We start from the raw sequence: 1,090,694 nt of genomic DNA, 5'->3' as shown, positions 1-1,090,694 counted from the left end.
TCTTGACTGGGGACATTCAGCTCTTTGGGATCATGGTCTCCAAGTGTCGGGGACCACAGCACTGAGACACCGATGACGTGGGCACTAGGAGGCTTCAAAGCCGCTCCTCGGATGAAGCAGGCACATTCCTTGGAAGTTTCTTTTTAAAATAAATCTCACAATTTCTTTGCTCGTGTTTGCCTTTTTCTCTAGTGAGGGATGGAGGTTAAAGGAAAAAATGAGGTTTTAGTTTTATTTCCTTGTCACAGCCTTTGTGGGGGTGAGAAGTGATTTTCGACTCAGGTCCCTCCTAAGATCATTTAGCTTTGTGAGTTGTTGTTGCAGCGTAATACATGTCACTGCTAAGAGCCAGAACTTTGTCACAAAACATGTAAGTCTCCAGTGGCCGCCGTAGATGACACCTTTGTAGATGTGGCCCCGTTGTCCCCAGTGCACAATACGCACGGTCATGACGGCTTCTGGGTAGGTAAGCTTTAGGAAGAATCGCCAGCAGTGTGGAGGACGAGCGCAGGGCCCTCGCTCTTCACCAGTAGAGCTGAGTCAGAAAGAACGGCTCCACTCTGGGCCCTGATGAATTAGCTCTGTGACCTGGGGCAAGTCACTTCGTCTCTGCAGACTGTGGTTTCTTTGTCTGTAAAATGACTGAATTAGACTGGATCGCTAGACTGCAGTCCAGAGTTTTGTTACGAGATGCCTGAAAGGCTAAAGACCAAAAATACTTTTTAAATGGGGGAGAAATATCTTTTTTCCCCCCATTAAATGGCTCGTTTCCAAAGGAAATCATACAATGTTGATTTCAGATTTCTGGTACTGCTTCAAGGCAGAATTCTCTAGAAAAGAAGCAAATCTTGGGAAGATAAGTTTTTCATAGCTCTAGTTATAGACTCTTTGATTTGATATACTACAGGGCCCCTGGCACAAACCTGGAAAGGAATTGTGAAAATAAAAACATCCGAGTAGCTCAGAGTATGAAAATAACTTTGTAAAAAAAAAAAAAAAGGCTACTTTATTTCAGTACTTCTGTTAGATCTAGGGTTGGGACTCCTACATTATGTTTGGTATAATATCTACTGCATTTTTTTGGCATCAACTATTAAACAGTTACTTGTGGTGCAGGGAACCTTTATAATTTCAACACTAATGAATGAAAAGAAAAAGGAATAACTCAAGGAATTATGCAGAAAAGAAAAATACACATACTAATTATGAAGTGAGTATGTTCCCTGAATTTAGAAATATGGATAATAAAGGGCGTGGGCTGATTTATTCTAGGAAGACAGGACTTATCTTTCTCAGTGTTTAGTAACTTTGCAGTGGAACCTGGTGGTTAAGAGCACATGTTCAGAAACCGTATTGGCACAGTTCAAACCCTAACTCTTAACTCTGTGTCCTCAAACAAGCTGCTGAATCTCGCTGTGCTTCGTATTCCTTATAACTGAAATGGGGAAGCATAGTAGTGCTTTGTGGGGTAGGAAGATTAAGTGAGTTACTATAGAAGTAATATGTGTAAAAGCACTTAGAACGTACATAGCACATAGAAAGTAGATATATGTGTTTGCTATCATTATTGTGATCTTCCTGGTATTATCTTTCACAGTGTTAGATCAGTTTTTAATCTCAGCCTTTATTCACTCAAAATAAAAGTTATTTTTCTGCTACTAAACACATTTAAACTATTTTCCCTTATATTCAATTTGGGTACATAGAGTAGTAACAAAAGAATTTAATGTTGACTTAAAATGGGAATTCTGCCTACACTGCCGTAAATCCTATTTAATTAAAATATTTAAAGACAGACATACAAAGAAAATTATGAAAATATTTTCGAAAGCTACTGATTGCCTTTAAGGGTGGTAACAATATTACATTAACTATTAAGAAATTAAAGTAGTACTATATGCCAGTTAAAACAGAGATTTTTACGCTATGACCTTTCCAGCTCAAACCAACCGGGGCGTCAGGTTTTGCAGTTGGAGGCTCTAAGTCACTTTTTACATTAAGATACAATTCAAAGAAGAACCAACCAACCAAACAAGATCTTCCCATTAGGGTCTCAGAGATGTCACTTTCAGTTCTATTTATAACATCACTTGCCATGGATCTTTGGATAGGTCACTTGATCCTTCCGTGCCAATATCTGCCAGCAGTGTTGAGAATAGGGTGTACCCACACCTGGTACATAGAGTATATGCAGCACTGTCCAATGGGACTTTCTGTGGTGATGGAAATGTTCTAAGTCTGTGCTGTCCTGGACAACCAACAGTCACACACAGCTACCGAGTATCTAAAATAGAGCTGGTGTGACCGAATCTTTTATTTCCTTTGAATTCAGTTAAATTCAAATAGTCTCATATGCCTACTTCCTGTAGAACTGGACAGGGCAAGAGTGAGAAGAGAAGTGAAGAAATGAGACCCACTATTACCTTAGGACCTGAATAACTCTTTAAGTTTCTGGACAAGGCATCTACCTTGGGGTTATTTGACATACCAATAGTTTCACATGGAAGATTGTGTAGATAACAAGGTATTTTGGGTGTGTGTGTGTGTGTGTGTGTGTGTGTGTGTGTGTGTGTTGCATCTGGTGATACAACACCATGTTGCTCAACCAAACACCCAGCTCTGTTCTTTCTGTAATGTGCCCTTGCATTCACCTTTATCAGTCACCAACATTAAAAGTGCGATGGGATGTAGTGAGGAGTCAAAAAGTCTGGAGAATTGGCTTAGATTTCCTACCAATAGTACTCCATTTCTTGCCCAAGAGCACAAAGACCTTTTAACATCATGGACCGTGTATTTAATGGCTTAGCAGGAGCCTAGTCCATTATCCTGTGGTATGGAGTCTGAAGTACTCATTCATGAGCAATTTAATTTTTAATTATAATTGGAATTCAAACAGAGTGAGTCGTGTTATTTTCCTTCAATGACACACCACAACCTAGAGCCATTGATTTCCACATTCCAATGAAAAATGCAGAATGTTGTAACTTTTTTCAAACCTACTGCAGGTAGAAAACACTTCTCAGTCTGTACTTTTCCCATGCCCTCTGCTTGCTTGGTAATCTCTCCCAGAGCCGTTCTCTCCTGCACGGCCAAGGGTGTTGTGCGGTTGCCCTTTTCGGTTATTGTTTAGGTTCGGTTAAAGATTGAAGGTTGGTGAACTGAGTTTGGGGATTGTCTTCCTTACAAGTCACGTCTACTGGTGTAGCTGTGGTTTAGTGACACCTAGCTGGAAAAGTGAGACTAAAAATATTTTTATTGTGGTTTCCAGATTTTTTTTTTAGTGAAATTATGGAGGTGATACAATATTAAGTGAATTAGAACAATCAGGAAAATGAGCCTCTACCCAGTATCCTCAAAAGCCAGGATGCATTCAAGAAAAAGAGATTGTATGCAGAGAAGAAATAATTCTGTTTACCTTTTGGCTTTCCTGGAAAATTTTATTTGTGGATTTTAGTGAAGCTTATTTGTGGCTATGAATCAAAAATACTTAAAATAGAGGACCAGGACAAGTAAAATAGGGCTGAATTAGACTGAGGAATTATGAGAAGATACAAATGTCTAGCCTGTTTCACAACACCACGGAAGGGGAAAGTGGGCTGTGTTGCCCCAAGAGTTCATCCCACCGTTGGAAATAGTGAGGCTAATGGTGCTTCTTGTCTTTGTGTGCCTTCTCATGTTGAGGAGATGAGCAAAGAGATGGTGAATTGTTAATGTTCATATCCCCCACCTTGCTTTCCCTTCCCCACCCCCACCCACCAGCACAGGCAGACAGCGTGTGATCAGGGGAGTCAGCTCCGGAAGTTCTCCCCACATGCCAAGACATGCAGGTGTAAAACCTATAGAAATGCCAGTGGGGGGCAGGGCCTTTCCTGGGGTATGCTGTCACCACGCCAGGCCCTGAGCTGGTGGTGCAATTGCACGTGGGGACTGACGGGAGAGCCCTCAATTGACAGAAAAAGACCTATTTTCATTTTCTTATTAAAGATTTTATTTATCTTCAGAGAGAGTAGAGGGGAAAAAGAGAGAGAGAGAAACATCGATGTATGAGAGAAACTTTGCTGGGTTGCCTCTTGACTCGCAGTCCAGGAATGTGCCCTAACTGGGAATCAAACAAGCGACCTTTTGGTTGGCAGGCCGGCGCTCAATCACACTGAGCCACACCAGCCACGGCAAGACCTCTATTTTCGGAGTGTGAAGTGGGCTTTATAAAACCTGTAGACAGAGCGCAAAAGATGCCATTTCTGAAATCCTGGTAGTATCTCCCCTTGAATGTAGCCATCAGGAGGGGCTCCTAGATCATTAGAAGGCCAGCCATCATGTGGCATCTTCTCCTTTTGCAGCACTGGGAATGCAGGTGTGCTTCCTGCTCAGAAACCCTCTCCTTGACAAAATCAGAGACAATTGAGTACCTACTACTTGGAAGCCGGAGAGGAACAGAAGAGCATGTGGAAAAAAGGTACACCCCTAAAGTGTAAAGTCAATATTTAGCCTCAAGGAGGTAGGAGCTTGCACTCAAAAAGAAGTAAACATTGCCTCACGTTACAGAAGCTGCTGCTGCTTCTGGACGGGCTGTTTGATGACATGAACCCCTCAATGTCACATGTTAAGTTATCAGGGCATTAGAGAGAAGTGACTGTAAGCACAGAATCACTTAAGCGACATCAGATCTATCCCACTTAGTGTTACAGTGTCCCCAGGGATGCTCAAAAAGCATACTAGCTGTGGCTAGAATTGTCTCAGAGTGAGGGTATCTGGAACCTCCTTAAGGTCCCTTGACACCAGAGAGGACCAGTGAGTCTGTCCTAAGCACTCCCGCCCCCTCCCTGCACCCCCACGTGGCTGACCAAGAGTAGCTGATGGGAAGCATTTTCCCTTCATCCTGAGCACTGAAGGTAACTCTGCTGAGATCACAGGGCATTGTAGCTCAGTCAGCAACATTTGTCTGAGCAGGAATTTGTGAACTCAAGCAGATTTCCCAGATCTGTGCCAAAGGCCCAGCCAACAAGGACACAAACAATTCTCAAAACAGGTGACCTTTTATTCAGTAAATGTTTCTCAAATATGTCCAGGGTAGCAGGAAGTGGGAATACAGAGATGGACAAGCTCCTTGGGTTCACAGCCGTACCACTCGTTGTTTTTGCACAGACCATGGGAGGGAAGGCTTTGATTATGCTGGGTGGGCCTGAGCTTCCCCAGTGGGTGATCATTTCCTCCTGGGAAAGGGGAAAGGAGTGAGTTTGCACGGGTCTGTCCAGGTCTGAGTCCCTGCCGTCTCCTGGTAGCCCTTCAGGAAAGCTCTCAGCCTGAACGGCTGCCCCTCCAGTAATCTAACCATCTTTGCAGTTTGCAAAGTTTTGTCTTATTCCCAACCTAACCCCTTCACAGCAATCCTAATTAACCACGGGGACGGCAAACTCCCCAAACTTGGCCGCAAGGAAACAGTGCTAATCAGAATGCATTCTCCCCTGACCCCAACTACCTCCCTCCTTCCCCCCCAGACCCAGGCAGAAACACACTCCCTGACTCCTCCAACCAGATCTGACTCTTTGTACCGGTCCCTTTGTGATCAGCACGACATCCAGTCCTATGTGCGAGGCACTGCCTGACCCTTGGGTTGGCCTAAATGTGGACAGATGGAGCTAAAGTTACCCTGTCCTGGTGATGGGAACGAGCAGCTCCCTCCAGCACTCCACGCTGCACACCAGTTCCCTGGCTGTTGAGTCTTGGTTTCCTTTCATTTTTGTGAGCCTTGGCTTCTTCATCTGTGAAATGGGGCTGATAGCTGCCCTGTTGTGAAAATGAAATGTAATAATGTGTTCCCCAAGCCTGCACCTTGGCAGGGGCCCACCAAATGTTGTTTGCTTTCTGCCTCTGGTGGAGTGGTCGGCACGCTGGCCTAGAGATTCTGGGTCATTTACAACCTTAAGGGGACTAAAATTTCTTTGCTCAAGAGGAGTTTATTCTTTTCTCTTGGGAGGGAGGCATTTATATCCACCCCGCTTTCCTGACAGCACGAGCCCTGGGGCGAGACGATAAAAAGGAAGTGTCACCAACTCAATGAGCCAACCCAGGCTTCTCTGTCATTCTTCCTGAGTTATTTAGTAACTGCAAAATAAATGGGCTTGTGTCCAAAGTTCTTGCCATCAAATCTATTGGGCACAAGCCCCATGATTCAATGGGCACTTTCTACCTGACTGATCAGAACTGTTTACCTCCTGAAAGGTTTTGGAGAGTTAGCCATGTCTCCCAAAGAGAACATGAGACAAAATTGCAGGAAGAAATTTAGGTTGGGCCTCAGGAAGGACTTCGTGAACTGGGAAAATAATTAAATACTAAAGGAAGGAGGCATTTGGACCGTGAGCTGTTCTGTCCAACCGCACAGATGCCTTTGCCAACAGCCTCTCAGGAGGCAGAGGAGTGGACTCCGCGCTCCTATCTGCACATCAGCAGGACCTTGTGGGGCAGACTCCCCAGCCAAGGGCTCTGCCTGGGTGAAGAGGTGTAGTCCTACCACCCACTCAGCACATGCCCTCCAGACATAGGGCTCCACAGTACAGCTGCAGATATAAATAACCCCCTCGTGACTCTTTCTGTCCTTAGAGTAAATGCCTCTGGCCATTGCCCAGAATGGGATGGAGGGACGGGGAGAAGTGGGAGGGAGGACCCTAGGAGGGAGGGCCTCTGGGCTTGACAGCCTCGGAAAGAGGGAGAGTGAAGAGGTTACGTTTTCTCTCACCTCCCAAGGGTGTGTCTATGTGTTTATATGAGATATGTGTCTAGGCAGGGAGAGGAGCTGTCCTACTTTTGAGGAAGGGGGCTGATTATCACAGTTTCTTCCCTTCTGTTCCCATCATCCTAGTTCACAACCTCATTGTATCTTTCTGGACTGTCATTTTCACTTCCTGTTTTCCTTGCTTGCTAGTCCCTGTCTCTGAGTAATCTATACTTCCCATTGCTTCCTAATTCACTCACCTCACCCAATGGGAACCCTATTCCCCTTGGGTTCCCCATACATCCTGAATTCTTCAGTCTTTCTTTTTTTTTCCCTCCCACCCCTTTTTCCCCCAGGGGTGTAGAACTTCTCAATTCACTTTGAGAGGCAGAGGCACAGCCCCTAAAGGCAATGAGATCTGCTTGCTGTCGGCACCTTTGTTTAAACTGCTGCTACCACAAACAGTAGTTCTTGGGTTTAGGTGCCTGGTTCAGTATATCTTTTAAGACCCTCCAAAAAAATAGAAAAATAAAAACATAAAAAAATAAAAAAAATTTAAAAAGACCTTCCATAATGCAACTCCACCCTAGCACCAAGCCCTGGTTCACATCCCTGCATGGGGCAGCCCTGACTGATTTATTCGCCTTCGAGACAAGAGGGGTAGAGCAAGCTGTCTACGAGTTCTGAGCTCCAAGCAGTGGAAAGACAGGAGCACAGCCCATAGGCATCGCAGAGGCCGAGTGGTGGTGGAGAGTGCAGCTCAGGCTCTGATCTGACGTCTGAGGCTAGAAGGAATGGAGCAGTGCCTAGAGCTCACAAGAAAGTAAAAAATAAGGACCGTTCCTCTGTCTCCATCCTTAGAATCACCTCCACTCTCCTCCAGCAGTAGCCTTCTCCTGGTCAGAATTTAGAATATGTTGTTGCTTTGAGTGATTTGGGATTCACTCATCTGTCAGGCTCTTCCCTGTCCATCCTTTCTCTCTCCTTCCCTTTTTCCCTCTCTGCCTTTCTTTTTCCTGGACTGATGGTACCTCTTATCCGTAAGGCCCTGCAGCAGGTAGAGTCCTTGCTCTAGGAGGCTTTGGTCAGTGACTGTCCATGTGTAAGGGTAACCAGTGTTTGACTATAGTGCCAAGAGCACACAGAGGTACCAGAATCGCAGAGCAGAGTCCTGAGAAGTGGAGGGTTAAAGCAACAGTGCAAAGACAAAACAACAAAAAAAACAAGCTCAGTCTTTTCACTATCCAAGATAAGATATGTAGGATAAAAAGGGACAGAGTTTCAGCTATAAAAATAGAACAGAGAAAGAACAGTGGGATAACCATGGCCACTTGAGACATGTTGACGTTTTCATTTTTCCCTGAATCCCAGAGCATTTCACACCTCCAGGCCTTTGTAGGCCCTTGACCTTCAGCATGCAATGCTCTCCACCCCATAGCTCTGCATAGCAGGCTTAGTCCATCTGTAAAGATTTGCCCAAGTTAAAGTCCTCCTCACCAAGAAGCTTTCCTGAAAGCCCCTAGAGCTTGGTGCAACCTTAACCTTCTGGTCTGCTCTCTACTAAAGCACTCAGCTTCTTATAATTCCTTGCTTCCATATGTGTCTTCTCTTTCATCTAGGATGTGAAAAGCCACAGGGGGCATTGGGAGTTCATCTTTGTGCATAGTAGGCAGTCAATCAAGTTCAATTACTTAATGCAGAATTCCATTTCAAGTGACCTAGCCTTACGCCATCCTAGAAGCTTAGTCACTGAGCACTGGTTATAAACTCAAGAGCTATTATTGCTCAACCAATGCTGGCAAATTCTTTCTTTTTTTTAAATATATTTTATTGATTATGCTATTACAGTTGTCCCATTTCCCCCCCTTCACTTCACTCCATCCTGCACACCCCCTCCCTCCCATATTCCCCCCCTTTAGTTCATGTCCATGGGTCATACATATAAGTTCTTTGGCTACTACATTTCCTATGTCTACCTCCCCCCGTCTATTTTCTATCTACCATTGATGCTACTTATTCTCTGTACCTTTCCCCTCTCTCTCCCTCACCCACTCCCCTGTTGATAACCCTCCATGTGATCTCCATTTCTGTGGTTCTGTTCCTGTTCTAGTTGTTGGCTTAGTTTGCTTTTGTTTTTGTTTTAGGTATAGTTGTTAATAACTGAGTTTGCTGTCATTTTTGCTGTTCATATTTTTGATCTTCTTTTTTGTTAGATAAACCCCTTTAACATATCATATAATAAGGGCTTGATGATGATGAACTCCTTTAACTTGACCTTATCTGGGAAGCACTTTATCTGCCCTTCCATTCTAAATGAAGGCTTTGCTGGATAGAGCAATCTTGGATGCAGGTCCTTGCCTTTCACGACTTGGAATACTTCTTTCCAGCTCCTTCTTGCCTGTAAGGTCTCTTTTGAGAAATCAGCTGACAGTCTTATGGGAACTCCTTTGTAGGTAAGTGTGTCCTTTTCTCTTGCTGCTTCAAAGATTCTCTCCTTATCTTTAATCTTGGGTAGTGTAATTATGATGTGCCTTGGTGTGTTCCTCCTTGGGTCCAGCTTCTTTGGGACTCTCTGAGCTTCCCATACTTCCTGGAAGTCTATTTCCTTTGCCAGATTAGGGAAGTTCTCCTTCATTATTTGTTCAAATAAGTTTTCAATTTTTTGTTCTTCCTCTTCTCCTTCTGGTACCCTATAATTCGGATGTTGGAATGTTTAAAGATGTCCTGGAGCTCCCTAAGTCTCTCCTCATTTTTTTGAATTCTTGTTTCTTCATTCTTTTCTGGTTGGATGTTTCTTCCTTGCTTCTGGTCCACACCCTTGATTTGAGTTCCAGTTTCCTTCCCATCACTATTGGTTCCCTGTACATTTTCCTTTGTTTCTCTTAGCATAGCCTTCATTTTTTCATCGAATTTGTGGCCAAATTCAACCAGTTCTGTGAGCTTCCTGATTGCCAATGTTTTGAACTGAGCATCTGATAGGTTGGCTGTCTCTTCGTTGCTTAGTTGTATTTTTTCTGGCGCTTTGTTCTGTTCTTTCATTTGGGCCATTTTTTTTGTCTCCGTGCCTGTTTAAAGGGGCGGAGCCTTAGGTATTCACCAGGGCGGGGCACCGCTCCTCGCTGCATGTGGGGGAGGGGTTGGAGAGGGAGCAATGGCTCTTGCTCCACTCTCTGCTGGTTTTCAGTCACTCCCTCTGCTACCTCAAATTGGGCCCCTCTGGTGCTGCTTCCCGAGTGGGTGGGTTTGTGCACACTCTAGGCCCCTGTGGGTCTCTCTGGCGAACTCTCCTGTGAGGCTGGGAGTTTCTCCTGCTGCCACCTCAACCCCCACGGGTGTTTTCTTTTTCTTTTTCTTTTTTTTTTAAATTTATTTTTTATTGTTATTCAATTACAGTTGTATGCCTTTTCTCCCCTTACCTCCCCCCACCCCAGCTGAACCCACCTCCCTCCCCCATCCCCACCATCCCCCCCGATTTTGTCCATGTGTCCTTTATAATAGTGGGAAGAGGGGATTGCAGGGTGTTTTCAATCAGTGGTTTGAGGCTTTATTTCCCCACGCTGGAGCCCTGGGTTGCACCAGTCTGTCACCCAGTCCACCAGCTGCTGCCTCGCCAGCCAGCTGCACCTTTGCCCACCCTGCTCTACAATCTGCCACCTCGCTGGGTCCACCAGCCGCAGCCTTGCCAGGAGTCCTCTCCTCCCTGGCTGCCCGTCTCTGCCCCTTCTACCAGTCTGGATGAATGTTTCTTCTTTATCTCCTTGGTTGTCAGACTTCCATACAGTTCGATTTTCTGTCAGTTCTGGCTGGTTTTTGTTTTTAAATTGTTGCTGTCCTTCTTTTGGTTGTGCAAAGAGGCACAGTGTGTCTCCCTATGCCTCCATCTTGGCCAGAAGTCTCTCCTGTGCTGGCAATTTCTTTCTTTCTTTCTTTCTTTCTTTCTTTCTTTTTTAAGATTTTATTTATTTATTTTTAGAGAGAGGGGAAGGGAGGGAGAGAGGGAGAGAAACATCAATGTGTGATTGCCTCTCACGTACCCCCTACTGAGGTCCTGGCCTGCAATGCAGGCATGTGCCCTGACTGGGAATTGAACCAGCGAAGACTCTTTGCTCCGCAGTCCAGCACTCAATCCACTGAGCCATACCAGCCAGGACCAGTGCTGGGAATTTCTGGTTTTCGGTCCTCAACTTGATAGCTTAGCTGCTTAGATAAGTCTAAGCAGTACTGCCAGGGCCCAGCACTCCCTGCGGTGTGCTGGGGCAGCCTAACAACACGGCAGACACCGCTGTAGGGATCCACTCCCAGATAGTGGTGCAGCCAGACCCTGCAACCTCCTGGGAGGAGTCAGACCTGGGCTTGGCTCCTTTGTGACCAAGGTGAAGCTTTGTCATTTGTCTCTAGGCTGCGGTTTTCTACATCTGTCATGTGGTTGTGGGTCCTAATTAGAAAGCTGTTAGAGATTCCTGAAAGGACTGTTATTGTACAGCTGCACAAAGGGCATTATGTCACAGTGGTATAAGAGCACAGCAAACAATGTGAACTAGGAATAATAAGGGCACTTATTCCCAGAAGCACATTGATTTAAACCACAAAAGCTCCTTGGAACAGGGCTCGAGAACTGTAAAAGCCTAAGCAATCAACAGCCCCTGTGGGAGGGGAGCCCATGCCAGGCCGCTGTTGGAGGGCTCATTTCTTCCCTGTTGGCAGGCCAGTCTTGTCCCTCAGGTATTCTCCCTCTGGTGAAATTTCCCTGCTGTAATGACTCCAGCCTGTTTGCTGGGTTCTGGGGAGAAGATACCATTACTTCTACCTCCTTGCATAAGAAGCAAAGAATTGGCCTTAGCACAGCTCAGTTCACTTTTCATTCTCCGTATGATGAAGACAGGTCTCCAGATAATAGAAACTTCATCACCACTTTCGCTTCTAAAATCTGCGGAGCAGAAATAGCATCTGGGTCCCACCTTGACCCGGCCATGACTACCTCTGCTGAGTAACTTTGGAAAGCCACCAGATGCAATGTGTCTATGGAAAATAAAGCCACCTTACCAAACAGGTCATCCTGGAGTGGAAAAATATGTTTCAGCCCGGCCCTGACAGCAGAAAGGGCAGGATCTGCAAAGAAAAAGAATGTGGCTCTGATTGCGTAAACATTTCAAACTTCCAAATGACAAAAAGCACCACGAACCAAACTGTAAGAACTACATGATGAAAAGAACATTATGCTAAGGATTATGTTCATGGAAATAAGTCAGGGCAAGGCAAGTGCTGTGTGATCTCACTCACTCGTATATGTGGAACATAAGAAAACAGTAGGTACAGAAAATAGATCAGAGGATGCCAGAAGTGGGTGAAATTGGTGAAGAGGGTCAAAAAGTACGAACTTCTGGTTATATTGTGTTGACCAAAAAGTCCAGTTAGTTCTTTCTATAAAATAAAAGACATTTTTCATTTTCACCAATAACTTTAATGTTTTGGATATTTTGAGTATGTCACCTATGTCGAGTGTTGTATCATGTTAATTGTTCTCAATTAATGTCTTGATTTGATCGCTATCAAGTTCAACTGGTCTACCTGACTGTGTAGCATCATCCAGAGAGACATCTCCAGCACGAAACCTCACAAACCACTTTTGACACGTTCGGTCAGTCACAGCATCTTTGCCGTATACTGCACAAATCGTTTCTTGCATTTCAGTTGCATTTTTATCTTTCCTGAAATAATAAAGCATAATATGCTGAAAATGTCACATATTTTCTTCCATCTTCAATATTAAGATGGCTGCACAAAAATTCACCAATTTTGGGGTTTTTTTTAATGCACGCTGATATGGCAGCTGTCACAATTCCATCTAACAAAATTGTTTCAAATGAAGTTAAAGACAACTAAGTGCTACTAGAGCCATTTTATAGAAAAAAAACCAAACTATTTGGCCAACCCAATAAAAGAAGTCCTGGTAATTTGATGTACAGTATCGTGACTGTAGTTAACTGTACTGTATTGTGTATTGGAATGTTGCAAACAGAGTACATCTTAAATGTTCTCACTTCAAGAAAAAAAGTGTGTGTAACTATGTGCAGTCACGGATGTTAACTAGACTTTGTGCTGATCACTTAGCAACATACACAAATATCAAATTGTGTTGTATACCCGAAAGTAATGTTCTATGTCAATTATATCTCAATTTATAAATTGAGGAGATGTATTTGTAACAAGTACTACCCTTAATATATAAAGGTTTTTAAGAGCTCTTAAGAAAACTACCAGCAACCCAACAGAAAAATGGGTTGAGGATATAGAAAACCCATAAAAGAAAAACTAGGAATGGCTAGTGAACAGCTTTTGAAAATATAATAATGAAATAAATGTAGGGAAAGAAATGCAAATTTAAACAATGAGATTTAAATTTTTACCTATTAGATTGGCAAAGATTTTTATTTTTAGTGGTGAGTGCTGATTTCACATTTGGAATCACCTAATAAAGCTAACAATAACTATATTCTATGACCCTGAAATTCCCTCCCTAATTTCTCCTAAAGAAACCTTTGCATTTGGGCTTAAGAAGACACATTTGGGCATGTTTATAACGTCCCTGTTTGTAATAGCACACATTGGAAAGAACCCAAATATCCATCAATAGACAAATAAATATGTAAAGTGTAATATAGTCATACAATAGAACACTACACAGCATTAGCAAATGATTATAGCTACATGCAGCAACGTGGATGAGCATAAAGCTGAGTGTATAAAATTAGACACTGATTCCATTTATATAATTTTTATGATGTTTTATGATGTTCGAAGTCAGACTGTCCGCTCCCTTTGTGGGGACATAGTAACTGGGAGGGCCGAGGAGGGCTGCCTGAGTGCTAACAGTGTTCAGCACGGAGAAAATTCACCATGTGTGTTCGCTCTGAGAAAATTCACCATGCCCGACACTTAAGATAAATGCACGTTTTTGTATATATGATATAACTGATTGATACATCTGCTTTAAAAGCAAGTCATAAAAGAGCACATACATAAGGTACAATCTTATTTATATAAAAAAGCGTGTGGAACTAAGTTGTGTGTGTTAAGGGACACAAGCATATGCGGTAAAAGTAAAGAAAAGCAAGGGACTCGTGGAGACTCAATTCTGGCAGCTAGATTCTTCTGCAGAGGAGGGCAGGGATGGGATTGGACAGCGGGGCTTCTGGGTAATTGTGACGTTCTAGCTCTTAAGCCAGGTGGTAGAGTCACAGGTGTTTTATCAGTCTTTAGGTCCTTCGTATGTAGGAAATATTGTTTTCATATTTAATATGTAATAGAAACAAATTTTTTAAACACTGCTGACTGATCCCCCCCATCAAAAATTCACATATAACTTTTGACTCTCCAGAAACGTAACTACAGCTGTCTCTAGGGATCAACGGGGTGTTGGTTCGAGGACCCCCTGTGGATTTCCAGTGGGGGATCAAAACCACTGTTGGTCTCTATCCACAGTTGGTGGGATCCACAGATGCAAAACCTGGGGAAACAGAAAGAAATTCCCATATAAGTGGACCCATGTAGCTCAAACCCATATTCAAGGGCCAACTGTATTTTTATGTGTGGGAGCATAAGTAAGAGTCTGGGGCGTCTGTCAAAATATTAATAAGGTGATTCTTTTTCTTAAAGATTTATTTATTTTTAGAGAGAGGGGAAGGGAGGGAGACAGGGAGAGAAACATCAATGTGTGGCTACCTCTCGCCTGCCCCCTTCTGGGAACCTGGCATACAACCCAGGCATGTGCCCTGACTGGGAATCAGACTGGCGACCCTTAGGTTTGCAGGCCGGCACTCAATCCACTGAGCTACACCAGCCAGGGCTAAGGTGACTCTTTCTAAATTGTAATTACTTAAAATAATCAGAAGGTTTGTCTTAATTTTTTTAATGGTCCTTCAGTGGGAAAAAATAATTCGCCTCAGCTTCTAACTTTCCAAGATATGTTATAGGCATAGAAAAAGAATTTAAGAATATATTTCCTTATCACTGAAATCTTGACACATAAATGGAAACCCTGCAAAATGCAAGGTCATTTACATTGTAAACAAAAGGTTTACAAAAAAAAATTTTAAGCTCTCTGGGCCCATTTCCTCCCTTACTCCATCCGACTACTTCTGAAATTACTCTGGCAGGAAAGGTGCTTTAATGTCCAGGATCTTCAGCTGCATCCACATTCACATCTCTGTCAACATTCCACAGCTGTTTACCAAGGCAAGACCCCTGATGGGGCAGGAAGGGGGTGCTCTGGCTGGGAGCGCAGGGGTGTTTTGTTCACCCTGAGCACTGTGAGCCTCTGGGACTGCCGGTCTTGACTTTGCACCTTTCTCTACCCCACCAAGTCCATTATTACCCAGTCCTTACGGATGTTTTTAGATGGCCAGTGCAATAAACTTACAAACCCTTCAGATAGGAGGCTACTCCCCCATAAACGGTCACCAAAGAACTCTGTGAGTTTTTTCCTCAGGGTCAAGCCATCGTCCCGTCTGGTCCTCCACGCTCACTCACCACCTCCTCTTCAGGTTTCTAACCACAGCTCATTCTCAGCCCTCCCGGAGCCTCTCAGCTCTGCGTCCAACATGCTGGTTCTGCAGCTCAGCACCTCAGCCAGGGCCCTGCAGAGACTCTGCTCGAGGCTGTGTCCACGACTGGCAGGCCCCGCGATTACCCCTACACACTTCCCTAACTGGGTCTTAAAACACAGCTCACTGTGTCCACTGTGGGGTCCCAGAAAGGGCACAGACCTGGGGCTGGAGACCCAAGGCAGTGTGGGAAGGCTGAGGGTAGAGAAAGGGCACATGCTAGATGCCCAGTCTCGGTAGCTAGTTGCTTTATTCTTCTTTGAAATAAATTATTCTTCCTCTTGCATGGTCCCAGTTCTTTCCATTCTTACCTGGTTATACTCTGCTGTTTGTCTCATGTCAAACTGGGCAACAGGGTCCTTTTTAAAATTTAGGATTTCTAATTCTATGTGAAGAAAATTCAACTCTTGGACAGAGTCGCAACAGAGACTAAGTCACCACCCTCAACCTCTGCCTGCAGTGATGGGCCAGGGGAAGACAGCCTCAGGCCCCGCTGAGGGAAGGGTCAAGCAAAGCCAGAGGGGTTGGATGGAGATAAGCAAAGGCCAGCTACCCAAATTAGAGATAACCCCTAAGGTTGCTTCCAGGCCTGAGATACCACAATTTTGTAATCTTTCTCTGTTTACTTCATTGATCCAGATAGACTAGCCAAAGCCAAGAGAGGCCAGCTGGCTCAACCAAGGTCGCATTGAGCAATGACTGGCTGGTATTAATAGCCCTGGCCTTTGAGCTTTTATCACAGAGCTGGAAGAGACCTTGAGCCCATCTCAGTGGAAATTTCAAACCGTGCATGCAGCGTTCAGTGGGCTAACAGCATGCCATATATGTTCATTTTTAAAATATTCCTTGATAATTTCCAACTCAAAAAGTTTGTAGTTTTGTCTTAGTGTTAGTTTGAATTCATTTTAGAAATATTTCTTTGCCATCTACTGTAGACAACACTCAGTGCCCATTAAGTTCTTTCGGGGGACATTTATTCTTTAGTGACTTTACCATTTGGAAATCAGGAGTGGGAGGCTGCGGGCAGGGCATCCCAGCGTTTGACAGTCTGAGTTAAACGTCCAGGCTGCCTGCTAGACATAGTCTTGTGATTAGAATGAAGAGAAGGAGTGTGTGTGAGTGAATCAGGCGGGGTCAGAGAGGAGTAGCTTGAGACAGGACAGCCAATAGCACAATGGTAAGGTGAGCAGGAACAGGCTCAGATCTTCCCATGAACCCATGGAGGATATGTGAATAAATGAAGGCAACGTGGTGAGCAGAGAGGAGGAAAACTCTCGAGATAGGAGGGCTGGGTGTGAGCATGAAGCACAGAAAGGAAGCAGGAAGCTGCTTTCGCAGGGTCCACCCAATCCTATGTGTATTAGTCAGAGTTAGAGTATGGAGGCATACCATTATGAGTGTCATGGGAGAAAGAACTTATTATAAGAATTAGATCTTACACAATTGTGGGAGGAGTGGGAGGAGTAAAGATCTGAATGTCTGAAAGGAGGTGCTGAAGGCGCATAGAATAGTCACTAACCAACCCCAGTGCAGGTGAACAATGTGGAGCTTGCAGAAAGCGAGGCGGGGCTGGCTGCTGGCATGGGCTCATTCACACAGCATCTTCAGAAGGATGTTGGTTCTTGTAGATACTGCCTGAGTGAGTGTGTAGCAGAACATCTGATAGTGGGCGTGGAGTCGCCGTTGGTCAACAGGCCAACAGCAGGGAGCAAGGAAGGGTGAGAACACACAGGGGCCAGCCTACATTTTTGTGCCCACCCCCCCACCAGCTCCAGCCAATAGTGGCCGTCAGAGCAGGATGGCTGCTGCTTCCCTGCTGCCTCCCACATCTGATGCAACTTCAATTTTGGCCAACTCTAGCCAGAGTCATACAGAGAAGGGGGTGCTGGGAAATACAGTTCCCAGTATAACCAAGGTGACTCAACAATCCAACACTTTGATCAAGTAAACATAGAACATACTCAGTTCTTACACACACACAGCCCCAAATTCTTGAAGTTTCAAAAAAATGTAAGGTAGCCCTGGCTGGGTGGCTCAGTTGGTTGGAGCATTGTACTGTATACCAAAAGACTGTTTGATCCCCAGTCAGGGCACATACCTAGGTTTTGGGTTCAATCCCCGGTCAGGGCATGTACAGAAGGCAGCTGATTGATGATTCTCTCTCTCTCTGTCTGTGTCTCCTCCTCCCTCCTCTCCTTCTAAAATCAATAAACAGGGCCTTAGGTAAGGATTAAAAAACATAAATGGTAAAGAGGAAAGCTTGTCAGAGTGTTTCTGTTTATCAAGACTCTGGGTTGCAAGTAACAGAAATCCTAAAACAAACTGACTTAAGTGAAAGAGAAGCTTTTGCAAAAGAGTCATAGGGTAGCCCAAAGAGTCCAAAGACCAGCTGCTAGACAATGCCAGGACAGTCCAGTGGAACTTGACACCGTAAAAACTTACTCTTTCCATGTTTGCTTCTCCGTTTCTCATAGCCTCACCTCTGGATGGGGGCCTCATCCTCCCGGTGTTCTCACGTGGCAGCTCTGATGTCACAGTTCTATAGCGGCTTGACCAGAAAGAATACATAGTTTTAACCCATTGACTTTATTTTAAAAAATTCCTTTTTTCTAAAAGGTTTTTAGAAAAAGGGTTTTGGGTTTGTTTTTTTTTTTTAATTGATCTTTGAATGAATCCTCAGACCAATTGCTAAGGTGAGGGCAGTAGGATGTCATTATGGGTAAGCCAGGGTCACATGTCCACCCCTGTGGCCCCAGAGGTACAGATCAAGGTTCTTTGATCAGCAGCCCAGAACCATATGGAGAAAGAAAAGAGCAGTTCCTTCAAGAAAGGAAGTTCCGTTCCCAAAAGAGGGGAAAGAGATGCTAGGCAGACACAAGTAACCGCTGTCTACCTTGACGTCTCAGGGACTGAATGGGATATTCCTTGGATTCACTCTTCTCAGTCTTCTACATTTTCTTTCATGCTGTGGCCGCTGAGCGAGTTTCTGATGACACTCAACTGGTATCCCAAAGAGAACTGTTCCACGGATGGAAATACCCTGTGAAGGGCGATTATCAGGCGATGATCATCTCAGAGACACAGATTAAGCAACTTGCTCAAGGCCACTTAATTATTTTAAAAAGGGGAACTAGGACACTAACAGGATGTCCCCAGGGAATCCATGAACAGTCTGGTTTATAGATCACCCTGTGGAGATGTGGGTTTGGGCTCTGAATCCGTTTTCCAAGGCCTGAGCAGCTTTTTTTTCTGAACGGGGAAGAACACAGCGATGACTCAGAGGCCACGGGCACACCTCAGTACTCGTCAGCTTCAGAACTTGTCAAACCCTGTACTCGGCACATTCTGACGAAAAAAAAAAATGTTCCAGCTCTTGGTGCCTGCTCGGAATACATTGATTTCACCACTTGTCATGAGTTCCGGAACAAATTCATGTCGAGTACCAAGGTACCAATGTAGTCGGAATCTGACTTCAGCCTGTAGGGAGGTGGAGATGGTTCGTGGGGTGTGTGTGTGTGTGTGTGTGTGTGTGTGTGTTCTACAAGGTAAGAGAAATGTCATTGAAGTAATAACATAGATCTTTTCTAGAGGAAGGAAAGGGACCTGAGATTAGGGTTTTGGGTGCTCTGAAAAGGGTAGGCAATTTTATTGTTCTTCAGGTTTCACCCTGGGTTATCCACTCTGAACAGAGTTTAAGACTTCCTTCCAGTTAACAGTGTAATTTATTTCTCTCTCATTTGTCTCATCAGTGGTTTCCACTGTGCACCTGTGGAAATTACTTGTGCAGCTTTAAAAAATGTTCCCAGATATCAGGCCCCATCCCCAAGCCCTCCCTTTCCCCCACCTCTTATCTCCCCCCTGCCCCCAATGTCAAGCTTCATGGATGATTCCAGTGCACAGAGAAGATGGAAAATAACTCCTCACGAGGCATGGTGCTCTCTATTGTTCAGAGAGATTTTGTGTGCTTTGTCTCATCCGATGCCCCACAACTGTGGGAGGAAGGCCAGGCTGGGGGACTAAGAAAACGACAGGTAAATGATGTTTCGAAGGTCAAAAACTTGTAAGTGGTGTAACTGTGTGGACTGGAACCTAGTTCTTTGTTTCTCATCCATCAGAAAAGGCACCTAGGGCTTGGTCTTGCTCACTAGGGAGGAGTGACAGGTGACAGAGGCCTGACTAATAAGAATAGTGCCACTTCTATACATCATGGATCAAAGTAATACTCTCGAGTAGTACCCAGAAATGAGCACCGGTCACAGGCAGAACCCACACTAGCATATATCACCCATGTATTCTCTCCTTGCCCAATGAAGGTGCCTGCTTTCCCGGCCCTGGCAATTACTGCTGTGTGACCTTTGGAACACTGCTTGACTTCACTGTCTCTTGGTTTGTCATCTGTAGCATGAGAGTGCTGGGCTTGGGTTTCTTTTGTCCTTTGCTATATTGTTGTATCTATTCAATGAAGAGCGCTTGGTCATGATGTGATTGCAAAAGAGCTGAAAAGAGCCCTCTGTTTTCTTCACGTCTGTCAATGCCTTGTCCTTGTCTGTCGGGCAAAGCCTTTTCTGTGGCAATCTGGTATTTTAAAGAAGCTTAAAAAGTGATGCTCCCTGGAAAGGGTGCATTATGACTCAGACTCGTTCAAGTAAAAAATGAAAATGATTGACAGGAAGGGATGAGGAAGTAGACAGCACAGAAAGCAGGGTGACCATGCTGCAGAGTGCCCTCAGGGACTGGCATTGATAAAAGAGAGGAGTGCCAGCAGTAAATGTGGTTGGTTTCTTCCAGTTCCACCCTAGGTGGGTAGGTTACTGGGTAGGTCACTGGATGAAAATTTGCACCCTGATGCCTTCTGCTCTAGCCCTTCTGGAAGGTTCTAAGAACGTTTCCTCCAGATTTTTCACTGCCCTGAGCCAAGAAAGCATGAAATAGGCACTAGAGTCCTAAGTGAATGAAACATTTATGTTGGCTCTTGCCAAGCCTGGCAAGAGGGAGCTGGAAGGAGGAACCCAGAAGCTAAGAAGTGAATGCAAAGAGAGACACAAACCCATAAGAATAGTGTCAAGAAGGTTAAAGTCCCTACAAAGAGGAGCCTTGCCAATCATGACAAGGGCAATAAGAAAGCCCATTGGGTCACATTCAGAGCAAGAAGACGGGCTAGTCCTACAGCCTAGTCAGTGTTATTAAATGACAAAGAGACAGAGGAGACATTCAGCTCCCAATTGCTTGCTCTCTCTTCACTATTGAAGACATGGGTGAGTCTCCGAATCCCCAGGCTGAGCTCAGGGCCTGGCACGTAGTAGGAGTACAATAGAAGTTTCTTCAGTGAATGCAGAATGAATGGGAGGAGAATGCCTTTCAAGCCGAACAAAGAACCCAGGATGGTCGAAAAGCTCCTGAAAGGAGAGTCTGTGGGGTTGATTCAACTCAAATCAGGAGCAAAAGCTCATTGTTGTAATGAGTTCCTGAGGAAAGAGACAGAGATGGAGCGTGTGTGCAGGAAGTTTGCTGAGCATGCCCTTGGGATCCACACCTGTGGTCAAGTGAAGGGAGTAGAAGTGGGCAGAGGGATGCACTGAACTGTGATGCAGGTGCAACAAAGGTCTGTAGCCAGTCCCAGGGGATGGTCCTTCAGAGCTTGGCTCACTTTGAGGTGGCTGGGTCTTCATCAGCCAGTCACTGGGTACAGGCTACATTCCTGGAGGGGAGGTGACCGGGCACTACCTATGATCAGTCAGCAGTCAGCACTCCGATCCGTTGAGGGAATGAGTGACTCGCTCTTGAACCAGGGATGTGTGGGCATACCACAGCATTCACTACAACAATTAATCCAATCTGGGAAGAGGCATCAGCTGTGGTCCTTCAGAATTTGGAACATTTCATGGAAGTGACACAGAGGCAAGTTTGAGATTCTTCATACAAAGAACACCCTAAATTATAAAAGAATAAAGCTGGAGTGAGCCTCCTAGGAAGGCAACAAGCCCCCTATTCAGGTAGAAAGCAGCTGCCCACGTCTCAGGGCAGGAGCCCAGAGCAGGAGGTACCTGATCTAGAAGGTCCCTGCCAAACCCCAGGTGGTATGACTGTCGGCGGACGTTAGGGTAGAAATCAAACACGAGGCCATTTATTTATGAAGCTTCAACCTTACCCTGGTTAAAGGCAGTGGCCCGAAGTAAATGAGTTCTTGAGATTCCTTTTATGACTCTATAAAGAGATATTGCCTTTGCTGTGGAAGCACGATGAATCGACAAATATTATCAAGTGAACACTAGGTGGATGGCAGGCCCTTTGTATCAAGATGTGGTCTCTCAGCCCTTAGGTTTAAAGTTTAATAAAGGAGGAGGACATGTAATCACTATATAACATTAACACTCCAAAATACAGTCATGAGGGGTGGCAAGGGCCCAAAGAGTAAATAATTGATTTGTAATAGTGAAGAAAGCCTGGGGGGATATAGGGGTGGGAGTTTTAAGTTATAACTAAGAGCTGAGAGATGAGGTGAAGGAAGAGAGGCCTTGCCCCACATCTTTATGGTGGAGGAAAGAAGGCTGCATGCCAGTCTCCTGGATTGGGCTTTCTTAAAAATAGATCATATTCTGTCTCTATTGAATAATGTAATAATTATAATCACTTCCATTCTCTAAGGACCTGCTCTGCATAGCAGTTGTTTTAGATATATTAACTCATCGGATCTGTTCAAGAACCAGGGAAAGCAGTGACTTGTCTCCAGGGGTGAGGGACCAGTGATAGGAAGAACTATGGTTGACCTCCTTTGAGATGCCTGCCTGATTCACAGGAACCAGTGGGAGCTCCCAGCAGCCATCTGTTCAGCTTGAACCCTGCTCTCCTGCCCTCAGCAGACTCAGAGTCTCCCGGGCATCTCGAACTGTGTCCAAAGAGAGTTCAGGCTTTCCAAGGGCTGGGGGCAAAAGGGAAACAAGGACCGCGGGGGTAGCTGTATGCCTCCAGGCTGAGACAGAGATTGGGAGAGAAATGGAGAAAGCCGATTCCTAGACATAAGCAGAGACAGGGAGAGCTTACTACATGGTTCTCGGTAGGGAGCCATCCAACTCCCTGGCGTGGTCCTGGCACCTGCATGCCTTCCTGGACTCCAGTCGAGAGACAGCCCCGTATCTTTATGTTAAAGCAACCCTTTTCACGTATGCTGGTTTAAGTGTCTATTACTTAAAACCAGTATGTTCTTACTAATAAAGGTATTTTTGTCCATCTGTTAAATAAAGAGCTGGGTTTCCAGCTCAGGTTTGTCTACTTCCAGAGTCCACCCACAGGACCTCCTGGCTCCTTTCTGCCTACTCCAGAGCAGCAATTTTAGGGCAATACTTCCTAGAAGAAGGTTTGGTAGGGTAGCTTGCTCTTTTTTTCATCAAGGTGGCCCCTGTGCTGATAGGGCGTCACCCATCTGATGACCAGCTGCCCTGACAAGGGCAGAGGCCTGCCCAACAAGAGTCCAACTAGTTCATACAGTTCAGTGGTTCCCCATCATTGCCTTCTCCCTGGATCACGCACCTTTCCTGTAAAGGGCAGCTCTGCAGGTTTTAAAGGCACGCCACAGAAACAGTTGCTCTGGAGCTTGGGTTTCTAGGATTATAAAGGACCGCAGACCCTACGCCTGCCCTTTACACAGTGCTGCTCCCTTGCTCATCAGAGCTGTCACCCTTGCCCTCGACAGCATCCTCTTGGCCTCTGCCCACAGTCTCCTCACCTGGCTGGAATCGCCCTGAACCTTGTCCCAGTCTGTGATAGCTCTGATGACTTATTTGCGCTTCGTTTGCTTAGCTGCCTGTCTCCGGCTTCTAGCTGTGACGGGGGCCCCTGAGTCCTATTTTTTTGTGTGTCTCTAATCCCTATTGTAGTGAATGGCACATAGTCAGAGTGAATGATTGAATGAATAAGTGAATAATTAAACAAACTCATTTATTTCCCAGGTTCATTTCATTTACCTGTCTCTTCACTCTGACATATTGACTGTGCTATGTTTTATTTCATTACTAATGTTTCTTTTAGGATAATTTTGTCTTCCCCACTTTCTTCCTCATCCACCTGGAGGACAGTAAAACAAAGGCCTTCCTCCCACTCTCCTTTTCATACCTAGCACAAGTCTTCACAAACAATTGGTGCCGATCTGTGGGGTGAGTGTGTGTGTGTGTTTTGTTATCCTGTCACAGGGCATTTCTCAAATGGCGTTCTTTACTGTCCCGTCCTTTTTTAACCCTCTTCCTGTGGCTGGCCACCTCCTGACAGTGGACATAAAGCAACACAGGGCTTTAGATTCAACACCAGTGACCTTTGGCTTAGGCAACCCAGACAGGAATTTACTCAGATATTCAGAAATAGGGGCATCTATTTAATTGATCTGATTGAACTTTGGAAAATCTATCACATCACACTCCTGAACTTTCCAACCTGCCTGAACTGAACAAATCAGAACTTGAGTGGCTGCTGGGAGATGGCCACTGTCCCTGCCTGTCAACAGCAGGTGTGCGCAGTGCATTGGGTGAACTCCCCACCTTACCCCTACACCTTACCTGGCCGTGCAGATCTCACCTTTGCCCCCACCTGCTGCAGCTGTTACAGGCTGCGTTTCCTTTCCACTCCAGGACAGAGAGAGTGCTTCAAGAAGATGGACTTGGGCCAGACAGTCCATGAGGCTAGAGAGGACAATGGTTAGAAGAGGCTTGCTGGCCAGGAGAGGCCTTGATGGGTAAGAAGTGGCTCTCTGGGTATTAAACTGGCCATCGCCGCCTTATGGTGTTCAGGTTACCACTCCCCACTGGGCAACCCGGGATGCTACCTTGGTGCTGCTCTTTGAGTTTGTGGGCTCTCTGGGCAGCAGCAGCTCCCTCTGCTATCCTAGATCATTATCACTTTCCTGTAAGTGAGCAAGGACAGTCCCTGGAGAGGTATACATATATTAAAAGTGAGGGGAGCCCTGACCAGCATGGCTCAGTGGGTTGGGTGTCATCCCACAAGGCAAAGGGTCACCTGTTCAATTCCCAGTTAGGACATATGCCCAGGTTGTGGGCCAGGTCCCCGGTTGGGGGCATGTGAGAGGCAACCAATCAATGTTTCTCTTCCTCTCTTTCTCCCTTCCTCTCTCTCTAAAAATAAAAATTTTTTAAATCTAAAAAAGAAAGTGAGGGGAATATGGTTCATTAGCCATTTGGATTTTCCTTTTTAGGCCCATTCAAAAGTTTTGGATAGAGTGATATATCTCTTTCATACTAATTTTTAGGAATTCTTTTATGTAACAATTAATCATTTATGTACTGTTGCAAATAATTTCTCCCACTTTCTGGGCTTATATTTTCACTCTTAATTGGTCTTCTGATGAATAGAAATACTGAAATTTAATGTGGTTAAGCTTAATTTTTTCATTCCTCAGTCGGTAACTCTCCCTGTCTATAGTTGGCATTCAAAATCTCTGAGAGGTGATCCAAGTAACTGGCAGACACAGTATAGTGCAATGTGGTTGAATGGTGCCCCCGTGCAAGACCATTTCCTGGGTCCTAGGCAGCTTATCGGACCTTTGGGGTCAGTGCCAACTCTGGCCTTGCTTGCCATCCCTGAGATAGATGAGTACCATTCAAAACAAATGATGGAGGTAAGAGGAAATTAGACAAAGGATAAGATATTTATTCAAGAAATATTACTCACTGACAATAAGCTCTTAATAATCCACATTAAGAGACAAAGGAAACAAACAAAGCTTCTCAGAAGTTTTATCATTCTACATTATGGGACTTTGTACCTCAAATAGTCAGTGATGAAATGTTTGATAACAATAATCCCTTCTGACGTGTGTTTTGTGGACAGATTTTTATTGATTAGATGATGGTGACTCCAAAGTTATCACCAGGAAGTAATAAACTTCATGAAAGTATGTTGGAATGATAAGTACAATTGCAATCCCAGATGTGGCAGTCCAAAGTCTAGAGAAAGGAGAGTCAGTGTGCTCAGATTTGCTAGTTCTCATTGAGAAATTTTCAAGGAAGAGTGACTGGATAGGCACGAACATTCCTGGCACTACAGGAAGCTCTATTTCAGTCTTAGAAAGTAATCTACTCCCACCAGAAGCTCAAATGAGGAGGAAGCTGGCAGGGACCTGTGAGGGAGAAATTGCTCCAGAGAGCCAGAGGGGAGCCATACTAGAATCATGGGCTCATCAAACCCAGGAGGCATTTATTGAATGTCTGCCATGTGACTGATACTGTGGATACAAAGTTGAAGATAGAGCCCCTGTATCAGTTAGCACTCTTCACGTTACAAGTTACAGAGAACTAGGCTCCCATTTAATAAGCAATTTTTTTGACTCATGTAACTGGAATTTCAGAGGTAAGGCATGCTTCAGGGTTGGATTAATTTAGTGGCTTCTGAGTCATCTCCCTTCTGTGCACTGGCTTCGTCGTCATGCTGTCTTCCCAGACTGTGGCCAATGGCATTTCTAAACACTGCAATTTATAAAAGAGAGGAGAGCTTTTATGAACATTCCCTTTCAAGATTTTATTTATTTATTTTTAGAGAAAGGGGAAGGAAAGGAGAAAGAGAGGGAGAGTAACAGCAATGTGTGGTTGCCTCTTGTGTGCCCCGTACTGGGGACCCAGCCAGCAACCCAGGCATGTGCCCCAGACTGGGAATCAAACCACCGACCCCTTGGTTCACAGTCTGGTGCTCAATCCACTGAGCCACGCCAGCCAGGGCTATGGACGTTCACTTTTAAAAGTAGAGGCACTTCTTTCCCAGAAGCACCTAGCAAAGTTCATCTCATTTTTCATTGGTCCACCTGGCTCCTTTCAAAACCAATCTCTATGTTGAAAGAAATGTCAAGCATCTATTGGTTAAGAAACCCAGGCCTATGCCAGTAGCCTTGGTGAGCACCATGAGAATACCACTAAGTGATAAAACCCCACCTCTTTAGCAGTGGCATGGGGTCATCTCTCCCAGAGCTAATAAGCCAGAGAGTAAACACCTGACTGAACATTAGGGTACTGTCAGAAAGTGCTAGATAGTATTCTTGTGCTGTCTTCCTGTTACAGTCTCAGTCTGCAAGAAGCTCACAGTTGAGGGGGCTTCATCTTACATGTGGCATCCCACTGACTGAAATGGACAGTTGCTATTTTGTCTTCTCAAGTTCAGCTCTCTCCTACCCCAAATTCTAACTGTTGGTAACAGTATTTACAAATACCCTTTCCTCTCCTGTCTCCACTCCACCAGAAGATTCTGGTGGGACCGCCAATCACAAAACCCTACTCCCTCCTAAGGGTGTGCGTGCCACCCAGATCTGGCCAATCAGAGACTTCCTTGGGCTTGTATATACTGACATGAGAAAGAGAGGTCCTCCTTCCCTCTGGGCTACTAAGCAGAAATTAAATGAAACTATTTACAACCATTGCCACCACTTCCAGGGAGGAAGTTCACTTACAGTAGGAGAAAATGAGGGTAATCACAGAAAGAAACAGAGTTGATGTGTGTGCATATGTGTGTATGTAGAGAGAGAGAGAAATTGAGATACATATCTCTGTATCTCTATGTAACTATCTACCTACCAACCAACCTCCCCATCCATTCATCTATTTATGAGAGAGTGATAGAGAGGAGAAAAATAGCTGAAACTATTTTAGTTTCCAGATTAAGTCATAATGTAAACCAATAGTACTTCTGTGTACCAATATACTTTTTTTTGGTATAAGCTTGAGTTCTGTTTTCAATGCCTGGAGTGAAGAGAGTTCTAGTAGACTCCATTCATAGTCAGAGCAATCTTATGAAGTAGTCAAGGCTCAGAGAATTAACTTGTCCAAAAGGCATTTATGTAATCAATCATGGGTGAGCAAGACTCACTCCAGTTCTCTCTGAGGCCCCAGCTCTGCTGCTCAGCCAAGCTGTCTCTTAAGGGTGGGTAAAGCCTGCCCTTGCCCCCAAGAAACAAAGTCTGTGAGGAGAGCAGACCTTTATAAGCCGGGATAAAGTGAGCAGGACACAGTGCGATAACAGAGATTCATATAAAATTCAGTAGGGTCCACAGAGGAGGGAGTACTGGAGACTACAGTTGTGCCTCGAGTGGGCTGAGACCCAGCTTTGGGGGATTCCTGAACACTTGGATGCCCAAAGAAACCCCAAAGTGACCAGTCTCCCAAAGTCACCCTGGGCTTTCCTGGGTACTGGCTATTTACTGATGGGCAAACCAGCAGTGATCACAACCCTGAATAGAAATTGTTTGCTGGGAGCTGTGGCCACTGTTTGCAGAGCTTGGCGTTGTTTGTGTCTCTGCCACTCATGTTTACAGTTGCCCTGAAACCTTTGCCCTGAAGAGCCCCGCCCCACCCCCAGTCCCGAGGACTGCTTGCTGCCTGCTCCATCAGACTCCAACACTTCCTGGGGCAACCACAGTGAGCCTGCAGCCGAGTGGGGGTGGAAGAGGTAAGTGTGGAGAATTCTCTTCCGGGCATCTACCAAGGGAAGTGACTGCACGTGCCGTTTACAAGCTACATGCAAAATGGGCAGTATATTCCCAGAGTCAAAAACATTGATTTTCAAACTCCTCTTTTTCTTCTTGAGCCCACTTTAAGCCGGGCTAAAGAGCCCACAGCCAGGTACCTCCACCCGTTCTTGTGTACCAGTGGAATGATAACTCAGGGGTACTACTAAGGGGCCGTTGCAAAGTATATTTGGGGGGATTAAGTGTACATGTGCTTTAGCAATTAGGGCATAAATGATTCATACTGAAACTGTAATGCATAATTGTCTTTAGGTACAGTTACTGGAAAATTAAAGGCCAAAAACTACAGTTGAAGCAAATATGCAACACCAGTCACTTTAAGGTTAACCGAACAAATCACAACTAACTTGTTCATGATGAAGGTAAATTAACAGTACGTTATAATTAAAAACAAGAATGGCAGCAGTAGAAGACCTTGACCCTCACATAGCCACACTGACGGTAGATAATGACAGTTTCAGTCCAGAGAATGTCCATGTGTGGGTGAGGCTCCATCAGAACTTTCTCTGGAAGCTGGACTTCCTGATGGAATATTAAACTCGAATCCTTAATAAAATTTTGGTAGAGCATTGATTTTGGTTCTTGAATTCCAAATTAGATTAACCTTTAATAATTCACTTAGTGAGCTATTTGTAAGTCTGAGATGTACATAAAAATGGGAGTGTATGCATTTGTAAACAGTTTGTCCCAAAGGACTTGCTTTCTTGGGTCAGTTGGAGGCCCTTCGGGTGGGCCGTGGGTAGCTTTTGAGAATCACTGGTTGGAAGGCTCTGGAACACAGCTGGATTGTTATTTGCAGGGGTTTTAGACAAAGGCAGGAGTGAGAGATGAGACCTGAGAGCCAGGGACATTTGTCCAAGCCCTCCTGCCTTCTAGAGTAAGAGTCTGCCTGGACGCCAGGAGAAAGTGCAGCATTCCAGCCTGACACTCCCAGTAAGGTTAGCCTTGAGGTCTGCGTGACTTGGAAACTTTTCACACTTGCTAATTAAAAAAAGCAATGAAGATGGATGTTGTTGAGTCACAGAAGAATTATGATATTTTATCTGTGGCTAGAAAATTGAATGAGGGAAGGACTAAGAAGCAGCCTGCCCAGAGACCTAGCAATTCTGGTCTCCAAAAGGTACAATGCCTTGTATTTCTACTACTTCAGAAAATAACACTTCACAATTGTGTGGCGCTTTTAACTTTTCAAAACACACCTGCATATGTTACTTTAATCTGGAAGGGAAGGTGTGATTGCTGAGCTGATCAGAGGCAGTTTGCAGCTCTCTGACCTCCTTTTTCACCTTTCTTGCCTCGGCATTCTCTTTCATTCTCCTGGGGTTCGTGTCCCTCCTCATTTACCCTTTCTCTCTTGTTCTTTCTATTCACTTTCTCAGTTATTGCTTTAATAGTTGGTCCAGGCCTTGATTATTCTTAAACTGAAACTACGGGAATTTTCAGGCTTACTCAGAGGTGGCTGATCCTGAGATCAAAGTCTAATTCAATTTAGATCTTTTGGGTCTTTTTTTAAAAAATAAATCCTCACCCAAGGACATGCCTATTGATTTTAGAGAGAGGAAAAAGGAGGGAGAGAGACATTGATGTGAGAGAGAAACATCTATCAGTTGCCTCTCCTATGCACCCCAACCAGTTGCCCCTCCTATGCATACCTGCAACCTTGGCATGTGCCCTGACTAGGAATAGAACCTGCGACCTTTCAGTTTAAGGGACGACATTCCAATCAACTGAGCCGTGCTGGCCAGGGCTAGATCTTTTAGGTCCTTTTGAAAAAAAGAAAGAAGTATTTGACTCTTCAATGAGTCAGGTAGCAGCCTTCATGTTAAGCCCCTTCACTCCCGAATTATGCTCGGTAAGTGGGTTTACGAATCGCGAGTGACTCATGCAGAGCGCAGGCTCTCTCCTGTTTCCAGCCTCACTGTGTCAGCCGGCACCAGCTCACCTGGGCCTTGGTTGTCTAAAGTTCAGTGTCAACTGGGAGAGTGCTATGGGTTGAACTGTGGCCTTCTACCTCCCCACCTTCCCAGTTCCTCTGTGGAAGTACTGACCCCCAGGACCTCAGAATGTGACCTTATTTGGAGAGGGGGTCTTTAAAGAGGTAATCAAGTTAAAAGGAAGTCAGTAGATGGGCTCTAATCAAACATGACCGGGGTCATAAAAAGGGGGAAATTTGAACACAGAGGCAGACAAATAGAGAAAAGACGTGTGAAGAGACACTGGGGAAGATGGCCACCTACAAGCCAAGGAGAGAGTTTTGGAAAAGATGCTTCCCTCACTAGCCCTCAGAAGGAGCCAACCAACCCACTCAACAGCTTGATCTGGGACTTTTGGAGTACAGGATGATGCTCCAACCAACCGAGTAACCCCGCCAGGGCCATTCACACATTTTTGGACCAGATCCTGTGCTAAATCTTGGACACACAAAAATAAATATCAACAACCAGTCCACAAAGAACCTTAACCTCCTGGACCTGTGTTCAAGCAGACCTCATTTTACTGTGCTTTGCTTTATTGCACTTTGCAGGTACTGCTTTTTTTTCTTTCTTTCTTTTTTTTTTTTACAAATTGAAGGTAAGAACCTCACCACCAGCAAAAAGGCTCAGATTGTGGTTAGCATTTTTAGCAATAAAGTATTTTTTTAATTAAGATATGTACATTTTTCAGGCACAGTGCTACTATATACTTAATAGACTGTAGTATAGCATAAATATAACTTTTATATGCACTGGAAAACCAAAAAATTCATGTGACTCACTTTATTGTGGTGATCTGGAACCAAAGAGCCCAAATATCTCTGAGGTGTTCCCGTAATCTCTCATCCAGTTCAAACAGGTGTCTTCTGGCATCCCCCTGGGGGGCTAGGAAGGGCAGCTCCAACACAGGGGACCACAAGACTAATCAAGCAGAGCAGAAAGCCATCAGGAGTAAAATGCCAACCCACCGGGGGACCTGGGACCAAAGCCTCACAACCTCTTGCTGGAACGTTGACTGGGACCCACCCATTAGAACAGAAATACAGCCCCAGCTGGGCTACAGGCACTACCACTGAAAAGTCACGTAGCCACAATAACCACCGAGCCACACAAGGGAAGATTTTAGTTAAGCGGATCTTTCTAGAATGCCTGCAGAGTCATTGGGATGGGCTGTTGACTTTCTTCCTCAACATGAACATTTTACCAGGTTCCTGAGACAAAACAGATTTATACGCTGCCTCTGACTCCTGCGAAACCGCCTCGCCTGAAGCAGAAAGATTAACCGAGCATGGGCCACACTTCCCCACTTTACAAACACATTCTCCAGGTTTTGAAAAGTGAATTTCCCCAGGAAACACTTCTTCTCATTAGTAACTCCCCAGACTGTATATTTGGTATTCTCTGTAAATTCTGTAGATGGTTTGCATGTTAGAGACAAGAGGACATTCAGTGTTTACTTGGAACGTAAAGGGAAAAGGAGAAGAGACAGTCTTTGTTCAAGGCATTGCCCGTTTCCCATCCATCAGAAATCTGTTGAGGGTTTACTCTGTTCAGGACTGTGCTGAGCCCTAGGGTGACGGAGCTGGACAAGAGGGGAAGGTACATGCTACATGCAAAGAATGTGACAGCTAGTCCTCAGTACGCTTCCAGCCTCGTGGGGTGTTGTAGGTCAGGTTCCCTGGGTCTGAGATAGAGATTTGGGAGCAAGCAGTTTACCGGGCAGTGTTCTCAAGAACAATACCTGTATGGGACTAAGAAAACTGGGACTGGGCAGAGGTGGGGGTTGAACTGTAATGCAACAGAAGCCTCAGCTGATCCCACAGGGAGCTCTGAAGCTGAGATGGCCCTTCAGAAATGTCCCAAATTGAGGCAAGGGAGATGTGCCTTTGTGCTCTCCATCCCATGTCGTTGGATGCAGGCTTCTCCCTTAGAAGGCAAAGTAAACTTGGACAAAGCAGCTCCCTTCTGTGGACAGAAATTCACGGGAGGGACTCACCTATGAGCTTGCAGCAGGCAACACACCCAGAAGTTGGGAGAATTTGTGCTTTGTCCCTGCAGGTGTGAGTGGCACACCATAGCATCCACCACAGGGGAGTATCACACGACAACACATAGCATGAGATGACGCCATGGTGCTGCAACAAAGGTGCAGATGTAGCAGGAGGAGCGTTCAGGAGAGGGAGACATCACATCTGGTAAGGAAATGGGAACACTTCCTGAGGAAGCTGAGGTCCCTGGAGAAGAGCAAAGGGTAGGGGGGAGGAGAAGGGAGCAGTGAGAATCTGCAGTCACCTGCTTGCCCAGCTCTTTCGGAGTCAGCAGTCCCAATGACCAATCATGTCTACCCGCAATATTTCATGGTCTTCTTGGGCTCAGGAAGCCCCTGATTGCTCTGGTAGAGAGCCGCCCACAGGGATCTTTCAGGTGTGTTCACTGACTGCTTCACTCGCGGACCGGCTTACCCGACTGAGCAATTTTTGTTTGGTCCAGGAGCAAACCCATCCAAGGCGACCCTAGCATTCTGAGTCTAGGTGACACTTTGTTAAGACAGTGCCTCTCATTTTCAGAACTTTTTGTTCCTATCAAGCCTGGTTGTTCACCCGTTTTTGGAGCGTGGGTGTCAAGGATGGTGAACCCAGAGCTACCTTTCTGCAATCAGAGTGGATGAGAAAGTGAGACCCCACTCTCTGGCAAGGCCAAGGGTATTTTCATCAGTTTGGGGATTTATCTTTCTGCTTGAGATGCCTCCAGGCTAAGGGAAACATTATTTTCATGGATTTACAACTGCCCCCCCCAAAAGCAGTAGGTCTCCTTTCCCACTTGATAATTCTGCTCAGCTACACACCTTAAAATTCTCCATCTTCAGGCAAAGCAAAAGGCTGCTGTTCAGAAGCTGAATAATGGTTTCCCTCCCAGTGCTTTGCATAAATTTGTATACTCCAACACACAATGTTCTATGCCATGGTTCCAAAGCATGACTTCAAGTAGGGGAAATTAAATAAACAAAGCAAAGCACTTTAGCCCTGTTGCAGATAGGGCCTCATTTTCCTCTCAGTCACATACAAAGGTGAGTCTTACGTGATCGTCTTTATTTGCTAGGCCCTCCCATGCCAAGAACCACTGAATTATACTGACCTTAAACAGCTGATTGAGACCCTTTGGAAAGTGTAATAGCTTGTAATAGCTACCTATTGTTGCTTAACAAATGACCACCAAACTGAGTGGCTTAAAACATGTATTATCTCAGTTTCTTTCCGGCAGGAATTCTAGAGCAGCTGAACAGGACCGTTCTGCTCAGAGCCTCTCGTGAGGTTGCGGCCAGGATGTTGACGGGGCTGCAGTCGTTTTAAGGCTTGAGTGGGGTTGGTAGATCCATTTCTAACATACTTAAACTCACAGTCTCAGTTCCACACCACACAGACCCGTCCTCATGACGCGGTACCTGGTTTCTCCCCAGAGAAGGTAATCCATGGGAGTGACCAAGTTGGAAGCTACAATGTCTTTAATGCCTCAGAAGGGGGCACAGTTACTTCTGCCATATTCTGTCCATCAGAATTGGTCAGTAAGTCCAGCCCACAACCAAGGGGAGGAGACTCAGCCGCTTTCACCAACTGAAGGGAAGTAGGTCAAAGAATTAGGGGACATAATTCAAAACCACTTCAGAAGAGAATGTAAAGGAATGTTACATTGTGCTTCAGGTGCGCCCTGAGCAAAACTGTGACTTGGAGTCTCGCCCTGTTGCCAGCATCACCCCAGGGCTCTCACCTCCCACACCCATCGCAGCCTCTTCAGACTGTGTTCTTGCCTCTCCTCCTCCATCCATCCCAGCCCATTATTTTATTCTTCCCTAGGGGTACCTGTGCCCCTAAGGAGATAGTCAGGTAAGTTGATGTACTTACCCACGCCCAGCTAATGCCCCCATTTCATTATTGGAGACTGCCTCCGTTGTGGAAGCAAAGGCTCTCCTCTTGGAGAGAGAATGTATTGAGAGGGCAGTTCCCTGGAGGACATTGTCGGGTGACTGCCCAGAGTACTCACAAATACGGGGTCTCCCAGGGAGCTTGCATGCAGCAAATGATCAAGAATATTGTCCAACATGCTACAAGGAACATGCTGCTCTCTTCCCTTCTACCTCTGGGGTAGGCTTAGCTTCAGGCCTGCTGATGGCTTCCTTCGGGGAAGTCCTTCCTATCAGCTTCTGCTTCTGATCCTGCATTGGCACCACAAGCCCAAGAGAGATGCTTCAAGTCCGTGAGGGAACAAGCACAGTGCTGCTGCCCGAGCCCTCTGTCCCCTCTCCCATGCTTCATCTGCTGTTGTCCCCTCTTACCTGCAGTTTTGTTTTCCACAGTTTCAGTAACCCAGGATCAACTGTGGTCTGAAAATGAGAAATTCCAGAAATAAAGAATTCATAGGTTTTAAATTGCGTGACGCTCTGAGTGATCAAATCCCGGGCCGTCCCACTCTGTCCCTCCTGTGATACGGGCCATCCCTTTGTCCAGCATCTCCACACGGTGTGGGCCACCCACCACCCGTTAGTCACTTAGTAGCCCTCTCAGGTATCAGATTGACACATCACAGTGCTTGCGTTCTAGTAACCCGTATCTTAGCAATGCCACATTCACACAACTTCTATTACAATGTATTATAATTGTTCTGCTTTACTATCAGTTGTAGTTGTTCATCTGTTACTGTGCCTAATTTATAAATAGAGCTTTATTATAGGTAGTACATTTAGAAAAAAACTAGTGTGAGTAGGGTTCAATTCAATCCACTGAGAGTCTTGGAGCATATGCCCCGCAGATGGGATGTGTTAAGCTGAACCACTTTCCACCCTAGAGTGGACAGCAGACTCAAACCGGTTTCTCCGAGTCCTTATGGGTTGGGCCTCCAGGGCCACTGTTAAAACTGTAATAACTGTGCTCTCTGGGGCCAACCAGCCAGGCCTGCATCCAGCAGGAACACAGGGAGCTGGACCTACGGCTAATCAATAGCTCTCAGATCTGCCTTCATTGGCTGGTTCCAGTCACCAGATGATGGAATAAGCTCTGCTGGTGTCTTTACATGTCTAAGGAGGGAGTAGAGCCCATCGAACATCCAGGCTGAGTGCTCAGGGCTAGACCTCCATTTCTGTTTCTTGCTTTCTCTCCTCTCCCTTACCATGGCCAGGTTCAAGCGCTAGTGGTCTAACCAGACAACTGAAGTGCCTCTGAGCTCTGCTTGGTGCACTTCAAACCACGAAGTGCTTCCCGCTTGCTCGCTCGTGGGCTATGCCCCTCAACACCTTTCAGTGGCTCTGGAATGTGTCTCCCAAGTGAAGGATGCATTCTATTCCACTCTCCAGCTTTCCAACCACATTCCCCACCGCTGACTTCCTATGCAATGCTCTGGGAACTGTAGGGGAGGAGGAAATGGGGAGGAGGGTCAAGGCTACCAAACAGCTTTCTTGATCCTGTGGGTGGAAAATGGGGCTAGGTGGACCTTTCAGCTCCTCACGACATTGTCAAGGTTGCCCGTGGAAACATCAGGGAAACTGCTAACATAAAACTGAAATGTGGGGTTTCCCAGACCCACAGAATCCAAAGAATTGACTCTTGAAGTCACCCCTACAATTTGGGTTGGCCAGGACTACTTGACGATGAACGATGCTCCTGAGGGTTAGGGGGGTGTCCACCAAGGGTCGCGTAGACTATTTCCGTGAATCGCCACCCTTAGCACACTTAATAGAGAGTGTCTGCTTTATCAACATTATTACTGCTGTCATTTCAGTAACCACGATTCCTGGCAAGTACCGTGCCTTCTTTCTAAGGACAGATTCCTTTTCATTCAGAATTCCCCTGGGGCAGAGGTAGGGTAAGGTTTCCAGGGAGATCGATTGCAGCATATGTGACAGCATGAGGGACGGGGATGGAAGAGGGAGTTTTTCGGTCTGACTCCCCTGGATAACTGTCGTCCTCGCCCGACCCCACCCGTGTGCCACTTACCCACGAGTGTGGCTGCACGTGCTCTCATCTTTATATTATAAACCATAAGGGCAGAGGCATCAAAGTTATCCTAGTGAGCCAAGGGCTTCTCCATTCTGCCTCCAAGTGTTCTTCCAACCACGGGTGTGGCAGTCACTCAGCTGACATAGGAAACTAACTTGGACCAGTGATTTCATCCTCTTCCCCATTCTTTTACTAACATTTCTCCTGGGACAGGAGCCCATCTTCCTCTCCCTTCCTTTCCTTCTCATTGGTAACCCTGTAAATGGATAATAAAGCGGTCCAAAGAAGGCAATGGTAAGAGAGAAAACAACACGTTTGGATAATTTTGAAATTAGAATTTCCAACAATCCCTTGAGCAATGAGGACAAGTTGCATAACATTAGAAGTATGTCTTCTTCTCCCAAAATAACCAAAGTCTTTCATGCCATATTCTATAATGCTAGGAACTCCTATTTCCTATGGGAAGTTGCTGTCTTATTCTTTGGGGGGTTTAGGTTTGTTATTTGCAAAGAACAACATTCAGGTTTTAGAATTACGTTAATGCTATAACACTACCTTTTTAAAAAATATATTTAATTTATTTTTTGACAGGGGAAGGGAGGGAGAAAGACAGGTAGAGAAACATCAATGTGTGGTTGCCACTCACACACCCCCTACTGGGGACCTGGCCCCCAACCCAGGCATGTGCCCTGACTGGAAATCAAACTGGCAACTCTTTGGTTCGCAGGCCAGAGCTCAATCCACTGAGCCACGCCAGCCAGGGCAAATGTGAATCGCCTTTTTAACCTTCACCTTCTAAGCTTTTTAAGCTACTACCTTTTTAAGCTTCACCTTTTAACCTCTCCAGTAGATTTCACCCCACTCCCCCACAAACAAGCTGCCCCATCCACAGTGCATGAAAAGAAAGGTAACAGAGGAGTTGGGGCATGAGTTGTGTCTCTCAGATCTTTTAAATTTATTTTCCCAACTATGCTGGGATCTGATTCCAAGTCTGTCAGAGCCAGGCCCTTCTGGCTTCAACACGCATACTCTGTCCTCTCTTCCCCCCTGCCCATTCTCACTGGAGGGGGAGGGAGAGGAGGAGGAGAAGCAGGAGGAGGAGGAGGAGCAGAAGGAGGAGAAACAGATACGCTAAAGGTGGTTTGCTTTTGAGAGAAGTCAATATCAGCTTTTTATACTTTTGAGTGTAACTCTCCATCGAGGTATTGTTAATAATTAATAAGGCAATATCCTATAAATATCTGTATTAGCTACTTCACAGGATTGTTGTAAGGCTATCAATATTTAATATGGTCATGTTACCTTATTTAAGGTTTTTAAGGTATTATTTAAATCTACCTCACAGGTTTATAGTGAGAAATAAAGGTAAGTATACAAAGTGCCTGACACATCAATGGTAGTTATGGAACAGTGAATATTACTGATACTGTGAATTGGGTAGAAACGCATTCTCTAACAATGGAGTCAGACAGACCTGAGACTGTAGACCATGAGCAAGTCATGGAGAGTCACAAAGCCTCAGTTTCCTCATTTTTACACGGTAGGAAATAGGTCTTACTTCGTAGTGTTGTTATAAGGATTAAAAATGCCAATGCTATGACATTTAGCATTATGCTTGTCATGTAGAAAATGCTGAATGAACACCGTTGTTGTGTCAATGTTACTATGAAGTCCTTACCATTCTGTCTTTGTTTAGTGTGTCCTTGCTGTCATCACACCCCCGTTTCCTTGTTAGTGACCCTGCATGCCTTTCCCCGCTCTGGAACGTCTATGCTTTTGAAATTACAAAATCAGTGTGGAAGAATTCCATTGGACTCCTTTCTTCTAATCCTCATTGAGTCTACTGTTATTACATGTCCCCCTTAAGTTCTCTGGGTCCTTTCTCTTTGCCATTATTATTTTACTTTAGAGCACCCTTGACGCACAACCCATCATTCAACCCAGCACATCTTGTGACTTGGAGACTCTTTTTGCTCAGCGACATTCATACTCTTGATTAAAACCATGGCACTTGATTCAAGGGGGCAGTTGTTTTCTACGGTCGTGCATGCCCTCGAGCCCTCTGTTATACTACGAGTGAGAACCCCACGGGGAGAACCGCTGCTCCCGAAACTGGAGAGGCAGACAGGTGAACACAGAGACTCATAACTTGCCAGAGCAGAAACTCCTGAGTAGAAACCTTTAGAGGAGCCAGTACTGGGGTAAGAAAACCTGAACTCTCATCGATGAATTCTTTGAGGCTCAGTATGGACAATTTGAGAGACCTGAGAGGGCCTAGTCACAAGGAGCTCCCACACTTTTGAGAGTTGTACCTCTAGGAAATCTTCTAGGTTGTTACAGTGACTATCAGAAAAAAAAATGCCCTTAGGTTTCTGGCAGGGTGAGGAGAAAAGAAACCATTTTGAAATATCCCGCCACATTCTGGTCTTCTTAATGAGCCTACAGACTTTAAAAGGATAATAAAGAAATACTTTGAACGACTTTATGCCCACAAGTATGATAACCTAGATGAAGACAATCTGCCAACACACACACACGAGACAATCTGAATAGGCTTATAACTATTAAAGAAATCAAATCAATCATTAACCTTCTAAAGCAGGAAGCCCTAGGCCCAGATGAGTTCACTGGGGAATTTTACCAAACATTTAAATAAGAAATCATACCAGTTCAGTAGGAACTGCCACTCATTACTGGTGAGAATGTAGAATGGGACAGCCCCTTTAGAAGACAGTTTGCCAGTTTCTTCCAAAACAAAACACACTCCTACCATACAATCCAGCAATCATGCTCTTTGGTATTTACTCAAAGGACTTGAGAACTTACATCCACATAGACGCCTAAACACAGATGTTTATAGCAACTTTATTCATAATTGCCCAAACTCGGAAGCAACCAAGTTGTCCTTCAGTGGGTGAATCAATAAACTTGTACATCTTGACAACAGAATATATTCAGCACTAAAAAGAAATAAGCTATCAAGCCATTAAAAGACATGGAGAAAATTTAAATGCAGTTACTAAGTGAAAGATGCCAATCCGAAAAGGCTACATACTCTATGATTCCAACTATATGACATTTTGGAAAAGGCAGAACTATGGAAACAGTTAAAAGGTCAGTGGTTTGCCAGGGTTGGGAAGAGGGAGGAATGAAAAGGCAGAGTACAGAGGATTTTTAGGGCAGTGAAGCCATTCTGTATAATGCTGCAGTGGTGGGTACCTGTCATGATACGTTTGTCAAAACCCACAGAGTACGCGGCACCAAGAGTGAACCCCAGTGCGCGCTGTGGACCCTGAGTGATAATGCGGTGCTGGCTAGAGTTGTCAGTTCTAGCGAACGCACACCCTGATGCAGGGTGTTGATAGTGCCCGGTTCTGCATGAGTGGGGGGAGGGGTTATGTGGGAACGCTGTATCTTCTGCTCAGTTTTGGTGTGAACCTAAACCTGCTCTGAAAAATAAAGCTTGTTGAAGAAGTGATAAAGATAATGTGTACATGCAAGAATACATAGAACACTAATTAACCTTTAATACCATTCACTTTGACATTTGTCTCTTTTTCCTCACACATGGTTGACTTAAATAGTGTCTAGTTTTGAGACCCTTTCTGAGATCTCAAGGTTCAATCCAAAGGGTCTTCCTAACACCACATGCCAACTCTGGGCAACCTTTATCCTCTTTGGCTTTTGTGGCTTTATTTATAATATTCATCTCAAAAGTTAAAGACATTTCTCAATCAGTCCTAGCTTCCCTACAAACCCATTATAAACCTAAATATTTTTCATTTTAAGAATACATAATAAATAAATTGTGGAAATTTATATCACTTGGTATATTTATATGTGATCATTAAAATAAGTGTACTAGAAATATGTATATACACATTGATATTAGACAAATGTTTATTAGAAATGCTAGATCTTGAAAACCCACTGAGTAAAAATTCCAAGTTGCACAATATTACACATACATATTATTTTTGCATTTATTTGTATTTATTTATATTTTAATGACATTATTTCTGCAAAGCATAAAACACAATAGTATTTAATAGTAAACGATCGGAAAAGAAGAAGGAGGATGGGTGGAGTAAAGGAGAGAACACAGGGACTTCAACATTATTTTCAAAGTTTTCAAAACAATCTCTTATGAAACTTCTGTTTTTCTTCTGAAGGGCCATGAGGGGCAAATGTTTCTTAAGTTTCCTGGCCATTTTGTAAGGCGATGCTCGCCCGTGTCCCCACGTCTCGCTTTCAGTTTGGAGAGGCATGCCTAAGTGGGGCACTCTGAGATTCGTGAACTCAATTTGGTTCCCTCTGTCTCCACCATCACAGTTTTATAGGCAGTACCATGAAGAGTCTATTTAGAGGTAATTAGGCCTGGGGTTAATTGCAGTTCTACCACTTGGCGGTGGTTTCATGTCAAGTAGGTTATTTAATTCTGTTTTTCTTACCTGTAAAAATAGTCCTCTCTGGTTGTTATGAGGTAATGTATGTAATAATGACTGACACAAAGCTGGTACTCACTAAATGCTAGTTTCTATAAGATAAATAATATTCTCTCTTAGTCTTGGAACTATCTGTGTTTTGCAAAAGTGAATGAATGGATGCCAGGAGAATTATATAGTCAACAATGGAGTAGCTATAATGATAGCAGGCTAGAGATTTTACCTGGAAATGTAAGTAATTAGGTAAAGCGCCCGTTAACAGTTCCTGAATACGTGTGTTTTAGCTGATGAGGACTGTAAAGCACACCATTGACGAGGAGGCTGATACATCACGGTAAGACGTGTGATGCAAGAAATGCATCGAGTTGTCACTTCTAGCCCGATCATACGTGGATGGGTCTAGTTATGTCACATGACATATCACGTAGATTACCTGTATTAACAATAGAATGGAAGTCAGGGTCCAGAATGACTCAGAATAAAATGGAGGGTGAAGGCGGGGAGTTTTCAAAGTTAAACAGAAAGCCATGGCCACGTGGCTCAGTTGACTGGAGTGTCATTGGTGCTCCACAAGGTTGGGGGTTCTGTCCCCAGTAGAGGCGCATGCCTAGATGCAGGGCTCAAGGGGCAAGGGTTGTGGGGTGGCCCATCAGTGTTTCTCTGTCACATCGATGTTTCCCTCTCATATCCTTGGTGAAAATTTAAAAATAATAATAAAATAAAAGTTAAGAAGGTGTGTTGTGGTTTTGAATGTAGGAGCAGCTGTGGTTAATATGTGATCTTCTGAAGTACCTAGGCGATAGACAGCTAAGCCCCTTAACAAACTCAGAAACATTCGGAAAACTCAGAAGGGTAAAAGTCTTGTTTCCCTTTTTGACTGCTTGAGGTTATGAGGCCTCTTGGAACAGAAAGTGCCTAGTGAAATATTTTTCAAAGTAGTCAAGTATTTCTCAAAGTATGGTCTAGCTCACCGATAAGAAGCCGATAGGTATGATATGTCTCCAGAGAGCATATTCAGAAAAGGACACATCAATTATGTAGGATGCTAGCCAAAAATGCATAACCCAAGTCTAATCACTAGAAGACACTAGCTAAGCTTACAATAAGGGATATTCTATAAGAAATTTATTTGTATTCTTTTAAAAATGTCAATGGCATGAAAAAATAAAAATAGGCTAGGACGCTGTTCCAGAGTAATAGAGACAAAAGGAATGTCACATTAAATGCAACACGTGGTCCCTGGCTTGGGTCCTGTGGGGGGAGGGGGAGGAAAAGGCTGCTGTAAAAGGCATTAATGAGGCAATTCACAGAATTGCAATATAGATTGTGTATTCGATAAGAGTATCTTAGCAATGTTAAGTTTTCTGAATTTGGTAAGTGAAGAGTGGTTATGTAGAGAGAATATCCTTATTCTTAGGAAATACACACTAACTGTTAAGGAATAAAGAGGCATGATGTGCAACTTGCTCTCAAATGATTCAGAAAAAGAATTATAAATAAAGACAGAGACAGAGAAAAAGCAAATGCAGCAAAATATTAAAAACTGATGAATCTTGATAAAGCATACATGAGGATTCTTTATATTGTTTCTGCAACTTTTCTGAAATTTGAAATCATATCAAAATAAAAGTTACCTTTTAAAAATTGCCCACGGATTCCACACCTGAATCAGAATACTCGCGTGAGCACAAGCTAAAGATGCAGAGTCACAGGACTGCCACTGAATCAGCAATCCTGGGGCTAGAGCCTGGGAACGTGCGCTCAGAAAACTATTCTTGGAGACTGTTATGCCTACTAAAGTTTGACAACCACTGGGGTGAACTTCAAATAACTTTCTTAGTTTCACCAACTAGATGCCTCAAAGGAGAATGCTACTACTCCGCAACCACTCCTCGTAGCTGAAATGTGCCATGTGCTCATCACCTGGTAAAGACTCTCTATGTTGTACTCAATTCTCACAATTATTTATATGAATTACTATATATTCTTTTTACAGATGGGGGGGCATTGAGAGGTTAAGTAAAATGCCAAGGTCACATACAATTAAGAGCAGGAGCCAGGTTTTGAATCCAAGGACAGTCTGACTCTAGGGCCACACTCTTGCAACCGTACTATCGAGCCCAGCTGGGAAACCACATGTTAGGATTATAGGCTGTGACTATCATAAAAGAGACAAGTTGTTTGTCTCTTCTGAAGTCAGTCCTTGATTGCGTATTAAAGAAGGAAGCAGTGGTGCAGCTAAAACAATGAGCTTTATGATAATTATGATAAGGCATGGACTTCCCCCTGCCCATCCTCCATCCTGGTGACAAAGCCTTGGCTGTGACTAAGATAAGACCACAGCCTATTTTCTTCTTGATCACTACCCTTATTTTCCCATCCTTGTTTTTTTTTTAATCCTCACCTGAGGATATATTTATTGATTTTAGAGAGAGGGGCGGGGAGAGAGAGAAACATCAGTGTGAGAGAGAAACATTGATTGGTTGCCTCCCAAAGGCGCCCCAACCAGGAATCAAACCCACAACCTAGGTATGTGCCATGAGTGGGGATCGAACCCACAACATTTTTCATGTATGGGAGGATACTCCAGCCAACAGAGCCACCTGTCCAGGACTTCCGGTCCATCTTATAGATCCTCTTCAGTCTGCAGGTACCAGGGTGGATGAGGTCTGGATATACGTTCATCAAAAATAGATCATTACTTACTTTCTTACTTACTTACTTACTTACTTACTTACCTTACTTACTGAACATTCGATGAGGTCGAATTTCAAAATAGTTTTATACTAGGAGAAGAATTATCCATGATGAAACCAAGTGAATGACTTGATGTAAAAGAGGTAGGCACTTCCCAAGGAAACAACTCAGCTGGTCCTGCCTCCTTTGGTCCTGCCACCCCCCTGCAGAGCAAACAGCCATCCCACAGAAGGAAGCCTGACGAATAGTTCACTGGACCCTCCACAATAACCTTATGAAGAGAGTTAGGCAGGCATGAGTCTACTGCTAATACGGACAGAGCTGAACTGGAAACCTGCCTTCCAATTCCAAAAGCTGAGGAGGTCTTTCCATGAAACCATGCTGTCTTGTGAAGAAAGAGGTCCCTAATTTTGGAATCATGATCTCATGTATTTTTATGTAGACTGATAAGTGCAACCCTGGAGGTAAAAAGCCAAACTATTTTTTTCAGCTGCATCTAGTTGAAATGCAATGTATAAATAATTGATAATGAATTTTGTTATTGAGAGAGTTATCTTTGCTAACCAGAAAAATGAAAAGCTTTCAGCAAAACACATCACTGCTGTGAAGGGACTGAAGAAGCACCCCCAGCTCAGCCCACTGCTGTGCAATTGCTATAGTCCTTAAGAACCTTCAGGTGGCACATGACATGAGCTTATATATTGAAAATCCTAAGTACACTACTATAAAGGACACATAGACAAAACCAAGGGGGAGGGTGGAAGCAGGGGAGGGAGGTGGGTTTGGCTGGGGTAGAGGGGTGGGGAGAAAATGCAGACAACTGTAATTGAACAATAATAAAATAATTAAGAATAAAAAAACCAGGAAAAAAAAAAAGAAAATCCTAAGCAATCCATGTAAACTATTACATCTAATAAATGAGTTCAGTGAGGTCACAGGATACAAGATTAATATACAAAAATCATTTTCCATGTACTTCCGATGAAAAATCTGAAAATAAAATTAGGAAACCAGTTCTATTTATAATAACCTCAAGAGGAATAAATTTAGTAAAAGAATGGCAAATCTGTGCTCTGAAAACTACAAAATATTGCTGAGAGAAATTAAAGGCGATTTAACAGTATTGTTAAGATGGCGCTACTCCCCAGGGCACCATGGATGCAATGCGATCCTTATCAAAATCCCAGCTGGCTTCTGTGCAGAAATCAACAAGCTGATCCTAAAATTCACATGAAACTTTAAGGGACCCAGACTAGGCGAAGCAATCTTGAAACAGAAGAGTAAAGATGAAGGATCCACACTTCCTAATTTCAAAACGTACTACAAAGCTGCAGTAATCAAGACAGCATGGAACTAGTGTAAGTAGAGATCAATAGATAGAACTGAGAATCCAGAAATATACCCTCATGTTTATGTCAATTGATGTCGACAAGGGTGCCAAGAACACCCCATGGAGAAAAAACAGTCAGGGACAACTGGGTAACCACATGCAAAAGAATGAAGTTGGACCCCTACTGTCCACCACATACAAAAATTAATTCTAAATGCGGGAGCTAAAACTTAAACTCTTAGAAGAAAACATAGGTGTAAATCTTTAAGATCTTGGATTAAGCAAGTTTCTTAGAAATGACACCAAAAGCAGAAGGAACAACAAGAAAATAGATAAATTGACCATCAAAATTAGAAATTTTTATGCTTTACCAAGTGAAGAGAAAACCCACAGAATGAGAGAAAATATTTGCAAATCATATATCTGGTAAGGCACTTGTATTTAGAATGTATAAGGTACTCTTACAACTCAACAATAAAAAGACAAATAACCCAACTTTAAAAGGTGAAAGCATCTGAATAGGCATTATTCCAAAGAAAATAAACAAATGGCCAATAGCACGTGAAAAGATACTCAATCTCATTAACCATCAGGAAAATGCAAATCAAAACCACAGTGAGATACTGCTTCACACTCATTAGGGTGGCCATCATCAAAAAAGAGGAAAAATAGCAAGTGTTACAGAGAATGTGGAGAAATTGGAACCTTTATACATTTTTTGTTGGTGGGAAGGTAAATTGGTGCAGCCATTTGGGGTGACAGTCTGGCAGTCTCTTCAAATGTTTGACGTACAGTCACCACCGTATGACCCAGCGATTCCACTCCTTGGTTTATACCAAGAGAATTGAAACCCCCTGTCTGCACAAAAACTTGCGCTTGAGTGCTCACAGCTGCATTATTCATAGTAGCCCCAAAGCAGAAACAGCCCAAACATCCATCAACTAATATTACAATATACTAGTGATTAAGTTCAAAGAAAATAATTCTGTACTTTATGGATGCAAAAACACTAACAAAGAAGTTCCTGCAGGCTTACTAGAGACTTTAGATTAAATATAAGTTGAGGGAAACAAAGCAGAATGGTGCTTACGTGTAAAGTTTGATTCTGTAACACTAAGCTTGTTTCATGGTTGTTTGCTTGGCTCACAGTCCGAACCGAACCTCTTATTTCTAAAGGCACCAATTAGTTTTATGATGCATAAAGAGTGTGACAATTATGAAGTAATATATACTGTTTGCTATTCCTACTAAGAAAGTGGAACATCTTGCGAAGGATGTTAAAATTATCATAAAACCCAATGGTAATCATAAGTAAATAATCATTTCCGTAGCTATCTTCATTTAGAAATATGAGTTAGGAAATAAGACAGAAGCACATGATTATTTGGAAATAGCGCCAGAAGCACAGTTCTTGTACCTAGATAAGCAGCTCATAGTACTACTGGAACACTTTCTAGCGGGAGAAAAATCATCTTGGAGCACACCCAGGTGAAAGGGCCCCGGGCTCCATTTCCCCGTGTGTGTGAGGTTCTGTGTGACGTTTAGGCTAGGATGAAGACTTTTCCTGGTGGAACGTAATGATCTGAGGGGGTTTAAATGGCCCTTGCCTAAAGGCGGCAAGTTAAAGGAGCCATCATTTTTTTCTTTGCAGCCTTTGATCCCTGAAACTAAGGCCTAGACCTAATAGTTTACACTTCGGCTAAGATACTGTCCTCGTGGGTCTACCTTAGCGTTTCAGGGCTTAAAGAATATAAGGAAAGTTTTCCTACATGGAATTTGAAGTACAGATTTCACTCTTACACTTGAGTTAATCCATGTGGTCTTGGAAATAGCAGTCCTAACCTCCCACCATGTCCTGCCAATTTTAACCTCCTAGACTTCTCTCAAGTTCACCCTCTTCTCAACTCTATTGTCACCACCCTAGCCCAAGCTCCCGCATTCTCTTGCCTGGATACTCCACCAATCTAACTGGTCTGGTCAATTCCAATCCTGTTGCCCTACAGTAGGCAGAGTGTGATCTTTAGGGGAAATCAGATCATGTAAAACTACCAGGATGGCCAATCCCTTGACTTGCCCAGGACCTCTCATTTTAGCACTGACAGCCCCACATCCCTCAGAGAATGGGATGGTTGGTCACCCTAGGATTCTGCTCAAAAGCTGCCATCATCAAAGCCAAGATGAGTTGGTCACTGTAAGACCACACCAGCTCTATTTCTGATACACTCCAATCATCTTTGGAATCAACTCTTTACAACAGTCTACAAGGTCTTATAGGACCTGTCTCTTGCCTTCTTCTCCAGCTCCTCTCATGTGAAGCTCCCCCTTGGGCACACCACTCCAGGTATACTGGCTTTATCTTAATTACAAGAACTCACTATCTTCCTTTCCACCTCAGGGCCTTTGCCTTTCATTTCCCTGCAGGAAATGTACCTTCTGTCTCATTTCACTTAGTTAACTTAGGTATCCTTCATATTTTAGCTTAGTCCTACCTCACTAGGTTAGGTCCTCTAATGCAAGCCCTCAGAACATTCTGTTCCTTCCCTTCATAGCACTTAGCACAATTTGCCATATTAGGAGTAGTTTCATGTCTGATTCCCATACCAGGCCGTAAACTCAATGAATGTAAGTAGCAATTTGTTTATCACTGTGGCTTTAACTCCTAGAATATGCCTGGGATATAAAAGGATCTCAGCAAACACCTGTTTTAGTTCCACTGCCAATGCCATGAGCTAGACTTGGGATTTTTGAAGCATCTCCTTGCTTCTAACTTATTCACCTTCCAAACCATAATGTGCCCTATTGCCATGCTAATCTTCTAGATGCAGATACCCTCTGATTTTCCACAGCCATCGCTGTGTTCCATATTGCTCTGTTGATGTGCCCCGTATATAATTAGAGTGCATTTACTAAGAATGTACTGTGCACCAGCACTACGCTAAATACTTTGTATTCTTAATCTAATTTGCTCCTCACAAGGACCCTTGAGGAATGTTCTACCTACTTTACACATGAGAAGAGAAAGGCTTAAAGAGATTATGTAAGTAATCTATTGGGGTCTTAGGGTTTTTATGTGATGTCACCAAGTTGGTGCCTGATACAAAACCCTTGCAGTTTTTACTTGCAATTATGTTTTATTAGTTAGAATTAGGTTTGACTGGATATGACAGAAAAGTCCAAAGTATAGTGGTAGTGGCTTAAGCAAGACAGAAAATTGCATCTTTGTCATGTTAAAGAGAACAGGGGAAAGCAGCCTGGAGCTAGGAAGGTCTGATCACCAGGAACACAGACCCTCCCTGTTTTGCTCATCCAAGTTTGTAACTTCCACCTTCTGGTCCAAAATGGCTACTTCAGCTCCAGTTACCCTCATCCCTACTTACTTAACAGGGAGGTGGAAGATTAATGAAGACTGTGCCCTTGTCCTTTAAAGATAGTTTAGAGAAGTCATAGCTGATACTTCTGTTTATATCTCATTGTCCAGAATACAGTCATATGATCATACCTTCTTGCAGAGGAGGCTGGGAAATGTAGTCTATGTTTTGGTCATCTATGAGCCCAGCTTTTTAAAAAATCCTCTTACAAGGAGAAAGAATGAATGGATATTGGGGCAAATAATCAGCATCTTCCAAATACATGCGATAACAAGTTCTACTTCTGCCTTTCTAGTTATCTACAGTTTAGTTCCATCTTATATAACCTTGTTTTTCCACCCTTCGCTCACCTTAAACCTTTCCCACGATAGGGCTATTCAGCCATTCACTTCTCTGTCTCCCAGTGCAATCGAACTCATTTTAAGTCGTACATCCCTTGCTCTCTCCTCCTTGGGAAGGCCTCCTGTCAGCTTACACAATGCCTACCCACACTTCACCAACCAGCTCTCCTCCTTCCTCCTGACTCTCCTAGTCAGCGTGCTTCCCCCTTCTTTGAACTCCAATGGCAAACATCAAATGCCCACACAGCACAGAGGCATGTTAATGTCCTCTAAAAGTCTCCTCTACATTAGCTTTCTTTCCCTGAAATAGAATGGGAGAAGCAAAATTCTGGGCACGTAACAAACACCCAATAAATAAATACCTGTTGATTAACACATAAAAGAGTTTTGTTTATATGCTCCAACACTTATCTAGACCTCTGGTTTATTCAGCATTTTGTCAATGCAAGTTAGTTTGCACAATGGGACTTTCATCATCCTTCTTCCATGGCAATATATCCATCTCATGAATATTTATCGAGCACATATTAAAAGCTTCCATGCAAGAAGGGCTAGGTTATCCCTTAATAGCTCTCACTTGGTTTCAAGTTTTGAGTTGATGTGATGCTGTTTGTTGTACTGTAGTGTACTACTTATCAAACCTTATTTGCACCCAAATCACCTGGGGAATCTTATTTAAATGCAGATACTGCATTTTAGAAGCTATGGAATGGATCCTGAGAATCTGCATTTCTAACCCATCACAGGTGACATGATGTTGGCAGAGCACACACATTAAACGGCAAGGCTGTAGAGACCTTCACGGCATCTACCTCAGGTCACCTGAAGGTACTTTTTAACAGTGAAGACCCCTGAGCCCCACCCCAGACCCACTGAATCAGGATCTCCATGATGGGGCCCAGGAATATGCATTTTTAAAAGCTCTCCGGGAGATTCTTATATACACTAAAGTCTGAAGTTAAAAAGAACCCAAGATAATTTTTATCAGTAGGCATGTTAAGAAAAAAATGAACTAAACCGTGAAATTTTTGGAAGAATGTCATTCAAGTCAATGTAACAGAGAGTTACTGAAACGTTACCAAACTTTCATATAAGAACTTAAACTATATTTATATATTACTCACCCAAAGACATGCTTATTGATTTTAGAGAGAGGAAAAGGGAAGGGGGAAGAGAGAGAGAAACATAGATCAGTTGCTGCTTTTTCGCCCCCCACCTGGGGACTGAACCTGCAACCTAGGTACGTGCCCTGATGGGAATCAAGCCCACAATGTTTTAGTTTGCAGGATGTCACTCCAACCAACAGAGCTACACTGCCAAGGGCAGAACTTCAACTATATAAATAGTATAACTTGCATGACTCTAAACTTTAAAAAATCCAATACTTTAAGAGGCAGCATGTTAGCTTTACCCTTTTGCCCATAGTTTTGTTCGATTCACAGTACTTAAAAGAGAAGTTTGTGTCTAGAAGATTATACAATAGGAAACCAAGGGGTGAGGTGTTCTTTATTGAGAGTTCCCAATTTACGATCAAGTTATATTTGAAGAGAATGTTTGTTTGAATTTCCTCATAGAAATAATATTCTGGGTGAGAAAGGGTAGAGAGGAGGGCCTGCCAGCCTTTGGAGTGACAACGATTGGGGTCCTCACTCCAGGGCCTGCCTGTGGCTGTGTTGGGAAGGAGGATCTGGTCCAGGATCCACTACCCAGCCCCACTCTGGAGATTTTCAACACTGTGGTTGTCAAAGCTGAGTCCAAATAATGTCGATCTCCACTTCACTTTATGCTTTGAAGCCAAAGTTTAACAGAAACAAAGAAAGTATATTTTATAAAATGTTTCTTGAAGACATTTTAAGAGAAAACCACTTGTAAAGAAATTCTTTCTTTACTCTTCTTACTTTTTTCAACCAATAAGTACCTGCCTACCTCAGGGGGCTGCTGTTAGCATCCAACAAGGTGTGTGTGTATGTGTGAGTGGGGGAGAGAGAGAGAGCGCGCACTTTGGTTGACTGCAAGGTGTAGGAGAAATGCAAGGTGGCAAGATTTTCATTACAACCGAGTCTTAGGCACCAGGCTCAGTCTCCAATATGACCAATTAACCACAAAGACAGTTGAAATAGGAGCAGAATGAAAATTTCTACTCAAACCTCTTATGATTTAAGCCAAGGAGAACCACAAAAAGAGCCACATTGCACTGCAGAAGGCTTGCATAAGTGAGAGAAATTTAACCCAGGTAAGGACAAGTAATATGCTTTAGAGGAGACATTAAACATACTATCTGCCCTGAATGGCTTGTTAACTGTGATGTATCAGGTGACCAGTGAGCAGGTGTAGCAGAGAAAAGGTGTGGTGGGCAGAGAAGCTGGACCTCTGTAACCTGGCTAAGGGACTGACTGCATGGGGCCCCACATGGGGTCACTACCCAGTTGCCAGGATGAGGAGTTTCCTGAGATGTGGAGCTTTGAATGTTAAACGATGGAAGTCTTGGGTAAACCAGGAGGAATTGGTCACCGCAAGGCCACACTGGCTCTAATTCTGACACAACCTGTGACGGACAAGCCACATAACTTCTCCACACCTTATTTTCTTTGTTCGTAAGTGGAATTATCCTGTGTTTCGTTCTTACAGGGGAATTCTTCTCCCTTATCAAACAGCATTAAATCCACACCCCAACACCAGAGCAAAGATCCTCCGGTGCTTTTTTTTTTTTTAATTTGTGGGAAAAGCCAGAAATATAGGACCCGCATGAGATAAAAGGTTCCCCAGTAAGTCAGGAGCTTGTTGTCTATGGCAGGACTCAGAGGTGTGAAAGAAAGCTTGAGTTATCAAATTCAATGGGGTTTCCTGGGGATGGAGGTGATGGCAGAGGAAAGGGAGAAGCAGCCAATTCAAAGCTGCTTATCAGGGTACTATTTCCAGAAAGAAGGCAATGCTGGGAAATTGTATGGACAGAGTCCAAAGAAATTGCCAAGTTGGAATTCAGACAACTGAGGGCAATGGTTTTGTCCAGAAACTAAGGGGAACCTAGGAACTTAAAAGACCTAGCTTTTCCAAGGGGCTATAGAGAGGCTGCAGAAAGTGGATTTGGCTCTAAACTGGAGGAGGAGCTTGGAAGGACAGGAAAATGGAAAGGGTCAAGCTACTGAAGGACCAGCAGGCAAAGAAGTGAGATGGAGGAGCTGGAACTTGCTTGCATTCTGAGTGGCGCACCATGGAATGGTGCACGTGGGACTTCTCAAATCTGTAGTTTATATGCTGAGATCTCCTCGAAATGCACGTTTCTTATTGGGCAGTTAATTGTCCAATTAGCCCATTGGATATGGCCCACTGGAATAGCCCATTGCAGCTATTCACCGCAACAAGCATGCAGAAGAAGTCTGGGAAAGAATGAAGTCTAACCTTAATTTGAGAGTGCAGTGTTCTCTATAAATGCAGTAATTACCCAGAGAAGGTACTCGGAGTCCTGTAGAAATGGACAGGGTTCCCCCAGCCGTTGAGAGACAGTCAACAGAGAAAGAAGGATGGCATTCTAGGGAAGCCAACATGAAGCTATGGAATGTGCTCATTTAAAAAGAAGTAGAGAAGGCCAACTGGGAAGTCAGTGAGAACTGAAGTAGAATTTGACAATGTTTCCCAACCTTTAACTTCGTGGCACTTATTGAAAATGGTAATGATAGTGGGGGGCAAATGGAAGCAACCACTTTGCTGCCCTAGAACCACCAGGTTCTGCCACAGGAACTTCATTGACACACCTCAGTGTATCTGGCCCATTGGTTGAAAAACTAGAATAACGAGTGAGGAATCTGGTGTTGAAGGCCCCGACTAACGAGTGAGGAATCTGGTGTTGAAGGCCCCGACTGAATGAAATGAATCAAATAGAGACATTCAGGCCTAATTAGTTAGGGCATGGAAAACCAATGTCAAAACTTGAACAGAAAAATGAAGTGTCCAAAGTGGTACTTTAAGAAAAATATTGTACAATAACCACATTATCTAGGATGGATTGGGAGTTAGGGGATAGCTTGAGAATGGAGGAAGGAAAATATCTTAATAATAAAAGGTGTAATAGTTTTTTTTGTGCAATTAGTGATTCCACTGAGGTACTTCTAACCACTGAATACTACTGAAACAATCATTTTTAAAAGATTGAAGTACATTTTAAAATAAACTATTAGCAACATTATTTCTTCTGGGTATGGATTGACTGATGATAACGTCACCATTCAAGGTGCCCTATTGTCAACTTAAAAAAATGGAAAGAAATCACTTCGTCTGAATGAGTTAAACATTGAATTAAAAATTTGTTTCCTACCACAAATAAGGCACTAAGCTAGCCACTGGGAAAACAATAATGAAAAGACAGGTGATGTGGAACCTCTAATCTCGGCAGACAACCTGGAATATAAAGCATCCAGCCTTGTTCCAGTGTAGTAAGCCCTGTGACAGAAGCGTGCATATGGAGGAAGACCAGTGAATTCTAAAGTGGGGATAGGAGTGGGGGTATGACCTTTGATATCTTACCTGGATGAGGGATGGATGTGATCAAATAGATACAGCGAAGGGAAAAGCATAACAAAAAAAGCATGTGCTTGTATGTGTGAAATAGCACAGGTGCATTCTGTCAAGAAGGTGAATACATTAGTGTGACTAGTAAAATAGCTGAGAGGGGAGGCGCATGGAGTCCGGGAGGGGCCAGGAAGGAGTGATAAGAGGTGAGAATGGAAAAGAGCAGCATCCTCTGAAATTTCCTATCTCTCGAAGTGGAGAAGAGCTTTTCTATCAGTCTCTCCTAGAGAGGCACCGTGTGTGGTCCGTAACCTGGGCTCTGGAGCCTCTGAACTGGGAATCAAGTCCCCCACCTGCCACTTGTAGCTGAGTAACCTAAGGCAGAGTGTTTAATCTCTCCGTCTGTGAAATATGGGTAACAGCGCGGTCTTTGTAAGGTCTTTGCAATGGCTGAATGAGTTAATAGTGCACATAAAGCACCGAGAGAGGGTCTAGAAGTTGAAAGTCAGATATTATTATGATTAACATAACCAGCAATACTGTGATTATTTTAGTTCTTATGTTAGGAAAATGCAATCTTAAGTGTGAATGTTTCTTATCCATAGGTGTGCTACATGACTTCGTAGGTTCTGTCAGTGGAGAAACTTGCTGAAATAGCCTGTAAAATATCTTCCAAGAATGCTCACCCATTACAGCACCTGAGAACCTACCACTAGGAGGTTCTTTATGAAATGTTCATACTTTAGCAAGAGGGAACACGGTCTTTTCGCCATAAGCATCTCAGCATGAATTAATTTACCACAGTATGTAGGAAGGACAGGGCTGAGCTAAGGAAATGTAATGTGGGACAGGTGACAAAGAAGATTCTAGCTTAGAGTGCAGTCTCTTGGGAGAGTGGGGATCTTCCCTTTGGGAACTAGGGATCATTTTGGTATTAAGAGGGGACAAGGGAAATTAATTGAAGAGGAGAGCAGCCCAGAGAAGAGAGGACTGTTTAGTTAAAATTGCTTAGGGCTGTCCATGTTCACGAAAAGTTGCTGAAATGGCTTAAATAAAACTGCAGTCAGCCATAATGGTTTGATCCAACTTGTCTAAAAACTGTTAAGGTTACAAGCCCCAATGCATTTATATAAAATGATTACTGATACTAACATAGAAGAAAAAATATGTTTACATATTTACATATACATTTCCCTTTTTGTTTGAAGTTGAAGGTGACAGCAGGCGGAAAGCATGATTCTCGGGTGCTAGTTTCTGGGCTGCAACTGTTTCTAGCGATGTGGGTAGCTATGCCAAGTCACTGTACAGCTACAACACTGCTGACGGGGTTTCCCCTGGAGAGGAAACTGTTCATTGGAGCTTTAGTGAAGACGCCGGCACAGGCAGGTGAAATGTTTTTATAATTGCCACAAGGAAAAAGAGAGGGCCCAGGGGGCGTTTTCTGCCCAAGGGAGCCCCTCCCTGGTTATAACCTAATTTGAGTGTATGTGGACCAGATGGGTGGAATTAAACCTTCTAAGGTACTGTGGTTAGATTGTTTTAAAATGTCTGGAGACTCCAGGAAATGTGAGAAGTCATATTTCTTTTACAAAGGACCATCCTTTTGTGGTTCCAATGTGGGCTTTTGAAACTGAAACTGTACTGCCTGTGGCTATAGGGTGGGGCCTATTTTCCTTTTCCCCTATTGGGGCATATATGAAGGCTCTGAATTTCCTGACTTAATTCATGTCGGGGTTTAGATAAACAAGGCTCTAAGGCAGCAAGATAGGGAACTAGAAGCTTACTAGTCTTTGAAGAAGGTCCTTGCTTTCTGAATCTGTTTCCCCTGAAGAATGGGCTTTCCCCATCACAGTCATTCAGAGCCTTCATACATCTGTCTGACTGCCGTGTTGTGGAAATGAGCTATAGAAAAATCTCGGGAGGCCGCTTAAGAGGGTTGAGGGCAAAAAAAAAAGTATAGGCAGGAGGAAACTACTATATATAAGGTGAAAGAATACAAAATATTTATATAAAATGAAACCTGGCTCTGGCCAGGTAGCTCAGTTGGTTGGAATGTCATCCTGTACACCAAAAGGTTGAGGGTTCGATCTCTAGTCTGCCCACCCTCTGGCTCTTGTCTGGGCCTAGCTGGCTGGTACTCATTGCATCTCAGCAAGTGCTGGTATATCCGGTGTTCTGGCAGTTGCTCTGTGGGCCAGGAACCAGGTGTACATCCCATTGTAGGTTATATCTATCCAGGTGTCAGCCAAGTGTTTACCAGCCTGTGACGAATGCTGAATGGGATGGACCAAATGGAATCTTAGGGGAGTTTACTCTTGATTCTTGGAAGAAATATGTGCCTCACCTATCTTACTTAAACTATAATGACACATTTTGAATAGAAATCTACAGTATATACATTATTTCTCTCATGAGATTTATTTAAAGATGCTATTACCTTGGCACCTAAATTCTCAGAGGGAATACAGGGAATAGAAAGAACATACATACCCTGGCTGGTGTAGCTCAGTGGATTGAGTACAGGCCTGCGAACCAAGAGATCACCGGTTTGATTCCCAGTCAGGGCACATGCCTGGGTTGCAGGCCAGGTCCCCAGTTGGGGGCACACGAGGGGCAACCACACATTGATGTTTCTCTCCCTCTCTTTCTCCTTCCTTTTCCCTCTCTCTAAAATAAATAAATAAATGACAAAAAAGAGCATATCTAACTTTTGCTATACATCAGTTGAACTTATATGGAAAGTTCTCTGACAGACCCTGGTGCCTTTTTAAGTCCTGTACAGTTAAAATATAATATTAGTGAAATTAGAGAAGAAACACATATAGATAAAAACAAATAATAATACATGGAAAGAAATCTACTAAATTATTTCAGCCAGGCACTGTCCTGTCATGGATTTCTTCATTATCAAAGGGAATGGGAGCAGAAAGTATTCTTTCATATAGCATGAGATGAATTTTATTTCCCTAATCTGTGAACCAAAGAGAAACTGGAGCTACAGAGAAAGAGAAATAGTCGAGAGTCCAAAGCAAACACAGCAACAAGCATTTTCACAGTAGGCAGAATAGGTGGCATTCTGATTTAAAGATGGTAGTTCACTAGAAGTATGTAAAGACTGCCCCCATCTTCATTTACAAATGTGATTAAAGGCTATAACAAGCTTTTATAAGTTTATTTTATTTTTTAATTTTTATTTATTGATTTTCGAGAGAGAGGGCTGGGGAAGAGAGAAACATGGATTTGTTGTTCCACGTATTTATGCACTCACTGGTTGATTCTTGTCTGTGCCCTGACCCCAACTTTGCCGTATGGGGGCCACGCTCCCACCAACTGAGCAACCCGGCCAGGGCCTGTAAGTATTTTTTTAAACTGAAATGTAGACAGGCCATATCAGAATGTGCAGGAAGGCAGGTCATTAGGCTATTTCTTAATTGTCCATCCTTGAAATAGGAAGCAGCTAGTGTCCCAGGAGTGACTAGGCCTGTCCAGGTGCCTATGGCCACCATTTTTGTTCACTTGTTCAATGACAGGCGCTGCAAGTGGTCTTCCGTCCTTGGCTCACTAATTTTAGTGTCTCTGTGTAGACCGCTCATTCCCACTGGATTCTTTTTTTTTTTGAGGGAGTGGGGATGGGAGGATGTACGGGGAATTGCAGTTGTCAGTATTTCAGGTGCTTTCCAAAAACAAGAATTCTGGCACTTTAGTGAATTGACCAAACTCTAGAGTGACTCTAGGCTAGACCTTCATACTCTGGCGAGGATCAGAAGAAAAGCCTGGAGAGCCACTGAGTTTCATTAGGAAAGAAAAGAGGACATATTCAGTCTTCAAGGAGACAGCTTCCCAGTTTGGGCAGTGATCGGCTTGTCAGAGGAGAGAGCCTTAACAATGAAAAACGGCTCTTTTGGCTGAAAGGGGCTTTCGATTTGGATCAAAGCGCTCCTCGCGTGGTGTAAGGATTGGTGCTCCTTTCTAGACTTTTCCGAGCGGCCTTTTCCCTCCCTACTGACCTCAACGAGGTCCCGGCTTGGGGGACCCCGCAGCCCCGAGGGCCTGGACCCGCGCGCCAGTGGGGTCCGCGGGTGGCGGCGGCCGCGCCTTCATTAGAGGGCGCTCTGGGGGCGACTCCGCTGCAGTCCCGACTCCCGCCGCTTCCTCCTCGCCGCCCCTCCCCACCAGCCCGGCGACCGCGGCCGGCCCGTGGGGGCAGAGTGTCCGCGCCGCAGCCGGAGACGGGCGCGGGCCGCGCCGCAGCCGGAGCGGGGCCGGGTCCCGCCGCTGCCTCCTTCCGCCGGCCGCGCCGCCGGCCATGCATTCTTCCGGCTCCTCTGGCTCCCGCAGCCCGGGCCGGGGCCCGGCCAGCCCGAGGTAATTCCCGGCTCGGCGGGCGCAGGCCCCGGGGCTGCGGCGGCGCCGCGCCCGGGGAAGCGCTGGGAGGCGGGCGTGGGGTGTCGTCGTCCTGCGGCCGGGGGGAGGTGGCGGCGGGGGCACCGGGGACCAGGGCGCGGTAGGCCCCGAGGAGGAGGGGGAAGCGTGGGGCGTCCGCCCGCCTCCCCGGGACCCGCCCCGGTGACAGGTCCGGCCTCTGAGTCCTCGCCGTCCCTCAGTCCGCAGGCAGCCGCGAGGGCACTAGGGCTCCCGCTCGCGCCGCCCCTCGGCCGCCGCCGCCGCCGCGTCCATGACCGCGACCCCTCGGCCGGGGACACCCGCCGCCGCATTCGCGCGCCCTGGGCCGCCGATCCCTGGCCCCGCTCGGCCCCGCGCTCCACCTCCCGCCGTCCGAGCCCGCCGAGGTGAGCCCGGCGCGCGGGCCGGGACCGCCGCCCGGACCCCGTCCTCACCGGCGGGGACGGCTGCGGGCTCCACCCGTCTGCTGAGCGCAGTCGTCGCCTCGGCGTCCCCGCTTCTTTCATCATCCCCCGCTCCCCGGCCTTCTGGTCGGAGACCTCATTCCCTCCATCCCTGGCCCCTCTCCTTTGCCTCCTTCTGGCTTTTTCTCCCCTCCCCCTATTCCTGTCCTTCCTCCTTTTCTCCTTATTACCCGCCCCCCCCCCTACACACACTTCCTTTCACCTTTCTGCCCTTTTTCTAGGCCTCTCTCCTTTTATTCTTAAAAAAAAAAAAAAAAAGGAAACAAAACCCCCCTTTGCCGCAAATGAACATTTTTAGCGAACTCTTTTTGCTAATGCGAGAGACCTTTGGCAGGAATGAATCGGTGTGCAGGAATGGAGTTGCATAGGGTACCAATTTCCTGGAATCTGGGAAATCCGATAGAGACGTTTCAGTCTTGTCCCTCGTGTCCTTAGTTTGGAGATATTGAGGGTGTCTGAAGAAGGAAGTGGGTCTATTTGTCTTCCCTAAAGTCCAACGGAAGACTGCAGTGGGACTTGGTGCAGGGACGGCCGCCGATTAGTTAGTGGGAAAAGCATTATCATTTGCTAAATATATTATGACATACCCTGTGCCTCTGTGAACAGCTCCCTTGACCTTGTGCGGCTCCTCCTCCCTCGCTCTCTGTCCCCCTCTGGAATTTCCCGGAGAGATCGCCGAGGTACTACACCGGGAAGGCTCAGACCCTCGATTTTCTTCTATTTTTGTGCTAGAGATGATTTCTATGTTGGTGACTATTTAGATGTGTTTAAGCCCTTTTCCTTTGTAAATGCATTTTCCTTTCACCTCAGAAAGGCAGGACGGACTCCAATGTGAGAATGGCTGTGACTTTGGAAGAAGCTCCGTGGTTGGGCTGGATCTTGGTGAAAGCCCTGATGAGGTTTGCCTTCATGGTCGTCAACAACCTGGTTGCAATTCCATCCTACATCTGCTATGTGATTATACTTCAGCCCCTTCGCTTGCTGGACAATAAGTGCTTCTGGTACATTGAAGGAATCATGTATAAATGGCTTTTAGGCATGGTGGCTTCTTGGGGATGGTATGCTGGATATACAGGTAAGAGTTTAATGTATATAAAGAAACATATAATGTTATGCTTAATTCAGGAGCCATGATTACATATATAGTACACTTTGGGTTGTCAGTGCTTTTATGCTTTGACTATGAAGAAAGAAATATAAAACAATTTTATTGAGTTTTTTCTTTAGAATTCCAATGAACAAGGATTTTTCAGGAGTATAATGTCATAATTATATATTGATAAATTTCTTCAATAATATCTTATGTGATTGACATTTAGTGAAACCAGGCTCTTAAAGCTGGTCCAGAGAAATAGGAGTGGATTATATAGAGCCTGAAGGCTTATAAAATGAAGAGGTAAGATATTTAGCTCATAAACACTGGGAATTTAGAAAAAGGACTGAACCATATTTGTGCTAAGATAGTTAATTATGTTTTTTCATTTAATGTATTATTGTACTGTTAACATTTTAAGGCAAACAAAAAATAGCTTTTTTTCTATTAATGTACAATTCTCTTTCCTACTAGAATCTGTTTTATCTCGTAAATTTGTATTAGAATATTAAATATAAAATTTAAGTTTAATCTGTGGCAAGCTACTTTATCTTCTGAGTGTCTTTAAGTACATTTTTATTTCTGCCTTTAAACTGCATTTTGGGATGCAGGGACATTGCTATTCTAAAGTGGACTTTTAGAGAACAAGATGAGAAATAGTGTTTATTTTTTGTTTTGAAGCCTTGGAGAACTTGGGCCCCTGCTATGAAAATTCTGGGTTGTGTGTTGTATTTGACTTCTTTTCCTTTAACATTAGGATGATTGAAAAAGCATTGAGGTTTCTAGCACTTGTCTTAGACATTGAGACTTTTATCCTAGAATTTTATGATGAATAGTGTCCTCACATATCATGCAGAAGACGCCGCACTCAGTGGAGACCGTAGAGGAAGGTACTCTCAGGGTCGAACAGCACAGCAGTTCCCCATTTCAAATTCTCTGTCTCCCTCTTTCCTGCCCAGGCTGCACCTGCAGATTTTATCCAGACACATGAGAAAAAGGCTGACAGCACCCAGCTTTTTTGGAGTGTGACAGTCTCTTGCTAGGTCACAGTGCTCTCAGTTGCCCAAGATGAAGCCTTTTCTCCTTCTGGCAGTGTCATTTATTGTTCTGGAAGATCTGAAGCCTCTGGGTAGTGTATGCTTTGCTTCCTTGTCATGCGTCTTGTTCAGGGCCCAAAGCTTTTGGGATGTGTAGGGTGAGCTTCTAGTCCATTTATAGGACCTCGTGGTAGCTGTAGGAGTGCTAGAGAAAAATGAAGTTCTCATCTATGGTGTTGAATACCTACCTGAATTGCACTGCTGTTTTAGAATTGCTTTGCTCCGTATAGTTTGAGCTTCCCCAGATATCCTACGTGGTGCCAGTTAGTGGTTTTGTTCTTTGTGTGGTATACTTAAGTTGCTTGTTTTAAATGAGCTGATGGTGTTGTTAGAAATAAGTTCTAGAAGTTTATTTTACTTAAACACAATGAAATTACTGAAATCTGTGTGCTTGTGTGTGTGGTGTATTTGTGTATAAGTGTTAACATGATGAGAGGCTAACAAAATTAATTTGGCATTGACCTTGGGATTGTAAGGCGTGCAATTGTAAGTGCTGCTTGAAGTTAAAGTTAGTCGTCCTATGACCACAGTGTGGCTGCTGTGTATTTTAAAGCATATTTTCTTGGGGTGTCTCTTCTCTGCTGATTATAGAATTGCAGTTTCTTTTGCCACCTGCTTGGAAAGTGGTCTTGACATAATCTGCATATTTTAGTCTCTTGGAAGCATCTTCTCTCTTCAGGCTACTGCATTTGACCGTTTGATCAGTTTGTCAAATCATTGAAGAGTAGAATTTTGAGTGTTTATTTTACATGGTTTTTCTACAGGTAGAATACTTTTATAGGGTCTGGTCATGGTTTGAGCATAACAGAACAGTTAAGAGGTCAAACAAATGTAAGAATGACTTTTGTTGAAAGCTGCAACTGGGTCTAAAGAAGCAAACATAAATGGGGGTTGATGAGCAGACGCACCCCTAAAAGCATCTAGGACAGTGATTTTGAACTCTTTTCATCTCATAGCTCACCAACTAATTACTAAAATCCTACAGCACACCAAAAAATGTATTATATTTTTTGCCGATCTGACAAAAAATAAGTGTAAATTTGATTTGTTCACCCTGGATAGGTCTTGTTGTGTTGGCTGCTGTCATTTTTTTATTTGGAAGTCTAGGGGAAAAGAGGTCAGTGTCCCTGACTAAACAGTCCAGTATTGCATGTTTTAAAAATTCTTGCAGCGCACCAGTTGAAAATCGCTGGTCTGGGAGGTTATGTTAACCTTTGTATGAGTTTATACGTTTCATTTCTTCCCTTTGTATCAAGAGGGGGGATGGGCTTAGGATTTTTTTCTCCTTTCCCCATGCTTAAGTTTCCCAGATGGAAAATGGAACGTTGCCGAAGGAATTCTGCTCAGCAGGTCTAGTCTGTTCATGTTTTAGAATGAAAATCGCCAAACTTTGTTGAAAAGCCACTTCCGAGGAAATCTTAAATATGAATGAATTAATTATTAATTAGGGAGCCGAAAAGGGAATATTGGTTTCGGAGATCATTTTTTCAAAATGTGGCATCCAGTCTAAGACAAGTCAATGACACAGCCCTGCCGCTGAGGACTTACATTGATTGTCAGTCCTGCAGTGCCCCGAATGGGAGCCTCCGGCCTGCATGGCTATTGCAATTAATTAAAGTGAAATGGAATTGAAAATTCAGTTTCTCAGTCTCACCAAGCACATTTCAAGTGCTTCATACTAGGTGGCTAGTGGCTTTCTCTTTTTTCTTAGGAAAAATGCATTTTATCTTTATAGAAGGAATGCTTTTCTAAACATAGTTCTAAACAGGTTTCTTTCTGGAAAAGATACGATTTATTCAAAATTTATAAGATAAGTCTTTTAATTTGAGACAAATGTCACAAAAATGAGTCCTTTAAACTCAGACACACTTCTTGGATGGGGAATGGGAGGCTAGTATAAGCCCAAGAACTTGAATGAACATTTTTGTACTTAATTTGCATCCTCGGAGCTGGGGCACTGCCTGTGGGCGTAGAAGATGGAAAGGGGTTTTCTGGTCTTTCTGCAGATTTCTGACTTTACATCTTGTGAGGGGAACACAGTTCTTAAAAGAACTCTGAGGACATCGGGGTTTGTTCATCTCTAGCTTAAGAATAAGTAGTGATGCCGTTGGTACCACATTTCCTTCAGTGGGAAGTGCTGTAGAAACATCTCATGTTGAGGAAAACCTGTATACTTCCTTTGCTCTAAGATTTCACGGGCACACCAAAAGAGATATTAGCTTAATGAATGTTCCACTTGTACCTGCTTTATTCAGATCTGTGACTCAGTAGATTCCACCCGCCCCCAACTTAAGCGAAGATTGGCAAATTTCAGAGAGAGATTTTAAAAAACTAAAATGTGTTTATTTAAAATAGTTTATTTTGATTCTCATTCACTTATTGAATAAATTCATTGCTCCCCATCCAAACACAACCAAAAAGTACATTTGTTTTTTTTCGTAAGATGGCTCTAGTAGCGCTTAGTTGTCTTTAACTTCACGCAAAACAATTTTGTTAGATTATATTGTGACAGCCTTCATATCAGTGTGCATTTCAAAAACTTATCAAATTTGGTGAATTTTTGTGTAGCCATTTTAGTAGTGAAGGAAGAAAATATGCAACATATTTTCAGCATATAATGCTTTATCATATCAAGAAAGGTAAAAACGCAACTAAAACACACAAAAAGATTTGTGCAGTGTATGGAGAAGGTGCTGTGACTGACCGTGTTAAAAGTGGTTTGCGGTTTTGTGCTGGAGATGTCTCTCTGGATGATGCTCCACAGTCAGGTAGAACAGTTGAAGTTGATAGAAGTTGATAGCGATCAAATCGAGACATTAATTGAGAACAATCAACGTTATACCTCGTGGGAGATAGCCGACATACTCAAAATATCCAAATCAGTAAAGTTATTGGTGAAAATGAAAAACATGTCTTATTTTAAGGAAAAAAAAACCCTAACCATACTTTTTGGCCAACCCAATAATTCAAGCCTCTTACACAAAATCGTTAAAAAAGAAAATATTCATTGTAAATAGAAGCACCAGAATTTGTATGGGACTCTTTTGGGCCACAGTTTCACAAAAGGGGAGCTGGGGTGTTGAGGCACATGCCCGTCAAGCTGTTTTTGCTTAGCAAATGCTGAGCGGGCATTTGCTTGAGTGCTTTTAGGGAAAGCTGATGGAGATGAGATTTAGCTTCCTCCCGCTCCGCAGGTGATGGCTGTCGTGGCTTTGTGTTGGTCTTTGTGGGTTGATTATTTGATAGTGTTTTTTTACTGAGATACAAATTCATTTGTGTGAGAAATAAAAAATCAGGAATTATATCTGACCTTGAAATTGTAGAGAAATTTTTTAAAAAACATATCTTCTTGAGCAGTGTTTTTCCACCTTTGGTTGAGTCATAAACCAATTTAGTGTGTCAAGCTGAACGTTTTAAAGAAGTGAAATACAATGGAATTAACTAGAAAGGATCAGAAACGTGAGTGTCTGTACTAGGTAGTGCTACTGAATTAATTTTTTTTTTAACCGTGAGCCCTGTCAGCATTTGAAAGGCATTGTTCTAGCGGAAAGAGCATTGCAATTTAGAACTCTGGGAGTCAGATGTCTTGATCCAGCTTTAACGTATTCACTCATTGGTGGGGGCAAAATCCCCACTTGCTCTGTGCCCACTGGTCTGTCAGCGCTTTACAGATAGAGATGCGGTCTTCTGTATAACCCTAGAGCCCCATTGGTTGCCTGGTGATCGCAAAGTGCTCCACACTGTCGAAGTATCTCTTGAATGATCCCTTTTTTCTTTCTTGGTCCCAGCTGAGGTGCTTTCGCTACCTACCTTCCTGAAAGGTCTTATATCAAGGTCACTGCAATGCACAAATAAGAAATCTGAAACTGAATCATGTTTTGCACACACATACATATAAATACATATCCTATAGTACCACATTTGTTAATTTAATACATCTTTATTGAGCTTCTATTTTGTGTGGGAACAGGTGCCCTGGAGGTGCCGAGATGCACAAGACGTAATCCCTGACTTTAAGGAGTTCACAGCAGCCTTGGTGGGGGAAGACAGCACCGAGGAGTACCTCCTGGTATAATGGTCTCAAGGAGATAAGGGCTCCTGATCTCCCATCAGTGGTAGGTGGTAGCAGAGAGGGCATAGGGAATTTAGGGAAGAAGCGGCTTTAAATTTCCTTTTTTTTTTTCATTAGGGAAATATTTGTCTGTGGGGCTAACTCTAGCATAATTATAATAAATTTAAGACTTCAGTAATGTCAGTTTGAAATTAATATCTTTTTGATAATATTAGCTAACATGTATTGAAATATAAGCCAAGTAGTGTTCTGAGGGTTTTGGTCCTTTAATGCTCAGAACAATCTTATCTGGCTGGTTCTATTATTATCCCCCTCTTTCTGTTATTGATGTTGAAATTCAGACTTCCCCTTAAGCATTAACTGAGTTGATGTTGTCACAGGTTTATTTTTGTATTTAAAGAGCCATTATCGATTTTTATGTGATATTCCTAGAGTTTTTCTTGGTTTTTACCACCCATGTGTTCTTTTGTTTCTGGGGCATGAAATCCCTTTCCAAAGCTGTAACTCTTTAACACCCGAAAGCAGTATCATAGTTAGGGATTTCCACAAGAGGTTAAGAAAATCATTGCTTCAACGGAAGTATTTTTAGTATAGTGTATGTGATAAAAATCCTACTTCCTTAAATCTCCACTTTTACAACTGGAATTTTAATTTTTGAGTGCTTGACAATAGATTCATCAGAGTGAGGAGTTACTGTATGATGTTAGGTTGGAAACTGATCTTGAAATAAATTCAGCTGAGGAGTTTTCAGTACAGTGTTTTGATTTTTTTATATGGAAAATTATCCAGTAAAGATAAATACATCGGTACCTTGGTACTAGTCATTAAATCATTTTGGTACTCAGCTCGAGTGCAGAAACCAACGAGTACTGAACTGTTGGCAAGCTACTGTGAGACTGATGAGTTGACCTCTGTTTCGTGGTGAGAGAGGGGCGCCAAGGGTCGAGCAAGCGCCGAGTGCTGAAACTTTTTTCTTATCAAAATGCAATGACTGTGGGGTTTGACAAGTCCTGAAGCTGACGAGTACCGAGGTATGACTGTATTACCACATGCTTTAAACTCAGCAGTCTGGTGGTTCATCAGATTTGATAGGTGGTCTTGTTTCACAGATTAAATGTAATTGAATAATTTATTTTGGAAAGCTTTTCTTTTGGAAATATGTTTATTTATGCACACATACCCATGGGCACTGTTACAGAAGCACATGAAGCAGTGTTTGTATTGCTTAAGACCTCAGATTCTGGATTTACAAAGAACTGGGTAAAACAGTTCCTGCTTTCTTTGTGTTGACATTTGCCTGGTATCTTTGCACATTCTTTTGGTTTTGAACTATTTAAATGACTGATATAGATGTCTCTAATAATCAACATGGAGATAGGTTTTGCTTTATGAGTCAATGCTGTCATTGTATTTTATTTTGTTTTCTGTTTTTATATATATAAATTTTGTCTTTTGCTGTGTAGTCTGTTTTTCTTTGCTTTTTTATTGTTCTGATATGTAGTAAGGCTTGTATATTTGTCTTCTTAGTTACTTTATGTGATATCCTTAGTTCTCTATTGATACTAACTGTTTAGTTGTCTTTTGATGAACAGAGGTAAAATAATAATAATTTTTTTAAAGATCTTATTTATTTTTAGAGAGAGGGGAAGGGAGGGAGAAAAAGGGAGAGAAACCTCAGTGTATGGTTGCCTCTTGTGCACCACCTACTGGGGACCTGGCCTGCAACCCAGGTATGTGCCCTGACTGGGAATAGAACTGGCAACCCTTTGGTTCACAGGCTGGTGCTTAATCCACTGAGCCACACCAGTCAGGGTGTAAAATTCTTTTTAAATCCTCTCTTCTCTCTTCCCCTTTCCCTTCTCCATCACCCAATTTTAGTCAATAGTCAGTCATGGTTATTCACAATAATATTTGCCCTTGTACTATTATGTATGCGTGTACGTCTCCTGCTTGCTCTGTGAGCGTTACAGCTGTCCATTCACTCTCAGCTGTTACATCAAGGTAGTCAGTAAGCTTATTATACTTCTTGCTTACTTTCTCCCTTCTTCCAGTTTTTGTTATTTGCATTTATATTTTGCTGTGGCCTATAATATTTATGTTTTATTTTATTACACTACCTCCTTTTGTTTTAGTCATAACTCTTCAGCTAAATATATATATATATAGTGGTCACCCAAGCATATTTGCTGAAGTTCTTCCCAGCCATCCTTTGGTTAGTCAAAGTTCATTCTCTAGTAAATTTCTCAGTAAGAAATCATGGGAACAACATAGGAATATTATTCTTACCACATTTGCAGAACTTCTTTTAATTGCTCTACACGTGAGAGACAGTTTAGCAGGTAATAAAATCCTTGGCTCACTCCTTCTTTCTTACAGGTGTTGTACTGTCTCCCGGCATTAAATGTTTGCGTGGAGATGTGTGAAGCCAGCTTGAATTCTTTTCTTTGTTATTGATTTGATCTTTTTTGCCTTTCTACCCAAAGGATTTTCTCTTTCTTTCTAATATTTAGTAACTTTCCTAGGATATACTTGTGTTGGATATGCTGGCACATGTGTGCCCTTTTAATATGTTGCTTCAAATCTATTTGCATTTCAGGAAAGTTTTCTTTAATTTTTATCTTTAGATATTTATTTTGGTTTTCTGTTTGGGTGACCCTAAATGTATGTCTGTTGGATATCCCTTTGTGTATCTTTTTTGTCTATTGTTTTCTCTTTAAGCCTTTAAACACGTTTCATTTTTGTGTCTTTAATGTCTCTTACATCTTCTGCAGTGTCTCTTCTGTTCTCCTTTTCGTCTCTTCATTTCTCTTATCATTTCATTTATTCTTCTGTTTCTTCTTGGGTTCTCTCAGTTCATGTCTTCCCTCTTCCTGTTGTCTAGACAGTTCTTCCTTGAATTCTTACACTTAGGCTTTGTGATCGTCATAGTGGTGGTGACTTCACTCACTTTCTTAGGTTCTTGCAAGAATAGTTACACTTTTTATGTTCTTCACGGTAATATTTTTCTAGTGAGCATTCTTTGACACTTGGTACATCATGCAGCTCATTTCTACCATATTTCTTATTTCTCTTAGCCAGTGCTGTGCCCGCTACCTTTTTATTCCCTGTAATTTAATGGATTGGACTTTCCTCCGTTATTTGTAGGAGGTGTGGGTAGGGCCAGGGTAGCTTTCCAGATTTTTGCCTCAGAGAGTCTTTTTTTACATATGGTGCCTGGGTGTGCTTCTCCGTGTTGCCACAAGTCTTCTGCCTCTCCAAACTGGGTCCAGGGTGCTCTCTGCCATCAATTCTGTACTTCCCAGTCCTTTCCTTGCAGTGGAGGCTGGAGGGAGAGAGACCCAGCATGCCAACTGACCTCTCTCCTAAGGAAGTGCCTTTTCGCTGCTGCTCTGAGATTTGTCACTACTGGGCCCTCCTGCTTTCATGGCACACCTTCCGCCTCTCCCTGCTCCGCACTCCCGACGTAGGTTCTGTCTGATAGCAACCTTGTTGGAGGTTTTATGTTTTTGTTTTCATCCTGGGTCTGCTGAAAAGAGTTTTTTGAGGTTTTTCTCTCTTTCTCTTGTTGCTACATGTATTTTTCAGGAAGATTCATGACTGAAACGCTACCGTGGTCATAGCAGGAAGTGAAACACAAGATTTTTATTCAGCTATGTAATTATAATTCAGACAGCTGTGTCACCGTTCTGCTGTACTACTAGTGGATTGTTATGAAATGGAGAACAGTTTTACCGGCTAATTAATTTTTTAAGATCTGTCAAAAAGCAAGAAGTAACCTCCCAATTTTTTTCCTCCCAGTGGTTCCCTAACTGTCTCGATTTTTGGACTGCTTATAGTTAAGACATCCACTCTAATTTCCACTTGGGTACAGTAAGAAAATGGCACCTTTGATATTTCAGTAAGGAATATGGATGAAATGTGACATTAATACTGTTATTCTCACCCTGGCCAGGTGGCTCAGCTGGTTAGAGTATCGTCCCATACACCAAAAAAAAAAAGATTGTGGGTTTGATTTCTGGTCAGGACACATACCTAGGTTGTGGGTTCGAGCCCCAGTCGGGGTGCATACAGGAAGCAACCAATCACTGTTTCTATCTCTCTCTCCCTACCTTCCTTTCTCTCTAAAATCAGTAAACGTATCCTCAGGTGAGGATCAAAAAGAAAATACTACACTCTAGGGTCTGGTCTGTGGACCACCTTGAAAACTTTAAGGGTGAGCAGCATCTCCCTAAACTTCAATAAATATCTTTATTGTGTATTATATATTAAGTATATAAATATATTTATTATATATAAAGTATATGTAATATATTAAATATAGTCTATTTATAGTTTCATCTAAACTAGTTTCAGGAGTTTCTTTTTAGAGTTTGGAAACTCGTGGCCATATTCGCCAGCTGATGTGCTTCATCTGACCTTTGTACTATCCCGACTTTTTTAAAAATTAGTGGCCAACATTTCGAAATTAGAGAGACTTCACAAAACATAAAAAATAAAGCCAAGATTTCCAGCTCTTGAGAAATTAGAAATCTGGCCACACTGGCCCCTCATTTCTGCCTGCAGCAGTTTGCTGGGGCCTGTGCTCGCTGGTTCACCCAAGATCCTGCTCCCCCCTTGTCTCACTCTGCTCATTTGTATTACCTGCCTGGACCCCAGAGGCTCAGGTGATGTTCATTAAAAAAAAAAAAAGCTGAAGTATAATTACTAGTCTATTTCCATTAGACATATGGTAGCTTTGCATTTATAAGCCTTACGATCTATACACTAATGAGTTCTACCATTGAAAACTGACAGTGTGTTAATGACCTCCACTGCTGATTTCACGTAGCAAAGGCATGTCACAGGAACTGAAAATGAAGTGCCACTAGTGAGAACTGTGGTCACAGGGCTTTTCAAGTTTCATGTAACATATTACTACCCTAGTGAAATGGTTCCTGCTTTTGGTGTACTCATTAATTAGTAGAATGTCTCATTTCTTCCTCTTTTCTTTTTCAGTCCTCACCAAAGGATACATTCATTGATTTTAGAGAGAGAGGAAGGGAGAGAGAGAGAAACATAAATCAGTTGCCTCCCATATGCACCAGGGGTGGAGGCACCAGGGGTGGAGGAACCAGGGGCGGAACCCACAATATGTGCCCTAAGCAGGGATGGAACCCGCAACCGTTTTTTCAGTGTATGGGGTGACGCTGCTCCAACCAGCTGAGCCTCCCAGCCGGGGCTCTCATTTCTCCTTATGAATATAATCACATAAAATCTAGGTTACTAAAAATTAATATTTAAAAATTAGTATTTTAAAATATTAAAAACAAAGCAAGTCTGGTTAATTTGTTCCTTTATAGTACAGGTAATTTAAAAATAGTATTGTAAAAAGCATGCCTAAATTTTAGTTACCAGTTACATTTTTTTCTTAAGATGTAACAGATCTGATCGAGTTTTGCTAGCGAAACACCCTTCCCAAACATTTTTTTACCATTAAACTTTTAGAGCCATTATGACTCATATTTAAGACACTTTGCATATGCTGTTAATTCAAATTTTGCATTATTTGACACTTTAAGGGAAAAAAGTCTGTAAATTTAAATACATCAAGAAGTTTCTGAATCATCACAAGACTAAACTATGATCAATGTAGCTTTAGTATTAAGAACATATATATAAAAAACCTCTGTGCTGTACACCTGAAACTAATACAAAATGATTTAATGTAAACTGTAATTGAAAATAAAATTTTAAAAAATAAAATATATTTAAATTAAGATATAATTCACATATCTAGAATTCGCCATGTCGAAATGAACAATTTAGTGGTATTTATTACAGTTGCAAGATTGTACAGCCATCCGCAGTCACTGGTCCAGAACATTTCATCGCCACCCGAAGAAACCATAGACCATTAGCAGTGACTCTCCGTTTCTTCCCCCTCTCACCCCCTGGCCACCGCTGATCTGAGCTCTATCTCTCTGGTTCGCCTGTTTTGACATGTCATATAAATGGAGTTGTGCAATACGTGGTCATTTGAGTCTGGCTTCTTGCGCTCAGGATCGTGTTTCCAAGGTTTGTGCGTATTGTGACGTGTCAGTGTTTCGTTGTTTCACATGGCTGGATGATACCTCACTGTATGTGCAGACCACACTTCGTTTATCCACTCATCCATTGGTGAACGCTTGGCTTGTTTACACATTTTGGCTATCGTGAATAATGCTGCTACATTAATACATGGACATTCATGTATAAGTTTCTGTGTGAACATGTTTTAAGTCCTTCGGACCTAGAAGTCACAGTGCTGGGTCATATGATAATTCTATGTTTAACTTCTGAGGAGCTGCCAAGCTGTTTTCCATAGCAGCTGTTCCATTATACATTCCCGGCAGCAACGTGGAGGAGTTCCGCTTTCTCTACATCCTCGCTAGTACTTAGTTTCTAGGGTTTTGTTGTTGTTGTTTTGTTCTAATGTGGCCACCCTATGGATGTGAAGTGGTAGCTCACTGTGGTTTAGATTTGCATTTCCCAAATGACGAATGATGCTGAGCATCTTTTCATGTACTTATTAGCCATTTATATATCTTTGGAGAAATGTCTATCTAAATCCTTTGCTCATTTTTAAATTGGATTATGTGTCTTTTTATTACTGAGTTCTAAGGTTTTTTCTATATTCTGTGTACCAGTGGTCCCCAACCTTTTTGGCACCAGGGACTCGTTTCATGGAAGGCAGTTTTTCCATGGACCGGGGTGGAGGGGATGGCTTTATAGCCTGCCACCAGATGCAGCCCAATTGTCACTTGCCACTCAGTGAGAGGATTTTGATAGGAGTCTGCAAGCGATTGATTTATGATGGTCTCCGTGCAGTCACACCTCTCTGCTGATGATGATCTGTGTTTGTAGCTGCTCCTCAGCAGTAGCATCACCGCCTCAGCTCCACCTCAGATCATCAGATCCACCTCCTGAGGAGCCTGCAGCCTGGATCCCCCACACGCACAGTGCACAGTAGTATCCATGCTCCTATGAGAATCTAATGCCACCTCTGATCGGCAGAAGGTGGAGCTCAGGCGGTAATGCGGGCGATGGGGAGTGGCTGTAAATACAAATCAAGTTCCCTCACTTGCCCCGGGGCTGCTCACCTCCAGCTCTGCAGCCAGGTTCCTAACCGTTGACCAGTAAGGGTACTTGGCCCCGGGGTTGGGGCCCCTGCTGTGTACTGTGCCCTCTCTGTTTTTTCATTGGTTGCTTGCACTTTCAGTGTCATAGTTGAGAAACATTACCTAATCCAAGGTCATGAAGGTTTACACCTATGTTTTCTTTTAAGAGTTTCTTTTATATTTAGGTCTTTGATCCATTTTGCATTAATTTTTCCCTCTGGTGTAAGGTAGAGGTCCAAACTTCATTCTTTTGCATGTGAATATCCAATTTTCCTAGCATAGTTTGTTGAAAAAACTGTTCTTTCCACATGGAATGATCTTGGCACCTTTGTTGAAAATCAGTTGGCTTATGGGTTTATTTTTGGACTCTCAGTTCTATTTCATTGTTTGTACGTGTCTCTCCTTATGCCAATACCTCACTATCTTTATTACTGTAGTGCCGTAGTAAGTTTTGAGAGTTAAGTATATTTCATTGTAGTTTAATTTTTTAAAAATCATGATCCTTTTTGCTATGCATTATGACTTCAATAATAATTAGTTCATGAAGCAGAAATCCTAATTCAATTTCATCTTGGATTTAAAAATGCTCACTAAGAACAGTGTTTTTCAATAATTAATATTCATAATTGGATTAAATGACCCCTTCCTACCTCTATGTTGTGGAAATGTTTTCTAGTTATGTGTTTCACTTGCCTCAGCAATATTATTAATGATAACAATATTTACTATTTGCTTTCTCAAGAAAACAGGACATTAGTTGTAGGAGTATCTTGCGTGATTGAGAAACCAAATGTTTATTGACTGCCTATGCCAGTTAGCAAAGTTGTTAATTTGTAAAATATTGTGCTAGAGAGTGTGATTTAGACTAATTCCTACCAAAAGGAAATTTGGCATCGTTTTTATTTTGATGGATGATTTTAGAAATAGTTGAGTTTACTATGAAATATGTGTTCAATGGATCTGCAAGAAGTTTTCTGGAAAAATGGAAATCAATGTGCACATTTTCCCTTAATATAAATGGCTCCATTTTTCAAAGTTAATTGAAGTCCTTACAGAGATGAAAATTACCTAGAGGCTAAATTTGTTTTGTAGAATAAAGTATAGATTACATGGAAAAGGAACGAGAGTGTCATTTTTAATGAGTCACAGGCTGTTTTTTGTGGGTGGGATAGGATTGGTTTTGTACATGAGAGACTGAATTGGACAGTTATCTAAATAATCATTTAAAGCCAGGTTAAGCCTGGGATCCTTATATAAAGATGTATTTTTAATGAGGAATAGATACTGCTAAGTAAAATAAGTATGATGTTAGAGACAGCATGATATAGTAACAAAGCTGACTTTTGAGTTAGTATTAGTTGGGGTCCTGCCACCACCACTTGCTAGTTGTATGACTCTGAGCTAGTTACTTCTCTGAGCCTCGGCCTTTTAAGCTGTAAAAATTGAGGTCATTACATTTATTGCTTGTGAAGCTTTAATGTAAAGTGAGTAGCATGGTAGTTGGTACTCGATAAATAACTTTTGTTAATATTATTATATTAGTGCCTAGGAAAACTATGTTAACCTTTTGGGGAAAGGAATGTTTAAATGAATAAGAGCTACCTTAAGGGATAGTTTTAGAAATATATTTGAAGGTACTCAAGCTTAGCTAATAGTATAGCTCAATACAGTTTTTGCTTTAATTAATAAATAATGTGATTGTTATTAATTTAAGCCATAGTCCAACTAAAATATTAACTAAATTTTATGTTTACAAGTTACGAAGTGCTTCACAGCAACTTTGTTGAACTGTCTTCTGATTGATGCAGCCACCCATTCTGATAACAAGTGTTTGAGGCCCTGGCGGTAGTGGGGGGCCGGCGGCATAGCTCCTGTGCTGCTGCGATTGACTGTTGTGTGTGCGAGGCAACAGGAGGCACACGTAACCACAGTGTCACAACCGCGAGAAGGGCTCAAAAGAACAAGTGTAGGGGCTACAAGAGTGAGAACGGAGGGCGTAATCTGGAGGTGAGTGGTGTCCGGGAGGAATGGCCTCCAGGAGAAAGTGGTGCGGAGACTGAGAACTGAGGAGTAGGTGGAGCTTGGCCAGGTGAGGCCGAGTGAGGAGCAGCCAGAACAGAGGAGGAGAGGGGTCTGTCTTGTTCGGGGAGCAAAGGGAAAGCTAGACTGGCTGCCCTGGGCAGTGAATGAGGAAGTAGGGGCAGTTGTGGTGGGGAAGCGATATGGCCAAATCCACTGAGGCCTTTTAAGTGCATGTGAAGGGTTTTGAAATTCATCCTAAGAGGAAACCATTCAAGGATTTTAAGTAAGGCGATGGTGAGATCAGGTTCATATTTGTAATTCTATATGTGCCAGCTTTGCGGAAATGGATTAGAGGGAATTGAGAGTGTGCAAAGGATACCGTTCGGAAGATGGTCAGGTGAGGTGAGAGTTGCTTGGTCTCCGCGTGATGGCAGTGGGGATGGAAAGAAGAGAACTTAACTCATTGGAGAGTTTTGTAGGGGGAAATTGTCAGGGTTGGCTGAGGGACTGCACATACAGGATGCAATGGAAGTGTTATCAGACCAAAGTCAAAACTCGAAGCGTCAGCGTTGGAGTAGGGAAAGAAAGGTTCGTTGACCCAGAAGGCACCAACTGAGAAGATGGGAGACCAAGTGGAGCCGCAAACCCATCCGAAGAAAGTGCAGAGTTTAGGCTTCTTTTATGTCAAGGGAGGGGGAAATGCGAGGGGCAAGGGGAGCTAGCCGGCTCTTTGCGGCCAGGCACCAGCAGGGCTCTGAGGAAATGGTGGAACGTGTTTGTTCTTAGTCTGTAGGCTCTAGTTGATGTGAGCCTGGTCACAAGGTTCCTACAAATCTTTGGTAAACAGTCATGGTTTTTGTACATACTTCCCTCATCTCCTCGGGAGAGGCACCTTGGGTAAGGGGCTGCTGTTGGAAAACTCAGGCTGCAAGCAGAATTCCCCTGATGATTAGCATGTCCGTCTGCAAGAAGCCCTTAACCTGAAGGCCATGGGAACAAAGCAGGCGTGGGGAGGACGGCGTCAGAGAGGCCCTGTGTTTCACTGTTACGGGACAGGTGACAGGGATGACCATGAGGTTTCTAGTGTGAGCTGCTCGGTGGTTAGGGAAGCCTGAGAAGTCATAACATAGAGAGGAGAGAGAAAAATTAGCACAGGGTAGGTAAGAAGCATCTAAGTGGAGCTCTGAAGTAAACACGGGGATGTGAAGTCTGGAACTCAGAAGAGAAACTTGAGCTAGAAAGGCAGGTTGGGAAATGACCAAAGGTGTTTAAAGCCATGGAGATGGAGGAGATCACCTAGGGAAATCATAAATACTGAGTGATGAGAAGTCTGGGATCAATGTCGAAGGGGTCCAACAGTGGGAGGCTCGGGAGAGGGGAATGGTGGAATCTAAGGAGGAGCAGCAGGGACGCCTCCCTAGACGTGGGAGGTCAGAATTCAGCAGTGTGTCTGTGTTGGGGCGGGGGTGGTGGTCTGATGGTGCTGCTGGGAGTTTGTTTTGGAAGAGGAGAGCTGATGTACCCGTTTGTTGCATTTGGCAAGAGCAGCTTCACTGAGGTGGTAGCAGTGGAAACTGGATTGGAGTAGGTTGGGATGAATGAGGAATGGGAGATGGTAAAATGCAAACATGAACATAGGACTTTCCAGAAGTTTGGCTCTGAAGGAGTAGAGGGTGATAGTTGCAGGAGAGAAATTGGGTCAAGAGAAGGCTTTTAATATTTATTAACTAATGAATTTATTTATAATTATTTTAAAAAAATTCTCACCTGAATTTATGTTTACTGATTTGAGAGAGGAAGGAGGGGGTGGGGAGAGAGAGAGAGAGAGAGAGAGAGAGAGAAGAAACATTGATGTGAGAGAGAAACACTGATTGGTTGCCCCCCCCCCCCCCATGCACTCCATCCCGCCTCGAACCTGCAACCTAGGTATGTGCCCTAAATGGGGATCCAACCTGCATCCTGTTTGGTGTACAGGATGGTGTTCCAACCGAGCCACCTGACCAGGGCCATCTTTTGATTTTTAAGATGAAAAAGTCAAGATGCTGACCTACTTAAAAAGCTGTGCCTGATGAAACCAGGGCCGCTTACTTGCATGGCTAACGTGTTAGGAAAGCGTTCTTAGTGAAGATGGGAGGGATGATGCATGGAAAGCCCTTAAACGGCGGCTCTGGTGGCCGGGCAGGCAGGCAGCGCCTCCATAATCTGCTCCTGTTCTGAACTAGTATTTAGTGAGACTGCTCTCCTCATCCTTTCTACATTTCCTCACTATATTCCTCTCCCTGAGATCTTTCCTGCAGTTTCTCTGAAAAGTTCTGCCTACTCATCTAACCCCATGACCCAGCTCCCCTCCTTCAGTTTCTGCTCTCTCCTTTCTGAACCTCTCTGTCGTCTGCTCCCTAATTGTGGTTCCTAATCTTTGGGCTGAGATTTCCTGTAGTGCTCCAGGGTTTTCTCAGGGTCCTCTCAGGGTCAAGAATCTATGTACATACTAAGTATCATCTGTGGATAAATAATGTCTTATAAATGTATGTTAGTATTTTTCAAATATATATAGCTGCTGTTTTGATTAATAAGAAATCCCTTAAAAGCCTTACAGACTTTATAGTTGCTTTTTGTAGTGGATATTTTCACTCAGTGCTAAAAGAACTATCACAGATATCTGCTACATATTTGGACATTAAAAAGGCTGTTCACAGGAACAGAACCACAGAAATGGAGATCACATGGGGGGTTATCAACAGGGGAGTGGGAGGGGGAGTGAGGGGGAAAAGGTACAGAGATTAAGTAGCATAAATGGTAGGTAGATTATAGACAGGGGGAGGGTAAGGCTAGTATAGGAAATATGGAAGCCAAAGAACTTATATGTACGACCCATGGACATGAACTAAAGGGGGGAATGTGGGTGGGAGGGGGTATGCAGGGTGGAGGGGAGTGAAGGAGGGGGAATGGGACAACTGTAATAGCATAATCAATAAAATAAATTTTTTAAAAAAGGCTGTTCATACTTGAAATGGTAAGGACTCACTGCTTTACGACATAAAATATTCAAAATTGCTTCCTGTTTTTCACTCTTGTTTTTACTGTTGCTGTCCTGTTTTTCACTTTTGTTTTTACTGTTGCTGTTCTTGTCTCTGTAGCTACCTTGTCAATTGCTTACGAGCAGGAGTTGTGGTTCTTTGTTCTTCTTCCTTTTTTTATTTAATACCTTTCTGCAGTGGTTGGTAAGCAGCCAAATCCAGCCCACTGCCTGTTTGTTTTGCAAATCCTTTCCAGCTCTGGAGGTTTTCACAGATCACCATTTGCCATCCATCTGATGGTAGGAAACACTAACTTTGAACCCCAATTAAGTGAAATGTTATCCCTCCCCAAAGGAAGTCCATGCTTCTCATTAGTAGACCTGTGCTGCAGAAAGTTGTAGTCGTCCACCCTTCTCTGCAGTTTCACATTCTGTGATTCGCTTTCCACGGTTTCAGTTAAGCACAGTCTGAAGATATTAAATGGAAAGTTACAGAAATAAATAATTGTAAGTTTTATATTGCACTGTATTCCGAGTAGCATGGGGGATCTTGCACTGTCCTGCTCCATCCCCAGCGGATGTGAATCATCCCTTTGTCTAGCGCATCCACACTGTAAATGAGCCACCTGCCAGTTAGTCGCTTGGTAGCCATCTCGGATGTCAGATTGGCTGTGGACCTGTCTCAGTGCTTGTTTTCAGGTCCCCTTATTTTGCTCAATAATGATACCAAAGACATTCACATCCCTTTTATAACAGTATATTGTTATAACTGTTCTGTTTTATTATTAGTTATTGTTGATAACCACTTACTGTGCCTACCTTATAAATTAAGCTATATCATAATTATGTATGTGTGGAAAACAACATATTTATAGGGTTCAGTACTACCCGTGGTTTCAGGCGTCCACAGCGGGTCTTAGAGTGTATCCCCCATAGATAAAGGGGAGACTACTATATTCAGTTATTTTTATATTTTGAATTTTGTCAATAAAATTTTTAGAAATTTGTTGGAAAATAGACTTGTTATGCAAATACATACCTGTATAATATCCTTCATTTTGCTGCTTAACTTGCATGGCCTAACATACTTACAGTCTGATGCTGTATAGAAAATCAAGTTTACTGACCCCTGCCTTACAGGAGCGGTTTCCACTTTTGCCTGCACATCTGGGTTAGCAGAGGATGTCCATCCTCTGCCCTGCAGATTCTGAATCAGTGTATTGGGATGGAGTCTGGGAACCTATATTTCAAACAAGCTGTTTAGTTGTTTGGGAATCATTGCCTTTTAATGCATTCACAGAGTTGAACTCCAGGAGACAGTACAGTGAATTTTGGATTAGATGTCAGAGGACAGCTTACTAGTTTTTTTATTTCAACATTTATGAACTATGGGATCTTATCAAAGTAATGACTTGTTCTGCAGGTTTTTAATTTTTTTTTCTATGTTTGTAGTTCCTTTGTTTGTAGACAGTTTTGTTTTATCCTCTACAATGGTAGTTTTACCTTCTGGAATTCACAAAAACCTCTTTTCAGAATCTGATGAAAGTAATGGGCCTTCCCCTAACCCCCCCGAAAGGTGTACCTGTATTAATTGCCGATGACTGCCATAGCAAATTACCACAGAAGCACTTAAAACAGCAGAAATTTATTCTCACATTTCTAGAGGCCAAAAGTTCAATTCGAGGTGTCAGCAGTCCTGCCAGAGGCTCTCTGGGGAGATCTCGCCTCTTCGGCTTCCGGCAGCCACAGCATCCCTGGTCTTGTGGCCGCACCACTCCATCTGCCTCCTCCTCGTCTCTGTATCTGTTCTGTGTGCCTCTTACAAGGACGCGTCTCCTTGGGTTTGGGCCCATCCAGATAGTCCAGAATAAGCTCCTGCTCTCAAGACCCTTAATTTAATCATAGCTTTTACAATATAATGTAACATTCACAGGTTCCGGGGATTTGACATGGACATCTTATGAGTTGGAGGTACATTTTTTGGCTTACCACAGCACCTTTGCACATGCCGACAATTTTACAAACAGCTTCAAGGGGCTTATAACTCTGAAGTTCATATATGGACCCCATAGACTCTGACTTTGAACCTTATACCTATAGTGGATTCTAATTATGTAGCCTATTTATTCTCTCCCCTGTGTCAAGTTCTTACATTCATTATCCTGTTAATACCCATCTTGAAATGATGTTTTCTTCTTACCTTAGATTCTTAGATTCTAAGAGCTTAGATTCTTTACTTTACAGTTGGCTTTCTGAGTCAGTTTTTCTGATGACTTCAGAAGCTGTCTATCTTTGGTAAGGTGTTAAAAGAAAAGAAGAGCCTGCCCCATGCCTTTTACCTCATTCTGTAGCAAGGAGACCATGTTCTGTGCAAACCACAGGTAACTGATGACACCTCCAGTGAGAAGAGCAACCTACCCCGAGTGCCTGACATGCCAGGCCTTTCACAAGTGCTTACGCATGGGTCCCTGTTAAATCCTATAAAGTATAAACAGTCCTCAGAGGAAGGGAACATCCACCCCATTATATAAGTGAGATGGTGAAGCCTGGTGGAAGTTAATTTGGGGGACAGAGCTTTGCTGTGTGACAGAGCTAACAAGGGATGAAGCTGGCCTTTGAATGAAGGTCTCCTACTCTAAAACCCATGGTATTTTCGTGATGCCATGAAAACATAGCACAATTCCCTTCTAGTTGAGCGGTTAGTAATCTTACACAAGGTGTGCTTTGGTGTGTGCTTTGGTGTCAGGAGTCAACAGACCAGGGTTTCAATTAGATTTACAGTGCTCACTTAAAGTATTACCTAGTACCGTGTCTCCTCTGATCCTCAGCTTTACGTGAGACTGACACCTGGCTTCTGTGCCTTGCAGTATATGGTAGCAATGGAGAGAATCGGAATGAAAGCTCTTCAAAATAGGAAACTGTACCAATATGTAACACAACTCACTAGTTTCTCATTTGATTATATTCTTAGTATTTCTTTCCTTTACTAGCCTAGATTTCAAAGTTTGGGAATATGGTCAAGCGTCAACCAGAGGCTATATATTAGCTCCAACTATGGATTTCTTGGCCTAAGACCTCTTGGGCATTTGGCTGGTGTGAATGCTCAGGCCTGCTCTCCGCCCTTTCATTTTAGGGGCAATCCCAACTTTGCCTAGCTCAGCTCCCCCTGGGATATCTATGTTCCCTTTTCTGACCATTTCTCTTTCCTAGGTCAGTTTCTACTCTCCTCATTGCCCACTGTGCCTTGGGTTTGGTTGGTGGCCTGGGGCTGTGGTCTGGAGACTCTTCCCGTTTCTCTTCCCCCCTCCCCCAATCTCACATCACTTAATTACTGTCTCCTTTTATCTTTGCTCTTGACTTCCAGAATATAAAGATCCTAAAGACGTTCTTATCTTTTACAAAAATAGCCCCCCACCTTTTACAAAAAAACTACTCTCCGTCATTCCCATAGCCCATCCCATCTGTCCATACCACGTAACACCAGTTCCCTTCACCTGCTGGCTTTGGTGGTTTGTACGGTGATGTGCAGAACTCTGGTGCCTAGTGGTAAGGTAATCTGATTGGAATATTTCATTGGAGAACCGTAGATGTGAGTATCTTTAGATCTTTTCTCTAGAGCTGGTTAGGTTTTCTAGAGGAGACTTCCACACTCTTGGCTGCCACGTCCTGGGGCTGAGCAGGTGAAGGGCAGGCATCAGAGGACTGGATCTGCGCCCGGTGAGCACAGTGCACTTAGGCCTCGCGTTGGCTCTGCTACCCTCATTTGTTACTTACCTTTGCTCTGATTTTACCACAGGCCTATATTGACCTAACTCATTTTGAACTTTCTACCTTAGCGGTTCTTAAATGGGATGGGGGTAGGGGTCAGATGTTTGGAAACGTGTAGGATTTGGGGGCTGTAATAGAGGCTGTTGGCAGGGATGCTAAAAGTTTTGCAGTTCTAATGGCTGCAGGAACAATTGCTTTTTCCCAAGCTATCAGTAGCTTCCTTTTTGAAAACAGTGTAAGTTTATTTAATTAATTAATTAACTAACTAACTAGTATTGTATACATTGTTCAGGTGCACATTATAATTGAACATCTGTATATATCACAAACTGATCACCCCCCAAAATCTAGTTACTATCCATTACCATAGAGTTGACCCCCTTACCAACCTTGGTTCAACCCAAACCCCTGTCCCCTCTGATACCCACCAATCTGTTCTCTGTGTCTATGAGTTTGTTGTAATACGTTGGTTCTTTTTTAAAAAATACCAGTTAGTTACTTACCAATTATTACCTTTGACTTTCCTCCTCTTTTTAAGTTCATGCTTACCAGTGATGATTTTGATTTTATTGGTATTTAGAATTGGACTCTATTCTGAAGCTTTCTTTTAAGCAGGTGGCTAGAGTGGCAGCAAGAAGACTAATTAGGAGGACGCTGAGAAGTCCAGGGAGGAGTTAGTGGTTGCTTGAGAGCAAAGACGGACAGAAGTAGAGGATGCAGGGTGTGTTCTGGAGGTGGAGACCGCGTGATTTAGAGATGGCCTGAGTGTGGAGAACTAAGGAAAAGGAGGAATCAAAGGTGGTGGTAGTTTTTGGCTTGAGTTGACTGGTGACCGATGGTGTCCTTTGTCGAGATGGAGGAGCCTAAGGGGAAGAGCTGGTTCTGTGATGAGCATTCAAGATGGCTGCATCCTGGGCCCAACGACAATGCTGACTTTTTCCCTTGATATCCATTGCCTTTTTAGACTTGGTTATTATTCAACTGTCAAGCAAAAGACAAACAAACAAACAAACAAACAACACCCCACTTAATTCTTTGGCTGTGTGCTTCTATACCTCCTTAATGCTGCTGTCCACCAGCCTAATTTGTTGAGGACTTTGGGACTTAGCTGTCCATCCCACTTCCTGGCACAATAACGAGCAACTTCAGGGGATCTCCGAGCAACTTACCCAAGTACTGTCCTCAAGGTTCTCTGACCTGTAGTGGGCCAGCAGTGACAGCGTGGACTGTGGTTTTGAATCCGAGTTCCCCTGCTTCCTAACTGCGCCACTTGGAAATTCTGCTTAGCCTTCTGTGTCTCATCTTCCTTCATTGTAAATCGGGGATAATGATATCTGTACACGTGGGATTTTGTTACTAATTATAAATGCCTGGCACATAGTAAGCATTCTATAAATGTTATCTATTAAGACTATTAGTATTTAATTATTATATATCTATTTAATCATATATGCTGCTGTTATTCTTTTAGTTAAGCAACCAGTTCAAAAGCTACGCCTTCAGCCTTGCCTCAAGTTAAACCTCTTAAATTTTAAGTGCCAAAAAAAGGTTCACTGACCACAATTGCCTAATATGTTCAGTATACTTGGTTAAAAAAAATAAAACAAAGCCCACCAATGCTTCAATTCCAGCAGTTCTTGTTTACAAGTATACATCTGATTTATCCAGGGGGCTTTTTCAAAATATCCGGGCCTTCTGGGAGTTGGAATAGGATGGGTAAGTGTGAAGATGAGGGATAGCATCAAATACCTCTCCCCCCTCCGTTTTCTTTCAGTTAATAACCCCCTTGCTGGGTTCCTTTCCTCACCAGTCTCCCCTCCATTAATTAGTACCTTAAGCTACTTTCTCAGGGCCGCCCTTAATTATGTTCTCATTCTCTTTTCATCTTGCCCCATTTGCTCAGCTAACCTCTAACTTGGGGTGAATCCAATCCAATCTGCCTCCGATGTGAGCTGCTGAAAGCCACAGTTTTTGAGCAACGTGAGAATCTTTCATGTGGCATGTTGCTCTTCAGTCTTTACTGTTCACATTAGAACACCTGACCTTATGCAACACAGGGGGCATATGACTCTTTTTATTAATCCTGATTTCAAAAGTAACTTCAACTCTCATGTAATCCAATTACCCAAGATCTCTGTGAGTCTATCAATTATGTCTCATTTATTTTTACAATGTGTTTTGAGTAGCATTAATGAATTAATGTTTTGTAAAGGAGAAAACCAAGGCACAAGACGGTGAAATAGGTTGGGGCATCAGCTTGCAGGCACAGTGCTTCTGACTTTGGAAGACAAGTTGTCACGGTCGTGTATTAAGCAACCTTTCTTCTCCACATTCACTGTCTTGTCGGTCAGTGTAATGGCTGTAGCATCACTGTTTTTAAGGAATTTGCGATGAATTATTCTTTTTAAATTTTCTTTTGAGATGGAAAATGTCCTGATCAATTCTAGTCTATAACTTTGGGGAGAGGTTTGTTGGTGTGTGTGTGCGTGTGGGCGCGTGTAGTAAGTGATAATCTTTGGCTTTGGTTTTTAACAAGAATTTTGAAAATTCTGTAATAACTAGAAAACTCCTTTTCCAGTTTTTATTCAGTTTCCTGTATTCCCTTTGGAAACAGTGGCCCTGACCCAATTATTTTTTGAGAATTCATTTCACAGAACAGTATGTTAAAATATTTTCGTTCTTCTAATCAAGTTCAATGTAAAAACTGGCAGGCATCCATAGCTTCTGTTCTTTAACATGCCAATAATTCTATTCCTTGGTTAATATACTGGCTCCATCATTGTACTTAACCGGTTCAGGGATAGCAAGGTATGATCTGAGGAACGTAGCTGCTTCGTACATGAAATCGTGCTTTTTCTCTTCAAGCATTATTTATCTTGATTTTGTTAGTCAGATAGCTCTCTAACAGTGATCTTTGAAGTGTATGACAATATGGTATAAGTATGGTAGAAAAAGAATACTATAGATATGGGAAATTAAATGTATTGTTGAATAAAATACAGATTTTTACAAAATTCAACATGACTTTATTGCTACATCAGAATAATTTTTTAAAGGGAACTGGGGAAGTTGAGCAAGACTGGGGAATTCAGTGTGGCCCAAGATAAGTGAATACTAATGTATAATCAGCCCCTGGTAATCCATGTCAGACATTTGAGGAACCCTAGAAGCTTCTTTGTAGAATACTAATGTTTGAAACCGGTGTTCAACTTTATGTTTTTCTGTGAAGCGAATTGACCACAAAATGAAGCCCAACCTCGTGGAGATTCCACTGTTCCCCGCAGAGTGTACACATAGGCTCTGATGCAATGACTGTTCTTCTGGAGATTTGTAATAAATGTAACATCTTTATTTTCTTCTTTTGAAATGAAGATACTTAATGTATTTTTATAATATTTGCATGTTTTATTACAAAGCAGAATTTGAAGCATTCTGGGAATCACTTCCTAGTGATGATCAATATTAATAGTTGGGAATTCATCACCCCAGATGTTTTCCAATGTACTAACACAAATTTTATTTTTTCTTTAAAAACATGTTATCATGCTGTATACACTGTTTGTGACTTGCTCTGTTTAGGTAACAAGTCCTTTTGGGGGTTTGGGTATAGAAATGTCCTCCGTTCTTTTAACGGATTCATACTCTTCCATTACATCATAATTTTCTTACCCATTCCCCTGTTGGTGGACATTTAAGTTGCAGTAAACATCCTTTATATGCATATATCTTTGCCTATTTGGGTAAGTGTTTCTACAGGATAAATTTTAAAAAGTAGAACTCGTACGTCAAAGGGTATGACCATTTTTTATTTTAATGGATGTGTTTGGGCTTTGCAAAATGTTATATCAACGTTCTTATTTTTATAAGAAATAAAGTTCGAAACTTGCAGAAGTTTTAGCTAAGTGATGTATCATCATTAATGTATACCAGTATTTCTCATATACGGTTTCTAGTGACATAAAAATCTTTAAAATGACAGCTTCTTTATTCTTACAGTGATGGAATGGGGGGACGACATTAAAGCAATTTCAAAAGATGAAGCGGTAATGTTGGTGAACCATCAGGCAACTGGAGACGTGTGCACTCTGATGATGTGCCTCCAGGACAAAGGACAGGTGAGCCCTAGTCCGACAGCAGGACGGGGAGGGCCGCGTAGAACCCACCCAAGTGTCTTCCTACGGTTGGAACGTAGACTTCAATGTGTGCTCGCGTGCTCTTCCTGAGACTTGAGAAAAACTTTCAGAAGTGCCTATTTCTAAGTCACTCCAGGAGAGGAATTTAGAGACTTCAAAAGAATTAATAACTGGGATAATGTGAATTGCATCTCTAAAAAGCTGTTTTAAAAATAAGAACTGGGGTGAAAGCCAAGATAATATGGCTTAAATTGGGGGCTATCTTAAGGTGAAGGGGCAGATTGCCAGTTTGAGAGCTACAGAGACAAAGAACAGTATTAAGATAGGAGAGTGAAATCCGTCTGTGAATTTGGTGATCTGGGGGGTCTTTAGCCAAAGGAAAATAAGGTCAATATTACTTTGGATTTCACTTACAAAGCGCATTGGAAGGAAAATATCAGGCCCATTTTAGTTAGTGTTATTAAGGCTCTGGTTGAACTGGTGATTTACATCACTTACATTAATAACTAAGACGTATCTATGTGTTGGATGGGTTTAAAAGAAATTATCTTAAGCCTTAAAGGAATTATCACCTTAGGAGAAGTTAAACAGGTTCTATTCATAGAAAACTAAATAAACAGTATATAAAATGAATGCAGCAAATACTTGGCCTAATAGTAAGCAAACAAATCAGCGGATGTTTATTAAGTGCTTCATATTCACGGTCAGCGACTGTAAACAGATCACCACCCGATGACACACTTTTCTCCTCTCAAAGCAGCTAACAAGCCCGTGGTAGGTGGAGGGAAGATATAGCAGATGACACATAATTGTAAAGTGAGAAGTATTTGGGGGCCGGTGAGCTCACAATGTACTTGATGGGTATAGAAAACTTGGTGGAGGGAAGAGGACATAAACTTCACCTTGAAGAAGTAGAATTGAGTAAGGCAGAGTAGTGAAGGGCCTATTCTTTAATGAAATAATCGTGGCCAGAGTAACCAAGGCAAGGAGAAACCTGGTGTGCTTAGGTCCTGGAGATTTTGATTCTATAGCTCAAGGGTCAGAAAATGAGGTGATAGGTGAGGAAAATGTGTTTAATTATTATACTTTCTGTTTTTCCTGTTTATCTGGAAAGCAGAGGCATAATCTTGCAGGAATGTAGAATAGTCACCTTTCTTCTATTAAGAGTCTTGAATTATTAAGACTATTTCTGTGTAGATGTATTTATACTTCTAGTGATATTTATCACCTTTACCCTAAATTCATGATGTTAAAATTTTGTAAAAACTAGTTTATTTGGCTTTGTATCAAGAGAATCCCCAATTAACATTTTTATTCTTACTGACATAATTATATTATCATAATTAGTGATTATGCAGTGTCCTTGGTTTTGAATCTCAAAGAATGATTAAAATGGTCAATATTAATATGCCTAACATTATTACTGTAACTCAAAGGTGATGACTATATTAACCAGAATATAGGTAACCTGAAATTTGCCAGTCATGTGGACAAAAGAAATGTTTATTTGCTTTTTGTAAAAAGGTTTCAGTTAGTTTGTCTTAGGTACATTTTTTTTGTTCAAAGTAATTTTGTTTTTGTTTTCAGGTCAGTTTTACTAAACATTTTTATGATCTGATATTGCTGAATGATTTGAAATCTTGAATTTTAAAATCTTCCTTCATAAAGGAGTAATTGAGAAGTATAAAACCAGAAGTATTGAAATCTTTACCTCTTACCTAATAAGTTAGGGCAGTATTAATGGATGGTTACAAGTAGGAATGTTTACTTGATTTTTTGTACGCTCCATGCTACATTCAAAGAAGGTACTCTCAACACTTAGAAAGTTCTAGACTACAGTCAGGTTCCTTCTATCCAACATTTAATTATTTCTTGTTTTTTAAACACTTTTAGGCTGTTGCTCAAATGATGTGGTTGATGGATCATATTTTTAAGTATACAAACTTTGGAATTGTTTCTCTAATTCACGGAGACTTCTTTATAAGACAGGTAAGTAATGAGCATGTTTTTTTTCTCAGTGATAACCTGATCAAACGGATTCTTTCTTTGTATAAAGAGGCATAACAAAACCAGTTATAATGGGTAACATTAGGGAGCTCTTCCTCTAACTCCGTGTTCCCGAAGTCATCTATTGCAGTCTGAATTAGAGTCTGCATAAGCATTAATATACTGATGATGTGAATATTCTAATGTCTACTCCCATCTAAACAGTACCCCCGTTCACTAAACATTTACCGAGCACCTGCCACATTCTCAGCTCTTCTACTTCGTACCTGTGTGAACTGGGCACGTTATTTAAACTCTGAAAGTCTGCTCATTGTTCAAGTGAGAACGATAGGTGCTCCCCTCGTAGGTCGGTGGGGATGCAGTAGTACCTGTGAAGCACTCAGGAGGGTGCCCGCCACCTTTGTCATCGTCGTTGTCATGCTTACCTCTGTCATCATCTCTATTATCTCCATGATTTTATTTGCAGGTCACTGTTAAGTGAAGTGTGTAAATTAGCAGTAGGGGGATCAGTAAATAAATAAGAGGAATTATTCTGAGAATCGGTAGTCAGAACAGTGAGTATATCAGATTTCTGTGGGTTCAGAAAAAAAACTTTTGAGAGGAGAAGCTGACATTTGGCATAAATATAAAGAATGAGTATGGGTTTGATAGAAGAAGGCGGATTGGGAATGGGTCCCAAGCATTAGGAATAAGTTAGTGTGTAGGAAAAGGATCACAGGGTCTTACCAGGTCAGCACTGCGTCACATAGTATTCCCTGATGTGCTACTGGAATCACAAGCGTTACTTTCTCAGAAATGGACAGCTGAAACACGGTGTGCAGGCATTTCATGTACGGTAGTGCCACACGGAGATGGTGCTTATGTATTTGGCGTTATAAATCTGGACTGTGCAGTGCCTTACACATAATAAGTACTTAATGAATAACTAGTGAATCTAATTAGGCTCCTTCTGAGGACCACACATTCAGAAATAGGCTGGAAGTGTGTGGATAAATTCTAAGCTCTCTGAAAATAGGTGTCACAAAACACACATTCTTTACTCCAGACAGTGTTATTATGTACAGAACACATTTCGTTTTTCACATGCTGTGCAATTATCTAGTTTCTTCTGGAGACACCCTTGGTTCTTCTGAGCAGAGAGATGAACAGATGCGTGCTCTGGAACCTCAGGAAGAAGTGGAAGTGGGGACTGGCCACACGGTTGAGACAAAATAAATAGTGATCAGAACACCAAAGAAACTAGCCGAGTAGCTCAGAGTAGCCTCGCAATTGAAGCTTAGCAGTAGGGGCATCCGTGGGAGAAAGCAGGCGAGTCCTTTGCATCGTGGGGGTCTAAGGAAATTACTGAGTTCGTAGTGTAGTGTCCTGTACCAAGTGACCCTAACGTGATTCTCACTTATTAAGAAAAGGCAAACTATACTAACTTACCATGTACTTTCAGGGTATAAAAATAGAAAAGGCACTCTAAAACAGTTTCCTTTTTATTACAATGTAAGGCTTTACATATTTAAAGACTATTTCAAATACCAGATGGATTTGCAAATTCTTCTCTAAGAAGCAACATTTCCCCCCTAATAGTAACAAAAATTTATAACACGGAAGGAGAGGAGAGAAAAAATATGAATGGTAAAGAAAATCTCTTGGGACTTTGCTACTAGACAGTTTTGAGAAGTTACTTCCAAGAATATTGAAAATATTTTACATGTAGAGTTGGGAACTTACATGCATAGAGCTTAATCATAATTCAGTTCAGTAAATTAGCTAAGACAATGTCTTAGTTGTTTTGCATTTGGAATAACTTAAAGCCTGAAAGCATGCAGATTATTTAAGGAGCATCTCAATTGCATTGGCTGAAAAATTATTAGTGAATTGATCATACTGGAAGGAAGAGCCTTTGTACTAAGTTATGGGTTTGGGGCCTTTCTACAATGTGTTCTGGATTCCTTTTCAGTCTCCAAGTCATCCTTTCCTCTCCTTCCCTCACAACTAAGATCCAGTGCACCCGAGTTCCCCCATTAGCTTGACTTTCAGCTTTTTCCTGAATGTATTCACTTCTCATCGATATGCCAGAGTCGAATCTCATCAGACTCCTTTGTCTGCACAACTGCAGTAGTCTCCTAACTTACCTATTTGTCACTGGAGCCAGCAGATTTTTTTCATGTAGACAAGACCATGACACTCCCTTGTCAAAACTGTCCAGTGACTTTCTACCCCAAACCACTCACCAAGTCCAAGCTGCTTATCTGTTCTCCAGTTTCTCTGCAGTTTCCTCTCCTGAGCTCTCTGCCTCATTCGTCACCCTTCAGCAGTGCTGGCCTTGGTGGCCTTGGTGCGGTTCTTTGAATTGCCACAGCTCAAGCTCAGCCCTGTTGTCTTTTTCACTGTCCTCACCTGGAGTACTCTGCCTGGGGTCTTCGTCACATGGCTGGGGTGTCCTTACGTTATCAGCTCTGTGCTCCAATTTCACCTCCTTGGAGCTGCTTTCCCTGACCCTCTTGACCCTCTCTGTCCTCTTAACTCTTTTTTTTTTTCTAACACTTTTGACCAGTTGAATTTTTACTCCTTACTTACTATCTTCCCCACTCCAGGAAGCTCCGTGAGCGTGTCTTTCTTTCTTTTTTATGTCTTGTGTGTGGGACAGTGCCTGGCAGGTAGGAGGCACTCAGTCAGTAAACAGACACGGAATTGATGATTGAATGAACTCTGAGGGCCAGTTAGAGCAAATTTTTCTTCAGAAAGAAGGGTTTATTTATATGAGTACTAACAGCTTCTTTTTACCACTAGTCAAGATGGGCAATAAGTGGGGGGAAATGACCATTCTAGCTTATGATTGGATTTTACTTTAGAAGCTGTACTACTATTTCATTGCATAGCAGTTTAATTTCAAGTGTACCTGTACTTATTATATGTGTGTCTGCCTTCCAGGGAAAATCTCATCGTGACCAACAACTTCTTCTTCTCAAGAAGCACCTAGAAAACAATTACAGGAGCAGAGATCGAAAATGGATTGTCTTATTTCCAGAAGGGGGCTTCCTCAGGAAGAGAAGAGAAACAAGTCAGGCATTTGCCAAGAAAAATAACTTGCCGTTTCTTCAACATGTCACTCTCCCACGGATTGGAGCAACGAAAGTTATTTTGAACGCACTCGTGGCACAACAGGAAAATGGAAGTCCAGCAGGGGGAGATGCTAGGAAATTAGGTATGATGGTTTTTAGCATTGTTTTTCCTTTGTTGGAATTAAAGGATTTTCTGGAGTACCAGAAGATAACATTGTTATTTTCTATGTTTATAATTTTTGTCAAATAGAAATAATACTCAGGGAGGAGATGAAATACAATTTTAAATGTATCTATTTAAAAAAAATAGGTAATGCTTACTATAATTCATTCAGATAATGCAAAAATGCATGAAGTCAAAGCTATCTTTCCTCTGCCTTATCTATTCTCACTCCTGGCGATTCTCACTGATGTAGTAAACGTTCCTGTAAATATATTTACATTTTTGTGGGAGTGTCTCCGTGGTGTAGATTCCTAGAAGTGGAGGAGCTAGCGTAAAAGACGGAGGGAAAGAAGTGACTAATTTGTGAAAGTGGTAATAAAAAATGTGTTTATCAAATTTAGGAAGCTTTTTTGTTTTTAATACAGAGAATGAATTTGATACAGTTTGGCCATATTGAAGGGCCTTAAAATGTTGATAAATGAGTTATTCTACTGGAAAAAAATACTTGTCAGAAGGAAATAATCTGAAATACTGGCAAAGAAGTTTATCACAGCTTTATTAATAATAGTAAAAAAAAATGGAAATAGCTGGGAGACGGGATAGATAATTAATAAAATACCCACACAACAGAACACAACATAGCCATTACAAATGATGTTTATAGAGGATTTTTATTGGATTGGAAAAATACTTCTGCTCTCTAATGATATTGGAGGGAGAGGAACAAACACCTCTGGAGAAAAGAATCTGAGCCCAAAGATAGAAAGATACCACAATGTTAGTGAGCCATGATTGCTTCTCTGAGTCGTAACATTATGAATGATTTTTTCTCATTTCTTAATGCTTTTCTGTATGTTTTTAAAATACTGAGAATATATTACTTTTATGGCCAGGAAAAAGTAAGCCACACTCAGAGATAGAACTGCCTGTCTTGGAGACGTCCTGGTGAATTGGGAAGATTCGCAGACAATATTGTGCCAACAGCACGAAGACTTATGAGCAAGTTTAAGACACTATAAAAATGTGGTGATAGAAGCTGAAAGAACCTCACCGGGCCTGTTTCTTTAGTAGCATTTTGCTATTTTTTAAAAAAATATTCTTTAGACAAAATAAAAATAGAGATGATAGGCCCTCAGAAATATGTATTTTCAAATGACAATAAGAACCAGACAGAGATAATGCCGGTGAGATTACACCGGGTTTTCCTTTCATTTGTTTTTTTCTAAGCAGCTGCTTGGCAGTCAGCTCTCTTAATCTTTCACCATCTAGTGCAAAGACAAATTGAAAAGTCTTTTAATAGAAAAGGAAAGTTCAGAATAGCTTTGCCACTGGAGAGATATGGTGCAATGTCAGCCAAGCCAAAGCTTGAAAGCAGAAGACTTCCAAATAGGATGTGCTTCCCCATTTCCGCTCCCCACAGCAGTTACCTGCTGTCCCGGCCAAGGGCAGACAGTGGGCTGATTCCTTCATTTGTATATACCTCTGGCGACAATGGGAGGAGTTTTTTGTTTTGGTTTAAACAAGATCAGCCACAGATGATCATGTGTGGCAATAAAGTGCTTGCTTTATTGCCTTATTCCAATATTTATTACTGTCTCCCAGGTATCACATTACCTGGGTGTTCATGTTATCTTGTTATATGTTATATGTTGTGAATGATTTTGTTTGGTTTTGAGGTCTGCTTTTAATTTTTGTGATATGATGCTTTCGCTTCTGACCTTTGCCAGTTATTGAGCGATAAAATATAAATTAGACCTTGACAGTGCATAATTGTATTGAATACTTGAATGATACATGTTCAGTAAATAATAGTGCTGTTATTTGTGCACTTGTGTGAAATTCATATATTTTATAATATAATGGGAAATGCTTAATTTCATCCTAAGTGTGTCAGGTAGAACAGTAACACCAAGTTCATCCTGTTTTCTTAAAGCAAAAGGTATATTAATATGCTTTATACTCAAGTAACTTGTACTATGTAATTGGTTGTAAATAATATTAAAATTGGCCCAATTTTAAGTCTTTTTCTTTTTCTTTGTCCTCAGACAGCAAATCAAAAGGCCTCCAGTGGATAATAGACACAACCATAGCTTATCCTAAAGCCAAACCCATAGATATTCAAACCTGGATCCTTGGATACAGGAAGCCAACAGTCACACATGTACATTACAGGTAAGAGTTCTGCGTTAGTACTCAACATATATCCAACATAAAGTGCTATCTTAGGACAGTGTGAATGTTTCGATATCAAATTTTTAATCGAAAATGAAAATGGTAGGTTCAAAATTATTGTTATATTTTTATTGTGAAAATGTCATTTGAAGTAGTTCTTTTCACTGCCTGATCAAAGTCTCTAAAAATGACATTCTAGTAGCAATATGATTACTTCATTGTCTGAAACGCTTCTGTAAAAATAATTAAAGGGCATACATCATGGTAAATATACACTAATTTGGGTTAAGTAGATTTGTATTAATAGAAATAGAATTTGTTTTTAAATCATTAAATCCTGTAAGATTTCCTAAATGATTAAATGGATAACAACTATGAGTTACATTTTAAAATATTTAATATTTTAATACTATGTCATTTGCATGAACAACAGCAAAACATTTATTGGGTATTCTGCACTAGCTTTTTGAGATTTTTGTAAATGTAGGTTTCTTTTTTAAAAGAGTTTCATGTGGCCCTAGCTGGTGTGGCTCAGTGGATTGAGTGCCAGCCTAAGAACCAAAGGGTCGTTGGTTTGAATCCCAGTCAGGACACATGCCCGGGTTGCAGGCCAGGTCCCCGGTTGGGGGCACTCAAGAAGCAACCACACATTGATGTTTTTCTCCCTCTCTTTCTACTTCCCTTCCCCTTTCTCTAAAAATAAATAAATAAAATTTAAAAAAAGAATTTTTTTTTATTTAAAAAGTTTCTTGCAAATGTTTGTAGGTACTTATATGAAAGCGTGGTGCTGATGAGTTCTGAATAGATTTGATCACTTTATAATCATTTATCTTTATTTCCTGGTCAAAGATCTCAACCTATGGCAACTAAGTTACAAAATGAGCAATTAGTCCCAAGGAAGATCAGAACTGCCACAAAGCCCTCAATTCAAGAGGAAAACTACTCAAATTACATACTCTTAGAGAGTAGATAGGTAGCATATTTGTAAGCCATCATATGTATAAACCATCATAGTTTTACAAATATAAGTACAGAATTGGAATAATTTGAAACATGAATTTGAAAACTTAAAATTAGATATTGTACTTTGGGTTTTTGACATGTGAGGGATGACTATAAAATTAAAATTGATTCTGCTATATGACTTCCATTGCTGAATTATGAAGCTCATGTATAAAGTAAGAAAGTAATTATTTTTGATTTTAAACAATTTTTTTATTTTTCATTTATAGTTAGCATACAGCATTCTATTAGTTTCAAGTGTACAACCCAATGACTAGACATTATGCAACTTCTAAGTGATCATCCCAGTATCTCATGGGATTTTACCCATCTGACACCACACATAGTTACTACAATATTACTGACTTTATTCCCTCTACTGTACTTTACATCCCCATGATATATGGTAACTACAAATTTGTACTTCTCAATCCCTTCATCTTTTTTACCCATCCCTCCCAAATCCTTCCCTTCTGGTCCCCATCAAAATGTTTTTTTTAATCTACAAATCTATTTCTATTCTGCTTGTTTGTTTATTTTGTTTTTTAGATTCAGTTGTTGATAGATATGTATTTATTGCCATTATATTATTCATATTTTTTTTCTTCTTAAAGCAGACCCTTTAACATTTTTTGTAATACTGGTTTGTTGGTCATGAACTCCTTTAGCTTTTTCTTGTCTGGGAAGCACTTTATCTGTCCTTTGATTATAAATGATAGCTTTGCTGAGTAAAGTGATGTTTGCTTTTCATCATTTTGAATATTTCTTGCCAATCCCATCTGGCCTGCAAAGTTTCTATTGAGAAATCAGCTGACAGTCTTATGGGAGCTCCCTTGTAGATAACAAACTGCTTTTCCCTTGCTGCTTTTAAGATTCTTTGTTTTTAACCTTTGATATTTTAATTATGCTGTGTCTTGATGTGGGTTTCTTTGCATTCCTCTTGTTTGGGACTCTCTGCACGTCCTGGACTTGTATGTCTATGTCCTTCACCATGGTAGGGATGTTTTCTGTCATTATATGTATATTTTTTATTATGTTTTTCCCCATTACCATTTATCCCCCCCACTCCCCCAAAAGGACTCCATGTCTGAGTCCTTTCTCCTTTTTGTTCGTTCCCTCCAAACCCCATCTCAATTTTCACCCTGCTCTCTATCTATGAGTCTGTCTCTATTTTGCTTGTTTGTTCATTAGATTCCACACATGAATGAAATCATAACGTATTTGTCTTTCTCTGACTGCCTTATTTCACTTAGCATAATGTTCTCCAGGTCCATCCATGCTGTCACAAAGGTTAAATTTTCTTTGTTACTGCTGAGTTGTATTCCCCTGTGTAAATGTAGCCATAGTTGTTTTATCCACTCATCTATTGATGGATGCTTGGGCTGCTTCCATATCTTGGCGATTGTAAATAACACTGCAATGAACATAGGGGTGCTTGTGTTTTTTCAAATTAGTGCTTTGGGTTTCTTCGGATATATTCTGAGAAGTGGGATTGCTGGGTCAAAAGGCAGATCCATTTTTAATTTTTTGAGGTATCTCCATACTGCTTTCCACAGTAGCTGCACCAGTCTGCATTCCCACCAACAGTGTAAAAGGGTTCCCCTTTTTCCACATCCTCACCAGCACTTGTTTGTTGATTTATTGATGATGGCCATTCTGACAGGTGGGAGGCAATAACTCATTGTGGATTTAATTTGTGGTTCTCTGATGATTAGTGACATTGAGCATCTTTTCATATGCCTACTGGCCATCAGTATGTCCTCTTTGGAGAAGGGTCTATTCAGGTCCTTTGCCCATTTTTTAATTGGTTTGGTTTTTTGGTGTTGAATTTTGTTAAGTTCTTTATAAATTTTAGATATTAACCCCTTTTCAGATGTATCAGTGAATATGTTCTGCCATTCCATGGGTTGTCTTTTTATTTTGTTGGTGTTTTCTTTTGCTGTGCAAGCCGTTTTTAGTTTGATGTAGTCCCATTTGTTTATTTTTTCTTTTGTTTCCCTTGCCTGTGTCATTATTTTTTACATAGGTTTTCAATTCCTTGCTCTCTTCTCCTTTTGGCACCCTCGTGATGCGAATGTTACACATGAAATTGTCCCGGAGGCTCCTTACACTGTCATCATTTTTTTTTAATTCATTTTTCCTTTTGCTGTTCTGATTGGGTGTTTTCTGCTTCCTTATCTTTCAGATCTCTGTTTGATCCTCTGCTTCATCTATTGCATTGATTCCCTGCTATGTATTCATTTCAGTTAATATATTCTTCTTTTCTGATTGGTTCTTTTTTATGTTTTCTAGTTCCATTTTTATGCTTCCTGTCTCTTTGTTGAAGTTCTCACTAAATTCATCTACTCTCTCCTAAGTTCCTTGAACATCCTTATAGCCTGTGTTTTGAACTCTGCACCCAGTAGCTTGCTTGTCTCCATTGTGTTTAGTTCTTTTTATGGAATTTTGTTCTGTTGTTTTGTTACCTGACAGGGACCAGGCTGGAGTGGGTCTGCCTCAGGCTGGCTGATGGTGTGTTGGTTCTGACTTTGTGCAGGAAAGATTTCACAACATGAGTCCAGGTGGTTTTGAGAGTACATTAATTAAAGCTAGGGATAGTGAAACAAGGACTTAGGATAGAAGAAGCAACAGGAGAGAGCCTATGGGGGGCTGCTTTGGCTCACTGAAAAGTCAGAGAAAAGGTGCTTGAGACAAGTTCAGGGGTTTTGCTGCCCACTCTTCCCCTAGTTGCAAGTCCCATGGGTGTCCCCAGAGTTTTAAAAAAAAGTATGTGCCCAAGAGAAGAGTGAGGGAGCACTCCAAGAAAGGCATGCCCATGTCTTTTGTTTCAAGGGCTTTTGTCTTCTGTGCATGGGAATCCTAGAGCAGGTCTTGGGGGAGGGTCTCAGCAGAATATTCATCGGCTTTCCAGGTGACTTCTTTAATATGTTGGCGTACCAAAATCAGCATGTAGTGGGGCTAGGGTCATTTTCTGGTCAGTTTCACCTTCAGAGAATGTCACTGAAAAGGGACACCCCCGCAGGGTCTGGAATGTGTAATCTCTTTGCTCCTAAGTGTCCTTGTTTAGGAGAGCTAAGACCTTGGGCTTGTTATCTGGCTGTAAATTGCTCAACCAGTTTGTTCTGTCTCAGTTTCCCCACTCCACCCGCCATGGAATTTTCCTAGCTTCTTACTAACTTGCCTCACTTTCATTTGGGACACACTTCTTTTTCTCCTCGATTTGGCAGCCTCCCTATGTTTGTTTCTATGTATTTTGCAGAGCCGCTACATCTCCCAGGGTTGGTAGAGTGGCCTCATGTAGTTGGACCCTTGTGTGGGCTGTGTTCACCCTCCTGTTGTAGTTGAGCCTTGATTGCTGTTGGCACATCGATGGGAGGGATTGATCCCCAGGCATATCAGCTGCAAGGACTGGCTGCAACCACTGTGGAAGATCTGCTGTGCTGGTGCCCAGCTCACAGAGTAGGACGTACTTCAGCAGGGCCCTGGTGCCTGCTGAGTGTGCCCCTTGAGTGTGTTACTTGTGGAGGTGGTTGGGTAGTGCTTCGATGTGGCCCAAAGCTGTCCACCGGGTGCACTGGCTCTGGGGCCTCCCAGGAGGTGCAGGCCAAGGTCTCCCGCTGCCTGTGTTCTGTCCAGGGCTATCCGGCATGAACTACAAAATGATCTGCAGATGGCTGCTACTTGTGTTGGATGTGGAGGTCCCTGGGGGAGGCCACGCTGTGAACCAAGGCCAGCTGCTACTAGTGCCAGGGCTGGGACCACTTAGCAAAAGGTACAGGGCACAACGAGGCCAGATGCTGCTTGTTTGAGAGATTTTAGAAAAGGCCAAAGCATGAGCCAAGAGAAGTCATTTATGTGGAAAACCCACTGGAAACAGGTTGGGTTAAGGCCAGCAATTTCTGTGTGTTTGCAGTTCTCTGCAGAGAAGTTTCTCAAAATATAGTAGGATTAAAAAAAAAAATTTTAAGGACCCCTGATTTAGAGATCGGTACCAAACAGTAGATAGAAGATGAGGGATGGTTAGTTTGATACCAAAAACTACTTCTATTAATAAAATAGAAGCTTCTCAGAAATATATTTATTATAGAAACTTTATTATCAGACAGAGAAATAAAATAAATTCTAATGTGTTTGATTAGCAGATATTAAATTATGATTTAGAATCATATCCCAAAATATTATTTAGTTAGTACAATGTACAAATTATGCTACATTATGTACTTATGAACATACACACACATCCTAGGAGTCTCAGGAGAAGTGAACGGGTAGATTTTTCTTCCCAGAAACTTAGTAGAGTTCATTGTCTGACCAACGTGAGGCATAGAGAAAGACCTGTGCTCAAGTGGGAAAGGGAGGGCAAACGGAAGGGGCAAGAGAGAACAGAGATGCCGTGGTGTCCAGTTAGTTATGCGGATTTGCAAGAAGCTAGTGAGGAGGTAGGTGGGCCATGCCCTCTGCAACCCCCAGGAGTGTCTCTATCCGCCATGGAAGGACTGGGTCTCATCATCCACTGTTCTAGGCCCTCAGGTCCCCCTGGGGGGTAGGGAAGAAGATCGGTTTTGTTTGGGGATTTTTTGCTGTTTTTTTAAAAATATTTCCTAGCTTTCTTAGTTCCAAAATAATCTGTTTATTACTTATCCTGGGTTTCTCCTGGCAGGAATAACACTAGTAAAATTAAAATAAATTTAAACAAACGTGTTACTCCTTATTCACTTTTTTCTGTTCTCAGAAAGATTGGTTGCTGTTTTTTTTTTAATTTTTATTGTTATTCAATTATAGTTGTCTGCATTTTCTCCCCATCCCTCCACCCCACCCCAGCCAAACCCACCTAGAAAGATTGGTTTTTATTCAGGTTCTTGTTGTTTGGTTATATATTAAAATTTTAAACACAGGTGAGATCTTTTCAATTATAAGAGATTTTAAAATGCAACATTAGAAATCTTATATACACAAATGTGAATAATATAAATAACTGGGGTTAGATCTCTTTCTCTTTAAATGTGGGAAGGTTAGCAGTACTCTGACCATATTCTAGGGAAATCTCGTGGCGGGCAGTGACTGTCCTTTCTGCGTGGTACAACTTGGCACCTGCTGAGAGCCAAGGACCTGCCCCCGGATGGCTGGTGCACTGCCTTACGATGGGGTAGTGTTCCTAACCATTAGAATCCACTTGGGAAACATTAAAATTGGCATAATTTACCTAACATTAGTCAGTGGTTTGGCCGGTTTTTATTTCCTTAATACGTGTCTTTTTTATTCTTGGAAAGTATTGTCAAGGCTACCAAGTAGGTCTGCTACCTGTACCTCGTTGGAGCACGCTGTGACAGGTGTCGGGGAGGTCTCTGAACGAGAAAGGCTTTTCCCTGGAGAGTCAGACTGTGGTGGTGAGATTAAGTGCTTAGGAACCATCTGGTCTTTATTTAAATAGGAAAAAATCATCTAGATTACCAGGGTGTTCTAGATTTTTAAATTTCTGTACTGATGCTTAGGAAAGAGCCTAAAAATGTGATAATTTATTTTAAATCTTTTCAAATACACTATTTTTTCTTCTAATAGCAGTTTTCTACATTGTCAATTCACTTCTTCTTAGACCTGTGTAGATTTTTAGGATTTTCAGAAGAGATGAACCCTAAATATACATATTATTGTGTGCTGTGAAATACTACCCTAAAATACCACATAAATGAGAAAGTAAAAATTTGTGACAAGGTTATACACTACATCCTGTCTCACAAATAAGTAGTGTTGTTACCTTTCAAAAGTCAAATTTTTAGTCAAGTATTGGGAGCTTGTTTTTTAGGAAATTTGTTGTAAATGGTGATTAAGTACCCAGGACACTTTACTAATTAAATTGAACGTATACGTGACTGCCTGGGCTTCCGTGAGTGTGCATCGTTTGCGCACTAGGTGATACACTGATACAGAGCATCCCACAAGTATAACATTCTATTATGGAGACACAAAGTGTGCGTGGACGATTACTAAATCCAGCATTAGTAATTAGCATTCCCCTTAGAGTGGATGTAAGCCACTTACTACTTTAAGAGAATATCTCTTCTTGTTCCTAACTTGCCAATATTATGTATTGTTTAGGGAAATATTTTTGATTAATTTGCTTAAAACTTCATTATTGATCTTTTTCAAAAGTAAAGCATGTTTCAAAAGAGCAACTAAAGGTTTAACTCTGAGAAGCATTTGAAGGGAACAACTTTTTTCTCCCGCTCTCCCCTTCTCACACTGGAAGGCAGCTTTCTCCTGTTAAAGAAGTAATGGGTGTGGTGTGCTGCTGTTAAGGAGTTAATTGGAAAATTAAACATGATTAGATTTTAATCACAGGGATACAGTGTTCACAGGGATAAAAGCAAATTAACCCCTGTCCTTCATATAAACGTCTGCTTCGCTCCAAATTAGGACAGTGAATTAGAGAAGCTGATCATATTATGCAGACAGAGCTTATATTTTCATTCTTAAAATCTTGAAAAAATATGTAACCATGCGTATATGGCATAGGGAGATTACCAGAAGCAGAGGTGTTGCTTTCATGTCTAATTTGATTGGGACTCTGGTTACTTTGGAGAAGGCATTGAACTAGAGACTACAGGAAATAATTTATTTTAAATTTCAAAGAGAAATTAATTCAGAGAAGTAGTATTTAATGTTTTTTTAAGCAAACATGCCCATTAGCAAGAATGGGCAAATGTTGCTCTGGCCGTTGTGGTCCAGTTGGTTGGAGCATCATCCCGTAAACCCAGAAGTTGAGGGTTAGATCCTGGTCCGGGCACATGCATGGGTTGCAGGCTCAGTCCCTGGTTGGGGCATGGACGAAAGGCAACCGATCTCTGTTTCTCTCTCACATCAGTGTTTCCCTCTCTCTTCCTCCATTCCCCCCTCGCTAAAATCAATAATCATGTCCTCAGGCAAGGATTAAAAAAATAGAATGGGCAAATGTTAATATTTTGATATATTTGCCCCTGGACTTTTTTTTATTAATAGAAGAAATAAAACATTTCTAGTAAAGTTCCCATTTTTCCCCTTCCCAGTTCCTTACCCCTTTGCTTCTACCCTTGAAGCTGCTACCATCATGAATTTGGTGTGTATTCTTCCTTTCCTTGTACTTTTATTATATAGATATATTTATAATACTGTTTTTATGTTTTTAATTTTTTTTTTAATTTATTGATTTGAGAGAGTGAGAGAGAAAGAAACATCGATTTGTTGTTCCACCTGTTTAAGCATTCACTGGCTGATTCTTTGTGCCCTGGCGGGAGCTCGAGCCCACAAGCTTGGCGTATCAGGGTGACGCTCAAATCAACTGAGCTGCCCAGCCAGGGCCTGTTTTGTAAGTTTTTAAAAATGTGTATAACCACACATGGCATATAATCTTGCAACAGTTTTCCACTCTGTTATTTTCTACATCTTTTCATTTTTACATGTATGGCTCCCTTTCGTTCACTTGAACTATAACCACTGCTTACCTATTCTATTCCTATTACATGACTGTCTGTTCATATGAGTGCCAAAGTTCCTGCTGTCTAGGCATGCACTGTCCAGTGGTGAAAGCCACTAGTCACATGTGGCTGTCGAGCACTTGATATGTGGCCAGTCTGATAGGAGATGTGCAGTGTGAAATACACTGCATGTCAGAGACTAGTAAGAAATAGAGATGTAAAATAAGCCATGAATAATTTTTGTTGGTGACGTGATATTTGGAGTGTGGTTAAAGGATTAAATATCTTTAATGGTATTAGAGAACTAACAGAAGGCCGAGCAGTTCCATGATCTGCCGTCTGCAAGCTGGAGAACCAGGAAAGCCAGTGGTGTAATTTAGTGTGAGAGGAGGGCGGGGGAAGAGGAGGCGATGGAGTTAAGTCTCCATCTGAGTCTGAAAGCCCAAGAACCAGGAAAGCTGCCCTGGCTGGCGTGGCTCAGTCGGTTGGGCACTGTCCTGCAGAGCGAAAGGTCGCCAGTTCCATCCCGGGTCAGAGCACATGCGTCGTCGTAGATTTGGTCGTCCAACAGGGTGCTTGCGTTTCTTTCCCTTTCTTTCTCCCTCCCTTCCCCTCTCTCTAAAAGTAAATAAATAAAATCTTTTTTAAAAATGTAAAAAAAAACCCCAGCACCAGGAAAGCCAGTGTCCTGGGGCATAAGATGGATGTCTTAGCTTAATGGTAGGGGTAAACCCGTAAGAGAGAGTGGGTTCACCCTTCTCCATCTTTTCGTTCTGTTCAGGCCCTCCATGGATTGGATAATGCCCACCTGCATTGGTAAGGTTCGAATGCTAGTCTTCCAGAGATGCCCTCGCAGACACCCAGAAACCATGTGTGACCAGCTACCGGGTGTCCCCTAGCCCATCAGGTTGACACATAAAATTAACCATGACAGTAGTCTACACAGGTGTACTGTGTGTGTTCACAGAGAGGAAGACTTAAAATCATAAAGATGTCACTTCTCCCAAATTAATCTAGAAAATTAACATAATTCCAATTATATTACACCCAGGAGGACTGAGAGTCAGAGTCTGGGAGGGTTTTTCTGGAAACTTGACAAAATGGTTTGCAAATTTATTTGTGGTTATAAATGAATAGCTAAGATTATTTTGAAGATGACTGAAACAGAGGAGTTCTTCCTACCAGATACCAAGGCTTAATGTAATTAGGACAGTGTAGTATGAAGGCAGGGCCAGACCAATGAAAAGATTAGAAAATCCAGATTTATTTGGGAACTTGCGTATGATTGAGTAGGTATCACATATCAGTAAAGAAAGAATGAATTGTTCAATAAAATGGTTTGGGACCATTGCTTCTACATATGGAACATAAAATTGGAATTTTACGCCTACCGTATCCCCACATAAATTCCAGATAGATTTTTATCTCAACATCAGTAATGAGACTCTAAATTATTGAAACAAAGTACAGGAAACTCTTAATGTTCTCACAGTAGGGTAGACCTTCCTTATAAGACACAAAAATTGTAAGTCATAAATCATGAAGGAAAAATACAAATTAGATGGCATCAAAATTAAAAACTGGAGTATGCCAAAGACACTGTAAATGAAGTTAAGGTGTTTGAAATGCAAGTAGCAAGGATTCATATTGAGTAGATATGTAAAGAGTCTACAGATCAGTAGTTACTGAAACCAAGTATTGGTGAGGTTTTAGGAAAAATGAAACAAATTGGTGCAGCCAATTTGAAGAACAATTTGGCAGTTTCTTAAACAGCTCCTCTATGACATAACAGTTCTCCTTGGAGCTACACATTCCAGATGTTAGCACAGCATTTTTTTCTAAGAGTAAAAAATTGGAAACAACTTAAATATCCATCAGTAGAGGAATGACTAAATAAAAAAATATATATACCAAACAGAATTTTGTATCTGACTTCCGACATCTTCAGTGGTGTGTCTCATGGTCCTCTCTAAACTTTAACTGGGTTTTCCTAAAAACATCCACTCCGCATAGCTTTCCCCATCTAATTATAGATAGCCACTTCTATCCTTCTAGTTACTCCGATAAAGAACCTTGGAGGCGTCCTTGGCGTCTCTCTCTGTCTCACATCTCAGTCAGGAAGTCCTTTTGGTTCTGTCTTCAAGTATGTTTCCTGGATCTGACTACTTCTTTTCACCTTGGTCCTGGCCACCACCCCCTCTACCCAGCTCCACGATCACTGCGTGACCTCCTAGCTGCTGACCCTGTTTTTACCTTTGTCTCTCTTAGAGTCTATTTCCAGAGTGGCCTTTTTAAAGTCCGTCAGAACATGTCAGTCTTAGGTTCAGAATCCCATCATGTCTTCACCTATGTTAACAGCCAGGAACCTTGCAGTGGTGCCTAAGGCTCTGCTTGGCCTGCTCCTTCCCTCTGACCTCATCTCCCGCTACTTTTACTCATTACTCTTTGGCTATATGGGCTCTCGTACTGTCTTTGAACATGCCAACTATGTTCCTACCTCAGGGTCTTTGTATTGGCTTTTTCCTCCTCGAAGAGTCTCCCCTTGGAAACTGCAGTGTGTGGCAGTGGGTTCAGTGTGATTTTCTAATTATATATCTTACAGTTGGTAGTTGTAAAGGTGATATTCAAAGTTCACCCTGTAGAAGTAGAGTCATTATTTAGCTACCAGAATTAAGTTCTGAGAAACACAGTAAATGAGAGAGAATACTAAGATACATATTTTTTACATGTTAACATCTCTGAAATAAGGAGGCATCTTCAAGTCAGTATAGGGCAGCATTAGTTACAATTTAACTGGATGTTTGGCATGCGGCACCTCAAACCAACCAAAGTCCAAAAAGTGAGCGCTCCCTCTCTCCTGCCCCTTCCAGAAGGCTGGACTGTGAACGCCCCCAGGGCGGGGGTCTTTCTTCTCACGTACTGTGTGGTTTTTGAATCATGTGTGAATGTATTAATTCTTCAATTTAAAAAAATTAACTGAAAAAAGAAAGTGCCCACAGAATTGAGAATTTTGGTTTAATAATCATTTGACTCGTCACAACAAAAGCATCTTCATCAGATAGTTAAAAGAATTCAGTCGGTTCATACTTAAAATGCACACCACGTAATAGTCACTACATAGATTTTACCCCTTTAAATCAAGGATATTGAAATACTCAAATTATATAGCCTAAGAGATTTTCATCTTCTAGTGTTTTATCCATAATTTATTTTTAAGTTTATTTTTTATTAAAGTATGCATACAGTATGTTAGTTTCAGGTGTTCAACATAGCGATTTGGCATTCGTATACCTTACAACGTGATCACCACGGTAAGTCTAGTGCCCACCTGTCACCGTACAAAGTTATTGCAATATTATTGACTGGTTTTCTTACGCTGTACTTTATATCCCCATGACTGACTTATTTGGTAGCTGGAAGTTACAGCTCCTATTCTCCTTCACTTTTTCATCCACCCTCCGGCCGTCTGGCAACCATCAATTGGTCCTCTGTATCAGTGAGTCTGTTTCGGTTCTGTTTGGTTTTTTATAGGTAAAATCATTTTTCTGCTTAGCATAATACCTTCTAGGTCCATCCTGTTTTAGCTATAATTTAAAAGTAAATTTAACAGGCTTAAATTTCTATAATAATACTTTTTTGGTATAAAAGTTAGAATAACATAGAAGGAAATGAATACAGTAAAAATCAGTTACACAACAGAATGGGGACCAGGTTTCGGGTCACCTTTTCCCGGTAGCCGTGACTCAAGTTGTTCCGAGCTAAGTGGTGCGCACTTAGAGTGTGCACCTAATGACACGTGTGTAGAGGCTTACCCCTCCCAGGCCCAGCCCCCAAGTTACTCACCTGGGAGTGAGGGCACAGGATTCCCTCTTGAACTGAAGGTAGCTCGCTTTCTTCCCCCAGCATAAGGAAACAGTGTCCTGTCTTTAGTGTTTCTTATGCTAGGACTTTTCTCTGTCATTGCTTATAATTATTGCTCATTTCACCCCTACTCCTGCTGTGTAATAATTCGCTTCTTCCTGTCTGCTTTTCTGATCATCTTTTGTTTTCTATTCCTTTGCCTCTGTGTCCTCGTTTTGTTTTTTTCCAGAAAAGGCTGAACATTTTAGTTATCTGTCACTATTCAGAGCTTCCAGTTGGAAAATGCAAAGTGACACATTAAATTTAATCTTCAAGGTTTTAGTTCTGCTTGGCTGTTTTTATTAGTGTTCACCACCCACAAGTTCTTTTTTCTTCACTGCACCAGCAGGTTTCCCCCCGTTCCTTTGAGAAAACATAACGGTTTAGTTTGGCGCCGTTCAGGGTGCTGGGGACATTCAGTACGTGGTCTCAGTTGAGGGTGGCTCTGTGTGGACTGAATGCTGCATTTTTGTCCTGAAGGTGAAGATTTGAAAGAGGGGATTTATCATTTCAAGTGAGATAAAAAATCTCCATCTTCTAGTTAGAGGATATGCTTAATTTCTTCTCAAATATTTATCAAAATTTAAACATGGAAGAAATTTTTTACTATTAGCATAGTAAAGAACCAAGACTATAACATATAAATTAATTTGCTAGGTTATTTTCACTATATGAACCTGGACATAATGTGCTTTGGAGAACGATAATGAACTTTGGAAACGAAGAGCTCTCTCCCCACCTCCTTGGCCCCCTGGGGGTTCACTGTGTCTTCTTCACTTATCAGTCTCTTTAAGATCAAGTGCAATATCATGACCACCACTGGTGTTCAAAATACACTTTTTTCTAATTTAATTTCATTTTGTTGGAAATGTCAAATTTTTAGAGTTTAAATTTTAATTGAGTAAGGGTTAAAAATAATTCTCACTGATGATCACTATTAAGAATAGAATTGAATCTGAGAAGTGGAAGGACTAGATTTTTGTTTAATCCTCCATTGAATATAAGGTCATATACACACACATACACGTGTGTGTCTGTGTGTACACACACACAGTCTCCGAGAGACTGACAGATTATATAAATATAGACCTTCTCCAAGATCCTGTTTTTAGTCCTTTCTTTTTTTCCTATGGCGGTTGAGTTCATCATAGCAGAGCTTACAGAAATGGCTTCTGTATAAATGAACGTCCAGCTCTTAGTCTTTCCCCTAAGTTCCGACCCCTCATTTATGTTCTTTTCCTCCACATTGGATACCCTGTTGCTTCTTCAAACCTGTTACTTCTGAAACTGAACTCATTTTCCTTCACCCAAACTTGCTTCTCCCAGCTTTCTAATTGGGGTTTATGTTGAGGTCATTCTGTGCACACCCAGAATGAAAGTTTTAGAGTTTCATTGACTCTTCAACTTTTTAAGTTTTTGTTTATTGATTTTAGAGAGGAAGGGGGGGAGAGAGAGAGAGACATTGATTTGTTGTTCCACTTGTTTATGCATTCATTGGTTGATTCTTTTATGTACCCTGTCTGAGGATCGAACCCATAACTTTGGTATATTGAGATGATACTTTAACCAACTGAGCTGCCTGATCTGGGCTATTTTCTTTTCTTCCTTTATCGCTTTCTCTTGTTATAAACATTAGCTGGACCGTTGGCAAAATTTGAATGAAGGAGGTAGATTGTAGATCAGATAACAGTGTTGTATCAGTGTTAATTTCCTGATTTTGCTCCTTGCCCTATGGTGATATCAGAGACTGTCCTTGTACTTAGAAAATAAACACACAAGTATTTAAGGGACACAATATCTGTAACTTACTCTCAAAAATGGAGGAAAATCATATATAATATCAGAAAAATATATGTGTGTATAGAGAAAGAATAAGATAAAGCACATATGGGAAATAGTAATATTTGGGGAATCTGTAACTTTTCTCTGAGTCTGAAATTATTTCCAAATAAAGAGTTTTGGGTCATCAGGGAGATGTAGGGAAGTCTCTGTACCTTTTCCACAATTTTGCTATGAACCTTAACTGGTCTAAAAAAATTAAGTCAGTAAAAAGCCAATAGACTCACAGAAAGCATCATAGGACTATCAAGCAGCTATGTCATTGTCATGTGTTGCTTACTGGACAGTTCAGTTCATTCAGCAAGAATATGCTAAGATTCTTACTCTGTCTCAAAGGGTGTAACAGGAATAAGAATACAACAAAAACATTTAAGGTCTAGACAATACCATCTCTTTGTTCATACCCTCCTGTGGCATGTCGGTCTGCTACTGTTTGGACTATTACAAGGAGCAGGGCTCAAGAGGAAGGGGTACCAGGCTCAGTTACCCCTGACTGTGAAGGGATTTGGGGGCCTGGGTGCATAGTATTTGCCATCTCCTTTTCTACACAGTGTTAAAGTTCCTCAGAGTTCTCTCCTAGACCCTGTGGTTGCTACTCTACAGCCTTGGTTTATCCCAGCATTGAAACAGCTAAAAGTTTGTATCTGAGTTGCCGAATTCTATTTTCAGATAACTGAGTGGAGATTTTTTTTAAACCTTCCTAGTGGATCCAGGGGGAAGCTATAAATATTATATTTTAGTATGTTGAGAATTCCTGAGCACCTTATTTTGGGACAGTGGCTCAAAGCAAATTTCTGGGAATTGAATGGTGGGAGAAATTTTCACATGTTAATTTGACAGTGTCTGTTCTTGTCCATAGATCTATTTTTGGTGGCAAGTAGTTTCTGTGTTTCTGAGTTATTCTTGTCACACTAACCCCAGTGGTGTCAGTTAACTACGCCCATGGCATTGATGGCTGTCTGCAGATGGCACCTCATAAAGTTTTACACTGGCAGATTGCTTTCAGTTTAATTCAGTTTATCAAACTTGAGTTCCCACGAAGGAGTAGGCACTGATTCACACATTGGATATGCTAGGATGAGTATGGCAGGGTCTGATACAGGAAACAGACACATAAGAAAATAAAGAGAACACACATGAGTAAGCATAGTTACAAAGTTCAGAATTGGCCCTGGCCAGGTAGCTCAGTTGGTCAGAGCATTGTCCTGATACACAAAGGTTGTGGGTTCGATCCCCTGTCAGGGCACATATAAGAATCAACCAATGAATGCAAGAATAAGTGAACAACAAATTGACATGTCTCTCTCTCTCTCTCTCCCTCCCTTCCTCCTTCCCTTCCTTTCTCTCTCTGAATATCAATAAGTAAAAAAAAAATTTTTTTGAAGGACAAAGTTGGCACTGAGAAGGAATTATTAACCATGTAGGGAGGAAGAGGAGAAAAGGACAAAGGAGTAAGAGCCACATCCTTGTCTTCCTTAGGAGAAGTCAATGAACGCATTTTAAATCGGATGATCCAAAATAGTGGCATTAGCATATTTATCTATAACCAATATGGAGGTGAATAGCAAAAAAGTTTGCTGGGGAACAGGTATCTGAGGAGGGAGAAAATAGGGCTGTTTTTTTTCATCGTGAACCTTGTAGTACTCCGACTTTTAAAAACCACATGCCTATTGTTACTTGGTTAAAAGAACTTTATTTAGTGTTAAATTCTGTTTACTCTTTTAGACCATCTCAAGTGATGCCTTTTCCATGTGTCCTGTGCCACAAGCAGACATGCACGCCCCTTCACGTAAACTTCCACAGAAATTCTTTAAGCTGCTCCTACTACATTTATCATACTGCGGTTTTAGATTATTTGTTTACTTTTTGTATCCCTCTGCTGGATTATTATTTTTTAATTATATTTTGGTTATGCTACTACAGTTGTGCCAGTTTTCCCCCCTTTGCTCCCCTCGACCCAGCCCTGCCAGTTCCTCAGGCAGTCCCCACACTGTCGTCCGTGTCCATGGGTCATGCATGTACGGCCTTCGGCTACTCTATGACCTCTGTTGTCCTTTACATCCCCATGACTATTCGGTAACAGTGAATTTGTACTTCTTAATCCCTTCATCTTCTCCCCCCTCCCCATCTGGCAACCATCAAAATGTTCTCTGTGTCTTCGATTCTGTTTCTGTTACGCTTGTTTATTTTGTTTTTTAGAAAACAATTGTTGATAGATATGTATTTATTGCCATTTTATTGTTCATATTTTTTATCTCCTTCTTCTTAAAGGAGACCCTTTAACATTTTATATAATATTGGTTTGGTGGTGCGGTTACTATGTTTTTGAAGGTAGGAAGAAATTTACCTTAAAACCTTAGGTGCTTATTAGCTCCCTACGTGTAGTTGGAGGAATGTAGGGGTTAGCCATGTTGTCTGGTAACACACAATATGGAATCTTCGTGGCATGAAAATTCAGATGTTCTAGCTCAGATTTAGGTGCCAGCTGCTACAATTATTCTATATCCTTTTGTGAAAGTATAATTTATCTAGTGCTCTGAAATCTGATGCTGTGGATTTTGCTAGAATGTGTGGTGTTTAAGAGTTCATTCTGGACTATGGATAAGAAGAATTTTTATTTCTGGAAAATTAGGAGCTAGTTTTTAATTTGGATAGCTATTGGTATCTGGAAGATTTGTTCACTTCTGTTATTTGTCTGTCTGTTTATACCCTAGAAGAACTCCCTGTATTTTCTAACAGGACTGCTATTCAGTGTATTTGATACTTTGCCATACTACAGGATGATTACTCACTTTAATATTTTAATCCCATGGTGACCAAACAATTAGATTGCTTTGGAGGGAGCATTTGGTCTGTCCTACTGGCTGTTTAAGAGAATGCCCAAGCTATTCTAGGCAGGTGGTGGGGTGGGGTTTCTATTAAAACACAGCCCCACTCCCACACTCTCCCCCTTTTAAAGCCGTAGTTACTTCACCAGCCTCACCACGTTCTTTCTGGAGTTCACTTGGTAAACCCGAGTAAACTACTTCTGTCCATTACAGCCTTACTTTTCATGTCATTGTCTCCTTATAAAGATGTTTTAAATACTATTTCAAGATATTCTCTAGCCCTATGGCTCTTGCTAAGTTATCCTTAGGTTGATTAGGCCTGATTTTATATTTACAGAAATAGTATATTTTTAGAGGTCAAAAAAACAATACTAATAACTCCCTAAACCATTTTACTGGGATAGAGATGAACAGTTTAAAAAGTGCTACTTACATTGCAAAACTGTGTTAAAACATATTAAATAATCTAAAAGTAAAAGGTAATTTATAATTCCATTTACTTTAAAAAATAAACTGATTCTTAAATTTTTAATTTTAAAACATTTCTCTAGATGAAAGTTAACTGACTTACCTAAAAATCTGAATATCTAAGGACATTTAATTTGGAGAAAATAAAACAAATGACTTAATTTCCTGAGTAGGTAAATTTCCTGCATAACTCGGGGCACCTCCCTCATGTGGGGCCTAAGACCATGAGGCTTTATTCTGCTTGAGCTCTGCCCCCCACCTGCAAAATTCAGGGTCATCCAGAGGTTCGGGCGGGTTTTATGCTCAGAAGTCGTGGCTCCCACTCTGCTTTCTTCTCTCTGGGATTCCTCACTTTCCCACTGTTACGGTCACCCGTGTCTGTCCTCTGATTCTTCCACCGGTGAGACTACTTGTTTCTACCATATAACTTTTAGCTTCCTTGCATCGCACTAACTGGGAACAATTCTTAGGTAAAACAGCTATAAAAACTGGAACTCTTGCCCAGTGCCATTCCCGTCTTCCAGGCGTCGACTTTCCTCTAATATCTGCCTGCTATCAGTCACTCTCCAGCATCTTCCACTAATACCATTTCTATTTTGTCCAGAGTTTATAACTGTTCCCTGTTACCTGTTCTGCAGTTACAGGGAGCAGAACTCCTCTTGTTTTATTTTAATGGATATTAAAAGTCGCAAGGAAAGCCATAGTTAAATCTCAGATTTTAAGAGGTGAAAGAATAGATTTTGCTCTTTAGTAGATCCTGTTCACTTTTCTGGCCTCGTACTTTTAAAGTGTTATTGAATTGTGCCCAAAGGACTATAAACATAAGCACGGAAAGCACATGGTGGTACTTGGTTATTAACGTGTTATCTGTATGATTCAGAACATTTTTACCAAGATGACTATTTAAGTGAAAACACAAGATACCTAGTCTTACAGAGTCCTAGTTGGATCCCAAGAATATGTGCCTCACCTGGCATATCTCAGGTGTGGAACACTGCTGGCCGTCGTCTGCTGCACCCAGATCAGAGACTGCTGACTGCTGCTCTGCAATTTAAATACCGTTTTGCAAGAGGCATTCTCACAAATTGCTGGTGGGAATATGAATTGGTGTAATCTTTCTGAACACAATGTAGCAACGTCTTTCAAAATTGTTAATGCATTTAACCTTTGACTTAACAGTTGTACTTCTGGAATTTTATCCTATAGATATATCTACTTGTGCCCATATGAATGGACATTTGCAGTGTCGTTCATTGCTACGTAGCTCATAAAACAAAGATGAGGAACTGTATCAGTAGGGAATAAGAAGAACTGAATGTTTACCATGTATTAAGAAATTACAATGAAATTAGAAAATATTTTTAACAGAATGATAATGAAAACATGATCTATAAAATTATGGGCTAGAGTTTAATCTATGTTTAGAGGAAAATTTATAGCCTTCCAAAGCTTCTATTAGAAAAGAAGAAAACCAAAAAAATCTGTGATCTAAATATCTGTCTCTAGAATTTAGAAAAAGAAAATCATATGAAATCTAAAGATAGTAGAAGACAGGGAACAATAAAGGAGAATTTACTGACATAGAAAAAATAGGATAGAATAAAAACACCAAAAAAAAAGGGTTTTTTAACACTATAAAATAGATCAACTCCTGGCAAGACTGATAAGAAAAAAAAAAGGAGGCCCATGTCACCAGTACCAGGAGTGAAAAGGGGTCATCACTGCAAATCACATATCAGTAAAAATACAGTAAAAGGACATTAAATGCAGTTCTTTCAGAGAGAGAATAGAGGGGATGCTTCCTAGCTTGTTTTATAAGACCAGCATAACTTTGATACCAAAATGTGAACCAGGGATATTATAAAAAAGGAGACTTTACAGGCAAATCTCTTACATGATTTTAGACACAAGATTAACCCAGCAATGTATAAAAAAGTACATTATTTTATTTCCTGAGAGCATATGTTCCAAGAATGAGTTTGGGTGAACATTCAGAATCAGTCTGTTCAATTCATGGCATTAACAGAATCAAGGGAAAAATTATATGTGTTTTAATAGATAGAAAAGAACTGATAAAACATGTTTCCTTTTAAGTGGCAAAATAGGCTTAGAGACTGAGCATAATTATTTGCCAATAATTTAACTCAGCTTTACTGTGGAAATTATAATAATTTCACAAGTCAATAGCATACGGGAAAATGTCTCTTAATAAGCCAATAAAAAATAACATATTCCAAACCAGTGATTTATTAATTACACTGTTGTTCCAGACAAGGGGGAAATGAATGAAATAATGTTCAAACCTAGTCTGAGGTACACCTTTCTATGAGTTGGTTCTTGGGAGGAGTCGGCTCAGCCAACCCATAGCTGACATCCATCTGCTAGCACAAAACAAAAGTTCTTTGTTCTTAGAGTACGTTGCTAGGAAACAAAGGTGCTGGTATCGATGAGCAGAATAATATTCTGGGTTTTTTACTCTATTACAGTTGTCCCAGTTTTTCCCCGTTGCTCTCCCCTGCCCTCCCACCCCCCACCTCCCACAGTCAGTCCCCACCCCTATTGTCCAGTCCATGGGTCATCCATACATGTTCCTTGACAAGATCCTTCTCTTTCCCCTCTTATCCCCCTCCCACTGGTCGCTGTCAGTCTGCCCCTTGTTTCCATGTCTCTGGTTCTCTTTTACTCGTTTGTTTGTTTTGTTCATTCAGTTCTTATAAGTGAGAACATGTGGTATTTGTCTTTTGATGATCAAAATAATACTCTTCACGTGCTTCTGCATTTCCCAGTAAAGAGTTGCTTTACTACAGCAGAGTACCCCAAGGAGCTCTTTAGGTCAGCAGAGTCACCTGCCCACACTGAACACTCTCGGATGGTCCTCATACACTCTGGGCATTTCTAGTCTAACTGTCCTCTAGCCATAGCTGCCGTAGCTGCTTCTCCACTTGTCACTGATCAGCCCTCAGCAGCGCCCCTCAGCAGCTGCAAATGTCCATGACGACATCCTGACACTTCACTCTTATGTCAAAACAACGTTACTTATAAATAAGTATACAACCTCATTTTTGTCACTAACAGGCGGATTTGAAGTCATATTAAACCAATACACAACAAAATGCAACTCTTGTTCAGGATAAAAAGGAAAGTACTCTTAGCAAACTGGGAATAGAAGGGGATTTCTTTAATCTGATTAATGGGATCTACAGAAAATATTACAGCAAATATCACACTGAGTGATATCAACAAACTACTGAATGTTTCCCCCTGAAAGATCAGGAATGAGAGTGGGTTTTATTTACACAGAAAATAACTTCCCCATTCTTAGCCACCTCTCTTCAACATTGTACTAGAGTTCCTAATCAGGCAATAGAGAAAAAGAAATCAAAAGTGTAAATATTGAGAAAGGTAAGAACAAAATCGTCATTGTTTGCCTTCATTTCCCTTCCTACCTGCAGTTAAGATGATGAGACTGCTTGGTGGATGTAGACACTCAGGCTTTACCTATAATTGGTTGTTTCAGACAACCAGCTACTTAAAGAGACTTCTTAGAGAAGGAAAGATGTTAGGAAAAACTACTCACAACTGACTTTTTTAAAAAAATCAACTCCCTTTCAAACCCGCTCTAAGTGGAGATGGCTTGGGACGAGGGGCTTGGCTCTCTGCAGCCGAGGAGTAAGCCAGCAGGGTGAGGAATTGTGAACGGCATGTGCGGTGCACACCGAGAACGTCAGTCCATAGACGCACGCTGGCCGACTGAGTCCCGTAGGGCTTCGTGTGCTGGGGTGAAGCAGTCTGTCGAAGCAGCCGCAGGGTCTTGTGTGTCCTGGGGAACGCTCCCCCACAGGAATCTGCATTCTTAGTTAAAATAGGGAGAGGAGGAAGAGGAAACTATAAAATGCATGAAATATCTCTAATTTGAGAGTTTCGTATAATTCAAGGGATAAAAGTTACTTTTGAAGAGGTGAAAAGACAAACCTGTTAAAATAGCCCAAGATTCCTCCTTTGAAATTTTATTTCCTATTGATATAATTGGAGTCTGTACTCCGATTACATCAATATTAGTATTAAAAGAGTGTGTAGAACCTCTGTCAGTAATGTATCTTTTGAATACTTGATCACAACTCTTTACATTTTTACTTTTCTGTGACTAGCTCGAGCCTGGCTTCATTACTGCCAGTGGTATAGAAAGTGTGTATGTATACAACAAGTGCGCATATACGTGTATATATACGTACACTCACACACACACTCTGTGTATAAAGCATTGCACTGCGGAGACAGTGGTGGAGTGCCAAACCGCTATAACAGCTTCTGGTCCAGTCTAGTCACTGCATCTGAGGCTGTGCCCAAGGAACTTGAAAGAACAATAATGCTTATCGTGACCGATCTGGGATTCAACAACCCGCAGCACCACCTCTACTGATGCCAAGGGATGCCACTGCCCTGCGCCGAATACTTTGCACATATAACAGCTTTGTAGCATAAACAATATGGTTAGCCCCATTTTACAGGTGAGGAAACTAAGTCATACAGAGGTAAAACAATTTTCCAAGGTCACACAGCTGGCAAGTGGTACAGCAGAATTCATCCCCAGGCCGCCTATTCCAGAGTCTGCACTCATAAACACTGTGCCACGCTGTCTTCTGGGGTTGTTTTAATTGTGCCTAAAAAGCAGACTCCACGTATAACAGAAAACAAAAACCCCACGATTGTGGAAGAGACCATCAGCCAGGGAGTCCCACTCACTCACTCAGTGAGGCATATGAGAACGTGAGTGTGTGGAGAGGTAAAAAATTTTTAATTTTTTTTAAAGATTTTATTTATTTATTTTTAGACAGAGGGGAAGGGAGGGAGAAAGAGAGGGAGAGAAACATCAATGTGCGGTTGCGCCTTACGCGCTCCCAACGGGGGACCTGGCCCGCAACCCAGGCATGTGCCCTGACTGGGAGAGAGCTAAAATTTTTAGTGTGAAAGAGACCTATCAATTACTTAGGAGAATAGGCATTAAAAGGGCTAAGAAATACTGGCCTGTGGGATAATTTTATGTAGTATAAGAATTTCCAGTATTTTTTCTCTTATTAAAAGGGGTGCCCTGGCTGGTGTGGCTCAGTGGATTGAGTGCCGGGCTATGAACTGAAAGGTCACCGGTTCGATTCCCAGTCAGGGCACATGCCTGGGTTGTAGGCCAGGTCCCCAGCCGGGCACATGCGAGAGGCAACCAATCAATGTATCTCTCCCTTTCTTTCTCCTTCTTCCCTGTCTAAAAATAAATATTTTTTTTTAAAAAAAGTGGTGACATTTCTTTAATTTATCTCTTTGTTTGTTAGCTCTTTCCTAGCAAGGGAAATTTTCATTCTGATAGGGGACTTTATAGTAGCAAGCTGAAACTTGAGGTTTCTGGACTTCAGCATCTCCTTCCCCCCATTAAAATATCTGATAGGCCAAAACACCTATATTCCTGCTTTATGAGAATGTAGTACTATATCTGGGGGGGATGGAAAGGTGACTAAGAATGGGAAAGTTATTTTCTGTGTAAATAAAACTATATTTTGGTTACCTTTCTTTTTTTTTTTTCTAATCAAAATTGTGTGACCGCCCTGATGGGTGTGGCTCAGTTGGTTGGGCATCATCTCACAAAACAAAACGTTGGTGGATCGAATCCTGGTCCGGGCACATGCCTGGGTTGTGGGTTCAGTCCCCGATTGGGGTGCATATGAAAGGCAACCAATCAATGTTTCTGTCACTTTCTTTCTCCCTCCCTTCCCCTGTCTTTAAAAAAAAAGAAAACAACCACCAAAAACCCTGTGATTTTTTTTTTGAAATTGATTTTTAATATATTTTTCATACTGTCTATTGATACTTAAATTTGGTTGTTAAAATACCCCCAATGTGATATTTAAATGTTTAAATAAGAGAAGAGAATCTGATTCATCAATAACTTCCCCTCTGATTTTTTCTGAAATTGTGTACAAATGATCATGTTCCATGAGTAATTGTTTGAAAAGCCTTTGAAGGAGTCAGCGCATGTCACTTTGGTCATTTGGAGCCCCTCGTATTATTTGACTGGTCTGGAACTGTCCTACTGATACACTGTAGAAGTTGTTCGGTGTTTTTATGGTGGCGTGCACTGTCCACCGTTATATTTTTAAACCCTTGCTAAGTAACTTGCACACATTTTGCCTAAGCTCAGAAGAGCAGTATGCACTCCTTTGTAGAATAGCAGGTGGTAGGTACTGACCAAAGGTAGAAAATCATCTTAGACCTTTAAGAAATAACAAGACAGCTTCTCAGAAGAGATGGTGGGTTTAGGTCTACTTTCATTCCCTTCCAAAACCCCAGTAAAAGAACACGAAGGAGGTCTTTAAAGGTGTAGACCGTCAAGGGTGGGGACAACAGTAGCAACAAAACTTGGGCAGTTGGAGACGGAGCCCTCAGCCAGCTGAGGGGAAAGCCAAGAGCCAAACTTATTTATGCCACAGAACCTCCGCAAGGCTGAAAAACTGGCAGCGTCAGTACCTGGGGCCATGAGATTGAAAGGATTGCTAAACTTGGGGAGACTGGTTAAATCTGTTTAGGGAGAGCTCCGATCCTCAGAACCTCTTCCCTGCATCCCACAGGTGGGTGATCACTCTTTGCCTGCCCTGGCCAGTGCTGGAGGTTGACTCTGGAGGGGGAAGTGCGGCTCTCTGGACTCCCACACACGAGGCAGGGGTCCCGTCATGAAAGTAGCATGCTTAAGTGACGGAAGTGTGCCGAGTGCTGAGACTCCTAGCCCTGGTCCCTCCCTCTGCTGCCAGAGAGCTCGCAGTCAGGCCTTCAGTAGCCGATCTTTCTCAGGGGAAATGGTGAGAGCAACTTAACTAGCCCAGCCAGACAACCCTCAGTGAAGTTCACAGTCAACCAACTTCACTGACATGCTGAGAGTATTTGTTCAGCTGGTAAGGCCCACATCTGTAAATGTGAGCGAGCAACAGGGAATTACCAGGTAACCGGTAAGCTGATCAGCCTCTACTGTGAAAGACAGAGACCGCAGCAAACAGGAGACCGTGACTTGGGAGAACAGAGACCGCACAGGTAAAGAACAGCTTCCGAAAGTCCTCATAGTACAAGGGTGTTCATGAACCCTCTTCCCTACTTTTGTGCACGTTTCAAACTTCCCACTGTAATTCTCCTAGAGATGTGATATTGCAACAATAAAACAATAATAGCATACGGTAAAAGATAACAGCGCATAGAAATTAAAAATATGATACAAGATGAAAAAACTCAGTAAGAAGTTTAGAAGTTAAATAATAAATCTCCCAGAAAGAGGACAAAAATACAGAGATGGAAGAAAATTAATTCCAACCCTGAATTCGTTATCTAGTCAAATTGTCAAAGTGATGTGCAGACAGAAAGAAGACATTGGCAGAAATGCAAGGTTTCAGGTACCCTTTGTCAAGAAAGTATTAAAGGATGTGCTACGTGAAAATGTGGAGTACACACAGAGAGAGGAAGGCGTAAGATGTAAGAAACATTAAGTCCACTTTAGGAGGGCAGAGAATCACCAGGACGATAGTGAAGGGCCTTAGCAAGGTGAAAACTACAGGCAGCAAACGCAGAATCTGGGTGGAATCCTTCGGGAAGGTGAGGTTGGAGGAATGTCTGATGTACAGGAATGCCTTGTGGGAAGGTCTAGACCACAGGTCTATCTGGCTCCTACCTGTTTTTTAGATAAAATTTTATTTGAACACAGTTACACATTTATTTACACATTGTAGATGGCTGTTTCCACACTACAAGCAGAGTTGGATTGTTGCAACAAAGATCACGTGGCCTGCAAAGTCTAAATATCATGAATCTGGCCCTTTAAGAAGAAGTTTGCAGACTTGATCTGGAAAATTGATTCTGGACAATTGGCCAAGAGCGTGTGGCTGAGTTAGTTATGTGTACATAGGAAACTATAATTGCTCGATTCAGGGAGAACAAAAATTGGTCAGGAAAGGAAAAGTAGCCATGATTTCCTACATGGCTAGCTTCAAACATATTTACATGATTATAGTGATGGAAATGTCTCATATTGTGCTGATTAAAATTACCACACAGTCGCATGGGAAGCTGGGAAGGTTGTGCCTGTGTGGAGGGAATGGGAGGAAGGAGGAGCTTAGTACTCGCATTCCATAGTGGGAACTCAGCAGATGAGCCCCCAGCTGAAGAAGAAGCATGGTGAAAAATGTCAAGGTCATCAACTAAAAGAAGTAAAATCAGTTCCTCTCAGGAGGGAGAAATGAAGGGCAGGGGACAGGGTCTGCTGTTTTCTTACACAAATAAACCTTTTGTAGACTTTTTAACTCTGTGCCTTTATACCTTTGATAAAGGGAGGAAAAATTAATACCCTCTTCCCCCAAATTTGGAAAACAAACAAGAAAAAGTCTTTCTCAAGGTCAGCAAATACTGACCTGGTAGTATTACTCATGCTGTCCCCTCTGTGCTTACCTCCAGGGGATACTTATCACTAGCCATCCGGTCTACTTCAGAGCTGTGTCCCAGCAGCCACTCCCAATCAGTCTGAGCTGACATCGCTCGTGAAACCGGTATCTCTGATATAGTTGGTGAAAAGGTACAGTTAGGGGGATTCTGTCTAGTTCACGGCCATTCCCAGCAAAGAACCTTGCTAATAAGCTGCACTATTCAGCCTAGTTCTTACTTGACTGTTCCAGTGTCCTAAAGTACTTGCCTTTTAAAATTTCATCTGTTCTGAATACCATCTCTACTTTACCCACAGGCATGGGAAGACAGTTGTTTCTCAATGATTATTTCTAGATGGAGGATAACTAATAATACGTTTTTACCATCTAGTACTAGACCTAACATAATAGGCTTATAAATGTTTGAATGAATGAGTAAGTGAACTCCGTTGTGTAATCAACATTTTTTTTAATCAGAATAACTTGAGAAGCTGAAGAAACCCACCCTTGCAAAAGAGGATTTTATAGCTTCCTTCAGCTTTTCCGTCACCAAAGCTAAACTGTGGCTCTGAATGATTCTGACTTCTGAACTAAAGTAATTCTTGCCCTTATTTTCTTAACTAGGATCTTTCCAATTAAAGATGTACCCCTGGAGACTGATGACCTTTCTGATTGGCTCTATCAACGCTTTATTGAAAAAGAAGACCTCTTATCGAATTTTTATAAAACAGGTACACAGAACCCTATTACATACCTTCCTGAAGTTACCAGTAGTTCCAAAGATGCACTTTGGGGGAGATAACCATTTTTTTGATTCTTCAGACACCCTAAAGGAATCAAAGTATTTTTATATTTAAGGATTCGGCTTAGAATCTTCATAAGACAAATTTATGTTAAATTTATTCTGGCGCTTGCTTCATCAGCCAGTGTGCGAAGATCAGATGATAAGTCAAATGTTGTACAAATGGATCTCACTCGAGAGTGAGTGCAGTCTGCAGAAGACTAGCCATGTGTATACAGTGATACAAGCTGTTTCGTGCAGTAGCAAATGGCATTTGTTTTCTGGCATTGCACTTGATTGTGTAAATGATACCATCATCTAGCAGGCACTTGCGATCGTTCGTAACTGCTTTTTTATATGCTTATTCTTTTTTATAGGGATAAAGTTCAGTTTTCTCCATGGGAGAAGCAAGTCTATTTACCCTAACGTCCCTTTTCTGTACTTTAGTCTCCATGTTCTGTGAAAAGTACAGCACAGTGAAAAAGACTTGGTGGGGAAGGAGGAGAGAGGGAGGAAGAGAGGAAGTGATGAGAGAAGGAAGTCAGCATTGGGAGAGCCCCAGGCACACCACAGTGCTTTCCTGAATACCTACCTGTAGGCCGATTTGCTAGAGGCCTCGGGGGAGGAAAAAAGGTGGAGAGAAAGTTGTCCCAAGTCTGAGGACAGCCGTGGGATTTTTGATGAACAGAAGGCACTGTTTTCTTCCCACTTGGACGTTTTTTGGTACAGAATTAAAGTTCTTGTTCAATCAGACTATCAAAGGCCTGATGTTGAGCTAAGGCCAACACTATTAATTACCTGTAGTGCTTTTGATTTTGTGTGTAGGAGTGTTTCACTCTGCCGTCCTGATCTGAACTTTCTGATTCTGGGGCTGTGGGGCAGTGCGTGTGAACACGACGGGAGCTGGTCCCTATGTATGTCTTTAGAATCCCTAAGAAGACTAGTAAAATGGCCTTCTCCGAGTTTGCCATCCTTGGGCTTACTCTCAGATTTTCCTTAAAGGTGAGACAGGATGGATGTGTAAGAAGGCATGAGGCAATTAAGAGGCCAGCAGGGTCTGTCTCTTTATGATATTTGGCCTAAATTGTAGCAACAGTAATGGAAGCCTCTTTTTTAAAAACCTATTTGCATAACAGAGCTTAAAACTTGAAAGTGTTCTCTGTACATTGCTTGGGAGAAGCAAATCCCCTCATGAATCAGCTTAGGCCGGGGGATTATCAGCAAGGACAAAGACTATTTGAAATGCTGGAGAGTGTTATCAAGATGACCTTAGGTAATATTGCCCTGGAATAGCCCAGCTTTCCTTTGCAGAGACCTGTTTACTGTGTGTTTCTCGTCCTCATTATTAAGATATAGTTCATAAATCATACTGCCTTTTAAAAATATCAGTGATTTACAACCACCTTTTTTTTTATTTTAAAAAGTTGTATTTATTTCTAGAAAGAGAGGAAGAGAGGGAGAAAGAAGGAGAGAAACATCTATGTGCAGGAGAAGCACTGTTCGGTTGCCTCTCCCAGGCACCCCAACTGGGGACCTGGCCCGCAACCCAGGCATGTGCCCTGACTGAGAATCGAACACGACCCTTCAGTTCGCAGGCCAACGCTCAATCCACTGAGCCACACCAGCCAGGACACAACCACTTTTTTTGTGGCAAAGACATTTAACTTGTAAATAGAGGAATCAGTATAAATGAATGCTTATTGGGGAAGTATTCAGTATTGATTTCACACATCTGTGTGCTGGCCCCTGAGGAGCTCTGTGGGGTGCAGCGGGAGACCAGGGAGCTCCCATGCGGTTTCTGTTCCAGCAGCAGGCAGTCTGCAGAGCACAGTGGCAAACCCAAGGCCCGAGGGCCGGATCTGGGCCTCCACCTTGTTTCTACCTGGCGGCAGCACCGAGCTCTCGCTTAACAGTTAAGGAGCAGTTACATTTATACAGTCCTAAAATTACACTCCACCCTTGGAAAGCTGATGTGGCCCCCGGTGAAAATGAGCTTGACACCCCTGCTGTAGAGAAAAGATAGATCGAGATCATCACAGACTGTGGAACGTGCTAAGACGGAAGTAAACATGGAGATGAGAGTGACTGACTGGGGGTTCGGCGGGGGGAACAGGTGGTATTTTCTGATACTGGAAGAATGCAGGTGCCACAGCCATTCACTGGGACGAGGGGGAGTGCTCCAGGCCAAGAGAATGAAGCAAAGGCTCAGAGGCAGGAGAGGGCTCAGCAGGCTGAAAGTTCTATTTCAGAGGAGATCTCTCTCTCTTCAAGAGCCATGGGAAGTCACAGAAGATGCTTTAAAAAACAAAAATTCTAGTGAAACTAATACTCAGCTTTTATTCCAGGAGACCTCCCACTACAGTAAAACGAAGTAACATTTCCATCTTGTTTTTTAGGGGCTTTTCCACCTCCCCAAGGCCACGAGGAAGCTGACTCCAGGGCGATGACCCTCAGCAACATGTGGATCTTTCTCATACAGTCTTTCGCGTTTTTGTCAGGCTACATGTGGTACAGCATCTTTCGGTGTTTGTACCATTGCCTGTTTTAGGACGTGGACTTGTCAGAGTCACCATAGGAATTCAGACTTCCATGAGTGTGTATTATTTGACATGTGCAAATCAGAATATGACACACAAGCAAAGGAAATTCCGTGGATGGACGAATATTTATCCCCTTTGGGATATTTTAAAACTCTGTGAAAAGGAGGATCAGTAATATAAAGACCTGCTAATATGTTGTAAGGACTTTTCATGTTTTAAAAACATACACTCTGCCACACATTTAAGTGAACATCACCTTTGGAGAAGAGGAAATCATAGGATCATCCTAGAAGACTGAGAGAAACTGTTGCCAGCAGATTCTCGATCATCCAGGCCAAGCTCGGAGAGCTGGGTCGTCCTCCTAGCTAGTGCCTCCATTAGGGCGGGCAGTGCTGCGGAGCGGCCTCACTCCCCCGACGTCTGCTGAGTTACTAGTAACCTCGAGGGGCGCTGGCTGGCACCTTCTGAAGAACTGCAGCCCCATCATTTGCCGTGACACTCCAGTCCTCACCAGCTCCGGGAGGTTCAGGGTCAGGCATGCTGCGGGGCGGGGAGCGGTGTCCAGCGGACACATCCCGGTACTGGAATGTGCTCTTTCGAAAGGCTCGCTCAGTCCGTGTTTACATGCGCTAGTGCTTTCCCGTGGGGGGGGGGCGGTGGGCCCTTGGCTTCTCCTTTTGTACAGAAGGTGTATTGTAGATTGACCATCGTTTCCTACAAAATGCACTTTTATCAGATTGCATCTATAGCAAAGGACTGGTGATACAGCCTGAACACAAATGTCAGCGTGATCAGTGAGTGGGGTTCTCGAGAGGCCGTCTCGTCCGCGTGTCTCATCTGTGCGCCCGTGCCTCCCACAGCGGGTGCTGCGCCCAGCTGAGACTTCTGTCTGGCCCAGAGGCTTTGTTTGTTTTATTTTAATTTTGCTATATTAGCACCAACTGCATTGGGGATGGTTGAAACAAATTAACGCAAAATATTTAAATGATCAATATGTGGTGAAATAGGCTAGTTTATGGGAAAAATAAGAGCTACAGCCAGGCTTAAAGTGGTGACAGGCTGTCACGTGGCACCCCCAGAGCCTGCCACATCAAGGAGCTGCCCGTGCCGGGTGGTGCCACCAGGAGGCAGACCAGCGTGCGAGGCTTCGCAGTCTCTTCCAGCCGCTTTTGGAGAAGGTGAAGTCAGGTGTCTGTTTCTAGAAGGCATTTCTTTTCATTTGTCACTATGTTCACACAGTTTACCTCACAGTAGAACCAAACTCTTCTCAAAAGTGCTGGCGCCGCCTGGGCCGTCACCTGCGCACCTGGCGCGGCGGCGGAGCACGTTCTCGGTCTGGGACTGTAAGACTGAGATCCTGGTGAGTCGGCGGTAGTTTCCTGTGACATGAGCAGCATAGGTTCCCCCTTTGTCACTAATCATCCAAATGACAGTTCTGAGAAGGAGGCTGAAAAGTAAAAGTAAAGGCTGATGTCTTTTGTTTTTAAGTAAACCAAAAAAACCCTGGGGGGATAGAAGTTTTTCTCCGTTGTGCGGGAAAGGTAAAGCAACACCAAATACAGGCCCACCACAGCTTCTCCCTGGGTCCACGCACTGCACGCGTGCAGAGGGCGGCGAGTCCGCTGAAATACCTCATTGGCCGCAGGACTGCTGCTCGGGGGCAGGAGCCCGCGCCTGTGTTTGGTTAGGGAGCGGGTGTCGCAGCTGCCACTTCTTTGCGATCTGAGCATTTCATTGTGTGTTTTGCAGTGACGGTGAGCAGGTGAAACCAACCTCAACTTAGAAGTACAGATAATGATAGGAAGCCAAATAAAAGCTTAAAAATGCTTCTGTTTGAGGCCCAGCAAATGCTGCTGGATTCCAGGATGAATTGGAATTGTTCTTTTGAGAAGTTAGTCAGCCATCTGGGGGAGAGTTGCTCCCTGTCGAGCACGGCAGACACAGTCCTAGCTGTCACACCTCCTCCTCCTTGCTAAAGCCAGCCACAGGTAGGGTGGCCAGGCCCCCTATCAGAAGGGACGAGCAATGCACGTGTGCACACAGGCGGTGTAGGGCCACTCGGCCACCACTGCTCCAAAGGAACGCGATGTTTAATACACTGTGCACATTAAACAGACGGTTCGTTAAGACGCTTACTCTTCACGTGCAGTCATTTCAGCAGCCTCTAGAGTGACAAATACCAGTAGATGTGCGAGTCAGTTTTCGAACGTAGATCTGCGAGTTGTAAATAGATGTGTGTGTGATCTGCCCTACCCGCTTTGATTCTTTACTGGCACGTTCCCCCTTCTGCCTGAGAGCATTGCCAGCGCTTTCCTTCCTAGAAACGGGGGTCCTCTGGCTTGCACTGGGGAATGTGAAGAGAGAATCAGTGTTCTTACGTGGCCGTCAGGGAGCAGCAGCAGGATGCCACTGTACGGAGCTGAGCAAAAATTCCTGCCCTGTCCCTCCTTTGCAAAATGAGATGAGAGGAGTCTAGTGAATATCCATTTTGTCAAGTGGAAAGAAAATAACACTGTGCCAGTTTTATACCCGTAGCTTTCAGAACCCCCGCCGTCCTGCCTAGATTCCCACAGCAGACGGGGTTGCACACTCCCTGCTGGCTCCTGGAGTCCCATTGGCGGCACATCTGCCTGGCCTCGGCGGGTGGAGTGACTACAGAAGTGACCGTCCCAAAGTTCACACTTAACTTCAGAAACTCTTACTGGTGTTCAAATACACAATATTGTAGAGCAGCCTGTAGGCCAGTGGAAGGTAAAGAGAAATTACAGAGTGGAAATGATGTCTCGGATAGTCATGCCAACTAGTTGAGAATCTAAAATGTAGAGGTTTTTTTTTTTTAAAGATAACTGTGATTTCAGATCTGTCTTGTTATCTGTCATATTTTAAAATTACAACCGACCCTTAATTTTCTACAGTAAAGGAACTAGAGATTACTGAGTAATTATTCCAGCAATAAGTCATAGGAAGCCAAAATTCTAATTGTGTTTAGGAGTTTGAATATTTATTCTATCACACTTTTTTCCTTCCTGGATGCTTACTAATTTTAAAAAGTGATTTGAGTTGTTTATTAATTTCTTTTGCTTTTTTTTTTTTTTTGACTGTGAATGAATAGTGGAAAGATTTGGAAAGACAGCTTCAGGAAGAAGAAACACAAAAACCTAAATAATGTATAGATTTAAAAAGGTATTCTTAATAATCAAGAGTTTGCAGTATTGCGGCTGTTCTCAAGTGTTTTTATGAAAATGAAACATAAATCACCAAATGTAAACCTCAGAACATCACTAGTGCTCATAATGTGTGGGTCGGTGTTAAGAATGCCTCTTCATTCTTTGCTCACGTTCCTCTCACTTCTAGTGAATTCATCTTAGTGATGTTTTTTGACAATCACTTCCCTAAAGACTCTTCCGAACTAGTGGGACCTGGTTATAATCATAGAACGTAGCCTTTAATCATGGATAGTCTTATTGGATTCTTTTTGTATTTAAGAACATTTTATTGGCACTACTGCATGGGAAGAAGAGTTAGTTCTCTTCTCCATTACACAGGACTCACTTCAGAGTTACCATTATTGGCAAACCAGCACTGGTCCACAAAGGACGGATGAGAAAGGTTAGTCTCCTTCATTGCCATGTAGGGCTGTGAGCCTTGCTTCTGGTAACATGACAAGAAAGGTCAAAAGCAGCACGGGCAGCAGGAATCCTGGTTCACTGTATGAGGGGGAATAAACTAACAGTTTGGGACCAAAACCGCCTAAATCGGACATTTCTGGATCATGCGAGGCCAGGCATCCCCTGGAGCAGTCTCTGGACGGTGCTTTGTTGTACTTACTCATTTTGCATTGATCCCCAGCACGTAGGAACTGGACCCTGGGAGTGAGCTGCGGGTGCGAACTGTTGGGGAAGCGTGGCTGTGGCCAATGGAAGATAAAATGTGTTTTTCTGCAAAATTTCCATTTGAGGATTTTTACATTTAATATTTTTTTAAAACAGTTTAAAGAGCAAAAAAATAAAAATGTAAGTGTATTCTAGTTGCAAAATATGCACACATATTTTGAATGGCTTTATTTTTATTGTGTAAAACTGTCGAACACATGCCTGTGATGCACACATCCTTTACATGGAAGGGGTCTGCGTTTCACAGGGACTTATGTTATGACCGGGTAATGAAACAGTGGTCCATCGGACCGCCATTGTCGTGTTAAGTGCTCTCTTTTTCTTTACAGTTATCACAAAGTTGTATTTATTTTATGCAGATGGATTTCTGTTTTCCTGATGCCATAATGTTTACTTCAGCTCGGTGACCTGTCTCGCTCTGTGTCTCTGCATGTGGTGACGTGTGATGAGAATGAGTGTAAGGGCTGCGGCAACTGTGATTTTTGTAAAGGGCTGGTCACTTGTGGATCTGGTTTGTGAATGCATCGGGGTTATTTTAGTAACCAGATTACCTTTTCAGAAATTGAGATGTGAACACCAAAAGAAGCATTTTCTCAACAAAAAAAATTAATAGCTGGTTCTATTTTTTTTACCCTAGAAAAAATAAAGTTGATTTTTTTCAAGTAAAGTGCTTTTAATTCTTAGTGGGGGTGGGGTGTCTGTGTTTCACTGAGCTGTTTCGGCATGAACACCTGTAGGCGTGCACGTAGAATACGCCGTGGCAGTTGGATGCTGAGGGCAGACTGGAAAACCAAATGAAAATCCTACTTCTTCTTCCTTTGGTTTCAAACTCTTTCCCCCAACTCCTTCCCTGTTCTTCCCATCCAGTGGTACACTGGTAAATGCTTCACAATCTGCTCTCCTGGAAAACAAAAATTTGTATACAAGTGTACATGTCATAAATTTTGATGATAGCGAGGATTTTATAACACAATTAACAGATTATAGTAAAATGTACTTTATTGTAAATTCCATATAGCCAATTGATTCTCCCAGGGTGCTCTAATTGATTTTTGCTGAACTCTTTGGCCAACTTACGAATGTTATCCAACTTGATTTGAAACATGGAATTATATCCTAATCCACTCATTTCTCAAATTTGTCATTCAATCTAATATGTGATCTACTGTTAAGCTATTTCTTAGCCTGTACAAATTATACTCTTTTAAGTGAACCAGTTTTAGCTTCAGCACCAATGGGAAGCGTATATAATTTAATCTTAATAACAGCCGTTTAACAACTACTGGCAAAATTCTAAAAAAACAATTGGCTCTCTTGCTTGAGCTGGTAGGAGATGTCTTCAGCACACCACTGCCCGATTCTGTTTTATTATTTTTGTTTTGTTTTGTTTTTTAAGCTGTTAAGTGTTGAATAAACTTCTCACAGTTACTTTACTCACTGCTCTCGGGAAATTCCTATCTGTGACCTGGCAGGGGCTCTTAAGGGTAGGAAAACATTAACATCAGTTCTGCAGAGTGGGCTTTGGATTTTTGAAGAATGTGACAAAAAGCAACTTTTCCTGAAGCGCATGTAAAGTTTGCATATTTTTAAAGTTGGTTCTGTGCTTTCATTTTTCAAAGTAAACTGTGATACAGACATCTCTTAAGATTTTGTTTGGAGCATTTAAAATGTTTTTTTTGTTTCTATATTTGTAGAATATATTCCATCCCACTGAAAATTTTTAAATGTATTAAAATATCTTACACAATAAGTTCAGTAGTAACAGTTCAGTCTACCTCTTCTCTTTCCTCTCTGGGTTTAGGCCGCTGATCTGGTGAAGCTGTAATTTTTTCCCCTAGAAATGGTTTCTGTGGAAGATGAAGAATGAACAGGGCAGAGGCCTGAAAGCTAGTTTGAATCAGAGATCTATTGCTGACCAGCCGTATTCCTCATGAGTTGAGGGGGAAAAAAGCCATTGTTTTTAATTTTTACTTGATGTGAAAGTGTCTGTTTTAAAAATGTTTCTTCCTGCTGGGAAAAAAAATGTATTTTTAAAAGGGAAAAAATTTCTCTTTTGGCTATAAGAAAAAGTCAGCTGTATGAGCAGGTGTGACCATATCATAACATGCTGATATGATATAAATCAATAAATTTTTACCTCTCAGGATTTGGACAACCTTGTTCTTAACTCTTAGAGGCTTGAGAAACGCAAACAATCTAACTATCAATAATCCGGATAACAAATGGAACCCGGGAGGAGGGTCGGCCAACCACTGGAAACAAGGCAGGCTTTTTTCATAATCTGAAAACACTCTGAATTAGCTATGATTAAACCCATCTTTACAGAGGAAGATGTTGGAATCATGGGTTTGGTTCAGTTTTGTTGCTAGAAAGCATGAGCATCTCGCAGAGCTCATTCCTGAGTTCTTCCCTGGAGGGTTTCCATTGCCTCTTCTTGGAATGCTACCTGCCTTTTAGGTGTGACTCTAGAGGTGGTGGCAGAGTTCTCTTTACTTACCTTAGGCAAGAGAGAACACGGGCCACCCATGTGACCACCGCACCTGTCTCAGTGGTGTCACTGAGAAGTGGCCAGGCTGGGGTATAAACTCTCAAATAGCAATTGCTGCATCTTCATTCCTTGGTTTTATTTTTGATGAAAAAACTGCCTGCAAAGGGGCTTGCCCTGTTTTTCACCAGTTAACTAACACTGATTCAGGATCAGCTGATGGACAGTTGTGGGAAGAGAAAAGAGGTACCTAGAAGTGGAGAAATCAGAGGAGCTTGGGGTCATAGGATGAGGAGCCCAGGAACGTTGGAAGGCAAGGGAACTCCGGAGGCCGCTGTCTACAATCAGGTGGACACATCCTGACACCGGGAGGCCCAGGGAAGTATTCAGAGGCAAAAGTCTCAAGGAAATCACCTTCCCTGGGACTCTGTCCTAAGACTGCCATCCATCCCTGAGGGCTCTCTCGTAGGGGCTTCCACCTGCCGGTTCAAATCCTCTACCCTCTTGGCAAAAGAGCATGCCTCTCAGCCATGGAGCATCTCCAGGATGCCAAACAAAGGGATACTTCAAAGTACTGGTGATGAGTCTCTTAATCAGGGCATCTGGAGCCCACAACAGGGCTTTTTACCTTTCCTGACATGCGCACATTTCAACAAGGGCAAAGAGTGGCGTTGGAAACCAGGCACCTGGGCTGCCTTGGAGACACTGAACTCTGCTGAACCCTGTGTGGGACAGTGGGGGCAATGGCCGCTCAGGGCTCCCGGAAAGCACAGAGGTAGAGGCAACCAAGACTTCTTGGCTTAAACCCAAGCCTGGCACAGTGTCACTGGTTATACTGAGTCTCAGGGACAGTCCAGCCTCAGTATGGGAGGGTCTCTGAAAGGGTGTGAGTACTGGGAGGCAGGGCTCACTGGGAACCATCTGTGAAGACCAGCTATCATGGAAAAAAAAAAATCCCTCAGCTGTTTGAATAATTAAAGAGCACTAGACGGGCCCAGAAGAGTTCTTGCACTTTGACGGGTTTGCCCGAAACTTCAGTAGTTGGAAGTTTGTTTTAAATCTTCACCCAGGGATATGCTCATTGATTTGAGAGAGAGAAGCATTGGTTGTCTCCTGCACGTTCCCCAATTAGGGATCGAACCCTCAACCTTAGGCATGCGCCCTGACTGGGAATCAAACCTGTAACCTTTTTGGTGTACAGGGTGATGCTCCAACCGACTGAGCCACCCGGCCAGGGAAGTAGTTGGACATTTTTTGTTTCTAAATATTTTAAAGAAGATTAGATCTGTTGACCCATCAGTCGTTCATTTAAATCCCCTCAATCAAAGGAACCTATCTGAAAGAATGGGGGTTTTAAACTGCTTTTGGCACTGAATGCATCGGCCCTGAGAATTTCAGAGCCAGTAGGAAGTTTACAGATCACCCTGATTTGAGATGGTGGCTTTCATTCTGGTGTAATTTGGGTCCGTGGCTGGAAGCATGAAATGTCTACTTAGTAGAACTACAAAGACCAGAACCAAGTGTCCTTATTTCCACTCAAATGTTTCCCCCCAAACAGGAGATAGCTTCTGCTTGAGTTTCTGTGTTGAGTAAGTAAGAGTTAAATCCAGAGGATGGAGTACAGTTGTTAAAGGGGTGGTGGATCCAAAAGCTTCTATAGTGTCCACTGATTGTAAAGAAAAACTTAACAGTTCCCAAATGCTATAAGACTGTTGTTATGCATTCCCCTCAGCTTTTGCAGAGATACAATGAGCCACTAAAAGACTCCAAAACGCTTGTTTTTACCTTTTTGGACATGAAAGTGAAACATACTTTGTTTTTATTTTGCCCTAGAGAGAACAGAAAGAGAACGCCTTTGTTTCAGACCAGAAGGGATAGTGATTTCAATCTCCTGTTGGTTGTTTCCATTTCTGAATTCCAGGTGTGAAACTGGCAGCAGGTAATAAGTTCTGGGCCATGTCTGCCTCCAGTGCCCAACGTCCCTCTGTTGTGGTGGCCTCTGGGTTCCAGGGCTCGTCCAAGTGGGAGCCAGCAGAAGGGGAGTGGAACTGAGGACCCAGCCCCGGAGCTCAAATTCTGGCCCTTCTGACAAGTTCTCACCTCTCACCCTCACTCTGACCGTGTGTTAAATGGGACGTTTTCAGGGGTCCTTTCAGTATTAAATGAGATGGTGCATGTGAAGCACTTCATACCGACTGCTCAGTAAGGGGAGCTGTTTTATCCCACCCCAGCTGGGTTTCACAGAACGCAAACTATCCCACACCTAGCTATGCATGAGGTCCAGATGACCTGTTTGGTTCAGTCCATAGTGCCCACCATCCCATTTTCCAGAGCCCTGGGTCCTTTGGGTTTCTAAGGTAAACTGAAATGCAATCAGCATAGCCAAGCTTCTAACCTCACCTCATCAGACTATGTCTAGTTATCTAAGGCTCCAGGCAGCAGCAAGAAAAAGCTTTGAGGTTGCAGAACCACTTAGGAAGGCGAGGAGACGAAGGCATGAGGAGGAAATAGGACATACTAGATGGAAGACATTACATCGTCTCATTAGGGACCTATTTTTGCTTCTGAGACATGATGTCACTTATGGAGAAGACCTTGAAATAATTATCAGAAGGGAGGGAAATATAATTTCTAGTAGTTGGAAGCTATCCACCAGCCCTTAATTCTCTATGTATAATTCATATGATCCTAAATGTAAAAGCCTTGATGTCACTGATGGCATCCTAAAGATTCAGGAAGCAGTGACTTTTAAAACCTTTTCCTTTCTAGTTGCAGAAAACTCTGAAGTTTCTATTATATATTGAGGATTCATATTTCGTCTTTCAGTTGTAACTGCAATGTACTCAATTCTTAGAAATTTAGGTACCAGAAAGAAATGAGCAGGTTAGAATCAGATATTGTGCCCTGGCCCAGTGGCTCAGTTGGTTGGAGCATCATCCTATACACCAAAAGGTTGTAGGTTCGATTCCAGTCAGGACACAGGACTAGGTTGCAGGTTCGATCCCCAGTTGGAGGGCATATGGGAGGCAACCAATCAGTATTCCTCCGATGTTTTTCTGTCTCCCTCCCTCTCTCTCCATTCCTCTCTAAAATCAATAAAAACATATCCTTGGGTGAGGATTAAAAATATATATATTGTTTATGGTTATCGAGGTAGAGTACAGAGGAACTTTAGGTGGAGCTGGGACAGCAGGCATGGATCGGGAGCTCAGCTCTACTGGGGCTGGGAGCAGGGAGGTGATAAGAAGGTGATGCTTCAAAGCCTGATCTGGCCCTAAGAGCCTTGATTCTCCAGCCTGATACCCAACATGCTGTCCAGCCCGCCATTCACAGAACCTGTTTCAAGTACAGACACCAGAAGGTGGAAATCCCAGGAGAGAGGATGAAGGACAAAGGAAGATTATGAACCAGGTCTCTTAGAGGAGATTTGGAAATAGTTAGAAGCCATCGCCTGGTGGGAAGCTTGGCATGAACAACTCATGTGCCAGGCCAGGCATGACCATGTTCAGAGCAGCCCTGCCCTGGCTTACAGTGAAGAGCACCTGGCTTTGTTTTCCTAAAGGATGATTACAGCAGGCAAGGGACGGAATGAATTAATGAATGTGGAATTTATAAAGCAGTTTCATTAACTGCTTTTATGAAGGGGGAGACAGAGAAGTAACATCGTTGACTGCTCACCCTTCAGAATCCACCTCACTGAAGGTAAGGAATAGCAATTGGAATCAACAGGAGGCATGACTGAGTGATGGGAGGCCTGGTGTCCCTCGAGGAGCACTGACTCAGAGTACTTACTGTTTTTTGAAAGAGAAAGGAAAGGACTGACAGGAGGGCCACCGCCCCAGCGCCAGTGGCAACGACCTGTCCAACCACAGGGGTAGATTCTGGCACGAGAGACCAGTCCCAGCGGAGTGCCGCGTGGGTTTCTCATTCGGAAGGTATTTATTGCTGGGGGTGGGGGTAGGGAGGCGTGGTGGTGGTGGGCATAGAATATAAGCACAGAGAATCTGACAGCTGCAGGCAGGAAGGAAGTGAAAGTAAAGGCTGGAGCCACTGAGGGCTTGCCATAAGCTGCGGCAGCGGCAGAGCATTCAGCTTACCAAGCCAGTGGGAAGCAAGGAGCCCCCTCCTGCCACATGCTCAGCCCCAGACATTTTGGTGGTGCAGGTGTGTGCTTACCAGCAAGTCTGCGCAATGAGCACCTGGCCACTCCTGCCGGGGGCTCCAGCTCTCCCCGTCAACCTGCACCCCACCAGCAAGACAGCAGGCCGAGGAAACCCTTCCTGCTGGCTCAGGTCCTAAGTCTCAGGGACCTCCACTCAGTTCCTTGCCCTATGCATTCCCTCAGGCAGCTGCGGTCCAGATTGGAGGGGACTTGTGAAGTGCTCGGAATTTTGTGGATGAGCGTTTTTCCCTAGTCTAAGGTGGGACGAAAACCACATGGTTCCAGGAGCTTCCATTTCTTTCCTTAACTGGCACTTTGACAAGTGGGTGGTTTACCTGCTTTCCTTGTGTGACTGTCTTTCTGGCTGTTTGAGGCTGTTGTGTTTTTGTGGCTTTTACATTTCTGTGTTATTTCTTTGGCCGGTGGGATGGGAAGTTCTGTGATCCTGCTTTATTCCACCATCTTGAACAGAAGTCTAATACATTTAACACAGTCCGTTCGTTAAAGGGTGGCTCAGCTCATGCCATTTTCATGGCTGTTATTGCATCACTACAGCTCAGGGGGGAAAGATTTAGTGTAAATAATTAAGGAGTTATTTTGATAGGCTGAAAGCCTTCCTAGGCGAAGTGAGATTTCAGTTGCTGAAAGGAAAAAGGGGAAAGGCCGAGTGGGGCAGCAAGGATAGCTAATCTGCGATGCCAGTTCCCTCACCTTCTACCCTTTAGACAGTGCCCGCCACACCGGTGGGGAGGGGGTGGGGGGATGCAGTGAGACAGTCCTGGAGTAAGGGTTTGGAGAACCCTACAACACTCGGCAAGAGTGAGGGGCGGTTACATTTAGAATCAACAATGAGACAGATCCTTGTCACTAGAAGAATTGTCAAAGAAGCTGGGCAAGCCTGTGCCAGGGGTACTAAGTAAGTAGGAGAACCCAGCTCTGGGTGGGGCTGGGCCAGCTGACCCCTGAGGCTTGCCCTGCCTTTTGAGCCATTGTCTGTCACTGGGGCTGTGATAAAAGCTCCCACTCTGCCTGCACTTTCTGCAGTTCTCCAAGGGAAGAAACAATGAGCTCAGGGAACAGGGCTCATTTGCTCTCATCCCTTGTAAGAGGCCTCTCCCAGAGCATCAAGCCACCAGGCAGGACTGCAACGTAGGTTGTGGGGCCAAGTGCAAAATGAAAATGGAAAATGCAAAGCTCCTGCCAGGTAAAATAAATAAGTAAGTAAGTAAGTAAGTAAGTAAATATTAATTAACTAAGAACTTCATGATGGTGAGGGCAGAGCATTAAAACAAGTGCAGGTGACATGTTTATGAAGTCAGCCATGACCACCAAGGAGGAAATGAGGATTAGGAAGGACCCTGGGGGTCCCCAGTGTCCCTCCATGCAAGGCGCTGCACAAGGAACTCTTGCGGAGGAGGGGACAGAGGAGCAGACACCAAGCGTGCCCCGTGTGTCCCACGAGGCTCCCAGCCCTTCGCACGTTGGTACTAACGGCGCCGATGAAGGAGGCACTGTTAGTGCCACTATTGTACCCATGTATGAAATGGCACACAGGGTTCGAGTGGCTTGCCCAAGGTCACCCGACTAGTGGTGGCAAAGCCAGGTTCAGATGCAGGCAGTCTGGCCTCAGTCTGGCGTCTTAGCCACCGTGATTTCCTCTTTTCCGGGGGGTTCTGTGCAGTTGCTTAGACAGCGGGCAGTTTGCAGGGGAACTGCTACAGGAATGTAAATGGTTCGCTGGGCCTCGGCCTCTTCTCCTTTATTGCCCTTAGTAAAACCGCACCAAACGCACCTGGGAGGTGGGCAAGGCAGCCAGCAGCCACAGCTGCCCAGACAGGCAGAGATGACCATGTGCTCAACCAGGTGAGGGGTGTCTTTGCTTGGGTTCCCTTAGCGAAGCCTGAGGTAAGGGTATGGGTGCAGCTAGTTTATTTGAGAAGTGATCCCTGGAATGAGTCGAAGAGAAGAGAGAGTGAAAAAGTGAGGTGAGGAAGGAAAGGGAAGGGGAGGGGAGGGAAAGGGAGGGAAGGGGAAGGAAAGAGGGACAGCCAATATTAGGAGGCATTGCTGTGGCCTCCACCATAGGCAGGAGCTCAGCTCTGCAGGCTGTGCACCCCCCACCACCTGCCAGGCCCCCTGGTTAGGGGCTTCCCCTGAGGCCATTAACTTCCCCAAACTGCTGGGCTGCCCCTGCAGTGGTGAGAAAGGCTCCCCTGGCACTAGAGAAGCCCCAGGGTCAAAAGCAGAAAGACTCAGGACGTGTGCTTGAGGTGGGATGTGCCCAAGGTGAGTGTGAGTCCCCAGGAACCTGAGGCGTTCACCACAATGGCAGCTCCAGACCATGGGCCAAGGGCACGTAGTGAAGGACACCGGAGCCACCTATACAGAGGCCACCGGATTTCCCCAGGGACCAGGCTCCCTTGGGAGGGAATATAGGGGTGGCAAGGACATCCGTGGACAAAATGTCATTTGCATTGTTCTCTCGATTTCTTTACTCCACACTGACCGAAGTTGGCCCTTCTTTGAGCGACTCTCGTACCTACCCTCTGCCTGTGGGAGGGACACCAGAGCACAGGAGAGTGGGGCAGAGGCCCAGCGTCCATTCCTCTGTCAGTTGTTGTTTTCTGTGGACTGGAAAGGGGTGATGGAGGGGAGAGGACACAAGCTCTGTCCCCCTTACAGCGGCACATCGACACCCCCCCCCATGGCATCACAGAGATTAGCTGGGGCCCGTGCAGAAGAGCTTCAGGTGAGGGGTTAATCCCCAGAGTCTTCCTCGAGATGGAGCCAAGAAGCCCAAGGGAGGCTTCAGAGTGAAGCTTCGCTGCTGGCAGGAGAACATGGAGACCCCGCCACCCTGCTTCTCAGTCCCCTCATCCCGCACGTGGGGCTGCAACTTCCAACTGGCTGCTGGCCTGAGGCTGGCCTGTGCTCAGCCAGGGTTCCTGGCTCAGCGGCCAGCTCAGAGCCTCTTAGCCAAGTCCTCCCCTCCCCCATGCCCTCTTCCCTTGGCCACATTTCCTCAAAACCATTCTCTGGGCCCGAATCAGCTCCCTTGCTCTTCTGAGAAACCGGTTGTCAACTTGACCGGCCCAGAGCCCCTGAACCTGTGGCTCTGTGGCAATAACAGTTTGCCACTGTTATTGAGCTGTGAGAGGCCTGAGAACTAGAAATCTCTGAGTCAGGTCCCAGCTCAGCCTCTTTCTAGCCAGCTAGGTCACACTCCCTCAGTTTCCGCATCTGCAGATGGCAGTCGGCCCGGCCACGTCCAGCTCGCAGCGCTGCTGTGAGCTTGAGTGAGACAACATCTGCAAGCGCAGTTTTCAAGCCGATGGAGCTGTAAGTCAGTAGAACATAACAGCCATTGTCTGCTGCCCTTGTGCCTGGCATCGCATTGGTTCCTCCACTCCCTTCCTGGCACACACAGTGGACTTTGTTGTTCGGAGCCTGTTAGCTTGGCACGCTCCTGCTTGTCTGGAATCTAAACTGGATGCTCAGACAGGCCACTGGTGGGTTGTCTTGGGTTGTGGCTCAATGGAAGGGGCACTCCTAGGGTCGGTGCCAAGAGTCCCCCCTCCAGACCCAACAGCTAGGGGCTCCATGGCCTTTGGCAAACCCCTTGATTTCCTAGAGCCCTGCATGATTCGTCTGACAAAAGGGGCTATTATGCCCGCCTGTCAGCCTCCTGGGCTCTCCAGAGGGTCAAGCTGGACTGCGTGGGTGTAGGCAGTGTGCGCTAGGTACTCAGTAGCGAGTAAGCACAGGGATTATATCGGATGTGACTCCACAGCATGAATGCTCCCTTCAGGCCTGGTGTGCATTTGGAGGCGCAGTTTTCTGGATCTTCCGAGAAAGGCAGTGAATGAAGAGAAAGGCTCATTCCCTTCGGAGCCAGGGGTACAGGTAAGTCATCGTCATTGGGATGGTGATGGTTGTACGAGATATGTGTCAGAAAAAAGAAATGAGAGTAAGAGTGGAATTTGAGTCCCAGAAAAGGAAGAAGAAAATGGCACGATGTCTTGGGAGCACCGGCAGGGACCAGGAGGACGGAGCAAGGCTGGGCCTGAGGGCAGAGCCTGGAACGAAGCTGTGTCAGGTGATGTTGGCCCCCCCCCCCCCCCCCCCCCCCCGCATGCCCTGCTGGCAGAACCTGGATTTTCTCACGGCCCTCTCCCTGCCCACGAACCGTGGATGAGCCGTGACTGACTTAGCGCCTCCTTCTATGCCGCTGATCAGCTTCTCAGTGTGACCCAGGCCTGGCCAATGGAGAGGTAGTCTACTGGGGGCTTCTGGGAAAGATTTTCCTCCTCCTTGGTGAGAAAATGAGAGGGATAGGGGGCCTCTTCCCTCCTCTGCATCAACGCCCCTCCAGGGCCTGCCCCTCCCACCTGACATCAAGCACCTGAGCTGGATAATTGCTGGTTCTGGTTTCTAATCAGCTCCCTCCCCACTGCCCACACCTTCCTGTTTTGACTGCCTGATATGAGAGGGTGAGGCTTGGAGCCTTCCAGGGAGAAGAAATCCAGGAGTTGTTGTGAGGTTAACCAAGCACCTGGACATTGTTAAGTTGCTGAATAATGGAATCCCCTCCAGGCCTCTTGGTGGGGGCCTGAGAGAAGGAATGCTCTCCTGGTGTAAATCACTGTCACCTAGTGTCCACTGACAAGAGAACCAGGGATAAAATGACACCGGAGTGGGCGTCTTTGAAGGGTTCGCACGGCACTTTTATATATGCTTATTTTATTTATCACAAAAGACGAGAGGATAAGTGACCTTTTTGAAGATTTATTTATTTATTTATTTATTTATTTATTTATTGAGAAGGGAAATGAGGGAGGGAGGGAGACAAACATTGATGTGAGAGAGAAACATCGATCCATTGCCTCTCCTACACATCTCGATCGGGGACTGGACCTGCAACCCAGGCATGTGCCCTGACCAGGAATTGACCCCATGACCTTTGGCTTTGCAGAACCAAGCCCAAGCAACTGAGCCACACCAGTCAGGGCTGATCTTATCTCCTTTCTAAAATAAATGAGGAGCTGAGGCCAGGGAGGGTAACTGACTCCCAAGGTCACGCACTAATTGGTGGTGGGTCTGATGTTCTGAGCCAGGTTTCCTGACTCTCGGCACAGTACACTTCCTACTCCACCTGGGAGCGTAGGAAGAGACCCAGATCCAAGGTGAACAGGAGCTGTGAATGCTCCAGACAGTCACAGTGAAAGGTCGGACAGCTCCCTACTCCCAGCTCCCAGGAAACTCGCAGGGGAAAATGAGAGAGAATCTGATCACCAGCTATTGGTCAGCTATTAGGTGGGGGAACTGGGGACCAGACAGAGAGGGAGTGGGGAGGTGGACAGATGAGAAAGGTGGCATATTCCTCCACCACCACCTGTTGGCCTCATGGGTTCTCCTGAGGGTCAAGCAAATATTGAGCCCTGGGGGAAGCCCAAATATTGAGCCCATCAGGAAGCTCCTAGATGGAGGAGGGAATGATGAGAAAGTATAAAACGAGCACTGCAGTCTTTCCAAGCACGAGGCCAGCTGAATTCCCAAATGGCAAGCACTGTGCATCCAGCAGCAGAGAGACAGGCCGTGTGGATGGATGGGCTAGAGAGATGAGTGTCAGGAGCAGGCTCTGTCTGAGAAGCTTCCAGAAGAGGTGAGGTCTGAGCAAAGGAAGGAACCAAAGAACCTCGGGGAGGACCAGGAAGGGACAAGGAGGGTTGTGGCCCTGTGGTCTCTCTGGAGCCTGAGTTCCCTGCAGTCATGGGGTGGAGAGGGACATGGACTTGATTCTTTTGTCCTCCCTCCCTTCCTTTCTTGCTTCCACTTTTTCTTTCAATCAACAAATTCGTACTAAGAACTTACCATGGGCTAGACACTGGGGATAGAGCAATTAAAGACAAGGTCTCCTGGACCTTGCATTCTAGTCGGGAGAAATGGAAAACAGCTAGGTTAAATACAGCCGACCTCCTTATTCTCAGATGTCAGATTTGCAAACTCACCTACTTGCTAGAACTTTCGGAGTCAAGTGGGGATAGTGCCAAGTTGTGAAAAATGTGAGTCACCTGATATGCGCATTCCCAGATGAGATGGAACCTTCTTGCTCAGCTCTCACACTATAAACAAGCCTCCTTTCTGGGGCCTGTTTGCTGCCACTTTTTACAACTTTTCTGAAGTGCTGTCTGTCCAGTAAACACAGGAAGGCTCTGAAGTGTCTTACAGAGAGGAGACAAGCGTTAGATAAACTCCACTCAGGCATGAGTGCTGTTGGCTGTGGGGTCAAGGTCAATGAATCAACAAAATACATTAAATAAGTTGTCTTTACACGGAAACACACATAAGGCCAGGTTGGGTATTGCTGGGCTGCTGAAATGCTGTGGCCAGGGGCTCATAGGTACCTACACTGGTGTTTTCCCCAGGGCTCCATACTTGCTAATTCAGTGTTTACAGCAACTTTCTAGAACATAACTACCTTAATTAGTGAGATAGGACTATATTTTTATTGATTATAAGAGCTGGACATAGGGGGGGCTCTGTTTTAGTGGCACAGATGGAATAGGCAGGTGGGCTGGGGACAGTGGGTGGTGAGGAAGGGCATAATGCCTCAGTTTCTTCCCAGTGCCTCATTTAAGAGGGAAGGTGAGAAGTAGGGTGGTGACTAGGGACAAAGGTGGGTTTAAGATCCCAAGACCCAAATATGTTTATATGTTGAAGGAATGGGTAAGTGGAGAGAGATGGGTGAGAGTCAGGAGAACTGAGTCATGGGACAAGGGAGGGGGATGAACCTGGAGCACAGGGAAGGTCAAGGAACAAGGACGATCAGCAGGCACTCCAGTTTAGATGACAGAGATGGGGCAGGGAATGGGGCGTCCAAACCAACATTACCTCATTCAGCTGCCCCACAGGCCAGTGAGGTCACACACACACACACAAACCCAAAAACAACACCCCCGCACACACACACACACACACACACACACACACACACACACACACAAAACCTCCATCTTTGTCATAAGTTAGTTCCCAGAGCATTCCCTTTTCTCAATTACCCTTTCACCTCCCAGCAAGTGGAAGGCCATTGCTGAACTTCACCGGCACCCTATCAGGTCACAGGCCACCAGCTGGGTCTAGATCTCCAGGTAACACTGGCCAGAGCTCAGGTTAGTCCCGCATTGTTCCCCTTGTGGTTGTTACCTGACCTAGGAGATCCGGTTACCCCAGGATAGTGTTTACCACTTTGTCCTGGGCCATGTGATGCTGTCGAGGGAGGAGCCTGGATGTAAATTATTAAGGAAACCTCAGGTTCTCAACAACTCCCTGGTGATTAAGAGATGCCAAGAAACCTGAGAGGGGCCCCGCCCTTAGGCTGCACCGGCTGGGATTGAGCCTGCCAGTGATTGAAACCTGAAGTCTGGGGGCTCACCAGTCTAGGGGAGAGAAGAGTAGCCCACTAACAGAAACCCAACTTAGAAACTCCTTCTTCAAGGGCCCCTGGCATGGGTGAAGAGGCTGAGGCAAAATCAATGCCTCTTCCTCTGGAGCAGTTCCTGTGAGGCATGGCCTCCCCTAAAGAGAGGCCCAACCTCCTTCTGGAAGGCAAGATCCCTGTCCTTGGGGGAGGTCCTGGCCAGACAGAGGACACACACATACACTGGGACTGTAACTGATGCAACTAGAACCAGGCACAGGCAAGGGATAAGCTCTACGTAGAGGCCAGAACTAGCCAGACCACTGTAGAGGAGAGGCCCAGAGCAGAGGACTAGGAGGAAGTCGTCCCCTTCCCGGATGCCTCCCCCCATCCAGTGCAGAGCTGTGAGTAGAAGGGTCCCAGCTCGTTAAATGCTTGCGGGTTCCGCTGCAGAGCATCCGGATGCTGCAGTTCCTTACAGGCACAAAGCCGCAAGGATCTTACTTGCCTATTGCATGAAGTCGCAGACTACTTTCTGGAAAACAGGAAGGGGAGGCAGGGAGGAGTTCAGTGTTCATCCTCTTCTAGCTTCCTTTGGCTTTTATTATCAAGAGTGATAGCCCCTGGGTTTGCTTAGGGCTCTAACTTCCCTGCTCTTGAACTTTATCACATTCACTGTGTGTGTCTTGGGCTCTCCAAGATTGCTGAGCCTGTGTGCGTGTGCATACCCTGCCATCCAAGGGCACAAGTGCATATCTACATCTGTTGTGATCTCTGCGTGATAATTCCCGTGTTTGCCTAAGTTGTCCCTGTGCACACGAGTGCATGCGGGTGTGTGCGCTGGGGGTCCTCTTCTGCAAACACACAGTGTTCCTCTGCCAGGTTTTAATGTTCTCCAACATAATGATATCAGCACAGTGACATCAGCACAGGAGGCTGAACGTCGAACTGGGTCTCACCACTCCCCTGGCTTTGTCCAGAGCTGATGCAGGGACCCTAACGTCCCAAATGCTCCTTCTTCCTTCTCAGCCTGCCACGCATCCCTGAAGAACTCTCGTATTCTACACCCAAGACTTTCCAAGAAGGGCTGAGGATGTGTGACCTTTGGAGCTTCTACGAAATCTCAGTTCATTTGTTTACTTACTCCTCAATCACTGAGTATCTGCCAGGCCAGCCGCCCTGTGTTAAGAGTCAGGGATGCAGCTGAAATAATCCCTGTCTTCTTGAAATGCACACTGTAGTCAGGGAGAAAGGCCTGGCCAAAACTACTCATGTTCAAAGGCAGCTCTGCTGAGCACATGGGAGTACAGAGAAAGGAGACACGAATGCCCCTGAGGGACCCCGGGTGGTTTCACTGAGGTCAGGTTTGGCTAGTACTTGAGTCGAGTTTTGATGGCAGAATGTGCAGAACAGCATTCTAGACACCAGTGCAGGTGGGGATCTAGGAGCGAGAAAGCCCATGGAGGGTCTACTTTCAAACCCTTCGCTGGGGCTGGATGTTGCTTGACTCCAGGGCAGTGTCTGTCACATAGAACGCAACGTGCCCCCGAAAGTCGTGTGATGCTGTGGTCCTGCCTTTCTTTGTCTGTATTCTTATCGGTCTGTGCCCCAGGCTTTCTTACGTTACATTAGACCCATTGCAAGTGGGACCAAATGAGCTAAAGCGGGGGCCAGAGAGCATGGGGCAGGAGGAGGCAACTGTGCTGTGCGTGCTGTGGTTTCAGACTTCTGCCTCCTGAGCTGTGAGGGAATACATTTCTCTTGTTTGAAGCCACCGAGTTTGTGGTGCTTGTTAGCCAGTTCTGGGAAACAAATCCCATGCAAACTGATTTTCTACAAAGGAGTAAAGGCAACTCAGTGGAGCAAAAATAGTCTTTTCCACAGACGGTGCTGGAACAACTGGGTATACATACGGAAATAAACTTGCATTCCTCCCTTTTAGCATAAATAAAAATGAACTCAAAATGGATCATAAACCTAAATGTAAAACCAAATCTATAAAGTGTCTGGAAGAACTCAGAAAACTTTTGTGACTACCTGTTAAAGATTTCCTAGGATACCAAAACATGCTTCATAAAAAAAAAAAAAAAAACCAAGACTTTTAAAAAATCAAAATCTTGTGCTTTTCAAAAGACACTGTTAAGAGAATGAAAAGGCAAGTCACAGACTGCGGTGCATGTATGTCATAAAGGACTCATGTTTAGATTTTATTTTGAAAACTCTCAAAACTCAATAATAAAGAAACAGGCAACCCCATTTTACAAATAGACAAAGCTTCAACTAGACACTCCCCCAAAGAAGACGCACAGGTGGGCCAATGAGCACATGAAAAGATGCTTACAAACATTTGTTAGGGAGATGCACACCAAAACCACAGACACTGTTACACACCTATCAGAATGTCTAAAATTAAAGACCTTCAGTAGCAAATGATGGTAAGAATGCAGAGCAACTGGAAATTTCATGCACTACTGGTGGGAACATAAGGAGGTACAACCAGTTCATAAGACAATGAAGTAGTTTTTTAAATAAACACGTGCCTTTCTTACAGTCCAGCTATTCCGCTCCTCGGAATGTACCCAACAGAAATGATAGCATATGTCTACACGAAGACTGGGACACAAATGCCCATCAGCAGTTAAATGAATCACACAAATTACAGTATTTATGCAACAGATACCAGTCAACTACAAAAAGGAATAAACTAGCTATATATGCAACAACAAATATCTATGCTGAGTGGAACAATCTGGAACAAAAAAAGTACCTAATGTATGTTCCGCTTATAGAAAATGTTATAGAATGAAATGAATCTACGGTGATGAAAAGCAGATCGCTGGTTGCCTGGGGCAGAGTGGGTGGGGAGGGGAGAGAGGGAACTCGGGGAGGATGGAGGTGTTCACTGTATCACGTGGTGATGGTGTGGGGGAGGGTATGCATGTCAGAGCTTATCGAAGTGCCTCCTTTAAATATGCACAGTTTATTGTATGTCAGTTAAACCTCAGTCAAGCTACAAAACAAAGAAGAAGGGAAACAGCCGGCCCCAGCATCCTCAGCACTAGCACTGCAGCTGATGGCTAACAATGGGGAGTGGAGGGAAGGGGTGAGGCACAGCGGGGTCCCACATCCCCTACTCCCGGGCAGCCACGCCAGCCCGCCCCCCCCCCCCCCCACACACACACTGAGGACTGGATGTGATGACAGCGGACCACTGTCCCCACTCCTCAGCCCCTCCTCAGGAGTCTTAACAGCAGACCGCCCATGCTTGCCTGCTGGCTGCCCAGAGGGGAAAGTTGGGGAAAGGAGGTCATAAGAATCCTTGGAGCAAGATCCCAAGAGTCAGTACACACGTCAGTAATCATTTGGCCCAGGAGATGCTGTGAGCCCTAGGAGAAATCACTTGCTCTGCTTCGTTAGTCTTTGCTACCATTTGCAGATGGATCTCTCCACAGAGCTGGGCTTCTGCCCAGTTGCAGCCCTGAAGTCATGGATGGATCCCCAGGAGGAGGGAAGAGTCCAGGTCCCAGGCTTCACTGTGGTAAGACCCCAATAAACTGGGGATACACTCTCCAGATTTTCAAGGATGTGACTTTTCTCCTTTTAATAAAATTCCTTATTAAATGTAATTACATTTTATAGTGTCATAAGGTTCTTTCATGAAGACATTTAGGAAAAATTCCTGTGAGGGTTCACTTGACTGGAAGATGAGAGAATTTATAACCAGATTCCCAGAAACCCCTGCGGGAGGACTTTGAGGTAGCTTATTCTGTAAGGACATCCAGAAAGCTCTCCTGCACTTGACCTAGCTGAGTTGTGCCAAACCGGAGTTCAGCTCACACTTTTGCTAGGTGGAAGACTCAGAAGTCCAGCCTCCTGTGTATAAATGATCGTGAGTTCAAAATGACCAGAGTCTACATAATTGGGTGGTCTTGAAGTTCTGCTGGGACGCAGATGTTCAGGTCAACAGCCTTGAGGAATTCCTTCATAGTGTGTGTTCGAGTCCCAAAGTCCCGGAATGGACTCCCCTCCCCGCACACCCCCACCATGTCGTCCTGCAGCCCTGTCCCCTTTCTCTGCAAAGCGGATCTGCTAACCCACCCCCTCGCTGCCCTGCTCACAGTGAAATGGTAGTAGGAGCGGACGTGAGGGCACTTAGATGGCCAAGCAGCGATGTGAACATTTTCTATTCTGCTGTATGTATTACCCCGGAAACCCTTCCGACAACCCAGTGAGACGGGCAGTGTGATTATTACTACTTCACAAAAAGAGATGAGGTGAGGGCACAGAGTTTCTGGTTTTCTTGGGGGCGGGGGTAGATTTTTACCTGTGATAAATTACACATAACATAAAAATTAGCATCTTAGCCATTTTAACTGTGCAGTTCACTAAAGTTAAGTACAGTCACACTGTTGTGCACCCACTCTTGAAAACACTTTCATCTTGCAAAACTGAGACTCTGTGCCCATCAGACAATGACTCCCCACCCCTCTCTGCCCAGCCTCTGGCAGCCGCCGTTCCACTTCTGTCTCCCTGCATTTGACCACTCTAGGACTTCACGTGCGTGGGATCACGTAGTATTTGTCCTTGAATGGCTGGCTGATTTCACCCAGTGCAACGTCCTCAAGGTTCATCCATGTGTAACATGTGTCACAGTTTCCTAGAGTTTCAGTTTTGCAAGATGAAAAGAATTCTGGAGCCCTGCCTGGTGTGGCTCAGTGGATTGAGCACAGGCCTGCGAACCAAAGGGTCACTGGTTCGATTCCCAGTCAGGGCACATGCCTGGGTTGCAGGCCAAGTCCCCAGTAGGGGGCGTGTGAGAGGCAACCACACATTGATGTTTCTCTCCCTTTCTCCCAACCTTCTCCTCTGTCTAAAACTAAATTTAAAAAAAATTAAAAACGAATTTTGGAGATGAGTGGTTGTTATCTGCACAACGATAAGAATGTATTGTGCTTTGTGCTACCGAACTGTATACTTAAAATGGTTAAAATGGAAAACCCAGGTGCGGCAGCCGTGAAGGGAGGACCCGCGCAGCTTTGGTGAGAGAGGGAGAACCACAAGACTTTGGGGTTCCCTTTGCCACGCAGCTTAGGAAGCCGGAAAGCAAGATGTAGCAACGGTACAGAGCTCTCTCTTAGCCGTTTGGAAGAATGCAAGAGAGACTCCGCAGAAAGGAAAGGGGTGAAAGGGTTCTTGCCTGTGGGCCATGAGAAAGGTTTGGACTAAGAACTGGAGATTGCGGTGGCAGCACAGCTGACGGTGTTGGGAACCCTGGGAGGCTGGCCAGCTGAGCACAGGTTGCTGGGAAGAACCAGGCACTACCTGAGCCACGGACTGCTATTTCTTTTCCTGAGACATATGGTACCCCAGGCTGGGCAAAGGGGGGAAGGAAGGACCGTGTGTGTTTGTGGGTATTCTAAGGGATCTCAATGAAGACATACAGTCATTACTCTTAAGTCTGTGTAACTTTTGAATAAATACTTCCTTTCCTTAAAAAAAAAGTTAAAAATGGTAAAATTTATGTCATGTGTATCTTATCACAATTAAAACAACAACCACAGGAACAGGGGAGGTTTTCCCAAGGCCACACACACAGGAAGTGGCCGATCCCAGCCCGAGTGGGCGGGCTCCTGTGTCCAGGCTCCTCAGCGCTGCACTGTACTGCCACTTGGAACAGAAGTCACGCAGGGAGAGCCTGGAGCCCTGAGTCCCTCTGTGTGCACGGCTGTGGATTCAGCAGGAAGGGGCAGTCCACCCATGGCTTTCAATGGGAGACAGTGTCAGATGCGACAGGATGCTGGGGTGCTTGGGTAGAACCAAAGATGAAAGCATCCATGTGTGTGTGGGGATGGGTGAGAGCCTGAGGGCCTGGGGGCCACTGAGCCTCGGGTGAGCTTAGGAGAATCGGTGACAGAGGTCGTGTGAGGGTGGGTGTGCCAAGATGCCACATTTAATGAGAGGCCTGGGGGGCCAACAGAAAGAAGGGCACCTGCCTCTCTGACCTCTGTGGGGGCTCCCAGAGGAGCCGAGGAGCAGGGGGAGAGACCTGCCCCTCCTTGAGTGGCTTCAGACCGTCTTCTGGGGCAGGGAATGGGGGAGAGGGTGGTAGGGACAGAAGAGGGGGAGGCACGAGAAGCTGGGTGGGCACACGGCCCACTTAAACCTCCCTCCCCATCCCCTTTCACGTGTCTTAGACATGACCGTGCCCTGACCGGGGACAAGGGGTAATTTTCTTTCAACCCTCTTGGAGATAAGGAGTAGGTTACCACTAAAATATGCCTTCTTAATAAACAATTTCAGGTGGCTCTCAAGAATCCAGATAACAAAGAAATCTAGATTATAAAGGAAAAATCAGGATGATGAGAGAAAACACACGACTGAATGTAAGGTCAGCAGGAATATACAACCTTTCCCGCTCTCTTTCTGATTGGCCCCTGGCCTAGCTTATCTCTTGCTGGGGTGTTAGCGCTCTCACCCTATTTTGTGAGCAGTGGGAAAGCCAGGAGAACGCAGCAGAGAATATGCTGGAGGCCTGCTGGTTATCTGTGCAGGGGTGAGGTGGGTAGGGGTGAGGGAGGGGCTCAGAGACCACTATAGAGGGAAACCTGAGTCAGGAACCCATGGCCAGAAGCCTTCAGCCTCAGGTGAGGTCACTACATCCTCAGCCTCCCAGGGCTTCGTCCTAACAAGCAGGGGCTTCGGACTGGGCTGTGCCTCTTCCTCCGGGACAGGATCACCCTGGCCTGTTGACTCAGCAACTGGATTACCTCCCGAGAATCCCTGGAAGGAGCTGAGGAAAAGCTCTGTTCTGCCTCTGCCCCCTGATGAGGTGTGTGGGCCCCGCCTGTCCCCTGTGGGAGAGGAGGCCAGCCTGTGCAGCCAGGCGTGGGAGTTTTAATGCCGTGGGGGGCCCTGCAGCAGTCAGTTAAAACTTCCAGCAGGGGATTGGGTGGGGCAGGAAGCGCACATCCTGGGAATCAGCTCAGTGCGCGTGCAAGGCTGTCCCTGGCAGTGGAAGAGCTGGTTCCAGCACAGAGCTTTCTCATAGCCTCTCACAGCCTCGCACAGCCTCCTACTCCCCAGGGAGACAGACAGAGATGCTTAAGGAGTCAACATAAACACTATGCCTGCTCTTTCCTCTCCCTGGTACCTGTAGCCCTCAAGTGCCGGCTCCTCCTTGGAGATCTTTAAGACTCCCTCCCTCCCTTTCATACACCCCTACTTATCACCTGGCCCTCTGGTTCCCCTCTCCTCCCTCCAGTGCCAACAACCTTGTTTAGATCCTGCAGGAGATGCTGATTTTGCCCTACCTGGTGTTGTGATGACAGCGTGCATGCATAACCTTGTCTCAGGCCGTACTTCCTGGAGCAAGCTGCGGCCCAGATTCCTGACAACTCTTGACATATCAACCCTCAGGGGCACAAGGCCCTGAGCCACGTGGCCTCACCAGTTCCTCCAGGCAGCCAAGTTGAGAAAGGTCCCTAGTCACACTAAGGTTTTTTGACAACCTTCTAAGGCTCCAGTGCTTGATGAAAGAATAACTAGCTAATGTTTATTGTCCTGGAACTAGGCCCCAGGAACTTACATGCATTATCTAACATACTTTTCACAACTTTAGGAGCGGGCACTAGGAGTTAGGTGATGTTTTTAACCCTTATGAAAAATCAGACAACTAAATCTCAGTAAGCAGAAGGCCAGTTCTCACACTGGACTGTGTTTGCCCCCAAAGTCGTGAGTGTACCCAATACCAGTGTTTCTCAACATCCAGGAGCATCAGCAGCTCCTGGGGTGGGGGGTGGGGGTCCACCGTAGACTTCCTGATTCAGTAGGTCTGGGGTGGAGCCTGAATTTGTACTTCTCAAACGCTCACAGGTGGCACTGGTGGTCCCAGGAGCCCCCCTTCCAGTCGCATTTCCCTGAACTGTACCTGTGGCCCCCAAACTCCTGCAGAGAACACCTGAGTCACTCATAACCCTCTTCTGTGGTCACCCCAAGGTCTTCATCTAGGAAACCCAGCCACTGTGGGTGTTGCATACCCACACAACCTCAGCCAGAGCACCTGTTGGTTCTCTCCCAAAATCAGGGCTGCAGAGGGGACAGACACAAACTAACATCCCCATCTGTGCTCAAGATGCTTGTTTTTGGTTTCTGGTCAAGATAGTGGAGCAGGTAAATGCTGTAGCCTGTCTCCTCCCACAACTACATCTAAATTACAATGAAACCACAGAACAACCATCACTGAGGACGGCCTTAACCCTAGCTGAACAGAAGTTCTATAACTAATGACATACAAAAGAAGCCAAAGATGAGAGACAAACTGGTCCCACACCCACAAGTGGCAGTTAAAAATCAGGAGGGGTATTTTGGCTTGAGAGGAGCCAGGAGCCCCAGCCCTAGTTTCCCCATCCCAGTGTTTCTGTGCTAGGAAGAGAAGTCCCCATAACTTCTGGCTATGAAAACCAGCAGAGATTGTAGCTGAATGAGACAGGGGGCTTCTGGAGTCCATGACAGTCCTCTTAAAGGGCCCGCACATGAACTTAGACTCACTGTCTCACTGAACTTCAGTGCTGGGGCAGCAGCTCAAAGGATGCCAGAGATGTACAGGGAGGAACTGAATTGTCTAGCTTCAGGTCAAGGGCTGGAGGGACAGGTTTTTCCCAGACAGAAGTGCTGGCAGAAGCCACTGTTCCTTTACTGAGCTCTTCCCTCACAGGCCCAGGTGGGCACCACACCTGAGTTTCCATTAACCTGGCAAACTCTGTTCACCCTGCCCTGGTGATTCCCTGAGACCCTGCCCTACACAACTTTCAGGCCCACCCAAGCTACTTCCAGTGGCTTTTCCATACAAATAGCCTGTTTTGGCTCATGCTGCGGACTTTCCTAAAATCTCTCAAAGGTTCACAAACCCCAAACAGGCAACATCCGGCCTCAGTGTGCTCCCTACCTCTTGCTAAGCAGCCCCAAGCTGGCACTAGCAGCAGCCAGCTTCAGGTCACTACTTAGCTTCTCCCAGGCATCTCCAAGCTCAGCACAAGGGGCAACCTGCAGATCATTTTGTAGCTCATGGCAAGTGGCCTCGGGCAAGGAACAGACAGTGGCTGACATTGGCCTGCTCCTCCCAAGAGTCTCCTGAACCAACACACCCAGCGGCCAGCTTCAGGCTACACCAGAGTACCACCCAACCACTTCCACAAAAGACACACTCAAAAGGAAGACTCAGCTGGTGCCAAAGTCCCACTAAAGCAATTCTGCTCTGTAGGATCAGCCTCTACACAGCACCTTCTTTATTGTAGTCATACTCAGTCCTCACAACCAATCAACCTGAGGGTCGGTCCCTCCCATTGATGTGACAATCGATGCTCAACTACACCAGGTGGGCACACAAAGTCCACACAAGGGACACACCTGGAGAATCTGACTCAGGTGACCAGGGAAACTGCATTACTGGGTTCACAGACATCTACTTCTTTAAGCCACCTTACCAAGACCAGGAGACATAGCACCTCCACCTAATACATAGAAACCAGCACAGGGAGGCTGCCAAAATGAGGAGACAAAGGAACATGTCTCAGGTGAGAGAACAGACCAAACGTCCAGAGAAAGAACTAAGCAAAATAGAAACAATCATCCAGATGCACAGTTCAAAATACTGGTTATAGGGATGCTCAGTGATCTCTGTGAGAACTTCAACAAAGAGATAAGTAACATAAAATGGAGATAGAAAACATAAAAAAGAATCAGTCAGAAATGAAGAATTCAGTAAATGAAATGAAGAATAGTTAGAGAAATAACAGTAGATTAGATGAAGCAGAGGATCAAATCAGTGACTTGGAATTCAAGGTAGCAGGAAACACCCAATCAGAACAGCAAAAAAAAAAAAAAAAATTTTTTTTTAATGAGGATAGTTTAAGGGCCTCTGGGAAAATGTTAAGCATATGAAAATTCATATCATAAGGAGTCCCAGAGGAGAAGAGAGAAAACAAGGAATTGAAAATCTATCTGAAAAAACAATGGTGGGAAACTTCCCTAACCTGGAAAAGGAAATAGATATGCAAGCCCAGGAAGCACAGAAAGTCCCAAACACAATGAATTCAAACAGGACTCAGCAAGACACATCATAATTAAAGTGGCAAAGGTTGAGACAAAGAGAGAATCTTAAAAGCAGCAAGAGAAAGCAGTTACCGTATTTTTTGGACTATATGATGCGTCAGGCCATAAGATACACCTAGGTTTTAGAGGAGGAAAATAGGGAAAAAAATTTTGAAGCAAAAAATGTGGTCCTGCTCCTGCCTCCTGTGACCCTGCTCCACCGCCACCCCCCCCACCCCGCACCCCCCCCCCCCCGTACTGTGCTCAGTGAAATAAGTCGGACCGAGGAAGACAAACACCATATATTTCACTTATATATGGAATCTAAAAAACAAAATAAATGAACAAACAAAATGGGAAAAACTCACAGAGAGCTTTTTGATGGTTACCAGCTGTGAAGGGAGTGAGGGAACCGGTGAAAAGGGGGAAGGGATTAAGAAGTACAAAATAGTTTACAAAGTAGTCTTGGGGCTATAGAGTACAGTATAGGGAATACAGTCAATAATATTGTAACAACTATGTATGGGGTCAGGTGGGCACTAGATTTATCGGGGTGACCACTTTGTAAGTTACATAAATGTCGAATCACTGTGTTGTACACCTGAAACTAATCTAATAGTGTATGTTAACTGGATTGGAAAATAAAAAAATTTTAAAAAGAAAAGATACACATTTTCATCACCAGCAAAACACAGCAGCACACCAAGACGGCTCTATTTGTAACGGAGCTGACCTTGTCCTCATACGGAAGCAGGCGGGAGGGCGGGGGCAAGGCTAACTGGGAAGTCCAGATCCCCAGCTCTTTGCTCTTGGACACCCTGTTGCCATCAGTGGCAGCACTTGCGTCATCGTGACTGACACCGGCTTCAGGGATGTTTGGTGGGTACCCTGCCCCACACCCCCCTGCTGTAATGACAGGGCCATGAGGAGAGACCTCCTGTCTGCCTCGTCCTTCCCCACTGTTTGCCCAGCGTCTACTACACCGGATGTGGGTAAGATAAATGAGTTGAATGAACAAATAAACAAAGAGACAGTAGATAAACAAATTAATAAGTGAGCAAACAAATGGGGAAATAGTCATGGACACACCATGGGTTGACTTGTTGAGAAGCTGGAATATTAACTTGGTTGGATAGAGAAACTGGAAGACTTCGGGGGCACTTGGCTTCCCCTCCTCCCTCCTTGAAAGAGTGCACCTTTTCACAGGTGTGAAAGGTGTGGCTTAGGGGCGTGGCTCACCTGCGCAGTAATCTGGAGAGGCAGGTTTCCGTATGGTAGAGCTGCTGTCACAAAGTGCCACAAACTGGGTGGCTTAAACAACAGGAATCTACTGGCGCATAGTTCTGGAGGCCTGATGTCGAGATCCAGGTGTTAACAAGGTTGGCTTCTGTGAGGGAGAGTCTGCCCACTTCTCTCTCCTCGCTTCTGGTGGCCGACTGGCAACCTTGTGGAAGCAAAACCCTGACCTCTGCCTTCATGTTCACAAGGCGTTCTCCTTGTGTGTGTGTGTGTGTGTGTGTGTGTCGCAACGTCCAAATTTCCCCTTTTATGGGACCCCCGTCATAGTGGGTTAGGGCCCACCAAAATGACCCCACCCTAACTAATTTAATCTTCAATGACCTTATTTCCAATTCAGGCCCCATTCTGAGGTCCTGGGGGTTAGGACTCCAACGTGTCTTTCCTGGGAACACCATTCAACACGAGGCAGACGTATAGTTAGCAGCTGTGTTTCCAGGCACAATTTCCAAAAGTAGTTCTTTTTCATTCATTTCCAGAGGTAATCTGTTGACATGACTTTTAAAGTGTACGGAGAAAATGTGTCCCAAGCAGTGTGAAACCTGCTGAGAAGGCGGCCAGAGGTGTGTGCCCCGAGGTGGTGGACTGAGGACCACACCCAGGGATGCCTGTGCGGCTGTGTCCGCTGGGCGATACGGGGCTGAGGGCTGAGGCTGCCAGGTGCGGGCCTCATCCCAGGTGCTGCGGGTCCCAGACAGACCTCTCTTCTCCAGGGGCTTCCTCAGTGGACCTGGCTGCCATAAAAGTGGCCAGAGAAAAATGTGGTTTATGCTCGCATTGCAAACTTCCCTTTCTGGGGCTTTCTGCTCTGGGTGCAAATTACAACACTGCCGCCTCCCTGGTGTGGCACAGTCCAGGCCCCTCCTTCCTCCACCGCAGCCTCTTGCTTCGCTTCTTCCCAAAGCTCATCAGCCTCTGTGCTTGGTGTTTCTACCAGGGGAGGAGGGGACACCGCTAACTCCTCCCATATGTTAATTTTTTCATTCAGTCAGTCTCTGGTAAACTCGGTTGTCACACTTTTACCAACAGCCCCTAATGAAGCAGCTGCCAATAATTATATAAAACAATGAATTTATGGGAGAGCTACATTTGATCCCAGATACCACTTGTAATTTGGTGATCGCAGGCAGAAGTTACGTGGTTTTGGATTCTTCAGAGCGGGAGCTTGACAAAGTCATGAAGACAGAGAGCTCTTTCCCACACAGCCTGTGGAGCTGGTGGCTGCCTGCCTGTGACCCTCTGCTCACCTCACTCTTCCCTGCAGCCCTGCAGCTCCCGTCACTCCACCCACTCTCTGGGCCACCTCCCACACCCACATCTGTGGCTTCCATTGTCATTTACCTGGTGATAACCTCAGATCTCTGTGTATCTCCTTCCGAGATTATCTCTCCACTGCACAGAGGAATCCAGTGGGAGGGCCCCACGTTTCAAAGGTTCCGAGCTGGGAACAAACCTGACATCCTCCTCCCCAGACCTGCTGCTCCTTCCCCCTTATCTCCGTGGGTGGCGCCATCATTCTGCAGGTTGCATACCTGGAAACCTGGGTGCGGGCCTCAACTCCTCCCTCCAGTCGGTTGCCTTCAAAACATGACTGGAGGGTGCCTCTCCTCTCTACGCCCACTAGGCCTCCTCGGTTCAGGGATTTCACGGTAACTTCTTACCTAGTTGCCCTGCCTCCAGGCATAACATCTATCTTTCTCCCTGACTCAGAAGTGGTCTTTGTAAAAGTGTATCTGATTATGCCCCCACCCTCTGCTGAGATCCCTCAGGGGCTCCCGGTCAGTGGCAGAATGAAGCACAACCTCCTCTGTGAAATGTAAAGACTTCTGAGGTCTGGTTCAACCTCTTGCTCTTGTAGCATCTTAATGCACACGCAGGACCACCCCCTGTTCTCTCTGCCTCTAACACTGCACCCCACCCAGCCCTCATCTCCCTGTCTAACTCCTCCTTAGCCTTCAAAACCCATCTCAAAAGTCACCTCCCGGGGAGTCTTCCCCCATCCCCAATGTGGAAGGTAGGTGATACCCTTCCACCCTCCCAGAGTGCGTGTACTTAACTCTTTCAACGTACTTAACACCGTGTATGGCCACGATTGACTTTGTTCTTTTCTCAGCCCAACCAGACTCTGAGTCTTAGAGAGCAGGGCTGTGTTTTAGGCATCGTGAGACCTCCGGCACCAAGAACACAGTCTGGCATGTCATGAACAGGTGGCTTTGGTGGGTCCGTTAGTCAGGCTCTGCTGTATAGAACCTTGGCCCGGAGCGGGGTGAGAAGAGGCGTTCCCATACCAACCTCATCACTGAGACGGCAGCAAGTGGTCGCACTAACATGGGCTTGGAGATCAGCCAGACTCGTTCAAATCTTGGCTTTACCACACACCAGCTATGTGACCCTGGACAAGTGTCTTAATTCCTCTGAGTTACAGTTGCCTAATGGGTAAAATGAGAATAAATGGGTAGGTGGGTAGGGATGGGGTTTGGAATATAGGTCAATGGTGCTCCAGCAGCTTAGGTAAAATCCTGTGCTGATTAGGCTCCAGAATTTTTGAGAAAACAACCCCCCCCCCAAAAAAAGGCTCAGGACTTCACTGTTTTGGGAGGCACCACAACTCATACTCAATCGTGCCTGTTCCAGTGTTCTAGAAGAGTTCAAACTCACTCTCAAGGTAACCAGTTATGTGGTAAAGAGGCATTAAATACCTTGTGATGATTTAAAAAAGCCAATCTCAATTTCATGCCACCTGGATTCTCAATGGACAAATGCTTGGTGCTTTATCACCAACTGATGACACAATTGGCCTATTTCTAATTCAACAGGGAAAAGACCCAAAATTGTACCAGTTCAGCAGACCTGGTACATTCAACACAGTTTATACTGACATAAAAGTGTCTTCTTTGAAAACCAGATGGGGATGGTAATGCTTCCTCCTCGAGCTGTGGCGAGCGATGTGCAAAGCAGGCACACAGAGGACATTGTGGCGAAACTCCTGGTTCCCTGGGGGCGAGGACCTCGCTGGAGCAGGTGGTGGCCTGCAACTCCAGCAGGGAAGAAGGCAAAACGAGCCCTCCCAAACATGCTCCTCAGAGCTCATGTCCTAAGAGCATGCCTGCTGAATGGGTCCTGCAGATGATGTACCCCGCCGGTCCATTTGGTGGGCAGGGACCCTCACCCCTAAAAGCAGTCACAGAATCAGGGCTCCATAAAGCTGGAGCAGAGCTCAGAGATCCACTGGCCCCCCTCACGCCACATGGAGAGCAGAGCTGAGGTCCAGAGAGAAGACACGGCCCCACCCATGCCACTCGCTGCTGTCTGGGGCCTCCCCAAACCCTGACTGCCCCTTAGTGGTCCTCCCCACATCCGCATCCCTCTCTCCTTGTCCCCGAGGCCATCTCGGGTGCAGCTCCCTCTGTCAGGATCCGGCCTAAAAAGGGGAGGTGTATGGCTCACAGCCCCCAAAGCCCTGAGGGTGCAGTGGGAGAGGCCTTGTCTGCAAAGGCTTCTGGGAGGAAATTTCATGGTGCTTCCAGAAAAAAAAAAAAAAGCCTCCCAGCCATGGACTGACTGGGTTCTTCTGAAAGCCACGTCATGGTAGATGGGAAGAAAATTGGAAGTGAAAAGATTGAAGGGCTCAGAGAAAACCACGCCCAGGCTTGGGCGACTGGGCCCTGAGGCACCTTCAGGGATGCGTCTGCCCCTGAGGAGCAGTGGTTGGCTGTTACTATTTCAGTAACAAGGTCAGCATTCCCACAAGCAGACCCTGTGCAGTCTGCAAGCATCCCAAGGGTCTTGAGTTCTCTAGGGTCCCGTCTCTCATGATCCACTCACCCCATCCCCCAGAAAAAGAGTGTGCCCAGTTGTTGGGGGGGGTGACCCTGTCATCCTCCTTTAGTGTCAGAAGAGAAGAGCCCCTTTATCCGATGACAGGCAGGATGGCAGAGAGAGGGCGGAGCTGAGCAGTGTGCACGCTCTTCTCCTGGGGGTTCTGATCCCTGGATGCCCCTCCGAACCACTTGGGGGACTCCACGAATCACAGAAGCCTGGCCCCTCACCAGGGACCCTGAGTCCGGAGGTCCAAGGCATGGCCCTGGCATTTCGTTTTTTAGAAAACAACCCCCAGGGCACATGTGCTGAACCCCGAAGTTAAGAGCAACAGGATGTCGAGATCAGATATGAGGTGTTACAAAATAACTTCCTGTCATCATAGCGAAGCTGCCAACACTTGTGATGGACTCTTTCATCTTTTTAAATATGTAAGTTAGAGCAGACCTGAGGCTGCTCCTCTGTCTCTATTCTCAGAGAGGAAAGACTGGCAGCGGGCTCTGCTCGCAGGTGGTGTGGCCTCAGTGCGGTCCAGTGCGCTGCTGGCCTCCCCAAGGCTGTGGGCTCAGTTCCAGTCTGGGACTCCGGTGGAACTGTGGTTCCAAGGCAGACGTCCACATTGTGTTTCTCACTGGAGAAGGGCTGAAGTCCCCACCACTCCAGAGCAGCTGTTCTTGACTAACCTGCCCCGGAATCACCTGGGGACAGGGTGAAAGAGCAGGTGCCAAATCAGCAGGGCTGGGCGTGGCCTGAGAGTCTGCATTCTGAGCTAGTTTCCAGGGCATGGCATTGCCGCTGTCCAGGGACTACAGTCAAGGGTCTACACCTCTTCTGAACAACAGCACTCCAGCTATTCATGGGTTGGGGTGCTTGCAAAGGGGGCTTCCGTAGGCAAAGTGACCAACTATCCCGGTTTGCCTGGGACCGAGGGGTTTCCCAGGATGTAGGACATTCAGTGCTAGAACCCAGGACAGTGCCAGGAAAACTGCGTGTTTAGTCACCCTGCCCCCAGCCTATGTCCCAGTACAACCAGTTTAGGGGAAGTCTTGAAATAGACATCTGGGGAAAGGCTCAAGGATGCTTTCAAAGCAACAAACAAGATGTTAGACACTGATTTCAGTGCACAAAAAGAACTTCTAAATCACCATGGGAAGGTAAATTCAACTTATTGTCACGGTGATGTGGGGTTGGTTGGTCAGGAAAAGTGGAGCTCCAGTCAGGCGGGAATCCTGGACAAGGGGTCAGGGAGCAACCCAGGGCCAGGATGAAGGAAGTGCTCCCATTCCTGCACAAGCCGGCTTTGGTGGGCTTTGATGTTTCGATTGCACATGAATCCATGCCATCTTGGTTGTCAGAAGCTACAAGACCATTAAAAATCATGTTTAGCCCTGGCACATGTGGCTCAGGTTGTTTGGAGCATCGTCCCCTAAACTGAAAGATCTTGGGTTCGATTCCCGGTCATGGCACATGCCCGGGTTGCGGGTTCAGTCTCTGGTCCAGGTGTGTAGAAAAGGCAACCGATCGCTGTTTCTCTCTCATATCACTGTTTCTTTCCCTGTCTCTCTCCCTCCCTTTCTCTCTCTCTAAAATCAATAAGCATGTCCTCGGATGAGGATTAAAAAAAATTCATGTTCAAGTGTGAGCCAGTGCATTGGTATTAAATGACTATTTCCAGTTCTCAGAAGCCACTTTCCCCTCATGCCGCTGGCACTTGGCCTTGGCCTGTGCATAAGTTGCCCCGGCAGCTTGGATCTGGACTTGGTCCTGTCTCCCCCCTGCTGTGCGCCCTGGGATCTGGGTAGAAAAGGGTCAGAATCTACCTGTCCATGCTTTTCTTCTTCTCCTTGTAGGAATGACTGAGAGAGGAGGGCCCTGAAAGCCCCCTGGAGACTGAGGACCTTGCCGATATTTAACAGCTGGGGAAAACCTGGAGGCTCGTCACTGCAAAGACTGAACACAGAATTTGTGGGAGCGCAGCCCTACTCTGCCGTGTGGGTTTTGATCCCTAGAACTCAGAGTATGTGGGTTTGGAATGCAGTAGCTTCTGGGCTGGAATACAAGGAGGCTTCCTAAGCATAAAATGTATTAAAATAAGTGCAGTTTTCTTTCTTTAGCAGCAGGGAAGATAATGACCTTTGGAGTCGGAGGGCAAGGCCAGCGCTGGCACATCCTTGTGGTGTGACCTTGGCCAGCTACTTAACCATTGAAGCTTTGGTTTCACGTGCGAGACAGATGTAGTGACAGCTCTTGGTCTTCTCGGCTGCAGTGTCCAGGCAGGCACAAGGTCAACGCCCCAGAAGAGCAGCTACCCTAGGGTCACCGGGTTGCTGTCCCGGTTTCACAGGCAGCTGCAGAAGACTCCAGGCGGGCCCCTCCCTGCTGCACCTCTTTCAAGGAAACTGCTCATTAGCTCACTTCCAGGAACCGAAAGCTCCAAGATGCTGCAGAAGGACTTGAAAAGGTGGTGGAAATCCACATTAGGTAGAGAAGAATAGCATTCTTAGCTCACCAAACTTACAGAGCAGGTCTTTTTCAAAAAATAACTGTCTTATTTTATTTTAAGAGTTTTATTCATTTATTTTTGGAGAGAGGGGAAGGGAAAGAGAAAGAGAGGGAGAGAACCATCAATGTGCAAGAGATACATCAATCAGTTGCCTCTTGCATATCCCCAGGTGGGGACCTGGCCCTCATTCCAGGCATGTGCTCTGACTGGGGACCAAACCAGTGACCCTGTAGTTCACAGGCCGGCGCTCAATCCACTGAGCCACAGCAGCCAGGGCCACTGTCTTATTTTTGAAGAGTTTTCAATGTACAGAAAAGTTGGGAAGCTAACACAGGGGTCCCTGTGGACCCCACGCCCAGGCTTCCCTAGTGTCAACATCTTACATCAGTGCGGTGCCTCAGTCCCGGCGAGCAGGTCAGTATTGTTACATTATTGACTCGAGTCTCTACTTGATTCCGATTTCCTCTTTGTTTTACCTAATGGTATTTTTCTGTCCCCGAATGGATGTCATAGGACACTTAGTTGTCATTGTCATGACTCCTGAGTGTCCTCTAGACTGGCAGATTCTTAGTCGTGCCTCGCTTTTGGTGCCCTTGCCCATTTGAGTACTGCGACCCTCTTTTTACAAATGAGGAGACGTAGGCCTAGGAAGTTGCAGAGCAGCTAAGGGGTTCACAGAACCTCTTCCCCATAATCGTACTGCCCTGGTGATGGGCACAGCAAACCCTTCTTTCACCATTAGCGTGGGGGTAAAATTCTGGTCAGCCCTGAAATGGCCCAGGTTCTGCTTTAATGTGTGTGATGCTGGGGATTCCTGGGTCTTGCCCGATGCCCTGGGCTCCTCGGCCTCTGGGCACCCTGATGTGCTCCTCAGTGCTGCCCTGCCTTCCTGCCTGCCTGCTCCTGTGAGTCCCCAGCCCAGGCTGGGGCCCCGTCAGGCACACTGCCTGGCCTCTCACATCAGGACGGCTAGGGGCCAAAGGCCACCGAGAGGAAACAACAGGATGCGGAGTTGCCTCGAGCCTGGGTCCCTGGGCGAAAGGGTGATGCTGAGCAGCCTGGCGTGCCCAGAGCAGGCCGACTCCTCTCTCACAGGGAGCTCTGCGCCAGCCCTCTGCTGGGGCAGACTTGCCGTGGTCCACTGTCCAGTTTTTGTCTGGCTTCCCTTTTTCCTGTGGACAGCAGCAGCTTTTCTTTCCACAGAAATGACCCCTGTCCCCTCCTTCTGTGTGAACAATGCACATGCCTACCTGTGGTGGGCAGCCACCCAGTGTGATGGGCACACCCTCTGAACCAGGCTCATGACCCCTGACTTGTCTCCCCTGCAGGCCCCAGCTCGGCCCGAGTCCTTAAGGAGTCCCCTGGCTTCTGGGTGGTATGGGGAGGTATGGGGGGCTTTCTCAGAGGTCAGTGAGCCAGCCTTCAAGGACCTATCCGGTGGGTGGGCACATCTCTGCTTTCTCTCCGATGTTCTGAGACCTTGGGCTTAAACCTTCTGAGCCTTAGTTTCCTTTCCTGGAAAATGGGAATAAACCAATGTTATGATTATGTGATGAAGAACGAAGGAGAATGCGTAGCGTGGAGCTGGGCGTGGATGAGTGGCTTCTATCATCCCCAGCTCTGTGGGCTACAGCAATCACGCCAGGTGTAACTGCGGCCTTGGGTCACCAGGTGCTGCAGGACAGCCCTACACGCTGCCCGGGGTGGCGGGCAGTGTGAGGGCAGCGCATGCCGATGCTCCGGCCCTCAAGTGTTTGAACGTCTCCACGACCTCCTCAAATTAGGTCTTCTCTCTGTGCACCATGAAATTGAGACAGAAAAAAGTAGGACAGAGAATAGCTTTCAATGTGAACCACATCTTAAGAGCGCTCTGGAAGACTGGTGTTTAAAATAATGAGCAGCAAGTGCTGTTCTAACATGACGACTGGTTTGTGTCAAAAAACACAGAGAGTCCCAGACTTCCAATGGTTCAACTTACGATTTTTGGACTTCACAATGTTGTGAAAGTGATATGCATAGTAAATTACATGAGATATTCGACACTCTATTATACAGTTAGATACTTTTGCCCAACCGAGGGCTGACGTAAGTGTTCTGAGCACGTTGAAGGTAGGCGAGAAGGCTGAGCTATGATGTTTGGTAGGCTAGGCGTGTTAAATGCATTGTGACTTACGATACTTTCAACTTATGATGGGTTTATTGGGATGGTACCCCACCCGAAGTCGAGGAGCATCTGTACTCCTCTTCCCCAATTACTCTGTGTGGCGAATTCTGATTTCATGTGTTGGGTCCTCTGAGAGCAGGATTGAACTAAGAACACTGTGCCTTGGGTTCAAGTTATGTGCTTGAGAGAAGATATTATGTTATTTCTCATAATGCAACAAATGAAGAACTTTGGAAGAATACACAGGAGTCTGACGTTCATTGGAAGCCCTGTGGCAGATCTCCCCAGAGGAGTTTCCAGGTGTTTCCTGAAGAAGAAGAGAGGAGAGTGAGGTCTCTGCATTGCGTCTCAGGTCAGAGTGAGGCCCGTTCTGGAACTTGAGGCCTGTGAGGATAGAATTGGGTCTGAAGGGCCATGGCCAGGGCCTCCCCTCTCCTCAGCTCTCCTCAGCTGCTCACCTGCACAGCAGGGAGAGAGGAGGGCAGGGCAGGACGAGACGGAGGGCAGGCACTCCAGAGTCATTTGCACCTGCTGTCGATGGGGAAGTGGGTCTGAAACCGCCCCGAGACCAGCCCAGCACCCAGCATACCCTGAATGCAGGCTTGAAAACCTGCTGAGGACAGGGGGCCATGTGGAGGCAGGCAAAGCAGAAGCCAGGTGAAGGAGCCGGGAGAGTGGGGAAGGGCTGGCCCTGGAAAACGCTGGCCAGGGTGACCGGGCTGGCGGCTGTGTAAAGCGCCCCTCAGGGAGCCTCAGCAATCGGCAGAGAGCAGGCTGCTGTGTTTCCCTCCATGGCTCCCCCAGTGAGAGCATCATACTAAATTCCATGTGAATTATACTAAATGAGAATTTTACTGAATGGTGCTATTGAGAGAATTATACTAAAAACATAATAGCTATCATGTCTGGGGCATCTACAGTGGGTCAGACCCTACGTGCATTTCATTCATCCTGCAGCGAAGCCTTGTGAGGCAGGCGCAGTCCACCCACTATGCAGGGCAGGCACCTGGGAGTTGGGGGTAACTGCTTGTGGTCTCACCCAGCTTGTATGTGCAGGGCCGGGCGTCAGCCCCGGGGTTTGCGTGATTCTGGGCGGTGAAGTCTGGTCGGCGGGCAGATGCCAGGCCTTGTGGCACAGCTGTTAAAACAGAACCTCCAGGAGACACTGGGTCGTGGCTGTTGATTTTTTAAATCCCCTCCACCTTAAATGAAACTAGGGAAGCCACACACACTAGCTGCCAAGACCCTGGGTCCCATGGTCTCTGCCACTTGCCACCCTGAGTCAGTCATTGAACATCTTGTAAATTCCCCTCGGGCCATAGTGAGGGGGAGCCAGACCATGCTTACCCAGCATCCACCTGACCTCAGAGACCAGTCGCCGTGCTGAGGACTGGAGGGAGCAGGTTTCGCTGTAGACTCTCCTTTCTGCCTCTGCCCTGGCACGTCCTCCCTGTCACGAGCAAGGGCCCTGAGGTTACCCCCTGCCAGGCTTTGGGAAAGGACTGGCGCTGAGAAAAACAAAGAGAGTGAGGGCTCTTCCTTCTGGGCCAAACCCAGACTCAAGGGGGTTGCCAACCAGGGGTACCTGGGAGCTCCTGATGCACCTTGACTGTGAAACAGACCTGTGCTGGTGGCTCCACCTTTCAGTTCTGTCCCCGAAAGTCAAAACGAGTTCCTCCTCTGACTGCTTCTGAACCTTCCACACTGAACAAATGCCGGCCAGCGCAGCCTCTCCCCAGGTCTCTGTGGGCTGCACCAGGTCACCAGGGTCACGACATTTGCATTTCTATGAGATGACATGTCTTAAGCTTGTAACGTGAAATCAGCTGCAGGCTGATGTCACGAGAGTGGTGACAACCAGGGTGGAAAAGCCCCTGGGACAGGCCACCCATCCTCTTGGGGCAAAGGACTAAGGCGCAAACAGGCAGAAAGACGTGCCTGCAGCCACCGCAGTAGGCTGCCCAGACGGCCCACCTGTGACATACACACACTCTCTGCCAGCCCTCCTTCCCCCCCACCCTGCTGCTCCTCCGGCAGCGTCTGTGTGCCGAGGTCGCCCCACTTGACTTGAAAATGCCATTAGGCAGGCAGGTCGTCCAGACTCTCCGAGCGACCAAATCCAGGGTTCTCATTTCTGTCCTTACAAGTGAAGTAAGTCACTTGCTCTGTCTTCAACATCTGGCCCTGTGGACCACTACCATGTTCTCTTCTTCTCCTTCTTCTTCCCCTTCTTCTTTTTTAGATTTATTTTAAGAGAGAGGGAAAGGGAGAGAGGAAGAGAGGGAGAGAAACATTGACAAGTTGCCTCTCACTCACCCACCAACCAGGGACCGAACCCACAACCCAGGCACATGCCCCAAGCGGGAATGGAACCAGTGACCTTTCGCTCTGCAGAACAATACCCAACCAGCTGAGCCACACAAGTCAGAGTCCCACGTTCTTACAAGCATTTCCTCTCCTGAAACCTGGGTTACAAATGATTTCCACATCGCCTGCTACCTCACTGGTCACTTTCCTTGGTCTTTGCTGACTTCTCTCCCCCCTACTGTCCGGGATAACCTAACCTCCAGGCTCCCTCCCCACCTCCCTCCTCACTCTGCCACTCTCGGGCATGTTCACCCCCACACCAGCTCTTGGCCTCCAGCCCAGACTGCTCTGTTGAGACCCTGTTTCCAGCTGATCATTGGCTAGCTCCCGCACAGGCCCTCTGGCTCAACAGGAGCTCAATGTCCCCCGAGCCCAACCTGCCCCTCCTCCAGCATTTCCCCAGGCAGCGAAGCACCCCACCATCCACCTGGTCACGCAGGCAGGCGTTGTCCTCCCCGCCGCCCCATACACTGATGAGCGCTGCATCTCAGCTAAGTGCCCTCCCAGGCTGTTGGGACTCCCTCCCTCGTCTTCATTCCCACAGCCATTCCTTTCGTTCCGTCAGTCTCACAGCCCCTGAGTTGCTGCCATAACCTCCCACACTGTGTTCCTGTCCCCACATTCATCCTCTACAGCACAGTCTGGGGGTGTTTGTCTGCTCAAAGCTTCCACGCGGACTCCAGCGCCCTCGGAAGATTGCCTCAAGCCCCGGGTTGTCCTGCTCACCTGTGTCACAAGGTGAAGTGCATCCTTCTGGTCCACCAACCTGCGGGCCCCTGAATGCTTCCACGCTTTTACCCACCGTTCTCTTGCTCTCGATTCCAACTCATCTTTTACATATAGTTCAAGTGTCACCTCTCCTGGGGATACTTGTCCCAAACCGCACTCCCTGCTACCCTTAGCAGAGCCTGGCTCCTCCTTCTGGGTTCCGTTGACCTTTGGGCAAAGCTCTCTCACCTCATAGGGAGAGCTGTTTCTGCCGTCTCACCTTTCCAGGGGGACCTCTTTGAGGCCAAGGGCTAATCTTTTGTCTTCTATCTCTAGCAGTTAGGCCTGGCGGTCACTCAGTAAGGGCTGCTGGTGAAAGCAGAGAATGAATAGAAGGGATGGTGAGAAGGCTAATGCAGACACAGCTACTAATAAAAACTGCCACCTGGGGCAAACGAAGCCTCAAACGGAGCAGCACCTTGGCTCTGACAGCAGTTGCCACGAATTTTCAGGAAGAGGGGAGAGAACCATAACATGTAAGGCTTGAAGGGTCCTGTAAGGTCATTTAATTTAACACTCTCATTTTATAGGGCCCAGAGAGGTCGCGTGGATTCCCTAGGTCACACAGCTCATCAAAACAGAACTAGATGAACCTGGGTTCCTAAGCCTCGCACCCACCGTTCCTACAATTTCGTTGTGCTGCCCCCAAAGGAAAATTTAGGACTGTTCTCTTAAAGCTCCTGTAGTCCCTTAGAAACACATATGGACTCAGCACCCATGATTACTTTTAACAGTCTTCTTAACCGATTTATTTTATCGATATGCTTAGAGGTAACAAATGCCCTGAATTTGCAAATACCGTGACACACCACACACAGTCTGTGAATGGCTCTCTTTGTCCGGAAGTTTTCCCTGCTGTTGAACAGAGGTCGGCCTTCCCCTGACTGGTACCCTTGGGTGCAAGTTGGACGCTGTCTCTCTGTAAAATGGGGTGGAGCTCAGAACGAAACACTATCTGGTTTCACAGATAAATTTCTTCTCATATGTTCTCCCACCAGCTGCCTGCCAGGAAATCCAACGCTGTCTCTTCGTTTACATCTTGTCATTTTCTTTATATCAAGTGGTTTGTCCCTGTTGAGGCCAGTCTCCACAACACTGCATTCTTTCTTCTAGAATGTGGTTATTTATTGAGCACGTACCGTATCATACACCTTTTAAAAATATCTTTCAGCATCCGATTGCTATAAACAAAGAATCTCTCCTTTTTTTTTCCTAGAAATCTTTTTTAAGTGCCCTAAAGAATTTTCATAATCCCTGACTTCAAATTGCTCCAAGATGCACAAAATGTCTTATCTGACATTTGAAATGCTTGATATGAACATCTCGAAGTTTCCTGTAAGGACAGGCCTCTGCCGGTGGACTGGTGTGGATGCACCGCCTCCTTGTTCGTTATGAAGTTATTTACGGACCTCTGGTGGGTCTTTAATGTAACAGGAGAAGGGAAGCTGAGGGCAATGAGGTTTGGCTTCGTTCATTCAATGGACAAATGCTAACCGAGTGCCTACTATGTTCCAGGCATGTTGTAGGTGCTGGAAATACAGCAGTGAGCAAAACAAACGACAAAATCATATGCACTGGTTAAAGATGAGGAAGGCAGTAGAACAAATCTTGGGCAAAGATCAGGAGTTTGGTTTTGCACGTGCTAAGTTAGCGATGCCCCTAGACCTTCAGGTGACTGCTGCTGCTGCTTTTTTCTGTTTTTAATCCTCAAGTGAGGACATGCTTATTGATTTTAGAGAGAGGGAAAGAGAGGGAGAAAGAAAGGGAAACATCGATTGGTTGCCTCTTGTATGCTCCCCGACCAGCGACTCAACCCACAACTTAGGCATGTGCCCTGATGGAGAATCAAACCCGTGACCTTTAGGTTTACAGAACAATGCTCCGATCAGCTGAGCCACACCAGCCATGGCTCAGGTAGCTTCTTTTAAAAATGAGTCGGTGTCTCTAGGAACACCTTTAGAGCACTTGTGAGCAGAAAGCATAGGTGTCATGCAAATAACCTCTGAGATTTCACCAAGTTTGAACTAAAATTGCCAACATGAGCACATTTCCCGCGACAGTTGTGAAGACAGGAATTAGACCCTGGGTGAGAACTCCAAGCCTTGGCCTTGCCTTCATGGAGCCAGTCATCCCTTAGTTCTGTTTAAATGTAAAATCCTCAGTGTCTGTCTCAGTTCCTGGTTTGTTTTCTTCATTTTCACCACAGTTTGTAACAGCTGGATTCTCCGTGACCTTGTGTGCATCTCCCTCCTCCGCCTCCAGGACCGCACATCAGTCCTACTCACCCAGCTGTCTTCAGCACCCGTCAGGGAAGGATGAGTTTTCAAATTACTAGGTCAGAGAAGGCAGATATACAGAAGAAGCTGGTATAGACTTGGATATGGCACATTCGAAATGAGCAAAGAACAGAGGTATTTGCTCTCGGAGGCGATCCCAGAGTGTTGAAGGCAGTCAGGAAATATTTTAGGGAAGAAACTGGGAGTGAGCTGAGTCTTAGAGAATGGGATGCATATGAAGAAAGGAGGGTATAAGTGAGGGGGAAGGGGCATTTCCTGTCAGAGTGTTTCTGATGAACCCCTACATGCTCTTCGGCCACCAACGTCTCTTTCCACTCTGGTGTCTAGTGGCCTCTGCTGAGTTGTCCTGCCCCTCACTCCCACCCAGCGTCATGGGCTAACTTTGGCCAATCTTCGACCAGGGGTGTCCAACCTTTTGGCGTCTCTGCACCACACTGGAAGAAGAAGAGTTGTCTTGGGCTACATGTTAAATACATTATGACATGTAACCACACACACACAAAAAAATCTCATAATGTTTTAAGTAAATTTACCATTTTGTGTTGGGTCACATTCACAGCCACTCTGGGCTGCACGTGGCCGGTGGGCCGCAGGTTGGACAACTCTGCTAAGGTTTTGTCATGCCATGCCTATGTCACTCTTTCCTTTATCATTGTCACCATGGCCCCACTGTCCCTTTTTAAATGAATACCCTGCACATTCATGCCTGTGGCAACACCTGGGATATAGTAAGTGCTCAGTAAACATTTGTTAAATGAACATGTGACCCTAGGAGCCACTCTCCATACTCCTGGGATGGCCCTTTCCCCAATATTTAGTTTCTGCCATAGGACTGGGGACACTGAACACAGGAGTACTTGAGGACTTCCTCTAAGTCCTGCATGGTCGATAAACTGCTTTTCATATTTTTATTTAACAAAGATTTATTGCATGCCTCACTTTTTGTAGGACTTATGCTGGCTACAGGAAGCTTAGAGTCGAGCTCCTGTGAGACCCATGTGAACAAATAACGGTAAGTAACAAGTTAAGGGCTGACTTAGGCACAAAGCGGTCTGTGAACACTGTAGATGAAGAAGCTGCTCGTTGTAGTGTGCTGGCTAGAAGAGGCTTCCTGGAGTCCAAGTTGGCAATGAACCCTGAAGATAAGGTGTGTCCTCTAGACACACATGATAACCAGGTGGAGAAGCGAATTAGGGAGTCAGGTGGGCAGTATCCCAGACGAACAGAATAACAGGTGCAAAGTGATGGTGGGGGGAGGGGGGCTGAGAAAGTGTGCCAGGTTTGGGGAATCGGGGCAAAACACAGGAGCAGAAGAGGGGCCAGAAAGAAGGTAAAGGGCTGGATCTGGGGCAGGCCAGCCAAAGAGCTCTGTGGATGTCAATTTCTAAGAGGTACGAAAATAAAAAATATAATGCCAATTAATGCAGCCAGTCGTAGCTCCTTACATAACTTTTAAAACCTAAATTGGCCCTATTCCCTTGAGGTTAAGACAGTGAGTGCCCTTGAATGCTACTTCAAAAATTCTCCTGGCTGGCAATTCCAATTATGTTATATTCAGTGCATGTAATAAATATCTCATTTTTAATGTAAAGAGGTTTGTAATTCTTATTAATAGTTCCTTTCAATCCCATGTCGAACAGATATTTAAAGAAAATTGGCCTATTTATGCCTTACCAAATTCCTAGCCTTCTGGGAATGTGTGGATTTCTCCCTTTAACCCTGGATGGAGGCCTCCAGGTACCCCCTCCCAGGTAAAAATGGGACTGTTCCATCTGGCTGGGTGAGCTGGAAATGCTGGTTTCTGTGTGTCCCCACGAGGGGCGACATCCAATGAAGTACTGTCAGTTATGTGTGTGGTGCCCTGGATAGCAGCCTATTTAGCAGGGGTTTTGTTTTTGTTTGTTTGTTAGGCGTCTTAAAAGTGAACCTGATTATCTCTGCCTTAGAGCCACCACATTCCCCTGGGGACCCCCAAACACCAAAGACTTCCCTATCCTCTCTGCATGTTGGACAGGTCTCTAAATCTGGTGTTCAGAAATACAGTTTCTCTATGATGACAGCATCCCGCACGAAGTCATGTGTAAACTTTATTATTTTTTTTAAAGGCTTTATTTTTTTAGATAAGGGAGGGAGAGAGGGAGATAAACCTCAATCGTTTGCCTCTCCTCCGCACCCGGGCCCTTATTGAGCTGGTGACCCTTCGCTTCTCGGGACAACGCCCAACCAACTGAGCCATAGCGGTCAGGGACCTGTGTAAACTTTAAGTCCCTGTACTTCTCAGCCAGGGACTGTACTTTTCACCTCTGTACTGGGCTCTCACTAAGTCTTCGGCGTGATCCCGCCCAGGCTCAGGGTGAAGGACCCTGAGAGATGGGTCACAGTGCAAAGGTCAGAAGGCAGCTGACTGAACCAGTGTGCAAAAAAGTCTGAGAAGAGGTCACTGGACTTCGGTTACCTCGGCGACTTCAGCCAGAGGGCCAAGATTTGCAGAGACCTGCCCGAGGCCGCTTTCTATCCCCCGCCCTCCCTTTGATTTACCTCCGCCTCCGTCTCCCTAGCGGTAGAAAGCGGACATCGACACAGACGCCGACGCGGTTCCTATGGATACGACTTCCCAAGAGGCCTAGGATGTTGTGGTCCTCTTAACCAATCAGAGAGGCGAAGCTGCCTCACTGTGCGCCAATAGACTGCGAGGCCAGGGCCCGCGACGGTTAAACGGGGCTGGCACTCCGGCTGCAGGCCCTGTGACTTAGAGGGGTCTCCGGGTCGGGGGGGTGCAGCTCCGCGGCTGCGGCGCGATCTGCAGGAGTCCTGCGGCGGGCCCTGCCATGCCGACCCGGGTGGAAGACTATGAGGTACTGCACAGCATAGGCACGGGCTCCTACGGCCGCTGCCAGAAGATCCGGAGGAAGAGCGACGGCAAGGTGAGCGCGGGCACCTTCCCGGTCCCCGCCCCTGCTGCGGTTTCGCGGGCCGATGGCGGCGATCTGTGTCACAGTACTGGGTCTTTCCAGGGAAGGGAGACCGCGTCCTCTGGTATATGTATGTTTCTGTCTTTTTCGCTTTCTCTTCCATTTCCTTCCTCTTCTTCCTGCTTTGACATACTAAGGACTTTCCGTTAGTGCCAGGTAGGTGACTCCAGAGCTGTTTTTATTTTTATTCATTTATTTTTTAATTAAAACATTGTAATTGATTTATTGATTTGAGAGAGAGAGAGAGGGGGGAAACCTCTGTTTGTTCCACTTGTTTATGCATTCATTGGTTGCGTCGTGTACGTGCCCTGACGTAGATCAAACCTGCAACCTTGGTGTACCGGGAGGACGCTCCAACCAGCCAACTGAGCGACCGGCCAGGGTTCCTGAGCTATTTTTTGAAGAGTAGAACTCTGGGACAGGAGAAAGGGCTGGACCACAAGAAGAACCTGGAACTTTTTCTTGCAGTCAGAGCTCATTTAAGATACCCTTTCTTCTGATCATTGGCTTCCTCTTTCCCCTGTGTGGCGGTAGACTTTATTCAGAAAGAAACATCGGAGAGGAAACTGCCCGTCCGATGGTGAAGGGATCTTGGCTCAGGTCTTTCACCTGGAAGAGCTTGGCTGGTTGAATGGTCAGAGACTTTGCCTCTCTCCCTCCTTTGACCAAGTGCCATTGCCAGCCTCCCCCAAAGCACTGAGGGTAGGGGACGCCTAAGGTGCCTCATCTCCCTCTCTCCCATCACATTATTTCCTGCTTAAAAATTAGAGGACGATGTGGAAACAAACTTAGGGGTCCTTAAGTTCACTGCACTAATTTAGATGATAAATGACTGTGTGATCTCTTTAATAGAAAAGTAATTTCCTACAATTTTTACAGTTTGGAGCTCGCATTCTTTGTTTTTGCTGTAATGAATCCATTCATACCTGGGAAATTCATATTTCAGATATTAGTTTGGAAAGAACTTGACTATGGCTCCATGACAGAAGCTGAGAAACAAATGCTGGTTTCTGAAGTGAATTTGCTTCGTGAACTGAAACATCCGAACATCGTCCGTTACTATGATCGAATCATTGACCGAACCAACACAACACTGTACATTGTGATGGAATATTGTGAAGGAGGGGACCTGGCTAGTGTAATTACAAAGGGAACCAAGGAGAGGTAAGTTAATTAAAAAAACATTTTTTTAAAGATTTTATTTATTTATTTTTAGAGAGAGGGAAAGGGAGGGGAAAGAGAGAGAGAAAAAAATGATGTGCGAGAGAAACATCTATTAGTTGCCTCTCCTCTTCCCCTAACCCGGTACCTGGCCCTCAACCCAGGACATGTGCTAACCCAGAATCAACCCGGCCTCCTTTTGTTCTGGGGGTGGATGCCCAACACACTGAGCTGCGCCAGCCAGGGCAGATAAGTTAACCTTTTAAATGTAAGCTGAAAATGGGCCTGGTTTTGCTTTAGTTAAGCATCCTGTTTTGGCATCAGGGTCAAAGTACTTAGCAATGTGGAAGAGTGTTCCTGTATTTGGTGGGTCCACAGAACTTTAGGAAATGCCTTGTCAATCAACACCCATATTTCATATCAACATATGATATCTCCCTATTTGTACACTTTGAAAACCAGGTAATTCATTGCCCCAACTTTGCAATGGTTAGGTTCAGAAGTCATGTGCTGTGTAACTGCTTTGATTTCAGACAGTACTTAGATGAGGAGTTTGTTCTTCGAGTGATGACTCAGCTGACGCTAGCCCTGAAGGAATGTCACAGACGAAGTGATGGCGGTCACACTGTGCTACATCGGGATCTGAAACCAGCCAATGTTTTCCTGGATGGCAAGCAAAACGTTAAGCTTGGAGACTTTGGGCTAGCTAGAATATTAAACCATGATACGAGTTTTGCGAAAACATTTGTTGGCACACCTTATTACATGTCTCCTGTAAGTATTTCAGAATTGAGATACTCTTTAAACCTTTGAACGCTAAGCACTCAAATGCAGGGAAAGTGAGTTTTTGTTTATTTTTGTGTTCAGGAATATCTAATAGCCAAGAATTAATAACACTTTCATTTTAGATTTATGTTTTTTCCAAATGGACCGCCAGACCATTAAACTCCACTAGATCAGCAATTCGAGCCAGGCTTGGGTTGAATGACTGCCCTGTGCTAAATTCTGGGATTACAAAAATGGAATCGGTTCTGTCTCTGGCCTCAACACCTGTGCTTCCCAAAGTGCCGTAGGTCCTGTGTACCGGCTTGGACTCATTTGGAGTGTTTGTTCAAAATGCACAGTCCTGGGCCCTAAGCCCCAGGCTGGCAAATTCGGACCTCTGGGCTAGTCCTTGCGCTCTGTTTTCCTCCCATTTTTCAGTTTGGACGCTGCATTTTAACAGACTCTCAAGAGAGGATTCTTATGCATGGAGATTCAGGGCTCAGGAGGTTCACTCACTTCAGATAACATGTTTTTACAGTGCTAACTTTTTGTACTCTTTCTTTGTCGTTGCCTTTTCCTACAAGGGAGCTGCGGAGTCTATCTACGTTTCTGTTTCCTCTACTGCTGGATAATATTTTGTTCCCAAAATTTGAAGGAGCACTGCGATGCATGTGAATTATTCTTCCTTCCTTTTTGGTTATTTCCTTGGCAGCCTAGATCTCAAAACGAAACTGCTGGGTCAAAGGGCATGGACCATTTATGGCTCCCTAGATATTGCCCGAGGATGGCTTTGAGGAGTTGGAATCAATAAGTGATAGCACCAGCGGGTTGCCTATGAAATCCGAGCAAATGGAGGTGGAGAGGGGTTGATTTTTTTTTTTTTTAGCAGTTCGTAAACATTTCCAGGCTTCTCTAATCGTCTTTGGTTCTGTTAGTCAATCTGAATACAGTATACAACTCTTTGTTGATTTTGTTTTTCCCTCAGACTAGACCTGGCCAGAGGAGTGTCGTTTTCTCCCTGCATCAAATTCCAAGGGGAACACCTCTAACATAAAGGAAAACTGTCCCAGCAGTGGTGCTGGGAAAATGTGAAACCTGCACAATTCTTTGTTCCTCTTCCCTCCCGCCCTTGTAATTAGATCTGTTCAGCCTCCCCTGAGGCGCCAGGAAAGGGTGTCAGACTCACCTGTTGGACTTGAAAACACTAAGGAGCCCCCTGAAGATTTTGGTCCTTTCCTCTGTGCCCTCTGTTGAGAATAAGAGCTTTGGCAGGCTGTTGTTAGCGCAAGTGTGGAAGAAAGGCAAACAATGAAAATAAAATAGGAAATGAGAATATTAGATAGTATAGTTTATACAGTAGACTAAGGGAAAAATATAAATGAATAGTTCAATGAGCCATTTATATCTACATCCATTTAAATGTGGGCTAGATGTATGTATGGGTTGTTCTGGAATTTTCCCTGGTCCTTTTATAAAGGGGTTTCTAGATTACAAAGGTCAGGAGGGTAGAGGCCTCTCACATTCACCTTTGAACTGTCAGTGCCTCGCCCACAGCGAGGATGCACATTTGTGATGGAAGAATACGTGACTGGATTGTTTATGACCAAGTATAGAAGGATAAGGTCATCCTCTTTTTCATTATAAATTTGAAGATAAAGTATAAAGTGTGTCTTTTAAGACAAAATAACCTTTTAACTCCTCCTCCTTTCTTCCTTCTCACCCTGAAGGAGCAGATGAGTCGCATGTCCTACAATGAGAAATCGGATATCTGGTCACTGGGCTGTTTGCTGTATGAACTGTGTGCATTAATGTGAGTACCACAGAGACAGTGCCGGCTGAGGGTGAGACGGAGGTTTGTCACCCTTCGCTGGCTCTGTTGTTGGCCATCCAAGCCAACAAGTCCGAAAGAATTGTACCTTGGGTTTCAGTGAGTGTATGTGGACTGGTAACAAAATTATTAACAATATAACCCCTGGGGCTGGATCTTGACTTGTTCGAGCTTCTACCCAGTGAGATGCTTCCTTGTCAGGCTGATGCTCAGCTCCAGGGGACAGCGAATAGGCCAGGCCGTGGGAGGGATGGAATGAAGACCCGGGGAGACCTGGAGATCTGGAGACTAAGAGAGCCTCCAGTTTTCTCTCTTTTCTTCTCGTTTTTCTCCCTCCTAAGCTATTCTGTAGAGCAGTGATTCTCAGCTAGGGAGCGTGAAGCAATTTTGCCCCCAATGGGGCATTTGACAAAGTCTGAGGACATTTTTGGTTGTTACGACCAGGGAGAGCTGCTGGCATCTGGTGGAGGGAAGCCAGAGATGCCGAAAAACGGTGATACTGAGATGCACAGGATAGCCCCCACAACAAAGAGTCACATGACCCCAAATGTCAGTGGTGCCAAGGCTGCGAAACTTAGCTGTAGAAGAAAATCCCCCAAAGTGGGAACACAAATACACATTGGAGTTTAAGTTGTGCTCTTGATTTGTTTCCTAATATATTTTCATTTTTACATTATTTTTTTTTTCTTCCAGGCCTCCATTTACAGCTTTCAACCAGAAAGAATTAGCTGGGAAGATCCGAGAAGGCAAATTCAGGCGAATTCCATATCGTTACTCTGATGAATTGAATGACATTATTACAAGGATGTTGAATTTAAAGGTAAGGGTTATAAGATTATTTTGTCTGTTTCTCTCTCTCAGTTAAGTTTTGGAGTATGTGTTCTCTCTCGTAGAGCAATGAGACTGAAGAAACATTAAATACATTTCCTTAGCTAGATCTACTCTGTTAACACAAGTGAAAACATGTATACATGTGGCAAACTGCTCGTCCTCGCTGGCCTACCCTCTGTGCTGTCTTCATCTTCTCCCACTCGCTGCCATGCTACCAGTTGTTGGGAGCAAGAGAGTACTGCAGAAAGCATCCAGATCCTCGGTTCCCCTTGTCCCTCCCTGCCTCAACGTGGCAGATGGTACGGAAGGGGCCACAAACGAGACTTCATTATTCTGCCTCTAGCTCCAACTGAGAGATTTGAGACCAGAGATAGGGCTGTATGTGGAGGGACGGGATGGGGGTGTCTAAAAAGAGTAGAGGGGAAATAACTCTGAGAGATTATGGAGGCAAAATCTGGCCGTGGGGTGGCGAGGGAGACATCCGAGTGGCCAGGCTGATGTGAAAGTTAGATGCTGTGGGATTGCAAGGAAGGGCGCAGGCGAAGTGCTGGGCCTAGGTCTGTGCGAGTGTCCTGCTTACTGCAGTTCAGAGAAGCCCTAAACAGACCCCAGCAATCCTACCGAGCACCCGCATGGGATGGGACCTTCTAGGCCACAGGCGGCAAACACAAGGCCCGCGGGGCCGAATCCGGCCTTCCGCCTTATTTTATCTGGCCCGGCACTTTGTTTCTACCCGGCCGCAGCGCTGAGCTCCTTGCCCCTGGTTAAGGACCAGTTACATTGATACAGGCCTAAAATTACATTCGGCCCTTTGAAGACAACCACGAGGCTGACATGGCCCACGGTGAAAATGAGTTTGACACCCCTGCTCTAGGCTGAAGCGGGGGACAAAGGTAAGTAAAAATCTGCATTACCACTTGGACCCAGAACCTCGTAGTTAAAGCCACAGGTGAACTCATTCTTCCAGGTGTTTAAGGCCCATCCGTAAACGAGTCCTTTCTTTTGCCTTGGAAATATATGCCCTTTTAATGTGACCGCTCTTTTAGGATGAGTATTCCGTTATGAAATCTGACTGTGACACTGAATGTTTTCTCCCCAGGATTACCATCGGCCTTCTGTTGAAGAGATTCTGGAGAGCCCTTTGATAGCAGACTTGGTTGCAGAAGAGCAGAGAAGAAATCCTGAGAGAAGGGGGCGACGGCTAGGAGAACCCGAAAAGCTGCAGGAGTCCAGCCCTGTGTTAAGTGAGCTGAAGCTGAAGGAAATACAGTTGCAGGAGCGAGAGCGAGCCCTCCAGGCCAGAGAGGAGAGACTGGAGCGTAAGTCTGAATGAGGGGCGGAGCGAAGGAGAGCTGCGGGCGGGTGATTGTGATGTGTGTGAAATCTGTTTCAGTGACTTACTAGCACATTCTTATAAATACTTGAGAAGCAAAAATATGTTGTATAGAATATGTTAATCACACTTCCTGGTATCTTCCTGTTGCGCTGACTCTTTCTCTGAGCTCAGCCGCTATCACTGCGTTGCCGGGTTCTTCATGGTGAAGGCCTAACGCAATAGTCGTTATACCTTACTATATAGACTTGCGTGTGCCAATGAATACATTATACTTTGATGTAGCCATTATACTTTACTATTACTTTTCTTTCTGTTTCTTAATATATGTATACCCTACAGGTTTTCCATTGTGAGGGTAGATCTTAGAATTTACTACCTTCCATAATAACCATTACTTCTACCTTCCCATATGGCTGATCTACCACAGTCCAGGTCTAAAATCCCACAGTGTATAGAACTGAATATGCCCAGGCAATTCAATAATGTGGATACAAGATATTCTAGGTTTATAAATACTCCGATGGCTATTAACTGATTAGGTGCCAGCTAGTTTTTGGTGTTGAAAGTCTGTCTATTCTACTAAGGTGACAGCTGCTACCAGGTTTTAGATTATGCGAGGTAGCACAGCAGCGAGGGGCTGTCCCCTGCGCCGCAGAGGGCTCACCTGATTTCGCTTCTGCAGCTTTAAGCCCAATGCAGACTTCGCGTTTTTTTCTGTTTGCATGTGCTTACAAAGCGCCCGATGCATTCAGTGATGGTTTACGTCCTTCCGATAACTGTGTGGTGACAGATGCTCTCTCTAGGGTTACCGCCCGTGCTTACCCAGAGACCTTTTTTGGCTCTTCTGTCAAAAGAATTCTGTAAAACAAAAATGGAGACGAAAACTTTTTATTGAGATTTCCCCTAATGTTTATAATTTCATTTAGTAACCAAAATCTGAACTTTCTGAATTGTGGGCCATGAATAAGTAACAGGCTGTGTTATTGATGTAGAGAAGTTCCTCCTAATTGAGTTGTGGTTTTTGCCTCACTATTTGGTTGCTGTCATTCACCCAGAAGAAGGAGGGATTGTACTGTGAGGCCAGGTAACGCCCTGAAAACTGGAAAGTGAACTGTTGCTCATTTTCAGTGAAGAGCATTCGTTTTTTGTTCCCCCAAGTGAGCTCCTCCCACACAACCTGACTCCTCCCTCACAGCCTGATTCCACCCACACAACCTGACCAAAGGCTGAAGCTAACTCTGTACATGCGCTTACACCGTCTTTACAAATATGCCTCAGACAACTGACAGCGAACCGAAACACTGCACCACAAGCCCGTGCAGCCAAACTGACCTGGGTGAGCGGTAAGAAACCTTGCACAACGCGTCACCGCCCGGGCCAGGCAGGCTTAGTGATTAGGAAAATGGCAAGATTGCCAAATGGAAATCGTTTTACACCCAAAGCCAGCTGTTCATTTTTTCTTTCTGGTTCCATTCCTTTTCTACAGAGAAGGAACGTGAGCTTTGTGTCCGTGAGAGGCTGGCGGAGGACAAAGTGGCGAGAGCGGAAAGCCTGCTGAAGAATTACAGCCTGCTGAAGGAGCAGAGGCTCCTGTCTTTGGCGAGTGGGCCAGGTATGAGAATCAGCTCCGCAGACAGAGGCTGCTGCCACCTGAGGAAATGGGCGCCAGCATTGCCTTCAGGGCCTTTGGTAGCCCTTTTGCTTTACAAAGTGTCCAATGTTAAGATGGAGCTAATTGAGTATACAGGGTCCAGCAGGAGTAACACCTGCCTAGTATGGTTGGTAGGGTAATAATATGGGTGTAATAATTTATAGTTTTAATTTGAACATTTCCCCTGAAATGTCATATGGTGTGCTTAAGTGTGATATTGTTGTATTACAGAATTACATGCTTATGATTTTGTAGTAAAAGATCTTGTAATAAAAAGGGGCGTTATTTTTGCTGGACCCTGTATGCATTGCAATGGAAATAGCATAATTATAGCAATGGTTTACTTACTGGGTTCATAGGCCTGAAGCAATGAGTCCTACTGATTTCATCTTCAAATTTATTTACCTTATCAAACAATTTGTTTAGTATTTGATGTTTACTTTTTAAAATTAGGACATGTCTTGAAATGCTGTGCAATTTAGATTTTTCTCTGGGTATATTATGAAAAGTCTACATTTCTCTCCTTTCTGAGGAAAATTCTTAACATTTTCCTGTTGCCACATGCCCAGATAATATGTGCCACACCCTTCCTAGAAAGTACGGCTTGTAATGTTTGATAAGCCAACTACAGAATAGGCCACCACTTTTGGATCTTCACTAAGACCTGTTCAAACTGAAACATGTATCTGTCCAAATTCCATTGCTTAGTACCTACCTCTGCTCTGTGTGTGTGTGGACAGCGTCTCACACATACCTCCCTGGGGCCCTGTCTCCGGCGGGCGCTGTCCCACTGGCTCTGCTCCAGCAACGCATGGTTGGTGCGTGTGCCAGTGGGCCGACTCGAACAGGGTTCTCCGTTTCACAGCGGCCCTAAAACTCATTGAATCTACTCTTTATGAAGAATGCAAGGTGTTCCCTCTTTCCTTTTGATTTCTTTATCACACAAATTATTTTGAAAAATTTTTTGTTTTCAGAATCCAGTACTGAATTTTCCGATGAAACTTATTCAGAGCTCTTATGCCTCCCTCCCACCGTGCAGGGCAGCATGTGTGAAGGCTCCTGTTTCCATCTGGAATAAACTAAGAGAATCTGGTCACTTCAGTGGGAACGACGGCATCCTGTAAATAGAACAGACAAAAAGTACTTAAGTTAGCGTGAGGATTACAATAGTGATAAGTGACGGGAATCAAACTAGCAATAAAAGTGAAGGAAACAAAGATACTGTAAAACTTGAGCTTCATCTCTGTTGAAAGATTTTCTTTCCTTTTTTTCAATATTACTATCTACCATTCCAGTATTTTTTAAATATTTATTTCAGCTTTTCTTAGATTCCACATTGCCCATCCGTAAAGACAAAATAGACCTAAATCATGACTACAGCAATAGAGGAAGGAGCAATTTTTATTTTTATCTGGATGAGCTTCATGCATGGAACCCATTGCTGGGAATTACTGAAGGCCCCGCTGGGGTGGCCCTTCCGGGAACAGACTTTGTTTACACCTTGCGCTGAGAATCTAGGAGCAAAGGATGAAGACACTAGTGAGGGATCCTGTGCACAGTTAGGTACAGGATCTACCTGTATGCACATCACGGCAAATACTTAAAATGAGCCATAGGAATGGGATGGAGTATCCACTGGGACTTGGAGACAGTGTGACGTACTGGACACAGAAAGTACTGAGTGTTCGGGGCCCTAAAATAAGCAACAGAGCGGTGGGAGTGGGCGCCGTGGTGCAGTCAGAGCAGCCGAAATCTCTCCCCATCCTTGGGCTGTAAAATTCAGACAAGAGGAAAGCATCCTAACTGTATCAAGGTCTGCCCGATAAGCATCAGCATCTCCCCTTTTATAGCTTTTGTTAATCTATGTCATGAAATATGAGGTTTTTTCTTCTACTTAATGAAATACTGATTCCTTTTCTAAACACTTTCCGTCCTTATAGAGTTACCCCATTAGGGGTAAAGATGGGTTCCAGATTTCAAATGTGAACTGAAAGAGTGAACATTATCGATAAGTATGATAAACATGGAGGAGACGAACTGTTCAAATAATTCATATCCCTTTTCTTTTTCTTCCCAAAGCACTTTTCGATCTTCCATCCTCGACAATTAAGAAGAAAGTCCATTTTGGAGGAGAGAGTAAGGAGAATGTCATGAGGGATGAGAGCTCCGAGAGTCAGCTCGCCTCCAAAGCCAAATGCAAAGACCTGAAAAAAAGGCTTCACGCTGCCCAGCTGCGTGCGCAAGCCCTGTCAGACATCGAAAAAAACTACCAGCTGAAGAGCAGACAGATTCTGGGCATGCGCTAGCCCAGCAAGGGACACAGAGCTGTGTGTGGTGCTTCGTATTGCCAGCCCCTTAAAGATTGATATTCAACTGCTGTGGCTTGCTATACCTGGCTTCCGTGAGCCATGCCTTTTTGTACAGTAAGCATGCCATTTTGGAATTGCCTTTGCTGATCTTCAGCAGTAATTGTACAAAATGTTCATACCTTTTTATTTTATTTTATTTTGTAAAGGAACACTCTATAGAAAGAATGACACTTTCTTGGTCGGGCTTTTAATCCTGTGTGTGATTACTGCTGGAACGTGAGATACTACATTCTAAATGCCAGGAAAAAAGTCTCTCCCTGGGAGTAGCATTCACCGAGAAGTTTTAAATGACTGAGTGCTTGCGATGGTCATGTCTGGATTTAAAATGTAAAGCCTGAGGTTTTAAATATTGTAGAGCTTAGAAAACCTAAATGGATACGCACTGGTCACTAATGCAATCACATCTTGCTTATAGATATCGCTTATCGACGTCCCATTGCTCTGGAATGCAAATCTGTCACCTGTTGTGAAAATCCATCCGTGTGATGTCTGTGTTCTTTTTTTTTTTTTCTTTTTATTCTATCTATGTATGAGCTGGCTGTCATTTCCTCATCTCTTTCTCACTAAATAAAAGAATTCTTTAGTTTTCCTATAGTAGTGTCTCTTGCATTTTTGACCTCTCCGTTGGAGGGAGTCTGCCCAGGTATTGAAGGGTGGGGAGGAGAACCGGCTCCATGCTCACAGGAGCTGTGTGGTGGCGCTTTACTACCCGTCTCATCAATCCAGCAGCCATGCTCGTGCTTCCCTGGGGGCTCTTTTGCCCCCCAGGGGACATTTGCAATGTCTGCAGACATTTTAAGCTGTAATGCTTGGGGGAGGGTACTACAGAATGTAGTAGGTGGAGGCCAGAGATGCTGCTAAACATCACACAAGGCACAGGGCTGCCCCCACCACAAAATGTCGATAGTGCCACGCTTGGGAAACCCGATGAACCTAACGTTTGTGGAATAGAACCCCCACCCTTGAAGGCCCCTCACTTTGGTTTTGATGGATTATTTTTCAAGTCCGACTTTTCGTAGGAATTAGCAGTCCTTACCATGCCTATCCCATACTTCGTGTGATGTTTTCCTAGCAGCGCTAATCCTTTTAACTTAATAAGACTCAGTTATGAAGGGTTAGTCACAGGAAGAAAGCTCCATTATTAGTTATTCCAGATCTACTACCCAGTGGGTAATGTAGTTTCATAAAAACAACCGATATTATCGAAACAATCAGAAACTGATTACCATGCCTTTACGGTACATCCACAGAGTACCCCTCGTGACCACTTCGATGCAAGTGTTGAGTATAGTTTGCAGGACCCAGTGCAAAATGAAAATATGGGGCTCCTTGTTCAAAAAGCGGGGAACAAGTAGCATTAAAGGAAGGTAGAAAGCCTTGTCCTTTCTTCCAAAGTCTCTGTTTATTGTGGTGGTGTTTGCTATTTAATGTTCTGGCTGAAGAACAAATAAAATTTGAATTATTAGCATGGATTTTACTATTCACCTTTTATGTTGTGCGATGCCAGTTTTAAATGCAAAAAGCACATTTAGAGCATGTGTATAATCACTGAAATTATATACTTCGCATTCTGTGGCTCACTGGGGAGGGTGCCTCAAGCTGGCCGGAACAGACATTCCCAGATCCCTGTGACAGGTGCCTGGAACCCTGACGTGCTTACATGGGTCCCCCTCGCTCCGGCCACTATGCTTACACACTGCCAGGCTGGAACAGTTGAGCCAGGCATCTCCCCTTCCCTCAGGTCCACCGTCCCATCCCATGGCCTACAGGGTACCCACAAGGATCTTTCCACCTCCAAGTTATTCTTGGATCAGAGTACTGGATCATCCCTGCCAGGATAGGGCCTCCAGCTAGCCCCCCACCAGCCATGCCACAGGACTGTCACCCCCAGAAGTAGGGAAAGGCATCGGTGTGACAGGGGCGGGGGGAGGGGGACAGGGATTGGGCGTGCGGCTGCTGCCATGTGCTGCCCTGCCCCGAGATGCTTCAGGGCACAGGGGCTCAACCCTGAGCACTGCCGCCCCACCAGGCCTCCACTGGAAGCTGAGTGTGGCAGTGGTCATGGGGTACAGACAGGAAGGTGCACCAAGGGGTGGGGAGGCGCTGATGGCCCTGAACTGAGGCCCTAAGCCCCCACTCATGCACCATTATTGTCCATTGAACTTGACTTACAAAACACAAAGTCAAAGATGCAATTGTTTAGAATTTCCAGACTGCAACTGTGGAGCAATCAGCTCCAAGTGCTCAGCCCCACTGAACGCCAGGTCCTTGTACATGTGGGGCCTGTGTGACGGCACTGCCCACTCCCCCCGACTTGCGACACCAGCCCTGTCTGCAGGAAGCTCCTTCTCTAGCAATGAAATAGGTTTTCAGGTGAAATCTGTGGCATGCCGAGAGAGCTTCTCCAGTGTTCCCCTCTCAGACTCTACTTCATTTTTCAGTCTTTCCTCCATTTAATCAACAAACAACTGAGCAGGTACTAAGAGCTGGCTGGGCACTGTTCAATGTGCTGGAGGTATAGCAATAAAAAGACACTGAAATCCCTGTCTTCGTGGAGATTCCATTCAAATGAGACAAAAGTAGTCAATGATTGACATATGGAGCATGGTAGTGCTGAGGCGCAGAATGAGATTTACAATTTACCTAAGTGTTTATACAGGAATTTGTGGTGGTAAGGAAAGGGGGACAGGAAATGGCAGTGCCATTGTGGAAGAGCGGGTGATTAGGGGTGCAACAGGAAACTGAGGAAGCAGAGGCTTCGAAACTGAGTTTTTCTTCTGATTGTGCTTCCCTCCCCCTGCTCTGAAGCCAACAAAACCTTGTTTCCTGTTCACCCCTAAAGGTGGGAACATCTAGGGTATGTGGGCAGTGATGGTAGATTACTTTGTTGGGAGCGTCCTCCTAAATGATTATTCTCTAGCAGCTCTTTCTAAGATTTATCAAGTTGCTCTGCTAGACACCAACACGTGTTTACCATTATAGACTTGACATAACAGTTTTACGGAGCGCCACCTGCTTCTAGGCATTCGGAAAAGCGGCATTGGGTTGGAGTAGGATTTACCGGCTGTTCTGAGAGACGGCAACCACAAGGTGGCGCCAAGGTTCTGTTAGAACTGAAGTCACACCCCGGCAATTGGTTGCTACGGAGAGAATACGCGGCCGGCAGTGGTTAAAAGCCTCACTCCTGTGATTTCATTCAGTCCTCACAACACCCGCTGATCCATAGGCAACGTTAGTGCACTTTGTCCATGGGGAAACCGAAGGGGTAGCTGGTCTCTGACCTGACATTTTTGACTCCAAAGCGTGTGCTCTTAACTAGAACCCTCCAAAAGACAGCAAAAGCTAGCTTTGTTCCCGAGCTATATCTACTGTCCCACAATGATCGATGGGTTAGGGGCGATGGTCATCCGTGGCTTTCCCCAGGACATTTGAATGACTAAGGAAGGGTGGACGCGGAGCTGGCATGGTTCGTGCCCAGGGGAGATGCGTTATTGGGGGGCAGGCGGAGAAAGGTGGTCTTCAAGTGACCTCAGGCCTTCCCCGCTTTCCTCAGCATCTTCCGTCCTTCCACCTGTGGCTCTCGGTTCCCTCAAAGGCCCCGCCCAGATGCCCAGCACCCTCGGGCTGCCCACCTTCCTCCCCAGGGACCGCTTCACTCAGGCCAGGTCTCCCCGGGGGTTCTGCATGTTTCCAGGCGACCCTCCCAGGTCCAGGGCAAAGCAGGCTCCCTCCGACACTCGAGGCTGCCCCCAGAGTAAACCGAGGGTGCCAGCAAACGTGACACAAGGCAGCCGTTTAAAAAGGAATGGAGAGAATTCACATGTACCAGCAAGAAAGGGTGATCGTTCACTGCGACCTGGTGGCTGGGGACATAGGGATCCACGTCGGGTGGATGGATTTCAGGGCGAGGGGGATGAGGCAAGCAGCCTTCCCCGAGGCTCCAGGGCGCGCAGTGGATAGCCAGCGGCTGGCCTCCGTAGGTGTGTGAGGGCCCGCCCTCCCCATTACCTGGTGCGCTTGGCCCCTCCCCCACCCCCGCTGGAGAGCAGAGGTCAGCTGCCTGAGAGCCTCTGCTCCGGAAAGTTTGGGTCCAGCACCACATTCTGGGGTAGGTGGGGGCACGCTCGCTTACCCCCACCGAGGCTCTGCTCCCACACTGCTGACACCACGACCACAGACATCTACGGGGGCTGCACCTGTGACTCCCTGGGACCACCCTCCAGGAAGAGAGTCCCAGCTCCTCCTGTCCCGCGTCCAAGACCCTGGCCCTCCTGATGCAGCAGGGTGCTCTGCGGTCTCAGCCGCACACTCCGGGGGGACGTTCACTGCGTCTGATCGTATCCACTACGTTTTAAAAAGTCAGTTTTTCCTTAGGCTATGAAATGATACCATCAGCGTAAAAAATTCTAATGATATGGAAATATATTAAAGGGGTAGGCAAAAGTAGGTTTACCGTTGTAATACAAATAATACAATAATTAATAAATAATAATACAAGAATAAGCTCTGTGCTTCATGTACTCACAACTACAAACCTACTTTTGCCCAGCCCTGTATAGTAAATATTAAAAAGTAAGTGTTCCTCACCGTAAGCTCATTTTCTCTCTCTCTTTCCAGAAGTAGCAGTTAGCGATCTGGTGCGTGGTGTTTCCTGCCAGGTTGGGTTCAACAGCAAATTCAGAGGGGCCAGTGGGGAGTGGGGGATGGGGAGGGGCAGGGGGTGTCCTATCTCTGTATATGGAGTCTGTGGTATGTGTGTCTACTTATATGTCTGACTATGTGTATTTAAAATCATACTCACAAATAGGATCTTAATTCATATGCTTTTTTTTTTTTTAATCCTCAGCTTAGGATATATTTATTGATTGGGGGGGTAGAGAGAAACATTGATGTGAGAGAGAAACATTGATTGGTTGCCTCCTGTGTGATACCCAACTGGTGATCGAACCTGCAACCCAGGTATATGCCCTGACCAGGGATAGAACCCCCAACTTTTTGGTGATGCTCAAGCAGCTGACCCACCTGGCCAGGGCCATATACTGTTCTTAATTTGCTTGTTAAAATTAACACTAATCTTATTGTTACATATAAATTCCCTTCATTTTTAACAAAAAAGCTGTCTGTGTCATCTTTTGCATTCACCCTCACTTGTTCTAGGAGTGGAACCAGTTTGCCTGGAGTACTGAGCAATGTGGGCGGCCTCATGGGCAAGGCAGGCACATGCCTTTAAAGCACCCCCACACTCCCTCAACGCAGTTTGCCTGCTCCAGTCACAGAGTCCCTGGCCCCAGCTCTGCTCTCAAGAACCCTCGCGGTCAGTTAACTAGGGAAACAGTGGACAGAGCATGCAGAAGCCTCCCCACCAGGGTTTGGCCGCCCAGAGCAGGCTGGGCAAATCCGCATGATGCCTGGCAGAGAGGCCGGGGCTCCGTGCCAGTCAGATAAGGAGTCTCCCCTCTGCTCCCTCTCAGCACAGTGTTGGCCCACCTGCCGCGAGAACCGCGTCCAAGTGCTTCAGATGGGGGGCCAGACTCTGAACGCAGGGAGCCAAGATGCCTGATTTACACGCTCAGCAGCTGCCCTGACCTTGGCTTGTTTGTTTATCTCTCTGAGCTTCAGTTTCCTCATCTGGAAGAAAGGACAGCAACCCCTGTGAAGATTAAGTGGGGTGAACTGTAGTCAGGGACCTAGAACTGTACGTATCCAGGAGTTCATTCCACCTGCCCTCTGCCCTGGGGAGTCTGGGGTTGTGGATGCGGCGGGAGGGAAGACCAATGCTGTATGTCTCTGTCCCCACTCAGATTTAGCCTGGGGAGAAGGGAGCAGTGCTTAGAAAGAGGTTCCCAGTGACTGCTGTTGCCCTTCTCCCCTACCCCACCCCAACACACACAGATTGATGTGTTGGCCGTCCCACCTTTGGGCATCTGGGGGCCACACTGGAAAAAAGAGAGCTGTCTTGGGCCACACAATAAACACACAAACACAAACAAAAACAAAAAAACTCTCATAATGTTTTAAGGAAATTGACGATTTTGCGTTGGGCCACATTCACAGCCACCCTGGACTGCATGTGACCCATGTGCCTCGGGTTGGACACCCCTGGTACTAGAGCCTGAAGGTCAAGCTGGAGTGCAAGTTCAAGTGACATCAGCTGCTGGGAGCAGGAGGACTACTTGGAAGCCCTTCAGGTCTCTCATCAGGCATGCATTTGATTTATTATTTTGCGGAGTTTTCCACCTACAAATTCACTTTCATGGAGCAGAGCCCCTCACTGTACGGCGTGGACCCCGGGCATCAGAGAGGAGGGTGGGCCTGTGGCCATGCGGAGTCAGCTTTCAGCGTTGCCTGACGGCCCGACCTGCCACGGTCACTCTGTCCAAAGCGGTCTCAGCTCCTGGCTGCTCTCCAGCACTCAGGAAAGAGTTAATTACTAATATTTTTAACAACCCAGAAACTGATAGCTGCGAACCACGAGCCCTGACACTTTTTTTCCGACACCCAGCCACTTAATTACAGTTTTAGCTGGCTCAGCACGGCAGTCTCGTAGCCTCAGAAGTGTAGGCCCATAAAGGCCTTTATCTGCCATTCCTGGGGGCAAAGGCCAAGTTCACAGCGGGCAGTGCTAGCACGGGAGCTGATAATGTTCTCTAAGAAACTCAGATGCCTTCGCTGCCTCTCAGGACTGGGCCTCATAGTATTCCCTTACCTTTGGGTCACTTCGCTTCCAAGCACTTTCACCAACACTATCTCAGTTGATCTCCAAACGATGCTATAACTGGACTGGGTGCATAACTGTTCTCCAGGAAAAACGTAAGGATTCAGAGAGGGAAGTGACTCACCCAAGCTCCTATGGACCCAAGGACTCTGTCCTTGGCCCCGTCCACCTGGAGGGATCTGGAGCCAGACCATTCTTTTAACCCAGGGATATGAATTACAGTCCTTGGCTGTACTTTGCCGCTGCCTGTGAATCCTCTGGAAGCGTCGGCAGCGTTTGGGGCATTTTTCTGAGAGTCCATAGTTTTCACCAGCCTCTCTCTGACCCCAAACAGTAAGAACCACTGCTTTAAAACAGTAGACCAACCCCCCCTCTGTGCTTCTGCCTGCAGCTGTTCCCACGGATGGAGCCTTCTCTTGTTGAGTTCTGGAGTTTGCTGGGCTCAGGCATGGCCAGGAGCTGGGCTGGCCAGGACTTTGCTGAGCTCAGGTGTTTGGCTGCCCTTGAATCTGGGACTATCCGGGCAACAGACACCAGGCCAGGAGACCTGTAGTACAAAGGTCTCACTTACAATGGCAACACCAAGGAATAGAATTTACAGGAAATGCACACTACTCGTAATAAAAATCTGCCAAAGTACATGGAGGGACATTAAATAAATGAGAAAATATGCCACGACGAGAAACCTTAATACTGTAAAATGCCGTTTGCCCAAATGCATGTTCTATGCAATCTTGATAAAAATATCTAAGGCTTTTTTTTTCATCTGATGCAATGAATTTACAGGGAACAACTCACCTGGAGAACTAAATGCACCGATAGAGTCGTGCCATTTCGGGGAAGAAAAGAACAGGGTGGATCTGCACCCCCAGACATTAACGCACATGAAAGCTCCAGGGAGGAAGCCAAGAGGAATGGAAGGGGGACAGGCCACTCAGTGGAAACGAAGAGAAAGCCCGGGGAAGAGTCCATGTATTAAAGGAAACCAGTGGTACATGATGAGCATGATGCTCAAATCAACTGGGCGGAAGATTAGCTATTTAGTCCATGAGGTTGGAATAATATGGGCTAGATCCCGCCCTCATCCCATCTACCAAATTAAATTCAAAATCTCTATTTCTTTATAATTCCCGCCTCATAGCATAATTGTTGGGGTTATGTGAGCTAATCTGTGTGAAGTTCTTAGCCCGTGTCCAGCTTCCAGTCCTCACCTGGTTAATATTAGCTGGCATTATTATTAGTGTTATGATTAGTCCAAATGTATTACAGCTCAAACATATAATGACAAAGTTGTAACATTACGGAAAGTTCAGGGAAATATTTCCCCAAGGGAGGCACGGCTTTCAAGGAAGCCGAGGAGGAAACCAGCCCAGGCAGGATGTGCCAGGAACCTGAGAACGTCCTCGCCTGTGACCCAGCAATCCCAGTTCGGGGGGCTTGTCCTAAGTATGTTCTCAGAGAAAGGTGCAAAGATGGCTATCAAACAGTTTTTATAACAGCAAAAAGGGGAAACACTCTAAATATCAAAAGGGAAATAGCTTTTTAAAAAACCTTCTGTTTGACCATATGATAGGTTACTATGCAGTCATTAAAAATTAAAAACCATCTCAACGAGCGTTAATTGATTGATCTGGGGAAATGCTAAGGTTAGAATGCTAACCACGACCCAAAGTGCCATATATAGTATAATGTTTTGGATTCATCAAGATATATAGCAAATCGGTTATCTCTGTGTGGTAGGAAAAACTTGATTTGTTTTTCCTTTAATTTTTCCAGATTCACTATATTAAAACCTGCCTCTTTCGTGATTCTACTAGATTTACTAAGAGTTTTTAACATCTATTTTACAATTTGAAAACACCGGGCCTTTCCAGATCATTTGTGCTTTTAAAAGTTATTTACTGAACAGACATTTTAAAAAAATATTTTATTTATTTATTTTTAGAGAGAGGGAAAGGGAGGGAGAAAGAGAAGGAGAGAAACATCGATGTGTGGTTGCTTCTAGCATGCCCCCCACTGGGGACCTGGCCGGCAGCCCGGCAACCCACGTACGTGTCCTGACTGGGAATCTAACCGGCGACCCTTTAGTTTGCAGGCTGGCACTCAATCCACTGAGCCACACCAGCCGGGGGGACCGAGCAGACATTTTTCCCAAAAGGTGCTTCTCCATCCTTGCTTCTCAAACTGGGGATACTTGGGATTTCTGCTAATAGGTCGACAAGACCACATCCACAATTCACTTGAATAATCTTCCCGTAGACATCACTTTTCTAGTCAAACAAATTCAAACCAATTATGGGGGAAATAGAAAGTGCTTGTTATTGCTCATTTCAGACAGAGCAGGAGTCCCCCGCAGCCCTGGCCCCCAGGTGGCGGCTGCTTGGGCAGGTCTGTCTTGGGAGAGCTTCTCTCCTTTGGAAGAGGTGGCTGCTGTGGCCTTGCATTCGAGGAGCCTGCTCCAAGGCCATAGCACGGAGGGGAAGTTTGTCCTCACCCCAGGCTGAGGTGGCCACTGTGTGCTGGGCTTTCCTGAGAGTTCAAAGTCTCAGGTGTCACAAGTCCCCAGAGTTAAAGATTTCCCTCAGGTGGAGACTCTCACTTCCCAGAAGCCACCAAAACAAACATTGATAAGCGAATGTGACCTAGAAGCTGGCAGGCAGCAGCTTGGGGCCGAATGCCAGGCCCAGGTGGGGTCAGCCCAGGAGAGACTGAGGGCTCCCACCACTCCGCCTGTTGGGGCAGCTCCATCCCAAGTGTCCCTTTCTCCCCTCAGCAGCCTCTGGACGGGAGAGGGCACAGAAGATGGGAACACAGCCTGGCCAGGTGAAAGTTGGCTGGGGTTAGGGGTGGGGGATGGGGAAGCCAGGGTTACGTCATCTGCCTACACAATGCTGGGGCCTAGGGCGGTGACTGTGGGGGCAACTTACCAGGGCAACCTGGCTCTCAGTCTGCCTGAGGGTGCTGGGGCGTGGACACCCAGGTATCAAGCCTTGGCATATCCCATACTTTCTGGGCCACGGACATCAGCCCACGCGTTGGCCTCTCAGGTACATGTGGGGCAGTGAACTTGCAGAAATTCCAGCCTACTCTGACTGTGAGATGTAGCCTTGACCTTGGCTTGGTTTATGAGAGACTTGGAGTGTGAACACAGCCTTCAGCCCCGGGGAAGGGGAGGGGGCGCGGGACAATTAGCATTTATTTACAGAGCTTGTCCTCTCCATCAGCTCCTGTATTAGCTGTATATACCTTGTAGCTCACATTTCTCATCACAATCACTGGATAGTCTCCATCTCTCAGATGAGGAAACTGAGGCTCAGACGTGATCAGTGCAGACAGGAAGGTCGCACAACTGGTGAACTTCTAGCTGGAAATGAAGAGATTCACTCACATATCTGTTTCCTGAGCCAGGCTGTTTCCTCTGTCCTCGGCTCTATGTTATGAAACCCACACCCAGGCCTGTCCCTGCCACCTTGCAGGCCTCTTCTCAGGCCCACAGGCTCCCCTGGTAACCTCTGCCTTCCTTCCTCGGTCAAGTCCCAGGCACCCTGCCGAGTGTCCTCTCTCAGGGCAAGCTGTCACTCCCCTCTCTGGCCCCAGACATGGCTGGGAGTGGACTGCTGACTTCCCCTCTTTCTGCCTCCAACCCCGGCTCACAGACCCTCCTTCCTTGAGCTAGTGTCCCCTTGGGATTCAGACGAACGACCATCAGAAGAGCGAACATGAGGTTACACAGGTTCTAGAGCAGAAATGGACTCTCATATCCCCCTGCCCAGGTTGGTGGTCCCCGACCCTTGAGAAGGTCATTGGAAACCGAGGCGGATCCTCAACTCTGCTTTTATTTCTGAAAGTTAAGTTCATGGAGACCCTCACCCCGCTCCTGCCTCTTTCCCCTGTCCTTTTCCCTGTCCCCCAGGCACGGGGGCCAGCGAAGGCAGGAGGAGGGGGGCCTCCTTTTCTCTGGTAGGCTGTTTGCTGCTTCTCTAGGATTTTTCCATTCCCTCCCGCTCCCCACCCCTTTTCTCGGAGACCAAAATTGGGACAATTTCTTCTCCAGCGCACTTCTGACTTGCAGAAAATGGAGATCAATTTGGTGTTTTTAGCCTTTCTTTTCCCAGTCACAGCAAAATGCCTTATCACAGTGCCTGGGCTTCTAGGAGGTGCTGCCGTCAGCTGACCCCCAGGCATGTGGGCTGGCAAATGCTGCAGATGTTTGTAGGCTAAGCTCACCTCTGCCTTCTCAGAAGGGAGGGGAGAGAAGCCCCACAGGCCCATCATGTGGGATCCCAAAGACGGGAGGTTGTCATCTGAAGCAGGCTTCACGGGGTCCCCAATGTCCAGCCATACACCCCTCCCCATGGAGATTCTCTCCGTGTGTGGTCTCCCTAAGGCAGCAAGGTTGGCTGGGTTTGCCCTGGTCCATAGTCTTTTTTATCTTCGTGTCAACAGTGCCCTGATTTTACTTGACCTTGAAGCGAGGCTGTCCCAGGATCCACCTACCTGCTTAAAAACAGAAGATTGGAGTCTACTGTTTTCATTGTCTAAGCTCAATCGAAGCTTTGGAATGATATATAGGTCCTACCCAGCGAGGAGCAGTGTGGTTAGCACATGGCTGGTTAGCAGTGTGGTGGTCGGTGAACAGGTGCCGAAACACACAGATGTCACGCACGAGCTGGGCGAGGTCGGGCAGTGTGGCTTCCATCGCCTCATCTGTAGAAGTGGGGTGGGATGAGGCTCTCTCCTTCCCGGAGGTGTTGGGGAAATAAAAAAGCAGCGCTGGCTCAGCTCTTGGAATGCAGACAGCACTGAATGCATGTTGCCTTTGATAAGACTTTAGAATCACAAACCTTGTGGGGTGGGGTGGGGGGCACCTAGTTGCTCACAGATCAACATTCTGTTGTTCAGAAGCTCTGTGGACCAGGCGTGGTGCACGCACAGGGGAGCCAGTGATGACAAGAAGTGCTCAGGGAGGGCACTCAATACATGTTTGTAGAACAAATTAAAACAGGTATGTGATGAGTTTATGATGGGGGTGTGCAAGGTGCTGAATAATGGGCAGCATCGGGGTCTGCCCCAGACCAGGCCTCCCTGGGGAGGTGATGGTCAAGTGCAGTCTCAAGGATAAGTAAGATCTGGCTAGGTCCTTCTGGGCGACGTTGAATGGGTATTTTCTAGGAGCTTCATCAGGCTAGAGCTTCACTCTTGGTTAGGAGGGTAAAGCATTTTAAAAGTTCAAGGTTCAAGTGCAGATCAGGCCCAGAGATCACTTCAGTTCACCCAGTTTGGTGAATTCCTTTCTTTCGCCAGTGACTGTCAGGGGAACAGAGCTAGAGGGCGGTCTTCTGTGCCCTTCCCTCCATTCCCCTCGGCCCCCTCTGCCCACTCACAACCCCAAGAATCCTGACAGAAGGAACAGTCAGGCATTGTCTCCCAGAACACTTGCTTTCTACAAAGGCCTCTTGGCACATACACATCCAAATTACTTTACATAAACCTTTAAAGCTAGTAGCAATTGGAGGTGTAAAACTTGGGAGACAAGTGCTAACATTTGTTGAGCAAAATCTCCTCTGAAGTTCCTAACTACTCTGAGAGAAAGACACTATAGTTATCAGCCCAATTTGAAGCACAGAAATTTAAGTAATTTGCCTAAAATCACATAGTTCGCAAGCGGTAAGGCTGGGATTCAAATCCACACATTTGACTCCTGGCTGGTCTGTCACCTAAAGCTGGCCCGAAGAATCTCTCCCCGTCGCCTCTGAGCCTGTATCCAACCCAGCCCTTCAAGTCTTCATCACAACAGGACGACTCGGGATTCAGGGCGTCTCAGGCTGTACTGATGGGCCAGGATTTTCCCCAGAAGAGAGTGTAGAGCCTTGCTTGTGGGAACCCCGGGGGACCAGCAGGTGTCTCTGCTCTGATGCTGCAGGCCCTGGTCGGCAGTAGCCAGGGGTGGGCAGGCAGAAACCCGCTGAGAGGAGCATCCCAAACTGTGTCCAGAGACATATTAAGAGGCGGGTGTCTAATCTCCAAAGGGCTCAAAACCTCCCTGAAATAAGTGTGGGGCCACTTAACTCAGGTTTCCATTCACATTTCTTTTTAAGATTTTATTTATTTATTTTTAAAGAGCGGGGAAGTGAGGGAGAAAGAGAGGTAGAAAAACATCGATGTGTGAGAGATACATAGATTGGTGGCCCCTTGCACGCCCCCATCGGGGAGGCCTGGCCCACAACGCAGGCACGTGTCCTGACTGGGAATCAAACCCAGGAACAGTCGGATTGCCGGGGAGCACTCTGTCCACTGAGCCACACCAGCCAGGGCATCCACTCACATTTCTTCTTATAATTATCATGTGAATGGCTGGGTTGGTCCTGCTTCTGCCAAAGAAAACAAAGCTATAGAGTAGGAGTAAAATATACAGTGTCCCAGGTCTACTGACTTCTGCTGAAAAATTTCCCCCAGGCTGCCTCGTGCAATGTTGCCTGCATTGACGTAAGAAACGTTCAAACCTGTAGAAAATTTTTATGAGTTTATTGGAGCCAAAACTGACGACAGTTGCCAGGAAACGAGATCGCAAATGCTCCGGAGAATAACAGTTTTCTGATTTCATTTATGCAATTGAGATTAAGGGAGGTTGTTGACACGAAGGTGGGAGAAGGCGAGGTGGGGATTAGATTACAGGGTAGTTAACAAGGTCACGTGCTCTCTTCATGGGGGTTCGCCCTTGAGGAGCACTACTTCGGGCATTTCAAAGGTGTGTTAACCGTGATGCTGGAGGACAATGGGCACGGCTTGCTTAAAACCTTTCACTCAGCAAGTTAGAGACCTGGGGCGCGACTATCCACCACTTTATGCCTGGGTGCTGGGAAGTAATGATTTATTACTTCCTTTTAGCACCCCTTTTTCGTCCACACCTGGCCCACCAACCCAACCCCGAGACTGACAGTCACTTGAAGTGGGTGGTACCACATGACAGTGCTGTTTACAATAAAACTTTATTTACAGACACAGGCAGTGCACCGCCATGTGCCCACCCCTGCTGCAGCTCGAAGATGATAGATGCGTCTTTCTCTTGCGTGTAAAACTGGTGACGTCAGTGGCCTTAGTGCCGGGCGCAGCTGTTTAGGGACCCGGGTTCCTTCCGCTTACTGGCTGTGCGGTCTCCCAGACGCCGCGCTGTCCTTCGCGTGGTTGAAGCTGTGGGGAGAGGTAAGAAGAGCATGGAGGAGACAGGCCCGCTCCCTTAAGGCTTAGGCCTAGTGCTGAAACCAGAACTATCCACATTCCACGGGCTTGGACGCGTCCTCTGGCCACAGGTAACTGCAGAGGGGGCTGTCCAGGAACAAGGGAGAATGGATGCGGGAGGGTGGGCCACCGTCTCCCCCACACACTCTAACCTCCATTTTCCTGCCCCGCGTTCCCGAGGCCTCCACCCAGATGCTCCTGCGTCCATCTTCCCCTCCTCCCCTCCTCCCCCCTCCCCCTCCTCCCCTCCTCCCCCCTCCCCCCTCCTCCCCTCCTCCCCCCCTCCCCCTCCTCCCCTCCTCCCCCCTCCCCCTCCTCCCCTCCTCCCCCCTCCCCCTCCTCCCCTCCTCCCCCCTCCCCCTCCTCCCCCCCTCCCCCTCCCCCCCTCCTCCCCCTCCCCCCCTCCTCCCCCTCCCCCTCCTCCCCCCTGCCCCTCCTCCCCCCTGCCCCCCTCCCCCTCCTCCCTCCTCCCCCCCTCTCCTCCCCCCCGCGGCCCCTCCCCCATGCGGTTGGGGGCGGGGACGACTCACCCCCTACGTCAGGAGGTTGACGTAATGGCAAGCGTGTCGTCACAGTGGGAGTGGGTGGGGGATGTAGACAGTCTGAGGCGACCGTTCCTGGGGGCGGGGACGGTTTGAGAGTGAGGGATGTGGCCCGAAGGAGGCGAGGCGGTTCATTTATGAGGGATGTCTGGAAGAGAGACATTCTTTCCTTTGAAGAGTCCTCTTCAGAATGGTGGGCATCCTGAGGGTAATGTGGCCATTTTGTAAAAACGTGTGGTAAAACGTGCCTACCAAAAGTTACCGTTGGTACAGGCCTGTAAGTGTGCACACAGTCCGGCGACCTGAACTGCGTCCACAGTGCGGTGCGTCCGCCGCCGCCCGTCTCCACACGTGTTCGGCCTCTGCAACCGAAACCGTACCGCAAAACCCTAACCCCGCACTCCCTCCCCGCAGCCCCTGGTGACGGCCACTGCACTTTCTGCTTCTAAGAAGTCGACCATTTGGGTGATGGAGAATTTGCCTTTTAGTGACTGGCTCGTTTCACTTAGCAGGTTTTCAAGGTTCGTCCATGTTGTAGCATGTGCCAGAATGTTCTTTCATAAGGCGGAATGATACGCCACTGTAGGCATACCCCACATGTAATGTACCCAGCCCTTGCCAGTGGACCCGGCATCGCTCCCCCCTTTGGGCTGGTCACTGTTGCCGTCCCGCTTCTGTGAGATGAAGCAGCTCCTCCGCAACGCCAAGGAGTGGAGGAGAGCACGGCCAGAGGGATCGCCGAGAACGGACCCTCGTCCTGGACCGAGCTCACCCTGAAGCCCACCCTGCCGCTGGGTCAGCAGATCTGGGGAACAAGCAAATTCTTCACCGGTGGTTCAACAGTGAGTTTTAGTCTTCTTACTGCTGTCAGCCACCTGACTGACACATCTCTGAAAAAGCTGCTTAGTTTCACAATTGCAGAAGAAAATGAAAATGAGCAGAACCACAGAAAAGTGGGAAATCTTTTGCTGACATGAATGCTGGAAAAAAAATTTAAGCACATTTTGAAGAAGATTTTGTAACTATATCTAAGCTGGTTACTTCCCTCCTGATGAGCAAGGGTGACTAATGCTGTGACGGATGGAAAAACTGCAAAGAAAGACAGATTTGATTAGTTTCGAGTGTTTGGTTACACACAGTATCTGTCATAAAACCTTATTTTGATCTTTAAAGATAGACTTTTATAAAAAGGAAAAAATCGGGTGTTCTTATACTTTGACCGAACAGATGCCGGGTGGCTAGAGAAGGGAAGAGCCAAATCATAAGCCTGCCCAGAGCCCTCGCGCACCATCTGCCCCCCTGTGAGTGAAGCTGCCCGCGGGGACTTGGAGGTCCCCTCTGAGCGGTGGCGCCTTCTGGTGGGAAATGCCCTGAACTCTCTGGCAGCCCAGAACCTCTCCCAGCTGTCACTCTGGGAAAAAATCTAACTTCTTTGGGTCCATGTCCTCATCTGTGAAATGGGTTTCTTAATACCTTTCCCACCCACCCCACGGGATCGGCAGTGAAACTGAGAAGCGCTGCGCAGATTCAAGGCTCCTGGGGGAAATATTTACCCTCCTCCTGTTCAAAGTTCGGGGCTTGAGGGCGGGGCGGCAATCCCTTTGACAAACAGCCGGGCCTGCCCTTCAGAGACGGTCGGGAGGCCCAGCCTCCTGCCTGCCGGTGGCAGTGGCTGATTACAGGTGTGTCTCCCAGGGAGAGGATGGGCCGCGTTCCCCAGATTGCCCTCCCAAACTGGTGGATCCTGCCCCAGGGGCTGGTCGCATTCACATACGTTGTCCAGTTCCAGCTTCTACAGCTGCCTCCTTCCCTGGAGGCAGAGTAATCGAGGCTCAGAGGGTTTGCATTCAAGCCCAGGCCTGAACCGAGAACCAGTCTTGGTTTCTGGATTTCTCCTTGCTCTTTCGAGCTGCCTTGGTCTCCAAACCCTGGGCCCTTTCTCTGCCTTGCCCCTGAGTCTCTGAGGGGTCTCTCTCTGCTTGCCAGTCTGTGGTCCTGGGCACTTAGTGGGAGAGGCGTGGGGGTGACTGGGAGGAGAGCAGATCCTCACGGGTAGAGGCAAGGGGTTCCAGGATCATGCATCGGCTCACGAGGCGATGGCCCCTTGATCAATGCCGGGTTCCTTGTCCTTGCTCTGCCTTTGGAGCTGCCTGCAGGAATGAGCCTTGGCACTGGAAAGGTCGGGATTACGATAGCCTTTCAGTAGAGTGATTCTCCATGCATTGGTTCTGAAGGAAGACGAGGCCCCTGGAGGTAGGACCGCGAGTGTGGGTGGGGGAAGAGAACCAGAAGTGTGAGCTGCCTGCCGATGGACTTGCGGAGCCCTGGATCTAAGGGCAGGGGCACCACCTCGACCACTGTGGTGTGCAGAGCCCACCACGGGATCTGGTGGGTTCTTGGTACGTGTTTAGTACGTGAGTGACTGGATGAAGGAATGTGCCTCCCTTCCTGTGTCCTCTGCGCATCCCAGCTCTCACTCTCCTATGTTTCCTCCTAGTGTCCTGCCCACTGCCCTCCTGACTTCATTGGGTTCATCTCTCTCTTCCTGCCCTGCCCTAGGCTCCCTTCCTTACCCCTGCGGGCCTGCCCCATAAGAGTTGTTTAGCTGCCCCTGTCCAGGTAATTCTCCTCTCTGGCCCCTGCTTCTGCTGAATTCCCCTGCCCTGTGACTTGACCAGGCTGGCCAATCTGACTCAACCTTTGTCCTCCTTGCAAAAAACATTAACTCTTTTAAATTCAAGCCCTTCATTCAAAGTGGCTTCTAGAGAGAGACTTTGGTTGTAAGCCGTCCAAAGAGAGTAGGAATGAAATTCGCTATCCACACAGTGACCCCTGAGCCTTGCCCAGGCAAGGAGAGGCCATGTGTCCCTCCTTCGGAGGTTGGGAGACAGCCTGTCGGGCAGTCTGTTCTCTGTGGGACATCTGATGGAGAGTGGAGAGGGTTCAAATTGCTCCTTGGGAGGTAGAATTCTGCACTGTAACAACTCCTGTCGCTCTGGCTGTTGTCCTCTTGCCTGGTCAGACCCCTGGCTCTGTAAAGTTCCTGTGACCATCCCCAAAAGTGCCAGAGGTGGCTCATCTGTATCCCCAACAAGTCCCTTCTGCAGAGTTGGCTGCCAGTCCCTCCTCCTACTGCTGTCCCTTTCCAGGACTTTGCCCTGAATGGCCCCTGTCCCCTATTAATGGGACCCATCACGTCTTGCCTCCATTGCTGCTGGGCCTGGCCCCACCAGAGGCCTTGCAGATGCCTCGTGCTTGGATTCGGCGTGAGCGGAGCTAGGGCTCAGCCTGGGTCTCCCTCTCTCCTTCATTTGTGATATACTTCACCACTTTCATACGCGTTTTCTCATCGAGTCTTCACCAAATCCTCAAAACCACCCGGTGGCATTCTTAGTGTCTTATGGAAGGAACAGGAACCCACTCAGACCAGCTCCAGTAAGAGGAGAGGCTTGTGGAGAGGATTCATCTCAGACTCAAAGGGTAACATGAAGTGGGGCAGATGGCCTGTGAACATTTCGGAGGGGAGCTGCGAGCAGGGCTGCAATAACTGGCTCCTGCCGTGGTCATCATCAGCACAGCCCCCTCCTGCCTGCTGCCTGTGAGCGCCTATGAATTTGCCTCCTCATGCATTGGCAGCTGCACCCCTGGTAGACAGAATAATGTCACCTCCCCAAAGATGTCCACATCCCATCTGGCAATTCCATTCCTTGGTGTATATCTAAGAGAAATGTGTACAAGTTCACACAGAAACTTGCACACAGTTTTTTATAGCAGCATTACTCATAATAGGCAGAAGATGGAAACAAACCAAATGCCTATCAACTGGTGAATGAATGGATGAATAAAAATTAGCGTATCCATGCAATTTGACCATAAAAAGGAATGAAGTACTGACATGAATAAATCTTGAAACTATTATGTTTAGTCAAAGCTAGACACAAAAGACCACACATTGTATAATCCCAACCATATGAAAGTCCAGAATAAGGAAATCTACAGGAGACAGGAAGTAGATTAGTGGTGGCTTAGAGTGGGGGTCACGGGTGGGGGAGTGTAGATGGGCCAGAGCTAAAGGGTATAGGGTTTATCCTTGAGGTGATAAGAACATTCTAAAACTGACTGTACATATCTGGTACATAGCTGGTTGCACATATCTGTGAACATACCAAAAAAATCATTGAATTGTGCACTTTAAGTGGGTGAATTGTATGGTGTGAATTACATGTCACTAAACCTTAAAAAAAAACAAACAAGATGTCCACATCCTAATTACCAGAACCAGTGCATATGTTACTTTACAGGGGATTTTGCAGAATTAAATTAAGGATTCTGAGATGGGGAGTTTATCCTGGATTATCAGGGGGGTTTAATAAAATCACAGGGGTCCTTCTAGGAGAGAGGCAAGGGGGAGAGAGAAAGGGTGGTGGGGGAGAGAAGAGAGAGAGAGGGAGGGAGAGAGGGACGAGGGAAGAGGGGAGGGGGGAGAGGGGAGATTTGAAGACCTGCCACTCTGAAGATGGAATAAGCCGCCGTGAGCCAAGGAACGAGGGCCCTAGAAGCTGGAAAAGACAAGGAAACAAATGATCTCCTGGAGCCTCCAGAAGGAATGTAGCTCTGCTGACACCTTAATTTTAGCCTGGCAAAAGCCATTTCAGACTTTTAATCTCCAGAGCTGTAAGATAATAACGTGTTGTTTTAAGTCAGTAAATTTGTGGTAATTTGTTACAGTAGCAAAAAAAACTAATATAAGATGTTACGGAGAGAATGTCAAGTGGTAGTGGGCTTTGGAGCTATGAGATCAAGTTGAGCCAGTAAATGGAAGTAACATGCCTCCTCCAGGAAGCCTTCCCTGACTTCCTTCCTTCTCCCGCCTCTGGAGGCCTCCTGTACCACCAGAGTTACTACCACTACTGCACCGCAGCCCTTGATTACTTGTCAGTTCCCTCATTCAGATAGAGATTCCTAGAGAGGACAAGATCCTGAAGACTCATTTTTGCACCCCCAGTGCTTAGAATTGTGCCTGGCAGATTGTAAGTGTTCACCTATTTGGTGACTGAATGACTAGGGTCTCTGAAGCTTAGATATTATAAAGAATAAATGATAATAGCTGGTCTTTATTGAGTTCTTACTGTACTAAGTGCTTTCTATTCATTTCCTTATTTAATCCTCAAACCAACTCTATGAGCCTCGTGCCATATAATCTTCTCTATACAAGAGAGAGGGAAGAAGCTCAGGGAAGGCAAGTGTCAGGCCCAGCCTGCCACAGATCTGCCCAGCTCAGGGCCTGTTCTCTAAACCTGTGCCATCCAAAGCCATGGCTGTGGACTCCACGTGACTGCTTACATTTAAATTAATGAAGATGACTTAAAATAAAAAATTCACTTCCCCGATCCCACTAGCCACATCTCAGTTGCCCAGCAACCACACGTGGCTAGTGGTGACCACACCGGGCAGTGCAGATACAGAACATCGTTGTCATCACAGGAAGTTCTGTTGCACAGCACTGGTCTCGGCCTCCGGGCTGTAGCCTGTAACTCTCTCAAATAAAGCCTGTCCTTTCAAATACATGATGGCCTTGAAAAAGGTGTAAGCAGACCCAGCTGCTCACCCTCCCCAGGCAGGCATGCGGGTTCTCAGGAAAGCCTGCCTCTCCCGGCTCTCAGGCTCTCACTGGAAGGTGCAGGAAAGATACGGGCCAGCTTTCCCCCCTCCCGAGGAGATCTCATAAACCTGGTGCTGCCCACGGGGAGGGCTGTGTGGCTGGATTAAAGTGAGCCCTCTGCCGGTGGCAGCTGTCTCCCTTTGGGGCCCTGCAAGGATGGGCGGGGGCCTCGTTCTCCCCGCCTCTGAGGAAGCTGTCCTCAGACATACCTTGTATGTCGACACAGGTTCTATACGTTTTTGTGCTGTAACCAGCCCAGCAGAAACTTCCAGAAGCACAATAGGAAGGCAATAACAACAATAAAACAACATTTAGGGAGCTCCTACTATTTACCAGGCACTGCTAAGAAGTGCTTTATACACATCATTTTAATTAATCCTTGCAAGTAGATATGATTATCCCCAATTCACAGGTGACAAAGCTGAGACCTGGCAAAGCCAGATTGGCCTGCCCAAGGTCACCCACAGGAAGTGGCAGCCAGGACATGAACTTTAAGGTGGCTGAAAAAATAAGCCATTTGTGCGTAATGGCCGCAGAGTTTGGGGAGCTCATCTTCCAGATCCAGGCTCACTGGGACATTCCTTGAGATGGAAGTGAACTTGGCAAGCCTGCTGTCAGCACTGGGTGCTCTCCAGCCATGTGCAGGTCTGTGGTCTTGGCTGCTTTCCCCACGTTGGGGGAGAGGAGCTACTGGGGCAGAGCAGACTGCCCACAGGGATTGCCCTGCTTGCCTGGCTGCAAAGACGGGCCCACTCCTCCATCCCAGCCCTGTGACAGCAGCCACCCCTCGCTGTCTTCCTCGGAGACCAGGGCATGGGGTTCCACCTGCAGGGATAGAATCGAGGGGTTTCATGGGACCCCCCTCAGACCCAAGAAGAGGTGGCAGAAGGAGAAATCTAAGCCAGAAACACAGCCTGTGGTTTCTTGGGGAAAACCACAGAAGAGTCAGTTTGGGATGGCAAAACCCACAGTCCCACCACACAAGGCACAGCCCAGGCGCACCTTGGCCGCCAAGACCCGTGTTGGCACGAGACTCCACTGGCAGCATCTTGGGGCCATCAGCTGTCCTGTCCAGCAGTAACCCTGGGAGGGGTGGCTCTGTTGCTGGCGGCCCTGTGTGAGGGGCACACTGGGGGAGGGGCAGTGGTGAACACAGAGAAAGAAGGCCTCCAGCTTTGCCCTAAGCCAACTCCCCAGCATGGTGCAGGGACGCAGTTATTTGCCCCGAGAAGCTCTCAGTCTGATGGGAGAGGCAGAGCCCACAGGTGGCAAACACAAGGCCGAGGGCGGAATCCAGCCCTCCACCTTGTTTTATCCACCTGGCACCTTGTTTCTACCTGGCGGCAGTGCCGAGCTCTTGATTAACTGTTAAGGAGTAGTTACATTTATACAGTCCTAAAATTACATTCGGTCCTTTGAAGGCATCTGGGAGGCTGATGTGGCCCCCCAGTGAAAATGAGTGTGACGCCCCTGGCTTAGCCATTTCCCTCAGGGCTCACAATCTCTGGGAAGAACTAAGGGAAGAACTAATAAGGGAAGTAGGGAACATGTAGGTAGAAGCAAAACTTAGGAGTCCAATGGTAGAAGAGTCATCTCAGGGGTCCTCTCTCAGGGCCCCACCTCCTTTGCTGTTTTGATCAGTGGGACTCAACCCGCCCCACCCCCCTGCCAAACACAGGACAAGGAGTAACGCCCAGCTCTGAGTGAGCAACAAGGCCGGGTCTCCCACGTGTGTCGGATGCAAAACAGGTGATGCAATTTTATGTGTAACCTTGATTTTGCTCTAATTGATTTCAAAAAGTAAATAATTCATGAATGTCAATTCTATATTTTTGGTAATGCCTTCATGTATAAGTTTTTGTGGCTGTAAGTTTTCATTTCTCTTGGGTGTATACCTAGGAGTGGAGTAGCTGGGTCATGGGGGAACTTTCTGTCGGACCGTTTGAGGAGTGGCCACATTGTTTTCCGCCGCAGCGACACCATCTTACACTCCCACAAGCAGGGAAGGGGCGTGCTCATCTCTCCACACTCTTGGACACGCCAGTTGGCGATGCCTATGGGATGTCCGGTTGATGATGTCAAACCAGTTCAGGGAGAGATGGGGCTGGAGAGCCGCAGGTCAAAAATGAAGCTTAAAGATCCGTCACCGCGTGATTGTGCTAAGCAGTGGGTGTGCTGTGGGTCCAACTGCCCCACAGAGGTTGGCAAGAGGAGGAGAAACCAGCCAAGGAAGGCGAGGAAGAGGAGCCCAGGTGACCTGCTGTCCTGGGAGCCAAGGAAGGAGAGTCCTTTTGGGAGGAGAGAGAAAACAGGCCATGTCTAACACTGCTGGTGAGGAAGACGAGGGGGGAACTGACCACTGCACTGGGCCCCGTGGAAGTTTCTGGTGACCGGAAAACAGAAGTTTCATGACTGTAGTGGGCAAAGTTAACTTTCTCCAAGGGCACACAGCGAGTAAGTCATTACGCCAGTAATTCAAACTCGGGCCTTTGGACACCAAGGCCAGAGCCTTTGTGTTACACCGCGGAGGCCCTCGGAGTTCCCTGTGGCTGAGGTGGGGGCGGGGTGGGGGTGGACATGTTCTTCGGGGTCTGAGGAGGTTTTCTGAAGCCTGACGACTGATCTGGAGCAGGGTTGGGAAGGGGAGATGAAACTGGAAGCCTGTCCATGAAGCTCCACTCGCCTCTTTCCTGACACACCTGGCAATGTTTCGGCAGCATTCTTAAGACTCTATTTACTTGTCTTGACTACCCCTAAGTGCCTTCGTGGGGTCGGGGTGGGGGCGGGGGGATGCAGGGATGATGCATCCCAGATCTTCTCATCACATGCCGAGACCCCTGCTTGCTTCATGCTTCCTGGCTCCACAGCTTCAGGACCTTTGGGGAGCGAGGAGGATGTGTTGCTCCCTGAGACCGACGTCCTGGAAACCTGCCACACTCTGTCTCCCCCTCCAGCTGGCTCCAGGCTGTTTCCTGTGCCAATGTGTGGGTGTTTGGCCACAGCAGCGGGTGAGTAAGGCCAGCAGCCCCCAGCCTCATTCTGGAAGGGGCTGCACCATGCCAGCCTGCTGTGGTCAGCCCCCTCCCCTTCCCTGGGCTTCCAGGCCCTCCTCTTGGCTACTTGCCTCTCATGCAGGGTTGTGGGTGTGGACTCTGAGCCAGAAGGCACATGGGGATATCTGGTATGGCTCTTGCTGAGGGAATGCCATGGGAGGTGGGGCAGGGAGGCACGTCAGGCAGCCTACTCTGCCTTCTCCTGACCAGTGCCAGGTGGGAAGGAGAGCTCTGGCAGCCTTGGTCCTGAGGCAGCCTCGAATAACTTATCCAACCTTCCTCTCTCAATGCCTGCCTACTCACAGCCTTCCCACACTGGTCTGGGGGGCCCTGCCCCATTCCACAGGCTCTGCAAGGGTCCACCCTCCAGAATATAATTCCAGTTTTTTTCTGGGGGGGGTCCCCCCTTATAAAATACCTAGGAATAAATTTAACCAAGATGGTAAAAGACCTGTGCTTGGAAAATTATAAGACACTGAAGAAAGAAATCAAAGAAGACACAAATAAATGGAAGCATATATCATGTTCATGTATTGGAAGAATTAACATCATTAAAATCTATACTACCCAAAGCAATCTATAGATTCAATACAATTTTTATCAAAATAACAATGGCATTTTTCACAGAACTAGAACAAACAATCCAAAAATGTGTATGGAAACACAAATGACCCTGTGTAGCACCAGCATCTTGAAAAAGAACAACAAAGTTGGAGGAATCACACTACCTGATACCAAACAACACTACAAGCCTATAATAACCAAAACAGGATGGTACTAGCACAAAACCAGACATATGGATCAACAGAACAGAATGGAGAGCTCAGAAAGAAGCTCAGGTCTACGTGGGCAATCAATCCATGACAAAGGAGGTTAAGAACATACAATGGGGCAAGGACAGTCTGTTCAATAAACGGGGTAGGGAAAAGTAGACGGATACTTGCAAAAAAATGAAACTAGACCATGCCTTCTTATGTCATATGCAAGAATAAACTCAAAGGGATTAAAGAGACAAATGGAAGCTCAAAACCATAAAACTCCTAGGAGAAAACATAGGCAATAAAACCTTAAACTTTGCTCCTAGCAATATTTTTTCTGACATATCTCCTTAGTGAGGGAAACAAAAGAAAAAATAAACAAATGGAACTACATCAAACTAAAAAGTGTTTGCACAGCAAAGGAGACCATCAACAAAACAAAAAGGCAACCTACAGAATAGAAGATATTTGACAATGATACACCTGATAAGGGGTTAATGTCCAAAATTTATAAAGAACTTGTACAACTCAACACCAAAAAACCAAACAATCCAAATAAAAAATGGGCAAAGGACCTGAACAGACACTTCTCCAAAGAGGGACATACAAGTGGCCGATAGACATGAAAACATGCTTGACATCACTAACCGTCACAGAAACGCAAATTAAAACTACAATGAGACATCCCCTCACACCTGTCAGAATGGCTGCCATCAAAGAAACAACAAACACCAAATGCTGGCGAGGATGCGGAGAAAAGGGGACCCGAGTGCACTGTTGGTGGGAATGCAGACTGGTGCAACTACTGAAGAAAGCAGTATGAAGTGTCCTTAAAAAATTAAAAATGGAACTGCCTTATTATGACCCAGCAATCCCACTTCTAGATATGTATCTGAAGAAATCCAAAACACTGATTCAAAAGAATATGTGTGCCCCTGTGTTCACTGCAGCGTTATTTGCAGTGGCCAAGATGTGGAAGCAGCCCACGTATCTAACTGTCTAACCACCGTGCTGTCCACCTGCACCTAATACAAAATGATGACTGCAAACCGTAACTGGAAGATAAAATTTAAAAATAGTATATGGGGTTGGATGCATGGCCTGGCAATGGTCCCTCTGAGACCCTGGGGTGGGGGGGGTGACTGGATTGTGGGACAGGGGTGGTCTTGGAGGCTTATATTTCGGCACCACTGTTTGTTTCTGCGGCAGGTCCTCCCAGAAACCTCCCTTCATGCCTTCCCCCTGAAATGCTCTTGGGGTCCGTTCCCCAGCTCTTAGGCACTGGGTAGTTTCCAGGGCCTGTACTGTGCTGCTTCCTCCCATAACACACAGTTATAAGCTGATTCTGCCCTCCTCCTGCCAAAGGCCCCACCACCGCAGCCATTGGGCACGCCTCTCAAGGCTGAGGTCAGAAATCACCAATGAGCTCGGCAGAGGAAGCTCAGGGGTCTTCAACCAGCTATCTTCTCCATCTCCACAGCCTGGGGGAAGAATGGGGGAGGGGATGAGCCCAAAGAGAGAGAAGCAATGAAGGGTGTTGGAAACCATTCTTCTCACTTTCAAATGGGGAAATTGAGGCTGAGCAGTGGAATGCCTTGCTGAAGTGTTAAGTCGCAAGCCTGTATGGGGTGCTAGGTTATATACACTGGCTCCTGTACTTTCATGTCGCTAAAGCGTTTGACAAGTGAGGAAACTGAGGCTCTGAGGTTTAGGTGATTTCCTAGAGTCACACAGCATGAAAGGGGTGACGTGGATTCTACCTCTGGCCATTGGCGCCCCTCTCCTCTTCCCCTACCACTACCCCTGGGGCCATCGTCCAAGTGCAGGAGAAGGAGCCTGCTGCCCTGAGGGCCCAGGGGCCACAGAACGCCCAGAAGCACAGAGCCTCTTGGTCAGGGCTGCCATCACCACAAGGGGACTGGGCCCAGACGCCCAGAGGGTAAACTTGGAGCCAGTCCGCTCTTGGTTGGTTCACCTTGGGCCCCTTGCTTCCTGCCCTCAGCCTCACTGTCTTCGTCTCTAAAGCATTGATGCCACAGGTTGGAAAGGTGACTGCGATCACAGAGGGAAGGGCTTGGCACAGGCACTGGTTTCAGGCTCGCGGCATGGGAGCTGTCCTTGCGGTTGTCACCCCTGACCCAAGACTCAGGCATCACCCCTCTCCTATTCATCCATGCTGTTCCTCCCCAGGGGGGACATTTCAGTTACAAGGAGGCTGGGACACGGGAGATGGGTCGAGCATCAAGGGCTTGACACTGACCTCCATTTTACAAGTGTGAGTCATCTGATCTCATGAGTGGCACCAAGCCAGGTCCCAGCTCCCCTGCTGTCCCCTGCCCCAACTCAGGAGTAAGGACAGTCGCTAATGTATTAGGGCAAGGTCTGACCACCCTCCCTCTGTCTCCTTCTCTCCACTTCTCTTCTTGGCAGCTGCTAACGGTTATGGGTGAGGGGGCACGAGGCTGTCCTGGGGGTGGCTGAGGTCTCCAGGCACACATGCAGTAGTTCCCGCTGCTCCGACTTGGAGCCACAGACCTCAGCCATGAGCCCAGCCAGGTCCCAGAAGAGACCAGGACAGAGTGTGGAGAGCTCCAGGCTCACAGTTCCCTCTACTGATGGGGCCAAGGTCCCAGCCTTCCCTCCCCTTGCTCCTGACAGTAAGCGTTGGTGGCCCACAGTCAGGGAACTTCCTCTCTCCCCACCAGACTCTCCTCTGTTGCAGTGGGGGAAGCTGTGTGAAAAAGCTGGGTCTGACCTGGCCGGGGATGACTATCTGGGAGCGTGAGAGGCTGGAGGGGAAAAGAGTGCTGCTTTCTCTCTCTTCCCACCCTTTCAGCAGCCCTGCTCTAGTGGCAACATGTAGAAGAAAATTATTATTATAATTATTTCCATTTGAGATATAATTATAGCAGCTTTCAAAGCAAAGCCTCACACTCTTGGCACCGCTGGGCAGATTGGGTGTGCAATTATGTCATGGAGTCATCCCGTCTCACCTCCCTCCATTCTCTCTCCTCCCCGACTCCAGCCCAGCGGGCCATGCCCCATCCCCACCGGCGTTTATGGGACTTCTCTGGCTCTGGGCCAGCGAGGTCATTTGTCTCCCTCCCCACTGCCCGGTGCCTCTGGAAGACTCCCCATGTAGCTGCAACTTCCACTGGGTCTTGGACTCAGCAAGCCTTGTGCTTGGAGCCCCAGAGCTGAGGTCACTGGTCTGGAAGGGCTTTGCTCTGGATTCTCAGGCTGAGTGGGGTGTTTTGCAGAGCCACAGCCACGGAGCCTTAGTCGGTGCAGCACAGGGTAGTGAAGGTACAGGGACCTGGACGTGCAGGGAACCATGGAGTCAGTTCTCTGACTCAGCATTCTTTCCGGAGACCCCCTCAGGCTCCCAAATCTTTTAGGGAGCCCAAGGAAGACAAGCTCAGGGGAGCTGGCCAGGCGCTGGGGAGGCTGCTGTCCAGGGCTGCTACTGGCTGGGAAGTTCACAGGCTGCAGGTTCTTCCCTCCGTCAGGGCTGTGGAGATAAGGCAGCAGCCTCCGCACCCGAGGGCCCCAAGTAGAGATACCAGTTGCCTTGTTCTCCTTCTAGAGGTGATGACTCATGAGAGAGGCAGGGTGGGGAGGGTGCCTGCAGCCCTGTCTGTCTGCAGGAGCACATCCCAGGAATCCCTGGGAAAGGCAGCCACGGGCAGTCCAGAAGGCCATGTGACCCCAAGCAGGATTCTGATATGTGAAGATGGGGGCAGCCTGCTGCCCCGCCCTTCAGGTGTTCCACGATTGGCCCAAATTCTCTTGTAACAAAACCGTCTGTGATCTCTGTCCTTGGCCCTCCTTTCCAAGTGCATTTCTGTTCCATCAAGTCACACAGGGGATTTAGATCATCTGTAGGGTAGAGAAGGCCTGTGGGGAGAACCTTGAATACTGGTCTGAGTTGCTAGGAGAGAAGTCATTGCCGGTTTCCAGCAAACTATCTTGTCTTCTTCACCATTCAGAGAATGTACAAAGAATCGGGCAAGGGCACAGAGCTGTGCTGCAGCCCGTCAGAGCAGCGGCCTGTCCACGGTCAGGGGCTTGTTCTTTCCTGCGCCTGCTGCCTGTGTTTCTGACTTTCCCCATCCCCCTTCTCAACTCTCATCATTCTACGTTCTGGGCACCCCTGCTGCTGGGGGTGTTAGGTGACAGGCTGACCCACCAGCTGGGGATGCAGCAGGGGACAGAGGAGGGAGATGGCCAACCTGTCCCTGGTGGTCTGAGTGAGATGGGACCACGTGGCTAGAACAATGGAAACTGCCTGGGGTAGAGGGGGGCTTCAGAGAAGCTTCTGGAAGATGTCTGGATGGGGCCCTGAAGGATAAGTTCCCCACGCGGATGAGCCGAAGAGAGCACTTGGGCCCAGGCAGGGTTGCCAGATAAACCACAGAACATCCAGTCAAATTTAAACCAGATGGACAGTAAAACAATCTTAGTACATGTCCCTGGTATTGCTGAGGCATGCTTATACTAGAAAGGTGTTTGTTACTCATCTGAAATTTAAATTTAACTGACCATCCTGAATTCCCATTTGCTGAGTGTGGCAACCCTAGGTCTAGGAACCAGCTGGAGCAAAGACAGAAGCAGCATTTGGGGGAAGGAGGGGGGATCAGGCCCGTTAAGTGTCATAGAACCTTGGGGCGGTCAGCAAGCGTGAATTTTACTGGGTAGGTCCAGACGTAGGACCACAGGCCACCTGTCAGCAAATGCCAACACTCAGGCCGTTGCTCTCAGCTGCCGCGCCAGCCCCTTCTTCCAGGATCGCCTCATCACCACCTACAGAAATCCAGTTTCAGGTACTCACTGTTCCGTCTTTTCTTCCCCGAGTTCTGCATCCAGCCCTTCCCTTGGGTCACTATTCATTCAAGCTGTTCAGCCTCCATTTACTGAACGGCAGCCGTGTGCCAGACACTGCACTTGGCACTGGGGACACAAGTGGCACATGGAACAGTCGTTGTCCTTGGCCACGTGGAATTTACAACACTCCCCTTTAAAAACCTCTTTTGACAGCATATGTGATGTGTGGGAATAGATAATAAAACACTCATAAACAGAAACTAAATTTTTCCTGTCCTCTTTTCTTTTTTTTTTTTTTAACAGCTATTTCAGGATGAGGAAATTTCTGAGCCAGAGGCCCCCTCTGGAATTCCTAACTCCTGTCCAGCATGGAGTTGGAAAACTGAGTTCTTAGAGTTCTCTCTGCCATTCTGTCTATGCACGAATTGAGAAGTCCCTGGGAACAGAGCCCTGGCAGGAGGTATAGGAGGAAGGTGACTGTCCGAGACCCCACATGCTAGACTGGTAAGAGAGCGCATGCTAAAAGCCAACACCCCCCTCTCCCCAATCCAAACTGCCTCTCATGCAGATACTTAGTTAGAAACACAAAGTGGTGACGAGAGTACTTTCATTTCTGTCGAGGCCAAGCATGGCCCCCAAGTGTCCGGCACGTTCCATGCGCCGTGCACGTTTGAAGCACTGTTCCACTTAGTGTGGGCCCCAGGACAGCCCTGTGATGTGGACACTCGTGTTAGCCCTGAATGGCAGTTGAAGAGATGACAGCCCAGAGGGTGTGGGTACTTTGCCCAGGGTCTGACAGCTGGAAAGTGTCCCTCCAGGTCTGAGGCCAGGGCTTCAGGACTGCAGAGCTCACAAAGTTAACCACACGCTGAAGAAGTGGAGGGCGGTCTGTGCTGCCGAAGTCTAAAGTGCAAATGCGTGTGCGTCTCCACAAGTGTGTTTGCAGACACACCGTGGGACTGGTCCCAGTGGCCCTTCCCGGAAGGGCTCCGGGCTGTACCCGAGCCTGGAGACTTTAACTAGGCCAAGTATCTCAAGGGTGGAAATGCCTCATTCTCCCATTGTCCTTTCCTGCCCTGGAGAATCAATGTCTGGTGTGGAATCTCTAGAGCAGTAATTTCTGAAGTGTGGTCTCCAAACCAGCAGCAGCTGCATCCCTGCACTTGGGAGCCTGCTCGGAATGCAAATTTTCTGGTCCTTCCGTGACTGCCACTGAATCAGAAACTCCAGGCCCAGCCACCTGGTGAGTCTGATGCTCCCTCGAGTCTGAGAACCACTCATCTAAAAGGACTTACACTTTCCAGCTGCCGCCAAGTTTCTCGGGCCTTTGCTCCACTGATGAGGCAGGAGGCAGCCCCACGGGGCTTGTTCTGGGACCAGGGCTCCCTGGCCCATGCCTGGCACATAGTAGGTACACAACACATGGATTTTGGATAGATGAGTAAGTGGCGCCCAGGGTTCACATCTCTGTTACCAAGTCAGGAGGGGACTGTCACTAGGACACACCTTGGTTGGACGGGAGCGTCGGGATCCTCAGGGACTCAGGCAGGCCACAGACACTCTGATGAGCAGAAGCGTGACATTTTACGGCCTGTGAGTGTCAGGACGAACACAGACCACAGGAAGGACTCACCATGCTTGTGACTTTAGAGTTTTCAGCAGGAGGTATGAAAAGTGTTACAAGTTACCACAGAGATAACTGGCTTATCTAGGGGTGTGCCGATAGACGTGGTCTGAGTAAAAAGCTCTGGCTTGCAGCATTTGCTGACTGCCAAGGTGTGAATACTTCCACCTCTGCCCTTGGAGATGCACACCTGGCTCTGCAGTTGTCAGCACGCCTCTGGCCCTAGCGGCTCATTTGAAACTGCAGGACTACTTGTTCTGATAGTAGACAAATCATGTGTCTGTATGGGGGAAATGAGACAGCACAGAGGCCTGCAGATGAGAAACCTCCTCATCCCCTTCAGTCCTCAGAGGGAACTGTCTGTGACAGTTTCTGGTTTTAGTTCTTCTGATGGCCCGTTCCCGGTCCCTTCCATAGCTCCAAATGGTAGCTTAGACTGGCACGTATTGGTCTCCCGTCCCCAGTGTCCACCGAAGCCCTGGCCTGAGAGACTAGGAACCTAGCTCATCTTGGACACATTTTACTCCCTGCCACCCCTCCCCCCCCACAGCCACCCCTCCCCCCACACAGGCTTTATTATTTTTTTAATCCCCACCCAAGGATATGTGTTTTGTTTTTTTTTTAATTGATTTTAGAGAGAGAGTAAGGGGTGGGGGTGGGAGAGGGAGTGATAGAGAGAGAAACATCGATCAGTTCCCTCTCCTATGCGCCCTAACGGGGGACCAAACCCACAACCCAGGCATGTGCCTCCACCAGGAATCGAACCCATGATCTTTCAAGTTACTGGACAATGTTCCAACCAATTGAGCCACACTGGCCGGGGCACACCTGGTTATTTTGATGAAACTTTGCAATTCTTGTATTGGTTACCTTTATGTCTTTAAGTAATAGTAGCAGGCAGTCCTCCGGTGTTTGTTCTTACTCAAGGTGCTATTATGCACACTTTGGACACATTAATGACTGAATGCTCACGGCAGCGCTCTGAGGGAGGTTGTATTTTCATTCCCATTTTATAGACGAAAAAACTGAGGCACAGAAAGGTTAAGTAACTTGCCCAAGCTCGTAAGAGGCAGAGAGAGGATTCGGACTCAGACAGGGTGGCTCCAGAGGCCACGCTTTTGAGCCTCTCAGAGAAAGGTCATATGAAATGTGAAGTTACTTTCCGTGAGGGGACAGTTGCAGGGGGGATGGCCATAGGAATAGAAATATATATTTATTTACATATTTGTAAGTAGGCTCTAGCCTATTTGCTTTTATTGCCCTTTAAAATAAGCAAGCCAGGGGGCGGAGAATGTTCACGCAGGCTCTGCCCTATCGAGCAGCCTGGGCTGGAATGGCTCAGGGCCCTGCCCGCCGCTAGAAATCCGGCAGGTGGGAGCCGCTGAAGGTCGGTGGTCAAACTTTTCCTTCTTGTATAAAGGCTTCGGGTAACTTGTGTCTACTGATGGGGGTTGCTTTTCATACTCATTCACCCTGTGTGGCACCCGGTGGGCCCTTTCAATCTGGAAGGTGAGAATCTTCAGATTTTGGACACTGTCTTCTCTTATTTCTTTAACAATTTCTCCTTATTTTCCCTCTTGAATATTGGGCTTCTTAGATTGATTCTCTCCCTCCCTCTCTCTCTCCTCTCTCTCTCTCTCTCCTCTCTCTCTCTCTCTCTGGCTTATATTCTGCAAGATTGTTTCATCTTTTCTCATAGCCCTTGTACTAAATATTTTGTTTTAGCAATCACAGTTTTAATTTCCAAAAACCTTTCTTCTTTACTTGCTCCTTTGCCTGCCTCATCCACCTGTTTGTGCTGTACAGATGCCATCCGTATCTTCCTGGATCACTCTGAAACGACACCTCAGAGTCCCGGAGTTGACTCCGGGACTATTTTGAGGCCAGTTGTTCTGGTTTCTTATCCTGATTTTTCCATCCCCTGGTTTCTTGGTTCCTAAAGTCAGCCAGTGTTCACTGGCCCCTACTCTGTCTCTGTAGGAGGGACTCTGCCTGGGACAGGGAATAGGATGTCACGTCTTGTCCCCATGGAGCTTTCCACTTCACAGTAGACTCTGTTGTGCTGGATCAGATTCCCTAAGCGCTGGACCACCCGTGCTTGCATGCTCCTCCTGCATTTAACACGTTGTTTCTTGTCTGCCAGCCCCACTGGACTCTGCGCAGGGGTTCATATTTTATATATTTAGTCCAAGGAGGCCCTTGGTAAAAGTTTGGTCCACGTTGGTTCAATGGAACTGAACTGAGTTCTGTAGCTGTTGATATATTCACACACGTGCGCGCGCACACACACACACACACAGGCACGCATGCACACATGCTGATGCTGTAGATTTGTTCCTGGAGCTTCTAGAAGGATGGGAGGGACCAGAACCAAACATCATTCCTCTGGAAGGTTTTGCAGAGACTTGTGGATCAGAGTAACCCCTAGGGCACTGCCATTCCCGTCCACCATCCACTCAGTTTCTAAACAAACACCAAGGCCACCATTGCCTCTTCTCTCTCTAGTGGCTGCGAACTATCACTTCTGCCTGCAGCATCTCAGCAGCCAACCTTCCTCCCAGTTCTGTAATTGCAATCATTAAAAAGAAGGGGGGCTGGGGGGGAATGCACTTACCAGGCGCTCTCAGGTGTCTGCCTTCCTCCTCCTGCTCTCTCAGCTCTGGAGACCCCCTTCCAGAGGACAACGGGCCAGGGGTCCAGACCCTCAATGCATTCATTTATTCAGGCATTCATTCCTTCAGCCACTAATGGTTCATTAAGGAAACCGTATGTATTAGACTTAGTGCCAGGCTCTAGAAACTTTTTAAAAACCCAAATATATATATATATATATATATATATATATATATATATATATATATATACACATACACACACATACACACATATGTGTATATACACATGTGCACACACACACATATGGTGCCCTCTTTATAGGTTTCAGGAGCTTACAGTCAGGAGACTAAAGCATTTGACATTTTTCCAGGGGTGCGGCAGACCCACTTCACTCTCCTTGCCTGCCCCAAACTGCTTCTATTGAATTTGACCTCTGCTCCCGGGCCCCCACACAGGGCTCCTGCCTCCGTAAGTAGGTACTTAATAGCTATGTGTTGGTTGAATGAATGAGTGAATGAACAAATGAGTAGCACTGCCTGGCGTAGTGGGGATACGCCCAGCTTCTTCACCCTGAGGGACCCATTGCCAACTCCCAAAGGATTCTGAAGCCCAATGACAGTTCGAGACCCATGACGAGCAGAGAGACCAAACCTCCCTGCAGCCCCCTGCTGACTAGCAGCACCCACCTTGGGAAGGAGCGGACTCTCCTGGCCCACCCGGCTGGGAGCTCATTAAAACCCGGATCAAAGAGAGCTTGAGAAATGCAGGGTGTCATTAACTCAGGGCCCAGACAGCCAGGCCAGGGAGTGAGGGTGGTAAGCGGCAGAGGGGTGTAGGGAGACTCTGGGGTGCAAGATGTTGCTGCTAATAAGTTTCAAGAAAGAGAACCATGTGTTAACATTAGGCCCAGGCTCGGGGATGCCTGTTTTAAAGCTGTAGCTGTGGTAAGCACAGAGGAGGAGGCCCCGGCTTCCTCAGGGCCTTCTGCCAGGTGTGGTCACCGAGCCAAACCAAGCTGTAAAGTCACTCGCCGATATGAGGGGCCCTGGAATTCCCCATTTTCCTGGCTTCCCTGGTCAGAAGCAACTGGCCTGCCCCTCCCGGCAGAGAAGAGGCTCTTTCCTTTGCCTTCAGGGGTTGGGGGAGGCCCTTGCTTTGAGCTGCCACCGGTCCTCTCATATCCGTGCTCTCATGAGAGGGCTCAGGCTGGATCTGCGGACTCCTGAGTTCTGTGAGGTGATCATGGAGCAGGCTGGGAGCTCCGGCCCGGAATCCAGGAGAGGATTCTCTCTCTAGGATGTGTGAAAAGGCCGCAGGAAACCAAGGACCGCAGGGGGCTCTGTGAGTGGAGGGCTGAACCTGAGGGTCAAGTGAGCCTGCTTAGCAGCCTCCCCTCCAGCCCCCAGGGCGGCCCTTGGCAAGGTCACAGGCAGACAGGGACAATGGGGGGACCAGAAAATGTGTAGGGCCAGAGGTCGGGGAGTCCAGGCTAGGACTTCAGCCCTGCAGGTATCCAGGGACCACTTAAGATTCAGAGGTCCTGTTTGTAGGGCCAAGGCTGCTGGGCCTGTGCAGAGTGAGGCCTGGGTCAGAGGGCCTGTCAGGAAGGAGGCTCAGCCCTGGGGTGGACGAGGGGCCTGGGGCAGGCAAGGGTCAGGAGATGGAGGCCAGGACCCGGACACCCAGCTGTGACAAAGGTTACAAAGCAATGTTTATGAGAACTTCTCGGGAGGCCCTAGGTGGGCAGGTTTCTTGGGGCTGGCTGAGAGGGTTGGAGCAGGCTGCTTGCACAACTGCAGGGTGTCTGGCTAATCAGGCTGGAAAATGTTCCACCTGGCTCCCGGTCAGGGGCGTGGGCTGCATGGCCGCTGTGGAGCTACGGGGAGCTGCTCTCCTGACCCCCAAACCCTTGTCCTCGTGGTGAGAAGACAATTATCTTCTGGAAAAGAGCAGTGAATTGGAGTTCTTTCTGTTTGCTTTGCCTGATCCCCCGAGAAATCAGGGTTTCCCCTTCCCATCCTCTCTCTGCCTCCCCAGCAGTCCCACCAGCCCCGACCAGTGTGGACATGTGGCGGCTGTGTCCGCCCCTTGAAGTGAGTGAGTCCCAGGGGCACCCCAGGGACAGCAAGGGAGGCAAGGGAAGAAATGGCAGCTCCGGAGATGTCTGTGGTGGTAGCCCAGGCCAGCCTTCCCGGGTGGCACCTCCCTGCCCTGCTGGGGTAGGAAAGCCTCCTGGCCAGTCCTCTGCCTCCTTGGTCTCCAAGGGCAGGAGGGGCAGAGCCTCCCTCCTCCTCGCTCTGGGGAACAATGGACAAGATCCTGCCTCAGCTCTAGACAGCTGCCCCTGTGCTCATTGCTCAGCCTGTGTGTGTGAGGGAGTGAGTCTGTGTACTGTGTGGTGTGTGAGTGGGTGTGTGTAGGCGTGTGAGCATGACGGCACCGGAATGAGTATGTGAGGGTGTGAGCCTGTGGATACACGTGCATGTGCCGAGCGTGTGTGAGGAGTGTGAATGGGACGTGTAGGTGGCAAGTGTGAGTGTGTGAGGAGGCTCCCCTGCCCGTTGGGCCCTGCACTCCCCACAGGGGACACTTTGAGTTGGTCTGGATGCTCTCCCGTGGCGATGGCAGGTGTTGGGGACAGATCACGTCTCCAGAAGGTCCAGCTGCTGCAGCTCTTCCCCCAGCTCCCCAGGAAGAGCATCCCTTCTGGTTAAAAGACCTGGTGGCTTCCGGTCTTTGTCTCCCTCTCCTAGCACCACACATGAGTGTGCTGTGCCTGCAAGTGCGCACAGCACTTTGTGTGCCCACTGCACAGGGGACTCCGGGGACCCCACAGACACGACCCCAGGAGCACACGGCTCTCACTGCGGGTGTGGGCGGGGTCTGCTTCTGTGCATAAAGGAGACAGTCTCATCCACTGAGGGTGCTGGACATGGCCTTTGAGCCTTTGCCAGGAGCTCGGCTCCGACAGGGACACTGGCCAATGGGACCCAGGGGACACTGTGGGACCCCACTCAGGAATCGAGCCCACTGCCCTGGTCACCAAGGCCTCTGCTTCCCTCAGCCCCACAGGGGTGGGCATGTTTGGAGTGAGGAGGGCTGGTCCACAGACCCGCACCAGGTGTCCTTTCTCGTCTGTATTTTCAAGCCAGAGGCTCCCACACATGAGAATCTTAATGGGCCGCCATAGCCCAGGAAGGTCTTGAGCCCTGATGGGCCCAAGCATGGGCCTATGACACGGGAATGGAACTCCTTCTGGATTCAGGTGGACTGGGAAGATCCTGCTGGGAGTGGGTGTGCCTTGGTGGCAAAACGAACTTTCAGCCCAGCGGGTCCCTGGGGCCTCTGCTCGACTCTGGTGACCACATATGCAGAAGTGACGAGCTCAGCCTCTGGAGTCACACAGATCTGAGTTCAGTTCCTGGCTCTACCCCTCACCATGCTGTGAGACCTTGGACAAGTTACTTCATGCCCCTGGACCTCAGTTTCTTCATCTACAAAATGGGTGTAATGCTGCTCACATCATAGAAGCATCAGGAGGAGTGGCCTGTCTTCAGCAGAACCCACCCTGGAGAAGACCAGTCCGTTGTGAGAACGGCGGCAGGAGGCCCTGGGTGGGTGGACTCCGATGCTCTGCATCTGGGAGGCTACAGAGAGCCTTGGGTTCCCACATTTTCTCCGGGCCCCCACCCCAAACATACCGGCCAGAGATGTCAGAGCGGATAGGGCCCTGGAGACCACTAGAGGCCTAGGGAGGAGTCAGCCTGGGACTGGGGGCCTGCCCTCCTGACTTGACGGGGCTCCTTCTGGCAAGTACTCCGGTGACTAGAGCACAGCCATCAGGCGTGGAGTCCACCTGCCTTGGAATCCCGGCTCTCCCCCTCGGTCACCGCACCTCTCCTATCCTGCGCTCTCATCCCCAGGAGGACGTAACACGAGCCCACGCCTTGGAGTAGCGCTGGCCGACACAATCCACCTGGCAGGTGTGGCTGTTTAACTTGAATGAAAATAAATACATTGATCCCTCAGTTGCACCAGCCACATTTCAGGCGCTCAGTAGCCACATGTGCCAGTGGCCCCTGAATCTTGGGGCAGTGCAGACACAGGACATTCCCATCGCTGCAGAAAGCTCTGTGGGTAAGCGCCGCCTCAAGGGGTTGCTGTGAAGAATATGTGAGGCAACGGGCATGATGCTCAGCTCAGAGCCTGGCACGGTCATTATCAGAGCCTCCTGAGACGCCCTCCTCCCAGCTAAGCGGGGTCCCAAGGCCAGGACATTCCCTGAGACCGTGGCCATGGCTGTGGTCTGAAAGTCCCACAGGACTTGGGGATGGAGAAGTGACCAGCTATGTATCCCCTTGAGTCACACTCTGAGGAAGGGGGAAAATGGCTCCTGCTCTGTGCTTTACTGACAAGGAAAATGAGGCCCAGAGAAGTGAAGTGAGGTCCCCAAAGTCCCCTGACAGAGCTGAGGCCATAGACCTGTTTCCTGACCCCTCCCCCATGACCCTGTCTGCCTCTCCCCATCCAGGTGCGCCTGGAGCAGGGTGCACCAGGGTTATCTGGGGGCTGCGTATAGACCCAGGGTCCAGGTCGCACCTCGGATGTGTTCTGCCAGAACTGGCAGGGTGGGGCCTGAGGTATGCTTCCTTACCTGCAGTTCCAGGTGCTTTTGCTCTGTAGCCAGCTGGGAGCACTAGGCCAGGAGACCAGGGTCTGACAGGCTCTGGCCTCTGGTGGCTTGAACGTGGCTCCAGAAGCCTGGGCCCCTCACCCCTCACACTCTCCTGAGCTCATTTCCCCAGAGTGCCCTTCTTCCCCTTGGACACACCTCGGAGATTCTCGGGCTACCTGGAGAAAGGCAGTGAGGAGGACCCACAGCCTGAGGCATTAGGTGTGCCAAGGCAGCTGTCACTGAGTTGGCTGAGGTTGGAGCTGAGGGGCCTGAGAAAGCACCAGGGCTGCAGCATGGAGCTCATGGAGGGACTCTCTTGGCCTGGGCGTCCTGGCTCTGCCTCAGGCTGGCTGGCAGAGGACAGAGCCAGTCACTCCATCCCTGGCTGCCAAGAGCAGCCTCCGTGTCGTTTGGCTCAGGGGGACTGCTCTCTCCGACAGGAAGCCTTTAATCTCCACAGCGGTGATCAGGAGTTGAGAGGGACAGGCTTCCCGTTCCAGGGAGCTCAGTGGGATGCTGCAGCCTGGCCATTGCAAGGAGAGCCCCTTCCGTCTGAGCGTGCCAAGTGTCTTGTCCATGTGGCTGGGGAATAGAGGCACCACTTGCCACATCTGCCCCCTGAGTACGTGCAGTTTAGCTGGGAGGGGGGCTTAGGCGGCCGCTGTGCAGCTGGATGGCGCACAGTCATCTGGAGTGGGCGCTTTCCAGAAAGTTCCCCTGCTCTCCACAACTGGCTTCAGATAGTCACATTCCAGTGGGGAAACTCTCAAGAATGGGGACCCCTTGGGATGTGGTGGGAACTGTATCTCCTACATCCTCTGTTCAGGGCTTAATAGGTCACGACAGGGGGCTCTTCTCAAGCACCAGCCCCCTCTTCCTTCCCCCAAAGAGCAGAGCCTGGGAGATTCCCCACCTGGCTGACACTGCGGAAGGGGGTTGGGTTCAGAGGACTCTGACCCCTCCTCCCCAGAGAAACTGACGAGGAGGACATCTATATGTAGGTAAATGACCCCTCAAGGTATACTCACTCATTCCTCCTTTTCTCATTCATTCACTCAACATACCTTTACTGAGGGTTTCTTGCATGTTCTAGCCTCTGGGGAACAGTAGCAAACAAAAAACAGAACCCTTTTTCTCGGGGAGCTACCATTCTTATAGGGCAGAGGGGAGAGAGAAAATAAACAAGTCAGCGCATACTGTAATGTGAGCTGGAGAAGGGCTGTTTCCGATAGGATGTTGGGAACATAGGCTCACGAAGTATTGCCTCAGTGCAGCTCTTCCCTGGCGTTAAAAACATCCTGACTCGGTTCCCACCACCTGCAGTGTCTTAGAAATCAGAGGTTAAAATACCCATTGAGACCCCTTGTTTATCTCTTCACTACCCCCCATGCACAACTTGCCTGAGAGTGAAATATTCCTACATCTAAAGTTACCCACCGTGAACACAGAACTCTTATGATATAAGTAATAAACATTGTCAAGTTGACATTGTACTTGGAGTGGACTATAAGTTCTGCTTACATCACCTTGGGCTTGATCCCAGGAAAATGTTCCCTTTGGGCCACTCTCTTAACTTCTGCTGCCCTGAACCCACACCTTGGGATGCCCCTGCCTTATCTCCCCTCTCCCCTGTTTTAAAAGGATGGAGGTGCCAAGGTGTAAATGATGATAAGGAAAGCCTGCCTGGAGGCCTGTCTGCTAGTACTGATACCGGTCTCTCAGGCTGATAGCATTCAATCAGGGCCTGCAGGCCAGTCCTTTTCTGGATAGGCAGTGGGTGTGGTGGATTTAGAGGCAGAGGCTAGGGTCGAGTCCCTGCTGCTCTGTGTCCTGGAGGGAGCGCTGGCTTGGGGGTCCAGCAGCTTCAGAATCAGAGAATGGTGCTGCTACTTCCTGGTTGCCTGTGTCCTTCTGAGCTTCAGTTTCTTCATCTGTACAATGAGGATCTTCACCTACCTTTAAAAAACTATACACCAATCCCTGGCATATGGTACACACTTGATAAATGACATTGGCTTTTGGGCAAATGGCTTATTCTCTCACCGTTTTGATTTTTCATCTGTGAAAGTGAGATATCAATATATCGATCTCATGGAGTTATTGTGAGGATGACATACGTAGTGTCGCTAGTCACAGGGCCTGGGGTTCGATAGCGTGTGTCCACTCTACACAGGGACCTCGTGCCAGAGCGAGCCAGCAGGTAGATAGGTGTGTAGCAGGGCACGGGCGCTGCTCAAGCAGCCTTCCCCGTTTCAGGCTGGGCCCTCTCCTCTGGCCACTGGCTTCGCCAATGAAGAGAGAGTAAGGGGAGGAAGTGGGAGGAAGGACTTTCTGGATCTAAATTCTGGTTTCAGAATCAGAACTGACAACAGTGGTAAGGCACCAGCTGAGCAGATCACATCATTTAAAGAGGGTGGAGTGGTATGAGGCCAGGGGGTGGTAAAAAGTGCAGTCTCATAGTTCCACTTCCCCTGCCGGAGACACAGTTCTGCTTCTCCAGGTTCACCATTGGCCTTCCCATCTGCTGACTCATCATCATGCAGCTTCGGCTCCGGAAAGCTGAGCATGTGGCAGGAGACCTATTAATAGCCTCTGCCTGGGACACTCGTCCTGACTTTTCCTAAGATAGTTTGAAGCCAGCCTTGGTGCCCTACCCCCGTTCTCTCCCCCTCCTCCCCCACCGTGCACTCTCCTCCCAGAGACTGAGGACTAACAGTTTGGCCACCAAGTGGTGCCCAGAAGTCTCTGGAGCTGCCATCCCATCATTTCTAGATTGGTTGGGAATTTCAAAATGGCAGCCTGTCCATTTTGGTCAGAGGGCGAGGCATGGGGAGATTTCTGCAGTGTTCCAGAGGGTTCCCCACCCAGCTACTAAACAGGAAGCTATAGCAGGTAAGGAGGGGAACATGAAACAAACCCTTGAAAGTGTCCCCTGGCCCAGCAGAGTTCAGAAAGCAGCAGTGCCAGCCGGCCAGACCAGGTTTGTGGGGGAAGTGGCTGCGGACCCCGCCTTCCTGCCCACTCTTGGGTCACACACCTGGACTGTGTGTGGTGGGGGCCGTGGTACCAGCTGCTACCTCTCTGAACACAGCGCCACACGGAACAGTTTGCTTTGGGAAGAATGGGGACTGGGTGGATAGAATCTGTGACAGAATAGATTGAAGCCCCCGGTGAAGAGATAAGTGGCCCAGGTTCTTGGACCCTGTATGGGGGAACCGGCTGGCACATTCCCTGTGGGGGTGGGGGAGCTTTGTATGGGTGGGTGAATCAGTGGCAGCCTCGTGGTAAAAGATAGAACACCTCTGTGGGCCTCAGTTTCCTCAACTATAAAAAGATGGTGCTGGACAAGATGAGGTCTAAGGTCTCTTCCAGATGGGACGTTCCTAGTTACTGTTGCGTGCCTATTCAGAAAGTGTGGCTCTGTTCAGGAGAGAGGGGAACAACAGCTAAGGGGGTCAGGTGCTGGGCTGGGGTGAGGGGTAAGCAAGGGACAAAGAGGGGGAGGGTTGGGGGCTCTCTCTCCCTCAGAATCTCTCCCTATCCCTTGCTGGAAGGTCCGTGGCTACAATGGAAAACAGAGTCTAGTGTGGGGTTTGTCTGGGCCCGAGGTGGGCCTTCCACCTTAGACAAGGTCAGCTGACTCTCTGCTTCCTCTTCCATCCTCCTTCCGGCCCACATGCCTTGCCTTTTCCTACAGCACCTCTGCATTCAAGTCCAGATTCAGAGGGCTCCCCAGGGACGTGAGGACTCTGTGAAGGAATGGAAGTGATGTGAAGCGGGGCTGGTAATGAACAGAAAGCGTGGCCTGTTGGCATGGGGGTGGTGGGAAGAGAGGCAGATGGGGGCCAGAAGCCCTAGAGCCAGAGGAGACCTTGGCACAGAACATGAGGGCTCCCAAATTCTGCGTTCACTTTTCCACCTTTAAAGTGGACAAACCTGCCCCTTTCTGTCTCAGAAGGAGGTTTGCGAGCATTCACGTAGCTCTTAGACAGCCTGTTGCTCACCAGCCCTGGCAGAGAGTTGTGGGGGGTGGGGGCAGAGACGCAGTCACCTGTGGCAGGGAAGTGTCACTGGGAACCTGGAGGCACTAGGGGTTAATGGATTAACTGCTGGGGTGGGAATACTTCAGGCTACTTGGACATCGTCACAGGGGTATTTGGGCTAAGACACCGCTCTGCCCCCTGAACTTGGCATGAATGGAAGATGGGAGCAGCTGAAAGGACTTCCTGGCTGGCACTCAGAACTCGTGCCTGCAGAAGCCACCTTGCACTCGGCCCCTGCATCCTGATTTCTGCAAAGCAGTGCCAGGAAAGCATGGGGGGAGGAAGGGGCACCTGGCTGATGAATTCAAATGGAGCCAAGAGGGAGCTTTCGGTTTGAAAATGGATTGTCTCTTGCTCGGTCGATATTTCTCTGGCATTAGCTGACTGGGAAAGGCAGGCTTTTGGCCCCAAAAGTAAGTCTTCCTGGAACAGACAGGCCAGTGAGAACTAACCCAGCACAGAGAGACAGGGTGTTTTTCCTTTTCAGTGTGGGACCTGCAATTGCAATAAACAAGCGGAGCCCACCAGCTGGAGGAGGGGCCGTGTGCTAAGAGCACACATTCTGGAATCGAATTGGCTGGGTTCACATCAGCACCTTTTGACTGATTGTGTGATGTGGCTTCAGCTTCCTTATCTATGAAGCAGGGACAGCAATAGGTGAAGCTTAGACGGAGGGGTTTTTTAATAAAACAGTTAGAACTATACCTGGTACATGGTAAGTGCTTGGTAACTATTACTTAGTTATCATTTTATTACAGACATTTAAGGGCACCATTTCTATCATTAAGGACATTTATAATCCAGTTGAAGGGATAAGAAATAAATGTGTGCAAATTTAGATAATAAATGATAACTTTAAATGACTCAGTGTAGCAGCACACGAATGGAGCGTGTGATTGATTGCCAGATGGTGGCACAGCTCCTGCTGGGCCCACAGTCCATTTCTAAATGGCCAGACCACCCCTCCTTCAGCCCCATGGAAAGCGCAGCCCAGTGGGACTGTACACCCATCACTTGCCCACAAGAGTTCAGACTGAGGGTGAACACTTGACCTGGTAACTGGCCCACTGCAGGCTACAGAGACCCAGCGTGGTCTGATGGAAAAGGATTCATTATTCCAGATTCTTTCTGGGAAACCTGTGTTGCCTGCAGGGAGAAAATGAAATACGTGGAGGGAGCAGAAGCTGAAAGGACCCCCTGGGGTGGAAGCAGGTCGTGAGGGGGCAGACGTATACCCACACTGCAAGGCGACAACAGCGCTGATGAAGAGGCTGCCCATCTACAGAGATGGGACCAGAGCAGATACGAGCGCCAAACGCAGTGTGAGAAGGAAGGGGACCAGCTGGCTCTCAAAGAGAGACAAGGATGACTCGGGGAGCTGCCTCTGTTCCTCCTGAAGAAACTTAATTGAGTTTTTGATTCTCGGGACCAAGGAAGCTGGAGTGCACGGAGCATGGAGGGCTGCAGCAGCCTGAGGGGGACAGGAGGCTCCTGTGTGGGAGGCCAGGAGGACATGGCCCTGGCAGAGGGGCTGCTGCAGGGAGGCGTGCTAGGAGAACAGGCACGGCTATGGAGAAGTGCAAAGAGTACCTGGGCTGACGTGAGTACACTGTTGGTTGGAGCTGAGGATCAGACAGGAATTTGCAAATATTCAGAAGGGCACATTGTTGTACCAGTTGGATGCTTTCAGTTGTACCTAACAAAACTAAACAAATCCAGGCTCGACTCTTACAGCAACAGACTGACTTGTGTCTGGGAAAAGTCAGCAGGTGGGGCAGCCTTCAGTCAAGGTCCAATCCAGAGTTCAAAGGCCACAGCAAGGACCTCACATTTATGCCTGTCCACTCTTCTTCCGAAGAAATCATCACCCTAAACCTTCCGGCCTGGCTCAAAAGTCAGTCTGCTGAATGACCAATTTGCCAAAAACATAATTTAAGGAATATTGTTTTTAAAAAACAGTCAATGAAAAGGCACATATTTTTTATTTGATTCAGAAATGTTGGCTTTCAGAAAATTGTTTTTAGGCAAATTGCCCTGCTTCCAGCTATTCTTGAGAACAAAGAGGGCTGGTAGCAGCCCCCAGGAATGTGAGCTCCTTTATTCACGTACAGGAGGAGACAGGGCCTCCACGTCCCAGCCTGACCAGCAGAAGTCCCGAGGTTCACTCTGGTGGGTCATCTGGGCTCACGTGCCAACCCTGAGCCAATGACACTTGCACGGAGAATGTGCTGGCTGGAGGGGACCTAACTCAGTGCCTTTTCCTGACCAGTCACTAGGGGCAGGGTGGTGGGGCAATGTTGGGGGACTTAAGCTATTCAAGCCCTACTCCTGAGGCTGGGTGTAGGTGTAACCACACCCTGGGCACATGGCTGGAAGACTCCATGGAAAGACCTTGGAGGTCACAGACAGAGGAGGCAATTTGTGATGCTGATTACAGCTGGGGACAGTCTTGAATAGCCAGCCAAAAGGTGTGGACTTTATTCTACAGGCAGCCGAGGGACCTGACCCTGGAGGTTTTTAGATCTGGGATGCAACCTCTTCCAGGCGGAATGTTGACTTGTCTGACTGTAGAATGCAGAGGACAAGGGGCAGGTCTGGCCAACTAGTAGAGTTATTGGAGAACACGGGAGCTTAGGCAGTGAGGACCGAAACTGAGGAGCTACAGTGAGAAAGGAAAGAGAGGGGCAGCCAGAAAATATGTTGAAAGAAGTCATAGAAATGAGCATCTTATTAGACATTGGGGGCAGTGGGTGGATGGTGGCAGTGGGGGAGTCAAAAATGACCCCAGGGTCTCTAACCTGGACGAAATTTTGGAGTGTCTGCCCACATCCGTAACCCTCTTCTCTAGCAGCTATCCTCACTCACAGGGAGGATCCTTGTCCTGGAACCCCATTGTTTTGGAGGCCTGGCACTCCTCGTATGTCTGCAAATGGACTCTTCCTTCCTTCTGGAAACTGCCCACTCCCCACGCTCCCTCCATGGTTATCATGGAGGCCACTGTGCTAACACACGACCCCTTCCTAGGGGCACCTGGCCTGAGGTGGGAGAATCCAAACTCTTCAACTCGGCAGTAGAACTGGGAAAGTGACGTCTGTCTCTCCCTGGGAGGTTGAAGATGGGACTGGCACAGTTGGGGACCTGCTACTGACGTCTTTCTTCCACATAAGCGAGGAGCAGAGAGGAAGCCCATCTGGAACATGGAGAAGAACGAAGCAGAGGCAGATATGGCTTCTGGGAGTAAGCTGCCTGGATCCCTGCAGGCCGTCCGCTTTGTGCTGCCCTTCCTGTTCTTGGGTCTGGGAAACTCCTTTCGGCTTCTTCAAATACATCTGAAGCAACTATTTCTGAAGTGGGGAAATCAGGAGTAGCTGCTGATTCTAAAAAGAAACTATATTCACCCTTGAACAACTTGAGGGGCTGGGGCACCAACCCTCCTTAAAGTTGAAAATCTGCATATATCTTTTGACTCCCCCAAAACCTAAGTGCAGTTGTTCCTCCGTGCCTGTGACGTATTGGCTACGGAACTCCTGTGGATCCCCGGCTTGCCCTTACTCAGTCCCCACTCAGTCCCTTACATAACATGGTGTTGCGCAATGCCCAGTGGGCATTTGCATCTGGGGATTCCCAACTGGATGGAAAATATTGCTTTCTGTCTTCACTTGGTTGAATCCAAGCTACACAACCCAGGGATGTGGATGGTGACACTATATTTACTGGAAAAAAAACCCAAACCAAAACTCACGTATACGTAGATCTGTGCAGTTCAAACCTGCATTGTTCAAGGATTAACTGTACGTTAATTTGGGACTTGTTTGCATCACCGCTGAGTTCACTGGAGGTACTCAAGCTGGGCCATCACATAGAGGTGATGTCACAAGGAAATGCCAACACCTGGTGAGCAGAGCCACAGTAAAGAAGGAAGGGGTGGGCATGCACGAGATCCCCCAGAAAATGTGGAGAGAAGTTCAGAGGAACCTTGCAAGGCAACCGTATTTAGAGATTGGAAAGAGGTAGAGGGATTTACCAGAGATTGGGGGAGCTCGATGGTAGTGTCCAAAGAATGAAAAGGAGCAATTCAAGGACCTTAACCAACAAGGAAACAACGGTGACTTCCGGTAGGCTCTGGGGTTGGTTGATTCAGCAGCTCAAAAATGTCACCTAGAGCCCAGGTTCCATCCATCCCTCTGCTCGGCTGCACTCAGCTCTGGCTTTACCTAAGCGCAGATTCCTGCCTTGGCAGATTGACTGGAACGGTGGAAAGGAGGCAGAGAACGTTTTCCCAGCCACGGAATCTAAACTTCTCTCTGCAAACTGATTGAGCCACTTTAGAACAAGTGCACACTCCTAGTTCAGTAAGATGCCACAAAGAAATGCCATTTATCGATGGCTTCGACCAATCAGGAGCCAGTCCTTGAGTTGGGGGTGGGATCAGTGTCCCCTGAAGCACTGGGCCAAGCAGAGGGTGGAGGCTCCACAGAACACTCTCAGGATTTTGTTGGGGAGGAAGGAAGGGAAGTGGAAGCAGCAGAGGCGATAAACAGTTTCCCACGTGGACCCCAAGAGCCGCATGAGCTGGCCCAGCCTCTCCTGGTTCTCGTTGCCTGTGCTTTGTACACAAAGTTCCCAGATTGTTTGCACCCGGTTCCTTTCCCCCTCACGATCTTCTCCTGTGCTGATCCCTCCGTGGGTAATAGCTTTCATGATATTTGCCTGACTAATTCCTGTTCTTACATCAAGTCTCACTTAAATGTCATTCCTTAAAGAGAACTTTCCAATCCTCCTACACTAAATAGCCACCCCTCCACTTGTGTCCCTATCGGAATCTAATTTCAAGTTGTAATTAAGCTTGTATTGCGTGCATCTGTGGCTCCATGGGGCAGAGGCCACGCTTGCTCTGCTCACCAGTGACTCCTCAGAGGCTGGCACACAGCAGAAGCTCAAGAAATATTTGATGAATGGGCGAATTACAATAGATTATTCACGCACTTCTTTTTCTAATGCATATTTATCGTCTATTTTAAGCACCTGAAACATCTTTTGAAGTAACTTGAATATAAATATTCCTACAAAACAATATCTCTTCCGAAAGACTGATGACTTTAAATGAACCAAAATAATAAGGAAAGCTTATAGAGTCCAAGCAATGGGAATTATTTTTGTCATGTGTCTTTATTCTGTTCAAGTAATTTATGCTTCATGTCAGTTACACAGATAAAGACAAGACTAGGGGAAATTGCTGAGCTAACTGTTTAGACACTGCCTTTGTTCCATAGCCTACCTCATTAGTTAATTATATTATCAAACACTTACAGAATACCTCCTCTGCATCAGCCCTTGGGCTGGGCTACAAGACTTGGCCCTGTTTCATGAGAGTTCACCTTAGTTAGGGTCATTCTATCTACCAAGATGAGAAATAAATGAATACATCTTAAGAATGGTTTTCTAGTACAAGGATTGAAACAAATACGCTTTTCTGGTTAACCTTTCGATAATTCAATTAACTTCTATTACCAGAACGTTCTAGTCTGCTTTGCCAGCCAGAGTTTTCACACAGGAGGGGATTAAGTGCCAGCAATCTGTGGGGGGTGGGGGCTGGAAGCTTGTTTGAAACCATGTTCACACAGCAAGCACACTGTCTGCTCAGATTGTAAGGCCATTTGGGGGTGGCTAGAGGTGGCTATGGGGAAATTATGGGATAACCAAATCATTGTCTTCTCCTAACCACTCCTTGCAGCTACTGATCCTAGTTAGCTGAAGCGTAATTGTATTTTGTTTATCAGACTTTGGATACCTCAGGCTTCAGGATCCACTAAGATTTCCAAAAGAAAATGTCAAAGGGAGGAAGCAGCAGTGGTCTGCTGTGCTCACTTGTTTATCGATACATTTTCCAATTGCCCTGTCGTCTTCTCTCAGAGGGAGACGTGGGCCAGCACCTAACTGTCCCGGCTGATGTCCATGGCAGGCTATGAGACAGAGACGATTTAACTCTTCTTTTTTTTTGGGGGGTGGGTTTTTTTTCCTTTGGCCTTGAACAAAAGAGGAAAATGTAGTTAGAATGCCAAGTTGAAAATCTGTAAACTAGCAATACGGAAGCATATATTTACCTGCCTTGCAGAGACGACATGGCGCCCAAATCAGAGGAGTGTGCTGTGCAAGTAACAAAGGATGTAATTTAATAGTTTCCCAATGGCCTTTCTTGTTTTATTATCACCCATCCACTTCTGACACACTGAGAAAAAGAAAGGCTAGTTTATGTTTATCCTTCTCGTTTATGCTGAACGAACAAATTTCACTGAAGGAAAGCAAAACTAGACAGGTCTGGTTTAATTGCACAGTCGGATATTAATACACTGCTTTTGAAGATAAGTGCTTTGTGACCTCAGCATGAATCAGCTGTCAGAGAAGGAGACCTGTAATGCCTGCCACCCGCTGTATGTGGTGTGGTTGTAGCGTGGTGGGGCCGGGCTTCATGCTCCCGTGACATGCGTACCACAGAGCAGCTGGACTAGCAAGAATGTGTGAACTTGGACTTCTCCCTCTTTCTCTTTCCTAAATTCTGCTCAGGAAGCTAGGTTTCGTGGTGATGCAGTCCTACTAGATGAAGTCTCGTAATGATAACTATATTCCCCTTAACAGCTAACCTTTACTGTGCACCTATCACGGGCCAGACGCCCAGCTAAATGCTTTGCATCCTCATCTTTGGAGCCCTCCTGCCACACGATGGAGTCTATTTTATCATCTATTGTTTTTCTCGTGTTGCAGATGAGGAACCTGAGCAGAGAGCCCTTCAGTCACTTGGCCGAGATCACACAGTTGAGGGTTAAACCTAAGTGTGGCTGGCTGAGGAGAGATCTCAGAAACCAAGAGCTGAGGTTTTAGGGCCCTTCACTTAACACACCCCCCTGCAAGGCCCTGCGCCTGATTTTGTATTTGTAATTTTGTGTTCCTTTTTCTTAAAGCGGCCCCAAACTGTCTCAGCTGTAGTCCCCACAAAAGCTGGATCCATCCCTAGTTTGACCTCAGAGTCTTCATTCTTAATCTCCAAACCACAGTTTTTAACCGATTCTAAGTTAACCCAATGTCAGGGACTATCATATTTCCAACACAAAGCAGGTGCACAATTTCAACTCAAGGTGTGAATGAAAGCAGGGATGACTCAATAAATATCCTATCTGAAAACTGCTGGGGATTGATCGCTACTCTTGGCTGGAAACCACGGATGGATTAAAAAGCTGGGAAGCCAGAGTGCCCCGGGAGCCCTTAAAATAAAAACTGACGTAGGGCACAGAGCTGTAAGAGAGCGACAAGAAGGGTAGATTCTTCTCTGTGTCCCTTTACTATTGGCAAATTGGGGAGACTGCCCCATTGGTGAATTTGCAGTGACTTCCTCTTTGCAGGCACTTCCATAAGAGACACCTCATTTCACTTAGAGTCTCCAATTAAAGGGAGACAAACAAATTAAAAGGAAGTCCCCGAGGTGGTGGCGGCTCAGTGTGCCTAAGTGGATAAACAACATAATTGAATCCCGACCCTGCTGAAAGCAAGTGCTCAGGGCTGCCTTTGAACAAGTAGTTCTAGTTCCACAAGAGTTTGCTGGTGTCATTTCAAGGAAAGGCTAGGAGGAAATGTGTTTGAAACAAGAGTTTTTGTAAGACACACAGATGGTGAGGACTGATACACATTGGAAGTAACCATTGAAGGAGGTTGGAAAGTGTACGTGTTTCTTAGGCTTAATCTTGTCTCCAAGTGAGGAGCCAGGGGAGTTCTGGAGGTGAGGTCTCTTCCAACCTGGAAATTCCAGCGTCCTAATGGGATGCATTCTCCCCGTGATTCACGCTGAGCTATGAGTCAGAGTGAGGGCATTCTAAAGAGGGTGACTGCCCTTGAGAACAGTGAGCGGTGGCTCCCGGGATTACTTATGCTTTTCTGGTGACCTGACTCCCTGTCCTCTGCCCACTAGTTTCATGTAGCTGCCCTCACCCCACCCAGAGGAATTTGTCCCATCCGGATTTGGGTGCCTTGTGTACAAAACAAATGACTTGGTATTACATAAATTAAGGCTACAGGTACTTGCTCTTGTCTGTAACAGTGGAACAATTAGCAAAATCACAAATTGTCTGTCAGGTACTGGGGCTGCTCATAGTCTAGTTTTAGGAACTTACTGCCTTGGTAGGGGGTATCAGGACTTACAATTGTTGGTTTTCTACACAAATCAATCAACAACTTCAGTCAATATCCTAATGGGGTACAAAGAAGGAGAAAGAAGAGAAAGAACGCAGAGCGATAAGATGACGAGGCAGCCACTTTCCCTGTCCTACAGGAACACACATTACAAGTGCTCAGGTGTATGTGTGGTAATCAGAAGGATGACCCACAGACCTGGCTCCTACGTATATCTCCAAGTGAAATGAAGACATGTATTCACACACCCCCATATTTACAGCAGCTTTATTCATCATCACCAGTCACATCTCGCTCCGCCGGGGAATGGGTTAACAGACCGCGGTACATTCGCACAGCGGAACACTGCTCGGCAATAAGGAGGAAGGAGGATTGTGATACGTGTGACAACGCGGATGGATCATCCGGACACTGTGCCGAGTGAGAGAAGCCAGGCTCGCGGTGACGCACTGTAAGATTCCATTTGCATAACATCCTGGAAAAGGCAGATCACCGGGCTCAGGAAAGAGATCAGTGGTTGCCTGGAGTTAAAGGAGAGGGGGAGGGAGGGTTGTTCGGCCAAAGGGCAGCGTGGGGGACCTGCAGAGAACACAGAGCTGTTCTCCACCTTACACACTCTGTGCATTTGGCAAAACTCAGAAGCGCACCCCCTGAACAGTGAGTTTCACTGTATGCACACTAAAAACAGAAAATAAAAACCGGTATTACGCTAGTACAGCTGTAGACAGATCAACAAAACATCATAGAGAGCTAGAAATAAAGTGAAGTATAGTTAATTAATTTTGCTGAAGTTGTCATTTCAATTCCGCGTGGATAAGTTACACTTTTAAGTAAATGGTGCTGGGAAAACTTGTTCTCATCATTAAAAAAGATACCTACATTACCCCTAAGCTCTGTGGCTCAGTTGGTTGGGCATCATCCTGCAAAGCAGCGAGTCGCCAGTTCGATTCCCTGGTCAGGGCACATGCCTGGGTTGGGGCGTTGGTCCGTGGTTGGGCTGTGTGTGAGAAGCTGCTGATTGATGTTTCTCTCTCACATGTTTCTGTCTTTCTCCCTCCCTTGCCCTCTCTCTAAAAATAAATAGATAAAACCTTAAAAAGAAGATACCTACATTATACCTTAAATCAAAATAAAGTTCAGAAGGATTAATTAGATTTAAATGGGAATAAAAATGAGAATACTAGCGGAATATACAGATTTTTAAATAATCTTGGAGAAGAGAAGAATGATATAAAAATCAGAAACCATAAAGAAAAAAAGAACCGATGTGACTATATAAAACGCTTGAAAAACTCAGCAAAATAAACAAACAATAACTGTTAACAAGTCGACAGACGAATGACAAAGTGGGGAAAATACCTACAACGCATCTGGTAGTCAGAGATATCTGTAGCGAACGCTGGGGTGTGCGGCCCAGCTCCCACTGCAGTATTGGGGAGTTAATCCCCTAGCTGTTTGGGACATTGGTGCCACCACTGGGTTTCTCTCCTGCAACTGTCAACAGCAGAAGACATCCACTCTGCCTGGGGTCAGCCCCCCAACCCCTGACCAAGGGCAGCCAAGGATTGGTCAGTTAAGGGGTGTAAAGGCTTGGCCCTCTTGCCACAGTGCAGAACTGCGAAGGGTCACCCAGCCCAAGAGCTCCCCACGGGGCCAGCTGTGTGTGGCCTTCTGCCCAGCCCTGCTCTATTCATCGTCCCTTAGCTGCTGACCCCAGGGCACTCCCTGAACAAACTCCTGCGTGGGAGCCTGAGGAACTCAACCCCATAGCCTTTATACATAAAGAACTTTCACAAATCCACAGGAAAATAGAAAAATGGGCAAAAGACAGAAACAGCCAGTGTTTACATACACCATAATTAAAATTACCCGTACCTTCTGTCACAGCAAGTTCACTTCTAGAGATGTATCACACTCGAATCTCACAAGCGTGTAAAGCTCTACGGTCAAGGCTGCTCCCGGGAGCATGTTTATGGGAGTCAAAGACCGGAAACAATCTTCACGTTCACCACTTAGTTAAATAGTGAGATTCCATGTAGTTACCAAAACAGTTTAGATGTTTATAAACATGGAACAGTGTTCAACGTTTAAATATATTCCTTAAAACACATTCTGTAAAATAGACTGTATGCTACATAATACATACAATGGGATAACAGTTTGGAAGCTTATAGAAAAAAGTTTAATTTAATTTAATTAATTTTTTTAGGATTATAAGGGATGGTTATTTTCTTCCTCATACTTTGTTGTATTTTCTGAAAGATTTTTTATGACAACTATTACTTATATAACTAGAAGGAAATTAAAGGATTTTAATTTTAAAGGATTTTATTGGATAAGGCTTTAGCATGAAATTCAAGCCTGTTTTTATTTTCTTATTTCCCATTGTTTCAATTAAAGCAAAATAATTAACTTCAAGATTAACGTTAACAGAAATATATAAACAAAATCTTAGTTTATGGCTTTGCTATTCATGTTAATCCATGAAAGTCACATAACACCTGTGCTGGACACCTGTAGTTTCTGTGTTTGATTTGTCGGAGTAGCGTCTAGTCTCCTTCTTCAGGTAAGGGGTCCTGGTTTGCCGTTGGGGAACCATTCCTCCTCCCGAGGCCATAAAGCTCCTGTAAGACTCCCCCTCCAGCCCCTTGGGAAGGCACATAACCCACCCACACCTCCCACCCCTCTGGCCACAAGGGCATTCAGAAAGTGCACACATTGTCCCACGTGAATCCAGTGAGAATCAACCGCAGGACTTTTGCTGTAGCTACTGGGAAAGCGATGCTCGCTTTCAACGTGGGTTGCTAAGCTGGTCAAAGATCAGCTTGGAGAAATACTCCCAAGTCTAAAGCCAACACAGAACAAAGCAGAGAGAGAGAGAGAGGGAGAAAAACATTCCGGAAGACAATGTTGGTGCCTTTCGATCACGCTGTGGCCAAAGATTAATACCCAGACTTTTCGGTTACATAGCCCAGTAAGGTCTGTTTTTGCTTAAACGTGTTTGAGTTGGGCATCCTTTGCATCTCAAAGGACATTACAGTGTGATACACATCCTAATATACCTCCATGGGAAGTTTTTCAGCTGCTCAATCTTTCAATCATCCAATTAAAATGTACCGAGCACTGTCTTTGTTCAGGCTGCCATGATAAAACACCAAAGACTGAATGGCTTCAACCACAGACACTTATTTCTCACAATTCTGGAGGCTGGGAAGTCCCAGATCAAGGTGCTGGCAAGATTGGTTTCATTCTGAGGCCTCTTCTCTTGGCTTGCAGGTGACTGCCACTTTGCTGTCTGTTCCTGGGGCCTCTCTTTGTGCATGCTGAGACAGACGGCAAGCTCTCTTCTTGTAAAGGAACTCATCCCGTCATAACGCCCCACCCTCATGACTTTGTGGCAACCTAGTGACCTCCCAAAGGCCCTCTCTCCAAATACCATCACAGTGAGGGTTAAGGCTTCAACATATACATTTTGGGGGAGGGGCGGGGGACACAGACATTCAGTCCATAACAAGCACCTGGCACCCACCATGTGTCAGGAAGTACATGCATCCTAGGAATACAAGGGGAAGGACACTTACGAGAAGGGTGTACTTGGTGGGAACTCAGCCCCAGAAAGTGGTCCTTGTGGGGGCTAGGCTCTCTTCCCAGGAACCTTCCCAGCTGCTCTGAGTAGAAGGTGGTCCATCATTCTCTTCTCTCTTTGGCCAATCCTGTGGGAGAAGGTGCACCTGACTTCTCTTCGGCTCTCTCTAGCATTCTTTCATTGGATATTTCTATTTGTCTGTCAAGCCACTGCCCCACCTGAGAGACCTGGCCTGTGCAGTCAGGACCAGCTCTGCTCCCGGTAGGGATGCAAAGGCTCTTTGCCCTGGTGCCTGGCTTCTTGTGCTCTTGTCTTGTTGCCAGGACTTCCTGCTCTGCGCAGTGTAGTGCGACCCAGGACTTCCCATGTGGACTTATGGAAAAATGACAATGGGAAAAGCTGCCTCATGCCTAAGTCAAGGGGTTTCTGCATGAGCTCCATTCGGAGGTTGGGGCCCATGTCCCACGAGCCACAGCCTTTGCTGTCACTCATTTTCCCCTGAGCAGGGGATTCCCTCGAGGACCTCATGGAGAGGGGTTGTGGCCAGAGGACAGGGGCTGGGCTTTCCTGGGCTCCCTGGCCAAATGCTACCTCGCTCTCTCCACCATTCTCAATTCACGTATGTGTATAAAGCCTTCTAGGGAAAGTGCTCAGAATGAGAAGAGAGTTGTGAGTGTAACACTTCTTAACGTCTCCCGCTCAGCCAGAGGGTTGTCTCCGAGGCCCTCTCAGAGAATGTTTGAGGTTGTAGATCGCATCTGTACAAGGGGAAAAGAAGCGTCCTCAGCAGATGCCATGAGAATAATGGTAACCAATGAGGTCATGTCTGGTAATTACAGAATTATCTTAATTATTTATTAACGTATGCAAGGTTTGAGAACGCTGGCGTTCTCATTATACAATATAAACGTTCCAAACCGAGTCCAAAGACTCTTCCCGGACAAACCGCACTAATGAGTGGTGAGCCCTGACCACGCTTTGAGACCCAGTGCCCTCAGCTGGGTTAAGTGATAAACTGTGGATTTTGTGGCGCTACCTACTGATTTTTTTCCCTTTCCTTTCAATCCTGGAGAATCACAGAATTTGCAACCTCTGGGTCCAGTGGTGGTTCTTTAGGTGTGTGCATCAGAATCTCCTTGGGAGCTTTGTAAACTTCACCTGTCCAGTCCCCCCCACCTCTGGAGACGCCGATTCATGGGGTCTGGGAGGGGCTCCCAGCATCTGAATAACCACTGATTGGTCTCTAAATTAGCAGATGGGGAACTGAGACCCAGAGAGAGAAAGCAATTTGTCTAAGGTGACAGTGACCATTTGTCAAAGAGGCAGGACTATCACCCAGGTCCCCTCACTTTGGACCAGTGGTCTTTTTACAAGTGGAAGTGCACAGAAATAGCTCTTCTTACCCAAAGTGCCTAGTCATCTTCAATGTCGCAAGTGTCCACCTGAAGCATGGAGTGTGGCCCCAGCCTGTGCTGGGGAGACATGCAGTTCAGTTATTTAGATCACAGCCAAACAAACATTTGGGTGACAGTTGTCAGACATACCTGTCCTTCGTTTTCAAAGACAGGGCCGCTGCCCTTCATGTGCCACTGTAGAGATGAGACAGGGACATGTGTGACGTGTGTCTCCCTGTTTCCCGTACGTGCACGCTTAAAGCCCGGTGGTTTGTGTCTGTGGTCTCTGGCTTACAAAACCTGGCTCTCAAAGTCGTGGTCGGCCCAAAGCCTTCGTTGAAGAAGACCCCTTTTATGCTGTCGCTTCCGAGAGCTGCTGTCCTTTCCTAGCCCTTTTTCTTGAAGCCACTGAGTTTGAATGTGAGCATTTTCGTTGGATGTAGGAGACACAGCCTGCGCTGTTAGTCAAGCATGCTCAGCATCGCGTGTAAGTTTAACTCGTGCCGTAGTTAGAAAGCACTTCAGGGTGTCGGGGAAAAGGAATGTAAGCTGCCTTAGAACTCCCTTTTGGAAAAAGAAGCCTCCCTTATTCACAGCACACCTAAAAGAACATTAAAATGCACTCCTCCTGGAGGAAAACATCCTTCAGATACTCTGGAAAACTTCTATCCAACCTCTCCACTGGGCCTGTCTGCAGGAGCTTAATCACACAGTCACACACCATCACCAACCGCCGCAGAAGCACCGCCTTACTTAGCAGAAATCTGGCAACGATGAGTTGTACAGCTACCTGGACGCTTGGACTTGTCACCCATTACAACCACCTGTGTTTTCCCGTTGAGACCAAGTGATTAAAGCCCAGCCAAGGTGACCTGCCTAGAGTTCAGAGTACAACCAGAGCAGATGGGAACACTGCTGGGTTTCTAGAATCAAAGGACACTAGAGCTGGAAGGGATTCCAAGAGGTCATTTGGTTCACTTGCTTCACTGCAGGTGAGCAATGAAACCGTCCAAGACTAATGATTGGGGGCAAAGGCTTCATAATGCCTCCAACCTATTGGTTCAAGTTTTTACATCCTTACAGTGCTTCCTTATGTCTAACTAAACTCTCTCTTAGTGTTACTCTTTCTACCTTTAATGGAGAGGACAGTGTTCCTCTATTTGTGAGGCCTCACTAGTTCTGTTGAAGAGTCAGCTCCAGAGAAGTCTTGAAAGGCCCCCTTGGATAGGCTCTGTGGGGAGCGTCAGCGAGCAAAGGAAGACTGTTCTGTATTTTGGCTCTTTTCTGCCCTGCCTGAATGTCAGACAATTGCACTTCCCTCACCCATCGTCTCCAGGGGCTGTTTTTTTCTGGAGACGTCTGACAGACCAATCAATGGAATGCAAACACAGGCATACCGGAGATGTTGCGGGTTTCGTTCCAGACCACTGCAATAAAGCGAGTATCACAAGAAAGCAAGCTTCTAGAATGTTGTGGCCTCCCAGTGCATATAGAAGTTATGCTTACACTGTACTCTATTAGGTGTGCAATAGCATGATGTCTAAAATACAATGTACATAATTTAATTTAAAAATACTTTATTGTTAAAAAATGCTAGCCATCCACTGAGCCTGTTGGAAAAATGGTGCCTACAGACTTGCTCGAGGCAGGGTTGCCGCAAACCTTCAATTTGTGTAAAAAAAAAAAAAAGGCTATATCTGCAAAACACAATAAAGTCAAGTGCATTGAAGCAAGGCATGCCCGTACAGAAGACATGGAGCAGCAGTATCCGTGACCATAGGAACCTGCAGGCTGAAGGCTGTCAGGTTAGGCTGATGGAAGGGATTTTTCTGATTCTGAGGGCTATTGTTAAAGTAAAATCTGATTCAGAGGGAGGTTATGGTATTCCTTCCCAGGAGGACTTAGGGATGGGAGACAGCCTTACCGTAGGGGTGATCCCCCTGTGCTTCCTAGTGGGAGAAAAAAGACGGAGAAACTTTTCTGGGACTCTTCCCACCTTTGCAGTGTCTATTCCCCGGGTCTGCAAAAAAAGCACCAGTTCTGAAAAATCAGTGCGCATGCGGAAACTCCTAAGCAAACTGCAACCCAATGAGATTCCTTTTGAATTTGGCTCTCACCCCTGCATTAAACCAGCATGGACAAGCCTAAAACGAGATGATTCTTATATGGCTCCCCAGGCAAATTTTTGAGAGCTAACAACTGACATTTTCTTCCTGATACTTTCCCACCCTACCTCCTCCTTTAATTAGACTGTGCAATGAATGGGAGGAGATGTAGAGTTCTAAGATTATCTCCATGCTTAAGATTTTATTGCATTAAGTCTCCTTTGGGGTAAACGATCCACAGGTATTTGCATCAGTTGCTCCTGAATCACTATCCAACGAGAAATGCTTCAACCGGGAGAAAACATTTATCTTAAGGCAGTTCTTCCTTAAGGTGAAATAAGATACTGTGAACTCTGTGCAGAAGAGCTTTAAAGAAAAATATATGACAAAGATACAGCCTGTTCTTTACATTGACACTTTTCACCTGTCTCTCCCAAGTTACCAACACCCACTGTCCATCAGTTAGGGAGCACTGCCTGAGTCCAGCTGCAGGCCAGGCAGAGCGGGGTTTACCCCAAAGTATGAGGTGTAGTCTCTTCCCTTAACCAGTGTCCAGACTAATGGGGCTACAAGACTAACATAGGTTAATGCGAGGAAACTCACACTTAGGGGCTAAATGGTGTTAGTATTTTAGGTGATTAAAGTAATCAGGAAGCTTTTATTAAAGGGTGCCCAGCCTTAGCTGGCTTTCCAGAAAGGGCAGATTTGGAAGAAGTAGAGTAAAAGAGAAACAAGTGGGGAAGGCAAGTAGAAAGCAAATTATGAAAATTTAAACTAGCATTTAAAAACTTTTAACTATAGAAAAAGGTACAGAAGCCCCTCCTCTCCTCCGAATTTCATCAATTAATAGCCGATCTTGCTTCATCTACGTCCCACATGCGCACTTTCCCACCCCATGCAGGATTATTTTGAAGCAAATCCCACTCATCATATCATTCCATCTGTAAATATTTCAGTATTTTACTAGCACTTTGAGGTAAGCAGGCTCAAATTATACAGGTCAAAGCGTGTTTCAAAAAATAACTCACAACCTAAGATCTTGGCACGATAAAAAGATCCCCCAAGTTGCAGCCAGTGGCACGTTCATTTCCAGGTCTATTTTGTTCAACAAAATCCCAGCACATCAGAAGAATCCCTATCTTTTTTTTTTTTTTTTGAGGAGGAGGAGGTTGAAATAAAATACATACGTTCAGAAATACATACACGTTGCTCTAATACTTGGACCTTAATGGAGGATCGGAAGCCTATGGACAAACACTTGTTCCTGTACATCTGCTCCTTGTTACTTAAGTATTCCTCTTTCTTCTATTTTCAACATAGATCAGAGGGATATTTCAGGAAGACATGCCTTTCTTGAACCAAAGTCCAACAAAAGGGTTCATTGGAATCTGAGGACAGTGGGACAGTCTGGGGCCAGGAGGAAAAGTGCAGATTGGGAGGGGCGAGGGCAGCGGGGAGGGGGGAGGGGGAGAGGGGAGGTGCATAGGGCGAAGAGACTCTCAGGGCTCGGGCTGGATGTGAAACTGAGGGGGAGGCAAAGAATAAAAGTGGAGCATGTTAATCTCGGAATGAAGATGAGTCATGCACAAAATGAGATGCTCTCCCACTGATGCTTTGAATAATGCCCCTGACTGGGCAGAGAAATGGAATGAATGTTGCTCTTGATCGTGCTAGAGATGGCATTTGTCACACAGAGTGTGTGGTTGAAGACTGGACACCCTTCCTGGCCCTTCCACTCCTCCTGGGTGACCCGGAGCAAGATAGCGAACCTCTCAGGGCACGGACTTCTCGTCTTCAACAGAAGGATAGCAGGGCTACGATGACCTGTGGATCCCTGCAAGCCCACAGTCAAAACTCAGTTAACTGAAATACATTGGAAAAGGGCAGAGAGATATAAATTTGGGGTGACTTTTGAATAGCAGCTGCTATTAGTAGGGAGCAGAGGTAGCAATTGAGACAACCTAGACCACGCACAAGCTGTCACATGGGGGAATAAAATGATGCCACTAGCCCACATGTATCAGGTATTTATGTATCACTCAGTTACGCTACTGAGAAGTTGATATATATGATCTCACTTAATTCTCACTACATCCCCATGAGGTAAGTCCTAATATTATCCCGCATCATGAGGAAACTGAGGCATGGAAAGGGAAGTAATCTACCCAAGAAACATTGCCAATAAATAGAAAAGCCAGAATCAACCTTAGATCTATTTCAGTTCCCAACCCTTAACCATTGCACAACATGCTCCCCTATTGTGCCCGAGAGCATAGAATAACCATGAAAGTATAGAGTTTTATCTTTCAGTCAAAATCCAGAAACTTTCGTTAATTATCTGACATAGGAGGCAGCTTGAAGGGGGTGCCATGGGTTAAATTAGGACAAAGTCAGCACCCAAATTAAGTACGGTGATGAATTATAAACCACTGAAAAAAATAAGATGTAGTAGTCCTTTGCTTATGGTAGATAGATAGATAAATAAATAATAACACTGAGTGTTGACAGGTCAATGTGGAGGGACTGCCAGACCTGGAAAGTCACCATTTGGCAGTCATCAGAGTAAAGACAGGACCATCAGTGGATGCTAAATCCAAGGGAGAAATGTTAATGATCAAGATACTTTCAAGGTTTTAAAGTATCTCTCCAGAGACTGCTTATTACTTCAAGGGAGGGAAAAAAATTATACAGTGGAGAAATTAAGCAATACCTTGATGGGGGGAGACATGCACATGACCAGTAACAGGCAGATGGATGTTGGGTGCCCCCAGCTGTGATACCCTCAAAAAGACAAAATGTTAATTTTGCCATATTCCAGCCAAGAATGCATAAAGAAAACATCAGATAAATGCAACATGGGAATGTTAGTCATTTTTTTAAAGGCAAGGTGAACTGTATTCTTTAAAAAAGATCAACATTATAAAGTTCAAAGAACGGTTGTAGTAACGTTCCAAATTCAAAGGCAACTAAATGCAAGCTGTTCCCTAGACTTCGCGTTGTATAGGAGGTGGTGGTACAGACGATGATACAAAATACATTAGATCAACTGACAAAACTGGAATATGGATAAGTACCAATATAGTTTGTTTGTTTGTTTGTTTGTTTTTAGGCAGAGGGGAAGAAAGGAGAGAGGGAAACATTAATGTGTGGTTGCCTCTCACGTGCCCCCCCTACTGGGGACCTGGCCAGCAACCAGGCATGTGCCCAGGCATGTGCCCTGACCGGGGGTTGAACCAGTGAAGCTTTGGTTCACAGTCTGGTGCTCAATCCACTGAGCCACACCAGCAGGGCTACCATAAATGTATAAAGTTGGTAAATGTACTGTGGCTATGTGGGTAATATTCCTACCTGCAGGAAACGCACACAATGTTTCAGGGGTAAAGGACCCTGGTGCATGCATGTATACCCTCACGTGGTTCAGATGAGAGCGGAGAGCGCAAGGCTAAAGCGAATGGATAAAACATTAAGAATATGTAAATCTAAGTCAAGGGTGTATGGGGTTCCTGGAGACTTTTTCTAAGTTTAAAAATGTGTCCAAATAAAGGGACCTTTATTTTTTTTTAAAGTTAATCTGGTATTACATTAGCAAGTGGTAGTCAATCTCTGAGTACCTGAACTGTGTGAAGGAAAAAAAAAGACCTTCCATGAGAGTAATTGTCAGTAGAAGCTTAAGACTGTGTCAATTCCCTGAGGCATAGGGGCTCCCCCACTAACGTGAGGAGTTACGTGGGTCACACAGAAAACAGGCTCACAAGTGAACAGACATCAGAGTAATTCCACTGTGAGAAACATCGGGAGAACCAGCATCTCTGTATCTGTAAAGAAAAGATTGTCAGGCCTAGGCCTATAGCTTACTCATCTCAGTACAAGTCTACCCAACAGAAGAAGGAGCCTGGTCAAGCTCATCTTTCATTGGCTGCTCCTTAAAATATATTGGGCCTGCCCGGAAGGTTCTGTGTCAGTACAGAAAGACAGTTAACCTAAGAGCAAGCTGCTAGCATCAACAAGAACACAGTACACGCAAAGGCCTGGGAGACTCTAGAATGACTAAAAAATCAGTGGACAGCTTTTGACGATGGGATTATTATTATTGCCACAAGCTGGAGTTACTTACTATGTGCTAGGACCTGAGAACACAGAAAGCAGCTCTGTGGAGAGAGGGGCACACCGAGGTACATCCGGGGCAGCCGATGGAAAGCCCGGAATGAATGTTCTTGTCACTGAATGCTAGAGTTTATGGAAGAGGACAGGCGGAAATGCTATTGTGGGTATGCCGCACCAAGTAAGCGGTAAGGGTAGACACTTTTCCTTCCTTCCTTCATTCCAATAAATATTTATTCCGCTTTTCTAATTGCCAAGGACTGTGCGAGACACTTGAAGAGAACTGAGATGAAAAGTGTCGCTGAGAGGACAAGGAAAAGGCACACGGGGGGATTAATTAACAGTAATAGCTAAAATGTAATGGGCCCTGTGTTCGTGTCCTGTGGCTGCCATAACAAATACCCACAACTTAGTGGCTTAGAACCACCGAAATTTGCTTTCTCACAGTTCCGGAGGCAGAAGTCTAAAATCTAGATGTCGGCAGGGCTGTGCTCCCTCCAGAGGTCCTAGGGGAGACTCCTCTCCTTGCCTCTTTAAGCGTCTGGTGACTGTGGGCGTTCCTTGAAAATCTCTGTCTCCACCTTCACGTGGTCTTTTCTTCTATCTAGTCATCACTGTGAGTCTCTTATCAGTACACCTGTCATTGGATGGAGGGCCCACCTGGATAACCCAGGAGGATCTCTTTTCAAGCTTCGTAATTATATCTGCAAAGAACCCTTTTTCTAAATAAGGTAACATTCATCGATTCCAGGAATTAGGGCATGCGCATGTTTTTTGGGGGGAAGGGCATCATTCAATTCATTCCAAGCCCCTTCCATGTTCTGGGCATTGTCCTAAACATCCAAAGTGTACAAACTCATCTATTTTACAGCAACCCAGTAAGAAACGTTACTTTGGTCCATTTGAGGAAACAGAGGCACCGAGACATTAGGTCACTTGGAATCGTTACTTGGCATAATTTGAGTGGAGAGCCTGTGTTGAGGAATGAGCGATAAGTTTGGACAGACAAGTTAAAGTCACGTGCAGGACACCTGAAATACCTAGATAAAAATGTGCCTCCTACTGTGGGTAAGGGGCAGCCACTGAGGATTTTGCACAAGAACACCATGTGAGCACTAACGTGTAAGAATATGGATCAGAAAGCACTGTGTTAAATGGGTTGGAGGAGGGCAGGAATGGGAGACCTGTTAGCAGTGCTCACATAACTGCTGTGAGACATGTAGGCCTAGACTGGAGGTCAGGCCACTGGAACAGAGGAAAACTGACCGGCTCATTCTCCTTTTTGTCCCAACACGTGCAGCCAGACTCTCTCCCATTAGACTTAGCTCTTCCACCTTCCTAGGTTCCCTACCAGGAGGCAGACCATCTCCATTTGCCCTGATTTAGCACACACTGGTTTTTCCATTAAGGCACTGCTCTCGAATTTGAAGGCAGCTGAACAGCACCTAGAAACGCAGGCCCCATAGTTTTGCCTGTGGTCACTTTTAAGAAAATGGCACAACGGCACTGAATAATGTCCGTCTTGAATTTACAAGATGGTCAACTCTGACCTGTGATGGAATAATCCTAAAGCCAATTCAAGCATAACGTCGATAAGCAGGACTCATGGGAAGAAAGGTCTGCAGACGCAGCCACCATGAAGCTGGGTCTTTGCTCTCTTCCTCTACAGTCAGCAGACAGGCGGAGGGAAGCGTCTCTACTCCCACCTCCCACCTACTCTTCTTGGTGACTAGTGCTGCGCCTGGTGCAACCCGAATATTAAACACCTCCTACTCATGTCCAGTCTTTCAGGCTTTTCGAGAGGATTTGATCAGTAATGCCTGATGGGAAAGGCATTTCCCATTGGGAAATGAAAGAATTGAATGCAAGAGACCCCCATTCATACTCTGAGTCCTCAGCCCAACCTATTGTTCAGACTTCAGAAGCCATTAATGCCAGAGTAACCACATGTTTCCAAAAGCTGTAAAGTAATTATTTTTATCTGATATAGTGAAAGCAAAAACTGGAATGCTTGCTTATTCACTCCTAGAGTTTGATTAATTTCAAGGAGGGCTTTCCTACCAGGATAAGATATTTGATTTCATTTTAAAATTTTAATATATAAGTGATATTGTTCATTACAACATAAAATTCAAATATGACAGATGAATATAAAATAAAAAGTAAAATTAAAACCTTTTTATGTTTGAGGATACTTTTTTTGATGGGACTATCTTAACCCCATGTAATATCCCCCTTCCAGGGTTAAAAAAAAAGAAGTTTCTAATACCGTGGTCCTCAAAGTGTGGTCTGGAGGCCACCAACATGGGCATCCCCCAGGAGCTTATGGGAAATGCAGGATCTCAGGCTACACTGCAGACCTTGCTGAACCAGAACCTGCATTTGAACAAGACACTCCAGGTGAGGGGGCAGTATTTTCCCTAATTTAGTTCTTTGGAAGGCATCCCGGTTGTTAAAGAAATTGGAAGAAATGAATAAAAGCTGTAGGCAGGAAAATTAAGCTAATTCATTCTACAGACTTATGTGTGAACAGAACCCAATTTTGGAACACACCACTAGAGAATCAGACGTGGGAGTGACCTGTTAAAGAGGTGTCACTCACAAGTAGGCCACCTCCCCTTAGTCCTTATAGTAATTACAAATTAGGAAGAAAATCATAGAACCAGAAACTTTTATAACCGAGACGAACAACAGAATTTATAGTAGTGCATGTGAGGTCTCACCCTTGGCTTGTTGCCCCAAAACTTGGATGTGAAATTAAAAGTAAAAATGTTCCTGGTGCAACTAGGGCCTCACAAGCCATGGAGCCTTGAGTACATTTCTTCATTTCTTCGGGTCTCAGCCCCCCATCTGTTGAATCCACCTTGCAATGTCATTGGACCATCATGCACCTTCAATAAGGGATATGGAAGGACTTTGAAAAGTGTATTAGAACCTAGAATGTCACCACGGCAGATTTCAAATGCAGGTCCCAGTTCCATCCAATTAATTGCATCTCGTGTGTGATAACATCCCAGCAAAAGGGTGGTAGCCTGCTTGTGGTAAAGAAGAAGGTGAGCTAATTGAGGAGGAGATGTCACGGTATCTAGACTCCAGACGGAAAGGGTCTTCATGAGAATCAGAGGATTCTCCTGTTCCAGTACAGATAGGCAACCCCTGATGTTCGGTAAGGATCTGTTGGATGAATGCATGAACTGCTAATCCTCAGAAAGGTAATGAACATTCATTCATTGAACAAATATTTTCTGAGCCAGGCTGGCTAGAGATACAATAGGGGGTAACAGCACACACTGCCTTTCTCCACGTGGAGCTTCCAAATTATTCAAATACTCATGTGGATGAATGTAAATTGCATCATTGCTCTGTGCCATAAAAGACAAAGGCAAGGAGCCAAGAGAACTTGTACCAGAGCGGTTTAACCTGGTCAGATGGGTTAGAGAAGACTTCCCTGAGGAAGTGGTCCTTGCGATAAGAGCTGAAGAGTGAGCAAGAACTACGGTAGGGAAGAGGGGTGGGAAGAGTGTCCCAGGCAGAGGGAACGGTGTGGGCACAGGCCTTTCGGCAGGAGGGAGCATGTGCGTGCGTGGTGGTCGGAAAGGCCAGTGCTGTTAGGTGGAGAGACGGGATGAGGCTGGGGACCATGCCGAGCTGTGTGCACTTGAGTTTGGTTCTTCTCAGAGCGCTGGGAGACCACTGAAGGATCGCAGCTCTGATGGTAGCGGTGGTGAAGGAGGATGTGTATTTCGCGATGACCAGATCAGGGTTTTGAACAGATCACTCTGGCAGCAAAAAGGAGTATAACTCAGGAACAGGAGGGCAGAGCATATATATGGAGACAGGCAGGAGACTTTTACAGTCTAGGAGAGAGGAAATGCTCCCCTCCACAGCACATCCAGCTTCTCGAGGGTCCGGTTCTCCTCTGTCCCTGCAGCCTCCCTTCTGAGAGGCCCTGCCCAGCAAGAGGGAGGCAGGCAGGCTCTGTGCAATGAACTCTCTCCTCTAGACAGAGAAAGTGAACCAACTGGGAATCTGGCCAGCAAATTAGTCCATTCTGAGTCCACGTGAATCAGTTCCTCCCAGGTGAAATGGTAAAAATGCAGTTCCTGAATCCGAAAGTTGAAAAGTCAGCCCTGGATTCAGGTGAACCTGAAATCCATGCCTGAAAGGCCCCTCTGAGAGTATCACCCAGGCAGCATCCTCCCCTTGACTCACATCTAAACTCCAGTTAAGACACCATCTCTTACACTCCTCACTGAAAAGATGTGACAGGTGAGGCCTAGAGAGATTTAATGACTTGTCCAAAGTCACACAGTAACTTTTAAGGATCAGTTAGTTCCCTGAACCTTCTAAAACTTAGTAGGTGTGTGATACTTTCAAAATGCCGTACTGGGCAGCATCATCTTTATGTACATGTGATGGACAGAGTCACAGACACATGCTTGAAAATTGAACTTCATTATTTTTTTTACGACTTCTGTACTTTGTACTTCTATTACAATCTCCAGCCTCCAGAGTAGAAGGGCTAAACAATGGGCATTCAGTCTAAACCTTACAACTGACATTCAGCTTGAACCTTACACCTGACCGCCTGAGCCTTCAGCAATTTCTTGTATTCATGTAACACTGCACCCAAGAAATTCACAAATGCTGTTAATGAGCCTTTCTGTATAGGTGTCAGTGTCTCTATTTCTAGATGACCTGGAGAACGTAAATCCAGTTTTCAGTCTTTGAGAGAAATAAGTTGTTCTTGGCTGTTCACACTCACCTGCTCTTCTTTAGCTTAACCAACAAACACAAAAAGCCCAGTGACTGTTCCAGGCCTCTCAGTACACGTTCTGCTCCCTGCGCTGTTCCTGTTTCCCCTTTGCTGCCTTGTGGCCTTTCCTGTTCTGACCCTTTTATAGGATTTCCCTTATACCTCTGAGCCCGTTCGTGATATTTCTGAGTTTTATTACTGCATTGTTCCTTGTTTATTCTTTGTTCTACTGCCCGTTCCCTCAGGAAGCAGCTAAAAATTCAAACCTTGGCCCTCGTGTTGTTGCTAGAGATTTTAGTTTATATTTGTAATAATTATTTAAGTGCATTCCAAAACAAAACAGACCTGATTTCCCCATCATTTTTGTTTTAAGGCGGAACATTAGAAGTGATTTACTGTCAATCACCACAATCCAATGCAACCTGGTTTTCACATGGTTTTCACATGGTCTTTCCATGGTTACGGCTTCAGACACTCGTCATTTCTGATAACCAAGATTCAGAGGTGCGTCTGAGTTCAGCACCTTTTTATAAGAATCCTCTTAAACCTATGTTTTGGACTGATAATCTGCAGGCTAGCTTTTGGAGCCTAGAAGCTCCAGGTTGGAGGAGCTAGGCATAGAGAGCTGGGAGAGGTCCTACTCAGAGGGCTCTGAGATGGCAGAGTTTGGGTTAAACATTTGACTTTCTCTCGAACCGGCAGTCTCTTTCCAAAGTGAGCATTATTCTCTCATCTTTAAAGTATGCGGAGTTCAGTTGGTTTGGGTAGTAAGCAAATGATCAGGAGAGTTCTCAAGAATTAGGAAGAAAAGCAGAGCCGTTTGACTCAACCTGGGACCACACTCTCCAGGGGTGCTGGTGACTAATTGTACGGCTTACTTTGTTTTAACCCACTCCCGGCTGAGCCGACACTGCGCTAGGACAACCAGCTGTGATAGGACCAATCAGAATCAAGCTACCAAAATATTTTTTCCTACACACTGCGAGGAAAAAACCAAGTTTATGCGACTGAACTGTTTTGCCATTATGTAAATGATATTACTCTTTAAGAAGTTCGTGACTGTAACTTTTTACAACCTGGAAAATGTACCCCCTACCTCCACTTCCCACCCCTGGCTATGAGGGAATAAAGCACATTGTCTGGGTACAATGTATGGCTTACAAGAGAAAAAAAAATGCTTGCACAAACTATTTTCTCATAGGTGACTGTTGAGCTGAACTGAACCTAACAGCCTGTTTTTACAAGGGCCTAACATCTCCCAATTCAGGCTGCTTAGTTACTGAAGGGATAGCTACCCTGTTTGCAGCGTATCCCCACCTTCTACACCTCCCCATTGCTTCCTCTTTGGCATTAAACTCTCACATTTGGAGGAATCCTTTTTTTTTTTTTTTTTTTTTTAAAGAGACACAGCAGGTCCCAAAGGGAGGCAAAATGATCTTCCAACAGCCTCCTGACCATTTCCGTAAGATATCTTGACCCATAAGTTGATCTCCAATTTCTGTATGAGGTTTGGTTGAAAGATTTGAAGCTGTGTTTGCACATACGTTCAGATAAACGCCAACTGTCCACTCCTGTCCATAAGGAGAGGACATTATAAAAGTCCCCAAACCCATCTCCCTACTCCTCAGCACCAACATCATCCACACTTCAAATTCAGCACATTAAAAAGGGGCTCCGTAAGGGCTAGTTGCCCTTAATTCAGTTCCTTGCTTCTGCACCCTTCCCCAGCTTCCCCAGCTTAAGGCAGTATCTTCCTTGTCAAGTTAAACAACATTGGACTATCTTTGTTAAATTCTCCTCCTGAGGGTCCACCCTCCCACTACCCAACTAATCATCAAATCATAGCCATTCTTCCTTTGTCATGTTTTGGAAACTCTCCTCCATTCTTTTCTATTCCTGCAGGACAGAAATAGAAGATGAGCTCTCCAGTCTGGGGGGACAGATCAGAAACACCATGACCGAGTGCAAAAAAATTATAGAAATATTAAAAAATGCAAAATAACATAGCTTCAAGCATGCTTACACACGGATCCTGGGGCACTAGCACTGCACTTGGTCTTGTGACATCCAGAGCAGTTGGGGGGCCTTCCTGCAGTTCAGGGGCAGTGGGGAGGCTTTTGGTGGTCCAGCTCAGGCTACTGAGATTCCAGTCACCCCCCCACCCCCCCACTTAGGCTCAGAAAACCTTCATTTCCAGATTAACCAATCTCCAGAGCATGGCACATATATATCTAATCTAAAATAGTGTTGGCATAATTTATTAAGAGTATTTCATGGTAACTTAAAATTTTTATCTTCGTATTTTACCTCCACCTGGACAGAAGCTCATTTTTCTGTATTCTTACTGCCCCTCCTCTTCCCCATAGCAACCAACACAGGGTTCCGCTGTTTGTAGTCTATAAATAAAATGTTTGTTAAATCACAGAGCCTTAGAATTTAAGAGTCAGAAGGGATCTTACGCGTTCCTCTTGTCTCATCTTTACAGATGAAGAAGCGAGTCTAGAGAGATTAGTTGATTTACCCCAATTCACACAGCTGCCTAACGGGAAAGGACCAGAACCCCGGTTTCGCCCGCTTTGAAGTCCCTACCCTAAACTGTCCTTAGATAATCAGTGACAGATATCTGCTTTTACCCAAGGTTTCCTAGGGATGACGGCGATATGGGTGATTTGCTTCACTGAAACACAAGGATTTGGTCCCAGGACCGCCCTGAAGTGCTGCTAACTCCTCAGATCCGTGTTGGGCAGAGTCCTAAGTTACGTGCGGCACTTGTTTATGAGTCTGTCGCCTAATCTAGGTTCTTTTGACAGGAAGGCGCACACAAGAGGGTCCCTCCCGACCCCTCCCTGGCTGCAGTCCATCACACAGCGGCCGCGCGGCCGGCCCCACGTGGACTCGGCTCCCAGGATCAAAGTCTGTTTGCTGCCGGTCCCCCGCAGGTGTGTGGTGGGCTGAGAAGCCCCGCTGCGTTAGAGTGAAGGCCCTGCTAAATACGGGAACGCCGCCTGCCCCTCCCCCTCCCGCTGCACGCGGCCCGCGCCCCCGACCCTCCCCCACGACGCCCGCCGCTGCACCCGGCCGCGGCCCCCCAGCCCACGCCCGGCTCCGAGGGAAAGGCCCCGCCCCCATCTGTTGAAGCCGCGGCAACGCCCCCTACCGCTCCGCGGAGACCTCATCCAATAGCGAACATGGGTGGGCGGGATGAGGCGGCTGTCGTGAAGGTGTTCTGGCCAATGGGGAAGCGTGCCGGGCCCGATGGGCGGGGCGTCGAAGCCTTGTCACACTCGGGTCCGTGTGAAAACGGGGGTTCCGAGTGCAAAGCAAAGTTTTTTTGTAAACCGTCTGCAAAGGCGGGGGGGCGAAGAAGGCGCCCGACACCGGGCCGAGTGCAGATGCTGTGGCCGCCGCCTTTTTAGCTGCCCCGGCGTCGGCTACTCCAGCCGAGCCACAACCGGCGGCCAGCGGAGGGGAGACCTGCGCTGAAAGACTGCAGATGCTCGGAGCCTTCGCAGCGCGGAGCTGCCCGTCGCCCGCCCCCGCTGACCGCCAGCTCTTGCCCCTGGTCGAGCTCTTGGTCCCCAGGCTCCGGTAACCCCAGCTCCCCAACGCCGCCACCTCCGCCAGCCCGCTGCGGGTGTGGAGGCTGCTGGGACTGAGCCGGGCCTCCGCCCCGGCTCCGAGGACGAACGCCTGAGAAGCTGCGCGCCGCTGGCCCGCCGGGAACCCACGGGCGCAAAGGCTCGGCGGCTTGACCCGGGGCTCACCTCCATCCGGCCCCGGAGGCTCCGCAGCAGCCAGGCTCGTGTGGTGAGAGTCCCGCGCTGTCCTCCCTCCTTTGCGGGGCCGTAGAACGACCCTCGGCGCCTAGCAGCCACCGCCTCCCAAGTGTCCGGGCCGCGCTTGGCGGGCCCCTGAGCCGCAGCCATGGGGTGCTGGGGTCGGAACCGCGGCCGGCTTCTGTGCATGCTGATGCTGACCTTCATGTTCATGGTGCTGGAGGTGGTGGTGAGCAGGGTGACCTCGTCGCTGGCGATGCTCTCCGACTCCTTCCACATGCTGTCGGACGTGCTGGCGCTAGTGGTGGCACTGGTGGCCGAGCGCTTCGCCCGGCGGACCCACGCCACCCAGAAGAACACGTTCGGCTGGATCCGGGCCGAAGTGATGGGGGCTCTGGTGAACGCCATCTTCCTGACTGGCCTCTGCTTCGCCATCCTGCTGGAGGCCATCGAGCGCTTCATCGAGCCGCACGAGATGCAGCAGCCGCTGGTGGTCCTCGGGGTCGGCGTGGCGGGGCTGGTGGTCAACGTGCTGGGGCTTTGCCTCTTCCACCATCACAGTGGCTTCGGCAACAACTCCGGCCACGGCCACTCGCACGGGGGTCACGGCCACAGCCACGGCCTCTCCAAGGGGGTCCGCGGCAAGAGCAACCGCTCCGGGGACAGCGATAACAACGTGAGCCCAGGCAGCCGGAGACCAGACCAGGAGGAGACCAACACCCTAGTGACCAATAGTAGCAACTCCAACGGGCTGAAACTGGACGGGACAGGTGAGGAGAGAAAGTCGCCGCCTCAGGTGGTTGGGTTTGGGGAACCCAGACCCCAGCCGGGCCCCGGGCAGGTTGGCCCGCACGCCCCCTGGTGCCCAAGTCGGCCTGCGCTACGCGCTGTGCCGTCGCCTTCCCGCTCCGCGCAGGTCCCGCCCCCGCCGGGGCTGGCGTGCGAGTGGGACCCCTTTCAGCCCGGGTGTTAGCAGCCTGGGGGCACGTGCGCGGTGTAGGTAGGGACTGTGCTTGTAAGGGTGGGAGAAGACTCGAGGTGACAGCCTGCTGCAGTGCGCTGCCGCCCTTGGCTGTCCTAACGGGCTATCTTTTCAAGAGACTGTTTTGGGTTTTTTAAGGATCAAAAACGCTTCCTAATTCAGTTTCTTGGCCCCGTTGGGAAATGGAGAAAATAACCAATTCGTTCTTAGTTGTTGACTGTTTGAAATCCAAGTGGGGCTTATGCCCTTTTAAACAAGTGCCTTAATATTGTATTCAGGGCTAGCTAGCCATTGACTTTTCCTGAGCTCAAAAATGTTTCTTTTATGAACTGCAATGCTGTTTTTCAGTTAATTGTCTAAAATCTAAACCTGAATCCTGAAAATCCTAGTCTTAGGACCTGTCTAGGCACGTTCAACATTTCAGTTAGGATTTTTCAATCAATAAGAGTGATGGTAATTTATTCATCGTAAATTTTAATGGATGCTGTTCATTCTAAGTATAATCTTGAAGGACGTTTGGAAAATACATGTTGAGAGAAAGGCGATGGAAAAAGGAGTCAACCAATGCCCTGCTACCCAAGCTCAGTGGGGTTAACAGTTTGTATTTCCTCCCAGTTTTTTCCATTTATATTTCTTTACCTAGTTGTATGATACCACCTAGACGGTTTTCCTTTTTTTTTTTTTTTTTTTTTTGCCAAGATGCAGGATATTAGTTTAATGAAATTCAAGTTGTATATTGAAAAGGTTTAGTAAATAATTGAATTTTCTCTCCCATGCGGCAGGGTGGTACTCCAAAGAAAATGAGGCTGCTCTGGTGTGCCTGTTTCCTTTAACGGATCTGTACATTGGGTTGAAGAGTGATAGGGTGTGGGCGAATAGGGAGAGGCTGGTAAAAAGGTACAGACTTTCAGCTATAAGATAATAAGGTTTGAGGAGCTATGTAATACAAGGGGACTATAGTTGATAGTACTGTATGGTATACCTGAAATTTGCTAAGAGAGTAGAACTTAAATGTTCTCACCAAAAAGAAAAACCTCACAAAAAACCCTGATAAATATGTGCGGTGATGGATGTGTTAATTAAATAGAGGGGAGGGGGATTCTTGTCAAATACATACAAATCACAAGTCACCATGGTGTACACTCTCAAAATCTTACAATTGTATGTCAGTTATATCTCAAAACTGAAATTTGAAAAACATTCTAGAAAAGTAGGGTAGATAATGATCATTTAGTTGCAACTTTTACCGAGGTTACCCTGTGATTGTTGATAAGTTTATATTGTTGATTTGCCAGCTTCTAAATCCTCTCTACCAAGAAACTCTATGGTTTATGTTCATAATAAACGTTTAAAAGTTAACCTTAACACCTTAAAGACAAAAAGTAACTAGAGCTCTGTGTCAGATCAGGCCTTTGTATTAGAGTTATCCGTATTTGCATTTAATGTGGGTTGTTAGCATACAATTTTGTTCTCTTTTTGGTACTTGCCAGAAAGTCCAGCAGAATGTTCATAGGCCCTCACCTCCGCAGAAGATGAACTTTTATGAGAGTGAGGGAGGTCAGGTGGTGAGGAGAATAAGGAAACTATCATCTTAATTACTTTATCCCTGGCCATTGTGCCCTGGCTTAGTCCCAGTATGTCAATTTATATTAAATTGCCCCAAGCAAATTTTACAATTAAGAATATTTGATGCAGAATTTGTATTTCTTTGCAGATCCAGAAAAGTCCAGAAATGATGGAACGGAAGTACAAGTGAATGGGAATCTAATCAGAGAAGCAGATCATATGGAATTGGAAGATGATGATAACACCGCACAACTTAACATGCGTGGAGTTTTTCTGCATGTCTTTGGAGATGCTTTGGGTTCAGTGATTGTAGTTATTAATGCCTTGGTCTTTTACTTTTCTTGGCGAGGTTGTCCTGAAGGGGAGTTCTGTGTGAACCCATGTACACCTGACCCCTGCAAAGCGTTTGTAGAAATGATGAATAGTACTCATTCGCCGGTTAATGTGGCTGGTCCTTGCTGGGTGCTGTATTTAGATCCAACTCTTTGTATTGTAATGGTTTGTATACTTCTTTACACAACTTACCCATTGCTTAAGGAATCTGCTCTTATTCTTCTACAAACTGTTCCTAAACAAATTGATATCAGAAATTTGGTAAAAGAACTTCGAGATGTCGAAGGAGTTGAGGAAGTTCATGAATTACATGTTTGGCAACTTGCTGGAAGCAGAATCATTGCCACTGCTCACATAAAATGTGAAGATCCAACATCATACATGCAGGTGGCTAAAATCATTAAAGACGTTTTCCATAATCACGGAATTCATGCTACTACTATTCAGCCTGAATTTGCTAGTGTAGGCTCTAAATCAGGTGTAGTCCCTTGTGAACTTGCCTGCAGAACTCAGTGTGCTTTGAAGCAATGTTGTGGGACTCGGCCACAAGCCCCTTCTGGAAAGGATGCAGAAAAGGCCCCAACAGTTAGCATTTCTTGTTTAGAACTTAGTGACAATCTAGAGAAGCCCAGGAGGACTAAAGTTGAAAACATCCCTGCTGTTGTGATAGAGATAAAAAAAATGCCAAACAAACAACCTGAATCATCTCTGTGAGTCTTGAAAAAGATGTGATATTTGACTTTTGCTTTAAACTGCAAGAGGAAAAAGACTCCATTGAAATTCTAAGTTTGCCAAGTAGTGTAATTGAAGTCCTTGTCTGGTCACACAGCTTAATTCTATTTTTGTAAGAACATAATGGGACTGCTTAACAGAGTTCTATATTACACCTTTGTGATTCTTAGCGCAGAGTACAGCTATGCTGTAACATTTTTTGGAAAGCCAGTTTTAACACTATGTTACATTTTTGTTTAAAGTAAGTATAAACCTTATATAACAATGACATTTGATTTCCAGTTTTTCCATGGAGAAAAAATAAATCAGGGGGATTAATAAATTAAAATTGTTACTGGAATTTCTCTGCTTTTCTTTTCCCCCAATGTTACGCTTTGTTTGTTAGAATTATAATTGCTAGACTTAAAAACCACCAACAACTTTTTTCCTTTGATACTTTAGGTAATATTTACTTGTTCTTTAAGATCATCACATAGCATAATGACAGCCTATTTTAAGAGTGACTTGTGGATATTAATAGGAAGTTTCATTTTTTCTTCATATGGGGTATTTATAATATATCAGTTATTACCCTGTATTCTATATTGCTGAGTAGTATTCTAATAAACAGTGAGAAATCATTAACAAATTGAACTATAGTTTGCACATAGTAGGGCATATGGGGAGTAAAAGCAGGGAGGAAGGTTTACCAAATTAAATATTTACATTTTTGTAAAGTGATATTGAGACTACATTTCTAAATTATTCTGAGAATTTGGACATGCTTTCTCTTACCGAAATTAGTCTAAACCATGGACATGCTCACCAGCATTACTGTCTTTGAAAGATTAGCATCACGAACACTGAACTGAAAGGTTACTCACCAAATATATACAGTGAATGTTTTTAAGGACGTTCAACCCAGTCTAATAATTGCATGTTAAATACAGGCTTATGAATGGAATCGTCCAAACTGTTGGTGTGTAAAAAAACTTTTCAAAGTGAAGTCATCTCATAGTGACCCATATGAATGGGTTCAAACGCAGCTTTTCAAACAACCAGCAATGTTTGTGTTTCACCAAGAGACACTGACTTGGGAGGAAAAAGAAATCTGAAGGCTAATGCAGTTTGTATATTCAATTCTTAAAAAGCCAAATGAATTAAGGCAAAATTAATAATTAAGATTCTGTAAGTCACCCTGTCTTGATGTTGCTCAGCCCTTCAATAATGGCGTACTTTGCAAGAGGCCGCAATACCCACCCAGGAAACCGTTTTTGGCTTTTTGTTGTTGCTATGGATTTTGAATCCATACACAAATATTATTTAAGGGTATTTAAGTTATATTTTTTTTTATAGAGAGGGATTATGCTTTGTGAAGAAACTAGATTTTTGTCCTCAGAAGAATGAATGTTAATATCAGTTATCACGTATAGCTCTATTTTTCTAGAAACGAGGTATCCTGACTACTTCGGTGACTTTTATAGCTGACTACTTTTGGGATGGCAGCCTTTTAGAATTTGAAATAATTCACTGTTTAATGGGTCTTAAGATGAAATTGCTGGCCTTTGACAGTTAACTTTTTAAAGGGATGATCTTTTGTGGTAGGCGGTAGGTGGTAGGTTTTTTTTTTTTCCTAGGATGAGCCTATTGCTGGCAATGGGCCTATTTAAGAGCAGCTGATTTTTCCAATGAGAATGAGGTAGTTTTAGGAACACAGTTTGTAAGTTCACATTCACTATAATGGGCCAAAACCCTAACCTGCCAATTTGCAATGCATCTTGATGTTTTAATACTCTTATCTGATATTGTGGGATTTAGTTCCTAAGCTGGTAGTTACTTTGAATTTGCAACAATTTTTTTAAACGTGAAATTGAGTGAATAAGAGAGAAAGCTTCAAATTATACTATATCAAGTACATTCCTGATTTAACACTTAAAATACTAAGATCTCAGAACAGTTTGTTATAGAAACATTTCAGCAATGATACAAAAGGATAACTGGTAAAATACACTCAATGAGGATTACTTTACAAATGCTTTTTTGGAGTCTTTATTAAGTTTGTATAGTGTATAAGGCATAACGAGGATTTTTTTTAAGATGGTGTATAAGCTTGGAACAAGGGCTATTTTTGTTTTCAACAGTACTTTGAAGGGAACGGCCTTTAGATTTCAGTTATTCACTTTTCATCATTTTTAAGTAGCTTGTATATCACCAAGTGGTACCATAGGAGGCTTCGCTTTTCAAAGGATGCCATTTAATCAGTGGCCACTGGCTCACCTTTTGAGTTTTAGCAGAGAATTATTTATTTCTTTACAATGCACTTTCTAACCCATTTTTAGCTATATGAGCATTACCTTTTAAAAATGCTTTTATATTTAAATATTGTGGGATTTAAGTGTCTCTTTCCAAAATAGTTTATTCTGTCCTCGAAGAAAATGAGGGAACTATCCCAGATTAGGAGACTTAAACCCAATATTTAAATATGCTGTCTGATAACACTGCATCGGTTTTAGGAGGTGCGCCTCTCCTGCTGTCTCTTTTGTATTGGAGCGCGATCAGTGTATGCAGAGTGTTGAGCAGCCTGTCTGTTGTCTTGGTTTACCGAGAAGGTGCTGCACGTACCTGCATTCAAACCAACCCAGAAATTTTTCCAAGCCAAATGCAGCCTTAGTGATGAGAGAGATTTAATTCTCCATTGTCACCTTGTAGCTTATGTGATTGTTTAATTAGTTTTGGGGGCGGGGGGGGTGGGGAGGAGTGTGAAAGGGCATTGTAAAAGTATGGACTACAACTTACAAAAAAAAAAAGGTCAAAAAACTCAGAAACTTCGCTGTATGCATTTTGACATTTTAGAAAACAATGTTTGACTAACTAAGGTATGTAGTTGGAATAGGAAACATTTCCATCCAGAGCACCTTTGGAAAATCACAATAGGTAGGAGACTATGTTAACATTTTGTGTCTTATGAACATCCTTACTTTACTTTTGAACTTTTGAAAGGTTTGAGGGAAAAGGCCTATGGAACCTAATGTGAAGTATTTAGTAGTAGTGAGTTGGTTGAAGATTTTTACTGTTTCTAAGCAGATATCATTGGAATGATATGATGTCACTTACCTGCTGTCTTAAGATGTTCACATACATAAATATGGAGAGTAATTCTACAATATAGAAATATTTATTTTAATAGAGTTTCAGTTAAGTCATGAAACAGTGTTAAAACTCTTGGGAAGGTGGAGGGGTTTTTTTTTGTTTGCTGTTTTTTAAATTGAAACTGTCAAATACAGTGTTTGACCCTCTGATACGGAAATTGTAAAAGCACTATTTTGATGTCACCCTACCAGTACTGTGTGGCAATGCTGTTTTCTTTTACTAACAAGCTCTGGAATACTTAGCAGTCATTTCCACTGGCACAGGAACTTTTTGTATGTCATTCAGTATCAACTTTTAAACCAAAAACTTTATGGTCCAGTGTCTTTGGCAAAAAGATGCTGAAGAGAATGTAACATAAAATGAATATGTGGTTATATAGAAAAAGACACAAATTCCCACGTCATGGTTCTGCCTTGAAACAGCACAATGAAGTGTATCCATGTGTTCTGTGATTCTTTATGGAACGTCCATGCTCTGTGGTGTGTTGTGTTGGCGATAGCCTGTCCCTCGGGCCGGATGTGGCCCAGTTAAATGCAGCCGTCATCTCACTAAATGCAGATGCGCATCAAATGTCCTTAGTGCTGCAACATTTTACCTAATTTTTTGTATGTTGTATGACTGTGCATTGTTTTCCAAAGCTGTTCCTACCTCGCCATGAGGCTGTATGGATTGTTATGTATTATAAATGTTCTTTATGAGACAGACTACTGTTCCTTCTCATTTATTAAAAGTTAAGTAGAAAAATAAATTAATTTTTAAATATCTATTTGGTTATTTCGTGCATATGGCCCCCCCTCCTGTGCTAGGCCAGGCTGGGTGTGTAGAAGAGAGCTGGACTTTAGGTATTGAAAGGGAGATTGCAGCTCAACACGAGTGCTGTCAGTGTGCGGAATGGCCAGGTTATAGGACAGCCATGTAGAGGGAAACAATCGTGGGCAACAATTCTAATGGAGATTGAAAGGGTAATAGTGCAAAAGTTTACCAACACGGAATAGTGGCTGTGAAAATTTTTATAGGCCTATTAAGCTTATAAATTAATGTAGCTGTAGGTTAATCTGCTTTTGGGTACTTGCTATTTATTTGTAAGCATAGTTACTGTCAAGGATTATTAAGTATTTCACACATAATCCTCTGGAACTATTAACCTAAGAGTATGTTAGTTTGGTTCTGTGAGTTCAGGACTATCACAAATGTAGTCTCATAAAAAGGATTTTAAAAAAGACTTGTACTTTTAGCTGGGAAAGAGTTGAAAAATCCATTGACAATAAATGGCAATAAATATACTAGAATTGCAAACACAGTGGATACTCCAAAGAAGGCATAAAAATCTGTGGAAAGGGTTTCTCTTCCTCAAAAAGGAAAAGACGTGGGGGTGAGAGGCATGGGGTGTGGACGAGCACAGGTGGTCGAGGGCCGAGAGGTAGGAGACTAAAGGAGGTTGACAGCTGGCGTTTACAGGAGTGGAGGAAGCCATTGTACGGGGTAGATCTGGAATGGGTGAAGACAGTGAGACAGGAGGACAGTCACTTTGCTGGGTGTTGGCTGCTGGGAGACCAAACTAGTTCCCGAGTACGCATGCCCCCTGCACACATACACAGTCCTGCTGATGCCACGCGCTCAGTTTTCATACTTCACCATTTCTCAGATCAGAACGCAAAGATACAATCAGTGGTATAACCGCTGGTGGCTGACTTTCTTTTCTTAATCTGGATGTGTGTTTCCTAGTAAGGGTTCAGGAAAGAATGCTGAGGCCATAGGGTCTTTCAAGAAGTACTCGCCAACATTCCCTGAAATATAATCACATCTACTATGTATCACACATGTGGATAAGACCTATTACTTTAGAACTAGATGAACATAAGAAAAGTTAGTGACAATATTGTTTTCAAAGACATTTCATAGAGATTTCTGAGCCTTCACAACTGACCATCATTTTTGCCACCAACTATAGCCTAGAAAGCCAAATTTGAATATTTTTTCCTTTTAAATTGAGTGACGACCCTGTTGCACGTGCTTATTTACAAACCTGTTTCCCTTTTACAGTATAAATTCCGAGGTGAGGGCTGTCATTATTCTCTTTAGGATCAAGCTCAGACACTAGCACACTGTAGTCATTCAAAGGTGTTTGAATATTCAGGAACGGCAGGAAGATACCGTAGGTACAGTAATACTATCAACAGCTAAAGTATACTGAGCACTTAACTACGCACCAGGCACATACATTTTTACCTAATCCTTACAAACTGTTAGGCCTATTAATTACCATTCTGCAGACAAAGGTTAAGAACCTTACCCCAAGTCACGTGGCTGGTAAGCAGTGGAGCCAGACTGGATGGGGTTCGGCGAGAGAGCTAGGACACGACGAGTAGCTTGTTCCCTATTGCTTTGAACTGTGAACACCCTATGCCACACGTGAATTGAAACGAAGAGTTCTTTTTCATTTTCATCCAGTGAGCAACAATAAAGAGACAAACTAAATGAGGAAAATACATTTTGAAGAATTTAATTAAAAAAAATCAGAGTAGTCACCAGATGAAAAATCAGTACGTTACTTACCTAAGTTAGATTTTCTTAGATTTGTAGGATTTGTGGGGCAATAGTGCAAAAGTTCACCAACATGGAATAGTGGCTGTGAAAATTTTCATAGGCATATTAAGCTTATAAATTAATGTAGCTATAGGTTAATCTGCAGCCTCTCTTGGTTTTAATCCAGCCTCGTGGGCAACTGCCAATTTTACAAACTAGTACTGTTTTCACATACGCTAATATGTAGTAGTTTCAAAAGCTGTGGGTTACATATCCTTTTGGGCTGAAAACAGTGGGTCCTTGGGGGAACGGGGAGCAGAGGTGAGTGAGGTACACGTGGACAAGGAGACGCAGCACCAGGGGTGCTATTAGCATTCCGGTGAGACGGTTCACCACAGTGCAGTGTCCTGTGCGTTGAGTCTAGCAACCCTGGCCTCCTTCCACACTAATGCCTGTGCTATTCCCTCCCCTGCCCATCATCATGGCACCCCAACTGTCCCCCAGGGAGGCTCTGGCCCTATGGGGAACCATAAAAGGCTAACCCAGTGGGAACTCCTCCAGTCTCTCCCATTCGACCGAACGCTACGTCGAGTGCCCCCCTTTTACATAGACTGGTAAGAGATCCTTAGTGTTTCATCCTTAAGTGCAGGAACCATGCTTCATGCCGCCATTGTCAAATAGAGAGTCTGAGGGTTTCGTTTCTGGGACGTGTGACTACTCACAGGACCGGGTAGACAGGAGCCCCTCTCGTAGGTTAAGAAGATTGCTCTGCACAAGTAAGCAGTCAGATAGGGCCATCTGAACAGGTTATGGAAACCCTCAGCTCTCTCTTTTGAAGTGTAAAGTAAAAAAATGGGTTTCTGGCAATATAAAAGGGGTTCAAAATTGGTGCCTTTTGTTAAAATACAAATTTGAATATTCAAATAGAAATTTAGAAGGATTGACCCTAGTTTTTCTTCCTAATGGTGACAATGTCAAGGAAAATATGGGACAAAATTTAGCAGGACTGTTAATAGCGTGGAACAAGAGTGACCATCAAGGACACCTGCCCTGGGCTCTTGCCTCAAGTTTTAGCTTCCTCTGGAAGGAGATGTTCATGAGACAGTATTTGTTGGTAAAGCTATTGGGTCTTGAGTTTCTACATATTATTGAAAGCCAATGAGCTGAAAAAACTAAACAGTATTTTATGGCAGAATGATGACCCCCCTAAGGATGTTCATGTCCTAATCCCCAGAACCGCTGCCTTCCGTGGGAGCTTTGCAAGTATAACTAAGGATCTGGAGATGCAGGATTATCTTGAGTAATCTGGATGGGCTCAATATAGTCCTAAGGGTCCTCACAGGAGAAGGCAGGAGGGTCAGAGAAAGAAGATGCAGCAACAGCAATGTGGATGACAGAAGTAGGGATTGTGGTTAGAGAGATATCTGAGGATGCTATGCCACTGTTGTTGATGGAGGAAGAGGCCACAACCCAGGGAATGCAGGCGGTCTCTCGTAGCTCGAAAAGTCAAAGGAATGAGCAGAGCACAGCCAAGAACTCCACCACTGGATGGTCCATCACTAGATGGTACATCCCTAGGTGGTACACTGGATGGCATGAAGGTCCAAGAGATGGGGTGGGGCAGGGTGCTTGGCCCTGGGTGAGGGCTGCCCCATCTTTTGGCAATAAATACATTCTTGGGAAACTTGAAAAAAATGTTAAAGAAACAGATTCTCTCCTACAGCCTCCACAGAGAATGCAGCTCTGCTGACAACTGAGTTTATTCCATAAGAACCATTTTGGACTTCTGCCCTCCAGGATTGTAGGTAATACATTGGTTTTGTTTTCAACCAGAGTTGTGGTAATTGGTTATAGCAGCCATAAGAAACTAATGATTTATACATTAGTGCATAAAGATAACTTACACACAATTTTTGCATTTATTATTACAAAGTCTTTGCTCTCATTGGAGTTAAATTGCAGGCTAGGTTATAAATAACTAATTCCATCAGAAAAGGACTAGATAAATAAATGGTGGTATAAGTTCTTGTTTCATGCTTATGTGCTAATTTACATTGGATAAGTAAGTTAATGAAACATTAACCTGTGGTTCTGAGATAGAAAGGAGATGCTACGCTTGGATATGTGAAATATAACGAGGGGTTTTCTTTAACTATGCATGTGCTTTGAGTTTGTATGTTGAGGTACCAAGCGTAAGGGATAAATAACTCCTTAAGGAATCTGGTGGGAATCCAGACCTGCTCATGTGTTACAACAAGACCCAATGGGAACGAAAGGAGAGCTGGTGCTGAGTGCATCAACCTTGTTTGGATTAGAGGTGTCATCTCAGAAACCCCTGAGGCCTCCTGAGGTAACCACAGAGTGGCATTCAGCAGGGCAGGCTGCAATTTCTTCTTACATTTCCTCCTGCGTCCCACAGAGAGCTTGCTCCCTCCTCCTTTCCTCCATCTTCCTCTCTCTTTTTGTCCTGTTCTTCCCCACCCCCACCGCAACCCCTGATGAGGCACAGGCCCTTGGCATGTTGGATGCCTCTTGCAGTCTCAGGTTTCAGATATTTATAGGGTCCTTGTGAGGATAAAACAAGACAAAAACAAATTGATCGCACTCTATGTCCTGGCACTGCGTTCTGTTTTAGGCCATGTAGTGCTTACAATCACTCCATGAACTAAAAGCTCTTACTATCTCCAATTGGAAGAGGAGGACGTTGTGAGAGAATTGAGGGACTTCTATAAATCTAGTAAGTAGGGGAACTAAAATGCAGCCCCAGTTCAACCCAGAGGGTCTGTGCTCTTTTTAAAATTTTTAAATTATTTTATTATTATTTGTAATCCTCACCCAAGCATATGTTTATTGATGAGAGAGAGAGAGAGACATCAGTGTGAGAGAGAAACGTCGATTGGTTGTCTCCCGTCTGTCTGTATGTGCCCTGAGCAGGAATCAAACCCACAACCTTTAGGTATATGGGACAATACTCCAACCAACTGAGCTACCCGACCAGGACATTTTATTTTTTAATTACAGTTGACATACAGTATCATATTGGTTTTAGGTATACAACATAGTTACTCAGGGTCTATACTCTTAACTATGACATCAGCTCCACAGGGTATCCAGCAGTCTGATAGCTTCAAATCCAGCGATACTGCAAAGCGGTCAGCTCTGGAGTCAGACTGTCTGGCTTCAAATCCCAGATTCATTAACTCTGTGACTTGTGTAAGACGCTTACCTTGCTGCTTTAGTTGCCTCATCTGAAAAATTAGGATAACAGTATTTCTCTTAGAGGATTGTCATAACGATTATATCAATCAATATAAGTGAAACACTTTGAACGGTGCCTGCTGCTTAGTACATGCTCAATAAATATTAGCCGTGCATTTTATTCCCTTCCTATTTTGTACCTTTCCCATTCTTTCCTTCTTTCTCTTTTCTCCTCTCTCATTTCTCCCTCTTTTCTTTTCCCCTCTCTCTTCCAAAGCCAATTAGTAGCCCTCAGTAAGACATTGATTAATCCCATTCTTGAATCTTGAGTTTATAATGTTCTTTTCAGTGGGACCACAATTCTGTCTCTTTTACAAAATTTTAGGCTTTTTTTTTTTCCTGTAGCAAGCACCACCTGTGGGAGACAGGAGTATCCTATCTTACGGACAAGCAGATGTTTGCCTAGTGATCTGTGGTACGACACACTTCTACAGGAAAGAGCTTGTGGGGGGAGGAGAAGGGGAGGAGGCTCAAAACAAGACAGACAACTCCAACAATTCGTGTAGGCCGTGGAGGGAATAAGTGTGAGGTGTTTCCGCCCACAACTGGGTTTGGGTGTGTGCTGTGCGCCCTCTTGTTGCTGGGGAGCCTGGTGGTGATTTCCGCTAAGGGCAGAGTTTGGGCCAATATCTCTGAGACCTTTCTAGCTCAGGGATTTTAGGAGAAGCCCTTTGACGGGGCCGTGGTGTGGCACAGTGGAAAGAGACCCAGATGTGTGTGATTTTCTACTGCACTGACCCAGCAGGCCTGGCCCCATCACTTGCGGTTTAAGGAGGGAAATCCAAGGGAGACAATGATATCCATTGCCCTTCTTCTTCCCCCTCTTCTTCTACTTCTTCTCCCTTTTCTTCTTTTTCTCCTCCTTCGCTTTCTTCTCCTCCTTCTTGGTTTTCTTCCTCTCCTTTTTTAAAAAAATTAATGGGTGATGTAATTTTTACCTCCTTTTAAAAAACGGAACCATTGAGAACCTCTGCATGCGCAGACAGCGGGTACGCTCCCATAGGTCCGTGAGCAGTGTCCTGAGTCAGCCGCTCAAGTGTTTTTACCAACCACCACCAGGCTGTGGAGGCTTTGGCTGCCTTTGAGTTTTGTTTTTTGTTTTTTCTCTTTCTCCTCACCGGAGGACATGCCCAGTGATTTCAGGGAGAGAGGAAGTGAGGGAGTGAGAGAGAGAATCATCTATGTGAGAGAGAAACATCCACTAGTTGCCTCTTGTACGTGCTGCGAACAGGGACCAAAACCGCAACCTAGGTACGTGGTTCTCTTAATTATAATTGAGAGACAAGTCACTTAGGGAGCATCTATTTGAAACATGTTAATGATCAGCAAATAATAATATTAATTTTGCAGATTTGCTTCAACATCTGCTTCCCCAAGTCACATTCATGTGATAATTATTCTTTTATAGGGTATTAGAGGGTCTCTATTCCTCCAAAATCCAAAGTACACAAGAGAAGAGATGGTGCTGATTCTATCCCATGCGGTTTCTCATTGACTGGAAGTCGAGGCTGCTCTTGCCCCCAGGGTGGGATTTGTGCAGAGGGGTTTGCAAAGAGCTACCTGAAACCTTCTCTCTTAACCTCATTATTTCAAGCAAAATGCTACCATTTTGTGTGTATTTTCATAAAACCTGTTAATTTTGTTAAGTGTATAAATTGCACCTTCTATCTATTGTTAATGCTGGAACACATGGTAATGTAACAACTTACATTTTAAAACTACGAGGTATGTCCAGAAAAAATCCAGCCATTGTTAATATAATGAGAACGGTTTGCACGACGTCAACGTAACCTGGCAGCCAAGGAGAGTGGACTGGAATGTGCATGTGTGAACTATGATGACTGCACTGTACTCATCAGAGGGACGGTAGACGCCATTGAGAGAGCATGTGTACTGCGTGGCCGTCGCGTTCAAAATGACGGAGCAAGTAGAGCAACGAATCTGCATCAATTTTGTGTTAAGCTTGAACATTTCTCCATGGAAACTATTCGGGTGATTCAGAAGGCTTTCAAGGATGATGCAATGAGTGCAGTGCAAATAAAACTGTGGCACAAATGCATCAAAGATGGTTGAGAATCTGTTGAAAGTGACCCATATTCTGGAAGGCCTGCAACAAGCGAACACTTGAGAATGTTGAACGTATATGGGCTGCAATCAACAAAGATCGGTGACTGACAGTGCGAGAACTAGAAGCTGATCTGGGGGTTCCAAACACTACTGTGTCTGAGATTTTGATGCACGATCTTGGCGTGAAATGTGTTGTGGCAAAATTTGTTCCGCAGCTTCTGCTACCAGAGCGAACGATCCTCATGCTGCCATTGCTAATGGCTTGATTCAAACTGCTACCAAAGAACCAGATTTGGTGCCATGCAACTTCCGGCTTTTCCCAAAACTAAAATCACCTTTGACAGGGAAGAGATCTCAGACCATCAATGAGATTCAGGAAAACACAATGGGGCGGCTGATGGTGATTCCAACAAAGGATTTCGTAGAGTGTTTTAGACAGTGGAAGCAATGCTGGGAGAACTGTGTGAGGTCCCAAGGTGCCTACTTTGAAGGGGACTGAGACATCATTGTCCTATGTACAATATTTCTGGCATCTTGTACCTTTTTCAATAAATGTCTCTGTTTTTCATACAAACCTATTGTGGCCGGATACTTTCTGGACAGCTCTCATATATGTGTGTCTATGCAAATGTGTTTCTATAACTATTTGTTTCTTAAATGCATGAAAGTCAGTTGAATAACTTATGCTACCTTTTAAACAGTGACAAGTTAAACTATGAGATCACATTTAAAAGAAGTTTATAGAACAATTTTTGTGATATATTCATCTAAAGGAACAATATTGTTTCCTTATAAATCACTTACTCTGAGCAAAAGTGACAAAGTACCAGGACCTGGCGCCAGATAAGATCCTGGTGGTGCTGGGAGTGATGAGCTGACACTTGGACGTGAAAGGCTGTGGCAAGTCGCCAGGCTGGGAAGGTGTGGGTCATCTCTCGGGTTCTTCGCTGTCACTGCTCTTTCCCAGTGGCAGGAGCAGGGCACTGGCATTAGGGTCGGGAGCCCCGCGTTTCGTGGACACGAACACGTCTGTGTCTGGTGTGGTTTAGGGCATGGGTCTGGAGACAGACAGGCGGGGGCTGGAGTCCTGTTCCCTGTCTTTCTCACCCCGGCCACTTCGGTGTCTTCGCAGGATTGTTGTGACGAATAATGCACTTCTAGTCTTTGCCACAGGCCTGGTGCTAAATAAATGCTCAGTAAAACGTTATCGGTCCCCACTGTAATCCCAGGAGGCAAATACTCTCCCTTGACCAGCCACAGAATGAAGCTCGGCTTGAATATTAATCTAGATTATTTACCTAGATTGACTACACACTAGATTAAGCATTCATCTAGGCTAGGACTGGATTCCAATCCAGGCCTCCAAAGCTCTCGATTTGTCCTTTAATGCCACACTTAAACCTTGTGGGGTTTTCCAGAATTTCCCTGTTCTTTTCTGAAACACAGATTGATTTATTCACTCAATAAAAATTTATTAAGTGCTTATTGTGTGTTGATATTTAGATATAAAGACCTGAAAAGCCTGAGTGAATGAAAAAGAGATATTTGAGCAGAGAGTTAAAGGGAAGGAGGTGGGAAAGCAAGCCACTCAGGTTTTGGGGGTAAGAGCCTTCCAAGGCCAAGGTCCCTGAGGAGGAAGCTGGCAGGTTCCTACAGGACAGAAGTGAATGTCGTTGGGGAAGGTCTGTGTTTCATCAACAAAATGAAAAGACAGCCTACTGGACGGAAGAAGTTCTTTGCAAATGCTGTATCTGGCAAAGGCCTAATAGCCAAAATGAATAAAGAACTCCCACAACTCAACATCGGAACACAACAACAACAGCAACCCAATTACAAACTGGGCAGAGGACCCGAACAGACGTTTCTCCAAAGAAGACATACGGATGGCCAACGGGTACTTAAAAAGATGCTCAACATCACAAATCATCAGGGAAATGCAAACCAAAACCACAATGAGATATTACTTCACACCTGTCGGAATGGCTGTCATCAAAAATACAACAAGTAGCAAGTGCAGGTGAGGACGTGGTAATAAGTATCCCTCGCGCACTGCTGGGCAGGGTTGGGGGGTGGGTTGTAAATTGGTGCAGCCACTGTGGAAAACAGTGTGGAGGTTTCTCAAAAAAGTGAAAATAGAATTACCATATGACCCAGCCATTCAGCTTCTGGTATCTGTCTGAAGAAAGAGAAAGACAAATACCATATGATTTTGCTCATGTGGAATCTAAAAACACCAAACAAAACAAAGCAGAAACAGACTTACAGACACAGAGGACAAACTGATGGTTGCCAGAGGGGAGGAGGGAGGAGGAATGGAGGACAGGGTGAAGGGAATGAGAGGTACAAGCCTCCGGTTACCATACAAAAAAGTTGGGGGTATGTAATGTACAGCATAGGGAAAATAGTCAATATTTTCACAACAACTTGCATGTAATACACAGCATAGGGAAATCAGTATTATAGTAACAACTTTGCATGGTGAATGGAGGTTACTAGACTTACTGTGGTCATCACTTCATAAGGAATATAAAGTTTGAGTCATAATGTGGTACACCTGGCACTAATACACTATCGTATGTCAAATATACCTTAAATAAAAACAGAGAGCGGGCGAGGGGAGAACCAACTTTCTCCTCCCTGGCAGGTGTTTCTAACGTTTGGACTTCCTTCTAATCAGTCTGCAGCCCTCGGTTGGGTCACCGAAGTCCGGAGATGAAGCAACTCCGAGGAGTAGGGCTGGCTCAGGTGTGTTCTGGTTTGTTGCGTAACAGCCATGACTACCTTGGTGACTCAGCAGTGTTCTGTGCATGAAAGTCAACCCGGGGGTCGATGGGCTCCAAGCCCTAGGGCCTCCCAATTCCTGGGATCCTCCACAAGGTGAAGGAAAGGGTCATTTCTCTGAGCCTGAACTTGATGTCTGGACTCCTGGAGCTTTGGGCAAACGCTTTATCCAGGAAGTAGAGGTGGTCCAGCTTGATTTTGCCTCCCTGGAAAAAAGAGAGCCTGCTGAATGCAATGGGCGAGAACATGGACTTTGCAACTGGAGAATTGGTTTAAGTGCACATTCTGGCACTTACGAGTTATGTAACCTTGAGCAAATTATTGACCTGCAAAACGAGGACAGTAGTATTTATGTCTTAGGTGACTGAGTTCAAGTGTGGCAACGCAGGGAGCGTGCCCAGCACAGTGTCAGCACTTAGGGGATGCTCAATAGGTGGTTTTGATGATTATTTTTTCCCATCTTGACAGCCGCCCCACTACTCTCTCCAATTCTTAATCCTCATAAACATTGATGACATTGTGTGGTTCCTATACATCCAGAATCGCAACTGAATATGGGGTGCATTATCTCCACATGCACAGCAAACACGCATCGGAGGAACTAGGCTGGGAGTGGGGGTGGAGCCATATCAGATAAACTAGTTCAATTTAATAAACTTACGGTTACCTGCCCTTATAGAGACTGGGTTGGGTGTCCTTTCCCTTTGACCCTGGAATGTGCATTTCTTGTGCAATTCCCTAAGCTCATCATTTGCAGATGGATTCTGTGAATGGAAACCTGTTTTGAATACGGCAAGAGAGATCACCATTTCAAGAAAATTTGCACTGTGGGTCTTTTCAGAATGTAGATGCACTATCCCCTAATGGTTTGGGTCGCTAATCCAAATGTCTCATATTTTGTGGTATGGGTATTTTTGTGTTTTCAGGATCATTTTTTTCTCTATCAAATACTTCTGTGGCTATCCATGGTGTCATAGATTCAAAGGCTTTTCACTTGAGTTTTACTTCCCCCATACACATGGGATTGGTAGGAGGTGGAGGAAAGGTCACTGGCAGAGATTAAACTTCTCTTGGGGAAATCCCACTTGGGGCAGTGGAGGGCACTGAGTGCTAGTCATACGCAAGGAAGGCCCGTGCAGAGAAGAACCTGCACGCCCGCTGCCTTCTCCCCGTCCTAGGCAGCTCTGGTCAAAAGCAATCCACTCAGCTCTGGGCCTTTCGGAAATAAACTAATTTTTAATTCCACAATTTATACCCACATGCAGTTCCCTAGTAAACAATTGAAATATTACTGATAAGGCTCAAGGAAGTTTCCTTCTATTTGTTTTCTGGCTTTTAAAATATAATGGATTTTGAATCTATCAAAATTCCTTTCTTTTTCTATTGTTATGATCATAAGTCTTCTCCTTTAGTCACGGCCTCCCCTATGATCTTCCATTGGGTGTGTAGCATTCAAACCCTTTTCCTCTGTGTGTGTGTACACACACATGTATATATACATGTATGTCTCTGTAGCTATTACATTACTATGGGTGTTATATTAATGCCAGTATTTAAACCATATACATATGTACGTATTAATATATAATGAATACCTGTGTTAATGTATGCAGGGTTTCCTGTGGAGGGTGTCAACTGAATCACTTCATTTTGCAACTTGCTCTTTTACTCAATAATACGTAGTTCACAGAGGTCTGTTTTTTCACTTACACCGGATGGGTAGTGTTCCCTAGTGATGAGTTTGCTTGGCCAGGCTCCTACTGATGGGTATTTAGGGTGGTCCAGCCTCTCACTCTTGGAGACAGGGCTGCGACAAACATTGTTAACCTCCTTTCCCAGTGCACGTGGGTCTGTCTTTTTAGGAGGCTGATTTTAAGAATTATCAGGAGGTTTATGCAATTTAAATTTATTTTATTTTTTAAAAAAGATTTTACTTATTTATTTTCAGAGAGAGAGGAAGAGGGGGAAAGACAGGGAGAAAAATATCAATGCGAGAGAGAAACATCCATCGGTTGCCTCTCACATGCCCCCCAACTGGGGACGTGGCCTGTAACCCAGGCATGTGCCCTGACTGGGAATTGAACCTATCACTTTTTGGTTTCTGGTACCACTTTCTAACCAACTGAGCCACACTGGCCAGGGCTAGGCAATTTAAATTTAAAAGATACTGCCCTGGCTGGTATAGTTCAGTGGGTTGAGCCTGGGCCTGTGAACCAAGGGGTCACCCGTTCAATTCCCAATCAGGACACATGCCTGCGTTGTGGGCCAGGTCCCCAGTAAGGGGCACGCAAGAAGCAAGCACACATTGATGTTTCTCTCCCTCTCTTCCTCCCTCCTTTCCCCTCTCTCTAAAAATAACATAAATAAAATATTTTTAAAAATAAAATAAATTTAAAAGATACTGCCAATTGCCCTTCAAAGTGCCAATTTAAATTCCCACTAACAGTACATGACAGTACTTGAAAACATTTCATATTATTAAACTAAGATTTTTGTCAAAAGTTTGTGGTACTTTAATTGTTGCTTTAACTGGCATTTATCTGAATAGGAGTAAAGTAGAGTATATTTTTATGTCTGTATTGACCACTGATATTTCCTCTTCAGAGAATTCCTTATTCAATTCTTTCTGTACATTTGCCATTTAGGTTGGTTGTCTCTCGTACAAATTTATAAGAGTTTTTAAAATATATTGAAACTGGTTATTTGATTCTCCTAAGCTGTTGCTTTTTTTTCTTTTTTAATCCTTACCCAAGGATATGATGTTATTGATGAGAGAGAGAAGGAGAGAGAGAGAGAGAAAGAAACATCGATGTGAGAAACGTTGATTGGTTGATTGCCTCCTGCACGTGCCCTGACCGGTATTGAACCCACAACCTTCTGGTGCATGGGACCACACTCCAACCAACTGAGCCACCTGGGCCAGGGCTAGGCTGTTACCTTCTGTTTAACTTTGTTTACGGTGTTTTTTATACCCAGAGAACAGGCCATGTAAGGATACAGCAAGAAGATGGCCACTTGCAGGCCAAGGAGAGGGGCAGCAGGAAAAATCAAAACAAATTTAATACCATTACATCTTCCAATCTGTGAGCATGGGATTGCATGTCATCCATGTTGCTATTACCAAGAGTGATTACCAAATTTATCAACAAAAGTTTAGTTCTAAAAATGTTTGGTTTTGCTTACTTGTTTTTGTAGTGAACATTTTTATACACCTAAATATGGAGACAACACAGAAAAACACATATGAATGGATATCCATACCTATGTACACACCGACATAATACACTTGTGCATGCGCACCCACAGACACACATATACATGTGTGTATTTTGGCTTACTACTTCTTGAAACCTGCTTATTCCTCATAAATTCATTTTCTCTTTATTAGAATACATCTTTATTTCAGAGAGGTCTAATTTGCCTAGATAAGGAATTCTAGATTCTATTATTTCTACTATTTCTCCTTAACATCTTATTTAATCTTTGCAAAAACCCTGAAAGGAATCCCTAGTTTACAGATGTAGTAATGGAGGCTTGGGGAAGCTAAGAAGCTTGCCAAAAGCCACACAGTTAACACAAGGCAAACTGGGATTCGAACCCAGTTCCTGCTTGTTTCAAGCTCAGATACTGAGGCACTTTCCAAAATACCAAGCTCACATAGGAAAGTTGATAGAAGGCACTCAATCATTCCATCCCATCTCCCTCTTCTTCCCTTTTCCAAAAGTGGATGAAATTTCTCTCCCCGTGAGCAAATCTGTTAGCCAGTGAATCACGTTATACTTCGATTTTCCTGAGGAGGAACCGAGCAAAGAGGAACTTTCCCGATCCAGAGGCAGTGGGAATGGTGGGTGGGCGTGACTGCTGAGCTGGGAGACTGGGAGATGGAGGTGCTGCGGAGGGCTCTCTGTCTGGACTACCCAATCTCTTATCTGGCCTGTGATCTTTCAGGGGGGCTCCCTCCTGTCTGTGCTCCTCTGTCACCAGTAGCCCTGACCTTGTCACCAGTAGCCTGACCTGGGATTGGCCTGTAACCTGTGGTTTGTGACAGAGCAACCTGGCTGCCCCTGGCTCGGCCTGGCACTCCCCATGAGGCCCTGTAGCCTCATAAATTGGTGTGTGCCTGGCAAGGCCACTAGAGCAGGGCCTGGAAGGTCAGCCGCTGGCAAGAATCCTGCCACCCAGCACGTGAGACGGTAGGAAAGAATCCTGAACTCCTGAGTGCCCAGCGATGGAACATTCTGCCTTACTAGCTGTGATTTCCCTCCCCCTTCCTTGGCAAAGCCAAATGATTCGGTGCATTTGGGCAGCAAAGTCAAAATTAATTTTGCTCCCCTCTGCAATGAAAGTGCAGCTGACTTGGGAAGGGAGGGGCCCTTGAAAGGTATTTCCACCTCGGATTGACTTACTAGGTTAGTAGAAACAGACTTTTTGTTCTTCCTGGTAGGTTATTAAAACCCTCAAGGAATGTGCAGAAGGCAAATTTCCTTTGAGGAGCCCAGTAGGCCGAGGAGACTGAATAACAGTCTAGTTGTTGGGGTGGCTGGAGGATTGGTAAGAGGGAGCTTTTGATTGAGGGCTGCCCCTGGGACGAGCACCATGGCCCTGGGGGGCTCCATCCTGACAGGGTCTGCAGGCAGGGTCTGCTCCCACTCAAACCCAGTGCCTTCCTCTGCCCACCGGGCTCCTCCCCCACTGTCTGACAGACTGAGGGGCTCAAACGGCCTCTCACCACTTGGACTTGATCTCCACTGAAATCCCTTCAGGTTGAGGAGCGCAGGAGGAGAAGGAGGTGAGGCTGGGTGACAGGGAGGTGGGAGAATGCCACCTCTGGTGTGTTCTGTTCTGACGCTCTGTGCAGGGTGAGGTTTGGAGGAAGGAGGCAGGACTGTGACCTGTCGCTGTTGAGGGTTGATTGAGCGGCTGAGTCAGAAGCACAGGGCTGATGATGACCCCTAATTCCAGTCCCCGGTGGTGTTGAGTATTGTCAAGTGCACAGCCCTCCTTAGTCCTAGAGCTCCTGGCCCCTTCTAAGTGGGAGACGCCTTTCTGGAGAACAATCCTCATGCCTTCCCACACTCAGTCCCACAAAGGCAGGAACTCCCTTTCTACAAGAGGTGTTCTCCCTGCTGGAGCGCGGGGAGCTTTTCCAGACACAGGCAGGACCGTGTCAGCCCTCCTCCAGATCTTTGGCAAGGCCTACACGCCTGCTGACCTGGCTCCTGCCCACCCTTCAGCCTCACCTAACACCCGTGACCTTTACACCTAGTCATTAAATTAATGCAACTTATAGATGGAATGCCTACCGTGTGCTGGGCATTGTTCTAGGCATTGAGGGTACTCTTGTGAACCAAATAAGGTCCCTTCCCTCGTGGCATCTACATTCTAGTAGGGGAAGACAGGTAAAGTTTATAGCAAGTCAGCTGGCAATAAGTGTTAAGGAGAAAAACAAAATAGGGAAGGGAGAACGGGATCCTATTTTATAAGGATGATCAAGGAAAGCCTCGCTGACAATGTGCCATTTCAGCAAATGCCTAAAAGAAGACAAAAGGCAAGTCGGACATCTGGGTCAGGGCATGCCAGGTGGAGAGATCAGCACGTGCAAAGGTCCTGAGGAGGAAACGTGTTTTCCATGCTCAAGAACCGCCACATGGCCAGTGTGGCTGAAACAGTGAGTGACAGAAGGTGGGGTCAGAGAAACGCCTGGGTGTTTCCACTTTGGCTTGCGTCCTGAGCTGGACAGCTCTCAGCTGAGAAATGATAGCATCCGACTTATGTTTTAGCTGGATCCTCTGACCTCTTTTTTTGTGAATACGATCAGGGAGATGAGTTAGAAAGCTGTTGTAATGATCCAGGAGAGGGGTGATGGAGGCTTGGACACAGGCCCAGCGGTGAAGGTGGTGAACTGTGGCCAGGCTCCAGACATATTTGGCAGAGCTGTTGGGGTTGCACGACAGATTGGATAGGAGACAAATTGAGGAGCTGAGATGACTTCAACCTTTTGGCTCGAACAGCTGGGAGGAGGGACCGGCCATGTACAGAAATGAGAAGACCGCAGGAGAAGGAGATTCTGGGGGAAAGAAAAAGAATTTGATGTTAGACCTGTTAAATGTGAGGTGACTATTGAATAGTCCAGAGAAGGTGTCAAATAGGCATTTGGATGTTCAGGTCTGCAATTCAGGGAAATGATCTGGCTGGAGATAAAAGTTTAAAAGTCGTCAGCTATACGAGGCACTTAAAGCCATAAGCCTGGCTGAGAATTGGCTTCGTTTAAATTCATGACCACCAGTCTCAATGCGCTCATAGAGGAGAAAAGTCCAAGGCAGGCCTGGGGCTCCGCTTTGGGGTCAGGAAGATAGAAAAGAGCCAACCAAGGCCTCAGAGTAGCAGCACCCAGCGAGGCAGGAAGAAAACCAAGAGAGGGTGGCATCTTGGAAGCCGGGGAGGAAAGCGTCCCAAGTCATGAGTGCTTACCTGGGTCAAACAGTCCTGATGGTCCAAGTGATACGGGAACTGAGAATCGATGGTTTGGCAAGTAACCTTGACAAGGTGAGGGAAGAAGGCTGATGGAAGGGGGATCAAGGAAGGAGGGTGGAAATTGAAAACAGCGAGTACAGGTAATTCTTTTGATGAGTTTTGCAGTAAAGTGAAGCAGAGAAGTGGGGCAGTAGCTGGTGAGGGGCATGGGATTAGGAGAGGGCTATTTTTGAAAGATAAGAAAAATAGCAATATATTTGTAGGACCTGATAAAGGGTAAAAAATTGATTATGGAGGATAGAAGGCACTATCAGGAGGAAAAGCAAAATATACGGGCCCAGACTTAAGTTGGTAGATGTGATGGGAACCTGCGAAAGTTCTCTTGCAATTACTTGCATTTATCAGTAAAATGGAAAGTAAAGTCGGCAGCTGAGGGTATATGATAGAGAAGGAGGTGTTGGTGTTTGGGGAAGAGAGAGGAGTTTATGAAATAGCCCTTTGGGAGAGTGGGAGTGTGAACGGATGTGGGAAGAGAGGTCTGATTGCTGGAGAGCACTGTTTCCCCTTGACCGTGACTGGCCATGAATTTAAAGTAAGTCGAATAGTGGGGCTGATGTTTTCTAGACATGTTCAGCTCTCGTGGCACAGGCGTTAAGTAGGTAGACGGCTAGATTTAATCAACGTTGGTGTTTTTCCAGAAGAGTACAGTGCATGAAGACAGGGGCAAGGAAGTTGAGAGTATGCCAATGAGGGATTATGATAATTGATTAGGTCATCTAAACTGGCTAAGAAGAACACTAGGAGGTGGAGGGAAAGGGAACGGTGGGCAGAATTATTGGAGTTCAGATACTGGAGGGCATGAACTGGGAAGACAGGAGGCATGACTGTAAGATAATGGAGTTACAGGTAATAACATACCTGACCTATGACCCTGGGAGTGAACAGCTGCAGTGAGGTGTCGGATAAGACCACTGCAAGTGAGGGGATCCGGGAATGGAGACGCCAGCTGTGCCAGCTGAGCCAGATGGCCAGGTTGCCTGTCGATACCAGGCTGCCTTCCTCTCTGTACCCTCCCCAGTACTGCAGTGCTAGAAGCCTGAGAACTGTATTTCCCAGAATCCCCTGCCAGTAAGTTTCTGGATTGAGGCACTTATGATAAACTTGGATATAAAAGAGAAGCAGAGGACCATCTACTGCCATGGCTGGGCCAGGGGCTGCTTTCTGTCACTCAAGTGCTTTGTCTGCAGCCGGGGCCTCAGGCTTGGCCTCCACCGGGGCTCGAGGCACCCCATTTCCAGGTGCCTATGGGAAGGAGCTCTTTGACAAGACCTACAAACACCACTTCTTATACAACCTGGCCCCGTTAGCAGGTGCCCCATTGCAGAAAGCCCCTCTGGGCCGGGTTATTGCAAGCCTCCGGAACCACCTTATTCTTCACCAGCTTTTACTACCAGGCTCTGAGTGGGGACCCCAGCATCCAGACTTCGGCCCCTGTGGGAGGAGCCTTCTACTCTTGGGCTGGCATGCCTTGGCTCTTGGAGCTTCCTTGTTTAATTTTTGGGTACTGTTTTGAGAACTGGAGCAGTGAGGGGATTAAAAGAGAAAGGCAAGTAAAAAAAAAGAGAGAAGCAGAAATATTATTCTGTCTCTTTCAATATCAAGATGGTGGACACACACGTGAGCTTTGGCATCATAGATCTTCAGAGGCTCTTGGGTGCTGTTTGTCACGTCACGTGACTTCCAAATGGCGTCAGCTTGCTGTGGGAAGTTTCTTGAAGATTCCAGACACCTGGAAAGCTGTCAGCAAATTTGAATTCTAGCAGCAGCTTCCCTCACTTGTTCTTTCAGCTCTTCCAATATTTTTACACATTAAATTCCCTGTGTTGAATACCTTTATGCTTGAAAGACCCGGAGGGGATTCGGGTTACTTTCTTTCTTTTTAAAAAGAATTATTTTTATTTTTCAATTACAGTTTACATACAATATTATGTTAGTTCCAGGTGTACAACATAGTGATTAGACATTTCTGTAACATGGGAAGTGATCATCTTGGGAGATCTAGTACCCCTCTGACCGCATTCACAGTTACTACAATATTGTTGCCTATATTCTCTCTGCTGTTCATTTCATCCCCGTGATTGTGTCCATAACTGGCAATGTGCACATCTTATTCCCTTCCCCCTTTTCACCTATCCCTCCAAACTTCCTCCCAACTGGCAACAATTAATTTATTCTCTGTATCTATGAGCTTGTTTCTGTCTTGTTTGTCTGTTTACTTTGTTTTTATACATTCCATATAAGTGAATCATATGGTATTTGTCTTTCCCTGTCTGACTTATTTCATTTAGCACAATACCCTCTAGATCCATCCATGTTGTCACAAGATTTCCCTCTTTTTTTGGCTGAGTCCATACATACTACCTCTTCTTTGTATACACGTACCACCTCCTCTTTACCTCTTCATTTACTGATGTACACTTAGGCTACTTCCATATCCTGGCTATTGTAAAAAATGTTGCAATGAATATAGGGATGCATATGTCTTTCTGAGTTAATGTTTTGGGTTTCTTAGGATAAATAACCAGAAATGGAATTGTTGGGTCCTTCTTTGTGTTTTGTTATAGCCTTTGCTTTAAAGTCTATTTTGTCTAGTATGAGTATTGGTATTCCAGCTTTTTTCTTCATTTCCATTAGCATGGACCATCTTTTTCTATCCTTTTACTTTCAGTGTGGATGTGTCTTTTAATCTAAAGTGAGTCTCTCCTACATAGGATGTATAGTGTCTTGTTTTCTTATCCATTCATCTACCTTACATCTTTTGATTGGAGCAATTAATCTACTTACATTTAAAGTAATTATTGATAGGTATGTAGTTATTGCCATTATTTTATTTTATTATTCATATTTATTTCATTATTCATATTTTCAATCTTCTCTTTCTTCTTAGAGAATTCCCTTTGACATTGCATGTAATACTGGTGGTCATGAACTCCTGTAGCTTCATCTTGTCTGGAAAGCTCTTTATCTTTCCTTTGATTCTAAATGAAAGCCTTGGTGGGTAGAGTAATCTTGGTTTTAGGCACTTGCTTTTCATCACTTTGAATATTTTATGCCAATCCCTTCTGGCCTGCACAGTTTCTGTTGAGAAATCAGCTGACGGTCAATTGGAGCTCCCTTGTAGGTAACCAACTGCTTTTCTTTTGCTGCCTTTAAGAGTCTCTCTTTGTCTTTAACCTTTGCCATCTCAATAATGATGTGTCTTGGTGTGGGCCTTTTTAGGTTCATCTTGTTTGGGACTCTGCACGTCCTGGACTTGTATGTCTATTTCCTTTGCCAAATTAGGAAAGTTTTCTGCCATCATTTCTTCAAATAAGTTTTCTATTCCTTGCTCTCTCTCTCCTCCTTCTAGTACCCCTATGATGTGAATGTTGGTACTCTTGATGTTGTCCAAAAGTTGTCCTTAAACTATTCTAATTATTTTCTTTTCTTTTCTTATTTTTGCTGTTCTGTTTGGGTGTTTTCTGCTACTTTGTCTTCCAAATCACTGATTCAATCCTCTGCTTCATCTAATCTGTTAATTCTCTTTATTGATGTTTTCATTTCAGTTATCAGACTCTTTGTTTCCACCGGGTTCTTATTAATGTTTTTTTAATCTTCATTTTTATGTTTCCTATCTCTTTATTAAAGTTCTCACTGAGTTCACATACCCTACTTCTAAGTTCATTGAGCATCCTTGTAAACAGTGTTTTGACCTCTGCATCTGGAGGATTGCTTGTCTCCATTTTGTTTAGTTCTTTTTCTAAAGTTCTGTTCTATTCTTTTATTTGGAACATATTTTTTTGGTCTCCTCATTTAGGCTGCCTCCCTGTGTTTATTTCCATGTCTCAGGTAGATCTCCTATGTCTCCTAGTCTTGGTAAAGTGGCCTTATGTAAAAAATGGTGTCCTGTGGGACCCAGTGGCACAGCTTCCCTGGTCACCTGAGCTGGTGCTCCAGGTGTGTCCCTTGTGTGGGTTGTGTATGCCCCCCTGAGCCTTGATTGCTGTTTGCACATCAGTGGGAGAGATTGGCCCTCAGGCTAATTGACTGGAATGACTGTGACTGCACCAGAGAAGCTGTTGTGCAGGAGCCATCCCCACGGGGCAGGACTCACTTTAGCATGGCTCTGGTGCCTGCCGAGTCTACCCTTTGGGTGTGTTGTCTGTTCAGGTGGTTGAGTGGTGCTTTGGTGTGGTCTGAATCTGGCCAGTAGGTGTGTTGGTTCTTGGGCCTCTTGGGAGGGGCTCTGGTGTAGGCTCTGGTGTAGGCTATGGTCAGTCACTGCCTGTGCCCAGCCCGGGGCTACCTGGTATAACCTGCAAAGTGATTTGTAGATCACTTTGTGCTGCTACTTGTGCTGGGCTTGGAGGTGCTGGGAGAGCCTAAGCTGCAAACTGAGGCTAAGCTGCAATCCAAGACCAGCTGCCAAGACTAGTGCTGAGCTTGGGGCCACTTAGTAAGAGGTACGGGGCATGCCAAAGCCAGATGCTGCTTGTTTGAGGTTTGTGAACCTTTCAGAGATTTTAGGAAAGTCCACAGCTCAAACCAAGACAGGCTGTTTTAGGGAAAGGCCCCTGGAAGCTGGAAGCTGCATAGGAGGGCCTAAAAGTTGGGTGGGGTGAGGTCTTAGGGAATCTCCAGGATGGGACAAAAAGTGTTAACCAGCTAGATGGAGACTGAGACTTGGCACCTGCCTGAGCCAGCAGGCTGTGTAGGGGGTGGGCTCAACAAAAGAGCAATGGCCTCTGCCAGCATTTATGTCTGGAAGAAAGCTGCCCCTCTGACCCTTGCCCTGAGGCCAGACAATTCAGTTCCTCCCTGTATGTCCCTCACAGTTTTAGAGCTGCTGCCTTAGCCCTGGAGCCCAGAGTGAGTGAGTCCTCCACAAATAAGTCCATACATGGGCCATTTAAGAGATTCGCCTGGGACTCTGGAAGCCCTCTCTCTCACTCAGCCACAATGCCCACTGATTTCAACAGCCAGAAGTTATGCGGACTTCTGTTTGCTGCACTGGGACCCTGGGCTGGGAGCACAGTGTGGAGCTAGGACCCCTGGCTCCTCAGCGGGGGACTGCAAGGCCAAGATATCTCTCCTATTTCTTAACTGCCACACCGTTACTGTAGGACCAGCCCGTTCCACATCTCTGCCACTCCTACCAGTGTTGGTGTGGCTTCTTCTGTATGTCCTTAGTTACAGGACTTCTGTTTAGGTAGTCTTCAGGGGGTTCTCAGTGATGGGTGTTCTGTAGTGTAGTTGTAATTTTGATGCTATTGTGGCAGGAGACATTTATCTACTCCACCACCTTGACCAGAATTCTTTTGTTGTTTTTTAATGACCAGATTCCTCTCTTAAAGAGAAAACCACAGACCCCAAATGGTGTCATTTATGCTAAAAGCCCATGACAAACCTAGATTTAAGCCTGATCTAATTGCGGCTTTACCCTTAAATGTAATCTTAATCAGCCAGTCTGGAGTTTTCTGGTCAAGCACCAGGGAGTTAATCTGTCACCTGCGCCCTCTCCATCACCCATAGAAAGAAGTGACAATTGGCACAACAACAACAAAAAACCCATTCCTATTCTCTTCCTCCAAAAAAAAGATATCCCAGCCCCCCAAATAATCCTTATTTTTGTTGTTTTAGTAGCTCTCTTGTCCCATCCTTCTTCCTATAGAAACCTTCCATTCTGTATAGCCCCTTGGAACGCCCTTCTAGCGGCCAGAGGGCGGGCTGCCTGATTGGTGACTCACTCAACAAAGCCAATTAGGTCTTCAAATTCACTTGGTTGAATTTTGTTTTTTAGCACCTCCCACCAGAGGGTTTTGTGCTTGCTGTGCCCTGTTTGAAAGGCTGTGCTCCAATGCCCTAGTCTTTACCTAGCTCAAGTGATCTTTCCTAATGAACACTGTTCCAACTATCTTTGTTGCATAACCTACTGCGAGATTTGATGTGAACAACAACCATTTTAGTACGGTAAAGAATTTTAATTGTTTAAATATTTTATGTATTTATTTTTTAGAGAGGGGAACAGAGGAAGAAAGAGAGGGAGAGCAACACTAATGTGTGGTTGCCTCTTGCAGGCCCCTCCCTGGGGACCTGGCCTGCAACCCAGGCATGTGCCCTGACTGGGAATCGAACCGGTGACCCCCTGATTCACAGGCCAACACTCATCCCCTAAGCCACACCAGCCAAGGCAGTACAGTAAAGAATTTGGACGGAGCACAATAGAGGTGGCTTGTCTCTTGTCCACAGGTTTGGCGTCTTAGTCTGGAAGACTGAACAGTGCGGGGTGGGGAGGGTGACATGGATGGTTGAGAACTGGCATCACCTGGAGACATATTAACTCACACAGATGAAAAAGGGGCTCTGCAATAAAGCTGCCAAGTCCAGTGAGTGAAAGTAACCTCACAGCGTAATCAGATCATAAATTCCTAACTGGGCAAAGTGGGTAGTCATGCCCTAGGCATATTACTTCTTTAAGAAAAGTTGCATCTTTGCCTTAAGCAATCCTTATCGATTGTTCTCATGTATCTAGGTTAACACAGCTCTGAAATGCCAAAGTAATCTTTTAAAAAGGATTTTACTTATTTTTAGAGAGAGATGAAGGGAGGGAGAAAGACGGAGAGAAACATCCGTGTGAGAGAGAAACATTGACCTGCAACCCAAGCATGCAACCCAGGCATGTGTCCTGACTGGGAATCAAACTGGCGACCTTGAGTTTTGTGGAACAACACCCAACCCACTGAACCACACCAGTCAGGGCAAAGTAATCTTTTTCAGATCCTTCAGAGGCATAACTATCCTCAGGGGAGCACATAATGTTGTTAACCCTCCTATACCCTGCTTTCTCCCACCTTTGTGCAATCTACATCCTCTCTTCAATTGCAAATGTATAAAAGAAGCTGCAAAACTTATTCTCTGAAGCATCTGAGACCTTGCTTCCTAGCATGTCATCAATTTGCCCAAATAAAGTCTTATAAAAACTGTCTACAGGTTTCGATGTTCTTACATCAACACTCACACGTTTAGTGCCTGGACTGGGATGGCTCGAAGGCTGGCCTCAGCTGGGACTGCCCACTAGAGCGCCTTCACGCAAGGTGGCACCGGGGCAGCTGTACTTCCATGGCCGCTCGGGGCTCCCGAAGTGAGTGTCCCGTGAACAAAGCGGAAGCACACAGCCTTTTATAGTCTAACCTCTGAAGTCACATATCAGTGCTTGCATGGACTCTGTTGGCTGAAGCAGACACAAGCCAGCCAGATGCAAGGGGAGGGACACAGACTCTGCTCCTCTATAGGAGGAATGTCCAAAACTTGACGTCAGTCTTCAAAGTCAGGCTGCTTCAGGATATAGTTTTGTTTCTATCAATATACTTATCTCCGTTCACATGTGTTCACTATGGTGACAGCTTGGGTCAGGGCTTGCAAACTCCAATACATGACTAGCACAGCCAGGCAGGGAAATGAACTGACGAAGTGTGAGGGACAATAGGGCTTGTGACCGAGAGGCTGCTCATGCTCTGTGAAGGAGGCAGCCACCCCTTGGCACCAGCCAATTGTTGTTCCAAGGGAAGGTGTGCCCACTGTTGCTAGAGCTTCCGATTTTTCAAGAAAGGTCCAGAACTAATGGTGTTCATGGGAAAATGTCCAGTATTAAAAAGACTCTGCAGACCAAGTGCCTGGCACATAGTAGGCTCAATAAATAATTGTGGAAGAAATAGAAAAGTACCCTGAGGCCCTCTCACACTCACCGGGTCTGAGGCCTGTGGGTGGGGACCCCCCACCCCGTGGCTGGGGAGCCGTAGGAAATGACGGGAAAGACAAGGAAACCAGACTCCTGCAGCAGGCCTGCCGTTTCGTGCGATCCACGTGGCAGCTCCAAGGGCAGGTCATTCTGCCCCTACTTTGCTTTGTTTTTCTTCTAAATGCTTAAAATGATCTGAGATATGGCCCTGGCTGCTGTAGCTCAGGGGATTGAGTGTGGGCTGTGAACCAAAGGGTGGCCGGTTTGATTCCTAGTCAGAGCACATGCCTGGGTTGGGGACCAGGTCCCCAGTGGGGGGCGAGCGAGAAGCAACATTGATGTTTCTCTCTCTCCCTCCCTTCCCCTCTCTCTAAAAGTAAATAAATAAAAAGCTTTAAATGATCTGAGATGTGTAATTGGCTGGCCCGCCCACACACCTGGTGAAGACACACACCTGGTGAAGACTCATTGATTTGTTTGCTTTGTACCCAGGGCGCACCCTAGCAGGTGTGTGGTGGATTCTTACGGAAGGGTGGAAGGATGGTCAAATGGGTGTTACAGGTGAGGTTCAGGGGCCAAACACCTTGTGCTAGGTGCCAAGGTAAGTAAGGAAGCTGGGGTTAAAACTCAGACAATTCGGTGCCAAACTATGACCACAGCTGATGCTTTGGTATAAACGGCGCTCACTGACATGCTCTAGAGCCATGATTTAGCACACGCGTGTGCAACTTAAAAGTGCACCTCTCAAAATCAGTTTCCATACATAGTATTATAGGAAAGAAAGGGGCTGAGGAATTTTGGTAATCCTTGGGAGACATTACAAGCTTTGAGATTCCTGTCTATTTCAGGCAAAACTGTGGATATTTAGCCCTGGCTGGGTGGCTCAGTTGGTAGAAGTGTCACCCCTTGCACTAAAAGGTCTAGGGTTCGATTCCCAGTTAGGGCGCAAACATTGGTTAGGGTTTTAACCCCCCAGTGAGGCATGTATGGGAGGCAACTGATTGATGTTTCTCTCTCATATCAGTGTTTTTCTCTGTCCCTCTCTCCCCCTCCCTCTTCTCTCTCTAAAATCAGTGAACATATCTGCAGGAGAAGATTTTTTAAAAAGCGGTGGATATTTAAACGTGTGATTTAAATGCAGAACCATAGGACGGGGATAGTGAGAAGGGAGTTCTGGACCCCGGGCAGGGCTGGGGAGGGAGGCTCAGCCTCCCTAACTTTGCTTGGAGTTTCGTAGCAGCAGAGACTGTTCTGGTTTTCCTGTTTTTGCTTTGAAAACACTTGAGCATCACCCTTCTCTGGATGGAGCTCACCTAGCTCTGCTGGCTGGGAGGCCCGAAATTTTCCAGGGAAATAGCAGTGTGGGGTGCGGTGCCGGTAAGCATGGACACAGCACGCAAAGGCTCCTCCCGGGACTATGGCCTCAATATGCAGCTGCTCACAGGTGACCAGCCGTCCTCCCACACTGCCCACTGATGTCAGACCTGCTGGGGACCCAGAGGTGGCAGCCTGTGGTGACACCATCGCCAACAGTATGCTGATGATGGCCTGGGGAGAGAAAGCAAGCCCTATGCAGAGAAGTGCACATCCGGCCTTTTTTTTCTATGGAACTAGGTTTTGACCCCAGAGTTCCCTGTCCCCCCAAAACCTTTCTCCTTCCGTGGGTTTTGCTGATTAATCCTGTTGTTTTATAATACCAGTTGACATTTCTCTCTAATGAAGGTCACCCATTTCTCAGGCAGCAAGCAGTCAGGACAGTTTCTGGGGTGCCCCCTCAAGTCACACATACCACCTTTTCGCTCTGCTTGCCACCCAAGGCAGAGTCCCTGCAGCAGCTCTGGATGGCAGCCCCTCGGCTTGATGCTGTCTGTTGAGAGGGACCACGTGTCCGCTGGCCACCCTGACCCCTGCACCTTTGACAGCGCTTGGCACACAGTGGGTGCTCAAGAAGCGGGAGTAGAAGTGGAAGTTTGAGAGTGTTGAGCATCGTTTAGCACTCACTGGGTGCCGGGTTCAGTGCTGGATTTCTGCGAACATGATCTCTTTAACCTTTACAACAGCCCCGAAAGGCGTCAGAAGTCTCCTCCATGTAGATGAAGAAAGGAAGGTTCTGGGGGCCCAGTGGGCGGGTTTGCACTCACAGCCCTAGGTGGTAGTGGAGCTAGGATTTGAAGGATTCAAGCGGCCCCCAGAGCAGCTCCTGTGGTATAAAACTCGCGGGGTGCCCGTGTGGGGCTGGGCATGGTACTTAAGTTGCCTGTACCCAGTGCTGAGGGCGCCCAGATCGAAGCAGGCAGCCTCTGCTCTGTGTGTGAGACGGGAGCTCAAGACGGAGGTGTTTGGAGAAGCTGTGGGGAGGAGTGAATGAGAGGAAACAGGTTGGGGCGGTAGGTGGGGCACACCACAGGTGAGGTGACCTGGCAGATGAGGTGACATGTCAGCTGGGCCCCTCCAGTTGGGAAGAAGAGGGTGAGGAGGGAGGAGCCCTGCACAGAGGTCATAGCTGGGCCCATCAGAGCTCAGCCTGACCTGCGTGGTGGTTGTTTTTGTAGATGAACCAGTCAGACTCGCCCCAGCAGCTTCCTGGCTTTCTAAGGCTGCCTTTCCTTGTTCCTAAGTCGCTGTGCTAAGAAAATACTGCATGTCCACCTGGCCAGCTTCCCAGATAGACCCTCGTGGAGTCCCAGCATCACACAGAGAAGTGAAAGAGGAGAAAGGAATAATCTGTTCATTCTGCCATCCAGTATTTATTGAGCATCTACTATGTGCGAGGTACCATCAGAGGTGCTTGGGATAACAGCAGTGTACCAAAAAGACCCCTGCCCCTGGATTGCTTCTCATAGGGGATGGGGGACCAGCACCTAAGAACCATAAGAAGTAAGTAAACAAGGTAACAAAGGCTGTGAAATAAAGACAAAGTGGAGCAGAAAAGGGGGACCAGGAGTGGGTATATGGCTGGGGCTGGGGTTCATTCTGGCTGCAACCTCAACAGAGCTGTCAGGGGAGTGAAGGAGTTACCGGTGCAGTTCCAGGAGAAGAGGGTTCCAGGTGGGGATGGGGGGGCGGTGACAAGATCAAAGGGCTGAGGTCGGAGGGCACAAGTCTGTGTGTTTGAGCAATAGTAGGAGAGCAGGGGCTAGGGGGGCGGGCAGGGTGATGGAGGAGGAATAGAAAGGAATGAGGATGGGGGCATCCAGGAGCCGGAGGACGGAGCTGAGACGTGGCACTGTCTGGCTTTGGTGTGTAAAGGACTCTCCTGCTTCAGAAAGAAGGTGGAAATGGAGAGCAGCTGGAGTCTGGTAGGATATGCAGGTGAGAGAAGGTGGGATGGGGGGGGGCGGTGGCCTGGGACAAGGCAGATGCAGTGGAGATGAAGGGAGGCTGGATTCTGGATATAGTGGAGGGAGGGGCCAGTAGGATCCCCCATGATTGGCTTTGGGGGATGAGGGGAAAAGCGGAAGCAATGAAGACCTTGAGTGTTCGGAACTGGGCAACTGATGGAGCTTCCGTTGATAATGGGAAGACAGGAAACAGGTTTTTTTGGGGGGCAGGGAAGAACAGGGGTGCTGTCTTGGATCTACTGCATCTGACACGTTGGTCACTCCAGCTGGACATACCAGGTAGGCCCGTGAGTCCAGAGGACTGTTAGAGAACTTGAACTCTGTGCAAGGTGTCACCCTACAGGTGGTGTTTAAAGCGACGAGCCTGCCCGAGAGCACAGGAGGGAGCGCTGAGAAAGTACAAGGGCTGGGCCTTGGGACTTCTGAGCTGAAAAGCCCCAAAGAGGAGGAGCCAGCAGGGAAGCGGGTGAAAGCTGGCAGCCTGGTGGCCTTGAAGCCAGGGAAGACAGAGCTTCAGGGAAGAGGGAGGGAACAATTGTATCAGTGGTGCTGAATTGAGTCCTGCTGCTTTTGCTGGGCCCCGTAAATAGGGGTGACAATGTCCACTCCCTCGGAGGGGTGTGCTGGAGATGAAGCGGGATAACGTACGGGAAACATAGGACACTTTGAAAGCTCTTGCCATATGGGAATTTTTGTGGGAGAATTCATACAAATAATAATAAAAAAATACAATTATAACCACGATGTGATGTTTATGTCTCAGAAAAAAGTGTCTAAGGCAGGCCCTTGTCGCTGGGCAGCGCAGCAGGAGCCGGGAGGACCCATGGGGAACCATGGGCGGCCATCAGCACCTGCGGAGCACAGGCTGGGGCTGAGCTGCCAGGGGACCAGGAGGGCGGGCGTCCCACGGTCGGGGGACTTCATAGAGAGTGGGTGCTGGCTGTGGCGGTGTGCTGGGTGGGGGAGGAAAGGCATCTATGTGAGGAAGGATGTCACAGAGGTGCAGGGTGGGGACGGGTGGGGGCCTGCTTGATTAGAGTGGGGTGTATTGGCATATGTGTTTAAGGAGCAGGGAGAGCGGGCAAGAGGTTGGCAAGGGAGGTAAGGTGGGATCACATTGCACAGGGACCGAAGCCTGGCAGGTTAGTGCCCGGCCCCTGTACAAGCACCGCACCCCCTCCTTCCCCAGCACAGTCTCCCCCTCACTCTCCTTGGCTATGACCCTGTTTGCTATCCTCAGCTTAGTGCCCGTTTGAAGGAGGCACGAGTGGGCATGTGGAGGCTGAGGGAGAAGGTCCCCTGGGGCCAATCAGAGGGCAAGTCCCCCCCTCGAAGGCACCTAGTAACTGGGAAGGAACAAATACACGAACCCAAGTCTGACTGGTGAGCTAGCTTAGAGTCTTTGGGGCCCACCATCTGTTCTTGGGAAGCCTCTGGGAGGAGTCTGGAGTCCAGTGCCTAGGAGGACCCACTGCCTGTCACCATTCCCACGCCCAGCCCAGCACAGATCCCAGATGCAGGAAGGCTGGGGACTCCCTGCAGAGACCCACTCAGGTACAGGCACCAGCACAGGTGGCAGTGTTTTCATCCTTCTCTCTGGTGTCGAGGCCCTTCCTGTCCCTCCCTGCCCTGGCCTCTCTCGAGCTCAGATAAGGAGCTATTTTTGCTATGCACCCCTCCCCCACCTGCCCTTCCTGTCCCCTAGGCCTGTGTGTGGCTCTCTCCGAAAAGATTCCTGAAAGGCCCTGCCCTTCACAGACAAGGAGGGAGTCACCAGCTGCTGGGCTGGGCCAGGAGAGGACAGCAAGGAAACCAGTGACTCACAAGGAGCCAGGAAGAGGGAGAGGGAGAGGCAGGAGGAACAGGTGTGGGGAGGGGTAGGAGTGAGGGTGGGGGAGGGAAACCAGACCTGCAGGGTCAGAGGGACCTGGGCAGAGATGAGGAGAAATGGAGGAGGCCTGGGACCAGGAGAGAAGCTCAGAGACAGAACCTCTAGCAGGGCCCAGGGGTGGGGGAGTTGGGCTGCTCTAGCTCTGGGTTGGGGGTGTTGATGGGTTGAGGGGACTTCACTTGCAACAAGCAGAATTTCTGGGCTGAGCAGGGAGATGGGGCACTGAAGGATCACAGGAGTCTCAAAGAAGGGGATTTATAGGGTCAGTGCTGATTTTGAAATAGGGTGAAATTAGGGATTTTTAAAAATTCAGTGCCCCCCACCAATTTGGGCTCCTAAGCAAAAGCAACTCTTACTTTATAAATACAGAGGTGGGTGAGGAAGGCAGAGAAAGTAGGCTGCTCTGGCTTTTGCTTGGTTCAGCACAGAACACAAAGGCTCTCCCCCCTCCCTCACCTTCTCTTCCCTGTCCTGGCTCCAACCTGTATCTTGAAAGTCCAGGAGGGCCTGTGTGGACACCCCATCCCACACCTTCACACCCCCAAACAGCAACCCTGGCCACTCCCTGGGCCCACGGAAGGGTTGCATACTTAAACTAAAAAAAATTATTCCTGTGTTTCTGAAATTCACACATACTGGGCGTCCTGTAATTTTACCCATCGACCCTTGCCAAGGGCAGCCCCACCAGCCATAGGGTGCCCTGGGATAGAAACCCTCACAGGCCCACTGGGCAGAAATGTCCAGGGTCCCGGTACTAGAATGTGGCCCTGGGTGGGCACATCTTGGCCCAGCAGACTTTTCCGGCCACAGAAGTGTCAGATCTGGGTCCCCTGAAGCTCAGCAAAGCCCTTTGTCTGGTCCCTGGTGGCATGGGTGAGCCCCAGCTGCTTCCTTAGTGAAAGCTCACCTCAAGCAAGGGGCATGCTGGGACCTTCATCGCCCCCTCAGTGCCTCACGCCAGCCTCTCCAATGTGCCCTGGTACAGCGGCCGCCAGTGCGGGGAGACGCGTGGTAGAGTGGCTAAGACCTGGGCTCCTGGATGCCCAGTGCGTTTGAATTTCCCATGAGTCATGAATAATTTTTTACTATAAACACGTCCCAGGCAATATTTGGGTCAAATTACACTAAAGAATGATTTCCTGTTGATATGAAATTCAATTTCACATCAGGTCTTGTTTTTTACTTTGCTTTTATTTATTTTGGGTAAATCTGGCAGCCCTACTGATGGCTGCGGCGGTGGAGTCCCACAGACAAGGCTCCGACCGCAGCTTCCCCACCTTCTAGCCGGGGGACCCTCTCCGAAGTTCGCTTTCCTCGTCTGCCTCAAGACTGGTGGAAGGATGAGATAACAAAATGCCCAGCACAAGGGACAACTGTTACTATTGTCCCTGGCTGAGATCCCGCAGCTAGAAGGCTACAGGGCCGGTATTCACCCTCCAGACTCCAGGTTCATGTTCCTCGGTCTCCTCAAGGACACTCAGCAGCCTGCGGCACGTGCCTTGGATCTGAGCCCCGCCAGCCCTCGAGGGCCCTGGGCAGCGGCTCTGGGAAGGCTTAAAGAGGCACGTTCTGTCTGCATATCCTGAACTCTCCAATGACCAGAGAGGAGCTCTGCAGGAGGAGCCAACATTTCCCCTGTGCCTAGTATATGCCTGGCAATTTGTTCTCTAATTTAATCCACAAAATCTGCTCATTTCCCTTTTGCAGCTAAAGATACATTCACAGCAACCTAGGAGAAGGCCCTTGCTGCTCCCCTGTTGGAACCACGGTTCCTGCAGCTGACTCCGTGGCTCACTCTTACCTCCTTCAGGGCTCTGCTCACCCTCCCTTCCCAGAAAGGCCTGAGGGTGTAAGCTCCACGAGAGCAGGTTTTTCCAACCTGCTGTGTTTCTAGACGTGTTCCCCATGCAGCCTTGTCTGTATTTGTTGAATGAACTGAAGCTAATGTTAATAATAACAGCAGCTAACACTTCTTTACACCTTCTTTGCCTCAGAACTAGTCTAAGCACTTTATACATATTTATTTACATATCTTCCTCACAATGACACTCTAAAGCACAGAGCAGGCACAGAGAGGGGAAGTAACCTGCCCAAGGTCACACAGCTAGTGGGCAATAGTTTCAATCTGACTGGCCCGAGTTCCCAGCCTACACTTTTACACAGTCCGCAGGTGTCCAGGAGCCTGGCACTGCTCCTTTCGTGTGCCCCATGGCCCCCTTGGTGGCAGCCCAGCCATTCTTCCATCTCCCTGTAGTGAGTGCCTATTTGCTTCTTGAAGGCCAATTCGTCTCTTTGAGGGCGGGGAGCGTCTCCTCCATCTTTACTCCCTCAGGGTCCGGTACGGTGGCCAGCCCATGGCAAGGCCTCCTTTCCACTTTCCTGGTTGGCTAGTAAGCAGCCCTGGGAGGGGGAAGCACAGGTATCATCACTCTGGCCCCCATTTTACTGGCTCAGAGATGTGGGGCAGCAGGGAAGAGCAGTCACCCAGACCCAGAGCCTCCTTAGTCAGCACTTTCCTGGCCACAGCCTGCTAGGGTGGGGAGGAGCCCTGCACAGCCCATGGGTTCTGGCTGCTGCCCGAGGTTTGGGAGGTGGGGGGACCACCAACTGTTAGAAGTGGGCAAAGGCAAAGTACAGCATGAAGCGGGGGAGGGGGGCAGGGGGGCAGACTCAAGGATCCAGCCCAGCTCTTTCAAAGGAGGCCTGTGGGGGCTGCTCCTTGGAGCCCGAGAGGGTGAGCAGTGAGGCGAGGTTCCCAGCCTGTGATGCACGTCTGCCAGGTGTGCTTCAGAGCAAACGGAATGCAAAGCAGGGTATATTTAGCCTGTGGTTGCTGCGGTACCAGCATGCTGCCCAGTCTCTCCCCCGTTGGGGGGGAGCCCCGTGGAGTGTTTCCCCCTGACTGGGAATGAGTTCTTTGGAGGTGGTGGGAGGGGGGTGGTTTGCAATGAACAGAAAGCCTGGAGACTCGGGGCTCAGCCAAGGAAAGGCCACAAGTTTCCAGGAAGAAATTTATCTCAGCTGGAAGCAGAAGGTCTTTCTGTCTGTCCTCATTGGCTGCTGAGCGAGTCCTGTAGACAGACTCATGCTGGAACCTGAGAGTAGTGGGGAGAGGCTGTATTCCTTCCTTCCTTCGTTCAGTCATTCATTCAACAAGCATTCATTACACTTCTACTAATCACTAAGCACTGAACTAAGTGCTGAGAATGCACTGGGACAACGTAGCTGTCCACTCTGAACTTTTGGTTTAATGGGGGGCAGCCATTAAAAGAGCCTTGCTGTTTCTTGATTATTTTTAGCTGTCAGTGCTCTGAAGGAGAATTATTGGATATCGTGAGAGGATAAAATAAGGAATTTTAGTCTGGGAGTCAAGGAAGGCTTCCTGGAGGAAGTGATGTTTAAGCTGAGTCCTGAAGAGTGTCTAAGAGTGCATTTGGCGACTTGCTACAAATAGAATGTCAGAGGGGCTGAACACCAAGCATTCCAGGCCCAGGGAGTAGCCCACACCAAGACCTTGAAACAAAGGGGTGTGGCTTCTGAATGAAGGGCTCCTGAGTGGCTGGTATCTGATTTTAATCTGATCGGGAGACAAAGCCCCTGCCCAAGCACCCCTATCTAATGGGGAAAACAATGGAGTTCAGCTGTGAGAGGAGCAGACATCCCACTAGCAGCAGACCAGTGGAGGTCTGAAGTGGGGCTATCTGCCATGAAGGAGCAAGTTAGTTGGGAAAGGCTTGCTGAAAAAGGCGTGTCTTGAGTTTTGAAGGCTGGAAGTGTCCTGATTTGGCGGAGGGCGTGGGAGTCTGAAGAGCTGTGTGCAAGGCCGCGGAAGTATAAAAGAGCATGCTTGAAGGGGAGGGGGGTGAGTGACTGACTCCCTTTGGAGGTATGTGTCTGTCTCTCCAGTCAATCCGGGTAGCTGCTCTTGGCTTCACAGCCACGTTGCACCAAGAACACCGATCCGTCCCGTTCATTCAAACAAGCCCTTTGAGGTAGGTATGGCCATCCCACGTGCCAATGAGAAAAAGGAGGTTCAGAGGGTTAAGTGACACGGAGAAGGGGCGATAGGACCAAGAATCCAACAAAGCATGTCCCTTCTGGAGCTCATGAGCCTTGCCTCTTACTCACCTTCCTTATGACCTGACACGGTAGGGACTGTCCCTACCTGCTCTGGGGAGATGAGATATGAGCTAAAACCATGTTTTGCCGTTGGCAGTGCTATCGTAACTACGGTAACAGACCTGTTGATGTACATCTTACCCTGCTTTCCAGCCTACAGAGGAACCACAGCGCAAGGCTCTTTCCTGGAAAAGGTGAAGCTCGCTGAGGACGTCAGATGTACCTGAGATCTTTCCTCCAGCCTGTGTCCACTGTCCACAAGTTCGATGGATGTCGCTGGAGCTGGGGGTTGTGTCCGTTTTATCGCAATATCCCTACTCACCAGAATAGCATGCGGTACGTAGGAGGCACACCATACATTTGGTTGGAATAAATCTCTCTGTGAATGGTGCAGTGTTAAGAGGAATTTTATACATACATTCCCTGCCCTCCGGCAGGCTGTCATCTAACTGAACACAGTGTAACACACACGTGCACAGGCAAACACTCACATGCACACACTCACAGGAAGCCCGTCTCTGAGTTAGCTGAGACATGGGGTAACAGCTATTCCCCACCTGGACCAGACATGATGAGATAGTGTTTATGTGTATAATGTGGACTTGGCCTAGGCTTCAGCCCGCCAGCTGTTCTTCCCCAGCAGTGGAATACCCAGAAACAAAAAACAAATCAAACCAAAACAAAACCATCTAACACTTTATTGCCTTTTTTTGGAGTTTTTTTTTGGGGGGGGTGGTGGTGAAGGATATAACTTACATAGTAAAATTTACAAATCTCGAGTATACAGCCAGATGGATTTTTTTTTTTAGATTTTATTTATTCATTTCTAGAGAGAGAGGAAGGGAGGGAAAAAGAGAGGGAGAGAAACATCGATGTGTGAGAGAAACATCAGTTAGTTGCCTCTCGAACACCCCTAACTGGGGACCTGGCCTGGAATCAAGGCATGTGCCCTCACTGGGACTTGAACCGGAGACCTTTCGATTTGCAGGCCAGTATTCAACCCACTGGGCCAGGGCAGCCACACCAGCCAGGGCCAGGTGGACTTTTACATATGTAACATATGTATATATACACTGGTGAAACCTCTACCCAGACAAATATACAGAACAGCGATTTTCAACTGGTGTGCCACAAAAAATTTTAAAACATACAACACCTGACTATTTAGTCAGGGGCACTGACCTCTTTTCCCTTAGACTGTCAAATAAAAATATGACAACAGCCAACACAATAATAGCTGTCCAGTGTGAATGAATCAAAATTATCCCTTTTTTGTAGATTGGCAAAAAAGTATAATATGTTTTTGGTGTGCCACGGAATTTTAGTAATTACTTCATGTGTGCCATGAGAGGCAAAGGGTTAAGAATCGATGATACGGAGCGTTGCCAGCACCCTGGAAGACACTCTGCCAGGAAGTAGCCTTCTCCCAGGCAGAGGCTACTGCTGTCTTTTTGTTTGCTTGTTCTTGACCTTCACAGCAATGAAATCATATCGGAAGTACTCTTTTGTGTCTGAATTGTGTTGCTCAACAGCATGTCTGTGAGGTTAGCAATTGTTGCTCGAGGTAGAGTTCTTTCTTCTGCACTACCGTGTAGTATGTAAATATTTCTACTTATTTATCCATTCTCCTATTGATAGGCATTAAGTCACCTCCAGCGTGGAGCTATTACGAATAAAGCTACAATGAACACTCTCGTGCATGTCTTTTGGTGAGCACAAGCACTAATTTCTATTGGTTATACGTGAAATGTGACCTTGCTAGCAGGCTTATCATTTAGCTTTGGCAGGTTTGCCAAAAAGTGTCGTAGGTTGTAACAGTTTGCACCAGTGTGCACTTCCATCAGCAATACATGAGAGATTGGAGGGGTTGCAAAGTCGAGAACGTGACACTGTATCTCACTCCAAATTTCCTGGCCGTTTCCCACAGGACTGGATGGAAACACTGGAGCCAGAACTCCATGTCGTGGTGCAGCTCTCTCCGGCCCACGTGGAATCAAGGATGTGGAGGTGGAAGGCTGGGTGGAGGGCGGCATCTGTGGGGCAGGGCCCCCACGGCTGGCCCATGGGCCAGTGCAGGCGATCTGCGAGCTGCTCTGTGACACCCGCATCGTCTTCGGTCTGGTGTCAGGGTGACGGCTCCAATCTGACCACGAATAAGAGGTAGACGGCACTATTTATTCTAGAATGAATTTATGGGTGGAAATCCAACTACTGCATGAGAACTGGGTCTTGTTCAGTTTCCCAACTCTCTACTCAGCTCCCTCCTCCCTCCCTTCTATCAGAATTAATACCTCCTTTGAAGAAACGGGTCCAGCACTCTGATCGCAGGGAGTGGAGACAGGTCGGAGAGATAACCCACGATGTTTGTCGTTCCATGGAAGAGGCTTTAGGACGAGAATTGTTGGGACCCTAGGAGAGGAAGCAGGAGCAAGGAAGAGCTGTGAAGAGGATGGAACAGCAGAGGCGACAGCCCCAGGTCACTTTCATAAGTGTCTTCCAGGGACCCTTGCCCTACTGTTGCCACTGATGTGATGTTGCCAAAGTGAGAAGAAAATAAAAAAGATCCACGTAGTCCTCACTTAGTGGGCTCACCTCTGCCGCCATGACCTCGGAGCACCCAGGGAGAAGGAAGTAAAAGGGAGTCCAGAGGGGTCAGTAAGGGCTCAGCCAAACCAGCCCTGGCTCTGTCCTTTACTAGCAGCGAGACCCTGAGCAAAGTGTGGGGGCTTTCCAAGCCTTAGTTTCCCTCTCCGTAGGGTGTGGCTGGCAGAGGCCCCCACCTCCCTTCGACGTGCTGCAGATTAAACAGGTAAGGCACGTAAAGACATCAACAAATGCTGCTTCTTCTCCAGGAGTGAGCTGAGGTCAGGCACGGGGAGGCCAGAGTTCCCTGGGACCCCCTGCCTGGGCTGACCCAGGGGGCAAAGGTGTGGGGTGAGGGAGACCGTCTGCCTGACCCTATCAAGGCCTGTTTCTGACTCCGCGTTCTCTTTCCTGAGAAAAAGTGGAAGGAAGGGACTCGGCTGCAGCTGAAAGGACTACAGTGATGTAAACCAAAGAGTGGGTACAGAAGTGGGCTGCAGAGTCCCTGGTCATGAAAGTCTTTGGAAGGAAAGGAAACTTTCACCCTTGGGGGTTTGGGGTTAGAGTTCTCCTTGGTGTCACAGGAGGTATACTGAGTCACCGGTCTCCCACTCCTGGAGGCCAGGCCGTGAAGAAGCTGTGGTTAGTGTGGAAGCCACAGGCTCAGTCGCATGCTGGCTTTCGCTGGGGAAGATCTCGGTCCTGCTCGAGGCTCCTCTGGACTCTATGGTGGGCAGGGAGGGACCCTCTCCCTGAGGCTCCAGGTCTGGCATTCTGGGTTATCCCTCCCTCTGGAAGGCCTTTGACTGCCCTGGGGACCCACCCCAGGTGGCTTCCTTCCCGTGGCTGCAAAGCCTTTGAAATTGGCTCATGCATTTCCTATCCCAGGCTAAAGATTTTGCGAGGCTTCCTCCCTACCACGGGGCTGCTGGCAGGCCCAGTTAAGCCTGGGCCATGCTCGGTGAGGCAGTGGGTGTAGGGCCTTTCTTCTAGTTCAGGAAAGGGGCTGGGGAGGAGGCAGGATGCCGATGAGCTGGCACCATGGCACTCAGTCATGGAACAGGTATGGGGCCAGAGGCACCCAGCCTGGTACGGTGAGAACAAGGGACAGAGCTCCATTTCCATGCCTCCTAGGTGGCCAGAGGCAGCTCCCTATGGGAGCATGGCGCAGCTCACTGAAAGAATCTGTGTACAGGAGGCGGCTCCAGGTAGCTGTGGGCAATTCCTTTCCATTTAACTCTACAAATGCTCAATTTTAAACGCGGTTGATTATCTCAGTTCAGGGCTGATATCTACACCTTCTTTTATTTTGGACAAATTAAAATTGTATATATTTAAGGGGTGCCGTGTGATGTATTGATATATGTATACGGTGTGCAGTGATTACTGTATCAAACTCTGTTAGATCTGGGCCAGCCTAGGAGGAATGAAAATCACCAGGTGAGAAAATGACACCGTGGGAAGCTGCCTGCAGACCCTACCCAGGAAAAACAGATAAAGATTAGAGTCTGGGGTCAGCCTATTCGACAGGAGAGGATGCAGCTTTCACCCAGCAACCAGCTCTAGCCAATCAGAGTCTGATACCCCAACTGCCGGTTTTTGCGCTTAAAAACCCTGATCTAAGAACAACTGAGCGAGTTCCAACCTCCCTTGGTTGGCCCCACTTTCCTCTTAACCTCCCTTGGTTGGCTCCACTTTCCCTCTTATTCCCGCTAATAAACCCTGCTCTCCTTAGCTCACTGCGTCCCTCTGGTTTCTTGAGCAACTCTGACCTAACAAACTCTACTCTGCTTCTTTATCAGGAATCCCACTCCCTGGCCTCCAGGGCCTCCTTCCCTGAGGGTAAAACAGCGATGATAGTAATCATAATAATGGAATACATACATGCTACTCGCTCCCTGGAGAGTCGCTGCCTGGAGAGTCTGTGGCCCTCCCCAAAGCGCCAAGGGGTCTAAAGCTTGTAATAAACTTTCAGGGGAGGCCCCTCCCATTCTGCTCCTCCCCATCATGGTTTTAGCATCTGAATACAAGGAGAGGCCTCTCTTGAAGGTGCCACAGCTAAAGCAACAAACACAGGGTTTCTCAAACTTCCAAAGGTCAGGCAATGGGCGGGGTGCGGTGAGAATAAGTGGGGGTGGGGGTGAAGGCAGAGTAAAGGCACCCCCAGGCTGTTAGGTGGGGAGAATAAGAAGGTTGAGCCCCACCCTTGGGCTAAAGGTCGTGAGACCCTGGTGGGGAAGGACACAGGATGAAGAGGTGAAAGGTTTGCAGGCTATTTTTGCACGGCATTTGCATGGTTTTCATGTAATGTCTAGAGTACAGCCCAGGGAGAGTCCCTCAGGCCCCATTCTTTCCCTCCTTTTCTGGGGTGCAGCCTTGGGGGGGTGAGAAGTAAGCTGGGCCCCCCTCCACCACAGCCCTGTCTGCATGGGGGCTGCCGAGGTGGGGGCCACGTGCCTGGAGTCTGAGCAGAAAGATGGAGCCCCCACAGTAAGGAAGCCAGGGGTGGGGAGGGTGTAAGGGAGAAGGGCCCCCCTGCCTGGACGATGAGGGTGGGGGTACAAGGTGTCCAAGGATGAGAAGCTTTCTGGCTCCAGGCTTTTTTCCAGACCAGGCCAGAAGGAAGGAAGCCAGAGGAGGTTTTGTTTCCTGCTGCAAAGCAGGCGTTGACATCAAACACCTTTCTTCTCCAGTGGCCCTGCTTTAGCCACAGCCTTTACACATGGGAGGGGGGCGGGGTGTGTGTGTGTGTGTGTGTGTGTGTGTGTGAAAGGGAGTGGGGTGGGGTTGGGGCACCAGGGAGGGGGCCATTAGGGACAGGGCCCTGTGTCCCTCCCTTGTGCATTCACAGTGGCTGGCTGGGCTCAGGGGCAAACAAGAGTGGGGCTTCTAAGGGGGCTCTTGGGTGAGTCTGGGGGTGGTGGTGTGCCCAAACCCTGGCTAACTTCTGATTGGTCAAGGACGGCTAATCCCAGAATGCCCTGGGGCAGGCCTCCAATAACCTGGAGAGATTTCATTCTCACCCTGGTCTGTGGAGGTGTTCCCTGTGAGCATTTTCTCTCTCTCAGTTTTCCTTGCTCACTCTGCTTTCATCTACGTGATTTTTAAAAAAAGTCATGAACATATAATTGTGGCCCTATATCTCTGTTAGCCTTTCCAGGACACTTCCTCACTGACATCGCAGCCTCCCCACTGCTGCTGCAAGCTCACTCTGTTCTGCCTTGTGCACCTGCAAGCAGGACTCCGCTGCCTGCGGTGCAGATGGGGGCGGGGAGGGGAGGGGGGAGCGCCGGGCCGCGGGGCCGCTGGAGGGCAGCAGGAGAAAGCCTGCCGGGCTGGGGAAGGCCTGGAACTCCAGATGCAGGAATGGCCGGCCAGCCTGGTGAGAATGCCCCCCATGGGCTGTCAATTCAACTCGCAGGGAACAGGTGAGTGCACCTCTCCCAAGGAGAGGCCAGCCCAGAAGAGGCAGGAGACAATTTCCAGAGCCAAAAAACAACCCACCTAGCTGCCTGACACAGCTACGGGCTTGGCGCACCCGGGTGCTCTGCGCAGTCAGAGACTGGAAAGCGCTCCGGCTGCGTGCGCAGTGCGCAGTCAGGGCACTGGGAGGAGTGGTGGCATCGGCAACCGCTCACCAAGGCTCCGGGCACGTCCGCAGATTAGGAAACGCTGGTAGGCTCCAGCTAGGCTTATGCTCCAGAGTTGTTTGCCTTTAGGCGAAGCTCCATCTCGTCCTAACAGTTGCAGTTACGCCACCACTGTGGACCTTGGAGTCAGGTAGGCCATCCCTCCCCTGTTTTACACTTGAAAAAACTGAGACCAAGTGGGGTCAAGTGACTTATCTATGGTCACACAGCTAATAAGCCATTTCTTTTGAATCACAGAGTTTGGAATTTGGAGTTGACAGGGATTTGGGTGATTTGAAGCTCAGGAGATAGTGGGAAAGCCAGATAAGTTTTCAAAGGCCTGAGACAAGTTACTGAGCCTCTCTGAGCTCTAGCTCCCTTCTCTATAAAGTAGGAGTGATCACATCTACTCTGCTAGATGGTCTCAGGGCTTAGGTGCTATCCTGGAGAGACCCGAATCAGGGCTCCCCCACCCTGAGCTTGTTTCTCAGTTCTTGCCTCCCTCGCAAGAAACGAATTAAAGCAAGAGACAAACAGGTACAGTGAGAATGAGATAGCAAGTTTATTTATGTTGCAAGCAGGCACCTGGCCAGTCTGAATGCCCACGAATGGAGGAAATAAAGTTGTTAGTAAGTTTATTAGCAAGTTTGTTCTCCACACTTGAGCAGAGGCTACAAGTGGGCACCCAGCTAATCCAAGTGCGCAGACTATTGGGGTTCAGGGTTTATATACCTTAGTCGGCTTCCAGGTTCCCCCTCCTCCTTCCCCTCCCAAACTTAGGGATGATGTACATTAGAGGCCTGGCACACAGTAGGTGGCTCAATAAATGGTTCTACAACTATTTGATAAGGCGGTAAAACAATCGACCACAAGGCTGTATTATGATCCCTACTGTGGACTGGGCTCTGTGCTCATCGCTGGGGAGACGAGGACACACGCAGTGTCTGGATAGGTGCGACGTGGGATAAAGATGAGAAAACGCTGCTGAGTTACGTTACTGGTGTCACGGGAATAACGTAAGAGACGCACTGACCCTAGATGGTGTGTGAGGAGTGTGTGTATGGTAGGGGAGGCGGGGGCAGTGGTGACATTGAAGACTTCCTAGAATTTGAAGGATGGATAAAATTTAACTGGACAAAGAGGAAAGGAAAGGAGAGTCAAGCTGAGAGGACTGCAAAGTCAGAGACCCAGAGGCTAGAGAAAGCCTGGCGGGGTGGTCCTGGCATCCGTCAGAGCCTCTGCCTGTGCTGACCACGGCTGTCTCCTCAGTCCTAGCTGGGAAGTGCATGGCCCCGCCCCTTCTCCCTTCCTCTCCTTCAGTCCTCTTACCCCTGCACCTTTCCCGCTCATTCAGGTGTCTTTCCGTCACCCCCAAAGTAAGGCCTTGGTCTGCATGTCTAAGCTACTTACTGCCTGAGAGCATTTCTGCGACGGCTTCAGACAGGAAATGAGACCGCTGCTTTATGACTGTGTGTCTGTCCTGCGTGTCAGTAATAAAAACAGACTCTAGATAACTTACAGAGAAGGATATTGGAGGATAGGAAGAACTAGGCTAAGGAATGGGTGGAAATTAGAGGAGATTCTTGTGCTGGGAGGGCAGCAGTGAGGAGAACGAACAGATCTGGCTTTGTGTGTGGACGGGGATGATAATTTGAGGCGTGCAGATGGGCATGTCATGTCAAGGGTAGACAGGAAGGGGACCGGTGTGTATGAAGGAGGGCGGGCTTGACCCGAGAGCCTGGGGAGACTTTGAATACAGCCATACCAACACCCCAAGTTTGCAACAGAAAAGCAAAATTAGAAAATAATGAACTTTGCTTCAATTTACCCTTTTCTTCTCAAAAGTGTTGTTTCATTGTTTGTTAAAAAAAAAAATACCTTTTGCCTTTATTAAAGGTCACTGGCAAATAAAAGTTTTGGCACAGAACTAGGCTCCTTGGTATTAAAAGAAATTCAAATTCAAACCTAACTGAGAAATCCAAGTACCTGTCTATTTGCTAATGGCTTAATAAACTACTGCTTTGGGCCTTTAACCTGGAGGGTGCCCAGAACTCTCCAGTGAGAGATTCACTCTCATTGTGTTATTAATGAACTCAACACATTGCTGTTGATTGTTTTCAAAGCTGTGCTTGATAATAGTGGGTGGGAGGGGGTTTTCAAAGGGTTTCATGCATTCAAATTGATTTAGCAAATACTTGCGAGGCATTCATGTCCTAGATGCTTGGGGGTAAGGGCTGACTAAGACGAGGTTTCTGCATTTCTATGGCTAACAGCAAGTTCTCAGGCAGGAAGCACTCCACCAGCCCAACAAAGATGGCAGAATAGAGTGTGGAGCCTGGCATTTTCAAGTCAGACCAAACCTGGGTTTGAATTGCTGCTGTTTGAACTCCGGCAAGTGACTTCGTCTCTTTCAGGCCCTCCAGAGTAGAGTGGACGAAACGGAACCTACTTCATAGGTTGTTCTGAAGATCCAATGAGAATAAAAAAATCTCATCGTGCCTGAGACATCAGGACTGGTGTGTAATAAGTCCTTAGTAGGTGATTACCGCCAGTACCAATGATCTTTGGGACAATCTCAAAGGCTAAGAAACTGAGCAGGAAAGAGGCTTTTCTGTGGAGTAGAGGCTGGTAATGACTTTAGGGGAAAGTAGTCCAGCTCACACTTCAAAACCATTGGGAGGAAGGGTTCTCCAGGGTTCAGACTGAGTTGCATCCATTTTACATGTTCATTGTCTAGCACATAATAGACAAGGTTCTAAGCCCTTGGCCAGGCTTCGGGAGAGGAGTTGGGTGTCACTTCCATGAAGACACTATTCCATGGGCTGGCTACTGTAGCCAGAAAAGGTCGCTAGAACCTGGGACATCATTGGGAACTGGGTCGTTTGTGAAATAAGCAAACATGGCATGGAAACCCGGCAACACATTTTTGGGAAGAGGGCAGAGAGCAGAAAGTTCAGAAGAGAGCAGGCTGGGGGCAAGGAAGGGTTGGAAAACCTTGAGGAATGGCCTGGAGGGTCCATGGTTAGAAGCATCCTTGTTCTACAATTCACACCTTTGATCTTAACCTTGCTCAGACAATCTGCCTCACCTGTGCCACAGCAGCTTCTGCATCAATAGTTCATTCTTCCATTTAAACAAGGATGAGGGGCCTGGGCTTCCCACTCAAGAACAGGAATCTTGGATGCTAAGGGTGGTCTATGATTGCCCAGGGAAGGCACAGCTGGGATCACAGTGAGAATACCCCATGGCCAGTGTAACAGAGCCAGAACATCCCCCAAATTGGGGGATGGATTCAGGCATTGCTTCATCCTCACCCTCACAGATTCAGGGCATGGTAGAGCTGGACGGAGCTCCAGTCCACCCCTCCTTGAACAACACCCGAGTCCCAGAGAGGGCAGTGATTTGATCAGTGAAGAGCAGTGAACTTGGATCAGAAGCTACACCAGCTGGTTGTTTTCTTGACTCGGTGCACACACTTTGCAAATGACTCACATATGATCCCTGCGCTCCCGACCGAGACATCCAACTGCCTACTTGACATCTCTTTTTGGATGTCTCAGAGTTCCCTCTAACTCAATGTGTCTCAGACTGGACACTTCATCTCTCCTCAGCCTGGTTGTCTTACAGCATTTCCTGCCGGCGAGACTGGCACCACCTGCCCACGTGAGCAGGCGGAGAAGAAATCCAGTAATCTCCCTGGACACACAAACTCTCTCACACCCTCCTATCCAACTGGTTACCAAGTTCTGCCAATTTTGTCTTCTAAATACTTCTCCAGTCCCCCTTGTCTACTTCCTATTATCATTACCTTAATGCAAGCGACCCTAACCTTTCCTGTAAGAGCTGTGTCTGTACCACACCTGAGACCACTTTGGTCCTACCCAACCCCTCCCTCACAGTGCAGTCACATGACCTTCAAAGAACACAGGTCTGTGAACATCAACATACACACCTGTTGGGGAAACACCAGGGGCTTCCCCTGTGTTCTTAGGATAAAGGCGAAACTCATTAATGAGACTTCCAGGGCCGTGCGTCACCTGGGTCCCACTTCTAACTGCTGCCTGCTCTCCTGTCACATGACACATGCTCCCTGCTCTCCCTTCCAGCCACCCTGACCTTCGAATCCTCTCGCCATGCCCTCCAGCTGGAGTGTCTCTGAGGTGCTGTGCCTCTCCGGGGCTGCGCCTCTGTGTGAAATGGTCACCTCCCTCCCTTGGCCTGGCTAACACCTTTCCATCCTTCAGATTCCAGTCCAAACCCCATTCCCTCAGAAAAGCCTTCCCGACTGGGCCCAGTCCTCCCATGGTGTGTTCTCGTAGCACCTGTCACGCTCACATTCTACACTTGTTTGGGGGAATATTTGGTGAGTGACTTTTCCTCACCATCCTATAAGCTCTTTGAGAGGAGAGACTGTCCAGCTTTGCTTCTCATACCCTGAGCGCGTAGTCCAGCGCCTGGCACAGGGGAGGTGCCTGAGTATTCACTCGCTGAACGAGTGAAGAGATGATCGCTCTGTGTTTTAGACTTCCTTTGAAGGGGACATGATGGAGAAAAATCACCACTTCTCTGTCCGCAGATGGCCTCGTGTGCCTCCTTCTGAAACAAGATGAGGAGCTAGGTGGTGAGATGCATGTGACTTCGGTCTTGCCAAGAACCTTATCTCCTATTGGTTTCCCTTAAATGTTCTAAAGAAGGCCACCACGCACAGCAGGGAGAAAAACAGACTAAAGTGATATGTACAGTGTGACCCTACTGTCATTTTCCAGCACACTGAAAAGGAATAGCAGTAGATGGGATCCAAAGGACCTTCCTTCCTTTTTTGTTTTTGGTAAATCTTCCGGTTTGAATACGTATTACTTGGAAGGAAACTAAAGAGTGAAGAACTTTTCTGACCGTATATGTGTCTCACACAGACACAGCTTTAAAAAATGGAAGAGCAGACACTCAAGAATGCAAACCGTATCTCCACTCACCTCAATTTAATTTAGGCAAGGAAGGAAGTGTAGATGCTCACACAGCTTGACGATTCCAGGCATGGAAGCCCTCAGAGTTCAAGGGATGCCCTCAGGAATTGAGGGCGTCTTTCTCTGTTCCTTGCCTTGGCTCTCCTCCCGTGGTGGCAAGATGCCCACCAGCGGGCTCAGGTGCATATGTCCTACCAGAGAAAGCTTTATCCCCCCACTCGTTCCAGCAACGGTCTTGACACAGATTCCTACTCTGATTGCTGTGGCCAGGGTTGGGGGGGCAGGGTGAATCTTTTACTGGCCAGGCCTAGTCCAGGTGCTTACTTCTGGTGATGGGACCTATAGGAACCTTTCAGACTCCAGGTAGGTGGACTGGAAGAAGGAGGAAGGAGTGATGATCAGGCAAAACAGAAGGTGACAACCACACACTGAGCACGCAGCCCTGCCCATAGTAGGCGTTCACTCCACAGTGCTGACTGGTTGATCTTTGGCTGGAACCAACAGGCTCATTTGAGCATCCAGAGAGAGATTCGGGGCCCATGCATGTCCAGAAGGTGATGAGGAGGTAAAAGCGTGATGTTCACCTACTTGCATGGAAATTGACCTTGAGCTTCTGCAAACAGTGTACGCCCAGGAGCTCGATAACTGGTAGAATTGGGCCCAGACTGACTGAGCGAGCTGCCCAGGGTGCCTGGGAGTACCTGGGCTCTGCTCCCTCCCCCCTTCACCCCTCCCACTACAGGCCTGGCCCACGGGCTGCAGGTGCTCAGGGAATGCCGATCAAGCTGTGAGGGATCAAACTTCTCACCAGGCAGTTGAGAGTATAAGATAAAGAGGAAACATGACCATGTGTTTGGGAAGCTCCCAGCCTGATGGGAGAAACGTTAAAAGGTTGAGTCTGTACTTTGGAGCCTCTTTGGGCTGATGTGCCAGCTTCTGCCATGGATGACATGTACCAGGGACTAGGCTTGCCAAATACCATCTCCACTTCCCTTTCCATTCTGTTACCTCTGCCTTTCATGGCCCCAGCTTGTTTTTTTATTTTACTTGTTTGTTTTGCGAGTATGTTTATTAAAGCTGGGGACAGTGAAACAAGGAAGGGCTTAGGACAGAAGAAGCAAGAGGAGAGAACCTGGGCAGGGCTGCTTTGGCTCACTGGAAAGTCAGAGAAAAGGGGCCTTGGAGACAGGTTCAGGGGGTTAGCCCGGGACAAGCTGCTGCCGCTGCCTATTGGTCCCCTGGTTGCAAGTCTTGTGGGGACCCTTAGAGGTTAGGAGATGCATGCCTGAGAGGGAAGAAAGGTGGGCGCGCTCCTGGGAGGGACAGCACCCCAGCTGGTGTTGACCACATAGCCAGTTCACTACCCACTGCATCCAAGAGTCCCGGCACAATGCCTGCCCTGATGAGAGACCCCAGGTTCTCACCGCGGCTCAGCCCCCCAGCTGCCTCATCAGGCAAGGCTGGCATAGGCTCTCTTGGCCAAACCTCTGCCAGAAGGAAAGTCCCCGGGAAGCCTGGGCCCAAAATGAGGAGCAAGGCTGGTTCCTACAGGAGCCTCTTAGGTGGGTTTTCCGCAGGCGTCTCCATGTCCAACCCTCATCAGTGAGGCTGGAAGGCAGTAAGGCAGTGAGGCCAGGGTGAGGACGTGAGCGGAGATAGAGGCAAGAACTTGAGAAGCCAGCGCTGAGAGGCCCATGAGCTGGCTGGGCAGATCTGGGGCTATCAAGTCACACCCAGCTCAGAAATTCCCCAGGAGCTTCCAGGAGAAACTGGCTGGGCGGTGTCTGGGCCAGCAGCTGGCAGTGAGCTCACAGGACCAGGGGAGGCCACCTGCGCGAGCCAGCCTCCTCTTCCCTCTCGGCCTCTTCCTCCTTCCTCCTCTCCTGCAGCGCATCTCTGCCTCACTCTGTCCAGTTCCATTCCTCCCCACCCCGCTTCTCCTCCCTGTCACAGTTTAAGAAGGGCTGTGCAGAGCCTGTGTGCCAACTATCAGTGTCTGGTGTCTAAGAGGCCACGGGCCGGGCTCCCACAGGGGTCCTTCTTGACCTTTCTGCTGCCATTGCGGAGCTGCAAGGTCCTGTTCTAGGCAAGTTCTCAATACACCTCTAATGAATGAATGGATTAATGAATGGACGTACGTTATCTGATTTGGACTCTACAGCAGCCCTTCGAGGCAGTTCAGACAGTTACTATTGGTGTCATTTACAGCCAGGGAAGCTGGGATGAGATACAGGGAAAAGATACGCCATCACACTGGTATGCAGTGACCAGTGGAGGTCAGAACCCTGTCCTCCTGGCACCCATGACACCAGTTCCTACACTGATGCCCACTGCCTGTCCCTGTTACCCACCTGCACACTCTCAGCCACTCCTTGGGGTTCAGAGGGTCAGGCTCGGGGAAGGTGCAGGGGTCATGGGAGCAGCTTTGCACCCCACTGGCCCTGGGCTGTGGGGACAGTCGGTCTGGGCTGCCATCTCTGGTTGCTGTCATGGCCTCATCTCTGGGGCCACGGCAGCTGGAGGTCCGCTCCCACTTCACTGCATTCTATTTGGAGTGGGGACAGCACCTGGGGTCAGGCTTCTCAGTGCAGTCACGTGGGTGTCTCCACTGCAGTGAACGTGAAACCTGGCTGGGCGTGGGCAGTGACCTCTGACCTGCTGACAGGTGCTGGATTAAATATCACCTGATCTCCTCGACCTCAGGACTTTGGGGAATCAGAGAAAGTAAACTTCCCCGGGATCTGGAGGTGGATGGCGCTGGAATTCTTGAGCATCTCCACGGGTGGCCAGATGACCCTCACGGCAGAACTAGGGCAGCTCTTCTGGCACCCAAGAAGGCTTTAGCCTCGGGACCGGCCCCTCCAAAACCTGCTTCCAGTTCCTTTGCCTTGATGTCCTGAGCCTGAGGAAGGAAGGGGAACGATGTTTTACGTTGCATTAGTTGTATGTTTTACTGTCAACTAATTCTCTGATCTTTTCCAGAACAAATGTATTGGGGGGTGGGGCAGTGAGGAAGTGATGGGCATGACAATAGCCACTAACTACATGTGGTGATTTAGAGATTTTAGTTCATAAAAATGAAATCAAAAATTCCTCATTTGCTCTCTGAGCGTTTGGAGTGCTCCATAGCCACTGTGTTGGACAGCACAGATAAAGAACATTCCCATCATTCCAGAAAGTTCCACTGGACAAGGCTGGACAAAAGGCTGACCTTCCCCACCTCTTGGCCTCGGCTCCCTGGATAACCTCACAGGCCACTTTTTGAAATCAGGTCTGGCCAGGGCAGGGGGTGGGGCGTCGGGGGATAAAGCTAAGCAGGCCTGGTTGTCTTAGCGGGGAGGGTTTGTGGGAAGGTGCCACCTCCTCACTCACTGTCACACTACCTCATATGCCTCACCCCTGTGCGGACACCCCCTGCTGACTGGGAGCAGCAGGGTGCCGAGCAGCAGTGTGAGAGGTTGGGTGGGTGCAGAAGGTGCTGGTGGGTGAGCATGGTGAGCCGGTTCATTGGGGGAGTTTGGGCCTGGAGGAGCTCCCCCAGAATTCCAGCGCAGTTGGAGCCCCATGGAGGGCAGCCTGGACCCCTGTTCCCTCCTGAAAGACCCCGATTCCATGCCCCACCATCTGCGTTAACCTGGTGGTTACTTTCGCATAAATGGCTGATTTCAGGTTCCCCTTTTTCCAGATAAACAAACTCAGAGAGCTGGGAGGAGGAACCCAAGATCTCAGCTGAGAAGCAGAGCAGGGAACAGAACCCAGGCCATCAGACCTAGGCCCCGTGATGCTGGACCGCCACACAGCTTCCTGGCTCCAGTCTACCAAGGTCGAGTGAAGAACGAAGGGTTGGCATTGCCGGGGTTCACAAACCATTACTACCCCAGTCGGGAAATCCTGCCAAGGATCGATGGCACACTACCAGGGATAGTAATTCATGTCTCCAAATCTCCTTTGGGCTGAAAGCAACTGTTAAGTGAGACTCCCCCCACCCCACCCACCCCCGTTCAGGAAGCCAATCTTCTGACTTCCGAGAGCCCCATCTGTGGCTGAGACTTCAAGGTGCTGGTTCCCCGGCCCTTGCCTTTTGGGAGTGAAAAGACTGGGTCAGGAACTTATTCACAAAAATGAAGATAAGTATTCTGAAAAGAAGCAGGAAGTTCTAGGAAACTCTATTAGGTTCTCCTGTTTCTGGGGTAAAACGAGGCACGCGGGTGCCTGCACACTCGGATCAAACACAGGACCTATTAGATTACAGCTGGGTGGCGCTGTCCAGGCGTCACCCTGGACCCGTGGGCACCGCGGAGGCCAAGGGTCACAGGCAGCCGAAGGTTCGTTCCCCTTCTCACCACGAGATGTCGCTGCTGCTCTCAATTAGGGGGCACTGGGCTGGGCCAACTCCTAGTCAGACTCACAGAATCGGAAACTGGGGGCTGGGCCCAGGGATCCGGCTTTTTAGCGAGCCCTGCTGGAAGTCCTGCCGCTCGCTCACCTTTGAGAACCGCTGATCAAGGTCATCCTGCAGGCCCTCCTGCCTCACGGTCCTGGTCAGAGTAACTGCTGCTCCCCCGCCTGAAATTCCCACGCTGCTACCTAACCTGGGCAGGACCTCCATTCGCCTTGGAGAAGGGGGGGTCACAGACTGCACGGTCTGCCCTGGTCTGGCCTGACTGCTCACCTCCCGGCAGCCCCTGGCTTCTTCCTGTCCAGTGAGGAGCAATTCTGCTTTCTGTCCTTTGGTCCGGAAAGGTTGTGTGGGGCAGCCTCCTGAGGAAAGGGGTCCTTGAGAGAGCTGAGCCTTGGCCCCCCTTGTGAGCTCTGCTGGCAATCCTCGTGTGGGATGGGGGGACAATGGGGGGAGGGGCAGAGCACCTTCCCGCCCCATGGCCTCTGGCTGACATGGAAGTCCCCGACTGTAGTAGTGTTCTTTGCCATGTAACAATACTGCCACAAACGTGGCCACTTCAAACAATACACGTTTATTTCACAGTTTCTGCAGGTAAGGAGTCTGGACACAGCTTAGCTGGGTCCTCTGCCAGGTGTCGGCTGTGATGTGCCGTCATCTGGAAGCTCGACTTAGGGAAGACTGCTCGCTCAAGCTGCTGACAGACTTCATTGCTTTGAGGTTAGGGGACCGAGGGCCCTGGCTTCCTGCTGCGGAGAGGCCCCCCGTCAGCCCCACACGATGGCGAGGGTGCCCATGGGGCCTTGTTATGTGCACCTCCCCAGCACGGCCGAGTAGCTCATCAAACCAGACTGACTCGGCGCTGATGCAACATTGCCATCCAGTCTGCAGGCCCTTCCCCTATTCGGTGGTTTCCCTGCCATGAAATGTGAGAAGCTCTAGGTGCATCTTGTACATGCCCAGGCCTGGCCTCAGCCCCTCCTCCAAGAATCCCTCATTAATTCTGGGGGTAAATGGCATTTCAAGACCACAGTCTGGTCCTTAGCAGCCATTTCTTAAAACTTAATTTGATCTTTTTTGGCATGTAGTTAAAAAATATGTATGAAAAATTTCATTAACTAACGTATTGTAGTACCTACTATGCATCAGGCAGTTTCCAGGAAGAGGTGGGTTATGAATGAGCGTAACTGATACCACCCAATTTCAGGACCCTAAAGAAGTGAATGAGGCCACTCCTTGGGGACAGAGTGGCTCTGCAAGTGACAGGTGGAATAACCTGGTCTCCCAGCTGGATCCCAAAGCTTGAATGTCTCGGTGTCTATTTGGCTGATGAGGAAGAGGTGTGTGAGTGCAGGATGATGCCAGGTAACGAGGGCAGGTGACTCCAGTTGCCATGTCTACCAGCTCAGGTGGCCCCGGGGGACTGAGGGCAGGCAGGAGGAACGCAGCTGAGCTGTCTGAGCAGCCTCCATGACTGCCCCCTTAGGTGTGGCACCTGACTTCTGTATCAACATATGGGAGTCTCAGGGGCCGACAGAGAATGCTGGGCACTGCGATTGTCCCTATTCTGCCCCCTGCCCACCAGGCAAAGGGGCCGGGACCGTTGAGTTTACCCCAGTGAACAAGGACTGAGGAATTGTGTGGAGGCAGGGCGTTAAGCACCAGAAGAGCCTTGGGGCAGCTCACCGGGCAGTTCTGTGGACCACAGGGCTCAGGTCAGAGAACATGGGGTAGGGTATATGTCCAGGGTTGACTCCATTTCTCAGAAGCTGTGGGAGTGTGGCCCCAACCACAGGCCCAGGCTCCTTCTGGTTCCATCAGCCTCTGACCCCGCCACCAGCACCGGGGCCACGGGCAGTAGTAGCTCTGGCCCTGGTGTAATATGAAGGGCTGGCCTTTAGAGCCTGTCAGTGTGGGCCCTGAAACTTTCAGCAGTTACTCCCTGGGCCTCTGGGCATGACAAGAACACCAAGAACGCTGTCGTGGGACTGCTGTGAGAATCAGATGGGCTGATGTGTCGGCGACCTTGCAGAGAGCTCAGCACAGGGTCCCACAAAGGACAAGGCTCCTTCTCCTGCCCTAGAGAAACACCTGTGCGACTGGCATGGCTGTCTGTGTGAGGCTTGTAAACTCAAACACCTCTAGAGCCAGACAGGTACCTCACCTGTGTGAAGCAGCAGCTTTGAGACGATAGGAAGGGGACAAAGTGCGGGGAGCATGCCAACGGTATGCAGGTGGCCGCCAGCCTTACCCCATGCTGCCTGTTTACACTTGGGTTTGCACAAGCAAACAAGGCCAGAGTGATGGTCTCTCCAAGATTCAGGAGGACCCTGAGGGGGAGTCAGAGCCTCCCCTGCTTCACAGAGTGCCCAAGTCAGGCCCTTAAAACGGCATTTCTCCAGCCAGAGAGCAAAGCCTCTCTCCACACACACTGAGGGTTTGGTCTGGGAGTTCAATCGGAGGCCAGGATTCCTGGCAGGACGGGACGGGACGGGACCCTGGCTGGGCTCCTCTCCACTGCCGCAAGCCTGCCCCTGGGTCGGGTCTGGTCTGCTTCTGTGGCACCTTGCCTTGAGGGCTCCAGCAGAGTCCCATGGAGGGTGGAAGAATGAGGCAGCCTCTTCCCTGCTTCCTACCCTGGAGGTGGGGTCTGTGCTGTTGGGGTGTCTTTGGGGGTGTCTCTCCTTAGAGAGAGCTAAGGAGACTGGGGCTATGAGCTCTGCCTCTGGATGTGCCAGTGCAGAGACACAGAGAGACTGGGGACACCCAGATCTGAGACTGGCTGCTATTTATTGAGGGGCTGTACTGAGCAGGACGCTGGACAAGATGCTCTGCACACCTGTCTACTTTAACCCTCACCGCTCTACCGGGAAGGTACTAGTAGCTCCAAATCACAGCTGAGGCTCAGAGAGGTTGGGACACAAAGCGGGGATCACACAGCAAACAAGGGTTAAGTCTGTTTTTGAAGGTCGAGAGATGAGTGTCTGGAAAGCCCCCATTCTTCATGGGGAAGGGCCTCTGCCTCTCTAGGCCCAGCCCCTGTGACCATGAGAACAGGTCTGTGCAGCTCATCCCGGACACCAGGGAGTGGCAGTTCCTGGGCTCCCTGAACTCAGGGGATGAACCCTAACATCTCTTCACCACCCTGGCACACAAAAATCCACCTCCCTGCCTCCCTGGTGAGGTAGGGTTGGTGTTTGTTCACACAAGGAGACAAAGTTTTGTGTATTGTCAGGTGCTAAGCAAAGGCAATATGATTGCAACTTATTTTCCCTCATGGACATAATGACTCTGCTAATGAATTATGAGATTGGAGTCTATATTTAGTATTTCTTTAGTAACATCAAACTCCCGGGGCAGAATCTACAAGAGTCGGTGGTGAGCAAATTCTATGGAAAAGGGGCACCAAGGTGCAGCAGTCCAGCACAGAGCAGATGGTCGATGAACCCTTCGTGAATGAATGATTGGGCAATGCATTATGTCTCTTTCCTTGGTTCTCTTTAGTTTAGTGTGTGTGTGTGTGGGTGTGTATTTTTAAACAGAATAAGGCTAAGTGGGGAAGAGGAGAAAGAAGAGAGCAAGGGAGCAGGGGCTTTAGCAAGCCAACCGGGAGGAAGGTGAGCGTTCTCATCTTTCCTGCCGTGAGACACACTGCTCCTTCACCTGGAGAAGGATGCGTGCCACCGGAGTGGAAAGGGGCCGCCTGGAGAGAGGAAGTATGACGAGATGCAGGTCTGGGCTGTACCTGTGAATATCACGTCGGCTTAAGGCCATCTCACTAGGGATTTGGGCTGCACAGGACTTCTGCAGGACTCCAAAAACCCAGTGCGTGACCGAGTGGTTAGAAACTGACTGGTCCCCACCGTCTGGAAGGAAGCCAGGGAGGAGGAAGCAGGGGGAGCACCCCCACAGTGCAGCCTGACATCTGGGGTCAGGGCTCCTCTCCAATCTCCCCACCGTGTTCCATCCAGCCTTGCACCAGCAGCTTCATAATTCCACATCTTCAATTTATTAATCAAATGCCATCTGTGAGGCGCCGCCATGGGCTCCCCTGGTTTCTCTCCATCTGAATGGTTGCTGCATATTTAACTACGCTTCACGGCTTCTATTGATGCCAAGTGAGAGCAAAACAACCACCACCTTCTCTCTCTGTAACAAGTTCACACTCAGCATGGATAATCACAAAGCCACCGCAGGCCAACAAATCAAAACAAATTAGCAATCAACACAAACAGCCAGCCCTCTTTGAATGATGTGTCAGGGCAGTGGGCAGGGGAGGGATGGACCGGACTGTGGGGGCCATTCCCTCTCCCGGTCAGAGGCCTCACTGGAAAGTGCAGGGAAGTGGCCAGTTGTGTCGGGAGGATGCAAACACCCGGTCATCTGTGGGTGTGTTCCCCAGAGTCACAGCTCAGGAGTCTGAAGCTCACGTCCTGCCTCGGCATTTTGTTGCAATGGAGTCTTCTTTTTGCTGGCTTAGAACGGCGGTGGCCGGAAGATCTCATTTGCATAACTGTGTTTGTGTTTGAGGGAGAGATAGTGAGACTAATGCACAGCTGTAGAAAAGGGATGACGTTGTTCATTCCAACAGCATGGTCTGTAGAAGACCCGAGTGTATAGCCTTTAGCTCTGAACATCTGACTCAGCCTCCCTGGGGAAGTTGGGCTGGGAAGCGCAGAGAGGAGGGAGAAGTACACCACCTCCCCTCAGCTGCTCCTAGCATTGTGCCCGCACCGAAGAGTGCTCCAGGCGTCCCTGTTGCCTGATGGACTGTGTGACTTGGTCACTGGCTCCTTCTCTTACCACTTTGAGCAACTTTCCCAAAGGGAGGGCAGAGCCTTCTAGCCCTGCTCCTCCCTTCCCACCAGCATGGAAACGTCTTGGAATTTCTGCCCTTGGGGAAGAGCCAGGATGGCAGTGGGATGTTCAGAGGTGAGGACTCACTGTCACCTGCCCCAAGTGGCTCCGACCTTACCTGGCCCTGGGGATGGAAGCCGCTTGGGAACTCTGGGCCTGAGGAGGTCAGCATCAGCTCCTCAAAATGTGGGAGTCTCGCATCCCCAGTGGCCCTCCCAATCTTTGGGACTATCATGCTGTTAACTGGTCAGGAGGAGTGTGTGACCCGGCTGCTGACACAAGACCCCTGCTCGAGAAGATGGATGCGGAAGGCGGGCAGAGAGCCTAACGGAACCAACCACAGAGCGAGCACGGAGTGGGCTGTCAACCAGGGAAACTTCGGGACACACAGCCAGGCAGGTGGGCAAGCTGAGCCAGTTTCATCTCTTCTTGGCTATGCTTCCAGGACTAAATGTGCCCACAAATTACTCCATCACCTGAGATCCCTTATAATGCAGCTTAGTGGCCAGTACAGAGCCTCGGTGTCCCTTGTGGCCATAGACAGAATAGTCTGAAGTGACACGGTGTCCAGAGCACAGAGACAGGCAGGAGCCCAGGTGTGCGTGTGGATGCCAGGCAGCCACAGGAGGTTCCTGCCCGCTCCACAGGTCGCCTCGAATACCTCCGTCAACAGCCACGGCCCACATTTCCTCTTTGCCCTGGACGGCTTCCCCAGGCTCGCCCCTCCTTCAGATTGTCCGAACAACTTTCTGCACTTGCACTTGTCTTGAGGGAAGCAGAGAATCTCGGTTGGCAAAGAGGAGGACCGGTAAGGATGTGGGAGGTGAGGGTGAAGACGCATCTTTCCAGGCCATCTCCCTTGGCACCCAGAATCACCCCTCTCTCTCCTGGTGGAGGGATGAGGTGGGAGGAGGGCGTCAGCCAGGAATCATCCACCAAGCGGCTAGAAACACCTGCCCACAGCAGGTCCCGGAGGGCTCTGCAGAGGGTGCGGTGAACGTGGTCTTGCTCCCCCTTTGTGCCACCCTGAGGTCAGCTGAGGGAGGAAGGGGCTGAGAACCCCATCTGGACGAGGGCCTCTGTGGCCACCTGGGTCTTTTCAGGTGTCTGCCTCTAGTCCGGCAGCTCCCCCTACAGATAATGCAGCTGGAGGTGAAAGAGGCTTAGGTGGGTCTCTATGGCAACAGCAGATCAGGAGCTGGCCCCGCCCTGTTCATCAGAGGAGCTGCGGTTCCAGCCTGCTGGGAGACAGGCACACACACTCTGCCGACAGCAGGCTGGATGCCTCCCCTGGTCAGCGCTGTTTTCTCTCAGCACAAACTCTGAGAGATGGAAAGAAAGGGGAGAGCATGAGGCCGCAGCCAACCACAAGACAGAAATAGGAGGGAGACGCTTGGGATGTAGGATGTAGTGTCTCTACCCTGCCCTCCCTCAGCTGCTGAACTTTCTGCTTTTCCTTGAAAAGATCCAGACACTCTCTCCTCCCAGACTAGGCAGCAGAAAGCAGGACTCTGCTGGACCTTTCACCTCAGCAGGGGCTGACCTCAGGAGGCCAGGTAAGAGGGTCAGCTCCCCAGGAGGCAGTGGCTTGCACACCCTGAGAGCTGCTGTGCTTTTAGAAGTTAGAGCAGGGGCCTGGCCAGACTGGAGCTGGGAGGGGTGGCAGGCTGGGGACAGCCTAGTGAGCAGTCTGAGTCCAGGGCCCAGATGGACTCAGGGCCTCCAGGTGGCCCCAGGGAGGCCCCGCCAGCTCTCAGCCAGTTCACGAGAGTGCGTGGGCTCGCAGCATCCTCAGGCTGCGGCCTGTCCTTGCTTCATAAACCTTTGGGGAGCCCCAGCCTTCATGTGCTCTGGAGCCAGTGTGTGTGTCTGGGAGGACCCAGCCCCAGCATTTCCCCTTCTGCTTCTATGGGGAGGAGGCAGGCAGGGGAAGGGAGGTCAACCCAAATCAGAGATTCCCTCATCGATCTGAGAGCTGTGACTTGAACACCTACAAAGCATGTGGTGCCGAGTTTTGGGACCAGGACCCATGGGTGATGGGTGGACTCGGTCGCCCAGCCACAGAGCTTTCTGTGAGTCCCCAGTGACATGCCCTGCACAGTGGGCCGGGCCCCGTGGAGAGGACCGAGCTGGGAGGAAAGACCGAGCTGGGAGGAAAGCCCGAGCTGTGACTGCGGGGCCAGGGCGGAGTGTCCTGGGTACCAGCCCCTCCAGTTGTGCTCTGTGGGAGCTGGGCACTTGCCCCTCCTGGTTATGCCTCTGCCTCAGAATGAGGAGGAATGCCATTCGTTCATTCATTCATTCATTCATTTAGGATCCACTTCTCAAGTGCCTACCACGTGCCAGCAGATTCAACAAATTCAGCGCTTGCCTTCTCAGAGCTCATAGCCAGGTGGGGAGAGAGGAAAACAATACAAAAAGTGAGGAACATGTTTGTTTCCGATGCCACAATGACAGGCCCTGGTGCCAGGCACCGGCTGGCCCACGGTTCTACGTCAGTGGGGGGCAGTGAGTGCCAGGCTGCAGGGAGTTGCTGATGTTCAAGGTGGGTCCTAAAAGATGAGCAGGTGCTGATCAGGTGGGCTAAAGCCCACACATCTGGCTGAGTCACACCTGGCTTGGTGAATGACTTTCATTATTTTTCTGTGATGCCAAAGAAAAATAAGGTCAATTTGCAATCTGTGAACTTGGTTGCCCTTGGACCTTGGCAAAAACAGGGCTGGGAGGAAGGTCTGTCAGAGAGGGAGCCCCCACTCTCTGCACCTGCTTCAAGGCCTCTGTCCACACCCAGGGTCCAACTTCAGCAGAGCACCCTGCCTGCTTGGGGGAGCAGCGGGCTCCCTGGGGCAGCAGGGCACAGGGCAGCCCCTTGCCCTGGCCTGCAACTCCCTGGCTGGGCTATTAGAGCCCAGCTCAGAGCAGAGTGGTGGGCCCTCTTTGTGCCAAGAAAGCAGTGTCCTGGCCCAGACTGCGAAGTCTGCCCTCAGCTGGCCAGGCTGGTGGCTGCAGTACGCCCCGGAGTGCTGCTCCTCCTGCGAGGCAGTCGGGGCTTTGCTTCCAGCTCTGAGGGCCCAGCCCACACTGTTCCCACCGCGGAGACATGTTGGTCCCGGTCCCCGGTTCCCTTCCCACTGTGAACCATCTGGGACTAGGCTCTTCTTGCCCTTGAGCCATGGAGCTGGCTTTTCTAGCATTTCCAAGTATCTAACGAGCCGCAGCTGGCGGTAACTTCTCCCAGGGAGCCACAGAAAAGACATTATCCTCAGGGATGTTCAAAAATAGGCTGAAGGGAAGGCTGGGAGAGCGTGAGGGTGGAGGGGGTACCGAGGGGGAGCGGAAGGAGGAGGGGGAAGAGCAGAGAATGGAAGAGAAAGGGCTCCGGTTAGAGACGCCACGGGGCAGAGACTGGACAAGCGAGGGCTTTCCTCCTGGTGTTGGGTAAATGGAGGCTTTGCCCCAGAGTCTCCCGTTCACGAGGAGCAGAAGGGATGCTCAGCTCCCCCAGAAGCCAGGGTTGGGACAAGGCCAGGCACAGGGTTGGAGTCAAGCTTGTGCCAAGCCAGGGGGTCCCTTACTTTTTGAAAGCCTGTGGACTCCTTCTCAGCAAAATGTTTCTAAATGCGTAAAGTTTATAGGATTACAAAAGAAACCAGCTGTATTGGAATGCAACTGTTGACGTATTGTTTAAAAACAACTTGAGATACAGTAATATATGTGCCTCTCCATCAACACGTAAAATACTAAAATCTAGTCTCAGGTCTAATCTAACACATACCATGATTTCATAGTAATGATGAGCTTGCGTGATATTTCAAGAAAGGTGGCGTTAAGGTGTTATAAAAATATCTGTGATCTTGCTGGAGAGAAAGGCACGGGAGTGATGATACTGTTGCAGTCTGCGGACCACACTTATCACTAACGGAAATACTGCATTTCAGTTAAAGTCAGCGGAAATAAAGACAGGTTTTTTCCCCGATCTGAGATCACAAACGTGTGAATTATCCTTGCGGGCCCCAGGGCAAGAATCCCTGCATGGAAGGGGACAGACAGTCACAGGCCTTGGTAGTTTATTTGGCACTTACACAAACATTGCTTTATCTGATCTTCACAGTAATGAGGAGTAGGTGACCTATCCCCTCATCTGACAGATGGGGAGACTGAGGCTTGGAGCAATGAAGGTGACTCGGATACAGGCAGGGTATGGCAGAGAAGGGAAGGCTGTGGGAATGGAACTTAGGTTTTCCCTGCTAAAGCCTGCACTTACCCCCACCCCCCAATACTGGGTGCCTCGTCTGAGCTGGAGATCTACCAAGGGCAGGGTGGGCACGCCTTCATTGTTGTTGTAGCCAGTTCACAGCTGTGCCCCTGCAGACAGGGGGACTGCACCCCTGGGCACGCCGCTCAACAGTGTGGTGGTTGCTTGACTACTTGTTCCCATTGGTCTCTTGGATGCAGGCTCCTGGAGGGAGCCCAGCATGGAGCGCGGTGACAGGTGCGCCCCGCTCTCCCGCCTGTGTTTGCTGAGTCGTGAGGGTCAGAACTCAGGCCTGGGCTTCAGGCCTCAGACCCCGCCCCCCCCACCACTGTGTGCTCCCTCAACACCCGCACCCGTGGTGAGAAAGGCCACCGCGCCCTGACCGCGCATGACAGAAACCGTGGGCAGGGCACCAAGGAACAAGTCAGGCCCGTCGGATGGAGTGAATGGAGAAGGAATCCTGTAAAGAGTGAGTTTTGAGCTGGACTCCTTCCAACCTTTAAATTATGAATATGCTCCAACATGCAGAAAAGTTGGAAGAAGAGTGCAGTGAACACCCATAAGTTACCGCTGGATGAACAACTGTTAGCATTCTGCCACATTTGCCCTGTGTGTGTGCACGCGACTTGAATGTAGGGCATCGCAGGTGTCACGACCCTCCTCCGGCCACAGCCACGGCCACATCAGCGTGGCCTCCTGGGGCGGCGGGGGGCCTCTGTCTGTACCCCCTGTAACCACAGTGCTGTTTGTAAGCCTAAGGGAATCCGCACTCAGTCCCTCACCTCCAGCTCATCTTCACATTTCCCCAAATGTCCTACTTGTTTCTTAAACAAGGATTGCATCAATGTTCATGCCTCAGAGGCAGGTTGTGGGTGCTGTTGACTGAATGGGAAGCAGGAATTCGTCATGGGAAGGTTCCAGAGTCACCATGGTGCGTGCTCCCATGGCCAGCACGAGCAGGAGTGGGAGGGGCCTTGAAGCGCACACTGGGGAGTTTGGCTCTGCCTTGGGGCGGGGCGGGGGTGGGGGTTACCCAGAACAGGCGAGGGCAGAATCCCAAGGGTGCAGAGCACACAGCGAAACCCACACTGTTCTGATGGAGCTTCTGCGTGTCTTTATCAGACCACACCTGCTCTCACCTTCCTCCCCAGACACTCACTCACAGTCAGGCTCACATGGGTCTCAGCTGTGGGTCAGGCCCCGGGGAGGCCCGGATAAACCAGCTATGGCTGAGGTCTGGCCAGCCCCTCCTCTCCGCCCCAGTCTCCCTCCCCCCACCGCTCCCTCCCTCCTTTGCCCTTAAGAACTTAATTAGACCTGCTGAAGAGCCTCCTGGGAGAACAGCTGGCCCCAGAGACAGAAATAGCCAGGCAGAAATCCTGTCTCTGTCGAAGCCCCCAGTGCTGGCCAGGGCTGGAGGCGGAGAGAATGGAGGGTTGGAAAGGGAAAACTCAGAACATGCCCCTGGCCCCGTGAGACCCCACCATCTGGGCCGAGAGGCTGAGAACCCACGGAACCCAGGGCTCACGCGATCTCCCCTCCCAGTCCCTGCCATCTGGAGTGGGTTGAGCACCTGTCTCTAGAGGCCAGCTCAGGTCCGGGCACAGGCTTCAGACCCTGGGAAGGGGCCCCTGCCCCAGGCTACCCTCGGGCTTTCTTCTTGCTGAGCCCCACCTGTGGTGAGGGGTCTGGGAGATTAAGGACACATCCTGAGGTCACTTTCCCTCTAGATCAGGCCTGAGGTACTGAGACCTGGAAATCCCTTTCCAGACAGCCACCTGCCCACATCCAGGCCTGAGTGGGCGTCCCCCACGGGCCCAGCCTCCAGAGGGTGGAGGCCATCACCGGTGTGGACAAGCCTGAGGGGACCGAAGAGGCAGCAGGTGGTGGGATTGTAGACGCGCCTTGGCCGTCAAGGCTTTGGTGTCTCGTGCATGTTTGCAAGGCCCCTCATTGTTGGGAAGAGAAGGGGGGACAGGCTGAGGGCCAGGAGCTGGTTCAACTCTTGCTGCCACGTGCCAGCAAAGAACTTTAAGGAGGCCATGAATCCTCAGTTTAAACCTGACCCTCCACATGGTTATAAAAGTATATTAACAAGGAAGGAAGTCGCACATATTTTACTTAATAGTTTTTAGCTCGATTTTAAACTACACACATTTAGAGGCACGGTGTGGGCGTGAGCAACCACGCGCCGGCCAGGCTGGAAGTAGCTCTGATGCGACTATTGGGAGGCCGGTTTGTCGTGGAGACAAATGTGTCTCCAGTGGCCCCCACCTCCCCTTTCCTCTCTCTTTCTCCCAGCCCCAGGAGGATCCTCTGTTGCCAAGTCATTCCCTCGCTGCCTCCTTCCAGCTCAAATGCAAATCTAGACTAAGAAGAAAAAAGGCCTTTTAAGGGGATAATGCTTGACCTAAATATGTGTCTCTCAAAATGCTTGACCTAAATATGGGTCCTGGGAAGGGGGAGAAATGTTGGCGTGTGAAGGGACTCTCTAGGTAGGCTTCCAGCCCAGCCACACACACACACACACACACACACACACACGCACGCACGCACGCACGCTGGGGGACAGACCCTCTGTTGGGTGCTGGGTCGTGGGTAGGGCGATGCACAGCCCTGGCTTCTCAGTCTGGAGAGGGATGAGGGCACCCAGGTGACCCCAGTTCGCTGAGACTGCGCTCTGACGGGGTGAGCATGGAGCAGCCTGGGAACAGAGAGAGGAGCTGCCAGAGGCTGACCAGGGAGCCTCCGAAAGTCTGCTGAAGGGACCAGATTGTGAGTTAGAGGCTGAGGTAGGACTTACTCAGGAACTGAGATCGCTAGTGTTCTAGGGAGATGCAAAGGCCTTAAGGCAAGAGAAGGCGGAGCTCATTAGGGGGAGGGAGTTACGAGTAAGGACTTGCAGGGAACTGTTGGGGGAGGACTAGGACAAAGCGGGTGTTTGGTGGCTCTTGTTTAGTCTTCAGCTTCACCACTGAAGACAACAAGAGCCACATGATGAGTGGCCCTGAGTCCACATGAAGGGATCTTGAGGAGAGTCTTGAAGCATCTCAGGGCCTAAGTACAGGAAGCCTTCAAGACCCACGCAGGCCTCAGACACTTGCGCCGGCCCCACTCCACATCGCGTGACGCATCCTAAAATGAATCCACATCACAATTATTTTTAAATAAGACACTGGAAAGGAGTTTCGTGACTCTGATGAGAATTATTATTCATTTTGGTTTCGCAAATTTTTATTTCTATTCGGAAACCAATGAAACATTTTCCCCATATGTATTTGCTCTAACAAGATAACACGCACCAGAACGGAGCTGCAGTTATTGCCGAGTGGGCTTCAGTTTAGAAAAGCTCCGGACCTCTGTCGCACCACAGAGCGCGCTTAGTCAGCACTGCTGTGCTGCACGCTCAGAACGCTTACGGTGGGAAATTTTATATTACTTTTTATCACAATAAAAACTGAAGATCGGATGACCTGTGACAGGAACCTAATGAACAAAACAAACAAACGAGCAAAACAGAACCAGAGGCATGGAAACAAAGAACAAACCGACAGCGACCAGAGGGGAGGGGGATAAGGGAGGAAAGAAGGGGAAGGGCCTAGGTAAAGAACAAGAATAAATGACCCACGGACATGAACAACAGGGTGGGGGTTGACTGTGGGACGGGGTGGTGGGGCCGGGGAGAGCAATGGCGGAACATTGGGACAACTGTAACAGAACAACAATAAAATTTTTTTTAAAAAAAAGGTCAGATGAGAGGATTAGTCCTGAGCTGCCAGTTAGGAGGCAGCAGCTATAATATTTTTGGCAGATGGTCAAGACTTGAACTAACGGAAGGAGAGAAGAGAGGGAACAGATGTGGGAGGCTCATAATATTTAAATTTGGGAGAAAAAACAGGAATTGGAACTAGAATTTGCCAGTGAGGCAGAGAGACAAGACTAGGTGGGTACATCAGTTTGGACAACTAGGTTATGCCCACCACCGAGGGAGCACCGGGGAGAAACTGCAGGCAATGGGGAGAGAGATGGGGAGCCTGCAGTGAAGGTGCAAGTGGAACCTGCAAGGGAGAACGCAGGAGGCCTCCGGACACCCTGGTCTGGAGCTCAGCAGACAACTGGATTAAGGACTTTGCCTTGGTGACTGTCAGCATTGAGGGTGTAATTGGAAATGTGTGAAAGGGGGAGAATGATTAAAATGAGGGGACAGCTTTAGACAGGGCCCCAGGGAACAGCCACAGCCCACGGAAGGCCAGGGAAAGGGTGCCCCCACGGGTGCTGGGAGGGTTTCCAGGGGTTAAACCAAGGCAGGAGGCAAACCCGGGGAGGAGGGAGACCAAGGAGGATGGTCTGGTGGCAACCATGGAGGCAGTAGGTTCGCAGGGAAGAGTGGGCAGTGTGGTTGCGTGGGGAGGCCTCACAGGCCGGGACTTAGGCTAAGGAGTGAGGGTGCTCCTGCCCCCTGGTATACCGCAGGCTGCAATAAGAGTTCGTTCAAGAGCATCGCATCTTTCTGCTTTGGGCCTCACCCGTCTCCTCCTCCTTCAGTCATCTTCCAGGCTGGTGAAGCTCCGGGTTGGGAGCCCAGCATTCAAGTGCCAGTGGCAGTGTGTCCTGGTGGTACTGCGGGGCACCCTGGGGTGTCGAGGTCGAGAGAAGTCAATCAAAGAAGCATTCCTGGGAACGAGGGTCAAGGCCAAGTTGGGAGGCATCTTAGGGTGAGGCTCAGTGGGGAGGAGAGGTGGGAATCACTCTGGCAGGGGGATCCCACGTGTCCTTTGGCCCACAGCTCTCAGACCAGTATCTCGTCCTCAGGTAATATTTTCAGAAAAGTTATAATTATGACTCCCCTCAAGTCCACCATAAGAACAGAAACAGAAACTGCTCTGCTACGGGTGCACAGACCGAGGGGTCCCCCATGGTCACCAGGTCACCATGGGCTCTTGGGGGGATATCTGAGTGAGGGGAAAGTGCAAAGCCAGGGGCCCAGAGGACAGAGTGTCTTTCCCGTGACCTGTGACACACGCCCTCCTATTCAGGGTAGGTCAGCTCTGTGGGACTCGCTCCTTGAAGCATCCACAATGACTTAAGCATCATTGATTCATGCCCTTTGTTCAGTTATTCGTTCCTTCATGTACGCATTCATTCGCCCGTTCAGTTGTCTGGCATTTACTAAGCACCTCTGCACTCTGTACCCGGCACCAGGGGTGTGGGGGTGCAAGAGGCATCGTCCCTGCACACGGATGACACGGCACCAAGGGAGGGAGATAGTCCCTCCGTAAAGTGTCCCCGGTACTATGAAAAACGTCTGTGCAGAGCGCAGTCAGGGGACAGGTTAGGGAGTGGTCACATCTCCCTGTAAGGTAGGAGGGTCGGAAAAGGCTTCAGAGGGGAGCTGACCCTAGAAGTGAGTGTCTAGGCAGAGGGAGGGACACTGATGAAAGCCTGAGCTGTGAAATGGGCCAGCACAGTCACTCGCCCCTGCGGGCACTATTGACCCGTAGATATCTGGAGTGCCCTGCAGTGGGGCTGAATGAACGCCCGGAATGCGACCTTTCAGTGTTAGGCATCCACCTGACCCACGTACTTTTAAAAACACAAACACTCCAGGAAAGGCAGTACATTCAGTTACAGGGCCTCGCTTTGCCTGAAGTGATCAGATCCCCTGGCCTTGGGCTGAGGCTCCTGGTACTCAGGATGGAAGCCAGCCCACCTCCATACCCCCCTTCCCCATGCTGCTGCCCAGCCTCAGCCCTCTGAACACATGAAGCGGTTAAGGACTGTGAAGAGAAGGTCCTAGCTGCCCTGACACCAAGGGCAGGGCTCGAGGGTAGATTTTCCCCTCCCAACCTCCCAAGAAGGACTCAGGGTGGAATCTGAGGCCCTGATGGTGATGGGCTCAGGCTGAGTGGAGGATCAGGGTTTTGGAGTTCCTAATTTTGATGATTGCTATGGCAATGGGTTACTCAAGTCTCCGTGGGTAAGAGGAAAGTTTGGTTTGCGCCACTCCGGAAGGCCGCTCCCACCCATAATGATTCCCCATTTGTGTCTGATTCCGCAGCACTAACAGGCCATTTCTCGGCTATGCATTGCCGCTGCAGGGTGGTGGGAGGGCCGCCTAAAGGTGTGCATGTCCTCGGGAGGTGACACAGGCCCCACCAACCACCACGCGGTTGAGACTGTGCTCCTTGGGTCTGTGCACTCTGTGTGGGGAGAGTCTAGGCAGGAAAACGACCAATGGTTTGTGGAAGGGGGAGCCCCCTGCAGGGGAAAAGGAGTAGAAAGGGGAGGTGGGCCACCTCGAAGATCCACTTCAGATTTGAGTCCAGGAATGCAATTGTTTGTTGCCAGAGGCACAAACCCTGACAGGCAGTGGGGCACGCCCGAAACAGCAGTTCATCCACTCATTCACCTGCTCATCCATCTTCCATTCATTCACCTAGTCAGTCAGTCAGTCACCAAGCCTGTATCGAGCAGGACTCCGTGGGAATATGCTGATGAGCTCGGTCCCTGCACTCACCCCTGATGCTCCCTGCACCCCAGGTGTGGGTCCTCCGCCTGGGACACCTTCTCCATCAGTCCATGTGTCTGATGCCTGCACTCAGCCTTCACCCTGTGCTCACCCACAAAGCCTTCTGTGGCCCCTTCCGCCGTCTAGTCGTTCCTTCCCTCCCCCAATCTGTACCAACTCTGTGCTTCACCAGTCACATTTACTTCTTTTCACGGATGTTAGGGTTTTTAGTTCTCACATCCGGTGCCACGGGAGAGCTGGGCCCCTAACATGCTTTCCCACGTGTGTTCCTCCGCAGAGGTCTACCCCGTGCTTGATCAATGCTTCTGAGTGACTGAGTGGTGAATAAGGGAATCGGTAAATGGAGGGCAAGTTGTGCCTCTGTCAGGGTGAGGTCAACCCCGTATAATTCTAAGCTTCCTTCAGCAACGGGCCAGGGCATTGAGAAACGTAGGGTGTTTTCCTGCTAGGTTGACATAGGATGTAGGCATCTGTCCCGTGAATGTGTATTCCCACCCCCCCACCCCCTTGCCCCTTAAATCATAGGGGTAAGATTGTGCTCAGCCACACACGGTAGGTTTTCTTCGTTGTTTGGAGTTAGCAGGGGTTTGGGAGGCAGTTTCTCTGGGCTCAGTCATCTGGGTGTTTTAGGGATTGTTAAAACCATGAGTCTATCTCCCTTTTATGTGGTGCTTAGAACATCCCAAGTTTATTCACATCTGTTTCTCACAACAGCCCTGTGTTGTCTTACAGAATTAGAAATGATGGCTCAGAGAGGTTAAGCGACTTACTCAAGGCCACCCAGCTGTGAGGACGGAGCAGGTCTTCTTACTTGGGTCCCAGCTCTCCCTGCTCCTTGTTCTCCCCACCCTGACTGACAGAGGGGCCCAAGGAAGACACCTGTGCTCTGCCTTGTCTCATCAGGGCCTGGAGGACCATGTCCCTCATCCCGTGGCTCCGGTGGAACGAGGCCCTGCCCCGGCCATCGTCCCGGAGCCCAGAAGAGATGGTGCTGGAGACGCTCATGATGGAGCTGGTGGGGCAGATGCGAGAGGCTGAGAGGCAGCAGCGGGAGCGCAGCAACGCGGTCAGGAAGATCTGCACCGGAGTGGACTACAGCTGGCTGGCCAGCACGCCCCGGGCCACCTACGACCTCAGCCCCAGTGAGCGGCTGCAGCTCGAGGATGTCTGCGCCAAGATCCACCCATCCTACTGTGGGCCCGCCATCCTCAGGTAACCCCTGGCCCTGGCGTGGGGCCCAGCTGTGGGGCCGCAGACTCCAGGGAGGGTGGGTGTGGGAGCAGGACCTGCGGTTACCAGACTGGAGTCGGGGGGCCTGGGTGACCCAGTTGTGTTAGAAGGAGCCTGGCAGGAGGAGGAATCTGAAAGAGGTGTGGGACATCAGGCAGGGGCGGCTCCTGGATCCAGGCTCATGAGCTCTGATAGGAGAGAACCCCCAGCCTTTGAACTTTCTGCTCTCCCTGCCCTGATTGTAGTTATCCTGGGCTTTAGCAAGCTGGCTCCTTCCCTGTTAGTTCCTCTTTCATATCACCTTCTCAGGGAGGTTTTCCCAAGTAACAATTATCCTATTTCACACCAGCTCTCCTAAAGTGTGTGTGTGTGTGTGTGTGTGTGTGTGTGTGTGTGTGTGTGTGAAGGGTGCAGAGCCCTCGGGCACTGAACATTAAGAGCTTGGCTACAATAATGTCCTGAACATAAGTGTAACTTGATAAAGCTGTGGCCTGCATAGGCCAGTGTCAGATGGATTTGGGGCTGAAGAAGCAGAGTCCAACAACCAAAACTACTTCAAAAGTAACGCAGGTTCTTTACTTGCATTTCTCAGACATGCGTAAAGACAGATCCACAATAAAGCATCTTAAAATTCCCCTTAGTCCCCCAAATCTTCTCTCACCCGTCTTTAACCAACATATGTGTCTGCCGTACACCTTTTCTTGGAAAAGTTCCTTAAAAACTCCTCTCCAATCTGTCTACACACTTTCAGATTCTGTCTCCTTTTTACTCCCTCCTGCTTCTTCCTCTGGGCTGAGAATCTTACCCATTCCTACTTTTCTTGTTCTGCATCATGGAATTCCCCCTACCCCCCACCCCATGTATCTAGTTCCAGAAGCACCCTGGGGACAGGGGTGGGAGGTTGAGTCATGGCAGACCACACCTCAAAAGTGCCGGGAAGCTGGGGACGCACATGTGGTAATGATTGTCTGGCCACATTTCGGGCCTCCTGTCGCTGCTGAAAAGCTGAAGCGGAGCCGACTCTCAGCATGTGGAAGAACCTGGCAGTAAAGGGGCGTGGCAACTACCAGCCACTCTTGAGCTCCAGGAAAGACATTTTAGGCAGAGGAAACCCCTTGGGAAACCGCAGGGAGCCAGAGAACCCGATGCTGGGGGATGGCTCGTGATTCCTCCTGGCTGGAGCACAGACAGCGGACTCGGGGGGGACCTGTTGTGCATGGCCAAACAGCTCTGGGAGCTATGGAAGGAAAGTCTCAGCGCAGTGACCTAATCAGAGAGCCCACCCCGGCCAGTGGGCGGAGCTTGGAGGGAGAGGGTGAGCCAGAAACCTCACACCCCTGGGAGGAGAGGGCAGTGGGCTCCCCTTACTACATTGATGCGGTACCCCGAGGTGAGAGCCAGGAGTTTTTCATATGACGGCACATTAAACCTCGCAAGAAGGTGGCTGTGACCCCACTGCACAGATGAGGAAGCTGAGGCTCATGGAGGCCAGACTGGCAGAGCTGGGATTTGAACTCAGGATGGACTGAGGCAATGAGGAGGCAGGGTGGCTCCTGACTCGCTTCAGGAGAAGTGAAGAAGTGGGACTTGACCTCAGGGGTGCACCTGGAAGCCCCTGGGGCCACGTGCCACAGCCAAGTGACCGCCCCACCCGCGCAGGTTCCGGCAGCTGATGGCCGAGCGGGAGCCCGAGGTGCAGGAGGTGTCCCCGCTCTTCCGCTCGGTGCTGCAAGAGGTGCTGGAGAGGATGAAGCAGGAGGAGGAGGCCCACAAGCTGACTCGTCAGTGGAGCCTGCGGCCCCGCAGCAGCCAGGCGCTGGCCGCCTTCAGGACCCGTGCGCGCATCTTTCCCTTCGCCAGCGACATCCGCACCATCTCTGAGGACGTAGAGCGGGACGCGCGGCCCCCGCCACGGACTTGGAGCATGCCCGAGTTCCGGGCGCCCAAAGACGACTGACCCGCCTGCCCCTGCCCCGGCTCGGGAGCAGAGCCAGCTGTGGTAGGGCATGGAAGACCTTGATCATCCGGGTCCTGGTACCTCCCCACCTGCCCCTGACCAGGGGTCCAGAGGCAGCCCCTCCCTACCTCAACCCCGCCCCCCCCACTAGGCGTGGGCCACAGAGCCCAGACCAGCACTTGGAGCCCCTCTCCACCCCAGTCAGTCACCAGTCGCTGGAGCAGCCCCTCCCAGCCTTGCGGAGACTCAGGGGCTTGGCAGACAGACCACAGCCCATCCCGTCTCTGCTTCTGTCTGGGAAGGGGCAGAGTTGCCCTGCCTTTTTGCCAAGACCTGCGTCCTCATCCCAGCTTCGGAGTTGTCCCATTCACCCCATCTCCCTGGGTAACCATGAGGGACCTGTTGGGGGGTGTCCATTTTCTGCTGGTGACTGGCTGGTCTCACCACTGCAGGTGGGTCACAGCCTCGTGAGTCAGCAGAGCTGGAAGGGGCCACAGCGGTCACAGGTCCACTCTGCTGGCTAGTGAAGGAGGCAGCTGAGGCTCAGAGAGGGCCAGGCTCCTTCCTCCTTAAACGGCACCCAGATCCCCACAGGCAGTGAGAATGTTCCTGTATGCAGTCTGTCCCTGAGTCCTTGAGTCCTGGGCTATGATGGGTCAGGTCCAAAGACTACGTCTGCACCTGCCTGTGTCTGACCTTTATCTTACCTTGGCATTGGTGTCTAAGCTGCTCCCCAAGAAAGGTAGCTGGGGCGGAGGTAGATTGCCCCACCCCATGGTGCCATCACCTGGGAGGTGGCCAGTCCCCAGCAGCTTCTTCCAGATGCCTCCCAGCTCACTGCTTTGGAGATTCTGGGTCTTTGATTCTGGGCCTTCTGAACCCGAGCACGCCCGCTCTTGGCTTTCTCCAGGGAAGGCAGTGCCCAAACCCCTCTCTGACATCCAGGCACCTGAAGTGTTTCAGAAGAGCCTCCTGCAGGTTAGACCTTGACGATGGGCACGTGGGTTCTCCATTGGGTGGACCGCCCGCAGTGAATGCGGAAGGCCAGGGGGCCTCCCCACACTCTGGGCTGAAATGGTGTGTGTGTGGGGGGGATGGGTGGGGAAAGTGTCCCCAATTATTCATGCCTACTCAGAAAATGCAAGTGGATCCTAAAAGTAATGTAAATAAAATGCCAGATGATAAGTCAGCAGGGGGAAAGTCCATATACTCCCTCCCCAGGCTCAGTGGAAAATTTTTTTTAATGATCTGATTTTGAATTATTTTCACTCAGATCTAGACAGAGAATCATAGGATGGAGAAAAACCTCTCGTCTGACACCGTCAAGATGCAGTTGATTAGCTCACTCACGTAATTGGTAAAAGTTGAGAATCATTTCAATAAAAAAAATCCTCATCTTACATATTTTATGTGAAGACACTAAAAAGCTCATTTAACTGTGAAATTTTCAACGTAGGTTCCAACTGTGTTTGCTCTGTGTGTGTGTGTGCGTGTGTGTGTGTGTGATGTGTGTGGGCTGTCTGACAGGACCCTGCACTTAGGTTTACTGGGCAGTGTGTCCTTGAATCACAACAATAAGAACTGGTGCAAACAAGTTTTGGATCAAACAGAGACCCTTGGCAAGCAGACCACTCAGCTGGTGGGAGCAGAAGTTTTGGGAAAGAAACAGGAAAGGATGCACCGGCCAGGGGCTCTCTGGGTGCCCTGGCTGTGGGCCCGCAGGAGGAGATGGAGTGCCAGGGTCCACCTGGCGGTGGGGGGCTGGGGAAGTTCAGAGGAGGTCAGTTAAGAGAGTGTCTGATGTTTTCCACCCTCCCCGCCACCCTGCATGTACCTGTTCTCCCCCAGGAAAAGACCCGCAGCTCTCAACGTTGTGTTGTTTTTTAAGTTGAAGTAGCCGGCCATCCGTGAAAGCCTTCCCGCCCACCGCAGTCCAGACAGAGGGAACCCACCAGCCCTGTCGGACCCTGGTCCTACTGCGGCGAATCCCAGCTGGGAATCCCACCTGGGAGATTCAGGCCGTTAAAGGGAGTAATGATGTCTGCCTCAGCTGCTAGTTTGCAAAGTCAACACATGAAAGAACAAAACAGTCGGAGAGGCTCCTTGTGAGTGCGTGATAGCAGTGATTGGCAGTTGAAGGGGTGAGGTTGGGGACGCCCAAGACTCCCGGAAGGACTAGTCCATTTTCACGCAACTCAACACGAGCAGCCACTAGAGGGAGCCAGTGGGGTTGGACCCTTGAGTGGTTACACTATTTCACTTTGGTGGTTGTTACCAACATTTTCAAAACCAGAAAAGTAGAGGGAAAGTGTGAGGAGTCCCCATATTCCCACCACCAGAGTTTAAGAGTTATTAACATTTTCCATATTTGCTTTGTTTATTGTTTTGTGAGGTGTTTTAAAATAAATCCCGACGCCATGACATGGCAGCCCTGAATAGTCTCAGCATGCCGGGCAGCGGAATCAGGACATTTCCCGTCAGCAAAAGTGCCATCACTCCCAACACAGGTGTTAGTAATTCCTTAATATCGTCTACTGCCCAGTCCATATTCAAATTTCTCTAGCTATTCCCAACAAATGATTTCGCAGTTTATTTCTTTGATTGAGGATCTAATCAAGCCCCACACATTCACATGAAAAGTTGCAATCTGTTTTATTTTGGGTCACATTGTGTTAACTCCACGATGAAGGATTGTTTAAACTTAGAGTGCTTATGAAACATTGGTACTAATATGCAGTAAATTAATGACTGCAAAAGAATGGTAATAATTCTGAAAATTAGACTCAGGACACTCTTTACTCAGATCCTTGTTATGTTCATTTGATTAAAATTCTTTCAACAGAAATCAAGATCCTTCAATACCTTGAAGTAACATTAAAAATCAATAGTGACCCTGTATCTACCTTGACTTTTCATTTGATTAGAATTCTCTCCACCTTCATGTGTTTTATTCTCTCAAACATGCTTCCAAATAGCCACCTAAAACCTTTTTTCTTGCAATTTAGGAACAAAACACTAAAATTTATCCAAAAACCTCAGGGGAAATCTCAAGAATTCTAAGAGTAGGTCATGAAATTTCAGTCTGTCTTAGTGTTCACGGGGCTCCCTAACAAAACACAATGTTATTGCAAAATTCATCCATCAACAAATAGCTTCCAGACAGTTATTTTAAATTAATTTAATACCTTGCATCATTTGTTAAAGTAGGAAATTAGCAGTTGTTTCTTTTTTGTGAATATTATTACATATTGTATTACATTTGCAAATTAGATTTAATAAGGTGCTAATCTAAAAGTAAAAACATCGACTAAAAATTGTGACTTTATCATAGCCAAAGGGAAAATAAGAAAATAATTTTTCAAGTTTCTGGAAATGTCCAAGAGGCTTGGTGTTACTGAGAAAGACATTCAGAAGCCAACAGAGGTCGCAGAGCTTTCGGGCTTGTCGGCTGCATGAGGAACATTCAACCCTGTAGAGATTCTTTACGAGTTTACTTGAGCCAAACTGCTGACAACTGCCGGGAAGCAGAATCTCAAGGGACTGAGAAACCCTCCAGAGAATGGCCGTTCAGCACCTTCTTTATACATTAGAATCAAAGGAGGAGCCACAAGGGGGTTACGTGAAGTCCACTGGTGATGGATCAGGGAGGCTGGAGAAAGCAAAATGGGAAACCTCTGGGATTGGATGAAAGGGAAAATGATAGACACATACTTCTTTTACATAGGTGGGTACAGGGCAGTGAACAGTCAACAATTAACATGATAACAAATAACATCGAGGGGATCTGGGGTCTCAGTTTGTGCCCTAGGGGTTTGGGGGAAAAGGAAGTCAGCTTGACCTGCCAAAGGTGTGTTATCTTAGATGGAAAAAGACAGGCTCAGTTAAGGTGAAGACTGACCTTCGTTAGGGAAAAATACTGGCCTAGGACACGAAATGCTTTTAGTTAGTTTTAGTGTTAGACCATCTTTGTGGTTACTGTCGGTCTGAGTTTGTAAGGCTGCCTGGCAGGCCTCCCCTGGGCTTGTCAGGGTAACATGAGGCCCCTTTTCCCACAGGCACAGCTGCGTGTACTGCATTCCAGTCAGGAACAAATGCAGCATTCCCCAAGCCTGCACTCAAACGGGGGGCTCTGCAGCCCATTCTCCCCTCCTGGCCAGGGTTTGGTGCTGGTAGAATTCCAGGAGCAAGCCATTCCCTCCACTGGGAGCTGAGTCCTGAGGCTAACAGCTTAGAACCTGCTTCCGGCAGCTCCTCGGGGCTGTGGGCCTCTCTCTGTTCAGGCTCTTGGTAACAGTCCAGGCTCCAGAACACAGGACGAAGGAGACACTGTTGAGGTTAGCGCTCCTTAGTAGAAAGGAAATTAAGCCACTATGCAAAGAAGCTGCTACAAAAGTTATGGGAGAAATACAACTTTTATCCATATAAGCCTGTCCAACAGTATTGCTATGGACAGAAATGGCTTTGTCATCAAGAAAATTCCTTTAATTTCCATAACAGATGCAAGAAGAAAGTGTCCTTGCCCCTGTCTGTCTGACTATGGCAGATAAGACTGAATGGGGAATACAGAAAAAGAAAATAAAATAATTTCTTTGTTAACCTTTGAATGTCCTTTACATCTTACAGAGTGCTTCCACCTACAATCATCTCATTTGATTTGACCATGAGGTGAGATGGGTTGTTTTGCCTCAGGTTACAAGCAAGTGGCCTGGCTGAACTTGGAAGCCAGGGTTCTTCCCACAAGCTGCACTGCTTCTCAGAGTTAGAACAAGGAGGCAGTTATGATGTATCTATATCATTCATTAGACTGTAAACTCTATGAGGCCAGGGTCCATGTCTGATTTCAGTTGGTATTTCCCAAGATATGCCTGGCACAGAGTAAGTGCTCAATACACTTCTTAGGAATTCATTCATTCATTCATTCACTTATCAAATATTTACTGAGTGCCTCTATGTGTAGTAACCATACAAGGGAGGAGGGCAGGGTATGGTTATCTGTTAAGTGTTCCAGACGGATAGGACAAAGCTGAGCTTTTAGCTCTTCTCTGAATTACTCTGGAAGCCTTCCTGGAAGAGGTGGGATTTCCCAAGGGCACTTCTGGTCAAAATGATGCTGGTGTGTGGGATCACAAAATGAATCCAGATTTAATTGAATTATAATTGACATACAATATTAGTTTGGGGTTGGAGGACATTCAGTCTTTCACCACTAAGTATGAAGTTAGCTCTAGGCTTTGTAGATGCCTTTTATCAGGGTCCCCTCTTTTCCTAATTTGTTGAGTTATTCATTCATTTGTTTGTTTTTGGAACACTGATATGAAGTCAGCTACATACTTTGTGTAACTTATGTACACATTCTATATGTTTGCTCTCTACAAATATACACATTTTTTAAGATAGAAAGAAAAGCTCAGAGGCCAGTGCTCTTGGAGAGACTACCAAGACCGTATCCAATGCTCCCACCCCCTCCTTACTGCCATTTCAGCAATGTAGCCTCTTGGATGGGGATGGGGGTGGGGCGCTGAATTGCAGCAGTAAGCAGTTTTGTTTGGAAAGCCTAAATCGGGCCAGGCAAAATTCAGCTGGCCACGGGCCCCAGCCACTGAGTCCTCTTGTGAAGGAAGTCACACCGCCAGTCTTCCTGATCACAGGCAGTGGTCATTTCCACAGCTGTTAAAGAACCAATGACCTCTAGATGGTTACACTCTGTTTGGGGTTAAAGAAACAATTTTTCCACCTCTTGGTTAAGCTGATATTTTTCTTTTTCTTTCTTTCTTTCATTTATTTATTTATTTAAGAAAACAGATGAAACTGCTTCATCTGAGTTCACAGGTGCATAAGTTCTTGCAATCATGGATGTTGGATTTCTGCCAAGTGCTATTTTTTTTTTTGTGGTGGGTCATCTATTGATAAGAACATGTAGTTTTTCTTGTGTAGTCTGTTAATATGGTGAGTAATACTAAGGAATTTTCAAATGTTGAACCCAGCCTTCAATTCCTGGGATAAATGAAAGTCAGTCACAATTTTTTTTTTATACACTGCTGGATTCAATTTGCTATTTTTTTTTGAGGTTTTTTTTGCATCTGTGTTCATGAGGGACATTGATTTGTTTTTCTCTTTTGTATTTTATCTGGTTTTGGTATCAGGTAACGTTGGCATCATAAAATGAGTTGGGAAGTTTTCTTTCCTCTTCCATTTTCTGGAGGAGCTTGTGTAGAATGACAGTGATTTTGTTCTTAAATGTTTAGTAAAATTCACTAGTGAAACTACATGGCACTGGAGAGTTTTCCTTTTTGTTATATAACTATTCACCTCATCTGTTCCCTCTTGAGTGAATTTTGGTAGTTTTAACAGTGGTACATTTTATTTGAGATGTTCAATTTGTAAGTATAGAGTTGTTTTTAGAATCCTCTTATTATGCTTTTTAATCTCAATATCGTCATCATTAGAGTATGTATGTTACAGAAATGACCTAGTACAATTAAACACAAGACAAAGTAGAGAAAGAACATAACTGAAGCTGTACAAACCTCAAATCTTGTTATCACTAACTCCTTCCTGTCTTTCAGTCCCATATCCAGTGAGGTACCAAGTCCTTTTCATTTGTCCTTGCCAATATTTCTTGCAATTTCTCCCTATTCCCAAACTGCTTGGCATGGCCCTTTAACATTTCCTAACCTACCTACCTAAACTATTGCACCTATCACCTAACGCGTCTCACTGCCTTTCCCCACAGCCTTCACCTTCACCTTGCTGCCACTGATCTCCTCAGACTCCAGTGGTTCCACACTGCCTACAAGGTAAAGGCAAAGGCCCTCTTAGCCTTGCCTTTTTAGGGATTTTTAAAAGATTTGATTTATTTATTTTTAGAGGGGAAGGGAAGGAGAAAGGGAGAGAATCATCAATGTGTGGCTGCCTCCCGCCCTCCCCACTGGAGACCTGGCCTGCAACCCAGGCATGTGCCCTGACTGGGAATTGAACTGGTGACCCTTTGCTTTGCAGGCCCGCGCCCAATCCACTGAGCTACACCAGCCAGGGCTAGTCTTGCCTTTTAAACTGCAGTTCATTTTATTTCTCTAAATCAGGGGTTCTTAACATGTAGGCTTCGAAGGGGAGGAATGGGTCATGAATTGCCCAAAAATTGACTATAAAATGCTGTGTAAATGTGAATTTTACTTCCAGAGCAAGGTCTATAGCCATTATGAGATATTCGAAGTGCTAAGAGAAGCCTAAACCTAACCCTCCTTCTATAATGTATCAAGAACACACGAGAAGCCCTCCCAACAGCCCTCACCTCAGTCCAGAGTGATCACTCCTTTCTCTGAACTTTGATTCACAACATTGTAATGATCTCACCAAACCTCAACATTTTACAGATGAGGAAACAAATCTAGCACTTAGCTATTTTGTCCAAAGTCACTCCTATAGAATTTATTTCCTGTGCAATGGAGTTAAGTGTTTATCAGCCATTTTTTTGGCTTTTTATAAATAAATGTCATATTTCTCCTTGAGGTCAGGAATTACATTTCAGAGTTCTTTGTAACTAACTTATACAAACTGCTCAAACGTTTTCCAAGAACGGTGACAATGATGACAGTCACACTGACGCAGGGGAAGAAGGCTGATTATTAATGAGTACTGATATGAAATATTGCCAAACTCCGAGCTTAGACACCTGATGAAACGGAACAACGGTCTGTGTGGAGAGCTCTGAAAAAAGTTCTTGGACAAAGGCCAAATTTCCAGAAACCGGGACATTCTAGAAAGCATTCAGAAAAAACTCCTCGGGAGAAGCAGCTAACAGAGAGGGCTGCCCAGATATTTGGGACTGAGCAAGGGGTAAGGGCACCAGCTTTGGAACTACACAGTAGATTCAAACTTCAAATCTACACAGTAGATTCAAATTTCAAATTTGCTGTTACAGCAAGCAAATTATTTGGCTTTTCTGGGCCTCAAGTGTTCTCACTGGTATCTACCTAAGGAGAGACGCGACAATTAAATAAAATACCGCGTGTAAAACGCTTAGGTCAGTGTCTTACTCCGAAGGCATTCTTTCCTTAATGGTTTCTATCATTTAATGAGAGGAGGGATTTAGGAGGGGAGGAGGGGCGCTGCGCCCAGATGGATGATGCCTAGGAGAGCTTTTCCTTAAGAGTGAAGATTCCGAAGCAGCCACAAAAGGCGTATTCCCGAAGGGCGCTGGGGAAGGATGCGGCGGTGGGAACATCTCCACGGGTGTGTCTGCGGGCCGTCCGAGTGGGAGGAAGAGGTAGGGCTAAAAGGAACGTCAGACCAAAAACTCACCTTCTAGAGTACAGCAGGACCTCAAATAACGTGTTTTGTCCAGCCTGGTTTGGTTGATGAGGTGTGCTGGGAACTTGGCTTGTTTCTATCAACTAGCCTAGGATAAAATTAGTTCCCTTACACTAGTTTTGCTTAAAGCCGCAGAAACTATCCACGACATTGAGGATTTACTGTACACATGAGAAGCCAGTGATTGCTCATGATTAAGAAACGCTTATCAGAAAGGGCTCATCTTCTGGGGAAACCCTGAACGCGGGGCGCGGCTGGATTTGGGGATTCCTGGAGACCGTCCGGGAGTGACCGAGTCCCTACTCGGGGGAAGGGTAGAAAGTAAACGCCGGAGCTGCCTCTTTCTAGCCACAGCTCCGACTGGGGCGGACACGTACTGGAAACTGCAAGGGAGACGACCTTTCTGGGGGCGGGGGTCAACCCCCAGCCCGAAGACGCCGCGGGAATTCGGCTGCGAACCGCGGAGGTTGAAGGCCGACCGCGAAGTGCCGCGCGCAGCGGGCAGGGCGGGGCTTTCAGGCGCGCGCTTACGTCAGCGGCCGGATGTGTCCCGCCCACATCGCTGGGGGCGGGGCTCACATGGGCTCTTCCGGCCGCGCAGCTGTCGGTTTAACGCCTCGGGTTTGACACTTCTCACGTTTCCGTGTACTCCGTTTAAACCTCAAACCGTGAAGCCCAATTCTGTAGCAGATTACCAACAAACTGCAGCGTTTTCCTGGAATTCGTTTGGGGTTCCATTTCAAAATCTGTAATAGATTGTCGTCATATGGCCGTTTTCCCGGGATTTTTCTTTTTTTGGTAGATTAATTTGCCCGGATTTGACACCAGTACAATGTTGAGACCATCCAGCAATGTGGTTATTTCTCCATGAATTCAAGTCTTCCCTTGTTATTCATGTGAAGTCTTGCACATTTCTTACTGTTTTGCACATTTCTTTTTAGGTTTTTCCTTAGCAGCTTTTGTTGCTGTCTTCCTAATGGACCCTAGGATAATTTATTTGGGTTTTGGTATTTTTGATCTGATCACTCCTCTGAACATTTGTATTCTAATAATACTTTTGGATTTTGTAGGTAAGAATTCATCTGTAAAGAACAATTTTGGCTTTCTCCAAGAATCCAGTAAACACTGTACAGTAGTAGCCTCAGGGGTAGTTCTTTCCACAAGTTCCTTGGATTGCATATTGTTTCCTTCATGTTTTCTGAAGGTTTCTGGTAGATAACTTTTTTTAAAAATTAAAGGCACTTCATACTTCTCCTAGTTTGCTGTCGTCTTACAGTTTTTTAAAAGTCAGAAATGTATATTGAGTATTACCAAATACGTTCTTTATTAGTCTGATAGATTAAAGACGATCATCACCCTACAAAAATAGAACTACAGTAATAGATTTTCTAATGTTGAAATATCCTTACAATCGTGGTATGCATTCTTCCATACATTGCTGGATGTAAGTTGCTGTGTATTTCATTTAGGATTTTTGTGCCTGTGTTCATAAGTGAAACTGGCTTATGGTTCTTTAGTTCTAAAGAACTTGTCTAGTTTTCATATCAGTTTATACTCGGTCTCAAAATGGATGAAGCAGACGAACTTCTTTTTATGTGACCCGGAATACACATAGCATGTGAATAATCTGTTCCTTTTGGTTTTGAAGCACTCATCTTTAAAGTCACCTGGATGTGGTGCCTTTTGAAGGGATAAATATTTTTTTTCCTAGAAAAGTATCCATTTCATCTGCATTTTCAAATTGATTGGTATAAAATTTTCTAGAATATTATTGAAATTTTTGATCTTATATTGTTCTTATTCATTTTTATACATTCTGTTGAAGTCAGTTGTTTTCTTTTTCTTGATCTGACTTATTGAACCAGCTTTTGATTTTACTGATAACCTCTATCTTAGAAGTTTTTTTAAATTTATTTCTTTATTAAGATCTTATTTCTTTGGATTTATTTGTACTTTTTGTAGATTCTTGAGTTGAGAACTTTTTAAAAATGTTTAATGGGAAATATTATAAACGTTTGTGAAGTTACAGAGAACACTTATATACTGACTTAGTATTTTAATATTTTAATATTTTAATATTTTTCACATTTTACTACTTTTTCCATACTTGCTTCAGATGTTAATCTTACTTATGCAGGTAGAGCCTCTTGCGAATGCTTCTGGAATCGCACTCTCCCTTTTTCCTCCCCAGAGTTAACTGCTGCCCTGAACGTGGTGTCTACCATCCCCGTGAAAGCTCTCATACATGCTTTTGTCATCCGAAATTATGCTTGTGAAGCCATCCACGTTGATCCGTGTGGCCTCTAGCTTTTTCCTTGTAACTGCCGAATAGAATTCCATTTGTAGGACTACACAGCAATTTATCCATCCTCTTGTTGCTAGTAATTTAACAATTTTCTGATTTTTGCCCTTCCAACATGAGTTAATGGGCATGCTTGTACATATCATTTCGGCACAGGCAAGAGTTTTTAGGTACATGTCTACAAATGGAATTGCAAGGGTTAAGGGTTTTCATGCTTCCACTTTCTGTGATATAGCTTGTACCAGTTTGCCCTTCCACCAGTGGTGTGGGAGAGTTTCTGTTGCTCCACATCTATGCCATCTTTTATCGTTTATTTGTTTGTTTTTATTATCGGCAGTGCTGGCAGTAAACCCTCTTGTATGTGTCTTCTGGTCCGCATATGCAAGAGTATCTCTGAATATATACCCAGGAATGGAATTGGCAGCTCAGTTTTATTTTAGATACCTATGTAAAAACATACACCTGTGGCCCCCCCACATTATCAGTATTTTCTCATTTAATAGTAATTGTATGTTTGGATTTAATTCTAAATTGTTTTTTTTCTATCATGCTTCCTATTGTTTTCTTTGGTTTGATAAAGTGCCTTTTTCCAGTTTTTTTTTTCTCTAGTGGTTTGAAAGTTATATGTTCAATTTTTATTCTACTGATTCCTCTTACTATATTTTAACTCATTTAAATTGGTATTTTTACATAAACATCTATAGAATAGATCAGTACCCATAGGAGATATTCTCATATGGGGGTTAAGAGTGGAGCCTTTGAAGCCAGACTGCCTGGATTCACATTCTGACTTTCCCACTTACTAGCTGTGTAACCCAGAGCTTATTACACGACCCCTGTGCCCCAGTCGCCTCATCTGTAAATAGGGATAGGACCGTATATAACTCGTAAGATTGTTGTGAGGACATTCGTGTATAATTAGTGTGTAACCTTCTCAGGACTTGTATGTGCTTAGTATGTAGCGCATAGATTTCTCAAATGACCAGTTTTTCATCTATGACATGGGCATAGTACCTGCCTAGCAGATTTGTTATATTCTGCCTAGCAGATTTGTTATATGCAGTGAGTTATTGTATACATAGTTCGTTTTGATACACTGAGTACCTTCTATGCACTTGACTGAGACATGAGGAGTTTATGATCTAGTAAGGGCACAAACATGTCACCACAACTGCTACGGGATGTAACCGTAATACTCTTCCCATGTCCTCTCTTGTTGCCTTTGGATCTGTACTCCACGCAGAGCAGGTTTTGTGGACACAGGTCCTGCATTGCCCTGCCAAGGTCATGTCAACTTCCGTTACACTTTGAACTCCTCGCCATGACTTCAGCTCTAGAATCTGGGCCCTGCCTTCCTTTCTAACCTCGTGAAATGCCACGCTCCTCTCTTCTAGCAGCCTCTTGCCACACTGGCCTCCCCTCCGTTCCTAAACCAATTCTCTCACTGCCATGCACTGCTTAAGGGCCAGGATGCATTCTCAGACAAGAGTCCTTAGGCAGTTTCATCACTGGGCGACCATCACAGAGCGCACTTACCCAAACCGAGATGGCGCGGCCTACCGCGCACCCAGCTCGTATGGCACAGCCTGCTGCTCCTAGGCTGCACACCTGCACTGCGCGGTGCCGCACTAGCAACATGAGATTGAGTCAAGCATGAGGAAAACGGATGCAGTAATAGAGAGATGCTGTAAACACAAGATGCGAGAGGCTGCTGCAGGCGTGATGTGGCATACCGTTTCACAGCAGGCTTTCTGTACAAGAGTTCAGGAAGACTCCTAGACCACTTTCTAGAGAGAGTGCACTCTAAAATAAAGGAAAGACGGATAGCGTGGTAGATGCATAAACCAGTAACAGTTATTACCATCATTACCAGGTGTTACGTACTGTACCTAAGTGCACGTCCTTTCGTACAACTGGCAGCGCAGTGGGCTTGTTCCCACCACTGTCCCCACAAACACATGTGTCATGCGTGTGCCACGACGTCATGACATCACTAGGTGACAGGAGTTTCTCAGCTCCCTTATAATCATACGGGTCCACCATCACGTGTGTGGTCTGTGGTTGGTGGAAACGTCCTTGTGTGGCACCTAACTGTATCCTCAGGGCCCTCTGCCCAAAATGCTCATCCCCCCTGCTCGTTCTATGGCTGACTCACCTTTCGGGTCCAGCCTGATTCCGTTAGGTTCTTAGTTACAAACAGCAGGATCTGCTCTGCCTGGTGAAGGATTTACGGAGCCCACAGAACCTCCAGGAAGACCAGAGGCCAGATGTGGGGGCAGCCTCACCAGTGCTCCGGGGAAAATCCACTGCTGTCGCCACCACTCGACACCCACAAACACAGTCTGCGGAAATAAGGCCCGGGGGCCAGGAGCTCTGCCTCTGGTCCCTCACCCCCTCCCCACTGCAGAGCCAGGGTTGGGTGTGTTTCCTTCTTTTATCTTGCCAATCTTTCTTGCAAATATGGTGAATCTTTCCCACTTCATCTTTCCAGCTGAAGATTTGCATGGCTGTGCCTGATTGGAGCGGCCTCGGGCACACGCAAAGGCAAGTTTCCCACAGGAAGTTCCTCAGGTGTTATAGGGGTGTTCAGAAGTGAACACTAAGTATCTTGTACCTCACTGTAAAGGCCTTCCCTGACAACCCTAAGTCTGTGCGTCTTCTCACCACCAAGGCCCTATCGTTCTTTCCCTGTCGTCTCTTATTTTCTTCAAGGCACCTGTCACAACTTACATACTGTTTTGTGCAAGTGCCTTACAGGTAGGTCCTGGAGCCAGAGTCTGGTCTCCCTGTGGAGTTTCATTCCAACGAGTGTAATTCAGCCAAAACTACTTTTTTAAAATCCTCAGCCAAGGATATGTTTATTGCTTTTAGAGAGAGAGGAAGGGAGAGAGGGGAGGGAGAGAGAAACATCGATGTGAGAAACTTTGTTTGTTTGCCTTCTGTACACGCCCGACTGGGGACTGAACCAGTAACCTAGGTATGTGCCCTGACCGGGGATCGAACCCACAACCCTTCAGTGAACAGGACACCACTCCAATCAACTAAGCCACCTGGCCAGGGCCAAAAAAATGTTTTGAATGTGCTTTAGTCTTTAACAGTCTCTTGGAAGAAAAAAAGCATCAAAGGGGCTCCAAGTCACAGTTCCGGCAGCTCCCATAGGTTCATATTCCCTTTTTTCTTTCATTCTTTCCAATCCTTGTGTGAATCGGTAGAGCTTTTTTCTTCATGAATTTTGCTCCTATGACCCTCCTTTGAAGTGTTTCCTGCCTGTTCTCTCCTTTTGCATCACGAACATTCAGAACTGATTTGAAAGATACATTTTCAGGGGAGGCGGGGGAGTCGAGGGCAACATCTTCATCAGACAGAGGAGACTGGGAACATTTACACATTGATGGTTTCGGTTCACCACCTGTGGTTGACCTCCAGATTGTGTTTCCTGAGGACAGGGAAAATATCTGTTCCATTGGCATGTAACACAAAAATCTGACAAGTACATAGTCAATTCACACTTGTTTTCTGGGAAAAAAGAAGGAAAGTCCACCAACTGGGGAAAAGACGAGGAAATACACAGCACAAAGCAGGGACTCTCGGCACAGTGAAGGGCAGGGCCGGGTGTGCAGCGAGTAGTGCTGGTTTGGGAAGGCCTCCTGGAGAAGGGGAGGACAACACAGAATCTTAAAGGGCAAGAATTCACCAAAGGAGGAGGTGAGGGCAGAGAGGGGTATTCCGTGTAGAAGTATGGTACAAGCTCAGACAAATGGCAGACGGCTCGGGGTGCTACTGCTAAGTGAGAAGTAGCAGAACTGTCAGGAGCTGAGCCTGGAGGGCCAGAGATGGGCATGCAAAGCCTTGTACACCATCCCAAGGAGGCGGACTCTGTCCTGGGGGGTGGGTGGAGCCAATAGATGTGGCAGGGAATCATTCTCAGATTTTCATTTAGAGGTTACTGTGTGGCAGTGTGAAGTTGGATTTGAAAGAGGTAAAGGAAAAAAGAATAATTGCAAAGCAAAATGTAGGCTGCAATAGTGGTGAGTAGTTAGGAGTAATTTAAAATATTTATCTGGAGGTCATATTGGCAGAATGGGTGGGTGCGGATGGGATCCGTGAGGGAGGCATCTGGACTCGTGTGCAAACTTCTCAGGATGATGATGTCATTAACTGGGGCAGAATAAACTGGAGGAGTCAGAGGTTGGCAATGGGGGGGAAGTGGAAGATTTCCGGTTCACTTCTGGTGCAGCTGACTTTAAAGTACCTGTAGGACATCTAAGTTCAGGGGGTCAGCAGGAACTCGGGCGTAAGTCTGCACCTTAAGCGAACGCAGGGCCAGAGATACAGACTGAGGAGGGAGCAGCCTGCGGGTGGATAATGGGCTCCAGAGTCAGCTGTGTGGGCTCTGGCCAGAGAGCTCAGTGGGTTGGAGCGTTGTCCCAGTATGCCAGCTCTGGTCAGGGCACATACTGGGACAGAAGCAACCAGTGAAGGCGTAGGTGAGTGGAACAAGTTGATGTTTGTTTCTCTCTCTCTAAAAGTCAACTTTAAAAGTTTTTTTTTTTTTTTTTAAAGAGTCAACTGTGGGGTGTGCTGGGAACAACAGCTATTCTCAGGGTGGCATTTGGCCATGTGTACTTCCCCTTCCCACCTCACTCGTATGTCTCTTACCGATGACCATTCCTTCTCCAAATGCTCTGCAGCCTCCTCTCACTCCTCCCCTAAAATGTGGTGGTCTCGGGTGATGGCCCTACCTGAGTCCCCTACTGTGCATCTATCAAAACTCTATCTCCAGCCCAGAATTCTTGTGTAAGATGAAGACCCGTGTGTCCAAACACTTTCTAAGAGTAACCGGCACAGCAGAGTCATTGTCCGAGGGGCCACACAAAGGGCTGGTGGCTCCCTGTCCTGACTACACCACCCATCTACTGATCTGGAACAGACTACCCCAAAAGAAGGCTGCCTTGACTTGTCTGTGACTATTTCTCGCTTCTCTGAAAATATCACATTTGGAGACCGGGGCTAGAAGTCAGATCTGTCGATATGCGTTAGTGTGCGCTCCACCTCCCCACCCCGCTCTAGCCCTGAGCATACCAGTGATTTCACGCCTAGTGTATTGCTTTTCACCAGGAATCAAAGTCAAACCAAAATAGAAATAAAATTTAACTCTTATTAATATGCAGAGTCTGGCACAAATAACACCCCTTTTTTATTACAAAACCTTTTTTACAAAATCATAAGCAGGTAATTTTGTAACATAACAATATCACACTCAAGCACACCATATGACATTTTAGGTGACATGTTCAAGTGAAAACTATAAATTATTATACTCATATTATTACCCTACCAACCACACTCAAGCAGGCCTTACTTCTGCTGGACCCTGTAGAATAAAAATAATTTCATATTATAAAAGAGGAAAAATAGTTTATATGGATCTGCTTCCTGAAAACAAAAATTACCTCTTATTTTGTAGTAAAGGAGTGCTTTTTGCTCTAGAGTACCTTGTTCTGCTCTGTTTCAGTGATGAAAGGACACTGAACTCATAAGCAAACTATGCCAACACTTCTACTTTTTATGTCGAGAAGTTGGTTGAAACACAAAACCAGTATTTTGATAAATTCACTTGAAAATGTTTTCCACATCCACTACTTATAGCTTGTTACACCAACATGGACTTCCACTCCCGAGGAGTACAGTGGTGGTCTTGGACTTGATTAGAGATACTGAAAACAAACACACAAAACCACCTGTGTGGTCTAGAGAACGGCGTCCTGAGTTCGACGGGACGGGCTGACCATCACCCGCACCAGAGTTCACCAGCGGCTACAGTGTAGTTCTTCACTATGCTCCTGCTGTGAACTTCCTTCTTTGAACATAACCCTTTGGGATGGTTTCTGCACTACGAAATTATCGTGCAAGTTGCACAGAAAAAATTAAGAGAGTTTCAATTATTCCATCTTGAAAATTGAGCGTCCTGAAATTTTCACAGAAGATGTTAAGAAAGTTTCAGTTATTCCAGGAGCCACTGGCAGAGATCGTGTCTCTTCTAACAGGCTGACTGCTCAGGAGTTGTAGGGTGCTTGGTCATCACCTGAGTGAGCCGCACTAAGTGGCCCTCGGCCCGTGGCACTTGTCACTGCAGAATCAAGGGAGCCAGGCCGAAGGGTGAGAAATGCTCAGCTGCATAGCAGAGGATTGGGGTTCAGGCCAACTGGGTACTTTTTGTTGACCTCTGGCTCATCAAGAGTCAGCAGGACTCACCTCGACTTGCTTATACACCCTCAGTGTGAGTACAAATAGATGTACAAGCACATAATCATTTCTGTTCTTCACAGAGTACGCGGGACTTGGACAAGAAAAGTCACACGTTTATATAAAGGCCCATTTTCATACTAATTTATGAACTCAAAATTTCTCCAGAATAGGAAATACTAATTTTAATAATCAGTTTTGGATGGGAGTACTTCTGGTACCCACTGGAAATTGTAATGGTATCTTCCCTAGGTTTTAAATCCCTCTTATGGATTTATGACATTTTTCCGTCATATACTAAACTCTGCCCATCCTCACATTACTATTGCCAAAATACCTTTAAATTATTTGTATACATATACATATATACATTAAGTCAAACCTTATTAAACTCTTACTATTTGCTTCTGATCTTTGAAAACAGTTTTCACATGGTTGAACCTAATGAAGTCTGAACTCGAGTCGGAGGTTTGTATCTCCTTACACACATGCTTCGTGGCTCCTTCAGCTTTACCCCGGCAGGGGCAATGAAGACGCCCACTCCAGTCACCAGTTCTTATGGCGAAACTGTGCTCGTTGACGCCTGGTGAATTTCATGGGAATATCTGGAGGTGTAGTGATTCAGTATCTAACCACAAAACATCTTTTCCACCTGGACATACTGTCTCTGTCAGTACACGGCCCATGTACCGATCTGGACCAACCGGCCCCAAAAGAAGGCTTTTGCAGCCTCATGGTCAAGTCTAGAATCAGCAGACCAAACACCCAAGCATTTTCAATCGGGAATTCCATACCTGTGTTGTCAATAACATTTACCATAGAGCGTCTCCCCTGAAACCCTGTGCCACGCCCCCGCAGACGAGCTATGCCCCAGACCTTGCTTTCAAGAAACTCTCCTATCTTTCAAGAGATAGAGAAATATAAATAACAAGAGGATATCCTAAGTGTTTTGTTTCAAACGGGAACAGGGGAAAATGTAAAAGGAAGACAGCACTTAGGAAGTTCTTAACTGACTTCAAACACTAAGGGCAAAACCCCAAATATTTACAAGTGTGCGCTGAGTTTAAATTCAGTCACTGGGCTAACCAAAAGTTTCCTCCATGGTTCCGGACCCAGGAAGTCCTTTTTTCACCCCAGAAGCCGTGACTAGAGATCCTCCAGGTCAGTTAAGTCCACGGCCACTTTCAAGAACATGGTGTCATCTTTAATGTAGGTGTTCTTGGCATTCTCCAAAGTGGAGTGAGGCACGAAGCGGGGACAGCCCGACGCAATGTTCATCTCCCCGTCGGGTCTTTTAAAGCTGCTGCTATTGGGGTCAGCCTTGAAGGTCTCCACAATGTGGTTCTTTTTGCCACTCTGGTCCAAAAGCATCAAGGTTACCCTCTGCTTGAAAGGCCACTGCAACAGTGAGTCAAACTCCCCTCGCATCACCACGAAGTACAGAGACAGGTGCGTCCCCTTCCCGGACCCGTCCCCGTTCAGGTACGCTCTGGCGCAGAGCCGGTAGCCACAGCGGCTGGTGTAGAAGGGCTGGCTGAAGATGGACACCGTGTGCCCGTCCAGTGCCTCTCGCTTCTTCACTCTGTACTCGGTCACCTTCCAGATGAGCTTTCCGGTATAGCAGGCCCCTTCCAGCAGTTTAAATCGCTCTTCATTTCTATTCAGCTGTGCTTTATGGCTGTTAATGTGGACATCGTGCTTGTGCGTCTCCCCTTCCAAAACAACTGCGAAGGACAAAGAGAGAGATTCCGTAGGCCTGAGTTGTGTATAGCATTTGCCCAAAGTGGACCTGTGTTATCTGAAAAGAACCACTACAATTCTGACATCCTAAAGATGAAGTGAATCCATGTCCACCAGTGGACCATTTGCAGTAGTAATAGCAACTCAGTGAATCTCATGGCTCGGCAAGAGCGGCACCAAGTAAACTCAAATGTGCCCTCTTGAGCTGAAGCTCGCCCACGTGTAGAGAAGACACACCCCACCTTCAACTAACGTGTGTTTGCATGGTGAGCCCTACAGTTTTCAAACTGGGATACTTTCCAACAGCCAAGCCCTTTCATATTTTTCTGTATAGGTACACCCGGTTTTATTCCACTTTGGCGGGCTTTGTAGGACATTGCTTTTGTTGCAAATGAAAGGTTTGTGGCAACGCTGCCTCAAGCAAGTCTGTCATCGGTGCCCTGTATTCATCAGCGCTGGCTCACTTCCTGTCCTGTGTCACATTTTGAGAATTGTCACAATATTTCACACTTTTTCCCTTATACTTGTTGTGGTGATCTTAATCAGTGATCTTTGATGTTGCTAGGGCAAGGCCCTTCAGCAGCACAAAGAGTTACAGCTCACTGAAGGCTCAGATGATGGTTAGCATTTCTTAGTGATAAAGTACTCTTTAATTAAGGCATGTACATTGGTTTTTTTTTAGACAATTCTATTGCACACTGAATGGTGTAGTATAAATATAACTTTTATATGCCCTGGGAAACTAAGAAATCTGTGACCCACTTTATTGTGCTATTTGCTTCCTCGCAGTGGCCTAGAACCAAATCCACAACATCTCTGAGGTGTGCCTCCACAGAAAACCGTGCGCCCACCACACCTCTTTCTCGGCTTTAATGTTATTTTCCACTCTGGATGAAAAACCGTCATTCCTTTGTTCTTGGAACCTCCTGGCCCTTTTCTACCCTTTGTCAATTCCAGCCCCCACTCAGGGCTCTTCATAATTCTTGCCTGAGTAGCCAGGATACCACTGCTGTTCTGTTTCACAAATACCAGATTCAGCCAGTCTGTATCCTGGACAGCTGTGACTCTCCGTTTGGCTAGGTGCTTGCTCGTTTTATGTCACACGCAGACAGACGAGTCAGCAAAAGAGAAGTATAAAATAGTAGACATACCTAATCTTTGGTCATTACTTTCTAGCAGGGTAATTTTCTGTTGCACTGTGTCAATCGCTTCCATCAAAGGCCTCAGATCAAATTTATCTTGCTGCTGGCTTGCCATTTGTAATAACTGACGCACTTGCGCTTCAAGCCAAGCCGACTTGTCGATGTGACTGGCAAGAACCTTTCAGTACAAAACGGATACCAGTATCTCAGTAGTTCACTGAGATCACATTTTTTTCAACTCAAACATTTCACATTTATTTAATCAATTAATGAAATGAAAACTACATAGTCCAGAAGAGAAACAGTCAATGAAGATTGCAGAGATTAACCATCTGTATTTTCCCCCTCCTCCTCTCTGTCCCAGGTCCCGATCCAAATCTTTGAACTTCTCTTTATCAGATTTCTACTCCTCCCTCAATTTTTCTCCACTTGGTCCTCTAACCTATCTTTAGATCTCTATTCTCACGTTGTGTCGCCTCTTGACTTACCACTGCCTTCTCTTCTGAGAAGCTGCTCTCCTGATTCGCTTCTGCTCTGCTAGAAGGCAGAGAGAGAGCTGGAAGTCAGCCCGCCTGTTCTGGCCCGGGCGCTACAGGTGGGACACGGTGCCCTGAGAGGAAGCCTGGACTTCTGATTGCTCCCTTTGGATGGAAGAGATGAAATACAGCTGCCACTACATCTCTCCTCCACCCTCACCCTCCCTGCCTCAACTCTGATTGCTCTCTCACTGAGTTAGAAAAAGATCAGAATTAAGATAGCAACATGTAATGCATTTCCTTTTCTCTTGACGCCTGCGTGCAAGCGTGCACACTCACACACACACACAGTGTGCTGACACAGCATGCAAACTGTATGGCCTGCATCTTCTTGGACCCAAATTTCAAAAACATTGCCCGTATCACGTTTTGAAATCTTTTTCACTATAAATTATATAATCACAATAAAGACACGATTCATTAGGAATCTGTTTACGGTTATTTCGCATTCATGATTTATAAATAATTTTTGCTCTACTTGAGTGATGTTTAAAGCATTTTCTTCCCAAAGGAATTAATAGTTTCACTTAGTTGACTACAAAATGCAGAATTACAAATGCTCTCAATGAATCCGAACTCAAGTGACTAATATTGGCCCAATGTTAATTAAAACCCTACATGCCATAAAGGATATAAAAGTATTGTATCAATGTTAAATTTACTAATATTGCTAAAGGTACTGGGGTTATGTAAAAGAAGACCTTTATTCTCACAAAATACATACCGAAGTATGTAGAGGTAAAATGCCATAACATAGGCAGCCTATTCTCAAGTGATTCAAAAAGAACACAAGGAGAGAGACAGAACGAATGAATGGATATGAGTGATGAGGCCAACAGGACAAAACATTGACCGTGGGTGAGTGTGGGTGGAGAGTATCCACGCATTTTCTGCACTACCTTATTCTTGCAGCTTTTCTACACATTTGAAATTATTTCCATTGAAAACATTGTAAGAGAAACCGTGACTACCAATTGAAGGCTAAATCTTGGCTATGGACAGAAAGGTCGTTTCTCACCTGGATGTTTGAGAGGAAGCTTCCGTTTTTGCCAAAGAGCTGTGCAAACTGCTTGAACTCCTTTTCAAATGTATTTACAGTTTCTGCTAGCTGCTCGATTTTACTTTCCTTCTGTTCTAGGCTCTTATGTAAGTCAGAAATCTAAAAACAGAAACGTGAATCAGGTCAGTTAAATGCATGCATGCAAATGAAAACAGATGTAGTTCTAGAAGAATATTGCAGGTAGAAAGTGTTTCTAGGAAAGCTATATACACACACACATTATATATGTAATATATACATATATGTAGACTTATTTATCTATATATAGAATTATATATATATATTTAGTTTATATTTAGACAAATATTTGCAGGTGGATTCCTATATAATTCTAGGAAAATACTTGCAGGTGCTTTAAAAAAGACCCGATCCACAGATTTCTCAGCAGCCCTTTCTATGGAACAAACCCACTACGATGGTTCAGCTGACGACAGCGACGCTGCCTGACCGAATTGACCGAACTGGTTCCCTTCAGGCACTTAGGATGCACTTACTGAACAACCAGAGTCCTGACTGCCACACCACATTACATCTCTGTGCACAGTATCAACAGAATAGCTGAAGTTTGCTGAATATCTATCGTACCCTTATATTCATTAGCTCTTTTATCCTCAGAGAACCCTGTGAGTTGGGTTTGAATATCAGTCCCATTTTACAGATCGCGAGACAGAGGCAGACAGTTTAAGTAATCTTCCCAGTGGTAGGCAAAACACACTACTCTCTTGGGATTTGTAGTCTATTTGAAAGAAATGACCAAAAACCTAAGAGGGACCCTCGACAGCTCCTCTCTCATCCCCACATCCACTCACTGGGCAACACTTCTCCGACTTTAACTCCAGACACTCAGCAAAACAAACAAAGCAACTCCTCCATCCATTTCCCATTCCATCTCGTCTTGTTTCGGCACTTGGTTTGGCCTTCATAACGGCTCACCTGGACTGCTGTAATAGTGACCTGGCAGTCCTACACTGTCCCTCACACACACGCCAGAAGGGCAGCTCTCTGGGAGCCCGGACCGGCATGGATCGCACAGGCTACTGGTGCCTGGCATCAACAAGTGCTTGACAAATACTTGTTGAATGAATGAATGAATGAATGAATGAATGCTCTCCCTGTCTTTAGTCTTGTTTCCCTCCAATGCATACTTCATACGGTGTCCACAATACTATGAAGAGACAGATCTGCTCTTGTCATCCCCCACTCACCTGTCTCTAGTGGCCTTTTACAGGCCACCCAGAGCCCTGCACGGTCTGCCCCTGGCTGCCTTTTCAGCCTCATGCCCATTCACGCCCACATGCGCCCTGCCCAGCACACCCACACGACTTCTATTTCCCTTCAGGTCTTGCTCTCTCAGGCACTTCCTCCTTCATCTACAGAGTACTGCTCTCTAAGCCTCCACTCAAGAGCACATCCTCTGAGAACCATTTCCTTACTAGGAACACCTACCCAGGCCACCTCTCAAGTTCCATGACACCCTGACCATACTCTAGTGCAGGGGTGTCAATCTCATTTTCACCAGGGGCCACGTCAGCCCCGCAGTTGCCTTCAAAGGGCCAAATGTAATTTTAGGACTGTATAAATGTAACCACTCCTTAACTGTTAAGGAGTTGAGGCTACATCTCACTTATTTCTTTATCCCCAAAGCCTCGCACAGTGCCTGGCACACAGAGGGCATCTGATACATGTTTTATGAATGAATGCACAAACAGCCGCAATGACCGTCTGCTCTCTGGCCCAGAATCCTCTGTTAAGACCCCTCCAGCTGACGTCCACCTACATGCCAGACATCTCTCCCTGAACAAAAGCAAACTCAGGACTCGCCCAACCCTCACGTCTAACCTGCTCCCAAACATCGCCGTGTCCCTTGCCTTCGAAGCTTACAGCCTCCCAGTGCATCCACCGAATGTTTCCCAATGGCCTCTTCCACGCCCACTGACGCAGCCTTGGTTGGGCCCTCACCGTCACCATCACCTCCTCCAGCATCTTGCCTCCTCCTGATAACGAAATGCTTGTGCTCCAGGCACGGTGCTAAGAGCTTAAAGATATCTCCTCATTTAACCCTCACCACAACCCATTTAACAAATGAGGCAATTGGGGCAGAGAGAGGTTAAGTAGCAGCCCCAAACTCACATGACTAGTGTGGAGCTTCCGCCCAGTCCCTCTGTCCTCCTACTTTTCTCTCCCTCTACCCCCCTTCCATGCTACTGCCAGCTGTCTTACTTTTCAAATCCAAACAAACAACTGGCTGGCCAAGTATTTTTCCAATTTAAAGCCTTCGTTAGCTCCCTATTATTGACAAACGTTAGTTGGAACTTTTGGCCCTTACATCCTTTCTGAAACAAGGCAGAATATTAATGAGTAAAAAGAAAAACTGAAGGCACAGTGTTCAAAAATGTCTTAGCTTACATGGAAGGCCACTGCCACCTGTATCCAACAGACCAGACTCCGGCCATTCCCTGTCTCACACTTGAGTGCCTCTCCACCCCAAAAACACATTTCCCTGAACTGTCAGCCTCTCTCACACCTCTCTGCCTTGGCACAAACCTTCCATCTGGAATGTCCTCTTCCCACAACATTTTAACAGACAGGCCATCTCTTCCTTCAAGACGTAGACCCCAACGCCCCTGGAATAAACTGATACAGACTCTGAACCCAGACACGGGGACCCTCATAGCGTGTCCTGTGAGGCACAGCAACTCAGCTCTGTACATTTTTGTGTGTTCTTCAAGGGTAGAGACTGTGTCTTCCTCAACTCAGTGTCCCTAGCAACTAACATGGTACCCGACATATGTGAGGCATTTGTCAAATGAATGGATGAGTGCATGAGGCAATGAAACAGAAAGACCTTGGGAATGGTTACTAGGCAGCATGGCTTCGACCAAAGTTATAGTTTAATCAGCCTTCCTCATTTTCTCCAGGATCTGACCCCAGAACTCACACCCCTACTTTAATCTGGAGGCAGACACTGTAGAATAATCTGCAGCAGAAAAGTCAGCTCGCTCTCTGCACATGGATGGTTTTCTTCCTTCTGTGGGCTTGAAAAGTCTGATCCTCTGAGACGTTCTAAAACATAATTAACTTTTACGATAATGACTCAGCACTTGCACATATTCTTCCACTCGATAATTGTAACTCAGTGAAATAAATGTGTACGTAGGCATTTATCAGGTTGCAAAGCTTCTCAAAGGCAGGAGGGAGCACTTACTACAAAATACGTAAAGCCCACAGGCCTAGAATAGACTGTCCGCTGTTGCTTTATGGTCATGTTGATTTAATTTAAAACATCAGACACCGGCTAGGCACCTACTAGGTGCCAGGTATTATTATGAACCCAAAGGTGTGTGGAGAGGCTGCAGACAGGTGGCTCACGGAGGGCGCTGGGCCGTGAATCAGGGGAGGTGGATTTGAGAGGGAACCCTGACGCAAGTGACAAACACAGCGGGATTCCTTGGACTTCAGTCACTTCATCTGTGGACGGACCATCTCCAAGCCTCCTTCCACTTCTAATATCCTGTAATCCCATCACTCTGTCTGGCCACTTAGTAGAAAAACACCCACTTCCAGGTGACTTATACGGAAACCAAGAATATAGGAATACCGAAAATTGCAAGTCCCAGCAATTCTGCTGCCTCCCTTTGCATTTGAACCCCGGACTATTTATTTACCTGTTCTTCTAACTGGACGTTCTTTTCTAAAACGAGCAGCAAGTGGTCTCGTAAGGCTGAGTGCTCGTGTTGCTGCAGGCTCCCCCGTTTACCCTTCGGGATGGAGACGACAGTAAGTCAGACAGTAAGTCAGAACGAGGATGGTGGCGGGATACTCTGCCAAAGCAGAACTGTAACAACTTTGCTTACTTATCTCGAGGTGGGTTGCAGAAAAAAATGGCCCTTCCAGTTCCCTTTTCCAGCATTACGATTCAACAGTACCCACTGGACAATTTTAAACTCACAGAGACAGAAAATTGGGCCACTCTCAAAATTCTCAACACTGATTTCCTTCCTTGCCCTGGGAATACAGGGTGGAGCAAAAGTAGGTTTACAGTTGTTTATATGGAAAAGAACACAATAGTTAATAAATAATAATACAAGAATGAACCCTGCTTTGCATACTCAGAGAAACCTACTTTTCCCCCACCCTGTATATGACCGTAGGTTAAGTGTAGCTATCATCTTTCAACTAGCCCCACATAAAACCTATCTCCTGGACGAGTTAGCTCCAGATGGGTTCTGTTGGTTCTCCCCCTACCAAGCACACTTCTCTTCTATCACCGTCCTACTGGTACAGGCCAAAGGCAAGCACCCTAAATGTGAGTCCAGCCCATGCACGCGTGTTGCCCTCCCAGCATTGCAAAGTGCCTATATTAGCAATAACAGCAAATCCTAGGGGTTCTGGGCTCTCCATGGACTTTAAGCAAACGGTCGTTGTCACTTTGTCTCCTGCTTAAGGTTGGCCCCTCATCGACAGAGCAGCTCTGGTACTGATGTAAGTTCTAAAACACAACCCAGTTGGAAGTTGGGCCTAACTGTGAGAAGATTCCTTTCAGAGCTGGAAAGCAATTCTGTATTCCATGTACTAGAAAGGCGAATCCTACCCTTTCAATAGCAAGGACAAATATATAGCAAATATATATATTTACAAATATATATACTTATATTTTATATGTTACTTATGTTCTATATTTCCTGTTGGTTCTGTTTCTCTGAAGAGCCCTGACGAATTCAACTGCCAGCCTTACAGTTCTCGTAGGTGAGTGTCCTTTTGTACCCCAAAGAGTATCAATGGAATCAAAGAGCATAAGCAACTCGCCCAATGAACTTATCCGGCAGAGCGTAGAGGCAGAAACAAAAAGGCACTCCCTACCTTCACGGGACAGCCATAGTGCTGAAAAGGACAGCCCTTTTCCGCTTCAGGACACACGGCAAGGTGTTCATCCACCTACAAAATGGACAGCCTCACGCTACAGAAATTCGTCAGCGATTCTCCACTGCCTGGTGTAACTGCAGCAAGCAGGGGGCCGACGTGGGGGTTGGAAAGAATGGCAGGAACAAGGGAAGGAAAAGGCCACACTAGGGCCTGGCAGAGGGAGTGCTATGGTGCAAACCGAGGAGAATTCTCAGGAAAAGGGAAGGGAGGACAGAAGCGCGGTTATCATGGGTGTCATTTAATAAGTCTCGAGTTGCCTAGGCGGCTCGCCGTGATGCTCACTCAAAGTTTATCTTACATACAATCTCCCGAGAGCATTATGTACAGTTACCTCAGTTCTGGGAATAATCTGCAGACACTTGTTGGGACACGACACTGGGTACTTGGGACACAAGTTTTCCTCGTGATTCTGAAACAGAGAAAAGTCTGGTGAAACAGAGCCGCCCTTGCTTCCCAGGGGCCCCTTTACGCCCTCGGAGTGTTTGTACACAGGCCTCTCGGGAGATCTACTTATGCGGCTTACCATCTACAGGAAGGTTCCAGCAAGGCTTATGGACAGCTGGCTGCTTTCTTGGTATGAGGGAATTCAATTCCGCTCAATTTCCCCATGATTCCAAAAGAAGGTCAGAGGGCACAGGGCGCATAGAGGGAAGGCTGTGGGAGTCGTCGTATGGCTCCTTTGGCACAGGCACCCACGACGCTGCGTTTCATGCCTGCACCCTACCTCTCCAGTCGGGTCACCGCACCCCGACGACGGGCAGTATGGTCACCTCCCTGTGACCCAGCACCAGCACCAGCACCGCTCCGGGCACACGCGCCCTCAGCAGGTACTCAACAGTATTTTTGCCGATGGCAAAAGAACAGAGTCCCACCAACAAGAAGGCTTTTTGTTTTTTACAGAACTTCTCTCATATAAAGTTATTCTTTAGATCTATTTCTGTACAAAAATAAAATCCAGAAAGGTGCTTCTGGTAGCCCATCCGAGGAACTGTGATCACTGAGGCAGATTTTAGCCCCATAAAAGTGACAAGGTTTTTTTTTTTTTTTTACCTGTAGATTGATTACCACCACGTCCTTTTTGCAGTAAAGGCATCTTTCCTCTCGAAACTGGCAGTATGCGCTCAAATGCTCTTTCAGGTGTTTCCGAAGCACTGGCTGCCCACAGTTCTCGTTAGAACACGGCACAACTTGAAACAAGCACTGCTGAAGGTGGTCCTGCAACAGATAACAGGGTGGGAGGGAGGCGGCGGCAAGGCCCGGGGAGAGCGCTGGGGGCTGCTGGGAGGGAGGGCGGGCAGCTAGGGCTGCTTGGACCAAGGCTGTGAAAGCCAGCCTTGCTCGGTGGGAGTTAGGAGGACGGCGGAAGATGGGTGAAGGAGGAGGTATAGTGAGTTTATTTTAGATCACCTAGGAACGTGCTCACATTCCCCGGTTAGTTCTTGAATATTTTCCTTAGGCTTGCCCATGAATTTACCAGATCTTCAAAGGTATTTTCTACTTCTTTTGTGCACTCATCACCACCAGCACCAAGGACTAATCTCTGCACAGCAGATGGTAAAAGCCAGGACAGAGGGGAAGAAGGAAGGGAAGGGATTAAAGGAAGAAAAGAGAGGGAGAGGAAGCTGGTCCAGAAGGGGTGGAGAAAAGGAGGAAGAGGAGACGCAGGATCACAGTCCACGAGAAGGTGCGAATGGTCAGTCTTACAGGGTCAGGAAGTGTTTATAACTAGAATATAAGAGAATAATGACATAAATAGTGTTCACTCTAGTTGTATTCACATTAGAGATTTATGAAAAGAGGCATTTATGAAGATGAGCACTATAAATAGTGTTCATTCTAGCTGTATTCATATTAGAGATTTATGAAAAGATATTTTAATAAAACCTTTGACTGTAAGTTACTGTGATTCTGACAACTTATGAAACTTCTAATGAACTTGTCTCCCTGAAAAGTCCTTTAAAACAGGGTTGGTAAGCTATGGCCTTTGGGCTAACCTGTCCTGCTACTTGTTTTTGTAAATAAAGTTTTATTGGAGAATATCCACTTACCTATTTGTTCACATAAGATCTATGGCTGCCTTCCTTCTAAAATGGGAACACTGAGCCATTGTGACAGAGATTGTATGTCCTGCTAAACCTAAAGTATTTGCTATCTAGCTCTTGACAGAAACAGTTTGCTGACCCCTTCTTTGAAGGAAAAAAAATGGCAAAGAGTTTTTCCGTAGGAGGTAAATATAGCTGTTTTCCTTTGCCTCTGTTAGTAAGAAACAAACGGTGATGACAAATGAAATCTACATCTTATTCACTTCCGGTCAAGATGGAGGCATAGGTACACATGTTTGGCCCCCTCATGCAACCACAGAAAGAATTACAGCTAGACCTCAAAACAACATGCAGAACTATCAGAAAATCGAGCTGTATGGAAGTCTGACAACCAAAGATTTAAAGAAGCCACATTCATCAGATGGGTAGGAGGGGCAGAGATGCAGAGAGAGGTGGAGAGGAGCTGGCAGAAAAAGTGGTCCCACATTCATGTGTGGTGGATAAAAATTGGGAGGGATACTTTGGGAGTGAACGATTCCAGCCCCAGGCCAGATCGCACAGCCCAGGATTCCAGTGCCAGGAAGATAAATCCCTATAACTTCTGGCCATAAAAACCAGTGGGAGTTGGGGCAACATCAGAACTGCAAGATTTTCAGGATACTTGGCTTAAAGGGCCTGCACGTACTCAAAACATATGCAGACCCACCCCCTCTGGGATTCAGCACCAGGGCAACAGCTGGAAGGGCACCAGGTGCACCGGGCCAATGCCAGGCAAACCTCCAGAAGCCAGGCAGTAGCACTGTCCCCTCTCCGAGCCCTCCCCCCACACAGAGCCACAAGCAGTGAAGCAGGTTGCCCCACCCTGCCGATTACCTAAGGCTCCACTCCACACAATTTACAGGTGCTTTTTCTACAATAGGTCACACTACTAAGACAGGGAGTCAAAGCAGCTCTACCTAATACACAGACACAAATACAGGGAGGTCGCCAAATTGAGAAGACAAAGAAATATGGCCCAAATGAAAGAATAAAAGAAAACCCCAGAAAAAGAACTAAACAAAACGCAGATAACCAACCTCCCAGATGCAAAGGTCACAACACTGATGATCAGGATGCTCAGAGAACTCACTGAGTACTGCAATAAAATAAAAAACATCCAGGAAGAAATGCAGGTTACACTAAGTGAAATTATGGAAAATCTATAGGGAACCAGCAGCGGAGGGGATGAAGCTGGGATTCAAATCAACAATTTGGAACATAGAGAAGAAATTAGCATTCAATCAGTACAGCAAGAAGAAAAAAGAATTTAAACGACAAGAGGATAGTATAAGGTGCCTCTGGGACATCTCTAAACATACCAACATCTGAATCATAGGGATGCCAGAAGGAGAAGAGGAGGAGCAAGAGACTGAACACTTACTTGAAAAAATAATGAAAGAAAACTTCCCTAATTTGCTGAAGGAAATAGACATACAAGTCAAGAAGCACAGAGAGTCCCAAACAAGTTGGACCCAAAGAGGACCACACCAAGACACATCATAATTAAAATGCCAAGGTTAAAGATGAAGAGAGAATCTTAAAAGCAGCAAGAGAAAAGCAGAGAGTTACCAACAAAGGAGTTCCCATAAGACTGTCAGCTGATTTCTCAACCGACACTTTACAGGCAAAAAGGGACTGGCAAGAAATACTCAAAGTGATGAAAAACAAGGACCTACAACCTAGATTACTCTATCCTGCAAAGCTATCATTTAGAATTGAAAGTAAAGCTAAAGCATTTCATCATCACCAAGCCATTATTACATGAAATGTTAAAGCGACTTATTTAAGAAAAAGATCAAAACTATGAACATTAAAATGGCAACAAATTTGCAACAATCAACAACTGAATCTAAAAAAAAACAAACTAAGCAATCAACCAGAACAGAAACGGAATCATAGATATGGAGATCATTTGGAGGGTTATCTGCTGGGAGGGGGAAAGGGAAGAATGGGAGAATGGGGGGAAAGGTGCTGGGATTAAGAAGCATAATTGGTAGTTACAAAATAGGCACGGCAGTTAAGAATAGCATAGGAAATGAAGAAGCCAAAGAACTTATATGCACCACCCATGGACATGAACTAAGGGGGTACTGCTGGAGGGGAGGAGGGCACCAGGTGGAGGTAGGCAAAGGGGGAAATTAGGACAACTGTAATAGAATAATCAATAAAATATATTTTAAAAAAATCTACATCTTACTCAAAACTTACTCAACTCACCAAAATAGTCTGCATTCATCAAGACTGCTTGCTACCTGTGAGATACCACCCCTTATTAGGAGAGCTGGAAAAAACAGCAAATGAGGGGCGATGTAAAAGGAACAGGTGGAAAGAAACCAGCCCCTGTTCTCTAGAGGCTGATGACCTGGTCACCAAAGCTGATCAGTGGTCCATTTCAGCCTCATTTCCTTTTCAGGCTTAGTGGCAACACAAGGAAGTCTGAAAAGAGGCCCTACTCTAGGAGCTGACTAACAGAACAAATGGCCAGGGGCTATTATAGGCGAACACAACAAAGTACCATGTAACTCCAGAAGAACTCCTTGGGTTAACAAGGAAATCACTTACACATTTATAAGCTCAGTGCCTGGGGGGTTTGGCGGCAGGATGGAGAAAAGACTGAATCATCTGAAATTTGTTCCCAAGTGTGTGGGTGGGAGCGGAAAGTCTTAACAGCCTCCAAGCAATTCCCTAAGAGCTTGACATGCCTGAGTCTTATTCATTCATAGTGTGATCAAACCTGATAGGGGCCTGCCGTGGCACAGCCACGGTTCCAGGCTTGAATGTCGCAAGCTTCCCCCCGCTGGATGGAAGAGCCAGGTGGGACAGTCCCATCTGAGAGAAAGCTGACTCCCTTCACTTCCCCACACCTTGTTTGTGTGGATCTCCTAAAACTGCTTCACCCTTAAACTCCATCCTCTCTCTGCCTGGTCTGTTACCTGCCTTAGATCACAAACTCTAATAAGAGGCCGGGGGCCCACAGATTCTGGGAAACAACCCGCCCCCCTTCTCGGCTCCAAGTATCTGCAAATGCTTTCGGGCAGTCATACCTTGACTCCAACCCTAGAGACCCAAAACCCTTTACAGTTCCCCCCAAATGACATGCCCTTGCTAAAGCGTTCCTTCTGCCCAGGATGCCTCACATCTTCACTTCTGGATCAATGCTGCTAACCCCCAATTCGAGGTCTAGCACAGGCAGTACGTCCTCCATGCCTTCCAGACAGAGCAAACCTCTGCACTCACGCCTCAGCCCTTGGCAGGCTGTGCTGCTGGACGTCTAGACGGGAATTCTCTGAGGGTAACCCAGTGAGCTCGCATCCTTAGTCCAGTAAGTGTCACAAAAAGAAGTTCAACGCCCGACACTGGAAATTGGCAAAGGCAAATATTGTTCGTGAGTAATACCAACCTGGAATCGTCCCAGGATAATCTTGGCATTACATCCAGGAGCATTTTTGCAATATACATATAAATTGAGGACTTCCCTTTTGCAGCAATTGTCTTTAAACACCTGAAAGATAAACATGATAGGTCTCACACCAAAACTTTAGAGCAACATGACTAAAGATATTATTAATACCTGGTCTTCAGGTACATCTCAGCAGTCGGGTGAAAACCTCTAGACAGTGGTTGAGATGGAAATACCAGATTCATCACATTAAAAGAAAGAACTGTTTCAGAAACATACTTCTAACAGGTTACTAACATACAAACCAGGTAATTCAATGTCCAGAGCAGTCAACTGCAGCTGTAACAGGGTGCAGCCAAGGGAGCCCCAAATAGGGATTTGTAATGGGGGTCCAGAACTCAGGGTGTCCAGGAAATATTAGAAAAAATATATAGGATGTCCTCACCCCCACAAGCCTGAGCTGGGGGAAGGGACACATGGAGCAGGGCCATTGAGAGCTGTTTTTAATAGCAACAGCTTTGCAGCTACCCTCTGGCATGGTCATTTAATATATATATAACATTTAACTGGTTTCACAGATATGTTAAATAGCTGTGGCCAAGCTTTGAGCCAGGGGAATGGAAGCGACTGGGAGGCAACTGCCCCGGTTACAGCACCTGTGTGAGAGCTTGGAGGTGATTGGCTCCATGCCATGGGGCCACATCTGCCCGGACTTACTATGGCAGCCCAGTAAAGCTGGAAGAATACGGGGATGCTGGCAGGTGTAACTGATTGTGGAAGGAGTTGGAAATGGGGCTTCAGAGGAAGACTGGTGCTGGGATTTAAACCCAGGCGTGGCAGCAGAGCCGAGGGGGGACCTTGAGGATTGTGCGAGATCCTAGACCACGTAGCTTTGGGTTGCTCCCTTTTGCCCTTTTAGGAAGCAGGAGAGACTTTGCCTGGAAGAAAAGGGGTGAAGGGACTCTTGCTGGTGGGCCATGAGAAGGTGCCACATGGCTTTGGATTAACTGGAGATTGTGGCGGCAACACAGCTGATGGTGCCAGGAGCCTGAATCACGGACTTCTACTTCTTTTCCTGAGATATGGTAGCCCAGACTGGGCAGAGGGAGAGGGAAGGAGTGTGCATGCCTGTGGGTATTCTAAAGGATTTTAGTATTTTAATGAAGACATTAAGTCATTACTCTAAGTCTGTGTAACTTTTAAATAAATAATTCTTTTCCTTTTCACCATTCTCTGGCATTGAGAGATGTCTTTCCCCTGATGGCGGGCAAAGCAAACCTAGTATGGAGGGGAGGGACCCCCGGAGAAAAAGGGAGGTTCCTTTTGGTAACAGTATATCGTTTACCACCCCCCCTCCCCCCGGGTCTGTTCTGTAACACAGCTAGCAGAATCTCATGGTGAACTTGACCCCATATGATCAATGGTCAGGAAGTGGAGCTGTGGCTAAGGGTGATGCACTTGATTTCTGTCCCAGCAGAAAGATTTGTATCAGGTAATGCCACTGAAGCTGTGCCGACTCGCTGTTTCAGCACGAATCAGGGGTTGGCAACCTTTCTCCATAAAGGGTCGGAGAGTAAACGTCTTTAGCTTGCGGGCCGCGTTGCAATGGTCCCCGTCGCACCTATTCAACCCTGCCGTACAGGATACCTCAGTGAATGGGCGTGGCCGTGTTCCAATATCACGTTACTTACGAACACTGAAATATAATTTTCACATGGTGCAAAATATTACTCTTAGTTTAATTAAAAAATTTTATTTCGAAATAGTTTAAAACTCATAAGAAGTTGTGAAAATAGTGCAGAGTTTCTGTGTGCCCTCCTTTTCATTGTTTCAAACGATTTAAAAATGTAAAAACCATTCTGAGCTCTCAGGCCATACAAAAACAGGTGGCAGGCAGGGTTTGTCCCAACAAATCCCGTGCTGCAGTATGCCAGCTCTGGGCCTTGTGGGTGAGGCAGAGCAAGTTCAGCATCACCCTCTGCTAGCACATTTCAGGACGCATCACAGGAGCATAGAGCGTCCCGGTGGAGGTGATGCTAGAATGTCCTATGACAGAACGTTAAAGGAAGAAAACGGTTTAAACGGGTGTTTAAACGGAGAAAATCTTCATGACCATGGCTTAGGTAACGGTTTCTTGGCTATAAGACTAGAAGAACAAGCGACCAAACAAACAAAATATAAGAAAGACTTCGTCAAAATGAAAGACTTGTGTGTCAAAGGAAACCATTGAGAAAGTGGAAAGACAACCCACAAAATGGAAGAAAAATATTTGTAGATCATATGTGTGATAAGAGACTTGTATCCAGAATATATAAAGAACTCGTAGAAGTCAACAATAAGAGACAAATAATCCACTGAAAAAATGAGCAAGAGAATTGAATAGGCATTGTTTACAAAGAATACAGACAAATGGCCAAGCACACGAAAAATGCTCAACATCATGAATCGTTAGAGGAACGCAAATCAAAACCAGGAGATACCTCTTGATACCCATGAGGAAGGCTATCATCGAAAAGGTGGACAATAACAAATTCCGGCAAGGATTAGGAGAAACGAGAACCCCCACACATTGTTGGTGGGAATGTAAAATGGTGCAGCCGCTTTGGAAAACAGTCGGGCGGGTCCTGAGAATGTTAAATGCAGAGTCACCACACGACCCCATAATTCCACCCCTAGGTATATATGTACACTTTAAAAGTCATTTTATGACATACGAATTATATCTCAATAGGCTATTATTAGACATAATAATAACAAAAGGAAGTTTGAGAGATTAATCAGATGAGAAAATGAATTCCAGGAAACAGGATGTTTCATTTCTCCAAGGGACTCAATCGTAGTATAGGACAGGGGTAAGGAGGACGAAGGGCAAGAAACTTGGGGAGTCAGCAAAGACCCAAACCAGCCTCTCTCAACAGTGGCAGGAGTGGGGGCTGACCTGACCCCCTGTCAGAGGACCATGGACTCCAGGGAAGGCCCCCCCGGCCATGCTCCTGCTCCAACCCCGATGTCCAGTCAGGACTCTGGTTCCTCTATCACCTAGAGAGCTGCTAACCCAAAGCAGTGATTTTCTTACCTCCTGAGATTTGATAACCTCCTTATCTACAGGGCAGAGCGGCACTGCACTTAATTCTCTGGGGAGAAAAATAAAAATAGAGCCAGAATTAAGAGTTGACCTCCACGGCTCTTCCAAGAGCAGCCCCAGCACCCCAGCCACGCTCGGTCCCTGAAGTCCCCCTCCCCAGAGCAGGCCAGACCCTGTCTTTACTCATGCCATGTTCTTCTCCCAGAAGGTCCCCTCACACCCCACTTTCAGCACCTCTCCTGTCTGCCTGAAAAACTCCTGTTCATCACCCAGGATGCAAGTCAAGTAGGAGTCGCCCAGACAGAGTTAAAGGCCCCCTGCCTGTGTTTCCTCGGCAGTCCTTTGCTTATGGTACTGTAGCACAACCTGTCTGCTCCACTGGTCAGGAACGTTCTAGAAGGCAGAGACTGGGTCCTGTTCCACAATGGACCTCTAGTTATTCAACTCTGGACAGCGGGGTTTAATTTACCCAGGTGCCTGGAGCGCACAGGTACTGAATGATCGAACCCGTGAATGAATGGGAATGTGCTGTGATAACCTCCTTTCTAAACTCGGCAGGACACGACTTCCTTACTGGCCCTAGATAAGCCCCAAGTGCCTGCTTTTCGGTCTGTCCTGGTCTCCGCCCTCAGCGCGGCATGACCCAGGTTTTACGGCCGCCCTGGGGTGAACAGCACGCACGGCAGCGAGTGTCCTTCTGGATGCAACACCACCTCTGCCTGAAGGCAGGGAAAGGTCCGGGGCACTACAGCAAAGACCCTCAGGAGACATGGGTCCTTCCCCACACAGACTGCTCCTAGGTTTGCCCCAACACGCAAAACAGGCGTGGTCTGAATCTGAACAAAAGGTGAAAATCAGCAAGGGGATGGCAAAAAATGAAGATTGCTCCTCAGGGTCTCAGAGAAGGGCCCTGGGCGAGCCCTCCTCCTCCTCTGTGTGGTTCTGTGGCCAATCACAGCGATTCCAAAAGCGCGATCACAGTTGAGTGGCCACAGGCGACAGACATTTGGGCCCAGGACACAGCCGCTGGTCCTGGCCTGCTGTGGCCGGGGCTGACCTGCCCGCTCACCTCAGGGATAGGATGCAGTGCTGGCAGAAGCGGTGCCCGCAGCCTGTCTGGTGGGGGTTGTGAAGCACGGAGTGGCACAGGGCGCATCTGTACCGCTCTTCCAGCGGCTCCACGAACTGGTACTCTGTGTTGGGCTCAAAGTCCAAGGAAATGGAGTTGCCGGAATTCTGGCGGATGAAACCGCAGGGGGTGCCTCCTTGCTCCTCAGAATAAGCCATTCTGCGGGAGGGGGCAGGAGGGAGACCAGAAGGAAAATTAAGTGTGCACATACCCAAGCGACCACAAGCAGCGGGTGTTTTCGTCACTGAACATCACTCACATGGTCGCTCTGTATGACCCCGTGGCAACAGTGACAACATCCTGCCACTGGAGGGCTCCCGCAGAGGGGACACACCTGCGGTGCTCAGGTGGGAGGCTGGACCCCATGCCTTCTAGCGAGATTCTAGGAGACTTCAACCTTTGTCCATCAACCTTTTTCCAGGGCGCTGCGTTATTCTGTCAGTTGGGCTACATGCTTGGACAAAATCTAGCCAGGTGTTAACTACATTCTAAGCAACCTGTAGTTATGAATATTCTTCCACTCAGGTGAGGGCAGTGAAGCAAACGTTTTGTTAACATTTTTCAGAAGCAAGAACCACGCACACCAATACATTGCTTACAGTATACAGTAAGTCCTCGTTTAATGTCATTGAAAAGTTCTTGAAATTGCCGCAAAACAACGCATAACGAAAGCAATTTTACCAAAGACCAATTGATACGAACAAGAGTTTAAGTTCTCAGGGCACCTCATCGACGTTATAACGAAATAGCGTTACACCGAAGTCATTCAAGGACCCGCTGTATACAGATAAAGCACCACCACCCACCCACATCGGTTCTCACCTGAGCTACACAAGAACCCATTAACCGCTTTCTCCTCCACTCCCTTCTCCATACAATGGCCAGGGTGATATTTTCAAAATGCAAGTGTGATCGATGGTTATTTCCCGTCCCCTTCAGTGGTTTCCCAGGGCTCCTAGGGGAAAAGTTAGAACGCTGAGCAGGCTACAGGAGTGCATCCTCCCCACCCAACTACATCCTGGGCTTCTCCCTCCCTTGCTGTCTGCCCTCCAGCCTCTCAGGCTTTTGGTGCTTCTAACACACCATGCGGTCTCCTGCCGTGGGGCCTTGGCACAAGCTGTTGCCTCTGTCCAGAGTGCTTCCCCTAGCTCTTACCAGTCTTCTTCACTTAGTTAACTCACATTCATGCTTCAGATTTTATTTCAAGCTTCCTGTTCTCAGGTGGGCTTGCTCTTCTCCCCCTGGTCTAATAGCAGGAGGTCTAACAGGCTGGAGGACATGCATGGCCTCCAGGGAGTGGCTGGGGAATAAGGCAGGTGAGGGCGGGGGTTTTCACTGTACAATCCTTTTGAATTCAACATGAATGCATTACCTATTGAAAAATAAGCAAACATACAAAAACTAAACGTCCACTGTGAAATCTGTCATAAAACCAGGTTCCTCTCCTTCACAGCAAGCCTTGATTTGAAATGACACACGTGTTTGTGTGAGTGTCTGATTTCTGTTTCCTCAATGACACACAGATGCGTCTGGGCTCTCTCACTGTTGCGTCCCCAGCCCTTAGCACTGAGCCAGGCGTGGGGAACAACTCAGCTGTTTGTTGAATGGATGTTATTAAGTGGACTTCTTGAAAACCCTCAACAGAGCAGCTACAATGACTGTTGACCTCTAACATAGTGATTCTTAGCCTGTTTATGAGAAAGAACTTCCTCCTGCCTTTGGAAATTGGATGAGAACTCTAGACCTTCTCCCTGTACAATAGCACTCATGCCTGACGTCTGGACATTTAGGGACCCTCTGAACCCACCAGCATTCCCCAGGTTAACAAAAGCCCTGCCTCCCCAGCAGGAGTGCTGTTGTTTCTGGCACAGTGCAGGAGCGGTGTCTGGGGGTGTGTCTGACAAATGGCTCACAGATGGGAAGCCATCTGGGGTGGTCCCTGAGGGTGATGGACTTCCCCATGGCTTGGGTACAGGAGAGCTTGGCCTCAGGCTGGCTTGCTTGCTTGCTTTGGCTTGCTCTTGGGATCCCTCACAATTCTCTTGCAGCTGATGAGGTCAACTGGCCCCATTCAATCCTCAGCTCAGCTCAGCTCAGCTCAAGTCAGCCGCTGGCCTCTCTCACTGCTGGAGTGGGGTGAGGCTGGGGTGTGGCCTGGGTGAAGGAAGCAGAGGAAGCAAATAAGCTGGCCTCTTAAGAGCAAATAAAGCTTCCTCTCTGGAGAAGTCGAGCAGACCGGGGAGATACATATATATATTCATTCTTTTGTCCTGGGGTTTGAGACTAAAGCTCCACCTTTTCTTTGCATGTGTTTCCTGCAGAACTTCAAGGATGGCAGGTGATCACTGCAAGATGTGCTTGTTCCCCTTTGTAACATGGCTTACTCTTGAGAGTTAACAGTTTTAGTTATGAAGATCAACAAGCACAGCACTTGAGTTACATGCCTAGCCCTAACAACCAAGACTCACCTTTTCCTCACGGAAGTAGAAGACCAATACCAAAAGGCCCTAATGTGCCCTGTGTTCTCTGGTCCCAAGGGAGGTTGACAGTTCACGCCCTGTGCTTCTCTGGGATTCTCTCCCGAGACCAGGCTCGTGTCTGTGTCACACGACATCTAAATTTGGACTCAGAGATGTACCCTAAAGCAACAGGCTGGCTCGGCCCCCAGAACAAGGCAGTAGGATGTACAAAACTCAGTTCGGCTTTCCTTCTGCTGCACTCTACCTCTTTCCTCGCAAAGGAATTTAACGTGCTCACGTATGTGTCTGTCCATCCCTCTCTACAATAGCAGTTCTCAAACTGTTTGATCTCAGGACCCCACCTTTGGACTTTTGGTAATTGAGGATCCAAAGGCCCAGAATAGGCAGCTCAACAGCAAAGAAGTCGAACAAACCCTGGCCAGTGTGGCTCAGTTGTTTGGAGCGTTGTCTTATAAACTGGAAGTTTGTGGGTTTGGTTCCCGGTCAGGGTACATGCCTGGGTTGTGGGTTTGGTCCCCAACTGGGGCACATACAAGAGGCAACCAACCAGATAGGGGTTTCTCTCCCTCTCTGTCTTCCTCCCTTCCTCCTCTCTAAAATCAATAAGCATGCCCTCAGGGGAGGATAAAAATATATAAATAATTTTTTAAAAAAAAGTAGAACTAAATCAGAGGACCAACACTACCCAACCTTAAGACTTTCTATAAAGTTACAATAATGAAGACAGTGTGGTATTGGTCAAAGAGCAGACAAGTAAGTCAACAGAACAGAACACAGAGCCCAGAAATAGACTCACATGAATCCAGTCAACTGATTCCCGACAAAGGAGCAAAGGCAATGCAGTAAGCAAAGACAGTCTTTCCACAAATGGTGCTGGAACAACTGTGAATCCACAAAAAAAAAAGAGAGAGAAAGAAAAGAAAAGAATCTAGGCACAGATTTTACACCCTTCACAAAAATTAATTCAAAATGGATCGTAGACCTAAATGTAAAACACAAAATATTAAACTCCTAGAAAACAACACAGGAGGAAAAACTAGATAAACCTGGGTTTGGCGATGACTCTCCAGAGATAATACCAAGGGCAAAATACACAAAAGAAAGAACTGATAAACTGAACTTCATTACAATTAAACATTTCTGCTCTGTGAAAGATACCATCAAGAGAATGAGAAGATATGCCAGAGATTAGGAGAAATTATTTGCAAAAAATATATCTGATAAAGGAATATTATCCCAAATATACGTCGCTAAAGAAGATACACACGTGGAAACAAGCATATGAAAAGGGGCCGACCTCGTGTGTCATCAGGGAAACGAAAATTAAAATGACGGCAAGGTACGCCTATACCCCTATCAGCGTGGCCCACATCCAGAACGCAGGTGAGGACGTGTCACCGCAGGCTCGTGCTCTCTCTCTCCCTCTCCTTCTCTCTCTTTTTTGGTAAACATAGGCACACCTTGTTTTATTGAATTTCACTTTTTGCACCTCACAGATACTGCATTGTCAGCAACATTGAGACGAGACATCCACCAGCAAAAAGACCAAGACTTACTGAGGGCACAGACGATATTGGTGCTTTTTAGCAATGGAGTGTTTTTAATTAGAGCATGTGGGGCAGGTGCTCGTCTACCTGGCTGGTAGGAATGCAGCACTGGGGAGGACAGCGAGGCCGTTTCCTGCAAAACTCCCCGTGCTCTTATTGTCGGGCCCGGCGCTCACACTCCTTGGTGTTCGTCTAGGACAGTGGGAAACTTATGTCCACATAAAACTGCACACAAGTATTTATAGGAGCTTTATTCATAATGGCCAAAACTTACATGTAATCGAGATGTGAAGGGATAAAGTGTACTGCCTCCAGACAATGCAATATTATTCGGCGCTAAAAAGAAGTGAGCTATGAACCTATGAAAAAACATGGAGGAATCTTCAATGTATACCTATTACTAAGCGAAAGAAGCCAGTCTGAAAACACCATATGCTTACTCTATGACTCCAATGATATGACGTTCTGGAAAAGGCAAAACTATGGAGGCAGTGAAAAGGGCAGTGGTAGCCAGGGGTCAGGATAGAGGGAGGAAGAGGTGAACGGGTGGATCACCGAGGATTTTTAGGGCAGAAACTACTGTGTCTGATACTATTGGTGGACACGTCATTACACACTTGTCCAAACCCACAGAACAGCGATTTTCAACCTTTTTCATCTCGTGGCACACATAAACTAACTACTCGAATTCTGTGGCACACTGAAAAAAAATATTTTTGCCAAGCTGACAAAAAAATAGGTACAATGTTGATTTGTTCACACTGGATGGCTACTGATGTATTGGCTGTTATTTTTTAATTTGACAACCTAATGGAAAAGAGGTCAGTGCCCTGACGAGATAGTCAGGTCCTACAGGTTTTAAAAATCCTTGTGACACACGAGTGTGCCTCTTGTAGCACACTGGCTGAAAATTGCTGCCATAGGATGCAAGAGGGAAACCTAATGTAAACTATGGACTTAGATGATAATGATGTGTTGAAAGAAGGGGGGCAGCATATGCCACCCCAAAATATAACTGTAGGAGCCCAGGACACACCACGTCAAAATATGCTGCATCGGCATATTAATTATTTTGAATTGTAGACACTTGAAAAATAGCAAATGCAGGAAGTGGCTTTCTCTGAGCACCTTACCTGCCTAAAGACAGGTTCTCCAAAAGGAACTCAATGATTACAAAGCTCCTTTCTGGGAGCTTCATCAACCAGGGAAGATTGCCTCGCCACAGAAGAAGGAACGAGAAGTTGGCACCCAGATAAACTTTGCTACAAACTCTCGTCTTCCATCTATTCTTCTAAGGACCCATTCATCTGTCCTAAAAATCATTTACTCTCCTGTAAAAGGCCTACACACACACACCCCCCTTCCTTATTAAAACAGTGTTCAAGTCTGAGCTCTATGCCACCTTGGAGAGCTCCTCCACTTGGCCTGGGTATCTCCCAAGCGTACGTGAGGTACATATGTTAATAAACTTCCGTTTGGCTTTCTCTTGTTAACTTGTCTTTTATTACACAGGGCATCAGTTAAGAACTCAGAAGGGTAGAGGGAAAATTATTTTCCTCCCTTACACAATGTACGTTCATCAACTGTAACAAATGTACCACGCTGGTAGAAATGTGGATAATGGGGAGGCTGTGCAGGGAGTGGGAGGCAGGGAGTGCATGGGAAATCTCTGTATCTTCCACTCAAGTTTGCTGTGTGCCTAAAATCATTCTAAAATATAAGGCTTCTGGAAAAAGTTGAGAATCCCAAAGAGTTTTTATGTGGGTTATATCTATCGATATTTATCAAATTTGAGATTAAAGTTGAAAATTTAAAAATATTTTGTTAACTCCCTTTAAGAGAATAATGAGCCAGTTATATGTTAACATACATAAAATCTTAATGAAAATTAACCATTTTCCAAAGCAATAAAAATTAGTGAGAAGAGTGGCATTGTTTTCTATTTGTGCACATTTCTGGGCTTAATATAAGATGGCTGGATTTTCGTATCTGCTCCTGCATTCAGCCTGGTGCAGTATCGCTGTCAGGTAGCTTCTGGAAGACACCACTGTCCACTCATGAAAGTAGCAAACCACAGCCAACAGCTTAGTATTATTAGGAAGATAGTTTTGCCCTCACAGCTCCCCTGAAAGGGTTTCAGAAAGCCCCAGGTAGTAGCATGGTGGTAAATGGTTAACAATCTGCTCTCCTGGGGGAAAGCTCCAGCTTGCAACATGTGCCAGTTTCTGTGCCTCAACTATGCTGGTGGGCCCGGGCCTCGTCAGTCTCTGTCCCAGCAGCGCCCAGCGTGTGTGGCCCTCGCAGACAGACTCCTGCTCCTGGTAAAGGACCAGCAGAACCTGAGGATGGACGCCCCGTCCTCCCTCTCCCTTCTGCTGTGTGCCCGGCCTGGCCCCAGTCTGCATGCCTAAGTCATCCACTGGCCTTGTCCTCACTCCAGTCTGTTGCCTTGTTCAGCGTTTGTTTTTATGAAACTCAGTTTTTATCTTGTTAGACATTTTAAAAAAGCACTTCTGTTCTGCTACTCAGTACGGACTTCAGGAGTTTCAGGGGGGTGTTCTTTTACATCAACCCAGCTGTGCAGGGCTGTCTCTTTCCTCGGAAGCTCTTCAGGCCTCAGACCCACCTCCAACAATGGAATCAGTTCACGTGCCCACTGACGGGAGAGAGCCCCTGTAATAGAACGAGGAAGGCTGACGGTTCTTGGACTCACAAATACATTTCTCTAATTAAGTCAGCATTCGAAGCTGGGACACTGTCATCCCCAGGCAGTTATTTAGTGGAAATGAGTAAGAGTTCCATTTTATTTCTCTTTCGGGCCTAAGAGCTTATATAACAGGAACAGCAGGAGTTCAGGTTTTGCAAATAAGAAGACAAAGCCGTCATAATTACCAATAGAGCTTGTATATCTCCTTACTGCCATTAATACCATCTATTTCTGCCACCGACGGAATGTACCATGTGGCCCTCCGGATGAAAGTTATTAACTCAAACCAAAACGGAGGAGATCACATCTCATCTGCTCCCTAAGAACTCTTCTTGAGTTTTCTTTTTAAACACCCTTTTTTTGCTTCAAAAATTGATGCGTTTTTCCCCGAGAACTTTTTTAGGGACCCCAAAGAAAAGCTGTGGATATCATGGCTTTAATTCGTTACTTAAATGTTTATTCTGATTCATTTTGGGGGAAACACATAATAAACAGTCTAACACTCTGAGGCAGCGTGAGTTTGGCTTTTGGTTACAATAAAAACGACACATCGCTTAGCAGAATTCAGTCTTGGGTTTAACATAGAACGTAGATCCTCGTCGGTGTGTCCAAACTATGTCCACAGTGCCCCCCAACATCTTGTTCAGATTAATGAAGGGCTGGAAAACTCCAGAATAAGATAGAAGCCCAGGAACTAGGTCGCCAGGGTTTTCAATGTCTAATTCTTGGGAGTTCTGGCGACTACTGACCAAATCCCAGAGCCGAAAGGGCACGAATCGGAGGCTGGGCCTCAGTCCCTGCTCTGTCTCTCACCGGCTACGAAGCCTTGGGCAAGACACCCCCACCGTGTGGACATATCCTGAGTTGGGGTCCAACACTACTACCTCAGAGACCTGTGACATCCCATCTGTCCTTGAGGGTTTCGAAGTGGAGTGGAGGAACTCAGACACGGGGCCACATGTTCCAAAACCCTGGTGACAGGTCCCACAAAGAGAGATTTAACAAAGAACTGCTGGAGCCCACAGGAGGCATAGCTAATACATTCTGAGGTGTCTGCTCATTTCACAAAGAAGAAAACATCTCAGGGAGGCATTTTCTAAATGACTGTGATAAAAGAATTTCCCAGAGGGTATCATATGCATTCTGGAACGGTTAATAATTAAGTGGAGGTGAAGTGGAATTAAGGGAACGCGCCAGTCATTTGCCAGTCCGCTCTCAGATCTACTCTCCTCTTCCTCTCGCTCGTCTGCACCAGGGGGTGCAGTGAGGGTTGACCCCCCTAGACTCTATGTCCCAGGCTCCCTGGCTTCCGGCTGGGTTCAGCCAATGAGAGGCACGGTTAGGACACTAAAGGGTGGGAGGAAGGGAGAAACCAGGGCATTCTCCCTGATTCCTTGGTGCTGGGCAGCATCTCAGCAGTGACTGGGTCCCCTCCACGGCTCTAATCACCACCAGATGGCCCTTCTCTGTGAGCTAGTTCCCGCCAGGCAGCCAGGATGGTCCCCAGCTCCTAAGTTCTGGAAACACCATCTCCTCCCTTTGTTCTTTCAGCTCCCAGAGTGGGGTGGGCAGCTTCCTGCTGTGACTCATCTTGGACTTGCCTCACTCTGAGTCTCCTGTTTGGCTTCCTTAGGGTCTCTGTGAGAGGTAAGCGTGGAGACAGCAGGGAGGGACACGCAGGAGGAGTACTGAGTGTGTCCCGCAGTCGGGAATTCCACTTTTCCCCAGGGTGTTGATCTATACTTGGGGATGACCAACAGACAATACCAGGCTGGGAGTTTGGGGCAACAGGCTACCACAACGGAACAAAGGGGCACGACAGTGGCGGCCTGATCTAAGGTGGCATCCAGGAGCCCATGTTTAGGAGGCGTTGCCAAGGTAAAATGCATAGCTTTAGAAATGACTCTGATGGAAGGGCTGAGTGAGGGATGGCTCCCAGGTTCCAGTCCAGAAGCCTGGATCAAAGATGGCACCAAGGAAGAGGATGAGGGAGAGAAGCGGAGGACGCAAAGGATGTGGGAAGAATGCCATGACTGGTGTGGTCCAGTGGGTTGGGCCTCATCCTGCAAGCGGAAAGGTTGCTGGTTCGATGCCTGGTCAGGGCATATGCCTGGGTTTTGGGCCAGGTGCTCAGTTGGGAGCGTGCAAGAGGCAACTGATGGATGTTTCTCTCGAACATTGATATTTCTCTCCCTCTCTTTCCCTCTCTCAATAAATAAATAAATAGATAAATAAATCAATCTAAAAACAAAACAAAAAAAGGATGCGGGTAGGAGACACGTCCATGTGGTGTGCCCTAGGGACAGTCTAGGGGAGAGGGGGCAAGTGAGGCCAGCTGACATGTAACTTCTTCCAGAATAAATGATTCATTGCTAGGAATGGCCACGTTTCCTTTGTGGTATCGATGTTTACTAAAACTACCCAGGGCATTAAATTTTCTTTCCACTTCACAAATCATCTGGTGGTTGTTTTAGTGATGCCATTTGACATAATCAGCTTAGTTCTGTGTCAGGAAAACAAGAGCGGGAGCGATAAGACATCCTGGAGAGACAGCACCGGAAAAACTTGTCGAAGCCAGTACTGGGGCTGCGCTGCTGGCAGTGCGGCCCTGTGTGACCCCCTCTCTGGGAATTCCTCGGTGCTGCTCCCCCATAGTAAACCCTGTTCAGCCTGCTGTGACCCACCTAAGGGCCAACGGAGGGGCCTGGGCTACATTAAAGGAGGAGAGATTGTGGTTAGCGATGGGGAGGAGTGAGAATGTCAAATCCTGAGATGCAGTGACCCAAGGGGACACTGGATTCCGTGCCCTGCGCAGTAATGGAAAACAGAACAGCCCGCGTGGGGACCAGGAGGACAGGGAGTGCCCCCCGCCAGGGCTGCTTCTGGCCCTTGGAATCTGAGATCCTGCTCTTCCAGGGAGACCGCACGGGACCAGGAAAGAAGAAGAAGAGGACGCAACAGGGACGCAAAAGAGGAAGGAGGAAAGCACTGTTGTGAGTTATCTTCGCGGCACAAGAGAGAACTGAGATGGGCTGGCAGTTGTTACCAAAGCCTCTGCCTGCACCGGCCCCACGAGATCTGCCCTCTGAAGCAGAAGCCCCTCAGACAGCAGCCAGGCCTCTGCTCCACCCCCTGGCCTGCTCTTCCTCCCCGCTGCTCCCAGATCTTAACACCACCACGGCGACACAATCACTGTGTGACCTCTGGGAGAAACTGGTTTTATTTTCATTAACTTTCAACCACGAGGCAGACAAAGAGGAAGGGCCTTGGAGAAATGCAGATGACCATTCAGGGACTGGGTGACACCACAACAGCCAGTCAACATGTGACAACAGCCCACCAACCCACGGTCCCGTCCACAGAACAGCCGGCTCTGGTGTCTCAAAGGCAAGATGCTGGCAGTTCCCTTTTCTTTTCCTTATACATTCACAGAAGGGGGTTTTCTTGGACACAGGACCAAGAATGATGTGGATGCGATCCTAATTCCTTTGAAGAGAAGTGTATTTTCTCTCCGAGTTGTCAGGAAACCTCTGGTTCCTCATTTTAGTGAGAGTGCAGCAAAGCACTGTTGGTGAAGGGGCGGGCATTTAAGGGCTGATGGGCTTGCCCACTCGCTCAGTGCCCTGTGGCTGCAGCTGCCCGGTCTCTCTTGGAGGGGAGTCCTGAATGGAACTCTCTCTCTTGTTTAGAACCATCCAGGGTCCCCCTGGCTCCAAGTACAGTTGCAGGAGACCGTTAAGATTTGTTCTCAACACTCAGACCAAGAGGAAAAAAAATAAAACACTACTGATCTTCCCACGCAAGAACTTCTTCCTCTTTAGGAAGCTTTGACTCCAGACGCTCAGCCCCCTCTAAGGCTCCAATTCTGTCACAGTCCCCACTGCCTTCTAAGGTCAGCTCAGTGAGCGCCTGCAGGGAGAGGCTGTCCTCATTCGTCCCCAGATCCTCAGAGCCAGCCCTCCGCCTGGCACAGAGTGCTCAATCAATATTTGGTAAATAAGAAGGGAAATTTAGAATTAATGTGAGGCCTCTGCACAAAAGAACTCTTGGAAGCAGAGCCAGGAAAACAGCTGAGGATAAATCTGAACGAGGCAGACAGAGGGCGACGGGGGTGAATGGAAACGAAGGGCTGGAATTGGATGTGGGTCAGGACTACAGTTACCGAGTCTGTGTCCAGGCTCAGGGCCAGCTTGTTTACATGCGTTGTCTCATTTTCATCCTTGACAGCAGAGAGTTTGGTATTGTCATCCCCATTTTTTGAGGGAGGAAACGTAGAAATGCCCTGTGGCCAGGATGCAGTGAAGGCCTTCAGGGGATAAGGAGGAGCCGGGGCTCTTCCCGGCCGAGAGCTGTGTGGTGCTGTAGTCACCACCATGGGCTCCGGAGTGGACCTGCCTGGGCTCAAACCCTGCTCCCATCGCTGAACAGCCACGTGACCTCAGGCAAGCTGCTTACTCTCCACGCTTCTCGGTTTCTTCATCTGTAAGTTGGTGACAATGGTGATGGCAGTTACCTTCCAGAGTTTTTGAAGATTACATCAGTCAATCCCGTACATCAGGGATTGGCCGGCCCGCCACTTGTTTTTCAAATGCAGTTTTGTCAGAACACAGCCCTGCTCACTCTTTTGTAAATCGTCTGTGGTGGGTTTTGCGTTGTCGTGGCAGAGTCGGGCAGTTGCACCGCAGGCCTCATGGCCCATAAAGCCTTAACTATTTATTAGCTGGTTTTCTACAGAAAAGGATTGTTGACCTCCCCACCCCCCGCCCCACGCAGGGAGGGCTTCTGATGGTGGTGCCCACTAAGTGCTATGAGGGCTATTTCTATGTATAAGCACTGGCCCCGAGCCCCTCCAGGAGCACCCCCACTCTGAGGCTAACCCGAGGGCTGACACGCCAGGCGCTGTATCAGGTAGGCTCTAGGGGCCCAAGCCTGCTCTGGTGGGGCTTACAACCTAGCTGGGGAGACAAAAGAGAAACAAGTAAAAGAAGCTGTTAAAGAACCGTCATGAGGTCTTTGCTTTAAATGAACACAAAGGAGGCCAGTGTTGCCGAGGTGTCAGCAACAGGAGGCAGAGCAGGAGGAGACGGGGCGGAAGCTCGGGCTTCTTCTGAGAGCACAGCCGTGGGAAGCAGCACGCGTGTCATGAGGAGCCAAGGGCACTGTCCACTGCGGAATCTAAAAGACCCTTCTGGATGCCGAACGAGAACAGGCAGCGGGCAGAGCGGTAGGAGGCCGCCACCACCCTGGCGGAGACGATGCGGCAGTCGGGAAGAGATGGTGTGGGCCTGGACTGTGGTGTCGGCAGGGACATGGAGCCGCCCGGGGAATTCAGAATGCATTTCACAGTAGAATCGAGAGGACTCGGTGACTGAATGTGAGGCTTGCGGGTGGGGAGGAATCAAGAAACCCTATCCCTCTTCCTGATGGCACTCCTTCAGGGGACCTTGCTTCTTCCATATCCCCATACTGCTGCCCCAGCCCCCCGTCCGGTCCGGGCCCAGAAGTGGAAGTGGAGACTAGATGAGGTCTGATCACAGAGCAGAGTCCTGTGAGCCCACCCTCCCCACCCCATGTCCCCTCCCCTATAGTCAGGACTCCTGTTAAGGCTCAGGTCACACCTGAAACCCTGTGGGTGAGCAGAGCTCATCACTGACTTAGCCTCACGTGTACGCACAAGCTGTACATCTTTCCATGGTTTTCTAGATCCGCCCCCGCCCCCCTCAACACAGAGTGCTGCTCGTCCTCATCTGGGGCCCTTAACTGAGCTAACTGCTCTTGCTCTATCCACAGCTGCCTTTCTGTTGCCATCTTTCTCATTTCCCTATTGCATCCTGAAAATGCATTTTATTCCTCACTGCACCCAATGCATTATTCTGAGTTCGTGGTTCTACTGGACTATCTCCCATCAAACACGTATTCCTTCAGTTATTCACTAATTCCTTTGCTGAGAACCTACCACATGCAGATGCAGAACCTAACAGGAATCCAGCCCAGGGGGCCGGATTCCTCACCATCCTCAGCGCAGCAACATCCCACCAGCCACTTTCTCCCCTCCCCTCCCTTCTCTGCTGGCTCCAGAGCAGTGCCTGCAGACCTGTGTCCCTGATCAGATCCCACTGGCCCCTCCCTGCAGCCTTCCCGCCTCTCCCAAGTTCATCTGCACCCTGCCCTTGAACAAGCTGGGGGGCCCGAATCATCTGGGGGGGGGGTTTCCAATAGTTTGGAAAAGCATATTTTTTAGTTTGATGATCTTAACCGTAGTCATAAAATGACACTTACCAATTAGTCTCTCTTGAATTGTCGCCTCCCCCCATGCCCTTTGTGTGGCATTTGGTACTTCCTTCTTGAAACTCCCTGATTGTTTGGCTCTTGGTTCTCCTCCCACCCCTGACCACACCTGTAGGCTCTCTGTGGGGCTCCCCCGAGGCTGGGTCAGCCCTCTGCCCTTCATTCTTGCCACAACGCCCACCTCTCCTCCTGTGAAAGGCTCCCTCATTCCCAGCTAGACCGTTTCTGAACTCGAGTGTCCCCCGTCATCACCATCATCTCAGACTCACAGTCCCCTCCCCCTGTCCCTTCCGGACCACCCACTGTTCTCACTCAGACAGGCAGAGAGAGCACACACTCTCAGAAGGTGGTGGAGACTCCAGTGGCCCCGCAAACAGATGGACTTGGGAGCTTGGATACTTGGCTCAAGACCAGTTTGGATTTAGCTTAGAATCTGGAAGCATTTCTAAGGAGGACTGGGCAGGACCTCTGCCCAACCTTACCCGCCACGGCCTTAGGGTGCTCTGAGGAAAGGGGAGAGACCTGAGACCATCCTAGATAGGCTACAGAACATACACGTCAAGGAGGATTCAGAAACCTTGACTTGACCTTTTGGTGACTTTTAACTCCCAAAGGCCAGCACCATTATAGCGGTGCCTCACCTTCTCACAGATGTGCATACCTTCATGTTCGATTCGTATCTCCCAAGCTGGCCACAGACATCTGACATAGCATCTACTGCCAGCTGCCCCAGAGCTGGAAGAGTCCGTGGCTAGGGCAGTCCCCTCCTGACCAGTGGGGAGGCCAGCTCTGGCCTGAGCCCAGGGAGGAGGCAGACAGGGTTGCCTCTGGGAGCCAGGCCTGAGGAGAGAAGCTTCCAGAACTCAGCCACCTCAGGCACACCCCAAATGCCTAGCGCATACACGGGCAGCCATCCTGGAGTTCAGCTCACAGGACGTTGTAGGGCCTCCTGACCACGCTGGACGCTGGGCTCCTGGGGCTGACGGGCTTGATCAGGACAAGGGAAGAGGGAGGGCAGGAGGGGAGCCTGGAGAGGAGCCCCGAGAGAAGCAGAAACCGGGTGAAAGAGTGGCTTTCCCCCCACAACCGAGAGAGTCAACTATGGGAAGACTTAAAGAATCAACTAGCCAAGAGTTTCAGTTTTTTAAAAACAGTGAAACTCTGCAAACCACATATCACGCAGAAACATCAGTAAATAAAAGTGTACAGAGGAACTTCTGGGTTTCCTCCGCTCTCACCCCTCAGGCCGCCCGTCTGGGTCATCTTAGGGGCTCCACAGTTTGATTTTTCAAGATGATGGCGATGACAGGGATAACGAGGAGGAGGAGGAGGACAGTAATATCACTTTACACATCCTGGTACTTTGCAGTTTGTGTTTTTCCATACATCATACCCAGCCCTCACGCTAACCCTGTGGTGGTATTACCATCGTCATATTTTTGATGAGGCATGTGAGGCCCCGAGTTGTCAAGCACCACGCCCCGAGTCACACAGCGAGCACGTGGTAGGCCAGGAACTTGAATCCAGGCTTTCTGATTCCAAGTCCAGTGCTCTTTGGTCTGTGCCATGGCTAGGGGAGACCGGTACCAAAAGGGGATCTGATGAGAGGCAGCAGAGCCGAGGGACCGGCTCAGGAGCCAGAACGCTTTCGGTCCCTTCTTCGGTCACCTTTTCCTCATCTAGACAATGGAAAGACACTAGTGCCTGCCCATCAGGCTTGGAGTTAAAACTAAATGTGTTAATCCATGCAAATGACTAGCACCCAGCGCCTGAAGTATAACTAAGCACTTAACATCTGTGCACACCCATCCTTCGGTCCTGGCCAGCATTTACTCTGCGCCCACTGCCGGCAGAGGTCTGCGTCTCGTTCTATGGTGGGACAGGGCAGACGTGGAACAGGACCCAAATTACCCGACAGTTCCCGTTCCCAAGGGGTTTCCAGTCCAGGTGGGGACCATGCCTCTGCACAAAGAACAGCAGCAGTTTCCAGAGTGCTTGCGTTGGGTAGGATGGATAGGAAACCAAGACAGACAGGAGGAGGGAGGCGTGTCTCACCCACTGACTCAGCAGTCCCGAGCCTGGTATGATTAGATTGCCAGGTGTTTCAACATCACAAGAAACACCATGCTAGCCCAGGGGGAGGGGAGCCCTTGAAGTTCTAAGTATCGTTTCCACTATCTGGGAAAGAAACTGTGTATTCACCCCAAGGTCTACAGGTGGGGAGAGGGGGGGTCCACAGTGCCCAAAGAAAAAGCCCATAAAACAACTTTGGTTAGTTGCTTGCCTCTAGTCACTATTTGTTTTACAAGGGGGTCCCTAGTGCTTACAGAAAGAGCCCCCAAATAACTCTGGGTAGTTGCCTCAACTTTAACTAACTGCCTCCTGTCACATATCTGTTTTACAACAAGATGAACAAATGTGGTCTGGAGCAAGAAAAGAATTTTGGGGAACAGACTCCCACACATGCCTAGTTAGGCAGTCACATCCTCTAGGGGACGCTGGCTCCACATGTACCCGCTAATCAATACGTAGCTCCCTCACCCCCACCCTGCCAGGACAAAGGACCCGAGCTTCTGCCGCATTTGCCTTGCCCCTACCTATGCCCTATGCCTTTGTCTCCCACCTCAGCAAGGCCTGTTCTCTTCCATGAGAACATGTCACTAATAAACTCTGCCTGCATACTAACTGACTTGCCGAGCGGTTAAGTCTTTACTGCGTTGGCAAGAAGAACCGAGTCTTTTCCAGGACAGTCGGTCCTAAGAATGTGCCCTGGAGCATGATACCAGCATTGGCTTGGGCCCCTTACCCCAGAAAAACACGCCTCTGTTTTGGGAGCCTATTTGTTCCCATAGCTTGGCCAACCCTAGTTAATAGATTGCATACTCAGATTTCTCAGTAGCAGTTAGAAGTCTGCTTTCTGGTAAGCTCCCAGCTAGATTCTGTGACCCGTTACGATGGGAGAAGCACCGAGCTAGCCCATCATGCCAGCTTCCAGGTCACCTTCTTCTCCTTACTGGCCACTCCTTCTTTCTCCATCTCTCAGAGCACCCAGGCTGCTGCTGGACCTCTTTACTCTTCTACCTACCCTCACCATCTGGTGAATTCATCTCGGCTCCCGCCTCCAGTGGCATCTAAGGCTGACAATGCCCCGATTTCTATCTGCAGTCAGGGCGTCTACCCCGAACTCTAGCCATTCCGGCTGCATAGCCCACACTCCATGGTTGTTTACTGGGCATCTCAAGGCAACACCTCCAACCCCGCCCTGCCTGCTCCTCCCACAGCTTCCTCCCCCCAGTAAAATGGTGCCACCAAGCTCCCTGTTGCCTGGACCCAAAACTCTGGAGTCCTCCTTGGCTTCCTCTCCATCAAACACCACCAAATCCTAAGGGTTCTTCTCTAAGCACGTCTAAGCGCTGCTCACCACCTCCAGCATAACCTCCCTGGTCGAAGCGCCATAATCGCCCCACTGGTTACAGCATCAGTCTGTCTTCTTGCTGGTCTCCTGTCCCCGCCTCTGCCCCTGCAGCCTATGTGAACCCCAGCAGCCGGAGTGACCCTCTCTAACACAGAAGTCAGACGTGTCACTCCTCTGCTCCTGTGGCCCCATCTCATTCAAGGTAAATGCAGTGTCTTCAGAGTTGCCTGTGACCTGGCCTCTGTCCTCTGTGTCCTCATTGCCTAGCACTTTCCCAGTTCACGTGTTCTGGTCACACGGTCCATGCTCCGGCCACACGGGCCGTGCTCTTTGTTGACTAGTAGAAGAGCCCTCTGCTTGCTGTCCCTCTGCCCGCAATGCTCTTCTCCCTGACACCTGAATGGCTTGTTCCCTCACTTCACCTACCTGCTCCAATGTTACCTCCCCAGCGAGGCCTTCGCTGACCCGCAGAAGCCCCAAAATTCCACCAGTCTTGGCTAGAGAGGGCAAAGCTGGTCGTGACCGCTGACTCTGGGGTGGGCAATCTGTGGCAGGACGGGGAGGCCCTCGCCCTCTGGGGCCGGAAGAGTGCGGCCCGAGCAGTGTCCTTGTTCCTGTGAACTAGCCCCTGGTGAGGTGGCACAGTGGGGGGCCAGGTGCCTGGAAGGAGGGAGAAATGCTGAGAAGGACTCGGAAAGGTCGACAGGCCAACAATTCAGTTCCACGAGCACGTATGGGGCCCCCCTGCAGGGGCCTCAGAAGGTGCTAGAGATCTCAAATCCCACCTGCTGGGGGCCTTTTCTGGAGACTTGGTCATGCCAATGGGTAAGAGGGGCAGGGCCAGGTGTTCCCTGTCAGCTCACTCTCATGTTTTTAATATCTGTTTTAAATGTTTTTAATATCTATTTCAAGGTTTGTCTCCATAAACCTTGACCACTCCCTGCAGTCTTATCAGCAAACCTCACTTCCTACTGCGCAGAAAAAAACAGAAGTCTGCAGACTAGAACCACCTCTACTTCCTGCCAGCAAACCTCCGTGTCTACCTGCACAGGGCCCCTGCTCCATCCTTTCCCTCCCAGAGCCACGCTGGGGGTCACCTTTGAATTAAGCCAGACTGTCCACCTGTCCTGGGTTCTTGCCTCCTCAGGGGTCTTTTGATGACAATTATCACCCACTTACACCCACCAAGCCACCCAAACCGCTTAAGGTTCCGATGACCCCTGGGTCACTAACACCACCCATCAATTTTCAGTCTTCATCTTCCCCAGCCTCTAGCAGCATCCGATATTGCTGACTGCCCCCCACCCAGAAAACACAGCATGCTTTAAAATACTCGTTCCCTCCCTTTCCCCGGAACCACACTGTCCTGGCGTGAAAGCCCACGCAAGAACAAACAATTCCCAATGTCTCTCTCCTTTTCATCTAAACCCACACAGGCGTCTGCCTACCTAGTGTCTCCCTCTGACTCCAAAGCCAGCACATCCAAACCTGAACCGATTGGCTCTCCTAAGTTGCTCTCTCTCTCTCTCTCTCCACAACTAGCTCTTGAAGGCCTACTCTCTATCTTGCTGCTGTCACCAGACAACCGGCCTCACTCCAAACAGTGCCTTCTCTTTCCTCCCCCACATCCAGGTTGTCACTGAGCTCCCCGGAATGCACATCCCACCTACTTCTCCACCCCCAACCCCAAACCAACACCCGCCCCCCATTCAAGCCACCGTCCCCCCCACTGGGCCACCACAACAGCTTTCTGTAACTGGGCTCTCTTCCTATAGCTGATCCTCCTTCATCTCCCTTCCGATAACTGGTCTCCCCTCCCCCACTTGCTCCTCCAAAGCATTCTCTACACAGCAGCCTGATTTAGCTTTTGAAAATGCCAAGCTGTTGCCACTCACACCACCTCACACTGCTCTAACAGTTCCAAATCCCAGCGTGCCCACGTGTGAGCGTCATCTGTGAGCTCCTCCATGCCCCACCCCTGGTGCTGCAGCCTCTCTGGCCTCCCCCTCCCCCTCTGTCTTCCAGTGAGTGTGAAACTCCCCTCCTTACAGCCCTCGCCCTGAGGCTGTAGTCTCCCTTTGCTCAAGCTGTTTCTCTGCAGCAAACTTCCTCTCCTCCATCTCCCCACTTCTCCCCAAGCTGAACTCATGCAAGCTCGGCTGAAGCATCACATACGTATTCAGCTAAGCCTCACACAGGCCTCCTCGGCCAGCTTAGGTCCCCCCTTCCTCATCACATGCCCTTTGTCACCCTGTACATCTCCTTCCTACCACTCATGATTACAGTTCATTTTTTATGTAATAATTTGTTTGACATTAGTCTGCACCAGCAAATAGAAGGGGACTGTGTCTCTCTTTTTCGAGGTGCTGGCACAGAGCAAGCACTCGGTGAGTTAATAGCTGCCTACCATGGGCCAGACCTTGTGGCCAGGAGCTTTGCATGGGCCATGCCCCTCACTCTGCACAGCAGCCCAGTGAGGTTTGGGGACTAGTTTCATTATTCATGCTCACGCGTTACTGATCGGGCCCTGAAGCTCAGGGGATTATATAACATGCGCGAGTGACAGAGCTGACAAGCGCTGGGTAAGGGCCCCATCTCAGGCTCGTCTCACATCAAAGCCACTGCCATGCTCTCCGCTCTGCACTGCCCACAGTGCTCACTCACTCGCTGCCTTAGATTCAGGAGTGCTCAACCAGGAGGGTGGGCAGGCAGGTACTGTCGCGGCTTGTTTGGTCCTCACGGCCACCTTTGAGGTCCACAAACAAGAAGTACAATCCCTCTTTTCTAAATGAGGGAGAAAAATGGAGTTTAAGGGGTTCAAAGTATTACCTAGCATTCAGTAACCACGCTGAGCTGGAACCCATGTCTTCTGACTCCTTCTCTGGGGTGATTTTCTCTGCAACATAACCACAGTTGGGCTCTGACAGGTGGGATTCTGCAGGGAAGCTGCGCTGTGAAGAGTTAGGTGGCAGGCCTGAGACCACTACCCTTAGAGATGTCTGCTTACAAGGATGGCCCTCCGCTGAGGTCAGAGAAGGTGGATTTGGGGCATGGTCCCCTAACTGGTACGGGGCTCCCTCTACCTAAACTGTTTGCAAACAATGTGGTTTATGCCAAACACCTTTCTTCTGGAAGTCTGGAATTTTGGTGTAAGCTAGGCAGAGGGTGCCCATGTGACCAGACCTGGAGAAAACCCCTGAGTACTGAGTCTCTAACGACATTTTCACACATGGTGTCATATTCCAGAGTAGGAGAAGTTAAGCATGTCCTATGTGACTTCCGGGGGGAGACCCTTGAAAGTTTCTGCTTGGTCTCCCCCAGAATTTGACTCATGTGCCTTTTCGCTTTGTTGATTCTGCTTTGAATCTTTTCACTATAACTGATCTCTGTGTGACAACACGCTGGGTCCTGTCCTGGGGAGTGCTCCCCGCAAACCCCCAACCCTGGGTCCGGTCTTGGGGACCCCCAACACAGAAGCTTTCTAAACAGATAAATGTTGATTTTTTTTTTTTTTGAAAAGGATGAGGTAGGTATGAATTTGTAGCTGAAAACAAGAGGCATTCTAGGCAGAGGAAACGATCTGGAGAAAGTTCAGAAGAGGTAAGTCAGGTGTGGGAGGCCCTACAGCACTTGAACGTGACCTAAGCCGAGCTGATGCTGAGGAAATGGAGCATTGCCATTATGACACAGAAGCGAGGGGGGCCAGGGAGGTCACACTTGTTAGAAAGATCCAGTGTCAGTGAAGTGACCTGCTGGAAGTCATACACAGGGGTTAGTGCCAAGGAGCGACTGAAGGAATTTGGCGTGGCCGTCCACAGCTAATGCGTGGATTGCACATTTCTAAGAAAGGCCTGGTGAGTGCTGTGGAGAGGTGGAAGAAACATCCCAAATTATTGGTTTTTCAAAGAAACCACCTCAACATAAGGATGCCAGTCTGCTCCAAAATAACCTACTTTCCATTTGCTAAGGGCAATCACTGACTCCTTCCTTTACCCCTTTGAATGCCTCTGCCCCCAGTCCAATATCCCCCCTGTCCCTCCCGGCTACCCCTCTTCACTCCTCAGGAAGACTTCCTGGAATAACCCCCCACACTTGTTTAATCCCTTCTTTTATTCTGCAGCTACTGAACACACAGCCTTCACTTTGCATTACGTCATCTGCCTTTCACCTGGGGAAGCACAGAAAGTTTTCCCGGATTGCGTCACAGGTATGCCCAGCCGCTTGCCCAGATTCCTCACAGCACAGCGGCAGAGGAGGGACTTTCATGACCTGCGTGGCCTCACCCCACCCACCCACCTGCCTCCGTCCTCCAGCATCAAGACCCGGGCTCAGGCCACAGCCTGCTGTTCCAAGCCATCTCCCTTAGTCAGGGCGCGGGGGAAGGGCTCTGGCTGGCCGCTTCTCCGCAAGCCAGCCTCACTCCCTACCCTGCTCTGACTTCGCGGTTGGATGCCACTGAAGTAACGAACTGCTCTGCTCCCGGTGATCAAGGCAGTGCCTGTATTTTGTGACCCAAGTGCATTTTATTTCTTCTGCTGGGTCCCTGTGTTGCCTCCCTGCCTGCTGCTCTCCTTCCTCCAAGGCAGCACCTGCTCAGCCCACAGGTCCTTTGAGACTGGAATCCTGCCCCTGCCACCTGCCCCCTGGGACTGGGCTCCCATGTCTGATGCTGCCTGCCCTTCTCTCTGTCCTCTGCCTGCTGAAGGCTTGCCCCAGCATATCCCTACCATGTCCTGTGCCATCCCCGCTCACCCACCCTGGCCCCTGAGGTCTGCTTGCTCTAGAGATTGCAAAGTGGCATCGACGGGCTAGTTAAATGATGGTCTACCCTGGCAGGGGGCAGTTCTGCTTGTCTGTTTTTAACTTAAATTTGAAGGCCTTTAGGCTAGACACTCATTTTCGGCCTCCCCAGAGGCCCCACAGCTCCCTGTCCTGTCGAACACAGGAGGAGAAAACCCGTGCTACTGAGCCCCTCCCAGATGCTAGGCTCTGTGTACATACTGGCTCATTTAACCCTTCCAGCAACCCCAGGGGGTGCCATTACTGTCTGCCTACCAGTGGGAATACAGAAGCTCGCTGAAGGCAGGCAACTTGCTCAGATCATGCAACTACAGTCAGCAAGTCATAAATCCAGAGTCAAACCCAGGCCTGCCACATCCTGAAGGCCACACATTTCCATGATGCCTTGAGTGAAGGCAGTAGGTCTTGATTAGGCCACACATGAAGGAGGCCCCTCTGTAGCAGTGCGGGAGAGAACTTAGAAAGGCAGGAAGGGGAGTGGATGCACAGTGAAGGTAGTGCAGGGAAGAGGTCTGCGGACCTGAACTCAGGTAGCAGCCCTGGTGACAGACAGTAGATGAGGACCAGCTGGGAGGACACAGGACCGGGTGGGGAGGGGGTGTGGGGACTGAGGGCGAGCATTGGTCTCTGCACAGATTAGAGGGAACACAGAGGAAGAGGGGGCTTGGGACAAGCATCTCTAAGGCTTGTCAGTGGGGATGGCGTGGCACCCTCCAGGGAGAGGGGCAGCAGCTGCAGAGCAGGCTGGCGACAGAGGATTACCAGGCCCTGGAAGCCTTCAGAGGGAGATCCCAGCCACGCAGCAGATGCGTGCGCTGAGTGAGGAGGAGAGCACAGGCGCACGTACGCACTGCTGTTCTAGAAGCCAGTCAGTGACGCGAGAGGAGGGGGCCTGGAGAAGCATGGGGCCTATTATTTAATAGGGACAGGGCATGGGCGGAGGGGAAGGAGTCTGTCTTGAGAGAATAATAGAGGGAAACCTCTTGTTCTGGAGGGAGGAGAGTGCTGAATGGGGACTATAGGTGGAGCAGGCGCGCTCGTGGCTGGTGGTCACCAGCGTATCTTCCTGGAGAAGCTGTAGGGGACACTCAGGGACACTCTGCACTGGTGAGAGAAGGCGATGGGGCGCAGGGCAGAAAACAAGGCCTGCGGACCTGCAGACACTAAGTAAGGTAGGTTCCTTCCCACACACCCCAGGAGGGATGCCCGCTGGCTGTCATTTACCACTGGGCCCAAAAGCGGCGTGCGGGAAGGTAGAAGAAGGTAAAGGGGGTGACAAATGGTGATGGAAGGAGACTTAACCGGGGTGGGTGAAGACACAATACAGGATACAGATGATGTATTATAGAATTGTACACCCGAAACCTATATAATTTTATTAACCAATGTCACCCCAATAAATTCAATTAAAAAAACACTGGGCCCACAGCCCCTGCAGGCACATCCAGGGGCACGCGCTTTTGCTCCAGGGACGTCCCAGCCCCACCCCCTGCCCCCAGATAGCAGCACGCACAGTGTGCCCATCACTGCCGCTGCAAGTCAGCTGTGAATTTTCCTGTCAGCAGGGATGAGTGTTTTCACTTCTATTTCTTCCCTGGTCCTCCAGCCCACTTCCTCACTAAACAGGGCTTGCAGGGGTCATACGAGTCTACTGCTGTCAGACCCTCCAAATAAATCTGTCCTCTGGGCAAAGTGACAAATTCACCAGGATCCAACCCTGGCCTTGGCAGTGGCAGGAACCCACGGTCCCTGGGGACGTCTTCTGTCCTGTGGCATGTTCCCCTCCACCCCCGACCACACAGAGACCCACCCGCTACACTCCGCTGGAGTGAGAGCTCCTGCCCCAAAGAAACCACAGAAGAAGTTACCACCTGGGCAGGAAAAGCTCCTCAGACTGGGTCGGCCACTGCCCCCTTCCCCCCCCCACTTCCCCTGGTCTATCAGCTCTTAAAGAATCCATCAGTGACAAACGTGTTAGGTGGCCTTTGACGAAGGCCTTTCTGGTTCCCTCAGCCTCCTCTTGCCCAGAATCCTGTCTCCCTCCAGCCAAAATACTATGAGAAAAGCACAGGATTTGGAATCAGCAGATGTAGGCTGGGGTCCTGGCTGGTCCAGCATGCTACGACATCTTTCAAGTCACTTGTGAGCCCCAGCTTGCAACTAGGTAAAGTGAGAAACAGCACCTCCCTTCTCTCAGGGAGGCGGTGAAAAGTTCAGAGAGACAGGCCACTGGTAAGTTGCACAGTGCTATTCTGATCTCTGGGATCTAAGCAAGTCCTGCTGGCCGCTGAACCTCTCTCCGCAGGGCCCCACCCAGCACATGTTCCCAGCCATCAGTCCCTGGCAGCTCTGAGCCCACGGGAGACACATTTCAAGTGAATTCAATGTCAGCGTTTGCTTAGGCCTGCTCTGTGCCAGGTTCCAGGACACAAACAGAAACAGACACAGAACTTGCTCCCACTGCACTCAGCTGGGCAGAGCTAACAGATTGGGGGGGGGGGTCTGTTCATGTGGTGGCCATGGCACCTACAGGAGAAGCTGCTCCATGTTGGGGCAACAGACGACACAGGCATTACTACAGTCTGGGTCCCCTGGCTGACCCCTGGGATGAGGAGAGGTGGGCAGGTCAGCTGTCTCAGACACCAGGGTAAGGCGCCTGCAGCAGGGGAACCAGACACCTTGCAGAGCCAGGCCGGCCCAGCAGGGGTGCCTGCCAGGCTTACTGCACTCTCCGTGCTGCGCCCCGGCCATCTGGAAGATGTGGAGAACAGACCTGCTTTGGCCTGGCTCACAAGGACATCATGGAGGACAGAATGAGAACAGAATGACAAGAGCAATGAGAAAGTGTGTTCAAGGGAAGCTGAGATAATCACGGAAGGTCTGTCTCAATGCTGACAAGCCTTTCCCGTGGATAGCCAAACTGGACTGACGCGGAGGCTTCCATTCTGCTTCTCTCGCTCTGACACTCATCTCCACCAGAATATCCCAGTCGCTACAGTTAGTCCTTCCAGGGATGGGGCCCCATCTCCTTTCCATATTCTTCCCGCCACCCTGCCACCCACAGCCAGGACGCTCAGGTGATGCTTGCTGACAGACGGAAGCCCTGCCCATCCAATCCCCACCGCCCTGGACCTCTGGGCCTGAGGTCAGGCCAGAGAACCTGAGAAAGTCACCTCCTCCGCCACCTCCCCTCCAGCAGGACTTCCAGAAGTTGGCTCAAAACAGGAAACTTTGTCCCACCTGTGTCCCAGACCCAGAGAAGGGGAGTCCAGGATCCCACAGCCAAACCATTCCACAGAGTTCCAAACCAAACCATAACGAAAGCAACAAAAAGCCTTCAGAGAGCCTCGACACTTGCTGCTTTCAACACAGTCATCTTTCCTGCATCGCTCTCTGTCTCTTGCCTTCTGATTAGAGAGTAGAGGTGGGGATGGGAGTGTTTAGATGATAAGGTTTTCACCCAAACCGTTAACTGTGCTAACACCCTTGTCTTGGGCTGTGCGTATAAGGCACAGCAGGCAGCTGCACTCCGGATGTGAGAAGTCCAACCCAGCCTTTCCCTGCTTAAAATTATTTCACACACACCCAGGAGTGCTATTCTATTCCCAGGAGTGCTTCAACCCATTTCTTTGCATGTTATGTCTTTCACAGCCCTTTAAAAATGTAAATAATCTCTGAAGGAAGAGATCATATTCCACCGGCCCTAGAGCAGTTCCCATACAGCACCTGTGCCCAAATGCTTACTGAAGTAAATCAGTTGCTAGATGCCAGTCCCCACAGGACACGGGTCACAGCCCAGGGCTGTGGAGGGTGGGGGACGCAGAGGGGAAACCTGGCCAGGGAGCCATGCCTCGTTTCCCCAACCTCAGGCTGGCCCAGAGCAGGCCTGCCTGCCACAGCGAGATAACGGAGTTCCGATGAAAGTAAATCTGAAATAGCCAAATATGGAAACTCTGCAGGAGGGGCCGGACCGGCTGAGAAAGTCTGCAGGAACAGTGGGGTTAGCAGTCAAGAACGTGCTCAGAATGGACCAAGCCCCGCAGAGCGGCAACAAGGGAGAGGTACTGTGGTGTGCGGAGCCCAAAGGTCACCAAACCCCTGCGTGTCCCTGGCGCTCATTCTGCCCCTGAGTCCTGGCTTCCTGCAAGGGCCCTTGGAGCTCGCCTTGTGCGCGTGTGCGTTGCGCTTCTAAATGAGCACGCTCACCGGAATGGTTTGAAGAGGTTTCCATTCCTTCTACTATTAAAGTTTCATTCTGGAGTGCTCTGGTTGGAAAGTTTTGCAAAAACGGAGGGGGTACCCTGGTTGGTGTGGCTCAGCTGGTTGGAGCGCCCTCCCCATACACCAAAAGTTTGCGGTTTGATGCCCCGTCGAGGCACATACCTAGGATGCCCGTTCATCCCCAGTCCGGAGCATGGCAACCAATGTTTCTCCTTCCCTTCCCCTTTCTCTAAAGCAATGAAAAAATGTCCTCAGGTGAGGATTAAAACAAAAAGTCGAGGTATGCCTAAGGGTACGGAGGGGGCCCCAAGAGGTTGGGGTGCGGTTGTGCAGGGGTCACCTGAGAGTCCTCCTCCGCCTGTGAACCCCAAACTGAACTTGGCCCCTTTAGTCCACAACCACGCCCTGGAGCAGCTCCCCAGCCCGGGACCCTAGTCTCGGTCCTCGCCACACCCCTCCTCTGCAAAGCAAGTCCGCTCTGGGGCTCCAGAGCCCATCTGCCCCCACACCGAACCCGCTGGGCATCAGCGGCCACTGCCTGGGCCCCGATCTCGGCCTGGCTGCCGCCTCGCGCCCTCCGCCCGCGCCCTCCGCTCTCCAGTCGGGGATGCGCCGGAGACCCCAGCAACCCGGCGCGGAGCACCGAGAGGGGGCTGCGAAGCTCTTGCCGCCGCTGCGCTTTCGATTTCAAAGTATTTGGGACGAGCCGAAAAGAGCCCCTGAGTCCCCTCACTCCAGCCCTACGGCCGCGGGGGCTTCATCCGCCGGCGGCGACCTGCCAGGACTCACCTGTGGCTGGGCGCGCAGGGCTCCGCCTGCGCCAGTCCGCAGGCGCTGGACTGCTCCGGGCAGCAGCTGGCCACCGCGCGGCGGGGCGAGGATCTCGGCACCCTAGGCCAGCGCACGTCCCCGCCCCCGGAGGGGGAGGGGTGGGGCCGAGACTGGGGGCGGGGCCTGGGGCGGGGACCACGGGAGGGGTCGAGGTGAGGCTCGCAGGACCCGCGGCCGCGCTGGAAGGTGTTGGGCAGGAGGCCAGAGAGTTACCCGGGCAATCAGGACTTTAACCCACCCTCGCTAGAATCATTAATATCTGCATATAAAAATTATCTCCGATTTTTCTCAAGTGGGTTTGAACAGTATACATCTTGTGCAGTTAACACGAATTTGCCAGCCCTCCTTGCTGCAGGCCTGTGTATTCCCTTAGTGTTGGAGAGTTTGTCGTTGTACCAAGGGCTTCCCAAACACTTCTTTCCACCTCCAGAACGACCTTGTGAAGTAGACCTGGTCATCCGTTTTACAGCTTAGCTCTCTGAAGCCCAGAGAAGTCACATGCAGTTACTGCTGAAAGCTAGACTCTCAGCAGCGGCCAGGCTACAACGTGAATGCAGGTCTCCAGGCTCCTAAATAAAGGGTTCTTCCTTACGCTACTTCTCTCCATGAGCCTATGTTCTGGATGTCTGTGTTCTCTATAAATCTCTGTGGAAATGAACGGCACATAAAGAGCATGGACTTCAGATGGAAATGCCCCCGAATTTCAATTCTAGCTTCTCCAGTTTCAGCTTGACAACTGTGGGAAAGTTACTTAGCTGTCCTGAGCTTCAATTACTCACCAGTAAAAGGGGAGAATAACGATAGGGAGCCAGGGAGGAAACGTAGAGCAGGGAGGCGGGGTGTAGTCCTGGGGAAGGGGAGGAACTTCGGTGCACTCAAGGGCACTTACCAGGGTCTCAGGGAGCAGCCAGGCTCAGTGCCAACGGGTCCTTACCTGGTCTCTTATTTTTTCAACGAGAGCCAGAAATTCAGATTCAAACCTTTTGGTTGGTGAGCCAGATTAACCACTCCCTGTGGAAATGAGGCCTGGGGCACCACTTCGGGACTCTAGATCCACCTCACCGTCTTGTTGTGAGAACCAAATGCCATGACGTCCCGGCACTCCCGGCACAGAGCAACGTTCTGTGGACCTTAGTACCTCTCCCTGCTCCCCGCACAGTGTACCTTCCCTTATGGTTACCTACTTCCTCCTCCCCTCTTCTTACCCACCCTCCCGCCCAGCACACTGTAAGCCAACATATGTTGTAAAGGTGTATCTCCTTTTGGTGGCTAGAAACGCATAGTCTACTATGCGTATATGCGGGTGTGCAGAGGGTCTTTGGTACTGGCACTGACTGTGATTCACTTGTCTCTCCCCCCACCTTCTCCATCAACTGAGTAAAACAGCCAATTTGTTTCAAGAAAGATACCCAAGCTTTAAATGGGATGGAATCAGATGCTGGGATGCACAGTGAATCACAGTGGCGGCAAGTATGCTGGGGTGCACAGTGAATCACAGTGGTGCCACATGACCCAGGGCTCTGTGTCTCCATGGAAAGGTAGGAGAGTTTCAGATGGCTGGTTGTTGGCAGTCAAGACCCTTTTCCCAGGGCCGCTTGCAAGTCGCAGAATCCTAGGCAGAGCATCTGGCAGAGTAGAGAAGACAAACCCCGGGACCTAGGCCGGTCTGATGGAGGAGACGTGATGCCTTTCGTCAAGGATCTTGAAGATAGATGGGAAGAACAGTACACAATGTACACATAATACAAACATTAAATACTTGTGGTTATAGCTATGATTTATTGTCTTATTGCATACCAGGTAATACATTCAGTGCTTTATCCATATTAACCCATTTAATCATCAGCACTATTTTATAGATGAGAAAACTCACCTCTTGAACCATTTGCTCCAAATTGCCAAATTCTTAGTTTGGAAGAGGTGAGATTTGATCCAGGAAGTCTGATTCTGTTGCTCTTAGCCGCTATATCACCCTGCCCCTCAAAGAAATGGTTGATGTGAATTCGAACAGGATAACTTTAAGGAGACAAATTTTAGCAGTTTTGTTGTTCTCAAAATATTTGCAGAAAACAGAACCCAGTCTTGAAACTAGAATCATCTATAAATATAAGGGCAGGATTGAACTGTATACTAATTTTTTACACAGAAGAAAAGGGCTAAAATTTTTATGTTTCTTCTAAACACCCTAAGATCACCCTGACTTCGCAAAGACATGGCTTTCAGCTGCTTGCTTGCCCGGATACATTGAAGGAGGTGAGAGACTGCAGCCCGGGCTGTCAGAGAAGAGATGGTGCTGATGGAGAGAGGAGGGCGCCACCTACTGGAATAGTATATGGATACATTATCTTCCTTAGGCTGCCCTTGCGTGACAAGACTGATCAATGTAGTGCGTTCGTTAAAGCAGGGTTAAAAGGTCCTATCTCCCATCATTTAGAGATTAGTGAGATCAGACAAGGAGGGAAAATCCTCTCCTTGGGGTTTAGATTGCACCTCTAACTTCCATCGCAAGTTACAGTGGAAAGTCTTTGTTTGTAATGGAAAATGTGACAGAGCAGAAACCGCTCTCAGGCAAAACCTCAGGGGCCTGAGCCCATAGCATGCTCCCTTGCTCACTAAGTAGGTCCTGCATTGAGCAACACACACATGAGTATCTGTGAATTTTCTGTACTTAATTTCTTGACCTAGAGATACGCAGTCCCTGGGCTTTCATTACATAACCTCTGCCACAGCTCTGCCTGTCAGAGTGCTGAGCTCACCACAAGAAGAGAGGCAGGGAGTGCGGGCGGCGTGTGTGTGTGTGTGTGTGTGTGTGTGTGTGTGTGTGTGTGTGTGTGTGTGTGTGTGTGTGTTTCTCCCAGGACGGATGTAATTTAAAACAAAAAGACTTCTTTTTCACACACTCTTTCTCCGAAGATACATCTATAAACATACCCCAGGTTATTCACCAGTTCATCTACTGAAGAGCATCGTGGTTGCTTCCGTGCTTTGGCAGTTATCCATAAAAGCTGCTGTAAACATTCGTGTGCAGGTCTTGGTGTGGACACGCATCCCCCATACATGTGCACGCAGCACCTGCCCTTTTAGTTTAGGAGCTCGAGACAGACCGTGTGTTTTGTTCTTTGTCCTACTTGCTTCCCTCTGTTCTTATTTATGGATGTATAGGCTCAGCACCCATTTGAAAAAAAATCAGACTGTTCCTGACTGGTATTCCTGAGGCTATATACTGTATCCTGTATTTGTTCTGGGGTTTCCCCACTCATCACATACACTCACCCCTCCCACTCTCTCTTCATGGTTTGATTGTCCGATCATCAGCCTTTTTGTTGGACAAATGAGATGTTTATTGTTTCAGGATTGGACCTGCTGTCTTCATTTGTACCGCTTGGCTAAATGTGGAGTCTGTCCGTTTTGAATTCCTTTATTAAGATTCACACATCAATTGCCATTAATGCTTGGAAAACATTTTAACATATTAATTCTGCATAGTCACTGGAAGGCGTTAAAATACAGATTTTAAGGTTATTATTTGGCCTTACAAACCATGAAGTAAGATTTGATTGGCACAGTTTGGTTTTGTTAGACTTTGTAACACATGGGTAACAAGGAAGGCCGTTTTTTGGTATTTCTTCTTTTTGAGAATGGTGCCTACTCCATATGGACAGATATTAAACAATGATCTTGTAACTCTGGTTAGCTACACCCTCCGTTTCACAGAAAACAAGACAGAAGGAAAAGCATAAGCTCGAGAAGAGCTTAGCCTGGAAAACCGAAAACTGACAGAGTTCAAATGTTTTTTGACTCCAACACACCTCCATATCCCACAGCCTTGCCCCTCTACCCTGAAAACCCCCCATGTGATCGCCTACAGGCGCAGTGAGGGTCTCTCGTGGGGTACATCCGCTGGGCTGTTGCATCCACTGCACATGCTTTGCTTCGTACTTTTTCCTTTTTAAACAACTTTACTGTTCTACTTTCAATACCACAAAATTCACCCGGTCAATGAATTTCAGTGCATGTACCGTTATGTAACTATGGCCCCAGTGAAACGCTAGAACAAGTCCACCTCCCCTTCTGCTCTTCTGCAGCCAACCCCAACTCCCAGCGCTTCACACAGGCGAGAGGGGATCCGCAGTTTTGCACTTCTGAAATTTTTATGTAAATAAATACATATTTTGTGTCAGTATAATGTTTCTGAGGTTCATTCATTTTGTTGCATATATCAGTATTCTTCTTTGTATTGTTGCATAGTACGCCATCGTGTGGATGCGCCACATTTTGTTTATCCACTTACCACCTAAGAGACATTTGGATTATTTCCAGTCTCAAGCTATTATCAACAATGTTGCTATGAACGTTTGAACACGAGGTTTTGTATGGGCATACATGCTCATTTTTATTTAGGTGGATACCTGGGAGCAAAATCGCTGGGTCTTATTGTACATGTACATTTTAATCTGTTAGAAGTTGTCAGTTTTCCAGAGGGGCTGCATCACTGTATCATGTTACATTTCTACCAGCCTTGGGAGAGGGTTCCAGTTTCTTCAAAGCCCTGACAACAGTTGGTATTGTCAGTCTTTCAAAATATTAGACATTCTTGCCCTGGCTGGCTGGTTCAGTTGATTGGGGTGTCGTCCCATGAACCGAAAAGTTGTAGGTTCAACCCCCGATTGGGGTGTGTACGGAGGAACTGATCAATGTTTCCCCTCACACTGATGTTTCTCTCTGAAATCAATTTTTAAAAAATCCTTGGGTGAAGATTAAAAAGCGTTTAAAATATTAGTCAGTCTAGTGGATAAGTACTTCATTGCAGTTTTACTGTGCATTTCCCTTATTAGTAACAATGTGACATTTTTCCATTCGTTCATTTGCCATTTGCCTATCTTCTTTGGCAAATGTGTATCCAAATCTTCTGTTTACTTAATTTTTTTGTCCTCTTATTATTGACTTAAGAGTTCTTGAGTTCTCAGAGTTCATTCTATATTCTGGATACAAATTGTGTATCAGATATATGTTCTGCAAATATTTTCTCCTGGTCAATGACTTGCCTTTTTATTTTTTTAGTTGAATCTTTTGAAAGGTTTGCTTAAAATTTTGATGAAATCCAATTTATCATTTTATGGGTCATCCTTTTTATGGGTCATCTATTACGGGTCATCCTTTTGGTGACTTTTTTTCACATTTTCTTCTAGAAGTTTGTAGTTTTAGTTCTTACATCTAGGCCTGTGAACCATTTCAAGTTAATTTTTGTGCATAGTATGAAGCAGGGATTTTAAAAAATACCAATATGTTCTTTCTGCTATTCAATTACTCTGTCACCTTCCCTGAAAGTCAATTGACCGTGTATGTGTGAATATATTTCTGCACTCTATTCAGTTCCAATGAGCTGTATGTCCATCCTTAAGCCAATACCACACTGCCTTCATTACTGCTGCTTTGTAACTCGTATGCAAATGTTGGTGTAAGTCACACAGTTTTGCAAAAGAACAAAATTGGGTTCTTCTTTTGCAAAATTGTTCTGTTTAGTCTGCTTCGGGTTGGTGCTTGTCTTTGTAGACAAAGGTTTATTGCCACGGCCATGCCTGTTCACGAACGGCAATGGTAAAATGAATGGTTGCGGGAGACTGTGTGGACTGCGAAGACTGAAACAGCGACTGTCCTGCTGTTTACAGGAAAAGCTCGCCGGCTCCTGGGCTGAGTCCTTTGCATTACCGTGTAGGTTTTGGAATTAGCTTGTCAATTTGTACAAAACAAGCTGGTTCAGATTTTGGGAGGGATCAGGGTGAATCTATAAATCAATCGGAGAACTGCCATCCTAGCGAGATGAAGTCTTCCAATCTGGGAACAAGTACAGCCCTTCATTGATTTAGGCCCTACTTCGGTTTGTCTCAGTAATATCTTATACACTTCAATGAACACGCCTTTCACATTTTTGTTAAAGGTATTCCCAGATATTTTATTCTTTTTGGTACGATTGCAATGAAGTTGTTTTTTTAATTTTATTTTCAGATCATTCATCACTGCTACATAAAAATACAATTGAGTTTATATTGATCTTGTATACTGTGGCCTTCTTAAACTCACATTATTTCTAGTATTTTTTTACATGCAAGATCATGTCATCTAAAATAAAGACAATTGTTGTTCTTCCTTTCCAATCTGTACATCTTTTTTTCTTTCCTGTGGCTTTGGCTGAGTCTCCAGTAAAATGCTAAATAAAAGTAGTGAGAGCCTTACGTTGGTCCCAGTCCAGGGGGGAAAGCACTCAATTAAGTACGACATTACTTACAGGTTTCGTGTGGATGCCCTTTATCAGGTTGAGGAAGTTCCTTATTCTAGTTCCCTGAGAGTTTTATCATGAATGGGTGTTGGATTTTGTCAAATGTCTTTTCTGTGTTATTGACACGATCATATGGATTTTCGCCGTTATTTTATTAACGTGATTTATTGCAATGATTCTCAACTGGGGGTGTTACTCCATGAGTGGCATTTGGTAACTAATGGCTGGAGACATTTTTGATTGTCACACTGGTGGTGGGGAAGAGGGTGCTACTCGTGTCTGCTATACAGCTTATAATGAGCAACACAGCGCATCTAGCCCAACGTGTCAATAGTGGTGGGGCTGAGAAACCCCTGGTGTTACTTACCTTCATTGATTTTTGAATGTTAAACCAAACTTGCATTCCTGGGATAAACACCACTAGGTTATGTTGTGCAATCCTTTTTTGGATGTTGCTGGATTTTATTTGTTAGTATTTTGTTAAGGATTATTTTTACCTCTGTTTATTAGGGATATGTCTGAAATTTTCTTGTCTTCAATGATAATGCTCTTAAAGAATGAGGAGGGAAGTGTTCTTTCCTCCTGTTTTTTTCTGAAAGACTTTGTATAGGTTTTGTATTATTTCTTGAAGAGTTGAAAGAATTTTCACCAGTAAAGCTATCTGGGCTAATGCTTTTCTGTGTGTGAAGATTTTAAGTTACAAGTTCAATTTCTTTACTTGATTTAAACTCTCTCTTTCCTTTTGGGACAGTTTTGGTAAGAATTTGTTCATTTCATAAACTTGTTGGCATGTCTGTAATATTCCTTTACAAATTCTTTTAATTCCTGTAGGTTACCTAGTGATGACCCCTATTCCAGTCTAGATTTTAATAATTTACCCACTTTTTCTTGATCTAACAAATTTTCTATGTAGTGAAATTTCAATTTTGTTAATCTTTTCAAGAAGTACTGGCTTCAGGGCTTTTTCTCCATTGTTTTCTTATCTTTTTCGCTATTTCAATTCTATTCTTGATTCCCTCTTTTCTGTTTACCTTAAGTTGCATTTACTTCTTTCTCGCTTTTAAAGAAAGCTTAGCTGATTTTTAGATTGTTCTTCCAATTTAATGCCTAAAGCTATAAATTTCCTTCTAACTATAGCTTTGTTGCATCCAATGGCTTTTTCATGTTTTCACTTGTACATTCAGTTCAAGATATTTTTTAATTTCTCTTGTAATTTATTTTTTGACCCACAGCATATTTATAAATGTGTTAATTTCCTAGTATTTGAGAGTTTTCCAGACTTCTGTTGATTTCTAATCCCATTGTACTCAAGAGAACATACTTTGGATGACTCGAATCCTTTTCCACTTATTAAAACTTGTTTCTGGAACAGACCGTGGTCTAGCTTGGAAATATTTCACATGTACATAAAAAGATGTCTATTCTGCTGTTGGTAGGTGGAATGATTTCAACTTTTCAATTAGGTAAATGTAGTAGAATAGTGTTCAAGTCTTCTGTATTCCTACTTATGATTTTCATGTTCTATCAAATGCTTAGAGATGGGTATTGACATCACAGATTTTAATGGCAGATTTGTCTCCTCTTTTTGCAGTTCTATCAGGGATCCTTGTGAATTGGAACTTCATCATGATCAAATCACCATCTTTGACATTAATAGTTACTCCAGATTCGTTAAGATGGTATATATTATTCCGTATATTAGTTTTCTATTGCTGCATATCATACTACCCCCAAACTTATTCCAAATACCACTCATTTCACAGTTTCTATTATATTAAGAAATTTGAGCATAGCTTAGCTTAGTTTTTTGGCACACGGTCTCTCATAGGCTGCAATCAAGGTGTTGACTGGGCTCTAGTCAGCTTAAGGCCCAAATGGGGAAGGATTCATTTCCAATCACACATAGTTGCTGTCAGGACTGAGTTCCTGGCAGGTTGTTATTCTAAGGACATGGGTGCTTCACTGGTTTGGTAGGGGGCTGGCCTCAGACCTTTGCTACACGGACCTCTCCAACACGGCAGCTTGCTTCATCACGCATGCAAGCAAAGAACGCAGCACAAAGTCTACCAACAAGACAGAAGTCACAGTATTTTAACCTAATCAGACATCCCATCACCTTGGCTGTATCCTATTGGGCAGAAGCAAGTCACTAAGACCAGTCCACACGCAAGGGAATGAATACCGCAGAAAGCGGGAATCCTTGGGGGCTGCCCCATACAGCCACCTCCAATCTGCCCTTATTATGGGATCCTTCTGAGAACGTCAGTGTTTTTCTACTCTTTTGCCTTTATGAAGTTGGGAGGTTCCTTAATTCTGTGAGGTTTTTTCCTAATTGTTTCCATCTGCTGGTGGCACAATCCCAGTTTTCTAGCGCTGGTAAGGACTATTTTGTTCCTTGCATTTGTCATTTTTGTTAAGATTTTGGTAGGGTAGAAAAACTGAGGTGCAGAAGTAACTCTCTCAGTGGAGCTGGGAGTCATTGTAGCAGAGGGGGCACTCTTGTGTATGTCAGCCAAGTGAGAAGCCCCTCAACAATTCTGATTACTTTCGAGCTTTTGGATGGGGCACAGCAAGCATGTGAACGAAATGGCTTTGGGGATACAGCCCTCTTGAAGCCAAATTCTGCTAATTACAGCTGTTCTGGGCAGCAAGCTAGATATTTTGTGCTGTGGTACTACTCAAGATCTTATTGGCAATTGTACCTTATCTGTTTAAGAGTCAGTAGCACAGGGTAACAATTTAACCTTTCTTAAAAAGAACCCAGAGGAATATAAAGCATCCGGGGAGACTGACGTTTATGCTGTTTACACTGTGAAACTGCTCCTAGACCGCTCCCTTTACCTTCCCAGCATCTTTTCCTCACTCTGCTCACCCAAATTCCAGCTTCCGGATTTTAAAATTTAAGTCACCACATTGTAAAGACACATCCCCTTAACAACAGACAATAGTTTGCTTTAAATCTGATCACTTGCAAACATCTCAATCCAAAACTAAATCCTGACCTTCACTGTTTTTCTTGTAAGTATACAGGACTTCTCAGAGAGAAAAAAAAGGCAAGTAAGGCCTCATGGTTTTTTAGATACACACTCATGCATCCAGATCACTCCTTCTGAAGTTTTACTCCTAGACTCTATTGTTAGTGCCGCAGACTAGCCCACTAACGCCGCTATAAAGTTATGATAAAGATTAAAGTTGGTAGGGTAGCATGTGGTCTATTTTTCCTAAGAGGAAGCTGCTTATGTATTCCCACAAACGCTGTCAGAAAATGAGGTAGTTTCTTGTAGACATTTTATAACACAGTATGGTTCCCCAAACTTCATTCTTGGATTTGTTCTGTATTGATACCTTCTGATGATTATCTACATTAGATGTCTAAATTAAAGAAAAAACAGGCATACATTTCTTTTTCCTCCATCTCCTGCAATCAGAATGTGTTCATTCATTTGGGGGAAGCACAAAGAGAAAGACCCCCGCTTTGAGTTCTAAGTCTGATTATTCTTCTCTCTGAGGAGACCCTGATAAGTGAGAAGACCCCAGTGTTAAGTGATTGGCAGTTATCAACATTTACGGGTAACAGACCCTTTTGATAGTAGGAAAAAACATTAAAATACAACATATTTAATAACTAAGCAAGTATCTGCAACATTTTTAATATTCTTGAAAATCCTTACATATTTTTGCTTGTTACCTACAAGTATTCCTATTAAGACAAAATTTTATATTTTCATCTTTGTTTTACCTTATAGTTTGTTCACTTAATTGTAGGATTAAGAAAAAGGCTCGATTATAACTTACCTTTAACCTCCATCCATAATACATTGGGATTAAACTAGAGAAAAGTATTTTTTCATTAATATTACCAGATGTATATCAACAGTGCGATTTATTTTTAGTTATGTAATGAAAAAAAAATACTTAGGTGTAGATTTTTCAAAAACGAAAATTAACCTTGAATTAATAAAATGGTCATTAAAAGATTTCTAGGTTTGGCTTTTTCTCTTTTTATAAAAAATTCAATATTTAGTATTTCACAGTGAAGAGGTCCTAAATTCCGCATACAACATGAAATTATGTAAAAATAGAAGACATAGACATCTTTAACTCTTTAATCCTTTGATTAAGCAGCAAGCATATCACTCTTCCAGGCCAAACACTGCTTAAAGAAAAAAGAAAATTAATGACGTGCAAAATATTTACAAAATATGCAAAGCACACAATAAAGACATCTCACTATATACATGTGTCATATTCCTACTGAAGCTAAGATTTTTCTACTGTGTGCTCTAGTGTACGTAAATCAAATTACAGCACATCCCTCAGATACAGCACCTTGTCCCACGGCTGGGAGAGAACAGATTTTAAATGAATCACAATATACGTAACAGCTGGACAGACGCTGGTGCTGACCAACTTGACTGACATATGCCACAGACCGTATACTGAAGGCCTACTGACAAGAGACAAGACAGGAAAAGCTGTAGAGTGTGCACATATGCAAGACAACCTCAGCACTTACAAAAAAGGCTTTAGATACTTTCTTTAGATACTTTGTCCCCCATGACTCTTAAAAGTAAAAATAAGTATAAATTCTTGAATATTAAGTATTTTAAGTTAGATTTTATCTGGTTACAATCCAGGGGCAGGAACTACTTAAGACGATTCAATGAGAATGACAGACACATCCTGGGAAAAGTTTTAGATCGTGCCAGAAGTCAACGTTCTTAATGGAAAGAAGTGTCGAAATTAAAATTAGTCAATGGATTTAAGTTTATAGCTCTTTAAGGCTTTAGAGCCAATGGTAGGGACTATTTTCCCAATAATTTGGGAATATGTACCTCTCAAAATATAAATCAGGCCATTCGATGTTGGCTCTTTTGTGAAGTGGTCCTGTGTGTGGTAAGAATGTGAATGTGCAAACGTTCAGCCCTAAGTTCCACTGGTACAGCAATCTGAGCGATCCGTCCCTTTGCACAGGTCATGATTCCATTATGAAATCACTGTATCAAAAATATTAGTAACACATTGTTGAAATACAATCACTTGTAAAATATTCTTTGTAGGTGCTTAATGATTGTGTGTTGAATTAAGACTTGAAATTTTTTTTGTTTCTTTATAAAAAGGGATCTCAGAGTTTTAAGTTAACAGCACAGTTGTGACAATATACTGATACATCTTTAGATAACACAGAACAAATTCTTAAATTTATTTTATAAAATAATGTTGATGATTTTACCCTAAACCAAACTCAGCCATATAGGTTGGCTGCAAGAAATACACAAATGTACCCAAATAGTACAATAGATTATTCAAGAAATCATCATTTATATTTAATGCAGACCATATTAGTAAGGGCAATTTTAAATTCAGAGCCTAAACACAAAAAGGGTATTGTAATAAATGCTTCCATTACCACTATCTTCACATAACTGACAAAATATAATTCTCTTCTAAAGTCCCTAGATGTAGGTAACTACTAGTTAAAAGCAGACAGCATTTAGAAACATTAAAAAAAATCAAAATTAATTTCATTTTCAAGGAACTTAAAAGACTGTACTGTACTTTAACAAATTAAGTCCTCATTCATATGGAAAATTATTATTCTGATCCTCTTATTACTGATAGATGACGGGTCAATGACCTTTAAGCAAGGACTTTGCACTAGGACCCTAAGCTCTATTTTAAATGGTTAGTAGGTTCAGTACATTCTTTGTGGTATCATATAATTGCTTTGCAATTGATTAAATTGCTTTCTTTGAAAGGAATATATTAACATTCCTTTAGAAAAAAAGCAACATTTCTTTTTGAAAAAAGGGATATGCAGCTATAATTTCTTAAATATGCATTAAATGAACATATGCCAAAATCTGAAATGCAGGCTATTTATTCTTGCACTCCTAACATAGGAAAATGTTAAAATTAAATTAAAGAAAAAAGAAAAAATGTCAAACATCCTTAACTTAAGAAACTTAAGGAGTTTCCACAATTCCTAAGTCGATATTCCTTTACTAAGAGCCTTGACTGTGAAGAGGCAAGAATATAAAGAAATCTCAATAAATACAGTAAAAACAAAAGAACCCTTGGTATATAGAGCATTTAATCTTTTCTTTCTTCCTTTTATGAGATCATGTTGCTGAACATATATCCTAGGAAGGTGGCTAACTGTAGGCTCTTCCTTATGCAGCACCTCAGTTGCGTGAACTGAGAAATCTCTTAGACACCACCCACTATGCTAGCCCGCCGCCACAGAACTAGTTCGCAGCCTCAGCATCTAGGATTAGTCTTTCCTCTTTTGCATCGGTCAGATGAGCACTGGTATAATGGTGCGGGTGAGAGTTACTGCAGCTCTGTCCAATTTAATTTTAGTGCAGTGAGGACTGTGAATCTGTCTGAATTCCGATAAGTGATGGAGGCTGCTGACCACCAACCGTGGACAACACTGGTCTTGGATTTAGACGGGGTGGCATAGAATTAGCAGGGCGAATGAGAGGTGGTGGAGGCTGATTTAGAGTTGGCCGGGGCTGGATGAACCGAGCCTGCTGCTGGAGTGGAGGAGGCTGCCGGTGAAGAGCAGGGGCAGCAGGCAGTGTTGGACGAAGAAGTGGTGGAGGCTGGTTCAGAGTGGCAATGGGGGCTGTTGGTGTTGGAGTGGATGATGGGGCAGGAGGTGATGGACCCAGAGTCCGAGGAGCCTGTGGGGTCTGTGCCTAGAGGTGAGGAAACAGAAATACATGTATGAGACTGATAGTTCCTAATGAACTTTATACAATATAGTTTGGGCTGTCACAGGAAAAACAAAACAAATCAAAATAAAACAAAAACATAACACCGGTATTTTTTGGAAGCACAAGCTTCTTTTATTTTAAACAAAACAAAACAAAAAAACGAAAAAGCAACGAAGCTACCAAACAGGCATCTTTATTAGTAAACAGCTTTACACTGGAAATAAAAATAAGACTATGAAAGAACAATACACTCTCCATTCTTCCAGGATCAGAACTGAGCATGTCATTATGACGTAAGGGTCACGAGAGATGCACCACTGAGTAAGTGTATTGCCAACCTTTCATGCTCATTTAGCTAGTCCTCTGACAAGTTAACCTTACAGGACACCACAGAAAATGGTGACCCCTCGACTCATATCAGCTCAAATTCCATACACAAACACACCTCCTCTTCTTCATCAGTGCTCTTCCCTGATGGCACATTAGAAGCACTTTTTGTCTCCTCCCCTAAAGTAGAAGCATCACCATTAGAAGCCTGGGTTCCTTGTTCTGCTTCCCACTCCTGCAATACCTCCTCTAAGTTAAACCGACGCCTGTAGTTTACAAAGAAGTTCTTCACTTGGCCAACAGTCTTGTTGCCAATTACATCTGCAATAGCTTGAAAATCTTTACCATATTTGCGGACACCTGGAAGGCAAAGTAAATAATACACCTGGTGAAGGATCAATAAGGATTGCTGTGTGTACTATACATCATGCACACACAAAAGATACCAGCAATGAAAATCCTTTCTGATAAACTCTGCTCATTTCTCAATTCTGAGATAGAGGCTAAGATATCAGGGTCCCAGATGAAAACACTCAATTATGTCATTTCATCGAGCCAGCTACTTGCCTTCAACTGAACAATCAGAAACTTACCATTTTTTACATACTCAGTTATTTTCTCCAATCCTCTCTTGAACTCTCAAATACAGTCCATTTATTGTAAAGCATTGAATTCTTTGTTCCATCCTCAATTCCACATTCATTTATTTCCCTAGTAGCCAGTCACCTAAATTTGAGCAACACCGTTTGTAAACAAAACAGGATGGGAAGAGCCATCTCTTTTATCCCCTCAATGGACTGAGTGAGTAGTCTTAGGGTTCCCCCATTAAAAAAAAAGCATGATTTTGGTCTTAATACCAACTTCAATATGATTACTTGCTATCTCACCAGGGTACCAAAAAGTAGAAATCAGGTAAGAATTAAAGAGAGTTATCACATTCTGATGAACAAAAAAGGGAGAGTATTTTTCACAGTCAGTTAAATTTTAACTCATCTAAGGACTATGGGTATGAAGGAGGCCTGAGAGTGAAGTTACGGTAGTGACTACTTACAGGGCATTTGTGCTTCTCATCACTACCTTACATTTAAGGACTGTACCTTCAGTTATTTGAGAACCTAAATTTAATTATGCAAATTTTATGACAATAAATATTTGATTTATAAACTTGAGATAGTCAATTTGCTACAGAATTTAAAAATGACGTTATAGCATCAGATGGCTAATCATTTGCTCTTAAGGGAAATCTAAAAGAAGTTCACGGATACAATCACAGATGAGAGAATAATATAAGAATATTTTAAGACCCCGGCAGAAATGCTAGATTTGGTGTTACCCAATTACCTTAAAGCACCATCATGATGTAACATAATTTTTGTTTTTAAACTCTGCCCTTATTTGATTATCTAATAGAACTTAGGAATATGAATCTCTTGCTACATTCAACTAGATAGGCTTGACTTAGAGCATTTGGCAGGGGGAAGGGGGGTGGACTGACATTACTAAGCTATGACCACATCCCATTTTTAATACAGAGTTCACATATGGGTATGTAAACTGTGCTCCTCTACTTCATTCTCAAAGGAACAGGACAGACACGTGCATGGCAGCATATTAAGACTATGTAAACACTGCTTATAATATTTTAGCAATGCAAATTAATTTATATTAAAATCCATGAGCTAATTTCCAGTTTTAACTTCACACTGACTATAAATTCTAATGGTGACTAGGTTCCACTGAAGGTTTATTTGGCAATAAAAATTCAAGGTTATTTAATATTAGGAATTATTGCTATATATTTAAGTACTTCTCTACTACACATACTTTGGAAAATAGCAACTCATTTGAGATCACTGCACTGAAAAATAACTACGGATTAGAAGTTAAATGTAACCTAATTTTCATAAAAGATACTTAATTTACATTCTAGAAGTGACCAAACTTACTGAATACATGAGTTTAGGAATGAAAACCTTAAATAAATCTGGGATTAGATCTTCTGTAGCAAGAAACCTTCATTAAGACTAACTCTGACTCCAAGTCTGAAGGTATCACAACCCTAAGAACACCTATTTGCTTAGCAAAATGTATTCCAAAGCCCACCAATAAGTTGTTTCCACATAGGTTCCCTTATATAACTGTCCTTGCTTCTTCTGACCCTATTCTTTTTCATCTTCCACTCTATTTTCTCTTGCTCAGTGGACTTTACCTTCTCACGATAGTGCTGCATTTCCAGAATACAGACCACCAAACCAAAGTTACTTCCCACAGGAGCTTTAGTTTTCCTAGACACTTTGGATGTCAAGAACTTTTTCCAAGTCACCTAGGTATGTTTATTATTAACTCATGAATGATGGCCTTATATTAACTACCTTGCAAAAAGTTAAGGCTCAGACCACACTGCAGACTTCTGCAGTCTAGCTAATGACCCCAATCATGTGCTGAGAACAAATGGGCCCAGATATCAATGCTGCTCAGCCTGCAGGACACTTGGGCAGGGTCTGGGCATGAGCCAGCATTCCTTGGCAGTGTTCCCTGAACAGCAGCAGCCTCATCTGTTTGTCCTAGTATGCTGTAGTGAATTTCATAGTTTTCTGTTTGCCACAGTGTGAAAGGTTGGGAAGTAAGGTCCTATGGAATGAATACACAGCAGCACCAGCATTGATACAATGCTGAGTATGCAGGAAGTGCTCAGGAACTGTGATGGACTTTTCTTCCCTGTAAGGCTTCTTTCTATTTTTCTTCCCCAAACCACAAGAGTCGCACATAGCTGACTTTATCACCTTCACACTCCCAATACCACTGCTCCACAGCATGTTTTGGTTATAAGGTGGAATTCTTAAGCTCTACAGTCTACACAACGGCTGATAACTAGGCACACTCTAGTAGAACACCAATTAAAGACTTCATGGAACTGCTCCTTTCGAAAAATCCCCAGCTAGGCTTCTGGAGGACAACCTACAGCAGGGATACCAACTCTGAGCAACTAACTTTAGTAGCAACATATGGCATCAGAGCTCCTTTAACTGTGATTTGTACCTGGAGGAAAGATGGTCTACTTTTTTTGCAGTTTATAATAAAGAAGGCCACTTGACTGCTTTATCAGCAAGGAAATGAAATACAGTGATTAAGTCTTCCTCTCTCTCTGAAGATGTAAAAGGCTTAGGTCCATGAGAACCATAGTTTAAATTAAACTTCTCACCTTTAGGGCCAGAGGCCAGTTGTCAAAGGTTAGTGGAATAAAACTTTAAAGAATCCTGGAAGAGGTAAATTATAAATTCCAAAGGAAGATTAAAAAAAATTGTTTTCAGTCAAATTTCTGAATTTCATTTAATGAAACAACTTGGCCTCCTATCTGGCAGTTGATACCTTATAATCTTTAATATATACTTTTAAAATTTGTTCTGGGAATTAACATAAAAATAAAACTCATTAGGATTCTGAATTATCATTACACTTTCTGAAAGCCCACATGTTCTAATCAGTATTCTATACTATCCAACAATAAAACATACACTGGTATTTTTTGAGCTTTGGCTAGTAAGATAGCAACTTCAGGAGCATCTGTAATATGCTGTTGCCCACCTCTGGACATGGAATTATAGACTCTTTTTTCCCCTTATATAGAAAGGATAACATGAACCTGTTTTCGGTATATTTAAAAGTTATTTTTAAAACTTGATTTTGGCCTACAAAGACAAAAGAGTTAAAACATTACAGTGCAAGCTGCTTCTGGGTAGTGAAATTTTGGAAGATATTTTTTTCTGTTTCTTATAGCAAAATTTCTTGAATTGAGTAAGTACTTAGTACAATTAGGAAACATTAATTTTTAAAAAATGTTATTTTGAAATAAAAGCATAGTAACATCTAGAAACTCCAAGGGTGTGGTTCTTTCCTATCAGTTAAGAGATTAATTTTTAAACTCAAGCTAATAAAAACATTACTTTCTATGTCATATAAATGTCTTCAAGAATTTGTATTAAAGAAGGTAAAAAAGATATCAATAGCAATAGGGCAGGGATTGGTCCATCTAGGCCAGCACTGAAAGTCCAAATCGTATATCCTCTTTCCACTGTCTAGCCTCTTTCTTCTGAGCCTTATGTCCTCATCTTTCTTAGCTGTAAGTTAAAGTCCATTGTAATAATGCTCAGACTTTTGAATCACTAATTACCTGAAGCAAATGCTCAGAGGGCTGCCAACTGTACTTCTGGACCTCCATTCTTAAGGCATCCATTATAACAGAAGAAACTCTAAAGCACATGGTTGCCTGTCAGATGGGAAGACAGGAATCTCCTATCTCCACTTCCTGTTGACACTCCTGTACTGGGCTACAAGCCTTGTGTCTTAACCAACTGCCAAATCTCTTTTTCCCTCCTTTAGGAACCATTCTAACTTTTTTTTAAGTATAAGACTGAATTGGAAAGAAGACTAGTTCTGGCTTTGTAACTTCATTTCTCCTGAAACAAAATGAATGAACTACAGGGAGAGAAGGTAACATTTAACTGTAAGTATAAGCACCTTAAACATAGTTCTGTCACTTCTTGTTTTATATGGGAAGGCTGACAATACAAAAAAAAAAACCCTGAAAATTAAAATTGACATCTTGATAAAAATGAAAAATTTTTTGTTGTTTATTCTAAAATAGAACAAGCATTTTAGTTGGGGAGCAAATTTGTCTTTAGCACTAATGACTACAAAATAAATGTACACTTGTGAGAGACTAAAATAAAAATGGCAAACGCTGTATACTGTATACCATGCTTCTGCCTATATGACGTCAAAGAGCAAATGTTTTATACTATCATTTAAATGTTGTTTTTAAACACAGCTAACAGTTGGTTTATTTTACAGGGAAAAAACCCACCTAGAATCTAATTCCTTTCTTAATTTTTGCAAAATAAGAAATTTTTATCATATGAATATCAAGATTGATTTTAGAATAATTTCTAAAAGGACTATAGATTAGAAAAAATACTTATATGACATAAACTACGAATGGGGATATTTCACCATTAACACAAATATGTGAAGACTCATTGGTATCACTGTTAACTAATCTATTAATAACAGAAAATTTAGATACTTAAGGCTGGAACAGATTATAGAAGTTGTAGAAATAGCTTTTTTTTTTTTTTTAAGTGAGTGAGGAAGAGAAGGAGAGAAACATTGATTGGTTGCCTTTCGTAGACACCCCAAACAGGGACAGACCCTATAACCTAGGCACGTGCCCTGACTAGGAGTAGAACCCATGACCTTTTGGTTTGCAGGACAACACCCAACCAACTGAGCCATTCTGACCAGGGCTACAAAAGCATTCTTGGCAAGTATTTTAAGAGGATTAAATTGTCAGCATTTATAAAATACCTGGGGGACTCCTGAAGGAAGTTACTGAAGTTATAATATAACTAGAACTAAAACTGACATAATAAAGTGATAGATTACACAAAGATAAACAGCATTCCTATCTAGTCTGAAGATGACTTTTCCCCCTTCTAAATAAGGGAGAAAAGGGGAGTATGATTTATTAATTTAAATATTATTAAAATAATATTCATTTAAATGTTTGTTATTTAAATCATTAGTATTTAGTTAACAACAATATGACTGATGGCAAGTCAAGTGGGAAATACATATTTAGGCTCTAGGATATTATCTTAATATACTGACTTGGCTTTAAAAGAGTCATAACAAAAGTTTATTTAGTAGTAGAGTTATAAATCTCACTAGTGACACTAGAGTCAGTATTTCTTCAGGTCACTGTAATAGTCAACTATGAGCAAGATAAAATAAAGTATTTAACAAATGAGTGGCCAATCAGAATATATATGTAAAATGTCTTAAATATAAAGTGCTATATAAATTAAAATATGTTACTATCAAAATATAAATGATTTATTGCTTTGCAAAACTAAAATGGCCATAAGAATAATATCATATAAAGGTTTATTATAAAGATTAAAAAAAAATAAAAGACAAAAAACAATTGCCTGCTAAGATAAATATTTCTTGATAGCCAACCATACATGTTAAAATAAAAACTGCAATTATGTACCTTAACCACACTGAGACTCAGGTACAGATGACGTTACTATATAATATTATTTATAAGACACACTTCTGAGCATTACATAAATGTGTGTGCACGTGAACAAAAATGGCACTTAGTAATTCTTCAAATAACTCTTTTGGACACAAATAGCTTTATATTGTTTTATTCAATATAACAATAATAATAACAAAAACCCAACAACAAAAAAAGTAAAAACAAAAATTCCACTAAAGAGTAAAATAAATAAAAACAAAGACATTAACACATTAAGTACTTTTGAAATCCCCAAAACACACATTTCTGTATAAATTGCTGCATTAGTGTAATTCATTTAACATGACTTTTAAGACATGAATAAGAATACTGAAGATATCTCAGTAGAGAGGAAATGTTTGATATCTATAAATGCTCCACTCTTAATATTTATAAGCTCAGATAATGCCCACATATGTACCCCACACTATGTATGTAAATCTTGCGACTGTCCCTTCCCTGGAATGCAGCTTTGCCTAACACACAACCCAGCTGTAAGATTCAATGGACCCTATCACTTCAGGGAGTGCTGTTAGGAACAGCAGCAAATCCTGAGTGCTGTCTAGAAAAATATTAGTCCAGACTTTCCTAGATGACTCTCTTCAGAAAATCCTTTCACTGGGATGTTTCTTACACTAGAGTATAGAATTAATATACTAACCTTTAAGCAACTGAATACTGGAAACCAGGGTTAAATTCTATAGGCTACAGACTGCGATGGAGGGAAACACAGGCTTTATGTCAATAAAAGCATGCCTACTCAAAAAACTGTTATAGCTATGAGTCATACTTCTAAAAGAATCTGAAGCCATTAAAAATACTAACTTTCTTATCAAAAATTAAAATCGCCCGTTTGTAATTTTAAAACAGCTATTACTAACTAAACTTCGTTCCAACTCATTCAGAAACTTAGCTCTACAATTACGCATGTGCTTGATGCATATCCAGTGCCCTGTGCCCACAGGATCAAGTATTAGTATTTATGAAATGACTGTGTTGTGCTTTGCAGGCCGAAGAGAAGGCTGACATCATTCTGTGAGCACTATCCTGTGACATTTTCAAATCACCCTGGCTGGGTAATTCTTACCCACTCAAATCCAAATTGCAGAGCCATGTATTAATCAATCTTTTATTACATTATTCTCACATCCGAGAGGTGCTTGCACAGCATTTCTGAGTTAGGTATGTTCTGTTTGAATACTTGGAGATATTCTTGAAGGCATACTTATATATCTCACTGGGGCCCCATTCTCTTACAGCAGGTAACCCAGATGAAGGAGCTATCAGTGCTCGACAACAGAGGGCTCAGCCGGGAAAGTGCAAATCCTAGACCAGATTCAAAGTTGTACGATCAGCCCTGCAGACAGTTTATCTTGAAGGGAGAGAATAAACTACAACATTGAATGAAAATACACAATTTGCCCTTCTTTAAGTCATTCAAGCATGAGAAAATCCAAGTTTATAATGCTCCCAATTTGCCCCAAAGTATTTCTCAAACAAAATATGTTCTTCCATGTAATTCAACAAAGCATTCTCATAAATGGTGCATTTAAAATACTATATGTATATTTTTGGATATCTCTCTTAAGCCTCTCTTTCGTAATATCTCTATATTTTAAAGTCAGGTTTCTAAGCATTCAGGGGCACATACCTTAAGTTATAATACACTGAAAATTAAGCACACCATTAGTATTTTCAATACCTGACATTTACCAAATAGAGAAACACTATTATATAGCGCGACGAGAAACACATACTGGTTTATTCAAGCTTTTACCGTGCGCTATCAAAGACTGACACGGTGAGAATGAACCCCACCGCAGGGACACCGGAACAGGGGCAGAGAGACCATGTAACTTGTGCAAGCTTGTCATCAGCGTCACTTAATTTAGTTCTGAGAATGAGTTAACGTGCTGTATAGACTCAAAATGCACATAGGCTCAGTATCTCAAATTCACAAGTAGAAAACAGAATTCCTAGTCACGAGGACTTTGTGGTGAACACAAGAGCCCTTTCTCGACCCATTTCTAAAGGCAGGGAAGAACTATGGTAGTCGCCTTTCATGACAAGTTAAATAATGATTAACAACAAGAACTGCTTATCTTTAATATACCTTGCACTGCTAGAAGCTGCTCCTCTGTGGTCCAACGGGCATTAATTTTCTGATTTGACTACAAAATTAAAGAGAAGTTTCCTAATGAGGATATGAAGACAGACATTTTTCCAAAGTGCTTATTTTTTTAACTTTTCACCAAATCACAGACATGAGATTACTAAAACTCTGATTTCAAAGATTCAATTTTTATAAGGATTAAATAATATATTAGTTACCTTTTACTCCCACACAAAAAAAGAGAAATGCACCAATTTGGGAGAATGAACAACATTCACAGATACTATCTAGTCACAGACGTTAAAACTGAGAAAATCTATTAATCATCCATTTTCCAACTACAGTGTTCCTGTCATCTACTGTACAGGTTAGCTTTAGCGTCATTTTAAACATATGTGAGACTTTACTTTCTTTAGGGCCTAGGACTCTTTTTAAAATCTCTTCTCTTCACATTTAGATTATGCCTAACTTTACCCTACCGAAAATAGTGGTGTATAAATTAACACAGAACTGTAATTTCATCAGACATCAGACCTAAACCCTAAAATATGTCTTCAAATCTCTGAAGCAGAAAGTTACCCACTACAAGAATATTTCTCCCTCAAGGCCTCCCATATTCCTCTCAATATTTTTGTTTCAAAAAAAATCCTAAGCTTAGGATTTTTATTATGGCAATATTACAATATTAAACATCTGATCAAATTTCATTAGTGTACACCCACTGATGAGTAATCAAGGACCTTGGCAGTAAATGAAGGAACAGAAATAAGTACAGCAGCCGACAGAGGTTTGCAGTAGAAAATGCCCAGATGAAGTGGCCTCATGTTATAGTTGGATATGCTGGGCAGGACAGAAAGAAAGGCATCGTTTGAGAAGGGGTGTTAAGGTCTTATTTTACTAATTCAAAATTTTTAAACATTATTAGAGAAGAAAGAAGTCAGACAGGACTTCGAGTAAGGGAAGGAAAATCCTAAAACACAAAGCACTGATTTCCAGACGATGAGACTGAAACAGGACAGCAAGGCAGGCTAGGCAAAGACGGTGGGTGATCTTCAAGGTTAGGATATTGGTGATGAGGTAAGGGAACAACAGTAAAAAGGCAAAGAGAAAGAGAAGGAACAGGACATACAGAAGCAGTAATGAGGAAAGGGTAAACTAAGGCTAAAAAAGTGAAAAGAAACAAATAAAAAGATGATAGAGGAAAAACTAGAAAATTTAAACATATATTCCCTCAAAGAGTGAAAGAGAGCAGAGTAGGAACTAATATTTGAGGTAACACCTGGGCAATCTGACTATTACCTTGGCTGTGAAAGGCACAATAGACAGGAGGAGGTCCCTGGTACCCAGAATAATTGGAACTAGAACATATTTAAAACAGACCCAAGTATTTCAAAGTAAATGGTTAAAGAAATAAAGGATTGATTGCAATTTAATGTAAAGTGTGAAACTAAACCTTAAGAAAATTAGTTCATTAAAAAAATAGTAATGACTTCACTTACACAAATAGTAATGATTTCATTTACATGTTTCGTTTTATTTTTTTGGCGTATCTTCTGTGATTATACAATGGCATATAACATTTCCCAGCTTTGAAATTTATAACACGAGCATAGAATGGGTCATCTTTGTTTTGAAGACTTCAATAATTTTCTCAAGGGCCTCTCAGTTTTTGGTAATCAAACTATTCTTTTTTGAAGTACTTATCTGTGAGTCATTATCCTTTCTTCAATTGTTAATTTTGATAGATACCCATCTGTCAACAATGTTTCAAGTCATTAAAGCCATTCTCTTGTACTGTGACAGACTTCATGAAGTTCTGCATCTTTTGCAAGGTTTATAATTTCATTTTGTTTTGGTCTGCACTTGCACTGCATTAGCGAGAGTGATCGGTAGGATGTTGGGAGTGATGGACAGGACAGATAGTAGCAGAGCCCAATTTTGTAAGTGCTGTTTATTAGTGAGTATTTTCTTGTATGGCAACTTTTGCTTCTCCATGCATGCTTCAGATCAACGAACATTTGGATACTGAGGAGCTCCTGTAATACGCTGCAAATTGTTCTGAGGATTAAATTTAGAATATATGTAAAACACATCTAGAACAGTGCCTGAGCAAACCAAAGTTGAAGTTGATCAATTAATGTTTGTTAAACCTCAAAGGCAGAAACTGGAAGAATTATCATTAATGAAAAGGGAACAAAATATGAAAGAGAAATAATGTATACTATGAAAATTTATTCCCGGCATACAAGCAACTCAGGAGATGGGGACTCAAAAGAGAAGACAGAGGAAGTCACAATGAATGGAAATGGAAAATAAGGAAAGTTGGAAGGGCTGGAGGTGACAGAGGTTTCTGAAAGGCAATGAACGAGGAGGAGGAGGCACACCCTGAACAGGGAACACTAGGATCTGCACCAGGAAGAAGCGATAAATATGCCTGGAAAGTTGGTGGTATTTAACTAAACTAAACTAAACTAAACTAAACTAAACTAAACTAAACTAAACTATGGTAAGGACCACTTTTGGAAGGGCAGTCAATACCAAGATTGATGAATTCACACTAACTTTAGTAAGCCATATTTTGGGGGTGAGGAGGGAGCAGTGAGGGAGGGGTAGGATTTTAACCAGAAGAAGACTTTGAACCCAGAAAGCTGGGAGAAGGGTGATGCCATTAAGCATTTAAGGAGTTAAGAAATGCTGATCTGCGAGAGGTTGGAAGGTGAGGCTAAGACGACGGATTTAACTTTGGAAACACTGAAAATGAGGTACTGGGCAGGACATTCAGGTGGAGCTCAGGTTCCACTTGGGGCTACATATATTCACCCATTCAAACATATTTTTACGGGTCTGGAAAATGTTCATAAGGGAAAATAATGGAGCCATATCTTACTCAGATGTGAGGGTCTAAAATTGGCCTATGAATTTAAAAAAGTTTTGTTTTGTCAAGTTTACTTTTGAAATGTTCTTACAAAGGCAGCCCTGGAGACGGGCACACAAGCCCACATAGCTGGGTGTTCCCCCAGCACTGGAATGGACCGCAGGACTAGTTCAATCCCAGATGAAACCTTTGGCTTGGAGTTAGGGGAGTACTGAATGAAAAATATAAATATGCATTTATATACTAGAATCTCACTCAGTTCAAGGAGATACTCACACAGAAGGCATGGTGAAGCTATAACTGAGTAAAGGAATAGCGGATTCACACTTCTGAGCCTCGTCACTGCTCACTCAGGGCCATATCCTCGGTGAATGGAGCTCAGGCGGAACTGCCAGCATTGTTGCATTTGCTATGACTAGACATTCTCTTTTTTATTTGGCTGAATATTTATCTTTGAATTTGTGTCATTTAAATGTACATATGATGTGACTTTAATATAGTCAAGTGACACGATTGTATGATATTTCCAAATAAAAGAGAAAGAAATGAATTCTCAGGATAAAAACTTGGAGAATGCCTATATTTACGTATAGAAAGGACATTTAAAGCTGAGAAGGGGGCATAATATGTTACAAAAAAGAACATAACCTCTCAAAAGTTAAAAGAAAAGAGAGGTATTTCATTTATGTCCAGGACTCAGAAAAAAGCAAAGGAAGTGAGGAGTTAGAGCTGTGGAATTGGCCATTAGCACCAATGTTAACCTTCTCAAAGATCTTCAGTGGAAAAATGGGAAGTGGGGGCTGAAACTGTATGGAACTCAACAGTCTGTGTGTGACAAAATGGAAGCAGAGGAAGAGGGGTCAGACTGAAAAAGAAAAAGGGTCAAATATTTTAAATACATAGGATTCTTTTAAGTTACTGATTTTTATATTCTCTTTTAAACCAAAGAAACTTCAGTAGAGATTTGTTTAACTTACGGAAAGGACAACTAAAATGTATCCAGGAATCTAAAACTGTGTGGTATTCTTCTACAGCAAACCCCAGTCTGAAATACCATTGTTTTAAAAATAATAAAATGTTAATATAAAACAATCCAATACAAAGGTGGGCCCAAAGCAGGTTTACATTTGTGAGTACACAAAACACAGTTTATTTTTGTATTCAGCATCATTACTGTATTCTTTCCCTGATAAATTAATTTGTCTTTATATTTTTCCCATTTTTGTCAGTAGTAGGTTTACATTATCTCTGAGTGGGAAGAGTTAGAAAAGGTCACCAAGTCAAACCTTCTACTCAGTGTCAAAGATTCCATCCAACATCCATAATGAAAGAATGTCACTCAACCTATGCATAAAAACACCCATAGACGGAGAAATTTCTAGCTTCAAAGAGCACTCCTTCCTAAATTTCTTCCTTCCTGGATTCAGTAATCTCCTGCCCCCGCCTACGTACCTCCGCCCCAAACAAATGAGAGCATGACCAAACATGGCACCACTCCCAACACTGGCACGCACTTTCAAGGAGATACACTGGTTCCTACTTTGCAATGTTCTTCGGAGTTATCACTTGCTGTCCATCCCTACAACTAATGCCTGGCCTTACCTGGCACCCCTTTACCATTTACTTTATCGATCATATGATTGGTATTTCAGCAGCTGTAAAGTTTCTAAATTATCCTGTATACCACTGACAGGATAACTTCCCTAAAATTAAAAATTTTCATTACATCCTTCCTATATTGAAGAAACTATAGGGTCTTTCCATGTGACTCAATTTAAAAGACAGACTTTCTTCTTAGTTCTCACAGAGACTTTTATACTTTGGCTCTTGCCCACTGCTCTCCACCATAAAGAAGTCCCTGTTCAACTCTACCTTGTTAATCTCTCTCTCATACATAGTGTTCACTGGTCCTGTGAATCCAAGTTTGCCTTCCTAAGTAAACAACAGACTACTTGAGCAAAGACTGATTTATACTACCATTGTATTCTCAACAGTAATTAGCACAATAATGAGCACATAATAAGTGTTCAGGGAATACCTGGTGACTGGTTCTTAAAAATGCTTTTATTTTCTCCCAGTGGATTAAATTTTGAATGTACTACTCAACCCCAAACCACTGTTCATGATTCCCTCTGCCTGTCCTTTTTGTATGTGCAAATCCTACTTATCGTTCAGCCTCAGCTGAAACATCCCCTCTAGGAAGCATTCCCTCATGATCCTAGCCAGAATGAATAATGACCACTTGCTTTCCTTAACACTTCACTTATAAATCTATCATGTAACTTTAATCAGTTTCTCTTATACCATCTAGCCTGCAAGTTCTTTTTTTTTTTTAAAGCAGATGGAAAACTCCATCTCTTCCTCATTTTTGCATGTCCCCCTTTCCTAAACATACACTTCCCACCGTACCTAACACAGCACCTTAAATGAGGCAAGCGATCTATATATATTTATCAAAGTATGAACTTTCTTCATCAAGTTTTTCCCTGAATGAAAATAACAAACACAACCAAATGAATAAGTAAAGCATCTTAGTAACTGTTTACTTCCAGTTGAGTTACATCATTTAGTAGCCTATTGTTCCAAAAGTTAATGAAATTCCTTAGGTTAGAAATTCTTTAGGTTAGGTAATACCTAACCTAACGGTTAAGGAGATAGATTACATGATTTTTTCAAGGTCTTTTACTATGACTGTTAATCTAGTATTTTGGAATATGTATATCTATCCAGGTTGTTCTCCCCGAAAAACAATAGGAATATGATAAATACATGTTGGGCATTTTCTAGATGGTAAAACATATATGCATTTTCAAGTCATATGAGCTCAATAAATCAACCTCAAAGTAATATTCAAACTTCAATGTCCAAATGATAGAATGTTAAGATTGTGGTTGTTTCATTTTGATTTGTTTTTACAATAAACCAAAAGATGTAATGAATGTCCAGTAACTTCTAACCTAATAACTGCATTAAAATGGGAGAATCTACTGTACAATTTTCCTGCTACATGAAAACCTCTAAAAGAGGCAGCACGATATTAATCTAAGACTTCAACTGGACTCCAAGAATCTGAAACACAGCCAGAGACTCACTACTTACGAGACAGGCGCCTTGATCAAGTCAGTGAACCTCTGAGCCCCCGTTTCCTCATGGGAAATAGCAGTACGGGCATCTGTTTCACTAGCCAAAATCATTAGCCAAGCCTCTGCATCTGCATTTCTGGGAGCATCGAATGATGTAGCACATAGGCAAGTTATAAGTGCTGTTACACTTTCAAGTCTTATTTTATATAATGTTAATGAGTGAGGCTATCCTGCAATTTTCTGGAAAATTTGAGATTAGGATTATCATTTCCCTGAAAATTTGGGAGACTTTTCTTATAAAATTGTTTGGCCCTGGTGTTTTCCTCTGAGAAAAATGTTAATTTTTCTTTATTTTTATTTAATGATTATAAATTATTCAGGTTTTCTTTCTTTTAAAGATAATTTTGGAAAGACAGATTTTCCTAGGAATTTCTAAGTTTTTGAATTTTCAAACATTGGCATATCTGCATGGTATCCCATAAGGTTTTCAATACCAGGTGTATTTTTAAATTTAATTATTAAATATATTTTTAAATTATAAGCATTTTAAGTTTTTTGAATGCATAATTAAATATGAAATTAAAATAATCTAAATACAAAATGTACAATAAATTTTTGATGTAATAATATAAAAAATACAACAGTATTCTTGGTATTACACTATTTTTAAATAAGTATCAACAATATTTGTCAGTATACCTGTGGGTTTGCAATGATATTGGTCTAGGAATATTTCATTTTTTCCCATTCCCTAGCCCTGAAAGAGATTATTCAAAACAACAACAACTTCCCTCACGGCCCCTTCTTCTGGAAGACTACAGTGAGTAAGACGGCACAGGGCGCATCAGTCCCGAAGCACTACTCTTCCACCTCTCCCCGGCCCTTCTCACATATGTCATTTATAGATATTTCAGTCAACCTGTGACTTCAGGGCAATGTCCCATTTGGACCAAATAAAATTATTTGACTACTACATAAATAGAAAGGCAAGTCCAGGATATGAAACATAACATAGGAATTTTAAAAAGAGAGAGAGAGAGAAAAGATATTATAATAGAAGTTTCTATAAAAAGACTTGATTGGAGCTTATGGGTGTTTAACTCCTATAATTACCACAAATATTAAAAAACATTAAGTTCCAGTTGAAATATAAGCAAGACTTGAAGAAATGGTCAATGTATATCTTGTTTTTTAGATTTCATATTCTCGGGGATGTAAGTAAGTACAAGAATGTAAGTTCACGTACTAAAATCCTAATTGGAAATCTGAGCCCAAAGACAAATGTCATAAATTAAAATTAAAATTTGTTAAAGAGAGCTCCTTTTTGGTGATCTTTTTCTTGCTGTGTCACCAATTCATACAAGTAGAAAAGGGCTTTGAGCAAACACTACTGTAGACCCAGAACTGTACTGGCTTGCTCATCAGTGACCTCCCAGTCTCCCATGCACTGGGCTTACTCATATAGCTATATTTCCTAATTAGGCTGCTTGACAGGAATTGCTAAGGGCAGGAAAGAAATGATTTAATTTAAATCATTAGCCAAGCCTCAAAAGACTGCCTAAATGACAAAAAATAGATGTAACAAATTATCCATATTATAAAACCTTAAACCTTCAAAGATGTTAACATATGAGCAAAGAACAAGGTTTCACCGTATTTAATCACATATATCTTTCAGTAACGTACCTCAGGAGGTTTGAATTCTTCAATTCCACCTTCCATTTTCTGTTTAAGTGCACTGTTTACTTGCTTAGCATTCTGAACCTTCAGCAAAAATAACCCAAAATATGAATCAGAACATGTACTTGGGTAAAATTTCTAAGTACTCAATAAATGAAAAGGATATATGTACCAAACTCTCTTCAATTTTATTTCAGGAGGATAAACACCTACCACACTTTAATCACACTTTTGGTGTGATATTCCACTCATCCAAATAATATACACACCAATTCATATCCATATAATTTATTAGATTAATAGACACAGTTCACAAATCACAGTATTTGAATATCTTTTAACAATGTCTTTTATAACCAAAGATAAATATTAAACACAGGAATTAAAATCCATCAATATTTTCATTCCCATAATGTATTGGTCAAATAAGAATTATTCCAATAAGAATTGCCCTGGCCAGTGTGGCTCAGTTGGTTGGGCATCATCCTGCAAACCAAAAAGTCATGGGTTCAATTCCCAGTCAGGCCACATGCCTAGGTTGCAGGTTTGGTTTCTGGTTGGGGTGCATACAAGAAGCAACCAATCGATGTTTTTTTTCTCTCCCTTTTCCTCTCCCTTCCCCCACTCTAAAAAAAAAAAATAATGATGATGAAGGTGAATGAAAAATGTTTATTAGGTGTTTATTCTTGGTGTGGATTCCATGTTACACACTGAGTAAGGGGAATCAACACAACAGTTATTGTCAGGCAAGATATGATAAGGGCCTGCACAGAGGAGTAGTGATGGGATTAAGAATTTAAAGAAAACTTCAGAGACCAAACTCACAGAACTTGGTTACCATGTGGATTGTGTGTGTTGGGGCAGTGATAATGGCAAGGAATAAATCAAAGATGATTCTGATGTTTCAACAGAAAGCAAACAGAGAAAAAAAAATCTTTTGGGCGTTAGGTGAAATGTCTAGCAGGTAGTTGGAAATATAGCTATAGAGCTTGGGAGAAAAGTCACAGCTTGAGAAGTAGATTCAGCAATCCCTGGCATATAGTGTAATGTTGGCTGATATAGACCAAGAAAGTACAGCCTTAGAAGAGTAACTAGATCTAAGGGTTAAACAACAACAGAAACAATCAAAAAAGGGGAAAAACACACTGAGAAAGGCCAGAGACCTAACAACAACCATTCACTGAGTACTTACCATGTAGTAGGCACTATTCCAAGCACTTACAATATATACCTTGTTTAATTCTTCCCTACCATCATATTATTACCCACATTTCAGGATGAGGGAACTGAAGTTAACAGAAGTCGAGCAGCTCCCCTAAGGTTACACAGGAAGTAGATGGTATAACCAGGGTTAGAACCTAGGTTTACTGACTCCAATCCTGATTCGACCACTACCTGATTATGATGATGATGCACTACTGCTGCTACTACTACTGGTGATAATGACAATGAAGAGAGTGGGCACTAATCACTGACCCTTCTAATATGCCAAATACTGCTTAACAATCTGTGTGTCACCTCAAATAATTCCCAACAACCTGTAGGAAAAGTATTATTATCGTCCCCAATTTCACAGATACACAAGGGGGGACCACAAAAACCCCTAAATTTATTTACAAAAAATGGTGTATTTATCCTTGCAAGTTTAAACTTCAGTCACCTTCCAAGTACTCTCCATCTGAGGCAATACACCTATTGGGAAGATTTTTCCATTGCTCAAAACAGTTTTTGAACTCATAGCTTTTGATGCCTTTTAGTGCTCCTGCTTTTTGTTGTTGTTTGGTTTCACCTCTTCCATGTTGGCAAAACATTTCCCTCTAAGGACGTTTTTCATCCAGGGAAACAAACAAAAAATCAGTCTGGGTGAGACCGTACGAACTGGAAGTATGGGGTATGGGGTTCATGCCCCTTTTGGACAAAAACTGCTGAACCCTTAGCATGATGTGGGCAGGTGAGCTCGTGAATCACCCATCATGAAATGCGCGAGCGCGCTGAAAGAGTCTTCAAAGAAAACTCACTGAAGTTGAACACAGTCCCTCGCAACAATGCCCACTGGTACGCTGATACAGATGGGTTCCTAGAAGGCAAAGCCTGTACAAGGGGCCTGCGCTTCAGAAGATAATTCTGGTTTTTTCAATCCCCCCTCGTAAAATTGAAGCGTAGAGAGATTCTATTATTTCCCAACCCAGAGCTAGCAGGTAGTAATGCTAGGATTCAAATCTAGAATAGGCAGAGTTATCTCATAATTTGTAAACATGGTAAATTTTAAAGAATGAAGTTTATGTAAATGTGTCACTGAGAAATCTGCAAAAAATTGAGATTATTGAGGTAAAGTAGATAAGCAGAATGGACAGAATCATTAAAAATATGATTTTTATAAAATACCTGGCGTTTTAAAGAGATCAACTCCATGTCCAGTTGCCTCAGGATGGTGTTGGCGGCATTGGGACTACAGGACACAGCTACCACATCTTCCTGGGTTAAATACATGCCCTTAGGGGGACGGCACTTAGAACGCTGAGAATGATGGCGGTGTTGTAAACTCTGATACTCTCTCCTTCCAAGTCCAATCTTGCTAGTCTGGACAGGTTGTTCAGTATTACCCTAGGAGAATACAGACAGAATAATAGGTCACTTGGTTTTTAACATGAACAAGTTGAAAACTGTCTATTACTAGTAGAAGTATCTGCTACACTAAGTATATCTAGAAACATACTGCTAACCAGTTAGATTATGTATGCGCACACACACACGTTCATCAATTAGGGAAAAATAAGCATACAACATAATGTATTCTTGATTAATCCACTCAATAAAATGTTTGATTTCTATACCCAGAGAACTCTGAAAAAAGAAAAAATAAGTTGGACTCTAAACTATTCCTGTTTTTCTAGAAGGAATACGTTTTTCCTAAGCAATGAAGAGTAAAAAAACAAATAAACAAACAAAATTGCTATAACATTAACCACAAAGTTTTTTTAAGAAAGTAAAAAAAGAGCAAATTAGGAATTATGAGAAGTGGCAGATTAGACAGCCGGTTAAAAAAAAAAGAGATAACTTTTCACTCTCACTTTATAGTTGTTTAAAGAGGAGTATGACTCTAACCAAAAGTTAAAAAAAGATATAGAATTATCTTAATCATGACATTTCTAAACTTCAAGTCTATTTATCAATAAATAAAACAAAATGTAAATTTTGCATTTTGAAAGACATTAAGAAATTTCCAATAATGATGACCATGAACTTCATTGGTCCAAGTAAACAGAATTTCATTATTACTTTCAATATTCCTAAAATGTGATATAAAAATATAATGTTATTTTGTGGCTCTGAGACAGGAATCCATTAGAACCTATGTCCATTAAGTTGAAAACTATTTCACAGAATAGATTTAATAATCCAATTCTTTAGAAAAGGAACTCTGAGGAAAAGTTATAAAATATTATACAATGAAGTATAATACACTTTGTTGCTTAAAAACCAACTGAAAGCCACACACAGCAGGCTTGATGTTCAGGGAAACTCCTCCCAGTTCAGCACTCCTAAAATTGCTAGAGCAAGTATTTTTGGAAAAAAAATCTTTTAAAATTCAATTCTGAGTTGGGAGGGAAGTGAGGAAATTCCTCTGAGACCAGAAATGCTGAGAAAGCAGGAATCCAGAGGGAAAAGCTAGTATGCAGGAGTTGGCATTTGCCTAAAACCCAGGCTTCAATGGGCTGCAGGTACAGGGCACAGGACATACAGCCAGAACTCTGAAAGGGACTTCACCATTGTGCACGTAGAAAAAAATGCCCTTGTCCTACAGAGGGGGAAAATGATTAAAGGAAGTCATGCCTACCTTATCCTTGGCCGAATGGAAAAGAAACCAAAACAAATTTCCCTTATGAATCCCCAACTATAGGCCTACATTCAGGCAGGTTTGAGGATTAAATTGTTATCACCTGTCTCGCCTGAAAAACCCAAAACCAAAAATTTAAAGTGTCCCAGTACAGTAGGGCTTTCAGACGCTTAGCAGAAGCAAATGCAAACTGTCTCTAGAAAAATGCACTTTAAACACAGGTCTCAACTTTTTTCTCAAGTATGCTCCAAGGAAAATAAGCTCACAACCACAAGTTGCTGTACAAGTCCTGTGAGTGAGAGACAATGAAGCAAACAACAGAATTATACTTGCAAAGACTGCAAATATTAACATTACAAAGATAACAATAAATGTGTTATATGTGTATAAAGAAATAAAATAACTGAGAAATACGGAATATTCTTATAAGGAAAAAGAGCCTATCAACACTGACAAAGCAGATATGGAAAGGAACTAAACAGAACATTTAGAAATAAAAAACACTGGAAACAAAATAAGAAATTCAGTGGATGGGTTACTTAGCAGACTAGACGGGGTTCAAAAGAAAACTGTTGACTAAGAATGCACGTATGAGAAAAATGGCCACAATGTAGCATAGAAATATGGAAAGATAAAAAGATGGAAAATATGAAGTGTTAAGAGACGAGTTAAAGTCCATTATATTTCTAAAGGGATTCCCAAAGGAAAGGAGGGAGAGAATTAGGGGATAGTGATATTCAAAGGCAACAAATGAGAATTTTACAAACTTAAGAAGACACAGGATTCAGAAAATTACAATGAATCCAAAGCAAGTTAAAAAAAAAAAATCCATACTCAGATATGTCAAAGTGAAACTACAGAACATTAAAGACAAAGGAGATATCATAAAAATCGACAGACAGAAAAAACTAATTATCTCCAAAGGGATGATAATTAGCCTGACAGCAGACTTCTCTACAGCAATGACAGAAATCATCTGAATAATATCTTCAAATAATACTGTCAACCTAGGGGTCTAACCCCCAAAAAACTAAGATTCCAAGAACAATGGAAAAACAGACATTCTGAACATCACAAAACTGACTATTTATAAAGAGACCCTCAGTAAATTAACTTGTAAAGGATATACTTCAGGAAAAGGAAAATTATTTTTGAAGAAATGTCTAAGACTTAGGAAAGAATGGTAGGCAAAATAAACTTTAAACATGAGGGTAAATCTAAATAAACACTGACTATATGTTTAATTTGAGAAATTTAAACCCAGACATAATTAGAACTGGACAAAAATGGCATATAAGTCAGGATGGCAGTGAAGTCAAAGCACTGTAAGGACCTTGTATTAATCAGAAATTCATTAAAAACATCAATATTAGAGTTTAAGTTAAATATGCAGGACAAAATTTCCAGAATATGCATAAAAATAGAAATAAAGAAACTTCTCAAACTAGTAAAGTTTAAAAAAAATGGAACAGGAGATGGGTTCTTAACTAAAAAAGAAAGGCCATGAGGAGGGTAAAGAAAACAGAAAAAGCATTTCAAAAAGAAGATAAATATATAGAAGAACAAAAATGCAAATAGGTCAGTGATCATGACCAATATAAAGGAATTAAACTTCCAGATCAAATATAAAGTCCCACCTGTATGCTCCTTATAAGACATACCTAAAACATGAGGACACAGAGATGTTGAAAATAAATCATAAACATGTCCAGGCAAATCTTAACAAAAGAAAAATGGTACAGTTATTTATAACCAGACAAAATAATCTTTAAAGCAGAAGATATTGCCAAGAGAGGAAAGATCAGTGCATACTGATAAAAGTTTTAATTCAACCACAAGATTAAAATAATTCCAGACTTCTATGCACCTATTAACACTAGCTTCAAAATATAGAAAGCACCAGTTCTCAATTAAGCAGATAAACAACAACAAAACCCATGTTAACAAGTAGGTAAGCAGAGAGAAAATACAGATTTCAATCACAAAACTGAGAAGTTGCAATTAATAGACACAAACAAAACCTTGTAACCAATGAGAGTATACAGGGGTGGGCAAAACTAGGTTTACAGTTGTTCATACGGAAAATATAATAATTAACAAATAATAATACAAGAATAAACTCTGTTTAGCAAACTTACAACTGTAAACCTACTTTTGCCCGCTCATGTATATTCTTCTCAAGCACATACAGGAAAACATTTATGAAAATTCCATATTCTAGGCTTGAAGATTTTAAAACGTGATCAAAATTTCTCAACATCCCAGCCATTGAGAGGTGGGTGAGGGGGTCTATGTCTCCTCTCCTTGATACTGGACCAACTCTGGTAACTCACTTATAACCAACTGAATGCGACAGAAGTGATGCTGAGTAACGTCCAAGGCTAGGACAGAAATGGCTGGGTAGTTTCCACTTAGTGCTTTGGGGATGCTTCCTTTGGAGGAACCAGCCCATGGTAAGAAGTCAGATTATTCAGAGACCACCAGACTAGAAAGGAATGCTAGCTGACAGCTAGTATATCAACTACCAGTCATGCAAGCGAGTCAAAAATACTCAATAACATCTTCTTTGTTGTTAAAACATAAAAATCATTCTCTCTAAAATCAGAAATAAGATACAAATATTTGCTATCATAACAAAATCATAATGGTGATTCTAACCAGTTCAGTAAAGGAGGAAGCAAAGGGTATCTAAGAATTGAAAAGAAATAAAACTGCTATTATTTTCTGATGATATAAATCTCTACCTAAGAAATACCATATCACCTATAAATAAATTACACAAAGATTTCATTCCTCCCCAGTTTATATGTAGATTCGATGGAACATCTAGTAGGGCTTTTCTAGGAATTTCACAAGCTTGAAGAAGGGCAAATGCGCAAGAATAGCCAAGTACTTACTCCTTAAGAACCACCAAGTAGTGGGACCTGCCCTAGGACCTATCAAAGCTACAGTAATTAAGACACTGTGGGACTGACCAGGGATATTTAAAGGACAAAACAAGCAGAATAGAGAGCTAGGTATACAGAGTGGGGCAAAAATAGGTTTACAGTTGTGAGTACATTAAACACAGAGTTTATTCTGGTATTATTTATTAATTATTGTTATTATTTCCCATACAAATAACTATAAACCTACTTTTGGCCCACCTTGTATATAGAAACCTCATATATGATAAAACTGACATTGTATATTAGTTGAAAGAGATCAACTCACTTCCATATTAGAAAACAAATAAATAAAAATGAGTATCTCACAACATGAACAAAATACTGATAGATCAAGTACTTAAATGTAAAAGGCAAAACTTAAAATATAAAAATATTGAAACTTGAATATATGCTTTTGATGAAATAGCTGTTCTGTCCATCAAGAGCATGTAGAGAATTAATAAACCACAAACTGCTTTAAGATCTTTTAACACATTTAAACAAAAGATTAGTATCAATACTATAAAGGGAAGTCAATAACAACACTTTTGTATGTCCTGACATTAAGAAAAAGACAGAAATAGCCTCATTGAAAAACAAGTAAAAAATATATAAACAAACATTAGGGAAAAAAAAAAGAAAATAGATGGGCAGCCAGCCAAGATGGAGGCTTATGTAGAAACACTTCGCTTCCTCGCACAACCAAAAGAAGGATAACAACTAATTTAAAAACAAAAAGCAACCTGAACTGCCAGAAAATCAAACTTCACGAAAGTCTGGCAACCAAGGAGTTAAAGAAGAAACCTTTATCTAACTGGTAAAAGAGGCAGAGGACACCCGGGAAGGTAGCTGACTGGGTGGGCAAGGCGGTGGCTGGTGGACAGGATTTCCCACATCGGTGTGTGGACAAGCCAGGAGGAATAACTAGGGAGTGAGACAGACAATGCAACCTGGGGTCCCAGAACGCAGGAAACGAAAGTCTCAAAATCTCTGGCTGTAAAAACCTGTGGGGGTTGCAGTGGCAGGAGAAACTCCCAGCCTCACAGAAGATACACAAGCCCACTCACCCAGGAATCAGCCCCTGAAATGGCACAATCCACTTGTGGGTCATGAGGGAAGTGACGGAAAGTGGGGTGGGAGATGAGCAAGTGAGCAAGTGGCACTGTTCCCTTTGACCCCTCCCCCACATAGAGTGCAGCAGAGTAGCAAAAATGGTTGCCCCACCCTGGCGAATACCTAAGGCTCCACCTCTTACCACATAACAGGCCTACCAAGACAAAGAAATATGGCCCAAATGAAAGAACAGATCAAAACTCCAGGAAAAGAACTAAGCAACGAGGAGACAGACAACCTATCAGATGCAGAGTTCAAAACACTGGTATAATCAGGATGCTCACAGAATTGATTGAGTTTGGTCACAAAATGAAGGAAGAAATGAAGGTTATACAAAGTGAAATAAAAGAAAATATACAGGGAACCAACAGTGAAGGGAAGGAAAGAAGGTTTGGAACAAAAGAAAGAAAGAAATATCCAACCAGAACAGAATGAAGAAACGAGAATTCAAAAAAACAAGGAGAGGTTGAGGAACCTCTGTGACAACCTTAAACGTTCCAACATCCGAACCATCAGGGTGCCAGAAGGAGAAGAAAAACAGCATATACTGAAAACTTATTTGAACAAATAATGAAAACCCCCCCAGTCTGGTGAAGGAACTACACATACAAGCCCAGGACACACAGAGAGTCTCAAAGAAGTTGGATCCAAGAAGAAACCCACCAAGACACATCATAACGACATTACCCAAAATTAAAGATAAGGAGAGAATCTTAAAAGCTGCAAGAGGAAAGGAGACAGTAACCTACAAAGGAGTTCCCATAAGACTGTCAGCTGATTTCTCAAAAGAAACCTTACAGGCAAGAAGTGGGTGGAAAGAAGTATTCAAAGTCATGAAAGGCAAGGACCTACATCCAAGATTACTGTATCTAGCAAAGCTATCATTTAGAATGGAAGGGAAGATAAAGTACTTCCCAAACAAGGTGAAGCTAAAGGAGTTCATCATCACCAAGCCACTATTACAGGAAGTGTTAAAGGGACTTATCAAAATAAAGATCAAAAACTATGAACAGTAAAATGACAAACTCACAATTATCAACCAGTGAACCTAAAAACAAAAACTAACAAAAAGAACAGGAACAGAATCACAGAAATGGAGATCACAGGGAGGGTTATTGGTGGGGAGGGAGAAAGGAAGAGAAGGGGAGAAAAGGTACAGGGAATAAGAAGCATAATAGGTAGGCACAAAATAGGGGACAGGGGTAGGTTAAGAATAGTACAGGAAATGGAGAAGTCAAAGAACTTGTATGTGCAACCCATGGACATGAACTAAGGGGTGGGGTGGAATGCTGGAAAGTGGGGAGTACAGGGACAAGGGAGATAAAAGGGAGAAAAAATTGGGACAACTGTAATAGCATAATCAATAAAATATACTTTTTAAAAAGAAATAAACAGATGGAAAAATAATCAGCCTCATTAGAAATCTGATGAATAAAACTGAGAACACAATGAGATACCATTTCATATTACCAGATTTGTAACATTTTAAAAGTCTAATTATATCAAGCATTGGCAAGGAAGTAATCAGTACTCTGGGAACCCAGTGGAAGCACATCGAATGTGGAAAATAACGTGCTGTTATCTAGGAAAGTCGAGCAGGGTTAAATAGTAGTCCACCCAGGTCTGCAATTTCATTTTCTGCAGTTTGCTACCTGCAGTCAACTGTGTTCCAAAACTAAGTGGAAAACTCCAGAAACAAACGATTCATAAAATTTAAACTTCATGACACTCTGAGTAGGGTGATGAAATCTCACAGGGCCCTGCTCTGTCCCATCAGGCACACGAACCATGTCTTCGCCCAGCGTGTCCATGATGTACATGTTCCCTGCAGGTTAGTCATTTAGTAGTGGTCTCAGATGTCACAGAGACTGTCATGGTACCACAGTGCTTTTTGTCCAAGTAAACTTTATTTTACTTAATAATGGCCCAAAAGCACAAGAATAATGATGCTGGCAATTCAGATATGCCAAAGAGAGGCCATAAAGTACTTCCTTTAAGTAAAAAGGCTAAAGTTCTCCAATTAATAAGGAAAGAAAAAAAAATTATACACTGAGTTTGCTAAGACCTACAGTAAGAACAAATCTTCTATCAATGAAATTGTGAAAAAGGGAGAAATTCACACTAGTTTTGCTGTCACACCTCAAACTATAAAAGTTATGGCCACCATGGGTGATAAATACTTAGTTAAGATGGAAAACATGAAATTTGTAGGTGGAAGACCAACAGAAAGCATGTTCTTATGGATGGTGTGTTGAGCCAGAAAGCACTGAGCCTTCAGTGCTTTGGATCCCCTGAAAGGAATGACACCAAGCCATTTACTGCAAGTAAAAGATGGTCACACATATTCAGGAATAGGTGTGAACTGAAAAACATAAGGATTACTGGAGATGTAGCTGCCAATGAAGAAGCTGCTGCCACACTTCCAACAGAGTTGAATCCTGGGGAGCTGATGAAGGAAAAAGGTAAGCATGTGCAGGAGAAAACATACTGTATTCACATATATAGGGTTCAGTACTAGCCATGCTTTCAGGCATCTACTGGGGTCTGGGAATGTATCCCTGTACATAAGGGGAGAGGACTACTATACCCTAAACAGAATAATGTGACTCTAAACGATTGTAGGGTATTGTTACTGAAAAAGTCAATGTTGGCATTTTTGTGGGACAATCTGTGCTGTGCATTTCCGGAGAGCTGGCATCCCTTTCCTACTACATGCCAGCGGTACCTCACAATCACTGTACAATAACAATGGGAAATTCTCCATAATTTCTAAATGCCCTTTACCTGCAGGGGCAATACTACACCTAGCTGAGAGCCACTGTCCAATGGGGACTCATACACAAACACACACACATATACAGGGTATTTCCTTATCAGCATTGTTCATTATGATAAAAAACTGGAAATGTCGTCCAATAGTAAAAGAACGGATAAGCTACGGCATATGAATACAATAGAATACTATAATACAGCAATAAAATGAATTGCAAAACCATATTGGACAACAACAAAATACAGGTAACTGAAGAATACACACAATATGATTCCATTTAAATAAAATTTGAAATGAACAAAACTAAGTAAGAATTACTCAGAGATACATATATATGTGATAAAACTATTAAAATAAGGGAAGTGAATAATTGCTAAGTTTCAAGATAGGGTTCCCTTTTCAGGAGAGAGGTTCCCTTTGGAGAGAAGGGAGAGGAGATGAAATTAAGGAAACACACACAGGACTTCTGTTTCTTAAGTTCTGTGATGAGCACACTAGTGTTTGTCTTATTACTATTCTTTACACTGTACATGCTCTAAGGCACAGGTGGCAAATACAAGGCCTGAGGGTTGAACCCAGCCCTCCACCTTGTTTCTACTCTGGGCAGCAGTGCCGAGCTCATTGCCCCTAGTTAAAGAGTAGTTATGTTTATACAGTCCTAAAATTACATTCGGCCCTTTGAAGGCAACCACGAGGCTGATGTGGCCCCCGGTGAAAATGAGTTTGACACCCCTGCTCTAAGGTATGTGTAGTTCACAACTAATAGAAGTCAGATCTGTGGTAAAGGCAGTAATAAAGTATCATTTCCTGCCTGATGTGCCTATCATTTGTGAAAGAGCAGAGAAGTGAATGAAGCTGCTGACGTGCAGTGTCAGCCCTGGACCAAACCCTGTTATATTCTTTTACTTTAACTTACTCTCCCTTCACCTTATTTGTTAATAGGATGAACTCATAGGCAAAGACAAAATTTGTATGTATCACCTTACATAGTTAGACAAAATAGTATTCCACACACATACCTATTTTCTAGATGAGCCAAATCCTTCATCTCTCAGAGTTGTACAGTAATTAAGAGTGTATAATTATAATAAACTTGACTGAATGCTTACTATGTACCAGGACCTGTAGATAAGGTACAATGTTTGCTCTTAAAGAGTTTACCACCAGGGATAGGCAGGTAGGAGAGGGGAACTGTAAGCAGTAAACAAGCACCACTCTGCTGCGTAAGTACTGCGATAGATTTAAAGAAGAATAAGGAAATGGTCAATTTAAGATAAAGCACAGGAGGTTTTTACAGAGAAGCTCTATCTTACAGAGTTATCAGGAAGTTCCTTGGTAGATTTGGGAAAAAAGAAAACTCCAGAATAAAGGGACCGATATAACCATAGGACAACATGCATAGAACTTAAAATCTTATCTACAACACTGTTAGTAATTAGAAACACAAGACGGGGTGAAGAAAGCCTAGCTAGAGAGTTTGCGGGCTCTTTAAAAAAAACAGACAAAGTCATGGAAGGGTTATAAGCAATAAATTTGGTTTTAAAATACTGCTTTGGCAACAGGGTAAAGAATGGATTGGAAGGTATGGTGTGCAGAGCTGGGTGGCATGGGGATGAGAGAAGATAATTCAGATAATAACACCTAAAAATAAGGCAGTCAAACAGAAGAACAAAGAAGAAGGACAAAATTTATAGTTCTATGAGAGAATTTAAAAAGTAACAACAAAATGAATTGAGTAATTAAAAATGAGAGTCACTAAAATTGAAACAATTAAAAAGGTAGACAGAAATGAGACTGGTGTTATAAAAGACAAAGGGGTCAATAATTTGAAAGGACATAGAAAGCACAAGTAGAATACAACGGGTGATCTTAAATCCCTGGATCTGGCAGCTAGGAGGTCACCGGTGACCTCTGCAGCAGTTTCAGGGAAGTGAGGGGACGGAAGAAGCCCGACTGAGGCAAACTCTGGAGCGACGCAGTGCTAAGGAGCGGATTTTTGTGTAGACTGGTTGAGAGAGAGTTATGTTTGCTTGCTTGCTTGTTTAAGCCTCACCCGAGGACATGCTCACCAATTTTAGAGAGAGGGGAAGGGAGAGAAAGAAGAGGAGAAACATCAAAGTGACAGAGAAACACCATTCGGTTGCCTCTCCTGCGTGCCCCATCGGGTACTGAACCCGAAACCTGAGCCTGCATGTCCTGACCGGGAATCCAACCTGTGAACTTTTGGTTTACTGGATGATGCTCCAATCAACTGAGCCACAACGGCCAGGGTGATAGTTACGCTTTTAAATGGAAGACTTGTGCTTATTTTTAGCTGTAATGAAAAGGATGAAAATACAGCACAGAAAACGGAGGACTGATAGAAAAAGTCGTAGAGGCAATATGAAGGGATGAATAGGCTCAAACAATCAGTGAAATAAGCAGAATATGGGAAGGAACTTTTCTTACAGTGAGAGAGAGGCATTCAGGCACAGACTGTTCATTCAGCAGACGGCACTAAATATCATTTCATATTACCAGAGTTGTAACATTTTAAAAGTCTGATCATATCAAGTATTGGTAAGAAAGTGAACAACGAGTACTGTGTCAAGTGCTAAGGCACAGGTGGCAAACACAAGGTCCGTGGGCTGAATCTGGCCCTCCACCTTGTTTTATCCGGCCCAGCACCTTGTTTCTACCCGGCGTCAGCGCCGAGCTCTCACTTAACTGTTAAGGAGCAATTACATTTATACAGTCCTAAAATTACATTCAGCCCTTTGAAGGCAACTGCAAGGCTGATGTGGCCCCTGGTAAAGATGAATTTGACACCCCTGTGCTAAGGGGTACAAGATGTACAATGTAACTCAGACTCTGCATTCAAAGAGTTCACTGCTTAGTGGGGAAAAAGAACAATTTTAATATAATATTTTAAGTTTAGATACACTCAGATGAAAAGGGTAGTATGGGATAGCACAAAGGTTAGGGAAAGACTGGAACTGAAAGGAGTTCCTACTTGTTATTTCCTCTGTGAAGCAGAAGGTGAAGTTATCTGCCAAGATTTTGCGGGGAGTGAGAGGTACTCCCCACAAAATTTTACCTGCACCTACATGATGTACAGAAAAGGATGAGTGTTTAAAACAGTTGATGAAAAAAAGTTTCCCAGATAACAGAACCACAGCAACTTTTATTCACGATTTACTATGTTCTGGGTACTAAGTGCTTTTATACATATTACCTCTTTGATTCTCAAAACAATCCTATTATTTTTATTTCACCAATGGAAAAAACTTAGGGTTACCAATGGTTAAAAAGTAAGAGGTGCTAAGGACTACACTGAGATTGAAAACTGCTTTTTGTAAGTAGCAGGAATTTCCATGATTATGCCGTATCTCCTGCTGTGCCTCTCAGACCAAGAAGAGTGGTGTGGGTTTATGAGATTAAGGAAGATAGAGTGGAAGGATGAGGGAAATGGTAGGTGAAAGATCCTGGAAAGAGAACAATTTATGTAGCTGATTACTAGGCTCAGGGAAATCAGGCAGACTTGGGGAAAACAAGGAATGAATGAATAAATTTGAGACCACTTAGCAATATTAACACAATTAGTAAAATACCAAGTTGAGGTAAGAATAGAATTTTTAAAATTTCACTGATGAAAGAGTTTAAGAGAATTACAATGGCTAGAATAGGGCATGGCACTGAGTTCCTTAAAAGGAGTAAGAGTCATTAAATTGGATGAGGTCACAATCTATCTCCAATTTCTATGTTATTTTCTTTATTCCACAGCTGCCTATAGCTCATAAGCCTTTACCTATCAACATTTGGTCTAAATAAGCATGTATATCAATTTACCCCATTCTTAATGATTTTAAGTCATCATTATTATCATCACATTAAGAAATTCTTCCATTTCTTCCTTTGAGGCAGCTTTCCATTTTCATTGCTGTCCGTGTACCTGCTACTCATTTCCAATTTGGTATAATATGAAACAAAAAAAATGTTTTCAGTAAAAATTGGCTAACAGCCAGAAAGCTTATTAATTTTACACTGAATACATCTGAGGGTATTTTACTTCCTTTCTATGGAATAAAGATTAGAGATCGTGACAGGGCTTTTGATACTTCTGAGTGGATGGGATAACCCCCAAATTACTTAAACCACTGGTTAACTGGAATTCTAGATATTAATGTTTTTCCAAAAACTCCAGTTAATACTGGAATTTATAACCTCCTAAATCATTATGTAAAAACATTTTTCTTAATATGAAGTAGTCTTCATTTCTTCTGAGTGGATTTGTTGGACAAGTGCAAGTCCTCTACTGATCAACATTACCTCTTTCTTGGCTTCTTTTTTGGGATCATAATCACTATCATTTCCATCCATTGGGTGTGTTTCTTCCACATCATCATCACTGAGAAGAGACAGAGACAGTAAACTTAATTCCTTTCTTTTTACTGTATTCCAGTGCTCTTATCAAAGGGTCATATACCTTGTAATAAGTTTACTAAGTATTTCCCAACAGAACAAGGGCTGTCCTTGGGAAGATGTGCTTTTATAATACCGATTTCTGTAGTGTTGAGAAACACTTAAAGCATAGAGATTCATTTTACAAACATTTCTAGCTGGAAAAGAAACTCAACAGGAAAGATATTTAGAAAGAAATATCATTTGGGGAAAAGAACACATATATTAATTTGATATAATACTTATTATTTCAGTTCTCCAGTTGGACAATAAAGACAGACAAAAACCAGTTAACAAAATTATTTTATACTACCATAATAATACAGGTACAATAATGTGAACTTCAATTACCGAGGTAATTGTGGAAAGAGCATCTTCTATAGAATATATTTATTAGATATATTTAATAGATTCTAAATATATGTATTAAATATATTAATACTAAAAGGAAGCATTTGGGGTTATAGTCAAACAGATCAAAAGTAACTCAGCTGCAATGTTTGCTGGCTATGATTAACAGCAAACGAGTTAAAGAGAGTTCTTACTAATAAGATTTTTGATCACTCACCTTTTCCTGTCAAAGCAGAAACATGAATGTAAGGATAAGAAGTACTTACAGTGTGTTGTGATAATTTTTGTGCCTTAGAAAATGTAATCAGTCCAACAGTGTCCCCAATAACGTAACTATATAAAGGTGTCCAACCTACCTGTCACCCTGATTATGTCTATTGGCTAGTTTACGAGCCTGGCGATCCATCAAACTTGTCCTAGATCGAGTTTTTTTCCAGGAATAGTAATATTTTACAAGGCTAGCAATTGTCTTATCTGGAAGCTTGAAAAAAAAATCATGTTAATATCAGCAAGTTTAATTCGTAAACTCCAATTAACAGAATAACTATTTCTGATATTATTATTTGGTACTTAGCAAACAAAGGCATAGATAAAACCATTTTCACGGGGACTTTTATAAATTACAAAGATAAAATGTGTGTTACAGTCATAGCACCCTACCCACACCTCTGTCACTGACATTATGCCTATTTGTTCTCAGGGAGGGAAGAAAGTTGTCACAAGCACAGTGAGAATGGTCCCAGAAGTCCCCAGCACAGTCAGTGCTACTCAATTTTTTTCCCCTATATAAATAAGAATTCTTTATTGGTATATAGTTCACATATCATAAAATTCTCCAGTTTAAGTGTACAAGTCAGTGGTTTTTAGTATATTCGTTACTATATGCAACCATCACTAAATTCCCAACATTTTCATTGCCTCAAAAAGAAACCCTATCACCCATCAGCAGTCACTCCTTATTCTCTCCTTAACCTAATCCTATGGATTTGCCTACTCTGAACATTTCATATAAATGAAATCATACTTGTGACCTTTTATATATGGCTTCTTTCACTTTATATAATGTTTTCAAGAAAAGCTATTCAATTCTTAGCAATGATTTTTTAAAATCATTTTGTTTTAAATCCATGTTTTGAAATGATAAGTAATGCAAATACATTTTAGCTACCAAATCAAGTCTTTGGGTATTAAAATGACTAATGATCATGTATTGATATGTCACACAGGCAAACAAGGATGCACACTCCCAATCAAAAATGTTTGTTGAGATTAGGACGACACTTAAGATATATTTTCAAACATTAACTAGTTTTTATCCATTCAGGTTAAAAGTGTTCAATGCAGCAACTTCTCAGGCTTATATTATTTTGACACTGAAAATTTAAGAACTAGAAATAAGGAGCAATTTTCTTCTAAAAAAAGAAAGCAACAGCACCTGAAAAATACTGAATTACAGAATATTCAAAAATTGATCTTCACATCTAAAAGAATATAAATTAGAAAATAAAAGTCTTATGTTAAAAGATAAAACATATAAAAATAAAATTATGATTTTTTTCCTGGAATGACAACCTTTTTTAAACAATACTATTACACATATATTTGTCATAATAAAAGTTAATTTATTACAATAAAATAGCAAGTAATTGTCATGCACTAGAGTGGAATGTAGACAATAGGACTATATGCAAATATACTTATTGCAAATATGTTTAAAAATTAAAATTTGATTGGAAAACTTTTTTTCTATTTAATAGTTAGAAAGTGCTCAATATCAGCATAAGATATCATTCAGGTATGAATCACAGTTAGGACCAAAATTACCATACCATTTGTTGAATCCTGTGAAAGCTCTTCCCATGAAAACTAAAGGCTTGTTCAAATAGGACTTTATCTTCCACTGTCCACTCATCCGGAAAGGGAGTAAAATTAGGGAGATCAGCAAGGGACTTCTCAATGTTATGTTTATGCCAGAACAACATGCCAAGTGCCTTTGAAGAGAAATCAATCCCCTTTGGTTTTTAATGGACTTAGCAAACTTAGGAGAGTTAAACACAAATCACATTGCAATCTTAAGCCTATGACTTCAACTGAAGATACACACTCATAGTTTGAGGCTTTTAATCAGGGTTGCCCAAGTAACAGACCTCACCTATTTATTTCTTTTAAACCAGGGCGTCAGAATAGTGGATGTTCTTACACACCATATTTGCTAGAGAACCTGTGAAACACAGTGAGCTGAGGAGAATGATTATAATTACTAAAGAAGGTTTGAAGGCTTTTACCCACATTAATTCATTGGTCAATGTTAGAGAAAAATATGCTAAAAGGAAAAATACCCAGTAAACCAATAATTGAATGAAACCTATTGAGTATAACAAAACTAGAAGTGCTCAGTTGAGACTTAGCAGAGAAATAGTTGTTTTAACCTTTTTCGAAATACGTCATGGACTAAACACTTCCAAGAAGAGTACCTCAGCTACGACTGTAACAATCTTTTATCATATGTATTTTTAAAGTTCTTTATTATCATAATGTACACAAAGAATTATCATGAGGCATACTAGTAACTTCAATGATTTTATTAGCAAATCATAGGAAAGCCTTAAATGAACAATTTCCAACATTCTACAATTTTCTTTTATTATAGACAAGCAGTAGGCTTTTATCTTTACAGTAAGATATGGATGTCATTTAGGGGATAAAGTTTTATTTCTTAAGAGACTTAGCAACTTTTAAATATTGAGTTTTAATGTTAAATTCTGTACTTTGGTAATACTTAAAAGTAAACATGAAAATGAACATATGTACAGTCATATTTTAAAGAATTAACTTTCTCAAATATTAAACCGAAAGTCAAGGCTTAAAAACCAAATATATAATCAAAGGCTTCAAATTTATAAAAAAAGATAACTACATTTAGATAAACACCTCAATTTCACAAAAAAGATTTTTTTATTATATAATCATGTTACTGATTATAAAGTTAGCTCTTAATAATCCAGGTTACAGATAACTGACTTATTTTACTAGCAATTCTGACAAAGGTTAATCTAGTACTTAGTTGAAATGAGATCTAAATGATTCCGTGTTCTCCATCCCCACATCAGTATGGGATAAATAAACCACAAGCCATATGTATCTCCTTTTAAAGTTATCCAATTTTTAAAAATCTCTTTGTGAATGATTTCATTCATAATTTAAAAGTCTTAAATATTGCTTTAAATAAAAAGTTTAACTTAAGTCTTTTGGATTAAAGTCAAAGAGAATTACCTGTATTCAAAAAATTTTCCCTTTTTGGTAAGTATTTTGCCAGAGTAATCCTGAAGGCCTTCATTTCAGATACTTTTAAAACGCAAAGTAGAATAAGAAACAGAGGTATTTAGAGAAAAATGTTCAAGCCCTTGAGAAAAATAAGGTTCATAAAAGCAAAATTGTTAACGTTGAAAGGTCAGATTTTGCTAGGACTTTTGGTGTCTCTAAAGTTGGTTGAACTGTTGCCGTTTTCAGACAGAAATGATCATGAGATGTTCTTTGGATTCGTATATATTGAGGCAAGCCTTAATATTAAAATGTTTCTTTACATACCTGTTCCACATTGTAGCCATGTTTCTCCTTTGCAATTGCAATATATTCATCCACTGTAATGAAACAATGATATATAATTAATTATATTTACTTCATCTGCCAGGTCTACACTGTTTTTTAACAAAACAGAATAATTTATATTCCAGGGGTAAAAAACAGCCAAAGTCATTTTTCATTAAATATTACAAAAGACTTTTACTTGCATGAACAGGGTCAGAAGTTCACTTGGTTTAAAATTTTACTTAGTATGACTTCTCTCTATGACCATATACCATATACTTATTAAACTCAATTACTATAATTATTTTTGTATACAAAAAAGATCAATCTGAGGGTAGCCAATAGACCCTAATTACAGTGTAAAATATTAGACAATTTACTGATTTTTCTGCTGCAGTCTTCATTTGAAGTTATTTAGCTATTTAAGACCCTATCTCATATTTAGAGTTGACCCAAAGCCTTTATCGTCCCATTTTTGTCACCTATACATAGTAACAACATATTTAGGTATGCTTCAGTATCCCTAAAATTTTCTTCAGCTCTTCCCTCTAGGTACACAAAAGGTGTTTGAATATTCCAGTTTCATATCCGCCATATGAAATCGAGCCAACAGAATTATTTAGATAAGCACAGCTTCTGATGATATACTGGCTATTTTATAGCTTCATTGCTGAGAAGTCTGCATTTTACATTCAGCAAGACTCAGTTTTATGTGAAGTCTACAGTCATTCTTGATCCATATTTATTATTAGTATTATATATGTATGCATGTGTATGCCTATATACATGTGTATACCTATATACACATATATACATATACTTTAGGCAAATTTTTGAGAAGCAGTGGTTAAGAGTTCTGATCCTAGAATAGCTAGTCTACCTGAGCTTGATTTTCAGCCTTGTTAGAGTTTTAACTTCAGGCAATTAACTTGGCTTTTTTGTACCTTAGTTTCTTCACTCTAAACGGTGATAAAAACAACACCTTTCTCCTAGGAATAAATGAGCTAATACATGTAAAGTGCTTAGAATAGCACCTGGCACATTTTAAGTACTTTATAAGAATTTGTTATCATTATTAGTAGAGTACAGATTAATATACAAATGCTATTAGAAAAATAATGCTATTAGAATAACTATCTTTTACAGATGTTATTTTATCTCCCTAAGACTATAAGGTTTTAGTATGGAAAATCCAAATATTATATTTTGTTTAGAACCCATAGTACTTAAACATATGGAAGGTCTAAATCTATGCTGATTAAACTTTAATGAAAATGTCTTCTAGTCCTATAAATAGAAAGCTAAACAGTACCTATCAAGCTGTGGTTCTTAACCCTGGCTATGCATTAGAATCAGCAGAGGAGCGTTTAAAAAGTCCAGGCTCCATGTCTGAAAACCCTGATTGAATTGGTTTGAGACAGAAACCAGGTATCAGTAGTGTTTGCTTTTTAAATGTTACCCCAAGTGATTCCAATGCAGAGCCCTAAACCTCCAGGATATTCCTCCCACATGGAGACCATTCTACCAGGAAATGGTGGCTTTCTGAATGTGTTTACCACTTTGCTAAGAAAGGCACCATTGTATAAAACAGTGTTGAAACAGCAAAAGCCAGTGACACCCTGATACTCAGTTTGTGAATGAAAGCCTGGGCCTATAATGACGACTGAACCAAAGAGACTTGATAGTCTTTTTCAGGTTTCTCTGTATACAGTCCCAGGCCAAATATAATTTCATGTTTTTAAGAATGCTTCAAGAACACTTAATTCCTAGATTATCAGCTAGGCCTTTTGCTGGTATTTTAAAGCCCTTAAACAAGAAGATTATCAGGTAAGCAGAATATTACTCAGTTTCCAATTTTTAGTTCTCTTACTGCATCAATAAGTATAGGCTTACTATGCACATGGTCATTACTTTTCATGGGACTATATAAACCATCATGGGACAGCTATAAGATTAGTAAATATTTTTAAAAGATAAGTTTATTTTACAGCTGCTAGCATAGCTGTCCAGTGGGGTTTTTTGTTTGTTTGTTTGTTTTTAGTAAATTCAATGGTAACTAAATGGAGGGATGGGGATCTTAGTTTTGTTACCTGCACGTTTCCTATTCATGTGCCGCAAAGGATCAGGTCCGCTACATCACATTGAAGTCTAAAGCCACACCATGATTCAAGAGGTGCATGGTCAATGATCCAGAAGGTCTCAGTCCAGAAATGGAGAGCACAAAGATGACCTGATTGATGGCTGCTGAAGTCAGTTCTTTCCCCTTTCCTCTTTAAAATGGTAATGATAGTGGGCTCTTTGAAGTTTGAAGGCATTTCTTTACATCTCCATACACTGAGGAAAAGCCTGTGCAGATGTCTACATAGTAACTCCCTCCCCTGCTTGAGGATTTAAGCAGCAATGCCATCAGATCCTAGGTTTCCTCTGTCTTCCTGGGCCTGACACAAATTGGAATGATCAACCCACTGCCTTTCAAAAGGAAAAACATTCTAATGTAACAACCTCCATCAAAAAACAAAACAAAACAAAGACAAACTGGTTTTTCTTATGAGCATCTAAGGGACCCAAAGACAAATATAAATTGCATTTTTAATTGGTTGATAGATCCTTATTGACATAAGCATTGAATTTCAGAAAACTTACATTTGGTGTCTGGGATACTGTGATATGGAGACCATACAAGCATTCCTCCATTGTCTTTATCTGTGTACTTTGTAGCACCTGTGGGAAAAATTAATTAATTTGAATATGATGGATTTTTATTTACATTCATAATGTGTGTAAGCAATGTTAGTGTACTTCTATTTGGTACACTGCCTGCAAAAGAGGGCAAAGAAACAAAGTACAAAAAAATAAAGAGAAGGAAAACAGACTGACTTACCCTCTTTCAATTAAAAAGACTTTCTTAAGTACGTTACACACCTCTACTACTTAACAGATAACTCTGACTCAACCTTGTATACATTACTTAGAAGTCATTAAAAACTCTCCTAAAACCATAGAGAATACCTCAGGTGATAAGTAACTGTTTGGCCCTGTATCTAACTGGGCCAAGATTACTGTAATTTTTAAATAACTGTATCTGTTTTTCATGGTTTTTACTTAATCTTATTACTTGCTAGTAGTCTGCCAGCTATTCCTTTTTAGACTTCATTTATTACATTTTATATTTATGAAAGTATGTGTTCTGTGTAAGAAGAAAAAGTAAAAGTAGAAGTTAATGCTATTTTTTCTTAAAGTAACCTGAAAGTCTGCCTCTAATCTAGAAGCATACTATTGCTATTTCTAGCTTACTTCTAACCTGTTACAATCTAAAAAGTCAGAAAAATCAAGCTCTACCAAAACTGCATGTAAATTAAAAGACAGAATGAATGAATGCTGGACATAGCTACTCCAGAGCCAAGTACCTGCCTGTGGGGTCTGGTCCTCTGCCTTCTTCCTAATTCTTCCGTAGGTGTATTCAAGCTAATTACAACTATTGACAGATGAAACACTGTTGTAACCTATTTTAAGAAGACTTATTATAAATACGCCATAACTGACTTTTATGAAGTGTTGATAGCTACCAGCAACTAATGGCCAGAATTTCAAAATTATTCACATTAGAATTCTGAAGTTAAACTGTAATCATTTATAAAGTTATAAGACATCTGGAATACAGAACATTCATTTCCAGTGATAAAGGAACAACTACTATAATCTCAATCTAGAGAAGTTATCTACTGAGCAATAATACCAATTTTTTTTATTTTTAGAGAATCATCATTATGTCACTACTGTATATTCAACAAATGTTTGAGAATGATATATTGTTAGTGAAATATGCAGCCAAAATTGTTTTTAAAATTTGTATCTTTTACTATATAGAAAAATTAAGGATAGAGAAAAAAGAGATGAAAGAACACTATCAAAATACAGTATTAGAAAAAACATTAAAAACATAATTACACAATAAATCTAAAAGTAAAACCTACCACATTTTGTCATAAGTATCTTTAATAAAAGAAGACAAAAACAGGAGATAAGAATTTAGGAAAATGCAAGTTAGAAGTACATTATCTAAAATTTATATTCAATGAAAATAAATTTTAATGTCTTCTAAAAACTTCAATATTAAACTATACATTTAATGAAAATGGCTGAACGATGACTGTAAATTAAATCGTCAGGGCTACAGAGAACCCAAGACAACTAACTGCTTTGGTCTCTGGCTCCCTGGCATATTTTTAGGTTTTTGCATTCCTTCAGCAACCATAGTACACTTCAGCGGAACTTCATTCAACTGGTACTTAATCTGGGTTTTCAATATGTTCTTGGTATTGTATGTACATATTCTGGATGAGCTGAAGCTTCTTCCTGCCATAAGGCTGATGCAGTGGCAAGAAAAACTGTTAGAAAATGTTTCTGACCTAGGGTGTAACTTCCAAAATCTCTAGTGATTGGAGCACCCACTTCATTGAGCAAATCCTATGACCTTTAATGGACAGACTTGCAAACTGCTTGGAATTATGCCTGACCCTATTACCTTCAATTATGAGGCAAGGTGGAGAGAACAAACAGAAAAACTGGTTTCAAGCAGAACAAATTTAATTACACAGGACTGAGTGAAACAGATGAGAAGGATTACAATTTTATGACTTTTTATTTGAAATGCTGATTTTTAAAATCTTTTGTTTTCTACATATATATTTTTTTCTTTCTCTTAAAGTACCTATGATCTAGAGCAATTTGGTAAATTACACTTTTGTAAGCATCTGAAACATTTTTTTCTCTCTTTCATCCCCTCAGACTTTGGAAACTTTCAATGAGTAATTTTCAAGGCAATATGTTTGTATAAAGTTCAATACGAATCAGTTCTCTTTATAACAGGTCACAAGGCTTAGGCTGGAATGTCATATTTGAGAAATATGCATAGGTTCAGTATGACCAGAAAGCTTTAAGGAATCAAAATTGATTTTGGAAGCCAATAAAACGTTCCTTGGAAAAACTGCCTGGTACCTTGCTTATATGACTCACAATAGTCCTTCCAGGCAAGGAACAAAGGTTGCTTCCTGGGAGATTCATGGAAAGAATCTCAGGATACAATGGGTACCTCGAAGAGAGAGGAATTCACCCCAATTCTATAGGTATTGCAGGCAAAGTCTGATGGTGAGTATGACACTTGGCTTCTTAGCCTTGAGAAGATTTTTCAAGTTCAGTCAGAAAAGTCCCTATGGAAAATTACAGTAAAACAGAGTTAAAAGAACCCATGTGGCTGATTACTTTTCTTGGTGGACTTATACAAATAATCAGGCCAAGTTTACTGAAATTAGACTCATTTTACAAATGTATTATGTCTTAATTTCATTATCTTTGGTAAAGGTAGGGGTGATTTTAGAGAGAAAAATTGTTTCAATAGAAACCATACACCTTAGATTCTAGTGCTGTTCATTGTCTTTTGAATTTTTAAAGTTTTTATTTTTACCTATAAACTGCACTGGATCCTGAATTTTTCTAGTTTTCTTGAGTATTTGGCTACAATTCTCCAAATTAACATTTTCACTTTCCCATCCTTTGACTTGGAGTCACTGAGAACTAAAACTGCCCTCTTTCCAAGGCCACAAAAGCTAAAATGGGACAACTTGATGTAGGCTTCAGAAAAATCACAACCATAGCTCATCTATGGCCAATCTTTGTGCCTGCTGCAGAAGGATCACCAGACACTCAAACTGCAAACCTGGGGACTCTAAGAGACTGTAACTGCCTGCAGGTAATCCACGTAAAGATGATCAGAGACGGACACCTAGGAATCTTCTCGACTGCTTTCAAAACTCAGAAACTGAGGGTATAGTCAGCTCCAATGATTAACTTTTTTGTTTCCATAGAGATGCTTCTCATTAAATACCTGATTGTTTGCACCACAGGCTTAACTTTGGGAGCCCACCTGAATCACCACCTCCTGAAATGATATACAACTGTTTACCTAAACTGAACTTTTCGCAATACTGAGACTGGTTTAATGAGATACAGAACAATCTACTGGGCCAAATTCTGGAATGTGAAACTTCCAGGGAAGTTTCAGAGGAGGGAACTCTAGGGGTCCAGAGTGAGTCACTCCAAGATGTGCCTCCATGGGATGCAGACTGTTTGAGCTAAAGGCTACTTTAGCCACAGGCTCAGAAGAAGCTTCTTCCCCCTACCCTTAACTGCCTAGAAGTCTGAATTAGAGGGTTTGCCCATAGGAGATTATCAGTGATAAACTTTTTGACTCACCTACACAGCAAATTTTTATTTACTGAGTCTCTGCCTTTCTTATCATCCTGCAATGACCCTTTAAAGCCCCCAAGGCTCATTACCACCTCATCCCTAGATTACAATGTCTTATAAGGCTATCCCTGTCTATCTCTAACGCTCTCATGGCGGGGTTCCTATACATATATATGTAATAAGTTTTATCTCGCTAAAAACATAGAATATATATTTATTTTTAACGACATAAGATAAAAGCACAAGAGCAAAGGAGCTGAATCATTCAATAGAAATAATATAGACAGCCTATCTAAGTTGATCAGAAGGCTTTTATTATTATTATTTTTATCCTCACTGGAGGATGTAATTATTGATGATATTAGAGAGAGTGGAATGGAGGGAGAAACACTGATGTGAGAAATACTGACTGGTTGCCTCTCGAACACGCCCTGACAGGGGACTGAACCTGCAATCTAGGCATATGCCCTGACGGGGAATCAAACCTGTGACCTTTCGGTTTACTGGATGACGCTCCAACCAAGCCACACCGTCCAGGGCAGAAGCCTTAATTTCATTAATAAACACTATTGCTATTTCAAGTGAGTATCCTTAACTTCAATCCTTTAACTTGGCACTGATTCTTCTTCACAATGGATTGTGACAATAAGATAATTTAAATCCTACTTAATTAAACAGACTGCAACAAAGGTTTCCATTAAGTCTCAAGTCTTAATAGCATAACATGCTTTAATATGTAAACATATTTCCTTGCTTTACAGATTCTCGCATTATAGGTCTGAATCAAAACATCTTCATTAATTATCTCTTCTTAAACAAATATAAACTGTAAAGAAAATATTTTTCCTGCCCTGGCTGAGTGGCTCAGTTGGTAGAAGCACTGTTTTTTTGGTGAAAAGGTTGCGGGTTTGATTTCCATTAAGGGCACACACCTAGGCTGCAGGTTCACATACAAGAGGCAACCAATCTGTTTGTCTCACATGATGTGTCTCTCTCCCTAACTCTCTCAAAAAAATCAATGAACATATCTTCCAGTGAGGATTTTAAAAAAGTAAATAAAAAATATTTTTCCCATGAAAAATAATAGTTAAATTTTCACCCAAAGTCTTAGCATTGTAATTAAGGGCTTGATCTGATAGGAACTGGCACCCAAGCTGTGGGGACTAAAAGCTCTACTAATATGGGTGTATGGGTATGTGCACAGCAATCGTGTCTGATAGCAGAGAATGCCTTATTAGGCACTGCACAATGTTCTTTCCCTAGCCCTTGAACTGGACTCCACCATCTTCAATCATGAGGCCCAAGAGATGACTGAAGAATGCAATGATTAAGTGTAATGATTCAGTGTAATGATTAAGAGTATAACCATTATAGAGACAGACTCCAAGTTTGAATCCCAGCCCTGCCACTTCCTAGCTGTGTCACCTTGAGCCAATTTATTTAACCTATCTGTGCCTCAGTTCCACTCATCTTTAAAAATAGGGATCATGAGAGTACCTATTTCACAGAGTTGTTCAAAAATTAAATGAATATAGTAAAGTAGTTGGCAAATGGTGAACATTGTATAAGACTTATCATCACTAGCGTCTGCTTACTGAAAACAGTTTTTTCTTAAGTTCCCTTCTTTCTCTACTCTGGAAGAACTCCTCAAGTCAATCAAATAAAAATATGAGTGCATAAAATCTCAAGGGGCTCTGACACAAACGGCTAAAGCCCCTTCTTGCCAGTCCTTTGAAAATGAGATTGAATAGCTGAAATGACCTTTCAGTTTTTCCGACAAATTAAACCCGATTCCTCTGCTATAAAAGAATATTAGAAAGCAACTTGTATTATTAAAAACCATTTACCCCCCCAGGGTACTCTGCACCCAATCAAGTGTCACTGTTTCCATTCAAAAGTTAAAATGAACTAAAATATTTAAAGGATACAAACCCAATGTGTATTTCCTTTTTATCTGCAACAATACTGAAGATTGTCTCTTAAAACTGTTTGATACTCATGAATAGTACTGAGACTCAAACTCTACTCACAAACAAAATAACCTAGCCTTAGAAGGATCATAATTTCTGAATGGATTAAAAAAACCAACCAACCAACCAAAACCTAGGTAGCAAGCTACCACAATTTTAAAAGAGTATAGTAGTGTGCCAGTTCTGGAAATTATTGAACAGTTTTTAAAAAATATTAAGTGAAACTTGTGTCCACTTAATCCCTTTGAAAAGGGGAAACACAAGTTTCACTTAATCCCTTTGAAATTTTTTTAGATCTCTTTAACTACAGTTGGTAAAGTACATTTATGAGATCAATTGGGGAAAACCAACAACTATAAAACAGAAGTACAGGTGGCCTTCTGTATCCATGGTACCACATTCACAGATTGACCAATCATGGGATCAAAAATATTTGGAAAAAAATGGTACATTGTTGAGGATGTGTACTATGTAGTTAGGCCTACGATGGTTGTGTCTATAATGAACATGTAGTTTTTTTTCATCATTACTCCCTAAACAATATTGTATAACAACTACTTACATTGTATCAGGTATTCTAAGTAATCTAGAGATAAAGTATACAGGAGGATATGAGTAGGTTATATACAAATACTATGCCATTTTATACAAGGGACTTGAACATTCATGGATATTAGTATCCTCAGGGCTCCTGTAACCAATCTTCATTGGATACCGAGCAATGACTGTAATTCTGATAAACTAGGATTTCTACACCAAGAGCAAATTTCAAAGTACAAAAATAAAAACCTGCTCCCTTTTAAATTTCCTTTAAAATTTTTAATATAAAAAACTCATGGAACAAATATCCCATGTAACTTAGTATTAAAAATATTAAGACACCTCAAGTATTTTTTCAAATCCTACCATTTATAAACTAGGTTCTGAATGACATACTTAATTAACCAACTTCACACTGCGGTAAACCGAGACTTTCCAAGGGGATACCTAAGTGTGAGTAAGTTTCACGGAAATCAGATTCAGACCTTCCACTGCCCTATGTTCTCCTTCCCAAGACAATCTACCTGGGAACTCACCTGTACTCTAAGGTGTCTACTCATTCTACGTCTGATCTCTTTCTTCATAAATGCATTTCTCTCCCTAAAATAAAAAGGCAGGTCTCTCACCCATCCCAAGTCTTGTAAGAGTACACTGCTTAAAATGTAAAAATCTCTGTGTTACCAAAAGGCTGTCAGCAATGCCCTCCTTTATTTGAGGCCCCGTGACTATGAGAATATTAACCAGTTATGCATTAATTGTAGTAACTCAAGCCAAAAGAGACTTAACACTTAGAACCTTCTGTTCACAAGAATACATATTATGGTGGTAGAGAAATTAGGTAATCAAAAAAGCACTCTCGAGCATAAAAATACATTATAAAATTCTGTGGGGAAAAATGCATGGAAATAACTTCAAAGGCAAAGAGGTACAATGTAAACTTTCAGACCGTTAAGAGCCTCTTCATGTATTTTATAAACTAGATACCATCACATTACTCTAGTATTTATAGGTAATTGCATGCATTTAAAATAAGGACATAACAGCTATTTCAAAGTGTTAATGTTTTCAATAGACTTAAAATTACATTTCTCAACTATTTAAATAGTGACAAATGATAGATGTCAACTTGAAAATGTGTGAGAATCTGTTTTTTTCAAAATTCTTTTATGTGCAGTATGCAGGTAAATTATTTCGAAGGACACTTCTTTATATACACTATTTTTCACTTATTCTTGTGATATAGTTAACATTGTTTCCTTTTTAGAAATGAAAAAACCAGGGCCTGGATACATCAGGGAGTTCATCTCGGGTCACTATGCCACGTTAGCCAAAAGGCATACTGTAAGATGTGAGACTCTTAATCATCACACAAAACAGTTCCTCATGCTATACACAGTCAGTAGGTACTAAATAGAAGTTTGGAAGGCCTAGTAAAGAATCAAAAGAAAAGGAACCTAAGAAAATAATCAAAAATCCAGTTAGTACATTTTTGTAAAGGCATTTTTAACAATGGTCCATTAATTAATGTAAACTATTCCTATTCTCTAACTTCAGTAATTCTAACTTAAATCTCAATTCTCATAGTTTCTAAAAGTCATTTAATAATTTATTTTTTGTTTTTAATTTCTATCATCATCATCTCCTCCAATTAAATGATCTACCACCAAAAAAATCTCCTTACTTTTTCTACAGTCTGATCATAACCTTGGTACCTAAGAAATTCTGCTTCCAAATGACTTACATGGTTATGGGTAAATAATCTTTATGAAGATAGACTAAGACTTAGGATCAAAATAAGCAAAATATGATGATCAAGTAAATTGGATAATCCACATAGTGGCCATGTAAAAATCACCTGAAGTCATCTGTATCTTTTTTTAAAATCCTCATCCAAGAACATACTTGTTGATTTTAGAGAGAGGGGATGGGAGGGAGAAAGAGAAACGTTGATCAGTTGCCTCTCCTAAGGACAGGTGTCCTCTGGGGACCAGGACCAAACCCGCAACCTAGGCATGTGCCCTCACTGGGAATTAAATGCACAAACTTTCCGTTTACCGGACCATGCTCCAACCATTTGAGCCACACCGGCCAAGGCAGTCTTGTGCATTTTTAATAAATTATTTTTCAAACTTTGAAATTTGTCTTGGGATTTAGTCTACTGTGAAACAAAAAATGCTTTACTGTGATCAGGCCATTACATGTGAATTTGTTCCAACATAAAGTCTGACTCTTAAACACAAGACCCCTAAATAACCTGTGTATAGTTGTCTATGAAATATAAACCTAAGAGCAAAAAGAAAGGCATGTTTATTAACCTATGAATTAATTCTGGCTGCCCAGCTCTATAAATATTTTATTTTATTGATTTTAGACAGAGGGAGAGAGAAAAAAACCCATTGATTTGTTGTACCACTTATTATGCATTCGCTGGTTGTATGTGCCCTGACCAATCGAACTGGCAACCTTGGGTATGGCGAGGACACTCTAATCAAGTGAGCTACCCGGCCAGGCCTGGCTGCAGAGTTCTATTTTGGAAATAAGTTCATCAGTTCCCCCCAAAGCAGAGTCCATATGAAAGCCCCAAATCAACAAGGTATAAATATATGCAGAATCATTCTTAATTACAAAAATTAATCTTTACTGAATAACTGCCCGGCCATGTAATCCTGGCAAGAATTCCATGAAATATTTTATTTCCATTTTATAATTAGGAAAATGGAGGGTCAGGGAAGACCAGTGACTTGGTCAGAGCATATAAAGAAGAGCTGGGACCCAAACTCCACCTACCTGAAGCCGAAGCATGCTGTTTCCAAATGTCTAGCTAAAACCTGAGACAGCACAGTAATGTGAAAGTGCCATTCACCTACTAGCTACATCAGAGAAAATTAATTTCACATTTAAAATTATCTGAAGCCCACTAGTACCCACATCGATTACTTTTGAATAAAATATATGAGCCCTGACATTTAGAGAGGAATCCAGATCCAGTGAGCACTCCAATATTGTTTTTACCTTTTGAAAAATAGCCTGCACTGACAATTCTTTTAACATCCATTATTTTACCCTCTTCCTTGCAACAGTAAGAGCTGCTGCCTAATTCTTTAAATGGTTGGTGAATTTTGCACTGCCGTAACGGGTAGGGGAGGAATGGAGATACTCAGCTATACCCTACAATCAAACATGCTATTTCAACACTCCAAAAAAATACAACTAAGACCTATTTATCTAATACAGATTTCAAGAGTCCCACACAGACACAACGTTTTATAACGAGCAGGCAATGGGCAAAAAACTGACCCAGCCCCTTCAAAGTCTGTCCAAAGCCTGAACTGAAGAGGGTCTGGGGTGGGGTGGGGAGGGGAGAAGGAAACACGCTCCACGCTCCACAACGAGAGGCTCCAGCAAGGGCGCCTCCATATGCGGAACTCTCGCCCAATCCCCGTCCAGGCTGAAATCCCGTGACCGCCAGAGAGCCTGTTTGGAGAAAAGTAGACAGGGAGCCCGCAAGCTGGCTTGGCAGAGGACGCTGGAACCTGGCTGCTCGGGGAGAAAATGTCTCCTTGGCAGCTGCCGCCACTGTCCTGTGGTCTGACTTCCTAGGGCTGGCTCGCGAGAGAGGTGTGTGCCTCTGGCGTCTCCCCACCCCCTTCCTCCATCCCTTTCTCTCCCCGGCTCCTACACTCCGCAGAGCTGGCGCGAGCAAAGCTACACCACCTAGCCAAAAAGAAAGGAGAGAGAAAATCCCTGGTGCTCTCGGGTCGAGGAAGGCTCGCCCTGGGCTTCAACCGGTGACAGAAGCCTGGGCAGCCGCCGCCCTCGCGCAGCGAGGCCCTCGGCTCCCCAAGACCGGGGGTCTAGCCATTGACATTGGCTTGATTCTTAACACACGGCCCCGCTGTCCCTTCTCCCCGGACCCCCAATCCGCCGAGGGCTGGCTCCCTCTGCTCTCCTCGGCCTCGCCCCGAGCTCAGGGGGCAGAAGGGCGATGCCACCAGCGGGCAAGTGGCCTCCAAAGAAACCATGTTAACCTTGCAATGCACACATCTGCCCACACGCCCTGTGTCACAGCCCTGCCAAGCCTGACAGCCTCCCCGCCAGAGATGCCTGCCCATCCCAGCCCCGCATCCCCTCCTAATCGCACACCGGGACCCCTACCCCGCCCGCCCGCCCTCTACCCCTTCCACCCTAAAGCAATCCCAGGAAAGGGGAGACTAGGTTTCGCCTAAGCAAATATATCTACCTGGATCAAATTCAGGGATCCGGGCTTGGTATTCAGCTCCGACTCTCATCCCAACATCTGCAAAGCAATGCCAAGAGAGAGAGAGAGAGAGAGAGAGAGACAGAAAGAGACAGAGAGAGAGAGAAGGAGAAAGAAAGAAAAGAAAGAAAAAGAAAGGAGAAAAAGGAAGAGACACTTAATAAAATATAAAAATTGCTGGAGGGAGGCAAGAAGCGGAGGGTGGCTGGGAAGATATTAACTCCGGGCACTCCGGGAGATGGCAGAGGATGGGGGCGGGGAGCGGGGGGGGGTGAGGGCGGGGGATTGGTCGAGGGCGGAGGGACGGGGGTCGCGGGGGTGCTGCTGCACTGCACCGGGAGTTCGAGGCGACCGCAGCGCCCGGGCTCCGAGGGGAGGGAGCGCGGGAGCGCGGCGGAGGGAGGGGGCTGGGGGAGGGGAGGAGGGAGGGGGCAGGCGGGCTGGCGGGGAGGAGTTCGAGGCTACCACCGTGCTCGTCGTCGCTGCTGCAGCCGCTCTCGGGCTCCGAGAAGTGCAGCCCGCCGTTCGTGGACGAGGCGCCGCTGCCACCGCCGCCCGCCGGGTTCTTGGCGCTGCCGTTGGCCGATCGGTTCTTCCCCAGTAACTCGGGCCCTTTCTCCATCATGCCGGGCATGGTAGAAGAGGGGAGGGGGAAAGGTGAGGGGAAGAGGTAGGCGGCTGGGTGAAGGGGGAGATCGCTCACGAGGGCGGGCGGGAGGGAAAGGAGGAGGAGGAGACGGCGGCGGTGAAGGAGGAGGAGGAGGAGGAGGAGGGTGTTAATATGGAGCCGCCATAACCGCCCCGGTCCGGCAGTAGCGCAGTCTCCTCACAACAACCCGCCCCGGCCCCGCCTCTCTCTCCTCCCCCCCCTCCACTCGCCTCCCGCCCCGCGAAGTCCCGGGTTCCCCGCTCGGCCGCGCCGCGCTCTACCCCGCCGCCAGTATCACTCCGCCCCGCAGGGAGGTTCCGGCCGCCGGGGAGGGGTGGCGGGGGACCGCCGGGGGGGGGGGGCGCGGGGAAGCCCCGCTAGCCGGCAGACGGGGCTGCCTTCCCGGCGATCACTAATAAAGTCGCCGCAGAGGCGCCGCCGCCTCTCGGACTTCCTTCCTAGGGGGCGCTCTGCAGCCGGGGCGGAGGCGCACGCGGACGAGCGGGACTCTTTGCCCTCTCGGGGCGGAAGGAACGCGGCTAGCGTGAGAAAGGCAGGCGCGACCCGTGGCGCCCGAGTCCTGGGAGCCGCCCCTCCTTTTTCCGAGGGGGTTGCGGGCCGGATGCTCCCCGGGGGGAGCGCGGCCCTCTTCGGGAACTGCGCTGGACTGGCTGTTCGGGACCAGGGCCCCTGCGCCGGCGTCCAGCGGCTGTCGCGCGCTTGCTCGCCGTGGAGCCCGGCAGTGGAGCAGGCGGCCTTGGCCTTCCCAGGCCCATCCGGCCGGAGAACTAGACTCGGTCGTACTCGCTGCCGTTTTAGTTTCTGACTCTCTGAACTGGGGCCTGATTCCCTAGAGAGCCCGAAGGTGCCGAGCTGAGTTTCCAGTACTGAGCAATGCAGCTGCATTTTGCTAAAAGGTTTTTTGTTTTTAACCTTACTCCTCACCCTCGTTTTCCTCTTCTCACCTTCTCTTTTTTCGTTTCTTTTCTTCTTTCTTTCTTTTGGTTGGTATTTCATGAGTTTGGGAGTGGCTGCTGTCAGTGGCGGAATGAGGACGGAGTTCTTGCCCGTTTGGCGCCTACCCAGTCGGTGTCAGCCTGCGGTCGAGGCTTGGAGGAGAGCTGGGGCGAGGGCGGGGTCCCAGAGCGGAGGTGAAGACGGAGCTGCGTTCTGGCAGCCTTTCCAGCCTGGTCGGAGATGTGCTCTGTAATGCTTTTCTGAACTGCATTAGGCGGCAGGAGGAATAGGGGACTGCGTTTGTCGTTCACCAGATTTGAGGACTTCGGCTATGTACCAGCTTGCCTGGCTATGGGGGATATTAATGATTTTCTTTTTTTTTTTCCCCTCTCTCATGAGTAGTGTGAGAACTGACTGCACGTCTAGTATGCAGATACATGCAAAATAGTATTTGGGGTCAACAATAAGGTATCTTCCAAACACTTAAGAAGATTGCTTTGGAAGGATTTTCTAGTTTAGGTCAATGCAGACTGGATCAATCCAGAAATAAGACTCTCTGACCAGAGCAAGCCTTCACTTAAATCAGGAAATGAGCCAAAAAAAAAAAAAAAAAAAAAAAGCTTGGGAAGTAAGTATTTGGCAGGGCCCTTGTCTAAAGGAAAGTCTCTTGGGCAGGTGCAAAATCTATCTGGTTCTGGTGGTGGAGATAGTTTCACCCCTCTCAAAGCTTGATATAATTCCATTCAATATCTAAGCCATACTACTAAACCTTTTATTCTCTTCCTTTTATCAACACACAAAGTTCTGAATACTATTTTAACTCCCATGTAGTTTCTCTATAAGGAGAGAACGTCCTGACCAAATGAAATGAATAGCTATTTTCTTTGACAGTAATATTTTCCATTGTTTTATATACACAAGCTTCTGATGAACATGATTCAGCATCTCCGGTCCTATACTGAGTGAATTCACCAAAAAATGTCAGTGTGAGGCCTCTTGGCCAGCCAGCTTTCTGACACTCAGCTTTGTAACACCTTCCACCCACTTTTCTGCATACAGATCAAGGACCAAAACATTGAAGATTAGGGGACTTTTGTACCATTTTTATTATTGTAAAACCCTTACAGTAAAAAAGATTCCACACTCTGAGTACAGCAAGGAAGGCAGAACAAGGCAGACTGCAGTTTACTCTTGGGAGAAGAACCTCAGGGAGGGAGGTGGGTTATGGCATTTTTTAAAAAGAAAGGAAAGCAAGTTTCTGTTTTGGTGCTGAAAAAAAGGAGTGTGGCCTGCATCAGAAAAATACTAATGGGCCTTAAAATGATTTCCCAACATTTAACAGGGCAGTCTTGAAAGAGAAATGACGTAAGGAGAAAATCTTGAGTATGGGGCTAAAGGAAGAAAAGAATCTGAACAAGAAAGCTTTAAGAAGGGGTTAATAAACAATGTCCAATGATGCAGAGTCATGGGAATAAATTAGAAAAGGCCTTTGCATTTGTTGATAAGAAGGATGTTATTTTGTTTGGCTGTTTTCTTACTGTAATTATTATTAATTTTTTACTATTTTCTTTGTACTTTAAGTTTGGAACAGACAATACATTCTCATAGTTCCAAAATCAAAAGATGTAAGAGTATATATTTCTTTATTGTACTGGACATCCTAGTGATTGCAAAAGGCGAAGGTAAAATGTATAAGGATTAGAAAGAAATACATAAGTCTGTTATTTGGAAAAATCATAGTCTACATATAAAATTATAAACTTAGTATTAATAAGTGAATTTAGCAAGTTACTGGATATAGTCAGCATATAAAGATTAATTATATTTTTATATACTGGTGTAAACAATTAGAAAATGAATTTTTTAAAAAAATGATATACAGCCCTGGCTGGCGTGGCTCAGTGGATTGAGCGCGGGCTGTGAACCAGAGGGTCTCTGGTTCAATTCCCAGTCAGGGCACATGCCTGGGTTGCAGGCCAGGTCCCCAGTGGGGGCCACATGAGAGGCAACCACACATTGATATTTCTCTCTCTCCCTCCCTTCCCCTCTCTCTAAAAATAAATAAATAATATCTTTTAAAAAATGATATACAAATGCATCAAAAACATCAAATACCTAGTATATTAGTTTCCTATGGCTGCTAAAATAGATTACCACAAATTTAGTGGCTTGAAACAATTTATTCTCTCAAAAGTCCTGGAGACCAGAAGTCCAAAATCAAGGTGTCAGGGCCATATTCCTTCCTTAGGCTCTAGAAGACAATCTGTTTCTCGCCTTTTCCAGTTTCTTCTGTCTGCTGGCATTGCGTGGCTTGAAGCCACATCACCAGTCTGGCTATTCATATTACCTTCTCCTCTTTGTGTGTCTCAAATTTCCCTCTTCCTTTGTCTTGTAACGACACTAATGGCGGTGCCATGGCTGGTGTGGCTCAGTGGATCGAGTGCTGGCCTGCAAATCAAAAGGTTGTTGGTTCAGTTCCCAGTCAGGACATGTGCCTGGGTTGTGGGCCAGGTCCCCAGTTGGGGTCAGGCAAGAGGCAACCAATCAGTGTATCTCTCACACATCGATGTTTCTCTCCCTCTCTTTATCCCTCCCTTCCCCTCTCTAAAAATAAATAAATAAAATCTTTAAAAAGAACAACCCACTTGTTTCAAGATCCATAGTTTTAGTCACATCTGCAAAGACCTGTTTTTTCCAAATAACATTTACAGATTCCAGAGATTAGGACCTGACGTCTTTGGGGCACCATCCATGAATTTGCCCTAGGAATAAATTTTAATAAAGGATTTGTGCAGTCTTAAGAGCTCTGTACTGAATATTTATTATTGGGAGAAATGAGAGAAGACGCATGTAACTGGACAGGTATACGATGGTCATAGATCAGAAGACTCCGTTGATCTGTAGATTTAGTCTAATCCCTGTTAGAATCATAGCACATTGTGTGTGTGTAAATTGAGCTGATTCTAAAATTTATATGGAAATTTGAGAAGACCAAGAATAGCTAAGATGCTCTGGAAGAACAAAGCTGGAGAATTTATACTACCAGGTATTAGAAAGTAGGCAAATGGAACTGAATAGAGTTCTCAAACAGATGCTTATTGAACATTTTACTTATGCAAAGGTGACACTAGTAATGTGGAGAAAAAAATGGGCGTTTCAATAGATGGTGTTGGGTCAATTGAATATCCATATAGAAAACAAGAAACCTTGGTATCTACTCATGTTACCTTTATGACTTTGGGTAGTTAAATAATGCTTAAACAGGACATAAAAATCAAGTTATAAAGGAAAATATTGAACATGCCAGGTACAGAAAACAGTATGAGAGATACAAAGAATCTTGAATTATGTCAGAAAGCTACAAATGGTCTTATATTCCTGGAGCATGAAGTCAACTCAGAATGAGGCTGGAGAGATAGGCAAGGGCCGAATTACATAAAGCCCTTGACAGCATTCAAAGGGTTAAGCAATTTACAGATAATGGAAAAGGACCAGAGGGAGCTAAGCAAGAGGGTGATTTGGTTCAAATAGTATTTTTTTTCTTTTTTTTTTGATAGGCAAGAGGCTGTATTTATTTATTTTGGTTCTTTAACATTTTTTAAAAATGTTTTATTGTTTATGCTGTTACAGTTGTCCCATTTTTTCCCTCTTTGCTCCCTCTCCACTCAGCTTACCACCTGTCCCCCACCCCACTTCTTTAGTCACTCCCCATACCATTGTTTTAGATGGAAATTGAATTGGGCAGAGAAATCAATGAGGAGGCTGTTGAACAAGCAGTCAAGAAATGATAAAGCTTAAATTATGGCAGTGGTAGCAACGATAGAAGTGGGGACAGAGGTAAATGGTAGGTAAAATTAACAAAATTCGGCGATTGATTGAGTATGGAATGCAAATGGGAAGGGAAGAGTCTAGACTAATGCCAGGATTTTGCCTTGGGTGTCTGGGTGGATGATTGTATCAACAACTTGAGGTGGTAAATACGGAAGACTTACCAAGTTGAGGGACAAGGAGAATTCATCTCTAGATACATTAGGATCTCCATGAGAAGATGTCCAGCATTCAGTTGGCTATATAATTAAGATCAGAACTGGAGCCCTGGCTGGGTACCTCAGTTGGTTAGAACTTCATCCTGATCCGCCAAGGTTGCAGATTTTCTCCCCAGTTAGAGCATATACAAGAAGCAACCCATGAGTGCATAAATAAGTGGAACAACACATCAATGTTTCTCTCTCTAAAATCAGTAAATTAAAAAAAAATCAGGTCTGGAGAAAGGGATTTGTTACCAATTGATTGTAGCTAACTAAGGTCATGAGACCTAACTAGATCACACAGGAAAAACATGTAAAATGAGAAATATAATGAAGAGCAGAGGAACACCAACATTAAAGGCCCACAAAGAGGAAAAGAAATCCATAAAAGACACAGGAAAACTAGAAAAGTAAGAGCACTAGGTGAGTGTAACTTACTGAAATGAGAGGTATAGAGAGATCCAAAGAGAAACAATCACCCGGGAAGCAGAGAAGTCTGGTGAGATAAGTGTGTACAGTGCTTAGGCAAGTAAGATGTCATGAATGATCTTGCCAAGAGCAGTGTTACTGGGACTATGGACTGAAGAACAAAACTGCAGTGGGCTGAGAAGTGAAGTAAGGAAATGGGAATAACCAATATGAACCTATTCCAGAAAAGTACCCAAATGGATGAGAACAGTGAATAAAACAAGGGACTACACTTAGTGTCTTGAGACAAAATAAGTTTTAGGCAAGAGTATATATATGTATAACATTTTAAAAATTGAAGTACCAAATGCTCTTATTTCCCCCCTATTAACAGATGGACATTTAAAGTTGTAACCTTATTGTAAGGAAAAGAGACAGTAAGTTATTTGAGTCTTGGTAGAGTCTTGGTACTTGTCTGAGTCTTGTACTTGGTAGATGCTGTGGACCCTGAAATAGAAGTTACCTAGTGAAAAGGGCATCCTGGTGGCTTAACTGGGCTCAGGTTTAAAAAACAACAAACAAACAAAAACAGCATATAGCCATTTCTGCACAGGGGCCTCATACATACTGCACCTGGGAGAAGAAGCCTGCCCTGAACTACCCTCCTCTGCACTGACCTGCCTGCCAGCAACTGGGTTTCTGCAATCGGAGCCAGCCCTCATTAATGAGTTCCTGGAATCTTTCAACCAATAGCATTAAGGCTTTCTCCAGCCAATCAGAGATGTGCAGCTGTATTTCATCCCCACCTCCCATCAGTTTCTTCACCAACCAATCAGAGCAGCTCTGTTCTGAATAACCAGGGCAGTGCCTTTTGGACCAACCAAACTGCAGGAACTTGGAGTCATTTGTATGAAGAAGGACCAATCGGGCCAGGGGCGGGGACTTAGGTAAGTATGTTAGATTTCTTCTGGCCCTGGGTTTGCACTTTTTACCTCTACACAGAATATGCCCTTTCCCTGTCTGGAGCAGAAACACTGAAGATGTCTCCCCAGAGCAGAGCAGACCAGATGAGAGCAAATCAGCAAGGAGCAGAGCAGAGCTGCCTAGCTGGAGAATTGACCTGGCCATAGGGCCTCTTAAAAGCAGTGCTATATCACAACTGAGCTGTTCCACAGATGTGCTGTTTTCACAGCTGTGCTGTACCACAGTTGAGCTATTCCATGGCAGTGCTGTGTCACAAATGAGCTGTTTGCACTGAATAAAGTTTCCTTCACTGCTGCCCAAATTGGGGATTCCTTTTAGTGTTGGGTTGATTCCAATGACCTTCTGTTTGACAATGCTTAACTATTTGAACAAAACTTTCTGAGTTCTGTATTAAAGATTTCAAGAATTTTTTTCTGTACTAAAATATTTTTCATCTTTTAAAAATATTACTATTGTAATTAATGTTTAGTCTTTAACACCAACATACACCCACACAATGAACTGTAAGTGACATTTTCAGAAAGAATGAAATATATCTACTTATGCCAATATGGAAAAATCTTGACATTTTAAGGGAAGAAGTCAATGTGCCAATAGTTAATACAGCATTCATGTGTATTTGTGTGTGTCCTATTCTGCTCAGGCTTCTATAACAAAGTACTGCAGACCGGGTGGCTAATAGCAGAAATCTGTAGCTCACAGTCCTAGAGACTGGAAGTCTAAGATCTGGGTGCTGGAAGGGTTGGATGAGAGCCCTCTTCCAGGTTGCAGACTTTTCTTGTAACTTCATGTGGTGGAAGGGGCTAGGTATCTCTTGGAACCTATTTTATAAGGCACTAGTCCTATTCACGAAACTTCTACCCTCATGATTTAAGTACCTCCCAAAAGCCCACCTATAAAAACCATTACCTTTGAGAGTTAGGATTTCAATATATGAATTTGGGTGGAACACAAACATTCAAACCATAATAGTATGGCTGTATTACCTTTCTAACATCACATAAAATACACGCATAGCTGCCTACACATGCTCAGACTATTTCTGAAAGGGTTTGTAGAAACCATTTACCTCTGGGAAGAGGGTGTCTGGGAAGGGAGAGTTTATCTTATGTATACTTTTACACAGTTAGGCTCTTTTGTCATGTGTATGTATTATTGTTTTGAGGAAATAAATGTTTAAAGAATTCAGTAATAGACAAATACTTTAATGCTAAAAATTTAAATAGACAAGACAATGTTAAAAGTAACATTAAAATAATGTAAAAGTAAAGTTACAGCTAATAGAAGCTGGAAAGACAACAGTGGGGAGGATTGTATGTGGGAGGTGGGGGTGGGTGGGGTGGGGGAGAGTAATGGGGAGAAATGGGGACAACTGTGAACAATAAATAAAATCACTTCAATTAAAAAAAAGTTGGCAAGTAGAATGGAAGAGGAAATAAAGAGGGTGGAGCATTATCCTTATTTTACAATAGGAAAACATTTAAGCAGGGCAGTAACTGGACTACACCTCAGTCCACCAACTATGCTAGGCACACAGGGAGGACCTCAACAGAAATCCTGTTTCATTCATATTATCCAGACTCATTCATAATCAATTTCTTCATGATACCAATTTTTCACTGAAGAGTTAATTGATTTGCACTTTGGTCCTCCTCCATTATTACTTCAGAAGTACTGTCTCAGAATAAATTTAATTCTGAAAGGGAGTCGGGTGATGTCGTGCAGCATGGCCAGGAGGTTGCCCAACAATGAGCTACTTGTGTTGGGCTCGGTCTGGTGGGGACAGCCCAAACATTTACAACAGGGAAAGAAGGTTTTTTTGTTTTATTTTAGAGCCACTGATCCTCAAGGGGGGAAGTGATAGGATCTTAAGAGATGAAAAGAACTTTAGAGGTCTGGTAACCCCCTTTTTCTGCACCCTTTAGAATACTACCATTTGTGAAGCTAGTTTTACAACTTCCATCTCTCCTCACTTACACTCCTGTAGGTTTCTTGTTTACCTTTTTGCCCCCTCCTGAGTAAATGAGTATACATGTATAACCATTTCACTTCACGGGGCTTGCTTTAGCTTACCTGAATCTTTTTAGAACTTCTGGAATTCTAACTTTCTTACTCAACATGTTACATGACTGAGCTGTAGGCATTTGCACGTGTGATCAACTGAATTTCTCTTTAGGGCAGGAACATCACCTTAGCTTATAGCCTCAGTATTGTGTACAATGCCTAGTGCATAATAGATCCTCATTCGTTTGTTAATGAATGAATTCTGCTGCTGCATGTCAAGATCACTTCCTAGAAGGAAAAGTTTTTAATTCTGGAATTTCCCTGTCTTTTAAAATAAGTAGACTTTTTTCTGTCTGGAAGAACTATAATGTGTATGCAGTTTTCTAAAAGCAGTTTTGCTAAATTTCTAAATTATATGAGACTTTGTAATGATTTATTTGGCTAAAATTTTTTCTCGGTCTAGGTAATGAAAGGTCTAAAGTTTACATCTTAACTCTGTTCCTGATACACAGTATTCTTTACTAACTCATTCACTTTTCTTTGTTTAAAAGATACTTATTTAAAAATTATAGTTGACATTCAATATTATATTAGTTCCAGGTGTACAGTATATTGGTTAGACTTTTTTATTTAAATCCTCACCTGAGGACATTTCTTTTTCATTGCTTTTAGAGAGAGAGGAAGAAAAAGAGCAAGGGGGAGAGAGAAACATCAGTGTGAGAAAGAAGCATCAATTGGTTGCCTCCTGTATGCCCCTGGACCGGGGACTGTACGCACCCAGACTGGGGCTCTAACTGAAACCTACGTATGTGCCCTGATGGGAAACCGAACCCACAACTCTTTGGCTGCGGGGTGACACTACAGTTAACTGAGCCACCCTGGGCAGAGCCAGACATTTATATAACTTACGTAGTGATCTCCCAGTAAGTCTTGAACCCACCTGACACCATATAGTTAATAAGATATTATTGACTATATTTCCTATGCTGTGCTTTACATCCCCGTGACTATTTTGTAACTGCCAATTTGTACTTCTTAACCCCTGCACCTTTTTCACCCAGCCCCCAACCCTCCTCCCATCCGACAACCATCAGTTTGTTCTCTGTATCTTTAAGTCTGTTTCTGTTTTGTTTGTTTATTTTGGTTTTTAGATTCCACATATAAGTGAAATCATATGGTATTTGCCTTTCTCTGACTTATTTCACTTAGGTTATACCCTCTAGGTCCATCCATGCTGTCACAAATAGTAAGATTTCATTCTTTTAATGGCCGAGTAATATTCCATTGTGTGTGTGTACCACATCTTTATCCATTCAGTTTCGGATTGGAGCATTTAATCTATGTACATTTAAAGTAATGATTGGTAAGTATGCAGTTACTGCCATTCACTATTTTCTGGTTTTGTAGTGCTTCTCTGTTCCTTTCTTATTCTCTTGGTCTCTTGTATGTTGATGAATTTCTATAGTGTTGTGTTTGAATTTCTTTCTCTTTATTTCTTGTATATCTCTTGTAGATTTTTTATTTGTGGTTACCATGTACTTCATATACACCAAACTATGTTAACAGCAGCCTTTATTTAAGTTGATGGTCATTTAAGTTTGAACACATTCTAAAATCACTACTATTTTTACTTAGCCAGTCCACATTTATGTTTTTGTCTTTTTTTTTTACTTCTTTTGTGTGTGTATGTATCCCTTAATTTACTGTTGTAATTACTATCTTTCTACTTCTGCCATTTGACCTTTGTACTGGCTTTAGTGTTGGTTGATCCACTGCTTTAATTGTGTTTGCCTATATTGGTGAGAAATTGTGTGTGTGTGGGTGCGATACTTTCTTATTCATGTTTTTTATTGTTTTTCTTGTTAAAGAAGTCCTCTTAACATTTCTTGTAATGCTGGTTTGGTTGTGATGAACTCCTTCAGCTTTTCCTGTCTGGGGTTTCACTTCTTTTCCCTCAGAGTTATAAATTATAAACTAGAATTCACAAATTAATTTTTTCCTTTTTAAAAAGGTGTTTAAAGGACATATTCATTAAAATCAGCATATAGGGAACTCTAGGATCCAGATTATGAGGTAATCTGAAGATTTGGGGCTAAGATTAGATGCATTAACTTCTGGAATGGAAACTAACATTACATTGATTTGTGGAAATTATCCTACAAAGCAATTTACACATGTTTCAGAAACATGCTGCTCATGAGATTAGAGGCTCCTAAAGTATTTTCTTGGAGATTGGAGTTAATAATCTAAATATAATGTGTATAATAATCTATAATGACAAAAATGCAGTTGCTGGCACATAACTATTCAGATAATTATTATTATTAAATGTATGGATTTGGATAAAATCAAAGAGCTTCCCCAGACTGACCAAGGAGATAGAACCGTGAAAGGTCCCTTACTTAAACAGAAATATTCCTAGAGATAACAGGACAAAAAAAAAGGTTCCCTGGAGAATCGCAACTTATTAGAATATAAATAGGATTTTAAAAAAGTAGCTGTTACCTACTGTGCTGTGTTTAGCCCCTCTTTCCCTTTGGACACAGGGTCTCTTAGCCACATCTTGATCTAATTCCATTACTTTGGGTTATCAGAATAATGCCATTGTATTTAGCATAGGCCAAATTTATGCCTCTCCAGGCTTGCAGGTATGAAACACCTAAATGTCCAAACCCTTTTCTACAAATTTATTTGCAAGTATCCCCTTTTTACTTTCTCCTAGTCTCGGAGGATAAGGTGTTCTACTTCCTGTTCAAAACTGATTCAGCTACCTTGTCCCTACCCTCCTTCATTCTCCAGCATCTTGTTCTATCAGTTAGTTAACCGCTGGTCTGTGTTATTCTTTGTTATTTAGTGAAGCTTAAAGGAAGTCCCTGTCTAGGAGTAGCTGCTTGCATTAATAGAGAATGAAGGTAAACAGAAAGAAAATAGAGCTGAGAGATGAGAAATGAGGTGTAGGGGGCAGGGCGGGGAGAAACACTTAATAGCAGCAAGCTTCTGTTTTTTACCCTGAGGTCCCTGAAATTAACTGTTTTCTATAACTTTTTCTTTAATTCTTTGAGCTATCCCAGAATCCTCCAGTAATTTCTCTTCTTTTCTTAATCTATTTCAAGGTAGATTTCTGTCACTTGCAACTTTAGCAGCAACTTCCTACTAATACAATAGTATTTAGAAATAGTACTAAACTCTGATTTTTACACTGGCATATATTCAATCTCTTTATAACCCATCTCCTTGCAGTATTCCTAACTTAAATAGTAAATAAAATTAAATATTGGAAGCAAAGGTAAGAATTTTCTCCATGACATAATTCAACTTTATAACTTCTTATCCCAGCCATTACTCTGATCCTGACCCACATGAACTGTTAGATAAATGTTAATTAAATAATATATTGCCCAAAAGAAACATTAATTCTCTGGGACAGGAAATCTGAAGCCATCCAGAGAAAGGGCATTTTCTGACTACATGGGATTTGGAATGGGCTGCTTTCCACAATGCAACCTACTTGGAGTCAATCATTTTAAATTGTAGAGTAGTTAGTTCCTCTTTATATTTTCTCTTTGGGCCTTCAGATGTAATAAAGGGTTCTTACCTTAGTTAAGCCAAAACCACTGAAATGATAGTTTTACGTGTTTTCCTTCAAGAAAAGGAAAAGTCCATCCTATTATTATGGTTACATGACCACCTCTCCCTCCCTGTAAAGCCTTTATTCAGCAAATGTTATTTGAGAAACTACTAATTTGTGTCCCAAGCCCTCTGCCTGAGGTTGGGCTTACAAGGATTAACTAGACGTGGTCTGTAGGCAGGGAGTCTGACAAGTCCGCAAGGCTATTAAATACAGCCTGGAAGGGCTGAGCCTCCGTAGGTAGGGAAACACCGAAGGGGGATTCTGTAACACTTTCCGTAGAACCTGATTTCTGAATGGAACCCTAAAGAACAAATGGTACATGGCCCAGATGTAGTAAATGGCCCAGATGGCCCAGAAGGGAGTCTCTGGCAGGAGATGAATAGCATGAACAAAAGCCTGGAGCCTTAATCTTTGGATTATTCCATTCCATCGTTTCTGTATTTTTAATGTCTCCCTTTCCATTTGGCTTCTTCTCCATGGTCTATAAACATCTTAATGTTTCTTACATTCAAAACAATGCAGAAAGTAATTCTTCCTTCAATGTTGTGCCCTCCTCAAACTACTAGTCCTCTCTTCTTTCCTCTCATTGTAATCATGTTCCTTGAAAGAATAGGGGATCTACCTCAAGTTCCTTACCTCCCATTTCATCTTTAACCTGAGGACCCAGGGGACTTTCATGAGAAAAAGAAGAATGTTACAAGGAGAAGAACCAATGGTAATTCTGGAGGGGGAAAGGTAATGGGAAAACAAGAATTCATAACACATGGGTTCAAGTTAAACTTATGGAAACTTTGGTGTTGAACAAAGAAGAAAGACTTTTGAGTGGCTTCCAGATGTGTTCCAGGCAATAGGGATAAAGAAAGGGGATTTTTATGAAGTTTTAAGTAACTATTTCTCCTTGGAGATTTTGATCAGAGGGTATAGCAAAGATTTGAATTTCTACTTTAATTACTTTAGGTTGTGGATTTGTGATTTTTTTTTTTTTAATGCTGGGACTGAATTGCAAGTCTTCAGTAGTAGTATATGGATTATATTTAACTTTTAAGCTACTAAATGCAATAGTGGTTTTAAAAACCTCTAGTGTTTTATATACTGTGATATTTTAAGGTACTGGAAGACCAGTATTTTTTATTGGAATAAAATCATTACTCTAAAAATTTCTGAAATTTGAATCATTGATATATTATGCTGCATTACAATTTCTAATCAAATTATGTTTTGTGTAGATAAACTTCTTCTATGTCTCTATAATTCCTAAAAGGAAGTGTAAATGACAATTGAAAAGGAAAGTTACTGTTGGGAGAATAATACTTGAGTTCCAGAAACTTCTGAACCAAAAAAATAGCCAGTATTGAAATTAACTCAAGAAACTTTGTGTATTGCCATCCCATCTTGAAAGTAAAGAAACCGAAGGAGAACTGGGAATATTTCTGTTGAAAGAATAAGAACAACAGCTTGCTATTAGTAAGAGATTGCAACGCTTGGAAAAACAGTTATTAGAAATATATTCTTAAAGTTAGTATGCAGGCATGCATGTGAAAAAGCAGCAGTGATCATTCGTAGAGGAAGTAAGGAGAAAATATCTCGTGTTGTCTAATAACCATGATGCCCTCTTCCAACTATTGTAGGATTAGAAAGAGCTTTGTCAGCAGCTGGAAAAATGTGCACAGAAATAAGTTCACTAATCACCAATGGACAGAGTTAAAGAAACATCTTTCTGAAAAGAAATCACATATTTCATCTTCTATTTGTCATAATTAATTACATTTTCTTCATGTAGTATTTAGCTAAGTTTGTTTGTTAATTTATTTATTTTATCTGCCAACAACTGATAGGAGACTGATGATTTATATTTAATGTTTAAATTTTTATAATTTTCCATTTTATTTAATGTATAATTTTTAATTTAAAATGTATCAAATACTTAGTCTCACATTTTTATTTTATGAGTTAAAAAGCTTCAAGAAAGAAAATACTAATGTTTTAGTTATTATTTGAATCAAATCCCCCAATTCTGAAAATACCCATATTCTCTGGTATTGCAATGATTTTGTTTTTAAAAGATGCAGTTCTCTCATGAAATTGTCTCTGATTCTATCCCTGAGAAACATGGGTTTACTCTCCGGAGAAGATTGTGCAGAGCCAATGATAAGCAATAGCACTTCACCGAAATTGTTTATTTACCTGCCACCTTCTGTTGCATCACAGGGTCTTTGAATGTTTATGAAATTGGAAGTAATTTTATTAATTACAATGGGGAATACTCCTTTTAGCCTTATTGAATGTTTAGTAGAAAGAAGGACCTGAGAGCTGGACTAACTCTGGGTATAAGTGGAACCATAGTTCTCGAACTGAATTCATTCCCGAAGGCTGTTCAAGAAGCAATTTGTTTGAAAACTGAATCATTGTTTTACAATTAGAAATACTGTATCAGCATGAGAGAGTTGTCTGGTCGAGAATCGAAGTTTTGTTTGGCAATTGAGACATTGTTTCTGGGAATGACTTGGCAGAGAACCGAATTGTTCAAGATGAGAGGCATTCGAGAACTGAGGTTTGACTGTACAACAAAATTAAGTTGTGGACATTTCTAGAGACAGACTGTGCTTCACCGGGGCAGCCAGCTCTGTCTCACTTTTCTTTAACTTAAACCATGTCTAAAACCGAGGACCGTCTGTGCTACTGTGCTATGTAGTATAAAGGTATAGTCTCTATACTCTAGTAATAATTTTGAATTGGTATAATTTAATATATTGTAATACAATACTTACAAAAATCATTAAACGAAAATGTGTTTAAATCTCATTTAAAATGGAAAAACCCATTTTTATTATTTTCTTATTATCTCACCTGCTTGGGGAAGAGCTTAGTCACGATCAAAATGAGATAATGTATATAGAAGCGGTGTGTGAATTGTAAAGCGCTCTAAAAAGGAGGCTGTCTAAGAGCTACAGTTCAAGACAAGACATTCCCTCTTGTCTTCCCCACAGGGATTAGTCCTAAATCTGTTAACCTTCCTAATAGGTTTTCATTGCCAACCACATAAATGCTTCATAATATTTTTTGAAATCCCAATAAATTGCAGGCAGAAATATCATCCCAAATTGATCCTTTTGCTCAAACATGTCCTCCTACGAGACAGGACAGACTTGTTAGGCCTGCCGTAGACCTGACTTTAATTTCTAGTTTTTAGAGAGGTGGGAGTATTCTTTGCTCATTTGCATTCTTCTCACTGTAGCATTAGGCCCAAACGTACAACATTTCTTTGTAGCTTTTCTTTGAAAGCACCGAAGAAGTTAGCTTCAAAATTTATTTTCAATAAGAAAATATTTAGTTTCTCCCTCTCACGACCAAGAAAAATATGGCAAGTTTTAAGGTTGGTGATAATGAAGTTGGCTGTGAAGATGTCAGGGAAAACAGCATTCCTGGCAGAGGAAACAGCCTGTGCAAAAGCCCTGAGATGAGAGCAAGCAAGGCATCTGCACGGGCAGGCAAGGAAGCCAGGATGGCTACAGTGCAGTGAGTGCTAGAGTCGGGGAGGAGGTTAGAGAACAGTGTGGGGTGGTGGTGGTGGTGGAACAAAATTCTGTAGAAACTTGGGTTTTTTACTCAGTGAAATGGGAACGCATTGGAAGGTTTTGATCACAGTGACATAATCTGGTCTGTTTTAAAGGAGACCTAGTGGCTTCTATGTCTAAAACATGAGGCCTGTAAGAAGCTGTTGCAGTGATCCAGGAAAAAGTTGATGGCCCAGAAGAAGACAGCAGCAACGTAGGTGGTGAGAAACAGTCGGGTGCTGAGTGTGTTTTGAAGACAGAGGCAACATGAGAGGCTGATGGATTCATTGTGGGACATGTGAAAGGAAGCAAAATCAAAAGTGACCCCCGGGTGTTTAGACTGAGCAAGTGGAAACACGAAGATGTTATCAACTGAGATGGGGAGCTAGAGCTAGAGGAGGTCTGAGGAAGTTTTGGTCTTACAGAGTTTGAGATATCTGTTAGGCATTCAAATTGAGATATGGAGTAGGCAGTTACATATACAAGTCTGGAGAGATGGTTAGCCTGGAGATACAAACTTGGGAGAAGGTTATATTGCACATGTACTTCACAGGACCCAGTGCAAAATGACAATAAGGGTCCTTACTAAAAATTATTAAGAATTTCAAGATTGTGACAAAGCATTAAATCAAGCCTGAGGTCCTTTTGAAGGTGGGGACCTATGTGAATGCACAGGTCACACACCCATGACGTTGGCCTTGTTTGGGATTCATTGGCAAATACTTGATACGTAAAGCTACATGATTTGACTAGGTCATCAAAGGAGAGAATGTAGATGGAGAAGAGGACCAAATTCTGACCCCTGGGGTACTCTGATATGTAGAGCTTGAGAAGGAGCCGTTAAGGGAGACTGGGAGGTAGGAGGAACCAAGAGCGTGGTGACCTGGAAGCCAGGAGAGAACATGCCGTAGAAGTGATCAGCTACATCAGATACTGCTGGGTAGCTCAACAAGGTGAGGACAGAGAATTGATCAGTAGCTTTAGCAACTTATAAACTGTAATCAGCAATGGATTTTAATTGTTTTAATAAGAGGCTAGGCAAAACTACTTGAGGGAGCATTACATACCACAAAATTATAATCATTGAAAATGATTTCTTGATATTACGTGGCAGCAAAGACATTGGGCCATATTTCACATTTGTACAAACTCCTCTCAGTGTAGCACATGTCTATAATCACTTTTATATAAGTAAATTTATATTAATATCTTGGTATATTTATTTATTTTTCTGTTTGAATTGCTATCCTTTTTATTCGAATGGTTTGGTAAGGATGCCGTTTACTGTGGTTAGAGTACTTTTTATGTTTTATTACAAGCACAACAGAAACGGGAGGAGGACAGCTATAGTTTTGTCCTCAGAAATGGCAATGAGTAGAATTGATGTTTTTCTCTCCCTCTCTCTTCCCCTCTCTCTAAAATCAATCAACGTATCCTCCAGGGAGGACTAAAAAAAAGGCTAAAAGTTGTTTTCCACTTCAGGTACACTTGTTAAGCCCAAAGAACCTTTTAACTCATGTTGTTTTCACCTTCATTAAGTTGTTTTAATGCCACTGATGTCTCATTTTGCACTCAGCAGCTCAGCAGAAATGTTGCTCAAATGCTCAAGAGAGGATGGGCTCTGCATCTGAAGAAAAGTCATTCTCCCCTTGGTCCTTACCTGGCTCTTTCCTCCTGCATCTGTGGTTTGGTCCGTTGAGCCTTATCTCCCATCCTTGTGCCCTTCAGCTTCCCAACCAGGGATAGCTCCTCTCCTGTGGCTTCATCCTGGAGGGTCCGGCCAATGAGAGACCTGTCAGCCTGGAGGACAAGATTCTAGTTCGCTTTGTACTCATACCTCAGGCTTCTGGCGGTCACATCTGCCATGGCCATGCCTGCTCTGGGATCTCAGCGATCTGCTCCCCTAACCCTCATCTACGATTGCCCACCGCTCAGCGTTCCTGCAAGGCCAGAACCAAAATCTTGGTATATTCAAAGCATAGAAGATAGCATTATAAATGAGGTCATAAAAGGATTTTCTGAAGTTCTTCCAGATTTTTTTTGGAGAGTAACTTTTGGCCAATATCAAGTATTTATGAGGCCCTGATAATTTATCTTAACATAACATTTTATTTTAAAAATGTAGGGTCCTTACAAAGAGAAACTGCTTTCGAAATACTAAATATCCCCCCTTCCTTAGTTTCTGTTGCATTTGTTATATTATCTGAAGGCATGTCAGTAAGAGGTTGACATAGAAGGGTTTTGAAGCAAGAAGAAGAGTCTTCCTAACCTTGAACTTCGGATAATTTTAAGTATCAAATCTGTAGGCATTCAGGGGGTTGTTCAAGAACAAAGCTTCACCTGTTGCCTTGTCCTCTGCATTTTAATGCACTATACACTAAGAAGGAAAAAAAAAAGGCTTAACCAGCTTCTGACTTTTCATTAAAATTCTTTTGCATAGTTCTCACAAAAACATTTTATAACCCAGACAGTTAAGTAAGGTTTTTGTTGTTGCTATTTTTTAGAAGAATGAGCCGGGCTTTGAAAAGCATTCTTCTAGAAAGTTTTGCTAACTTCCAGGTCTGGATATATTTCTTTGACTATCACAGTAGGGAGCGTTAGAAAGAAGGTAAGTTTTCACCTAGAAAATAATTCTATTTTTGTACTGAAAATTGAATTTGCCTTTATAGACCGAATAAATTTACATTTCAACTAGCAGTGGAAATTCTGCAAACGACCTCTACCACATTTAGACACAAGTTATCTATAGTCTACCACCTTCAGTGACCTCTTTTCCAATTATCCTGGATTTGCAGAGAAATTTTTTTTATATGGGCATTTTAAGCATCATGAGGAATGCATGACTAACCTTTGGAGACAGGCAGCCTAGAGTACAAGAACTATAGGTTATACGTAAGGTTTAACTATAGGTTATACGTAAAATATCTTTTTCCGAAGAGCACAGCTGTTGTCACTGGGATGGACAGAAACCAAGTAAACAGATGCAGGAGTTGCTGGGAGTGACAGGGGCTCACACTGTGTGAGATGTGCCCACAGCCCAGGATGCTAGATACTGGCCTGGAGCTGCCACCCCCAAGGGTGAGCCAGGTGTCTGTCTTCTTTCAAAAGACTGTCAGGATCAAATTCACATTGCTGCTCATCCCTATTTTCATTAATCAGTGCCTAGCTTTCCTGTTCTTGACCTAGTCTTAACCTTTATACCCCTCCACAAATCATTTTACTGCATCTTAATGAACTGTCAGCCCACAGATCAAACAAACTTTCCCTTTGTCTCAAGCTCTGACCAGGAACTCACCTCCAAGTCCTGCCTTAACTGGGACCTGGCGCTCTCCTGGAGCTGCCCTCCTCTGTGGGCACTCCCAGTGCTGGCTATTCTTATGCCCAGCTGCAGAGAAAGACATTTTGTCAGCTCATAAATTGGACTGCCTGCCTCCACCTAGGGATTCACAGGTCCCCTCTTTGCGTTCTGATTCTTGTACCATGACCCCGCTCAGCGCTATCTTTGAGGCTTGGCCAGCCTGCCAGAGGGTGTGTTCTCTTCTTTGTACCTTGGTGGCCGAAAGACATGAAGTTCTTAGTAAGTATATCGAATCGATGAAGTTTATAGTAAGTTTAAGAGCAAAGATTCACATTTTGGTTTCCATATCACCTTTTATCTTTGGCAATGTAAACAAGTTCTTTATATTAGACTTTCTGAGTATGTAGAAGACAGCAACCGATGTAAAAATTTTGTATCATAACTACCTTACAGATTTTGTTTCTTCCTATATTATTTACCTGGAGTTGCTTAATTATTTTCTGAAGTATTATTCAGTGAAGCCAAATATGTTTATTGGTGGATTTAGGCTGTCTTTTCCAAGTTTTATTCCACAACAGACTTTTGATGCCTCTTGAGGTGACACACTGCTATGTTTATGGGAGCGTTGAAGAAGCAGTCAGGTCCTTGGAGGCGCTCTGGTCAATGCTTTCTCCGAAATCTTATAAAAGTATTCTGCGTCTTTACATATCATTGTTTCTAATATTGTTGAAAAGTTTTCTTGAATGGAGGCTGCCTATTCTCACATTTCCATAGGGAAGAGCCAGGGGGCAGTCAACATTCTGCTAGTGCCATATTCTAGGCCATTGCTTCTCCATCTTTATGTGATAATCCTTCTTTCTTTGGAGTTCACACCATCTGACTGTCCTCCTTGCTGACATCTTCACATCTTGAAGTTACTCCCCTCATCCATTGAAGACGTTGACTCCTGTCTCACAATATTCTTATCCCAATACTTGCCACCATCCTAGATGCTCCACCCAACATCAGTCTCAAGTGCTTTCACAGCTGCGACCCCATTAGCCCATCTCTACCCTCTATTTTCGCAAATTACTTTCATTTGAAATGATCCCACATTCATCACAGTTGGTGGGGGAAGGAAAGTTGGCTCCAATTAACCATGTTAGTATTTATGCTGTTGTGTATCTCCTTATCTTGAATCCGAGCTGGCTGTGTGACGCACATGGAGCAGATGCTATATCAGTTCCAGTCCTAAAGCTTAAGAAGTTCTGCAAGTTTCTCCTTTGCAACCTTGGAGAAGCCATGCCATACTCTAAAGTAGCTCCAACTACCAGTGCAGCTTCACTGCTAGTACCAGCTGAATATCAACCCTGCTTGTGAAACTGAAGTAATGAGGTGTGTGTGGGAGAGAGGTATGAAGTACATTACTCTCCCTTTGGACAAGGTCTTCACAGTTTAAAGTAACAGCACATCTGAAAAGTTAGAGGTAGTGACATTGGCTAGAGTGATGTAATAAGAAATATCAATGGTTTTTCTTCCCAACAAAACCCTTGGAATTTCCTAAGTGATTGGAGTGTCTTTTGTCATTCATTGGACATCCATTTTGAGCACAGGTGGGATTATGCTAATCAGATGACTTAGGGTGGGGCCCCAGGCAGCCCCGGATGGGGCTGGTCACCAGAAAGACCAAGTTGATTAGAGGGTTGGAACTTGCAGACCCATCCACCGACCTCTGGGAAGAGGAAGGGAAAGGTGGCTACAGATTAAGCTCTATAAAAACTCTTCCAAAAGAGTTGATGATATCTGTCTCACTGAGCATAATGCTCTCCAGTTCCATCCATGCTGTCACAAAGCTCCTTTTTTTTTTTCTCTCTGCTGAGTAGTATTCCATTGTTTAAATGTACCATAGTTTTTTGATCCACTCATTTGCCGATGGGCACTTAGGTTGCTTCCAGCACTTGGCTATTGTAAATTTTGCTGCTGTGAACATTGGGGTGCATAGGTTCTTTTGGATTGGTGTTTCAGGGCTCTTAGAGTATATGATCTCACTTTTAACTGGAACATAATCAACAAAAGAAAAAAGCAAAAAAAAATACAACCAGAGACATCAAAATTAAGACAACATAACAATAGCCAGAGGGGAGGGGGGACAGGACAGTGGGGAGAAGGGTTTTCAGGAACTACTATAAAGGACACATGGACAAAACCAAGGAGGAGGGTGGGAAGCAAGGGAGGGGGGTGGGTTTGGATGGGGTGGGGAGGGGAGAAAATGGACACAACTGTAATTGAACAACAATAAAGTAGTTAAAAAAGAGTTGATGAGCTTCTGGGTTGTAAATAGGTGGAGATGAGGGAGGGGGAGAGTGGTGTGGCAGGAGAGCATGGAAGCTCTGTGCCCCATCCCACATGTCTTGCCCTGTGTGTCTCTTCTATCTGGCTGTTCCTGAGATGCCCTGTTACAGTAAATTGGTAATTGTCAACAAAAAGCCACTGCCACGAACCTAATGTCAATAGGAGATTCCAGGAGCTCCTTCATAAGGCACAGCTGGTAGGAACACAGCGCAGGGGGCTTGGCAGCTCAGTCTGCTGCTATTCTGCAAAATGCAGTGTGCGTGAGAGGCCTCTGTAAACAATGGCCGTTGGACTCTGGTTATGAATTTGGGCCCAATTAACCATGGGGAGTCCTTCTTGGCAGATGTATTCCTTCCTGGGGTCCACAAAATCTAGGAAGTGGAATGTTCCTCTGAGTTCTGTGAGCTGCTCTAGTAAAATAAACCCAAAGGGGATGTATGGGATCCTTTGATCTAGAGCCAGTTGGTCAGAAGTATAAGTGACCTGGACTTTCAGTTGGTATTGGACAAGGGGTCAGTCTTGTGGGACTGAGTCCTTAACCTGTGGGATTGGATGTTGTCTCCTGGTAGATACTATCAGAACAGAGTTAAATTTGTGGAACATCCAGTCAGTATCTGCTAAGAATTGGAGAATTGATTTGGGTTATACAGCCAAACATTTGTTTATACAAACAAACAAACAAACAAACAACCCCCCCAACATTTCTGCTAGTAACAAATGCAGTGGGAGGGGGAATGAAGGTGTTACAAACCCTTTTACGCACTCCAATTCCAGTGGTGGGTCCCAGTCTTTCTTGACCAGGGCCCTTTCTTGCACACCAGCCAGATAGTAAGGCAGGAGGCTCAATGACCCATAATTCAGTAAGTTTGGGGGGCAAACTTTGCATTTATTTTCAAGCTGTTTCAATCCTGTGGTTTCAGAAAAGTAGATATGTTGGCAATATGCTAGAAAGTCCGTGGGTTTCAAACTGTGATGTAAGTCAAAAATTAAGGAATCGGGGCAGTCATGGTCTCACTTTAAGCTTTCCAGGGCTATTAGAAAAGCTACCCCATGCCAGAGTCCTGGAATTCCTCATGACCTTCATGGTTGTCTCCGGGAATGGCCATTTAGTTGCCAATGCTTTCAACAAGTGCCTTATTCCAGACCGGTCACAAGTGGTAATGTAATTAATGCTTCGGAGACTATGTGCCATGTACTCCCAGGTCGTGTCACTTAACACTAATTGGATTTTCTGTACCTTCAGCTCCAATCAGACCATGTATCTATGCAAATATCCATTCCCTCTGCATTTCTCTCAGGGTCTATTGTCTACAACCACATCTTCCCAGTATCTGTCTCATGGTCCTCAACTGTGAATTTCAGAAACTGGCAGGCCTAAGAAGAAAAAGAATATGCTGAAAATATGTCAAGTGATTTACCACATCTCCAGGACTGCTAGGAACCAGGCTAAAAAGAATGAAGCAAGGTGTCCCAGGCAGATACATCCAGGACCACCTCTGCCATCACTGACCCCTGGGCACTTCAGCTCCGTTGCCACTGAGCTTCCATCTCGTGGTCCACGATGGCTCCTCCACCTCTTATCACATATGCGTTTAGACCAGCAGGAAGGAATCTGGAAGTGGAAGCGCAAGGCTGCCCCCTTTCCTTTAGGGCAAGATCTGGAAATGGAGCACATTACTTCCAGTCATATTGATTTATCAGAATGTCATGTGGCCACACCCAGCTATAAAGAGGCTGGGATAAGCGATTTCTTCTGGGAAGCCATGTGTCCAGCTAAAATTTTGAAGTGTTATTACTCCAGAAAGAAGGGGAGAATAGAGAGGTAGGAACAATTTTCTCAACCACAGCTATCTTCTGTGGAAACAAAATTATTCAAGAAAGTATTATAGCCAAATGAATTTCGAGTCAGAATAAAATCTCAACATGGAGAAGACACAAAATATAGGAAATAAAATTTAGTATTTAAATCAATAAAATGTGTATAAGTAAAAGTAATGCTGGTTTTATAGTTAAGAACTATATCGCAATAGTTAAGAGAGGACTCTTTAAGTAGAAAAACCATGATTATCCTTTATTTAGGTTCATCAATTGTTAATATAAAATATAAAGTTTTTTGAAACTTGTAAAATGTCGTAAAGGTCTCATTTCAGAGTATAGGCGAAAGACATAATACTTGTTGTATTTTGGTCTTAACAGGGAATGCAAATACTTCTGCTTATATAAATTTAAAAGAAACTATTAGAGAATTCTTTGTGGAATTTATTGCCAGAAGGAGTAATGAGAACAATGAAAAAGGCAATCCAACAACACTAAGGAAAGAGTCAGGGAGGAAACTAATAAGATACCAAGGGATATCACAAGAGAACCATCTTCTTCCTCCTTGCATATTTGCCAGGGTCTAACACATATTTACTTATTTGAGATTACCATATTTTGCTGTGTAGAATATATACCCACATTTTTGGCCCAAACTTTCAGGAAAAAAAATCTTTTGTTTTAATTTTGTAATTTATTTATTTATATTTAGAGACTTTTTGTTTTTTTTGTATTATAAAGGCATTTTAGCATTTATTTTTGAACATATTATGGTACCAGAAATTTTATGTTACAAATAATTACAAAACACAAGAATAGGTACAGGGTATCTCAGGTACTACCCATGTATAGTGCCCATCCTTATTTTTCCCTAAAAAATTTGGGCAAAATGGTGTGCATTATACACGGCAAAATATGATATTGCCCATGTTTCCTTAAGCAGAAGGGGTCTTTCCTGTACTGTTTGCTAAAAACATTATTTCCAAGTTTAGAGTCTAGTTAGGGATAGGGGATCTCTGATCATTTCATGGAAGTCTTAATAATTAACACAGCTTAGTGTAGCAGCAGACTTCTTAGGTTATATTGTTAGCTGGTTTCACAGACCATGGGGAAAATTTAAAAGGATAAACTGGCAATTGTTACTCTTCCTGAATTCTCTTCAGGTAAACTCATTTGGAATGGGGAGGGGAGTAAAAGCCTGCTTAAAGATAATCCACATCCTGGTTTATGGTCCCTAAGTACGTAAGCTTTTGGTGACAGATGTCAATAGAACTGATGTGTTTTTATTGATCCTGGACCAAACTGGAAGGGAGGTTGCCTGAATTCTCTTTCAGCCCGTCCTGTAGTCCGTGTGCAATCTTGACAAGTTTACCAATTTTTTTTTGTAATTTAATTTTATTGTCTATACTCATGGATCTATAGAAAATACTACATTTGGACCTTATCATTTTACATACATAGAATTTTATCATTAACAGAAGTGAAAATTAAAAAACCCAGCGTTTAGGCCTGATCGATGTGGCTCAGTGTGCTGGGCCTCACCCCGAAAATGGAAAAGTTGCTGATTCAGGGCACAGGCCTGAGTTTCGGGGCAGGTTGCCAGTTGGGGGCAGGCAAGAGGCAACCGGTCCATGTTTCTCACATCGGTGTTTGTCCCCCTTGCTTTCTCCCTAACCCTCTCTCTACAAGTAAATAAATAGAAATGTTTAACACACCCAGCATTTATAGTTTATTCTGATCACAAAAATAACACACATACAAGAACAGAACATTTTAAAGAGACAAAAAGCATAAGGAAAAAATAGAAATTAGAGTGCTTTAACTTGGAACTACCCTGTTCCCATTTTCGTTGTTGGTTCTACCTTTCTACCTTGCTTTCACTTATTTATTTAAATTTTTATTTATATTTATTGATTTTTTGAGAGAGAGAAAGAGGGGGAAATATATGTATGTATAAATATATATGTGTGTGTGTGTATATATATATATATATATATATATAAAGAGAGGAGAGAGAGAGAGAGATTGATTGATTGATTGATTGTTCCACTTATTGATGCAGTCATTGGTTGATTCTTGTCTGTGCCCTAACTGGGGATTTAACCTAGAACCCTGGTGTATTGGGATGATGTTCTAGCCAACTGAGCTACCTGGCCAGGGCCATCCATCTACCTTACTTTTAAACCTTCTCAACTATTATTATTATTGTCCCTCCCTGCCCCTCCTTCTCCTTCTCTCCCTCCCAGCTTTTCTGATTTTTATTTATTTATTTTTAGACAGAGGGGAGGGAGAAAGAGAGGGAGAGAAACATCGATGTGTGAGAGATACATCAATTGGTTGCCTCTTCCATGCCCCCAACTGGGGGCCTGGCCCACAACCCAGGCATGTGCCCTGACGGGGAATCGAACTGGTGATCTTTCAGTCTGCAGGCCAGCACTCAATCCACTGAGCCACAGCAGCCAGGGCTTTTCATTTCTTCTCAATAGTCAGTACTTGTTTAGTTACAAAAATATTTATTAATATATTTGCCTCCATTACTTTTGGGGCTTATTTAATTTTGCAAAGAATGTCCTTGAGTTATTTTTTTTTATTCACCAATAATTTATCTGGTTTGTTCCAATTTATTTCACTTTCCTCTAGGATCTTAACTTCTCTGGCCGGCTGCCTTGATTGCTCTTCAATATTTTATTTTTTCTAGTGTTATAGTAGCTCTTGATGTGAGTGTTAATTTGAAAAGCACTTTTCTTAAAAAGCTTAACTTTAGACCTAAAAAGTACAAGTCTAAAAGCCTGTGCAGCCTTTTCATGTTAAAAGACTCACACCTTTTCCAGTTAGACTTTCTTAAATTTTTAGCATCCTCTGGTTCCACCAAATGGGAGCTGGTTTTCAAAATTGTTTTTAAAGCATCTTTTCTGCCCTATGTGCTTGTGAGAGTATCATATAACTGTTCATTATGAATCTGTTTCTTCCATTACAGCCATCCCAACTGAGGAGTCTTTGAATTGCAACAAAAGCCGCCAAACAGACTAGCTGGGTGGGGGAAATACAGCTCTTCCTTAAGTAAATATGTTAAAACCAAAGTCTCACTTTTTGCCCACTGAGAGTCAGGATAATGGTCTGCATCAGTACATTTTTGTTCCCGAAGTGAATCACTCTCTCTAGTCCCAGTTTCCACAGCCCTCGGACAGTGGCTTATCATTATAACTTTTCACAATGTAATTGCTACATCTCTGCATTTGCCACTTTTGTGATTTGGCATCAGTACGGTTGTCCGTGATTCACAACCGAGTGCCTGTCTTGCTCCAGGCACTGAGCATGCAGAGGTAAACAGACACATGAGTTTTGTAGTTTGTGATAAAAATGATGTGCCAAAGGGGGCAATGCTGGTAAAACTTAACCACTCTTTTTCCTGAAATCTGCCAGGGTGCTGCACTGTCTTATTTGACAATTGGGCTGTCTTCCCCCTCACTGATGCTTCAGAATTGTGTGGTTTGTGGCTTGTAGGTCTGAGGGCTTCTACATTGCATGCTGTTATTCTGTTTTTGGTGATGATAACGTGTTCTTTCTTGCTGCATCTCTCCTCTTCGTAGTAACTTCTTTTTAAATTATTTTCTCGTTTATTGATGAGAGAGAGAGAGAGAGAGAGAGAGAGAGAGAGAGAGAAACATTGATTTATTTTTCCACTCTATGTATTCATTCACTGGTTGTTTCTTGGATATGCCCTGACCAGGGATTGAACCCTGCAACCTTGGACCTTTGGGATGATGCTCCAACCAGTCGAACTACCTGGCCAGGACTTCCATGGTAACTTCTTCAACTTGCCAAAATGATGTAATTTTTTCTTTTCCTTTTTGCTCAGCCACTCTTGCATAGTTGCCAAGGGAAACCAGATAAGTAATTACTAAGTGTAATATTATTTTAAATATTCTCTCTCTGGATAGAGATAAAGCACATGACTTTAATGACATCTATTTCAAACTAGCTTCAGGCTCTTGCATTTACGTTAGGCTTTTACCAGGCTCACAGGCGTTCTAGAGTGAAGTTTCTGGAAGTCTATGTGCCAGATAAGTAGGGTAATATCTAGGAAGAGAAAGTCCAGACAATGTTGTTGGGGAAATTGGAGGGATGGCATGCATTATGGCATATTCAAGATGGTCCTAATTTTAAAAACTATACTGAGAAAGGCCAGTTAGCCAGGACAAGTGGAATAGGGGAGCAGACAAATAGCTGAACAAACTGGCTAAGCAATGTACAGCCAGATACAGAAGGCTACCTTCCTAGAGATAACATCTAGGCCTCAGTGTATTTTAGCTCTGGGCCCAGAAAAGCAGCAAAACCAGATGGGCAAAGCCAAGACCAGTGTCAATAACCAAAGACCTCCCGCTCTGTCACTGACCAATTAGTGGAGACCACCACCCTGGAAAACTGATGAATAGTCTGCTGAAACTCTCCCCTTCTGCCTCCCCTAAAATTCTTGCCTGTGAGAGAGAGAGACAGAAAGAGAAAGAGAGAGACAGAGAGAAACTCAAGACAAAGGACCCAATTTGTGCTCTCCCTCTGGGGGGCAGCCCTCCCCTAACCCTGTTCCCCTTCCTCTATTCTTCCTTCACTTCTTCCCCCAAAGGCACACATCTCCTAAACTCTAAGAGACCCCATGCGGCTTATAACTAGAGCAGCAATGGGCAACAGCAGTTTGTCCCCAGCTAATCCCCTGGACCTGGTCCCAAGACCACTGTTTCTCTAACTTCCCAGTGAGCTAAGGCAGCCCAGCCTAGGCTCTCCTGTTGCTGCTTCTAAGCCAGTCTCTTCCTTGTTTCACTGCCTCCAGCTGTAATAAACATACCCGCCTAGTCACTTGAACTTGTGAAGTCTTTCCTACACCAAGACTCAGAGACATAAGACAAGTTGACCAGTGTTCTTCCTCAAAAGACTCAGTCGCAGCTCCATGCGGCTCCTCCTCCAAGCCTCCACATTTCAATGATCCCAATGTCTTCCCTTTTTTCTCTTGGCCCTAAGAGAGGTACATGCTTCCTGCAGTTACTATCTTTGTGGTACCTTAGCTTCCATGTTTGCATTTTCAGTTCCATATAAATGGCTAAAAATTACTTAGGTTAAATTCTCTCTGTTGAAATAATTTGTGTAGTTTATATTTTTTGTACTGGACGCTGACTGATGAGCATGTGCCATTTTATTTTTTCTGTGAGAAGTACTGTAGGTTTATGGCCCACTAGGAGCTTGGAGAGGATGGCCAGCGTGCATGTGAGTGGGCCCACGGCTCCTGGATTCCAGGCTAGGAGCGTATGCCGTGTAGCATAAAGGCCTTTCTGTTCAGACAAGCGTATGGTGGTGTGTGAACATTTCTGGTGATAAATTCCCCCCAGAGCAGAAAACTGATGAAAGCATGGGGAATGAGGTTCGTTACTACTCCCTGACCTTCCTTTTTGGCTCTCCAAGGTCATTGAGTACTACCCGTCGATGAGGCTTGGGCCCTCTGCTGAAGTCATCTGGAGTCTGTCTCTTAGCGCAACTTACACTTAACACTTGTCATAATGGTCATTAGATAATTATTCGAGTGTTTTAAAAATGTTTATTTACCTAATTGGACCACTTCTTGAGGGCAGAGGCTATGTCTGTTTTGCTTCTTTCCATGTTTCTAGTTCATAGCATCGCATCTGACAGGATATTTGCCAGGTGAGAAACGGGAAGAAAAAAGATAATTTAAAGTCTAAAGACCGCAGAGGACATGCTATGCAACTCTTTTGGGAGTCACCAGATGGGCTAGATGCCCAGGAAATCATGGTCCTCTAAACTTCCTCTCCTTTGACCGCCAAAGGCTGTACACTATCCAGGGATAGAATTTAGGGAAGGAGTTGGTGTGTATCAGTTGTCATTCTACTTCCCTGGAATCTCACAGTAAAATAGAATGTCAGAATTTCTGGTCTAGAAAAAACCGCAGGCTTGAAAATCTTTCTGCTAAAAGCACTGAGAAATGCTAAATAAAAATCAACAAGCATTGTTTTAAATACATTTTTGAGTTGGGTCCTGCTTTTCAAAATCTATTCTGCTATTCCCCATCCTCTTTTTTGGAGTGTAGTTCATTAACATTTAATGTAATGATTGATGTTTTCATTTAAGTCTAGTGTCTATTATTTATCCTGGGTTTGTCTCTTCTGCTTTTGTTTTGTTTTGCTATTTCCTCACTTTCTACCCTCTTTGGATTATTTTTACTTATGTATTGGCTTTTTTGGAAAAATAGAAGGCAAGAAGAAGAGAGGAGGACCAAACATGAGATGGACTGACTCCATAAAAAAATCCATAGCATGAGTTTAAAGGAGCTGAGCAGGGCTGTTGAGGACGGGACATTGTGGACATCACGTGTTTATAGAGTTGTCAGGAGTGGGAGCTGACTCAACAACATGTAACAAGTGGTTTAGCTACACTTTTTTGCATTAATTTCTATGTGTTCACTCCAGAAGTTACAATATACATCATTAACTTTTCACTGTCTATTTGGATTTAATGTATTATGTCACATAAAATGTATAAATCTTCATTTGTACAGGTCCATTTGACTCTATTTGGTATCCTCTGTGCTCTAGTAACTTTATGTATCAAAACTATATACAGGGTGGGGAAAAAGTAGGTTTACAGTTGTGATTATGTGAAATGTAGAGTTTGTTCTTGTATGTAAGAAAGTTAGTTATTGTATTGTTTCCCATATGAACAACTGTAAACCTACTTTTGCTCCACAATGTACATTATAAACTCCAAAAAAATGCTATAATTTTTGCTTTAAATGATCATGTTTATTTTTAAAAAGTCAACAGTCAAATATATTTACTAGATATTAATTATTTACCATTCTTAATGCTCCTAATTTATTACCCCAAATCCGAGCTTCCCACTGGTGTCCTTTCCTTTCAGTCTAACGAACTCCCTTAGCATTTCTTGTAGTGCACTTCTGGTGGGCAGGGTGTCTCCTGGTTTGCCTTTACGTGAAAACTTTTTGTTTTCTTTCATATTCTTAGGACATATAAATATATTTTTTGCTAATACAGCATGCTGAATTGACAGTTTCATTCTTTAAGCACTTGAAAATATTTCTTCCACAGTTTTTGATGAAAAGTTTAAAGTTATTGAATAACTTTTCCTCTTGTATGTAATGTATTGTTTTTACAATCACCTCTCTATTTTTGGTTTCAGCAGTGCATTTGTTATCTATTTATGTATAAAAATTATTTTAAAACTTAGCAACTAAAACAGTGTACACTTATTACAGTTTCTGTGGGTCAAAAATTCAGAATGAGAGAAGGAGGGAGGGAATTTACTATAATATGTCTAGATGTGGTTTTCTCTCTATTTATCTTGATTGGGATTTGCTAAGCTTCTTGAGAATATAAATTTATGTCTTTTACCAAATATGGAACGTTTTGTTGCCAACATTTCCTTACATATTTTTTTTTGCCCCATTCTCTCTCTTCTCTCCTTTTGGGATTCTAGTTTCCTGTATGTCAGCCCTTTTGATATTGTTTCTTAGATTCCTAAGGGTCTGTTAATTTTTTCAATTATTTTCTTCTTACTTTTCAGACTGGACAATTTCTGTTGCTGTAACTTGAAATTAACAGACTCTTTCTCCTCTCAACTTTGTTCTGCTATTAGGTCCATCCAATGAATTTTTTTTTTTAATTTCAGATATTGAAATTCCCATTAAAATATGCAACAATATTGTAACCATTATTAGTCATTTCTTCACATTTTTAGTATAATAATAGCCTCAAAAATTGCAAGTGGTCAGACCTCCCACAACCTTTGAAAATATTGTTACTTATAAGATATTCAACAAATGTTTGCTGACTTGGGTTTCATTGTAACAAAGCCAGTGAAAGCAACATCAAGCCATAGAAAGTCTAGGAAGGGATCAAGAGAAGGGACCAAGATACACCGGGTGTCTTTACCGACTTGTTTTGGGCAGTCAGACACCCTGAGCTGTCTGATTAGTAGGGTGCTAAGGGAAAGGAGTCTGTCCTAACTCACAGGCAAGGAGGGTTTTAAATCTGTAAGGCAGACAGACTGTGAGGTGGCTTCCATGATCTCTGTCACACCTTTGTGTAATTCTCTCCCCTTGGGTATAGGCAGGACATGTGACTTGCTTGTAACCAATAGAACATGAGAAAGGTGATGGGACGCCACGCCTGTGATTATGTTATGTAAGACGGTCTTGCTCGTGGCCTCAGTTTACAGGCCATCTTTGCTGGCTTGATGGAGTAAATGGCAATATTGAGGAAACCTACATGGCAAGGTACTATAGGTGGCCTCCAGTCTCTAGCCAGTGAGAAGCCAGGGCCCTCAGTCTTACAACCACAGTGAACTGAATTCTGCCAGTAGCCCACATGAGCTTAGAAGCTGATTTTCTCCCAAGTGAGCCTCCAGATGAGCACACAGCCGAAGGCTTGATTGCAGCCTTGCTGAGGATCCGGCTAAGCCACTCCTGGATCCTGACCCACAGCAATGGTGGAATAATAAATGCGTGTTTTTTTAAGCCACTAAGTTGCGGTAATCTGTTTTGCAGCAATAGGAAAGGAATACAATCTGCACTGTGACAGAATTTTGCTAGCTTTTATTTTGTTGACAGTGATTTTTCTGATTTTCATACTTAATATGCTGCTTGAGTTTTAGGAAATGAAATATTTTGAAAGCAGCAATTTTATGGCGTAATTGCAGGAACAATAGGACTCTGGGGAACCCACAAGAAAAACATATTTTTATAACCTGGTGCCAGCAATTCCACTCTTGGGAATTTGTCCCTGGAAATAAAAGTCCAATTCAGTAAGTGAGGATAAATGTGTGTGTGTGTGTTTAATTCCATTGTTGTAGTGGCAAAATTTTTAACAGCTCTTGCTAAATTGCTTTCCAAAAAGGCTATTAAAATTCATATTTCCACCAGCAATGTATGAGTACCCTTTTCCCTATGTCTCTGTAGTTGATGACTTTATCCATCTATAGTAGTTCGCTAGGGCTGCCCTAACAAAGTACCACAGACTGGGTAGCTTAGCAACCGAAATTACTTTCTCACAGTTCGGGAGGTTATATGTCTGAGATCAAGGTGAAGACAGGATCGGCTTCTTCTAAGGCCTCTTTCTGTGGCTAGTAGATGGCCGCCTTCTCCCTTTGTTTTCACGTGATCGTCTCTCTGCACGTGTCCCAATTGCCTCCTCGCGTAAGGATAGCAGTTACATCACATAGGGAGCCGTCCCAAAGACTTCACTTTAACAAACCGTGCCTTTAATAGAGACCCTGTCTCCAAATATAGTCACATTCTGGGGTGCCAAGGTTTTAATGTATAAAACCTTGGGCTTTAATGTATAAATTCAGGGTGGGGGGGGCGTAATTTAGCCCATACTACTACTCTTATGACTTAGCTTAAATACTTCTTCCTCAGAAGTAGTATTTTCCCGACCTTGAGAGAGGTTTGCATTCCTTTGTCGCTTCTCCTTCATGACATTTTATAGTTGTAAGGTTACCCCTTTGCGTAAAACAGACCATGAAGATCACCCTTCATGCACGTTTGTACATGTGAGTGCAGTGACAACCAACAAGATCACCCTTCATGCACATGTTCGTACATGTGAGCGCAGTGACAACCAACAAGATCACCCTTCATGCACATGTTCGTACATGTGAGCGCAGTGACAACCATGAAGATCACCCTTTATGCACATGTTCATACATGTGAGTGCAGTGACAACCATGAAGATCACCCTTCATGCACATGTTCGTATATGTGAGTGCAGTGACATGGAAATGTAGAAACATACAGGGAGACACAGTCTGGACTGGCAATGCTGGTGACATGGGGGTTGGAGGAGAGGCTGCCGTGAGTAGAGTGGGAGAGATGGAGTAAGCAAGCAAGCAAAAATCAACAACAACAACAAAACTGAAAAAAGTGTGGTGTTTGTGCATGTATAAGTAGTAGTATGCAATCTACTATTATTAAAAAGTGTTTTTTAGGCCATGGCTGGGTAGCTCAGTTGGTTAGAGCATTGGCCCGATACACCAAGGTCGCAGGTTCAATCTCCAGTCAAGGCACAGGTGAGAATCAACCAATGAATGCATTAATAAGTGGAATGACAAAACAATGTCTCTCCCTCCTCCCCTTCTCTCTCTCTCTCAAATCAATCAATAAAAAAATTTTAAAACGTGTTTTTTATTGACTATATGTTGTAGTATAACAAAGAATTGCAAACTCTCAGTGATATAGAGTAGTAAGCATTTGTTTATCATTCATATCTGCGGCTTGCCTGGGTTGGTTGAGAAGCTTTGCTCAATGTGGTACTTACCCTTTGGGATGAGCAGGTAGACTGAGGCAGGCTGTGAGCTCCAGCACTGTGGCAGCGGCTAGAAAGGCATCAGCTACAAAGGCATCAGAGATATACAGGCAGGAACTGAATTGTCTGGCATCAGGGTGAGAGCTGGAGATACAGCTTTCTCCCAGACAGAAATGCTGGCAGAGGCCATTGCCCTTTTCTGGACCCTCCCCCCAAAAATATGCCAGGTGAGCACCGTATCTGAGTGCCCATCAACTTGGCTAACACTGTTTGCCCTGCCCTAGTGATTCCCCGAGACCCTGCCCCACCCAGCTTGTGGGCCCACCCAAGCTGTTTCCAGTGGCTTTTCCATACGAACAGCCTGTCTTGGCTTATGCTTCAGACTTTCCTAAAACTTTTCAAACAAGAAGCATCTGGCCTTGGTGTGCCCCCCTACCCTCGCTAAGTGGTTGCAGACCCTTCACTAGCAGCAGCTGGCCTTGGTTTGCAGCTTGGCCTCTCCTGGGGAACCTCCAAGCCCAGCACAAGTAGCAGCTATCTGCACATCTCTTTGTAGCTAATGCAGGGTGGCCCTGGGAGGACACAAGTGGCGACTGACCTTGGTGTGCTCCTGCCTCGAGGCTCCAGAGCCACCTCCACAAGTGACACACTCAATGTGCAGATTCAATAGTCACCAATGCCATGGTGAAGCAAATCCTGCTCTTCAGGATGGGCCCCGTACAGCTGATCTTCCACTGTGGTCACAGCCAGCTCTTGTAGCCTATTGGTCTGGAGGTAGGTTGCTCCCGTTAATGTGCCAATAGCAATTGAGGCTCAACTACAACAGAAGGGTGTACGAAGCCCACACAGGGTGGGGGAGTGCACCTGGAGTACCCAGCTCAGGTGATCAGAAAGACCGTGCCACTGGGCCCTGCAGAACACCTACTACATAAGGCCACCCTACCAAGACTGGGAGACATAGCAGTTCTACCTAATACATACAAACCAACACAGGGAGGCTGCCAAAATGAGAAGACAAAGAAACACGTCCCAAATGAAAGAACAGAACAAAAAACCAGAAAAAGAGCCAACCAAAATAGAGACAAGCAATCTGCTAGATGGAGAGCTCAAAACACGGGTTTTAAGGCTGTTTAATGAACTTAGGGGAAGAGTAGAATAAATTAGAACTTCAATAAAGTCATAGGAAACATAAAAATGAAGACAGAATCTTAAAAAAAATGATGAACACATTACTTGAAATGAAAAACACATTACAAGTAATCAATAGTGGAGTAGATGAAGCAGAGGATCAAATCAGATTTGGAAGATAAGAAAGCAGAAAACACCCAAGCAGAACAGCAAAAAGAAAAAGAACCATAAAAAATGAGGGCAGTATAAAGAACCTCCAGGACAGCCTCAAGTGTACCAACATTTGCATCATGGAGTTCAGGAAACACAGAGGGACCCAAACAAGATGAACTCAGAGACGACCACACCAAGACACATCATAATTAAAATGCAAAATGTTAAAGAGAGAATCTTAAAAGCAGCAAAAGAAAAGCAGTTAGTTATTTACAAGGGAGCTCCCATAAGACTGTCAGCTGATTTCTCAACAGAAACTTTGCAGACCAGAAGGGATTGGCAAGAAATATTTAACATGATGAAAAGCAAGGACTTACAACCAAAATTACTCTACCCAGCAAAGCTATCATTTAGAATCAAAGGACAGATAAAGAGCTTTGCAGACAAGAAAAAGCTAAAGGTGTTCATCACCACCAAATCAGTATTATAAGAAATGTTAAATGGGCTTCTTTAAAATGTGAAGGGATTTAGGGGGGATAGTGAAAAAGGTAAAGGGATTAAGAAGTACAAGTTGGTAGTTACAGAATAGTCATGGTGAATATAGGGAATATAGTAAAAAAAATTGTAATAACTATGTATGGTGTCAGATGGGTACTAGATTTATCAGGGTGATAACTTAGTAAATTATATAATGTTTAATCACTGGGTTTTATACCTGAAACTGTTATAACATTGTATGTCAAATGTAACTGAAAAGTAAAAAAATTATTTAAAGAAAAAAATCGAATCTATAATAGTTATATAAATGTATATTTAGATTTAGGTATTTCTATGTATACATAATGAGTTTTATGAAAGGATGGACCCCAAATTAATGGTAGTTATGTGCATATGGTAGAGTGTGAAATCATTTTTAGTTATTGCTCTTTTTACTTTGTGTGGTGTGGTTTACATTTTTGGCCATGGATACACTGCGTTGTGAAATCTAACAACAATAAACATATATAATTGGGGAAATAAAAGTAATTTTTTTCAGATGAGGGGATGGTGGGGAGAGGGATGAGGAGCCTCAGCAGGGAGAGCCCTCCAGAGTCAGGCTAGCTCTATACACAGCCGTGATCCATAAACAGCTTAAGCAAAATATTTTCTGCCTTCGGCAACACTATTTTGGTCATTGTGCAAAATCACTGAGTTGAGTCATGTAGTTACTCAGCTATAACTTGCTATATATTATCATTCTAATTTAATTTGATAATTATTTCATACTTTATGAGAAAAGAAATTAAAGCAATAAATCCCCCAAACCTAATTGAATACTAATCACTTAGGGAGCTTTCCAAATTATGTCAATCAAAGCCCTACTGCTAGCTCAAGTCTATGAGTTGGGGCATAGAAATCAGCACATTCACAAAGCTCCTAGATAATTTTTATGATTACCCCCATTTGGAAACTGTTGGGGTAAAGCCAGGTTTGTAGACTTTTCCCTGCATCCTCTGTGCCACACAGATGAAGAAGAATTAAAGGAGCCCCCATCACAACCACAGACAACACACCATGGCGTGTCCTTCATATTGCTTGACTGTGTAGACTCGGATGTTGTAAGGAGCCGTGAAACATGGGGATATGACCTAAGGGTAATCTATGGACTCGTTGGGGAGACTGGTTTACTTTGTAAGAGAAGTTTAACAGTTTACAGACATTTTTGACTAGGCTGACCTCCAAGCAGGGGGTTTTCTAACAGGTTGAAAAACTTCCATATACCAAGAAGCACTTCCTTTATCTAAAAATGCAAGTTTTCCCTCACACTTGCAGGCTTGCTCAGTGAACCTAGGGGCACATGCCTTAGAGTGGTATAGAATACTTTCTTGAGGTTAATTTTAAAAAAGTTATTTGGTTCCTTTAATGCTTTATAATGAATAACCAGGCTTCAAGTTCAGACTCTTTGGAACAAGAGGAGATAAGCCAATTTTTTGTACTCTGGCTAAGAAAACTGGGGAAAAGGGTAATGTCCAGAACTTGGGGGGTTAGGGGAGGTGGAAGGTTTGGGACCTTTAGATATGCAGGAAAGATTCCGTGAGAGAGAACGCGAAGGGAAATAGAGCCGGCGCGACATGTCCTTTGGCTCATCTTGTCAAGTTTGTCTCGATGTGAAGAAAGAAAACAAGATAATAGACAGTCGACAATCTGGACCAGTTTTTAAAATGTTTCCATATTTCAGTCAAAGGAATTTGGAATTTATAGAGATTCAGGTAATTTCCTCCTCATATTTTACATGGGTGAAATGTGCTGATAAAAGTAAATGAACCTAAACCCATACGAAGGGCTGGAAAATCCCGTTCCCACCTATTACATCTTCAACATCTCACTTGCTCAATTTTAGATGGTGTCTCATATTCTAGGCTATAAAAGATAAAGACAGTCCTGTTAGGTACAAGGCATCCCAAGCTTAGCTACAAATGTGATCGATTTGTCCCTTGTGTCAATAATTAGCAATGCCAAGAAAAAAATGCAGAACAAATAAAAACATGATTAGAATTACAAATGAAAACACAAGTCACCGAATTCAAAGTAGTCTGGTTCTGTGGGAATGTGCTGAGTCTGGCCTGGCAGAGTGCCATCACAGCGCGGCTAGACCGAAGGAGTTCCAGTGTGGCGTCTTCTCTCCCTCAGCTTCCTCCATGCATTATTCCTCCTTCATACTATACCACTTATCATTATATGAAAGGTGGAGATGATTTCAAAAAAAAAAAACCCCAGAACAAAACTAGTTCTTCCAGAGCTATTCCATATAACGCTCTAGGTAAAAACCGCCTTCACTTCTCAAAAGGCAGAAGCTTAACCAAGTGAATGTGAGTTTGCTTTAGGTTGCGTTGGAGAGCATTTTGGCTGTCCCAATTATTTTCATTAAAACAGCTACACATTCACTTCCAATTTGAACTGGTAAAGTGCTTTTAAGATCCTTTAAATTTATCTGAAGTGCAGCTAAAATGCCGAACTCAATTTCAGTAAATGTGTGCAATAGTTTTTCAGATTTAATTGTTTCAGTTTTGTTCTGGTGTCAGCCTAGGCTACCACAATTCAGTCAATCTTGGGGAAAAAAGGATGAATCCAGTTAAATAAATTTTTTTGTATTATATTTGGCTTTCACTAAGAGAAGAGGTTTTTCTTCTCAGCAAATGGAAAACAGATTGGGAAGTGCCATGTTAATGATGCTTATGAGTTAATATAATAGAAAATTTACAAGCAATGGAGAGTAATTAGCAATTAAAAGCTGGTTTTTGGAACAAGTGATAAAATTGACTGACCAAGAAAAAAAGGACAGAAAACAAATTATTGAAATCAGGAATGAAAGAGAAGTTATCACTATATATTCTATGTTAATAAACTATTTTGGGTGATGGAAATATTCTCTCATAATTGATATATTGTTATATTTGTTAAATCTCATTGAATTGTACACTTAAGTTTGACGTATTTCACTGTAAATAAATTTCACCTGGTTTTTTAAAAAGATTTTATTTATTTATTTTTAGAGAGAGGGGAAGGGAGGGAGACAGAGAGGGAGAGAAACATCAATGTGTTGTTGCCTTTCACACGCCCCCTTCCGGAGACCTGGCGCACAACCCAGGCACGTGCCCTGACCAGGAATTGAACTGGGGACTCTGTGGTTCACAGGCTGGCACTCAATTCATTGAGCCACATGAGCCGGGTCTAATTTTTCCTTAATTTTAAAAAATTGAATTGAATGTCTCATGATCTCAGTTGGCTTTTCTTTCTTTTTGTGTATGCTTGTATGCCAACCATGTTTAGGTAAGATTTGAATTTATTCTACTTGCAAATGAAATTTGTAACCTACTCATTTTGTAGTTACTATAATTCTGTGTTCTTATTTCCTTTCTTCTTAGATTATAAACTCCTTAAAAAGAGGGCTGCCTCATTGGTATACTGTGTTCTGAGACCTCATATGACACCATGAACATTGTGGGTGTTTGACAAATATCTGGATTATTTCTCAACTCTCAGCTTTTGATCATAATTAAAGTGAGCAGAGCTCAACCAGGGCAGGATCGAATGGCAGGCATTGGAGAGGACAAATTAGAGCCTGCCTGTGAGTGTTTGTGTATCCTTGTGAATTTAAAGGTATATGTTCCAAAACAGATGACAAACAATTTGGGTTCATTTCACACGAACTATTTCTTTCCTCTTCATCGCTGGGCGTGATTAAGACTTTCTGCTTTTAATGGGTTTAGAAAGTCACCTCAAAAATGTTACTTTGTAAAAACATCTTTAATAAAGTTAAAGATTATGTTGACTCCCTTCGCTGGCAGAAACTTCATGAACAAAAATGAAATCACACAGGATGCATAAGAAAAAGTTCCCTAATGTCCATTAAATAGTTAAATGACTATACAAGTGTGTACACCACCCTCATGGTCAGCGTTAATTAAAAGAAAATAAAATAGAAGGAAGGATATTAAATATGCATGGGAATCTTGAACATAAGAGAGTGGAGAAGGTTAACTTCTAAGGGTATTGCTTTTAGGTAGGATAAGAAGTATTAAAAGGGCAGATGGGAGAAAGATAAAGAAGTAGAGGACAAATTGGGGTGAGGGGAACTTATTTTAAAGCATCTGAAGCTTGAGTTCACCGATTTAAGACCAAATGCTCCTTTCTTTCATCCGCAACATTTACTGTGCGCTGACTTTGTACCAGGTGCTCTGCAAGTATCCATGGCTACTGAGACAGTCCCTGCCCTTGGGCACAGTCTGGGACTCGCGGGGACAATGTGGGTAATACGTACAAAATGCCTCACATTTCTGGACATTTAGGGAACTTTCTGTCTCATCGTGTTTTCTCACTTTTTGACTCCTAGTGCTCACTCTATCCTCCTCCCCATTAGATTTCAAACTCTCATGGAGAAACATGCTGTGTCTTACAATATGTTTTCTTTTAATTTTTTTTAAATCCTCACCCAAGGAAATGTTTATTGATTTTAGACAGAGAGGAAGGGAGGGAGAAAGAGAGAGAAACATCGATGTGAGAGAGAAACATTGGTCAGTTGTTTCCCGTACGCACCCCAACCAGGGATCAGACCTGAAACCTAGGTACGTGCCCTGACTGGGACTCGAACCCGTGACCTTTGTTGTACCGGATGACGCTCCAACCAGCTGAGCCTGGCTAGGGCTCCTCTTTTATTTTACACAGCACTTAACAATTGTAGGCAGCATAACACCACTGCCCTTGGACTCAAGCAAAGAGACCTTTGCCTCAGAAGTTTCCATTTATCATACATACAACTATGGATGCATGAAGGGACCCACAGGCTGTGTGTCCCTTGTGGGATGATCTCAGCTGTCATCCTCCTGTCATCCTCCTATCATCCTACACAGCCCCTCTGGAGACTAACAGCATTCACCTCTTCACCCTTTGCTCCACGTCCTCAAAACCTAAGGTGACCGTGTCTCATGGTGAAGGTTGTAGGCCGAGCCACTACCAACAGCAAAAGCGAACAGTATTTCTGGGGGAAGGACTTGAGCAGCAGAAGTGTTTGGGTAAGGGAAAAAACAAATTAGTGAACTTGGCAATTCCTTTCTCCCTCAGAGGCATACAATAGATTTTTGTCCAATAGGTGAATACCATATATTTTTGCGTGACGAATTAGCATATACCAGTACTGCCCAGCATCCATTTTCTTGCTTGCTCACAGTTGAACGTGACACCTGGGAAACATTTTGAAAGATTAAGTGATTCATATTACTCGTATATTGATAATATATATAGGTCTAGATAGAGCATGTATGAAGGGTGATACTGATTCTTTACATAAAAGCTTGGATACTGATATTGATTTAAGAGATGGTAAAAGTCATTGTACAGTAATGACTTATATGATTAGATTAAAAATATTTTGTAACACTTAGCAATCATAAGACCTTGTCATATGTGGCTTTATTAATGTTTGGACATGATACATAAAATTCATGAGTTGTTTCTGAATCTAAGTAAAATCGTCAGAGATTTTTTTACTTCATTTCTGTTGTTTCAGCAAAGGCTTCTCCAAATTAAAGTTAGCAGAATAAACAAGGAAACAAAACTTACACAGGAGCTTCTGTGGTTGTAGAAAGGCCATCTGATTTGTAATTATTTAGAGGAGAAGCAAATTATTTGGAATTATTGGTTATGATCATATATTTAGTGATTTTGCTAGACTTGAGGCAGGGAAGTTGAACAGGGAACAAAGGCCTCAAGCTCTACCCCTACCCTTTTCCATCCTGGCTGGAACATCCTTGGATGAAACTTTTACTGACCACCTGCTCCCCTCCCCCATTTTTTGTAGTTGAGACAAACAAAACCTGGTCTCAACCAGATTTGGCAGCCATGTTGACTGAAAAGTGACCAACAGCGCCATTGTAATATCTTTATAATAAATTTGTATTGCAGTTTTGGGGACCATTCTGTCCTCCCCCTCCCCCATTTCTAGGACAATTCCTGGAGGACCAAAGAAGAAATGCCATCTGGAGAGGAGGGACAAGGATGAGCCCTCTTGGCAGTCACCACCATCAGAGGCCACCCTATCACCCCCTTTCCTACGTTTAATAAAAACCTTTCACCCAGACCCCATGGTGGGGGCATCTTGTTCCCCAAGGCCACCCATTCTCACTTTTTTCTTATGGCAAGTCCTTTATTATATTATTACACCTAGTTTTCGTATCAACCTTAAAAGTAGGTGTTGTTTTTATTGTTGTTCATTTACAATTGTCTGCATTTTCTCCCCACCCCAGCCAAACCCACCTCCCTCCCCTGCCTCCACCCCCCCCCCTTTGGTTTTGTCCATGTGTCCTTTATAGCAGTTTCTGAAAACCCCTCTCCCCACTATCCCCTCCCCACTCACCTCTGGCTACTGTTAGAAGAACATTCTCACTTCTTGAGTGTGTACTTTTGCTTTAATAAATTTACTGTTTTGCTTAATTTTTCCATTTTGCTCTGAAATCCTTTCTTGTGCAGCGACAAAAACCTGGACCTCGGGTGGTATCAGGGTTAGGCCTCCCTCGGCCTCCCAGGGTGCTGCCCGGCATCACACTGAATGGCAGAGAAGTAAATTTCATGGAATAACTGAAATTAATGAACTACATATGCTTGTGTTTCGTTGCTCATCAGGTATCACTGGCTCATCAAATGAGCACCCACCTATGAGTCTTTGTCTTTGATATTTTGCTGACTTTTGACCATATTAAAAACATAGTTTTGTACATTTAATTTTGTTGTTGTTATGAAAGGTGATTGGTCAAGGTAAGAGGATATGGCATATTTTATTTATTATTGCGATTTACAACTTTCAAATCTTTTCTCTATTGATATGTGAGTCTCCATTTTTACTTGTGTCCTATGCAAATGTTGGGGGAGCTCCACAAAGTAGTATATGATGGATTTACTGGTTGATATAAGATCTTCATGGGAAATAAACATTTTCTCATGGTTAGAATGGTTTTCATTTTAAGAAATAAATAGTGCTTTGATTTATGAAAATATTTTGTAACAGTGTTAAACCAAAGTTTGTGGTTATTTCTTTTTCTTCTGAACTATTCCCATGTTTTAAAAAAGCATTTGAAAAAATGTCGATCAGTTTCCCTTCCCTCTTCTGAAAAGCTCAGATGGAACATCATGAGGTACACAGAACAAGGTGGGCACCCCGCAGGGCCCAACCCAGTGCAGAGTCGGAGCCCCAGTGGAAAGAGGAGGCTGTCCATGTTTGGGGACAGTTTGATGTGGGTGTTGGCGCCCAGCTGGGTAAGGAGGGCATTCCCGTGGAGGGGCGCCCCAGAGGGGAGTGTTGGAGCCCAGGCGTGGTGACAAGGGTGCGCCTGTGTAGGGCAACCTGGCACGCGGTGTCAGAGCCCGAGCAGAATAAAGACAGCATCTACACAGGGAGACATGGCAGCGGTAACGGGAGATGGATTACAAATGGGGGGATTGATCAAAAAGTGAAGACATCAAGACAAACGGGAGTCAGGATTTGCACTGTTCAAAGCAAAGGGACAAAGCTAGAATGAGTGCTGTGGTGTTAGATTGGAATTGGTTGTATCTGGTGAAATCATGGATTTCAACAAATATAGTAAATCAAATTAATAAAAATCAATACATATGGAATAGTGTGTGATGCATGTGTGTGTGTGATGGCCTCCAAGCAGCACCTGCTTCCCCTTCACCAAAGGCCATGAACACACCTTTCATCCAGGTTGCTAGATGTCATTTATACAAAGAAGAATCAGGGTTTTTGGAGATGACTGATTCCAGGGCTCCGTCAAAACTTCGGGATGCCCTATTGGGCCAGACAGTGATAGTGCCTGGGAATGATGGGACCATGTCCAGAGGACACAGAGGCCTGCTTAGAGGAGATCCCATTGGTCCATTTGAGCACCAAAAAGATAATCGTATCTACTATTGAAGGGACAGTAGCCCATTGAATATAATAGGAAGTTATGAGCCCATGTTAGTACAAATTCATAAATGCAAGGCTGATGAAGAATGGGGTTTTCATAGTGTTTCAAAGTGCCTCTACACAACGCATTTGTTCATTCCAAAAGGAAGAGTGAGTTCATAGTGGAGAAGTCTGGCAGACACCCACTTAATCAAATGATTAAGGCTGACATTCTTAGTAAATGAATAAACCAAACTCCTGCCCCAGTTGATAGAAAGCAATGAGATCACAACATTGGTTCTGTAATATTCCCGCCGAAGATGCAGCCCCTGAATTGAATCTTGAGAAGACATTGAGCAACTGCACATCGGGAGGCATTCTGTAGAATAACCGGTCTGTAACCCTCCAACACGTCAAGGCCGTGGAAGTCAAGGGAAGACCGAAGGACGAACCAGGCTAAAGCAGACTAGAGACAGGACGGTGAAGTGCAATTTTTGAACTAGGTCTGCAGAGGACGTTAATGGGACAGTCGGGGTCCGAGGATTAGATTGCGTAGAGTCGGTGCTAACTTTCTGACCGGGGTGGTTGTACCGAGCGTCTGTAGCAGGATGAGCCTGTAGGAAATACGCACTGAAGTAGCTAGTGCATCAGGTTGGCAACTTATTCTCAAATGGTCCAGGAAGGAAAGATCTTTGAATTCTACCTGCAACTTTTCTGTAAGTTTGAGGTTGTTCCAAGACAAAAAATAATTATACTAAATATAGCAAATCCTCCAAATTGGCAAATTATGATTCTGCAAATGAATAGAAAATAACAAATTGGTTTTAGCCAACTAACCTAAAGACACTTGAAGAGCCCAATTTCGGGAAGAGGGCCTAGGGGGTTCTAATGAAATGGCAGTTGCAGTGCCAGAAACTTTGAGCCTTATGTGTGATAGGTAAGCGCAGAATACCAGACAGCAAGAGATTGCATCCCTCTGAATACCAAGTACTCAGTACCACGGCTGAAGTAGGCTGCTGAGTGCAGAGATATTTCTACATTTTAGAGTAGAAAATGGTATCCGTTTCTCCGCTAAGACAGAGCATCACCAGGGGCTGCACGGTTAATTAATTGACTGATTGATTCATCCTGGCTCTGCCCTTTACTGGCGGTAAGACATGGACAAGTCACTTACTATTCTCTCTGTGCCTCAATTTCCTCCTATGTAAAATAAGAATAAGTGCAGTGTCTACCTCATAAGCACTCACGGGGGGGAATTTTAAATGACTTAGTTTATGCACAGAGCTGAGGACACTGCCAGAGCCACATGACATAGGGTTAGCCTTGTTGTTGGCATTTGTCATCGTTACCAATTTATCCATCGACGGTACAGTTTGCATTCTTCAGTACTAGTGATGGTGACATCATGGTGCCCACCAGCAATTGAGAGAAAGTTTCCCTGGGGCAGAAATTTTTTATACCATCCCACAGCCTGTGTCCCTCTGGGCCCCCTTAATGGTAGTCTCAGTACCCACCGTGGCCTGACCCCAGCTCTCCATCCTGACCCTAGAACCCCACTGGATGACCTGGGAACCCTTGGTCCGTATATCTAGAATGTGCCTTATATTTCTGGAACATAGTTCACTGTTTCCTTCATGTGACTCTGCCTTTGGGATTTTACCTCTTCTTTACCTGTTTTTTGAAGTAATCAAGTTGTCTGGGACAACTGACCGAACTCCGCCTCCTCTGTGCTCCACGGAGCTTGTCTGCTCACCTGGGTCCATTCTGAAGTTGACACAGTATCTTTGATGCTTTTGAAACTGAAATACTGTTACGTTTTCATTTGATGTTTTATATTTTCAATATCCATTCCCAGCTCAGGGCCCCGTGTCTATGATTATATGTACACTGAGCACTGACAGTGGAGGGCGTATGTCATTTTCTTAGGGTCATGTGCAAAATTCTAAGCTTTATACTGTTATCAGTCAATAGTTAGACTTCAGTTCTTGTTTGTTCCCATCTGTTTATGGATCTCACTCAGGCAACTCTTTGATGGCCTGTGAGTCATTTATTTATGCATTTTATTGCTGTGTCACTGTGAAGAACAGATGGCAGTAAATACTTTTTGACTTGGTCGAAGGTCTTGAATTTCCCTTGCATTTATGGATTACCCTTTTTAATGCTGCCATCTTTTTAAAAGGTGCTTGCTCATAAACACATGAGAATATACAGTAAAAACCTGTGTCCTTTATCTCGTCTAGCATTTGTGCCTAAAATATACACCAGTAGATAGAATATAACTTCAGAGTCAGTCACAGCTGCATTTAACAGTTGGCTCTTCAAGAAAGCAGTTCATAATAGCCATATGAGTTTGGGCAAATCTCTTCATCAAAGAATGAGGATGATGAATGTTGACTCCCCCAAAAAGCAACAGAAAACCCCCCATCTCTACTGATCAAACAAACCTATGAGTATTGGATTCATTGTAGTGAGGGTGAATTTTTTTTTTAAGGTTTTGTTTATTTATTTTTAGACAGAAGGGAAGGGAGGGAGAAAGCGAGGGAGAGAAACATCAATCTGTGGTTGCCTTTCGCCCACCCTCTACTAGGGACCTGACCCACAACCCAGGCATGTGCCCTGACTGCGAATCGAACTGGCGACCCTTTGGTTCGCAGGCCAGCGTTCAATCCACTGAGCTACACCAGCCAGGGATGGGGAGAATGTCCTGACAGAGACTTAGTAATATTTTAGAAAGGAGAAGTCAAGGGAGAATATTTACAGGATTTAGGTCTGGCTGGATGATTTTCAAAGTGAAGAACTGGTTGAGACTGGGCTTTTTAGTCCTGGCTAACACAGGGGCAGGATGGTATACTCACCTTCAGGACTATGTAACATAGGTTTAGGAAATGTGTTAGTTTCCGGTCTCAGAGATCAGTCATGTGACGGGAGTGCTGTGAGTATTAAATAGGCTACTGTATGTAAAGGAGGCTGCTACTAAGTGCTCATTAAAATGTCAGTTTCTTTTCTCTCCCAGCCCAGCTGCTCCCTAACCCTCCCACCTCTGCCTGTTTATAGGGTTGTCTCATCTTCCTATTAGTAGCAACTAAATCAGTGGTATACCATAGTAGCAGCACTCAAAAAAGTTTGTTGAATGAGTAAATGAACATTAAAAGATGAAACTTAAAACCACAAAATTAAAGCACTTTGCATAGTTTTAATACCAGCGTAAACCCATGAAACTCGATTTCTTCCAAACATAATAAATTAATTCATTGCTTTAATAAAAGCAATTTTCTCATTAACTCATTAAAGTTTTGGAAGCTTGAAAACCTAAGGGAAAGCACTTAGATTTGGGTCCCAAATATTTAAGTAAATCATTTGACTTTCTAAGTCTCATGGAAAAAAATGATCCAGATTAGTTTTGAGCCATTATCTGAAGATATTCTAAGGATGCTACAGTATCAGAATAAAGTGGGAGATCTGAAGATCAGGTTCCTTTCAGCCCTTTTTCCCTCTTTGAACTGGTAGTCTTTGTGATCACTTTCATGAAAAACAATCTCAGTAACTGCTCATTCAGTTTGCATCTACTTTCATTGATAAAGCCTATTACATCCCATAATGCTGTATTTTCTCGCAGTGCTCACAGATGGGCTCTCTCTCTCTCTCTCTCTCTCTCACACACACACACACACACACACACACACACAGAGGATTTGAAACATTGGATGACGTGAGATCAGCATGGGAGTTTTGACCTGCTCCATTTCCAACCTGGGCCGGTTCACCCCTCCTTAGGCAACCTGGTGGCCCCCCAGCTCCCGGGAAGTCACCATATTGATGCCGAACTTAGTGCAGACACCCGATCGGCATAGCGCACTACAACCCAGAACTCCTGGGCTGAAGCGATCCTCCTGCCTCAGCCTCCCGAGTAGCTGGGACTACAGGCGCACGCCACCGTGCGGGGAGACAAATACCATATGCTCTCACCTTTAATTGGAACATAATCAACAAAAGAAAAAAGCAAACAAAATATAACCAGAGACATTGAAGCTAAGAACAATGTAACAATAGCCAGAGGGGAGTGGGGAGGGGATAGTGGGGAGAGGGGTCTATAGGAACTCCTATAAAGGACACAAGGACAAAAATCAAGGAGGAGGGTAGAGGTGAGGGAGGGAGGTGGGATTGGCTGGGGTGGGGTGGAGGGATGGGGAGAAAATGAAGACAATTGTAACTGAATAAAAAAAATAAAAAAAATATATACAAAGATCAGCGGTTCCCTGATCATTAAAGCATCTCAGAACTTTAAAAGAACATGCCAGAATCCCTTTCTTATCTCTCCAACTTCTGGGAGATTGCGATTCAGTTAAGTCTAAATTAATCTGTTCTTTTCAAAAGCTCCTCCAGAGATTCTGCTGATGAAACAGGTTTGGGAACCACCTTCTGAAGAACACGCTCTTACAGGCACTCCCATCCCAGGCTGCGGTTTCAGGGGAGCCCTGCAACCTCTGAGAGTCATTTGTACACACGGGGTGCAAGTGCTTGGATGCCTTTTGTTTCTGCCGCCTTCCCCGTTTCAGTGGAGGCAAGCAGGCGTGTCTGACGACAGGCATGCTTCTCTGGGTGCGAGGTCAATACAACTGTGACTTTTTTAAAAGGACAGCAGGAGGGGAAGATGAACAGGAAAAGAAATACAGTGAAATTCTATTCTTCTAAGATCTGGAAGTCCCTTTATTCATTCATGTGTATTAAGTATAAGGGGTTGGGATGTCTGCTGACATCTGACCATGGAAACCTCAACAAGAAATGTCTGAATTTCTGTAGAATCTGAAGGCCCTGACTGATCTATTTTAGTTTCAAGGCAGGTGCTAATTCTTATGGCTACTGCAGGGCGTCTCTCACTCTTTCATGTGGAATTGGACTAATAATAGCTACCATGTATTGGCCGCTGCTCTGTTCTGAGAACAAGTTCAGCCCTTTCTCTGCTTTGTCTCATTTAATCCCCTAGACAACACCCAGACCTGTTATCCTCTTGTTACAGAAGAAACTGAGGCTTGGAGAGATTGAATAACGTACCGAAGGTTTGATGCCATGTATATTGCACAGCCAGCATCGAGGTCCAGGTTTGTTTGTTTGTTTGTTTATTTGTTTTTTGTTTTCTTCTGCTCCAAAACCTGTATCCTGAAGGCATTACAGAACAGTGATTAGGACAGTGGGCTTTGAACCCCACTGCCTGGGCTCAGCCTCAGCTGTGTGAACTCGGGCAATTTGTTGAAGCCCTCCGTGCCTCAGTTCTCTCATCTGAAAGTGGGCTTCTCACCCCAGTTAATAAATAGGCAGAGGACCTGCACAGGTGGCAAATAATACAAAAAGATGCTCCATGTTACGTGTCATTAGGGAATGTGAATCAAAACAACAATGACATACCTCTACACACCTACTAGAACCACAAACATCCAAAACATCGAAAACACGAGGCACTGGGGTGCACGTGGAGGGATGGGAGCTCTCATTCACTGCTGGTGGAGATGCAGAATGGGACAGCCACTTTGAGAGACAGGCACTCCCTTACAGAGCTACACATACTCTTACTATATGATCTAGCCATTGTAGTCTTTGATGTTGATGCAAGTGAGTTGAAAACTTATGTTCACACAGAATCTTGCATATGGTTGTTTATAGAAGCTTTATTTATAATTGCCCAAACTTGGAAACAACCAAGATGTCCTTCAGTAGGCGAATGGAAAAACAAATCGGCACATCCATACAATGGAATATTATTCAGCAATATAAAGAAGTGATCTCTCAAGCCACGAAAGACATGGAAGAACCTTAAAGGCATCTCCTGAGTGAAAGAGCCCACAATGAAAAGGCTGCACGTTGTATGACATCCTGGAAGGGACAAAGTGAAGAAGGTGAAAATCTCCGTGCTGTCCAGAGTTTTAGGGGTATGTGAATATTCCTTGATGTGATTACACGTCATTCATGTTTGTTAAAACCCACAGAACTGTACAGCACAAAGAGCCCTAACTTTTGTTACAACCGATGAGCCAATGTTTATCCATTATTGTAAACTATTATTATACATTATTATAATGTGTCGATATTGCCTCACCAATCGTAACAAAAGTACTAAGCTAAGGCAAGATGCTAGTAGCAGGGAACTCTCTGTGTGTGGTTGGCCGTGGTGGGTGGAGAGGAAGGAGGGTATGTGGGAACTTTCTGTATCTTCCACACAATCCTTCTGTGGACCTTAAACTGCTCTAAAAAGTAAATTATATTAATTAAAAAAGAAAGTCTACCTCAGAAAAAGAGGGTCTTTGCAAGGAGTCAATGAGAATATAAATAAAACACTGAGCACAAATGCCTGGCACATACAAGTACTGAATAAATGTTGTGGATACTGATGGTGATGAAGATGATGATGATGATGACGATGATGATGGTGGTGACGACAATCTCTATTGCTTCCTTAGAGGTGATCCACACATTAGTCTGGAAGCAGCCTGAACTTTGGGTGAGAAATGTAGTATGACTTTGGATAAATAACATAAACACCCTGAACCTTTGCTCCATGATAAAATGGGAAAATAATTGTACTTACTTCTTAGGTTGTGAAAATTTAATGAATTGATGCACATAGAAGGTTAAGAGCAATGCTTGGCATGTAAGTGCTCACTAAATATAACTACTTTTACTACTATTTCTGTACTATCTCCCAGTGCTTACTACTCCATGGTACTCTGATCAAATGCACCACCTAATTTTTTTCCTTTGCTTTCTCCCATTTTAGCCCAAGAGACCTTGAGTGTCTTTTAACTTATTATCTCCAGCCTTAGTACGGGGCACGGACACATTATGATGCTCGATCTTGCTGAATAAACAGATGGACAGAGCTATAGAAGTGAAACCTGGGCACCTGCAAGAAGGTGCTCAGCATTCAATTTTGTGAGAGTACTTTAAGTAGAGGCCTTCCACCCAGTATGAGTGAAAAGTGACATATTTGCTTTACTGGGGGCCCCCTCCTTTACTGTCTCATGTGTTTGGGCTCTTCTTGGGCTAGTCTAACACTTGGGCACTTTTCCTAGAATATCTACCGCCCAGCTCTCCAGGTTTCCCTGCACTCTTAGCTGCAATGCATTTCAGCTGCTTGATCGTCCCAGCGATCACACATTCATAGCCCTAAGGTTGCTGACTTTGAATTTGAAAGGTATCCTTTCCTTTCTGGTGTATTATCCTCCCTTCATCAAAAAGTTTATCTACAGCTTAACTTCACAGTCTGATATGAATTCTAGATTTCAAATGGCCTTTAATATTTTTAGAGGCAGAATTACCAATATTCCACCAAAGATAATTTCTTTTTCTAGAATGGGTGTATGTAAACCTGTGTGTGTGTGTACATGTATGGTGTTTGAGTGTACGAAAGTAGGTATTGTTTCATGTTTCCTTATGACTTCTGCACATATTTAATTAAAATATAAAGACCCTGTTCTCCAAACACAATCACTTTTTATGAGTGCATAAAAAATTGAAGTGCTTAGGTATAGCTCTTCTAGAGAAAGGTAGAACCAACAAAGACTTTTTTTTAACAATGAGGGAATCTATTGCCTTACATTTTTAGATGTGATCATTGTGATTAACATTAATGCAGGATGATTGGGATTGAATTATCCCAAATCAAAAAAATCTAGGGAAAACGTATATACTAGACACGATACCATTAGTGATTATTCTAATAGTAGGCTAAAAAACACATCCAAGTATTTTACAAATAAACTCTAAATCATACTTGTTAACTGGTCCTCTTGATTTATGGATCCTTGGAGTCCTCACACATGAATCTTAATCTTTCGAAGTGGCCTGGAGGATGCATTGGGTTTAACCATGTTGATAGTGTGGAGAATCCTTGTCAGAGAGAACCCCCCTCTTTGGGTAGTTTGTCAGAATGTCAGTGAATGCTTGACATCGTTATTGAATCAGTTGACTATGCTTGCTGATTCTTCCAGCTTCACAGAGAACCAACAGGCTTGGAAGAAAATGTCATTAAAGTGGTTTTTAATAACATTTAATAACAATAACTTAGAAGTGAGGCACTTCACAAAAGTGAAATGGATATACCTTTAATAATTTAAGTTCTTTTCCGAATACTGGAAGTTTACTCTACCCTGAGTACCTTGTACATAATGTGCTCTGAACCATGAGGAGGGAGGGAGGACTGTGCAGGGTCAGGTATGATGTCATTCTGTAAGACGAGAAGATTGAGATCCCAGGTAATCAAGTGACTTTTCAACAGTCCAATGAAACTTGTCTTTCCGTCTGGTTTACCTGCTCCCATCCCCGCTGGCAGACCTGCAAAGGTCTACATATCCCATAACTTCTGTAATTTTTCATTGCCATTGGGTTACTGCCAACTGGCCTCAGGTCATTCCAATATTTTCTCAATGTTGCAGCTGAAATGATCTTTCTCAAAAGCAAACCTAACTTTATGACTTCTTTCTTTAAAAATCCTCCAGTGGCTTTCTGTTGCTCTTTGATGGAACAAACCTTTAACAGAGCTAGCGAGGCCTGATATAAACCACTAAATGTTTCCAAACATGTCCTACCCACCTCTCGGACGGTTCTTTCCCCAATCTGGATAACTTCCTCACGCTCCTGTGCCCATCAGTACTTTGCTGAGTTCTCAAGGGGACCTTCCTCAGGCACTAGCCACATTTTATGTGACCAAAGCACACGTGGTTAATGGCCTAATGTTCTAGGATACTTGCAAACGGTTTGATCTGACTGGTGACCCTTTTGGGTCTTGCATTCAAGGCAGGACCAGAGCAGCATTTAGTCTGGAGTTCATTGTTCCCCACTCTGGAGACAGGACTTTTCTGAGCTCTGTACCTGATGCCCTATGGATTGCGAGCATTTCCAATCTGGATTACAGAAATGGCGCCACCCCCGACCCTGCTAGTGATGGAGACTCCAGTAGGAGATGCCTTTTTCTCTTTTGCTCTTCAGTACTGAGCTGTCTCTAAATCAACTGGATCTGTCAGAGTGTCCCAGGTTACAGTGACCTTCAAGAGGTGTTTGTGGTTGTGAAGAAAGGTAGTCCCTCCATGAACCTTTTCTGGGAAATGCTGATCCCCCCAGGAAATGATTCACACACCGCTTCCCATTTCCCCTGCACTCGTGCGCGAATGAGTTCTCAAACACTGGCAATATGTGAGAAGCTCATTTTAGACTTTCCTTCTCTGCTAGAAACTAGAAATATGAAACAATGAATTGATGATCTGGGCAGATGGCTGACCTTGTCCCCGTTACTTTGACAATTGCAGCATTGCTCTCTGCCTTGAGTTTTATGAGTTTATTTCCAATGTCCCATGGAAAGGAATTTCCCCCATTTACAAGCCATCTAAGATGCTCTGTAATTTGCAGCCCTTCTCCCTGTGCCTCCCACCCCTGGCTGAGCACCTGATCACCCTTTTTCGTGTCATTTCCTAACTCCTAGGCACAGCTGTCTTGCCATGCCGGCCGCCTCGGTGGCTCTCTGTCATCTTCAAGATCCAGTAGAAACTCTTTATTTTTGGCTTATGTAACCACATGTCAGCTGGAGATGTATTACCAATTAGGCCTAAATAACGTCACCTTAAACCCTAGATTTCCAAGATTTCTGTGTCTCTGAATCTTTGCCACAAGCACTCCAACTTCTGGGCTCAGGTTTTATCAGTGGGTAGTGCCTCTGATATGTGATTCTACTTTTCTCTTAACTTTTTTTTTTTTTTTAGGGAGAGGAGAAGGAGAAAGAGAGGGAGAGAAACATCGATGTGCGAGAGATACATTGATCTTTTGCCTCTCACATGCTTCCAGCTGGAGACCTGGTCCGCAACCCAGACATGTGCCCTGACTGGGAATGGGACCAGCGACCTTTTGGTTCACAGGCCAGCACTCGATCCTCTGAGCCACACCAGCCAGGGCTGTAATTCTACTTCTTTTTAAGTTCTAAAAAACACTTAACCAGCCTGCTAGAACTTTGCTATAAAATTAGTTGACACAAAGCTAATTTTGGAAAGGTTTACGTTGTGTTAAAGCAAATGACTTCAAGTTGAACATTAGGTATCCCCTGTTTGAAATGCTTTTAGTTACTCCGACATCAACAATTTTTACTGGACCTTCACACCACGTGGTCTCCAACTGCACATCATATCCTTGATTATCTTCTTACTCTCTTTTCAAGTGCTAAAACACCTTTCCTTCTTGCTCTAGCCACCTCCTAAAATGTTTACCTTGGCCCCTGCTGACATTCACGCTCTTGCGGTCTATCACCAAGCAACAGTCCAAATATTGGCTCAAAAATTATAGTAACTTCCCTGATAGGAATTCTGGTGCCAACTGTTAGATAATACATTTTTCAATTTCATTACGTCACCAAGCTCTTTTTGCCCTAACTTTTGCTTACTCTTCCCACTTCATCTCCCCACTGTTCCATGTGCCTTTTCTGTTTTCAACATGCCATGTTCCTCCTCATTCCTGTATTTTATTTTTTTTAAGAGTTTACTTATTTTTAGAGAGAGGGGAAGGGAGGGAGAAAGAGAGGGAGGGAAACATCAATGTGTGATTGCCTCTTGCACGCCCCTTACTGGGGACCTGGCCCACAACCCAGGCAAGTGCCCTGACTGGGAATCCAACCTTTGGTTCGCAGGCCAGCACTCAGTCCACTGAGCCACACCAGCCAGGGCCCCATTCCTGTATTTTAAAAATATGTCACTACTTTGCCTGAAAGCCCCTTCCATCCTCCCATAAAAAGATAAATATTTTCAAAAAGGAAAATCATGCTTCTTGTACAAATATAAAATAAAAACCCATCAAAGATTTTATTTAGCTCGTTAGTTAATGAGGGAAGTAGTAAGATGCTACAAGTGGTTCAAAGGAGAATTCAAAGAGTAAAAACATACGTAGGCCTAGAGGCCATCAGCATTAATTTGGCAAATTTGTTTCAAAAATGCAAAACTGGCTTATTCCACATGGAGGGGAGGAAAATCAATTGATTCTCTATGAGAAAACAGTTCATCTCTGGACAAGAACAATTTGCATTGCTATAAGTTGTCTACAAATTTCAGAGTTGTGAATCACTCAAAGACCATGAAATGCAGAAAGCGCCACGAGCCAGGTATCTTGGAAGACTGTGGTAGACGCCACCCAATTCTTGTTGCAGGAATCCAGTAATGTTTCTGGTCCACTTCCAATGCTTTCACACTGTCCTGTATATTGTCTTTCTCTCTCTCTTTCATCTTCTGCTCCTCCCTCTTTCCCCTTTGGTTTACCCATCCTGGTTCTCAGTGGTTAACTCTTTCCTTTCTAGATACTCGCAAGCGGTCTGTTTAATAATTTGTCAGCAATTTGTTTAGAATAACCCTCAAAGCACACAGTGGTTTTCAAAATAATTTTTCTGCTTTTGAACAAAATCATGGAAACATGTTTTTGTGCTGAGGCTTCTGGTGCCTCTAGTGTTTCATGCAGCTGAGCTTGGAGGCTCAAACTAACTTTTAACTAGCTATGAAAGTTCTTTTTTCCATATCTTAGAATTCAATTTCTTCCTTATCATGTTGGAAAGTTGAATACAGTTTAAATATTCTTCTCTTTAAAGAAGAAGGTAAGAGCAAACGGGATCTTGAGAAATTCCGTATTCTCTGTTGTTTGTATATATAGGCATGGAGAGTCTCCAAATGATGGCCCCCTGTTTACACATTCATTTACTAGCTCTAAGAACAAGGTTTTGGTTGCTTGCAACATCTGCCACAGTTCTCAGGATATTAAGGGAGTTAGTCTCCGGCATTTGGTTCACGGGTTGACGCAACCCAGGCATTTATCTCTTGCCGTTTCTGTATTGAAGTTCTCCTAAACATGAACTACTTGGAGAGCTGAAGGTACTCTGGTTTTATCTTCCTCTTCACTTTCTTCCTTACTGGGATGATTTATAATAGCAGTTTTAGGACCGTGTTGTAATAATCAATAGCTAACTTTAGGAGTGAATCAAATTAAGATTCCTGATTATTCATTCTTTGCAGTTCTTACTAAAAGATAGTTTACTAAATGACTTGCTAGACAGCCACGGAGGGTGCATACTAATGCTGAGGCAGTGTTTTCAGAAAAGGATGGCCACGGTGAGTAAACAACGAGGCATTTGAAGAGCAGAGGTAAGCAGATCCCATGCTGGTGAAGAGGGAAATCTTGTGATAATGTAAACGAACCAAAGCTATCCAAATAGGTTCACGATGATTCTCCAGTGACTTCAAAGCACAAATAGGATTTATATGCAGTTGGGTGTTCAATTCTGAATCTTGCTCGATGTTGAGCATAGAGGGGGAGATCTGGCGCTGCTCTTCTGGGTGCTCTGGGTGCAGCTGGACAATCACTTGTGTGGTTCAGGCTCTAAAAGCTTGCTCGCAAGGCTGTGGGGAGTTGAAGATCCCTGGCCTGGGGGCGGGGGAGGCAGGCACTGTCTCAGGCAGGCACTGTAGTGCGTGGAGACCAGGCTGGGGCGTGTATATCTAGCCTTATACATGTTGTCATGCAACAGTTACCTTCAAGGCCTCTGTCCACTGCTTTTTTTATGAGACCTCTGTTGCAACTTCCTAGAAAGATTAGGGGGGAAGGGGAGACTTTAGCATCAAACATTTATGGGCCTTTTGTTCTCTTCTCAGGTAGTGTCTCTCCCCTCTTAGCCCCTGAACTGCAGGCAGTTTAGTGGTTGCAAAAACTATTTTTAGATCAGTAAAAGGGAATCAAAGGGCATATAGTATATAACTAAAAAGAAAAATAGCAAACAAGGGTACACCAGACATTGCTCTCATATTTCACATTTATTAACTTATTTAAGCCTCATCACAACCAAGTAAAGCAGGTAATATATTATCCTTATTTTATATAAGCATCACACATATATTACTCAGTTATTTTGCCTTGCAAAACAGTAATCTACTTTTTTTCTTAAAAATAAAACTCTCACACAATTTCAGTCACGGCTAATCCCAAACCTTGGTGGGTTTAGGGAGAGGTGAGGGAGGAGAGCCTTTGTGGTTAATGGAGTTAGCTTCTGCCCTCTAGTCCAAAGCATTCCTGCCCCTGCTCCTCTATTGATTCCCAAGGGAATAAATTCCATTTTTGAATGTTGGCCATGTCCCTCCTCAGCTGACCATGCCCAGAAACACTGAGTTAGCATTGATACCACTATTGAAATCACAGGGACTCTTCCAACTTACTGTAGATCATGCTAAATGTCTTGATCTGTTTTTTATTTGTCGATCCACCCATGATCTCCACCAGCAATAAAGCCACAGTAAACGTCCTCTGCTGGCTCTGTGGGTCTTATATTTGATTAAGGTCTTGTCCAATCAAATGAGCCACACCAGTCGGGGTTCCATCTTATTTTTTGGTGCAATTAAACACAAGTTGTAGATATCCATGTAGTCACCCCTGAGCACTTAGCTTGGACGAATATCATTAATCAGGGTTCAATATGTGTTTACAGTGCCTTTTTGCAATAAAATACACACTATGCATAAAACTCAAATGTATTATTTTATCACACTTGACAAATATACATACTTGCATACCCACACTGTCATCAAGACATTGGACATTGCCAACACTCCAGAAAGTTCTATCGTGCCCTTTCCCAGGCAATCCCTGGCATCCTCCCTGAGAGACAAACATTGTCCTGATTGCTTTTTCATCATAACTTGGTCTGCTTGCTCTAGAATTCTGTAGGAAAGGAATCATACACCACATATATTTTTTGTCTAAAGCTTTTTTAAGCTTTACACACTTTTCCAAGCACTATAATTTGTTTAATCCTCACCCAAGGATATGTTTATTGATTTTAGAGAGAGGAAGGTGGGAGAGAGAGAGAGAGACAGAGACACTGAAAACATCCATGTGAGAGAGAAACATTGATCAATTGCCTCCTATACTCACCTTGACCGGTATAGAAGCCACAACCTAGGTGTGTGCCTTTTGGCATTAGGAATCGAACCCACAACCTTTTGGTGTACAGGGAGATGCTCCAACCAGCGGAGTCCTCTGTCCCGGGCTCAGCACTATGTTTTGAGATTCATCAATGTTGTTTGCTTTTATCTGTAGTCGGCTTCATTTTGTCACTGAATTGTGTTCTGTTGTGTGAGTATCCCCCAGTGTGTGCATTCTGCTGGTGATGGACACGTGCTGTTTCTCTGTTTGAGTGTTACAGGTAAAGCTGATACAAACAAATCTTTTTGTGGACATACGTGGAATTCCTGTATTGTAGGGTAGGTGAGTGTTTAGTTTTACAAGAAACTGCCAGGCTATTTTCCAAAGTGGTTTTTCTCATTTTACATCCCCACAACAGTGCATGAGAGTTCTGAGGGTTCCATGCCTTAGTCAACATTTTGTCTTGTCAGTCTTAATTCTAGCCATTCTGTTGGGTAAATAGCCATTCTGACCATTGGGAACTCATTGGGTATTCCATTGTTTTCCTCATTCATGTTGAGATCACTAATGTACCATTTTAATTTTTAAATTTTATTATTTTAAAAAAATTTATTTATTTTTTTATGGGGACCTGGCCTGCAACCCAGGCATGTGCCCTGACTGGGAATCAAACCCACGACCCTTTGGTTCGCAGCCTGTCCTCAATTCATTGAGCTACACCAGCCAGGGCTGCTAATGTATCATTTTTAATTCTTTTCATGTTCAGATCACTAATATATCATTTTTAATTCTTTGTAGCTAGTGTAATTTTCCCTATGGTAGCATTTAAGAGTTTCTCTTTTCCTTTCATGCTCTGAAGTTTCACTGTGATCTATCCAGGTCTGGATTTGTTTGTTTTCATTTATCCTGCCTTTTCAATTTGAGAATTTCTTTAATTCTGGGAAACTCAAGTTTTTAAATTTAGGAAATTCTTTCTTATCATCCCTTTGAATGATTCCTTCTCCCCTATTACATTTTTTTTATTCCTTAGGGGACTCCTTTTAGACATATGGTGGACCCTCTTACTCTATCAGCTTATTATTTGCATTTCCCATCTATTTATTTTTCTAAGCTATGTTCTGTGTAATTTCCTTTACTGTTAATTGGGTCTAGACCACTATTTAGAATACCTGGGGAATTTTTGCTTCCAAGAATATTTAAAAAATTCTTAATTAGTTTTTCAATATCTGCCTGATTTTTTTTTTGTCATAATGTCTTATTTTCATCTTAAGGATTAAATTTCCTTCTTATTCTCTGAATATTTAAAAATATGCCTTAAAATCTTGTTCAAATTGTTCCAGTATGTATTATTTGCCAGTTGTCATTTTCCCAATTTGTTATTTAGCTTCATTTATGGTGTTGAGCTATTTTTGGTATACCTTGTAATCAGGTCTTTATGCTTAGCTTTGGGGGCAATTGTTTTCCAGTCAGAACCTAATGTGTCCTGGTTGGTGTAGGTATTTCCTACTGGGACAGTTTCTCTTTGGTTTCTGAAAGGACTAGATGAGATTCTACTACATTTCTTGGCACAGGGGCCCCACACTCAGAGGGTAGTTGGGAGAATTTCTTCCCTCCTATGTAGAACGCTTGGTCTAGGAGTTCTGATTTCTGAAAGTTAATTGTTTCCACCCATGTTCTGGACAAGCTAAGGGCTGGGGCTGGTAGGTCCTATTTTTTCAAGTTCCCAGCACTTTCAGGGGCCCAGTTCTGGTTTCCCTGCCACAAGTGGGCCTGTGTCCTCAGCTCATATTGTCACATGAATACTGAAATGCAGCCCCTAACTTGCATTTCTTTGGGGGTTATACTCCCCCATCATACTCCCACTAACTACTGTGGGTTCCTTCCTATTTTTGACATCTGAAATTTCCTTCTTTTTGCTTTTGAGCTTGGAATGTATTAAAGATATGTTTAAAAACAATTTATCTGGCATTTGCTTTCATTGGACTACTTTTTAACTCAGTCTGCCATCTTGATTTTAAGTTTCTACTTACTCTTTAAATCATTGTGATTTGGCTTATTCACCACTATTCCACTGAAAATGTTTGTATCTGTTAGCTCCATTGGACACTTTCCAGTGTTTATAGCGTACAGCATGTGAAGCAATTCTTCACTCTTCCCCTTTATAGACTCCTCCTTTCTGGGCACCTACAGAACCACTTCACTGCCTCTCCAGGCTGCCCCTGCTTCCAAACTGCTCCTTCTCAGTCTCCTAGGAGGCTGCAAACTGGTGATTTCCAACCTCTGACTCCACCCAGATGTTTCTCTTGGGCTCTACACCTGCATATTCAACTTCCGACTCAATATTTCTTTACAGTGTCCTTCAGGCATCTTGATTTTTTAAAAACTGAATTCCATTTCCCCTAAATATATTTTTTAAAAAGTAAAGAGGAGTAGAGCGTTCTTTGTATTGATCATGAACTCCAAAGGGGATATTTTACATAGAGGTAGAAGAGCGGTGGTTCGGATATGGCAGTGAGGAACTGGATGGATTCTCACTTCAATTTCTGGCTTCCAGGAGCAGGGTCTATGGGACTCCAAGACCTGAGGGGGAGCCAAGCCTCAGCTGAGAGGAGGCGGGAGAGTCTTCAGTGAAGAGATCAAGCTGAACTGCAGTTTACTGACAAAGAAAGCAAGATTTAGAGGGCACAACTGGGAGAGGAAAGTAGCCGAAGGGAGAGAAGCCATAAAGAAGCTAAGCACTCATGTTTATTGAGCTTCCTGAGGGCAGGTGCCAATCATAACCATCTTTCCACCATTAGAATCTACCCCAGTGTCTGGCATACGCTAAACTCTGAGCAAATGTTTGTTATAATAAAATTAGACTGTTATAAATGGTGTTCAATTGTTTTCCACATGTGGGGATGTGGTAAAAGATTCTGTTCCCTCTAGATAAGAGAAAATAAGAAAGAAGGATAATAGCTTCGGGGATATGGAAGGATATAACTCAGTTTTACAAACATTTAAAAATACCTATTGGTTAGTCACAGTTGAGTGTAGCCTTATATCAGGCGTCATTTTCCCCACCAGTTAGATCCTTGGATTCTGTTTCTCATTGAGGAGGACCTCTTCCTCCTCCCAGCACCTGTGGGAGACAGCTGTCACACAGAACACATTTTGCCAATAGATATGACTGGCTCAACTCTCTTCCTATAAATCTGCTAGAAAAGTTTTGTTGCCCTGGCTGCATGGTTGAGTTGATTAGAACATTGTTCTGTGCACTGAAAGGTTTCCGGTTCAATTCCTGGTGACGGCACATGCCTAGGTTGTAGGTTCGATCCCCAGTTGGGACATGCATGGGAGGCAACTGATCAATGTTTCTCTCTCTCCCTCTCTTCCTTCCTCTCTCTAAAATACATGAAAAAACATGTCTTCAGGAGAGGATTAAAAAACAAAAATTTTGTTAAAAGAAATTACATATAATCAATAAGTCAGTGATTGGGTTGTAAAACCCGACATTTTCCATGCAGCAGGCGCCCCCTCCTTTCGGTGTTTCACTTACAGTGGCTGAGTAGGTGAAGTCACCTCCAGGTTCAGTTTCTCCTGATGATGCTAATGGTTTGCTAATGATGAAGCCTCCTTGCTTGTCCGTTTCTGCTTCCACCCAGAACTCACAGGCAACTCTCTTCTGTGCAATGGGTTTTGGGTTTCTGAAATCTGTCATCTCTACCTAATACAAGGTAAAAAGGAATAAAAGGAAAATGTAATGCTTGTCTTTGCACGATGACATTCACTCCCTCTGGTGTGTGGCATTGCTTTCTCTGTTTGATAGTTTTGTGGGTGGTGGTGTTGAGCAGTGTATTCGACCATCTTCTGGATTTTTTTCCCCAGCCAGTCTGCAGACCTGCAGTCTGTCTCCAAACTCTCTCTGTAGCATTATGCTTCCATCACTATGGATTCCATTTGTGAACCTGCTAATTACAGCATGGCTTAATTACATTTAGGAGAACAGAGATTGGCAAAGCTTACCTTTGTTTCAAGGAGCTCGCTACCTATTGTGTGATGGAGACGTCAGCATGTGTGATGATTTGAGGGGTAGATGTGATACTGAGGGAGGGCGGGAGGAGAGCCACTGAGAAGGAAGGAAAGCAAGAAACATCAGAATAAAGTTGCATAAGATTTTATTTGAGATACTGTATCTTTCTTGATAGAAGTTCTAGGTGGTTTTAGGGACTTTCTGCAGACAGGGACGGAGGCAGTTTAACTGGAAACTCTGGTCACAGTTACTTAAAGTTACCCGTTTCAATGAAAAGTGGCTTTGTCGGGTATGTAAAAAACACGAGGGCTCTCAATTGGTTTGCCACAGCACATTGGTGTAATGTAAGTCCTTCACCAATGCGTTATTCAATTTTTACAAATTTGTAAGATTAAATTTTGGTCTAACTGAGATTCCCACATCACAGCACTAGATCTCAGACAGAACTTTGAATGGAGCAGGTCCTGGAACTGAAGGTGGAGTAGGGAACAGAAGGCGGTAGGTAGCATAGGGCATTGTCAAAACAGCCCCAAGAGAGGTGGTATGTTTACTGAACACATGCCTCCCTGGCTTGTGAATATCAAAGAGGAGGTGGGCAGGGCAGAACGCAACTCTATTTCCTCAACCGTTTAAGGCTGAGGATCCGCCAAGGGAACGGGGGAATGGCTGGACGTGCTTTCTTAGGCAGTGAGATGCTATCACACTGAGTGGTGATGGTGGTTAAAGGTTACTGGCTTTTTAGTGTTGTTTGAGGTTTTTTTAATCTCTTCCAGTGTGCCACTAATATTATAGTATTCTAAATGGTGCACACACTCACACACACGGTGTGTGCTGAGAACCATCGTAGGGGTACATTTAAGATTAAAATAGAAGATATCTCTTTGTTTCTTTTTCTTATCAGCCCACCAAGGCTTTAGCAGCCTCAAATGAATAGCAACTGTTTCCTTTTTATTTAAGCCACAGAACATGAGAGCTCATTAAAATCTGAGAAGTTTTATTAACTTTCGATGACAGCTTTTCCCCCATTATTTTATCTGCCTTTCACAAGCAGGATTGTGAGGTTGCTTGGCGGGTTTTTAATATTGTCTTGAAAAATCTCCCCTTGGGCATGTTTGTGCAGTAGATAACATAAAAGATTTATTTAAGTGAGCTTATTCAAATGAAGTGGGCAGACACCATAGAACCAGCTTGGCACCAAATACATTTCAGAGTAAATTCTCTTCAACCAGTTTGTTAGCTCATTTGTAATAGGACGATGAACCACTAGACGGAGCTAGGGATTAAGAAATCACAGCTCCAAGCTGGGTGACAGCCTGCTGGGCAGAATGCTATCCCTTGGAAGAAGTGTATCATTACCTCCAATGCTTATGCACGTCTTACTTAACTCTGCCAAAGCAGTTTACTTTGTGTCTATACAAGATGAGACAAAGGGTGTTTGTAATGGCCCAATTATTCAGTCACTGTAATGATGTTTGACCTTGGTATAAGCACTTTACAATTTAGAGTACACTTTACATTTTAGGATTCATAACTACATTTGATCTTCACAGCGACTTGGCGATTGGAGGGCAAGAATTAGTTCTATTTTGGATACTAATAAGCTTAGGGTCTCTGCGATACACTAACAATACAATACAATGTGCCAGGACCGTACAACTGAGGTTGCAGGCTCAGTTTTTTCCTCTTTCATTTTAATGTTGACTGTTGACCTAGCCTGGAGCAAACTAGACAACTATCAACTCACTCCTTTTGTGGGAAGAGACTTAGTCTCTGGCCATATGCATGAGGGACATACAGTAAAGGGAGAGGCAAAAGAATATGTACAGGTAGAAATGTCCCCAAATCAGTGAACAAAGGAGGGTCGTCTGAGCTCCTACCCAAAGCCCTTCAGAGTATATAAGTCTTTATTATACCAGGGGCAGGTGTGAAGACCAGCACCTCATCCTTGCAGTGTGGACAGCCCTTCAAGTCAACATTGAGGTTATTCATTGTTAAATGTTTGGGAAGCTGCCCGCCCCACCCTACCCTTTGCCCCAAGCATTTGCCCTCCGACAAGCCCGTCGTTACGTTTGTCACACACTTTGCTCCTGTGTCCTAACCTTACTGATCATAACAGCGTGTGCTTCAGCTAAAAACGTTATGTATATATTCATATATTTTCTTGGCTTTCTGGGAAAATACTCATTGGATAAGAATGGAAATCAGGTCAGTTAGCCAGCAAAATGTATCAAACGTCCAGAGCTTTTGGCTTTTGGTTATCTTTAAAAACAACTCAAGGCAGCTCTTCTGGAGCTCAATCAGTTAGTCACCCTGCAAGTCTGAACTCCTGCAACACAACCTCATTAATTACTGGTACAACGGTGGCTTCAGAATCAAGGTGGGGCACCTTCGCAAACGAGGCTAAGAAACCCTAGGGGGAGGGAGAAGGAGGGTGTTCCAAGAGCGTCAGAAGTCCCAGGGACTGCGGCCTGAAACAGAAGAAAGAAAGAGAGTTACATCATCATGCTACCCCAAGACTCGCGGTGAGTTTGTTGCGAGTGAATCCACCACCAAAGCTGCTCGCGCTGCCCCGCTCTCCACCCAGCTCAAGGCGTACTGAACGCCAAGTACCGAATGTGCCCAGAGGGTGGCGTTGCCAATCCAGCCTTGGCCCACCGCAGGTCTCCGCCTCCGGGACGCCGCGGGACCCCGGCTTGGTCTCCAGCAGGCCCGCGGGGGTAGGGGGGTGGGGGAGGGTTGGGGGGAACGCGCCCGATAGGGGGCGCCGCGGACCCAGGCTCTGCGGCTCTCTCCGCCCACCCGGAGTCGGCTGCGGCTAGGCGAGCCCCGCGCGAGTGCACTGCGAGGCGGGCCGCAAGGAGGGAGGCGCGAAGAGGGCTCGAGGGTGGCAGCGCGAGGGATCCGCCGCCCCTGCCTGCCCGGATCCCGTGGGGCGCATGAGGCGCTTCAAGCCGCGATTGCGCGCGTGTCCCGTGCCCCGCTTTCTGCTGCCTTGAGAAGCCGCGCCGGGACAGCCCCCAGACCCTGAGCTGCCGGGAGGATGACCATGGCCGGGGGCAGGAGAGGACTGGTGGCCCCGCAGAACACGTTTCTGGAGAATATTGTCCGGCGGTCCAATGGTAAGAGGTGCAATCGGGTTTCAGTTACCCAGGCTTTTCATCCATGTCTTTAGTGCAGATGCCTCCCGCGCCAAGCAGATGCAGCAGAACCCGGAGCTCTGCCGGGAGCCGCGGCGCGGGCGCCGGGGCTGCCTCCCGGAGGCTGGGAAAGGTGGGCAGGGCGGGGCGGGGTCTGATGGACCCCCATCCTAAGAGGAGAGGTCTCCTGGGAACGCCTGGTGGGCCCTTCTCCCGCCTTCTGGGTCTCCTCTCCAGAGAGCGTGACAGGGGATAAGCAAAGTACTGGGAAAGTGATGGGAAGCTGGACGCCGCGCGTTCCCCATCGGTACAGCCCACCCCTCCGCGAAGGCTCTCAGGGCGCTCGGGCTGCTGCCGCTTGCGGTGTCGCCTCCCCACGGGGAGCCAGCTGTGGAGACCCGCAGCTCCGGCCGCCCGCCTCCACCTTCCATCCCTGCTGCCAAAAAGTCCGAGGTGTAGGAACGCAGGGACCGAGGGGTGTGCTGCAGGCTTCCCGATTCCACCTCTTCACCCTTCGAGGTTAAGTTAAGGCCATGAGGTGCAGAATTTCCTAGACTCAGGTGGGAAGTGGAGGGCACAAGTGCAGATCTGTCTAAGTGGTCACAGGTACGAATTTGTCATAGCTCCTCTCTTCCAAGCACAACTGTGTTTTATGCCCATGAATCTTGCTCACCTATAAATTCCCAAACTCGCCAAGCCTGTAAATCTCCATTACCCAATAAACCAATGCTCCCCGCCCTTCTCTTTCCCCTTGGCATTAAGATGGACAGTAGCACGGAGGGTGGGGGTGGGGCGAGAGTCCTAGGAGCCGGGCTGGAACAGGATACATTTCAGATGCCTTCAGGACTCTCAGCGGAGCGCCCTGGCAGAACACTTGCAAAGCGAATAGGAGCAGGGCAATGGGAAGGCTCAGTGCACGCCCGTTCGTCAGACGACTAACACGAAAGGCGGCCAGCTCTAGAGAAGCGGGCTCCTGGACCCCTCTCCTTCCAGAGACAGATGACGTTCATTAGGAAGACGTGAAGCGCTAACTCAGGAAATGGGTTTTAAAAATGTGTCAATATCTTGGCTTCACTGCCTTAGGGGCTTGTGTTAGAACTATGGGCTTCTGTTTGGATTTCTCTAGGGAGTTAGGGGAAGGGCATGAAAAGTGACTTATTCTACTTTAATTAAAAAATGATTTAAATTTATCTTGTAATAAAGAACTTAACTGGGATAGAAAATCACCATGCATTAAATACTCCTTAGAAATGATCATTTATCATGTGCTTCTTACGAATCAGACTAATGAAGAGTTTCTAGTCAGTCACCTTTCCTTTCAAGTCTGCCTCGCTCCAACTCAGGTGGCTTTTAGAGCAAGGTCATAGCCATTACCTGAGGTTGCAAGGGGATGATAATTACTACATGAACAGCCACAGTGAACTCTTCTGCTATAAAAAAAGCCGGAGGTGTTTATAGATTTTTAAATAAAATCACTCTTTAAGAGTTAATGTGCTGTGATTGCTATTGTAGTTGGCCTTTTAGGTGGTACAGAGGCAGTGTTGCAGATTTGGGGAACCCTTGCCAGCAACACCAACTTTCTCATAAATATCAAATATCATAAATGACACTTGCATTTTTTGGTGAAGAGGCAGAGTCCTTTAAGTGAGAGGGGGAACCTGTATCTTGTGCCTACCATGTTATGTGTTTGAATGGAGGGAGCAGTAAGAGAATCTTACAGGCAACAGTCACAACGTTCCTTGGGCTTGGTAGGAGTTAATACCACAATAAAATGAAGATAAAAATATCCTGAAGCTGACACCATAATTAAAAGAAATTCTGGAGCTTAGAAGGCAGGTTACCTTCTAGTTGAGTTGATCTGAGAGCCACTTCCCCTCAGTAGGCGTATGTAGAACGTCAGTAGAATAACTAGCTGGGAACATTTTTGGTGCTGGCACTTTAATTTCCGCACCACTTCCACCAGCCTCACTCCCATTCACCAACCATCCAGACAGCACCAACAACACAAACAAAACACGCTGGGAGAAGTGGATACACTTTTAAAATTACGTATTATTTCAGAAGAAAAGATTCTGATCTCGAAATGTAGATGTAAGCTTTTAGTTATCTGTTTCATGATATTTCTCGAAAACAAATGGAAAAAATGTGGACTCTTAGAAACATCACAATATCTACATGCGTTGTATTATTTGACTGGGATGGAAAAAGTCTATTTAAAAATATTGATTGTCTCCTCCTAAAAATCCACCAACTTTTTTTTTTTTGGACATTACAGTATTTTAAATAGCATTTTGCCTGTAAATAGCACTACATTTTAATCACTTTATTAGGTACTTTCTCCCAGTGGTTTTATGCAGTATTTTTGTTTCTCATTTAAAGATCAGAAAATCGAGTCCTGAGTTTATTAAGTGACATCCAGACAGGCAGGCATGTGTGCCCGAGGCCGGTATTCTTCAGAGGATAACATTCATCTTTCTTGTGGCATCATCGTCTCTCAGACATTATGACTGAGCCTGTGGAACTGTTTTCATCATTCTTAAAAAAAAAGCAACTTCAAACTATTCTCACTTTATGCAAATGGATAAGAGAACTGACTTTGTTTTGGCGCATTTGAATATCTGGTGTCTGGAATACCGTAGAACCGTAGGACACAACAGACCTTAGATCAAGTCTGTCCTCCTTCTCCGTCATTGTATAGATGAAAAAATTGAAGTCCTGGCTTTCCTCAATTAGTCGAGGGCAGAGCTGATGAGGCCGTATGCCCCTTGACCCCATGAAATGACCTTCCTTGGGTTACTATTCTTTTCTCTAGAGAAGCATAATTTCCCAGTGGAGATGAAATAAAATGTTATAACAACAAGAACAACATCCATTTTGGCCAACAGCCACACTACCACATCCAAACAGAATACGAGGGCAAAGGAGAAGCTAATTCTGTTTCAAGGGAGGACAACAGTTTTACCTTTGCCAGTGGTTTGGTTGAAGGCATAGGCAGGATAACATTTGCGTGCCCGTTATAAAATATTAAGTCACCTTTTCATAAAATATCCCCTTTGATCCTCATGAGCCAGCAAAGGAGGTGCAGTTTTTCCAATTCAGTGTTTTGAGAATTAAGAACCTTCCAGTTAAATAATTTACCTCCTGTTAGGGAAAGTTAGAAATACTTAGGCAGGGTTAAAGGCAGCCCAGGGACTAGTCAGCAGTTGTGACTGGTTCATTCATTTCACAAAGATTTATTGAACAACTTATTGAACACTGGGGATAGAGTGAGAAAAAAGAAACCTCTTTACCCCGAGGAAGTTACGTTCTAGTGAATCTCAGTCCAAGGATCTTGCTCCTACTTTACAATGTTTCCCAGCTGCGATTCTTGCTTAGGCCTGACACTGGATTTGAGAAAAACACTAAAGTGTTTTCTGGTCTTGATGGAACTAAAATCCAGCTTAACGTTCTTTGATACATTCTGAATACTATTTCAAGGAAGTATTGGATCATTATCTCTTATCTTCATAGCTGTAAGTAGTCAGCGGGAATCATTAATGGGCCAGATTTTATTTGATTTTGCTTATGGTCATATTGGCCGTCGTGTCAAACCCTTCTCTTGACTTTGTCACCACACAGGCAGAGTCAGCTTGCTTCTCTTCATATTCACGGCTGCAAAGTGTTGCTCCAGAATATTTTCTGATGGTTGCTTAAATCTGCAGGCACTCCCAGAAGGCTCGCTGAATGAAGCAAATAGGAGATCTGCCGTAGGAAGGCTGGCAGACCTTAGAGCCAGGAAACTACAAAGATGTGACCCTAAATGGTCCCATTCAAGCAGAACATAGGTTTTAGTGTTCAGACATCTATATCAAACAATCGTAGGCGCCAGGAAGAATTCCATGCACGTTAGGAGGAGCGAAGCGCAGCACATTTGGGTCCGGATTTGTGTACATGTGTAATTTACAGATTGCTAAATCAGCTGTGTTTTGCATAGTGTTAAGTTGGTTCAGGTTGTTGATATAATTAGTTAGCAAACAGGATGAGAGCCCCCGGTGGGAGTGTTGTGTCTCCTCGCAGATGTGTCGAGCCACAGGAATGCTTATAAACCGGAAACGTGGTTAAAATCCATTCTTGCTTTGAAAGAGGAATAGATGATAATCTGGATTATGACCCACTCCACGGAGCTTGTTTTTTCTTGTAATATGTTTCAGGATAACTTTCAGCCCAGGCTCAGCTGTCTTTCTCCGAAAGTGTCAAAATGTTTAATCTATTGGCTAATATTAGCTGGGGGATTGAGAGGATGAAGCCTTGTGATTTAGCATAAGTCAATAAACTCCAAACTCCATGATTTTTATGAAATCCATCGATTTCATTAATATGTCATTAAAAATAGATGCATTTGAGGAAAGTGTGGGTAAACTGAATTTCTAGTGTAGGTGCTTCATTTTTTCCCTCAACACCGGCTCATCATTTATGATGGGGATTCAGTTAGTGTTACTTTGAAGTCCCTCCTTCTTTCCTCCCTTTTATTTTTGGTGAGATAGCTCATGGCTTGGAAAGAAACATTTAAAATATCCTTTAGTTTCTTTATTGATATGAACCCTTTTTGAAAAGTGAATGTCTGCTTTATACATTTAGGATATTTGCACCACGTTTCCCTTTTGTGTTTTTCTCTCTTAAAGTGGCCACGCCTGTAATTGGTGAGAAAGGGAGTCACAGAACCTTAGGTCTGAAGGGACATTCTTTACAATTCCTTTTCCAGTGTTTGAATCTTTTCCAGAACATTCCTCCTGGCAGTTATGCTTGAATAGCTTCCATGATGGGACCCTCGCCTCATTCTCTTACAAGGAATGTTCTGTTTTCAAGAAATCACAGTTGTGAAATAGTTTTTCTTTTTTCTTCTCTTTCCTTTTCTTTTCTCTTCTCTTCTCTTTCCTCTTCCCCATCGTTTTCTTACTGTTGTTGTTATGGTTTGGTCTTACCAAAATCTGCCCTCTTACAGATTTTCAGGTATACCTTGTGAAACGAAACCAACCTAACCTACTCCCTTTTCTGCCTGGAAATCTTTTCTTTCTTTCTTTTTTTTTTTTGGTAATCTGATGAGTTATCTTGTCTTGATTCTTCTCCCCCTTTTTAACCTTTTAAAAATTGTTTAATACCCATAATAGAAAAGCACATAACATAATTTAATACAGCTTATACTTTGTATAAAGTAAATACTGTGCCATCACCACCTATGTCAAGAAATTGAATCTTGCCAGCTCTCCAGAAACTCCCTGGGACTCTTCCTGATTCTAGTCCCTTGCTCTCCAAAGGGAACCTTCTCCTGATTTTATGGTGATTACTTCTTGCGTTTCTTCATGGTTTCACCACTTTGTTTTGCCTGTTTTTTGTTTATTTCTGTCTGTTTTTGAGCGTTATATATGTGGGACCCTGCAGCATGTATTCCATGTCAGTTGGAGATTCATCCATGTTGTTGCGTTGTTGTGTCGTTTCATCGCCCCTGCTGTGTAAGGCTTTATGGTGTGATCATGAGGCAAATTTCATTGATCCATTCCGAATGCTGTTGATGGACACCTGTTCGTGTGCAAACTGGCCCCTGGACACCAAATGCAAGGAGAGACCAAAGAAAGAGGCAGACCACTCCAGAATGATAGGTGGCAGGTTTAATATACAAAGGAGCTTACGTACGAGGCTTGCCTTGGGCGGCTGAAAAATCAGTAGATCTCTGTGCCCCCAATCAGAATTTTTAAAGTTTGTGTAGAGGCCTTATCTTGGTTCACTGATGTATCAGTCAAGATGGCCTCAAGAACACCTTACTTTCTCAAGGCTGTGTCCTTGAAATTGCTCTCACTGTGGGAATGGTGGGCAGAGCGTGCATCCCAAGGACAAGGCAGGGGCTGAGGAGCCTCTGATTAGCTGGGTCCAGCTTGAGGCTCAGCCAACAGATGGCATCCTCTCAATGACCTCCTCCAACAACATGTGGGCTGTTTCAACAACCTGCGAGTTGCTTCAGGTTTTTGCTTTTTGGGTTGCTGTTGATGCTGCTACAAACATTCTTGCTTTTGTTTTTTGGGGACGTGGGCATATATCATATACACCTAACTGTGTATGTTTAATTGCAGTAGAGGCTGCCAAACAGTTTTCTAAAGGATTTTATCAATTTACACTCCCACCAGCAGTGTTATGAGAGTTCTTATCATTCCACATTCTTGCCAACACTTGTTATTTTCTCCTCCTTTTTTTTTCTTTTGAGTAATGACATAGCCCAAACAATCTAGTAATATAACAGGGTTATTTAAGGTTATGTTAGTAGTGAGCACATGATCAAAATGAAATGAAAATAAAACTTGCTCTTGTCCTTTGGGAGGCATTAGTATCTACTGTGCGTTGGAATGTTCTCAGTGTGAACTCACTCACACATGATGGTAAATGACATGAAAGACTTGCACAATTAGAAGTGTGTACAAAGAGCATATGCAAAGGGAGTGTGTGTGTGTGTATAACAGACTCATTTTCTTAAATTGAGAAGCAGTAAACCCTGAGGACGGAGATTATGTAAGAATTAGAGCTGGAAGTGGGAAGGAACTAGGAAGTCAATGATTTATGTTTATTTTAGTGAAAGAAATAAAACAAAATGACTGAAGGAAAGGCACGGGTTTCATGGAGGAATGAAAAAATCAAGGACAAATTAAAACGCTGAGCAAAGGCTAGCTCACGGTTAAGTTTCATAAGTGCAGTGGGCCTTTTATGTGCCCGATACTGTGCCAGGGACGGGGAATTCCTAAGCAAGTGAGACCTTTGTGATTCCTCATGGAGGAATCCACACTGAAGACGAACATGCTTTGTAAACCTCCCCAGAGATTTAAGAGATGATACGGAGACTCAACATGTGCTACTCATTTTCCCTTTATGAAGTCCTTACTCAAAATTATTCATAGATTTTATAGCTATTTGCTTTTTTGTGAGGTTGGATGTGGGATGACCAGATCCCTTTGGTCAATTTAAAGAAGATAGTTACAGAATGTGTGAAGCTTTGTTCTGAGATTTTAAACAAGTCTCATTCCTCTGGGATATCTTGTCTCCCTGTCTTCTTCGGCATGCTGTTTTGGGTTGCTCACCTGTGGTGAGGTTCAGCATAGATGCTGGAATTCGTTTGATGCTCTGGTTCTCTACGCAAGCGCAGTCTCGCTGAACAGTGTGCACCCTGGCCAGCTTCAGCAACTCCCTCGGTTTCACGGTCTCTGTCCTAACAGCCCTGCTCTCCTGGTAGTGACTAAACTACTTAAAATTCTTTTGATTGGGTATTATGGAGTTATGCCAATAATCAGAATCAATTTGCTTACTCATCCTGAGTAAGTTCATTGTGTGAATTAAAATGACAACTTTTCCATTAGTCCTATGTTGTATAAAACTGAGGTTTTGAACTTAACTGAGTCAATCCTATTATCGTTAATGTAATTATTAATTTAGAGTGCCTCAAAACCATTGTTTCTCATAGCTTTTGAAACGCTCTGCAGTGACATAGATGCTTCTGTAAAGAGGAAGAACGACCTCTCACTACCTCCTTTTTCTCTTAAAGCAACAGTGTAGGCATCCTCCACGAGCACTCTGAGTGCACCGGAATCAGCGTTCACAAGATGACTCTACATTGGCAGGTTGACCCATATTTATTTCCTGCTTAACTTTCATTTCTATGAAAAGTGAATTTGGAAAGCGTATTTAGACTAGAACTTCATGACCTTGGAAGGAAATGGAATTAATTTGAATGATAAGACTACATTTATTTCATCTAAATGGATTTTTAAGTTTTTATTTTCTTTGTTTTTGTTTCCTCTCAGCATTATGGGGATTGAGTGGATTAGAGTTCTATGCTGCTATTATTAAGGTTGTGTTTTGAGCTTCTACATGGCCCGATGTATAATACATATCATTTGTTTGCCTCCTTAGAGCCATTTTCCTCTTTTTAAAAATTATTAAATTTATTGGGGTAACATTAGTTAATAACATTATACTACATCATTTGTATATTCCTTTGTGTCCTCACTACCCAAAGTCTGGTCTTTGGTCACCATATATTTGACCCCCTTTATCCTCTTCATCCTCGCCCCACTCCCCTTCTCCTCCGGTAGCCACCATACTGTTATCTGTGTCTATGAGTTTGTTTTATTTGTTCATTTGTTGTTTTATATCCCACATATGAGGAAAATCACATTGTTATTATCCTTTTCTGTCTGCCTTATTTCCCTTAGTATGATATTCTCAAGATTCATCTTTTTTATGGCCGAGTAGTATTCTGTTGTATATAGGTACCACATCTTCTTTATCCAGCCATCCTTCCAAGGACACTTAGGTTATTTCCATGTCTTGGCTATTGTGAATAGTGCTGCAATGGACATAGGGGTCAATATATCTTTATGAATAAGTGTTTTCAAATCAGGTAAATACCCAGAAGAAGGATTGCCAGGGCATATGGTAGCTCTACTCTTTTTTAAAAAATCTTCACTTGAGGATCTATCTGCTGACTTTAGAGAAATAAGAAGGGAAAGCGGGGGTGGGGGGAGATGAAGGAGAGAGAGAGAGAGAGAAACATTGATTGGTTGCTTCTGATGCATGCCCTGACTGGGGATCAAACCTGCAACATTTTGATGTAAAGAATGATGCTCTAACTAACTGAGCCACTCGCCAGGGTTGCAGCTCTGTTCTTAATTCTTGGAGGAACATCTGTACTGTTTGCCATAGAGGCTGTGCCAGTTCGCATTCCCACCAGCAGTGTACAAGACTTCCTTTTTTCCACTCTAACACTTGTCATTTTTGTCTCATTGGTAATAGTCATTCTAACAGGTGTAATGGTACCTCATTGTGGTTTTGATATGCATTTCCACTATAGCTACTGAAGTTGAGCATCCCTTTGGTTTTCCAACCTACTCTGCATCCTGGGTGGCTGACCTATATATTAACAGATTATGTCAATGGGCTCCCATGCTTTCTGGCTCCCGGCTGGCTTCAGCTTGTGGGGCATACCACCGTGAGGTGGGAGGGAGGAGGTGGAGGTCATGGTGTTTATTCTCTTAGCTTCCTCCCTGCAATGCCATCGTAGCCTAGCCATTTTTCCTTGAATACAGTTCACATCTCCAGCCCCCTCTCTTTGGGTTTGGGTTAGGGTTAGGTGGCTTAAAATTTCCAACTGTTACTAATCCTGGGTTACTGTGCTGTCCCTGAGGTTTCCCTCAGTGGTGTGCTGGGGCCAGGGAGTTGTCTGGTACTACCTTTCAAGATCTGATCATGCACATCTCTTCCAGAGTCCTGGTTTGGAGATTTCACCTTGGTAACTTGAAATCTGCCATGGTGGGAGTATTTACACCTCAGAAATTGGCCAGTGCTCTAAGTCGGAGCTCCCACCGCCCCTGTCAGTTTACCAGCACACCACTGCCAATGCCTCACCCACGCCATTGTCAATAACACTCCACTGATTATCCATCTGAGTGTGCCATTACCTTCTCACCAGGCCTCTGTCGGTAGAACCAGTTACTTGTTCTCTGGATGAAGTACTTTCTCAACCTTTTGTCCAGACCAGTCATGAGGGTGAACTTGGTGACGGGGTGTGCATTCAGGTACTTCGTGACCTCAGAAGTCAGGTAAGCCCATAAGTAAACTGGGAGTTTATCAGAGACTATGGAAGCCAGCTAATACTAGTTCTAAGCACCAATTATAGTTATTGGTTATAATCATGACCATGGACGAATTACCTAGGCTTTCTCACCTGCACGCCTAGCAGCATGCCAAAGGTTTTCCGTGTATCATCTCCTTTAATCTTCACTATGACTCCATTCGGAGGGTACTTTTATTACTCCCATTCTACAAGTATAGAATCTGAGGCTTAAGGAGATTAGGTAAATTGCCTTTGGTTAATTTCTAGCAATAAAATCTCTAGGAACTTGTTAGGAATGCCCATTCTCAGGGCCCTACCTCATACTTCCTGAACCTGAAACCCTGGGGCCGGGGCCCAGTTATCTGCGTTTTGCCAGCCCTCCAGGCAATTGTGATTGACATGGCAGTTTGGGGACAATGGCTTTCGGGACAACCCCATGCATGTTTTCACTCGAGGGGTCAATGTTTGGCTGCCTGGTGTGTGGATGGAGGACGGTGTGTGTCAGAGAATGAATGGACTTTTTCTCTATAGACTTTCAATTAGTTTCCCAGTTTTTGCTCACATCTCATTCCTGCCTCAGGTAGGAGCTAGCATTTCATGTCCTAAGTCTCTCCAGAGACCTGCTGGCTTCAAGACCCCACCCCCCTCCCTTGCTCAGATCCCTCTGGAAATTTTAAATCGAGGCTTCTTCTGCCACACTTTATCTCCTATCTACTTTTCACTTCCAGATAGAAAGCTCATGCCTGCTCATAACTCCCTTCTCTTTGTTGCTGTGGGTATATGCCACTTAATTTTTTAGCCATCATTCAAGGACAGGAAATAAATGTGTGTGCTCAATCCATCTTTTTGAAATGTCCACTGGTACTTTTTAAAGACAGAGGAAGTCCTAAATTCTAGTCATTCTCCTTCAGTCAGATGAAATTCCACTTTATACTTCTGTCACCTACTTAGAAGGTCCAGGGATCGTGCTCTGGCCAACTTCATTGAGTGGCTGCGTTTCTCTGTAATTGCTGTCAAATGACAAAAGTGAAACAATTTAGTACAAGTCTGATGACCTCTATTTAAGGGAAAACAATCCAAGGCGTGGGTGAGTATAGTGGAGCACTCTTCCCGCGGGATTTCGGGGAAGAGCGAGATTTACAGAACATTAAAAGCAGTAACACAGCAACGGGGGTGCTTGGTTTGGAGGCTGGCCAGCAGGTCCTGTTTTCCTGGGTAAGGTAAGCTGGCTAACCCTGAGTTGGAGCATTGTGATTGGTGTTAGGTCTCCTTGACAATGAAGCATTTCCTGTGCAGGCTAACTTAGGTTTAGAGTTGCGACGTGGCCGGGCCATTTTGTGGGTCCCCGTGTGTGAATGAGCTCTATCACTCTCTCCCCCAGCTTTCCAATCCCGATCTCTCATTTGTCTCTAGTGATGCCTTCTCTCTGAATTTTCTGGTTTTCTTTCTCAGTGTCTCCCTCTGGCTCTTGGTCTTAGTCTCTCTCCTTACTGTCTCCTGTACTATCTTGGTCTCTCATTCACTCTAGGTCTGCCTGTCAGTCTCTTTCTTGCTCTCTGGTACCCATTTTCAGCTCTGGCTCACACCCTTGTATTTGCACTCTCTGTTGGCCTGTCCCCTCTCCCCATATTCCATGTCCCTCCATCCCGCCCCCTCCTTTCCCCAACTAGCTGTCTTCCTACCTGCCTATTTCTGTTGATTTCCTCCTGCTATTGAAGGTCTCTGTTGTCTGTCTGTTGCCGTCTGCCTTTTGTCTGTATCCCCATCTGTCCGTGTCTCTGTCTGCTGTCTTTGTCACTATCTGTCATCTCTCTCTCCATCTGTCCCTGTTTGCTGTCTTTGTATGTAGTCTCTGCCTCCATCTAACCAACTCTGCCCCTCTTTCTGTCTCTGTCCTTTCTTCCCTCCCATGCCTCGATAGCTGCTCTTCTGTGTACCTCTCCCCGTTCCCTTCTCAAGACCACTTTTCCCCATTTACTCACCAGCATGTACATGGTCAGCTTCAAAGAACTTTCAGCCTTAGTGTCTTGGTTTTCATTCTGGACAGAATCGAATTGGCCCGGCCCTGACTACGGGCTGTTTGGGCAGTTGTCCACTCCTGGGTTGGGGAGCGGGGTTCTGTCCCAAGTAGAGTGGGACAGATCCAGCTAGATGGAGAAGATGGCCATAGCTTTCAAATGGACGCATGTGGCCCCTGCATTCCCACCATGTCTGGGACAAAGTAGATCCTCAAATATTTGTTGTATTAAACTGGTCTGCTCTGAGACCCCCTTCCTTCCACCCTGGCGCTATACCCTGTCCTTACTGAGCCATTTACCATGCAAGTTTTAGTAACGGAGGAGGCAAATGTAAAACTAACTAAAAAAAATTCTTTTCCTAGTACCACTTAACATTTTTATATTTCTTACTTTGAGTCACCTTTTTATAAAGTTCTGGGAATAAATTTTTTGGTTGTTATTCATTCAATAATGGTTTACGAGTTTTGTTCAAAGTGCCTGTATATGTACAGATATACATTAAGAAGGTATTATGACTATACCATTGAGAATAATGGTTGATTAATTTATTGTACCACTTTTTAGCAAGTGATCACACAAAATAAATATTTCTTATCAGTAATTCAGGATATCACTGACCTCTTAGTTATGTCAAATGTCATTGACTGGTAAAAAATTCTCTGCATTTCTAACACAATTTCAGGTATATTCTCATTCTCTTCCATACTGCTTGTGAAACAGATTCATATGTTTTTATTGTTTTAAAATCCTTTAATTTGATGCATCTTGAAGATTGAGGTCATGCTTTAGAAACCACGTACTTAAGGATAACGACCCAGTAAATGCAGTGTTTGAGTTTGCTTTGAAATTGAAATCTCTCTCCCCTTTGTAATTTACTGACTTAATCAAAAACGTATTTTTGTAAGATATTAAAATCATAGACAAAGCAGATAACTACTGAATCTCCAGAGAGTTCAGTTTGTAGTGTGCAAAGATTGGGCCCTTAACAATTTAGAAAAGTGATTTTCATGGAATTTTACTGTTGAAAAACACAATAGAGCTACAAAGAGACTTGCTGATATTAAGATTTTAGATATTTTATTTAAGTGTATCATGATGACTATGCTTCTTATTTTGCATCCTATCCTCTCCTTTCTCCCCAATATTACCAAATCTTGATCTCTCCTTTTTGATTTTTAAAAAATTTCTTTTTGGTATAGATTTTATTTGGGTTCAGGCAAATAAAACTATTATTTCCTGGTCTTTCTCTTAAATTATATTTTATTGATTATACTATTAGAGTTGTCCTGATTTTTCCCCCTTGCCCCTCTTCACCCAGTATCCCCCACTCCCTCAGGCAATCCCACCATTGTTCATGTTGATGGGTCATGCCTGTAAGTTCTTTGGCTACTCCATTTCCTATACTGTACTTTACATCCCCATGGCTATTCTGTAAGTACCTATTTGTACTTCTTAATCCCCTCACCTCTTCACCCATTCTCCCCCACTCCCCTCACATCCGGCAACCCTCAAAACGCTCTCTGTATCCTTGATTCTCTCTGTTCTTCTTGTTTGCTTAGTTTTTTTTTTTAGATTCAATTGTTGATAGATATGCATTTATTGACATTTTATTGTTCATCATTTTGATCTTTAAAAAAAGTCCATTTATTTATTTTTTTCAATTTTTAAATTAATTTATTGTTGTTCAATTCCAGTTGTCTGCATTTCCTCCCCACCCCTCTGCCCCACCCCAGCTAAACCCACCTCCCTCTCCTGCTTCCACCCTCCCCTTGGTTTTGTCCATGTGTCCTTTATAGAAAAATAAGTTCCTTTAATATTTCATATAATAATGGTGTGGTGATGATGAACTCCTTTAGTTTTCTCTTGTCTGGGAAGTTCTTTATCTGCCCTTTGGTTCTATATGATCGCTTTGCTGGGTAGAGCAGTCTTGGCTGTAAGTCCCTGCTTTTCATGACTTAGAATATTTCTTGCCAATCCCTTCTAGCCTGCAAAGTTTCTTTTGAGAAATCAGCTGACAGTCTTATGGGAACTCCCCTGTAGATAACTAACTTGTTTTCTCTTGATGCTTTTAAGATTCTCTCTTTATCTTTAAGCTTTGGCATTATAATTATGATGTGTCTTGGAGTGGGCCTCTTTGCATCCATCTTGTCTGGGACTCTCTGTTTCCTGGACTTGCATGTCTAGGAAACTTCACCAAATGAGGGAAGTTTTCTTTCATTATTATTTCAAATAAGTTTCCAATTTCTTGCTCTTTCTTCTCCTTCTGGCACCCCTATGATATGAATGTTGGATCTCTTGAAGTTGTCCCAGAGGCTGCTTATACTATACTCATTTTTTTAAATTCTTTTTTCTTCTCATTGTTCTGATTGGTTGTGTTTTGCTTCCCTATGCTCCAAATCGTTGATTTCATTCTTGGCTTTATCCACTCTGTTGGTGTTTTCCTGTAAATTGTTCTTTATTTCAATTAGTGGATCCTTCGTTTCTGACTGGATCTTTTTTATGCTGTCGAGGTCCTCAGTAAGTTCCTTGAGCATCCTTACAAACAGTGTTTTGAACTCTACACCGCATGGATTGCTTGTCTCCATTTTGTTTAGTTCTTTTTCTGGAGTTTTGATCTGTTCTCTCATTTGGGCTATATTTCTTTGTCTCTTCATTCTGCAGCCTCCCTGTATTTGTTTCTATGTATTCAGTAGAGCTTCTTTGACTCTGTGTCTTGGTAGTGTGACCTAATGTAGTAGGCGCCCTGTAGGATCAGGTGGCACAACCTCCCCTATCAAAGTGAGCCCTCTGTGTGGGCTGAGTACACCCTCTTCTTGTAGTTGAGCCTTGGTTGCTGTTGGCAGGTCAATGAGAGGGATTTATCCAGGCCAGTCAGCTGCAAGGATTGGCTTTGATCACTCACCACCACCCTCCACCCTCCCTGAAGGATCAACTGTGCAGGGGCAGGGTGGTGGTGCTCTGATGTGGTCTGTAGCTCTCCACTGGGTGCTCTGGCCCTGGGGTTTCCTGGGTGGTACAGGCCAAGGTCAGCCTGCGCCCATGTCTTGCCTGGGGCCTGAACTATAAAGCCTTTTGAGATAGCTGCTACTTCTGCTGGGCTTGGAGATGCCCAAGAGAAGCCAAGTTGTGAATCTAGGCTGGTTCCTGCTAGTGCCCAGCCTGGTGCTTACAGAGGCCAGCTGCTGCTTGTTTGAGAGGATATAGGAAGTCGCAAAGCTTGAGCCAAGACCAGCCATTCATATAGAAAAGCAGCTTGGGTGGGCCCAGTAGCTGGGTAGGGCAGAGTCTCTGGAGATCTCCAAGGCAGGTCATTGTTAGACAGGTTGATGGAGTCTTGGATACGGCACCTGCTTGCCAGCTCTGTGGGAGGATGTTTTAGAAAAGGGACAATGGCCTTTGCTCACCTTGATGCCAGACATTTCAGTTCTTGCCTGTATGCCGCTGCTGACTTTCAGGCTGCTACCCTGGTGCTGTAGCTCAGAGGGATTGAATTTGAGTAGGTGAGTCTGTGTGTGTGTTCTTTAAGAGGAACTGCTTGGGGCTCCAGAAGTTTCTTCCATGGACTCAATCCCCCCTGATTTTGCAGCCAGAAATTGTGGGGACATATCTTCCTGGCACTGGAACCCTGTGCTGGGGGACCTGATGTGGAGCTGGGTCCCTCCTGAATTTTTATCCACCACATGTGGGCGAGAGACCAGCCTGTTCTGTGTCTGTGCCCCTCCTACCAGTCTGGATAGATGGGACTTCTTTAATTCTGTAGTTGTCAGACTTCCATTCAACTCGATTTCTGATGGTTCTGAGTGATGGTTGTTCTGTATTTTAGCTGTGATTTTGATGTGGTTTTGTGAAGAGATGAGCCGTGTCTGTCTACACTGCCATTTTCTCCTGGCCTTTGTTTAGTGCTTAGAGAAACCTCTTGTTCTCATCATTTATCTCAATTAATTTTCTATTGTTTTAAAATAAAGGAAAAATATTTTTACTGCAACTTATTTTTGTAAAGCACTAATATCCTTAGTAATCTATAACGTTGCAAAGTGTCATGAAGATGTGTTGCCTTCTAAGTAAAATATCTGAAGTCATTAGAAGCTTATTGTGAAATTTTTACAGTAGCCTTCTAAGTAACAAGTGTTGGCAGGGAATAATAAATTGGTGTGAACTACTTGCTGATTGTAGCTTTTATCTGTGTAATTGCCCAAGCTGACTCACCTTTCTAAGTCATTGCTTTAGTTCATTTCTTTGTTGTTATTTGTGGTAATTATGATGAAAAATTATTTTCTAATAATTTCCTTTTGGAATATGCCTGTGTTATGTTTTCTGGGCACATGGTAGGTGCGGAATGATCTTGGCACATCTAACTTTTGCAGTGTATGTAGCTTGGCTCATGCCCCATCAGCTGAAGAAACTTTACATGGTGGGGATGGGAGCCATTCCAACTTTTAGAACAATGTTTGTTTTATTCTACAAGGAGGAAAGCTGAGTGTGGGCTGAGGAAGGTTGAATTTGGGAACCTTACGATTACTGGCGTGTACTCCTGCAGCTAAAGACGCTCAGGGGGTTAAAAAGGCATCACAGGGAGGCAGTAGAATCTGGCTCATTTGCTTCAGAGACCTGGACAACTCTCAGAGGGGAGCCAATGAATAAATCATGGCAAGGGCAGCCCAGCTGAACCCACACATCTTTCTGAACAATGTGGGAAGGGCTTGATCACTTTAGAAAATATGAATTTGGTGGCAGGCTTGCTGCCTCACAATAGGCCGCTGGCTAATTGGAAGTTACGCATTCTACCTGCAAAAGCCACGTATGTATCAAGAGCCTCTGTGTTTCCTGCCTGGGATTCACTGGTTCCAAAGACACAGTTAGGTGTCGCCCGTGTACGTAAACGGACACACCCATGTGTGATTTATCTCGACTGCAGAATCCCTTGACATTACAGTACAGTTTTACTTTATGTTGCACCTCACGTCATGGCTCTAAACCCAAGCTATTCTACTGAGCAAAAGCTCAATCCAACATGGTTCACCTGATATGTGTCACTTCCCACTTAGTTCTAAGTTTAGAAGGTGTTTCTGCTTTAATTAATTAATTAATTAATTAATTTCGGTTTTATTTTGAATTGGTTTTGCATGTACAACTTAGTGGTTAGACCATCAATCATATACTTTACCCAGTATTCCCCTCCATATTTCCAGTACCCCCCTGGTACCATACATAGTTACTGTAATATTACTGACTATATTTCCTAGGCTTTATTTTCTTCCCTGTGATTACTTTGTAACTACCAGTTTGTGTTTCTTAGTTCTGCTATTTTTAAAGTGACCCAGGCTCTCCAGAGTCCAGCATTAAAGAAGTGGTATTTCAGAGTAATGACTGGTCGATTACGCCTCATGGGTGAGTGAGTTGCAGGTTGCAGAGATGCATCTGGTTTGTTGTTAGGAATCTAGTTCCTTAGAAAGTTGGCTTTTATTGCAGCCAGAAGCATGGAGGTCTTGTAATTTGTCCCCCAGTGAGGCCTGCAGACCTGAAGGAACCACAGCTCATCAGGGCCAACACTACCACTGGAACCTGATTAGTCCCATTCTCCTTTCAGATGGTGCTCTCGGAACCATAGGGCTTTCGGGGGAAAGGGAAGAGGAAGAGTGAATTAACAGGGTGTTTTTTACTCCTCATTCTTCCATTGGTTTTATTTTGACTGGGTTCCTCAGAGCTGCTTCATGTGCTCTCAGGGCCTCTTTCTCACTAGGCAGCCTCTGCTTGTAGAGTGTCCACCTGGCCTCTCCTGTGCTAGGGCTGGACTTCTCACGTGGCAGCTCAGGGCTCCCGGGAGCCCAGAAGCAGAAGCTGCAGACCTGAATGCCTAGACCTAGGATTGACTGGCATCCATTCTATTGCCTTTTATTGGTAAAACAAATCACAGAGCCCCCTGTCCCGTGATTCAAGGGGAGAGGACTAAACAAGGGCATGACTGCAGGGAGGCACAGGTTTTTATTTGGTGGGGGGGCTACTAGTGTTTATAAACACTCAACTGTTTAGAGTGATCTTTGACTAGAGCTGAGGACTGAGACATATAAGGAGCTGGCCTCTTCTAATATATATATACACATACACACATGCATATATACTCACATACATGTATATATATATACATATATATATATATAGCATATGTGTTTTACTTTTTAAAAAGGAGAGAGAACATGAAAAGGACTTGCAGAGTACCGGCAGCACTCTAAAGGGGTTGTCTTGACTCTTCCTCTGTGGGTACTGCGGGAAGATTCTCACCTGGGTGATTTGGCAGTGCCAGGAGGCAGGAACGTGGACGACATCCTAGTACTCTGGGATCTTGGAGCTTTGATCTTTGTTAATGTGTTGGAGCCTATTTTACGCCTATTCCCCCAGGTTTTTGCTCAGCTGAAGACGGTCTGAAAGAGTCCAGTGAGGACCTAACTGCAGCATCAGCTTTATAGCTGTTAAGGTGGATTGGAAAACATGGCAGTGCCTTTTGTCTCCCGCCCTAAACCTCCACTCTGGCTTTTGGATCAGGAGCTGCTGACCTACTCCTGGGCTGGAGCTGACAGAGCACAGGGCTGGTGGGCCTGTCACAACTGGGTTCTGAGTATCACAAGGAGGCAAGTAGCTCAAGCCCTGTCTTCCCCCACTATGCTGGGGCACAGGCACATCTGCGAAGCCAAGACACACAGAGTGGGTTTCTTGTGCTCTTGGGATACCTACTGATAGCCGGTCAGTCCACCAAGGGAGGTATAAGCCAGGGGGATGATGAAAGGGGTCAAAAGTATTCATTATAGCACTTCTTTCTGGGGGTGGGTGGACCCTGCTTCCTCTAAGTGGAAACTTCAGGTGTGGAAGGGCAAGTGTTGACCTCGTAAAAATTCTTTATTGAAATAGAGCTTTGGAGAGGTACTCTATTACGTCAAACCTAGAGTTCTGCAGCACTATCCATGACTTTGAGGGAGTTGCAGAGTTTGTGAGCTCTGGTTACACTGATTCCGTTAAACAGTATCACAGAATGTCATACAGTTAGGCGTATTGGCTTTGGTGTTTGTGATGGTTAATTTTATGTGTCCACTTGACTGGGTGTGGAATGCCCAGGTATTTGGTCAGGCTTTACTCTGGGTGTTTCTGGGAGTGCATTTTTGGATGAGTTTAACATTTAAATTGGTAAGCTGAGTAAAGCAGAGCTCCGTCCCTAATGTGGGCGGGCCTCATCCCATCAGTTAGTTAAGTCCTGAACAGAATGAAGGGCTGTTTTTCCCCGGACTAAGAGGGAATTTCTCCTGCCTGACTGCTGTTGAGCTGAGACATTGATTTTTCCCTGCCTTTGGGTTTGAACTGAAACAGTGGCTCTTCCTGGTCTCGTGAGCCTGCCCACCTTTAGACAAGACCTTGAATCATCAGCTCTCTTGGCTTACAGGCTTTCAGACTCAGACGGTTCTCAAATTCTACTTTGAGTCAAAGTAGGACTATACCCCTGGCTCTCCTGGGTCTCCAGATTGCTGACTGCAGTTCTTGGGACTTGTCAGCATTCGTAATCACATGAGCCAATCCCTTATAGTAAACCTCTTTACATATATACCTCTTCTCAGTTATGTTTCTCTGGAAAACCCTGACTAAATCGACAGTAGACAGTCCCAGCTCTATTCATTGCATGATCTAAGAAAATTTTCTCTATAAAATATCTTCTTTCAATATCTATAAAAATGGGTTCATACTAGTGCCTGTCTACTGCATGGGTTAATGACCAAGTGACTGTTAGTACTTGCTGTCTTGATGACGATCACAATGTGATGAAGACGGTGATCTCTTCATCAGTGGAGAACAGCAGATGTCCTAACACATCTCAGTGTAAACTCTCCAATGTCTCGTATCCAGATTAGGCCAATGTTTAGTGTGGACTTGGGAGATTACGCTTTTTGATGTTTTGTTCATGCAGTGGTTTACTTTCTTAATTAAGTTTTGCTTGGCCTCAAAATACGTTTTCATTTACTGAGTTTGGACACAGTAATAATCCCGGAGTTGTTTGTTTGGAAGTGGAAGCCTGTGGCTCCATTTGGCTAGAAAGCCAGTTTCACTTCCCTAGAGCCCTCTTATTTGGCATCCTTAACCAGCAGGAATATAGCCAACCACCTGGAGGCGTTAAGGAGCCTTGACTAAGCAAAGTTGCTGTCATGGAGACCTTGTGCCAGCATCTAGGCACTTTTTAAAAGGAGAGTCCCACTTTCCGAGCTTTTCTGTTCTTTTGGCAGCCATACTTCTGGAGTTATGACAGCAAATTGACCGAGACCCGCCTAGGTCCACTTCTTTATTTTGTTTAGTGGATCTTCTCTCCCTTAGAGGCTCCTCTGAACTTCCCAGTTAGTGGTATCTAGAGCTCTTCCAGTTTTAAGTAGTCTTTTGGGGCCTCTCCTGGGTTCAGATGCCAATTCTACCCATCCTATCACTTCTCTCTAAGATGGCAGGCATGTGGGGGAGAGGCAAGCCCTCTCATAGTTTATGGGGCCTCAGATCCCCAGATGCAAGGCCTTATTTTCTCCCCTCTAGTTTCTTGGGTCTCTAGCAATAGCCCTGGTGTGCTGGTCCCTGGGTGACCAACTGATCTGTGGGGTCAAGTTTGCAGCTGGTGCACCTATGTTCCATTCTTTGGGCGGAAAAGAACTTGGTGCCCTGTCTCAACCCTACACATTCTCTCTCTCTCTCTCTCTCTCTCTCTCTCTCTCTCTCTCTCTCTCTCTCTTTCTCTCCCACCCCCATCCCCACTTGTAACTGGATAATATAGGCTCTCACTGGCCCTGTAACTCACTTCTGATATTTGCCTGAACCCCCAAGTTGACCTCTGGCTTGGGTAGTTTTAGAAAACATAATCTTCGGTCACCTTCCTCCACTGTGGTATCTGTTCATGCAACTTCAGCAGCAGCAAAAGCAGCAACAGCAGCAGGGCAGTTGGGAACTTCTGGTTTCTTTGCAGACTCCATGGGAGCTGGGGGAGGCTCAGTAGAGCTAACACAGCCAGGTTTGCTGTGCAGCACCTCTGAATCACCAGTGTGGTGTTCTCTCTCAACCCTGAGTCTCAGATGGGGGTCCAGGTACATATCCTCCCCTCTTCTCCTCCTGTCCTGTCACTGTGTGGAAGTAGGACTGTTCTAGAAATACACCAGCACACCAAATTTTAAGAAGAGGCAATAGTTTGTAAGTGAGAGAAGAGACAAAACATTGCACAGACTGACAGGAGAGCCCAAGCATTCAGAGGTGGAACCACTGCTTCTACCCATGTCCATATTTCCTGATGGCATCAGTGTGTATCACAAGGTAGAATCATAATATGTGACGACAGTGATGGCAATGTCGACTCACCAATGAAAGGTCTTAGTGTACTTAGTGTTGTTATAGGAAGGCACAAAAATATTAGCTGTTATACAGATTTTCATAGGAATGGTCTGATTTTAGTATTTGAAATGTAATAAGAAGGAGACTATGTAACAGAATGATTAAAAGTATGGATTTTGAAGCCAGATAGACCCGGGTTCAATCCTAACTCTAGTCTGCTATAATTGACTATGTCCTCAGAAGCTCATTTTCTTCACGAGTAAAGTGAAATCCATGGCACTTCATTCCGTAAAGTAATACCTTCTCATAAAGATTGTTGTAAAGGTTAAAATCTTAATATGTAATAAAGTACTTAATACAGAGCCTGGCATAGAATAAATATCAATAAATGCTACACATTCTCATTAGTATGTGCAATATAGCTTGTACAGTTCCCTTAGCTCCTGCTGATAGATGTGATGCTATGGTGTTTGTATGGGTAACTCCAAACTTGTAACAGATTGTGTTCTGGAAGGTAATTTTCAGGTCAATTGTTTGTAGTTTATAAATGGAAGATAATCCAAAATATGCTCCTTTTCCAGCCAAGCAGAGCGGGGTTCACATGTGTGTGCTGGGGCAGGTGAGGGAGGCAGATGGCTTTCTGACTGGGACCAGAATTCCTTCCTCCATTCACTCAGGTGCTTGGATAACGAGGGAATGCCTAACCTTCTGTCACACCGTGGGGCTCTTGCTCCCTGCGAGCTCTTGTTTCTTGCTTAGGTTAGCGGTAGAGGAAACTATTTTGGAATTTTAAAATTATGATGAGAAATCCTCTGAGTAGATGGTCAATAGACTGATGATTCTATTCTTATGGCACTCCCTATTTTTCTGTTTCCTTTCTAAAGTCAAAGAAGATGCTAGTGGACTTACCCGGTTTCCCCCCCACAAGGCTGTAGGTGAATATGCATGCTGGGACAGTAGGAACGCTTGAGATGTGATGAACACCTTTAAAGAATGCCCAGAATACTTTTATGAGAAATTGGAGTAATATCTGGAGCTTGAAATATCTCCTGTTCTCCTTTTTTAGTAACTGAAACATTTGATCAATAACTTAATCTTTTCTGATTAAATTCATTAAAAATTAAGAATATACTTATTTTTATCAAAGTAATATATGCTCATGGTTAAAAATTCAAACTGAAGGGCTTATAAAGAAAAACACCCATCCTGTACCTTGTCTCTTTGCTCATCCTGCTCACCAAAGGCCACATGTTCTAATTTTAGCTGCTTCTTTTTATAGTTTCTTCCATGTCTCTAAATAACATGCATCACAACTATTTCTAGTTTTTTTCTTTTAAATTTATTTTATTGATTATGCTATTACAGTTGTTCTAATTTTCCCCTCTGTAACCTTATACCCAGTACCCCCATTCCCTCCAGCAATCCTCCCTCTTAGTTCATATCCATGGGTCATGCATATAAGTTCTTTGGCTACTTCATTACATATACTGTTTTTAACATCCCCCTATTTTGTACCTACCAATCTGTGTTTCTTAATCCCTGCACCTTCCCCAATATTTTCCTTTTCCCCCCTCCCAACTGATAACTCTCCAAATGATCTCCATATACATGATTCTGTTCCTGTTCTGCTTGTTTGCTTAGTTTGTTATTTGGATTCAGTTACTGATAGTTGTGAATTTATTGTCATTTTAATGTTCGTTATTTTGATCTTATTTTTCTTATATAATTCCCTTTAGCATTTCATATAATAATGGCTTGATGATGATGAACTCCTTTAATTTTACCTTGTCTGGGAAGCAGTTTATCTGCCCTTCAATTCTAAATGATAGCTTTGATCAGAGTAATCTAGGTTGTAGGTCCTTGCTTTTCATCACTTTGAATACTTCTCGCCAGTCCCTTCTAGTCTGAAAAGTTTCTTTTGAGAAATCAGCTGACAGTCTTATGGGAACTCCTTTGTAGGTAACTATCTACTTTTCTCTTGCTGCTTTTGAGATTCTCTCTTTACCTTTAACCTTTAGCATTTTAATTATGATAAGTCTTGGTGTGGTCCTCTTTGGGTCCATCTTGTTTGGAACTCTCTGTGCTTCTTGGACTTGTATGTATATTTCTTTCACCAAATTAAGGAAGTTTTTGTACATTATTTTTTCAAATAAGTTTTCAATTTCTTGCTCTTTCTCTTCTCCTCCTGGCACCCCTATGACTTGGATGTTGGTATGTTTAAAGATGTCCCAGAGGTTCCTAAGCCTATCCCCATTTTTTTGAATTCTTTTCCTTCTTTTCCTTTTGTGTTCCAAATTGTTGATTTGATTCTCAGCTTTATCCCCTCCACTATGATTCTCTGTAGATTTTTCCTTATTTTACTTAATTCAATCTTCATTTCTGTCTGGGGTTTTTTTGTTTTGTTTTGTTTTTTTTTTAATGCTTTTGAAGTACCCAATGAATTCCTGGAGCATCCTAATGACCATTGTTTTGAACTGTGCATCTGGTAGATTGCTTACCTCCATTTCATTTAGTTCTTTTTCTGAAGTTTTGTTCTATTCTTTCATTTGGGCCATATTTCTTTGTCTCCTCATTTTGGCAGCCTCTTTGCGTTTGCTTCTGTATATTAGATAGAGCTGCTTTGACTGCCTGTCCTAGTAGTGTGGCCTATTGTAGAAAAGCACACCTGTTATGTTGTATGGGGAGAAGCCTTAGATAGTTGCCAGGGCAGGGCAACCCATGTCACCACTCTGTTTCTCTGTGTGGGAGAGGGCTCACAGAGGGGACAATGCTGCTGCCTGGCCTCTGGAATTTTGCCCAGGAGGAAGCTGTCTCCTAGCACTCGAACTTCACTTTCTCCCCGAATGCCACTAGTGCCCTTCCAGCTGTTGCCCTCATTGTGAATCCCAGAGGGGGTGGGTCTGTGTGAGTCTTAAGTCTGTTTTGGGCCCTTTAAGAGGAATCTGTTGAGAATCCCGCAGTTTCTTCTGCTGCCCCAATGCCCTCTGTTTTTTTACCGCCAGAAGTAATGGGGACTTTTCTTCCTGGTGCTGGAACTCTGGTCTGTGTTGTCTGGACTGGGGTGGGATCCCTCTCTCCTGAGGTATCCCTCCTGTTTTTATCCACCATATGTGGATGTGGGCCACTCATTCCCGTTCCTGCACCTCTCCGTGTCTCCATAACACTCTGTGTCTCCATACCTCTCTACGCCTTTCCACCTCTCTGCTTTCTCCCTGCCTCTTCACATCTCTGACCCTCCTACCCATCTGGATGATGTGGATTCTTTAAATCCTTGGTTGTTGGACTTCCAGTTTGATTTTCTGACAATTCTGGGTTATGTTTGTTTTTAGTCTAATTGTGTTTTTTGCTATAGTTGTGTGTGGAGGCAAAGCATGTTTACTTCTATTTCCAGTTTTATTAATTTTAAATATCTAGTGGCTTCTGTTAATTTGGCTGCGTTTTAGCTCACTTTATTTACTTTCTACTTCCTAAGATTGTATTGCTCCCTTATTGGTTATTTTTGCAATTTTAACTAAAATTTTAATACCTTTCTTTTTTATTAAAGCAGTTCTTGACACCATCTCATGATTGTTCTCTTATTTTTCTAAGCTTATCATTTGTATTTTTACAGTGTCAGAATTAAGGTTAGATTCAGATACTTATAATTAAATATTTCATGTTTAACTGTGTGTTTGTTTTACAAACTGGAAATTAATAAAATGGTTACATTATTATGACAATGATGTGACAAAGTATATTTTGGTTTCCTTTCTTGCACAGCTTTTTAAAATACTTCTAATTTACTTTTTTGCCAAATTATATAGCTTTATTGAATTTTTATGTTTTTTATCCCTAGATAAGTCTCTTCTGAAACTTCTGTTCTCTGGGCCATTATGCATTTATTGAAAGCTTTCTACTAGCTTTCCCCTTGCCTTCTACATTTGGAGCTATCTTTCCCTAGTTCCCATATTCTTTCTTGCTTTCCTCTCACATTTTTGCTGTTAGACTTTATCAAGTAACTCCTTAGGAAAAGATATATGGGAAATAAGTTGCCCAGATCTTTGCATACCTGAAAATATCATTATTCTACCCTTACATTTGATTATTTAAAAATTTTAAGACGTCTTCTGGCCTTTTCTTTTGTGCTTCTTTCTGTTGCTTTTATTAGGAGGCATATTGTTCCTCCAGGATTGATCCTCTACGTCTTACTTGGTTTTTACATTTCTTGTCTCTTTCTCTTTCTGTACCACACTTTGTGAAATTTCATTTTATCAGCTAACATTTATGTTGAATTTTAAACTTTTACTCACTTTTAATTTTTAGGAGCTCTCATTTGTTTTCAAATGCTCCCCCCCACCTCACCCCCCCACACCATAGCATCCTGTTTTTGTCTTATGGATGTAATATCTCTTGAATCTGTCTGAATATTTAAAAAACTAGGGATTAAAAAAATTCTTCTTTGTCTCCTATATTTTTCAGCTTCTATAGTCATTTTTTCTTTTGATATTTTTATTCTGTTCTTTTTTTAGTGGATTTTTACCTTTTAAATGTATTTACTTTTATTATAGTGAGGCACAGGATAGGAAAGAAGATAAACACATGTAGTCAAACCATTAGCAGTGTAACTGGCTGTAATTCCCTCTTAGCACATAATCTTAGTGAGGCATTAGGCACAGAAGAGGTCACTCAGTGTTTCCCTCCTCCTCTAGGTCTTCTGAGGAAAATTGATTACACTTTCAGGAGTCAAGAGAAATAGTTAAACTGACTAGGCTTCATATCCACTTAGCAGTAAGTTAGTGAATTTTGTACTTCTCTCAAGGCTTAGTTGCTCAGTTGAAGAAATGTGAATTTATTCAGGGAGAGAAAGCCCTCGTGAAGGGTCAAAGATCTTGAGCCTGAAGACCCTTCCCAGGAAGGTCCTTCAGACTCATCCCTTTCTGGCTGCCTGCCCTTTGTCTGCATCAGTCTGTTATGCATCCCTTGCTGCCAGACCTTTACTTATGCTGAATCCTCTGTATAGGATGTTCTCTTCCTTCTACAACCTCTTACGTTTACCAAAGGGAGGCACCATATTTTCATTTTTATAAATATCATTTTGCATCATCTGTACTGGTTACATAATAGGTATTCAAAATGTTGAAATGAATCTTACTCAGCCTTCTGGCCTAGAGCAAGTTCAAGTGTGTCCCTCTGAATCATAGTCCTTTATGTCCCTCAGACAGAATTAATCATTTTCTCACCTATTTCTTTAGTTAGTCATGCACATGTCTATTTGTTCTAGTAAGTTCTTGGAGTGCATGGGCCATGTCTTACCAAGGTAGATAAGATATATGCAAGGTAGATATGTCTTGCATTGTGCTTGGGACCTAGTGGGCACTCAGGAGGTACAAGCATACCTCGTTTCATTGCACTTCACTTTATTAGACTTTGCAGACACTGCTTTTTTTCTTATACAGATTGAAGGTTTGTGGCAACCCTTTATTAAGCAAGTCTATGGTGCTATTTTCAGTAACATTTGCTCACGTTGTATCTCTGCATCACAATTTGACAATTCTTTCAATATTTAACATTTTTCATTACTGTTATATTTGGATCTTTGATGTTACTATTGCAATTGTTTTAGGGTACCATGGAAAGCACCCATGTAGCATAGTGAAATTAATCAATAAATATTGCATGTGTCCTGACTGCTCCACATCCGGCCACTCCCCATCTCTCTCCCCCTCCCCTCAGGCCTCCCAATTCCCTGAGACATAATAATATTGAAATTAGCCCAATTAATAACCCTACAATGACTTTTAAGTGTTCAAGTGAAAGGAAGAGTTACATGTTTTTTGCCTTAAATCAAAAATTAAAAATGATTAAGCTAACTGAAGAAGGCATGTTGAAAGCCAAAATAAGCAGAAAGCTAGGCCTCTTCTACCAAACAAGTAGCCAAGTTGTGAATGCAAAGGAAAAGTTCTTGAAGGATATTAAAAGTGCTACTCCAGTGAACACAGGAATTATAAGGAAGTACAACAGCCTTATTGCTGATATGGAGAAAGTTTTCACAGTCTAGATAGAAGATCATACCAGACACAGCATTTCCTTCAGCCAAAGCCTAATCCAGAGCAAAGTGCTAACTCTCTGTAACTCTAGGAAGGTTGAGAAAAGTGAGGAAGCTGCAGAAGAAGTCTGAAGACAGCAGAGATTACTTCATGAGATTTAAGGAAAGAAGCTATTTTCATAACATAAGAGTAGAAGGTGAAGCAGGAAGTGCTGATGTAAAAACTGCAGCAAGTTATCCAGAAGATCTAGCTAAGGTACTTAATGAAGATGGTTACATTAAACAACAGATTCCCCATGTAGACAAAAAAGCTGTCTATTGGAAGAAGATGCCATCTAGGGATTTCATAGCTGGAGAGGAGAAATCAATGCCTAGCTTCAACGCTTCAAAGGACAGGCTGACTCTCTTCTTAGGTGGCTAATGCAGCTGGTGACTTTAAGTTGAAGCTAGTAATCATGTACCATTTTGAAAATCCTCTGCTTGTGCTCTATAAATGGAAGAACAAAGCCTGGCTGATAGGATACCTGTTTATAGCATGTCTTGCTGAATATTTTAAGCATACTATTGAGACCTCCTGCTCATAAAAAAAATTCCTTTTCAAAATATTATTGCTCACTGACAATGCACCTGGTCACCTAAGAGCTGGGATGGAGATGTACAATGAGATGGATGTTGTTTTCATGGCTGCTAACGGCGCATCCATTCAGTAGCCTGTGGATTAAGGAGTAATTTTGATTTTCAAGTCTTATTATTTTAAAACATATTTTTTCTAAGACTATACCTGCCATAGATAGTAATTTCTATGGACAGAGTAAATTGACAGCTTTCTGGAAAGGACTTACCATTCTAGATGCCCTTGAGAACATTTGCGATGCATGTGAAGAGGTCAAAATAGCAACATTAACAAGAGTTTGAAGAAGTTGATGTAACTGCAGATGCGATGGAAATAGCATGAGAACTAGAAATAGAATTGAGCCTGAAGATGTGAGTGAGTTACTGAAATCTCATGATGAAATTTGAACAGATGAAAATTTGCTTCTTATGGATGAACAAAGAAAATGGCTCCTTGAATCTACTGGTGAAGATTCTGTAAAGATTGTTGAAATGTCAAGAAAGAGTGTAGAATATTTCATAATTGTAGATAAAGCAGTGGGAGTGTCTGAGAGGATTGACTGAAAGTTTGAAAGTTCTACTGTGAGTAAAATGTTATTAATCAGCATCATGTATTACAAAAAATTATTGATGAAGAGTCAATCAATGCAGTAAACTACTGCATTGTTGCCTTATTTTAAGAAATTGCCATAGTCACCCAACCTTTAGCAGCCACCACCTGGATGGGTCAGCAGCCATCAACATTGAGATAAGACCCTCCACCAGGCAAAAAGATTATGACTTGCTGAAGACTCAGATGATGGTAGCATTTGTAAGAAATAAAGTATCTTTTAATTAAGATGTGTGCATTATTTTTTTAGACATACGCTTTGGCATACTGAATAGATTATAGTTTAGTATAAACATAACTTTTATATACACTGGGAAACCAAACAATTGTGACTTGCTTTATTGTGATATTCACTTTATTGTGGTGGTCTGGAACCAAATCTGCAATATCTCCGAGGTCTGCCTGTGTTTAAGAATATATGGGAGAGATGGAAGGAAGGACTGGTTATAGATTTTCATTAAAATCATGTTTATGAAATTGCCAGGTTTTCAGGTGAACTTCATGAAAGTTGTATTTTATGTTTGTTTTAAATAGGCATTTCCAAGAATGGATTACTGTATTTAGTTATTCCTCCTTCTTCTCCCTCCTCCTCCCCACTAGATAGGAAGGAATTGGTACCTATTGTGAATAAATTATGAATGTCGTACTAAAACAAAATTAACCACCCAATTAAATGAGGATATTATACTCGTATGTCATTGTTATTTTACTCTAAGCAGTATGCATATGTAAACAAAATCCCATACCATTTACAAGAAGAGAAGGGTATGTGCCTGCCATCCATCTTCTTCCCTTCCCCTTCCTTCCTTCCCTCCTTCCCTCCTTCCTTCCTTCCTTCCTTCCTTCCTTCCTTCCTTCCCTCCTTCCTTCCTTCCCTCCTTCCCTCCTTCCTTCCTTCCTTCCTTCCTTCCTTCCCTCCTTCCTTCCTTCCTTCCTTCCTTTTTTGGAATAGGTGACTCTTCTGTACAGAACAGAGAGCCAAGCTAAAATAATGACTACATTTAAATTCTGGATATTATTTGTTTAATTTAAGGTCTTGAAAAGAAAAGAGGGACAATTGATTTTCTGAGCATAAAAAGTGTGGGAGACTTGATCTTCAAAAATGTAGGAAGTGGCGAGAATACACCCAGCAGCCAAACATATCTGGCCCACTTAGTCCCTGCAACAGAGGTGAATGGTGGGCTGGTGCTCTGTGAAGGAGCTCTGAAATGCAGCTTCTGTGGCAACAAAATCTCAAAGTCAGTAGGAAGGTTTTGTCCTGCGAGCATCTCCACCAAAGCTCTTGTATTAGGAGGGGCTAGTCTCTTTCTCACGAAGAGGAGGGCTGCCTGCGGTGTGTATGCTCCAACAGGCAATCCTGTGCTCCCCTTCCTGTGTCTCTCTAAGAAGTCCTTCTCCTCCTAGGTTGGGCAAATGTTCATCAGGGTCACCAAGGCCAATTTGTAGCTTCAGGCCAAAAGACTGACAAGCCTAAGATGCTGGATGGAGCCCAGAAGAAATGATCTTGGGTTCTTTCTTGTTTTATATTACCAGAATACTTTTATTGAGAACAAAAATTCAGACTAGAAAATGTCTCAGGAATCGCTGGATTTCTGCAGGACTTGTTGGTTGGTTGGTTAAGCGTGTTTCCTTTGCTAATTTCTTTTTGGAGTATAGCAACATTAGCATTTGCATTCAAATTATTCACTCTAAATTACTATTGTTTTGTATTCCTTGAAGAGTCATTTTCCTGTTCCAGAGACTATTATGGAGGGAAGCAAAATTACCTGGCTTGGCTGACATTATTTATGTCCTCACTGAGTCTCAACTAATATCTTGCTTCATGTGCCCTTTTCTCCTCCTCCTCCTTCTCTTTTTTTTTTCAACAGATACTAATTTCGTGTTGGGGAATGCCCAGATAGTGGACTGGCCTATCGTGTACAGCAATGATGGATTTTGCAAGCTGTCTGGCTATCACAGGGCAGAAGTGATGCAGAAAAGCAGTACCTGCAGGTATCTATGATGGGGGCTGTTCTGTTGGACAATCTATCATGGTATCTCATGGAAAAAGAAAAGGGCTTACTCACTGTAGGAATTGCCTTTCCCTCACTCAATGTTCATTCAGGAATATGTGTGGTACGATCATCCCCAGTTCACACACTGTATGTGCTGGGGAAATCAAAGACTTAAAACATGGTTCCCACACTGCTGAGCTCCCAGTTGGTGAGATGGGGGGGAAACCTAGAAAAAGTCAGAAAAATCATTTTATCTATAAAATGTGAACTCAGAAGTTTATTAGGTATTAGATAAAATTGAATGTGAAAACAGTTTAAATAAAATTAAATACAATTTTAGATGATTAATTTTTAGGATTTAGGACTATTTGAGAGAATAACTACAGGATTGGAGATGAGGGTTTTGTCATAGAGCTTTTTATCAGGAAAAAAAAAGAGAAATGACGTTTTGTTGCCTTCTAATTCTTGTTACACCTCTCTCTGATCCCTAATGCAATGGCAGAGGCAAATGGTACTAACAACATAGCTTGCGTATTTGACAGGGTTACTAACCAAGCAGCACCCTTGGGCAGTGGTGTTAGAACAGCTCTTTTAAAGCATCTTCTAGGTGTTGAGTGGAACACGTGGTCTGGCCCCTGCCTGGCGTTTCTCTGCAGCGCCCTGGCAAGGTCTTGGATCATTCAGCACAGCCCTTGGCTCCTCCCACTCCCCTCCTCCGTCTGAATCCTCTGTTTTCAGTGTGTTCCGTGAAGCAGAATCATTTTCCCAGTCCTTCCACATCAAGAAGTAAACTCATCTGTGAAGGGTGGAAAACCTGTCTGACTCAGGCATCATCTTTGTTTTTCAGAAGGTGAATTTCCATGGTATTTAGTCAACCAAGTTTGGTGAAGAATAGGAAATGTTTTGAAAATATTACCATTTTCTTTAATTTTAGTTTTTGAGGACTGGGACATGGAAAGTTTAAGACCCTCTCTGTCCCCTCTCCACCCCTGCAATGCGCAAAGGTTTAGAAATGATGACTCTTAAGTGATACAATAGAATCCTCTTACATTCTGGTTATGCTTTTATCCTCTTAAGGGTCTATATAGTCTAGATCTACATCTATATATGTGCATATGCAATCAGAGCAACCCGGAGAGTAAGCTTCACTTTGTAGTGGGACTAAAGCAGCCTTTCCTTACCTTTCATTTCTTTTTTTTTATCCTCATCCAAGGACTTAAGAGAGAGGAACATCTTGCATGTGCCCCAACTGGGGATTGAACCGGCAACCTTTTGGTGCACAGAGGGACACTCCAACCAACTGAGCCACGTGGCCAGGGCTCCTTACCATTCCTGCTTCTTATGGGCCAGAATCAGATACTTTAAGAAAAGCAGATATGTTTGCTCATTTAGCCAACTTTTTTTTTTACAAACAATTCTAAGAAGCTCATTTAATTCTCTGAAGCTGTCCCTTCTCTAGAAATAAAGCAAACACACGTTGGGCTAGCTGTATTCCCTATGGTTCAGGAGCCTCTTTTGCTTAGTTCTTGCATTGCAGGCACCTGAAATCCAATGTCCAGGCAAAGGGATCTTACACTACAGCTCTAAAAAGTACATGGAGAATGGAAGCCGGCAGTCATTATGGCACTTCGTTCATACGAAGACTCCATTTTACAGGCATTTGTTTTACCTTGTGAAGGAAATTGCCGGCATTTATAGCTTCGCATCACTTACATGGAGGTCTTGTATCTAGCAAGTTAGAGGAAGTGGATGCTGAAAAGGTCTCTGAGCAACCAGATAAATAAAATGGTCATAGATTTTAAGTTTTTACTTCCTAGGAGAAATCCTCTTGTTCTTAGCAGGGCGAATTTAGTTGTGATCTATTCTTCTTTTTAAAGACAATTCAACAAGCTTGGTCATCTCTTTTCCTGGTTTACAGATGAAGAACACAACCTGAATGCAGAATACAAGAGATAGGTACAGAGGAACCACAGATAATAACAGCGCTCAGTGGGCTGGGGAGGGATGTAATAAATGGAAGTGACACAGAATTCATAAAGTCCACAGCTAGGACACTTTTCTTACAGGGGGCTGGAAATCGGAAGCTTGCAGTAAGCCCCAGGCTGTTCCAATATCAAGCTAAGCACGGCGCTTGACTTGGTGGTTCAGGAATTACACTCCATAACCTCTGAGGTTCTTTTTAGCTCGGAAGCTCTATAATTCTGTGATGTAAGTCATCACGAATAAGTTAGACTGCATTTGATGTGCACAGTTTTTGAAGATGGGGAGCCTATTGTTGAGGAGCCCCTGCCACTGCTTCTGCGTTACTGAGGACCTGAGGGCTGAGTGTTGCTGTCCAGGTTATTGTTGCCTGGAGGCCTGGGGTCGGCAGCATCCTTTGTCAGAGGACTGGCTTTTCCAGCTCCATTGGGAGGTGGATTTTGTCCTCTCGCATTTTGTTAGTGCCCTGTGCCATGATGCTCTGACTACTTGGTGTATCCTGTTCCAAGAGGGACACACCCTGGGCTTCAGACCAAGTTCAGTGGGGCCAAGGAACATGGATAGTCTGGCGGATTTTCTGCCTCTGCTGAGAACCAGCACTAGTAGGCAGGAACTTATACTCGCCAGAAGTTTTCTCTGACTTTTTCCCATGCTGCTGCTTTACCCCCTTAGTCTCCTCTTCTCTAATCGTGAGCAGTAGGGAGTAAGAATTTGTAGGATCTCATTATCTCAGTTTTTTTTTAACCCAATGTTTCCCCCCCTTTTTTTGTGGGGCGGGGCAGAAGGTAGGAAAAAGAGCTGAATCTTCTGGTTCTTCAGCTCCGTTTTAATGTTTAGAGAAACAAATTTCATCCCTGTTCTTATTTGGTTGGTGAACTTTGGTAATTTTTTTTAAACTTTTGTTTCTTTTATTGGGAATTAGAAGAAAAAAAAAATCTATGGTCCAAATTTCCTCTGCATCTTTGCTAGGAGTTCTCTCCGGGTAAAGTGTAAATTACTCACATGGCCTATAAGGCCATGCCGTCCTCACGATCTGGCCTTGCTCAACCCTCTGTTGTTCTGTGGCAAACTTCCCCTCACTGTCTGTATTCCGGCCATACTGAACTGAACTGTATTCAGTTCCAGAATGAACCTCACTCTCACCTCTGTGCCTTTGAACATGCTCATCTTCTGCCTGGAATGTTCTTTTCTTGCTAATTTCCACTTGCTTTTTAGCGCTCATTTCTTTTTACCTTTGGGAAGCCTTCTCCCAACACTCAGCAGTCTGTGACGGTTTTGTGTTCTCTAGTTCTTTATGTGTTGGTCATACTGTTTTCTGACCTGTCCTTTTCCAGTGGTCTCTCTTATTAGACTGTGTATTTTGGGGGGCTGTGATGGAATCTTGATCACAGTTGAATTACTAAAGTCTTTCTGATTGAGTGTTTTTATCATGTCTGTGTGTGCGCGTGTGTGTTCATTGTACATAGCACAGTGCTCGGTATAGAACAGATATTTAACATATGCAGGTGGAATGATAAATATTTGCTAGTCTAACATGAGCTCTTTGGTTGATTTGCAGTTTTATGTATGGGGAGCTGACTGACAAAGATACAATTGAAAAGGTGCGGCAAACATTTGAGAACTATGAGATGAATTCCTTTGAAATTTTGATGTACAAGAAGAACAGTGAGTATCCAGACGATTCCGAACCATGTCTTAATGTGCTTGGCGTAGTAAAATACCTCCTCTTCCTGTTGCTGCCTTGGCTTTTCTTCTCTCCCGTTAGCTAAACATTGTTACTTGAAGCCATTGCGAGTGTTGGAAAAAATGGTATGGATCGATGAGCTAGATGGTTCCTCATGGGGACATTTGAACTTGTCACCGACCAATCAAACCTTCTTGACCTTTTTCCTGCCAAGAGTTAGTGTTTTTCCTGTTGGTTTATGTATGGTGAATTGCTGGCTTAAAGCGCTTGTAAACTTTATCCCTTCCTGGGGGAAGGGAAGAGATGAGACAGAAATTGTGTGCAGTTCATCTCTGTATCTATCTTCCGCAGCACTTAGCACAGCAGGCGATGCCAGGAGGTGCCCAATTACGAGTTTTTGAATAAAATTTTGCTCTCCCGATGACCTCAGTTTTCCATTATAGACTGTACGAATACTCACAGTGCATCGTTAATTTCTATTTGTTTTGGACGATTACTTCCCCAAAGTATGTTAAAGAAGCTTTAGGTCAATCGCCACGCACTAGTACAAAGCTTGCTTTTCTCTCAGGAGAATGGAGATTAGCTGTATTGGAAGGAGGGAGAGTGGGGCATATGGCCATAGCAGGCTGCACAGGTTTTGAAGAGTGCTTGGTTTTTAAAAATGCTATTTTGTTTGTAAAGAATCCTGTTCTTTATAGGTAGGGTTGAATGGTAAGCCATAGGTGCAATAGAACATTCCCAGAGTGGCCCAGATGGTGCATGAGGATGTGGGTATTTTGGTGGCGTTCAAAGTGGTACATTTTGCTCTGGAAAGCAGAGGGCATGTGCTGCTTTTATCTGGCATGTTGGAGCAGGCAACTAAAAGGACTGTTCGCTTGGTGGCCTGGGCAGATGCTGACCTGGCAGGGCAGCTCCAGGCATCCATGAATATGAGAGGCTTGGTCCTGTAGCTTTTGTGTGAGAGATGTTGCTTTGCTCCATCTCAGTCCTTCAGCCAGTGGGTCTCGCTACCCACTTCACTACTCAGCATAAGAGCCACGAGGTGAAAGACTGTGCGAGGTTCTCTGTCGGTCCTTCCACTACAGGGAACACAACTCGAAGCAACAGCTCTAGCAAGGAGCATGCTGGCAGTGGCCTTCTCCGCACACGTGTCCAGGTGATGGAGTAAGTTAAAGGTTTTCCACCTGACAGCTTTGTGTACCGAAGTGTGGATTTCCCCACGATGTAGAATACAAATTGGGCAGGTGTATCACCGAAATAACTTTTACATTTATATTTTGCTTCAGAGGTTTCAAGCTTCATTAGACTATGCATTTATTTTGCTCAAATTCAACTATATTGTTTGGCACAAACGGGAAAGAGAAGGAAATATAATTAAATTGAGTTAGTGGTTTCTCTTGCCGTTCCCTTCAGTGAGCGTGAGCTCCCAAGTAAGCGTGAGATGGGAAGAGGAAATTCATTCTTCTTCCAGGGGTGAAGGTCTTGTGTTGTATCTCATCGCAGTGAAGGTGCTTCTGGCGTATGCAGTTCTGTACTTCAGGTAGACACTGCCTCTGCGTGTAGGCCGGTTAGTTCCACTGCATTCTACAAAGAATCGGCATCTCTCCCCTTCTTGGATACTGATGGAGGCAGGCTTACTGACGCGTATCAGCCTGGGCACGGGCTCTACTTCACACGTGGTATTAAAGCATTTTCAACAGTGATTTTGGTAAAGTACAATTTTCACCTTCCCCTTTGACTTTAGAGAATAAAGTCTGTGGAAGGCATGACTCCACTCTACTTTAAAATGTTCATTCTCTAAGACCTGTGAAGTAGGCATGGTGGATATTACTTAGCTCCATTATATAAGAAGTTACCTAGTTGAATTCCTCACCTGAGGTCATGCAGAGCCAAGAGCTGGTTCCCAGTGCTTGCTGCACAGCCATTCTGCTTACATGGGGACAGTGTGACTGTGGGTGGAAAGCGGGGCCCACACATATGGTGGTGCAGGCGATACCACACGTAGGGGGCAACTGGAAGCCAACTCAGTTTTGCTTGCTGAGCCCTCCATGCCCCCCGGTCTAGAATTGCGTCTGTGCTGAGGGGGGAGCTTCTCTTTCTCATTTGCACAGAGATGGCTACTGGGCAGGGCTAGCAGGAGCTCCACAGAGGCTAGGTCTACATACAACATATGAAGGATGAGATTGATGCAGGTAGTGTGGTTTCTTCCCAGGAACCTGCTCACACCCCAACTCCTCAAAATCCTACCATCTCCTGAGGAATTTAGAAACTTAAAATTATTTATTAAGCCTGGGAATTATATTCCAGGTGCACCAAATTCTGTGCTGTTTTCAACAGCGTTTTATTGACCAATATGTCAGACACCAGGCTTGCTGCCAGGGATATGGTTTTGGAAAGACAGGTGCAGCTTCTACTCTTAGAGGATTTGCAGGGGCCGGGGCAGCATCTGCAGGACACAGCGGTAGTGTTTTGATGGTGACACCACATAGGGTAGTTACTTATCCCTACCTTAGGAGGTCAGGGGAGGAAATCTTCCTAGCACATAGGAAGTCCATGCAGAAACTGAAGGGTAGGTGGAGTCAGGCGGAGAGAAGCGCAGAGAGTACCCCAGGCCATTGGAATGCTTGTGGAGAGGCAACACGTGAGAGCGAGCACTGAAGTTTCAAGAGATCCAAAGCAGGGCTTCTCAGACTTGGACTTGTCTGGGAAATCACCTGCGAATCGAACTATTTCCATTCAGTAGGTCTGGGGAAGGGGCAGAGATTCTGCTCCCAGACGATGGCGATGCTGTGGTCCACACCTCACACTCTGAGTAGCCAGGACAGAAAGCAGCTGCAATGAAGACTGAATTCTGGGCCTAGGGTGTGTCTTTCTTCACGGCCAAACCCCTGCCCCCAGCATTGTGTCTGACGCGTAGACCGAATGCGCCAGCAAGACTCATGGAGTATAGTTACATAAAAATGTAAGGAAATGAGAGGTGCCCCATGAGGCTGCAGGGTTAGTTAGGGCCAGTAACACAGCCACACTAAAGAGTTTAGAATTTGTCTTAGGAGCAGCAGTGGTGGGGAACGAGGATGGTGGTGAGGGGCATTGAGGGCTTTGAGCAGGGGTACGTAGATTTTCATTTTAGAAAGATGAGTCAGGTAGAGTGTGGAGATGGAATGGAGCATTGGAGACTGGAGGGTGGGGCCTGGTAGGGGTTCCCCTTAGTGACAAGGTGAGTGGGGCCTGCTCAGGAGAAGAGGCAGTTGAGGTGGTGAGATGTCCAGGGTGGTGCGGGCAGTGGGAGGAGACTGAATGTAGGACTTTGTCAGTGGAGCCCCCTGACTGGCTCTTCCCTCAGTGTGTCCAGCCCCAGGCTGTGCCCAAGACATGGGAAACACCGCTTTTCCTGCCAGGAACGCCAAGAGTCTAGCGCAGAGCCCGGCCTGGAGGACGTGCTCAGTGAATGTTGTTCACTGACTTTGAAAGGAACGTGATAGTCACCAAGAAACAGATGAATGAAAGAAAAGGCTATGATTCAGGGTGAGGGTGCGGGGGGGCGGTGGGGGCAGCAGTGTGGGGCTGGACTGATGGGCAGTGTCCCGGAAAAGTGGGCTGAATAGATATGGATGGGAGGAGGGGGAGGGGAGGCAGATTTGGCTTCTACTTTCAAACTTTGTGGCTCATGAGATGGAAACTGTGAGCATTTAAAGCAGTGTAGGGTCCCCTGGGGGAAAAGTCACCCCTGCTGAGATTTTTAAAATGTGAAATGTCATCACCTGAAAGTGTTTATTTTTCTCTCTCATTTTTAAATTAATGCATTTTTACTATGGAGAATACATGAAGGTATAATGAAGAAAAACAATCACCCAAAAGACTCCAAGACTCAGAGGAACACTACTATAGTCTTAACTTTTGGGCGTGTTTCCTTTCAGTTTTTGCCTGTGTACATGTGGCATAATTGATATTTTGCCATATGCAATTTGAAATCATACAATTATGTAATCTTTATCCCCCCAATTTTCCCGTCATTAAAATTCCCCATAAACATCATTGAGAAAGAATTTAAATAATACTTCCTCTATTGTTGGATATTTATAAGGCTCTAAATTTTCTTTATTAAAACAATGTTAAGGTAAATATTTTTGTGCAAAGATATTTTGTAGACATTATGAAATATTCCCTAGAAATTGAATATTACTGTGTCAAAAGATTGTGAACTAAGGTTTCGGAGACATTTTGCCAAATAGCGTTCTGGAGAATTGAACCCATTTCCAAATTCACTTGATAATTGCCTCTGACTCATTGTACTGCACCAGCATTAGACAGTATAACTTAAATTATCAAATTGCTTACAATTAAATCTTTTTGTTTAATGAGTATTTTTCATGCTAATGAGACTGAATATTTTCCCTATTTACCATCTATTTAAAGTTACACGGTTATGTTAATTATTCAGATTCTTTGCCCATATATTTTATTTAATTCCAGTGATTTTCTTACTGGTTTTTATAAGCTTCTAATAAATTGTTTTGATTCTTTTCCCCCCATTCCCATTCTTCAGTATTTGCAAGGACAACTTTGTAGAAAGGATTTTCTATTGGTGGCATTACTCCTTGTCTAATCTTTTGGGGATTTGGGAGTAGAAGCCTTCGTGGTGTGTTTTGGAATGAGTATGTGCACTGCTACCACATATCTTGAAGGAAGGATTATTTGACAGGTTCATTTCGATTGGCCAGTCTGATCAATAAACCTGGGAATTTTGGTAGTGCTATATATTTTGTATGGTTACTTAACTCATTCTCAGTATGCTAGAACATTTTCTTACATAAATGACAATCCTCATTAATAAACTCATTCAGTAAATATTTAGGCGGTCACTCTTGTGCTACTTTGTCCATTTTTCAGACAAGAGAACCAAGAAGTATCACTCCTGAGTGAAAGCAGTATATGCTCTGGGTAATACTCCCCAGTGTGTGACTGATTCCATAACTTGTGGTGAGGCTGCTGGCCCCATGTGTGGGAATTCTGGATCAGCTTCTCCATCCGAGAAGCCCGGGAAAGGCATCTTACAGCATTCTGTCAAGTCAGCAAGGAGAAGCTGCTGGCCAACTACTTAGTAATACCTACTGTAGGCCTGTGGGCTTGAGCCAAAGAGATCCAGATGTAAGAAACTGACTCTGCCCTTGAGAAGGTTACAATCTAGTTGTGGAGAGAAATCTCATAGGAAAACAGTCACATTTTGCCTATTTTTCTAGTGGATTGGTTTTTACTCATTCAGTGCAAGGAGCTTCTTATAATAAGGGATATTAATCCTAAATCACACACATGAAGAAAAATATTTTTCCTATTACAAATTTTTCTTTTTAATTAGAGACTTTAGAAAATACTATTTCGAGCCCTGGCCAGTGGCTCAGTTGGCTGGATTATCGTCCCATACACTGAAAGTTTGCAGGTTCAATTCCCAGTCAGGGCACATACTTTGGTTGCAGATTCTATCCCTTGTCAGGGAGCATAAGGGAAGCAACTGGTCGATGCTTCTCTCTCACATCGATGTTTCTCTCTCTCTTCCTCCCTTTTTCTCTCTCTAAAATTAATAACCATATCCTAAGGTAAGGATTAAAAAATACTATATATAAGTACAACATTTTTATGCCATTGTTTTTCCTTGTGTTTCTGACATACATACATACATATGTATGTATATATGTATATATATGCCTATATATATATATACATACACACACACAATATAATGCTTAGGAAGTTCTTCTCCTTACCTAAATAATAAAAATATTCTTCCATTTTTGCTTCTGGTACTTTTATAGCTATGTTTGAATATTTAGAACACTAGCCACTTGGAATTTATTTTTATATGTTATGTGACATAGCCGTCTAACTTCATTTACTTTCCACATTGTGTATTAAGCTGTCTCAGTACAGCAGTCCTCCCCTATCCATGGAGGATACATTACAAGACCCCCTGTGGATGTCTGGAGCGCTGGATAGCATCGAGCCCCATATATACTGTTTCCCCCTATGCACACACACCTTCTCACTCCAAGGAAGCTTGTTATGGCTTCTCATTGGCATTTCTGAATCGCCAGCATCACTACTGTTGTGCTTCGGAGCCACTGCCAAGTAAAATTACGGTTCCTTGAACACGAGCACTGTAGCACCACGACGATCAATGTGATCACCGAGACAGCTGCTAAGTGACTAGTGGATGGGGACCACGCACAGTGTGGTGACCCGAGATAAAGGGATGGTTCATTTCCTGGGTGACAGAGTGGGATCTGGCGAGATTTCATCCCTATTCAGTATGGTGGGAGATTTCATCATGCTATTGGGAACTCTGTGTCATGTCAACTTATAAAATGTTTGTATCTGAAATTTTCCATTAAATATTTTTGTGCTGCGGTTGACCTCAGGTAACTGAAACCACTAAAAGCAAAACCACGGGTAAGGGGGGATTTCTGTACTATTTTTAAAGAATCCAGCTCTTTCCTTCTAATTTGAAATGCCCTTTTCTTTATATGCTAAATTCTCACACATTCATGGATTGGTTTCTCTCCTCTCCTTTTCCAGGAAGCCTTTTGTAGCCTACGTAAGTTTGGTTAAAAATGCGTTCCCACTGGCCTTCTCCATGTTTAAAACGGGGATAACGTCTCCGTAGCAGTTTCACCGTACAGAGCTGTGAGAAGCAAACCATGATGTGTCAGGGCTTGGCCTCATTGTAAGCACTCAATAAATGATACAATTATTGTCATTGTTGCTTGTTTTAGGGCCAGCGCCAATGGCTCTTAATTACCGTAATAGGTAGTTCCTGTCATTTTTCTTTACAAAAGTTTAAAAATTTTCTTGGCCACCCTTCTACCTTTATTTGTCAACTTGAATTGAATTGCAATTCTTCAAGCTCCAAGAAAAACAAAGGAAAAAAGAACAATCGAGATTCTCATTGAAATTGCATTAAATTTATATATTCAGTGGGGAAGTCTGACATCTTAAAAAATTGAATCTTCTTATCTACACACAGTGTAGCTGTCTCTATTTAGGTTTTGCTTTTTGCTCTTCAATCAAATTTTCACTGTGTCGAGGTTTAAGCACTGATTTCTCTAGCTTTCCCCTTGTTACGGTTGAGACTGGCCCTCTTCCTTCAGAACAGGTGGGGGCAGCTTTGGAGTTTCATTAAATGCCTCGAGATACATTATCTTTATAAGTCATTGAAACAACCTTAGGAGGTGAGATTGAGCATTTCAGTTTCATGGATAAAGAACTTAAAAGGAAGGAAGAAAGCAAAGTAATAATTTTAAGTATCTATGTATCAAACATGAGTATATTTTTACTTAATCTTAAGTAGTCCTATTATCCCTGTTTTACAAATGAGGAAACTGATTCCTAGGGAAGTTAAAGTGACATGATCAAACCACAAAATAAAAAAAAAAGATATAGGGCTCAAATCCGGGGCTTAGGATTCCAAATCAGTTGTTGTAATGGCCAGTGGCCACTACATCCTCCTGGTGCTGTCTCATCCTCTCTGCACTCGTCATTTGTCTTAATGAAGTCGACCGCAGACCAACTGACCTGTTCCTGGGGCAGGCTGCCATTCCCTAGTCCAGTCTCTGGACCTATCCAAATGGCCCAGCACATGCAGCCCCTCCCAAGAGCCAATCACGCTCCTTGGTTGATTCTGTGCTGTCGAATGTGGCCTGGCTGCCTGGCTGGCTGGTTACAGAGAGTACCTGGGAGGAGGGCCAGAGTAGGGAGAAGATTGATGGAGGCCAGAAATTCTCTCATACACCTGAGCTTTGTTGTTTTGTCACCTGACTGCTGGGGTTGAGAAACCCCATAGCAAGGTTAGATTGTCAGGTTCATCGATACATGACTCAACGGAGCCACGTAGGGGTGAGAATCACAGAGTGACGAGAAGGAGGGGCCTGACCTGAACTGTCCCCTCCACTGGGCCTCCTTGGCCAGGACACAACTGCTGTCGCAGCAGCAGCAGCCTTGGCTCTCAGTGGGATTGCCAGATGCTGTGTTTCTCCTAGATTTGTGTATTGATCTTCAATACACAACAGAAAATTTATGATTGGCCCTTTGTCCTTTTCACAGACACAGGACATGAAGTACTTGCTTTTGTTGGTTTTTCCACTGTAGCTACTTGGGGGTGGAGGTGGGATTTTAAACTCCTTTTAAAATTTTGTGTGTGTGTGTGTGTATTTGTGCATCTATTTCTTTCTTGGATCTTGATGGAATGGATCCTGCTGCAGAATCTGGGCTCTAGGAGAGATCCCTGGAGGCCAGCTGCCCTGGCCTCTGAGCAGATCTATGTCTGAATGGAGCCAAAGGGCTCTGCAATATTGTTGGGGGCCTCCAGGGGGGTGGAAAGGAAACTGGGTGTGTGGGGCTCCAGGCTCTGGATGGTTCATATTCACTGGGAGAAATTGTTTAATATATTGAAACTTTGAGTAATATTTCATTTGTTAAAAATGCCTTGCTTTTAAGAGGAAAGGTTAGTCTGTGACATCTAGGAGGGACTCATGGTCTCTTTTAGAAGAATTTCAAAAGTGAAAATTGAAGCCCATGTACTTGCTTTTCTAGATTGTTTGGGAGGTGATAATCTGGGAGAGAGGCAGGTCTAAGTGACTGTGAGGACACTGGAAGCAGGATTTAGTCCTTTGAAACTCAGGAAGCATTTCTAGAGCAGCTAGCTGCCCTGCCAAGGCCACTGAGCTTCACCACTTCAGGATGGCTGCTCCTGGAGTTGAGCAATGTAATGGCCAAATTCACCCTACGCATAATACTACGTTAGACACCATTGTAATGTGGGGTGCAGGATGCAAGACAGAAAGTGAATCAGATTTCCTTGGGGTGGGTTAGGATTTATTTAAAGAAATGGTCCTCAATTGTTAAGGTTTGAGGGGGCCATTACATAACACTCTGTTTCCCTTCCTGTGATTAGGACTGAGAGAGAACTAATTGAGAAGAGATATAGGAATCCGGCAAATGGAGGTTATACTATCACCTTTATGAGTAGTAACGCTGATCCTGGAAAATGTAGTTCATACGTATGGGCAAGTGAGTTTTGCGAAAATAAAAACCTCAAGTACAATGGAGTCAGGAGGGCCTGTAGGGGGAGCTCTTATGGCTTACCACTTCACCGTCAATTACCCCAAACGGGAAGAAACTCACCCGTAGCTCTAGTCTCCAACAGGAGTATGTTTCTACTTTACTACCCCAGCAGGAGGAAGGAAGACTTTTCTCCTTGCCTGGCAACAAGTCAGCCCTTTTCCTAACTCTGCTAATGGAAAGCACTACACTTGGAGCTCCCCGTTTCTCTAGTGGACTGTGTTTGTAAAAGCCCCCCCCCTTTCCTCTATAAAAGAAGATCTCTCTCCTTTGTTCTTCTTCAGGCTTGCCTATGGTTTTGTCATACCTTGCATGTCTAGAATTGTAATTGTTATTCCCAAATAGGCCCATTTTTGCAGGTAAGATAATGGACAGTTTATTTTTTGAGGTCAAGAATTTCTTAAAGTGAACCCTGGAATCAGACAGACTTACCTACCCATCCCAGGCAGCAGTGGAGAACTTCAGTTCTCTTAGCAGCCATCCTCCCTGCCCTCTGCCCTCTTCCCCAACATTTATGGAGTAGGAGAGCAGAGCAGAATATAGACTAATCTCTAAGAGAGTAGAGGGGGAGAAGTGGTTAAGCTATGCATGTCCAATTCTTGCCTCCAATTTACCAACACAGGAAAAAGGCCCAAGTGTTACATGGAAAGATGTCTCTCTCCAGGGAAACATCATATCAGCAAAAAGGAGGTTCCCTCCCTCAACAAGTCCAGATGATTAGCTGGAGATGAACGCTGAGGCAATACATACTGACTATATGACTTTTCGGTACAAGACACATATTTAGACACTGAAAAGGGATGTTTAATAAGGGAACATTTCTGGAAGCAAGCAGTAGGCATAATTTAGTGGAGAGAAGCACTCTGCTTTAAACAGTCTGAGCTGATGAAATGGGGAGAGCTCACGATGAGCTTGAACTGCGGTAAAATGAAAAAGACCTCCCAATGCGACTAACACAAGGGTGCTCATGACCTGCAAGACGTGGGTTAATGCCATCGATCTCAGGAGTCAAAAATGCAATATAAAGACCAGACGCTATCGCCACAGCTGGAATGTTCACAGGCACGGGGCTCTGCTGATACAGCGAAGTGGGGGGCCCAGAGGTGGCAGCTGTGAAAGGGAGGGTTCTGGGAATTCCAGCAAGACAGGACTGCTGGTGTTAGACATCATGGATGGTGGTCCTCTCGTCTGATTTTTATTCCTAGTTCAATAAATTAGAAGCGCTTTCCGGCTTACCACCTTAACAGAAATTCACTTAAAGTCTTCTTCAGTGCAAAAAGAAAATGGTTTTTGGACTCCTTTGCTTTTTGTCTCACCAGCTAGGATATACCTGGGAGCTGTGGGTGTGTAGACTCAGTTGTGTGATGCTTTCTTCAGAGTTTTCTGTTGCTTAATTGAAAATGGTTTAAGATCCTATAACTTCTGGGGAGGAGATTGGGACAAGCAGTAATACGAACTTTCCAAAAACAGTGGATAATTCAGAGGCCACATTTTCTTGATTCTGGGATGCCATTTGTGATTTCTGTATGGTGGATTTTCCTTTCAAAATACATTTTTCTTAGTGACATAACCCATTTGTGTTCTAAGAGCACCCAGAAAATGGCAGCTGAAAATGACGGAAAGGGAAAATGGACAGAGAATTAAAATGAACTACAGATGAACACGTAGCTAATTAAGATGTAAGGTGAAATTTCTCATTTAATCTATTTGCTGCCTGTTTTACATGGTTTAGTCATACATACGTGTAAGTGGTGTGGCTAGATATGGAAACTAGTTATTGAATTAGACTGGCTGATCCTAATATTAATGAGATGGGGTCTGTCTGTGTTGTGTAGTATAGAGGTTGATGTGATTGCAGGCAGAGACCCACGTGACCTCCTGGGGGTCTGTTTCCAAGATTCAGTGAGTTATTTGCTTGCTATCTCCTAAAATAAAATAAAATAAAATACTGAGCACAGTGTCTGGAATGCCTGGAAGCTTTTCTAATACTTAACAACATAGAGGAATATTTATTGTACTTTAACTTGAAAATGACTATAAAATAGTATGTAAAATGCTCTCCAGTAATACAGAATTCAACAAATAGTTATTAAGCTCTTACATGCCAGATCCCCTTTTAGGAACGGGGATACAAGAACTAGATAGGGAAGAACTTATCACTACTTTGTGTCTCATTTAACTTTGTATCACAGAATTGATGGGTCAGTCTTGCTGATGTCCTCTATAGATAGAAAACACTTGTTTGTTTTCCCTCATTATGTTTCGGAAGCCAGAGGCTGACTTTGGGTAGGTATTTGGCCATAGATACCTGAGCGGGCATCTGAGAAGGCAGTCAGATGAGCCCTGCCCAGCTTCTCCTTCTGTGCATCAGCTCAGTGCTTTGGAGAGGCTCATTCATCCCCTGCTTTTGCCCAGGAGCAAGGACTGGAAGTTGAACGCATTCACTGAGTACCCTAAGGCACTAATGTAATCACTACCTAAACCCATCTGGAGACCTTCCTTTCTGGGGGAGCCTTTGCTGGGAGAATCACTGTGGTGATTCTTTCCCTTCTTAGTGTGTTGTCATTTGCTATTGTTTGGACCTTTTGGATTTTTATTTTGGGGAGAGAGACTTAGAAACATAGTTTTGGGTCCATGGCTGATTGAGCATGTGAGCCAAACTGATGGATTCCCAAACTGGATTCTGACCCTGGGGCCCTTTGGGAAATTTGGGTTTGCATGGTCTGCTGGCCATGCTGGCAATGCCCATTCCGGCCCCTCCTCTTTACTTGCCCACTACATGGTCTCAAGTAAGTCTGCAGGTCTCTGCACCTTACTTACTACCAGAGATGATGGGGATTTTCAACCCATTTTTTTAAACTGTTTCACAAGAGTTAAGAGAGCTGCACTTACAAAATTATTTTAACAAAAGAAAAGTCCCACTGAGTGGTCACTGTGAAAGTTTTTATTCCAGCGAGAAAAGAAATAATGGTGTAATAACCCCAGCCCCTGAAGAAATGAAGCTTTTTAAAAATTGAATTAATATTTGCAGCTATTCATTCCCAAGTCTTTGCTTCCATAGCCCCTCAAATAAGAATGCAAATTACTGACCGACCTTTTGATATTTCTTTCAGGGACACCTGTGTGGTTCTTTGTGAAAATTGCTCCAATTCGAAACGAACAGGATAAAGTGGTTTTATTTCTTTGCACTTTCAGTGACATAACAGCTTTCAAACAGCCAATTGAGGATGATTCATGTAAAGGTTTGTAATTCTGATTCGTACAAATGTATTTATGCCTCTTTTTTTTTTTTGCCTGTTTGATGACTCACATTACAGAGAATTTGAGGTTGCCAAGGCAATCTCTGCACAGAGATCAAGATTTAAACTTGAATATGTGCTGGGCAAGGCATTGTATCGCTCTGGAATGTATGGAGAAGGGGAGGGGAAAAAAGCTTTGTTGGGAAGGCATTCAAATCAATTTCATACCTTTTCAGATTAACCCTTCCCAATAAAGTTCAGACAGAAGGATGCAGTTGGGCACCTCTGGTATCATCAGAATCTTTTTGGGGTTTCACATGACAGGTGTCAGTCACCCAAATGAGGCAGTCCACGGCCACATGCATCTCTTTACATGTACACTTCTTCAGATTTGACTGAGTTCTAGTAGTAGACTTTAGTTTATTTCTGCCTGTGTGGTTGTGTAAGTGTGCAGCCAGTTAAATTACAACACTTGAAACGTCGTATTAATGAGCATGAGTAACTTCCATATGTGTCATTTAATGAGCTGCGACCACGGAGTTTAGCACTCACCTCAGCCACGTCGCTGCAAGCATTGTTTATGTAACACCGGTGACTGGGAGAGGAGATGGCTCAGAATTTCTAGAACAACTGTGCTCCTGAAGAGGACATGCAAAAGACGGCATGTTATCCCAAGAGGCCTGGGATTCAAGGGTGTCCCAGCACCCTTTTCCATCCCTCTTCTCAGGTGTCCTGATAACCAAGAGGCTAGGGGCGCGTCCTTACTGCAGTGCGTCCTGGCTGTGTGGTGGACTGCCCAGCCCTACCCGAGAGCTCCGCCCCGGTGGTTTTCCCACACACGGCACAGAGAGGAGAGTGGAATCCAGAGGAGTCAAACTGGGGCATAATTATTCTCGAAGTCACCCAACTGTGATTGTTAAACGGGCATGATAGGAGGAACTAAAAAGCATTAATTATGTGGATGCTCTCTCAGGGGCTATGTGCTTTGAGGGCATTTAAAATCCTGGCACATTTGGACGCTCACATTTATAGAGCTCAGAGAAAAAAAATGCTGTGTATACCAGTGCATTCTATTTTTTAAACTACCTGGTAGTGTAATAAATCAACTTCAGCCCGACTTTTGGTTTTTAAACGATAGCAGATGTAAATCCTCGCCACCAGTGTCTCAGCCTCCTGCAGTTGCCTTTTCTCCTGCAGATGTGTGATTCCCTGATTTCTCGTTTTTGACTCGAGGATTTCTCAGTGCAACAGCTATTGCGTGGTGATAGACTCAGTTGTGATGAAGTGTTATCTTGCTACCACCTAGAAGGGCCATTTGCTTTTTTAAATGAATAAACCGATAAGTAATTCTTTAAAGGGAATCAGATATTTTGACACTTATTTTGCCAGTTTTCTCTTAACAATTTAAAACACGTGATTTTGTCGAGTCAGGCTGTGTCCTTTTCCCACCACTGGAACATTTTTAGGTGACGTGGAGGTGTTTAGCAGAAAAGGCATACTCAGCAGAGAGTACTCATCGCATGTCACCTCGTGTCTGCACTTGATTCTCATGAAACCTGAAGGAAGAGTCACATTTGATGTGATAAATGAGACTCACTTATGTGAGTGATGTGGTGAGACTCACTTAGGTTTATTTTCCAGAAATAAAAAGCCCCACTTCATTTTCCCTGCCTCAGTGATGTATTTCCTTTTTGATAAGAGTGTTGGTGTACACACACACACACACACACACATTCACCTTTTAGCCAAGGGAACCAGATATTACTTCTCTTTGTCTGTGAAATAAGCAGTAGTGCACGTGGCTTGATTTGTCAAACTTTAAAACGCACGCCACACACAAGCGCTTTAGTCCTCAACGTGGACATGCTGCTAGTGCATCGTGCCCAACAACTCCTCCAGGACATGTCCTTGGAAGCCTGTCCATTTGGAATGCCACAGCAGGTATGTGTAGGCTTTCCCTTGTCATGTCACTGTGCCCCCGGCCCGAGTTGATTTGGTGATCTGATTAGGACAAGGTCAAATTTTATACTCGTCTGTTTATGATGAAAGACCATGATAATTCTCCAGGCCTCGTACATCGTAAGCCTATAAACTGCAGCTCTGGCTGCGAGGATCACATGGAGATGGAAAATATGCTGCCACGCGTCTGGGCTGCTCTCCGCCTTGACGTCTCTCCTTGGATGAGCTCTCGAGTTGTGTGATCCCCGCAGATCCAGTGGGGTTTCGGTACAGCCCTTCTGTCAGCATTTAGGGTCTTAAGGGTCTGGACCCAGGCTTGTTTAAAGTTCACGTTTGAGCTGGAGTGGACGGGTGGATAACCCAAACCCCCAGAAAAATCCTCAGATAATTGCTCTTTGGCATGGCGGCGTGAGATGTTTTCCCAGCAACAGATTAGCCTTTTTTTAAAGTCAGTTGTGCTCCGATTGTCTCTAAATGACCTCGTTTTCTCCGATCATGTAGTGCCTAACTTTGGGCTTGGGCGTAAGGTGAGTGCATCCTAAGAGTGGATTCAAGAAGCCACTGGGTTCCTAATATTTCCCCACAAACAAGCCACAAAAGGGTAAAAACATGGCGACAGTCTATTCAACACCCCACACGAAGTAAGTCGTCTTTTCCCCGGAGCTCTTAGCACAGGCGATGGGCCCCGGGAACGCTCCCTGAGCCCCCTCTTTGATTAATGTTTCCCTTCTCATGATTCTTTCGATGAATTATCCAGGCCCCTGACTCCCTCATCGTCTCTTTTCCATCCATCTTGTGGCTTATTCCCTTGCTCTCTGACAGCAAGCGCCCACAGATGGCATGGAGCAGGAACGAAGGTCAAGCCAGGTTTGCCTATTGGTAACAGCTCTGGTGTGTGTGAGTGTGTGCGTGTGTGAAGGCCGAATGAGAGAGTAAATGGGAATTCTTGGCTGGAATAAGAATCTATGATGCTCCTGGGGCTCCATTTGTTTCTTATCTCTTGCTTTTCTGTTATTATGGGTAATTGGGAGCAGCCCACAGAACATTTTTCTCTGTCCCATTCTCCCTTCTGTGCCAGGGGCCTTGGGCAAGTGTGTCGAGAAGAATCCGAGTGTAAGGCTCAGGATCTTTCCTCTGCATTGCTCACCAGAGAATGAGTCACCCCTCTTTTTTTCCTCTTATCCCACCAAGTAATCTCTTATTAAAGGAGCAAATCCATTTTCAAAGATACATGTATTGACTTCTAAATTTATAGTTAAACCTGAGCCAAAAGCAGACAACAAAAAGAATGGAAAACTCCAGAGGAGATTTTTGAAGGCCAGAGATGTAGAATATTTGGAAACGAGGGTTCTGGCTGGCTGTTGAAACTGCCGACCTGTCTGTGTGCCTTCATGTGGGATACTTGTGAAGGTGCCCTGGGGAAAGAAACAGTGGTGGATACAGGCCACAGACCCCCTCTCCCTTTCAGTATTAATGTTTTATCTTGTTCCCTTAGAATGATGGAAAGGTGACCATTTTCTGACGGCTACTTGAAGACATCATTGTAGATTTCTGGTTATTTGTACATTGATAGGGAAAAGACGGCAGGCGGGCAGCGGGGCGGGGGGGGGAAGACTCGAGGGCATTTAGGCCGTGTCCTTCCTGGTCCCATGTTCTCTTCTGCATATTGGGCTATGGCACCAGCTCCTCTAAGAGAATCTAACTCTAGAGATCGGGGCAAGCCTGGCCTCACAGCTTTCCCACCGGGGGTTGGGAGACCTTACAGGAGTCCTCTGCAACTTCTACTCAGAGGGACTCGGCATGACAAAGAGGGGCCTGTAGATTTGTCTTTTCTGGTACCCCTGGGCCTACAGCTCATCCCAGAGCCCTCTCTCTTCTGGCCTGTGGGGCATACAGGGTTGTGTGGGCAAAAGTAGCCTAGTGGGGGGCTCACCCCAATTGAAACCTGCAGCCATTGTGGGGTCAAGGAGTGGGGGAGGGTCCTTGCTGAGAATGGAGAAAAGACCCAGTGAGTACTTTTGAGTGACTGTTAGATTGTGCATTGTGCCCCCGTCCTTCTGTCCTTTCCCTTTCATGCTTCCCCATGCCACTGCCACCGTCCTCTCGCCCCAAAGGCACCCAACAAGTGTGTGCTGAATGAATAGGAGTCTGCCTAAGGAAAACGGGTATACACAGGAGGGCATGGGCAATTTTGCTGGGGGTAGAGCAATAATTGGAAAAGGCTTCCTGGGAGGAGGGTATGTCAGCTTTCTTGCTTTTTTTTAAATTATAGTTTACTTTCAATGTTATTTTGTGTTGGTTTGAGGCACACAGCATAGTGGTTAGACAATCATATGCTTTACAAAGTGTTCCCCCGACATTTCCAGTACCCACCTGGCCCCATACATAGTTCATACAACTATTATTGACTATATTCCCTATGCTGTGCTTTACATCCCCATGACTGTTTTGTAACTACCAGTCAGTACTTCTTAACCCCTTCACCTGCTTTTATCCAGCTGTTACTCCAGCCACCCAAACCAGGAGCCCGGAGCCACCTGGGTTGCCTCTTCTCTCCCTCTGCAGCCATTGTTCACCGAATTCTGTTGCCTCTAGCTGTGTATCCTTTCTCAAGTTTCCCCTTGTTGCCTGGCCCAGGTTACCACACTGGTCCAGGCCCACATGCTGTCTGGCCTGGGATCCTGACGTCTTTTACATGTCAACCTCTTGTTTTTATGTGTACTGCCCACACTGCCGTTCTGTCCTTCTTGAATGAACTCAGTGTACCTTTCCTCCCCATCATGTTTCAGCTCCTTCAGTGGTTCTCCACGGGTTTTAGGATGACGTTCAAATCCCTTAACTTGCTGTCGAGGTTCTCGCCATCTAAGTTCTGCTCAATTTGGCCTCGGACAACCTCGTTAGCATCACGTCAGGCCATTGTCTGCCTCTCTTCTCCTGTGGGCCCTGCCCCACTCACTCGACTATGTAGACTTCTTACTCTTCACTGACATATTACCCGATTTTGGGATTTTCTGCCTTCATAGGTGCTCTTCCTTCTGTGTGGAATGTCTGTCTTTTTCTTCCTGAGTTTTTAACTCCTCCCCATCTTGCACGATTTCGCTCTAATGTAACTTCCTCTTGGAGGCCCTCCTGGACGCCCCAGCCTGGATTAGGTACACCTTCTCTGGACAGTCTTGGCTGTAGGGCTCTTTATCGTCTCTGCCATAGAACTCAGCTTACTGTATGTCATGGTTTTTCATTTATTTATCAGTCTTCCCTACTCAAGTGCATGCTCAAGTAGCCACAGTCTGTGTCTTCTTCATCTTAGTACCTAGCCCTCTGCCTGATATATGGTAGTTATGTTTATAGAATTAATACAGGAGTGAATGAAGTTCTGTCATCTGGCTAGGTAACGACTCCTATTAGAAAGTGTCCGCAGTTCAGAAAGGAAAACATAGGGGTGGAATTTGGGAGAGAACTTATTTCCTTCCCTCAGTACAGGCAGAGTCTACCCATCCTGGTAGAGGTGTAATGGAGAATTTCACATTGCTTGTCCATTTCTTCATCCAACACTCATTCACCTTCCTGTGCCCTCCACTCAGCCAGTTCTTTTGAGAGCCACATTCTTGGAAAGTGACTCAGGGCTAAGGCGGAGAGTGAGAGGCTAGTCTGCACCCAGAGAGATGCCCACAGGTCCAGGGATCTTTTGTTACATCCTTTTGTGCTATGTCGGCTGATGCACCAGGGCCGCGAGCTCCCTGCCAGGCAGGGTCCCGGCTGTCTGCTCTACCATCTCCTTCTCATCGTTGGTCCCAGAGGATGGGTGGTGGTGGAGGTGGTGGTGATGGTAGTGGAGGGTGCAGTGGGAGGGGGATTGCAGAAGACCTTTGTTGATGTTTGCACGTACAGCTATTTTTTATCTGATTGGAAAATATATGTTCTGTTCCTCTTGAAAAGCTTTGTAGAATTCAATCTCAGACCTGCAGAGTCTGGGCTGTCCCTTCCTGTTAACATTAGTGGGACCCCCACAGCCTGACCACCACACTCCTCTTTCCAAGCTGACTCCAGCAGGCCCATTTTTCTGCTTACCAGCATGAGGATGGATGATAAAAATTCTACTATCTTTTATTAAACCCAGAATTTCTGGAATGTGATAAAAAGAACTTATTTGCTATTGTTGCCATCCTGACAAAAATTTATCCAGACTATGATCCCTAACGCTTGTTGCAAAGACAGGGCCATTCTTCTGCTTAACTGCCCCATCCTCTGGACTCTTAGTCTGTCTTGGAAAGGTGCTCCAGGGTAACATTTGGCAGATGAGATTTCTGCGGCCAGGTGCTGAACACTGCCGACCCTAAAGGACAAAAAATAAAATCGCCCTGTCCTGCATTTAGCTGTCACGTAAAAATACTTGCATGCTCCGTTTATTTTATGGAAGCCCTTCACCCCCAGCTTGTTCTTGAAAACTCCTGACAGGCTTTCAGGGGTTCCATGAGGCCATTGCTGTGGTTATGACCTTGATGCAAACGGGTTGTTGGGCATTGGAATGGACAATTGTCTTTGGGGATTTTTAAAAGATCACTCATACGTCTTAAATTCTCGGTAAAGATTACTCAGATGTCTTAGATTCTGGGGTATAGTGTGGGCTGGATTAGAAAAAGATCAGCGTTTTCCTTTTCCTGGAGGCTTAGTCCAGATGCCCGAGGAGGCCTCAGGACAGCCTGTTTCAGCCCATTAATCAGAGCCCACTAAACTTAACTCCTTTGTTTTACCAGGTAAATGTACCCTGCTTTTAGGCAGGTAGAGTATTTTATTTTCCCTTTACAGATGAGATAAGTAAGCCCAGACAACTTAGACAGCTTGTTGGAGATCACAAAGCAGGCTGGAGGCAGAGATGGGACTTGTATCCAGATTTCTTTCCTGGGCTCTGGATACTGAGCTCGGTACTAGGCTCTTGGAGTTTCTTGTTTGAAGGGGACCTGTCAGCAGCCATCCTTCCCCCATCCCAGAACGGACTAAAATCTGCCAGTGCTTTTCCCCACCTACCCATCCACTGAATTCATTTCTTATTCTCCTAGCTTTGGAGCATGCAATGCAAGGAATGGCCATGTGATTACCTAGCTTGTCCATTTAAAACCTGGAACCAGCTGGGTCTCTGCTAGATCGGACTCAGGGCTGGGAACAGGCTGAGCCAAGTCATAGAGTCAGAGAAACACCTTGATTGCCTCTAGTACCTGGCTGGAGAGCCTTGGGCCAGAGTGCAGAGATCTGGGTCCTGGACTGTAGTTGTCTAGGCACTCTGTGCCTCGGTTTCCCCTTTATAAACAGATACTAAAACCTGCCCTACCTGCTTCACAAAGTTATGATTAAGATAAAATGGCAGTGCAGGGGAAAGTAAATGCTACAGAGATTTGAGTGAGCCTCTACGCTTCTCTGAGCAGTGAGCCTTCATCGTGCCTCCTGGGAGCTCGGGAGGATAAGCGGGGTGTCTGCTGCTCACAGCATAACTTGTGGTATGAATGTCCATGTACCTTCAGGACGTGCTTGAACTTGTCTTTTTTCTCTTCCTTGTGCTCCAGGCTGGGGGAAGTTTGCTCGGCTGACCAGAGCCCTGACAAGCAGCAGGGGCGTCCTGCAGCAGCTGGCTCCCAGCGTGCAAAAAGGCGAGAATGTACACAAGCACTCCCGCCTGGCCGAGGTAAGGACAAGGGGTCTGCGTATCATACACCTCACTTCTCTGGGGCTTGGGGCTGAGAAAACAGTACAAAGCAAGTGTGCTGGCTTGGAGGGGACTCTCAGGGGGTCCTCTGACTCTTGTCCTGGCTTGGCTACACGCCGAGATGTGTGACTTTGGGTAAGTGATATTTGCAGCTTTGTACTCTGCCCTGTGTAGAAGGGACTGGAGACAGCTCTCTTCCAACGTGCTTGAGCTTACACAGGTGTCAGTTTGGTTTTTTGAAGGAGGATGGAAGGAGCTGGAAGTGCTACCTATACAAAAGGGATTGTACTGTAGACCATAAACAATTTTTAAATTTGAGCCATACCTACTACTAAAGGGAAAGAAGATACAGGAAGCAAAAATAAAATAAAATAAAATAAAAATCACCTATAATCCCCCTAGCCAAGGTGGTATTCTCCCTTTTGCTGGGACAGGTCCTTGGATGATATTCCGTCTTCCTGGTATCCTGTAACTTACATACCTAAGATATGTAAACTATAATGAACACAGCGAACGTTAGATGATGAGGGGATAAGAGAGGGAAGAAAATGAAAATATGTGCTTAACATATGTACACATGTATGTGATATATATGTGAACATTCATAAGAAAAAATACAACTGTTAGCCTGCTGTATGGTTTTCTCCACTTAGCGCCTTCTAATGTACTCTACAGTGTACTTATTTGTTTGCTTGTCGTTTGCTGATATGCGGAAACACTTAAAACAGCGTCTGGCTCACAGCACATGTAATTCAGCAGTGTTTCTTTTTTTTCCGATTGATCAAGCGGATGAAAGAAAGGAAATGAAGTTAGTGTTTTTGTGTACCTGTCTGGCATAAGAAATTGCTCATTATTTGGCAATGTGAGGCAAACATCTGGTTCACATCCCAGGGCTAGTAAATTTTAGTTAATTTGGCTAGAGGCTTACCAATTTTATTGATCTTTCTAAAGAACCAGCTTTGATTTTGTTGATTTTCTCTCGTGGTTTCCTGTTTTGAATTTTATTGATTTCTGCTTTAATTATTTATTTCCTTCTGCTTACTTTGGATTTAATTTGCTCTTTTTTTCCTAGTTTCCTAAGGGGGAAACTTAGATGATCGATTTTTGATCTTTATTTTTTCCTAGTATATGCATTCAGTGCTATAAACATCCCTCTAAATACTGCATTCACTGCCTCCCACAAAGTTTGATAAGTTGTGTTTTCATTTTCATTTACTTCAAAATATTTTTAAATTTCTCTTGAGATTTCTTTGCTCCCTTATGCTATTTAGAAGTGTGTTGGAATTTTACAGCCATCTTTCTGTTCTTGATTTCCAGTTTAATTTCACTGTAGCCTAAGAGCAGACATTGTGTAATTTCTATTCTCTTACATTTGTGAAGGTGTGTTTTGTGGCCCAGGACGTGGTCTGTCTCGGTGAGTGTTCCCGGTGAGCTTCAGGAGACTGTGTGTTCTGCCACTCTGCCGCTGCTGTCTGTTATATCCAGTTGATTGACGGTGGTGTTGAGTTCAGCTAGGTCCTTACTGCTTTTCTGCCTGCTGGATCTGTCCATTTCTGATAGAGGGGTGGTGAAGTCTCCAACTCTAGTAGTGGATTTATCTGTTTCTCCTTGCAGATCTATCAGTTTGTGCCCCGCGATTTTGAGGCTGTGTTGTTTCGTGCACACCCTTAAGGATTGTCTGTCAGAAGTTAATATAGCTACTCTAGCTCTCTTTTGATTAGTGTTAGCATGGTGTATATTTCTTCATCTTTTTATTTTAATCTGTATGCGTATTTACATTTCCAGTGAGTTTCTTGTAGACAGCATATAATTGTCTCGGTTTTTGATCCACTTTGACAATCCGTGTCTTGATTGGCACATTTAGATTATTGATGTTTAAAGTGATTATTGATATAATTGGGTTACTATCTAACATATTAGTTATTTCCTATTCGTTGCCCTTGTTCTTTGTTCTTATTTTATCTTCCACCCTTTTCCTGGCTTTTGTGGTTTGAATTATTTTATATGACTCTGTTTTCACTCCTTTCTTAGCATATCAGTTATATTTCTTTTCTTGCTTTTTTATTAGTGGTTGCCCTAGAGTTTGCAATATACATTGACAACTAATCCAGTCTACTTTCGACACTATGCTGCAAGTGCTTTATAATAACAAAATATCCCTAATCCCTCTCTCCTGCCCACCCCCACTTTTTGTCATTTATCCTGCTGGGTGTTCTCTGAGCTTCCCAGATCTGTGGTTTGGTTTCTGACATGAATTTACAGAAATCCTCAGTCACTATTGCTTCAAATATTTCTTTTGCTTATTTCTCGTCCCTCTGGTATTCCCATTACCTGTATCTTAACATCTTTTGTAGTTGCCCCTCAGTTCTTGGATATTCTATTCTATTTGGCTGGGGGGGGGCGGGGTGGTCCTTCTTCTCTTTGCTTTTCATTTCGAAGGTGTCTATTGACATCTCCTCAAGCTCAGAGACTTTTTTCCTTTGCTGTGTTCAGTCTACTAATGAGCCCCTTAAAAGTGTTCTTCACTTCTGTTACCGTGTTTTTGAGCTCTAGTTTTTCTTTTTGATTCTTTCTCAGAATTTCCATCTCTCTGCTTACATTATCTATTTGGTCTTATGTGTTACTTTTTTCCACCAGAGACCTTAGCCTATTAATCATAATTGTTTTAAATTTCTGGTCAAATAATTTCAACATCCCTGAGTGTCTGAGTCTGGTTCTGTTGCTAGCTGTCTCTTCAAACTATGTTTTTTGCCTGTTAGTATGCCTTGCAGCTTTTTGTTTACAGCTGGATACAATGTACCGGGCAAAAGAAACTTGGGTAAATAGGCTCTAAGTGATGTGCTGGTAAGGTGTGGGGGAGAAGCAGCACCCTATAGTCCTGTGATTAGCTACTTCAGTGGGCTTGCACGCTGGGCTCTGATTTTCACAAATCTGTGAAAGAGAAAGAGAGGAAGCAGTCTTGGGCAAGGGAAGCCTCAGACCACAGTGCAGATGTGATAGAGGCCCCGCCATCCCTACAGGGAGCTCTGCAGCAGGGATGGCCAACTAGGGGAGTCCCCTACGGGGATGAGCCCCACATCCTTGCCCAGTTATTGGCAGGTGGTTCACTGGAAAGCTCAAGTTTCTGTCTCTTAGGAAACTAATAGGTATCTGTCTGCTAACTGCACACCCTGCCGCTGGGCAGAGAATCCTTCCTGGAAGCGGGATCTGAGAAGACACAGCTCTGAGTCTGCCACCACCTCATTGCTGTAACTCATTCTGCCTTGGTAGAGAGGAAGTTGTGGCCGGGGGATGATTTATTCTGTGGCGTTCACGGGGGTGTGACCCTGCTGGGGTTTGGTCTGGCTGGGACCACTCTCGTGCCAGCCTCTCTCTGCGTGGAACAGCTGTGGGGAAGATATGGAGGAAAAACCACCTTTGCTGTCACATCTTCTCACTTCCTCCCTGTGAAGGAGCCAGGTCAAGGTGTATTCCGAGGTGTGCGGTTGTGGGGGCTGGAGCACAGGCATCCATTCGACCACATCAGGGCGAGTTAGTGCTGCCCCGCTCACAGCCCGTGACGGTCACCACCTCATTACAAGGGCATCGGGTAGATGCCAAGCGTGCTTCTGTTTTCCATGTAGGTGACAGGAGTAATGGGCTGAAACAACACGACAGGTTACAACTCATTTGACAACTCATTTAGCTGTGTGATTTTGGGCAAGTCATTTCACATCTGAGAGCTTCCGTTTCCTCCACTTCCTTCTCTTCTAATGGAGCTAGGAAGTGCAGGTGAGACCACGTACCCACGGATTAAAGAAGCGTAAAGCAGATGCAGAATGCAGACATTTTAGCGTTTAGTAAAGCCCAGCAATAGTAGTTTAATACTAGAGTTTGATCTCTGGTTCTTTATGTCCAGTAAAACAACTTTCTTAAGTTGCGGAAATAAAACAGATGATCATATTTTAAAACATAGAAGTATATAAAGTAGAAAGCTCACTGTTTCTTAGAAGTAACTATTATAACAGAGCATGTGTTTTATTACAAATATTTGCATATAGGATTTATGTTGATTTTTTTAAAACAAGAATGTGGATCATACTATACATGTTATGTTCTAATTTGCTTTTTTTCCCCACTTACTGGTATGTTTGGGATATTTTGCCTAGAGGGCATATTGCCTTTATTTTTTCTAGCGGTTGCTTTGTATTCTGTTGGATGACCTGTTTAGCTGGACCCCGATGGTGGGGGTCCAGGCTGTTACTGGTCTTTGGTAATTACAGAGACTGCTTCAGTGAATCTCCTTGTACGTGTATTCAGAGTAGTAGAGAGGAGCATTCATTTATTTATACTGTCTAGATAGTAAGTGTTAGTTTCTCACTCCAAATTCTCTTTCTAAAAATTAAAACATTACGGGTAAAGTTTAGGTCCTCTTAAAAGTCTTTCCCAGAAATAATCATTACCTTGAAGTTGTATCTGCTTGCTACTGAATTTTTAATATTTTTACTACTTATGTATTTATCTGTAAAACATAGATAGTATGATTATGTGGCTTTTTTTGTGCATTTCCACAAATTATATCATACTGCTATTCTACAACTTGAATTTTACACCCAACATTTGGTTTCAAAAGCGTTTTATTTTGCACTAATTATAGACTCACAGAACGTTGCAAAACTAGTACAGAGGGTGCCGTACCCTTCACCCGGCTTCCCGCGGTGGTAACGTCTTACGTAGCTACAGAACCATATGAAACCCAGGAAACTGGCCTGTGTAGATTATTGCCAATGAAACTAAAGGCCATATTCAGATTTTATCAGTTTTCATATGCACTCATTTGTGTTTCTCTGTGCGTAGTTTTATGCCATTTTTTTCATGTATAGCTTCAGGTAGCCGCCACTACCACCAAAATCCAGCCTTGTCCCATCGTCAGCAAAGAACTCTGTTAAATACCTCTTTATGGTCACACCCACATCCTTTCCCTACCCCCTGGAATCCGGTGCTTTTTCTCCATCTCTAGACTTCTGTTATTTTGAGAATGTTATATAAGGGGAACGATACAGAGTGAACCTTTTGAGACTAGCTTTCCCCACTGTAGTGTCCGTGAGATCCACCCAGGTGCACGCAGCAATGGTTTGTTCTTTTTCCGGTGTGTGGATATACCGCAGTTGGTGTAACCATTCGCCCATTAAAGGATATTCAGGTGTTTCCAGTCTTTAGCTATATGAATAAAACTGCTATGAACATACAGATTTTTTGTGAACATAAGTGTTCATATCTCTGAGGTAAATGCCTGGAAGTATGACATGTGTGTGTGTGTTTGTGTATGCACAGAAGTGTATATTGCCAACCTCTGCCGATTCTAGTTGGTTGTCATTTCGCGTTCCCATCCGTAATGTAGGAGAGATCCAGTTTTTCTATGTGCTTATCATTATTTTAGCCATTCTAAGAAGTATAGGTTAATATCTCATTGTGGTCTTAATTTGTATTTTATTCATGGCTAGAGATGCTGAAATATTTTCATGAGCTTGTTTTCTAACTATATATCCTCTTTGGTGAAATTCTTGTTTATTTCTTTTGCCCATTTTCTATTTGAGTTCTTTGATTCTTTACTGTAAAAGGGTATACTGTCTACACCCTTAGCAGCCATGTACGAGAGACCCATCCATTTCCCACACAGCCATTACCACCTGGAGTGTTAGGGTTCTAAATATTTCCAATCTGATGGATGATAGTATTTCATTTTGATTTACAGGACCCTGATTGCTTGTTAGGTTTATTAGCCTCATATCCCTTCTTCTGTGTATTTCCCTTTCATACTCTTTGCCCATTGTTCTGTTAGGTTATTTGTCTTTTCTGGCGGACTCTTCCTTTTATTGTTTATTAATAGTTGTTATTTGTATACAAATTTTTGCTCTAATTGATATTTTTCTTTATATTATTCTGATTTTCTTTGACTTGGTACTTGCCTGGTATATTTTTTCTGTCCCTTGTTTTACAACCTTCTGTGTATCTTTTAATCCGCATGTATCTGCCTCTTGTTTTTAGTTCAGAACGTCAGCCACGTTGAATTCTTACAGAGTACTGAAACTCTACACCACTCTAACACTAGGAAGGCATAGTATTAAACACATGTAAATTAGACTTACAGACTCATCTAATAGCCTTAAAGGTGAAAATTTCTATTGTACAGATTTTGAAATTGAAGCACACTTCGTAAGTGGTAGAATCGGCATTCAAATTCAGTCTGGTTTAAGATACCGTGATCCCAACTACTAAGCGAGAGTACCTACCTTTTTGTAGGAGTTTAATCTGCTTATTTTTATCGTTGTTATGGATATATTTGTGCTTATTTCTGGTATCTAATTTTTTGTTTTCTGTTTCTGACCCCCTTTCTTTTTCCTTCCTCACATCTCTCCTTCCTTTTTTCCTTCCTTTCTTTACTGATTTGTGTTCAGTTTCTTTTCTCTGTATTGGTTTGAAACGTATACATTCTATTTTTGTTCTCCTGTTGATTACACAACTTGTATGCATGTTACAAATGCATCTTCAAGTTAATCACTTTATCTACTACTCCTAGAACAAGACAAGGACCTAGAGTATTTTCACTCTGAGTTATTTTCATCTATGCATTTTTGTTTTTCCAAAAGCAGTTTCTTCATAGGGAACCTGAAAATAATAACTTCTTTTAGTCTTCACATGTCTGAATATGTGTTTATCCTTTCCTCTCTCTTAAATCATAGTGGAGTATTTAATTTTAGGTTGACGATTATTTCTCTTATTGAACCTATTCATTGAGTTATTTTTGTTTTGTTTTCAATGTCTATCTTTTTCAGTCCTAGAAATTCTATTTGGCTCTCTTTCAAATCTTCCTGTTCTTTAAAAATGATGTCTTTTTCATGTCTGCTAATGTTTCTTCTCTTTTTTAAATTGCTTTAAAACTATAAGCATCCTTTAAATCCTCTTTCTTGGTGTTATTTCCTCTTGTGGTGAGTTTTTCTGCCATTGGGGGTTTTGGGTGGGAGTCCTTTGGATCTCCTATTGCTGAGACATCTGGACGTGGTAGTTGATTTTCCCAGGCCACGTATTATAAGGTTTTACCTGGCTCAGAACAGCTTTTCTGTAATGATTTCAATCATGGGGCTCCCAACCACGTGACCAGTGTGATATTAGCTCCACACACACAGATATGGCCCAAACTTGGGATCCTGATTTCTCACAGATAACCCTTTTTCTGCCCAAAGTTCCAGACAGAGAGCCAGTTTCCTTTTTATGTCTTTGAGATATGTGGTGAAGCTTTTCTGTTCAGCGTTTCTTTATTACCCCAACAAGAGCATGGGGTTCCCCTCCCATCTACTACAGCACGTACCCTCTTCCGATAACCCCCTCTTCTGAAAAACACCTGGGCTCTTTGCTTCAGCTCCTACTGGGTTCCTATCATGTTTCTGGCACCTGAGGTTTTGAACTTTAATTTTTCTTAAATTTTCTTTTCCAATCTATTTTAGTTTTTAAACAGCATCTCAATGTGTTTGGTATAAATGGACGGCTTACCATATTGGCTTAGTCCACTCAGTTGATTGTTGGCTCTCTAAATACTGGTGCTGGTGTGAGTGTGAGAGATGACTGGACGTGGAATTGAGGGGACGGGATATGAACGTCGCACACTGCATGGAAACTGTCCGTGTGTCCATGTGTACATGCGGAGGCTGGGTGAGCTTACGCTGCCTCTCTCAGCACAGGTGCCACTTCCTTCTCTCACCGTTACCCATAATCAGCACCGCAGATGGTTTTACTCAGTCTGTAGTTTTAACATTTTAATTGACTTTTAAAGAACATCTACTTTATATGAACTGCACAGCATCGGATGTGATAACTACAGAGGATGCCTCCCTGACCTGCATGAGCATGCTGCCACAGCTGCCCCTTTCAAGGGACATGCAAAGGGCAGCTGTGGCACATCAGTGGGACATGCGTGAGGAGCATGAGCTGGCGTGGAGCCAGCCTCCTCTGCAGGTGGCTCATCACCTGGGAATCCTGCTACCTGGTGATGAGCAGGAGCGCTGACCTCTGTTGGGGATGAGCAGAAGGTGGGTACAAATGTCCAGGCTGTCTGTGTCAGGGTCCCTGGTCATCTGGTCCCACAGGCAGAACCCCCGGTAGAGGCTGCCAGGATGTATGCGAGCAAAGTTGTTATCCTTTGTCTTAGAACCAGGCTCTCCGTGCCTTGAAATGGAGATTTCCTGTTCTACATTTTTTTGCTTTTCTTGGATGTTGACTTTATTTGGCTCTTCAGACTCAGGGAAAGCTGACTGCACATCACGGGGCCTCATTACCCACCTCGCATTCCCTTGCTTTGGAGAGGAAAGTAACTGTGGCAACAGGAACTTCTGCCACAAGTACCTGGGTTTGGAGTTCATTTTGCCTCTCATAAAAGACTTTTTAAATACTCAGGACTGCGTCAGTAAGGAATAGGCTGTGCTAGTAGGGAGTAAGTTGGTCGTTACCGGTGTGGTTTTGGATGACTACTTGAGGTTACAGTGAAGGTGAACTTGGGAAGAGTGGCTGGACTGGTGGCCTTCCCATCGCCTTCCAGCCCTGAAGCCCAGCCTGTGCTGGCCACCTCATGTGCCCTCAGGACCCTGGTGTTCCTTCCGGCCAGCCCTCTTGTCTGAGGCCTGGGGTCTTGTGGGAGAAATCTCAGCTCTTTTTCTAGGAGGGCTATTGTGTGTATGCGTTTCTTGTATTTTAATAAACTTTGTTCACTGAAGCCAGGCAAGGAAGTACTCAAATGTTCAATGATGCCAGGGATCGACTCTGCACCTGATTTTAGTAAAAACATTGTAAATGACCGGCTAAAATGAAGTTTGAGGATTTTCTGCAGGTTTTTATATTTGTTTGTTTCCTTAGAGGCAGGATGGTGTAATGGAAAGAGAAGATTTGGAGTCAGACTGACCTGAATCCTCCTCCAAATCATCACTACATTCCAGCTGTGTGACTTGATAAAAGTTACTTAGCCTCACTCATCTGCCTTCATCCTCACAAAATAAGGATACTACCTACCCTAGAGGACTCTTGGGAGGATCGTGGTGCTTTAAAAGACAAGCCTCATCTTATTACTCCCTGCTGTAAAATCCTTTAATGTCATCTTATTTCTTTGGATATATTTAAAATTTACTCTGTGACTTACTAGGTCCAACTCCCCTCTCCAGCCTCCCCCCTCCAACCTCTCCCCTCCCCCGCAGCTCTCTGCTCACTCTTAGTGTCAGCCAGGTGGCACTCCCCCTTGCCAAGCCCTCTTGTGCGTGCCCCTGAGCCTCAGAACATGCCCTTCCTCTGCCTGCAAGCTTTCGCTCCCTTTGTTCCTACCCCTTCTTCAATCCTTGATGTAGACATCACACCTCCCCTGCAAGGCCTTCTCAGCAACCCCCTAGCCCAGGCCAGGTGGAGCTCCCTTTCAGAAACCCACTTTTCATGTATAATCTCCTCTTTGAGCACGCATGCCCCTGGAAATGCTGCTGTTTAATATTCGCCTCCTCCAGTGGATGAAGGAGGTCCATGAAGGCGGGAGCAGTGTCTCTCCTGTTCATTCTACACCCCTACCATTGAACATGCTGCCAGCACTTAGCGCTTGGTAAATGTTCATTAAATAAGTAAAGGGAGAAGGAAGCAAGCACCTAGTTCAGTGCCTCACACTTAGTAGGTCCTCAGTAAAGAGTGCTTCCCTTTCATATCAACCTTCATATTAACCCCTTCCTCCCCTCATGAAAGTTGTCTCCCTTGGTCATGGGTAATGGACCCGTGGGTCATTGGTCATGGCCATTTGTAGCTGATTGGATCATGACGGCAGTGTTTTCACGACAAGCTCATTGCGAGTTCTCATTATTTGAATTTCAAACATGTAGCTGAGGATTTCAACATAAAAAGTGAAAAGAATGCAACGGAAGTATTTCTCAGTCAAATTGGAAGAAACCAAGATTTTTGTCCCATTGAATTTCAATATGGGCTTATATTTGTGAAGGTGTCATATGAATTTGTACTTAAAACTGTGACATAAAGTATATGGCTTAATATTTTGTTTCCTACTGCCTTTATCTCTCCCATTGAAGAATGAGTGCATCACGGAAAAAGTGCTAAAAATAGAGCCTGCCTGGCTGATGGAAAGGGTGTGCATGGTGGGAATTAAGCAAGCGTTTATCTCGAGATGTCTGCAGTCCCAAATCAGGCTTTACTTTGTGAATAGAGTGTCATTCTCAGCCTCTTTACCATCCGGCTCTCTCCTTGTCTTTGAACATGCTTTTCCGGGTGGGGACTGAGTTGGTCCTCACTTCATTTCTAAATAGGGGAGGTTTCTGGAGCTGGACCCTCCTCCCCAACATGTCCAAGCTTTGCACACAGTCTGCCTAAGTTTTGTCTGGCTGTAGGCTGTCCTCCCAGGGAGATCTTGACAATGGTCTTACATGGAAGCCTTTCCAGACTACCTGAGTCAATTCCTTGTCTTTTTCTCTCTCCTCTTAAAGCTATTTTTATCCAGGCGTCTCTTACCACTTGTTGCATTGTGTTTTAGTAGTTTGTTTGCAAACCTCTCTTCTGTCCTAAACTCTGGGATCTTTGGATTCTTGTGGGTAACTTTTGGTGTTCAAGAGTTCATGGTCGTTTTTATTAAAGCACTTGAGAATCCATAGAACTGATGGGTTGCTGAAGCCATTTTGTCTTTTTTTCTCAAACAAATGAATTTTATCAGTCTTTCTTTCTCCCCAAGACTTTTCAGTTTTGTCCTTCTTGGTACCTGGTCTTTAAGCAAGCCAAAGCCATTGGGTAAAGGGGATGTGCTCCATGAGCTTATTGCTGGAGCTTTCCTGATTCTCTTCCAAAATCTTCTGAACCAATCTTTTTCTTTGTACAAAAACACTGGTGTCTGAATACTGCTTAACCATTTACAAGAAACATTTATAGATTTTTACACACACACACACACACACACACATATCTATACCTGTTTTTCTTATTTGACCTTCCCAGTATCTATGTGGTATAAATGGTATTGGCTTCACTTTTCAGGTGAGGAAACTGAGGCGTGGAGACCTCGTCTTGCTCAAGATCGGTTAGTTGTGAAGCCAGGATGGGGTTTCCAGGCTGAGGCTCTGACGGGTCTGGCCTGCAAGAGCCATATCCTGATTGACTTACTGTGTTTGCACGTCCTCCCCCAATGGTTTCCCCAGCCCGCCCCTTGTTTTCTGACATGTCCTCCCCTCCTCGTCTTGCACACATCCGTGTGTACACACACGCTGTGGTTCACATTTCTAAATCATATTTTGTTGTCTGGCGTGTGGACAGTTTATCCATTCCAACTCTACTTGGGAAGGACATCCCTGCATTTGTTTAAGTCCGTTCAGGGTTGCCCTACGGTGCAGTGTGACGTCACAGTTTAAACTCGTGCTGTTCAGTGCGGTGACTCCTGGCTGCATGAGACTGTTGAGCAATCGAGATGTGGCTCATCCGAACTGAGAGGTGGAGTAACTTATGTTATCACATCGGGTTTCGAACTTAGTATGAAAAACAGGAATGTAAACTATCTCGCTAGTAATTTTAGATATTGATTACATGTTGTTAAGTGATAATGTTTTGGATATATTGGGGTAAATTATTGGGTTAAAGTATCGGTAAATTAGTTTAACCTGTATTCTCTCACGTCTTTTATGTGGCTACTAGAAAATTTAAAATTGCATAGGTGCCTCACATTTGTGGCTTGCATGGTATTTCCATTGGTTAGTGCTGCTTTAGACTATGGGATTTCGAATCAGATTTGGGTTTGAATCTCAGCTTCACCACTTAATTAGCTTTGTGGTTTTGGGCAACTTACTCAGCCCCCCTAGAATCATTTTTCTTATCTATAAAATGAACACCAATATCTATTTCACATGGTTTTTGTGAGGATTAAATTGTATTTTGCATATAAAGTGCTCAGCCCAGAACCTGGCATGGGAGGATAACGAGTTAAAAGCACGGACCTGGCATTAAACTTGACAAGGTTTTCAACACTGGCTGTACCACTAAAAACCCTTGTGGCCTTGGACAAGTTACCTTGCTTCCCCCAGCCTCAGTTTCTTCACTGTAAGATGGGGACGGCAGTAGTGTGTACCTCAGAGCTGTGAGGATTAATGCATGTAGAGGGACAGCTAGCTCAGGGCGGGGCACACACTAAACGGCAACCCATGCCACAATGCCTGAGGAAGGGCATCTGCTGGGGACTTGCCTGGCGTATGTGGACTCTGGTTTTTATTTTCATTTCTTCATGACAGTACGTATAATTGGAATGTGGCTTTAAGGTACAATATATTCTCTCGTTTCTCATGATTATTGCTGTGCTCTAAAAGAATTCTTTATATTGTATTTTTGTCAAGAATTATATTATTATCAGGGTCTCCTTTAATAGTGTTCTCTTTGGCTTTATTTGTTCAGCCAGTCATTTACTAATTCAAGTGGCTTTCGTTAAGCCCTTGCGATGTGCCAGGCGCTGTCCCGAGGACTGAGTGTGGGGTGGTGAGGAGACAGACAGACACCCTGCCTTTGTGAAACTTAATTCTAGTGGGAGAGACATCTGTAAACAAGCGAATGAACAGATGCATGTGTTATTACAATTCCTGATGAATGCTATAAAAGGAACCAACCTGGCGACATGATGGAAGGTAACAGAAGAAGGGAGTGGTAGAGTCTTTTCCTGGTAGTCTGGTCAGAAAAACCTCTGTGAGGAGATGGCACTTACACCAAGACCTGAGGTTGACAAGAACCCTTTCACTCAGGGGAGGGACATTTTGAGCTGCTCCATGGTGGCCAAAGAGATTTAGTATTTGTGCAGAAAGCCAGTGGGAATGGGGTGGTTGGTGAGAGGTTGAAGGACTCAGGGGAGGTTGGAAAGATAGACAGGGGCTTGTAGGTTACAGCAAGAATGTGGGTTACTTGAAGTTCAATGTAATGAGCTGGAGGGTTTTGAACATGGAAGTGAATGATTAAGTTGCTGTTTGGTGTATGAATTGGAGGGGGAGAGGCAGGGAAGCTCAGCCATGCTGCAGTGAGAGGGGTCGTGTGCTGGTTAGAGGATAGAAGCAAGTTGGAGAACAGGGACGGGGTCCTGAGTTATATGTATTTGGTGGCAGAAGCAACAGAACTCCTTGATGGATTAATATTAGAGGATTTTTGGAGGGAGATTTGAGCTGCACACCTTGGTGGTACCAGGAGAGACAGGGATCTAGCAAAAAAGGAAGAGGACTCATGGACATGGACAACAGTGTGGTGACTGTGGGGGGAAGGGGGTTGAGTGGAGGTGGAAGAGGGTGTAAGGGAGATGAATGGTAATGGAAAAATACAGTAAAAAATTAAAAAAAAATTAAAAAGGACAGCTAAGCAAGGAGTGTGTTTCAGAAAGAAAGATATGTAAAACTCTGTAAGGAGCAGATGAGAGGTGGTTAGATCAGGATGGAGGAGTCCATGGATTTAGCCACATTGTGATCACTGGTGACCTTGACAATAGCTGTTTCACTAGAGGGTAGAGGTCATAGTCACCTGGAGTGTGTGGAACGTGATTTGAGGGGATAAAGTGGAGGTGTGCTTAATATACTCTTTCAAAAAGTCTGGTTATAAAGGGAAACAGTAAAAGGAGCTTAGCAAGAAAGGGAAGTTGACTGATGTCTTGAAATAATGAGGGAGTGATCTTGTGTCTGAGGAGATGTTGATGGAATGAAACAAGAGGGAATCATGGGGGTGGGGGTGTTAAGCACTTGAGGAGGGGGAGAAGGGCGAGGTGCAGAGCACGCGGGGGGAACTCGCTTTTGGTAGGAGGTGGGCCTTCGTCTATTGAAACAGGAGGGAGGGAGGTGGTTGAGGGTGAGGGCCAGTTTGTAGATTTGCGATCATTGGAAGAGACAGGAACTTCTATTTGATTCTGTATTTTTCAGTGATTTGCAAGGCAAAAATGTGAGCTAAGAGTGAGGTGTAGCAGAGAATAGCACTTAAGAACATAGAGTGAAGTATTATGGTCTTTGATCCACTTTAGCAAAACCCACTTTACACAGTCACTGTCACATGACACAAAAGGTTTCAGGGTGAGTGATTTGGTTCTGCTTCTTTCTGAATGTATCTAGGTGTGGCTTGGGGCTTGGTGTAGTGAGTGACTCTTCAGGGAAGCAGGCTGTGGCCAATGTGGCTAGTTCGGGACTTCACTTGGGAAGTCCTGGAGAAGGTCTGCATGGGAGATGCTGCCTTCAGCCAGAAGCCGGTTTCATAAGATGACAGAATGGCATGTGACCATCATTCAGAGGTCCTCTGCAAAAGCAGTAGTTTATCAAGAGTCAGTTTACAACAGAAGAAAAACATCGGATTAGGAAATTGGGCTTGGGCTTAAGGTGTTAGGTTGCATCTGCAATATGCCTGTGAGCAAACCATTTACCTTCTGATTTGTTCCCCAGTTTGTAAAATACGAAAAGTACCAGTCTTCCCATCCCCATGAGGTTGCGTGAGACCTGATGATGTACGTCGTGTGCCATAAAAGGTAATTCAGGCTGTACAAATAGATTAGTGAAGACTTGAAGGCTTGGAGCTGGCAGCCCAGCTTGTACTCCCAGCTCTCTGCTTACTCACCCCTGGTATGACTCAGAGTGAGTCACTCCGCCTCTCTGAGCCTCCATTTTCTTATCTGTGGAAAGCTCTCACAGGCTGGTTATAAGGATTAAAAAATACAGTGGAGGCTTCATAAACAAAAGTGCTAGAGAAATGTGATCATCAGTCTGATTTTCCTATTCTTCATCCAGAGAGGAGCCCTGACTCTATTTTCCTTCCAGAATCAGTCTTAGGATGATTATTCTTTGTCCTCATCTGATGGCCTGTAATGAGCATTTCCTGTAGGCAGAACCCAGGACTGGGTGTTGTAGGGGGCGGGACAGAGAGAGGGTGAACCAGTGACATTATGCTGCGTGAAGGAAGTAGTATCTGTATTTGGGGGACTCCCAGGCTGATGGGTGTCTTGGACAGACACAGGCCTACCCTTAGGAAGTACAGCTGCCAGCTGTCTTCCTGTGGAAGCTTCCACTGCCAAGTTGAAGAGGCAAGAAGCACGTGCCCATACTGCTCGGTGACAGAAAAGAGGTCGGGGAGAGGACCGACTGTGCTGTGGTCGCCAGGACACTACCCTAGGTCATTCTGTCTCCACGCCTGGTGCAGCCGTTTCTCAGCAGAGCTTTTGAAGTATCACTGAGCATCTAATGTAGGACAAACTCCTTATGGCTGGACGCAGGGTCGCTGTGCCATCTCTTTGGACTCTGCACACGTTCTGCTTGGCCCCAAGAAAGCTTTCCCTCCCGAGGATGGCAGTCGTGGGGCTCCTCAGAGCAGCGCCGTTACCCGCTGTCCTGGTCTGAATCCATTCCCGCACAGACTTCGGAGAGGGAGGTGGGTCCGTCTCAGGGGAGACTTTCTCATTGACAGATTAGTCATTTGTCACCATACTCTAAAAAAGACTCTTGAGGTTAGGAGTTAACTGGAGGCAAAATACTCTTGGTTGGGGAATTTTTTTTTTTTTTAAAGAATATTGTTTTTCTGTAACGAAGAATCCACTCCATGCGATTTCCATCTTCCGTTTTCCATAGATAGTTGCTGAAGAGTTAAGCTGAGAGTGAAATATATAGGATCTCAAGTTAGACTCTAAAACCTTGGCCTTATGGGAATTATTTGTAGCCTTTCATATAAAGATTTGTGACGAGAATGTGTCACATTTATCTTGATCGTATATCCTAGCATCCAAGTCTATAGAACGCCGATTACTATGGTTTCAGTGTAGAAGGCTGCATTGCACCCCACAGGTAGGAAGAGAGACACTGAATACCAGTCCCCAAATCCCTCCCTGTGCAGCCTAGCACCTGTCACCCCCCTTTCAACACCTGTTGTAGGAATAGCAGCAGGGGAGTGTCTGTGGTCTGTGGGAGACACTATTGACTCAGGACTCACTCAGGCAGGGCCTCATCGTGTCCTGGAAAGCATCAGAATGGGAAAGTCACCTAGAAATAATTGTGCATTATATCAAACTGTCACAGGAACACACATTTTTCTCTGAAAGGGCATTTCCTCCTGAAGGCCTGTTACCCAGAACTACGGAGCTCCAGGCGGCTTTGGTGCGCATTCAGCAGGTGGCTGCCCACTTGTGGCTTCTTTTGAGGTCTTGCTGAATAGACTTATTCAGACTGTGTTTTGCAAACGTACAATGACCCCCTAAATAACTCACCTCCCTTTCCCCTGCGTCTTCCTTAGTTAAATGCCTAGGAACCCTTCCTTACAATGCCTGTAATTCATCCGTATTCAGTTGATTATTTAAAATTAAGCTTCTTATTTTGAGATAACTGTAGATTCACATGCAGTTGTAAGAAATAATACAAAGAGATCCCAGGTGCTCTTTATTCAACTTCCCCCTGGTGGTAATTTCCTGCAAAACTCTAGTCTGATATCCCAGCCAAGATACTTACCCTGGTACAGTCAGGATACAGAACATTTCTATCACCCTGAGAATATCTTGTGTTTTGTTTTTTTTTAGCCACCCCACTTCCTTTCTGCACTCACCACAAGCGCCTACCCCCAAGCCCTTGGCAACCGCTCATTTGTCCTGTATTTCTATAATTTTGTCATTTTAAAGACGTTCCATAAGTACAAGTTTGTGTAAATTTATCAGATATTATATACATTTTAACCTCTGGCGCCCCATGCAGGTTGTTGCATGCATCAGTGGTTTGAACGTTGCTGCTGAGTTACGTTCTGTGGAATGGACGTGCCACAGTGTGTCCCAGAAGGGCATCTGGGTTGTTTCCGGTTCTCGGCTATTATGACGAAAGCTGCTGCAAACATTTATGTGCAGCTTTTGTGTGAGAACATGAATTTTCATATTTTCTGGGATAAATGCCCAAGAGTGTAATTGCTGGGTCATGCGGTAGTTGTATATTTAGTTATTTAATAAACGGCAAAACTTTTCTTCAGTGGCTGTACCTTCTTTATTTCCACTAGCACTAATATATGAGGGCTCTAGTTGGTCTGCATTCTCGCTAGCATTTGCGTTGTCACGGTTTTTTATTATTCTTATTAATTTATTATTTTTTATTATTTTAATATTTACATATTCTGATAGGTATGTAGTGATACTTTTTCCCTAATAACCGATAATGTTGAACATCATTTCATGTGTTATTTGCCATCTGTACATCCTCTTGGGTGAAATATTCATTCGTTACTCTTTTTCATTTTCTCATTGGATTTTTTTGTTGTTGTTGAGTTTTGAAATCATGTATCATAAATTATATATTCTGGATACCTTTTCTTCATTGGGTATATGGTTTGCAAATATTTTCTCCAAGTCATAGCTTCTCTTTTTATCCTCCTAACTGCCTTTTTTTTTTTTTTTTTGCAGCTAGAGCTTTAAATTTTGATGAGGTCCAATTTATCAGTTTTTTTCTATGGATTGTGCTTTTGATGTCAAGTCTAAGAACACTTTGCTTAGCCCTAGATCCTGGGGATTTTTCCAAGTTTTTTTCTAAAAGTTTTATAGTTTTACATTTTATATTTATGTTTGCAATTCATTTTTCTTTTGCCTGTGAAAGTTCTTTCCTACACAGAATTGCCACAGAATTGCTTTTTGCCACTATCAAAAATCAGCTGAGTATATTCATGTGTGTCTATTTCTGGGTTCTCTATTCTTTTCTATTGATCTGTGAGAGTATTCTTCTGCATCCCCACACAGTCTTAATTACTGTAGCTATTTATCATTTTGAAATTGGCTAGATTGATCCCTCCTACTTTATTTTTCTTATTCAAAATTGTTTCTAGCTATTTCGGTTCCTTTGCCTTTCCATATAAATTTTATTTCTATTTTTTCTGCTTTTTGGTTACCTTTTCTTTTTCTTTTTTATTGTTTATTCTGTTATAGTTGTCCCAATTTTTGCCCTTTTGCCCCCCTCCAGCCAGCTCACCCCTCTAGCCCCGAGTCAACCCCCTCTCCACTGTCAAAACTCATACATGTTTTGACTAGTCCCTTCCCCTTCCTTCCACCATTCCCTCCCTCTCTCCTCCCTTCCTCCAGCTATCAGTCTGTTCCATGTTTCCATGTCTCTGGTTCTGTTTTTCTTGTTAGCTTATTTTTTGCCCGTGGAAGTTCTTTCATACACAGAATTGCCTCTGAATTGCTTTTTTGCCAGTTAGATTCCAGTTATAAGTGAGATCATATGGTATTTGTCTTTCACCACCTGGCTTATTTCACTTAGCATAAAGCTCTCCAGTTCTATCCATGCTGTCACAAAAGGTAGGAGCTCCTTCTTTCTTTCTGCTCTGTAATATTCCATTGTGTAAATGTACCATAGTTTTTTAATCCACTCATCTACTTATGGGCACTTGGACCATTTCCAGCACTTGGCTATTGTAAATAGTGCTGCTATGAACATTGGGGTGCATAAGTTCTTTTGAAATGGTGTTTCAGGATTCTTAGGGTACAATCCCAGCAGTGGAATTGCCAGGTCAAAGGGCAGGTCCATTTTCAGCTTTTTGAAGAAATTCCATACTGTTTCCTACAGTGGCTGCACCAGTCTGCATTCCCACCAACAGTGTCCTAGGGTTCCCTTTTCTCCACAACCTCGCCAGCACCTGTTTGTGGATTTATTCATGATGGCCATTCTGACTGGTGTGAGGTGGTATCTCATTGTGATTTTAATTTGCATCATCTCTCTGATGGCTAGTGATGTTGAGCATCTTTTCATATCGTGTATCTACAAAAACTGTTGCTGGCATTTTGATAGAAATTGTGTTAAACCTTTACATCAGTTTGGAGAGAAAGGATATCTTTAGTATGTTGAATTTTCTAATTTACTGACACAGCATGCCTCTTCATTTATTGGTATCTTCTTTGATCTCTTTTATCAGCATTTTGTTGTTTTTAACATAGGTCCTGTTTATGTTTTGTCATATTTGCACCTAAATGTTTTTTAAATTCTCAACCGAGGATATTTTTTTCATTGTTTTTAGAGAGGGAGGAAGGGAGGAAGGAAGGGAGACAGAGAACCATTCTCAGTTTCTTCCCATATGCGCCCCAAGAGGGAATCGAAGTTGAAACCTAGGCATGTTCCCCGACTGGGAATTAAATCTGCAACCTTTCGGTTATGGGACTACGCTTCAACCAGCTGAGCCACACCAGCCAGGGAGCACCTAAATGTTTTTTTTTAAATTATTATTATAAATGGCATCCTATAGTTTTGGTGTTTACTTTCTAGTATATAGAAATACAATTATTTTGTATGTTTATCTTGTGTTGTGTGACCTTGCTGAACTCACTTTTTAGTTCTAGAAGTTTATATGTAGATTCCTTGGGATATTGTGTATCTACACCGTTATGTTATTTGAAAATAAGGATACTTTTATTTCTCCCTTCCTGATCTGAATGCTTTTTATTTCTTTCTTCCCCCTTATACAGAGGCAGTACTATGTTGAATAAAAGTAGTGAAATCCGATATTTTGCCTTGGTCTTGGCCTTCAGTCTTTCACCATTAAACATGATGTTAGCTGTAGGTTTTTGTAGCTACTCTTTATTAAGTTTAAGAAGTACCTCTCTATTCTTATTTTCCTGAGAGTTTTTATCGTGAATTTTTGTTGAATTTTGTCAAATGCTTTTTCTACATCAGTTGATATGGACCTGTGATTGTCCTTCTTTAGCCTGTTATTATGGCAAATTATATTGATTGATTTTTGAATTTTGAATCAGTCTGCACCCTTGGAATACACCTCCCTTGGCCATCTTTTTATATATTTCTGAACTTCATTTGCTACTATTTGTTAAGGATTTGCTTCTCTATTTATGAGAGACATCAGATTGGGTTTTTTTTTTGTTTTTTTTTTTTTGGTACTGGTTTTATCTGGTTTTGGAATCCGGGTAAGACTAGCTTCCCAAAATGAATTGAGAAGTGGTCCCTCTGTGTCCATTTTCTAGAAGCGATTGCGTAGAATTGCTGTTAATTCCTCTTTAAATTTTGGTGCCATTATCCATTGATATCATCACCTGGACCTGCAGACTTTTGGAGGGTGATTTAAAATTACTAATTCAATTTTCTTAATAGTTTCTAAGGCTATGGATTATGGTGGTTTGTGGCTTTTAAGAACCATTCCATCTAAGTAGTCCACTTTATGTGTGTAGTGCTGTTTGCGGCATTCCCTTTGATCTTTTCCATATCTCCCGGGTTTATAATTCTACCCCACATTTCATTCTTGCTATTGGCGATTTGTTTCTCCTCTGTCTCTGTTTTTCTTTTTCAGTCTTGTTATATGTTTGTCAACTGTATTTTTATTTTATTTTCTTGATCTTTTCAAAGATCACTGATTTTTCTCTACTTTTATATTTTCGGTGTCACTGATTTCTGTTTCCAATTTTATTTCCTTCCTTCTGCTTGCTTTGCTTTTATCTTGCCTTTTTTAAAAGTAAGTATTTGGGGTGGGAGTGTGTTTTATTGATCTGAGACTTTTTCTCTTGGCTTAGGTAAACATTTAATGCTATGCATTTCCCTTTCAGTTCTGCTTTAGCAGCACCCCACAAATTTTGGTATGTTGCATTTTCATTTTCACTGAGTTCAATGTACTTTTAAATTTCCCTTAACACTTCTCCTTTGGCTTGTGGATTATTCAGAAGTATGTTGTTTAGTTTCCAAATGTTTGGATGTTTTCCTGCCACCTTTCTGTTACTGACTTCTAGTTTGGTTCCATTTTAGTCAGAAAGCACATTCTGTGTGGTTTCAGTTCTGTTAAATTTGTTGAGGTTTGGCCCTGGCTGGTGTGGCTCAGTGGATTTGAGTGCTGGTTTGCCAACCAAAGGGTTGCCGGTTCGATTCCCAATCAGGGTACATAACTGGGTTGCGGGCCAGGTTCTCAGTTAGGGGTGCATGAGGGGCAACCACATATTGATGTTTCTTTCCCTCTCTTCCTCCCTCCCTTCCCCTCTCTCTAAAAATAAATAAATAAAATCTTTAAAAAATTTTGTTGAGGGTTGTTTTACGGACTAGCATGTAGCTAATGTTCCACATACACTTGAAAAGAAGGCGCATCCTGCTCTTGTTGGGTGGAGGATGTCATAAATGTCAATTAAATCCTATTGGTTGATGGTGTTGTTGAGTTCTTAAACGGCTTACTTCCTGTCCAGCTGTTCTACCCAAGGTTGATAGAGGAGTGTGTAAATTTGTCTATTTCTGCTTTCAGATCTATTAGGTTTGGCTTTGCATATGCTTGGAGCTCTTGTTTGGTGCACACCCATTAGGATTACTATGTCTTCTTCATGACTCAACCCTCTCATCTTTATGTAATGGGCCACTTTCTCTCTGTTGTTCAGGTTGCAGAGATTCTATTGCTTTGTCTTCACTGATTCTTTCCTCTGTCCTCTCCGTTCAGTTGTGGTTGAGCCTATCCATTGAATTTAAAAAATTAGTTATTACATTATGTGGTTTTGCAATTTTCATTTGGTTCTTCTTTACATCTCTTTCTTTGCTTTCTGTTTTTTCACTTGTTTCATATGTGTCCAGGATTGCTCATTCAAGAATTTCTATGACGGCTATGTTGAAATCTTTGTTATATATTTCTGACATCTTTGTCATGTTGGTGTTGGCATCTATTGATTGTCTGTTTTTCAATTGGTTTGTTATTTCCCTGGTTCTTGGTATAACAAGTGATTCATTACATGAAACCTGGGTATTTGAGATACTATGTATGAGACTCTGGATCTTATTTAAACCTTTTGTTTTAGGTGGCTTCCTGTGATAAAGATATGGCAGAGAAAGGGGGTAGGCACTCCCTCATTTCTGCTGGGTTGGGGCAGAAGTCCAGGTTTCCAGTTCAGCCTCTGTTGATGCCTGCAGAGGGCTCCTTCTTGTTACCGCTGGGTGAGGGTGAGAGTTCCAGCTCCCTCCTAAGCTTACGTCAATGTCTCCATGGGTTGGGAGGGTGGTGCCTTGTTACTGCTGGATGGTGGTGAAAATCACGATTCTCCACTAGGCCTCCTCTGACCCCACTGTGGGGAGGGGGAGGGATGCCTCACGACCACTGGGTGAGGTGGAAGTGCAGGCTCCCTACTGGGCCTTCAGTGTCAGTACCCTGGGTAGGGAGGAGGACAGAGTTGGGTGCTTCATTATGGCCTCAGGAAGGGGGAAATCTAGGCTTCCTAGTAGCCTGGGTGGGAGTGAGGCCACAATGTTCTGTGTGTGGTATTTGGCTATAGTAAAGTGGTTATTGTCTAAAAGTTTTCTGTCTTTTGAGACTGCCCCTTTCCTAGTTCACCTGCTAGAGAGAGTGAACTTTTATTGGCACTTTTTTCGGTCTGCATCCATTGGTGTTTCCAGGTTGTTGGTTTATTCACCTCCACGTCTGAGAATATATGAGGCAAAAAGAAAACCAGTGAACTCACCACTGTATCATTCCTAGTGAGTTTGCTCTCTTTTCTGTACCTTTCAGAGTCTTGTTACATTTGTTTTATATACAATGTCCAGCGCTTTTAGTTGTTCTTAAATGGAGGATTAAGGGGAAGTATGTCTACTCCTGTCTTTCCAGAAGCGGAAGTCCCATTCATTTAATTTTATTTGCTTTACTCTTACAGGTCAATCCCTTTTCCTGCCTGAGGTCTCAGGGCCCAAGCTTCATTAATCACTCTTGTCTAAGTTCTCTTCTTGGGGAGAGAAATGCAAATCCCAAGTCTAGAAGATCTGTGTGCATTGGTGGGAGGGATAAAAAAATTTCCACACCCAAAGATGCACACTGGATACTCTGGATTTCTAGCTTTTTTTTGTCACTTTTTTTTTAGTCCTCACCTGAGGACATGCTTATTGATTTTAGAGAGAGAGAGGAAGGGAGGGAGAGAAACACCGATGTCAGAAATATCAATTGGCTGCCGCTTGCACGTGCCCCTACCGGTGACCAAACGCACAACCTAGGCATTTGCCCTGCCTGGGATCGAATCTGCGACCCTTCAGTCTATGGGACGACACTCCAACCTACTGAGCCACACCGGCCAGGGCGTGGTCACCTTTTAAGGGCTGGTACCTACTGTAGTGGGAGCAGGGACATTCGGATTATTTTGTATTCACTAACCGGTCTTTAACCTCAGGAGGTAAAAAATGAGTCACCATGACACACTGAAGATGCATAAGAATCTGTAAGTGGCCCAGGAGAGCAGCTGGGCTGGGCCAGGCCGGGCTGGGGGTCCCTTCTGGCTTGGCCTAGCCTCTGAAACTTGGCGTTTTGCCTTTGACTGTTGAAGTGAAACCCAGTTGTGATATTCTTTTAGAACCAAGCTTCTCTAAACTTTTTTCTTCACTGAATCTGCTTCATTAAAAACCTGTTTTTTGGGGAAATGTAACTTTGATGTGGAACAGCATGTGTTTCTAATCCAGCTGGACCTAATTTGGGATCCTGGTTCCATCTTTCTTAGCTGCATGACCTTGAAGTTCATTTATTCACTTAAAGATAGTCCTGTATTGCCTCCTCGGGGCCAATTACCATGGTTGGGGGCACGGTTGGAATAAAGTAGTGGGTACCAGTCATTGCTCTATTTTCTTCATTTTTAGCCATCAGCAAATTCAGTTGGTTTACTTCAAAAATATATCCAAAATTGGACTGCTTTTCTCCAGCACCTCATCTTTTTCTCAGGGTGTTATAATAAGTTTCCGGATTCGGTCCTACCCTCTAATCCTCTGCCTCCATTCATTATCTATGCAGCAGCCAGGGTGATCTTTTATAGACACGCATCAAGTTATCCTCTTGCTTAAAGCCCTCCAGTTATACGCAGATATACCGAGAATAAGGCCCAGCATCTCCCCACGGCCCACTGGGTCATGCATGGTTTGGTTTCTGCTTCCCCTCTGGGCCCATTTAGCATCCTTTCTCCCCTCATTTAGTGTGTGTCTGTCATGTCAGACTTCCTTCTTCTACTGCAAATATCGAGCTTGTCCCACCCTGGATTCATGACACCCGTAATGCTTTCTGGGTAGGATAATTTCCCCATACAAGTGTGAATGGCTGGTTCCTTGTTGTTATTCAGATTTTAGTTCAAACACTCTCCCTCCGCTAATCCTCAAGTCACATTCTATCAAATCACTGTGTGTCCCATGCCACTTCTTATTTAGCTCTTATCGCAATTTGAAACTATCTTAATTTGTCTACTAGACCGAGCTTCCCAAGAGCAGGAACGTTCTGTTTCCTTCATGACTGTGCGTCCAGTGTCTAGAAAAGTTGCTGGCACAGAACAATAAATATTTGTTAAGTAAAGTTATTTAATTCTCTCGAGCCTCCGTTTCTTACTTGTCACCTGGAGTAATAACTGGCTAATAAAATAAGGTTGTATTTAGAATTGAGATAATAAATGTATATGAAGGGTTTATTACAGTGCTTGGCACATAGGAAGCCACATAATAGTTTGTCATTGTTTTATTGTGATTTAATATAATGTTCATTTCCCTTCTCCCATACTCCTCCAGTACCTGTTCTTGCCCCTAAAGCTCCATCTGGGGCATCCTGGGGATTTGTCAGCGACAGACGCTCGCCATCAAACCCTAACTTAGTTCTCTCTTGGCCGTGTTTTCCTGTGCAGGTCCTGCAGCTGGGCTCGGACATCCTTCCCCAGTACAAGCAAGAGGCACCAAAGACTCCCCCTCACATCATCTTACATTACTGTGTTTTTAAGACCACGTGGGACTGGATCATCTTGATCTTAACCTTCTACACAGCCATCTTGGTCCCTTACAACGTCTCCTTTAAAACCAGGCAGAACAATGTGGCCTGGCTGGTTGTGGACAGCATCGTGGATGTCATCTTTTTGGTGGACATTGTGCTGAATTTTCATACCACCTTTGTTGGACCAGCTGGGGAAGTGATTTCTGACCCCAAACTCATCCGCATGAACTACCTGAAGACGTGGTTTGTGATTGACCTTCTGTCCTGTTTGCCATATGATGTCATCAACGCTTTTGAGAACGTGGATGAGGTTAGTGCCTTTATGGGTGATCCAGGGAAGATTGGTTTTGCTGATGAGATCCCACCACCCCTGGAGGGGAGAGAGAGTCAGGTACATCCCTCAAATCTCAGACCTTGTTGTCATGTCTTTAAAGCTGAATTAAATGTGGGTGGTGAACAGACGAGTAATTGATGGGTGGGAACTAGCATGACTGACGTTCGGAACAGAGGGAGCATGCTTGATGGAGATCTTCGCCCACTGTTCTTGCCTTTGGAGGTTCGGAGGTTCTGCATGTCCGTGAATGGTGTGGAAGAGACCAAAGGCTTCCCTCTTCCCCCACGGGGAGTGCATGCCACTGGCTCAAGGGTGGTGGGGCTGCGGAAACAGGCATGCATTGCCACTGCATTGCTGAATCCTTCACTCTCTGTGCATTTGTTGAATGTCTACCTATTATCGATTATCCAAATGATGGGAACTTTTCTATCATCTGTTGCTGACCTTTGGCTGTTTCATTTTAATTAACTACTAGGAACAAGGATGCTATTTTCCCCCAAGTTTGCTTGCTTATTTATTTATTTATTTATTTACTTACTTACTTACTTACTTATTTATTCTTGGTGGGGGTAAATGTTGAAAAAGAATGAGTTGTTTCTTTGCTAAACTGAGTTGTCCATACTTTCCTTTGCCTACATTTGCTGAGGTAGTCAGCCTGTGGCTGTGTTGTTACTGGATTACGTTGCTTTGGATCATTAGTCCTGCAGGTAGTGGAAGGAATTAAAAGAAGATAAATGCCCTGTAAATGCGTTAGAATCAGAACATGCTGAAACAGTCGATGAATGGGTACCTGGAATGGGTACCAGAACATGTTGTAGCAGGAAGGGGCCACTGGGCTGGTTAAAGTGATTTTTTTCCTTTGAAAAAGCAAGGATGTCAAGTCATTGCAAAGGAAAATGTCAGATTCTTATCTAGTTTGTGTCCTGTGGGAATGGTTCTTCCTTTTACCTGTTCCTTGGGTGACACTCCAGATGGCTTAAGATAAGGCAGTTTTTCTGGCAAATCTTCAAGCTCAGGCAGCAATGGACCCTCACTGCCTGAGGTTACAGAGGGTCCCAGAGGTGTTGGGCTGGCTGGGCTGATAACTGGATGGGTAATTCAGGATGCCATCTGGAGGCCAAGTCAGGCAAGAGATACTCCAAGGGTTAAATGTCTTGGGACTGTTGGAAGGATCAGTCAGCTCCCTGCCAGGATAACAGGGCCTGGCCAGGGACTCTGTGTCTTGCTGGTGACATATGACGCTTCTCTGCCCCCAGACCAGTGCAGCAGTGGGCAAGGACTGGAGCTGCCTCCTCTGGGGGAACCCGGCTAGCTACCACTTCTCCTTCCAAGGGAGAAGAGCTGGTGGTATTCAGATGCTCTGGACTCAGACAAACCCCGCTTTCATCTGTGTGGCGTGTTTTAATACACTTTAAAATCCCCAGGAATAATTCTCTGGTGGCTTGTGTGGATTTTGTAGGAGGGTTAAATGAGTCGAGACTGATCATTTACAAGAACAAAATCACCCCTAAAGTGAATTTGGGGATTCTTAAATGTGAATTTTAGTACATGTTGGGAATATTAGTTTTCTCTGTGAACACATTTCTAGAAAATTATACATTAGTGAGGAAAATATGATCATTTTGGCTTAGATAATTCAAATGAATTATTTCAACCTAAAAGAGCTTCTTATACACACATATGGGAAATGAAATTTAACTTTAAAAAACCACTTGAGTTATTAAATTAAACTTTTTGCTACTTACAGCAATGGCGTTGCAGACAAATAGAACAGCTCTTCAGCTTCCATGGGTTCTTACTAACACTGGCAGAGCTATAAACATATATGTAAATGTGTCAAGATTACCTTGTAGGTTGACTGAGCAGAGAGCTTCTCCCCAGGCACTGTGTTTGCTGAGGTGGAACTTCTTTGTCACTGATTGTGAATGCCCCTGACATGGTTTCTGATTTCCAGATTCACGAGATAGATTGTAGGTAGGAAAAACATCATTTATCTGCAGCTTTCTAGTTGGCAAAGGGTTTAACATCCAAGCTCTTACTGCCACCTCTCGATCATGAACAATAATATAAATTTTAAAGGGCAAAAGCTACGATTTGCTTCTGCAAATAATTGATTTTGTATTTAGCAATTCCTTTTAAAGCTTTGGCTCACGTCGGAAATAATGCCTTTTCATAAAATTGTGGTGGTGTTGGGGGAGATGGTTGCGAGGAAGCTGAGTACCCTTGGTACCCTGTGTTAGGACAGCCGGGAGCCTTGTACGTGTCCTGCAGGCTTTCTGGGTTACAGTTTTCCTGTCTGCCCCTTGGGGTTAACACTACCGTACCTGCCTCAAGGCATGGCATTTCGGCAGTGGGTTATTTGAGTTCCCCACCAGCTGCAAAGTCTGGTGAGTTCTGAAATCTCATCTGCACTCGTCTCACCAGACTGATTGTAAAAACAAGAGACCCAGGCCACTGACCCCCTACCTGTGGTGGGGTGGGAAGAAGTTGGGGCGATATGGGAGCATTCAGCAGGTTATGATAAATGGACCTACTGGAGAGCCCAGCGGGACCACGGAGGTCATCTGGTTTCAGCCCTCTGAACTCACAAACAAGGACACAGACCCAGGGGGAATCTGCCTCAGTCACAATGGCACAGCAAACGCTCACGGTCATCATGAGTCCTTTCCTGACTCTTCTCTAGTCTTAATAGTGGCAGATTTGATCAAATAGGGACAACACACTGAAGGATCCAGCTGAGTCAAAACTGACCAAGAAGCTCCTTGTGTCTGTGGCTGGCCCCTCAGCTTGGGTGTTGTGGAGGGAACTTGGTCATGGGTATGCAGAAGCGGGGGGGCTGCGTTTCCCCCAAAGCGACTATATTAGTGATGACATGATCGCCAAGGGGCAGACCTGGCACAGTTCTCCAGGCACAGGCCTTTTTGTTAAAAGGCACAATTAGTGGCCATGAAAAGCTGGTGGGGCTCAGGGGTTGGAGAGCTATTGAAGAGCGCCCTACCTGTCGAGCCTGGATTAGGCTGGGGGAAAATCCCCGCACTGGAGAATTCTGATTAACGGCTCAGTAGATTCACATTAACCACATGCTATTTTCTCACCATGCTCTGTTGTGGAGTCAGTAAATCTAAAATGGCAGCTCCCTCTGCTCTAGGTCCTTCGTCTGAGAGTCTCATTTCTCATAAAAAATGCACGGAGCTGAATTCTCCCTGGTGTCCTTATAAGTATGCCAATGAGACTGTGTCTCAATGGAGACCACCAAAGAAGAGAGGGATGAGGTGTGGTGGCTTTGCCATGTGTGTGTGTGTGTGATTGGGGTGCGAGGGTGGGTGTTGGGGTGGAGGGACCTTGAAGTTCAAAGATTAAACCCACCCACATTGCGGAAGCCAGCAATTGTGGATTCAGCCCTGTGGATGCAGTCCATCTCGGTGATTTAAGCCACACAAATGATCCCTTTTGGCTCTGCTTGTTTCACTTATGTAGATGGCCTACATTTGCGTCATTCTCCAGTCTGTTGGTAATAATCTGCTTGGAGGCTGTTTGGGAATAAATATGTCTGCATATTAGTTAAACTGGTTAGAGGACAAAAGGTCTGGAAACTGGGTGAACTGAAGCTTGGGGTGGGTATGCCGAAGCAGAAGCCAAGTGAGGGTTATTTTGGCGCTTTGTGGATTATCGGCCTGGTGTGCTTTATGCATTAAAGATGGAATTATTATTCACAAACATATTCCCTCTCCTAAGGAAATCGTATTGCTTATTGCCATTGGTGTGTGGGAGTGCAAACAGGAGAATGGCACCAATCACACTCTCTCCTGAGTCACAACGCTGATGCCCTGGGGCTTGGGGCCAAGAGCTTCCTTCTTCTCTGCTTGGCTTTATAACCTCGGACGGCAGCAGCACCACCAGTTAGTCCTGGTGACAGAGCTGACGCTTTCCGAAAGCCCATTCACACAGGGGATGCTCCCCTTACTGCAGAATAGGACGGAGGTATGCTGATGAAAAGGTAACCAGCACTGACCACAGCTTCCCTTTATCCAGGACTCCTGCAACACCGGAAGTCTTCGGAGCAGATTGGTGTTTGGTGGATCGTAGAAGACTTCCTGGGAAATTAAAAAAAAAAAAACAAAGCACGAAAAAGCCTGTTCAGGAAGGTGTTGGAAGAGGGGTGGAACTCTGATGGGTGGGGAAAGGAAAAGGATCACAGGAGAGCAGGAAAAATGAGGCTCAAGGTATTGTCTGTGGGGCTGGGGGAAACTTTCTGTGGTTAAATCTTCATTTGCGAAGTAAGACAAATGTTAGTGAAAAATGGTCCAGTGGCTTGTTAGTGACTCTCTTAATTCCAGGGAAACTCAAAGGGCGATAGGGGGTCCGTGACCCGGCTTTCATTGGCAGTCCGTGTCCGAGCTGTGCAGACGTCTTATGATTTCCTCCTGTGTTATCACGTGATGCTGAACTCTGGAGGCCACATGTTGGCGTCCACGAAAGAGTGCTTCAGTCTTCAGAGGCAAAGTGTCTGGCTTCACGGATGTGCTTCCCAGTGAAGCCAGGCTAATGGGTAAATTTGAGAGCCTCTGAATCTTTAGAAAAAGAATTTTTTCCTTTCAGTTTTTCACATGTCACCCATAAAAATGTAGAAAATATAGACGAAGGAATAAAGATTGCCTATAATTTATCTCATTGTTAACATTTTGGCATATAGTAAGTCCTCACTTAACATTGTCCCTAAGTTCTGTGAAGTGCTGTCTAAAAGCGAAATGATATATAAGAAATAGTTTTGCCGTAGGCTATGGATGTAGACAAGAGCTGAGTTTGTTGTTATGTTGTTGGGACCAAGAGCTTCCTTCTTCTCTCCTTGGCTTCTCTCATCAATGTTGTTATGAAATGATGTTGAATGAAATGATGTTATTGGAGGACCTGCTATATATCATTTCAAGTTTTTTTTTCTTGGAATGTGCACATATATAGTTTACATGTATTTTATTAAAATGGGATTACACCGTATGTGGTGAGTTGTAACCCGCTTTATTGTCTAAACAATAGGTTTTATGACATTAAAGATTCTTTTAAAACATGAATTTAAATATAGTCCATTATAAGGACATATTCATTTTGTGTTTGGATAATTTCCTTTTTTAACAACTTTTAAAATTATAATAGTGCCATAGAGAATATCTCTATAGATACATGTGTCACATTCCTGATTGTACAGTGTCACATATATAGGAAAGTGCTTAAAACAGAAATGTGCTTCTCGGTGAGTTCTCCCCAAACAATCATCTCCATAGCCGTCATCTAAGTGAGGAAATAGAACATCACCAACACCTGAGACCTTTCTCCTTTCCTCCGATCGCCCTTCCCTTCCTCTGCTCCAAAGGAGCCCCTCCTCTTGCCTGTAGAAAAGAAGTGAGACAATAAGGGATTCCTTTATGTTGTCTTATTTTGTTCAGAACTACTTTGAAGAGATTCATGTATGTTTTTGAATGTATCAGTAGTTAGTTCTCTCGTCATTGCAGGTAACTTACCGTATGAATGTGCTTCAATTTATTACTTCAATCTACTGCTGGTGTTCATTTATCTTATGTTTTTATTTAATGAATATTATTCATCCTCTTAGTACACTCATTTCTGTTGGAAAGAGTAGAACTTTGGGGCCATTAGGTGTTACACGTATTATTTAGGAAATACTGCCGAATAGTTGCCCAAAGTGCTTGTCCCGAGTGGTTGCAAAATATGAGGATTCTCCCGCTTTGTGTTCCTGTTAACACTGGTATTTTCAGTTTGTTAAATTCTAGCTAATCTAATGAGTTTCTGGTTGTTTCTCATGGTAGTTTTGGTTTATATTTTTCTAATGCCTAAAGAGGTTTGCGTCTTTTTATAAATTTTTTTTGAGGGGTGGTCATTCCTTTTTTCTTTTGTGAGGTGCCCACGTAGTCTTTTTCCATTTAACAAAAGTGACTTTGGAGGTTTTCTAGTTAGTCTGGCTATGAGACCTGTGTGCATTATTTATATGCTCTAAATATTTTTCCACTGTAATTCTTAATTTTATGAGAGCAATTTGTCTATCTTTTTATCTTTTGTCTTGTTTAAATTTCATACTCCCAGTTTAATGAAGGTGGTTTCCCATATTATATTCCACAAGATTTTTTTTTTTTTTACTTACACTTAGATCTACAGTCCACTTGGAATCGATTATTATATATGGAATAAGATAAGGACCAAATTTAATATTTTGTCCATGTGGATATGGTTATCTGGTTGACCTAAGGCCACTCATTTGAAAATACCTTTCTTTCTTCAATTGTCTGCAGTCTAATCCTCCATGTGTCACGTGCCTATGTAGGCAGGCATGGGCCTTTTTCTAGACTCAATCCTTTTCCATTGATTTGTTTGTCTACTCCTACACCAATATCACATCGTGTTAATTAAAGTAGTTTTGTAATGAGTTTTAACACTAGTTTTATTTCTTCCTTAAATATTTGGTAGAACTTAACAGTGAGGCAATTTGGGCCTGGGATTTTCTCTTTTGGGGAGGTTTTCAATTTATGGATTTAATGATTTTAACAATCAAAGACCCATTCAAATTTTCTTTTACTTCTGAAGTCCGTTTTTATAAACTGTCTTTTTCTAAGAATTTTTCTACTGCATTAAAATTTTAAAGTTATTAAGAAATAATATCCTTTTATCTTTTAACATCTGCAGTGAGGGGTGTGGTCCCTGATTTCATCCTGATTCCGGACATCTTGCTATTTGCTCCTTTCTGTCCCACCTGTTCTTGGCTTCTTGTTTTCTTTCACTTCCTGCATTCTTCTGGTAAAAGGCAAAAGATTTATACTATCTGAAGAGAAACCGGAGTATACTGCATTTGTTTGGGATTAATAAGTTTGTATTATTCCAACCCCCTCACATTAACTTTCTATTTTTCTTTTTCTGCTCTTTCAGTGGGTGCTCTGAACAATACAACACGTGTTTTTCTAATTCTCTTATATATTAGAACCTGTGGAGCTTCTCAGATGTTGCACGGCTTTTAGAACACCTTAAATTCTTATTTATTCTATTGTATTTTCATTGTTATTTTATGTAGCCAATACTAATTTATGTCTATTATCCCTTTTATTGTTCCTCAGCCCTTCCAATCTCCTAGCTTCCATTCGGTAAATTCTTCCTTCTGCCAGGAGAGCACGCTTTAGTATTTAATGCAGTTTATTAGCGACAAATTCTCTGGAGTTTTGTCTTTCTGAAAATATCTTTATTTTGCTTTAATTCTTGAAAGATGTTTGCCCAGGATATTGAGTCCTAGATTGGAAATTATTTTCGTTTGGTTATTTGGATTTATTTTTCCCTAATCATCTGACTTCTATTATTATTTTTTTGTGTGTGTAAATGCAGCTCTTGGTCTAATTGTTTCATTGTAAAAATTGTCTTTTTTTCCTGTGGCTGCTTTGAAGATACTTTCTTTTTCTGTTCTTCCATCTCCCCTCTCCTGCCCTCCCGTCCCCTGGAAGGTGCCTGGTAAGGAAGACAGGGAAATGGATATTGGACAGACAATTAGCAGTCTTGGTTCTAATAACAAATATTTTTTGAGGACTTTATAAGTGTTTATAAATGCTAAATATTTTACACGTCTTATCTTTTGAACTTTCACAAGAATCTTATGGATTTGGCAGATCATCATCCCATTTTACATATGATGACAGCGAGGCTCAGAGAGACTGGTCATTTGCCCAAGGTAGCACTGCTGGTAATCTCGGAGTAGGATTTTAATAAGGCTTGTTTGAGTCTAGAATACACTTTCAATCAGGGTGCCATATATCTAGCAGCATCTGCTAACTCATAAATGGAGAGCAGGATGACAGGTTTGGCGGGGGATGATAGGTTAGAGGGTGGAGGGATTAAGCAAGAAGGAAAAAGGACTCATAGACATGGACAACAGTGTGGTGATTTCTGGGGAGACGAGAGTATAAGGGGACTAAAGGGTAATGGAAAAAATACAATGAAGATTAAATTAAAAAAAAGAAACATTAGGGAGAAGCCAAATTGTGAAGAGCTTTGATTGTAAAAAATAAGAGTTTAGACTATCCCCATCCCCATATTGTTTATAAGTGGTTTGGATTACATGTGTGTGCCAGCCAGATCCATTGACTTCACGCTATGGGTTTCTTCTCCCTCTGGTTGAACCTTGTGCTTTTCCCAGTGAGAACTTGGAAAGGGGCTCATCCTTTAAGACCCTAGAGAGATGGCACCTTCTTCATGAAGACTCTTCCAGGCAAAGGTGGTCACTTCCATTTGTGAATTCCTACAATATTCTATGCACACACAAACCAAAAGATATTTGTGCCACAGTGGTATAATCTTATTACATGACTAATTATGATCATACCCAATGTGACTGGAGAAAAGGGATTGTGTCTTGTTCCTTTGTGATCTGCGGCACTTAGCACGGTTACTGCACATAGTAGGCATTCACGCATTGGCAGAATGAGGGAAGCAATAAAAGAGTGGCTCAAGATCACACAATTCCGGATAGTAAGGAAAAAAAGAAGGCTGCAGGAAGTATGTTTTTATTTTAAGTAAAATGCTGAACGATTAATGGGTGTGATTGCTGCCAGCTGTTCAGGAGCAGATATCTGGTGTGTTTACAGGAGAATGCTGGCAAGTCTGTGTTTTCAGTTAATTAAAATTTGCTTTAAATTATTTTATTGCCTTTTAGAGTTTAGAAGAGATTTTTTCCCTTATTACTTTAGAAGAGATTTTTCTTCCCCAGTACTAAAGTAATTGCTTAATATCTATGCAGTGTTCTATTCTGCTTATTTTCATCTTTGGATCTCACAAAACCCCTATAAATACACGTTTTTGAATGTATTACCTTCAGACTATTGATGGAATCCAAGGCACAGAGAGGTTGTTGCTGTTGTTGGAAACCACATAGCTAGTGAGTGATAGAACAAACCTTGTCTTCTCAATTGACGTTCTAGAATTATTGAATGTTGGGATGACGATTACTTAACCTTGAGTTCGCCATAGACTAATGGGCTCAATTTAGCTTATATAAGATTGTGACTTCTATTGGAATAACCCAGCCCCCACCAACAACAGCTTGCCATGGCCACAATATATAGAAAAGGTAGTCCAAATAATTTGGCAGCTATACTAAAGGGTTTTGAGAATTAAAACTTCTCGGGGCGTTAGTGTCAAATATACTCCTCCATGTGCAGGAAAGCTCTGTGGATAAGACATAATAAGGTTTGGAGATTCCTGAAATGTATTTCCAAAGTGTTGGTTAGGAGACAATTTTGTAGGACCTGAAGTCTAAGTCTTCTTTAAGAAGTAGTCGTTTCTCTCTGTGTGCTGCTGCTTTCTTAATATGTGGAAAGTTTTTGAGAGCAAGGATGGTGCTTATTAGTTTACTACACGAGTGTCACTGTACACATGTTGGAAATTCACTTAGGGTGAATGAGAAACTCCCAGGAGAGTCATATGGGATGATCAAGAAAAGTCCCTGACCTTGACAGGTATTGCCTCTCCCACTGACAACACCTCGATTTTTTTTGCTCCTTGGTATTTGTTATGTGTTTTCATATTAAGCAAAGTAACTCAAATAGTGCACGAACTCCCAATAGTTGTAATTCTGGGAGTAGCCATGGGGACTGATTGCTTGTAAACTTCAGTGAGCGAGAGAGGAGTGTCCTCTCTTAGATGCCGTGTTGGGTGAGAGCGTAGCCTGGAGTTCCCAAAAGTGTGGCCTGCCTCACGAGGATGGCCACGCAAGAAATGAGGTGATGGTCCCATGGGCTGCTGGTTCAAACATGGACCCAGGGAAGCCGTGCAAATAGTGAGTGTAGATTTCGGTGTGTTGTGAACAGATCGTCAGATCCAGTTGGGGCTCCTCAGGAAACACAGATGAAACCTCATGAAGGAGAAACATAAAGAAAAAAAAAAACAGAAAATAGTGCTAAGCAATAGAGGGCACTTTCTTTTTTAATTCCATTTTTATATGACTAGATTTCTTTGAAATGGATGTATAAAAATAAAAAGATTCTGTTTGGGTAGAAAAACCCCTCACCAGCATGGCGACACTTAGAGGAAAGCATGGGACCTGACAAATAATGTCATGTTAATGTTTCACTGGAGCAGGTGAGACAGTAACTGTGAACGTGCGTTGTGCTCCTCAGGAAGGGGTATGGCAGACGCCTACTACCCCAGCTCGCTTTATTCACTGCTGATCGATGGAACAGCACCCGACGGAGAGCTCTGTGTTCAGTGTTTTGGGGAGTTTTAGAGGAAATATCATTTCTTCAGGCTGAGGGTTTTGAGCCCGGTCTGATGATGAAATACTATTTTTTGGCCATGTATAATACACACTTTTTTGCCCAAATTTTGGAGGTGAAAAATAAGGATGCGCATTATACATGGGTAGTACCGGAAATACCTTGTGTCTGTTCTTGTGTTTTGTAATTATTTGTTACATAAAATTTCTTGGACCATAATATGTTCAAAAATAAATGCTAAAATTCCTTTATAAAAAACAAGTATCTACATATAAATAAATAACTGAATTAAAATTAAAACGAAAGATTTTTTTGCATATTATTTTTTCTTTTTTTATTAAACATTTTTTTAATTGCTGTTCAATTACAGTTGTCTGCATTTTCTCCCCTCCCCCCGACCCCACCCCAGACAAACCCACCTCCCTCCCCCACCTCCACCAAAAGATTTCTTTCCTGAAAGTTTGGCCCAAAAATGTGGGTGCGCATTATACAGGGAAAATATGGTAACCAACTGTCTGTTTGCCCCTGTGTCTTCCTAGCTGTGTCACCTAGGGCACTTTCCTTGTCTCTAAACCTGGGTGCTCTTATCTTCAGTGAGGGCAGTATCTGTCTTGCAGGGAGTTGTGGGGATTAAGTATGTAGACCAGGGCAGTGCCCGGAACAGTGCTGGCACTTAGTAACTAGTACTGCTACTATTATTGCTGTTGTTAGCCCAAGAAATTATCTAAAAGAGCAATTACTAACCTCACGAAGATACTTGGCCTGGGAAGACTTGTTAGTGGGGAGCTTATCTTTATTCCTGAGGATGTGTATAACCTTGAACCACCTGATGGCCATTCACACCCCGTCCCTGATGGAGCCTTGGCTAAAAACGAGAGGTCCCAATCACAGAAGAGATTTTGCAGAGAGTCAACTCTAAAGTCCAGAGCAGCACGGCCATGCTGAGCACTCAGTCTGCTTTCTGGCTTTGGGTACAACCCAACTGCACATTAAAACCGCCGAGGCTGCCTGTTCAAAGTTCATATCCTCAGGCTCCACCCCAGTCTACTGAATCTGAGTTCTGAAACTCCAACCTTCAACATTCTCCTCAGCTGTTCTTCCTTAGGCAGCCCAGCTCCTGACTAGCATTCGAAGTCACCTCAGACCGTTTGGAAACTTTCTTGTTGGGCTGGTAGTAGCTTCACTGGTATTCCAGGCCTTATCTGCTTATTCCCTGTTTTCCTGGACCTTGGAATATCTTTGAATATTGACCTACTGGCTACCTGGACTCTCCTCCTCTCTCACAGCTATGCCATCTCTGAGTTCTTAAAGTTACAGCATCTCTCCAATTTAAATCAACATTTACTGAGTTTCAGAAAGGCAATGTATGCAACCAGAGCAGGACGAATGCTTGCTCCCTTTGCTCTTTGAGCATTCTTGCACACACCTCTTCATACTATAGCGATAATAATAATTATACCATAAAAATAGCCACTATTTATTGGGCACTTACCATGTGCCAGGCATGTACTGGGCCAAATACTTTGTGCTTATCATCCAATTTTATCTTTATAACTCAATGAAGCAGGCTTAGGACCATTTAAAAAATTATTTATTTCTTTTTAGCAAGAGGAGAAGGGAGAGAGAAAGAGAGAGAAACATTGATTTGTGAGAAAAACATTGATTGCCCTGACCGGGGACTGAATCTGCAACCCAGGCATGTGCCCTGACTGGGAATTGAACCTGCAACCCTTTGGTTTACAGGCCGGTGCTCAATCCACTGAGCCACACCAACCAGGGCTATTGTGTCTTTAAGACACTACAGTGTAGGCTCCTCTCCCAGAGAAGGGTCTTTCAGACAGGGAGCCATTCTCCAGGTGAGTTGCTTGTTTGTCATTTTCATGGGCAGGTAGATTCTTCCTCTGGGATTTCTCAAACTGGGATCCCGCATGTGCAGACAAGATAAAACGCTGGTTTGCGGTCTGCAAAGGATGGATGCCTGAGTGCAGTGCAGCAGGTTGGGGATGCCCTTGCTGAAGTACTGTGGAAAGGCACACTCCTCCAGGGGCGACAAACCAGATGATCACGTGCCATACTCCGGCCAGCTTCCCACACCCACAGCCCATGGTGGCAGTGGTGCCTCCACAGTTGTGGGAACCATGGGCCTTTTTCTGCCGCTTCTGGTAGGATCCCAGAAGCAGTGTATCTTGAAGTGTGTCTCAGAGAGGGATCAAGAATGCCAAAAACGAGGAAGTTTTAACCAGAGGAAGGGAGTATTAGGAGGTAGTCTGGGAAAACCAATATAACCAAGGCCTGGACATAATAACACATGTGGTATGTTCAGGGCATGGGAGCTGCCCTGTAGGGGCTGGAGCGCAGTGTGTGAGGAAAGAAGTGGGACATGAGGCTTGAAAGGTAGGATGAGGCTGGGTTGCAGAGGGCTCAGAGTTCAGGGTACGCTTTTGATGGTGGTACATGCCATATTCTTCCTAGGCCTTAACTCCAGCATTGGAGACTGCCTTTATATCATCTTACCCAGTAGGGACCAAAGTAAGGGCCTTTGGGGAACATTCCACATAGCTATCTTGCCTGTTTTCCCATAATCCATGTTAGCAATACATGGATTGCCCAAGTTATTGTGGAGTTCTAACTAAACCCCACGTTATAATGCTTTAGCACTTTACATTTTTTCCTATAGTTCTTTTCTATATGAAATCTCATTTTTTATTGTTCAGTTACAGTTATCCTGCCTTTTTCCCCATTGCTCTCCCCCACCCCGCCCACCACGACTCCCACAGACAATCCCCCCCATTGTCCATGCCCATGAGTCCCCTATTCGTGTTCCTTTGCTTAGCCCTTCCTCTTCTTTCCCCCATCACCCCCCTCCTCTCTCATCACTGTCAGTTTATTCTTTATTTCCAAGTCTCAGGTTCGATTTTGCTCATTTGTTTGTTTTGTTCATTAGGTCCCACTTATAGGTGAGATCATATGGTATTTGTCTTTCACTGCCTGGCCTATTTCACTTAGCATAATACTCTATAGTTCTATCCATGCTGTTGTGAAGAGCAGGAGTTCCTTCTTTCTTTCTGCTGTGTAGAATTCCATTGTGTAAATGTACCACAGGTTTTTGATCCACTCATTTACTGATGGGCACCTAGGTTGTTTCAAGCACTTGGCTATTGTAAATAGTGCTGCTATGAACATTGGGGTGCATAGGTTCTTTTGAATTGGTGATTCAGGATTCTTAGGGTATAGTCTCAGCAGTGGGCTCGCTAGATCAAAAGGCAGTTCCATCTTGAGTTTTTTGAAGAAATTCCATACTGTTTTCCACAGTGGCTGTACCAGTCTGCACTCCCACTAATGGTGTACTAGGGTTCCCTTTTCTCCACAACCTTGCCAGCACTTGCTTGTTTTATTAATGATGGCCATTCTGACTGGTGTGAAGTGGTATCTCATTGTGGTTTTAATTTGCATCTCTTTGATGGCTAGTGATGCTGAGCATTCTTTATATGTCTCTGGGCCCTCTGTATGTCTTCCTTGGAGAAGTGTCTGTTCAGGTCCTTTGCACATTTTTTAATTGGATTGTCTTCCTGGTGTGGTGTTTTGTGAGTTCTTTATATATTTTGGAGCTCAAACCCTTGTCTGACATACCATTGGCAAATATGTCTTTCCATATGGTTGGTTCCCCTTCATTTTGTTGACGTTTTCTTTAGCCATGCAAAAGCTTTTTAATTTGATGCATTCCCATGTGTTTATTTTTTCCTTTTTATCTCTTGCCCTAGGAGATATATCGGTGACGATATGCCACATGGGATATCTGAAATTTTTCTGCCTATGTTTTCTTCTAGGTCTTTTATGGCTTCACAACTTATATATAAGTCTTTTATCCATCTTGAGTTTATTTTGATGTACGGTGTAAGTTGGTGCTCTACCGAAAAGTTATTTGAACTTATAAATAAATTTGGCAAAATAGCAGGATACAAAGTCAACATTCAGATATTGAAGGCATTTTTGTATACCAACAATGAAATATCAAAAGAGAAATTAGGGGGAAATCCCATTTACTGTAGCAACAAGAAAAATAAAATACTTCTGAATAAACTTAACCAAGGAGATAAAAGACCTGTACTCAGAAAACTACACAACACTGAAGAAAGTAATTAAGGAAGACAAATAAATGGAAGCGTATATCGTGTTCATGGATAGGAAGAATTAACATCGTCCATACTACCCAAAGCAATCTATAGATTCAATGCAATCCTTATCAAAATACCAACGACATATTTCATTTTTGATCCTCATCATCAAAATGAATGGCAGATTGATCATGGGAGCAATAACAGTTATTGCTTTTAATACTGATAACAGTTAACAGTTATCACTGTTCCTAATATGTGCTTGGCACTCTGCCCATGTTCTGTAAACTGTATCACTTTGACTCCTCACAGGTTGTCACTTCTGTTTTGTTGATGTGGAAACCAAGGCTGAGAAAGGTTAAGTAACTTACGCTCAACTCACAGAGCCTCCTAAGGATGGAGCCGGGTTTAGAAACCACATTTGCCTAACTAACAAGTCCATGTTCTTTCCACCAAGCTGTGCTGCTGCCCCCGCTTCCTGATGGGGGGCTTAAAGTCCAGAGGGTACGTTGCCTAGGGTCATACTTAGAATGGCGAAACAGCAGCATGTCCATGGTTTTGCAAATCTTTTCTTGACCTGTGAACACCCTGCTGGTTGCCAGATTTCCCTAGAGTAACTTAGTATAATGTGAGTCAGGGGCCAGCTGGCCTCTCTGGAATATTGCAATATTCCTTCTTCTTCATTTGCTTCAAGGATCTACTGTTTTCCTCCCTCAATAGTTAGGACTCAAAGCTCCTCGTGGTGGCAGCTTAGTGATCATAGCCTCTTCTCATATTTACAATTGAATTCACTCTTACTCGCCGTGTACATTTCCAGAAACAGGCCATTTGTAGTGGGCTCTTTGACAAGGCTGCAATTCCAGCCTGGTCTGAGAATGCTGCTGTAATTAGTTACATGTTGGCATTAGCTGAATTGAATATAATCCATCATGCTTACTAGGTGGTGTGTGGGGGGGTGATTTGCACCCTGAAGAATCAGCAAGAAAGGTGCCTTAAATGTGAATGTGCCGAGTGTTTTCCCAGGCAGCTGGATATCCAGAGAGTGGGGCCACAGGTTCCTTAGACACAGCTTTTCTGTAATGGCATAGAACAAATAGCAGGGACTGGGGGAGAGAAAGCACTTAGAAGCTTTAAAAATAAATCTGGTTGGTTACAAAGCGCCCCTTATAAAAATCAAACAGAAAAATGTGGGAGTGGAAAACAGGGTAATTGACTCTTCAGGTAAGATGGAGTTTTCTCCAAGCGCAAGTCTCTTATTGCCCCTGGACTACCCTAGGCACTCGATGGCTTTCGCAGCAGTTGGGGTCTTTGACTGTGTTCAGTTTCCTGAAGCGCTCCATATAAGGTACTGTAGATCATAATTACTTTTCAGGTTTGGTGTTTTTTTCATCTTTGTTCCTCGGCATTAAAGGAAACCTTTGTGAATAGCCTGATGTGAAGAGGCACTAGGGCTCATGCAGTCTATGGCTCCGTTCACTTCATATCTGAGGATGTGTCCTTGGAGATAGCGCCGTTGTGGCTGGCCGCAGAGATGGCAGAATCAACCCGGGATGTAGGAAACTGAATGACTAGACTGCAATGGTGGGTTTGTTGGCGTAGATACCAGCAGGAAAGCCAATGTCAGCTCATGGCTATAACAAGAAAATTCACAAATTGTTTTTTTGACTTTAAGTAACTTTTAAGTTTTTAATTACAGTTGATATACAGTATGACATTGGTTTTAGGAGTGTATGCCAATGATTAGACAATGTGTAACTCACTAAGTGATCACTCTGATAAATTTAGTGTGCCTCTGACACCATACATAGTGTTACAATATCATCGACTATTTCCTATGCTGTACGTTACATCCCTGCAACTCTTCTGTGACTACCAACTTGTACTTCTTAATCCCCTCACCTCCTCTCTCATGTCACATGGCAACCATGAAAATGTCTCTGTCTAGGAGTCTGTTTCTGCTCTGCCGTTCACTTATTTTGTTTTTTCACATGTAAGTGAAATCACGTGGCTTTTGTCTTCCTTTGTCTGACTTACTTCACTCAGCATGCTACCCCTAGGTCCACCCCTGCTGTTGCAGATGGCAAGATTGCATTCTTTTTTATGGCTGAGTCATATGCTGTTGTATGTATGCACTGCTTCTTCTTTGTCCACTTTTCTATTGACGAACACTTCGGTTTGTTTCATATCTTGGCTGTTGTAAATAATGCTGCAATGAACATAGGATGCATATGTCTTTTTGATTTAGTGTATTGGGTTTCTTCAAATAAATACCCAGAAGTGAAATTGCTGCGTCCTCCTTCTCTGTCTCTGGTTATATAGCTTTTGTTTTAAAGTCTATTTTGTCTGGTACAAGTATTGCTATCCCAGCTTTTTTGTTTGTTTGTTTGTTTCCATTTTCATGAAATATCTTTTACCATCCCTTTACTTTCAGTCTGTGTGGGTCTTTCCATCCAAAGTGAGTTGGGTGTAGAGAACATATGGGAGGGTCTTGTTTTCTTACCCATTTAGCCTCCATATGTCTTTTGATTGAAATATTTAATCCATTTGATTTTAAAGTAATTGTCAATAGATATGTATTTATTATCACTTTATTATTCATATTTTAATCTTTTTCTCTTCTTCTTTTTAAAAAATTTTTATTGTTATTCAATTACAGTTGTATGCCTTTTCTCCCCATCTCTCCACCCCACCCCAGCTGAACCCCCCTCCCTCCCCCAACTCCATCCTCCCCCTTGATTTTGTCCATGTGTCCTTTATAGTAGTTCCTGTAAGAAGACCCTTTAACATTTCATATAATACTAGTTTAGTGGTGATGAACTCCTTCAACATTTTCTTATCTGGGATCTTGGTTGTAGGTTCTTGCTTTTCATCACTTTGAATATTTCTTGTTAATCCCTTCTGGCCTACAAAGTTTCTGTTGAGAAATCAGCTGACAGTCTTATAAGAGCTCCCTTGTAGATAACTGTCTGCTTTTCTCTTGCTACTTTTAAGATTCTGTCTTCGTCTTTAACCTTTTTGCATTTTAATTATGATGTGTCTTGGTGTGGGCCTTTTTGGGTTCAACTTGTTTGGAACTCTCTTGTGCTTCCTGAACTTGTATGTCTATTTCCCCCACCAGGTTAGGGAAGTTTTTTGTCATCATTTTTTCACGTGGGTTTTCAATTCATTGCCCTCTTCTCCTTCCAGCACCCCCATCATGCAAATGGTGGTACGTTTGAAGTTGTCTCAGAGGCTACTTATACTATCTTCATTTTAATGGATTCTTTTTTTTTTCTGTTCTGATTGAGTGTTTTTTGCTTTATCTTCCAAATCTTTGGTTTGATTCTATGCTCCATCTCCTCCACTTGATTTCTCGTAATGTATTTTTCATTTTAGATGACGTCTTCTTTATTTCTGTTTCTTTACATTTTCTAGTTCCATTTTTATGTCTCCTATCTCTTTTTTGAAGTTCTCATGAAGTTCATCTACTCTTCCCCCCTATTCATTGACCATCCTTATCATCAGTGTTTTGAACTATGCATCTGGTAGATTGCCTGTCTCCATTTTGTTTAGTTCTTTTTCTGGAGTTTTGTTCTGTACTGTCATTTGAGACATGTTTCTTTGTCTCCTCATTTTTGTTTGTTGTCTCCCTGTGTTTGCTTTTATGTATTAGGTAGAGCTGCTACATCTCCTGGGTTTTTTAGAGTTACCTTATATAGTAAGTGTCCTATAGGGTCCTGTGGCAGAGCCTCCCCAATCATCCAAGCTCGGCACTCCAGTGCGCCCCCCCTGTGGACTGTGCACACACTCCTGTTGTAATTGAGCCTTGATTGCTATTGACACGTCAGTGGGAACTGAAGTTAGCCCTGCACAGCTGATCCTCCACAGTGGTCACAGCCAGTCCTCCTAGCCAATCGGCCCAGCGATAAATCCCTGCCAAACCTGCCCCTTGCATGTGTTGATTGTGGAGGTGGTTGGGCGGTGCTTCAACATGTTCTGAAGCTGTCCACTGGGTACGCTGGCTCCGGTGCCTCCTGGGAGGTGCAGGCCCAGCTCAGCTACCATTTGTGCTCTGCCCAGGGCCACCTGTCATAAGCTACAAAGTCATCTGCAAATGGCTGCTACTTGTGTTGGGCTTGGAGGTGCCCAGGAGAGGCCAAGTTGGGGGGGATAGCCCTCCTAATTTTTAAGTCCCACATGTGGGTGTAGGACCAGCCTATTCCATGTCTTGACCTCTCCTAACAGTGGCTTCTTCTTTATAGTCTTAGTTGTAAGACTTCAGTTCAGCTGTACTTTTGGTGGTTCTGAATGATGGTCGATATGTAGTGTAGCTGTAATTCTGATGTGGTTGTAGGAACATCTGAGTACCACATTTACCTACAGTACCATCTTGACCAGAATCCCCACAGATCTTTTAATGTCTACTTCTGTTCAGAAAATTAGTATTTGGTGTCTTTTACCTTTATTTTTCTTCATAAACACATTGCAAATTTGTCAAATTTCACCCACAGCACAGGTTAATGTCTCTAAGAGTCCCGGGCTTAGTAGCATGTGACCCTTGTGGAGAGCAGATGCATTGCAAAAACACAAAGCTTGGCCCTACTTCCCTTTCTTTTGCCACAGATGGGCTGCCCATGATTACAGGCTCACTTACAGGGGGCATGAAAATTCCACTGCTTGGTCCAACTCATTCTTGGAAAAGCAACCCAGAGTGTATGGCAGTAACACCATTTTTGTATAAAAAGAAAAAAGTAAAAAGAAGGAGCTACCTAGTTTTCATTTCTTGTTGGACAACGTTCTACATTTATTCTGCATCTCCTTTGGTTGTAGATAAAAGCTAAGGAGATACATTGACCATCTCTTATTTTCATGCTCCTAAGCATGCCGGTCTCCAGGCATGGCAGAGACACGCCGCTTGTTGGACAGCACCGCTGTGGCAGTGAGTGAAATTTGCCCGCTTTATTCAATCTTGTCAAGTCTAATCTCAAGCAGGCAGCACAACATAGGGCATAGCTTTCATTTTATTTTGCTTTTCTTCTAGAGTAAGAATATGATTTTCTTTGTTTTCACTCTGCAGAATGCTCCCTGCTGAGCCTCATCATATATAAAACAGAAATATTCATGTAAAGTGCTTATCCATCTTCTGTTCTCGTGGAATCCAATTCCAAGTTCTGGTTCCCAAAATTCATCATTATGATCATTTATTATGTCTTGGGACAACACTTTCCAAAGTGTTACTTCTAACTGTTTATCCCACTGTCAGGAGGTGGATTTCGCAGGTGATAGCTGATTGTAGCAGAGCTGGTGTGTGTTATTGCGCTTTATTTTAGGTTCATCTGAATTTTTAAACAGTTCTCAGTCAGTCTTGCAATAAAAACTCTTTTATTACTTTTCACATCCTTTTCCGATTTATGTAATTTTACTCTCAACGTGCCTATGTGGATGTTGAGAATTTCATGACAAAGGAAGACGGAGGTCAGGAGCAACTGACCTGTTCAAAGTGTTACTGCTGCTCGGGCTAAAGACCGCATTTCTTGACTCCTAGATCAGTTTTCTGACTCTTACCTGATTGGTTCCTGAGCTTTTACTTGTGATTGATATGAACTTTGTTTTTGATGTCTGCTTTCAAACCACACTTCCCCCTAACCTACCCAGTCAGACCTCTACACACACGTTTGTATGGGCATGTGTCCATACATACGGATTCCCCTCCGCCCTCCCCCTTTCTTAAACCTGGACCATGTTAACTCGTTCCTCTGTCCCCAGACAGTCTTCACTTCCAGAACTGAGTGTAAATGAAGACAGCTGGAGCAAAGAAAACAATTCTGATGTGTGTGGGATGGTGGGGGAGCATCTCAGAAGTTTCCCAGCGTGTTTTGCTTGAGTCACTAAAATGCTAGCCCCATTTCTGCTTCCCTTTGAACATATAGATGCTCTTTGGGCAATTGGAACATATTAGAGAAGAAGTGAACCTAGCTTCAGATTATGTCATTCCTACTTGAGATAGTATTTATAGCTAGCAAATCGAGAGATTTTTATTTTGAGAAGCTTTCCCCAATGCTAATGACATAATTCACTTGGGACAGCCACTCAGTCACTCCTACTCATTCATTAAAGAGGCGAAACACTGGCTTTTCATTTTTCATGATGGTGATTTTCTTCATATAGCCATGGTGTGATAAAGGGTGATTCATTTCTTCTATGACTGACTCGTGGACTGAGGAGCCCTATGTGCTAGATGTAGCTCCTGCAGCTGCCATATTGCTAATGCTCAGCTTTGTTTTTTGGCAATTAGTTCCCTGGCATATCAGTCCAGCATGGTCAATGTGTAGAATAAGACATGGTTGGACTCCCTGCCTAAATATGCCGTAAGTGCTATCTACCTGGACTAGGAAAAATCTGGAGTGGCCTTAACTGAGTGACCTCAGCATGTTACTCCAATCATGGAAAGGATTTGTTCCAGAAAGCCAAAGTATTACTTAGACAGAAGGATGTAAGAGTTCCAATTATGGGCTAGTCATGAAACCTTCTCCCCAGGTTCAAGATATCTAATGAAGATTTCAGAAGACGTCAGAGTGGATAATGCATAGGCTCTGGAGCTAAAGGACCAGGGTAACATCTATAACTAGGCGTCGTATTTCTCTACGTAAAATGTAGGTAGCAACGCCTGCCTTGTCATATACACATACGCACATACACATTGCCTGGTACATTGTGATGCCTGTTCTCATAGCTTCTTATATTGTTGTTTCTCAGTATGTCTCAGGTTCTGTCTCCTTATGGAGAGCTGAGGATCCAAGCAGAGAACTGGATGGATTCTTATTCTCTGCCTATCACTGCCTATTCCTTCTCATGACCAGATAATTCAGCTGCAAAAGATAAGATCTCTTTCTGCCTTGGATTATATCCTAAAATAGTGCACTTTATTCATTTTTCTCTGAGCTTTCCACTGACCCGCTTGTTCATCTGCACATGCCATTTTTATATCATCTCTTATTAATATCCTTTTTAACATCTCAGGTTCTTAGTTTATGAGACATTTACTCCAGTGAACTCCTAAGCTGATTGCTTCTTGGAAGTACTTTAGAGAGAAGGGACATCGGCTTTCAACAACGTGCTACCTGTAAACCTCGCGTTAGAATGAGTTCTGGAAAGCACACTTGAGGCAGCAAGCCCTGTTATCTGTAGATTCTTTTGAACACCGATTACGGAAGATGATCTTCTCTGCCCTCCAGGTCCCACTCAGTTCTCTCCATTGCGGCCGCTTTGGTGTGTCTGACTTGCATCTGGGCGTCAGGTTCACATTTGTGCCCACATACCTCATTCAGGTTCCTATTGCATGTTGTACACATTTGCGGTTGTTTCAGACAAAACCTGCACTAAAGCTTGCCGACCGAGAAGGAAGCCCTTTCCAGAGAAAATGAGATGAAAGAGGTGGACAGAGGAGGAAAGAATATATTTAAAATGCAAATTCCTAACATAATTTAGCATTTTGTGATATGTTAATGATGTTGCCACATTAAAAAGATCATTGTTTATTAACAAATATTCTGCCAGAATCTCTTGGTGTTACTTTGTCAGAGGCTAAAGATAATGTGATAAATGTAATAAAACTTCATCCTATTCACTAATTCGGATTTCACTAATTAATTATTGCCTCCTATATGAGCTGGAGGTGTTCGTTCAAGTCATCTATCCAGTCATTGACTGACTGCCAAGCTATGTAGCCAGAGGGGTGAACCTTAAGAGTTCAGACTTAAAAATAAAAACAACAACAACAATGAAGTTTTTAAAAAGATTTCATCAGAAACATCATGACCACACACAGTGAAAGAGGCAGATTTCATTGATTTCTCTGAAATGAGTGGCTAAATAAGCAAACAACGGCAGTAACCTTCAAGGGGAGAGTATCAGTACCTAGAGTTGCTATCATTGTATCATCTATGATGTCCAGTTTTCAACAAAACATAGCAAGATATGCAAAGAAATAGTAAACCGTGTCCCATGTTCAGAAAAAATCAGTCGATGGAAACTGCCTCCAGAGGGAAGGGGAGGTGAGGGCAGAGGTGAGGTGGGCAAAGTGGCGGGGAGAATGGGGACATTTGTAACAGTGTAACCAATAAAAATAAAGTAAGGAAAAAACTCCTGCCTCCTGATGTCCCCAGATATTGAGTTTAGCAAACCAAGACTTCAAAGAAATTATATACATGTTCAAAGAACTAAATGATTAAATGTAAGTTGTGACACCATTAAAGTCCTAGAGGAAAACATAGGCAGAAAAGTTTCAGATATCCCACACAGCAATACTTTTGCTGATATATCTCCTAAGGACAAAGGATATAAAGGAAAGAATAAACAAATGGGAATATATCAAATTAAGAATCTTCTGCATGACTAAAGAAAACATCAGTAGAATGAAAAGGGAACCAACCATATGGGAAAACATATTTGCCAATGGTATGTCAGACAAGGGTTTGAGCTCCAAAATATATAAATAACTCATACAACTAAGCAACGGGAAGACAAACAACCGAATTAAAAACTGGGCAAAGGGCCTGAGTAGACATTTCTCCAAAAAGGCCCAGAGACATATAAAGAATGCTCAACATCACTAGTCATCAGAGAGATGCAAATTAAAACCACAGTGAGATACCATCATTAACACATCAACAAGCAACAGTGCTGGCAAGGTTGTGGAGAAAAGGGGACATATTGCACTGTTGGTGGGAATGCAGATGGGTGCAGCCACTGTGGAAAACAGTATGGAAGTTCCTCAAAAATTAAAAATGGAAGTGCCTTTTGATCCAGTGATCCCACTGCTAAGCTTATACCCTAAGAACCCTGAAACACCAATTCAGAAGAACCTATGCACCCCAATGTTCATAGCAGCACAATTTACAATAGCCAAGTGCTTGAAACAGCCTAGGTGCCCATCAGTAAATGAGTGGATCAAAAACCTGTGGTACATTTACAGAATGGAATACTACACAGCTGCTAGAAAGAGGAACTCCTACCCTTCACAACAGCGTGGATGGAACTAGAGAGCATTGTCCTAAGTGAAATAGGCCAGGTGGTGAAAGACAAATACCATATGACCTCACCTATAAGTGGAACCTAATGAACAAAACAAACAAATGAGCAAAATAGAACCAGAGACTTGGAAATAAAGAATAAACTGACAGTGACCAGAGGGGAGGGAAGAAGGGGGTAAGGAAGGGAAAGAGGGGGAATGGTCGAGTTAGGGAACGTGTATAAAGGACCCATGGACATGGACAACGGGATGCGGATTGACGGTGGTAGGGTGTGGGCAGGGCAGGGGAGAGCAACGAGGGAAAAAGTGGGACAACCGTAATTGAACAATAATAAAAATTAAAAACTTAAAAAAGGAACTAAATGTAACTATGTTAAAGAATTAAAGAAAGGTATGACAGCAATGACTCAACAAATAAGGAGCTAGAAATAATAAAACAGAATTAAATAAAACTCCTGGAATTCAGAAGTACAATAACAAATATAAACTCACTAGAGGAGCTAAACAGCAGATTGAAAGTGACCAAAAAAAATACAATTTGAAGCTAGATCAATAGAAATAATCTAATCTGAAGAACAGAGAGAGAAAAAGATCAAGCAGAAATGAACAGAGCACAAAACAAAGGGAAAAACTTGAAAGCTGCAGGAGAAAATGACCAGTGGGCTTATGGACACAGTTAAGGTTGACTTCTCATCTGAAACAATGGAGGCCAGAAAACAATAGAATGACCCATTTAAAGTGCTAAAATTGAAAACAAAAACAAAATTCTATTCAACCAAATTCAACCAAAAACCCTGTATTCATAAAAGCGATCCCTCAGAGATGAAAGTAAACTAAGATGCTCCCAGCAAAGACTGGGGTAATTGGTTGCTAGCAGGCATTCTTTACTAGACATACTAGATGAAGCCCTTTAGGATGAAAGGAAATTGCCTTAGATCTAACTTGCATCCCCAGGAAGAGATGAAGAGCATCAGAAATGGTAAATATGTGGGTTAGTAAAAATGACTTTTAAATATAACTTATTATTTTTCTCTTAACTTCCTTATAAGACATAAAATTGTATAAATCAATAATTATAATAATGTATTGTTGAATATATAATGTATTTAGATGTGAAATCTATGGCAATAACAGAACAAATTCTTTTGAAAATAGAAGGAGCACATTGAAACCTTATGAGACTAGTGGTATTATGATAACAAAGGCAAAGATATCAGAAAACAATACACCAGTATCTCTTAGGAATGTAGACACGAAACTTCTGAACAAAATTTTAGCAGACCTAATCTGGTGACGTATAACAAGAATTATTCACCATGATGAAAAGGGATTTCCACCCCCCAGGAATGCATAGTTGCTTTCACATCCAAAATTTACTTAGTGTAATATAGCACATTAATAGAATAAAGGACAAAGGCCATGTGATCACTTTGATAGGTGCAGAAAAAGCATTCAATAAAATCCAACACCCATCCGTGATAAAAACTCTCAACGCCTATGAATAGAAAGGAATCCCCTCAAACTGATAGAGAGCATCTACGAAACACTACACCTAACATCATAATGGCGAGAAACCGAATGCTTTATCCCGGAGATTTGGAAGGAAGGAAGGAAGGAAGGAAGGAAGGAAGGAAGGAAGGAAGAAGTCAAAGGCATTCAGAGTAGAAAGAAGGAAGTAAAGCTATCTTTATTAACAGATTCACTGATTCTGTGTGTAGTGTATTCCTGGGATTCTACAAATTACCTGAAATGGTTCATATGAAAATGATAAAATATGAGGTTTCCATTCAAAAATAGCTGCAAGGACTGGGTATTCACAAAATAAAAGAAAATAGGCTTTAAAATGATATTTTGCTATAATCAAATTGTGTAAAATTATGTATACTAAGCCTACACCAGAAGGGAATGTTAACTGTATGGTTGACAAAATTATAGTTGACTTTTTTACCTTTAAAAGGTTTTATTACTCTTGCTATGAAATAAAATAAAGAAGGCACAGTGAGAAAAAAAAAAAGACAAATGGTACTGGAGATATTACGTATTTTTCGGACTATAAGATGCACCAGACCATAAGACGTACCTAGGTGTTAGAGGAGGAAAATAGGAAAACAAACCCCGCTCCACCACAGCCCCCCTGCCCCCCCCAGGGAGCCAGGTAAGCTACAGTTGGACTATAAGACACACCCCCAATTTCCTCCCAAATTTTTTTTGGGGAAAGTGCATCTTATAGTCCAAAAAATACGGTAAATTTGATTAGAAAAGAAGGGATGAAAGGATAGATGGGAGTTTTGTTTTATTGGTCCAGTTGATATGGTTTGGTGATTGATTAGGATATGGGTTGACAGAGAGAAGAGTCCCTGTTGTAACAAATTTCTGTCTGTCTCAGAGGATGGTGATTCCATTAATAGAAAGATTATAGATACAAAGAGAATAAGTCTGGAACATAATCAACAGAAGAAAAAAGCAAACAAAATATAACCAGAGACACTGAAGTTAAGAACAATCTAGTAATAGCCAGAGGGGAGGGGGGAAGGGATAGTGGGGAGAAGGGTTTTCAGGAACTACTATAAAGGACACATGGACAAAACCAAGGGGGAGGGTGGAAGCAGGGGAGGGAGGTGGGTTTTTGCTAGAGTTGGGTACAGAGGTGGGGAGAATATGCAGACAACTGCAATTGAACAACAATAAAATAATTTAAAAATTGAAAAAAAAAAGAATGTCATGTTCTGGCAAATTGAGCATGAGGACATAATAAAGATATTTCCAGACATTAAAAAAAAAAACCCAAACCAAGGGAGGGTGGGGTCAGGGGAGAGAGAAGTGGGGATGGGTGGAGTTGGGGGGGAGTGATGGGGAGAAAATGGAGACAACTGTACTTGAACAACAATAAAAAAAAAGCACTGTCTCAAATACTAAAAATCAACAACAACAAAACAGAATAAATCTAGGGGCCATAGACAAAGAAAGTGATATCTCTCTCTCTCCCTCTCTCTCTTTTTTGTGATGTCACTGAGCATGCACCTGAAATAAATCTATTCCAGTTATGTTGTTTCCCTTTTGGATACGTTGAACTTGAAGTGCCAATGTGATTTCCTGGTTGAGATATCCCAGGATCAGAATAAAAGCAGTACCAGGAAGTTTGGAGAGAAGTTGGGCTAAAAGGAGAGACATGAAAGTCATATGCAGTGGGTGCAGAGAATGAGGAAAAGTCATTGAACTTGATGATTAGGCATCACTGTGATGCGCGAGAGAGCAGATGAACTGGATGGTGGATGCCAGACGTCAAAGTACCATATGATTTCACTCACATGGAGTCTCATGAACAAGTTGAATTAACAAGCAAAATAAAGACAGACTCCTAGACAGAGAGCAGGCTAACAGCTCGGGGAGGGGTGCGGGGGGGATGGAAGGATTGAGCAAAACAGAAAAGAAAGAGGAAGAACTCAGGAACAGGGACAACAGTGCGGAGATTGTGGCCGGGAGGAGGGTGGGTGGAGGTGGAAGGGGGAGTAGTGGGGAGAAATGGTGATGGAAACAAACAAGAGTAGAAGGCTAAGGAAATGGGAGGCAGACAGCCCGTGTAACTGTTCTTTCGACACACTTGGCAGTGAATGGAAGGAGAGAGATGAGACAAAACTCATATTAGTAACAAGACTGTAGAAACAATTTGTTATAGAGGGATTTTTTTTTAATTCTTAAAAGATATTTGGCTGAAATTTTCCTGTCGCTTGAAGAGCCACTAAGACTCAGGACTGCCGTGAACGCAGTGCGGCCCTCCTTGGACTTCAGCGCACGCTTGCCCCCCAGACGCAAAACTTTGCCGATGAAGCAAACAAAGTTGCATTGTGCTCTGTGACCGAAATGATGGTTGCCCTGATCGTTTTCCACTGCAGCGAGAAAAGAATTTTTTAAATCAATTTCTCATTTCTACTGCCTCTTCCAATGACTGTCTACATCAGGAAATAAAGGAGCTTGCCAATTTTGACAGCTTCTTTGTTAAAAGCAGGGCTTTCTCTTTTCTTTTCTCTCTGTATAAATAAGCCTTTTTCAAAGTTACCTTAGGGCAACGGAAAATCATTAAGGCGATGGAGAGGTTTCCAGATGAGGACCGACAAAAAAAGATTAAAACTCCTTAGTCTGGAATTACAAAGGTGGGGCAGGAGAGAATTGGCATCTAAATTCAATCTGGTCTGCAAGTAAGTCCCAGACGCCGAACACGGGAGGCAGCCTTCTACATGAGAATGTCCACCCCACTGGGTCCCTGCTAGTGTTAGGAGCCACCGTGTATAAAAAAAAATGCCTCACAATCTCTCAAGCACTATTCACAGGCATGATGTTATTATTACAACTTAGTGGGTGGTGTTTGGGGAGAAATAATAGGAAAAAAAACTGCGTTATGTTGGATAGGGAGCACGAGCCAACAGAGCATAAATAGAACTTGGAATACCTACGTAAGGTCCCAGGCATTTGCACCTGGGTGGATGTTTAAGGACCAAGGGGTCTTTTCTGTACCTTGACCCTGAAGGTGAACTACCACGTGTTTCTGATCACATCCACTTGTTAAAGACCCAATCGATAATGGATTGGACAGACACGAACCCACTAGTGCTCTCAGCATAGACAGCATTTTCAAAGCTGCTTTAAGTTCTAAAATAACATACACTAGAAAATAAGTATAAAAATGTATAAAATTTAACAACTCACTTTTCAGAAGAAAAAATATCCCGATTTAGAGAGTTTACTGATTTCTATGGTCTAAATGCTTCCTCCATAGCAGACCTCGGGCCGCCAGCCTGAGGCACTGACCGTCCCTGGGCAGAGACGCACGCAGACAGCACTTCGCTGTGTAAAGTTCTCACCACCGGACACAGCAGACACAGTAACCCCAACAGCATGGCTAACAGTAACGTGGGACAAAATAGGAAGTACTGCGTTTTGATTATTTGTTGCTTTGATTTTAATATAATTTATTTAATTTTAAGTTTATGTAACTTTGAGTAATGGGTGTGTTTCACAAGCAGCTCTCAAAATTCCTGGAAGTTTAACAAGTACTCCCTTGAGCTGGTGTGAGCTGGTTCAAGTACATAGTGCTCTGACTAATGTATGGGTCTCAGAAGAACTAATAATGGAGATCGGAAAGTATTTAGGCCTATCAGATGACGAAAGTACTACATATCAAAACTTGCAGGATGAAGCTAAGATACTAGATGGCAATTTAAAATATTAAATACTTCTAGTGGTAAAGAAGAAAGATTTGAAAATGAGATAAGACTTCATTTAAGTTAGTATTGTAAAAACCAGAATCAATCTTTAAACAGCAGCAGGAAGATTAATAAAGATGAAAGCAGAAGCATTAAAAAAATACAAAGGCAAGATCATCAGTGTCAAATTTGGTTCTTCGAAGAGACTCCCCAAATCGACAACACTTTGCTGAGATTAATCCAGAAATAAGAGAAGGCACAAACAAAACCAAAAGTCAGTCATGTTCACAGACATACTAGAGATTCAGAGAAGAGCGAGAGAAAATTCAGGGCTTGTAGCCATGTGCCTGAAGGATCGGTGAAGTAGGAATAAAGGTGTGAAGGAGCTGGGTGGGCTTTGTGGCCAGAGGTGAGGGGGATGGTATGACCCTGTGAAGAGACAAGTCCTCAGACATGGCCCTGAGTTGGGTGCTGGGGAAAAGAGGAGATAAGGAGACGAGGAGGGAGACCAAGGCAAGCGTGTGTGGCATGGAGCTGGTTTCATTTAAGAGGGCTCAGGCGAGGTGGCCAGAGTTCAGTTAGGGAATCTCTGCTTGCACCGTGTTGTTTCGCCTTTTTCCTTGAAAAGTCTAACACTTTTCATATACAATAACTAGTCCACAGCTACAATAATGCAATTGCACCATTACAGAAAAAGCATAATTTACTAGATTTTATCCCATTACCAATATGTTTTTCTATGCCTGAGGAAACCTTATCCCATTAATCCCTAAAACCATGACCGGCGGAATATCTGGAAAGGAACTGCTTCTGCCGGGCAGATTAAACCAGCAAGTGACTAGCAGATGTCGCAGCAACCCTGCCATGTCACATAAATTACATGTGCAGCATGTTCTAATGCTCTTAAAGCATTGAGAACATTCTGCTAGACACACATTAGCTTAAGTGTCTCCAGTTCACTTTTTCCACTGCATCCTATGCCTTATAAACCCCATTATCTGTATTTTCCTTTGTGTGTTTTTCCAGTTTTCCCAGATGCACACAGGCTTCTGCTTCTCCCCCTTTTCACATTGCCCGCCCCCCCCCCCCACCCCGGGGATTTGTATCTCAGACCCTCGAGTGTGCTATTTGAGTCTGAATAGATTCTCACTGCATGCTTAGGCTGAGGCTGTCTGGGGAAATATCTCTCCTGCTCCCCCTGTTCATTAAGAATAGTTCTTTACCCATTTCATCAATTTATGTCCTTGATAGCATTTACACATTCAGATACTATCTAGCGAAACTTTTTATTGGCTTCTTTTTTCTCTCTCCCACTAGAAGGTGAGTTCCATGAAGACAGAACTCATCTTATTTGCACAGTACCACACCGTGCCTGGCAAATGGGAGCCACTCAACAGGAAACAGGTCTCTCAAACCAGTGTTTGTCAGATGTTCCTACATCCTGATTGAAATGAGGGTGAAAGTACCCACTTCGTGGAGTTACTGTAAGATAAAATGTGATGATGTATGCAAAGCACTTAGCACAGTATTTGGCACGCTAGTTATTAGTCTGCATCAGTGGCAGCTAGTACGAGGAACTGGACACGTTCTGGGGCCCTGGTTCAAGGAATGAGAGGAATGGAGTGAGAAGCAAGAAAATCATCTGCCAGCTTTCCACTTGCCCTCCCCCTGCTGAGCAGTAGGTGGCGCTCTGGAGGAAGCCCAACAAGAGGCTCTGTACCTGGAGCTGTACCAGTCACATCTAAGGGGACGAAACTTGCCTACCACTTACACATCTGTTTCTCTTCTTGTTCTACTGTGTCTGTATGGCTTGCTCATCTTTTCCTCACTGACTTCTGTTTTCAGAATACTGTGTTTGATTAAAGCGGACTTCACATGGTTGGTTCACCATTCTTCCTTTAAAAAAGCCTCCCTGTACCCTCCTATGCCCAGCCAATTGATTCATAGAATCTTTATATAATGTTATCTCATAATGCGGTTGCTAAAACCGTAATTGGATGAGTGGCTCTGTGCACAGAATGTAATTACTTTCGCAGCAGCTTGGAACGTGCCAAAATAATGACCAGATGAAAAATTATAGTGGGCGATATGGCTGATTGTGGCAGAGAGTGCTGACCACATCATTAGTAAAATCAACAGCAGCCACCTGGGCCATCTGCTGGTGCACCCCGTTCATTGACTGGGCTTTCTTCTCACCACTTACCCAACCAGCGTTTGTGAATTCTTGTTGTGTGTAGGGTGCTCTAGGAGATGCTGAGGGATGTGGGAGACTAGCAGAAAACACGATGGGCCATGCCCTTGATCTTGCTATTGTGTCGGGAGAGAGCATGTATTGGGATGTAACAACTGGGAACAGTGTAAAAAGTGTATACTCAAATTACTTACTAAATCCAAAGAGTCATCTAATTGGACTGTGGTCGTGCAGGAAACACTCCTTGGAGGTCTTGAGGAAACTGGTCGGATCTGGGCTGTCAGGGTTGACTACCAGAAGGGGACTTGCAGTGCCGAAGCGGAGGAATCAACAAGTCACGTGCTGGGGTCTCCAAGGAGGCCTGGGGCTGGAAGTGGGGACTGTGATGGCTGGTTATGGTAGTGAGTTTGCAGAGGAGGGGGTGGGTGCTGACTCGTGTTTGCGTTAAGCTCGGTCAATTTTGAATGGCTCGGGAAGACCCCAGGGAATTCATGGTATCTTATTTTTTTTCCTTTTTAAATGTAAAAATTATGTAAAAACATTAAGGAAAATTATAAGAAAATAGTTTGCACATACTGTGCCCAGGGATCAGCAAATGGGTCAGAACTAGCTCACTACCTGTTTATGCCCCGTGAGCTAAGAATGGTTTTGGGGGCCAGCAGAAGTAAGGCTTGCTTGAGTGTGGGTGGTAGGGTATGTGAATGTCTCACACGAGGTGGACAGCAATTTGAACAGTTCACCAAAAATGTCATACGGTGTGCTTGAGTGTGACATTGTTGTGTTACAGAATCACATGCTTATGATTTTGTAATAAAAAAGGGGGTGTTATTTGTGCTGGACCCTGTATTTTGAAATGGCTGAAGAAACGCAAAAGAGAAGAATGACCCTTTGTGACATGGGACAATGACATGAAATTCAGATGTCAGTGTCCATACATGAAGTTGTATTGGAACACACACTTGTGTGTTCCAACGCTTGTGTGTGCGTTGTCTGTGGCTGCTCTGGGCCACGACGGGCAGGGTTCAGGAGCTGTGACAGACTGTATGGCCCACAGAGCTGGGGATATTTACCATGTGACCCTTTACAGAAAATGTTTGCCGACCCCTACTCTGACCCAAAGATTTTTCATTTCTGCCTACTTCCTTCCAGTCTCTATCTAAATGTACACATAATTTACATAGTTGGACACATATTTGTACAATCCCCCCTTATCCACGATCTCACCTTCCATGGTCTCAGTTCCACGTGGTTTGAAAATATTAACTGGAAATGTTCAGAAATAAACAATTCGTAGGTTTCAAATCGTAGGTGGTTCTGAGTAGGGTGATGAAATCTGTCACCATCCTGCTGTGTCCGTTCTGGGTCACAATTTGTCCCTTTGTTCAGCGCATTCACCCTGGAAATGCTGCTCCCCAGTTAGTCACTTAGGAGCCAGAGAGAGAGAGAGAGAGAGAGAGAGAGAGAGAGAGAGAGAGAGAGAGACCACATTACATAACTTCTTATTACAGCATATTGCTGTAATTGTTCTGTATTATTACCTACTGTTGCCAATTTCTTACTGTGTCTAATTTGTAAATTGGACTTTGTCATAGGTGCGTATGTATAGGAACACGGTAATACGCATACAGGGCTCAGTACCACCCACAGGTTTAGGCACCCACGGCGCGTCTTGGAAGAGATCCCCCTCAGAAAAGGGGGAACTAATATATATGGCTTTTCTCACTTTGCATTATAAACATTTTTCTGTAAGAGTCACCATAATGGTCATATGAGTGAATTTTTATTTGTGTAGTGTTATAAAAGGTAAAAAAAATGCCTATATACATTGTCCCATTTTATGGTCCCAACAACCCATATGATAAGCGGGAGCCTCCCATCTCACAGAACTGTCACAGCGGCTCGGTGATGTGCTCCAGGCCACACAGATGGCAAGTAAAGCCAGGATTTCTGACCCCAAACCCTTATTCATTTTACCGCACAATATTGTTTACTGACAATTATATAAATGTTCGCAAACCAATGTGAATTATTTTTAATTAACAGTTCTCTAATTATTAAGCCCTGGCTAGTGTGGCTCAGTGGATTGAGTGCTGGCCTGTGAACCGAAGGGTCACTGGTTCGATGTCCAGCCAAGGGCACATGCCTGGGTTGCAGGCCAGGAGGACCCCAGTAGGGGGCATGCAAAAGACAACCACACATTGATGTTTCTCTTGTTCTCTCTCTCCTTCCCTTCTGCCTCTCTAAAAATAAATGAATAAAATCTTTTAAAAAAATAATTAATAGATGTGTAGGTTGTTCCCAGTTCTTTCCTTTTATCAGTAGAGTCTCAGTGAACATATTCTTAATTATTTTATGTATTTACTTTAAGGAGAAAAATTTAGATTAGTTTTAACATTTGAGTTTCAACAGAGCCCCAGTAGTGTGAACGGGGTAGGGACTGAGCTCTGAGTAGGGGGATAACAGATGGTCTCACCCTTCAGCAGCTGCTTCCTCAGTCATTTAGGAGTTATATGTGAAGTTCCTGTTAGCCCCAGGCACAGGGCCAGGTGGCCTCAGGGGATTTGGTGCTGAAATTGAGGGAGCCCCTGCCCTAGAGAAGCTAACAGTTATTGATATATGGGATGGCAAGGGGACAGGTCAGCTGGTGGTGATACTGCACAGTGGTGCACGAGATGGGGAGGTCTGCTGGGTGCCGGGGAGCGGGCCAGATTGGCTGGGAGCTCAGAGAAGAGTCCTAATGTGCAGGATAAGTAGGAAGTTGGCCAGGTGAGAAGGGGGATGAGGACAGTGGGAGGAGGCATCAGTTCAGGCAGGGGAACCAGTCTATGTGAACGACAGGCAGTAAGACGGGTCTGCACGGCTGCGAAATTCAGGTTTCGGTGCATCTGAGTGCAGGTGTGTGAGAAGGTGGGGTGAGAGAAGGCAGGTGGAGAAGGTAGGGCCAGTCACAAGGGCCTTGTGTGCCCCAGAGAGGGTCAGGGGCTATCTCATGAGGCACTGAAGAGCCTGAGCATGGAGGACCGGCACTCAGCACCACCTGGTAGAATAAGCGAGTCACTGCATGCAGAGTAAATTAGATAGGGCGAGCTTGGAGGCTGGGGGCAGTTAGCGCAGCTGGTACAGCAATCCAGGTGAGAGACAACAGTGTCAGTGTGGATGAGAAAGTTGCACTTGTTCCAGAAACAAATAGAGGCAAAATTAATAGAACTGCGTGATTGCCTATATGTGGGGAAAGAGAGAAAAGGAGGAACCAAACCAAAGATGACATAGAGGCTCCTGGAATGAATGTTTCTTTGTCTTTTAGATTTTGATCTGTTAATGTCCATAAAAAGGTTATTGGGACAAAGGATATGAACCTTTGAAGACTCTTGATATGCTTTGGAGGTAGTGCATTCTCCGAGAGGCAATCAGTTTACAACTCCAATAAGTGGGGTTTCGAGCAGGGAGTAATTTGATAAAAATAGTGTAAAGCGATAGCAACATGCAGGTCAGATTCGGTCAGAGAGCCCGGGCTGGGTGGCTGTTACAGGAATCCAGGCTGAGCTATTAGCCATAGCCCGTCCTGCTCTCCCTGTAGCTGATCTCCTGCTTGTTCATTCATCTAGGAGTCAAGTACCGAGTGCCAGCTCTGTGCTAGGACTGCACTGGATGCCTCAGGGGCGTGGAGAGGTGAAAGAAACTGGCTCTCTTGCTTAGGAAGGGTATACATATGTAGTAGGAGATCAAGACACACAGTCAAAACTTTGGTAAAAGGTAGTGTATGAGAATGTAAAAATAATGTTACAAAATGCTGTGGGAATTCAATAAGAAGAAATTAATTATAGGGGACGGATGGGGTAGAGGAACAGGTTGATTCAGACCAGGCTTCTTTGCAGAGATGTGGTTTGAGCTGGTTTTTACTGCAAATGGATGGAAGTTTGGGACAGCTGGGTGGGAAGAGTCCAGGTGGAGAATGAAACATGTGTCTGGGGACACAAAGCCTCCTGTTTAATGTGAAATCCGTCTTTGGGGCTGGAGCTGATGCTCCAGCAAAGGCAGCACAGTGTATCTGTGCATCTGGAGCTGGAGGAGTAATCCAGGAGTTTCTGAAACCGCGACTGGCTCAGCGATTGTCCGCCTTGCAAACCAGTGCCCTAGTTTCTGTGGCAGAATGAAGCAAATGGAAGAGGATTTCTGATTCTGAAACATGGTTTTGCCTCTAGGCTTTCACTGGGAAGCTGGCAGGGCACCTTGTCTCCCTGAGGCAGGCGGGTGTGCTCCCAGGGCTCCAGGCCAGACCTGGCAGCCAGGCTGTTTTCCCGCCCAGTGCTCCTTAATCCTCACCAACCCCAATCTCCGCCCCTACCCGCCTTGTGCTAAAGTACAGGCTTTGCCTGGGGCCACCAGGACCTGCTCGGAACCAGTGGGAGGTATAAAGTCTGAACCTCCTTGTGCGATTCCTCTAAGACATTTTCAGTTATTTTATGAAAACCAAGGAATAATACGCTGGAAAAGTGGTGTAACTCTTAAGTGCTGGTGGATGCATGGCATTCCTTGATTCAGTTCAGCGTTGTTGAGAGCCTGCTACAGCGTTCTAGGTGCGGGGGGTCCAAGCCTATAAATGCCCCGGGGGAAAACGAAATGGGGAAGTGGGAGTAGGGCGTGTGGGCTGGAGGCTGTGATTGTGAATGGGGTATGGAGGAAGGCCTTGTTTGAGAAGCTCACACTTGAGAAAGGACCCCAAGGAGGGGAGTAGGTGAGGCATATTGGTGTACAAATGTTCCAGGGAGAGAAAAAGCAAGTGCATAGGCCCTGAGGTGGCACCTACCTGCCGCGTTTGAGAGGGGGGAGGCAGCGCAGGCAGCACCAGGAAATGAGGTTGGAGACGTCTGGAAGTGAGGGAGAGAGCAGTGCAGAACGCGTGGGCCTCTGGGGCCACGCTGAAGGCTGCAGCTCTTACCCTGGGAGGAAGCCATTGGAAGGCCCATTATCATCATAACCGTTGCATTTCCTGTCCCTGCTCTGACCTCCTAGCCACCCTCTCAGACGATCTGGGTTTGAATCCAGCTTTGGACAAGCCACTTAACCTTTCTGTGCCTGTTTCTCTGCCCAGTGGGAGTAATAGTAATTCTTATCTTACAGGGGTTATAGTAATAGTCATAGTAATAGGGGTAATAGTAATAGGGGTAATAGTAATTCTTATCTTACAGGGGTTATAGTAATAGTAATAGTAATAGGGGTAATAGTAATTCTTATCTTACAGGGGTTATGGGATGAGGTCATACTTGGAGCAGGCAGCTCCTGACGCATGGTAAACGCTGTGTAAGAGTTTGTTAAGAACAGAATTTTTCAAAAACACTGCAGCCTGTAGACTCAAACCAATACCCAGTGTCCACAGCAGCATTATTCACAGTAGCCCAAAGGTGGAAACCTCTCCAGTGTGTCTCAGGAGGAGGACAGATCAATAAAATGTGGCCTATACACACAACGCAGTATTACGCATCCATAAAAAGGAACGGAATTCTGACGCATGCTGCACCATGGATGAGTTTTGAAAACATTACGCTAAATGGAAAAAGCCAGACAGACGCAAAAGAACAAATATTGGATGACTCCACTTATATGAAGAGTAGTTAAATTAGTAGAGACAGAAGTAGGTTAGAGGGCACCAGGGCTGGGAGTGGGGAAGGGGGAATCCACATGTCCGGGTACAGTGAGTCCTCCCTGCACCTTTGTTTCCTTATTGACAAGATGAGGGGTGTGCGCTTCTTGATCCCTGGGGTCCCCTCCTGATCCAAAGTCCTGCGATCCCAGGACTCCTATGCCAAACCTTATGTCCTCAGCCCTCCATTTAGATCTGGGCCATTTAGTGGTCCCACCCCTTGGCAGCTTCCATTGGCCATCTGCTTTCTGGTCTGCAGATATGGGGTTGTGTCCCAGTATCACCAGGAAGGGATTTAAATGAATGTCTATAAATGTATCAGCCTTTGAAAACGATTTCTAAATAATACCACCACCAGCGGCACTCACTTGTAGAGCTCTTGCTTTTAACTTTCCAAAAGCAGTCCCTATGAATTATTGTTCTGCAGCCTCATCACAGTTCTGTGGACCAGGTGAGATGTGCAGAGTGGCCCCTGCTTGGCCACTGGCATTTTGGGGTCTATCCCTTCCTCAATCTGGGCATCACTGGCCTTGCCTGGGGTGGGGCTGAGAATCTGGGGAGTCTTTTATGCCCATTTTGTTTCACCTCTGAGGTGAAGTGATTTGAGTAAAGGACGGAAGCCAGCTTCCTGGCTCTGGGCCTCGTAAGTGTGGGAAACCCATATGTACAGAGTACCCACGGACCATGCACAAGGTGCTGCCCTGGCTGGTCCAGGATGCCATTCTGCTAGTCTGCAGATCACGATCTGAATCTAAGCTTTTTCTTTTTTTCTTTATAAGATTTTATTTATTTATTTTTAGAGAGGGAAGGGAGGGAGAGAGAGAGGGAGGGAAACATCAATGTGTGGTTGCCTCTCACGCACCCCATACTGGGGTCCTGGCCTGCAACCCAGGCATGTGCCCTAGACTGGGAATCGAACCAGTGACCCTTTGGTTCCCAGGCTGGCACTCAATCCACTGAGCCACACCAGCCAGGGCTGAATCTACGCTTCTTCATGGCAATAGTGTGTATGCAATGGAAGGAGTGTTATCTGTTTATTCTACCACTACTTTTGTTTTTCCCTTTTTCATTCTGCTACTTGCTGTAGATGAACATGGCCTACTACTTTTTGAAGAGAAGGTGGGACCCATCAGTCTCTCCTCCTAAGTCAGGTGCGCTTTGGAGGAATGGAGTGAATGAGGGAACACAGTAGGCTGCTTTGTGTCTTTGGAATAGCCACAGAGGAGTTCAGTCTCGTTGCTTGTTTTTAAAAATCTGATTGGAATCAGCACACAACTCACCATCCTTCATGGCTGCTTGTCCATCAGTTAATTTATTAAAAATCCATGCATTCATATAAAATGGGGAGAATTATACTATGTATCCTATAGGATAGTTATATGAAGTATGTCAATGCATGTAAGACTAAGTTAGGACTGTTTAGCATATTGCCAGTGCTTAACAAATTAATGTTGCTACTAGTTGGTGGGATGGGGTTGGCAGATCAGGGTCTATATACAACTTTTCCATTAAAATGGAAAACTACTGAAGTGCATGTTCATTATTTTAGTAATTTCTAATTTCTGTAGCCAAGAAGTGCTAGATCTTTTAAAGCGAGTCTAGAAATATGAACACCTAGGGGTAAATTGTATTCTATTAGTTTTCATTAGTTCAGGTGTGCTTGGCCTTTCGTTGACCTTTCCCCCACCCCTGGGGTGAGCACATCCAGAAGCATGGGCGGGGCCCCTTCTGCCTGCTCTCCTTCAGCTGACACAGCTATTCTGGCCAAAATCTCTTACTTGTTTGTGGGCAGCTTTCCACAGAGAGGGCACTTCCCCAGCTTTGTTAGCCCTAACCTAGAGGTGACTGACATTTCAGAGCCTTTCCTTCCTTTTTGCGCAGGGCAAATAATCTCTCCCTTTTCTCTCTCTCTCTCTCTTTCTCTCTTTCTCTCTCTCTTTCCATCTCTCCATCTCCCTTTTGGCTGGAGAAAGGTGACTGCTGCTCAGGTAACAACTGATACTTTTGTGAGCGTTAACCCTGGGTCAGTGCACCCTCTCCACCGTACAGGGGAAGGGCGGTCACTAGGTCACAGAGCCATCGGACTGTGCCAGAGGCAGGGCCTGGCTCCAACCCGACGATTTCTTATCTCTGTGGCTTCTCTTATTCCCCAAAGTTGTAGTTACTGATTACTTTAGCCACACAGAATGGTGACCGTCCTTACTTACTTCTGCCTGCTTCCAGAAAGTTTAGAATTATATCTACCCAAAGCCTCTTAAAGGAGCCATCATTGTGCCTTGGGACATTCCTATGGAGATTTATCCTCAGGGGACAGATGGCAGCAGAGTGGAGCTCTGTGTATGATGGGTGCTTCCTGGAATGGAAGATTCTAGAATGATTAGTGGTCTCATCACCACTCACTGCTGAGGCTGCAAGGGCTTTAGATCTGTCTGTGAAGATGGGACAGAGTTAAACCATGAGCCATATTAAAGCTGATGTGTTGACCTTCCTTCTAGCTGAAAGGGGGTCCTTATTGTCTTGAAATCAGGAACCCGTGAAGTTATGGCCACGCTGCCTTTCTGAGAGTATCCTGTTTCTCCCTGTCCGATTCTCCTTGCCCATTTCTCAATGCCCCGCATGTCTGTCTGTTCAGTCGCCCAGACACCTGCAAGTGTCCTGGGGCTAAGCATCCCCCACAGCCTGCTCCAGGGACCCTGTGACCCTTCAGAAGTGTTCCCAGTGGCCTGCCTGGCTCTCATCCTTGCAGGTGGCTAGTCCTGAGTGTGCAAAAACTTCACACCTTCCCCAAGTCTCCCAGGTGTCTGCCTTTGGCTCTGCCAGAGTCCCCAGATTCTGGGGAACCTTTCACACATCCAAAGCGGCTGCTTGAGCCTTCCCTGCTGGCCAGCCTGAGGGAGGTCTCAAGGTCATACCACAAATTCCTGGGACTTGTCAGGAGGCTGCCCTTGTAGGGGCTTGCTTTATAGCTTCTAGGGGCTTCTGCCTCCTTATTTGAAGCTTGGTTTTGGGTGACGATGAGAGTGAAGTGGATTATGTTTGGGGAAGGAGGAAGTGTGTCTTTTAAAGCCAAACTACATTGCATAGGGAATGATCTGTGTCTCTCTCATCCATTACACAGACAGTACGATCACATGGGCCCGGAGGCCCCAGCTGTGGTCTCAGATGTTACTAGTGGAGGCGATGCTTCTATAATGTCAGCGCTGGTTCATGTCCGAGGCTCTGGCCGGGCAGTGGTAAGCGGGCCAATGCCCTAGGCAGGCCCCAGTGCCGAAGGCTCGTACAGACACAGAAGCCATTGAGGTTTTCACCTGCACCAGACCCTGATGTGCAGTTGTCTCTGAGAATTTAAATCAAATTAGCCTAAAGCATATTAAGGGCATGGTTAATTCTGTATCCGTGTCAGAGCCGCAGGCACAAGACAACTTCATTGCTTCTTTCAAGCTGGGACTCAGCTGTGGCTGGGCTACTTGGATTCCTTTCACTGTCCGGGAAGAAGAAACCTGATAGGATCCTTCCAGTACTTGGCTATTATAAATTGTGTTGCTATGAACATTGGGGTGCATACTGTAATTGAACAACAATAAAAAAAAAAACTGGAAAAGAAAAAGAAAACCTGATAGGATTCTGAGAAAGACAGAGACATGACTTGATAAACCCAGATTCTCTCTTCTGCATCCTTTGGTTTTTAATTGGCCAACAGTACAGTTTCGATTTTCAGCGCCTCTAGAAAGCAAAAGAGCCTGATGGTACAGTATCACAACAGTTGATTTTGTCACAGTGGGCATCGTAAACAAAAAGAAAGCAGGTGGTTTTAAGCAATATTTCTAAACTTCCTTCGATGACAGTTTTCTACAGACACTGCAGATGTGCCCTTTGGATATATCATCGGATTTAACAAATGGAAGGTCGCAAGCTGTCCCTCCTACTCGGTAACCACATCCTTCCCCTGAATATGGTCAACAGACACGTTAAATGAACTGGAAAACTACTCCCGATACACCACAACCACAGGACCTGTGCTAAGTCTGTGCTTATAGTGGCAGCTCAGTTGTGTTTGCCACTGCGTCGTAGTCACCTGCGGGCTATGTTTTTTCTGTGGCCTGAAAAAACATTGTGGGCAAAGTGAGGGCAGAAGACTGCATCTTGATGGTTTTTCTATCACCGATAGCTCTTGGCTATGTCTTCGTGTATTAGATTTTCAGGAAATGATCGCTGAATTGAATTAAACAAGACCTACAGTAAAATCTTGATGCAATCGGAGGGCAGCCAATTATACCTAAGCTTCAGTGAGTAACTTCCAGTAAGATCTGGTTTGCCAGTTTATTCCCTTATGCAGGTGATGAAACATTTGTTCTTGAAGTCACCTCTGTTTTAAAGACAACAAACAAACCAAGCTCTGTTAACAAAATACTAAATTCTTGTAACGGACCACTGGGTTTCCTCTGGGCACAACTTCTCCATGTGAGTGAGTCTGCGAGGGAAGCACGGGGAGGAGGGAGGAGGGTGCAGAGAGGAGTAATCCTGAGCCACGTGAGCTAGAAAGCAATTAAAAGTTTACCTGCAGAATTTGCTATGGATACCTCAGGTCTCCACACAGGCCTGGAAGCCTGGGGGAAGTATTCGAGGGCCTGAAAGACTGAGTAGTTCTTTTCAATAACTCATTGTCACCAGTCTGTGACAATGTCATTTCCATGCCCATGGCAGAAAAAAAAAAATTGAGCAGGAAATTGTTGAATCTGATTAGCCGAGTACGCAAGAGATAGCCCAAGTTGATGGACTGATTTATTTAGTCTGGGTGAATAGGTAAAACTCAATAGCCCACACAGAAATGATTCTGGTCACTATCGAATGCCCACTTCAATTCGAATCGCATCAGTACCACCGCAACTTAGGTGATGAGCTTTCAGAAGGCTTCCTTCCAGGCGTAGGTGTTGGCCCTCGGCGATGGGCTCACCAGCCCAGGTTCTTGCCCTCCCTTCATCCGTGTTGACTCAACTGGAAATTCTTAATTCTTCATAAATTTAGGGTTGTCACAGAGAACTCTCTGGAACCAGTTGGAATGCGAGATAGGGTTTCTGATACAAGAAGTCTCTGGGAAAATGTGATTTGCTACCATATGGTGCTATAGTCTTTTTTATACAAAAATTAAAAAAAAAAACCAACTTTAGAGTATTTTGTTTTATTTATTGCATATACTGAACTTTAGGCAAATAAGAAGAAAAAATTAATAGCTTGAAATGGTTTTAAACAGCCGGAATTCCAGTGGTTGGTGCACTAAGAGGGAACTGTTGCAAGACTGTGTAACAGAATGTCAGTGTGAACACAGATAAATAACACAACGAGGAAGTGTGTGTCTTATATTGCTCCAAAGGCTCCGTAAAATGAGAAAAAAAAATTTCTAATAATCCAAACTCTTTAATTCAGTTTAGGAAATGTTTGAGACCCTTTCTGAGAAGGTGCTGGCTTTAGACCCTGTGTAGGTACACTAGTTCCCTGGGTGCCATGACATATTACCACAAAGTGGCTTTAGTACAACAGAAATGTATTCTTCATAGTTCTGGAGGCTCTGTGTCCTGAAATCAAGGTGTGAGTAAGACCGTGCTCTCTCTGAAGGCTCTAGGAGAGACTCAGTCCCATGCCGCCTTCTTAGCTTCTGGTGTTGCCGGTAGTCCTTGTCATTCCTTGGCTTGTGCTACGTCACTGGTAAGCACATGGGGCTCTCCCCCTGTGTCTGCTTCTTCTCTTCTTATAAGAACACCAGTCATACTGGATTAAGGGCCCAGCGTATGACCCCATCTTAACTAACTGTACCTGCGATGACCCTATGTACAAATAAGGTCACATTCTGAGGTTCTGGAAAGGACACAAATTTGGCGGGATACTATTCAATCCAATACAGGAGGCTTCTAAAGTGAATACCAAATGACTCCAGCCTTCAGGAAGACGTAGTTAGGAAACTATAAAGCAAAGCAATGTGTTTAAGTGGTAATAGATACAGATTACCGTGGGTGGACGTTTGGAGGAGTGAGTAAATGGTTGGGACTACAGGGGAGTCATGGAGGGCTTTAGTGGTGGACCCAAAAGATGACTAGTATCGCAGAAGCAGGACTGAAGGACTAGCTACCAGTCGGAAATAGGGAAGCCCAAGCATTCAGCTCAAGCATTCTAGACTGAGGGGCCAGATTGAGCAGGCAGAGAGATGCAAATGTAGGATGCTCGAGACAGCTGGTGTGTATAGCCAGAGGTTAGCCTGGCCTTTGGGCGGTGGTTGCCACGTGTTGTTGTGGCCATTGGGAAGGGAGGGAGAAGGGAGAGGGGTTGAAGTACAGGTGGAGCAGTAAGAAAGATGATAGGAGCCCAATTGTTCAGCTCCCTTAGTGACTGCCACAGAATGGGATCTTCAAGTAGTAGTTAAGGGAGAGCTGTAATGACTATTCTTTAAGGCTGCTTGAGGAGACCTTGCTGGTCTCAGAGGAGCTGGAGTTCTATGCCCTCTGTCAGCTCTCAAGTTCTGTGACTCTTAGTAGAAATATCTTTTCACTAATCATATCATGCCTCTTTCACTGGTTATTATGCTTTTGCTTCCTTCCTCCTTCCTTTCTATCAAGCATCTTCCATGGGCCAGGCACTGAAGATACAATAGTGAGTGAGAGGACAGAGACAGCAGCATTCTACTCTCTGTCTTCCCTGTAGCATTAGCACAGGAGTACGTAGCAGGCTCTCGGGGCATGTTGCTTTGAACTGAGTCTGAGTGAGGAAAATGACAAGGCAGTTTGGCCCTGGGTAAGAAGCTCTTCTTCAGAGTGGAGCTGCTTTGAAAGATGACTTCAGGAACCTCCTTATGAGGAGGTGGAGGGTAGGTGGCAGCTTACAAGTGTTTGATGTCTGAGTCATCAAAAAGGCCCCTTTGCCTCCCAAAATATCTCCTTCACCCAGGCTGTTGGCGCTTTTTAAATTCCATTATTGGAAGTTAGTTTTCCTCCGTTAAAATGCAAATGCCCTGTGGAGAGAAGTTATCCGTTTATCCTCCTCAGTCTTTTGCATCTTAACACGAGGGATTTTGTCAGCCTTTCCTGCATGGCAGGTTTTGGAGAAAAGCACATGGAGGGGAAAGGAGACCCAGGGAGGAGTACTAGACATGCAAAGGTCAATTTTGTCAAGGTTGTCAGTTTGGATGAATTGAGCCTTGGCTTAGAAAAATCCATTATTATCCATTTACTGGTATTTGTTGGAAAAGAAATGATCTTTTTCTGTAGTATGTATTGTGGCTACAAAACTCCCCCACCCTCATCCTAACAAAAATAATTTGGGTAGACTCCTGATCCTCTGTTCCTTCTTGACAAGGCTACGCTACAAATGGTTTGTGTGCTCACTTGTCAGGGAAGGCCAGTGATACAGCTGCTGTAACAAATATCCCCAGAGTTTCAGTGGCTGATTTCAGAGGTTTCTTTGTTCATTCACATTTCAATATGATTCAGGTTCACTGGAGGGGAGAGGGTGTTCCACAGAGTCTTTGAGGGACCTGCAGCATGGAAGGGATGTTGCATTCCAAGAATTTGTAATTTTTCTGAGAAAACAGGATCTGTTTTTCTTAGTTATTTCTTGAATTCATTTTTATCTTAAAAAACTGTTTTCAAATATGTTTCTTCTAATTATAAAAGTAATAATTTCAGTCACAAAAATTAAGTAAATATATACAAGTATAACAAAAATATATACAAATATAACAAAAAATTTCCTGTAATTCCCTATTTTCACAATGAAGTGATAACCATTGGTAGTGTTTTACATCTTCCCGTGTGTGTTTCTGACCATTTTTGAACACATAATTATTTGTATACTTGTGCACAATGTAATTGGAATGAAAGATTATGCAGTATGAAATAAATGCTATGCAACTCTTAAAATATTTCATATTACTTAATATGAAATATTACACAACCCTTACAGTTGTTTTAAAATAACTCATGACATGGAAAAATGCTCATATATATTTGTGTACTTCTGCATAATATAATTAAATTAAAATTCTAATTTTATTTGGCTTGTTTCCTTTTTTATTGTCTTTGTAATGGAAGTAGGCAAAAAGTTCATGGAAATTTCCCTCCCATACACATTGGAATAAAATTCTAATTTTATTGTGAATAAGTACACAAATACATATGAGCATTTTTCCATATCATGACTTACGTTAAAACAACTTTTTAAGGGTTGCGTAATACTGCATCTTTGGAAATATACTGCGCTGACGAAAGCAGCCCGGTAGGGAGGAGGAAAGGGGACGTGAAGGAGTGGTGTCTTTGGTTCCCAGCCCTGACTCTCTGCTCCTCTTCTCCCAGGGCATCAGCAGCCTGTTCAGCTCTCTGAAAGTCGTCCGGCTGCTGCGCCTGGGGCGAGTGGCCCGCAAACTGGACCACTACATTGAATACGGGGCGGCCGTGCTGGTGCTGCTGGTGTGCGTGTTCGGGCTGGCTGCTCACTGGATGGCCTGCATTTGGTACAGCATCGGGGACTATGAGATCTTCGATGAGGACACCAAGACCATCCGCAACAACAGCTGGCTCTACCAGCTGGCGATGGACATTGGCACCCCTTACCAGTTTAATGGGTCCGGCTCAGGGAAGTGGGAAGGCGGTCCCAGCAAGAACTCTGTCTACATCTCCTCGTTGTATTTCACCATGACCAGCCTCACCAGCGTGGGCTTTGGAAACATCGCCCCATCCACAGACATCGAGAAGATCTTTGCAGTGGCCATCATGATGATTGGCTGTAAGTACCGGGGGCGGGGGCTGGGGCTGGGGCTGGGGCTGGGGCTGGGGCGGGAGGCATTCTGCGTGGTCGTCCCTTCCCTTACAGGTGGAAATAAGGTAGTGGTTACCATGCCTGCAGGATCAGGGGTGTAAAAACTGAAAATGTAGGGAAGATTTTTTTTAAAGACCAGCTTGACAGTTTTCCTGATAATTAAAAAAGTACATGTGTACTGTGAAGACATTTAGAAAACACTAAAAAAGCACAAAGTAGAAAAGAAAGGCCATTTGTCTCCCTGTCAGAGGTAACTACCATTACCTTTTGGTCTCTCCTTTAACGATTGTTTTCTATCCATATCTGAACACATAGAGATAGATTTGTATAAAGTTAAATGTGTATGCTCTACATCCTATTTGGTAAACCGCTTGTTCACAGAACAGTGAATTGCGGAAGTCTTCCCAGGTCCATTTAAGCTTAGTTCTGGATCAGCACAGTTCAGCATGGTACCAAAAAGAGAAAGTAGAAAAAGAGAATGTGAAATATCTCATTAATTAACTTTCATATTGATTGTACATTACACAATAATAGTTTTGATATAGTGGGTTAAGTAAAATATTCTATCATAATCGATGTCATAGTTCTTTTTGCCTTTTTAATGTGGCTCCTAGGAGAATTTTACATTTCATTTCTGTCGGACAGTGCTGATCTAGATCGATATTGTTGATGTCTGCTTGGTGGTTAACCAGTGTTCCAAATCCAAAGACGTCGAAACCCAAAACAAAACAATGCAAAAAAAAAGGCTTTTGTTCAGTTGAAAAGTAATAGGTTATTGGATTAACTTGACTGGACTGAAACACAAAAACTACCCTCATTCTTGAGGAAGGTACTAAAATCTCAATAACGTACCCACTGACCATTGAGGAGCTGTTTGTTTAGGCCGGAAACAATGGTCTACCTTCACTAAAGGGACCCATGGGGAGGAGTGGGCCCAACAGGGCCGGGGAAAGTACATGACCTTGAGTGGATTGGACTCACGGTGAACTTGCCAAGTGTGCCAAGTGCACATCAGTGACAAATTGTCCTCCCATGAAGCATCAGTTTGGACAGTAGTCTGGTCTCACGCGAGGAAGCTGGATTCTGGTTCCAGCAGGCAGAAACCCTTTTGCTTGGGGTCGTCCTCAGGGTGGAGTTGACGCATTTCTTGTTATACCAGTCAGGGAATTGTAAGACCAGGGAAACCTGAGGCTTCAGTTTGTCTTGCTTTGTCCAGCCCAGCAGAGATTCAGCTCCCTCTTGTATGGTTGGATTTCACCCCTAAGAGTCACATTGCACAAAAGTCACAAGAGTCCTCCGGTCAAGGCACAGAGCTCGCCTCTGAGTGTTTACTGAATGTGTCTAAGGGTCATTGGTTCATGGGAAGTATGACTGATGGAGCTTTTGGGTTTGCTTCTTACTTTAAAATGGGGTTTAACAGCGATGATTGACTGACCATGGGAGTGAGCGTTGGGCGTTTCTGGGTAGCTAATTGCTTTAGCTTTGTTAGAACTTGAGTTGCTTTCTCCTGCCGTGTAAAAGGACTTAAGACTTGCTCTTCTAGAACTATTTCAGCCTCAAAGCACCAGTTTTCTAGGCAATGCTTGCAGCAATTTTGTGAGTTTGGGGGCATCCGCTGAACAACCAGACACAGTGTGCTCAGGCCACAATTTCTGTCCCTTAGAGGGAGAGCTGAGACACTCTACCCATTGAAATATCTCATAATGTCCATTAGAGAAAATTTAAGAGTCGTTTAGAAAATGGGCCCCATTTCATGGACTCCCCAAGGGTTTTCAAATACGAGAGTTCCCTGCAACTTTTTACCTGGCGTGAAAGAAAAAAGAAAATAGTTCTGGTGGGCCTATAATAAAGACAGGCAGTGTGGTTTTGCAAAACCGTTCTTCCACAGAGAGCATAATTCCCTGGGTATGATCTCCAAGGAAAACCTCAGACAATTATTTTCACTTCTTTTCTCTCCCCACTCTCTCAGAGCTGGGTGATGTTTCCATTCCTTTAAATAAAGGGTAATACCAGGTGGTCGCGTCTGCAGCCAAGTCTGATGTTTAGGAAGGCAAGTCTGCTTAACAGTAACACCATTTCCTGAACGGTTATTTGTTAGTCGCTGCACCAAGCGCTCTACACACGATTTCTGCTGCCCACAGGACTTCTATATCTGAGAGGTTATTTTCTCCATGTAACAAGGAATGGAAGCTTGGAGCAGCTGACTCACTTTCCCCTGAGTTAGAAGGCCAGCTCCTCCTATGGACCCCCCCGTGCTAATGTGGTCTGAGAACAGAGTCCGCCAGCCTCTCCAGCTGAAGTACCAACACTTGGAAAATTCCGTAAACGTTAACAAGCCAGCAGCTGTGCCCTGGAAACTTTTCGTGTGCTTGTTTATTGTTGTTTTCATTTAAGAACAAGATTATGGTACAGACTTGGGGGACCAGGTGTTCCAGAAACCAGCCATTTTTCAGCAACCTGTCACAGTTACAACTGTTCCACTTTCCACGTGACATGTCTGACAAATTCTTGTACCAACAACAAAGTCATCGCGCTCTGTGTAACGTGGCAGCAGTTACCCTTGTAAACTCACATTCGTTCCAAACAGCCTTTGCTCGGGGCGCGTGCTGATGTCTTATAGATTTGTGGGGTCCTCTTTTATCTTGCTCTGCCTGTGTGTGGACAGGTGCCCACCTGTGTCCTTACCGCATGGCTCACGGGATTGGACTGGCCCCGGAATCGGCTCCTCTGGTGACAGGGAGCACTGACCCATCCTGCGGCATGCCACAGTGCCAGTGTTCTGTCTCCGTCACCCTGGCTGTCAGGCCTTAAGGGGCTTGGAGAGACACAAAGCCAGTTTGCTTTTGAAGTACTGGTTGCATCTTGTGATGTTTTTCCTCTTTGCATTGAATTTTACATGTGTTGGTAATATTATTTCTTGGCTATTGTGTTGCAGTGTATTAGCCATAATGTAGGTTATCCAGAAGCCTTCTGTTGCTTCTCCTCTCTGCTCTCCGTCACGGAATATCTCATTATAACTCGGCTAATTCCCCGGAGGATGAGAGGAAGCAGGAAAACTGAGTATTTTCAATCTTTCCTATCTTTCTGAGGTGGAAAGTATTGGCTAAAATGAGTTTTTGTGATTAGTTGTGGGTGTTGGCTATCTACAGTTGTCTCCAAATGCCTGGTTTTATGTCTAACTTCCATTCTGGGGTCGTGTCCTGGGCTAGGGACAAGCCAGCCCCTGCTTGATCTCCCTGCTCTCGTGGGGTCTCCAGTGGTCTCCATGGTCCCCTGAGTGGACTGCATACATCTTTTTGCACATTTCCTGTGTGTAGGTGATGCTGAGTGAAGTATAAGGCTGCTCTGGCCTTCTGTGTGACACCGGCGAGAGGATGTCCCCCCTTTCAAAAGGCACATACTGAGTGCCTCCCCAACAGACCCCTACTATGTGCTAAGGATTCGGAGACTACCACTGTGGGTGGTGCTCTCAGGGCATCTGCGGTCTGACGGTGGTGGGGTCTGTGGGAAGGACAGAGACAGGCCCTGCCCCCCCTCCCCCAGCAGCCAGTGACTCAGGCCCGGAGATGGAGCCCTCACGGTGGGCTGACCCTCCCCTGGCCTCTGAGGGATCCTCATGGAAGGAGGAGCTGTCAGGGGGAAGCGATCCTGTGTCCAGGAGGTCTTGGTCTCAGGTTAGGGACACGACCCTGTCTTGGGGAGCTCTCCAGGGAGAATTTCGTGGTGAAGAGACATTTCCACCTTTTTAAAATAAGCTTTGCACTTTTCTGATTCTCTCTTCATAATGTCATTGCTGTCATCCTGTCATAATGATTAAGCCCCATTTATTTTCTTTCTCTCTGACAGTGGCGGGGAGTCTAGACATCGCACTCCTACTCCAGACAGCTCCCCACAAACACTGAACATTTGGTCTCCCACCTCGGCACTGCATGACACCTGCCTCTTTGAACTCATTTATTTTTTTTCCCCAGTCCTTCCCACCTCAGCTCCTTCACATCCGAGCAGGATGTCAGTGCTGCAGGGACCCTTGAGAGCATCTATTTAGCCCAGAAGAGCCCCTCCTCTTGCCCTTCTGCTGGGCCAGATCTCCTCCTGATCAGTGCTTCAGTCAGCCCCCCACCTCCATCCTGGGCCTGGGAGCTCCCAGAGAGTAGTGGGCCCGCCCTTTGTGGTTTGCTTACATCATCTTCTCTCCTGGGGGAAAGGCACACTAGCGACCTGTACCCCTGGGCCTTTGACCCCACTGCCTCACCCACTTGGAGTATGCTTGCTGGTTTCCCTTCCACTTAGACTATTTGCAAGCCACTGTGAACTTTTCTCTGCCTCCTGCATGATCTTACCTAAATATTTCTCATTTCACTTTTGCTGAATATGCCTTTTTGCATTCCATAACAATATACTGGGTTTTCAAAAATGATACGGGGCACATCTTCTAGGAGGTGGTAAAGATACTCTTAGGAGACCTTAGACACATGGTGGCTGCTCAATAAATATTTATGGACGTGTTGTATCTGAACAATTGAGAAGGTGCTGGAGTTCTGGAGCTGGCCTGCAGTGTTACTGGCCAAGCTTCTTTATTAGTTAGGACATGGTGTTCTGCCGCTGGGCAGAGACAGAGAGTAATAGTAGCATCAACAAGGCATATGTTTCCTGGAAGTTCAGGGTCGGTCTGGCTGCTCTGCGGTCTTCAGAGATGCAGGCTTCTTGCTCTCTTCAGCACGAGACTTCCTTATCAGGATCCAATGTGGCTGCTCCAGGTTCAGCCATATGTTCTTTTTCCAGAAAGTAGAAAGAAGAGGAAGGGGAAGACTGGCTGAATTCTTTCATCTTGAGAACAAGGCTAGGAAATTACCGTATTATCTTTATTCATGTCACATTGGCTAGAACTTGGTAACCTGGCCACACCTAGCTGCAAAGGATACTGGGAAATCTAGTCTTTATTCTGGGTGGTCATGTGTTCAGTTCACGTGCAGGGTTCATAGCGCAGAGCTTCACACCTGGGGTGTTCAAGCAGTGGTAGCTCTCACCTGCTGCTCCATGTCCTCTCACAGCGTATTTCTAGGACTCGTCAAACAATGAGCCCTGGCTGGTGTGGCTCAGTGGATTGAGCTCTGGCCTGTGAACCAAAGGGTCGCCAGTTTGATTCACAGTCAGGGCACATGCCTGGGTTGTGGGCCAGGTCCCCAGTGGAGGGTGGGCGAGAGGCAACCACACATTGATGTTTCTCACTCCCTCTCTTTCTCCATCCCTTCCCCTCTCTAGAAATAAATAAATAAATAAATAAAACTAAAAAAAATGATGTTCCTCAACATCATTGGGCATGCTTGACTTTCTGAGAATTCGAACCTACATAAAACATCAGGTACATTGCAGCGTTTAATGTACAGGTCATTAAATATACATATATCTGGATGTGAGTTTCCCTAGATATAATGCTTCTTAAAACAATGGCCTGACTGCAAAGCAAGCGAGGGGAAGCTCTTCAAGGAAGAGCAAGTCTTTTCATGTGATCAGAGAGGCCTCCCAGGCATGGCTGTCCAGACCTGACTGGCAGGGTCTTCACTACACAGGAAGCAGTACCTAGGGGAGGGAGAGTGCCCCACCCCCTGGAGGGAAGGAGCTAGAAACACGCGTGCACTGAGCGCCCAAGACATGCTGGGAACTTTTCCTTACGCAACAACTGTGTATAGGCTTTGTGTCCCTGTCTTGCAGATAGGAAAGCTGAGGTTTAGAGACACAAAGTAACTTACCCAAGGTCACAGGATGAGTGGCTGAATTGGGTTTTGAACCAAGTTTATGTGCCATCAAAGTTTTACTTTGTTTTGTTGTTTTCCCTGCTGATGATTTTGGGATGTGGGAGGGGCGCACGTTCTCTGTGGTGTGGGTGGTGTTGCGGGGTGGCAGGGAAAGAAGGGGGCTGTAGAAAGATGGAAGAGATGGGCTGTTTTCCTGGAAGCCTGCTCTATTACGTTGAATGACAGCTGTAGTGACAGATGTCTGATTATGTGTCTTGTGGGAAGGCATGCTCCTCATTCGTAGCTGGATTACTGCACCAGGCAGGATAATCTACAACAACATTTTAGACGTTAGAAACCTCTGCCAGTGGGAAGCCACTGGATGAGGGGTATTATCTCTGACCTTACAGATGCCCACGTCATTTGCAAAATTCTTTTTTAAAATATAATTTGCATCCAAATGGCAATTGTCACTTAGCGATGTTTCTGTCATCAAATCTTTTGTTCCTATTTTGTTTCTCCGTCTGTGCTCTTGGAAACTCTCCTTACTTCATAGGACAGGTAGCATTCTTCCATTTGTTTAGATGAGGAAATCGTGGAGTAAAGCAATAGAGCCATTGATAGATTTTGCAACTTCAAGCAAAATGACATATAATGATGAAAACAATTTTACTGTAGGTTCATTGGTATGAACGAGAGTTAAGTTCCTGTGGCATCTCATCCACATTATAATGAAATGACATCGAACACATTGACGTCATTCAAGGACCTGCTGCACTTTGCTGGAGGTCACACAGCTGGTTACCATAAATCACCATGTATAATGCGCTCCTGTGTATAATACGCACCCACAGTTTTGGCCCGAACTTTCAGGAAAAACATCTTTTGTTTTGATTTTTTAAATTCAATTTATTATTTATTTATATTTAGAAACAAAACTGACTATCCTATTCCAAGGTATTATTTTGCATACAGATATCATTATTGCTTTCTGGAGTTATACTTTTAATGCATAAGCATACATAAAAGAATTAAAAACATTTATATAGATACAGAATTAGTGCTACTCATGTATAATGCACATCCTTGTTTTTCCCTCAAAAATTTGGGCAAAAAGTGCGCATGATACTTGGCAAAATACGGTCGATGCAGAGCTGGGCTGAAGCTCCTGTCATCTGCACTCTCGGTTCGGTGCTCTCCCTGCTCTTCCAGGTCACTTTGAATGCAGCTGCTCCTGGTGGCCACTGACCCCAAGTTAGGCCAGTAGATTGTAGCAGCTGGTCCATTTATGGGATGTCCCCAGACTTTGATGAGAAGAGGTGAAGGTGGCAGAAGAGTGGTTAAGACCTCCATTCTATTTTCATGAAAAGAACTTGATTAATCCAGTTTCACTCCTTTTGACTGCTGCTTCTTCTTTTTTTTTTTAAAGATTTTATTTATTTTTAGAGAGAGGGGAAAGAAGGACAAAGAGAAGGAGAGAAACATCAATGTGTGGTTGCCTCTCACGCACCCCCTCCTGGGGACCTGGCCTGCAACCCAGGCATGTGCCCTAGACTGAGAATAAAACCAGCGACCCACCGATGTGAACCTTTGGTTCGCAGGCCAGCACTCAATCCACTGAGCCACACCAGCCAGGGTTCTAGGTGCCTCTTATCAAGCCTTTATTGTGGCTCTCAACTTCTAGGCTGACAATTACAGATAGCTAGCGAGACATCACACAGAGGAGAAAATAATTTTCCTTTCCTTCTTTAAAATTGGTGAGAGGAGGAATGCCCACCAGGGAAATATTTTCTAAAAATACATCAGTGAGTATGGTCCCTGAGAAAACAAATGTTAGGTTCACCTGCCAGTTCCCCAGAACCTCAATCAGTAACAGTTTACCTGAGTATCTCTTTGTTCCTTTCATAAACATTATTTGACTGTCTGCCCTGTGCCAGGCACTCCGCACCCTTGGTCTGCATTGCTTGTTCAACAGTTCAGCCCGGGACTTTGGCAGGCATTGGCTGGGGTGGGGCGGGGTGGGGGTGGGGTGTTACAAGAAGGGGATGGTGTGCACGAAGGTGGTGATGGCACAGAGGCAGCATGATGCTTTATTTACAGAGGAGCTTGATACGGGTTTGTTTGTGGAACTGATCATCAAGATGAAAATCTTCTGGTGAGGACGCTGGAAAACTAGGAGCTCTCAGGGCCGACTCCATAAATCCTCACCTGACAGTGACTTTGTGGACTCGAAAAACATTTCCATTTTCACTTTTCCCCATTGTGGTCCTCTGTGCGTGTGTGAGAATAATTTTAGCTCTCATCAGCTAGAGGCCTGGCTCTGAATCATAGCTACGTGGTGATAAAAAAACCACTGTTGTCGCAAGGAAGCTTGACAAGGAGAGAGGTCTTGGTAGGAAGAACAAAATGAAAGAGCAGGAGGCTTAGAAAGAAAATCAAATATGTCAAAAATCACCAGTGAGTTCTGCAGAGCTGCAGGTGCCCTGCTTGTAGGGCTAACCCTACTCAGAGGGTGACCTTTGTTCATCCTCGGTGGGGATGGGGCAGGTGGGGTGAGGAGAGGAGCTGAGTGGGCTGAAGTACGGGAGGCAAAGCTAGCGCAGGGGAGGGGTCCCTCTTCCAGATCATAACTGCGCAACTGAGTCCAGACCCCTTCTTCGAGCTCCTGGGGAAGCAGAATGCACCCATTGGAGAAACAACAGTGAACTCTAAAGCATCCCTACAAAACAAGGCACAAATGTTCAGCTTTGTGGAGAACAGCAGGCTGACTGCAGCTTTGTGGGGACAGCAAAAACGAGGGGGGTCTCAGTCCCAGGGGACTACTTGGCAGGCCGAGCAGGACGGTGGGGAAAGAGGCAGAAGCAGCCTGAGGTTCTTTCCCGGTTTTCTTTTTGACTCCTTTTCTCCTGGGAAACTCAGGTGTTTAATTACAGGAACCGCGCTCACAGGCCAGCTCAGAGGCCTTGGCCGAAATCCAGCACCTTAACAAGTGGAAGGGAGGCGAGCTTCTGAGCAAAGAACTTTCGGGACGCACAGTGGAATGCGGGATTTGAGCCTTCCATCTTCGCTTCTCTCCCCAATCTTCCACAAATTTTATTAAACCTCTGCTCTGTGCTCACCAGCCCACCACTTAGAGATGGTGTGAAGACAGACGGATAATCAGCCATTCTTCTTCTGTGATAATTAACCAGAGCTCCAGTGATCTCATGGGAACTCATAGAATTTTGAAATTAAGGAGGACCTCAATGTCATCAGGGTCACGGACTCACTAGATCTTTGAATCCTTCCCTGAAGTCCGAATGCCCCTCAGGAGTGGGCTCATTGCACTTACAGATAAGCTCGAGGCTGAGAATATCCCTCTTACATACAACTGTAATTCCTTCCCTGTGGATTTCCCCCCTTATTCTTGGCCCTTTATTCCTGGGACTTCATGACCAATCTAGGTTTTCTTTTACACAACGGTGCTTCCAGTATTTGAAGACCATTACATCTGCCTTGAGGCTTTACCTGTCCAAGCGGGATTCTACTAGCTTCTTCCATATGGTTTTGAGAACTTTCTCCACGCTGGGGAATGGTGACCTCTTTTCTCTCCCCGTTTGTTCGTGTCTCACTTAGGAGGGGCCCAGGACAAATCTGCCTGTGGTTTGGCCAGAGCAGAACTGAGCAGAACCATCACTTCCCTCATTTTGAATTTGCATTCATAGGTTGAAAGAGCCACAGGACCACAAGGGGTTTTAGAGACCATTGGTCCTAACAGTATCATCATGCAGGTAAAAAGGTGAGGCCCAGATAGAAGAGGTGACTCAACTAGTTAGTGACAGAGCAAGGAAAGAATTCACATCCCCAAAAACCCCAGTCTTCCAAGGTTGGAGCCCTTTCTACCACTCAGCACATCGATACATCTTTCTAGGCTTCTCATGATTCAAGCTTGTATTTTTGACTAACGACTTGATAGTGTTGATTAAAATTCAACTGGCTCCCAGCTAGATGTCCTAAGTTATTTCATAGGTTCTACTGGGAACCATGTTTTTACCATCTTCTGCTTTTCCAGTTAGCTTTTTGGGTCCAAGTTTACGATTTGACATTTATCCAAATGTTTCCCCATTTCCCTTGGCTGCACCAATCTGGGAATGGAGTCACGGAACAAAGTCACGGTAGTACGGACAAAACAGTGATTCCTTTTTCCATCGCTTCCCAGCCAGATCATTAGAACCCAATTCTGGTTTCAGGGGTAACAGTGATGTCTCATGTTGACGAGGGAGTGACCTTTGCTGCCCTCTTCATCCGCCCGGTAGTACCTGCTTTCCTGCCCTGGCCACTCCTGTCCGGTACCACATGGTTTCCCATTGTGATCCCTACCTTGCTGGGCTGTACACCCTTTCCTCCACCAAGTGCTGATGTTCCCCCTCCCATCTCACTCACAGTGACATGCAGAGGCTCTGTACTTCGCTCCAGTGTGGGGGGAAATGCTCTCCTCCCCGACCTCCCCGAGCTAAACGCTGGCACCGTGACAGAGCGCTGTCACTTCGTGCTTCCAGAATAAAGCACTTCCATTTGACTTGCTTTTTTAAAAAAATCCTAGTCTCTTTTCTTAGACCCTGACTTGGATTCCCTCGAGTTTTGTCTAGAAGACACTGTGTGATGCTGTCCCCTCCCTTTCTGCTCCGCTCACAGAATCTCACCCTCAACCAGTGTTCCCAGACGAACGACGCTTGTTCTTGGCAAGCGTTGACACATGGAGAAACCGTATTTCTACCACTCTTTGCTTTAGCAACTGGCTTTTTGGACTCAAGTCCATGATTACCATTAGGTCAAGCCGTTCCCCACTGGGTACAATTTCTTGGCATTTGAAGGCCATTGTTCTGCTACTTGCAGGTGTTATTAGACCTGGGAAGTGGCCCTTAGTTTCCTGCACCACACCCACCCAAGTGACCGCTGGGGCCTCACACGTAAGTAAATCCAAGCCTTTTTGCCCCCATGTGCCTGGATGGAGCTTTGACCGAGTTACCATTTTAGATTTATTTCTGATTATTTGATTGTATGTCAGATACATGATTTCCAAACGTTCTCTTCTATTCCATGGGTTGCCTCTTTACTTTCTCAATAGTGTCCTTTGCAGAAGGCTTTAAATTTTGACACAGTTCAATTTAAATATGTTTTTTCCTTTGTTGCTTGTGCTTTTGCCATAGTTACGGATTATGGTCTTTAATCTACCCTCTTGGTTATTACTTCCTTAGCTTCAAGTCATCCACAGATTCGATCCATGTGTCATCAGTTGGGGGGGGGCGGTGGTTCTGGTCCATTTAATTGTTCCTTCACGCTGCGTCATGTAAAAGCAGAGCTCACTCTAGAACCACTCCTCCTGCCTCCCCACCCCCTGACCATGTCTTCAGAAACTTGCAGGGGAGTTCCCTAAATCTGTCAGTGAGCGAATCGGAGCCAACGTGAGGTAAAGCACTGAATAAACAGCGAGACATACAGCTCATCTATCCACAACTTCATTACGAATACGGTAGCTGGCAACACTTTTATGAATTTCACCCACCGGATGTCTCTTATCTCCATGGAGTGAAAGGAGGCATGGGAAGTAGTTACGACAATCTCTTAGTTTTCCTGGGGATACTGCTGGAAGCTTGAGGCACAACTGTCATGTGTGGAGTGACAATTAGCACTGGTCTCCTGTTGGGTGCTCCTAAGTGTTACCTGAGTCTCAGAGGAGAAATGTGGTGTCGAATAGTGGTATCAGACCTGCAGTATCTTGTCATTCTGTCCCCTGGCACTGTGTCCACCCCGATGATCTGGCAGTCAAAAATGGCTGCTGCTCACCCCATATTAAACCGTAGACCTGCTTTTCGCAGTCCGCTCAGCATTGGAGACCTGGCTGTTTCTAATCCTCAGGTTTAGAAGCCAGGCATGAGTCTTGGGGCAGGAAAAGGACTCTCATGAGGTCACATGCTGACCTTTCCACAACCAGCCTAGCTGAAAATGGTACCCATGACCCTCTACCTCTCCAAGTTCAGACCTGACTGCATTTACCACCCATATTGGCCTTCATCCAGCTGCTTCCCTGAGACCCTGACACCAGCAGAGAGAGAGAGTGAATGAATGAATGAATGAATGAATGTGTATTGTACACATTAGGCCACTTACAAGTATCCGGGTTGAGGAAGAGAGGCTCAGGGTGGCTGACCAATTTACCCGGCGTGACACAGCTCTGAGTGGAAGAACCAGAGTTTACACCTAAGTCTAAGGTGTTCCCTGGGCACCCACACCTGCCCCTTTGGGAGCCCCACTGAGAACAAGGATACGCTAGGCCAGCTCTACCTTGCTCTTTGTTGCCTGAGGTGAAAGACATGAGGCTCACACAGAGCTCCTCTGCTCGGTATGTCCATATGAACATCACTTTTAACAGTAATCTCAGCTCACTGGACTCAGGGCCCCCTGTCAGGACCTGAAGGCTGAGTGACTGACTGTTGGGAGAACCAGTGCTCTGCTTTGGGGAGGGGTCTCCATCGGCCGCTTGGATCGTGGTCAGTGTGAGGGATAGATCGGCCCGATGGCTCTCTGAGTGTAGAAGCTCAGCAGTGCCAGCTTGCCTTGCTTTTCTGTGTTCGCAGCAGTCAGGAAGATAACAATGTTGGTGATGGTGGTGAGAGCTAAGATTTACTGAACACTTTCTCTGGGCCAGGTACCCTTAACTCATACCCGAGCTCTTTAATCATCATTCCCATTGTATAGATATGAAAATAGAGGCACAGAAAGGAAGTGGAGGAGCTGCAGAGAGTCTAACTGCAGACCCTCAGTATATTAACGACATACCCCATGCCAGATCTCTGGGGCACACTCAGTTTTCAGGGTGGGCCGATTCTTTGCCCCTATGTCCTTCTCTCTAAGGGCTGAGAGTGTGGGGAGTTGTGAAGGAGGTCAAGGTGGGGTAGACCCTCTGATGAAAATAGGCGTAGACATGTTCCTCTGTATTTGTTGCCTTCCTTTAGCTACTCACTGGCTCTGTGGCTTGTTCCCAAAGCTAAGGGTGACCTCTGAGCCTCAGTTTCCTCATGTGTAAAGTAGAGATGGTGATGGTTACCTGATAGGGTAGTGTGGGGCTTGGACATACTGTCTGTGAATCCCTGACACAGGGCCAGGCTTGTGGTAAGGACCAAATAAATAAATGCTGGAGTTATTAATTGCTATTATTATTATTATTACTAATATTATTCCTTTTTTCTCCCTTTATATACCCACCCCAGAGAGAGATGTGGGTGTTGCCTAGTGAATCACTTTCGACCACTTTTGAAAATTGACCCACCTTACTCTTCTTTCAAAAATGGTACAGAGGCCTGTGGTGTGTCACTCCCCCCACGCAGCTGGCTGCAGAGCCCTCTCTTGTTATGACGTGGCAGGTGTTGTTCCCTTATTCCTACCCCTGGCCTTTGGGATCCATTGAATAACAATGCCCCAAAGAGAATTTCTCCACTTCTGCTGAGTTTATCAACCCTCCCTCTCCAGCTGTCAGTCTACCAGAGACAGAGGCCCTGATTGGTGGAGGTGTGGTGAGCAGAGGCCTAGGGAGTGGATCCGGGAGTGAGCAGGCACGGAAGCCCAAGAAAGATGCTCTCCTTCTGCACTGTGTGGAGGTTTCTGTGAGGTCACCCCTTAGCAGGGCTTGCTCAGCTGAGCTTCCCCTCTTTAATCGGGCTACTTGCAAAGCAGTTATTTCACTATTTAAATATTCTCCATTGAATGTTCTCACATTAAGAACTTAATGACCTTAATTATGCATGTTAATGAAAAAAGTACTTGTTGGTGCCTGCTGACTTTCCACAGTTCCTTAGAGGTCATGAGTTGGGCTTATAAGTGCATGTTTCCTGGTCAGGTACGTAAAGAGATCACAAGACAAGAGAACTGCTAACCTGTCATAGCCTTTTCCGTGCTGACTGCAGCTCGCTGTCCTCAAAGGTTGGGTGTGCCTGGCACAGCTGTGCTCCCCCTTAGTGGGGTGGGGAAGAGGAGAGGACAGCATGTGGAGTGGGTCCAGTTCTGTGTCTGGGCCCAAGGAACAGTTTTGCTTTTTCTATATCTCTCTGCTTCGCCACCTGGAGACAGGAAAAGTAACCCTCATCTCTCCCTCCCTGAGAATTAAATACATGAGGTACACCTGTAACTTTGGGCCAGAACTTTCTGGAGAGGACTTTAGTCGGGAAAACCTCGAGGGTTGACTTGAGGTGTACTGTTCGAATGGGAAGGAGAACAGGGGCTTACTCGCTTGGTTATAGTGTCCTGTTTTTTCCTAAACTTTCATTGAAAGCCTATGATGTATAAGGCACATTGTAGGTATTTCCAGGTAGCAGATAGACTTGACTTTGAGCCTACATCTCAGTGCGTCGTTTTTAGCTATGTGCCGATGTACTGCAATGCAGGCCAAGTCCACCATCTGTGCATGTGGGTGGTGGCAATATCGCTGAAGTAAAGACAAGCCCATTGGCCTACATGTGCTTCCAGAGGCTTGACCTCATTCCCTGGCGCAATCGGCCCTTCCTGAATCCTCCCAGAGCAGCTGCCGATTTACTGTCCGTGATTGATGAGCATACTATATTCATTCATTTAACAAAAGATTGAGCCATCTACGGGCTGAGAATAAATAAAACAATAAATAAGATTGTAAGGAGGTGACGGTAGCTGGGGGACAGACAATTTTCATGCAGCGTGAGAAGTCCTATGACTGTAGTCAGCTATTAGGGGCTAAGGAACAATGGCTTTGTACCGTGACCTGAAGGCTGGCTAGAGTTAGCCAGATGACATAAAGAGAGATGAAAGCACAGGGAGGCAGGCCAGAGAACACAGTGCATTTGAAGAGAAGAAAATGCGCTCCCACAGCTGAAGCATAGGGGGAGGGAGCCCTGGGGAGCGTCAAGTCTCCCTCGGAAAGCTGGGGCTCGTTTCAAAGGGCCCTCTGTGCACCTTGCCTGGGGGCAGGAGAGACAGTCCAAGGGTTTTCCGCAGGGAATTTGGCATTGGAGACAGGGTGGAGGTGAGCAAGACTGGGAGGCGGTGGGTGTAATGGAGTGCAGGGTGTTTTGTACGATTTCAGTGGAGAGACGTCGACAAGCTGAGCTACAGCAGTGCTGGTGAGGATGGGGAGAGAGGGAGGGGTTCCAGAAATATTAAGACAGTAGATGGACATTGCTCTTGGCAATGTCCCGGCCAAGGGCTGGGGACCAAGTGTGCCCCTTCACTTCTGCTTCGCCAGGCAGGCAGATAGAGGTGGTGTTTCAGCACTGCCCCAAAGCACCACTTCCAGCCATATGGAGGGTCTGTGGGTGCCCGGGCAGCAACAGTGGGGACAGACGGGCTGGCCGGCAGCAATGATGAATGAGAGCGTCTCCCGAAGCCAAGACTTTCCTCTCAGCCTCCTTCCTACTGCCACCGTGGGTGAGGGCCCGGGGTCAGCTGGTGGCAGAGTGACACCGTGGTGGTCAGCAGCAGGGCAGCATCTTTGTTTGTTCTCTTTCTCCTGCAGTGTCCTTTGCCTGTGTTCTTTTGGCTCTTCTGGGGCAAAGCTGAAAAACTGCTCTGTCTTGAAGAGATTATTTGATTAATACTAAAGGAACCATTGGTCAGATGCTAAGAATCACCCCCAGCCAAGCCCGATGTGTAGATTTTGTCTGCAGAGCTGGGGGCAACCGGCTCCAGGTGAGGGGTTGTGGGGGTGGGGCAGTCGCCCACTCCCCTCTCCTTCTTCCTCTCACTGATTTGTTTGCTCCTGGTTCATGTTTCCTCAGGGTGTGTTCATCGTGGTTCCCAGGGATCCCTGCTCCTCTGGGTCACCCACGTGTGCACCTTGGAAGGTGCCCGGTGTTCTTGAGGAGGTCAGCCCTCAGTGCTGGCTGAGAGGTGGTGGTGTTCGGAAAAGGGAAGGCTCCCCACCATCCTCCAAATGCCTGAGGTTTGGAGGTCTGAGTGCTTACATGTTTGTTCTGAGATTACTACCCAGTTATTTTTCTTTAAAGATTTTATTTATTCTTTTTAGAGAGGGGAAGGGATGGAGAAAGAGAGGGAAGAAACAGCAATGTGTGGTTGCATCTCGAGCACCTCCTACTGGGGATCTGGCCCACCGCACGGGCTTGTGCCCTGACTGGGAAATGAACCAGCAGTGACCCTTTGGCTCCCAGGCCCACTCTCGATCTGAACCACACCAGCCAGGGCCCCAGTTATATTTCTCATTTGAGGCCATAAGGACTTTGCTGCAAGGCCACAGGCTAGACCCACGTTTGTGTTCCTCCCCCACCTTGTCCCCCGTCCTCCTCTCCTCCTACTTTTGGGAACAGTCACACTCATGCCCTGCTCCCACGCCTGGCGTTGCATTCCTTCCCTGTGGCTCTTGACCTGCTCTTCCCATAGCTGTCTCTCCTTCTCCTCTGCCTAAACAGGCTGGAACTGCCATTCTGAGCTGAAGTCTTTTCTAGCAGCTTGGCTGGGTTTTGAAGGAGAGACTCCGTCTGTCCCCTTAGCCAGGTTTGGGGCTGCTACAAGGTCAGAGACACCAAGGGTCTCGAAGCCTCTTGCCCAGGAAGCCTCTCCTGGCAGCGTACAGGTCCTTGGCTCTGAAACCAGCCCGCCAGGGGGCCCCTTCCCCTTTGCTTGCTGAGGAAGAGACTGCTTCAGAGGAGGGGTCCCTTTCTTCCCAATCTCTTTATACAACACAGGGACTGAATGGACAGTGAATGCATTCTTTCCTAAAACTCTTCCTTTGCTCCCTCCCTACCCACGAATGTGATGCCCCAGACTGGGAGTTTCCTCAAAGTCACTAGAGAGATGGTTCAGTCTACTTTGGAACTATCTCTTAGATGGTGGGAGGGGGAGAAGGGACGATGGGGCCTGCTCCTGTTTGACCCAATGGCCGAGGTGAAATATCTTTCTGGCACTTCGGCAGAGGGAAGGGGGCTGGTTCCGTGCATTCATTCTGGCTATGGTGTATCCCACGGGTTGCTGAGACACAGCTGCTGCGGGCTGGGAGGAGCTGAGTGCCCTCTGGCCTCACTGAGGACGCACAGGTACTGTTGTGTGCAGTTTCCGTACTGGAGGTCTTAGAGGCAGGGCATGTGTTTTACTTTTATTCAGGGGGTATGAGCTGTGCGTGACTAGAGCTGGGTAGCAAAGCTGGCCTCTTTCTATCTGGCTGGACCGAGTAGAGGAAGGATGGGAATAGTACAGAACAGGGACTCCTCTGTGGTTGAATAGAAGCCCATCACAAGGGATCCCTGCTATTCCTTCAATCATTATCTATGAAGATGACCATGGCCTTCCTATTAGTGCCATGGACAGGCAGGTTGTGTGAGCCATTCAGAAGCTCTCCTCGCTCCGTTGTGACCTTGACTCAGAGTTTGCACACCAGAGCTGGGGCCGTGGCTAATTGCATCAAGCCCATCTCAGTACCACCTACTCGCCCAGTCAGTATTTTTGCCCAGAGTCCTATTCCAGAAATTCTCCAAACAGACTAAACATACCGAAGTGCTTCACACCTCCCACAGCCCTCCCTAGCTGACCAGGACTCACAAAACATATTTGTCCTTTCAAATGAAACAGTAATCTTGGCTTCGCTAGATGCAGTAGTCTAGAGATATCTGTAGCTGAAACATAAAGAAAGAAACAAAGGAATGTTTCAAAGCGCTTCTGTTCAGACTGTCTACACAGCCCAGCTCGGCTCCCACGGGGGTTCCAGGCCTGATCGGGGATGGATGTTGTCCTGCCTCCCAGCTCTCTTGGTACCTGAATGGGGCCTGCTCTGAACAAGCTGAATTCCCATGTAGATATCACTATGATTTTTTAATTGACTGTATTGGAGTGACGTCTGTTCACCAAAGCACACAGGTCTCAGTGTACAACATCACTTGTACACGGCACCGTGCGCCCATCACCCAAAGCAAAGTCTCTGTTTTTGAGCTGCTTTGTGTTTGTGTAATTATTTGTTTAAAGTCTGTCTCTGCTCTTCCACTACCCCTCCGTAAACTTCTTAAAGGGGTGGAAAAGGGTGTATCTTGTTTACTGCTGCATCCTCAGGGCACAGGACAGTGTCTGGCAGGCAACAGATGTCTGGGCTTAAAGAATTATGCTCCTTTACTACCGCATTATTCTAAAGTTTCCTCCGTCATAGTGGGTCCTCTCTATTTCTATTACAGGTTGTTTGTTTGTTTTTAAAATACGACTCTAACATGTCCTGCCTTCGCAGTACTGGTTTTTTAAGAGCAAGATAGCCATTAACAGAATCCTGGGCCTTGTCATTTGACGGACACGACAAGGCTTGAATTCTCCTCTGCTCACCTAACAGCTGTGTGGCCTTGGGCAGGCCGCTCAACCTCTCGGCGCCCCATTTTCCTTGTCTGCCCCATGGGGACACATTTCTTACCTTAAAATGTTGTTGAGAATGTTGAAATGAAGTCGCCAATCTGAACTGCCTCGCACAGTCCCTGGGGCATTTGGATCAGTGCTTCTCAAGACTCCTTTATAATCTTAAAAAGTGTCAAAGATACCCAGGAGCTTTTGTTTGCATGAGTTATATCTATCACTACTTACTGCTTTAGAAGTTTAAACTGGGAAATTTAAAAAAGTATTTATTTATTCATCCACTTAAAAATAAGAATAACGCCCTGGCCAGTGTGGTTCGGTTGGGTGGGCGTCATCCTGCACAGCAAAAGGGCGCCGGGCCGCTTTCTGGTCAGGGCGGGGGGGGGGGGGGGGGGGGGGGGGGATGCAGGCTCAGTCCCGGTCGGGGCGCAGCGGAGAGGCAGCTGATCAATGTTTCTCTCTCACATCGATGTTTCTCTCCCTCTCTTTCTCCCTCCCTTCCCCTCTCTCTCAAAACAAATAAATAAAATCTAAAAAAAAGAGAATAATGTAGTTATTGAATGTTGACTAAGGCTATATTTTCCAAACCAAAGAAAAAAAACTAGTGTCAAGCGTGGCGTCGTCTCCCATCTCTGCGAACCTCTTTAACCCTGCCTTGACAGGGGACAGCTGCGGCCGCCTACCTGCCCCTGAGTTCGGTCCATCGCATTACCACACAAAGGGATGACCCTGCGCCACCCTGGAAGAAGAAGAGTTGTCTTGGGCCACACATCGAATACATTGTGACACATAATCACAAAAAAATAAATCTCATAATGTTTTAAGTAAATTTACAACTTTCTGTTGGGCCGCATTCACAGCCACCCTGGGCTGCATGCAGCCCGGGGACCACAGGCTGGACATGACGTGTAACCTCTGGAAACTCCGCTTACTGTCACTTGTGAGAGAGCGAGAGTAAAAAAGGAAAGGAATGTCTCAGTATTATTGTGAAAATACTTTTAAAGTCAAGGACCCCCTGCAAGGGTCTGAGGGACGCTCAGCGGTCCCGGGTCACATTCTGAGAACTGCTATTCTAAGCATGGGGTTCCAAAGATTAGGGTCATACTAAGATATATGGGACTCATCTGAGTGAGGAAATCAGCAAGACTGACTGAAAGCCTTTGTGAGCTGAGCCCTATCAGGCGCTATAAGAATCTCAAACCCTACGCATCTTCAGTTCGCTCTTTCCTCCTTCTCCGACATCCACGGGTAGGTAGCTCTCTGAAGTGTCTTCATTCACCTTCATCTTCTCCAGCCTTTGTGTCTGCACCTGAGTCCAACCTTTCATTCCCCAGCTCCTGAGTGTCAACGCCAGATTGTCTCCTGGGTGAGGCAGCATGATAGAGAAGAAAGAGCATGAGTTCCAGAGTCACCTGTGCCAGGCTACAAATCCTAGGTTCCTTTACCATGAGTACTGGTTGCCCCATCGGCAAAAGTGGCTGCCAGGCCTCTCCTTAGGGGGCCTGTAGTCCTAGATGAGATCATGGTTGCACACCCTGGCACAGGGCCTGGCCACAGTGAGCACCAGATGAGTTCTGCATTCTGCCAGCTCACTCCCAGGGCATTACAGAACCTCACTCTTCCGAGTCCCCGTGGCGCCTAAAGCCAGCACTGTGTGCGTTTACCGCTCACTTGCAGGCTGTTGTCCCTTAACAAGTTCCTCAAGACTGTAAGGCACAGGAGGGAAAATCATGCCTCTTCATGTTCCTGTGCCTTCCATGAGGCTGGGGTTTATAAATATTGTTTTGTGTTAAAAAATGAAAAAGTGAAGGGCACACTCTCTGCTCTTGCCCGATGAGCAGTTTGGTGGGATGACATACTCCATTTGTACAAGGAAGCGCTGTTGTACTTAGAAAGGGATATTATCAGCAAGTGACAATCAGTAGGCAGGTCAAATCCAGGAATAAGAGACAGCTGCTGCAAACACTTCTATTTAACAAAGGAGATTTTCAATGGTGGACGCGTTTTGAGTATATTTCAATATAATGCAATTCACAGAAATACAAGAAAAAGAATGTAGCGACTTATTCAGAAAGGCATTAGACTAAGCCAGATGCTATTGGAAGAGGCAGCTGAAAGGTGGTCCCGGCCAGTCACTATGTGGCCACTCCCACCAGCCCCTCCGGGGGCCTGGCCACCTTTCCCTCTCAGCGAGGACCCCCTCTCTGAGCCCGCTGACATGGTTCCTCTTCTGGGCTCGGAGCCTGAGCTGTCTCCTAGCTCTGCCTCTTGGCTGTCTCTGTGGCATGACCCCTAAAAGTGCTAAGAACAGAAGGAAACAAAAGCATGGGAAAGGAAGGTGTGTGCAGGCAGGCTGTGCTTTGCACTCTTTTCAGTACACCTCCCTCCCCCCAAGTACCCCCAAAGGCAGGTGAGCATGCAAGGCCCCACACCCACTTGGAGTAGAGAAAACCATAGCAAGAGCAATACAAAATCCAAGCCAACATCTCCGTAAATGATCTCGTCTCATTAGAAAACCAGAGGAGGGCTCCTGTCTGACTTCCTACTCCACAGGGGCCTGCGGAAGACTGGGGCGCCATCCTCACAGTGGGAGAGCACTGTCGGTCTCCCTTCCGCCCGCCCTGCACGGGCCCGCAGAGTGTGGAGATGGAGGCAGTCTCTAAAGTGGATCCCACCCAGTCTCCTGCTTCCTGGTGAGGCTATAACCAGCCCAGGCAGCACGTGTCACTGTTTGTCGCGTTCAGAAGGTTTTAAGCCAGACGGAACCCCATCTTTCTTCTCCTTCTCAGTTTGTGTCAGTCCACTCAGCTTCAATTCCTGCTGCCAGATGAGAGAATTTTCACTCTTTTCTGCTGAAGGAAGCACAACTGGCTGGACCCCTTGTTCATAAACGGGCCCTCGGCTGGCTTGAAAAGCAGCCCCTCCCTGTCCTCTGCATCACCGCGGTCAAGTTGTCCTTGAGTCATCTGGATCTTAGTCATCTAGGCGTCAGCCAGTCCCCGCAGTAATGGGAGCACGAAACCTGCCTTTTTCCTTTTTCTAATTTTCATTTCTTTTCCTATTTTATGCCTGTTCTTTCTAGCTCCCTCCTTCCCTGCCTTCTTTATCCCTTTTCTTCCTTCTTGTCTTCTTTGTGAAGGTCAACATGACTCCGTCCAGAGGAAGCTGAACTGCACCAGGATGCTGGGTACGGGAACCCAGACTGTTCCCATACCAGGTTGCTAGGCAGCTTCCACCTAACTTTCTGGAAAAGGCCTACAGTTTCAGCCATATCTTTGGTTCATATGTCAAATAAACTGCATTCTTTAGTGATTTAGCTGAGGCTGTGGGGTCCAGGACCCTGTTCTTTCCTTGTTCTGTCACTCGCTGGCCGGATTCTGCTCTTCAGCGGGTCTGTCCCAGGTGGAGACAAAAAAAGAAAGAAGAAACACCTCCAATCTTTGGGCAGGCTTTGAGCTTATCTATTATACCTTGACCTTGAACTGCTTGAGGGGTTTGAAGGCAATTGCCTGCAGCCTGTTACTGGTCAGATTTGCTCCGGGGCTTATGTTTTTGATGGTGGAGGTTTGTTAGCTGACATTTAAAGATCTCATCCATTGATGACAACAACTTCATCGGTAACCCATGGCCTGGGGTCATTGAAGCTAAATTCATAGAATTAAGGACTGGGAACACCGGTTCCAGGCTGTATCACTTAACCATTTTGGATTTTAGCCCCTGTATTTAACATGGGGGAGCACCGTCCTATCTTAACTAAGGTCCAGGAACAGGGAGGACTTGGGGAGATTGTTGTCATGGAAGCTCCTTGTAGCAAGCATTAAGTTTCTTCTCACACACCCTCTGCTCAGGGCAGGCAACACCAGCAATGGTTGTTGACATCCCGCATGACCTAGGATCCCTGGTGGCTGTCTGTGGCAGCACGGTAGGACTGCTTCTCTGATCATCTGTCCACGTTAATCTCAGCCCCACGATGTGGTTTCGGGCGTGCACGCATGCATGCGTGTGCCTGCATGTGACTTGGCTCTGCTGGTAAGCAAAGGCAGAAAGATGGTCCTGCTAAGTGAGAACAACGTGAGACCCAAGGAGGAATACAAAGCCAGGGAAACGAGGAGCCCTTGCCCCTCTTCCTTTTCAGCAGCCTCATCCAAACAGCCTTTTTCCTTGGTTTGGGCCATATTTCTTCTCTGATACCATCTCTACTTTATCTCCTGCTCTCTACTTTTACCTCTTCCCTATGTTTGGTGGTCCTGATGTCTTCGTCTCCAGACCCCTGTTGGTAATGGGTGTGTATAGGGAAATAATTATGAGCCAGAGAGGCCTTCTATTGCAAAAAGTCCTGCATACAGTATGACCAGCGCTGGGCTGGAGGCATGGATGGCGGAGCCATTGATGGGAATGGTGCCTGTCTCTGAGAGCCCAGGAAGGTGTTGCTATTTGCATGAGTGAGTGACTGAAAGAAGGAATGCTCTAAAAGGAGGATTAGGCATCTCCTGGGGCAGAGGGCACTGCATCTGCAAAAGCAACGAGCCTGGTTTGCAGATGAGTTCCAGGTATTTAGAGTATAGTAAGTGTGACTGGGAGGTGGGGCAGGGGGCAGGGACAGGCGCTTATGGTGAGACTGTATTTTTGGCCTCAGTCTTGCTCTGTTCTCAGTAGTGCCTCCTGAAGGTAAATAGGAAATGACATCGGTTTCTGATACTTCAAGTGAGAAATTGCCCCTCAGAGGTTTTAGCAACTGTTGGGGCCAAGTAAGTGTTCATTCTGAACTGGCCCTGGAAGAGTGAAGCTCGTGCACAGTAGGCCAGTGACTGACCTCTTCCCCTCTGCCTGGTGACTCCGCCAGGAGGGATGGAAGATACTCATTTGAAAATGCCATTAAGCTTCAGCTCAGAAATTGTGGTACAAACTGATCTGAATGCCTGGCAGAGAGCAGGGCAGTTTGTGGAGTAACATTTACCCCCCTACCCCGCACAGTTGGTGGGGGGAGCGAGAGGTTCCCTGGGCCAAGCATGGCTCCAGGCCAGGCCTGCAGAGGGAGGGCAGGGGTGCAGGGTGACCAGCAGGGTTTGTGACTGCTGCTGCTCTTCTCCCACCAATAGTGTGGGTGACCTGAGGTTGAGGAGAGATCAGTCTAGGGTCTGAAGCCAGGACTGGGCTGGAGAGCCAGCTCTGTGACTCACAGTTTGTATGCCCTCGGGCAAAGACGCTTCATCCTCTCTCTCTGAATTTTGGTTCTTCTTCCGTAACCTGGAGCTGGAAAGAACTTTCCGTCTGCCTGGGGATTCTCGAGGTTCAAGAAGTAATAGATGCAGGCGTGCTTTTTGAACCCTTAGGCGCTCTGCAGGTGCTAGTTCACGGAGGGGAAGAGAAGTTCTCTCAAGTGGCTTTTGAGAAGAGGCTGCCGGATGCGTAGATACCAGGCACATACTGTTGGACTTGATGCTGTGGGAGCCAAAGATGGCTGTGGCCAGGTGTGGTCCTTGCCTGGTGTCAGAGTACGGCTTGCTGAGGGCTCTGTCCTTTCCAAAGGGTAATGGCCCTGCTTCAGTGCATGCATGTGCCCGTGGGTACAAAAATTTCTCCCCTCTCTCTTTGCTGCTCCCTGGTTCTTTTTCTATCCACGCCTCTCCCTGGATCTGCCATGGGCATCCCAGGCCATGGCTTAGATCTGTTAGTGGCTGCGGAATGGAAGAAGTGGTGAATCACGGTCCAAAGTATGGACCAGGAGGAGGAGGCTTGCATCACACCAGATCTTGGTTTAATTAAACCATCTGTGTTTAATCCTTTGATAAACCTTGTTCAGCAGTCATTCATTTTCCATTGAACCTCTTGTGTTTCAGACTTTGTACTAGATTCTCTCTCTTTTTCTTGAATTGTCCAACTTCTACCAAACTGGCTTGGAATTGTCAGAACTGGGCTGCCCAAGACAGAATACCATGAGCCTATGAATTTGTATAGCTCTTTCCTTATACATTACAAAGCCTTTCTTACAGCTTCCCTTAATTCCCTCAACAACGCTGTGAAGTTTGCAGTATAATTTATGTGCACTTGCAGACAGGCTGGCGGGATGAAAAGAGATTAAGCAGCTTGCTCAAGGTTGCACAGCTAGTCAGCGCTGAGCTCAGGATTCAAACCTAGCTGCTGATTCTGGAACCCCACCGCCACCCCTGACAGCACACAGAGCACACCGGGTCTCGTCCATGATGAAGGCCAAGGGCCGTTAGCATGTGTGCTTGGAGTTGTTCTAGTGCCAGGCGTGGACTCAGAGAGAAACCCCTTCGCCCTCGGATCTGGTGGAGTCTCCTTAATCAAGTGCCAGTGTGCACGAGCCCGTCTGATGAGGTTAGCTCCACACGTGTCAGCCAGGAAAAAGCTTTTCTCTGAAATCAGAGGCAAATCTCTGATGGCATCCTTTGTCTTCTTTAGCAGAAATTCACTGCTGTGCAGTGCTGAGTGTAGTGCCTGTGAGTGAATCTATTTGCATTCATTTCTCTGAAAAAGCCTAGACCTAATTGAAAGTTTTACGAAACACTCCCTCCCCCTAACTTCATACCTAGTGCTTGTGTCTGGTCTATTGGATTTGTAATTTAGAAAGAAAATCAGGTGACTTCATTTTTCCGGGGCAGGATTTATTCATTTTAACCCCCACAATGGCTACTGGAGCTTATTCCTCCTTGTTCTGTAATGCGTCCCTGCTAAGTGCTGGTGGCTGTGTGCTTCGCAGTCTTCTTCACAGCTTCTGTGTTTTGCTGGGTACTAATGACTCCATTTTGCAGAGTGATAATGTGGTGATGCTTTTTCTTTTCAGGGCTGAAAAGGTTGAGAGATTCTGCCTGATGTGGCTTCTAATTAGGCTGGAGTTTAGATGCAAGCGTGGATTCCTTCCCAACAAGGAGAACCACCTCAGCCATCTTCCAGCAAGCCCATCCGGCTTGGAAGGGATGATTTTCCTGCCTAGTCCTCATCCTCCTCGTGTTTGTCTTCTTTCTCCCTCGGCTGCTCACAAGTACACCGAAAGCTTCTCTGACTCATAGCAAAGGAGTCAGCAAGTTCCTCTTCTAACCTTGAATGTTCCAGGATTTGGAGCAACAGAGGGGCCAGTGGGCTTACCATTTGAGCCTGTTCCTGCATCTGCGAACCTAGATCTGAGCAATGGAGGTTCTTGAGGGTTGTTTTTGGCCTTGAGATCTGGGGACGAGGTTAGATGTGTTAATGGGTGGCAGGTTAAGATGATTTCTTCCGGAGCTAACTTTCTCTGAATCTTTCCTGAGGCTCTCTGGTCCCTCCCATTGGAACTTAACTTCTGTTTCCCATGGGAATGGGCTTTGTCCCACCACTGTTTTGTAAGCATGTTGCTCACATGCTTGATATGTGTACCTATGACTACACATGTCTATGAAAGCCACTTCTTTTGGGCATCTCTTTTAGACAAGATATAAGAGAGTCCTTTTAGTGGGAGACTTCAGAAAGTCCAAAGGTGGCCCTCGTATATAAATAATTGAGTACAATATCAAATTCATACACTAGATGTATAATTCAGGGAGAAAATCAACTGCATTCATTATTTATGCATTTAATTAGTTTCTGTGCATTTGTGTGTTTGGCTTATATTGTCAATGACAGGACGAAGGGATCATTCATTCTTTCCTTCATTCAGAACTGCACGTGTTTCGGACAGTCCCTTATTAAAAATAAAGCGATGAACAAGATGGACAAGTCCCTGCCATCCTGGAGCTTATGGTCTAGTGGAGAAAACAGAACATGAATTAAGTAGGAACCACTTCCCTTGGAGGGGCCTATGAGGACACGGGCTTAGAAATCTTCTCTGTTTTCCTCAGAAGATAATAGAATAATAGAACACAGGAGTTCTTCGTTTATTTGCAGAACAAAAGAGTTGAAGAATTTGTTTGGCATCCTGCAGTGAGAAAATGGGAGCAGATTTGGGGAGGCACTTTTGGGTGGCGATGGGTGAACTTCTGGGTGTTGACAGTACTGTAGCTAATGAAGCTCGTGGGCCCTGATCCAGGCGCCGAACACGGGGCATCGGGGCATCGTGTGCCCTGCCAGCTGAGACTGCAATGGCCTGCCCAGTTCCTGAGGTTGTAGCTTCATTCATTCTCCTGCGGGAGCTGGGACTCAGAGCTGCTTTCCTGCCTCATTTCTGCACTGATGAGACTCCCCGTGGGCTGCTCTCAGTGTCCTGCTTCCGACTCTGTGTCCTGATCGTCTGCCCTCCCCCTACCTCCTGCTCTTGCCCCTCTCTCTTGCCTTCTGCACACAAATGACTGGATCGGTTACACTTCTAATGAGGGATGACATAGTAAAACTTCTAGAAAGCAGCCTCCAGGAGCAAATAGCACTTTCTGCACACAAGTTATTTATCTTGTCTGCTGAACTGTGGAAATCAGGCTTGGTGGTAGTGGTGCCCTTTATTAAAAAAAAAAAAAATTCGCGGGAAGAGCCACACTCCACATTGACTTAGATTAACTTCAAGAAAGAGGACTCACCAAATTGCCTTTTAGTTGCTTAACTTGGGCTGAGAGCCAGGGTTAATGCTGGGAAAGGAGGAGGGGTGGAGTGGACAATGTCGTGCACTTAATCCATGTTGAGTTGATAGTTTTAAATTGAGAGAACATTGGTTCCTAACGTTACATAAACTTCAGGAGTATAACATTGTAATTGAATATCTATATAAATAACTGTAGCGTGCTCACCACCAGAAATCTAGTTTCCATCTGTCACCAGATATTTGACCTCCTTTACCTGTGTTGCCTTCCCTCCGCCCCCTTCTTCTCTGGGAGCCAGCAACCTGTTGTCTGTATCTCTAAGTTTGTTTGTTCACTGGTTTCTTTTCTGTTTTGTATTCCACACACGGGAAACTGAGTTGCTTTTTACTGTGGCCTGCTGGAGGCAGAGCAAATTATGCCTGCGTTTGCCAGGCACTTGGAGGGGTGCTCAGTGACACGAAGGGCACTGAGGAATTCCTCGGGGACACTAGCGGCCCTTCACAGCCCGTTTGGAGCAGGGTACTTGGTACTCCTGGTTGCTTCAGTGCTCCTTGAAAGAAGAGGGATTGCACTGGTTTCCTCCTTTAGTCTGTGGACACAAAATGCTACCACCTTTTCATGCCTGTCAAGAGAAGCCCATTAAACCAAAGGCCCCACAGAGATGGGGAGCCTCCGGGGGCCTCTGTGGAAGTGGGGACAAGAGCGAGGAGGAGGTTTCAGGTCTCCCTGTAGGCCCAGTTGTACTTGAACAGTACAAGTTCAGGGACTGTGTCACGGTCTGTCCGCATTTTTGCGGGACAAGTTCAGTACAAGTTCATTGCAGTACAAGTTCAGGGACTATGTCTTGGTCTGTCCGCATCTATGGAGGAGTGAAGGGGTGAGTCCTAGGGAGACCGGCGGAGCACTTTTCCCCCTGTGCTAAACAACGAGATTCCAAAGAGGGTCTGTCTGTCAACTGGAAAGGGGAAGATTCTGGAAGAATAGGTTTAGGATGGGGGTGGAGAGAATCGAGGAGAGTCTCAGTTTTGGGCTTGTTAAGTTTGAGATGTCAAACAGGTGTTTCCAGCATTCTTTAATCTGATCTACCAATCTGCCCATCACTGCATCGGTGTCTGCTTGAATATAGGTGTTTAATATGCTTTAACCAGGTCCGTTTTTGTGTATGCTCTTCTTTTTAAGTTATCTTAGTTTTTTACATTCTGTTATTCCTGTATGTAATGTTAAGTCTTCTAATTAATGATTTACTTCTCCATTTATTCAGGAACTTAAAAATTTTTCTTATCATACAGGTTTGATTATTTTCCCTATTAATGTTCTGTACATTTATGTTAGGTTTATTCCTAGATGTTTTGCCCTGTTGTTTTATCTGTTGTAAATTTTCTCTCTTTTTTTACTTATTAAGTTTTCTAATTGGTTGTTGCTTCTCAAAATAATTCTATTGGTTTTTGCATGCAGATTATATCCAGCAATCTTACTGAAACCTCCTCTTCTTTCTAATAGTTTTTTCCTGATGATTCTTTTGTTCTTTTTAATGTAGATAAATATATGATTTACACTTACAATTTTAACTAATTTTCTAATCATGATCACTCTTTGTTCTTGTCCAAATTTTAGGACATTCAGTATAATTCTCAATAGTAGTGGTCATGTTAGGCTTTCCTCCTTCATTCTTGGCTTTAAAGGGAAAGTTTTTAAAGTTAGACCATCGAGAATAGTGTTGACGTAGGGTCTCTTTACAGTTGACCCCTGCTTTTACATTTTGACTTTTTAAGAGTAACTCATGGTAAGTTATACTGAATGCTTCATCCTTATCTCCTGAGAAGGATGTGTGTTTTATTTCAATCTGTTAATGTGGTGAATTACAATGGTAGGTGTTCGTTCCCCTCCCTTCCTTTACTCCTTTCTTCCTGCCTTCTTTGGTTGGTCTGCTCCTCCCTCCTTCCCCTTATCTCAGGAATAGAGAATTGAGTTACTCACAGACTTGGTCTGTCAGGGCCTTCCTTTCACTGTCGTTACTATTGTTATATTCCTTTTAACTCACCGTTTTACTTTCTATTTGTATATTATGTGCATTCTTTGAAATATCCAGTGGCATTTTTGTGTGTATGAAGGAGTGTGTGTATGTCTAGTTTACATAAAAGGTATTAATGCTATACCATGGTTTCTTTTTGTTTCATTCAATATATGGTGTTTGGCATTGTATCTATGCCTCTCTATATAAATATACAAATATTTAAAAAAGTAATTAACTAAACATTTTTAGTAGTGTGGCAAAACCCCATCATATTACTTCTCATGTGATTGTGCACAGAATGTAATTCATGCAAAGCTACATTTCACTCATCCAGTTCCCTAGTGACGGACTCAGGTTACCTCCCACGGCTTAGCTCCACAGACAACGCTGCGATGGATGTCCTTGTTCATGTTTCCAGAGGACCTTTGGGAGAATTTTTCTAGAGTGTACGTACATGAAAGTGTGGCACGTTTGCTAGGTTTTCTAATAATTGGTATATTAATGTTAATATCTAATAATATTACTTTCTAATATCCAATGTTCTATTTTTATATTTCTAGGGTAAATCCTACTTGGTCATCAGAATGTATTCAGATATAAGTAGAAATTTCTAAGTCCAACTGGCTTAAACATTAAGAACATTTATTTTACTTCCAAGATGCACTAATGCAGAGCTTCTCCAACTCCGTTTAATTCAGAGGCTCAAGGGTCCCCTTCCATCCTTCTGCTGTGTCTTCCACACAGGCCTTGTTTTCTGCCAGAGTTCCAGGGTTCACATACAGATTCTGTGGTGCCCAGCAGAAGTATAACACAACCTTTTTTCTTTGACTCCTTATAAAACCGAGGAAACTTGTCCTAGAAGCTTCATCCTCCACCTTCAACAGCCTTTCTTTTGTGCCTCATTGGCCAGAATCATATGATCTGCTGAGGCCTAACCCACTCCTCAGCCAGGGGAATGAGACCATCACAAGTGGTTTAGACCAGTGACTCCTAAACACAACTGCATATTATAATCACCTGGAAGCTTAATGAATGAGCCAGAGGCTATCAATTCTGCTTATCTGATTTATATTTACTAATATTTTGTCCAAGTTTGTTATTATTATCTCAGTGTCTTTTGTAGTTATTGGTCTATTTGAATTTTTTAAATTCTTTAAATCTTTTATAATTATAAAAGATTTATGATTTCCTTCTTTTTGATTCCCTACTACCTGCTGTATCTGGAGTAATTTCTCCTTGTTCATTTCATACATTATTTTTGTTCTCTCTTTTCTTTTTATGTCCTTGAACCAGTGGCATGTCCTTCTCATGGCAAAAGGCGGGGTCCTAGAGTGAAATCCCAGCTATGCAAGCCCATTTCAAACCTTTGTTCATAGTGTATTTTCTAGCATTTCATTTTTCAAAGTCACAGGGTCAAGTCCAAGGTCAAGGAGTAGGAAGTTTCATTACACCCACTACAAGGCTATCGCAGGGGTGTGGATAATAATATCACCGAAGAGAAAGGAAGAAGGCCAACAATTCAATCTACCCAGACAGGAAATGAAAAAGGACAATTGAGTGGTTATGGTAGCCAAAGATGAGAGAACGAACAATTCAGTCAAAAGCTGAAGAAAATTCAAAGGCTAGTAAGACTTTTAAAAGGCTTGTTAATATAGCTCAGAGATCATTGGTGATTTTGAGAGACAATTAAATTGTTGGGGATAAAAGCTGGATTAAAGGGAGTTAAGAATGAGGTAGATAAGAGTCATAGAATTGATAAGCTTTGTTTATGAAGAGCTGCAAAAGGGAAGAAAACAACATAGTCCTGTTTTTGTGAAATAGGGGCAATCTTTTAGAATTGGGAATGTTTAGAGCAGAAGTGAAGGGAGATTGAAGCTGTCTGAGAGGTAGTTAGGGAATGATTGTAATCATCGCATCGGGCAGAAGATGGTGTATAATGTTGACAGAAGGGCTAGCTTTACTCATCACCGTCATAACTAACATCTATTCAGCATTTACTGTGGTGCAGGTGTGGTACTTTGCATGGATTATCTTCTTTAACCCTTAAAATAACCCTAAGAGATATACAGAGTGTATTATCCCTATTTCAAAGAATGGCCAGAAGCTCAAAGGGAGTAAGTTACATTGCCTAGAGCTACCCAGCTAATAATAAGTGGCAGAGCTGGCACTGGAATCCCAAAGAAGTGGTACTCATCCAGTGTTGTCATTCCCCCCCTTTTTTGGCTTTAATGTATACATAGTAATTTTGCATTGGATGCTGGAAATCATAACGTTTATGTTGTTGAATGTTGGATTTTAATGTTATTTTTAATGAATGTTAGACTATATTCTGTCAGGTAGTTAATTTCATTGCATTTCAGCTTCTTTTTTTAAGCTTTATTAAAACTTTATAAAATAGAGTTTATGTTAGGGTTCGCGTTGTCCTATTACTAAGCTGTGACTTTTTGGGGGTCTCTTTGGCATTCCTTTTACGTTCAACAAGGATGCTCCATTCTGGCTGGTTAGAACTCAGACTTCTACTAGCTCTCTATTACCTCTGGGAATTATTCCACTTATAGGCATCTGCTCATTCTTTTTAACTCTACAGTTAGTCCTCAGCTGTGGATACAAGAGGACCACCGCGCGGGTCCTGTGCACTTCTACACAGCACAGCACAGCCACCTCAGTCTCTCCAAAGTCCGGTTTCTATCTCCTCAATGCAGCACTCCCACCGTGCTGTGCTCGGGGCTGTGTTGTGGTCCAGAAGGTGCTTCCAGGCACAAACCTGGTACCATCACAGGGTTATTTGTTTCCTTCTCTGAGGGGTCCTGAAACTGTACTGCCCACTGTCTAATGTCTGAAAAGAGCTGTTCTGTGGATTTTGTCTGGTTTTCTAATTTTTTGCAGCAGGAGAGCAAGTCCAGTCCCAGCTGTTCTCTCATGCCTGGAAGCAGAAGTAACTAATGCCATGAAAAGACCAAGTGCTGCCTCTCCTTATCCATAAAACTGTCCCTGCTGTATTCACTCTCCAAGTCTTGATTTAACTCTGCTGGTTTTCTCTTAACCCAGAATACTGTGCTGCCCCTCTCCCCCCGCCCCCGCCAGAGAAAGCACAGGGCGCTCTCCCAGCGAAGAGTCTCAGCTCCCTCTCCCATTGTGAGCAGTGTCGCCCAGCTGCCCTCCCCCAACCCCTGTTTTAAATATGTACGCACATCTCTGCTAACAGCTGCAGCCTGTTAGTCTGTTGGCTTTGCCCCAGTGTTCTTATCCTGGTTCGAGCATCTCGCTAGTCATTACGCACCTCATTAGTGCATGTGTCAGGTCTCAAATCTTAGCTCCTTTTCCTTCTCAGTATCTGCTGTCCAGCTGAAGATCTCTGACAGAGGAGGATGAGAAGCTGTCCATTACAGAGTGACCCTTTCTTACATCACCCTGATCTTTGGTGATATTTATACATTCTTCCTACTACCTCTTTTTCTCTCTGCTCAGCACCAATACACTTCATAGTTGTGAGATCATGAGGCTTCTTCTACTCATCACTCCTCCACACCCATCCTGCCTTAGGATGAATAATACTGCCTGTGGATTCTGGTGCCAGTTCTGCCACTTAATAGCTGGGGAGCCCTAGGGAAGTTAACTTACTCTCTTTGAGCTTCTGGCCATCCTTTGAAATAGGGATAATATATTCTGTGTATCTCTTGGGGTTATTTCAAGGGTTAAAGAAGATAATTCATGTAAAGCACTGTGCCTGCACCACAGTAAATGCTTAATAAATGTTAGCTATGATGATGAGATAATTAGGAGAAAGATCACTTAATAGAAACAGACCCAAAATATCAGAGAAGATACAATTAGCAGACAAGGCCTTTAAAACAGCCATTATGCATGTAATTGGAATCCCAGGAAGGGAGGAGGGTAAAAATAATAAAAGGAGTAATGGCTGAAAACTTTCCAAATTTTATGAAAGATGCAAACTCACACGTCCAAGCAGCTCCCTAATCTCCATGCAGGATAAAAAATAAAAGAGAATCACAACAAAGGAATTTATGATCAAATTACTGACAATAATTTATAAAGAGAAAATTTTGACAGTAGACAAAAATATTGCATACAGAGGAACGAAGATAAAATGTCCACATACTTCCTGTCGGAAACTTTTTAAGCCAGAAGAAAATGAAAGGATATCTTTAAAGTGCTGACAGAAAAACAACAAAATGCGCTATTAACATACAGCTCTATCTACAGTACAAATATCCTTCAAAAACAAATGTGAAATAAAAACAACTTCTGCGGAACCCAAGCTGATGCAAATCCTCCCCAGCAGACCTGAAATGCAAATTGTTACGATGCATGGCTAACGACATCAACGAGCTCCACAAACGGAGCAAGGACATTGCGTGTGGGTGAATGCGAAGGAAGAAAAAGCCAACCCCAAGAGGTTGGATACTTTTGACCCCATTCATATGTAATATTCTTGAAATGGCAACATTATATAAATGGAGGACAGATTAACGGCTGCTGGATGTGAAGGGAGGAAGATGGGAGGGCGGTGGACGAGAAGCGGGTATGGCCAGAAGAGGGGAACATGGGGGATCTTATGGTTTTGGAAAAGAGCTAAGAAAGGATTTCAGTGGGGAAAGTCTTCAATAAATGATGCAAGAAGACTTGATAGTCATATTCAAGGATGAACATCAATACTTGCTGCAAACTAGACACAGAAATTCATTTGAAATAGATAAAAATTAAAATTATGTGACTTTTAGAAGCCATAAGAAATCTTTGCAACTTTGGGGTAGGCAAAGATTTCTTAGGACACAAAAAGTTTGAAACATAAAAGAAAAAATGGGTATGTTGGATATATCAAAAATTATTAAGAAAGATACCATTTAAGAAAGTGAAATTTCTTGCCCTGGCTGGTGTGGCTCCTGGTCAGGGCACATACCCAGGTTGCCAGTTTGACCCCCAGTTGGAGGGCATACAAGAAAGCAACCAGTCGATGATTCTCTCTCACGTAGATGTTTCTCTCCCTCCCTCTCTCTCTCTCTGCCCCCTCTCTCTCAAAACAATGAAAAAATGTCCTCAGGTGAGGATTTAAAAAAAAACAGAAAATGGAAATTTCTAACCACTGACCAGGATAAATAGCTGGTAAAAGATTTGAATACAGAATAAAGAACTCATACAACTCAGTAATAAAGAATCAATTCAATTTTTAAAAAAATATTTTTTAAATAGGAAAGAGATTTGGACAGACATTTTGTAAAGGAAGTTATATGAATGGTCCAAACCATCAAGGAAGTGCAATTTAAATGCACTAGGATGGCTAAAATTAAAAAGACATCAATCTTATATATTGCCGGTGGCTGTGTAAAACGGCACTACCATTTTGGAAATCAGTTGGGCAGTTTCTTATGAAGCTGAGCATACACTTAGCACAAGACCCAGTGTTTCCGCTTGTCTGCATTTACCACACAGTGATGACAGCATATGTCTCCACAAAAACTTGTGCACTAATGTTCATCATAACCCACATCAGGAGAATTCCAAATGTTCATCAGCAGATGAGTGGATAAACATGTTGTAGTGATATATTCATATGTGTAATACTATCAGCAATAAAAAAGCAATAAACTAGAGATACACATAACATGGTTGAGCATAAAATATACTAGGCAGATTGATTTTTAAATATTTTATTTGTTTATTTTTAGAGAGAGGGGAAGGGAGTGAGAAAGAGAAACATCAATGTGTAGTTACCCCTAATGCGCCCCCTACTGGGGACCTGGCCCATAACCCAGGCATGTGCCCTGACTGGGAAGCAAACCAGCGACCCTTTGGTTCACAGGCCGGTGCTCAATACACTGAGCCACACCAGCCAGGGCTATGTTAAGCTGATTGAAAAAAAATCATACTCACAATATTACCCACTGTGTTATTTAAATTACACGAAATCATAGAAAAGGCAAAACCAACCTGCGATGACATAGCACATTGCCTGGGGCTGGGCACCGGGACACAAGGATGCACAAAGGAACGTTGGGGTAATAAAAATGTTCTGTATCTTGATTGTGTTGGTGTTTACATGTGTCAAAGCTCATTAAACTATAAATTTCAAATGAGAACATTTTATTACATGTAGATTAAACCTCAACAAAGTTGTCTTTTAAAAATCATCTAGTTGCTTTTCAGTCTACCCCTGGCACACATGTGTACCGTGCTGAAGCAGAGCGCCTGAAGCTGTTTCACTGCGTTCTTAACATTGCTGGGGTTTACATGAAATTTATATTTATATGCACACATCTATGCATATGTGTGTGTATACGCCTTATTTAAATGAAGCTTGCTTCCCACATAATTCACTGGTTTTTAGTATATTCACTGAGCTGTGAAACTATCACCACTATCAACCTTAGAACATTTTCATAACCCCCCAAAAAACCCCTCAGCCACTCACAGTCACTTTCCATTCTCCCCACATCTCCTGGCCCAAATTAGGTTAACAAGGCTACTATTAATCTACCTTTTATTTCTCTCTATATAACTAGCCTCTTCTGGACATTTCACATGAATTAAGAAATGCAATATGTGCTTTCCTGACTGGCTTATTGCATTTAGAATAATGTTTTCAAGGCTCATCCACATTGTAGCATGTATCAGCGTATCATTTCTTTCTTTCTTTCTTTCTTTTTTTAAAGGTTTTATTTATTTATTTTTAGAGAGGGGAAGGGAAGGAGAAAGAGGGAGAGAAACATCCATGTGTGGTTGCCTCTCCTGCACCCCCCACTGGGGATCTGGCCCGCAACCAGGCATGTAACCTAGACTGGGAATCGAACTGGCGACCTTTTCCCTCGCAAGCCGGCACTCAATCCACTGAGTCACACCAGCCACGGCTTCCTTTCTTTTTATTGCCGAATAATATTACATTGTATGGGCATAGCACATCTTATTTATTCACTCGTCAGTTGATGAACATACAAGCTGGTTTCACTTTTTTGCTAGTATGAATAGTGCTGCTATGAAGATTCATGCACACGTTCTTGAGTAGACACTTGTTTGCATTTCATTTGCATATATACACCCAGGAGTGGAATTGCTGGGTTACACGGTAACTCTCTGTCTGACCTTTTGAGGGACTGCCAAACTGTTTCCCAAAGCATTTGCACCGTTGACACTCCTATCAGCAGTTTACAGGGCTTTCAATGTCTTGCATATCATCACCTACACTTATTTATCGCCATCCTAGTGGTGGGAAGTGGTTTTCATTTTGGTTTTGATTTGCATTTCCCTAATGACCAACGACGTTGAGCAACTTGTGTTTCTTGACCATTTGTATATCTTTGAAGAAACGTCTACTCAGTTCCTTTGCCTGTTCTGTAATTAGGTTTTCTTTTGTATTATTGAATTATGAGTTCTTTATATATTGGGATACAAATCTCATATCAGATATATGATTTGAAAATATTATTTTCCATTCTATGGGTTGTGTTTTTATTTGCTTGATGTATCTTTTGCAGCACAAAAGTTTTTAGTTTTCATATAAATCCAGTATACCTATTTTCTTCTTACTTGTGCTTTTGGTGTTACAACTAAGAAGGCTTTGCCTAACCCAAGTCATAAAGATATGCTTCTATATACTTTTAAAGAGTTTTGTAGTTGTAGCTCTTCTAGTTAGATCTATGATGCATTTTGAGTAATTTTGTGTGCGGTGTGAGGAAGGAGTCCAACTACATTGTTTTGCATGTGGCTATCCAGTGGTTCCAGCGCTATTTGATGAAGAGATTATTCTTTCTCCATTGGATTTCATTAATATAAAAGAATTTTCTAAAAAACGAAAGCTGGCCTTTAGCACACTTTTTGGTTCGTGTTTAGCCTATCCCTCCATCAGCTGCCCGAAAGGGAGACTAACACTAACAGCCAAAGTGGGAATTCCCCATCTCACTGGCTCCCGCTTTGCTCCATTTCAGAATTTCAGAATCAAACGCATCCTTCTTGCGGGGTTGGGAACAGGAAAGGAAGATGTCTGGTTGTACTTTTAAAAAAAATTAAAGAGATTCTGAACTATGCCCTTTTTCTCCCCGCTCTGGGAAGTGTGACGGGGACATGGGGGCCAGTCAGGGACCAGCAGGGCAGTCCACCTCCATAGTTTTCATCCCTGCTGGTGATACTGTTTCCAAAGCCTTTCTTTGTTACATAAAATGTACTTATTAGCAAGACCAATAACTTTTATGAGTTACAAGGCTTAACTGTGGCCCTGTAAGCTGTGAACATTTAGGCACCAAATGAACACATTCTAATTAATAAGAGACTGCTTTAAAACCAAACAAAACCTTGTTCCTGCTGCCCAAGCACCCAAGATAATTTTGTCTGCAGCACCAGGTTCTGGAAAATGATCATCATTGAGTTTGAGTAAGTTGTTAGCAGATATAGATCTGGCTTAGGTACCGTTTCTGTGCTTAAAAACTGCATGGCCTTGGGCAAGTTATCTAAACTCTTTGAGTTCGATTTCAGGCACAAAATGGGATAATGAAAACAAAAAACAGAAACTTGCTGTATTATTGTGAGGACTAAATTAATGAGCTGTCATATGAAAGTACTGGGTCCAGACGTGGCACAGGCAGCTCTGCACCGGGAGAGGGTGTGCCCAGGAGGACTGAGCCTGGTGAAGGCCGTGCACTCAGTGGGCGCATCGATAGGCTCTCCAGGTAAATCGGACCAGGCCTCTCTGCCTCTGGGCGGATCCGAACTTAGAGTCACCTTTATTGGAAGCTCTCTGTGTCTTCAAGGAAGTTCTCTTGACTATCGTTACTTTCATGGGAAATAAGTAATGCTGGCTGCTCCCTTCTGTGAACGTTCCAGCCTAAGTCATCACAGCTTAAGTCAACACACATGCCCTGGAAGTTCCTTCTCCTGCCTTCCAGGTCAGGGCAGATTCCAGTGAGTATTTGGTTTTGTTGGGTCTTATTTCTCTTTGTATGACCAACACATAGACAGTATCTATCACATAAGTGCGTGCTCATGGATGTTTGTTTTGGAGTAAAGCATGAGGGAACGCTCATCAAATCTGTTTCTAGCTATTGAAAATGTCCAGGCCAACTTTCTTGGTTTTAGGTTCAAAGCTCTGGGCTTAACAACTGGTTTCATCCAAAGGTTTGGCCTCATGTAAACAAAATAGGCCTTCACCCTCATAGTGTGATTTCTGGAGTGTTGATAAGGCCTCAAAAATATTAAATATAGTTATTGGCGTGAACATTAACCTACTGACCCAAATGTGCTCTAAGCCAGTGCTTCTCAGATGTTAACGGGGATACAGACTACCTTGGGATCTTGTTAACATGCAGATTCTAGCGCAGTAGGTCTGGCGTGAAGCTCATGGCTCCGCATCTCATCGATGCTCCCGGGTGATGCTGCTGCTCCCGGCCTGTGGACCATACATTGAATGGAAGGCTTTGCTAGGGTTGAATTGTACCCCCCATCCCCCAAATTCATACGTTGAATCCTAACCCCAGGTATCTCAGAATGTGATTATATGTGAAGATGTGGTCTTTAAGGAGGTAATTAAGTTAAAATTAGGTCATTAGGATGGACCCTAATCTAATACGACAGGTCTTGGAATAAGAGGAAACAAGGACATGGACTCACATAGAGGGACAAGTATGTGATGACATAGGTTGGTCCATCTATAAGCCGAGGAAAGAGGCCGCAGAAGAAACCAAGCCTGCCAAACCCCTGGATCTCAGACTTCTAACCTGCAGAACTATGAAGAGAAGTAAACGCCTGTTGTGAAAACCACCCAGTCTGCGGTGCTTTGTTATGGCAGCCCTAGCAAGCTAACATAGGCGCTGAGCTGGGGCTTCTTGACTGAGTGCATCCAAATGATCTGTGATGCTTAAGTTTAGCTTTAACACCTTCATTGCGAGACCTACTCGGTGAGCATCTCCAGAGTGAACAGCAGGCATGAGTATTTTTAAAAAGCACCACTCAGGATTCTGATGTGCCCTCCCTGAGTAAGAACCGTCCCAAAGAGTAGTTTCTCTTGGTGGAAGTTCTAGTAGGGAGTTGGGTCAAAAGCTTGAACAGAGAATTCTACAGGGAGAATGTGCCCAAGTGGGTGATTTGTCCACATGGCTGAGAGAGCCGGGGAAGGAGGCAGAAGAGGCCAGACAGAGACCCTTGTCTCCGTGTGTGTTCAGTGTTCAGTGTTTCGTCCTGCTCAGCTTTCTCACCATCTCACCCCTCTGTCAGCTTCCCCAGAGGTCAGTGGGGAAACAGTCTGGGACAGAGGATGGCTGGCAGAAATCTTCACTGAATGCCCAGCCAGCCAAAGGGCAAAGAAGCAGCAGAAGGGTGTTTGAGGGGCTGCTCCTCTCCCTCCCAGAGGAGTAGGAATGGGGATTGCACCAGCCAGGCTCTGGTTTGTGAAAGCTACGGGAAGCACTCCAGTAGCATGGTTGGTACTCAGGTTAAGAAGGAGTTCAATGAAAAACTTCAACTCCAGGTACATGTGGGAAGTAGGGCTTTTCGGGGGTAGCTTCCCAAAGGGTTTGGAGCTCTTGCTCTGTGACTAGATCGGTTGAGAACTCAGGATTCAGTAGGAGGCACATTCGAAAGGGTCTTGATGACGAGGGTGAAGTGACCCGCAGAGGAGAAGGGAAACGTGACTGCAGGAGATCAGCACCACTCCTGGGCCAGGCAGTCACCTGCCAGACAACTGGCAGGTCAGGTTAAGAGTAAACTGCCTGATTTTTTTTTTTAAAGCTTGTGAAATTATTCTTTGAAAATAATGAGTTATTCAGCTGCAGTTCAAGTACCTGCAGGTGGAATGAATCACGAAAGCAGGAAGTAGAAAGGAGAAGGGAAAGTAGATTACAGCAGAGCCCAGCCCCCTAGTTCATAAGGGAAAGCATCGCCAGCATTCCCAGCTGAGTTCTGAGGCTGTTACAGACAACCCGCAGGTAGCTGGAGAGGGCAGGGACGCTGAATACCCCAGGAGGCTTATTGAGACTGTGCTTGCTGTCCATGGTGCTGGTGGAGCAGCTTCAAGCTCTCTGGCCAAACAATACTCTTTTTTTTTTTTTTAGAATTTATTTATTAATTTTTAGAGAGAGGGGAAGGGAGGAAGAAAGAGAGGGAGAGAAAGAAACATCAATGTGTAGTTGCCTCTTGCACATTCCCTGTTGGGGACCTGGCCCACAACCGAGGCACGTGCCTTGACTGGTAATTGAAATGGTGACCCTTTGCTTTGCAGGCCCGCACTCAATCCACTGAGCTACACCAGCCAGGCAAACAAACAATACTCTTTAAAAAAATTTTTTTAAAGATTTTATTTATTTATTTTCAGAGGGAGGGGAAAGGAGGGAGAAGGAGAAGGAGAGAAACATCAATATGTGCTTACTTCTCACATGCCCCCTACAGGGGACTGGCCCACAACCCAGGCATGTGCTCTGACTGGGAGTCGAAACAGTAACCCTATGGTTCCCAGGCCAGCACTCAATCCACTGAGCCACACCAGCCAGTGCCAAACAGTACTCTTGGTATCCTTTCCTTACCTGCTCTGTCTTCTGTTTAGTTCCCAGCCTAAAAAGGAAGAATATGGTCAAGGCCGTACCCTTAGAAATCTACAGACATCTACAACCAGGAATTTGCTCTTTTTTTCCACTGCTGGCAGCCACGGCCAGTGATTTGGTGGCACCACCGGCCACCACAGAGGCAGTATTGATTTGGTGGGGGGGAATCAACTCTGCTTAGAAGCTGACAGTGGATAATAGGAGGTTTGAGAAAACATGGGTTCAAGTCTTTTTTTCCTTTAAAATCTGTTTAAAACAGTGTGTGAGAGACTCAAAGACTTGGTCCCCATGCTGCAGTTTCTGCCCCTGCTGATTGTGGTTCCTTCCTCCAGCTCTCAGTGGTTTCTTCGCCCATGGCCGGTGACGTCACTGGCCTGGCCTGTGGCCAAGTTTGGAGGTGGGTAAAGCTTTAGATGATACTCTTGAGAGGAGGCTTTCAGAACCTCCCCACATCAGTATCTTTTCCATCGTCCTTCATTTGTATACAGGTGCAGTCAGGTCAAAATGAATAAGGGGCACAGCCTTTCAAGAGAAAGAAGTTGCAAAGGGTAAGCTTCGGGGTGGGCTCCAGGCACTTCTAGTATCAGATTAAAATGTTTCATCTGAGTTTCCACCTTCTCTCCTAGGGATTTTCATGATACTAAAGCCATATGTGTACAAGCTGATAGGAGGTGCAACTTGCCCCTTGGTGGGCTGGTCTTAGGTGGACGAGGCTCTCAGTTGTCACTGGTGGTGACTGGTGGACAGTCACACTCTTGTCTTCAGGTCTCCCAGGCGTATCCCTTCCCGTTCTGCTCATAGCTCCTGTGGGTAAAGGTCTGCCCCACAGAGATGAGTGTGGGGAGTTGAGGGTTGTCCAGGCCCTTTCCTGTTCCTTGTCTCTGACCACGCTGGAATTCAGCGCTGACCATTCTTCCCTCCTCCTGGACTAGATGAGTGGTCTGAGGCGAGTCGTCCCTGAGCCCTGATTTCCTCCTTTGTAAATCAAGGGGCTCCTCCTTCCATTTCTATCACTCTGTGAAATGAAGTAAAAAGATCTCACTATGACTTGATAATGAATTGATATTGGAAGGACGAATTGATTGGATGGTATGAGATAAGGTTTGTAGATTTTAAGTTGATGTGTGGATTCCAAATATATAGGCTCATTTGTTCTTATAATCGGTTATTTGCTGAATTTTTCCTACTTACCATGGAATCATATAAATGAAAGGCAGCATGTTTCTAGAATAATATGATTTTTGATCCTTGGTTATTAAATCTACGTGGTAAGACTTACCAAGAGTGTTAAACACATTATACCAATAGATAGGTATTGCTCTCATTTTCTAGCTACATAAACCCTTTTTAGCTAAGAACATTAAACTGTTACCTAATTCAGACTCATCTGTCTCCTAGAAGAACTGAAATGCTAGACAGAAAAGTCACAAGAGACAAAAGCGAACTGGGCTGACTAACTAGGATGGCTCGGGTCTGTAGGCAGAATTTAGACAAAGGTATTGATCAGAAAGCCAGGAATAACGAACTGTGGGCCTATCTGCCAAAAATAATGTGAGTCACGGTGGCAGCAAAACCTGAGAAATCTCCCCCAAATTATGTTCCTCTGACACAGGGTGAGGGCCATTGGTAGCTTTTTAAGATCTTAAAGGTAAGCACTTCTCTGACTAGCTCTACCCGGTCAGGCTGAGTCTGGGTTCCATGGGTGCCCTGGTCCCTGGGGAGGAGTCACAGTGCCCTTGTCCACCCAGGAGCCCTCAGTCCCCTTGTTCTGCAGGAGGCCAGGATCCCCTAGGGGGATCTGAGGGACTGTGGCCCTGATGGGCTCAGTGGGGTTGACGTCTCAAGACAATTTCTAACTCTCTCTACTTGCCCCCTCTCTCTCGAGGGCCAGGCCTCTGGGGAGTGGTCCTGCCAGTAGGGCTTTGCTACATCCCAGACTTGGGACACATTCTGAACTTGGCTTCTTGTTATTTTGTACCGATTATGCTCCCTACATTGGGCATGGGCCCTTAGATGTGATCTCTTTTAAGCCACAAAGGCCCTGCCAGATAGGTGTTACTTCTGTTTGACTGAAAAGGAAACAGACCCAGAAAGGAACACAAGTTCATGTGCTCATAAGTGATCTAGCTCTGTCTCACTCCAAATCCCTTGCTCTTTCTGTCTCAACAGACAAATTACAGTGGAAATGTAAACACTTTAGTGGTTCTTAGTCCGGCTCTTTCAGGGGCCCCACGTTCATGCTGGATTCTCCCTGGAAGAGCCACTGCATGATGGAAATGCTGGAACTAGAAAAAGAATAGACCACACAGGTCCCAAAAGAGGACACGTCACTCAGTTAAGATGTGGTTGTGAAACTTAATTCCTTTCAGCATAAACAAATGGCATAGTTGTGCCTAGAATGTTCTGAATTGCCTTTGACTGTATGAGTCTTTTCAATGAGATATTTAAGAAATTCTACCATCTTTGCTTGATGTGTGAAGCATATGTTTGCTCATGTAGGGGAGGGAACCATGAAATGATCTTAACCTTGCAGAGTGTTTATAGCTACAGGAGCAGTTCTTGCTTCCCTTGGGCCAAACATGTTTGCCTAAACCACATTTAAATAGTTCCTCTCACCTCAGGTAGATGGCATAGTGTCTCCAAGGGTGGGCTTCCCTTTCCACAAGGGTTTTGTTAATTTTATGGTTTACAAAGGACAAGGAACTCTTCCAGGTTTTTTCCTCAGCAACTTGTGGACAAGAACCATTGAAGTTCAGGGGTTCTTAGAAATCTCTTAGATTATATTAAAATTTATTCTGCCAACCAAACAAAACATTCCTATGGAGGCCACATTTATGGAGGGCCTGCTACATGCTCAGCACAATGCTGGGGCTTTCTGGATGTTAACCTCACGTAGCCAGCCACCTCCCCAGCCTTCTGTCTCAGTGTCCCCTTGCTCTGTAAGCTCCCAGCTCCAAATACCTGAGCATTTGTGATCTTTTGAACATGCGAGCCCTTCCTTCCCTCTGGGCCTTTGCCAGTGATGTGCCTTTGGCCTGCAGTCCCCTCCCACACTGTACCCTTAGCATGAGCTTTTCCTCATGCCTCGGGCATGCCTCCCCTTAGGCATGCTTTCTTTACTCCTCAGCTGAATGAAGCCCACCCTCAACCTGTCTTGCTTTCTTTCTAAGAATGGTGTTTTTAGTCCTTCTGAGGATTTCCAATTTGTAATTACACATTCATTTGTTGACTGATTTCATTTCTGTCTCCCCAACTAGTCTGTAAGCTGTGTGAGGGCAAAAGCCAAGCCTGATCTGCTCACCAGAGTATCCTTAGTGTTAGCATGACTCTTGGCACTTCATGGGTGGGCACCCATAAATACTTACCAATTTTGGAATTAACCTTATAAGCCCCAGTGGATGTCACTGAAGATCAGAGAGGTAGCGCGACTTCTCAAAGTCACTGCCAAGTGAATGGCAGAGCTGGGACCCTGACCCAGTTCCTGACTCTCCAATCCAGTGCTCACTTCACTTTACAGTGCTCTGTGACTTTTATTTATTTAGAGAACAAAGCTTTTCTTGCCTCCTTCCTGGGCTGATAGAAACATATCCTTTCCGCTGTTACAGTTATGTCTCAGCCCAGGATTAGAGAGTGTCCCAAACGAGGCACCCGGACCCATCAGAATGAGAACACTGTGAAGTAGAAAACAGCAAGTCCTCAGTTACTGGGTCTCCCTGGGCTCAAGCCATCACTGTCCAAAGGCTGGCAGAGCTGGGACCAGAGACAGGGCTGGGTCGACTCCTGTCTCTGTTCCCAGAACAGATGGCACATGGCTTTGTCTTATGGGGATACATGCAATAGAAAGACTGATTTCGAACAGCCGTATGGGTGAGCAAGAAAGTCAATTTGGCAGGTGTTAGAAGGCAGGGAGCAGCCTCTCTGTTCCTGGATCTGAAATGACCTCTTTGTGCATGGAAGAAAGATGCTGAGCATGGCTATTAGAGGTCAGTGGGCTCTAAAGGGCTGGGAGAGATGTCAGGAACAAGCTCTAGAAAGTGGGCTTTTGATCTGTCCCTGAATGCTGACCAGCAAAGCCCATTTTCCCTTTCCTCCCAGGAAAGGCTGTTTTTGTGGTTTTGACTCATCATAAATCACTGAGTTTGGAGTGGCATTGTTCTGCTGCTTGGCTTTCTACTGGGGCTGCTGTGTCAGGCCTGAACTGGTGCCCTCAAGTCCCTCAGGAGCCCTGCTTTGTCAAGGCCAAGCTGGCAGAGCCTTTGGAGGGGTGATATGCCTGCTGTCTCTGGAGCCCAGTTTGGATACAGCAGTTAATCTTTGGGTTCTTCACGCAAGACTAAGCCCTTTTCCATAAAAATTAATGACTTGCTCTACTCCCTCACTGCTGATCAACCCATGGCCTGGGATGTGGTACCCAGCTTCTCTCCCTGTTCTGAAAGCTTTCTTCTGGGATAGGCACTTAATGCTTTCTTTCCTTCTTCTCACATGTGTTCAGGTTCAGCTTCCTTCCCCAACTACAGGGAGGACTCTGAGTCTCACACAACACGCTGTACCTTACAGACCACACAGTGCTGTGAGCACCGGGGCTCCACAGAGACTTGGACTTGAATTGCAGATAGTGGCAGCAGGAAGGGACTTGGTGATCATATCATAGGGTTTCCACCCTGGGCTCTGTGGAGGAAACACCCGCGGGTCTTTGGCAAGAGGTAGGAAGGGGCAAGGCTGATGCAGCTCCCTTCCCCTTTTCCTCCCACCGAAGCAGCCACTCTTTATTTGTTTTACATATTGAACTTCTTTCTAAAACGTTGCTTGATTTAAGGGCTCATGGCTTACAACCACGGTTTGACCAACTCTGGTCTAATTCAAATCCTCCAGGGAGATGCAACGGTGATCCGAATGAATCCTCATAGAAATTCTTCACTTAAAGGGAGATCTGGAGCTTTTGGCAGATAACCTATTATTTTTAATTTTATCTGAATTGTATCCACGTAGTACAACGTGTATAGGATTTTGTACAAGTATGTGTACATTTCCACGTGTGCACATAATACACATGCACACATGTCTCCTCCCATCCGGAAGCAATCGTGCATTGTCTTCTTAACACGCTGCTTCAACATCTTTGTTTTCCCTTGGAGTCATTTCACTTCGCCTTAACTTGTAATTAGCTGTGTACATTTCTCTGCCTTGGTAAACTCCAGGTCCTTTAAGGTTTGAGACTCTTAATGAATTATTTTTGTGGCTTTTTAACACTTAGCAATGTGCTCTGCCCACGCAATTAAGGAATTGGTATTTTATTCGAGAAAAACCATGAAGTAGAAAAAATATTGACTAGGGAGCCCAGCTGGTAAGAGTACAGTATCTTGTTATGAAACCAAAGTTTCATGAGTGGACCTCCCAAGGACCTAGTTAACTTCTCACAGAGAAAATCGCCACCCGGCCCCAGACTGTGTCCTGGCTGTCTGTCTCCCACGTGTGTGACGTCGTTGTTCACAAGGTGGGGCCCAGCAGAAGGTCCTGACGGCTCAGTGCAAATCAATTTCAGTCACTGGAAAAACAACCCTGGGTGTGGGGCTTGTTATGGAAGGCCAAGAATGTCAGTTTTGTAAGAGAATTTGTGGGAATGGCATGACGGCGAATCTCATACATCAGCTTGACTGGGCCACTGGGTGCCTCTGCGAGGTGTGTTTGGGTGGAGTTAACCTTGGACTCAGCAGACTGAGTAAAGCAGATTGCCCTCCCCAGTGTGGGTGGCATCAGTCAGCTGAAGGCCTGAACAGGACGAAAAGGCTGACCCTCCTGTGAATACGGAGTTCCTTTCTGCCTGACTGTTAAGCTGAGACATTAGTCTTTTCCTGCCTTTGGACTAGAACTGAAAAATTGGCCTTTCTTGGGTCTCAAACCTGCCTGATTTCAGAAGGTACCGCACACCATCGCTCTCCTGGTTCTCAGGACTTTGGACTCAGGCTGGAAAGACATATTGGCTCTCCAGGGTCTCCAGCTGGCTGCAGATTTTGAAACTTCTCAGCCTCAGTCATTGTGAGCCAACTTTTTTTTATAACAAATTCCCTTCTTTCTCAATACACACCCTATTGGTTCTGTTTCTCCTGAGAATCCTGATCGGTACAGACGTTGGTACTGATAAATGGGGTGCTGCCATGATGAATGTTTAAAAATGTGCTAGTAGCTTTGGAACCAGGCAATGGGTGGAGGCTGGGAGAGTTTTGAGGTGCATGCTAGAGATACAAACATTAAGGGCCACTCTGGCGAGGACTCAAACAGAAATGAGGGACATGTTATTGGAAACCGGAGGAAAGGCGTTCTTTGTCATAAAATGGCAAAAACTTGACTGAACTGTGTTCTAGTATTTTGTGGAAGATGGAACTCATAAGCAATGAAATTAGATATTTAGCCGAGGAGATTTCTAAGCAAAGTGTTGAAGAACTAGCTTTATTCTTCCCTACAGCTTATAGTAAAATGCTATAGGAGAAAGATAAATTAAATAATGACTTGTTATGCAAAAAGGAACCAGAATTTGAAGATTTGGAAAATCCTCAGCCTTCCCGTATTGCAAAAACTGAGAATTTATGGGGTCATATGAACAGGAACGTAAGTCTGAACGCAAGAGGACAGAGATGGGGCAAAATGAAGGGAGATTATTGGACTTACCAGATTTCACAGGACAGGAGCATAAAGTTATTTGGCTACAAATGTGTGTTCTTCAAGAAGAGGGAAAACACACCTGAAGGCAAAACCTGAGGTCATCAGGGTCAAAATTTAGTTTCACAGGACAGATGGCCTCTTCTTGAAGCTTTGGTGTGAGACCATGGGGCAGGGCCCCCCAGAACTATGGGGGTGGGATCCTTGCTTGCCAGGACGTTCAGGATGGGACACCATCTAGAGCTGTGGGGGTGACCCTGCCACCCCACTGGGCTCGAAGAGCAGAATCAAAGGGGATTATTCTTCGGCTTTAAAGCTGACATAATTTGGCTCACTGGGTTTTGGACCAACGTGATATTTAGCTCAGACTTTGGACTTTAGACTTTATGTTGGAATGAGTTAAAACTTTGGGGCCTGTGGGATGGAATGAATGTATTTTGTATACAAGAAGAACATACATTTTGTTGGGGCCAGAGATAGAATGCTATGGACTGGATCGTATGCCCCTAAAATTCATATGTTGAAACTCTAACCCCCAGAGCATTTGGAGAGGAGGGCTTTAGGAGGCAGAGTTAGATGAGGACATAAATGTGAGGTCCTAGTCTGATAGGATTGGTGGCCTGATAAAAGAAGACAGGACATCGTTCTCTCTGTGTGTATGCACTGAAGAAGGGCCGTGTGAATATACAGCAAAAAGGTTGCTGTCTGCGGCAAGCCAGGAAGAGAGGCCTTACCAGAAACTGAACCTTACTGGACCTTGATCTTAGACTTTCTGTCCTCCAGAATTGTGAGCAAATGAAGCCAACTGGTCTTTGGCAACCTGTTTTGGCAGCCTGGGCTGACTGATGCAGCACGATGCCTTGAGATCGCTCTTACACTAACGGTCTAGGATCTGTGTGTTGAATACAGACTACTGAGTCTTGACAGAACCCAACTCAAATGCTTACTGCACTGAACTGAATTTATTAAGACAGCATCAGGAGAAAGCCGTATGACCAACTAGCCAATGACAGATGTGAGCCTTGGAAGATTTGTATTGTTCGTGCCCCAAACTCTCTCTGCCAAATCATCTTCTAAGCAGGGGTGTCCAGCCTTTTGGTGTCACTGGGCCACACATTACATACACAAACACTAATGAAAGCTGATGAGCAAAAAAAAGGTTTTAAGTAAATTTATGATTTGGCGTTGGGCCGCATTCATAGCCATACTGAGCTGCATGCGGCCCATGGGCCCTGGGTTGGACACCCCTGTCAGACGAAGGTGTAAAATGATAGGCAGGAGAAATCAAGTACTGAGTAATGTGATTCAATATTTATTGGATGTTTACTATCTATAAGGTACCTTCTTCTCTGAAGAGAAGGTATTAAGATTCCTAAGATGTGGCCTCTGCCTTCCAAGAACCTGTATCTCTGTGACATTCCTGCCTCACAAATTATTTCTTTTTAAATTTCTTTTTTATTTATTGACTTGAGAGGGAGGGAGGGAGAGAAGGAGGGAGAGAGAGAGAGACAGAGAGAGACAGAGAAACACTGATTTGTTGTTCTGCTTATTCAGGCATTCATTTGTTGCTTCTTATATGTGCCCTGACTGAGATCGAACCTGCACCCTTGGCATATCAGGACGACACTGTCACCAACTGAGATACTTGGCCAGGACTCACAAATTCTTAACCTCATAAGTAGACGTTATCAACTTTTAATGTTTTTCAGGCTGAGATTACCCAGTGATTATAACTATTCTTCATCTTCAAGGACAATTGTCTTCCAGGATCTGGCCCAGCCTGTCATTTGGTCTTCCACTCTTCTTCCCTGACTTGTATTTACTCTTAGAGCTTGGGGACTGGCTACATTCTATCTAGCTTTGTTTCTGGTCCTCTTGATCATCAGGGAGGCGCTAAACAAGCTTCTAAAAAATGGGAAAAGGAATAATGGGGTTACAACTATTGCATGAAAACTTGACTGAGGTCCTGGTGGGAGATGCTAGAAGATGAAATTTAAATTTTGGTAAAATTTCCTGATCAACACTACTGCTCATAATGAAACTTCACTTCTAACCACTGGTTATGATTTGCAGTCATGACTCGAGTTAAAGGACGCATCCCCTGCGCTGCTTTGCTTTTGCATTTGCTCCCAGGCCATGGCATGAGCAACAGGCCATTTTAGCTTTGGGATCAGGTGTCACTCAGCACGTAAATGATGAGATTTTACCTTGTTACCTTGCTTTGAAATCTAGTATCTACTCATATGATGATTTCTAGGGGCAGGGACCTCTATTGTCTTCCCCATGAAAAATATGAAATGAACTTCACTTTCTTGGTGACACAGCCTTGGCCTTCCTTCAGTAATGGAAAAGGCTGTGATATTTAAATCTGTGGGAAATTTCTGTGGGAAAATCAATCAGACATCTGTGGGTTAATTTGCAATATTTACATGCTACAATTAGTCACATTATGTTTTAATTATGTTAATTAAACTCATGTCCTAGAGAGTAGGGATTTACTCGTTTTTTTTTCCCCCTTGAATTCCTCCAAATGTGTGTCTGGAAGTTTCTCCCCTGTGGTTTTGTGAGGCAGGGTCCTTTTTTTTTTCATTGTTACGACCCCAAAATATTTCTGGCATATCATAAATGCTTAATAAATCCCTATTGAACTGAATTACACATACACAGACATAGCTTGGAAAATCTACGGTGGGATCTCCAGTGGCTTCTAAACTTGTTCTCAGCATAAAACAAATGCCTAAATTTGCTAACCCATACAACTGTTTTGCAAGTCTTCCCATGCCCATTCATTTTACTGCATTAGCAAAATAAATAAAGCAAAAGTCCACATGCAAGGCGAGAGATGGAAGAAAGGAGAAAACATATTTTGATGTCAATGTTATGGTAAGCACAGTGTAAGGACCTTTCACATACATTATCTTATCGCCAAAGGACTTTTTCCCTTGGCTCAGCAGGTTGTTTTTAACAAAAAGCCAACTGAAGCAAAAAGGGAATTGCAACTTGGCTTGTTGGAAATCCCTAAAGACATCAGAGGCTGCTTAAGAGGATTAATAAAAATGGGTTTAACACTTCTCTCATCTCTAACTCATCACCTGTTGGACAAACAGGTTTCTAGGCGATACACTGACAGTGAGCCATATTGCACTACCAGCTCATTATTTCCCACTTACTCAGAGCCTATGACTATTTACCTGGAGCATTTCTGAAGCTGGGCTGTACGTGAGGTAGAGACAGAACGCAGGTTGCCTCCTTCCAATGTCTGTTTTAAAAGGAGACACAGCTGTGATAGAAGAAACAATTTTTTTAAAAAAGGAGATGAAATGGGTGACATTGTGGTAAACGGGCTCTTAAAACAAAATGTGATTACAAACAGTAAATGATTGGCCTCCATCCCTGACTGCAAATGAGAACATTAATGCTGTGAGCTTTCATCCACAGACATGCACAAATGAACATGACCCTGCCACTCTCTGTTGTTCGGTTATTTTTAATTAGCCTTGACCTCCCAGGCCTACCTTTGTGTGGGTCAAGATGCACGGGCACTGAGGGACCCAGTAGTGTCCACTCAATGGCAGTCCCTCTCCATTATGTCACATGCTGGAAGACATGACTTCACAGACGAACGACTTTGAACCCAAAGACCTGCCGACAGCAAATACAGAGCAGAGTTACAGAATAGAAACATCAGCTTTCAGCAGGAAAGGGAGAGTGTGTTTGTTAAACGGCCAGCTTGGTTCTTCCACCTTTTGAAGAGGTAAGCACATTAGTGGTTGGTTCCTTAATAAATTATACAACAGGATGTTCCAGGGGGTCCATTTCCGGAAGGTGATTGTTTAGCATCATGGAGCACCGAGCACCATCAGCACCATTAATGGCCTATCAGGGTCTAGTGGTCTAGAAATGCCGCTCCCATGTTTCCTGAAAACACATTAATTCAATCTGACAAGAAGAAGAGCTAGGCACCAGACAGTTGATACACTGTAATATTATCCCTTTTCCTCACTTCTCCTAAGAGAGCTCTCCTTACCTACTGCGGGTCTGATGATGTGTCCACATTGGATGATTTTGGATATACTACAGGCATATTCCTTACTCGTTTTAGAGGAAAAGCTATGTAACTTATAACTCTGGCTTACTGCCTTGTTAATACACAGAATAAGTGAGAGAATGTGGGTGGTGGGCCACCATCCCCAGCTGGGAAACAGGAGCTTCTTAAAGTTCCTGTAATCTATCAAGGTTGTCCACCTCATCATCACTGAGGAGTTTTCAGCCTGTCTTACTTAAACGCCAGCTATGTGGCCACAAGAAACCTGAAAATAGTAACACTACAACCACACGGTGATGGTGTGAGTAATAGACATCACGATTAAAGGAGCTAGCTTTGTGCCTGGCACCTAGTGGCCACTCAGTGAGTGTTCATTGAATTCGCATCCCCCACCATCCCTGGGTCGTCACCTCATTAAAGCATCGTACTCTGGCTAGTATAGAGTACGTGGTTTTCATCACGTCCATTGTTCGCTCAGTCTCTTGCTATCTGTGTTCCTTGTCCACCTGCCAACCTAGAAAAATTGTCTTCGTGTCTCCAAATGACAAGTTTGATTTTTTTTTAGGTAACACTTTTTTATATTTTCAGTTTAGGATGGTAGGGTGCTGTAGAGTATTGTTATTTTCAAGGAATAATTTAGTGTCTTATCAAGATAATTAAGAACTTACGTGTCCTGTAGGTGAGCTTTCTGATCACGGTAGGGAGGAAGCAGTGTGCTCTTGTGCTATTTTGGGCTAATAGAGCAAATGGGAAATCCAGAGCCGATGGGGGTACAAAGCCAAATTTGCAAGTATGTTAGATTTACTGAGTGGCTAGCTGCCTGTTGGGTCTGTGTCCATCATCGGCTTGCAGTAAATAGACTTGGAGTACTCAACGGGGGATTTCTTTGGAAGTTTGTTAAGGATGGAGCTCATGTTGTACCCAATTTAAAACCTGTGTATCAGAAGTTTTCGGGATTCTCACATCCTGTCGTCCAACATATATATTTTTTAATCCCCCCTAGAGTGTGCATGACATCAAGTCTCTATCCCTGCATCTCTCCCACACTTCCCATCACAGTCCTTATATTCCAGCAGTATTTACAGTCCACTAGGGTTATTTGTGGATTCCTAGAAAAAAGATAGCCCCTTGAAATATACAGGGGAAAACCCTATTAGTGGACAATTGCCCCCTTAAAAAATAAGAGAAGAGATTGCAGGAGCTTTGCGGTGCCACATGTTAAGAGCTATTGTTCCAACATAGGTTCAAGATTCTGGTTCCTCATGGCCCTATTATCTTCTCCCCACGTCCAAGAAGGTTGCTTACGTTGTCACAGTGGGTGGCAGAGAGAAACATGTAAGTTTCTTAAGTGGTCTTAAGAACATCTACATCTCATCTGGCTTTTTAGAAGAATAACAATTACCATCTCAAAATTAATTATTATTTTTCCAAGCCTGGCTCATATTCTCAAATCCAGCCTTGACTGGGCAGGGAGCGAAATAAATCTCCCATTCCCTAAAGGCCCTCACTGTAGCACAGAGGATCCCCGAAGCTTAGGGCTGGAAGCAGCTAGCTGAGAACAGCTAACTGTAAGTCTGCTGGCCTTCCAGTGGGCCTTGGAGGCTGGTGTGTGGAAGTGTTAACATGGGAGTGAACCACCATGGACCCCGTTTAGAAGAGGACAGGTATAAGTACACTTAACTAACTGATGAGGGTAGTTGCCAGGAGGGTGAGGCATAAACTAATGAGTCTCTTTAATACTTAAATGGTATTTAACAAGAAACAGCCCCACACGTGATCCCATTCATGACTGACCATTTTGGGGGCTCAGGTTTTGGATTGTTTCTTAAGTAGCAGGGACAGATTTTTGCAGAAGCTAATGCTCTGTTTGCCTGACCGCCTTTCTGATTACTGGCCCATATTTATTTGCAGGACAGCTGGTCTGGTGTCCATGCATGTGGAGAAAGGTAACAGGCCGAGATAAGATTCAAAACCACGAGTCTGACCTCCTTAGGTGAAGTGTGCTTACCAGTGATACAAACCGTGGCATCCTTCCTCCTGATGCTTTTGGTGAGCTTGTGACTCATTGGCGTTTGTTTATTTAAACAGCAGCAAGGAAGCAGCTGTTGCTTAGAAGACCTGAGGGGCCTCTTGTGTCTGAAAGGGTTCTTCCACAGAAAACTTGGAATGCTGACCCAGACCACCCCCTGGCCTTTCAACCATCCCTCGAAAACAGACTTTTAACTTTCTCTTCAATATCTCTAGAGAAAACTCCAAACTTGCTTTATTTTTTTTTACATTGGAACAATAATTTAATTCAATTAATTAATTTATTTTTTCAATTTTTAAATTATTTTATTGTTGCTCAATTACAGTTGTCTGCCAAACTTGCTTTTTTGCAAGCCCACTTTGCAAAATGCTAGAAGCACATTCTCCCAAATGTCCCATCCCAGGCCCGTGTGCTGTGATGTGATCACTTGCATCTTGCCCTTTTCCGATGAGGGGCACAGGAGAGCCCCAGCACACCCAAGGGCCCCTCCTGCCTCGGCCCGGCCTGGGTACAGTAACCGTGAGAAGCACCCCCCGTTAATGTCAGTTTTAGTTTTCATGGTCTTCTTTTCTTGTTTTCCTTGATTTTTTTTTTTTACCCCTTCACGACATATTTTCTTTTCCTGGGTTTTCATGTAACCCACCCAAAGACTGGAAACACTCAGGAGAATGGCTGATGTATTTTCATTTTTTCAGACCTAGGCTGATTTTTTTAAAGAAAATAGCTCCTGAGCCATAATCTAAGTGTATACGTTGCCTTCTCTGAAAGGAATGTGCCCGAAGCAGTTCTCGCTGTGGATGGGAGACGTCTGTTCTGTGGCCCGTGCTGTCACGGACGGAGGGAGGTAAACGTGTGATCAGATTTTCCCTGGAGGAGCCTCTTGGAAAACATCAGAGTGCGTGTGACGTGGGTGCCCACACAGCCCCCACCCGCGCCTTTCTCTCCCAGCCCTGGGTAGCCTGCTCGTGGGTCCTGGGGTCTTTTTCTAGCCCAGATAGAGCTCCCTTTGGATAGATAGTCAAGAGGTTCTTTCTTTGTCCTGGAGAAAGAATCCAGCCTAAGAGTGCTATGGAAGTGCCTTCCACTAGGAATGCAAAAAGAGTTTTTTAAAGTCTATCTTCTGAGTTTTTTTAAAAAGAGTTTATATATATTTTTAAAGATTTTATATTTTTATTTTTTAAAGATTTTATATTAAAGAACTGAGTCTCCAGGAATGAATGGGAGTTAGCCAGACTGAGACAAGGAAGTTGTTCTGGACAGAGGGAGTACCTTCTGCCAAGGCCCAGGTATGCTTGAGAGCGTGGCGTCTCTGGGGACCTCCGAGAGCTTCTGTGCGACCTTGGGGTTAGAAGAAAAAAGCCAGAGAGATGGGACGGGACGGACTGAGATCATGAGGAACCCTGAGCCATGGTGAGAAGTGTGGGCTTCTGCAGGTGGCCGGGTGTCGCTGAAAGATCTGAAGCAGGTATTCTAGAGAATGGGCTGCAACAGATGAAGTAAGCTTGGAGGTGGAGAGACCCATTAAGGAGGCTATTAGAACCGTCTAATAACAAATAATGAGGGTCCTGACCTGAGGCACAGGTAGTGAGTCAAGCTTTCCCTGCCTCCCCAGGACACGCTTAATTGATTTATTTGTTGCTCTCAGCAGCCAGAGTGTCTGCAGGGCTGCCGCTGACCTTTTATCACTTATCTTTACAGTATTTGCCTTCTTTGTCTTTCTGCGCTGCAATTCTGAACCTGCCTCTCCTATTAGGCCTCGTGCCCTTTTTCTCTTAGTTTTTGCTGCACAAATACTGTGCCTGGCACATGGTTTTCAAGTTCATGATGAGAACAGTGTCGGTTTAGCATGGCTGTCGTCTAGGGTCCTTTCTGGGATGTTCTAGGAAGAAGAGGTTGTTGGAAAGGACCGCTGAGGGAGGAGAACTCTTTTGCTCTACAATAAATTGGCAGAGATGGGGGGGGCTGTTGACAGATCACAATTTCCTATGACTCCACTTGGACTCCCCCAAAGTGCATGAGTTTCTTGGCAGGCTTCCTGTTTACTCTCAATAATGGTACACAACTTCTGTGCCACCTCTTAAAAATCAGTTAGACTTCAACACAAGTAATTAGAAATAGGAATAACATCTGATGGTTTTATAACCAGCGTCCACGTACAAACCTGTCTACTCGCAGCACTGTCAGTGAGGCCCTGCTCTCGTCCCTATAACTGCTGTGGGGTGGCCATTTATTTAGCAAGGAAGTTTGCAGATAGTTTTTGTCTTATTAAATACAAAAGCCTACATGGAAGCTGACATAGAAATCAGATTTTCACCGGGACCTGTTCTCATTGAAGCCAGTGTTTTGGGGGCCCGATGTGTTGTCCAGGTGTCCACTTCTGCACCCCACCACCAGTTCTAAATAAAGGGACTGCAAAAAATCACTAATTAAGCCCATTAATGGTCCCCCCTAACTATTCACTTTGGTCCAGTTTCTCTTACGTTTCAAGCTATTATCACATGAAGGTTTTCACAAGTACTTGGTGGCTTTGTTTCTCTGGCCTAAAATGCTCCACTGCCTTTTGGGTCCTGGTGTCTTCCAGGAATAGGGAGATTTGGATCCTTTTCTGCCTCCCTCCCTCCCTCCCTCCCTTCCTTCCTCCCAGGCTTTCATATACCCCTGTTCTCTGGGATTGACTGGAGGGCGTTTTTGCACCTCGCAGCGAAAACCCTGAATTGGAGGTAATTATCATTTAGATAAAAGATTTCTTTGAAAGGGTAAATGTTAAGAAGGTAATGTTTCCCTTGAATTCACAGGTTTTTTCTGGTTAAATTTTAATTACACTTCATGGGGTTCATGTGAATATATTTAATGGCCTGTGGGGCTTTTACTGGTTGTGTTAAAATTAATACAACCTTACAGGGTAAGAAGCTGAACTCTGTGCCTAAACATTTTTTTTCAAGATTATTAAGAGGCTTAGAGAGATCCAAGAGACTAGTTTGTGCCGACCTGCGAAAATGTGGCTGTTTATTTTTCTTGAACGCACCCAAATTATTTGGTACATAAAATTCGGTAAAGGATTACTTATTAGAAGAAATGAAAGGCATTCTATGGGTATGAGTTTTAGGCACTCTGTTGATGATAGCCCGTTTCTCCTCTTCTGTTTGTAGAAGGCTTTACCACACGTGTGCAGAAGCTTCCCAAGGGGTGGGGTGAGGGGCCCTCTGTCAGCCATGCAAGGTGGTTTTGTAATAGATTCTTTCTGTCTACCGAAATAATTCTGAAGTTGTGCCCTACTTTTAGAAATCTGATTTATAATCACAATATATTCAGTAATTCTCAGCTCTGTTAGGGTTATTATTCACCTTGAAAACGGTCTTTGCAAATAAGTGTATTTACCCAAATTCCTGAAAATAGTCCTGTCTTAGTACTCTCCAGGTATTGTTTACAGATCACTAATAATCTAGAATGAAGAGAAGAGAACCTTAAAGCTACGATGTTTAGGGATCTGGTAGTTCTTTGAAGAACTATCTGCAAAGATGGTGAAGTATCTCTAAAATGATTTAAATTCCTAAAATTCAACTTATACATACTTTTCTTTTGAGAAATGCAACACCTACTTAATAATGCCGAGAAGAACATAGCAACTGTAATTTGCTGTTTGATTTACTGTATGGTATGTAAGACGTTTCATATGTTCTAATATTCTTGAGAGCCACAAATCCTCCAAGCCTGATAAAACAAATCACGATAGAGGAAGAAAAAAATAGGAAATCTGAGAAGACTGAAGAATTGGGAAAATGGGCTCATCAAATTATGCCAAGATACTTGGAATTATTCCTCTGAGCTTGAAATGCTTGCGTGTAAGGACAGGTTCATGGAGCATCTGATCGGGACCAATAGAGGCCACGATCTTCTCTGCAGACCCCACCAGGAGGTCTCTGTTTTAGAACAGTGTGGGAATTTGGTAAATGAGGATATAATATATTCAGAGGACTGACTGTATAAAGAAGGTTCTGGAAGCCATTTTGAGAAACTGTTAAAGAAACAAGGACTGTTTACTTGAAAAAGGGAAGGTTAAAAAAAAAGTCTTATCCTCAGCCAAGGATACGTTTATTGATTTGAGAGAGAGAGAGAGAGAGAGACAGAAAGAGGAGAGGGAGAAACATTGATTGGCTGCCTCCTGTGAGCCCATGAGCACCCTAACCCAGGATCCAATCCGCAACCTGGGTATGTGCCCTGACTGGGGATCGAACCAGCAGCCCTTTGGTGTACAGCATGATGCTCCAACCAAGTGAGCCACCCGGCCAGGGCAAGGGAAGATTTTTGGTAAAGAGGTCATGAGAGATGTCTGTAAGTCTTCACTATTCAATATGATAGCCACTAACCACATGTCACTATTTAAATTTGAATTAATTAGAATTAAATAAATAAAAAAAATTAATCCCTCAGTTACACCAGCACATTCTGCAGGCTCACGAGCCACCAGGGGCTGGTAGTTACCACACTGGTCAGCAAGCGCTCAGACATAGGGCATTTCCATCCTTGCAGAACGTTCTGTTAGAGAGAGCTGCTCTAAATACTTGAAGAAGTGCATGCAGGAGAAATAATAGATTTATTCTGCGTATCTCCAGAAGGTACAGTTACACCCAACAGAAAAAAAATAGAGGGGACATTTTCCCGATGCTTGAGGTGGTCAGTAAGAGAAGAAACCGAGTAGGAAGCTCTCTGACAGGGGAGAGACTGACTCTTGGTGACCCCTGTCAAGGGTGCTGTAGGAGGAAGTGGCAGCAGATGTCAGACTTCCCGGCTGTCAGGCTTTGTCTTCCTGTCCAGGTCAGGCTCTGAGCCACGGCCCAGCCGGCCTGCTCCGTGTCTGTGCAGCTCCGCAACTTCCTTCATTGTTCTCTCATGGAAAGTGCCCGGGGGCTTGGCTGAGAATAATCTCAGCTCTCTCTCACACTTCTGCCTTCATCTGATTTCAGCCCTCCTTGGAAAGACTGGTCATTTACAAAGCTCATTAGAGGCTCTCAAAAAAATTATGCCTAGAAAGAATTTATTTCTGCAAATCCAAAAGTGGGGATGTATTTTCTGAATATAAATTTGGGTCGCTGATCGATGGCGATGATGAAAAGGCCATGCTTTCTAACCCTATGTAGACTTGACTTATCCAAGACCCTGTATATTGAAACATTTGAACTTAAGCAGAATAAAACATCAGTTAGAAATTGACAACAGCATTTCCCCTGGATAAGCCACAAAGAAAGTGTTTGGAGCAGTCTTGGTTTGCAAGGTATCTTTATGGCAAAGTCGTGCCTTCTCAAATACGTGCTTGAACTTCTAGAGAATCGAAGGGCCATAATTAGTAGGTATTTATAAAGCTCTTTTGTAGCTTTTAAGGAGACTGTGCCTGAGAACTCGGAGAATTATTTCTGGAAGTCTAAAACCAGGGCTAAACATTAAAAAAAATAAAAATAAAAGAAAAGAAAACCAGGGCTGGTTACCTGAGCGCATTCTTAACTGTGACGACGGTGTGGCCCTGCATGTGAATCTCAACCCTGGTCAAGCCTGGGCAGTTCTATTGGCCTTCGGAAGTTTTGGAAGGACACTCTGGAGCCTCATGGGAGTGCCGGAGGGGAGAATGCCATGCAGCAAGTACGCTGCAATGGTCTCCGCGAGGTGAAGAGAAAGAATTGCAGTTCTGTGGTCACGGGGGGCAGACTGTGGTCTGAGCACCTCCATTCTCTTGGATTGGCCTTGTTTTCTAAACTGTCCATGGGAAGTCTCTGTCCATTTTTTTTTTAAGTCTTAGTTGTTTACTTTTAAACATTTTTAAATTTGCCCCTTTGGGTGGTGGAAACAGCTGGTTTCTCTTCTCCATTCTTTCTCCCCTCCTGACCAGCACAGAGTCTGGTTCATTGCTATCCAGTGCATGGGGAGACACTACGCTCCAGGCAAGTATTGTACCATGATGGGTCCTAACCCACCCTGGACTTGAAGCTCAGGTATCAGTTCCGTGCCCTGACTCTCCAGGCGACTGTCTCCTCAAGGCAAACGCGGATGTGTTTCTTTGCCAAAACTCGGTTGCTCTGGAAAGCATCCTTGGTTTGGTCTGGCTACACTGAGGAAGGAGCTCTTCTGTGTCTGCACACAGTCAAGAGAAAGTTCTCATGGGAAGTGATGCTGAAGTGAAGGTAAAGGATGGTAGGAGGGTGCAGCATGGATGAGAGGGGAAAAGAATGCCAGGGAGTGGGCGTGGCCTATACATAGGCAGAGAAACACCAGCACTTCAGATATTTAAGGGAAACTCACGGAGGGTTTTGTGAAAGGAACTAGTGAGAGAATCATTCATTTAATAAATATTTATTAAGCGCAGTAATGAATAAACAAAGATCCTTACCCTTATGGAACTAGTAGGTGAGTGGAAGAAGTCAGAAAATAATAATCAATAAAACAATGAAAATACTAAATTATTTATAAAGAGCTTAGAACAATGCTTGGCACATTACAAGGGTTACATGAGTGTTTGATTGATTAAACTGAATAACTGTATGTGTTTGTTAGAAGGCCGTACGTGCTGTGGGAGTGTGTGTGTGTGTCAGGGTTTGGTAAAGGAAATCGGGCGTGCCGAAGGGAGGTGCGGGGAGTGGGTTGTGATTTTGTAACCTCCTTGAGAAGCCTTTTGGAAAAAAGTACCATTGAGCAAAGACCTGAAAGAGGTGCAGAGTTAAAGAAAATCATTTTGGTAAAGAGCTTTCTGTGCAGGTACCAGCCAGTGCAAAAGCCCTGAGGCAGGAGAGTGTCTGCAGGGAACAGCAAGGATGCCAGGGTGGAAGGATGAGGTTGGAGATATGGGAGGGGACAGAAAGGTCATCATAAGGCCCTCTAGGCCATCGTGAGGACTTCGGTTTCTTTCAGAGTGAAATGGAGAGTCATAGGGGTGTGATTTGACTTAGGTCTTAAAAGGCCAGTCTGGTTGCTCTATTGAGAATAGACTTTAAGGGGCAAGATTAATGGCTACATGAACAGGCAGTCAGTGGGGCGGCCACTCAGGCGGCCAGCCTGTAAACAACACTGAAATAGCACTAGCAGTTTTAGAAGAAGGAGATTGTTCCTGCCAGAATTCACCTTCGGAAAAGTATTATTTGTAGGCAGTGAAACAACCCTGGTGCATGTTTGGTTGGAGAGCAAAGACACCCACTGAATGCTTTCTGAGGACTGTAGGTCTACTGGACTCCAGGCCGTGGGTTCTGCTGAGTGCAAGCTGTGTTTTGGGGCCAGAGCTGAATTGTGAGGACCGTGGAAGAGAGGCTAAGTGGGCCCTACTTCCAAACTTCCCTCGCGTAGAGCTCAGCCCCTTCTTCGACTGGGGTTCTTACTGAAGTGGACCACCCAGAGAGCCTGTGTCTCAGTCCCTCTGCCCTAAGGAGAGATGCAGGGGCCAGGTCCTGAATGACCTTGAACATCCTTCAAAACACACCTACATAAACCATACACACTTGCATAATAGCCCGTTTTTCCTACTTCCAGAACCCACAGGAAAATGTTTTATTTGTTCATCCTGGGAGCATTTTTATTTCACTCGTCAGTAATGATGATTCATTGTCATTCAGAAAGTCATGGCAAATTGTTTCTGAAAGTGTCTGCTCTCAAACAATGGGATTTAGATGAGGCTGGCTCAGCGGAGTGGATGCTGCTGCCCCAGAGATGTGCGCCCGAGGTGGGAGGGGAGCCCTAGGGATCTCCGACATAGCAGTTCCCAGAACCACATTTCAGCCAGGACAGTCTTGGGCCTTACATAATAAAGAGGTCAGTGCTCCGAGAAGACATAACAATCCTTAATGTGCGTGTGCCTAACAACAGAATGTCCAACTAGATGAGGCAAAAATGGATGGAATTGCAGGGAGAAATAGATGAATCTACCGTCGTAATGGGTGACTTCAATACCCCTTGTCAGAAATGGACAGATCCAGCAGGGAGAAAGTCAGTAAGGACCCAATTGAACTCAGCATCACCATCAATCAACTGGGAATGATTAACGTCTATAAACTACTGCTTCATCCAGCAACAGCAGAATGCCCGTTCTTCTCAAGCTCACCTGCACATTCACCCAGATAGACCGGATCCTGAGCCATAAAGCACATCTTAACACATCTGAAGGACTAGAAATCATACGGTGTCTGCTCGCAGACCAAAATGCAATTGAACTAAACAACAATAACAGAAAGATAACTGGGAAATCCCTAAAAAGAACGATCCAACCACGAACAGCCTGCTTTACCTCAGCATGCCTTTGTTCCCCTGGTGAGAACCATGGCTCTCACTTTCTGACTCCACCATCTCTGTCAGTGCTTGTCCAGTAACAAAGTACGGGTTCAGCAAAACAGTAAAACCGACTTGGAATTCATAATCCACCAGCAAGGGGCGGGGGAGGGGCGTCCGGCGAGCCGGACACTGATGGCACATTCCATTAAGGGCTCTGAGACGTCGGTGTTGTGTGGGAACATTGAGGAGGCAGTCCCTATCAGTGCCTGATTTGTCCCTTTGTTTTATTGACTTACATCCTTTGCCTATTTGTCTTTGTGTGACATCCCGAGTTCCTGGGTTTATGATATTTTCTGCATCTTTCTGTGCATGTAAGTAGGGGCTTAAGAAAGGACTTTTGATGAAGTCATGATAGCCACCATCACTGACTGAGTTCCTCCCACTTCACAAACATGTTCTCAACCAATCCTCCCATAGCCGACGGAGGCAGGTGTTACTTATCTCCCTATTACAGGTTAGAACAAGACACACAAACGGGCTAGTGCATCCAAAACAACCAGCTAAGGTGGTGACTGTTGGTACGGGTTTGTGACCCCAGATCCACTGGACCCCAAAGCCGTGCTCTTAGCCGCCACTGTATTCTGGGTTTGTCCTTTGTGATTGGAGTGGAACAAGATGATTTAATGCATTCTGTTTTCCAGGTCCTCTTTGGGAAAACGGCAATAATCCTTCCTGTCTGCTTCACTGGGACAGGGGCACTTGGGGGGTTTAAATGTAAACTGTCATGTACAGATATAAAGTATTAAAATAATTACTATTTACTATATAGCAAAATCTTCTTTAGCATAGAAATTGTCTTATTTATCTTTGATCTTTCCAGTTGTCCAACTGGACCCTTCAACAGTAGTCAAATATGTTCATGGTTGGGGCGTGATAAAAAATTACAAGTTCAACAGAGAATACCTAGTCATGAAGGGTTTTGCAAGCTGATATTTCTTAAAGGTTGGAGTTGTATTTATCAAATTTTTAAAAAGTGAATTTGTATTCTACCCGGGTTTAAGACACTAGCTTTTTGACGGTGAATGTGTTTCCCATCAGATTCCAAGCCACCGCATGCCAACTCTGCAGGCCCCGGGCAGACTTGGCAAAGGTGCTGCCCAGGCTCTGTGCCGACACAGCTTGGTCAGGAGGGACAGGTAATTGCTCACTGGGCTCTGCACACGAGGGCACATTTGGCAAAGCTGCTTTTCGCACGTTGTCAGTTGGAAATGTAACTTTCCGAGTGTAAGTCATTTGAGTTTGTATGTATTCAGAGTGACTGCAGAATTGCTTTAGCAGATAATTTCATGGTGAGAATAAAAATACTTCTTTGATTTCTCAACTGAAATCCTGAAAGCTGAACTGGAGGTTGTCAGCTTTCTTCTTTCAATGGTTGTTCTTCCTTTAAAAATATGGAAAAGGGTCCTGGATGGTGTGGCTCAGTGGATTGAGCACTGGCCTGCAAACCAAAGGGGCACTGGTTCGGTTCCCAGGCGGGACACATGCCTGGGTTGTGGACTGGGTCCCCAGCTCGGGGTGAGTGAGAGGCAACCACACATTGATTTAAAATATATATATATGGAAACAGAAAAAAATAACCTGAAGTTCTCTTTCCCATGAGGGGTAAGATGCTACGCTCCATACATTGCTTGACCTACAATTGATTTTATTGTCTAAAATGAGTCAGGCTGATGTGAGGCTCCTACTTTACTATTTTCAGTGTATTTTTTTGTGGGCAGCATTAGTAACTCCAAAGGACACCACCTTGTGAAGTCCTGGGTGTAGGGACAGGAGAGGACCAGGAGGAGGGCTCCCAGTGAACACATCGTTGCAAGGAGAAAAGAGCCCAGAGCACAGTTACTGGTGGTGGGACTGGAGTCTCCACAAATAAAAGCTAACAACAGTAGCATACTGTTCTCAGCTCTCTTGTGCCCTGCTTCTCAAGAACTAGTTTTTGATCTTTTAAGATACCTAATCCAGCCCCGGCTGGGTAGCTCAGTTGGTCGGAGCGTCATCCCAATGAGTCAGGGTTGCAGATTTGATTCCTGGTCAGGGCACATACAGGAAGCAACCAATGAATGCATAAATAAGGGGAATGGCAATGGATGTTTCTGGCTCTCTCTCTCGCTCTCTCTCTTTCTCTGTGTCTACTGCTGCTCTAAAAATCAATCCTAAAAAATTTAAAAAGTAAAGACATCTAATCCATCTCAGACTAATAACTTTTGTCAAAATAGAAATTGAATTTAAAAAATTAAATTTAAAAAAGGTGAATGAAAATACAAGCCCCAATTTTTATTGGAATCAACAGACATAAATTTATATTTCAATAAACATGTTCAGAACATTGATCAAAAGGAAAGATCGCAAACACTTCACATTTTTTAGTTGACACACAAGTGATTATAGTAAAAATTCCCATTACACTTGCACTTTTGTCATTCCACGATCGTAACTAAATGAAGTTACGAGTCTAATGCAAGTCCTCATATTAAATGATTCTATGCACTTTGAATGAACACCATGCATGCAGGACCTTGCTTCTCGCTTGCTAATTTATCTAATATAGGTTGGATTGACAAAAATGCTATTCTCAGGGACAGTAGGACCAAATGGAATGCATCAAGGCCACACGCCAGGGTTCAGGCACTCAGCAAAAGCGTGCTGAATGAAAGCAGGTTGTGGATGACTAACCTGCCTTTTCTGAAATGTGGTTCTGGGAACTGCTCGTCCATGTCGGAGGTCCCTAGGGCTCCACTCCCAGGTAGGCCCACATCTCTAGGACGGCAGCCTACAGTCCCCTGAGCCATCGTCCGCTAAACCCCGTTGTTGAAGAGCAGGTGCTTTCAGAAATGATTTGCGGTGGCTTGCTGAATAACAGTGAATCATTATCACTGAAGAATGGAATAAAACTGCTTGCAGGACTAAGGAATAACACCTTCTCCTATAGGGTCTGGCGGTAGGAGAAAAGGCCATCAGGAAAGTGTGTTTGGCTTACGTTCTTAGATACGTAATGGAGGACATTCAAGGTCATTCAGGATCTGACCACTGAATTTCTCCTCAGCGTGGTGGGATTGGCATACAGGGCCCCTGGGTGGTCTGCTCTCGTGTTGACAGAATGAAAAAAGAGACGCTAGCAAATTTAGCATTGTTCAGAAGGTCTATTTTTAATTGTTATCTAAAGGGAAGCAAATGGTGCTGTGTTTTCAAAATTCATCTTTAGTTCTTCTTCAGTAACCAGTTCTAAAAATATTAAATTTAAATGATCTTTTCATGAAAAAACCAAATCCATAGAATTTTCTATGCATAAATCTAGGGAAATCAATTCAAAACATTTTAAGTTCCGAAACTATTGGGTGATGACTTTTTTGCAGATGTGCTGTGTCAATTTTATCTCTTCCTTCACTGCTCATTGTTAAATTCTGGAACATGTCGTAAACTATTCTTTTAAGCTTTTAGCTTTTGTTTTTTGGTCTTCAATAAAAGCTGCCATTGAAAAGCATGTTGCTCCCTTACATGGAAGTATTAAGACAACTCAAATAGCGAGGACAGACGAAGAAGCCTGGCTGTCTAATTCATATCTTCCGAAAGTTGGGACCACCCTGGTTTCTTACCCTGCAGACAGAACACTGAGCCTTCATTCAGCACCGCAGACGTTGCTGACAGGATTTCTCCTCTCAATGACCATCCGACATCAACATCCGACGTCAACATTCAATACTCTCATTCAGGATTCGCACCTTTCTCGATTGCTCACTCGGAGTCATCCTGACTTTAACCCATTACCTTTAATAATTCACAGTTTTACTGCTCACTCAGTACAATGTTCAGTTTAGCTGACTTAGTTTTGAGGCAAGTCTTTCTTACCAAAGCCAACAATGCATTAATTTACATTCCGGTGCAAGTTTATTAACCTGGGTAATCACTCCAGAGCGTTTTTCTAGTATTGCAGCTGCGCCATCAGAACTTGCTCCTACGCAACACTTAAAACTCCAGGCTATATCTGTTGGTAATGTAAGTCTTCTTACCTTTATACATTTGAGAGCTAGTTGTGTCTTTTGGCAACAAGCATTAAAAAAAGGATCCTTCCTTCATATCTTCCTTATGTCAATCACATATGTACTGAAAGGAGGCCACATCAGCACTATAAGGCACTTGTCAAGTTCCACTGAAAAGTGCTTTGCTCATTTTATTTCGTCTGTGAGTTGGTCTCTCCTCTCATTAGCCTGCTATGTTCATCTATGGTGTCACTCGGAAGTCATACCGATGCTACCTCCTTAGCCACAGATTTACCTGAATGTTGGGAAGACCCAACATTTTTAGGCAAACACCTCTGACGCAGATTTTCACTAATGCCATTGATTGCATGTGTTTTTTTTTTTGTCTCAGCAACCCAAAGTGCTATTTTATTAGAAGCCTGCAAAGTGTTAATGTGTAAAATATGTAAAGTTAATATGGCTTTCAAATGCTATACTCTTTTATTTCAAAGAATTCTTTTGGTTTTGAACTTTTTTTTTTTAACCTTTGTAGGTAAATGCTGCCCAAGAAGTCTGGAAGGTTATCATTTGTTAGTTGATCTCTGCCAATAACACACTTTCGGGTTTTAACATGCCACCCTCCACCGTGGCTACGAGCCCGAACTTAGTATATGAGGCATGGTATTCCCAACTGACGCCAGCACGAACTCTTCCGTCCCGATTTTGTTGGAATAGTTTCCATTGCACTGTTTGCTTTACTTCTCCTGACACATTCAGACAAAGTATTTTCTTGAGATAAACAAAATCTTGTGAACTTTCTTTTACAGTTTGTAAATTTGAGCTAAAAATACATAATATAATTTTTGTCTTAATTTTGCTGATAACGTTAAGCTGTAAATTAAGCAGGGTTGATTAAAAATTGAAATGATCACAGAAATATGCATGCCAACATTTTCTCTGTTTACCTTGCCTTCTGTGGTCTCCCTCGTCTGATTTCCTAAGCTGGCAAGGAGGTGGCCAGGAAGATATCAGTCTAGTAATTGTTGTTTAAATCTCTCTGTAGCCTAGTGCATGGGGGAAAGGTAGGGAGCCTAGGATTTTATGCCTTGTGTTTTATATACTACATGTCATTTCATAATGGGGATGGTCGTATTTAATTGTGTCTTGAGAGAATGAGATATTTTCCCCATGTCATGTTTGAAATCCATAATTATATTGATTGCATTTAACTGGATATGTGGCATCAAAACAAAGTGCTGACTTCGGGTCACCAGATGTATTTTGAGCCCTTACCGTGTTCAAGGCCCTGTGCCAGATGTGGTAGGGGAACGCCGGGGCAAGACCAGCGTAGTTTCTGTCCTGAATGATGTGGCAGCTCAGTAAGGTGGGTCACTCAATTATAAGGTACACTGACTACCTGTTGCTGCATGAGAAGTTACCCCGAAGCTTACTGATCCAAAACAACAACAAGTTTTTATCTAACTCATAAAGCCGCAGCCGGGCAGTGTCTCGTTCTGTTACACGTGCTGTGTTAGATGTCCTGGGGCCTGGATGATCCTCTTTCAAGATGACTCATTCACATGGATGGCAGGCAACTCGGGCCCTGGATATAGACTGGGGACCCAGTGGGGGCTTTGAGCCAGGGACCCAGGTTCCTTTCCAGGTAGGCCTCTTCACAGGCTGCTTGGACTTCCTCGTAGTATACAGGCTGTGTTCCCAGTATGAGTGGCCCAAGAGATCAAGGAAGCAATGCGTGGCACTTTAAAGTTCTAGCCTCAAAAGTCACATAGCATCTGCCCTAACATGCCGTATAGACCGATGCAGTCACGAAGGCCTGCTGGGGTGAAAATGAGGGGCACAGCCCCATTGATGGGAGTGTGGTGAGATTGTAGAAGAGCATGGATGATGGGACATATTGTTGGAACCATCTTTAGAAAATACAGCCTGCCATACAGGTTGTTCATTCGGTCAGTCAACAAATATTTATCAACTACTTCCTGTATGCCTGGGAAGGGTACTGTTAAGGGCTAGATATTCAAAGATAAACAAAACAGGATATCTGCCTGAAGAAACTGATAGTTGCAGGAGAGAAAGATGATATATTGTAATTAACTGTCTGTAATACAATGTTTTAGGTACTTTGCCAGAAGTTTGTACTGGTGAAGAAGGGGAGGTGGTACAGTTGCTCAGGGTAGTAAAGGAGCATAAAGCAGCAGTTCTCAAAGTGTGTCCTGTGTGTCCATGGGGGTCCCCAAGACATTTTCAGGAATCTTGTGAGGTCAAAGCTGTTTATATAATAAGCCCTGGTCAGTGTGGCTCAGTTGGTTGGAGCATCAACCCAGACACCAAAAGGTTGTGGGTTCAATTCCCAGTCAGGGCACATAGCTAGGTTTCGGGTTCAATTGCTGGTCCAGGCATGTATGGGAAGCAACGAATCAAAGCTTCTCTCTCACATTGATGTTTTTCTCTGTCTCCCTTCCTCTCTCTCTAAAAGCAATGAACAAAAAATGTCTTTGGGTGAGGATAAAAAAAACACTACATAATAATACTAAGACATTATTTATCTGTTTTATTGTGTCAGTGTGTGCACTGATGGTGCAAAAGCAGTGGTGTGTAAAACAGTGGGTGCCTTAGCATGAATAAAGCCCGTCCCAAACCGTACAGTCTCCATCGTATCCTTCACCGCCATGTACTCACTGGAAAATAAGAATCCAGTTGCACTTACGAATGCCCTCCAAAGCAATCCAAATAATTACATTATTGAATTCGGCCCTTCAGTGTATATTTTCATATTCTGCGTGACAAAACGAGAGAAGAACACACGGAGCACTTCTGCATAGTGTGTTCCGCCGAAATGTGGTGGTTTCAGGGGAACGCTCTCGTGCAGGTGGGCTCTAGGCTGAAATAGCTGTTGTTCTCTCTCACGCTGGCTTCATTTTTCTCGAGAACATTTTTACTTGAGAGAACAACTGACAAACTATGGTCGTTTACACTGGGCTATTTGGCAGATGTTCTCTTGAAAACCAATGAGGTGAGCCGAGCCCATCACGTTATGGAAAACAACTGACAGTATTTGTTGCCAATTATAAAATCAAAGCTTTCAAGCAAAAATTAGAATTATGAATAACCGGTATCTGTCACCATGGGTTTGACAGTTTTCAAAACCAGATGGTTTGATGTGATTGATGGTGATATTAACAAATTGGGTTTTTTATGTTGTTTAATGAGATGTGTTAACTTTTGGAAGACCTGCATAGCTCAGTGAACTCATATTTTCCAAACGATCAGTGCATGATGTTACAAAACTACGTATAGTCAAAGACCTATTCAAAGTGCAAGGCTGACCAGTGTATTAATATAACAGAGGATGAAAAACTCATTAATGTGCTTCAGGTTCTAGATTAAACTCTAAGAAACTGCCATTTGCTGAATTTTAGGCTAGTATCAAAAAAAGAATATCCTATTAAAATATTTCTCCCTTTTCCAACTGCATATCTGTGTGATACTGGATTTTCTTCATCTGCTTCAACCAGAAACACCACTTCAGATTGAGTGCAGAAGCAGGTATGAAAATCTAGCTGTCATCTATTAAGCCAGACACTAAAAAACTTTGGGAAAATGTAAAGCAATAATACTCGTCTTATTAATTTTTAAAAATATTTTGGACAATATTACTGTTTTTTATAAAATATGTTATCTGTTAACCTATAATGAGTTTATTCCTATTCTTAAGTAGGTAAATAAATATTTTAATAATTTTCTCTGATTTAATTTCTGATATGATGAATAGTAATAGATATAATCCACATAAAGAAAAGCTCTTTGTTGTCCTCAATCTTTTAAGAGTGAAAAGGAGTCCTAACACCCAAGTTTGAAACCCAAATTCAACGGGGCCACAGCACGAAAATAATGGATATGCTGAGACCAAAGACTCGGGACTCTGAGTGGGAGAAGGGGGCACCATTCAGAGTGCTGGACGAAGCTCAGATGGGCTTCAGGAAGGGGCAGGAGACAGAGGAGAGATGGGAGGGGCGAGGCTGGCCAGTAGGCAAGGGCCTCAGACTGCCTGGGTTGAATTTTCGTTCTATCACTTGGTTCCATTGTGCTTGGGGCAAGTTACTTAACCTCTCTGTATCTCAGCTTTCAAATATTTAAAATGGGGTTAATAACAGTGCTGATTATCTAGGTCTGTGAGGTTGAATGAAATAATCTCTCTACAACAGTTGGCATAGTGCTTGGCACAAAGAAAGCACTCAAATATTGGGCATTTTTGATTAAGGTGTTTTTTGGACTCTAGTAAGAGAGAGGTTGGAGGGTCTTAGCAAGAAGAAGACATGAATGGATTAAGATGTGCTTAGAGGAAAAATACAGGAAGAGTGTGCATGGTAGGTGGGACTTCTCTTGATGCAGTATGGTCCTCCAGGGAAAGCAGGTATAGCTGAGCTCCACTGGCTACTTTTGGGGTGGAAGTGTTCACCTTCGGGAGGGCTCTTGGGGTATCTCAGTGCCCCAGTCCTTTTAGAAACTATTTTATATACAACTGGGAATCCGTTCTCTTTTGTAGAAAATTTTGCTGGCCCATTGACTTTCAAATTTGGGTTGATTTTTTTTTCACCTTCTACTCATGTGCATTACTAGTTACCAAATCATTTCACTCTCCTCAGGTAATTGGCTGCCTGGTGCCCATTCTTACATGACCATAGTTTTGAGTGTAGCCAAGAGTTACCATGGGCACAGTCAGCAGAACTGGGCTGGTCTGAGGGCAGCTCACAGGGACACGGCACACTGGTGGCCAAGAAATCACTTGGTTATTACAGAGAGTGAGATTTAGTTCATCAACAGTATATCGAGTTTACTCTGTGCCAGGCACTGAGAAGCAACAGAGGTGAAAGAATGTACCTCTCAGCCCTACCTGAAAGAAGCTTGCAGGTCCTTTTGGTGGTGTGTGGGGTGGGGGGGAATGAGTCATGTTTGGAAATAATTGCATTGTGAGTTTTGTACAACAAGTGCTAAAACAGAAATAAAAGCCACGTGCTTTGCGAACTCAGAGGAAAGTATGCTTCAGGCTTGGGGAGGCTGGCCAAGACTTGATGGCACTTGAGCTGGGCCTTAAAAGAGACATCCACTTCCTCAGGCAAGCTCTGTTTCCTCAACCTTCCCACCTTGGCCAGGCTATTCCTTTGCTTGGAATTTTCCATTTACCTCCACTCCCTCATTTACTGGAATATTTCATGGCTAAGTTCTGGCATCTTCTCGTGTAGGAGGCCTTTCTTTGCTCCCTTCCCCAAATGGGGTCAGGTAGATGCACACTTTGTTTCTGTGTAGTTATGCTGCAGCTAAGTAACCTCACCTGTCTTCTGGCCCATGTTGTTCTTGTCCCTGCCTTCTACCCCTTTGTCTACTTCCAAGGCTAGAACACCTTCCCATGTGCTTCCTTCTGACCTTGGCTTTGCCCCTCCAGCAGAATTCTCCGGGGGGGGGGGGTTGTTTCTTCTGCTTCTCTCAAGGCTGGCCATGGTCAAGTGCTGTTCTTACAGTCCCTGAAAGCCACCACCAAGTTCAGTGCTGGTGCTATGGTGAATCCGACTCAGAAATCTGCAGAAATCCACCCCTAAAGGCATTTTGACAAACACCACCAGTATCAACAGAAGAGTAGAATCCAGTGATTTCTGATTGCTGTTTTGGGGGGAATTTATCAAGGTATGTAAGATATGTTATCAAATAGCTCAGCAATTTTCAACCAGTGTGCCGCAAAAATCTTGAAAACATACAATACCCAACTATTTTGTCAGGGGCACTGACCTCTTTTCCCTCAGATTGTCAAATAAAAAAATGACAACAGTCAACACAATAGCAGTCCAGTGTGAATGAAGCAAAATTATACCTATTTTGTTGGTCAGATCAGCAAAAGCTATCATATTTTTTGGCGTGCTGCAGAATTTTAGTAATTTGTTTTTATGTGCCATGAGATGAAAAAGGTTGAAAGTCATTGAAATGGCTTAATACAAGTTGAGCATTCTTATTTTTTTCCTCCAAAAAAATAAGACACTGCTTAGCTTAATTTTCCTTTTTCTCTATACCTTCAGGGTATCCTTGAATGTCTTGCAGCCCTGGTGCTTCAAGGGCAGGAGGCCCGGGACCTTTGGCTGCTCCTAGGTTGCCCTGGTGGACACTCAAAGCTTAGCTCTTCAAACCCTGAGCACATGAAGGCTTCGTTTCTTCCTCCTGTCACTTGGCCAGCCCTCCTTCGCCATCTCCCTTCATGAAAAATAATGACCTGCTAATTTCAAGGCCTAAAATTACCTTTTTCTGTCTATACTAGTAATCTTTCCTCTTTCAAGGGAGAAAAGAAAAAAGGGAAGGACCGTGATATTTTCCTAGTGTCTATAGTTTGTCAATCTAGCCTGTGATTATTTCTCTTCAATGGGGAAAAACTTCCTTCATCAACTTAGTTACTAATTCTTCTATTAACTACTCCCTTCCCCCCCTGCCCCTTTTTAAAGTCATCAGTACCCAATTATTATTAAATACTTCCTGGCTAAGGCTGTTGTTTCATAATCAGTTTCGTGAAGACGTCATACTCTCTTCTTTGACCATGGTAAAAACAGTTGAACACAACCAGGGTGTTACAAAACCAGACATCCAGTGGCTACTTGCAGACTCATTGAGAGGCTCACCAATGGGGATGAGGTCACGGTGCCTGTGAGAATCATGGGGAGCTTTTCAAAATCTACTTGTTCACCCTCTTCTCACCCCACTTCACCCAAACGCAGGAAAACGAAACTTTTACAAAGCTCTCTTGGTGATTCTAATATGCCTGCCCCCTGGTTGAGAATCATGGCCAAGTTGGTTGCAGCTAGGTAGAACCCATCTATTATAGTTAATTTCACATGAGTTAGGGGAGTGGGATGGGGGAAGTCAGCTGTGATGATTTTGGGACACTTCCGGAAGAGTTACTTTTTTGGTTAGATCTTGAATAATAATAACATAGCAACAACTGGTATGTGTTGAGTGTGGGCTGTGTGGAGCACTTCATATATGTCCTCATGTTTAAAACTCATCAAAATCCTACCGTGAAGCAGATGGTATTATCCCATTTTTACAAGTGAGAAAAGTGGAGCTCAGAGAGATCTAGTGCTTTGCCCAGAATCACACAGCAAGTGAACAGCAGAGTTGGTGCTTGACCCTTCAGCCAGTGTGGTGGCAGCTCTGACTGCTTTGGTGTGTCAGAGTTAGTGGGAGGGAGGCAGCAGAGGCCCATGGGTGGGGTAATGACAAGAGAATTATTTCCTACCTGAGCAAACTCTTTGTGGAAGAAAGATATCTGGGCTTCTAAGAAGCCCTAAAGCCAATTATGGGCATCACTCTTAGGCTGGAAATTGTCTTTGTGTTTCTAATAAGATGAGAAAAACCAAGTTTTTATCATCACAACTAGATCTGGTGTAATATCATCCACTTCCATTTTTCTGTCTAATTCCACAATTATAATTCATAATCATGGTCATTTATTGGAGGTCAGAGGGACTTTAGATCCCACGGAGTCCTATTTCTTGTTGTACTCCCTCAGCTGGCAAGTTTATCTACTCAAGGAAAGGCAGCAGAGTGCAGGGCAGTTGTTCTCAGCTGGGGGCAAATTTGCCAGCCGAAGACCTGTCCCGCATGTCCAGAGACATTTTTCATCATCATAAATGGAAGGTGCTACTGGCATCAGTGGGTAGAGGCCAGGGATTCTGCTAAACATCCTTCAACTCAGAAGACAGCTCCTGGAGGCACCTTCTTACCTGTAAACACAGTGCTGGGTGCGGCAGGGGTTGGGAGACCAGGGCTGCACTCCAGCCCCTTTTCCTCCCTGCTTTCTCTCCCTCCAGTGAGTAACGCGGCTCTGAGACAGCCTGCAGCGGCACCCCGGGACCTCTGCCCCAGCAGACCTCTTATGATGGCCTCGCTGAGACAGTTAGGTTTGAAGAGGTGGGGAGGAGAACGCATGGACCTGGAGCTGCGGAACCAGTTTGCAAACTTGTCCTGGACAATTGAGAATCAAAGAATGGGAAAATGGAGGGTTTTCCCATTTCCTCCATTAACAGCTAAATTTGTGAACTTAGACTTCTTACGTTTAATAAACGCAGACTAGATTTCAGTTTCCCCTCTCCCCAGACTACCAAAATGGAAAAACCTTGAGCTCAGTGACAATAGAATCTTTGGAGGTCTGGACAGGATTAGTAGGGAAATCCTCCAAATCTCACACAACTCAACTTCAGTGAAAACAGCAGCACCTTGGGACCTTTGAAAAAGTTGGAGTGTCTACAAAGCCTGGATCGGTTTAACTATGGGGTCGCTAATGTGAATGACTACTGAGTGTCTTCAAGCACCAGCCCCAGCTGTCCTACCTGGGTGGTTATGAGACAGTGGAGAAATCCCTGACTCAGGTGCCAAGGTGGATGGAGTAGAAGTAGATGAAGAAGAAGAAGAGGATGGTGAGCAGGAAGAGTATGACGATGGTGAAGTCAATGGGGAGGTAGAAGAATTTGGATATGATGGAGAAGTTGATGAAGAGGATGAGGATGAGCATGAGGATGAAGAGGAGGAAGAAAGTTGGAAAGGTGAAAAGAGAAAGAGAGCCAGTTAAGGTTAACACGCTTGTTTAAATGGCTTTAATATGTATCTGTTATTTTCAATGGCTTTATTAATTAGATTCTCTTGGATGATTCATCTTAAAGAATCATCTAAGAAATGTAAAACTTAGAGCTCTCATTACGGAGTAAAGCAAGACCTGCGTTTGCAAATTCACAAGCTGGTCTGCCTTTAGGCAGGTCTAACTATAACTAAGGGGCCGTCTCTTTGCAATCAAGAACTCAGCAAGCACAAAATAAGTGCAAGTAGCAAATTATTCAGAGACCTTTCCAACCTCTATCTGACCTTCTTGATTCATTTGCAGAAGTAATTGCCTGTGGAAATTGATGTGCTTTTATCTGTTGTGCTATTAAAGCACTGGTTGGAATGAGGTTGCACAGACTACATTGGTAACGAGTTAGCACGGAGTGGGAGCTGACGTTTTATTCAACAGATGAGAAGTACCTGAAAATAACCTCTGTCTCCCCTGTAAGAATTCTGCTTGTTAAGTGACATTCACCAACACAGCGGAGTGTCAGTGTGGTATAGGAATGTGTGCTATTTTTAGCAGGATATTAAATGAGAGTCTGCAGGCTTTTCTTGTTATATAATGGGGAACGTGTGAGTGTTTTATATTCCTTGATTTGGGGGGTGCTTTCTGTGCCCAGGCAATAGCCATCCAGCTTGAGGAGGAATGAGGGCACAGAGAGCCTACAGGAACTTTGGAGCCGAGTAGTAGTCGTTCCCATCAAAGTGTCCGGTGCATCGAGGTATAGTCAGTTGCCCCTCTTATTTCTGGGGGATACGTTCTAACACCCCTAGTGGATGCCTGAAACCGTGGATAGTACCAAACCCTCTATGCTGTGTACTGTATTTTTACCTATCCATAGATACCTTTTCACAAAAGAAGCACTTCTCAGTGTCCTGTTGGCATACCTGAGCTGCCAGCATCACTACTCTCGCACTCTGGGACCATTATTAAGTAGAATACACACGACAGTCAATCTGATAACCGAGACGGTCACTGAGCGCAGTGTATGCAACGTGGACTGCTGAACAACGGGACGGCTCACGTCCTGGGTGGGAGGGAGCTGGACAGCTCAAAATTTCATCACATTACTTAGAACAGAGCACAACTTAAGCCTTATGGATTGTTTATTTCTGGAATTTTTACCGTGGATAACCATGGGGTCTAGAGAGCTTCCTTGGAAAGTGAAACCGCAGGTAAGCAGGGACTGCTGCATTGCTGACCTGTGGGGTCGCTCTCCCACTGTCCCCTGGCCTTATTGCCGTTGTTCTGTCTGGTGGGGTCCAGGTGGCTGCCTCCATATCCTCTTTCTGCTTCCTCAGTGTGGCTTAGTATCTCCCTCCTACCTCAACCACGTGCTTGGAGGATTGGAACTTTCAGTCTCCTTCCCCCAGATGCTGCAGATTGAGTTCAGTCACCATTGGCCAATGATTTAATTAACCATGCCTACGTAATGAAGCCTCCACAAAACCCCAAAAAGGATGGGGTTTGGGGAGCTTCCATGTTGGAGACCCAGAACACGTCCACGTGCCAGCGTGCAGGAGCCTTGCCCTATGTAGCTCTTCCTCTGGCTCTTGATTCATATCCTTTAACATCCTTTGTAATAAACCGGTAATCCCTGGCTGAGTCACTTGGTTGCTTGGAGCGCCATCCTGATAGGCTAAGGTTGCGGGTTTGTGCCCTGGTCAGGGCACATACAAGAATCCACCAATAAATGCATAAATAAGTGGAACAACAAATCAATGTTTCTCTCTCTTCCTCTCTTTCTCTAAAAATCAATAATAATAAAAATAATAAAACCCCAGTATTCTAATGAGTAAATGGGTTCCTGAGCTCTGTGAGATACTCTAGAAAATTCATCAGACCCACGAAAGGGGGTCGTGGAAACCTCTCGTTTATAGCTAGTGGGTCAGAAGCACAGGTAACCACCTGGACTTACGCTTGGCATCTGAAGTGGAGGGTGGTCTGTGAGACTGAGCCCTTAGCTTGTGGAATCGATGCTCTCAGAATGGAATTGAACTGTAGGGCACTCAGCTGGTGTTGGAGAATTGGAGGTAGTGTATGGAAAAACCCCACCCACGTTCCTTTGGGTCCAGAACCCTTACATTCTACAACTGAACCTGAGCAAACTCACCTCTTTGGGACAATCTCTTCAATGGTTACAGAGCAGCATGTACTGAGCATCCACGGGATGCAGAGGAAGGTGCCCCTGCAAGGGCCCCGCCACATGTCCTGCTGTCCAGAAAGTCTTTTATTTAATGAAAAGCACAAGCTGCATATAAGAGTAGGATGCATCCACTCGAAGCCAAGGCTAGAGGGACTAGAATCCAGGGGTGACTGATGGAGAGAAGTTAATACTGGGTGGCTCCAGAAAGAAATAAAAGATTTATTTCAGATCTACCCCATGCCAGCATTGTGATTGCATTTGTCATGTAAATTCATTGAATCTTTGCAGAAAGTCCAAGTGCTGGATCTTACCCTCTTTGGGCTTGAATTAGTGTCAGGGCCCATAATTCAAATCCAGGGTTCCTTCTTTTCAGAGCCCAGATTATTTTCATAATACCATGTTGCTTCCCAGCAAAACAGATGACTCACCTGAGTGTTCAGTTAATGTTTGTGGAATTAAGAACCTGGGGGTAACCTTAACCACCCTGCTATTAATTATTGTTATTATTTATGAAGCTTTTATTATGTACCAGGTACTGTGATAAGCATTTTACATATATTATCCCACTAATTAAACCATATTAAACTATAAGGTGATTATTAACTCATTATATGTGATGAAATTAGAGAGGGTGATTGGTTATCCTGTGGTTGGGAGTGGAAGCAGGATCCCAAATTGCAGCTTTTGGTTTCCAAAGTGCACTCCTTGTCTTCCCCCTGCCATGGAACGGGTAGTTAGTTACTTCCTTTCTCCCCATTGTTACTACCCATTTCTTCCCAAGACTCATAGCTATGGATTTCAAGTCACAGGACATGGGATTTTAAAAGTTAGTCGCCGGTTGCCGTGCCAATATAAACATTATCCTCACACCCACTCCATCATCCTCACATTAGAACCAGCAAAGGCAGTAACAGCAGCGAGAGCAAGAACACGGCAGTCGCTGTCGTGAAGGCCGTATGAAATAGAGTAAGGGCTAATGTGGCTCCCAGGCCCACGCCCGCCCCACGGCCGCCACCCCTCCTGCTTACCCTCCTTCCACCCTTCCTAATCCATGGGCAGCTTCAATCCATGAGTAAGCCGTCAGTATTTCAGCTGATGTGTCAAAGATACAGCATTTATGGAATGCTGAGACTTCTTCAAAGGCTTCTGTGTATCATGGGCTTGGTTTAAAACAGCTCTCTCTGGATTCCAATGTTTTCCTATAATGATAAATTTTGAGTCCATTTATGTAATGAGAAGACCATCGTCACCATTCGAGCTAGGTATTCGAGGTTATTGTCTTAACGGAGTGTTCTCAGATGTGCGTGTTCTTGACAGTTGACTCCAGGGCAATTCACTGAGAGAGAAGATAACGTGAAGGGTCTCTGTGTCCCAGCCCAGTGGTCTGGGTACTTACACATAGTATCTCATTTAATTCCCCCACCAACCCAGGGACGTGAGCACGTGGTTTTCCTTTTGTCAAACTGACAGAAACAAAGGGAAAAAGAAATAATTTGTTTCTGGCCACACAGCTCTCAGTGGCTGAGCTGGAATTTGAGCCCAGGAGAGTATAACTTTAAGACCTCATCTTTCTTTCCTTCTCAGGAGATAATATGTGGGTGCAGAAGTCACTGGGCTCCCCTGTCAGGATTTGCTGGGCTGCCTTCAACACAGAAAGCAGAAGAGTCCACTGCTCAGCTCCCCTGCCTTGGCAGACCCTTCTTGCTGTATCTCTTTAATGTCTTGGAATGGAAGTGAGAGGGTGGGTCTGGACTGCTCTGAGCTCTCGATGCCAATGTTGTGTGTGCTCGTGACCTTCCCCCCAAACCCACCAGTGCAGCTACCTGACTCGATGAGAAGCTCGTCCTAATCAGCAGCCTAATGGGAAATCAAGGATCATAAAAGACTGCTGATTTTATTTTAAGGGAAATTTATATAAAAAAAGAGTTTCTTTTTTTTCTTCAAGAGAAATGAAGTAATTAAGTCTCATTAAAATAAGTAGCAGTTAGGCATAGTTTCAACAGATATTTTATTTCAGGCACTATTTGATTTAAAAGCAGGGATTGGAAAGGGCTTATACTGCCTCAGTCTTTCCTGTTGGTCCCTAGGAGATCTGGGCGTGGCGAGAGAGCCAGCGTGTGAGCAGAGTTGAAGGAAGACGAGAAGGAGAGAGACAAAGAAAGAGAGAGAATAATTTATTATCTATATTCAGAAAATGGGCTCTTTCTAAATAAGCTACTTTTTCCTTTTGATGTGCCTAAACCTACTCTCAGAAAAATAAACGGTGAGTAATCCAACCGACAAGGAAGAGCAAATTAAACCAATGTTTGTTGCCGTAGAGTTTGGCATCATATTCTGAAATAAAACATGAACTGCAATAGAAAATAGAAAGTTGTAGTATTTGCTTCTGAAAGTTCCCGGCAGTAAGAGTATCACCTGGGAACTTGTTAGAAATATAAATTTTGGGGGGCATTCTGCGAAGTTTAAAAGGATGATCCTAAAGTTGATGGCACTAAGGATTCCTCAGCACCGCCTCCAGCCAGGCCCCCCTGCAGTGAATTCTCACAGTAGGCGGCCTTCTTGTTGATCCAAAGCTTTTAAGCAGTTTTCTAGGGCCCCACTTTAAAATATATGCACCTAAGGATCACCACATCTTTTTAAGATGAAAGTCAGGCAAACAAAAATCAAGTGAGGAAACAAACACCAAGCAGGGAGAAGAAAACTTAAAAATATACAGGGTCCAGCTGAAATAAAGCCACTGAGTGTGTTTGGTGGGGTACGGGAATGTCTCGCACGAGATGGACAGCAGTTTGAACATTTCATTTAAAATGTCACATGGTGTGCTTGAGTGTGATATTGTTATGTTACAGAATCACATGCTTATGATTTTGTAATAAAAGGCTTTTATGTAAAAAAAAGGGGGGGCGTTATTTGTGCCGGGCCCTGTATTTGTTGCTGATAGCCTTAGAAAACAAGAGAAGATATTACATGGATGAAACAGAACAAAATGCTACTGAAAAAGAACATTCAGGAAACAAAAAGTTTTGTGGAAATTGCAAGTATGATAGCAAATAAAAATTAAACAAAGGAGATAGAAGGTAAAAGTTGAAGAAATCTTTTATAAGGTGATAGAAAACAGGAGAGAAAGATAAGAACATTAGATTAACCCCTGAGTCCAACATTTGAATAACAGGTGATATGAGAAACAGAAAGGAAATGGAGAGGAAGAAACCATCAAAGAGATAACCCAATAACTACGTGAGGTGATGGACGTTAACTAAATTTATGGTGGTGGTCACTTCTCAATATATACATACATCCAATCGGTGTGTTATACACCTTAAAGTAATACCATGTTCTGTGTTTACATTGCATTAACACTGGGCAAAAAGGAAGGGTCAGGGAAATCTGTTGCCAGGGTGACTTTGAAAGCCTACCTCCATTTTTAAGAATTTTCTTTTCAGTTAGTGTTTTTTCCTGATTTGTCTGTTGTATCAGTAGTCACTCATACCCCCTGTGTATTCACTCATCTCAGGCCTCTTTAGCCTTTTCCTGTAATTTGGCACAAGGGCCGGGAGACATGTGAGAGAGTCAATGCAGCTGCCTTCCTAGGGACCCGTGCTCCGTGACCAGCATGTCCCCATCGTTGCCGAATGGAGTTTCCAGAGGAGGCGCTACCAAAGGCCTCGTGGCCTTTGCTGGGAATTAAGACTGCAGAAACAAACGCAGGCTTAATGGTAGAGTCATATTTAAATCTGACTTTAATGTATCATCAGGAACTTTGCAAAAAAAGTTGGTTTGGGTAGACCCATAAACTACCGACAGAGGGCAATCATTTTTTTATTGTTACAAAAAGGAAAAAGACTCATTTTAGTACTTCCTGTGTCTCTAAGCTTTGATACACTTGCAGAGGAAGCTATTTATTTATTTACTTATTTATTTCAGCCTCCTCGAGTTTAGGGATAAATTATACTCTGCAAGTTGTTAATTAGAAGTTAGAGTGCATTTTGCAATAGAAATAATTTTACAAATAATGGCCACCTTGCTAGAGGAGCCAGAAGTTCTACTTAACCCACCGATTAGCAAAAGTCTGCTGGTGAGGTTCTAACAGCTCTGTAGAAGCTGGCCTCCTACAGCGCCAGAGATGCCCTGCTAACTCAGAGACGGGTTCTTCCCTTCATCACTTCCCTTTGGCAGCAGGCAGACTGGGTGCCCATCCAGCCTCTGGGCCCTGAAGTAGAAGACCCAAAGGGAAAGAGATGAGGGAAGGGGAGGAGTTTGGCTACTGAGTCTAGAGACTGGGGAGTTCAGAAGAATGGGGAACTAGACAGCAGGTTCAGTGTAAGTGAGAATAGCCAGGGGCTAAGACCTGTGGCCTGTGAAACACACTCCTGAGTCTCTTTGCTCTTCCACCAAAGACCCTAGGGGCTGAGCTACCTGCTTCCTTTTCCACTGCCTTTATGTTGACTAGGGTTGCCCTCCACCCTGGGTTCATACAATAGAACAGTCCCTCAGTTTCCCTTCTCTCTTACCTTTTGAGAAAGTGTGAAGAATTTTGTTCCAAGTGACAAAAGAAAGCTGACTAGAAATAAAAAGTATCCTTGTTATGCTTCACCCCACTTTGATGTGCTGGAGGGAGAAGAAGAAGGGGGAAGGGGAGGGAGGAGGGGAAGGGGAGGGGGAGAGGGAGGAGGGGTCAGGAGAGGAGGGGAGAGAGAAGAGAGAAAAGAAAATTTCTTCGAAGGGCATAAATTTCCAGGTTGAAAGGCTCTATTGAAGGCCTAGCATAATGGATAAAAAGTGAACCATAGTAAAAGGTCCATTATTCTGAATTTTTAGATCATTGAAGAAAAAGAGTTTCTAGAGAGAAAAAAAACAAGTTCAACTTGAAGGATGAAAGATCTGAATGCTTTTGACTTCTCAATAACAAAGGAGCACAACGGAGAAATGCTTCCAAATTCTGAGAGAAATGACTTCTACTCTGGAATTCTACACCCAGCCAAGCTATTAACTGACTTTAAGAGTAAACATTAGTTCTCAAAAACTGTGCTCCCATATATCCTCTCTCTGAAAGCTGTTAGAAAATGCCTTCTACCAACAAAAAGGGGTAAACCAAGAGGCAGGAAGACGTGGGATACAGGGATTGGGATCTCACCCGAATCCTAAAGGAAGGGACTACCCAGGACGCCGGACAGAGCTGCCCACATGGATGCAAAGCCACAGTCCAGAAGCCTCCAGGAGAGATTTCTTTACAGAAATGAAGTTGATAAACTCTCTGATGTGTTTTGATATATTGAGAAGACACATTGATCTGTGGGAGAGTTTGGAGTCAAATTGGCGATAAGTAAACTAAACAAGAAAAGACAAATATACCATTATTGGCTACCACAAAAAGAAAACAGGAAAAGGAAAGGTAACCACAGTATAGTACACGGCTTAGCTGTGACTAGCATTCATTTATCTATAATAATGTCAACATAGGTAATTATTTAACCAATATAATGGTAGAATTATGTTGGGAGGGTGAGATTGGAGGTGAGGTAAGAAAAAGAGCTAAATTCTCAGAGGTCAATGGTTACAACGGAAATATCAGGACGTAGCAGTTTGGGCATGGCATTGAAATATGGAGATCAATAGCAAAACAATTGGCTAATACAGTGCAAGAGGGTGCTTCTGCAGAATAGAAAATTGCGTGAAAAGAAAGATGGCCTAGGAGAATAAGAAATTTTTAAATGTCTAGGACAATTGGCTCCTTAAACTTTGTGTGTATTATCTATACTAAATTTTAAAAAGGAAAACAAACTTTTGCCATTCTTCCCCCCAAATTCCACATAACAATGTCCATTTAAGGGCCAGAGAATACTATCTCACTGTTCTTTGGATGAGACCTAAAACTCTTGATATGGTATAACATTAACTGTAAACCACTCAGGTACAGAAATAAACCTCATATCCAAATCAGCATTTTGTCTCGGGTTGGAGAGGTCTCCTTCCTTCCTCCCCAGAATGGAAGGGCCGACCAGTTGCTGATTAGAGTCACCCAAGGCTTCCTCTGCACCGATGCTCAGTCACCTCAGTCACGACAGTGACGTGCCTGCTGCTCGCTCCTCCCCTCCTCCCGCGTCCTGTTCAGGTGTCTGCTCCGGTGGTGGTTGGACTTACGCATCTGCTCTCCCAGTTAGGTTGTATTTAAGGGCATAATGCTTTATATGTGAGATATCAGTAAAAAAATGTATACGTGGAAAACACAACCCCCTTCAAATACAATTAGAGAAGGGCCCTGGTGGGTGGCTCAGTTGGTCTGAGCATCATTCCATACACCAGAAGGGTGTGGGTTCGATTCCCAGTCAGGGCACATACCTAGGTTTCAGGTTCAGTCCCCAATCAGAATAATAATAATAAAATTAGAGAAGGGGCATTGAGAACAGAATCATCCATTTCTAGGAATCATAACATTTTACAATAACAATGATAATTGAACAAGGCCCTCCCGGGGACCCTTGACCTTCCAGACTCAGAACCAGACCGGGCCGGGAGCAGCCCTGGGCTGGGAATGACGGAATGCGGTAGCCCGGCTGTGACTGTGACTAGGACGCCATGGTCTCAGACCTGCGCCTGGTTCTCAGGTCATTAGCAAGAGAGCTGTTCTTTCTGTATTGATTTGGTGTAACTATTTTTTATGCTCAAGATTAAATTAGCTTCCTGGCAGCCGTCCTGCGGAAAGCACCTGCACTCTTCATGCGTGACCTCTGGCCGACTGTGGACCAGACAACAGAGCTGAGGCAGGACTGCCACGCGGGGTGACTGGGTTGGGCTCAGTCTGACTGGGCACAGGAGCCACCCGGGCCCTGGGAGGCTGGTGCTGAGCCCACTCGGTGGCATGACTGGGGCGGGGGAATAGGTGCTTTGCCCCTGTGGTGTATGATGCTGTTTGTGAGCTTAGAAGAGCTGGTGTCTGCATTATTCAGGCTTTGACTGTTGCCTTTCATCTGCCTCCTTTTGTTCAGGTCTACAGCGCTCCCTGGTAGCTCTTCAGAGCTGGCGGCACTTTGTGATCCTCGTTCACAATTCTCTTCAGGTGGATTTGTGCCCTCGGTTTTTCAGGCAGCCGCTGCTGAGCAGACCCAGCTGACGCTAGCCCTCCCGTACCTCTGGATCCAGGGCTTCCTCTCACTCTCTGTTTTTTCCCTCCCTTAGTGTGTCAGTGAAGCCTAAGATTATTTGAAAATAATGATGTGGTGTGTTCATACCATGGGGTAGTGTTCATCAATGAAAAGGGGTGAACTATTTATATATGCAGCAACGTAGATGGGCCACAAGGGTATTTTGCTAAGTGGACAAAGCCAGTCTCAAAAGAGCACATACAGGATGATTCTATGTATATAACACTCTTGAAATGACATAATGTTACAGAGCAAGGCGGGGGGTGGTTCACGATAAATTATTACAGAAAGGATCCCTCCCTTTCTGTCTCTGGAGGTTCCTCCCCCCACACACACCTGCTAGGTTCACAATGCCCGCCGCCAGAGGAAAGTCTCTCAATGCCAGAGGCTGGTGAAAAGGAAAGGAATTGTTTATTTAAAAGTTACACAGACTTAGAGTAATGGCTTAATGTCTTCAATAAGATACTAAAGTCCTCTAGAATACCCACAGATGCACAGTCCTTCCCTCTCCCTGTGCCCAGTCCAGGGTACCGTGTCTCAGTAAAACAAGTAGAAGTCCGTGATTCAGGCTCCCGGCACCATCAGCTGTGTGGCTGCTGCGATCTCCAGTTAATCCAAAGCCATGTGGCACCTTCTCATGGCCCACCAGCAAGAGTCCTTCCTCCCCTTTCTTCCCGGCAAAGTCTCTCCTGCTGCCTAAGCCGCGTGGCAAAAAAAAGCACTCCAAAACCTCGTGGTCCTCTCTACTCTCCTTCAGAACCGTGTGGTCCTCTTCTTTTCCCCTCAGAACCGCATGGTCCTTCCTATTTACTCCAGATCCTCGTGGCCCTCTCCCTTTTACTTCAGAACCTCATGGCCCTCTTCCTTTCCCCTCAGAACCTCGTGGTTCTCTCATTTACTTCAGACCGCGTGGTATACTACCCCTATGGCTGCCAGGCCTAGGTTTAAATCCCAGCGCCCATCTTCCTTTGCAGCCCCATTTCCGACTCCTCCTACAGTCAGCTACACCTGCCAGCATCCCCGTATTCTTCCAGCTGTACTGGGCTGCCATAGTAAGTCTGGGCAGGTGTGGCCCCATGGTGTGGAGCCAATCATCTCCAAGCTCTCACGCAGGCCCTGTAACCAGGGGGAGTTGCTTCCCAGTCCCACCTTGGGTGGAAGTCACTCCCATCCCCTGGCTCAAAGCATGGCCACAGCTATTTAACATGTCCATGAAACCAGTTAAAGGTTATAGATATGTTAAATGACTGTGCCAGGGGTTAGCTGCAAAGCTCTTGCTACCCCAAACAGCTCCGAATGGCCCTGTTCCATGTGTCCCATCCTCAGGCTTGTGGGGGTGAGGACATCCTATATATATTTTTCTAATATTTCCTGGACACCTTGAGTTCTGGACCCCATTACAAATCCCTTCTTGGGGCCCTCCTCTTGGCTGCACCCTGCTTCAATAATTATAAAAAAGAAGAGATTGGGGGTTTCCAGGGGAAGCATGAGTAGCACCAGGGAGGTCTCTGTGACGACTGACAGTTCTGTGTTCTGAATGTGGTGCTGGTTACACGAGTCTACACATGTGCTAAAATGACAGGATTATACGCATACTTTAGAGCAATGCAAATCTCTTGGTTTTGATATTGGTACCGTTGTTATGTGACATGTAACCAATGGGGAGGCAAGGTGAGGGGTTTGTAGAATCTCCCTGTACTACCTTTACAACTTTCTGTGAATTTATAGTTATTTCAACATAACATTTTTCTTTCTTAAAAAGATAAATGAGCCATTGTTGACACATGCACCAACATGGATGAATCTCAAAATAATTATGCTGAATGAAGGAAACTAGTCAATAAATTAAAAAATATAAAGATAAATTGGACTACCTTAAAACTAAAAACTTTTATGGTGCAAAAATGATACTGTCAAGAAAGTGAAAAGACAACCCATAGGATGTGAGAAAGTATCTGCAAATCATATATCCAATAAAGAATTTGTATATATAAATAAAATTCTTTATATGTTCATGTAAAGAACACTTGCAACTCAATAATAAAAAGACAAACAACCTAACTGAAAAATAGGCAAAAGATTTGAGTGAACTTTTCTTCGAAGGTATATGAATGGCCAACAGGCACATGAAAAGATATTTAATTTACCTCATTAGCCATCAGGGAAATGCAAATCAAAGCCACAGTGAGCGAGCAGATCACACTCATTAGGAGGGTAATAGTAATGAAAACAACAGATAATGACACGTGTTGGTAGGATGTTGGAGACAGGGGGACCCCTCATACACCATTGGTGAGACTGTCAAATGCTGCAGTTCTTCGAAATATTCAACACAGAGTTACCACGTGACCTAACAACCCCCCTGCTAGGTGTGTTACCCATGAGAAATAAAAACACGTTAATACAAAACTTCATATGTGAGTATTTATAGGAGCATCACTCATAACAGCCAAGAAGTGGAAATGACCCCGATGCCCATGAACTGATGAGTGGATAAATGAAAAGGGGCGTATCTGTACAATGGAATATTATTCAACAGTAAAAGGATACACCGTGAAAACCTTGTGATAAATGAAAGAAGCTAGCCACAGAAGGCCACATATTGCATAATTTAATTTATATGAAATGTCCAGAACAGACAAATCTATAGAGGCCACAAGTGGTTGGCTAGGGGACGGGAGGGGGGCGGACAAATGACTGCGAATGGGTACAGGGTTTCTCTGGGGGGTGAAAATCATCTAAACTTAGACGCAGTGACGATTGCACAGCTCTGTCAATACACTAAAAGCCATTGAATTGTATACTTTTATAGATGTATTTATGGTATATGGATTCTATCTTAATAAAGATGTTTTGAAAAAGTGCATAGTGGATGACTCCATTTATATAAGCATATGGAAATGCAAGCTAATCTATGGTGACAGAAAACACCCGTGGCTGCTCAGCAAGGGGAAGGTGGAGAGTAGGGAGAAGCAGGAGGGGGTGGAGAGGCTATAAAGGGACACGACAAACCTTTTGGGGGTGATGGAGATGTCCACTATCTTGATTATGGTAATGGTTTTAGGGGTGCATACATATGTCAAAGGTTATCTGGTTGTATCCTTTGAACATGTGCAGTTTATTGTACATGTGGCTTGTTTTTAAAAAAGCCAGAGCAAAAATGTGTGTGACATGCACGAATCTGACAAATATTTATTGGGTGCTGGTATAGTGTTAGCTCCTGGGGATGCAGTGGCAAGGAAAAGATGGGCCCAGTCTTCAAGCAACTCATACTTTGTCAAGAAAGAAGCACATGTAATAGGAGCTCTGCAGACATGGCTGGGAGTCACGGTCGCCCTTGTGGGGAGGTTTCCCAGCAGTGTGGGCACTGAGTTCAGCATCCCAGGGCAACAGGCGGGAGAGGCGGAAGGTGGGGTGTTGTGATGACATTAGGGTCGTCCTCCAGGACACTAACGTCAGAGCGGCAGCAGGAGCGCAGAGTGTGTCCTTGCTAGCTCTCAGCGGCCGTCTGATTGTATTCTCACCGCATTAAGGCCATGCTCCCCCCGCCCCCAGGACTCACATGACAGCGAAATGCATTGCTGTGTTAACATCCTGAACAATGAGTGCAAAGTAAAGCTAGAACTTCCTTCATCGCCCTCGGCAGACTGGCTATGATTTATTTATTTGTGATTGCGCATTCCAGGCCTGTCCTGCTACGCTGTTTGCTGTGTGAGGGCCAGGACTCGGTGTCTCATTCACCCTCCTGTCCCCGGCAGGTAGCATAGTGCTGGGCCCAAGCCAGGGTTTGATACAGATTACTTGCTGGTAGGTTTGGATTTGGGTTGATACGGAGCCCATAGGAACACATCTGACTGGTGGCCTCAGCCATGGCTCGCACTCTCTGTGGCTTTACAAGTGAAGCAGTCCAGCTGTACCCACCCCATCCCCCATCGCTCTCTGTGTCCTAGCTCTGGCCCCAGTCACATCAGCTCACGTCCACCCTGGCTTTGTCCTGCTGGTCTGGTGTTAGGAGACTCTTGTTTGGGGTCCACTCCCAGAGGCTCCTGGGGTGAGGTTCTCGTGGGAAGGTCAGAGCCGTCTGTCCGGCGGAAGGCAGCTCTGACCACTGGCCTGCCGTGGGCAAGGTGGGCATTCTCGGGCCCTGGTTCAGGGCCTGCTCACGTGTTGTTTCTTCTCCTCCTCCTGTCTCTAGCACTCCTTTATGCCACCATCTTCGGGAACGTGACAACCATTTTCCAACAGATGTACGCCAACACCAACAGGTACCATGAGATGCTCAACAGCGTTCGGGACTTCCTGAAGCTCTACCAGGTGCCAAAGGGATTGAGTGAGCGAGTCATGGATTATATCGTGTCCACCTGGTCCATGTCCAGAGGCATTGACACTGAGAAGGTAAGGAGGGCAACAGGCTCAGATAAACCACTTATCTGCCAGCTTTCCTGGGGAGACCTGGGGGCCCTCCTAGGGCACTTGTTCTCACACCTGGCTGTGCCTCAGAATTCACCTGGGTAGTTTTACATGTCCAGGTCCTGCCTCCAGAGATTTTGATGGCTTCCAGATCAGCCTTGCTCAAAGACTAGCAATTAAGAGCCATTATTTGAAAAATTGGAAAGGCAGGGTCTGCCTCCTGGAGAAAAGAAGAACTGGAAGTCTAACTGTCCAGGGTGGAATTTCCCAAACAGGATGTTAAGAAGCAGGGCCACCCTGGGTGAGGTCGCCAGAATTACTGATGTTCCTTCTGCCTCAGGCTAGGACGGCCCAAGACGGCTCAGCACTGCTACCAGTCCTGCGCTTATTCAGACTTTGATATTTTGTTCATCATGGACTTTTTGCCTGAATTTTTATTTTTTAAAATATTGCATTAAATAAACTATCATTTACCTCAATTACTGACTTTTTAACTTCCCCTTCAGTTCTGTGCCCAAGGCAGTTTTGTGGCCTCACTTTAGTCTTGGTCCTGATAAGAATCTCATGAGGTGATTGTTCAAAGATTCCCAGCCTCCACCCTAGACCTGCAGAATGAGAATTTGGGGGAAGGGTATAGAGAGCCCGGAAGCCTGAATTTTCTTTCTTTCTTTTTTTTAATTGTTCAGTTACAGTTGTCTGCATTTTCTCCCCACCTCTTCACCCCACCTCAGCCAAACCCACCTCCCTCCCCTGTCTCCACCCTCCCCCTTGGTTTTGTCCATGTGTCCTTTATAGTAGTTCCTGAAAACCCCTCTCCCCACCATCCCCTCCCCACTCCCCTCTGGCTATTGTTAGATTGTTCTTAACTTCAATGTCTCTGGTTATGGAAGCCTGCATTTTCACAAGTACTCAAGTAATCTTATTCATCAGAGAGGTCCTGGAAATGCTGAGCAAAGGTGTGTGCCTAAATCATCAGCTGACCTGGGCAGAGCTGCAGGTAGCCACCTCCCCAGGCATCAGTTTTCCCATCTGAAAAATGGAAGTGGCCGCAAATCTCTGTTGTTTTCCAAGAGTTGCATTTATTATTCTAGGTGCATTTCAATAAAGTGAAGGAAATTTGGTGCTATTGGAAAGAATGAAGATAAGTGGACTTTCTATTATGCACTTGAGAATTATCTCCTTTTTGTGTTTTCTATAAGCCACAATGTAACCTTAGGTCAGTTTTCCTCTGCTTTTCAGTTTTTTCAACTACACTTCTCCTTTTATCATCCATTTGTAAGTACTTAGGGAATACCGATTCCTTTCATTGTTCGAATGAGGAAAACAAAGATAACACTACTGCAAAAATGCCTTATGACACATTCAAAGCCAAATTCAGTTGGCTTTGCACAGCTCTTCGTGCTCCTGGTCTTCCTCCATTAGGACAGTCAGTTGAGAGTTGACAGTTCAAAAGGAAAAACTGAACTAATCTTAACTGATCCCAACTTAAAAGGAGCGATACTTTGGTTTGGTTAAGCACCTGAGATAATAACAGTAACACGCCGACATCACAGCACCAGCTATGGTGACTTGAATGAGCGTTGAGCACAAAAATTTACAGCCCTTCTCAACGCACCTGGTCCTGTATCCCTGCTTCACCTAGGCTCGCCTACTACCCTGCTGCTACTTCTGTTGAAAGGGGTAAGGACACAGAGGCCCAGTTAATTTTATTAACTGCCCCGGCTCACATAATTAAGAATAGCAAAGCTACCCTGACCGAGTAGCTCAGTTGGAGCATCATCCCAGTATGCTAAGGTTACAGGTTCGATCCCCAGTAAGGGCACATAAAAGAATCAACCAATGAATGTATAAGTAAGTGGAACAATAAATGGATGTTCCCCCCACCCCCGCTCTCTCTCTCTCTCTCTCTCTCAAATCAATAAATAAATACACAAATAAAGAAATAAAAACTTCTTTAAAAAAGAAAACTTGAATAAATAGAAAAAATACCTTTCTTTAAAAAACAAAAAGAAAAATGGCAAAGCCAGGATTTGAACCCAGTTTTTCTGACTTCAAAGCTTCTGCTTTTCCTACTGTCACTTTGTGAGAATTGAAAGCGTGCACTGGAGGGAAGAAAGATGAGTCCAGATGGAGCTGCCCTGTCTCTCGGACAAGCAGAGCGCCGGTGGGGCAGGACAGTCCCTGGCTGTGCCTGTTGTTTCTGCTCTGCTCTCTCGGCAAGCCCGTGGGTTCTGTGGGTGCCCCGGAGCTGATGGAGCAGAAAGGAACTTTGATCTCTTGGTCCCGGGGCTCCTTTTCCCAGAGGCCAGGATGCCTTTGGAAAGCTGGTTGTGGGAAAGAAGTCCCTTCCCCGCCCTCACTGCAGGGCTGAGCTGGGTGGCTGCCCAAGGGCGACAGCACTCAGCATTGACCCTGTCTTCCCCTCCTATTGCCTCACGACCCTGGAGGGCTTTGGGACCTGCCCCGGGTTCTGATCGGATGGAAGACGTGATACTGTGGCATCTCACCGCAGAGCCTGGTCTGGGGTGACTGTTCTTCCTGGCCTTCCTGGCCAGCAGCTGCTTTGGAGAGGACCAGTCCTGTGGACCCATGCCTCTCCATGGGTCCCCTCTCCTCCATTCCGGGTCAGAATGGTCAGTGATGGCCAGGGGAGCCGGGGGTGGGCTGCGTGGTGGGGAGGGTGGCAGTGCTGGGCTCATTCAGTTTACCATGTATTGGCTGGTGACCTTGAGCATGTCACTTGTCCTTCTAAGTCTGTGACACCTGGAAACTAGATGACTTTTAATACTAAGGCCGACATTCAAGGCCCTTTGGGCTCTGACCTCCTGGACGTCAGAGCCTCCGTCAGGCCGGGCCACTGCTCTGCTGGGTGGAGAACACCGGAAACGAGGGCCACGTGCACTGAGCACTGGGTGTGCCAGCTCAGGGCACGCTCAGAGGAGTTCTGTGCTCCAGTTCCAGAGTGAAGACTTGGGGAAAGCTAAGCATTGCTTCAAGTTCCCATGACGACCAAGCGTTAAAGACAGGAATTGCATCCAGATCCGCCCGCCCCTAAAGCCTGTTCTCTCAGCTGTGCTGCTGTCCTGCCCAATCTGAGTGGCTTCTGGAGCTTCTATGGTGACATCTGCCTGTGGCCTTCAAGGCCTCAAGGACCAGCAGGGATAGTCTCTTCTCAGTACCAGGTAGAAGGGAAGGTGGCCTGTTTCAGGGCCTCAAGCTGACACCCTCCCCCAGAGACAGGAATTCAGGGTCCCCCAAGCCCTCACAGTATGGAGCCCGAAGAAGAAAGCTGGGGAGGCCTGATGGCTGTGACAGTCCATGATTTCCACTCCACGGTCCCTCTCCTCCTCACACGCACTTCCCAGTGGCTCCGGGAACAGAGCCCATGAATAAAATATTGTCACCATGCCAGGGCTTCCTTCACTAGCAGCCTCTGCCAGCAAAGTCCAGCCAGGGGGAAACCAACTATTTAAAGGTAAACTTGCAAGAATAAATCTTGGTTTCGAACCACTGGGCACAGTTTTGACATGACATGTGAGCATTCTACACTCCCTTGTGTTCTGTTTGGAGAGACGAGGATCCAAATTAAATCCACATTTCTACAGAAGTCTTGTTTTTAATGAGCTTTAAAGAGGAAAGTATTAGCAAACACTCCGCCCAAGCATTGCTAGTCTGAATCTTCCTCCGTCTCTGCCAGCCTTCCATTCCCTCTGCGGGAGAACATGCTGACTGCCTCAGCATCCTGCAGCCCCAGAGCAGGACCACAGAGGGAGGGACTGGCATTAATTGAGTCTCCTGCTAGAGCCAGGCACTGTCCCGAGGAAGTGTGCTGGGAGATGCAATTTTATTTAATCCTCACCAGCCAATGTGAGTGGTGTGCATTTTACAGGAGACACCGAAGGGTAGAGCAGTTAAGTCACCTGGAGAGGAAGGAGGTGGGATTTCAATGGTTTGCCCTCTTTCCACTGCCACACCTCCATGCAGAGTTCAGGGGCACCTGAGCGGGGTGGGATGGGAGTGAAGCTGTCAAGGGCAAGCTGAGATTTGAGCTGGGCTTTGAAGGAAACTGCAGGATTTCCAAAGTCCACGGTGAGCTCCAGACATAGACAAATGGCCTGTGCTAAGGCAGAGAGGCGGGGTCGGGGAAGTAACCAGCACACCAAGGAAATGTCCTCATTGGACATGGTTGATTTTATGCCCACAGCTTTGTTCCCAGGCTAGGAGGGGAGAAGGATCAATTTAGGAACACTCCTAATTTCTCTGGAAAAGTCCAATTGGGGTCTTACTGTGTTACTTAGTATGTAAGGGGCTATGCCATGGTTTCGTGACAAAATTTTGTCCAAGGAAATATTTCTCCCACTAGAGAAGGCTGAGAACGTTTTTTGTCTTGGAAGCATGAGACCTGCATGGCCTCTTACAGTTCCCATTTGCTTTGATTTCCTAATTGCTGAAAATCAAATCACAAGCCCATTTTTTGGGGTGGGGGGCAGCCACATGATATAAGAAGTGGTTAGTATCTAACCTAGGCTCTGGAGTCTGGCTACCTGGTTGGAGATCCCCGCTCTGCCATTTCCTGGCTGTGCCACTTAGGCAAGCTAGTATCTTCCCCGTGTCTCGGTTTCCTCATCTGTAAAATGGCACAATAGTAGCCCTTACATCTTAGGCTTTATGTGAGGACTAAATTAGCTAATGCACATAACCATGGAAAATGTAAAATCACAGCCTTCCCTGGCTTTCCTTCTCTTTCTTTACTGTTCTTTTTAGCACTTACTGCTAAATTATTTTGCTTATTATTTGTCTCCTCCCACTAGATGTTAAGTTACATGAAGGCAGGGATTTTTGTCTATTTTGTTCACTGCTACATCCTCAGAACCTGGAATCGTTCCTGGCATAAAATAAGATGCTGTAAAATAAGTATAAAATGAATGAACCACTCTAAAGTATTTAGCAATACACGGCACACAGTAAGTGCTTAGTAAATATTATTTATATCTCTCTTTCAATCACACCCATATTCCGTCCCTCTGCGGACTGTCAGCTCCATCTTCAAAATGTGGTCTGAATGTGATCGCTTTTCACTGGCTCCACTGCCAGCATCCAAGTCCCTGAGCTCTTAGGTCACGCTTGCAGGAGTGACCTAAACTTGATGTCAGAGGCTCACGGGGAGGCCAAGGGAGGCCCCAGCCCAGTGACAGTACCCAGTATTCCTGTCTGCACACGAGAAAGGATTCAAGAATGAGACAGAAAGATTCAGTGAAGCATGGAGGTTTTATTAAAGCGAAAATGCACACTCAGATAGGGAGTGAGTCGCCCTGGAGGGTTTGGGGGTCTGGGCTTATATTTGGGTTAGTGGGGAGGAACTCATAAAGGGGTGGATCTGGGCAGAGTGGAGGTAGAAGGGATGAGGCACCACCTTCCCAGTGGGAGGGGAGTTTGTATCTGAAATGTGTGGTGTTGGTGCATGATGGGTCCGGGTCTATCTGCAATGCTGATGATATGATAATGGCATTATAATTGACTGTAGGTCACCTTTCGGGGTCAGGGTGCCTGGCCCAGCTGGATAGAACTGGACCTCATTTGTCTCTGCAGTCTTCCTTACAAGCTTGCTTCCTCTTGCAAGCCTGTTTCCATACAGAGGGGGTGGAGGTGGGGCCCAGCACCTCAATCTGGCTCTCCTGCCGCAACTTGACTCCTTGGCTCCGTTCTCGCTCACTGGAAGTCAGGACCCTCTACCCTCTGACTCCATTCTGTAGCTGCAACGATCCCCTAAAATATAGTTCAGGCCCTGTCACCTCCCTGCTGGAAATCCTCCAATGTGTCCTCATCGCACTCAGAATAAATCAAAAGCTTTGCATACTTGAATGTCTCTACACGCTCTCCTGCTCGGCGTTCTCCCAAAAACCTCATCTCCCCCTTCCCTCTCATTCACATTGGCTATTGCTGCAGTCTCCTCACAGCCTTTGTTATTCTTCTGGAATGTTCATTCTTCACAGGGCTGCCTCTGACAGCATATGAAGGTGTCAGTTTAAATGTCACCTCCTCCGAGAGGCCTCCCCCAGCTACTTAAAGAGTCCCACATTCTTCCAGCCCCTGCTCTCAGGACCCGCTTCGGAGCAATTAACACAGGTTTTCGTGGCCACTGCCTCCCACAGACAGTAGGCACCACGAGGCCAGGGACCTGCTGTCTTGTCCACCAGGGCTGTGAGTGCCATCTGGCCTCAGAGGGTGGGGTGGGGGGTGCTTCTGCTCCCAGGTGTGGAGCAGCGGTGAGCTGGAGGCCTCAGCGAGGAGCACCCTGACACTGTTCCTTCCTGTGCTTGGCCAGGTCCTGCAGATCTGCCCCAAGGACATGAGAGCTGACATCTGCGTGCACCTGAACCGCAAGGTGTTCAAGGAACACCCGGCTTTCCGGCTGGCCAGCGACGGCTGCCTGCGGGCCCTGGCCATGGAGTTCCAGACGGTGCACTGCGCCCCGGGGGACCTCATCTACCACGCGGGAGAGAGTGTGGACAACCTCTGCTTTGTGGTCTCCGGCTCCCTGGAGGTGATCCAGGACGATGAGGTGGTGGCCATCCTAGGTAGGTGTTGCCTCAGCTGGAAGGAAACCTTCTGGTGCCTGAGATTTTGGCTTAGCTACTGAGTAGCCCAATGCCGCTGCCACCTATGACCAGCGATTGCACCATGGGGCAAGAACAATTGTTAGCATCTGTGCCTCTAGCCAACAAACAAAATAGTTGAGTGCCTGTTTTGTGACCCTTAGGGTATTGCAGTGACAGAAATGGGTTTCGTCCTCAAGAACCACCCAGGCAGCTGGGGAGATGAACAAATAAGCAGATATTTGCATACAGTGGAAGGGGCATCTAACCCTGTATTCAAGTGTAGGGAGGGCTTCCTGGAAGAAATGACACCTACATGGAAAAACAAATACTGAGAATGAGTTAGTAGGAGAGGACAAAGGGGAGTTCTAGGCAGAGGGAGCAGCATGTGTGAAGCCCCTGCAGAGAGAGCACATGGTTTCTCTGCAGAGCTGCACGTGCTTCGGTGCGGTTGAAACACACACACCAAAGCGGCATGTGAGGGATGGGGCCGGGGAGGCCGCCAGGGGCGAGGCCGGTGGTGCAGGCGCTGGGATCCATGTTAAAAGATTTGGATTTTACTCTGGGCGAGCCAAAGAAGGGCTTAAAGCAGGGGAGGGGCATGCTCAGATTTGTACTTCAGGCAGGTGATGGCAGTTGCAACTTGGAGGGTGGATTGAAAGGAGCCGGCTGGGGATGGCAGGTGAGGTTGGGGACACGTCCTCTAGGGGCGAGTTGATGGTGAGCCGGTGAAGAGAAGCAAATGGAGCTGAGTACAGAATGTAGAATCAACAGAGCCTGATGACAGATTTCCTGTTGCGGGGGAGAGGAGAGGGTCCAGGAGGGTTGTGGAGTTTCTCACGTGGGTAACAGGGAAGCTGGTCTGCCAGACACTATGATAGGGGGCCGGGGAGGCGGAGAGGGATGTGGGGCACATGTTGATGTTTTCCATGTTGCACATCAGTGGCCTTTAGAGACTCATCTGATTGCCTGAGGCAGTAGCTTCGGGGCAGCTCCTGACTGGGGGCGTTTTACACTGAGCGGGCGGGCCATCATAGTAAGACCCATCATTCGTGGCCATCATTCTGCACCAGGCATTTTACACACAGATTCTCAGCGAACCCTTAGAGTAACCCTGTGAAGTGACTGTATTAGCTCCGTTTTGTGTATGAGACAGTGAGAACTCAGGGAGGTTAGGAGACTCTCCCAAGACCTCACAGCTGACGAGGTCCATGGAGCCAGCATCCTGGAGTCCCTGACTCCAAAGCCTCTGCTCCGTCTTATTTTGTAATACTGCAATCCTAATGATGATTTACATAGTTTGCTGGCCCGTGGAGCTGCCAGGTACTGCTAGACATTGTAGACATACATGAGGGGAAACCCAAAACTTACTTATAAAAAATTGTATATTTATTCTTACCTGTTTAAGCTTCACCCACCTTCAAAGAACTCTCCATTTGATGCAATACGCCTATCGAGATGCTTTTTCCACGGCTCAAAACAGTTTTTGAACTTGTTGATTTTGATGCCTTCTAGTGCTTCTGCCATTTTTTGTTTCACTTCTTCCACATCGGCAAAACCTTTGAGGACTTTTTCCATCCAGGGAAACAAACAAACAAAAAAGTCACTGGGGAAGAGATCAGGTGAATAGAGAGGGTGGGGCAGGGGGTCGTGTCATTTTTTGGTCAAAAACTGCTGAACACTCAGTGGGGTGTGGGCAGGTGCACTTGTAAATTGCCCATCATGAAATGGGTAAACGTGTTGAAAGTATTTAAAAAAAAAAAAAAAAAACACTAAACGCAGCCTCTGGCAACAACCTGAGTTGGTACACTGACACAGATGGGTCCCTAAAATACTCACCTAGCAGAGGAAGCCTGGACTACACGGGGCTTGCCCTCCAGAAGATAATTCCAGGGGTTTATTTGGGTTTTTTTTTGGATCCCCCTCATATTTTAGGAATCTGAGACAGAGAGATTAAATTACACCAAAGTTAGAATTGAAATGCAAACTAAGTATTTAGACACAGTGTTTTAAAAATAATCCCAAACTTTGTTCCTGTTTAACCTTCAAGGGTATAACATGCAGCCTCCTCTTGCTCCCCAGCCCCAAGCAACCTTGCCCTCTTGGTTACATTCTGCTCGGGTGAATAGTCAAGGATGATTTCCATTACTCCAGCATTTGCTGGAGACTGCGATAGAGACTGGGTGGGGGAGAGGCTGAAATTGTTGGCTGAAATAAGTGTTCTGGATTCCTGGTATCCACTGAATTCTACAGACAGACAAGTTCTTCTGTTCCTTGCCTTTCTCACCCACAGCGATGTGAGACTTGACTGTGTATGAATGGGACACGCATTACTTTACTGTAGCTGCAGGGAAGTGACATTAATGCCTGCCTTTAATCAGTGTCCTTGATAAACAGCACTTCCCGTTGGTAATAGCAATCGGGGTGTTTGCCTGGCTGAGAAGAAGAGTAACTAGTGAGTAGTTGTTTCTCCTTTGAATTGAATTTGAATTGATCCCGTGGCATAGGGCGTCTTTCACCCATCTCCCCCATCCCGATATGCAGCACATGCCTTTCCAGGGAATACTGTTCACCTACATACTCATGCTCAGCGCGCCCTTACTCATGCACCCTAAACAGCTGCACTGTCAGGAGCTGCACATGGACACCCAGCCGTGGATGTGCGCAGAGCCGCAGAGGAGCGAGGGCGGCAAGTGACTGTGTCCAAGCCATGTCCCGTTTCCCCTCAGCCTGGGCTTCTTATGGGCTTGATTTATTGTTGATCTACCTGGTCAACTGATGCTCCTCCAAATCCGGCCCTCTGCTGCGGGCCTTCCTGCGCATCCTGCCTTCTCCAGTTAGCAATGCCCTCGAGTTGTCCGGACTAGAAAAAGCACCTCCCATGGGTCCCCAGCGGCCGGGACATTTTAAGAGGCTCTTATTCTATAAAAGGATGACACAAGTTCTTTGAGTCAACCTGACCACTGGACCAGGACACATTAAGAGATCCCAATTTGCTTTCTGGAAACAAATTCAAGGCTGTTTTTCTCTGATTAGAATACCTTTTGCTCAATGAATTGAAACCAGTTTGTTCTTGCAAAGGGGGTCCAAGCATCGGATGGCTATGGGAACTAGATCTTTATCGCCCTTTGATGCCCTTCAGTTCAACCCAGCCAGAATTTACTGAACACTTGCCAGCCACTGTCAGAGGGGTGGGGATGCAGCTGTGGACCCGACAGTAGCCCAGCCTTCCAGGAGCTCCCGTGGAGGAGACCGCCATTCCTAAAAAAGCAACAATCTCACTGCTTGATAAGTGTTATCATCGAATGCAGGTGCTTCTAGAGGGTCATTGGACAAGTAATTATTGAGCAGCTGCTGTGTATCCAGGCTAGGTCATCTTCAGTTATCAAAGAACAGGAGTCTTTAGGAAAAAGCTGGTTGATCTCATCTGTTTGGTCTCTAGCCCCTTGTTATCGGTTCACTGATTTACATTCTGCTGATTTGTTTCCTGCTTCCGGTTCTAATACTCCACCCCCACTCTCTGTTTAATTGTAGCGCAGACTGCAAGAGTGGGGGGAAAGGTCACTGTTCCTAACTGAGTGTGTTTAGTATATGTTTTAAAAGAACCCTTTGTAATGCAAGGGTTCTCAAGGAGTGTTTTTCAAACTTTCTTGACTGCAACTCACCATATGAAATGTTTATTCCATCACGAACTAATCAACCTGTGCGCACACAATTACACATAAAACTCAGTACTTACTTTTGCTACATGAAATGCACATGGCATTTTCTGTTCGATTCTATTATCTTTCATTGAAAAAGAAAGCGACTCTCATGACCCACTAAATTGCTTTCTTGACCTGCGTCAGCCCGCAGTGCAAAGGCACAGTCCCGCAAACGTACACCGTATCTCTCTAGGAGTGAAGGCCGTGCTGCGTCCCGAGGACAGAACATACTGAACAATCTCGTGTGAGTTTCTTTTCTGCTGATGTTCTCTGTCTTAATTTTGAAATGACACCCTCCCAATCTCCTTTTGGAATTCTCTTAGAAATCATTTAATGTCTTCTCAAATTTAGTTTCTCGGCTCTGCAAAATAATTTTAAGATTTTACTATATGCATTTTTATTATCTTTTTAAAAACAATTTTCTTCTAGTTTTTCATAGATACGAGAATAAAAAGATACAGGCACCCATTTTGGTCCCTGACCAAGCAGTACTGTTAGCACTTGCAAGCAACTCCCAGTTTTTCTCAGTTTTTCTCAGTTTGCGTTACACGGCCAAAGTCGGTGAGTCCACCGGCGCTGTGCTTCAGTGTGGTCTGTCTCCGCAAGTTTCCATCTTATAAAAGCGGTACTTAAATGGTCTTGTTTCACTGTGGCCTCGTGTTTCTGCAGTCACTTTTATGGGTTCTGCGTTTTAATATTTAAGTTGTGGTTTAATCATGGACCATCTTGGGCCTTTCGCTTTGCTGTGTTTCACTCCATTGGGCAAGACTGAGGTCTTTCTGGCTGTGCTGCCTGAGTAATGTCAAGAGCCCTGGACCTGGAGCTGGAGATTTACTGTTGCTCTGGCTCTGCGTTAACTCCTGCAAGAATTACCACCAACGGGTTAAGTCTCCAGGGCCTCCTGTGGTTCTGCTAAGCCCATCACACTGCATCAATCACCTGTGTGCTCATCTACCTCTCCTATGAGCTGAGACCCTTTGATTTCATATCTCTGGCTTAGTCCAGCACATGGAGGGGACTAGAAGATGCTTGCTGAATTGAATTGAGTCGAATTGAATTGAAAGTCAGACTGTGAAAGGACCCATGGTCCAGAATAAGGGTCTGGACTTTATCTTTTCAGATGAGGGGCCCAGAGACAGTTTCAAACATGAGAGTGACATGAAGATGTGGTTCCACAAGTATGGAGGCGTGGACGCTAGCTAGGAGGCACAGGTGAGAAATGATGAGGACCTCAGTAAGGTGCTGGGAGGGACACATGGAAGAAGAGCCAGAGTCCAGAGATATCAGGGGAGGGAGATCTTCCACAATGTGGGAGGTAAAAAAAGGGAATAGTTTCTGGCCTAGTGACTGAACAGTGACTGAACAGTCGACAGAGCTGGAGGAGGAAGAAGAGGATGGGGTGGATTGAGAGGTGATGGGTTTATTCTGTTGAGTCTACAGTGTCTTTTTGGAACAGTTCTGGGCATGGCTTTCAGAGAGGAAACTCTTCTCGACTTGCAGGTGGCCAGGGGCCCAGGGAGGGGAGCAGCCATGAGGAAGGCTGATGGGCTGGCCCTGGCTCATCAGGCCATCCCAGCTTTCTACTTGCAGTCCTGTCACTGCTGAACTAAGATTTACACTCTCCTGAAATGGACATGTAAAGGTACAAATACTTTCTCACAGATGGAGTCTTTTTCCTTCCTAATTTAGAAGACATGCTCACCTTTGCTTTAAATAATCCATTGACCTTGCCTGGATATTAATGTAGCATCTGTTTATTTACCAACTGTCACAGCATCACATGGTGTTAGCTTCTTTGAGGAAGGATGTAGAGAAAAATCGTTGTCTTGAATGAATGTTCTCTCCCAGCTGGGGAGATAAATGCGTGATTAGTGACAATAAGTAACACAGGCTCTCCTTTCTGTAGACTTCCTGGAGTGAACAGGGAGACGTTGGTGGAGGAGGTGACAGCTGGCTGGGCTTGGCAGGGCCAGCAGAGTGTTTGATAGGCTGGGTTTTAAAGTGGGAAGAGCAGCAGGAGCCTCTAGAGCCATTGGAGGTAGGATTACGTGCAGGTGTATTCTGTGACCAGTGTGAGTAGCATAGGCTGAGAAGACTTCCCAAGTGGCCCGGTGGTTCTCAGCATCAGTGAGTGTAATATTCAGATGGAAAGCTTGTTCACAGAGCACACCCCCAGGACCCTCTTTGTGGATTCTGATTCTGCAGCTCTAGGGTGAGCCCTGGGATCTGCCCGGTCAGCAAGCCCTCCCTCGGGTGATTGCATCGAATGTGGTTGAGGGACAGTACCTTAAGGACATTGCTGTAGATAGTCACTACTTGATGTTTTTTGTGGAAAGGGGTGAGATGATGATCCTGTAGAGAGTAGTAAGGCAGGGAAGCCAGAGGTAGGGGCCCTTTATTATAGTCACCTAAACCATATGAAATTGCCAATATTCAACGATTTCTGACCTGCCAAAATGGTAGGATAGACAACGAGTGATGTATATACAAGGGAAGAAGGTCCAGCCTGGGGTGGGCTCTGTGAAGGTGGAGTCAGGATTTGGATAATGATGTAGGGAGCTGGAGATGGAAAGTGTGGTGGGGGCTGGGGCCTGGGGAAGGGTGTGCTTTGTGACCATGAGCCCGGCACATGGCGCTGGAGCTGAGAGCCCTGAGGGGTGGCAGCAGTGGGGCCTGGGGCTGGGAAAGCAGCTCAGGGCTTGTCTGTGGACATTTCTGAACGTCTAGTTCTCATGGAGAACTAGGCTGTGGGGAACCACTGGAGGCGGTGAGTCACATGTGACACCGTTAGAGCTGTGATTTGTAAGATGAATGAATTGAGACACAGAGACCAGCAGGTCGTGAGGCGACTGTGGCTTAGAGAAGAGACGGGAGTTGTTAAGGCATGGGCAGGAGATACTGGGACAGAATAGGGATGCCAAATAAAATACAGTTAAATTTGGATTGCATATGAAGAACAAGTCATTTTTAGCTTAAATATTTCCAAACAGTAAATGGGACATATTTATGCTAAAAAAAATTATCCATGTCTCTAAAATTCAGCTTTAACTGGGTGTCTTGTATGTTTATTTGCTAAATCTGGCAACCTGAGGTGGGAGGGACAGGTGGATGGGACAGGTGGGTGGGATATTCTGGAAGGAGAGTCTGAAAGATCAGACATAATAGGTTATGAGAAGTAGACAGAGGGAGGTGAGAGGGGTGATTCTGATGTTCGAGTACGAAGGGGGATAGAGACATCGGTAACATAAGGCCTCCAGGGGGAGGAGAAGGGCTGGGGGAGAGAAAAGTGATGTGATTTTGACTTAAAGACCAGTGGAGTCCTCAACAGCTACTCAGCAAGGAGGGTCTGGAACTGGGAAAATAAGCCAGGGCTTAAGACAGAGATTTAGAATTCAGAGGAAGGAATGGGGGTAGAGGGATGGGGAGAGAACAGGCACAGAGAGAACATATGAATATTTTTCTAAATAACCAAGTATTTTAGAGCATTTTAAAAGGGAGTGCGGCCTTTCAGCATGCTCACAAGGAACTTTACATGTTATTAGAAACTTACGATAATAAAGTAAGTAAAATACAATTTTAAAAAAGATTTTATTTATTTATTTTTAGAGAGGGGAAGAGAGGGAGAAAGAGAGGCAGAGAAACATCAATGTGTGGTTGCCTCTCGCGTGCCCTCTACTGGGGACCTGGCCCGCAACCCAAGCATGTGCCCTGACTGGGAATCGAACCATGACCTTTTGGTTCACAGGTCAGCACTCAATCCACTGAGCCACACCAGCCAGGACTCAAATACAATTTTTAAGTGCAATATGATCTCAGCTATATGGGGAGAAACGTTTGAGGATAAAAGCCCACCCGCATCTTCATCAACAGGTCACAGTGGATGGCTTTTGTTTGTAAGGCTGTAGGAGATTTTCTTTTTCATTTTTTATATTTGTCTATTTTCCAATCTTCTTTAAAATGGCATATGCTCCTTTCAAAATCAGTAAATTTATTTTTAAAGCAGATCTTGAGAACGTCAACATCATTCCAAGTTTTACAGATCCTTTCAGTGTTTAGGATACAATTTGAAAAAAATAACATTTTTAAAGACTTGCCATATACTGATCCAATCAGAAAATAATGACATTTATTTTAGGAGGAACTACCCAACCCCTCCCTCAAACAGTTCTGGATTAGGAGGGCAGCTGGGCTGGACAATGAAGACAGGCTGGCTATCTCACAAAGGTTTAAGAAACAGCAAAAGCTTCCTGTAAACCCTCATTATCTTAGAGACGGAGAAGCTAAGCCCTTCACAGAGATGCTTCTGAGATTTTTGTGAGCAGGAGGGGGTGAGGGGACGTCCCCCACTTCCTGCGCTGCCATCTTCCATGGTGCTTTATTCCACATACCGAGTGGACTAGCTAAAGTGCTATATAAAATTTGTATCATAGGTATTTTCATGCTCAGCACAAGAGGAGGAAGTTATGCTTAAGTGTCTCTCGAAACACTCCAGCCAAGCATTAATATTCATACAGCTGTTCCATCAACCAAAGCAATTATATTAAATCCACACTCCAAGCGAGGAGGTGTAGTAAGAATAATCTAGACATTCAGAATTGCAAAAACATTTGTATCAGGTAATGAACATATTACCTGATTGAGAGAGGGTAGGGGTGGGGACCAGGTTCTCTTTCCTAATTCTGTTTTTGCTGAAGCAATTTTTAAAAATTGGTTTTCAGTCCCTAAAGACACTGGCAGTTAGGAGCGTTAACAGATCTTTCTAAAGGAAATTCTCATAACTGTAGGGCCCAGACAGAGCGAGTTGGTTAAATAAAAATTATGGTAAATCAAGATGTAAGAAGTTTTCCTGGCATGCAAAATGTTTCCAATATAACATTAAGTGGGGGAAAAGCAGAATATGTAACTATACATGCAGTAAGAGTAACCTCAATTACATAAAAATCCATATATGAGGAGAAGGAAGATGGAAAGTGTACCAGAATGTTAGCTGATGTTTTTGGATGGTGGCCTATTTTTCAACATATTTCAATTATTTTCTACAATGCACACACAGTCATACCTCAGTACTTGTCGGCTTCAGAACTTGTCAAACCCTGAACTCACTGCATTTTGATGGGAAAGAAATGTTCAGCACTCGGCACTTGCTTGGGACTCATCGTACTTGCTGGAACTTGTATGAGTCACACCACTGCCCCACATGAGAAAATGCTTCATCACTCGTCGCTTGCTTGGGACTCATCAGTTTTTGACTGGTCCCAAGTTCCAGAATGAATTAACGACAAGTACTGAGGTGCCACTGTATATATTGTTTTATAAACAGAAAGGGACAAATCAAGTCATTTTTTAATTTTCATCTAGAGCGATCTTGGAAAATCATCACCTGCTTTCAGTGGAAGATTTGTGGTCTGTATCAGTTAGCGCAGAGACACGCGACTAATTAATTTTATCTAACTGCAGTTGTGAAGAACAGAGGGAGACTCGTCATGATGCTTCCAGACCTTTGCTTTAGTTTGGCCATTTGTGGGGGGCCCCACTCAGGTAGAGGGGCAGGGTTGTCTGCTCATGCTCAGTATCTTCCCCACAAGGAAAGCTGGTGTCCCACATTTGGGTGAGGTTTCCATTCCCTTACAGAGAAGATTTGTACCATGAGATAATTTCTGATATTCATTATCTTTATTCCTTTTTAAGTTTGCCTGTAAATTCTCAGCTCAGTATCAATCTGGATCAGAGGGAATTATGGGAGTGTTTGTAAGCAGGTCAGCAAATTCCTTCTTGAGTCAGGCTGGCAAAGGAGCTACCTGAGGATACCCAGATGCCTGCACGCAGGCTGGAAACCAAGTCTGTCCTTCAAGTCATCCGTCCTAAGGCATTCTAAGTCTTTCATCTCCTGGCCAGCCTTATGTGGTTCACTCAGACCTGTCTTTTCAGAGACGTGTTGATTCATTCAGTCCATGAACATACCAGGTGTCGTGCTGGGGATGGAGATACAATGGTGAACCAAACAAACATGCCTGGCATAGAGCTAACAGTCTCACCAGAGAGACAGACAAGTAAATGTGCAGTTGTATAATATAGCCAAGATTTCTAATAGGAGTAAGAATGGGATGCTGTGGGAGCTTATAAAATAGGCCAGCCAGGAGAAACCAAAGGAGGCTTCCTGAAAGAGGTGGTATCTGAACTGAGACTTGCATGATGAATTGAATTCCCCCAGGTAAAGTAGAAGAGTGACAGAATCACATTTATGTTTATAGAGATGATCCCGGCTGCTGTGAAGAGAATGGACAGCAGACAGGGAGACCAACGAGGAGGATGCTGAGATGAGTCACCTGAACTGACTCAATGGCAGTGGAAATGGAGAAAACTAGACACACCGAAAAGATATCTGGTAGATCAGGTTGTCAGAGCTTGGTCACTTGCTGGCTATGGAGATGAGGGAAGAGTCTGGAACGACCTGGGCAACCTTCACTGGGACGAGGGACACCAGTCTGGGTCCCAGGGAGTCTGGGTTCACCTGGGAGGGGCGCCGGTTCCGTTTGCACCTGTGGATCTGAGCTAAATGAAAGTGTCCAGAGGGAGATCCTGGTCTCAGAAGAGAGACCTAGGCTCCAGGCATAAACCTGGGGGTCATCATGATCCAGGTGGCAATTGTAACCCGCGAGAGGTGGAGCAAACCCCAGAAGCAAGGGGAGGGTGGGTAAGAAGCCATACAGTCTAGAGCAGAGCCCCAAGGAACACATTGATATGGGGCGTGCATGTGAGAGCCTGTGGCGGAGCCAGCAGAGGGGGAGAGACCAGGATAGAGGGGGTTCGCAAAAGAGAAGGAGAGGGGTACGGTATCTTCAAATGTTCCAGAACCTTATTCACTGCCCAGAAGATGTCATGGATTGTAAGACACACTGATATTTTATAGCGCGAGAAAGAACGCTGCCAATTAAACTGTGACTTATCATTGATTGTAAGACACGTTCTGATTTCAGAGCTAAAAAATGCTAAACAACTTAAGTATATACATTAGAATCAAAGAGCTGTTACAAGCTGAGGACTAAAAAATATCTCTTAGCTTTCTCTGGAAAAATTATCGACTATTGTGAAAGTGGTGTTATTGGAGTAGGGGGTCAGGAGCAAGATCAAGGATGAAGAGAGGTGGGTGTTGGGTTCAGGGGTGCTTAACAAATTGCATGGATCTCCCCAGAATTCCAAGCCAAGAGAGAGACAATAAGATAAGTCAAGACAAAAATCACCTTCTATCTTTCTGATGAAGCTAATATTGGGGAACGTGCATGATATCTGCATCCAAGGAGGCTTCCCAATATCGAGCCCCAGAATTAGACCCACCCTGGCGGTGCTGAGCAGCACAGACCTACCCCTGTGAGGGTCTCCCTGCAGAGCTCATGGTGTGGGGAGACAGGGACACGTGCTTCCTGTGGGCAGACAGACCCCGAGGACAGAGTAAGGGACTGGCCTCACATGGGCAGCCTCTTCTCCAAACTCCTCAGACGAGCGGAAGAGAGAGGCCAAGAGTGTGACATCGTGGAGCTGCCTTCCCGGGAAACGTCAGGCGTAGGGATAGGTCATTTCCCCTTAGCAGTAGGAGGGCAGAGGCAGTCTGAACAACACTGCCAACAGACCGAGCTGTAAGAGGAAGCTCAACATATCCCAAACCAGCTGTCTTCATTCCCGGCCACCCAGCTTTTTTCCTCTGCTCTTTGGAAAAAGGGCCAATCTCCCTCATGTATCTAAATTCTCTTGCCTTCCCATAGAAAGCCAGCTCTGTTCCCATTTTCTCCACAAAGTTGCCGTGGTCCTGCCTAGCCCAGTCTCCACATACCTTGGTATTCCATTTTTACTTGTGTGATGCTTCGCTGTTGCCTACACGGAGCCAAGGTTGTAAGGTTGTCTCCTTAGTTGTAAGGCCCTTGAACGTAGAGACAATGTAGAGACACCCATCTATCTTATCCCCCTTCACCACTGGAACACTGCCTGATCCGTGGTAGGTAAGGCCAAATTGTTGAACTGGATTGCATTGGGTGCAAAGACGGTGAGACATAACCCTGCCTTTGGGAACCCCCAATCAGACGCTGTGCACAGCAGACTTAGCATATGATGTCACAGGTCCCTGCAAGGGTCTTGTTGACCGGACATCTGGTTGACCCGTGCAGCGTCCCATCTCTCCTATAGGGACGGTTTGCAGAAGAGCGTGATTATTGCTGCCCTTTGGCCTGACCTCACAAGAAAACAAGTATTTCTTAAACATCTCTGAACTCTCCCGTAAAACCCAACATGAGAGCAGACCTTTCTAGAACAAGACACCCCTCTGAGGCACGCCTGTTCGTGGGGCCAAGGCCTTCGCAGCATCTGCAGTCCCAGCTTTCTTTGTTGGCAAAAGAAATCCATCAAAACATATTGGCTCAGCCCCCAACACCACAACACAATCAGATAAGACCTGGCGCATGAGGCTAAGACTTTATTCCTAGTAGTGTAAGGCAAACGGATGGGAAGGCAAACGGATGAGATTCTGCTATGTCTGTCTGTCTTCGTTGTACATTCCCACTTCCCGAAACCGTGACAGTTGAAGCAGAGGTCACGGACTGCCAGCAGCGTATTTTTGTTGTTGTTGCTGTTGTTTTTGTTTGGTGTTTTTCTCAGTACAAACAAGAAGAGGGACATTGTAGATTCACAACAGGTAAGAGAAGGCAAAATGCAAGGTGTCAACACCTTGCTTACCTACTCTTGCCGTGATCTCAGACAACCAAGGGAAAGGGCCATCAGTGCATGCGGGAGAGTTATCAAGTATTCCAAAATAAGCCGGAAAGCCTGGACTTGGCTCCGTTGGGGTGAGGCACATGGTGGCACCTGAGGCAGGGTCCCCGGCCCCTGCCTGGCCTGATGTAGCCTCAGTGAGGCTCCCCAGTACATTCTCTGCAGAGCCTGGCTCCCCAGTCCAGTCAGGGCTGGGCCAGGAACAGGGGTGGGTGTGGCCAAGGTGTTTAGCTCCTGGTTCTGGAGCTTCTGCTGTGAATGTGCTGCCAGAGGCCCCATCACCACGTTACTGCTCAGGCTTCCAGAAGTGCAAACCTGTGCTTTTCCCTGGAGCAGATGAGAAGGCAGGTGTGTGTGCACCTCCCTACTAGAGCTCAGCACGTTGCCCTGCCCACTGGACTGTGGACTCCTGAATGGGCTCAGGTGTGAGCTCAGCTGCTTCATAACTCCCCTGCCAAAGAAAAGTTTACACAAGACAGGAACTCGTTTTTCTCTCGTGTAGCACTCCAGGTATAAGACAGCTAGCATGGCGACTTCACGGTGTGAGCACCCAGCCTTCTTCCAGCCTGTTGCTCCATCCTAACTAGGTCCGAGGGAATGCACATCCTTGTTCCAGCCAGGAGGAAGGAGCAGAGGGGAAGGGCAGGCCTGCCCCAGAAGTTGTACACATCCCTCTGTTCCCCATGCCTTAACCAGCCTGTGGACAGATGGCCTCACCTAGCCGCAGGGCATCTGGTCATCCTCCAGCCAGCTAAAAGTCACGGGCTCTGTTATGATTAAGAGGAGAGAGTTGCTTTAGGGGAACAGCTGGATTCCCAGGCCATAGCTCCCTAAGATCAAAGCTGCCTCCTATTGGTCCTTCTCCCCATCACTTTGCATGGTGCCTGCCCAAGGTAGGTCTCCACAAATGCTGACTGGGAGGAAGGCTGCGTGGGGGAGGGCCGGCAGAGGACAGCTCCGTGGGAGCACTGTGGGACGGAGGCCCGTGGCAGCGTGGGGAAAGCTCATGGGGTCGCGGCAATCATCTCACCTCTTCGGAGCCCACGTTCCTCTGCTTAAAATGTGGCTGATGATGCCTGTGGAATATCCTTACAGGGCTGTTAAGGGGATTCTTCTTTTATTGCGGCTACTATTTATTGCGCATCTACTATGTTCCAAGCACAGTGCTTTGTTCTCCTTACTTCATGTAAAGCTTTCAGCAGCCCCAGGGGGTGGTGTTTTTATGCACATTTTATAGCTGACTCCACTGAGACTGGGAGAGGTTGAGTAAGATGCCCAGCGCAGTTGGTTTCTTTATGCATTCAGCACCCACAGAGTGCCCGCTGCGTGCCAGAGATGCTGCGGGGGCGCAGCAATCAGCAGCACGAAGAGTGGCTCCAGCCTGCACAGGGCGTGTGTGATGGCAGCTGCTCTGGTTAAGGGGTCAGGGATTCTTTCAAAGCGGAAGCGAAGGCCACCCAGACCAAGGAGCAGGGTGGAGTGTCAGGCAGTGCTGGGAAGGCCCTGAGGGGACAGGGGAGCTGGGCCTGGAGGGACTTGAAGAACTTCCATGTGACTGCAGAGTGGGGGAGGGGGAGAGGCTGACAGAGGCCAGCTCAAACCCTGACAGGGTGGAGCTGAGCTTGAACTCAACTTGTCTGGCCCTGAAGCTTCTATTGAGAGAATGGATAAGGAAGTACTGGGAAAACAGGCTGAGGCAGTACTAGGAAGGAGGAGATTTTGGCAAATTTTCTTTGTGTCTTAGACCTGTCTCCCAGGACAAAGGAGAGGACCCAGATTTAACGTGCCTGGCACCTGTGAGGAATCCAGGAGGTCTGAGGCCTGTGCGTGTCCTCATCGCCATCCTCCTGGACCATCCGTCAGTGGTGTGCGCACAGTCTGCTCAGGGTTTGCCAGGGAGAGTGATGCAGGCCCTCTGTTCTGGTCTCACATGCAGAATCATTCCTAGGAACAGGAGAGACAATGGCTCTCCCTCGGAGGCCCTCTCAGCCATGCCAGGGTCTCCACAGTCACATTTCACCATCCCGATAAAGTGAGTGACAGGCCCCTCCAGTCCTGAAATGGCTTGAGGACAGAGGACTTCCTGATGCCCCAGAGAAGAGGAGTAAAGGCAGTAGAGGGCGGGGGCTGGGAGGGGTGGCCCTCGCTGCACCCCATGTTCCTGGTGCCTCTCAGCACCCCCAGTAGAGCCACCAAAGGCGCAGTGAATCCAGCCACCGAACAAGCTGGCGTCGCACACCCAGGGTGCAGACTACGGCAGGTGCTCAGGTGGGTTTGCAGCTGAGTGAGGAGACCAGGTACTTTCATCAAAGGCTTGCGAAATGTACTGGCAACACTCACCTCTGCAGGTGACTGAAGGAGCATACAATCCAAAACATGGGGTTTTCCAGAGGCAGAAGCTTTCAGTCCTGCCAAAAAGCCAAATCCTGTGCCATTTCCTCTCTGGAATCATCTCTGTGCTTCATCTTCATGCTGGTTAACTGGAGCCAGCTCACACACCCTTCAGTCTTCCCTGAGCCCTTGAACTTGAGCTGATAGCCCTCCTGCCGTCTCCCCCATCACAGCTCCTGTCATGTTATAATCCTGAGTCTCACTGCACGTGTTTGTCACTCCACTGCCGTCCCTCGGCCCCTAGAACAGTGCCTGCCGGAAGTGGCATGAAGGACTGAATGAGTCCTTTCTAATTGGCTTGGGTCTGGAGATAACTTGATTTGAGCGGCAGATGATGACTTTACCTGCAGAATTAGATTTTGCTTAGTGCAGGATACTGTGAGGGGTCCTCACAAGAGCACGTGGTAGGGAACAACGAAGAGAAGCAGCTGTATATTTCATTTTTGCCCTTCCCTCTCTGGCCTGCCAAGCTCACTCAGAATTTGTCTTTGAGTAAACAGGGCCTTTTTCTGGAGAATTGTCAGTTTAGAGTAGAGTCACTTCCTCCCCTGCGACTCTTTAACATGTGGGCAGGCTGTGCCATCCTCCCAGGGCCCCAGTTCCAGCACCCCTGGAATTTGCCCTGATCATCCACCCCTCTGAACCCACCCAAGTCCCACTCCCCTACCCCCAGCCTCTGTCCTTCGCTGAATGAAATTATCTGCAGGGTCTTGGTTTTCTCCTGTGCTGTGTGCCCCCTGCAGAGATCTCCTGCCCTCTCCTGGTGCCTTCCGAGCCCTGTGTCCCGGCTCCCATCTGGGTGTCTCCTTCAATCCCCCATTTGTAGCCCGTAGTTGTGGCCCTTCCGCAGTGGAGGTGCGGTGGGGACAGCTGCGTGTAATTGGGTGGGGGAAGGAGTGAGTGTCACAGGGGTGCTTGCTTGGAGTTTTAATTAGACTGCCTTTCCCCACTTCCCTTTTTAAAAATTTCCCCTCCAGCTCAGCAAGTCCACTTAGAATGCATTTTAGAAATTGGAACGTTGCTTTAACATTCTGCACCCGTGCCTCAGTGTAATAAGTAAATCAATAAGCCAATTGCTTCAAGTAGTTTGATTTCCCAATGCACTGGCGTACCTTTTGTTCTCCGGTGAATGATGATTTCACACCAGGGAACAAGGAGGGAGTGTGGGTGTAGGGCTTGTCCTTGCTTCTGATTCGCAAGCTGTCCTGGGAAGTCATTGTTCCCAGTGATGCGTGGAGCTTACAAGCAGCCTGCCAAACGCTCGGTACCCTTCCCTTTGATGCTTTCCCCAAGTCCTGCGTGTTGCAAATACATTTCCCATTTGCCAGAATAGTCTTGGGTTTGTTTTGAATCTGACAGGTCCTCCAACACCACATTCTTAAGTCTTACTAACATGATTTATCCAAAAACATGTCCCTCACAGGAAGAATCAGATCCAAGGTATGACAACACTGAGACCGAGACCGTCCACGTTATTGTGACAATCTTTCCGTGAAGCACTTTTTGTGGTGGAACTGCCCTCTACTTATTGTTTCTGCCAAACCTTTGCTTGGAAAACTTTACAATGGGCGGGTTGTCATGTCTAAAGATGCACGTATTTATTTCCTGGTGTGTTTCAACCACAACGTGGTCGCCCTTTGTTTCAAGCAATAGGTTTGAAGAAGTTGTTTAGAAACTGAATTTTTAGAGATAATTCACAGGTTAAATATACACAAGGAGCTATTGTTTTACTCTGTGGGTTCTTTTGTAATTAGAAAAATGACTGTCAAATTTGTTTGAGAAGTATGCTGCTCATGCGTTAGATCTTGTTTAAATGAAGTAACGTTATGAAGAATCGGGCAAGGTTACCAACGCTCTTCTCCTCCCGATAGTCCTGGCTTAGTTACACCCCACCACGTCCCAATAGGAGATGGCAAATTTTGTAAATTCTGCATTTCGCATTGATAATCGAGATGCTCCTTCAGGACAATCTGTCCCTGTTCTTGCTCTTTCTCGTCTCCTTCTTTCAGGGAAGAAAGCGGGGTGCCTGCTCAGACCCGGGACTGTTTCTGATGTTCTGCTGAAGTACTAGGGAATCTATTAAGTCTCATGGGCCTAGATTTCTATGGTTCTGTGTCTTCTGGCTGTCCATTTCTATGTAACAAACCACCCCTGCACTTAGTGGCTCAAGAAATTCATTATTGGTTCTCTTCATTCTGTGGATTTTCAGTCAGCTGCTTGGTTCTCACCTGGCCTTCCCACGTGTAGTTGCAGGCCAATGTTGGCTGGGGCCGTGGGTTACTGCCCGATTGGGCTGGGAGGCCAAGAGAGCTCATTTATAGGAGTGGCAGAGGCTGGCTGTCCGCTGAGAGCCCTGCTGGGCTCCACAGAGCACCTACATATGACCTCTTGTGTGGTTCATTCTTCTCAAAACATGGTGGTTGGGTTCCAAGAGACCCGGCAGAAGCTGCAAGACCTTGCCTCCAAGTCCCAGACATCACTTCTGCCATACTCTGTGGGTCAAAGCAAGGGATGAAGGTCAGTCCAGACCCAAGGTGAAGAGAATTAGGCTTTGCCTCTTGATGCGAGCTGCAGCATACAGATGGGGTCCGTTTTTTAATTTCCATACTGTGCATCAGAAGAAGGCTGTTCTCTAGAGGAATGAGATTAAGTAAATATGAAAGGCAGGAGAGGCGCTGTGATGCAGCGTAGGGAGCGTGTGGAATGATTAACGTGTGCAGACGAACTGGGCAGGCTTGCTGGGTGGACTCAGCACTAGGGAGCAGGGAGCACACACTGAATGAGCCTTTGTCCATGAGCCAGGTAGCACCCACAGAGAGAAACATCCCCATCCCCTGGCCGCAGCCCTAAATTAGCCCACTCCTGTTACTGATGACTGAGTCACAATGTGGCAAGGGAACTTAAGTAGCAAAGTTTTAAAGGCGTGTTCACCTGAAAGCTCCCCCATGCATGCATCCTACTCATATGGAGTCAGCAAAACCATCCCCGTAAATTGGAGCTGCGCGGTACTTCACAAACACATAAAGAACAGTGCGGTCATGTGTCCGGTACATCGTTTCTCAGCTCGCATGGTAGGAGTGCTCACAGAAGACCGTGCCCAAGGGGTACGTATAGACTTAGAGTCAGACTTTGCGTGTTTAAGAAAAGGTCAAGTTCTGTCCAGGTGCTTGAAAGTCTGATTGCCTTTGTAGCCTGAATCAGGAAAACAGCTGTCCTCTTCATCATACCTGGGGTCCCGCTGAGGAGCAGAGGGTGGCTGCTCCGGGCACAGGCGACTGTCCTGAGGGTGATCAGGGTTACTTTTCACCCTGGTAGCCTTGCTTCCTTCCCCCTGCGTACTCCTCTCTGGATGCCTGAGGACTCAAATTTGTGGTTACCTGTGCTGAAAATGTAGAAGCAAGAGAAACAACATTTCAAGCTATTTATAACCGGAGGCTGTGAATTAGGCTTTGTATTAGACATATGTTGAATGTTGGTCGCGGGGAAAGGTAGGAAGAATGCCCGTAGGTGTGAAAAGCAGGTATGTAGAGGTTGATAGAAGTCTAACCCAGAATATGGCTGTGTGGGATTAGTACTCTATTGATTCGTGATGTACGCTCTGTGGAATGCTAAGCCCTTAGGACCCTGGAGGTACCATTGATAGGGGGCCAATATTTTTATACGACCAGGAGGGAATTTGGCAAGGGTGAGGAACACGGAAGAGGCGTGGGTGAAAGGGTGAGGGATGGGGCCACCATACAAACATGAACTCAGGACAGTGGACAGAACACGCGAGGAGACGGGCTCCGCTCTTGCCTGACTTCGTCCACGTAGACCATCCCACACAGAGGAGACTCCTGTTCTTCGGTTCTATGCAGAGTCCACGCCCTCCCCTAAGAGCCAATCGCAGATCCACCCTTCACCTTCCTTCCTCACTTCTGTCGACTCTAAACTTGGACAGAACCCCTCCTCTGCGCCGGGCACTGTGTTACGTGGAGGGACAAAACACACGAACTCATGCTGGGAAACACACAACAAACAAGCGAACAAATAAATAATTTGAGATTGGGACCGGTGTTTTGGAAAGCTGGGGGTGTGCTAAAGAATAACAGGGGTCCCGTTTTGGTTAGGACATTCAGGAGGTAACATGAATGATCTCAGAATCACTGGTTAAACTTGGACATGTGTTTTGTAGTATTTTTAAGTTTTTCAAATTGCGTGTTGTTACCGTTCAAATGAAAGCCATTGTTGCCTTTGCTGAGCCCGAGCTGCAGGATGAGCCGCATTTCTGGGGAGCAGAGGGAAGCGACCCAATGGCCAGAGCCCTCCTGGATGACACTTCCCTCATTCACCCCTCTCTCTCCTCAGGGAAGGGAGACGTGTTTGGAGATGTGTTCTGGAAGGAAGCCACCCTTGCCCAGTCCTGCGCCAACGTTAGGGCCTTGACCTACTGCGACCTGCACGTGATCAAGCGGGACGCCCTGCAGAAGGTGCTGGAGTTCTACACGGCCTTCTCCCACTCCTTCTCCCGGAACCTCATCCTCACCTACAACCTGCGGAAGCGGGTGAGCTGGCAGCGTCCGATTCTTCTCTACCAGGAGCCGTCCCCGTGCGCCTGGGGTCACCGCGTGGGCCGGGAAAGTCCTTTTGTGGTTTATTTAAGGGGAGCCGTTGGTTCTGTGGGGGGTTCTGTTCATTGCTTGCTCTTCAGAGCTTTTGCTGTAGAATGAGGGAGAGAGGAATGTTACTAGGTTAAAAGATGGATCAGTTTCAGAGCTGAAGAGATTCGCTCATGAGTGTGTCCCTGGGCTTTCCCCCAACAATAAATACTTAGACCTTTAATATTTTGGAAAGATGACTAAAGCAGATCATTAATCAATAAAATGGCTGAGTGGGGCCACTTAATATAAACTGAGTTCTCTCTGGTGACTGGGACCCGCTGAGAGGTGTGAGGACATTAGCCAGTGGGCAATAAGAATTTTTAAAAAGATATGAAAATGATACAGTTGGATGCAGAAAATAAGAAACATATGGACTCTGATGACCTAGAGAATATTTTATGTACGAATGCCAATTTCGCTGGTTGAGGAATAGTATTAGTTTTGAGAGCCAAAAGATTTCTTATCTGAAGTTGTGTTTTGTACCCTTAAATCATCAGAATTGCTCCATCTGGCTGTGAGGATTAAAATATTTGTCTTGTACTCTAGGTTTTCATGGTTGATTTTCTTGCACTGTATTTAACTCTTTTATTTAAATCAGTAACAAGGTAGCTCTGGATCTACAGCAATCATCTGGAAGGATTGTCATAGAAATCTTGCCAAAAAAGACATTATAATCTTTCCTCCAAGGTCCGTGTCTCTATTAACACTGTTGCTATTGCCCCGAGGTTCCAAGTTAGAAACCTTCTCCTCCACTGCGACCCTTCTCCCGCAGGCTCAGGCCATTTACTCATCAGATCCTGCAGGTTCTGCCTCGGCTCTCAGACCTGAGTCCACACTGTGCTTCCTCCTTGGGGCTCTCCCAGGGCCCTTGGGACACAGCACCCCTGACACAGACCCTTCCCGTGTCCTGGATGACGTAGTAGGCTCCAAACATGCCCTCCCACCTCACGCCTGTCCTCAGTGCGGTGCTCTCTCTCCTGGTCATGTGAGTGACCTTAGAGACTAATCAGATCCTGTCCCTCCCTCTGTGAAGATTTTTGCTCCCACTCTGACTGCAGGGTAATGTCTGCACCCTCCAGCCTGGCTTATGTGGCTTTTCACACCTGGCCCAGACTGAGCCCCCAAGCCCTCACCTCAGTCATGCTTCCCACGCCCACCTCTGGCACCCTGCACATTCCCACCCTGAGGACCCCGCACAGCTCTGCAGCCATGCCGCACCCTCTCAGACCACTGTGCCTCCACACGAGCTTCCTGGGCCTGGGATTCTTTTCTTTCCTTCTGTGTGCAACAGACACTTCTTAACGCTTCAGATTCTGCTGAAATGTTTATTTGTTCATTCATCAAACCCGGGACACAGCAACTGAACTAGGTAGACATATAAAACTGAGTAACACTTGGTTGCCTGTCTCCAGGAACCTAGAGTCCCCTGGAAGAGGCAGCCACAGGAAGCTTAGTACAGTGCACGATGCTAACTAAGGATGGTGAGTGTGACTTGTCTGGAGGGTTGGGGCAGTACGGAGGAGGAGGGCAGCTAAAGGGGCAGTTGAGGAGAAAGTATCAAGGGGTGATACCTGAGCTGAGCCTTAAAAGATGAGTTTGCCAAAAAAGGAAAGGAAGCAGGTGTTCCAGTGGGAGGGGCAGTTTGAAGCAAAGGCACAGAGAAAGGAAACAGTCTTCCAATCCCTTGTAAAAGATTCTAAATGCCTGTCATTGGGTTATCCAACAATAGGCTTCCAAGTATTTTGAATCTCTTGAAGTGAATGCCTTATGAATATCTGCTCGGAGACCCGGGAGGGTAGGGGCTTGGTGAGTTGGTGTCCCCAGTGCCTAACCCAGTACAGAGAAATAATTAACCTTTGGGGATGGCAAGGAGAAAGCAAAGGGATCTCTGGGCCTCAGTTTCCATGTCGTAACATATGACATTGTAACTAGATTTTTTTATGGCCCTGTGATTTGAATGCTGGTCATTTAAATTCCAGTGGGGAATTGGCAAGGGTGGAGAAAAGAGAGTATTTACAGTTCTTCCTTATGTATCTGGGAACATGGAATGCTTGCTGCTGATCTTTTCAGCCAAGTAGATTCTCTTAAAGTCTATTTTTTTTTATTTATTCCTTCTTTTTATGAAAGCAAGTTGATTACAATTAGCTTTCAGTGTTCGGATAATATAGATTGAAAATGTGCAGTTTGGGTTATTTGGAGGAGTAATCATCTTCAAATAATTGTGGATCTAATCTGTCTTAAAAAACAAGGGCAACAGCAAAACACCACCTTGGAGGTCAGATGATTGACAGCTCTGGAGAAGAGAAGACTCGGGGCCATGGTTTTGAAGGGTGTGGTGGAGGAGTGTTAGGCAAGGTCTGCAGGGCCGCCACAAAGTGCAGAGAATGAATCAGAGCTGCAGACAGTATAGGAAAGACCTTGGTAAAGTTCCGAGCTGCCCAATGAATGCACTTAGGCAGCCTGCCTGTCCTGAAGGTATTTAGGCATCCCCCTAGGTACCCCTCAGACACATGTGAAGGAGACTTAGGTACCTGGTGAAGAGTCACATCAGTTGACCTTGAAATATCCTTTCAAATTGCCACTGAGTCTGCTGTGGATGCAAGAGAATTTTAGTGAGATCCTTTCTGTAAAGAGGTAGCCATTTATTTTCTCGGAAAAAAAAGAAGCTTGTCACGTTGGTATTGCCATTGTAGTCTCTCACTGTGTCCTTCTGAGAATTAATTTATAGTTACATAGGGCATAGAAGATGAGAACATTTACATGCATGAATTATCCTTGCAGCTAATTTTTTTTTTCTGGCGAAGTGAAGTGCATTCTTGTGGTTGTTTCTATCTTGGCAAAACCCAGCGTGTTATTTGCGAAGATTTCTGAGAACACAGTGCCCTCGACATCTGTCTGGGGAATTGTTTGGCGTTGCGGGCCTCCTCTAGCGCACAGCGGCAGCTCTGCGCTGGAAGGTCCTCCGTGGCCGTCCAGTCTCTCCTGCCTTCCCCCCACCCTCATTGCACACTGGGTTAGTAATGAGCGAGCCCTGACTCGGTGACCAGGCTGCTCTCTGCTTCTCACCGCTTCCTGGCCCACGCTGGCCTCTGTATCGAAGCCTCACCCTGGCATCCCTAAATCCGTGTGCATAAGACCCAGCTCTCCGTACTGCTCTGAAACCCAGCTCAGGAAGGGAACTGTTGCCTGACTCCATTTCCCCAAAAGAACCCGAGGTCAGAGGCAGGGATGAAGGAGGCAGAACCTGGAGGCCAATTCAGTATGCTGACCTTTGGTTTTCCTTGCCTGGGGGCGCTGAGCCAGAGGAGACCTGTGTCTGCCCCCTGCCTGTGCCACCTAGTGCTGCTGTAAGGTACGAATGCTTCCTCGTCTGTAAAACGGGAACCATGGGAAGTTCTACCCTAGCAGGATAATTGTGAGGATTGCATACTGCTTGCAAAGCTTTCACATGGGGTCTAGCACCTAGTACGTGCTCAATTCGGTTGTGGGTTATTATGATTTTGTTCTGTCCCCCGGACACCCTACTCCACTCTCCTCTTTATTATCTTGTGCCTTTCGGAAAATAAAAAGAAGGCAATCCCTCTGACTTCGTTTGCACAGGGTACTCGCTCTGCCGAATGGATGTTCTGTGGGGTGGATTTTATTACAGGGTTCCCTGAACCCCTCGCAGCAAACGCGGGGCCAGCTGCTCTGGAAAGTGGACGTGGTGCTGGCCTCACTGTCATTCTGAGCTCCTGCGAGGGAGAGGTCAGCACTCACCCTCTTTTGGGCCAGTTCTGTTCATGGGGGGGAAAGTTAGGCTGTTCTGACATCTCGGGTCAGTCGCTGGCGAGTCAGGCTTTGCCAGGAGGAAAGCAGAGCATCTTCTTTCTTCTGAGGGAGGGGGCCTGTAGTTGTCCATGAAGATGAGGGGAAGTGGAGGGTTCTTCATCCCAGACCCTTGGCTCTCTAGGGTGCCAGGCTCTCCTGGAATTTTCCTCCAGGCCCCGAGTCATCTTCTATCTATAATCAGAGCTTTACACACTATTAATGGTAACAATCTTACCAACTCCCAGTACTGTGCAAGCTACGTCACATCGTCCACGTGTGCTTTATGTCAGCTTCTCAAATCCCCAAGTCAGCCTCGTGGCTTTAGAGAAGCAACCCCATTTCCCAAGGGAGTAGACTAGGACCCTGTGGAGAAGAGAATCAGTCTTCCAAGGTCACCCGGCAGGTAAGTGACACCCTGCACACCAGCACACTCAGACACTTGTACAGCAAAGCCACAGGAGTGCCCAGGTAGGGACACAGGAGAGGTTTCCCCTCGTAGGCACAGGCATACCCTGCCGGGTGTGCGGGGAAGCACGACACACCTCGCTTTCATTAGGCAGCAGGTGAACCTGGCCGTGACATTAGTAACTTACTAGGAAGACCACTGGCTCCAGTGCTAAGGACCTGGGTTTGAATCTGGATCTGACTGCTGACTGCTGACTACTGAACTATTGGAAGCCTCATCTTCAATAAAGGTCTGATCAAAGTTCCTCCTTATTAGGTATACCGTGATCACATATATTAAAAAATAAGACATTAAAGATGACATTCACCTGTAAGAATCACTCACTACTTACATATGTGTTTCCCTCTCCTCCCACTGCCTGTCCCCTCCCTCCACCTTCAGCCTCTTCTTTCCTTGGACGTCCCAGGTCATGCTTTGCTCCCATTTGCTTCTAACCAGGTCCTTTCTTTCCTGGGTGTTTCACGTGGGCTCTACTTTCCTTTCAGCCTGGGATGAGGTTTCATTCCCAGGTGCTGGCCGGGGGGTGGGGTCCTCCGGCTCCTCACAAGTGAATGGCGCGGTGCAGACGGGCAGTAAGGTAATCCCCAGCAGTCAGTGCACCGGATGATTGGCATGTAGGTAATTGGGAGGGTGGTTCTCATTCTCTGCGTGTGGGCCTTTACTTTTAAAGCTAATATTGTTGTGTACTCAAGTATGTTTTTGCAGTGTTTGCTTATATTAATTTGTTCCAGGATGGATTTTTCTTAGCTTGCTGAGGCTGCAATCTAATGAGTTAGGGAAGGAGCGGGGACTATCCTTACTGGTGCTTTCAAAGCAGGGGCCTCCTGGTGCCTGTTTTCTAAAACGGAGGTTGCCATAGCGAACTGTCTTGAATCCTATATGTGTATTTCTAGGCCGTGTTAACCAAAGGGAATTTTACTCTGGAAAAGAGGAGATCGAATCATGGAGCCTCAGAGAGAGCTCTGCTCATAAGTAGCATTGGAAAGCCTTTCAATTTTCTCCCGAACAAATTTTTGCAGAAGGTTGATAAGATGGAAGGAGAGACTGCAAGCCAGGTGCTCAGAAATGCACCTCCTTCCCCATGAATCATCACAGCCTAAGTTTTTAAAGTGATCCCTACACAGCCCATATTTTCCCTGCCGTCCCTCCTTAGTGGGGGCTTCTGTGGAATTAAAATAACCCATTAGACTGTCCAGCCACACAGATAATAAAATCGGGGAGTTGGAACAGGGGTGGGGAAGGGGACAGATGATGTGAGTGATTAGATCATAATTCTTTCAGGACAACAAAATGTCAGTCAAAGCCAAGTCCCTTTCTCCTCAAGAAAATCCCGGAGTGTTGTTCAGGACCTGTGTGGCCTTCCGTGGATCCTCAGAGATCCTCCCTGTAGTGCACCCCAAACCTTAGCAGAACCCCAGGAGTGGGAGATGATGAAAGTATTCCATGCTTCTTTTTGTATAAATTGGCTGGTGGCATCTTTATGCATAAATTGGCATTTATGTATAAATGCAGGTGGTCAAGCTGTATCCAGCCATTTTTAAGAAAACGGTGAAGTTCTGGAATGAGTATGAGCTTTCAAGCTACATCTTCACATCTGGGCTCAGCCACTTGCCATCTGGGGGCTGGGGGAGATTGAATAAGCACCACCGTTCCTCTCCTGTGGAGTCATACTACCTACCCCAAAGGGCAGCTCTGGGGAAGGGTGGTCAAGGGCCGGGCACATTGCCTTACATGTAGCAGAAGCACTGGCGAGTTAGTGCCCTTCCATTATCCATAGGACTGGGAGGAGCAAAGCAAAGGAGAGCAAGAGCTATAACAGTTTGCCTCATAGAATGATCACATGGAGGCAGGAAGGCAATGGTGGTTAAAAATGTGGGCACCAGAGTCAGAGTGCTGGGGTTCAAAGCCAGGCTCTCCTTAGCAACCTTGGGCCAATTCCCTAACCTCTCTGGGCCCCAATTCATTCATTTATAAAACAGGGGCAGTCATCTGCCTTGGCAGGGAGCTCTGATATAGCAAGTTCTTGATGTATGTGTTGCTGTCACCATTAGGTGACTGAAGTTTTAAAAGAGGAGGAGGGGCTGAATTAGAATACCTAGAAATCTTATAGCCAGGTGATTCCAAGACCTGTGCCTGGGCCCCCAAGTAGCACCAGACAACCAGGTGGCTCATCAGTGGGGTTTGGTAAAGAACAGTGCTCCTGGACTCATCACGGGTCTGATTTCCTCCGACCGATGGAGGGAATGGTAGAGTCCAACATGGATGTGGGGCTGGGGGGCGGGGAAGGAAGTTGTAATTTACCACTTATTGGCCTTAATGTATTGTTACATAGTGTCTTTATCACAAGTTACAAAAGACCTGGCCTAGTTTAGGGGACCTGGAGGCCAATGCAGTCCTTTGGAGAGTGCTGTACCTTCCTCATATTTTCTTAGAAGTGCATTCTCGACTCACATTAAATGCTAATGAATCCCCGATCAGTCCCCAGTGAGCAAGTTGGCTTCTGGATGTCTCCAGTGGGTAGGCCAACGTTTCTCACATCCATTTGGCCCCTGAACACCATTTTGAATTATACTGAGAAGTGTCCATTATCGATTATAATACACCTATTAACATCCATCAGAGCTAGTGTTTTGCAGAACATCTTTAGGAAGCAGAGCTTATGCTCTTTAATGTCTCCTCCGGCTCAAATGCTCATGACCTGTAGAATGGACAGGTCTTGTCTGTGGACCATCAAGAAGGCAAAGACATACCAGCAGTGGGAATCTCCCCCACTTGGTTCTCAGTAAAATCCCAAACAGAGATTGTTGGCTGAGTCTCCCTGCTTTCTGCACACCCTCCTGGACTCAGCTTTCCCCCGCCTGCCCCCAAGAGCCAGGAGCCCATCCATTTTCTACCAAGCTGCCATCCTCACGTTATGAAAGAGCCGTCTGGGCTCATTGCGGCAGCACGTGTGCTGATATTGACAGGAGGCTGTGAAGGCTGTTTTCTTCCTGGCTTCAAAGTCCCTCCTTCCAAGTTACTTTCTGATCCCTTTATTGACTCCATCAAATGTCATGTTCCTGCCTCATCTGCCATGTTTCTGTGCTTCCTCGTCCCCATTGAAGTGCTCCCTCCACTCTTAGAAAGTTGTTTTTTGGTTTTGAGCATGTTCTTATCAATTTTGCCAGTGAGTCATGGAGAGTTTCATTCTAGCCCATGCTTTTAGTAAGTGGGGAGTTGGGATTCGAACCCAGGCTGCCTGTCATAGGAATAACTACCTTCCAACATGTCGGATTAATGGAAGCAAGTTAGTTCATCCCCTCCAAGGAGACGTTGAACACATGCGCCTGAAGCTCAGGCACTGAAGCTACCCCAGCCTAGGAGTCCACACAGACCGTTTCCTAGGTAGTATGTGTCATGAGCCCACCCAGTCTGGGGCTTCTCCCTGCAGACTTTGCTGGTTACAATCTACCTGTCACTAGTGTCACCTAATGCTCTTGTGCTGCTTGTACTTAACTTAGACGTCCCGAGTGAAATTCTGGGGCCCTGACGCCATGTAGCTTCTCTTTAATCTCTCTAGTGTAGGTGAGGCCCAATCCAACAAGGACTGATCACCTTCTCTTTGTAGCTATCATTGTCCTTCCAATTCACTGTTCAATGTTTCTCTTTTTTTTTTACTGCCTAGAAGCCCCATAAGGGTCTTGTCTGCCTTGTTCTCCTCTCTGTCCTGATCAGTTATCTCAGAGTGTGGTACAAAGTAAGCATTCAATAATTAAGTGAATGAATGAATGAATGAATGAATGAACAAATGAATGAACAGACCAGCCAATCAACCGACTAACCAACAAATGAACATACAAGTTCATCTACTGTTATTGGGCATGTCCCTCTCCCTCATATTGCTGTAGAGTTTTAAAGTCTTGACTGGAAGATGGTATTTGTAGAGACCCCCTCTTCTTCTTTCTCCCTCTCCCCTACAAAGCTTTGCCCCTACATCCCATACTGTCCCTCTCCCCCTTTTCTCTTACCCAGGCCCTGGGTATCGATGTCTCCCCACCTCCGTAGGTACCACTGATGCCAGCATAAAATAATAATAGTAATCACCTCCATTGACTGAGTGCCTCCCCGGCAGTGTATGTGCTAAAGCTTTTCTGTGCATCATTATCTCATTTAGGTGCTGAGGAAACTGAGGCCCAATGAGGTAAATAGTTTTCCCCAGATCCAGTAAGCTCATTGGAGCTAGAATTTGAGCCCACGTCTGGCAATTGCCAAGACCATACTCTAGATTTTGTATCTGTCCTCTAAATGGGGACCTCACTTCACTGATCTGGGGGTAGCAGCCTTGGCACATGTTCCCTTAATTTCCCCAAAGGATGCTGTCAGCCTGACGATGGCCTCGGAGGCTGCAGTGTACCTTGCCTGTGTGATTCCATTAGCGAGCAGGCCTTGGCTGCTGCCTAAGGGAGTCTGGGCCTCCCCAGCACAGCAGGGCTCCATGGCTGATGGCATTGGAAGGTTTGCTGCTTGTTTAGAGAAGGGGAAAGGGGGTGCAGACAGGTCTAAGGATGGAGCAGAGTGAGGAGGACTGACCCTCCTGACAAGCTTCTCTTCTGCATGTGGGTCTGCTCTGGTCCCACGAAGGTGGCATAAACTCTGGTGATGGTCTATGGCAGGAATACTCACTGCAGTTTGTTTCAGCCCGTCCTGAGAGGCTGGGGGAATGACCTTCAGCTCTCAACTGGGTGGCCAGCTTGACTGGAGATTTGCATCTGGGATGGCCCATGATGGGTCAGGCCATGGCCCAGAACCCAGCTAGAATGTGCAGAAGCCATAATGTTAGTGTGGGAATGTGATAACCATGAGTCTCTGGCCTTTTCTGGCCCAGGAGTAATTAGCAGAGGCCTTGGGGAGGTCACTTTTGAGCAGATTTTGATGGTAGGGTGGGAATTTACCAAGCTGGGAGAACAATCCAGTCCTTAATGGGTGTCCCTGTCCCTTATGGAAGGCACCTCTGTGCCTCATAATGGATCAGGCACAGAGGTGGTTGATTAAGTGGCGATACTTAACCAGGAAGTGGTCTTGGCATGGATAATGGGAAAAGAGCGAATTTGAGCCACTCGTCAGTAAGAATCTGTAAAGAGAGGGCCCCCTGAGGAAAAGCAGTTTCCCCATCCCCTAGTTTTTTCTTGCTCATTCCCCACCTGGTTCTGCCTAAGAGAAGGTTGCCTGAAGACTCCAGAAGGAAATCTGTCTCCGACTTACAGAGTTGGGCTGCTACGGGATTCACCTTTGCTGGAGGCATCTGGAGACTCCAAAGAGAAGTGGATCAACCTGAACGGAGGACGAGATGCCCTTGGGCAGCCAGAGTCAGCTTGCTGTCTCTTCCCTTCACAGTCCCACTGCCCTTGGCAATGGTATAGGGATGCAGCGGCTCCTCAGACTTGCCCCTTCCCAAGCTCTTACACCCACCCGACTGCCCCTGGGCTGCCTACAGTAGCAAGAACTGGCATACCGTTCATTACATTTCATTTTTAGAAAGCCCCCGGCTCTAGGCAGCGTGCAGAATGCATTTAGAGCGGCTCCTGCATTCTGCTGCATTTCCCAGCACACTTCCTGCAGTTGCTTAAAGACATGAAGCAACCAGACAGGAAGATACCTTTGGGCTCACAGAGTATGGATTTTGAACAGTGGTTCCTTGTTTGTGTTATAGCACCTAAAATCCAGCACTTCTCAGGCTGGCGCATGTCATACTTTGGCAGTTCTGGTTGGGGAGGTCTGACGGTGCATCCTGACCCTGTTGGACCTCTGTAACCATCTGGATAAATAAAGAAGTGAAGCAGCGTCCCAGTGACCCTAAGCTGTGGGAAGGCACTGTCCCCAGGCATGGGACAGACCCTGTGGTAGATGCAGGGGGTGGAAGAATAACATGGAAAATGAAGAGAACCCCTGAAGAGTTAGGAAATGGCATAGAATGCTACAAATCCTCGGTGAAAGATGTTAACTAGACTTATTCTGGTGCTCATTTAGCAATATATACAAATGTTGAATAATTATGTTGTACACCTGAAACAACAGAATGTCATGTGTCAGTTATATCCCCCGAAAAAACACGAAATCCTGACAAGGAAAAGTGCATGGCGGGGGCCCCGGAGCTCACGGTGCGCCACGCAGCCTCTGCTTCCCTAGAGCCCCTCACTCAAGCATGTGGAAGATTTTGCCATAATAGGAATTTCATTTAATCACATTTCATAAGAGAAATGATGATATAAGCCTTGGGAGGTGTGGAGGTGCTGCTTTTCTCTGACACCTTCTCCATTTGGTTTCCTCTCTTGGCTCTGGGGCGGTGGGTGGGGGTGCTTGGAAAATGTGTTCTGAGGAAGCCACTTTCTTTTGGCCCAGGACAGTGAGGATCTAGGGGAAGAATTGGCGAAGGGAAAGAAAGGGGCCTGAGAAACACAGGCCAAGGCTACCGTGGCTGGAGAGTTTCGGGAGGATGAGTGGGTTTTGCAAACGTTATTTATTGAAGACAGAAGTGTGTGCCCTGCACAGCTGGACTTCTTGCCCAGGGAGGCCAATGCCTTTGCTAACCCCAGACTGTGAGCCTGGCTGGAAGAGAAACCCAGGGAAGGGCTTGCATGGCAAATCCCGTTTTCCCAGCCCTTCGGCTTCCAGGCCAGCTGAACCCAGCAGCAGAGTGGCTTTGTTTCGCTGTTGTGCTGCCTGCCGAGGCAGTGGGGAAGCTGCCAGGGTTTTCATCCTGGGCTTTGTGGTTAAGCACTTCCTAACTCCACTCTGACATTTCTCTCATGTTAGAACCTGAACAGGGGGCTTTCTGCTGGAGGCTTGCGGGCAAGTGCCGAAGGCAGCTCCTAATTATCTGTGGTCATCAGCGACAGAACATCTTGGAATCCATAACCAGTCACTTCAAGCAGTGCTTCCACTTCCACCAGCCCCTACTCACCTGAGAGTGGAGCTGCCTCCCGTGCCAAGGGTGGGCAGCCCCCCTGGGTGCTGTGCTTCCTCCTTTCCTCTCCCCACTGCTGGTGACTGCTCTGTGTGCTTGGGTTCACGGAGGGGGCCAGAGCATAAGCAGCTGCCCTTTTATCCCTGCACGGTCTTTGCTACTGTCCCCTTCCTCAGAGCCAGGCACTGTCCTGCATGCTTGCATGCACGCCCCTCTCACACCCACGGCTGGAGGTTTGCAGACCTCCCCATGGACTGGTCAGTCTGCCGGCAGCGTTGCCGCTGCCCCGTGCATGTGCATGCGTGCAGCCTTTCCTTCTGGCAGTGATTAGTCCTGGAGGAGGCAGCCACACTCCCTCCGCTACCTCTAAACACTCTGGTGAGAACCCTTCCTGGTCTCTTTCAGCTTCTGGTGGCCCTGGCAAGCCCTGGCTTGTGGAACCATGACTAAACTCTTCCTCCATATGCAGGTGGCTTTCACCCCTTGCCTCTGTATGTCAAATCCCCCCTCTTTTCTCTTCCACAGACACCAGTGATTGGGTTCAAGGCCCACCAGAAATCCAGGCTGATCACATCTTGAGGTCTTTAAATTAATTACATCTGTCAAGACCCTATTTCCAAATAAGGTCACACTCCCAGGTCCTGGCATTTAGGACTGGGGCCTATCTTTCAGGGGAATGCAGTTGAAGTCAGGATACCACCCTCTCCCTCCTCCTCTTCTCTCCTTTCTTCTTCCTCTTTCTACTCTTTGGTCTCCTCACTGTTCACTTCTCCTTCCTTCTCCTCCTTGAGTACCTGCCCAGCACAGGAATAGTTTTCTTTCATAAGAAATATACTTGTGCCCTGGCTGGTGTGGCTCAGTGGATTGAGCACCAGCCTGCAAACCAAAGGGTCGCTGGTCCGATTCCCAGTCAGGGCACATGCCTGGGTTGTAGGCCAGGTCCCCAGTGGGGGGCATGAGAGAGGCAACCACACAGTGATGTTTCTCTCTCTCTCTCTCTCTCTCCCTTGCCCTCTGTCTAAAAATAAATAAATAAAAAGTCTTTTTTTTAAAAAAAAGAAATATACTTGTGTAATTTGTGCTTCTTCTCCTGGGCAGTCCTTCGGATAACGTCTAAGTATTTGGTTAATCCTTTGAATCTCAGAACGACTTATCATTTGCCTTTGCTTTCTTGTGAGTAGTGTCTATGTGAACCCAGCAGAACGCTCTGTTTGAAAAGAGTTTTGTGTTAGACATTACAGAGAACTTCCTGCCAGTAGAGGCTGTGAGATGAATAAGTAACCCCTAAGGGGTATGGACTCCCCTTCGCGCAGATGGTTAAGAACAACCCTTAGCTGACCTCCTAGCTCTGATCTCTGTAGTTTTCTTGTTCTAAAATCTTTTTCTTGTTCTAAAATCTTGTTCTAAAATCCTCACAGCCTTGGAATACAGGTCAGACCCAGGGGTCTCGGGTAAACTCCTGCTTTTACCTGCAGAGTGCCGCGCTCCTCCGGGCCGTGTTCCGATGCCTGGCCCCACTCTGTGAGGGTTACAGAGCACACCGTGTACTTGCTGCCACGTGTGTCCTCGCCCTGGGGATAAGCCATAGGAATGACCTATGCCACCATCTCCCATCAGGACCCAAGCCAGCCTTCCAAATCCAGCTGAGATTCTGCCTCTTGCTTCCTCCCCTGTCTACGGTCAGCTAGAATCTCTCCCCCTGATTTGTCTTTCCATGGTATTTGTCCTTTAGAGGAAGTATCACTCGTGGTTTTTTATATTAGGCACACATCAAGTTTTTTTCCTCTGGATGTGGGGGCCTTATTCATATTTTTAGTCCTTGCATTTCTTCAAGTCATGCCTAGCATTTAATAAACAATTATTTCAGCTACTAGAATCACAACTAAATTATACTCACTCTGCTTTTGGGTTTCAAGTCCAAAGTTTGCAGATGGGAATTCCAGCCCCAAGTTCTCTTTGTCACCTCTCTCCAGCAGGCACCCTCAGCCCACCACACTGCTCCCCTCTATCCCAATTTGCCAGTGACTGCCCTGGTTTCAGCATTTAAAGTTCCGCACCCTGAGAAACTCCTCAGTGTCAGGCAAACAGGTTGCCTTACGCCACACTCACCCTCCCCAACTTGCTGAAAATCTCTATGAACTGAATTGTAGCTCAGGCTCCACTTTTCTCTAGTCCTTTGTCGTGTAGCTGCTGAAACTCTTCTTCACCTTCAGGTGGGCTTCTGGCCCCAGCCCCACACAGCCCTCCCAAGGCTTCCCCCAAAGGCAGTCTCATAATGCGACTTCTCTGCTCCACCCCACCGCAACTCTCACCTGACACATGTAGCTGGCCCATCCCAGGCGACTTCTCCTCCTCCCTCCTCTCTCAGTTCCCCGCCTTTATCAAATCAAAGAGTGTCCTGGGAGGACTGGATTGCAGACGAAACCTCTCCTCTGTAAAGCCACAACTCAGAGATACATGTTCCATAAGGCTCTCCCCAGGAAATACTTTCTTACCAGGTCATCAGCACCCCTCCTTCTTCCCCTGGGAGCCTCTAAGTGATGGAATGGAAGCTGGGCTAGTTATTGGGACTTGGGTTCTACCCCAAATTTGCCATTAGTACAAATTCTTAATCTTAGGTTTGCTAATTGTAAAATGAGAAAGTTGGGTGAGCTCTGATGTTTTTACCAGCCTTACCAAGCCTGGACTCGAAGGGCTTCTGCACGATGCAAATGCTTTAAGCAAAACAGCAATGGGAGGAGGCCTTTGAAATTGTGGCACATCCCCACCACCTGTTCCCACTTGACTGTAATTCCCGTCCTTATCCTTTGATTCCCTGTAATCCCATCCTGGCCCAGCTGTGAATGGGACCAAAAAAGCCACCATCTACAGCTTAAGAGATTTTAAAGTACAATTAGACCATGATTCTTTTCCTGTGACTCGGCTTACACAACAAGATTTGGAAGGAGAGGTTCAGTTTCTGAGCCTTGTTTCTGGCTGAATTTCCACCAGACCCAAAGCTCTGTCTGATTTTTCCCTCTGCCCTCCGGATGAATTTGTCAGGACCTACTTGCTGTTGCCCTTGTGTATTTTCGATGTAGCTGAGCCTATTGAAGCAATGGACTGGGTGACTTGCCAGCCTCAAACTCTAGTATATACATTTTTATGTGTGTGTACTTTTAACATCTGCACCCCGTGTTACTTTGGACAACACACTTTCACTTCCTATCTCACCTGATACTTGCAACAACGTTGTAAGGTTGGTACAGTGATTACCCCTATGTCCCATACTGGGAACCTGAGGCTCAAAGGAGTGACACTTGGAAGTGTGTGGCAAAACTAGACCTTGAACTTATATCCTGCAGCTCCAAATTCCATCCCTTTCTGTGTGCCTGCAGGGGGTGGTGAACAGTCTGGGACCCCCACCCCAACCCTGTAAGGCCACGGGGATGAGAACATCGCACGGACCGAAGCGGCCACAGGTAGCTGCCTTGCGCCCAGGTTAGTTCTGCAAACCAGTGTGTCTCAATCTTTAATGTGCATACAAATCAGCCATGATCTCGTTAAAATGCAAATTCCAACTCGGTAAGTCGGGAGGGGTCAAAATTCTAACGAGCATTTCTAACGAGCTCCCAGGTGACACTGGTGCTACTGGTTGCGATGGCACTTTGAGGGGCACACTTTGCATGGCAGAGCTGTGAACAGCTCTAGGTGACACATGCAGAGGGGAAAGGACGGGAATCTGTGTCTCCCCAGGCCCGTACCACTGTCCTCCCCATGGGGCCCAAGAAATCTGACCCCTGCTGTGTAGAGGGCATGGCCCCCTGTAGTGAGGGGCAGTTTAGTTGTGATTCTAGCTGCTTAAATAATTGTTTACTTAGTGCTCAACCTGTTGTCATCACTCAGGGTTCAGGTGGTGAAACAAGACAGTCTCTCAGGGGACACAATCAGGGTGGCAGGCGAGGGCCCTTTTCTACCCTGATGCTGAGGCTCTGCACATAATGGGAGCGGGTGGGATGGTGTGGGGTGTGAGGGACCAGGTGAGGGTTTCAGGCCTGCGGCCTTGAACAAAGCTGGAGAGGGCCAGGCCTGGCTTGAGGAGGCTGGTACAGGGAGGCCTCAGAGTGACAGGGGCCATGTGGGGTCAGACGGGCCAGCCAGGGAGGGCGGCTATGTCCCCAGAGAGCCAAATGCAGCCCCCCAGTTAGAAAAGCTCCTCCGAATTGATGCCCTGGGGTGGGCCAAGGGGGCCTTCGGGGCAAGGTTAGGATCTCCAGTGGAAGGCCCTGGCACCTCCTAGGGGAGCAACGTGTTCAGTAGAGTAAGAACACGTGACTACATAATAAATTATATGATTGTGCAATTTATACAGTGCCATAATGTTTTGTTGGGTTTTTCAATCACCCTTTCCCGATAATGAGTTTCTCCCTAATATGCCGCCCTGTGCGGGGCACTGTGCTGTCTCTAACGCACTTCTAAGGTTTTCGAGGGCAGGGCTTACAGCTGTGGGAGTATGTATGCTTCCGCACATAACAGTTGCTCCGTAAGTGTTCCATGGGCCAAGGATTTTCCCCTCCTTTTGATCTTTTGAAAGTGGCTGTCTGCGAGGCAGATTGGTGTATGAGTATGGTGTGTTGGTGAGTGAGTATGGTGTGTTTGGTGTTTGTTTCTGGTGGTCAAGGTGAAGGCATGATCACGTGATAAGAAAACCCACATACCCGCCCTCCCTCGCCGTCCCCACAGCCTCCTGGACTCAGGACTGTGGCGCATTGCCTTCTGCTCCCCTGCTGGGTCTCACATGTGAGGCATCACCCGGGCCCTGGCCTTCTTGCCCTTGCAGCTGTGGCCTCTGGCAGAGAGAAGCCAGCTCTGCTCCAGAACAGGACCAAGGCCTGTGGCTGGTGATGCTGCTGTGCCTGAACACACATGTGCATATACGTGTGTACATGCAAGCACACACACAGACATGCATGTGAACACACGCACACAAACACAGGCACGCACTCCAAAGCTGCTTTGCGCACTTGTTCCCTGGCAGGTGACCTCTCCTCGGGGGTGAACTCTTATTTATGTAGTGTTCTTTGTATAATGACTACACGGTCGATTTGGACTACAATACATTCGTCTTCATGATGATAAATAGGCCTGTTTCACAAATGGAAACCAGTTGGTAGGCTATCCAAGTGATAACTGGCAAAATCCTAGACTGAAGAAGAGTGCTTAAAAAGTAGATGGGCTGCCACCACAGTCTAGCTTACTCAGGAGTGAGTCACAGACAGCAACTACGGCCCGAGGGGTCGGGGCCCTCCTTTAACAAAAAGAGCCGTGATTTGCTCCTGAAAGATAGGGGCCAACCGTGTGTTACCTTAGGACCTTATCTTCTTCCCAAGTCTTATGGGTTTGTTCCTGTGCCCCTTAAATAGTCCAACAAATACAGTGGTACAAGGCAGCCCTGGCCCTCCCGACCTAAGGAGATCCCAGTTAAAGCACTTTGCAATAACATGCACTTCTCTGGCCCTCCTCACTGTCCACTCGGAAACAGTGGGATGAAACGAAAGCCCCCAAGGCAGGACACAGGGTCTTTCGCCTTGCTGAACCCCTGCCCGCAGGCCCTGAGCTCTCTTGCCCACAGGTGCTCTCGTGCTGGACTTTGGGTTGCTGGATCCATGCAGTCAGCCCGGCTCCCTGAGGGCTGCTCAGCTCTGGCTGTAACTGGCACCCCCGGAATGTCAGGCATACTCAGGCCCGTGGAGAGCCCCAAGTCTCTGTCCCAGGACTGCCCACGTGGACACGGTGACTGGAACTACCTTCTACTTGAAGGGACGACCTGACTAAAACCACAAGGCAGCCTGGCCCTCCTGGGAAAGCGGGGCTTGACCTGATCACGCCGTTTCACCCCAGAGGCCCTCCCAAGGCACTGTGGCTGACTTTTATTGTTTAATTAGCTGCCTGTGCACTTCGGGAGGGAAACCAACCACACAGTGTCTTCCTGACACCTACAGGAAATGCTGGGGCCGTTGGGGAGATCCCCAGCTCCAGGCCTCTCGCTTTAGCCAGAAGCTCACATTTCTCCACCATCTTTTGTGAAGTAATCGCTGTTTAGTTTATCCCATGAAACATTTACAAACGGCCTCCTTCCTGACTCTTAATTTCTTCTCAGTGCTTTCATCTCTGTCTTCTTTATTTCCTTCCTGCTGCAATACATTTCCTGGGCCTATAAATAAGGCCACTGACAATGCTTTGAAGTATTTTTGTAGTGTCTTCCGGTCCTGAAAATGCACAGACAGACAGACAGACAGACACACACACACATACCAGGAGCTGAGCCTCCTCAATCTGTTTTCTTAACTTGAATGTCTCAGGTGCATTGTTCTTCCTCTCGCTCTGCGTTTGCCTCCCGCAGCTCCTTAGACCTGCTCCAGGCAGCTTCTCAGTGAGCTCTCCTCTAGAGAGCTGGGCGGGTGGGGCCGTGAGGGACCTAATCAGGGCCTTTATTTACTCTCCTTTTTTTAAAGTATATTTTATTGATTATGCTATTACAGTTGTCCCAGTTTTTTTCTCCCCTTTATCCTCCTCCTCCCTGCACCGCCCCCCACCCTCCAGCATTCCGCCCCCACAGTTCACGTCCATGGGTCATACATAATAGTTCTGTGGCTTCTCCATTCCCCATACTATTATTCTTAACCTCCCCCTGTCTATTTTGTACCTACCATTTATGCTTCTTGTTCCCTGTACCTTTTCCTCTATTCTCCCCCCTCTCCCTCTCCACTGGTAACCTTCCATGTGATCTCCATTTCTGTGATTCTGTTCCTGTTCTAGTTGTTTGCTTAGTTTTTGTTTTTTAGGGTCCGTTGTTGATAGTTGTGAGTTTGTTTTCGTTTTGCTGTTGATAGTTTTTACTGGGGAAGTGCCTGAGGCAGAATTTGGGACCTGAGGGAACCACACTGGGATTCAGCCCCACCCCACAAGCTCAGCTGTGCGCCCAGCACTGTGCCAGGAGACACACAAGCCCTATAGTGCCGCCTCCTTCAGCCCACGGGACATCAAGGGCTATAAACTCTCAAACCAGGAATCCCACTTCCCATCTGCTGTGCCCTTGCTGGTTCCCCTGAGGGGCTGGGGACTTAGAGGTCAAAGCCATGGGTACTAGTGCATCAGAGTTTCTGGTCGAGTAAAGGGAGTCCTTTTGTGACAACTCTCTTTAGCCAAAGGCTCCCCTTTTGCTAAGATTTACTCCAGCCAAATTCTCAGCGATAAAGTAAGACTTGTTCCAGCCAGATTCCCGGAATTAAAATAATTCCTTTGGAATGCATGCTAACTAGATTTGATCCATTGTCATTTTCTTCCTTGTTTTTGTTTCCTCGGCCTGTCTATGCCCGGACTCGGCGTTTCTGAGAAGGCCCGCCTTCACGTAGAGCCTGGCCCTCTGGCCCCGGCAGGTGACTTTCTGACTCAGCCCTGGCAGCTCGCCCAGTTGTCTGCCTTCCAGGAGTTCTGAGAGCGCTATCTCTAATCAATTTGCTTCAGGCAAATTGAGTAAAATATTGCCTGCCAGGAATCCTGTCTACTCTCTTTAATCTACCTGTGCTCTCTGCCCACCCCCAACATGGCTCCTCTAGGCGGATCTTTAGAATACAGCCACAGTGATGTCAAGTTAATTCAGGCAGACCGCCGCCGCAGGTGGCAGCAAGTGCATGGGCTGTGGACTCTTTGTACTTGGTACCGAAGACCCAGCACCCAGAACACTGGCTGTCCCCACAGTGGGATGCACATCTGTGATGCAGGGCCCTCTGTGAGGGCCTTCCGCACACCAAGTGCACCTCCGACCTCCTCAAGCCTGCTTCCTTGCAGTGGGGGGCTTGGAGAGAACCATTGCTCAAGTGCAGCTTGGTGTTAGGATCGCACAGCTCGGAGCCCAGGAGCAAAGACGGCCTGAGTCTTCGCTTCTGCCTGGCCCCATCTTCTACAGCTGCTGTGTTTCCGTCTCCTTATTCCTTCTGGCTTTGCCTCCCCCATGGTTTGAGCAGCAGGGCTGCAGAACAAGACCATTGCGGAGGAACCAGTTGGGCCTGGGTCCCTCTGCTTCCCTCTTGCCATTTGGAATTTTTTGCTCATTTATATGGAGCATGTTATATTTACCAGCATGTTCCAGTTTGGTAATAGGAATTCATTCATCCCATTGTTGGCAAACTCCATCTTCACGAAGGCAGAATGAAGTGGAAGTTTAGCAATATTCTATGATTTTTTGTGCCTTCGTTATGATGGATGACAGGGCTCAGAATAGCCTCTGGCTCACACTCGATAACACGCCCCAGCCTTCTGAAGAGTCCCAACGACCAGTTAGTCAAAGCCTTCCATGGCCCAAGTAAACGGGTGTGTGTCCCCTCAGGTGGCAGTTACTTAGTCTTTTTAGAGAGGATTTTATATGAGGGGAGAGCAGGCACCTCAATCGCTCTGATTAGGAATGATTACAAGTATTGCCTTCAATTGTGGTTTCGAGACCCCTAACCGGTCAGTGTCTTAGCCTCTGGAACTGGCTTTGTCTGCTGATCTGGTGCCCTGGGCGTGTCCATTGTTACAGAAATGCTCTCCATCCTTCCCGTCATTACTGTCAAAGAGATAGGCTGACGGTGTTCTGGCTTTCAGTAGCCTACGTTTGGTTCCTCAAAAGGCTCTTGCACACAGAAAATATTTTTAATCATAAAACTTGATGAGGCACTTTTTCTCAAAGTAGGCAGAAAGGGACAGAGAAGGCAGGCAACCTAAAGAGATGACTGTTTCAAAGGGGCCTGGTTAAACCCAAACAGGTAAATAATGAAGGTCAGGGGTCACAAGACAGCGGCAGCCTGCGAGTAGAATTTAAAAGCTTTTCAGAAGAGACCCACTCTGGCAGAGCATAGGACTTAGGATCTAGGAATGAAAGAAGGACAGATATGCCCAGAAACAATAGCATTGGGTAGTTGGGAGAGGAAGAGCAGCTCTGGATGAGAAGCTTCATACCGCGGCTAACATTTCATCAGGTCTAAATATAGTCCCCATTGTTGGAAGTTAAAAGTCCATTTAAAAAAAGAGAGAAAAGATAGGAGAGAATGCAAAGAGCTTTATCAGAGAGTTGATTTTGTGACTCTATTTGAAGAATGTATTTCAGTGAGGTTTGAAGAAGAAAGGGTGGGACATTCTTTTCAGAGACGCTATTTCCTGGGGTGGTGGGGAACATCTGAAAGCATTGACGGAAATGAGTGTTTCGGACTTGATTGTCTGGTTCATCTTTATCTGTCTGTGCCCTCTGCCTTGAATATCCTTCTCTCTATCACATCAAGTTCCTCCCTTTCCAAATCCCTGGGCAGGTCTCACTTTTTTCCAGGGAGCTTTACTATCTTTACTCAGCTCTTACCCTTCCAGTAGCCCATATTATCCTATGGAGTTGCTGCAGATTTTCTGTTTGCTCTTTGTGTTCTTGTGTCTGCTTGTCCTTCTGGTATCCTGGGATGATCTTGGGACAGAGACTAGGATGGAACAGCTTGGTTTTTGCACCTGCAGAATACAGGACCTGGTGTCTGGAGCTGGGTTCAGCTTGCTCTCAGGTTTGTCCTCCTCTGGCTCACAGAGGACACTCTGTCCAGGGTGCTGATCGACTCTCTGTCCAGCAGTTAAGGTGACTACTAAACCCTCAGAGAGCTTACACTGAAAATTCATTTTGGCTAAAGCCCTACGACCAATTTGCAAACAAAACTGCAAACATTTTTAGAGAGAGAGTGGAGGGGGTGGAGAGCCTCTCGTTTTTGTCCTGCAACCTAGGTATGTGCCCTGACTGGGAATCAAACTCACAACCTTTTGGTGTATGAGACGATGCTCCAACCAATTGAGCCATACCAGCCAGGTCAAAACCGCAAACACTTTAAGTTAGAATTGAGAAAGGTCGTCAGTAGGCACTCATGCCAGACTGTTAAGGAGCTTTTATCGGCATTTCTTTCTCCCTGACCCTTGTTGTTCTCCTTTCAGTGAAAATGAGCCTGGTGATGTCAGAGAAATTGTGTGGGATCAGCTCAGCAGGAAAGGCTCATGGTGGGTTTGGATCCTGACAGAATAATACTATCTCTGAGGATTTTCCATGGCCAGACATGTCTTTGAAAAGGCTAGGAAGCAAACCACGCAGACTGAGGGCTTCCAGCTGTCTCTTGGGTGGCTGTCTTATTCCAGCAGCTGTGATGCAGGATGAAGGGCTCAGCCCTAGACTCTGTGCAGGAAGAGACTGACCCTACTCTTCTAGCTATTGCCAGGACAGAGCACGAGTGTTTTTGAGCACATCACTGGCCAATCACCCTCCGAATTTTGCTCTTTATTTGACCATGAAGCTCTAAATTCTAGACTGTTCAACAGTCTCCCACTTGAACATCTCGGGCTTTCACTTTCTTTTCAGTAAAATGAGGTGTTGACTTACATTTTAGAGATATAAAGGAATATGGGAGTCTATCGGTGTTATTTTTAGTAGGCTAGTCTAGTCTAATTTTAGACTGAGGAGAGTTTTTTAGAATGCCAGAGGCGAGACGACTAGTCTGGCTCAAACTCTCAGGAAGCATGCAACACTTCTGCTGGGGTTGGGCTGGGAAACTGAGAACGCGAGACTGGAGGAAAGGGGAAATAAAAGAGCCCACCAATTGGAGTTATTACATTTCAAGCAATAGAAAGTAACACTGGCTAATTTAAGAACAAAAGAGAAATTGATTGGAGGGAGATAGAATAGCTCACAGAATTGAAAGCATTGCTGATGAATCAGGCTGAGAAAAAAATAGGATCCAGGATCAGCCAGAATTAAGGCACGAGACTGTCAGGGCACAGCTGCTGGGTGCATCCCTGCCAGCTGACCTTCCCTCTTCCCATCCCTCAGCATTCTCAGCCCAAGAGGGAAAGCCCAATTGTCCCATCTTGGATCATATGCCCAATGTTAGCTAGATTTCCTCATTTGTTCAAAAATATGTAATGGGTGTCTGTGATATGTCAGGCCATGTTATGTATCACAGACACACTGCTGAACAAAATTGGTGCCTTCATGGATAACTTGATGTAGAACAGTCAGAGAAGCCTTCATGGATTAGAGAACATTTGAGCAAAGACTCAAATTACATGACAGAGCAGGTTGTGTAGATACCTGAGGAAGAGGGTCCACACAGAGGAAACAGCAAATGCAGAAGCATTGAGGTATCCAAGGGAAAGCAAAAAGGTGGATATGGTTGGTGTGGAATGACTGAGAGGAAAGTGGCAGGAGTGGGAAGCCGAGAGGTGGAGGTGGGACTCACCTTACAGGACAGGAGGTGGACATTGAGCCTTACTCTCAGGCAGACGGAGCTGTTGGAGGGTTTTGAGCAGAACAGTGATGTGCTCCTAGATGTTGAGGTCAATGCAATAGCTGTGCTGGGAAGAGAGTGGAGTCGGGTGAGGGTAGAAGCAGGGACATCAGTCAGGAAGACACTGCAATAAGAAATACTGGTGACTGGATCCAGGAGGCTGGCGGTGGCAGCGTGGGAAAAGCAGTCAGATGCTACCACAGAATTCCTGGGGGAGTATGAGCGAGAGTGGAGGACACTCACAAGGGCCTAACTGGACGGGCGGAGTTGTTACTGATTTGACAAGGACTATTAGAGGATCAAGTTTGAGTGGTCTGGGAGGCACAGGTGGGAACCAGGAATTCAGAGTCAGAGATCAAAGGGAGTTTGTGAGCTGGCTGTATAAATGTGGGAGTCATTAGAATGTGTATTATTTATATGTAGATTTACATCTATCTATCCATCTATATACTATGTCTATATCTATATATACATAGATATCTCTATGTATATCTATATGTATATAGATGATACAGACTCAAAGCCACAAGACTGGATGTGATTGCCTGCAGAGTAAATGCCTTCAGCAAAGGGAATAGGGCAGAGGTCTGAACCCTGAGTAAAGGAGTATAAATATTAATGGACTTAATCATATGAATTGCATGAAGGACTAATGTCCATAATTCTAAATACCAACAAGGAAGATAGGGGACAAGCATATAGTCTTTGTTCCTGAAGAAAAAAGATAAAAACACACACCCAGCCTACAAACGCCCACCTTCTCATTATGCGCCACAGGACTTTCTTTCCTTCGGTCTCCTCCCTTCGGCTGTTTCCCCTCATCGTGGCTGTCTTGGTGGCTGAACCACTTTCCACCAGCACCTTGTTGCTGTGGCCTCTGGCTCCCTGCTTCCCACTGGAAAGTCTCTGGTGGAAGCCACGGCGTCAGGGCATGGGGAGGCTGAAACGAAAAGATCTGGTCGTGCTTGGCTTTGGCCACTGCCGCAGTGCCTTTCCTTCTTTGTTTTGGTCCTAAACCAGAAAGCGGCTGCAGCTTCCTTTAGGGGAGAGCTGAATCCTGTACTTTCAGCCCAAAGAGTGATGATGCTTTGGGGGATGTGGGGGGCGAGGGAAGGCTCTTGGGTGAGCAAGCAGCCCAGGCACCCAGCCTTGAAATCATGCCTAGTGGTCCATCGTGCTGTGCAGAAAACCCAGGGAGAGGCGTGAGTACTTTGATGATTACAGCCTAGCTGACCTGGGGAGTGGGGCAGGGAACAGTCCCAACCACTTAAGAAGCCACTCCCCGGACTATCCCCAGCCCCTCTAACCTCCTCCTTCACTCATCCCCCTACAACCCGGGTACTGAGGTGTGTGGCACTATGTGGGGCCAATTTTCACGTGGCTTTTAGGAATGGACATATGTGCTTTCTCAGGGTTTGTTTCCTGTCCTGGCCATTAATCCAGGAATCCCCAAGGGCAGGGAGTATATGGAGCCTCTGTGCCCTGGTCGGGGACAAACTCAGAGCTGCTCCCCTCCCCCCGAGACTTCCATTTTTAAAAATCTAAAGCTTAAGAAAAGGAAATTAAACGCAAAAAGGCACTAAATTAAAATGCAGCCTTCAGAAAGCAAAATGCGTAAGATAATGAAAATGAATATAATGAAAAAATACAAAGCCTTGAAAAAAACACCCACACAGAAGTGAAGGGGCCCTAAGGGGCTACCGTGCCTTTCGTGTGTGCGTGTATGTATTGTGTGTGTATGCAGGGTAGTCAGGGCACAGTACCCTAGACCTGTGCGCCCGGCTGGGGGGGAGAGGATGGCATAGTTTCACTCATGAGCAAGTGAAAACACTACCCACTGCGGTAAGACACAGACATTTTGGGGCAGCTCTCTTGCCTTGCATCAGTGGGTGGAGGGTTGAGGGAGGGGGAAAAGTATTAATATTAATAACATTCCTTGAATGCCTATCATGGAGCATCTCACATTTATTATTTCCTTTAATCTTTCAAACAACCTTGCAGGGCGGGTGATTTTGAGGGTTCAGTGGGCACCCTCTCCAGGTCCTGAGGAGCCCCGTGAGCAGGTGCACCCTCGGAGTCAGGGCCTGCGGCTCTCACTGTCCCCCTGCTGCCACAGAGCTTGGCACCTGCCCACTCATGGCTCAGATGGCAGAAGAAAAGGCTGAGCCTCCGAGGAAGGTCTGTTTCTCTGCTCTAAATGCTGCTTCCTGGAGCCTCCATTTTATGCAGAAATTTTGGGAGCAATTATGCAAAAAAATAAAAACAGATGTTTTATGGAGTAGAATGCAAACTCTAATTGTAAGATAAATGAAGATGTAAAGAAACTAATGTTGCTTTCTTAATGGGCCTTGAAGTAGGTCTGTTTTCCCTCTTACTTGCTGCCCCTTCTGGAACATTTGAGTGGAGAGGTTGAAGAACTACAGTAACTAGTGCTCTGACCCCCAAAGAATAAACAGCTTTTGGTGAGGTGTCCGCAGGTGGGGGCTATCTAAGAGTAGCTGGGACTGGCTGCAGAGTGGGAAGTCCTGCTTAAAGGGCCCAGTGCATAGCTCCCCCAATTCATGTTCTTGGTAAATTCATCATCCTTCAGGACTGGGGGCGGTATAAGTAATGACAGACACCTAAATCCAGAGTTTGTGATTCCTTATTGCGAGACTTCAGAAGCTGGTGTGGTAGCACCATGGACAGAGTCGGCTGAGTCACTACTGACCATTTACCTTCTCTAAGGGAGCTGAGTGTGCCTTCTAAAATGTGAGAAATAGGAAGACTAGTTGAAGATTTTTTCCAGGCATTTGTTTGCTGGAGATAAAAAGGGAAATCGGACTGAAGACCAGACCCTGCACAGGGCAGGACAATGAGGCAGCTAAGACTTGTCCTCCTATCCTGTCCTCTTCCCCTTTGTCAGGCACCTCAGGTGAATCCGTATGCCCACCCAGCCTCTCTCCACACAGCTCTACCCAGACCCACTCTCTTCAGATGCCCGTGTCCCCTCCCCTGGCTGTCAGTCACGTGCAGGCTTCCTTTTAGCCAACAAAGTTTAAAATCCCAAGAGGGCCTGGTCCGTGCCCAGAGCTGGTGTGGCTTACCCTTCTCATGGAAGCAATACTGTTTTAATAATCATAGCGATATCTTGAATTTCCTCAAATTAAAGCATAAGCATTACTACAGAACCTTAATGAATTGTTAATGGTGTGATTTGGGGCTTTGTGACAGGCTGTATGGAAAGTCGTGGAGGGTGAAGGGGGCTTCCCGGGGGCCCTCGGATCGCCTTCTTCATCAGCATGTGGTCAGACGAGCTCTGTGCTGCAGTGGCCCCATCATCGTCTGGATTAAGCCTCAGGTGCACTCCAACCCTCAACCAAATTCCTATGAGTCTTGCTTCCTCTTTCCAAGTCAGGACATTTCCAAACTTAAGCTTATTTGACTTGAGTTCCACTCAGAAAGCCTCTACACAATTTGCACAGCTTTCTGAGAAGTGGGGGGGGTAGTTCATCCTCTCTGAGAACTTGAGGCCAGAAAAAAAAATGTATTTTGCCATGTATAATGCGCACCCATGTTGAGGTGCTACCCATGTATAATGTGCATCCTTATTTTTCTCTCAAAAATTTGGGCAAAAAAAGTGTGCATTATACATGGCAAAATATGGTAGGTCTCCATTTAGGTTGCTTCATTTAATCAATACATTGATGCCTGTGTTCTTTTGCCACCAAAAGCAAGGAGGAAGGAGCTTGTCTCTTCACTCTGGCAGATTGGGGGTGGGGGGCTCTAGGTGTCCTAAGAGTTCCACTCAGAAAGCTACTGCCCCCTCGGCTCTGAATGACCCTTCACTGATCCGAAGGGGGTTGGGGCCTCCTGTGTACTGAAGCTTGAGCAGGGTTCTGTCCTGGGAGGCAGATGGAGGGAGGAACCCTGTCCTTGAACCATGAACACGCAGTAGGTGAGATGGCTGGGCCTGCGGCACAGTGCGGAGCAAGGATGCTGTGCTGTAGGTGCTCTGCTAGTGCGGAGGTCATTGTCAACTCCAGGATGTGCACAGATTGTTCCCCCTTCTTGTCTGACCCTCTGTCTCCCCAGGCGCTTCTCCCCACTGATCCGTGTGCCTTCGTGTCCCACTGGGTTTCTGAATGTGAGGCTGCCGAGTGATTCCCAAGCCAGCCAGCCATCCCACAGAGCCCACACAGGGTCACCTGGTCTTCCTGACAGGAGTGGGGCCTGGGAGCTAGTTCCTGGAGGGGAATTCATTCTCAGCCCGCTCGCCCATCCCCGAGCTGTGGCCTGATGGTGGCGTCTGTGGCCATTACCATTTGGGATGTCTTTGTGGCCACAGCCGGCCAGAGCCCCCTCCAGTCGGACAAGCTCCTGAATGACTGCGGAGATGTTCAGGAGCCTGCATGCCTCCAGGTGGCACACTGGGCCTCAGACCACGGGAGCACACTTATTTGCTTCATCTGCTCCCACCTGACACAAGCTGGCTCCGCACAGAGAGTCAGAAGTGGTTGAAATGAGAGTCATGATCTCTTTTCCGTGTGTGTGGTGAAGCACCCTGCTGAACTCAGAGGAGGAATCAGGCAGGGCAGACTTCAGATATTGATTCTCTCTCTTGCTCCGTGTTTGCTCAGGTAATGATTTGTGAGTTTAATAAACGTACCCAGAGCTCTGGCACCTTACCTGGGAACTCCAGGAGAGCCCCCTTAAGACAACTGTGGATCCAACCAGCAGGTCTTATTTTTAAAGAAGCAATTTAAGCAGAGTTTATACCACTCATTATTTTTCCAAGGGCTTGTGCCATATCTTAAAATCCCACCTCTTTCATAAAATTTCCCCCCAGGAAGTGGAAATAAGACCTTGAGTTTCTCTCATCCTTTAACACACCCCTTTCTACTCTCGTAAGCTCATTTAAGCCTTTGTAAATCAATTGCCTATGGAGGCAGAGGGCCTTGTGATAAGAGAGAAGTGGGCCCAACATGGCAAAGGACTGTGCCGTAGTGGTTAAGGGTGACAACTCCGAAACCACAGAGTCTGGGTGCAGACCCCGACTCTGACTCTCTTCTCTCATAATGTGGGCAAGATTCTTACAGACTCTGGGATGATTGGCCGGAAAGATTTTTACTCCAAGTGCCAGAGTGTTTCCTAAAATGTAAAGATCTATGTACACATCACTCCTGTAACTACAAAAACATTTCATAGGAAGTTAGGGGAGGTGGTGGCAGACCGGAACTATCTCAGCATCGCTTCTGCTCTTAAAGAGCTTGCAATCTGTGCAGACAGATAAAACACAAGAAAATAACAGGATGGAGGCAACTCCCAAATCTTCTCTTCGTACTCTAATCATTTGGCCCCATTCTCTTGTAAACAACAGAACTCTCCCCTTTCATAAGGCAGAGGAGAGTTAAAAGACCGAACAACTAAGGTCAATGCCAGGTGTGTGCTGAGGAGATGCTGTCCAGCGGAGAGGGTTATAGTGGCCATTGAGTATATTGCAGATCATGGTTGGAAAAGCCACTTGGTTTGATTATGATGGGGCATGAGTAGTCAACACAAGTATTCCAACTTGTTTTAAGTGTCATTTGAAAAGGACAAAGCTAAAACAGGGGTTTTCTGGGCTCTAGACTGGGTAAGAGGCTTTCTGCAGAGCCAGGCAGCCCTTGAGGCCAGGTCAGGAATCCAGAGTGTTTGAATTCACTTTACTCTTGCCACATCTGACCCCTGCATTCTCAGAAAGTCATCCGGGCCCTTGCCCACCCCTGATTCTCCCTGAAAGTAATAACAAGATACTAGAAGAGCTGTGCTAGTGAATCTGGAAAAGCTGGTGTTCGTGCTGCCTGTCACAACCAGCACCAATAAGCAGATACAGGGATTGAATCTTTATGGGCCCTTTATTCAGGCGGTCAGGTGATCTGTATGTATCCTAACAGACTGTCTTAAATGCTTTTTTAAACCAACCCTTTTTATAAGGAGAAGAAAAGTGTAGGCAAGGGGTTTGGAATTCAGGGGAAAAGTTAATCACATAAAAGCTGCAGCATTCTTTCACCTGTGTCCTGGATGGTGGTCTTTAGTGGAAGCCTCACCCTGGAGTATAATGGCTCAGATACCATCTTGATTGCTTGAGACCTCCTGAAGCACACGGTGGAACTGCTTATGGTCTCCTGGAGTCACGGTGGGTCATACCTTCAGTTCCTGGAACAATAGCTTTTTACATGCGTTGATTACTAAGCTTATTAACTATTGCCTAAACTACAAGTTTCCAACTCCTGAGTCTCCCATCACTAGGACAAGTTAGGAAAGCATGGGGAAATGACAAGTTTCTTCACTGATTACTAGATGCACTCAGTGTTGGAAGGGATCAGAGGTGGGAATGAGACTGGGTTATCACTTAGCTGCTCCTCACCTCAAAGCCACTTGCTGCCCTTATAAAGGCCATGTGTGAAGAAGCCACTGTGGTACCCAAGGTCACCTGGCAAATGACACGGGTCATTCCACTTCCTTTTTTCCTTCACTTCCATCCAGAGTGCTTTCTCACTTAGATGGGCCATGCTTTGACACCCAAGCATTTAGCCCTGACCATGTCTTTTTGGAAACTGGTACCACCTGCCTTTTAAAAAGCAGGAAATTTGGACAATGAGTCTGATTTTCCTCTCTGGCCTTCAGCAGTGATAGTTCACAGCTGCAGCGTGGCGATATCATACGAGCAAACACTTACGCAACGTTTAACATGGGCCAGGTGCTCTCTTTAGCACTTTTCAGATACACCTGTTCTAATCTTACCCTTCCTGTGTCATACTGCACTGCAAAACAAGACCACTGATCCTTATTTTAGAGTAAGACTTTTGGCTTCATTTACTGAGAGTCATTGCTGGAATGAGTAGGGAGGACCCATTCAGAAGCTGGGGATCTCTCCAATCTCCACTCCTTGACCTACCTCACCTGGACTGGGTGGCTTGCATTCATGAAAGAGGGTGGGGTGGGCAAAAAAGACAATGGCTATAGCAAATCTACCACATTGAGGCTTTCCTGTTGACCTCAGTCTGCATTGGCAAACTTTAAGTGTTTTACGTAGAATACTGATAACAGGTTTTTCAAAGAAGTCGCTATCTTGAGGGGAAAGGATCTTAACAGTTGCTGGGGCTTCTATAATTTTTTTAATCCTCACCTGAGGACATGCTTATCGACTTTAGATAAAGAGGACTGGAGGGAGAGAGGGAGAAAAACATCTATGTGAGACTAGAGACCGAACCTGCAACCTAGGCATGTGCCCTGTCCAGGAACTGAACTTGCAACCTTTCAGTTTATGGGATGATGCTACGAACAACTGAGCCACACCAACCAGGGCCTTCCCATTTTTTTCTAACTCCATCTATTCTTCAGTCAGATAGATTGATTTCTTTTTCACAATCAGTTGTGAGGTGTTTTGCAAGTAATCTGTTACTAATGATAGTTAACCACAATGTTTTCAGATGACATACTTTTAAAAATTGTACAGCATTCAGAGTTATAACGATAGCAATGCCATTCTCACTCATTGTATTTCAGTATGCTTTCTTGAGTGGAGAGAACTGTGGGATTACAGCCTGCAAGCTGGGAGAGCCATGTGGCAACACACAGTGTGTATGAACATCCCTGCTACGTGTCACAGTGACACTATAGCCCTAAGTTTTTAATGCCAGACTCGCAGTACTTCCATCAGAAGCTTCCCTTTGATTTCGAAGCAATGAGCAGGACAGCTGCATTTTTTCTTGATATTCTCTTAACTAAAGTTCAGTCCACTAGCAAAAGGAATAAGAGAATACAAAATTAAAGAAAACCCTAAAGAAGAAGCCACTTATTTTGATTGATTTGGTCTCTTCATTCATAAATCTTACCCTGTGTTTTAAATTCCCTTCCCCTGTCCACCTGCATGCTGGGGAATTTAAAAATACAGAATGAATTGAAAGGAAAGGATTACTTTCCCTAACCTTTTTCCACCTAAATAGAATCTTAGCTTTTCATCTGTAATCCAACCTCAGCCACATGGTAGTCTACTTTAAGCTTTCTTTTTAATTTGGTAGTCTTTGTTCTTACCTGACAAAGTTCGCTTTGGCTCTTGAGTTTCCAGAGGGCAGGTACCACATCTGAATTGCTCTAGGCAGTGCCTTGAACAGGAAAGTTGGGATGCAGATGGCTAGGGATCAGAGGCAAGCAGAAATCCTGCCCAGCCAATTTCCAGCAAGACGCTTGCTGGCTCTGTTTATGCACCCATAGGTTAAGTGGCAAAGCCATCAAATGTAGAGCTGCAGTTTCTACCTAAGGGGCTATCCATCTAAGGCTGAGCTTTTCCTTTGTAAATATGTTTGAAGCTGGCTCCTCCTGCTGAGCTGGTCAATATTTCAATATTGAGTGTGGCAGTTGGATACCTGGGTGGCTCTCTTCCCTTCCCTTCCCTTCCCTTCCCTTCCCTTCCCTTCCCTTCCCTTCCCTTCCCTTCCCTTCCCTTCTCTTCCCTTCCTTTCCCTTCCCTTCCCTTCTCTTCTCTTCTCCCTCTCTGTTCATGTGTGTGCAAGCACATGGCACATGCCTGCACACATACCCCAAACCAGTGGTCTCCACTATTTCTTCCCCTGTTTTCAATGCTTACAGTCTCTTTCATATGGACTCAGGCTCTGAGTTTATCGCCTAAGAGGGCACAAAGGCAGTCTGGAAACTCAGCTTATCATCAGAACTATGGCAAAGGGGCCAAGAGCCTTCAGACTCCCAAGCCTCAGTTCATTATGGCTTAGAGCAGTCATCTGCCAAGGTTTAGTTCCTGAAGATCTTACTTTAAAGTGTAGGCTCTGGTGCCAACCCCATAGATTTAGATTCAGTAGGGAACGGGTATTCCCCAAATGTGTGCATTTGAACAGGTAATTCTAACACAGGGGGACTGCTGACCACAGAGAATACTTTAGACTCTCCAAATCTTATTCTTCCTGCTTTAATGGTTCATCCACAGTTGCTTCACTTTGCTGTGTGGTTGAGATCAATCTTTTACTTAGAGGATCGTCAAGATTCTTGTGGGATTAGCTGTGTAAACCCCCGGAAGCTATTTCCACCATCCACCATCCACAGGCTTCAGACGACTTTCCCCACATTTTTGCTGCTTCCTATCTCAAACAACCCTCTGGACCATTTTGAATATTGGAGGGAGGTTGACAATGCACTTGCCTTTTCCATGTTAACAGAAGCATGACTCCAGAGATGGCTTGCCAGGTTATTTCCAAAGAATCAGATCATGCCTTAATTGAAAGGAATTTGTTTTGCTTAAATTTGGGATAATTTCTTATGCATCTGATGATGGAACATCTCGATACATTTTTTGAGATAACATTTCATCTTGCTCCTGTATCTAGAGTAATACATACCCCTTGTATTGTTTCCTCCTGGACAATGAAAAGTTAACCAGTTGCTATGGTTAACTTTTTTTTGTCGTGTTCTTTTATTTGGGACTTGGTTTTTTTCTCTCCTCATTTTGGTAACCTCCACGTGTTTGTTTCCATGTATTAAGTAGAGCTACTATGTCTCCTGGACTTGGTAGAGTGGACTAATGTCACAGGGGTCCTAAGGGTTCAGTGATACAACCTCCCAATTCACCCGAGCTGAGCACTCCAGGTGCACCCACCCTCCCATGTGGGCTGTGTACACCCTTCTGTTGTAGTTGAGTCTTGATTGCTATTGAGGGGGCTGGGACCCCTCACAGCTCAGGAAGGACCTCTGCAGCTGAGATATCCTTCCCAATTTTTAACCACCACATGTGGGCATGGTTCCAGCCTATTCCGTGTCTCCACCCCTTCTGACAGTCTTGATGTGGCTTCTTATATCTTTAGTTGTAGGACTTCCTTTCAGCTAGATTTCAGGGGATTCTGAATGACAGCTGTTGTATAGATTAGCTGCAATTCTAATGTGGTTGTGGGAGGATGTGAATACATTTACGTATGGTGCTATCTTGACTGGAAGCCTCTTTTTCCCCCTTTTGAAATACACACCACTCCCTGTCCTGGTGGCCAGAATAGGTTTCATTTTTTTTTTTTTAATTTGTCTCTGCAATATGAGGACTCATAATAGATCACTAAAAGAGTTTGTATTCTTTCTAATCCCACACAGCATCAAGATGTAAATAATCATTCATCATTATTAACAACTGTTGACCCTTTAACTCATACCAAGCAGTGGCAGGGCCAGACTGAGTGCGGTGACGAAAACATGGCCTCAGCCTCCCTGAGCTCATTCTGGTTTCTTACTGCATTCATGGTGGAAAACATGGGAAGGCTTTCCATATCCATACCTCTTCACTCTATGTTGAGTGGGGGCTTCTGGGTTGGAACCTATACTTCTGAGTGAATAGGGAAGAGCAGTGTGGGCCCCCACCATGGCACTGCCCATGGTCTTGAAACACTGAGCTTCCCCCCGCCCTTTGATTCACTTTGTTCAGAGATTCACTGCAGCATCTGAGCAAGAGAAATTCTTGTCAAATTCATCTCCTTAATCACCTTACCACGTATCTAAAGTCACTGTCCTTCAAATGAGATAAATGCTGGGGTTACTAGCTAGGATAGGGGGGTACAGGCTCTGGCCACAGAAAATATGCCTCGTTGTGCTGCAAACTGGCCCAAGAAGACTTGAATCTGACCTTGGTCCTGTCAACATTGGGTCTAAGGAGTTGAGCTGGCCAACCTGGGCTGATACACCATACTCTGGGCCACGTTCCCTCGTATTTCAGGTTCAGATGCCAACCCGGCAGTTTCCTCTGTCCTCTCCATGAGTTATTGCAGGCATTTGAGAGGGGTCTCTCCACTTTTTAGTTGTAATTGGATTCATGAATAATCAATTTGCTCTCGAGTCTCCTTATTCTTTTCGGCTTGCTTATCATGTAATTGTGCATGTGGAAATCACCAAATGAGCCTTCATTTCAGAAGTTAGGCAAGGGCTGCTGCTTGGTTCTCAGGAACTGGTACCAGGATCCTATTTTTTTACCCTTATTATAGCCCTCACTGGGGAGGTCCACCTTGTGATTGGAATGGAGGAAAACAATTCATGTGAATTTTTGATATGTTGCTTTGTTCCTCCATTGCTCTGTCAAAAAGAAGGCATATAATACGTCTTCTGTCTACCAAACGTCGGGAATGTGAGAATGATTAACAGGCAGTTCCTGTCCTCCAGAAGCTTGGAGCCCAGAGAGGCAAATAAGTGAATATAATATCGCAAGTGCTGTGACTTCCCATACGCAGAGAAAAACTTCACAGAGCAGGTGGTATTGGTACTGGACCTTGAAGGGCAAGAGCTTAATGGACAGGGTTGGGAGGGTAATGGTTGCATTCCTGACAAAAAGCACAGGCCCAGCAAGAATGAGAGTGTGAGGCCTGGCTGGAGAAGAATGAGTGGAGGTACGGGGCTCAGCATGGGGGGCTGAGGAGGTGAAGGGGCCAGACAGCCATTTTTGTGGAGGGCCTTCAAAGAGACTTAAAACTTTCGAATGAGGAAAATGTAGACCTAACTATAGAAGTGAGCTTCTACAGCTGGTCACTAAGCTCCTGACGATCCTTAGTGTCTCCGTGCAGATTTCCTCCATTCACACTTCCTTTTGTTCAGGAGGCCTTCCCTGGGTACTTCCTCCCGCTCCTCCTGGGCTGAGTTCAGTGATCCATGGGCAGGACTGTCATATAGCCATTATTTAGCTACCACGATGGGTTCTGTTTACTTTTTATGTATCAAGCTTCACCACCAGACTGGACGCTTTCTCAGGTCAGAGGCTGGGCCTTACTAGGTGTTTTTGTCCAGTGTCTCGGGTAGCGCCTAGACTAGAGAGGATGCTCAGCATCTTGGAGGATAAATGTATTAAAAACTGAGTGAAGGCCCTAAAATTCCCTGTAAGATAGGACCTGTCACATTTATGGGTTCAAAAATATATTCCTTAGTAATTCAGATACTAAAATGTTATCTGTGCAGTGCAGCCATGGACCCTGGGCAGTGGGAACAGGAGTTCCATGAGAGGGACTGTTAGCCAGGAAGGCCTGAAGGCAGCTCTAAGCTGTAATCTGGCCTGGAGGAAAGGGTGAATTGGATAGCAGTGACAGGTTGATGGCTCCAATTAGCAAGTTCTATTCTATAGCCCAACCTCGGTGTCTCAGCTAAAGTGGCTGTGGGGCTCTCATCCTCAAGAAAGCAGACGTTTTAATATGGAAAATCATTTTCCATCATTTCCTCATGACAGGAAAAGTCAGGGAGAAGGGATGTTCTGTTCCATGTGGCAGTCAGCAGAAGATGTTTCAATCCTGATGATTTTGCCCTAGAAAAGGAGGACTATTAACTGACGCGTTTATTGGAATTGGCAGGCAGGATCCATCTGTCTGAACAGATGAGGTATAGTGTGACATTGGCCATGGACACCCTTCTTGAGTTGATACACTCACTGTGGGCCCAGGAGGAAGCATGAGACCCTGAAGTCAAACTGTATGACCTGGGCAAAGGGCCTGGACGGGAAAATAGAGAGATTTTGAATGGCTGAAAATCCAGTTCCCAAATCCAGTTCCCAAAGCCCATGCATCCTACTGTATCAGCCCTCCGCCTGCCTCTTACACTACTTATAATGAAAATAAGCCTTGGGCAAAGGGATTTCCTTTTTCTCAATCCCACTCTCCCAGTACTTACAGTAGGAAAGCGTTTGATAAATATTTCTTTACATTTTCGGATCGCTCCTTCAATTGAGCAGAGGCATGGAATCAAATTCAGATCAGAATCACATTCTACTGTTTACTGGATCAGTGTTTTTTCAGTCTTAGCAGTACTTTGGGATCATCCAGGGGGCTTTAAAACTACTCCACCCTGAAGATTCTGGTGGATTGGTCCACAGGGCAGCTGGGGCGCTGCAATATGGGGTTCCAAGGTACAGCCATGGAAAGTATTTTTAAAAATCATCTTGGAAAACTTATCCAATCTCTCTGAGTCTTATTTTTTTTCATGCCTGTAAGTTGGGAATTGTAATATGAACCTCACAGAATTGTGAGGATGAAATCAGATAAAGTCGGCGCAATAAGTGATAACTACTGTTAATATTGCGTTGCCAAAGGCAGGATCATGGGCGGCCCATGTAAGCTGGTGACCATGAGTCTCCCATGTGCATGGCCCAGGCACACTCTTTCCCGGCCACAGTGGAGACCATATGAGGAGAGGCAGTGGGGGGCTGAGTGGAGTCTGTGTATGGCTCGGGGCGAGGAGCACCCAGCTCACTGCAGGACAGGTCATAGGCTTTCTTTCCCCATGAGGACGTCCATTGCTGTCCAGCCAACCATGCTTGGGCTCACAAGTGCCCCTTTGTGAACCTTCGGAGGGCTAGACTTTTCTACTCTTGTGGTTAAGTTGTTCTAAAATTATTGATTTCTTGTGTGTTTTTTCTTTTAATCTTAAAAAATAAGGACTTAAATGGAGGAAAAGGTACAGGGAATAGGAAGCATAATTGGTAGGTACAAAATAGACAGGGGGAGGTTAAGAATAGTATGAGAAATGGAGAAGCCAAAGAACTTACATGTATAACCCATAGACATGAACTAAGGGTGAGGAATGTGGGTGGGAGGGAGAGTGCAGGGCTGAGGGGGATAAAGGGGAGAAAAAAAATAGGACATAATCCATAATCTGTGGCATAATCCATAAAATATACTTAAAAGAAATAAGGACGGAAAGCCAGAGGAACCAAGAGAAGAAAAGCTCTTTGCCTTTCCTTTTCACTGTGCTGCTTGGCACAGCGGAGGGCGGTCCCCAGAAGGCCTTCTGTGTTTGATGAAGTCATAAAGTTACCAGGCAACTTTAAGGAAAGATACACTAGGAACAAGTTTCTTCCCAGATTTCTCCCTAGGAAGAGATTCCTGGGGAGTAGGGTACCCCTCCGCCCTCTCACTCCCAGGGCAGAGATGATCCACACTGGCGGCAGGGACCGACAAGCCCCAAGACTCTCCTGACCCGAGAACGTGTTTCTGATGCCTAAAGCATGAGAGAGGCCCAATGTTACTCTCTATGATACGGTTTTTCAATTTTAAGTTTAAAAATTTATGTTTCCCCGCCTCCACCCAGGAAAAAAAGGGATAGGTGGGGCCAGGCGGGTTTCCTGCCTGGTTTTCCATCTGATTTGCCCTGCTCAGACATCTTTGCTGATGAACTTCCCCTGCAGGGTCCTGTGCCCTTCGCAGTCTGTTTACATCTCCATAAGCCGGTGTTGACTTTATCAGGCGGCCTTCTCGGGACCAGGTCCGTCAGAACAGGAAGCACATTCACCCCAGCCAGGCAAGTGTGGGTTTTTCCAGGAATGCCTCGATTCCCCTCCACAAAGATGGTGAAGACAAACAGCAAAATTTCGGGCAGGCTGTCCTCTGCACATTATGTAAATTGAATTTCTCTTTTTTCAGCCTTTGGCTTCAGGTTTTTACTTTAGGTTTTAGATTTCCTGGACCCCGTGCTGGGGTATCTCAGAAACTCACGGAGGACAGTCATTCATTCCATCCACTTTTATTGAGTCCATGCACCGTGCTGAGCCAAAGGATAGCAGGTGACTCAGACCCCAAGGAGCTCAGGAGGCTAATGCGGAGACACGTGGGTCATGTACTATAATTCTGAGGGATAAGGGCAATGACCATCATTCGGCGGAGGCACACAGAGGCAGGGTGGAGGAGGGCAGAATTCATCGGCGCCGTCAATGCCACCGGGCACAGGAGAACTCTGGATCCTTCAGGAGCTCTGGCTTTGCTTCACTGCCTGGCTGTTCGCTGGGCTCTGCTATGTGTGAGGCACCATTCTCAGCACTAAGGAAACAGCAGCTAACAAGACAGCCACAGTTTACGTGTGATGGCCAGAAAAACGGGGGGAGGTGGTCCCACCCTGTAAACTGGGAGAGTGAAATATGAATGTGTATGACTGTGGACTGTGTATAGCACATGTAGAAACAAACATTAAAGCCAAAATAGCGCTCGGAGCCCCAGGACATTTTTAGAGATGAGTCATTAATCCTGTCTAGCTGGAGAGCTTATCTTTTCCAAGCATCTCCCACCCTCGCCTTGAGCTCCACTCAGCCTGAGAAGGAGCACAGCATAGATTACCGTTCCGTTTCACATAGGACAGGGAGGGGACTGCTTGGGTTTAAAGTGCAATCTCTTGGCTTTAGAACAGATTTCATTTGTATGTGTTTGTGAAGTTCATGGTCTCTTGTGAGGCTCCAGCTCAGGGCCTTGGCCTCCTTGTGGAGTTTGGGGCTGGAACCTGCTGGAACTTGCTTAGTGCTTAAGGATGGGTTGATGGGCCTGGAGGGGAGTTTGAGGGCATGTGGGGGAGAGGCATGTCTTTAGCAGATCCTGCGTCAGTTTAGAAACATAAGGATAAAAAAGCTGAGCCAGGCCTGTGGTCCCTCCCTGGAGCCACAGGGAAAAGGACAGCTCAGACCTAGCAACTGGCTTCTGACAGCTGCTTTCTGCAGCTTCTTACATATCTCAAAAAAGCAGTGAGCAGCTGAGACAGTCTACTCTGTGCCTTGTTACTTGGGAGCAATTACGGCCTTCCAGGAGAGCAATTCTGAATTTTATCCCATCCATCCACTTCTACGCAGTCTTCTGTTAAGTCTCAGAGTCATTTCAGGGATCTCATTACTCTAAAACAACACAAAAATACCTCAAGAGAAAATGTATTTTATAAGACCTAAAATTTTTATTAACCCCAACCACCAAGTGCTCATACAGCTGGTGGCAGCCTTTGTGAGCCCAAGCTCTTGCATTCAAGCATTTTCATTAGGATTAAAAAACGCTCTCTTGGGCTGGAGGTGGCTAGGAGCCAGGGCAGCGGGGCCTGGGACGTGCAGGTTACATTTAGCTGCTTTTAGTCACCAGAGCATCAAGCACCTATTGTGTGTGCAAATTCAGCATCAGGTGGAGAGGCTGCAAGATGCCGTGGCGAGATCTCTGGGCTGAAGCAGGAAGCCTGGCCTGGGTTCCCCACCTTGGCTCCCAGTTGCTCAGGGCTCCTGTGCATAGCACTTCGCTCCTGCTTCTCGGAGTCACGGAGTCCTAGCAATAAAATGAGGAGGTTAAACGCGGGCCTCTTAGGGTCCTCCTAGCTCCAAAGCTCCAGCAGAGTGGTAAGGGTTGCAAGAATTAGAAAGGAAGGAGCTGCAGGGGGACGAAGACATCAGTGCCACAGGTTACCCTCATATCGTGAGGTGCAGTTTTTGTTGACTCTCTTCTCTTTCCACTGCCCCCAAGGAGGCCCATCTTCCCTGTACACAGGGAGGAGCAGGGAGAATACTCTTCATATAATCTGCTGTAATTAATCCCATCCCTGCTCAAGAGAGACATCTGCCACTTTTTCCTGGGTCAGTGTCCCTCCAGGCAGGGATTCAGCCAAGGAGAACAGGTGAGACAATGTGATTTATCACAAACACCATTGTTGGCCACAGTTTGTGGGAAAAACAATAGGTCTTTATTGTTTCCAGTTCTTTGGAGCGAGCAGGTTCAAGTTAACCCATTTAGATGTAATTAAAATTCTATCCCTTATGACTTCACCCTTTGTCTTTGGCACAGATTGTCCCACATTCTTCTCCAGACTGTTCCCAAGCTAACCTGACCTTGACAGACTTCACTGTGTTTACTGTTTACTTTAGTTGCATGTGGTTGGTTTCACTTGGATATCATTCCTGTAAGATGGAGATTTCGTGGTTCGGACAAGCCAGTGCAATGTCAGCCTTCATGAAATTCTATTTGTAAACCTCCTTCTTAGTTAAGAAGGGTTAAACCTTGGTTAAGCCATGGTTAAACCTTCTTAGCTCACCTCGTTTTTTTTTTTTTGATCAGACAAATGCAAAGAATTCCTCAATTCTTTCCTCACCCGCCTCATCTCTCACACACCTTTTTCTTTTTTTCTCTCTCCAAAAGTTCTGGTTGTCCATACTAATTTGCTGCTTTTCCAAATCCCCGTGCGCTTTCTCCCCTCTGTAAAGCAGATTTCTCCTATTAACGCAGCCCACTCAGCAGTTTCCAATTCGCCTGCTCACCAGTTCTGTCTGACTGTAGCATGTCCTTCCTGCTACGGGGGGGTGGGGGGGAGGTTCCCATGTAGTGTCCTTGATTTCCCAGTGATGTGGTCCTGGTTTGTGGACAGATGAAAATCTGCCTGCTCCCCCATTCTGGAGAAATGGAGGAGAGAGGGGAGGGATGCGCGCGCGCACACACACACACACAGCCGCCCCAGAACACGGAGGGAAGGGAGCCCAATGTGCCCGACCTTGGGTTGGGATTTGACCTCCTTCATCTCATTTGGTCTTCATATCGTCTTTTGAGGTGGTATAGATTGCCCTGCAGATTCACAAATGAAGCAATATACTTCAGCAGTTAAAAAGAATGTCAATTAAAACTCAAAAGAAATTATGCATCCCACTCCCTATATTCAGTTATACTAGAAAAATGACCTTAATTAGGTTTCATTCCAAGCCCCCATGCCTACGAGTGGCAGAATCTTCATCGCAGGGATTTGCGGGCTACTCTCCACACTTTTAAGGGGTTGGTGCAAGTTCTGGCCAGCTGTGTCCAACAGAATTCTCGGTGACGATGGTGGAGACCTACTTGCATTGCCCCATGCAGTGCCTACGAGACTATCGAGCGTTTGAAATGCGGCGAGTGCAGCTGAGCTAATGATTTTAACATGTTATTTAATTTTAATTAATTTAAATGTAAAGAGCCTATCATGTGACTATTGGCTTCTATATCGGACAGAGCAGCTGTGAGCAGAAGTGCTCGGTACAATGGCATTCGGTGGGTCTCGGTTGGGGGCTCAACCTGGGTGTTGCCGTTAGCAATGCCTTTTTGTGTCACGCGCTTCCTCAAAGCAAGACCCACCCAAGTGTTACAAATGGAACGTTTTGGGGCAGGGATGGGGGCCTGGACTTAGAAAATAGAATGGCAGGAAATCGACTTATAAATGTGATGGTTGCCTTCTCTGAGGGGCCATCCCATTGTCCCAGCATCTGCTTCCGTGTGGGGCCCTGAGGCCAGGGCAGCCAGGCGCCTGGGACTTCTGAAGTTTCTGTTCTTCCATCTGAAAGCCAGAAAGACCCACCAAGGACTCCTCCTACCCCAGGCTCCCCAAAGGGCCGTGTTGGTTCAGCTACGTCCCTCAGAGAGCCTTCCTCCTTCAGGCCCCACAGAGGGTCACACATGGGCTTGTTATTGGTACTGGTTTAGAACCCAGAGCCCCACTTTCTTGGCCCTGAAAAATCACGGAGATTCATGATCGTCTGTAACAATTCGCTCTTAATAGGAAATTTATGCTCTTGTGATAATGGCGCAAAACCCGGGGAGGGTTCATGAGAGAGATCAATAACGCAGAGTCGAACCAAGTCAACCTAACCCCCACGTGGTTTCTGTCGTGTGTTGTAGAAGTCTGGCTGTTGACAGCTGAGGCCTCTTGTCCCTCCCTATCCTCGTCCTCATGCCAGGAGTGGCCAGAAACATACTCTGTGCCTGGGCGAGACCCCTCTGGTGCAGGCAGCATACCGGTTCTTCCAAAAATGGTCTGGAGGCCTGGCAGAGCAGGTGGAGGCCTGTGCTTGCCTCTAGGGGGCAGACCTGGGGTTTCTGCTTCTAAAACCTTCACTGAGTCATCACCTGCCTTTGCTGCTTCAGGTCCCCCCGTGGAGACAGATTCTTCCTGTAGACTTGACCTGAAGCCTTCTCTGGGGGCTGGCTGTTGGTTGTGGAGGGAGGACGGATGGGCACAGTGGTTGTGCGGTGTAGATCCCACTCTCTCCTTGCCTGGTGTTTCCTCAACACTCGGCAGTCTCTCTTCCGCCCTGCGTGGAAGGCCCCTGGGCTTGGGAGAGGGCTCGGTCACAGCATCTGCACAGCAGCTGGATCCATCCATCCATCCATCTATCCACCCATCCATCTGCTTCTAGCTTTCTGTATATGTTTTTAAACTAACAGAATTATGGACCTGACTCTTAGTTAACTTAGCTTCATGGCATCGCCATCAGACCGCCAAGTGGTCTCTCTTAAGTATCTGTACTAATTTGCTGGGGCTGCTATAACAAAGTAGCGCAGAGTTACTTAAATTACAGAAATGTATTGCTTCACAGTCCCCAGGGGCTGGGAATCCAAGATTAAAGTGTCAGCACGGTTGGTACCTTCTGAGGGCTGTGAAGGACACTCTCTTCCATGCCTCCCCTGCACCTCCCAGCTTCTGGTGGGTTAGGGAATTCTTTGGTGTTCCTTGGTGTCTGCTCTCTCCCCCTTATCTCTGCCTTCACCTTCACATGGTGCTATCCCTGTGTGCGTGCCGTGTCTGTGGCCAAATTTCCCCTTTCATAAGGCCATGTTGGCTGAGGGGCCCACTCTGCTCCAGTATTATTTCATCAAACTAATTGCATCTTCCTCTATCTATTTCCAAATGAGGCCACGTTCTGAAACACTAGGGGTTGGGACTTCAACAGGTGGATTTTGAGGACACAATGCAGCCCATGATGGTTTCTCGCTCTCTTACACACCTGCGTCTGCATTTGTGAGATGGGTGTATAGGGTCATGGCCACAGAGCGAGGCAGGGTTTAGGAGATGAGTCCAATGACCACCTAAAACTTGAATCCACGGCCTTCACTTGCTAGGACTTAAAAAGTAGACAGATAATGTTACCTACTATACCTTACCATTTTGAGTTACTTATGCCTTTCTCCCCGTGTATGAAAGAAAGAGAAGCATCAGGGTATCCTTCCTAAGTGCTACTCCAGCCCCTGGTTATGGGCCTCCAATACAAACGCCTACTCCACCCTTGTGTGTGTCCCCCTCCCCCACCCCCCAGGGATGTGAGAATCATCTGGCAGGAGGAGTTTCGAGACTGTTAACATAACAGGGGCTTTTCATTTTGGAATTGGGAATCTGAGTGTTGCAACGTGGCCAAACATTCTAGCGTCCTTCTTCCCAGAAACTAGGCTGAGCTTGCCCAGATCAGCCCTTATTTCAGCCAGCAGCCTCCTGACGCATGTCTGAATGAGGGCGTGGATGCGGGCGTGCGTGAGGTGATCCCACCCCGTGGTGGTTCAGTCCAGTGGCCCCATAAGAGTAAAGGAACGGGATGTACTCCGAGAGTAATCAGCAAGTTTAAGGGGTCGATTTCATGTGAACACGAAAGCCGTGTATGAGCTGTAACTGTGAAAATGGAACGCCCAGGGATGTCTACTGTTTTACTCAACATCCCGGACCGTGGCAGTCCCCGTGAACAGAGGAAACCTCTCAGGTCCTCACGCGTGCTGTGCACCCTGCTGGCTGCGGAGGCCCCGTGAGAGGCCTCACTGCAGGGACACTGCTCTCCCCGTCCCCTCCAGGAGAAGAGCAGTCCTCATGTCAGACTCTCAAAGCGCCCAGGAGGCCGAACCTTTACTGCCCATCACTGGGCACAAAGAGCCCACGTTGGGAGAGCTCCGGTGGCTGGGGAGCCCATCTCTCCGATCCCCCTGCTCCCTTCCCAGCCTCCCCCAGCTCCACCCTTTTCTCAGGAGTCCTGGCTCTTCCCCTGCGTGGCCATAGTGGACCTTTCCCAGTCTTGAGAAGAGAATATCTAGCCGACTCTCAGATAACAACCTTCCCTTTTGCTCATGCCAGCGACCACGTATTGTACCCATTGGATATAAAATTCAATGATTCATTGAAAAAAAATCCTTCCGCTGGGTGAGTAGGAAAAGACGTGAAGAAGGTGAGGGTGAACTGAAAAAGCCTTGTTGCCTCCCTTGTGTGCACTTCACGTGTGTGCGTGTCAGACTTTGTTCCCCCATTCAAGACACATTCCCTGGGCTCCAGCTATGTGCCGGCCCCGTGCTCAGCCCTGCTGGGGATGCTGAAGTGAATCAAGACGGAACTCCTGCTGGGGGGGGGGGGGGCTGATGAATTACTGGGGGAGCTCAGATATGTGCATAAAAGACTAATTAGGGGCAGGAGGTGTTGTTGGTGATTAGAGAAGAATGGAGGTCTTGCTATGTTCAGAAAAGGGTCGAGCACCTCTGACTGGGAAGCTCAAGGGAGGCTTCCTGGAGGAAGCGGCATCCTCAGTCCTTTACTGAATGAGGATTTGAACCAATGGAAATGGAAACAGAGGAAAGGGGAGCAGTCGGGTGTGAAGGCAGCACGAATGGCTCTGCGTTGGGGGAAGAAGGCAGGCACGAGGCACCGACACTCCTCCGCCGGCAGAGTAAGGCAGAGGGGCTGTCGCAAACGCGCATGCTCCTCCACGGACGCTGCATTTATGTGTCGGTGCTACAAGCTGTTGGGTCCAGATTTGCATCATCATGTCGTCTCAACGTGTACCTGAACCACACACCTGTATCGTAGTTTGCACACACTGCAGAGAGGGTGGCAGGCCTGTGAAAATCGTTTATCCGAATGGATTCACTTGACGTTTTGAGGCAGCACAGCAAGGGCCTACTGCTTGTTCTCTCCTCAGACCAGGTAGGCCTCTTCTAGGCTCCAAAGGGGAGGGAACGGCCTGGCTGCCCGAGTCATCTTTGCGAGCACACAGAGGCTCTTCAGAAGGTGCTCTCGCAGACGGGCCCCGTCTGGAGCCCAGGGTCTGCCCCTGGACTAGGGCGTTAAACAGCACCGTAGTGAATAACGTCAGCTCTCCTGCCGTGCAGCCTGCGGGCTTCCGGCTGAGCACTCACGCCCAAGCTCTGCGGCTGGGAGCACAGACAGAGCAACCACTTCACTCACTCACTGTAGGAGAACCAGTGAGGGAGGCAGAGCGGGCGCGGGTTTTACTGCCAGTAAGTGGTGGTGCGTCCCTGTCCTTGAACAGAGCCCGAAGCAAATAGCTCTCTCTGGGAGCAGAGTCTGGGCCACGCCAGTTAAGTGCACGTCTCTGTGCGGCCAGCAGAGGTCTGTATCGCTGGGTGCTGGAAGCTTGGGGACAGACCGCTCCCTTCAGAGCCGGGGTGGGGGCCTGCCTGCCCAGGCACTGACTACCTGCCACTTCTGCGCCCCTTCTGGGCATGGCTGCCCTTGCCCACACCTACCAGACTCCTCGCAGATATTGGCCAAGCACTAATATATACGGAGAGCTGACCTCAGTGCCTTCGTGACCTGTCCCTGTGCGTACGTACCCCACCCCCAACACCCGCTGTTTTCTCCGCTGTGAATCCCCAGACAGCAGGGACTGTGCTGTCTCCCTCACACCCAGCCTCCAGTGTGGGGCCCACGTAACGTGTGTGGGTTCAGGACATGTTTGTCCAAGGTGAGGTGAGAGAGAGAAAGTGGAAAATAACAACCAGGGACCTCCCAGTGCTGTGGCTCTTTTTCCCCTGAGTGCTGGTGTGGCCTTGACCTTCAGTTTTCTCACCTGCGAAATGGAAGTCACAGCGTCTCCCGGGGTCAGGTGGTGAGAACTAGCACTTGGCTTAGCGAGAATCACCAGCTGTGCTTCCTTGCCTTTCAGCTGCTTGATAAGAGCTGGGGTCTGGGACGTAGAAGAGCTGGCTGGTTCCCAGGGCAGGCTGCCACTTTCTGGCTGTGATCCCTGAAGGACATCCCTACCCCTCGTGGGCCTCAGTTTCCTCATCTGTAACGCAGTGATACGTGAGGTCCTTTCAGCCCAACTGTTTGTGGTTCTAGTTAGATCATTAGGCATCTGTCACCCACATTCTGAGTCACTAGCCATGGCTCACGTAATCCCAGGGAGTGGCTACAATAAAGGTCATTTTTATTTGACTTTCGAATGCTTTGCTTATTTTGTGGTATACTTTACTTTCCACTCTGCATTTTGCTGCTGCAAAAACTAAAAGTTGTTTGCATTCCCTGGACAAGGCAATAACTGCGGGTGGGGAAGGGATGACAGTGTGACCTCCGGGGGTGTTCCTGACACAGTCTCAGTACAGTCTCAGCACAGCGCTGGGGTCTGGGCCCATGCAGCCCACGGCAGGGCAGGCCGAGTGAGCCTGGGAGGGGCACTTCCCCTCCTCCTGTTGGCTACGGATGGCTTCGTGGGAGAGGAGCAGTTTCAAGATGAATGAAAATAGTGACAATGATGAGCAAAAGACAGGATCTGGAGCCCAACTTTCTAGATCTGAACCTCAGTTATACCACTTAACCTTCCAAGCCTCCGTTTCTTCATCTGTCACATGGGACTAGTGATAGTTCCTTCTGTGGGGTTATTATAAGGATAGAATAAAATGCAATATGCGCATCACCCGGCTCCTAGTAAGTGCTCAGCAATATTACTGCTGCTCGTGGTTGGGGGACCATTGTTTAGGGGTGGCATGGCGTAGAAGCAGACTGGAATTGGAATTGGGAGGCCCGGACACTGGGGAGAGAGGCAGTATAACCTGGAAGGGAGGAGGTAAGGAGGGACAGAAGGAGGGCTGATCACAAGGGGGTGAGTGCAGGTCTGGATGGGGACCCTGACTAAATACTACAGGCAAGGGGATCCCCAGGGGGAGGGCGACCAAGGAGAGGAGAAACCATGAGGCTTCAGAGTTGAGACTGCTGAGTTCTGTCTTCTCAGCTCTTCTTTTATATCTTCAGAGCAATCATATCAAGTGGTTTTAGCTTTTTTTTGTTATGGAAATTGCAGTTAAATGGGGTCTGCATCTGGGCCAGGGTCCCCAGGAACACCCCCGGCCTAGGTGGGGGCAGACCCTGGCTCTCCAGCTCCCAATTGCCCCATGACTGTCACTGTTGCTCTGATGGATGCTGCTTGCTTGGCCCAAAGTCACACATCTCAGGAAGCTCATTTTCCCTGTCTGGCCCGAGACCCTCATGCATTCCTCGAGGAGAAGGTGAAAACCCAGGGAAGAGAGACTTGAGAATCCTGTAATTCTCTGCTAGCTCTGTCAGCTCCTCGGATAGTCAGATCTGATGACTTAGAAGAAAGGGTGTTTTCACCAAGGGTCTGAGCTGGCAGTTCCTTTTCCCAGGGGAGGCTGGCAGGCCCTGGCTATTTCGGACACTTCTCAGAGGGTGCCCTGTACTTTCCCCCAACCCTAGCCAGGCAGAGAGGTGTTGGGGAGAGCAGGGAGGGGAGACTGAGGAAGTCTGTGGCTCTCTCCAACATTCTCAATGCAGATGAGACAAATTCCCATCTTCAGAGCATGCGTTCTACCCCACCGCCCTGCCTTCTGAATCCCCTCATTCCTGCCTGGGAAAACTCAGACCAAGCCTCTCCCAACCTACTTCCAACCCCACATACCCCTGCTGACTGGAGTGGGAAGGAGAGCTAGAGTTTGCAGCCTCGCAAAGAGAAAGCTTTCTGGATGAGTGATTTGCTGCCCTTAGGTTTGCAAAGTATGTATAAGAGGAAAGGGTACTGACCAGCTGCTCTCCATGTCTATGAAGAAAAAGCAAGTGGATTTGGATTTAAATAAAAGCATACAAAACTGTGTGCGTATATAAAGTTGACCATCAGACAATTACATACAGAATGGACCTTCTGTATTTAATTGAGAAAATAGAATCTGGGGCTGGAAGAGCCCAGGACCTTGCCTTTCCCAGACTGTCTCTTCATCTTCACAAAGCAAGAACACCTGCCCCATACGTGCTGCAGGGCCACTGCGGCCCCAAGGAGACAGTGTATGTGCCAGCTTTCTGTCAACCACACACAGGGAACAAACATCAGTTGTCATATCGTTAATAATGCCAGGGGTAATGGTCGCTTGCCTTGAATGGTTTAGAAGACATGGGACTGGACTAGGTGACCCCTTGAAATCCCTCTGATTCTATCTTCTCTCTCTGGGCTCACTGCCTTTGTTATCAGAGGAACCCTGACCACCGGGAACCAAAGAGGAGAGATGGGAGTGAGTCTGTGGAAAGGCTGCGCCTGGGGCCTCTGATCTTTGAGGCTTGGAGATTGTTACTAGAAATGAGGATGATAACCTAAACTGTGAAATGGCCAGGAAGTCAAGAACCCTCCTATTGAGACATCGGGCATTGTGCTGCTCCTCGGCCCCGCCCTTCCTTTGGACTTCAGAGCAGGGGGCAGGAAGGGCCCCTGCCATGGAGACAAGTTCTGAATTGGCACCAGAAGCTTCCCCCACCCTTGATCCAGGGAGATTGCATTGTGGTGTCTGCTCTGGCCCAGGGCACCTCTCCCTGCCTGGGTGTTGCTTCCTTGTGCTGACAGCTGGCATGATTGGCAGTCCCGGAGCGAAGGGCCTCCTCTCCCCTAGGGCTGTCTGCTGACAGGGTGCGCTCTGCCCTTCAGTCCCAGAGCACTGTTTCTGAACAGCACTCGCCACGCCCGGCACCTGGATTCTTCTCATTCATTTCAGCTGCTGGCCCATGCCCTCTTGCTTTGGGGCCGGGCCTTCAGAGCAAACTGGGAGACTAGGAACACAAGCCTGAGGTTACAGTTTAGACTAAGAATGGACCATTATACTTCAAAATCAGGTGTTTAATGAGCCCCTGCTATGTGCCCTACACTATGCCTGGCCTGAAGGGTTCCACTTCTGCCCCCAAAGATGGCTTATGGAAGCTTCTCCTCCGCAGAGTGGGGCTCCGTCTTGGCCATTCTTGCACTCACATTGCGAAGGTGCTCTCTGCCGGTCTCGGTCTGAGCCAGGACTTGTCCACACCATGCCAGGTCTGACCAGACACAGCTCCTTGGGTCCCCGGTGGCGGGACTGCCCCTCCCACTGAATCAGTGACATGTGAGGGCCACATTTGCAGTATGAGGAAGGTGAGACCTTCAATCCAGGGTAGGAGGGGAGCATCCCAGGATGCCACGTGCTTTATATATCTTAGATCTCACTCAATCCATGTGCCCCCCTCACAGCGTGCATTGTTCTCTTTATATTGTGTGCAAGAAGGGCACAAACACAGACCCACTTGGAGGAGGAGAAGGTTCCAGAATCAAGTCGGAGAGCTCTGGTAGAGATCTGACCTGGGATGGAAGCTTCTGTGGCCTGGGTCTGTTACACGGAAAACTGGGATGTGAGAGTGGGGGAAGTAGGCGAGCTCAATTTCAGGTAAAGGTGTGGAGTCCCCTTTTTCTACTCCTGGTGAGAATCAAGGAGGAAGGAGCAGCTGCCCATGGCATCTGGAGGGGCTGCAGGGTGGAAGGCAGTCAGGTGCTGCCACCCACAGGCTGCGGTGTCCGACAAGCCTGAGCTCCGCCCCTCACTCACAGTGTAGGCTCTCTCGGCCTCAGCTTCCTCATCTGTGCAATGGGGTAACAGCAGTACCCCACAGGGTTGCTTGGATGCATTGAAATAATGTACATAAAAAGTGTTTCCCACACCTCGGGGCACCTGATGCACAGGGAGAGCACAGCCCCTGTCCACCACCGTAATTGTCAGGTGGTTCTGGGCTCCTTCCTGTGGGTGTGGCCCCTGCTTCTCCCCTCCCTTGTTTGAGTACCCAAGTGCTCATTTCTCTTCTACTTTGATGTCTTTGTGCCCTCTCTTCTCCACCTTTGCTCTTGCTATTTCTTCTCCCACCATCCCTGTGAGGCTCTTCTGCAAGGGCTTCTCATCCTTCTCTTCTGCTTTCTCTCCATCTCGTTCTGGTCTGCTCTGTCCTTCCCTCTCTTCAGGCTTCTGTCCCTCTCAGATGCTGGTTCCTGGAGCTGGAGCAGGCATCCTCCAGGGCCATTTGTCCTGCATCTCCCAGCCCCCTGGCTCCTTTCTTGCTCCCTGGGGATTTCCCACAGGAGACGCTTTGGAAGGCACCCACCTTTGGTGGTGGGAACTGGCTGTGGGGCTGGTTTGCAGCACCTGTGCTCCCCCTGCCTCCGCTCCCCCATGCCAGCCAAGAGTACTGCAGCCTCCCTGCCTGCAGTGCGCAGGCTGAGCGCCGGCGTGGGATGGGAAGATGAACTGTGCAGATGTTCCGCTTCTGGGCCAACTCCGGGCTTGTTTCTAGTTGTGTCAGAGAAATGCAGAAAAAGTGAAGGCCAGATGCTGCAGCCCTATACACCAGCCTCCCCACTCGGTGCTGGGTTTGGAACCATCTTCTGCCGTCTATCTGTCTGTCTGTCCCTGTGCCATGTGCTTGCAGTGATATCGTGTGAAAAAATACAGAATAAAGGAGTTGGAGGGATGCGGCCACTTGATATGCACCACAAGTCCCCTAATTCTGCATCAGCTGCTTCCTGAAAATTAAAAATGTCACTTTCCCAGATGCATTGATGTGGGTTACTCTACCGCAAACAGGCTTGCCTGGTATGGGGGTGTGGCTGATGCGGGCCAGGAGAAGGCCCTTGGGAAAGATGGCCTTTGGCTGATGCATGGCCAGGCCCCTTTCGAGAGGAGCTGGTCCCGGAGCCCAGCACAGACCATGGGCTGGAAGGAGGCACATTACCCACCCCTCACCCATGGCAGTGGCTGGCGGCAGCATGGGGTTTTGCATGAATGTGCCATTTGCGAGACAAATTACTGTGCATGCTCCCTACAAACAGGGAGTCGCCTGCAATTGGAATAAACACATCCCATGTCTGCATTTGGCAAAAGAACCTTACAGGGCTGCCACCGAGGGGGATGAACACTCCTGAGGGCAGAAATGACTTCCTAGCCCACAGGCCTGGAGCCCAGCCCTAGTGCAGAAGGCAGCGCTGGGTCTGGGTAATTAGCTGGTCATTTCTCATTATCTCATAGTCCTCAGAGGTGTTCAGTGCTTAGCCCAGGCCAAGCTCACAGCCCTGTGCAAGTAGGAGACCTGCCTGTGTTGTATTCAGTCTACCAGGAGAGCCCTCCTCACAGCCCCCAGGTGCTGGGATCTCTCCAGGGCCCTGGAGACCTCCCCAGAGCAGCTTCACAAGCAGAGCAGAAGCATGAACCCCTGCCCTCCCCAAAGCCCCTTGCTCTGGAATCCCTCGGGGTCCCAGCCCTGATGGCAGAGCTGGGCTGTCCACTGGCTTGGGCTCTAGGCCCAGTTCTGTAGACCAATTGAATAAACTGTCAGCAAAGGACTTAAGCTCCCTGAGCCTGAGTCCCTCACCTTTGAGAGAGGAGTAACTCTTCATGTGCCTGTGGTTGAGAGTTAAGGCAAGTAAATGCTTAGCATTGGGTTTGGCCCAGTAGCTGGCTGTGAAGCATACTACTCCATCCAAGGCCACAACTGGGCCATGAGTCATCCCAAAACTGAGTGTTTCTAAGACAGACTGGGCTCAAAATCTGCCTCCTCCTCCCCTGCACCAGGCGTCTGAGGGCACTGTTCTCCTGAAGCTTTAGGGACAACACATCCTCTGAGTGACAGGAATAGACTGAGCAGAAAGGAGGGAAGAAGGGGACCATCCCTCCCCAACCCCTTCGTGGTAGCCAAGAGAACCAAGAGAAAGTCAAGGCCTGGACTGTAGCCCTCACGGGTTCCAGAGAGTGACAGGAAGGTGCTAATGACACAGACCAGGTAACACTGGCCAGGGCCCCAGCCCCAGCCCCCACAGGCAGCCTGTGGTGAAGGAATACAATGGGGGCTGTGGGTCCCCAGGTTGGGGGTCAAGTTCTTCTCCTTCTCATGTGTTGCTAGGTATCAACCTGACTCTCTCCCCTCAACTCTCCCCCCATCAGCAAAGGACCAGTTAGGAAATCAGAAATTGAAACCACAGATTTTTAAAAACATTTTTAAAAGATTTTATTTATTTATTTTTAGACAGAAGGGAAGGCAGGGAGAAAGAAAGGGAGAGAAACATCAATGTGTGGTTGCCTCTCATGCACTCCCTACTGGGGACCTGGCCTGCAACCCAGGCTTGTGTCCTGACTGGGAATCGAACCAGCAACCCTTTGCTTCTCAGTGTGGCACTCAATCCACTGAGCCACACCACCCAGGGCCACACTGATTTTTTAAGAGAAGAATTAAATAAGGGAATTAGAAGGCTGAAAGAGAGAAAAGGTGTTGGGGATACTCAAGATTCATAACTAAAAGAAGCAGCTCCTCTCCAGGATGGCAGCACAGAAGATTGGCATTTTTATCAATCCTAGGAGGCCAGAGGAGGGGCCCAGCGTCTGGAAGGGCTGCCCCGTGCAGCTCGCATTCAGACCCCTGAGGCCTGTGCTGGAACATTTGAGGAGGAGATACCGGGACATGGCCCTGGAGCCCTGGGATGGAGCTGAACTTGGGTGCTCAGGGGTGAGAAGGGCGGTAGGGCTGGGCTCTGACTGCCCATGTGCGGCGCTGGGCTGCTCCTGGGCCTCAGGGTAACATGGCAAGGTTTGAGCACGGCGCAGCCAAAAAAGCTACTGGAGGGCAGGGCTAAAGCTGACCACTGCTGCTGACACCATAAATACAGGGCTGAAAGCAGAGAGAAAGCCTCTTCTCCTCCCCTCTTGCTGCCTCAGTCCTGCTGGGGCCTGCAGTTGGCAGCATCTAACCAAAACCAGCTGGCCAGGGGTCTGGGACACACCAGCATGTCCACGCAGAGTGCAGAGGGTAGATTTGGTGCTGGTTGGCAATAAGGATATAAATGATGTGTGAGCACACACCTCCCCACCCTCCGGGGTGCACTGTCTCACTGCAGCCTCCTGACGTTCCTCTGGAGACTGTAGGAAAGAGTATGGTTCCCAAGTCACAGAGACAAAACCGAAGACCGGAGAAGTTCCTTGATTTTCCCAAGTCACTCACCCAGTCACCAGTCATCGAATGCCCACTGAGTGCCACACATTGTTCTAGCTTTGGGGGCCACAGCAACGAACAAGGCGGGGCTTGTGCCAGCAAGGACACTTGTACTGGGGCCGTGAGGATGATGGGCGTGAGGCAATTGCCAGGGCACCCATACGCGCTTGTAAATACACTGACCATCGAGGGTGCCCAAAGCAAAACCTGGATGCAGGGTAAGCCTGCTAGGTGCCGTGGGAGCTTAGAAAAGGGCCAGGCTCCTGGGGACAGGGATGTCAGCAACTAAGACTGAGGGTCCAGGGGGATGGCCAGTGGCCATTCCGAGTCGCCCTCACATCTGTGCAAGCTGCTGGCCTCTCGTCTTCTGAGCACGTGCACACTCCTGTCCTCTAAATATGTGTGACACAGCTGCCTGTGTGGCACTGAGGAGGCACAGAAAGTTCCCCAGGTGATCTGTCCCTCTCCCTGTAGACAACCACTGCTGGGGGTGGGGAGGCAGGTGCCTCTGGGCTTCCACCCTTAGCGGACTGGCAGAGACAGAGCCATTTATCACTTCGGCCCAGAGCCTCAGGGTGGAGCTGTTGATAAGATGTGCCATTTAGGACCCGTCTCCCTGATATTCCTTCTCCTCTAGTGATTTCTCCTAAGAATGAGGCTACTGTGCCCCTCCCCGCAGGCTAGGGACCGGAGTGGGCCGCCGGGAGTGGAGGCATGGACGGGCAGGCTACCCAAACCGCCTGTGAAGGGCTAAGGGGAGCCGCATGGTTCACAGGGGGTTCCATCCGGCTTCCTGGACTGGGAGACGTGACAGTGGCCAAAGCCCTCAGGACTGACAGCACGTGCTCCCTGAGATGCCCACGTGCTGCAAAGGCACCTGGGACCCGGCGCAGGTGCGGCCCCAGGGTGAGGGTCAGAGTTTCCCATCGTGCCCATTCCTCCCACACCCTGACCCGGCGGGCACATCTAGAAGCAGGCCATGTCCACGTTGAGTCCCATCTGTCCACTCCTCTGCTTCCCTGGGTCACCTCCTCCGTATTTGTCACTAGCGACCCTCACAACCTTCTACCCAACCTTCCTCCCTTCAGTTGCTCCCTGCACCTCCACCATAGTCATCCTCAGACCTTGCTGCCCTGCGTGGTTTGTGTGGATAGAAAGGCTCCCCTGGCCCCTGGGGCAGCTGGGCGATGCTTGCCTGCTGGGAGGTTATGTGGCAATAACCCCAGTGTGGCTGGTGTGCACAGCACTCTGCCTGGCACCAGCACTGCCTGAGAGCACAGGCGGACGGGGAAGCAAGGCTGAGAGCGGTAAGGTGACTGGCTTGTCACTCAGCTAGTTGCGACTGGGGTAGGGTGCTAGGTACAGTGCTGAAACAGGATCCTGGGATGAAACGGAAGGCAGCCCGAAGCTCCGGCCGTCTCTGCTCCTGCGGATCTTTGCAGAGATGGCTGTTTGGGTCTGCCTTCTGTTCCACGGCTTGTACCTTCCCGAGAAAGAAGCCCGAGGCTGCTCACACCGATGCACCCCTCCTGCATCCAGGGGCCAGGCGTGACTCTGGAGCTGGGGTCCAGTGCCCAGGCATTAGCAGGGACAGTGAAACCTCAGCCCTGGTCTAGAAAGACAGTGAAGCTACTGTCAGACACCCTACTCTCATCTCTTGAGGAGCGTAGTATGGGCAGAGAGCGGGTGTGTGAGAATAGAAGAGACCCCTCTAGTACCCCCTCACACATGCTCTCCAGGAGAGGAGAGTAAGAAAAAGCTCAGGCAGCCAGTGAGCCTCCCCTTTATCACTACAGAGCCCTTAGCCTCGGAGGAGCCCGTCTCCAGACCAGTCCTCCTCCTCCCCACACCCACCTGTGATTCTGTGCGGCCAGCCCTGTGGGGGATGCAGGCCTCCTCCTAACCCAGCTCCCAGTTGCTCCCTACACTGCCCCTAAAATTGAAACAGCCCTGCAGGGACAAGGACAAGAAGCACTAGCTCTCCAGATGAGCCCACACGCATGGTACAGGGCCACTGTGAAGACAGCTTGTGAGAAGGCGCGGGAGATTCACACATCAGAGAGCTGTGGCCTCGCTCTGGATTCTCCCAGCCCTACTCCCACCTGTACCCCTGCTGGCTGTACCAGGTGGGAGGCTCGCGGTACAGCGTGGTACAGACAGGTTCTGAGCAATGTCGGGTGTCAGTGTGAGGGTGATGATGGCGAAAACTTTCTCCAGGAGTGCAGACCCGGCAGATCCCTTGGCAGCTGAGCAACTGCCCCCTGATGAACCAGTGGGAAGGCCCTCTGCTTGAATTCAGGTATTTGGTGGCTCTCAGATTCAGCATCCTAATAGGAAAAATGCAGATTTTAACAATTTTTTTGTTGATCGGGTCAACAAAAAAGTTATTTACTGGGGACAGTCAGCCCCTAGAACCATCCAAGCGGGGACATTGTTATGACCATCGTTTTCCAGAACCAGGCAGTTGCATGAATCAAAGAGTGGTTTGCTGTGGTGCTTTGCGTGTGGGGTGGGGTGGTCGGGCAGCTGCGGGGAGTCGCAGCAGTCCAGCCGCATGCCTCGGACAGGCAGGCACGGGCCACGAAGGACCACAGCAGTGACGTCAGAGCCAACTCTCCAGTGACGTACGAGTTGTCGGGATTCTCAGTTGTTTGTCTGTCTTTGTAGAAAACAGCTATTTTTTAAGAGTGGAATTGTAATTATGTAAGTATAAGCTTTGTAAGAGATTCTTTAACCCAGAAAAAAATTAAGAGAATGGGACCAAACAGAAGATGTTGGGAATGGGTAAATCTTTCTTGAATTATTTCCTCTTGGTGGCAGGCAGCAAAGCTGCAGGGAATCTAATCCAGAGAACACCAGGGGAAGGCTGACCTGGGTGAACAACTTCTGTGTCATGGAGTGGTTGTGAGGAGTGAGTAACCGGTGAGGACAAAGTGCTTAGCCCAACGTCTGGCCCTTTGTTCCATGGTTGGTTGGTGCTAGCCACCACTGGGCGGAAGGCTCAGCTGAGCATGGGAGAGTGGCTCAGAGATGAGGTGGTGGCAGTGAGATGTGGACCCTTCAGTGCCACGCTGGCTCCCTCCTCCCGTGGGCTCCCCAGGAAAACTCTTTCTCCTCTTCTCCATTTTTCTCCATCTCAGGCCAGAAGGCAAAAGGAACGTTCAGAATAGGCCCAGGGTGGAGAAAACGTAGTCCCAACTCTGCAAGGCCACGGTGAGCAGGATGGTGCAGGGGTATCCGGCTGAAGCAGGTGAGGGGAGTGAGCCGGATGCCCTGTCAGAGAAGCTTACAACAACACTAATTTATTCTCTCACCGTTCTGGAGGCTGGAAGTTGGAAATCAAGGTGTCTGCAGGGTTGGCTCCTTCTCGAGTCTCCGAGAGCACCCGTTCCTGCCTGTCCTGCATCTGTTGCTGCCAGTGGTCTCAGCACTCCTTGGCTTCAGAGCCAAGTCCCTCCAATAGCTTCCTCCATCGTCACATATGTGACATTTTGCTCTGTGTCATACCTTCTCTTTTCTGCCTCTTATAAGGACACTCATCAGTGTATTGAGAGCCCACCCTACTGCAGAATAATTGCATCTCAAGGTCCTTGCCTTACTACATCTGCATAGACCCTTATTCCAAATAAGGCCCCACGTGAGGATCCAGGTGGGCGTGTCTTTTGGTGTCCACAATTCAATCCACTACACTGAGGGAGAGAAGGCAAGGAGAGTGACAAACATGGCCCTAGGGAAATGCCAGGGCCAGCAGCTCCCACACAAAGGTGCCATCTCTTTCCCTAGCAGCAAACAAAGGACGTGTCCCCTTCCCTGGGCGGTGTGGAGAAGGAAGGATCCTCATCCCCTTTAAGGCCTTCCTTAAAGACACAGAAACAAATGCACCTGTAGGAGTCTTTCAGGCCCCAGGTTAGTCTGTCAAAAGAAGACCTGGCCAATCTGCCTGCTTTCCCTGGGGGCACTTACGAGAGTGAATAAGATGGAGCCAGTGCTCGTGGGATGTCCCTGAGGGGTCTGAGCAGATCATCTGTAATGCTAGCAGAGAGGGCAGATGTTGTGTGGTGGGAGGGGCCAGCCTGTGAGAAGCACTCTGAGAGCTGCTGGACCGGGTCACCTGAGAGCAGAACATCTCTAGCCTCTAGATTCCTGTCGGATAAAGTCCACTCAGACCTCTGCCTACCCGCCTCTCCTACCCAGGGCCGTGTCCTGAGGGCAACCTCGTCACTCTCAAGGGAGGCTAGATTTTTTTCCAGTAACCAAAACACCCAGCGCACATGCTATACAGCCCCTTTCTTGCCTTGACCACTCAAGGCTGGCTCTCATCTGAAGTCTTTCCCCCATCCTGACTAATTAAAGGGCCACGCAGCCTAATGTGCATAGTAAGTCGGTCCCTCCTTAAATGATCTGGGAGTCTCTGCTTCTTGGCCCATCTCCTCCCCTTGGTCATCTTCTCTCGGCCTCACTGTTCTGTCCCTGAATTCTTAGTGAAGTTGCTGATGGACACGTAGTGAGAGAAACTAGCAGCGAGGGGTGATGGGCGTGGCCAGCGGTTATTGATATATGCTGAGAGAAAATCGCCCTTTTCCCTAAAACCAAGGCATTTCCCTAGCAGAATGGCTTCAGAACATGGGCAAGGGCAGGGACACTGGTGGCCAGGGTTTGAGTCTTAGCTCCACCTGCTTTGTGCCCTTTAGTTTCGTCATTTGAAAAATGAGGGCAGGGACTGTGTCCACCTGCGGAGGCTGCTGTCAGGAGGGCGTGAGGTAGCGCACGTCCCACATTGAACAACAGGGCCCGGCGCATCCGAGGGTCTCCATCATGTCCCCCCACTGCCACCAGGACTGCTGCCACAGAGACCGTCTTCTGCGTTGGGTGGCACTTCTGCCTTGGTGTCATTACCTGTGCTGTTCCCTGAATGAGCACCTTCACCTTTTCTCTCCGACTAGTTCCGGCGCATCCTAGAATCATCTCAAAAGCCACCCCTCAAAGAATGATACATAACACATTTACTCAGCAACTATTAAATGTCAAGCTCTCTTCTCGAAGGTTCACTGATGTTATCCAGGGTGACCCTCCGCATAGCCTTATGAACTCAGTAGCATTACTGCTTTTACAGGCGAGGGAACTGAAGCTTGGGGAACACACGTATCTGATTTCCAAAGCTCGTGCTCTCACTGTCTACCACTCCATGCTGACTCCACCAACTCCCGCCCACCCCGGCCCACTTAGAGCCTTGAACTTAAGCTGATGTTTGCCAGCCTCTCTCTCTGGAGGGAGGGTTAGGCTTCATTCCCTTCTAGCTTTTGACACTGGCAGCACATGGTCTTAGCTCAAGGAGTGATTGCTGTCCTGGGCTGGCCTCAGCCCCTCTGGGACCCCCTTCCTCTCCCTGAGGCTCAGGCCTCCCATGGTCTGGGTAGTCCACATGTCCACGATGCTGTTGAGAGAAAAGGGTAGCGTTGATTACATCATCAACAGACTTGGCTGTTCTGAGAGGTTAAAGAGTGGCCTTTTCAAAAAGCAAAACCCACCCAGCTGCCTTATTGAATCAGTCCCTCTCCAGTTTGTTTTCCCACGTTTTCAGTTTCTTTGATGGCCCAGTTTGTCAATCTCTATTCTATGCAGGGCTTCTGGAGGAGGGGGGCGGGTGGTGTGTGGCTACGCTCTTACGTGAGGACAGTGGAGTGGCAGTGATCACACCAGTCATCAGTCTAGGGGTCCGAGACCATGGTCAGCACATCCGGGTCAGGCTGCCTGCATCAGAATCACCTGGGAGCTTGTTACAAAGGCCAGTTCCTGACCTCACTACAGGAACATCTCACCCAGTGGATAACAACCTCTCCAAGTGGTTTTGAAGTGCAGCCAGATTTGAGAACTGTTGATCTGGTCCAGCCAAGGAAGAACACGATTTGCCCAAGGTCACACGGTGGCCAGTCAGCGGCAGAGTTGGGGCCACTCCAAGCCTGTGTTCTTTCTACTGCTCTCTGCGTGTTCTGGTCCTATAAAAACCAAAGTAAATCCCTTTTAGTTTATCTACGGTTTTCTGATTCACGCCTTCACCTCTGTTCACTTATTCATAACGTCACTGAGAATTGACATTATATATACATTTTTGTGTATATAAAATCTCTTCACTCTGAGCTCTTTTAAGCACCGGCTCCTATTCTCTGTGCAGTTAGGACTCTGGGCAGTCCGTCCCCTCCCCTGTGCTGCTGGGACCTTCTTGCTCGGTGACCCTGAGGGGACTCCTGCTCCCCTTGGCCTTATGTGGGTGGGCTTGAGAGGGGCCAGGCCCCCCTTGAATGCAACCCAAAAGAGGTGGTCAACTGTCCTGACTCACCTCAGATCTCAGGGGGATCGCTTTTTCAAACAAACTCAAAAATAGCTTCTCAGAAAGCCCTGCAGCTCTAGGAACTGCGTGTCAACTCATTTCAGCCTAACAACCATTCATTCAAGGCCTCCCAGGTGCAGGCCATTGCTTGGTGAGCCCTCAGAGGGATGCAGAGATGGATGAGTGAGGCGCAGCAGCCACCTCTGCCCTCAGGCACCCTCTATCTCCCCTGTTCCAGAAGGTCATGAGCTGTTTAGCATTCTGTGTGGGCCTCGCGTGCCCAACACATTAGGCCCCACTGTGGGCTGGCAGGACCCTGGTTGACCAGGAGGGATCCAGACTTATCCCATCCCTGGTACCAGGATCTGTGTCAGCCTGTCTCCAAGGCCTTCCCAGTGGGTGATAAGAAGGCTTCTGGTAACAACCTCTCCAGATAGACCCTGGCCCCTATCTGTTGATGTGGCCCCTGTCTACAGAAGGCCAATGTCAAGAAAGGTGATGTCAAGGCAAGAGTACTGGTCCACACCCTGAAGTTCTCTTTCTACCAAGCTGTGTGACCTGGAGCAGGTCAGTCCACCCGCTAAGCCCCAGTGTCCTCGACTGTCACACTATGGAGGAGACCCCTGCACACCTCCCTGGAATTTGGGCTTAAATGAGATAATGGCCTTGAATATGTGGAATAAGCTATAAAGCACAGTAAAAAGTACTGTAGTATTGTAATCATTAATCATTCTCAAGGAGAAATTAGAGAGGATCTCATCTAGTGGTTTTCAAATGACTTTTCGGACCATGGAATGCTTGCCCAGAGTGAAATCCTTGCCCAGAATGAAGCCCAATACTTAAAACAGGAAAACAAAAGAAGAAGACCTGGCACTGCGATGATGGGAGCTCAGGGAGGAGGCTGTCCAGCTGGTGAGGGCAGGTGTGAGGGCGGCGTGCTCAGGGCCCAGCCTTGCTGGGCAGCAGAACTGAAACGAGCACTCCCGTCCTCAGTCCCACAGGCTCTTCCCATGACAATGATTGCCCTCCACAGGAAGATTCAAGTTTATATAAAAGAAAAATTCAAGAGCAGCTATACTCTGCAAAAACTTTCATCTCAGGGCTACTTCTAAATATCAGATCTCTGAGCTCATGTAAGAGATGGAAAAAATAAAAATTGGTCAGGCAGGGATGATGGAATCAGTATTAGGTCAGTGTGAAATAAAGATGAGTGGAAATGGAAGTCCCTCAGGATTTTATTTATACGAGCATATATGTTGTGCATTGAGAGGTCTACCTGTACTCCCTCTTTTTCTTTCCCCCCATAGATCACAGACATCAGAAATAGACATGGGGGGGGCATACACACCACTTCTTTCACCCTAGCATGGGCCTCACAAATGGGGTTGGCCATAGTTTATTCACGGACATTTTCATTGATTCATTGACAGTTGATTGAGCATTATATATGCCAGACATGATACTGAAGGTGAAAAAAATGGGATAAAGCATGATGCCCACCTGTAGAGAGCTATGCCTAAAGGAAAAGACAAATAAGCCAAACGCTGTAATGGAAGTATACATGCGGCTGCCCCATGAACCTGGGGGTGGGGGAGGGCCAGGGAAGCTTGTTGGAGTAGGTGGCTCCTAAGCTGAATCCTGAAGGTCACCTAGGAGTCAGGTTGAAGGAATGGAGAGGGGAATGAGATTGAAGGGAACGTTTTCAGGACCTGAAATTGCTCAGTATGGACAGAGCATGTGGAGCCACTGGTGGGCAGGAGAGCTGCTCAGACAGCTCCATCAGTCATGTCATAGAGTATGGATTGATCCAGTTCCATCCACTAGGGGACAATGCATCTGCAACAGAGACTCAAAACCCCACAGTCTGGGGGCTCCACAGCAGAGGTTGAGATAGTAGGCACCATTTAGCTGAAACATGGACCAGGAAACGGCCTTCCCATCCATTAGGGCTACACACAAATACAGAGGGTGCCTCACCTCTCCACATGGATGTAATTTCATGCTTGCCAGAGGGGATTCTGGGAAACACTACCCTTTGCAAAGACAGGGTCCAGGGGAAGGGTTTAAGACATGCAGCCTGCGATATTGTCCTCATAGACATTCGTAAGGTTCATTAGCACGTTAAGGCTCTGAGAAGTTCTGCAGTAAAGCAACACATTTAATGTTGCCAGGTAGCTCAAATTCATTTCGTTTTGAAACTTTTCATCTTTATGGTGCCATTAAAATGTCATGGAACACTTGAAAAAGCTGGATAGACTTCCCCAGGCCTCCAGCTAGAGCCTGTTCAGAGCAGAGCGCATCCTGGGTTATGGGCTTGGGTGTTGCCCAGCATTCCTAGGGCACCCCACTGCCGTGGAGCTGTGGAGCCTTTCTGAGCAGATGACAGCTGCTGTGGCTGGTGCTGGCAGCCCAGACCTCACTGTCATGAGTCACGCGGCCACCCCAGCTCACTTGGATCTAAAGTACTTGGCGAACAGCCTGAGTGTGGCTGCCTCTGAGACAAAGAGTCCATGACTGACTTCTCTAAAAAAGTGGTTGAAGTTAACAGCAGAGCCCTAGACCCCAGATCAGTGAAGCTCTCTGACCGCATCAGCCCTGCGTCCTTGGAGGATGCTGGTTTTATTCTCTGATTTTCAAAAGAGGGCTCAGGCACTTCTGGAGGGCGGATGCTCTTTTCTGGTTCATCTCGCCATCGGATGAGCCAGTGATGTTCAGATCGAGCTGCCTCTGGCACCCAGGATGACTGAGGGCAGCACTAGGGTGACACTTTGGAAAAAGCCAAGAGTCAGCACGGATCGGAGAGGTCCAGCCCATGAGTGCAGAGCTGCGCCCATTAATGATGCACCCACAGCATCAGAATATGCTGTGGGCCAGGCCAAGCCCTGGTCCCAGTCCAGCATTCTGACCCGCAGGGCATTTGGCTGAAGAGCATATCCAACTCCTCTAGGAGGACCTACCACATCCCTTCACGTGTCCACCTTTGTTAGCCTGTGGGTATGCTCCCCTGTACAACCTCCTAGGATTAGTTTTGTGTTGATGCTTCCATATTTGAAGAAGCGCTTCCTTTTCTTTAGCCTTAAAACATCTCATTTCCAGTCTCAAGGACTGCCCCTGACCTTTGATGTTGAGGGTAAGAAGACCATGCATTCTGAGCCAGTCGCTTCCTTTTATAACATTGATTATGATCTCTGTGATTTCACCTTTCCAGGAAGAAGACATTCCCCCATTGACTCATTAGCTCCTATTTATCTGTTACTCATTCATTCATTCCACAAATATTTCCAAAAGCCCCTCTTTACCAGGCATTTTCCAAGTGCTGGGAATAGTGAACAAAACAGACAATCCCTGTTCTCTTCTAGTAAATAATTTTTTTTTAAATATACAATGTGACATGCAAAGCACTCTGGTAGGCCCTTAGGAAGTTTTCACAGGGAATAAGATAAAAGATGTAAATAACTGGTATCTTGTCCGGGAAAATTTGCTTACAAAGAACAAGACCCCACTCAAACTAGCTCAAGTTAAAAAGTGGGGAAACTGTTAAGAATCAGATGTCCCACAGAATTAAGGACAGGAACCCGAGCAATCAGCTCAAACAGCCACCCTCCCTTCTGGTTACTTTTACATTCTTATTCATTCATCCTTTCTTCCTTCCTCCCTCTTTTTCTCATTTCTCCCCTTTGTCTAAACCTCCTTCCTTGTTGCCTCCTCCCCTCCTTCCCTCTAAGATGGGATGTGACTGGGGAAGGAAATAGTTGGTATCTCAACTGCAAAAGGATACAAGACAGAACATAATCAGGGCAAAAGAGCAAGGGCCACTAGAGTTGGAAGGTAGGGGAATACCTTAGAGCTCCATGGAATCAGGGAAGTCTTTCTGGAAGAGGTGCTGTTTGAGTGGGGCCTGGTGTGGGGAGTATTTGGATGCCCAGTGGAGAGCAGGGGTCTTTCCCGGAACAGAGAACCAAGCGAGTGGAGGGGAGCACAGAGGGTAAGAATGCCCACTGAGAGCACAGGGGAACAGGCAGACAGGGTCCTTCCTGATCATCCAACTTGCCACCCTCCCTCCATCCCTGTGATCCTTTGCCTGGATTTGTCTTCAGAGTGGCCAGGATTCTGCTGGTCTGCAGGCTAGACTGCGGGAGCAGATGGGCTGTGACTGAAGGGGCCTCGGGCAGGCGGGGTTATAAGATCACAGCTGGGCAGGGCAGGGATGGGAGAAATGCTGCCCAGAGGAGACACTGAGAGAGACCCGAGCAATGTGACAGGAAGATTTAACCAGGTGGCAAAAGGGGTGGCAGCTCCATCCCGCCCACCTGTGTGTGACTCAAATATAAAGTCATCCAGTGACAGGAGCTTTGATGAACAAGTCAGATGGCAGGTGTGAGCTTCCAATCTGCCAGCGATTGGCTGACTGATCACTGGCATCAAGCAACTCAGTGGTTTTTGGGTTCCTCTGTATTTACTGGCACTAAAAAACGACTGTCTTGTCAGTCGTATCTGATAACCTGAGTGGTGCCCTCTGGCTCTGGCTGGAGCTTCCTGGAGCAGGTGAGGTGAGTTATGTATCCTGTAAACGTAGAGGTACAAAATCTAGACGCCTTTTCACAGCCTCTGCCTTTTTTTTTTTTTTTTTTTTTTTGTAAACCGGGGGCAGGAGGGTTCATTTTAAGCATCTGCATTGGGGCCAGTGTTTTTACATAGCATCTTGGGTTGATCTTACACCAAGTCAGTAAAGTAGGGATTTCCCCCACTTTTCAGTGAGAAAACTGAGACTCAGAAGTTAAGATACCTGTCAGAGGTCACACAGCTAGTGGTGGGGCTGAGACTTAACTCTCTCTGGCCCCAAACCCTTCCTGCTGGTGTGCCACCACGTGGGCCTCCACAAGACCTGGGGTGGCAAGTCGTTGGGGCCAGTTCAGGGTGGGTCCGAGGCTGCCGCACAGGGCACAGGGGTTCCAGATCCTTCTGGTCGAAGAACTACCTCGCTCCCTTCCACAATCCTCTCCTCTACTCCCCGGGGAGCTCGGTACCGGCAATTTACATAAAGACAAGGACGTATTGCCGGCTGCTTCCTACAGGTGCGGATGTGCTTTGATACAAACGCGTCTGAGTGTCCCTGCCACGTGTGGTAGAAGCCAGAAGTGACAAGCCTGTCCCATAATCAGGTGTTGGCCCAGGCAGAGCCCTGTCATATGCAGCTTATGCTCCGAGTCGGACTCAGGAGACAGTGTTGCTGCATGTCCGTCCTCTGCACGAAGCACTGTCATCGTCAGGAAGTACCTATTGGACATCCAATGGATCGGGGACCTGGTGTCCTGGGTACAAGTTCCTTCCAGGAAACTACCTGCTATGTGACGTCTTGATTTCCTCTTCTCTAAAATGGGGCTGGGAAATAATGTGTCCCAGGGAGCTGGATTGCGCTGTTGTAAGGAAAACCCGAAGCAACATCAAGTGCCTTACAGGCTGTGAAGCACTGCCCAGTGTTTGTTATTGTTAGGACAAGCTCCTGTGCAAGGTCATGGGCCTTTCTCCCCGTCAGCTCCGTGCGGACGAGGAGGGCCTCCCTGTGAGACCAGCTTTCACCTCACACAGCCAGCCCCGTTCGCTTAGGGTCCAATGTGCAGACGGCAGCCTTAGCTGTAGCCGGGCCTGGGGTCGAGGCTGAACCTCCTCGCCCTGGAGTGTGGTTTAGAGGGAGGTACTCAAACTTATATGCAGCAGAATAACCTGGGGAGCTTCTGAAGTTCGGTTTCAAGGGCTTCACACCTGGAGATTCCAATGCATTAAGTCTGAGATGGGGCCAGAAAAAGGATTGTTTGAGAAGCTTATCACGTGATGCTGAATTGCAGGCAAGGACAGGTTAAAGAGGGCCCAGCTCAGAGGCTCAGAAGTCAGAGGTCGGCATAGTCTCCTGGAGGAGGCCTCTGGGTAGCTCCGGCCTCCTGGCACCTGGGGGTGGAGAGGTTGGGGGTTTGCTCCTCTTGCAGAGGACACAGCAAGAGTCCATTTATGCTGTCGGGAAGCCGGGAAGAGTGTTAGGAAAAGGAAAGCGAAGGTGGTTGCTGAGAAGAGCTTTGGCAGGGATGCGAAGGGGCTGTGGGCCTCAGCCCGCGGGGGTGGGGACTGGGAGCCCAGGGCTGTGACAAGCGGAGAGGCCCAGTGGCCCATTAACAGGGCGTGTCCTTCTGTCTCCCTCCAGATCGTGTTCCGGAAGATCAGCGACGTGAAGCGGGAAGAGGAAGAGCGCATGAAACGGAAGAATGAGGCCCCCCTGATCTTGCCGCCAGACCACCCTGTGCGGAGACTCTTCCAGAGGTTCCGACAGCAGAAAGAGGCCAGGCTGGCGGCGGAGAGGGGCGGCCGAGACCTGGACGACCTGGACGTGGAGAGGGGCAGTGTCCTCGCGGAGCACGCCTCCGCCAACCACAGCCTTGCGAAGGCCAGCGTGGTCACTGTGCGCGAGAGCCCCGCCACGCCCGTGCCCTTCCCGGCGGCCTGTCCCCCGGGGCTGGGCGTGTCGGACCACGCCAAGCTGCACGCGCCGGGCTCTGAGTGCCAGGGCGCCAAAGCTGGCGGCGGTGGCGACTGCGCCAAGCGCAAGGGCTGGGCCCGCTTCAAAGATGCTTGCGGGAAGGGCGAGGACTGGAACAAGGTGTCCAAGGCCGAGTCCATGGAGACGCTCCCGGAGAGGACCAAGGCGTCAGGGGAGGCCACACTGAAGAAGACGGATTCCTGCGACAGTGGCATCACCAAGAGCGACTTGCGCCTGGACAACGTCAGCGAGGCCAGGAGCCCCCAGGACCGCAGCCCCATCCTGGCGGAGGTCAAGCATTCCTTCTACCCCATCCCGGAGCAGACGCTGCAGGCCACCCTCCTGGAGGTGAAGCACGAGCTGAAGGAGGACATCAAGGCCCTGAACGCCAAAATGACAAATATCGAGAAACAGCTCTCTGAGATTCTCAGGATATTAACTTCCAGAAGATCCTCTCAGTCCCCTGAGGAGCTGTTTGAAATATCCAGGCCCCAGTCCCCAGAATCAGAGAGAGACATTTTTGGAGCGAGCTGAGAGGCCTGTTAATACAAAGTCAGAGACGAAAACCCGCCACCCCGTCCTAGGCAACACCCCCACCACATACACCTACATGACCAACAACTTTCCGAGTAGGCTTTTCCTGACAGAAAGTCCGAGTGGGACCAGTTGCTTAGGCACACGCTCTCTTCCAAAGCTGTGGGAAGCGGAGTGTGCGGCCCCTGCCCAACGCCAACTGCAGCTGAACTTGCACAATCTCGAAAGAGGGGGCATGCTGTCTACGGGTGTTTCCCTTCATTTTTAATTTTTTACTGCCATGATATTTGTAAGAGACGAAAACTACCAGGAAAGAGCAGCAGCCATTTGGATATTGGTGGGGGAGCACCAAGAACCCCTCACGTATATACCATGCTGGGCTCCTTCGCCAAGACTCCCCCCCAGAGAATGAGATGGGCCCAGGGATTTCCCAGCATTCCCTGTCCTTGTACAGCCTTTGTCTGACCTCATCGTATATTTTCCTACAGTCGTCATTTGTAACAAGCTCGGGACAAGGGGAGCCTGAGGGACAGGGAGGGCAGAGCCTTTCAACTTCTGGCTCGGATGGTTAAGGCCAAAAAGCAGCTGAGGTGCTGTGGGTGCCTCCCATAGACACTGAGAGCTGGGAACCCTTGGCTGTCCTTTCCCCAAAAGGTGAGCCACGCATAAAAGCTGGAGAGGGGCCCTTGGGATCCAGAGATGCTCCGCAGCTCGCTCTACGGGATGGCTTCATGCCACTGGCCTCATCACACAGAACCCTCTGCTTCTTTTCCTTCCCAACCTCTCCCCACGTGCTCCTGTGGCAATCCTCAGGGTAGGGGGCATCGGCAGGAAGGGCGATGAGCCCAGAGTTGCTTCCTTAGCAAAGCAGACACACAGACACACACACAACCTCAGAAAAATGATTGTAGCAAGTGCTATGTTTATAACTCTCGATGGGGCCGCCCTTCAGAAGTTTGTATTTTGTTCATAGCATGCGGTCACTATAGGACCTGTGGGAGCCAGGCTTGGCCTTATTTTAAAACGAATCTCTTTACCTCCTACTAAAGTCAGTAGGACTTCAAGAGAAACCGTGACAGATCGCAGGACCACAATTGTAGGTACTCGCTTCAGGAGCTGGAAAAAGGGAGTGAGGCACTGGGTTTCCCAGCTGTCTGGTAAACTGATGGAGAGCAGTGGCCGTGGAGTTATGGTTTGTGGGGAGGGTCCAAGCGCAGAACCATGATCATGCGGTGGCCGGTGGGCCACCCAAGTCCCTGTGCCACAGTGCTGGGGATGCTCCACTGCCTCTTCTGACGTGGGATTTGGTCATTTGGGTTTCTTTCAATGGTGCCTGAGAAAGGAAAGAGAAGAGGTCTTTCCTAAGCAAGACGGGGCTTACCCAGGTGTATGCCTGCAGAGAGGAATCAGACTCTTAAAAACTGACAAGAACTGAAGGTTGAAAGTTCAGTTCTAAGAACTCCGCTTTGAGAGAGTGCAGTTAGGGGTGCAGGTGGTCTGGACCGTGGTGACAGCAGGGAATCATCCCGGGCACTGACCTTGTGCGCGTGTTATGCTGCAGCAGCCCCATCCTGAGCATCTCTACCTGGCGTTCATTGCTTCGCTGCCGAGAGTCTGGACCTAGTGCTGATTTCCCTCGTAGTGAGGGGGACTTGACAGGTTGGGACCTGTCCTACCAAAGATATTCAGTGTTTCTGAAAGCCTGCTGTCGGCCACCCACCCACCTGCTCAGTGGCCATGGCAGGACCCAGGACTTGGCCCTCCCTTGTCTGTGTGGAGTGGGACTGCCCTCTCCTGGCTCTCGGGGTTGGCACAGATGGTCCTGGGGAGCAAGTCTGGAGGTCAAGGCCAGGCGCCTTCCCCTGAGGCCCTGCACACTCTTGTCGCTTCTCACATAGTATGGCCCCAGACTACCTAAGGCTGAGAAATTGTTAGATTTAGCCCCAGATGGAAGCATACAAAGAAGGGGAAGTGAAATTTCCTGAGGCTGAGTCATGTCTGTGATTTGGGATAAAGCCATGGGCTTTCCCTGTCTTGATCTTGAGAAGCTGCCAACTAGTCCTTGGGCAGAGGCTGTAAAATATCTAGAATCCCATCTACCAGCTTCCCCTCTAGTTTGCCTTCCTTAAACGTGCTCCTTCACCTGTGTCTGAAGTTTTGAGCCTGCTCCATTTAAAGTAGAGCAAGGGCCCTAATGACTAACGTCCAGCTTCAGAAGCACCTGCCCAGCTCCCCGGGGACCTGATGACAGGTTCCTGCCCAGCACCCTGCATGGGCATCTACTTCCCTTCTTCTCTGCCTGAGGGGCACAGGTGTCTATTCAGAAATGAATCCCCATCTGGGTTTGAGGGGCACAGATGCGGATGCGTGAGGCATTGAAGTCCAGACTTTTTCGGGGCGGGGGTGGCGAGGATGAAGCTCCATGAATGTACTCCTACGACTGAGTCTTAGGATCCAAACTGGGCTTGACTGGAAGCCCGGATCTGTTCGTCTCAAGGTCACGGGGCCCACGACACGTGCTTGTGTGGCTGGACATGCTTTTGTCCCCCATTTAAGGACTTGAGGGACTTTTGCTGTCATTGTCTTCTCTGGGAAAAAGGAGCATTTTTTAAATGAGCCAAACCTTCTCTTCTTTCATTTTTATGCTTTGGGCTAACTGCCTACTCTTGCCTGAACGCTGCTCTGGGCTCCCAAGCGAGGGCCGCGAGCTTCAGATCCCACTGACTGAGCCTTCCAGTAGCAGCCAGCCGTGCAGTGTTCTCCAGCGAGCATGTGCACCAACCAATGAAGAGCAGAGGGGCCGGGGTGGTAACTTTGAATCACAGTATTGAATTCTTCAGCAAACCTATGAGGACCTTCAGTTACCATGGGAAAATCTTTTACTATAACTCTAAGTTCTGCTTCGGTCCATAGGATGTAAGAAATTAATGTGTTTAGTGGTATCCTCCAAGGGCTTAATACAAAGGAGAGTTTTAACAGGCTTAGTTGGTAAGGTTTTAGCACTAGAGGAGAAGGGGCATTCTGCTAAAGGAAGGGGTGAGAACAGGGCAAAGGTAGCTGTGGAGGAGGTAGAGTGATGGGGGCTGGAGGAAACCGCAGTTGGTGCTGCCAAGGAAGGGGCTTCAAGTGCTTTTAAATCTTGTTTTAGTTATTTTCTTCAGTTAATTTACACATAGTATTGTGTAAAGAGGCAATTTTAGAATCCTGACTATTTAGAAGCCTCTAGATACCAGTGAAAATCGTTTTCTCATTTAGATTCTTTAGTTCAATTACTGTGATCTTCTAATTCACTCTGGAGAAAGTTTAGGGAGATTGAGAATTCCTCTTAATGACCACTGACCATCTTTAGTAAGGTTGGCCCATTATGCCAAAAATGCACACAGAAGCAAAGATACACTTTTTTCACATAAAGCCAGCAGGAGTCCCTGAAGGAGGGCCACCCTTCAAGCATTTAGATGCCTGGGAATAAACCCCATTTATCTTCTTGAGAGCAAAAAAAAAATTCCTAAATAGTCTGAAGGGGGTGCTTTGGGGACTGGGAGTTATATTTTGTTTTACTGGGACTGTGCCTTTCACAGACACACTTTTCTCCTCGAGGACGGCCTTTACCCCAGTTGTCTGACTCATGACCGGGGACCTCCTGTTACACAGAAATTTTCCTGGTGGTCGGCTGTCAATCTGGCCTTTCCGTCATCAGTTCACCCTCTCGGAGTCTTTTGCTTTGGAGATCACGTCTTGCATAAGGAGGTGGCAAGCACTTTGGTAGACTTATGTGCTGGACCCATGACCACTGACATTATTTTTAGTTTTTGCTCTCAAAACTTCCAAAGTAATTATACCAAAATTATAGCGCACTCCTAACAAGAAAACAAATGAAGAGGACGAACGCTGAAACAGAAAGAATAAAGCATTTAAACAGGTTCTGAATAAAGTGGTGGAGCTCAACCAAAGGGTAGGAGCCCAGAATCCAAGAGGAGACTCCCCAAACCAGAAACAAGGGAGAAGCAAGAAAGCAGTGAGCACAAAGGGGTACCCGTGAGGGTACCCTGCTCAATTCTGAAGGAATTCCAAGGGCCACTGTCCCTTGGGGGTTGTTTCCTTTGCAGTTAGGGACAAGCAACCTGTAGGAAGCTATAGGCGAGTCCTGAACTGCAACTCCTCCGCTATTGCTGAAAACTCATCTCCTTTGACAATTTTGAGCTCGCCTCTTCACTTCGGTTGACAGAGCCCACCGTCAAACTGTCATCCACGCCTCTGTGGGCACTAAATGAACACCTTCGGAACACCAGGCACAGAAGGAGCCTCATCTCCCCTTGTTGCATTGACCACCTTACGACACATGCACCTTCTGGGAAATTTGGGGAGCCCTGGCGGAGATGACAAGTCGATGTGCATTTGATGAACAGATTGTACAGTGTTTTGCAATAAAGATGTTTAGCCTTAAGACCCTTGAATGGAACTCCAGCTGTGGTGGAGCTGCCAACACTCTTTCCCCTTTCCTCCCTCCTCACATAGTGTTGCTTAAACAGGAGGCCCCCTGCGGGCACTCGGGGCCCCCGGACAGCTTCTCTTCTGTGTAAATCATTGCACTGCCTTCTTGCTCGCTTCAGTAAGGACCACCTTCACCAGCTCTCGTGCCCTCGGCTGAGACGGATGCCACTGTCCTCTCAGCGCCGACTGCAGCCGTCAGAGAAACCACCCTTCTTCCAGGAACCAAGGAGTTCACGTGGAGAAGTTTTCATTTCCCCAATCCCACCCACCCAGGTCAAAAGAATCAATGTGAATTTGCCTGAAGCTTACATTAGTTTCACATGAAACTTCATTTTCATGGGAGCCTATCAGACTTTTTCGGGAACCTCTAGAACTCGACTTGAATTACCCGCAGGTGCCGGCCCGGTGGGTGCCGCCCCCTGGCCGGCCAGGAAACTTTTCCTAGAGCCATTGTCTCTTTCTCTGTGACTTCTGGATCCATTCGCTGTACAATGAGAAGCTCACAGGTCTTGTATCAGGATATGAACTGCTTTTATGTGAAGAAAGACGCAGTCCCCCAATGAATGTATTCTCTTAATATTCAGACACTGTATTTGTGTGTCGGTTGGACGGTCCACAGCCACCATTCTGCCAACACCGCAAGGACACCTCCTCGCACGCAGTTTGTCGCTCTGGGGCTTCTCCTTATACTAACACTCTTTCCATGTGTCCTGCCAAATCCCTCACTGGGTTTTCTTTTTCCTTTGCATCTGTCACTTTGTCCAAATGAGCATGAATAAACAGAAGTGCAAATGAGCTGATACTATTTTTGTGGCCACCGGAGGATGCTGCCAGGAGCTCCCCTGTATGTCTGCAACTTGGGAATGTTAAGGGGAACATGTGGGTCCCTCCATTGGTGATATTCCCTTCTCAACATTTTTAAACAAGCACAAATGATATTTGTAAAAAAAAGTTTAATTTTATTTATTATGGTAATAAACTATTTTATACATGATGCTTACTTTTTGCCTTTTCTTATATAATTTCATTGGGTGTTCTGACCTAAAATGACAGAACAAGGATGGTACTTCTATTTCTTTCCAGAGCTTGACAAGCTCGAATTTAGAAGCACCTAGAATTGTGGGTTTTGGAGAACTTAAATTCTAGAGACACCAAGAGTGTGTGTCAAAGTACCGCACAGCAAGGTAACGACTGTGAAGTTGCTTTACAATATGATCTTGAAATAGAGCTGTGTCTGCTATGCCAGCGTACAGAGATGTCTTCAAAACCTGGCATCCCTGGAAAATCATGGTAGGACACATTGATTTAACACATATCTGAAACTGCCCTCCACTTAGAAGTGAACTTTATGTTTAACAGTTTGGACTGAAATCTGTACAAGACATGAATGCTTTCCCGCCTTTTGAAACACAGTGTGAAAAAACTGGACCTTTTCAGAATGACTCAGTGTCCACAGCGTGGGTTAGACGTGTGCTTTAACTCCCTGCTGCTCTCAGAAGCTAGAGAACGTGTGCTCTCATGAAGGCAGAGAACTGCTTGGCCCTAGACTATTATGGTCCCCTACACCAGCAGCATTTCCCCTGTGCCGCGGTTTCCATAGGTACTGCTTCTTGCCCATGGCAAGATTCTCTGCAATACTGCCAACCTGAGCTCTTATTTAACACCAACGGACCACGTTTCAAAAATGGCACTTTTCTTTTTGCCCACAGGTCTCTGCTTGATCTCGTAAGGCCACACCCTATTATTTAATTACATCGCAGAAAAGCATAATAAAAATAATGTAAGGGTATATTGCTCAAAATTCCAAATGACTGATGTTCATTTTAAAGGTCTCACCTAATAAAGCAGTAAACATTGCATTCTTCAGATCGCTTCAATGGAGGGAAAAAACCCTTTGTGAATACAATTTTTATAGTTAGTCAAAAGGACTAGTAACACAGAGCCAAGTAATGCTCTTTGGGTGCCAGATGGGTTTCAACTATTAGAAAAAGAGAGATTATGTTGCTTTGTTTTAAAATAAAATAGTTTCCCTGAAGAAAGGCCTTGGAGAATGTTCCAGCAGGCGCAGAAAGGCCAGCCTTCTGGGGGTTGCCTGGATTCCTGATAGCTGGCCCTGTTGAATGGATATGTTTGCTAAGAAACAAACTCATTATATTATGGTTAATTTCTTACACTTAGTCAACAACTATATTATTACTTTAAATAAGCAAGTGAGCAGTATCAATTTCTCTAAGGGGAATCCCCTCCCACTAAATTACTACTCTCCCAATATATAGATTATACAACTATACATGATTGATACATATTTTCTTCTAGGTCTGCAGTCTTGAATAGAATGAAGGGTTTTCTGCTGTCACTTCAAACAAATTAATCTGAAGAAATAATACAGTACTGCTGAGTCTCTCATGTGGCCCTAAGAATTAGTCAAAGTGACTTAAGATGTGGCTGTCCCTCTGATGTCTTGCTTGCCTCCTTGGGGGTCATCTTGGCAATCACACCTGGAGGTTGGGGACATAGGGTCTGGGGGCTGGGAGTGACCTTGGACCTTGCCTAGTTGTTTCCCAGCTGCTGAGCCTGAAGCTGCCCAGGGCTGATGACTACGAAGAGTGACGTGTCAGAAGTTCCCCAGCTGGAGCTGCTCAGGCTACCCAGGCTCCTCAACTCTTCCCGTTAAAGCAACTCCAAGAGTTTAGTTCTTATGCATGAAGAGAGAGATACCATCCTTTTCCTGTGATAGTTGGGGAATAGCCAGAAGCTAGAGTAAGAAAACAATGGTCCTGGATAATTGACATACTGGTTAATCAGTCCTCAAATACAGAGCTAAACAGTCATCACTTACTAACTCCTGAGGACCACTCTAATCATATAATAGCTTAAAACCAGTTCAGGATTATTACTTTCAAATACAGGGTATGGCACAAATAATGCCCTCCTTTTTTTTTTTTTTTTTTTTTTTACAAAATCATAAGCATCGCACTCAAGTATGCTTATGACATTTTGGGTGAAATGTTCAAATTAAAACTATAAATTATTACACCCATATTATTACCCTACCAACCATACTCAAGCAGGCCTTACTTCTGCTGGATCCCATATATTCCAATACAGTTTAAAGAATGAATAAACTTATTTTATATAAATGGTGTCTCTGAAGAGTTCAGAATCTTTTCTACTATTTGTATATGTCCATACACTTCCTTATAATCATCTTTGCACTCCCTCTTTGTCCCCCTAGGAAAGCCCTTCCCTTTCAGCCACACTCCCTCTGACAGACCACAAATCCCAAATCAGTGTCAGTCCATGAGCTTGTACTGCATTCATCTGAGTGCTCACCCTTCCCCAGCCTCGTGCCCTCCTTAGAAATGCCCAGCTCCTTGGAATCACCTGCCTGGGTCTCCTTTACTGAGCCAGCTGCCCAGGCCACTGCTGCCTTGCTCTGCCGGCCCCCTGTGGCCTCTGCCCTTTGCTGCTGCCCGCTCAGGTCATCTGCACCTGCACCCCCCTTCCAAACAGTGGCTCGGAAGAAAGAACATCAGCAAAATGACTGGTCCCGCACTCTGAGAGTTTGAATCGCGTTGAGTTAATAACCACAGCCAGCACGCAGCAACAAATCGTTAATATGAGACAGTCCGACACAGACCAGGGCTGCGTGAACCCGAGACGATTCAAGTCATGTGCTTGAGATGGTTTAAGTTCTCCCATCACTGGGTACACCACGGATTCAAATTTTAGAAAGTTTGTTCACTTACCCCTGCCCCCACTGCTCTGAAAAAATAAACAAACCCGAAGCCAAACAAGTATTCTGAATTCTCTGCCACTTGAGGCCATTAGTAGCCTGTCAACACCTTTCCAGAGGAATGAAGAATTAAGAGTTATGTAAGTGTCTTTAAACATTTTCCTCAAAAAATGTTTAAAACAATTCTACAAAAAAGCGACTTATGTGATAGAAAAGGCTCCACTTTATTCGAAACAAAACCAAACAGTATAAAGCACTGAATGCAAACCACTGAGTGGGAGGATGCCGGTGGGCCTTGCATGGGGAGAGAAGAGCCCGGGAAGCCGTCCTTAGCCTTTGTGACTTGCCTGATAGCGCCTGCCTGTGGGCACGCCGTTCCCTGGTTTTTAAATTCTGCTCCCTTGTGTGGACATGATGAACTGCCAGGTAGAGGCACGGCATGTTGATACTGCTCTGCAAATCTAGGAAACGGCCAAGTGTAGATCGCCACGATGAAGTTCAAAAAACAGGTCTCCTCGCGTACAGACTCCTTGGAATGTGACAGAACATATTCTCTCTTCTTTACCGCGTAATTGGAAACACAGCTACGACTTTGCCACCTCCCCGCTGAGACCACACAGCAGGGCATGGGGAAGGGGGTCACGTAAATGTCACCAAAATGTTTCAGAAATACTTGCCCAGTGAAGGACAGGCCTATCACCAGTCAGGACTTCTGGGCGTCAGTCAAAAATGCCCATTACATTTAATTCTTAGTAAAGGAGGAAAAAACCAAAAGGGCCTTTAGGCACCGGGGACCACAGTGTCGCTATGGGCAGATGGGCAGGACACTACAGCGCTGGACCCCAGCTCACTCAACAGGAAAAGGATGGTGGGGGGAGATGATGTCTGTGTCCCTGAAGGTGGTAGACTCTGGTCGTTGATTTTCTATGTCGATTTTCTAAGTTCGAGCTTCCAGTCTTGGAGTGAGGTAACTTCCACAAACAAGGAGCAGGCCACGTGCTGGCCCCTTGGAGGTCATCGTGGGGCGTGAGGCCAGGGAGAAGCACCATTTGCCTTGGAGGCCAACAGCAAGGCTGGCCTGGGCCCACGGCATTAGTTCTCAGAGTATGTCTGGGCCCAGGCAATGCCCACGTGGGAGTAGCAGTACAGGAATCCCAGGACGGAGAGGGTCACCCATGGCCAGCCTGAGGGGGGGACAGAGATGGAAGAGCAGTTAGAAATGCCTAGATGGGACCTTCCACCCATGCAACCTGTCCCCCTTCGGAGAAGGCAACCTGGGAAAGAACATGGGCCTCGGTTTACAGCTTAAGACATGAGCCTCCTGGAAAGTGCTCTAACTGGAGTGCCAGTGAGTCAAAGCTTACATTCCCTAGGGTCAGCATCAAATGAGGGGTGTGCTATCATAAATGCACATTATGTTTAGAATTAGCACAAGCTTTTAAAGAATACGTATTTAGAAGACTAAAGCAGTTAATAATAACAAAAGAACAACAGTCCGTGAGACGCATAGTAAATCTCAAATGATTATATTAAATCTCAAGTAAATCTCAAATGATCAATGATTATATTGAATTGGGTGTCATTGGTAAGCACACAGACAGGAGAGCCTAAATTAAGCATTTGCTTTCAAAACTCATACCTTTTAGTGGTTCCTTCTACAAGTACTTTGAATAACTGATGTTCTTTTCTTTCTCCTTCTTTTAATTAACAGCCCTTTCTGCTGAGTATTTGTTTCTTAATGATCTCCATGTCTTGTACATGTTTCACTTATTCAAACATTCATTGGGAACTTTGGGGAGCCAGAGGTGCTGTGGGAGGTACCAGATGCCCAAACAGAAAGATCACGTCCTACGGTGCTCCCACTCCAGCTTGGCAAAGACAAACACACACCACTGGGACTTAGGAGCCGTGTGTGTAAGCTGGATAATGATGTGTGTGGAGTACATTTAAACTGGACTGTGTGGGATGAGCAAGAATTTGTCAGATGGAAAGGGACAGGGACAAGGTACCAGAGGGATCACCTGAAGTGTGAACATCACAGGCCCTTCAAGGAACAGGGATCATGTGATGTGGCCACCACACAGGGAGGGGCAGGCAGGGAAGGGGCAGGAGTAGGGAGGAGGCGGTGGGGAGCCACTGGGGGTTATCACAACTGTGGAAGGCTCTCTTCTCGCCATGGCAGCCATTAGCAGCTACTATTATTAACATGACAACATAGTGGTTAAGGTATAGGCTCCGAAGGGGGATTAGACCCAAGCTCAAATCCTGGCCTGCCACTTGCCAGCTGCGTGACCTTGAGCAACTGAAGAAATATCAAATGTAAAGTGAGGAAGGATGGAGTAACTTACGTAAGTGTCTTTATAAGGTCCCATGGACTAAATTGTGTCCCCCACCCACACTCGTATGCTGAATCCCTGATCCCCAATGTGCTGATGGTTGGAGGTAGAGCCTTTGGGAGGTAAATAGGGCGAGATGAGGTCATGAAGGTGGGGCTCTCATGATGGGATTAGTGCCCTCAAAAGAAGAGACACCAGAGACTTTGCTTCCCTCCTTCCCCTTCCCTTCCCTACTCTCTTGTACCATATAAGGACATGGGGAGAAGGCAGTTGACTTTAAGCCAGGAAGAGGGTCCTGACCAGGAACCAAATTAGCTGGCACCTTGATCGTAGACTTCCCAGCCTCCAGAACTGTGAGAAATAAATGGCTGTCACTTAAGCCACCTGGTCTGGTATTTTGTTATGGCAGCCTGAGCTAACTGAGACATAAGGATTCCGTCCAGTGATGGGGGTCCCTTGGCCTATGGTGGGTACTACAGAAAGGCAGTGATAATGGAGATGAGAGGACAAAGAATTCTTTCTCCAACAAGATTGGAGTGACATCAGGGGGGTCAAGCCCTACTGTTTTCAGCTTGTTCCTTGGCCTGGCTTAGTGCAGGAATTCTCCCAGGTCCTGAAGGCAAGGCAAGGGAGGGGAGCAGAGAACCCCCAACGGCCTGGCTCTGGGACCAGCCCTGTGCCCCACCTCCTGGCTGATAGCAGAGAGGAACTGGGACAAATCACCACATACTTTGTGGCTTCAAATAACAGAAATTCATTCTAGAGGCCACAAGCCTGACATCAGGGTGCTGGCAGGCCACCTTCTTTTTGAGGACTCCAGGGGGGTCTCTTTCCTTGCCTCTTCCAGCTTCTAGGGACCCCAGGAATGCCCTGACGTGTGGCAGCGTCCCTCCAGTCTCTGTCCCATCTTCACTCGGCCTCCTTCCCCGGTCTCTCTGTGTCCTCTCCGCTTATGAGGACACCAGTCATTAGATTGAGGGCCCACCACAATCCAGGATGATTTCCTCTCAAGATCCTTAATTAATTACATCTGCAAGCACCCTATTTCCAAATGAAGCCACATTCTGAGACTCTAGTACACTTCAGGGGGCACTGTTCAGCACTGCACAGTCAGATACTTTTTTAAAGCTTCACGACGGACCCACCCTGCCTCGAGGCCATCGGGTCTCTCAACTCTGTGGCTCAGACACACACGCCAGGGGGCCCGTCAACACCTACTCCTCTGTGGGCTCAGGGAACAGGAAGAGGGAAGGGGGCTCCAGGTACAGGAAGTGCTCCCAGACTTCAGCTGTGCTTGGGACGAGGCATCAGCAGGGGTTTGGTGAACACAGAACCCAGAAGCCGGCTGTGGAGCTGAGGGTTGGGATGTTTTGTTTGCACAAAGCTGGGCTGGGGGCGTTGCACGGCCTTGCCTGGACACCCCCATGGAAGCGTCTGTCCAGCACACAGAATTCTAAGGAGAAACATCCCCAACACTGCCCCGAGGTGAGGCACGTGTGCGTAGTTAGGACCACAGCGGGACCCTGAAAATGCTCCCCGCTGTGACCGTGCCATTCAGGGAGGCAGCTACACAGCAGTTAGGAGACTTGCAATCCTGACTCTACTACGAGACACTAGTAAGGTCTCAGTTTTTCCATCTATAAGATGGGAGGTCAAAAATAAGTCACAGCATGTGAGGATCATAGGTTGGGTAGCGCTTTTACAAAGTGTTTCAGAAAAGCAAAGGATTGCTATAGGACCCCCTGAGCATCCAATCACACACATGGAGAGCTGGCCTTTTTAGTGCATGTACGTTCCCACAGACAGTGACCCCAGTGTGTACCCAACGGCTGCGGGGACCTCTTACCCTTTCTTGCCCTGAAGTGCAGTATGCGATGACAGGGAAAGGACAGATTCCACAAGTCCTTCCATGACATACAGCCAATACTTTATGAGCCTGCGCTGTGTGCCAGGCCCTGTCCCAGACTCTGGTGTGGCCATCTGGGGGTAGCCATAGGTACAAGGTCTTGGACTGTGGTGGCTGCTAACCAAGCACCGATGTGGCTCAGGTGTGTGGGGGGAAGTGGAGGAGATGCTTGGGGCACAGCCTCCTCTTCGTCAGGGCTCAGATGGGCCCAGGACCACAGGAGTGAAAAGAAACTAAGACAGGCTGTTGTTCTGGAGACAGTCCAAGGGTTGCTATGACGCACAGTCATCGGGCTTGTCGGCTGTTAACCAAAAAGACGGCATCAAAATGGTCCGTCCTGACAAGTGAACCCTGACCTCATCCTGCAGTCCTCCCACCCCATGGCCTTTCCCCATTCTGTCTCTCCTTCTCTGCGCTCCCTTCTCACCAGCATTTCCAATGTGCGGCGTCCAGGCAACTCCCACGTCCCCACGGCCCTGACCCCGTGCATGCACACATACACGTGCTCCATGAGCGTGGATCATAAAGCCTGGGGGCAGTGAGGTGTTTCTTGGTCAAAGGAAAAGGTCCTTCTCGAGAGGGTACTTTAGGGTCAGAGCCCCCTGCACACTCTGCACATTCATGGCGGGGGCCCCCGGAGTAAATAAGGTGTGTAGCTTCCCAGGGGCTTTTGATGCCTGGGCCTAACAAGGCCTAAACAGGTGAACAGTTTTAACAGCTTTGAAGATACTATTAACAGGATGCTAGCAACTTAGACCCCAGGGGTAAAAAAATAGGTGATATAGTTAATAGGACAAATCATTTGACAGATACAGCTAAATGCACTTAAGTGGGGTGTATAACACGAAGGATTCAATTAAGAGGACCAGTGTGTACACAGTATAATAGAGCAATGGGATTTAGGGGGCTGCAGCACGATGTTGTTAATAAGGTAAGAGTGAGGTGTGCCATAACTACAGCTAATGAGAACCCAGAAGAACACAGAGGGGAAGGCTACAGCTAATGGAAAGTGACAGTGTCATTTTACTTGAGGTCTCTGTGGCAGAACAACTCTCTGCGCAATTCCATCAGTGTGAAAGGACTGGAAAGGCAGAGCCTCGGGAGAGCGAAGGAGAAATGGTCATCGTGCAGGACCACGAGAGGGCAAAGGACATGTCGAATTGGTTTTCCGGGGAGTGAAGGGATAATCAGAACAAGAAGTGGGCCAAGTGAAAAACTTTGTTCAAAAGGAAACATAAAATGATTCAGCCACAGCAGAAAACAATATGGAGGGTTCTCAAAAAATTCAACATAGATTTACTACACATATGCCCAAAATAACGGAACAGAACGACTAGGAGAAATAGCTACACACCCCAGCTCACAGCAGCATCACTCACAACAGCCAAAGGTGGAAGCAGCCCAGGTGTCCGTTGATAGACGAGAGAATCCACAAAATGGGGTACGTGCGTATAACGGAGGGGTTTTCAGCCTTAAAAAGGAAATTCTGACATGTGCTACCACATGCACGCACCTTGAAGACGTTAGGCTGAACGAAGCCAGTCACAAAGGGACAAATACTGCATGGTCTCCACGTATGTGAGGTGCCTAGAGCCGTCAGACTCAGAGACACAGAAAGACAACGGAGGCTGCTGGGGGCTGGGGGGAGGGGCGGTTACAGTCTGCTGGGTACAGAGCCTATGTTTTTCGAGACTCAGAGGCTCCTGGAGATGGAGGGCAGTGGTGGCCCTACGACGATAGGAATATGCTTAATGCTACACTGACCTGTACACTGAAAACTGGTTACGATGGTAAATTCTGTATTACATACAATTTACCACAATAAAAAATTCTATGCTGAGTAAAAGAAGCCATTGAAAAACTAATACACACCGTATGACTCCATTTATGTAAAATTCAAATTGATTCATAGTGACTAAGGCATGTCAGTGGTCGCCTGGGGCTGGAGCAGAGGGAGGGGTAGGTGACGAAGGGCCACCAGGAATCTTCAGGGGTGATGAAAACGTTTTGTATCTCAATTACGGGAATGCCTTCAAGGGTATGTACATCTGGAACATATCTTGAATGAATGTATTTTATTGTGCATAAATTACTTCTCGATAAAGTTGTGTAAAAAATTTGTAAAGGTAACAGAACACGAGCACATCACAGGTTTACAGTAGGGCTGCAATGTCCTGGGCCACATACGCCCCAGGGTATTAAAACGAAAGGGGCAGGAAGACGCATTTCATTTTTAAGTGATGATGGGTCTTCAGTCCTGCCTCTCCCTCGGGTCAGGAGGACCTGCCGTGTGCAGGCTGAGCCCTGGGCGCCCCAACCATGTGGTCTTCCCCTGGGACCTCGGAGGAGGACCACAGTGGTGGTTCGGCACCATGTGGGTGCATTAGTCAGCACAGACTCCTTCCCCAGGGAAGACAGCGATCCTTCCTAACAGCAGAGGAGTTAGCTGAGCTGCTGAACTGGGTACCCATGACCCCCTCACAGGCTCACTTGGCTGTCGAGTGGGGCAACACTCCTGAGCCTGTGGCTGACATCCTGGCTCTAATGGGTTTTCAAAGGCCACATCCTGCTGTTGCCCATTTTTAGAAGAAAGTGGCTGGTGACCAGCACATGAACAAACTTTGCAGGGAAGCCTTCTTCCTGCCCTCCCTCCCAGTCAGCCCACACTTCAGTCTCTGTCTGCATATGCATAGTGTACGAAGAACATGCCCTCTACTACAGGGTTTGTAAAGAATTCACAATCTTCGGGAATTCTCACAACACTCTGGGACAGGAATCACTAACCTACACCAACATTCTTGCTGGAAGTCACACTGCCTCAGAAGGGCTCGGAGTCCACCTCCCAAGCCCAGGGTGTCAGGTTGGATTCTATCTGGAGAACAGTCTAAGGGACTTCAGTCTGTCCTTCAGTCTTTATTCCCAATCATCCATCATTTATCTATCATTAACAATGCCCTGGTTTCCTTCCTCCATCCAGCCAGGCAAGTGTTCCAGCCAGAGGCTCTGGCTCCCTGCTGCCTGTTGTCCCTCTCGCTCATCCCCCGCTCAGGCATCACCTTGCTGGGTCACACGTTTCCTGAGGGGTGAGAAATACCATGACCTTCCCAGCTTGGCTCTTGGATGTCTAGAGCTGGACAGAGAACTCTCACTTTCCGGTCCCACGGAGCAGCAAGGTTGCCCAGTGACTCAAAGCCTACAAAAGGAAAAAGAGTTGCTTCCTACTACTCCTGAGAGCTGTCAGGCCACAAAGAAAACACATCTCACCTCCCCAGACAAACTCTGCTGGGTTGGACCTAGGACTGCGAATGTGAAGGACAGATTATGATCGTTCAATGCCATCCGCCTATCCATCCATACCCCTGGGGATGCAGTACTTATGTAACATCCTGGTGCAGACCAATGTAAGGCTGGTGAATTTCAACCTCCATAGAGGACTTTGCAAATGGGCAGGCTCAGAGAAGGATATCCAATGGGGAAAAGGCATGAAAAGATGATTTCAGGTGATACTGCAGAGGAGAGAGCCACAGGTCTTAGTGACTGGTGGATGTGGGGACCAAAGAATGCATTTCCTTTCATCGACCCTGAGCCCCGCCTCACACAGAACCCTCAGGGCTGACATTCAGCTGGTGCACATCGGAGAGCCTATACCTGATGTTAAAAGGCCAATATGCTTCCCTACTAGTTAGTAAAAGCCACAGGCCCTGCGTCTCCCTCATGCCTGTCCCCTGACACAACCATGAAAAGGGTGACAGCTGGCTCTGCAGGAGCCTCGGGGACCTGCTGCAGCACTTGGCTGCCATCTTTTCAGATCGCCTGGTCTGTGGCCATGTCTTAACTATTTGTTAGATATTTGGAATGCCACCCACGACCCTATGCATACCCTGCTCTGCATTGATGGCATCTTCTACTCCGAGGCCAGCGCAGGCTGAGTGTGTCTTTCCTTAGAGGACTAGCTGGTGCATCAGACCCTAGTCCTCGGATCTGAGAAACAGCCTGACCCCTGCCCTGGCACTCTCTGCACCAGCTTCACCTCAGTCACTTCATTCGTTGTTCAAAATGACACTAGTCCCAGCCTGGGGACGTTGTGGAACTGAGCATCACAGGGTCCTGAGCCTGCAGACCTTCCTTCAGAGCTCAATTTAGAGCTTTCACCTAAAGAAAGCTATAGGGCAGGGGCCTTCTCCTGTGGGAGGGCTGTCTCATCGAAGGACACACGGCCAGCAGGAGCAGAGCTGCCCAGGCTGCAAACATGTGACTGCTGGGTCTGTTTTCACACACGTGGGAATGTGGACGGCAGGCCTGAACGATTTCTTACCCTCATACAGTTCACAGATCTGGGCCTCAGACCCAGGTATTGAGGCCTCAGTGTTTTTTGTTATTTTTTAAGCTCAGCTGCCTCTTTTACATCCTCTGATGACAAAGAAGGACTGGATGGTTCTAACTGGTTCTAAACTGAAGCATGAAATCCCGAGGCACTGGCTCCCCAAAACGAGCCCACATCGGAATTACTGGGGGACGTGTTGAAACAGGGGCCTGGGGAGGGCCTAAGAGGTGCATTTCTAATCACACCCGGGTGATGTGGATGCTGCCGGTCCAAGGACCGCCCTTTGGGAAGTGCTGTTCTAGGGGAACTCTGGAGAAAGAACTTTCTACTAATGGTTGTTCGTCAATTGATGAGGCTTTGTCACGGAGCAGAGGAGACAGACAATCACTGAGCACTACCAGCTGCCAGGTGCTTTGCTGGGCTCCTTTTACATTCTCAACCACCTTATCAGGGTGGTATTATTAGCTCCATTTTGCAGAAAAGGAAACTATGGCTCACAGAAGTACAGTAACTTTTCCAAGGTCTGACAGCTAACTGGTTGTCAGGCCACACTCAGAGCTCAGGGTTGTGTGACTCCAAGGGCACTCGGGCCCCCTGCAGGAAAGGCTTGCACTAGGCCTCTGCCTCCTGGCTTGGCCCTCACCTTTAAATCCTCTGCCTCCAAATCTCATTCCTCCCTTTACTCGTGATGCCAAAGGTAACAGGGAGGGGGAAGCAGCAGATTCTTATTAGGCGTCATCCATCATAACCCACTCGGTCACCCCACCTCCAGAGGCCTCAGTTTCTCCATCTTTGCAAAGGACAATGAAGAAAGCATTGCCACGCACGTTTCCATCCTTTGTCTTAGTGCCTACCCTAGATTGAGCACTGCAGAGCATGTGCCCACAGCCTGGATGACCTTTCATGAAGACCGTCAGAGGTATTTGGCCCCTGCTACCAGCTGAGCCTCACAGGGCATCTAGCAAGGTGACGCAGAGGAAGAGGTGGTTCTGAGCACCCTCCGGGAGCTTCCTGCCATGCCGGGCAAGAGTCGCCTGCTAGCTGCTGCGCGCACACCTTCACTGGCACTGGCAGCAGCCTTTAATGAATCATGTTGTTCACAGTCAGTTTCACACCCTGATGAAGCCAGCCTATGCTGCATTCTTCTTCCTTCCCCGCTGCCCGGTACAGGCCCCGCAGGCAGATGCTTGCTAAAGTGCTCGCTCCATAAACTAAAATCATTTCATGTGAAATTGGGGAAGCAACGAGAAGAGGCCAGGTCACTTTTTCTTTTTCTGAGAGTGCAAGTAGAAGGTGGTGCTGAGAAAACACAGATTTTTTCCCTCCCTGGGGCCACATGCGTGGGAGGCCTGCTTTGCAGAAAACTGTCCCTGCAGCTGATTCCACAACCCCAACTCGGCCGCTGGGGCCAGAGGCTGCACTGGCAGAACACGCTTCCACAGCTGTTTCTCTTCCATGACCTGCGTCTTTGCACAGCCTAACTGGGAGGGCTGCTCACCGTCCATCCACGGCCACACCAGGTAACACAGAGGATGCTGCCTCACAAGTGAGCTCACGGGAGCCACTTCCCTTCTCTCACGCAGACGGAATGCACACACAGCGTGGACCAGGCTCCTTGTCACACAGCCCTGACAACACTCACCCACACTGATGTTTGTGGAGCACCTACTCTGTGCCCAGCATGTACCCAGGCTGCCTTGACATGTGTCACACAGACAGCTAGTGTGCTTATCGAGGCCTGTGTGTGCACTGAGGGCTGGGAGCGCACTCGGGCCCAAGGCTTCACCTGCACCCGTAGGTTCAGTTCCATGGTTCTGTGACCCAAGTGTGCAGGTAACGAAAGGCTCAGAGAAAACACCGACGACAGAGACAAGGGTCTCAACCTGCTGGCTAGGCTAGGATGATAGGCCGAAATTTCACTATGATAAAAACGGCAGAGCTTTAGTGGTTTTGTTTTGTGTGCTAACCCCACCGCACTAAGATCGGATGGCAGACGCCTGGGAACCGTGTCACGGAGGAGTGGCTAACAGGCCTGGCCAAGAGAAGACTCTAGAGAGGAGAAAGTTGCTACCTGCAGATATATCAAAGTTAACCCTTCCTGAAGAAGGACGAGGCAGAGGGACACTGGCAGCGGCAGCCCTCCCTCCAACTCTAGAACAGGCTCAGGAGACCCTGAGCTTCCTCTGACCTGGGATGAAGCAGAGGTGGGACAGGTGGCAGCCTGAACACAGTGGGGGAGGGGCCTCTTTCCAACCTGAGGCAGAGCCAGGTCTGAGAGTCTATGAAGCAGCTGCTTTCTCCCCAGGATGTGGAACCAGGGCACGCACAGTACAATGGTCCATGAATAAACAAGGATGAGGCTGAAGGAATAGGCTATTGACTCTCAAGTATTCATTCACAAGACTCCCAAGTCCCTACTACCCGTAATTACAGAGATCAGTTATTGCAAACCCCGGAGCAGGGAACCATATGGAGGTCCACTTGGCCTCCACTTCCACAGCCCATGGGACACGAAGCCACCTGACAGAAGTGCCCACAGTCTCAGCTCATGCACATTTGTGGGTGTGCCTAGGAGAAGAGGCACCCGGCATGTACTGGCCATCGACACCCAGATTTTTCCAAGGGCCAGGAGGGTGGGGTGCCACTCAGGTCGTCCTTCCCCCACCCTCGAATGAACAGACCAGGGAGAGCTGGAGAGGGAGAGAGAGGGAATAATACCGAAGCCGTGGGAACATCTGGAAAGGCGATGTCAGCAGATGCGAGGCTGACATGTTCTTTTCCGAAAGCAGTTGCTAGATAAAGGACTCCAAATCACTTGATGTAAATTTCCCAGCAAAGAACAGAATGATAGAACTGAGCTCCTGGCATCAGCGACAGCGGCCACAGTTCCTTCTGGAGCCCTCAGAGGCCACTGTGGGCTGTGAACGCCAGCCACCCCTCGGAAAGAGAAGGAAATGTTCCTGCTTGTCAGAGATGGCTTTGTTCCCACAGGCTGCTCCCACTCACTGTGCCTGCAAAGTCTAGTTTGCTCATCTCCATGCTGAGGCGTGGAGGGGTCGGAGGGCTGGAAGTACTGTGGAGCTGAGAGCTCGCCTGTGCACCTCCTTCCCTGCTCCTAGCCCAGGGGCCATCCCACTGTCCCCTGCTCCTGCCACCTGGTCAAAGGTAACCTGGCTGTGCCTGGGGTGCAGTTGGTGGCCATGGAGCAGTTTCCGTCTAAGGATACTGAGCCCATGGGGTGGACTCATTACTGTTGACTTTAGCCACCTGAGCTGCCTGTTGCCCTCCCGAAAAGGAAACAATAGACACACAAAGGAGCTCTGAGATTCGTTCAGAAAAAAGTGGTTCCAACACTTACAAGTGTAGTTAGAAAAGGCATCTCACTTCCTAGGCGCTGGTGTAAGGAGGGGTGTGGAAACGGAGGTAAGAAGAGCATCCAAGCTCAGGGGATGCTCTGGTGGCAGTGGGAATCACAGACCCCCAACCCCCCCCACCCCGCCAGCCTGCTAGATTGAGAGGGAAGCAGCTCGCTCATCCCGCAGTAGTTCATGCCGACTGCAGTCGCAGGGAGCCCGGGCGTTCTCTGCTGAAGAAGCCTCTCATCAGAGAGAACACTTTGTAAACTATAGGAATGTCTATCCACCGTGCTGTGCCTCAAACTCACACACAATAGTGCTAAGTGCAAACTGTAATCAAAAAATAAAACAATAATTAAAAAAGGAGCATCTGCACTTCCCTGAAATGGGCCCAGTCTCTTAGGTCACCGTTCCAGGGAGGAGATGCAGAAGACCCCCGCAGGGCCCTTCTGTGAAACCCACACCCAGGGACCAGGGCTCTGTGAGGCTGTGCAGAGGGGCACGGAGCTGTCCCACAGCACGGCGGCTCTTCTCCCGCCCGAGCGTGAGGCTGTGGGGCCACATGGGTGCATGGGCGAGCATAGCCACCCGGCCCTGGACAGTAGCCATGGCCACTCTCTTGCCAACTCGGGCCACATGACAAGCAGAGACTTACTGAGCGGGTGTGTGTTCAGCCTGCAAGTTAGAGAAAGTGAATGCATGCACGTGAGCCTAGACTCGGAGAGGCTAACCATGCAGACGCCATGTTTTATAAGAAACACTGTCACACAAAAGCCATTTCAAGGACTGCCTAGGAATCCAGTGTGGGCATACTGATAAGTCCAAGCTCAGCCTGGAAAAGGCCACAAGGTCACGTGGAAAGGGAGCTAGACTTAGTAGTCTACGACACTTCGGAAGAACTGGGCCAACAGATGGAGGTTGAAGAGTTAGATTTTGGCTGCTACGGAGAGGAGCCTGAGCCACTGACAGCCTCCCACCAGGCGGAGGCATCCTGGGGTCCCTGCCCTGCCCGCATCCAGGCGGAGCTCTGGAAGACAGCCATTGGGGTGGCTGCCTCCCTTGGGAGGGGGGCCAGATGACCCCCTCAAGGCCTCTTCTAACTCTGTAGATTACAGCCCATAAAATCCAAGTCCTCAAACCATCCTCCCTGAGAAGTGGTCTCTCCCTGAGTACTAGGAACAGAGGCCATGTTCTAGCAAGCTGTGCAAATGTCACAAGATATGGCAAGTTTCCAGTAAAGTGTTTATGAGGATGTTTATCTGTCATACAAAGACTTTTTTGGACTCAGAGTACAGAGAAAGACATTTTTGTGACTTAATTATCCCATTCTGAAGGAGCACTGTCCCCCTCTTAGGCCTCCGCCCCTGGCTGATGGCCCCGGGGTGGTGGGGAGGAGGTTCTGCCCGGGACAGCAGGTCAGATGCTCTGAGCCCGGGCTGGGACTAAGGGTCCCTCCTGGCAGCTTTGCTCACTTGGGCAGCCTGGAAGACCCTGTGCAGGCCTTTGCAGGGAGCAAGCATTCAGCAAGCTCACGGGGAAGCTCTCTTGCTCGCCTGCCAATCTGCTCAGAATCAAACCCCTCAAACCAATTTTCTACAGGGGCAGAGGGGACAGGGCAGGGCGCTGTTGGAGTGGAGCCAGGGAGGAGAAATCAGAGGCAGCCTGGGTCTCTAGGGGTGCTAGGAGTTAGTGAAGGTGTCAGCACCCTTCCCTGCCTCCCCTGGGCTTCCTGTTAGGCCAGGAGGATGGGCCAGAAGGCTGGGAAACTTGTCCTGGTTCCCTCCCTTCCTGGTAGTGTTTCCACGGAGTTAATTGTAGGTCTCCAGGGAAAGGACCTTCGCTGCCCCAGCTTTTGGCTGGGTTTTGTTTGTGGCCTCGGAGCACAGTGTGGACACTCTGGAGTCTGTGTGGAGTTCCCAGATACTCCCGCCGGGTGGGTCCACTCAGGGTGTGGAACCAGCCTCGGCGTGCTTTCTCAGAGTCTGCTGAAGTGACGGGGCCATGTCTGCGGAGTCAGCTCTGTGACATGGACCCGGACTTCTCTCCATCCTACCGGTCCCATCTGCCTAGTTCTTCCTAACTTGTGTTCCAGCAGTAGGGCTTGACATGGTGGAGAAAGAAGGAACTGCGCCAGTCCCCGTGTCTGCTGGTGCCATCTCTGCCGACAACCTCGGGTGGAGACCTAGGCTGTGGACGCCTTTCATGGCCCTATCCTAGTGGGCTGCCGTGTGTCCTATTTGGGAAGATTTGGCTCCTTCTTGCTGTAAGGGCTGGGAAGGATATGAACCGAACATAAACTAATCATCCTTGTGATTCTCATCCATCATTAAACACTTATTGAACTCCTACTACATGCAGGGCACTGGGCGCAGTGCTAGGGATACCAAAGAGATTAAAAGGCTGACTTGCAGTTAGGGAGACAAAAATTAGATGTAAAAAGGTACAACACAACCTTAGGGCATTTTCTGAGAACAAATAAAGGAGTCAGCATTCGACATTGGGTAAGTTTTTTCTGTGTACTGGACATAATGTCAAGGGCTGGGAAAATGGGATGTGAAGGACTGGCCTCCACCCCCAGAGAGCTCCATTCTGGAGAAGGAGGAGGTGTGTGTGGTTTGGGGGAGGGGCCCAGAGCACTGAGAGCCAGGCCCTGGGAGGACGAGGGAGCAGACGGGGCTAAGAAAACATAGACCACCTTGACTCTGACCATCACCCACACACGGGCCAGGAGGGCCATCCATGGCTACCATTCTACTCTCCTAGGCACAGACCTTCTGGTAATTTCCATCCTCTGGATAAACCCCCTTCACCGGAAGAAGGTCTGCCCTCCAGTAACATTGTCCCTCTCCTGTGCCCTCAAACACAGTTTAGAAAGAATTTTTTTTTCAAAAAATGTAATCTGTTCATTTTTTGACTAGTTAATGCACAACATAAAATTCAAACATACTGAAGGGTAAGGAGGGGAAAGAAAATCTCCGTCTTCCCAACCCCACATCCAACTGACCCAATTCTCTCCTTTGAGGCACCTGTTCCCAAGTCCTGGTTTCTACTCCCAGAGCTAGGCTATGCACGCAGAAGCTTAAACATTTTATAAATGTAACATACGAGGTCTGGCCAAGTCCAGAACAAGTCCAGTCATTGTTAATATAATGAGAATGATTTGCACGAAATCAATGCTACCTGGCAGCCAAAGAGTGTGGATTAGAATGTGCATGTGTGAACAATAACAACTTCACTGGACTAGTTGGGGGGTAGGGGGAGTGGTAGATGCCACTGAGTGAGCATGTGTACTGTGTGGCCTCACATTCAAAATGGATAGAGCGATGAATCTGCATCAAATTTTGCGTTAAGCTTGAACATTCCTCTGCAGAAATTATTTGGATGATTCTGAAGGCCACAGCTACAAGCAACTGGTGATTGACAGCCTCATCACAACAACGTGCCCGCTCATGCATCAGGTCTCATCTAGAGCTTTTGGTGAAACATCAAATCACCCAGGTGACTCAGCCTCCCTACAGCCCAGATTTGGTGCCCTGAAACTCTGGCTTTCCCTAAAACTAAAATCACCCTTGAAAGGGAAGAGATTTCAGATCCTCAACCAGATTCAGGAAAATATGACGGGGCAGCGGATGGTGACTAGGAGAACAGTGTGAGGTCCCAAGGTTCCTACTTTGAAGGGGACTGAGGTATCATTGACCTATGTGTCTTGTATTTTGTATCTTCTTCAAGGAACATCTCTGATTTTTCATGTTACATGGCAGGATACTTTCTGGATAGACCTCATATATAACATACACAGATACATATATATACACATATATATACATATATGTTTTAAATGGCTGTTCACTTTTCATTTTGAAATATACAGGGTCTGGCAGCAGTAAGGCCTGCTTGAGTGTGGTTGGTAGGGTAATAATATGGATGTAATAATTTAGAGTTTTAATTTGAACAGTTCACCTAAAATGTCATATGGTGTGCTTGAGTGTGATATTGCTATGTTGCAGAATTACATGCTCATGATTTCGTAATAAAAGGTTTTGTAATAAAAAGGGGGCATTACTTGTGCCAGACCCTGTATATATTGTCTGAACACAAATGTTGTACACACTGTTCATTTCCTTATTTTTTAAGGTCGACTAGCTTGGGGATTGTTCCATGTAAGTATATAAGGCTGCTCCGTCCTTTCCAATGGCTGTGAACATTTCTACTGAAGTTATGCACCACAGTTTATTTTCTTGGCCCCCCTGATGGCATTTATGTCCATCCCAATCTTCTGCTATTACGAACGGTCCCAGTGACTATCCTTGCCCATATTCCATTTCCCAGGTATGAAAGTGTATCTGAATGACAAGTTCGTAAAAGTGGAATTTCCAGGTCAGTGTGAAGATACCATCGAACCGCTCCCCACAGAGGGGTCACCACTTTATACTCCTGGACAAACGTATGAGGCTGACCTTTGGATCCACGTGATCTGGGGCAGTACCTTGTTGAACGTTTAATTTGCATTGATCTCATTCACAGTGAGGTTGGGCATCTTTTCATTTGTTTGGGAGCCGTTGTGTTTCCTTCTTCCATGAACTGTGCATTCACGTCCTTTCCCCGTGTTTCTGCAGGAGAGCTGTGTTTGAACAGAGACCTAGCACGGTCTCTGTTTTCCCGACTAGATCTTGAGGGATACATCGCTTAACTCCCAGTTTGAGCTCAGAGCCTGCTGAGAGACCCTGTGGTGTGGGAATATTAGGGAAGGAGAGGCAGTAATCACACGAGTCAGGAGAGAAGAGTGGGGGAGGGGCTGCCATGCACAGAGGAGGGAGTCAAGACTTTGGGTTCACCCTTCACAAAGAATCACCTGGAGGGGTTCTCAGCGAAGTGTCCTCTTTCTCCCGTGGTCAGAGTCATGACCTGCTTCTAAAATAGTGCTCCAGGCTCTGTTCTGAGCCGTTTCCCCTCTCCCCCCAGGGACGAGATTGCATAGCTCCTAGGAGACAGTTATCCGTGGCTTCCCAACAAGACATGTAATCAGTGAAACTGCATATAGTGAATGCTCTCCTCTGCCTGTTTCGGAATTTATCGAATGAGAATATGTAAAAAACCATATTTGGTCCTCCTGGATCGACTAGGGAAGGAGTGTGCTGTTGGGGCTAGAAAGTTAATAAAGGATAGGGTTACCCCGGGCCCATGTACCTCCAGCTCATGCCCTAGCTTCCCATCGCCTTATAGGGAGGAGGGGTTCAAGAGCTCACCTTGTCTAATTTAGGAGCTATATAAGAACATCCAGCTGATCCAGAAAGAGATTTAAAAAATGTCTTATACCCACGAGCCTCCAAAAGTTCTGATGAAGAATTTGAGTTATAGTTGAATGCCCTTAAATGTGTTTATAGTTGGCTAAGTTCCAGAGCTGCAAGTAAAAGGCCCTTATACTACATTTTCCCTTTTAATAAAAAGAAAAAATAAGCAGACTATGCTCCCCTTTGCTAAGTCTAAGAACCCACCTACAGTACGACACTTCTAATGGAACCTTTACTAATAACTTTTCAGTAATCCCCTCCTTCAGCACTCTCTCTAGTCTCAGGAACAACAAAGCAGGAAGGAATAACATAACCTGCCCCCACAGGTGGGGCCCGTTTCAGGAGCCAGAACTCTTAAGACCCAGAAGAGAGCTTTGCCCTTGGACTCAGGAGCCCTGAGTTCTGCAGCTCATCAGCTACACTCACTGATGTCTGGGAACCTCTTATTTTCTGTTCTTTACAACTAGTGTCATCTATCTCTACTCACAAAATCATTATCAGAAGGGGACCTGTCTGATTCTCCATTCATTCAGCAGGATCACCAAATAGGGCAAAACTCTGGCAAGAATAGACTTGGACATCTCACGACTCTAAGTCCAAAAGGTTTCCTTATGCCTAGAACTAGCCATTGCACAAGCCCACTTCTGGCTTGCTGAGGTATGGAGACACAAGCCCAAATATACTCTGACTGCATAAGCACCCTGCTATTGCTATTTCTATACCCCCAAATGTGCTGCTGTTATCGAAACCCATCATCCCTCAGCACTGCTGATTATCGGTAGCATGATTTCTGTAACACCAGAAATCCTCACACCCAACATTTCGACATTCCACCTTCCCATCTCCGCAAGCTAGACAAGCTGGTTGACACCACATAGGACAGGCCAAGGCCAATCGTGACTCTGACCCCCATGTGATCACTGCCAAGACAACACGGAACCTGAAGCAGCCACGCCTCAGACACAGTATGGGCCACATGGGTGTCACTCTGAGCAGCGCACTCCCCCCACTGGAAAAATACTGGGCTACGCGTGTCCCGCTATCTGAGGGTCATATTTGCACACAAAGGTCTCCCGTGGCCATGGCGAGGCTGGCCTCCAGCACCACCAACCGTCGCTGGATTCAGCGTGACTAGCCCTGTGCTGGAGCTACCTCATCGGACCCACTCAGGCCTGTGAAGTTCCTCTCTGAAAGCTGGTGTGGACCCTGGACGTGTTTTGGGAACCGCTCTGCAACTGCGTTATGCTTAGACTCCTGAAATGAGTCTGCCTTCCTGAGCTCGCTGACACACGGTGAGGAAAGGGGCTCCTGCCTATGCTGGGCGGTCAGAGGGGACCCCAAATGTGATTCCAAACACTGTCTGAAGACAGCATGTATCTGAGCACAATCCCACATACACACACTAGAGTTGAACATATATCTAAGTATATGCTTAATATCCCTTCTACCTTCCCCAAGTATTGGGCAGAGGCCAAGATTGTACTGTTGGGCTGATTCCAAGGATCTGAATTACTGGAAGATGCTTTCATTATACACCAATTGGCTTATTTAACACAAAATTCAACGGTGCTGGATGTCTGAGTCTGAATAATTTATAGAATCATTATGCTGGGAATGGTCTGTTTTTAAAAGGCTCAATTCTGGAGTCACTTTAACTAAACCACAAATTTCCTGCACATTTCTGCATGCGGGCACATTAATTCAAACATTGGTACTACAACCAGTTTTTGCATTTTGCATAATGCACGTTCAGACCTCTGTGAAATTTTCTAATTAATCCCACATTTTATATTAACACATGTGCATTACACATCGACATTACTTTCTCTACAGAACAAATAAGTCCTCACTTGAAGAAGAAAACGTGCTGGAGAGCGCATGGGGCGTCACGCATAATCAGTGGGCTTGTGGGCCTTGGAATAATAACCGAATAGCACTGAATGAGCAGATGGATATTGAAGACAAGACCAAAGACCTCTTCTGATGACTACTGAACCCAGAGCCGCACAACGGCACAGAAAACAACAAATGCTGCCAAGATGAGAGGAACCTTTTCCCCACCACCAGCCCCACCAAATTCACGGCCAGGGGAGGAAGGGCCTGGATAGTAAATGCAAGGGTTCAAGTCTCCTCTGGCCAAACGTGCACTGACTACGTGTTCATAGCAGTCCTCTGAGGATCAGCACGGCAGCAGTCAATTTACCTGAATGTTTTTTATCTATGGTTGTCCCATGGGCCCTCTTCCCTTCCCCATGCAAAAGTGGCTCAGATGTTGAGACTGATGAGACTACACGTGTGCCCAGAGGGGGATGGGAAATTGTATTACTCACACAAGGAGGATGTGTGGGGAGAGCAGGTACCCAGGCCATTCCGAAATGGCTTGAGCCATGCGAGGGGCAAGAGGCTCTGGGTTTTATTGTGGTTGGGGGTAGGGCCAGGAGGAGCAGTGTCTGGGTTTGCCCTGCGTGAACTTTCCTCCAGCACCCATTTTCTTGTTGGTTTGCTTGCCCAGGGACAGGCCAAAGGAGACGAAGGAGGGTAGGGCTTGCATGCTATAGGCAGTCGAATATGAAAAATGGAACCGGATTCCTTAGTATTCCTTAGATATGTTTAAGTCTTAACCCCTAATTCCTCAGAATGTGACCTTATTTGTAAATAGTCTTTTCAGATGTAGTCAAGTTAAGATGAGGTCATAGTCAGTTAGAATGGGCCCCAAATCCCACACAGCCGATGTCCTTGGAAAAAGAGGGAAGAGAGACACAGAGACAGACGGTCAGAAAGCTGCCATGTGCTGACAGAAGCAGAGATCAGTGATCTGGCCTCAAGGCAGGGAGCACCAAGGATGGCAGGTCACCAGCAGAGCTGGAAGGAGCAAGGACTCCCCGAGTCTCAGAAGAGCACGACCCAGCTAAAACCTTGATTTTAGACTCTCTGCTAGCCTCCAGCCTGCGACAGAAGAAATTCTATTGTGGAAGCTACCCTGTTTATAGCAGCTTCAGGGAACTAATACAGTAGAGAAGAGATCGTCCATTGCTTTCATTTTCTTTCTTCTTAGATGATTTGAGTGTGCGGTTTTACTCAAAAATGGAATAACTGGGGGATGCTAAAGATTTTTAGAATAATGAACAAATCACAGATCTTCATATATTGCCAATTTGCCTTTAATTCCTCAAAATTATTTTAAATATACAATAAGAACATATTTTATATAAAATATCTAGACTTTTGGCTCACAGTACCTTTTATACCACATGGCTAATATTGTAACAAATTAGCAAACAGAAGATGAAGATGCATTTCTGTATGATCTATAAGCAACAACAAAATATTAACAGTGATTACATCTGGGTTATGGGATTATACGTAATTGATTTTTTTTTTCAAATTGTCCCCATTGTAGTAAGAAATATTTTTAAAGTGAACACCCTGGCCAGGTGGCTCAGTTGGTTGGAACGTCGTCCCATACACCAAAAGGCTGCAGGCTTGATTAGCAGTCGGGCGTATACCTAGGTTGCCAGTGTCTCGACATTTTCTTTCACACTGATGTCTGTCTGTCTGTCTGTCTCTCTCTCTCCACCCCACCTTGCTGTCTCTCTAAAATCAATAAAAGCATATCCTCGGTGAGAATTTAAAATTTTTTTTAAAGGAACACATTTTACTTTCCAAGAGATTTATTTTCACAAAAGCGAGAAATAGGATTCAATGCCTTCTCTTTTGGGCTTTTGTCTTGACTTCTGATCCTGGAGCTCAGAGATATGTTCACAGCCTCCTGATTATGCCTAAAAGGATTAGACCAGGGTGAGCAGGGACAGAAATATCCATTTGTTCCTTTAGAAATTGGAAAAAGAAGCACTAATCCTGCCAGCCAGCACAAAGGGCTCAGGCCAGGGAGTTTGTGGGTAATTTTTCTCTGATTTAGTATAAAATACAGATAGTCCTCTTATTCTCAGTTTTCACAGATAGGCCTTAAAGTCCAGCTGCTTATAAAATTCTTTGTAACACAAATCAAACATTTGAAAGTAAAGTTTGAGTTCTGGTTCTGCCAGGATGGCACAAACCCGAAACAACCTCCATCACCTGCAACTTACAACCAAAAGCTCTGCAGAAATACATAAAGCAACTACCTGAGGACTCAAAAAGAAAACTGAAGCAGCAGATTTTGGAGGAGTCAAAGTTTAGTGAAGCACAGGGGTAACACTCCCAGTTATCTTCTCTTGTCTCTCTCGGCTGCGTGTAGAGAGTGGGTCCAGACTGTAGCGCCCACAGCAACCAATAAAGGGGTCCCTGCAGGCTGGACAGTGTAAGGGGACCCTGGAGAAGAGCAAGGATGAACTGAGAATGGAAATGCAGACCCTGCAGTTTGAACCTCACCAAGTTACTTGTTCTGCATCTTGATGGTGGCGGTGACTGACTACACATGTCACTTGTCAAAATTCGTTGACTGCTAGACCGCACTTGAAGTGGCTGTGTTTTATTGTTTGTAAGTTACACCTAAATAAACTTGATTTAAAAATAAACACAAGAGAGCCCAGAAATAAAGCCATACATATACAGTTAATTTATAACAAAGGAGCCAAGAATATACAATAGGAAAAAGACAGTCTCTTCAATCTACAGTGTTGTAAAAATTGGGCAGCCACATGCAAAAGAATGAAACCACACCACAAAAATTAACTCAAAATGAATTAAAGACTTGAACACAATGCCTAAACCATAAAAATCCTAGAAGGAAACATAGACAGTAAGCTCCTTGATATAGGTCTTGCTGATGATTTGTTAAATCTGACACCAAATGCAAAAGCAACAAAAGCAAAAACTAAACAAGTCAGACTACATCAAACTAAAACACCCCTGCAGAGCAAAGCAAACCATCAACAAAATTAAAAGACAACCTATTGAATGGGACAAAATAGCAAATCATATATCTGATAAGAGGCTAATATCCAAACTATTATATAGTATCCAAAACAATGAACTCATACAACTCAAAGCAAAAAGTCTGATTTAAAAATGAGCCAGAGATTGATATAGATATTTTTTCCAAAGAATACATCCAGACTTCTGGCCAAGATGGAGGCATAGGTAGATACACTGTGCCTCCTCGCACAAAAGAAGGACAACAACAAATTTAAAAACAAAAAACAACCAGAACTGCCAGAAAATCGAATTGTATGGAAGTCTGACAACCAAAGAGTTAAAGAAGAAATATTCATCCAGACTGGTAGGAGGGGCAGAGACAGGCAGCTGGGAAGGAGAGGGCTCCAGGTGAGGCTATGGCTGTAGGACTCGGTAAGGCTGGTGGAGCGGGCAGTCCCACATTTGCGTGTGGATAAGCTGGGAGGAACAACTGGGGAGTAAGATAGACCATGCAACCCAGGATTCAAGTGCAGGGAAATAGAAATAAAGCCATACATATACAGTTAATTTGTATATTGTATGTGTATTTGAGACCAGAAGATCTCCAAATTTGCAAATCATTCTACAAAAATGTCCATATTTTCAGCTCCAAATCACAAAATAAATTAATTTCTCCATGGCGTGAAAATTTCCAGAAGCATTACAACTTAGTTCTTGGCATATGAATATATCATTTTGTACTAGCTCTAAATACATAAAGCCATACATATATAGTTAACACAGACCCTCTGACTGAAAAAACCTGTGGGGGTTGCGGCAGTGGGAAAACTCCCAGCCTCACAGGAGAGTTCGTTGGAGAGACCCAAAGGGTCCTATAATATACACAGACCCATCCACCTAGGAATCAGCACCAGAAGGGCCCAATTTGCTTGTGGGTAGTGAGGGAAGTGACTGAAAGCTGGCTGAGAGCCAAATAAGTGGCATTGTTCCCTCTCAGACCCCTCCCTGACTTATAGTACCACAACACAGCAATGTGGGTTGCCCCACCCTGGTGAATACCTAAGGCTCTGGCAAAGGCTGTGAGACAGATTCATGTTTCCTACTTCCTCACAACAAGTTATTCCAGGCAAAAAGTGTCCCATGGTTAAACGTTCACGAAATGCTGGATTCGAGTGAAGGTCCTTATCATGTGGCAAGACTGCCAATGCATACGGTAAATTTTCAAAAGACATGCTATGCAAAAGTTTCCCAGCTAATTTTGCCAAGGATCCCTCTGGAGATGGAACATTTCAGCCTCCTAAGACTGTTAGTTCAAGAATTGAATTGGGGAATACTTTGGAAAATGCTGACCTCTCAAAATGACCATGGGCCTGAGAGTCAGGAGACAGGAGCTCTAGTTCTGATCCTACACAAGTAACTTTAGCTCCCTGGGCCTCAGTTTCTCTTTTTCCCAAATGCAAGGGTTAGGACAGAATTTGTCCTCCCAAATCTTTTGGGATCTAACTTTCCACAGTTCTGTAGGTTGTCTTGCACTGGACAAAGGGGGAACCAGAAGATCTCCAAATTTGCAAATCATTCTACAAAAATGTCCATATTTTCAGCTCCAAATCACAAAATAAATTAATTTCTCCATGGCGTGAAAATTTCCAGAAGCATTACAACTTAGTTCTTGGCATATGAATATATCATTTTGTACTAGCTCTAAACACCACTGGCTCATCTGTGTAATGTTTCCAGATGCTTCTGCAATTAGCTCGGCTGTATTTAAATTCTGTCCACTAAATTGAATGAGATGCTCCCTCCTCTCTTCCAACAAAGCTGTCTGGTGGCAAAAATGGTGCTCACGAGGGACAACAGGAGGGCTGTGCTCTGCAGGCCGTCGGTTCACAGACAGCCCTTCAGTGACTCACTTCCCCAGGCCAAGTCAAGGGCTAGATCAAAACTGAAGAGACGCCAAATCTCACCAAATGTATAAACATATTCAGTGCAACTCCAGTTACATGTCAACATATTTATTTACTTTGTACAAATTGGCAAGATGTTTCTAAATTTTGTATGAAAAGTCAAGGATCTAGAAGTACCCAAATAATCTTGGAGAATGAAGGGGGAGCAGTTCTATCACCAGCAACAAGAATTATAAAATAATCACAGGGATGTAGAGTGCAGCACAGGGAATGCAGTCAATAATAGTGTAATAACCATGTGTGGCAGAGGCGGGTACTGAAAGTATCAGGGGTAACACTCTATAAAGTACATGATGGTCTAACTACTGTGGCATACACCTGAAACTAATACGAAATTATATTGAGTGTAAACTGTAATTGAAAAATAAAAAAAAAAACAAGATTATTAAACTTCACTAATTACTGTATTTTGGGGACTATACGATGCACTGGACCATAAGACGCACCTAGGTTTTAAAGGAGGAAAATAGGAGAAAAAACCCCCTTCACCACCGCCCCCCTCCCAGCCAGGTAAACTACATTCGGACTATAAGATGCACCCCCATTTTCCTCCCAAATTTGGGGGAGAAAGTGCATCTTATAGTCCAAAAAATATGGTAAGCAGAATAGAAAGAGACTCATAGACACAGAGAATATTGTGGTGGTTGCCAGATGGGAGGAGAGTTGGAGGGATGGGTGAAAAAGGTAAAGGGATTTAGAAGGACAAATTGGTAATTACAGAATAGTCAAGGGGGTGTAAAGTACAGCAGAGGGAATACAGTCAGTAATATTGTAACAACTATGTACAGTGTCAGATGGGTACTAGATTTATTGGGGTAATCACTTTGGAAGTTATATAAATGTCTAATTAATATTGTATGTCAACTTTAATTAAAAAATTAAAAAGTATTTTAGAAAGACAATACGATTTTGGCCCAAGAGACAAATACACCATCGGACACCTGATTTATGACAGAGATCACACGGCACATCAGTGGGCAAATGGCGGTCTTTTTGATGAATGTTGCCGGGTCAATTAGATACTCACACAGACAAAAAAAAATGATCCCTATCTCATCTCAGGCATAACAATTCATTCCAAATGGAGTGTAGATCTAAATGGGAAAGGCAAAAAAGTAAAGCTTCTAGAAGATAGTGTAGAGAGATATCCTAATGACCTTGGGGCAAACAAACATTTCTTAATGAGGATACAGGAAACACTAAAAATGAAGGAAAAGACTGATAAACAGGACTTAATGAAAATTAGAAACTTCTGTTCATCAGAAAACATCATTAAAAAGTAAAATATGGAAGCCACAGAGTGAGAGAACATATTTGCAATACATGAAATCAACAAAAGACTCTTATCCAGAAGATAAAAGAATACTTATAAATCAAGAAGAAAAAAGCAGTTGATTATATTTTTTAAATGACTTCTAGAGGTATTTCAGAAAAGAGAACACACTGGTACAATACACACATGCAAAGACACTTAAACTTCAGCCATCAGGGAAACGCAGATTAAAATCATGATGAATTCCCACATGCACACTCAAACCAGAAGAGCTAAAATTAAGGAGATGGACAATTCCACGTTTGGGAGAGGATTCAGAAGCACTGGAATCCTCCTGCATGGTGGTTAGACAGTAAATCAGAGCAACTACATTAGAAAATTGGTGATGTCTACTGAAACTGACCATGCGCATGTCCTAAGACCTCTCAATTCCACTCCTGGGTTCACACCCAATAGAAGTGTGTACATATGCACACTAAAAGACATGTACAAGACTTTTCAGAGCAGCACTATTTTTAATAGCCTCAATCTAAAAACAACCTAAAAGGACCGTCAACAGTTGAACAGATATATGAATTGTGGCATATTTGTATAGTAAAATACTATAAAGTGATGAAAATGAATAGATTATTGATACAAATGATGATATTGATGAATCTCTCAAACATAACATTGAAAGAAGCAAGATGTAAAAAATATATAGTCAGATCTGTTACCTGATGTATGTGCTCCTAAAAATCACCACACTCTGCAAAACCAGACCATTAAAACCATAGACAGGGCTTAAGTGAAATAAACAGAATAAGGGGCATAACATCCAAAAACCTTGCCAGCAAACACATTTTAAAAAAAGATAGAAATCTAATAAGATCAGTAGCATGGTTTTAGATATCTAAAATAGTCAAGAAATAAACACTAAAATAAATAGTACTTTATGTTTACAAAGATCTGAAGTTTGCTTATGGGTGTGGATGTCAAAAGGGTTGCAGCTTGCAAATTATTGTGAATGATGGAAGAAGGGTTACCTGAAACTGGACAGTGTTATAGAAGATCTGACAGCAGTATCAGAAGTGCTTGGGTGTAACTCATCACACGCTGGATGAACTGAGGTAGCTGGGAGATGTGTGAGGTCTGTGCAGGTGTGCATGTTGTAAGCTCCTACTGGGCTCTGTGTAGCTAGGTACAGTTTTCTGCATTCACCTAATGTTTCTTGAGCACAAAATTGCAAAGAAGCAAACACTAAATTGCATTCTTGTTCCCTAATGTAACAATCATGGGAGAAATTTTCATTTTCAGACTTCTGGTCAAGATGGAGGCATAGGTAGATACACTGTGCCTCCTCGCACAACCAAAAGAAGGACAACAACAAATTTAAAAACAAAAAACAACCAGAACTGCCAGAAAATCAAATTCTATGGAAGTCTGACAACCAAGGAGTTAAAGAAGAAACATTCATCCAGACTGGTAGGAGGGGAGCAGACAGGCAGCAGGGGTGGACAGGACTCCTGGCAAGACAGCAGCTGGAGGACAGGGTGGTCCCACATTTGCATGTGGATAAACCGGGAGGAACAACTGGGGAGCAAGACAGACTGAGCAACAGGGTGCAACATGGGAAATAAAGCCTCAAAACCTCTGAATGAAAAAACCTGCGGGTGTTAGAGTTTGTTGGAGAGACCCACAGGGTCCTAGAACATACACAAACCCACCTACCCAGGAATCAGCACCAGAAGGAACCAATTTGCTTGTGGGTGGCCCTGGAAGTGACTGAAAGCCAGCCAAGAGCTGAGCAAGTGGCACTGTTCCCTCTCAGATCTCTCCCCTACATACAGCACCACAACACAGTGATTTAGGTTGCCCTGCCCTGGCAAATACATAAGGCTCCACCCCTTACTACATAACAGGCATGCTGAGACAAAAAACAAAAATGGCCCAAATGAAAGAACAGATCAAAGCTCCAGAAAAAATACAACTAAGCAATGAAGAGATAGCCAACCTATCAGATGCACAGTTCAAAACACTGGTAATCAGGATGCTCACAGAAATGGTTGAGTATGGTCATAAAATAGAGGAAAATGTGAAGGCTATGAAAAGTGAAATAAAGGAAAATGCACAGGGAACCAACAGTGATGGGAAGGAAACCGGGACTCAAATCAATGGTTTGGAGCAGAAGGAAGAAATAAACATTCGACCAGAACAGAATGAAGAAACAAGAATTCAAAAAACTGAGGAGAGGCTTAGGAACCTCTGGGACAACTTTAAAAGTTCCCACATCCAAATCATAGGGGTGCCAGAAGGAGAAGAACAAGAGCAAGAAATTGAAAACTGATTTGAAATCATAATGAAGGACAATTTCCCCAATCTGGCAAAGGAAATAGACTTCCAGGAAGTCCAGGAAGCTCAGAGTCCCAAAGAAGTTGGACCCACGGAAGCACACACCAAGGCACATCATAATTACATTACCCAAGATTAAAGAGAAGGAGAGAATCTTAAAAGAGAAAAGGACACAGTTACCTACAAAGGAGTTCCCACAAGACTATCAGGCTGATTTCTCCAAAGAAACCTTACAGGCAAGAAGGGGCTGGAAAGAAGTATTCCAAGCCATGAAAGGCAAGGACCTACATCCAAGATCACCCTCTCCAGCAAAGCTATCATTTAGAATGGAAGGGCAGATAAAGTGCTTCCCAGATAAGGTCAAGTTAAAGGAGTTCATCATCACCAAACCCTTATTATATGAAGTGTTAAAGGGTCTTATCTAAGAAAAAGAAGATGATCAAAAATATGAACATTAAAATGACAACAAACTCACAACTATCAACAACTGAACCTAAAAAATCAAAAATAAACTAAGCAAACAGAATCACAGAAATGGAGATCTCATGGAGGGTTATCAGTGGGGAGGGCAAGGGGGAGAATGGGGGAAAATGTACAGGGAATAAGAAGCATAAATGTTAGGTACAATATAGACAGGGGGAGGTTAAGAATAGTATAGGAAATGTAAAAGCCAAAGAACTGGTATGTACGACCCATGGACATGAACTAAGGGGGTGGGGAATGCGGGTGGGAAGGGGGCTGCAGGGTGGAGGGGAATAGATGGTGGGAAATGGGACAACTGTAATAGCATAATCAATAACACCCTACAGGGGGTTGTGACTAGTAGGGATGACAAGGAGAAACTCCTAGATTGTTGGGTAGTGGTTAAACAGGTATGTTCAGTTTGTGGAAATTCCTCATGCTGCACATTAACATCTGTGCACTTCAATTTATATGTTATATATATATAATTTTTTTTAATTTACTGTTGTTCAGGTACAGTTATCCCTTCCCCCATTGCTTACCCCTACCCTGTCCCCTCCACTTCCACAGTCAATCCCCCACCATTGTCCATGCCCATGGGTCCTTTGTTCATGTTCTTTTGCTTGCCCCTTCCCCTTCTTTCCCCGGTTATCCCCCTCCCCCCTCCCTCTGGTTACTGCCAATTTGTTCTTTATTTCCCAGTCTCTGGTTCTATTTCACACATTTGTTTGTTTTGTTGATTAGGTTCCACTTATAGGTGAGATCATATGGTATTTGTCTTTCACCGCCTGGTTTATTTCATTTAGCATAATGCTCTCCAGTTCCATCTATGCTCTCACGAAGGGTTGGAGCTACTTCTTTCTTTCTGCTGTGTAGTATTCTACTGTGTAAACATACCATGTTTTTTGATCCACTCGTTTACTGATGGGCACTTAGTCTGTTTCCACCACATGGCTATTGTAAAGAACACTGCTATGAACATTGGGGTGCATAGATTCTTTTGAATTGGCAATCTCAAATTCAAGAGGATTTTGAATTGAGATCAAAATCCTCAATTCAAAGGATCTTGAACTCAATCCAAAAGTTGAGTTCAAAACTTTTGAACTCAAAGAATCCAATCCTAATTCAGGGTTCTTAGGGTATAGTCCCAGCAGTGGGATTGCTGGATTGAAAGGCAGTTCGATTTTTAGTTTTTTGAGGAAATTCCATACTCTTTTCCACAGTGGCTGCACAAGTCTCTATTTCCACCAACAGTGCACTAGGGTTCCCTTTCTCCACAACCTCACCAGCACTTGTTTGTTGATTTATTAGTGATGGCCATTCTGACTGGTGTGAAGTGGTATCTCATTGTGGTTTTAATTTGCTTTTCTCTAATGACTAGTGATGCTGAGCATCCTTTCATATGTCTCTGGGCCCTCTGTATATCCTCCTTAGAGAAATTTCTATTTAGGTACTTTGTGCATTTTTAAATAGGATTGTTTGTCTTCCTGGTGTTGAGTCATGTGAATTCTTTATATATTTTGGAGGTCAAACCCTTGTTCAAGGTAATCATTGGCAAATATGTTTTTCCATATGCTTGGTTCCCTTTCCACTTTGTTGATGTTTTCTTTAGCCATGCAGAAGATTTTTAGTTTGATGTAGTTCCATTTGTTTATTCTTTCTTTTGTTTTTTTATTTTATTATTTTTTTCTTTTATATCCCTTGATCTAGAGATGTATTGGTGAAAATATTGCTGTATGGGATATATGAAATTTTTCTGCCTATGTTTTCCTCTAGGACTTTTATGGTGTCAAGACTTTATATGTTATATTTTTAAATAAAATCTACCTCTTTAAGGAAGGCTTCCTTAAATGTTGAGATTTTCCTGCCCAGCAAGATGGACATTTAGTTCCTCTCCAAAACGCATACACTAATCACTGATACTCATGTCATAAACATTCATGTAGCTCTTTTCATGCAGTGTCCAGTAGCTCATCATTCAAACCCTAAAGAACAACAAAGTCAGAGTCCTAAATTATCAATTCCAGACAGATAATTAGCAGAACCTAAGGATTTTCTTAGCAAGGCAAATGATAATTCCTTCCAATGTACAACACATGACCGTAATGCCAATGACAGTGCTTTGAAAAATGTAAAAAGGAAATGCATGTATAAGATGCTATTACAGTGTTTCCTCTCTCCTGTCCCACTGAGATTTAGTTTAAGCCCTGTCTTTCCTTGTAGCTAGAGATTGATGATGTCTTGGACACCAAGATCCCAAATAACAAGGATGGCTGGAATTAGCCTAAAGATGTTGTTGTTGTGTTGTTGTTTTAATACAGTGCCATGTGTAACTGGGGGTTCCACAAAGGCCTTTTGATGGTGATGGAGGTGAGGGATTTGGTACTCTGATGGATTTATGTCTTCATGTGGGAAATACATGTCCACACAGCATCCTGAGGCATGTGCACACCCAGAGGGATTTTAAGACATCATCCTGCCCATCTTACTGGAGTCAGTGCTCAGTCACTGTGTTCACAGAAGAGTTGTCATTACAGCTTACGTCACCCCCACCCCATGCCCCTGGCTCCAGTCATCCTCTTCCTAAGGCTCCTCCATCTTTCTCCTAAAATTCAAGTTTGTTTTTCCTACCAAATCAAGCAACTTGAAGATGGTGCAAAAATCTGACATCTAAGACTATGCCTCTAAACCCAGATGCTGATTATTTGGATATGTTACAGTCTGGGGTATCTAAATCCCTGGACATGTGAAAGTTGCCTGGACCTGTTGGACTCTCCCTCAAGAATGTCAAAGTACAGTATAGAGCCTTCCCACGAAACCCGGTGGTAGAGGTTCACACCCAGGATGATGCTTGCTCCTTCTCAGCCATAAAGCAACTCTTCTGGGATTGAAGTGATGGGCATCAGAAGGGCACTAGAAGGGAAGCTAGAGATCTCTTATATGTTAACTGACATTGGCATTAACAGATCAATTATTGTAGAGCACCTCAAAGGTGGTACAAGGATCACTTCAGTCAGAACCACTAGAAGTGTTCATCCTAGAGCTACTGAGTCGGAATCTCTTACAGGTGAGAGCTTAGGATCATGTATTTCTGGTAATTCCAATGGGCAATAAAGTTAGGAAATAACCATACCTGAGACTGGGCAGGAGAAGAGCTGACGTCATGCTGATTAACAATGACACATGGGGAGCACTGTCATTAAGAAAGCTGTGTCAGACTAGGTCGCCCTTGGAATCACTCAACACTCTGTTACTAATGAGAAATGCAGCTTCCAGGCATCAAACCTGCACTGAGCCAGACAGGAGGCAGGAGAGAATGTCATACATATTTAACATTGAGCTGTCACAGCAAATAAATGAAATCAGAAATTCTCCCACACACCATTCTGAAGACTCATCAGAGGTGAGATGTGACCCAGGTCTTCCGCATGCCCCTGACTACGAATCAAACCCCCCAAATCTATTCATGCATCTGTTTACTGGATGCATTGTAAAGACCACTTCCTCTGGAGAGTGTGAAAAAGTCCCCTTGCTCTTGGCAGTTGCAAAGCATAAAGACACAGAAATGCAAAATTAGCATGATGAAAGGCAGGGATGAGCATGCTTCCTGGACTTTAGAAGATGACCAGTGAATAGTTTTGGGGTTTATGGAGTGAGGAAGGAAGGAGAAAATGGGATGGGATGAGATGGGAGAATGGAAGGGGTAAAATGATAGGAGAAAGGGCAGATAAATAGATGGATGCATGGACAGGTGGACTGAAGAACATATAGAATGACCACACCAGACCAATTATCTTTTAGCCCCAAACTAATTTTTTAACAGACTTATTGAGACATAATTAAACACCATCATACAATCAATTTTAAAACATTTTATCACACTCCCAAAAAGAAACCCTATGCTCAATAGCCATTACCCTCTAAGCTCCCACCCCTTCTAGTCCTACGCAACCCCTAATATACTTTTTGTCTCCATAAATTTGCCTCCTCTGGACATTTCATAGAAATGGAATCACAGAGTATGTGGTCCTTTGCGACCGGCTTCTTTCACTTACAATAATGTTGTCAAGGTTCATCTATGTCATAGCATGTATCAGTTCTTCATTCCTTTTTATTCCATTGTATAAATAGACCACACCTTACTTATCTGTTCACCAATTGATAGACATATGGGCTGTTCCCACTTTTTTCACTATTATGAATGACGCTATGAACACTTGTATACTGGTTCCTTATACCTAGGAGTGGAATCGCTCGGTCATATGGTACCTCTATGTTACCATAGCTCTGAAAAACTGCCTGACCATATTCCAAAGTATCTATTTTCTATTTTACATTTCCACAGGCAGCGTGGGTGGGTACAAATTTTCCACACCCTTGCCAACTTTTATTTTCCGTTTTGAGTTTGTTTGTTATTATAGTAATATTAGTGTTTGTAAAGTGATATCTCAATGTGGCTTTGATTTGCATCTTCTGGATGGTGAATGATGAATGTTGAATACCTTTTTCATGTGCTTATTGGTCATTTGTATATATTCTTTAGGTCCTGAATTTGATCTATTCAGGTCCTTTTCCCACTTTAAATTGCTATATGTCATTTTATTATTGAGTTGTAATAATTCTTTAGATATTCTAGATACAAATTCCTTATCTGATACATTGTTTGCAAAATTTTCTCCCATTCTAGTTACATTTTCACTTTCCTGATGACATCCTCTGAATCACAAAAAAATTATTTTGATAATGTCAAATTGATCTATTTTGTATCCTTTTGTTGCTTGAGTTTTTGATGTCATATACAAGAAGCCATTGGGTAACCCAGGTCATAAAGATTTACTCCTATACTTTAGGTCTTTGATGCATTTGAAGTTAATTTTTATGTATGGTATGAGATAGGTGTCCAACTTCATCCTTTTGAGTGTAGATATCCACCAAACTATTTCTGATTAAAAAAGAGGGGGCCATGTGGGTAGAATAATGTTAATATAATATTACCAATAATGAGCTACCATTAGTAAGGGCTTACCATGTACCAGGGACTGTGCAAGGTTTTATATACATTATTTAATTTCCATAGTCATTTATGAAGTAGATATTTTTCTCAATTTACAAGGGTGAAGCTAAGTGTTAGACAGGTTGGTGTCTTGTCCATGGCCCCAGAGCTAGTGAATGACTTCAGAGTCCTTTACCTCCAGTCTACACCGCCAGCGAGCCACAGCTCTCAGACACAAGGAATTCCTTAGATACGCCTAACTTCTCACAATCCAATATAGACTCAGTAACCAACAATTTACCTGATGTCTTCTACTTGCATTCGAGCCATTTTATCATTTCTTGGATGTTTCAAATGCTATGAGTCAAACAAATGCTATGTTTGACTCAAAGAAAAATCAGGATTTCTTCAGAATCTAAGAAAAACTCCTGCTTTTGGCAATAGCAGAGGAGTTATTTTGGTCAATTCTCCCACTGGAAGAAAAAAAAAAACTAAAGTTGCTAGATAAATATTTTTAACTTTTTTCAAAAAAGCTGGCAATGTTCTGGTATGACAGAGTGAGGAATTATTGGGCCAAAATATAAGAGAAAATGAGAACCAAGGGAGACAAGGAAAGTTCTCGACAATGTTTTTGTTATGAAAACATTTGTCCAGCCTGTGCTGCAACATTTGGGGTAAGATAATAGGAATAAAATCCCACGGCCTGCTAAAAGCAGTGAGTCTAACAGGTGGCCCACAAAAGCACAGTAAGTTGGGGCCTAGAAAGGAATCCAATCCCCTTCAGATAAGTGTGCAGCAGAGGTAAACCCAGCTGCCCTCTTCCAAAGCAAAAGGAGAGGGAAGTGAATCACTCCCTAAGCGGACGGAATGTGGGCCAGTCTGGGGTATGTCTGTTATAAGCACAAATTTTGTCCGGAGGAAGGTGCCTTCATACCAGGCCTCAGGAAAACCCTGCCTAGAATCAGGTAAGACAGCCAGTGGCACACAGTCCAAGGTAACTGAGAATAGAAGGGAAGAAGCACTATGGGTAAGACCCAGCCTTAAAAGAGGCAACAGATGCAGTAAACACAGATTTAAGACATTAAAAGTATCAAACATAGATTATAAAGCAACTATACTTGCTATATTTAGGGAACAAAAGACAAATCTGAAGATATCTTTCCCATGTAAAGAGAGAACCAGAAACTACAAAACATGCCCCCTCCAGAGTGAATCTGACCCTGGAAAAAGTACTAATTTGGGCAGTTTATGGAGCGAGTTGCTCATCTCCACAAAGACCCCCTTCCATCTTGGCACTGTCCTTGGCATTTGCGTCTCCCTCCGGTTCCAGAGGCATAGGTCAGGAAACAGCGGAGAAATCTATAGCGACCATTCTTTCTCCAAAATTCAGAAACTGATCTATGTGAGCTACCAAAGCAGCAGACAGACTTCAAGTACTTTTGCCCCCTCTCGGGTACCAAAACCATTAAACTGTACTGATTATGCGGGCTTGGATGGTTCCCAAACTCTCCCCGGGAGAATCCTGAAGGTTTCTTGTTCTGTCTTGCCTCGCATGGCCCCCTGACCGGCCTCCCTGCTCCCAGCATGCTCCCGTGCAAATCAGCCTCCACGTTACCACAGCCACCTTCAAAGATGAGGATCGTGTCACTCTTGCAAAAATCTTTCTGTGACCCTCCTTTCCCCAGCCTACTAAGGATGACGTCCACACTCCATAGCATGGCATGTGTGGCCTGCCTTATCGTGTCTTCATGCTACCTTTCTGGTGGCCTCTGGTACCTATTCACCACATCACCCCTCACATTCTCCTGCTCTGGTCCTGAGATGCTGTCTCCTAAATGTGCCATTTAAGCCTCCAGCCTTGATGCATGCTGCGCCCATCCCCCACATCCAGTACTTCATCCTTCACACCCACCTCTGACCTCACCTCTTCCAGGACTTTCTCCCCCAGCAGATAAACTTAACCATTCACTTCCCATTTTTAAAAATAAACTTTTAATTTCAGAATGATTTCATATTTACAGAAAAGTTGCAAAGATCATGCAGAGAGTCCTCATATACCCTCTCACCCAGCTTCTCCTAACAGTACAGTTGTCAAAATGAGGAAACCCAACATCGGTCCATTGCTATTGACTAAACTCCCTACTTTATCTTGATTTTCACCAGTTTTTCCAGTAAAGTCCCCATGCTGTTCCAATTCCAGCCTGGCATTCCACAGTGTATACTGTAGCTCTTTTTTTTTTTAACCACTTACTTCTCTGTCCTCAAAGCACTTTGCCTTCAGAGCCCCGCAGCACACTGTACCCCGCAGCACACTGTACCCCGCGTGATTGCAGCTGCACCGCAAGCACCCGGCGTGATGCCCAGCGCGGAGGAGGAGAGGCCTTCTCCTTGGAGCAGTTTTGCCCGGGAAGAAAGAGCTTTGCCTCACGCAGACTCGCCTGGCCACTGTGCCTCTTTTCCCTGAGTCGGACAGGTTGGGATGCTTCCCGGGTTTCTTATTTCCTTACCAGGTACTGTGTTTCAGTAAAATCCTTGCTGGCGATAGCAATTTTTTATAGCAATCTAAAAGGTATGATCCAACCCTCCAGCAATTTTGTTGGAGCAGCCACAAAAAGGAATGAGAAAAGTAATCAAGAGGCAAGCTTCAAATATAGGAAAACTGAGTGATAGGTTACTATGGACACAAACAGAATGTTAAAGCAGGACCGGAAACTATTTTATGTTAAAACGTATCTGGTTTCTTCTAGTTTAGGTTAAAAAAAAAACAATGACTTTCTGAGAAAAGGTTCCCAAGACAGGCCTGTGCCACCACCGTTTGGCTATTTGTCATTTGAAAGTCAGCAAACAACAGCACCCACTATGTTATCTAGCACCTTTAAGATTTTGCATGATTGACAGCCCTCAGAATGCAAATGGTCCCTCGGGTATTACAACAAATGCGCTCACCTAGGAGACTCAGCCAGACACCAAGGCAAAGGAGAGTGGCCCCCTGCATCCAATGTGTAAACACACAACTGGAAAAGGGAAACCAGGTGCGTCAAGCAAAAACCCACGTTCCTGGGTCAGAAACTGGGAGGCGTGGCCTCACCCAAGCCAACCAGACACGTCTCTCTAATGCTTTCCGGCACAGTGTTATATCCCTGGCTCAGACCCCAGTTATCTGTTTTCTTCTCTCCCCAAAAGACAGGTTATAGCCACAGGTAACTCCCTGAGGTGCACACCCCTGGCCTCTGGAATAGTTCTAACAGCAAAGGAACGCAATCATCTTTATAAAAAGAAATAACCTATTTCCCCTTTTATTTTACTGATAGCAAGTGAATCTTCTGTTTTTTTTCCCCCAAGGTCACATGAAAATGCCACCAGAAAAACAAGGAGAGGTCCTGGGAGGTGCCGCCTAGGGACCTAAACAGGGCTAAAATTAGCAGCTGCCTCCTCTGGGCAAGAGCTGGCAGCAGCTGGAGTATGAGGCTCCCCAGAGGAAGCGAGGAGGCGCTGCGGGCACGCTGCTCAGCTGGCTCTGGGGACAGGCTTCCAGCCTCGGGTGTCAGATGCTGAGTGGCTCCCAAGTTCAGGATCGGCACCGCCTGCCTCCTCAGGAAGCAGCAGCCTGCCAGCCTGACTCGGGGTGACGTCCTCTTCCAGACCAGCTGTTTCTATCTGCTGCTTTCTAGTCTGGAGAAGGACACAGTGGAAGATGGATATCAAGGTGGGTGGTAGCTGGAAGTTTAGCTTCGTTAGAAAATCTGCTAATTAGTGCACCCGTGGACAGTCCCTGTTGGTCCCTGCTTCTGCTCGCCCATAGCCCATGCCCATCGTCCTGGCTGTGTCACCACACTTTACACTGAGGTGGAATCACCCATGGAAGATAAGGCCCCCCAGCCACTCGAAGGTCAGCTATCCTTGCCCGCCCCTGGGCCCTCACGGGGCCTCTGGCTCAGAACAGCCTGCTCCGGATGACTACGTCCACCCTGTGACACTGTCGTGGCTGGTGTGACCGCTCCCACCCTCATCTCACACTGTTGGGATGCCTGTCCTATGGCCCGTGCCCAGAGAGCAAAGTCTGGCTGAGGTGTGGACCTCACCACTCGAAAAGGGTGCCGAACTGGACTCCTGTCTGAACTGCGTTTCTTACAGAGGAAAAGGAGTCACCGCCAGCCCACCTCATGCTTTGTCCCACCCCGGGCCTGCCCGCCCCACAAGCTGTATGAGTTTCCTACGCCTGTCACAACGAAGTTCTACAAAGTGGATAGCTTAAACAGCATGAGCATATTGTCTCACCGTTCGGGAGGCTAGCAAGCTGAAGTCACGGTGTCCGCGGGGCCACGCTCCCTGTGAGGCCTCTACAGGGGGATGCTCCCTTGCTGCTACCAGCTTCTGGTGGCCCCAGGCCTTCTGTGGTGGCATCACTCTAACTTCTGTGACCTTCTCCCTGTGGCTTCACAGCTTCCCTCCGCGCACATCCATCTCTTTGCACAAGTTTTCTTTTTCATAAGGACACAAATCACTGGGATTAGGGCACACCCTGGCGACTCACTTTAACTCTGGGGTGTCAAACTCATTTTTACCGGGGGCCACATCAACCTCGCAGTTGCATTCAAAGGGCCGAAATAATTTAAGACTGTATAAATGTAACTGCTCCTTAACTGTTAAGGAGTTGAAATTACAATCAAGTTAACTCGATTCCCTTTACATAAACACCCTAATTCCAAATAAGGTCACATTTGTAGATAATAGTGTTAGGTCATCATTGCATTTTAGGGGCAGACAATTCAATCCATAATCCCCCCCGCCCTTGGCCATACTCTCTCTCAGTAGGTTCTCCTTGCAAAGAATACTCCGCAGCAGCAGGTAAGGTGAGCAGAACAGCAGCTGGCAGGTTGCAAGGAACGCAAGTCAGTGCAGAGGAAAACGGGCTGGGTGAGGCCCCAGTGCCCTCGACACAAAGCTCTGACCCCTTGGACAATCCTGTGGGGTACCAACCAGGTGCTCACAAAACAGGATTTGTTTCGTGCTGTATGTCAAGACGATAAAAAGTTTTTCTACGTGGTTTTTAATCTCAATTACTAAATATTCACTGAAGTGCTTGACGGCTTTAATTATACTCTAGAGAGGTGGCCACAGTGGTGGGTAAAATTCCCGAGGCAAGGACTAGTTAGTTCCCCTGGGTTCCACTCTCCGATCTTTTATAAAGGAAAGGGCCACAACCAGCCCACGCTGTGGCCTTCCACTGAGTTCCAAGCACTGAGCCATGCGTTACGCTGTAATCAGAGGCCTTCGGCTCTCCTTCCTGCGACCGTTTTGTTTCCCCCGTTCAGCTAGCATGCAGAGACAACATGATCACCTTCCCCTGCTCCGTCTGTCTGAGGGAGAAACCAGGGTTAGTAGCACTGTCTGCATGGGCCTAAAAGTGGGAAGTCCAACACCCTGGGTGTTGATCTGTCTGGTGAGCAAGAGTCCTTCACCAAGGGAGCAGGCTCAGAATAAAAATAATTGCAGGTGTACAGACAAGCCGGTGGCCAATCCAGCCAGCAGCTACAGGCTAGCTTGTCAGCCCCAGAACCTGGATGGTCTGACTCCTGTCACCACCCTAACCCCCTACTGATCAGTACCAGAAATAGAACAATAAGCCAGGTGCCTTAGACTTTGTCTCTGACAGTGACACCCGGGGATGTTTTGCAGTGAGAACTGATTGCTTGTAATGATTTAGGCCTCACAGGGCAGAGAGGGCAGAGCAGCATAATGTAAAGGATAAGGGATTTGGGGTCAAAAAGCTTGCAATCTCACCTGGATTCACTGCTTACTAGCTAAATAATGCTCATTCTTTTAAGCCATTAAGTTTTGGAGTGGTTTGTTATGCAGCAGTGGCTAGCTGATACATGCTAACTAACCCCAACTGTTGTCCAGGCTGGATCAACACTTCCTTTCATTGGGGCTGTGATAGGAAATGAGGTGGGAACAAAGAGCAGAGTGAGCCTCTGTCCCCTATAGACCAGCAGTCTTCAAACGGGGTTATGCTCACCACGAGGCTTATAACAGGACTTTCCACAGTACATAAACAACATGGGAAACCTCAGAAGAATTGACGTCCAGGTTCTCAACTTTCATATATGCATATATATCCTTCTCTAAAAATTTGTCTGTCTATGGTTAAGGTTCTTCTTCTCCCTCCTCCTCTCATAAACTGTATCCCACCTTATAAAGGAAAGTCAACCCTCTTCACCATCCTTATCTTACCTCAGGATGTAAAACCCTCAAGGGAGCTGGCATAACACTTTGAGAAACTGCTTGACCGTCTACAAAAGCTGAAGGTATTATGCCCTGTGGTGCCGCAGTCCCCCGCGTATATACCCAACAAAAATGCACACACAGCCTCACCACAGGACATATGTGTGACCACTCATAGGAGCCATTAGCTAGCACGTTCCCCAACAGTAGAATGGACAAGTAAATTGTGGCATGTTCACACAATGGAATACTTTACAGTAACAAGCAGGGAAATCTATGATCATCATAATATATGGACGAATCTCTCAACAAAATATTGAGAGAAAGAAACTGGACACAGAAGCATACATACTTTGTGATTATATATGTATATGTGTGTATATAAAAACAAGCCCCCCACAGAAAGATATGCATGTAGAAGTCAGAACAGCCGTTACCCTTACGGGCACATGTAAGCAGTAGGGGTTGCAAGAAGGGGACTCTCGGTGCTGGTTACACATGTGTGTTCACTGAAAAAAATCTTATGATAGATGTACTTCTCTAGGCTAAATTGTATTCTAAGAAAAAGCCTGAAAAACAGGGGACAAAATAAGGGGACGATTAGATAATTCCTTTAGTCAAATAACCATAAATTCCTAATCCATTCATCTCAAGAGAAATGAATTTCCAATAAAATTGTACTTGTTTGGGTTAATAATCAGTTATCAAATGGTGTCAACCTTGTTTCTGAGTTATATGCTACTACTAATTGTGATGACAACTCAATCCAGAAGAAAACTGTGTATATTTCTAGCCTTGTAGTGATAGAAAAACACACAAACAAAAACCAATAGTGCTGCAGAGAAGTATGACAACTGATAAAGGAAAAAACTTTTCGATAAGACAAAATTCTATGGGGGCAATGAAACAGAAATATGTGATCAAGGGAATATTATTATCAAGAAGATCTTGCTCATGTATGTTTTTGAAAGGATAATGGTATATGTTTATCAAATCACTAAGTTATTTATAATTTATATTATTTAAAGGTGTCGCTTTTATTTTTAAATGTCAATATTTATAATATGGCAAAATGGGATCTTTTATAATTATTTAAACTTAGAATAGAAAATTTCAATGCCTAACTTAAAAAGCATAACAGGGTACATAATTTGTCAAAGTTACTTTATTTGGGGCACAGAAGCAAAAAAAAAGTTATACAAAAAATGATTCAGTACAAAAGAATCTCCCCAAATATCCTTCACTTAAGAGCCTGTCACAGTGGCGTATGTTCCACCTACATGAGACAGAATGCGTTTGGTTACAAGTGAGAGAAACGCAACCAAACTGGACTGTCGATAAGTGAAGGCTCTGAGATCTTTCCCTCCGTGGAAGCACAAATCAGCCTGTCAGCTTCATGGATGCGGGAAGAAGACACGAGACTCTTGGGTCAGAGACACTGGACTTTCGTGCTCACAGCAGTAACAGTAGCCTGAGCATTTCAGCCCCGAATCCCACAATGCAATGTGAAAGGGGCCCGATGATACCTGCGCACGCAGTGGGTTATACTGTAGAAGACAAACCCCAGGGAAATACAAATATTTTATAATGGGCATTAACCTGCCTGACCTTTGCCTCCAAATAGCCAGAGATATTTATTATACTGAAGGGTAAACAAATACCATTTGTTTTGGAGGAAGACACCATCTCCAGCTTCCAAAAAGGCTTCCTATACAAATATTCTTGCAAAGATATTTTGGAACAAAAAGAAGTGAGTCTGCTCAAAGGACATACAGAAACACAAGGGAGCCCTGGAAAATTGTCTCCCAAAATAATTGAGGAGAAAAAAAACACTTGTAACTAAAACGCACAGGAAATCTAGTGGGTCATCTCAAAAACACAGCGGGCCACATGCAGCTCTGCCCAGCATTCTGTGTCTGCAACAGCAAAGGAAAGAGAGCTTCTCCTTCCTGGCAGTTCAACAACAGCTCTGGGTTCGCAGCGCGTGAGTGGACGGACCACACGGGCCCCACTCCCAGGCTGACCCTCTATCTCTGGAGGCGAGGTGTGCCCCACCAGAATGGCACAGATGCAGAATGGGGCAGGAGAGGTCTGCTCCCAGAGAATGGGGAAACCGGAAGCCTTCCCCATATACTCCCTACCCTCGAGATAGCAAATCCCACATTTCTTCTGTGAAATTCAAGCATCATTTCTTTTTACGGGCAGATTCTCATTTTAATAAGGCTACTGGCATATCCAAACCGCTATTTCATAATCAAATCTCCTGAGACGGAGGCTATTAAAGTGGTGCCGCAGAAGGGATGTTCTGTGAAATAGCAATTGTTATCTGATTGTGCTCTGATCGGCTCAATAAGGCGCCTCCAAAGATGGCCACGTCCTAATCCCTGGAACCCGTGCCCGTTAGCTTGCCCGGTGAAAGGGACTTTGCAGACGTGATCACAGGAAGGATCGTGAGATGAGGAAATTAATCCGGGATTAGTCCGGTGTGCCTGATGTAATCACAAGGGTCCTTGTGGGAGCGACCCAGGAGGAATCAGAGAGCAGGGGGTGTGCCCGCAGGGACAGAGGGACAGAGACAGAGATTCAAAGATGCTCCGCTGCTGGCTTTGAGGAGGAAGAAGGTGCGCCCTGAGCCCAGGGGCGTAGCTGGCCTCTGGAAGCTGGAAAAGGACAGAGACAGAGTCTCCCCTAGAGCCTCCAGCAGGAACCAGCACCTGGTCTTGCCAGCACCTGGACTTTAGCATCGCGCTTTTTAAAATGTGCTAGTGACTAGATTTCAGACTTCGGGCCTCCAGAAAAGTAAGAGACCGATCGGTGTGGCCTTGGGCCATCCAGGCTGTAACGATGTGTTATGCAGCCACAGGAAAGGAATACGCACGGGACACGAAGCACGTGGCCAGCGCCGGTGCACCGGGAACACAAACAAACCCAGCCGTGGGGTCTGCTGAGACACCTGCCAGTGACACCGCTTGCTAGACTGTCCCTTCTGTTACAAAACATTACACGTTACTAATTCCATATTAAATAGTCTTAATTTTGAACACCTTTGAAAAACGCTCAGTAGTGGCATGAGGAGCAGTCTGGTGGAAAGGGCGTCTGATGGGCCTTTAGGACTGGCAGGCACTCCCAGCATGCTCAGCTGGCAGAAACCACAGTAAGAGCAACCACATAAACGAATGGCCTCAATGCCAAGACGTGTGCTCATTCCAGAAACCACATGTGTCCCACCATTCCAAGTGCCTTCCTGGTTTGGTACAGACGTGGGAATCCCTCTGCAGGTATCGTTTTATATGCTGAATATGTATCACCTGGTGAGCAGCTTTGTTATCTACATAATTAGAGAATAAAGGGGACTCATTTTTTAAAATTATTCTGGCTTTATTTTAATTTGTATTACCGTATTTGTGATATACTTTCCCCCTGAGTTTTATTGAGATATAATTGACACGTAACACTGTATTAGTTTAAGGTGTACCACATTGTGATTTAATGATACTTTTGAATAACACCCTGCGTATATGTGAATGGGGGCAGGCAGATGAGGGGCCAATGGGAGGTAGAGACTTCAAAGAGTATGTGCTAATATTTCAGTAAAGATCAACATTTTCTTTTTATTTAGTTAACTGTGTCTATGCTATACCAGTCTTTACTTGATATTCTTTTTCTTTAAAGATTTTCTTTACTTATTTTCAGAGAGAAGGGAAGGGAAGGAGAAAGAGAGGGAGAGAAACATCAATCTGTGGTTGCCTCCCATGCATCCCCCTCTGGGAACCTGGCCTGCAACCCAGGCATGTGCCCAGCTGGGAACGGAACCGGCAACCCCTTAATTCACAGGCCTGCGCTCAATCCACTGAGCTACACCTGCCAGGGCCTTACTTGATATTCTATTTAAAGACACTTTAAATGTTCCCATATTCCATGAAACTCTTTTTTAAGTGAGTTCACGAAAGCTCCTAGTTAACAGGAAGAAGTCTCACACAGCCTCACCAAAAGTGTTCAGGTGCACGATGATCCCAGCCTCGCCCGCCCCCCCCCAGATACTTCGGAAATCCTCTCAGGTGTGGCATCGCCCTGGCACACTGCTGGGCAAGCACTCCACGCACCATTCCCTGCGCCCCATGCTAGTGACTGGGCCTGAAATACTCTGGGGAAAACTGAGGCTTCTGGAAGTCATGAAATTCAGATTCCAAGAATGGCCATAAAGGGAGCAATGGGGAACCGTGGATCAATTGCTTATCCTATATCAACGTATCAGCTTCACCGCCCATACAGCGGGTGGGAAGTTCCTGCTCCTCAGGTGTTGGAGAACCGGCAGAGGATCCAGGGAGGCAGAAGCAGAATCAATCAGAGCCACGAAAGCTCCACGTGAAGGTCAGGGCTCGTGAAGATGGCAAAGCAAGTGAGCACAAGGAAGGCCCCTGAGACGGCGACGTCTGCCCTCCGTCTTCTCTCAGCGAAAGATTTCAGCCCCGAGAATTTAACCAGTTGTGAGGGAGTGGGTTTCCATTTAACCGTAGCCTTCCAGAACTGCCAGCACAGCACCCCAGTTCAGCTTTAAATAAAATGCCTGTCCAGAGCCATTTGAGTCAGGAGATGCATAAATTGCCTGGACGGGCTGGAAGTCGGGGAGAAAACACTTTCTCCTTTCTGCGCTAGAAATAACAAATGAATAGGGGAGTGTAAAGGTTCTGACCTGCATAAGAAAATGAAGAGTTCCTCTCTCATTGTGAGCCAGAGGGGAAAGGACCCAATTCTTCTCGCCTTGACACGGAACCACTCCAGGAGCTAAGTGTTGAGACAGAGCGTGCCAAATTAGATCAGGCAACAGGAGGGAAAGCGTGTGTGTGTGTGTGTGTGTGTGTGTGTGTGTGTGTGATTAAGTCAGGCTGGAGAATGTTTGGTGAATCCACATCTCTACCGAGCTCCCATCACTGCAGAACCCTGGATGCAGAACCCAGTGACATGTCCAGGTCACCTTTTTACAAAGCCCGGGCCATCCACTGACAGCAGCGAATGGATGTTTCCGAAGGAACACCACCCTGCACCCAAACAAACACAAAGCTCTAGGTCCCCTCAAGGCCAGAGACCTGTCCCATGTGTACTCGTCCCCCCACCGCCCCAGGACCAGAGAGGGCATCGCCAGGAGGCCAAGGACACAGTTGGTTAATGGAGGCTGCTCCTGCAGATTTGGATATGGAACACATCGATATGTTTGAGTTACAGAGCAGTCATCAGCTGCTTGTTCAAAAATCAACTTAGACTTCATTGTCAAGGACTTACGGCAGACATGAGAAAGCTCCTTCCATCAACAAGTGCCTTTGAGAGCCAAAGAGTTATGTAAGAAGCAACCTGCATTTGCCTCTGCAGAGCATGACACAGCAGGTCCCTCCAAAGCAGTCAGGGGGACCTGGTCGCATCCTTCTCAGATCCCTGGACCCAGCCAGGCTCCTCCTACACACACACACACACCTCTCACACATCCACATTCCTCAAGCTGCTTCAGTCACAAAGGTTTGGAGACTTTTTTAAAGGCAAAGATATAGATTGTTTTTTCTCAACTGCACTAATTGAATGTTACACCTCCCGCCTCTGCAGCAGAGGCAACACTCCATAGAAATGCTCCGTGTGTGACGCGACCCAGAGAGCAGCGGTTCCATCGCTGGCTGGCCCCGTCCGCTCTTCTGGCCGGCAGGGCTGTGCCCACAGCAGAAAGGGCGGGCTCTGGTTTTGCAGCCTCATATCACCAATGCCACGGAGACCAGGAGAGACTTTTACATAAGCTACTAAATATGGTTTTCCGCTTAAAGCAAACAAATTCATGTCTAAATTCAGTGAACTGGAGGCAAGAGGGATACTGACCTTAAGACAACTCCTCTGGGCTAATCATGAGCTACTTCTAAAGGCATTGGTGCTGCTGGGAAAGGGCTCTCTGAGAATTAGCGAGGCTGCCTCTTCCATCTGCCCACTGAGCTCTGTCCTCCGGACACCTGTCTGTCCCCTTCCTGCTCCTCCAGGACTCACTGAGGTGAGATTGTCACTGCAGCAGGTCCAGCCCATCAAGGCACAGAGGGACAATGATGGCCACACCCAAGGAATGGTCACGTTTTGTTAAACCTGGAGATCGAGACACTGAGCCGAAACGCTCTCCATCCCCTACAGACAGGCTCCCCCCCTCACCCCACCACACTTGCTCTTGTGGGGAGAGCAGAGACCAGGGACCACCAGCCTGCCCACATCCTGGCTCGCTCAGCAGCAGCTACATGTTCAGGTCAACAATCCCCTATCTGAAACCTGTGGGGCCAGAGGAGTTTCAGAATTCAGGCTTTGTTTTAGATTTTAGAAAGCTAATATGACACCCCAGCAGAGTCTGAGGAAGCATCCAATGAACTCATTAATATATTTTTGTATCAATACTTGAATATTCATACTGGTCTTCTAGTTATGAAAAAACCCCAGACTCTTCAAGGGTGGGGGACTTCGCACCATCTGGTTTACTTTCTTCCATAAGGCACATAAACTCAATCACTCAGGGACAAAGACCAGGCAAACAGGGCAACTGCCAAGCCCAATCCGCATGCACTGACTCAGAGGCCATGGGGCAGACCAGCAGAGACAGCACCAGGACGATGTGAAGAATCGCTGGCACAGAAAATGCCAAGTTGAGCTCCCGAGGCTCAGAACCCAGACAGAAGTAATTCACAGAGCTCGCCACACTCAGAGAATCAGTCCCCGAGACTGCGGCACCTGGAGAATCAGGCACCTGGCTGCAAGGAGGACACAACGTAGATCCGGGTGTAGACCCGAGTGGGACCCACACTGTGGCAGCAGAGCCCTGAGCGCCCATAACTGATGTCAGCGCCATGGGGTGCAGGGCAAATGGCAGCGAGCTTCCGGCTCTGAGAAGCAGAAAGGACATTATGCAGCTGGTGTCCTTCTCTCTGCCCTTTAAATGCCAGCCCCGCAGGCTCCACCTCCCAGCCCGCTCTCTTCTCACTCCGTGCACGCCCCCTGTCTACTTGTGTCCTCTCTCATGGCCGCACCTGCCACCTTTATGCCCTCAACTCTCACATCTCTGTCATTTCTCCTGCCCTCTTCCCCACTCCAACTTACATTTTCAACTGCCTCTGGGGCACCTCCAGCTGGTCGCCTCAGGTACCTTTTCCCACTGTGCCAGGCCACTAATACCTGAGTTCTTTCCCATTTCCCCCCACCCTGCACATAGCTGGGTCACGTGACTGTGTCTGGCCAATGGAATGTGAGTGGAAATGCTGTGCAACACCCTGCCAGGTATTTAGTTCCTGTGCGCCATCCCTACGTCTCTTCCCCTCCATGATGCCTGGACAAGGCAGTGGGTAATCAAAAGGGAAACCTCCTGGGCCCAGGAGTCACTGCTTAGAAAAAGCTACTGCGATGCACTGAATTGTGAGAAGAAAAAACTTCTATGGGGCAAAATTACTATGAGTTTGGAATTATCTGGCATAGCAATGAGTGTTAAATAACTCATATACCTGCCTTCTCCACCTGGAAAGTTCCTACTTATTGTGCTTGAAACTCCAACTCAAATGCCACCTCACCTCCTCCGGGAAGTCCAACTCCACGGGAAGGTCGGCCAGTCTATCCTGGGACCTCTGGCTGTTTTCTCCAGCATCTGGCACAGCAATCGCCTGACCCTACTAACACATTCCTGTTTGGGTCCCACATTGGTGTGTGCTTCTTAGTCCACCCCCGTAAGTCTCAGTGCCTTTCAAACCGCAAACACCCAATCTGTCTGATTCACTGAAGCACAAAGCAGAGCCTTCTTGCTCATGTGCCCAGCCAACCGCGAGTCAGCACGTCCCCCTGAGCCACAGCGTTCTCAGCGTCATGCTAGGTACTATGGACGGTGGGAGGCAGGGTAAGTAAGACACAGTCTCCCGCCTCTAGGAGCATTTTTTATCTTTAGATCCTCTGCACCCCATTATCCCCCATCTTTATTAAAGCACGGCCTCCACCTAAAAAGCACATAGTCTTTGCAGGAACTACCAGAAAGCAAGATCAAAGAGGGGCATTGCAGTGAGGAGATGAAAGCAGAATGGGGTGTGCTCTCAGCCCTAGGAGCCTGGCTCAGCCAAGCCTGCCACCAAGTGGACATGACAGCCTAGCCGTGCAGCGCCACGTCTCCACTGCTTGGCAAAGCTCCCCAAACCATCACTGCCCAGGGAACCAGAACACAGGCAACTGGCTGGCGTAGTGTATGCTGTGAGTGCTTCCCTTTCTCCCAGTTCCCTTAAGGACATGACGCAACTCTTAGTCTAGCCCCAGGGAAACGGTAACCTTAAATGAATGATGAACAATTATTAATGCAACGTTTTCACAGTAATTCCCATGAACTAGCACTTTACCTGCTGCAGGTGTGGCTTTGCTGTGGACGTTGGGATGAGCCACCTCGTGTGCATTAAACAGGCAGTCAGCTGGCCGCGCTGGCAACCCAGCACTCAGACCAAACCATCCCCCGCAAAGAGCACGGCAAACCCTAGCGCCACACCCTCAGCTTCAGCAGAGCACAGTGGGGCTTCTGGGACATAATCCTAGCAGGACTTTCAGAGCAGTAAATGGAACAAGGTTAGGCTCTGCAGTGCACTGAAGGCTGGGATCTATGGACAGGCAGTAGGATTAGGGAAAAAATGAAAAAAATGGAAGGGTAACTTAGCAGAATGGAATGGCACAGTTTGGGAGAGTTGGTACAGCACATTTTGATGGTAAGTATCACATGTTGTGGATAAGAGGTACACCAAACACAGGGAATTATTCCCGGCTGGTATTTCTGTAGGTCACGTACCATAAACAAAACAATGAAGGCCCCCCTGTTGCCCATCCAAGTTACCAAGTGCATCCGTGGAAAACAAGAAGCTGGATGAAAACAGCATTGCCCGGCAACTCACCTTGTACGAAGATCCTGTTCCAGTAGATTTTCCCCACTTGGCTGCCCCCAAGAAACACCAGGTTGGACAGGATCAGCATGGAGGTAGAACAAGAGGCGAGGGCCGCGTGGAGTCGCCGGCGAGCCCGTGGAGAGAGGAACTGCACCTGTGGGCCAAAGGCAAGAGTGCATCTCATCACACTGGCGGAAAAGCGAGACTGAGACGTCACGTCACCCAGCTCTCGATGGTCATCAGCCCAGGGTGCCTCCCTCACAGCCTGAACTGCTATTTGAATTAAAATTGCTACTTAAACAGGTCTCAAAACTTCTACTCCCACAACAGGCTCATTCTGGTCTAAGGAAAGAAGCACCGCACCCCCAAGTTGTTACTTCCTATGACCAAAATGGGCTTCCCTTGGAAACGTGTAACACAAGTTCTGAAGCTGGCTAAGATCTAGCTGGAATGTCTCTACATGTTTCCTGCGTGCAAATCTACAGGTACAGAACAGTTTAAACAGCTCTCCATGACAACAAGCACAACTCCATGTAATAAGGTCAAGATCCGGGCAATCTCCTGGGCCAGCTTACTTGACCCTGGGAAGCCACCCCATAACTTGGACCCACTGTTAGGAGGAATCCCATGAGGAGGGTGCAGGAGATGAGTACAAGCCGACTCCATTCCTAGAGTCTGAGCTCAGGGCACACGCCCCAGAGAGCGAGCTTGCCGCAGCGTCCGCAGATGGTGGCTCTCCACAGCACCCGACATGCACGGGAGTTGGGGAGACGCTACCCAGCACTGACGGTCAAGAATTCTGCTCATCCATCCAGCTGAGATCTTCACTGCACTTCTTCCTCCCTTTTTAACATCTTTTTGAGGATCTCATAAAGTCAACAAAGGCTTTATTTCTCAGCGTTGACCATTCTGGTGGCCCTCTTGAGCGAGGTCACAGTGCTGTGTCTGGAGTGTGTGAGCCCCGTGATGAAATCGCAGGGACTGTCCTTTGCAACTGTGTATTTAGAATGAGAACCAGGTACAGTGCAACAGCCAGACACAGAGGGCTTCTGACGAATGCCTCAGCCTAACCCAAAGACATAGGAAAGAGAGGAAGTAAAGGGTCCAGAGACAGCTCCTGAATATTCTTCTGAAACCTGCACGTCTCTGGGGTGGTCACCTGCGTCCTGGTTTCAGCTATGCTGCAATTACAACCAGAAGTCTGAATTTGCCAGCTTCATGGCAGGCCACAAGGACTAAGCTAGAGGTGACTCTCCAGAAGGCGGCTTATTTACTTCTGGGACCCTGCTGTGGATCACCTGTGGCCCCTGTGTGAGCCTCAGTCAGGGTCCTCTGAAAAATCAGAAGAAGTGAATTCCTGACACTGCCCCTTTTCTCTCCTGCTAGTCCCAGCATCTGGTCTGCATGCGCAGACATAGCTGCTACCATAATCTCCCCATCCATGGCTCCCTCCTCCAGCATCGCCTTGGAGCACGGCTTTACTGCCACCAGATGTGAGCCTGGCCTTCTCACGCATGAGCTGTGCAGTGGGCACTGACTGAGCTGTCTGCCTGGACATGATTGTTCAGGAAGTCTCTTCAGTGATGCTGACACATCCCTGGTTAGAGGCCACCAGACAAGATGACCTCTAGTCTCTCTCCCTGCTCTAAGAGGCCATCAAGGGATGCTGTCAAACAAGACCAGATGAGAGATAATGACTCAGATAAAACTGGTAATGAAAGTAGAATGGGAATAATTCTGCACTCTTCACCTCTGAGAATAAGGAGACATTCATCTACCAGTTTCTGCATTTTAGAGCAGAGGAAGTTGCTTTCTGGGCATTGCTGACTCAATTAGCAATAGCTGGGGAGGCAGGATGAGAGGAAGCAGGGAGACAGCAGGAAAAAGTCCCTAATAATAAATCAAGAAAACATGAATTGTCTTAATTGGCATAAATGTGTCCAAATAATTCTCTCTAGGTAGAGGGACATTGACAACACGTTTGATTTCTTTTTTTTTAATTTTTTTAAAAATATATTTATTGATTATGCTATTACAGTTGTCCCATTTCCCCCCCTACTCCACTCCATCCTGACCACCCTCCTCCCTCCCACATTCCCCCCCCCCATAGTTCATGTCCATGGGTCATACTTATAAGTTCTTTGGCTTCTACATTTCCTACACTATTTTTACCCTCCCCCTGTCTATTTCCCACCTATCATCTATGCTACTTATTCTCTGTACCTTTACCCCCCTCTCCCCCTGCCACTCCCTTATTGACAACCCTCATGTTCTAGTTGTTTGCCTAGTTTGCTCTCGTTTTTGTTTTATGTGTGGTCGTTAATAACTGTGAGTTTGCTGTCATTTTTACTGTTCCTATTTTTGATCTTCTTTTTCTTAGGTAACTCCCTTTAACATTTCATATAATAGGGGCTTGGTGATGATGAGCTTCTTTAACTTGACCTTATCTGAGAAGCACTTTATCTTCCCTTCCATTCTAAATGATAGCTTTGCTGGATACAGTAATCTTGGATGTAGGTCCTTGCGTTTAATCTTGGGTAATGTAATTATGATGTGCCTTGTTGTGTTCCTCCTTGGGTCCAGCTTCTTTGGGACTCTCTGAGCTTCCTGGACTTCCTGGAAGTCTATTTCCTTTGCCAGATTGGGGAAGTTCTCCATTATTTGTTCAAATAAGTTTTCAATTTTTTGTTCTTCCTCTTCTCCTTCTGGCACCCCTATAATTCGGATGTTGGAACGTTTCAAGGTGTCCTGGAGGTTCCTAAGCCTCTCCTCATTTTTCCAAGTTCTTGTTTCTTCATTCTTTTCTGGTTGGATGTTTGTTTCTTCCTTCTGGTCCATACCATTGATTTGAGTCCCAGTTTCCTTCTCATCACTATTGGTTCCCTGTACATTTTCCTTTGTTTCTCTTAGCATAGGCTTCATTTTTTCATCTGTTTTTCGAACAGATTCAACCAAGTCTGTGAGCATATTGATAACCAGTGCTTTGAACTGTGCATCCGATAGGTTGGCTATCTCTTCGTCGCTTAGTTATATTTTTTCAGGAGCTTTGAAGTGTTCTGTCATTTGGGCCATTTTTGTTTGTTTGTTTGTCTTGATGCTTCTGTTACTTTAAGGGGCGGAGCCTTAGGTGTTCACCAGGGCGGGGTAATGCTGGTCCCTGCGCTGTGACGCTGTACGAGGGGGAGGGGCCGAGTGGGAGCAATGGTGCCTGCCTCACTCTCCTCCGGATTTCAATCTTTCACTCCAATACCCACAATCAAACTGGGCCACTCTGGTGCTGGTTCCCGAGTAAGTGGGCCTGTGCACACTCTAGGCCCCTGTGGGTCTCTCCAACAACCTCTCCCATGAGGCTGGGAGTCTCTCCTGCTGCCGCCCCAAACCCCAGGGGTGCTTTCAATCAGAGGTTTGAGGCTTTATTTCCCCGAGCTGGAGCCCTGGGTTGTGCAGCGGTCTGCTTCGCTGCCCGACGTTCGTCCGGTTTATCTGTGGGCGAATGTGGTGCCGCGGGGTGCTACCCGCCACTCTGCCTGCCCCACTCTCCGCCACTCTGAGTCCGGCCCTCTGGGTTTATCTGTGCAAATGTGGGGCCGCAGGGTCTGCTAGTGCTCGGACTGCCTGCGCCATTTGTCCCACACTCCGCCAGTCTCAGTCCCGCCACAGCCACTCGAGTCCTCTCCACCCCGGTGCCCGTCTCCGCCCCTCCTACCAGTCTGGATGAATGATTATTTTCTATTTCCTTGGTGTCAGTCCCCCTTGCTGTTCGATTCTCTGTCAGTTCTGGTTGTGGGAGGGGGCGCAGTGTGTCTACCTGCGCCGCCATCTTGGTTCCTTCCAACACGTTTGATTTCTAAGGGACCCAATGAGTCAGACACTCTGTCACTCTGTTCTAACTCCATTAGTGTCCCCCAACCTGACATCCTGTTTGGGGAATTCCAAGGCCCCGTGTGATCTTTCTCTCATTAATGTCAGTTACAGAGGGTGCACATAACTCGGTTAAGCCAAAGTGATTCTCCCTTTATGGAAAATTATTACAACCATTAAATAATCAATATTTAATTGAGAGATATTGAGAGAAGAGAACATTCTTTGCATTGGGTTGCTCAGCAGGGCTGCTGTGCCAGCTTACCTGGTACAGGGCTGAGGGTCAAGGGCAGAGCAAGGGAGGAGGCGAGGGAGAGCAGTGCTGGAGGCACAGGGCTCCGCTCCAGCACCCGAGGCCCTGGTTCTTATAGGTTTTCCATTAACTCTCTGATTACTCCAATCTCTCTCTCAACTACATCAGTCAATAAATTCCTTTTTCTGCTTAGGGGGGAAAAAGTCAAAATACTAGCAAATATTAAGGAGCATCATCTCAGAGATAGGAAGGATGACATCTAAAATCTGAAATAACTGACTATAATTCAATTTTTAGAGACAGTTACTTTAAAAAAAATAAGTGAAAATGTTAAAGACAGAGGCTATTGGACTTAATACTCTAGAAAGACTTAAAAGTAGAAATCAAGATGTTCATAGGCAATTCTTGATTATTCCCCAGGGGAAGTGGGTGGGAGACAAAATAGATGATTATAAAGAAAATCCAGCCTAAGTGCCCATCAGTAAATGAATGGATCAAAAAACGATGGTACATTTACACAATGGAATACTACACAGCAGAAAGAAAGAAGGAGCTCCTACCCTTTGCGACAACATGGATGGAACTGGAGAGCATTATGCTATGTGAAATAAGTCAGGTGGTGAAAGACATACCATATGATCTCACCCTTAAGTGCAATCTAATCAATAAAACATACAAGCAAGCAAAATATAACCAGACACATTGAAATAAAGAACAAACTGACAGTAACCAGAGAGGAAGTGGAAAGGGATAATGAGGGGGGGTTTCAGGAACAACTGTGAAGGACACATGGACAAAACCAAGGGGGGGATGGGGATGGGATCAAGGGAGGGAGGTGGGGAGGGCTGGGGTCAGGGAGAGTGGTGGTGGGGGGGGGGAAATGCAGACAACTGTACTTGAACAAAAAGAAAGAAAAGAAAATCCGAAAACCTAATTTTAACCAAGAGCCCTGTCCTCTGAACTAACAAAACTGGCCTTGCCAATGAGCGGTGCGCTTGGCAGAGCACTGCCTCCCTTCACTGTGAGTCAGCGGCAGAGCGGAACAGTGGGCCACGAGGCAGGAAAAGAGCCCGGTCGGGGTAGCCCACAGGAGGGTGATGATGAACAGCAAAGGGGACGTTAAGTCTCGCCTACAACCAGCTCTCTGCTTCAGACTCCCTGGAGGCACTGCAGAAGGGAAGAGTAGGGATTTCTTTCTCTCTGTCTTGGGAACCATCTGGCCTCAGCCATTGGTTCACAAAAACTCTAGAGCAGGGATTTTCAACCATTTCCCACCTCATGGCACACATAAACTGAATACTAAAATTCTGTGGCACACCAAAAAAAATTTTTTTTGCTGATCTAACAAAAAATAGGTATGATTTTGATTGATTTACAAAAAAAATAATAATAATAACCCTTTTGGCTCCAAAAGGACTTCTTAAAAAATTAGGTGCCTGTATTTGCATATAAGGATTTCTGGTACCAAGAATTAACCAATCAGACGCAACCTTAATATGCGACATGACCAATAAGATGCAACTCTATCATGTGACCTATATATTTATGGTTCAAGACAGAGCATTCACACCACATGGCTATTGCTGTGTTGGCTGTTGACATTTTTTTATTTGACAATCTAAGGGAAAAGAAATCAGTGCCCCTGACTAAATAGTGAGGCATTGTACGTACTAAAAGTTCTTGCGCACACTGACTGAAAATCACTGCTCTAGAGGAAAGTTCCATGCTTAGGAGTCCTGGGAGGAAAAATGCCCTGTAGGCAAGGCTGGAAGGATACGTTCTCTTGGCCCAGCCAGCTCCATCAGTACATATGACTTCCTGAATCTCGAGGGCTGTGGGGCCAAAGTCCCCACTTTAAACCCTCTGTTCCTTCACACTCTCTCCTCTGACAGCAGTTACTGTCACCTCTCCTGTGGACCTTGACTCTAGCACACTGGCTGTCCACGTGCAGGGGCCGAGCCTTATGTTAGTCACCCATCCTCACAGCTTCGATGCTTGAAAACCCCCTGGGTAAGAGAAACGTTGAGGAATTGTAAACTCAATGGGGAAATCGATAAGGGTACAGTGAAGAGCCATCAGGTATGAAAATAACAACCACCAACTTGATCAGACAAGGCGATGACTGATAAACAGAAGTCGATTTTTGTTAACACGAATATATCAAGGTAAAGAGAGCTCCGGGTGGGTCATGGTCTCTTCCCAGAGCGACAGCTCTATGGCAGTTCAATATCCTCGTGGCAAAAAGTGGAAGAGGCATGTACCCCAGGGGATGTCTGGAAATTTGCTGGACGTTTTTAGTTGTTCAAGGACAATACAACTGCCAAGAGGTGACTGTGACATTTGATGGGCAGAGGCCGGGGACAATAAAATACTGCAACATGAGTGACAGAACTGTCCTGCCCAAAATGCCAATAGCGCCCTCTGGAAAGAAGGTGAGAAGTTTTCTTCCACATTCTTTATAAAGCTGTGGCCTGTGGGGGCACAGAACGTCCCGTCCTCCTTCATACAGTGCCAGAGCCGTGCTCCCTTTCCCCTGTGGCCCAGAAAGTGCACCTCAAGACAGGAAAAAGCTCCTTAAACAGGGCCCCAGTGGTAGGTCCCACCTCCACCCTCACCACCTGGCATCAAATATGAGGAGGAGCCATGTGCCCTCAGCCATGTTCAGGCAAGATGTACCCCAGTTCTAAGCCTACTCACGCCCACCCCTGAATCCAAGGAAAGAGGAAGGATGGGAGATGGAGCAGGCTGGGAAGCATCACTGTGTCCATGCAGGGTGACCAGTTCTCCGGCTCGGACCCGGACCTCTATGACAGGTTGGGGCAGTTTCTCTCCATGTTAATGTCACTACAACCCCCTCTTCAGGTCCAAGGGCAGGCACTGGGCTTTGGGCCTGGATACCGCAAGCCCCTCAGAATATCCCGAAATGCAGAGGCAGACCTCTAACTCCTCTGTGCAAACACGCTGTCTCTGACTGAAGAAATAGAGCTGGGGTGTGAGGCTGTGAGAACGCCAGTTTAGTGGTGGATTTACTCTTCCTTCTAACACACTGATTCCAAAAGTGGGGCGTGTAACCCAACACCGTAAACCTTAGGGCTGAACTAAACTTCTGTCAAACTAGTTTGAATTTCCTGCTGTGAGGTGTCCATGGCTTGTGTCCAGGGCGCGTGTGTTTATTCATATCTCCATAGCAACTGTTCTATCTTTTCCAGGCAACATCCTGTCCCTGGAAATCACAGGACTGGGTGGGGCAAACAAGTCTGCAGACTCTGGGCCCGAAGTGGCGCTCTGAGCAGCCTACGGCTAGGCACACGGTGCAGTGGGGCTTCTGGCGGCTGTGCTCAGTGGACCCTGCGCTTGTCCACGGCGGGGCTGCATACGGGGTGGAGCTGGGAGGGCATCTGGGCTGAGCATCTGGGGGAGCAGATGGGCTGGAGAAATGGCTGCTGGAGACAGTGACAAAGGCTTGGCAAGTGGGACCCGATGCTGTTTACTTTCAACTGGGGGAGAAGCTAAAAACAGAAACTGGGTGGGTTTGAGCAGCTGGACACAGTTCTTCCAAATAATCACGGAAGTTTTTCATTTTCTAATAAAAATGCTATCCAGAGGGTGAGAGAGGGTAAGCAGGGAGGTGACAAGGGGGGAGACTGATGGGGAGGTACCCCACAGGCCATAAAGATGACACCAAAGACAATAAAATAAACAGTTCTGGCTGTCATGAAAGAGAAGGGTGGCCAGAGTGAAACACTCAGGATCGGGTCTCAAACTCCACAGTCATTCCAGGCCCCCGTGTCCCATCTCTGGACCAACCTGCCAGGGCACTGCTCCCCTTGATTCCTTTCTCAAGGTACCATGGTCATTTCCATTTCGAAGTGTATGTTTTACCAGTTACCCGTCTCTCTTGTATTCCTACCAACATGGTACATTCCTGAAGGGTGGGGAGGCTCATTCTTTAAGCTGCATTACTTAAGATCCATAAATACTCTGTGTGCGCTCAATAGTTATCTAACACCTGCCTCTCTCTTGGCCTGAAATAAGTTACAGAATCCCCTGACTTCCTTAACGTTTCATCTCATCCTACATCCAAGCCAAACGAATGCATGAAGGCACCCAGAAAGCAGTGCTTCCTTCTTACTAGTGTACGGGGCTTCAGAAAGTATCTGGTCAATGCAGTTAAATTTTCCAGTCTCTGCTTGCTGCTGATACTAAGCAATGCATGCTCCTGAGAGAGCATCAAATGCCTAGTGATGAAGGGAAAGCCAGCTTCACTTAAATGGACAAGTCACCTGCTCTGCAGCTTAGATGCGCAGCTTAGTTAAGAACAGCAGAGGCTGTCCTGTGGACGGAAAGCCACTGGGAGAACAGAAGAGAGACGTAATGGTTTCCTATAGGCAAAGGTGTCAGACGAGGGTGTATTTTATCTCCCTATTTGTTTTATCTGTACACAGACCATAGCGTACAAAAAACTGAGCTAGACTCAGAGAAAGGAGGAGCAAAAATTCGTGGAAGAGATATCAATAACAAGATATGCAGATGATACCACCTTAATAACGATACCATCTCACCAGCAGAAAGTAGTACTTAAAATAGGAATAATCAAATAGAACAATACAACAGACTAGAGCCCCCAAATGAACGCATGTGTAGTTGGATATTTACTATGTATTTGGTGTATTTGGATATTTACTATGTATTAAAGGTGATCTTGCGATTCACTGGGGAAAGTGTGGGCCATTGAACAGAACAATTGTAAAATGTGAAAATCATTCTTAGTTGCAGGCCATGGAAAATCAGACAACAGACCAGATTTGGTTCGGAGGTCACCAACTGCTGCTCTCTGCTATCTACGCGTGACATGCGCCCTAAAGGAACAACGCAAGCGCACAAGGAGGCATGAGCAGGCCTCTCCACCGCAGCTGCGTTTGCCGAAGAAAAAAGTTAGAAGCAGCCTAAGTTTCCAACAGTAGAAGAACGGCTAAACAAATTATGATGTAACTGTACCGTGTCCAATTACGCAGATCTGCATACACTAATATAGAAACAGCTTCAAAACATAGCCTGAGGAGTAAAAAAAGCGCAAGTGTTAGAATATTTATATATTTCTTAAAACACACATACGCAGTGAGTGCACGGAAAGGAGACTCCCACCTGCTGACTATGGTTCCCTCTTGAGGGAGGAAACCGAGCAAGGTGCCATTGGTCTGGGGCGACGGGTGTCTTAAAGGACTTCAGTTTTCTCTGTATTTTTTTCAAGAGCATATGGTCATGAATTATTTAATCAATTAAAAAAGAATCAAACAATAACAAAGAGGAAATCTATGAATCTTTCCACTAAATGACCTTACGCCCGGGCCACCTCCCCTGAGTACAAAGAGTCAAGGCGAGTGGGTGGGAAGATGGAAGCCCGATGACTATCACGCCCAAGCTATGGCTGCTTGTGGTACTGGGGTCTCTCTCTTCAGGCAGCACTGAGGTCTCTTGGGGCTATTAAATAAGCCTAGGATGTGACCGCTGTGGCCCCAGTTGCAGGCTATTAAAAATAAAAACAACAGCTTAGGGCAAAGCCTGCTCTTTAAGCAAACTTGTTATTTAAAAACCTAAAACTGACAAACAGGTAAAGCATTGCAAAATGATTCACCCAGTGAAAGCACAGAAAACTCTTCTAGTAACATCCAGTTAAATATGGAAGATGAGACATGCCCGGTCCCTTCACAAAACCCATTAAAATGAAAGTAAACATTTGAAATGGTAGAAATCCACAGGCAAGAAATAAGAGAGAAGCAAACAGCAGGTGAGCAAAGTCAACCCATTTTTGTAAGGTAGAAAGCAGATGGAGGAATTAGCAGAGCTGAGATACCTGAATACTAGATGCCAAAGAAGAAGGTCATCATACACCAGATCCCTAAGAGGCCCAGCCATTGAAAAAACCATATACCACAGGTGGCAACAACAAACCATGCAGGGAAAAAATCAGGAAGGTTGGTTAAAAATCCCAGTAATGAGCACAGAGACCCTGGGTTTCCCCTTCTCCACCCCCACTATGACAGGGTTTTTTCAAAATTGCATCAGGGAGACTCTAAGCTGAGAGGCAACAGGTACAACTAAATTTCAGAATACCAAAAATATTTGTATTAAGCAAATGTATCTCTAGAGAGAAAAACATTACATACAAAGACTCAAAATGGAATTTCTCAACAGTAAAGCCAAAAACTATAGGGCAAATATCTTCAAAATTTTTAGGAGAAATTACTTTTTAACCTAAAATTCAGATAATTAATTGAATGTGAAGACAGAATAAGGTCTAAAAAATGTTATCACTGTGGGCCTTTTCTAAGGAAGCTACTAAAGGATGCACTCCACCAAATCGAAGGGAGGGGTAAAACAAGATCTGGGGCTCAAGACGCAGGGATGCCTCACAGGAGAGAGGAGAGACGTGTCAGGACAACAGCTGTACAGCAGATCCAAAGAGAAATGAACCAGATGGGAAAAGGGGGTGGGGGAGGGGGGCTTCAAGAGAGAGTCTCCAGGAGAAGAAAAGAGCTGACAGATTACCAGATATGTCTGACCACACGGAAAATACTATTCTGAGGAGTTTTCAGTTTTGTTGGACAGATTGGAAAAAAGTGGCGACAGTAAACTACTAACCAAACAAAAAAGGCAATGCAATCCTTAATCTCAGGGAGATAAAACAGATGACTAGGAAAGGAAATGCAATTAGTATAGCATATTAACAGGCTTGGCAGTGAGCCACACTTAACATAGTGATAATAACGTAAATAATGTAATAACGAAGGCTTGTTTAACCAAAATTAGAGATTCATTATATTAGGGGGAGAAGTAGCGAGTAGGTCTAAGATGCTAACACCTTAGGTTACTATTCATAATTCGCAAATAAAGAAATGATAGACTGTACTCAGAAAGACAGAGGTAAGTATCAGGAACAAGTAAGAGAACTAGAGCTGCGGCTGATGGGAGGAGAACATGGCAGGGGGCGGAACGGAGACTGCTCTGCTACTTATGCACCGAAATGAAGCCTTGTGATAAGATTTGGCTTTTGAGCCATGAACATACGTTTCCTAAGCTTTCTGGGTTTTAATCTTTTCCACTGTAACCCAGGGATAATGGTAAAACTTACGTAGAAAGCTGATGTTAAAGGCACATGAGATAATGGGGTAGCGATGCTTTTGCGAACACTCCCACTTCACCTGGTCCACTTTTTCAGAAGAGTTACCCCAGACAGGCTGATGGAGCCACAATTATCCAAGAACTGAGACCTGCGACGTCAATGAGTCCAATGCCGGGTAAGTCCAAGCAGCAAGGAGATGAGACGTGAATGTCTGACCTAAGTGCACGGGTTCATCAAGGAAGACCGCAGCCAGTCTGAAATCAGGGACGCTTACAGGAGACCATGTGCAGCTGGATTTGACTCCCGTTCTAAGGGAACTAACCATGTGTTCCTAGACCAGCTCCTCACTTTCCCCAGTCTAGCTTCCTCGTCTGCAGAAGTGGAGGTAATAACACCTGTCCTGAGGGCTGCTGTGATGGTTCAGTGTGAGAGATCCTCATGCAGTAGCTGGTGCAGCTTCATCTTTGGCAAAGGAAGGCAGCTCCAGTACCCCTCATGGGTTATTGTGTATATGCTCCCGAGAAGGACAACGCTAACCTTCAATTCTAACACAGGTCAAGCCCCCAGGGTCAGCTGGGCAAAGCCTCCTCAGGGTGAGTCCATCCTGTTCTCTTTTCTCCCCAGAACCTTTTAAACAGACAACAGCACACATTCACTGTAGAGGAGGTCAAATATATAAATGCACAAAAACAAGAAAAAGCATATCACAAATAATCCCACCAGTAAGAGTTAAGCACCATTTACATTTTAGTGCATAACCTTCCATATCCTTTTTTGTACTTGTGTGTATTTTTAAATAAAAATAAAATTTCAGTATATCTATTATTCTTTACTCTTCATTTTCATCTTTCCTCACAGTGAAATTATTTCAACATTATCACTTCTAATAGCAGCAGTCAGCTTGACAGATGCCCTGTGCCTCTTAGAGTGTGCTCTTTCCTGCCACCCTCAGGGGACAGACCCTGGTCCACTGCGTGGACTGGACGGTTGACACCGGAGGAAGACGTCAGAGCCTCCTTGAATAAACTGTGGGTTTCGGTACAGGCTGGCAAATCACAAGAGCAGCGATACCAGCCCGCTCAGCTCAAACCAGGCCAGCAGCTGCTCAACATGCTTTTTTAAGCCACGTTTATTTCTAGGTGTTGGGAGGAATGTGAGATATTCTGGAAGTTCTGCACATTTATGGCTTCTCAGAGCTTTAAAAAAATAAATATACATATATATATATACACATACACACATATACATACTACATCTCACATACATAAAATACGTTGCACATAATACATAAATACACACTGTAAATAAAACTACGTGTGTAAAAGTATTTTTGCACTGTAAGTGTATGTACATTATTTGGGGAAGAAGGGCTCTCGCACCCTTTTATTAGTAATAGGAGCACTAGAAACCCAAGCTCTGCTACTTCCCATGGCAATTCAGATTTTGGGGGCAGAAAAGAGACACCGATTTAGAAACACACATCCAATCTTCAACATGTACACAGTGAGATTTTGCTTTTTCTCAAGTTCATCTATGGAAAACTGCTCGGCACCAGACTGTGATTAGAGTAACCACCACCTACCTGTGCTGTAGAAGCCGCAATCAGGGACTCAGGGGAAGAATCTAACCCCACTAGCCACCTAGAAAAGCCCAGTTTAGCCATTTACACCGAAGCCATGGCTGTCATCTTTGGCTTAGTGTTTTTCCCCAGATGACAACTCCCCAGAGTGCGAGTTCATGCTGTGCACTTAGCAGAGAGGGTGAACAAACAGCATACTCAGGGCCTGGCCCCTGCCTTGCTCCAGGCTAAGCTCAAGGCCGAGAGGAACTGAAAAGGCAGCAGGTCCAAGAGCTGGCCAGGCCTGGGCTGGTCGGTCCGTGAATAACTGAAAATAGATAGGAGACTCGGAAATGAAAGTTAAAAAGAACTTCTGAAAATGCTTTTGCCATATTAAACATTTTTGAACCTAAAAGTGGAATTATTTGCAGAATTCTACCTCTCAGACCAGAGGGGTTAAGGTTAGGGTTCAGATCCCCACAGAGAAGAAAATGAAGACCCAGCGAATCTCGCAGTGTGTTCCCTGCCTCGTTAATGGAGTGGGAGACACTGGAGGGGGCACCAACGGGTAGTCTTCCACCATGGAAGACACTACCCATAACAACAGGCATTGCTTTTTCCAGACCCAGAGGCTGCGCGAGTGCTAGCCAGCTGGCACAACAGGCTAATTTAAGGTGTGGGATTAATACGTTAATTTAATGCTCTCCCTTTTGGTTAAGTGGTTTGCATTTCTCCATTTCTAAATTTGACATTCAAATCCCTTAAATGGGGGCCCATCTGGCCTCTCTAACATCCTTTCCTCCATCTCCCTCGTCTGTCATGGCTTCTCCATCCGGAGTGCAGGCTCTGTGTGTGCTGGCCTGGAGTGCCTGTCTTCTTCTCTCTACCCACCTGTCCAATGCCCACTCTTAATTCTTCAGAGTCCTACTCAAGCCCCAGCTCTTTAACTGAGCCGTTCCTTAAAGTTCAGCTCACACTGACCACGGCCCCTCGTGAACATCAGCCGCCTCCACGACTCATTCTGGTCTCTCTGCACAGCATGCCTCACTCCGGTCCTTCACTCATCTGCACACGTCTTGCCTCTCCAACTAGATCATCAACTCCCGGGGTACAGGGAAGCTGACTCACAGCCCTATCTCCCGCCATTAACACTCTGACGTGGTGACACCAGCAATCTTTAACCTTGCCTCCCTTGACCCCTTGTTAACATCAATGACCACAGCCTCCATGAAAGAGCCTTTTTCTTGGTTTCTGTGAAATCCCCTCTGGATTTTCCTCCCACTTCCTGGCCCCTCCTCCTCCATCCAACTTCTGAATGTTGGTTCAGTCCCAGGCCGCAGCCTCATCTTCCCTTTTTGCAAGCTCTCTCTAGAAAGCTTTAAATGTTCCCATGGCTCCAATATCATCCACATTCTCCCAGATGTCTTCCTCCTGCCTAGGCCTCTCTTCTGAGCAATGCCTGGGAAGGCTAGGCCATTCATTATTTTTGATGTTTGCGGAGACAGGCCCATTTTTTAAGATAGATCACTGAGGCCTCTGCAGAAGATGGCTTTTGCCCCACGGTTTCATTGCCTCCTTCACCCAAAGCAGCCACTATAAAGATGACCCTCCTGATAGGAGGCCTGGCAAGAGGCTCACTCATGTCAGAGATGCATTCATACCCAACTCCGCACTTACAGGCTGACAGCTCAGGACACAGTCTGCACGGAGGCACTGAAGGAGGGAGCCGAAGAAAGGACTTAGCGGGAGGAACCACGCCTTTGGCTCAGAGTTCTCCAGTGCTCTGCAAATTGTCTCCCACTTAGGGCACTGAAAACATTTTTTTCATAAATGAGCAAATAAAGAAATGAAGGACAAGGTTGACTGCCTACGTGAGCTCAGTCTAGGAAGGGTTCTGGTCTGGAGAACATGGCTGGTCCGGAGTGAGCCCTGCTCTCCACTCGTTGAAGTGAGTCCAAGTAGCAGAGGAATAGCCAATCATGAGCTGCACGAGTCGATACCAAACAAGGCAACGCTTCTCAGAGCAGGTGGCTTTGTATTTGTTCAGCGAGTTAGCCGGGGCTGGGGCCACTCACCTCCAGTGAGACAGTTCTCTAGTCAGCGGGCCAACGTGCGCATCTTACCGGCTGGTGACTTAGGATCATGCTGATGATTTTACAATCCATTATCCTTTTAAATGGACTGATCTCTCAAACTCTTGGGATTTCTGTACCTGAATTTTAACTTCTCGATACAGCTGATCGACTGCATGGACATCACCACAGAGCCATGGTCTTCGGGTTCTTCCTGACACACCAGGGCATCGGATGCCTCGCAGAACCATCAGACTGGCCCTCCGTGACTGTCACGGGAGGCACGCTGCCTCAATTGAGGCTATAAATAGAAATTTTACTGCTTCAGAGAGAATATAAATCAGCTTAGCAGGACACTCTTGGGGCAAAGCAGAGGGGAGGAGGGGTGGGGGAGGAAGACACATTTATATTATTCAATGAAATGGAAATCAGGGGAGGCGGTGGTTAAAGAGCTGGAGACGGGGATTCTTCACTGTGTTGGAATAACCAACAAGCAGCCTTGGGTGTCGTCCTTCAAAGGAGAGCAAACTGAAAATTGGCAAGAAGTAGAGTCACTCTACTGATGCTTCAGAATATTTCCATTTATTAAAAAAATTTCAGCGCTGAACACAAACTCTGGCTCCCTGGGAGAGCACTTATACAGAGAGAAAGCATGTTGCTTCAGCAGTAACTTGTCTCTCTGTCCACCCCGCTTGGCGCTTTATGAAAATGCCTTTTGTCAGCTTCCTACAGCTCTGCTGGGTGAGTCACAACCAATAAGCCCCCCTCTCACAAAGCAGCAGGGCACTAGGAAGGCTAAGTTCTCCCTGCCCCTTCCTTCATCATATATATTCCGTACACCGAACATTAAATAGCATTTGGCTGTAACATTTTGTATCTACCCTGCTAAAAAATAAAATAACCCCCCTTTATAATGCTTAACAAGCCTCACCTTGCTAAGCTGTTCCAGTAGTCAATCCACATTCTTCATGCTGCTGTGGGAGCCTATTTCCCCCTGTACTCCCCTCAGTGAAGCCAGAAAATACCATCCATTCATTCAACAAATACATGCTGCATGTTACTCGGTGCCAGGCAATGGGATGGTGTCAAGAATACAGAGCTCTGACCTCATGAGGCTTATTATTCAGAAACGGAGCTAAGGATTAAGCAAGTTATTGTATAAAATATTCCACTGCAACGGAGGCAAGTACACCAGGAGAGAACACATGCAAGGTGGCCAGCACGGCCGCGTGAGCTGTTAGGTGAGACCTGATTGACTTAGGAGGGTCAGTGAAGGGCACCCAGCCAGGGTATTGTTCAAGCTGAAATCGGAAGGAGGAACAGGGGTGGAGGGGAAGGAGAGAGAGCATCCTAGGAGATGGAAGAGCCAGTGTGTGGGAGCTGAGGCTGGAGGGGCCAGACGCCTGTGTAAATGAACAGAAGGAAGAGCAGGGTGTGAGGGGAGAGGGGCGGAGAGGCTGAGGAGATGTAGCAAGGTCAAGCTCAGGCAAGGCCTCACATAAGTCGTTTTAAATATTGTGGACTTAGTCCTAAGAAAACAGGATACCGCTAAGGATTTTAAGAAGGACGACAGCATGGTTAGGATTTTATTGAGAAGCATCACCCAGCACTATGAGGATAATAAACTGAAGAAGGCAAAAGTAGAAGCAAGGAGAGTAGTTAAAAGCTACTTGGAAGACCCAGCAAGGAATGAGAACAGCTGGATCAGGATGACTCAGTGGAAATGAAATCAAGCAGGAGGTAGAATGTGTAATACGCACAGGAAGGACTGACGGGGGGCATGCAAAGAAGACCTCGTTGGTTTTGGACTTGAGTCACTGGAGAGATGATGGTGCCATTTGCAGAAACAGAGAGTGCTGGAGGGAAAGAAGCTGGTTGGAATTACTGAAAGGTAAGGAAGGGCACACGCGTTCAGAAGTACACATGCTAAGTCAGGGATATCTGGGAGATGTTCAAGTGGAGAGATTCGGCAGCCAGTTGGATATATGCGGTACCACACATTAATGAAGATCGCTCTTTTAATTTATTCTCCAGGAAAGAAAAATGTTCTAGACTTTTACCATGCAAAATGGAAATTGCCAGCCACACAGGGGCTACTTGGGTTTAAATTAATTAAAATTAAATAAATTGAAAAGTTAGTTTCTCAAAGTGCTCAGCGTGGCTAGTGACCACTGCGTTGGATGTGGACATTTCCATTGCTTCAGAAGTTCGATCAAACAGCCCCGCCTAGAACAGCCGAGGGCCGCTATCTCAACACTCAGCTCTGGCTGGTCTCTCGGTGACTGTTCAGCTGTCAGTCTGTTGACTCCAGGAACTAGAACCCTACGGTACTGTCTGCCCCAGACAACGCTTTGAGGTTGAAGATGACAAAGACATGGGAAAGGAGGACTGATAATCCTTGTTATTCAGACACCTTTCCACCTTTCTTAAAAGACAGGTGGAGGGCAAATGCCATGGAGAGAGTGTATAAGGGGCATGGGGAGTGAACCCACACTGTAAAAATATTGTCAGTGCATTTGGGGTGATTAATGTCAGATGAAAGTAAGTGCCAAGGAGGCATTAAGTTGTTATTAGATTCTGGCAGAAGAATAGGAAATGCATTCATGAGAAGAGAGGGAAGGAGGATAACTCAATTGGGGAAACAGTTTTTTCAAAAGGTTGTGTACCTTTGGAAGGTCAGCCATGTGTTTCTGAAGGAAAACAGAATCTGTGCTGACCTGTATAAGAAACAGAGTAACTACCAGAGGGAGAGCCCTTGGGTAGACGAGGAGAAGCATCCATTGCACATGGACCCAACACCGAGGCTGGATCAGACACCCAGCTAACCACTGGGGATTTGAACAGCAATGGGACCCTGACCTGCCACTCCAGGAGACCCTCGTCTAAACTGTCGGGATAAAGGAGAGCTGATAAAAGTAGGCTTTACAAAATACGTTCTTGTTCAACAAATATGTAATCAAACACCATGTTTGTAATATGCAGGGCATATGTTTCACCAACAATGCCTATTCAAAAAGTACTGTACTCCTAGGTGCCTAACTTGTGGGTAGAAATTCAAGTGGGGTGAACACCTGAGGGTCCTCAAACGGGCTGTGGAGGGACAGAGCAGAGGTGACAGGGCGGATGTGGAAGTGCTCCCCCAGCGAGTGTTTTCCCTGACTCCATTCATTTCAACCAGGACTAACAAGCCACATCGCACAGTCTGGGTTACCCTTCATCATTTTACATTTTACAGATTTGTTAATAACATAACCATTCGCTCAAACTCTACAAAGCAGTGCTTAACATTAAGTTCAAGGTTAATGTGAGACCTCCCATGAGGGAACACAGCGCTTCAGCCTGGGCTGAGAAGAGTTCTCTGGCTTTCACAGGAGGGCGTCAGGCTTTGGGGGTCAAGACCGCTCGGACTTCTGGATGGAGACGGAAGCCTTCATGATACCACCCTTTGTGGTTTTTTCTTTGTGTTGCCGTGACTTTCACCGAAATTTCACTTTCTATCAGAATAACTGACATTTCTTTTCTGCTGGCTGGTGGGTAATACTACTGAATAAAATAGCTATGTTTAAACACGTATAAGCATATTTAAATTCTTTTAGATGTGTTATTTTGCTATGTACTTTGTATCAATTTTTATGGAAATAACTGTTCACTTGTACTATGGCTAGCTTTACAGAAAAACACTCAAGTGTATTCTGTTTTGGTAGTGTTGGCTTTTTAAAATATGTATTTGCTTTAGTCACGTATACTGATGGAATTTAGCCACATTAATCATTTCCCACGAAGTTTCTTGTGTTTTATTGCCTACTGTGAACACTAATGCCAGCATACTGCTTTTTAGCTATGTTTTCAGGGCTATGAGAGGATTGCTTCATATTCAGAACTGATGATTTCCTGCAGGATTCTGGCATACCTACACACATTTATGTGATAAAACATTTATTCATAGTTTAAAATCACTTAAAGTGTATAAATCAAAGTGATTGATTAGTTTATTTTCCAAATATTTTTCCTGTAGAGTTGGAAACTTAAATCCTTAGCCTTTTTAATGCTACTATAACAGTAAGTATCCAATTAGCAAAGGTTAAAATACCAGCACTACTCAGGACTGACAAGGACATTCTCATGAACTGTTGGTAGGGATGTAAGTCGGCACACTTGGTCTGCAGGGTGGTTAAGAAAGAGTTAAACAGTATGCATGGCAACCTTAAAGGTGAGAAAACCTTACGTACAAAAATTCATCCAGGCTATGATACACCTCTCAGTGCAACTGCTATTTGCAAAACATCAGAATAATATGTTATTAATAACAGAAGGCTAAAATACATGATAGCCCATATAAAAGGGTGGTTAGACATGGATTTGGTGGCATAGAAAGGTGGTCCTGACACAACCATATCTCTGGAATAGTAACATTTGATTTAAATGGTGTGTGTGTACAGAAAGTATTTGGGAGAATGGGGGATTAACAGTGTTTTCTGCTGAGGTATTTTTCTCCTCTATTCTTGTCTAAATGTTCTAATTTTTATATAATAAACATATATTGCTTTCATAGTTAAAACATTAATGTATTTAATCCTTGCCTGAGAACATTTTTTCTTTGCTTTTTAGAGAGGGAGGAAGGGAGAGAGGCCAGCATCAGAGTGAGAGAGAAGCATCAATTGGTTGCCTCTGGTATGTGCCAGGACAGGGGATGTGACCACAACCTAGGTATGTGTCCTGACCAAAAACTGAACCCCCGCAACCCCTTGGCTACAAGAGGATGCTCCAACCAACTGAGCCACACTGGCCAGTGCTTAAAACATTCCGTTTTAAAAAATAGCTACATTAGACTGTTTTTTCCCTGTCCTACCTCCAGGCACAAGGGCTTTGAACCCACCTAGCAAGAAGGACCCATGATGCGCTGAATCTGATGATGGCCTTCCCTCCCAAACCTAGCACCCTGGCCCACCTGTCCCCTACCGCATGAGCAAGGCTCCTGCTCACCAGGCTGTCCTGGACGCACGGGGTCTCCACAAGCCTCCGGACTCCGTTCTCCACGGTGACTCCCAGCCAGTTGAGCGCTGCCCAGCACCAGAGGTAGTCGTGCCCACCATGCCAGTAGCTCACAAATGCAAAAGTCGTCGCAGTGGAAAAGAGTGTCCCCAGCAGGCCGTGCTGGGACCCGCCCACTGGGATGTACACGTACCTGGAGAAAGAAGAGGCTGTTAGGAGCCGTGCAAAGGGCTGTCCCTGCAACACAACCTGTCCCCAGGCTTGGCTTTTCCATCACACAGTGATAATCACCGTGAGCAGGCCCTTCCCTATTTCCAGGAGGCCGCAGAGCACTCCTTGAATTCTCCATCATGTATGGAGTTGGCAAAAACACAAGCCTCACCTGCAGGGCTTTAGGTTACATGAACACAAGGCTAAAGGGTGGTCGTTACCAGAACACACAGCACTTACAAGAGGCAGGGTGAGGAGTAAAGCATTTAGTTCCTAAAAGGGATGTGTCCAACCCTAGAAAGCCAATCGCAGAATGGCAATTAAGCTCTGGCTACATGGGATGCCGACATTAAAGGCAGGTATATATTTTATGGCTCCAACTACAGGGTCTGGCAGAAGTAATGCCTGCTTGAGTATGGTTGGTAGGGTAATAATATCAGTGTAATAAGTTATAGTTTTAATGTGAACATTTCACAAAAAAATGTCATATGTTGTGCTTGAGTGTGATATTGTTATGCTACAGAGTTACATGCTCATGATTTTTAATAGAAGATTTTGTAATTAAAAAGGGGCGTTATTTGTGCCAGTTTATGGTAAACCCAGTAGATGAGCACAGCTGCTGGAACAGCAGGAACTAGGTGCAGAAGAGGGTGCCACGGCTGGTCCCCCAGCTTTCCAGGCAAGTGGCCCAGAAGCAGTAGTGACTTCGCAAGGAAAGAGAAAATTTCTGTTTTCATGGGGCAGTCAAATTATGACCCCACATGCGCAGCCATCCCTGGGTACGCTCTCTACAGCTGAGACAGCTGCCTGACTGCATACCAGTGGGACCCCGTTCTTCTAATCAGTATTCTCCTGCTAGAGCTGGACAAAACTCACAGCTTGGGGAGGTGGGACCTGGAGAGCTGGGTACGTACCCTTCACAGTTTGTCCTGTCTGTATGTTAATTTTTGTAGGAAATTATGTTCTGAAAATCATTTTTGAATAGAACAGTTTTATAGGTAAGCCAAAAAATAAAAATAAAAACCACTCCTTTACCTTCAAATACAATCCAGTTTAGATTATTATTGTAATCTATTAATTATATGATCAGCTTAGACAGCCCAATTTTATGGATGGAAACACTGAGACAGACAGCCAGGAAGGGGAACAGCCAACCTGCATCTACGGCACGCAAGTCAATGTTTTCCATTACACCGCTGGGTTTATTTTGAAAAGCCTCTATTTTACACCCCAATCAGAAACAAACCAAAAAACATGTAGCCATTTCAGAAATAAGCGAAGCAAAGAAAATACCTTCTCCTGTGCAAAACCAAGACCATCTCTGGCAATCAAATTAGCAAATACGTATCAAGCACTCACTGCAAGTTAAGGGATCCCCTCAAATATGTAGTTAGGCCTCCGGGGCAGTCCTGGCATTACGGGAAACACAGAGACATCAGACATTGTTCCTGCCAAAGGGAGGGGCATAGCTGATTGTGAAACAACAGCAAACGCGCCCCACATTAAGCTGCACGATAAGGTACAAGGTAAACCACGAGGGTTTAAGAGAGTGGAGGAGAAGGGGGTGAATGGAGGAAAGTGGGGTAGAGGAGGCTTAATGGCAAAGGTCTCCACTTGGCAAGGCCCACAGGATGAGTTTCTCTAGGCAAAGGGGAGAAGGGCGGGTGCTGCACCATGGACTTGGAAGGAAGGGCTGGGCATTGAGCCAGAGAAGACTGAGAGCCCAGGCACAGTAGTTTTCATTGGTGTTCTGCTGCCCCCTAGAGGCTACGTGGTCATTGGGACAGAGTTCTCAGCAGAAGCCAAAAGAATCAGTTCTCGGCAAGGGACTGGATATAACTGCTGCCCGTCACTTTGCTCCATTTGGCTGGACTTACATTGGGTTGGCTAAACAGTCCGTATGGCTTTTTACATAACAAAACCCACATATTTTCATTTTCACCAATAACCTTACTAATTCGAATATTTTGAGTAGGTTGGCTACGCCCCACGTGATAGAACGTTGATTCTTCTCAGTGTCTCGATTTGATCACTATCAGCTTCAACTGGTCTACTCAACCATGAAGCATCGTCCAGCAAGAAATCCCCAGCATGCAACTTTGCAAACCACTTTGACACATTTGATCAGTCACTGCACCTTCTCCATACACTGCACAAATCTTTTTTTTTTTTTTGCATTTCAGTTGCATTTTTACCTTTCTTGAAGTAATAAAGCATAATATGCCAAAAATGCCACTTATTTTCTACCATCTTCAATACTAAAATGGCTACACAAAAATTCACCAATTTTGATTTTTTTAATATACTTTGATATGACATCTGTCACAATACAGTCTAACAAAGTTGTTTCAAATGAAGTTCAAAACCACTAAGCACTACTAGAGCCATCTTATGGGAAAAACCAAATGAATTTTTTTGGCCAACTCACTACAATCACTGCTGTGTGTCAGCAGGTCGTATACAAAAAAAGAAGCAGTGGTCAAACCAATTTCAAAAATATGAGGAATGACTATTGTTTATAACTTCGCATATAATTGTTTTATAAAGCAAGTTAATAGTAATACGAATACTCTTCTCACCTAACACCACTACTTCCTGTTGAGATTTCCACTGCATCTCACTATATTACGTTAAAGTGAGCTGCACTGTATATGTCTGAAAACCCAGTAGAGAATAAAACCCTCTCGTCATCCACAACCAGTGGACCTTAATGTTGGATCCAACTCCAAAAAGGGCGTGTTTTCAAGCTGGCGACTAGGAAGCATCAAGTCCCATAATTACATGCTCAGCTATTTCAGGCCTCTCTTGGCACGGTGGCTTTGTTACTATGCCTTCAAAGTGACAGCCGACAAAAATTCCTTTTCTTGGAGACATTCATATACGGCAGGTCTCCAGGGACATGAGGCTACTTGTTTTAAACCAGAAGAGGGTATGGTTTCCAGGCAGGAAGATAAAAATCACTCCTTCACTCTGAGTTTCTAGAAAGGAGTGGGTATGGCAGAAGGAGAGTACACAGGTTATTTCCTTCTACCAATTCCACCAGTCTTGTGTCAGTTCCATAATTAATAACAACAGAACCGTGTCCGTCTTTTAGAAAAGTAGCAGTATGACCCCACTTACTGAGACCCACTGCACAGTGAAATTGATTTCCCAGCGGAAGAAAGCACCGCCTTCTCAACAAAGCAAAAAGAAAAGACTTCTTGTCAGAGACTGTGAGAGCGGGTTTGCCCAAGTCCTGCCCCTGCCGGGAGGGCTTCCTGTGCTCACTGCCTGCAGAGATGCTGCTTGAGGAAGCCAGTACCACCTGCAGCCACCAACTCACAAAGTCAGTGCAACACAGCAAACCCCCAGCCCAGGGGAATAACCTCCATATAACGTAGATGTTACTAATAACATCTACCCTTTACTGAATATCTGCAAGCCAGGTGCTTTGCATATACCACTTCTAATCATTAAAACAACCTTGCACCCTGACCGGTATGGCTCAGTTGGGTGTTGTCCTGCAAAGTGAAAGGTTGCCAGTTCGATTCCCGGTCACGTGCCTGGGTTGCTGGTTCAGTCCCCGGTTGGGTTATGTACTGGAGGCAAATGATCGGTGTTGCTGTCTCACATCAATGTTTCTCTCCCTTTCTTCTCCTCTCTATAAAAGTAAATAAATGAAATCTAAAAACAACCCTGCAAGGTATTAATGGCAAGGCCTGTTTTACACAGGAGGAGTGAAAGCTGAACCTAGAATGCTCTGGTTTCAGAACTCCCAGGCCGGTATGCTATTATGCCATTTATCATGATGGGACCACTTCTTGGAGATATTTTCCTTTTATTTAACCAAATCTTCAAAGCAGTATCCACAGAAACATCCACTAATATTTTATTAACTGGAGAAATGTCCTTTGTAGGAAAGGAAACTTGCTTGGGAGAAAAACACTCATTTCAAAGGCATTTAGGCCAAAAAGCTCTGTCTCAGAGGCCAGAGGGATGAGTTCAGTTTCTAAACAAACTAGTTTCCCTGAGTCTCACAAGCAGAGGCTACCCCCCCCCCCTGTGTTGCCCAGGAGGACGTCCCGCAGCTAGCTGCCTGACTGTGTAAGAAATGGGGCATGAGAACTTGATGATTAGGGCTTGCCGCTGAGACGGTGTATGTGAAGGGAGAAGAAGAAAATATCTATTCTTCTCATATCCACCATGAAAAACTTGGGAATATGCCCTCCAGCTGGGGACAGGAGTGGCAAGAGTCCACGTGGTAAATACATTCATCTTAAAACCACGACGCTCCCTTTTTCCAGGACGCACACCACAGCTCCCCGGCTTGCCGCATTACCTTCAAACTCTTAGCCAAGGACTAACCCCAACCCAAGGTAACGGGATGGGGCACCTAAGCTGGTTTTTGCTGTCCCACAGATTAGTCGAGGTGCTTGCAGGTTCCCCGTCTTCAAGTACCCACTGCTTGCAGGGCTGAGGCAGACACCGTGTTCCAGCTCTGCCTTATCTTCCACCTTTACGTCCAGTAGTTCTCCTGACAAAATCTAATATCCTGAACAAATGGGGTTCTCACACCCCCGTCCTGTCTGGCTTTCCAATTCCTAGTCAGTCTACAAAATCCAGCTGATTTTCTGCCTCCTCCAGGAAGTCTCTTTTGAATATTCCAACTCTCTATTTAACCCAGCGAGCTCACTGTTGCCACTGGCGGAACAGTTATTCACCGAAAGATGTCTTTCCTATCCGGGCTGTTGCTGTAACTGAACGGTAAAGTTCCTTCGAGCAGCGCAGATGCGTGTGCACGCGTGTGTGGGCACGGGCACATGCTAACTGCTCGTCCGCAGTATGTATGTGTGTAACAACATAACTTTTTTTTATTTTTCGTAGCCTCAAACAGCTTCTAAACTAGTGGTAAATGTCATCACTGTCACAGACAACTAGGAACTAAGGGACGGTTATAAGGTCCTACTCCAGCTTTTGGGAGAGACTTCAGAGGACATTCCTTCCCTAAGAATGCAGACACGTACGGGACCCTGACATCTCTCCATACTTTGCAATCCTACTTATCCTAGTAAAGTAAAACGCATTTGGCCCCGAACCTCTAGAAATACCCCAACCTCAAGATACTGTAAAAATGAAAAAGTACTAGCCTTTTAAGGACTAGGGCCTCTAGTGGCGGGGAAGGGCAATACTTGTGGCTGCATCACACTGGCGGCGAGGTGACCTCGCCGGGCTCCACCTGGGCTCTGAGATGAGCTCCTGCTTAGAGGTCTTTGTGAAGCTGGCCGCGCCACCCTAAACCCGGCTCCTACAGGCAGTGGCTCCCCTGGCCTGACCTTGGCTGTGGCTTTGGCCTTGGCCTGCATGTGAGTTCTCTTTCTCTCAGCCCAGTGATGACCCATCAGTCAAACACTCATGCTCCAGGGGTCCAGACAAAGGCCTGGTGTCTAGCTCTCGCAAAGGAAGCTATAGATCTACTTATGAAAAGTTTTCAAAGGAAGTTGTACGCAGAAAAGAATATAAATTACTTTTGATATCTTTCTGTTTAGTATAGATGATAATGGAATTTTAATAAGTAAAAAGCAGCAGTCGGCTAATGGGCAACTACAGACTTGATCATTTTCAGAAGGCTAAGCGGGGGGCACTTTCAAAGCAGAGGGCACATTCTGAGGGGAGCTAACTCTCAGTTCTTTTACTGAAAGATGCTGGCTATAAGTTTTATATGCAATTCTGAAAAATTACCTGTTAAACAAATGCCATGCCCTGCTTGACAACAGAACACTGTGTAATTTATAGATTAAATGCAGGCTATATTTAGTCTACATTTAAAGTTCTAGGTTCAAGTAATTCGATGCCAACAAATAAAAAAATTAATGCATTCATTCCACAAAGCCAGTAGCTCAGTGGGCTTAAGTACTGTGCTGATGGGCTCCAGCCTCTAACTTCCATTGTAGAGAAAGACTCAGCTCTCCCTTCACAGACCAAACTCCAGCTCCTCAAAGGCGCTACCTTCCTCACTGCAGAAGAGGATGAGGCGGTATGAGTGGCTCGGCCCAGCTGTCCCCATCACTAGAACCGGCCCAAGTGGCAACAGCCACAAAGCCCAGGATGAGAAGGAGGGCAGTGCCTGAGAGACAGAGAGATGTGCCCTTGGTGTTGCCCTGCCCACTTACCAGTCTCTGTAACCTTGAGCTTGTCGATGAAGCCATGTCTGCATAAGTGTGTACACTGAGTTTATCCTGGGAGCACTGTAACTTTCTCAGGTATGACTTGCTGTGAAGACCAGAGGAGACGAGGTACGTGCAAGGAGCCTGGTGATTCTAACACTCATGTACTTACTAATAACAGGCCGGTGGTGGCGGCAAGCTTGCATTCAGGAAAAGCAAGGTGCCACTGTCCCGTGATTGCTATCCCTAGATCTTCACGAGCATGTGAAAGCACCAAGACCTCTGCCTGCTTGCTCAGGAATGCTCTTTACTTGAAACCATCAGCCTTAAGCCCGTCTCCATCAGAACCAGGTCATTCAGCACTAACAGCTTCAAGCTAACACCTATGTTGGCCTGTTGATTACGCTTAACCCAGAGGGTGGCCAGCTGGTCTCCTCATACCTGATACTGGCCATGAGGGGCCTCTAGAGGGCCTGCAGGAGGTCGGGATAAGCAGTCCCTACCACAATAAGGCCGTCACCAATATTTCCCCTTCAAATCACTGCACCCTTCCATTCAGGTTCCCCCTTGCCCATGGAGTTCAAAAGCCACCTGACCAAGTCCTTTCCTTGTAACGCTGACTGCTGTGAGGGCAGGGACTGAAGGAAGGGCTTATATGGGTATACTCCTCCCACTCTCTTAAAGCAGCCTAATTGTGCTCCAGAAGGTTTCCGTCTTGGTGATGAATGAGCCTTTGCAGCATTAGAACCCTCACATTACAAACTGAACCGCCCCCCCGAAAACAGACACTGAACAGACATCTCTTTAAGACAACATACTTCAAAACGAGCTTCCAGTCACTACAGGGATAGGAAGGCCCAGGGTGGGGGGAGGGGTGACACCAGAAGGAGCACCCCTGATTTCCGTCCCTGGGGTTGCTAACCCACTCCTTCCTGAGAGCACATTGAAGGCGCACAGTCCCCAGGGCTCCCGGCCCCATGTCTATTTCAGGTTATAAATAAACACCATAGAAAACAGATTCTTTGGAGGTTTGAGCAAAAGAGAGCAGGAGTTTATACTCTTTAGTGCTGTGGAGCTGAGTCTAATCGCTAATAAAAAGGCCCTCGAAGACTCAGTTTAATAACCACCAAGATTTCCTGGCTGCCTGCCTGTCTTCCCACCTGCCTCCCAAGAGGATGCACGCTAAAAGCATTTATAAGCTGCCCTAGGCTGGGGGAAGGGGGAGTGTATGAAAAGCCAGACACAATGGGGCAAACCCGGATGAGTGTGTGATGTAGTGTGTGCTGTCCCCGTCTCACGGTGAGAGGGAGAGGGTTTGGGAGAGAGATCCGACCCTCCCCTGCTCCTGACACAGTTCTCAACCTCTGCTCCATCCACAGATCTCCAACCAGCATCAAAGTTATGACCTTCCTAGGCACATCCCTCCTCTTACAAGCATTGTACTGGATGCTCTCCTTTGATCTCTGCCTCTCACCCACATCCCGTTCAGTGCCATCCCTGCTGGTCCTAATCTTCTTACTCATTCATCCTGGCTGTTAGGAAAATATTCACTGTAGGATAAACTTGTACCACTCCGAAGTTCCTGCGCTGGTACAATGCCAGTGGGGTCTCCGGAAGACAGTGCTCTGAAGACAAGTACGTAACAAAGAAACGCCTACCTAAACACTGAGGCATTTCACTTGCTATCTGGGTGTGCTGTGTAATGATTTCGAGGCAGTCATGCTGCACAGGGCCTCACAGAGGCAGCGCCATGGCCTGGACAGGTGTGTATTCTCATGGAGACACAGTATCTCTCATATAAAGTCCAACTGGTTGGTCATTCAGGCAAAAACAGAAACTAACACCTGGAGAAAGGAAGAGGCAGATTTTGTGTCCTCAGGAAGCATCTAGTCTGACAATTGCAGTCAAGTCCTTACCCTTGGGAGGTCCTGCCTAAAGTGGATTCCTATTGCGCAGGTCCTAAATTCAAACCCACCAGCCTGATTTTGTCAGCCACTTTCCAACTGGCTCCCTCCTGCACCACCAACTCCATCTTCTGAGTCTCCAAAATAGACTCTCCGCTCCAGTAAATGAACTTCATTCTTGCTCAGTGCTGGGACCTACAATCATGACCCCACCCCCGCAACCACAGAAGACCTTGCCCCTCCTCCTCGAGCTGCTGTCTTTTCTAGCATTTGATCTTTCAAAACGGGTTCACACTCATTTCAAGGAAACCTCCCCCAGTCCATCTCACTGCATGCTGGAGGCCTGTTCATTCTCCATCTGCTCAGCAGCCCGGCATTCGCCTCGGCCCAAGTGTGGCTTTCTTCAGACTTCGGCACGCAGCTCTTCAGCGTTTCTGAGCTGCTTCATCAGGTCTGAGGGTCTGTGGGATCTCCCACCTCATGGTCAAGACATGGGACAGAGTTATGACATTTCTCTTTTGCTGCCCTCCAGGGTCTAACTTAGACTCTGAATTCAGGGCGCGCGCAATAAATCCTGATCAACTCCCTTGTTTTGCTGTTCTTTCCTCATCCTCCTCATTTCCCTGATTCATTCCCTCTCTGGTCTTCTTTTCATTGGGTGTCACTCTCTGTAACAAGAGATGACCCTCCAGCTAAAGGTGTGGCTTCATAAGTAAGTATCATCCTTCACGTCTGCCACCACCACATTCCTCTCTGAAGTGCTGTGTGGCACGGAGGGCGACATCTACAAACTCAGAGTAAGTCACAACCACCAACAGGAGGCGCCCTGAGCTGGCAGGTACAGAGAGATGGGACACATGCCAACTCCAACTTCACCACCCAAAAGAAAAGGGAGATTTAACCAAAAGCAGAAGTTCAGCGTTAAATGGTTAAAAAATCAAAGCACCCGAGTTGGGAGGTTTAAGACTTGTGATGTTAAGTTTAAGTCCAATGAGGCCATGGACGCGCCCACCAGTGCTGTATATGTGTGAGGAGGGTCGTCAGCAGGCCATCAGTAGTGTGTATGGCTTTGACCCTTTGCTGACTTAACTTTTCTGAAAAAATCTCTCCCTCTGACACGAACGTCACTCCTAAGTCCAACGTGTATTTTGGCCACAAGAGAAGTGGTGAGGAGTCGGGACTGTTATTGGACAAGAATCAATGAACACACACACAAACAGAAAGTTTGCCTCAGAGCATAGGGCAGGTGGGAGCGTGAGTGGTTAGCCAGAGTCACAGATTTCAGTGACGGTCCCTTCTCTGGGCCTTGTTCCAAGACTGGGAAGTGTTCAGGGGCCGGGGGGAAACTAGGGGATGAGGCCTCTGTGGTTTGGAACATTTGAGATATAAGAATGCGCTTGAAGGGTTATGATCAATCCCAGCAGCGTGCTGTTTCGCTACTGGTTTCTGAGGCTCTGTCTTCTCCATCGAGTTTGCAGGACATGAAGCTCCTGAGACACTGGATTATGCTCCCGAGTGCCCCATGTCCCCACCCCGCTGCTGCCACAGAGCGAAAGCACGAATGGATGGAAAGAAGCCCGCAGTGAATCGTGACTCAGGGTGACAGGCCCTATCCTGACAGCAAATTTCCACCCCCCAACTGACCTACCTCGCCAATGCAGACGTTTGTATTCTGGACTTTCTTGCAAAGCAACAACCCATTGGTAATAAGAATGCTCCTCTGGGTGCCCACAGGTTGGGGTTTAACACCCAGAAAAGGAGACAAGTGGGAGAAATGACAGTGGGCATCGTGCGGGCACCACTTTCAAAACACTGCCATTCAAAACTGTTTTCAGGAAGAAGAAAACAAAGGTCTCAGGTGCTGAAGTGATTTTCAAAAAATAATCAAAACGGAATGATCGCTAGGGGTAATAATGAGGCGGCTCCCTCTCTGGACTGAAATCAGCGCTCTGACAAATCAGCTCTGACAGAACTGTTTCAACGGCCTCTCATTTATCACAATTACGATCCACAGTCCCTCTCAGACACGACGCTTTTCAAGGCTGGGCACTGGAAGGGAAAGCTGATAATGCTTGGGTTTGGGCAGGAATGACAATAAATCCCCAGCAGCGTCCAACACAGCCACGCCAACGCAACATTTACGGAAACAAGGCAAGAACATCATCCCGCGAGCGGGAAACGACGCCCTGTAAGCATTTTCCCCTCAGTGCAGTGTGGGCCGCCAGATGACGCTGCCGGTTCAATAGGTCCCCAGGTAATTGGATGGACTCTTGAGTTCACATTAGAGATTAATATTTTAAGAGGTGGCATTTTGCAGAGACAGTCTAAGGATGACATTCAATGTGTGCCATAAAAGGCAGAGTCTTCGGTAGATTAAAAATGCTACCACTCATGCAATAAAATCATAGAAATCCAAAGGTGTCAGCCATGCAACTAGGTATCGATGCAGCAATCCATGTTCGGAAAGAGTGGCTTCCCAAGGTTGGAGAAAGAACTGAACCCCAAGGGTGAAATTGTAGTTACTTCCTAGGTTCCTATCAAGTGTGGTCAAGATGAAGAAAGATGTTTTATGGGCTGAAAAGTCTTGAGCTTGACTTACGCCTTATCCCTGAGAAAGGCAGAGAGGGTGTGGGGTAATCAAGACCTCCTCACTACAGGGGGCTAATGCGGCTGCAGAGAGAAACCAGGTCTGAGTCTGGGGAAGCAGAGAGGCAGCTGGAGTTCAAAAGAAGGAAGTGCTGCTCCTGTTCCCAGCTCTTCCAGCCCACATCACCATCCTGCCTCCAAGATCATGGCCGGTGAAACTGCAGACAAGGGGCAGCTGCCAAGAGGAGCCATTTCATGAAGTCAAAGAGCAAAGAGATCGCCTCCGAGTTCCTTTGTGCCTTGGAGTCTCACTGGCCCATGGTACACGCACTAACACAAATCTAAGGCTCAGTAACCAACCCGGCAGGTCTGGGCCTCCAACACCGTCAGATTTCCAGAAGAGGAAGGAAAGGGCGTGGAGGGTGACATCTCTGGGTCACGTGCCCAAACGCAAGGTGGAGGGCAGAAGGAACTCACTCAGAGTTTACCATCTTCACTTTTGGAGGAACAGATGAAGATGGTTACTTTGAGGGCTCAGTAAACTGCCCCTTTTTCAGTTCCATGGCCAAGGCTAGGAGATAGGGAGCCGCCTTCCAGAACATTCCTTATTCTCCTAGAATAAGTCTCTGGAGGCTTCCAGGAGAGAGGGGTAGCTCCCCATGATGCAGACATGGAGGTGCTACAGCACGGCTGTGGCCTTGAACCATCCAGGGGGATGCTGGGATAGAACAGACAGAGGGGGCAACCAATCTGTTCTTCAGAGTTCAACTGTGGGGCTGACACTCCCAGCCCATCTGGCTATCATCACATCTGTGACAATCTCCTGCTGCCTCACAGTTATGATAAGACCCCTGAGGCCTCAGGCTGGACTTGAGGGTACTGCCCTAAGTGGACTCTCCTGGGAGTCCCAGTTCCGCAATGCTCAGCCACTTCACTTCTCAATGTTCAAGCTCCTCAGTAAGCAGTTTGCTGGAAAAATGGAAATCTCTACACTGCACCAGATGTTAAGGGTGATTCCCAGCTCACACTGGCAACAAGGTCTCCAGAGCCTGAGGCCCCCTCTGCTGGTCCTCTCAACATACCGTCCTGGGTGGTAGGTCTGTGGCTTGTAATCTTCCCCAGCAGCACCTACACACGTGGCTGGCTCTGGCACAGCTGCAGAATCCTCAGCACTTTCTCCAGCATCCCCCACACTTCCCGGGGACCCCTAGCTCCCAGGGGCTACACTGCACAGTGTCACGTACCCAAAACCACTCTTGAAGGGAGCCCACAGGCCTGCGCAGCTCTCGGGAGGACACTAGCCAAAGTCCCCTTGGGAATGAGACACCTCACTCCCCAAGGTGTCTCTGAGCAGGGCACAGGACTCCACAAGGTACGGGGTCCTCTCCCATGGCTCTGGATGGGCTGAAACACTTCCGGCAGGTGTACTCTCAGGGAAGCATGGAGGGCTCAAGGTGATATGTCACCCTTAAGGGCACAGGTTTCCTGCAACAACACACAAAGCTCCAATGGTGACTCCAAGTTTCACCTGTGTAACCTGATATCACTTAACTGCATGTGACTATCCACTAAAATCAAACCAAGTGATTCCTTGCTCCCAAATCATGTGTGTGTGCTTGTGTCTGTGAAAGGAAAGCGCCTACAAAAAATATGCTGAGAACCACCTGTGGGCTCGGCACTGTGACAGACACTGAAATGAGATGATTGGAAGGTCCTGGATCTGCCCAGAGGGGCCAGTCGAGAGGGAGAGTTAGACATCCACAGGCAGTTAAACACTGCAGTTCAAAGCAACAGACATACATGCAGCCCGGGGACACGAACGGCAAGCACGTGGTCGGGTATGCAAGGGAAGAGGGGAGAGTTCTGTAGGGAGGCCTCGCGGGAAGAAGCCATAAGGAAGGCCACATCTGAGACAGGGAGAGACAGGGATGCAGAGACGGGGAGGGCTCTAGTTTGTCTTTCAGTTTGACTAGTACAGATCAATTCCAATTTAACACCAGTAACACTGGAACTCTTCTCAAAGCCAATGTCAGAGGGAAAAGATTATCATTGCCTCCTGCAATCTTTCAAGGAAGAAAAATCTTAAAAGTTGAAAACTCTTAAAAATGTAATCGCACACTTCACTTTGGAAGACCTAAGTGGGAAGCTATGAAAAGAGATGCGGGCACATGAAATAAAATGAAGCTTTCTTAACGGGTTACCTGGGAACCAAGAGGACCTAGATGTCACATCTGGAGGTTAATGAAGCTGCCTTAGGAGTGAGGCTGGGTCAGCTGGCAGAGCCATGGATACCTGCCCGGCTCTGTCTCCACCTCCACAACCCTGAACTGCTGAGACCCAGGCAGGGCCACAGAGTGTCCACCTAGGACACACACGTACAACCCATGTCTAGCTCACCTCATAGGATTGTATACGATGATCAAATAAGACCAAACGGATGAGAAGGAACTGAAAATTTATGCGGAACAAGTATTTATACTAATACTCTACAGATAATATATACTACTGTTCATAATAATCAAGGAAGGAACTTCCACTGAATTAAATATTTTTCTTGATAAGGAGGAGAAAGAAAATACTGATTGCTCACTGTAAGCCAGGAACTATGTTAAACTTTTTACAGATGTTATTCAATTTTCAAAACTACTCTAGGAATTTCCTGCCCCACCCCAACTTACAGATGAGGAGGATAAAGATTATGCACTTCCCCAAAGAGCTGGCAGACTCGTTTCACGTGGTGTCGGACAGCAGAACCTGAAGCAGCTGGTGAGAGCTGCAGACCGGCGCAGCCTCTTCAGTCCGAGCCGTGCGCAAGCAGGCAAGGCCATGCAGCTCACGGTGGAGACTGAGACTCTGGTCTGATTTCAAAGCACAAGCTTTCTTAACAAAGTCCTGTGGTTTCTCAACGATAAATACAGGTGTCAGGCACAGGTTACCTATGCGCTTAGCATTAAAAAGACAGTTCATATTAATTTAAATTTTCATTTTTCAGTCACAGTTAACATACAATATCATATTAGTTTCAGATGTACACCCCAGTGATGAGACATTATGTAACTTACTAAGTGATCATCCCAATAAATCTCATACCCGTATGACACCATACATAGTTGTTAGGATATTATCAACTGTGTTCCCTATGCTGAACTCTACAGCCCCATGACTATTCTGTAACCACCAGTTTGTACTTAATCCCTTCACCTTTTTCACCAACCCCACCAGTCCCCTCCCACCTGGCAACTGTCCAAATGTTTTCTGTATCTGACTTTGTTCTGTTCTATTGTTCATTTATTTTGTTTTTTAGATTCAGTTATTGATAGACATGTATTTATTGCCATTTTATTATTCATATTTTTTACCTTTTCTTCTTCTTCAAAAATACCCTGTAACATTTCATGTAATATTGGTTTGGTGGTGATGAACTCCTTTAGTTTTTTCTCCTCTGGGAAGCCCTTTATATGTCCTTGGATTCTAAATGATACCTTTGCTGGGTAAAGTAATCTTGGTTGTAGGTCCTTCCTTTTCATCATTTTGAGTATTTCTTGTAACTCTCTTCTGGCCTGCAAAGTTTCTGTTGAGAAATCAGCGGACAAGACTGCTCCCTTGTAGGTAAATAACTGCTTTTCTCTTACTGCTTTTAAGATTCTCTTCGTCTTTAACCTTTGGCATTTTAATTATGATGTGTCTTGGGTAGGCCTCTTTGGGTTCATATTGTTTGGGACTCTCTGCACTTCCTTGACCTGTATGTCTATTTTATTTACCAGGTTAGAGAACTGTCCTTATTTTTTCAAATAGGTTTTCAAGTTCTTCCTCTCCCTTTCTGCTCTCCTTCCAGCACCCCCACGATGCAAAGGTTGGTATGCTTGAAGTTGTCCCAGAGGCTCCTGGTTCTGATTGGTTCTTTTTTATGGTTTTCATGTCCTTCTCATGCCGTTGAAGTTCTCACTAAGTTCCTTGAGCATACTTACAACCAGTGTTCTGCAGTCTGCATCTAGTAGCTTGCTTGTCTCCATTTGTTTAGTTCTTTTTCTACAGTTTTGCTCTGTTCTTTCATGAGGGACATGCTCCTTTGTCTCCTCATTTTGGCAGTTTCCCTGTGTTTGCTTCTATGTATCACACAGAGCTGCTGCATCTCCTGGGGTGGTAAAGTGGCCTTATGCAGTAGGTACTCTGTAGGGTCCAGTGGCACAGCTTCCCTGATCACCCAAGCTGGAACTCCAGGTGCCCTCCCCCTATGTGGGCTGTGTACAATCTCCTCTTGTAGTTGATCCTTGATTGCTGCTGGCACATCAATTAGAGGGATTTACCCCCAGGTCGATCAGCTGCAAGGGCTGGCTGCAAACACCAACCACTGTGGAGGATGTGCTGTGCAGGGACCCACCCCACAGAGCAGGACTTACTTCAGGGGGGCTCTGGTGCCCACTGAGTCCACCCCTTGAGTGTGTTGTTTGTGGAGGTGATTAGGTGGTGCTCTGATATGGTCTGAACTGTCCACTGGGTACAGTGGCTCTGAATCCCCTGGGGATGCAAGCCAAGGTCACCCACTGCTTGTGTTCTAATCAGGGCTATTGGCATGAACTACAAAGTGATCTTCCGATGGCTGCTACTTGTGCTGGGCCTGGAGATGCCCAGGAGAGGCCAAGCTGTGAATCCAGTCTGGCTGCCGCTAGTGCTGGGTCTGGGGCCACTCAGCAAGAGGTATGGGGCCAGATGCCTTTTGTTTAAGAGATCTTAGGAAAGTCTGAAGCATGAGGCAAGTCAGGCCATTGGTGTAAAAAAGCCACTGGAAACAGCTTTGGTGGGCCCACAAGTTGGGTGGGGTGGGGTCTCAGGGAATCACCAATGAAGGGCAAACAGTGTTAGCCAGGTTGATGTTGACTCAGATATGGTGCCCACTTGCCAGCTCTGTGGGGCGGGTTTGGGGGGAGGGTGGTCAGAATGGGAAAAATGGTCTCTGACGGTATTTTTGTCTGGGCGAAAGCTGCCCCTGGAGCTCTCACCCTGATGCCAGACACTTCCATTCCTCCCTGTATGTCCCTTGTGCCTTTTGAGTTGCTGCCCCAGTGCCAGAGCTCAGAGGGAGGGAGTGAAAGTTAGACTGTGTGGGGGTACTTTAAAGGGAACTGCCTGGGACCCCAGAAGCCCTCCATCTCCCTCAGCCTCAATCTCCACTAGTTTTCACAGTCAGAAATTATGGGGGCTCTCTTCCTGGCTATGGAACCCTGGGCTGGGGGGCCTGGTATGGGGCTGGGACCCCACACTCCTCAGAGGGGAATTCCGCAGCCCAGATATTCCTTCCAATTATTATCTGCCACTTGTGGGTGTGGGACCAGCCTGTTTCGTCTCTCCTCCCTCCTGCCAGTCTCGATGTGGCTTCTTCTTTAAACCCTTAGTTATAGGACTTTCATTTACCCAGATTTCAGAAGGTTCTGAATAATGGTTACTCTATAGTTTAGTTACAATTTTTTAAAATATTTTATTTATTTATCTTTAGAGAGAGGGGAAGGGAGGGATAAATAGAGGGAGAGAAACACTGATGTGTGAGAGAAACATTGATTGGTTGCCTCTTGCACTCCCCCAACCAGGGACCTGGCCCACAACTCAGGCACGTGCCCTGACTGGGAATCAGACCGGCAACCTTTTGGTTGGTGGGACAACGCCCAACCAACTGAGTCACACCAGCCAGGGCTAGTTATCATTCAGATGCAGTAGTAGGTGGATGCCGAGTACTGCATTTTCAAGGTAGTTAATATTTAATCTGATATTTCTTAGCTTTTAAAATACATACTGAGTCCCTGGTAGGCAACAGCCACCATGCACGGTGCTTTATGTAGCGTCTCATTTGATTTAGATGGCACTCCAGCACTCCGTAGTGCCTCAGAGTCATTTTTGTGAACCTTAATCACCATTGTAGCCGCAAAGCATGACCGTTCTGGATAACAGTGTCCAAACTGTTATGAGATGACAAAAAATCCAATGCATTTCCACTCAAATAAACCTGGTGGAAACTTACAGCATCTCAAAGGCCAGAGGACAAGAATAAGCCCCCACTGTTGGCACATGGGACCCTCGAGACAGAAGGGATGTGAATGGCCATCCTGGAATGGATGACGGTCCCGTACCCACACCAGCCATAATCCAGACCACACCTCAACACGCTCAGTCACCAAGAATTCTTGGCTCTTAGAAACAGTCTTTTCTACCTTTGGGGGACAATTTAGGTAGTAGAGAATGTGTTTTTCTGTACTTTTCTTTACCATTTGTACCAGGTCAATTGGCAGCCTATGAAATATCTGATGAAGGTTCTGTGCAAAAGCTTAATTTCGCATGCAACATATCCTCAGTTTCTTTATCCATCCTGTCACACCTGGTTCCAAGTCTCCTATCATACTCTCCCCTTTTTCTAGATTATTTCCTCATTTGTCTGTGTTCCTCTGGGACTGTGGTACCTAATAAAGACTGAACATTTATGGAGGAACATTAATAATGAACAGACTAGAAATGCCACATCCTTTTTCTAATGATATATTCATATCATCAACAACTATTTTCTAAGCACCTACAATGGACCAGGTACTATGCTAAAACACTGGGGACATTCAGGAAGGTGCCATGAAAAACGCCCCCATGGAGCTAACATCCAACCTGTCCTATTGATGGAGCCTGTTGCTGGGCAGCCTTATCTCATACCAGAGTCCTCAGCCACTACTTTTCTGAGAAAGTCTACACCATGACATGAGCGCCCTCATCTTCTTTCTAACCTCATACATATTTATCTGCCCACTGGCCCCTCGGCGCTCATCCATTAATGTTCCCACAGTGGAGGGGCTGTCCCCTCTGTGACTAAGGCTAACTCTTCTGTCCCCTTCTGCCTCCTGAGGGACCATGCTCCACCATCACCTCCCTCTCACGCGGTATCCTTATCCAGCTTATCCGGACTGGTTCTCTCCTTAGCAAGGACATATTCCAGTCCTTCCCATTTTATAAACACCTTTCCTTCCATTACAACTCCTACTTCTTCAGCTCCAGTCCTAACTACTTTTCTTCATGACCAAGTGTTTAAGACCCAAGTATTTCAAAACCTGTCTCTAAGCCCTCCCTTCCCACTCACTCCTTAACCTGCTGCAATCTGACCTCTGCTCCTCTCCATTCCATTTAAATGACTTTTGTCAAGGTCATTTAATGCCCTCCAGGTTGCCAAAGACGACAGATGTATTTATATCTTTCTGTTATATTTGGCCTTGACTGTGCCTTCCATTTTCCTCTTTTGGTAATTTCTGCATTAAGTCTTACCACTACAGTACTACTTATATTCTTTATAGAAGATTTAGAAATAGACATAAAATTCCAGAAATAACTACCAATGACCTTTCTGTGTCCTCTCTGCCATTTTTCTATAAATATCCATAGATGCTTCTTACAAGAATAGGATCACGAATGGACCACTACGTAGTTGCTCTGTTCACCTAATCCATCAAGAGCATCCTTCCGTCTCTCTGCCTTCCTTATTTACATCTCTCCTCCCTTGGCTCCAATGAAACCACTCTCTTGTTTTCCTTCTGCCTCTACAGCCACACTTCTCAGTCTCCACCACAGGCTTCTCGTTCTCTTCTCATTCTAAAGATGTCAGCAACTTCTCCGGGCTCTCTCCCTGGATCTGCATGTGCTCGCACAGGGAGGCTGCACTGCACATTAATAAAGCCACCACTGGAGTGTGGGTCCATCTATCTTATTAGCCAGGTAGTCAGGCAGATCAGGTAAACAGTGAAGCTAACACACAAAACACATTCAAGGAGTATCTGCTAAACTAATCAGAAGGCAGGAGAACAGGGGAGAAGAGCTGTGGTGAGAGGGACCTGCTGGGGAAATGACTTGGCCCCCATGAAGAGCAATGTGAGGGCTGGGAAAAGAAGAAAGGAGGGGTGAAGGAAATACGACAGAGAAGCACCAGAACCAGGCCCTCTCCTTCACACCTTTACTGAAAACTGGTCTGCCACACAGTTGCTGAAACGCACTACCGCCCGGGCGAGCAGTCGCTGCCAACCACACTCTCCGCAGTCTGCCTCCAGCAGCCCCTGTGCAGGGCACCCTCTGCGTGTGGTGACCCTGAAGACGGCCTCCCTGGGTTTCACTCCACTGCGGCGTTGGAGAACCCTCCCCACCACGCTTCCTACGCACTGCCTCATACGCTGCCTTTCAGTCACCCCAGTTTCAGCCTTTTCCCAGATTAACATCATTCATCTGCCAAACCCAAATGGCGAGCCCTGAGCTCTATCACAATCTTTTCCGCTGTCCTCAAATTCTTACAGTTTTTGTTAGTACAGTTTGTCCTCGTATCTGCACGTTTCGCATCCATGGACTCGACCAACCATGGGTGAAAATGGTGTTTCTGATCTAAGGTTGGGAATGTGGAGGGCCGACTGTACGCACTGTTCTATACCATTTTACATAAGGGACTTCAACATCCGCAGATGTGGGTACCCGCAGGGGGTCCTGGAGACAATGTGCCCCAGAAACTGAGGGAAGACTGTATAAAAGTTCCAACTGCTTCATTTTCTCGGCTGCACTGGAACACCATAGGGGCTGAGACCTAGTCTGTCACTTGAATCTCTGCCCCCAAATGCCCCGTACTCTTTTGTATTCCCTCTGGGTGCTTGCCACAGACAGAATTACCTGACCCGGGGGCACTGAAACAAAGAGAGGCCTTGAAGTGCAGTGGGTAAGCACATGGGTTCTACCCTGGTTCTAATCCCACCTTTACTCGCTGGTAAGGCTCTGAGCCTCAGGTTCCTGATCAGTAGAACGCAGGTGATGAAATCCACCTCACAGAGATGCTACAAAGATTAACTGAGATATTAAATGTAAAGAGCTTAGAACAGTGCCTGGGAGCCCTGGCCAGTGTGGCTCAGTTGGTTGGAGCATTGTCCCATAACCGAAAGGTTGCGGATTTGGTTCCTGCTCAGGACACATACCTAGGCTGTGGTTTCCATCTCCAGTCAGGGAGTGTACAGTCCCCGGTCTGGGTGCATTTGGGAGGCAACCAATCGATGCTTCTCTCTCACATTGATGGTTCTCTCTCTTTTCCTCTCTCTCTAAAAGAAATGAAAAAATGTCTTCGGATGAGGATACAAAAATTTTTTTAAATAAAAAAAACAATGGCTGGCATACAGCAAACACTCAATAGATGTCAGGTATAGCTGTGACAAAGGAAACACCTGAGTGGTGAAGAGAAATCAAGGGATCCTGCTCCTCCAGCCAAAGCATTAACGTCCTCACACCCACAGCACATTCAGAATTCTACACCCAGCCCCGCCCTTAACCCCTGGTGACAGGAGTTTTAAAAACTACAAAGCACTCTCTTTTTTCCAATGAACATCACAGTCCTTAATAAGCTAGATAACTGGATGCCCCAATGTCAACACTTTACATTAGAAGCATACACACTATTCCCAAATACCTTCTCTAATCAGCGTTTGCATGATTCGTACAGCTAATATATTTTACACTAAAGGATGTTCCAAAAATAGCAGCAAATCCCCTCAGTGTTCTGCAGATAACCTAAAATTGAACTGCTTTATTGCATGATATTTGTGAGTTGTAATCCTTTAATTAAGGCTTCATTAGCCCCTAATGGCAGGGCACAGTAATGATTGATATAATGTGATGAAGTTTACATCACATTCAGTTAATTTCTGACATATTCATTCATTCATTCATTCATTCATTCACTTATTCATTCATTCAATACCTACTGTGGGTGTCTACTATGCACCAACCACTGGGCTAAATGCTGGGCATACACGCATTTCAATTATATCTCTGAAATTTTCAAGACACCAGATAGCTCTTGTAGTGGATCTAATTCCACAGTGAAACAATGGACTCGCTCCCCTGCCCACCACCAGAGAGAGGGTTCCTATTATTTCGGATTAATCAGGTTCTTTGCCTCATTAGAAATGTTTCTGAGTGGACATGTTATAATTTCTCAGACAAATTAGAGAATCTGGTACATGTTTCACCAATGTCACAAAAAAATATGTTCATTTCTGGGTGGCACAATGACCAGATGGCCAAAAGAAGGGACTGCATGGACACATCTAGATAGGTCACTGCAGAGCGGCGGGCACAGCACCACAGTCAAGTTCAGCCCTGGTTGAGCGCACGCAGACCAGATCTGGAGCTCTGTCCGTGACCTGGGACGGCTCACAGGACATTCAGTGGGAAGGCCTGGCCACTTTTGTGGACGCCAGCACTGTGTACTGGAAAGGTGTGGGTTTAGGGGCCAGACAGGTCTGGGGCGAAATCCAAGCCCAGTGCTTAAATTATCAGTGTGACTCTGTAAAGTGAGCTAAAATCTATATATAATGGATGCTGAATAATACATGCTGCATGGAATTAAAAATTCGACCTATTACTACGTGCTGATTCACATTAACCTTTACTGACAAACCTCTCCTCTAGCATTCAGAATCCATCCCATTGATTCAACAGCTACTTACTGAGCACCTAATATGGGCCAAGCAGACACAGATTAAATTGTTTATTTCAAATTGTGAACAGAATACACAAGGTATCTGCTTTCCTGAAGCATTCTAGTGGAGGAGACTTAAACAGGTAAACAAATGAGTAGGTGATACACATTGATTAATGATTTCTGTGAAAAAACAAAACAAGATCAGGGGCAAGAATCTGACCACATAATTTAGGATCCAACCCAGAGGATGCTGTTTCATCCACTGCTCTTTCCTGTGGGTTAGTCCACCTCCTGAACTAGGAGACGAACTTCTTGGACACACAGACCATGGCCCCTGAGCCTTTATTCCCTGTGACATCTATTAGAGGGCCAAGTACACAGCAAACGCTCGCGCATCCCAGTGAACTGATCCAAAAGATTCTGCCAGGTTAGACATCATCGAATTCCATGGGTTATACTTGATGTGACTATGAAATAAATAGAAACTTTAGAAATTTGGTCTCCTCCCTACTTCCAGACCAGGAGGTGTCTTGTGTCTTCCTTGCCACTACTCTGACCCCAGCACAGTCGCAAGCCTTCCATTTAAATGACTTCGGGCACCTTTCCCAAGGAGGCCCGTTGTACCACACAGCAGCCACCTGACCCCAACCAGCGGATGCCTGGCCCCAAGAACAACCGGCACAATTCTGAATGGACCAACGGTTTTTTTCCTATAGAGCTGTTTTGGAGGTATGAAGAAAAGGGCAGAGATTGTTTATCCATTTGGAAATAAAAGCATTTTCCTTCCTTACTTTGCCAAAACTTGTAAGCACTTCCAACCAGGAATACCTTAAAGTTGACCAGAAAGCAGCAAGGAAAAAAGCTTCTTTTGTTTTAAGAAAACTAGGAGAAAGACACCATTTAAGAGGAAACTCTTTCCAAAGGTCAGGCAACACGAGACAGTGGGAGGAGGCTGGTGGGACCTTGACTTGCGCTCCCTCCCGGCTCCCGCATGCTGGAGACTAGCTGAGACAGGACAGGGGTGGGGGGCAAGGCACGGAAGCTAGAGTAGAGTCAACCAAACCCTCTGCAGACCACAGTTCTGATTCTTCATAAAGTACTTCTTCTTTCTTTTTAAAAAATATTTATTTACTTTTAGACAGAGGGGAAGGGAAGGAGAAAGAGAGGGAGAGAAACATCAATGTGTGGTTGCCTCTCGCACACCCCCTTCTGGGGACCTGGCCCGCAACCCAGGCATGTGCCCTGACTGGGAATCAAACCAGCAACCTTTTTGTTCGCAGGCCAGAGCTCAATCCACTGAGCCACACCAGCCAGGGCCATAAAGTACTTTTTCACATGAAAACTGTCATTGCAAAAAAAAAAAAAAAAAAAAAAAAAATCAGGGGGAAAGGAGGATGAAAGAGAAAAGAACATAGATGGCTGCTCTTATGAAAACAGGGACTCCAAACATACACATTAATAAGCCAATTTATTAGAGGGGAAGAAATTTTAATCAATAATAATCAGGCACAGCTGGCTCACTTTTCCTTGCTGGGTTTAATAACACTTTCCAGCCCTATCTGATTGGAGCCCACACACACGCATACTAATGAGGACACCAGCGCAGAATTGACTGTGAGGCTTCCAAGGACCATTTCTGTCCCTGAGTGTCTACCTACCAGTATATGAAGCTTGTACCATTGGTTCAGTTGGTTTGTGGGTTAGTTCCTAAAGGTTTCGACCCACGCGTCTGATGGCGCACACTGCTGAATCCTGTTTTCCAATTGTTATGACAGTGGCATACGAAAGACTGGCCGGTTTGAAATAGCACAGAGCTCCCCTCTGAACATAGAAAACCAGAGCATTTCTTCTCCTGACGGTGACTTAATGATGGCCTCTTCTGACACATCCCTATCTGCCCCAGCTATTCTATGTTATCTACCCCATGGACTCCCACGGACGGGTGGCCACACCCTTAACGGGATCTCAGTCCAGTTCCAAAAGTTCTCAGGCCATCTGTCCCACAATTCCAGTTCCACATGTTGTTTAAAACTCTTCTCCCCACCCCCAACCCCCCCCACCACACCCCCCGCATCCCCACCCCCGGCACAGGCAGAAACTGTTGTATGCGCTCCTGGCTTGGAGAGCAGGGGAAACAAGTGGTGTGGGGCAACGCCTCTCCTCCCCTGGTGTGTGCTTCACTGTGTGCCAGGGTGGGCTGGGGCAGAATGGGCAGACAGGTGAGACCTATGGCAAGGAAGCGGGCGGTCCTCTTGTGGGCTGTCCCTGCTTCTTCAAACTGGCTTCTCGCTGGTTTTTCCTTGTGGCCGTGTGTCCAAATGCCGGCCTTTGAGGGAAGCTTTTACTGGATGCTCAGAGGAACCAGTGCCTGGGTGTGAGATACCCACCTCAAGTTCACTGTAGTCCTCTTGTTCTCTGGTCCCTCTCAGGGGAGGCCAGTCCACGGCCTCCTGCTTCTGCGACCCTAAGCTGGTGGGCAGCCTTCTTGGCAGGTGGGGGTGATGGGCAGAAGAGAAGGTGCCAGCAAGACGGCTCAAGCCTGGACACCTTCCAAAGTGCCCATTCAGGGACATGAAACCCATGTACTCTCTTTTTGAATTTTATTTTTCAATCGCAGTTTAAATTAAACATCATTTTGTATGAGTTTCAGGTGTACAGCATAGTGGTTAGCCAACCACATACTTTACAATGTGGTCCCTCTACTATTTCCAGTCCCCACCCAGCACCATACATATTATTACAATATTACGACTGACTGTATTCCCTTTGCTGCACGTTACACACCCAGGACTATTTTGTGACTGACAATTTGTACTTTGCAATTCCTTCGCCTGTGTCATCCAGCCTCCCAACCCCCTCCCCTCTGGTTACTATCTGTCAGCTCTCTGCATCTACGAGTCTGATCCTGTTTTGTTTGTTGTTGTATTTCGATCTTTACATTCCACATGTAAAGTGAAATTACATGTTACTTGTCCTTCTCTGTCTGACTTGTCTCACTTGGCATAACGCCCTGTGGGTCCATCCACGCTGTCACGACGGGTAAGATTTCATTCTCTTTTAAGGACGAGTAATACTCCATTGCATATGTGTACCACAGCTTTCTACCCACTCATCTATTGATGGACTCGGGTCGCTTCCATATGTTGACTATTGTACACAACGCTGCAATGAAGACAGGGGTGCATATATTCTTTAGAGCCAGTGTTTTGGAATCTCATGTATTTCTAGCCTTGCCAAACAGCCAGGGAGCAGACGGCTTGATGATTCCCGCTTTCAGAACCTCCATCCTGACCCTGTCCCCAAAGCACAGCAGTTTTGGGCATTTGACAGTTTTCAGAGGTGAGTTAAGTGCTAGTCCTGATTTAACAGAGGGGAAGAGTTTGAGGCACCCCCAAATATCATGCATTATTCTCATGGGGTTTCCCTCTCTTAGCTTCGCAGAGGGAAAACACGGCCCTCCCTCCCCCAAGGGATGGGGAATGGGGAAATGAATAGCCTCTGTTTATAAATACCTCACTTCCCCTAAAACCCTTTCCCCTAATCCAGTCCCTCGATACTGGTGGATGAGCAGTGGGCGGGGATTCGTGGGGTTGCCTCTCTGACTCAGGACTGTCCACAAACCCTGGCAGCACACTCTGAACTTAAAATGTGGGGCTAATTGCCTCTTATCCCAGTTTTGGGCCTTCACCTGCTCCCAGAGTAAAAAGAAAAATCTCTCTTGGCATCGTGTTCCAACAGTGTCCCACCCTGAGCTCAGATCTCCACTGACCCCATGGGGAACACTGAGAAAGATCTGTATGGATGCTCCCATACAAACCCATCCCTAAGGACAGGAAGTCCAGAAGAAACCACTCTCCTGGCCATGGTTTAGGGAAGGCATCTTCCCATTTAACACCTTGGCTTGACACCTTTACAAGCTAAAACTTACCCCCTTCCTCCCCAGCCTCTCACCACCCACACGCACCCACGTGGGTACTCACACACGAGCTGACGACACCTCTGCGACTCACTCACAGGGAGGGTGGAGAATGGTGCCTTTGTCCCAAAATCCAAATCTCAGCCTTCAAGGCCCCAGCCCTGCACTGAGCTCTGACCCACACTTCACTGAATGGTGAAACCACACCCTCGGCCCTCAGAGTTACCACATCACCGAAGCACACCACCAACCAAGCCAAGGCCCATCTTCCAAAGCCAAGAGGACAGAGCAGCCAACCGAGGCCATGCCCCCGGCTGAATGTGGATGAAGCGCTACACGTTTCCTGGAACTAATTAACTTAACAAGTGTGTTGAACTCCTGCAGTATCATAAACACTCTGGAGGGCACTAAGGCTATAGCCGTGGGTAAAAAATAAAACAAAAAAACTCTGATTATACGATTATAACAGCAGGTGCCCTCATCCTAAAATTATTAACCTATCTATATTATTATTATTATTATTATTATTATTATTATTATTATTGCTGCTGCTGCTGTGCTCCCTCTCCTCAAAGCACCTGCTAGAGAAATCAGGGGACCATGGCCCTCAGCACCCCCTCCCTGCCCCTGCACACGGTGGTCACAGATGCTGTCCGTCCTTGGCACAGTTCGAGCTCGGTGAGGCTTTGTGGGTCCATGATGTATGACAACATAAACCGACCCTCTCCACTTGAAGTTTTCCGTAAAAGTACAGATCTAAGTGCTGAATATTTTATCTGGGGAAGAAAAGAGCTTCAGGGCCATTTCTAATAACATGTCACCCGCAGACAGGAGTGGGCAGGAGCTGGAGAGTAATGAGGAGGATAAGCGTGGGATAAGCCAGGGCTCCAGAGAACCACAAAGAGGGAGAGACAGACACAGACACAGAGACAGACAGGAGGAGGCAGGATGTGGACTGAACAGCTCTGAGTCCAGCCCCACTTGCAGAAGAAGAAACTGAGACTCACAGGGAGGTGATTTGGGAAGGTCACACCAAAGGGGACTAAGCCAGTCCTGAGCCCCAAGATGGGTACGTCTGGTCTCAGAGGAGAGTACTGTATGATGATCTGTGAGCACGTAGCAAGGGCAGGAACTGAACCTGAAGAAGATTGTGGAGCCCGTGGCTAAGTGAGCTGTGTGTCTACCTCCATGAACCTGAAAGACCCTCAACAGAAGAAATAACGTCCCTCCCTTCCATCTGGAAGGTTCCTGAGGAAAGGGAAGCTGTCTAACTTCTCTCAGCCCCAACCTCTCTGGGAGCCTCTAAAGGCAGAGCACAAAGAGGGGCCCATGCCAAGGGGTGAAGACCCAACAGCAGGGGCCACCATGCTCTGAAAACTCAGCATGGGGACCAACGTCACAGAACTTGGCCTTTCTTGCTATGGGCCAAGAAGTCAGCCTCAGTCTGCCGTGGCCATAGGAAGATGCTGGAGCCTTAGGACAGAGGGATGCTGTGGAACAAGCAATGGGGAGGGGGGGTACATTTAATCCTTCGTTCACCCGTGCACACTGAGCCCAGGTGCTACACTAAATGCTGAGGATGCCAGGTGAAGCACCCTGTTCCCTGCCCCTGAAGCAGGGTGCAGCCAAGAGGAGGGCCCCAAGAAGGGATTTGTAATGGGGTCCAGAGCTCAAGGTGTCCAGGAAATATTAGAAAAATGTATGTAGGATGTCCTCACCCCCACAAGCCTGAGCCAGGGGGGATGGGACACATGGAACAGGGCCATTCAGAGCTGTTTTGGGTGGCCAGAGCTTTGCAGCTAACCCCTGGCACGGTCATTTAACATATCTATAACCTTTAACTGGTTTCATAGATGTGTTAAATAGCTGTGGTCATGCTTTGAGCCAGGGGGATGGGAGCGAATTCCACCCAAGATGGGACTGGGAAGCAACTTCCCCTGGTTACAGGGCCTGCGTGAGAGCTTGGAGATGATTGGCTCCACACCATGGGGCCACACCTGCCCAGACTTACTATGGCAGCCCAGTAAAGCTGGAAGAATACGGGGATGCTGGCAGGTGTAGCTGACTGTAGGAGGAGTCGGAAATGGGGCTGCAAAGGAAGATGGGCGCTGGGATTTAAACCTAGGCGCGGCAGCCATAGAGGGAGAACCACGAGGTTCTGAAGCAAGTAGATAGATAGAGGTCCACGCGGTTCTGATGAAGGGAAAGAGAGGACCACAAGGTTTTGGAGGAGAAGGGAGAGGATCAGGCAGCTTTGGTGAAGTGAAGAGAGGACCATGCGGTTCTGAAGGGAAAGGAAGAGGACCACGAGGTTTTGTAGTACTTCTTTTTGCCACGCGGCTTAGGCAGCAGGAGAGACTTTGCCAGGAAGAAAGGGGAGAGAGGACTCTTGCTGGTGGGCCATGAGAAGGTGCCGCATGGCTTTGGATTAACTGGAGATCGCAGCAGCCACACAGCTGATGGTGCCGGGAGCCTGAATCACGGACTTCTACTTCTTTTCCTGAGACACGGTACCCCGGACTGGGCACAGGGAGAGGGAAGGACTGTGCACTTGTGCGTATTCTAGAGGACTTTAGTATCTTACTGAAGTCATTAAGCCATTACTCTAAGTCTGTGTAACTTTTAAATAAATAATTCCTTTCCTTTTTACCAGTCTCTGGCATTGAGAGACGTCTTTCCTCTGGCGGCGGGCATTGCGAACCTAGCAGGTGTGTGTGTGGGGGGGGGGGACTTCCAGAGACAGAAAGGGGGGGGATCCTTTCTGTAATAATTTATCGTGAACCACCCCCTGCCTTGCTCTGTAACACCCCCAAGGGGCTCACCATCCCACAGAGAGAGAGAGCGAGAGATTAATACAGACTGTGGTGAGCAGAGATGAGAGGAAGAACCATCTTGTGAGGGGAGAAAGTCAAGGAAGGCTTCTCAAAGGGACCGATGATGTGACAAGTATTTGATGACCATACCCACTTACTTTCCTGGTTCACATCACGCCCCAAGTTCTCTCAAAACGTATTCTTGCCGCCTGCTTCCCTGGGCATCATCCTCGTTCTTCACAACTCAGTTTATCCAGAGAAACAAAATGTTAGCACTGTCAGCAGAATGCAATCAGGGAGACAGTTGCCCTCAAGGCCATCAGTAATGCTGAGGAACAGTGCGACTGCAAGCTTCTAATGTTTTAACTGCGGGGCATGGACGAGGAAGCAGAGAGAAAGGGAGTTCAGCTCTGTGCATTGCAGTTGCCTGTCAGTGAGAACAGCCTGTCTCCCTGCCGGACTGTCTTCCAGCCACTGGGTGAAAATCAGCTCAGGCATAACTCGCAGGGCCTTGAGAGTGAGTGAAAACACTTGGTTCACTCTCTAAAACTTCAGCATCACAGAATTCTCAGGGGCTCTCCTTTCTGCAAAGCTTGCACATCTGTTTACAAGGGCCAAAGCCTCGCTGAAGTGCCTTTGTTAGCAGAGCAGCCTGGGACCCATAAACCCATTTGTTTTCCCCTCGATAAATCGTTCATTAATGTTGCTGTGACATTTAAAGTTTCAAATGGTTTTATGACTTGAGATTTAAAAAGGATTGTTCCAATAAATTTCTTATAACCAAGAGGATTCTGGCATTTTGATTAAGTAGTTCCTTGTGATGATAAAGTTTTATCTTGAATAATGAAGGGGGAAGCATTAATCACTTTAAAGCTGGTCCCGGGAGCAGCGGCCCAGCTGCCTCTCAGGGGATTACTCAGAAACACAATTTTAAAAATCAACAAAGTACAAACTACCAATCTTCTAGAAGGGTTAGAATTTTCAGAATAATTACTAAGCCTGAGCTGTCTCTAAAACGGTGCAGAACCATCAGAATCACAGCGGTGGGGGGCCCCTCCTCCCAGCTGCTCGTGGGCGGTGTGGGCAGAGGCTGGCGCTCCCGCTGGGTGTTGAGGGGCAGCACCGAGAACCAGCAGGCACTGAAATCTGGGTGCTGGGGCTCACACACATCATGTCCCACGCGGAACCCGAGAAGTGCCGGGATGTTACTGCTGAAACCCAAGCTCGGGCTAAAGTCAGGATTCTTACCACTGTGGGCACTGGCTCCTGAAGATTAGGCAAAACAGTGAGGATGAAATGTCTGGTTTCAGCGGAGTTAAAACTCAGTCTTTCCCGCCCCTCCCCCCACGCCCCTAGCCTTCCCCTGCGGGGGAGAGGGGGACACAAACATTTACTGAATGTCTACCGTGTGCTTGCTCATCACTGTGCTCAGAGCTTCCCATCATTTAAACAGCGTGGCAACCCTGACGCGGGGATTAGCATCAGGCTTTTACAGCTGAGAAAAAGTGGGGTTCAGAAAACTTACGTAATTTACGCAAGGACACACGGATTGTCAAGGGAAGAGGTGAGATTCCGATCCCAAGCTCCCAAGTGCCCTTTCTGCTGTGTGGACAGGTCTCTTTCTTCTGATGTGCTTTCGGATGGACACACGCTAACCGTGGCTCTTCTGTTCAAGTGGCTGTGAGGCAGTTAGAAGCTCAAGCCAGCTGATGAATCAGTCAGTGCTGATTTGTGTGGTTCCCAATAGAGAAGGAAGGACGCCCTGGGGCCGGGATAATCCAGTAGCCTTGGGGAAGAGGTAAGACAGAAGCTGGGCTTGAAGGGACAGGGACAGTTAGATAATGGGAGACAGGGAGAATACACACTTCAGGAACCAGCAGGAGGCCCGCAGCTTGCTGCAGGGGAGGGTGTCAAATGGGGAGTGGGCACAGACGGTCACTTTCCTTATCGCTGGCCTTGATGGACCTTTGGTACGTGCATCCCAAGACAAAAGATGACTCGTTATGTTATTTTTAAAGGCAGAATGCAAGTGAGTAGCGGGCTCCAATTTAACAACGAAAATGTATTGCATTTATGGATATCTTTTTTTAAAACTATTTCCTTCTTCATTTTTATCCTGTAACAATTCCATAAGGCAAACAGAGTGTGTGTTACTCTGCTCACGTTAAAGAGAAGACAAATGAGGCCTAACTTGCCCACAACTCCCCCAAGTTAATGGTGAACCTGAAACTCAGGTCTTCCGACTGCCAGACCCTTCAGGGGAAGGTATCTTCCCATTACTGGCCTTGGAGAACTGTCTAGAGCTATGGGTTCTTGCCCCTCCTCACACTCTCCTTCATACGGTTCCAGAAGGTCCGGGAGCCCTGCCAGGTTACCCCAGACTTCCTAGAGGACCAAGGGCTTTGATACAAACCCCACAGAAGACTCTGCCCATCTTCTTAGTATGCCATCAACAACACACATTCCTCACCACCGATGGCTGAATACAGAACCAGTGAGAGCTTGATGGTTAAGTTCAAAACATCCCACTGGTGAGGGAGGTCAAGAATAGTCTGTTGCCCGATCCCTAGTGGACCAAAGAGAACCAGAGCCCCGGATATGGCATGGGCATCAAGCTGCACCTGGGCCCCTGCCTCCAACCTTCTCTACCCACCTGGCCTCACTAGTTCCACCAAGTGCCCTTGATCCAATTCTAGATCCTCAGCTTGGACCCTAATTCACCCATTCATCCATTTGTTCTTCATTTGCTCATCCCTCCATTCACTCTTACATTCAACTTAAAAAAAATTATTAGAGATTTACTATACTCTAGGCTTTGTCATAGGCTCTGCCACTATCTCTGTCAACCCTTGCGTCCCCTTAACCAGAGACCCCCTGAAGCACTGGGCCCCTCCTGTCTGCTACATCACCCATCTCCAGGACACACAGCCCGCCCCCAGGCGTGAGTCCACAGCTGCTGGCTCGGCCTGGATAATTGGGCCAGGCCCCTTTCCTGAGTGCTTGGCCGGGCTTTCCCCACGTTTCCTTCGCCTTGGTGCCTGTGAGCCGAGAGAGCAGAACACTCAATAAGACAATAGCAAACCTCGAGGAGGGGCCACCCCTTCCGGCAGCAGCGAGTGCAGGAGAGCATGAAAGGCAAGCGCAGATTCAAGTGTCTCATTAGTATCTTCCCCAAAACCCTCCTGGATTCTGTTTCATGTAAGCACCATCTAGATGCACCACTGTTTATACCCACCCTACATGAACAGTTTCATATTTCAACTTTTTAAAGCCATCAGCACAGCAAAGCCCACCTGCTGTGTGTGGTATGCCGCTCCTGCTCAAATAGCCCAGGTTGGGCACAGGCAGAGGGAAATGGGTCCTTGAGTGAGGCTCTAGAGTCACGGGGGGACTTGGTCCAGTTTAGAAATTAAAGCTACTTGGGCGGAAACTTGGGGCATCCAGAAGCTTTAGGGATGCCCAACCTGTAGCCCAGGGGCCACATGCATCCCAGGAAGGCTATGAATGCAGCCCAATACAAAATCATAAATTTACTTAAAACATTATGAGATTTTTTTGTGATTATGTGTCACAGTGTATTTAATGTATGGCCCAAGACAACTCTTCTTCTTCCAGTGTGGCCCAGAGACGCCAAAGGGTTGGACACCCCTGCAGAAGAAATGAAATGTTCACGGCTCAATCATATTCCTCACAGCTTCAATGCAATGCAACGTCATTCACACAGCGGGTGCCCAGTAAATTTTAGAGAATGAAAATAGTAACTAGATTATTGGAGCACCGCCAGACAGAGGCCCGTCAGGCCTGCCTTAACGACCGGATGAAAACCACGCGCTCTTATCACAACTAGCGAGAGTGCCTCTTGGGGCCAGGGATCTATTTTCTTAAAGGGGTCATACGTGTCCTTACAATTTTTTATTAATACTATTAAAATGTCTGGAAATTTCCTTTTTCATGGAGAACCAATTCAAATTTCTGCTCAGGTTGTATTCAAATAATGAATCTCATCATTTCTTTCTTGTGATATATTAAATTTAATTCTCTGTATGATGTTTCAACCCACCCTGCCATCTACTGACCACTAAAGTCCCCTGGAACCATTTGAAAGGGTCCAGAGAAGCCCTGGGGACTGCCTCAGGACAGAGCATCATTATCTATCACTTTACTCTAAAAACTCCAAGCCATCCTTAACCCATTCTCCCCTCCTTCCTACCCCTCGAGGTTCATTATCAGCTCCTCTCTCTCCCGCTGTCTTGGTGTCTCTCCAGTCACTCCACCCTCCCCAGAACACTGTCATGTCGAGGCTTTGAGACCTTTGCAACCACTGCCCCGATCACTGCAACAGCCCCTCACCTGTCTCCACGCCTCACCCTCGCCGCACACCCTCCACACTGATACAGGCTGTCACTTTACAAACACAGACCTGCCCCTGTGAATCCTGTGTTTAAAGCCACGCAGACTCCTCGCTGCCTGAGCAGGCCTGAGTCCCAGCTCCCTGGTCTGTCCCTCGAGGCTCCCCCCTCACCACCACGGGCCTGTCACCTCTGCCCCAGCCACACCGGACCTCGTTCTTTCCCAACACACACTCACCTTCCCACCGCCGCACCGCCAGCTGCTGCTGCCTGCTCTCCAACAACGCCCCCTGCCGCCGCCTGCCATGCCTCGTGGTATCACCCGCAAATCTCCAAGTCCAGCGCCTGTGTCACATTCTCTGAAATACTCCCTGGCTCCTCCGGGCTCCCTCTTGTGTATCTCCCTATCTCTTTATTCAGAGCCCTAGTATACTGTGTCAGGGACCATGTCTCTTCCATCTTTGTGTCCCCAGTGTGTTGCCTGGCACCGCAGACACTGAGCGGATGCTAGCCGATCAGCTGAATTAAAGAATAGTTAATTCAGGCAGCTGAGGACCAGGATAGTGTACTCTGACATAAAGTAACTAGACTGTACCTTAAGTAAGAGGGAAAAAACCAGAAGAGCTTCAGTGAAAAAACAGCATGAACTTAGCATATAGTAAATATTCTTCCTCATGCCCTTCAACAAATACGTAAAGGGGCCCATTAAGTGCCAGGTGTTGAGCTAAATGTCGGTGATATAATGAACAAACACAGACATGATCCCTGCCTTAATGGAGCTTACAGCCCAACAAGGAAAAAAACAGCCAGATCATTTCACAAATAAATGAAAAGCTCTAATGAGACTTCCAAGAGGCGGAACGTACTGTTTAGAGAGAAGTAATAGGAGCATTTGACATGGAGGTCCGAGAAGGCTCTCCTGAGGAAGGGATGACTAAGTTGAGTTCTGAAGGGCAGGTGAGAAAGGAATAGCTTTCTAGGTGGGTGGAGTGGCTTATGCACACGCCCTGGGGCAGGAAGGGAAAATGTGCACGCAAGGAACAAATGAAACGAGGGATGCACGATGTGAGACGAGGCTTACAGAGAGTCTTACATACAGGTCACTTCAAGAATCTTGTCTTCATCCTCACAGCAATGGAAACCGCTGCAGTGTTTTAAGCAAAGGATACCATAATTAAAATTGTGTTCCTAAAAAGGCATTCTCATTTAATTATGGAGAATGGATTGGGAAAATGAATGGAGATTGACCAGATAGGAAACTATATTAGTTGTGCAGATAAGAGGTAAGAGAGTGAGAGAAATTTAGAGAGAGTGGGAAAGCTTTGGACATATTAGGTATGCAGATTCAATAGACTCGATAACGGATTGATTTGGGGGCAAGGACAAGAGAAGTATCAGAGATGACTTTGCAGATGCCCACTTTTTAAGAGGCCAGATCTTGAGGAAAGATCATGAGTTGTGGGTAATAAACCTATTTAGGGTGAACTAAGTGGGGGCTGTATCTAGAAGAGAACCCAGATAGAAACTGGATTATGAATACTTGGCACAATCTTCTTTTAAAAAATGCCTGGAACCCCATTAGACCCTTCCAACTTTCCCTAAATACAGACATTTGGACAAGGTCCCCTGCCAGGAATCCACGCAGTCAGAAGCCACTAGGACTGTACGCACTGCCAGCTACACCCATCTCGATGGAGAGGCCTAGGGCTTGACTGGATCCTTCCCCAGGAGCAGTGGAGGCAGGACCAAGGGATGGGCAGTGCACTCCACATCCTCCTCACCAGGACCCGGTGGCGGACAGGGCCAGGAACCACACATAAACAGATCTTGGATCTTAAAGGCAGTTCACAGGCCATCTGCAACCCAAAGGCACAGGGGGGAGAACTTTTAACAACGTATCCAGGACTAACAACTGTTTCAGCTGCCTGGGTTACGCAGCAGGTGGAAAAAGCAAGTGAAGAAAATGGGGTTGGAAAGGTAAGCTGGGTCCTAGAGGAAGGCTTCTGACTGGCATGCCTCTGAACCTCTCCGTGTGGGCAGAGGGGAGCTTTCAAAACGGAAGAGCTTACCAACGAAGTAAAAGAAAAAATACAAAAGATAAAAATTTATAAAACAGGACTTCAGAAGCACCAAGACAGTACTTGAACAGCCCCTTTAGTTTTTCAGGTAAGGCAAACGGAACCATCCACTCATGAAGTTACGTCTTCGGGTCGCCTTCTCCCTGCTCCCTGGAAAGCTTACATTTATGAAATTTGCTGAATTTCTTTTCCTTCAAAACAGGCCTGCTTTTTTAAAAAGCCCCCCTGCCATTTCTTGGTCATGGACACACTACACGTGCCTTCCCTTTGTCGGCGGGACTGAGGTCCCTTAGAGGTTCTGGAACGAGCACGTGGAAACTTTTGCTAACTCTGGCCCTGACAGTGACATAAACGTCGTGTTCCCCGTGAGGCTCGCCTGTCGGCAACAGCGCCGTACGAACCACCTCTGGGGGCACCCCGCTCGGAAACAAAACAATCAGACAAAAAATATGTGCACATGTACATAAACGTATATATGCAATATGTATACGACATGTACATTTGGCAGGGCCTAGGGTAATATCCTTTTAAACAAAGCACTGAAGCAGTAAAACCAGTTTAGACTTTTATTAGTGTTCTAAACCTATCACTGAAACAGCAAAGAAAGGGAAAGAAAGTAATGCATTCACGGACCGGAGAGGAATCAGCGTGTGTTCTTCCAGGGCAGTGACACCGCGGGGCAACCGTGACTCTGGGAGTGCAGGGGTGGCAGGTAAGTGACAGCAAGAAGGCTGAGCAGTTAGAGGCCAATCTCCAACCCCCGCCTGTTGGTTCCCCACCTAGAGGCAAGGAGGGGCTGACAGACAGGCGAGCCAAACAATCAAGGATGCAAAGGTATCATTTCTGTCAACAGGGATAACATCCTTTCTTACCCATCTGAAAACAGCTTGAATTTCATCTCCTTGGCCTCGCAAAAAGCAGGGCTGGAGGCAGACAAAACAGCCGAGAAGATACCAAGGAGGAGAAGACAGAGAAAGCAGGAAGAGGAAGAAGATGAATCCACCAACGGGTCCGTTGTCCCCTGTTCAGACACGGAGACGCTCTGGAATTAGTCCGGACAGCCTCCCCTGGCCAGCCCAGAAGGTGCTCACCAAGCAGAGTCACGTGGCTGGCCTGGAAGGCTGAGTGGGCCCCAGGCTGTCATGCAGAACAGGACACGGGCAATTCCACTGAAGTCCTCTAAGGTTCCCTGTGGAAGGGGGTATTCTTTTCTAGGACAGTTAACCTTTATGTGTCATGTACATTTTTTCACAGGGTAGCTTCACTGATTTTCCACAATTTCCAACTTTAGGGGATCCCCCTGAGCAACTGCAGAGGCTCAGACCTATCCCTGCAGCTCTTCACCCGAAGCCACACACACACACTGCTGCCCAGGCGCCCTTCTGCCTCCCCCGCGTGGACCCGACACAGCCACAGTGGGCAGAAACCCAGGCCCTGGAGTGGAACTGCCTGAGTGAATATTTGGCTATAAAGCCTTGGAAAGTTACTTAAATTCTCTGAGTTTCCTAACTTTAAATAGAGTAGTAATGGCACTTTCCGCCTTTCGAACTGAGTTCCAACTAAGATTTAACTGAGATAACGCACACAAAACACTTTAAAAGCACCTGAAAACTGCCCTGACCAGTGTGGCTCGCAGTCGGTCGGGCGTCTTCCCGCAAAGCTTGACTCCTGGTCAGGGCACATGCTGGGTTCCCAGCCTGGTCCCTGGTTGGGCGCCTGCGGGAGGAAACCACATATTGAGGTTTCTCTCTCACATCGTAGTTCTCTCCCTCTCTTTCTCCCTCCCTTCCCCTCTCTCTAAAAATAAATAAATAAAATCTTTTGTTGAAGTACCTGAAACTTATTAAGTACTCAGTAAAGTTGGCTCTTATTGACATCTTTTTTGTGTATTTTTGTCAGTCGCGGAGCCACCTTAAAAAGTAAGGAAAACATTTTTATAGACGAGAGCATCAAGCGTTGCAACAGACGCAGTTCAACCTCCTTGCAGATGTGAAGACGGCGGTCCAAGGGCGGCACAATCTACAGACAGCGAAGGGCAATTTGCCAGCTGGTGGCCCATTGTTCTCTAAGGCACACACAGAACATGACGCGTTTAGGTACAAAACCATAAGGAAGCTAAGACGTTCACTTGCAGCCAGGGTCAACTGATCTATTCACAATTACAGTGTGAACACGTCTGTAGCTTGTGTCACTAAGGAAAGTACTAGAGCATGTGTTACGATTTCAGGTTAAAATTTTAAAATTAGAATTTTCCATGAAAATGTACAAGCCCAATAAAAAAATGTAATCTCCTGTTTTCAAATCGCTGCTCAACCCGTATTATGTACTGCGTACTTATCACTGCTTCCTGGGCCTTGAACCGTAGTGCCCTCTATCTAAGTGGGCTCTACAGCTTCGCCCGTCAGTCTCGCATTCCCATCTCACATCCCTGCTAAAGCAAACCTCAAAAACAACAACTTCCCATTGGCTTGCTTGCTTAGGTGAACATCAGAGTGACAAGATGGGAGGCCTGGGGTGGCCAAAGCCCCTAGTTTGACAAAGAAAGCGAAGCTTAAATAAAAGGGGGGAGAGGGGATGACTTGCCTCATATCCTATAACTGGTGGGTTTTCTAAACAATCTTTCTTTAAATGCATAAAGGAAACTCATGAATTCTCCCTAAGGTCTCCTTTTTGTCACAGTGATCGATCCCAGGGCTGTGACAGTCTTGCCAGGTCCCATCTCAGTCCCCAGTTTATTCAGAAGAGGCAATGAGTGGGCAGAGATAAGACTCGGGAGTGGACCGGGTCTAGATTCAAACCCTCAGATCCGCCTGTGAGACCACGTCAAGTCTTTAACCTCAAAGAACTTGAGTCTCCGCATTTAGAAAACAGCAATAACCTATACCCTCTTCCTTGGGTTCACAAACAGATTAGCGGAGACAATGCCCGTGAAGAGCTTCCGCATAATATCCAACACAGAGTAGATTCTTAGTAAGTCACTTCCGCGGTTTCTTGGACAGAGTAAAAGTTGTTCAGTGTTGTATCTGATTTTTAAAATATAGTTTATCTACTAACTTAAAAATCGATACGTACTCATTGAAGCAAACATGTACATACAGTGGCAGGACGGGGAGAAAGGGAGAAAGGGGGAGGGGAGGGGAAGGGAGGGGAGGGGAGGGGAGGGAAATCACCTCTCTCCCCACCAATAAAGGAAACCATGTCGATATAATATTTTGGTATATTTTTCCCATTTTTATTTCCTAGGCAACATTGTGGATGTCTACATGTTTGCTACACTGCTGTAGTTACATTTAAATTCAATTATAACTCAATGACAAATGCTGCCTGGGAGAGAGGCGGTTCTGGACACATTACATGTCAAGTCACATTACAGGAGTATTGCCTAAATTAGGAATAGGGACCCCTGTGGACATTCGAGTCTACTTTCACATTTCACTCACACCATAGTGAAGAAAACACCAACCCCCCTGCTGTCTTCTGTCACGAGAGTGGCTGAGACATCGGGGTAGTTCACTAGATGACATGTCACCTCAAGATTTTAGTGATACATTGAGAATTAAGCCTGATGAGAATCCCATGGAGCAGTCCAATCTTCTCATACGTCTTCACTGATTTCTAATTTCCATTCTACTTCAAGAAACTTTTTTGATTAAGGGCTGCAAGGCAATACGTTTAACGAGCCCTTGATTATCGAAAACTCCCTTCGTACTGAACAGTAAGAACTCTCTTGACTGAAAGGAAAGACATGTGCTCACGTCCAAGAGGCTTTATTGGGAACACAGGCGAGAAGTCAAAGGCTTCGGCGGGGCGGGGCAAGAAAGGAACGGAGACAGGCTCCCCGTCTCCCTTCACGGCCTCTCACCGTCCTCTGACCCTGCTCTCTTCTTCTCCTTTCTCTCCACTCCGCTTCTCTGCCTCCTCCTCGTTTCTGCTTCTCCCAGAAGGTCTGCCTGCACATCGCCTGACTTGCCGTCATGCCAACAATACCCTCATCTGGGATTTCCCAGCTCCAGTCCTCAGTTCCAGCCCCACATCTTCTCTATTCCAAAGTCCTTGACGAAGAACCCAAGCAGCCCACCTCATCTCTATTGGCCAGATCTGGAGTCACAGGTTACCTCCCACAGGTGTCCACTCCCAGGCCCATTGCGTTAGCTGGCGAAGGCAAGGCACAGGGCCCAGCCTACCTACTCCACGGGTCCTTTCGGGTGACGGGGTCCTACGAGAAGAGGGCTTGACCACAGCAGGTGTCAGCCACGGCATTTTTAAAGCAGTCCTTCTGTTGCCTTGATACATTAAAACAACTCCCCTGGAGAGAAACTTCTTGAACCGCCACCTTTTCCTCCCAGTACACAATAGACATTGCTTCACTGTGTCTACCGTGACGTGTTGCCAAGCAGACGTCTGACATCTGCTACTCCTCACAAGTCGCCCTGTTTTCCGACTGGATCCTTGTAGAGCATTTTCCTTTGCTCAGTAATTTCAAAATTACGGCACATGGGCCTTCATATGGCTCCTTTTCTGTGTATTTTTTCTGTAATATGGTTAGCCCTTTCAAGCCCAATTTTTCTTTATTTTTTAAAAATCACTTCTGCTCTCCTGATTCTGGTTTCGTCTTCAGGAACTTTAATAATCCTGGGGTTATTCCTCAGTTGCTATTTGCTCTCATTCCATTCTTCCCTTTTTCCCCTACAGTGTGGATTAGCATCTCAGGACTGCTGTCCATGCCCGCGTCAACAGTCTGCAAGTGCCGCTTCTGACCCGCACACTCCCCAAAGCGGACTTCAACTGTGTGTCTCTCTGCACCTTTACCTTCCTGGAACCCTTCCCCGCTTCATCTGCAGCCATTTTCCCCTCTTTTTAGCCTCTACTGACGGCTTATCGTTCCTATTTCTTTTATGCCACATCTTTATATCACACTGAGGAGAGCGAAGAATTTTAAAACTATTTCTCCTCTTTTTCACACTAAATCACTTCACAGGTGTAATCTTCTCTGTGATTGGGGGTGATGTGCCCTTTACTCTAGAATAGATTTTTCCCCAATGGCTACATATTGTGTTTTTTTTCTCTACATAAATCTCTAGATGAAGTAAAATATTAAAATATATTGACTTAGTGTCTACGAACAACTTGATATCTATCAAAAAAGCACATATTTCTTTTACGTTTTTATATTATACTGGGCATTATATTCTAGTGATGGAAAGAACACATTTTTATAATGTACAATAACAGTAAATCATGGTACATAATGAATCCATTCTTGGGAAAGTCTATACGGAGAAAAACAAAGAATACAAAATATACACAACTATTTAAAGGAAACATGCCATGTAATATAAAACATTCTCTAATCATTATTTATAATTATGAAGAGAGAATCATTAAAAAATTTACAGTATCTCATTACAAAAACATATAGAACCACAAAATAACTCTCTGTAAAATTAATAACGAGGACTTCAAATGACTATAGCTTCTCAAAGCAAGTAAAGGGAACAGCTTTTGCCTTTTACTTTGTTCTCTGCCCTCTTCGACGTCAAATCTTCCTCTTAGGCAATTCCCAGGAGGAACGAAATGAGGTGCCAAGACCAAGACCAAGTCCAGGACCGAGTTTCTTACAGGTATTCTCTGATTCAGTTCACCTTTCCGGGGGGCACATTCTCTTCTACCCCATTTCCTTCTTCATCTGACCCATTAGCCATCATGGCACCCTGAAATGACAATCCCCATCGTGTTGACAGGGCCCTGCCGTCTCCACAGTCACCTCCAACAGTGACCTGTGCGGCCAGCATGCAGACACATGCCACAGACAGTCCAATGCCACATCCCCCACGTCTTCTCTGCTGAGTTGGTTACTACTGGAGTCTCAGCATTGAGGCAGAAAGGGGAGTGTGTATGAAGGGGGAAGGAATGTAACAGTTGCACTGGGACAAAATGCAACTACTATGTACTGGGGGAGGGCAGCCCACTGTTCTGGTGGGAACAGACGGGGTATCTACCTGCTGGGACGGACAGCAGGAGAGGGCGAGGGGCTTCACGGCACAGTTCCCACGGGCCTCTGACACCCTTTCTCAGGCCAGTGCCCTGGGCCATGTTAAGAGAACTTCTCATGGATTCTGACCACAGGCAGAATTCCAGTCTTCCTTTCCAGTGTTTGTTGTATTCATCTTTTCCAGTCTTCTAGACATGAGTGCAGGCAGTTGGGGGAGGCTCTATCAGAGGCCACAGACGGACATCATTTTAAACTTGAAGCCCTGTAGCCACCCTTCCCACAACCTCTTTCATCTCCAGTTCAAAACCAGAGTTGGCATGAAATTTTACAGCAGTACGTCCCAGCCAGGAGCAAACCTCCTGTACCCACCCCGCTCCCAGGGACATTTTGCACTGTCTGAGACACTTCTGGTTGTCACAATGGGAGGTACTACCGGCATTAAGTGAGTAGAGGCCAGAGATGCTGCTAAGCACCTACAGTGCACAGGGCAGCCTTCTGTAACAAAGAATTATCTGGTCCAGAATGTGAATAGTACCAAGCTTGAGAAACGCTGCCTTATAGCAAATGCCCAACTCAACGCTAGCCCGTGGGGGAATTATATTCTCCCGATCAGCTCTATTGGCACCGCACCCATTGTCTGAATGCCCCAGGGACATTCACTTCCTGTTGATCAGGACTCACAAACCCTTTTCCAGCTCAAATGTGACAGAAAAGCCTCCGCCCTCTTTGGTTTTCCCACTACTCGATGCAGTGCGGGAGAGGTACAGTCACTAGCAGGAAGACGCTGAAAAGCCCACAGCCCACCAGCAGGACCTCGGTGCCGGTCCCAGCGTGACTGGGATGGAAACAGCAGGTAGCGGGGCTCACCAGCAGGAAACTGGGGAGAACTGGACACATTCTGTCTGATCAAACGGTGTTCAAAGGGCCGCAAAAAGATGCTGTGAAACTCATCAAAATGCCAGCAGCAGCTGTGAAGCACCAGGACACAGCAGAGTCAGAGACTCGGGCTGGTGGGCGGGGATGGCGAGGGTCTGTGTGCTGGAAAGCGCTGAACTCTCACAACTGTCTCAGGGCATTCTTAGAGCTATTTGCAAATTCTGAAGCAGTGGCTACAGAGATCAGCTTATGAAATCTCTAAAAGTATGCTCCCCAATGTAAAAGAAAACTTCTTTAAAGGAATTCCACCACTTTAAGACAGCCAAACCAGTTGCTCATCAGCGGTGTGAGGGACCGGCAGTGGCTGCACCTGATGTGCCTGTGCTCCCCGCCCCCACCCTGGCCCCCAGCCGTTCTTTGAGTGAAGGACTGGCTCCTGGCTGTGTCCTGGCTGGATCGCCCTGAGCGTCCCCAAGCTGCTCCTCCTGGCTCTGTGAGTCAGCACCGATGAGGGGGTCAGGCTATTGGCTTTCAGATTCTAAAGTGTCTGTATGTTCAATGGCCTGGTCACAGCTGAAATCAGGCTGCCAACAATGCTTTTAAAACATTTCTGTTGTTATTGTTGCTGTTTTGGTTTCATATGGAATGTTGTATATTTTGTCTTTTAACTCTTGGAAATACACCCACGGGTGTGCTATATACATAGGGATTCTCCCCCCACCCCCAATTAATCTTCAGCTGAACACTTGGCTATATTTCCTACACAGATACAGCACAAGGAGGGGAACACACACACACAGAGAGAACAAGAACATCCCTCAAAGCACCTCTGTGATAAGAGAACAGTCCCCACCTGACACCCAGTGTGGACAATGCTGTCTGTACACCAAGCTGGCTGGGCTCCTCCTCCTACTCTCTCTCCCCCAACCACAGGGGCTCCAGCCAGTGTCCAGAGAATCATCAACTACAAAAGAGAGGTTATTTCTTACACATCTATTATATTGCTACTGATCCTTGCAAATAGGGCATTTTTTTCCACCTTAGGAAAGAGCATGTTCCCCAGACCCCCCCTGCCCCCCAAGATCACAACGCAGTGGTGAGAGCATCAGGCCGGTGATTAACCTTCAATACGCTGGACGGTGCTGAATTCTTCCACACAGGCCATCTAACCCAATCTCACAAAACCCTGTGATTTAGGCACCGTCTTCCCATGGCAGATAAGGAAGTAAGACTGACTCAGGCACAGTCACATGGCCAGGCGGCAGAGGTACCGGCATCTGAGGGCAGCTTCCGTGACCCAGAGCTCTGCGCCCTTCTGTGCGCCCCAACAGTGCTGGCAATGCTACAAAACGCTGGGGGCTGGCCTGGAAGACTAGGTAAGGATGTGTGCATGAGAAGCCAACCCTCTACCAAAAAGTGACTTCCAGCATGCACCCTGCTAGCAGTACGTCCATGGAAAGAAAGCAAAGAGGGATTAGCCCAACCTACACAGTCCTTACGGACGGCTGGAAAGTTCGACACAGCAGGCACAATTCTGTGAATACTTTAGGACTGATGTGATGGGGAAATCTAGAGCCCATACGTCTGGGCTTTCTCTAGGAATTCCATCGTTGTTTGGAAGCACAGCGAGGAGGGTATTTGTGGAGTGGGGTGGCAGATTGTTTTATTTAAAAAGCATGCAATTAAACAAACACATTACAAAACCCTGTGGGAAAAAATGTATCTATCCCCGCTCTGTGTGGCAGAGTAGCCACCACCCCACCTCCGCAGATAACCAAGATAAATACAAAGGGAGTGCACCCATCCACCAGGGCACCAGGGCGGTGATGCGTATCAAAGTCTGAAAAGAAAAACTGTTAGGCTCCACCTGAGCCACTGGGGCCAGGAGGAGTCGGATGCTGCTCTGGGCCTTCAGGGGCCTGCCCAGCAGTACCAAGAGGGCACGAAGGAGGGTATTCAGCAGTGAAGGTGGAGCGAGCCCGGCACTGGGATAGCCACGGGTGTGGAAGGACACTCTTCCACTTTCTACCCCAGGCTGACATTCCAGAACCCGCACTGTCCCTGTGGGGTTGACAGGCAGCAACAGTGTTCCCATCCGCCCTCTCCTCTAGTCTCTTCCCCAGCCCCATCTCCCACAGTGGCGCCAAGAACCAGCCACAGTATTCCGCGCGGTGACACCATGCGGAGCAGCCAGGTGCCAACACAGACTCATCTAAACTAGGCCTTTTTTTTTCCTTCTAGAGTCAGGGTTGATTTCTCAGAAATTTAACAAAATTTAGTGAAACCAAATTACACTACCAAACTCCTTAAAAAATTTTTTTTAATTCTCACCCAAGGACATTTTTTCACTTGCATTTCTAGAGAGAAAGGAAGGGAGAGAGAACTGTCGATGCAAGATACGTATCGATTGGTTGCCTTTGTTCACACACAGAACAGGGATTCGTGCCTGAACTGGGGATGAACCTGCAACCCAGGCATGTGCCCTCACTGGGAATCGAACCCGCAACCCTTTGGTTATGATACCCAACCAATGAGCCACCCCATCCAGGGCACAGTACCAGATTCTTAATTTCCTTATTAGAGAAAGTCAGGGATACCAAAACAACAGAAAAATCTCTAAATCTCATTTACCCAGTAGCTTCCTTGGCAGGCCACAGAACCCTTTAAAAGAGCCCCAATTTAAAGTATTGATGACATCGCTGGATTTCACTGCCCTCAAAAACATACCTGTGGGTAAACCACATACATGTGGTGAGAAGGCTGCTGCTCACCTGCCTGCTCAGCACGATGCATCAACAGCAAAGCCCTTAGCAGGGGAAAGCGTTAGGTTGTCTATCAATCTCAGAGGTAATTACAAACACAGCTAAGCACTGCAGAGACTATCTCTAGATGTAAGCCGAAGGGCAGCCTCCAGTGATGCAGCTGTTTTAACCATGTCTGCTTCCCGGGAGCTGACTGTTACCAGAGATGCTATCTTCTGAAGCAGCCGCCAGCAGCTGTACTGCTGAAACAGCAAAGCTACCGACCAACAAGAGCGCCGCGCTCCTCTGTGCCATTCACCTCCGTCTCATCTAGCTACCGCTCCTGGTCATGCTCAAGTTCAGGTGCTGATGAACAATGGTAGCGTTACAGAACAGACCTGGGGTGGGGTGGTGAATGATATACTATTATTGAATGGACCCACCCTTGTGCTCCGGGGGTCCCCCCACCCCATACTAGGTTTGCTTTGCCCGCCACCAGGGAAAGACATCTCTCAATGCCAGAGACTGGTGAAAAGGAAAGAAATTACTTATTTAAAAAGTTATACAGACTTAGAGTAATGACTTAATGTCTTCATTAAAAATACTAACGTCCTTTAGAATACCCACAAACCCACAGTCCTTCCTTCTCCCCTCTGCCCAGTCCAGGCTACCATATCTCAGGAAAAGAAGTAGAAGTCTGTGGTTCAGGCAGCCCCTTGGTTCCAGCACTATCCGCTATGTCACCACCGTGATCTCCAGTTAATCCAGAGCCATGTGGCACCTTCTCATGGCCCACCAGCAAGAGTCCTTTCTCCCCTTTTCTTCCAGGCAAAGTCTCTCCTGCTGCCTAAGCCATGTGGCAAAAGGGAGCATCCTAAAGCTACACAGTCCCAACTTTTGCCAAAGCCACATGGTCCCCCAAAAGCCTGCATGGATGCTGCGCCTGGGTTTAAATCCCCGTGCCAATCTTCCTCTGCAGCCCCATTTCTGACCCCTCCCACAATCAGTTACGCCTGCCAGCATTCCCATATTCTTCCAGCTTTACTGGGCTGCCATAGTAAGTCCGGGCAGGCATGGCCCCATGGCGTGGAGCCAATCTTCTCCAAGCTCTCACGCAGGCCCTGTAACCAGGGGGAGTTGCCTCCTAGTTACATCAGGGGTTGAAGTCACTCCCATCCCCCTGGCTCAAAGCATGACCACAGCTATTTAACATATCTGTGAAACCAGTTAAAGGTTATAGACATGTTCAATGGCCGTTCTAGAGGTTATCTGCAAAACTGTTGCTATTCAAAACAACTCTCAATGGCCCTGCTCCAGGCGTCCCATCCCCCAGCTCAGACTTGTGGGGGTGAGGACATCCTATATATTTTTTTCTAATATTTCCTGGCCCCCCTGAGTTCTGGACCCCATTACAAATCCCCATTTGGGGGCCCCCCTTGGCTGTACCCTGTTACAGTAGCGTCAACAGGTGAGGGTCAGGGGGTACCACCATTCAAGACATTTACACTAAACCAAGTCCTGTACTAGATGCCATGGGATTTTCACACATGAGGAAAAAAGGTACGTGTCCAAGGCACTTGAACACAGAATGAGAGAGAAGGACCCACCCAGCTATATTCCAAAAACAGCAGGACAGAAAGAAAAGGAAGAGGCCAGCTTTGGCTCAGCAAATAGGGTACAAATCCACGTCCTGCTCTTCGGTTATAAACGCTGTCCTTAGGGACCTGTCCCTCTCTGCACTTTCCCCACTAGGACGCCTCCTTCCGTTCTCCGCAACAGTTACACAAAGCTGGAGGCCGGGCATTTCTCGTTGGCTTGATCTCTCTGATCACGCCGTAGACGTTGGCTTTCCCTCTCCAATCAGACTCCAGAGAAATGAAGCAGCTGCTCACTTTCCTGCCCCCACGCTGGCCTTACTGCATTCTGCATGCACTAGGAATTCTGTGCATGATCCTAAATGAAACAGAACATTTAGTATTCTGAACTCTGGTGTGGCCTCAAGAAGGCGAGAGTTCTTGGATTGCTCGGGTGCTTATAAGAATTTGTCCACTTTCCTCAAGCCACAGAGCACTATATTTATATAAAGTCGGGCCTAGAAAAGACCTTTTAGATTAGCAGGTGTTTTACAGATGAGTGCCTTAAAATTATTTTCCCAAGGCCGTGAAATAAAGTAACAGCCAGAACTGGCATCGTGGGCCCCTGAGATAGTATGTATTTGCATCTCATCCCAGCTGAATACTTGGCTGTGTAACCAGATGCACTTCCTCAGCTAAATGCTTTCTTAGTTCATTATTTTGCTTTAAAACGGGATTAAAAGATTCAAAAGTAATTATTTATATCTATTTCCAAAGTGGATTTCACTGCAATAGACTCCGTGATTTAAACACATATAAATGTCACTCTGTGAAAAACATATTGTCTACAAATACCCTTTCCATTAGAAACAGATGCCGTGGGCTTTCAGATTCTAAAGTGTTTTTCTTTTCAACGGCCTGGTCACAACCGAAACCAGGCTAAAGGTCCGTTGCTCTTTTCTTTCTACTCCCTCAGGGTCCATTGCGAAGGTCTGACCCTCCCTTGGGATTTCACGTGACTCCAGCGCACTGGGGACTCAGACTTCAGGGCCAGGCCTGCCCCTGAGTCTGTCCTCTCCACAAAGATCCTCCCACCTTTGCCACAGTTTCCACTCCGACTTAGAAGGAGGAAAGGGCCCATGGAGGTTGCAGTCCATGTGGATATTCCTCATCGGATGCAAATTCAAATAGGACTGAACACCTACCATGCGTTAGGCCCCACGAGAGTTTTCTCTCCCTTCTCCGTGAAGCAGGGGGTGTTGTGTAATACATGGACGAGAAGTCAACAACAGCGGTCACTTGGGGAACTGTCTTAAGTACTTCACATGCATTATTAACACACGGAAGACAGTATCACCATCTCCATTTTACAAATGACAAAACCAGCGCTCGGACTTAGAATGAGGCGGAGTAGGAATTCAAATCTAGGTGGGCCACTCCAGATGCCCGAATGCTGTGCTATTCCAGCTCTCTAGCCAACACCAGTGAGACAGTCTACACGTCTGCTGGGCTTCCGCCTCTTAACCGATGCTGGAGACCATTTACCCCGTATGGCCTACAGGCCAAGGGCCCTCCACCCTGTCAGGTTTACAGAACACTTTGGGGTACAACCTGGTCTCTCATAACACATGCATAGTTTGTGTATAACTGGTAAACAAAAGAACAGTGACCTTATAAAACAGAAATTGTGTCCCTTTATAATAGAAGCCCCCAAGTAAAAATGTCTGAATGTAAACTTTATTAACAGAGCGGACTACATTACTGGCCTGGGTGCCCACTCATCCCTCCCCTTTCTCGTGCCAGCCTGGTTGAGCCACGTGCTCTGCCTTAGAAGCACAGAGGGCATCTTTCTCCAAGATCCTGCTTCCAGGACAACACAGAGCGAGGACCCAGAGCCACCCACCCCAGTCATCACTCAAGTTTGTGCGAAACCTCAAGTGCTTTTCCTCCACCACCTTCTGCCCTTGTCCCCCGCACTCAGCAGCCTCGACCCCTCCTCATGGCCCCTTCCATCAAGATGCCATCACCTTTTAAGCTAAAGGCTAACCCTCACTAGGAAGTGCATTTCTAGGCATTCAGGGTGACTGTCCAGTTCTGCTAATCATCTTACTAGGATTGTGACTGCTTTTCTTAGTGCCCTAGACAGAGTCACATAGGATTTGAATGATTTGTCCGCCTCTTACTTTTCCACAAATCCTTGCAGTTTTTGTGTGCAATTTTATGTAACAGGTTTTTTGAGCTTGTATGCCTCCCACCAGAGCAGAAACACCTGAGTTGGCAGCACAACCCGAAGGATTAAACGTTATCCGACTACCTCAGTTCCCTGCTGCCCCTCTTCAGCGCTGAGGTGCTGTGGGAACAGAACTGGTTCGCGTGGTCTGGTATATCATTCAGAGTTTCTGGCTGCAAGCCACCGAGTCCACTCAGCTAACTGAGGCAGGCAGGCATCTCTTAAGTTCCGGGTGGGCCAGCAAATGAGGCCGGGAGACAGTCACTGCGCCAGACCGCTCCACCAGAGCCTGCTGCGGCGCGCACTGCAGGTGCTGGGAGCCCCTGTCCAGGCGGCACCTGAAAGCTGTGTGTCTCTCAATCACACCCACGGGAAACATTTCGTGGGGTGCTCTCTTCTCCTCCCGACTCTCTTCTGAATCGGTTACCTTTTTCATGCATCTGAGCGGCAGGACTGTGGACACATTCTGGCACTAGCTGCAAGGGAAACCCAGGAAGCGACTTCTGACTTGCACTTTGAGGAGATAGAGGTTATAAGGTCAGAAATTCCCTTCAAGTCACGAAGGTGTTCAAAAGGTACTAAATACCCAGCGCATGAAGCAAATGTCTACTATATGTAGGCAGCAAATTTTACAGCACTCTCAGCAAATACCGATCTCTTGCTACGAGGCTGGCCCTACCAAGCTCCTGCTACGTGGCAAGCTGCCCCCATCCTCACAGCCCGCTTACACCAGTGTTCTGTCTGGTGCACACCAGCTGAAGCACATGCATCCTCATTGCGAAAGAACTTGATCTTGGATGTTAACCAGCATTTAGAGCCCTCCCCAAGGTTCCGAGGCTGCACTCATCAGCGGGTGACATTTGAAGTGGTAACACATTCCCGTGACCACACCGGATCTCGACAACCCCACAGACAGATGATGGAGGAGCGAATCACTGCACTGACTCACAGCACCGCGCCCGTTTCCTGGGACCCCTGCAACTCCTCCTTCCTACAGACTGCCGCGTCCGCCTGGCTCCCAGCCCGCTGACCACACTGCCACGTGCTTCTCTCCTTCAGGAGAGCATCTGGGTACAAATGAATCAGCTCCAGCTCGTGCAAAAGTAGATGTCATTGCAAATGTTGGTGTTATTATTCTTAACCTACGAGTGATAATATTCCTCACCATGGATCCTTCCGCTCCAGTACGTTAACTGATAGACTACATTATGCGTTTGCTATTTAGAGTTTCTTCCCGTCCGTATGTCAGTTCCATTGTCTATGTGAGGACGTTAGACATGTTAGGAGACACAGGCACAAATAACTTTTTTTTTTTATTTATTTTTTAAGTCTCCCCCCAAGGATATGTTTATTGATTTTAGAATGAGAGGGAGGGAGAAGGAGAGAGAAAGAAACATTGATGTGAGAGAGAAACATCAATAAGTTGCCTCCCATACTTGCCCCAACCAGGGACTGAGCCTGCAACCTAGGCATGTGCCCTGACTGGGAATCGAACCCCCAACATTTTGGTGTATGGGATGACGCTACAACCAACTGAGCCACCCAGGACGATTTTTAAATACAGCTACACTTTCTCAGCACACTCCCTAGTCACTCACTCCCAAGTTCCTGCTAGTGTCTAAGCCTGACTTTCATCTTTAAAATGACATGGCGTCCAATGCCTTGCACGGCCCAGCCGCACTGTGCCCCTCATTCTGTGCACCAGCCACAAAACCCTCTTTTCTGTTCTTTCTCCTGGAATGCACCCTGCTCCTCCACCACAGGGCGTCCCCTTCCCACTGCCCCCCGCCAGCTTTCCTGCCCAGGGAGCCTTCCCCGTGGTCAGCCCTGCCCCACGTCTGGGCCAGGTGCCCGTGACACACACTTGTAGGGCCACGTGCCTGTCCCTCCTGGCAGCACTGGCTGCTCTTTTCAGATACGTGCATGAGCTCTGACAGGCGCCGCTCTGCTCCTAAACTATGAGCTCCATGGGGGTAGGAACTACGTCTCTTTTTGGTCACTACTGTGTTCCAAGTACTGAGGAGGGTTCCAGCCCATAGTGTATACTAAAACCATCTGATGAGTACATGAATGGATCCATGCGTTTAGGATAATCGATCGCACCATTCGGTATGTATTTGCTTGAGTTAACTCCCTAAGACTGGGGGCGGGGTAGAGTAGGGTTGAGACAAAGGGGGTAAGGAAGGGTAGGTAATACGCTCCATTTGGGGCACACTAAGTGCCTAATAAGGTGGCTGTGGATCATTCAAGTAGGCAGGCAGGAATACAGTAGAACGCCCAGCATCTCCGCAGGGCAAGGGGACAAACGGCATCGCCGTCTAGACCGGTGCTAGCCAAGGGAATGGTGGAAATGCTCCCTACCTGCACTGTCCAGGGCGGTGGCCAGCTAGCGAGCACTTGATATGAGCTACTGTGCCTGAGGAACTAAAATTGTGATTTTGTTGCATTTTAAATTAAAATAAATGTAAGTAGCTGGTAGCTACTGTATCGGATAGTGCACATCTGATTTCTGTTAGTGTTTTCTAATTTTAAAAACACTAACGCTTCTCAACAGAGGGTGTTGAACTGGGAGAGTCTGTCAGGCACAATGATCTCATTTCACACATTAGAAAACGAAGGCCGAAGCAGAAGTGACTTGCACAAAACCACCGCAGCGAGAGAGCGGTAAGGTAGAGTGGAGCCATGGTCTTCTGCACCTGATCCAATGCTCCCTCCACTCCACAGGCTGCTTCTGTTACTGGTGCAAAAGCGGCTGCAGTTTTGTTTAATTCTAGTGTGTGGACTGGAAGCAGCTCATGCATGAAGCCCACTAAAGATCGTGTCCCCCCCGCTGCTGAGCTAGACATCAGTCGCTATCTCAGGTATTTTACTTGCAAATAACAGAACCCACTCTAGTGAGTCCTACTATGAACAGAGTGTATCAAAGAAGCTTCAGCAGTTTGCGCAAGCTCTGAGAGTCTCAAAGCCAGACCTGGAGGCTATGCAGTCTGGAGCTGTTGACGAATGATGCCACCGTGGCACAGAAGGGGCCCTACTGTGCCTGCCAATTGCCCCATCCCAGGACGCCTGCCTCTCAAAGCTACCCATCACTGCTTCTAGGCTCCCGGAATGTACCCCAGCTCCCACCTCTGCCCACGTTAGTCTCAGTGGGATCTAAATGGAGGGGGAAGGGGGACCTGAGACCCTTGCTGCAAGGAAGTAAAGCAAGTTTCTGGCTTCTCCTTCATACAGCAGCCCCATGAGGCAGAGAGAGTGCCTACCCATAAGGGAGAGAATTCTTAAACACAAAACAAAACAAAACAAAAAGGACCACCACCACGACCTAACAAATGTCCTAGCAAGTTAATAACTTATCCGCACTGGTTTAGACCAGGAATCTTACAGCCTTTCCTGCTCAGTAACATCCCTGACTCAGAGCTTTCTACACTTAAAAGGAGGTCTCTACATTGCAATTTTTCTCAATTAATTCATCAGAGGCTCTTTTTAATTTTTTAAAAAGATACACTTATTCACTGGAATATATATTGAAAGATGCTATATATGGTAGGAAGTGAATTAGGCATTTCAACTCTCAGAGCATAAAAGGTTTCTTTTAGTATTTTTTTAATCTGGATTTTTCTAATTAACAAACCCAATATAGCGCAGCCATGAAGATAAATAATTGTAACAACTTTTTCCTCAGAAGGGGTAGCAGTAGGAGCAAAGTGAAAGCGGATCTGAGAAATCCTCTAAGAACTGGAAATTAGCATAATGCGGGCATGGGCACTGAGGCCCTTCCACCCTAAAAGTCTACAAAGCCAGAAGAAGGGCCACGAGTCACGTGCATGTGTTGGAGTCTGAGGGGCGGAGGGGAGGGAGAGAAATGCTGTCTTTGGCAGTGACCGTGGTGGGAGAAGCTAGGAAAGGGGGTTGTGTTTTGGCGAGAAAGGGGAGGATACACCAACACCGTTTGCAACCTAAGGAGCAAACCAGATGGAGTTCACTCCAGGCAGCCCTGGAGAAAGAGCCAGCCTTGTAGATTTAGGGGGCCCTGTCCTGAGGGTTGACTGACATCCAACTGGAGTGGCATCAAGACAGGAGCATGGAGGGCTATGAACTAGGCCTTCAGAGACCCCCAGATAAAGTGCCAGCGAAGGAGCGAGAGCCTGGGCTTCTGAAAGCTCCCAGGACACGATAGTTACGTGTCCCCACAAGAGAGCTGCAAACCCCCCTCCCACGTGACTCCCCAGCGCCAACCCCGCTGTCTCCAGCTGCCCACGCTTCTGCAGAGGGCCTGTTGCCATGTCCCACCAGCATTTAACTGCCGCCCAGTCAAAGTCCACATGTGTAATTACGTCTTTCACAATACACCAAGCAGACAGAAAGAGAAGGAAATTAAAGGATGGTGAGGGCTATTGTTACTAAGCACAGAGTGGCTGTCACAGCAGCTGGTTGTCAAAGAAACTTCCCTGAGGAGCAAGGACAGGCCTGGGTCACCGAGCTCCAGCTGGCGGTAGAGCAGCAGGGTAACGGCTGAGGTTCAAAAATCCCAATTTCACTACATTCCCAGCTCAGCCTGTCACAGTTTTGGAAAATATAAATCAATCATGCTGCTCCCCTACCCAGAGCCCTCTAATGGCTCCTACTGCATTTAAAGGAGAAGCCAGCCCTCTTCACAGTCCGGCTGTCACCTCTTCCTCCAGACGCACAGGGACTCCTCGCCAAACCACCCCCCCACCCCCTACCACACGGCTCCCCTCCTTCTGTGCCTCCTAGGTTCTTCTTTCCATCTCAGGGCCTTCGGGCTTGCCCCTCCCTCTACCTGACGGCCTCAAAGGGGCTCTTCCTGCCCATCCCAGCAGAAGCGGCTCTCGCACCTTGCCCCTCCCCCACAGCCTGGGCTTCATCGTGTTTGCTCCCTGGTCGGCTTGTTTGCGCTGGCTTCACCCCTGGAATGCCAGCCAAGGGAGGCAGGGACACGGGCTACCTCGTTACGGATTCCAGCTCAGCTCTTAGAACAGCATTTAGACCACTTAGTGGGTTTCATAAATAAATGAATTAAATGAAAAGGAGATGGTTACTAGGTCCTTTCACATTTTTGAACATTAAAATGTATCCATTCAAACATTTTTAGGGCCCTCTGGTCATTAGACACTATGAGGTACTGTGGGGACCCCACGGACGAATCAGACCCTGTCCTCACAAAGCTCCCTGTCCAGGAATGCATGACATGCACATGAAGGGCTCTTTACAAAGCTCTGGTTCCACACTTCCCTGTGCCCAAGAGTCACCTGGGGTGAGTGGTAAGGTACCAATCCCTGGGCTCCACCTAAACCCACTACACCCCCAGGAGTAGAGCTCGGGGATCCCAGCAAAGATCCCCGACCTTTGGGGGATGAAGAGGAAGGCTGGGCACTTCAGACCCAGATAACCCATGAGCAAAGGAAAGAAGCCAGGAAACAGGGGGAGGGACACAACGCAGCACTTGGTTCCAAGGGCAGCGGCACTGAGGGGAGGGGAGTAATGGTGACTCGAGATGAAAGGCAGCCCGAAGACCCAGGGTGGTGAGCCCAGGACGTGGGGCTGGTTCTGAGGAGAAAGTGAGAGCATCAGATAAGGAGTCCACTTACAGATAAAGGCTCAGAAAGGGCTAGTGAGCTACCTACAGTCACACAGGTAGAAGGAGAGAGGCCACGATGCAAACCAGAACTCTGACTTCAGAGGCAGGGATGGGGGAGGACAAAACTGCCCCTCGCTGAGCCCCGCTGTTCCCAGGTGCAGAGAGACTGACTGCGTTTAGGGTTAACCCTCACTATGGCTCTGAGAGGTAAGAAGCCCAGACTGAAGACAAACGGGCCTGTCCTTTCGCCAAAAGCAGAAAGGAAAGGGCAATGTGAGAGATGCTAAGGAGGCAGATGCAACGGGTTGTGTGGTAGAGGGGACAGCCCGTGGAAGGGGCACAGCCCCGTGGAAGGGGGGACAGCCCCGTGGAAGGGGGGACAGCCCCGTGGCTTCTCTTCTGGCTTCTCTTCGGCACCCTGCCTGCCTTTCATTAACTGCCTCTGTGGGGCGTCTTTTGATGTCTGGCTTTCTTCCCTCATGTGTTCTTCACTTTTTATTTAAATCACTTTGTCACTGGGACACCACACAGACTTTAGCTGCTGGTTTTCACATACCACAAGTGGAGGCAAAGGAGGGCTGAACGAGAGTGCCCTGAGTGTGCAGCAGGCAGGCACAAAAGAAACCTGTCTCCCGGCCGGATGCCGCAAAGAGCCGCCAGCAGCACCTAATCGGGACTACAGAGACACGGAGTTTAGGCTCGCCTCAGCTCGCTTGCTTTTTTAGGCCACTATTAAAAATTAGTTACTTAGACAAAAACATTGATTTATATTTATAAAATAAAAATTCAAAACCCCATGTAACAATATATGCATAATGGTCTTTTTATATTTATCTACCAAAATATACATAATGGTTTCATGCATGCATTTGTTGTTCTTTGAAGCTTTTAGACTGACTAACGGATGCTAATTCTCTTCCTATTACCATCTGGCTCTTACTCCCAGGACCAAATGCCCAACCTCTCCTCCAGTTTTCTCTTGTTTCCACAACAGCTCAGAGCCTGAACAGGCTTCCACAGTCCTAAGGAGGGGCGGGAAAGAGAGAGGCTTAGCCCAGCTCTCCTCCTGCTCAGGAAGGGTCCTTCTTCTATTCCCCAGGACGGGTCAGTGGCAGGAGCCCTGGCGCACACCCCCGCCAGTCCTAGGGGACCCAGAGCTTTACTTAGAACAAAAGTAGCAGCGCTGATGACTCACACAACGTCTTCAGAATAAAAACGGAAAGTGCTGGTAAAGAAAATTTATTTTGCTAATTTGAAATTTTTAAATGAAATGGATTAAGTAGCCAAATATAAACAAATAGAAAAGAAGGAAACACGGGTGAAAATTTTTCTAGTTTTTAAAATACATAAGCAACGAAAAACTGTGAAAGGAAAACAGACAAGTTTAACCTTTCAGACCAGATGGAAGTGGGGTGGCTCCAGGTTTTCTTTTCAGAGCCACAAGGGCATCCTCCATCACTTAAAACGGTTCCCCAACCCGAGCAATTTAGAAGGGGCAGGTGGGCAAGCTCGAAGCAATTGCAATACGCCTTCATAAAAGGTGTGGGGCCGCTACAGTTCCAGGTAAAGTGGAAACTGCCTCAGTCAGCAAGAACCAAGCCAAAGCTCACAAGTCATTCTCGCATTCTTACATTCTTTCCCCAACTAAACGAAGCTCATTTAAACAGGCCACCTTATTATCTCAAATGAAATAGAGCTACTTTCTTCCATAACCGCTTTTCCCAGGCTGGTGACTTTCTTCCTTTTTCCCTCATTAAGAACTCCAGATGAAGAACTTAAGAACATTAAGAACTCCAGCCAATAGTCTTCTTCTGAGTTTCTGCTTAAGTGAGTTGGGAGTACTGTTTCCTAAAAGTCTTTCCTGTGATTCCTATAAGATGCGAAAGGACTGAGCTCACTGAATTTTTCCAATCATAAAACACCAATACTAAAAATGCTCACATTTCATTAAACGTGACAGCTTCTTCCTGGACAGAGCTCAGCGAAACACTCCATCCACTTGAAAGGAAACACGTCCCTCCGCTGCCTAGGCTGAGACCACAAGCAGGGCTCTTGGCCTTGCAGAAGTTCATGTCATTCCAGGGAAGTCGGTAATACTTCCATCAGCATAACGATGCTGCTGATCAAGTTCAGGCATGCTACTGTTCCTCCGGTGCCAAACGCTAAGCATTCGGTGTAGCCTGGCAAACCACAGTGCACGTTGAGAGCCTGGAGCCAAAACATGGAGTTACTTCCTCCACCATCTCCTCTTTTACAAGGGGAAACATACTTTCTTTTCTTGGCCAAAACTGAGTGAGGATTCCTCAGGTACCGCCCGCCCCCTCGCCCTGCCGACACCCTGCCCTATTCTTTAGCGACATATTTACAGGAACACATCATTGCTCTCCGGGGGTTAGGAGGGCACCACTCACTGCCTCTGCTTCCTCCTTCCCCTGGCAATCACACTTGCTTCTCTCCAGGCATCTGACACCACTTTCTCTAAGTCTAAAGGACTCTTTAGACCTGCTGGCGGCCAAATAGCAAGAGGTGCTCCAATTTAAAAAGGGAAGAAACCCCCTCTCAAATCTCCCTCTCCATCAGCAGGAGGGCCTTTCTTTCCTCCCCTTCGCAGCTTAACTTCTTCACCGAGTTGCTGCTGCCATCCCCTCACCTCCCCCTGGCATGCGCTCCTCGCCCCGCCCCCCCCCAACCTGGCCTCAGGGTCACGTTCCAATGAAACAGTTCTCAGGAAGGTGCGCAATGACACGCCGTGCTCAGTCCCCGTCAGGCTCGACCTCCCACACTGGGAGCAGAAAGGACCTGTTTTTTAAGGGGGGTTGCAAATAAAAAGGTGATGCCCCAACGCCCATCCTGGGATTTCTAAGAGGTGGAGGTCTGACCACTCCTGGGAACCGCCTCCCCCACTCCCACTCCTCTCCAGAGCTGGGCAGGTGACCCAGGAAGGGTGCTTGGGGTCTTTAAATTTTTGGCTTAGTGGGGTGTGCTGTCATGGGAGGGGTGACGAAGAGACCTCATCACAGAAGGGGGAACTGCCCTCCCTTTCCCAATTGGATAAGCAAGGGACCTGTTATTTGCTCTGTGCCTACCAGACTGGGGAGAGAAAACTGCCGAGAGGTGGCAGGGCAGAGAGAAGCCTAATCCCTCACTGCTTGGTTCACAAAACACTGCTTGGATTAAGGTGGCTAGTTAGAGCATCTTACCTGTACCCACAAGAAAGGGCAAGGGGATCTCAGCACCAGTTTATTAGAGGGACTTAACCATGCCTCCCTCTGCACCGCGTCCCCCCCGCCCCCCTGACCCCGCCAACATCCGAGACAGGGCAGGAGCCCAGAAGAAGGAAAGGGAGGAGGGGTCCCAGAGGGAGACTGCCCTTCCTCCCCCACGCAGGTGACACAGCACAAGCCTGGCAAGTGGTAATCTCAGGGAAAGCTTTAAATCACGGTCTCTTCTTCTGATAATGGCATTCCCCGATATCCCCAAGTGAGTGGCACATGGGAGGCTTAATAATTATTTGTTGAATAAATAATTTGTTGACTGAATAGCTTCATTTTATCCTCATCCTCCTTGTCCTTTTTTGCCTCACTTCATTCATTCACTCATTAATTCACTCCTACCGTAAATGTTTGTTGAAAGTTGACACTGTACAATGTAATTACGGAAAGGTGATTAAGTCGTGTCCCCCGCCCTCAAGAAAGTTACTAGAGAAAGTAAGAAAAGTAGAAGCGTATGCCCACAGCACGGAGTGGCGGGAAGGTAGCGTGGCAGCGGTCCGAAGCACCAGAGACATTAACTCGAAAATCCACACTGCTCCCTGAAGAAGACACCCAGCAGCTCTTCCTGACCAGCTTGGACATGGAATGCGCAGCCTACCTTTCCCATGACTGCTGGTCCTTTATCCCTCCTGCTAAAATGCATTTACCTTTGATGGGCCAAGGTTAGTGGTTTACACATCATGTGTGACATCCTAGAGAAAGCAGGACAATCAATCCATCGTCCTTGGGTCTGGGGTGGGCCGAGGGCATTTCAATGCCCCGGATGAGGCCCTGGGGAAAGGACAAGGTGCCCGTGGCCTTTCATGGAACACTGCCACGTGCAATCCAGCACAGTGAAAATGCTGTGGGTTTGGGGCCCAGGTAATGCTGACTATGTCTGTGTCCTCCCGAGAGCATCCTACCCACAGGGAGATGGCCATGCATGTGGAGAACTGAACCACCTTCGCCGGAAATCACATGCCACTGACAGATGGTTTAATAGCAAACTCTCAGTCAGAATTAATTTGCATCTAGAGCCGCGCGTTTGCAGAAAGCTCACCACTCTACATGATTTCTTGTTTGAGTATAATCTTCAGCTTGCAGTCCTTCAGCAACCATTACTGCTTCCCACGTCTATTCCTGACAGGCACTTTAATGATCGTTTGTCACCTTTGTTAGAACAATGCATGCTCGATAGAAAAAATTCTAGGAAGTACAGCAAAGTTGATAGCAGGAAAAAAAATCTCATGCGTATTCTTACCAACACTGTCAATATTCTGGTGTATTTCCACTTAACCTGTTTGGTTTAATAGCTACTTGGAATTAGTAAGCTTCATAAGCCAACTCTGACAAAAATCACCAGTAAATTAGGATATAAACTGTAACCTGCCATCTGTAATCTCCTTCAGTCATGAAGAGTCTGTATCTTTTTGACTGTAAAACAAACAACAGATTCAGTCTGAAAAGCCTAAATCAGTGGAGGGAAAATGGGTTGAATGTGTTGTTTAACACATGAACGCAGGCTGGCACTCTGCCCTACTCGTCTCTCCGGATGCCCAGCGGTCAGGATGCAGCTCTCCAAGCTCTCGGGGAACCATCACGTTAGATACAAACCCCTTTAAACATAAGATCCTTTTCATTGTTTAGGAAGAACAATCCCGTGTGATTCTGGGAGGCACAAAAAAACAGTGCTAGTGGTATTTTCTCAATAGGTATACAACCGCCATTATTTATCAAGATGTTGAACACGGATTTTATTTTCATCTTTGTCCTCCCTAATAGACATGCTGTTTAATGACACTGAAAATAAAAATTATTGGCTTACCTGATTAAGAAATCGTGAAGTCCAACGTCAAAATACCTGTTCAGAGGAGACACAGACAAGCGTATCAATGCAAGGCATTTACGGAAATGGCGGGCTTGACAACAAAAGGCTACAGCTGACGTTCAGAGCGTGGTGAACAAGGGGATTACTCCACGATAGCCGCTCTCGAAGGGTGGCCTCGGGAGCAGCCCGGCAGCCTTACGTGGGGTCTGCTGGAAATGCACGTTCCCAGGCCCGGCCTCAGACACACCCGTCACAAATTCTGGGCATGGCCCCAGCAATGAGGTTGAGCAGGTCCCGCAGGTGGTTCGGGTGCAGAACCGCTGCTCCACGACGGCAAAGCCGTTTTGGCCAGTCCAAGCTCCCTCTAGAAATCAAGGCCCTAGGGGTGGATTGCCCAGGTGCCTTCCATTTCCCAACAGTCCAGTCCTTCTGTAGCACTCGTTGTCTCAGATGTTCGTTTACTCAAAAGTAAATGAAATATATTTTAAAAGCATAAAACTGCACTGGCCAAAGGGAAGAACAGGGTGGGGACGAGTCAGCTCTGGTCCTCCCCGCTCCTCCCAAAGTCCTTGCAGTTTTTCACCTGGGAGGGCAGCCCCACCCCCACCTGGGTCTGCATGAAGGGGGAGGGAGCAGAGCAGCTCCACATCCTCGCTGGTGGGTCTACCACTGAGTGGGGGGCCTCACACCAGGCACCCAGTAATCCTTGCGGGGAGGGGCAGTGCTTCAGCCACAGCCTTCCTGGACACTGCTAAATTTACTGAGTCCATATGAAGAGCACTGCCCTGGTTTCCCTGGTTGGCATGCTTGTTCGCCCTGCACCTCCAACCACAGAGTCCTTCCCTCCCTTTGGGTCTGGCTCTAAGCAAAAAGACTGCGTGGCCAGCTTCAGGACGCTGCTGTCCGCTGGCTGTATCACTGCTTCTAACACCTGGATGGTGGTAGTTGTGCCTCCCACCACCAGACTGGCCTCCTGGGTTAGTGATCTGCCTGCATAAGGCCCGACTTAATTCTGTCTCTACAGACGATGAGCAAGGGACACAGGAATTCACCCCAAGTGGGGTCCGATTGCCCAGGCCCTGACTCGCCCCAGCCGCCAGCTCCACCCCTACCAGTGTCCCAGGAGCACCCAGCGCCTCAGCTCACCATCTGACAGGTGGCAGGCAATGACTGACATTAAAACATGAGTCCTTGTGGGGTCTCTTTAAATGGCAACGTTCTTTTATGACTCAAGCATCTATTTGTAGGTCATGGTTATGGGGTAGGTGAGAATAGACAAACAACACTAAGCAGTACCATTTGAAACATTTGTAAACATTCGGTTCAGTGGCATTAGTTACATTTACACCATCGCCACCACCCGAATGTTTTCACCTCCCTCAACTGGGACTCTGGGCTTCCTCTCCCAAGGTAAGGACAATTTCAGCTCCTTCCGAAAGGTTCAAGGGTGGGGCCTCTTCTGTGGGGCTGTGTCTTTCACTTTAAAACATAAGCAAACAAAGAAGTTTCTAGAAATATGTTCCCATTAGTTGGAAACAGATAGTTGGAAAAGGTGGCTCAGGACAATAAACTAGGAATGGAATAAGCCCTTTTCTCTTTCTTTCTCTCTTTTTCTTTTTCTTTCTTTCTCTTTCTTTCTCTCTTTTTCTTTCCCTCCCTCCCTCCCTCCCTCCCTTCCTTCCTTCCTACATTATTATCTCTTTTAACCCTCACAACCAACCCTGCAAAATAGGTCCCGATTTTGCAAAGCCACCTGTCCTTATCCCCAGCCACACAGCTAGTAAGTTGACGAGTCAGGATCCAGCTGAGCGTACCAAATGCCGAAGTCTGTGCTTACTCAGCCACGTCACGCATCCAGCCACTGACTCACTTCACAATATTTACCACATGCTTACGACATGCCAGATAGTGGGAAGTCGGCAATGCACAGCACACAACCCCAGCAAAGAGACGGCAACGTCCACAACAATTTCAGTACAGTGTGGTCAATATCAAGCACTTTCTCCCTTCACGGATGGCAAACGCCTCGAGGGCACCAAGCAGAGCCTCAGGAAGTATCTGTTGTGTGGGTCAGTGTGTGAACGATACTCTGTCACAGCGTACTGCTCACGGTGCCTGCAGACTGAAGATGCTCGGAAGTAGTTATTTAATACATTAGCCATCATATGTAAATACATGAGATAAATACCCACAGATGGAAGTGAGGCTTCTCTTCCGAAATAACATACCTCTCACACTGCAGCACAATTATTCTGACCCCTTTCTAAGAGAAGGATTGCTCCCGGCTTCCAGCCCACAGAGTAAACCAGGATTCCCTTACGAAGACACGAGCGATCCTGTGCGTGTCACTCTGGGCTCCTTCCAGAAGTCAAAACCAGGAAATCTTGTTTATGTGTATGTGATGTGAAAAGTTTCGTTGTGTGGACACCCACTGACAGCAGCCAACGCGGAGCGGCTTTCACCTTGACAGACGTATGAAAAGGAACCTGCTCACCCACGCGGCAAGGCCCTAACAAGACGGTGAACTTCCCAGGACGGTGTGAGTGCGAGCCTAGTTAAAGCGTGTAGAGGAGGCTGAGCCATCAGAGAGGAAACCGGAACGGATGCCCGTAAAGGTTCCAGGTAGCCTCGGGCCTCCCGCTGCGGCCACTTTCGGGAAGCGCCTCTAGGAGCGAACTCTAACCCGCACAGCAGCCGCTCTCGCCTGACAGCCAGCAGCAAGCTAGTGGACGTGCCTGGGCCAATGCAGCCCTGATGATGACTTCTTTATCACCACGCTGACCGCCATTCCTGTGAAAGCCTCCCCAGGCATCAGAATCAGGCTCCTGGCGCCTGACCAAATGGGGCTGCGCACGTGTTTATTCACAGAGCACAGAGACTGCGCGTCCTCGCGTTTAGCACGGGTGTGCAAAGGAGCCGTCCAGCCCACACAGCATGTCCGTGGCAGAACTCAGGCTGGAACCCACAGCAGGTCTGAGGGTTTGTTCTGCTCTTCCAGGCTGCCTGTCTTTCGGGGTCCCGGCCCTTCCCCGCCCCCACCCCCAGGCTGACCTTGGTTCTTCGGGTTATAAAAGGCAATGAACTGAGGCCAGAAGTTGCACGAGCCATACAACCAGCGAGCTAAGTTTTCAAACCACCGTCGTTGGGCCGGGCAGAGTTTACATGAAGTGTCACAATCAGATCTCCATCCCTGCCTCTACTCCAATTTACACCCTCCACAGGTTTCATCTCCAGGCAGTTTACCCACCAGCGGGCTGCCCCACTCTCGCGTTCCTGCCTAGGGAGTTTGAAAACTGACTCAGAGAGCTGGAAGGAAAAACCAGGTCAGCTCACTGCGAGAATAAAGCGTGCACCTGGACTCAGGAAGCCCTCCTTAGTGCCACCTGGGCCACCTAACTTAGTGTCAGAGGGGGGTGAGGATCTTAAAGTGTGTCTGCTCCAACCTCCTTACTTGAAAGATTAGGAAGTAGAGGATAAAAAAGATGCAGTAACTGAGAATACAAATACGTAATAGCAGCAGAGCTAAGGCTAACAGACCAGGTCCCCCAGACCCCAGTCTTTATTCAAAGTGCCACAACACTGCCCTCCTCTCGGTCTCAATCGTCTTTATTTTGTGAGAATGCCCCGGACACAATCCTTGGCACAGGCCTCATGTCCTACCATCTCCGTCCCCGTCCGTCCATGCCATGTGGACACAGAGTCTGCAGGACGCCACTCCCTCAGTTTCTCACGTTCCTCCCACAGTCCGGTTGAGGCTGGATCTAACCTGCGTATCTCTTTGAGAGTTGGAGCCTGCACAGTCAGGAATGAAAGCGATGCTGGGCAAACAGGGAAAAGTGAAAGTGAACTTAGGTCAGTAAGACCCCAGGTGGCAGCCCAACCCCATCTGGTGGAATACCACAGTCTGATGGGAAAGCAGAAACTGGGAATGGCAGCCCGGGGAGGACCAAGTCCGTGAAGAGCAAACGTGGTGAAAAGGCTGTTGGCCTTTCCCATGGTGTGCTCTCCATGGCGCCAGGCAAGTGGGTCTGGCATTAGGGTATCAGGGAGCAGGTTCTGGGAAACGGACCAAAAGCCTAGAGACCTGGACACCTCACAGTGTTGGAGAAAGAGAAGAAGACAGGTGCCAGAGCCAGGAACAAATGGCTCAGGAGTGATGAGCTTTCCCAAACTACAGTAGGAAACACATCTCCCTGGAAGTGGGAACAGAAACTCAAGGTCTCAGCTTGTTCTCTCCCACTTAATAGTATTTGACCTTGGGCCAGAAACTCATCCCTTTATGCCTCAGTTTTCGGAACTGTGCAAAAAGGAACAAATGTAATGTGTACTTCGTGAACATTCTACAAATGTTCCAGGTTATTTTCTCTCCTCCTTAGACTTTACTGCGTTCCTGAAGGTTCATCCCCAAACTGCATTAATGCTGTGTTCACTCATTTGTCCAACAGGTATTTATTAAGCACCTTTTAGATGTCAGATACGGCAACAGATGCTCAGGGGGTGCAACGGTGAACAAGAGAACTAAGTTCCTACCTTTGGTATATTCCAGAAACAAGGCCTTTATCACACATACAATTTGAAAATACTTTCTATCCACATGTAGCTTGTCTACTCATTTTCTTAAACGTGTTGTTTTAAGCACAAAAATGTTCAATTTTTCAAATCTAACTTAATCAATTTTTTTCTATCATATATTTAGTGCCATATCTAAGACATCTTTGCCTAATCCATGGTCTTAAAATTTTTTTCTCATGTATTTTCTTCTAAGAGTTTTATGTTTAGCTCTTATGTTTAAGTCTGTAATCTATTTTAAGTTAATTTTTGTGCACGTCGTGAGGTAAAGGCCTAAACTCATCTTGCTTTCATCATGTAAAAACATGAACATATTTGCCAACGCAGAGGTCACTGACAGCTTGAACAAGTGCAGTCCCACTGGCTGGCTGAAATGAAACCAGACCAGAGCCAAGTGAAGAGAAATTCTGAGCCCTGGCTGGTGGCTCAGTTGGCTGGAGCAACATCCTGTGCACCAAAGGGTTGTGGGTTTAGTCCCCAGTCAGGTCACATACATAGGTTGTGGGTTTGATTCCCCATCGTGGTGCAGAGAGGAGAAAACCAACCAATGTTTCTCTCTCTCTCCCCTCTTCTCTCTCTCAAATCTATAAACACATCTGGGGTGAGGGTTTTTTAAAAGAGTAAATGTAAGAGAGAGGAAGCAGGGACAGATGGCCAAAACAGCACTTACGACTCATGATGAGCTTGGTTCTAAAAGGGAAGAAAAAAGGTAGTAAACGCAGAAGGATGAGACAACTGAGGTTGCTTTTTTGTTTATCTTGGGGGAAATTTTCCACTGTGCCAGGTGATGGGTAAAGAAGATATGACAGAAGGTGGGTAAAGTTGCCAGAGTATTTGGTAGAGGGAAGAATTTTAACAGAGTATGAGGCAGTCTTAGTTGAGAGAAAAGTGGAAGGAACTTAGGCTCCTCCCACCGGAAGCGAGATGACCCACAGAACGTCACCTGGGCTGGAATCGAAAGTGTTACTGCAGTGGACGAGGGCCGGCTCCAGAGTCATGGGAGATCGTGGCAGACACTCTTCTCTTCTTTCTCCCAGGCACAACTCGCAGCAATGCAACAAAAAGCAGCAAGACAGAGGGAAAGAAATCCATATCCCCAATAAAACTATTTATAAGGACCTGATGATCTTTCTGCCCGGCTTACCTTTGACAACCTGACTACTAAATTATCTCCAACTAGAGAATAAAAATATTTGATTCTGCCTTTTATTCCCCCCTCAGGAAAGATTATCTAGAGACTTGGGCCTCAGCTTCTGTTAATAAGGTAAACTGGGCCCAAGATACCCAGTGTTTCAGGAACCACAATAAAATAGGTCAGACCCCAAAAGGTTGGGGACTGGGAACTGGGCAATTAAACAAGTCAGCACGTACTCCCAAAACGCCACCAGGTCAAAGGAATTGAACACAAAGCAAATATTAACACAGTGTTAAAAGGTGAATGATGCCTTCTCTGTACATATATACTTAAATCAGTCATCATTAAAATCTCATTCCACCATACAGCATTTCTCTTGTGCATACAACGTTGCAATGAGAGATTTTTCCTGATACGTGTTCGATGAAGCTGTTCATTATGGTTTGAAAAATCACCGTCACGTGATCATTTCAATGATGTCATTTCACCCCTGGGAGGAGAAAACACTTGGTTGTGCCGCTAATAGTAATCCAAGGCCAGCTGGTTTGAAAAGACTCGAGTGTGTTCACCTGGGGTAAAGTACACAGGCTTTTCCATTTTTGTTTTTGTTTTTTTAAATAGGGAAACAAAAGATTCTTTCCAATAACTGGAATTCAAATAAAATGATCATTATAGCTAAAAAGTATACTTAATAAATATTAAAATAAACTCAATATAAGTGTCATTCTCATCAAAACTGTATCAGTTCCCTCCTCAGTTTTATTTTTATATGAATTACATGTAGGAGCCTTGATAAGAATGTCACCCTGGGCCCTGGCTCAGTTGGTTGGAGCATAGTCCTGTAAACCAAAAAGTTGTGGGTTTGATTCCCAGTGAGAGCACATGCCTAGGTTGCAGGTTCAATCCTCAATTGGAGCTCATATCAGAAGGTAACAGATTGATGTTTCTCTCTCACACTGATATTTCTCGCTCCCTCTCCCTCCCTCCCTTACTTCTCCTCTCACTAAAAAATCAATAAGCATATCCTCAGGTGAGGATAAAAAAAGAAAAAAGAATGACTGCTTTGGTATTTATTCCCGACTTGACTCTCCAAGATACAAATGTAGTTCCAGGGTTTTAAGACAACCAAGTCCCCAAGTCTTTGTAGCCTGTCCTACACTCACTAATTACCAGAAAAATTTCTGTCTCTCCTGAGGCATCTCTTACCTAGATGGCTCCAGCTAGTCAAAGTGAATATGACTATTTTTCCTTCTATAAATTTCTATCAAATTCTCTTTGAAGAATTCTGGTCATGATGGCAGCCTAAGCAGACATAGCTCTCCTCTTCGCACAGCCACATCAAAATTACAACTAAAATATAGAACAACCATCACTCAGAATCATCAGAAATCATATTGAATGGAAGTCTGACAGCTATAGAATTAAAGAAACCACATCCATCAAGACTGAGCCAGCAAGATGGTACCACATCTGAGACTTCATCAACCTGGCTAACACTGTTTGACCCGTCTTGGAGATCCCCAGAGACTCTGTCCCACCCAACTTATGGGCTCATCCAAGTTGCTTTTCCATATGAATGGCTGGTCTTGGCTCATGCTTCATAACTTCCTAAGTCCTATCAAACAAGCAATAGCAGGGTCAGTGAGCCCCAGGCCCAGCACTAGCAGCAGCCAGACTAGATGCACCCCTTGGCTTCACGTGGGAATATCCAAGCTCGCACAAGTAGCAGCCACCTCAGATGGCTGTATAGTAGCTCGCAGGGTAGCCCCAGGGAAAATACAAGTGGGGGCTGACCTTGGTGTGCTTCACCCAGGAACCCCCAGGGCCAGCACACCTAGTGGACAGCTACAGACCATATGGAGCACCACCACCCTGCCCCCGCACAGCTCATCCTCCACAGAGGGTGGAAGTTGGTGGTCAGTGGTCACAACCAATCCTTGCATCTGACTGGCCTGGGTACATCCATCCTATTGATCTGCCAACAGCAACCAAGGCTCAACTACAAGAGGAGAATATACTCAGCCCACACAAAGGGTGCACCTCCAGTATCCAGCTTGAATGGTAGGGGAGGCTGTGCCACTGGACCCTACAGGACACCTGCTGATTAGGCCACACTCCTAAGACATGGAGTCAAAGCAGCTCTACCTAATACATAGAAATAAACACAGGGAGGCTGCCAAAATGAGGAGACAAAGAAACATGGCCCAGATGAGAGAACAGATCAAAACTCCAGAAAAAGAGTTAAATGAACTGGAGATAAGCAATCTATCAGATGCAGAGTTCAAGACACTGGTTATAAGGATGCTCAAGGAACTTAGTGAGGACCTCAACAGCATAAAAAAGACCCCAGTCAGAAATCAAGGTACACTAATTGAAATAAAGAACAATTTACAGGGAAACCACAGTAGAGTGGATGAAGCTGAGAATCAAATCAATGATTTGGAGCATAGGGAAGCAAAAAACAACCATTCAGAGCAAAAAGAAGAAAAAAGAATCCAAAAAAATGAGGATAGCATAAGCAGCCTCTGGGAAAACTTCAAGAGGTCCAACATTCTCATCATAGGGATGCCAGAAGGCAAAGAGAAAGAGCAAGAAATTATAAATCTATTTGAAAAAAATAATGAAAGAAAACTGCCCTAATCTGCAAATCCAGGAAGCACAGAAAGTCCCAAGCAAAATGGATGTAAACAGGCAACTCTAAGACACACCATAATTAAAATGCCAAAGGTTAGAGATAAAGAGAGAATCTTAGAAGCATCGAGAGAAAAGAAGTTATTTACCTATAAAGGAGTTCCCATAAGACTGTTGGCTGATTTCTCAAAAGAAACTTCGCAGGCTAGAAGGGACTGGCAAGAAATATTCAAAGTCGTGAAAAGGAGGGACTGACAGCCAAGATTACTCTACCCAGCAAAGCTATCATTTAGAATGGAAGGGCAGATGAAAAACTTCTCAGTCAAGAAAAAACTAAAGGAGTTCATCACCACCAAATGATTATTACATGAAATGTTAAAGAGACTTATTTAAGAAAAATATCAAAACTATGAACAAAAAAAAATGGCTAAAAATACAAATCTATCAACAATTGAATCTAAAAAAACAATCTAAGCAAAGAAGAATAGAGACAGAATCATGGACACAGAGAGCGTTTTGATGGTTACTAGATGGGAAGTGGGGGGAATGGGTGAAGAGGTGAGGGGATTAAGAAATACAAGTAGGTAGTTATAGAATAGCCATGGGGATGTACAGTACAGTATAGGAAATGGAGTAGCCAAAGAACTTACACACATGACCCATGGACATGAACAATGGTGGGGGGATTGCTGAGGGAGTGGGGGTTGCTGGGTGGAAGGGGAGCAAAGGGGGAAAAATCAGAACAACTCTAATAGCATAATCAATAAAATATAATTTAACAAATTCTTTTCTTTATTGAAATTTAGAAAGGAAAAGGAAGGAGATTTTATAGCAACACCTTGTCAATGGGAGAATAACCCACATCACAATCCAGCAGATATAAGAGTAGGGAATGGGGAGCAGAGGCCAGAGGGACGTGGGTGAGGATGGAGCTCTGCAGGGCCGTTTCATGGTGCAAGGCAATTTCATTAGACAGTGCTGTGGACAGGGAGGAAGTCATTTCATACTGATGACTGATGCTGCCTGGTCTACAGGGAATCTGGCCTGCAGGGACGTGTACAGCTCTGAACCTAAAGAGGCCTTCGAAGTTTTCTAGTTCAGCAGTCCTCAGTCTGTCCACTCAGGCTGCCAGTGGTCCACACCTGTGTTATAAAATTAAGTCCCTTTCCCATTGGACGTCACCAAAAATGAGACAGACTTCAAAGGAGAAAGAGATCTTACTTTGAGAAACAGGAATTCTATTGTAAATAGTTTCTACCATTTTAAAGTTCACATATTTCCAGGAAAATTAACATTTGCTATTTAACAGAAACACTGAGGGAAAAGTGGTACACATCATATGTATACAGTACCACAAACCTCGTTCTGAACATAAACCCACTCAAGAGAATAAAAAGTGAATTCCTTCCTCTCCTCCACAAATATGCATCAAGCCCTGACACTGGGCCAGATACTGTCAGGTACTGGGAACAGTCTCTGCCTGCAAGTGTTTATGGCTTAGGGATGCGACTGACTCATAAATAAAATGTCACAGCAAGCCCGGCATCCACCATGCTATTGGGAGCCCACCTCAGAGAACAAAAGGGCCTCCATCCCTGGGGTGGGGGGCCCCGCTGTGACACTTCATCACAAGCTGGAAGGTAACAAGCCAGAGAAGACCGGCGGCTGCAGGGCTGACAAGCAGCATAAGCATTTTGAAACCCAAGCAGTAAACACCAAACCAGGAGATTTCTTGTAAAACAGTTGCTTTCTAATTAATTGGTAGCACTTACTTCATGCCAAGAAACTATTCAGTTTTGAAACTCCCACAGTTTTGCCTGAAAAGCCAGTGGCCATATGTTTTTACTTAGTGTTGTGGTTTTGACTGGCCTCTTAACTGTTCTACTAGAGACTTCTGGCCTGCTTAGAGTCTACTCGCACTTCAAAGATAATTCGTCCCTTTTCGGTCACTTACGCTGGTAAAAACAAACAAAAAAATATCAGCGAGGAAAGCTAGAACAGATTTGTTTTCACAGCAGGCTATATGTCAATTATAGTGAAAGTCGTGTTTATAATTATCCTATAGGATTCCTTTAAGTAGGGCACACCTCCATGTAGTCAATAACCCCCACTTCAAAGACATAGAAGTTTAACTATACCCCCATTCATCAACAGGTAGAATTCACCACGAGCTCATTGCTTGGGCCACACTCACCAGCCAATAAGCAAGCAAAAACACAGGCAGGAAGTGTAACTACTGTCACAAACCCACACATTATATTCTGCAAGCAACTTGAATCTAAACACACAGTTGTGCCTAACTAACATCTGGCCGCAGATTTAAAGTGAGAATCCACAAAAAACAGATGCACTTAGCAAAGGACCAGAGAGGTAAAAGATGCAAACTACAGAAATCAAACTCACCTCACTTAGGCCCACGGAGGCCCACACAGCCCATTTAGACTTCAACTGTGCTGTTTCACTGTAAAAATCACTAGTGCTCACACTCAGGATCTGAGAGTCACGGGTAATTAACCAGGGCTGTACAAGAATATCAACAGCAGAGACTGATTCTTAAATGGGCCCCTGCCAGCTCACCTACACCTCTGCTCACCGGTGCACAGCATTACACATCGTAGAGCAGGGGTTCTGGAACGTTTTTTCACATGACGCACATTTTTAAAAGTACACGTTACCTCTCAGCCCAATGTTCACAAATATGTCGGGAGGCTGTGGTAGCCAGGCTTTGAGATGGCGCTCAAGCGTCCCCACCTCCTGGCCTCCACAGCCCCGTGCAGTCCCCATTGAACCAGGACTGATGAGTGTGACGAACAGAAGAGAAGAGGGCCATGGCTCAAGTAATGATGTCTCACTTTTTATATATATATAAATTGTTTTAAATCCTCACCCGAGAATATGTTTATTGATTTGAGAGAGAAAAAGAGAGAGAGGGAGAAACATCAATGTGAGAGAGAAACATCGATCGGCTGCCTCCTATACATGCCCCGACTGGGGACTGAACCCACAGCCTAGGTATGTGCCCTAAGCAGGGATCGAACTCACAGATTTTTGGTGTTCGGGACAATGCTCCAGCCAGCTGAGCCACCTGGCCAGAGCAATGATGTCTTAGTTTTGAGAGTCAGTTATAAAAGAGACTGTGGCTTCTGTCTTACAGATGCTTTCTGGTTCCTTCTCTCTCAGGCCATGTGCTCTGGCAGAAGCCAGCTATGACGTCATGATTAGCCCTTAGGAAAGCCCACATGACCAAGAGCTGAAACTCCTGTCAACAGCCACAAGTGTGAGCTCGGATGCGGGTCCTCCCACCCAGTCAAGACCGCAACTCTGGCCAACAGCTCATGTTCAACATGATTCAAACCATCCAGCTGGACAGCCCCCAGCCCTTAGGAAAAATAAATGTTTGTTTTAAACTGCTAAGTTTGGGGGTAATTTGTTACACAGGAATGGATAACTAATACAGGTAACGGAAACAAAAAATTTCAAGAAACCTTACCTTTACTCTGAGCAATGCACTGAGATATTTTCTATTCCACTCCATTTTTCAAAATGCTACCCACTAAAATGATGACCTGCCAGTAGGTTATAACCCGAGTGATTCAATAGCGTACCAAATATCTAGCATCCCATGTATACATATATGTATGTGCTTATATATGACAGAGCCGGAGCTCATCAGTCTTTGGTCCTCTTCTCCATTTGCTCCCTCCCTTGGGAGTCTCACCACCCACTCTCGGGGTTTTAAAAGCTACCTATATACTAAAAACTCCCAGGTGATTATTTCCAACTCAAACCTCTCTCCAGTGATCCAGATCCATGTATCTCCCTAATGATGAAACACCTCTACGTGAACCTCTAAAAGAAATTTCAAGCTTGGCACACCCAAAACGAAAGTCCTGATCGTCCGCCTGCAGCATGGCCGCCAAGGCCATAACCCCGCAGTCATCCCCACCTCTCTGATCCCCGCTCCAATCCATCAGCAAGCCCTGTGGGCTCGGCTTCTAAAACTGCATCCAGAAGCTGACAACTTCTTACCGCCTCCACTTCACCAGCCTCTGACGGATTCCCCTGCCCTCCTAAAGGCCGTTCTCAACAGAGCAATGAGAATTATTTGAAAACCCAAGACATCACTCCTCTACTTAAATCCTTCAATGGCTCCCGATTTCCCGCAGAGGAGCAGCAAAGTCGTCACTATAGCCCTCACCAACCTGCATGCACAGGATGGAGGCCAGGTGGTGCAGTAAAAAGATGTTAAGATTGGGGGGGGCGGGGTTAGCTAACAGTGAGCTCAGCAAATCAACAGTGTTGTGAGGCAAAAAAATAAAATAAAATGCTACCATTTGTCCACACTAGTAGAAATACAAAAGAATTGGGCATGTATCTTTGTGCTCACTGGACCCAACACCTGGGGAGGGTCACTCTCAATTTCAAGTGCCTACCTGAAAGAGAGACTGACAAAGAGGAGCATGGTTAGAGGGTGCCAACCAGGATAAGGAGGGGATCTGAAAGCGTACTATTTGAGGGGATGGCACGGGAAACCAGGTAGGTTTAATGGACAAGCAATAGATCAGAAAACATGATAGAGTGATTCCATTTTCAGGTAGATTTAGTGCAATCGTGATTATAACCAATGGGCTGCCTTGGGAAGCTTCCTGTCACTAGATCAGATTCCCTTGATAACATCCGTCCACCCATCCATCCACCCACCCATGCCTCCATGCATCCAGCATTTATGAGCACATGACATCTAGGCAGTAAGCATGTAGAAATTACCAAGTTATACTCATCTTTCACGGGGGGTAGAGGGGATAATCAGGGAGTGAGGGAAGACCTACAAGGAAACAGGCCACTACTGCGCTGCATGACCAATGCTGGTACAGAGAGAAGAAGGGGGCCAGTGGGAACCTATAAGATAGAGAGAGTGACATCCAGGTAGGCTGTTCAGAGTAAAGGAGCCTTGACCTGAGCTGAGCTTTGAAGGTTGTGGAAGAGTTAGCCAAAGGATGTAGCTGGTGAAAACAGGATGTAGAAAGATGAGCGTGTGCGTGCGTGTGATGACACTGCAGACAAAGGAGGCAGCTTACAGAAATAGAGACAAGAGACAGTGTGTCTCATTAGCGAATGAGGGTGGGACGGTATCTGTAGACAGTTTGGTGTGACTGAGGGGAAGGGCACAGGGCAGAGGTCAACTGAGAGCAGAACAGAATAATCACAGAAATGGTAAATGTGTGTTGGGTGTTTAGTACGTGTTAGAACTCACTTCACCCACACAACAACCCTGTCGGGACTGCGCCATGACGCCGGCTCCATTTCACAGTGCAGGCAGCTGAAGCCCGGAGAGGCAAAGAATAACCCACCCAAAGGGTCTCGGCTGGTAAGTGGCTGAGGCAACGTCCTAAGCAGGCAGTGTGGCTCAGAGCCCACGGCAGTCAGCGCTGCCGTCCTACTGCCTCTCCAAACACACTTGGGTATCACGGGATTCACAGTCTATCCTACAGGCACCAGGGTGCCATTAAACCCATTCAAGCAAAGGGATGACTAGACACAGAACTGCCTTCTAGAAAGACCCCACCTGGCTTCAGTGAAGCAGTGGAGGAGGGGGTAAGGGTGAGGTGGAAAGGCCAGTTCTGAGAGATGGGGTGAGGGGCCTGAGCCATGCTTGAACCAGTGTGGACTAAGGTTACAGAGAACTTAAATGCACAAGTACAAATCACTGCCCGCCTCCCATTCCTTCCCACTTCCAGTCAAGGATTTTATTTAACCTTATTTAACCTTATAAACATGGGGTCTTTGGGCAGGTATGTGAGATGGCTACATAATGAAGGAGCATAAACTCATATTGGCAGGTTTTTGTTGTTTTATTGGGGGGGTTATTGTTGCCTGGTGCTCCTTACAATGCATTATTTTTGTCTTCTGGTGGGAAAATATTGGTTTTGTAATTTCATATTTTAAGTATTTTCCTGAACCAAAAGTAAAAAACCCCTGTTATGGAATATTTTTCTTAGATAAAGTCTCCACCATCTTTCCCCATTACTGAGTTTACACCTGACAAAAATTAAGACATGACACCCAGGTGAAATGCCACCAACCTCAATTTAAATTTCCAGTGTAATGTCCCCATCAGGCCTGTGGGTCCTTGTTTCATTCCCTTTGTAAGAACATTAGTTTTGACTGAGAGTCTCATTAAGGAGTTTTACCTGAGGACACACAGCGATGTCAAACCTGGGAAGTTCTCTCGGGTGTTTGGTTCAGCCAGAATATTGACTGAACATGAACTTTCTCAGGTTTGGTATCTGAGCCTCAGTTTTCATGTCCAGTGGGGCTCTTCCCCAGGAAATTCTCCTGGGAACCACGTCCAAGGAAGGACGTTTCAACCCCAAGTGGAGATGTCCAAGGAAATCAGTAGTGACGTGTCTCTACTCACTTAAATCTGTAGTTATTATTTCAGGCCACTACCTGCTGGGGGCTGAAATGCTTAGAGAGTCCCTTCTTTAGAAAATGCTGAAGGCCGGGATTTTTCTCCTGACTTCACAAGCCTCTTTTTCTTCCCTCTTCTACAACGTCATTTGGTCCAATCCAGCCCACTGTAACGTGAAAGTGTGAGTAGTCTATGAGCCTGGCGTCCAGACGCCTTCATCCCACGGCAGGGAGCAAGGCTCAGATGCCGAACCTGGGCTGACTGGGGGCCACAGCACCAGTTCCCAGATTTCAAAACTGTGTTTCAGATGCATCATGGACTTTTGCAGGGTTACTGTTCTTGCCAAAACGGTTCATAAGATTCTTCGCTTCCTTCTACATCTCAGTCGTTAGTAGAGGCTCTACGTTAGGACATGGAAAAATCTTTAAGCACACTGCCTGCTACAGATAAGCCTGCTGGGCTGATTTGAAGTAAGAGGGTGATGTAGTGCCCTTCCCAAGGGAGGGGCACTACAGAGCACTGAGGACCGAGACCTGGGAGGGCCGCGGGGAGAGCGGGCCTAACTTTGTGCTGAACCCTTTGACTACGGGCGTGCATTCGAGGGGGGTGTGCTCTGGTTAACATGGTCGTGGGCAGCTTTCCTGGCTTTTCCGGATAACCGGCATGTAGGCAGCCTGACCTGTAACCTCAGCTTTGCAAGCTCCAAATCAGAAATCAGAACCCGGGAGTTGGTAGTTACCAAGACTACCCTGAATACCAGTTGCTACAGAGAAGAAGAAAGAACCTCACGACAAGAGGCCCTGGTCAAGGGGAACTGCCGAAGTCCTGGGCGAGGAGACCGACAACATCCAAAATAACAGTGTGGAGACGATGACAAACACCAGCCAAGGAGTAGAGTCAGAGCCTCGCGTCAGGCTTGCTTCTCTCTCAGGAAGGCTTTAATTGATGTTTACTCAATATGCATGTGTTTAATTATGCAGAGCAATTATGCAGTTAAACTGGCAGGGGCTCAGAGTGACTTTCCAGCCATTGCTCCTAAAGAACCCCAGTTTCTCCCTGTCCCCGGGTTTACTCTCCCTCCTCTCCCACTCCCTTCCCTCTGCTTGCCTAATGTCCCCACTTCCTACTCTTAGCTCTTCAGGCCTGCTAAAAACTATGTAACACAACCTTCTGCAAAACAGTCACATTTTAAAGATATAACCTACACTGTATTCAAATTCAGTTGCACCAGTAATGAATAATATATCAAAATAACGACTTCCTCATCGAAGGTACTGGATCTTGAATGAACAAGTACTGGTGGGAAACTCATTACTTAGCATTTTTCAATTGGCAGAACTTACAACCCATTCAGGAAAATACTGCTTCTGATGTTCACCTTTTAGTACAAAAATTTCCTTTTTTTCTTACACCAAACTTGATCATGGGATTCCTCCCCATTTCGGCTTCTTTGCTGCCTATGAATGTTTTATCTCCTATTCATTTTATTCGTTCCCTGAACAAATCATAATTGAACGCCTGCTAGGTGCCAGGCGTTGTTCTGGCTGTTAGAATACATCAGCGAACAAAACAAACACGGAGCTTCCATTCCAGCAGGAAAAGAGAGTAACATCAACATCACAGGTAAGCAGACCGTATCTGTGTTAGGGGATAGAAGTGCTGGAGCGAAACAAAATAAAATAAAATAAATAGTAGAGCAGGTTATGTAAGGGGGGTGGGTGGGGTGGGGGGTTGCGTTTTAAACAGGGTGATCAGGGGTAGTCTCATTTTGAAGGTGTAACGTCTGAGTCAAGACTTGAAAGAGATGAGGACTTTGTGGTACAGATATGTTGGAGATGGACATTCACCCAGAAGAAAGGGAGAGCCAGGTGACGTTTTTGGGTGTCCCTCCCGTAATATGAACTACTGTGCTGATCCATCGGGCTCTCCAGCAGCTCCGGACCTCTCTCCCACTCCGTTCACTATCCACCTACTGCCCACCCCTTGTGTCTCATCACAAAAAAGCACACGTCCTTTGTGGGTGTGAAAACGAATGTGGAAGAGGACGGCGCTCTGCGGCGACCTCAAATCCCTGCCCTTGGGACACTCCTGACCCTTGTCTCTCAGCCGGACAGCCCTGAAGACCATTCCCTTGAAGCCCAGGAAAGAACTCAAACAGCTCTTGTGCGGCTCTGCAGGAAATGGTGTTTATCCTCTTCCGTTGCTAAAAACCCCTCCTGGTTGCTTTTCATTATTTTGAAGTATTACCCAATTCTGGACAGAGCTTCCCTGGCCACATCCTCACAGTTCTGTAACCCACTCTGCTCTCAGCCTTGATCCTGAGCCCCTCCCTCCACCCTCAGGCCTGCTTCCTTGCCATCTGAACTGACTCTCCAGAGACTCCCCAGCCACACCGGTGCATGGCAGGGCAGCCCCCATGGTCTTCTGTCTTCTCCCACCCTCTGCACCAAGGTCTGGACTTCTCAGGAGTAAAACCTGAAAAATCACGTCATAGAAATAAAGACTATCCAATGGAAACTATTTAAAATAATGATAGGCTGCAGGTTGAGAGGGACTAGAAACTTCATTATCCCTTCTTTTCAGTTCTTCAGAAACAGATCGTTCCCTCCTTGTGGAAGAAAGCTGAGAGGCTTTCCAAGCCACAACATAATCAGCAAATCAAGCTCTCCTTTAGGGTAGCAGCCTGTGCAGAATTTAATGGCATGGGGCAGGGACACTTGGCCTGCCTGTCACTGAGGCCAACAAGAAGACAGGCAAGAGGCTTGCCGCCCTTAGACGACAGCGATTCCTGAGCTAAATGCCCTTAACCCTTGAGTTTGCAGAGAAGCCCCTAACTGCTAAGGGACACCAACTACAGAAAAGGAACTGTCAGAGATGTATTGTAAATGCTGGTGGCAATTCATCTGTAATTAACCACCTCAGAAGTTGGCGTGACACATGGGACACACTGTCGTTTCCTACACCAGAGGTCTGTGTGTGGGCCCGACCCCCCACTCATGGACACACTCGGTCAGCCCCCCTCCGTCCGGCAGATCAGGACATGGGGCTGAAGACAGTCAGAGTACTTAGAAGAGCACTCGGTCTCTAATTATTAATAATGTGAACAGCACTTTCAGCATCTCCAGAACAACCCTTCAAAATGAGTGAAGAAGAAATGAGACACTGATTGGAGTGGCTTCATTACGGGCAAGCATTAACTTAATGTAGTCTTAGGAAGAATTCAGAAATATGCTCTTTAACAGGCCGCTATAGAAATTCATGTCTCTTACTGTGAGAATACTTTGTGTCTATGTGTCTCTACGGTAGAGCTACCAATGTATTAATTAAAATTAACATCCTGATTATTCTTCTATCATTAGGGATAATTTGGAGGGATAAGAAATTATTTTAAAAGATAACCTAAGCAAAGTGCCCATTTTGCTTGACATAAGAATGGAATTCATGGGGTTGATGGGTAGGACAAAGATGTGAGAATACTAATTCAAGCACATAAAATTCCTACATCAATTTTCAGAACTAGAGAATCTTAAAGCTGCAGAGGATCTTAAAGATTCTAACTCTATTCCCTTTTGGGCTTTAAAGGAGCCTGAGGTCCAATATTAAGCTTACCAGACACCCACAAGACAACATGGGGCGTGCAGTCTGAGGTGCCGTGGTCCAAGCGGCCCGTGAACATGAAGGGCTGCTGGTCGCAAAGGTCCCCGTGTCAGGCACCAAGGAGGGATGGAATGGGCCCTATTCTTAAGCACCTATGAAGACAGGAGCGAGGCCACAGCTCTGACCGGAGGCAGGCTGATGAACAGTCCATGGAGCCTGACCTTGAGTGCAAAGAGAGAAAGGCCTGCCTTTGGGTGGCCAGATGCTGGGGCTCTGACTGTGCTGTGAGTCCTACAGGAGAGAGTTCCTTTGTTCAAAAGTCACACACTCAGATGCGTTCTTCATTCCCACTTCCCTCTGGGTCCTGGGCCCCCTCCTGCATGGGAGGGGGTCTGGCCTCTTTGTTCTCTCCTTCCTCATCCTCACTCTCACGTACTCTCTTCTCTCCGATGTTCTGCCAGCCACTCGACAAGAGGCAAGACACTGAGGTTCAAGTTTGGGCTTAACTGCGATCAGGGGGATCCCCCAAACCTCACTTTGCTGGTACTCTGCACATAGCCAGCCATGCCCCTGAACTTATTTATAGGCACTTCAGGGACCACAGTAGGGTGGTTGTCGGGGCAGGGTTTCCATTTACGAGGTATCCCTCCCAAATACATGTCAACATGTCCAAGCCAGGCGGATGGGGCTCCCATCGCCTAAGACTGGGAAAATCTAAGCCCTACGAAATAAAGTACAGCAATGAATTAAGAACTGCTGAAAAACAGAAAGTGGCGCAACCACATAGATAATAAATAGTTAAACAAGTCGGGAGAGGGGCTCTTGTTTACAATAAAATGCCAGCTGCCAACTGATAAGTGCCAAGTTGGAAAATCGCCATTGTGCAACCGGCATGGTAAAGACTGGCTCAGGCAAAGGTCATCCATAATGTTCCAGGGGGAAATTTTGACAAAGCACAGGGTATCTTTATGGTCTTATAATGTTTCCCACGGAAAGCTTACTAGTTGAAAGACAAAAAAAAAAGATAGTGACTATGCAATGGATAAATCAGACTGTATGGAAGGGTGTTTGGATTCGTCTTCAGGGTGATGAACCTTGACAATGAGAACAGGTGGACACAACTGTGCCTCCAGAGGTGGTACCCTAAAAGGACACTTTTCTTACATAGCATTCCTGTTCAGAACGCATCTGCATCTAATCACAAGGAAACATCACGCAAAGTCCAAATGGGGACTGTTCTATCAAATAACGAAGAGCTGTGCTGTCCAACGCTACAAAGAAAGGCTGTGGAAATGTTCCAGATCAAAGAAAACCCTAGAACCACAAATCCACGGCAGTCTAGCGCTATTTCACACTGTCCTTTGGACGAAATCGGGCTGGAGTTAATAACGGGCTTTATCATTCCTTATATGAATAATGCACATGTGGAAAATCAGAAGTTTTTTTAAATCCATAGACCTCTCACACAACCTAGCTGATGCTGAGTCTTGTGAAAAAAAATATATATATATTATCCCTCTCCTTAAAGATGAGCCTACAAATCAGCCACAACGCCATTTTGTTTCTGGGCTTTGCTTCTTAACTAAGTTTTTTCCCCTGAATTGTGAATTCATGTCATTCTGAACATAACTTTTGCTCTGTGACAAAATGGGTTTATCCCTTTACTATCGAAATACATGAATATTATAGAAATGGATTTAATAGATTTACACCTATATTATTCTACTTCGGTTGCTGTGTCTTTAATCTCCTTTCCAACTGAACTTTCAAAATGCAATACATTTGTACATATACAGTACATGTAGTGAAAAAGAGACTTCCTTCACTGAGATGCCCGTAGCTGATGTGAATCTGAGGTCCTAGTACACTTAGAAATTAAAAATACATCAGATAATATCACTTCTTCCACTTTGTATCATATCCATTACTTACCTGGAGCATGGTTATTAAACACAATCAGAAACCAACCTATTTTCACACCAGTTCCTTCTCCCCACACACCCTCACCCACCCACCACAAACACACACAGGAGCCCCGCTTCACAGACGAGGCAACCACCGCCCAGCGGCCCAACCGCTGAGTGAAGTTCCCGCAGGCAGGCAACAGGAACATGAGGTCAGGACGCTCCCAGGGCTCAGAGCGGCATTCTCTCTACGCTTCTAAACAAATGTGGAACATCGCTAAGTCACTGAACCTTATGGTCTAGCTCTCCAGCTCATCCTGAGAATCACTGATTTGGCTTGATTCGTTACATTTAATTTTCCACCATTTGAATAGTCCCAATGCTCTCATCGCAGCAGAAGGGAAGGTTTCTGGATTTCATGCCAAAATAACACTGGAAAGACTCACAGTGATAAAGGGGAACCAAAGCAGAAGATGGCGTGATGATTATGCATCAGTTCAATTTCCTGGTGGCCAATCTACAAGAGATGCATTCATGTCAGACAACGTGGATAAAAAAGTTACCCTCCCCAGGGCCCCAGTGTCTCGAAGCACAAAAGAGGCCACATTTATACAGCGCATTATCTTTGGAAAATAGCCTCTGGCTTTGATTCCGAGACAGAAGCGGAGATCTACTTGGGCGCACGAGGAAATAAGATGAGAGTGATGAAAAGCTACTGTCATGGATATATTACACCTTTTAAGCAGTGAGAAATTCATTTAATAAATCGATTGAAGCCTGAAATCTAATTATATCTGAAAGAGGTATCAACCTGAAATGCTAATAAGTTCACGCTCGAATTGTATACAAGGAAGCTGTGCTGTGCGTGCTCCCATAATGCGTTGTCTGAAGTTTTTTCTGTATTCATTAAAGCAGTGCAGCAATGGGACATGAATTATTCTACACCCAACTTCACACACAAATATCGGGCAATCTGCTAAGCCACACTCCCCTGCCCAGTCAAGGTAAATAAATGCAGTTCTCAAGGGCTGCGATCGTGGTGATAAAAGGGAAACTCAAAACTGAGTAAGAAAATATACAGACCTTTTATTCAGAAAAACAATGAAGCATGTATCTAATTACTGGCACCCTGCATTTAAAATAATTTAAACGTGTAAGACTAATAGTTCAGAATGCCGAATCGCTTTATGGAAACTAAAGTTTCGAGGAGCTCCACTTCGAGCTGGAGCACATGGTCAGACAGGCGCTGGCGGCACTGGGCGCATGATCCCGGGTTCAGCTCTCTTAGACGCTGCAAACAGGACAGCCGAGTTCCGGGAGCTGTGTTTGTTCCATTTGTGAAGTGGGCGTGGTTTATTGTGCATTGGTTAATGATATAAGTTTCACGTGCACAATCTTATAATTTGACATCTGTACACTCTATTGCTTGCTCACCACCAAAAGTCTAGGTTCCATCCATCACCATACACTTGACCCCCTTTACCCATTTTGCCTGTCCCTACTTCCCTCGGTAACCACCAACCTGTTGCCTGTATCTGTGAGTTTCTCTTTCATTCCGTTGTCCATTTGTTACTGTTTTTTCATACTCCACAAATGAGTGAGATCATAACAGGTTTTGTTCTTTTCCAGCTGACTTATTTCACTTAGCATAACACCCTCAAGGTCCAACCATGTTGTTGCAAATGGCAATATTTTATCTTTTCATGGCTGATTAGTATTGCATTGCATATACACACAACATCTTCTTTATCCATCCATCCGGTGAGGAACACAGGCTGTTGCCCTATCTTTGATATTCTAAATAATGCTGCAATGAAAATTATATATATATATATAATTTTTTTTTTGCCTTTCACAAGACAGAATTTACTTCTCTCGAGAGTTCAGAGATAGGTAACCCAGGGATGGTATAAAGTTCTGCTTCACAAAGTCCCCAGAGACCCGGGGCTTCTCTTCTGTGGGTCACACGCATGGCCTTCCTTCTTTTTATTATCTCTCGTTCCAAGGGGCTGGCAGCATGTTCTGACATTGTGTCAAGGGGCTCAGAAGACTTGAGCAGGAGGATTTCAGTTGTGCCACCAGATAAGCCGCTGAAGGCTGCAAAGGTGCTAGATGAGAGAATGGTTCTGCAGGCTGGAAGTCCAAGGTCGAGGTGTCAGCAAGTTTGGTTCCTTCTGAGGCCTCGCTCCTCGGCTTATAGATGACTACCTTGTTGCTGTGTCCTCTCTATGCACAAGGGTGCATATATCTTTTTAAATTAATGTTTTCATTTTATTTGGATAAATGCCCAGCAGAGGAATTGCTGGATCCTATGGTAGCTCTGTTCTTAATTCTTTGAGGAACCTCTGTACAGTGTTCTCTAGTGGCTGCCCCAGTTTACAATCCCATCGACAGTGTACAAGGGGTCTTTCTGCTCCGCATCCTCTCCAACACTTGCTATTCCTTGTCTTTTTGATAGTAGCCATTCTAACAGGTTTTAGGTGATACTCATTGTGATTTTGATTTGCATTTTCCTAATAATTAGTGGTGCTCAATATGTTTTCATGTGCTTTTTGGCCATCTGAAAAGTCTATTCCAATGCTCTTTCCATTTTTAAGGAGGTTGTCTGTTGTTGAGTTGTATGAGTTTTTTAATGTAGTTTGGACATGAACTCCTTACCAGAAACACCATGTATAAATGTCTTCTCCCATTTGGTTGGCTGCCTTTCTGTTTTGTTGACGGTTCCCTTCACTGTCTGGAAGCTTTTTAGTTTGATGTAGCCACATTTGTTTGCTTTTGTTTTTGCTTCCCTTGTCGTTGGAGTCAAATCCACAAAAACGTCGCCAAGACATATCCAAAAGTTTAGTGCCTCTGTTTTCTTCTATGTATTTTATGATTTCAGAGTTAATATGCAATCGAGTCTTTAAACCATTTTGAGTTAATTTTGTGTATGGTGTAAGACTGTGGTCTAGTTTTATTCCTTTGCATGCGGCTCTCCAGATTTCCCAACACCACTTACCATAGAGCCGTTCCTTTCTCCATTGTATGTTCTCAGCTCCTTTGAGGGAAATTGGTGGTCCTTATATGTATAGGTTTATATCTGGGCCCTCAGTTCTTTTCTGTTGGTCTGTGTGTCTCGTTTTCTATCAACACCATACTGTTTTGATTAGTGCAACTTTGTGATATAGTTTGACATCGGGGAGTGTGAGACCTCCAGCTTTGTTCTTTTTTTCTTAAGGATTGCTTTGGCTATGTAGGGCCTTTTGTGACTTGATACAAATTTTAGGATTATTTGTCCTAGTTCAGTGAAAAATGCCATTGGAATTTTGATAGCAGTTGCATTGAATCTGTAGATTGCTTTGGGTAGTACGGAAATTTTTAACACTGTTAATTATTCCAATCCATGAGCACGGAGTATCTTTGTATTTCTTTGTGTCTTCAATTTTTTTCAACAATGTCTTGAATAGTTTTCTGTGTACAGGTCTTTCAACTCAGTTTATTCCTAGATATTTTATTGTTCTGTTGTGATTGTAAATGGAATTGTTCTCTTGATTTCTCTTTCTGATAGTTTGTTGTTAAACCCAAATGTCACACGTAAGCCACCTTTTCTTTTCTCTCTTCTTCAAGGGAGTGAAGGGCATGGGGGGGGCATTCATCTTTCACTCAGGAAGTATCTGTTTGTTGAGCACCTACTATGTGCCAGCTGCATGCTACATGATGGGTGAGGAATCTATGGAGAGCAGGCTTTTGAGAAGCAAAAGAAAATCTGTTTCAGTGGCTTGTGGATCCTCAGAGTAGGAATTCCTGTCCTACACAGCAAAATGAAGAAATGGCAGACGGGGTGAAGAGGGGACTTCTCAGCTTATCCCCGTGCAGACACTATGCAGGAAAAGAATGAGAGACCTCACTGCATATAAATATAAGACTGATACATCAAAGTCTCTGTTAACACTTCACAGAAAGAGCAAGTTACACTCTGAATTTAATTCTCAAAACGGAGGCGTGGCAAAATCAACGCTAGTCTGCTGAAGGGAGGGTGTGAATTAGAAATCGGAGAGCACTCAGGGGGCCCAGAAGTTTAAAGACTGGCGGATGAGGCGCAGCGGCTGTCCTTGATGGCAAAGAGATCTGAAGTGAGCTAAAGCACAGAGTAAGAGAGGGAGGACAGCCATCAGGGTGGCCATGGGCAGGGGGACACAGGAGGAGACAAAGTCAAGTTTCTATGCGGGCATCAGGTGAAGAAGCCCCCTTCCCACAGCCACTGGGGCAGCTGTTTCTAGATTGCACCGTAAGAGATGTAACCTGAGAACAGAAGCCCCCTGACCCTACACCACCCACTCCCTCAGTCACTCAGGGTTAATTGGCAATTCCCTTTCTCCCACTAGATCTTATCTAGACCCACTGCCCCACAGCACCCCTCCCCCACCAGTCCCTGCACCATCTCCCCTCCCAGAGTCGGCACAAGGCCATCATTGTACTCTCCGGTACCCCTAAGTTCCAGGTCCTGCTACGTACGCTTCCCACTGCAGGCCCTGGAAGAGGAATGTGCTTCAGCTCCATTTCACAAGACAGACAATAAAAGGTAGTGATTACGAGCACACTCTCCAGAGCCACGGGCTTGGGTTATGATCTGTGTGACTTAAGGGGAGTTAAGTGAACTCTCTCTTAAGTGAACCTCTCCATGCCTCAGCTTCACCATCTGTAAAGTGGGGATAACAGTACTTCCATCGCAGGACTACTGTAAAGATTAAATAACTTAAATATGTAAAAGCACTAGAAGTGTGCCCAGCACAGGTAAGCACTAAGTGTCTGCTGCGGCAGCTGCCAGAGCTTCTGTTGTTAGGGCCACCGTGTTACTCCTACTAGCATTGTTGTGAGGACGTCTTAGAAGGGTCGAACCCTCGGTCTGGCATCCGGCTTCTTCCATGGTAAGAGATTCAGAGGTCGTCTTTCAATACCTCCCTCAGAAAAATCCCATCCCTAAGGACAAAAAGCTGTCAAACTCCCCTTTCATATCAAAGTCTGAAATAAATCTCTTTTCCTCCTTTAAGTTTGCAACCTTCTCCCTCATCTGATATCAAAGACGTGGCACAACGTCTGATAAAATAATGATAGTAATTACGAAAGGCGTACATTCCTCATTCCTTCCAAGGCAGATTCATTCTCAAGAAAACTGCTAGCAGACACAATATTTTGGCACACCACGTGCAACACTCGATGAGAAAACTAAGGAGATACAGAAGGGGGTGCTGAGAGTGGGCGCACCTGTGCCTGGTGCCCGTATACAAGGCTGCGTCGGCGCGTGCTACAGACGGCCCTCGTGGCTGCTGGATCAAAGTGCGTGAAAAGTGTGCTCTTGAGATACGGTGATCAAATTCAGAGGACAGTGACCGTTCGTTCAGTCAGCAAAGATGTCCTGAGTGTCCACTGCATGCTGGGGACACAGGGTTACATAAGGATGAGGTCTGAGCACTTTCCTCAGAGAACCGACGGTCTGGCAGGGTCTCAGCACGGGAAGAAGCCCCGACTGTGGGGTGTGGCTGTTGCCGTGAAAAGCGCAAGGTGTTCATTCCATGAGGTATTTATTATAGCATCTCCATTTTCCAGAGGAAAAACTAGGCACCCAGAGACCCCCAGGATGCAAACCGAGGCGGGCAGGCTCCAGACCTGGGCCCTCCGTTGGAAGATGCCCTGATGCTCTTGCATCAGACTCCCTGCCCTAAAAGCCTTCAGTCTGAGAGTTCGCTCAGCAGCATGTGCACGGAAAAGCTCCTCCACAGAGAGAGTGGAGAAGGGGCCGGAGTAACTGTCTCTGAAGGAAAACTAAATCCAGGAAGCGAAACATAATGATGGTTCATACGATATACCTCAGCCTGCTGTTCCCTGTCCGCTTTGATTCGTGCTAGTCTGTGTTTGGAGGTGAGGGGGGTTGTGAAATGTGACTGTTAGGAGAAGAAGTATGTTTTCTGAGTCCATTGAGATGGGGTCATAATAGAGGAGGATTGACAAGGAAAGGTGAGGTAATGGAAATGTCCAGTAGCTACAAAGTGTTGGCAAAAAGAACTCCTGAAGAGTGAGTAGGGTGAGGAGAGGTCACATGGTACAGCTTATGGAAACTCCTTCTTTCCGTTTTGAAAACCATGCTTCCATCCCAACCACCTGCCACCTCCACCCTCCCTACGGGCCTTTCTTCTCTGGGAAGTTAAACAAACAAACAAACAGTGTAAAGTTTACTTCCACATCTGTAACTGTGATTTTTAGCTACCATTTTGGGGTCCACAGCTTGCCTGCTCTGTGTTCCCTGCTTGACCTCGCTTGACCTTGCAACAGCCCCGCAGGGCAAATACTATGACTAGCCCAATTTTAATACCTCAGAAAAGCGGGGCATGAGGAGGATGAATAACTTGCTCGGCCGCATGGGTAGTGGGGGTGGGAGCGCTTCAGCTCCAGGACACTGTGGCCCTCCCCATCCGCCACAGCTGCGCTGCAGACAGCCATGAACTGAGGGGAACAAAGACCATCTCACAACAAGAGTGTGCCTTTCATTCAACCGATGAGGAAACTGGGCAACAGCAACTTGATCAAACTCTCTCCCCCAAAGGCAGAGCCCGTGACTTCTCCCCGACACACTCCCCGTAGGCTCAGAGCTGGACCAGAGCCTGGACTCAGCCATTCCCATCACTGCCCACTGCTTCCCCAAGCCGGCCCATCCCCTTGGGCTGATCTGTGTCACCTCCGGCTTCATTAGATTTTCAAGAACAAGAAAGGAAGGAGCTATCACTTCCTGAGAATCTACTAAACGCCAGGTTCAATCACCCCCATGAGGCAAGTGCTATTATATCTCCATTTTAGAGATGAAAAGATTGGCTCGGAGCATTTTAATTATTTGCCCAAGTCAAACAGGCTCTTAGTTACTAGGCTGCCTCCCAAAAAAGTGAACTCTTACTAACAGCGCTTTTCCCCATCTTTCCTCCTTTATGTTCATGCTGCCCCTGCTTCCCACCCACCAAGGCTGGCAGAGAGGGTGTATATTTCTCCATCTCCAGGCCTGCCCTCCTGCCAACCTTAGGTTAAACATGACTCAGAAGAGGACTTGTGCAAAGTCAGCAAGTTCTGTATGGCTGGGTTCTCACCATCTACCACAGGCCTGGGCCAACCTTCCACCTGGGGACTTAAACTCTTGTATGACCCAATAGCTCACATGATCAATGCCCACTGAAAGAGGGGCTCGGGCCAAACACGCCCTGTATCTTCAGGTCTAGCAGCCACTGGCAGTGCCCAGATTCCTCTGGGATAAGCAGTGATGCATGAGTTTGCCCGTGAAGATCAGAGAGCGTCATAATTCAAGAAACGCAGAGGACAAGCTGTGCGAGGTCCCAGAGATAATTGAAACTGACCCGTGACTCACCAGCCACCGGGGGAAATTCTATCACTTCACTCACTCTGCTTCCACTGCTCGAAATCAAATCAGGGGAACATGATCAGATTTCTAATTTGGAACCCTGGACACGCCATATCATCTTTAATGACTCCTAGAAAAAATGCTCATCACAGATCTCAGCCTACTGAAATTAAAACACGAGACCTAAAAATTAAGCAGGAATTTTCAATTTCTCAGGTCGATATGGCCATAGGAAAATCATGCAAGTGGGGATACACGTGCACCTTAGGGTCTGTTAGGCCTGCAGATATTGGAGCTAGAACATAAATAAATAAACAAGCCGATCGGAGATCCTAACGTGCAGGTGTGGGCCGTCGGGGTAGATAGCAACTACCACGATCAACCTGAACCGTCGTGACGGGCAGCGTTATCTCTCTGCTGGTGGCCAGTGTCATCTGCTCTGTGACGCAGAGCTCAGCCTCCTCGGACATGTCGGCTGCCGGCCCAAGTCTTCCGGTCACCGCTGAGGGGACCGAAACACAGTGCAGTCAGCACACTGTTCAGGTGCGTGCGGCACCTTTGAAACGGGACGCTGACTATTCATCCCTCATCATCGCTCCTAAACCTCACTCAGCGTGGATCTTCTGGAAGTTCGGGCAACCACTAACAATCTCCACCGACTGCGTTTACATCTCTCCCCTGCGCCTCCCCAGCAGCCCTGCCCATCGCGTGGCCACGGGAGTGGCTCCCATGGCCCGAGGAACAGTGTGCATTCCCAGCTGTCACATTTGCTCTGACTCCACTTTTCTCAGACCCGAATCCAGGAAAGGGAGCAGTTCTCCATCTGCAGCAAGGCCTCAACAGACGCCCCAGAAATACTAGTGGAACTTTAGGTGTAAATAGAAACTGCAAACTGCAAACTTTATTTCCCCTTGACGTGCATTCTTACAGAGAAAAGTGAGAGCCTGGGGACCAGGAGCAGTTAGGGGTGCACTCCCAGCCCCTGAACCCCCTGACCATGAACATGGTATGCCACCTCCTAGGGGCTGAGGAATACCTGAAAATAGCACAAAAGATAAACTATAAGTTTTATTCTTTTATCAATTAAAAGAACCACTTTTGAGCCTTCAATTGTACACTACAGCTCAGAGAGAGATAAAATCCCTCCTGTAATCCAGCTACTAATGTGGAGTGGTGACTGGGCACAGAAAAATGAACACCCAGGGTTTCTAGGTGTAACCGTCAAAACAGAAAACCCTTCAGAAAACTGGAACAAACACGAAGGGGGTGTCTGCACCCATGAAAGCTAAAGGAAGCTGGGACAAAAGGCTAGGTCACCCCCAGAAAAGACTGTGGGTGTTATTTCATCATGTGTCCTGTGAGCTTCAGCCTTCAGAACCAAATCACTCCCAGCGCCACCCGTGAGCCTCCCCCTCAGAGGAACTTCTCCTTATCGCTCCCGTGCCCACGAGGTGGCTGGGGGGGGCGGGATTGAGTCAGCAACCCAGGGTCCACGCTATTTGAGGCAGGGCTGAACAAGGACAACAGAGGTCTTGGCAGACACGCTCTCTCACCTCTGTGGTCTGTATAGCACTGGGGGTCTTAGAAAAAATTAGTAAGTTAATTAATTAAAAGAATAAAGGACAAGAAGACAACCAAAATGAACGTGAAATAGAGTGAACTGTCTAAACTGCCTCTTGTGACGCTCGGTGCACTGGTATTTACGGACAAGGAGCCAGGGGCCTGGAGCCAGCCTTCCTGCCCGAAGTTGTGGTTTTCTATGACACCAGCTGACCCTGGAGAAGCCCTGGAGAAGAAGGTGCTTCCCGAGAAATGCATTAGTGCGCGCATTCACACCAAGGAGGCACAGGAAGGGTGCTTGATGCACACCAGGCCCTTGAGTCACATCCCCCAAATCATTCTGAGCCCTGACCCATTTGCTCAGTAGATTACTTTCATGAGTAGGTCAGAAGTTAACAGCCTCCAGCCGCCTGCTGGCCCCTTGGCTAGAGATAGTCCCTTTGTTAACCTCGCCACAAAAACTGGGCAACCTATGATATTTGACAAAGTAATTAAGGACAAATCAAAGCAATTACTTGACATCCCTTGCAATAGCCAGATGACATTTCTAATCCCAAAAAGCAAACTGGCCCAAAAATAAAATGTTTTTTCAGGGGCTTAAATAAGTTCAGCATCCATAATAAGTTACGATGGGAAAAGAGGGTGTTGTGTACCACCCACCCCCCTTTTAAGAGCAACATCAGATGCGGTGATAGTCACTGAGCTCTTCCCCCGCCTGTGTCTTGTCTCTCCTGCCTATGGGAATACAGTAGGAGGCTGAGTGAGCCACACGAATGAGCCAAATGGCAGTTCTGAGCAGGGCCCAGACGAGGGTGAGGCAGATGGAGGCGCCTAGAGAGCAAACCTGAAGTGGCAGTGACTCTGGGGATGTGCAAGTCCCCACCCTGAGGTTCTTACATTAGATTTGCAACTGCAAAAGCAACCTGTCACTTGTACATACTAGAAGGAATAAGAAAAAGGAGCCACAAGCAAGTCCACCTGGCGGACAACAATCGGAAACAGCAGGGGGCGGAGGGATCTTTTGGAACAGACTCCAGGCCAACACTGGGTTACGGAGCAAAATCCAGAAGAGTCAGAAAACTTAGAATAAGCACCGATCTCCCCATGTGCACTGACTGCGGGAATCACATGCGGGTAACAGCTAACATTCGTTAACATCTACTATGTGCCAGAAGCTTTCAATGCATCAGTTATTTCACCCTCACCAGAACTCCTGGAGGCGGGTGCTATATTATCATCATTTAAGAGATAAGAAATGGAAGCTTAGAGAGATTTAGTAAATTCCCCCAGATCTCAGAGCTCGTAAATGCTGACACCGGCCATGCCATTATCCTAAGTCTATTTCCTTCACTGACAGTCCCGCACATACAGATGTCACTTTCAAGAAGGAGACAGCAATAGGACAATCGCCGCATGGTAGCATGTCCCAAGTTAGCAAGAAAGCACTGCGGCCATAACCCTTTATGCATTCACGGTACAAGTCTTGGTGACAGACTGTCTCATCCCACAGGTCACCATGGCCTGACAATTTTTCTGAGAGGTCAAAGAGTATGGATTATTGTCCCCTTCAATGAAGAAACTGAAGTGCCAACTGCGGCTTAAGTGCAGGACAGAGAGAGGATGGTGACCCAAGCCCTTTGAAGTGGACCGAGCCACGGCTCCTCCAGGGGACACCCCGTACCAAAGCACTGACCTCCACATGCCCGTGAAACTGAACATGGTGCTGACACAGCGCGGGAGGGGTGGCGGCGTGAGTCCGTCCAGGCGCATGAGCAGGGCCGGGATGCCAAAGAGCACCAAGTACTTCACGTAGAAGAAGAGCACTTGGGCCAGCGCCAGTCCTCCTGCAAGACAGAGGGGCCATTAGACACGGGGGCAGGAGGAGGGGCGTCTCTGGGCAAAGACGCAGCGTTCCAGGAAAGGCGGTACCTGCCCACACTGCTCTACCCTCCCTCCTCCGCCCGTGAGCACCTGTGTTTTTTAAAGTCTCCCACCTTGGTTTTGACCAATGAAATTTCTGGATCAACAAATATGAAATTTCTTTTATTATTGTGACAGGCAGTAGGACCTCTTTGCAGTCATGCTTCCACAGACACCAGAAAAGGGCACACTTAAAACGTATATTGCATTTTAAAACTATTAGAAAGGGAAAATCCTTCCCAAGTCCTTCCCACCTCACCTAAGTTCACACCCACCGGGATGACGAGAGTCAAAGACTCAAATCAACAACCGACGGCGAAGAGTTGGAGATACTGGAGCCATCGTGCACCGTGGGCGGGAATGTAAGACTCCGCAGCCACTGGCCAACCCAGCCTGGCAGTTCCTCGCGGGGTCAAACGCAGAGTTCCACGTGACCCACCGATACGCCCGAGAGAAATGGAAACAAATGTCCACACGGACACTGTGCCCACACGTCCGCAGGAGCATTGCTCACAACGCCCCAAAGCTGCAAAAAGTCACTCTCTGGGCCTCTCGATCTTACACGAGGATCTCTGAGAGACTGTCACTACTATGGAGTGTGTGGCAGTAAATCGTAACAGTGCCAGAAGCAGCACACACGCCATCTTCTGAATACGCAGTTTGGGAGACCCAGGCAGAGGTTCAAACTGAAAGCCACGTGTCCTGCGAGGAGAAAAGCCCAGGAATCGTTCATTCCACGCAGGCCTGGTGGGACAAACCAGACTACAATCGCACCTGCTGGGCGGGCAGGGCGTGAAACTGTAGCATTCTCAGACGTGTTTGACGAGTCAAGACAAGCATTTGTGTGTGAACATGTATGTATAGATGTATGTGTGTGTGTGTGTGTACACACATGCATCAAGAATGGGATATGTGTGCCAGCAATAGTACTTGGGGGGCATATGACTACCCTGAATAAAAAAGAACCATCGGTTCCACTGCTGAGATGCCAGTGTGGGAGACTCTAGAATACTGTGGCTGGAAGAAGCCTGGAGCTACAAGTGATAGGACACAGGTGAAGATGACCGGTACAAGGGCACAGTGCTTCCAGAACTAGAAATGGTCGGCTTGACGAGTTCATGTGAAGGCATCAAAGGAGCCTTGGGAGATGGGGATGGGGAAGGCCGTCGGAGCTCTCTGCATATTAGGCGTCAGAGAATTCTTTTCCCATTCACTGAATGCATGATCAGAGAGAGCAGGTTGCTTCCTGTCTCACACACTGCCTCTAATTTGATATTATTTTTGCACAGTTATTACATCTGAAGCATATGAACTGAAATCCACAGCTGAGTCTACGTTTTTATGAGTCACCATTCACACACAACGGTTACCATTTGTTAGTATTGTCATCTAGAACCGCGCTACAGAAACGGTTGATAGGTACTTCCTTTAACACTGTGGCTAAACCTAATGGAAGACGAAGCCAGTGAGGCTCTTCACCCCAATACGGATGAAGGCACAAGAAGCCACACATTTATCAACATGCAACAGGTGCTGTATTCACGTGTTATTGAACATTCTTACGGATTAAGATACGAAAGGTTTAAATTTATCTTTTTTCCTTGATATTTCAATAACTGGTTCACATCTTATAGAAAAAAGGTGTATAATGGCTTTTAAAGCATTATCATTGTAACATCTGTGTTGTTTCGTGTTTGGGAAAATTGAGTTTATACCTGAGTTTAACAGTTGTGCTGTCCTGCTGTTGGTTTTCATCCTCACTGTGAAAGATGCATAGCTCATTATTCTCTCCCCTTGGCCTCAAGACTAGTCTTTCCCTTGTAAGATCTGGTCTAAGGTTTCAGGGTTCACCCTAAGGGTTTTGCTGCAGCCTCGCACTAGGCAGACGATATGACTAATGAAAGGCAACATAAGAATACAAATGACTCTGACGAAAAGGTATTTAACATACATATACTGAAGTAGCTTTCATTCTATCCAAAAATACAAAATGTAGCTATTTTTCAATGCTTAAAATTTTTTTTGCTGGGATTGTATTTAAAAGATTCTCTCATTTTCCAGAGTTCTGATTGATTTTATCTAACCTAACCCCTTCCTCTCCAAAACAACGTCATAGACGACATTCATTCGCTCAGTGAGCGTGTACCGAGGGCCTGACCACTGAGTCACTAGTTACGGGCTGTGAGAAGCAGACTAGAGGTCAAATCCGTGGGGGCCCAGCCTCAGGGACTCACGAGTGGGTTTCGGTCACAGCCCCGTTCGCCCTTCCCCTTTGGCACTCGGTGCTCCTCCGGCCCTTATGCCCCATCACTCCTCCTCCTCTTGGAAAAGTCCCACACACCCTTCCATGCCAGTTCAAATACGGCCTCTCCCTTGTATCCTCAGTATGCTCCACACAGAGTTAATAACTTATTTGTGCATTTACTTAATAGAGAGCTATTAGGCACCAACTGTTTGCCAGACACTAAGCGAGGCACGGCCCTGCCTTTATCACGTCTACAGTCTGTTCACAGAGACAGGAGAGAAGGTAAATCAGAAGTGGGATCAAAACCCACACCACTGGGCCTGGCAACGGTCTGAACACAGGGGGTCACACGCATGTTAGAACATGTAACAAACACTGTGTACTTAGCGTGTGCATGCATGTGTGAAATATACAGTCTGGACTTCCAGGGCAAGGCCACTAACACACTAGTTTCTGAGAGAGCACCGCGGCACGCCGCCAGCCGCTGCTGATTGTCATGGTGGTCTCCACAGGCCGAGCATCACCACGTTAAATTCTCACGTCACCCTCTCTGTGGGTATTGTCACTACCCACGTTTTCCAGACAGGACCCTGGGCACAGAAAGATTACAAAGTCCGCCCAAGATCACACACTACCCAGAAGCAGGGTGAGGACTTGAACCTGGGCCTGTGTGCCTCAGTGTGACTAAGTTCACTAGATTCACATACAACCCTGCCACCAGGCTCCACACAGAGTCCGTGTGAAGCAGACCGGGAGGCAGGGTGCAGGAGCTGTGAAAGGGAGCTAACAGGGGCCGTCCGAGCAGAAAATAAAATGCAGAGACAGAGCGCTAAGGACCCTCAGAAGGCCAGCCTCCAGCGGCACACTGCGAGCAAAGACCTCCGAGAAACAAGTGCCCACGGCGGTGCCCACGGCGAGCACCCCCACGTCCGCTGACTTGAGACCCGGACCCTCTTCCTGCCCAACTGAGTTGTCGTTAACTCAGGCACCCGAAGGAGAGTTTGCTTCCCAAACGGTTCTACTTTGCACAGACTAGGTATCGGAAAATCTAGTTTTGAATATTTTCTTCTTCTTAGGGTTTAAATCACCAAAATGCCTCTCTTCAAAGAAAGGATATGTTGCTTGGGAGAAATAAAGTTACCTAGGTAGGTATTAAATCTGATTTAATTCTCTTTAATTGCATGTTGTTAATTCTTGGGGGGAAAGACTATAAGCCACAATATATCACACAAGATCCAAATTATAATTGTCCTATAAAAATGCTGAATACTTCACAAAATATATCTTAAGGTAAAATCAAGGTGTTCCAGAAGCATTTTTATATGACAAAATAAATTTAAGTTAAACAAAAAAAACAGCTCTTATAGTGTAACAGAACAGACACGCTGAATTAAGAGTTTATTTATTTATGTATACAAAGGCCCTTCCCAATCCAAAAACTATAGGGAAGGAGATTCCACCCATCAGAACTGAACTAACACCTCACACGCCCAGCTACATAAGAGTTAATAAAGTGACGTAGGGAAGGGAGGAGATTTTACACAGGACAAAATGACCCAAAAGTCCTGTCAAGCAAATTTTCAGGTAGAGCCCAGGTGTAGATTTCTGTTTGAATTTCGACGCTTCCATGTAATTCACTCAGCCCAGGAGAAGTGCTCTATGAAGTCTACATACAAAAGGAATTGGAAAGTAACTACTGGTTAAAGTATTCTACTGCAAACCCTTCAAGGAAGGAAAGAATCCCTTTAGAAAGTGAGTAATTGTCTCCCTAAAGTATCCAACAAATTCAGAGTTCCATACATCAACTTTGCCTAAAAGAAAGGTACACCATCGTATGTCGTCTAAGAAGTTACCCGCACACCAGTTTCCCTGGGCGTCATCATTGATTAGAGACTCGCTAACAGATGCCGCAGTATTCTAAGGGATATTGGGGTTGGAGGGACGGGGGGCAGGGAATGGACGGTGTTTCAAAGAACTGCTGTGACTCGCTGCTCTTGGTGACGCCACAGTGTCAGGCAGGCACCTCTGCCGTTCTGTAAGCATGCGCCGTGAAGTTATCCTCACGCCACATCAAGTATCTGTGGCTGGACAGTCAAGTTCACGGTGGTACATCACAGAGTAGCTTCAGGTTCACGCTGCATTGATTTTATATAACCTCAGGATTCAAATCCAGGGAGAAAATGAGTAAAAATTATTTTTTTCTATTGTATATTAACAGACTTTAGAACGCTTAATGCCACCAAAAAGTGGAAAAAGAAGAGAATTTGATGTTATCTGCTATATGTTTGTGTTCCCAGTTTTCAAAATAAATATTAGATGTCCAATACCTTACCCCTCTCCCCTCACTGTGACGTTGTGAAAGGAAAAAAGCAAGCGGCTGGCTTGTTTGGCATTTCCCACCATCTCTGAAGGTGCACAGGCACTATCTCAGCCACAGCTGGTGCTGAAACACTGAGCCAAAGCCCTCCACGTGCGCCCACTAGGGAGAGGCCTCTCAACTCCAACCAGGGAGCGGTTAAGGTTTCCAAAGGAACTCAGCTTTATCACACCTTCGCCGAGTACCAATAGGTAACCTGCAGCCGTCTCCACCTCCCCACCGCTTCCCTCCCCGCCAGGCCCCTTGCCAAAGCTCTTTTACCCCCATAACCTCGTGCACCTGGACTTGCCCTGGGGCAAGACCACTCAGCAATGTGATCTTTTTGAGCTCTTTCCAAGAAAAACTATAAGTTACCACCTTCATCCTGGGCTCTGTCGAATTGGGGTATAGTTACAATCTGCCATATTTTATCTTATAAGACTCTAAAGTTCAAAAGAAAAATGAATGGGTCATACCTTTGTCTAAACCCATGGAATGCAAAGCACCAGCAAGGCACCCTAATGACTGTGGGTGGCCGGGAGGAGCGGACGCCGGTCCCTCAGCTGCAGCTGACGCACCCTCTGTGCTGGGGAAGCTGGCCGTGGGGGGCGGTTCATGTGGGCGCAGGGGTTACGCGGGCTGTCTTTGTCCCTTCCTCTCAATTATGCGGGGAAACTCTCTTAAACTGCTCTCAAAAAATTAGTCTTTTAAGAAACAAAAGAAGATGGAAGTTATCTTTTCGAGAGACAACTGAAATATTTGTGGATAATGATAAGACGCCTGGGATTTGCTTCAAAACAACGTAGGAGAGAATCCAGATGCTAATTGTCAAACCTGGATGATGTATACATGGGGGGTTAATTACACGTTTAGGCTTTTAATTTTCCAAAACACCAAGCTTTCACAGAGGAGGCATTAAGAGCCCCTATCTAAACCCTGAACTTCAGCCAGGAATATTCATCTTCCTCCTCATCCACCAACCAAATGCATTTGCAGAGGACACTGAGCCAAAAGACTGAAATCTGCACGATTCCACCTCCTTGCTCACCCTGTGAGCACAGAGGAAAGCCCCGAGGGACAGAATGGAGAGGGGCACATTAGAGAAAGGAGGGGGGGAGGACGCCACAAGGCAGAATAATAAAGTCACGTATCAGTCCCCCAGGCCCTGGGAATTGGCGGCTGTGAAGAAGTGTCTCCCTTAGGAAGACATAGGAAGATGTGCCACCACGGTCTTCATCAGTCACAACAGTGCTTCCCAAATGTATCTGGTCCTAAGAATCACCGGGGATTACAGGTAATCACAGGTTCCTGGACCACTCCTTGACAAGTTCTCATTTGGCAGGTTTGGGCCAGAGTCCTGAAATCTGAATGCGAAACAAGTTTTTTGAGAAGTTACGTTCAGTCAAGTTTGAGAAATTGCCAGTTAGAAGAGCCACACCCTACTCCCTTCCCCCAGGTTGAAAAACACACACCAATGTGTAAATAGCAATCTGAGGGTTGGTGAGGTTACCTTTATGTTGCCGTGTATTCCTCTTTTCTGGCCGTGTGCAGAAAAGGAACGCCTCTCTCGTGCAGTCTGCGGGTGTGTGACAGAGCCGCAAAGGCAGGGCTCCCAACTCACGGACACTCACCACTGAGTTGTCTGAAGAGACAGTGAGCAGGGAATGTAAAATAGGCCTCGTGCCGATGAACGGACCTTTAATTTTGTTAGCTAAAGAAAGCTATAATTTTGACAACCACAACTTCACTGGGAAGAAGCAAGCTCTGCAGGCTTGCGAGGGGAGGACAGCGGCCTCCCGGACCCCATATGCTATTCTTTCTTAGAGAAGCAAAGCCCCAAGCTTCTCTGCAAAGAGTTCTGCTAAAATAAATATCTCCCCAAAAAGCCGTGCTACAAACAACTCTCGGCAAAACTTAACCACTCTACTTCATCAGGTAAGGCACGGTGTAAGAGAAAAAACTGAAGTCACTGCCAGCTACCAAAGCCCCCTCAAAGGATAAATCCTCAGGTAATTCTCAGATCTGCTCACATTTTGGGGGGGGGGGGGAAATGTCAAAGTATGTTTAATCTGTATTTATAGAATTTTATCTATGTATTTATTTAATCTTGTAGAATCAGTACAATATATTCCCTCAGCTATTTTAATAGTGTTTGAGGTACGTGAAAACCATTTAAAATGTGACCGTTTTAAAAGATGTAAAACGATTCCTTTCAATCTTTCAGAATATGCAGGTCGCACTCTGCGCCCCTCCCCTCTCACAGGAGGAGAACGGTTTGCAAAGCAGGGTGTGTCTAAGGCCCAGCGACCAGGCTGGGTCTTTACTGGCCACCCGTTCACTGTGAATCCCAAATTCTCATCACTGATACCAATGTTTCTCTACGTTCCGGAACTGCAGATAAGACCGCCCCTGGACCTCCCCACTCCCCCTCCGGGTCTCTGGCCCCCTGACTCCGGAAGGTCTGAAGAACGAATGAGTGAGTCGTGATTGCCTCTGGAGGCTTCACGAAACTTTGTTGGATTGATTGGAATTAAATGACCACTACTTTCTCATTGATCACAATTTGACCTGAGGACAGTTCGCACTCAAACAGCACTTCACAACCACTGAGCCCATCTAAACTCCTCCCCCACCCATCTGCCCGGCATTACAGGGGTGATGACTGTTCAGGACTAGAACGCTCAACTTCTCCCTCCTAGTCAAAAGAAATTCATTCTCGCCGTGGGGGCTGGAGGAGACATCCCTGGCCCGGAAGTGAACTGTTTGAAGCAGGAGTTAGCTAGATACAGGAAACCTCAGCAGTGATGTGTACCCAGCCCAAGGACTGAAGAGGCCCAGTTGGGGGCGAGCAGGAGGACCGGAGTGTGTGTGTGTGTGTGTGTGTGTGTTTTGGGTGGTGGGGGCAGGAGGGGCAGTGCAGTCTCTAAGAAAACAGGGGATGGTGTTTGTTCCTGAGAGAAGAGCAGCAAAAAGAGGGGGGCAGAGACCAGGGCAGAGCAGCAGGGCCAGAGAGCAGAGCCTGAGTTCCAGACGTGGCGGAAGAACCAGGGAGCTCCAACTGTGGATTTTAAGTTATCCGCGGGGCTCTCTCCCCAACACGAGTCCTCGAACACACAGTGCTTTGCCTGAGCAGATTTTTGTTTGGGGGGGGGGGCGGGGTGCGTACAAATCAAGTAAGAGAACCAAGTACCACGTGATATCCAGGGCAACGCAAGATGATCCTGAAACAGAACTAATTCCACAAAAGCAAGAGATGCGAGACAGAGGAGGCCAGGAGCAGGAAGTCCAAGGAGAGAGCTGGGCTCTGCTCACTCCGCAACAAGAGGCCAAGTCCTCCTTACCTGGAAACGAAGGGGCTGCTACATAACTCTCTGCTAAAAGCCAGTGACAATTCTCATCTACAGCCGATACATAAAAGCACGTTCTGTTTGAAACTGAAAACTAGAGTAAATTAAGAATTTTTTAATACTTCGCAGAATTTCATGAAAAGAACTTACAGTGATAAAACTCAGGGGTATCATGAAAACTGGAATAAGAATGGCCACTTTGGTAGACCACCTCTGTCTGGTCAAGAACACCACCACCACACCACCCCAACACTTTGTAAATTGACCAGGAAAGCCTGAATATTAGGCTGATAAAATTGTGTCCAATTTGAAGTTCTCAAATGACTACCTAGCTTTTACTGCCACCTGCTGGACATTTCTGGTATGTCTACCAGATACCACTGAACTACTGATACTAATAGCCGCGCATACAGTAAATCAATTAATACATTCAAGAATCTCTGGCCAATGCAAAAATTCTCAACAAAATATTAGCAAACGGGACTCAACAACACATTAAAAGGATTATACACCATGGCTAAGCGGAATGCATTCCAGGGATACGAGGATGGTTCAACATCTGTAATTAATCAAAGCAATATGTCACATTAACAAAATAAAGGATAAAAACAATATGATTATCTCAATAGATGCAGAAGGAGAGTTTGACAAAATTCAACACTTTTGATAAAAACTCTCAGCAAAGTGGGTATAAAAGGAACATACATCAACATGATAAAGGCCATATATGAGGAACCCACAGCTGGTATCATAATCAATAGTGAAAAGCTGAAAGCCTTTCCTCTAAGATCAGGAACAAGACAAGGATGCCCACTATCAGCACTTCTATTCCACACAGTATTGGAAGTCCTAGCCACAGCAATGAGATAAGACAAAGAAAAACACTCCAAATTGGTAAGAAGGCCCTGGCTGGTGTGGCTCAGTGGATTGAGTGCCGGCCTCTGAACTGAAAAGTCGATGGTTCAGTTCCCCATCAGGGCACATGCTTGGGCTGCGGGCCAGATGCCCAGTTGGTGGCACGCAAGAGGCAGCCATGTATCTCTCATCCACTGATGTTCCTCTCCCTCTCTTCCTCCCTTCCTTCCCCTCTCTCTAAAAAGGTAAATAAATAAAATCTTTTAAAAAATAAACAAATGAATTGGTAAGGAAGAAGTAAAACTCTCATTATTGGCGGATGGCATAATACCATATATAGAAAACACCGAAGACTCCACACAAAAAAAACTATTAGAACTAATAAATAACGTCAGTAAAGTTGCAAGATACAGGATCAATATGTTGAAATGTTGCATTTCTATTAACCAATAATGAACAATCAGAAGAAGAAAGAAAATAATCCCATTTACAAATGTATCAAAACGTATAGACTACCTAGGAATAAATTTAACCAAAGAAGTAAGAGACCTGTACTCTTAAGACTACAAGACATTCAAGAAATAATTGAACAACATTTAAATAAATGGAAGGATATACTTTGCTCATGGATTGGAAGGATTAATGTTGTTAAAATATGCTTATTACCTAGAGTGAAATACAGATTCAATGCAATCCCTATTAACATACCAATGACGTTCTTCTCAATTAGAACAATTAATCCTAAAATTTATACAGAACCACAGAAGACACCAAACAGACAAAGAAGTCTTGAGAAAAAACAAAGTGGGAGGTATCACACTCCCTGGTACCAAACTATACTACAAAGCTACAATAATCAAAACAGTATGGTGCCAGCATAAAAATAGACACGATGGAATAAAATAGAGAGCCCAGAAATAAATTATATGGTCAATTAATTTACAACAAAGGCAGCAAGTATACACACTGGGGTAAAGACAGTCTCTTCCATAAGGAGTGTTGGCAAAACTGGACAAATATATGCAAAAAATGAACGATCACTTTTTTATGATATACCAAAAAACTCAAAATGGATGAAGGACCAAAAGCTATAAAACTCCTATGAAACACAGGCAGACTCCGGAAAGATGGTCTTGAATCTGGAAAGACTCAAGATGGCGGTGTAGGTAGACACAGCTTGCCTCCTCACACAGCCACATTAAAATTATAACTAAACTATAGAAAACCATCATTCAGATCCATCAGAAATCAAGCTGAATGGAAGTCCTCCAACTACAGAATTAAAGAATAAACTACATTGAGGCTGGTAGGAGGGGCAGAGATGCAGAAGGGGCTGGTCCCACAACCATAAGTTGAAGATAAAAATTAGGAGGAATATTTCAGACTCAAAGGGTCCCAGCCCCACACCAGACCCCCAGCCCAGGGCTCCAGTGCCAGGAAGATTGAGGCTGTGGAAGACAGAAACTGCTGGACTCCCTGGAAGTTCCTCTTAAAGGCCCCATACACAGACTTAGTCAGACTCACTCCCTCTGAGCTCCATTGCGGGGGCAGCAGACTGAAAGGCACCAGAGACATATGAGGAGGAGTTGAATTGTCCAGCATCAGGGCGAGAGCTGCGGGGCACCTTTCACAGAGGCAGAAGTGCTGGCAGAGGCCACCGCACCTTTTCTGAGCCTTCCCCCCACAGAGCCACAGAGCCAGCAGCCACTGACATACCTGAGACTCCACCAGCCTGGTTTACACTGTTTGCCCCACCCTGGTGATTCCCTGAAGCCCTGCCCCACCCAACTTTCAGGCCCATGCAAGCTGTTTCCAGTGGCCTTTCCATATGAATTGCTTGTCTTGGCTCATGCTTTAGATTTTTCTAAATTCTCCCAAACAAGCAGCATCTGGCTTCAGTGAGCCCCATACCTCTCACTAAGTTGCCTCAGGCCCAGCACTAGCAGCAGCCGGCCGTGGTTCATAGCTGGGCCTTGCCTGGGCACCTCCCAGCCCAGCACCAGTAGCAGCCATCTGCAGATCACTTTGTAGCTCATGCTGTGTGACCCTGAACAGAACACAGGTGGTGGCTGCCCTTGGATGTGCCAACAGCAATCAAGGCTCAACTACAATAGGAGGGTGTACACAGCACATACAGTGGACACACCTCGAGTACCCAACTTGGATAATAGGGGAGGCTATGCCACTGGACCCTACAGCACACTTACTATATTAGGCCACACTACCAAGCCTGGGAGACATAGAAGCTCTACCAAATACTAATATATAGAAACAAACGCAGGGAGGCTGCCAAAATGAGGAGACAAAGAAACATGGCCCAAATGAATGAGCAGAACAAAACTCCAGAAAAAGAACTAAACAAATTGGAGACAGGCAAGCTACTAGATGCAGAGTTCAAAACACTGATTATAAAGATGCTCAAGGAACTTAGTGAGGGTCTCAACAACATAAAAAAGATCCAGTCAGAAATGAAGTATACACGAATTAAAATAAAGAACAATTTACAAGGAATCAACAGTAGAGTGGATAAAACTGAGAATCAAATCAGCAATTTGAAATATAAGGAAGCAAAAAACAACCAATCAAAACATCAAGAAGAAAATAGAGTCCAAAAAAGTGAGGACAGCATAAGGAGCCTCTGAGACAACTTCAAGCATACTAACATTTGCATCACGGGGTTGCCAGAAGGAGATGAGAGAGAGCAATTGGAAATTTACTTGAAAAAATGACAGAAAACTTCCCTAACTTGGTGAAGGAAATAGACATACAATTCCAGGAAGCACAGAGAGTCCCAAACAAGATGATCCCAAAGAGGCCCACACCAAGACACATCATAATTAAAATGCCAAAGGTTAAAGATAAAGAGGGAATCTTAAAAGCAGCAAGAGAAAAGAAGTTAGTTACCTATAAGGGAGTTCCCATAAGACTGTCAGCTTATTTCTCAAAAGAAACTTTGTAGGCTAAAAGGGATTGGTAAGAAATATTCAAAGTGATGAAGCAAGGACCTACAACCAAGATTACTCTACCTAGCAAAGCTATCATTTAGAATCAAAGGATGAATAAAGAGCTTCCCAAACAAGAAAAAGCTAAAGGAATTCATCACCATCCAACCAGCACTATATGAAATGTTAAAGGGTCTTCTTTAAGAAGTAGGTCAAAAATATAAACAATAAAATGGCAACAAATCCATATCTATCACCAATGGAATCTGAAGAACAAGATAAACAAGCAGAACAGAAACAGAATCATAGACACAGAGAATGTTTCGATGGCTGCCAGATGGGAGGGAGGCGGGGGATGGACAAAACGGCTGAAGGGATGGAGACATGCAAATTGGGAGTCACAGAATGGTCATGGGACGCAAAGACAGCAGGAAATGGAGCAGCCAAAGCACTTACGGGCATGACCCGTGGACATGGACAACAGGTGAGGATGGCCTGAGGGAGTGGAGGGAAGCTGGGTGGAGAGGGCAAGGAGGGGAAAATTGGGACAATGGTAATAGCATAGTCAATAAAATATAATTTCCAAAAAAACACAGGCAGTAAACTCTTGATATTGCTCTTAGCAATATCTTTTTGGCTATATCTCTTTGAGCAAGGGAAACAAACAAAAAAATAAATAAACAAAATGGAACCATGTCAAACTAAAAAGGTTTTGCACAGTGAAGGAAGCCACCAACAAAATGAAAAGGCAACCTACTGCATGGGAGAGGATATTCGCCGATGATACACATGACATGGGATTAATATCCAAAATATATAAAAAGCTCATACAATGTAACACCAAAAAAATCCAATTAAAAACCGGGCAGAGGACCTGAATAGACATTTCGCCAAAGAGGACATACAGACGGCCAACAGAAATATGAAAAGATGCTCAGCATCACGGATCATCACAGAAGTACACACGAAAACCACAATGAGATACCACCTCATCCCTGTCGGAATGGCCATCACCAGTAAATCTTAAGTGAGTTCTGGAGAAAATGTGGAGAAAAGAAAACCCTCGTGCACTGTTGCTGAGAATGCAGATTGGTGCAGCCACTGTGGGAAACAGCATGGAGATACCGCAAAAATTAAAAATAAAGTACCCATATGATCCAGCAGTTCCATTTCTGGGTATATATCCACAGAAAACAAAAACACTAATTCAAAAAGGTGTCTTTATGGCAGCATTATTTACCACAGCCAAGATATGAGAGCAACCTGAGTGTCCATCAGTAAATGGATGGATAATAAATGGGGTGTGTACAAACATATACATGTATATATGTGTATACACACACACACACACACACAAGGGAATATTATTCGGCAACAGAGAGGAATGAAATCTGGCCATTTGTGACAAGATGGATGGACCTAGAGGGGATCGTGGTAAGTAAAATAAGTCAGACAAATGTTATACGACATCACTCGTATGTGAAATCTAAATACATAGATAGACAGATAAATAGACAGATAAAGAAAACAGGAATAGACCCATGTTATACAGAGAACACGCTGACGTTTGCCAAAGCGAGTGGAGTGGGGTATGGGAACTTTTGAAAAGACTCTTCAGCCAGACAGAGCATCACATCAAACCACAACCACATTGCAAATGGGAAGCTGTGATGCCGCTTGGGGACTCCTGGCCAAGGCAGCGGCCCAGCGACAAAGTCACCCCAGCCAGGCTGAGCCCCCGCAGGCTCACCTGTCAGCACCCCGATGGGAGATCTGTCCTGGGGCGGACGCCTGTCAGCCAAGCTCACCGAGGTCAAGCTCTAATGCCAATTTGCTGACCCAGAGTGAGAAGAAACACCTCCAAGGTCACTCGGGCCTCATACTTTCATATAAGGACCCTTTCCTCTCTGGGTCAGGCACATAGAAAACCAGCTTACTCAGAGAGTTGCTGAGTGAGGAAGAACTCAGGGCATTGGCCAAGGGACACTAACCGAGTGGCGTTCAGCTCTGAGCGAGGGAGGCGTCGCCCCACGGCAGGGGTGTTCCGCCCCTGGACGTGACAAAACGAACCCCCAGAGCAGTGCTCCTCCCCATCGCTGCTCTGGGGGGAACCACCAGGGCTTGCCTTCTGGGTGCTTCCCAGTCTCGTTCTGACCAAACCACCACCCGTTCTGGCCGGCAGAATCTTTCAAAGAGAAGGATCTCACCATGGGCAGCTTTCACTGGAGGCTTTCACCAATTACAGTGCTGACCAAGACCCTCCCCCGTGGCCCACTCTGCATTGTCATAATTGTCTGCTCTCGGCAAGGGGCTGTATTTCCATTTGCTGCATGATTAGACGTTTCCAAAGAGCTTGTGCAACCATATGGCAGCTTCTTCTCAAGCACCCTTTGGGGTTCTTTGGGCAAATCCTGTGATTCTTATTTTACTGGGGCACTGAGATCCAGATACAGTGAGTGTTTTTTCTGAGGTCACAGAATCAGGGAATATAGAGTTAAGACTAAAACTCAGATCTTCAGACCCCAGGTGAGTCCACTGAGGACACCTGCCCTTAACAGTCAACATAAAGGACCTTCGCCTGACCGACCACGTCATCCACACATAACAAATACTCATAGAGTGTCAATTATTAGCTGGGTACTGTTCTAGGCACTGGGACGCCATGACGGCCAATTTAAATAAGGTGCCTACTTCCATGGAACATATATGCAATCGTGAGAGACAGACAAGGCAAATTTGATGGTGATGAGCCCCAGGTGCAGGTGACACAAAGTGCTGGCTGGCTATTTCTGTTTGAGTGACCAGGGAAACTTCTCTTAGGAAGCGACATTTAAGCTGAGATGACAATGACCAACAGTCATACAATGATGAGGAGAAAGAGCACTCCTACTGGAAGGGGCAGAGGTCAGAGGGCAAAGGGAAGGTGGCGTGAGACAAGTCCGGGAGGTGGGTGGGAGCCAAACCCCACGGCGTTTTGTTACGGAGCATCGGGTGGGTTTTACTCAGAGCACAGTGGGAAGCCATCACACTTCCACAGAAATGTGCTGCTTTTCAAAGAAGTCACAACATTCTAGAAAAGGTTTTATACCCCAGAATCCCCGAGTCTCCGCCAGTCAGTCCATTATTGCTAGTGCACCATCCTTTGAGTCCTTTATGAATGTACAACATTTCCATATCTGGTAGGAGGTACCTGGAAAACTCGGAACACAATTTATCTTGTGGGAAGGAGAAAGGTTTGTCCCATCTGAAAACCCAAGTTCCTAAGCAATAGGTTTATAGCCTCAACATTCACAAGTCAATCAAGCTCCCGGAAGCCTGGCAAGGCTCCCGGGGCCGTCTCTGGGAAGAGCTCAGTCCAGGACCGCTGGGAGCAAGGGCCAGACCCCGCTCCACACCCACCCTGGCAGCAGCACCTCCCCCAGGCCCCTCCTGCTCCCCCACAGTTCACTGCCACGATGGCAGCCCGACAGCGGCTTTCTCGGAACTCAGAGCTGAAACCCACAACTGCCACACAGCAATGGGACGCTCGAAGCCACCACCAGGCAGGGAGCAGGGACGGAGAACCAGGAAGAGAGAGTGATGGGGACGGGGGTGGGAGATGTGTGCCTTCTAAACAGAAACTCACTGCAGGAAAACGCTCCTCCACAGCCTCTCTCCAGCTCTGCTGATGCTAGGGATGGAAAATGGCCCAGTTTGGCAAAGAGTAGCCAAAGCCTTTGACCTAGGAAAGCGCCCTCAGGAAATCATCACCGAGGATGAGTTCAAAAAGGCTTTTATGCACCTATGTGCACTGAAGCATTATTTACAACAGGGAGAAATTTTAAACAGTGATTAGCAACAGAGAATCAGTTCACTAAAGAGCAGTGAAGCCATACGAAGGAACGCCATAGAACTGGTACAGTCATATGCTAAAAAACAGAGTCTAAAAGAATATTTCATCATGGAAGGAAAAATCCAGAATATATGAAGCTTAAAAAGCAGGCAGTAAGGGCAAAGGGCGATAAACGAATCCTGGTAAGTAACACGGACAAGAAACAAAAGGTAAATGGGAAGGGGGTGGCACCTGGGGAGACTTCCACAGTTTTATCTTCCCCTCTCGTCCCTGCTAGCGTGTCCTCACTGGTGAGCACGTGACCGTCATCAAAACCTCGTTTGGGTAACAGTGGGGCACCAGGGGGGTGCAGAGAAAAATGATCACAAAAGTGAGCAAGGCCCTCCGTGGCAACGACGTTTGGACCTGCACCTCTGTCAAAACAACCACTGAGTCTCCTGCCCGCCTGGGGGTAGCGGGCTCCAGACGTCCTGTTTAACCCCGGAGTCCGTACTTGCAGTTCCTGGACTCTCGGCATTCAACAACCAGCTGCTGTTCCGAAACTCAGCGCTGCACTTGCGAGACTTGACCGGCGTCCTTCTCCTAGGCCTCGTCCCTGCTGTCCCTGTGCATCACACACACTCGCTGCTCCCGGAGGCAGAGACGCCAATGGCTCTCATCTTCACACACGGCACACGGGAAGCCCACACCAGTCCCTCACTGGCAGCAGTCACTGGACGGCGCCCCTGCACGCAGTGATGCCCAGAACCGAATGAGAAGGGGCGAAGGCAGAGGGAAGAACCAGGGCCTGGAAATCAACACACTGGTTCACTCCTAAGCCAGGCCACCAACCGACTGTGACCTCAGAAAGGCCACTGACCTTCTCTGAGCCTGCATTTCCTAATCTGTAAAATGAGAGCTTTGGATGGTCTGTGAGGTCTAATTTGGCTCTAAAATTCCTGAGTACATAATCTCCCCAACGTCTCACCTCCAAAGAAATACCTGGACCACGGGGAGAAGTCAGCCCAAAGTACCTGGAAACCAGAGGATCTTCCTAAACAGTTTCCATTTTACAATACCTCTCACTGTGCAAGTCTGGACCCGCAAAACAATTCAGGTGCCTCCTCCACGGGCCTGTCGGGGACGTCATTCTTTATAAAAGCTCTCTCAAAGCACTCTCATTTCTGAGTTCTCATGCAGGGGGTCCAATCATCCCAGTTTGTCCAGGATGGACAGGTTCCCCCAGATGAGACTTGCTTTGCCAAACCCAAGACAGTCCTTGCCAAACCAGGTCAGCTGGCTTCTCCATCTTTCAGTATATCTCTGTTTGCTGCTCCCAAAGCCCCCTCCGCACTCCACATCACAACAAAATACAGCACACCTTTCTGACCTGCGCAGGCTTTGCTGCTCGAATCCACACCACCACGGGTCACCCACGGTGGCACCTGGGGGTGCCTCCAGGACACTGCTGTCCTCGGTAAGAGTGCCTTCATTTACCACGTCCCATTGGGTGCTTTCAGACTGGCAGTGGTTTTTGTAATCCGTAAAAGGAAACACACACACACACACAGAAATTTTTGTAAGCAACAAAAACCATATAAAACAATTTATCTTACATGCTTCTGAAGGCCAAGTACATTTTCTTAGTGAAGTGGTAAGTACCCAGACATATCCAAAAATGAGGTCTCAGTCCACACAAACCAAATAGGGCAGTGGACAAGAAACGTCAACACACCTGCACTAGTCGCTTTCCCGTGTGGACATGGGCCCGAGTTCAGGTGCTAACCACACGGGACTCTGGGCTGGGGAGAATGACTGAGACTCTGCAGACACGGCCCAGGAGATGGGGCCGTTAGAGAGGCAAGTCTACCTCCAGAGACCAGAAGTGGCCATAGGCACGGATTTTACAGGCCTGTTGATACGAGTGGTTCTCTCTGCCTGTCCGCCAGGCTGCGAGTAACGTTTTACAGAACCAGGTCCTCTAATCCTCGCGTTTTGCCCTGGCTTCAGGGACACCTGCATTGGACAAACACAGGCACACAAGCCTGCTGCTGAGGGAAAATCTCACGCGCTGTCTGGGGTGTCTATCCACAGAAAAGACCCCTGGCCGCAGCTTGGCAATGAGCATGCACTTAATGCAAACGCCGGAAAGAGAAGAGAGGGACGGGAGCTAATATTTAAAGCAACAATGACTGAAAATTTCCCCAAATTGAAGTCAGACACAAACCAGAGATCCCAGAAGCTCAGAGAACACCAACTAGAATAACTGCCCCCAAAATTATCCTTAGCATATCATACTCAAACAGCAGAAAAATCAAAGATAAGGAAAAAATACTGAAAGAAGTCAGAGGGGAGAAAAACACCTAACCTTTGCAGGAACAAAGATAAAAATGACACCAACATTTTCCTCGGAAACCATGCAGACAACAAGAGAGTAGAGTGAAATATTTATAGTGTTTACAGAAAAAAAAATACCAACCTAGAATTCTGCATCCAGTGAAACTATCCTTCAAAAGTGAATAAGAAATACTTCCTCAGACAGACAAAACTGGTGGAATTTGTTTCCAGTACACTTGCCTTGCAATAAATTATTTTTAAAAGGTCTTTAGAGAGAAGAAAAATAATATAGGTCTGAAAGTTGAATCAACAAAAATAGTCAACAGCGAAGAAGGAATAAGTAAAGGTAAAATTAAAATGTTTCTTATTCTTAATTGTCCTAATCAATACCAGTCTGCTCAAAATAAAAGCAACAACGTACTGATGACTATGTACGTGAAATGAATGACAGTAATCACACGAGTGACAGGAGAGGAGTTAGGACTATTCTGTCACAAGGAGGAACTGGGACTAGGTTACTAACAGGTACTCGTACCGCCGTGATGCGGCAGAGCGCCATCTGAAAGCAGACTGGGGTGAGCAGTGCATGGCAAGCTCGAGAGCAACCTAAAAAACGAGCACGTGGTAAGATGCTCCACGTCGTATGTCGGCAGGGAACTGCAAATTAAACAATGAGATACTACTGCACACCTATCAGAATGGCCTAAATCCAAAATATTGACACCACCACATGTTGACAAGGACGTAAAGCAACAGGAACTCATTCATTGCTGATGGAAATGCAAAATGGCAGAGCCACTTCAGAAAAACAGATGGCAGTCTCTCACAAAAATAAGTATACTCTCACCTACAAGGCAGAAATCGCACCCCTGGGTATCTACTCAAAGGACGTGAAAACTCCTGCAGGATTCCCGTCCACACGAACACCTGCACGCAAATGCCTGGGCATCATTACTCACACTGGCAAAACCCAGAATAATTAAGAGGCCCTTCAGTGGGTGAATGAAGAAATAAACTGGGTGCACCCAGACCACGGAATACTATTCAGCCCCCAAAAGAAATGAGCTATAGAGCCATTAAAAGACATAGATAGCCCTGGCAGGTGTGGCTCAGTTGGTTGGAGCTTGGTCCCATAACGGAAAGGTTGTGGGTTCAATTCCCCTTCTGGGCCCATAGGGAGGCAACCAAACGATGCTTTTCTCTCACACTGATGTTTCTCTCTCTCCCTCCCCCTCTCTCTGAAAGCAATGAAAAAATGTCCTTGGGTGAGGATTTAAAAAAAAGACATGGATAAACTTCAAATGCATATCACCAAATGAAAGAAGTCAGTCTGAAAAAGCTACATACTGTGTGACTCCAACTCTATGATGTTCTAGAAAAGGTAAAACTACGGAGACGGTAAAAAAGGTCAGCGATGAGCAAGGGCTGGGGGAGACAGGGATGAAGAGACAGAGGTGAGGCTTGTCTGAGGCTGTGAAACTGTTCCGTGCGTTTTAACGGCAGACACAGGTGGCCACACGCCTGTCGAACAGACCGCACAACGTGACAGGTGAGCCCTAACGCGCACCGTGGACGTCGGGTGGCAACGACGGTCAGTGCAGGTCCATCGGTTGTAGCAAATGCACCGTCCGGTGGGGGACGGGGATGGTGGGACAAGCTGTGTGTGTGTGTGTGCGTGTGTGTGTGTGTGCGCGCGCGGTGGGGGGATATATGGGAAATCTCTGTACCTTCCTCTGAATATTGTTGTAAACATAACACTGCTCTAAAAATAAGGTCTATTTTTAAAAAACGGTTTTATAAAAGGGCATCACGACCGTATCTCTGAGGACAGGGTGAGAGAAGGCGATGGCATTTCGGATACAAACAGGGGGCTTCTAGGGTTCTGGTTCATTCTTAGTCTGAAGGGTAGACACACAGAAGAATCTCTGATGGCTTCCCCAGGTCACGGGACGGAGCGCCCCTCGTGCTGGCCTTAGAAGGAATACTTGTGTGAGACAACAGCTTCTCCTCATTGCTTAAGCCTCATTTTGGGTTGTGTTTTCCGTTACTCAGAGTTAAAAGCACCTCAACCAATACAGCCTCTTAACTTGAATGCTGTACAACTAGGGGTCGATTTAATACAAGCCACCATACGATCTATTCTGTTTTGTCCAATCACATCACTAAAACCTTAGAATATTAATTATTCCAACTATAAAAAAGATTTGTTTAGAAAGAAGAGACTGTCATCAAAACAGCTCAGTGTTTGTCCATTGTGAAAAGGCAACTTCCTTAGAAGCACTCTGACTGAGCTTGTGTGACACCCGGGACAATCAGGGTTTGGCTGGGTTTCTTTAATCTGTAAGTCACCAAACAGTCCAGGAGTCACAGGTGAGGAGCTCAGCGTGGACTCTTGCCCTCGGCAGGGGTCAGCTTAATCTGGCCAGAAGATCACACATTTCCCATTGGAGCGCAAGCTCAGGTCAGAGCACAGGCTGAATTAGTTACCACGGGGAGTTCTTGAAAGGAGAGCAAACAAGGAAATGAGGCGATTTAGTTCGGCCTGGGGCATGGCCACTGCCTGTCCGGCCAGAGGGAGAAAGGCCTGTACTGGAGACGGCGCCCTGCTGAGGAAACCACTTCCACCCCACCTGCTTGCGGGCATAAAGAAATGGGTAGGCGAGAGAAAGGGGCCGAGACAGGCACCCACACATGCGCACACCACTTACTGCGTCTAGGAGAGGCAGACCCAGCTAAGCGTGGTCAGGTTCCATTAGGGAAAGCGATTGACCATCCTTGACTCCCGACCCCAAAGCACGGCCCTCCCCTCCACCAGCCACCTCACACAGGTGCCATCCTGGCCACAAGATGAACAAGGTTAAAAAGGAAAAAGGGTTGCCCAAGGCAACTGCACCCCCGTGAGCCCCCAGGCCAGCTTCACTCTGAAGCTAATTCTTGATGTTGGATGTGCGGCCAGAGCCTTCCACAGTTACCTAAGGTCCAACAAGAGACGGTCCTCAGGAGCGGGGCGCTGCCGTAGATGGCGTGCATGTACATGAGGTGAACCATCAGCTCGGCCAGGCACCAGCAGCAGAAGAGGCGGCCCAGCCCCCGGGCGAGGACGGAAATGCTGATCTTCAGTGAGCAGGGCTCTTGCTGCTGCATCTACGGTGGAAGCACAACAAGTCACCAGACTGCACCTCCGCCTTCGCAGTCTTCCAAATCGTCGCCGACACGATGGTTCCAACAAACCGCCCACAAACACGATCGCGGTACCTACTAAAAGAGGGTTGGTTTAGTTGGCCTTGGGAACATTCCATGTTCATGGATAAAAACGTCACACCTGAGCCTGAAAACTCCGTCCCCGAGTAAGAATGTGGTGCACTGACAAGCTAGCCTAGTGCCAAGAGCCAAGACGGGTTCTGTGGGCCTTCAGGCCAGAAACACCGCTGCAAACACCCAGGACTCTGGGGTCTCTTTGGGTTCAGTGGCCCCTGCCTGTCTTCATCCGTCACCCGCTCACATCTAAGGCTGGTGAAAGTAGGGCCAAGTCAAGAAGGGGCACAGGACGGGTAAGGGAGGGAGCATGGAGACGGAGCCTGAAAACAAGGGAAAAGTTAGGTGTGGCTATGTCACCTTCACTGAAGTTGTTTTTGAAACAAGGCTGAGTAAACACAAACAGGGACAGTATGTGGCACACGTCTCTGGCTTAGTGGGTGGCACAGCATCGCAGTTAAGAACATGGACCTTAGAGTCAAACAAAATCGAGATCAGATTCTAGCACAAGTCACACAGCTGCGTGACCCTGAGCAAGGCACCTACCCTCTCTGAGGCTTTGTTCCCTCACACTCGAAAGAAACGAAAAGTGTTGTGATGACTAAATGTAAGGAACAAAGTACTAAGCACAGCCCCCGGCATATAAAATCACTGGAATATTGGTAGGTAACGTCTGATAACGGTGTGCCTTGCATTGCACATTCTTCACCTTCACCTTCCTCCCTGTGGCATCCCAGAGACGACGACATTCCATCAGACCAGAGGCCACCTTGAACTGCAGGGCCGAGGCGAGTGCAGGAAGGATGGGGTTGAACCGGCAAACGTTAGCTGGCAGAGGCAACGGGCTCAATTCCACATTTGACAGTGAGGGTTCCAGACACCATATCAGCAAGGCCCATGCATGGGGAAGGTAACCCCTAGGTTCTTTTTAAGCTTCCACTCTCCCCTACCACCAACGCACAGGGGTCCCTGTGCAGCCAGGAGGGGCCGGCACTCCCCTCAGAGTCCACAGCAGATCTGCACACCAGGGGAGTTATTGTTATTCCACTTTGACACACATCCTACCAATTCCTCCAACTGCCCTCTTATAGCAAGAAGCCAGACCGAGAAATTCCATCTGGCTCATGGCTCATGGCATCACAATGATCTGCCCTTTTGCCACTTGCTCGGTTAGTTACACCAGGGGCAGCTCGATGATTTCATTTTGATGTAAATTGATCAAACTAACAGGAACTTCCTTTTCCTTTAGTGTTCCACCGCTACACCAACCTGCATTGTCAGGAAACAGCAACTGCTTTGAAAGTCCACCAGGTTGGTTTTGACAGCGGGGACACCTGCTGGGAAGGGTCAGCTAGGAAGGAGAGCCGGGCATGTCGGGGATTTGCAGACTGGTATGGGCCACAGCTAACTGCATCACAGCTGCCCGGCATGACCCCATGCAGACCCCTTTGCAGGCATAAACCAAGGGTGGTTTCCAGTGGAATCTTACCTCAAGCGTGCAGTGCTCTGCCGGACTCTGCCCAGTCACCATCAACAAGCCGGTGGATGGCTAAATCCTCGGTGCAGAGTCACCTACCTGCCCAACCATTTGTGTCTGTGTTACTTTAGTTGAGAGCGCAAAGGAATAACCCAAGAGCCCACCAGTAGGAGGTTGGCTAAAGGCAGGACTCCCACCCCAGGGAGCAGAGATTACGGAGCCACGAAAACTATTTTTGTTCAACGAGTCTAAATGGTGAAAGGCTGGACGGATGCACACCAAGTTGGCCACAGTGATGGTCTTCTCTGGAAGGTAAGATTTTTAGGTTGTTCTTAACAATTGATTCTCTTTGTGATCAAGGGAAAAAGTAATGCAATATGGTGAAGACTGTGGCCCTGTCCACTAGGAGGCGGTGTGGTCTATTTCTTCGCCCTTCTTCTAAAGCACGCCCAGTGTCAGGTCTCCGGAGGAAGCCCAGCGTCCTCTAGGAGCAGGTACCCCTTCCTCTCTCACACTAGCCCCATCTTTACTTCTCCTGACCTTCCCACCTCCCTCGTAGCTTCTCTTAGCTATGCGCTGAGCTCCTCCTTGTTAATTGCCAGCCCTTTCCAGCTCTCTAAAGCAAATTCATTTTGACCTAATGACCACCAGCAAATGAGGAGACAAGTATGAACACAGTGTCCGTGCTGGAGGTCGAAAGAGTTCCCATCAAGGCAGCGGCGAGGCTAAGACACAAAAAGGCCAAAACCATTCCAGACCAACAGTCAGGCCTTCCTTGGAGCTGGACTCTGGGAGGAAAGCAAGTTCCCCAGATAATGCTTTTGGCCTCCAAAGCAGTGTTGACAGAAGACAATCTTCGCACAACAGAATGTCCCATTTCTAAGTAAGCAACTCTGCACGTGGCCTGTGGGCCCCTGAGCAGAAGCTGCCCCCAAGCTCAGGTGCCCTGAAGACCAGACCCACACCTGGGGCTGCAGCCAGCACCGGGTGTGCAGCCCACCCCAGGGAGCAGAGAATTTGAGTGGGAGGGAAGCCCAGCTCCAGGCTATCACAGTTCCAGGTCAGTGGAGAGGCCCTCCCTTCCCTACCCAAACAGTATGCAGTCCAAAATGTCATAAACATCTATGATTAAGAAGAAACACACCCTGGCTGGTGTGGCTCAGTGGACTGAGCACCAGCCTGTGAACCAAAGGGTCACTGGTTTGATTTCCAGTCAAGACACATGCTTGGGTTGCAGGCCAGGTCCCCAGTAGGGGGCACACAAGAGGCAACCACACATTGATGTTACTCTTCCTGTCTTTCTCCCTCCCTTCCCCTCTCTCTAAAAATAAAGAAATAAAATCTTTTTGAAAATATGTTTTAAAAAAGAAGACACACAACATGCACTTGGGCTGGTTGGCCTCCCAGTAACGACTTGCCTGCCCTCCTCAGGGAGAAGCTTCCCCACGGGCTTCAGGAAGCCAAACCGTGTCACCGCTGGCCCAGAAGGGACCTTTCTCTGCAGCGCTCCCTTTTGATGCTGGCTGCCTCCTCACGCAGGGAACGAAGTGTCTACTCCCTAACTGCACAAGTGCACACAGCAGAAGGGGACCAATCCGATTTTTCCTTCTATTTGCTGTTAGCTAAGAAGTAGTTATTGGTCTTCATCTTCACAGGAGTCGAATCATGGTTACAGTCTATTTATGTCTTCAGTCTAGTGGGCCCTTATTCTGTCTCTTATTTAAGAAACTCAGCACTGGTCCCTTGTCCATCAGCAGGAAGAAAAGACACGCCACGCACAGCTCGCCCACGGAGCAGGACTGCTCCCTTGTCGGCGTGCAAAGCAGTCCATTCGAGGTATTTCCAACCTCGGGGAGTGCCAACCTTGAGACCACAGGAAACTGCCATCGGTGGGAATTTAAGGCACCACTAAAAAAATGCACATTGACTCATCTGCAAAGTGCATTTTAGAACAGATTATACTTTAAAACCTCATTTCATGCAAATTGTATAAAGAGGAATATCAAAGGCTTTTAGAGATGTTCTGATGATTAAAGATGACAGTTTTCAAAGTGGAAAGGTTCTTTTCCTTCAGGCGGTAATAATACAAGTGTTTGAAGGCACCAAACAAAAACCTTCCCGGAACCAGCTGTTCAACTCCACCTCCTCTGCCCCAACCCCTGCGCGTGGGTCCAGGGCGTCAGAGTCCATGCTGGGGGGGTTCAGTCCAGCCGGGGGTCACAGACCACACCCCTACTCCCAACCAGCCACTCCCTAATCAGCCCCTCGCCAGCCCTCCCCTGTCACCCAGACCAAGGCCGGTGGTGCACAGTGGTCCTGCCAGAGCAGCAGGTGGGGCCTGCAGTGGGGGTTGCTGCCCCAGGAGTGGGATCCGGTCTGGCCAGCTTGAGCCCCAGACACGCATGTCCACGAGCCTGGCCACACCTTCTCTCTGACTCCTGGGCGCTCACCAAGCTGGTGCGACAAGGCTCACATCTTTACGCCTTCCACCCCAGTGTGTGTTCTGTGAGCCTCTCTCTGTCTCTGTGTTACTCTCTGTAAAGAGGTATTAACAACAGTATCTCTCTCCTGGGGCTGTTGTGAGGAAGAGATGAGTTGGAACATGCAAAACCTGGCTCAGAGAAGTGCTCAGTTAGTATTATTTATTACAATTCGTACTATTCCAGACAGAGGCTAGAAGCCGAGCCCACCGCAAGCCCCGCGCAGTTTGTCCGGGATGCTGCCTGCCCATCCGGCTCTTGCCCGCCCTGGCCCCTCAGGGCGGGGTCCTCCCCTGGCCCCGCAGCAACTGCCTGGGTCTCTCTTCCAGGGAGATGGAGCCAGCACACTGGCCTCTTCTGAGGCCGGGATGGCCACTGACCAGAATCCCCTGCTGCTGCACCCACCGACCACACTGGACACCCAGGGTCTCAGCCCTGACATAAACTTGGCCCAGAATTGCCCCACGCTTGCTCGGCTAACAACAGCAACGTTAACAGTAACAGTTAACACTTCCTAGTGTCAGGTTGTGTTACCCCTACAAACTCATTCAATCCTTGCAACAGCCCTGTGAGGGATCAGAAACTGAGTCACAAATAAAGGAAGTCACCAGACACTCTCAAGCCAAAGCAGAGCGGGAGTCAACTGACAACAGGGTTGGGCTCCAGAGTCTCTGCTCTCAACCTAGTGCAAGTCCCCAGTCTGAGCGCTGGCTCTTCTCCTGGGGGCAGGAGCTCAGCCTCAGCAAGGACAAGCCCCCTGGTCCAACCCACCTCAGGCTCGCCACCCTCCCCCCACCAGCTCCCCACTGGACAACTCGACCTGTTCAGAGTAAAATTCGAGGGCCCAGGCTCCACACTAGCAAATAAACAGCATGCCCTGCCTTCCCCCTGGCCCCCCTCCTCATCCCTTGCTCAGTACCTAAATTCCACAGAACCATGGGAGAAAAATACACGGAGCCCATGTCTCTGCCACTGCAAATGCCATCAGAAACGGCCCCCAGGTGCAGGCTCTGAGGTCGTCCAACAGGCAAATTTTACCTGTTCACGACTGATGTGTGCAAACTCCTCATGCCTTACATTACAGAGGACACTTCTATACTCCCCTCACCTTGCATGTGTAAATTTACACGCTGAGAAAGACTGGAAGAAATATGCTTTCTCCCAGAGGTGTGCCTAACACCGTCATCTTAGCAATCCGAGTTTGCAGGTTCCCAGCTGGCCACAGCTTTTTGGTCCTGGGTAGGTTTCCACGTGAGGCTCTGCTGCCCCCTGGTGGCACAGCCTCATTCTCTGGCTCTCACTAGTTCAAGCGTTGACCTGGGAGTCTAAGAACCGCGAGTCTGGGTATTACAAGTCCTTCCATCTGAAGTCGCTTATTCACTCACTCAAGCACTTGTTCAGAGCAAACCTGGCTTACAAGCCCTTCCAGTTAGCTTTCTTCCTCCTTGTCCCACCTTCTTCTTCTTGGCCTCCCTTGGGAAAGAGTCCTACCACTAGATTCACTTCCTCATTCAACTGCTCCCCTTTCCCTCACACTTTTCCCATAGGAGGTGGAAGTGCCCCAGAGGCAGCTGTGACAACTGCAGGAACCCCCTGACTGTTCTTTCGTCTGCCCTGCAGCTTACTAAATATTTTGTCTTTTCTAGACCACCTTTTCCATGATCTTCCTAAACCATAGGGAAAGGTTTCAATGTGTGTTTCCGAGGTCCCTACTTTCAGAAACTGCTGCCAATGGGAAAGGGGCAGAAGAGAGGGAGATAAGGCACAGACACCGCCCAGGCCCTTCTCTCCCCCAGACTGGAACTCTAGAGAATGGTGCCCTTGGCTGAGGGTTTAGGTGGGCAATGAGCTCACAGCCTGGCCCCAGATACAGGACCCCACCGTGGGTCTCCAGGGTTCCTGCTAGACCCTCCAGGGCATAGTTTCAAAGAAGGAAATGAGAAAGAAGAATGATGATTTGCACAACAACAAAGTTCACATCCCTGGGGGCAAAGCTCCTCACTTGTTGAGGCAGGGAGGAAAATAACCTGCTTCCTCTTAATGGATTTAGTCCATTTTTCTCTGAGAATTACAGACTTCAGAGTGTTGTGTGGGGTGGGGAGGTGGGATGTGGATGTTTAGTCCAAAGTTACTGGCTGAAATGTTGGAAAGAATTCAAAACTCGCAATGGCGAGGAGATTATAAAAGAGACAATCTGGAGGGCCTGAACCCACCCTACACTGTGACCACCCAATCCCACCCCGTACCCCGAATCTTCCGAGGAGCTCAGGGCAGTGGTTCTCAACCTCCAGATGCATCAGCATCACCTGGGGGCGACACCGTCTGGGCCGTGCCCTGAGTGTCTGACTCAGCAGGGCTGGGATGGGCCTGAGCACCTGCACTCCCGCCAGTTCCCAGGAGACCCTGATGCCGCTGGTCTGGGGACCACACTCTGAGGACCAGGGTTAGAAGACCAGCTGCCATCACTAACCTCCTCTGTCTTCTACTCAGTAATAGTCAACACAATTTTCACACAGACGTAAAATTACTTCAGGACAAAAGAATGATTGAGCCCGTGTAACCCAAACCGAGGTATGCGAGACCAAATGTTAGCATGAGTCTGCCTAGAATACCAATTTCACTGAAACATCTGCGGAGGGAAAAAAGCAACTGGAAATTTTAAAACATGACATTACTATTATACTGCAGGAATGCACTTTTGAGTACAATGCAAAAGTTGGTGGAAGTTTTAAGACATAATTAAGGGATCTCTAAGAGACCTACGACTTTTCCAGGGGGCACATTTCATGCTGTCCTCCAGAAAGGTGCAACATTGGCTCGCACTTTAAACTACACTTCTGGGCCTGTGCTGCACATGTGCGTGGGTTTGCACACGTGTGTGTGGTGTGTGCCTGTCTGTGTGCACACATGTCCTGCAGGTGTGCACCGTCTGTGCATGCCTAGCACTCTCCTCACCTCCACCAGGACTGTTTTGTTTCGATGGTGGGTGGTAGCAAGGTCCCTGAGGAACGCTGCTTGGGGTATTTTCAATTACTAACACAGGGAGTGAATTAACTTCATAAACATGTTCCGTGAGGCTAGCTGTGGAGTGAGGAAAAAATATATAAGTAAGAGGAAAAGTGAGGTGGGAGTGGCGAAGACAGCTGGACAAGAGCTTCAGACAAAGCTGCTTGCTGGAGAAGGCAGGCAGGGTCCTGGGCTGAAACAGGCTCCCAGACCCCAAACACTACTGTCTTCCTACTCTCGCCAACTTCCCATCTAAGTTGCCCTGAACAAGTCCCAGGCTACAGAAGTTTGTAAAATAGAAGGGTGCATACTATTTGCCAACCAACAGCTTAGAAAGTTCCTCTTCCTACTTTTCAAGCAACATCTCCCTGGGACTGCCCGGCAGGGCTCCCCACGAGTTCCTCACTGCACCCACTTACTTATCCTGGTTGCCACAGTCCACCAAGAATCAGGGTTGGGAAAGACGACCTTAGTTTTGAAGGCTTTTTTATCACAGAAGGCTTTGTTCCTCCTGAAATATTTATTATGTTAAAAAAATCAAGACAATAATATGTGTTTCAAGTTTGTGGGCACCCCTGAATAAAAACACTCAGGGGGAACATGTCAAAAAGGACAGAGGCTTAATCTGCAAAACGCCAATCCAACCCCCAGGGACCCACCTGTCCGATGAACTCCGGGAAGCTGAGGATGGGCCCGTTGTGGAAGACGGGGTAATAGAAGACGTAGGCCAGCATCCAGGGCAAGGAGTAGAAGGTGCGCCCAGCAGGCAGCTGCTGCCAGCAGAACTCGAGGCTGAAGCTGGTGTAGTACAGGCAGCGAACGGTCAGCGTGAACTGCAGCAGGTAGTACTCATTTTCGGTCTTGTACCACCCTCTCTGCAAAGCCGCCAGGAGAGAACAGCCCGTGAGTGGCAAGGAGGGACATCATCCAATCTCCGAGGAAGGAGATTTCTTCCACGGGTAGAGCAGTAGCTGTACCGTAAAGGGAGTTGAGAACCGCTGAACAGCAGGAAAATCTCCTTGGTAATCAAAACAAGCGGTTAATGAGCAGTGGGCAGAAGAGTGCCTCTAACATCACCCATCAGCTTAGCATTAAGCCTGATGCACCATAATGAAGATTTTCCAGATACACATCTGTCAGATACCTCCAGTGGGTAGGAGGATGTTAGCCACAACCAGTGGACACTTTTACAGCTCCTCCAGCAACTCTGGAGACAAAGAGAGGCTCATAAATGTCACACAGGTTGTCCACTAGCCCATCTTTCGCACCATGTTCCTCCCATGACTGCCGGCCCGCAGCACACCAATTCTAAGTGCCGTCACTTGAGTCAATGAGTGAGCAAATGACTGAACACGGGAACAAAGTAAAGACACCACAGGAGATCCATAAAATTCCCAACCTTTTCTGTGCAAAGAAACACCTGCCTTTTCTGTCTCAGGGGCTGCAGTGGTACCAGATGAGGTAAGGAATGTGAGTTTCCTATAAATCGTACAGCATCCTACAGATGATGTTTTGTTAAATGCACAGGGAACTATTGCTTCCTTTTCCCTTTATTCCTGACCCTCTGCTCCAGTGACATGTGCCACCATCCATGCCTACCCAAACTGGGAGAAAAGGTAAAGGTTAGCCCTGTGCAACCTCGGAGGACTTCGCTAGAAAAGACCCAGCTGCAGCAGAATGCACCAGGGTTCACATGCATCAACCCCACGTGGCCACTAGGAGGAGCCCCACCACAGTTCTTCAACTGACTCTTGCCTGAAAACAAGGGTATCTACCGGATGGGGGCACTGCCAAAGGGGCCACCTCCTTCCCAAAGATAAAGGGAAACACTTACCTTCATCTCCTCCACATCTTGCATCCTCAGTGTGGAGAGCAGGAGGAGAGAACAGAGCCAGGACAGGAACAGCGACCGGAACTGAGCTACGCAGAAGGCGACGATGGTGTGGAGGAAAATCATGGCTGTTCCCGGGGTCCCCAGCACACACCAGCAGGCCCACATTCCATAGGCGGTGAGGATCCAGGGTCTGTGCTGCGCACCGGGACCCAGGGAGAGAGACACAGAGGGAGGGGAGGGAAGGAAGGAAAGAGAGAAAGTTGAGCTAGGGGTCATTGTTATTGAAGATCCCAATCGCAGGGAGAGGCTGATGCTTATCGGCCCCAGGCCACACGATCCTGCCGAAGTAAAGGTGGACAGTGCCGGTCAGTGAACATGGAGTCTCACGGAGAAACCTGGGCCATCCAAACCACAGAAGGCTTTGAAAGTCGAAACCACAGATTGAAAATTAAGTATCTAGTTACATCTTTATTTTTTAGCATATTATGGAGTCACATTTATGGAACAGAAAGAGTATATGTTACCGGCTTTCTGAGATAGTGAGGCCTTTGCACAGTCAACCTGATTAAAACATTTAGTCTTATTTTAGGAGAATCGGAGAATATCTTTCTTTTAATTATCAAGTTTTAATAGCGATTGACATTGAATAACTAAATAGATAAATTAGCATGTCTGCTTTTATGATATACTCTTGGCCATATCTGTCGCCCCTAAAACCACAATAATGTTTTAACATTGTTTGAGAGGCAACATATCACCGCGGTTTAATTACTCAAGCTTTGAAGTCCAGCTGCCTAAATAAATCCTGCAGCCCCTGATAACTAGCTGTGTGACCCTAGGCAACTTGCTCGATGTCTCTGTGCCTCAGTTTTTTTATATATGAAATTCAAATGATACCAGTATCTACTTCAGAGGGTTGCTGTGAGAGTTTAGTAAGTAAATGCATGTAAAATGCTTACAAGGGTGTCTGCATACATCGTAAATACAGCAGAAGTACTAGCTGTTATTTCTATAGGAAACTATGATGTGTCTTCTCAGTGTGCACTTAAAAGCGTGGTTTCTAGGAATGTCTTCTTGGAAAAACAAGGACTTCTGTAAGGGAAAGTCAGATGTGGGCTAAAGATTGCCAATCCCATGCTTAGATGCTCACTCTCCCAAATTACTGCCGAAGTGCGATTTCCCCGAAACCTACGCTCCAGCTCAAGAGAAAACATTTGAAATGAGCGACGACGTCAGGCACTTTCAAGTTCCAAGAAAATCAAAGAAATCTGCAGCTCATTTTTACTATTTTTCCATCCTACTACCCACAGAAAACAGCCACATAAATTTGCTTCAGACTTTCCCCCACTCACCCACCTCTGGGCAGAGTTCAAGTATACGGAACAAGGTCGCCAAAGACTATTTTAAGAAGTAGTTACAACAAATGAAAAAAAAAAAAGAAGGTTCTTTTTTACCATGACCTACAGCATTTACCACTTGGAATTCTTTCTCGTGCTACGTGCTTATACATATACACAGCTACATTTTTATTAAGTGCTACTTGATCCATTTGGAAAAAGCCTGTTTTCTGGGGTTCATTTGGGAATTCAACCACAGGCTTAAGCTGCTTCGACTTGGAAAAGCTGAACAGACCTTCAGGAAATACTTACTAGTGCTGTGCACACCCACCCGTGAGACTCTCTGATGAACTCAGCTGTGCCCACAAAAGCTACCTACCGTGGGGGCACACGAGCTCGTCCCTTGTGCTCGTCCCCCACTGCCTTCCTCCTGCCGAACTGCACAGACAGACGACACCTGACATCACTCGAAGACCTCACGGAAAATGCTCTCATGTTCACATCACGTCCTCTACCAACCCGCGTGTCCCCTGCTACTTCTCCCCGGGGGTCGGGGCAACTCCTTGTGAACAGGCGGTGGAAAGGAACAGGTGTGAACCACGCAGAAGAAACACCTGTACAATACTGCCTTCCATTCTTTGTCTATAAAAGTGCGATTCGAATCCTATCCTCAAAACTCCACGAAAATCCTAATATGGCAGGAGTAGCCTTCCATCCCTCATTTCAAAACTTATACAGTATGTCACCTTCGGGATTAGCTTTTCCCCTCAGCATAATTCCCTGGAGATTCATCCACGCTGCTGGGGGGTATCAAAGCTTTGCTCTGTGTACGCTGCATAGTGCTCCGTGACATGGACGTACCACCGCTTGTTTAACCATCCACCTGCCGAGGGACATCTGGGCCGTTTCCAGTTTGGGGCTGTTATAAACAAAACCGATAGGAACATCTGTGTTTGTGTGAAAAGGAGCGCTCACTTCTCCGGGATAAACGCCCAAGCATGAAGTCGCAGGGTGGCATGGTGGTTACATGTTTCGTGCCACCAGAAATTCCACACAACTTCCCAGTGGCCGCCTCACGTTCCCGCCAGCAACGGACGAGTGACCCAACGCATGGGCATCCTCACCAGCATTTGGTGTTGCCAGTAGGTTACGGCGGAGCCATTCTGGTAGGCGTGCAGGGGGCCCTCACTGGGGCTTTAATTTGCATTCACAGTGCTCTTTCAAAGGCCAGCAAAGTGTGAGCAACCTGAAGCTTGAGAATAAGGCAGGTCGGACTTCGCTGGTGCGAAATTCATCCGAACTGCCCCAACCCCCTAGACGCTCTCTGTTCCAGGCTCTTCAGTCTCTCACAGAAGATGAAAAGAAGGCAGGGAAAGAAGAGCAGCTTATTAAGAAATTTCTGTGGCAGTAGAGACAAAGCCAGACTAAGAATACCGTGGCCTTTCTGATGGCACACTGCCCCCGGCTGAATTAGGGAGACAGCCTTGCTCTCTGCTCCACTACTCCCTGCGTTTACACAGGGTTCACTTCTCAAACGGGGGAAGGTGTTACTGACTCTCCACTGGGTGGCCCCCCTTAGAAGGCTAATCCTGTCTTGTTCATGTTATAATAATGTACCCCCAGAATCCAACACAGTGCCTAGCATATGGCATATAGCAAGTGTTTCATAAATATTGAGTGGGTGGGTAGGTGGGTGGATGGATGGATGGATGGATAGGTGGATATGCTTCCCCACGTCTTGGGATTTAACCTGGTAGTTATGAATAAGAAATAACAAGAAATTAGCACCAAAATTTGGGGCTTTCTGGTCCCCTGATGTGAGATCCTGCTGTTTCCAAAGTCTCTGCTTGTACCGCTGAACCCCTTATAAAGGAAGGCTGCTTTGCCAGTGCGTGTGGGATACACACATCACATCTCACTGTCTACTGTGTGTTTTCCACTCACGGTGGGGGGGGGGGTTATGTTGGGAGGGTCTCAGATCGTCTGCACCTGGCAGGGTGCAGGCACCGACCTATGAGAGCAGACCTCTCTGATAGCACCCACTGCCTATCACCCCACTGAAGTCTTCCAGGGCACAAACCAAGCGAGCTGGCACATTTCCAAGGCTGAAGTCAGCACCCCTGAGAAAAGACCGTGGACTGGCCCTCCTTTCTTTTGTAAATCTATATTCTTCAGAGCTTGTCCATGGGGAAGGCAGGGCCCAGCCACAGGAAGCACTGGCTGGCAACGCCCCCTCTCACACCATTGCTACTTACACTTCTGCTTTTCTGGGCTGTGAGCACAGACTGAAAATAGGATGTGCCTGAGTGGTTTCCCTCATTATCTTGTCTCTGTAGGGAGGAACGAAAATGTAAGGCCTTGGTGCAGACTCCTGTTGGCAACTGCACCAGACTTCGCTGTGCAGTAATTCTTTTTGTACATCTGCCCGAAAAGCACTCAGTGGAGTGTTGTTTGAGAAGCAAATAAAAGGAGCCGATCAATAATGCTTCTACGCGGCATAACTTATTACATACTACATAATCAAGGGCAGCTGCTGCCGAAAAATATGTCGATATATCTCCCCGAACAAACAGGGAAAAAAACAAAACCAGCCCAGAGTCCAAGCATCTCCATTCTGGCCCGCTTGTCCTGGGAGCAAAGGCCGGTGGGCCCCTACAAAGCAGACTTCATCCCTCTAGATGTGTGCTGATAGAGGCAGCAAAGTCTGGTTCCAGGAAAACCATTAGCGCCTGAGATTCCCATTAGGTGTGCGGTTTCAGTAATGGGCTGGCAGGGAGCGCCTGCTCACCGCGGTCCTCCAGGGGTTAGTTTACTCATCTCAGCCAACATGCCTTTCAGTCCTGTGGCCGATGAGCTCAGCCGGTCGGGCTCAAATGCTAGTGATGTGGGTTCTGCCTGTGAGAGGTGCAGGGAAAACTCTGCTCTGAGAGTGGCAGCAGCACCCACCCTCAGCCCCTGCACCAGGCCAGTCTTCTCAAAACGTTCACGCGGGGTTATTTTTAGGTCTGAGGGCAGAGAACACAATGTCTCAGGTGGTGATGAGGCCACAGGGGTGTTCAAGAAGCGGGGAGCTGCCTGACCCACCCCACACCCAATCCAAGCACAACAAACCCACAGTCAAAGCCCCGTTACTCAGCCTCCCCTCCCAGGGCACTGGCCCCAGCTCAGTCTCACCAAAACCCAGAGAGCCCTGCCCGGAGGAAAGGCACTTAACCTCGGCCAAGGAGCTCAGTGGAAAGTTTTATTACTTGTCGTGGCAAAAAAGGAAAAGGAAAAGAAAAAGAAAGAAAATCACACTTTGGAAACTACCCTGCTAGTCTCTGGAAGGAGGCAGGGCTCGCAAAGGAAGAGATGGGATGAGATAGCAGATGGAGATGGGAAGACCCTTCAGGGTTTAAGGGCTGTATCACCGAGAATTGCTAACGCCCGGCCCCGCACGGCACTGCCCATAGTTCCCAGTGCCTCCAAGGATGGAGAAATAAATGCCCAAATCTCCACCCTGAGTAAGTACCAAAACACCCACCCAAATTAAGGCCATCTGGAACACTCAGTCCAGGTGGTGAAAGCGCAGAGCTAATGGGGCCAAAGTTGTGGTTCATACTTACATAAGGGCCAAGCAGACGCAGACAAAGCAAGCACTGTTCCCCAGCCCCAGCCAGAACCCTGCCCACAGCTGTCGCGGATGGGACGGGAGAGACACACACACACAAAGATGACTCTGTGAACTCTGCCTCATTCCAAGAAAAAACACAGACACCTCCTACTGATTTGAGTAAGATGTGCCCCGTAGATAAAAAGACAAGTCCACCTGTCCACCATGCCTGGTCATGAGACGCAATGCTGAAATAAGCAAACAACAGCTCAAAGCCACATCCTCAGAAGTCTTCCCTGTCACCCCAAGGCAGGTGTGGCCCACTCCTCCCCCCCAGGCAACCAACCCACCACCACACCAGGTCCAGCACTGAGATCAGAGTTTGGTTTCCTCTGTACCGTAACTTCTCACTCAACTTTCCAAAGAAGCGGCCGTGTCTCCCAATCCCTTCCCCTAGGACTCAGCATACACAGGAAATAGGGTCAGAGAAAGACAGGAGAGGAATGTTGGTGTGACCGCACAGACAGCCTGCGCCCCTGGAGGCTTTGGTGTCTCGAGATAGTTGCCCCCTTTCTGGAACACCGCGGAGGAGACGGCTCCCAGGAGCACGCGCAGACCACACTCGCAGCACACGCCAAACGCCAGCGGAGGCCGGCAGATGCCAGCAGCGGCCACCGCTTACTTGGCATTTATCATGTGCAAGCAGAACCTTAAAAAACATCAGACCCTCAGCGCTCCTCCAAAAAGCAAGTGCTGCCACCCCCGTTGCACAAATGAGGAAAGGAACCCAAAGACGTTAGCTGACTTAAGACTGCATAGCTTAAACCCACAAAGCTGGGACTCGTCCACTCCGAACACTGCATCCTGAGATAGAAAGAGCCTGAACTCAAAATTGCAAGCAAGTTAAATGGAAGGACATCTATATTCTAAGCTAGGCAGACTTCTGATGGTAGTAAGTGCAACGGAGGAGCTGACAATTGGAGACGTTTGGAAAAGGGAAGGAGCATTGAGCCAAGAAGATAGAGTTAATCTGCATTCCACATTCTCGATAGGTATTTTATCTCCTCCAACAGAGGGGGCATTGGTTCTTGGAGACAAGAGAAAGCATAAAGCACAGGCATGCACACAGTACATAAACAGATATTCAGTATGTCTGCGGTTAAAACTTCACAGGGAAGTGCCCTGGCGGGTGTGGCTCAGTTGCCTGGAGCATCGTCCCGTAAACTGGAAGATGGCAGGTTCGGTCTGGCCCAGGCATGTGCCTACAGTGCAGGTTCATCCCTGGTGGGGGCGCACATGAGAGGCAACCTGTGGATGTTTCTCTCCCACATCAGTGTTTCTCTCCCTCTCTCTCTCCCTCCCTTCCTCTCTCTCTAAAAGTGACAATGAGGAACAAATACCTGAAAAGGATACGGGGTGGGAGGGACAATAATGAAGAAAGCTAGAGGAAGACTGACCTTCAGGAGGCAAACAAGAGGTAGCGAGAACAGGAGGGAAGCAAAGCAGACGCAGCAGACAGGGCCACGTGGGCCCTGACGCAGGGCAGGGGCGTGGGGAGCGCAGGACATGCAGAGGTCAGGGTGCCCAGGGCAACCTCGCCTTTCCTTCTACCTGCCACTTCATCCTGCCCCAGGACCAACTAAAAACATAGCAAACATCAAACACAAAGCAATATTTATCAGGTTTGTCAGGTGTACAAAGAAAAAGGAAATAGCACCGGCACCCCCAGCAGCCGCTGAAGAAAGACAAGACTATTGGTGCTTAAAGGGTCCTGGGCATCCACCCCAATCCCATCTATGTCCCTCCCCAACCAGCGGTCACCACTTTCCTGAACTTCATACTTATTTTCTATTACCTTATCTTTCTTTGTAAAGTTGCAAGTGTGACTTTAGTTTGCGTACTTCTGAGCTTTAAGTACGTGGGATCATATCTGAAAGATTGCTCTGCAGCTTACCCGATTAGCTCAATGTTTTTAAATCGGTGGATTTAATCCACGAATTTATCCATGCTCATAACTACGGCTTTACTTCAAATCCTTTATATTTATTGCTTTGAAAAATAACTTGGAGGAAGTACGTGCAGGATAAGAACGTGTTAATCCTGTGTCTTAAATGTCTGACCCATCATTCATGATTTGTTCTCATCTTTTCCAGGCTTCCAAGGCAAATATCCATGTCTACCGAGTCTTAGCTCAGGGCTCTTTCTTCACAAAAAGCAAAGGAGAAAGGGTCTTGAAAGGAAGTGGTGCATACAATCGTACCTTCCTCGCAATCTGGTTGGCCATTTGAGACACAGCCAGGTGGCCAAGGAGAAGCCACGCCAGCCGCTGCTTCCCCCACTCCATCCAGAAACTCCACTCAAAGTCGGTCCGGTCCTAAATAGGCCAAAAGAGGAGTTTATCAGAAGGATTCCAGTGTGCATGTCTGAGGCAGAACACAAACTCCAGTTAATAAACCAACTTGAAAGAAGGCCAATGGGAGTCCAGACTCTGCAAAGTAGGATTTAACAGCACTCCTGGCCTTTACCCCCCAACCCCCACCACGTGCCTCTCCCCTCCAGCTTGGCTGGTTGTTGCCATTCTCCAGACAAGTGTCTTTGTTAAAGCTGATCTCCGGGGACCTGTGTGGACTGGACACTATTATTATCCCCACTTTATAAAAAATAAAGCGGGGTTAAAGAATTCAGTCCAGTCACCCAGCGTCACACAGATGGTGTGCGTGACGGACCGAGGTCGCTCAGTTCAGCCACCCGGGCGCCCTCACTTAACACGGGAAACGTAAACTGGACACTAGGAAAATTGCTTCAAGCTGAGTTAACTCTTGCTGCCATGTATAGGCAAGAGGATAATTGATAGAGGAATTAACTATTTCCCTCTAAGATTCTAATGAAAGAATTAAAGGTAGACTTCTCTTCCCTGTGTCGGCATCTGCACCAGCCTCTCTATGTGGCGGGGAGGGTGAACCAGCCTCTGGGGAGACGGGACACGGGGACTCCTGGGACTAAGGGACAACACCTGAAAGTCTTAGCCTCAGGAGCCCCAGGGAGGTCACGGTGGCCCAGTTGGGCATGGAGGGTGGGGAAAGGATCCCCCAGGACATTTTTTTGTCCTCATCCAAGGACATGTTTTCATTGCTTTGACAGAGAGATGGTTGTGAGTCAGGAACATCGACTGATTGGTTGCCTCCTGTACACACCCCAACCAGGGAACGAGCCTGCAACCTAGGTGTGCGCCCTGACTGGGTTCAAGGCCACAACCTTCCAGTTACGGGATGATGTTCCAACCAGCGGAGCCGCACTGGTCAGGGCTCCCCCAGTGATTGCCGATACTGAACAACTTATCAGTCTCTGCAGGTAGAACTCCAGACCAGATTTAATTGGATTTAGAGTAAAATGTGTGGGGGTTTTTTTAACCTGAGGATTGAGGGGAACCTTCATACCAGTCACACATATTATAAAACTCTTTTTTTTCAGAAGGTAAAATATAGATAAAATCGACCTTGATTCATACTAGACTATGCAGGCAGAGGGAGCAAACCTAGCAGCTACGTGTGCAGGCTCGGCTCGGCTTGCATCCCAGGTCTACGCACACAGCTGGGATGGCCTTGAGCGAGAACTCCACCTTCCTGCTCTGTCAGCTCATAGGATGACAGGGCAGATCTTCTGGGGTTTTGGGAGGTTTAAACGAGAGTATGTATCTCATTATGTAAAACTAGGCCCTGGTGCCCAGCACTCACTAAATATGACATAAACACACACCTGCCACTAACAGTTGTCTGTGTGCTTCCCATCCTGTGATAACCAGCTGTGATCACATCATGCTGTATCCTACGTCACTCGTTACAAAAACACTTTTTCATGTTTCAAATGAGGAAATACAGTACTACAAATAACACATGCTCCCCGCACCCAATATCCTGATAAACACTGATATACATGCAACCTCCTCACACAGCCCCGCCCCCGGGAAAACCAAGGGTCTGGTGAGGTTCCCTCCATTCGGAGACGGTCCCATCAGGCCCAGGAAGTGCCCTGCCGCACAGCCAGGCAGCAGCAGAGCAGAGAGTCAAACCGTCACCCCGCTGTGACCCCTGATCCCGAGCTCAGGCCCGCACCTCAACAACTCCAGCTCAAAGGAGGGTCAATTAACTGAATAAGGCAAACAAGCTCAAGGTCGTGTGATGAGGCCACATTTGTGAAATTCTGGAAATACAGGTAAAAAGACACTAAAAGCCAAGATTGGATTTTTTCACATTCTCCCTCAAAAAAAGGCAAACATTGTACCATTTTTAATGTAAATAATGTTTTTAAACACTCAAGGTTGTATTTAGAATTAATGACCCCAGGCTTACCTATGTCTCAAAATTTTCCCAAGTGTAATTTTTAGGGAAAAAAATGGTATAATATCTCATGAAGTAGAAGAAACCAAAAAAACCTTTATGTTCCACCAGAAGGCCCAGGACCACTGAAAACCCAGTGCCAGAAACATCACATCAACAAAAATTACAGTCTTTCATCACCAATCTTTCAGAAAATAGCCATTTTAAAGGAAATAAAAACATTTCTCTTACGTCTGTCCTTCTCCACTTAAAACATTTACCTAAGGAAAACGGCCAGACGACGAGCTGAGCCCACAAATAGAAATGAGTCAAAAACTCACAGTCAACCATTTGGGTAAGAAGAGGGTTGACTCGCCTGCCCGTGCAAGTGAGAGCTTTCTCGACTCCGAGCTCAGCCCCACATTTCAAGGCCAATGGTAAAGTCTCAAGTCGAGAACAACTTCTTCACGCTCTGCTCCTTCCCCATCTCCTTTCAGGATCCTGCAGACCTTCGTCAATCCGAAACCTGCATTCTTCAGTTCTGTGACGGGCCCTCACAGTTAACTGTGGGAACTGGCATCACTGATTTGGAGGTCCATGAGCGTTAATGTCCGCTGAGGGACGCCAAGAACACAGAGGACTGGGACGATGATGGGTGGCCTTGGCGGAGGGCCTGCCTGTTTGTAGCAGATTCCGTCTCCACCCTGAGCTTGTGTCCCCACTATGCAGGGAAAGTGGGCTGCGTGGGGCAGAAACCGGACGGGGCTCCACCCGGGGAACCCAGGCTTGAGTTCCAGTTCTGTCCGTTACCTTTATATGACCTCGGGCTGGTCGGTCTTCCGGTCTTCCTTTTCTATAATTAGAATTAAGTATAATCATGGAAGCTAAAGGGGTTGATCCACGAAGTCCAAAGTCAAGAGGCGGAAAAGTTAATGTATCAAAAATTGAACTTGTCCCTCCAAATCCATCCTTCTTATTGTTATCAAAATAGTCCCACTGAAACAGGGTTAGCAAACGTTTAGAAAGGGCTCGATGGTAACATGTTCAGCTCTGTGGGCTGCAGTCTCTGTGGCGACTACTCAGCTCCGACGGTACAGCCCAGCCCGAAAGCAGCCAGACAGTGCTCGCACCAAGGGGCGTGGCTGTGCTCCAGTGAAACTTTACTTCCAAAACCGGGCGGAGGGTCAGACTGTGTCACAAGCCAGAGCTGGCCCACCCCTGTTCTAAGGCATTGCCGTGTCTCCTAGACCCTCATTTACCTCCTAGTGAGAGCAGGTCAGGACCGCTGTTTTCATTACACAGATGGATGGCATTTTTAGGTGATTTGCTGTCAGATCTTAAGTCCACAGTTACCGAGGAAGCAGACCCCACGGAGGCCATGCAAGAGTCTCAGCAGTTGCCCACCGATGAGCCTTTGTTAACCAGGAAAAACTTGGAGTCACTGCTCATCTTTTTCCTCCTTGTCCTCTGTGCTGGACTTACTTCCGTCCTGGGTCCTGTCCATTGCACACTGAGGCTTGTTCTCTCCATTCTGTCCCTTCTCACAACACCAAAGTAATGTTTTTAAGACCACACCTGATTGTGTTACACTCCCCCCGCACCCCGCCCGGCCTTTAACATCCTCCACATTTCCCCCTCAGCGTTCCAGGGAAACATCTACAAAAGGCTCGTGCAGCTCTTCTCATCTGGCCCTGCCCATCCCTTCATCATCCTCCCCTGACCTGCCCCCCACCCCCGTCCTACAATCCAGCCACGCTGACCCTCTGACGGTCTCCCAGATGTGCAGTGTTCAGCCAGCCAGAACTTCCCACCCTCTGCTCCCTCTGCTCGGGGAAACCCACCCCTCACACGTCACTATGATGATGACCCACCTTCCAGGTCTCAGTTCCGGCAAGCCCTCCCCCAGAAATCCGTTCCTAATCTGTCTGTTTACAGTCTGGACCCACTGTCCCTCATCTCTGCTCCCACAGAGCACTGTGGCCACCTTTCTCGTGGCAGCTTACCACGTTGTGCTTTAACTGCAGGTTACTGAGGAGCCTCTCCACGGAGCCGTGAGCTCCTGTCTGACAGGAATGACATACACATTCAGCACTGTGTCCCCCAAGAGACCGGCACATGCTAGATGCTCAATAAAAGCTGGCTGAATAAACTGAAGGCATATACAATGGGTCAAATCATTTTTAAGATAAAAATGTATAAGTACAATCTCCAAAAACTGTAGACCCTGGCACCTGTCCTTCAATGCCTTTATGATGACAGTTAGAGAACAAAAACTCACGGATTAGTTCTACGGCATGACCTGCTGTGCACGTTTTCTTCACTAGTCAACACCCGCTCTCTGGCATATCAGTTACTCGTTCTGAAGAGGTGGACGAAATAGAGTACTATTCTAACAGAGGACTATTTGTGACTTAACTGTAAGATTTAGATAAATGAAAATATGGGAAACACCTGGAATAGTGCCTGGTACTTATGAAGTACTATGTACTCGTTTTGTTAAGTAATTATGTAAACAAACAACAAACTATTTTTCTCCAAGAACCCCAGAAACATAAACCCAGGAATTTTCAAGCTGCATATCCTGAAACAGAGAGAGGTACTCATGGTAAAATCAGAGCGAGCTGAGCTACGCAAGATCCTCCAAACACAGTCAAAAGAAAGGAAAGGACAAAGGTTCTAGAAACCATGGACTCAAAAGGAGTGATTCCACAGTTAACCAAAGAGGAAAATCAGCACTCAGAAAAACTGCAACATCCGAAATGCCATGAGAAGCAACAATCTTAACCTTCTCTTCCAAATAAAATATCTGCTCTATTTGTCAGATACGACCAATTGACTCAACACTCCTCCGACCGCCGCTAGAATGACTTCCTACAGGTTAGACGCTGAGAGCAGCAAACTACATTTCCCAGAATTCCAGACAGCTAGCAGATCTGCATATGACCTTGCTTGTAGTGAACACACAGGAAGAATCTGAAGATGCGAGAACGTAAAGAAATATGCGCAGTGAGACTCTTCTGAACGCACGGTGGCAGCGGCCCAGCGGTTGCTCCGCAGCAGCCCTGGTGGGGACTCCGAGGCCCGGTCGGTCCAGAGGTGCAGCGGCTTGGTGGTGTGGCCGCGTTTGCTCGGGCGCAAGCCCGTCCTGCAGGGCACTCTGGGAATTGCTCCTGGAAGCTCACTGAGAGCCTGTCCCTGCAGTCCTGTTGACTGTTCTGAGGTCTCCTTAAATTCCCACAGCAGATTCCTTTCTGCTTAAACTGACCGCAGAGGGTTGTGTTGTCTCAGTGGAAACTTGATCAACAGACTTTGGAACGATTTTTCATCTGATTGCAGTTCAGCTCTAGCACTGTAATAGAAGGATTATGAAAATAATTCTTTGTAGAAAACTATTCTGAAATAAGTCTGTTCAGTGGAGGAAAATGAAATGGAAGAAAACACTAGCTAGGTCAGTCCAAGGAATGTTGTAGAACTGGATAATGGAGGCAAGGAGTGTTCGCGTTAGGACACATTCACCAGTGAATCTATTTATGTATCTCAAAACTAAACAAAAGTATCTACCTTACTACCAGTCAGCATTTTTCATTATCACACCTTATTCCTCCTCAGATAGAGAAAACAGTGGAGAGCTGAATATATTCATGTTTTCCTTACCTTTGTATCCAGAATTTTGCAAAAGTGAAATGCAATATAAATACTAGACATTTTTGTTTGCCTATTTCCTAAATAGCATATTATGCACATTATTTACTTTGAGACCATGTCTAATTCCCAATCACACTGAACAAAAATGATCTGTGAACCTTCGTAAGGTTCTGAGGAAACCTTTTAAGACACTCAAATGCAGAAATGTTTCCCTGCACGTTCCAAGGCAGCAAGCTCACCTTAATGGCCTATAAATCTTCAGAGGAGAAGGAAAAAAGGAGGACGTATTTATAGAAATTCCGCACAGAAGCAGCGCTGCTCTCTGGATGAACTCAGCCTAATGATTCATTTAGCAATTATTGGAAGAGTTTTCTTTTTCTTTCAACAGATGCTTTGTTATTTCTAAAATAATGTGAACTAAATTATTTTACTGCTCACAGTTTCCAGAGACAACACTCTTTCCCCAGCCAACACTTCCTCAAAGATAAAATGTTTTCATTAACAGAACTTTTTTCCTCCTGCAAATAACAAAGTCTCTGCCTAAATGGCTTCACCACCCTGAGCAGGTGAAGATGCTCGCGAGGCGGGGGGTGGGGGGTGGGGGGGTGCCACCCGTCCCCGTGTCTTCACTGGCCCTCATGATGGGTCCAGGATATAATGGGAGCAGGGAGGTGTTTTGTAGAAGGAAAGTGAAAATCTCTCAGGGACTTAGTTAAATCAACAGAATCTAATTGAGGTGGGTAAGTTCTTTGAATCTCTTGCCTAACTACCAACCAAACTCAGTGACTTCCTCTGGCTACAGTGCTATCTGCCTACTTCCTAGAGGTCACTCCAGGTTATGCCAGACTTAAGCACACACCCTGCTGTGCCTATTCTCCATTTCTCCCTTTCTTCCTAGAGCTAACAAAGAACGAAGCACACTTCTAAAAAGAAATGCTAAATTCTAGTATGAAGGCAAAGGCACAAAAACTACACTACTTCCCCACATTCTCAAACTGGAATAACGCTAACCACATTTTCTACAAGGTATATATACCTTGTAGTAATGAGTTGCAAACTCATTACTTGTAGAAATGAGTTGTAGAAATGAGTTGCAAACATCTAATAAGGTTGTCAGTAAGTTAGGGATCCTGACCACACACACACACACACGCACACACACACAGATAGTGTAATAGAATGAGAAAGAGATTGTGCTTCCTGCCTAGGAAGTCTCCACACATTTGAGAAAACTAGTTAACACCTAACATCTCTTTCGTGGGCAGACACTAGCAAACTGTAAATCCAGATGAAATCCCAAAATGTTGAAGGTCCCCAAGGCAGAAAGCCAATGAAGAAAGGGCAGAGTGGTAAACGAGAGAAAAAGAAAAAACTAACACATTTGCCATCCATCCAGCAGAGGCAAGAGGGGAGATCTTCATAGTCCCAGATGCCATTTTTCTCCTTGAATTGTACACGCTGCATGGAAGAGCAGGAAAGTGAGCAAAGTGTGTGAAAGAATTCTCCCACACGTCACTTCAGTCTGTCCCCTTTACTCTGACCTCTGCTAAGCCCCCTACTGGTAGCCCCAGACGCACCCTGTGAACACTAAGGTATCTGTACTCTCAAGGGTGATGACTCACACTTCATTTGCATACCCATAGTACCCTGCACAGAATACAATTCTTTCAAGTTTAAAAGGTTTTTCTTCTTAACTCGACATTTCTAACTATGAGAAGCCTTCTTGCAGACTTCCTTGTACAACAGTAGGCTGGAAGTACCTCTTGGGGATAAAGTGCCACCATCAGTGAATCAGGAGCTGCAGTTACTGGAGCAGGGAGTTCGGCAAACATGGAGCATACTCTGGTTTCTCTTCAGATCGCATAAATCTTTCGCCTTTTACTAAAGATTTCCGTGGAGAGGAACAATTCTGAGTGTTTATTCAATTTTTTGAGGCCTTGCTTTGGCAAGGCTAACATCACTGGTACAAAAGAAAGAACTTTATGAAGTGGGAAGGCATAGACATAGGTTTTATTCAAATGTCTGTGTCTATTGGTTTTTGTGGGTAAGTACCAAGAAGACATGGATTGGTTATCTCCTGCATGTAACCATCTCCTATATATATCAACTAAATACAAAAGAAGGTAATACTTGTTGATTCATAGAGTGATTATTAACATTGGGTTAACAAGTCAGAGGCTTTTTCTTCTCCTGAGTCTGGTTGCTTGCTGCTGAACACAAACAGAGGTCAGAACCCCACTCTACATAAAACCACATCCCTTCCATGGTTCGCACCCAGTACTACAAGCTCCTAAAAGGACTGCATCTAGCCACAGCACAGGTGGATCTGAACTGGTTTCTGCAGCTTGCTTCATGCATGTCTGCGTGGGTGACAGAATGTGGTCTGAGACTTGCTTTCACGAAATGTGGCCACAAAATTATGATGGGCAGCTAACCCACCTCAGGCTGAACAGCTGCAGTTATCCCGAAGGTGACTTCAGTCGGTTCCGCACACTCAGACACCGCCCTGCATCTCCCGGGGCACGGTGATCTCACTCTCACCCTGCAGCTGCTTCTAACTTCTTTTTAACAGAGACTTACCGCCTGTCATGTCATGATTTTGAAAGGTAATAACCTTGTGAAGAATGTTGACAGGCACCACTTTTAGGGTGCCTGCGGGAAGGTAAGAGAAGGAAGTGTTTCCCCTCCTCCCTACCTCCACGTCTCTCCAAATTTCAGCTCCAAGCTACTGTTCTTTCAGCTCCAAGCTCCTGTTCACCCTGCTCTAGCCTGGAATAATCTCTGCTCCTTCTTCTCTCGGAATCCTACCAGTTAGATCACTTATATAGAATACGTGGTAGAAATTAGCTCATCCACCTCCAAGCGATGGTTCTTAACATTTAATGTGCCCAAATGGGGAATCCACAGTCCGGAACAGCCTCAGATGAATCCCTCCCACAGGTGTTGGTTGGAGTGCTTCCCTAAGGACCGAGCACAGAGGCTGCCTGAGCTTTCGGGAACAGTTTCCGTGGCGGGTTTTGTACATGCCACTAATAAATGTTTGCACATGTGGCAGGCTTCATTTCTACACTCCGCCCATAACACACCACTTGGCAGTGAAGCTGTGGGACAGGAAGACCTTTAACGCTACCCACCTCCAACCGCCAGAACCAACCAAGAATAGAATCAAAGAACAGAATTTTTGTTGAACAAACAGGCTTGGGTCAGTTCAAAACAGGTCCCTTCTGTTCAAGGCTCGTCTCCAATCCACCTCCTCCAGGGAGCTTTCCCTGATTATTCCAAGGCTACACATTCTCCCAGCAGTGTTTGGCTGTGCCAACCGGGGACACACATGCCAAGGAAGACACTCTTAAAGGTAACGAACTCCAGGGCCAATTTTCAGTGGGACGCACACAGCCAGTTGTCCTGGCTGTAGACGGCTGGAGTCTGTTCAGCTTGGTTGAGGCATCTGCCCTCTGTTAAACGCTCAGAGTATACATAAGCTTCTCGTGGAGGGAAACCATGCTTCTCACTTCCCTTTACCCACCGCACCTATCACAGCCCCGGCCCCAAAGCAGCTGGTAAGCCAACAGTTATTAGTAAACTGCCGGGTTTGTGGCTAAGAAATTTTTCACCATTCCAGACCTGTACCTGTTATTACCACCTCGAGATTTAACTAAGTATTCATGGAAAACCTCTCCCACCCCCATACCCACAAACGCGTACTTGAACTTAGTGTCACAGAGCTAAACCCTTGATTTGAACTTCACCTTATCTTCTGGCTCCCTCAAGGATCTTTATAATGAAGCAAATAATATTTTCATGAGTGAGTAAACATAAAAAAGAGAGGAGGGTAAAGCACGGCACTCCGTGGCTAAGAATTAATAAGCAAACGTGAGGTTTATCCATGTGCGTTGTAGACCCTGTTTTCCCGTAAGGCAGAGAGCTACACTTCCCATACCTACCCTCCCTGGGAAATCGCTCACCCTCACTTTCTCCTGCCCAGCTGCAGGCCTTTTACGAATGAAGAGAGAAATCCAGCAGGGATGAAAGTGCACAAGAGACAGGGTACTGACAGGTAAAGAGCAGGAGTTCTTTGCTAACAAGAGGGACTGAGCCCACCGGGTGCTGGCGAACCCTCCTTCTCTCACTGGTCTGTGGGATTCCTGCCTCTGCACGCGAAGACTTCGGCCCACAGTCTCTTTGCTGGAGGGGCCAGCATGGGCCCGACAGTCCGCCTGGGCACCGCCTGTGTGAAGGGGCAAGGCTGCGTAACACCCAATTTTCTGTTGATAAGGACGGGCTGCAAGTTCACAGGCACAGCCAAACCGCTTCCTAATCCACTCCCAGCAGATGGAGAGGCATGCAAAGACACGGCAGGACAGAGTCGTCTTTGAGGGGCTGCAGCGCAGGGAGACAAGGGAAGGCCTGAAGTCTCCGAAAGTGCCAGAGCAAACACGGGGAATAAAGCAGACGTTGTCTAGGGATCAACGTTCCTTTCGGTAAGTCTCCCACCAGGCAGGCAGCTTTACCTCAATCCCACAAACACTGCTAAGCACCTACTATGTGCCGGGTGGGAAAGGCAGCGATGAAAGACCCTCTTACATCGAGAACAGGTAGCTGATACCTAACAGAGGTCCAGGGTAGCGCCCCAGGAAAGGAACTCGGAGAAGGGAGAGACGAGCATCAACAGGCGGAGGAGCAGGGCAGGGCTCAGAGGAGGTTCCCTGCGGGCCGGTCCCTGAGCAGACAGGAAGTGCCTACCAGTCTGGGGTGTGTCACATGTAGCAAACGTCAAGGCATCTGTAGGGAATGGCAGACAATGCTGTCTCTTAGTAGCACAGAGTGACCACACGGAGCTGAGGCTGCTGAAACAAGGGAGGGCCGGCGGACAAACGGGTCTGAATGTCAGCTACAGGGTCTGGCCTTTCTAACCACAAGAAATGGGGCGCCAAGAATGGGTTTTGAGCAACATTATGAGATAAACATTCCATGGCATTAACTCCAGGGATGTACAAACCTTGAGGGGAGAGAGGAGCAGGCAAGGCAGGGCGATCTCTCCTGAAAGAGACCACAGACGAGATGGCAGTGGCCTGAGACCCTTCGGTAACTGCCCGTTGCCTTCCCAGTCAGGCCCAGACTGCATGCATGGCACCCAATGGCCGCTGTCCATCTGTGTCACCCCCTCCCCTCACTCAACCTCCCAGCCAAGCTGAACGACTCTCCCTCTCGTGTTATTCTCCCCACCCAGCTTTCCCCACTGTCTCCCAATACCTCTGGGTGTTAATGCACCTTTGTTTCCACACACCCCATGGGTGGCTGCCTCACCTACCTCCCCATCTCCCCATCACTGCCTCCCGACTTCAGAGCCCAGTGAGGACAGAGGCTGAGCCTGGAATGTCACCTCCTCCCAGCACCCAGCACACTGCCTGGAAGCTTCTTCCATTAGGAGCTCCATGAATAGTTATTTGTTAAATGAATCAAAACAGAATTTGGACCAAAACAGAAAGGAGGGTGGGGAAAAAGAGAAAGAGAGAGAGAGAGAGAAAGAGATATCAATCAGTCGCCTCTTGTATGGGCCCTGACCAGGGACCGAACCTACAACCTAGGTAGGTGCCCCGACTGAGACTTGAACCTATGACCTTTCAGCGCATAGAACAATGACCCAACCAACCGAGCCACACCAGCTAGGGCCAGGACTTGCTGTTTTTTGAAAGTATTTAAATACAGAGTAATTTATAAATAAGCTAAATCATAAAATCTTTATGGGAAAATTTAGAGTAACTAAACAAATGCATCTTTTTTTAAATTAATTTATTTTTTTTACAAATGCATCTTTACTTCACATTCAAAGACAGTGACCAGGCTCCCTTGTTCTGATCTCATCTTCCCTTCCTAACCCTCCGACAGGCAGTGTGAAGTCCTCTCTATTCTACTTCTGAAAGCACTGACTTACAAGCCCACCCCATCTCACAAACTTGCCTCTGGCAGGAGGCCTCAGGAAAGAAATGAGGAACAGATTCCCTGTAGAACGCTCCATAAAACATTAGACTGTTTTGTGGAGAGCTCCCCCCAGCAGCAATTTTTCAGCAAAAATTTAAAGTACACTTTAAAGTAATGTTTAAGTGTTTCTCTGTAGAACATTATCTCCTTGCCAGAGAGAGGGAATCAGCAAATCTTAGCTCTAAAACAAGGAAGTCATCAAACGTGGAAGGAAAAGTAACCACAACAATATGGACTGGGCATCCATACCAAGCACATACGTGCTGGGTGTTTCATACCCATCATCTCTTTCCCCACAACCTCCCGGTCCCATACACCAGAAAAGAAAACTATGACTCAGGAAAAAAAAGCTAAAGTAAATAACTTCCCCAAATGCAGCGAACTGCATTTTGAACTTCAACCCATCCAACTCCGAACCTACGCTCTATCCATGAGGCCAACAACGTGAATCGGAAATAAAAATAAATGGGAAAAAAACTGCATGATAACGCAAGCTGACAGTTTCATTTGTATCAGTCTGACTCAGACCCTGTCTGAAAACAAGGTCACTACATCAAACAAGGGGCGTAGTGAGGAGACTAGCAAGGAAAGAGAGGTGGTGGGTGTCAGGGGGTGTCCAGGACAGCAGGAATGCTGGGCTGAGCCCATCCCTGGCCTCACACAGGCTCCCAGCACACACCTGCTCCAGGGGGCCACAGGCCTGCAAGGGGAGGCACCTCTGAGCCTGGAGGAGCAGACACTGCAAAACAGGATGCAGATGCCACAGCGTCTGGGATCCAGCCGTCCTAGATAACTGCACGCACAGCAGCTGCCCGCACATTGGGCATCTCCATGAGCCCAGTCAGCTTTACCCCAAAGACGTGACAAGGCCCCAGGGCATTCCTGGTTTGGGCGACCATCCTCCAAACTCTAACACCATCAACATCCAAAGAACTGTCATCAGGCCCAGCTCCCTTTCACTGTCCCAAAGGAAGCCTCGCCTGGAGTCACCATGTCCCTTGCCAGTCACTGAGCCCCCTGGAAGGGCATCTCCTCTGCAGATGCCCCTGCCAAACCCTACCCACGCTGTGGAGCTCAGGGGAAGGTCAGCCTCCGCCCCAGAAGCAGCTAGTGATTGCTTGTGCCCACAGTGGTCTCTCCCCGCTCTGGCCACAAACACTGGCCGGCTCAGCAGTTAGCGAGCGACCCGCCTATCAGGATGCCCTCAGGATGGATGCGTTTTACTCCAGTGTGGCCACCTGGCCGGTGCCAGTCACTCTTTCCTATAGTCACACTCAATAAAATACCCCCCTTTGCTGTTCCAGGCACCGAAGACACAGGAATGATTAAATCCCAGCCTGCCCTGTGGGCCCCGCCGTCCAGGGGAGGATGGACAACATAATAAAACTGTACAAGTGCAATTACCATCAGAGGGCACAAGTATGATCCAGAGCATTGCTATCACATCGCCCTGTTTATTTCCTTCGTATCATGTAGCTCAGTCTGCGGCTGTTACGAGTGTTTCTTTACCTACTGGTGGTCTGTCCCCACTGCCAGACACCAGGGCAGGAACCTCATCTGTCCGGTTCCCTACGAGTCTCAGCATTCCGTATGGATGGGGGCACGGACACACACTCATTAAATGCTCTATTTGTGGAAGGAGTAACAAGAGGCAGTGAAGCTATGTCGGGAACACTGAGTATTCAGCCCAACCCGGAGGCCCAGGCATTGGGGGGACAGCCAGGCATGGTTGTGGAGGGAGAGAAAGACCCCCCGGAAAGGGTGAGGCACAATCCAGAGGGGAAAGCAAGATGTGCAAAGGTAAGAAATGGCAGTCAGCATGACAACGGGGGTACAACACCCCTAAATATTATTGCAGACCAGCTGTTGTCAAGGAGGGTGACTGCCCTGAGCAGTGCCTGGGGACAGTTTTGATCGCCATGACTTGAGGCCACAGGTGCTACTGGCATCTACTGGGTAGGGACCAGGGAGAGTGCGGAACACCCTAAACTGCATGGAGCAGCTCCCCCACGATGGAAAATTACTGGGTCTCCCGAGGTCTAGCAGCCCAGCTGTTGCCTAACATTCAAGGGATGCAGCGGTCAGAGAACATAAAAGCTTTCTTCTAAACTTCATGATTTCTACTCATGCCATTTTTCTTCTTTTGCTTAAAACGTGGACCAGTTTGGTGGCAGTACTTACTTGCCACCGCCACTAACCTCCAACAAGGGAAATACTCAGTGAGGATATAAAATAGAGGCCAGGACCTATCGGGCCTCTGTTTTAGCCAAAACAAGACTTTCGGCAGGCTTCGCTGGTCTTCCATGTCCACCCACCAGGACTCACCGTTTTCCCTCTAAACTCTAGGACTCCAAACTCTCCACCCCACGTGCAAGGCAATGACAAGCAGAAAGATGAGGACGACAAAAAGGTTCTCAACAGCACCAGAGACACGGACAGACAGATAGACGCACAGAAGGATGGACACACAGATTTTTCAGGATGGCAAAAGACTGATTCTTTGGAGCTCTAAGGGTGTGTGGCTGTGCTTTGCACACTTTTCGACAAAAGGGGAGCTGGCCTGAATGTTGGCACCCCCTGCCCTGTGCTCTTTTATGTGGACAGGTGGGGGCGGGGGCTGTGGTGGAGAATGCTTAGAAGAAGCCATCTCCCCAGGACGCTAGACCCTTGGCAGGGTGTCAAGCAGCTGGGCCTGATGGAGTGACAGGAGCTGGGAAGTCAGCGAAGACAAAGTCCCCTTTGTCTAGAAGCAGCAAACCCAGCAGGGCTGAGCCTGTCCTTGACAGTGAAATCTGCGGTGGGTCCAAAACTTGTTGGGGCCTGACCCCTGTTCACCTTCTCATACTGCTTCACAAGTGCTGAGCTCTTCAGCTAAAAGGCTCAGGCTATTTTTGCCTCCACCAACTAGTCAGTATTCTCTGAAATGCCTGAATTGTGACTCTAAAAGAAGAAAAGTCAATCACAATTTTCTTCTGTTGTGAGAGATCCAGTAGTGGTATGTCTCTAAAAAGTAGATCCCAGACACTCACTAGGGCTACCTCCAAGCTTCCACTAGGACATAAAGCTTCCCAGATCCCTCATCCCTGAAGTGAGCACACTACCACCTACCTTACAAGTCCCGCAAGTAACCCTAAAACGGGCTTATTTAAATAAGAAACACAAATGATTTAGTGAATGAAAATTCAATTTCTATCCAAAGTTTCACGGCACTATCCGGTGGGTAGAGGAACAAAAGACAGGAACGCTTCCCGGTCCCAGGCAAACATGGGCCTTATGTACAGAGCCAGGGCTGGAAAGCAGGGACAGGCTGCCCCAGAAAATTGAAATAGCAATTGAAGTAAATTTGTAACAACTCTAAGCAAGATCTGCAACTCTCAAAGTGGGAAAATATTAGCACAGGCAGCGTCCAGTTGGCAAATGAAGTGTCTGCCAAAAATTCGCTTTTTGGGGCAGATGTTTGGAACCTGTAGTGCAAGCATTATTTTATGTCCAAGCAAGCCCAGAAAAGCTGGTTACATTTACAATATATCCAGCATACCATACCCTTAGAGGGAACACAGTAAAAGGCGATGTTTTACTATCATTTTTTTTAAAGATATCAAAATACTTAGAAAACCAAATACACAGCTGCCACCAGCCTTGCCCTGAACCCCAAACCATGAGCCGGGCCTGGACCCCCGTGATCCAAGTCGTTACCACACTGGGGTCCTGGGAAACTGAAAGGGGAGAATGAGAAGAATCCCAGCTTCAACAGGTTCTGCTGGGAGGAAGGAGGAGTCTGGCATCTCGCATCCAGAAGAGAAGGGCCTGGTACCTACCAAGGACATATGCTAACAAACAGAAGTGCTGTCACCTCTAGAAAGGCACAGGGTATGTGACAGAACAGTGAGCTGCAGCCGAAGATAAAGGAGCCAGCCCACGGCCACCGAAGAACCAGGGAGGAGCGGAAAAGGGGGTTCCCAGCATGCTCTGTGGCTCTGTGGACACTAGGAGGCAGGAAGGGAGAATTTCCTATAGTTGGCAACAGTTGGTTTAGGGACGCCCAGGGCCACATTTAACTCTAATAAACATACTAGGTCAGGAAGAAAGTTCCGAGCTTTAAGAGAGTGAATTTTGTATCAACTGATAAGGTTACATAATCAGGTTTCTGGTGTCTGGAGGAGAGAACAGGGGAAGGAAGAGAAAGAGCAGGGGATGCCTTACTCGGCACAGCACCCCCACCCCTTTCACAGCAGGAACGAGCCTTAGTTCCCAGTAGCTGAGGAATACCACACCTGGGTCCCTGCCCATACAGAAGTGATGCAACATACTGAAACCAGTTTGAAATCGAGAAGGTTTATCACTCATCCACTTTGTACCTTCTTTAATCCTCCAAATAAAGTGCCAATCGCCAGGTCAAATTCTTGGTCCAATTGCTCTTCGTGTTCTGACAAGAAAAACAGAGTCCATTAGTCACACATCTAAATAAAACTGGGTTGGTTTAATAGCAGAGGCACTAAAAGAAACTGGAATATGTCCTGGAAAAGCTGCCGTGGACTGAGCCACAGGCATGGAAACGTGTCCCAGTCCTTGATCTTCCTCTCCAGGTTTCTGTGAGCAAAGTTCCTGGACATAGGTGGCGGGGCAGCTGGAAACGTCCCCTCCCACTTGTAATAAGGCTCACAAAGGGAGAGGTGTCAAGTGAGAAAGCTTCCAGCCCCCGGACCCAGAGGAGGGATCAGTGCAAATGCCCCTCTTGTACAGGCAGTAAAATTCCTTTAAACAGACCATTCCACACAGTGATGGTGATCACAGCCTCATGATATGATACAATGCTAACAAGATTATAAAATGGAATCACATTATAGTAACAAGTATGTTTATAAGCAAACAACACAATCGGTTTAAAAGAAAAGGTATAATAAAATCTTCGTTCAAATACTTCCTGAGGGTGTACAATAACCAGTACAGTGTGAGTTACCAGGAATGAAACAGATCAAGACTGGCATGTCCTTTGCCCACTGGGGCTTACTGTAGACGAGGTAAGAGAGATGAACAAATAATAAAGAATAACAATAGTGCTGATGAGTGCCATGATATAGGAAGTCAGGGAGCTACGGAGGCTGAGTTTGGGGCATCTATGTGACGTGCAGTCGGAAGCTGGGGGGGGTGCGGGCGGTGCTCGAGTGCCCGAAGTTGAAGATACAGGCTCAGGGATCCTCAGGATAGGGGTAACAAGGAAGCCTCCAGAATGGCTGACATTACCCGAAAAGGCACAGGGTGCAGAGACAAGAACAGGGAAAACCACTGCTTCTTGGATCAACAAAAGTACAAAAACCACCGAAGACCAAAAAGGAGCTACCTGGAAAGATCAAAGGAAAACCAGAAGGGAGTGTGTTACTAAAACTTAATCAGGAAATGATGCTGATCTATGGTAGGACCAACGGGCAGATTCGCACACACTAGATACAAACAGGAGCCCCACCTCATCCCAAGGCAACCCTGCCCCAGGAAGGACAGCAAAGGGAGGGCTATCGAGCCCTGGGCCAGGGCACCGCAGGGCCCAGCTCAGCCACACTCTCACACGGCATTCCGCGTGGTCCAGCAGGTGCTGGAGGTGTGTGGTTGCAGCAGGGCCGGTCCTTTCTTTTACAGCTGCACACACACCACACTGTGTGTGTGTGTGTACTCATGTATGTGTGCCCACGTGCACACGCATGCATGCTGTGTTGTGCACAGACTCAAGTCCATGGGAACAGCCTGCAAACAGCAAGCTGCTGCCATCCAGCAAAGAAGTAACAGGAACTCCCTAATTCATTAACACAAACTGGGTGGAAAACCTCCCTGCTTCTGGCCTCTTTGCTTTTATCTTCACTTTCATACATAGAGCAACCTCCAGAAGCATCAGAATAATGCAGACTTGAGAGAAGGCAGAAACCTGAGTTCTTTTTGCTTTTTAAAAAGACTACATTCAGAAGCAGAAAAGTTCACGTGCTCAGCGCCAGACGTCCTGAAGCTGGAGCACATCTCCCTCTAGTGGAGAAAAGGAGTCCTACGCAGATGGAGAATGACGGCCACATCCTGTCCAGCACTCTCCAACCGAAATCCCGTCTCACACACATTTATAATTTAAAGTTTCTAGCAGCCACACTTGTTAAAGGTTTTAAAAAGTGAAATAAATTTTCATGTATTTCCTCTATCTAAATATATCCCAAACATTATTTCAACGTGAAATCCATATTGAACAATGATGAACGAGTTACTTTACATTCCTTTGTCTTACTAACTAATTCTTCACAGTCCAATGTACATGTTATCCTAACAGCACATCTCAACTTCAAGTGGCCACATTTCAGCCACGCGTCCACTGGCTACTGTAAAGGACAGCACAGCTCTACCAGCCGCGGCCCAGGGTGGCTGTGAATGCGCCCGACACAAAATCGTAGACTTACTTAAAACCCTTTTTTTTTTTTTGCTCATCAGTTTTCGTCAGTGTTTCTGTATTTAATGTGTGGCCCAGAGATGCCAAAAGTTTGGAGACCCCTGCTAGACCAAAATTCCCCCTCACGTTTTGGAGAATTTCTACAACTCTCAGGACAAAATCACCTTTGTCTGATTTCTTGACACAAACAAACACTATAAAACATACACGTTAAGTCACAACTTAAATCCATTCGTGGCCCTTTAGAAATCAGTGTCTTCAGACTGCTTTAAGCTGGCTGGAAACGCATCGCTACAGAACTTGGTTGGCACAGCGGCACGGAAGCCGAGACCGGAGCAGGAGCTCTTCCCTGAGGGCCGTGGCCCGCAGGCCTTCTCTGATTCCGCCTTCCAGGTAGGGGTCCCACGTTCTCACTCTCTGGGCGAGACCAGTTTTCATAACTCACATATGCACTCAAGCAGGAGGATGCTGCAGAGGGAGAGTAGCCTTCTCTGCCTGAGAAATTCTCTCCCCACCACACAGCCCGAGATTCTGTGCTGCACAAAAGTGCCTGAGAGCATAGAAATGAAACAATTTCTGCTGATGAGCCCTCATTACTAAATCAGCTGTTGATTCTCCTCTCTCCACCCACCACCCAATAAAAGGATGCATCAAAACCCTGTTCTACCTAACTGAGTAAGAGAATTTGCATTTTAATCGCTGCCAGTGGGCTCTGGTGGTAAACCATTTACTTAAGAGCTCTAACCTACCCCTTTCACCCTCAACACTTTGATGGGAAATCAGTTGGGGAGTGGGGGGGAGGGGTAATCAGAGAGCAGTAATCAGTGAGAGGACACCTTACACACTCGCGTGCCCTCTGGTGATACAAACCACTCCCAGGGAGTAGCGACCCAATCATGGCTTCCCATGTCCTGCTGCTTCTTTGCATCGGAACAATTCTAATCAGCTCCTACTGGTTCTTTATTTTCTAGGAAGCCTGTGGGTATAGAAGACTGTGGCAGTAATGAGAATAGAGAAAGGGAGCAGAAAAGATGGGCTTCTAAAGACAAGATAATTTAATGGTGAGCAACTCTCAAATATTCCTATAAAACATCATACAGAAAAGGGAGGATAAGGCGCTGGTTCTTCCCCAACATTCTCGAGGTGTGGGGGGCTCCTTCTCTCCTCCTCTCTCCCAGCTGCCACTCAGAGAATGAAAAGGTGATTTAGAAATCCCCCAAGTAAAAGGAAACCACATATGTAAATAGGATGCAAGGCAATGAAGAACATACATGGTCTCAAACCTCCCTGATAGGGCTGCTCATCTGCTGTTCCCGGAAGGAATTCTGGGTCTGTCAAGGCAGACCACCAGGCATGTCGTTAGCATGGGAGTCCTGGGGGCTCCCAGGAGAGGTAGAAGACGCCCCAGACTGAGATGGAAATGGTCCAGCAAAGAAGAAGCCATAAGCTCTGGGCACGTACTTTGTACTCGACCCAACATGGAGCACTGGCGGGGGAGTGAGGGGCTGAGGAGTCTAACACCAGGGTTGCCTCCAAATGCCCCACCGCCCAGGCCCTGGCCCAAGTCATTGTGAGTGGTTTATTAAAAGCATTAAGAAAGCGGGCTCCCTGGAAGCCGCCACTCCCCTCCCTTGAGGACCAGTGCCAACACAGGAGGACAATGCCAGTGTGAGCCTGGAGGCAGGGGTGGGCTGGGAGCCTTGGAATCCCAGTGGGAAGGCAACTATAAATAACACTACTGTTTCCTCTGACCCTATCACAGGAATGGGAAACAAAGGGCAAATGTAACTCGAAGGGCAAGGGCACTCGGAGCCGCAGCGGAGCCACAACACCCACCACTAATGCAGGCCCTTGCAGTCTGTCCAGTCCTTGACTCCTGCAGGGACTATGCACTTGGGTCTGTCCACATGGGATGGGTAAACTGAAGGGCCCAGGGTGGCCCAATCCCATCAGCCAACTTTCCTGGTTCCCAGGTCAAGGTCACCTACTAGAGGACAAAACCAGTAAGTAAGTAGCCTTTGCTTCCCCACCCTGAACTGGGCTCCGCAGTTACTGAACACTTTGCAACCAAATTCCTGTAATCACAAAAGCAACCAAATTCCTCTAATCACAAAAGCAGATAGGAAAAATTGAATCCTGGTTAACAAAGCCCACCCCCCACGAGCGGGTGTGTCTTGCACGAACAACATAAAAGAATTAACCTATAAATAAGTGGCTACATCCTTTCTCATCCACAGAGATCTACAATAAATGATAAGAGCAGGCGCGTATAGGAATAAACAAAAGGTAGAAGGTGAAGACACTCAACTAGAGTTGTAGCCCACTCCAAGAACACTCGCCATATTCAAAAAAAACCTGGAGGTGGCGAAAAATAATTTGCTCCATATCTGCTCAACTATCAGGGCTCCCAGGGGTCACCAAATTTCTTCAGAGAAACAGTAACTATTGATCACTAAAGGTTAAAGAAAGGAAAATCAAGTGCTTGTGAAATGAAATGCAAATCAATGGAAAGCGTAGGTGCACTTATAAGATGTCACCAGTACCCAACTTCTCAGGAAGATGCCGCTGCGCAGCGAAAGGGGGGCCTGGGCTCTGGAAGCCAAAGGATCGAGTGCAGCTGCTGCTCCGTAGGGAGCAGTCTTCACAGAAAACCGCAAGGTGGTAGAACTCGTACATAAATCCAGGAGTTTGTTCTTTGAAGAAAAGAATCAGCCTACAAACTAGACAATATTTTTGGTAAATTTTCTAAAACAAGTGAAATGAGACACACGTGGGACTCAAAACATTTTCATAATATAACATACAACTGTATGCTAATACGTTTTTATGTTTCAATGAAATGGAAAAACGTAAATTACTCAAACTGGCTTAAGAAGAAAACCTAAGTATATCAATTACTTTGAAAGATACTATATGTTTTCAGTGAGCCTACTTCCAAAAAAACTCCATACCTGGACGAACTTACAAGTGAATGATATCAAATTTGATGCAGACATCTCATATACTACTTAAACGGTTCCATAAAATAAAGAAAAAAATGAAAAGCTTCCTAATTCATTCCATAAAGATAACAGAATGCTGATATTGAAATCTGAGGATGAAACAAAAAAATAAAACTACAGGCCAACCATTGTCACTTAGAAATTATGTATAGCCCTGGCTGGCGTGGCTCAGTGGATTGAGCACCAGCTTGCAGACCAAAGGGTCACTGATTCGATTCCCACTCAGGGCACATGCCTGGGTTGCAGGCCAGGTCCCTGGTGAGGGGCCACGTGAGAGGCAACCACACTTTGATGTTTCTGTCCTTCTCTTTCTCCCTCTCTTCCCCTCTCTCTAAAACTAAATAAATAAATAAAATCTTTTTTAACAGACAATACAGGAATTTTCATTAAAGTTAGAATTAAAACAAGGGTAGCATTCTTTGCCAACTATTGCATTGTTCTAGAAGTTCTTGCAAAGCAACAATAGATGAAGTAAAATCACTCTTGTTCCTTGGGCATGATATTATCTAAATACAAAAACCAGGAGAGTCAAACAACAAATCAATGGAACATTAACATAATTTAATAAATTGTTAGGATATAAAATAAACCAAAATATATATCTTTACTATAGATAAGAAAAATCAGCTAGAAATTATAGAAAATATAATTGGAAATATCCCAATAATAAAATGGAAAAAAAGACTTAAGAAATCATCTTACTAGAAATTTTAGCAGGAATTATTATGAAGAAGACCATGAACCTTTATTAAGAGAAGTAACAGAAAACCTTGTATAAATAAAGAAAAAATACCACATTCCTAGATGGAAAAATACATTATAAGAAGGTCAATTATTTTCAAGTTGATTTCTAGGTTTGTTATAATTCTAATAACAGCACTAGTAAGTTTTCATTTTGGAATTTCAAATATGCATCTGGAAGAATAAACCAATAAGAATGGATAAGAAAAATGTGAAAATAAAGAATAATGAGTGGTAACTTACTTCACCAGATACTGAAACATTTAGTAAAGCAAAAATAATTAAAGCAGTTTAGTACTGATGAGAGAATTGGCTGAGAAATCAAAGAAACAAACAAACAAAAAATACATCTCCACAAACAGACTGGAGTACATATAAGAATTTAGTACATGCCCTGGCTGGTGTAGCTCAGTGGATTGAGCACAGGCCTGGGAACCAAAGGGCCACCAGTTGGATTCCCAGTCAGAGCACATGCCTAGGTTGCGGGCCAGGCCCCCAGTAGGGGGCACATGAGAAGCAACCACACACTGATGTTTCCCTCTCTCCCTCCTTTCCCCGCTCTCTAAAAATAAATAAATAAAATCTTTTTAAAAAAAGAATTTAGTACATGATCAAGATTGCATCATAATTCAATATGGAAAGGAAGATTTAATAAACTGTGTTTGTTATCTATTTGGGAAAAAATAACATAACTCTTCATCTCATGTTAAATACCAAATACATGTGAGATGGCTTAAAGGAGAGAAGCTCAACTTCCTGAGACCAGAGCCAGGGTGGACACTGTCCAACAGAAGAAGTGCTTGTTGGCACCGCCTCCTGGGGCACAGCCTGGCCATATCTTTCAAGAACCTTAAAAACATTCGTGTGGTTTGACTCTGTAATTCCTCTTCTGGAAATCCTCCAGGCAAAGACAATCAGATACAATACAACTATACAAACAGATTCCTTACAAAATAAATGAGCTGAACATTCAACTCAAGAAGTTGGAATAAAAAGGAACACAGCAAGCCCAAAGAAAGAGTCAGGAAGGAATTAATAAGACAAGGCAGAAGTCAATGAATTAGAGAATAGAAAGAAGAAATTGAGAAATTTAACAAGGCCGGAAGCTGCAAAGATGAATAAGGTCTCTGGAACACTTGATCAATGAAAAAAGAACAGGAGGGAGAGATGAACAAGGGCGGAAGGGAGTAAAGGAGAAAATGGAAGTAAACAAAATGTACACTAAGAAAGAAAAGCCAATTACAGAAATAACAAACTATTAAAATAACAGTGTTGCGAACCACAATATACTCATGAAACTGAAAACCTGCATAAAAGGCATAGATCCCTTGAAAACTAAAAAAGGTCAAAACAGCTATCAGAAAAGATAGAAAGTTTCAATATAAACCGTTAGGTAGTAAATTGAAACAATAGTTGAAAGATTCCCCTCCCAGGTGCTTCTCCAGGTTTGCACTGAAGAGAGCTGCATAAAACTGACAGAAACACAGAAGTACGCGGCCCTCTTCAGGGCAGAGGTTACCTACCGCACGGCCATTCTCGTGTTAAGTGTAAGCTGGGAGAGATAAGTGTTTCCACCTCTACTGAACCAGAAAGCACAAACTGAAAGCCGTAGGTCGGACTGGCCACAGTACTGCATGCAGAGCACATGAGGGGAGGTCACCAGGCACAGCAACGCCACCCCCCACGCATTTCCGTATGCCTTTGAGATGCTCTATGCTTGGCAGAGCTGGGAGGACCAAGGGGTGTTCTGTTAAGTCCCCGCTGTGGATTTACCGAGAGATTCCACGGGCCTAGGGCTGTTAAATTCAGTCTGCTGTCCCCAAGGGCCTGACAACCCTGCCACTGCTGATGGAACAGGGCAGGACACAAGCTCCACACCCAAGAACACAGCTGTGCAGACACCCACCAGCAGCATTCCACTAAACAAATTTGTTCTGAGCCTCTAGTGCGTTCTACGCTCTATATTTGCCCCAGATACAAGCGCCCCAAGAAAGTCCACAAAAGAGAGTTTTCCCAGTGGCCTATCTCCATAATGCAAGTAACTAGCTCTTTTTCCTGAATTAGGAAGTAAGAGATGGAGCCAAAACTCAACACTGGATCAGCTAAGCACACACTTTGGCCAGGCAAGGCGATAGGCTTCCACGAGCTGAACTGGCAAAGGCATTAGAAAGAAGACATTTCTCGGGAGTGTCCCAACACTTTGGCACTGACATTAAAAGGAAAAGCATAAAACATACAGGAGCTGGAGGCTAGGGAGCGGTCAGGAACAAGCCAAACAGCGTGACAGCATCTGAAACAGCAGAGGTGCAGAAGGGTTTCGTACTGCTCACGAAAGGATCCCCTCTCACCCCACCCCCGCAGCTACCACGACACAGAAAGGAGAAGTTTTACTCCCGTGGGCTAACATTCTGAAGTTTACAGTTCCATAGTAAAATAGACAAAAGGGCTTCAAGTTTAAAGCAAGGTGCTTTAGGAAATTCTATTGTCTATACACACGGGTGGCAGAAGAGAACAAAATATTGAATCTAGAGTTTAAACCCAGCCCCATTACTTATGAGATGTGTGACCTTGAACAACTTGTGTTTTCCAGCCTCAGTACGCTCACTGAGGTAAAGTGTAACACCCGTGGTGGCAGTGAGACCCCAGAGATGGCCACCCACAGTTCCTTCTCCCCCTGGATGTACGCTCTACTCCAGCTGTAAAGAGGTGTGGTCTTTCCTCCCCTTCAGGCTGGACTGGCCCTGTGGTTTGCTTTAACCAACACATGAGGCAGAAGTGACCAGAACAACTTCCCAGGCTGGGCTGTAAGAGACCTGAGGCTTCTGCTTTCGTGTGCTTGCAACACTCCCTCCAGGAACCCCGCTGTCCTGTTATGAGAGACGGAAGCCATGTGGAGAGCTGCTTGGAGAGAAGCACAGCACCCAGCTGACAGCCCCCAGCTGGACTCTCAGCTGCCAGCCAGCCGTGCGTGTGAGCCGTCATGGACACTTCAGCCCAGCAGAGCCACCAGAGGATGGCAGCCCCAGGTAGCAACACATGAAGCAGAAGAACGGCCCCACTGAGTCAAGTTCAGGGTTATTAAAAACACAGTCTCAACAAACACAAAAATCAATTAGTGAAATCCATCACATCAAGAGGCTAAGAAAGAAAAATCACACAATCATGTCAATAGATACACAAAAACCAGGTGACAAAACCCAACAATCATTTATGATTAAAACTCTCAGTAAATTAGAAATAGAGGGGAACTTCCTCAACTGGATAAAGGACATCTGCAAAAACCTACAGCTAACATTACACTTAATAATGAGAAACTAGACAATTTCTCGCTAAGGTCAGGAAAAAGGAAAGGATGTCCCCTCTCACCACTCCTTTTCAATCTCATGCTGCAAGTCCTAGCTAATGCAAGAAGACAAGAAAATGAAATAAATCGTACACAGAATGGAAAGGAAGAAATGGAACTGTCTTTGTATGCAGATAACATGGTTATCTATGAAGAAAATCCAAAGAATTGAGAAAAAAAAACCTCCTGGAACTAACAAAAAATTAGAGCAAGACTGTATGAATCAATTGCTTTCCCATGTCTCAGCAATGATCAAGTGGAATTTGAAGTTAAAAACAATAACATTTACATTAGCAGCCCTCAAAATGAAATACTTAGATATAAATCTAAAAATATGTACAAGTTATAGGTGAGAAAAACTAGAAAACTCTGAGGAAAGAAATCAAAGAAGAACTATTGTTAAGATGTCAGTTCTCCCCAACTTGATCCATAGATTCGGTGCAATCCCAGTCAAAATCTCAGCAAGGTATCTTGTGGATATCAACAAGCAGATTGTAAAGTTTATATGAAGAGGCAAAAGATCCAGAACAGTCAATGCGATACTGAAGGAGAACAAAGCCAGCAGACTAACACCACCCGACTTTGAGACTTAATATAAAGCCTCAGCACTCAAGAGAGGGTGGTATTGGTGAAAGAAATGGAAAATGGGTCCATGGAGCGTGACAGAGATCCCAGAAATAGACGCACATAAATGTAATCAACTAATCTTTGACAAGAAGCAAAGGCAATACTATAGAGTTCAATGGTCTTTCCAACCAATGGTGCTGGAAGAACTGGACATCCACGTGCCAGAAAATGAATCCAGACACGAACTTTGTACCCTTCACAGAAATCAACTCAAGTGGATATCGTTGACCTAAATATGAAATGCAACACTACGCGCCTCCTAGAAGACAACACAGGAGAGACTCTACGTAACCTTGGCTGCAGCACCAAAGGCTCAATCCGTGAAAAAAAAATTGATAGCCTGGACTTATTAAAATTTAAAATTTCTGCTTTGTAAACGACGCTGTCAAGAATGAGAAGACAAGCTACAGTCTGGAAGAAAAGGTTTGCAAAAGACCTACCAGACAAAGGACTGTTATCCAGAATATGCAAAGAACTATTAAAACTCCAGCATAACAAAACGAACAACCCAATTACAAAATGGCCAAAAACCTCAACAAACACCTCGTCAAAGACGATGCATAGATGGAAAATAAGCCTATGAAAAGATGTCCCACATCGTATGTCATCAGGGAAACGCAAATTAAAACAACAAGCTACTACTGCACACCTGGGAGAGTGGCCAAGACACAGAACACTGACGACGTCAAAGCCGGCGAGGACGTGGAGCAACGGGAGCTCGTTTGCTGCTGCCGGGAATGCACAACGGTGCAGAAGATAGAGCCGCTTCGGAAGATGGTTTGGCGGTTTCTTATCAAATTAAACACACTGCCACCGCACAACCCAGCCATCCCTCCTTACCTCTGGAGGCTTTGTAGACTTCATAGAAAGAATAGAAGTGGAAGCCTAGTGAAGCAAGCACGTAAAAAGACAGTTCCCACCGAGGCAGCATTGCTTCTCGTGACAAGCGGTCCGATGCCCAAGGTGAGCCTCTAGACAGAGAAAGAGAAGTAAAAACGTTAGGCCGTGGACATGACCCCAGAGAACAGCACCCTGTCACCAGTCAGCTCACTCGCTCCCCCAGGGATCCGTCACTATTCGAGGTGACACAGACACAACCCCGGTGAGACCCCCTCCCGCCAGTCCTTACACACGCACACACACGCATACACGCACACGACCTGCTGCCTGGGTGTGCAGGTCTCTCCCTCTGAGCTCCTACAGCCCCCACCCTCCCCCCCATCACACTGTGCACCAGACAGCTCTGTCCTCATTGTCCGACACACCTGTCTGGCCCCACGGAGTGGACCTTTAGGGAACAGGGACCATGGTCTCTGGGTCCCCAGCACCTAGCACAGGGTGTGCGATGTAGCAAGAAGAGACTATGGGTAGCTCCATGAATAAAAATGGCTTCAAAAGCCTGAACAAAAGAAAAGTAAAACTCATCTCCAACCTCTTCTAAGCCATGATCATTAACCTCCCCGTCCTCTGTCAGATGTCACCCCACAGTCGTTCGTGACACTGCATTAACGAAACTGCTCTGTCCTCCGTCCTGTGTGCACCACAAGAAAAGCTCGTGACACCACCCGGGCAGCGGCCGCCAACACTGCCAGCTGCCCACCCTGCAACAGTCCCTCTCCCTTCTGACAAAGTAACTGAGTTTTTATCTGACCACGAAGATGCTGGGCTCGACTCTGTGTTGCAGCCCGGTGTGGACATTTGAACCGTTCTGGCCATGAGGCTGCGGACATCTCCTTCCTGCTGGGTGGAACTGGAATAGCCACCCTGGACCAAGAGGCAGAGCCACGTAGAAAAACTAGGAAGAGGCACCTCAGTCCCTGACTCCATGTACCATCCCACCTCCAGAACTCGCCCGGATCACTTGGAACTGGGCTATCACATGAAAGAGAAACGCTATTCTAGATCTCTCTGTTATGGCGGCCATGTGTACCTTCAAGTAGGAGGTCGATTAGGTTCTAAAATTCTGCCAATTAAATGGTCAGTTCCCCAGTAACAAAGAGCCAGCCTTTTGCAGCCCTCACTCTCCCCTCAAACCTCTCACACACGGCTCACCATGGATGCCAAGTTAACTTAAGGGCAAATTCGAAGCCCCAAGCAAGTACTTCTAGTATGTGGCAGTAATGCCAAACCAGAACTCACACATTATCTCGTTTTATTTTCACAACCGCCGAGTGAAGCATGTGGAGCAAGGGAGGCAGGCATTTCACAGATAGCGAATGTGAAACAGGCAAGGCCACACAGTCAGACGCAGCTGAGCCAGGGCTCAGCTCCAGGTCTTGGGCCCACCGGGCCCCCGCCCGTGCCCTGAGCCAGGGCCTTCAAGGAGATTCCTGTCCTCAGAGCCTGGCCCAGAGTCTGCCACACACAAACCCCTTTCTTCGAGCTAAAGGGAGACAGGCCAGGAACGGCTGTCAACTTGGGCTTTCATAAAGTATGAGCTCAGAAGTCAGCAGTCCTCCCACCGGAGCTCTGGAAGTAAGTCAGTTCAGTCTGGGTTGCGCCTGCACCCTGAGACCCAGCAGCACATGCCCCGCTTCCAACCTCAAGCTCTCGAATTCCTCGCGCTTCGACAGTGCCTTCTCAGGTCTGCCTACTGTTTGCCAGAACCACTTCCAGCTTCTTACATTTCTAGTCACGTTAGTTTTAAATTCCCAGCCTCCCCTAGAATATCTTAAATTTTCTTCCTGGAGCTTTACAGAAATACGGTAGCCTTCCCTTTCGAGGGAAACTAACTTAACCTCTGGGTTTCCCAATGTCTCGCCTTTCGAAGAAGGCCACTACTACATTAGATGACCTCCTCACTTCGTTAAGAATCTGTGATTAATAAAGAGCTGAGAGTGCCACTGAAATTTGAACACAAACAATCTTGGAGACTATAGGAAAGTTCTAGAGACCCTGTTCTTTAGACGCTTTTCAAGGACGTTCTCTTCCAGACACTCCATTCCACTGCATCAATGAGTTTACTGTCAGGGAGCTAAAAACTCAGGGAGACAACAGTTCCCTGTTTGCCGCAGCTCTTAGCTGTGTTTACCTGCACCCCGCAGACCCCGCAGAAGTGTGGGACTTCTGACCTCCCAAGCTGTACGATGAATTTGTGCCGCTGTAACCCACTCCGTCTGTGGTCACTTGTTAGGGAGCCATGGGAAACTAATATACCATCCCTGCCTAGTGGGAGGAAAGCCCCAAACTGAAAGGACTTATATAAGGCAGTAGACTGTTTTAATCCAATTGTTATAAAGTTAAACTGCAAGAAAATTAAATCTGAAAACAAAACTTTGTATTCAGTCCTCACCTTAGCATTTTATTTTTGGTTTTTACCTCACACTGATATTAATCTTAACATCAAACACAGCTCTAAGTCTTTTTATATGAACTGCCCTTCAGCCAGACGTCTGCTGTCAGACACTGGCAGTAAGGGGTGAGTTGTACAAATCCCTAACTCAGAAAAGCTACTGATGTGATAGTGTATTTTTTCCCCTAAAAATTCTCTATTTATTTTCAACCTTTTTTAATCACCAAGAGTTATGTCCATCATATCTGACACTCCCCAGATTAGGGGCATCTGAATGAACCAGATACTTTAAGTAAAGTTTGTATTAAAATATACTTAAAGAAAAAAATTTAAGATTTTCCAACAGCAGACTGACTTCAGTCATTACCAGTCAGATTAAAAAAAAAAAAGAAAAGCCTCAGAAGCTCCTCTTCTGTCCTTCACTTTAAGACCTGACCACTAGCCCGATATCTATCGCCCTCATTTCTTTAATTTTGCCCCTTTTTGAACTTCACATAAATGGAATCACATGGAACTTCCTCCACCGTGTCTGCCTTCCTTCCGTCTAGCTTTGTGTTTGAGGTTCAGCCACATTGTGTGTGAGGCAGTAATCTGTTCGCTGTCTTGACTGTGGAGTGTGCCATTGTAGGAACACTTTATTTCTCTCCCCATTTGACTGCTGACGGACGTGTGGGCTGTTCCAGCTTGGGGCCATTCTGAATAGTGCTGCTCTGCACAGTCTTTTACGTGACTTGGTGCCCATCTATTTGCCTCAGTGTGGAGTGTTTATCTAAGAATGGAGTAGCTAGGTCACAGATGGGTGTGTCCAGCTTCACGGTAAGTGACAACACAGACAATTTCCGAAACAGACAAAATTTCATGACCATCCGCAGTGAGAGTTCCAGCCTGTCCGTACCCTAATCAGCATCGACATTGACGGTCTCTTTAATTTTAGCCACTCTGGTGAGGATATACTCACCAGATTGAATCTGCATTCCTCTGACTGCTAGTGAGGTTAACCACCTTTGCGTGTGTTTCTTGGGAATTTGCAGATCTCTTTTATGAAGTGACTGGCCATTTAATGGAAAAGTTGTCTCTACGTGCGGGGCGCGAGTTCTTTATTGACTGTGTCTATTACATTCTGCAGCTTGCCTTTTCTCTCTCTTTATAGAATCTTCAGATAAACAGAAGTTCTTACCCAAATTTCCCTTGATAATTAGTGCTTTTTGTGTCCCATTTAACACTCTTTGACTGTACCTCAGTCATAAAGATATTTTACTTTGCTTTCTTCCAGAAGCTCTATTGTTTTAGCTCTCACTTTTAGCTGTGTGACCTATCTTTTTTTAATTGATTTTTTTTAGAGGAAGAGAGATTTATTATTCCGCTTATTTATGCATTTATTGGTTAATTCTTTTGTTGCAATGCAGACAATGGATTTTAATGTGACAGATTCTGAAAAGTTAATTGGTGTAATTTCAAATCTTACATAGCAATTCATTGGTTGATTCTTGTGTGTGCCCGGACGAGGATCGAACCTGCAACCTGGGTGTATCGGATGACGCTGTAAACAACTGAGCCACCATCCCGGGCTGAATGGTGTATCTCGATTAATTTTATACATGGGATGAGGCACATGATCAAGATTCATTCTGTCCATGTGGACATATCCAGTTGGCCCAGCACTGTTTCCTGAAGAGGCTGTCCCTTCCTGCACTGCGCTGCAGTCCCCTGTCACATGTGCGAGCCTGTTTATGGATTCTCTGCCCAGTTCCATCGTCTGTCTAGCATCACACCAATACCATAATCACACACTGCATACCGATCTAGCAGCTTAGGTCATTCAACGTTGCTCTTTTTCTTAGATTGCCTATAATTTCCACGTAAATTTTAAAATCAGCTCATCAATGCCTATTTTTCAAAGAAATCTGCTGGGATTTTGATTGGGACTATACTGAAGGTATAGGTTTATTTGAGGGGCAATGACGTACCCTCTATTATTTTAAATTTTTAAATCCTCTCAATGTTTTGGCTTGCAAGGAACTTTTTATCATGAATGGGTGCTGAGTTTTATTAAATAACTCTTCCCCTTTATTCTGTGTATGTGGTTAAAGTACATTTAAGGGTTTTTGAATGTTAGTTTACATTCCTGGAATAAACCCCACTTGGTCATGGTTTAGTGTCCTTTTTATAGATTGCTAGATTTCATTTAGCAATACATCATTTTAAGACTTTCACATCTTTTTTGTGAGAGTTTGGCCTATAATTTTCTTGGAATGTCCTTATCAAGCTTTAGTAACAAGGTTACGCTGGCTTCATCAAAGCAGCCAGGGAATGTTCCCTTTTGATTTCTTTCATTTAATGTAATATTTCCCTAGTAAAACCATCTGGGCCTGGAATTTTTGCTATGGAAAGGTTTTTAACTACAAATTTAATTTCTTGAATAGACACAGAACTATTCAGATTCCCTAGTTCTTATGTCTCAGGCAAGGCATTTCATTCAAAAAGCTTGTCCATTTTATATGAATTTTCAAATGTGTTACCATAAAATTGTTCAGAATAACACCTTAAGATCCCTTTTCCAAGTGCCTGTGGGATATGTCTGACAACTCCTTTTTCTTCCCTGGCACTGGCACTACCACACACATTAAGGTTTATTTCCTTAAAATAAAATGCCAGCCGTGCACTATATGACACACACCCACTACCACGCGGATGGCTGTTCTCCAGCAGAATTGCCCGCAGAAGGAGTAGGGCGGCCAGAGAATGTAAAGAATCCAGCAATTCCCTCTTCAGCAGCTCTCACCACCAGAAACAACCGTGACCTTGAGCTCAAACTGAAGGAGAAGGGAACAGTTGTGAGTAAGGGTCTAGGGTGGCCAGGAAGGACTCAGAAGCAGACAACCACTAAGCGGGGTGTGTAACCTAGGAGACCCTCCAAGCTGTCCACAGGGAGAATTCAGGGAGCCATGAACTTAATTTTTTTCCTCACACATCTTTATTTTCATGAACCTCTACCAGGGGTGTCCAACCTTTTGGCATCTCTGGGCCGCCCTGGAAGAAGAGGAGTTGTCTTGGGCCACACATTAAATACACAAACACTAATGAAAACTGATGAGCAAAAAAAAAAAGGTTTTAAGTAAGTTTAGGATTTTGTATTGGGCCGCATTCACAGCCATCCTGTGCCCAGCAGGCTCCGGGTTGGACACCCACCCCAGCAACTGAAATTCAGGATTTGTTTTGGTTATAAATATGGACAACAATTTTTATTGTCTAGTAACAAAAGCCAGGAAGAGCAATTCTGGTCACATTGTCACCAAGAAGAGTCATAGACATTTTCTTACCCCAGTGCAGCTGTTGCAAATAGAGCAAAATGTCACTTACACGGGCCTCACTACTCGGAAATTAGGAGTTATTTCATACAGCACTGCATTTTGTTATTTAATGCATTAATTAAAAAACCAAAATACTCAATTACAAATTTGATTTCTTCATATGACTTTTGATAACTGCTTCAATATAATTTTTAACTCTATGAACATTTTTAATGCCTTTTAAAAACTGGCTTCCCCATACTCCAAAGAGGTCAATGGCACCAAATAAGGCACAGAAACCCTCCAAGGTATTAATGACTTCATTCAAGTCAGAGAATTCCAATGCAACAACTCAGGGCACGTCCCAGTGGCCCGGCCCTGTGCTGCAAGCAGGGGACACACAGCTGAGTAAGGCCCACCCTAGCGAGTTCCGGATGTTAACCTGAAGAGTTCCCACCAACATCTAGCCACCCTCAACAATGACTGCTCTTATCGGAGACTTGGCCTTCACCCTGAGTTGGTCTATATAACTTCTTCCCAAAGAGGGAGCAAAGTAAACAGTAGATACACACAGCACAGGCTTTAATGCAAAAACTGGAGTCCTCCCAGCATTTACTAGTTTGTGTGTTTGGCATCTCCTCTAAGTCTTCATTCTTCTGTAAAAACGGACAACACTACCTTATCCTTCCACTTTAGAAATAAATTCATTATTTCTAAATCTTCCAGGTACCAGAAGGCTCAGAAATAACGAATCTAAAGCATCTGATAAGCATATGGTCCCTGTTAATACTAGTTGAATCTTTCAGGTCAGAACCGACTGTCCTCACAGGTAGGGACGGCCACAGAGATAGGAGGGAGGAAAGATGGAACATAAAGAATGGAAGGGGGAAAATCGTATTTATTCTTCAAATTCCAGTATGAAAAGCATCACCTCCTCCGTGAAGCCTTCCCTCTGGGCTTCTTGGGTTCCCACAGCACTTATCACACAGAAGTAAACGCCTAGTTCTGCGAGCGAATGAATGGTACAAAACAGAAAGTAAACAATGAGTCTCACCCTCTTCTAATGAAAACCAGCGAGGGTGCCAACCCATTAGTCTGACTGCCCTGACCAAAGAGCCACGAACCAAGGACGCAGCGTATTTCTTAAAACCAGTATCACTCCAGTACCCCTCTGGCCCTCTTTGGTAAGGCTTTGGTAGGGATTGCTGGGAGGAGGGCCTTCGTACATAAAGGCCACTGCCATCTAAAGGCGAGATTTAGAAGAAAAGAGGGATACTAAGAATAGAAAGCAAAAAAAAAAAACATCTCTAACTTTGGAGGTCACTAGAGCCGCAGCAGTCGGGCGGGGGCACTTCTACTACTGAGAAGAGGACCAGCGTCCGCAATTCCCCGCAACCAGACGAAAAACGCGGGACGCAGCCAAGGGGAGGAGTCACTGGCAGCGGCGTGCGTGGACGCCAGCCAGCGGTGCCCTGGGGCCCGCGCACGGTCAGGGTCTCCCGCGCCTTTGTCTCCACTGCACGACCAGACGCTTCCCCTGTCCCTCCCTCCGGAGCGCACGCAGGGGCCGGGGTAGGAAACGGAAAGCGTCCTGTGCATTTCTTTTTTCAACCACAGAAAAAAAAAAAAGTCACCTAAAACGTTCCCGGGACCCGCTGCGGTCCCCAGCTACCCACCTCCGGGCTGTCCCGGGCGGCGGCGGCGTTCAGGCGCGCCCCGAGTTCCCAACACCCCTCTCCGCACTTGCGAGTCAAGTGGCAGCAGCGGGCCTCCCCGGGAAGCCGCCCTCTTTTCGGCGCGGCCGTTGGATGAGCAGCCCCGCGCGTGCTCGGAGCGCGTCACCGCGTCGTGCCCGCGCGCCTCCTGCTCCAGGGCGCCGGGCTCGCCAGCCCGCAGCACTCAGGGACTGCGGCGAGCCGGCCGCGCTACCCGCGGGACCCGCCAGAGGGCGGCCCACCTCTCCAGCCAGCAAGTGCCCGGCGTCGTCCGCCGGGTCCCCCAAGCCTCGCGAGCAAGCACCTGGGTTCTGGGCTCCGGGTCCCGCACGGAGCCGCGCGCGGACCTCCCCCCAACCAGTTTGTTCATTGCAGGCTGGGACTGCGGGTGGGTTTGGGAGCGGAAGTCACCTGAAACTCCAAGTGAACGCTAAATCTCGCCCCAGTTGGCCCCACAGCCACGTACGTTTTGTAGGCAAAAGGAAGTAGGATGAAAACCAGCCCTGGGTGCTCCCCGAGCTGGCTGTGTGTGAATTTAGCCTCTGTGAGCCTCCCTGTCCTCAGTAAAGGGGAAATAAGCTTCCCTGTTTTCCTCGCGAATCAGAGAGAAGGGCAATCAGAATGCACTTGAACTGTAAACAACTTACAAAGATTATCCCCACCGCAAAATGTATGCCAGTGATTTCGAATGGGCTGTATTAGAGTGGAGGTCTGAAGCTGCCTCGATGGGATGTAATTGGGAAAGTGACTTTTTTTTACCAAGTGTTGTCAGAGGCCTCCAACGCCACACCAGCCAGAGTTCCACGGATTTACAGGAGCAGGCAAATGGCCTGGCTTCTAGGTAAAACCACAGGCATCTGGATCTCTCTTCAGACCTGAGAATTCAGACTCTCCAGGGGAAGGCTTCCCCGTCTCAAGTGACCTGCCTAATTAGCAGGTCCATGTCAGAACTGCCTTAGGCAGTAGGAAAACACAGGGCTGTGCTCTAAATTTAATCTAGCACTCATTGAAATAGTCCAGGAGATTCTTTTTGTGGTTGCAAATTTTTCTGGGAAACCAGACTATAAACTCTCTAAGAAATGGAACTTCATCTTTCCTCTCATTCCCCAGGTTTCCACCCCCAACACCTAGTACAGGATGATGCTCAGAATGCAAATGTTCATAAACTAACCCCAAGTAGGGGTGCTAGATTCAGCAAATTAAAATCCCACATGTGGAAGTAAAACTGAATTTCAGATGAACCATGAATAGGCCTAACTGTAGAATACGACAGAGAGCTGACTACATATACTACATTTTTAATGCACTCATCCACTGATGGACGCTTGGATTGCATCTACCTTGTGGCTGTATGAATAATGCCACCATGAAACTGGGTATACAAATATCTCTTTGAGACTCTGCTGCCAATCCCTTGGGGGATGTACAGAGAGGTGGAATTGCTAGATCATATAGTAATTCAATTTTTAAAATTTTTTGAGGAACCACCATACTGTTTTCCATGGCAGCTGCATCATTTTAAATTCCCACCAACAGCGTGCAAGGATTCCACTTAGTCCGCCTCCTTACCAAACTTGTTATTTTGAGTTTTGTTTATTTATTTTTTGATGGCAGCTTTCCTAATAGGTGTGAGGTGACATCCCATTGTGGTTTTGATTTGCATTTCTCTAACTCTTAATTAGTGATGTGGACCATCTTTGCGTGTGCTTAGTGACCATTTGCACGTCTTCTTTGGAGAAATGTCTGTACAAATCCTTTGCCCATTCTTAAATCAGCTTGTTTGTCTTTTAGCTGTTGAGTTGTAGGAGTTCTTTATATATTCTGGATGTTAACCCCTTATCAGATATAAGATTCAAAAATATTTCCCCTTGATTGATCGCCCTTTCGCCCTTTCAATTGTGTCCTTTGATGCACAGAAGTTTTTTATTTTGATGAAGCCTAATTAATCTGTTTTTTCCTATTTTTCACTTTTATTGTGGTGTCATATCCAAGAAATCATTGCCAACTCCAATGTTATAGAGATTTTCCCCTATACCTACTTCTAAGAGCTTTATAGTTTTAGGTGTTTGATGCATTTTAAGTTAATTTTATATATGGTGTAAGGCACGGGTCCAAATTCATTATTTTGGCATGTGGATACCCAGTTTTTCGAAAACCATTAGTTGAAAAGTACAGAAAAGGCCAGGATTTGGAGTAGAAGTAATTAATGGTGGGAGACTCAGTTGCTCTTGGAAGTGAGAGATACGGTATTTGGGGGAAACCAATGTCAGAGTCTAAACGCCAGAAGATAGGTTGGAGGTTTCTCCTGGTGGGATGGAAAGAAGTGGGGAGGATTCCCCCTCCCCTGCTTCAATGCTTCCGGCATGGGCAGGAATGTCTGGCCTTCAAAGATCTGTGCCTGTCTTAGAACAGAACTGCTAGTCTCTGGGACTCCCTGACTTGGACCCGCAGCACAGCCCTGGGGCCACAGGTAGCCAGAGCCGCCTTGCCTTGGAAGGCTTCTGTTCTGACCCTTTAAAACCAGAGAGAATCCTCTGTGGAGTGGAGAAGCAAACCAAGGCTAGAATAAATTGAGCAAAACTGATGATCCCTGAGGTTTAAGAGAGTGTCTTTGTATTGTATTTCTTTAAAACCAAAAACAAAAACCAGTATGTAAATGTGGGTAATTGATGGTCAGTTACTATTTACACAATTATTTTAATCCTAAGTCTTTAATCAGGTGCTTGCCCTGGGCATGTTTCTTTCTCTGGCCCTCTCTGTTCGCAGGGCCTGAGTATCCTGTCCCGGCGGGGCCTCCTGTCCAGACTGGCAGCTGGAGCGCCTGGTGGCCTCTCTCCAGACATCAGGATTGGTGCTTTGGAGGGATTAACTACCAACTCTTCTGTATGAATTCAACCATGACTCAGTCATAGAAAGTATACTCATTCAACTAAGGTACTAATGGTTGTTATGACTTAATTGATAAAGACTTAAAAACAAAGGAGTGAATTTCTAATTATGAAATTTCAAGCACAAGCATTAATGGGGAGCTATTTGGAATGATTCAAGGCCTTCCCAACCCTCACCACCAGGCACAGCCTCTCATCTGCTCCACCTACAAAGATGTAGTCCTTGGTCTATCGTGATTCACAACAGTCAGCATTGAACTAGCACTTGACCAATATCTGCTTTATGCACAACTTAGAACTGAATGCTGGGGGAGATTTTTTTTAAGTGAAAAAAAGGCTTTTCCTGCAGAAAGTTGCAGTCTAGATGGGGATTCACCAAACATGCACAAAACAACTAGCAAATCATACACCTATTTCAAATAATATACTTCAAACTACCCATAAATACTAAAGAACAAATTCATGTCAGGAGCTAATTAGAAACTAAAGCTAATGGCTCACAACAGACTTAATTTTTTAAACAAAAAGTAAAGTAGGGGATACTAGGGAATAGAATAGAACAGAACAGAATGTAATAGAATAAAATGCAATGTAATACCATACAATACAATACAATAGAAAATATGAGAACACGTCACTGGACTTGTAGTAAGAATTGTGAATGTTGTCGGAAATACTGCATCCTATTGCTGTAAAGAGAATAGAGAGCTGGAAAGCTATGACGGATATCAGTTGACTGATACAAGTTATTCTATCTTCTGCCAACAAACACGTTATTTGATTTTCTGATGTAGGATGTGAATATGACATCATCATTACAGGACCATTAACAGAGTCTGCAGTTTATATAAACATTATTTAGTTTCATTGTAGAGCCTTTTTAATCATATTAGCATGAATTATCCTTTCATGGGGTTTTCCTTACTATTAGAAAAGAGTGATGAAATAAAAATTAGAGGAATGCCCAAGTTCAAGCTCCAGATATTTAGAACTGGAAATAGAGACAATACTGAGAAAAATATTTACCCTAAGAGTAAGGTGCGACTTCATGTAGAATGATGTGCATTCTAAAAAGAGAGAGAGAACGCCCGACTTCATAAAGAAGATTCTCTAACATATATTTTCTGTGCGCAAAATCCAACCAAAGTGACAAACTCTGATATATTATTTGTAATGACACCTTCGAAACTAATAGGACTCTTAGAAACACAGCATGCTGGACTTGTCAACAAACCCCTCGAACATTTTTAAATGAAAACACAAAAAATCATTGGCACAGTTTCTTAGTTGCTCTATAGAATGTTAATGAGGTTTAGTTGCATATGGTCCTGCAAAAGAGAAAATGGCTCACACAGATGTTGAAAAATTACTCTTCTAACATGAAAAGTTATCATGCCTGACAAATGTTAAGGCTAAATCAGCTGATACATTCAAACGGACAACTAGTTGTGGTCGCGTGTGCACCACTGCAGAACCCGCCGACGCCGTGATTCTCATGTGGTGGAAGTCCAGCAGAGAGCTTGAGATCCGTCCCCACAGAGCACGGACGCTGTGAGTTACTCAACAATTCTAGTTCATCCAGGGTGATGGGGGGCGGGGCGCATGGAGGGCGTGCTTAACTTTGCATGCACTTGATCCAATACATTCACAAAATTAGAAAAATGCCTCATTGGCGAATATCTATTAAACTAGAAAAATAATAAAGGAATTATGAGTACTGAAGCCAGCCAGTATGGCTAGAAAACACAGCAAAGCTATTAAAATATTGTTAAAATCTAGTAACATTTGCGCTTAGAAATCAGCCTCCATAGAAATTCTACTTGGCATCTCTAGAGATAATTCTCTGTGTCTCATGGAAGTATTAAAAAAAAAAGAACATGGCAAAAGTTGTTAAAGTTATTGAAGGGAGCTCATTGAATAGCCAAAATATTGATGTGTTTTGTTCAGACTGGGACTAACCAGACTCTCCTGCTGAAGGTACTGGAGTCCGTGAATTGTCCTGAGGGCACCTAAGGACAAGTATCGAGCAGGGTGAATAAACTCAGAAATGACAGCCACGTTTTTTCTAACAATCTCACCTGTTAAGCAATCTCATTTTCAAAGATGATGTTTGGGATTTAAAATTAGTATATTTGAGAATTTTCCTATGTTTCATTCTAGTATTAATAAGATGAATGAATAATAAAAATAAATGAACAAATTAATACTTTTGTAGTTTTAATTTTTATACATAATTAGCGTGAGTGTTCTACAAAATTTTTTTATTTGGTTGTGTGGAGAAGGACAGGGGGAAAAGAAACGTTCTTCATTGCTGTGCGTAAAGTATTTCTCACTGGGGGTGTGATTAAAAGAAGGTTGAAAAGCACCTCCCAGTGTCTGCCGTCCTGTGAAGCCAGCCCCTGTAGGATATAAACTCCGGAACGACAAGGGTTGCATCTGTCTCGTTTACCACCAAATCACCAGGAGCACATAGAATGGTGCCTAGCACAGATTCAATAAATATTTGCTGAATAAATGAACAAACCAAAATGGAGGGGAAAAATCAAGAGTTGTAATCCTTTTGTTTGCATGATCCAGGCATCTTTTTTTCCCCTTTTATAGATGTGGGATTTAGAAAGATAAAGAGAAGTTACCACAGGCATTTCCTATAAAGGCCACAGGTGGCTAAGAACCAAGGACTCCAATGCCTCTGGGCTGGGAGAAGACTGTGGGTGACGTAGGGAGTACAGGCTGAGGAGTCACTGAGAGCAGCAGGAGGGGCCACGTGCAGGTCACATGGCAGCCTGGCACGAAGACCATTCCTCTTCAAACTCAGGAGAAAACGGCTGTGCCTCTGATGAGGCTGTCGTGCTCTTTGGAAGCTGAAAGAGCCAGTGCAGTCCCCATCCCTCGTTTTGCAGAGCTGGAGCACGCATAATGGGAGACATGGACATGAGAAATGGTCTGAGACGTGGAGGGAGGGGGCAGAGTCAAGTTTACATTAGCCTTTGTTTCCTTTTCATAAAACAGGGATAATACTGGTACCTATCCTGGATGTGTTATGAGGATTAACTGAAATAATAAATGGGAAATGTCAAGCACAGTGCCTGACCCATAATATGCACTCAATCATAACTAGCTGCTGTTATTACTATCACCAGTAGAACGTACAATGTTTGGAAATATTTAGTGATATTTTATTCCTTTGTGCTCCTTTATACCCACTACTCTTTCTTCTGCTCTCCTGTCATATGCTATACACATTGCTCTCAGACAGAAAATAGATTAAGCTGAGCATAAAAGTCTGTTGGATGTCTGGGTTTATTTTAAACTCACGGTGGAAACAGCATCTTGAAAGGTGGAACTTCCTTTCATTCTGAAAGCTGTCCATTTTGAGAAAGAACAAGACGTACATGGAACTGTTTTCCGACTTTCGGTATGAAGCCCAGAACCCAGCCCATGAACCGAGCCCCAGGGGAGGCAGACCATAGAACCCCACTCTGAGGGCAGTGTTTTCCATACTGTGGATGAGACCTACTTCCTCCTGGGTCATAAAATTGATTTTGGGGGTTAAAACCAGCACTAAAAGAACTGAAATAGGATGGAATAGACAATACCAGAGTGCACTGCAAGCAGCGGTGGTAAACAATACTCTCTCGTGAAGCTGTTTCATTTGCATCGATCACGTCTACTCAGCCACGATGCAAAATGTGCTTTCTGTTGTAGTCACAGTCGATGAAATTTGTACATCGTCAGGGACACCACGGCAGAGAACACGTGTGTCTCCCCTCTCAGGACGCCCCAGGGAGGGGGACAGCTCCTGGGAGAATGTCACATCCAGAATGCTTTTGGAAGAATAGAGCAGCCATGGTCTAGGGTGGCCACACAGAGCCCCAGGAACCTTGGCAAAGTGGGGGAAGATCTGAAAAGTCACTGTGGCCACCAGGGAGGATGTGTAAGAGGTGCTGAATCAGCCAAACAGACCTGGGGGAGCTGGAGTCTGGCCCACGTGGATGCAGGCAAGGGGAGGCGATGGTGAAGCCTTGGACGTCAGGAAGGATGCTGGCTCAGGACAGTGGGACCGCGTGGGAAGAGTTGCCCATCGGTGACAGCCATGGTGGACACTGCTTTCCTCCCCATGCCAAGGTGGTGTGTGAGCTCCACCTTCCAGGCATTTGTCCTCTGTGGCCGCAGAGACTGAAAGAAGCGGAGAGTATAAGGAGGAGGGAGTTCCTGATTGGCTACCGAAGAGAGACCACATTTCAACCCTGTTTCAAAACAGAATTGGCTGACTTTTTCTTGAATTAGGAAAGCAATGTTCCAAGTTGCTGGTGTGAAGCCAATGCAGGAAAACAAGGTACACCAGGGACTGTGACTGTATAAAATATCAAACCGGGCACTTTATTAGCAGTGGGGCCTTTGGATTCGGCAATGAGAAATCATGGGCAATCTCTCAAAGGTCAGTTTCCGTGGAAAGGTCAGGACAGAAGCCAGGTGGGGATGCAGTACGGGCAGAGTGGTCAGAATAAACTGCTCTGTGGAGACACTGGCAGGGCGACTGGGTGTGGAGGCGCACGAACAGCAAGTCCTGCTTGTTTTAAGGGGAGAAACCTAAGAATTTATAGGCAGAATTTGTAGGCACCTGAAAAACGGCTCACACGGAACTATCGTGAGTAAAGTTCAAAGCCAAGAGTACTTGGTCATTATACCATCAGGAGTTTGCCAAGAGTAAAGGTGATTTCTAATATCGTACACATCGGATGAAAAAGGATAAAATTGGCAAAGGAAAGGTGACCACACAATGGTACCACTCATTGTAGTACGTGCGAGATGGGGTAGAAAACTAGGGGAAGATGTCGGTAACGGTGTGCTCCTGATCAGCGATCTTTCACGCCTGCCCCCCAGCGCCACCGCCCCCCAGGTGCCGGAACTCCGGGACCCCGGGATCTAGAAAGGTCGTGGGCAGGTTCCAGAGCGCCTCCTCCTAGCAGCCTCCTGCAGTGCTGGGGCCCACGCTCCTCCTCCTGAGACTCCAGGCTCAGTCGCAGCGGAGTTCTGCTGCCCCTGTTCTCTGCGCACCGCTCTGCTGATCCTTTTCTTCATCCTTCCAGCTTCTCAGTCCTGAGGGGCTGTTCTCTAAAGGAACTCTCAAAGGGAGGGTTCAAAAGTGAGGCAAGTGCTCTTTGCTAAACAAGTCTCTCAAAGCCTGACTTTTCCCAGGAAACAAGGGCTGCCTGTCTCTCCCTGGCGCTCATTCCACTCTCCCCACCCTTTCCCCTCCTGCTCAAAGGCATCTCTGAGAAAGGAGACCATGACATCACTTCCTTCAGACGGGTCAGGGTCACCCACAAGGGACAGACTTGGGCCACCTACCCCGGCGGAAGTGGGGCAGTGACCCGCGAAAGGCACGGCCTCAAGGTCGCCCTCCTTTCTCCTCTGGCTCACTTTCCAAGGCGGGTCTCTCAGGTCTGGAGCAAGTGGTCAGTGTTCCGGGACCCTCAGTCTGCGGCTTGCTACCCTCAGCTCCTTCAGAAGCTGTGGGCGCGGAGGGGGGCGTGGGAAATGAAGAGGCTCCACTAGGTGGCAGTACAAGACCTTGTTTGTTTCTGCAGGCGAGGCGCTGGGGACAAAAAGAGACCAGACCTTCCCCAGCTGTTACCTGTGTGGGTGCGCGCTCTCGGTGGAGAGAATGGGGAGGCGAAGGCAGAAATTTGAGAAAAACCAAAATCAAAATGCCTAAATTTACAAAACAGGTGACTAGAGGGGTTATTTTTCTTAATGCCTATTAATGGAAGGAGCTCAGAGCTAATAAGGAGCAGACTCTCCTTAACATCTTTGATCATTTTTAGATCAGCTACTTAGCAGAGAAACTGTTAGCCTACTACATTTCTGCCTCCTGAACATGAACCAGAAATGCGGATGTTGCACAAGATCCGCGCTCCTCTAAGACTCTGGTGCATGCATTCATTCTCATTCACACTCAGAAATCTAACGAGTGCCCACTATGTGCTGTATCCTCAGCACCTGAGGATACAGCCGAGAACAAGACCGACAAGATCCCTGTACTCTCACAGAACTTACATTCTAGAAAAATGCGTACACGTAGAAAAGATTACACACAATTTCTCCAGCTCTCCCATTCTATGATTCCATTACCAAACCCTTCCTGTGCCCAGCCCTCACACGTAGAAGTACAGGACAATAAGGTACATGTTTTCTGAAGTAGGCCTCTGATATACTTTCCAGTACTTGGTCATTATACCATCAGGAGTTTCCAAGTCTCTCTTCCTTATCCATCATCCCCTTTTTAAACGATCTACCAGGACCTGTGGACCACTCCTGGGGCAGAAAGAGCAGTGGGCATGCTGAAGACTGAGACTGAAATACTCATTTGGAAAATAAAAGAGAAAAGTGTTCCAAAATCCAGGATCCTTGGAAGATTGTGGAAAAACTCAGAAATATAAAGGTGTGGCATTCTTAAGCACTGCCAAATTTATTTCTCCAGCCAAGTCAAACATGACACAATGGAAGCTAGCTGCCAGACTGCCCACATGAGAAAGAATAAACTCTAGACCCGGTGTGAAAATCACGACTGGGTATGGGAGAGGTCTGGCTTGGCCTGCCCGGGACAGGGTACGCTCTGCATGGGTTTGCGCACAAGAGCCCAAGCGAGAGCAGGTTAGAAGAAAGGCTACTCATACAGAATCAGATCAGCGGTGCTGGAAGAGGTCATTTACTCCATCTTCTCATTTTAGAGATGCAGGAATCAGGCTACAAAAGAGAGGATCTTGCCCTAGATGGCAGAATCACTACCGCTGACAGAATTAAGACTCTAATCCATTATCTCAACTCCTAGCTCAGGACTCCAGTCTATTGTATTTGTCCCACCAGTGCTATGGAGATATTGGTTGCCTTCCCTGTTTGTCCTGACCTGATTTTCCTTTGCATGTTGTGTTGGTTAAATGGTGGTCTCCAGGTCTACCTGGAGCCTGTCAATGTGACCTTATTTAGCAAACAGGTCTTTGCAGATGTAATTAAGCTAAGAGTCTGGAGATGGGATTATCCTTAATTAGGGTGCTCCTTCAATCCATTGACAAATGTCTTACTAGACATCTTAGGGGACAAGAGACACAGAGAAGAAGGCACCGTGTAGACAGAGGCAGAGATTGCAGTGAGGCTGCTCCAAGCCAAGGAACGCCGAAGATTGCCAGAAGCTCGGAGAGAAGCGTAGAATGGATTTGCCCTCAGAACTTCCAGAAGGAATCAATTTTGCTAACACCTTGATTTCGGACTGCTGACCTCCAGACCTGTGAGAGAAGACATTTCTATTGCTGTGAGGCACTGAATTTGGGATAATATGTTACAGAGCTGTAGGAGACAAATTCATTTGTACGTCTCAGTTCCCTCTGCTGCCTTTGTTCCATCCCCTCCTCATCTTGGAAAGGAGTTCCTGCAGCACAATAACACAATAGCACTGCTGGCAGAAGAAAGATTGCTGAAAAATCTGAAAATGTTGGACTAAGGAACATGCTTTCTGAGGGCTGTTAAAAAGCCCTCAAAAAGCATGCCCCAAAGCTGTCCCCACTAGGACCCAAAGGGGAGCCCATGGGATAAGAAAACAATAGGTTTCCCCCGTCCTAGGTGCTGAGTGTGGTCACAACTGGCTTTTGTTGGAGCTGTGCTCTCTCTGATGATGTGCTGTGTGAATGAATCAGTGTCTCTCCCCAGCTGTGGTGGAGCTTGGCTTATGAACCAGTGTTAGGGAGCCGTGTTTGTGCTCCTCCAAAACTCCTGTGTTGAAACCCTAACCCCAATGTGATGGTATTAGGAATTGGGGCCTTAGGGGAGCCAATCGGGTTGGGATAAGGTCATAAGGGCAGAGCCCTGTGATGGACTAGTGTCCTTATAAGCAGAGGAAGAGAGCCGAGTACACAGTCTTTTTCCGTCATCAGGGACCCAGCAAGAAGACAGCTGTTTGCAAGCCAGAAGCGGGGTTCTCACCAGAACCCGACCCTGCTGGCACCTTGGTTTCAGACCTCAGCCTCCAGAACTGTGAGAAACAAATGTCTATTGTCTAACCACCTCTGTATTTTGTTATCGCAGCCCAAGCTAACTCAGACAGACAGGAGGGACACTTTAGTTCCTTCGGCGCTCTCCTACACATACACCTTAGGGCCAGAAACTTAAAAGCTAGTCTTAGCATACAGTGGCTAGAGAAACAGCAGAGTGGCCAGGCCAGTCTGGTGAGCAGAATGAGGAAAGGAGGGAGCTTTGATCCTTGGAGAAAATGCCTCAAGTCAACTATGAGCATGAAAATACTTGAGAGAGACCAGAGCCAGTGGAGGTGACCCTGAGGGCTTGGGGAGGAAGGACACAATCTGCCCAGGAGTCAAGCAGCTTCACCTTCAACAGAAACACTGACAGATGCACAGTGAGGACTTGGCATCTATCCCTGTCCTGCCCCTGATTTTCTCACGTGGGACCAGGAGGAGTTGGATCTCTTCTCCAGCTCTCTGAGGTCTGCTCCCAAGGCAGATGGGATCACTTAAAACAAGAGTCATAGAGCTGAAGGGGACTTTCAAGTTCACTTCAACGTTCCTCCTACCCTAAAAAGCTGGCACTGAAGTCCTTCCAGCCCAGTGGGGCTTGCCGCCTTCAGAGCTCCAGTGTTCACTGCTGCTCACCTTAGAAAGGCTTTTCAACCCAAGGAGATCTTGCCCTGAGCTCGGGGCTTATCCTGTACACACTGATCCGTAGCAGGATTTCCTTCTGGGGAAATGGGGGCCAAGTGGTTTCTGTTACCATCCGGACTATGGCCAACCCCCTGGAAATCCCAGGGGCCACCCACCAGGAAAAATAGGGCAGGAACTACAGCTGGGAAGCACAGGAAAGGCTCCACGACCCGTGGTACTGATAGCCCAGGTTTGTTGCTCCTTACCTCTCACATAATCCTGCTCTAGACCTCAGGAGCAGGGTTGAGTAGGGGATGATCCTCACCACCTGAAGTCTAAGTATAAATGGCCTGGGTAGCAGGGCATGAAGACAAGGACTAGGCTAGGCCAGGCCAGGAGGCCATGGCCAGGGTACCTATTCCTAACAGCCTAGTGTGTGATCATATCGCAGTTCAGTCTGTATCATACATCCTCTCAGAGAGACGGGGGAAGCCATGACGGGATTGAGCGAAAGTTATCATAAAAAATTCCTAAGATTTGGATTGACTCACATAAGCATCAGGAGAAAATACAGATGTGCCCCCGCTTTGAGAAACCCTAAAATGGAAACTTCTACACAGACATATTAGGTAAACAGTGATGGTTCACTTTATCACCTAGGTCTTTTGGGTGTGTGTTGTGACTTTTAGGGGGATGGGGAGGGTCATACCTTGAGTGAATTTAGAATAGAAGTGCAACTGTAAGTAATACTATACAGCAAATCTATTGCACAATAGAATGCCTTCAAGTTTAGTTTTCCTTTTCATGTGGTTGTTGGCAAATATCTGGATGGGAAACAGGATCATCCTTTTGGGAGGCTTTCTCTTTGTGTTGCTCAGTGTTGCAGAAATAAACACACAACTTTAATTTGTTCCCCAAAGAGAAGATAATAAAAACAACCACTCAAAACTAGTTAGTTGCTGGAAGAGCCAGGAAATAGCTCTTGTGGTTTGTAAGTGTGTTTGTTTTTCTTTGTAGTTTTCCGGGAAATACAATCAAGACAGTAGCTACCCTTTGGGCGGCCCATTCATCCCAAGCGCCAAAGGGATTAATGCATTTGCTGAAACTGTCTCATATCCTGAGCACATCCCTCCTTCTGAGGTCCTGGCACTTCCAGGGCTGGGCTCAAAGCCATGGCTTGAACAAGTTCAAGGTGTTGTTCTGAGGAAAGCAGGATAGCTGACTCAAACTTGGTTAGAAGTAACAGGGTCTGATGAATTCCACCCTGAGCCCAAACCGAGGTTCGTACGTGTCAGAGAATGTACCTAAACTGCTGGGTAGACAAGAAGAGTCCATTTGCAAGTTTGTTGTACAGGGCTGAAAGACAAAGGAGGAAATTTAGGGGCCACTGGTGAGCGTGAAAATGAAAGGCCAGAGGAGATTTGTTTCCTACCTGGTACCTTAGCTTTGTTCCTGAGCCCTATAGGAAAGGATCTGTAAGCTGAAGCTGTAGGACTGGTCTTCATGAAGGACTCTGTGAGGCCTGAGGCAAAATAGCATTCTTACATTCCCAAGGGACCAGCATGACACAAGCAGCTGGACAGATGGGCCAGAACACAGCACCACTGGTCCTCATGGACTGGCAGCTTTGGCCCCTAGGTTCAGTGGCCTTGGCTTGGATGTTGGAATTCAGACTGTTGTGGCTAGAAGCTGGGGCACTGGGAGTCTCTTCCAAGAGGACCTGTGAACAGAAAACACTGGATGGGGATGCGCCAGGGGGCATCTGTGTGTGGACTACAATAACATGGCCGTGGCTCATAAGAACCTGTGAGATATCTCTATGGAGTCTGGTAGGGCCTTGTTGGAACAGGTAGAAGGTTCTTGTCGAGCACATGGCAAGAAGAATCAGTAAAACTTGGGCTACTATTATTAAGGTGACCCCCTCTGTACCCAAGGAAAACCAGGGTGGAAATAAATCAACCCTTGCCTATCAGGCTATGGTTTTCATGTACTGCACAGTAGCCCGGATGTTCCGAGGTGGCCCTTGGGAGAGACCTTGAGATTGGGGGAGTAGCTCATGGCAGGTTCTGGGCCTTCCAGCAGCAACTCACCCACAACCGTCACCATTTCATCCACTGTTCCTCGGTGAGAACGGCCTTGTAACTCAACACAAAGGTCCTCATAGTTAAGACAAGTGTCTGGAGCAACCCTGCTTTGGTGTTCTCTTGACTAAGACTGGTGACTTGTACGTAGTAGATTTTCAGTGGGTTCTATATTTATTTGCATACACAATCGAGCTAAAACAGGATTTAAAGTGATAATGACTTTTCATTAATGGACGAGACCAGAAACAGTAATTTATTTCTAAAACGCATTGACAAGAACAAAGCAATTTAAATATTAAGTGTTGGGAATACTGTTTGATTTCTTTTGCATAGAGCACAAATGAACAAACACAAGTCTTAATTGGAAATAATCAACATAGTAAAAAATCATGAATACATTGTTATTAACTATATTTCAAAGTTATTACTGGTCGTATGATTCTGTTGAAGAGTTGTTGACTAATTTTCTATAGCAAGAAAAAATAATGACCAACTCATAAATTGTGTTTCTGTATGCATTTTGACTAACAGTAATTATTATTGACTTTCAGAAGGGTTTGAAAAGATTAAAATTCCATTAAGAAATTAAAACTGTCTGAATGTTAACAGTTTTGAATGTCACTGGTCTAACAGTCCATAACACACAGATGGAACAAATAGTTTTTTTCAGGCAGAAGGTCTCAGTGAAAATAGTTTTGAAAGAGCAGTACACTTTGAGGCGCCCCGAAAGACTTGGCTGATTGTTTTTCTCTATGGTAAGCTGCCGAACCATTTGCGAGAACCCACCCCTTTGTGTAAGTGTGTCTGGCCCAGGTGGGTCTGCTCCAGGGCAGAGCATTCTCCTGCGAGCCAGTCAAAGCTAGCCAGACCGACACATTTGAAAATGGCCTTCCTGTATCTACCAAATCACCTCTGACTTGAGCTAAGCCACTGAGCAAATATAACCCCATGATCTCCCAGAATGTTCTTGGGAATTTTACCGGGAAGGCTTTGAAAGGTAGGTAAAATTCTCTTGAAAGTCTCCTCACCTGATAAGATGTCTCTAGTTTGTTTAGCTCGGGTCATAGCTATAAGGAACTATTCTGAAAGGGAGGGTGGGTTAGCATTACCTAGATTTCCAGATTACAGGCAACCGCACCACAATCTGGGGGGACGGGGGTAACTTGAATCAGAATATATGGACCGGAGGCAGCCTTCCCTAGGCAGCAATAAACCAGTGTGAGAGACGTGGCACCACCTCTGTCTGTTGCCAAGCAGGCAAAGTGATACAGCAGGGCCTGATCGGAAGGGGCCAAGTGGGAATCCAGTTTCATGAGTTCTTGGCAGCAGCGATGCTCGCTCTTCGGGGTAGACTGAAATGCTAATGGGAACCAGCCAGTCCCATGTGAGGGGTGAGACTGGGATTAGACCAAGTCCTGGGAAACTGAACTGGCAGCACGCGGCTAGGTGACTGAACACAGGCTGGACCTAGCCCAATGCCACAGACCAGGGCAGAAGGCACCAAGCAGACAGCCTGGCTACGCACATGCTTTTATTTTTTCTATTTTACAGCCATCGTCAAGGCTGTACTCACAGTGCTCTAGCCTCAGGCAAAAGGCGGCAGCAAAGGGTCTTCCCACCCTTGTCTTGATGGATCAAAAATACAGCCTGTAGGCTGGGCCTCCATGGGCAGTAGGCAGGATGGGGGGATGGAGCTGAGGATCATCCCAAAACATGGGGTGACGCTGGGCCTAGAACATCCTGATTTTAGAGTGACCAAACTTAGACTGCGCAATACACACATTACATGTAGTTCTTGGTAGACCACCACCAAAGCCTTTGACTCTGCATCTAACTCTTGAAAACGTACCTTTATTGAAAAACCAAGATCAGCTTTTCTCTGGCTGAATGCATGCAGGTGAATTCTGCCTTCGTAGCTAATCACACATCCTCTAAGAATGTTTGAATCCTCAGAAAAAGCTTGAGAAGGCAGTCTTAGCCTTCCCATTTTCCTTCACAAGTGGACCACATCTTTGTTTTTTGTGCATTTTCTCCAGAGGCTGGGAACCAAGCCCCCAAAATGTTGAAAAGAGGGGGTTTTCCAATGTAAAACAAATTCACGTTCACATTTAGATGATACTAGACGTACGTGTGCAAAATCACACCCCCGTCTTTCTCTGAAGTTTTATCGGTCCAAAAAGCAGGAATCCAGAAGCAACTCCTAGTTCTGAGTCCAAATGCAAGTCCCTTTCCCAGTCTGGAGCCAGTTCCCACCATGCCACATAGCCCCCTGGAAGATTAGCCAAGATCGCTTTCAACTTACTACTTGCAGCTGCTTGGAATTCCACACTGATGCTCTGCTGAGAGCAGAGCCGAACTGGGCGAGCCCCACAGTAAACACATGAATCTCTGCCAGCACTGGCATCTAACGACACCAGGATTTGCAAACATGTTGAATTGCTATTTTATTCAATAAACGGTACTTACAATAGAAAATAGATTTGGAAGTTAGATCAAACTTGTTTATCCTGTTACAGTGGGCTGGGTAAGGCTATTGTGCTTTGGTTATGAAGGCACTGCTGGTGGGAAGAAGTAAGAGGAGCTCCTGCCTTGCTTTCCTGGACTAATATTAAACACTCAGGCAGCCCACTGCCACACCACCTCCTTCAAGACCTCTGCCCCCAGAACTAACTCCATAGTTCAGATCAACTGATGCTTGTTATGCCCTTCATTCCAACTCCCAGTGTTATTCATCCATGCCATTTTTCTGTGTGACTAAGAAAATATGTATATTTACTTATTCGTATATAATATGAAATGGAAATAAATGTATGTGCACATATGTAAGTGCATCTTTATTTGTTTATTTATTTATTTCCTTCCTCATTGTCAGGGCTGTGCTTTCTCCGTCAGCTAATCGCTCTCCAAGGCCAGAGGGCTGTGTCTCCTCCCTTAGTCTCAGAGGTTCCTGGGATGATGCTCTGTCTTCCCCGTCAGTCAAGAGGCACACTCTGTCCCCTCTCAGGGAGGGCTCGGGAGAGAAGAGGTCGTCCTTTCTGTAGGTGACCGAATGAACAGAAGACAGCGCGCGCACGCAGGGGGGAGGGAGGAACTCAAAGACTGGCCCACATAATAGCTACACTTACTTTGCCAGCGTTTTCTGTCTGAGCGAATGGGTGTGGTCATTATAAGAAGGTGACTATTCCCTCAAGTAAATAGGGTATACTATTTGGTGGAAAAGGAAATTGTAAGAGAAAGTGTCTCATTTCTGCAGTTTGAAAGCAGGTAATGTCTGTAGCCCCGGTGTCTATTTACACTGCTTTTCTGCACTAAAGGGTAACATTATCTTAATCACCCGCTCATCTGAGGCAAGGAGGATACTTAAGGCATCAGAGAAAGAGGCATTTACTCTGATGAGCCACTTTCCCCAAACAGCACAAGATCAACACCATTTGCCCAGGAGAATTTTTTTTGAAATTTCTAAAAATATTTCCCGGTTATGACACGTGATCTAGCGCACCGGCACCATGGGCTCACTTTCCGTGATGGCTGATGACACCTTGATTCCCAGCCCTGTCAGAGAGTGCAGAAAAGGGAAGATAAATGTAGCACTAGACTTGGAGAGGAGAAAGTTTTACAGGGTAAAAACCCAACTAAGCAATTGTGAGGCAGAAAATGGCTTAGTACTTCCATCTCAGTGCTTCCAGAAAACACCTCTGGGAGAGAGTGCTCATTCAATGGGAGAACACCGGCTCTGCTCCCCAAGCACGGAGGAGCTGGAAAGTTGGCTTTCTTGCCTTCTTCTCTTTCAAACAGACCTCTGGACCTTTCTGACTACAGCACTGCTCTCCTTAGGCAACAGGAGCATTTATTTCAAAATGGCCTTTTTTTGACACCTGTTCAAAAGCTGCTGGATGACAAGCCACGCCCACTCCCACACCCACTACCTTGGGCATTGTTCTTGGTTCCAGCCAGCCTGGAAACCTGGTCTCAACTTGCACTTTTAAAAGGATCTGAGGAGAGATTCAGGGGAAGTGTTTTTTCGTTTTCGTTTTTGTTTTTTAATAGATATGGCCTGAAGCATACACTGTTGTGCTTCCCCCGCCCCCCGCCACCCCCCATCATCAACACCTACTACTCTCAATGCTAGCAGATGCCTTTTCTTTGACTAAAAAAGCTTTGCTGGCATTATGGGAGCGACAGGGACTGGGGATATGTACACACAGTGAACTCATTCATTCAGACGCAGCTAAATCTAAATCTGATCATTTCGACCTTTGAAGAAAAGGTTGTCTTTTCACTTAAAAAAAAAAAAACCTGCTTAAAAAGGTGAATAGAAAGGCTAGGCAAGATCAGAGAAGGCGCGCTCAGGCTATTTGGCACGCTTCTCCGTATTGCAGGATATTGCCAGCATGGAAATGGATGCTACTCAGTACAAAACCATCTTATCTGTTCATTAACTGGCTCCAGAGAACCGTGAAACCGCCTCTGGGGAAACCCTATGAACAGTTGACTCACTTACGATCATGAAACTAAAAATACTTGAAATGGACTCAATAGTCTTTAAAATGATTTGTAATGCAGGTTGCAATGAGGCGGGAAAGCATAGGTTGTGGCTTCAGAATTCCTGGATTCAAATCCTGGCTTACTGGCTGTCTGAAAAATGTTAGGTAAAATCACGTAACCTCTTAGAGCCTGAGGGGCCTTCTCCTTTGTAAGCAGCTTCTCAGCCACAAAGAGTAAACGAAAGATTGTCAAAGTGTTTTGTAAACTGTAAAGTACTAGACACATGTACTTTGCTCTAACCACCCTGTCATTAGATGATAAGATCTTTGAATCTGAATTTCCTGCAGTGGAGCTCAGGAACCTGTATTTTTCGATGTGATTCCTTCAGCATTCATTGGGCCATTAGGCTTGGGAACAGCTAGGTGTGGTCCCTGGGCCAACAGCAGCTGCACCACCTGGGAACTTATTAGAAATGCAAAGTCCCAGCCACTCTAACCTCCTGGACCAGCATGTCTGCAGGGGAGGTCTTGCCTCCGGGTTTTTAATGAGCCCTCTGTTCTGGGTGACTCTCAGCTGAGCAAGATTGAGAACCCTTGGTATAGGGCACAGGGCATCACTTCTCAAGCTATAGTACTCATACAGATCACCTGCGGGTCTTCTTAAAATGCCTGGGGTACTTACTGCTTGGGGTGTTTGGGTGAGAGGGGTTAGGAGAGCCTGTGTTTGCTTATTAAAGATTTATTTATTTGTTTTTAGAGAGGGGGGAAGGGAGGGAGAAAGAGAGACCCAGAAATATCGATGTGAGAGAGAAACATCCATTGGTTGCCTGTCGCACACACCAGACCAGGGACCGAACCAGGCATGTACCCTGACCGGGGACAGAACCAGCGATCTTTTGCTTTGTGGGACCACGCCCAACCAACTGAGCCACATGGGTCAGGGCGAGAGCCTGTGTTTTTAAAGAAACTCCCCAGTGATATTAACGCTGCTGATCAGACTTTAGGTAGCAACCACCTGGAAGATCCAGCTCCCTTTGGCAGTAGGGGTTCGCATCCTGCGGGGACACCTCAGGCCAATACCTGACAATTCTGCAGAGACAGGATCTCTCCTCCTGCCCACATCCCACAACCAAGAGGTGGGGGCGGAGGGGGGGGGTTCCCCTAAGGTCACTGTGCCCAGTGGAGAAGGAGCAGGTATGGACTGGGAGGGTAATAAGGTACTGTGGCCTTGTCTGGGCTACCCCTTTATATGGTTGGAACCCTGCTCAGACCCTAAAGTCACAGCGAAGGCTTTGTGGGGCCACTACAGCCCTGGAAGAATCTGACTCGGTGTCTGCTCTGGAATCTTTTCTCAAGGATGAGTTTTGGATAAAGGGAGGTCAAGAGAAGTAGAGCTGGTTCAACCCGGTACCGGCTCCTGATTACTGTCTCCCTCACGGGAGCCTGCCTCTGGGGAGAATGTGGCCAGAGAAGCCTTTGAGTTCGGACTCAGGATATTTCCAGTGATGGAAAAAATAGGTATTGTATTCAAACAAGGAAAAGCATTTGGCAGAGCCGCGGCCTCTCCTGTCCCCGGCTCCCCGGGCCCCAGTGCCAGCCTCACTGACGTGGCCCTTGTCAGGGAACGCGGTGTTGAGAGGAGGTTCTTCTTGATAGGGAGAAGCATCTTCCTGGGTTTTAATGAGATCACTTATTGTCTCTTTGCTCTGACGAAGATTGTAAATGTGATGGGTGAAATATAAAGAATAATTAGTCCCAGAGGTGAACCCATCCCCTGCAATATGTCTTTTCTTCCTCTCAGCCTGTTGAAAAGTTTACTGCTTCCAGATGTGCCTGATTTCAACAGTTAAGAGGAGGCCGTTCCTTTTGAGCTGCAAACTTGTCAGGGAAAGGCTTGTTTCTGAGAACAGGCTAACCCTGAGAGATGACTCCTGAAAAAACAGCTGACATGGGAGAAAATATGGCCATAGGAGAGCATTTCTGGTCTCCTCAGGGGCCTTGACCCCTAGGAGGAGGTGGGGGAAAGCCGGGTCAGTCCCCATCACAGTAGCGACTGCTCACTAATTAGCTGTTAAGGAATCGGGCAGCCTCTGAAGGAGACATTTGTGAGGAATGCTTCCTCAGATGCCGCCAGTGCTCTGGCAAAGCCAGTGAGCCCCAGCCCGGCGGGAACTTCCTGCTTCCCTGGCGCTTGGCGCTTGGGACAGGCCTCAGCCACTGTCTGGAGAGGCCGCTGGAGCCCACACATCAGTCTCTGATAAACACCAGCCTCTCCCTCTTTAGAAACATAAGCTCCTTAGTCCCTGCCAGTTGCCTGGTAGCCTGGAGAGAATCCCGAGAGCTATGCGCCCCCAGGGAGTGCAGGATCCAGCCCTGTGACTTCAGGCAGGAGAAAAGCTAATATTGCCCAAGAGCTGCTTTTTCTCTCCTGTCCACTCTCTTCCTGAGGCTCTCTGAAGTTGGAAGGTGTCTCGGAGGAGAAGAAACCGGGTGGGGAGGGCATGGCCAGATGTGGGCTTCGGGAGGCTGGGACAATGAGAGAGCCTGGCTCCCCGGGTAGGAAGGGAAGGCACACGGCAGAACAGATAGATGCCTGTCTGGGGTGAGGGACCGAGGAGAGGGGTATGTGCACCTCCCTCCACTTGCCTGGGTATGAGAAGAGAGGGTGGATGTGCAGGAAGGCATGGGGGTGCAGACAGCGCACCTAATGCAGAGGGAGCACCGTCTGAGGGACCCTGTGGAGAAGTCCAGCACAGCAACCCCTATGCGGTAGAGATTGGATGGGGTGGGGGTGGGCTGACTCTGCAAATGCTATTACTCTCCTTCTTCCACTCACCCTCATTCATTACCCTCTCCTTCCACAATCTCTCTGCTGGGGTTCCTCCAACACAATAAGCATACCCCTACGTCTTAGTCTGGGCTACCCCCAAAGCCAGCTCTGAGCTGGGGTGGGGAGTACACACAGGACCAACATCCATTAGGATTATCCCTGCTGAGGGCCCACAGTACTTTTGGGGGCTCACAAAAATGTTTTCTTTGTAGAAACAGAGGAAAAATGAAATTTTAGATGAACATTGTTTTAAAACATAATATAGTGTAGTCAATCTTTATACTAATGCAGTCGTAAAATATATCTTTATTTAAAATAAAATATTTTGAGGAAAGCATCCATGGTCACAAAGGCAAAACAGTGCCTAGGACCCTGGGGACAGTCCTATTGTTACCTCATGTAACTAGAAAAAACCCGAGGCCCAGAAAGGTGAAGTGTTGCTCAAGGCCCCAGCTAACAAGTTGTGCAATTAGGATTCCGGTTCACGTCTGCCTGACTCCCATAGCTCTTGTTCTTCCCCACAGTCTGTAGAAACTTGAAGGCCTTGGGTGGGTGGCAGGGAGGAGGAGTTTGATGGGGAAGATGTGCCTCTTCTCTTGGCTGCTCTCATTTCTCAGAAACGGGACCAGGGAAGGCACCGGAGCCTCTGGCAGCTAAACATCTGCAACAGCCGTCACGGTGCATCTCTGCAGAGTCTTGGAGCTGCTCCGCCGACTGCAGCCAGATGCGTGTTTGTGGCTTTCCTGCTTGGCTTCTTTCCCCAGGTTTTCATTCCTTTTATTCTGAGATGGAGCTGAAATTTTTCCAACAGGGCTCACGGTGGACACCCAGAAGTCAGTAGGGACTCCAAAAGGAAGTTAGGGCTGGAGAAGGGGGCCAAGAAGAGGGGGACCGGCCTAAAGTATACAACACTCAATCCTTTATAACTCACATGTGGCCTGACCGCGCACCGGTGGACGGGCTCCAGGAAAATCTGAACCTGGGGCTAAGCCTCACTCCAGGCTGCCCAGGCCAGGCCGGGATGTCTCCCCATATCTCCCCCCAGAGTCAACCTTATTATTATTTTTTTCTTCATACCCCTAGCTGCAGGAAGCACTGAGCTGAGGCTCAATAGGCTTGGTCCCTCTAGTCCCCGTTGCACCACAAACTTGAGCTGTTAGACCTAGAGCAAAGCGCAAAACCTCTCTGGTTTCCAGTTAGTTCCCTCCTCTGGGAAAGGAGAAAGCTGTTGGACTTGATGATCTTTGAGGTTCTAATAGTTAAACAGAGAACCTATGTTTCCAAGCTGACGAGTCTAGAATGGTACTTCTGTTGCTATTTTTTTTTAAGTCCCTAAAGTCCCAAAGGCCGTTAAAGCCCACTTTGGTGGGTGTTCTATTGGGGACAGTCTGGGCACCGCCCCCAGTTCCGCTGGCAGCAAAGTCCTCTATTGAGGACTGGGGGCTTCAGCCGACCGCCATTCCTGGCGCAGAGCATCTGCGACAGACGCAGGCCAGCCTGGAGCCTCCCGGTGTCCCCTCCCGCCCAGCCCCGCGTGGCTCCTGCTTGCGGAAGTCGAGCGTTCTTTCTTTCTTTTTCCCCCTCGCTTGTCAGACTGAAATCTGATCGTGGAAAGTCTGGGGCGGGTCTCAGACCTGGCCTGCTCCGGCTCTCAGCGCCTGGGGCGATTCCTGCTGGAGGAACCGGTGCTGGGCCCGCGAGGGGGCGGAGGTCGGACACCTCGGGAACCGGCCGCTTTGTCTCCCTGCGAAGCAGGAGAGGGAGTTAATTGCAGGGGCGGGGCAGGCGAGGGGGCCGGGTGAGCCGAATGACACCTGACAGCTCGGAGAGAGCCCCACAACCCCCGGCGCTGGGGGGTGGTCCTGCTAATCCCCTTCGCGAGAGGAAGCTAATTGCTACAGCCAGAGAAGGCAGGATAAAAGCCAGCGTGGACCCACACTCACCAGGCCTGGAGTCATGGTATTTGCTGCTAAATTAATATAATTATATTACCTAATGCAAAAATCACGTTAAGAACTCCAGCTTTTGGCTCCAACTAGGAGCTTCTGATGGGTTAAAGGCTACATCTTGGTTTAATTCCCCCTTTTTTCCCATCCTCCCCCCACCCACCAGCAACTACAAATGTCAGAAATAAATTATCGAAACCAGATGTAAGGTTTTGGGTGCACATTTTCGGGCAGTTCTGTGCTAACAGATGCCTTGTATTAATAATGTACAGTTGTGACAGGAAATATGGTTTAGAGTCCTGGAAAAACATGAAAGCTAATTCCATTACCCCTTTTCATGGTACCTACTTTTTCTCAAATGCTCAACTGGTTTGGATTACAGCGAAACTTTAGAGGAAAAATGATTTGGTCTGAAACGGTAACTTAGCTCTGTTTTCCAGCCTCTCCCCTCCAGCAGCACCCACCTTCCCAGCCACCTGCAGACCTGCATTCTATGAGCAAATAAGCAGAGATGAGAACAGCTGGACCAGGTCACTCCTCAGGGGGGACAGTCCCAAATGTTCCCCACTTCCCTGTTCGTGAGGGCTCAGTAGACAGGAAAGCAGGGCCAATGATCCTAGCTTCACACTCTTGCCTGGGACAGTCCCTTAAACCTGGCCTACCCCCTCACACTTCACTTGGAGCAAAAGTAAAAACAATAAAACACTTTTATGCTCGAGGAACCAGATAAATCCTGGTAATTGATCTCAGGAGAGAGATTATTAAGGGGCTAAGTGCAATGCTTTCCAGAACCGGGGGTGTAATAAGCATGAAGCCAAACAAATGCACAATTTGTTATCTGTATTTCATCACTTGATGCACTGTAAGCAACTGGCTTGAAAATGGCTTTTCTCCAGGAGGGAGAAGGCACTAAAATAGCTGTAACACATGCATTGACAGTTCTGCTCTGTTGCTGAAAAATGTCTGCACTCCCCGTGTCTCACACAAGCAAGCACACTTGGGAGGGTCAGAATGTTCCTACTCTGTTCATTTAAGGGACAGCTGCTCCTCCACTTTATGCCACTGTATAATGCAAAAAGAGAAAGCTCTTGGGGTCAGCCCCCCGCCCCAGCCCCACTTTACTTTCCACCTGAGAAGAAGTAACAAGGCAAGCAGCAAGGACGTCCTAATTGTCCTGGACTTGCAGATGAGAAAGGCTTTTCCTATCCCAGGTAAAGAACAGTTCAGAGGGAGGACAGCTACCAGTTCAGCTGGGTGGGACCAACGAATCACGACATCCACAATAATAGCTAATATTTATTGAGAGCTTATGACGTGCCAGGCACTGGCCTACCTGCTAACACACCTCGTGTTGTCTAACCCTAAGAATGCCTACACAGGGGTGTCCAACCTTTTGGCGCCTCTGCGCCACACTGGGAGAAAAGGAGTTGTCTTGGGCCACACATTAAATACATTGTGACATGTAATCACAAAACAATCTCATCATGTTTTAAGGAAATGTATGATTTTCTGTTGGGCCGCACTCACAGCCGTCCTGGGCTGCACGCAGCCCGCAGGGCCCAGGTTGGACACCCCTGAGGTGCAGTATAATTGTACCCCTTGTTTACAGATGAGGAAACTGGGTTTCAGGGGTGCTGAGTCATCTGCCAAAAGTCACAGAGTTAGTGACAGAGCCAGCTCTCAAAACTAAATCTGTCTGATTCCAAAGACTGGTTTTAACAACCTCAACCATGACTCACCCTGATGGGTAAGGAAAGTGGGCCCTGAATTATGGGCAAATTCAGGTTGTGTCATTCTTTTAGCAAAGGGTTTTTTTTTCAGGCAGGGTGAGCAGCTAATGTGCAGAATAAATTAACAAAAGGCTGCCCTGTGGAAGTTGGGCGGGGGTTGTCCTTTTTTGTCTTTTTGTCACTTAACATAATACCCTCAATATCATCATGTTGTCCTAAATGCAATATTTAAGCTTTTTACGGCTGAGTAATACACACACACACTCACACACACACACGCCTATTTTTTGTTTAACTGTTTTTTCCATTACAATTTACATTCAATATTAATTTTTTCTTTTCTTTTTTTTTATTGTTGTTCAAGTACAGATGTCTCCATTTTTGATGGCACCGATACAACTGGAAGTAGAAGAAGCTACTGGGAATCAGACCAGAGTCCTGGCTCTACTCCCTGATTTAGCCCTCCACAAATCCAGGACAATCAGTCTCTTTGTTTAGTTTCTGGACTCCTGAGGTTGACATGACAATACTTGCCCTGCTGATGAAGATTATGGGAAGTAGCGGCTATTCAAGCTTCTGACAAACACTCATGTGCTCTGGGCACTCTTGAGCACATTCCTTCCCCTTTCTGATCCTCCGTGTCTCAACTGTAAAATTATGGGATGTAATGAAGAACATCCAACTTCCTCTCCTGCTCTGAAACTGTACAGTTCAAGGATGAGTGTTGTAGCAGAGTTCAAAGGAGCAAAAGCCAGAAACAGAGGGAATGCCTCCCCAGAGGGTAGAGCTGGATAAATCACTGCGTATCCACATGAGGGAATAGTATGTAACCAAGGAACGTGAAACAGTCAGAGCTATGCCAGATAACTTAGAGGAATGTCTATGAAGTGGTATTGAGGGAGAAACGTAAGATGCAGGGTGGGGGGGAAAGGTGAATAAATGGTCCCATATTTGCAAAACAGCCAACAGCAGTCCCCCCTGTGTGAGTACATGTGTATATTCTATGTAGAAGTACAGGAGCATAGAGAAAATGTGGGAAAGTACTCTATATTATAGGCATTAAGGTGGGTAGAAAATGAGGCCTGGGCTGACCATAAAAAGAAAATGGAAAAAAAGAGACTACCTTAAAAAATAATTTTAAGAATCTATATATGCTCACCATATGCACTTGTGTAGGGATATGTATGTGTGAATATGTGCTACCATGTAGGAGATGAGCCCCTTATAAGTTAATTATAATAAATAAATAATAATGTCATTGAGACCATCTAGATGCCGGAGACCACGCCCACTGATGGTGCTTGGCCGTATCACAGGTTGGCCATATGTCAATGGGGGACTTAAAATATAAAGTTCCCTGAAACTCATATAATAGTGTGTGTCAACTATACTTTAATAATTAGTTAATTAAGCCTATTTTGTTTGAGAAGTAAAATAAATAAGCCAATAAATGAAAAGAAGTGAAATAGAATAGAAAGTTCCCTAGCACAGTTTGAATATTCCCCCTGTGTTTTAATCATGTTTACCCAACATACCTGCAGAGGAGCCCTCTTCTCATAAAAGGAAAGCCTCCCCAGCTCTCCCCCAAGCACCTCACTCATGTTCCACGAAGGTGGGTGATGCAACAGTGAGCAAAGACCCCGCCTTCACAGAGCCGACCTTCCTTCCAGTGGGGGAGTCGATGACAAAAACAAGTGAAGAAAATGTAGAATGGGGAGTGATACACGCTGTGAATAAAAATGAAGACGGAAAGGGAGCACGAGAGAAGAGGGTATCTGATGGAGGTGCTATTCAGGCAGAGACCCGCCTGCGGTGACATGGTGGGTGGCATGTGGTCCAGCCAGAGGAAAGGGACCTGGACGAGGAAGGGAGTTTGGTGTGTTTCAGAAGGAACAAGTTTTCAAGCAGGGGGGAGACACAGTCTGATTGGTCTCATCCCCGCCATAGCCACCAACCTGGTCCAAGCCACTGCTGTCTCCCACCTGGCCCGCTACTGTCACCTCTAGCTGGTCTCCAGGTTTCTGTTTCTTGCCTTCTGTGGTCGATTTTCCACACTGGCAGCCTGAGTGGTTCTTATAAAATGCGAATAGATCGTGTTACAACAATGTGCAAAACCTTCTGAGAGCTCCCATCCCTTAGAACAGCACTCGAAGTCCTTCCCCTGACTGACAAACTCCCCAGGATCAGGTTCCAGCTGCCTCTCTGACCTCAGCTCCCCACGTTTCCCCTTTGCTCCCTCACTGGCCTCCTGGCTCTTCCTTGAACAGGCTCAGTACACACCTGCCTGGGCCTGAGTTCCTGTAACTGGACTGTGATTCATCGAATCGCTCCAGCCATGGATTTCTGAGTCATTCGCAACTCCTTTCTTTTCTCACAGTCCACAGTGAATCCGCCAGCAAGTCCTCACAGGTTTACATTCTAAACAGATCGCAAATCAGATTACTTACTGTCACCTCCATCAGTGACCCTAATCCAAGCCATCACCCCCTCTCACGTGATTACCCTAGCAGCCCTCTCCATGGGCACCTCACTTCCGGTCACAGCCAGGCCTTCACCCGGGAGCCAGAAGTTATACAACCGTTTCAAAATATTTATTTGGATTCGCTATGTGCTTGGGTCTATTTTCGATGCTGGAGATTCAGCATTGAGAGGGAAGATTTGGGGGAGGATGAAAAGTTTTGTTTTGTATGTGTGAAAATAAACACTTGGTTTAATTGGTCTATATTATCAAAAATATTGTGGCTATGTGGGTACAGCATTAGCCAGTGGCACTTTATTGCTGTCCCGTTAAAACTTCAGTTTTACAAATTCAGCCCTCAGGATGCTCTATTTTTCCCAGAACTGGAAACCTCGCCCAGCCGGTGGTAGATGCCCTGAAATCACATCCAGACTGTGGTGTCTGTGTTGTACCTGAGGTCTAGGTGGGAATGATAGCATTTGCAAACATTTTAAGAATGAAAAATATAATTCTTTGCTGAAGCAGATGAACCCAAGCGCTCCATTTGGGGATGCTGGGTAAAACACATAGGCAAAGATATCTATCAACCGACATCAGTCAGTCCCAAAAAGGATTTGAGGGAACAACCGTACAGAATTGGCTAATTTTACCTGTCATTCATTGGTCACAGTTTAAGCTTGGTCTTATTCCCAAATTCTGATAAAAATGCTTCTTCCAAGTTACCTCTATTTTTGGTATTATTATTATTATTTTTTTTTACTTTGGATGTTTGCCCCAAGTACCTGCTTGGCTTATTCTTCATTTGCCCCCAGTGCCTGGTACAATCCCTGGCACAAAATAAGTGCTTGTTAAATGACAATTAAACTTTCTAGGGGCAAGCTTTAAATGTAAGTCCTCTATCCAAATTGGAATAAATATAGGCGCAAAGAAATACCTCTGTAGCTTTTTATGGGTATTTCAGCAAGAAGAGTATTATGACTGCCCCTTTCCTTGGGGAAGAACCAAATTTCTTTCCATTGTTCTCAGCTTTTTTTCTTCCAAATTCCCCTATTTCAAAAAAGTTCAGTTGTAGGAAAGAGAAACAATTATACCCATGTTGAAGAGAAATATCATTTACTGTTGGGAGTTAGGTGGCTGAATTTGTGAGAAGGGCTGAAACAGCAGGCTCTAGACTGTTCCTCCAAAGATGACTCTCAGAACACCACCTGCAAGGGCCCAATGGGGGAGCTGCCAACTACTGTGGGTGAATCTGAAGCTGATGAATGAAGAAACCCACGTGGTGGCCCTAGCTGGATTCAGGGATCAGGAATCTGTCACCTTCACCATCACAGCCACTGCCCCTCGACTCCTACAAGGCTGGTGACAGAACACTGGAAGGCTGCTGTAGAAAAACAGCGTCTGCGCAGCCATGCTTGCAGCTGTTCTGGGATTCCTCTGGGCAAGACACTGAGGTAGGACTAGCTGGGATGCTTGGCTCTCAGGGAGGTGCTCAACAGCAACAGCTGCAGGAAGAGAGCCTTTTCCTGCTTGTATGCAGTGCAGCTAGTCAGCAGAACCTAATCCCATCCAGAACCCTAGCTGCAAGGGAGTTGGAGAAATGAGAGCTGAGTTTAGCAGCTTCTGTAATGCAGGAACTCATATTCGGAATGGTGGCATCGATACTGGGGCCAATCATCCATAACCACCATAGTCCTTCCACCTATTTGGCAGAATCACAGTAATACAGCCAACACCTAGCATTTACTTTATGCCTATATAAAGAAGAAAGGACCATCTGTGGCAAACATAGCATGAGAGCATTAAAATCCCCCACGAACAAACATCTACCCACTTGGACAGGAGGAGGAATTACTACTCAATTAGCATCAGGGCATACACCATCCTTGCTGAAGCTGGAAGTGGGCAGCAAGGAGCAGAGAGACATTTTAGCTGATAAAAGAAAGGATGAGAGAAGAATTTCCCATTTTGAATAGGAGTCTTCTGCTTCCTATTCAGAATGACTTCTCTGTGGCTGTGCCGAACGTCTTCCAGCCAGTTAGTATGATAGAAGGGATAAATTGGGAATACGGTTTCTCCAGATGTATTAAATTCATGAGATTATTTTTAAAAAGACTGAATGGCCTTTGGGGAGTGAGACTGATTAGGTCAATGACCGAAAGAGATCTAGCCAGAAGGAGCTATGGAGATGGTGAAAAGAAGGAAGGGTAATGGGGAATAAACGGAAAGTGTGCCTGGGGAATCCCTTTTGCTTGTCCTTTGATAAAGCTCAACAGTCTCAAATAACAAGAGCGACTCCACCACAGCTCTGCTCCTGTATCGTCTGTTGTTCACCTGGAGCAACTTGGACGTGAGGCTGCCCTCCTCAGGTAGGCTTCCAAGACCATCGAAGAAGAACGAGCAGCTGCCCCTGGGACCTTCCTGGTCATATAGAGCCTGGCTCTCATTGTCTTCATTGACCTCAAAGCCTTCTCTGTCCTTGTCTGTCTCTGTTTAGGATTTCCAGTGTCAGGATCCTTGTCAAATTAGTGGTTAGAGCATCTCCTCCTCTCTCTGTGCCTCAGATTCCTCATCTCCAAAATAGAGGGAATAAAACCGTTTACCTCGAGGAGTTGTTGAAAGGTTAAAATGAGATGTAATTAGTTTAGCCATTACATTCATGTGTAATTAGGCCAGAAACTGGCCCATGATGGGTGCTGAATACATAGTCCGCATGTGTTGTGTTATTTCAATGGATTCTTTTCAGGAGCTGGAGGTCAAGGGTTGTCTAGAGACAGGCCATGATGGAGAACTGGGACTGGGAAGAGGCGGGGTACAGGGGGCGTTGGATGGGGAAGTGGTACAAGTTGAAGTAAGGGAGAATGACTGAAGGAATTTTGGCGAAGAGTGGATCGTGGTAGGGAGATGTCAGAGGCTGACCAGCCAGGTGGAATGGAACCAAGAAGCAGAGAGAACTAACTAGGAAGCGGAAGAAACATGGCTGGGATCACTACAGATTAGAATACAGATTTGGCTACTGAAGGCCAAAATAATGGGGTATTTACAAAGAATATCTGTTACCTAAAAACCAGGGTAGGTGGTTCAGGGCTGGGATGGCGATTCTGTGGAGTTGGAGATACATGCTTCTTCTCTCCTGCTGCAGACCAGGTTTCTTCTCTCTGCTTCGTGTCCGTGCACCTCCGGCACTAAGATGACTGCTTCAGCTCCGGCCATAATGTCTACATTCCAGCCAGTGGGAAGGGGAGAAGAGGTGATGGGGGCAGATCCTCTCCCTAAAGGGATGGTCTAGAAAATGCACACATCATTTCTCCTTACATCTCATCGGCCAAGACATCAGTCACACATGCGTACTGCACTGCCAAAGAGGCTGAAAATATGGTCTTTAGCTGTGTGGTCATGTGCCCAGCTAAATCCTGGGGAATTTCTCCTAAAGAAAGGAACGAAAAATGGATGTTGGGGCAACCAATAGTGCCTACTATAGGAGTAATGTATATTTTGGGAACCAAATGCAAAGTTGATTCCTAATGATTTACCAAAATACCTGGCAAAGTTTTACCAGTTTGTGACAAATATTCTAAAGGCCAAAGTGTACATGCAGTTGGAAGCTGGAGGCTTCCTACAGTGACCCCACTACTACCTGCATTCCAAAGCCACTTCCCTTATTATTGTTGACATAGAAAAGCTTGAATTGTCTGAATCCTCCCTAAGAAAATATTTTGAAGACTAGTTAAGTCAAATGAATATTAAATAAACTTTCTCCCTCTTGACTGGTTCCATCCATTACCACTGAGATTTATTAAGCAGCTTACCTTTTCTGAGAAAGGATTATTAAAGGACAGACTACGCCAAGCTTTTTAAGTTTGACAAAAATGCTCACTTAGATTATTATTAGATTCCAAGATACGCTCTGATGAAGGAGCCTTCTGGCATGGAGCCCAATGCTAATGCTGATTTCAACAGCTGGGCAAGATCTGTGCAAGCACTTCAGGATCGCTCGTGTTCTCTGTCCCGCTGTTAAATGCCTAGGACGGCCGTGCTCACACGTTGAAATGTTTTTATGTGCCTCGAGCCCTTTCTGGAGGGAACTGGGATACAAATAAACCACAGGATGGATACCTCCCCAACTCTAAAGTGAGAATGGGGTCCTTTGTTTTTTCCCATTCCTCTCCCGATAGGGATGTATCCTTTGTTAACAAACATATCAGAAGTATGCTATTTCTGAGAAGGGATCTGTATTAACGCCAGAGGGCTTGTTTTTTTGTCTTGCAATTGCCCTGCTATGAAAACTGAGGAAGGGATAGAGAGGAGAGAAGAGAAAAGAAAGGGAAGAGGAAGAAAAGACACTCTGTTCTTAACCTTTTGATCTTTTGGAACCACAGACCATTTTGACAGACAAGTGAAGCCTATTTGCGAATAGTGGTTTCAAATACATAAGATAAATACATAGGTTTACCCAGGAAACCAACTTTACTGAGATAGAGTTCTATACACAGAATCCTTCGGAGATCTGTGGACCCCAGGTGAAGAACTCTCTTGGTTGTCTTGCGTACCTAGATTATCAACTTCCTTCAAGTCACCCTCCCAAGTACCAACTTTTTAGGCTGCCTTGGCTGAGAGTTTGACAACACAGTCCCTCATGTGAAGTTGCTACAAAACATGCCCAGACTCCTTTCTCAGACACGCAGTCACTAGTGTGTTCCAGGGACAAATGTGCTTAGCATTTGAAGGCTGTTGCTCTGAAGCTCAAATGCACGGCATCCTTCCTGCAGGTCCACCTGGCCCCTCCCCTCCCCACTTCGGATCTGCCCAGATGCCACTCCCTGTCTTACAACCTTGAGCCCAGAGATTCAATATTGGGATCCATTCCTCAGAAGTAAAAACCTCATGGTAAACACACGTGTTCTCCTCTTGATGAAATACTGGTGAAAGAAGGCTACTTTCATAGTAGTGGAACCTCCTGGCCTTTGAAAAAATTCTTTGTTTTGGCAAAGAAAGGCAAAGGTGAGACAGGCTGATGGGAAAAAGCAGGGAGAGAGTCGCTATCTCATGCCTTAATTAATGCTTTCTCAGCTGTGGATCTGGACTGAGGGACCTGCAAAGGCCAGATACCAACCACCTCAGCTTTGGCCTCTGGGTGCTTCTCCATGCAGATAAGGGTGGAAGAGGAAAGATGATCCTAGGCAGGGTCCACGGCTGTCAGTCCAGCATCTCACCAAGCCTTACTAACTAGCATGGTACCTTGTCAGGTGTCCTCAGGAATGCCCAGAGGATAACCATTCCCTGGGTTGCCTTCCCTGAGCCCACACCCACGGGGGGCCGCTGTACTGGTTCAGAGACTCCGCCAGCGAAGGTCCTAAGAACCCAGGTGCTTCTCTTCTTATCGTGATGGACACTGATAGGGGACAAGCCATCTACTTATTCCACCCAAAATGCAAGTCCCTCTGATGGATGGAACAAAAAACAAACCCCTCATCTATTTAATCCCTATGCCAGACCCCACCATTATTTGACTGCGCTCAGGCTACATTTGGTTACCGCCCACAAAGTGCTTGGGCCGCTTCCCTAAGGAGAATGGTGGTAATTCTGTACTTCTAGGAACCCCGTCCCACAAAAAGGGAGAGAACTCATCTCAGGGTGTAGTGCTTCTGGAATTTGTCTTGTGGTTCTCATGCTGTCGTAGGACTAAACACTAAAAAGGTAAATTTTAGTACATGTACAGTTAAATAATATTTATTATTATTCATTTTTGTCATACATTACCGCGAAACAAAATTAGAGGACAGCATTAACAGTGATTTGTTTCTGGGCAGTGTGATGGGTGGTGATTTTTAGTTTCTTCTTTATGTGTGTGTGTATTTTCGAAATTATCTTCAATGAGCTAGCATTGCTATTGTCATCAGAAAAAAAGAGAAAGAGGACATCTTTGTAAGCAACTATTGCATTGAAGCCCAGGCGGTGACTAAGTCTTATCCAGTTCAAAGGCAAAGACAAAGGAAAGCCACTTGTGTTTGTTAAAACAAGGGGTCTGGGGCAATTGAGGTGAAATTGGCAAAATTCACTCAAAGACCCAAATTACAAAAGTAGATACAAGAAAAAATAGAAAAATCTTGGTAGTGTTGTCTCTACTAAAGAATTCAAATCTATAATTAAAAATCTTCCAAAAGAGAAAACTCTAGGCCCAGATAGCTTCCTCAGTAAGTGCTATAGAACATTTAAGGGAGAAATAACGCCAATCTTACAAAAGCTCTTTCAAAAATAGAAGATACGTAAATATTTCCCAGCTGATATTGGTAGTCCACTTTAAACCTCAGATGATAAAGACAAGGGCAGTGCAAGAAAAGAAAACTATAGAGCAATATCTCTCATGAACCTAGATGCAAAATCCATAATACAATATTAGCAAATGGAACCCAGCAAAACAAAAAAAGAAAAAAATTGTTCTTTATCAACTCTGTTATAGAACCCAATGTAGGAAGAACTCTACAAATTCTTCTTTCTCCTTCCTTCTTCTCCTTTTTATGGAAAGAGACCAACAGCAACAACAAAAACTGGAGATAAAGAGACTCTAGATTCATCTCGTCTAACCCTTTTATACAGTTATGAGAAACGGGGGTGTCGATGTCCTGAAGGTCATACAGGTCTGCCTCAGTTTCCTCACCTGTAAAATGGGGACATTTTAAGAATGAAATGTGCTGATATATGCAAAGCAATAAAATCAGTGCCTGGTCCATAATTTTGCTGTTTTTACTATCATTGCTAACATCTGTTCTCCTATGGACATCTGAAAAACCCATGTCTTTTTTAGTTTTTATATAAGTAATCCGCATCTTTCCCTGCAGAGAGCAGGAGAGATGGGGGCAGAGGGAGAGGCAAAGCTGGAAAAGCAGAGACCAGCAACCCAGAGCAGCTGCTGGCACCAAAGGCAATGAGTAGCTCTCCCCTTAGCCCTCATCCCCACCCCAGCCAGCCTGTGCTAATAGAATTCAGAAGGTAATACAATCCCCAGACTCTGAATTCCTAGAGGATGCTGGCTGGGGGCTACTGGGAGCTGGAAGGAGGCCTGGAGGCAGAGAGAGCTCAGATAAAGATCAAATACCCACAGCCCTCCCATTCCACTGGGGCCGCCTCCCTAAGCTCGGCCAGCAGCGCAGGTTTGCAGACTTCCTCCAATTGGCTGCCTGGGGAGATAGTGTTCAAGCCCAGAGGGCCTCAGGAATGGAGTCTAATCAGGCCCAGGTGTAGAGAAATCTCTCTTCCCCTCCCCGTTTTCTTGCTGCTTCCACCCCCACCTGGGAGGAGACAGGAGTGACCAGATGCAGGAGGGCTTGCCCTGCGGGGGAAACTGGAGGCCAGGGTGCCTCTTGCCCTTTCCCTAAGTCCTGCTCCATGGCTGGAACTTAGAGACACTCTCTCTGTTACCCTGGATCTAGACTAGGCTTTTGCTTCTTTTTTCTTCCTCCAGGATCAACAAAAGTAGAAGCAGCAAATAACAAGAAAGTTGGGACAGGGAGGGAAAGGTCAGAAAACACAGAGAGAGGAAGAGTAGTCCCCTTCGCGCTCCCAGGCTTTGAGGACACACGGCCTCTGCTGAGAGCTTGCCCTCCCAGGCAACTACGAGAGGCGCCCACAGTCCCGGGGAGGGGTGGCCACTGCTCACTGTAGCAACACTGTCTCTGACAGGAGAGAATGGTGTGGGGACCTACAGAAATTCCTTTCAGGCTCAGGAACCAAATTCCTGGCAGAGCATGAACAACTATGGCAATAAACTGCCTCGAGCGCTTCCTGCCTTCTGCTCACTGAGATTCGGAGTGGACACTTTCCGAATGCTCGTCTACGCCAGGCATTGTATAGGTGCTTCTACAGACAGTCGATTCTCGTTATTCATGGTAGTTACGCTCCATGCAAAGTCGCTGTGGATCCTGAATTAGCAGACACTGAACCATTGCTCCTGGGGAAAAACATGGTTGGGTTCCTGGGAGCCCCTGGTCACAACACTCTGGCCGAAGGGTCGGTACATACCCTTGTTTTATGTGTGCTTCTGTTGACTGAATATATCGAACTCGTGACTGATAGCATTGAACTCCTGGCCTGAACTCACAGCCGACAGCGCTGCAACTCATGCCTGAGATCCAAGCTTATCCAACACACATGTTTTCTCTGTGAGGCTCATCGCAGCCATAGTGTGCTTAGGAACACTAGACAGCACATCAACGCTATGCTTGGGGGCATTTTAAACAGTGAAATCCTCAACAAAAAGCACAAAAATGACAAAAACATGGCACTAAATAGACCACCAAAGGGACATTTGTCTACAGTGTGACAGCTGAAATGAGAAGACAGAGTGTGCCGTGTTGGACCTCAGCTGGAAACTTGCATGTCAAGGTGACTCACATTGTCTGCCACTTTGTGCCTGTCCAAGAAGGATCTCAAAAGCACCGCAAATATTGATTTGGGGTTTACAAACCAATTCTCATGAGCATATGAATTTGCAAAATACAGAGCTTTGCAAAGAATGAAGACTGACTGTACATGATCTTACTCACTTTCTCTAGCAATCCCCTGTGGCGGGAATTATGATTCCCATTCTAAAGATTGGAAAACTGATGCTCAGAGGGGTTATGCAATTTGCACAAGGTCATACAGCTAACAAGTGATGCTTTGTATTTCTCCAGTATCAAATGGAAGACATTTTACTAGGAAAAATACTATCAGAGAGGACCGCCCTGCCCCTGTCGATCCGTTAGTCAGCATCTATTTGCTGCACCTCAATGGACTTGTTCGGCTGTTGCTGTGAGTTGGGGTGTTCTGCTTATCTGGTTTGGGGATGCTTCTGGGAATGAGGAACAATAGCCTCCTTCCTCCGTCCCCATATTGATGCTTCCTGAGTATAGAGAGGGTCTCTCCTGCCATTTATTCAAGCAGATTCTTGAAAAATCAATCCCGGGCTTTGGGCAGAACTTTAGCGGATAAGGGGATTCACAAGGGCTAGAGTGGGTGCTTCTTCGTGGAGAGGACTCCGGAAGTAGGCCTTAAATGGTGAGTGCTATAGATGGAAGGAAGAAAGGAAGGAAGGGAGAAAGGGAGGGAGGAAAGAAGGAAGGGAGGGAGGGAGGAGGGGGAGGAATGAACAAAGTCCAGCCATCAGGAAGGTAGGAACAGGCATAGACTCTGAGGGGACCAGTACGGCTGGGTTTGGGGGCTGGGGCTGCACAGGGCTGCACACTCTCTATTTCCCCCCGAACAAACTGTGCAGAGCCCAGGAAAAATGCATCTAGGTTCCTTGCCAGTTGCAACTGGGCTTGAGCCCCTTTCAACTTCTGAGCCCCTGGGCATGAAGGGCCAAGGCAGATACCCAGCTGACAATAGCTCACGCAACAGAGAAGATGGAATTCCCTGGCTGAGGTTCTGTGGCACCATCTTCATCTTTAGAAAAGCAGAGCTACCTTTTTCTCCCTAACCCATTACATTTGTTCCTCAGCCCACCCCAGTCTGGTTTCTGCCCCATTTCCACAACAGTCGCTAATTATCTTCGTGTCCGTACATCTGAGGCACGTGTTTCAGCCCTCAACTAATTGGATAGTTCCCTCCTAGAATGTAATCATCATGAAGGCAAGGAATTTTGCATTCATTACTATCTTCCCAGCACCTAGAAAAGTCTGGCACAGAAGGTGCTTGATGAATGAATGAGCGAAGTTTCTTCCAGTGGCTTCTGTGACACTCTCCCGTTTCCCGCCTTCCTCCTTGTCACTCCTCCTCTGTCTTCTTTGTAGACTCGTCTTCTTCATCCTGCCCTGTGGGATCACTTGGAGCCTCTTCTAGGCTCTTTTCTCATTTATATTCTCTTTCCTTGGGCTACCTTATCCAGTGCTTCCAATTACCATCCTTGGCAGATTGTCACATCTATATATTTATCCCACCCCATATTCACACCCTACAACCTAACTGACACTATTCCACTGAAAAGTGGGGTCTGAGTTTCCACCCCTTGAGTCTGGGTGGCAGCTTACGACACCCTTGGCCAAAGAAGTAGGGTGGAAGTGACTCTGTATGACTTCTGAGTTTAGGTCATGTCAAGCATGCAGTTTCCACCTGGCTTTCTCTCTTGGGATTTTTACTTTTGGAACCAACCTATCCTGTTGCGAGAAAGCGCAGGCCACATGGAGAGGCCACATGTGGGTGTTGCAGCCAACAGCTAAGCAGCTCAGCCAAGGTCTCAGCCAACAGCCAACATCAACATCAGATAATTCCAGCTCCCAGCCGCTGAGTTCTTCCAGCGGAGGCCTCAGACACTGCAGAGCGAGGTCAGCTCCTCTGTACCCCGTCCAAAGTCCCAAAACACTCAAACCATAAGAGAGAATAAACTGTTGTTGTTTTAAGTCACTAAGTGCTGAGGTAATCTGTTACGAAGTGATAGACAACCAGTATACCAACCGAATGCTGGTATCTCCTACATTTATACTTCCACCCAAGTCTTGTCCTTTTATCTCTAGACCCATTAATTGACATGGCTACTCATCATCTCTACTCAGAAGTCTCAAAGGAATTGAAATTTCGACATGTCCAAGACTAAGCTCTAAACTCTCCCACAACTTTGCTCCTCCGGTGTTTTCTTCCTCAGTAAACAGCTCCGCCTTCCTACCATTTTCACGACCCAGAAACTCAGAGCTCACTCTTAACTCTTTCTTCTCTTCCCTGATCCACAACAGATTTCATCCATTTTATTTCTTCAATGTCTGTCTCATCTGACAGCTGCTGGGCATCCTTATACCAGCCTGGTCTACACCACTACACTGCTCCCCTGCCTCCCCCCGCTGCAGCCGCTCCCCATTCTCCCAAATCTCACTTCCCCCCAGTTTGTTCTTTGCACTACCGTCAAAGCAGTCCTGTGGAGAGCACTTCAGTACTTCTCCCTGCTCTTGAGATCAAGGTCAGAATCTTTAGCATGTGCTACAAGGCCCTAGGGGACTTAGCCCTTGCCTAACCTCTCAAATATGCCTGCCTCCCCCGGATGTCTGCTCGGCGCTGCACTGCCCTTTGCCGATCCCTGGACTAAACTGTGTTCCTCCCAACAGAGGAAGCACACACGTGGTCGCCCTCCCAGGAAGATCTCCCCTGTCTTTCACCTTGTTCATTTCCATTCGTCCTTCATATCTTAGCTCAATCAAGGAAGCCTCCTCTCCTGGCTCTCCCCCAACGCCTCAACCCCTCAACCCCTCGACCCCTCAACCCCCTCAACCCCTCGGTAAGGTCTCCTGTTATGTGCTGTCATAGCCCGAGGCACTTTTTAACCACAGCATAGCTCTGTCTCTAAGTGCATGTCATCCCTGAGATTACTTGATTAATATCTCTCCTTCAAGACCAAGAGCTCCAGGCCTGCAGCAACCACCTTGGTTCACCCCTAGCACAGTGAAAAGGCAAGATCTGTAATATCTGTTGGGTGTGGAAAGAATGACTCAGGGAGTGGATCCAAAGTGGATAAGTGAGCCACAGGCTCTAGCCTTGAGAGCCAGAAACACATTTCTCAGTTTTACGAGCCTGGGAAGCCAGGGAGATTTTGTCACGAACTACACAGCACACTGTGCCCTTTCTAGAAGGCATATTTTCTTTCTAACAGAACATACATTTCCTTCAGGTTTTAGACCCCGGCACCAGTGTGAGGGTGGGTGTGAGGGATCTCAATTTAAACCCATCGTGGTAATCCCCAGGCCCAGAACTGATTTAGGAATGGGCATGGGACACAAGGCTACTGAGACAGGAAGGGAAGTTGAGTTTATGAAAGGGACAGATGAGTGCTCTTGGGTGAAGATGGGATACTTGGAGTCACTGTAGTCTCTTGTGGCTCTGAGAGAACACAGACCCTGTTAATGGCCGATGCAAAGTCTACCAATAAAGAGAACACAGCTCTTCAATGAGTAAATAGAATAACCCATCCCAGAACTGATTGTGAGACGGAACAATAAATTGTTCCTTGTTGGTTTAAGCCAGGGTTTCTCAACAAATCACTGCTGACATTTTGGGCCACACAATTCTTTGTTGTGGGCAGCTGTCCTTTGTGTCCTAGGCTATGGGACAGCATCCCTGGCCTCTGCGCTCTAGATACCAGTAGCAACCCCCCATCCCAGCTGTGACAACCAAAAATGTCTCGAAGCATGTCCACATGTCCCCCAGGGGATAAATCATCCCCAGTTGAGAACTACTGGTATAAGCCAACTGAACTAAACTTTCCATTACTCACAGACAAAGCATCTTAATTGGTAAGCACCCATCTGACCTTCGTTTACTCATAACATACTGATGTCTTTTCATCTGTTCATACCCACATCTGCCTCCAGCCTCAGACCTGCTCATAGACTCATTCCTGTGATTACACCTTCCCATCAACCCCCTGCCGTCCTAGCCTTCCTTACCTCTGCTCTGCACGAACTCTGCATCCTCACTCACTGCCGCTAGCACATCCCCAACCACCTCCGCTGTCACCATCTCCCACCACTTACTGTAGGAGTTGACACGAAGGCTCTTACTGCCATGTTCCTGCTCTGACACAGACCTCTGCTACTTCTCCCACTCATCGGGGTGAGTGAGGCTACTACAAGTTTCCTTTAAACCTCCCCTACCAAGGCTCTTTCCCACCCCTCCATTCCTGCCTCATTCCTTTCATCATCTACCCGTTCCCCCATCCATCATCCATCTATCCATTCATGAACCACACATCCACCCATCCATCCACCCACTCTGTTCGTCCATCTGTCTGTCCGCCTGCACACTCATCCATTCACCCATCCAGCCACTATTCACAATGTATTTTGCACAATTACTACAATAGACACTGGATAGAAAATTGATCAAGATATAGAACTTGTCCTTGAAGGACACATTCTGGCTAACATAGCTCACTGAGTCAATGAAAGGTGCTCCTGAGGTTGAAGATCTCTGAACTATTAAAAACAAATGTGTTTTTATACCTTGTGTAGCCCCCACATTCAATTAGCTACTCAAAAGGATGCTAATGACGATCCCTGTCTATACATGAAGCAGGTCTGGCAGGCCCATTTCTGCCAATATGGTTAGTCCAGTTCCAGTAACTGGATGAACTTGGAAGAGAAGGCCCAAGTTTAAATGTATTCGGTTAAGTTAGACTTTTTTTTTTTTTCTTCCCCTCTGGACTTTTCTCCAACTGGTCTGAATTAGTGAGGTCCAGCTGTTTCTATTTAAAGAAAAAGGCAACAAAATCTTTAGGGCGTGCCTCTAAAACTTGTGCCAGAAGACACACACACACGAAAATGCACGCACACACACACACACCGCGGCCTCCACCAACTCTGTCATCCACACACTCTGCCCTAGGGACAGGGACGCACACTGACACACACTGTCAGGCCGTTAAGGAAAAAAACAGAAACTGGGCATCAGCTCAAACAGCTTGAAGCTAAAGGAATG

The 1,090,694-nt window shown here is 45.7% G+C and overlaps 8 protein-coding genes, 1 long non-coding RNA gene, 2 other non-coding genes and 2 pseudogenes across 36 annotated transcripts; 8 read left to right on the top strand and 5 right to left on the bottom strand.

Moving 5' to 3' along the window:
- Positions 1 to 7,068: 7,068 nt before the first annotated feature.
- On the bottom strand, positions 7,069 to 7,200 carry LOC112299172 (small nucleolar RNA SNORA68). Its single transcript, XR_002974223.1, has one exon. It is a non-coding gene; the product is annotated as a small nucleolar RNA SNORA68 (small nucleolar RNA).
- A 49,433-nt stretch (positions 7,201 to 56,633) lies between these two features.
- Positions 56,634 to 126,371, top strand: LPGAT1 (lysophosphatidylglycerol acyltransferase 1). Of its 4 annotated transcripts, none has more exons than XM_053915185.2 (8): positions 56,634 to 56,841; positions 58,159 to 58,419; positions 83,545 to 83,663; positions 85,575 to 85,670; positions 88,614 to 88,887; positions 90,953 to 91,079; positions 117,636 to 117,742; positions 120,189 to 126,371. In XM_053915185.2, the coding sequence occupies exons 2-8, from the start codon at positions 58,182 to 58,184 to the stop codon at positions 120,338 to 120,340; spliced, it is 1,113 nt and encodes a 370-aa protein (XP_053771160.1). In that variant the 5' UTR covers positions 56,634 to 56,841; positions 58,159 to 58,181; the 3' UTR covers positions 120,341 to 126,371. The 4 variants fall into 4 exon arrangements, with proteins under 4 accessions (XP_053771160.1, XP_053771159.1, XP_053771157.1 ...); XM_053915184.2 differs by having other exon boundaries at positions 56,635 to 56,841; positions 58,155 to 58,419; XM_053915182.2 differs by lacking the exon at positions 56,634 to 56,841 and adding an exon at positions 57,027 to 57,266.
- Positions 126,372 to 166,266: 39,895 nt separating this feature from the next.
- NEK2 (NIMA related kinase 2) lies at positions 166,267 to 177,089 on the top strand. The gene is made up of 8 exons (XM_024551368.4): positions 166,267 to 166,516; positions 167,511 to 167,728; positions 168,259 to 168,499; positions 170,218 to 170,300; positions 171,012 to 171,138; positions 172,249 to 172,468; positions 173,972 to 174,097; positions 176,216 to 177,089. Exons 1-8 carry the CDS (start codon positions 166,421 to 166,423, stop codon positions 176,440 to 176,442), a joined length of 1,338 nt encoding a protein of 445 aa, XP_024407136.2. The 5' UTR covers positions 166,267 to 166,420; the 3' UTR covers positions 176,443 to 177,089.
- A 68,580-nt stretch (positions 177,090 to 245,669) lies between these two features.
- Positions 245,670 to 253,661, top strand: SLC30A1 (solute carrier family 30 member 1). The gene is made up of 2 exons (XM_024552350.3): positions 245,670 to 246,925; positions 248,852 to 253,661. The coding sequence occupies exons 1-2, from the start codon at positions 246,304 to 246,306 to the stop codon at positions 249,748 to 249,750; spliced, it is 1,521 nt and encodes a 506-aa protein (XP_024408118.1). The 5' UTR covers positions 245,670 to 246,303; the 3' UTR covers positions 249,751 to 253,661.
- Positions 253,662 to 271,201: 17,540 nt separating this feature from the next.
- Positions 271,202 to 271,576, top strand: LOC112319103 (transmembrane protein 256 pseudogene; annotated as a pseudogene).
- A 37,236-nt stretch (positions 271,577 to 308,812) lies between these two features.
- On the top strand, positions 308,813 to 327,290 carry RD3 (RD3 regulator of GUCY2D). Of its 3 annotated transcripts, none has more exons than XM_024551364.3 (3): positions 308,813 to 309,119; positions 319,251 to 319,559; positions 321,237 to 327,290. In XM_024551364.3, the coding sequence occupies exons 2-3, from the start codon at positions 319,264 to 319,266 to the stop codon at positions 321,532 to 321,534; spliced, it is 594 nt and encodes a 197-aa protein (XP_024407132.2). In that variant the 5' UTR covers positions 308,813 to 309,119; positions 319,251 to 319,263; the 3' UTR covers positions 321,535 to 327,290. The 3 variants fall into 3 exon arrangements, with proteins under 3 accessions (XP_024407132.2, XP_045044354.2, XP_053771773.1); XM_045188419.2 differs by having other exon boundaries at positions 319,080 to 319,559; XM_053915798.1 differs by lacking the exon at positions 308,813 to 309,119 and adding an exon at positions 312,154 to 312,287 and having other exon boundaries at positions 319,080 to 319,559.
- A 12,163-nt stretch (positions 327,291 to 339,453) lies between these two features.
- Positions 339,454 to 383,842, bottom strand: TRAF5 (TNF receptor associated factor 5). Of its 14 annotated transcripts, none has more exons than XM_053915740.1 (15): positions 383,736 to 383,837; positions 359,296 to 359,642; positions 358,644 to 358,860; positions 358,311 to 358,443; positions 357,748 to 357,899; positions 357,429 to 357,647; positions 356,351 to 356,408; positions 353,275 to 353,376; positions 348,844 to 349,008; positions 348,125 to 348,202; positions 347,731 to 347,805; positions 346,536 to 346,628; positions 342,829 to 342,969; positions 341,284 to 341,452; positions 339,454 to 340,116 (listed from the first exon to the last, which is right to left on the bottom strand). In XM_053915740.1, the coding sequence occupies exons 4-15, from the start codon at positions 358,329 to 358,331 to the stop codon at positions 339,539 to 339,541; spliced, it is 1,851 nt and encodes a 616-aa protein (XP_053771715.1). In that variant the 5' UTR covers positions 358,332 to 358,443; positions 358,644 to 358,860; positions 359,296 to 359,642; positions 383,736 to 383,837; the 3' UTR covers positions 339,454 to 339,538. The 14 variants fall into 14 exon arrangements, with proteins under 14 accessions (XP_053771715.1, XP_053771718.1, XP_053771719.1 ...); XM_053915743.1 differs by having other exon boundaries at positions 357,748 to 357,985; positions 358,670 to 358,860; XM_053915744.1 differs by having other exon boundaries at positions 357,748 to 357,954; positions 358,670 to 358,860.
- Positions 383,843 to 394,146: 10,304 nt separating this feature from the next.
- On the bottom strand, positions 394,147 to 445,614 carry RCOR3 (REST corepressor 3). Of its 4 annotated transcripts, none has more exons than XM_024552306.4 (12): positions 445,446 to 445,614; positions 444,963 to 445,019; positions 434,610 to 434,687; positions 431,967 to 432,019; positions 430,208 to 430,369; positions 428,735 to 428,859; positions 427,896 to 427,974; positions 415,322 to 415,540; positions 412,943 to 413,020; positions 405,299 to 405,356; positions 397,222 to 397,463; positions 394,147 to 396,758 (listed from the first exon to the last, which is right to left on the bottom strand). In XM_024552306.4, the coding sequence occupies exons 1-12, from the start codon at positions 445,612 to 445,614 to the stop codon at positions 396,414 to 396,416; spliced, it is 1,665 nt and encodes a 554-aa protein (XP_024408074.1). In that variant the 3' UTR covers positions 394,147 to 396,413. The 4 variants fall into 4 exon arrangements, with proteins under 4 accessions (XP_024408074.1, XP_024408082.1, XP_024408104.1 ...); XM_024552314.4 differs by having other exon boundaries at positions 445,449 to 445,614; XM_024552336.4 differs by lacking the exon at positions 397,222 to 397,463 and having other exon boundaries at positions 445,449 to 445,614.
- Positions 445,615 to 509,426: 63,812 nt separating this feature from the next.
- On the top strand, positions 509,427 to 817,645 carry KCNH1 (potassium voltage-gated channel subfamily H member 1). Of its 2 annotated transcripts, XM_024551338.3 has the most exons (11): positions 509,427 to 509,721; positions 539,843 to 539,966; positions 543,507 to 543,613; positions 555,857 to 555,985; positions 563,500 to 563,618; positions 588,253 to 588,645; positions 633,426 to 633,855; positions 721,160 to 721,359; positions 727,700 to 727,952; positions 747,173 to 747,369; positions 812,086 to 817,645. In XM_024551338.3, the coding sequence occupies exons 1-11, from the start codon at positions 509,643 to 509,645 to the stop codon at positions 812,950 to 812,952; spliced, it is 2,898 nt and encodes a 965-aa protein (XP_024407106.2). In that variant the 5' UTR covers positions 509,427 to 509,642; the 3' UTR covers positions 812,953 to 817,645. The 2 variants fall into 2 exon arrangements, with proteins under 2 accessions (XP_024407106.2, XP_045044283.1); XM_045188348.2 differs by lacking the exons at positions 747,173 to 747,369; positions 812,086 to 817,645 and adding an exon at positions 737,926 to 738,010.
- LOC112299051 (acidic leucine-rich nuclear phosphoprotein 32 family member B pseudogene) lies at positions 701,872 to 707,643 on the top strand (annotated as a pseudogene).
- A 3,755-nt stretch (positions 817,646 to 821,400) lies between the features above and the next one.
- Positions 821,401 to 1,050,268, bottom strand: HHAT (hedgehog acyltransferase). Of its 4 annotated transcripts, XM_024551292.4 has the most exons (12): positions 1,050,151 to 1,050,268; positions 1,042,733 to 1,042,863; positions 1,032,117 to 1,032,184; positions 1,016,076 to 1,016,189; positions 1,008,887 to 1,009,081; positions 1,007,712 to 1,007,927; positions 999,807 to 999,978; positions 978,715 to 978,865; positions 947,830 to 947,865; positions 889,260 to 889,461; positions 869,419 to 869,563; positions 821,401 to 822,363 (listed from the first exon to the last, which is right to left on the bottom strand). In XM_024551292.4, exons 2-12 carry the CDS (start codon positions 1,042,821 to 1,042,823, stop codon positions 822,272 to 822,274), a joined length of 1,482 nt encoding a protein of 493 aa, XP_024407060.1. In that variant the 5' UTR covers positions 1,042,824 to 1,042,863; positions 1,050,151 to 1,050,268; the 3' UTR covers positions 821,401 to 822,271. The 4 variants fall into 4 exon arrangements, with proteins under 4 accessions (XP_024407060.1, XP_045044275.1, XP_045044277.1 ...); XM_045188340.3 differs by lacking the exon at positions 1,016,076 to 1,016,189; XM_045188342.3 differs by lacking the exons at positions 1,032,117 to 1,032,184; positions 1,042,733 to 1,042,863; positions 1,050,151 to 1,050,268 and adding an exon at positions 1,018,473 to 1,018,850.
- LOC112299098 (U5 spliceosomal RNA) lies at positions 1,023,614 to 1,023,729 on the top strand. Its single transcript, XR_002974208.2, has one exon. It is a non-coding gene; the product is annotated as a U5 spliceosomal RNA (small nuclear RNA).
- Positions 1,050,269 to 1,072,624: 22,356 nt separating the features above from the next.
- Positions 1,072,625 to 1,077,191, bottom strand: LOC123478280 (uncharacterized). The gene is made up of 3 exons (XR_006653445.2): positions 1,077,083 to 1,077,191; positions 1,076,758 to 1,076,874; positions 1,072,625 to 1,072,870 (listed from the first exon to the last, which is right to left on the bottom strand). It is a non-coding gene; the product is annotated as an uncharacterized lncRNA (long non-coding RNA).
- Between the last annotated feature and the right edge of the window lie 13,503 nt (positions 1,077,192 to 1,090,694).

The sequence above is a fragment of the Desmodus rotundus genome, chromosome 12 (genome assembly GCF_022682495.2).
Source record: "Desmodus rotundus isolate HL8 chromosome 12, HLdesRot8A.1, whole genome shotgun sequence".
Classification (NCBI taxonomy): domain Eukaryota; kingdom Metazoa; phylum Chordata; class Mammalia; order Chiroptera; family Phyllostomidae; genus Desmodus; species Desmodus rotundus.
The sequence above is the reverse complement of the archived record's forward strand: the minus strand, read 5'-3'. Positions and strand labels throughout refer to the sequence as shown.

Excerpts from the sequence above, each read along its gene's own strand:
- SLC30A1 (XM_024552350.3), top strand. The coding sequence starts at position 246,304 with ATGGGGTGCTGGGGTCGGAACCGCGGCCGGCTTCTGTGCATGCTGATG. Across the intron at positions 246,926-248,851 it reads GCTGAAACTGGACGGGACAG|ATCCAGAAAAGTCCAGAAAT; the intron begins GTGAGGAGAGAA and ends ATTTCTTTGCAG.
- RCOR3 (XM_024552306.4), bottom strand. The coding sequence starts at position 445,614 with ATGCCCGGCATGATGGAGAAAGGGCCCGAGTTACTGGGGAAGAACCGA. Across the intron at positions 430,370-431,966 it reads ATGGCTACAATGTGGAACAG|GCACTTGGCATGTTGTTCTG; the intron begins GTATGTAAAGAA and ends TTCTCTTCAAAG. Across the intron at positions 396,759-397,221 it reads GCACTGATGAAGAAGAGGAG|GCACAGACCCCACAGGCTCC; the intron begins GTGTGTTTGTGT and ends CCTCACCTCTAG.
- LPGAT1 (XM_053915182.2), top strand. The coding sequence starts at position 57,152 with ATGACCGCGACCCCTCGGCCGGGGACACCCGCCGCCGCATTCGCGCGC. Across the intron at positions 83,664-85,574 it reads GCCTCCAGGACAAAGGACAG|GCTGTTGCTCAAATGATGTG; the intron begins GTGAGCCCTAGT and ends AAACACTTTTAG. Across the intron at positions 88,888-90,952 it reads GGGAGATGCTAGGAAATTAG|ACAGCAAATCAAAAGGCCTC; the intron begins GTATGATGGTTT and ends CTTTGTCCTCAG.
- NEK2 (XM_024551368.4), top strand. The coding sequence starts at position 166,421 with ATGCCGACCCGGGTGGAAGACTATGAGGTACTGCACAGCATAGGCACG. Across the intron at positions 170,301-171,011 it reads TATGAACTGTGTGCATTAAT|GCCTCCATTTACAGCTTTCA; the intron begins GTGAGTACCACA and ends TTTTTCTTCCAG. Across the intron at positions 172,469-173,971 it reads CAGAGAGGAGAGACTGGAGC|AGAAGGAACGTGAGCTTTGT; the intron begins GTAAGTCTGAAT and ends CCTTTTCTACAG.
- HHAT (XM_024551292.4), bottom strand. The coding sequence starts at position 1,042,823 with ATGCTGCCTCGGTGGGAACTGTCTTTTTACGTGCTTGCTTCACTAGGC. Across the intron at positions 1,032,185-1,042,732 it reads AGTCTACAAAGCCTCCAGAG|AACACGAAGAGCAATTGGAC; the intron begins GTAAGGAGGGAT and ends TTTTCTTGTCAG. Across the intron at positions 869,564-889,259 it reads CGTGCGTCCAGGACAGCCTG|GTGCAGTTCCTCTCTCCACG; the intron begins GTGAGCAGGAGC and ends TTTGGCCCACAG.
- KCNH1 (XM_024551338.3), top strand. The coding sequence starts at position 509,643 with ATGACCATGGCCGGGGGCAGGAGAGGACTGGTGGCCCCGCAGAACACG. Across the intron at positions 588,646-633,425 it reads CTTTTGAGAACGTGGATGAG|GGCATCAGCAGCCTGTTCAG; the intron begins GTTAGTGCCTTT and ends CTCTTCTCCCAG. Across the intron at positions 633,856-721,159 it reads GGCCATCATGATGATTGGCT|CACTCCTTTATGCCACCATC; the intron begins GTAAGTACCGGG and ends TCCTGTCTCTAG.
- RD3 (XM_024551364.3), top strand. The coding sequence starts at position 319,264 with ATGTCCCTCATCCCGTGGCTCCGGTGGAACGAGGCCCTGCCCCGGCCA. Across the intron at positions 319,560-321,236 it reads TGTGGGCCCGCCATCCTCAG|GTTCCGGCAGCTGATGGCCG; the intron begins GTAACCCCTGGC and ends CCACCCGCGCAG.
- TRAF5 (XM_053915736.1), bottom strand. Across the intron at positions 347,806-348,124 it reads AGATTATTCCCAGAACTGAG|GTGGATGAACACCTTGCCGT; the intron begins GTAACTGTACAT and ends TCCATTTTGTAG. Across the intron at positions 341,453-342,828 it reads GCTTCCTCTCAAACATCCAG|GTTCTTGCCAGTCACATCGA; the intron begins GTGAGAAACGAC and ends TTGTACTGAAAG.